The following is a 1,153,433-nucleotide window of genomic DNA, read 5'->3' on the forward strand; positions in this document are numbered from 1 at the left end:
ACCTTCAATGAAATACTTGTTATGGGGCTTTTCCTTCTAAGCATATCTTACCAGAAACCGAAAGTGGAATTTAGGAAGGAAGGAGATAAGAAGACATGTAACAATAAAACAACCACCACCTTTACAGTGAGCTACCATAAGCTAGGTAGGCACTGAAGGTGTTTTACTTGTGCTTTCTTATTTAATCTTCACAGCCACCTATGAGGTAACAACTACCATCATCCCCATGTTTTAGATGCAGAAACCAAAGTGCTGAGAGGTTAAACCCTGTTGATAGGTAAGTGAAAGAGACATCTGGCTCCAGTCTAGCCAAAGTCCCTGCCCTCAAGGCATAAAATAAAAAAAGGTAAACACCAATGATCCCCAAACTGGAAACCTTTTTCAAACACATAATGTTAAAAAGACATAACATTTAAAGCCATGATCGTAAACAAAGTTGACAAAGATAACCATGTACTAAAAGGAGATGATGGGGTCAGGAGCTCATCTTACCTCCATATTTCAGTAGAAAGTGGAGGAAGAGAATGAAATGAAGACAGAGCAGTTGTCAGAGATGGAGGAAAACACCAAGAGTGTTAATGACACCAAGTCAAAGGAAAAGAGGGTTTCAAGAATCTCAACGATATCAAATCCTACAGAGAAAGAAGAATTGAGACTAGGCTCATATTGTTAGGTTAGAATGCAAAAACAACCCCCAAACCTGGGAGCTTTAGAAAAGCAGTCTAACTCTTGCTTGAGATACACATCCATCCCTGGTTGGGCATAAGTTTTCTCCACACTGATGTTCTTTCTCCAGGATCCTGGCTCACGGGGCAACCATCTACATCACTGCCCTTCACCTCAGCAGACAGGATGGGAGAGTAGCTGGCGAAGGCCTAGCTCTTAAAAGCTTTTGTCCATTAGTATACATGTCAGCTCATATGGTATTGGCCACAGTCAGTCATGTGGCCACATCCCAATGAAGGGGGTGGGGAAGTGAAATTTTACCACGAGCCTGAAGGGAATCAGAAATATTTGGTGGACAGCACTAATAACCACCACACTACCCTCAAGAGTCGTTACAATAACAATGCACCCGCTAATGTTTACACAGTGCTCCACAGATTAAAAACATTTCTTACATATATTATCTCACAGGAGTCCCACAAATCAAGGTCTGTTTTATTATTTCCATTTAAAGCTCTGGAAACAGGCTCAAAGAAATGAAGTTACTTGGCCAAGGTCACATACTACTAAGTGGCAGGGCTGGGATTTGAATCCTAGTTTCCTTATACTTAGTCCATCCAGGGCTGTTTCCCTGATGCCTCCAGGCAGATGGATGAGGGCAGATGCCAGACTGCTGTGGTTGAGAATCAACTGGAAGTGAAGAAATGGAAGAGCATACACTAAGAAGCTTAGATTTGATCTTGCAGCCATGGGAATTTCCCTAGCTGGAGAGTGACATATTGAAAGGAATGTTTTAAAAGGCTTAATTTACAGCCCTTCAAGTGTGCCCCAGACAGGCCGTCACACACTCCTGGAAGGATTAATTGTTTCAGCCTTTTGGGAAAGTGGTTTGGCAATGTGGATCAGGGGTCTTTTAAAGAAAAGTTCATACTCTTCTAGAATTCTTCTACGAGAATATAAGCAGATAAGGATTTACATGTAAGGTCACTACTATTATAGGAAAATATTTTTAATAGCAAAAAATATTTTGGAAAAGTTTAAATGTCCAAAAATAGGCAAATAATAAAATTTATAGTTTACCCACAAGACAGAATAAGAGGGAACTTATCAAACAACACTTTTAAAGAATTTTCAGAGGCATGGGAAAAATTTTCATGTTACAAATCTAAGAAAGAAAGGATATAAAATTATACAATGTTAAGACAATTACAAAAATATTTTTATATATGTATTCTCTGGGTTGTATTATGAGTGATTGCATGTCATTTGAACTTTTCTAGAATTTTTAATTTTCTACTAAATACATGTGTTATTTTCATGAAATAATAAAATGTACAAAAATAAAAATGGACAACTATACAAGGTGAATTAAAGACCAAAATATTTTTTAAAAATTTAAAATCCAGGGAAAGAGGGTTTGTTGTTTTGTTTTAATTAAAGGTATTATACTACCGATGAGTCAAAGAGGCAATGGAAAAGGTTTGGCTATTAATCACTGCAGAAATAGACCTGCAGAAGGGACCACTGGTCACACACTATAGTTTCATTTAGCAGTCTTTCTTTTTTTAGAAAGGAAAAGACTAAAATTAATCTTGACATTAAGCAGAATGGTATTGTTTGTGTGATAGTAGTCAATGTGTTATTGTTTAGAAAAAGATTGGTCTGAGAATGGAGATGTGAGCTCTTGAACTCTGTCATGAACTCCTAATATCTTATAAAAATTAGGACCTCAGTTTCCTCATCTGTTAAAAAAAAACACAGGGTTAAAATAGGTGATCTCCAAAACATGTTTCAACCTTAAACCTTATGACTATTTTAGTTCATATTAATTTCATGTTAATGAAACCAACCTGTAAGTGTATTTGGGTAAAACATTTTCAGCTAGACCACCCACCAAATCAAACTAAATTGGAATGCTTTCATATGTGTTAGTATTCTAGGTGCCATATTAAATTAAAACAGAGCCCTTTCTTCAGCATCTAACATTTCCAAAAATGGTTCAAAGGAAACGTTAGCTATATGAGACTTTTGGAAAGCTTTACAATGGAATGATGTATTTTTTTTGTCCAAAGACTAAAAGAAGCCCAGTTAAAGATAGAAGGTGGAGAACACATCTAAACACACCCACAACATGACAGCCCTCTGGTGTCACCCTCCTTGCATTGATACTTACTGAGGGTGAATTTGGTTGTCTTTTTTCTTTTGGATACAACTGCCTTCAAGTAAGAAATTGGGGGGTGGGGTAGGGAGGGAACTTGCAAATATAAAATGCAACCTAATTTCATTAACTAAGGATGGGAGACATAAGCCAGATCCAATTCACCTGAATTTCCAAATAAAGAACAAAAGCATTCATTTAATAAACAGAGTAAATATTTAAAGTGGGAGGCAGCAAACTTTTTCTTAAAAGGCCAGACAGTCAATATTTTAGGCTTTGCAGGCCAGAGAAATCATTCGCCTTTGCCACACAAAAGCAGCCAGAGAACACATGAACAAATGAGCATGACTATGTCCCAATAAAACTTTATTTACAAAAACAGGTGGCCAGCCCTATTGTAAAGCATATTTGTTGTAAAGCATATTTTTTATTTACGCATCCAGATTAGGTGAGGAGATGAGGGTGAAAAGGAAGAGGAGAAAAAACATAGTAAGTGGAAAGACTGAGATGAAAGGGGAAGAGCCAAGTGGGGAGGCAGAGAACGAATGCAAGAAGGGTGGTGATTTGAGACCAAGAAAGAAATTGAAGAATGGAGTTGTGGGAGGCAAATACAGAGGAATAAAGACAACATGATGAAGAGAAACAACATACAAGCAAGAAATCTATTTCTACTATTGTCAGTGGGTCACAAAGAAAAACAACAGTGTCATTTATAAACAAAAATCACTTATCACTAAACATGGTGGGATATTTTTCCCCTAAGACATAAATTAAAAATGTTTGACTGACAGCTTCAAGTTTTTATTTAAAAATATTTTTTTAAAGCAATATACAAGAAATACAGACTGAAGGAGAAAGTCTAAAAGTAAAGGGATGCAAAGGAAAGTAAATTCACAAGAGTGTACCAAATGGGCCCCAAGGCAGGGCGGTGACAGCCAGGAGGAAAGAAAAATGTGTCCATTTTTCCTGTCCTGTCAGTCTCTGCTCTCAGGAATTCAAAGTGCCAAGTTTGACTGGCAACCCTGTGGTCTTGCTGGAGAGATCCTGGTTCAAATATTCAGCAGGCACATGCCCAGCAGTAATAGGGCCATTCCTGTTGTTCAGCCTTTGAACTCATCCCAAGTCCGAGTGGTCTCAGCCTATCCTTTGCCTTTCCAGAAATTGCTCAATGCTGTATTTCTCTCTAGCACTGTGAGCTCAGTGTGTACACTAGTCTTAATGACAAGGGTGGAAAATTAACCACGGGTCAATTTCCTCATCCATTGGTCACACCTTAGCATTTCCTTTCAATTAAGAATTACACCAAAAGGACCTCTAGACCTACGGGATCCTCTGGCACTTTAGTTCTAACAACTATAGAGTATATTCTTCAGGTCTGACCTTTTAAACCTCGTAACCTGAGATGTGAGTTTGAGAAAAGAGAATAAAGGACTTATGACCATCGGGCAGAATTAAACTTTAACAGTCTTAATTAAGTAGGGCTCTCCCAATCCCCCTCCCATTTCTTTCTCTAGCACACACACACTCTCTCTTTTTTTTCTCTCCTCCAGAGATAATTCAAAAGCCTCGTTTTAACGCATACCTGGCTTTAAATAACACTCACATTCAGGAAGTTCTTCTTTACATTTAACCCAAATCCCTTCTGCTACAGTTAAAACCCATTTCCTCAGTGGAGATTTGAAACAGCTGGTTCCATTCTCTTTATGGCAACTCTTCCTAAAGATTCATAGGCTTAGAAAGGTCGTCCATGCCAGCTTCACCTAAGGCGGATAGCTTCCTTTTCTCAAGCACTTTCCAAGAATATTTTCCTACACAGTTATCAATAACCAATTGCCTTAGACCAGGGAGAACTAACCACGCAAATTTCCACATCTGAAGAAAAACAATAGTCCCTATAGTCCCTATCCAATTTCTCAAGGGATTACCTGAATCATTAAATACCTGTGCTTTTTTGAAGACACTTAATTGAAGTTCGGGACAGAACAAAAACAGAAACAAGAGCACAGTGCCTGCTTATATTTGGGAGGGAAGCATGAGGGAATGGCCAATGTCTGGCCAGCTGCCTACAGCTCTGCTCAAGAATATCATCTCTTTATGCTAGCAAGGTGAGGAATTTTCAGATTTTGACAAATAGCACCCAATGTTGGTCTCTCACCGAAATCTGTAACTGTCTTCTCCCCATCACATATCTCAAGCTGTTTCTTCTCTAAAGCATTTTGAAAAAATCCTGGAGCAATACAAAAGATCTTCAGCTGACTTTTAGGAGCAAACAACATATGTTCTCGAACATCTGTGCTTTTCCCAAGCTATTTTTTTCCCCATTATTGTCAAGAGAAAAGAAGTTTAGTGGAATGTTTCTCCACAGAGGCACAAGTCTATAATACTCCCTGTTGATTACATATGAGACACAAAATATTAGTTTATTAAAAGCAGCTTCAACCATTGCTGTACAAAGCAGTTCTCCAATGGAACAGATTTATGAAGTAACAGCTGAAAGGTATGCAGATCACAAGATACATGACAAATGTACTTTATTACGTGGATCAGAAATACCATATGTACTAACAGTTACCCAACTAAGACTATTTAAAGGTTTTTCTGATATTGAAAACTATAAAGACACAATGTGAGAGTGAAAAGTGTTTCATAAGATAGCACAATGACAAGATAAGTCATCACTTTAGGAAATTAAATACATTCTGCATATTATAAAATTAATGTGTTATAAAACAATGCCATTCTTTAAATTAAAATGCAGGGGACTTTATCCCATTCATTGTTTAAAGCAGATGTTTAGAATGTTTTTTTCCCATACTTTAAAGTGGAACTTAGTGGAATGAATAGCAGACTTAACATTAACAAATTTAAGGAGATTTCAGATTTTGTTATTTCCACCAAAAGGAACTTAAATCTGCAATCACGTAGTGCCAGAAGACTGTAGCACAAAGCAAGCACAATACTTGTCAGACATGACAGTTTCGCAAGGTATGTGACTGGAAAGGACTTGAGCAACTTGCAACCCAAATTCCACATACGGTAGTCCCCCCTTACCTGAGGTTTTACTTTCGGCAGTTTTAGTTACCTGTGGTCAACTGCAGTTTGAAAATATTAAGTGAAAAACTCCAAAACTAAACAATTCACGCCATTCTGAGTTGCATGATGAAACCTGAGCTGTCTGGCTCCACCCTGCCTGAGATGAGCATCTCCCTGTGTCCTGTGCATCCACGTTGTACCCACAGAACAGGAAGATATTCTGAGAGAGACCACATTCACAGAACTTTTATTACAGTATACACTTGACCCTTGAACAGTGCACAGGCTAGGGGCCCTGACCCTACCTCTCATGCAGTCAAAACACCACGTATACCTTTTAACTCCCTAAAAACTTAATTATAATTGTTCCTTGATGTCCAAAGATAGTTCCAGGACTCCCCACCAAAATCTGCGATGCTCCAGTCTTTCATGTTTCATAGTGTAGAACAACATACAGAGTTAGCCCCAGTGGTGGATTCAAATAATTTAACAACCAACCGGTTCTCTGCCCTAATGACCATTTTAAGTATAAAAAAAGATATACCAAAAGGTAGTTTATTATTTCATGCATTTAATACTTAAATAAGAACAATAAAAGAGATACACAAAACTAGGTTATAAGAAAGATTTTTAAAATATTAATGAAAAATATTAAATAATACCTGACAAAAAAAAAACAGTAAAACTGTTATTTAATATATTCCCATATTGCTTCTTGATTGGCATCCTCACTTGCAATTTTTTTCACCTATGGACTAAATGAACATCACTACGGGCACTTAGAATACGCTGTTGTGCAGATGAATGTTAAAAAAGAGTAAGGAATGTAAATTTGTGATTTCCACATTGGGCAGTTGCCCCGGCACCCACCTTAGAGAGAACCCTGATTAAAAGTATCATTTTAACAATCGGTTTGCCGAACTCAACAAAAAATTAGGTATTAGTTCTGCCGAACTGGTGCGATCAGATTGAATCCCACCATTGGTTAGCCCTCTGCATCCTTGGATTCCCAACTGCAGATCAAAAACACTGTTTTTGACCCATGGTTGGTTGAATTCACAGATGCAAAACCCAGGGATAAGGAGAGCTGATTGTATATTTATTGGAAAAAACTTGCCTTTAAGTGGACACTTGCAGTTCAACCCGTGTCTTCAAGGGTCAACTGTATTGCTATAATGGTTCTATTTTATTTTTAGTTGTTGTTAATCTCTTACTGTGCCTAATTTATAAATTTATTATAAGTAGGTATGTATAGAAAAAAACAGGGTCTATATGGGGTTCCGTACTATCTGCAGTTTGGGCACCCACTGGGAGTCTTGTCTGCATTCCCTGCAGGTAAGGGGGGACTTCTGTACAATGTTTGAATCCATTCTGCTACATTCCAAACAAGTGGTTGTCCAGCCTTAGCTGAACAGAGAAATACTCCCACTGTTTCTCCCACCTCCCAACATCTTAGTTAGAAGGTTCTTCTTTAGCTTGAAGCAGTCTCTCTGAAGTATCCCATCAGAGCATTCATTCATCTACACTTGGCAATAGCCATGCTCACTATTGAACAGCTGCAGGAATTTGGCCAGTTTACTTACCTCTTCAAAACTGTTTCCTCATCTGAAAATAGGGGTAATAAGAGTATTGATCCCATAGTATTGTTTTAAGAATTAAATGAAATAACACACGTAAAGCGTTTAACACAGTATGCATTCTCTAATGTTATTACTATTCTACCAATGAGTCTTCTTTGACATAACATTATATTTTCTCTCCTGCTCTAAAATAGGTGCAGAAGACCCTTGACATTCAATGATGTAAAATTTAGGGTTGCTAGTAGGCACAAACCTGGCCCGAGCTCTCCTGCTACATGACAGGGCCCTGGGAACAGGAGAGTGGCCTCCGACCTGGCATGAGTACTTAACAGATCCTCACTCTCCTCCTACATTTTCTGGTAAAACTGGTGTCTGCTGCAATATTTTTATATTCTGGCAAATACAGGAAAAGAGAATTCTATTTTGTGCCCAACATGAATTTGAATCACTCTGCCAGGTGGCATTAGAAGTCAGTCACTTAGTAAGCTTAGTCAACAGCCCAACATCTGCATTTCAAATGCAGAATTTATAAATTTGGCAGTTCCTTCATCTCTTTAGATTTCTTCTATTTATCTTAATTTGTGGCTAGCACTTCACTAGTCTAAACCACACACCACTACCCCTCACCATCATTACTCAGTCCATTTCAGGTATTTAAATCAAGTCACTGATATAGACAGTTATTTTTTCTTCTCCAACTCCTAACAATCATATTCCAGATATAGATCCAAATTTTGAAAATATTCAAATTTCCTAATAAGTAAATATATTCTGGTACATATTTATGCTAGACAGCATGTGAATCAGGGGATGTGTATGTGGGGGGGGGGTATCTACGTCAATGTGACATTAGAAAAAAAAGTGACTAATCCCTTCACCTTCTTTGATCCCATCTCCTCATTCCCCTTCCCTCTGAGAGCTGTTCTTCTGTTCCTTGTGATCCTGCCTCTGTTTCTATTTGGTTTCTCAGTTTACTAGATTCCACATATAAGTGAGATCATGATATTTTTCTTTCTCTGCCTGGCTTATTTCACTTATAATAGTCTACAGGTCCATCCATGCTGTCACAAAAGGTAAGATTTCCTTCTTTTTCATGGCCACACTGTATTCCATTGTATATATGTACCACTGCTTTTTTATCCCAGAGAGAAAGGGGGATGGAGGTGAGGGGGACAAAGAAGGTGGAATGGGAATGAAAGAGTCTTTGCATGGGGTATGGGGGCGTGATGCAGGGGGTGAGGGTGTTATATTGAGTGGGACACTTGAAACCATGTAAACACAGTAAATTAAGAAAGTTTTTAATTAAAGAATAACATTTCATATATAACACAAATATGCAAAGGTGCACAATGTTGGAAACTAAAGCAAATAAAGAGGCAGAACAAAAAACAAAAAACAGAAAAAAGAAAAAGAGAAAAAAAAAGTGACTAAAACCACTATTTGATTCTTAGAGCTATATAGTTCACATTTCTTCTCTGATTAGTAGCTTGCACACCACTGATCTTGGGCTTCACTTTTGGGATGAGGTCAGTGCATTCTAATGGAGTGCTGCTTAGGGAACCCCAGTTTTGTTTAGACCCAAAGATTTGAGAAGGGTTCAATAAATCATTACTCTGCTAAATCTGTTCCCTACCTGACCCTGAATTTGCACCATGGACTAAACCAAAAATATATACTCTACCCTACCACTACCTTTCTTTCTTAGCAAGTTTGCACATCCTTTAGAAACAGTGACACTCTAAAATTGTAGCCTCTGAGCCTTTCTGAATTTGAATCCCAACCACCCCGGTTTTAGCTGTACGTCTGTGTACCTCAGTTTCCCATGCGTAATAAAGATATTAATACCCAAGTCATAGATTGTTGGATGAGTTAATACTTTGAAGAGTTTAGGGTTAAATAATTTCAACAAAAGTCTGACATATGAAGCAACAAATGAAAGCGATTTTGACTATCCTTAACTATTTTAATTTTAAATTTAATTTCTTAAAAAGAACAAAAAGAAAATGTTGCATTCAATTCAGAATGTGATTTAGACCACTCAGCCTAATTCCAAAAAATGATTTGGAGCTTAGCTGCAGCTCCATCTGGTGGTTTTACAGCAATTCCCTGGAAAATGTGTTAAATAAAAAGATGACAAATTTCCAAAAGAACAATCTTTACTCACTTGAAAGAGTAAAGGATATTGCTCTATTTTTTGTTTGTTTGTTTTTGAGAGAGGTTGGGAGAGAGAGAAACACAGGAACATCAAGCTGTTCCTCTGTGTGTCCTGACGGGATCATAGCAATCTGATAAACTGGCAATCTGTGCGCTTCGGGACAATGCTTTAACTAACCAAGCTATCCAACCAGGGCTTAATATTTTAACTGATTTTCAGAGACAGAAAGAGGGAGAGAGGGGAGGGGGAAGGGAAGCATTTGTTCCACTCAGTCATGCATTTTTTGGTTGTTTCCCATGTGTGTACCTATCAGGGATCCAACCCACAACCTTGTTTCGGGAAGACACTCTTTAACTGAGCTAATGGGTGAGGGCCACTTTTTTTTTTTTTTCAGAGATAGAGACAGGAAGGGAGAGAGGCTGAGAAGCATCAACTCGTTGCTCTTTTCTCTCTAGTCGTGCATTGATTGCTTTTTGTACCTATGGCCTCGTGTCCCTTTGTTCAAACCAGCATGGGCTTTTCACATAGTGATGTTTGGGCTCAAGCTGACGAGCTTTGGGATCACGTGGACTATTTTCCTGCTCAAGCCAGTGATACCTGTGCTGATGAGCCTCTGCTCAGAGTGGGTAACTCCTGGGCTTCAAACCAGAGACCCCAGCATTCTGGGCCGATGCTTTATCCACTGTGCGACCACCAGTCAGGTTATACTTCTTACCTTAGAATTTTCAGGGATGAAGCAATGAAGGAGTGATCACACCCTGCACTCATTTTTGATTGCCAGTCTATACTTCCTGCAAAAACTTGGAGGTGGGAAATCTTGCTGGCAGTACAGTCCACCAACTCAGTGCCTAGATGGACCATCACAACCTAGAGTCATACAATTTGTTTGATTTTCAGAAGATATGGGACGCCTGAAAACACGTTTCCCAAATAAGTTTTTTGATTGTGGTGCTTTGATTTTCGATTTTAAGTTAAATTGACTGGACAAACTTCATGACTGGACAAACTTAAGTGAACATACCTGCATCATTATGAGGCCTGGATGAAAGCTGAAAGCAACTACTCCTGGAGTCAAGCTAGAGGTTGTCAGCCAAAGGAAACAAGAATATATCTTAGGCATTGGCCTCGGACCTCAAATTGAAGAAGACTCAGTTAAAAAAATGTTCTGTCAATGTTACCAACATATAAATAAGCACTAAGTGTGTAACATCACTAATACACATTCCCTATAGAAAAAAAGGTAAATAATTTAGCTAGTTTATTTAGGCTGCTACTCTCAATGCCGAAACTGGATGTTAGCATCTCTTTATTTTATGAATAACACTTACTTTCTTACCTTTGTTGTTCATAACTATACAAAAAGGTAAAAAAGGCCATGAATGACATTTATTTTCCAACTCACATCTTCTATTAGCTTCTTTGAAAAAAATTATTTTATTTAAAAATTATCCATTAACTTTTTGATGAACTAACCAGAGTAAATTGAGAAAATTCTATTATATAACATAATTTTAAAGATTTTACTGGCATTAAGCTTTATAGATTCAAAACTAAAAGACTGGGGTCATATCCTACTTATCTCTGTACTCTGCCCCAGCGTAGCAGTTTGCCTGGCACAGAATTTGTGTCCTGACGACTAAGTGACCGTATTTTAATAGACCTCCCTTTCAACTTGGGTTGCCTCTGAAGTTAACAGCCTCCTTTGCCCATAAGGGCAGACACCTTTGTGCTGTTCCCTTTGCCCCCAGCCCTGGCAGTCTTTGGTACACAGCAGGCACTCAATAAATATTTGTTGTTCTAGTGGACATACAGTGATGGTTAATGTGAGTACTGTGAAATTTCAGAGGGAATACTAACTTTAAACGGCTTAACTAAAAGTAAGAATGAAATTAGTAAACCATAGCAAGACAGACTGAAAAAAAATAATTTCAGTATACGTACTAACATTTCCAACAATATATACTAGTCCTCTGAATACTAGTTTCAAAGAGTCAAAGTTAAACAAGTTTCTTTATTAATACAATACTAAGCAATTACTTTTTGTTATCTTCAAGTTGGTAGCATTTCCCAAATTGATGTGATCATAAAATGTATATTTTCACCATGCATCTGGAAAAACCGATTCTGAGAAATATACTCTTGGAAATGTTGTATTATATTAGGCTACATAATATAAAGACCGATATACATTTTATTATGAATTATACAAAACCAAAATTCTAAACAAGTACTGCTTATAAAATCCACTGACTTTACATTTTAAAATAATACTATATAATTAGTTTTCTTTAAATCTGAGTTAGTAAAACATCATACATCTTTACTAATACCAAAAACAACCATGGCCAACCACATTAATACTTGATAGAATTTTGATGTCTGATAATCCTTGCATATCAGAAAGCATTCAATTAAAATATCATTATAGCTTTCATTCATCAAAGAAAATATTCAAGTTCCCAAAACAAATGTGAAGAGTTACATTGGGTTTGAATTGAAGAAAAGGTCCAGTTAAAATATGGAAACAAAGTTTTCCTTTGGTGGAAGCTGAAATCAGTGTACATATTCTAATCAAAGATCTGTCACATGTGGCATCTTCTGTTTCAGAAGTCTACCAGGCCAAGCCCTTAGCTGCCTTCACTGCTTTGGCTTTGTTCTTCCCCTTCCCTTTCTCTCGCTTTGCCTTCAGCCTTTTTCTTTGCCTTTGGTTCATCCATATTGGGTATTGTCCATGCTGATCTAGAAGGCTCTTTTTGTTTCTCTTAATATCAGTCTCCATTTTCATGTCATCTGAATAAAAAATGGAAAAACTATTAATATTCACGAATGAAAAAAAACACTCCGTAAAAAAGTATATTAATGCAATGAGAACACAAAATGTGAAAGTGGTTTGAAACTACAAAAGAAAAAGATCCCTTATTTGTGTACTACTGTTTGACTAACACCCCGGAAACTCCTTACAACACCTTCAGTGGAATCACACACATGCTACCATGTGTTCCTACAACCATGAAAGACATAAGAAGCATCTGTGAGGAAAGGAACATCACTATTTGGCCACCAAGAAACTTTCTAAAGAATGGTATCACGATTGCCCTTTGGAATAGTAAAGGTTAAAGAAGAACCATTTAGGATATATGAATTTGGGTTACTGCATTAGGGATTAGTATGTGGTTTTGAGCAAATGTGAGTTACAAGAATATGTCTTAGATTAAGTGCCTTCTTGAGCACTTAAATAAGATTGTTGAGACAATAAGAAGTGTGTATACACTTCTAAAGGACAGGCCTCAGAAGTGAGTGAGTTGATTAGGAATGAATGGCCACTTCTAATGATGTGAACTTGGAAGTGGAGTAGCAGTGAACAGCAGGCTTTAGATGACAGAGGTGGACAGAAACAGAGAAGCACTGGGTATATCCTGGGCAATCACTCTTTTCTTTCTAGATAACATGCAGACATGCAGCTCTCCCAGAGATCCAGCTCTCCTAAAAGGAGACTTGGCGTGACGCTCAGCACAACTACGCTGTGGTACATCCATCACCATCCTTATTTACTGTGAAGGACATACCCAGAATATCCCTCCCTGGGAACTGACAGGGTATACAAGCTCTTCCATGATCTCTACCACCTGACATTATATTAATTCATTTACCTGACTTACTTTCTCTCTCCTCCAAAACAATGTAAATTCCACTAGAATGGAGGCCATTTCTCTGATATTCATCACTGTTTGCACAGTACTTGGAATAGTGTCTGGTATTCAAAAACTAGTTGTTGAATGATTACTTTAGGTGCCTTTCTAGGAGAGTAAAATGAAGACTTCCTTGTATCCTGCCTAGTCCCTGACTAAATTGCGTACCTTCCAACAAGGATGTCTAGGGTAGCCTATTCCTGTAGCACTGTTTCTGAGACAGTAAGGTTACTGTATAAGCATCAAAGACTCACTCTGCATATACAGTAACGTGTGCCCATTCACAGGAACTGGCTATAAAATAGTTTAGCACAGACTCTCTAGTAACATTATAAACCTTCAACAAATAATGTGGGCGTGGCAGGAGCTTTGTAGGAATGCACATGTAAGAATGAATGGAAGACAGGGGAAAAGGAAAAAAGAGTTACCAAAGGAAATTGACAATTTCTTTTTTTAACAAAGCACATAAACTTACCCTTTTCATCTTTCACCACACACTGTTTCTCTTCAGAATGCTTGGGAACCACCACAGTTGCTATCTCTTGAACATCTTTCATTAAAACATCAGTATCTATTTTAAGAATACTTTGAAGTCTGCTAAGTTCCTTAGGGGCGTTCTTTTTTCTCTTTTCAGCACGCATCTTCCTTTTCCACTTACTCCGTAAGCTTTTAGCCATATTTTATCTGGGAAGATACATAATCAAAAGCAAATATTTACTATCAAAAAAGGGCAAATGGGATGACGTCAGAGTAATGGCGGAGTAGGAAGCGATAACGATAAATCTCCCCCAAAACTCAACAAGATCTTCAACCAGAAACAGAAAAACCTATACTTGGAGCCTCCAGATGCTTCGCAATACACCCGAAGGTATGGTCGAGTGAAAAATTGGCTAAATATATAACCAAACCCCGAAGGAAATAGGGAGTAAGAAATGCTCTGCCTTCCTCACTAACCTAAACAGGGCGGCTTTCTCTGGTAACTGTGAATATAGAAACTGAGGCGGGCAAAGGGGGTGAATAGATCCAGGCCGCAGCACAAACGGCCGAACCAGGCTGTGGCACGGAGATCCAAGCCGAGGAAAAACTGATCCTGTGGCAAGCCGGGCAATACAAGCTAACCCTCGCGCCAAACCCAAACAAAGAAAGACAAGCGGGGCAGCCATTTTACCCCATCTCCTGGTTGGTGCGCAGTTAGTGGGCGAGAGATTTCTTCCTAGGCCCCGAGAGTGGGTGCCCGTGTTGCCCCACGGAGAGACAGAGTCAGAGGCCTTTCTGTGGACCGAAAGCAGAATCTCTGGGCAGCCCCAGCGCCCTGGGAAAGCCGTGCACGGGAGGGAGTGAGAACTAATTCCAACGGTGGAAATTTTCCGTGCTGGGGGGTGTTTCACTCAGAGCGAAACGAGGCCGGCCTCATATCCTGGTCTGCGCGCGCAGATAGGGAGTGAGCGATTCCTCCGAGTGCCTCGGCAGTGCGCGCCCGTGTTATCGCACAGAGGGGCAGAGTCAGGGGCTTTTGTGTGGGCAAAAGTGGAATCTCGGGCCGCCCCAGCACCTTGCAAAAGCTGCGCACAGGGACGGAGCCAGAGCGAATTCCAACGCTGCAACTTTTCCATGCAGTTGGGGGTTTCACTCAGAGCGTGAGACTGCTGGCCAGATATCCTGGTCTGTACACGCAGCTAGTGAGTGAGAGTTTCTTCCAAGCGCCCCGGAAGTGGGCGCCCACCTGTGTTACCGGACAGAGTGGCAGAGCCAGAGGTCTTTGAGTGGGCGGAAAGCCCGCCTGATTATGCTAGTAGCTCTGACTGACTGAGCCTTACCCAGAGCCCTGTGCTGAGTGGAAATAGAGTGGGGAGTTGCCAGCTCTTTGAGCCTCTTACTATCCAGGCAGAGGCAGCAGCAACCCCATAGCTGGATTATCAGGCTACTAATTGAGGAAGGAAAGACTAGGAGAAAGGCTCCAGGAACACGGACTCTCTCACTGTCGGAGCCTATAAATGCTAATGAGCCTCGACTGCCAACGAGACTAAAGCACAATACATGACATTGCCATAGAGACTTATCAACTGCAAACCTCTACCTGAGCATGCCAAAGGGGCAGAACCCGGGGTACAGAGTCACCAACCAGGAAGAGGGAGAGAAAAGAAAAAGCAAGAAGATAACCTCTCAAAATCAAGAATAATCTGCAGACTTTATAACCTATCCCATTTTATTATATTTGTTCGTCTGTTTCTCTTATCTTCATTATTGATACTTTTTTTCCTCCTCCAATTTGGCCGATTAACTCTCTGCCGGTCTTACTCTCTCCTCTCCTTGAACTACACTACCCATAAGTGTTACATCTCCCATTATCTTTTCTCTCCTCTTCCTTTCTCTCTATGAGGGTTGCACTCCAAAACCCTTAACTCTCTCTCTCTCTCTCTCTCCTTTCTTTTTTCTTCTTTTAGTGGTTCCCTCTTTTTTTTTTCTCTCTCTCTTTCTTTTCTCCCTCTATATTAGTTTCTTCCTTTCTCCTTTACATCTCCTCTCATTCAAACCTCAATAACAAACAAATTCTCTTATCTGGGACTCAAACTTATGTTTGTGGCATTTTGGGGGTTTTTTACTTCACCTTTTTAACTCACTAGCAGTGCTCCCATCCCTGGCTCTCCATTTTATCTAGTTCTTGTTCCACTAAATACAATAGTATTTTTTTAATTTGTCCCCCCATTTTTCTGTTTTCCTCTTATTCCTCTCATCATAACTCTTAGACAACCAACACATAAAAGCAAATCACTTTATTCTTGACCCAAATTTTTTCCTTATTTGCTTTTTGTGGGTCCATACCCCCCTCCTTTTTTTTTCTTTTTTTTTGCCCCTTTATTACTTTTCCCCAATTCAGGCCCTCCATCACAGGCATTGTTTGTTATAATTCACAGTTCACCACAAGATTTTCTCAAGAAAGAGGGGAGAGGAGAGGAGAGGAAAAAAGGAGGGGGGGAATAATTTCCTTTTTTTTTTTAATTTTTATTTTATTTTATTTTTCTTTATTTCATTTTTTTTTTAAAAAAAACAACTCTTTTCGATTTTTTATTTTTTTAAACTTTTTATTCTATATTAAATCTCATTAATACTATCAACAAAACTACCCTCAGATGCCATTACGGAAGAGAAAATCGAATATCATGGATACAAAAGAAAGAGAGGTAACACAGCTAGATGAGGAAAAATCTATGGAGAAAAAATTTAATATATTGGAGACCTTGGAGCTAAATGACAGAGAATTCAAGATAGAAATCCTAAAAATCCTCCGAGATATACAAGAAAACACAGAAAGGCAATTTAGGGAGCTCAGAAAACAACTCAATGAACACAAAGAATATATGTCCAAAGAAATTGAAACTATAAAAACAAATCAAACAGAGATGAAAAACTCAATTCAAGAGCTGAAAAACGAAGTAACAAGCTTAGCTAATAGAACAGGTCAGATAGAAGAGAGGATTAGTGAAATAGAAGACAAGCAACTTGAGGCACAACAGAGAGAAGAAGAAAGAGACTCAAAAATTAAAAAAAATGAGATAGCCCTACAAGAATTATCTGACTCCATCAAAAAGAATAACATAAGAATAATAGGTATATCAGAGGGAGAAGAGGGAGAAAATGGAATGGAGAACATACTCAAACAAATAATAGATGAGAACTTCCCAGAGAACTTCCCAAGCCTGTGGAAAGAACTAAAGCCTCAAATTCAAGAAGCAAACAGAACACCGAGTTTTCTTAACCCCAACAAACCTACTCCAAGGCATATCATAATGAAATTGACACAAACCAACAGCAAAGAAAAAATTCTCAAGGCAGCCAGGGAAAAGAAGAATACAACATATAAAGGAAGGCCCATTAGATTATCATCAGATTTCTCAGCAGAAACTCTACAAGCTAGAAGAGAGTGGACCCCAATATTTAAAGTCCTGAAAGAGAGGAACTTTCAGCCATGAATACTATACCCATCAAAGCTATCCTTCAAATATGAAGGAGAAATAAAAACATTCACAGATACAGAAAAGATGAGGGAATTTATCATCAGAAAACCCCCACTCCAGGAATTATTAAAGGGGGTTCTCCAATCAGATACAAAGAACAAAAAAAACCAGAGCCAGAAGTAAAAGCTCCAAGAAGAACACAATAAAACCAAATTTAAACTGTGACAACAACAAAAAGAAAGAGGGGGAGAAGATGGAGATTAACAGTAGCAAAGGACGATGGAGTGCAAAAGTACTCACAAAATAGTTCGCTACAATGAACAGGGTAGGGACCCTTTTCATTACTCAAAGGTAACCACCATTGAAAAAACCACCACAGAAGCACATGAGATAAAAAAGATAGCAACAGAGGAAAGATGTATGGAATACAACCAAATAAAAACAAAAGATAGAAAAACGAAAGAGAAGGATCAAACAAGACACAAAACTAACAGAAAGCAAGATATAAAATGGCAATAGGGAACTCACAAGTATCAATAATTACACTAAATGTAAACGGATTAAACACCAATAAAAAGGCACAGAGTAGCAGAATGAATTAAAAAAGAAAATCCAACAGTATGCTGCCTACAGGAAACTCATCTAAGTAACAAGGATAAAAACAAATTCAAAGTGAAAGGCTGGAAAACAATACTCCAAGCAAATAACATCCAAAAAAAATCAGGTGTAGCAATACTCATATCGGATAATGCTGACTACAAGAGAGGAAAAGTACTCAGAGACAAAAATGGCCATTTCATAATGGCTAAGGGGACACTGAATCAAGAAGACATAACAATTCTTAATATATATGGACCAAACCAAGGAGCACCAAAATATATAAGACAGCTACTTATTGATCTTAAAACAAAAACTGACAAAAATACAATCATACTTGGAGACCTCAATATACCGCTGACGGCCTAGATCAGTCATCCAAACAGAGAATCAACAAAGACATAGGGGCCTTAAACAAAACACTAGAGCACCTGGATATGATAGACATCTACAGGACATTTCATCCCAAAGTGACTGAGTATACATTTTTCTCCAGTGTACATGGATCATTCTCAAGAATTGACCATATGTTGGGCCACAAAAACAACATCAGCAAATTCAGAAAAATTGAAGTTGTACCAAGCATATTTTCTGATCATAAAGCCTTGAAACTAGAATTCAACTGCAAAAAAGAGGGAAAAAATCCCACAAAAATGTGGAAACTAAACAACATACTTTTAAAAAATGAATGGGTCAAAGAAGAAATAAGCGCAGAGATCAAAAGATATATACAGACAAATGAAAATGACAATACGACATATCAGAATCTCTGGGATGCAGCAAAAGCAGTGATAAGAGGGAAGTTCATATCACTTCAGGCCTATATGAACAAACAAGAGAGAGCCCAAGTAAACCACTTAACTTCACACCTTAAGGAACTAGAAAAAGAAGAACAAAGAAAACCCAAAACCAGCCGAAGAAAGGAGATAATAAAAATCAGAGCAGAAATAAATGAATTAGAAAACAGAAAAACTATAGAAAAAATTAATAGAACAAAGAGCTGGTTCTTTGAAAAGATCAACAAAATTGACAAACCCTTGGCAAGACTCACCAAGGAAAAAAGACACAGGACTCAAATAAATAAAATCCAAAATGAAAGAGGAGAAATCACCACGGACACCATAGATATACAAAGAATTATTGTAGAATACTATGAAAAACTTTATGCCACTAAATTCAACAACCTAGAAGAAATGGATAAATTCCTAGAACAATACAACCTTCCTAGACTGAGTCAAGAAGAAGTAGAAAGCCTAAACAGACCTATCAGTAGAGAAGAAATAGAAAAAACCATTAAAAACCTCCCCAAAAATAAAAGTCCAGGCCCTGACGGCTATCCCAGCGAATTTTATCAAACATTCAAAGAAGACTTGGTTCCTATTCTACTCAAAGTCTTCCAAAAAATTGAAGAAGAAGCAATACTTCCAAACACATTTTATGAGGCCAACATAACCCTCATACCAAAACCAGGCAAGGATGGCACAAAAAAAGAAAACTACAGACCAATATCTCTAATGAATACAGATGCTAAAATACTAAACAAAATACTAGCAAATCGAATACAACAACATATTAAAAAAATAATACATCATGATCAAGTGGGATTCATCCCAGAATCTCAAGGATGGTTCAACATACGTAAAACGGTTAATGTAATACACCATATCAACAAAACAAAGAACAAAAACCACATGATCTTATCAATAGACGCAGAAAAGGCTTTTGATAAAATACAACACAATTTTATGTTTAAGACTCTCAACAAAATGGGTATAGAAGGAAAATATCTCAACATGATAAAGGCCATATATGATAAACCATCAGCTAACATCATATTAAATGGCACTAAACTGAAGGCTTTCCCCCTTAAATCAGGAACAAGACAGGGTTGTCCACTCTCTCCACTCTTATTTAATGTGGTACTAGAGGTTCTAGCCAGAGCAATCAGACAAGACAAAGAAATAAAAGGCATCCATATCGGAAAAGAAGAAGTAAAGGTATCACTTTTTGCAGATGATATGATCCTATACATCGAAAACCCCAAAAAATCCACAAAAAGACTACTAGAAACAATAAGCCAATACAGTAAGGTCGCAGGATACAAAATTAACATACAGAAGTCAATAGCCTTTCTATATGCCAACAATGAAACAATTGAGAACGAACTCAAAAGAATAATCCCCTTCACGATTGCAACAAAAAAAATAAAATACTTAGGAATAAACATAACAAAGAATGTAAAGGACTTATATAATGAAAACTATAAACCATTGTTAAGGGAAATCGAAAAAGATATAATGAGATGGAAGAATATACCTTGTTCTTGGCTAGGAAGAATAAATATAATCAAGATGGCTATATTACCCAAAGCAATATACAAATTTAATGCAATTCCCATCAAACTTCCAATGACACTTTTTAAAGAAATAGAGCAAAAAATCATCAGATTTATATGGAAGTATAAAAAACCCCGAATAGCCAAAGCAATCCTAAAGAAAAAGAATGAAGCTGGGGGTATTACAATACCTGACTTCAAACTATATTATAGGGCCACGACAATCAAAACAGCATGGTATTGGCAGAAAAATAGACACTCAGACCAATGGAACAGAATAGAAAGTCCAGAAATAAAACCACATATATATAGTCAAATAATTTTTGATAAAGGGGCCAACAACACACAATGGAGAAAAGAAAGCCTCTTCAATAAATGGTGCTGGGAAAACTGGAAAGCCACATGCAAAAGAATGAAACTGGACTACAGTCTCTCCCCCTGTACAAAAATTAACTCAAAATGGATCAAAGATCTAAACATAAGACCTGAAACAATTAAGTACATAGAAGAAGACATAGGTACTCAACTCATGGACCTGGGTTTTTAAGAGCATTTTATGAATTTGACTCCACAGGCAAGAGAAGTGAAGGCAAAAATTAATGAATGGGACTACATCAGACTAAGAAGTTTTTGCTCAGCAAGAGAAACTGATAACAAAATAAACAGAAAGCCAACTAAATGGGAAATGATATTTTCAAACAACAGCTCAGATAAGGGCCTAATATCCAAAATATACAAAGAACTCATAAAACTCAACAACAAACAAACAAAGAATCCCATAAAAAAATGGGAAGAGGATATGAACAGACACTTCTCCCAGGAAGAAATACAAATGGCCAACAGATATATGAAAAGATGCTCATCTTCTTTAGCTATTAGAGAAATGCAAATCAAAACGGCAATGAGATACCACCTCACACCTGTTCGATTAGCTATTATTAGCAAGACAGGTAATAGCAAATGTTGGAGAGGCTGTGGAGAAAAAGGAACCCTCATACACTGTTGGTGGGAATGTAAAGTAGTACAACCATTATGGAAGAAAATATGGTGGTTCCTCAAAAAACTGAAAATAGAACTACCTTATGACCCAGCAATACCTCTACTGGGTATATACCCCCAAAACTCAGAAACATTGATACGTAAAGACACATGCAGCCCCATGTTTATTGCAGCTTTGTTCACAGTGGCCAGGACATGGAAACAACCAAAAATCCCGTCAATAGATGACTGGATAAAGAAGATGTGGCACATATACACTATGGAATACTACTCAGCCATAAGAAATGATGACATCGGAACATTTACAGCAAAATGGTGGGATCCTGATAACATGATACGAAGCGAAATAAGTAAATCAGAAAAAACCAGGAACTGCATTATTCCATACGTAGGTGGGACATAAAAGTGAAACTAAGAGACATTGATAAGAGTGTGGTGGTTACGGGGGGAGGGGGGAATGGGAGAGGGAAAGGAGGAGGGGGAGGGGCACAAAGAAAACAAGATAGAAGGTGACAGAGGACAATCTGACTTTGGGTGATGGGTATGCAACATAATTGAACGGCAAGATACCCTGGACTTGTTACCTTTGAATGTATGTATCCTGATTTATTGATGTCACCCCATTAAAAAAATAAAATTATTAAAAAACAAACAAACAAACAAAAAACTATTCTTGGAGAATCAAAAAAAAAAGGGGGGGGGGCAAATGCTTAGAAAACCAGATCAAAAGGTATCTCTAAAAAATACAAACAAATGAAAGGTAAAACTCTACTGTTCGTGATTTATGATGGCTTAATGTGCAACTTATATGAGAATCTACATGGCCATATACAGCTATTAAACAATTAAGTACACCAGATCAAAACTCCTGGTGGTCACTGGTAAATCAAGCCAATTCTGAAAATTCCTGCAGTTTCCATACTACATGAGGAAATTTAATTTCCCCCAAAATGCAAAGAGCATCATTGCCTTACATTTACATAATAACTTACAAATCATAAAATGCTTTTATAAGTATCTTTTAACTGAATCTTGATTTTCCTCAGTTCTGCAAGGTGCCCACACAAGTCATCATTATCCACCACGTCAAGTCAATCTAGAGATTTCAAACTTGTCTGTTTCCATTTACTTTCTCTCCATCCTTCTATTCCCAGCCTTAAACTCTCCACAAGGTGGTTAGTGCAAGCTTTAAATAAACTGAGAGCAGACCCTGGCCGGTTGGCTCAGTGGTAGAGCGTCGGCCTGGCGTGCGGGGAACCCAGGTTCGATTCCCGGCCAGGGCACATAGGAGAAGCGCCCATTTGCTTCTCCACCCCCACCCCCTCCTTCCTCTCTGTCTCTCTCTTCCCCTCCCGCAGCCAAGGCTCCATTGGAGCAAAGATGGCCCGGGCGCTGGGGATGGCTCCTTGGCCGCTGCCCCAGGCGCTAGAGTGGCTCTGGTCTCGGCAGAGCGACGCCCTGGAGGGGCAGAGCATCACCCCTGGTGGGCGTGCTGGGTGGATCCCAGGTCGGGCGCATGCGGGAGTCTGTCTGACTGTCTCTCCCCATTTCCAGCTTCAGAAAAACAAAACAAAACAAAACAAAACTGAGAGCACATGACTGCCTTTCTTTAAATGACTTCCCACCTCCGATATTCAAGATCTACAAGGTTATTTATGACCCGGCCCCTGCTTCCTTCATCTTCCATTTCATGCTCCATCTCACTGTCCAACACCAATTACATCTTTAAAAAGTCCAATTAGTGACAACGCAGGGACAGTGGGGATAGGATGTGGAGTAAGAAAGGGATTATAAGGATATTAGAGTTTAGAAGGAAACTCTTGAGGGTTATTTATAACATATTCTGCAGGGTTTGTATACACGTACCAAACCTTACCTTACACAGTTTAAACGTGAAGTTTATTGTGTTGATTATACACCAATGACGCTATTACATATTGTGTATAATAATTAAGATGTGACTCGGGTGGGGAGGGGACGTCCCTTACACGGGCTTCCCTGTGCCTGAGAACTGATCGCAAGGCTCGCCCCTTCACCTCAATTACTCAGAAAGGGCTTCTCTGACCTTAAGCTTCCCTCCTTTTATTCTCTGTGATATCATCCTTTTCCTTCCTTTTAAATACTTGTAACCGTCTGAAATTGTTTAGTTTGTTTTCTGCCATCCCCGGTGAACGGCTGAGCTCCACCAGGCAGAGGCTACATAGGTCGTTTTCACCGAGAGCTGCCCCAATACGTAGCTCTTCGCACACAGCAAGGGTTAAAGACTTGTTCAGTTAATGACTAGTGGAATAGCTTTTTTTCTGGACGCCAGCAATCACAAACTCGGTCTGTTCCCTTGTGTTTTACACAACCAAAGCCCTGCACGCGACGGGGACCGAAGGGTTCCCTACACAACCTTGAGAGCCGAGGTTAGGCGAAGCAAACCTGAACCACCAAGGAGCACCCCCGCTCGCAGTGAGCACGAGGAAGCCCGAGGGCCGCCACCCAGGCCACGGGAGACCGCCTCCCTCAGGGAGGCTTGGCTCTCTGGACGGCCTAAAGCTGGTTAGCGAGGGGCCAGGTTACGGACGAGCTTTTCTGCGAGAGGCGAATACTGCCCCGAGGCCCACGCCCGCTGGGCACCCACTCACCTGAAAAGACCCACCATTCACGGCGCACGTGCTTACGTCGACCCCAAGTCCGCGTACTTCCGCCTTCCGGGCCGCCCTCTCTGCTCCCTCCCGCCCCCGGGCGCGTTGCACGCCGGGAGCCTGACGTCTCGGAGAGCCTAGAGACGGGGTCACGGGGAGCTGGGCGCGGACCAACCTCTTGCTTCGGTGCGAGTGCAGACCGCGGACCTGGCAGCCTGGCTCTTCCCTGTCAGGTTCCCATGTGGTCGTTGAAGAATGAGGAAATGGGTCCCCGGCGAGGTTGGGGCGCCAGCCAGGCCTGCTTCTCGAGCGTGGCCCGGTAGCCCTGAGATTGTTGCTCAAGGAGGGAAATTGGCCAGCTGACCCTGGCTGTCAGGTAGGGAGCTCCCAGCCAACCTTCGGTGCTCGTGGATTTCCTTAGACCGAGCCGTCCTTGTACAGGCCGATTGAGACCATCTTCATTTGCAGTCCTTAGGTTTCCCCATCCTGAGTGGTCTCATGGATCTATGCATCTGTCAAAACTTATCAACTTGTACACTGCATATATGTGCAATTTTTTGTATGTCAGTTGTACCTCAAAGCTCTTACCAAAAACAGCCTTTCCCATCCCAAAGACAAGTTCAAAGGGAAAAAATGGATCAAACTAATTCGGTACAGCCATTGTTTACCTGCTAATTACCGTATGCCAGACAGTGTGCTAAGCCTGCGTCATGGTCACATTGCACATTGGTCACTTAACACCAGTGCTTTATTGCACACAAAAATTAGAGGATCAGAGAATATGCAGATACTCCAGTACTTTAAGCCTTTTAGTGCATGTTCACCAATGAAATTAAAATTGGTTTTGCATCTCATTTGCATAATCAAACAACTGAGTCGTCCTTTGCTTTTCTGATGTTCTTGTTTTAAAAAAATATGCTTTTTTTTGCTTCATATTCATTTTGAAATATCCCCTAATTTTTGTGAGCAGTACATTTTACGTACATGTGCTCCTAATAACAGGCTTTGGAACCAGATAGGCCTGTACTGTGTTTTTGGTTCCAACACTTCCTTGTGATGTTGGTGAGTAATTAATGTCTCAGAGCCTGGATATCCCTGTCTATAGAATGAAGCTAATACAACCTAATTGATCCTAGGTAGGTGATATGAGCTCAACACATAGTAGCTCATCATTTTTCCATTATAATTCAAACAGAACACAGTACTATCTGTCAGTGTTGTCTTTTTGAGACTTAAAACCTACACCAAAAAGCAAAACAAAACAGGAAATGAATTGTCTTTAATGATGGCCTAGTGAGTTCTAGGGAAGTTCTTTCTGAGACAATTTGAGGGTACCTTTTTCTCTATAAATTTGTGTTCTTTTAGAAACCTTGCATCATATGGAAATTACTAAACTCATGATGTACCAAGTTCTCTTAACAGAAGCTGAAAAAAGCTAACATGGTATGCAAAAAAGCATGCCTGAGATTTCTTTAAATTCTTATAGAGCAAGTGTTTCTATTTCACATGTTAATTATATTAGAACTTATTAGAACTTAGCCACTTCCAAAAAAGTATGTTTATACTGCAATTTAAATTAGAGAAAGCTCACTTTTAGCTAGTCCAAATTGACTGCACCTTGCTTAATATACCAGGCCACTTTTGAATAGACATGTGGCACCAGAAAAGAGGGAGAAAAAATTTATGAAAATGTCTTGGTGTTAAATATATGCCATAATTCAGCATTTATTGAAAAAACCTCTTTCACCTAACTTCCTCACCAGTTTGTATAAAAGCAGTTCTAACAGAATGGTTAAATGACCATGGTATGTTTAAGAATCCTTAAATCATCCTGTTACCCTTACCTGGTGGTACCCTTTTATCCAGACATTTGAGTATGTACCCTGATAGGCATTATGCTGGATATACAAAGATGAAGGAAACCAAACTACAATTTTCAGGAAACTTGAACCCCTGATGGAGGGACAAGTCTTAAGGGTCAAAGTAGACGTTGCTTCTTTTTCCTTCACAGATCTGACAGAGCCTATGAAACTGGAGGCACAGAGGGTAGCACTGAATACGTGACAGGAAGTGGGCTGGTTCTCCATCTAAAAGGCATACTACACTATAGACATCAGCCAGTGGCGCCCCTGAGTCAGGCCTCTTCTTTTGAATCCCTGATCTGAATAATCCCTTAGTAAAACTAGTAAGACTTCTGGGATTCAGATGGTGACTCCATGTTGCCCAGGCCCTAGATGACGAGAACTTCAAGACAAAGCTCTGCACAAAAATGAAACAACCTAAGCTCTCAGCTATTCTAAAAAGGCCCACAGCTGGCTGTGGTGGACACCACTAATGTCCAGAAGTGCATCAAGTGACTTGAAGCCAGGTGTGAGGAAAGACATGAAGGCGGGTAGACAGGGCCTGCTGCACCTCTTCCCCCAAATTACACTCATTGAAAAATTCTCAGATACTGCTCTTTCCCATTTTTCCTCCACCTCTCTGACTACATTTTGTACCTTCCACCTGGAGTTGCTGGTCACTCTTAAGTCCTGCTAATTCCACTTTGTTAATATTTCTGGGGTCTGCATATTTTCACCTTTACATGTGTAATGCCAGTGGCTGAGGCCAGGCAGGTTCATATTGGATTTGGCAGATGGTAGAGAAACTGTGGAGCCAGAAAGCGGTAGGCCATTCCCATTAAGAGTCTCCCAATGAGGGATGAGCAAACTGGCAGGGGAAAACCATTTTTCATGGCAGCAGGTAAATGAACAGCAAAACTGGCCCCTTGTAGTCCTGGACAAGCGATCTGCAATCGCCATCTGTGCTGAGGGCAAGCACCCATATTCCTACATACACTATACACATGTGACGCTGCCACGTGCTCACACACTAGTCAGGCAAAGTACAAGCGAGCAAGCCTAACACAACTGTTTTCCCAAAACCACGGTGCCCTTTTATACAGTAATTTAGCTTCCAGGTATATTCCCTACCTGGGTAAACTCTCTTATCTGTACATACTTATAAACATACAGGGACACAGAGCAGGACTCACCGTGATGGTAAAAAAGGAAGAACCATGTACAATTCAGTGACAGAAGTATGTATGAATAAATATGGTTCATTTGTAAAATATAATACACTGATGGTTTTCAAACTTCTTGGTCTTGTGACCTCTTCACACTCAGAAATTACAATATTTGTCATACCAAAAATTAACCCTTTGAGTAGTGAGTTTTGTTAACCCTTTGAGGATGTACATGAATGTACTACTCAAAAGGTTAACAATTTTTTTAATTTCTCATTTAAAAAAGATAATTACATGTCTACATTTTAAATTTAAAAAATTATATTTCCCAAACTAAAAAATAATTTACTGAAAATAATGGCATTGTTTTACATTTTTAAAATGTCAAATTTGCTTTTGCTTATCTAGTATCTTTAGTCCCAATTCAGTCAGTACATTCCGTCTTTGGACTGAAAAAATTTTTTATTAGTAATAGCAACTGACATGAACTAAGCTCTTAATTTACATGCTATATCTATTTCGTTTAACCCTTATAACAGCCCAATAAAGTAGGTATTATTATTATACCCTTTATAAAGATGAAGCAAAAGACCTAAGTAAGGAAGGATAAATAACTTCCAAAGGCCACATAATCAGTTGGTTGTAGTATACTGATTCTAATCGAGATGCTCTTAGCCACAATGCTGTGTTAAACTTAAGTACAGCATCATACAATTGCATACTCAACAATTAATTGATAAGGATGAAACCAAATTTATATCTAAAACTTGCCAGAAGCTGAATCATACTACTATACTAATTTATTTCAACTTCATAGCTGGGAAAAAATTGTGCTTAGTGAGTGCTATGAGCTAAATTGTGACCCCCCTACCCCAAATTCGTATGATAAAGTCTATCTTAGTCTGTTCAGGCTGCCATAATAAAATAATAGAGGTAAGGTAATTTATAAACAACAGAACTTAATTTCTCACAGTTCTGGAAGTGGGAAAGTCCAAGCTCAAGGTGCTGGCAGATTTTTTTTTTTTTTTTTGTATTTTTCCGAAGCTGGAAACGGGGAGAGACAGTCAGACAGACTCCCGCATGCGCCCGACCAGGATCCACCCGGCACACCCACCAGGGGCGATGCTCTGCCCCTCCGGAGCGTCGCTCTGCCGAGACCAGAGCCACTCTAGCGCCTGGGACAGAGGCCAAGGAGCCATCCCCAGCGCCCAGGCCATCCCCGCTCCAATGGAGCCCTGGCTGCGGGAGGGGAAGAGAGAGACAGAGAGGAAGGAGGGGGGGGTGGAGAAGCAAATGGGCGCTTCTCCTATGTGCCCTGGCCAGGAATCGAACCCGGGTCCCCCACACGCCAGGCCGATGCTCTACCGCTGAGCCAACCGGCCAGGGCCAAGGTGCTGGCAGATTTGATGTCTGGTAAAGGCCCTCTTCCTGGTTCACAGACTAGGTAATTTTGCTGTAGCTTAGGGTGAGAGATCTCTACAGGGTCTCTCTCTCTCTCTCTCTCTCTCTCTCTTTTTTTTTTTTAGTAAGAGAACAGAGACAGAGAGGGACATATAGGGACAGACAGGCAGACAGGCAGGAAGGGAGAGAGATGAGAAGTGTCAATTCATTGTGGCACCTTAGTTGTTCATTGCTTGCTTTCTCATATGTGCCCTGACCCAGGGGGCAAGGGTTGGTGGGAGACTACAACAGAGCAAGTGACCCCTTGCTCAAGCCAGTGAACATGGGATTATGTCTAGGATCCTACACTCAAGCCAGCAGCCCCATGCTCAAGCTGGTGAGCCTGCACTCAAGCCAGTGATCTCCGGGTTTTGAACCTGGGTCCCAGCCCAACGCTGTATCTACTGTGCTACCGCCTGGTCAGGCTATATGGTCTCTTTTTTAAGAGTACCAATCCTATTCATAAGAGCTACATCCTCATGACCTAATCATATCCTAAAAGCTGTACCTCCTGAAACCAGCACAGTGGGTATTAGGTTTCACATACGAATTTTGTGGAACACAACCAGATCAGACCACTGCAAAGTCCTAACCCCTAGTATCTCAGAATGTGACTGTATTTAGAGATAGGGTCCTAAAAAGCTAATTAAGGTAAAATGAGGTCACTATGGGGGCCTAATCCAATATTACTGGTATTCTTTTAAGAAAAAGAAATCTGGACACAGACTACAGCAAAACCATGTGAAGACAGGGAGAATATGACTATCTAAAAGCTACAAGAAAGGTCTCAGAGAAACCAACCTTGCCAACTCCTTGATCTTGGAGTTGTAGCCTTCAGAACTGTGAGAAAATAAATTTCTGATTAAGCCACCAGCCTGTAATACTTTGTTATGGCAGCTCTAACAAACAAATATAGTGCAGGAACTTGCCAAAGGTTCACTGGCTACTAGTTCACTGACAATTTTAAAATGAAACCTGTACTTCAAAAAACTAATACTGTCAAATATTTTATCAAAGTATCTGACTTTCAAGCAGAAATTTTATAATGAAATCTCATTAACATTTTAATATAATATAGAATAATTCTCTGTTGAATTTATCTTTTATAACATTTCCTTTCTAAATAAGATTAAAATCTAGTAAAAGGAGATTTATAATTTATATTGGTAAGAACACAAGTACTTGAAAATCAAAATCAAATTTAATGTTACTTAAGGGAAAATTTAGATAAAATCACTAGACAAAGATAAATTGATATCATAATCTTATCTACTCATGAAATTATTTTTAAATTGTAGATGAACAATCTATATATAGCAAATTTAGGACTGAAAAAAAATTGAAAAAATTTTATCTCTTATCTGAGATTCTAAATCAAGGATTTAGACACGAGATACAATAAAGGATAATAAGATATATATTACTATTATATATAACCTAGTAATTATATATTTATTATAACATTTTATATGTTGATATATATAATTACTGTTATATAATAACATATATTACTATATATTACTATTATACAGTAAATCCCCATTTAACATGGTCAAGAGGTTCTTGGAAATTGCAATGTCAAGCAAAACAAAATATATGAAAAAAACAATTTTATCATAGGCTACTTGATATAAATAAAATTTAAGTTTCTATGTGATATTTTTGGAACAAGAATGCTAAACTTTTAAATAAAGACACAAAACAATTATAATATTAAACACTGAAATAAATGTAAGCTATAAAGTTAAGAAAGATCAATAAAAACAAGTAAGATCATTATTTTCCAATTTGCTTATTCCAGTTTAGAGTTGCTGGTGGCTGGAGCCTACCCCAGAAGCTCAGAGCGCAAGACAGGAACCAACCCTGGACAAGATGCCACTGTTATCACAGGAAGCACTCTACCCCACTCACTCAGACAGGGACAGGTTAGATGTGCCAGTTCACCTAATGTGTACATCTTTGGTTTCTGGCAGGAAACCAGGGTACCTAGAGAAGGCCCATGCAGACAGGGGGAGACCTTGCAAATTCCACACCAATAGTAGCCCTAACTGGGAATCTATTTTTTTTTCTCATCAACATTATAAGGAAACGATATAGAATAAAATGATGTTTTTTGAGGGCCTGCTATATAATAGTAATAGCTCAGATGTACAGAGCAGACAAAGTAATAAAAGTATTTAATAGTTAACCTATGTCTTACACTTTATTACTTAATGAATCAGTATCTTTTCTAATTTTTATTTGATTGACTTTAGAGAAGAAGGGATGGAAACTTTGATTTGTTGTTTCATTTATTGATTTTAGAGAGAGAGAAAGGGTAGGGGAGAGAAAGAGGAACATTCACTGTTATTCTACCCATCCATGCACCTGTTTGCAGACTCCCGCATGGGTCCCAACTGCGACTGAACCTGCAACCCCAGCGCATTGGGACAACACCCCAACCAAATGAACCACCCAGCAAGGGCGCACTTTTTTATTTTAATGTTTTTTATTGGGTTTTTTTAGGCAGAGGAAGGGTGAGAGAGAGAGGAACATCAAATTGTTCCTGTATGAGCCCTGACCAGGGATCGAACCAGCAACCTCCACGCTTTGGTACAATGCTGTACCAACTGAGCCACCAGCCAGGGCCACAGTCACTTTTTATTTACTGCTTCCAAAAACCGCAACAGGTGCAGGAATAGATTGATGATGTCCAAGTAAAGGTTGATGGCGGCTAATACATACTCTTCAGGTGACAGCCTGTGCATCATTGAGTGTGTGTCATAGATGATGAATCCACAGAAAAGAAGGGCTCCCGCAGCAGCCACAACCAATTCCAATGTCTCACTATAAAAAAATAACTATAGGCAAGAGAGTAAAGTAGTAAGTTTACATTGAAGAACAATATTAAACATACTTAAGTTAACTTGCTCTTAAGTTACATATGCTACATATATATTTAATAATGCTGTACAACTTTGAATAAAAATGTTAAAAGCAGAAAAAGGCAAAGCAGGTCTACCCTGGCTTCTGTTGGATGAACAAATAAATGGAAGAATCAATGGATACCCCGTTATTAAATTACTGACTGGGACTTGGAACAGGAGCATCCCAAATGTAAACAACTAAAAAAATATTTTTCCATAAGTATGTGTGCCACTTGGAGATCAGCAATTACAAGTGTTTTTATGTAATTTAACTCATTTGATCATCTTTAATTAATACTGATTAACATAAGACCTTGATTTTTCAAAAGATAATTTTATAATCATCCTATGTTTCAGATAATTACAACTAACTGTCCTAGCACAAGAGTATACCTCTTATAGCTTTTTCAGATTATTTATATTGACATGGCCAAACTTATATTTCAAGCTACCATTCTAAAACAACTCACCCTCAAGATTCCTGACAAGCACAAAATCCACAAAACAGCAAACAGTCTATAAAAACAAAATATTATAATTTAGAATATTGTTCCTTACAAAAAAAACCTTTGTAAACCCATTCAACATTTTCTGAAGAAATAAATCCATCCTGGTATTTACCAAAGAGTAATTTAAACATAATAATTCATAAACATACAATGAATACTGTAGAATGCCCAGGAATTGAAAGAATGGCTATCTATTTAACATTTGTTTTTATGGTATACAAAACTTGTTAAGAATGTCAATTTTTAAAGTTTTCAATTGAGCCTGACCAGGCAGTGGCACAGTAGGTAGAATGTTAGCCTGGAATGCTGAGGACTAGGCCTCAAAACCCTGAGATCGCTGGCTTGAGCGCAGGCCCTCATCCGGCTTGAGCATAGGATCATAGACATGACCCCATGGTTGATAGCTTGAGCCCAAAAGTCGCTGGCTTGAGCATGGGGTCATTGGCTGGGCCGGAGCCCCTCTGTCAAGGCACATATGAGAAAGCAATCAATGAACAACTAAAGTGCCGAAACTGAGTTGATGAGTTGATGCTTCTCATCTCTCTCCCTTGCTATCTGTCCCAATCTCTCTCTCAAAAAAAAAATAAAAGTTTTCAATTGAAACACAAAATACTGATATAAGTAGAAATGCATCAGAAGTATTTTCAGAGATCTAGAATACGTACTTCTAGAAAATATGTACATGAACAAATAAAAAGTAACTGAATTTTTAAAACAAAAAATTATTCTGTGAACATGCATATCCATTAAAGTTCCCAATGTACTGATGTATTAAAGAACATAATTATGTACATAAATTTGCCACTGATAACTTTATGAGTTACCATTCATACACATGCACACAAAGACGGCAGTCCTTTGTTATTAAATACGAGACTTGGAAGTCTTGAATACACACCTGTTGCTTTAAGCTACAAGTAGGTACAGGGGTCAAATTTACACTCCCTCCTTAAATAAAAACCAGATATTAACAAATATATGAAATAAGTTTTCAGACAATGGACAGCAAGTAGCACAGGACAGTGATTCCTGAGACAAGAGAAACGAAGTGAGTTTAATGACTAATCCAGCTAGAGAGAGTTTCTAGGTAACAAAGTAGGGACAGGAACTCATATGGAGCCTTGTGGTCAACTTGAGCATCAAAAGGTAAGAATTCAGAATTGGGAGAGACCAAGGTATCTGTAATTTGCAGGGCAAAGTTCCAGGGAGAGGAGATCCATACACAGAGCCAGCTAGCTCTGATGACATGCCAAAGGTTCCCCTCTAGTGTTTGGCTGAGTACTGGTCAATGCATACAGTGAGGAGTGACCAAGGCTGGAAAAGTCACCATAGAGAAGCAGGCCAAACAATCCTCTGAGCTCACAAAGCGCCAGGAATAGTTTATATTCACACTAGCCAGAGTGGAAAGACCTCCTAGGACATAGGGGTTTTGAGTAGTCCTCAGAGGGTACTGTCTCAGTAGTGGGGCCAAATAAACCTTAAACTGAAAACTCTCCTGGCTGTGCCTAACAGAGCTTAAAAACAAGACTCAAAAGCTTAAGAAAATTTTCAAAGAACTTAGCAGCAGCAGCCTGGAGAAACAAAACCAAAAATTTTTAAAGAAAAAGCTTTCATCACCCAATAATGTAAAATTTATAATAACCAGCATCCAATCAAAACTTACAGAGGCATGAAAAAGAACCAACAGAGGGAAAAAATTAATAGAAACACATTCAGAAGTGACATAAAAATAGAATTAGTATACAATGACATTAAAAAATATACTCCATCTGTTCAAGGAAGTAGAGGAAGCATCATCATGAGAGAAATGGGAAATATATCTATATTTTTTTAAAAATACAGATTCGGCCCTGGCCGGTTGGCTCAGTGGTAGAGCGTCGGCCTGGCATGCAGGAGTCCCGGGTTCGATTCCCAGCCAGGGCACACAGGAGAAGCACCCATCAGCTTCTCCACCCCTCCCCCTCTCTTTCCTCTCTGTCTCTCTCTTCCCCTCCCGCAGCCAAGGCTCCACTGGAGCATAGTTTGCCCGGGCGCTGAGGATGGCTCTGTGGCCTCTGCCTCAGGCGCTAGAATGGCTCTGATTGCGGCAGAGCGACGCCCCAAGATGGGCAGAGCATTGCCCCCTGGTGGGCATGCCGGGTGGATCCCGGTTGGGCGCATGCGGGAGTCTGTCTGACTGCCTCCCCGTTTCTAGCTTCAGAAAAATACAAAAAAAAGAAAAAGAAAAATACAGATTCGGTGGCACAGTGGATAAAGCGTCGGACTGGGATGCGGAGGACCCAGGTTCGAGACCCCGAGGTTGCCAGCTTGAGTGCAGCCTCATCTGGTTTGAGCAAAAGCTCACCAGCTTGAACCCAAGGTCGCTGGGTCCAACAAGGGGTTACTCGGTCTGCTGAAAGCCCGCGGTCAAGGCACATATGAGAAAGCAATCAGTGAACAACTAAGGTGTTGCAACACGCAATGAAAAACTAATGATTGATGCTTCTCATCTCTCTCCGTTCCTGTCTGTCTGTCCTTGTCTATCCCTCTCTGACTCTCTCTCTGTCTCTGTAAAAAATACAGAAATAAATAAAATAAATAAATAATACAGATTGAACTAAATTTCCATAAATTAAAAAAGACTATGTCAAATGAGAAGTACTCTGACTGGGCTTAGCAGATTAGGCACTGAAAAAGAAAAGATTACTGAACTTGAAAATAGCAGAAACTAACTAAAATGAATCACAGAGAGAAAAAGACAGGGAAAAAATGAACAAAGCATCAGTGAACTGTGGGACAACATGAAGAAGTCTAACATATATGTAATTGTTATATATGTCCTCAACAGAAGAAAGAAAGGAGGGGGAACATAAAAATATTTGAAGAAATAATGGCCAAAACTGTTCCAAATTTGATGAAAACTTTAAACTGATATAACCCAGAAGCAGAAAAAAACAAAAATGGTACCAAGGAATATCTTAATAAAATGTTAATCAAATAACAGAAATAATCTTAAAGGTAGCTAGGGAATAAAAGACATATTATATGCAAAGGAATAAAGGTAAGAAAGCAGACTTCTTGTCAGAAACTACACATGCTGGAATGCAGGGGAGTAACATCTTTAAAATACAAAAACAACCTAGAATCTTATACCAACCCCCTCAAAAAAACCTTCCAAAACAAAGGGAAAATAAAGATTTTTAAAAACCATACAAAAGCTGAGGCCAACAGCTATATAAGAAATGTGAAAAGGAAATCCCTCAGGCAGTAGGAAAAATACTAAATGAAAACTGGATATACACAAAGGAATGGAAAACAACAGACATGGTAAATCTGTGGATGAACATAAAAGATTTCATCTATTTTTATGATCTTTTTTAAAGATAATGTTTAAAGCAAAGTTAATAATGTCTTATGAGGTTTATAACATATAGGAAAGATGGGATAAAGATAGGAAAGAGCAGATATAAGTCTACTATACATGAAATGGTGTATTATTTGAAGATAGACTAGGATAAACTTAAACATTTCACAGGTATACTGTAAAACCTAGAGTAATCTCTATTTAAAAGAGCTATGGCTGTTGGCCCTGGCCGGTTTGCTCACTGGTAGAGCGTCGGCCTGGCGTGCGGAAGTCTCGGGTTCGATTCCTGGCCAGGGCACACAGGAGAGGCACCCATCTGCCTCTCCACCCCTCCCCCTCTCCTTCCTCTCTGTCTCTCTCTTCCCCTCCCGCAGCCAAGGCTCCATTGGAGCAAAAGATGGCCTGGGCGCTGGGGATGGCTCCTTGGCCTCTGCCCCAGGCGCTAGAGTGGCTCTGGTCGCGATAGAGCGACGCCCAGGATGGGCAGAGCATCGCCCCCTGGTGGGCGTGCCGGGTGGATCCCGGTCGGGCGCATGCGGGAGTCTGTCTGACTGCCTCCCCGTTTCCAGCTTCAGAAAAATACAAAAAAAAAAAAAAAAAAAAAGAGCTATGGCTGTTAACCATAAAGAAGATAAATGGAATCAAATACTCAATCCAAAAGGAAAAAAGGATCAAAGAACAGATAGGACAAAGAAAAAAACAAATAGCAGCATGGTAGGCTTAAACCCAACCATATTAAGAACTGTAAACTAACTGTAGACATCTGAGATTTTTGCCTTACTTACAAGCTAATAAGCTAGTATGGCACAACTGAATGCAAGGAGAACACAGGAAACTCATAGGTCTTAGATGAAGGACAGTTTATTACAACAGTAGCTGAAGAAAAAGCATAGTAGGTACGTGTTATGGGAGTAAATAAATAAGAGAGCTAGAAGGATAGAAGGTTGAAGAAAGAAAATGGGATGTTAGCATTTAAGATTTCAGCAATGAAACAATCCCTCGTGATGGCAAGGTCCACAAAGTGGCCATGACAGGGAAATGAAAGTTACTGCAGTAGGAGAGGTCCAGACGTATTCAGAGGCACAGGTGATGGCTGAGCCTCGCACGTAGTTTGATGCTAAAGTCTTTAAAGAATGAAGGAGGCCTGACCAAAAAGGGGATCAATGACAGTAATGAGGAGGGGTAGGAAGTGTATCAACAGAAAGCATAAGCCTTAAACCAATGACTCTATTACGCTGAAGGAATAATGATTGAAGCAGTTTTCAACACCAACTCCCCACCCCAAGGTACACAGAGTGTGGGAGAGTGAGCTAGAGAACAGTTCTCAGGGAGGAAGCAAGTTTCAGCTAAGCTAAGGAAGAAGAAAGAATATATTATCAGAAGGGTGAAATACAGGGGAGATTATTTACTAGGAGTTCTAGCACAGATGGGAAGGAGGGGAGCAGTTAAAGACTGGGATGGGATGAAGAGAGAACAAGTCTTTCATCATCTTGACCACACAAATATGTATGAAACACCCCCTACTTCCCTCCCCCACAAGAAGGAATCTGAAAAAAAAGCTAATTCTCCCTAAATCAAACTCCATTTTAATAAAACTATGTTTGCATCTTGCACAATTATCAATACTGCCTAACAAACTGTATTTTATCCCAATAGAGATTTCTGGTAATCTGGATTACCAGGGGAAAAAGAGGGCAAGAAAGAAAATTCTGCAAGAGCATACTTTTGTAAATGTTTAGTGTTGTAACAGGAAAAAAAAAAAACAGAAAATGGTTGGGTGATTGTGCCAACAGGAAGCCAGGGAGAGCACAGAAAAGAATCTACTCATTCTTACCAGGTGAGGGCAACACAGTACCATTATCCTATATCCTAATATAAAAAGGATATTCCACGTATCTATCTACTATTGGAAGAAGGATACAGGTTAATCACATGGATCAAAAAGGTTTTAAATCCATCAAATGGATTTAAAGTTCATGCAGACATCTCCAAAACTTTGCTTTGACCACAAAGATGTGGATGGTCTTGCTAGCATTTATGTTAAGACAAAGGCATTCATTTCCCTTTCAGTATAGAGGACAAGGAAATAAAGCCACTTTCCATGTCGTTGAATGCTCTGGGAGAGGAGGACCTGGTCCTAGAACTCAGAGATGACCTTTCATTATGTTTCACTTTAAAAAGCAGTGTCCAAAGCTAACCATATAGCATTTCTCTCAAAACTATAATGTTAAAGATATCTATCATAGGCATGAATATATAACTTACCCTGCTCCAAATCTGCTGAAATCTTTCTTAGATTGTAGAGTATATATAGTCAGGCCAAAAAATACTGCAGTAGTCAGCACAAAAGCTTGCAGGATAATATATACATCATAGAAAGTAACTGTAAAATTAAAAAATACTGATTAAAATACATATAAATATATTCAATATAAAACAGATTTTATCTAGGATTTAATTGCAGTGCTTTATTTTCTCCTGTACTACATACCAATGGAAAGTAATTGTAAAATTAAAAACTGAGTAAAAATGCATATAAACATATTTGATGTAGCCTGACCTGACCTGTGGTGGCTCAGTGGATAAAGCATCGACCTGGAATGCTGAGTTGCTGGTTCAAAACCCTGGGCTTGCCCGGGACAAGGCACATATGAAAAGCAACAACCAAGGACTGAACAACCAAAAAAAAAATGAGGCAACTATGAGTTGATACTTTTTGCTACCCTCTCCTCTCCTCTCTCCTCTCTCTGTAAAATCAATAAAATAAAATCTTTTAAAAATATTCATATAAAATAGCTTTTTTTCTGGAATCTAACTGAAATGCTTTATTTTGTCCTGTACTACTTGCCATTAAATACATTATGAAAAAACTACTTATTCAGCCTTCAATACTGATTGGTACAATAGAACTATACCCATAGTGCAATAAATAGGCTCCAAAATATTCATTAATACAAAGTTATGAGGTTACATTATTATAGAGTTAAAGAAATCCCTGGGGACTACACAGCTAGCCAGTTAGGGATTTGGGGAACAAGGTGGAATGATTCTCACTCAACCCCTGTTCCAGCTGCAGTTTATCATCTGTAGTGATTGTCCATTATGGCTCAGATATCAATAAGGATGACTCTGGGTCCTATGGCTAGGAATTCCTGGATAGTTTGTGTAAGTTCTAGCAATCATCTGGTTAATGGCCAAAATCTTCATCAGCCAAAATCGAAGAAACTGGCCAAGAAAAATATTGGGGCTATTTGCACTGTCTGCCATTCACTGACCCTACAGAGGACAGAAACCATGCTATTTGCTTTATATCCAAACCTGCCTTATCTCAGAGTGCTTTATTGTGGTTTTACTGAATATATACCCAATTCCCTTCCATAAAATTAGAATGACCCTCTGGATTGACTATGGCTACTGCAATACAACTGCTTAACATTTTAAGACAATGATAAATTATAACGTCTTTAAAGGAAGTTAACTGCTTTGAACCCCAAACCATTTAAGTTATTCTTAATTTTCCAGAGATTAATTATCCAAATTCTTGCTATTCCTCAATGCTACATTGTTGGAATTTCTCTATTTGTGCTGTTACAGGATTAGGAAGGTGAACACAGAAAGACAGAACATGAAATCACTTTTGCTTCTTGTCAGTAACTTTTTTTTTTTTCGTATTTTTCTGAAGCTGGAAACGGGGAGAGTCAGACAGACTCCCGCATGCGCCCGACCAGGATCCACCCGGCACGCCCACCAGGGGGCGATGCTCTGCCCATCCGGGGCGTCTTCCCGCCGCGACCAGAGCCACTCTAGCGCCTGGGGCAGAGGCCAAGGAGCCATCCCCAGCGCCCGGCCATCTTTGCTCCAATGGAGCCCTGGCTGCGGGAGGGGAAGAGAGAGACAGAGAGGAAGGGGGGGGGGGGGTGGAGAAGCAAATGGGCGCTTCTCCTATGTGCCCTGGCCAGGAATCGAACCCGGGTCCCCCCGCACGCCAGGCCGACGCTCTACTGCTGAGCCAACCGGCCAGGGCCTTCTTGTCAGTAATTTTAATAAGTATGTGGAAAAGATATTATAATTAATATGAAGATAGTGTTCTCATATTATTCCATTTATGTATTTCCACCCTAGTTCCAATAACATTGAAATAAATCTCTTTCCTACATGCTTTACAAATGGTGGGAGTTAGGGAAGTCAGAGATGGACTTGATAATATTAATAGTATGTAATATACTGCTCACAAAAATTAGGGGATATTTTATCGTTTCATATTTATTTTGAAATAGCCCCTAATTTTTGTGAGAAGTATATTAATAGATAAAAATGCTAACTAAAAATAAGTAAATATTAATAATACTTTCCATGTTATGAAATTTCAATCCTATTTATTTTAATAGATACTATTATTATTAGTGTGTGTGTGTGTGTGTATGTGTGTGTGTGTGAGAGAGAGAGAGAGACAGACAGACAGACAGAAAGGGAAAGAGATGGGAAGCATCAACTTGTAGTTGCAGCATTGATTGCTTCTCATCTGTGCCCTGATGGTGTGTGGGGGGCTCGAGCTAGGCCAATGACCCCTTGCTCAAGCTAGCCCAAGCCAGCAAACTTGCGCACAAGCTGGCAACCTCAGGGTTTTGAACCTAGGTCCTCAGTGTCCCAGGTTCACTGCACCACCAGCTAGTCAGGCTATTATTTTCTTATATTCCGATTATTTATAAAAAAAAAAGTGGATTACCAAACAATATACAGATTCAATAAACTGGCTTAGACAAGTTAAAAAAAAAAAAATACTGACAGCCCTGGCCGGTTGGCTCAGTGGTAGAGCATCGGCCTGGCGTGCAGGAGTCCTGGGTTCGATTCCCAGCCGGGGCACACAGGAGAAGTGTCCATTTGCTTCTCTACCCCTCCCCCTCTCCTTCCTCTCTGTCTCTCTCTTCCCCTCCTGAAGCCAAGGCTCCATTGGAGCAAAGTTGGCCTGGGCGCTGGGGGTGGCTCTATGGCCTCTTGCCTCAGGCCCTAGAATGGCTCTAGTTGCAACAAAGCGACATCCCAGATGGGCAGAGCATCACCCCCTGGCGGGCATGCCGGGTGGATCCCGGTCGGGCACATGCGGGAGTCTGTCTGACTGCCTCCCCGTTTCCAACTTCAGAAATATACAAAAAAAAAAAAAAATACTGACAAAATAAGAAGAGATAAATAAATTAACCAAAAGGATTAAGAATTTACTTTATTGAGAGTAATAATTAATGCTGACCCTTCTGATACCCCAGGTTAATCATGTTGAGACAATCAGAATTTTTATTGTTAATAAATCATGAAATTTTCTACTTAAGGCATTACATAGGGTACATCAAGTAATCATAACAGACAACTCCTTTTAAACACATATTTATAACCTCATACAGAACAGGAAATACTACTGTTTTCCTATGGGTCCATCTGATAGTAAATGAGGATACAATAAGAAAGCACAGCTCAAGGTAGGACGTTCAAGAGGATGAGTTCAGGATGAAAATACTTGGCTCAAAACATGTTATCAGATCCTCTGAAATCTCTTTAAATTAGGGAAAAGATTAGCTATGGTTGTCTTATTTTTATAAATGAATCAACACACATGAATATTGTTTTCTGCTTCTATTTTTCTAATTATTTTCCACTTCCTCTAAGCTCAGTAGAATTATGTAAAGTATAAACATTTAACTTCTGCTTATATTTTAGAAATTCTTTATCGTATGCCATATTTTTGAAATATATTCCATGATGTTAAGCTTTAGCCCCAAATACATTTTTACTCAGAATATTTATCCACATTAAAAAGTAACTATAACATATGTAAGAATTATGGCTTACCAACAAAGGCCACAGAAAGAGCTTCCAACAGTGTCTAAGAAAAAGAAACTGAAATTACATACATGCATGTAATACTTATACTATGTCATGTACATGGTTCTGATTTCTAGTTCAATGTCATTTCAATATGCACGATCCCATTTTAGCTTCAGAACAGCCTTGTGAGGTATATAGGACAGATTGAGTGAGAATATTTAGATTCTAATTGTGATCCTATCATTCCTTAAACTGTAAGTAGATTTTTCATATCTGTAAGAGGAAGATTATAGAAATAATACAGACAATTCTATTTTTTTCACTGTGTAATGTAAATAAAAATGAAATTGCAAATCATGTCCACATTTCTAAATACTTAAATATTTCACTCAATAGGATTATTAAATATTTATATTAAATTACTAAGTCTTAATTTAATGTTAACTGCATAGGTAGTTTTTTGCCATGACAGTCTTAAAACTCAGAAAGATATTCTATCTTTTTCCCTAGTAACAGAATTTTTACCTGGACACACAGCTGTTCAAATTAAATATGACATTTTTTCAGTATTCTGTACAGCTAGATCTGGCCATAGGGCTAGAATATATCTAGCCAACAGAATGTGACTAGAGGTGTACAACTTCTAAAAACAAAGAGGCTTCTTTCTCTCTCTTCTCAGTTTTAAGGAATAAGTGGATGGAATATGGATATGATGGTGAGCATTTGATACCACATGACACTTTAAGAATATCTGAACCATAGCAGCTACCTGGGCCCCTGACAACACTACTAAACAGTCATTCATATTTTTTACATTAAAAGAGAAATAAATCATCTTGTTTAAGCCATTTTTACTTTGTCATTGTTTAAGCCAAGTCATAAGCAGCTGAACTCAGATCCTGAATAAAAGACTTAGGAATACTGAGCTTTAAGCTCTAGCTTCTTTCCCCACTTAATTACATATCTTTATTTTGTTTTATATGTTTACTTAGTTAGATTGTATCAACCATCTGATAGACCATATCATAAAAGCAAAGCCAAGTAACAGCAGTGGCTGTATAATCATACATAGAAGCATTTCCTATAAACCTTCCCTACCTGAAATCAAGAAATCAGTAGAACCAGAGCAAAAACAGTATTAGAAACTGTACATAGATGTGGAGACAATAAAGCCACTGCCACATTTTGTGATGTTGTTGGTAGTGTCCGGGAAGTGGTAGCAAAAGATGATAGAAATATTTTTTCTGGTCCTGGCCAGTTGGCTCAGTGAATAAAGTGTCAGCCCAGCATATAGGTTTGATTCCTGGTCCGGGGCCACAGGAGAAGTGACCATCTGCTTCTGTCCCCCTTTTTCTCCCCCTCTTTTCCCTTTTCCCCTCCCACAGCCAGTGGCTCTATAGCAGGGGTCCCCAAACTACGGCCCGCGGGCCACATGCGGCCCCCTGAGGCCATTTATCTGGCCCCCGCTGCACTTCCGGAAGGGGCACCTCTTTCATTGGTGGTCAATGAGAGGAGCATAGTTCCCACTGAAATACTACTCAGTTTGTTGATTTAAACTTACTTGTTCTTTATTTTAAATATTGTATTTGTTCCCATTTTGTTTTTTTACTTTAAAATAAGATATCTGCAGTGTACATAGAAATTTGTTCATAGTTTTTTTTTATAGTCCAGCCCTCCAATGGTCTGAGGGACAGTGAACTGGCCCCCTGTGTAAAAAGTTTGGGGACCCCTGCTCTATAGGTTTGAGTGTTGGCCTAGGTGCTAAGGATAGCTTGACTAATCTGAGCGTAAGCCTCAGGCACTAAAAATAGCTCAGTTGATTTGAGCATCAGCCCAAAACAGGGCTTGCTGGGTGGATCCCAGTCAGGGTGCATGTGAGAATCTGTCTCACTTTCTCCCACTTAAAAAAAAAATATTTTTTTCCAGGCAATATTCTTGATATTTGTGACATGATTTTAGGTAAGAAATCCTACCCCATACTCAAGTAGAAGAAATAAAAATAATATATACAAGAGAAAAGGTAAAACCAGGAAAACATACCATCCCAAAGTAATGCCTCTTTTTAAATGTGCATACACACACACACACACACACACACACACACACACACACGCCTAAGGCAAGGTGAGATCCATCTCCTTCTTTATTTTGGTACAGTAGGAAAAAATAACAGTATCAGAGGTTTCAGAGTAATCAGAAATACATTTTACATACTTCCTTATTAAGTCATTTTTAGCTATAAGGCATGATTATTAGTTGTAGCAGTAAGTAACCATATCTTGCCTATAGCATTTGGCTGATGCTTTTCTAGTGGGTCCTCTCCCTGCTTGGCAAAAACTGGTCCATACTACATATTATACCACACAGAAATCAATCAGAGCCTTTCTGAAAGCAGATTGGCTATGTGTAGAGTTGAAGAGGAACTCTACATGATGCTATTTCTTTTTGTACTTCCTTCCTTCTCTTAGGGGTTGGCACCTGACTTGGGCTGTCAACCCATATTGCCTAACAATCTACAATGTGACCTGTGCCATTAATTAGCTGTGCCAATCAGCTTCTTTCTGACTTAGAAACTGAAACTCAGAAAATAAAGCAATGGTAGTAGGAGCTAAAGCTAAAAGGTTAATGAATTACAAGAGGGCCCACAATGGGCCATATAAAAACTAACGATAGTGAAGGGGAAAACTACGTGTAAGGACAGCTGCAAGGTAGAGAAGAAATGTAACAGAAGAAGGGAGAGGAGACCACAAACTCTTGCTGTTGAATTTCCTAGAATAGCATCACTTCTGGGACCTTCCTCTAGTTTTCTTGAGGTCTGATGGAGTAGGTTGGTGGGTTCCTAAGCTCTTATATCCTTAAAATAAACCACCTGCTACCAGTGATAACCTGGGTTAGAGTACTGATACCTGGCAAACAGAAGAACCTAAGTTTAAATGAATCACCTTTTCTACAATTGAAAATTTCCAGTCAGGAGCTTTTCTTTCATCATATAACAAAAACTTATCAGAATTCATACATTTTCTTTAGTTTAAGGTAGTTTAATCTGATAAATTACATTTTCAATCTTATTTGATTATAAATGTTCTTAATATTAGTTTGGAATGTTTTTTGGGGTTTTCGGGTTTTTTTACAGAGACAGAGCGAGAGTCAGAGAGAAGGATAGACAGGAACAGACAGACAGGAACGCAGAGAGATGAGAAGCATCAATCATCAGTTTTTTGTTGTGGCACTTTGTTCATTGATTGCTTTCTCATATGTGCCTTGACCATCGGGCTACAGCAGACCAAGTAACCCCTTGCTTAAACCAGCGACTTTGGGTCCAAGCTGGTGAGCTTTGCTCAAACCAGATGAGCCCGTGCTCAAGCTGGCAACCTTGGGGTCTCGAACCTAGGTCGTCAGCATCCCAGTCCAACCCTCTATCTGCACCACCGCCTGCTCAGGCAGTTTGGAATGTTTTGATGTAAATTTTTAAGTCAGAACCCCAAGCACACTGGATATATACGGGAAAAATATATCTATACACACACACACACACACACACACACACAACTTGAACTTTACCAATCCATTCTGGTCATAATCTAAGATTGAATTTTTATAGGTAATAGTTTGGGTTTTAATTTTCACATATATCTCAACAAACATGACTTAAATTTGAGTTCTCCCAACAATGATTTTGCAACAAGTTAGTAAAAGCACATCAATTGGACAAAATGGTCCTTTAAAAGAAGAGTCATTAAAAAAAATAACACTGAGGAGTTAATCAAAGATTTCAATTTAAAGCCTATGAAATTAAGGCTACAATATAACTCCCCCTTCAAAAAAAAAAAAAAAAAAGCACAGAATAGTAGGAGTAAAAGTATCACAGGGGAAATCTATTTTAATATTTTCATTTTACATATAAGAAAACTTAGGTACAGAAAGACTAAATGCCCCATCAAAGACAAAGACAGGTCATGTGATTCTAATTCATTATATTTTTTTTCCAGTATATCAAAATATTGACAGAATAAACTTTGGAATTTACAAAGTTAAAAAATTTTTACAGCCCTGGCCGGTTGGCTCAGCGGTAGAGCGTCGGCCTAGCGTGCAGAGGACCTGGGTTCCATTCCCGGCCAGGGCACACAGGAGAGGCGCCTATTTGCTTCTCCACCCCTCCGCCGCACTTTCCTCTCTGTCTCTCTCTTCCCCTCCCGCAGCCAAGGCTCCATTGGAGCAAAGATGGCCCGGGCGCTGGGCATGGCTCTGTAGCCTCTGCCTCAGGCGCTAGAGTGGCTCTGGTCGCAACATGGCGACGCCCAGGATGGGCAGAGCATCGCCCCCTGGTGGGAAGAGCGTCGCCCCTGGTGGGCGTGCCGGGTGGATCCCGGTCGGGCGCATGCGGGAGTCTGTCTGACTGTCTCTCCCTGTTTCCCGCTTCAGAAAAATGAAGAAGAAAAAAAAAAAGAAATAGAAAAAAAAAAAAAAAAATTTTTACAGACTAGATTACAAATAATCTCCTAAAATATACAAATTCTTTTTTTAAAAAACTCAGTTCTGCTACTTTTACACATATATGCATTCAATTAAATAAATAAATTTAAAACTCAGTAATAAATGTTAAAGGAACAAATATTGTCAAAGTACTCACAAATCCAAAAAGCAGGTACAGGTTAAGGGGATGCTTATGTCTGTTTAAAGTCAGTGCTAAAATCAAAGCCAAAGATCCAATAGCAAACACCAAAATTAAGGCAGGACTGAAAGACATAAAATTTAAAGTAGCTCCAAGTTAAAAAACAGCGTAAGTAGTATTACCAAATTTAATAAAATTTGTTTATTTTAAGTGTTTTTGAAAGTACAAAAAAATCTGGAATGATCTACACCAAACTGTAAACGAAGTTACTTTTCCATCTGGGAAATTTGAGGAGTGTGAGATGGGGCGGAGCAGCAGGACAAGCCCACAATGCAAGGGGAAGACTTTTCTTCCTACAGTATCAACTTCTATCATATTTCAGTAAGTTTTGCAATTAACATACTGTTTCTTTAACTAAAATACAAAGAAAAGCTATTAATAAACAAATTGTATACCTAGTTCCCTTTTTAGGGTATTTATCCCAAATAGCAAACTTAACAGTTTGAGACTCCCTTTCTGTAGGGGAGGATAGAAATTATCTTAAGAATATATATTCATTCCTTATTTTTCCTTCCCTTTAAAATAAAGAATCTATATTATTTTAGCCATGAAAATAATTATTTTAGAGGTAATATCTTAAACAAATTTGGGATAAATCATATGGAGCTCTTCTGAAAACTTTTCAGTGAAATCATCCCAGTCATGAGCCAACACTAAAATAAATTAAATACACATTTATTAAACACCTTTATTTTTCAAGTACATTATCAGGTTTTGGGGACAAGGCATAAGTCTAATTAAAAAAAAGACAAAAGCAGCATATAGTAAAAATTCTTAATACTATCCCAGGACATAAGGGTTTAACCCTATGAAACTGTAAGATAAAAAGTTCATTATCATGTTGTAGAATATTTTCCTTATGTTATTTATAAGAATTAACATAAAACTAATCTTATTTATAAGAGTTAATAATACAAACATAAAGAAAGTTAATAGAAAAAAAGGAACTTTGCTTATAATATAGAGGGGCTAAAAGTGATTCAGAATCAGCTTACCTTTCATGTACAAATGTCCGTATAGATTCAAAGTATAAAAAAAATGCACATGTCACTGTAGTTAAGAGAACTTGCAGAGAAAGGATGCTGTAGACTTTTCTGAGAAAGGCTAAAAAGAAAATATTTACACATAATTATTTTCTTAAGCATTTTTCATAGAACAGCAATATCAAATTTATATTTATAAATATTAAGTATATTTATAAATACTAAATTTATAAATATTTATATTAAATTTTTATATGTTCTTTTTTATTTTAATCCAAATAATGTAACCTGTAACTAAAACTTAAAGAAAATGCTTCCAAAGGAAAAAAAATTGTAAGTGGTAACCTCCAAGCATGAACTTAAAAAAAATTAATGTAATGGGCCAGAATGTAAATATTTTTCATCAAAATAAAAGTTATAAATGCATATTTGTAAATAGCAGCATACAACAAAACAAAAGATGAAAAACAACATTTTTAAAGAGTAACTCTATCTTGAAACTGAAATGTAGGAACAAGAAGTATATGGTTACATATAAATTTAAAGAGCAATCTTAATTTCCAACCAGTACAAATGTTTCCCTTAAATGAAACTTCCCTTTAAAAGGCAAACAATATATAAATTTACTTTCACTCATCTATTTTTATTTCTCACTAATAGTACCTTTTCCTCTAGTTTCTATACAATAAGAAATTCTTACTTTCAGAGTATTTTATCAACATTCATAAATTATAAGGCCTAATTATTTAAAATACTTATTAAAGTCTTCTGATATACAGATATAAATACACTGAACACTCAACTCATCACCAGCTTCAGAAGTAAAACTTGAACAGTTCCCACCTTCTCTATGTAAATATACTAATAACATTCTTCTCCCCTCACCCCTTTAGCTAACTGTTAACCATCTTTCAAGGGTCAGCCTTTCTCATTTCCTCAGTCTGAATTAAACGTGCTTCCTCATGTCCCCAAGGGACCCTAAACATACTTGTAATCACTTTATAATTGATGAGTCCTACTTGTCCTTCACTCCCATTAGACTATTAAGACTAAAATCTATCTAATCATAGGGAGCATGTCTTACTCATTTTCATACCACCAGCATTCAGCCAAATAAATTTATACTGAATTAATGAAAGGTGAATTTTGCCAGTTAGGGAAAAGAAAAGGAGACATACACACCAAGGTGCTAACAATGGTTTACTTTAGGCAGTATGGCTGAGGATGATTTTTATGTTCTGTTTTTTGCTTATCTGTATTTTTTCATATATTACTAATAAATATTTATTACTTTTGTAACTGGCAAACATTTTACAGAAATCTGTGGTGAGCCAAAATAATCCTGATGCAGACATTCCAGATCACAGTGTTTTCTATATGCTTTTAAAAGGGAACCTTAAATGAAATCCCAAGAAAAAGGAACATTTGTTATCCATTTTAAATAACTAATATACAAAGTGCAAATGATATGCATACACAGATCACAGGGAAAAATAAGAGTCAATATGAAAATACAAGCCCAACAGCAATATCTTCTCTTTTTTTTTTTTTTTTTTTTTGAGTCCTGATTTCCCTCTTTCTATTTGACATCTCAAACTTACCGCAGCCAAAACAGGAACTCTTTATTTCTACCTAAATCTGTTCTCCCAGTCTTCTCACCAGTAACCAGCACCAACATCCACCAAGCCAAAAATGTAGGAGACTCTCTGATTTCCCTCCTTCTTCCCATCCATTAACAACTACTACTACGACTTCCACTTGGAAAGTAGAACAAATCCAGCTCTTGGATTCCTCTGCTACCTCTCTAATCAAAGTCTGTATGATCTTATTATACCTTGACTATTGGAGTAGCCTAACTGGTCTCCATGCTTTCACTCTCATCCCACCTAATTTATGTTCCACACAGTTGTCAAGAGTGATCTTTTTTTTGTAAAATAAACCATATCATGTGATTCTCTGCTTTAATATCTTTAATGGTTTCTCTTACACTTAGAATTAAACTTAAAAGCCTTTATGGGGCCTACACGGCGCAGGGTAAAGAAACTTTCCAACTTCAGCTCACACCACTCTTCCTCTTCCTCATACGCTTTACCCACACTAGCCACCTATCTGTTCCCTAAATATGCCAAATCCTCCTTCTGGGCCTCTGTCCTTGCTGTTTCCTCTGCCTGGAATGCTCCTATCTTCTTTACATAAAATGGTGATTTAAAATATTTCCACAATTTTTTACATTTTCTTCAAGTGACTCACTTTAACAACAACAACAACAAAGGCAAAAGTAGCAGTGTATGCTTTATCTAGTGGAATAAACCTTAGTAAGAATCATAGGAGACCTGCAAATTTATTGAATATGTTTTTTGGCAAAAATACCACCTAATTATGCCCATCCTACCACAGGGTGTTGGGTGTGTGGGTACAAATAATTTGTCTCCTTAGAGCCAAAGCCTTTGAGAAGGTCTTCTTGGCTTGCATGTGGAAGAAAGAAAAATAGTTTGTGGCCAGAGGGAAACTGTGGTGATTTAAAATATGCCTAAAAATTATTTGGCACTACCATCAAATGATGGAGCCTAATCCCCTCCCTGTGAATGTGGAATGACCTCAGTGACCTGCTCTAATTAATAGAATAATGGAGATGTTACAGTATGCATGATTATCATGACAAGGTCATAAAAGGCTCTACAGCAGGGGTTCCCAAACTTTTTACACAGGGGGCCAGTTCACTGTCCCTCAGATCATTGGAGGGCCGGACTATAAAAAAAACTATGAACAGCCTGGCCTGCGGTGGCGCAGTGGATAAAGCGTTGACCTAGAATGCTGAGTTCGCTGGTTCAAAACACTGGGCTTGCCTGGTCAAGGCACATGTGGGAGTTGATGCTTCCTGATCCTCCTTCCTTCTTTCTCTCCCCTCTCTAAAATGAATAAAATAAAATAAAATAAAATAAACAAAAAACTATGAACAAATCCCTATGCACACTGCACGTATCTTATTTTAAAGTAAAAAAACAAAATGGGAATACAACATTTAAAATAAAGAATAAGTAAATTTAAATTAACAAACTGACCAGTATTTCAATGGGAACTATGCTCCTCTCACTGACCACCAATGAAAGAGGTGCCCCTTCTGGAAGTGCGGCGGGGGCGGATAAATGGCCTCAGGGTGCCGCATGCAGCCCGTGGGCCATAGTTTGGGGACCCCTGCTTTACAGCTTCCTCATTACTCACTCAAGAATCACTTGTTCTGGGGGAAGGAAGCCAGTCACCATGTTGAGGACACTCATGTAGCCAGTGGAGTGGGTCAGTGGCAAGGAACTAAGGCCTTCATCAACAGCCATATTAGTGAGATTTCCTGGTAGTCAGCCTTTAGCTGATTGCAGCCCTAGCCCACATCTTGACCAGAATCTAATGAGAGACCCTGAACCAGAGAGAACTACCCAGCTAAGTCCATCTCAGATTCTGGATTCTCAGAAACTGTGTGGGAATAACTTTGTTTTAAGCTACTAAAATTTGAGGTAATATTCTATTAAGCAATAGATAACTAATACACCTGGCTAGCTCCTTCTCTCTCTCTTTTTTTTTTTTTTTGTATTTTTCTGAAGTTGGAAATGGGGAGGCAGTCAGACAGACTCCCGCATGCACCCGACCGGGATCCACCCGGCATGCCCACCAGGGGGCGATGCTCTGCCCCTCTGGGGCGTCACTCTGTTGCAACCAGAGCCATTCTAGCACCTGAGGCAGAGGCCACGGAGCCGTCCCCAGCGCCTGGTCCAACTTTGCTCCAGTGGAGCCTCGGCTGCAGGAGGGGAAGAGAGAGACAGAGAGGAAGGAGAGGGGGAGGGGTGGAGAAGCAGATGGGCGCTTCTCCTGTGTGCCCTGGCCGGGAATCAAACCCGGGACTCCCGAATGCCAGGCCAACGCTCTACCACTGAGCCAATCGGCCAGGGCCACAACTGTTTCCTCCTTTCCCTGACCATTCTTTAAAATAGCTGCCACTCTAAACCTTAGGGTCTATTCCATCACTATTTATTTTCTTCGGAGAACTTATCACAACCAGTGGTCTATTCATTTGCTTACTCTTTAGTGCCTGTCTTCCTCAATTCCCAATCCAAATAACACTCTTGAGGACTGAAATATCATCAGGTCATTGCTATCTCCCTAATATCAGAGCAGAGCCCAATACAATTATGTAAATGAAGGTAAATGTTCACCTTCACTCACATAGCTAAATAAAGAAATGCAAATTAAAACAAGATAACACTTTTACCTACCACAAGAGTCAGCAAACTAAGGTCCACTGGCCAAATGCAGCTTACCACTTGATTTTTTCAGTAGTTTTACTGGGCACAGCCACACAAACTCACTTCTATGTTCTCTCCAGCTGCTTCTGCACTACAATGGCAGGGTTGAGTAGTTACAATGGACACCTTATGGCCTCATAAAGCTGAAAATATTATTTCGGCCTTTGTACAAAGTGTCTGCCAACCTCTCATCCCCATATTGCCAGATATTAAAAAGGCCGATGACATTCAGTGTTGGTGAGGGTGCAAAATAAGTACCCTCATATATTACTTTCCTGGAGAGTCAAAGGTGCAGCCTTTTTTTTTTTTTTTTTTTTTTTTTTTGTATTTTTCTGAAGCTGGAAACGGGAGAGACAGTCAGACAGACTCCCGCATGCGCCCGACCGGGATCCACCCCGCACGCCCACCAGGGGCAGACGCTCTGCCCACCAGGGGGTGATGCTCTGCCCCTCCAGGGCGTCGCTCTGCCGCAACCAGAGCCACTCTAGCGCCTGGGGCAGAGGCCAAGGAGCCATCCCCAGCGCCCAGGCCATCTTTGCTCCAATGGAGCCTTGGCTGCGGGAGGGGAAGAGAGACAGAGAGGAAGGAGGGGGGGGGGGTGGAGAAGCAAATGGGCGCCTCTCCTATGTGCCCTGGCCGGGAATCGAACCCGGGTCCCCGCACGCCAGGCCAACACTCTACCGCTGAGCCAACCGGCCGGGGCCGGTGCAGCCTTTTTTGAAGGATAGTTAATGATATCAATCAAATATAAAATATACATACTCTTTTGACCCCATAATTTCACTTCTAAAAATTTATCCTAGAGCAGTTCTTGCAAAAATTCACAAAGATATGGAAAGACGTTCCCTAAATCAGTGGTCCCCAACCCCCAGGCCACGGACCAGTACTGGTCCTGTGGGCCATTTGGTACCGGTCCACAGAGAAAGAATAAATAACTTACAATATTTCCGTTTTATTTATATTTAAGTCTGAACAATGTTTTATTTTTTAAAAATGACCAGATTCCCTCTGATACATCCATCTAAGACTCACTCTTGATGCTTGTGTCGGTCACATGATACATTTATCAGTCCCACCCTAAAGGCTGGTCCGTGAAAATATTTTCTGACATTAAACTGGTCCGTGGCCCAAAAAAGGTTGGGGACCACCACCCTAAAGTACCATTCAAAGGAATAAGAAGAAAATAATTTAAATATCCATCAAGAGGGGATGATTAAATTAATTGTGGTGTGTGTGTGTGTGTGTGTGTGTGTGTGTGTATAGTATGCAAGACCATACCATTAAAAAGTTATCAGGTACTGCTATTTTCATATGTAAAATATATTAAAGTGAAAATACAAAGTTCCAAAAAAGTATGTATAACATGCTCCTGAGTCTATAAAATAGTAGGTCTTAGTCTTCAAAAATATACATATCCCATATTGCTAAAACAGACTAGTTTAATAGACTATATTTCATATATATTATAACTAGCTATATAAACTAGCTTAATTGGTGCTGTAAAGTGCTAAAGGTAGAGGCTGTACTAAGAAATTCATTCTCTCATAATTTTTCTGTAGCTTCATGATTTGTTGTTTTCCAACAAGGAGCCCTGTAATTTTATATGTATAATATACCAGAAGTATTTTCCAGAAAATATACACATTACAGGCAGCTTAATTTGCTTAAAAAAAAATGGGGCATTTTTGTTTTACTCATTAATTGGTAAAGGACTAAAGATGGCTGAAGACCACTTTTTAATACAGATATAGTCAGTTTAGTTCCCAGTCTAATTACCAGGACTCCTACGTAAAATCTTCTGTGAAATTTAAATATTCATGAATGAACAAATGTTTCTTATACTTAGATCACCACTGTTATACTGATATGAGACCTACAGAAGTAAATCAAGTATAAGAGTAATTTTTCTTTAAAAACAGTCTGTATATGCAGACAGGTGGAAAAAACATTCATCTGTGGATTACTAAATCTAGTTTCTGGTCCCCCAGTGTTACTTACTGCAAAGAATTGTTATTTTAGACAACTGTTTTGAAATGTAGTTTTCTGTAAAACATGGATGTCTATCATTTCAAGGATTTTAATTCCAGGGAAAATGGATATGACAAAAAGCACAGGAAACAAAAGTAAAAATAGATACATTATACTATTTCAAACTATTTTAAAACTCTGCATTAAGACACAGTCAACAGCATGCAAAGGCAACCTACAGAACAGGAGAAAGTCTGCAAATGATACATATAAGAGGTTAATATCTAGGACAGATTTTTTTAAAAAGAATTCTTATAACAACAAATAACCCAATTTAAAACTCAGCCAAGTCAAGAGAAGAAGACAAGCCACAGACTAGAAGCAAATATCTGCCACTGGAAGCAAATGGCTGCCAACACATCTAATAAAAGGACTTATCCAAAATCTACAAAGAATTCTTAAAACTCAACAATAAGAAAACAAAAAAAAGCCAAATAAAAAGTGGGGAAGAAACCTTAACAAGACATCTCACCAAAGAAGATATACAAATAGCAAATAACATATGAAAATGATGCTCAACACTGTATGTCATAGGGATTTGCAAATTAAAACAATGACATACTACTACACACTTTATTAGAATGGCCAAAATTCAAAACACTAACACCACCAAATGCTAGTGAGAATGTGCAACAACAGAAACTCTCCTTCTTTGCTAGTGGAATACAAAATGGTACATCTATTCAGTTGGTTAAAGCATCAGCCCGATATGCTAAGGTTGTGGCTTAGATTCTTGTACGTACCCTGAGCAGTACATATAATTCATTCTACCAATGAATGTATAAATAAGTGGAACAAATCAATGTTTCTCTCTCTCTCTCTCTCCCCGCCCCTCTCCCTCTAAAATCAAAAGAAATAAAAAATAATTTTTAAAAAAACATCCAAATGGTACAACTACTTTGGAAGAGTTTGGCAGTTTCTTACAAAATTAAAGCTGTTCTTACCATATGTTCCATCAATTGTACTCTGGCAGTTTCTTACAAAACTAAACATACTCTTAACATACAATCCAGCAATTTTGCTCTCTGGTATTTATCCAGATAAATTAAAAACTATGCCCACACAAAAAACTGCACAGAGATGTCTATGTAGCAGCTTTATCCACATTTGCCAAAACTTGGAAGCAACCAAGATGTCCTTCAGTCAGTGAATAGATAAACAAATGGTGGTACATCCAAACATTGAACTATTACTCAGCGGTAAAAAGAAATGAGCTATCAAGCCTTCAAAGATACGGAGGAATCCTAAATGTATATTACTAAGTGAAAGAAGCCAATCTGAAAAGGCTACACATGCTTCATGATTCCAACTATACGGCACTCTGAAAAGGGCAAAGCTATAAAGACAGCAAAAAGATCAGCCGTTGCCAGGGATTGGCTGGGAGGTAGAGATGAATAGCGAGAGCACAGAGGGTTTTCTGATAGTAAAGCTATTCTGCATGGTACTATAATGGTGGGTGTATGTCATTATCCTTTTGTCAAAACCAAAGAATGTATAACACCAAGACTGAACCCCAATGTAAACTATAGGTTTTGGGTGATAATTATGGGTAATGTAGGTTCACAAATTATAACAAATGTACCACTCCGGAGCAGGATGTTGATGGTGGGGAGGTTTTGAGTATGTAGGGCAGGAGTATATGGGGACTTTCTTTACTTTCTACATTTAATTTTGCTGTGAACCTAAAAGTGCTTTAAAAACTAAAGTCCATCTAAAACAAAATAGGCAAAGGACTTGAATAACATTTCTTCAAAGAATATATACAAAATGGCCCATAAGTATCATATATGAAAAGATGTTCTGTTCAACATCACTAATTAATAGGGAAATGCAAATCAAAAAATGAGATATCATCTCACACCCATTTGGATGGCTACTTAAAAAATAACACGTGTTGGTGAGGATGTGGAGAAATTGATCTTTTGTGCAATGTTAGTAAGAATACAAAATGGTGTTGCCTCTATGTAAAACAGTACAGTGGTTCCTCAAAAAAATTAAAAGCATAATTACCATAAATATTGTAAGAAAATAGAAAACATATATTGGTCTCTGTCTCTGGTTCCCAACACAGTGCTCCTGAAGCCCTTATAATTTCCTAAGTAATAAGAGCACAAGGTGTATCTTTTGTTTTATTTGGTTTTTGACCTCGGTCCCTAACACAGCTGGTCCCTTGTCATGTCCTGGGTGATGGGAATGTCTTTGTTCTACTGAATGGCTCTGGGTTGGCTTCTGGATGGTTCCTAGACAAGGGTGAGTTACCAGAAAGAATAAGCCAGTTAGTAGTTGGCATTTTCACCCAACCACCATTCATGATTAATCATACCTATGGAAAAACTGAGGCTTTTCACCAAAACACATTTGGATCCAGCAATTCCACTTTTGGGTATACATCCAAAAGAATGAGAAACAGGATCCTGAAAATATATTTGTATACGTATGTTTATAGCAGCACTACTCATAATAAAGTGGAAGCAACCAACAGATGAATGGATGAACAGAATTTGTTTTATATATAAAATGGAATATTATTCAGCCTTGAAAAGGAAGGAAATTCTGACATTCTACAATAGGGATGCATCCTGAAAACATGCTAATTGAAACAAGCCAGTCACAAAAAGAAAAATACTTTATAATTCCACTTACATTAGATATCTAGAATGGCCAAATTCATAGAAACAGAAGAACAGGTAATTAGTTGCCAGGGAGTGGAGGAGAAGGGTAAGGGGAAGTTCTCTTATGAGTGTAGAATCTCATTAAATGAAAAAGTTCTGAAGGTTGGTTGCACAACAATGGGAATATATTTAACACTACTGAGCTTTAGCACCCTTAAAAATAGTTAAGATGCTAAAGTTTTAACATTGTGTATTTTACCACAAGTTTTAAAAATTTAATTAAAAACAAAAACTGAACTCACTTGCCAAAATAATTCCAAAATTCAATTCCAGAAATAATACAGATATGCTAGAGATCAAGATTCTTAGTGCATCAGAGCTTCATAATTTTCTAGAACAAGTTCTGGCTGCCAGGACAGAATGAAAATCTGAGGTAGCTTCTGTGATCAATATGCTGAACTAGTGGACAATGAATTTCACTTAGGAGAAACTGAGCATTTTAAGTTCAAAATAATTTCTGCCCACTGGTATTGCATACTAACTTAAAACTAATCTGGTATCTTGGCTTTAGAAAGCATCCATTTCCAGCAACTGCCCCAATAACACTCAAACCTATATTGAGTTCTAGCTCCTGCAGAGAGAAAATAGTGAACAAGAATAAATAATGCCCCTGCCCTCACAGATCTTTCAAGCCAGCCAAGGAGAAAAATAGAAAATTAAAATTGGTTCCCATGCTTCTAAAGTATGAACATCCCAGCAGTGCCGGTGTCCATTACAGTGACCACACAATAAACTGATAATATATTATAAACTAAAAAAATAACATCTAGTTTCTTTTCTTTTTATTTATTTTTTAAGTGAGAGGAGAGGCGATAGTCTCCCCCATGCGCCCCAACCGGGATCTACCCGGCAACACCCACGGCCCCCCCATCCCCAGTCTGGGGCCCACACTGGGACCAACTGAGTCACTGGCCCCAAAAGAGGAAGAGGGAGAGAAGGAGGGTGAGCAGATGGTCGCTTCTCTTGTGTGCCCCCACGCGGGATCAAACCCGGACGTCCGCACTCCAGGCCAACACCATACACACCGAGCAAATCGGCCAGGGACACGTGCAGTTACTTTTATTTTGAGATGCCGAATTAGGCTGCTGAGGTGTTTGTTCATTGTCCCCTTCAACCCCGGGGCGGCAGTGTTCTACGCTATAGGACGGGCTCGGTCCCCTTCCCGAGCACACAGCGGGAGCCCTCTCTCCAGGGGCAGGCGCCCGCCCAGCCCCGCCAAGGGGAGGCGCTCCGTCCCGGCGTCAGCGGAGGGGAGGAGCCGGAGGAGGGAAGGGCCTTCTCTCTGACCCCGGAGGGAGCCCCTCGCGCGCCCGGTGAGCCCCGGCCGGAGGGCACGCGCCCTCGACACCGGAAATCGGTCCTGGGTGCGGCCCCGCGGGCCGAGAGGGGCGACGTACCCATTCGGATGTGCACGCTGGCAGAGGCCACGCAGCTGCCATAGTTGAAGTCGTCCTCGATGGAGGAGGACGGGTAGCGGGGCTCAGGGTGGGCCATGTCGGTAACAACGCCTAGCTGCCCCGCGGAATGAGACCGACGACACGGACCGCACGTCCCTCATCCGCTTCCTGAGAAGAACACGCAGCTGACCCAGTGGCACTGCTTCCGCGGGGCGAAGCCGCGGCCAATCGGCGCTCTCTCCGCAGGCAGACGTTAGGCTGAGGGAGCTGTTGCTTCAGGTTGGGAGGAACTTAGCCCGGATTCCGTTCTCAGCGTCATCGGAAGTGAGGTTTTTCTGTTTGCTCACTGCCTTTGTGATAAAACTGGGGCTTGGAGAGCTGGTAAAAAGCCTTAGACGCGAAGTTCGACAAATATATACTTCACTTACTCCTTCAGTAATCACACTCGGGATGTATTAAAACAATTTTTTTTTCAGATCTAAAAGTTTATTTGGTTCTTTTAACTTTCACTTACAGTTGATAATACTATTTAATATTATTTTCAGGTGTACAGCATAGTGGGTAGATAATCAGACCCTTAACAAAGTGCTACCCCTGATATTTCCAGTACTCACTTCACACCCAAGGTTATTACAATATTACTATGTTTCCTATGCTGTACATTACTTCCCCATGACTATTCTGTAGCGACCAAGCTCTATTAATCCCTTTGCCTTTTCACCCAGTCCTTCAACACCTCTACCCTCTGGAACTACCATATTTCCCCATGTATAAGATGCACCTTAATTTTGGGACCTGGAATTTGAAAAAAATATGTATTACATAAAGTTATTGAACTCAAGTTTTATTCATCATGAAATTCATACAACTCCACATCATTGTCAGAACTCCCATCCATTAGCTTGTCCTCATCTGTGTCTAATGATGAATCACTGTCTTCAACAACGAGCGCAAAGACAAGTGTGAAAAAGCAGGAAATGGAAGTTAAAAAATCTACAACTACTGTATAAGACACACTCAGTTTTTTGACCCCAAATTTTTTGGAAAAATGTGCGTCTTATACATGGGGTAATTAATATGTACGATATCTGTTTTCTGTATCTTTGTGTCTGTTTCTGTTCTGTTTATATATTGAATATATTGTGTTTTAGGTCCCACATATAAGTGAAATATGGCATTTGTCTTTCTCTGACTGGCTTAGTTCACTTAGCACAGTGGTTCTCAAACTTTTTGAAGTCAGGGTGCATTTAAAATCCTACCAATAATTGTAGGTGCACTATATACAAGTTTCTGAGAAATGTTATAATAATTAAGTCAGATATTAAAGAAAAAAATATAAAGTCCAAGAGTGCTTTTATGGTAATTAAATGAAATCAATACAACAAAATTAAATTTATTCTGATATTAAAATACATTTTTAGGCCCTGGCCAGTTGGCTCAGTGGTAGAGCGTCCGCCTGGCATGCGGGGGACCCGGGTTCGATTCCCGGCCAGGGCACATAGGAGAAGCGCCCATTTGCTTCTCCACCCTCCCCCCTCCTTCCTCTCTGTCTCTCTCTTCCCCTCCCGCAGCCAAGGCTCCATTGGAGCAAAGATGGCCCGGGCGCTGGGGATGGCTCCTTGGCCTCTGCCTCAGGCGCTAGAGTGGCTCTGGTCACGGCAGAACAACGCCCTGGAGGGGCAGAGCATCGCCCCCTGGTGGGCAGAGCGTCACCCCTGGTGGGCGTGCGGGGTGGATCCCGGTCGGGCGCATGTGGGAGTCTGTCTGACTGTCTCTCCCCGTTTCCAGCTTCAGAAAAAAAAAAAAATTAATAACGACAAAAAGTTATCTTTTTATATATATAGATACATTCTTAGTAAGATTTAGTAAATTCGGCAGGTACCGGCGCGAATGTGTTAAGTTTTTTCATTCTTGTGTTTATGAGAAACATGAGCCTGATGTGTCCTAGCGATTTCTGCAATGTTTGGGCATATATTTGAAAGGCAAACTTTCATTTCCTCATCAATACATTGAAGAATTTCTTTTTACTCTTTTTTTTTTTAATTTATTTTTATAAATAAATTTTTATTTCAATGGGGTGACATCAATAAATCAGGGTACATATATTCAAAGAAAACATTTCCAGGTTATCTTGTCATTTAGTTCTGTTGCATACCCATCACCCAAAGAGAGATCGTCCTCCCTCACCCTCTATCCAGTTTTTTTTGTACCCCTCCCCTTCTCCCTCTCCCCCCTTCCCTCCCCCCACCCTCCGTAACCACCACGCTCCTGTCCATGTCTCTTAGTCTCGTTTTTATGTCCCACCAATGTATGGAATCCTGCAGTTCTTGTTTTTTGCTGATTCGCTTATTTCACTCCGCATAATGTTATCAAGGTTCCACCATTCTGCTGTAAGTGATCCGATGTCATCATTTCTTCTAGCTGAATAGTATACCATGGTGTATATGTGCCCCATCTTCTTTATCCAGTCTTCTATTTTTTTTACAGTGATTGAAAGCCTTTAAGCAAACTCTTGGCCAATATAGCAAGAATCCATAAAAGAGCAGTGTCCTTAACATGTTCACCAAGTCCAAATTGGCCCCATCACCATGCCAAATCCCTGGAAAAATGCAACCCAACCACAGTTCAGTCTGTTAGGAGCTGTCACAGGGAGCAGGAGTCCAGGAAAAGTCCACACAGGAAAAGTCCACATGGCACTGGAATTGTTGTCACAATTCTATACTTTGCAGCTCATGTCCAAGTCCCAATGACCGCTGCTTCTAACTGGTAATGATTCAGGTAGACTGGAAAAGCCATTTGCAGCATGCGTGGATATGGAGCTTCTGTTCTCCTCTGCCTGGAGAGTTGAGACCAGGTTGCTTTTCCCTAGAACTCTGCGACTGTGGCATGGTAAGGAGAACCTTGGGATACACTAAGCTGGGTGGCAAAGGTAAATTCATAATACAAGTTGGCAAAGGGGGGAAAGAGAGCTCTAAATTAAGAGTAGGTCCCAGCCTGAAATATGAGTGGGACATTGAGGTAGGAGGGATAAAGGAAACACTATATATTAAGCAAAGCAGCAGAAAATAGGACTATCAACACCCACAACAGAGATCTTTGAGGGAAGAATAAAAAACCTGACTATTCAGGCAAAACATAGTTAAGTGGCCCTTGTGCAAATGAGATCAGTTTACCTGCTTCTTGGAAGAAATAACCTAGGCTTGTCCACAGTATCATAGATGGGGCCGATGGCCCTGGGCACCTTCAGCCTTCAGTGGCAAACCCCAGCTTTCTGGGCAAGGTTAGGTCGTAGGTGGCTGGAGCAGGGCTGGAAGAGACTGAACCCTCCCTTAGAGGAGTGAGGGGGAAGCCTAACTTCCAGTGTCCCTGTTTCCTCACAGCAGAGGCATGTAAGCCTGGCAGGCTTTAGCTCAATGACCTTCCTTTCCACTATTGAAGCAGGACCCAGATGGCATCCTATGAGACCCCTTTGGGGCGTTGGAGCCTTTAAGGGCATATCCTAAAAGCTGGTAGTTCCCCTGATCTCTACTGGGCTTTTTCTGCCTCTAGGTATCTTAAAAGCCATGCTCAGAAGATCTCGCTGAGGGGTTTGAGGATCCCCATCCACCTATATAAATCTTTTCCATATATCTGGAGCTATTTGGAAAAAGACAAAACAGTGTTATTAGCTGGATCTAATAAAGAAGGTAGTAGTTTGCAGGGGAAAAAGATTTGGTGTCTCCTGTTCATCAGCCTTCAAAAGAAATGTAAAAATTAAAATTTTTTTTTTAAGTAAAAAATATGATATGGTAGACCTGTAGGAGTCATTGGCCTGGTGTGCAGGATTCCCGGGTTCGATTCCTGGCCAGAGCACACAGGAGAAGCACCCATCTACTTCTCCACCCCTCCCGCTCTCCCTCCTCTCTGTCTCTCACTTCCCCTCCCGCAGCCAAGGCCCCACTGGAGCAAAAGCCACCCCGGGCACTAAGGATGGCCCCATGGCCTCCGCCCCAGTTGCTAGAATGACTCTGGTTGTAACAGAGCAACACCCCAGATGGGCAGAGCATTCCCCCCTGGTAGGTATGCCAGGTGGATCCCGGTCAGGCGCATGCAGGAGTCTGTCTGACTGCCTCCCCATTTCCATCCTCAGAAAAATAAAAAAAATAAATAAAGAAAAAATACAACCAAAAAAAAAAAGGGCATTCCCTTGTGTTAAAGCTCCAGGGAGCATGGAGTGAGCTTTAGTATGTCCTATGAAACATGGAGCTCTATGTTGACATAAAAGTCTTTGAAGAAGGAGGAACTGCTAAATAGTTCATCAGCATTTGTCCCTAAGACAGCAGTCTTTTTAGTGGAAACACCATAAGTAAATATTTGCTGTCTGTCTATACATTAAAGGGGGAATATGGCAAATGCTGAAAAGCCATGCTCTTTGTGCCCCACCCTTCCCCCAACCCCCTCCCTCTCTTCGCCCCACCCGGTACCCCCAACACTGTTGTCCATGTCTGAGTCTCATCTTTATGTCCCACCTCTGTATGGAATCATATAGTTCTTAGTTTTTTCTGATTTACTTCTTTCACTCAGTATAATGTTATCAAGGCCCATCCATGTTGTTGTAAAAGATCCTATGTCATCATTTCTTATGGCTGAGTAGTATTCCATAGTATATATATACCAAAGGTTTTTAATCCACTCGTCCTCTGATGGACACTTGGGCTGTTTCCAGATCTTTGCTATTGTGAACAATGCTGCCATAAACATGGGGGTGCATTTCTTCTTTTCAAACAGTGCTATGGTGTTCTTGGGGTATATTCCTAAAAGTGGGATAGCTGGGTCAAAAGGCAGTTCGATATTTAATTTCTTGAGGAATCTCCATACTGTTTTCCACAGTGGCTGCACCAGTCTGCATTCCCAACAGCAGTGCAGGAGGGTTCCCTTTTCTCCACATCCTCGCCAGCACTTATTCTGTGTTGTTTTATTGATGAGCGCCATTCTGACTGGTGTGAGGTGATATCTCATTGTGGTTTTAATTTGCATTTCTCTAATGATTAGTAATGTTGAACATTTTTTCATATGCCTATTGGCCATCTGTGTGTCCTCTTTGGAGAAGTGTCTATTCATTTCTTTTGCCCATTTTTGGATTGGATTGTTTGTCTTCCTGGTATTAAGTTTTACAAGTTCTTTATAAATTTTGGTTATTAACCCCTTATCAGACGCAATGTCAAATATATTCTCCCATTGTGTAGTTTGTCTTTTTATTCTGTTCTTATTGTCTTTAGCTGTGCAGAAGCTTTTTAGTTTGAAAAAGTCCCATTTGTTTATCCTGTCTTTTATTTCACTTGCCTGTGGAGACAAATCAGCAAATATATTGCTGCGACAGATGTCAGAGAGCTTACTGCCTATGTTTTCTTCTAAGATGCTTATGGTTTCACGGCTTACATTTAAGTCTTTTATCCATTTTGAGTTTATTTTTGTGAGTGGTGTAAGTTGGTGGTCTAGTTTCATTTTTTTGCAGGTAGCTGTCCAATTTTCCCAACACCATTTGTTGAAGAGGCTGTCTTTACTCCATTGTATTTCCTTACCCCCTTTGTCAAATATCAGTTGTCCATAGAACTGTGGGTTTATTTCTGGGTTCTCTGTTCTGTTCCATTGATCTATGTGCCTGTTCTTATGCCAGTACCATGCTGTTTTGAGTACAATGGCCTTATAATATAACTTGATATCCAGAAGTGTGATACCTCCCGCTTTATTCTTCCTTTTCAAGATTGCTGAGGCTATTCGTGTTCTCTTTTGGTTCCATAAAAATTTTTGGAATATGTGTTCTATATCTTTGAAGTAAGTCATCGGTATTTTAATCGGTATTGCATTGAATTTATAAATTGCTTTGGGTAATTTAGACATTTTAATGATGTTTATTCTTCCTAACCATGAACACGGTATATGCCTCCACTTATTCGTATCTTCCCTGATTTCTTTTATCAATGTTTTATAATTTTCCGAGAGTACAAGTCTTTAATCTCCTTGGTTAGATTTATTCCTAGGTACTTTATTTTTTTGGTTGCAATGGTAAAGGGGATTGATTCCTTGATTTCTCTTTCTGACAGTTCATTATTAGTGTATAAAAATGCCTCTGATTTCTGTGTATTGATTTTATATCCTGCCACCTTGCCGAATTGATTTATCAGTTCTAGTAGTTTTTTGACTGAGACTTTAGGGTTTTCTATATACAATATCATATCATCTGCAAATAATGATAGTTTTACTTCTTCTTTTCCAATTTGGATGCCTTTTATTTCTTTTTCTTGTCTGATTGCTGTGGCTAGGACTTCCAGAACTATGTTGAATAAGAGCAGTGAAAGGGGGCACCCCTGCCTTGTTCCTGATCTTAAGGGGATTGCTTTTAATTTTTGCCCATTGAGTATGATGTTGGCTGTGGGTTTGTCATAGATGGCCTTTATCATGTTGAGGTATGTTCCCTGTATTCCCACTTTGCTGAGAGTTTTGATCATGAATGGGTGCTGGACTTTATCAAATGCTTTTTCTGCATCTATTGAAATTATCATGTGGTTTTTCTCCTTTCTTTTGTTTATGTGATGAATCACATTGATTGATTTGCAAATATTGTACCAGCCTTGCCTCCCAAGAATAAATCCCACTTGATCATGGTATATGATTTTTTCCATATATTGCTGGATCCGGTTTGCTAATATTTTGTTGAGGATTTTTGCATCTAAGTTCATCAGGGATATTGGCCTATAATTTTCTTTTTTTGTGTTGCCTTTGCCTGGTTTTGGAATCAGAATTATGCTCGCCTCATAAAAGGAGTTTGGAAGTCTTCCTTCCTCTTGAATTTTTTGAAATAGCTTGAGAAGGATAGGAGTTAGTTCTTCTTTGAATATTTGGTAGAATTCACTTGTGAAGCCATCAGGCCCTGGACTTTACTTTTTTGGGAGTTTTTTGATAGCTGTTTGAATCTCATTTGTTGTAATTGGTCTGTTTAGGTTTTCTGATTCTTCCAGATTGATTTTTGGAAGATTATATGATTCAAGGAATTTGTCCATTTCATCTAGGTTGTCTAGTTTTTTGGCGTACAGTTCTTCATAGTATTTTCTTACAATATTTTGTATTTCTGTTGTGTCAGTTGTTATTTCTCCACTCTCGTTTCTAATTTTATTTATTTGAGTCCTCTGTCTTTTTTTCTTGGTGAGTCTCGTTAAAGGTTCATCGATCTTGTTTACCTTTTCAAAGAATCAGCTCCTGGATTCATTGATCCTCTGTATTGTTTCTTTAGCCTCTGTGTCATTTATTTCTGCTCTGATCTTTATTATTTTCTTCCTTCTACTAGCTCTGGGCTTTACTTGCTGTTCTTTTTCTAGTTCTTTTAGATGCAGGGTTAAGTTTTTTTATTTGAGCTTTTTCTAGCTTCTTGAGGTATGCCTGTAATGCTATAAACTTCCCTCTTAGTACTGCTTTTGCTGTGTCCCATAAATTTTGAGTTGATGTATGCTCATTATCGTTTGTTTCTAGGAATTTTTTAATTTCTTCTTTGATCTCAATGTTAACCCATTCGTTATTTAATAATGTGCTATTTAGTTTCCAAGTGTTTGAATCTTTTTCCATTTTTCTATTGTGGTTGATTTCTAGTTTAATGCCATTGTGATCAGAAAAAGTGCTTGATATAATTTCAATCTTCTTAAATTTGTTGAGACCGCTTTTGTGCCCTAACATGTGGTCTATTCTAGAGAATGTACCATGAGCGCTTGAAAAGAATGTATATTCTGCTGTTTTAGGGTGAAAGGTTCTGAAGATATCTATTAAATCGAGTTGATCTAATATGTCCTTTAAGTCTGCTGTTTCTTTGTTGATTTTCTTTCTTGAGGATCTATCTAATGATGTTAATGGGGTGTTGAAATCCCCTCCTATTATAGTATTGCTGTTGATCTCGCCCTTTAAGTCCATCAAAGTCTGCTTTATATATTTAGGTGCTCCTATATTAGGTGCATAGATATTTATAATAGTTATATCTTCCTTTTGGTTTGCTCCCTTTATCATTATGTAGTGACTTTCTTTATCTCTAACTATGGTCTTGGTTTTAAAGTCCATTTTGTCTGATATAAGTATTGCTACCCTAGCTTTTTTTTCATTTCCATTTGCGTGAAATATTTTTTTCCATCCTTTTATCTTCAGCCTGTGTGCATCTTTTGATTTAAGGTGTGTCTCTTGTAGACAGCATATGTATGGGTCCTGTTTTCTTATCCACGGAGCTACCCTATGTCTCTTGATCGGATCATTTAATCCATTAACATTTAAGGTTATTACTGATATGTAATTGTTTAATGCCATTTTTTTTCTTTGAAACTGTATTCCTCTTTTGCTATATTCTTTTTTTCCTTTGATCTGTTTACATACAACAGGTCCCTTAGCATTTCTTGCAGCCTTGGTTTGGTTGCAGTGAATTCCTTGAGGGTTTTTTGTCTGTAAAGCTTTTTATTTCACCTTCAATTTTAAATGATAGCCTTGCTGGATAAAGTAGTCTTGGTTGTAGGTTCTTGTTCTGCATTACTTTGAATATTTCTTGCCATTCCCTTCCGGCCTCAAGTGTTTCTGTTGAGAAGTCAGAAGTCATCCTTATGGGGGCTCCTTTGTAGGTGATAGTCTTTTTTTCTCTAGCAGCTTTTAATATTTTCTCTTTATCATTTAGCTTTGGTATTTTAATTATGATGTGTCTTGGTGTTGGTTTCTTTGGGTTTCTCCTTAATGGAGTTCTCTGTGCTTCCTGAACATGTGTAATGTTTTCCTGCCTTAATTGGGGGAAGTTTTCCGCTATAATATGTTTGAACAAAGTCTCTATCCCTTGTTTTTTCTCTTCTTCTTCAGGAACCCCTATGATGCGGATGTTATTTCTCTTCATGTTGTCACAGAGCTCTCTTAGAGTTTCCTCAGACTTTTTGAGTCTCTTTTCTTTTTTCTGCTCTGCTTCCGTGCCTTTATTTATCGTGTCCTCTAACTCACTGATTCGTTTCTCTGCTTCATCCATCCTGCTTTTAATTCCTTCCATTGCATTCTTTATTTCAGATATTGTATTTGTCATTTCTGACTGATTCTTTTTTATTATTTCAATGTCCTTTTTTATATTTGTTATCTCTTTATTTAGGTTTTCGTAATGGCCATCTATGGTTGTTCTAATATCTTTGAGCATCCTAACAATCATTATTTTAAACTCTGCATCTGGTAATTTGGTTATATCTGATTCACTTAGGTCCTTTTCTGGGGATTTCTCTTGGTTTATTTGTGTTGTATTTCTCTGCCTCCGCATTTTCTCTTCACGGGAGTGGCTGTGATCATGTGCTCGGGTGCACAAGCGTTGGTGGCCTTGGCCTTTGCCCCGCCCCCGTGTGTGACGTTATGCTGGGTCCTCAGGGCACTGGCGAGCACCTTTGCTCGGCTGCGGGTCTTTGCCTGTTTCCGGGATTTCGCCCCGCCCTTGCAGGAGGAGCCCACTCAAGGAACAGCTGCTAGCCTTGGCTCTACCTCCGGGCAGGACTGTGTGCCCAAGCTCAGCTCAGTAGCGGAACTCCTCCTCTTCTGGGCTTTTGGCTCCACCCCCGCGGGAGGAGCCGGCTACCAAGTCTGATCGCAAGCCTGGGTTACAGGGCAGGGCAAGGCTGTGCTCCTCTGCCCTTGCTCAGGGGCTGGTCTCCACCCTTTCCTGGGTTCCCGCCCTTTCTCCCCCCCCCTCCCCCGCAGGCTGGATTACAGGCTGCCGGCAGCTAAGCTTGACCGCTTTTGCACGCCCCCCTCTCCCCAGCCAGGCAAGATTGAGCTCACACCTGAGCCGAGTGGTGGCCAGCTGGTTTCCACCCCTGCCAGCAGAACCACGCTTTTGTCTCCCGCTGCCGCTGGCCCTCCGGCGCGCCCTCAGCCGCGTGGGTGGGGGCGTTGCAGCTCGGACCCTAAGACTCACTACTGTAGACCCAAAAGCTCCCTCCTTCTATGCGACTCTCTGCTCTGAATGCCGCGGGGGAGCTTGTTTGGCTGCTCTCCTGCTTCCTTTTGCTGGTATTGCTGTTTCCGGGGGAAATATTCCCTTCAGCTTTGGGGAGTGACTCGTCCCAGGGGTTAGGGTGGCTATCTCCCAAAATGCTTCTCCCTGTGCCTCCTAGATTACCCTCTCTTCCTGTAGCTCTGGTCTTCTCCTCTCCCCCCCCCCCGTCCCCAGGAGCCCCGAGAGGGTGGTTATGAGAGATGTTCTGCACGGTCCCTTTAAGAAGGATCCTGGGTCTGAGAAATCAGACTCTTTCTCAAAAACAGTATCTCGACTTGTTTCCAGCTAAATACTGTCCTTACGCCTCTTCTGGGCTCTGGGGCTGCAGGCTGGGGCTTTGTTCCTGGGGCTCAGGACCCTTCCCCCTCTGCTAAACTCACTTTCCGCCACGCGAGTCTCTCCCTGCTGCCGTTCGCTCTGGGGAGCTGGGCAACCCTCTCCACATTTCCCCGTTTCCACTTTTCCTACCAGTCTCTGTGTGGCTTCTTCAGTGTTCCTTGGTTGAAGAGTCCTCTTAGTTTCTCTTTTTACTCTTAATTGTGTTGAGTGCAGAAAACCCGCACCATACACATTATCTTACCTTTCACCAAACAAAGGATAGAAGAAACTTGCCTCCTGCCTTTCCAGGGAACATGGGGGGTAGTGTAAACAATCCAGCACCACAGCTAAACAGCCTTTTGCAACCTAATTGGGTAAGTGAGGTGGAGGGTTGGGCAGACTGTCAGCTTTCAGCAGGGGTACCCAAACTTTTTACACAGGGGGCCAGTTCACTGTCCCTTAGACCGTTGGAGAGCCGGAGTATAAAAAAAAAAACTATGAACAAATCCCTATGCACACTGCACATATCTTATTTTAAAGTGCAAAAAAAAAAAAAAAATGGGAACAAATACAATATTTAAAATAAAGAACAAGTAAATTTAAATCAACAAACTGACCAGTATTTCAATAGGAACTATGGGCCTGCTTTTGGCTAATGAGATGGTCAATGTCCAGTTCCATATTTGTCACTGCTAGGCGTAACAAGTGATATGATGATATGATGTGCTTCCAGAGCCGTGACACGTGCATCCCGTGTCACCGGAAGTAGTACTGTACATGAGCAACACTACACTTTGTGGTGCCGCCACATACAGTACCCTAGGAGCACAGGATGCACCTCTCACTGACCACCAATGAAAGAGGTGCTCCTTCCAGAAGTACAGTGGGGGCTGGATAAATGGCCTCAGGAGGCCGCATGCGGCCCATGGGCTATAGTTTGGGGACCCCTAACTTACAGCCAATTCCCCACACCTCTGTCCTCCCAAAATCTAAACTCTAAAAATCCTATTGGTTTTTTGGTCCCCAAGAGGCACATATTTCTCTGGAATACCATAGGGCACACCTGGAAATCTAGGGCACACCAGTGTGCCCTGGCGCACACTTTGAGAACCACTGACTTAGCATAATACCCTCATAGGTCTATCCATGCTGTTGCAAATGGTAAGATTTCATTCTTTTTTTATTGTCAAGTAGTATTCCATTGTGTAAATGTACCACCACTTTTTATCCACTCATCTACTGATGGGCACTTGGGTTGCTTCCATATTTTGTCCAGTGTAAATAATGCTGCAACGACTATAAAGGTGTGTGTATTCTTTTGAATTAGTGTTTTGGGTTTCTTTGGATATATATCCAGAAGTAGAATCATGGGCTCATAGGCAGTTCCATTTTCATTTTTTTGAGGACCCTCCAAACCATTCTTCATAGTGGCTGCACAAATCTCCATTCTTTTTTTTTTTTTTTCCTGAAGCTGGAAACGGGGAGAGACAGTCAGACAGACTCCCGCATGCGCCCGACCGGGATCCACCCGGCACGCCCACCAGGGGGCGGCACTCTGCCCACCAGGGGGCGATGCTCTGCCCCTCCGGGGCGTCACTCTGTTGCGACCAGAGCCAATCTAGCACCTGGGGCAGAGGCCAAGGAGCCATCCCCAGCGCACGGGCCATCTTTGCTTCAATGGAGCCTCGCTGTGGGAGGGGAAGAGAGAGACAGAGAGGAAGGAGAGGGGGAGGGGTGGAGAAGCAGATGGGCGCTTCTCCTGTGTGCCCTGGCCGGGAATCGAACCCGGGACTTCTGCACGCCAGGCCAACGCTCTACCACTGAGCCAACCGTCCAGGGCCTCTTCATTCTTACCAATAGAACATGAGGGTTCCCTTTTTTCAGCATCCTCACCAACTTTTTTTTTCTTTCTGACAGAGACAGAGAGAGACAGAAAAAGGGACAGATAGGGACAGACAGGAAGGGAGAGAGACGAGAAGCATCAATTCTTCATTGCGGCACCTTAGTTGTCCATTGATTGCTTTCTCATATGTGCCTTGACTGGAGCCACAGCAGACCAGGGGGCCCCTTGCTCAAGCCAGCAACCTTGGGCTCAAGCTAGTGAGCTTTGCTCAAACCAGATGAGCCCACGCTCAAGCCAGAGACCTCGGGGTTTCAAACTTGGGTCCTCTGCATCCCAGTTGGACACTCCATCCACTGTGCCACTGCCTGGTCAGGCTCTTCACCAACTCTGGTTTGTTGATTTATTGTGATGGCCATTCTAATAGGTGTGGGATGAAACCTCATTGAGCTTTTAATTTGCATTTATCTGATAATTAGTGATATTGAGCATCTCTTCATATGTCTATTGGCAATCTGTATGTCCTCTTTGGAGAAGTGTCTTCATGGGGATACATTTTTAATTCTTTTATGTTAAAAATAGTATTATTAACCCCTAAATTTAATGAGCACTTTCTATAAACCAAGATTTTTGAACGAGATAATGCCTAATGCTGAAGACAAGTAGGAGGCAACCAGAGGAGAGTGATGTAGGTAGACACCTGTAATAACACAGAGTTATTACAATATTACAAGAGTGATACAGGGACCAACATCTACAAAAAAGGAAAGAGGGCAAAACCCAGTGGGAATAGGGTACTGGTAGCAAATAATAGGCTGCATAGATAAGCAAAGGCCAGATCACTCTATGCTATACCAAATGTAGAATACACTGGGGAGTGTCCTGACTAAGGGCCGGAAAAAGGGGATACTGTATTGTATTATATTAATCTAAAAAAAATGATGGTGGCAAATTCAATGAATCTAAATATTCGTGATATTGGTGTCATTCTAATACAAAGATAAGGTATAGATATACCCAAAGTAATATCCCAGGATTCCTGGGAGACTTTTCTGATGAGTTTACATTTGCCCAGTCCCTACTTTATCCATAATACTCAGAAGACTTTGAAAGTGGAACTCAGAATAGCTGTGGAACTGTCTATTCTGAATCTAAATCCTTAAATTTGATGTTATTGGAAGCTTTTGTTAAAAGAACTAACCACACTTCTATAAATATAAGCCAAAAAACACCTTACATTTTATGACTTTACATTTTATAAGCGTATTATTAATTTTAACATAAAATCATAACAATAGGATTTATTATATAAAACAAACTGGAATTGAACAAGGAACCCATCTTTATATTGACTAAAAAAGGAGCATTAGCAAAGTTTGATCCCCTACCTTTCACCAATTACAAAAAATAAATTCCAAATGGATCTAAATGTGAAACACCAAACAATAAAATTTTAAGAAGATGATAAAGTACCTTGCATAATGATTGGCACAAAGATGGCTATGACTTCCCCACTATACCCCAACCCCCACAAAGCCCTCAGGGAAATAGCAAAAAAAAAAAAAAAAGTTATTATATTATTATAGAAGTGAGTACTGAGTGTTATGGAACCAATAAAGAATGATTAACTTTGGGAATATTATCATGGCTTCATAAACTATTTTAGTTTGTTAGGGCTGCCATAACAAATTACTACAAACAGGGTGGCTTAAAACAACCAAAATTTTTTCTCTCACAGTTCTGGAGGCCAAAGGTCTAAACTCATAGTGCCAACAGGGCTAGTTTCTTCTAGAGGCCAGGATAATCTGTGGCATGCCTCTTTTGTCCTTTCTGGTGCTTGATAGCAATTCTTGAATTTCCTTAGCTTGTAGCTGCATTACTCCAAACTCTTCATTTATCATCTCTAGGTCTTCCTCTTTCTGTGTCTCTGTGTCCAAATTTCCTCTTCTCATAAGGACACTAGTTGTTGGATTAGGGCCCACCCTAATGCAGTATAACCTCATCATAATTTGATTACATATGCAAAGACTTTATTTCCAATGAAGGTCATAAGGATTAGGACTTAAATATATATGTATTTGGGGGGTACACAAGTCAACCCATAATACAGTTGGTGACCTTTCAATTTTGTCTTAAAGGGTAAGTATAGGTTCATTAGGCAGAAGATATTTAAAAAATCCAAATATGAAATAACTAGTACAAATTGGAAAAGACCCATACACATACTCAAGACATTACAGAAGAGTAAGATTTGGTGATTAACACAATGTCTGCCACATTTGATGTTCAGTACATTCTTCTGAATATATCAATAAATCAATCAAAATTATTAAGAGTTCTCTTGGCCTATGTAACCAGACACAAGTTGGCTTTATAGGCAATGATCAGTTTTGGGCATGCTTATTTGAGATGAAAGCATGAAATTGAAGTAAAATTGTTCAATAAATACTGAGATAAGAGTTAAGAAGGGAATTTATAGGGCAGATTAAGGCTGAGAGCACAAATATGAAAGTGGTCCATGTAGAAATAATAGATGAATGACATTATTTGACATATCTAAGATCTGGAATAAAAAGATCAAAGAATTCAGTTTGTGGGTTCATAGTACAAGTCAGAGGAAGAGTCAGTTAAGAAAACAAGCAACTATCAGGAATGTAGGAAGAAAATACTGAGTATCATCATAAAAGATAAATAAGCAAAAATTCAAGGAAGATTGAGTGATTAGGTACTAATTCTGTGGAACTCAGATAAGCCTGAGGAAATACCATTTGATCTAAAAAATTACTAATATATTTAAACTCAAATAGGCTGAATATTTTCATATGTGAACTTATGTACATTATAAAGGCACCAGATTGAAATCCAAGCTTTTATTTTTTCTTTTAAGAGTTCAAACTGGGGACCTTAGCATTCCTGGTCAACACTTCTATCCAATGCACACCACCAATCAGGCTAAACCACTTTTAAAGTTTAACCACAGCTCTCTCTTTGCCAGAAAGCATGTATGCTGGTAGTGGGTTGATAGATGCAGTGCAGGGTTTGAGTCTGCATGAATTCTAGTGCAGTCTCGGGCATATCCAGAACTTCACACTGCTTCTGACCATGCTGTCAGAGTCATTCTCTACTGAGACTTACTCTTTTAGGCCAGGTGCCTCTCCCTGCAATCCAATTTCCACGCCCATCTCACAGATAGAGTTTCAACTCCAATTTTTGACAGTTTTGTTTCCTTTCCATAGGTTTTATGGGCCTTCAATAAACCATGGAGTATTAACAAATGTCTGTTCAGTGTATCAGGATGCGGCTGGCTGAAAATAATAGGATTCCTGGTTTGAAAACTGGCTAGATATCTCAGCTATGGATAAGAGCGAAGAGTGTGTGTTGATACAAGTGCTGGTAGGTAGCTCAATGTGGTAGTGAGATTCTGCGGAAGTGTTTTCCTGATGCAACAGTAGCCTCAAGAAATATTCTCAAGGTCATCAGCAGAGCATGGAGGTTGGGGAGAAGATGATGGGAACTGAGGAGAAAAGAGAAAGCAGAAAACAGTTGTCAAGGAGACCAGAAGAGTAAATGAACTCAAGGCACATAGTGTAACTGCCAGGCAACATACAGGACCCACTTGAGAGTCATGGCTTTTTTTTTTTTTTTGTATTTTTCTGAAGTTGGAAACGGGGAGGCAGTCAGACAGACTCCCGCATGCGCCCAACCGGGATCCACCCGGCACGCCCACCAGGGGGCGATGCTCTGCCCATCTGGGGCGTCACTCTGTTGCAACCAGAGCCATTCTAGCGCCTGAGGCAGAGGCCATGGAGCCATCCTCAGCACCGGGCCAACTTTTTGCTCCGATGGAGACTTGGCTGCGGGAAGGGAAGAGAGAGATAGAGAGCAAGGAAAGGGGGAGGGGTGGAGAAGCAGATAGGCGCTTCTCCTGTGTGCCCTGGCCTGGAATCTAACCCAGGACTCCTGCACGCCAGGCTGAGGCTCTACCCCTGAGCCAACTGGCCAGGGCCATGGCTTTGATTTTAAACTGAATCCAATTATTGTAACAGGGTTTGCCCCCCTACAGTTAGGTGAATGAGTGCAGAGCCAAATATTGGAAAATTAGACATAATCAGGATGTTAGATTTGCCAAGAGAGTTCAACAAAGTGAGAGAAAAATATGAAAATGGAGTGTATGTGCAAAGGAGGGATTAAAATAATTGAGTGTGGGCTTTATGGATAAGGAGAAAAGTGCGGACCTCAAGAGGATGGGACTGGAGATGAGACAAGATTTTGGATTGGTATTCTGGTGAGAAGGAAGGACTATTGAGGTCAAAGTACTAGAGGATATGCACTACAAGGATTTTTGATGTGGTCAGAGGGTGGTTTCATAAAAAAGAAAGTATGAATGGGATGCAGTCATTGATAATGACAAGTTCTTGCAAGTTAGTGGCTAAAATAGGGTAGAGGATGAGATCACTGGAGCAGAGAAGTCAAGGAACTGAGAATCTAGGGTATTGGGAATGATCAGAATCTACTCAACTTATATTTTAAATCACCAACAAGTACAGCTTAAGCCTGACCAGGCAGTGGTGCAGTGGATAGATCGTTGGACTGGGACATAGAGGACCCAGATTTAAAACCTCAAGGTTGTCAGCTTGAGTGTAGGCTCATCCAGCTTGACCATGGTGTTGCTGGCTTGAGCGTGGGATCATAGATATGACCCCATGGTCACTGGCTTGAGTCCAAAGGTTGTTGGCTTGAAGCCCAAGGTTGTTGTCTTGAATGCAAGATTACTGGCTTGAGCAAAGGGTCACTTGCTCTGCTGTAGCCCCTGGTCAAGGCACATATGAGAAATCAATCAATGAACAGCTAAGGTGCTGCAAACGAAGACTTGGTGCTTCTCATCTCTCTCCCTTCCTGTCTATCCCTCCCTCTGACTCTCTCTCTGTCAAAAAAAATGTACAACTTGGATTAATATTAGTATTGAAGAGAATTACAGTGAGAAGGAGCTATATATCTAAAAATGAGGAGATGAAATGAGCTGGGGGAAGCAGAGGATGACAGCAAGAGTGAAGAGTAATGAGTGATATAATCTGATGATATAGAATTCAAAATTTAGAGGCAATCCTCCAGAATAGGGAGGGAGCTATCTTGATACTAACTACTAACACTGAAAATTCAAGAGATTTCACATAATCTATATAGATTTCACAATCTGGATTTCACATAAAATTTTTGCTTCTTTGTAAACCAGAAAACCTGGCAAATCAGGCCTTGCCACCTGCTTCACTCACCCACAACGATTTCCTGGCTCCTCTGTATATGCAAGTTTGTCTCCCTCTTCTAGCAGTTCAAGAGCTACCCAACACTTAATAGTATCTTGCCTCCATTGTTCACCCTATTCGCCTAGTCCCTTTGAGAGGTATAGGGCTTTTTAAGCATGTACAGATTGACAATAAAATCTTATCCATCTGAAAAAAGGATATAGGAGCTTTTTCCAAAAAGGTATCGCCATTACTAATTTTCAAAAATGTGAAATACTTCAGGTGAGAACGTCTTGAAAATTCAGGTAGTACTAAATGGTAGTGTATTGGCACTGTTGATCTCTAGGGGGCGCCATTCCTAAAGACTGCAAATCTGAAAGGATTCAAATAGGTGTTGATATTTTTTCAGTTAATGGTCCATGTCCACTCTTCCAGTCATAGAGGCTGGGATTTTTCTCATCACTTTGGAAGCATCTCCTCTTTTTGTCAGTAGCATCTGTATCATGCCTGCTGGGGGATATTACAGCACTAATGATAGATTTCAAAACAATAGCAAAATTTGCTTAAACTATGTTGAAAGCAAAAGGAAGATAACTGTGAAGCCTTTTAAGGAAGGACAAAGTGGTCAAACAATGTTTCAAGAAAGCCCAAAGAGAAAAGAACATAGTAAAACCAAATACAGTATGGAAAAGGGGCAGCCTTGTGAAGAAAATGACTATTTTATTCTTTTTTGTTTTTTCTTTTCATTTTCTGTTGTTGGCATTTATATACATTTTTTCCAATAATCAGTTCATATGTGCACATTTATCTGTTTAAATCCAGTAAAAGTTGGGAGGAAAATGAGCCAAACGTTTAGAGTGGTTGTTGGTTGTTTTCAGCTGAGTGGAGCTATGAGTAATTATTCTCATCTTTCAAATTTTCTGGATTTTCCAAGTGTTTCTCAATGTGTCCGTTTTGTGACAGGGGAAAAAGAAATAAACTTTAAAAATAAGTAACGACAGGTCTCAAATCCATCCACGCCAGGAGGCAGTCATGCCAGGGCAGGACAACTCTCCATTAGTTCTGCAGCTCTGGTCTTTCTGCAGCTTTTACTCTGCTTTGTCTCTTCAGTCACGTCCCAAACCCAGAAGAATGGAAAATAATAATAATAATAATAATAATAATAATAATAACTCTTCAAAACTTAAAGCCAATGATAAGGACTCAGCAAAAGCAGGGAGACCCCACGGCCAAGTCGGTGTCCCTGAGGACATCAGTGGGGAGCGGCACTTTGCGTCATGTGGGGCCCGCCCCTTCCAGGACCTGGGTTTGGAGTGTGCTGCCCTCTCGGCCGCGGTGGAAGCAGGATTTCCGCGGTTGTGTAACGGCACCTCGCGGACGTGCGGAGGGCTGGGCGCCGCATCCCTCCTCCTCTTGGCCCCTAGTATCCGGCAGCCGAGCCATGGCCGGGAGCTGCGGAGCTCGCGCTGCGCTCTCGGTGCACACGCTTCTGTTTGACATTCCTCCCGCGCTCCTGGGCGAGCTCTGTGCGATCCTGGACAGCTGCGACGGCGCGCTGGGCTGGCGCGGCCTGGGTGAGTGCGGCCCGGCGCGGGGTGGGGGGGCTCCGAGTGCACGCTCTGTCCCTCCCGCCGCCCGCGCTGCGGGGCAGCTCAGCGCGCCCCTGGACAATCGGGAAAGCGCTCCGGGCTGCGGCCGCCTCCGGGGGGTTCCCTCGGGGAAGCTGCTCTTTCCAATCTCCTTGAGACCCTCCCAAGAGCTCCCCCTACTCTTTAAAAGAAACTTTGTGTACTCCTGCAAGATTAAGGTGAGCCGAGGCTTGGGAAAAACACTCACTCGTGTGAAACCATCTAATGTTTATCAACCATTCTTGCCTACTTAGTTCAGAATACGTATTGTAAATCAGAATGTCTATGTGATGTCTTCTTGTCATTGCTAAGTTACCCTAGGTTGGTGTTATCAGTGCACTCTCAAGTGACTACCTTACTTAAATTTCAAGTGAAATGCTAAAGTAAAATACTGTTTATATTTAATGATATTTGATATTATGATGGTTTATGCTAGACAATGGGTTTTTAAAAATTTATTCTAGAAAGTTGGCTACAAAACTACATTTTATGCAGTCATTGCAAGGTTGAGCAACTGCCTGTTGGAAGTGTTGAGTGTGATCCGCAGAAATGATTCAGACAAAAATCTTTGTTTTGTGAAGCACAGGTGTTTTTGGTTAGATTGGATACTCCGTGATGCCACATTTAATTTTAGTTGAAAATAAACACAATTATGTCGCAACAGCTTTACCTTAATTCTCTGAAATAGCTGTTTTTCCTACCAAGAATAGCAAAATGCCTATGATGGAAAATGTTTTAACTGTTGTTGATGAACATGATTACACTTTCTGGAATGTGGCATCGGGCTTCTAGTTATATAAAAATTGTTTATATATGATAAACTCTGCAATTTTAAATTATGACCCTTAAATAACTGCCTCAGAAAAGGATACTTGAGTCTTTGGTTTCTGGAAAGCATAGAAATTTTCAGGATACATTTGAAGGAGATCCGTCCACCAACAGATCTTTTTGAAACGGATGATGGCATTGGCAGTCTTTGCACCCGTTGGTTTCCTAGCGTTACTAACTTTGTGAGAGAAAAATGTTTTCAGCCCCGTCCACAGGTAGCAAATGAGGCCAGGCTGGTTGGTGAAGACTTCGAAAATAGAAGAACATCTGTCTCATTTTAAAGGAGCCAGTGCTACTTTTCAAGAAGTTCAGTCCAGTGTTGCTGGATCTCTTTCTTTACCCCCTCCCCTCCCCTCCCCTCCCCTCCCCCCCTCCCCTCCCCGCCCCTCCCCCCTCATATTCATATTTTACATGGGTTGTCTCATAACCCTTCCAATTGCCCTATGATGCAGTTTAACGGGTGAGGAACCTGTGGTACAAATTAGCTAAATAACTTGCCAAATTGACACAGCTAGAAAGTGTCAGAGCCAGGACTTGAACCATGGCAGTCTGGATACAAGGTCTGTGCCTTTACCCACAGCCACTCTACTTCCTGCTTTCCAGCCATAACTTCCTCAAAGTCACAAGTACTACTGTGCTCTTTTTGCTACTTCTTACAGCCTCTCTAAGGTACAGCCCTATCTGCCATGGAAGAGCAATTCAGTGAGCCATTTCAAACATATAATGGCATTTTCCTACTTGTGGAAATAAATGAAGAGTACCTAAATGAGAACAAGTAAAGGCTGTTTATTCAAAGCCAAGAAGTCAGCCACCATCAGTTGCATTTGACAGAGACCCCAAAGCAGGCACAGGAGTAGAAAAGCTTTATAGAGAAGAAAGAGAAGGCTTCAGGCATGCCCTGATTGGAGGTTGTTAGCAGAAGGAAACTACAGATGGGCTGACTAGAAGTGAGGCATTCTGTGATTGTTTAGAGGTGCTTATCTCCAGTTGGCCCTAGGTTGGAAGCAGGGACAAAAATTAGGTTACCTGTCAGTTATTAATCAAGTCATGGCTATTTGGGCCTCATTGCTACAGGGCTTATTGTTTGGTTTATCAGACTAGTGGCTACAGATACTAAATTGATTTCCCAGACTGGTTCCTGTAGGTGGTTGGTTGATACATGTTATGAGTCAAAGTTCCCATTTTTACACCATAGTCTGGCCATTATTCCTTTGTATATTCATTCTGTCATAGTGGCCTTCCACTATTACAATTCTAAAATGTTTACTCATGATTCTCCAGCTACAGTTAATTGTGCAAGGAGTTGTACCTACTGACAGCCTGGACCACATAGCTCTAAAAGGAGACCTGGGACACCAGCTGCCTCATGAATTGTTGCCTCAGCAAGAAGAGAAGACTGGCTCAGTTCAGAGTAGTTGAGGGCAACTGCCTGTTTTAATATGCTGAGTTTCTCTATTGGCCATTAAAAGTGAAAGAGGGGAAGAGGTGCATGGAGGGGGAAAAGTTGACCTTAGAAGTGGAGAGAACAGTGGGGGACTAAATTAAGTAGATAGTCGCTTTTATGCTCATGACAGCTGAGAGCCTGAAGATGCAGAGGGTCCAAAATTCCATATAGAAAACAACTAAACAGGTAGCCTGACCAGGCGATGGCACAGTGGATAGAGAGTCAGACTGGGAAGTGGAGAACCCCAGTTCAAAACCCCAAGGTCACTGGCTTGAGCCCTGGCTCATCCGGCTTGAGCACGGGCTCACCAACTTGAGTGCAGAGTCGCTGGCTTGAGCGTGGGATCATACGTAGATGTGACTCCATGGTCGCTGGCTTGAGCAAGGGGTCACTTGCTATACTGTAGCCCCTGGGTCAAGGTACATATGGGAAAGCAATCAATGAACAACTAAGGAACTACAGTGAAGAATTAACTGATGCTTATCTCTCCCTTCCTGTCTGTCTGTCCCTATCTGTCCCTCTCTCTGACTCTCTGTCTCTGTCAAAAAAAAAAAAAACACAAAAAAACAGGTAAAACTGTCTTGAGCTGATAATGATTCTTTTTTTAAGGTGAAAAGAAGGAAGATAGTGAGGCAGACTCCTGTATGCAACCCCATCTGGGGCCTGATGCTTGAGTACTGAGCTATTTTTAGTGCCTAAGGTAGATGTGCTTCAGTGGAGCTATCCTCAGCACCCGGGACCACACTCAAACCAATTGAGCCACTGGCTGTAAGAGGGGAAGAGGGAGAGAAGGGGGAAAGGGATGGGGACAGAAGCAGATAGTTGCCTCTCCTGTGTGCCCTGACCAGAAATTGAACCTGGGATGTCAATACGCTGGGCCGATGCTCTATCCCAGGGTCCCCAAACTACAGCCCCCAAACTGAGGCCATTTATCCGGCCCCCGCCACACTTCTGGAAGCAGCACCTCTTTCATTGGTGGTCAGTGAGAGGAGCATAGTTCCCATTGAAATACTGGTCAGTTTGTTGATTTAAATTTACTTGTTCTTTATTTTAAATATTGTATTTGTTCCCGTTTTGTTTTTGTACTTTAAAATAAGATATGTGCAGTGTGCATAGGGATTTGTTCATAATTTTTTTTATAGTCCGGCCCTCCAATGATCTAAGGGACAGTGAACTGGCCCCCTGTGTAAAAAGTTTGGGGACCCCTGCTCTATCCACTGAGCAACCAGCCAGGGCCTCATAATGATTCTTGATGATGGTCAATATCAGACTGTATTTACAAAGGCAGCTCCAACAAAGGTAAATCATATGGCAGCCTATATGATATGATCAGGGTATACACAATAAGGTGGAAGACCAGTCATTCACAAGCTAGAATCACCCATACCATCTTTTAAAGATACAAATGCCCAGGCTCCACTCCTGGAACTGTTGATACAATAAGTCTGCATAGAGGGTCTTTCTGTTTTTTGCCAAGCCCTATAGGTAAGTGTGATGCACACCCTGATTTGGGAGCCATTGCTTAAGCCAAATTCTCTTTTGATAGCATGCTAATGTAACATTTATTTTTACCATGCTCTTTCACTATTCCAGTTTTTTTAATTGATTTTAATTTATTGTGTTTACATAGATTTTAGTGTTGCCCCAAATGCATCCCCCCTCCCTCGTATTCCCCTCAACATCTCCCTTTACCCCTTCCCCATAATGCCCTCCCTCCTTCCCTTCAGGTTTATCCCCTTCTATCAGCCCCTTTCCCTCTGTTCTCTTTTCCTCTGGTCCCTTTGATCTCTCCTCTGTCTCAATTCCATTCCTCAGTTCACATTGTTCATTGGATTCCTCAAATGAGTGAGGCCATTTGATATTTTTCTTTCTCTGCCTGACTTACTTCACTTAACATAATAGTTTCCATGTCCATCCATGTTGTCGCAAAAGGTAAGATTTCCTTCTTTTTCATGGCCCCATAGTATTCCATTGTTTATATGTACCACTGCTTTTTAATCCACTCGTCCACTGATGGACACTTGGGCTGTTTCCAGATCTTTGCTATTGTGAACAATGCTGCCACAAACATGGGGGTGCATTTCTCCTTTTGAAACAGTGCTAAACACATTCTCCATGTTAATCTTCAAATCAGTTTTATCAAGTATTGTTATTTAAAAGAGTGTAGTCACAAGGTAATAAATTCTACGGTTGATATTGATGATTTAATGGTTTTATAATGAAGGTAGATCTCTAATTGGAAAATGTTATTTATCTTATATTACCTTATAGACCTGATGACATATATACAGAGTCTCTGGTGACAACTCATTCCATTACAATAGAGTGGTATTTTAATTAAATTGTTTGGAGCAATTCAATGATATACTGAGAAGGAAACCCTTTTTTACAAATATAAGGTCTACCGGAAAGTTCTGTTCGTTTCTATCACAACAAGTTTCGACACGTAAGCACATTTATTTGGCGCATGTGTGCCTCTCTATTTTTATCACTTAATGTATACATACTGACGTAGCAAATTAACTAAAACAAAGTTGATTCATGTTAGTCTTATGTGTGAAGCGATAGTGTACCCATGGCTACTGATAAAGTTCATTTACGCCACTGTATTTTTACGAATTTCAACAAGGAAGAAATGCTACAGAAGCATGTAGAAATTTATTGAAAGTGTTTGGTGAAGGTACAGTTTCTGATAGGACATGCAGAAGATGGTTCGAAAAATTCAAAACAGGTGATTTCGACCTTTCTGATAAGCCACATTCTGGGCGACCATCTTTGATTGATGACGATGTTGTTAAGACCATGTTGGAGCAAGATCCTTTTCTGACAACATTGGAGATCGCAGAAAGGCTTAATTCAGCTCAGCAAACCATTTCGGGCCATATTCGGAAGATAGGATTGGTGTGGAAATATTCAAGATGGGTGCCACATGAATTAAGTCAGAAGAATTTGTATTTTGTTTTATTCCAAAAACGGACAGAACTTTCCGGTAGACCTTTACTATGTAATGGGTTATATTTAATTTTCTTCCTCTCAAAAAGGAAAGAAAACTGTCATAGAAATTATTAATCACTTCAAAACAAATGAAATGTAAAAGAAAATTGAATGTGTATTTGAATATTCAACAAATATTTTCAATAATAATAATAATAATAACAGCTGCCATCTATTTAGTGTTCACTGTTTGCCATATTCTGTGTCTTAAGCACATTACATGGATTACCTTATTTATTTATCACAAAAATTCTATAAGGTCGGGACTCTTTCTATCTCCATTTCATACACAGGGAACCTGGTTGTCAGAGAATTTAAGTAATTAATCTCAAGCCATAGTCTAGTAAATCACAGATTAGGATTCTAACCTGATGGTCAGACTCCGGAGCCTATGCTCTTTTTTAAAAAAATGTTTAAATAGACTATTGTTTAGAATGGTTTTAAATTTACAGAAAAATTTAGGAGATAGTACAAAGGTTCCAATATATTCTATATCAGGGATTGGGAACCTATGGCTTGCGAGCCAGGTGTAGCTCTTTTGATGGCTGCATCTGGCTCTCAGACAAATCTTTAATAAAAAAAAAATAATAATGTTAAAAATATAAAACATTCTCATGTATTACAACCCATTCATTTCCTACCTCTCATGTTCATGGTTGTGGGTGGCTGGAGCCAATCACAGCTGTCCTCTGGGACAACAAATTTTTATTGGATAATGCGTAAAGTACATGGGTCGTTGTATGGCTCTCACGGAATTACGTTTTAAAATATGTGACGTTCATGGCTCTCTCAGCCAAAAAAAAGTGCCCAACCTCTGTTTTATATTCTTCCTACATACTCTGCACCTACACCAAGTTTCCCTTGTTATTAACGTCTTACATTAGTATGATGTATTTGTTACAATATTGATACATTCTTACTAAAGTCTACACTTCACTCAGATTTCCTTCATTTTTACCAGACATCCCTTCTGTCTTTCAGGATCCTATCCAGGACACTAGACTACACTTAATTGTTATGTATTTTCAGCTCTTCTTGTTGTGATTGTTTTTCAGACTTTTCTAGTTTTTGATGACTGACATTTTTGAGGAGTACTGGTCAGTACTGGTCTACTGTTTCTGTAGAATGCTCCTTGACTGAAATTTGTCTGATATTTCTCTCATGATTAGATTGAGGTTATGGATTTGGGGGAGGTAGATTGCTGAGGTACAGTACCATGTTTATTACAGCACATCAGAGGTACACAGTATTCACATGACTTATCACTGTTGGTGTTAACCATGGCTGAGGCTTCTATGCTTTAAATTGTTCCCCTCACCTTTCCGTATTATATTCTCTGGAAGGAAGTCACTATGTGTAGTCCACACGTAAGGAATAGAGAGTTATGCTTCCCCTCCCTGGGTGAAGTAGAGCCTATATTCATTTGACCACCCTATTATTTCTTCTATCTTACATGTTCTGTCTAGATCTCTCATTTCTGCTCTAAGTTACTGCCCATTTTTTTTTGTTCCCATTTACAATAAAATTCCTAAAAAGGGCTATCTATACCAGGAGTAGTCAACCTTTTTATACCTACTGCCCACTTTCGTATCTCTGTTAGTAGTAAAATTTTCTAACTGTCCTCCAGTTCCACAGTAATGGTGATTTATAAAGTAGGGAAGTAACTTTACTTTATAAAATTTATAAAGCAGAGTTACAGCAAGTTAAAGCATATAATAATAATTACTTACCAAGTACTTTATGTCGGATTTTCGCTAAGTTTGGCAGAATAAATCTTGATAAAACAACTTACTATAGTTAAAATCTATCTTTTTATTTATACTTTGGTTGCTCTGCTACCGCCCACCACGAAAGCTGGAATGCCCACTAGTGGGCGGTAGGGACCAGGTTGACTACCACTGATCTATGTCTAGCTCCTCCATTCTCCCTTGAATCTGCTCCAATCAGACTTTCAGCCCCACTGTTCCACTGAAATTATTCTCCTCCAAAGTCACCATATCTAAACCCAACGGTCAGTTCTTCATCTTCTTTGACACAATGACTCCTTCCTCCTTGAAGCACGTTCTTTACTTCTAGAACATTACATTCTATTTATTGTCTTCTCTTTTTCCAAGCTCCTCTTTACTTCTCTGACCACGGAACTCTTCTTTCTGCTTATCTACCATACCCACTATATTATCAGTTTCTTTTTTGTGTGCTAATAACTCCCAAATTTCTAGCCTGGGTCTCTTTCTTGAACATCAGTACCATCCATCTACTTGCCTATTTGACAGACAACTCCAACATAACAGTCCAGAAATGCTCCCCTTTTTATACCTACTGCCCACTTTATTTGTGTTTTACCATATGTTAAAACCCCTAGGAAATTAAGACTTCAGTCTCACAAAGTTTGTTGAGATAGCACAGTGGGAAAAAGAAAACATGCCTCTACACTTTTCTCCATCCTGGTTAATGGCAACTCCATCCTTCATTTGTTCAAGCCAAAATATTAGTCATCTCTGACTTCTTGCTTTCTCTCACAAACCACATCCTATCTCTCAGTAAATACTGTTGACGATGCCTTCAGGATCAATCTAGTAATCTGACCACTGTTACCACAGTCACCCTGGTCTAAACCACCATCAGATCCCACTTGGATAATTTCAGTCACTCCTGACTGGGCTCCCTGCTGCTACCCTTGCCCTCCTCTGGCCTCTTTTCAACACAGGAGCCAGAAGCCATTGAGTAAAGTGCATGTGTAAAGTATATTTTGTCATTATCCTGTTCAGAACCTGTCAGTAACTTCCCATCTCACAGCAAACACCAAAGTCCTACAGTGGTTTTCTCACTTCCTTCTATTTTGCTCGACTCTAGCTATATTGGTCTCCTTGGACATGCAAGGAACATTTTTCCTGTAGGCAATCTTGAGGCTCACTTCCCCACTTCCTTTATGTTATTGATTAACCATTACCTACCTTGACCACTCTTTTAGAATTGACATTCCCACGCTTCCTTATGCCCTTTCCTGCTTTATTTTTCCACATGCCTTATCCTTCTCCACATACTTTATCTGTTTGTGTTTATTTGTTTATTGTTCATTTAGAAATAAGCTTCATGAGGGCACAGGATTTTTGTTTGTTTTGTTTCCTCCAGCATCTAAAATTGTGCCTGGTACAGAGTAGGTATTTGGTACATATCTGTTGGTTGAATGAATTAATGAACAAACAGATGTCTATTAAACATCCAAAACCTTCTGGGGCAGAATCTTAGACAAAGCTTGGTAGAACATCATGGTCTCTACTTGTCAGGATTTTCCGGTTTAATGTAGGCAACAGATGCTATAAAGACGTTAACAAGGGAAGATAGTATGGGGAAATAGTACTGATCATTACCTGGGTAGGGATTCTGAGTTCCAGACTGAAATGTTGGTGTTGAGGGTGAACTGTTCTTAAGTTCTTTCCCTAGGTAATGTGAGGTCCTTAACTGGGACTAGGATTGAGAAAGCAGGACAGATGGGGGGGGGGGATAACTGACAAATCATGCACAGCCCTTCCCAGTTATTTAGTTATGAATCTTACTCAGGTATTGGGGTAACAAGGACACATAAGTTTAAGTATGGATAAGTATTATGTCTTGTAAAATTTTTTAGCTAATTGGGTATTGGTGCTATGATCTGGGAAGAGGAGTCAAGCTAACTTACACATTTGAAATACGTTGCACTATTTTGGAATTAAAAATATCTTCAATCTTAAATGTTCTTTTATAAAATATGCCTCATTTTTCTATATGTTTTGTAGGAAAAAAGAAGGGAGGCATGTTTTCTTTTTCCCATTGTGCTATCTCAAAACAAACTTTGTGAGACTGAAGTCTTAATTTCCTAGGGGTTTTAACATGTGGTAAAACACAAATAAAAAGATTCCAAATAGGGGTATGTTGCGATATTCTAAAAAACCCCTTCGGACAGATATTTGCATATGAAGAGTGATTTCTGCAGCTGAATTCCCCAGTGGTTAGCACTACCTAGACAGTCCTGCCTCTCAAAACCAAGCCTCCGAGCACTTCGAGCACCCAATGATTATTAAGCAAGTGTCTCAGAGAGAAACTCGTCTTTGAGCCTCTCAGGTCCATTTTTTGGCTTATATAAATATTATGCCAAGATGCCTCTCAAAACAAAGGATTTGTTTTCCCAAAAGTGGTTTTAAATAATGCTTCACTATAGTATATTTTTTAAAACTTACCTTTTTATTGAGAATGCTTATAACTTGGACAACACAATCATAGAGAAATTTCTCTTTATTTTTTTATTACTGTGAATAATATGTCCTGGAAGGGTATGAGTATGGAAGGATAATAGAAAAGTGGGACTATGGAGGAATATAATTAAGGTCAAGAGTTTGCATTGTTTTGCATCAAATTGAAGATATTGTTTTATAGAATTTGATCTAAATGAAGTATAAGTTTTATGGGTAATACTAATACTCTTTAGTGGTGCTCCTATTCAGAATGCAGTATCATTGGAGAAAAGCTACTAAGGTTGCACTGCGAATCACTAGTAAGAGAAAGAAAACATTTTATTTCTAGTCCCAGAAGCAACCCATGCGTGCATTATTCATTTAAACTGAGCCAGGGTCAGTTTCACACCATGAGCTATTGTTTTTGGAAAAATGCCTTTGCCTAATCAAACATTTTTCAACTTAGTGCAAACTCATAGCCCTTTGCCCCTGGTTACTGTTAGAGAACTAAAAAACTCCCAGTCTTTTGGCATCTGTTCATTCACCCACCAGCTAAATTTCAGAAATGGGCTTAAGGAAGAGCATTCATTTTACATTAGCAATTTCTCAAGCCAAGATTAGAGAGCACAGACTCGTGGCTTGTTGCACTTTGAAAAGGAAAATTCAGAAATTAAAAAAGGGGAAGGAAAAATGGAGAATGAAATTATGTGGGAAATATGACATCTCCTGGGACTTGACAAGTTAACTCCAGGTTAACACAGTAGCTTTTTATACCATTCCTTTCCTCCTGTGAGAAAATATTTATACCTTTTTACGTGTGTTTCTTTTATATGAGATTCCTGCTAATATTGTCATGAGATGATCTTCCAAAATGGAAAGCTTCCATCTCTGCATCAGAGATCTTAGCTTGGCCCATTTACTTTCAGGATGAAGTTGAACTGGTGCTAGCACTCAGGGACCCTCTCTGTCATTCAGCACAAATGTAATGAACATCTAGTCTGTGCTGAGCACATACTTACAGAGGTAACTTGGGGAATTCATGAAACTTGCTTATTAGCTTTTCTGAAATACAAACCCTCTGCTCTAAGCATCACTCATCTCCTCTTGTCCCCTCATGGCCTTTTCTCCATTTCTGGAGAAATTCCCCATTTGACAGGCCCTTCCCTTGTCCCTCAGCCTATTTAAATTTTACCGCAGTCCACGCCTGTTGCAAAGCCAGCTGAGGTCCCTCACACTGGTGCTCCTTGCCTGACTGTGGGAGCCCACAGGGCGTCTTCTTTCCTTCCTCACCCCTATTATGTAAATTGTGTGCATGTCTTATTCCAAGATTCAAAGTGTAGAGGGAACTGTTTTATCTAAAAACAAAAAGAAAAAGAATCCTGCTATGTATTATATAAATTTTATTAAGTTATATGGTACATTTCATTATGCTTTCTATATTAACCAATAGAAAAAGTAGAAACCTAAATTTTCCCTTTACTGAAATTTGATATTTAGCATTACCTCATTGGAATGTTAATTTTGAGATTAGGAAGTATTTTAAAAACTGGAGGGGCTTTTAGCAGGCTAGGGAAGGGCAAATTAATATACTGTATGTTTTGGGAGGGATTACTTCAAAAGACATTTACAATTAAGAGGTTTGAGCTTGCTCAGTGACGCTGTGACTTGTCTGGACCTGCACCATCGGTGGATGGCAGAGCCACCACTAAACCAGCCTGTTCCTGCACATTCCCAGGAAGACAGCAGTGTTCTGTCTTGACTGGCAACTTTTCTCCTTAGAACACTGTATAGACTCAGAATTCATTCTTTTGTCTTTTTTTTTTTCCAAACTGAAACTCCACTGATATTTTTTTCTCCCCAGGATACTGTGCCTTGTCCTATAATTCCAAAAGAATTGGCCTCTCTTTAGAAATACTACAGTTTTAATCTTGGCTCGGGCTGCAGAAGCCACTGCTCTAGAAAGCCTTCCATGCTGACTTCATCTTTTGTTAGGGACCCTTTTTCTTGCTGCACTCACAGTTGGTGCCTGCAATTACTATAGCGCTGGTACATAATGTCTGAACGACATTGATTTGCAGTGTTTCCTCCAAGAAATTTTATAAATAGTTCATGTTTATGAAAAATGTGCCTGAACCAAATAGGTAGATTATATCATCAAAAAGAAATACATTAGAGTTACCACATTTTTATTCTGAAGGCCTCTTCTACTTTTTTTTTTGAATGTTAAGCTTTCTAAAATATTTATTAGTGTTTGGATAGTCCTTGCCTTTTCATCAGACATCATCTCTTCAAAGAGATGAAGAATAGGCCCTGGCCAGTTTGCTCAGTGGATAGAGTGTCAACTCAGTGTTCAGATGTTCTGAGTCTGATCTCTGTCAGGGCACTCAGGAGAAGCAAATATCTGCTTTTCTCCGCCTTCTACCTCTGTCCCTCTCACTGCCAGTGGCTTGATTGGTTTGAGCATCAGCCTGGGGTACTGAGGATAGCTCATTTGGTTCGAGCATCAGCCCCAGGCACTGAGGATAGAATTGGTCCTAGCGCATCAGCCCCAGGTGCTAAAAGTAGCTCAGTTGATTTGAGCATTGGCCCAAGATGGGGGTTGCCAGGTGAATCCCTGTCAGGTTGCATGCAGGAGTCTGTCTCTCTATCTCCCCTCATCTCACTTTAAAAATAATAACAAAAACAAAAAGATGAAAATAAATGTATTCTTGCCAGAACTTAAAATATAAAGTAAGGGCCAATGCATTCAAACTTAATGATGAAGTTATATATGCCCCTACAGCTTAAGCATGCTTTTCAAATGGAATGTCTCAACCTTTTCTTCCCCTGTTTGATGTGTACTCACAAAAACTACCACTCTCTTTTACTCTTCTATTATAAAATGAGACTGAACTAACAGAAAAGCTAGGTGAGGAAGCTTGGGGAGGAACTAAAATTAGTTCAAACTAAAAAACTATAAACAAAATTAAATAAAACACATAGAGACACAAAAACAAGTATTCCAATAAACCGAACTATTTTGGTTCTTCCTATTGCAATTTCCACAGCGGAGCGACTTTCAAACAGCTGGTTGGATGTTCGTCACATAGAAAAATATGTAGACCAAGGTAAAAGTGGAACTAGAGAGTTACTTTGGTCCTGGGCACAGAAGAACAAGACCATCGGTGACCTTTTACAGATTCTCCAGGAAATGGGACATCATCGAGCTATCCACTTAATCTCAAACCATGGTAAACACTGATTTTTATGATATGGCTCTTGGTCCATTTTATGACAACTGTTATTGGTAGATGTAAATATTGCATTTTATTCAAGACAGGACTTATGTCCTGTCTTGCTATATGTCAATGCTATATGTCATGCTATATGTCAATGATTTCTTACCAGTGACATTTATCTGAAGCGGGCTTTACAGCTTCAGTTTTTGTTTTTTTGTTTTGTTTTGTTTTGTTGCTGACACTCCTTCTTTACTACTTAATCTATACAACACATTCCTTTCTACCACTTTATAGTTTGGGGTTTAAAATTTTTTACCTACAAGCTAGATGTTTTTAGTCTTTATTTACAAACTAGAAATGTTTTAGTCTTAGCAATGTGCATCAACTCTATCCAAAACTCTGAAACTCTATATATATTGCATCACAAATATAATCAGAATCACAATATGAGTAAAATACAGATAATGCTATTATTTGTTATATCATATGATTAGAAGTTAAAAATATAACTAGATTTCTCCCTTGTATTATAGTGCATATGATATGCCTCCAGAGAAACTCTGGGGTTTCTCTTCCCTCTGCACTGCTCTTAGTGCCATGGCCCCTAGCCCTGCCTTCCCTGTTTGCTCTCCATTCCAGAGTGGCCTAATTCCTCCCTCTGTGTTATCTGTTTTTCATGCTGTGTCAAGCCTTACCTTTATAGTAACCTGGTAAGTAAAGCTCCTGAAGTTTTCTCCATTCATTCTTTGTCAATAAAATAATCTCCCGCCTGACCTGTGGTGGCGCAGTGGATAAAGCGTCGACCTGGAAATGCTGAGGTCGCCGGTTCGAAACCCTGGGCTTGCCTGGTCAAGGCACATATGGAAGTTGATGCTTCCAGATCCTCCCCTCTCCTCTCTCTCTCTCTCTCTTTCTCTCTTTCTCCTTCTCCTCTCTAAAATGAATAAATAAAAAAAATTAAAAAAAAAATAATCTCCCAATGTCACCTGTTCTGTTTATTCCACTTTAGATTTATTCGCTTCGACAAGAATGATCTTCAGTGATCTTGGGTCTTAATGGATTCAGGGCTTTTAGGTTGGAAACTCTTTGACTCAGCATCCTTATCATCTGCCTCTTTCATTCAGGAATACCTTTTGTTTCTGAATATTTGCACACATGCTCTTTGATAATACACTTAGTGTACTTGAGCCTCTATCTTATCACCTAAAGAAACTTTGCACATACGAAGAAGAAATCCTGTGATATTTGTACCAGAAAACTAGCTTCAGATCAACTTCTATTTTGTATGGTTTTTATGTTAACAGGATAATAGACTGTTTCCAGTAGGCTTTCATCATATTATCTGCACAACCTGGCTAACCCCCTTTTGTCTTTTGCACACTATTTTTTTTTTTTTTTTTTTTTTGGTATTTTTCCGAAGCTGGAAACGGGGAGAGACAGACAGACAGACTCCTGCATGCGCCTGACCGGGATCCACCCGGCACGCCCACCAGGGGCGATGCTCTGCCCACCAGGGGGCGATGCTCTGCCCCTCTGGGGCGTCGCTCTATTGTGACCAGAGCCACTCTAGCGCCTGGGACAGAGGCCAAGGAGCCATCCCCAGCGCCTGGGCCGTCTTTGCTCCAATGGAGCCTTGGCTGCGGGAGGGGAAGAGAGAGACAGAGAGGAAGGAGAGGGGGAGGGGTGGAGAAGCAGATGGGCACTTCTCCTGTGTGCCCTGGCCGGGAATCGAACCCGGGACTTCTGCATGCCAGGCCGACGCTTCACCACTGAGCCAACCGGCCAGGGCCTACACACTATTTCTGCACTTAGTTTCATAGAGCAGAATGCTTTACTGAAGCTGACTGATCAAGTAAAATGCAGTGAGTCCCTTGGAACTGCAAATCCAATGCCTTCTCATTATCAGAGCCTTTTTCAGCCACTGAAACCACCTACACCACTTTCATAGGACACATGGGTATGTTTTGTACTTGAGTGTTAATCTAGGATAAATTTCAGGGTTTTTTCACTCTATTTTGATTATGTACGAGGCAGAGAATGATGTGGTCTGTGAGTAGACAAAGATTTCACATTCTTGGTTGACTCCTAGTCTGTTGTACATGCAAAATTGATTTTATTTTTTAAATGAGAGATTAGCTGATTAGTAGGAAGACAGTTATTTATTGCCCCAGTACCAGGAGATAGGTAAATCTGATATGAATTGGAGGATAGCACCTTGCTCTGAGTCCTTTACTGAAGAAAATATAAATAGTATTATTTAATTGCAATTTATTGAGGAGATGCTTTGAATTATCTTTATAAACATAATTGTATAGCTTGTTAAAAGCAGTAATGTGATGATTCACTGGAAACAGTAAGTGTAGCCTGCCAAACAGTGTCTCCTATGATAACTACTCGCTGATTAAGGAGTGAAGCTAAAGAAATTTAGCCTTTCTTTGTTGTTAGCGTGGACAGAGTTATCAGTTATCCAAATAACTTATTACCATCCAGATATTCATTTTTGCTTACCTTTTCTTCAAATTGTTCAGTTTAGTGGGATGGTTTTCTAGAAATTTCTTACCTTTCATTTGCCAGCATCCAGAGATCACTTTATGGACATGGTTTTTTCTTATGAGTTCTACTGAGAAAGGCTTTGTATTTCTTGCTAGTCATGATTCCTGCAATGCAGGTGGATATGCTAGGTGGTTTCTGCACATCAATAAACATTCCTTCAGATCTCAGGACATAACCAACTTGTTCAAGAAATTAGAATCTTTACTTACTGTCATTTTATTTCTTTCTGTCTCTCTCTCTCTCTCTTTCTTTCAAGTGAGAGGAGGGGAGAGATTCCTGCATGTGACCCGACTGGGATCCACCCAGCAACCCCCATCTGGGGCCATGCTAAATCAGCCAATCTATCTTCAGTGCCTGAGGCTGACACTTGAACTAACCAGCTGTCCTCAGTGCTGGGGGCTGTCGCTCAAACCAACAGAGCCACTCGCTGTGGGAGGGGAAAAGGGCGAGGACGGGGAAGAGGAGGGGGAGAAAAGCAGATGGTAGCTTCTACTGTGCTCCCTGACTGGGAATCAAACCCAGGACATCCATACGTTTTGGGCCAACTCTATCCACTGAGCCAGCTAGCAAGGGCCTGTCAAATATTTCTGGCATGCATGGCTTTACAAATCACATTTGGCATTTATATTTCAGTGATCAGCAATTGTTTTTTAGTTTTGACGTGAAATCCACAGCTTTCTACTGGCTTCTTAGGAGAGCCATTTTGAGTCTTCCATTTCATATGACAATGAAGTATTGTCCTCTCTTTTTATGACTAACAACAGAACAATGACTGTTAGTGCCCTTAAAGCCCCCAAACTTCAAATTTTGTTCTACACAACAATACCTTTATAGGATGTTTGTTATTTCTTCTTCTTGCCTACTTGCCCTGCCTAGAATCTCTAGAATGTTGTTAAATAGATGTGGTAAGATCAGACATCCTTCTCTTGTTGCTCATCTAAAAGGAAAAATATTTAGTCTTTCATAATTCGCAGATACTCTTTATCAAATTAAGAAAATTCTATTCCTATGTGATTGTTATTAGGATAGGTTATTGGATTTTACAGGTATTTTTTCTTCATTCTATTAATATGGGGTATTTCACTGATTGATTTTCAGATTTTAAGCCAATATTGTATTTCTGGAATGAATCCCATTTAGTCGTGTTATATAATCTGTCTTGTATGTTTCTGGATTTGGTTTGTAGTATTTTGTTGAGAATTTTTTTGCATAAATATACATAAGGGATATTGGTCTGTAGTTTTCTTTTGATGTTTTGTCTGGAACGGTTATTAGGAAAATACTGGCCCCATAGAATGATTTGGGAATTGTTATCTCCTCTTATATTGATATTTTGGATGAATTTGTGAAGGACTGGTGCTAAATTTTCTTCATTATTGGTAGAATTCACTTGTGAATTCATCCAGACCAGGCCTTTTCTTTGTCAGAAGTTTTAAAGTATTAATGTATTTCTCCATGTATAACACACTCCCATGTATAAGACCCACCTTAATATTGGGCTCGAAATTTGAAAAAGAAATGTATTACATAAAGTTACTGAACTCAAGTTTTATTCATCATAAATTTCATACAACTCCTCATCATTGTCAGAACTCTCATCCATTAGCTTGTCCTCATCTGTGTTTGATGACGAATCACTGTCCTCAACAATGAGCGCAAAAACAAGTGGGAAAAAGCGGGCAATGCAAGTAAAATAACCTGTAACCACTGTGTAAGACACACCCAGTTTTTAGACCCCAAATTTTATGGAAAAAGGTGCATCTAATACATGAGGAAATATGGTAATTCAATCTCTTTCTTTGTTATAGGTCCATTTAGAGTGTCTATTTCTTCTGTTAGTTTAAATAATTTGTATTTTTCTAGAAATCTGTTTATATTATCTAAGTTATCTGAATTTTTACATACAGTTCTTTATTCCCTTATAGTTATTTTTGTTTTGTAAGGTTGTAGTTGTCTCCTCTTTTGTTTTTGTTTTGTTTTTGGCTTTCGTGATTTTAGTCTTTCCTGTTTCTTGGTCAGTTTAATAAAGGATTGCCAATTTTGCAGACTTCTCAAAGAATCCACTTTGGTTTCACTGATTTTTTTCTCTATTGTTTTTCTATTCTTTATTTCATTTAGTTCCACTCTAAACTTAATTCATTCTTTCCTTCTCTTTTCTCAGTATTTTTCTAGCTTCTAAAGGTATAGGTGTAGGTTATTGATTTATTTTTCTTTTTTAATGTAGCTATATATACAGCTATAAATTTCCCTTTAAGCACTGCTTTTGCTGCATTCCATAAGTTTTAATATGTTTGTTTTCATCTTTATTCATCTCAAGTTATCTTCTAATTTCCCTTGTGATATATTTATTAACTGATTTGTTATTTATGAGTTTGTTGTTTAATACCCATGTATTTGTGAATTTCCCAAATTTTCTTATGTTACTTTAATTCTGTTGTGGTCAGATAATATGTTTTGAATGATTTCAACCCCTCCAAACTTAAAATAAATGAGGCTCATTTTGTTGCATAACATATGGTCTATTCTGGAGAATATTCAGTGTTTACTTGTGAAGTATGTGTATATTCTTCTGTTTTTGGATGGAATGTTCCACAGATGTTTGTTATGTCTATAGTGTTTGGTTTATAGTGTTGTTCAAAGAGATTTGTTATCATTTATTGTGTTTTACTGCCAGTCTTCTAAGCAAATAATTTAAGAAACACTAGAACACATTCCAAGAAAAATTTGAAGGTGAAATAAAAATGTTCTAAAGTCTGAATCAAAATGTCAGAAACAACTGCAAAATATTGCAGGGTTTTAATATTTTGTAGGAAGCCACATAGACTACCTCAGTTCAGACAGAACTATAAATATAACAGACAGAAGTTATAATCTAAAATTGGGGAGCAGTGGTGGGTATTTGTAGTGGTTCACACACATGCATTCACATACACACACTCATACACACCTCTAATACCTTATGGCACAAGATGAGATAAAAAATAAACTAACCTAGGAAGATATAAACCCATAATTACAAAATTTTTTTAAAATATATGTGCAAAAAGATGACAATGTTGCTTTTTCCTTTCAATTTTCTACTTCAAACTAATATTTTTAATAAAGTCTAACAATAATTTGAGGTAGGTATTCTTAAGGTCTTAAGTGAATCAAAGTTTGTATAATATGTGATTATCTGAAAGCTATTTACACACATAAATTTGTAACCATTCAATGAGAATAAAACAGCCTTAGAATGAACATTACTATCAAGGTGTTTATTTTCACAAACTAAGAAAGAAGAAAACAAGTTTATTAGGAACATAAAGTGTTTTGTTTTGTGGGGGATTTTTTTGTATGTAGCTCCCTTTATTTCTCTTTCAGGAGCAGCCTTGAATCCTTCAGAGCAGAGTTATCAAGGAGATGGATTTCCAAATGTGTTCTCCAAGGTAGAATGTGTGTGCATAGATAATGACCCTTGAACTATGTTGCATGTGTAATTAAGCATAGGAATGCAATCATCAGACGGAAGAATGCTGGACTTGCAAATACTTATTTAAAAGCAGAAAAGCCTTAGCTCTCATTATTCTTTGTTTGGTTGGGGATTCAGAAAATTAAAGATTCAAAAATGGTTAGAGTTAAGAGCTTTCTCTTCTCAGTGATCTGTCGAAGATGAGACTTAGAACTATTAAGGGTGCTGTGAGTTATGCATTTGTTTTAACTCAGCTTTTAATTTTTCTGTTCTAATTGGTGTTTTGCATATTGCTGTTAGCTTTTATTAAAGTAAATTAGCAGTGATCATTTTTATAGCAATAGAAGTCACTTAAAATTGATTATTACCAGCTATAACATTGATACTTGAGTTTTTACAGTTGGTCTGGAAGCCTTAAATATAGATGACCATGAATACTATAAGTAAAATAAAATAGTTTTGCTTTCTAGTAGCATTCTTCTAAATTAGATTTCACTCTGTTGTTCCATGGGGGAGCTTTGGATTTTTGTTGAGGTTCTGTTCTATTTAGACTTATGAAACTGAATTACTTTAATGTGTATTTCTTCTCTTAGAAAGCAGCCAATGTCACAGTGGATAATTTTCCTATTTTTGAACATAATAAAAAAGGTAAAAAAAATACAAACATTTCAATTTATTTTTAAATCATGCTTTTAATTAGGTTAATTTAGAGGGAGAAATATCCAATACATATACAGAGAGTCCTTGGGTTACTACAGTATCGACATACGATATTTCAAGTTTACAACATTCACTGTCATAAAAACTTTAAAAAATTGAGATGTGAGTGTTTCAGCTTATGCCATTAGCATTGTACTACAGACTACAGGGGTGAACTAATTTGGTTGCACGCAGCAGAAGATGACATAGTATTCTCTTTTTCTGTGGCTTAGTTGTGTTATTTACAACTAACTGCGTTAGGATAGGTAAGTGATTAGGCTAGGGTATGTTTCGACTTACACCATAATTCGGGTTACATTACTGTCACAGGAATGGAACTGTGTCATAACCCAAGGACCCCCTAACTGTTCACTAATGTGCAGATTCAGGATAAAATTTTCATTGATACCAAAATCATTTTGATTAAGACAGTTCTATTAGTATCTATAATACTAATATCACAGTATTTCTGTGATATTAAAAATCTACTGACTGATGAAGATGAAGAACATAGTTGTGGTCTCTTAGGGGGATTTATTATTTCCTCTTAGTGAAATTTGCCATTTTTTTGTGGCATAGGATAACATTTAATAATATGTTAGTTTTAGAAATTTTCATAACATTTTCAGAGATTTTTAGAGATGTTTGTAGAACAATTCTGATAGTCATTATATAAATCCAGTTATTTTCCTTATCAACTTTCCTACTTGATTAGCCAAGAGAATAATTTAGTTTACCTGGGAATAATTCTTATAAACTTTAATGGATATCTGAGGCTGCCTTGTCTAATCTTTGCTACTAGAGCTGATGCTTCTTTGGTTCAAAAGAGATTTAGAAAAATGTGGTCCTTTAAGATTTAGCAATAAAGTCTAAATCACACATTAAATGTGGATATATAGTCAAAATTGGGTTCTGAAAGATTTAGCCTTTGAATTTGTGTCCGGTTACCTTCTAATGGATTCCTCCCAATCTCTGCTTTCACGTCTTCTTAATTTACTCTGAGGAAGTGAGTTATAGGCGGTTAGAAGATTTGGTTTATGAAAAATGTGTCCATCCATCATTGTTGGAGACAGATGGACATATGGGATTTTATTTGTTTTTGTTTTTGTTTACCGGTTTTAGGTTCATAGTTCTAATGACAAAGAAGATAATGTGAAAAGTTTCCCAAATAAGCTTTTTGGCTAATCTCTTTGGAAAGATGACAGAATCACAGTGCTATTGTTGAAATATCTAAAAAGCCATTTACTCTGAAACGGTGGAAGTCAGACCTGAGTAAATGTGCAGAGAGCAGCACATGGTAGCTTCAGTGTGGTTCCTGGGCCTTGACCAATGGCCTTTCCACTGGGCTCCTACGTGTTTCTAAGATGGAAGTCCTGTTGCTTTATAATGTTGGCATTGACTATTATGAAAAGGCAATTTATCTTCTCCCTACTTCCTTCCTAAGGAATAGTGCTTAAATCCTCTATCAGCTTTCAAAGTATCATAGAAGGAACCAACAACTTCCACAAAGACTTCCTAATCGGAGAAGGGGAGATTTTTGAAGTATACAGAGTGGAGATTCAAAGCCAGACCTATGCCATTAAGTTATTTAAACAGGTATGGAAGGAATTACTATCTTGGGCTATCCATTCCATTTATTTGCTCATATATCATGTTAGGATGTATCATTTTTCATCAAGATTGAAAAGAGGTGTATTTGGAAATAAAATTTCATGAATGGAAGTAAGATAGATGACCTCAGGTGACTGGAGAACCGCCTGATAAAGGAGTGCTTGTCTTGCGGAAGTGTGGGAGTTAAACCCATCCTTCCTGTCCCCAGATATATTGCAAGAGAAAGACTTTCCTGGAAAGGGAGCCTGTGGGACTTTGCTTCAAATGGTAAGATTGTGTGCATTTGTTTTTGTTTTTTTAGAATGGGCAGAGTCCTCTCCAGGCACCTTCACAGGCTAAGCCACACATTGGCATCCCATGCGACTTTATAAATTGCGTTCTCTCCCAGTTCAGGAGTGTGGGAAAGCAGAGGCTTCAAGTAGGAGCAGCAAGGCAACCATCAAGAGTAGGAGACTGGGGGCAGCTGAATGATGGCAGCCAGTGAAGCAGAAAGGGTGCTGAGTGGGACTCAGGAGTCAGGGGGAGAGAGATGCACACCGTGCACCCCAAAGAGCTGCTCTTCAGGTTCTTCACTGCTATCAGCAACCGGTGAACATTTGCTAACCTTCTGTGGGCTGGGTGCTGAGCATGCGAAGGTGAATAAGGCACATTCCCATCCACAGGTTGCTCACAGTCTCACAGGGGGAAACAGCCAGCTAAAGAAAAGATGAAACTCCAGTGTGAGGAGTACTTTAGCAGAGATGTGTCCAAAAGATCACGGGAACACAAAATATAGCCAGAGGAGGGGCACGTCCAGCACCCAGAGGAGTGCCTGGCACAGAGTGACCCCCCAGTAAACATCTCTGCAGCAGACAGATGGAAAAGGGGGTAGAAGGAAGTGACCTTTCCGCTGGCTTTTGAAGGCAGTGAGGGAGGGCAAGTACTTCTGGGGTGGAATGAAGAGAAGGTGCAAAGGTCTGGAGGTGCAGGCACAGAAGCTGGCGTCTCACGCATGAATACTAGATCTTTCGGGGGAGTGGAGGTTACTGTGGAGGTGGGACAGTAATGGCAGAAGATGATACTGGGAAGACAGGCTAAGTCCATGGATGGCTTTTAAGGGGAAAAGTGTAAAGACTAAATTTGTGTTTTTGTAACACAACTGATTACAGGTTAGACGATGGACTGGAAGTGGGCAGAGCATTGGAGAAAAGGGTTGAGAACTTAGACTGGAGGTAAATAGACCTGGTAGAGGGATATTTCAAATGTGTAAATTAAGAAATGGGGAGTACTTAAACTAATGTTCTCAACCCTAATATTAGAATCGGCTCGGGAGCTTTTAAAAAAGGAGCCCCTTGTCGTCCGCTAAGCCAGAGTAGTGGCAGTGGTGGTGGTCATCAGGATTTTGAAAAAGCTTCCCAGGTGGTTCATAGGCAGCCAGTTTTGAGAACCACTGCTATAAGGCGGGGCAGAGGCTGCGATGGTGAGGACAAGGTATGGCTACGACATAAGATGAAATGGACCAAAAATAGTGATTTGTTAGTTGGGTCTGAAGAAATAGGGGAGACGTAGGAGGACCTAAGCCAAATCCTGCTTTGCATCTTAGATTACAGGGACTTTTTTCTTTAATTATTAGCCTGATTACTCCATCTCTTCAAATTGTGTTTTATCCACTAATTCTATATAGACATCTCAAAATTCCTGATAAGATGAATGGTCTGATAAAGACATGAAGCTATCTACTGATAAAACCCTTCAACAAAGAGAATGTGGTTGCCTTAGAGATGGCCTCACGGAAGCCTGTTTCTTAGGGCCCATGTGTCTGTGGCCCCACTTGTATGTTCTCTTTCGGCTGAGTCCCAGGGCCACCTCCCCAAAGGCTCCATCCATCCACCTTCCTCTTCTGTCTGAACGTATCCCCAACTCACACTCCCTCTGGGGAGTTTTCTTTGCAGAATTCTGGTTTCAAAATGAGAAGTCATTGCCTCCAGATCTCCTTCCTTCCTTCCTTCCCCAGAGACAGTGATTATTTCTTTGATTGCCTCTGACCCCTGCAGGATGGTTTTTCTGACCCTTCCATGTGTAGTCATGACATCATAACATTTTGTCATAGTAGTGATTTCTTCATCTGTCTCTCCCAATAGACTAGAATGGATGACTTTATTTAGAGCACTCTTATTTATCTTTGTATCCCAGTGTCTCATTATAGGGCATGGTCCATAATGGTTGCTCAGTACATGTTTGCTGAACAATGAAATGAATGACAAATGTGCCTTGTTTATGAATTTAGTTCCTGAACTCTGGGAGTAAAAAGACAGGAGGTGGCAAAAGAACCAAGAACTAGAGACTGTACAAAGTCCTACACACTCATACAAACATACCCACACACCCGTTTATCAGGAAGATGAGGTAATTTAATGAAGCTTGAGCCACAGAGCACTTTGTAAAAGAAACATGGTGTTGTCAAATTGGACATTAACTTCAGTAACCTTCAAAGAAGGACTGAAGTGGAAATATGTACTAGATCTGTTAGACAGGCCCATCCACCACCTGGGGAGCTCTCAATTCTGATTCAGCACATCTGGGCAAGGAGAACAGACACCTGAGATTCAGTGTTTCTCACCAGCGCCCAGTGAAGCTGATGTTCTTTGTGCACAGACCACGCTTCGAGCAGCTAGAATACTAAGTTAGCACGAACACAGAAACTAACTCCTTCATTTTTCAGATTAAGAAAACTATTACCTGCCTGACCAGGCAGTGGTGCAGTGGAGAGAGCATCGGACTGGGACGTGGAGGACCCAGGTTCAAGACCCTAAGGTCACCGGCTTGAGTGCAGGCTCATGTGCTTTGAGCACAGCTCACCAGCTTGACCCCAAGGTTGCTGGCTTGAGCAAGGGGTCACTTGGCTGTTGTAGTCCCCCAGTCAACGCACAGATGAGAAAGGAATCAATGAACAACTACAGAGACTAAGGAACCGCAATGAAGAATTGATGCTTCTCATCTCTCTCCCTTCCTGTCTGCCCCTATCTGTCCCTCTCTCTGTGTCTCTCTCTCTCTGCCTCTTTCACAAAAAAGGGAAGGAAGGAAGGGAGGGAGGGAGGGAGGGAGGGAGGGAGGGAGGGAAGGAAGGAAGGAAGGAAGGAAGGAAGGAAGGAAGGAAGGAAGGAAGGAAGGAAGGAAGGAAGGAAAACTATGACCTTGGAAAGATTAAATGACAAAAAGTCACAAATTGTGAGGGTTAGAAATGGACTTGAGACTTAATCCACTTGGATCACCCAACAAAGTTTTTTTAAAATACAAATTCTTATAAACATGTCTTTGGAAATGGTTTACCAACCTAGCTTGTGTCTGACTTCCTGGATTACCTTGGAAAATAACTTCCCAAATTCTTGTTGGATTTCTCTCCCTTTATTCTTGAGCACAGAGACCTCTGAAAACTCGGCCCTGTCTAGCAATTTTCACATGATAGAGCCTTACCGCTGATGGGACCATGGAGCCCACTTAATTTAGCTCTCATATGGTCGAAATTAGGACCCTGAGGTTCGGAGACATGCACTGACATCAGGTGTATGAAGCCACTGAGAACAGTGCCAGGTACAGAGTAGTACAATATTATTGAACTCACTAATTTATTCAATAAATATTTGTGTCAGGCACTGGGCTAGCTTCTGAAGCATCTTTGAAGTAAGGAGTTATATTTTTCATTTGCTTAGTAAGCCCGTATTTTCAAAGTTAATACAGAGGGTAAACTGGAATGAACATATTCAAATGACCCAAGTCATAAATGCCAAATTAGTGAAATCACTTCTAACCAGCATGCAGCGATCACAACTGGATTCTCTATGACAGTGGTCCTCAACCTTTTTGGGGCCACGGACTGGTTTAATGTCAGAAAATATTTTCACGGACCGGCCTTTAGGGTGGGACAGATAAATGTATCACGTGACCGAGACAAGCATCAAGAGTGAGTCTTAGACGGATGTAACAGAGGGAATCTGGTCATTTTAAAAAATAAAACATTGTTCAGACTTAAATATAAATAAAACAGAAATAATGTAAGTTATTTATTCTTTCTCTGCGGACCAGTACCAAATGGCCCACGGACCGGTACCGATCCGCAGCCTGGGGGTTGGGGACCACTGCTCTATGAGATCAGTCTATAGATCAAGTGGCAGTTTTCTAAATGTCATGGGGTTTTTTTGAATACACATACTATTTTAAATTTATGAAAAAGGTAAAAGGTTTGAATATAAACTATGGCAACATGGTACATTACATGAAAAAGTTTAATAGCAGTGGTTCCAAATCTGTTTGGGGGTTAATGGAGTTTTGAAAATCTGATGACATCTAAGGATCTTCTCCCCCAGAAAATAGTCATTTGCATTTCAGGAAGACTATAGGCCCTACTATAAGTATCCCAGCAATAGAGATACTTTTCCTTGATTTTTTTCTTTTTTATGATATTTAGGAGAAAAAAATTCAGTGCAAGAAACAATGGAAGAGGTTTTTATCTGAGCTTGAAGTTTTACTGCTGTGAGTATATGTTGTCTGGAATTTCTTCCTTTGTGCCTGGTTTTCATCTTTGCTCATTTTTGAGGCCACAGCACAGAGCTTGGCATGGTTGGCATTCAATGTGTGTTGGATATTAGAACAGTGGGTAAATTTCCAACATCTGCTTTAGTATATTTCCTAGAACACATTTAAAAACAGGCCATTTACATAATTCACTTGAACGTATTTTAACAAGAAACTGGCATAGGGAAATGGGTTAAATCATGTGTGACTGACATGGCCGAGTGTAAAATAATTCTTAGAACATTAGAATTGTATATATTTTACCATTTCCCCCTTCCTTAGAGACATTCCGGTCAAAAAACTGTTTCATCAGTATAACCCTCTTTAGGAAGAGTTTTAGACAAAGAAATCAGGGCTTTTGATGTGTGTGTTCTTTTCTGGGAATTCATTCATGAGCCCGAGAGTCCTTGGGGACAAACTAAAATGACTTCATTTTCATATGTATTCATATCTGCAGCTGTGCAGCCTGCCTCATCAAAGGCCACTAAACCTCTACAGTTCACTGATCACCATTTACAAATAGAAAATGTTCTTTTCAGATGTTTTCTAAACCAGTGTGTGACTGCAAAGAGGGGTATAAATCCTTCTTTTATACCCAGGACCAGAAATCAAAACGTTAGGGGCTAATTATAAAAACTCGATATATATCATTTAGTCAACAAAAAACTAAAAACCAAAATGACAACAGAAAGGTTTCTATATTTAAGCTTATTTATTTGCTTATGAATAAATAGTAAGTTCAAGTATTTTAAAATTCCAAAAGTGCAAAATGGTAAACCAAGAAAATAATTTTTCCACTATTATCATCCCACCACCCACCTGATTTTCCCAAAGGCAATTGAGTTACCAGTTTCTGGCATATCTTTCCAGGGAGAGAGAGAGAGAGAGAGAGAGAGAGAGAGAGAGAGATTTTTTTTTTTTATAAATAAGTTTTTATTTTAATGGGGTGACATCCATAAATAAGGGTACATATATTCAAAGAAAACATGTCCAGGTTATCTTGTCATTCAATTCTGTTGCATACCCATCACCCAAAGAGAGATTGTCCTCCATCACCTTCTATTTAGTTTCCCTTGTACCCCTCCCCCTCTCCCTCCTTCCCTCCCCCTGCCCCCCGTAACCACCACACTCTTGTCCATGTCTCTTAGTCTTGTCTTTATGTCCCACCAATGTATGGAATCCTGCAGTTCCTGTTTTTTTCTGATTTACTTATCTCACTCCATATAATGTCATCAAGATCCCACCATTTTGTTGTAAGTGATCCGATGTCATCATTTCTTATGGCTGAATAGTATACCATGGTGTATATGTGCCACATCTTCTTTATCTAGTCTTCTATTTTTTTTTTTTACAAGATTAAAGCCTTTAAGCAAACTCTTGGCCAATACAGCAAGAATCCATAAAAGAGTAGGGTCCTTAACATGTTCACCAAGTCCAAGTTGGCCCCAACACCATGCCAAATCCCTGAAAAATGCAACCCAACCCCAGTTCAGTCTGTTAGGAGCTGTCACAAGGAACAGGAGTCCAGGAAAAGTCCACATCCAGGAAAAGTCCGCATGGCACTGGAATTGTCACAATTCTATACTTTGCAGCTCACGTCCAAGTCCCAATGACTGCTGCTTCTAGCTGGTAATGATTCAGGTAGACTGGAAAAGCCATCTGCAGCATGTGTGGAGATGGAGCTTCTGTTCTCCTCTGCCTGGAGAGATGAGACCAGGTTGCTTTTCCCTGGAGCTCTGTGACTGTGGCTTGGTAAAGAGAACCTTGGAATACACTAAGCTGGGTGGCAAAGGTAGATTCATAATAGAAGTTGGCAAAAGGGGGAAAGAGAGCTCTAAATTAGGAGTAGGTCGGCCCTGGCCGGTTGGCTCAGCGGTAGAGCGTCGGCCTTGCGTGTGGGGGACCCGGGTTCGATTCCCGGCCAGGGCACGTAGGAGAAGCGCCCATTTGCTTCTCCACCCCCCCTCCTTCCTCTCTGTCTCTCTCTTCCCCTCCCGCAGCCAAGGCTCCATTGGAGCAAAGATGGCCCGGGCGCTGGGGATGGCTCCTTGGCCTCTGCCCCAGGTGCTAGAGTGGCTCTGGTTGTGGCAGAGCGACGCCCCGGAGGGGCAGAGCATCGCCCCCTGGTGGGCAGAGCTTCGCCCCTGGTGGGCGTGCCGGGTGGATCCCGGTCGGGCGCATGCGGGAGTCTGTCTGACTGTCTCTCCCCGTTTCCAGCTTCAGAAAAGTACAAAAAAAAAAAAAATGAGAACACACATAAAAAATAAAAAAAAATTAAAAAAAAAAATTAGGAGTAGGTCCCAGCCTGAAATATGAGTGGGGCATTGAGGTAGGAGGAATAAAGGAAACACTATATATTAAACAAAGCAGCAGAAAATAGGACTATCAACAGCCACAACAGAGATCTTCGAGGGAAGAATAAAAAACCTGACTATTCAGGCAAAACATAGTTAAGTGGCCCTTGTGCAAATGAGATCAGTTTACCTGCTTCTTGGAAGAAATACCCTAGGCTTATCCACAGTGTCATAGATGGGGCTGACGGCCCTGGGCACCTTCAGCCTTCAGTGGCAAATCCCAGCATTCTGGGCAAGGTTAGGTCATAGGTGGCTGGAGCAGGGCTGGAAGAGACTGAACCCTCCCTTAGAGGAGCAAGGGGGAAACCTACCTTCCAGTGTCCCTGTTTCCTCACAGCAGAGGCATGTAAGTCTGGCAGGCTTTGGCTCAATGACCTTCCTTTCCACTATTGAAGCAGGACCCAGATGGCATCCTATGAGACCCCTTAGGGGTGTTGGAGCCTTTAAGGGCGTATCCTAAAAGCTGGTAGTTCCCCTGATCTCTATTGGGCTTTTTCTGCCTCTAGGTATCTTAAAAGCCATGCTCAGAAGATCTCACTGAGGGGTTTGAGGATCCCCATCCACCTATATAAATCTTTTCCATATATCTGGAGCTATTTGGGAAAAGGGATATTTTATGTTTAAGCACACATGTATTTTGTTTTCTTATTTTTCCCTTTTTACACAAGAGGTAGCATAAAAACTTTGTTCACTTTGCTTACTTTAGAATTCCATTGTGTGCTGTACTTTAATTGATGGGTTTTGTTTTCTAATAATTTGTTATTAAAAAATAAAGCTACAACAAAATAATCTTTACATATATTATTTCATACCTGTTTGAATATACTTAAGAAATTTTTGTAAATAAAAGTATAGGGTCAAATGGTGATAAGAATGACATATTACCAAATTGCCCTTCAATAGTAGTTATACCAATTTACATTTATACCAGTCATGTGGAAGAGTGCCTGGTTCCCTGTATTCTTGCCAACATGGCATTTCTTCTCCACTTTCCATTTTTGCCAATCTGCTAGGTGGAAATGGTTTTGCAGTGTAGTTTAAGTTTCTTTTTTTTATCATGAGTGAATCCTTTTTACATATTAAGAGATATAATTTCCTTTTCTATGAAATATCTTATAACATCTTTTGTCCCCCTTTTTAATTAGGCCATTGGGTATGTTTCTCTTAATGGTTTGTAAGTGCATTTTATATATTAGAGAAAATTAGCCCTGTTTTTATGTTATGAGATACAAGTAATTTTTTACAAGATTGTCATTTTCTTTTGCCATGTGGAAATGGTTTTCATGTATTTGCATTTAATATTTTTCTACTATATGTATTTTATGGACTCTGTTTTTTCTTTAATTTTAATTTATTTTTTGAGAGAGTGAGAGAGAGCAAGAGAGAATGGCACAACTTGTTCCACTTAGTTGTGCCATTGATTGCTTCTCATATTTGCCCTGACCAGGGATAGAACTGGCATCCTTGGGGATCCAGCTCTTGCCCTCAGATGAAGCCAGCAATCCCCGGATCCATCCAGTGACCCGGTACTTTGGGGTGACACTCTATCCACTGCGCAACTGGCTAGGGCTTGGACTGAGTTTTTGTTGTTGTTGTTGTTTTGTTTTAGGTGGAAAGAGGGGATGGTAGTGAGGAAGACTCCCACATGCACCCATACCAGGATCCACCTGGCAACCCTATCTGGGGACAACTGGCTAGGGCTTGGACTGAGTTTTTGTTGTTTTTGTTTTGTTTTATTTTGTTTTGTTTTGTTTTAGGTGGAAAGAGGGGATGGTAGTGAGGAAGACTCCCACATGCACCCATACCAGGATCCACCTGATAACCCTATCTGGGGACAGATGCTGAGTACTGAGCTATTTTTAGCACCTGAGGCTGGTGCGCCCCAATGAAGCTATCCTCAGTGCCTGGGGCCACACTTGTACCAGTTGAGCCACTGGCTATAGGAGAGGAAGAGGGAAAAGGAGGGGTGGAGAAGCAGATGGTCGCCTCTCTTGTGTGCCCTGACTGGGAATGGAACCCAGGATATCCGTACACCAGGCCGACACTCTATCCACTGAACCACCAGCCTGGGCTGAACTCTGAGTTTTATTTTTTCTTCATTTTCTTTATTTATTTTTTTCAGTGAGAAGAGGGGAGGCAGAAAGACAGAGTCCCACATGCGCCCCAACCAGCATCCATCCAGCAAGCCCACTAAGAAGTGATATTCTGCCCATCTGGGATATCACTCTGTTGCTCAGCAACCGAGCTTTTCTTAGCACCTGAGGTGGAGGCCATGGAGCCATCCTCGGTGCTCAAGGCCAACTTGCTCCAATCAAGCCATGGCTTCATCGGGGGCAAGGAGAGAGAGAGAGAAGCGAGAAGGGGAGGGATAGAGAAGCAGATGGGTGCTTCTCCTATGTGCCCTGACATCAAACCCAGGACATCCACATGCTGGGCTGGCGCTCTACCGCTGAGCCAACCAGCCAGGGCCATGAACTCTGAGTTTTAAATCATAGTTTAAAAGAACTTCCCCACCGAGAGGTTATAAAATAATATTGCCATTTTTTTCAAGTACTTTTATGATTTCATTTTTTACATTTATATATCTGATTCATTTGGATGTATTCTGGTAAGGTATTTATATGTTGATTTGCAGAGAATTATCAACTCTGTGATGCTGCAGATTCTTCATGTGCCACCATTATTATTTATATTGCTAATATTTATTTACCAAGAACTTTACATGTATTCTTTACTCTTATGAGATAATCATAGAATCACCTTTGGGGTAATCAACTTACCTATTAGATAAGTATTGCTATTATCCCTATTTCACAGATGAGGAAACTGAGGTACATCCTATCTTATTCTACAAGGTCCTATTTATTTCCTAAATCATCTTTACTCTCCTCAGATATTTACTAATAAGTCAGATGCAGCTTTCTCCATTCAGATTATAGTATCTGAGATGTTTGGAGTGGGATTAAGAGAGAAGTATATAAGTAAATAGGCAATTTCAGTAAATTAAGTGATAAGATGAAAAAACAGGAAATGATAACTTGTGGGGTGGGTGGACCATAGAGTAGGCTTCTTGGAAAAAGTAACATCTAAGCTGAGACCTGGGGATCTGGGATTTGGCTAAATGTTTCACCTTTAATTTAATTTTTACAAGACTCTTGAGAAATGGGTGTTTTACCTACTTCCGTAGATTGGCTGGCTTCAATAAGAGAAATTTATTTTCTCACAGTTCTGGAGGCAAGGATGTCCAAGATCAGTGCAGCTTTGATTCCTGTGAGGACTCTTCCTGGCTTGCAGATGGCTCTCTTCTTGTTTTGTCCTCACATGGTGGCGAGGAAAGAACTGGACTCTTCTGGTGTTTCTTCTTCTAAGGGCACTCATCCCATCATGAGGGCCCTGCTCGCACGACCTCACATTGGGGGTTTCAATATATGGATTTAGGGGCTACACAATTCAGATCATAGAGAATAAATAACTTTCCCAAGTTTACGGAGCTGATAAAAAGGAAACCAGAGATTTAAACCCAGGTTTGTCTGTTGTTCAAGTCTGTCTGCTCTACCACATTGTGGTAGCTTGCATCATGTTTTATCTGTAGTAGGCACTCAGAAATATTTTTTGAATTGATTTAAAAGGGATCCAATCTGCTAACCTTCAGATTTATATAATCTAAAATCCCACTGACTTAAAAATTTTTAGTGAAGCCCTGGCTGGTTGGCTCAGTGGTAGAGCATCACCCTGGCGTGCAGGAGTCCCGGGTTCGATTCCCAGCCAGGGCACACAGGAGAAGCACCCATCTGCTCCTCCACCCCTCCCCCCTCCTTCCTCTCTATCTCTCTCTTCCCCTCCCACAGCCAAGGCTCCATTGGAGCAAAGTTGGCCCGGGCGCTGAGGATGGCTCTGTGGCCTCTGCCTCAGGCTCTAGAACGGCTCTGGTTGTGGCAGAGCGACGCCCCAGATGGGCAGAGCATCGCCCCCTGGTGGGCATGCCGGGTGGATCCCAGTCGGCACATGCGGGAGTTTGTCTGACTGCCTCCTTATTTCCAACTTCAGAAAAATACAAAAAAACAAAACAAAACAAAAAAAACTTTTTAGTGAAAGGATGACTGAGATGGGCTCATAGAATTAAAATCAGCAATCATTCCCTGTGGCATACCATGTTTCATACCTTGATAACTTCTAAAGTAACCATTGGTGCCAGGATCTTGTGGCACAGTTTTTCACATATTTAACAATAAAAATTTTTCCGTGTGTTTCTGTACGTGTGTATGTGTGTACACACACACACACACATACACACTTTCTTGAGGAAGGAAAGATGTTCAATATATAATTAATAAAGTGAACTGAATTCACAGTATATGTGAATTTCACATTTTATATTTCATAGTTGTTACCTGGGTTTAATCGTTTTTCACAATGATGATACATGCATTTAAGTAACAGAGTTTTTGCCCTGTTGTGATATCTTGATTGGTTAGAGCATTGAACCAAGTGTAGAGGTTGCTGGTTCAATCCCTGGTCAAGGCAGACAAAGAAACAGATCAGTGTTCCTGTCTCTCTTTCTCTCTCTCTCTTCCTTCTTGCTAAAATCAAAAAAAATTTTTTAAAGAAAGAAATAGAGCTTTTGGCTCTGGCTGTGTGGCTCAGTTTGTTAGAGTGTCATCCCTGATACACCAAGATTACAGCTTTGTTGCCCTGTCAGGGCACATACAGGAATCAACCAGTAAGTCAATCAGTGAATACATGGATAAGTAGAACAACAAGTTGATGTTTCTCTGTCTCTCTTTTTCCCTTCTCTCTCTCTAAAAAGGTCAATAAGTGAAAGAAAAAAAGGAAAGAGGAAGGAAGGAGGGAGGAGAGAGAGTTTTTAAGAAAAGTAACCTGAAAAATGTATCTTACACTGACATAGAATTCCATGATTTAAAAGTCAGTAATATGTTTCTCATCATCACACCTGACTAGTCATATGGATTTTAGATAACAATACAAGCTTTATGAAGACATTGGCAATCTCTTTTACATGTGTGGCTGATGCCTAGTACAACAGCTGCGTATAGCTCTCAATAATTAGCTGAATGAAAACAAGACTTTGGTACTATTCTATTTGGTGACTACTCATGTATACTTGAAGCAATGAAATGAATAATTTCAGTTGCATTATTATTTTTTAATAATAAATATATTGGGTTTTATGCTGGTAAGTCAATATTGAACATTGGTATCTATTTGTTGTAAGAACTCTTCATTTTCTTAAATTTTCTATCTTATATTTGGATATTTTATTAGTATTTGTATGGTCACAGTCAATCAAAGAGTGGCTAGTACTTGTTAGAACACTTGACATATGTCCAAGAAAATTACTTTTCCCTTGGCCAACTTTAAATTCTGCAGTAGACCTATGCCTCATCCTCAAACCAGAGTGTTGTTTATTTTCTTTTTGAATAAGCAGTTTGATGGATTTAAGTATCTTTTGTTTCAAGATTTCATCATCCAAACATACTGGAGTTGGCTGCATATTTTACAGAGAATGAGAAGTTCTGCCTGGTATATCCATATATGAGAAATGGATCTCTTTTTGACAGATTACAGTGTGTAGTAAGTCATTTCCATTACTGTGCTTTCTACTCTGATTCCCTAAAACCCGTGGGGTGCTGCTGAACCCTTCAGTGGGAATGGGAGGCCCATGTGCCTGTTCACGTGAGGAAACAGACCACAATGGGATTCCCAACGAAGAAGAGGACTTCTTCATGGATTAATTTATTCCTCTTAGATGGCTGCATAAATAACCTGAGTTACTAAGTGTTGCACAACATGGTGGCCAAAAGACTTACTGGGTCCTTACTCCTCCTCATTGATTCTATATCTTAAATGAGTTTACAACAACTATCCTTATTTCTCAGATAATTTTTATTTGTATAACTTTGCCAAGGCACTATTCAATACAAAGAATAGGCATAAATGTGATACAGACTCCTTAAAGAGAAGGAGGTTGAATATATGCCATGATTTCTTATAAGATGTTTTTGAAATAAAATTTTAAAAATTGATTCAACGAGGTTAAGTTTCTGTTAAGATGAGAATAAAACCAGATTATTCTTCATTACCCATACTATTATGCTACAAATAATTTAAATAACTTCTATAATGAACTTTTAAATATTACCCTATTATCCATATTTTGATTATTAAGTTAATAGTAACATTACTAGGTATTTTCATTAGTTACAAAGGCCTAGAACCACCATTGGGAGTAAAGGAAAGCCTGTCTTCAATGAAAAATATACTGCTCACAAAATTAGGGGGTATTTCAAAATGAATATGAAGCGATAAAATATCTTCTCATTTTTGTGAGCAGTGTACGTGAGGTAAGCCCAGCACACCTCACCTCGCCATCAGCTTCTGTTCTGGCTTACTTCTATGGAAGGAATACATGCACGGTTTTTATTCAGAAAGTACAACCAAACCAACTGCTGTTGTTTTTTAGGATAACAGCGCCCCGCTCTCCTGGCACATTCGAATCAGTGTATTAATAGGAACAGCCAAAGCCGTTCAGTTCTTGCACAACACCAACCCGTGCTCGGTCATCTGTGGCAGCATCTCAAGGTAGGTTATCCCAGAGCTTTAGGTTACACCTGAGAGCTCCTTTCATCCCTGCAGGTTAGTCAGACTTTACACTCTTTTCTGGCTATAGTGCTCATCTAAGTGTTTAAATCTTTTTTATTAATGAAAACATATCTACCAAATTTAAAAAGCTACATTATTGTTGCCAAAGGGAGAGTTTATATTATCTTTGGGAATTATTAATGAATAATGTAGGATAGACAGTTAGTAAATTATTAATTATGCCTGGTAGCAAACTGTGAACTGAACCTATATTAATCTCACTTAAAACAAACAACAACAAAAAACTGAGGTTAAAGGAAAGGTGACATGACTTACTTCTACGGGGATTCCTAGCAAGGTAACTGTAGTAAATGGCCACTAAAATTCTTTGTCCTTGAGTCTCCAGTGTTTTGCTGGTTCCCCTGAGCCTGCTGCCTTGTGGCAGTATATAGTCACCTGTGACAAGCTGAAGAGGAACTCCTGTGTTCATTTTTGAGACATGAGAAAATTAGAAGCAACATCTTGTCCATTTTCTTCTTCAGTAAACATAAGAATCACTCAGAGTAGATAGGCTGTAGCAAACCTCCCCAGTGAATTTTTTCTATGTGCCCTTTATCTTGAACTTGTCCAAAAGTAGCTAAACATGCCTCCGCTGAAGAGCAAGGCTGAATTGAAAAGGCTGGCTGCCTCTTCTGAACCATTTCCTGGTATCTCGAAAGAAGCTTTAGTGTGCTACTGAGTTGACAGAGGAGGGACTGATCACTTACTTCTTTGTTTTGCTGATGAAATGAACTCCATATGAAAGACTAGATTTTCATTTAGTCCTAGAAGAGTGGGGGAACCTCCCATAGGTGTCTCTCCTGTTGCAATGTGGTAATTCATCAACTGCTGTGGCCCCATAAATCAGCATAAAAACCCTCACCCTGGGACTTAGGTGGGCAGTGGAGGTCTCAGAGTTTGGTGGTGTCAGCCATTAGGGTTGGTCCCAAAGGGCTGAGGTGACCACCCCCAACCTTACCACCCAGTTCTCAACCAGCTTTGCCCAGCAGGTGCTCAAATATGTTTGAATTGAGTAAATAAATATATGAATATCTGGAATTTTTCTGTATGTATTTTTCCCTTGATCTAAATTTAAATTGAGCATGAGCTTGATTTTTCATACCAAGCAGTACTACATGAATTTAATTAATTTTCCTTTTGTGTTGACTAAGTTGATCAAACCCTTTCCTGAAAGCATAGCTTAATAGGAAAAGAGGGATGAGAAAGGAGAGAGTGTTGAAGTTTTGGTACTTGATGGAGGAAGGGAACAGGGAAGGCCACCAACTGGAGCAAAGGGGACATCGGAGTTGAGGGACACACATCCACGCTCCGACCACAGCCAATGCCAGGGAAGAGATTTGGATGTGTCTCTCCAGCATGTTGCTCCTGGTTGTAGGTTAGAGCAGCGATTTCCAACTGGTATGCTCCAAGACTATTTAAAACATATAATACCTGGCTATTTAGTCAGGGACACTGACCTCTTTTCCCTTAGATTATCTAATAAAAAAATGACAACGGTCAACACAACTATAGCCATCCAGTGTGAGTGAATCAAAATTATACCTTTTTTTTTTTTTTGTCAGATCGGCAAAAATATATTTTTGGTGTGCATGGAATTTTAGTAACTAGTTTATATGTGCCACGAGATGAAAAGGGTTGAAAATCCCTGGATTAGAGCACAGACCATAGACCCTGTTCACTGCTTTCCCACTAGTGGTTAGTGTCTTCAGGCAAGTTCCCAGGAAACAGGCTCTGAGGCAGAGGTTTGTCGGCAGAAGTTTTTAAGGGTGTGCTCTCAGGAACAACACATGTCAGGCATGGAAAGAGGACGGCAGAATTGGTCAGTTGGTGAAGCTGAGCTGGACTGTTGTCATAGAGGCCTTGGCCTCTGCTATGGGGATGGTGGAAGTAGGGGTGACTCTTCAGAAATGTCCTAAAGTGAGGCAAGGAGCTCAGGTTTTTGTACCCCTTTATCTGGCCCTAAGGGGGCTGTAACTTGGCTGAGGTAACTCCTTTCTTCCAAAGACAGATCCCAGGTGGGTTTAGCTGAGAGCCATCAGCAGCCACACCTCCCCCGATCCCGAAGGAGGGACCTGGGCCACACCGCTGTAGCCACCACAGTTATGCAGGAAGATTTGACTAGTCACCCCTCTGCTAAAGGGGACCAAATGATTCTTCTTTTTCCTGTACTTTCCCTCCCACCTCGTTCCATTCTTTCCACTTAGCTCAGTAGAGGCTGGCTTTCCACTTAAAATGTGATGCTGAGCAAATTGCTTAACTTATCGAAGTCTCAGTTTTTTCCTCTGCAAAATGCTAATAACATTTTCTGTCTTAGGTAGAGTAACAGCTTCTATCTTAGGGTAAAATGGCAAAGTGTATATGGTGCTTGGCAAAGAGTACACACTTATCAAATGGTGGGTCCTGTTAGAAATAGCAGTGGGGAAACGGGAGATCTGCTGGCCAATCCCCCTTGATACGTCTCACTCTTATACTTACTGTCTTACTTCACTCTGGATGCTATAACCAAAATGCTATAAAGTGGGTGGCGTATAAACATTGCACATTTATTTCTCAGAGTTCTGAAGTCTGGGAAGTCCAAAATCATGATGCTGGCCTGTTCTTTGTCTGTGAGGGCCCACTTTCTGTTCATAGACAACCGTCTTGTCCTTGTGCCTTCACATGGCTGAAGGGGCAAGGAATCTCTCCGGGGCTTCTTTTCTAATGTGCTAATCTATTTCATGCGAGCTCTGCCCTCATAACCTAATCACCTCCCGGAGAGCTACCTCCTAATGCCGTCATCTGGGGCTTAGGGTTTCGGCATATGAGTTTGGGGGAGACACATTCAGTCCATTGCACTTCACCCCCATCATCAATTTACTGAGTTTGAAAAGTGGACCCACAAACTAAGTTCTATTTTAAGAAAAATCACTTCTGTGCTAATATATTGAACATTTTAAAAAAATTAATTTTACTTCAGAAATATTTATGGAACATCTCTTGTGTACAAAACATTGTATTAGACCATAGTGAGGGAAGACGGTGGTTATAGTCTTATCCTTGAAGGTTCAACTTGGTGTTCAGATAACAGAAACACAGAAAATAGACATTGCAGTACTAAATATGCTCAATGCATGGTTGGTCTGAGAAGGCTTTTCTTCTAATTAGAGAGTTCCAAGGCAAGGCTTTGAGGAGATAGGTCATGGCAGTCAATTATTTGAAAGAAGGGAAGAGAATATTCCTGGTAGAGGTAATATGTTCAAGGGAACAGATTAAAGAATTGCCAAGCATATAATGAAAGCAAGACAAATTGACTGGAGAGGAAAGGATGAGGTTGGAATAAGGAGAGATAAAGACTGGAGAGGAGTAAGAAATGTGGTCAGGGGTTGGATAGAGCCTTGAATGCTAACTAGGCTGAGGACCTAGATGGATAAGCAAGGCTCGCTCTCAGGGGACTCAGGCTTCTCGGGGGGATAGGTGGTAACAGAAAGGTTCTGGAATTCCTTAGGTGATATCACATTTAAAAGGGGGACATTTATTCCAGGTCAGTACCCTAGTGCTTGTTTGGATGTGCTGAACTAATATGTGCATCATCTAAATAACACTGCTAGATGAGTGCCCAGTGTGTAATAGAGTTACAGGGCACTGAAAGATACCTGATCAGAAACAGGAAGAATTTCATGGAAGAGGCAGGGTTTAAACTGGAAATGCAACTCGCAGCATGTTTTTTGTTTTGTTTTGTTTTTAGTTGGTTAAGGGGTTGCCAATGACTGTTGTCTTTCTGGATTTTCCCAAAAACTCAATATAACTAAGGGGGTTCAAAAACTCAATATAACTAAGGGGTTCAAAGACTCAGTATAACTATGTATAGACTATGCCTACACAGGCATGTGTCCAAGTGTAGAGTTCTGGGGCCGTGGGTATTTATTGAGAATTGTGGTTTCACAATTGCTCATCAGTGTGTTCCCCTCTGTTTCAGAATACATCAGCCTCTTTCATAGCCACTGAACTCTGAGACTTTCTGCTGAGCCTGCCAGCAAAGATGCTAATTAGTGCCAACTTAGCAGTAGATGCCCCCTCTTTCTTTGGCCATGTGCACAGCTGTTCTTTAGAAACTGGAACCAACTCATTTCATTCAAGGCACTGAGCATCTGTCAGATGGTAACGATATTCAGTCCCCAGTGGTCTTGGCCAAACGTGAATTGACTGACCTAGATTACCCGCCTGAATCTCTTTTAAATGAATCCTTCACTTTGCTCTAAATGTGTGTTTCCCTGATTCTTCGTTCCTCTATGTGCAGCCTAGTGCTTTTAGGAAGGTCTGTGATCCTTACTCTTCTGTCTTTGTCATATTAATTTTTAAATTCTTTGTCAGGAAAAGCAGCTTCTAGGAGATATATCATTTTATTGCATAGCCCTGATAATTGATTCAAAAAAAGGATGTTTTAAAACATGTTAAACAGTGACCTTTTGAAGAGTCAGTCAGGGCTGTTTTTGTTGGAGTGAGACGTGGCAGATATTGTTGCTTTATTTCTTTTCTGCATCTGGGCCAGAGACTAATGAATCACAGAAGAGTTTATCTACATTATTTGATATGATTAAATAATGTTTTTAATGGTATGAAATGACACAGAACAATGTGCATAAAGTGAGATTAAGTGAAAAAAAGCCAAATTGGGCCCTGTGCAGGTAGCTCAGTTGGTTAGATCATCATCCCAACAGGCCAAGGTGGCAGGGTCCGACCCTCTGTCAGAGCACATACAGGAATTGACCAGTCACGGCATGAATGAGTGCAGAAACGGATTGATGTCTCCCTCTCTCTCTCTGTCTCTCTCTCTGTTCCTCTCTCTAAATCTCAATAAAAAGTTTGTTTTATAAAACCAAATTGAAGTAGTTAGAGTACACAGTTACAACTTTGTAGTGCTAGAAACTTATGAATTAAAACAATAGATTAATAGTAATATACAGTGGTACCTTGAGATACAAACAGACCAACATACGAATTTTTTTAAGATATAAGCTTGCAACTCAGTCCATATTTTTGTTCGAGATCCAAGCGAAATTCTGAGATACGAGTCATGATTTGGGAAGCTGCCGCTAGTTGGCGCGTTGGCACACGGGTCCAGTATCGGCAGTTTGATATACGAGTTGACTGACTTAAGAGCTCAGTTACAGAATGAATTAAATTCGTATCTCAAGGTACCAGTGTATACCAAAATATAAATAAGGCTTTATTTAGGCAGAGAGATGTAGCTTTTACTTAAAGGTTTAGTTTTTACTTCTACTTTATGCTTTTAAAATTTTTTACGTAAGGATTCTGTCCCATTCTTATAATAAAAATAATATTTACTACATAGAAACAACTTGGCATTAGACCTTCCTATCTCAAACCCAAGAAGCAGAAGAAATCCCAAAGGGAGTCTCTAGTTACTAAAGGATACTCAAAAGTTCTATTTCATTCATTCTCTGTAATTACTTCCATCTATGAGGAAGCTTGGTAATCTTACACCTTTGCAGTTTTTAAATTAGACTAAGAAATAAAGATTGTAAGGTCGTTATTTAGCAGCCTGGAGCCCAAAGTGGGAGCAACACTGTTGTCTAAGCCAGTGGTCCCCAACCTTTTTTGGGCCACGGACTGGTTTAATGTCAGAAACTATTTTCACGGACAGGCCTTTAGGGTGGGACAGATAAATGTATCACGTGACCGAGACAAGCTTCAAGAGTGAGTCTTAGAGGGATGTAACAGAGGGAATCTGGTCATTTTTTAAAAATAAAACCTCATTCAGACTTAAATATAAATAAAACAGAAATAATGTAAGTTATTTATTCTTTCTCTGCGGACCGGTACCAAATGGCCCACGGACCGGTGCCGGTCCGCGGCCTGGGGGTTGGGAACCACTAGTAGACAAAATGTAATGGTGTCGGCCTGGTCACTGGAGATAACAGAGAAAGAGCATAGGAAGTTCAGTTCCAAGCCCAGGTCCTGCCTCATACTCTCAGGCCAGTTTTCTTCTCACCTGTATGTTCACAGCCAACTGGGATAATCCCAGGTTGGATCTTTCCTTTTGCTTTCAAATTCTGTGACATTGCCTTCCCGGAGTCTTTCTCTCTCTTTCTGCTTTTTCAGCAACCAACTCAGTGATGGCATTGCTGTCTCTTTCTCTTGTTACTGATTAAGTGTATGGCCTTTCAGGTCAGGATCATCTCAGTTTCAGTCCCTGCTCTGCTACCTTGTGGCAGCGTGACCTTTGGTAAGTTACTTAAATTCTCTGAGGCTCCGTCTCCTTATCTGGAGCTGAGCAGGCTGCTACTGTCCCTCCTCTCAGGTTGTGGGGATGGGGTGAGATAATCTAAATAAACTGTATACAGCACCGTGCAGGGCTTGGCCATAAACTGTCATTTTTCCCCCCCGAAAGGAGACTGCCTTTTCCATCTCCCAATTTTCTCATCCAGTTAGTCCAGTGCTGGACTGCTGCACAGCGCATTGTCAGAGCTCCGTTTGGGTACAGCTTTACTGACCAGAGCTTCCTTTAGATTTAGCTACAGTCTGTCTTCCTGTGACCCGCTCAGCCACTGTTTTGCACCGGAACAATCTATGTACACCTAAAGAAAAGAGGAGATAAAAGTTCATTTCAGTTCTGCTTTGTAATCAATAGTTACTTCATTTTTTATGAGTAGTTGAATAGAAAGATTTTTTTTTTTCAGTTAAATATAGTAAACTTAAGAGCACTAAACATGGAAATAGGAGGGCTAAGCTTTGGTCCTGGCTGTACCATTAAAAAGCTATTTTAGATAGAGTGTCATTTCAACCATGTGGGCCTCATTTACCTCATCTAAAAAGGAGTGATTATACTATAGCAGTGATGACAAATCAGTTTCATCTCACATTCCATCTTGATTGATTGGCAGTGATTTCCCATGTGCAGTATTAAAAGGAAATCTGGGGTGTGTACATTCAGAACTCAGTTAGTGATGTCTGCCAAGAATGTGGGAGAATGTTTTGGCAACATCTGGGCCACCTAGTTGCCATATGAAGAACAGTCTAATCTACTTATGGTTTTAAATTCTCTTAAATTAACTAACTGATTATATCAACCAATGTTTGTTTGCTATCTTCTATAGACTCAACATTATGCTTATTTAAACAACAGAAGCTCTCTGAGTTAGTCAAATGGTATAGTGCAGGTTGTACAGTGGGAACTTGGAGAAAGGAGGACCATTAGAATTCAGAGCAGTCCAGTGAAAACTTCGTGGAGGAAGTGACTCTCAGGCTGCATAGAGTCTCGGATAAAAACAAGGGTTGAGAGTACCTTGTAGGTGAGGGGAACAGTGTGCCCCCCATGACAGGGAGTAGGGAGGGACAGAAGGGGTAAAAGGGACCAACTGCATGGTGACAGATGTAAACTAAACTTTCGATGATGGGCATGCTATAGTATAGTGTATATACAGATATCAAATTATAAAGTTGTATACCTGAAACTTATTTAATGTTATTAATGTTATTAACCAATGCTACCTCAATAAAATATTAAAAATTTTTAAAAAGAACAAAAGAGGCCCTGGCCAGTTGGCTCAATGGTAGAGCGTCGGCCTGGCGTGTAGAAGTCCCGGGTTCGATTCCCAGCCAGGCCACACAGGAGAAGCGCCCATTTGCTTCTCCACCCCTCCCCCTCTCCTTCCTCTCTGTCTCTCTCTTCCCCTCCCGCAGCTGAGGCTCCATTGGAGTAAAGATGGCCCGGGCGCTGGGGATGGCTCCTTGGCCTCTGCCCCAGGCGCTAGAGTGGCTCTGGTCAGGGCAGAGCGACGCCCTGGAGGGGCAGAGCATCGCCCCCTGGTGGTCAGAGCGTCGCCCCCTGGTGGGCGTGCTGGGTGGATCCTGGTCGGGCGCATGCGGGAGTCTGTCTGACTGTCTCCCGGTTTCTAGCTTCAGAAAAATACAAAAAAAAAAAAAAAAAAAAAGAACTCCCTTGAACATCAGTAAGTGCAGTCCACCCTGACTGCACCAGCAAGTGCTCACTCATCAGGGAAGTTGACAGGCTGCAGACAGAGTAGGGAGCTCAGTGAGAGCCCGAGGACTTCAGACCTGGCCGTAAAGCCCACTGAATAATGTACTCATCCTCTCAACAACTCTGAGTTTAGATATCGTTGGTCTTGCCTCAATTTGATGAAGGAGAAAGCTGAGACATTCAGAAACTAATAATCTGCTTCTGTCACACATCTGCAGATGGTGAAGGGAGGTGAGGTTCCATGTGTGGGCCCAACAACCATGCTCTTATTAGGTGGTTAATAAGAGTCCCCAGCCGGACTCCTTCGTGCAAGCATGTTGGCTTCACAGGGCAGAGACGGGAATCAGGCAGGAAAAGAGACCGTAATTTATAGGTACAAATTTGGAAACGTTGAGGTTGGACTTGTGGTGAAAATGGCAGTAGGCAGTGGACTGAAGTGGAGGTTTGGCCTGGAGACATGTGTTCAGAATCTTCGCCCTGTTCCAGCAGGGAAAGTAATAGCCTTTTAAGGGACACTCTGTCAAGACCATAGCTGCAGGACACCCAAGAAGCAGGCCAAGCCCACATTTCAAAGGTATTTTCAAGAAGTTTGGTGGTTTAGTTAGCCCAAAAATGTCTTAGTAATTTGAACACTTCAAAGAGAATGTTATAAAAACAAAAATTTATTTCCAGATGGTGAAATTTGAGAAGGGAAAGGATTTAAAGAAAAGAATCTTAAAGAGTTGAAGTCTCTGTTCTTGACAAAAGACCCTCACATCTTTATTTGGGGAATGGAGATGTTTTTGAATTATTATGGGATCACATAAAAGCATCTGAAAGCAGTAAACCTTCTTGCTATTTCCATCCTATTCCTTAGCGAGCCTAATTGTTTTCACATTTATGAATTCAAATGCATTTTATCCTCGGCATTCCTCCTCCCAGACATTCCTCCCTGTTAGTTTCCGAAGCGAGGAGTTAATCTTGGTGAACATGTCTAATGTTTCCTGTAAGATTATGTTCTCCATCCTCTGGTGTTGCTGTCTATCTCCTGCCAAGTCAGAGTCTTTCATACAAGGGAAGAGGTCTAGGAAAGAAAGGAGGGAAGAAGCTATTCGCTTAAAAATAAAGCTTTTCAAAAGGGATGTTGGTCAGAGATGTATGGTCGTAGGAAGGGCACGGAGAACTCGCTGTGTGGGGGGCGAGAAAGACTGAGTGGCTGGGAAGGAGGGTGGGAAGCCACAGACTGGCCTCTTCCTACAACCGCAGCAGCCATGCCTGAGGACCCAGGCCTCTCCTGCACTTACTCTCAGACCGGATGTGTGTGGTGAGACCGCTCCAGCTCCGTATCTAGTAGGAACAGCGGAGCCTGCAGAAAATGCAGTTTGTTTGACAGGTTGTTTGATTAACCAGTTTCCTCCCTTGCCCACTCCCCCCCCTCAAAAAAATCTACTTTTGTTTTACAGGAACATTTTAGATATAAACAACTCTTTTTCCCCCAACATTACTGTTTTCCCCTTACTAACTCCTTCTTCTCAAATATCTAAATGTATTCATGTCTTTCTAAGGGATGCCAAAACAATAACTATTACATAAGTTAAAATTTCCCCTATTAATTCTATTTACCATCACTGCCTCTAAACCCCAACACTCCTTTATTAATACACATGGGTACATACACGAATGCACACATACATTCTGCACAATATCTATATATTTTTTTCTGTACACGGTCTTAAAATACCTGGAAATGTTAACTTAGGTTCTTCCAGAACTTCTCTGGCACTATTTTGAAACTCAGCTGTCCTGAAAGTAGTTAGCCCTAGGGCCCTCTGAGCTCCAGGGTCATCTTGTGACCTCCTGTACCTTTGTTACTTCAGTGGGTATCCTTGAACTTCTAGAGATACCAAACCAAGTTTTCTGGGACTTGAAGGTAAGGTGCTGTGTGTAGAATGGACAATGGCCAGCCTACACCCTTCAAAGCACATTTCTAGACCTTCTCTGTATACCATGCATTCTGCTTATCTTTTCTTATAACAACCCTATGAGTTCAGTTTACCTACAGGGAAACTCTGGCTTAAGGAAGTTGTGCTAGTTTGACTGGGCCTTTACACAGAGAGCCTAGGACTCAAAAGGCACCCAGTAAAGCAAAAACAAGCTTCAGTACTGCGTCTGAGTCCTGCCTGGGTTCATTGCAAAAGAAAAAGCTGCATCATCCAAGGGAGGAATACGGGTTTCAGGTTCATATCATTTGAGGCCAGACGCACTGCATGTTGCAGGGGCGTCAGATCTGTGTGCCCTTAATCGACAGGTTCCTAGGTCCCCAGAGAAACGAGTCTTGCCTCACCTTTTGAGGGGTATCTCGGTGTTGCAACAGTAGTAACACAGACAGCACGATGTCCTGTTGCCTCAGGTTTCAATGAGAGGCCACTTGGGTCCTCTTTCTCTCTGGGGCCAATGAGGTAGAGTCTGGGACTTTTCCAGAGAGTGACTAGGGACTCAGGGACTGGGCTGCTGGGTACCAATAACTCCATGTAAAATCTTACAAAAATAATGATATCTTTAAAAACTAGTCATGTCCTTACATGTCAAACATGGTTCAAATCCTGCTTCGTAATCTAGGTGTATCATCTTGCCTTTATATTTAAGTCTCACAGGCTTCAACTAAATTAGGAGACAAATTGGTGAGCAAAGAAAACAATTTTTGTAGCTTTTGTGGGATTTAGTTCTGCAAAAAAGAATTGTCTTAAGGAACCTTACCAAGAGGGAGATTAAGTAATATTTCATTGTTAATATTCCTAACCTTGTGTAGGATTTTCCCCTTCTCCTTCGTGATCCTACACCACTGATCCTCTGCTAGAAGAACTATCTAGAGAGGTCTCCCTGTTACAGTTAAGTATTTTGTGGGAAAGAATAGAAGAAATACATTGTAGAGACACTAAAGTGTCTGGGCCATTGGATATTTCTCATCTGTGTCTTTGGTAGCATCAATAGCTAGCAAACTGCCCTTTCATTGCATGATAGTGTTATATAGTTTTAGTTGTTTATGTTGTCTACATTTTGTTTGTCTATTTTTACTCCTATAGGGTAAATGTATTCAGCTGACCTACATGTTGGTTGAAGGCACTTCATATTTGAACATTCTATTTAAGGTTGAAGCAGGGGAAAGAATTAGGGCAGAATTGATTGTTGAAGGGCCTTTTGCAATTCCCACTTTCCTAAAACAGAACATCCTTCTTCCTCAGCTACCATTAACCTTTATTTAGAACAGAATAAATCACTGGACTCAAAATTTATGTTATACACTAAAGTCTGCTGGTAAACAACTTGTCTCTTCACCAAATGTCGTTATTCAAAGTGTAAATGCAGTGCCCTAGAACAATTTCACATTCTTATTGATGGTCTCTCACTGACCCAAAGTCCTCGGTGGGTTTTATTGTGTAATATTGTGGTTGCCCGCCTCACCTCTTACAGAAACATGATTCACCAGTTGCTGGAAGCATCCCAGCAGTTTTGCTCAGGGGCAAATAAAGAGACTGGATCATGGGTTGTTTGTTTGTTATTCTCCCCCCCCCCCCCTTTATACTTAGAAACACTTTTTTTTCAGGGAGTCTAAATGGTCCTCAGATTCAGCTTTTTGCACGCTCATGGTTCTGGCTTTTTAAGTTACGATTTTATACCTTCTTTAGAGCTGGGTGGAGGAAGAAGAGGGCTAGATGTTTGACAGTGAACATCTGGCATTCTGAGCTTTGCTGGCCTCCTCCTAGACTGACAGGAAGTGGGGGCAGGGGGCAGAAGAGAGCCAGGCTTCTAGCGTGTAGGGGTTGGAGGGGCGGAAGGTTGGACTTGGTAACAAGAATTAATGAAGCTCCCTGCCCACCTCACCCCCTGGCACACAAGGGAAATGATCAGGGCATCCCCAGAAGCCCTTGCCTTGCTCATAAGTGCAAGCATACACCTATGGGAAAAGTAGTTATGAACTGAGTGCCTGTTCTTACCAAGAGGTGGAGACATGCTAGGATATGGCTCTAGTATATTCGCCACCTTCAGAAGTGTGTCAGGACAATTCATACTCTTTTCCAAATGAGGAAACCAAAGAATGGGTGAGGAGTGATATAGATTTGTGAGACCCAGGCTGGTCTTAGGGGCTGCCAGGTTTGAACTATCTAGAGAGAAAAGGCAAGGCAAGGAGGACAGTGAGGACTGAGCTTATGATACAAGTCCTCCCTGATGCAGTCCCTCCCTGACTCTCTCATAAGTGGCAGATCACAGCACAGCTAAGAGCTCTAGGGCTTCTGCCGAAGGCCGGCTCTTTGGACTTTGCGGGTGTCCTGCTACCTTTAGAGGAGGAAGAGTGAGGTCAAGTTTGAGGCGTGTCTTTCTGGTCGTGGGGAGCCCGTCATTTTGTCTGTTGTCAACTCAGTCCTAGATGAAGTCTGGATTAGAATTCTTAAAGCCTTAGTTTCACATCCTCGAAATAGAACCAGGAATCTGAATATTCTGAATCATAGTAATGCCTGCCATTCAGACCTGTGGAACTAGGGTCTGCCTGTCAGCCGACTTGTATAGGGACAGCAAGGACTTCTGGAACTTTCTTAAGATCCAACACTTGTTCAGGATTGAGAATTTCTTATTCTTATCCTGTAAGTATTAAAACTTATAATAAGAGTGTGTAGTACTCCAAATGTACCATATGGCATTTTGGATGGGCAGATCTCTTATTAGTAGCTTTGGTATCAGGGGACAAAAAACAAGCCCTAAACAAAGTTGAAAAGTAGATAACTCTAGCCCACCCACATTTTTATCACTATCCATCCACTCTCGTGAGGAAATGCTAATCATCATCCTAGCGACCATTCGCTGAGCGCTGCCGAACACCAAGCAGGAGGCTATGTATAGTTCCATTGAGTCCTGCGAGTTCTGTTGCTTTCCTCCTTGCCCTTGGGAGCAAAGAGGCTGCTGAGGTTTACCTGTGAGGCAACCCGCCAGTGGACACGGAGCCAGGCGCGGGCCATGTGACATGCGTCTGGCCCTCAGCTTCTCTTTTCTCACCTCTGCTATGACAACCTTTACAAGGTCGAATAAGCCAAGATGTTAAGTGATTATTAAGGTTTTTATGTTGTGAACAGCTAAAAACAATTCTGAGTGCTTTGCCTTTGCCTCTATAGGTGGTTATATCTTAAACAAGACTGAAAGACAAAAGAGCCATGGAGATGGGACAAGTGGGTCGTGGTTATCCTATAGGCAGGGGCTACTGAAGATTCCTCAGTTTATCATAAGTTAGTGGCTCCAAGCAGGGTGTTCCACAGCAGAGCTCTGTGCAAATAACAGGCGATCATCATCTGACTGAAAACCAGTTAAGTCTCGTTGCATGTAAGAAGTGTGTCCTGTTGACAGCGTCAGCTTTCTCCAACTTTATATACAGAGCTTAAATTAGAAATGCCCACTGATCCTAGGTCAGGATTCTGTTTTATATTTTCTAGAACACTCAGTTTATACTTTTAAGAAAAATGGGGCCCTGGCCGGTTGGCTCAGTGGTAGAGTGTCGGCCTGGCGTGCAGGAGTCCTGGGTTTGATTCCCGGCCAGGGCTCACAGGAGAGGCGCCCATCTGCTTCTCCACCCCTCCCCCTCTCCTTCCTCTCTGTCTCTCTCTTCCCCTCCTGCAGCCAAGGCTCCACTGGAGCAAAGTTGGCCTGGGCGCTGAAGATGGCTCTGTGGCCTCTGCCTCAGGTGCTAGAATGGCTCTGATTGCGGCAGAGCGACACGCCAAGATGGGCAGAACATTGCCCCCTGGTGGGCGTGCCGGGTGGATCCCAGTTGGGCGCATGCGGGAGTCTGTCTGACTGCCTTCCCGTTTCCAGCTTCGGAAAAATACAAAAAATAAATAAAGGAGGGAGGGAGGGAGGGAGGAAGGAAAATGAGAACATGTCCTTTAGTTCATGGAAAATGATGGATGGCCAGATAGGAAGGTGAGTTGGCATGCTGTTTTTCACCCAAATGTCTGTGTGATGTTTTTGTCTTGTTTGTCCTTACTGATAATTTTAGTGCAAACATACTTTTGGATGATCAGTTTCAACCCAAACTGACTGATTTTGCCATGGCACACTTCCGACCCCGCCTGGAGCATCAGAGCTCTGCCGTCAGCACAACCAGCGGCAGCAGTAAGCATCTGTGGTACATGCCAGAGGAGTACATCCGGCAGGGCAAGCTTTCCACTAAAACAGACGTCTACAGCTTTGGAATTGTGAGTACCAAGAATGCTCTGAAGTCTAACAACTTTGCAAAAGCTTTAAAAGCCTTTAGATCTTTGATTTCCTGATACTCATTGTATTCTCCATTAATTTTGTATAATCAATTTGTAATAGAAAATATGAATTCATTAATTGAAATGAACAATATTCATTAAGGTTAATAGTCACAACGAATTATGTGTATATATTTATCCCTTATGTAGCTGACTTTCTCTATATTCTTTGTAGGTAATAATGGAAGTTCTGACGGGTTGTAAGGTGGTGCTAGATGATCCTAAGCATATTCATCTGGTAAGAATTGTTGTCCTCTGCACCTCAGTTGTTTTTCTGATAAGAGTTCTAAGTGAGGTTGTCTTCTTCTCTCCCCAGAGGGATCTCCTTATGGAATTGATGGAGAAGAGAGGCTTCGATTCGTGCCTCTCATTTCTAGATAAGAAAGTGTTTCCCTGTCCTCAGAATTTTTCAGCCAAGCTCTTCTCTTTGGCAGGCCAGTGTGCTGCAACACGGGCGAAATTAAGACCATCAATGGATGAAGTACGTATACACACAGTTCCATTTAAAACTGAGCCCAGCCTGACCTGTGGTGGCGTAGAGCATCAACCTAAAATGCTGAGGTTGCCGGTTCAAAACCCTGGCTTGTTCAGTCAAGGCACCTATGAGAGTTGATGCCTCTTACTTCTTCCCCTTCTTTCTGTAAAATGAATACATAAATAAATAAATAAAATAAAACTGAGCCCATAAAACCGTGGAAAATCTCAATTGGATAATAAATTTGTGTATCTAAATGGATTCCTTGTTAGTAAGACAAGTCCAGCTCCCTCATTCCCAAAGATAATTCTAATCTAATAGATAGCTTTTCCAGGTCAAAAAGTTGCATCATTTGGTACTCTGGTAGAGGTCATTACTGGGTGGAGCCAGGGTGCCACAAACCTTTTAATGAAATGACATGGTAATTTGGAGAGAATATTTTATTCAGTCTTCATTAAGAGATCTTTCCATTAAAATGCAGTATGTAGTTCCCTTATTAGTTTTTTATTTATTTATCTTATCAATTTAATCACTCATTTATTTGTTTACAATAAACAAATATTTTTTTAGTTAGTGCCTACTTTGCACATGCCAGGCTTTGTGCTAGGTGCTGAGGATACAACAGTGACCAAGATCCAGTTGTGTTCTCGAGCCCACAGTCCAGGGAGAGAGTCACATCAGTAAACATGGAAGTTCAATACAGAAAGACAAGCGTGATGGTAGAAGGGAACACAGAGTTAGAATACATTGTAGCTGATGGAAGTCAAGGAAGCTTCTTGATGTGGTGACAGCTGAGCTATGACCTGAAGAACAGGTTGGATTCAGGTAGCCTTAAGGATGGGAGGACATTCCAGTCAGAGAAACAATGATACACCCACAAAGGCTCAGAGCTGCTAGATTTCCCGTCACTAAGACCATAGGTTAGTTCTGTGTCATGCAAGTAGGAAGGTAGTGAAGGAGAAGCTGCAGTGGTTATACAAGAAGGCTCCAGGTGAGAGAAGGACATGAATTCCATCCTAGGAGTTTGGCTTTTATCCTGAATCTATCATAGAGCAATGGGAGGGTTTTAAACAAGGAGTTGACATCATCAGAATACAGAAAGTACTTGCCTGGAAGTTAGGAGAGCTGTATTCTAAGCCTGCCACCACCAGTGAGAGCTGATTGACCTGGAATCTTGGGCCCAGAAAGGAGCTAGGATGTATGTAGTGGAGGGAACATGAAATTGGGAGCCAGAGATCTGGGGTCAGACAACAACAGGCCTGTTCCTTACCGACTAGTGATATTGATTGAGTCCCCTTTCCTGTGCCTCAGCTTTGTTATCTATAAAATGAGAAGAATAGTGCTGTTTGTGCAAATTAAATGAGATGTGTGTGAAAGCAAAGCACTTGGTAAATTATAAAGCTCTCTGTACATATTCTTTTAAATTACATGTGTGTGAGAAGGTATGTTGTATGTTATTTATTTATTTTTTTGTATTTCTCTAAAGTTGGAAACGGGGAGGCAGTCAGACTCCCGCATGCGCCCGACCGGGATCCACCCGGCACACCCACCAGGGGGCAATGCTCTGCCCATCTGGAGTGTTGCTCTGTTGCAACCAGAGCCATTCTAGCGCCTGAGGCAGAGGCCATGGAGCCATCCTCAGCGCCTGGGCCAACTTTGCTCCAGTGGAGCCTTGGCTGCAGGAAGGGAAGAGAGAGACAGAGAGGAAGGAGAGGGGGAGGGGTGGAGAAGCAGATGGGCGCTTCTCCTGTGTGCCCTGGTCGGGAATCGAACCCGGGACTCTTGCACGCCAGGCCGACGCTCTACCACTGAGCCAATCGGCCAGGGCTGTTGTATGTTATTTTATATCAGGTCAGGGGTTCTCAATTTGGGCTGCAAATCCAAATAAACTGAGAAGCTTTAAAGATACAGATTACTGGTCCCCATCTCTCTATAATTTTTGAATGACAATCTTTAGGTTGGGGGTAAGGGTTCTGTATTTCAAGAATGCTCCCCTATATAAATCTGGCATTTGAGAACTATGGATTGGGTTCACCATCCCCCAAACCCTTCCAGTTCCCCACATAATAAGGTTCAAATAAAAAAAAAAATGATGAGACTCACCCAAGGTCCCAAAGTAATGGTGGCAAATCTAGGCTTCAGGTCAAGTCTTTTGATATTTAATTCAATGCTGTTTCTTTCATTCTTTGCTTCAAGTCAATTAATTTACTGGTTAAAATAAAAGGCTTAGTTCATCTTTAATACCTTCTCATTCAAATTTCTATAATATGACTGATTTCATGAAAATAAGAGCACGTTCTTTCCCAGGTAGACAGAAAAAATAAAAAAGGTAAAAGGAAAGGTTATTCAAGCTTAACTTGATGTTTGTTTGTTTCCCGGCTAATTAGGTCCTAACTACTCTTGAAAGTACTCAAGCCAGCTTGTATTTTGCTGAAGATCCTCCCACCTCACTCAAGTCCTTCAGGAGTCCCTCTCCTTCGTTCTGGGATAATGTACCGAGTATTCCAGTGGAAGACGATGAGAGACAGAATAATCATTCACTGCTTCATGATAAACTTTTGAGGAAAGAGAAAATGACTCCGAGAATTCCCTTTGAATGCAGCCAGTCTGAGGTTACATTTCTGGGCTTTGACCGAAAGGTGGGAGGCAAGGCCAATGAGGACGCCTGCCATGCGCCCCGTTCTTCTTGTGAGGAGTGTTGGTCTCCAGTGTCTGCAGCTCCATCCCAGGACTCAAGGGTCTCTGTTATGATAGTGGACCTTTCTTCAGAAGCTTCTGGCCACTCTAACAGGAGCCAGCCAGAGGAGACTAGCTGTTCCTCTGAATTTTTCTCAAACGAATGTGATCAGAACAAAAAAGAATCCGTTTTGCCAGAAGATAAGGAAGATGGCAAGTATTACTGAGGCACCTGAGTACAGGTATAATCTTGGGAAGACATTGTCTTCGTAAGTAATGCCAAGAGGATGACCAATGGTGACCTTGGTAATGCAGATCAACAATCTGGACAGTTCCATTCTTGACTTTACAACTCGCAAAACAGAGTGGCTTACAAATGTGTTTTATTGGGTAATGGCCTCATGATCAAACCGAGTCTAAATTAGAACCATTCAAGGTTACTTAAGCTTATAGGCTCTGACTTCAGACAAACAAAACAACACCCACCAAAGAAAAAAAAAAAGACTGGATTCTAATGTCTTCTTCATCAGCATCAATATGAGTCCTCAGAGCCTTCAGTCTGCTAAGAGTGTTCAGTTCTGTTGGACTCCATTGTTTGGTTTAGCTTGCTTGTGAAGGTTATAGGAAATGTCTAATTTGTAAATATTTATAGATGCCCTTTAAAGAATTGCCTTTTCGTTTACTTTGATTGACCCATAGTATTTTTCTGTTCATTCCTGTCAAGTCTGTCTGTTTGAAAATGAACCAGGTTCACACTTGGCTGTGACATGTTCTATGCAGAGAGGAGATTCTTGCCCAAGGTCTGTATTCTGTATTTAAACTCATAGGAAAGTTTATCACATGTAATATAGTTGTTGACTGTTATTACAAGTTTCAGGTTTTTTGTTTGTTTGTTTGTTTACAAACTTAGAGACCTATTATATCCTGATTAGAAGGTACGAGATTTTAATCAAGTACTTTTTGTTTCTGAGAAAAGGGCTGGTCACAGGAGCCCAGGTCAGCTTTCTGTTTGATTCTGTACCTTCGATTCCGTGCCTTTACTCCTTCTGTTTCATGGATCTCTCCCTTCTGAACTCGGACCCAATCCTCAGGCCTGGCAGAACTGCCATCCCTCCGAGGGTTCCCTAATCTCTCCAGCCAGAAGCACTCACTTTATCAGCATTTCCATAGTAATTATTTTGTATTTCTATTTTATACCAGTCATATTCTGAATTATATCAAAGTTGCTGGTGCCTGACTAGACTTATTAATTCCCCGTATTAGTCTTCTCTGGTTGCTGTAACAAATAAGTCACAAACGTAGTTGTTTAAAACAACATAACTTAATTATTTTTCTGTTCTGGAAGTCAGATGTCCTTGGCATTCCTTCTGGAGGCCTTAGGGGAGATTCATTCCCTTACCTAGTCAAGCTTCTAGAGGCCACCTGCCTTCTTTGGCTCATGGCCTCTTTCTCCATCCTCAAAGCCAACAACATAGCACCTTTAAATCTAGGTCTCTCTTATTCTCTCTGAACTCTTCTTTATCACCTCTTTCCCATACTTTAGCCCTCCTACCTCTCTAATATAAAAATCCTTATGATTGCATTGGGTGACACAGATAATCCAGGAAAATCTCTGCATCTCAGGATCCTTAATTTATTCACATCTGTGATGTTCCTTTTCTCCTATAAAGCAATCTGTGCACAGGTTTCTGGGATTATGACATGGCCATCATTGGGGGCCATTACTTTATCACATTCCCAGAGTGTGTAGGGCCATCTCCTCAAGGCCTAGCATGTTATCCTATATGAGGTTTCCTTATAAATTAAGTTGAATTAAATTATTTCTATGAACACACATAATCAAAAAGTCAGCTGTGGTAAACACGGCTGGGTAGGTAGACAAAGTGAGGATAATGATTTTCTTTACGATGATGGATAGAAATACTCCAGGAAAACCATTCCAGAGGATTCATAGAATCTCCCTCCCCAGGGCACTTGTGCATCAGAGGACTAGCCACATGGGTGTGTGTGTGTGTGTGTGTGTGTGTGTGTGTGTGTGTGTGTGTGTGTGTGTGTGTGTGTGTGTGAACATGGCTGGATTGAGCATAGTCAGCTTGTAGTCCAGATTCAGGGACAGATAATCAAAGAAGATACCAGGAATTAGGGTCAGAAACATGGAACTCCAATTCTGAGTAAAAAATGATCTCATGGTAGAAAGTGAGGTTCCAAATACAATAAGCCTTCCTCTGATTTACCCCAGAAAGACTCCAGGTAGGTAGTTAGGAGAGGCCATGCTCACAGGCAGGTCTGCAGGGGCCCTGACTCTCCGGTGCCGTGTTCCCCATCTGATCAGGATGTGTGTTCACAATGCTCCCCAGTTGCCCCTGTGCTAAGACCAGTAAGGGAAGAGGCTTGGCCTTGACTTCATATGATTTTAATTCTTGAGTCCTGTCCTAGTTGGCAACTCTTGATTATACATACTAATGAAGGGAAGCAGTAAAGGTCTTTGGCATCTGGCTTTATATATTATAAACCTTTCTGAGATTGACTTATCTTATAAATGGAGTCTGAAAATGCTTTGGCTGAATTGGGGCAATTAGTCTGGAATTGAGTAGAGCTGCCATTAGTAATTCAAACGAGGTAATGAAGATAACTCTATGTTAAACTTTTTCAGTTTGAATTTGGACCCCCCAGTACCTTCAATGAGGCCATTAAGGCAGGTCTGATTAACACCAGGCCTGCACCATCACTCAACACATGTGTGACTGTTGGTTTTATGTTGATTTGAATTTGCTTATTTGATTTAAAGCAGTGTTTCTTAAACTTTAATGTGCATCAAAATGATGTGAAAAGCTTGTTAAAAAAAAACAGATTGCTGGGCCCACCCAGTTTCTGATGCAGGCTGCCCATGTGCAGGCCACGCTGAGAACCACTGCCGTCAAGTGTTTTCAGACTGTTCTAGATCATAGAATCTACTTTCCATCTAGGTGGTATGTTTTTTGAAAGAAGTATCATGTCTTTTAATTTTTTTTATACTTACCCTATTGCCTAGCAGGGGTCCCCAAACTTTTTACACAGAGGGCCAGTTCACTGTCCCTCAGACCGTTGGAGGGCTGCCACATACAGTGCTCCTCTCACTGACCACCAATGAAAGAGATGCCCCTTCCGGAAGTGCGGCGGGGGGCCGGATAAATGGCCTCAGGGGGCCTCATGCGGCCCGCGGGCCATAGTTTGGGAATGCCTGGTAGGTTTTTGCTTAGCCCGGAGTGGGAGCTCTAGCAATACTGTCAATCTGTGATCTTTTTGACTAGATCACCTTTCTTAGGGGTGACTGTTTTGGACAGGTAAAGGACCAATTCAGATTAGCTGATAATTATCTGATTAATAATATGGTAAGCAGATGCCACAGTGGCTGGAAATGACCAATTTTCTGCTAAATGAGCCAGTCCTCCTGACTAGGTTCACCTCCTAGTGGGTGCATGGGTAAATGCTGACTGTAGGAATTCAACCTGGCATTCTGCAATGAGCAATAAGGGATACCTCATGGCTTCATGAAGATACATGAAGAAACTAAGAATGAGCCTCCCAGAGTTTCCTTTGATCTACAAACATGAATTAGTAAAGAACTCCACTCATCTTCATCCTTATAATGCACTGTGAGCAATCCTTCACTTGTTAGGGTTTTCATCTCATTTTATAATGCCCCTAAATATTTCATTGTTTTTGAAAATGCGTATGAGATTTCTGACATACTCAATTGTACTGACTTCCTGAAAATAGTTATAATGATCTGTGACTCACTGCATGATGACATTGTTTCACGCATGGTACATCAGTCTGCTTTAACAACTTTTATGACCTGAGTACGGTAAGTATAGGAAGTGAGGGCTATCCCGAGTAGCATTTATTAAGCATGTGCTAGAATCAAGACACTATATTGGCTACTAGGATGCCAAGTAAGGAAGAAAATACATCTCTTCCAGTTAATAGTTTGGGGATATCTGTTATTTGAACCATCAACCAATGAAACTGAGAGTAAGGGCTGAAAGGGTGAGGAGGAGGCAGAGATTACTGTGCACTTTTGAGAGGGTAAAGAAGACTTCTTGGAGAAGCTTGCTGGAAGATAGAAGGGATTAAGAGAAACAGAAGAGTACTCAAGAAGTGCTCTAGGAAGGCTCTCTGGAGAGTTGAGGGCCACAGCTCTACCAGAGCACAGCACAACCCCATCTCTGTGGTCAGAAGAATGGGGCGAGGGCAAAGGAACTGGGTTCAGAGCTTTGCATGTTATTTCCTGTTTAACCCTCACAGCTACCCAGAAGTTATGAATCCCATTTTATAGATGAGGAAACCAACTCAGGGAGATTAAGGAACTTTGCTGCTGTCCTCCCAGATCTGGAAGAGCTGGGATTTCAACCCACATCTGTCTGACTTCAAAGCCCAGACTCCACGGAGCACAAGGAAGCCGCTGCAGATTCAAGCCCCATGAAAAGGCATGGATGTGGAAAGTCATTTGTCGATTCTACAAGGTTTTCAGTAAGCCCGCAAGCCTTGCCATGTCTTCTGCCTTTTTCACGATCCTGCTCATCTGCTCCAGTTGTCTGCCACTGCAGTCATTTGATGTGAATTAAATGAATTCACCCATCCATTCATTCACCCACTGAATTAATATTTACCAATACCCTGCTTTGCGTCAGGCAATGTTCTAGCAGCTGGGGAGATGGTGAAGATCAAACCTCACTAAACCCTCTGCCCTCAGGGAACTCACATGTGACTGAATCAATGAATGAATGAGTGACTGAGAAACACTGGGAAAGTCTAAATCTCAGTCCCAACACTAAATGGCAGCTCTCTGTGAGCTCTCCGCACCGAGCCATCTTGGAGTGTTGTCTGGACACAGACCTTGGCTTCTTTTCTCCTTGTCTTACTGTGCAGCTGATACCTCCACAACCGCCCATCGCTTTGCTGTTTCTGTGCACAAAGCAGTCTATGTCATGCTTTGTGACAAATATGACATAGGTTTACTCTTCCATTGACCAATGATTTTTTCTCTGTGTGTGTGTGTGTGTGTGTGTGTGTGTGTGTGTGTGTGCCAGAAACAGAGAAAGACATATAGGGACAGACAGACAGGAAGGGAGAGAGATGAGAAGCAACAATTTTTTGTTGCAGCCATTAGTTGTTCATTGATTGTTTTCCCAAATGTGCCTTGACCGGGGAGCTACAGCAGACCGAGTGATCCCTTGCTTAAGCCAGCGACCTTGGGCTCAAGCTGGTGAGCCTTGCTCAAACCAGATGAGCCCGTGCTCAAGCCGGTGACCTCAGGGTTTTGAACCTGGGTCCTCCTCATCCCAGTTTGAGGCTGCGCCACCACCTGGTCAGGCCCAATTATTATTATTTTCTTTATCAGAACATTTATTTGGCTACTGATGTCATCTTCAGCAGGCTTCTTCAAAGTAATCTGAAACCCTACACATACCTCACCTCACTGGCACTCCATAACAGAATTTCCTGTTGACTTTCTTCTTCTTCACAAAATTGAAACTTCCCTGGGGACAGGGGCTATATGCTGCTCATTTTTGTGTGCCTAATAGCTAGCACAATACCTGGCACATAATGTGATGCAATAATGTGTAAAAGTGAATGAATCAAACAGTTCTTTAAAACATCTTCAAAATCATCCAGTGTATCGAGACTGTCATCTCATTGTACCCAAAGTTTGTCTTCCTTGTCTTTCTGATATTCATACTATCATCAATCACTTGCTTAAATATTTCCATCTCACCATTCTTAGATAAAAGTTATTAATTTCAAATATTAATACAGTGTGTCCGTAAAGTCATGGTGCACTTTTGACCGGTCACAGGAAAGCAACAAAAGATGATAGAAATGTGAAATCTGCACCAAATAAAAGGAAAACCCTCCCAGTTTCTGTAGGATGATGTGGCAGCATGTGCACATGCGCAGATGACGTAACATCGTGTATACAGCGGAGCAGCCCACGGCCATGCCAGTCGAGATGTGGACGGTACAGAGGAAAGTTCAGTGTGTTCTGTGGCTCTCTAAATTCAAATCCGTGAGAAAAGTGCAACGTGAATATTGGCACGTTTATAACGAAGCACCACCACATAGGAATAACATTACTCGGTGGGATAAGCAGTTGAAGGAAACCGGCAGTTTGGTGGAGAAACCCCGTTCTGGTAGGCCATCAGTCAGTGACGAGTCTGTAGAGGCTATACGGGATAGCTACCTCAGGAGCCCTAAAAAATCTGTGCGTGATCCCACATCGAACTGCACTGAATAGGTATGAAACTGGGAGAATTTTCCTTTTATTTGGTGCAGATTTCACATTTCTATCATCTTTTGTTGCTTTTCTGTGAGCGGTCAAAAGTGCACCATGACTATAAGGACACACTGTATATGAGATATATTTGAAATAAGAATTTAGGCATTGTGTACTTCCTTGTAAATTTGCTTTATGGTAAGAAACATTCTCAAGCCATTTCTAAGCAATGAAAAACCAACATTTTGAAAGGTAATAAACCAATGTATGTTGTATTTTGTTTCTATCTATCTGTCTCAAATTATTTAAAGGTATTTGATGGTCCACTGGACTTGACATGCAAATATTTTTTTGGAAAGTATTTTTATTCCAAAAGGTCTACATTGCCTACCAAACCTTCACATAAGAGCCTTCTAATTGATGTCATCTGCCTCACTGCGAACTTTGTAGTCAACTATATAAACAGCAGTATTTCTATGAATATTTACAAAGATTTTGCTTCTTACAAAGTGTTTGCTTCTTAATTTTAAATTTTTCTTATAGATCAACACTAATTGGAATGGAAGGTAAGAAGGCAGAAATAGCTTACTTGCAATAGTGTGCAGGTACACTCACATATTTAAGTTTTAAATACCTATTGAGTTGGTTTCTACTACTATAAGATCAAGAAAAATTATTTCAAAGAAGCTGAATCTCATCCTGAGTCACACTGATGTTGGAATGGATACAAAATGAAAACTAAAAACACTCTTTATTCAAGTCCAAGAAATATCTGCTCTGGAAAGTGGTAACAAAAATTAAAGGTATTTCCTATTTGAAAAACAGCTAATAAATACGTGTTTATTATTTGATAAGTATTAATTTTATCTTCCCAGATTGGCAGATATTCAAGCAATTGACAAGAATGTGGGCAAATAGACATTCTTGCTCACTGTTGGCTGGAGTAAAAACTGGTACAGCCTTTTTAGGAAGGCAGTATGCATCAAATTTGGCCATATGTATCAAAAACTCTAATGACACACTTGTAACCACCAATTTGTTTAGTAATTTATCCTAATGAATAAAAATTATGTAAGTGTGTGGACAAGATGGCAAAGGTGTATCTTTTGATATTTATGATATTAAAATTTTAGAAACAGCCTAAATGTCCTCAATAAAAGATGGGTTACATAAAGTATAGCACATATAACCAATTGACTTGTATGCAACTGACATTAAAAATTATTTAGGTCTATGTTTATTGCTATAGAAATTTGTCCCTGAAATATTGAATGAACAATCAGACTCCAGAAGAGCATGTTTAATATGAGCTCACTTATAACACTGGATACTTTAAAATAACATGTTTCATAGAGAGAGCTTTGTCAAAGGGTTAATGATGGTTTTCTATGGGCTGTAGTATTTGGGTGATCTTTACTTTTTGAGACTGATATGTATATGAAATTTTTATAATAAGCATGTATCATTTTTATTATCTGAAAATAATAAAGATATTTTTATTGTGGAAAAAATATATCCTCTACATTTCTGTATTTGCCTGCCTTTTAAATTAATTGTTCCCTTGGTAAAACTGGCAACTAACAGTAATGCTTCTTTTTTTTTTTTTTTTTTTTTTTTAATATTTTTCTGAAGCTGGAAACTGGGAGAGACAGTCAGACAGACTCCCGCATGCGCCAGACCGGGATCCACCCGGCACACCCACCAGGGGGTGACGCTCTGCCCACCAGGGGGCGATGCTCTGCCCCTCCGGGGCGTTGCTCTGTTGCGACCAGAGCCACTCCAGCGCCTGGGGCAGAGGCCAAGGAGCCATCCCCAGCGCCCGGGCCATCTTTGCTCCAATGGAGCCTCGCTGCGGGAGGGGAAGAAAGAGACAGAGAGGAAGGAGAGGGGGAGGGGTGGAGAAGCAGATGGGCGCCTCTCCTGTGTGCCCTAGCCGGGAATCGAACCTGGAACTTCTGCACGCCAGGCCGATGCTCTACCACTGAGCCAACCGGCCAGGGCCAGTAATGCTTCTATTCTATTGTCCTTTGTTCTTTCTGTCTTCAAAGCTTTCTTGTCTTCAAAGGTGACTGAGGCTCCCACAGATCTGTCTGGTGTCCTCTGAGAAACAAGTTTTGAAAGGCTTATACAAAAGCAATCCAGAGGCAAAACCAGACAAATTGAAATACAAGAATGGATAATGGAGTACAGTACACAACTGAGAGTACTTTGTAATTAAATATTAGTAGATTTGGGTAAACTCTTTTAGACTTGCCCTTAGTATCCAAACTTACAGCTCTGAATTTCAGTGATTAACCTACAGTTAAATTTAAAAATCTTAAGGGAGATAAAATTTTTATCGTAAAACATTGATCCCCAGTCTTGTGCCCACTATCTCTTCTTAGCCTACATAAAAATTATAACTTGCTGAGTTTAGTAGACTCTGGGCTGCAGTTATCAGTTGAAAATAAAACTCACAACAGGGCAGAGAAATAGTGACTAAAGACAGTGGTTTTCTCTAGCAGGTAGAGATGGAGTCTTTGTAGCAGTGCTAATGGGATGCAGAATAATGCATGAAATATAAAGGGAAATAAACTACACTCCAGGGTAAAATACCAATTGTAATGAATTCTATCTGCATGGACTGTTTTGTGGACATAACTAAGTTACAGAGGGTGTAAATATGATGAAAACAAAAACACTTTCTTGGCCAATCTATCTGGAAGATAAATTTGTGCTGGTTTTTTTAAGAGTGGAACACAGACACACATTATGTTCGTTTGAAAGCGAGTTAATGCGTTGGTTCTGTTTCTGTGTTTTCTGGAAGAGAAGTGCCATGTAATACCAACTGTACTATCACTGCAAAGATTTCAGCAAAAGAGAAGTTGAGGAATCTAGTAAATAAAGAGCAAATGGAGTTATTCTGACAGCACATTGGGGTGAGGTATAAATAGCTTTGGGTGGTCTTTTTAATCATCTTACTCTCATTATTCAGTAATGATGATTTCATGTCATTCTGAAAGTGTACACACTAATTACAGTGCATTTCCCAAACCATTAAACATTGGGCCTTGTGATATTTATTTTCCTTTTATGTTTGTAACACAGGATTTAAAAAAGAAAGAGCTGCAAGGACTTCAGCCAAGGGCAAATATTAATCTATGACCTTTATTGTTTGTATTTTATCTACTCTAGAGAAAAATGCATGATTCCAGCATGCTAACCAAGCCAAGTATGCATGATGATATTACTCACTGCTGACAGCTCTGTGGCTATCGCCTGAGACGGGGTGCAGGGCAATCTGACATTTTCATTATGCATTTGTCTGGCAGTTAAAAGAAAGGGAAAGAATTCATGTCATTACTAGTATCCTGTCTTGGCCACTAAAATGTATTTCTCTAGTAAAAATATATATATATTACCCTATTTTAGAAGCCAGTCTGACATGTCCTCATCTTTCTCCCTATTTCATATCGTGGCTTCATCATTTCTTACTTTAACAGTCATTTGAGTGAACCAAGTAGCGTCATCGCATCCCAGTTAAAAGATCTCATCGGTTCCAGTGAAATTACACTTCCTCTTCACTCTCGCCACTGTTTCCAAGCAAGTGCTCTGACCCTATCACCACCTAAAACTGCTAACCTCAGAAATAAAAGCACGTTATCCCCTACATCCTCATATATGATTCTGTCTTCTAATTCTGGCTCATCAATAATCTTCTTCCTCCCCCATGCATATTTTTGTTTGCACAGGCTGGGCCATGGGCTCATCTACATCAGCAATTGTCTTTATGGAGAAATAGAACCCTCGTGAGACATTTCAAACAGATGGAATTTAATATTGGGAATTGGATCCCAGAGATGAATAACCACAGGAAGCCAATTTCATTCTTCTGGATGAAAGAGCCAAAAGGGGAAAAGTGTAACTGAGAGCCCATGACCACTGCCCCGCCAAGGCGCCGACAACTTGCCGCCGATGCTTCTGGAACAGTGCTGCCAGGAAGGAGAGCAGGAATGTGGGCCGCACCACCTCTGCAGCTGCAACTGTCACTGCGGGGGCCCAGGGAGACGCAGAGAGGTGAGGCGTCTCCGTCCTTCGATGTCGCACAGTGAGGAGTTAGCGGCCAGGGGCATCTGGGCACTGCGGTTTTCTCTGACCTACAGAGGAAAGCACAGAAGGGCAAGGATGGACCTATGAGTCAACAGACAAAACCTACCTTTGGCATTTATTCTCACTTTTACCTTATATCGAAACTTGCAGTGACAATAACGATATCGCACAAATACTCCTAAATAATTGAAGATGCTGCCACTCTCCAGAAGAGACACACAGGTCTCATCAGTCATCATTTCCATTTCTCAGTGATCTTACTATTTCTCCCATTTGAATTTTCTAAGGATAAAAGTAATCATTGCTAACGTTTCTTATACGATATAGGAGAAAAGAGAGATAAAAACATTGGTTAATACACACAAATCCATACAAACAAAGGAAATACACACGGCTGCTGTAGGCTGTTTCTGTACTTGTCACAAGGCTGCGGTTCATATCGATACTGTGCTTCTTCCCCTCTCCTTCCACGTTCCCTGAGCCCTCTGCTGGCATTGGTTATACAGGATTCCTACCCTGACGGTGTGCACCAAACTTTCACCCCAAAGGGTGTGAGTGCTCAGTGGTCCTGCCTTTGTTTGTGTGCTATGATTGTACTTACGACACTAGTACTACTCAGAATTCCCTAGATAGCAGCCTTCTACCTTCCTGGATCTGATTTCCCCTTAATAGCTGCAAGCAATGCCCAGCACTGTTTAATAATAACCTGATTCTTTCTTCTTGGTTCAGTGGCACGAAGAGCCTAAAATGACAGTCTTTCCATTTCCAGGTCGGTGAAACCAGTGTTGTGTCATCATGGGACTAATTCTCACTTGAGGTCTAAAACCTTTAAATTAGCACAGTTCAAAACTGAAGGGATGGAAAGCAAAAAAAAAAAAAAAAAAAAGTCCCAGTCATTGAATAATCGGAAAATGTTAACTTATCAGTAGCTCTCTTAAAACTTATTATACTAAATCAAAAGTAATACTTTAAATATAATAGGTAAAAAAAATATTTGTTCATTCTGTTATTTAATTTGGGTAAATTTCTGTTAAGTTAACCCTAGTTTGTGCTAAGGGCAGGTACTATATATGCATGTGTATATGTGTGTGTCTGTGTATGTGTGTATATGTGATATGTGTGTTTGTGTGTATTGAAGTCATCATTTCACACTAACTATTACTGAGCGTATGGATCTACCAAGCCCTTGAAGTCTTTTTCACATAAGCCCTTGGGAGCACATCTCTCTTCCTTCCATCTTTTCCTGTGTCAACCTGGTATAATGATAACAAGACCTGAAAAGGCTGAGTGACTAATCAGTGTCTTATAAATTGTTGGTGGAAGAGGAAGAATTCCAATTCTGGTCTTGTTGCTCTAATCTGGTATGCTTTCTATTATTCTTTTCTATGTGGAAATACCTAATAATTATCCAAGTAGACTGGTTCTTAGCCTTTTTCTACCCGATTAAAATCTTTTTCAAAAGGATTGACAACAGACATTACTTTGAAACATTGCTAACACTTCTGTGAATCTATCCTATGGAAAATAATTATGGAGGTGCAGAAAATTATAACTAGGAGGATATTCATCGATTCATTGTTTATAATAGTAAATAGCTGAAAAGAATCTAAATGTTCAATAACAGGAAATTTGTGAAATAAATTATAACTAAATGTAGTCATTAACATTATATTATACTAGAATGTTTGTCCTACATTGTTAAATGGTAAAAGGCAGATTACTAAACACTATATAAAATGGGATCCTATTTTTTTGCAAAAAGAAAGTATATGGATACATAGTTGAAGAAAAAGAACTAGAAGAAAATAAAAATAGCTAAAAGAAACTGGGTGTAATGATTATAATGACGTCCCCCTTCTTTGTTGCTTATCTATATTTTTAAACTTTTCCTTTTAAAGATTTTTTAAAATTGATTTTAAAGAGCGGAGAGAGAGAAAGGAGGATACATGGGAAGCATCAACTCGTGTTGTTTCTTGCATGTGCCTTGACAAAGCAAGCCAGGGTTTCGAACTGGCAATCTCAGCATTCCAGGCCGATGCCTTACCCACTGTGCCACCACAGCCAGGCAACAGGGAACTGTTCTGTTTTTGTTTTTGTTTTGAGAGGGGAAGATGAGGAGAGAGAGAGATGAGAAACAAAAATTTGTAGTTGCAACACTTTAATTGTTCATTGATTGCTTCACATATGTGCCTTGATCACGAGGCTCCAGCTGAGCCAGTGACCCCTTGCTCAAGCCAGTGACCTTGGGCTTTAGGCCAGCGACCTTTGGATTATGTTGGTGATCTCACATTAAAGCTGGTAACCTCGTGCTCAAGCTGCAAGCCTGCACTCAAGCTGATGACAACCTCGGGGTTTTGAACTTGGGACCTCAGTATCCCAGCAAACTTTTCTAAATGAACAAGCATTACTTTAATTTTTTAAATGATTGCCATTGTAAGACTAGTTACAAATTCATTTTTGTAATTTTATTTGATGGAATTTGAATAGTAAATAAAAATTGCATGCCACAATACATTAGTATTTTCATTATGTAACTTTTTGTGAAAGAAAGCTGCTTTTATCTTATCATTTCATATGTTATTAATTTCTTGGAGTGATATTCCACTATAGTAGCTCTTTAAACTTATTAATTGTTAGTATTTCTATTTATACAAGTGCAGGCAAGACTTTTTGTTATTGTTCTCTGGGAGAGGCTGTTATAAGGTGGTAAGGATAATGACCACTAAGCAAATATTCAAGGGACTAAGTTTAATTTGTTAGAGTTCTCCAATGATGTGATAACAATTACAATTGTGCTTCCAGTGCGGGAGAGGAGGCTGTCTACTAAACTGCAGAATGTAGCTCTTCATAATGCATCCTGTGCAAATGTTGTGTTGCTTAGAATGGAGACCACAAGAGAGCAAGGGTAGATGTGCATGAAATATCCTCCCGGTGGTCGATCAGTAAGCCATGCTTGTAAGTGAAGTGCAGCAGCAGTTGGATCAAGGAATGCTAATATTTAATTATGATTTAATTAACATTTAATTTAATTTCTAAATTCAAGGAATTTAAAGCCAGCATAATTAAAAGCATTGAAATATAAGCCACCCGGCCTGTATTCTCTCTTGTACTCTCAGCCTCATGCATTTCTATTCCCTGCAGGCTGGATTAACTCACTGCTGACCTCTCTCCCAGACACCGCTGCTCTGCCCAGTGGAATGTTTTTGTTTGTTTTTTTTTTGCTTGCAAAGAAACTTCTCCTTATTCTTAACCTGCTCAAAGCTATCTTCACCCTTCCTTTTGTCTTAACGAAACCTGGCTCTCACGAAGAACATGGTTTTCCTCCCTTCATAACTGTGTCCAGTGAAGGGTGCTCATTCTTCCATGAACCAGACACCGCGAGGTCTGAGAGGAGGAGGTCTGAGGCTTCCAGCTCCACACCGGCCTCAACAGCCTAGGCTGGCCTCACAGGCAGGTGTCCAGTGAAGTCACACAGGTCCCCATGCACAGAAGGGCCCCAGGCTTGGGCTATAATGCTCTGAAGTTAATCTTGAAACTCAACAATTGTTATGAGCTGACTTGTGCCCCTCTCCCATTCATACAGTCAACTCCTAACCCTCAGTGGCTCAGAATGTGACTGGATTTCAAAATAAGGTCCTCTAAAGACCCTTTAATTCACTTTAAATAATAGCATTTGGATAGGCCCAAATCCAATATGACTGGTAAGAAGAGGAGATTCCTTACGTTATAAAATTTCTTATAGAAAAAGGAGATCAGTATACAGACACAGAAGATAGAAAAGACAGGGAGAGCACAGCACTCTACAAGCCAAAGAGAAAGGCCTCAAGAGACACCACACCTGCTGATATCTCGATCTCAGACTTCTAACCTTCCGAACAGTGATGAAATATATTTCTGTTGTTTAAGCCATCCAGGTTCTTTGTTAGGGCATCCTTAGCAAACTATCTAACAATTTACCTTTCACTTTGTGTTCCGGGTGAAATATTATGGAACAGTGACATACACCAGGGTTTTGGTCCCACATTCTACTGCCTCCCCACCTTCTCTGGTCAGGTTTCCTGGCCTCCCACTCCCGCTTTTCTCCCCAGAACTCTGGGTCCTGCCCAGCCTGCCCCTTCCTGTCTCCTCCCCAAGGAAGTGACTGGCTCATGTCAGAGTATCAGGCCCACTGGTTTGCCATCTGGCCCTGGTGGGGGACTGGATGCAGGCACAGGTGGGGTTGAGGTTGGGTAAACATCACCTCTGATATCATCAGGTCGGACGTGGCAGCACCATCTCTGCTCTAGGCTGGCAGGGTTACAGCGTAGGTTTGGTGGGCGCTGGACAGGTGTGAGTCTGTCACCTCTTCTGCTCCAGACACCAGGCGTGTCCTGGTGGTCGTCATTCCTTGGGAGCTTCCCTTCTGCTCTGGTTTGCGGCAGTGTGCTGTGGGAAGGGCAGGTTCATTTCTTTGCATCCAACAGATGTGGAGCATATCAGGGCAGTTAGAAATCGATAGCTGGCACTGGCCAGGTGGCTCAGTGGATAAGGCATCAACCCAGCATGCCAGAGGTTGTGGGTTTGACCTCCAGTCATGGCTCATATACAGCTAAAAAATGTAATCATTAAGTAAAAACAACGAGTTGATGCTTTTTTTCTCTCTCTCTTCTTTCCTTTCTCTCTCTCTCTCCCTTACTCTCACTTTCTCTCTCAAATCAATGAAAGAAAAAATCAAAAGCTGGTGAGCCACACATGGACAGAGACCCCACTGAGTGTTTGTAAAAATCTTCATTTACTCTGCAAGTATCCTCATGTCAAAGGAACTGCAACATGTCACAGCAAATAAAAACACCATGCCAGATGCAGCAGCAAGGAAAGAGTTTTTAGAAATATATTTTAATATCTTTAACAGCATTATATTTGAACAAATACTCTCACATTTTTATTTTGTACTGGCCTCCACACATTATACGCCAGCCTTGCCTAGCCCCCATCCAAACATGTCACCACTTATAGGGCCAAGACTACCTGCCTATTTTACTCTCGCTCCTCAGTCCTCTTGCAGACACAAAACATACTGCCTTGGCCAGTCTCTGTCTCCACGCCCAGCCCTCATGGTGTGGTGATACAATACGGATGTGTCAGACCCGTCTACATCCAGTTGTCTCTTTCACTGACCTTCAAGTCCAGTCTCGGAAAACAACCCACTCCTGTGGCCAACCCTTCCCTCACCACCCAACTGCTCCACCTCCAACCTCAGCACTGACCTAACGCACAAACGGTGGGGCAAACCAACCAGCTGTGTGACACTGGACAAGTTAGCTGCTGTAATTGAGCCTCGGTTTCCTCACCTGTTGTAAGGTTAAGTAAAATAATACATAAGATACGGTTAGCATGGTGTCCGGAACATATGGTTCCCCTTGGATGACATGTCTTATCTCTCTGGCTCCCACCTTCTAACTCCCTTCAAGGCTGGCTCCCAGCACCCCGAGCTCTGGACTCTCAATTTCTCTCTTTGCTGTCTATCACGACAATCCTACCCCCGACCCCAAGCTTCACTTTCTTTCTTTTACATCTTGGCCACATCCTGAGTTTCTTTTCTGCCATATCTGATCAGTAGAATATAGTCTAGTTCTTTTCTACTTCCCTGCGATCTGCTTTTTCTGTACTGTGACATCATGACTTTGCTGACCAGTGCCTACCCTGGGGTCTCCACTTCCAGCCATTCCTTCTGCCGTCCCCCTGCCAGCCTCAGGTCATCTGTCTCTTCCATTCCCAACAACAGTCATTACGACTGCTTTTCAAGATCTTCAAGATCCCTTTCCTTTTCTATCCTCTGTCTCTGAGCCCCTGTGTCTGGTTTCTTGTACTTCAGAAGAGGGAAAAAGCAGGCATTGGGCTTGACTCTTCTTTCCCTCCTCTGCTGATGGGCAGACCCACATATCATGTTCTTCCTTCCTCTTCGCTCTTCCTCTATCTGTCCTCTGGCCGTTCCCTTCTGTTCTCTGTCCCTTTCCTCAGCCAGTCGTCCTTTCTGCTTTGTCTTCAACCTCTCCTCAACATGGGAACCTCATTATATATTTTTTCAATACTTAGGGGGAAAGCTTTTCTTTAGTCATAGCCCATCTATTTCCTATTGTGCTTGGCCAGGCTTGATGAGAAAGCAGATTGCCGGGCTCACTTCCTTTGCTCACTTCCCATTTGTTGTTCAGCCCTTTAATAATGGCTCTCCTCTCCCTTCCACATAAACTTCTCTCTCAGAGACCGTCAGTGGCCTCCTAGCTGCAAGCACTAGTGATCCACATTCAGTCGTCACCAGACTTGTCTCTGCATCTGACACTGTTGAATTCTACCTCTTTCTTCCCCCCTCCCCTTCTTCCAGAATGTAGCTCTTTCAGTAATATTTCTACTTGTTTGTCCCTCCCTCTCTCTTCCTCTCTGCCTTCTTCATCTCCTCCTCCTCCTCCTCTGCTGCTCACCCTCGTGTTGCCATTCCCAGTGCTTCCCTCTGCTGTCCTTACCCTCAGCCTCCCTTGGCGAAGTCCTTTGCTCTTGTGGCTCTAATACCCTCTGCTTTCTGATGACTCCCACAGTGTGAGGCTCCAGGCCCACTGGAGCGGAGTACATGGTAGGTTCAACATTGATCAGCCACATTGCTTACCAGCTGGAGAGACTTGTGTTAACCTATGAACGTCTCACTTTCCTCACTTATACAATGACTCTAATAATACCTATCTTACAGGCTTACTGTAGGGATTAAAATAATGCAGGAAAAAACATAAATGGCTCAATAAGTGGTAGGGATCCTATGGCTCACAGTGATGCCATTTAAAGGGAACTGCTACTCAAGCCCTGTTGGTATGTGTGAGACTCACCTGCAGAGGCTCTGCGCTGTCAGCCCGCAGTATTCACTGGGGAAACTTGCTTTTGGCCCACTGGCACCTCTTTCTGTCCGTGATTACATTTGGAACTGTTGTATGTTTTCTACTTCCTCTCACATCTAGCCCACGTCCTAGTCACTTCTGTCCTTACTTCCTGACTTGAATAATCTGTTCTGTCTGACATGATCTTTGGAGGTCTGAATTTTTAAAGAAGCCCACTTATAAACAGTTTCCCATACCTGTGTAAGGCCTAGTTAATACTAACATTCTCAATGTGGCTTTGTGCAGTATTTGTTTCAGTTTGGCTCATATCCAAGGAACACAGTTTGGGGTCACTACCCTATAGGATAAAGGTCTGGTCCTTGCCTACTCTTCTACCTTATCTATTGTCCTGTAAGTGCTCATGGCTCCCCAAATGGAACCACTGACAATTTCCAGGAGGGACCGCACTGTTCCACCTTCTCTGTCTGAATAGCTTGTCTCTACTCCACCCTCCTCTGTGCAGTCGCCTGACCACTCTCCCGGCCTCTTGCCAAATTAGCTATGCCCACTCTGTTCCTGTCTAACGCAGCTCTAATCAACCTTTTCTATAAACGTTTGCCTCTTAGCTTGTTAAATTTTATTTATCCCCTATGTCCTTGTCCCCACAGCCTAGCACAATGCCTGGCACACAGCAGACCTCTAGCGCCTATACAGAGATTGAACAGATAAATGAAAAACACTGAACAAATGCTTCATCAGAATTCCACTAGGGGGCACTTTGTCCACATTTTAGAAAGAAACAGGGCAGGCACTTAGGAAATCAATTCTTTATGAAAAATTCAGCTTTGTGTTTAATTTTTAAAGTCATTTGTTGTTTACTTAATGGAAACTGAAATTCTGCCATGTTGTGCAAGCCTAGAAGGTCTGTATAATCACCAACTCCTTCTAGTTCTTATGGAGCATGTCATTGTTCATGCTTGTGTGAAAAACAAAATTGAACATGGCATTTAATTTTGCATATTATGAATTCAGATCACTAAATTTATATAAAACTTTCTTCCATATTTTTAGGTTAATATCCTTAAATAAGGTAATTATTGAATTAGTTCATTGCAAATAGGTTTATAGATTATCCCAAAAACCTATTCTTATAAATCTTTATTTCTTTATCACACTTATTCTCATTTAACCTCAGTTGCAAAATTAATGGTGCATTCCTACCAATCTCCTGGACCTGCCTGATACCAAAGAGGTTTTAATAAGGGGAGTGTAAGGGGGAAAATGGATTTTAATAGCAATTAATAGCCACTTGAATACATTTAGCACAGCTATAATGATTTAATATTTTGGTGACTGTCTTTAGTACAAAATTCTTTTTTGTGTGTGTCTGACAGAGACAGAAAGAGAGGCAGATAGGGACAGACAGGTAGGAAGGGAGAGAGATGACAAGCATCAATTTTTTGTTGCAGCTCCAGCTCCTTAGTCTCCTTAGTTGTTCATTGATTGCTTTCTCATATATGCCTTGATTGGGGGGCTGCAGCAAAGCAAGTGATCCCTTGCTCAAGCCAGTGACCTTGGGCTCAAACCACTACCTTGGGCTTCAGGCCAGCAACCTTTGGGCTCAAGCCAGTGACCATGAGGTCATGTCTATGACCCCTTGCTCAAGCTGGATGAGCTGTGCTCAAGCAGGCGACCTCGGGGTTTCAAGAGGTGTGATACTCTATCCACTGTGCCACTGCCTGGTCAGGCAATACAAAATTCTTGACTGGCCTCCAAAGCAGCCGTGGTATCAAGATTCTGTTTTTAATATGGAAAATATTGTTCTTAGCAACTCTGAAAGAGTAATAGCACAGCTAATGATTGAACACTGAGATTATACTCACTGTCAATTTTCAAGGAAACATGGAGACAGCAATAAATGATTAAATACCACCAGGAAAATGCACTGACAGAACATGTAACTGTGGGGCACAAGGGAGGAATTAGGTAAGTGACAATGACTTGACAGAATGAGCTGTAAGGAATGTGTCCATTCAGCTTTGGGAAGGTCCGTGAAATGTCCCCATCCCATAACAGAAGCCTCTTCCTCTTGTGACTACATATGGACATGCAGGTTATCTCTCCATAGCATGTCAAGGAAACTGTATCTATGTTAAGTAAACTTAGTGTATTGAGTGGATTGTGGAAGTGTAGGAATAAACTGTGAAGGCTTGCAGGTTAGGGTACACAATTAGAGGCAGTGAGGCACCCTAGGGTGAAAACCCTAAGCAGATGAGAGTCCAGGGGCCTCTCTGACCCTGTGCTGGAAACAGTGCATGCTGGACACAGCAAAACAGCAGGATAAGATTAGGTAACAGGATTGTTTAGGCTCTCAGAACAGAGATTAGGAGTCAGCATGTTCCTTGTCCTTTACTTCGCCCCCCTGAAAACTTCTTCTGTCTGCTTCCTTGGATTATTTGTCTTGGATAATAAATATCTGAGTGAGGCTGGTAACGGGGCTTCAGTCCTTTGGTCTGCTGATCTGGCCTCCAGGTAGTTCACTGTCATTGTGACATGAAAGGGATTTGATATTAAGGGTGATCCACTACTTTGGCAAATCTCCACCATTCACTGAGTTGGAGTAAGGCTCTGTGTCTTTCACTTGGCTTTTGCCCCTCCCTGAGTCAATTCTGGAAAGCATTTTGGAGTAATTGGCCTATGTGTGCACCTCTCACCAGCTCTACTCTGAATCCTGAAGACGTGTGTTCCTCTCAGGACGGAAAGTGGTCTCTGTCCTCCGCCTGGAACACCTGCCCACCCACAGTGAGGTGGACCCTTTTTTCTCTGCACATAAGCAGAAGGGTGATTCCAGGTCTAGGCCCAATCCTGTGTCCTCAGAGAAACCCTTTCCTGACCTTATGGATTAGGTCACACATCTGCTTAAAAGTCTCTTCTAGCTCTAGATCTTTCTCTTTTGTAACATTTATCACTCTTGTGCTTTTTGTATGGCTTTTCAGGTGTTAAAAGATAAACTGAAGCATATTTAATATTTAAGAGTTTATTGGAGCAAAAAGTGATTGGAATCAGGCAGCACCAAACTGGAAGTGGTTGGGAGTGCTTTGCTTACAGGAGCCTGGGACAGACTTTTATAGAGAAAAAGTGGAAGCAAAGTAGGAAATTATTGATTGGCTGTAAGTTACAGCCTAGATGGCTGTTCGTGATTTGGTGTCCTTAGGTTTCAATTTTGTAACCTTGGGGAATTCATGAGCTTAGATTTTTGTTTGCTTATGGAGGCTCCACAGCTTTAGCGCCACCTCAGTCTAGTGGCTTCCTTGTTTCATTATTTTAACACTGGCAATTACTGAATTAATTACTGACTCCCAGACTCAGCTGAAAGCTCCAGGAGACCTCCAGATATGTCTTTGCTCACCATGACCTAGTGGAATGTCTGGTACAAAATAAGCATCAATAAATATTTGTCAAATAAAAGCATGCATGAACGTTCCAAAAGTTAAGTAAATAATTTTGTTAATCTGCAACACTGATGGTTTCCTCTGAAAAAGACAAGAATAAATGTATGCATGTTAGCATTTCTCCTCAGAGAGACCTGTGGAGGGGAGGTAAACAAAAATTCTTTGACTTTGAGCCCTGCTTAGAAAAAAACTCTATCTCCAAAGTGTCTGTCAATTCTTAGAGTTAAGGTTCTTCATTTAGGAAACTTCTGGAAATGTCATTAGTTCAATGAACTAGTGGAGAAGGGCCTGGTATGACACACACAGCATGAAATCTCTCCATGTCCCTAGTAGTGGACATGGGCACCTATTTATCTGTGCTCAGTCAGTCTGACATTTCTCTTTCTGTGGGGACGCATCTTAGGGACCTGGGCTGTTAGAGCTGCATGGGGTCGCACCGATTGGCAACAATCTCACTTGATAAGAGCCACAGAGATGCAAAATTCTCCAGCCTTCTGTGGTCTCCCTATACAATAAAATATCTCCAGTTCCTATGCATGTGACTGCGGGAGACACAGTCACCACCCAGCTATCTGTGGGTGTTCTTAGGAGAGCGTTTACATGGCCTGTTGTCTGCTCTAACCACTAGTGCCCCTGTCTTCTCCTATGCTCCTGCCCATCACCTCTTTGTCCTCTGGTGTTCTAGTTGTCTCTGAACAACTTGACTGTAATTGGGCCACAGCCTTTCATTTCTAAGACTCTATAAGCCCAGCACTGTCATCTATAACTTTTTTTTTTTGTATTTTTCTGAAGTTGGAAACGGGGAGGCAGTCAGACAGACTCCCGCATGCGCACGACCGGGATCCACCCGGCATGCCCACCAGGGGGCGATGCTCCGCCCATCTTGGGTGTCGCTCTGCCGCAATCAGAGCCATTCTAGCACCTGAGGCAGAGGCCATAGAGCCTTCCTCAGCACCCGGGCCAACTTTGCTCCAATGGAGCCTTGGCTGCGGGGGGTGGGGGGGGGAAGAGAGACAGAGAGGAAGAAGAGGGGGAGGGGTAGAGAAGCAGATGGGTGCTTCTCCTGTGTGCTCTGGCTGGGAATCGAACCCGGGACTCCTGCACACCAGGCCGACGCTCTACCACTGAGCCAACCGGCCAGGGCCTGTTTACTTTTTCTTATCCTTGTTAGAGTCTGAGTTTTGGTTTTGCATACCCAAGAGTTTCTCAAAAGCTGTTATCTCTCCCAAATGAACTCTGCTGCATTTTTCAAATAGTAATTTTCTCTACTTGCTGTCTGTATTCTCTCTTGATAGGAAAACAGAAGTCCCAAAGTCCTAGTGACTTCAAAGTTGCATCACTTGCCAGTGATAGACTTTAGGCCAGAACCCTTTTTCCTGAGACTTCTAACTTTCAACCCAGTACACATTCTATATAAATATCTCTAATTTTCTAGGCTGGGAACTTGTTGGGGGCATGGAAGAGTTACTATCTTATAACAATGCTTGGAACATAGTAAGATTTTCCCCATGAATATTTGCCGCCCAATGGACAGGCTTCATCTGCATTCTCTAACCCAGTGGTTTTCAAAGTGTGCGCCAGGGCACACTGGTGCACCCTAGAAGATTTCCAGGTGTGCCCTACGGTATTCCAGAGAAATATGTGCCTGTTAGGGACCAAAAAACCAACAGGGTTTTTAGAGTTTAGATTTTGGGGGGACAGAGGTGTGGGAAATTGGCTGTAAGCTGACAGTCTGCCCAACCCCCCACCTCACTTGCCTGATTAAGTTGCAAAAGGGTGTTAAGCTGTGGTGCTGGATTGTTTACACTACCCCACATGTTCCCTGAAAAGACTGGAGGCAAGTTTCTTCTATCATTTGTTTGGTGTCAAGTTAAGATTTGCTAATGGCCTCACTTTGCCCTATAAATAAAGCAAGATACGGTTTTGGGGCATGCTTTATTCTTGCCAGCAGCAATTACAGGGCCCTTCCAACCCTATATTTTCTTAATTTCACGTATTTTCTTAATTCACACCATTTCCACTCAGGACCTGGAATTACTAGCTGCCCTGGTTCGCAGTATGTGCCCAGATATAAAAATAAATATAGTTACTCTATTATACCATTTCATTCTGAAAATACCACTCTTTTTGTTTAACACATCATTATTATATTTATTATTACCACATCATTATATTATTTTTAGATAAATATACCCAAATAAAATGGATAGATTTCTCAAAAAGAAGTGTGATATTGAATTCTGGAAGTGAGCAAAAGTTAAGTGCAAGTAAGAAAGCAAAATCGCAGCCTACTCGCAAATAGAATGAAATTTATTTAAGCTTTGGTTTCACTTGGACAGGAACTGAAGATCATCCTTTACCATTATGTTTAATATGTGGATGTAAAATGGCAAATGGATCATTGCCTTCTAGTAAATTGAGTAAACATTTTAAAACTATATATTCTAATTTACAAGGTAAATCTGTAAGATTTTCAAGAGATTGTCTGAACAGTAAATAAAAGTGGCAAATTCTTTTAAAAGTATAATGACTGTGTCTGCTAAAGCTCAAATTGTTTCTTATCAAGTCTCAGAACTGATAGCAAAAAATATGAGAGCTCATACTTTAGGTGAGTCACTTATTTTGCCTACATGCAAAAAAAATGGTCCTGACAATGATAGGAAATGAAGCAGCAATGAAAATAAGCAATATTCCTCTGTCCAACGATACAGTTCACAGGTGTATTATAAAAATGTCTTCTGATATCGAGAACAATGTATGCAGTAATAAGCTTCAGTATTCCAATTTTGCATTGAAAGTTGATGAATCGAGGCCCTGGCCGGTTGGCTCAGCGGTAGAGGGTCAGCCTGGTGTGTGGGGGACCCGGGTTCGATTTCCGGCCAGGGCACATAGGAGAAGCGCCCATTTGCTTCTCCACCCCCCCCTCCTTCCTCTCTGTTTCTCTCTTCCCCTCCCGCAGCCAAGGCTCCATTGGAGCAAAGATGGCCCCGGGTGCTGGGGATGGCTCCTTGGCCTCTGCCCCAGGCGCTAGAGTGGCTCTGGTCTCGGCAGGGCGACGCCCTGGAGGGGCAGAGCGTCGCCCTCTGGTGGGCGTGCTGGGTGGATCCCGGTCGGGCACATGCGGGAGTCTGTCTGACTGTCTCTCCCCGTTTCCAGCTTCAGAAAAATACAAAAAAAAAAAAGAAAAAAAAAAAAAGAAAGTTGATGAATCGACAGACATTACCAACACAGTACAACTCTCAACATTGGTTCGTTTTATTAATGAAGATCAAATAGTAAATCAGTTTCTTTTTTGCCAAGAATTAAGTGTGTCTACAAAAGGTGAAGATGTTATTAACATTTTGAATAACTCTCTTGATAAATGACAGTTAACATGGAAGTCGTGTGTAGGCATTTGTACAGGTGGCGCCCCTTCCATAGTAGGCTGTGTTAAGGGTCTTATATCTTTTGTAAAAAAAAAAAAAATGAGAATGTTTTATCGTAACTCACTGCTTTCTTCATAAGGAGGCCTTGATGGTAAAAACATTGGAAGAAAAATTAAGAGAAGTTTTAGATCAAGTTGTTCAGATCATAAACTTTATTAAAACAAGACCTGTCAAATTGCGTTTATTTGAAAATCTTTGTATTGCTATGGATTCACAACACAGACGGCTGCTTTTACACACTGAGATGAGATGGTTGTCAAGGGGAAAAGTACTTACCTGTGTACACGAGCTACAACAAGAACTTCTTGCATTTTTTAAAGAGCTGAAACAGTTACATTTTTGTAACCTCCTTCTTTGTGAATTTTGGATTGCCAGGTTACAGTATTTGGCAGATATATTTCAGCAGCTCAATATTTTGAATACTAGCATGCAAGGGAAAGAAGAAAATATTCTCACATCCATTGACACAATGAAAGCGTTTCAGAGAAAACTACAGATTTGGAAAAGAAAAGCTGTTGAAGGTAATTTGGAAATGTTTTCATTGGTAAATAACACTTGCATAAATAAAACACTTCCAATAATAGTTGAATATTTAATAATTTTAGAAGAAAAATTGAGTCCTTATTTTTCATCACTTAATACTGAACAATACGATTGGATTAGAAACCCATCCATGGAAGCTTCAAATGATTCTGGTTTAACATTAACAGAAGGAGAACTGGCAGCTATATCCACTGATCATGGATTGATGATGAAACATAAGGAATTGTCTCTTGAAGCCTTTTGGATTTCTATAAAAGAAGAATATGTGGCAATATCTAAAAAAGCTTTGAGCATTTTTTCTACAATTTTCAACATCTTATTTATGTGAATTAGGATTTTCTACCCTCAACACAATTTAGAGTAAAAAGAGAAAAATTATTTAATGTGTTAATGAGGAAATGAGAGTTTACCTCTCAAATATATGCCAAAATGTTGAAGAAATTGCTAGGACACATCAGGGTCATGTTTCTCATAAACACAAGAATAAAAAAACTTAACACATTCGTGCCGGGACCTGCCAAATTTACTAAATCTTACTAAGAATGTATCTATATATATAAAAAGATAACTTTTTAGTCGTTCTTTTTATTTTTAACCCCTCTTTTACATGAATTCTAAAAAGCATAACTCAAAAAATGTAACATAAAAATGTTTTTTAATGTCAGAATAAATGTAATTTTGTCATATTTATTTCGTTTAATTACCATAAAAGTACGCTTGGACTTTATATTTTTTCTTTAATATTTGACTTAATTATTATAACATATTTCTCAGAAATTTGTATATAGTGCGCCTACAATTATTTGTAAGATTTTAAATGCGCCCCGACTTCAAAAAGTTTAAGAACCACTGCTCAAAACATTCTTTCAGACGCAAGCTCTCAAGCCTTCCCCTCATGCGCCAGTGACCAAATGTGACCAGCAGAGGGTAGCAGAGGAACAAAAGCACAGGCCCTGGAGGGGTGGATGAAGTGTTGCCAGACATCAAAAAACAGAAACATCATGGAATACAAAGTGCAGAGTTGTCCAATTTAGCAAGTAGAAATACAAGGCACTCTGGGACATGCTTATAATAAAAGTTATTTGTTGTTTATCTGAAATTCAAATTAACTAGGCATCCTGTGTTCTACCTGGCAACTCCAGCAAGTGCCATCACACATGAACTTGATATTCATGAAGAGGCCTTGGTCCTTATCACGAACTCATTGGAAGGAATTTGACAGGGAAGGTGTATGATGAGCTTACAAAAATCAGATGGTAACAGCTGAAAGGGGATAGTGACATCTTGATACATGGGTAACTTGTATCTCCTCCAATGCCTGTGGCACAGTGACAGGGGAAGTCCCACTGAGAAGGTGATATTTAAGCAAAAACTCAAGGATGGTGAAGGGGTTAGGCACACAGATCCTTGGGCAAGACTGTTACAGATATAGGGAACAGACAGTGCAGGGGGTGGGGGGAGTGTCACTGAGGCAGCATGAGCCAAGGGGGGCGGAGGAGAAATGTCAGTGAGATGATAGGAAAGCAGAGAGAGCATGGAGAAACTTGTGAGCTTTGTTTTCACCATGACTGTGATATGGAGCCATTACAGGGTTTTGAACAAAGGAGGAACATACTAGGACCCTTTAAAAAAGGATCACTATGGCTGCTATATTGACAAAAGTCTATCAAGAGCAAAACTGAAGACAGGAGACCAGTTAGGAGCTACTGCAATAAGCTAGAACAGAGAGGAAGGCCGAGCTGAGACTAGTGAGAGAGTGGAGATGATCAGAAGTGATGAATTCTGGGTATATTTGGAAGGTAGAGTCAATGGGATTTGCTGATGTATTGGATATGGGATATATGAAACAGAGAGGAGTCAGGGATGAGTCCAAAGAATTTAGCAAGAAGGGAAAATTGCTGGAGTGATATTCCTGAGTAGATGAGAGCGGATTGGATCTCTAGACCATACCTAAATGAGCACTACAACTATGGTGTTCATAGTTTATAAAGTCAATAAGGAGGAACATGGTGCAAAGTAAGGCAGTAAAATATCAATATGTTTGCGTTGTGAGGACAATGGCTACAAAAGGAGAGAAAGTGGAGGTTGTGAGGCCAACCCGAAGGAAACTAGTAAGTTAGGTGAGATGAGTACAGATTAAGGTGTTGGTGTAATTATCAGGCTTGAGTAATCAGGGCTCCTACCAAGGGCCCCAGGCATCAGGGATCTCACTCTTTGAAGTGACTTCCTCAAATCTGTGACCTTCTCAGGTACCTGGGACCAGCTGAGATTGGATTGGCATCCATTTGGATGGATCATTCCAAGTTAAAATTGGGGTTCCATGTGGGCTCAGTTCCAATTTTTGTATTTTAAGATCCTCTCCTACCTGTCATCCAATGAGTGGAGTTGACAGATGTCCCAAGTTGCTCCATGATTCATGCTTATTCAGTCAGTCATCCTGAGTTGTGGCCAGGTCCTAGTTCTGAGAAGGTGACCTGGAAAGCAAATCATGGCCCTGGGCAATGTAGTATTTTTTTTAAAATTGTGAGATTGGGCTGCCAAAATGGCACTGGAATGCTGATTTAAGGTGGCTTAAATTGTTTATAAAGACCAGGGGCCCTTTAAAAAATATATTTGCATGGGTCCCTAATAATCCCTAAGGATAACCCCGAGCATGACATAGCAATGAAGGGGCAAAGATGGTATTTTAAAGGAAAATGAAGAACAGACACAACTTCGGGTTTATTAGATGTAATGATATCTTAGATGAATTCTGCCACTACAGAAATGCTTCAAACCCTGTGCTTACCGTCATCATTCTGCAATGATGTGATTTAGCAAAGTGATAACTGTTGGAATCCATGGGAGTCCGAAAAGACCACAGTAACAGACTTTATTGAAAGGAAGAAAGGAACCCTGACGGGCACTTCTCCCTGGGAGAAGAGCACCAGTTATAGATTATGAGGCGAATTTTATAGGGTTTGGGAGAGCCTGAGGGGATACTGAGTTAGAAGTTCTGGTATGTTCCCTTCTGTGGTTTTAGGATTTCAGCTTTCTGGAATGCTCCTCCTTGGGCGCTTGATCAGCTTTCTGGAACTTTTCTGCCTCAGGGGCGATTGTCCAGTAAGTAAGGGTGAGGTCAGGCAGCCAGGTGGAACAACCAAAGGGCAGTTGGAATTTCATATATCTATCAATAACAGGTGGAGCTTTTTGAAGAGCAGTGTGGGAGCTGTAAGGAAGTAGTTTTTCTCAAAATATGAAGTCATGGTCAAATGTTATGGGGAAGGTGTCAACCAACAATAATCTCTCCAAAATAAGGCCATTCAGGAAAGAGGTAAAGAGCACTCATTTCTCCCAAATGCACTATTCATCTTAGACCCCCCCCCCCCCCCCCGAGTATAGAATTCTTACAGACTGATCCAGCAGCTATGTGACAAATTAAGTAACTCATGCAACTTGTTATTTATCACTTATTTATTACACCATGTTGGGGGTATCTTCTAAATCGACTCTAAGATCTCAAAGTAGTCTGTGTATGTTCTACAAATCTCAATCAAACAAGAGATAGGCAAAAAGTCAAGAGGCTTTATTCTGCTAGAAAATGAGTCCCCGCACAATTCAGTGTGTCCTGGGTACATGCGCAGAGCTTGAGAACACAGAGCTGTGTCTGAACATGGAGCACCAGGAAACCCCAGTGCCGGAGCCAGACTTGCGGGGTTCAAGCCTGGCTCGGCCACTTTCAGCCTCAGAGCAATTGGTTTTAGCTCTCAGGAGCAGTTTCCTCTGTTGTGAAGAGTAAATAAATTAATATGTAAAAAGTAGTTTGTGATTGGCATATTATAAACACTCAAAAGTAGTCATTAGTACTGTTTATGTTTAAAGGAAGAAGATAAAAATACACTGTTGGTCAAATAAGTTTTTAAATATGACATATATGTTTGCTCGCTTTTGGTGTGGGAGACAGGCTGTAAACTGGCAAAGTCATTATAGCCTAAGGCTTAATTTTAAGACTAAGCCTTTCCCACCCTGGGGTGGTGCACTCTCATGAGGAATCCCATTATGCCTCAGATAAGTGACTTTGTATCAGAGACTTCCTTGTTTGTATATTGGATTAAAGGTTTTGATTTCTACAATATAAAATGGGGCAGACTGGGAGCTTGCTCTCTCTCGGTTCCTGAGATTAGCAATGGAGAGCAGAGAGCAGATAAAGGCCACGTGGAGAAGAGGAGAGGCAGCCAAGATAAGATGGTGGAGTGCTGAAGAAGAAGCCAGTTTGTGCAGAGTTTGTGCAGAGAGAAGGAAATGGGCAACAGAGGTGAATAAGGCTGGTGAGCTAGAAACCTTTGATTCTAGGAAACTCGGATAAGTCAGTGAGTGGCTTTGGGAGCCATGAATGGAAAGGGAAGTGTTTTCCCACTGTGTGTATTTCTTGCCTGCTGGGTGCAAGCTAGGATTAAAGCTAATGGCCCACCAGTTCTTGGCTCCATTGTTTCATTACCGTTTGTCTGAGTCTAATGCAAACCTGCGTGGGCAGGCGGCTGTGATGGTGGCTGTGGCTACTGGTTTTACATACATAAATGTTCTATTTTCTGAATGTGACAAGTTTTCTCTACAATCTCCAAATTCTCTGTTTATTTTCATTAAAAAAAATGGAATTTTAGAGACTTTATATGCCTTATGAATCTGCCATTGGGTAAAATGAGTTGTCACAGCTTTTATCTATTTATCTATCAATTTATTTATTATTTTTATTTATTTATTTTACTAGACATCATATCTTTATTTATGGCCTCTTTTTCCCTTTTTTTTAATTTAGAAATTAAATTTAATGGGATGACATTGATCAATAAAAGTACATAGGTTTCAAGTGAACATCTTTATGGCATTTGAACTGTTGATTGCATTGTGTGCCCATCACCCAAAGTCAACTCATTTTCTGTCACCATATATTTGTCCCCTTTACTCCCCTCACAGCTATTTTTTAAAGAATGATTTTCATAAAATGCATAAAAACTAAGACTCATCTGGCTGACTAGAGATTGGTCTCCAGCATCATCTCCCTGAGGTAATAGAGCAGATATGCTTTGGGTTTGGTGTTTATCTTAATCATGGAATGCTTGTTAGGAAGAAGCTTATAGAAAATATATTTAAGGAAGCAATCATTTTTTTTTATCACTATGTTCTCCTACAACTTAAAAACTCATATGCTAAAACAGAAATATAAGGGCATGGATTTAGCTCCACAAATATTTTCACTTAAGTAAAATCTTAGGCAATATTGCAAACTAAATTGAATTGTAATTGAGGTGACTGGGACCTTTGTAACATCTAGAGACCAGGGCTTGATATCAAGGTCACTTAATTACATTAACATTTTACTGAAGCATCCATACGGCAAAGAAGTGGACATAGATGCCTCACGGGGTCTTGAGGTATTGCCTAACTTGTGCCCTCAAAGGTGAAATTATTGTACTTTTAAGTTTTATATTTTACCTTAAAAGTTCATGTCAAGTTTTTATTCTGTATAATACATCCTTATTTTTGAAATGTAAAAACAATGTATTAGGCCCTGGCCGGTTGGCTCAGCGGTAGAGCGTCGGCCTGCCGTGCGGGGGACCCAGGTTCGATTCCCGGCCAGGGCACACAGGAGAAGCGCCCATTTACTTCGCCACCCCCCCCCCTCCTTCCTCTCTGTCTCTCTCTTCCCCTCCCACAGCCAAGGCTCCATTGGAGCAAAGATGGCCCAGGCGCTGGGGATGGCTCCTTGGCCTCTGCCCCAGGCACTAGAGTGGCTCTGGTCGCGGCAGAGCGATGCCCCAGAGGGGCAGAGCATCTCCCCCTGGTGGGCAGAGCGTCGCCCCTGGTGGGCGTGCCGGGTGGATCCTGGTCGGGCGCATGCAGGAGTCTGTCTGACTGTCTCTCCCCGTTTCCAGCTTCAGAAAAAAAAACACAAAAAAACAAACAAACAAAAAAAACCAATGTATTAAATACTATAACATGAGTCAACTGAACACTCCAAAAAGCCTTTTATTTTGAGTCTGTTCATCTCTCTGGTGTATCAGCACTGACCTAGTAGGATCCTGGAGTCACTAGGCAATAATGGGCCTCGCTGTCAGGTCTTTGTGGGTAAGCTTCCTTAGTTCTGCTGGGGCTGGCTGCACAAATCTATCCCAGGGTTCTAGCATTCAAAGCTTCTCTTCATCAGGCCCCCAGCACAGTTTTCCAGCCCTCTGTCCCATTATCTCCCAATCTACATACTTTAATTAAAATATAGAAACTTTTTTTGGCAAAGATCATTATTGTTTCCTTATGTTTCTCACTGAACCCACCAAATACAACCATCTGGTACATGATCAGTATTGTCAGGAAGGCTACCCTAGGTTCTGCTGATGAGAGAAACAAGTTCACAAACTTAGCTAATTAACACAATGAAGATTTACTCTCATTTATTCAAAGTCTACTGCAGGCTCACATAACTACAGGGCATTTGTCTATTATAGGATGGCTTATTGTTGCACCTTATACTCCCACATTCACCACAGACTAATCAGTGATGGAGAGTTGAAAGATGCAACTACATGCTTCCACTTTGAAGTGACACATTGCTTTCATTTTATTGGCCTCAGCAAGTCAGTTGGCCATGACTAACTTCAAATATATGGAGAAATACAGTCCTACTGTGTACTTAGAATGAGAGAGAAGCCAGATGTCAATGGACAATAGAGCTACTTGTCAACATATGTTTATCTGTTGACTGAATGAAATCTAAAACATTTTGTTATAATTTCTGCTGTGTGTATAATTGCCAATCTCTTTGATAATCCTATTATTTAATTCATTTATTGTTTCAATTTTTACCATTTCCCTTTGGACACCATTTTAACAAGCAAAAAGGACAAAATGCTAATTTAAACATTCCTCAAGATAAATTTATTTGAAGTGCTTTCGCATAACTGTGAAACCATCATCATCATAGCCACACATTAATTGAATGCTTTATCTCAGCACATTAATTAAACAGGTCACTAAATCTTATTCCCTCCCCACTCTCCCCAAAAAATGTTTAGATTTCACTAATGATAACTTCATAGTGTGTTACTTGCCTTGATACCATCCAGGTACTCTAAAACCAATATATTTTAAATATAACCAGAAAATACATTACATATAATTTAGGGAAAAATTTCTATGTCAGAAGCAATTTGAATGAGGTCCTGAAATTTTTTGCTTTGTACTTTGGATTAATTGATTTATTTAATAAGCATTTCCTGGGAGAGAGTTCAAGGGGACACTAGAATTGGAGCTTGGTTTCTGCTAGATGAAATACCATTCAAAAGAAAATGGTTAAGCTTCCATTTGCAGCCTTTAGTGGCTGACAGTATTGTGGCCTCCTGAAGCACTGCAAGTTGTGGCTCCAGCCTAACTCCCTCTCTCTCTCTCTCTCTCTCTCTCTCTCTCTTTATCAAGTGAGAGGGGGGGAAGCAGAGAGACAGACTCCCTGATGCACCCTGACCAGGATTTACACAGCAAGCCCCCTATGGGGTGATGCTTTGCCTATTTGGGGCATTGCTCCATTGCTCAGCAACTGAGCTATTTTTAGTGCCCAAGTCAGAGGCCATGGAGCCATCCTCAATGCCCAGGGATTAATTCACTTGAGCCAATTGGGCCATGGCTGCAGGAAGGGAAGAGAGAGAGAGAGAGAAAGAAGGAGGAGGAGGGATGGGAGGAGAAGCAGATGGGCACTTCTGTGTACACTTATTGGGAATTGAACCTTGTACATCCACATGCTGGACAAATGCTCTACCACTGAGCCAACCAGCCAGGGCCCCTAACACTCTCTTTAATCTCATTTTATGCCTACTTCTCATCCATGACTTCAGCTACTGGCTTCTCTGTCAGCCTTGGAATCCCTCTTGTTCTTTTCCACCTTTTCTCCATGACATTGATGTTTTGCAAAATCCAGGTTAGCTGTCTTGTAAAATGTCCCATATACTAGATTAGGTGTGGGCAAATTATGGCCTGTTTTGTACAGTCTTAGAACTAGAAATATTTTTACATTTTTCTCCCATTGATTTGAGAGAGAGGAGGGGGAGGGGAGAGAGAGAGAGGTGAAAAAGAGATACAAAGAGAGAGAGAGAGAAAAGCCTCAACTTATTGTTCCACTTGGCTGTGTACCCATTAATTGCTTCTCATACATGTCCTAACTGGGCTTGAACCATCAATCTCATGATGGAGCTGGTGACCCCTGGATTGAGCTGGCAACCTTGGCTCTCTGGGACAATGCTCTGCTCACTGCGCCATTGGCCAGGGCTGTTTTACATTTTTAAAAGGTTGTAAAAAAAAAAGAAGAGAAAGAGCTAGGAAGGGGAGAATTATGTGAAGACCATGTGGCCTGCAAAGCCATAAAATATTTACTAGCTGGCCCTTTACAAACGTTTTCTGACCTGTGTTCTAAATCTTTGTATTTCTTCATGGTATTATTTAGAGTGTGTCTCAGTTTTTTGGATTTGGGGTAAATTAGAAATGAGATCTAGATGTCAGAGTAATAGTGGTGTGAGAGATATTCCTGATCTCTCTCCTTAAAATTTAAATCAATTGAACAACTATAACACAGCGAAGGAACCCCAGCTGGGCTCGCAGGCGCACCTGAAAGACCTGCGCACCAAATTGACTAAAGGTGGGACATGCTGTAGGGGGGGGGGCAGAAGATGAAATGCATTTGTGGTGGGTTCTGGAGAGGAGACAAACCCAGAGTGACTATTGTTTTGTTTTTTGCTTTTTCTTTTCAGGGCTATGGGGAGGATGGAAGCTCAGGCTGTCTGGATTTTGTCTGAGAGGTATGGAGAGGGAAACCTGGAGTGACTGGGTCTCATGCTGGGAGGAACAGTGAGATAGAGGAGCAAAGGGAAGATACTAAACCAGAGAAATGAGATCTAGAATGATGCTGTCCAATAGGTAGTCATGAGCCGAAAGTACCTATTGGGAACTTGAAATACAGCTACTTAAAATTTAGGTGTGCTACAAGGGTAAAATACACACCAGATTTCAAATATCATGAAATTTTTATTTACACAGTGGGTTACAATCAAGTGCAGTCATTCTTTTTGAAACTCAAATTTCTCTAAATTTACTTATGGGAGGTCTTTCCAGCTGACTCCCAAGGCCTTTTATCATAACTATATTAGTTTTTTGTTTGTTTGTTTGTTTGTTTTTTAGTGAGAGACACAGAGACAGAGACAGAGAGAGGGATAGATATGGACAGAGAGACAGAAAGGGAGAGAGATGAGAAGCATCGATTCTTCGTTGTGGCTCCTTAGTTGTTTATTGATTGCTTTCTCTTATGTGCCTTGACTGGGGGGTTCCAGCCAAGTCACTGACCCCTTGCTCAAGCTAGCAACATTGGACTTCAAGCCAGAGACCTTTGGGTTCAAGCCAGTGACCCCACACTCAAGCTGGTGAGCCTGTACTCAAGCTGGATGAGCCCATGTTCTCGGAAGCCTCAGGGTTTCAAACCTGGGTCCTCTGAGTCCCAGGCTGATGCTCCATCCACTGCGCCACCGCCTGGTCAGGCGATCATAGCTCCATTAGTTTTTGAGTGCTTCCTTGCCTCTGGTACAAAAAGTCCCAGGTCCACTTTGTTCTTTCCCTGTCCCAGAAGTAGAATCAGCCATTTCTTAAGAAGCCTTCATTTCTTTTAATAAGAAATGGTATTCCAAAACCAAAATTACACTGGTAGGCATGATCTGAGTTACTATGGTGACATTGCTTTCAGCCCTTTCAATAAACAGAACTAGTAAATTTATTTTAAAAAATTACAAGCTCATATTGATATTTCCAATTCAAGTTTAGTATCATAGGAGTTTTCCTTAATTTCCTTTGTTTTAGGTTTTTAAATTTTTTTCCTATGTACATTAAGAACCTTAACTTGATGAAACATGAGACATTTTCTTATTTGCTTCATCCTATAATACATAATTTCAAAAATACAATAAAAATATTACAACTAACAAAAGCCATAGTATGTGGCAAACTTTAAGATTTCTTTCTAGATCTTTTGTCCTCAGAATATGATCTACTAAGGGTCTACAGAGTAACATAAAATACTTATTCAAAGTATTCAAAAGTAACTTGAAGTAATTATTTTCCCTCAGAGGTTTTGTTATACATTTCACGCACAGTTTCATTTATTTCTCTTCTGTTCAATTTTAGGTTTTGCTTTCTGTTTCTTTATTTTTTGAATATGTGAAACATTTACATAGTTCAGAAGTCCAAACCATTATAAAGTTAAACTCAAGAGACCTGGTCCTATCCTTATCTCTTTTTATTCCATCTGTAGGTAACTATTTTCATTAATTTCTAGTTTATCTTTCTTGTATTTCTCCCCCCCCAAAAAAACCCCCAAGCATAAAACACACATAAATAAAACTATACACATTGTTTCATGTCTTGCTCCCTCCCTATTAGTTCATAGAGATTCCCCTCATTCTTTCTTTTTAAAAATTGTTGAAGGATGCTCTGTGTGAATGTACTATAGTTTATCAGTCAGTCTCTTACTGATGCACATATCTGCTGTTCCCAATCATTCGCTAGGACAACAATTACATAGTGAATAACCTTACGTCTCTGATGTTTTGTGTGTGGAAAGATAGCTTCAGGGCAGATCCAGGAGTCTCATTTATAGAAACATATCAAGTGATTTGATGCACAGCCAGGTTTGAGTACAGTTGCTTACTGTGTATGGGAAAAATGAAGCCCAGGAACCTAGAATTGTTAATATTTTCTTAAAATAAGGGATGGAAAAAAATGAGAAAAGAACAGGCAAAAAAGCAAGGTTCACACCATCCTGAATCCTCACCTACACTATCTAGTAGAATACAATTGAGTTATATGAATAGAAGCGTAATTTCTGGAGTCCTGTCCCCAAGTCATGATGTTGTTAACAAGGATATCTTATGTATACCCACAGAAGTGACCCAGATTTGAGCAGTGAACAATTTTCAGTTCGAATATATTGAGTCCCAAGTAGCCAAGGGGTATCCAGGAGTGGCATCTAATAGGCAGTTGTTTGCACAGATTTGGAAATCAGATTAGGAGTGTTAGCTATAAACAAAACTAGGTATTATGTCACCAAAAATAATTTGTTTAGGAGAAAGAAATAATTGCAATCCAGTTTGTGCAGACATGGTGAGCCAGAAGCATGAAGATCTGGATAAAGCAGGAGGCATCCTTTTACAGAGGGAAAGAGCAAGTTAAGGGGAGAGGCTGTTATAACTATAGAGCTCTGTTGTAATAGAGTTCTCCTTGTAGGGCTTTAGTGATTGACGTATGGCATGAGAGATCCTGCCACAGGCCCTTCCCTGTCTCCTGTCTAGGTTAAGGTCTCATAAATTTTGACAGGAGTCATTAGCATATACGTGACAGAGTAGGTGAAAGATGATAGAAGGAAGGATTAGAGTGATTAGGTGCTTAGTATGGAACCCTGAGGAGTACCAGTACATAGAGGCCATTAGAGGAGTCCAAGGGAAGTATACATGGCCAGAGAGGCAGAAGGAAGGCCAGAGAAGACAAATCATAAAAGCCTAGGAGTCCAGTGTTACAAGAAGAGAACAGTTATCAGTGTCAACTACTGTTGAGAGGTGAAAATAGCTAAAAGATATCCATTAGATTTAGCAACAAAGAGGCCAGAGTGTGACTTTTGACAGAACACATTGAATGTGATGGTAGAAACAGTAGCCAGTGTGAGTGTTAAGGAAGGAAATCAATATTCAATTGCATACAGATAGATAATTCTTGGATACACTAGTGTTTTGTCAGCTGCAGTAGAAAATTCTTCTAAAAGTAACGAAAGTGGACATTTTACCTAATGGCAGGGGTTGGGGGTGGGTCAATTTTACTATTTTATTTTATAAATTTTTCTTAAACTTTTGGTGCTGGCTACTTACATTAGAATTTAGCTTAAGATGGTTTTGGACTTAGCAATGTGTACTTAGTTATTTTAGGTGTATTACTAATATAGTAACAACAATATATAGGATCAAAATAGAAACATAATAGTAATATATTTTACAGTGTTTCTCAAAGAGCACCATGTTTATCAAATAATGTCCTGGCTCTGGCTGGTTGGCTCAGTGGTAGAGCATTGGCCCAGCATGTGAAAGTCCCAGGTTCAATTACCTGGGCAGGGTACACAGGGGAAGCACCCATCTGCTTCTCCACCCCAACCCCTTCTCATTCTTTCTCTTTCTTCCCCTCCTAAGGCCATAGCTCCAATGGTTCCAACAATCTGGCCCCAGGTGCTGAGGATGGCTCCATGGCCTCCCCTCAGGCACTGAAATGGCTCCAATTAGAGCCACGGAGCAGCAGCCCCAGGTGGGCAGTGCATCACCCCATAGTAGTGGGCTTGCTAGAGTGGATTCTGGTCGGAACGCATGTAGAGTCTGTCTCTCTGCCTCCCCGCCTCCCCAACTCTCACTTAAAAACAAAACAAAACAAAACTGTCCCCATCAAGTATGAGAATCATGGCACCAGAATAACTTTTTAAAACCACAGTCCTTTTTCTTTTGCTTTGCTTCCCCCGTTCGCCTGCATACACTGGGCGAAGAGAAGATGCTTTTTTGGTCCCCTGTGAGCAGAGACCAGCTAAAAGAAATTTGGGAGACCAGGCTATCCTCATCGAGAAAAAGATGAAAAGAAATTTGAATGTCACTTAATCTAGTGGTTTCCAAACCTGGATGAGCATCAAAATAAACAACCCGGGACTTTCCTTAAAAGATAGAACCCTGGGTCCCTGCCCTAGATCCAGATACAGCGGGTGAAATGGGGACTAGAGATGTGTTCCTTGAATAGTGCCTTTGATGACAGAAATTCAACTTCTTAAGGAAACGGAGGCCCAAAGCAGTCACGACCAGCCAGCAGGGTCTCAGGATCCTAGATTCGCCATACGGTGCTTTAGCAGCTGGCCCACTGTCTTGAATGAAAGGCATCTGAATTTTCGTTTTGGGGATGTTGGGGAAGGACTTGCTTTTCCCGGCTCTCTAGGCTCACTAGAGGTGCTTCCTCCGCAATTCTCTCCCCGCAGCAGATGTCGTGGGCTAGCGGTTACATCTGCCTTTGCCTAGCGGGCTGAGTTCGTCCACCTGGTGCATCTTCAAGTTTGATCATCCCACGCAGCAGTGATAGCACCACCCCTTTCCTTCCAGCCCGCGGCCCCGCCCGCCACTTGGGGGCGGGGACTCAATGCAGCCCCCGCCCTTCCGCGCGCGCGCGCGCGCGCAGGCGTTCCCGGAAGTGGACCGTGTTGCAATCGCGCACCTCATTGGCTGATAATGTCTGGGTCCCCAGCCCGGGTTTTCTGGATTCTGGATTGTTTCGGAGAATTGAGTTATGGCCTGTTTGGGTCAGAGTTTGCGCGAGCTTCGGGGACCTCTGCTCCCATCCAAGGAACCGGAGGAGAGCGAAGCCTATGTGATGGAGGATGTGGAGGAGGACGAAGATCCGGTGTTCGTCGATGCCGAGGAGCTCTGCAGTGGGGGCATGAAGGCCGGCAGCCTTCCTGGGAGCCTCCGTGGTGAGGAAGCACCTTTCTGGAGGGGTGGGACGGCAGGGGAATGAGCTGCTTTCCAGGGTGGCCATGTGCTCTGTGAGGCTTCCCATTGTTCAGACCTCCTTAGGGAAGACCCGCCTAGCTGTTTAGTACTCCTGAGGATTAAGTAATATTGATACTTTCATAACAGCGACTTTAGTAAATGCTGTGTGTATTAAGCTTGTGCTCTGACATGTGTTACCTCATTTAATGTTCACAACTCTTTGACGTAGTTTTATAGTCGAAAATGTTGATAACAGTGAATGTTGAGCCTGTATTCACACCCGGAATCGGGGCTTTTAACTATTTCCGAATGCAGTCTGGAGTCAAATATGTGATTATTTTTGAGCTGCGTAGAAAACACACACACTCAAGAAACACCTTCCAGGCATTATTGAGTCATTAAACTTGTGTTAACAATATTGATATCCATGTTTCCCTTGTGTAGTTTCCTGTACTACAAGTTATACTTGTGACTGTTTTTAAGAATATTTTAATGTTTAGATCAGTGCTGTCCAGTGCGATTTTCTATGATGATGGCATTGTTTTATATTTGCGCTGTCCAGTACAATAGTCACTAACCACATGTAGCTTTTGAGAACCTGAAATGCAGCTAGTGCAACTGAGGAGCTGAATTTCTAAAATTTTATTTAATTTAAATATAAATAGTCACCTGTGAATAGGCAGCACGAGTTTAGAGAATTTTCAAGTATTTGTGGAGGGTTAAGTCATTTATCCTAAAAGTGTTAGTGACTGGCTACCATGTTCCAAGCAAGGGTTTGTTGCTGGAAAACCCTAGAAAGATAAGATGATGAAGTTGCTGTCCTAATGGAGCTTACCTTCTAGTGAATTAAACAACCATTTAAAAAATAATCACAGAAGGAACTATATTAATTCGTGCTTAGAAGAAATACTATAGTAAGTAGTGCTGTGAGAGGTTATAATCATAAGATTCAGGGAAGGCTTTCCTGAGGAAGTGATAGTTAAGCTGAGGTCTGTAGTAAATGAGAAAAACAGTAAGGAACAAAACATTTAAGGCAGATGGAGCAGCTTATGCAGAGTCCCCAAGGTGGGAGGGACCATGATATTTTTTAGAAACTATAGGAGGTTCAGTATTGGCTGAAGTCAGAGTAGCAGAGGAAGAACTGCCTTTAGAAGAACAGTAGATTTTGCCATGCACCATGCTTACCTCTTGGAGTTCAAAGGTGAATGAAATGCCCTATTCTAGAGGGCTTACAGTATAGTAGAGGGAGACAGGTAAACAGGTAAGTGAAATTATAGACACCCTAATAAGATGTCTGTACAGGATGCTGTATATGTGTGTGTGTGTTTATGTATGAGAAGGGTAGATAAAAGAGAATGGTGAGTAGATAAACAGAATGATGGATTTGATAAAAAACATTGGAGGAGAGGTTTTAAAGTATACTGTTAACTTTGTTTTTTTAAGTTGTAATTTCCGATGAAAACACTCAAGAGAAATATAAAGTGGTTGGACGTTTTCCATTAACGGGTCCTTGGTGGCGAGTGAAGGTCCATGTAAAGCCTGTGGGAACAAAGAACTATCAAGCTCAAGGATTTCCATCATACTTTTTACAGTCTGATATGTCACCACCAAATCAAGAACAGATCTGTTCCCTCTTTCTTAAAGACTGTAATGTCCATACTGACATTATAAAGAAATTTTTAGCATGGGTGAAAAAAATATCAAGCTATGAAAACCTCAACTTTGAAACATTAAGAACTTTTTACAAGGAATTTGAGAGGAATGGTAAAAAACAATCTAAACAGACTGACCAGGAAGAGTCCCAGACAGATTATGAGATGTGCCTTCCTATGGAAAACACAAGTAGGTGTGGATTTTTTTTTAAATTTTTATTAATTTTAATGGGGTGACATCCATAAATCAGAGTACATATGTTCAAAGAAAACATGTCCAGGTTATCTTGTCATTCAATTATGTTGCATACTCATCACCCAAAGTCAGATTGTCCTCTGTCATCTTCTCTCTAGTGTTCTTTGTGCCCTCCCCCCTAACCACCACACTCTTGTCCATGTCTCTTAGTCTCATTTTTATGTCCCACCTATGTATAGAATCATGTAGTTCTTGGTTTTTTTCTGATTTACTAATTTCACTCCGTATAATGTTATCAAGATCCAACCATTTTGTTGTAAATGATCCGGTGTCATTTCTTATGGCTGAGTAGTATTCCATAGTGTATATGTGCCACATCTTTTGAAGGGCTTTTTGGTTGTTTCCATGTCTTGACAACTGTGAACAATGCTGCAATGAACATGGGGCTACATGTGTCTTTACATATCAATGTTTTTGAGTTTTGGGGTATATATCCAGTAGAGGGATTACTGGGTCATAAGGCAGTTCTATTTTCAGTTTTTTGAGGAACCACCATACTTTCTTCCATAATGGTTGTATTTACATTCCCAGCAACAGTGAATGAGGGTTCCTTTTTCTCCACAGCCTCTCCAACATTTGCTATTCCCTGTCTTGTTGATAATAGCTAATCTAACAGGTGTGAGGTGGTATCTCATTGTAGTTTTGATTTGCATTTCTCTAATAACTAATGAAGATGAGCATCTTTTCATATATCTGTTGGCCATTTGTATTTCTTCCTGGGAGAAGTGTCTGTTCATGTCCTCTTCCCATTTTTTTATTGGATTGTTTGTTTGTTTGTTGTTGAGTTTTATGAGTTCTTTGTATATTTTGGATATTAGGCCCTTATCTGAGCTGTTGTTTGAAAATATCATTTCCCATTCAGTTGGCTGTCTGTTTATTTTGTTGTCAGTTTCTCTTGCTGAGCAAAAACTTCTTAGTCTGATGTAGTCCCATTCATTTATCTTTACCTTCACTTCTCTTGCCTTTGAAGTCAAATTCATAACATGCTCTTTAAAACCAAGGTCCATGAGTTTAGTCCCTATGTTTTCTTCTATGTACTTTATTGTTTCAGGTCTTATATTTAGGTCTTTGATCCATTTTGAATTAATTTTAGTACAAGGGGACAGACTGTAGTCAAGATTCATTCTTTTGCATGTGGCTTTCCAGTTTTCCCAGCACCATTTGTTGAAGAGGCTTTCTTTTCTCCATTGTGTGTTGTTGGCCACTTTATCGAAAATTATTTGACCATATATATGTGGTTTTATTTCTGGACTTTCTATTCTGTTCCATTGGTCTGAGTGTTTATTTTTCTGCCAATACCATGCTGTTTTGATTGTTGTGGCTCTATAATATAGTTTGAAGTCAGGTATTGTAATGCCCCCAGCCTCATTCTTTTTCTTTAGGATTGCTTTGGCTATTTGGGGTTTTTTATAGTTCCATATAAATCTGATTATTTTTTGTTCCATTTCTTTAAAAAATGTCATTGGAATTTTGATGGGCGTTGCATTAAATTTATATATTGCTTTGGGTAATATGGCCATTTTGATTATATTTATTCTTTCTATCTAAGAACAAGGAATATACTTCCATCTCATTGTATCTTTTTCGATTTCCCTTAACAGTGCTTTGTAGTTTTCATTATATAGGTCCTTTACATTCTTTGTTATGTTTATTCCTAGGTATTGTTTTTGTTGTTGTTGCAATCGTGAAGTGGATTTTTTTTTTTAGTTCGTTTTCTTTTCTTTTTTTTTCTTTTTTTTTTTTTTTCTGAAGCTGGAAACCAGGAGAGACAGTCAGACAGACTCCCGCATGCGCCCAACTGGGATCCACCCGGCACGCCCACCAGGGGCGAGGCTCTGCCCACCAGGGGGCGATGCTCTGCCCCTCCGGGGCGTCGCTCTGCCGCGACCAGAGCCACTCTAGCGCCTGGGGCAGAGGCCAAGGAGCCATCCCCAGCACCCGGGCCATCTTTGCTCCAATGGAGCCTTGGCTGCGGGAGGGAAAGAGAGAGACAGAGAGGAAGGGGGGGTGGAGAAGCAAATGGGCGCTTCTCCTATGTGCCCTGGCCGGGAATCGAACCCGGGTCCCCCGCACGCCAGGCCGACGCTCTACCGCTGAGCCAACCGGCCAGGGCCTTTAGTTCGTTTTCTAACGTTTCATTGTTGGCATATAGAAAGGCTATAGACTTTTGTATATTAATTTTATATCCTGCGACCTTACTGTATTGGTTTATTGTTTCTAGTAAACTTTTTGTGGAGTCTTTGGGGTTTTCGATGTATAGGATCATATCATCTGCAAAAAGTGATACCTTTACTTCTTCTTTTCCGATATGGATGCCTTTTATTCTTTCTCTTGTCTGATTGCTCTGGCTAGAACTTCCAGCACCACGTTAAATAAAAGTGGAGAGAGTGAACAACCTTGTCTTGTTCTTGATTTAAGGGGGGAAAGCCTTCAGTTTTATGCCATTTAATATGATGTTAGCTGATGGTATTCCATATATGACCTTTATCATGTTGAGATATTTTCCTTCTATACCCATTTTGTTGAGTGTCTTAAACATAAAGTTGTGTTGTATTTTATCAAATGCCTTTTCTGCATCTATTGATAAGATCATGTGGTTTTTGTTCTTTGTTTTGTTGATGTGGTGTATTATGTTCACCGTTTCACATATGTTGAACCATCCTTGAGATTCTGGGATGAATCCCACTTGATCATGATGTATTATTTTTTTAATATATTGTATTCAATTTGCTAGTATTTTGTTTAGTATTTTAGCATCTGTAGTCATTAGAGATATTGGTCTGTAGTTTTCTTTTTTTGTGCTGTCCTTGCCAGGTTTCGGTATGAGGATTAAGTTGACCTCATAAAATGTGTTTGGAAGTATTGCTTCTTCAATTTTTTGGAAGACTTTGAGTAGAATAGGAACCAAGTCTTCTTTGAATGTTTGATAGAATTCACTAGTATAACCATCTGGGCCTGGACTTTTATTTTTGGGGAAGTTTTTAATAGTTTTTTTCTATTTCTTCCCTGCTAATTGGTCTGCTTAGGCATTTTGTTTCTTCTTGACTCAGTCTAGGAAGGTTGTATTGTTCTAGGAATTTATCCATTTCTTCTAGATTGTTGAATTTAGTAGCATATAGTTTTTTGTAGTATTCTATAATAATTCTTTGTATATCTGTGGTAATTTCTCCTGTTTCATTTTGGATTTTGTTTATATGAGACCTTTATCTTTTTCCCTTGGTGAGTCTTGCCAAGGGTTTGTCAATTTTGTTGATCTTTTCAAAGAACCAGCTCCTTGTTCTATTATTTTTTTCTATAAAGTTTTTCTGTTCTCTATTTCATTTATTTCTGCTCTGATTTTTTTTGTATTTTTCTGAAGCTGGAAACGGGGAGGGACAGTCAGACAGACTCCCACATGCGCCCGACCAGGATCCACCCGGCACACCCACCAGGGGGCGATGCTCTGCCCCTCCGGGGCGTTGCTCGGTTGCAACCAGAGCCACTCTAGCGCCTGGGGCAGAGGCCAAGGAGCCATCCCAGCGCCCGGACCATCTTTGCTCCAATGGAGCCTCGCTGCGGGAGGGGAAGAGAGAGACAGAGAGGAAGGAGAGGGGGAGGGGTGGAGAAGCAGATGGGCACTTCTTTTGTGTGCCCTGGCCGGGAATCGAACCCGGGACTTCTACACACCAGGCTGACGCTCTACCACTGAACCAACTGGCCAGGGCCTCTGCTCTGATTTTTATTATTTCCTTTCTTCAGCTGGTTTTGGGTTGTCTTTGTTCTTCTTTTTCTAGTTCCCTAAGGTGTGAAGTTAAGTGGTTTACTTGGGCTCTCTCTTGTTTATTCATATAGGCCCGAAGTGATAGGAACTTCCCTCTTGTTACTGCTTTTGCTGCATCCTAGAGATTCTGATATGTCGTATTGTCATTTTCATTTGTCTGTTTATATCTTTTTTTTTTTTTTCATTTTTCCGAAGCTGGAAGCAGGGAGACAGTCAGACAGATTCCCGCATGCACCCGACCGGGATCCACCCGGCATGCCCACCAGGTGGAGATGTTCTGCCTCTCTGGGGCGTCGCTCTGTTGCATCCAGAGCCATTCTAGCGACTGAGGCAGAGGCCACAGAGCCATCCTCAGCGCCCGGGCCATCTTTGCTCCAATGGAGCCTCGGCTGCGGGAGGGGAAGAGAGAGAAAGAGAGGAAGGAGAGGGGGAGGGGTGGAGAAGCAGATGGGCGCCTCTCCTGTGTGCCCTGGCGGGGAATCGAACCTGGGACTCCTGCACGCCAGGCTGACGCTCTACCGCTGAGCCAACCGGCCAGGGCTTGTCTGTGTATATCTTTTGATCTCTGCGCTTATTTCTTCTTTGACCCATTCATTTTTTTAAAGTATGTTGTTTAGTTTCCACATTTTTGTGGGTTTTTTTCCCTCTTTTCTGCATTTGCATTCCAGTTTCAAGGCTTTATGATCAGAAAATATGCTTGGTACAATTTCGATTTTTCTGAATTTGCTGATTTTTTTTTGTGTGTGGCCTTACATGGTCAATTCTTAAGAATGTTCCGTGTACACTAGAGAAAAATGTATACTCTGTCGTTTTGGGATGAAATGTCCTGTAGATGTCTATCATATCCAGGTGCTCTAGTGTTTTAAGGCCAATATATCTTTATTATTATTATTTTTTTGTATTTTTCTGAAGCTGGAAATGGGGAGAGACAGTCAGACAGACTCCCGCATGCGCCCGACCGGGATCCACCCGGCACGCCCACCAGGGGCGACAATCTGCCCACCAGCGGGCGATGCTCTGCCCCTCCGGGGGGTCGCTCTGCCGCGACCAGAGCCACTCTAGCGCCTGGGGCAGAGGCCAAGGAGCCATGCCCAGCGCCCGGGCCATCTTTGCTCCAATGGAGCCTTCGCTGCGGGAGGGGAAGAGAGAGACAGAGAGGAAGGAGGGGGGGGGTGGAGAAGCAAATGGGCGCTTCTCCTATGTGCCCTGGCCGGGAATCGAACCCGGGTCCCCCCGCACACCAGGCCGACGCTCTACCGCTGAGCCAACCAGCCAGGGCCCCAATATATCTTTATTGATTTTCTGTTTGGATGAACGATCTAGAGCTGTCAGTGGTGTATTGAGGTCCCAAGTATGATTGTATTTTTGTCCGTTTTTGTTTTTAGGTCAATAAGTAGCTGTCTTATATATTGTGGTGCTCTTTGCTTTGGTGCATATATATTAAGAATTGTTATGTCTTGATTCAGTTCCCCTTAATCATTATGAAATGACCATTTGTCTCTGAGTTCTTTTGCTGTCTTATAGTCAGCATTATCAAATATGAGTATTGCTACACCTTTTTTTTGGATGTTATTTGGAGTATTGTTTTTTAGCCTTTCACTTTGAATTTGTTTTTATCCTTGTTGCTTACATGTGTTTCTTGTAGGCAGCAAACAGTTGGGTTTTCTTTTTTAATCCATTCTGCTACTCTTTTTTATTGGTGAGTTTAATCCATTTACATTTAGTGTAATTATTGACACTTGTTGGTTCCCTATTGCCATTTTATAAATTGCTTTCTGTTAGTTTTGTATCTTGTTTGATTCTTCTCTTTTGTTTTTTTTATCATTTGTTTTTGTTTGGTTGTATTCCATACTTCTTTCCTCTGTTGCTATCTTTTTTTTTTTTTTTGTATTTTTCTGAAGCTGGAAATGGGGAGAGACAGTCAGACTCCCGCATGCGCCTGACCAGGATCCGCCCGGCACGCCCACCAGGGGCGACACTCTGCCCACCAGGGGGCGATGCTCTGCCCCTCTGGGGCGTCGCTCTGACGCGACCAGAGCCAATCTAGCACCTGGGGCAGAGGCCAAGGAGCCATCCCCAGTGCCCGGGCCACCTTTGCTCCAATGGAGCCTTGGCTGCGGGAGGGGAGGAGAGAGACAGAGAGGAAGGGGGGGGGGGTGGAGAAGCAAATGGGCGCTTCTCCTATGTGCCCTGGCCGGGAATTGAACCCGGGTCCCCTGCACGCCAGGCCGACGCTCTACCGCTGAGCCAACCGGCCAGGTCCTGTTGCTATCTTTTTTAAGTCATGTACTTCTGTGGTGGTTTTTTCAAGGATGGTTACCGTTAAGTAACGAAAAGGGTACCTACCATGTTCATTGTGGTACACTATCTTATGAGTGCTTCTTCACTCCATCGTCCTTTGCTAATGTTAATCTCCGTCCTCTCCCCCTTTTTTTTGTCCTTGTTGTCAAAGTTTAAATTTGGTTTTATTGTGTTTTGGTGGAGCTTTTACTTGTGGTTTTGTTTTGTTCTTTGTATCTGGTTGGAAAACCCCCTTTAGTATTTCCTGGAGTGGGGGTTTTCTGATAAAAAATTCCCTCATCTTTTCTGTATCTGTGAATGTTTTTATTTCTCTTTCATATTTGAAGGATAGCTTTGATGAGTATAGTATTCTTGGCTGAAAGTTCCTCTCTTTCAGGACTTTAAATATTGGGGTCCACTCTCTTCTCGATTGTAGAATTTCTGCTGAGAAATCTGATGATAATCTAATAGACCTTCCTTTATATGTTGTATTCTTCCTTTCCCTGGCTGCCTTTGAGAATTTTTTCTTTGTTGTTGGTTTGTGCCAATTTCATTATGATGTGCCTTGGAGTAGGTTTGTTGTGGTTAAGAAAACTCTATGTTCTGTTTGCTTCTTGAATTTGAGGCTTTATTTCTTTCCACAGGCTTGGGAAGTTCTCTTCTACTATTTGTTTGAATATGTTCTCCATTCCATTTTTTCTTTCTTCTCCTTCTAATATACCTGTTATTCTTATGTTAGTCTTTTTGATGGAGTCAGACAATTCCTGTAGGGCTTTCTCATTTTTTAAAATTTTTGAGCCTCTTTCTTCTTCTCTCTGTTGTGCCTCAAGTTGCTTGTCTTCTATATCACTAATCCTACCTTCTGTCTAGCTTATTACCTCGTTTTTCAGTTCATGAATTGAATTTTTCATCTCTGTTTGATTTTTTTATAGTTTCAATTTCCTTGGTAATATATTCTTTGTGTTTGTTGAGTTGTTTTCTGAGCTCCCTAAATTGCCTTTCTGTGTTTTCTTGTATATCTCTGAGTATTTTTAGGTTTTCTATTTTAAATTCTCTGTCATTTAGCTCCAAGGTTTCCAATATATTAAATTTTTTTCTCCATCGATTTTTCCTCATCTAGCTGTGTTACCTCTCTTTCTTTTGTATCCATGATATTCGATTTCCTTTTCCTTAATGGCATCTGAGGGTAGGATTGTTGGTAACACTAATGAGAATTAATAAAGAATAAAAAGTAAAAAAATATATGGGAAAATAAAGAAAATTTATTATTTCCCTTTTTCTTCCTCTTCTCTCCTCCTTGAGAAAAAATTGTGATGAACTGTGAATTATATTGTGCTATATGGAACAAAAACTACCTATAACGGAGGGCCTGAGTTGGGGAGAAGTGATAAAGGGGCAAAAAGGAGGTAGGGACCCACAAAATTCAAAAAAGGAAAAAATTTGGGTCAAGAATAAAATGATTTGCTTGTAAGTGATGGTCGACTAAGAGATATAATGAGAGGAATAAGAGGGAAACAGGAAAAAGGAAAAAAAATTTAAAAATTACTATTGTATTAAATGGAGCAAAAACTAGATAGAATGGAGAGCCAGGGTTGGGAGGAATGCTAATGAGTCAAAAAGCGAAGTGAAAAACACCCAAAGAGCCACAAGGAAAAAATTTGAGTCCCAAATAAAATAATGTGTTCGTGATTGAGGATTGAATGAGAGGAAAAGTAAAGGAGAAAAGAAGAAACTAATATAGAGGGATAAAAAAAGAAAGAGGAAAAATGAAAAGAAAAAAAGAACAAAAAGAGAGAGAGAGTTAAGGGTTTTGGAGTGCAACCTCATAGAGAGAGAGGAAGAAGAAAAGAAAGAAAATAGGAAATGTAACACTTATGGGTAGTGTAGTTCAAGAAGAGGAAAGAATAAGATGGGCAGAGAATAAAAGGATCAAGGTGGAAGAAAAAGAAAATAATCAAGACAAGAAGATGAAAGAAAATAAAAATGGAAAAAGTTATAAAGTCTGAGGATTTTTCTTGATTTTGAGAGGCTATCTTTTTCCTTTTTCTTTCCTTTCCCTCTTCCTGGTCGGTGACTCTATACCTCGGGTTCTACCCCTGTAGCATGCTTAGGTAGAGATTTGCAGTTGATAAGTCTCTATGGCGATTTTATATATTAGGCTTCAGTCTCGTTGGCACTTGAGGCTCGTTAGCATTTGCAGGCTCCGACAATGAGAGAGTCCATTTTCCTGGAGCCTTTCTCCTAGTTTCTTTTTCCTGATTTAGCAGCCTGATGATCCAGCTATGGGGTTGCTGCTGCCTCTGCCTGGAGAGTAAGAGACTCAAAGAGCTGGCAAATCCCCACTCTATACCCACTCAGCATAGGGCTCTGTCAGTCAGAGCTGCCAGCGTAATCAGCCAGGGCTGGGAGCCAATTGCTCTCAAGGTGCCTTTCTGTGCGCCTCCAGGTGTGTCCAGTATGCCTCAGCACTCTGTGGGAGCACTCTTCCCAGGCTTTTCGCACTTTGTAACCTGTTTTGGCTGGGAAGAAGATGCTGTAGTCACTGCTTGCAGAACAAGAGTTCTTAACAGCTACCAAGACCCTCTTTTTAATGTATAGCCCTGAGTATGAGAGTTCTGCTAATCAGAAGTTGTCCCCACCCCTATGTGCATAGCAAGAGGCACTAAAAAATATCACGCCTCTTGTCTTTGATTGTGAACTGAGAGAGATCTTGTCAGTTAGAGCCCCATAGGTCAGTTGGGAAGTGAGCAGACTGTAGGTTAAGCTAATTTCAGCGATTGGATCCGCAGATCTGCTCCCAAGTCAGACTGCAAGCTGCTTGTGCGCCCCTCCATTGCTTTTGTATTTTTTTTCTTCCTGGGGCTGTTAGCTAAATGGCTGGGTGAGGCATCCTGCCTGCCCGGAGAAGTTCGGGCGTAGGGAAGTTTGCTTTCTTGCACTCCCTGCGTGCTGCTGTTCAGGGTGCAGGGACCACACCGAGACTTTGGTCACAGGCCATGGAAAGCCCTTTCTCCGGGAACACGGGTGCCCAGTCCCGGGGTGCTAGGAGGAACCTCTCGCACACTATCCGCGCTCGCCAACCAGGATATCGGGGCTAATGGCGGCTGCCGCTAGCCCGTCTTTGCAAGGGTCTGGCATGGGCGTTAGCTGGATCACCACAGGCACGCTGTTTCCTTGGCTTGGACCTCTGTGCTGCAGCCTGGTTTGGACGTCTGTGCTGCAGCCTGGCTCTCTCCACACCCTTTGCCCCTCTTAGCCCCCACTCTCTCTCAGTTCCAAGTGAAAGCAGCCCTTGCTCAGATTAGTGAGGAAGGCGGAGTGTTCCTTTCTCCATCTTATTTCCTTTGGGGCTGATTATATATTTAGTCAATTTTTCTCTCGATCATACCTTAGTTTTCAGTGTGTGGGACTTCAAGGATAGATTTTTCTATCTCTGGTTGAAGAACTTGTTGAAATTTTGGGGAGATTTATTGGTAGCGCTCCTCACGGCGCCATTTCTCTGACTTCACCAGGTGTGTTTTTTATTTGAGATACTTAATGACTTATGTTTTAAAATGTTTTAAATTGGTTTGATAAAAATGTGCTTCATATTGCTTTATGTCATTGACATTCCGGGTCCTCATCTTTAATGTGAAGAGATTAGATTAAATGATCTTTAAGCTCCTTTTGGTACTTTTGCAGCTCAAACTGTAATTCCTTCCCTCACTCTGACTTTTGTGTCCATAGGATCACCTTGAGTCATTAAGAAAAAGTTCAGTTGTCAGTTATTCTATTTAAGAAATCAGAAGAGGAAGCCAAGAATATGAGCAATCCATTTTGGAAAAATTTCAGTTCATAATGATTTAAAAATAATTTCTTAATATGCTTTGCTATATGGATATTCACATATATGGCATATTTCCATTACATATTTCAAATAAATTTGGCAGCACATCATTGAATGACTTCAGTGACAAAAAAGTCATGATTATAGTCAGTAGAATGATTATAAAGGTTAATATGCTTATTATTTTTATATTTATCTTTAAATCCATCTTTGTGTCATTGAGTCAAGAATTTTATTCTGATTGTTTGCAAAACAAATGGCTAAGAAATAGTTCTCTAAGCATTTAAGGACAAATTTGGGTGTTATATATAATGAAAACCATCTCAGTATAAAAGAAACTGTTATAATATCATTTTTCCTACTGGTTAGAGTAAATTTATTGATCTCTCTTTGATTTGGCTTTCTCCATTAAATCAGTTGTTCTATGATCTCATCTGTATGTTTTGATTTGTTCTTTTCTAATATCCTATAGTTCCATTTATAAATGTAATGACAGCATTGCAGTTTCCAAAAGTAATGGAATTCCTTCCGGTCCTTCTGCCTCGACACTTTAAGCGCCTCATAAGCTCAGGTTCTAAAGAGATGTTGGAAGAGATAGAAGAGATTTTAGGTACATGTCCGTGGAAACTTGGATTTAGTAAAGTAAGTAAAACATTTGCTTAGCATTTAGTAATCTTATATAAGGCAAGATTTCTCAAATTTGACAATTTTTCCATCTCTTTCAAAGGAAAAATATTTGTATAGATCTTCGTGTTGATCTATTTTTCTTTGAGTGTTCAACTACATGCAAACTTTTTATGCCTCTCGCTCTTATGTAATACATTGGTAAAGAAAAACAAAATAAATGCCATTCAAATTATTATTTAGTTATACAATTTAATTTGACAGACTTTTTAAACTGCCATTTGCAACTCATTGAAGACACAAATTCTTATGAGTTTGGCAGATTGGTTTTGCTGTGAACTCAGTCCCCACTTTCCTATTTGAACTTTTGAAACCCTTTCATTGTTCTTATGGTAACCACGATGTCATTTGATTTCTTTTTATTTGGTACAGAAATGTTTACAAATGACTTCACTTCTGTTATGATTAAAGACCAAGAGTAGTAAAGTGGCACTATGAGGCTCCAGTGGCATTGGAAACCAAATGTGGCACTTAAATTTTGGCAGTACTTGGTGAAAGGTGATTTTCCAAATGAAAATACAGTCTAAAAATTCTGATGTGATTCTTGGACCCCCAAGAATGTTTACAGATACCCCTCCCCATATAGTTTGAGAAATACTGGAATAGTGAATTTGTTTCCTATATAAAATGACTGTTATTTATATATGCTTTGAAAAATAAGATTCTGGAACATGAGATTATTTTATATATTTATTCATTAGAGAAGAGAGGCAGAACAGTGAGCATTTTGGGAGTCAAGTGGGAAAAAGAGGCTTGAAGTTTCACTGTTCACTGTGCAGGATAAAAACTTTTACTGGGGTATTGTATTAATTTGCTAGGACTGAAATAACAAATATTGACCGGGTAGCTAATACACCTGAAATTTATTTTCTCACAGTTCTGGAGGCCACAAGTCCAAAATCAGGGTGTCAGCAAGGTTAATTTCTTCAGAGGTCTCTCTCCTTGGCTTATAGCCTTGCTGTGTTTTCACATGGTCATCTGTTGTCTGAGTCCTCATCCTCTCATAAATCATTGGATTAGGGCCCACCCCAGTGATGTCATTTTAACTTAATTACCTCTTTAAAAACCCTGTCTCTCAGTGTGGTCATATGCTGAGGTACTAGTGATTAAGATTTCAACATACCAACGTTTTTTGAGGGAAACACAGTTCAGCCCATGAAAGTGTATGGAGAGCTCCAAGGGGTGCCTCTGAGAAAAAGATGGCGCTGGTGGGGGAAGTTTGTGGCTCCCTTGTAGCATTTGGGCAGAATTCTTGACGTAGGAAACTAAAGCCAAGTAAAGGATGCAGTCCTTAACTTCACCCCACACACCGAGTTTAACGCAAAGTTCAGGCAGTCATGGTACCTCATGTTGCTTATCTGAATCCTGTTTACACTGATTTAACCAAAATCCATTAACAAAGTATATATTGTAACTTTTTTCAAAGATAGAAAAGGGAGAAGCATATGTGGAGGTGATGGTATAAAAGAGAGATTTTCTGTAGAGAGAGACTTTCCATACATAGATGGGAGTTAATATGGACGGTGGGGAAGGTAGTAAAGGGTAAAAGGTCAAATAATATGGTGATGGGAGGAGATTTGACTTTAGGTGGTGTAATGATGTATTATACGATTTTACACTTCAAAACTATATAATAGTTTTAACCAATGTCACCCCAATAAATTTAATTTTAAAATGCCTAAAATTTAAAATAAAATTAAGGAATAGTGTAGACAGTATTGAGAAATGTGGAGATGAATTCTGGAAGAAAAAATAACCGGAAATGTAGAAGGTGCTGCCTTTACAAGGCGTGGGAAGGGTAATTGAGAGGGTTCCTATTTTTAGCAGTAAATCTCATAGTGTTATTTGACTTTTAAAATTATGTATGTTGCTTTGAGAAAATATAATTTTAATTTAAAAATGATATATCTAATCACAGGGCAGTCAGTTACAACAATTAGTGATGTATTAGGTACATAGTTTTTTTTCCCTCCAAATGTAGTTGAAATAACATATCTTCTGGGACTTAAAAAACTATTAACACATAACATTGTTTTCACTGTGATTTTAATAACACTTGTCAACATTTATGCTTTTTATAAAGAAGCTTGAACTGTATTTTCTTAAAGATAACCTACAGAGAATTGAAGCTTTTGCAATGTGAGGCCAGTTGGACAGCGTTTTGTCAGTGCCATTCTCTTCTCCAGCTGATGACTGACTTAGAGAAGAATGCATTAAAAATATATGCCAAACTGAAGCACATATGTAGAGAACATGGGCACACATATGTAGAAGAAGCCGACTTAACTTCTCAGTTGTCAGACCAGATGTCTTTTCAGGATGTTTGGCAGTCTCTGAAGTTTTTAAAGGATATCGATGTGGTGACATATAAGAAGGGTTGTGTCTTTCCTTATGACCTTTACCAAGCTGAAAGAGGCATTGCCTCTTTAATAGGTGACCTGATGATGAGGCCTCCATGGCGTTTACATGTCAATGTCAAAAATGTGCTTGCATCTATTCATACCAAAAAACCTGAGAAATCAAGAGGCGATGATGCAGCGAATGACAGCAAACCTGATGAAACAAGATTAGAAACTTCTGAGGATATTCTGAATCCACAGGACAGTGGTGACCATTTATGGGATAACGGTGAAAATGAAGATAATGCAGAAATAAGTGAGGACCAGCTGGACCAGGATCAGGTGGCTGCTTTGGAAATGATCTGCTCCAATGCTGTGACAGTCCTAAGTGGGAAAGGTGGTTGTGGGAAGACCACAATTGTTAGCCATCTTTTTAAGCACATAGAGCTGTTGGAAGAACATGAAATAAAAAAAGCTTGTGAGGACTTTGAACAAGACCAGGATGTACCAGAAGAGTGGATTACCTTTACTGAGCAAAGTCTGTTGAAGGCAGGCAAGGCAATAGAAGTTTTACTTACTGCCCCTACAGGGAAAGCAGCTGGGTTACTGAGAGAGAAGACTGGTTTTAGTGCTTATACACTCTGTCAGGTAAAACCTTTTATATTTTTTCTCTAGAGAAAACATTTGCCTTAAAAACAAACTTTATTCAATTAGTTTATTTTTAATTTCTTCCTGACAACAGTCAGTAGGTATTTATTGAGTGTCCTCTGGATCTCTGCATTGTAGCTAATCACTAATTATCAGTGCCACTCAAAACAAACAGTCTGTAAACTGTTCTCGGATAGCAGTGAGGTAGATGCTGGTGTCAGAATGTAAAACAGTGTGCTACTTCTTTCCTTAAGAAAGTCTTATTCAGCTGAACTGAAGTGTATGCTCAGTGATGTAGTTAGTTTAGATGCTGGCACAAAGTTCTCTTTTTCCTTGGGACTGGTTACGTGCATGTCATAGTCCACAGACAATGTTTTGAAAAGCAGTGGAGTTGGAAGGAAAAGACATATTTTGTAGAGTTAAAGCTCCGTGAAAGGAAGGACTTTGACCATCTGGTTTAGTTCTCTCTCTCTCTCCTTTACCTACACTAGTGCCTGGCTACTATTGTAGTGGTCACATCATAAAAATTTCAAATGAGTTAATATGCATGAAAAGATTGTTTTGACTGTAATTAAAGAGTCATGCAGTTTTAAACTTGTAAAGGGTGGTAGAGGTCCCCCTAGCCCTGACCTACATTTTATAGATCAAGGAACTTATCATTGGAAGATTTCCAAAGGAAATGATATTTAGAGGAAAGGCCTTTTTGAAAGGCATTGAGAATGATCATAGTGTATATAAAGGGTTTTGAAGTGATTGCATCTATTGGAATGAAGTCTGTGTTGCAAAATAGTGGAAATTAACTAAGCTTAGAGAATTTAAGCTTTAAAGTAGGGGTCCCCAAACTACAGCCCACGGGCCGCATGTGGCCCCATGAGGCCATTTATCCACCGTCGCCGCATTTCCAGAGGGGGCACCTCTTTCAGTGGTGGTCAGTGAGAGGAGCACATTGACCATCTCATTAGCCAAAAGCAGGCCCATAGTTCCCATTGAAATACTGGTCAGTTTGTTGATTTAAATTTACTTGTTCTTTATTTTAAATATTGTATTTGTTCCCGTTTTGTTTTTTTACTTTAAAATAAGATATGTGCAGTGTGCATAGGGATTTGTTCATAGTTTTTAGGGTTTGTTTTGTTGTTTTTTTATTTGTTTTTTTGTTTGTTTGTTTTATTTGTTTTTTTGTTTGTTTTGTTGGGGTATTTTTGGTGCCGAAACCCGGGAACGAACCTAATAGTTTTTTTTATAGTCCGGCCCTCCAACGGGCTGAGGGGCAGTGAACTGGCCTCCTGTGTAAAAAGTTTGGGGACCCCTGCTTTAAGGTTTGTATTTTGACATCTTGTGAAATTCTTATAAACCAGTGAGGTGGGTAAGTGATGCTACTTCCATTTTTTTTTTAATATGGAACGCTTCACGAATTTGCGTGTCATCCTTGCGCAGGGGCCATGCTAATCTTCTCTGTATCGTTCCAATTTTAGTATATGTGCTGCCGAAGCGAGCACAGCTACTTTCATTTAATGAAAGTGCCCGTTGAAGTTTGGGGGTGTTACACGATTTGCCCAAGATCTTAACCAGGTGCAGAATGCAGATTTCTGCCCTCCAGCTTGTTGCTCATGCACGGTGCAGTAGTTTCCTAATTCATGTTAGACCTTCAAGTCTAACGAAGAAGCGTGGTCTTGATTTACTGGGGAGCCATTGAGGTTCCTAAGCAAGGGAGGGAAATGAAGAAAGCAGTTTTAAGGAAGATTATATATAATTTTAGAGCCATGAGCCACCTCAGAAATTACTTGGCCCATTACCTTTATTTGTCACGTGAGTGAACATAGACCAATAGATATTCAGTGTAGATCATTGGTGGAAGGGTCTTCTGATTTTGGCTTATGAATTTTTTCCACTACACCTTCATGTCTGATTAGTCTGAAGGGTAGAATTAGGAGAGGAGAGGCCAGAGCTAGATTATTACTAAATTTCACATTGGCTGTGGCCAGCTGGCTCAGTAAGTCGTGTCAGCCTGGCACACCAGAGCTCGCAGGTTTGACCCCTGATCATGCACGTCCAAGAAGCAAACAGTGAGGATACGACTACATGGAACAGCTAAGGAACATAGTTGATGCATCTCTCTCTCTCCCTCTCTCTAATCTGCCCCTTCTCACAAAATCATTGGAAAAATTTTACAAAATTTCATTTTATGTTCCAACTCTGGGTAGTAAAGATACTACCCATTAAGAAATATCTGCTTGGGATGCTGGGAGAACATTCCTGAAGTCACTTTAGGGCTCAGGAGAGAGTGTAAGGGCACAGAAAGAGCACCAGAGGTGGCACTTGTGCCACTTACATTCTTGAGCTGGAGTTACCAGACTTAGTACATGAAAATGCAAATAATTTTAAAGTATAAATATGTGCCAAATATGACACTGAGCGTACTTATACTCAAAGTCATTTATTGTTTATCTGAAAGTCGGGTTTAGCTGGGTGGCTTGTATTCTGTGTGGCAGCCCCATCTGTGTTAGTGTGTAGGGGAACCTGGCCGGAGGTTATTGGAGGAGTCGAGTTGCTCATAGATGCAGCCTGTATGGAGTTGTTGGCACCAGCAACACAGTGCAAAGTGTCAGGCCTTTCTAACTAATAGAATAAATAGAAGAAAAGAAAAGAAACAATTAGTGGTGATTCAGATGTTTTATTGGGAGGCAAGGCCACTGAGAGAACTTTTTTATTTTTAAAAAGGGAATAGATGCATTTGGGTGAGAAATATGAATGCTTTTACTCAGTAGACATGTTGAATGTAGTTGCAGTAGAAAACTTAAATAAATTTGTAGTTACAAAATAGTCACGGGGTTGTAAAAGACAGCATAGGGAATATAGTCAGTAATATTTTAATAACTATATAGGTGCCAGGTGGGTACTTGAAATATCACGGGGAATCACTTTGTAAAGTACATGATTGTTTAACCACTATGTTGTACACCTGGAACTAATATTGAATATAAACTGTAGTTAAAAGTAAAATTTTAAAAAAGATATGGTAGTATTAAAAAAATTTGTGTATACGCTATGTGCATACTTACAATAAAGAAAGGTTTCTTGGAATGATAGAGACCAAAATATTTAACATTATCTAGCTGTAACTTTATAATTGTTTTCCTCATTTATATATTTAAAATAGTAAATATTTTTATCTCTGTAATAATTTTTTTTCGTTGTTTTGTTGTTGGCAGTGGTCTTTTTAAAAGTTGGAGAAGTTAGGGAGTTTAGAATACTTGGAGATAAAGTAGGTATTTTCATAGTTTGGTTGGGAAGGCGGCACTTGATTTCCAGGGTAGACAGAGTATTGTACAGAGCATTGTAATGGGAGAAGAGGAGGGTTTAAGATTGGGTCAGCTCAGGAGGTCAAGAGGTTTGTTTGGGAATGGAAGATGATAGGGAACTTTCTTTCATCAAAAGAAGTAAGGGAAGAGTTGAAATTTTTTCAGTGGAATAGTGATATATGCAAAGCTTATTAAACACACTAAGTCAGGGGCCCCCAAACTTTTTACACAGGGGCCAGTTCACTGTCCCTCAGACCGTTGGAGGGCCAGACTATAAAAAAAAACTATGAACAAATCCCTATGCACACTGCACATATCTTATTTTAAAGTAAAAAAACAGCCTGACCTGTGGTGGCACAGTGGATAAAGCATCGACCTGGAAATACTGAGGTCGCCGGTTCGAAACCTTGGGCTTGCCTGGTCAAGGCACATATGGGAGTTGATGCTTCCAGCTCCTCCCCCCTTCTCTCTCTCTGTCTTTCTCTCCTCTTTCTCCCTCTCTGTCTCTCTCTCTCCCTCTCTCTCTCCTCTCTAAAAATGAATAAATAAAAAAAAAATTTGAAGTGAAAAAACAAAACGGGAACAAATACAATATTTAAAATAAAGAACAAGTAAATTTAAATCAACAAACTGACCAGTATTTCAATGGGAACTATGGGCCTGCTTTTGGCTAATGAGATGGTCAATGTGCTCCTCTCACTGACCACCAATGAAAGAGGTGCCCCTCCCCGGAAGTGCGGCGGAGGGGGGCCGGATAAATGGCCTTAGGGTGCCACATGTGGCCCACGGGGCTGTATTTTGGGGAGCCCTGCACTAAGTAGTCATTAGAAAGCACTTTTCTGAGTTATTTGATAGTTTGATTTCAGATTTATTTGCTCTGTCTCTTCTGTGTATTCATATCTGTAACTTCCGTGTCCTCTATTTCTGTAGCTTTTTCCCTGTGCTACTTTACCTACACTTTATGAGTTTTGTTTTAAAATAACATGTTGTAATTTTTTTTGGTAAATTTTATAACCTGAACTTAGATATTTTACTTGTAGGTCAATTATAGCTTTTATTTATGGGAGAAAAGAACGAACAAGAACAGTCCATGGAAATTTTCTTCGGTTCGAGTTCTGGTTGTGGACGAAGGGAGTCTGGTATCTGTTGGAATCTTCAAATCTGTTTTAAAATTATTGCTTGAGCACTCCAGACTTTCTAAGCTTATTATCCTTGGTAAGTTAAAATATTGTAGGAATTCTAACTGTTTTAGTTCAAAGCATTGTCGTCAAGTGGCTGTTTATACAATTTCATTGCTTTAGTATCCATATCCTTGAGGTGGGGAGTCCTTTGTCAGAGCTCATCCTAAAACTACACTAGTTCAATTTGACCACTCGCTTTAGCAGTTTGGGTGGTTCTTTGTTTTGGCCAGATATTAGCAGGCTAGGATATGAGTGAAATAGAGTTGTGAGGGACTACTATGTATTGATCCTCTGATGACTATTAAAATGGTAAAAATGTCACAGACTCAGAGTAAATCAAGATGTAGATTTTGGAAATAATAAAATGTCTGACTTATAGACCTCTTAAAAGTAATTTTATGATTTTAAGCTAATAAATCTAATTAGACCTTACTAGACTGTTAAGTCCTTTCCAATTTCAGTGAGATTCAGTTAGAATCTATTGGGTATACTGTTCTATAGACTATATGCTTTAATGGAGGAAAAAATAGAATTACAGTATGAGAATCAAATTATATATAAGTAATTTTTTAGATATTTGAAGATATTTTATAAATAGTTGATTCTGTTAAGTTCAAGCTGTCTCCTCATCTCTTACGCAGAAAATACTTTTTCTTATTTGTATGGTTGGTTTGTTTGTTTAACATCAAAAGATTTTTTTTATCATTTTTTAAAATTAAATTTAATGCAGTGACATTGATAAATCAGGGTACATATGTTGAGAGAAAACATCTCCAGATTATTTTAACATTGGATTATGCTATATACCCCTCACCCAAAGTCAAATTGTCTTCCATCACCTTCTATCTGGTTTTCTTTGTGCCCCTCCCCTCCCCCAACCCCTCAAAAGATTTTTAATAAAGAAAAATGTTATTAATACCTTACTAGAATTTATCTGTTGTCAAATGCATTGGCATTGTTTATTTGTATTTTATATGTTTATTTTATTAATTTGAGGCCATAGATTCTTTCATATTTCATAAGACATTAAGCAAGATTGAATAAATACCAGCTATATAAGGCCTGTTTTTTTTTTTTTTACGTTAGCCAAAATATGTCTTTGCACAGTTTGCCTGTGGTTATAGGTATGAAGAAGTTTGATTCAGATATATATATATATTTTTTTTTTTTTTGTATTTTTCTGAAGTTGGAAACGAGGAGGCAGTCAGACAGACCCCCGCATGCACCCGACCGGGATCCACCCGGCATGCCCACCACGGGGCGATGCTCTGCCCATCTGGGGCGTTGCTCTGTTGCAACCAGAGCCATTCTAGCGCCTGAGGCAGAGGCCACAGAGCCATCCTCAGCGCCTGGGCAAACTTTGATCCAGTGGAGCCTTGGCTGCGGGAGGGGAAGAGAGAGACAGAGAGGAAGGAGAGGGGGAGGGGTGGAGAAACAGATGGGCGCTTCTCCTGTGTGCCCTGGCCGGGAATTGAACCCTGGACTCCTGCACGCCAGGTCGACGCTCTACCACTGAGCCAACCGGCCAGGGCCTGATTCAGATTTTAACCTTATTATGGTATTGCTATTTTTTAAATATCTTATATGGTTTAATCTTAATGATATTTTTTTTTGTTAAACTTTTTTTTGTGTGACAGAGACGGACAGGCAGGAAGGGAGAGAGATGAGAAGCATCAATTCCTCATTGCAGCTCCTTAGTCTCTTTAGTTGTTCATTGATTGCTTTCTCATATATGCTTTGACCGGGAGGGGCTACAGCATAGCAAGTGACCCCTTGCTCAAGCCAGCAACCCTAGGCTCAAGCCAGTGACCTTGCGCTTCAAGCCAGCGACCATGGGGTCATGTCTGTGATTCCATGCTCAAGCCAGCGACCTCACACTCGAGCTGGATGAACCTTTGCTCAAGTCTTGGAGATTTGAACCTGAGTCCTTGACATCCCAGTCCGACGCTCTATCCACTGCACCACCACCTGGTCAGGCTTGTTAAACATTTTTAAGGACTTATTGTTCTCAAGTCATTTTACACATAGATTTTTTTTAGCTTTTTTCTCAGAGTAACTGTTTATAATGATAGCACATATCAGTAAGGAGAAATAAAATAATTCCTAAATTTCAAGATCCCAGTTACTAAAACCTACTGTTTCTATTTCCCTCCCCTTTCAGGTGATATTAGACAGTTACCCAGCATTGAACCTGGTAACTTGCTGACAGATCTTTTTGATACTTTTAAGTCAAGAAGTTGTGCTATTGAACTAAAGACAAACCACAGAGCAGAATCTGAGCTTATTGTGGACAACGCTACAAGGTATACTATAACTACAACTTTGCATTTTCTCTCTGTTATATTAGAAATAAAAGGTTAAAAACATACATATTAGCTTTTGAGTTAGGGTGGTTCAGTGCAGTACACTTACTTACTATTCTCTTTTAGCAAACCTATTCTATCCTTCAGATACACACATACAAACACACACACACACACACACTTTTTGCCTCATATTTAGAAAAACAAAGTTAGTAATTTTTTATTATGGTCCCATAATGAAATTTAAAAATGAATGTGTTTTTCTGATTTAAAAAGTATACTTTTGAATTAAAGTCGTATCAAGCTTAGAGGCTAGAATAAGCTTCAGGGGAACAGAGACTTAGACATGAGTTCAGTTGAGTTCAAGGGAGAATTGGGGAAAAGAGTTCCCATAATTATTGTAAGAAAACCCAAAGCAAAATAAACAAATATGGCATTTAATCCTTCATGAATTCTGGTAGCATCCATGACATATTAATCTTCTTAAAGTAAAGAAGAACCCTTCTTTTCCCTTAGTCTTTGCATAAATCTTTAGAGTGATCTTTTGTAATAGATATTATAGGACTACTAAGATACTGTTTTATCCATTGGACAAAATTTATCTTTGACTCTCTTTTATAAGATGTTTTTGTTGCTTGAACATTTCCTTGTTCGGCTATTGGCAGAAACTAGAACATTAAACCTACTTTGTCTATGCCAGTGGTTCTCAACCTTTCTAATGCCGTGACCCAATACAGTTCCTCATGTTGCGGTGACCCCAAACCAAAAAATAATTTTGGTGGCTACTTCATAACTGTAATTTTGCTACAGTTATGATTCGGAATGTAAATACCTGATATGCATTATATATTTTCCGATGGCTTTAGGCGACCCTGCCGGGGTCACGACCCACAGGTTGAGAACCGCTGGTCTATGCCCTTGTCTGCTCTGGATAGAATAGTGGGAGTAGAGGAAGAATCAATAAGAATAGAGTAGATGATGTAGGTTTGTATTAAAACATTAAGAAAAAAATGCAATTGGATGTGTAATACTCTTTTCCTGTAATACCTCTGCGCATTTGGGGGATATTGGTAGATGACTGGTCATATTGAAGTGTAAACATCCTTGGAGATTCTAAAGCACATTAGACTTCTTAGAACTCAGTTTTATCTGAAATTTAGGAATGCCGTTTAGTAACCCTTTTGATACCATTTGGGCTGAGCTGTGCTTCTTTTGTCATTTCTTCTTAATCATCATCACCAATTATTTAGTGACAGAAGGATCCCAGTGACACCAGGGAAAAGATCCTTGTTATAGGAATATGTTACCTGTCATGGGTTAGAAGCAAAATAGGAAATTCATGATGATTCTCAATCTCCAGAAATTAAATCTGGGACATTTCCAGCAGGGACAGACTTCTTTCTCCTTTTCTCCCTTTCAGCTGTGTGGGGAAGGGTGGAAGATGACATGGTAGGGTACCACTACCTTTGGTAACCGGGTAACCAGGGCGCTATTAGGTCTTCAAGGAGTCAGTTGTCTTCCACATTTCCAAGGACTCTATTATGTCAAGGCATTTCCCCTCACTCTGTTTCTTGATACAATTTGCTAATCTTGAGAAATGAACTGAAGGGGAGGAGGAGGGAATAGAAGCAAAGAGAAGATGTGGATATTTGGTTCAATTGGGAAAATGAGGCCATACATATGAAGAAAGGGGAAGAGATAAAGTAAACATATGGATAAGCCTCCAAAGTGTCCAAAGTAGTTTAAATAGAAAAGGGTAAGCAGCTTAATGGGCGCAGATTGGCTGCCTAGCTCTCTGGCTTCTTGTGTCTGTGGCCCTGGGCCATCCATTACAGTTGACTAAGTCTCATGTTGCTCACCTATGAAATGAGGATATTTACATACCTTGTATGGTTCTTTGCTGTTTGGAAAAAAGTAGGTCAAGTTCTCAGAATGGTACTTAGTAAATTCTGTGACAATATTTTCTAATGTTTTTAATTTGCTAAGGGGTGGGGATAATAGCTAAATGTAACATTATGGTTGTGCCAATTCTATTTTGAAACTCATTTACTATATATAATGCATATATGGATAGCGTGTTTGCCCTATTTATCTATTAACAGATATTAATTATTGTAATGACATTATCTCTGATCATATATGCAGATACATTTTTGGATATTAAGGTTCTTGGTATATTATTTTACCCTCTTTAAGAATCTCAAATCGTCAATTTCCAAAATTTGATGCAGAGCTGATTATCTCTGATGATCCAATATGCCCCGTCTCATTACAAGATAAAACGTTCATTTTTGTGAGACTCCCAGAAGAGGATGCTAGTTCTCAGTTATCGAAAAGTAGTCATCACCCTTGTAAGTACAAACTTTTGTGTTATATAAGGTTGAATGTTTCATTTTGTGTTCTAGTTATTAAATGACTAGTTATAATTTTATTTTATGGTAAAAATGGAAAATAAACTTATTTATTAATCATTAAAAGCAGATTACCCTAGGATTTTATAAAGAAGTAAGCTCTTGTCACATATATACTAAGGACTCAAATATTCATTGAGTGAATAAATGGATATATATGATTAGTTTAAAAAGCAAAGCTTCAGTGATTCAAGTTTATTTAGGAGGAAGCATGTCTTTTTTTTTAATTTTAATTTTTTAATTTTACTTAGAGGAGGGGAGGCAGAGGGACAGACAGACTCCTGCATGTGCCTGTGACCCAGATCCACCTGGCAAGCCTACTAGTGCTCTGCCCATCTGGAGCCCTTGCTCTGTTGCTGAGCCATTTGTTTAGCACCTGAGGAGGAGGCCACAGAGCCATTCTCAGCACCCAAGACCAAGTTGCTCGAACCAGTCGAGCCATGGCTGCAGGAGGGGAAGAGAGGGAGAGAGAGAGAGAGAGAGAGAGAGAGAGAGAAAGGGAGAAAGGTGGAAAAGCAGATAGATGGTTGCCTCTCTTATGTGTCCTGACCAGGAATCAAACCTGAGACTTCCACTCGCCGGGCCAATGCTCTACCACTGAGTCAACTGACCAGGGCCGGTAGGCATGTCTTAATGAAATTTTCTTTTGTAGCAGTTTGAAAAGTACATGCATTTGTTATTTTGAGTATATTTGTGAAATAAAAGTAATGGCTGTCAACTGTTGCCAAGTTGAGTCCCAATATTTCTGTTCTATTTATTATTAAATGGACAAGTATCACTGTTAATGATGGGTGTTAGGATGACACTATGACAAGGTTGAGAAAGAGCATGGTATAGGAGATCCTCACTGTTATGTCTATGATCCATGTCACCATCACTTAATCATTTATAAAATTGGAATCACAGTCACAGTGCCTGTGGAGCTGTTGTAAGGGTTGAGAGCATTCATCAGTTTTGAGGCAGTACATAAACGTTATTTTTTTAAAAGAATAATGGATATTAAATTACCTATTGCAAATTAACCTATTTAAATAGATTAAACCTTTTGGTCTTTATTTCTATTATAAACTTACTTAGCAAACTTTTAAAAAAGTATAATGGTGTACTCAGAATTGAATTAGTAAAAATTTAAATGATTATTATTGATGATTTATTGCCACAGTTCTTAAAGGTATAGCCTTTCTACTTAGCTGCTTTCACTGTGTGTGTGACTTAAGTGACAGGACTTGACCCTTTAAGCTTTTCTTCTGTTGTGTGTATCACTCATCTTAGAATCCTTGGGTTATAATTCATTCACTTATTACAGTATTTTTTTTTCTTTTTAATACATAATCTTCTATAAATGCCTTTAGGTTTCTTTTGATTATAAAAATAATTTATCTTCCTTGAAAAGAGTCAAATGATACAGAAATATTTGAAGTAAAAATGAATATTTCTCTGTAATCTTTCTTTTGCTTTTTTCCTCAACAGCCCTATAAGGTCACATGCACAGTGAGGCCTTGGTGTTTATCCTTTTAAACATTATATCCAACACAAACATATATTATTTATTTTAGAGTTACATAAATTAGATTATAAGATGCATACTGTTTTGTGATGTTTTACTATATCGTGGATAATGAATAGATAATATTTATTGTCACAACAGATTGGATAACAGTGGGTGCTAGTGCAGATGAAGAAAATGAAACTTCAATGGTTAAGTAACTTGGCTTCTTTGCTACGCCATTTAGATCTAACTAAAATATGGTTAATTTTATTTCTGGCACCTATTCTTTACATTAGTAAAAATGTACTTAAAAACTGTCTGTTTTAGAATGGTACCAGAGCTTAACTGATGCTGTTTTTCTATCTTAACTACAGACCTTAGCTGGAAAATTAGTCTCTTTAAGAGAATTAAATAAATATTCCTTAGTGAAGCATATAGTATTTTTTCATTAATAATTGTTATTGAGTAAATTATTCTCATTATTGCAGAGTACAAAGATCTAAGATAGACTTCATAGCTGGGTTAGAATTCTAGACATGTTAAAATGTGAGAAAAACATGTCTTAGGATCAATGAAATTCATTGTGCATATTGAAATGCTGTAGGTGCTGATCTGTGAAACGTAGAGAGTGATAAAAGCAAAGAGCAGAATAGCGAGATCCTTACGTGTGGAAGGAAGCAGCATTCCCTGAGACCTCGGGAAATTCCTGTTCTGGAAGGCCAGGGTTGGCTGGGGTATTGGCCATTTCTTAGTGATAATCCTGCCTTCAACTAAAAAATGAAGTGCCCAGCTATCAAATAATTTACTCTTTCTTGAACAAGGCGTCACAGGGCCTGGGCTCTTTCATTCTGCTGTGATTCATCTGCTTTGAGGGAAGGGCACACAAGCCTGAGATGTTCTTACCCAAATTTTTGTATCTGTTCTTTCATGAGTAGTGTTAGCTGTTTTGTAGTATTGCTAAGAGAGATTAGAGGAAGCGTCCTTCTCTGTGCTCTCAGGAAGGACAAGTTGTAAGTGGATGTCATCATAGTCAGTGATCTGAGCTCTAAAGCAGGAAGGAGTCCAGTCACCCTACCCCATTGGGAAAATCACTTTTGCTTCCAAAAGCCTCTATTTCCCATTCATAACAAGGATGTGATTAGCGGTGATAGTCAAATTATTGAATATTTTCTAGCTGATAAGGTATAGTCACTCTTGGAGTGGATGCCCCTGTTGTACCAGGGTTAACCTTTTAGGTGCTGAATTGTGGGGAAGTCCAGAGGTTCTGGCGGGAGGAAAGACATGATTGGAGTGAGGATGGAGTATTGTGATGTTTGGGGAGTAACTATCTTCTAGCCATTATGTAAATAAGTATCTCAGTATTTTATACTGAGCCCTGGCTGGTTGGCTCAGTGGTGGAGCACTGGCCTGGCATGTTAATGTCCTGGGTTTGATGCCCGGTCAGGGCACACAGGAGAAGTGCCCATCTGCTTCTCTCCCCTTCCCTCTCTGCCTTCTCTCTCTCTTCCCCTCCTGTAGCCATGGCTTGATTGGTTCGAGTGCATCAGCCTGGGTGCTGAGGGTGGCTCCTGGAGCCTCAGCCTCAGATGCTAAAAATAGTTTGGTTGTGAGCATGGCCCCAGATGAGCAGAGTGTCAGCCCCAGGGAGTGGTTGCCAGGTGGATTCCGGTCAGGCCACATGTGAAATTCTGTCTCTCTATCTCTTTTCCTCTCACTTGGAAAAGAAGAAAAAAATATGTTATATTGGTACAAATCCACTAAATATCAGCCTTGGACATGGTAATATGTGCCTCATATGAGTGTTAAGATGAAATTAAAAAACAGGCAGAGCAATACTCAAAGTATAACTTACTACTACTAGTACCACCAAAAGTTAAAACAGAAAGAAGTCCTTTTTTTTAAGTGAGAGGACAGGAGATAGACAGACTCCCATGGATCCACCTGGCAACCCCCGTCTGGGGCTGATGCTCAAATCAGCTGAGCTCTCCTCAGTGCCTGAGGCTGATGCTTGACCAACTAAACCACTGGCTACGGAAGGGGAAGAGGGAGAGAAAGGAGAGGAGGAGGAGAAGGGAAGCAGATGGTCGCTTCTCATGTGTGCCCTGACCAGCGACCAAGCTTGGGATGTCCACACGCCGGGCCGACATTCTGTCCACTGAGCAAACTGGCCAGGGTCTAGAAGTCTTACATTAGTAATTCTGTTCCATATTTTGTCTGCTTGCTCATATTTTAAATTGAGCATTCACAAACCGTCAGTGACTATACAGTGATTGTATTACATATTAGGAGCTGTCCTGGCTTGTGGCAGACTCTCTGCAAAGGACAGGGTGTCTAGAACCCTTGTTTCCATTTTCTCCTCTATTGCTCTGGCTGCTGTAGGCAGAGGCCGTGTTCCTGTGGTTACTTGTATTCCAGTGGTGAGATGTTTCCCGCACCCCTTAGCAGGAGTTCCGAATCCGTTTCTCCATAGAAACAATATTGTAGTTTGGTGCTTTTCCGTGTTAATTTTTTTCTTTTTAATTGTCAGATTTATATTCTGCTGTTAGAACCTTACTCAAAGAAAATGACCTACAACATGCAGAAACATCACAATTTATTGCATTTAGAAGGTAAAGCATTTACAATATTTTAACATTTCAAATCTAGCTTTTAAATCTTATATATATAGATAGATAGGTAGATACCATTTGAAAGAGTCTCTTTAGGTTCATCACTTTAATTCTTTTATTTTTAAGTATTTCTTTGTTAGACATATATCATATATGGCAGTTTCTAAACAGGGCTCTTTCTACAAAATATTGTATTTGGAAAATCACAGGAAATCTGAATGGAACAAAGTCTTATTATGTTAAGATCAAGTATACAAAATACATTTTCAGGAGAAGTCCTGGAGACTTTTATAGAATCCAGTATGTCATAACTGTTGGTAACAGAAATAAGCACAAAACAAATTCTGTTAAGGTGACCCTTGCATTTTCATGTGTTTCAGGCAAGACTGCGATGTCATCAATGCTTGCTGTTGCAAGCACTACACGGGCCACCTAATCAAGTGAGCACCAAAGAACTGAAACCTGGAGGATAGCCCTTTCTTGATTCGGTGTTCTTTTGTTTGTTTTGACACTTATCACTGTACCTGTGTATCTAAAAATTGTTTTTCCCCCATTTATGGTGTAAGATGATCTCTTCGATTAAATATAATATATGTCCTTAGGAATTGACTTTTTCTTTTTAATGATTATTTTACTGATTTGAGAGAGAGAGAGAGAAACAGAAACATTGATCTGTTCTTTCAAGTGCCTTGACCAGGGATTGAACTGGGATCCTCTGCACTTTGGGACAATGCTGTAACCAACTGAACTACCTGGCTAGGGCAGGAATTGACTGTTTGATAACCAATGTAATAAGGAAAACAAAGAATAGAATTTTCCTTGTTTCCAGGTTGGTGGACTCAAACTTTTCTAAGATGAGTGTGGAGAATTCAGGACAGTTTTTCAGATGATAATGTATTAGTATAGTGTGTCCAAGAACCTTAGCAACAGGCTGCCTGCAGAGAGCACCGCAGTGGACACAGATCAGAGAAATACTTACACTCTACACACAGGAAAAATTAACTCTCATCTATTGGATTTATGAACACCAAGTATTTATTAAGTGCAGAGAATTCAGAGATGTGTTAGTTGAGGGAAAACACTCAGAAGAACCATGTTAGGTAGCCTAATAAAGGGTTTATAAACACAAGATTGGAGCCATGCAAGCTGGGCCCCTGTGACTGTGATCTTGGGTAGGTAACTGCACCTTTCCAGTGTGTCAAAGCGGATACTTACACAGAACTTCCTCAGAGCATTGTAGTAAGGACCAAATGAAATAATATACCTAAAGCACTTATTGCAATAACTAGTATATTGTCAGCATTTATTCAATTAGCTATTATTTTAATAAGTTATTATTATTATAGTGGAAATGTGTTTAAGTGCTGTAGGACCTGAAATAGGGTAGTGATAAAAGTAATTGGAGGACAGGATAAATTTAAGAGGTAGAGTCAGTAAGATTTTTGGTGACTTTTAGAATGTAGAGGGCAAGAGAGACATCAGCATTTATGCCAGACTTTAAACAGAGAGTTTGGCTGGGCAGTGGTCGTGAGTTTGAGGTGGTACAGAGAGAAGAGGTGATCAGACCGCACCCGCGGGAGCCTGGTTTCTTGTGGAATTTTGGATGATGAAAGGGGAGTCAAGAAAGTGGGGAAACTGTTTTGAGCATTGAATTGGATCTGGGTAGAAGTTAATGCTTAAATAATCTGAAATTAAAATTTTCTACAATGATTTATTATCATTTTCTAACCCAGAGACCATCAGAATAGACTTATATTTGGAGTTGGTGATAAAATTTGTTGTACCAAGAATGCATATCTCTCGGACTTACTGCCTGAAAATACCTTGAACAGTCAGCAAAATAATGAACTAGAGGCAAGTGGTGAAGATTTTGATGGTACTCCTCATGGTGCTGCTAAAAATAAGCATGACTTTGAACACGGTATTCGACTCTGCAATGGAGAAATATTTTTCATAAGAAAAGTAAGTGGTAACAGAAAGATAGTACCTTTTTACCTGTTAGAGATCCAGTCATATCAGAATTGACATTCTTCTTCCATAATTTTTTGTGAAGGATTTTTACATCCATATTTGAGGGATATTGGTTTATGGTTTTCTAGTAATATCTGGTCTGAGTTTGGTGTCAGAGTGATGCTGGCTTCATAAAATGAGTTGGAAGGTATTTTTTCTATAAGATTTTCTGGAAGACTTGGTTAAAAAACATTTTAGTAAGCTTGAAATGCTTGAGTAACAAAAACAAGGAACAAATGAAACACATATTTTATAAAGCATCATTTCCTTGGCTGCTGCTTAAATATAGAAACTGTAGAAGTGGTCACCTTCAATTTTTTCTCATTGTATAAACACCCTCTTAAACTTCTAAGCTTCTTATTTAAAAGCGGTGAGGGAAAGTGGTTTTTACACAGGGTATATGCAGATCTACTTAGTCAGTACAAGAAATAAAATGTATAGACTTCGAAATAGGAAAGACAACATAGACTGTTTTCCAGAGTCAAATTTGGTTAAGTTTCAAGAACCAAAAACTTCCATTTATATTTATTAAATTATTTATGTGTATACATATATTCAGTTTGTGCTCAAGCATAGGTTTTAAAGCCTTTTGGAGTTCTTAATGGTGCTAATGAATATACATGCTCTTTTACTTACAAGATGCTTTCATTTTATGTTCAAGCCAACAATAGACTATCTTTACAGTGCATATTTGAAAACATACAGAATACTTCTTTATTTTGGTGACAGGATATAACTGATGTAACTTTTGGAAAGAGAAGATCTTTGACCATTAATAACATGGCTGGCTTGGAAGTAACTGTGGATTTTGGGAAACTGATGAAACATTGCCGCATACGACATGCATGGGCAAGAACTATTCACACTTTTCAGGTAAGATGGACATTTGTGAAGCTATTTAAGCCAACCCACAGAATACCTTATATCATTTTCTTCCTAATTTTTTATTTTATTTATTTATTTACAGGGACAGAGAGAGGGACAGATAGGGACAGACAGACAGGAACGGAGAGAGATGAGAAGCATCAATCATTAGTTTTTCGTTGCAACACCTTAGTTGTTCATCGATTGCTTTCTCATATGTGCCTTGACTGCGGGCCTTGAGCAGACTGAGGAACCCCTTGCTGGAGCCAGCAACCTTGGGTCCAAGCTGGTGAGCTTTGCTCAAGCCAGATGAGCCCGTGCTCAAGCTGGCGCGACCTCGGGGTCTCGAACCTGGGTCCTTCTGCATCCCAGTCCGATGCTCTATCCACTGCACCACTGCCTGGTCAGGCTTCTTCTTAATTTTTAATGGTTTTAGTATATTTTTAAATTAGGAAACAGAATGCACAAAAGTGCAGAAAACACTATACAGACATAAACCTTTTACTCTTTATTGTTTCAGAACTCTCTTTCTTCAGGAAGTAAGGCATCATAGTTACAGCCTCATTCTTCAGGCCTTTCAGCCCTGACCAGGGACAGAGGGGTCAGGGCCGGTGGGGCTGAGTTGCCTCTTGTTTCAGTCTCCAGTATTGCTTGGCATGGCAAGATTGCTGATCTTGTCTTTTGTTTAAATTTTTGATATGTTGTTCATTGTGGATCTTTTTTGGTTTAAATTTTGATTTAAAAAATATTTTATTAAAATATTATCTTGATTGCTGAATTTCTTGACATCCTCTTAAAACTTTTTTTTTTTTTTCCTTCTTTTTCCAAGTGAGAGGAGGGGAGCTAGAGAGACAGATTCCCACATGTGCCCCCACCAGGATCCACCTGGCTGCCCCCGCCTGGGGCCAATGCTCTGCCCAGCTGGGACCATGTTTGCAACTGAGCAACTTTTAGCACCTGAGGCAGAGGCTCCACGGAGTTATTCTCAGTGCCCTGGGCTGATGCACTTGAACCAATCTAGCCATGGCTGCGGGAAGGGAAGAAAGAGAGAGAGAGAATGGGGAGGGTGGAGAGAGAGTGGTGGAGAAGCCGATGGTCGCTTCTCTGTGTGCCCTGACAAGGAATCCACACGCCATACCGATGCTCTACCACTGAACCAACCGTCCAGGGCCCCTCTTAAACTTCATGTCTTAACCAGGAACCTCACTTTTGCCCTTGTCCCCTGCCTTTCCACCCTTCTCAGAGTGACTTCTGCTCTGAATTTGTCCATTCATACAGAGACAAAGTTACCAAGGTTTATACAAATGATACTGTATTTTTGTTTTTTTTGACAGAGACAAAAAGACAGAGAAAGGGACAGATAGGGACAGACAGCTAGGAAGAGAGAGATGAGAAGCATCAATTCTTCATTGCGGCTCCTTAGGCTCCTTAATTGTTCATTAATTGCTTTCTCAAACGTGCCTTGACCAGGGGGTTTGCAGCAGAGTGGTCCCTTGCTCAAGCCGGCGACCTTGGGCTCAAGCCAGTGACCATGGGGTGATGTCTATGATCCCATGTTCATGCCAGCGACCCCGTGCTCAAGCTGGTGAGCTCGCGCTCAAGCTGGATGAGCCCACACTCAAGCCAGGGACCTCGGGGTTTTGAACCTGGGTCCTCGATGTCCCAGTCTGACGCTCTATCCACTGCGCCACCACCTGGTTAGGCTGCATACACATTTTAATTATAAAGTTGGATGAGTTTTGACAAATATATCTACTTTTTTTAAAAGTTAATTTTATTTATTTTTCTTTTTTAAATTATTTTTATTTTAATTAAAAAAATTTAAATTTATTGTGTTGACATGGTTTTAAGTGTCCCACTCTATATATAAAAATCAATTTTAGAGAGAGAAGAAGGGAGGGAGAAAGAAAGAGAGAAGCATTGATGTGTTCCACTGATGTACAGAAAAGTTGGGGAGGTAGCAGGGAGAGCTCCCATATACCCTTCACTACCTTTCCTAATGCTAACATCTTACAGAATTCTGGTATTTGTCAGAGTACAATTGGTACAGTACTGTTAACAAAACTATGTACTTTATTTGGATTTCAGCAGTTTTTTCACTCTGCCTTTTTTCTGTTCCAGGATCTAATCCTGGACTGTATTGTATTTAGTGCAACTTAATTTAAGCTGTACTTTAATTTGAGTTCTTATGAGTTATTAGTGGCTTTGTTATTTATCTTATTGTTTTGAGTTCCCCTTTCTGATGTGGGAATATTGTTTTAATGATGAAGCTGCATCGACCTTCATTTTTACTCAGCAAAATTTAGGTTAGCCTAAATCTTCTACTTGTAGGCAGACATTACTTAGTGTAGGTTTTTAACTTTTTTTAAAGAGAATGGTGTTGTATTTAACTTACCCATCTCAGTTCTAAAAAGAATTTGAAATGGCTACAAAATTACTCACAATTCAGCATGATATTTAAAAAAAAATAAAGAAATGGTATCAAGGGGACAATAAAGGTGAGGATAGAGAAGGGTTCCTGCAGGCATGGGTGGAGTGCTTACAGGCACACCGGTTGTTTGCTTGCTAATGCAGACTGCAGATTTGGCTTTAAGTTTCCAAAATAGGAGAGAAGCAATCAGCTGACTATTACGGAAAAAAAAACACACAAAAAAACAATTTTGAAGACATTCAATATTTCTGGCTGTGAGATCCTAGAGAAATTTCCTGGAGAAATCCCATGGTTCCTATCATGCTGAAAATTCTTATCGTTTAGTTCTGTGAAATTTCCTTGAGTAATTTCATTAAGATTTCTTGTCCCAAGTTTTCTCTGTTTCGTCTTTCTGGAACCTCTGTGGTGTTGGACCTCTAGAAGTGCTCATCTCAATTTTTTACCGGTCTCTTTACTTTCCATCTTGTTATCATTTTACTGTGTTTTCTGATTTGAGATCTCCTCAGATTTATAGTTGACTTTTTGTGTTGCGTTTCTGGATGAATGAAGAGTGAAGGGGTCATAAAGGTTGGAGTCAATATGTCTAAGCGTTCCTCTTATTTCATGGTTGAAATAGCATCTCTTACCTCTAAGAACATTGGTGATTTTCTCATATCAGCATAGTTTGTTTCTTCCAAGTTCAGTTCGTTTCAACAAATATTTACTGAGTCTAACTTTGTTTTTGGTGCTTGGTTTAGGTCAGTCCATGAAACAGACAAGGCTACCTGCCAGTGTGAAGATTGTGTTTGGTGGGAAGAGCACAGAGACAGCCCAACTGTAAAAAGTAAAAGTAAAGCACATATTATGTTAGAAGGTGGTAAATGCTGTGGAAAAGGGGCAGGGGTGTGTGCAGTTGTAATTTTAATTTTTGTATTTTTTGTATTTTTTGTATTTTTCTGAAGCTGGAAACGGGGAGGCAGACAGACTCCTGCATACGCCCGACCGGGATCCACCCGGCACGCCCACCAAGGGGCGATGCTCTGCCCATCTGGGGCGTCGCTCTGCTGCAACCAGAGCCATTCTAGCGCCTGAGGCAGAGGCCACAGAGCCATCCTCAGCGCCTGGGCCAACTTTGCTCCAATGGAGCCTTGGCTGCGGGAGGGGAAGAGAGAGACAGAGAGGAAGGAGAGAGGGAGGGGTGGAGAAGCAGATGGGTGCTTCTCCTGTGTGCCCTGGCCGGGAATCGAACCCAGGACTCCTGCACGCCAGGCTGACGCTCTACCACTGAGCCAACTAGCCAAGGCCTGCAGTTGTAATTTTAACTAGGTAGTTAGTATAGGACTTGTTGAGAAGGTGGCATTTGAGCATAGACTTGAAAGAGGTAAAGAGGTCAACCATGTGGGTATCTGGGAGAAGAGCTTCCTAGGTAGAAGGAAGAGCCAAGGTCACCGTTCTTACATGGGAGCCTGTCTGGCATATTTGAAGAACAGGAATAGCAAGGAGGCCAGTATGGGAATGTTAGGAGATAAAGTCAGAGAAGTAATGTGGGAAAAAGGGGGTGGAAGGATAGGGACCAGGTCACCTCCTTGGGCCTTCTAGGACTACATATATATTTATCATTCAGTGGAGTAGTTAAGTCTTGCCTACCACCTGCTTTTGTAAATAAACTTTTATTGGGACACAGTCACATTCATTTGCATATTGGCTATGACTGCTTTTGCACTATACAGGAAGAGTTCAATAGTTGCTGTAGGTATTTGCTGGCCTGCAAATTCTAAATATTCATTCTTTGTTTACAGAAAAAATGTTTTTGGACCCCACCCTAAAGCCCATCCATATAGACTTTCAGATTCTACATCTATAAAATCATGAAGAGTATTAATGGTTTGTGTCTAGTCATGTAAGTTGTAAGTTTTAGGATAAATTTAGAGAATAGATGTAGATGTAATTAAAATTAAAAGTAAGTGTATAAAATGTGGCTCCTTAAGAAATTTGAGGTGGCCTGACCGGGCGGTGGTGCAGTGGATAGAGTGTCAGTCTGAGACACTGAGGACCCAGGTTTGAAACCCTGAGGTTGCCGGCTTGAGTGCAGGATTGTTGGCTTGAGTGAGGGGTTGCTGGTTTGAGCAAGGGGTTACTGGCTCAGCTGGAGCCCCCCCCCCTTAAGGCACATATGAGAAAGCAATCCATGAATAATTAAGTGCCGCACCCACGAGTTGATGCTTTTCATCTCTTTCCCTTTCTGTCTGTCTGTCCCTGTCTGTCCTTTCTCTGTCTCAAAAAAAATGTTTTAAGTGTTAATGACTGAAGGAAAATTTGAAGAAATGGACATGATTTATAGCAGGTTATTGAGGTGAAGTTAGGAGTCCACGTCCTGCTTTCTGAACACGTTTTAATTTTTATTCATTCAGTGAGACACTAATAAAGAAAAGTGAGCAAAATAGATGTGTTCCTGCCTTTACAGAGTGGACAGTCCATCGAGGAGTACAATTTAGAAGTTCTATTCCAGTCTAGTAAAAATTCTGTGACAGGAAGTATTGGATGCTGGAAAGCACAGGGCCCAGGGCCCAGGGCCCATGCAGAAGTGGGCTGGAGGGAGGCCATGGGCTGGGGAGCTCCGGCAGGAACACAAGGTCCCTTTGTGCTGGAGGAAGCATGGATCACGGGGAGGGAAGGGGAAGGAAGGAGGGAGGGGCACAGGGTCGAGGCTGGCTCTTGAAGGGCCGTAGGAGTCATGTTAAGAAGATAGGACTTTAAGAGCCTGCGATCCATTAATGCAGCGGTTCTCAACCTGTGGGTCGCGACCCCGGCGGGGGTCGAACGACCAAAACACAGGGCTGGCCTAAAGCCATCGGAATTTTCCCCTGTGTTTTTCATTTGACCCCCGCCCGAGTCGCGACCCACAGATTGAGAACCGCTGCATTAATGGGTTTTAAACTGTGTGATATGATTGAACCTGAATTTTACAAATATCACTGTACCTGCTGAGGACAGAATAGTAGCAGTGTGAGTAGAGGGAGACTGATTATAGGACTGTTGAATTTTTCCCAGTATTACTCAGCTGGTAAGAACTCAGATAAGCTTAGGTAGATGTGTACCTGTTTAGGAACACACAGTGTAATGAAGTCCACGGTGCTGTGTAACTGTTGACTCTATTTAGCATTTCTGTAATCAAGTATCATTCAAGTCGTTTCTGGGACTCAGCAGCATTGGGAGGAAGTATTTGTCAGACTTTTACCCTCTGAAGTGTTGGTTCAAACTCCCCGTGTCTAGGGAGAGAGAAGTGCTGGCCGTGTGAAAGGTTGCTTTTTTATTTAACGGTGGTCTGTATTTTCTACATGCTCGTTTTATCATTTGTCTCCCCACAGTTCTTTTGGCAGGGTGACCTGGGCACACCAGGGGAGGTGACGGTTCCAGCCGCGTCTCAGTTTATGTTGGCACAGAAAGCACAGGGACTAAGAATAGCTACAAAACTCAAAACTTTTCTCATACTTACATGATGGCATTGGGCATTTTTCTTGCCTATACAATTCTTGGCTTGCTAAATTTAAGAAGCAAAGGCTCATTGTTCTCTTTTGTTTTATTTACCTTGAAAAAAGTAATAAATGGTTCAACATTGGGAAAATATAGAAAAGTAGAAAAAAATTACCCATGCGTCCTTCATTTTGAAGATAGTCTAGTTATAATTTTGATAGAGTTGCCTTTTTTGTGATTTATTTTGTTTTGTTACATATTTTTATTTTGTAGGTTATTTTAATCAGAGTGATTTTATTTTGTGTTTCAGAGTTATGACTATTTCATTTATATATATAAATATATATACATATATATTTATCCATTTTTAAAAACTTTATTTTTAAGTCATCTTTGATATTTGCAAAATAGGAAATAAGTAAATATATTTATTGGATATCATCGGATATTTAAGGTGTCTATTTTTTGTAATATAAAATAACAGTGGGATAATACATATACACACAAAGCTCATACAATCATTTTAAATTATGTTTTTATTTGGCACTGTGCCCAGACTTTTTTTTTTTTTTTTTTTTACTTTGCCGAAGCTGGAAACCGGGAGGCAGTCAGACAGACTCCCGCATGCGCCCGACCGGGATCCACCTGGCACGCCCACCAGGGGGCGATGCTCTGCCCATCTGGGGCATCGCTCTGTTGCGACCAGAGCCACTCTAGCGCCTGGGGCAGAGGCCAAGGAGCCATCCCCAGCGCCCGGGCCATCTTTTTGCTACAATGGAGCCTCGGCTGCGGGAGGGGAAGAGAGAGAGAGGAAGGAGAGGGGGAGGGGTGGAGAAGCAGATGGGCGCTTCTCCTGTGTGCCCTGGCCGGGAATCGAACCCGGGACTCCCACACGCCAGGCCGACGCTCTACCACTGAGCCAACCGGCCAGGGCCACTGTACCCAGACTTTAAAGTTTCTTTCTGGTTTCTGTGAGCCAGCTGTGCATCAGTGAGACCTGAGGAGAGTTAGAAAACACGAGCTCTTAGGTGATGAAGACAGTGGACCTCATAAGTCTGTCTCTCTGACTAGTCCAGCCAGGCAGGGGTGCGTGGGAGGACTGCTTGCTTTCTTCTCAGGAAGCACTGGCGAAGGAGACTGAAAAGGAGTGTGAGAAAGAAGGAGACCCAGGGTGGTCGGAAGGGACGAAAGCCTGGTGAGAGGATGGGGAAGACGTGCACCTGTCACGCAGCACTAAGTCTCTCTGATGCATTTCCCCTCCCAGGGCTCTGAGGAGCAGACGGTCGTCTACGCGGTTGGGAAGGCGGGCCGCCAGGACTGGCAGCACGTCTACACCGCGGTCACCAGAGGCCGCTGCAGAGTGTATGTCATTGCAGAAGAGTCTGAGCTCCGGGGCGCAATTTCGAGGAAGAATGTCCGCAGAAAAACTCGTTTAAAGCATTTTTTGCAAAACAAGCTCTCTACGAGCTGTGACTCTCCAGCGGATTTTGCGTCTCCATCAGAGAGCTGTGAGAAGAGCGGTGGAGGACTCAGCACACAGTCCGCAGAATCGCCCCTCCCTACCGGCACAGCCGACCTTGTGACAAACAGCAGCCCCAGAAGCCAGGCCTCCGCGGTGGATGACGGGACACTCGCCTTTGCTGAAGGATGGTGTTGGGAGTCCGCGGTGGATACAAATGAAGAGCCGTCCACATTGCGAGGGGCTAAAAGGACCTGTGTCATTGATGACGAAAGTCCAAACAAAATTCTTATGGTAGGAGTAATGTTCTCATGTGCTCAAGCTGTATTTACACATCGCTCACTTCAGCGTGCTTCTGTTAGTGTTATTGTGTTGCAGGGTGCACACGGACGTGTTCCCGCGCCTCCGTCGGGGTTCCTCCTACACCCAGGCGACCCTGGCACTTTCTCAATCTGCTGGGGCTGCCCCTTGAGGCTGCACCTCGAGGCCGCCTCAGAATGTCAGGAGAAACTTCTTTGTCACCGTGGGCCTGCTTTCTGCATCTTATCACCCCTCTCCCTTTTTCAGGCTGTAATCTCACTGTTATCCCCACAGTCCTATTGAAGCAGCTGGTTCCAGCCATCTTGTCAACCTGAGAGGCCTTTCCTTAGGTCTTGTTCTTAACTTCCCCCGACATTTCCAGCAGCTCTAAGTGCTTCTGCTGTTCAGGTTTCCTCCCCTTGGTTTCACTGCACCCGGTATCACAGCTCCCCTCCCTCTCTCCTGGCCCCCTTCACTTCTTCACTCCTCAGCTTCCCGTCCGACCGAGACGTCTCCCCAAGGCTCAGTTCTTTTTTCTTTGAGAACTGTGTCCACTCTCTAAGTTTCAGCTGTCACCATTGTACCAATGATTTGTTCAACATAGTTTTCATCTGTAGTGTGTCTACTCCACTCAGGTGTTGGGAGTCCGCGGTCAGTGACAGTTCCCACTCTTGCGCTGACGATGGCCCCTTGGTGCATTTCGGAGGTGGAGTCTCTATGACTTGCTGATTAGGTGTGAGGGGTTAAAACAAAAAGTCCAGGATGATTTCTGGATTTCTGGCAGAAACAACTTGGTGAGTTACAGCGCCGCTTCCTGAGATGGCCAGGGCTTGAGAAGAGCTGGGTGAAGCGGACTCGTTAAGAAAGCCGGTGGTGGGAGAGCAGTTTAGAACCTCAGGGTAGATCAGGGTGGGTAATGTCCATCTGGGAGTCATTAGCATAAAGTAATGGAAGGACCCGGCGAGTTCATTTCAAGAGAGACCACAGATAGAGGAGGGGGCCTTAAAACAGAGTGCGGGGGTACTCCGAACTTTTAGAGGTCTGGCAGAGGAGGAAGCACTGGCAAAGGAGCCTGAAAAGGAGTGTGGGAGAGAAGGAAACCCTGGGAGGTCGGGCAGGGACAAACGCCTGGTGAGAGGATGGGGTGAGAACATGGAGGAGGCAGTGAAGGCAGAGTCTTTGAAGAAAGGTGCTATGAAAAACAGAGAAGGTTGCATCTGGATGGAGAACATGTGGTCAAGGAAGGATTTCTTGACTTATTTTGGATGGGTCCATTAAAGCCTCCTGGGGTATTGCTGGAATGGTCCAATGGAGAACAAGAAATTCATGATTCAGAGACGGGGAGTGCTTGCAGGAATGGTGTCCTGACATGGATGAGATGGGAAGAGTATAAGTAGAGGTGCTGCCTGTAGATCCAGTGGGGGATAGGGACCCGCCCATTGCAGCCGGAGGGACTGGGCAGAGTACCTCGCTGGGTGTGGAGGGCCTGGGCAGAGTACCTCGCTGGGTGTGGTGCGGGAAGAGGAAGTTGTTCGGCTGATTATCTGCTCCCATCTCATCTCTCTTCATAATAGAATCCAGCTCAGCATCTGGTTAGTTCATGAAACCCTCTTCTGTACAGCACTGCTAACCAGTTTGTTTGACTCTGTAAACAAGGCTTCCTGAGGACAGCATGCTGATCTTACGATACCAGGTCGAAAATGGGTAGTGATTAATTTACTAGTTATGAAAATGTGGCATTCCAACCTTTTTTAAAGACGTTGGACCTTTAGGGTAATTCCTGGGAAATCACTATTCGATGCAATAAGAGATCCTTTTGAAGGTGTATAAGGGAACAACCTCCTATTGAGACCTATTTTGTGTTTTTAGAAATAATCCGAAGTCATTTGTTTCATAGTTCTAGAAATCATGAATTGGATGATCCAGTTTGCATAATACCATTTTATAAATTATGTCCAGCTGTCCCCACAGAAGTTGTAGAGCTGCTGTCTGTGCTGGTGGCAGACGGTTGGGGTGAGCCTGCAGGCCTCCCAGACTGTGCAGTAAGGATAGGACGGCCAGGGCACTATGGAGCCCACAGGAGAGAGAGCTCAGGAAACCCGCCTGGCCCAGGCAGAGTGCTAAAGGAAGGAAGAACATCTGTCCTTTGACCCCTCGTGGGCATGAGACTGTTAAAAAGTTCTCTAAGAACAGCCAGTACAGTGTGGGGAGTCTGGGCACGTAGGCAACTACAGGTATAGAACAGCATGGCTGGAGCGCAGCCTGCACGCGGGGGCTCGAGCTGAGGACCCCGGACAGTCAGGACAGAGACGGAGGCTCTCCTGAGGAGACTACATTCTTCTGTAGCCATGCAGAGCACCAGCAGCATTTTAAGAGCTCTGTGTGTTGAAATCTATGAAGGTCACTTTGACTGGAGGTTAGTAGATTGTAGTTAGGCAGAGGCTAGGGGATGAGTTCCCAGCAGAAATATTATTTCAATAGCTTGTACAAAATGATTCCACTCTGAAGTCAGGGAGCAGCAAGCGGATGGAGAGGAGACGCGAGGGGTGCAGTTGAAGGGCCTTACGGGTCAGGTACTTACGTCGGTGGGGTCAAACCTGAAGGTGATTCCTAGCCCTCTGGCTTGGGCATCCGGGTGGATCCAAGTACCGTCAGTCAGGACTGGGAAAAGAGGCTGAGGGGCGGGTTCTGGGGACTGATAAAACTGGGCATAGTGGTGGAAAAGGTTTTTTCTTTTCTTCTTGGAAGTAGTAGGTAGGACCAGTGCTGACTCTGACCTTCATTCTGTACTGTTTTCATCAACTCTTGGATATGGCATTTCCATCCGCAAAACATTTTTTAATGAAATTAAATGTATTCACACTTACAAAGACCATGGGATAAATAAGGCTTTGACTGGAGCAAAAAGACGAGGCAATTCCAAAGAAAGAGTCTTTTTCTAAAATTTCTGGCTTTGTATTTCTTAGCACTAGCGTGGCATGGGGCTGTGATTTACAGGATGGCCCACAGAGAAGGTGGCAGTATTATCCATCTTCAGCCCTGAGCTTGCCAAAACTTTTGAGCTCTGGCTGAGGCCAGCATCACAGAAGATCCATGAACACACACTGAGTGTGGCGACTGTCCAGTGCTGGCTGATGTGAGGGCCAGTGGCAGCAGCGCAAGCAAGTTCTCTAACTGAAGAGGCTACGCTTGCTCACAGGGTTTGCTGATAGTATGTTGCATTTACAAGATGCCCTAGAGACAAGGGCTAGAATTCAAAGCGTCAGGGCTGATAAATCAGAGACATTTGTTCTCATGATTCTAGCCCTGTAGGCACATTGGAATGTGTCATTTCTAAAAGATCAAATTCAGTGACAAGGGCTGCCCATATACCCTTCCTTTATATTCACATTGGTAGGCCCTGCTGGGTAGGTCAGTTCCTTAGAGCATCGTCCTGATACACCAAGGTTGCAGGTTCGATCCCTGGTCAGGGCACATACAAGAATCAACCAGTGACTGCATAAATAAGTGGAAGAACAAATAGATGTTTCTCTGTCTCCCTTCTAGTCTATCTCTAAAATCAATAGAAAGAGAGACTTCTTATATTTACATTGCTACACAATTGAAATCAGCATTTCAATTTACAAATACTAATGCAGAGCCCCTCCTAGATGACAGCTTTTGCTTTTTCTTGGATTAATAGCTTTGGCTTTTGAAAACATCCTAAAAGAAAATATTAACCTGATTTTTTTTCTGTGCCTAGCCTCTCCCCACCAAAAAAAGAGAGAAAAACCAGAAATCTCCCTTTAAATAAAAACATTTTAAACAGTATAAACATTCTAAAATTTATCATGTAAAGCAGTGATTTCTAGAATTTTTTGAAGGACCATGGCATTTTAACATAAGCCAGGAAAGACGTAATCACATAATCTGAAAAAAGATAGTTCTTGTAATAGGGTTTTCTAGAGAAATAGAACCAATAGGATATGTCTTTCTGTCGCATCTATCCATCCGCCCGCCCGCCCGTCCATCCATCCATCCATTCATCCATCCATCCATCCATCTCTCTAATCTATCTGTCTTCTGTCTGGATTTATTTTAAGGAATTGGCTCATGCCACTGTGAAGGCTGCATCTCCAAAACCTACAGAGTAGGCCAGTGGATCCAGATGTTGGCAAATGGCAGTCTGTTGGCAGAATTCCTTCTCCCTGGGGAGCGTTCAGTTTCTTCTGTCAAGACCTTCAGTTGGTTGAAAGCCCACCTCCATTATGGAGGGTAATCTGCTTTAGAGTCTACTGATTTAAATGTTAATATCTAAAAATACCTTCACTGAAACATCTAGAACTATATTTGACAAAATAAATATCTGGCTATCATGGTACCATGGCTTAGCCACATTAACACAGAATTAACCACCACCCTAGATTGAACAGATGTTGCATTGTGAAAGATTGAGCTGTGCTTATTTTTCTCATTTCCCTATGGTGGTGAAACTTCCCCATGACCATACCTGATCCATGACAAGAAGATGTTGGTGGCATTGCAGTGTTTCATCTCACCACACCTATAGGGCCACCGTCTCCACGTGCAGCCTATGCAATCACCCAGGGCTCTGTGCTTATTAGGGTCCCACACTTGTTATAATGTTCTTCAGGTACCATCTTGAAATTCTTAATTTCTGAACAAGGGACCCTCATTTTAATTTTGTACTGGATTACCAAATTATATGGTGGGCCCCATCCACACATTCAGAAATTAGATGTATGTACTCACTCAGCAAATGGGAACTTGCACATGCCAGTCCCAGAGCTGGGTGTGGGGGATACCACACGAGCAAAAGCAGACAGGATCCCACAAGGAGCAGCAGCTGATTGCTCTGGGCTGCTCCAGACTTCCAGGAGCTGGGAAATTATTCTGTCTTCTGCAGAAGCAAAGGGAAAGTAAGTACAGAGGGTAGACGGCCTACATTTTTACAAAATTAACCCTAGTTTTATTGTTTTTCTAACAGGTGGAAGAAGCATCTCCACAAGTGTCTTCCAGACTTCAGAATTTGAAACTAAATAGTTTAATGCCCAGGCAACTTTTCAAACCCACGAATAATCAAGAAACTTAATTTTATTTTGTATTGCTCAAAATATTGTCTATTTTTTTTTTCATATCCAACACAAAATGAACATCATAACTTCACGGTATCAAGATGAAAGAGGATGTCTATAACTGGAGTTTTATTTTAAGGTTCTTGTGTTAGCAGATGTTTTATATTTATTTGATCAAAGAAAAACCTTAATGATTTCAATATCTGTCAGTGTCAGAACTGGTAGCACTGGACAGAAATGAGGGAAAATGATGTCATTTGTATGTATTTTTTTAAAACTCTGAACTGTAAAAAGTGTCTTATTTTCAGGATAATGTTTTATTAATGTCCATGATTATTGTGAGTGATTTTTGCTAATAGGGTGAAGCAGTGGTAAAGATAAACTGATTTGAATATAAACTGGTACAGCCATTATTGAAGAAAGCGTCATGGTCCTAAAAAATTAAGAATGGGATTACTGTATGACTCAGCAATCCCCTCTACTGGGTATCTACCCCAAAAACTCGCAAATTGATATGTAAAGACACATGCACCCCCATGTTCAACGCAGCATTATTCACAGTGGCCAGGACATGGGAACAACCAAAATGTCCTTCAATAGATGATTGGATAAAGAAGATGTGGCACATATATATATACTATGGAATACTACTCAGCCATAAGAAATGATGACATCAGATCATTTACAACAACACGGATGGACCTTGATAACATTATACTGAGTGAAATAAGTAAATCAGAAAGAGCTAAAAACTATGATTTCACACATCAGTGGGATATAAAACTGAGAATCATGGACATAGATAAAACTGAAGTGGTTACCAGGGGGTGGGAGGAAAGGACAAATATGTGGTGATAGAAAATGATTTGATTTGGGGGGATTGGGCACACAACACAACAGTTCAAATGCTATGGAAATGTTTAGCTCTTAATGATCAGTATCATTGAATTTAATTTTTTAAATAAAATATTTTTTAAAAGCCCTGTAGTTGCATCTCTTATTGACACCAATCCCGGAATGTCACACTTTCTGCAGAGCGGTCACCTCTCAAGGCTGCCCTTTGCTCCATCACCACTGCCTGGCTCTGCCTTATCTGCGGTTTTGTTCCAGACGTTCCTTTTGGGTTGAGAGCACACTATTTTTGTCTTTTTCTTTTTTTTAAATTAAATTTATTGATGTGGCACTGGTTAACAAAATTATACAGGTTTCAGGTTCACCATTCTACAACACATCACTGTACTTACTGTATTGTATGTTCATCCCCCAAGTCAAGTCCGCTTCCATCTTTATCCCCACTGCCCCTCCTCCGCTCCCCCACCCTCACGCTGCCCCTGGCAGTTACCACACTGTTGTGTCCGTGAGTTTTTTCCTTTTGCTCAATCCCTCTACCCCCTTGTTCAGCACTACCCGCCACAGCTATCAGCCTGCGCTCTCTCAGTCGGTCTATATATTGCTTGTTAGTTCACTTTGTTCACAAGGCACCACATATGAGTTAAATCCCATGGCACGTGTCTGTCTCTGACTGGCTTATTTCACTTAGTGGAATGCTCTCCAGGTGCATCTGTGCTGCCACAAAGGTAAGATTTCCTTTTTTACAGCCAAGTGGTATTCCATTGTGTAAATGTACCACAGCTTTTTTATCCACTCATCTACTGATGGCACTTGGGCTGCTTCCAGATCTTGGCTACTGTAAATAACACTGCAGTGAACATGGGGTGCATGTCTTCTTTCAAATTAGTGTTTTGGGTTTCTTCAGATAAACTAGAAGTGGAATCGCTGGGTCATAAGGCGGTTTCATTTTTAATCTTTTGAGAAAATTCTACACTGCTTTCAACAGTGGCGACACCAGTCTGCATTCCTGCCGAGTGCAAGAGGCTTCCCTTTCCGTACCCTCACCAGCACCTGTTTGTTGATTGATTGATGATAGCCATTGTGTCAGGTGTGAGGTGATACCTCATTGTGACTTTAATTTGCCTTTCTTTGGTATTTAGTGACATTGAACATCTTTTCATATGTCTACTGGATATCTTTAAGATGTAATGTTAGGTTGTTGGGATTTCACTTATTTCTTGAGATAGGCCTGTAATGATACAAACTTCCCTTTGATTGCATTTGCTGCATCCCAGTATTGATAGGTCGTATTGTCACTCAATTGTCTATATATCTTTTAATCTCACCTTTTATTTCCTCTTTGACTCAGTTATATTTTAGTTGTATGTTGTTTAATCTCCACATATTTGTGAGTTTCTTCCTTTTTGCAGTTGATTTCTATTTTCAAAGCATTGTGGTCAAGAGAATTGTAGAATATTTTTATAGAATCACTTAAAGAAATTCTGTACCTCTTATCTCTAATACCCTCATCCCCTCCAGCCCTATGCAGCTGCTAATCTTTGTCTACAATGTGTCCTCTGTCACTGACTCTTTTGATTTAGCCTAATATTTCCAGATTTCATCCATGTAGCGTGTATCTCTCAGTGCTTCATCTCCTTTAAAAAATGATTAAAAACAGTTCTGTACAAATAGCTACCATTGTATTGGGTAGATGTCTCGAACAGTCTGTTCAAGGAAGATTGCTCAGTCCAACTGGATGAAGCCAGCATCTCTTGGTACTGATGGAAAAGCTGGCGGCATAGACTGAGGCCGTATTTCTACATCAGGCTGTGCTGGTTTGAGCTGAAGTGGCGAGATCAGGAGCTCTGGCTTAATTTTTGCAGTGGCTCCAGTAGAACTGCGGTGACCCATCTTGCCTTCGTGATGCCATGAAGTGAAAGGCCTCTTTTTATTACTGAAGAATGTTCTGCTGTACGGATACAGCACAGTCAATTTGCCCATCCATCAGTTGATGGACATTTGGGTTGCTTCTACTTTTGGGCTATTAGAACTAATGCTGCTATGAATGTCTGTGTACAAATTTTAGTGTGGACATATACTTTCATTTCTTTAAGGCATATACCTAACAGTGGAATTGCTGGGTCATGGTAACTCTATGTTTAACCCTTGGAGGACAGACTGTTTTCCAAAGTAGCTGCCCCATTTTGTATTTATACCAGCTGTGTTTGAGGGCTCCAGTGTCTCCACAGTCTCTCCAACACTTGTTATTATCTGACTTCGTTTTTTTTTTTTATAATAATTTTATTTTTTTAATGGGGTGACATCAATAAATCAGGATACATATATTCAAAGATAACAAGTCCAGGTTATCTTGTCGTTCAATTATGTTGCATACCCATCACCCAAAGTCAGATTGTCCTCTGTCACCTTCTATCTTGTTTTCTTTGTGCCCCTCCCCCTCCCCCTTTCCCTCTCCCATCCCCCCCCCCCAAACCACCACATTCTTATCAATGTCTCTTAGTTTCACTTTTATGTCCCACCTACGTATGGAATAATGCAGTTCCTGGTTTCTTCTGATTTACTTATTTCGCTTTGTATCATGTTATCAAGATCCCACCATTTTGCTGTAAATGTTCTGATGTCATCATTTCTTATGGCTGAGTAGTATTCCATAGTGTATATGTGCCACATCTTCTTTATCCAGTCATCTATTGACGGGCTTTTTGGTTGTTTCCATGTCCTGGCCACTGTGAACAATGCTGCAATAAACATGGGGCTGCATGTGTCTTTACGTATCAATGTTTCTGAGTTTTTGGGGTATATACCCAGTAGAGGGATTGCTGGGTCATAAGGTAGTTCTATTTTCAGTTTTTTGAGGATCCACCATACTTTCTTCCATAATGGTTGTACTACTTTACATTCCCACCAACAGTGTATGAGGGTTCCTTTTTCTCCACAGCCTCTCCAACATTTGCTATTACCTGTCTTGCTAATAATAGCTAATCTAACAGGGGTGAGGTGGTATCTCATTGCAGTTTTGATTTGCATTTCTCTAATAGCTAAAGAAGATGAGCATCTTTTCATATATCTATTGGCCATTTGTATTTCTTCCTGGGAGAAGTGTCTGTTCATATCCTCTTCCCATTTTTTTTATTGGATTGTTTGTTGTTGAGTTTTATGAGTTCTTTGTATATTTTGGATATTAGGCCCTTATCTGAGCTGTTGTTTGAAAATATCATTTCCCATTTAGTTGGCTTTCTGTTTATTTTGTTATCAGTTTCTCTTGCTGAGCAAAAACTTCTTAGTCTGATGTAGTCTCATTCATTAATTTTTGCCTTCACTTCTCTTGCCTGTGGAGTCAAATTGATAAAATGCTCTTTAAAGCCCAGGTCCATGAGTTGAGTACCTATATCTTCTTCTATGTACTTAATTGTTTCAGGTCTTATGTTTAGATCTTTGATCCATTTTGAGTTAATTTTAGTACAGGGGGACAAACTGTAGTCCAGTTTCATTCTTTTGCATGTGGCTTTCCAGTTTTCCCAGCACCATTTATTGAAGAGGCTTTCTTTTCTCCATTGTGTGTTGTTGGCCCCTTTATCAAAACTTATTTGACTATATATATGTGGTTTTATTTCTGGACTTTCTATTCTGTTCCATTGGTCTGAGTGTCTATTTTTCTGCCAATACCATGCTGTTTTGATTGTTGTGGCCCTATAATATAGTTTGAAGTCAGGTATTGTAATGCCCCCAGCTTCATTCTTTTTCTTTAGGATTGCTGTGGCTATTTGGGGTTTTTTATATTTCCATATAAATCTGATGATTTTTTGCTCTATTTCTTTAAAAAATGTCATTGGAAGTTTGATGGGAATTGCATTAAATTTGTATATTGCTTTGGGTAATATAGCCATCTTGATTATATTTATTCTTCCTAGCCAAGAACAAGGTATATTCTTCCATCTCATTATATCTTTTTCGATTTCCCTTAACAATGGTTTATAGTTTTCATTATATAAATCCTTTACATTCTTTGTTATGTTTATTCCTAAGTATTTTATTTTTTTTGTTGCAATCGTGAAGGGGATTATTCTTTTGAGTTCGTTCTCAATTGTTTCATTGTTGGCATATAGAAAGGCTATTGACTTCTGTATGTTAATTTTGTATCCTGCGACCTTACTGTATTGGCTTATTGTTTCTAGTAGTCTTTTTGTGGATTCTTTGGGGTTTTCAATGTATAGGATCATATCATCTGCAAAAAGTGATACTTTTACTTCTTCTTTTCTGATACGGATGCCTTTTATTTCTTTGTCTTGTCTGATTGCTCTGGCTAGAACCTCTAGTACCACATTAGAGTGGAGAGAGTGGACAACCCTGTCTTGTTCCTGATTTAAGGGGGAAAGCCTTCAGTTTAGTGCCATTTAATATGATGTTAGCTGATGGTTTATCATATATGGCCTTTATCATGTTGAGATATTTTCCTTCTATACCCATTTTGTTGAGAGTCTTAAACATAAAGTTGTGTTGTATTTTATCAAAAGCCTTTTCTGCGTCTATTGATAAGATCATGTGGTTTTTGTTCTTTGTTTTGTTGATATGGTGTATTATGTTAACCGTTTTATGTATGTTGAACCATCCTTGAGATTCTGGGATGAATCCCACTTGATCATGATGTATTATTTTTTTAATATGTTGTTGTATTCGATTTGCTAGTATTTTGTTTAGTATTTTAGCATCTGTATTCATTAGAGATATTGGTCTGTAGTTTTCTTTTTTTGTGCCATCCTTGCCTGGTTTTGGTATGAGGGTTATGTTGGCCTCATAAAATGTGTTTGGAAGTATTGTTTCTTCTTCAATTTTTTGGAAGACTTTGAGGAAATAGGAACCAAGTCTTCTTTGAATGTTTGATAAAATTCGCTGGTATAGCCGTCAGGGCCTGGACTTTTATTTTTGGGGAGGTTTTTAATGGTTTTTCCTATTTCTTCTCTACTAATAGGTCTGTTTAGGCTTTCTGCTTCTCCTTGACTCAGTCTAGGAAGGTTGTATTGTTCTAGGAATTTATCCATTTCTTCTAGGTTGTTGAATTTAGTGGCATAAAGTTTTTCATAGTATTCTACAATAATTCTTTGTATATCTACGGTGTCCGTGGTGATTTCTCCTCTTTCATTTTGGATTTTGTTTATATGAGTTCTTTCTCTTATTTCCTTGGTAAGTCTTGCCAAGGGTTTGTCAATTTTGTTGATCTTTTCAAAGAACCAGCTCTTTGTTCTATTAATTTTTTCTATAGTTTTTCTGTCCTCTAATTCATTTATTTCTGCTCTGATTTTTATTATCTCCTTTCTTTGGCTGGTTTTGGGTTTTCTTTGTTCTTCTTTTTCTAGTTCCTTAAGGTGTGAAGTTAAGTGGTTTACTTGGGCTCTCTCTTGTTTGTTCATATAGACCTGAAGTGATATGAACTTCCCTCTTATCACTGCTTTTGCTGCATCCCAGAGATTCTGATATGTCGTATTGTCATTTTCATTTGTCTGTATATATCTTTTGATCTCTGCGCTTATTTCTTCTTTGACCCATTCATTTTTTAAAAGTATGTTGTTTAGTTTCCACATTTTTGAGGGATTTTTTCCCTCTTTTTTGCAGTTGAATTCTAGTTTCAAGGCTTTATGATCAGAAAATATGCTGGGTACAACTTCGATTTTTCTGTATTTGCTGATGTTGTTTTTGTGGCCCAACATATGGTCAATTCTTGAGAATGATCCATGTACACTGGAGAAAAATGTATACTCAGTCACTTTGGGATGAAATGTCCTGTAGATGTCTATCATATCCAGGTGCTCTAGTGTTTTGTTTAAGGCCACTATGTCTTTGTTGATTCTCTGTTTGGATGACCGATCTAGAGCCGTCAGCGGTGTATTGAGGTCTCCAAGTATGATTGTATTTTTGTCAGTTTTTGTTTTAAGGTCAATAAGTAGCTGTCTTATATATTTTGGTGCTCCTTGGTTTGGTGCATATATATTAAGAATTGTTATGTCTTCTTGATTCAGTGTCCCCTTAGCCATTATGAAATGGCCATTTTTGTCTCTGAGTACTTTTGCTGTCTTGTAGTCAGCATTATCCGATATGAGTATTGCTACACCTGCTTTTTTTTGGATGTTATTTGCTTGGAGTATTGTTTTCCAGCCTTTCACTTTGAATTTGTTTTTATCCTTGTTACTTAGATGAGTTTCCTGTAGGCAGCATACAGTTGGATTTTCTTTTTTAATCCATTCTGCTACTCTGTGCCTTTTTATTGGTGAGTTTAATCCGTTTACATTTAGTGTAATTATTGACACTTGTGAGTTCCCTATTGCCATTTTATATCTTGCTTTCTGTTAGTTTTGTGTCTTGTTTGATCCTTCTCTTTCGTTTTTCTATCTTTTGTTTTTATTTGGTTGTATTCCATACATCTTTCCTCTGTTGCTATCTTTTTTATCTCATGTGCTTCTGTGGTGGTTTTTTCAATGGTGGTTACCTTTGAGTAATGAAAAGGGTCCCTACCCTGTTCATTGTAGCGAACTATTTTGTGAGTACTTTTACACTCCATCGTCCTTTGCTACTGTTAATCTCCATCTTCTCCCCCTCTTTCTTTTTGTTGTTGTCACAGTTTAAATTTGGTTTTATTGTGTTCTTCTTGGAGCTTTTACTTCTGGCTCTGGTTTTTTTTGTTCTTTGTATCTGATTGTAGAACCCCCTTTAGTAATTCCTGGAGTGGGGGTTTTCTGATGATAAATTCCCTCATCTTTTCTGTATCTGTGAATGTTTTTATTTCTCCTTCATATTTGAAGGATAGCTTTGATGGGTATAGTATTCATGGCTGAAAGTTCCTCTCTTTCAGGACTTTAAATATTGGGGTCCACTCTCTTCTAGCTTGTAGAGTTTCTGCTGAGAAATCTGATGATAATCTAATGGGCCTTCCTTTATATGTTGTATTCTTCTTTTCCCTGGCTGCCTTGAGAATTTTTTCTTTGCTGTTGGTTTGTGTCAATTTCATTATGATCTGCCTTGGAGTAGGTTTGTTGGGGTTAAGAAAACTCGGAGTTCTGTTTGCTTCTTGAACTTGAGGCTTTAGTTCTTTCCACAGGCTTGGGAAGTTCTCATCTATTATTTGTTTGAGTATGTTCTCCATTCCATTTTCTCTCTCTTCTCCCTCTGGTATACCTATTATTCTTATGTTATTCTTTTTGATGGAGTCAGATAATTCTTGTAGGGCTATCTCATTTTTTTTTAATTTTTGAGTCTTTCTTATTCTCTCTGTTGTGCCTCAAGTTGCTTGTCTTCTATTTCACTAATCCTCTCTTCTATCTGACCTGTTCTATTAGCTAAGCTTGTTACTTCAGTTTTCAGCTCGTGAATTGAGTTTTTCATCTCTGTTTGATTTGTTTTTATAGTTTCAATTTCCTTGGACATATATTCTTTGTGTTCATTAAGTTGTTTTCTGAGCTCTCTAAATTGCCTTTCTGTGTTTTCTTATATATCTCGGAGGATTTTTAGGATTTCTATCTTGAATTCTCTGTCATTTAGCTCCAAGGTTTCCAATATATTAAATTTTTTCTCCATAGATTTTTCCTCATCTAGCAGTGTTACCTCTCTTTCTTTTGTATCCATGGTATTCGATTTTCTCTTCCTTAATGGCATCTGAGGGTGGTTTTGTTGATAGTATTAATGAGATTTAATAAAGAATAAAAAGTTAAAAAAATAAAAAATCGAAAAGAGTTGTTTTTTAAAAAAAAATTAATAATGAAATAAAGAAAAATAAAATAAAATAAAAATTTTAAAAAAAGGAAATTATTCCCCCCCTCCTTTTTTCCTCTCCTCTCCTCTCCCCTCTTTCTTGAGAAAATCTTGTGGTGAACTGTGAATTATAACAAACAATGCCTGTAATGGAGGGCCTGAATTGGGGAAAAGTAATATAGGGGCAAAAAAAAAAAAAAAAAAGAAGGGGGTATGGACCCACAAAAAGCAAATAAGGAAAAAATTTGGGTCAAGAATAAAATGATTTGCTTTTAGGTGTTGGTTGACTAAGAGTTATGATGAGAGGAATAAGAGGAAAACAGAAAAATGGGGGAACAAATTAAAAAATTACTATTGTATTTAGTGGAAGAAGAACTAGATAAAATGGAGAGCCAGGGATGGGAGCACTGCTAGTGAGTTAAAAAGGTGAAGTAAAAACCCCCCAAAATGCCACAAACATAAGTTTGAGTCCCAGATAAGATAATTTGTTTGTTATTGAGGTTTGAATGAGAGGAGATGTAATGGAGAAAGGAAGAAACTAATATAGAGGGAGAAAAGAAAGAGAGAAAAAAAGAGGAAACCACTAAAAGAAGAAAAAAGAAAAGAGAGAGAGAGAGAGAGTTAAGGGTTTTGGAGTGCAACCCTCATAGAGAGAAAGGAAGAGAAGAGAAAAGATAATGGGAGATGTAACACTTATGGGTAGTGTAGTTCAAGGAGAGGAGAGAGTAAGACCGGCAGAGAGTTAATCGGCCAAATTAGAGGAGGAAAAAAAGTATCAAGAATGAAGATAAGAGAAACAAATGAACAAATATAATAAAATGGGATAGGTTATAAAGTCTGCAGATTATTCTTGATTTTGAGAGGTTATCTTCTTGCATTTTCTTTTCTCTCCCTCCTCCTGGTCGGTGACTCTGTACCCCGGGTTCTGCCCCTTTGGCACGCTCAGGTAGAGGTTTGCAGTTGATAAGTCTCTATGGCGATGTCATGAATTGTGCTTTAGTCTTGTTGGCAGTCGAGGCTCATTAGCATTTATAGGCTCCGACAGTGAGAGAGTCCGTGTTCCTGGAGCCTTTCTCCTAGTCTTTCCTTCCTCAATTAGTAGCCTGATAATCCAGCTATGGTGTTGCTGCTGCCTCTGCCTGGATAGTAAGAGGCTCAAAGAGATGGCAACTCCCCACTCTATTTCCACTCAGCACAGGGCTCTGGGTAAGGCTCAGTCAGTCAGAGCTGCTAGCATAATCAGGCGGGGTTTCCGCCCACTCAAAGACCTTTGGCTCTGACACTCTGTCCGGTAACACAGGCGGGCGCCCACTTCCGGGGCGCTTGGAGGAAACTCTTGCTCACTATCTGCGCGCGCAGACCAGGATATCCGGCCAGCAGTCTCACACTCTGAGTGAAACCCCCAACTGCATGGAAAAGTTGCAGCGTTGGAATTGGCTCTCGCTCCGTCCCCGTGCGCGGCTTTTGCAAGGCGCTGGGGCAGCCCGAGATTCCGCTTTGGCCCACACAAAGGCCCCTGACTCTGCCCCTCTGTGCGAAAACACGGGCGCACACTGCCGAGGCACTCGGACGAATCTCTCGCTCACTATCTGCGCGTGCAGACCAGGATATGAGGCCGGCCGCGTTTCCCTCTGAGTGAATCCCTTACCAGCACGGAAAAGTTCCACCGTTTGAATTAGTTCTCGCTCCCTCCCATGCACGGCTTTCCCAGGGCGCTGGGGCTGCCCAGAGATTCCACTTTCGGCCCACACAAAGGCCTCTGACTCTGCCTCTCTGTGGGGTAACACGGGCACCCACTCCCGGGGCTTAGGAAGAAATCTCTCGCCCACTATCTGCGCGCGCCGACCAGGTGATCGGGCTGCCCTGCTTGTCTTTCTTTGTTTGGGTTTGGCGTGAGTGTTAGCTTGCATTGCCCGGGTTGCCACAGGATCAGTTTTTCCTCAGCTTGGATCTCCGTGCCACAGCCTGGTTCGGCCGTTTGTGCCGTGGCCTGGATCTATTCACCCCCTTTGCCCGCCTCAGTTTCTATATTCACGGATCCCAGAGAAAGCCGCCCTGTTTAGGTTAGTGAGGAAGGCGGAGCATTTCTTACTCCCTATTTCCTTTGGGGTTTGGTTATATATTTAGCCAATTTTTTGCTCGACCATACCTTCGGGTGTATTGCGAAACATCTGGAGGCTCCAAGGATAGGTTTTTCTGTTTCTGGTTGAAGATCTTGTTGAGTTTTGGGGGAGATTTATCGGTATCACTTCCTACCCCGCCATTACTCTCTGACTTCTTGATTATAGCCATCTAGTGGGTGTAAAGTGGTGTTTCATTGTGGTTTTGATTTGTATTTCCCTATGTTGGTCATCTTTTCACGTGCTTATTGGCCATTTATATGTCTTCATGAGATATATCTATTTAGATCTTTTGCCCATTTTTAAATTGGGATATATTTCTTTTTATTATTGAGATACAAGTTTTTTTATATATTCTATGTAGACGTCCCTTCTTCGAAACCATATCTGCAAAATATTTTTGCATTTTGTGGATTTGTTTTCACTTTCTTTATGGTGTCCTTTGAAGCACAAGTTTTTATATCATCTGCAAATAGAGATAGTTTTATTTCTTCCTTTCATATCTTGGTGCCTTTTATTTCATTTTCTTGTCTTACTGCCCTGGCTAGATCTTCTAGTAAACTGTTAAATAGAAATGGTGAGAACGGACAGCCTTGTCTTGTACCTCTGAATTTACAAGGTCTGCAAGACAATCTGCAAATATGAAAGTGTTGGGGCTGTAGGTGCAGTTTGTTTCATTAAAAGAAGAGATAATTAAAATTTGTACATTTTTAAGTTTATGTAAATGTATTTCATGGAACACATGTAATGTTCTCTGAGGGCAGATGTTGTCACCTGAAATAAATATGCCATTAGTCTTGGGCGGGTTCTGGTCTACAGGCGGCTTTTGGCCCTTTCACACGCATTTCTCATCTGGTCCTCACACCAGTCCTGGAGTGCAGACATGACCTTTGGTATCACAGGTAGGGAAACTGACTCCCAGTAAATTTCATACCATCAATGAGCCTGAGTTTAAATCCAGATCTGATTTCATGCTCTTCCCACTCTTCCATTATGGCTAAGCTTTCCCCCTTTAAAAAATTATGTAGCTTTAAATTTCTGTAAGGCTTATTCTAGAACATGAAAATTCATTAAAGCACTAAAAAAAATGCATGTCATATTTTATGGCTTTTTAAAATCACTGTTTATTCTGTTTGGTAGAGGTTTTTTTTTTTTTTTCATACAAATATTTGCAACAATTTTGAATTCCCCAAAACCATACATAGACGATAAATACCATGCTATTAAAGTATTAAATTTGTACAAAAATACTTTACAGTTTAATACTTGTTTGTTACAAATAAAAATACATATTTAAGTGACTCATGATCTTTTTTTCTTAACATGATTCTGCTTTATACTTTCTTGCCCTGGCGGTCCTGAAATATGAATGAATATATTCCTTTGCAAAAAAAAGAAAGGTGAACTTTTTCCTTAAACAAGGACACAGTGTTCAAATGTTTCATCTAAGTGGTGGTTTGAATTCTTGACCAAAATGGAAATGTTTGGAAAATAATTGTTTCGATGTGGAGATTCTACAGTCAATATACAGATCTATTTTTTTAATATTCACCAAATAACAGTTATTAGTGTTACTATTCAAAATATCTGAACAAATGAAAACAGTTGCTGGCAAACATTAAATGCAACTGTCACAATTTATTGCTTTGAGGGATGGCAATAATTGGCAATGCATTTTGTGAGAAATGTATTTACAATTTCAGTAAGTGGCATGGCTCAGAACAAGACAGTCCAGTGTCATCTTTAAGTACGGTTGCTGTACACCCCTCTATAGAACCAGTTTTTAAAACATGTCAAGCAAGACGAGTTTGATTTGCCTATCAGTCAGATAAACCTCATTTTAATAGACTTCATTCTTAAATTCTTAGTGTTGAATTTAAAATATAAGATAACTAAGTCTTAGAGTTACTAAACACTCTAATTCATTATCAGAGAATTTCAGCTAAAATGTGTCCTTAAAAAGAAAAACAACAGGTCACAAGACATATCCTGTTTGATCATTTGTTGCATAGGGAATAGCATACATCTTAGATAAAATCATTCCTATACTTGGGCAAAACAGTTACCACCACCTATTATGGTCTCCTACGTGCATCATCGCTGAAACATTTTATGATAATTTGATCCCTGTACCCCTCCCCTAGCAGCAGTCCCAGCAGCCACCAAACTCGAGGTCCCCTAGTAGAGCCAGCTTTGTGAAAAGCCTTGTTGGTCAAGTTCTTACATTAATGACTTCATAGTAAGAAACTGATTTCAAAGTGAAGGAAGGAAATTATCATAGAGAATTATTTTTAAACAGACATTTTTCAAAAAGTGATAGGAAGATGAACTTGTAAAAATTTTCCCCCGATGCTCATTAACTGTGGGAGGGATGGCCTACCTATTTTTCTTTGTCTCTACCATTGGGCCTGGCAGGGAATCCTTTGCCATGTACATAGTGGTCACCAGAAAAGAAACCTCTTCTACTTGAAAAGGGAAGTGAACATGAGCCATGAGAGAGATTTAAAAGACCCCTGTGCTTGCAGTTAATGCCATGTGATTATCTGTGCTTCAAATGTCACAGACATCTCAAAGGGATTTTTTTTTAGCACCATGTAGATATTGTCTTTTGTCCTGCTTTATAAAAAGCGTTGCTATAATGTATTAGTGGGTTCTCGAATCTCCAAATTACCACCATGGCTAGGCTGTTGGAAAAAAGCACTGTTCTGTTCATTCCATTCTCCCGGGAGAGTCTGTTCTATAGATTTCTGTGAAGCCAGTGGGTTTCTACTAATAACCAGGTCCAGCTTGTTCCCGGATTCTGCGATGAGGGGCACAACAAGGCAGCAGTCAAAGTCTCTCGTTCGGACATGATTAACCTGAAAGGTCAAGAAGAGCCATTTTGAATTACTGTTATATTCATAAAAATAATACCCAGAACCCAGAGTAACACTTTAGGTATAACTGGTTGTCTTGAAGGTACTTAAACCAGTACCTATACAGAGAAGTCTCTCCCTGCTTTGACCCTACTATGACAAGCTTGCTTAATGGCTCACATAGTCTCTGCTGCTAAATTTTAATGCCCCTGAAAACAAGAAACAAACAACATCCCTGTGTCAAACAGACTGCCTCATTGAGGCTCATGGCTGGTGCTCCAAGTGCTGAATATTAGCCCCAATTTCCAGATGAGGAAAGTGAGGTACAGAGTGGTTAAGAGATTTGCCTTAAGCAGTTGGTAAGTGGTTGAGCTGGGATGTGATCTCAGACAGTCTGGTTGATTCCAAAGCTGGTGCTCTTGACCATGCTGCTGAACTGTCCCTCTTAAGTGAGCCCACCCCCTCCTCAGTGTGCCCATGCACTCGTCTGCTGTCATTATCTTCACCATCAGAAGTTTTTAAAGCATACATGCTGCATCCACTCCTTGACTTTCTATTCTCTTCTCAACTTGACCTGACCCCTTATATTTACAAGTGACCCTATTGTTCAATAGAGGAACGGTGTCTCAGGTCATTCCCTTTGGCCTTCAGCATTGGCTGCTCTTGACACCTACTTATCCTTAAAACTCTCCCTCCTCGGCTCCTCGAGCACTACATTGTTTTGATCCTCTTACCATTTGAACTGCTTGCTTTCAGTCCTTCCCTGCCTTTACCTCTTCCAGTCCTTTAAAGTTTGTTTTCCTCAGACTCCTACCCTTGGTTCTCCTCTCTTTATTACCGTAAGTCGAAAGTCTGCCATAGGCAACTTTAGCCAAACCCACACCTTCAGTACCTTAACGTTTAGCTCTGGCTCTAATGTCTCTTTTGAGCAGCAAATCCAAACTGCCTCCCAGACAGCTCTACCAGGATGTGCTGAAGGCGTTAAATACTCAGATGTGATGCAGCTGTCTTACCCACACCCACCTCGGCTCCTTTCCCGTGACCTCCCCCTTTCCTACCTACTGCAACGCATCAATGATACTATTGCATCTTTTTCTAAATTATAAATTATGTCATTCTGCTTACAAAATTAATATATTTCCAGAATAAAGTCCCGGAGCTTTATCACGACATTCAAGGCTCTTCACAGTCTGAATCCGGTCTACTTTCATAGCCTCAACTTGCGTGAAAGTTGGTACAGCTCTGGTTTATGGATTGGAAGACACTCTTAGAGTGTAACTAACCTGTCCATAGTTATTCATTCATCACATATAGAAGTATCTACAGAAGATAAAAGTGTCCCATACTTCTAGGACAAGATAAATCGTTCCATTGCCATGGCACAAATGATCACCAGAATGGGTTTTAAAAGTATCTAATTGATCAATGACCACTTGCTTCAGTGAGCACACCTCTGTGCAGCCTTATGCTTTGAAAATCAGTTGTTTGGTGATAGACTTATTCCATTTTTAAGACTGATGTCAATCTTTTCCTTTTTCTGAAAAATGTTCTTCCTAAAAACTGTACATAAGAATTTGCTTTTCTCAATGAAACTGCACCTGACCACAACAGGACTCCATTAAGTAAACAAGGTTCAGCTTTGTGGTTTCAGACACTGTTAGGTGCTGAGACATCAAGCACTGTACAACGGCCAATGGGAAGAGAATAAGGTACAAGCTCCGTTCTCAAGAAGTGTGCAATCTGCTGGAGAATATATGCAGCGAAACAGGCGATTTCAATAATTGATCAATTTTACCAAAGGAAAAGCTTCTATCTTAATCTAGTCTTGAGGCAAAGGAGGATGGGTGGACATTGGTCAAGTAAGACTTAGAAGAGTTAGATTAATTAAAATTCCACCTGTGGTCTTACCTGCAAGAGCCTGTCATAGGGCTTTAAGCCACCAAGATCTCCTGGCCCAGCCGGGCGAATATTTTTGACATACACTCCTTTCTCCAGCAGGCCGTCTGCCACACTGAACCCGAAGTCCTCCGTGTCGGAGCTCTTGTACAAGGTCACCTGGAGAGTGAGGAAGGGTGAAGGCGACAGTTAGCCAGGGTGGAGACTTTGGCCTATGAATCTTCTTGACAAATAACTTTTCAAACTCATTTCAATAACATAATGGATTTGTAATATATCAGGCAGCTTTCCCCCCAAGCCAGCAGCTTCGCCCCCTTTTCTAAGACTATCCTTGGAATTTGTAAACTTCTACCCAGAATGGAGAAATAAGAAGGAGATGGGCTGGAGAGTCCTGGCCCTTTTTTTTCTTTTATTTCTTTTTTTTTTTTTAATAGCAGTTCTCAGGTATGTAGGAGTGAGACTTTCACCAGGGCGAGCTGACTGCTCTATTTTCCTGGGCCTCCCCAGTGTTGGGAGCAGCCAGGGGCAGCGCTGGTCCTGACGGATACCTGGGCTGAGCCAAGGGCCCGCCCTCCTGCCCACCCTCCTGGGCGGTGCTGGGCCTGACGGATACCTGGGCTGAGCCAAGGGCCCGCCCTCCTGCCCACCCTCCTGGGCGGTGCTGGGCCTGACGGATACCTGGGCTGAGCCAACGGCCGGCCCCTCCTGCCCACCCTCCTGGGCGGTGCTGGGCCTGACGGATACCTGCACTGAGCCAATGGCCGGCCCCTCCTGCCCACCCTCCTGGGCGATGCTGGGCCTGACGGATACCTGCGCTGAGCCAAGGGCCCGCCCTCCTGCCCACCCTCCTGGGCGGTGCTGGGCCTGACGGATACCTGCGCTGAGCCAAGGGCCCGCCCCTCCTGCCCACCCTCCTGGGCGGTGCTGGGCCTGACGGATACCTGCGCTGAGCCAACGGCCGGCCCCTCCTGCCCACCCTCCTGGGCGGTGCTGGGCCTGACGGATACCTGCGCTGAGCCAACGGCCGGCCCCTCCTGCCCACCCTCCTGGGCGGTGCTGGGCCTGACGGATACCTGGGCTGAGCCAATGGCCGGCCCCTCCTGCCCACCCTCCTGGGCGGTGCTGGGCCTGACGGATACCTGCGCTGAGCCAATGGCCGGCCCCTCCTGCCCACCCTCCTGGGCGGTGCTGGGCATGACGGATACCTGGGCTGAGCCAATGGCCGGCCCCTCCTGCCCACCCTCCTGGGCGGTGCTGGTCCTGACGGATACCTGCGCTGAGCCAATGGCCGGCCCCTCCTGCCCACCCTCCTGGGCGGTGCTGGGCCTGACGGATACCTGGGCTGAGCCAAGGGCCCGCCCTCCTGCCCACCCTCCTGGGCGGTGCTGGGTCTGACGGATACCTGGGCTGAGCCAAGGGCCCGCCCTCCTGCCCACCCTCCTGGGCGGTGCTGGGTCTGACGGATACCTGGGCTGAGCCAAGGGCCCGTCGCTCCTGCCCACCCTCCTGGGCAGTGCTGGGTCTGACGGATACCTGGGTTGAGCCAAGGGCCTGCCCCTCCTGCCCACCCTCCTGGGCGGTGCTGGGTATCAAGCTAGCACTTCCTTGGAATAAGCGCCATGAAGTCCATCATTGGATCTGCGGTGCAACCCCAGTCAGGACTTCAGTAACAGTGGTTAAAAAAAAAAAAAAAAAAAAAGACCTGAAAGAGCTCCTGTACCAGACGCCTCGCTCAGGGGCCTGGGCCAAGCGCTCCCTCAGTGTGCCTGGGCCTGGCTGAGCAGCCCCGGGCGTTCCCCTCCCTCAGCTGCGGCCACGGCTGTCTGCTCTGCACCTGAGACCATGTGGGAGGTTAAAGCTTACCCCGATGCTCACTCCTCCACCTGACCATCTGCAAGAGTTAGCCTGAGACTCATTTATTCATCAGATTGTTCATACTTTCACTGAATGCGGACGGAGTCCCCACCGTGTTCTGAACAGGGTTCTGGGTGCTGGAAAGCAGCAGGGAAGGCGAGAGAGGCGCCCGCGCCCCAGAGGCAAACACGCGAATATGCAGCAGTCAATGCACACTCGTGGACACTGGCAGGGCCTCTGCAGCATGTCACACTCATGTACCGCTTTAAAGTGCCCACTGTTTTCCCTAAGATTTACCAAATGCCCTCTACAAGACCTTATGCACACTTTCAAGCAATGATTTGGACTTACTTTTTACTTTCATGGCTTAAAAACACATATTGTATTTTTACACAAATAATACATAAACAATTTCTTGTAAAAGAGTGAATAATTCAGAGCTATACGAGGAATAATGTGAAGATTAAAAGTTTTAGAGCAGGTTTATTTATTTATTTTTTTACTCAGTTATTTTACTCCAGAGAGGGGTGGGGTATCGGAGGACACAGAGAAATGGTTGGTCTTGGACTTGCTCTTTACCTGGACAGACAGCTGAAGCGTCAAGCAGCTGGGTCAGGACTCTCCCCAGGCAGCCCATATCATATTGTTTCATGGAGGTCTAAATACTTGCCCAAGATCACAAAATTAATGAGTGGTGGGCTCTGCTTGTCTGACTACAGGCACCAAGCACTTAACCATTAATTACCACTGTCACTCAAAACATCTTATTTCATATATATTCTAAAATGCACTACTTTTTACAATATAAACCTATGACAATCAATTGTATCATAATTGTTTTCGATGCTCAAATTTTCTCAACTTTGGCCAAGAGGAGTCGTTCATGTTGACTCCGATGTCCTATTGATATGGCCCATTTGTTATGATCATTTCTTGGCTTTCTGACACCAGATATTACAAACTCACTAGAACAACCTCCGGCCTGCAATCTGGAATTAGCCGCTCTCCAAGGAGCCTTGATTGCAGGACACATTTGTGGTCTGTGTGGCAGTCCTTTCCTCCCACCCATGCTCCTTTCCCAAAGAGGGGCAGAGGGCCAAGAGGAGGAGGAGGTGAGTTGCCAACAGGATTGACGGCAACCTGAGTTCTTTGGGCCTCGTTTCCTAGTGGATGAAATCTCTCTGTGCAAAGCCCCAGCTTACGTGCCCCTCTTTGGCTAGGTCTGTGCCTGGTCTGCAGGCTCTTTGGTCCTTGTGCCCCTTGGTGTCTTTATTCCTAGCCATGTCCTGCCCAGTGACAAGCAGCACACTTGGGGCAGGAACCATCAGCACTGTTCCTAGGAGGCGGTGCCTCAGGGTTACCTCTCTGCACTTGTAAGTGGGTGCAGGGGAAGAAGCGGTCCTCTGGACGCTGTGCTTGCGGTGGTTTGGAAAAGGGGAGATGGCCGCTCTGCAGGCCCCTCACAATCCTGAGGCGCTCCTGGCTGTGGGAGTTGCAAAAGCCTGTACTTGCAATGAGTGTTAGGAAGCCCACTTGGAATGTTTTCCAACACAGTGAACCTGGACCCTTGCATTTGAGGGAACATTTGGGGTGGGCTGGGAATAACGGTGAAGTTCATTGCTCATTTGGCTGGTGGTTCTTGGATGTCTGCTCCACAGCCAGGGCCCAGGAGGGGCAGAAAGCTGAGTGGCACCAAGAGATGCCGACACTCTTCAGTGATAATACATGAACCAAAACATCACAGGTGGGTGTGAAGAAGAGCAGGCTAGCAGATTAAGGTCACAGAGGTTGACCAAGAGGCTTTGCTCTCATAGATCTTAGACTCAATGCATCTCTATGGTAAACTCCTCAGAATACGAGGCTAATAAGTGGTTTAAATGTGAAAGTAATCTATTTTTCTGGAAAGATTTCCTAAGGTTAGAAGAGACTGATTTTTAATAGCCAGCCCTATGGTTCTCCTGGAAATAGCTAATAAACAGTACATAACAAAAATGAAATTATTTTTAAGTGACACAAAAGATAGGATGACAGGAATCAATACGTCACAAAAAATGGATAGCACGGCTGGCTGCTCTCAAAGCGGCCGTAACAAATGGTGCCATGGCGCTGCTGCCCTCTTGTTCCGCTGGAGATTAGTCCTGGCTCCTTCTGATTTATTGCCTGTCCAAAATAATTCTAAGGATTCCGAGGTTTGGGTCACATTATTTATTTTTTTACATTCCCAGTGTGTGCGCACACGAACCCCTTAGCCAGGCACTTTCCTACGCACGATTGCTTTTGACCTCCCAGTCCCTCTGTGCAGCAGAACCACTCCCTTCCTGCCAGTGGGGATGCCGGCTCTCGAAGAGCTTGACAGGCGAGCTGGTCCGGCTAGAATGTATAAGTTGATTGAGTACTAAAATATCTGACCTTATTAGCTGTGTTCGTCAAGTCATGGTTTTCTTTTCCTGGACGTATAATCTCCTCATCGGTCAGGCAGCCTTTATCCATTTCCAAGTGCCCAGACAACTACAGATGAAAAATGTATCGTGTCTGCTTCGTTTCTTCTCATGGAGCCCTCCGTGGCTTCCCATGGATGTCCACACACACTCCGGCTCACTGCTCCTGGAGCTCCTCGTGTCCCCCTAGCCCGTGTGAATCGAGAGTTATCTTGTAGGGTCTCTATTCTGTACAGACCGAAGGAGGCTTCCAGGGAACCTGGACTAGATTTTTTTCTGTTCTAAAAGGGCCCATGCACATAACACTTGGAACATGACACTCTGGGCAAGGACACAGCTCTACAAAGCATAGTTTCATCTTAACTATTCACCAGCAAACGCTGCCATCGCTTCCAAGCCTCCTGAGAACGGAGCTTTGGCAGGAGGCAGGAGGGTTTAGCATGACTCACATTGAGCTTTGTTTTATACTTCTATCCCCATGTCTGAACAATGTCCTTGAGGCAGAGATCAGAAACCTAATACTATGTTTTCAGTTTTGACATGTGCGACAAGCTTTAGCAGCAGAGCCGATTCTGGATGTTCAGGGCAGTCGTGTTGGCTGTCTTCAGCGAGTCACTTTGAGTGACAGCCATCCCCAGAAGCCATTCCTAAGCACTGGCAGCCTCCTTATGGCTCAGCCCTGGTCCAATGGCCTTGAGGACCAAAACCAACACTGGTTTTCCTATAAATCACCAGGCATTTGGGTTATGCCTGCAGACACCCTTGGAGCAGCCTTGTTTCCTTAAACCTGACGATGCCAGTCCTCAGTTTCGGGAATGCTCCTACACTGCCCGTGGGGCTGAAAGGAAGATTCAGGTGTGGCCTTCCCAGCTGCCGTCTCCAATCCAAGAAGAAGCCATGCCCCTTCGTGCTATTCCAACTCATGGCTTTCGAGACAAATCGTGTCAGAAAAGGCAGCTGCTGCCCTCCTGTCTGGGGAGTCTCCTTGGCTGAGGAGAAACAGGAACAGCTGCTTCACACTGTGCCTCCTGCTGCTCCCAGGCAAGGTTATGGCACGTGGGCTTGAAATGTGGGGGCTCAGCAAGGAGACAGTCAGTAGCTTGGGTATTTGGCTCAAGTCTGAGAAAGCCAGGGGCTACCACGGCCGGTGGAGAGCTGAGTCCCAAGCAGGGGAGCTAATGGTTTTGAAGGTCTGTCGTGGGTTTACGTGCTGCCTCCTCCACTCATCCAGAGCATGGTCACGTCTATCGTTCCCATCAGATCAAAAGCGGAAAGAATTAGATCATTCTCCCAATTACCCAGGTGATCAGAGCAAGCCGTGGGCAGCTGAGAGACACCTAGTTGTTGTCAGCTCTGTCACCAGCCCTTTCCATTCACCTTGGCCACCAGCATCTTTGCGTAGGACTGCCTGCTGGTTACTCGCAGCTCCTGCCCCTTAGCTTTGCCTTGACCCTGCTGCCTGGTCTTCTCGGGCCTGGCTCTCCTCCATCTGGACCCTTCTCGACTCCCTCTGCAACTTACTGACCTCCATTCCCCATAGGCCTGTGTGGATAGAAGTGTCATGATCACAATTCCGACGTATGTGTAGGGGGCCAAGGGGTGTTCCCACCACCAAGCAATTCTGCTACACCAGCTGGGTGTCCTACAATTCATTCAATTCTGACACGATCTACCTGAAGATAGCAGCATCGGCTCTCACAGGGTCAGGGCTCAGTCTGACAAGACTGCCCACGACAGATGCCCTTCAGATGCTGACTGCAGGTCTAGGTGACCACCTATGCCTCTGACCGACTGGCTGTAGGTCAAAGGTTCCAACAATGCCTTCCTTGGGTTTGAAAATTTGCTAGAGCAGCTCACAGAACGCAGGAAAAACACTTTACTTACTCAAAGACCAGTTTATGATAAAAGGACATAACTCAGGAATAGCCAGGTAGCGCCAGGTGTGGGGAAACAGGGCGTGGCACTCCAAGCCCCCTCAGGGTGACCCACTGCCTCCAAACCCCCACGTGTTTGCCCACCCGGAAGTTCTCTAACCTCTCTCTTTTTAGGTAGGCTTCATTACTTAGGCGTGATTGAGTAAACCATTGGCCAATGGTGATTGATTCAACCTCCAAACCCTCTCCCGCCCTTATCCTTAGGTACTGCCCAAAAGTCCCGTTATTAACACAACAAAAGGCACCTTTATGCTCTCACCACTTAAGAAGTTCCAAGGGTTTTAGGAGCTCTGTGCCAGCAAGGACAAACACCAAATATATACATCTTATTATAAATCACAATGTCACCGTGGGCGTCCTTGTTTCAGGGCCCACCTCATCTCTGGGTGGGAGGCCTGCCCTCCACCCACTCTCTGGGCTTGTGGGAATTCAGGACCAGGCTCACTGTTACTCAGGAAGGATAGGTTACAACTGACCAAATGCCTACTGCACTGACCACTGACAGGCTTGATTTGGTTCCTTCAGTTCAGGGATTGCTGTGGTCTGACACTACAAAGATTCTCAAAGAAGGAAAGAGCTAACTCCACCCAAGGGGAAGAAAGACACAGCCCCAGGCTGGACCATTATCAACAGCCTAGCATCATTCTGCCAGCAACAAGGCTGGCGGTGGTAGAGGGATATGTCCAGAGGGCTTCTCTCCAAGGGCCGGACAGTCGGAGGACAGAGCTGCATCGCCTATAAGTGAACATCTTGTAGATATATAGACTATCTTACAACCTGTAAACATGCTTGATCACAACAGATACACACAAAGATATCAGGAAGAGATGAATGACCCCCAGGCCAGACCTACACTTAAAGGGACTATGAACATTTCTGAAGAGGGGTGCTGGTGGATCCATGGCAGAAATGCTAAGATAAACGATCAAAGAGTAAGGCACAGGAGAGCGCTAACAAGCCTGCCTGAGGGTCAGCTGAGTCGGGGGGGGGGGGGGGACCTCTGACTCAGCATTTCTATTGCTCAGAGCAGAGCTCAGACTCAGAAGTGATAAGATGCAAATGACTTCTGTCTGGTAGAGATGCAAATGATTTCTTTCCATCAGGAAAGGTAACCCCAAAGGCTTTGCTTTTATTTTTCTATAAGTCACTGAGCAGCTTTATTCTAACTTGCAACCCTTCCTCAGGCATTCTTTTGTCTTTTTTATCTGTGGACTGAAAAATTGTGTTGAAACTTTTTTTGACACAAGCCAGTCATTTGCATAAGAAAGGTTTACATTTTAAAAGGTTTTGGTTTTTTTTACATTTCATTTTTTTATTTTAGAGAGAGAAAGGGAGAGAAAGAGACAAACAGACAGACAGGAACATCAATCTGTTTCTGTATGTGCCTTAACCAGGGATCGAACAGGCAACCTTCGCTTATGGCGATGATGCTCTAACCAACGGAGCTATCTGGCCAGGACTCGGAAAGTTGTTTTAACGGAAACATCGACAAAGGAAGCTGATGGAATGACACATTTTGAAGACTGTCAGGGTTGGACACCATTAGTCATAGATAACGTACAACCTAAATTCCAACCATTACTCTACAATTCCACGGTCCCTGAATAATGTTCAGATGCTCTGCCATCCCCGGTTTCACAGGGAGAGAACGTGCTTGTCAGACTGATGTCGTGACTGGTAACACATGCATCCGTTTGACCTTCTAAACAGATCCTCATTTGGTTCACACTGCTGTTTCTGGAGGCTCTAAGGCAGCTGGCCATGTCTTCAAGTCTGGGAGACTACTTTTCTGGGTTTCTGACAATGTATGGTTTTGACAAGACTGGAGGATGGTGGCTTCAACAGGGAAAGCGCTATTTAGGACGGCTCGTCTCCTGATAGCGGTCCTGACCCTTCTTTGCTCAGTGAGCAAACTGAGGTTCTGAGAATGACACGCTTGTCAGAGGGGGGCCAAACCGCGGTCTGCCTGACAGTGGGGCCCACGTTCTCACTCATCACTCCTTGCCTGGAGGGAGAGAAGTTGCAGCTAGCAGAGTGGCAGGCAAAGAAAAGGTTTATGTTTATGCTCAGGGTTTTTGTTCTCCCTTCTAGGGACTTCTGAAGCGAGACCACTGTGCACTAGCTATTTGGAGGAGGCCCAGTGTGAGGACTCATTTGATCTGGAGCACCAACTCCTAACATTTGGTGAAGAAGGAGGCAAGTGCCGGAATAAGATACGTATTTCCAGTTACATTTCCTGCTAGGGCTGAGGCCGTTCTGACTGAGGGAGAGTATAGCAGAGGAAGCTGCCATTACATACCGACAGTGGCACTTGTTCCAAGGAGCAAAGCAACTTTCTACTCTCAGGAAGAACAAAGGTCCCCTTTCCAGATACTCAAACACGCTGAGAATCAAAGTGGCTGGGTTCAACAAGCGGACGGCTCAACAGCCACCGCAGCTACAAGAAAGAAACGTGCTCCTGAGGGACTCAAAGTGCCACCAGAACCATCAGGAAAAGTAGATGCTAGACCATTATTTTTCAAAAAGTTTCTGTGAAAAGAGAAATAAAAATAGCTGTGCACAAACAAGGAATATAATTTAATTGAAAACCACACATGACAGAGCACGGGAAATGTCAATATGATTTTTTTTTTTTTAGAAATAATGTCCAAATGCTCTGAATGCTGGGAACTTTCTACTCTACTGAAAAATTATTTTGCTTTAAACTGCAAAGAAGTGAAGCTAGATTTCTTCTCAGAAATAGATTAATTGGCCACCAAGGGATATTTGAAATTCAGAAGAGAAAGAGGGTGATAAGCAAACTGTAGCTAAGATCTCAGGCTTCTTATTTGCAAAGAGAAAGAATGAGTTTGATAAGCTGTAGGACAAGCCAGACTTCCTTTTAAAGAGAAAACTTGGCATTTCCAGAAGCAAAGATGCAGCTTCATTTCTTTCCCCTGCACCAGGTGTTGCCCGGAGGTCTCATGAACCAGAATCATCACTGCTAGTTAGCAAAACCCAAGGGAACGCCACTCGATCTTTAAGGTATAAAAGAATCCATTGAAGAGGTTGCTAACACATATACTGCTCACAAAAATTAGGGGATATTTTATCACTTCATATTCATTTTTGAAATGAATATGATTATTGGCCCAAACTCCTGGAAAATACTGACCAGGTAAGTCTGGCTGGGGTTGAGGAACCTGCATTTTAACAGCACCTCATATAATCATGGTGAAGGTCATCATAGGTTCACACGCCAAACTATTACCTAAGGCTGCAGTCCACAGACTTTTGGTTGAGACCCATTAATAAGCCTTGAAATAAGCTTAATGCGATCACATTTTTTAAAAAACATACAAAAACCTAGAAAATGTTAGTGTACAATATTTGGACTCATTCACACATGAGTGTGGGTGTGTGTGTGTGTGTACTGGCATGTGAGATAAATGTATTTTAGACTGCGTGACTCAGCCAAGAAAGTCTGACAGGCGGTGGTCAAAGGGACATGAGTATCACCTCCCTGGGACCCCCTGCTGTCCCCCCCACCCCAACTAAGTACTAAATCATCAGGCCAGCTTCAACTGCTTCCTCCACTCACAGGCCGAAAGAGGAAGTGAGGCTTCGGTTCTGTGTTCCTTCTCAAGTGTCAGGAAGACAGCCAGCTTTTTGGGTTTAGGAGTGAACGTGGACAACTGGACAACATGAAGGACGTTGTCCTGGTTGAATGTGAGACACAGCAGATGATGTAAAATGAATGGAAGCCACTTCGACTCTGACCTGAGCTCAGGGTTTCTGAAAGTCTACAGGAAGGGAAGGAACGGGAGGAAGACTGGGGAGGCGGGGCAGGCAAACAAGGGAGAGGAAGTTGAAGCCCAAGAAATGAAGGTAAGCCCACGCTTTGCTTTTTCTATATGAAGATGTTAGTCATCTATCGTCAGGAGATGGAGTTGCTGCTGCTTTTGTTTTTTCTCTCCAGGAGTGGGAAAGGACACCAGCCCATTCATTGACAGCCTCACGATCCAGCTGCTAGTGATTGTAAGAGCTTATGTAGGTGCTGGTCTGGATGTAAAGAAGTCCACCACTTGTTTTCATGGGGACAGCTTTCACCACGCGGCCACCGACCACGAGAAAGACAGCAATTGGAAATAACCCCCGTGTGTTTGGAATGGTGTGCTGTCTGCCTCCCGGCCTCTCCACTCTGTTCTTCCCAGCCTTCCTTGGGAATTCCTCCACTTCATCCGTTTAAAACTGTCCACCCAAGGGGCTCAAGGAACTCATTCCATGTGGCAGACTGGGCACTCCGTCTTGGGGTATTCTTGAACTTGAGAAAGGGGTATTTTTCTAAAACCTAGCCCTTTCTCCACACTGCCCCACAAAAGAGTAACTTTTCTGAATTGTACAAAGGCTTGGTACAGGCTAGTGTGCCCCCAATGGAAGGATCACCCAAGTCTGTCAACAAGTCACTGTGCTTTTTTATGGTGTCAGGTCGTGGTCCAGAGTTCAAAAGACACCTCCATGCAAAGGTCTCTGCTCTGAGCAAAGTGATTTCTCTAATGACCAGTTCTCCTCTCAGGCACTTCACAATCGAAGAGCATGTTGAACAACAAGCACATGGACGGCCTATGAGAGTAATTGGATTCACTTAAAAAGGAAAAGATACCCGAGGTGTGAGCAAAAACCACTCCCAGAATTCCACACTGTGAGGTCACAGTTCCTCCTGCTGCATTTCCACTTAACTAGATCACTTTAGGTATCACGAAATGTCCAGGACACCATCTACTTTGGGGGGGTCTTATTTTGTTTGGGATCAGGTCCAAAGAGAAGGGAAGCTCTGTGGACAATGCACGAAAGTAAAGGGACAGAGAAGCGCTCTCATGTGAGGTCCAGCCAGGTCTGTGACAGAGGCGTCCCAGTTCACACACTGGCACACAGAGTTCCAAACCACCCCACGCCATGTCACTCATTGTGCTGGGAAGTGAATGATGCCTTTTGGAAAAAAAAAAATTTTAACAGGATCTATTTTCAGCACAGTCCCTTTTAACATCTCAGCTATAACAACTGGCACATCCACTTCACTATCATTACCTGTTACTGCGTCTGGTGCAGGAGGGACAGGGAGAGAGGGCTTTTGTATTGCTGGGCTCTCAACAATTTTCCCTTGAGGAGACTACTTGACTCCAGAAACAAGAATGACTCTATTTTATACTTTCTATTTCCCTATCCTGTAGATGGGGAGATTAAATATCTGCCAAGGAGGGCTATCGTGAGGGGTATACATCGATAACATATAGCAGAGTAGGACTCCATACATGTTGGTGTCCTTTCCCTTTGATGTAGAAGGGGTGGGGTATTAGGCATGCTCGAACTGCCTGGGCAGTAGAGGTGTAGAGAAGAGGGTAAGAAGTGAGCCGAGAGGCCTGGGGGAGTTGGGAGGGTCCAGCCCTCTTCTTGGCACAGCAGAATTAGCACTGACTATGCAGCTTCTGCAACTGAAGATCCAAGTGAGTCCTCACAGCTTCTTAATTGTATTTGCCAATTTAGCATATTAAAACATGTGAGAGGGGGTGAAGGCTGGTGTTTACCAAATAGACTCATCAGTTCAGGAAAACTGGGTAAACAGCTTTATTTTTGGTATGGAACTAAACCTGGGTCACCACCCTAAAATGTCAGAAAGACCTTTGTTTTTCTGTAAAGTTCTGTAATTCTTCATAATGCACAATGCTCCAATTTAAGGCTCTCGTCATGTTGGAATATTCTCATTCCCTCAATCTTTTTTTCGTGTGTGTGTGTGTGTGTGTGTGTGTCTGTGTGTGTGTGGCAGAAAGAGTCACAGAGAGGGACAGATAGACAGGAAGGGAGAGAGATGAGAAACATCAATTCCTCATTGCAGCTCCTTAGTTGTTCATTGATTGCTTTTCTCAAATGTGCCTTGACCGGGGGGCTACAGCAGACTGAGTGACCCCTTGCTCGAGCCAGCAACCTTGGGCTTAAGCTGGTGAGCCTTGCTCAAACCAGATGAGCCCGTGCTCAAGCTGGCGACCTTGGGGTCTCGAACCTGGGTCTTCTGCATCCCAGTCCGATGCTCTATCCACTGTGCCACCGCCTGGTCAGGCTCCCTCAATCTTTGACATGCCTTTGCACATGCTTCTTTCTGTACCTGGAATGCCTTCCCACTCTCCACCTTCCTGCAGAGTCAACACTTGCTTCAAGGAAGCCTTTTCTGTTCCTGTATAGCAGGTAGGGTCCACCCTCTGTCCCCCAGGATAACCTAGTCTTGCCTCTATCCTTGTACCTATCCCATCACCTTTCCATTGTTTCCCAGACTGTCTCCCAGTAGACTCTGCTCCCTGGAAAGTCACAACACATCCTCTACGGGAATGGATGCACAGTATATGTAGTAAACAACCGACTGAGTGAGTGGTGAGAGAATGAAACCAGAAGGGAATACCGAGTTCAGAACCCAGCTTCCCACACTGTCCCTTCTTTCACCACCCTCTGTCAGCTGTAAAGGAAATAGCTAATTTAATAGGTGGTTAGGGAAATTGAAGTCTTCAGAGGAAAATAAAGGAGTAACTGGCCCGTCATCTCCTTTTAATCTGACATTTATTTACTCTTCTATGTAAAACAAATAACTAATCTCTAGTTGATAAATCATTAACTCCAGAGAGAGTGATGGTAGGCATCCTTATGCATTAACAATAATAAAGCGTTAGTCCTACAAAAGAAAACCAGAGACCCCTCTCTACCACTGCTATCCTTGGCCCTGGGGTTCGCAAGGACTGTCACTTACACGGGCCTTGTTTAAACTCTGCCAGCAACTCAGATTCAGCTCTGTGTGCCATTGAGGGTTTTCTTCCACGATGTAAAATGAGGCAACTCATTTATCATAATAGCGATGGAAAATCACCAGGGCTTACCCTTTCCTGACCCAAGACGTCTAAATTGTCTCAAGAACTTCACATCCCCTGAAAATGTAACCATCCACTGGTGAGTGTGTGATTAAGGATTAAGCCTTCCCACCCTACACCTGAAACCCTTGTTAGTGAAGCGATGAGTGTACACATTTAGGAACATCCTTCCCTCCCTCCCAATGCAGTTGGAATTGTAGACCAAGCATCCAAGCTCCATGTGACACTGGATCCTCAAACTTCTGCAAGAAGATTTTGGCCACACACACATTTTTTTTTATTAACTCATTGCTTGAAAGTCAATTATAGCCCTGGCCAGTGCCTCAGTAGATAGAATGTCGGCCCAGTGTATGGATGGCCCAGGTTCAATTCCTAGTCAAGGCACACAGGAGAAGCGACCATCGGCTTCTCCCCACCTCCCTCTCCCCCATTCTCTCCTTTTCCCCCTCCCACAGCCAATGGCTTGATTGGTTCAAGCATTGCCCTGGGTGACAAGGATAGCTTCATTGGAGTGCATAGGCCTCAGGTGCTAAAAACAGCTTGGTACTTGAGCATTGGCCCTTTATAAGCTTGCTTGGTGGATCCCGTTTGGGGCACATGCGGAAGTCTGCCTCACTATCTCCCTTCATCTCACATAAAAAGAAAAGAAAAGAAAGCCAATTATCTCTGTTTTACAGAATAATGTCTCAAAAGTTATATTGGGAGAACAATCAAAGTCTCTGATGATCTACCTTTGTTTGAGCTTTGGCTTCCTTTCTGGGCTGAGCCCCAAAGTCCTTGTCATGCTTGCATTAGGCACTCAGGCTATGCACCACGGCTACTAAATGTGTCCCTAAGGAAAGAGAAGAAAGCTTCCTGACCTTGTGCAGCTCCACAGGAGTTGGGGACATGATCTCCTTTATTTCATGTTTCATTTTTCTCAGGGGGACGGACTTCCTGCCCACCTCTGAGGGAAGGGTGTTGCTTCGAGTTGTTTGGCTATAGTGTGGCCGTGAGCTGCTCCGTTCCTGGAAGCTGGCCTGTCGCCCCAGCTGATTGCGAGGTGTTGGAGCCTCATGATTCAAACTCATAGTGCTCCCCGACATGATTGTTGCCTGTGGCATCGACAATTTTCAGAAACAATTAAGCCATGGACAAAGAAAAGGGTTTGGTTGCTCAACATTAAGCACATTTCTGCTTCTGCCCAGTCAAAATACAGTCTCTTCAGGGCATAACCAAAGGCTGGAGAATGGATAGACTCATCAAAGTCTGAAAGTCTGGAAAAATGCTTTGCAAGTGCCATTTATAATGCACATCTCGAATCCAATTTAAGTACTTAAGCAGTCGAGTTTATTTAACCAAATACCACCCCTGGCATTCTGAGGCAAATTAAAAAGCTTTAATATTTGCTTACTATAAACTACATTTTAAGCATTAACTTTCTACTTACTGGGCTCTAAAGATGGGATTCATGAGATAACCTTCAATATATCTTCCAGAAATGAACTAAGAACTTCTCAATAGAGACCAGGCTGCCTCTACTTGTAATGCTGCCTCCAGCCCCACCTGGAGAAAGCAATGGGTAGAAATGGAGCTTCTGATACAAAGACAGGAGCTTCTACCAAAAGCTCCTTCTCTATTGTCTTTCCTTTGGTCACGTGGCCCTGGCCCAGAGGACTGCAGACCAGCTAGGTTTCCACAGTAATTGGTGAAGGCCAGAGTTTCTTAGAAATGAGCTTTATGTAGAACACTTAGTGAATAATCATTTATTATGCAGCTTGGATTCAGCCCTTTGCACAAATGTTGTGAGACTGGGATTGGATTTTACCAGTGAATTGAGAAGTTTGTTCAGTTTCAAATATGTTCTCTACAGATCACACAAGGGACAGAAAGATTAGAAGATGAGATCCCCTAAGTGACTGAGTCTCAGAGGGGACATGAAAAGCATCTGAAGTCAGTATCATGTTGGGGATGCCCATGTCACATGGTTAGAGGACGCCACGAGTCTGAAAGCATGGCTGTATTCCTCAGTATGATGTCACAGCTAAACTAACACTGGGAACCTGCCAGAAATCTTGGGAACAGAAAAGTTTCATGTGCTGTGCTACTAGCAACAACGTGATGTCATGGTTTACGGTAATACTTTTGCTAAAAGTAACAAGTGTAATTTGTTGAGTCCTTTGAACGTATTCACCCATTTAAGGCTCAGAACAATTTTATGAAATAAGCATTGTCATTACTCCTAATTTACATGTGAGGAAACTGATGCACAAAGAGGCTGACGTACCCAAGGTCATACAGGCAGTAAATGAGCCAAGGGCACTATCTAAGATCACAGATCAGGAAGAGACACTCCAAAGTGGGTAGCTCCCATTTGTTATCTCAGGTATTATAATCACAAATTCATCTGGTGTCCTGCTATAAATACACCACAAACAAGATCTTTGAACAATAGCCAAGTTTTAGTGCACTTGTACACAACTCGACATCTCTGTTGAAAAAGAAATAAGACAAGTAAACTTACTAATATCCTAACTAGATCAGTTTTGTAAATAATAAATTGAAAAGGTAAATTGTGGAAGAAAACAAACCCTTTCTGGTCATTGGGCATTAACCTGTGCTAAGTACCGTTTATATATGTGTGTGCATGTAGAATATCACTTAATACTATGATAGCTCTCTATGGTAGGCATTCTAATTATTATACCTCCCATTTCAGTTAAGGCAGGGGAGGCCTGGATAGGTTAAACAACCTGCCTGAAAGTCTGGATTGCAACTTGAGCAATCCGACTCCAAAACCCTTATTCTTGACTACCAGGCTGTATTTCAGCCGGATATTAGGTCGAAACATATAAAACTGACTTTTTTAGTGGATTAAAATCCTAATATTTAAAACAGTAGGAATTATCAATATTTTGGTTTATTTTAGATACATTCCCTTCTACAAATAAAACCTTTCAATGACCAGCTTTGTTGGTATCGTGGGATATCCTTTTGTTTTATGGCACTTAACTCACATGTGTCATTTCTTTATCTACTATCATTGACAGCACCCAGTGACTGCTTTCTTGTTGTGGTGACCATCTATCTATTGTTTTTTCCTACATAGACTAGTTATTATTTTTAATGTTCATTTTTCATGGGACCAGAAGGAAACATGTTGGAAGTAAAATACTTAATCACTACAACTGCAAGACAATGATGTGCTTTGATAAGCCTTAGTCACTGCAGAAGTTACATACTGATCTCTAAAGGTTTCTGATGGAGCCAACGACATATTATCAAAAGGTCTTCAGTTACAGTGTTCCATGGATGGTTTGATTGCTTTGTGTAAAATGAACTTCAGTTGAACTAGTGACATCTATGAAGCAATGTAAAAATTAAAACACAAATACATAAATCATAATAAAAAAAGTTAAACAAACATTTTAAGTTATCTAGAATTTTGGGGGGCTCCAAGAGTTATCAATTGCCTGTTTTTATTTTGTACAATTCATAATTTATAATTATAATTATAATTTCCTTTTTAAATTAATAATTTAATTTCCTTTTTAATTAAATAAGGTGAACTTAAATTATCAGGGAGATAATTGATATATATATATACAAACAACTAACAAGAGATACATTCAAGAGTTCTCTATCTGGCATTTAAACCTTCTTCCTATATTAAACAAAAAAGTTAGTTTTCATTAATCAAACAAATGGTAAAAAATACTAATTCACTGCTATTGAACATTAAATGTCACATCAGCATTAGCTCATATAAAACCCCATATTTTAAAGAAAGGGATATATCTGATAAGACACGTTAAGTAACTTGTCCAAAGTCTTAGTTCGAATTTTTCTCTTTTGTTAAAACTATACATTTTTCAGTGCTTAAGGTGAACTTAAATTATTGCTAACAATGGGGAAAATGACTAGTATAATTTTCATTTTCATTTCAATTGTCATTTTCACCTTAGTTAATCTTCTATATTTGTTATAGTTATACGTTAACTTTTAATACTTGATGTAAATTTACATGCAGGAGCCTAGCTTAAATAATTTTTTTTTTTTGCATAGTGAGAGTTTGCAATCAAGGGATCAAAATTTATTTAAACTAATACATGAATGTGTTTTGTGATAAAAGTATAAATAAGACTCTAATTTATGGTTTGCCAATCATTCTTCTTAGTTGAGGTCTTTAATTTCTCTTTGGCTGATAAACTCAACCCATTTCCTTTCTGGATTCCTAACTTCAAGGGCCACCCCTGCCTGAAGCTATGTTATTTACAAGCCGTTGCAACATAATATTTATGTGGATGGATATTGTATTTATTAGATCACTCCAATTTCTGGGTGAAAAACACAACCTCTTATTGTGTTTTACATCATCTGCATTTTACCTGATATAGAAGAAGCTATTAGAAGAATAGTTGCTTCTTTGAAAGAGTATCAAACTATGAAATGAAAAAGTCATGGGAGCCAAAACATGCTTTCAAAAGCAGGCGTATGTTCAAGAACTGTGAACTACGCTTATTATTCAGTCTGGGACCCTTTTGCTCATTCTACCTATAGGAAGTGGTACAAGTTTAAATAAGCTAGCTGATACTTAAGCATTCCACACTCTTTGAAAGTTGTATCAAAAAGCAATCAATTGCCACTATTGTAATTTATTCAAGTTTCATAGGATTATCCATCTCCAGGTCCTTTAACCATGCTCTGAAGCTGAAATTCATGCCAGGTAATACTGTGATGTTTATAAATTCAAATTAATAGCTTTTTTTCATAATTCTTTTTGCAGATTCACAAACGTCAGAATCACACAAACTATCCACACATGCAACTGAGAAGCAAAATAATATAAAGATGAGTAATCATTTTAGAATTGCAAGAGTTCCACCCAGTTATGCCATTCACATTCCTTATGGAGACTTGGGGACCTCGTATGACATGAAAATAAAAATGAGACTTTTGCCACTTCATTTTTTACAGCTTAGAAAAATTTAAAAGAACATAAAAGGAAATAGTCCAGGGCTTCCCAGACCAAAGTGTGAAGACTGTCAACAAATTCATGGCTTTGATTGAAGAACTCAGCAGGAGTTCAGCTATTACACCCATCTCACAGAGACTCCTCAAGTTCACACTAAGTTAATACGGAATCAGGATTTGCAATTAACAGCAATAAGTCCTGGATAGCATTTTGGCTGCTTAACCCGCAGACTGGCCACTTGCGCCAACTGCATTATCATCTATTTTAAAGGGCAAAAAACAATATAAAATAAAATTTCCTCTTATGTTCCTCTTCACAATCAAATTAAGTTCTGTACCAGGTACAAATGAAAACATGCCAAAGAAACCTTTCTAAAGCAACTAAGGGCGTGAGATGCGCCACAGCCGGGAGACTTGGCTGACTCCCCAGCGGGTCGGTGGCAAACAGTCAAGGTTAGCAGGGAGCAATGGCAGAAGCCACAAGTCAGTCAGCTCGGGGAGGAGGGGTGGAAATGGGGAAATAAATACTTTTAACTGCATTGTATCAAATCAAATTGCTGTCCGGAAGGCAAGGGGGCAAGGGAGGCAGCTTCACAAGCAAAAATATAAACATAAAGGGTAGCTACCAAGAGAGTCATGTTTCTCAAAGACACACGCCTGTCAGCTTTCTCCTGTGGAAAGGGGTTAAAGCTTTTAAATGAACTGGTGTGATCAATGCAAATGCAAAAAGGACCAAAAAGAACATGAATGTAGAAACAATCAAAGTCAGGGGCAGGACCGAGGCTACCTCAAGCTCTCTCAGAATCCCCGACTGGCCACAGGTCTCCAGGTCCTCCAGCGCTTGGGACCAGAAGTTTTCCTCCTGCTCAGCCTCGGTGCTGTCAGGAGCCCCTGTAAAACTGGCATCAGAAAACACCACAGTCCTGGTTAAGAAGATGCTAGACGTAATTTTTTATTTTTTCTGTATACAGAATTAATCTCCATTTCTCATACACACAAAAAAATAGAGATTAGTTTTGGATATGGCTTTTTTTCAATGGTGTCCTCCAAATAGGGCCAGCCGTGAAGTAGGGGTGATTTAAGAAATGCGAAGTGTGTAGAAGAATGAGGGGGGAACACTGTCTTGCCCACTGAATTTCAGGGCACTGTGGCCACTGCCGCATGAGCTGCGTTTACGTGGAGTTTGTGTGGAAATATCTCTCAGTTACTAGAGCTATAGGGAAAGAGAAATCAAGCTTTTCTCTAAGAGGGAAAAATATGTTTTCCCCACCCTATGATAGACATAGGTATAGATCAGTTAAGTGCTGTCATTTTATAATGAATTTCCTGAAAATATTTTGGTAAGGAATAAAATGCTAAAATATATCTCTTAGTGTAAAATATGGCACCCTAGATGTATCTTTTTTATTTTTTAATGTAGGTTAATATGAAACTACCTTTTATGCACTCATTGGTTGATTCTTGTATGTGCCCTGACCAGGGATTGAACACGCAACCTTGGTGCACTGGGACAATGCTCTACCAATTGAGCTTCCTGGCCAGGGCTTTAGTCTACCTTTTAAATGAAAGGAGGGGGAACTAGTCACAGAGTGATGACATGGTTTTTAGACTTTCTCCACGTGCTACTGTTGTTTTCTTTAGGGGACATTTAGCTCTGGCCCTGTTGTGTGGTGGTGTCCAGGCCCCCACTGGGCAGGCACAAGCTTCAGAATCCTGCTATGAAGCCGGCATGGACGAAGATAGCAGCCTCAGGAAGCCCATGCTAAGACTATGTGCCGCTGGACGCAGAGAAGTTCAGACCTGGCCCCTAAAACACGAAGCAGCTGGGACAGGGCAGCAGCTGGTGGAAACCTTACCCGCTGACCGTGGACCGGTCCCAGTCTTCGTTACTCAGCCCCACATCGGGGTACGTCTGGCTGCGGGCCTTCGTGACTGGGGACAAGCTGCCTCTCGGTTTCGAAGTCCTCCAGTCATAGGTGTTGAAGTTGTATCCTGAGGCCTGAAAGCCAGTGCCTGGAACAAAAAAGCAAGGCATTTTATTCTGTCTCTGAGAACCTCAAGAGGGGTCTGTTTACTAACTTGTCTTTTTCTGTGGTAACCGTTAGTTTGTGCAAGGGGGTTGACTTTAATGGAATTTGGGATCATAAAAGGCCATCAAGATAATACTGAAGTCATGAATTCAAACATATCTACACATATTATCATAAATGATTTTCACAACATCCCTTAGTTAAGCCCGTTAGACCCATGCAGGAGGGGCCCCGCCGCTGGGCCTGTGCTTTACTAATATGGCTTCTGCCCTACTCGGTCTGGGCAGGAGATCTGCTGGGCCAGGAGGATGTGCCCACCAGATTTATATCTAACCCTTTTTAGAGCTATTTTCAGAGAATCAGATCCTGAATTTCCTGCTTAGACAGCCCTGTGTTCACCTCCAAGCTGAGTGAGGGCTCTTACTCAAGTGGGACCTTCTGAGAGTGGAGTTCCAGGCCCAAGAACTGCCCACGAAGCTGCTGGTTCATGGGTGTGCACAGAGCTTGGATATGTGGGCTGTGGCCACAAATACTAGGGATGCATCTGAGGATTACTTAATCAATGAGAAATGGCATTGTTAGCAAGTAGAAGGGGTGGGTAACAACAACAACAACAATAACAATAGGAAACACACAGTGGGTACTTATCCTTTTTAAAAAAAAATTTTTTTAATTCATTTTATAGAGGGGAGAGAGTGAAAGAGAGAGAGAGAGAGAGAGAAGGAGAAAGAGAGAGAGAAGGCGGAGGAATAGGAAGCATCAACTTCCATATGTGCCTTGGCCAGGCAAGCCCAGTGGTTTGAACTGCAGCTCAATGCTTTATCTACTGCGCCATCACAGGTCAGGCATAGCGGGTATTTATTCTGTACCCAGAACCCAATTGAGTGCTTTCTTTGTATGGACTTATGTATTCTTCATAACTTTCTTTGAAAGTAAGTACTATTTTTTTGCATTTTACAGATAAGGGCACTAAAGACTCAGAAGAGTGGCCCTAGCACCTCAGGCTATTTGCACACTTCCCTGTGGATTCCAGCCATTAATTTAGGAGAGTCCATTTCCAGAACCTCAAGCTCTTCCACAGGCTCGGGAGGCATCCCGACCTGGCTGAGAAAGTGCTGGGGTCTGCGGTCTGCCAGTTCTCCCTCTCACTTCCTCTTCCACAACTGTTTTCCACCTCTTCTCAAATGAATGACATTTCTGATCCATCTCAAACCTCTAAAGGAGGTTGGCCCTGGGGTATACAGACTCCCAGGTGCCAAATCAAGAGACAATTGGGGAAAGGCTCCTCCTGAGGGAAGGTGTTCATGTAGCAGTGCTTTATTTCAACCAGGTACCGACCCAGGGCCAGGCTCTGGCCCCTCTCATCCATCCACCTCTCTGCCTCTCAGAGTAGAATTCAGAAGCAGCGGGAGGTGGACGCTTTATTATGTTTGTATGAATAGCAAAATGAAGACTGACTTCCTCTCCGACAGGGAGAGCAGTCTGGTTAGCACCACAGGTGAGACAGTGAGGGATGTTTTTGGCCATCAGCTTAGATAATGATTGTTGTTTATGAATTAGAGTGACATCCCTGGCGCTGTATTTTGACAAAAATATATCTAAAGCATATTTACAACAAACTGGAAATTCTAGTCTTTGCAAATATTTAAATGTTAGGGGAAACCCCTTTAAATGACAACTGTGCACGTGATGGGACATGCAGTTTTCAAATTCTTCTGGAGGCGTGTGTGGGAGTACAGGCCCTTGTTGTAGGTCTGAGTCTACAGCTTGTGCTGTAACCCCATACACAGCTCCACCCATACTTCTGATTGTGGCCCATTGTGTGTGTGTGTGTGTGTGTGTGTGTGTGTGTGTGTGCGCGCGCGCTGCTGGGATGCAATATAACATGTGTTTCTTACTGTGTTTAAAAACATTTAATCTAGCAAATAGGCTTTGGCTCCTGTTTCTATTAGATGACCAGATCACAAAGATGACCACCTCCACAGCATCCCTACTTTGTCTTTCTCATTCATGTTCCCTCCATGTGTTGGATCCTACAGTGTTGTCCTTACTATTAGTTACAGCCCAGAGAGGGCAAGATGTTCAAAAAGTAATGCTCTGACCCAAAGGATTTGGTCTCAGGCACGCAGCAGCCGCCTGCTGGAACTGCCTGAAGCCTCTGTTTGAGGATGCCCAGGATTAGAGGTCCTGGGAGCAGAGGATGTTTTTACATTTCAACATCTCATTTTCTTTCCCAGGTCACTGCAGGTGTGTGGCTAGCCGTTTGGGAAGAAATCTTGTGTGATGGACGTGCAGTTTTCTGTCAAAAGTGGTGAAATAAGGGACCACACATGCGTCCCTTCTGAAAGGACAGTGACAGGTGACCCCATACTCTCCTGGCAACTCTGAGAGGCTCTCCAATTTCTCCTTCTGAACCGAACCGACCGACTCCCAGATACAAGCAGCCTCACTTTCTGTGATATAAAAAGAGTTAGGGGAAGCCTACTCCCCACTTTCCTCAACTGGCCTTAAACCTGCTAAGACCCAAACGCTAAATGGGGTGCCCTCCTGGGGGTGACCTTTGCTGGTAAGCATAAACCCACCTGACCATTCAGCTCCCTGTGGAAATGCAATTCCTCACACTGGTCAGATTACCTTCATTTTCCTTCCTGCGGTTGTTTATAAGTGGTTCTCGGTGACTCGGGCAGCAGTGTGTGATGGGCTTGGGCAGGCGTGTGGCATCATGAAAAGGGGATAAAATTTAAATATCTTCAGGTCAGGCATACACTCAGAAGACCTGGGCCCAGCCCCCGCTATGCTGGCACAGGACTGAAGCAAAAAAAGTCCTGGGTTCAAATCCCACCTTTGCCACTTCCTTACTCTGGAGCCTTGGTCGATTCACCTCAGAGACAATGGCACGTGCCTCACCAGGCTGATATGAGGATTAAGGAGAAGAATGTATATACAAATACTTATGAAAGTGCCTAGAACACAGTGGAGTTTTAGTGAACACAGATGTCCATTACTTTTATTATTTACTAAGTCATTCAACGTCTCAAGGTCTCCGTGTCGCTATTTTAAGGCAAGGAGTGTCGGCAGAGGAACAGCCTCAGCGTGACTAATTCAGTACAGGTCCGAGCCCCTCCGGTGGCAGGTGCTCATGTGGAGCTGACATGCGGACAGCCTCAAACACTGCACAGTCCGTATACGTTTTGGAGTGAGAGAAGGATAAACAGTCATGGAAAGTAAGAGTTCCCATAGCACAGGAGGAATGTGATCCTTTTAGTCTGAACACTGACATGGAAGAACAGATACCTGGTGGGGGGGAGAATGAGGGTCATGAAAGGTGCCACAGGAAGGTGACGTGTAAGCTTGGGGTTGGAGGACAAGCGGGCCTTCACTAGGACAGCCCTGGCTGAGACGGGATCAGCTTAGCAGGAGAGTCTGGGAAGGCACAGTGAGGGTAAATCCTGCCCCCCGCCCTCCCGTCCCATCTGTGGGTTTCTGCTTCACACCCATGGAGGGAACAGCATTCCAAAAATATTGCAAGAATATCCCTTTAACCACCCGTGCTTATTCCTCCCCACAGGAGGAGCTGTGATTTAACTTGTCAAATTTTGGAAAAGAACACTGGGGATGTGTACTTGGCCCCTTCTTGGCTTTTTCTGGGTCTGTCCTCTCCCAAACACTGCTGCTGTATGAGATAAGCACACCTGGGCCCACTCCTGGGCTGTCTGAGCTCAAGGGGACAGAGAGACCAAGGCCATGCAGTTAGCTGACTCTGGCCTGTCTAAACATCCATTTTTTTCTTTAGTCTTAGTAATGACATACAGTTTGGGGGTGGACATATTACTCAGGATAAGACTATATCTCCTAGCCTTTCTTGAAGTTGTGTTAACTCTGTTGAAAGTTCTGGCCAATAAAATTGTAACAATTCTGGAAGGCTCGTTACAACCCTCTTTCCTGCTGCCTGGAATGTCCACAGACTAGGTGGAACCAACTCAAAGGCGGATTTAACGGTGGGCACACCGGGCGCACACCCTGGGCCCCGACCTCTGAAGGGCCTCGCAAAACCCCAACTTTACACTTTTTTTTAATGACTCTAAGTTTGGTTTCATATGTGCAATTTTAACATTAATTGTACATAATATTTTTACTTATTTAAAAATATGGTTAACATGTATTATTACTTTCCCTCTCTTTCTCTCTTTTTTTAAGGGGCCCAATATTTTCTTCTGTGCCCCAGGCCTCAACTGACTTTAATCCACCTCTGGTGGAACCCCAGTACCTATCTTGGACCCTGTGATGTACCCTTGGACCAAAACTTAAGATATGGAAGCCAAATGCTAAGCATAGTAGAGAATAAATATTTAAGAGCATGGGAGGCTGTGGAGTTGTATACCAACTCTGAAATGCCCACTTATGTATGATTTAAGACACTCCTATAAGGATTTTGAGTACTATTCAGCTAAACCAAATTCAACTTCCCCTTCATTTAAGTCTCAGTGTTTGACTTGGGTGGTAGGTAGGGAAATAGCAATCCTAATTCCAGCCATGCAGCCAAAGCAAACAAAATGAAAACAGGAAAGGTGTCATTTTAATCCATAGTTCACTCCAGTTTCTATTTGCCCACTGTTTTAGAACAGATAAAGGAAGAGGTGGATTAAGTATAGCAAAACACCTAGAACTATCAAGGTTCCAAGGACTGCAGCCTGTTTAGAGAACAGCGAGGAGTTCAGGATTCGTGGAGTGAGGGGTGTGGCAATGAACTGTCAGCAGAAGAAATCGATAAAGTAGCTGAAGAACTTCGTTTTAAACTAAGGACCTTTGACTTTATTCTAATATAATAGAGAACCATTGAGAGAGTTTTTCTTAAAGGGAGTGGCAAAATTAAGTTTAGTTTGTTAAGGATCGTTGATAGGAATATGGAGTGGTAAGGTACTCAAAGTAAGGAGAGAAGTAGGAAGTAAATATTTCAGGTCCAGTGCAAGTTTACAACAAGGGTGGTGGCAATGGAGAGACATAGGGAGGTAAGTTCACAGGAAGCAGGAAGATGCCTGGGTCCTGGTGAATCTGTGGGGTTACCTGCCTCTTCCCAGCTCTTCACTGCAGTATGAGAAAGCAAACCCCTTTTCAAGCTTAATCACCAATATTTGGGTTTTCTTTTATTTGGAGTTGCATTCAACACCTAACTGATGCAGGTGGATGATGCTCTCATGATTTAAAGTAGGTGGAAATGAAGTTCTGGTAGAGGAGAGCCGGTTGTCACAGTTGAGAAAAAGTTACCAGGGCCTGAGGAATAGCTCTTTATACCAGGGGTCCAGCTGAAAAGCCAGAGAAGGAATGGAGTGATCGAGGCAGGCCAGGTGTGAGAAAAATCCACTGCCAGAAATACAGACTTTGTTTTTACTGAATGACGGTATAAGTATATAAAATTAAAATACAAGTATGATATTGGAAACCAGATTTTAACTTCAAAATTGATAAAAGAAACAAACGGAAAGATAGAAGCAGTATTAAAAATTTTATTTCTTAAGCAGTTAGCCTTTTTATTTAAAACTAGAAACCTTTCTCTTTTTCTTTTTTCCCCTCCCTCTTTCCTTTTCTCTTTCTTTCTTTCTTGGCTATAGTCCAATCAGATTGGTGTGCATATAAGAAGATGTGTACCATATATTTCACTCCATAAGACGCACCTGACCATAAGACACACCTAGGGTTTTAAAAAGGGAAATAAGAAAAAAAAAATCTGAACCAAATGGTGTGTTAAAATATTTAATAAAATACCGTATTTTTTGCTCTATAAGACACACAGGCATTTTCCCCTCCACTTTGGGGGGAAAAATTATGTCTTATGGAGCAAAAAATATGGTAGACATGCACACCAGGACGCACACATGGAGGAAGGCCATGTGAGGACCCAGGGAGAAGGTCATCTGAAAACCAAGGAGAGAGAGGCCACAGGAGAAATCAAACCTGTTGGTATCTTTATCTTGGATTTCCAGCCTCCGGAACAATGTTGTTTAAAGACATTCAGTCTGTGGTATCCTATTATAGCAGCCCAAGCACACTAATTCAAGGTAAAAGATTCAATCGGGATCTCTTTCCCAAAGAGAAATGTTATTTTATTCATTTGTATAATAGAAAATAGGTCTTCACAAATATAGGCATTTCTAAAAGTTGATGGAATCTTGGTAATAATTCTTGTTTTTAGTATAACAACACTTTAGATATTTGTAAAATTCTGATATTCCAATATTATACTATTTTGTTTTCAGTATCACAATATTGTACAGATTAGTATCTTCAATTTAGCTGTTAATTCACACTCAGTATTAATTTAGAAAAGTGAACTAAACAAAAGTTCATATTCATAAGGTTTGAAATCAGAGGATGGTTTTGGAATTTAATCCTCAACTCTGCAGTTTGGGACTGTGGTCTTGGCATTGCTTCATGTTTGGAGGCCAAGTTTAGTCTAGGAAAGCAAGTAAAATAATTCCTTGCCAAATTGGTTTCCAAAAGACCCGATTTTATTAAAAATGAGATAAATCAAATCATATTTTGTGTAACTATCTGTAATTGTTCTTGCCAAGAAACATTTAAGGTGTTCTAACCAGAGGCTGTGGTTTGAAAATGGCCGAACAGTTCTGCCTTCTCTCAGAAATCACCTCAAATCAAAAAGACGACAAATAATAGAACGCGAACTCAATCTTTGGCAAAAGTAGAATCTCAAACCATTATACACCAGAAAAGTTACCAAATTCTGTGAACATCATACAGGGCATGGGGGGTTCTGGTGAGAAGCCGAGAGGAAGACATCTACGTCCAGAGGTTTCAGAGGGTCAGTTCTTCAAATCAGGGCCACGGCATGAAGCAAAACAACAATGCTTTGTTTGGAACACTATGGATTGTGTAGACAGGTGGCAGGAAGTGCTATGGACCCAGTTAGACACTAGGGTAGAGCCAGGGAAGGGGCTGAAAGACCATACCTACAGCTGTGTCGCAGACTATAGGAAGCAATGTAGCAGGGAGGCAGGCTAGCAGAGGGCTCTGCACTGTTGGCTGGCTGCATGCTGAGCTCTGCTGGCTGAGGAAGAAGGCACTCATCACAGATGCTGGGAATGGGGCAAGTCCCGCTAGCCTGGAACACAGCATGGGCTCTTCTGTCTCAGATCCTATTGCAAATGTCCAAATCAAGAGGAAGTCATCTCATTCACAAATGAGCAGTAATTGAAAAGAAATGAGTATACTAAGTTAATATCAAAGAGAGGGAGAGAAAGAAAGAGAAGAGATGGAAAAACAAAAGAGCAGATAAAGGATCGCATAAGAAAAAGGCTGCTATGGAGCAAATGATAAATATAAGCAAATAATCATCTCAAAATTTAAAAACTACAGACTAAAACCATTATCTCTCTAAGAGATCAAGCAGAGATATAAAAGCTCAAGGTAAGTTGGCCAAGGCAAGACGATAGGAGATGCAACATAAGCTTGTAGAGATCAGAAAAGAGATGGAAGAGGAAATAAAAGCCTCCACCATGGGGAGGATACTGCGAGCCTCTTGCTTTATGCTACTCTGTGTGCACTATGCTGTGTTCCCTTGCTACACAAAGTTGAAGGGCAGTTGGACTCTCTGACTGTACATATTGGTGTCTTTTATTAGTCATCATCATCTTCATGAGAACTACAAGGAAGCATGGGAATAAATTATGCACCCAATTCAAGTCATAAACAGGAAAAAAATCTAAGAAAAACAAAATAAAGTTAATCAAATTAAAAGCAAAAATATATTTAGAAAAACTGGAGTGGAACTAAAATAAATGCAAGAGTTGGTTCTTTGGGAAAAATACTAAATAAAAACAAACCATTACCAATATAATCACAAGGAAAAAAATAAAAACACAAGTACACCAAATATGGAATAATATGGATATAATTATAGAAACCTAGAAAATAAAAAGACTCAAACAAGAGATTACTTAATTGTGTGCAAATACATATAGAAACCAACAAAGTTGGTATCTTGTATTCATTCCTATGTCATTGTAGCATCATTTACACTAGCCAGGATATGGAAACAACCTACATGTCTGTCAGATAAATGGATAAAAATATGTGATATATATTATATGTGTATTATTATAAATAATACACATATTTATAATAATACACATATAATAAGGAAGAGATCCTGCTATTCAATATTTGCAACAACATGGATAAAACTGGAGGACATTATACACTATGTGAAATAAGCCAGAGAGAGAAAGACAAATAATGTATAGGATCACTTATGTGGAAACTGAAAAGAAGAGGAGGAGGAGGAGGAGGAATAATAAAAGGAGGAAGAGGAAGAGGAAGAAAAGAAAAAAGAAGAAGAAGAGGAAGAGGAGGAGGAGGAGAAAGAAGAAGAAGAAGAAGAAGAAGAAGAAGAACAACAACAACAACAACTTTTAGGAACAGAGATCACAAAGCAGTTAGTTGCCAGGGGCTGCAAATGGGAGAAATAGAGAGATGTTGGTCTAAGGATATAAATTTTCATTTATGAGTTAGTTCTGGGGATCTAATGTACAGCATGGTGACTATAGTTGAAGATGCTATTTTTTATATTTGAAATTTGCTATGAAAGTAATTCTTAAGCATTCTCACACACAAACATAAATGGTAACAATGTGAGGTGATGGATATGTCAATCAGCTCAATGACAGTAATCATTTCACAACATATATGCATGTAAAACCATTACATTGTGCACCTCAAATATATATAATTTTGTCGATTATACATCAATAAAGATGAAAAATTGAACTCAAAAGAGAGAAATATCTAAAGATGATGGTATAAGACCACTGTAACTACCTGAGTTGAGAGTCAAGAATTACAGACATCACAGGACCCTCACTGTACCAACAATTTGTAAGTCTCCCCTTGTATTGATTGACCTTTGCTGATGTGGGTGGAGTGCAGAGCGCATTCCTAGCAGTTGTGGATGATGCAATGCTGTGAGAATACTCCAGCTCCCAGAAGCCTCCTGGGCACACCCAGGAAGGAAGCTCACCCCCTATAAGGAAGTGACTTAGCACCAACCACGCAGCTCCCTGATCTTTTCAGCCATTGGCTATGAAGGACACGCTGTAACATCCTATTGGCTGAACCCATGTATATAAGCTAGCTTAATTCCTGAATAAAGTGGATCTGCATCACTGAACCTGGTCTCCAGAGTCGGGTCTTTGCGTCTCCATCGTCCTCACCCCCGGCAGGACTTGTCCACAGCTAAATCCAAGGAAAACAGGCCTTGGCCAGTAGGCTCAATGGTAGAGCATTGGCCCAGCTTATGGAAGTCCTGGGTTTGATTCCCAGTCAGGGCATGCAAAAGCAGCACCCATCTGCTTCTCCACTCTTATGCCTCTCCTTCCTCTCTGTCTCTCTCTTCCCCTCCCACAGCTAAGGCTCCATTGGAGCAAAGTTGGTCCCCACACTGAGGACAGCTCCATGGCCTCTGCCTCAGGAGCTAGAATGGCTCTGGTTGCAATGAAGCAACGCCCCAGATGGGCAGAGCATCACCTCCTGGGGGACATGCCTGATGGATCCCGGTTGGGCACATGTGGGAGTCTGACTGCCTCCCCGCTTCTAATTTCAGAAAAATACAAAAAATAAAAATAAAAAAATCCAAGGAAAACAATCATAAGGTTTTCTCAGAGTTAAGAGGAAGAATAAACAAGACCAGAGGGCCAAAGGATATGGTCCTGATAATGCAGGAGGACATGAATACAGAGAATGGGGACTGGAAGAAGCTGGCCCAGAGGCAGACTAGAAAAAGTTTGCATCTTAAAGCCACACTTGAGAATTGAGTCATCCCATTGTGACACTTCTTTGAACACATTCTATTCTTACTCTACCAACATTAATTACTCCATCCTTTCTCTCTTTCCATTAAACTAAGTAATACAAGTAATACTTTACACCATTGGCTAACTGGCCCTTTACCTGGGTAACCCCTTCCATGAGAACAAGGACCACTTCTCTTTTGTCTAAGATTGTCTGACCATTGCATACTGACCTTACATTGTGCCAGCCATTTATTTGCTGAATGAATGAACATGGCAGACTTGACATTTTGGACAATAGCAGAGAACAATAAGAAATGTGGTTGCACAGACTTTGGATTCTGGCTCAAGAATGAATCACGGAGGAGCAACATCCTACTGGGAAAGAGGCAACTACTGTGAACTTAAAGGTGCAGTAAGAACGTGCAAAGTCTTCCTGGGAGGGGGTAGACTCAGCTGAGAGGCTGGAGGGACAGGCCGGGAAGATAATCATCATCTCACAATATGATAATTAAAAGGAAAAAAAGTATGATTTATCATTTGTTTTTATTTTTTATTATTTTCATTTATTGATTTTGAGAGAGAGAAGAAGGAAGAGAGACAGAGGCAGAGGGAGAGAGAGAGAGACATTGATTTGTTGTTCCACTTATTCATGCATTCATTGGTTGTTTCTTCTATATGCCCTGACCAGGGATCAAACCTGCAACCTTGGTATATCAGGACGATGCTCTAACCAACTGAGCTACTAGGCCAAAGCCTCTGTGCCTTGCTTTTAAAAAGTTAACTTGCCTGACCAGGCAGTGGTGCAGTGGATAGAGCATCAGACTGGGATGCCGAGGACCCAGGTTCGAGACCCCAAGGTTGCCAGCTTGAGCATGGGTTCATCTGGTTTGAGCAAAAGCTCACCAGCCTGGACCCAAGGTCGCTGGCTCGAGCAAGGGGTTACTCTGTCTGCTGAAGGCCCGCGGTCAAGGCACATATGAGAAAGCACTCAATGAACAACTAAGGTGTTGCATACCGCAATGAGAAACTAATGATTGATGCTTCTCATCTCTCCGTTCCTGTCTGACTGTCTCTATCTATCCCTCTCTCTGACTCTCTGTCTCTGTAAAAAAAAAAAAGTTCACAAGCACACCTGGAAGGATCTGGTTTAACCCCATAAAACAAGAAAAGGAAAAAAAAACACCAGATTTTGAGTTCCTGGTAAACAGTAAGCTCAAAATGAGTGACAAGTTATGACTATCAGAATTGTGAAATTGAGAGAGGTTACACTGATAGGGTGTATAATCTTCAGTGATAAAGATGACAGGTTTAAATTGCTCTGGGCCGTATGACTTTCCTTTCTGAGTTCTACACTTTATAATTATAGAGTTAAATTTGAACATATTCAGAAGAGAGGCCCTCAAGGATGATAAAGATATTCAAAAGTAAGTTTTGAGAGGAACAGTTAGAGGAACTGGGACTATTTTGCTTGGAGAAGGAAAGACTTGCAAGAGGCATGCTAGCTGGCTTTGAGCCCCTCCAGGGTTGCCAAGTGGAAGAGGCATCAGTCTAGTTCTGAGTGACTTTGAGGGCAGAACTAGCACTAATAGGCAGGAGCTACAGGCAGACAGATTTCTGCTCAGTGAAACTGAGGACTCGGAGACAAAGTGACATTCCTGGAGAAGGGAGAGCTGGCCCAGCAGGTAGGGAGCCCTGTCTCTGGGGGTGCTCCAGCCAGGTGTTGTGATCCCGTGCAGTGAGGCTGGACACGGCACCATGGGCTGCACTGGATGTCAGACTAGCTGACTTCTAAAGTCTCTCCTAACACAAAAATCCTGTGATCCAGGAGCCTTTTGACTTCTGTGTTCATTATGAGAATCACTTGAGATAAATTTTGTGAGACTGCTTTGTAAACACTAAAGTGATTTACAAATATAAGGTATGGCTGCTATTTCCTCATCGTCTTGGAAGAGTCCAATTCTGCTCTGATTGACATTTTCTCTACTTATCTCTAATCTCTCTTTAACCGCATAAAGATTTCTAATTCACAAATGCCAAATTTAATGTTATTATGACTACTATCCTCTGTCTAGAATTTTATATTTTCAAAATGCTTCATAAATAATAAATGAGTCTTCACTTTCACTAATGAGGCAAAGGCGCTCTATTTAGTATGCTGATCATGGTCCTGATGCAAAGGGACAGGGTAGCTGAATAATTACTAACCACTTGATGGGGCAGAATTCATTAAGGTCAATAGCATCCTCACAAAAATCTGTCTCCACATTAATCAACAGTAAACAAACACATTAATAAATAAACTGAGTCTATGCTGCTACAATTTGACTTATGTTCTTTATCTAGAATGACCTCTGGTGGTCCATCAACACTCAGGCAAAGAGAATATCTATTACTGGTGTCACAGCTTACTTATAACAAGGTATTACAACTTAGAAAAATTAATTGCCAGATAAATAAAGTCCCAGTTCTATTTTGGGTGTCCAAAACATTTTGTCCACTAAACTCTACTATCATCTCTAACAAGAAATGACTTAACAGCATTGAAATATTTCTTTGTGTTTTTCTCCATGCTTCGGGAGATTTAACAGAGTGACACTGGCAAAGGCAAGCTGAGGGAAAAGAAAGCTAGGGGAAACAAGAAGAGAGCAAACTGGGTACAGGGTCTCCTCAGAAGTTTCAAAGCAGCCCTCACACCCAAACAAGTATTCTCTTTTTTTTTTTTTTTTTTTACAGAGACAGAGAGAGAGTCAGAGAGAGGTATAGATAGGGACAGACAGACAGGAATGGAGAGAGATGAGAAGCATCAATTATCAGTTTTTCATTGCGACACCTTAGTTGTTCATTGATTGCTTTCTCATATGTGCCTTGACTGCAGCCTTCAGCACACCGAGTAACCCCTTGCTCGAGCCAGCAACCTTGGGTCCAAGCTGGTGAGCTTTGCTCAAACCAGATGAGCCCACTCTCAAGCTGGTGACCTCGGGGTCTCAAACCTGGGTCCTCTGCATCCCAGTTCGACACTCTATCCACCTGGTCAGGCCAAACAGGTATTCTCAACACTGTTTATATATTTGATTCTCTGGCTGACTTCAATCCAGGCAGAAACTGGATTTGGAGGCTGAAACTTACACAAAGCAATAGAGAGAAAGTAAGCCTCAGAAAGGAGAAATACAAAAAATTTTTGACACACACTTCTCTTTTGATGCTATGTGCCATTGGGAAGGAAACAGATTTTTAAAAAAAGCTTTTAGTTTATACTCTGTTTCAGTCTAACACCTTCTGTGTTTATTTTCTGTTAATGAGGTTTAACTTTTAATGTAGGTTATTTTTGTTCACGTGAAGATGGTGTCTTAGAAGAGAAATCTGTTAAATACTTTTATGTATTATGATTACAACTTTCTAATAACGAGTATTCGGGGAAACTACAAATTGCTGTTGAAAGTCAGAAGGAGGCAGAATATACCAATCATTGGCTAATTTCTTATGCTCATTGTCAGCACCCCTAATTCACCTTTGCCAAAAAGGTTAGACAATGGGGCCTGTCTTCAATGAACCACTTTATGGCATGGCTACCCTATACTCTAGGGACAAGCTCCAGATTGAACACTTGAACCTCAGTAGGTCAAATGGGAGCCGCTAGTGCCTGATCAATCAATGTTCATGACCGATGAGCATTAAGAAGGAAGTGCAGGCCACTGCCATTCACAATGGTTACACTGAGGCAGACAAAAGAAAAATATATTCTTTTCTTGGAGCAGAGGGTGGATCTTTGAGAAACATGGGCTTCAATGATAATAGACCCTCTGTTCCTCGGGGCTAGGGCATACCTTGATTCCCATAGCTGGCATCAATTCCAGAGCCATCCCATAAGTCCACAGCGCTGTCCACACTGGGCACAGTAGAGGGGTACATGTCGGTGAGTTTGCCTGGCTTCTGTGCTGGGGAGGGGTCCTCCTCCACATCTCCCAGGTCACTCAAGTGGCTGGGAATGGGGAATTTCTTGGGACTTGATGCCAACTGAGCTTTAAAGACAGGACAGAAGTTTGAGTATCAGAATAAATTTCAATAAAATGACTCTCTGGCCGGAGAGTCATTTTCCTAGAAATACGCACAATAGACATTTGCACATTCTTTCTGGGAAGGAAATGCACTGGAAATTCTTAATTGGGGCTCTCAACCCACTCACCATCTGTTTGTTTCTTAATTTTCAAGGTGACAGTCTCTCCTGCCATCTGTAACAAATGGATGGCTTCACTCAGAGGCTTCCCTTTCAAGCTGCTGCTGTTGATGGCCAGGATCCGGTCTCCTATGTGGATTGCACCAGTTCTGGAACACAGAATAGTAACAGGACAGGTTGAAATGATCCCTGCATGCGCCTGAATGTAAATGCCTGGCCACACTTTATGTATTCCTAATAATAAAGACTTGGCAAGCGTCTCTAGAAGCCCCTTCTAGCTTTCTCCTGGGCAATGTTACAACTATATCTGTTGTGAACTACTTTTTAGTTTCAAATAAGATTAGATAAATTGTTTTAATTAATATTTAAAGTAGACCTGTGAACTTTTTAAATTCCAAGAAAGCTGAGTCATGGGTAACACTCTTAAAAATCCCAAAGAAACAAACAATGTTGGACAATAAATGTAGTGATGTTTAGCATGAGGCATTCCTTCTTTTGTACAGATTTAAAATGTTGAATATATAATAATTATTACCCCAGCTTATGGGAAGTGAGGTTCAGAAATTTGGGGACATACACCAGACCCTGGTGTGGCAGGGCCCCCTGCTTGTGATTCCAAGGACTGAAAAAGGCTGATCTCAGCAATCACTTACAGTCATGCACCTCATAACAATGAAAATATGTTTTGAGTAATGTGTTGTTATACAATTTTGTTGTCTTGCGAACATCATAGAGTATACTTACACAAACCGTAAAGCCTACCACACACTAGGCTATATGGTATATAAGCTATTGCTCCTAGGCTATCAGCCTGCACAGCACATTACTGTCCAAAACAACATGAAATCAAATCAAGCACAAGAGAAAATGATGCTATCAAGACACTCGGTAAACACGAGATATACGAGGCTGCTGCTGGCTTAATACATTTTTCTATAAGTAGAAACAGTATACTCTAAAATGACAATAGAAAGTATAGTATATCAAATACACAAACCAGTAATACAGTCATTAGTTATTATCTAGTATTATGTGCTGTGCATAACTGTATGTGCTGTACTTTCATGTGACTGGCAGCATAGTAGGTCTGTTTATACCAGCGTCACCAGAAACATGACTAACACCTTGTGATATCACATTTGGACAGCTATGATGTCATTAGGCATAGAAAATTTTCAGCTCTGTCATAATCTTACAGGACCATTGTCACATAGGTGGTGATAGTTATGTGGCACATGACTGTAGTGCTATGTTTGAATCCAACTCTGCCACCTACCAGCTGTGGGACCTCTCTGGGTGTCAGTTTCCTTATCACTACAATGGGGGTGATCATCTGACACAGGGAAGCCTTGAATATTAAATAAAAAAACAGATGTGAAGGGCCTAGCACACCATTTGAAATGTAACGTGGAAAAAGAAAATTAATTTATTGATCAATAGACAAATAAATCTTTGGCCTCTCCACTTTTCTTCCCATTCTTACCCAATTCTGAATTAGTAGATTGGAATTTGTAATTCTGATGTTCGGCATATCTAAATTTGGAAGCTCTGGGCAGAGAAAAAGTAGAATCATAGCAGGTCACGCAGAAATAGTACAAAAACTCAGATCTCTAGTCTGAAGGCTGCAGAGTGGGAATCCACATGCCCGCCTTCTGTGCACTGCTCACCACACACAGTGAGCGACGGAAGCAGCCCACTCACAGGGCTGCTTGTGACTGCGCGCTCTGACCATAGCCCGCTGCTGGGGCAGTGGTGGCTGTGCTGGGCTCCGATGTTACACTGTATCATGCAAGGTCTGGGGAGCAGCTTAACAAGTCCACCAATGTACCAACTATCAAAGAAATTTTTTTTCCTGAAAAAAAAAATTACTTCATTCTCTCACAAAGAATCTCCGGGTTATGAAAGACCTATGTTGTAAACCACAGGACAGGTGACCCTTAGCTTGCTAAAGATTATACCGTATTTCCCCATGTATTTATATAAGATGCACCTTAATTTTGGGCCTGAAATTTGAAAAAAAAAAGTATTACATAAAGTTATTGAACTCAAGTTTTATTCATCATAAAATTCATACAACTCCTCATCACTGTCAAAACTCCCATCCATTAGCTTGTCCTCCATCTGTGTCTGATGACGAATCACTGTCTTCAACAACGAGTGCAAAGACAAGCACGAAAAAGCGGGAAATGCAAATAAAAAACTACAACCACTGTAGAAAACGCACCCAGTTTTTAGACCCCAAATTTTTCAAAAAAAGGTGTGTCTTATTCATGGGGGGATATAGTATTTTAATCTTTTCTTGTTTTCGCCCTAACAGAGATAGATACCTAGGACAAGAAGACACCAGAAGAATACCATAGGATAGGTGCCTCTCCTAATACAGAATATAAAATTCCAACATGGTAACCCTGTTGAGTGGCCTCAGGGCCTTCATCTGACAGATGAAGCTGTTGGATGAAATGATTTCTAAGGTACCATGAAGCTCTGAAATTCTGCGATGCTATGTCTCCTGTTTTGCAGACTCTTGTCTTCAAGTGTCAGCATGAATGATGTGTGTGCGTTCCTGAGCTAGGTCACTGAAGTACCGACCTGGGTATGATGTCTGGAATATCCCCTCCGCAACTTGTGCCAGAAAGATGCAGTTTCACAGGGGGCTGGGTGTGCGCTAATGAAAACAAATAACTCAAGGAACAGGTGGACATTCCAAATTGCAGGATAGTATTAAGAGATTATACTTTGTTTCCTGAAATCTTTGAAAAAAGGAGCCTGTGCCATCCTCTCCCAAACACTCAGCAGCTGAGGCCAGTGCCTGTCAGGTAGTAGAGGCTCAGCAAACGTTTGCTGAATTGAGTTGGACAACCCTTTTAACCTCCCTGACCTTTAGCCTTCTTCGCTCAAAATGGACACAATATAAATCTACCTCTAGTCAACCGTGGTCAGTTTATACATTTCTAGAGATTAATATCCATGCTAAGCCCCTGGCCCCTTTCTCCGCCAGTAAGATGCCCCCTCAAAGTCAAGTCGGAGCAATGCCAGAGAGTTCCCATGCTCTAAAATCAATCTTTTGTGCAGTTTTGAAAAAAATCAACAGATAAACCAAGCACGAGAGAGGCGCATGCTTTATGTGCTGTGAGGAAGGAAACCCAACTCAAACACAGGTAATTGTAGCAATTCCTTCAAATTTTACCTTTCAGCTAATCCCCCTTTAGTGAGGCTTGAAATGATTATAGGATCAAATGGCTCTTCAGTTCCTGAAATTGTGATGCCAAGGGGCCCCCCGTAGCGCTTCAGCTCCACAGTGTAAATAATTGCTCCGGAACTTTCTTGCTCATCTGCAATAAATGCCAAAGAGTCATAATTGGTTTCTTTGGAAAAAGCCAAGTAATAAGACACATATATTCAGACATAAAATAAGAAATTCAGAACATTATCATCAGAGCATTATGTCTCAGGAAATAATTATTTTGAGAAGTAGCATTTCCTTTGTAGGATGTTACGTTTTAACAGGCAGGGAGTGGTTCACTGCCTAATGACTTCGATTTTAAGTCTGGGAGCGATCCGCTCCACTGGCACTGCAGGCCCTTTAGACTATGTCCACGCCGGCACAGTGCGTGCCCAGCACCTTGTGAGTGTGCCACCAATCCCCGTGGAATGAACGCGCGGCTGAGGAGGCATCTGGGTAGGAGAGGGTTGTGCAGTGACAAACAGGTCAGGCCACGCAATTCCTATTCAAGTTTTACAAGCAAGCTAACATTTGATATTAGCAAGGTCGATTTTACTCAGGGTTGGAGCAAAATATACATGGCTATGTGGGGCTTAGAGAAGTTGGCTTGGAAATCTAGAACCTCTTACATATCATTTCCACCGCTGGTGTCTTAAAATGTAGATCCTGTTGATGAATTCATGGATATTGAAACAGAGGTTTGAATAATTATCTCTCTTCTTGAGATTAAAAGCCATGTAAATCATGTTTCAGTAGCATATACCAGGCTGCCACACTGTCAGATTAATTTTCACCATTTAACATGGGCAGGAAGGAAGACTCTTGTGGAAGTGGTCTGCTTAAAGCATTGGTTAATTTCCACTATTTAACATGGGCAGGAAGGAAGACTCTTGCGGAAGTGGTCTGCTTAAAGCATTGGTTAATTTCCACTATTTAACATGGGCAGGAAGGAAGACTCTTGCGGAAGTGGTCTGCTTAAAGCATTGGTTAATTTTCACTATTTAACATGGGCAGGAAGGAAGACACTTGCAGAAGTGGTCTGCTTAAAGCATTTGGTCTGAAAGATGTCATGAAATTCTTTCCATATGGGTCGGTGTTTGGACTGCAAATATGAAGTCTCAGGGTCTTACTTGCTGACAGCATGCTTAAAGATGCTGAACATTTCTTGTTTTACTCCTTAGGCTGGGAGCTGTGAGCTGTGAATAGTAAAGGGGCTGTTTTACTTCTGTACCTAAGGATGCAGTGAAATGGTCCAGTAGCTACTTTAACAACGTAGCCAGCTTTACAGTCAGACTGTATCACAGTGAGGCATTAACACAGTCCCATTTCTGCAACGAGTAGCTGTTCATTTATGATAGGAAATCTTACAATAAGGAGGTCAAGAAAAGTTTGACTTAATTCAATTATCTGTGTGTGCAGTGAAGAATTACAAAGAATATGAAATGAAAGGTTTAGAGTCACATTGGAAGCAATGTGTCCTTTCCTGCCAGCACGCACTTCACTTCTAGCTTTGGGTGGGGATTTCTGGACTGTACCCATGGCCTCCACTTCCTCAGAGCTCTACTCCTAATAGGCTCCATGCATACAGAATTAAAGACCAAACCACACACTGTAGTGCTTGAATCAACACCTTAGTGTATAAAAATCTTCAATATTATATGCCATTTATATGAGCAGCTCAGATTCTTCTATATCAAGCCCTCGATAGCTGTCTGAGGGTTCACAAACTTCTTCCAGGTTTCTACTTAAACTCTGGCCCACAGGCCAGCGATAGTCTGCTAAAAGCTGCTCAGGGAAGCACCAGGACGCTGCCAATCAAAAACTGGAGATGGAGGTAAAAAGTCCACATTTTTCTATACTATGATATATGTCACTCTTCAGAGCTGGCTTTGACAAAAATAAATAAGGCATCATTGGGAATGTTATATGTGCTTTGCAGCCTATGCCACCAATATTCTGGATAAAAGTACTGGTGAGGCATTTGATGAGTCAATGCTGGCATCGTTACATATTGGTGACCACGGGGCTCCCCGCGTTCATTCAGTGTGGTGTGTGCTCCGGTGGAAAGACCCTGACGCTGCAGTGTTTTCCCAGAGGCAAGTGTGAGCACATTCTGTCAGCAGGAGCTGAGCATTCCGGATCTGGCCGTCAGCTCTTTATAAGAGTTGTGGGAAATGGCACCGGGAGCCCAGCTGCCCAGCACCCAGGAACCCGTGGAAGTTTCAGATGCAAACAACCACCCATGAGGGTTGAGCTTGGGTGTAGTCTCACTCCCTGGGAGAAGCGGCGGAACCTGTCTGTGTAGCTCAGTCTTCAGGCAGCCCAGGCTGAGTCTTCTGTGTTCTTTTTGAACAGTTCTGCTCCTTGCATCACAAGATGACAAAATAACACTAGCGTTGAAGTAAACAGGTTTAGGACAATTAGTTTCAGGCTACTTTATGTGGGGACCTTTTAATTAGTCTCTAAGGCTTCCCTATGGCTAGAAGCAGTTGTTAGAATACTCAAATTTAAATAGTGATGGAAATGCAAATCAAGGAAATGAAAAATGGCAGCATCTTGAAGGACACACTTGTGACGACATTGGGGTGGACACAGAAAGAAGTGATGCATATTTAAGTTATGATAGAATTGGAAGCTGACTTCTGATTTCTTCATCAAATAAGCTGCCAGAAACAAAATGGAGAAAGGGTAGATTTAACAGACATTACAACCGAAAGCAGTGAGTTGATTATTTTGGGTCCTAATTTGAACTATTTAAAAAAAATTTATCTATCTATCTATCTATCTATCTATCTATCTATCTATCTACCTATCTACCTACCTATCTATCTGAAAATCAGGCAAAATGGAAACATTAAGTGAATATTTAATGCTATTAAGAATTATTGCTAGTATTTTAAACTGATATTTAATTATATATTTTAGAAGTCTTAAATTAAGGTGGGAGTGCAGATAATGCAAGATTGATCATAAGTTAACAATTGTTAATGGTAGGTAATGTATGATTGTTCATTACACCATTTTTCTCTATTTTTAAATAATTTAAATATTTATAATAACATTAAAATTTTAAATGAGGCCCTGGCCGGTGGCTCAGTGGTAGAGCGTCGGCCTAGCGTGCAGGAGTCCCGGGTTCAATTCCCGGCCAGGGCACAAAGGAGAAGCGCCCATCTGCTTCTCCATCCCTCCCCTTCTCCTTCCTCTCTGTCTCTCTCTTCCCCTCCCACAGCCAAGGCTCCATTGGAGCAAGGTTGGCCCGGGCGCTGAGGATGGCTCTGTGGCCTTTGCCTCAGGTGCTAGAATGGCTCTGGTTGCAACAGAGCAATGCCCCAGATGGGCAGAGCATCGCCCCCTGGTGGGCATGCCAGGTGGATCCTGGTCGGGCACATGCGGGAGTCTGTCTGACTGCCTCCCAGTTTCCAACTTCAGAAAAATACAAAAAAAAAAAATTTAAATGAAATATTGTTTTATTAAATATTTTATTTCATAAATTTATAATAATAAATATTTAATTAACTACCATTTAATTTCATTTTTATTTATAGTAATAGATTTAATTTAATAATATTTAATTTAATAAAAACATGAATTCTCTCAGAAAACTCTATGTGGATGCCTTCAGTGAATAATTTAATTACTCGTTTGGCTTCCTTATTTTCACAGAGTGTGGGGGTGGCTGCCGGGACTCTGTCTCCTCCAGACCCTTTTGGCCCATTTGCCAACCAGGAAGGTCCCACCCAAGTATCCCGCCTGCCACCTGCTCCAGAGGGACGCCCCTCTCAGCTCAGCCCAGTTTTTCATAACAATGGCTTCCTCCAAATTTTTTTCACCACTAAGGATCTGTCGTTTGCCCCTCTCCCTCACATTTCTTTTCACCAGTGCTGCCAACATATAAAGCCTTTGCTTTACTTCCTAGAGGGTTGTAAAGGCAGAAATCCGAACCTGAACGTATTCCTGTCTTACCTGCAATTTTCATTGGTTCCTCAATTCCTTAAGAATAAATTAGAATGCCTTTCTTTGCATGAGCTGAGCTGTATCTCTGGGGCGGTCACGACACCCTGCCATTCCAAGAAGTGGTGGAATTCAAATAATTTAACAACCGGTTATCTGCCCTAATGACTGTTTTAACTATAAAAAAATGATATACCGAAAGGTAATTTATTATTTCACGTATTTAATACTTGAATAAGAACAATAAAAAAGGTACACAAAACTAGATTATGTTATAAGAGCTTCAAAATATTAATAAAAATATTAATGTAGCATACATTGTCTTCATTTCATCAATACTAAATGAAAGTTTCTAGGCTGAATTAATAAATGGCATAGGCTATGCAGATGAAATACAACTGGACAATGTGTATGACAAAACTGTTTGTCATGGGAAAGTTGTGAGCATTCTTTCACAGCTTCTGAAATGGGCGATAAGATAACCCTTGAAACCTATATTTCTATTGGTTCGCTGTGTCCTAGCTTCCTATTAGTTTCATCGTTCCAGGAACAACAGCACATTCTTAACATCTCGTAGGAATTTTGGGTGTAACAAAAAGCTGAAACAAATGACAGCTTGTCAACCCTGGTTGTCTGCCACTTTTTCTCTTTATATTATATGTTTGTTTACTGAAGTAACAAATGCAAGGGAATTAAAATGTAGTATTTCATCAGTGGTATATTAGATTTTATGAAATGAATAAATAGAGATTACAAGCATAGTTCCATTAAATTTTTTTTTACCTATGGATGGAACAAACATTACTACAGGCACTTAGAATACAGTATAGCACAGATGAACATTAAAAAAGAGTAAGGCATGTAAATTTGTGATTTCCACACTGGGCAGCTGCCCAGGTGCCCACCTTAGAGAGAACTCTGATTACAAGTGCCATTTTAACAACCAGTTCGCCAAACTCAACAAAAAATCAGGCATCAGTTCTGCCGAACTGGTGCAAACAGGCAGAATCCCACCATGGACTCCAATCCAATCTCCTAAAGTCTTCCTCACTGCAGTTTCTTTACACCCACTTTTCTTATATTAACCTGGCTCGTGGTACTCCCTGTGCACAAGCATTTTTCCTTCTCCTGGAGAATTTCTCTTGCAATTTTAAAACACGGCTCAGATCTTGTCTTTCAGGCTCCTCTTTCCTGGCTCCTCAGCTGGGCTAAGGCCTCTCCTACGAGATCCCACAGCTCCTGTGTATCCTTCTAGTGTTTCTCACCTTTTGAATTCTTGCCTCTGCCCCCCAACAAGAAGAAAAATTAAATTAAATTAAAATTCTTCCTGACGAGAGAAATACCAAGGAATACAACTCACTCAAGGCAGGCTGAGCTTTGGAGGGCCACTGATCGTTGGACAGCCGTAGCTGCCCCTCGCCATGTCGCGGCTCACTTTCTGCAGTCTCATTGTATTGCGGATTATTAAATTGTATATATCCAGTTTTGTACTGCAGGTGTTTTGCTGTATTGCGGGATTTTGTGGTATATAGGTATATATATATATATATTTATTATTTTAATTATTTTTGAGGTAAAATAAGCAAAATAAATGTGGGAAAGGTTAATAACAGTGTAGGAAAGGTTTATAAGGGTGGGGAGGGTTTATAAAGCCTTAAAATATATATAAATAATAAGATAAATATAAGGCCGTTACTTCGTGAATTTTTGCCTATTGCAAGGGGGTTCTGGAACCTAACCCTGTGATTTATGAGGGACCGCTGTACCTAAGATTCCCTACTCTCTGAGAACCAGTTTTCTCCTTGGTGGAGAAGGCAGGTTCTAGAATGTTCTTTTCACTAGAATATTTTAAATCTCTTTCCTTGTCTCCTCTATTAGAATAAGGTCACCTAGAAAACAAAGATTTCTATCTTCATATTCCCAGAGCCTCGAACTGTGTCTGGCTCCGAGGACAATTTGGTAGATGCCTGGACAAATGAGTGAAAGGATGAATGAATGGTAATGTCAGCAGGCAGTCACTGGCTTGAGGGAAGGGGTCTCTAAGAGAGCTCTGTGAGACATCCTGCCGGCCACTATAAAGGTCTAGTTTCTCTCTCCAAAGTGATGCAAACCCAATGTGGCTCATTCAAAGTGTGAAAATAAGACCTGGGCTTTTTCAATAGGATAAGAGATGAAAGGTCACAAGTGCATTGTTAACAGTTATTCTGCCCCCTGGGAAGCAGCCAACCTGGAACACCCTCCCTTCACAGCCTCAAGAGTGGCTGAGTCAGCTCCAGGCTGCACTTTCCATTCTGTCTGCCTTCTAGGGCTTTAGCTCAACTGGCCTGTGAAAGGCTCTGCCGCTTAGGAGCAGGTGGTAACTGCCAGCGAGGCTCAGGCCATGTGGGAGGTGGAAGCACTCCAAGACACTCTCTGCTTCAGGCTGCTCCAGCTTAGAAAGCAGCAACGGGGGTGTTTAACCAGAACAGAAACTTTCTGAAAGGGAAAAATGCAGGATCACCAGTAAGTCAGTAAGTTGCAAAATGAGCCTAACCAGATGTTAATGATATTATAAGCAGCTTTTATATCGCAACAGAGGGTTTACAACTATTAGTGAAAGACATGAAAGGGGGCTATCCTGCTTGTTTGCTCTGCTCCGTTCTAGTTAAGAAAATTAATGGGAACACGGAACAGATGCAAAACTGCAGCATTCGTCATTGGCCACGTTATTTGGGGGCTTCTTGAGTGCTGCCTGTTTAACGGAACGAGCACTCTCTGGCTCGAATCCATAACGGCAGCTGCTTCTGTGGCCAAATAGGAGGCTTGGATTTGAGTGCGAGCCTTTGGAATGCATAAATGTGCGGGTCAATCAGAGTTCATTTCAACTCAAAGTGATGGAATGCACTTCAGAGGATGGCTACATTTCTTGGAGGGGGTCAGGCCTGAGTAAATAAACCATCTAGAATAGCTTCCTTACTGTTGTGTGGTCTAAGCAGACCCTTAGAAACTATTATTTGAGACAGATTTGGAAGCCTCCATTTATCTCCTACAATTCCCTCAAATTTTCTACTGTTTTGCTTCTCAGATCACCAAACTCTCCTCTCTGCATACATCCAATCTAGATGCAATCAAGGCAGAACAATAGATTTCATTTCAAGAGGGTTATTTGCACCTTTGAGGACCCGGTGCTGGGTAACAGCCATTGTTTTGGAGCCTGGGACTCAGGCAAGAACAGGTTGGCTCTTAATCTCTGTTTCTGTGATAATGAAAGATAACAAAGGCTCCTGAACCAAACTGTAATATAAGGGAGGGAAACACCAGCAATCAAGTGCTCCACATCTGGCCATTGTAAAAGAAAGCTAAAATGGCTCTCACAACGCCCTGGAAATGACCGTTGATTGTTAGCTTTCACTGGGCCTTACTGGGTGCCTCACATCATTGCTGGGCACTACAGTTTATTACCCCCCTTTGATTTTAAAACCGCCAGGTGAAGTAGGCATTAAATGGACATGTATAGATGAGGAAACTGATGCTCAGGGAAGTTAATTTCCAAGTTTCCCAGCATATCAATGGTGAAGCCAGGCTAGTGTTCCTACTCATTGTGTTCTCCTGCTTCCCACTACCCTGGACTGGACTGGACTAGAAACAGAGTTGATTCACATATTCTCAAGTGTCTCATTAAATACTTTGGTAAAAGATTGCACCTGTGGTCACTGACCGACTACTATGGCCTTACTTCCCTGCTAACTGGTACTCCCCATTGGCTTCTGGGGTAAGTTCAAATGTCTTAACAAGGTTTAGAAGGACCTTAATGACCTGGCTTCAGTAGAACTTTCTACTCTCCGACTAGTGAGTCCTTATACATAGTATTTGTTCAGCTACACCTGCCAAGAAGATGTGCCATGCTCTCTGGATTCCTGCTTGGTCCATACTCTTCCTCTGATGAATTCTAACAAAATCTCTCGAATGATTTCAAGACCAGCGTTGTTGGAAGCATTCCTTGAGCTCTCCAGGCATTAATGGCTGCCTCCACATTCTCTTAACATTTTGTGCATACCCTTAGAACATTCATCATATTGTTAATTATTGATTTTCTTCTGTTTCTCTTACAAGGTGGTGACTGATTTAAGGGCAGGCAGGGAGTGTGTCCTTTTTAAATCAAGAATCGCAGTCCCTAGCATAGTACCTTTTACCTCATAGACACTAAAGAAATGCTGACTGCATGGCTGAATGAAAAACAAAGACTTAAACAAAGTTAGAGAATAGTTCTACTGCCTCCTTGGTAAGGTGCAAGGCAGAGCAATGCAACCAGCGAAGCTGGAAGACATGCTTAATAAGCATATCATCATTACCGTAATGTTAGGCATAGGGACTATAGGGGGAATGGTCTAAAAGGGGAAAACTGAGCCACAGGAAAGCAACAACTGAAGAAAAGCAACAACTGAAAGTAGGCTATGGCTCTTCAAATGCTCAGTTGTTCCTGGAACGTCTCCCAGTGTGTCTGCTCAGCCTGGCTTTGGAACTGGAGCATCTCCAAGCATGAGCTCCAAATATATTCACCTCTGGCTCGGCTTTTTCACTCTGCGTAAGGTAGCTGAGGTCTGTCTGCTTAGCTCGGCAAACCATGCAAAATGGGGTTCTCCACAGGGCTTTGCCTACTCTTTAGGACAGAACCCACAGGGATGCTGGAGGCTTTATCTCTTTTTTGAAAGAAATCCCCAAAAGAAAGTGCAACCAAAGCATGCCTGTAAGGAGAGGAATGTAAATGTTGGCATAGCAAATCAGTTGCTTGGGAAATAACAATGAGCAGAAACCTATGCATATTTTAAAATGTTGGTTATATATTTGGACATAATCATTCTTACCAGCTGTACAGTTGGATGTAATTGCCAATTTGTTTTGACTTTGAATAGGAATTGTAAACACATTGCCTAACATAACCATGAACTCTAGCTCTGGAATGTTTGACTATAGGCAATTCCAGATCTTGGACAATAACTCATTATTGGTTTGGATGAAATTATTGCTCACAAAAGTTAGGGGATATTTTTCACTTCATATTCATTTTGAAATATCCCCTGATTTTTGTGAGCAGTATATAAACTGTAGAAGCTCTCTTAACCAAGCTCCAATTAACCAATTTACTGGATTAATTGTGGCTCTCTATCCTCTGTAAAATGAATTGAACAATGTCATGAAATGCTCTAGATGAATAGGTTTCTCCCTCTAGGACCCCTGTGTAGTATACGTCTACTGCTGCTCTTTAGTTGTAAGCTTAAACATTTACAGCCAATTAAATTTATTCCCAGGCCCGTTTTATCTGTTTTACTTGTTATTGTAACCATGTAATTTAATGATTCTTATATAACCTATGAAATATGAATATAGTGGTTCTATGAAAATAAAATCCAATGCTTTGGAAAGATTCAATAAGGGGGTTTATTAAGCAAACACCTACTATTAATTATTGAGTAAAAACTGAAAAACATTGGGGAAAATAAACATCTAGATGGAGTAAGCTTATAATTGCATTAAAATTTTAAATTTTTTACTAAATTAAAACAGTAACAACAATAACAAAACCCTACAAGTAGAAATCACAAACTGTATATTGTGGGTATGGTTTAGGCAAACAAAGAGACTTGTAACTATAATCACCAGAATATCATATGAAAGGTCTTGTTTTTACCCATAAGACTGACAAAATTTTAAATTAAACATTTATATTATGGATATAAATACTTCTACAATACCCCACATTAGCTAACTCTTTCAATTAATGGACTTTTCCCAATTAGCTCTAGATTCTTATCATAACCAGATAGAAGGGTTTCTACTGCAGGGCTACTCAGAGTGTGGTCCTAGGACCAGAGTGGCATCGCAAAGGAGACTGTTAGAAATGCAGAATCCCGGGCCCCATTTGGGAGCAGTGCCTAAGAACTGTCTTTTATTTTTTTAATAACTTTTTATTTTTCATTTACAGTTGACATACAATATTATATTAGTTTCAGTTGTACAACATAGTGATTAGACATTCATATATCTTAAAGAAGTGATCACTCTGGTAATTCTAGTACCCATCTGACACCATTCATAGTTACTATAACATTATTGACCATATTCCCTGTGCTGTACTTCTCATTTTACATCCCCGATGTAAGTATTCTGTTACTACCAATTTGTACTTCTTACTCCTTTCCCCTTTTCCACCATCCCCCAACCTCCCTCTCATCTGATAAACATCTAAATATTCTCTATATGTATGAGTGTGTTTCTGTCTTGTTGGTTTTACAAACTCTCCAGATGATTATGAGGCCCATGAAACTTTGAGAAGCACTTCTCCAATGGCTTCACACATTGCTGGAGGCACTAAAAATGGATACATAACCCTTTTCGAAAAAAACATGTTACAAGACTCTGTAGGAACCACAAGTTTTCCATTTCAGTGTGACTCAGCAACCTTACTTCTAGGAATACTTCCTAAAAGAGGAAGAGTTGAATAAAGATATCTATGCATAAAGATATCCATGATCATACTATTCACAATAATAAACAATTAAAAGCAATCCAAGTCAGAAGAAAAGAATGGTAAATAAATTAAGGCAGTAAATAAAAATGATAGATCTTAACGGTTTGTAAAATGGCAATGTGTTTATAAAATTAAAAATGTAACATGCAATATGGTTATAATTATGTAATATAACCATGAACTTTAAAATGACTTCTTCCATTGTATTAGGGTGGTATTGAGTGATAATTTAGTTTTCATCTTTAAAGATTATTTAAATACAGTTGTAATAATGGTTATAAAATGACAATATCTTAATTACAGCATTTAAAAGCACGATTACTTAAAATTGCTACTACACTCTCAACGCACAATTTAAAGACCTTTTTAACTACGTAAAACTCTGCTGTAATGTCACTAGCCAGCTGGTGTATGTAAAACATCGAGATCTAATATCTTTTATGACAGATGGGTAGTTAAAGAAATCAGTGTTAACTAAGGAGGCCATCAGTACCTGAATTATCTTCATCTTTGCGGATTTTGAGCTTCACCAGGTCTTCACACTGCTGGAGGATCTGAACTGCATCTTCCATGGAACAGTTGTCCAGCCGAATGTTATCTATTGCAAGCAATTTATCCCCAAGTTCCAGGGTTCCAGTTCTGTTAGTAAGTGCATAGTGGCATATGAGTGATGATGAACACTTAACCAGGCCATTTAAGAGGCGTTAAGCATAATGGAGCATTATGGTAGCCTTTAAAGGAAAAGAGGTTCAACTGTTTTTAAATAGATTTTTATTGACAACTCCCCTTTTTTTCCAGTCTTAGTTTGGATGGCTGCCATGACATTACACTGCAGAGTATTCAAAACCGTTTTGTCATACGCAGTCTTCTATTAGACCAGGACATTCACTCAGGAATTCTAAGCTTCCTGGGAAGGGAGGTAAAGTTGGGTGCACAGCCAGGTTTCCTTATGATTTCCCACATTGTTGTGCCACTTTTGATCCTAGGCTGTCTAGATTCCAGGAGAGGGTTGAGGGAGCGAGGGAAGTCAAGGTGGGATGGACTTAGTGGAGGTCTGAGACCTGGCACCTCTGCCATTTCCACCTGCACAGGGAAACTCACTGTGGCTGCAGGAGGGAGCAAAGGTGAACCTGATGCTACCTACCTGGGGTGTGGCCACTGGGAGTCTAGTTCTAGCTGTGGACCAATGAAAGTCTATTGCAAGTTTTGAAGGTCTACCACGAAATGAGAAAGCAAATATAAAAGTATATGTGTTTAAGTGTACATATATGTATACACATATATTTGTAAATAAGGCTATGTATTGAAAAGAACTATCCTTTATGCCTCATGTCTGTGACAGAGATTCCTAATTGCTTCTCAATATCCATTCTTTCCTTCCTTCTTTGGGATCACCCCCTAGAGATGCACACCCTGACTCTCTTGGTACCACCCCCACTTGCCTTCTGTGGCTAGAAAACTGCAGTGCTGAGCAAGCTGGCGCGATGGCAGAGCTGTCTTCCCAGCCCTGCACTGCCTGCCCAGCTCCCAACTGCTACATGAGAGCAAGTGCTGTCCTGTTTATCCACTCCGTCTGTGGGTCTCTTTGTCACAGCTGAGCCTATACCTATAGACCTAAACTCACACACTATCCTTACTACTTTTTGAGTGTTAAAATGTTTCTCTAATGAAATAACTACAATAATAGGTTTTTAAAAAGTCCTTAAGTGGAAAATAAAAAAAAAAGTTACCAGCCTTATGCTAGTATTCCCAAATCATTTAAAAAATATTTTGATCTATGAAACCGAAAGTTTGAGATTTCCTGATTTTGATGGTATATGGACCAAATGGGAGATATAAACATTAAGGCTCAAGGATCTGGCCTGGCCAGGAAGAACATTCTAGCATCTAGCAAAGCTCTTACACAAGCTATTATCTCCACGGGCGGTGTTTATCGTAACTGAGGCCATTTTCAGGTTTTTAGTTGGAAAAGGAAAGATAGACAAGGTCAGTGAAAGAGCATATATTGGACTCATGAAAGACCTCAAAAAAGCATTTTCAGGCATATGCTTTCTGTACTGGGTACAGAAATAAGTTGACATGATGAGAGCTTTCTACAAAAGTACACTGACATTAGGAATGTCAAGTATGATTGATTAACGGTGGCTGCCTGGAAATTATTGAGACTACCACAATCCATTAGCAAGGTCTGCCTAGGCCCTAGGGTGTGCCAGGGACTGTTTCTGCTTTAATTAAGAAATGCCTTGGAATAAACCAGAAAAGCCATTTCCTTACCTGTGTGCCACGCTGCCTTTTTTGATATCTGAAATGACAAGGGGATCACCTGGTTTCCTACTGGATGGTGCTGCAATAATGAAGATGGGATAGTCACACCTTTAGATCCACGATTCATCTACTACTCTACATTTCCTATTTTATAACAACAGTTCGTGCAAATATAGTTTGTATGTAAAGCAGAGATGATCAACAAATTAGAAATGTGCACACGACATCTTCTTGATGTAAAAATGTTTCAAGTATTCATAAACTTAAAAACTAAAGCAAAGTCGCCAGACCAGGCGGTGGCGCAGTGGATAGAGCGTCGGACTGGGATGCCAAGGACCCAGGTTCGAGACCCCGAGGTTGCCAGCTTGAGCGTGGGCTCATCTGGTTTGAGCAAAAGCTCACCAGCTTGGACCCAAGGTCGGTGGCTCGAGCAAGGGGTTACTCGGTCTGCTGAAGGTCTAGTCAAGGCACATATGAGAAAGCAATCAATGAACAACTAAGGTGTCACAACGAAAAACTGATGATTGATGCTTGTCATCTCTCCGTTCCTATCTATCCCTCTCTCTGACTCTCTCTGTCTCTGTAAAACAAACAAACAAAAAACTAAAGCAAAGTCATATTACATTGTAATTGCAGAAAGCAACTGTGAATCTGTGAATCTCAAGAGAGGGAAGCAAAGGGTGGACACTTCAACACGAGACTATTAAAAGCCCCAGTGGTGCTCATGTGTGACTTGTTCTCCCATGCTTTCCTTTACTCCTTTCAAGGGAGGGAACACCATTGTTTATAGAAATGGACTGTATTACTCAAGTGTTGTGGGTGGGAAAGCGAATGAAAATCACTGATTTAAAATTCTTTTGTTTTTCCCAGATGGAAATCTTTTTCTAGATACACTATATAAATCTTTAAATTCTGTTTACAAATTCATACCTAGAATGTTCTAAAATGTTTTGTGACTATTTTATTTTATTGACAGCAGTAAATATTTGGTGCTACTTAATTATATTTTTATACATATTCATAATATAATAATGTACATATAACTATTATTCAGTTTATAGATAAAACTATTATCTGGCACAGTGGTCAATTTTGACCTTTATAAATTTTCTTAGGAATATGTCAATTTGATGAGAATAAAAATCAATTAGTGGCCCTGGCTGGTTGGCTCTGTGGTAGAGCATCGGCCCAGAGTGTGGAAGTCCTGGGTTTGATTCCCAGCCAGAGCACACAGGAGAAGCTTCCATCTGCTTATCCACCCTTCTCTATCTCCTTCCTCCCTCCCTCTCTCTCTCTCTCTCTTTCTCTTTCTCTCCACTGCAGCAAAAGTTGGCCCAGGCACTGAGGATGGCTCCACCTCAGGAGCTAGAATAGCTCTGGCCACAATAGAGCAATGCCCCAGATGGGCAGAGCATCACCCCCTGATGGGCATGCCATGTGGATCCCAGTCAGGCACATAGGGGAGTCTGTCTGACTGCCTCTCCACTTCTAACTTTGGGAAAATACAAAAAAAATCAATTAGTAATGTGTCTACTTAGAATTAATCTTGAAAATGAACTATAGTCTCAATAAGTACAAATATATCATCTTAATTTAAGATATGAGAAATATCATTTAATTTAGGCTGATACTTAAAATTAACCACACCAACATTTGTAAGAAAAAAAAATTGCTTCTAAAAGGAGATTATTTGCCAACCTAAGCCTGTAGTGATCATTAAAAGGCCCCTAAAGTAAAATTTTCTTATAAACAGTCTGATCACCCCATAATAATCATAGAACCATATCATAGTCCATAATCCCATCTGAATCCTGTTAAAATGTTTATGCACAAGAACAGATGGTTTAATATCTCAACACAACACAGAAAGAAAAAGCAATCACATATGCCAATACCTTACTGACTGTCTAAATTAGTTCACAAGAAATGTTAATGCATTTAATCATTATTCTTGGCTTCTAGTAAGGAATGTAAAATATTCTACTCACTGCAATTAATTCATAATTTATACCTCCACTCAATGATTTGAAATAACTCCTCCAGAGAAATATAAATATCTAGCATTTTTACTCATGTCATATTTCAGAACAGCAAATTGTTCTGGGCATGGGGCACAAATATAAAACCTTAGTTATTACCGGCAAGCACAACTTTTCTAGCATCAGTTAATGAATTTACACAATATTTTGCTAAGCAGAAGTTACCATCACAGAACATTCAATATTTCCCTGGGTTCAAAAAAATCCATGTTCCACTGAAATGATATGAAACTAAACAATAATAGAGACAAGAAAATACGCCACACCCATCTGTGTCATCTTTGTAACAGGAAAATTGTGACCTCTTGGACAAACACACAAATATTTGCAGAAAGGTTTGAAACTTCTTATGGTTTAGAGACAAGTATGGTGGCCATTCTCATATTTTTCAGATCCTTCTCTTTCTCCATTAACGGGGTCCATACCTGAGGTTTGAAAGGTTTATCAGGGTGGATGCCCTTGGAGTGAAAAGTTGAACCCAGAAGTGGGTCCAAATCTCTATGAGCTCCTGACAAGTGTCATTATCATGCCTACGGGGCACGCTGAATGTGGCAATGCATGCTTTGGGCACGTGGTCGTGGTTTGTACACCCTGGCACCGTATTTTAACCACCCAATACCTGAGAAGAATTCACACACCAGCATGCTTTGCTTGGATTGTAGTGCTTTAAAAAATTACTTTCCAAAAAAAAAAAAATTACTTGCCAATATATCAGAATTGTAGACTCCATATAAATGTATAGCTTCTTTTAAAAAATTAGAGAAGCAATATGGCATAGCAGTTGGAACGGTTGGGTTTAAAATCTCAGCCCGACCACTTGTTAGCCATTGTGCTTGAGCACCTAGTCTTTAGGCATCTTGGTTTTCTTGTGGGCAAAATGGTGATGAAGATAATAATAGTGTTTACCTCATAAATTTTTTGTTGTAAGGTTGTTTTTACACGTAAAGTGATTGGACCAGCGCATGTAGAATGCACTATATAGTGTTTCTTGTTATGATTATTCAACCACATCAACCTCACTTTTCTACTCTCCCATTTAGATGGAGCCTTCCGTCTCCCTTATGTTCTTTTTCTAAATTAAAATTTTTTTTCAATTATAGTTGACATTCAATATTATTTTGTATTAGTTGCAGGTTCATAGCATAGAGGTTAGATAATCAGATCTTTAAAAAGTGTTCCCTTCAATATTTCCAGTATCCATCTGACACCACTTAGTTACTACAATATTATTCACTACATACCCTGTGCTGTAGTTTGCATCCCCATGAGTGTTTTGTAACTACTCATCTGTACTTCTTAATCCCTTCACCCTTTTTGCCCAGTCCCCCAAAACCCTTCCCCTCTGTCAACCATCACTTTGCCACAGTTCGCATTGGAAGGATCTCACTCGTTAACTTGCCTCACTCCAGAGGGCTTCAAAGTGAGGGCTTCTTACTTTGAGTGAGAATACCCTAGCACTCACTCAGTGTTTTGAATTTGACTGGAATTTAGCAGAGAACCACTCCTTTAACACACATTTATTGAACACCAGCTATGAGCTAGGCACTTCTGCTCTGGGCACTGTCTATGAAATCCCAGAGAAGATGGATAAAAGGGAGAGGCTTGGCTATTTAGGCAAGAAACAGTTTTCTCTCTCTTCTGAGAAGGCCATACAAGCATGTCATATGGGAAAGAGGTTACACTACATGGGTCAAGAGTGTGGCTTGAAAAACAAAGGCAATAAAAGTTATTAAGTTCTGAAAAACAAATAAAAAACAATGATAACTTTTTGAAATCTTGGTATAAATTGTGTCAACATACAGAACTAAAATGCTCACTAAAGAGGAAGAGCAATGATGCAAAATTCCATGTTATATGATAAATATAAAATTAAAAATACTACCTTCTCCCTACTCATAGCTTATAAAATAATTTTAATTCATATCCACTTGTATCTCCACTGTCAGTTATTTTGGTTGTTACTAGAGATGTATGTTTTGAGTCATCTACAAGCTTTTTCATAACTCAAGTCTTTTACAGCTTCTTTGCAATTCAGCGAGACGACATCACTGGAAATTTCATCCCAAATCACAAGTACCCTTTGTGTAACATTCCACATTTTTCATGCTGCCTGTAAGTATACATTCTTGATCTTCATGAGAAAACTATATACTTTATTATATTTAAAATTTTATTTTTTATTTATACAGAAATTATACATGCATACAATTTAAAGAGTTAAAAGTTTTATAAGACCATCCCTTATTTCTTGCTTATTCAGATGCACCTTTGGCTGCTTCTATATTGCTAAATAACATACAACTATTACTAATTTTTCAATCTTAGTTATTTACTTTCTATTATGACCGATGAGGAGTTATCTCTCCCACCTCTATACCACCACTATATTCATGTATGTTTCTTGTCATTCCCCCCACCCTCATTATACCAATATAGATTGTGTGTGTGTGTGTGTGTGTGTGTGTGTGTGTATTTTTCTGAAGTGAGAAACGGGGAGGCAGAGAGACAGACTCCCACATGCGCCCGACCAGGATCCACCCGGCATGCCCACTAGAGGGCAATGCTCTGCCCACCTGGGCTGTTGCTCTGTTGCAACCAGAGCCATTCTAGCGCCTGAAGCAGAGGCCATGGAGCCATCCTCAGCACCTGGGTCAACTTTGCTCCAATGGAGCCTTGGCTGTGGGAGGGGAAGAGAGAGATAGAAAGGAGAGCGGGGAGGGGTGGAGAAGCAGATGGGGGCTTTTCCTGTGTGCCCTAGCCAGAAATTGAACCCGGGACTTCCACACGTTGGGCTGACGCTCTACCACTGAGCCAACCAGCCAGGGCTCCAATATAATTTTGTCTTCAATTTTCGTAAGATCAATATTTGGTATTTATCCTAGCATGACTTATGTAAATAGTATTCACAGGTTGGTCATCATAGTCAGTTATGATTTCTGCTTTTTCTGCAGGATATATCTTTGCAGTAGTCTGTATGTCTTGATGTCTTTGTTTGCTAAGTTTTCTTGTGATTATCTTGAATTCAAGTCCTCAGATTTGCTAGGTTACATAAATCTCCTCTCTATATATTAAATCATATCAGGTATTCTACAAGAAATTTACAGTCTGTGTGGACTGTTTGCTTTCTAGGGTTGCTATATCTTGGGAACTCCCTTCCCACAGACCCTGGGAAACCAGAGGTTTTCTTTATTTCTTTTAAAGCAATTAAGTAAGACTGAGATGGCCCTCATGCCATGATAGTCTATGGAAGCAAACCAAAATCTAAGCCTTTATTTATTTTATTATTATGATTTTTTTCTTCTTTTCCAAGTGAGAGGAGGGGAAATAGAGAGTCAGACTGTGGTATGCACCCCGACTGGGATCCACCTGGCAACCCCCTTCTGGGGCTGATGCTCTGCCCATCTGAGGCCATGCTTGCAACTGAGCTATTTTTAGCACCTGAGGTGGGGGTTCCACAGAGCCATCCTCAGTGCCTGGGGCCCATGCACTGGAACCAATTGAGCCATGGCTATGGGAGGGGAAGAGAGAGAGAGAGAGAGAAGGGTTAGGGGGAGGGTTGGAGAAGCAGATGGTCACCTGTCTTGTGTGCTGTGACTGGGAATTGAACTTGGGACATCCACATGCTGGACTGATGCTCTACCACTGAGCCAACCGGCCAGAGCCAAAATCTAAGCCTTTGAATGCCCAAGGTTATGAAATCAAAACAAAGACAACCAATTATAGACAACTAACCCTCCCCTGGCTCTTCAGGATGGAGCATTCCTAACCTCTTCTGGTTCGGCATGCCTGGTTTGAATCTAATTTTGCTCAACTAAACTCTTAAAAAATTTAATATGACTCAGTTTATCTTTTAACATGGCTCTCTTGCATCCTAGGCATCCTCACACCCTGAATCCAACTCCCCCTTTCTTGGCTTTACTTTCTCTTGGTGGCACACATTCTTCAGCAGCTTCCTGAGGAAGAGTGCAGGGGAGCAGTTTTTGAGATCTGACATAGTTAAAAATGTCTTTTTCTACTTTGACATTTGGTTGACAGCTTTGCTCCATAGAGAATTCTAGGTTGGAAATCCATCAGAATTTTGAAGACATTCTTCCTTCATTGCTTTCCTTTTTACTTTAATTTATTTTATTTATATTTTGGTTATGATGCTTTTATTTTTATTTTTTGAGCTCTTTTTTACTTTAAATGATTTAAAATTTTTTCAATTACAGCTGACATTCAATACTATATTAGTTTCAAGTGTACAACCCAGTGATCAGATATTATATAACCTGCTAAGCAATAACCCCAATAAATCTGACACCCATCTGACACCACACATAATTGTTATACACTACTGACTATATTCCCTATGCTGTTCTCTACATCCTGCTGACTATTCTGTAACTACCAATTTGTACCTTTTAATCTCTTCACCTTTTTTACCCATCCCCACAACTCTCTTCCCACCCAGAAACCATCAAAATGTTCTCTATTTCCGAGTCTTCTGTTCTGCTTGTTTATTTTGTTGTTGTTTTTTTTAAAATACATTCTGTCCAGTGTAGGTATTGCTACTCTCGTTCTTTTGTTTGTTTTCATTTTCATGAAATATCTTTTCGATCGTTTTACTTTCAGTATGTGTCTTGATCTGAAGTGACTTTCTTGTTAATGGAATATTGTTTTGTTATCCATTTAGCCCTCATATACCTTTTTTTATATATACAGAGACAGAGAGAGAGTCAGAGAGAGGGATAGATAGGGACAGACAGATAGAAATGGAGAGAGATGAGAAGCATCAATCATTAGTTTTCCGTTGCGACACCTTAGTTGTTCATTGATTGCTTTCTCATATGTGCCTTGACCCAGGAGGCTACAGTAGACCAAGTAACCCCTTGCTCAAGCCAGTGACCTTGGGTCCAAGCTGGTGAGCTTTACTCAAACCAGATGAGCCCGTGCTCAAGCTAGCGATCTCGGGGTCTCGAACCTGGGTCCTCTGCGTCCCAGTCCGATGCTCTATCCACTGTGCTACCACCTGGTCAGGCCCCATATATCTTTTGATTGGAACATTTAACCCATTTGCATTTAAAGTAATTGTTGATAGGTATGTATTTATTGGCATTTTATTATCCATTATTTTGATCTTCTTTTTTATTTGTGAGTGAGATAGAGAGAGTTAGAGACAGAGAGGGACAGAAAGGGACAGACAAACAAGAAGGGAAAGAGATGAGAAGCATCAACTCGTAGTTGTGGCACTTTAGTTGTTCATTGATTTTTTTCTCATACGTGACTTGACCAGGGAGCTCCATCCGAGCTGGTGACTCCTTCCTTGCTCAAGCCAGTGACCTTTGGACTCAAGCCAGTCACCACAGGGTCATGTCTATGATCCCATGCTCAAGCCGGAAACCCTGCACTCAAGATGGTGAGCCCAGACTGAGGCTGGTGACCTTGGGATTTCAAATCTGGGTCCTCAGCATCCAACGTTAATGCTCTCTATTCACTGTATCACTGCCTGGTCAAGCTCCTCTTCTTCTTAAAAGAAAACCCTTTAACATTTCATTTAATACTGGTTTGGTAGTGATGAATTCCTTTAGCTTTTTCATGTGTGGGAAGCTCTTTATCTGTCCTTCAGTTCTAAATGAGAGCTTTGCAGGGTAATCTTGGTTGTTGGTCCTTATTTTTCATCACGTTGAATATTTCTTGCCAATTCTTTATGGCCTGCAAGGTTTCTGTTGAGAAATCAATGGACAGTCTTATGGGAGTTTCAGGTAGGTAACTAACTGCTTTTCTCTTGCTGCTTTTAAGATTCTCTCTTTCTCCCAGGAAGAAATACAAATGGCCAACAGATATATGAAAAGATGCTCATCTTCTTTAGCTATTAGAGAAATGCAAATCAAAACGGCAATGAGATACCACCTCACACCTGTTCGATTAGCTGTTATTAGCAAGTCAGGTAACAGCAAATGTTGGAGAGGCTGTGGTGAAAAAGGAACCCTCATACACTGTTGGTGGGAATGTAAAGTAGTACAACCATTATGGAAGAAAGTATGGTGGTTCCTCAAAAAACTGAAAATAGAACTACCTTATGACCCAGCAATCCCTCTACTGGGTATATATCCCAAAAACTCAGAAACATTGATACGTAAAGACACATGCAGCCCCATGTTTATTGCAGCATTGTTCACAGTGGCCTGGACATGGAAACAACCAAAAAGCCCATCAATAGATGACTGGATAAAGAAGATGTGGCACATATACACTATGGAATACTACTCAGCCATAAGAAATGATGACATCAGAACATTTACAGCAAAATGGTGGGATCTTGATAACATGATACGAAGCGAAATAAGTAAATCAGAAAAAAACAGGAACTGTATTATTCCATACGTAGGTGGGACATAATAGTGAAACTAAGAGACATTTATAAGAGTGTGGTGGTTACGGGGGGGGAGGGGGGAATGGGAGAGGGATAGGGGGTGGGGAGGGGCACAAAGAAAACAAGATAGAAGGTGACAGAGGACAATCTGACTTTGGGTGGTGGGTATGCAACATAATTGAACGACAAGATAACCTGGACTTGTTATCTTTGAATATATGTATCCTGATTTATTGATGTCACCCCATTAAAAAAATAAAATTATATATAAAAAAAAAAAAAAAAAAAAAAAAAAAAAAAAAGATTCTCTCTTTGTCCTTGACCTTTGTCATTTTACTTATGATATGCCTTGATGTGGGCTCCTTTGAGTTCATGTTGGGGGACTCTCATCTCCACAATGGAATGTTGGCATGCTTGAAGTTATCCCAGAAGCACCTTATACCACCCTAATTTATTTATTATTTTTACTTATTTTATTTTATTTTTTATGACAGAGCCATAGAGAGAGCCAGAGAGAGGGACAGATAGGGACAGACAGATAGGAAGGGAGAGAGATGAGAAGCATCAATTCTTCTTTGCAGCTCCTTAGTTGTTCAGTGATTGCTTTCTCATATGCGCCTTGACTGGGGGCTACAGCAGAGCAAGTGACCCCTTGCTCAAGCCAGCAACCTTGGGCTCAACCCAGCAACCTTGGACTTCAAACCAGTAACCTTTGGGCTCAAGCCAGTGACCATGGGGTCATGTCTATGATGCCATGTGCAAGCCAGTGACCCCTGTGCTCAAGGTGGTGAGCCTGCGCTCAAACCAGATGAGCCCGCGCTCAATCTGACAACCTTGAGGTTTCAGACCTGGGTTCTCTGTGTCCCAGTCTGATGCTCTATTCCCTGCACCACTGCCAGGTCAGGCTATACTAATTTGTTTTAGATTCTTTTTTCTTTTTGGTGTTCTGATTGGGTGTTTTCTACTTCCTTATCTTCTAAATCTCTGATTTGAACGTCTGCTTAATCAACTCCCCTGTTGATTCCCTGTAATGTATTTTTCCTTTCAGTTAGTGTGTTCTTCTATTGCTTTCTAACTTATGGAGTTGCTGTTGAGAAGTCTGATGCCATTCTGATTATTTGACTATTATTTGTATCGTGATACATTGTATAAAAATGTCTTCCTACCTTCTGCCACTAGAAGCCTATAGGATTACTTGCCTTTGTGTCTTAGTGTTTTTAAATCTCATGTTGATAAGCCTTGATGTGGGTCTATTTTTATCTATGACTCATGAAATCATCAATTTGGAAACTTATATCCATTAATTCTAGGACATTTTATATAATTATTTGATGCCTTACTTTCCTCTTTCTTTCTGTAATGGTTATTATTTGAATATTGTGTTATTTGGATTCATCCTATGTAATTCCCATTTATTCTAGATTCTTCATTTTTGTTCTAATTTCTGGAAATTTTCCTCAAACACTTTCTAATATTTCATTGACTTTTTTTTTCATATTGCTTATTTATTTATTTATTTTAATTTATTGTGTTTACATAGATTCAAGTGTCTCACCGAGTACATCCCCCCGCACCCCATGTTTCCCTCAACTTCCCCTTGTCCCCCTCCCCCCCCCCCCACGCCCTCCTCCCTTCCTTCCAGGATTTAATTTCCTGCTCTCTATAATGCTGTGTTCTGTATCAATATATATAATTTCACCAATCTCTTTCCCTTCTCTGATCCCATCTTCTTGTCCCCTTTCCCTCTGTCCGCTTTCCCTCTGGTCCCTTTGATCCCTCCTCTGCCTCTATTCTGTTCCTCAGTTCACATTGTTCATTGGAGTCCTCAAATGACTGAGGTCATATGATATTATTCTTTCTCTGCCTGGCTATTTCACTTAGCATGATAGTTTCCAGGTCCCTCCATGTTGTCGCAAAAGGTAAGATTTTTTTCTTCCTCACAGCCGCATAGTATTCCATTGTATGTATGTACCACAGCTTTTTAATCCACTCATCCACTGATGGACCTTGGGCTGTTTCCAGATTTGGCTAGTGTGAACAATGCTGCAATAAACATGGGGGTGCATTTCTTCTTTTGAATCAATGATTTGGTGTTCTTAGGATATATTTCTAAAAGTGGGATGGCTGGGTCAAAAGGCAATTCGATTTTTAATTTTTTAAGGAATCTCCATACTGGTTTCCACAGTGGCTGCACCAGTCTGCATTCCCACCAGCAGTGCAGGAGGGTTCCCTTTTCTCCACATCCTCGCCAGCATTTATTCTGTGTTGTTTTGTTGATGAGTACCATTCTGACTTGTGTGAGGTGATATCTCATTGTGATTTTAATTTGCATTTCTCTAATGATTAGTGATGTTGAACATTTTTTCATATGCCTATTGGCTCATTGAATTTTTTTTATTTCTGTCATATTATTAAGTTTCAAAAGCTCTTTATCCTCTTCTATATGTTATTTTGCAACAGTAATCATTTTCTTCCTTCCATGGAGATAATATCTTGTGTTGCTAATGATGTTAGTGATAGTTTTTTTTTCTTTCTTTCTTAAATTTTCTTCTTCCTGTGTGTGCTGTTTCTCTGCTTTTCTCTTTTGTTTTTGGTGGTAGTCTTGCGTATAGATTCTTTTCTCAAGTGTCTGTTTTTCTCTTAGCTCTCTGTTCATAACAGAGTGGGGGCTAAAAAGCTTAAAGCTAGGTGCATCTGAGTGGGGCCCGTGGACATTCATCTTCATTGTATAGTTCAGGCCAGGCTGTTTCTTTTGGGTCAGATGGCTCTGATTCTTTCTCTCATTTGGAGGGTATTAAGCCTTGCTACCTGGCTTCTTTGATTTTATGGGTGGGGTGTGGTAAGAGGGGTAAGAAGACTAGCAGCCTCAACATTTAGTACATAAACTTCCACCTACTCTGAACCCTGGCTGGGTAGCTCAGTTGGTTAGAGTGTCCTCCTGATATGCCAAGGTTGTGGGGTCAATCCCAGTCAGGGCATATCCAAGAATTGACCAAAGAATGAATGAATGAGGAGAACAACAAAGTGACGTTTCGCTCTTTGCCTCCTCTCTTTCTCTAAAACCAATTATAAAAAACAAAACAAAACAAAACAAATCCTTCCTATTTAAAAACAAAACAATCCTTTCACTTAGTCTGTTTTTAGAGTAGCCCTGCCACAATCAGCTGTTCTGTCCCTAATCAGACACCCTCTCTGTCATGCTTCCCAGAGGATAAAACCAGGCTTCTGCCAGGGACGAAAGAAGTGCCTGGCTGTGCTGTGGGAGACTAATTCATTCTTAATAGACTTCCAACCAGTCCTCCTGTTTTGGCTTTATCATCACTTTCAGTTCAAAAAGACCCTGATTTCACCAACTCTTGGGCCTGTTGGGAGTTTAGGATACAAATCAGGTTCATTGTCAGCTTTCCCTTTTGCTTCTTTAAATTCGTCTTCCTCTGTCTTCCTTGTCATTTCCAAATTTCACTGTTGTCCATTTTCCTTTTCTTCTCTGTATGGTTTTTTTTTCCTTTTGAGAAATCTATACTGTCATTTTATAATGGGGAATGAAGTGGGAGCAGAACTAAATTGCGTTCAAGCTATCATCTTTGACTGATGAAGTTTTAAAATTACTATTTATTCCTTACTATCATAAACTGTGTGAACATGGATTATTTTCCTTTTAAATAGTTGTTGGAAGAGGTAAAAATGATAGTATCTATCCTTTTCCATTACTTATTTATTTTAAAAAACTTTGTATTAGAAGATAGGTGAAATCTACTGAATTTGAAGTGGATTGAATGTGAATCTACAAAGTATTCCAGGAACATTCTATAATATCTAGTCATTCATAGAACTTCCTCTGCTTGTCAAAGTACTTTGCTCAAAGGGACGGATACGTGTCCAAATGAAATTGGAGTATCTCTCTCTCTCTCTCTCTCTCTCTCTCTCTCTCTCACACACACACACACAAATGATCATTCCATTTTATCTTAATTGCAATCATATACATTACTTGACAAGTAGAAAAAGTTCTTTAATTTGTAGTGAAGCAGTGAGTAGAGCTTTTATTATAAAGTTGGCAAAAACCTTGAACCATTCTCTTCTAAGTATGTTTAAGAATTTAGGGGAAAATGACAGATTTGTAGTGCTTGTCATGAAGACTGCTAATGATTTTATATAAAAAAGCAAGCCTTTGTTCTTGCAAATAATCCAGCCACAACTTAAAAAGAAAAGCTGACAAATTAACTGCACTCACAAAATGCTGGCTTTTGCTTTTCTAATATAGGACCTGGGAAGTTTCATCAATCAGACAGAGATGGGGATGAGCGGTAATGTGTCAGTAAAGCCAATGTCAAGGCAGACAGATGGATTTGAATCCCTATTTAGCCTTTATAGCTCTGGGTCTTTGAGCAGGTTATCCAGCTGAGCCTTAGTTTCCTCTACGTAAATGGGCGTAGATGTCACAGGGCCACTTTGAGAATTAAATGAGAAGAGAAATAAATTGCTTAGAGCCATGCTTGGTACAAAGTCAAGACAAATTCATCTAATAAAACCAAAAAAAAATGTCTATATCAAAAGGACTTTACTGACAGCTGCACATGGCATGCGGGATTCTTTGATTTGAAAGGCAGGTGGGCAGCATTTTCTGGCTTCTGATTGGGTGAAGGGTTAGAACTTTAAGATGCTACCTCCAGTCAAAACTGAATCCTCCTGCTAGCTCAGGGGTCGGGAACCTATGGCTCGCAAGCCAGATGTGGCTCTTTTGATGGCTGCATCTGGCTCACAGACAAATCTTTAATAAAAAAAAACAATAACATTAAAAATATAAAAAATTCTCATGTATTACAATCCATTCATTTCCTACTGCTCATGTTCATGGTTGTGGGTAGCTGGAGCCAATCACAGCTGTCTTCCAGGACAACACCAAATTTTTATTGGATAATGTGTAACGTACATGGGTCGTTGTATGGCTCTCATGGAATTACATTTTAAAATATGTGGCGTTCATGGCTCTCTTAGCCAAAAAGGTTCCTGACCCCTGTGCTAGCTCATTCTATTTTACTTGTTATGATACACTACTTCATATTATAGCAATAGCATCAATCAAAGTAATGCCTTGTGCTAATGTGCTATGAATGTCTCATTAAAAACTTAAGAAAATTAGTCTAAAACTGTTCATCACATCCAAATTCAGAAGGATTCATTTCTCAGTCAACTGGGTATGAAGAGTGAGCATTAAGCTAAACGTGAAAGGCTCTGATGGTGTCGTTCAGAGATAGAGGCTCATTTCTTGCCACTGAGAATTTTCACAAGGTGACGAAGACAAAAGAGTTTGTATGAAGCTAGTGAGAAACAGCAACAAAACCCTGCAGTACCTGGGTTTCACTGCTGTACTTGTGCATGTGTGAGAAAAGGGTCCCTTGATTTCCTACTTCGGCAAAGTTGCAGTTGGCACTAACTTTGGCGGGGTAGAGCCCTGAGTTAAATATTTCACAAGGCTCTATGTGTAAAATAAATAATGATCATCATAATGACTAACATCTGATAAGATTATAGTTATATATAAATATAAATAAATATATATAGTTATGTAGGGTGTTTTAGGCACTTAACATATACTAACTCTTTTAATCCTCTCAACCATACTACAAAGAAAGCAGTAAATACATTTTATAGACAGGGAAACTGGAAACAGAGAGATGAAGAGAGTCAGGGAATGGGACAGTCTGGACTCTGAGTCCTTACTCTTAATCATTGTCCAAGTCAATGATTCTTCCATTCACACAAGTGCCTTTGCACAAACATCTACATCCATCATCATCTTCAGAGGCTCATTTCCTAGAGGGCACAGTGGTTAGTGGAGGGTGGTTTATAATAGACTCCTTATTCATTTACTCAACGAATATGAATCCAACAAACACCTTGTATGTGCCAGGAGCTGTGCTGGGCCTCAGGAGTTCAATACTTCATAACGATGAAAATGGATTCTAGCTTTTTTTTTTCCTTTTAGCCAACGCTGCTTTCTCAATGGGCAATACAGGAGCATTTTCCACAGGGAGACACAGACTCAGTACAGCGATGATTAGGTCTATAATGGAACTATAGCTCTGGAAGGGCAGACAAGCATGTGTGACAAGCTTACATATCATTTCTCCATGCAGGAATAGTACCGCACTTCTTGTAGCTTCCGTGAATAACTTCAGCTTATGGCTGGCTAAAATTCGGGCCTCACTTGTGGGGGGTGGCTTGAGGTAGTTTCCATTATTGGTATTAAAATCAGTTTTAGAAGTAATAGTTAGTGCATATGTAACACCATCATATAGAATCATTTTAAATGGTTCTTCATGTGAATAAAATATTTTGTTGTTGTGGGTACATGGTTACACCTTAAACAAAATGAACATAAGCATATCAACTTAAAAAAAAGCAATATACTACAGGATTTGTTTTTAAATGATTACTCTCCTTTATAGTTAAATTATATTTTGTGTCAATCAATTTTAAGAATAAATCTATTGGCCTAACCAAGGGTGGAGCAGTGAATACAGCGTCAGCTTGGGATGCAGAGGACCCAAGTTCGAAACCCTGAGGTTGCCAGCTTGAACGTGGGCTCATCTGGCTTGAGCACCAGCTCACCAGCTCGAGTGCAGGGTCACTGGCTTGAGCATGGGATCACAGACATGGTCGCTGGCTTGAGCAAGGGGTCACTAGCTCAGCTGGAGTGCCCCGGTCCAGGCACATATGAGGAAGCAATCAATGAACAACTAAGGTGCCAAAATGAAGAATTGATGCTTCTCATCTCTCTCCCTTCCTGTCTGTCTGTCTCTGTCCCTCTCACTCTTTCTCTTCTGTCTCTCTTTTCTAGCTAAAAAAAAATAATAAATAAAAGCTAAGAACTGTATGATTTTACACATAGGTGAGATATAAAACTGAGACTCATGAACATAGATAAAATGAAAGTGGTTATCAGGGGTAAGGGGATGTGAGATGGGGGATTGGTGGGGGGAAGGGTATAAAGAGGGATAAATATAAGATGGTGGAAAATGATTTGACTTTGGGTGATGGGTATACAATGTAATCAAGAGTTCAAATGCTATAGAAATGTTTACCTGAAATCTGTGTACTGTTATGGATCAATGTTATCTTGTTAAAGTTAATTTTCTAAATAAAATTTAAAAACAAAAAGAAATCTATTGTATAAAAAAGACCTTTTCCCTAATGAAAATTTGGGAATTAAGTTACTGTGTGTCAAAATGTGTAGCAATAAAAATTTCAGAAGAGGTGTCTTCAGCATACACAATAGCAGTAAGAGATTTAAGGTAGGAACTAGATTATCCAAAACAGCACAGGGCCTAAGCACAGTGGGAATTCCAAATGTGTTTATTTAATGAAGGCAAAAGGGAGGAAGAATGTGCAGCCAGTTGTGAGTTATGCACTACACAACTCCAAGAGGTACCACTTTCACAGTCAATTCTGATGAAATAAATGAATAGAATGGAATACATAGAATAAGTGAGAGTAGCCTTAAAGTTACATGGCAGTCACAGAAGCTATCTTGAGCTCCAAATATTTTTAGAGTAGTAAGTTCTGATGAGCTCTCTCCTAATTTCAGTAACCATAGCTGTTGACCAAATAATGGCATACCATCTTTGTTTCATCACGAACAAACTGAAAGGCTAAGTGACCCAATTAAAGACATAAATGACTTTACTAGCACCTAGCATAGGGCTGGAGTCTTCAAAATCTCATTTCCTTTTTCTACTTAACTGTGTAGAGATGCATCAGACAATCAGCCCTCTTTTCCTCCCAGTAAATTACACTGAGGTTTGGGGTGGGGGGTACCAGCTCTCATACATATGGCTTCTTCTTCTTAACACTTATTTTGTACTGTAGTTTCATGGGTTTTGGTGTTGTATTAATGTGTGATTTCTTAGTTATAAATAAGTTGTATTTTCAGTGTTAAATTTGTATGGTCCATGTTGAATCGGACAGCCCCCATTTCATACTGCGCAGTTGAGATCTCTGCATTCTTGCTGTAACCATTGCCATGAATGCTAGGCAGCAGAGCGTGGGGAGGTGTTTCAGGGAGCCTCATCAGACTTTGCTGAAGGGAGCACCCCTCGATCACAGGCCTTGCCTCTTTGTTTCCTTTGGTCCTTAGATGTTAATCATTGCTTCATTTTCTGGGGGTGGGGGCATTTATGGATAAACTTAGTTTATGGATATTAAAAGCACAAAAACTTCAATTTCTATTCTATAAAACTCCATTAAAACTAAAAATTTTAAAGTGTTTTTTTTTTTTTTTTTTTTTTTTTTTTTACCAAAGCAGTTATAAATCTAGCACCCAATGAAAGGAGGGGATTAAACATATTTATATGTTTTGCTTTTCTTTTTTATTTGGTTACCTAGATACCTTTTGCCACGAAGTAAGGACATTGTTTTAGTCTTGAAAAAAAAAAAATTTTAAATGCACAGTGGCCAGATGGGAAAATGGTTTTAAAAGTAAATTTGATCCATAATATATTGACATGTAGAGGACCTACAAGCATGCATATGCTAATCTAATTATTCATGGAGGGTGGTGAAAGCCACATTTACTGAGTACTTACTTATTACTTACCAGAGACTATACTAAAATAAGCCTATATTTTGGAGGTATCATTTCTATTTTACAGATAAAATACATAAGGTTAGAGAACATTCAGGTAACTTGCCCCGTCCACACAGTTTTTACGTGCTAAAGGTGTGATTGGCTCCACATTTTATATCATCACATAGAAATTTATCAATGTCACTTAAGACATTTGCACACCTATAAACCGCCTGACAATACCATTTTCCAATGCATTTTTTTCAATACCACATTTTAAAAGAAATCACTTCTTGACCTGGCCAGTTGGCTCAGTGGTAGAGTATTGGCCTGGTGTATGGATGTCCTGGGTTGATTCCCGGCCAGGGCACACAGGAGAAGCGCCCATCTGCTTCTCCACCCCTCCCCCTCTCCTTCCTCTCTGTCTCTCTCTTCCCCTCCAGCAGCCAAGGCTCCATTGGAACAAAGTTGGCCCGAGCGCTGAGGATGGCTCTGTGGCCTCTGCCTTAGGCGCTAGAATGGCTCCAGTTGCAACAGAGCAACAGCCCAGATGGGCAGAGCATCGCCCCCTGGTGGATATGCCAGGTGGATCCCGGTTGGGCGCATGCGGGTGTCTGTCTCTCTGCTTCCCTACACATCTCACTTCAGAAAAATACAATAAATAAATAAATCAATAAATAAATGAAATCACTTCTACTTACAACTTATGGTTATTCCCAGTTCCACACTATGCTTCTTTGGGAGCTTTACATGAAATGTTCCGCTGCTTGGGATGACAGACTCTGTAATTTCAAAACAAAAGAGAGTGTGTTTATAGAAGACCAGGAAGAATGGAGCACCCATTTATGAAAATGCATCAGGAAAACTTGGATTGTGATCATCAGTAGTTAAAGCTGTAGAACTGAAGTAAGGTGAATGCCTGTGAAATCCTGGCAAAACGAAGCTCCTGGTGAAGAACACATGTGCTATCCATGGCCACTGTGCATAACTCCTGGCAACGCAGTTCACTGTTTCGTAAGTGTCATTTGGGGGACATGTGCATCAGATTTACCTGGGATGCAAGATAAAAATACAGATTCTCGAGTCATCCCAGATCCCCTATAGATCAGAATCTTTGACGATGAAGCCTAGAAATTGGCATTTTAAACACGTTCTTCAGGTGATTCTTAGGTATATGAAGTTTAAGAACCACAAGTTTGGTTATATTCCACCCCCCCCATTCCAACCATCTTTTTCTAGAGTTCACTATTCAGCAATTCTTTTTCTTAACCCTTATTTGAAGGCAGTAGGGAGAATAGATTTTAGGAATGATTTTAATTTGGTTCGATGCTTATAGATTTGGGAGGAGAGGGGCGAGAGTTGCCTTAATTTGTAATGTAACCAGTGAAAAGTACATTTAAAGAGGTAGACGCGGAAGCAGTATTGGAAACATTTCACAACCAGAATGGTCCTGCTTATCACCAGTCAGACTGGATGTTGACCACAGGTAGGAACAAGGGGCCCAGAAGGCCCCAACAGCGTAGAGGATGACCCTTTAGATTCTGGGTCACAGGGCGCCCCAGAAAGTAGGTCTCAGAGAGGTGTAGGAGGAAAGGCGTCCCTGGAACAGGGCAAAGGTGTTCTTTACTTTCTTATATCAGGGGCTGCAAGTATCATAAATATTTACTTCCAAAATATTTTTCAATCTCATCCTGTCCCTTCCTCTTTTCCCTGAGTCCTCTCCAGTCCCTATTCTCATAATAGAAGAAGGCTAATTGCCACCTTCTTCCCACCTCTAAAGTGACAGGTTAAGATTTGCAATGAGCATGCAGACTGGGGGTGGGCAGAGAGCACATTTGGAAGTGGCCACAATTTCCCCAGTAGCCAGTGTGTGGAGAGAAGGGAGACAGAAACAAGTGCAGATGAGGAGAGAGCAGGAGGTAAGAGAGAACCTGTACTTAGCTGGCCAGTCTTTGGTGTCTGGTTCCAGCACTTCCTGGGGCTGCCTCCTCAAGGGTTGTGAAACACCTGTGTGCTTCCAGTAAATGCCTCTTTTCCATCCAAACTAGCTGGAGTGCATTTCTGTTGCTTGCAACTAAAAGATCTCTGATGAACACAGTAATACAGCAGAGAAAACAGGATGGAGCTAAACAGAAAGGCCCATACAAGTGTTCACGGGTGTAACAGGAATGCATTATTTCATTACTCAGATAAACCATGCATGTTCCTAAGTAAATGCATAACAAATGGCTTCCCTGTTTATGGAACTCATTTCGTGCATGTTTTAGTGCTGTTTCAAGAAAAAGTTCTCTGTGAAAGGGGAGGGGAGCCTATTCTATGCTTTTATACGTATACAGGAGGTCCTCGGGTTACAACAGTCTCAACATATGACATTTCGAGTTTATGACACTCATTCCCATAAAACTTTAAAAAATCGATATGTGAGTGTTTTAGCTTATGCCATTAGCATCACACTGACAGACTACATGCGCGAACTAGTTTGGTTGTGCGGCAGAAGAATACGCGGTATTTTTCTGTGGCTAAGTTGTGTTTTTATGTTCTAGATTATGATTTTACAACTGTGTTAGGATAGGTAAGTGACTTAGGCTAGGGTGTGTTTTGACTTACACCAACATTTAGGTTATGTCACTGTAGTAGGAATGGAACTGTGTCATAACCTGAGGACCCCCTGTATATGTATCCACATAAGTATAAAACATCCTGCCCATGATACTGGGCTTATACAAGTGAGGTCTTTGAACCATAAGGGCTGGGAAACCTGATCTGGAATAGTTACTATAGCTACATTTTGCTTTTATAAATGTTTAATGCAGGGAAGAAAACTTGCCCAAGATTAAAATTGTTAATGACATTGGAAGAGATATTATCACTTCTTAGGAAACAGTAATGGATCATTTTTGACTACATAAGACTCGAAATATTCATAATGATAAACAATATCAACAAATAAATCTCTTTGATCAAACTGTGTCTTTATTTTAATCTTTTATGCCAACATGATTTATTTTGTATTTGGTATATTTTCTTTCTTTACAATTATTTGGAGGTTAAAGCAAAAGCACATTTAATTTAGGGCTTTTTCAAAGAAAGACCAGTAAAAAGAAAAAACAGTCCATATTTGGAAAAACAATAGGTTTAAAATAAGTGAATGCAATGTTTACTATCTTAGACTCCCATATGATTATTTTGTGCTTCCCTGGTTTTGCTTTATCTCTGTTAATACTATAATTAAAAACACATTTGGGCAAACAAAGACTTCCTTCTCTCCAACTGGTCTGCATTTTCTGCCCGAAGCAGTCATTGTTGGCACAGTAAGATAACTACCACATCATAAGTAGTCAAACTGGACACCCATGTGAGATTTGTAAACATTAAGGATTCTAAGGGGGATAAATGCAAATGTTCACCTCACATTCACTCAGAACAGAGCAAGGGCACTAGTAATGATGGCAAACAGCATTTGATACGATTTTCTCTAGTTGTCTTTCTAGAACAAAGCTATAGCTTTTCCAACAAAATAACTTCACAGTTAAAGTAGAAACTTCAAGTACTCATGATATCGTACACTGACATTTAAAAAAATAATGTTTTAAATTTTACTTATTGGATAGAGGCAGGGAGAGAGACAGGAACATCAAGCTGCTTCTGTATGTGCCCTGACCAGGGATCAAACCCACAACCCTGTCATTTTGGGACAACACTCTTAACTGATTGAGATAACTGGCCAGGGCCTATATTAGCATTTTAAAAGATGGTATTGAAAAGTACAAAATGTAAATTGTGCCTAGTATGATTATAGCTTTGTAAAATTATATACATGGTAAAAGATGATAAAGTAATGTAAAATCAATTCCATTAATGTTATTGAAATGTTTGTAGAGTAGCACTTGGATAGATTTAAACAAAGTATACTCACAGTCAAGCTTCTTAACCACTCTCTATGTCATTTAAGCTGTTATAAAATAAAGATAGCTCATCTTCAAGACCTGGTAGTTTGGGAATTGATATCTGGGTATAATATATTTATATTTATAGTAGGAAGAATTTTCAAAGTAAATGGCTTACACCGGACTATTTGGAGTGAATCCAGAAGGACAGGGAAATCTTGAAGTAACTCATGTCCAGAGATTTCCTACCAAATATTCCAAGTTCTCTAATGGCATCTTGGGGAGTTGAAGAGAATAAAATAAAGGTTTAGAATAGCTAATGGGGAAATAAGTGAGGAAACCAACCAGACTCATGTAAAAACATTTGCAAGCTGGGTGATGAGCCAAGCAGGGTCCAGAAGCTCTAAGTTCATAGCAGTGTCAGTCTGTATGGTCAAGTAGTCTTTTGTTAAGGGATCTCAGTTGCCAGAGAATAAGAGTGGAGACAGTCGATTAAATCGAGCCAGATATTAAGATTGAGAGTTCTATCAGTTAGATTCCATTAATTGGTAAGGACTGACCAGAGTGTTATACATATTGAGGAGTCTGATGCTGTGTCTGAACTCAGCAGGAGGATTCTGGCATCAATTAGTGATGTCTGCTATGAGCAAGGGAGAAGGAATAATAGGAGGGGAGTGTTTTTTTTTCCTGGTCCTCTTTTGCATCATTACTCTACATCAATAATTGAGTGCAGGGGGAAATGACCTAGGTCCCTTTTTCTTGTCCCTTATAGAAGCACGCTTGGAACAATGTGGGTTTAATAGACATAGTTTCATTTTTTTTAGGAGCTTACACCTTAGATATTAAAGCATTTAATCAACAAATACATAAAATATACATATGTATAATATTAAGTATGGATTAAACAATGAACAAATATTGAGGATATTCATAAAATAAAAAAGCATTTATAGTGCAAGTAAATACTTAGATACTGCTTATGAAGAAAGTCAAATTGTGCTAGTCATTCCACTACTGGATGGAGCACAGTGAGTGAACACTGTTTGGTGTGCTACAGTGCACATGACAGCTACCTCCCCCCAACACAGAATCAGTAGGACATGATTCAGAAATCCAGCTCTTTCGTGCTGGAAACTCTACCCTCTTTTTGAAGAGGCAGTGTAATATGATATGGAAAAGACAGGTGCAATTCAACAAACCTGGGATCCACTATTCACTTTGCTGTATGACCTTGAGTTTCCCCACTCGAACCCCAGTTTCCCTATTTATAAGTAAATGGAGTTACTGGACTGTGAGTCCTTTCATGTTCTGTGATTGTGGGAAAGACATTCTGAGGCCACTAGACAGCCTTCTTTGAAAACCATTCCCTTCCTGCCATCTGACTGATCCTTATAGGATCCTTCTACAGGATTCTTGCTTGGCCACAGCTAACTAAAGGGGAGGATACCAAACATAAGTTGGGCCAATTAGATTGTTTTCCTTGGGAATTAGAAATCAAACCTGGCTCCTGCTAGCTGAATACTTTAGTAAAGATTAAATAGTCATGTACGATTAAGTCAGAGAAAGCTCGTACAGAGACAAATGGAGCAGATGAGCAGAAGCAAGCAGCACCGTGAGACCAGGAACCCTAGAGATACAGTGGGTATGAACTCAATTCTTCATATAAATTGAATTCCTGATAAGAGTCCATCAGGAGAGTCAACTAAACATTATTCATTTATTCATTCATTCAAGCATTCACCAACTACTGAGAGCCTCCTGTATCCCAAGTACTATTTTGGAGTACATTCATGCATAAAAGGCAAAAAGTCCCTGACATCATTAATTTCTCTACTGGAGAAGACAAGACCAAAGTCAAATGTACCTCATAACATCAAAGCTTGAAAATGGCTAAGAACCATAAACCTGGGCAAGGACACAGAGTGACAGACGGTTAGGAAAGGCTTCTCTGCGCAAGTGACATTTGAGCAAATACTTAAATGAAGTGAGCAAGCCATTGAACATGTTTGAGAAGAGCTGCCTAGTAAGAGAAAACCCCAACCGCAGGGATTCTTTGATGGGGTCATTCTTGGCATGACAAGAGCAGCTAGTGAGTAAACACTGTTCGGTGTGCTACAGTGCACACGACAGCCACCTCCCTCCAACACAGTAGGACATGATTCAGGTCCTCTATCCAAGTCCTGCCGTTCTTCTGAGAGATTTCACTGAGTGGATAGTCCTTCCCTCACACTGCACTTCCAATTCCCAGACCGCTGGTTGAATATTCGCTTCCTCTCCACTCTACTTCAGCACTCACTGTCCTTGCTTGACCTTTCCTGAAATCCTAAACTCTCATACATCACTTGGACCTCAATATCTTAGCCATAGAGCCCTCATCAACTTTCCCTCAGTATACACATTTTCCTTCATGAAGACTCCCAGTTATTTAGGTACTCCCTTTCTTTCCAGTCTATCAGGCTGATGTTTATTAATTTCCACCCCTCTTCAACCTAGACCTTTGCAAACAAGGGCAGGATGTGTTGTGGTTAGAGTGTGGTCTTTGGAGCCAGACTGCCTGCATTAAAATCCCAGCACTCCCATTAACTACATGGGCCTCCGTTTTCTAGGGAGGTAAGAATAGTAAATCTTCTCCATTGTTGTTACAGGGCTAACTGAGTGACATGCCATAGAATGAGCATTTGATAAATATTATCATGATCATTCTGATGCTAGTAGCATAATTATCCATCTGCTCTTCCTGCAACAATTTGAACTTCTGTGACTTATGTTCTCCTTCTGTTGAACCTTCTCCAGAAATCTCAGTCTCTGGCTCAGTCAAATCATCTATCATCTCTGCTTTTATTCCTCAGCAGCTGAGGTCTCCAGACAAAACAAAACAAAACAAAACACCCAAAACAAACTAACAAACCCCTAAACCAACTTGACCATGCAAGTTAGTTACTGGACTCTGCTTGGCCCACCACCCAGCTTGAAAAATCCTTTTACAGGATTCTGGTTGGTTTCCTCACTAATTTCTCCACTAGCTTTTCTAAACCTTCATCCTTCTTTTTAACTCCCCAAGATGCTGACCATTTCACCATTGCTTGGCAGTTCTTACAAGGACTTCCTAATCACGGTTAAAAATGTGTTTATCTTCTCACATTCTTCTCTTCAAACTCACAAGAAATGGTCTCTACTTTCTGTCTTAGGCTAGTTATCACATATGTTCTAGACAACTTTCCCTCTTATCCCTCTGTGGACCCCATTTCACCAATTATCTCTTTTTTTCCATTCATTCCAGGTCCCAAACATGCTCAGTGTCTCCAATCTTAACAAAACAAAACAAACTGACACCCCTCTGAACTCTGGATCTTCCTCTATATTTTGTCCCATTTTTTTTCAGATACAGCTAAATTTTTTGACATTGCCAAATGTCCCCTGTGGCAAACCTGGTCTTGGTTGAGAACCACTGATGAAAAGATAAGGCAATATAAAATAGAGCACTGTGCATATAACCAAATGCTGCAGTGTTCTAAGAAGCAAAGCCATAGTGACCTCCCGTCCCTTCCATCCATTCACTGCATTTTTCCTGCCAACCCCTTTCCGGATAGCAAGCACAGCCTGTCTGTCCATCCTCCCCTCCCTCATTCGTCAGCTTATTGCAATCTGACTTCCGTCTCCCAGTTTTCCGAAATTATTCTGCAATATCTTTCTTCCTAAATTCAAAACCCAGTGGATATTTCCTGCCTTCTATTACTTGAATTCTCCACAGCACCTTTACGATATTGACCATGACTTTTGCCTTGAAACTCTTGCTTTGGTTGCTAAAATGCCACCTTTTTTGGAGGGGGGGTTCTCCTCCCACATCTCATCAGGGATCTTTATCACACTTGAGAGCATCTTTTCTCTTTAAATCTTAGTACTCCTTAGGCAGAGTCCCCTCCGTTGCGCACTCTTGCCCTAGCAGTACCTTTAGTACAAAGACTATAAATCACTGACCTGGTGGTCCCTCCTCAGACTTGCTCGGTAGCCCTGGCCTGATCCCAGGCCCCGGCAGGTGCTGCCGGTGGCCTCCTGGGGGCTGCCCTTTGCATCTCAGTGCCAACACACAGTCAGTCAATCTACTCTTATCTCTCAGCAGTTCTTGCTCCTGTCCACTCGGCTGTGAGGCCCTTGAAGACATTGATCCTATTTTCTCTTTCAGTGATCTGAATGTGGGACAGCCCTAGCACTTAGTAACTGTGCTTGGTAAGTGTCTTTTGAATTAAGGAATGAATGCTCTTGTCTATCTTTCCTAGTGTTGGCAGCAGATTTACCTGCTCGTGTCTAAAATAGAAGGTTTTGTTATCCCCAAATTTCTATTCTTTGAGTCTTCCTGTCAGGCAAAAACATCAGTATTTACTCAGCTGCTGACCCTTATACCTCAGAGCTGGGATTTACCCTCTCATCTTCCACATATAATCCATAAGCTGGTTTTGTTAGCCATGTCCTAAGTGCCCCTAGTTGTCACCATCTCCAGCACTGACAACTACCGCCTTGTGCAAGCCACCATTACCTGTCAACTGCCACCACCTCCTCATTGGCTTTTCTGCTTTTGCTATTGTCCTTTCTCATCTCAGAAGGACATCTCTAACACACTCTTCTGGTCACCTCGCTCCCCTCTGTAAAATGCTCCTTGACATCTCTGCACTTGGAACACACACTAAATTGTTCACCAAGGCCCTTCATTGCTGAGCCCTTTCCAAACTCACCCACCCCATCTCTAAATCCAAACCTGATCCTCAGCCCCAACGCCCTTCTATGCTGTAACAAGAGCCCTTCGCTATTTTTCAAACCCGCCAACCTTCTTATTCTGGTTCCCGTCTCTTCCAGTGGCTGACCCCTCTGCCCAGGAGGCTCTCCTCCTGATTCTCACGTGGCTGGCTCCTTCTCAGCCTTCTCCTCTCGCTCAGGTGCCACTTTCTTAAAGAGTCCTGAGAACAGAGCTCCCCACAGTTATTCTCTCGCCTCTATGCTGCTTTCTTTTCCTTTCAGCACTTAATATTGTCTTAATTTATATTTGTTAATTTAAAAATTAACTTTCTGTACAGCTATTATGTAAGCTTCCTTAAGACAATTTTTTTTTCCCTTTCCTGTCTACTGTGGCACCTCCATTGTGTGGGAGAGAATACTCAGTAAATTATTTGTAGGGATAATGCAATCTCTGTGTCCAAAGGCACATCTGTACTGACTGCAAAGGTTATTGGCTCTGTGAGGTACTAGTTCACTGTGTGAAGACTATTTCCTTAGATGGAACTGGCACCAACCTCTAAAACCCAGACACATGTTAGCCACTGACAAGGACTCCCATCACAACCAAACTTAAGTCAGGCTCTTCTGGACCCTCAGCTTGACTAGAACTTGTCCTTGGCCTAGTCCTTAGCCTGACGAGCCATTTTAGCAGGTCTCCTGCTAACTCAATTTGAGAATCCCTCCATCCTTGAATATATATAATCAAATTCCTCATCCCTCTACTGTATATATCAAATCAAGTTCATTTTAGTAATTTTCTGTCCAGTGACCCCTTCCTCCTCACCTTGCCTGCTGGCTATATATTCCTGGCTGTCTTTGCTGTTTTTGGAGTTTTCAATTTCTCTTCCTTATTTTAAGTCTTGCTCTCTCTTGCAATAGTCTTGATTAAATCTCTCTTGTCATTTTTAATAAGTGTCTGGTACAATCCTTCTCTAATACTAGAGACCAAGTAGTTACCTACTGGGCTTGTATAAATCTATTTAATGAATTTTCCTGTTTCCCTCCAAACTTTCTTAAGTTCTTTGCAGTGGGAAGGATCAAAGAGAGGCTTTCCTTGTGTGTGTGCCTAAAAAATATGGTTTCTCTAGCATATAGGAGAAAGTCGGGAAGAATAAAAGCTACGTGACTTTTTTTTGTTACCTTTATAGAGGCTGTTACTTATTTATTCTTTCACATTTATTTTCAACTGTTCTGTGGTGACGTTTTAATGAATAATGCAACAATGCTCACTTCAGAATGACACTCCAAATTTCTTAAACAGAAACATGTCAATATATAAAACATAGTTCCCCTTCTGCCACATAATCCATACAATTCACATGCGGTCTATCCTGGCTCTGCAGCTCACGATATGGTCATACCTGCAACATCGAATTCGATCTCCAGTGTGACTTTGCTCGTGATTGAAGAGTCTCGGAGGAGCTGATTGGCTTCCTCGAAGGTGCTATCTTCAGTTGGAACTCCATTAATGGCCATCACTCTGTCTCCAATCTGCAGCACCCCACATCTGAATTTAGAACCACACGTGAGAGGTTATCGATAGGGTAAGTCATTATCAGTTAAAGTTGCCCAAAGCTGCTTTGTTGGATCCTTGCAAAATGGTATAACCATTTGGTAATGTTCATTCAATGCTGTGGGAACCACATTAGGTCAATGGCAATATCTCGCACCCTTGCATCTCATGGCTACAAATGTGAGCAAGGGAATCTTGCAATCTTCCAGGGAAGCCATTAATAATTCAGCACCACAGTATTGTTCTGATTTGATCTGAACCAATATATAGTAATGATGAATGTATAGTCCCCTGTGGCAAAGAAATTATTAAAGTTTGAACTTGGAGATTTTTAAACAGAATTTTTTCCTCTTTAATTACTATAGCATTAGCCCCTGATGGACAAAACTCTAGTAGATAAAGGCACCCGTGCTTGTTACTCTTCTCCAACCTGATCAAGAGCATAAAATTTTATTGTCAGAACAGAGAGTTCATTACATTGTACGTTTCCTGCTTTGAGCACCATGCCATAATTTATTAGCTGTCCTCCAAAGACAGCCGGCACGAGCAGGGCAGAGCAGACAAAGAGCCTGTGAAAGAAAGCATCTCACCTCTCGGCCGGGCTGTCAGCTTCAATATAGGAAATCAGAGGTGGAGAAGAGAGAGTCTCCGTGGCAAACACACTGCCCTGCAGTTGGATCCCAAACCCGGTGACAGGGTCCGCTGTCAGCACCACCTCAGTGGTTTCTGTGTGAACCACTTGCCCAGCCAAGCCAACTGTGCTGGAGGCTAAAGACACTAGAGCAGCAAACAAGCAAAAGAATGACGTTAGGTTGAAGCAAGCCCCAGGAGTATGGCATTTCTGAAACAGATCATGTCTCTGAAAAACAGCTCACTGGCCGTGGTGGGAGGGTACAGTTTGGCCTTCTCATAAAAAGTTTAGTCAGATATGAACGAGATGCCTGAATCTCCCAGCACTGGTCATACCTCAGTCACAATACTAGCACAGCCTCTCTCAGGGGGGGCTGTAGGGAGAGGATGGCCTCAGCATCAGGGTCAGGGGGCCTCGGTTCTGGTCTTGGTTCGACCACTGAGCAACCAGCCGGGTGACCTTGGGATGAGGCATTAATCTTCTTCTGAACTAGAAAAAGAGGGCTTGGGCTAACTGATCTAATGTTTTTTCCACTTTAGCCATTTGCGTCTAAACTTTAAATTTTTTACAAACAATCTGACCTCCACCTTTGAAGAAATGGTCAAAGGCTGGCCCCCAGAACGATGAAGAAGTGCTGGCCGTTGACGTTAATCCACCACTGACTTGGCATGATGGAGTTGTTTTAACACTATATTCCTCCTACTCTCAAATTTGGCCTCTTCAGACTTTGTTTCTTCCCCTGGGTCTTCAACCTACTTTGTCCTCTTATTTCACTTGTCCCTCTGATACTCCTCGACGCTCCCAGGCACACATCTCCATCTTATTCCTATCCCCAACCCATGTCATGAATGGCTGTCGCTGCCCCCCCCCCCGGGGGGTGCCACCCACTGGGACCCGCACCTACTCTGTTCCCTGGGAGCAGGAGCTCTGTCCGCAGGGTCCTCTGCTGGACTTTCACTTTCTCCGAAAAGGGTTCTCTGGCCCCTTTCATTGAAACCTGATGACACCATCTGTATACCTCAAAACCCTCTGCAACCAAAAGCCATCTGTTTACTTTCCCTGCATGGGGCAATGAGAGAAAAGGGTTTCTAGTACTCCTTGCTTTCTATGTGCAAGGACTTTTCTTTATAACCTCAAACCACTCCTGTTTACAGCTCCATAACCTGTACCCCTTCAATACCTGTTTCCTCAATGACTTCAGGACTTGGCTCTTCACCTACTTCCTCTAAGCCATGGCTTTTCCTTGTCCTAAACATCTTTGACACCATGGTAACAATCTTCTAACTTGCTGCACTTGTGGTTCTCCAGCTCTTCCAATGCTGCAGTTTCACTCTACTTCAGCTGTCTGCTGGCAGACCATCGGCTGGACCCCATCTTTCTTCCAAATGGGTAGCACGCCAAGATCTCAATATCTGAATCTTCCTTGTCCATCATCTATCCAAATTAGCAATCTCTCCCAGCCTCTGTGATCTCATTTCCTGCTATTTATGACTTCCAGTCCCGTTTTCTCTCATTTGTCCCTAGCATGGGGGGTTTCAAACAATATTTTTGGTAGCAGATCCACCTGCCTCTTTCAAATGAAAGCATGTAAGGAATGCCTTGATATTCCAGATAAAAACATGGCTCCTGCAGCTGAGGTAGGAACGCAAAACCCCACAGTTTCCTCCTCCCTCCTGGGGACTTCCGGTGAATGCAGTGTGAAAGCCGTCATCTATCCATTGCCTTTAACCAGCATCATTTCCTTCCACCCCCTACCTGGACCCCTAGTGGCCGCTTCAATGACACATCAGCTAATGTCAGAGATTCAGAAACCCCATGTGATTTTTTTATACTCTAATACTCTGGTGGTGCCCAGGTAACCCGACTGCTGTTACCAAGTTGCTTAGCGGTGTTAGAGAAAGTCATGAAGAATTCTCATCATTCTCTATAGGGCCCTGGAATCTTCTGCTGTATAATATTTTGGCATCTTATTAGATTCCTTACAGAATCTGTCTCAAACTTTTCTACCCTCATCAGAGTCAGATTGGACTCTTTACTTCATTTCCTACAAAACTAAAAAGATGCAACCATTTGACAAGAGTTCCTTAAACAACATTGTTTCAACTCTGATTACTCAGTATCAGTATTTTCAACATTTTTCATGTCATGGCACACATAAATTACTAAAATTCTGTAGCACACCCAAAAAATATATTGTATTTGCTGCTGATCTGACAGAAAAAATAGGTATAGTTTTGATTCATTCTCATGAGACAGCTCTTGTATTGACTGTTGTCATTTTTTAATTTGACAATCTGAGGGAAAAGAGGTCAGTGCCCCTGACTTATCGCATATTTTAAAAATTTCTTTAGCACATCGGTTGAAAATCACCACTTTGTTCTCTCTCCCTTTTTTCCCTGCTTCTTTCCATTTCTAGGCTAACTCTTAAGTATTTCTGATACTATCCTTTTCCACCCCTCCTGTGATGTTGTGACATAAAATCTTTCTTGCCATTTCCCCAACTTTCCTACTCATTCCCTTAGTTTCTGACCTCTCTCTGTGATTTATACTGATTCTAAATTTGGCTTCTCTCGTCACCCTTTATTGAAACCACTCTCACTGATGATGTCCTGAGTGTTAAAATCAGTAGCTTCATCTGCTCGGACCATGTTGCTGCAACCAGCTTTGGATGCCATCACTTTCTTTCTGAAATTTCTCTCTTGGCTTTGATGAAGCTTGGTTCTTAATTTCTTATTTATTTCTTTTTTTTAGCCCCGCCAGTTCCTTTGCTTTCTCTGAACTCCAATCAGCACTGTCCATGCTTTTGTCCTATTTGCTCTCATTCTTTTCCTCATTCACTTCTAGTAAAATACAACTGCTGCACATGTCTTCTCAAATCTACCTCTCCAGTGACGAATTCTCTGACTTGATGGAAGTCAACCACAATGATGTTTCACTGATTCCTCAAACACAATATTTTCAAATTTGAGTTAATCACTTCTTTTTCATTGCCACTATTTTTGTAAAAAAATTATTTTATTGATTTTAGAGAGAGGAAGGGAGGAAGAGAGAGAGAGAAAAAAAAAGAGTATTGATCTGTTTCTATACATGCCTGCTGGGGATGGAACCGGTAACCTTTGCATATCGGGACGATGTTCTAACTGACTGAGCTATCTGGCCAGGGTTTGCCACTACTATTTCTATGGGACACAAAGCTTATGGTTCTTTAGGCTAACAATTTCAAAGTAGCCTTTGACCCACAACTCCCCATTGCTCAAATTCAATCAATTTTGTTTAAATCCCCTTTTCCATTCTTACTGTCAATGCTTTAATTCAAGCTTTTGTTACTTTTACTTCAATTACTCTAATACAGTGGTCCCTAACCCCCAGGCCGTGGCCCGGTACCGGTCCGTGGGCCATTTGGTACCGGTCCGCAGAGAAAGAATAAATAACTTACATTATTTCCGTTTTATTTATATTTTAAGTCTGAATGATGTTTTATTTTTAAAAAATGACCTCTGTTACCATCTAAGACTCACTCTTGACGCTTGTCTCGGTCACGTGATACATTTATCCATCCCACCCTAAAGGCCAGTCCGAGAAAATATTTTCTGACATTAAATCAGTCCGTGGCCCAAAAAAAGTTGGGGACCACTACTCTAATATACATGTTTCTGGGTTCTTTCATGCCAATGCTTTCTAGGTATTATTGCCATTAACTCTTTATCATGAGGCCCAAATTTATCTATTCCTCTGGAGTAGAGCCCAATCATTGCTAGTATAAATTACTATTTAGACTTTGAACCAGTGTCCCTGCCTTTGTCTTATGCAAACAGCCAACAACTTGCTGCCAGAGTGGCTTTTCTAATAGGCAAAGGCCATCCACCAGTTTAGAATCTTTCAGTGGATCCCTATTTCCTATAGAACAATCTTCAAATTCTAGCAGAGCACACAGAATGTTTCATGGTTCCTTTTCTCCCGCCCGCCTAGTCTCAAGTTCTTCTATGCTCCTTTCATGTGCCATTGGTCTCCAGCCCTGTGTCCATACCTGTGTCACCACATACACCGTGCCCTCTGCCCCTTGAGCCCTTACCCTGGGGTTTCAATGTCCCTGTCCCTACATTATCCAGGCAGAATTAGGTATTCACTTTCTTACGTTTCCAGATTTCTAATACATGGTCCTATTTTAGCATTTATCAGGTTTTTATTTGCCTGCCGGTATCTCCACTCGACCCTCCGTTCTTTAAAGATTGGGGTCATATCTTTTCATATCTGAAACCCCAGTGCCTGTGACATTCAGTGAATGCTAAATAAATGAATGAATCATTGTGTGATATTGTCTGCATTTTCCGTTTGGGAACCTACATTTCATGTAGATTCTGCTAAGTTAAGGAACTAGAAGTTGCTCTTTGAGACCCAAATTTTTCCATGCTGTAGATCATTCTTGCACTGCAGCTGACATGGCAGAGAATGGGAAGAAGGCTGGTCATTTGTCTAGAAGAAGTAAGGGAGACTGGACTGTTCTAATGAAGCACCAGCATTGTTCTGTCTCAGCAGGGTGAAGGTCACCGAGGTCAATGTGGCTGCAGTGGGGAGTGAAGGTAGCCTCCAACCCTCAGCTTTTTACAGGTGATGCTTTACAATGTCAAGGTCTGACATATAGACTATCACATATTTTCTTTTCTTCTTTGTAAAATTAAATTTATTGGGGTGACATTGGTTAAAATTTTATAGCTTTTAGGTATATAATTCTATAATACATCATCTGTACACTGTATTGTGTGTTCACCACCCCAAGTCAATTATCCCCTCTTTCTCCTCTTCTACCTTCCCCCACTCCTTTCTTACTGATAATCACCAAATTGCTCTCTGCATCTGTGAGTTGTTGAGGTTTTTTTCCTTAATCCCTTCATCTTTTTCACACCTCAACTGCCTTCCCCTTTGACAGCTGTCAGTCTGTGCTCTGTATCTATGAATCTGTTTCTATTTTGTCAGTTTATTTTGTTCATTAGACTACCGCATATTTGTTTGGGTGTCTTTGTTGATGTCAACTGTACTTTGATTGCTCTCCAGATAATATCTGTATCTATCTATCTATATCTATATCTATATCTATATCATCTATAACTATATCTATCTATATACATTATTGGTGACACAAAACCAATAGAAGATGCCATTTCCTGTCAGTAAACATCTGGGAAGTCACATTTCTTTTTTGTTAGTACTCACAGCAAGCAGGAAGATAATACTAGAACATCACCTAGTTGGCAGGTTACTTCTGCTTCTAGATGAAGCTTTCTTTGGACTTTAACAAAAATACTTTTTGTGACTCTTTCTATCGGTTCACAGTAATATATTCTTTTCCATTTGAGATCTCAATATGGTACAGATTTTTAGACTGCTTAATTGGAATTAAGAACTGTCTTTAAACTTTAAAGTCAGCTGATTACCATCTCCACTAAGAATAAAAAAAAAAGGTCAATTTATTAATAAGAGAGATTCGGGTAAACATAGTGAAGACCTTCTCAAAGGAGAGACTTGCTGTATTTTTTGAAATAGTGAGAGAAGGTAAAAAATTTCATTCTGTAGAAAGTTTTGAATAGGGAAATAAGTACTAATTCACTGTGGGTATCATTAAATTTATAAGCTCTATCTAGAGGCAAGTTGAGGTGATAGAAATCATTAGGAACTTTAATGTTGGATTAAAAATGTATTAAACATTGGTTTTATAATTATATAAAGTTGTAATTTATCTAATAAATATAAAATTATATTAAATTTAGGATTTTGCAATAAACTCTGAAAGTCTTTTGACACATTGGAATCTATTCTTTGAAACAGTAAAATTTCATTTGAAATTGTACGTGCTGATTTGTCACAAGTGTTAAAGTTGTGAAAATTACTACCAGATATGAAAAAGAAAATTATAGATTTAAAGATGATGAGCCAGAAGTAAAAACCACTGATATTAGTGGGAAAGAAAAAGATGAGCTTGATTATCCTGCTTCATTAATGTGCTCAACCAGCAGAAGAAAATAAAGGTGATTTATGAATTATAATCCTGTAGTCTAAAATTTTGTGTAATGAATTCTCTCTCCAGTAGTAAATGCTCCCGCAAGGTGCTGGCTCTGGCCTGAGGTGTGCCCATGTGAACTCACAGGTGAAGCGGAAACGACTACATTGCTGACAGGCTGTGTGTGACTACCACAGACTGGTATGTGCCGATGTTGTCGCTGGGATTCACATCTGTTCTGTCCTGTCCCTTTTACATTTGGAGGGATCTATTCACAACCCTTTGAGTTTTCAGAGAATGATATTGTATTTTGGTTAATTCTTGTCTTTCTTAATGTAACCGAGGGAGGGAAACCAAAGACAACTTTTTAACTCCAAAAGTTTAAAAATCAGCCAAATGTTTCTTTAATTTACATGGCTATGAGGTTGGCCGTCAGATATGGAAAGCATTTAAAAAGTATAGAGAGCAAAAGGACCTCAAAAAATACTGCGTTCATCACTATTTGGCCCTACAATATAAGACATTTCACTAAAGTGTTCCACGTTTAGGGTTGACCTGCTATGGACACAACACATTGTGGATCACGTGATGCAGTTCAGGAGCACAGTGAGGGTGGCTAGCAGCTCCCCCTTCCACACAGGGGCTGGTGGAGGCCAGATCCTAAGCTACCGACTTCCAGGGCTCTGTGCATGGCCATTTAGCTAAGCTTACCATTGGCTGCCTTTGTCTTCCATTCTTTTTTCAGGGGTTGGTGGAAGGGATGAAAGTTGTTAAGTTTTTTCATTCTCTTCCTTTCAGCCCTTTGCAACATTGCCCTCCCTAGTAGTAAGTGACGATGACAGAAGAGGCAAAGACCACTCTGGGCATGTGTTCTAACTTGTGCTCTCTGTTGCGACTCCGGAGGACCAGGACCAGGCAGAGGCTGTGCACTAGCTCCAGGTACAAAAGCGGGAAGCACAAAGCAGGGGCAGGCAGCCCGATCCACTCGCTCAGTCATGCCCCCAGCACAGGGAGACAGTGGTGGCTCTGGAAGGAGCTTTAGCCTCCCAGTAGAGAGAGGGGTAGCCCAGGTTGGAAAGGGTGTTCAGCAACATTCCAGAAGAGATGACGGAAGGTTCCGTCTGTGACACAGCTCTGCAACCCTCCCAGGGCTTTGTGACATTCCTAAAAGCCCAGTGTTGGGGTTACTTCTCATTGTTCCTGTGAAACTAACCCAGAACGTTCCTGTGTTCATCCTTGTCACATGTCATCACAGATTTCCTGTATTTTCCCCTTTGATCAGTGGTACAGAGTATTTTGACATCTATGTGGGAAGATTTTATACTCTTCTGGCCCTGTCTTTCCTTTGTACTAGAAACATATGTGAGAATTCTTTTTGTTTCCTTGGTTCTGACCTCAACTCCTCACCAATACAGCAAGAAGACCTTTTTTTAATTATTATTATTATTATCATATCTGTGACTTGGCCATGATTCACCATCCATACAAATGGCATGGTTGCTATGGAAACATCAGAATGAGAAAAGGGGCAGCAAATGGTGGCACAGAAAAAAAGACATAAAGTGGCAGAAGTAAATCCCAGTACAGTGAGACTGGCAATAAAGCTTTTGTTATCAGTTACTTGGGAAAGCCTTTACATCTAATGTGATCATTTCAAGCTTAAGAAAAAAAGAAAGAGAAAAAAAACCTAATCCTCATTTTCATATGTGTAAATTTGGAATATTATCTTTTCTTCTTTTTTTATGTTTTAGTTCTTTTTGAAGTTGGAATAAAAGGTCAGAGTTTCTTTGAACCTTATTGTTTGATTAAAATATAAAATACATTCTGGTAGGTATATATATATGGTCAGTGATGCTCTCTTGGCTAATGTCTACAGCAAACACAAACAGCTAGACATTTCTCCAGCCAGGTTTGTGTTTATATTTCTACTATGTTGGAGATAACGTGCTGATTCAAGACAGAATTTATGAGCCAGCTATGGATATCAGTGACAATGTGGCCTCAGCTTTGTTCCTACTACAAAACTCAAGATGTGTAAATATCAACCTGAGATAGCTAAACATATTATCATTCATTTGTAGTCACTAATGTCCTTAGTCAACATAGTAAGTCTCACCTAACACAAATAAATGTTTAGCTATTGAAGCAGAAGTACAAACATTAATAAATTCGGTTTAATTGCTCTTCCCTGCTGAGGGCTGTTAGCCTGGTTCTGTCAGTGAGGAGTGCTGTACATGAAGCTATTATATGTAAAAATATTCATATACAAATATATACCTCAAACCTTGAAGGCATCGTACGGAAGACTCAAGGCCTATGCATTATGCTAAAGTGTCAACACTGAAAAATGCATACATTTGAAAGGAATGTCAATAGAGTTTTACACATGACTATTCAGGTTCAGGCAGAATAATAGCTAATACTTAAAATATTCAAAATAGCTAACAATTAAATAGTGCTTACCACTTATCAGGTGTTGTTATATATATTGTTATATATATATACACATATATACATATATATACACATATACATATATATGTTATATATATACACACACATATATTATATGCAATGTATAATATATATAATTATAGTACAAATTTCATAGTCTAGAGTACATTTCTTGTCCTGTATGTCCCCTTCATAATCTCCACAATTTCTCAGTGAAATAACCACTATGATTACCCCCATTTTGTAGCTTTTCTTAGCTACAAGTCATAGAGAGTTTAAGAAACCTGCTCAAGGTCCTATAGCTAGAACCTATATAATAATGCTGGGATGAGAAGACAAGTTCCAAGGTTTATGTATCTAGTTTACTATATTGCTTTTAACTAGTTTCTTCTAAGAGTAAATATTTCACTCAAGTGTCAAGAAAAAAACATATGAGTTTCTATAGGCTCTTTGTTCTTATTTTGACTAAACTCAGTCTTCCTTTTATTTTATGTTCCTAATTTCAAATTTACTGTCATGTGCATAGAAGATGACAAATCTTCTTATATTTGAAAGATATACAAACCAAATCACGAGTACCCTGCTGTGGTGGCCCTATACTTTGCAATGGTTTCTTTGTAAGGAAATCTTCAGTTTCCTATAACATGGAGAGACTGTTTCCTGGGGTAGGTGATGGTTAGTCTCCTGCACTGATGGTGGCACTGGTGGGACTGGCAACAGATTCACCTGCGCTGATGAATCTCTGGCAAATAAGCTGAAGAGCCAACAGGTTCAACCATCCCTTTCAAGAATATTCTCCTCAGCCTGACCAGGCGGTGGCGCAGTGGATAGAGCGTCGGACTGGGATGCATAGGACCCAGGTTCGAGACCCTGAGGTCGCCAGCTTGAGCGCAGGCTCATCTGGTTTGAGCAAAGCTCACCAGCTTGGACCCAAGGTCGCTGGCTCAAGCAAGGGGTTACTCAGTCTGCTGAAGGCCCATGATCAAGGCACATATGAGAAAGCAATCAATGAACAACTAAGGTGTCGCAATGAAAAACTGATGATTGATGCTTCTCATCTCCCTCCATTCCTGTCTGTCCCTGTCTATCCCTCTCTCTGACAAAAAAAAAAAAAAAAAAAAAAAAAAAAAAAAAACCTTAAAAAAATAAAAAGAATATTCTTTCTTCACTAACAACTGTGATGTATCTGGACTTGGCAATTTTTTTAATTGAATTTATTGGGGTGACATTGGTTAACATTGGGTTTGGCTTTATTTGGGTAACTTGAGGGTAACCCTTATTTTTTCTCATTCTAAACCCAGGAAGAGGCCCACCTTCTTTGAGCTTCTTTGCAGGAATCGCAATCCTGGCCACCAAGAGGGGCATGTCTAGGTCAAAAAAACCACTCATACTCTATGGTTAGACTTGGTTGGGAGGATAGCTGTTCCCTTCCTTTTCTAAAACTTAATGTGATGGTGATAAGAGAGTATGATTTCCCCAACAGAAAAGAAAAATCAGGAATTTGTACTTTTTTCCTATTAATGCATTCATTTACCCCTTTGCTCTTTAAGTGTGCAACCAGTTACCCAAGGACCTTCCTAGTCTGGCTTCATCTCTGCTGTGCTTGGCTGTCCTAGAGGATCATATTTCCAAGAATCACATTTGAAATTCCTAGACTTTAAGAGGCTTGTTATAGAGATGAGCATCCTTCTAATCTGCTTAAGGTCATAGCGAACAACAGAAATATGTGTTAGAGCAGTGATTCTCAATCGGGTAGGTCCCTGGGGAAAGGACTGGGACTTTGGGGAATAAGATATAGTTTGAAAAGGCAACTTATCACTTTTTGGAGGGGGAAGGATCATAAAATATAGTTTAATGCAAAATTTATAATAACATTAAACAGATGCATGAGATTCTTATATTTACCAAAAAGGGGACATAGTTTTAAAACAATTGGTTTAGAGTGAAGACAAGACTAAGAACCAAGGTCATGGCCAAAGCTACCCAGAACATAAGGAAGGAGTTTTAAAGCAAAAAGCACACCTTTGATTATTTTATTAGATCAAAGGAGTAAGAAAAGGTTTCAAATAAAAAGTCATAGGCAAAAATAGTATGAACTAATGCAGTCCGAAGCTGTATTCCCTGTAATCATTATCATTGAAATAATTATAGCATTTTACTGATCTTCGGCACAGAGCTGCAGCTCTCTGGCATCCACCCCATAGCGCAGGCTTTGTAAACTCTTCCCACAAACTTCTGTGTATCCAAGGCTCTAGCCCGCATACATGTTTTCTCCAGGCCAAATGGCACTGGCTACCATTTCACTTACGTGAGCTTTTGAAGTCTTTCTTTTTCAGTCTCCTCCTCATCATGGTTCCACGTGGACTAGTGGAGTAGAGGCTTCGAGGTAAAGTCCCCATGTTCAGGGAACTCAGGCTGTATGCACTCATGGAGGTAGGAGAGAAGGATGAAGACACCAAAGCTGCTGTAAGAGAGTGAACACTTGGCACAGAGCATTCTCTGGTGGGGTGTGAGCCTATCACACTTGCCAACAAGAACAATCCAGAAAGACACACATGATGCACAGCAAGAGCGAGTAAGTACCCCAACCAGACAGGGCACAGGTCTCAGGGGCCATGGAGACAATGCTTTAGAATCTGAGCTACAAGAGCTCATAAACACCCAAGAAGCAGCAACCCACAGAAAAGCTCTATGAATTTTGTTTTAGACACACACGCACACACACACACACACACACAATCTCACATATTAAAACAAGTTTCTTCATAAACAACACAATGCATCAGACACATAATCTCATTTTCATAGATACTTTCTGACATGAATTTTGCAAGTGATATCACATACACAAAGAAGATCTGAAAACACCGTAAGCTATATAATATTCTGAATTATTTCCTGAACACATATAAAGCATTCTGAACATTTGCATCCTTTCCAAACAACAAATGCTTTCTGATGGAAAAGAAAAAGACTTAGGAGATGTCAGAAATGGTAAGTTGGTACTATAAAAAAAAAAGCATACAACACCCACGAAGCCAAACATGGAATGAATTAGATAAGGAAGGAGAATAATATAAGACCAGGAGGAGAAAGCCTGGAACATTACGAGGGCTGTTTGGAGGAGGCGCTTTCGGGAGTGTCAGGGCGGGCACTCTGGAATGGTCAGGGTGGTGCGTATTATAGTGATGGTAGGTGTGAAGGCTGCAGTGGTTGCTGGCCCAGGAATCCCAGGTAAGTTGCCTGTCGCTCCTCTGAATTTTCACTGCCCATATGAAGTGATGATGGGAAATAAGAAAAACAAACAAACAAACAAAGAACCAAAAAAGAGGAAAAGTAACTGAATTGCACAAATAAGAAGTGAAACAAAAATGAAAGCCTCTTGCAAAGAAAAAAAAAAAAAAGGAAAGGGAATCCACTGGCTACTGGCTTTGCCCCTTTCTCAGTGGTCAGCAAAACAGACAATTAAAATCAGGATGGAACTTTGCATCTCCCCAAGAATAATGCACGTCTTTCCTCAGCCCATTTCCCCCCTCTTTTAAAAATGCCTCTTGAATCAATTTCTAATTTCCCCCAGTGCTTCACAGAAGAAATTAAAAACATTTTTTTTAAACTTAAAAGTCAACCCCATAATGATTTATGACACACAATTAGTAATTGAAGATTTGCAAATCTTGGTTAGTTAGTAGCACTTGTTTTGAGAAAGAAAATATCACATGGGCTCATGATTCAAGTGGTTTACTGGCCACACATCCCAATTTACTGCTCTGACACTTTAATTACACTACAATCTATCAATTAGATTTGATTTTTCTCAACAATAAACTATTCTAATCATCTATCAATAGAAGAATCTTTTCTATATCCTAATGAGCAGAAGATGAAAGTCTCAATATATAATAACATTTTGTATTTCTGAAAGAAGGAATTCACATTTGAAAGTAATAATTCTTAAAATATTTCACATGTTCTCATTTCCTTAAGAAGCTATAAAACTTTAATCAAGTTTATTTTACTTTCTTGGCACCATATTTATCTTATTTAAAATGTGTATTATGTTTTCATTCTAATTTCAGCTTGTTTATTTATTTATTTATTTATTTATTTATTTATTTATTTACAGAGACAGAGAGAGAGTCAGTGAGGGATAGATTAGGACAGACAGACAGGAACGGAGAGAGATGAGAAGCATCAATCATCAGTTTTTTGTTGTGACACCTTAGTTGCTCATTGATTGCTTTCTCATATGTGACTTGACTGTGGGGCTACAGCAGACCGAGTAACCCCTTGCGCAAGCCAGCAACCTTGGGTCCAAGCTGGTGAGCTTTGCTCAAACCAGATGAGCCTGCGCTCAAGCTGGCAACCTCAGGGTTTCGAACCTGGGTCCCCCACATCCCAGTCCGACGCTCTATCCACTGTGCCATCGCCTGCTCAGGTCTAATTTCAGCATTGTTTAAATTTGATTTCCTACCTAGTGTTCTAAAGTATGGCCAGTATTATGTTTGTTACTATGTCTGATACAAAATTTTTCATTTAACAATCTTAAAGAGTTAAAAATAACATTTGAACTTATATCTCCTATTGTCATGATTCTAATGTTAGATGCCTTAGATGTGAATTATTTTACCGTATTCACTTATGCAGGGAGGTCAAATACTCTAAGTATTTAAAGGAGGTCAATTAGATAGGAGCTCGTTTTACAAACATCTGTGCTACCAGCCTCAGTGGTCACTTTGTAGGCTTTCTGGATGAGACAGGACACGGGACAAAAAAGTTACTGAACGAACAGGTTACTGTGGGCTGAGGCCCACCTGGACTTCTCTCCTGGGCCCAGCCTCTCCTCCTTATATAATCTTGGTCAGTTACTCAGCCCACCTGGACTTCTCTCCTGGGCCCAGCCTCTCCTCCTTATATAATCTTGGTCAGTTACTCAGCCCACCTGGACTTCTCTCCTGGGCCCAGCCTCTCCGCCTTATATAATCTTGGTCAGTTACTCAGCCTCTCTAAGCCTCAGTTTCCTCATATGTCAGATGGAGATCACGAAAGCATCTACCCCACCGAACAACTGAGAGAATTCTGTATATAGGTGCTTAGCAAGGCACTGGTACACAGAATAGAAACAATTGAGCTATTATTAATAATACTGATTCTGCCTACTTACTACCTACTTGCCAAAAAAGGCAATAGATGTATCTCTCATTCAACAAATTTCACATAATGAACACTTAAGTTTAGAGAATCTCTTAGAAATCTGCAGAATACTTTCATAGCCACCATAATTTTGTAGCACTACAGCCTCTGGCCCTTTCCTTCTACTCCATTGCTCTTTCTAGTTTGGGGTCCATATCCCTCACCACTATTCTAGTTTCGAGCCATCATCTGCTTCATCTCCTAGAGATCACTGCCACACCTTCAGACTTGGCTACTTGACTCATCTCCTGCATACCTACCTTCTCGTATCCACAACACAGGGTGATCTTTTAAATATGTAAATTAGATTATGTCACTCCCATTTAAACTACTTAAAAGAGATTCAAATGCAACCAGTACTGATCTCCCTGGCTTCATGCCCTATCACTCTCCTGTCATCGATTGTTTCTGCCACACTGGTCTTATATTTGTTCTTAACACAAGCAGGCTCCTTCCTGCCTCAGGGCATTTGCACTTGCTATTCTTTCTGCTTCTAATATTCTTCTCATGATTGTTTGCATGGGTGGCTCCTTTCATCACTGAGGATCAGCTCAGGAGCCATTTCCTCAGAGAAGTGCTTGCTGACCTCCATGGCTGAAGTAGCTGCCTTCTCGCACACTGTTTCGTTATTATTTTATATTCTTCATAGCACTTATTACTGTTTGATATAGTTTCATTTACTTAATACATTTTCAGTATTTTGTCCTTTTATACTAGAAGTCCATGAGAATAGGAGTCTACTTTGTGGCCTTGCTCCCTAGATGTAGCATAGCAACTTTGACAGTGCCTATTGCATAATGGCAGATGAATGAATGAATGAATGAATGAATGAATGCAGGATGAACAGGAGTATCTGCGAGTGTCCACATCTGCACTGCAGCAGCATTTTCCGTGTGATAAGAGTGTTGCAAGGGAAGTCCCTAATGGATTCTCCTTCCCCATTCTTATTCTACCTTGGGTATCCAAAAAGATTTTTTTATAGCAATGTGCAGTCATTTCAGGGTCAGGCTAATCTATATCCACAGCTACTGTATTTCACTCTTTACAAAGAATTGTCTGTTTCAAATGAAGTAGAGTGAGTGGACTTCAGAATTCTAAACTGAATTTTGATTCAGTTCTCTACAGGGTGCTTTGAAAATAACTGGGAATTTTTTGAGACAATCAAGCCCAGTTAATAAATGGCAAGGAAGATAACATTGACCATATATTGTGTGCCTAGCACTGTGCCAACTCTTGCAAGCAGGTTAAATGTAGACCATCACCTTTTCCTTGACTTTGAAGTATTACTGGGAAATAATGCTTCATGCATATGAAATAATTCAGAGATATATGATATAAAATAATGCACAAAATGGCATGTCATTGATAATGAATATAAAAAGTGTTCAAAAATACTGTAGACCAGAGAAGACAGCTACTGCCTATTTTGAATGTACACAGCAAATCTATTCTGTTTTATGGTGGTATACATGAAAGTCATATATTAGGCAAGTATTTTAGGAGTTTAAAAATAACATGTTACATTTTTGGCACACTCTTTTATTTTGCAAAATACATTCATATGCATTTTCCCATTTAATGGTCCCAGTAATAACAGAAAACTTTTACTGAGTACTTGCTATATACCAGACACTGGGCTAATTGCTTTCTCATAGGTTATTTCAGATAGCGTTCTCAATATAACTATGAGGTAGGTGTTATTATAACACCCATTTTACAGAAGAAGAAACTGAGGTACAGGAAAGTTGGATAACTTGACTAAGGTCTCAAATGCAAATAATTAAAGCTCTAGAAGTCTGACTCTAGAGTTTGTTCCTTCAGCCACCACACTAGATTGCTTCTTTCCATGGGTGTCCCTAAGTCCTTTGTTACAGTAAAATGCAATGCTTTTTCCATCATCTCATGGTGACATGATTGCTAAAGTCATAAGAGGCATCTGGCATAGAGTTGTTTTCCTTTCTAATCATACCGTTTGCCCAATCTGAATGTCTGAGGGTATAGGCAACAGCAACTCTGGTGGTTGTTTCTGCAGCTCACTGATGGACAGCTTCTTGGTACAGAATATATCAAATCTACTGAATCTGATTACATTTCCCTCCCCCAATGTTTCAGTTTCCTTCAATTATAATTACGTCTCCCAAAGACACTCATTGGGAACAATTTCTAACCTCATTGAAAACTCATTTTTGTTGGCTTATTTACCAGCAAAAGTCACAGTTAATCTCTGATTCCTAGTTGATGTGCCTACTTTTATATTTCATAAAAACACTGTGGTGAGCCTGACCAGGCAGTGGTGTAGTGGATAGAATGTTGGGCTGGGACACAGAAAACCTAGGTTCAAAACCCTGAAGTCACCGGCTTGAGCACAGGCTCATCCAGCTTGAGCATGGGCTCACCAACTTGAGTGCGGGGTCGCTGGCTTGAGCGTGGGATCATAGACATGACACCATGTTTGCTAGCTTGAGCCTAAAGGTCGCTGGCTTGAAGCCCAAGGTCGCTGACTTGAGTCCTAGGTCACTGGCTTGAGCAAGGGGTCACTTGCTCTGCTATAGCCCCCCGGTCAAGGCACATATGAGAAAGCAATCAATGAACAACTAAGGAGATTAAAGAGCTGCAATGAAGAATTGATGCTTTTCATCTCTCTCCCTTCCTGTTTGTCCCTATCTGTCCCTCTCTCTGTCTCTCTCTCTGTTTCTGCCACAAATAAATAAATAAATAACACTGTGGTGAATGCTTTGTTGCTAAGCAAAATTTGGAAAATGTTGAACTCCCATGTACCCATTTGATGGAGACATGCTGTTCAGGCATCAGAGATCTTGAAAAAACAACCAGGCCCTGGCCGGTTGGCTCAGTGGTAGAGCATTGACCCAATGTGTGGATGTCCTGGGTTCATTTCTCAGTCAGAGCACACAGGAAAAGTGACCAACTGCTTCTGGACCCTTCTCCCTCTCCTTTCTCTCTCTCTTTCCCTCCCATAGCCATGGCTCAAATAAGCAAGTTAGACTTGGGCGCTGAGGATGGCTCCATGGCCTTGCCTCAAGTGCTAAAATAGCTCAGTTGCTGAGCAACAGAGCAGCCACCCCAGATGGGCAGAATATCAGCCCAGATGGGGCTTGCTGGGTGGATCCTGGTCAGGGCTCATGTGGAAGTCTGTCTCTCCACCTCCTTGCCTCTCACTTGATTAAGAAAGAAAAAAGAAAGAAAAGAAAAGGAAAATATAACCAGAACCTTCTTGTGGAAAAAGTATAAAGCTATGTAAGACAACTCCACTAAATACACAAACAGAAGTTTGAAAATTATAAACACCATAATTTTTTTTGTATTTTTTCCCTTCATAACTGTGATTTAATTATCCTTACGAGCCAATATTTATTTCTTTTTGGAAATGCAAATATGATTTTAATGTAAAATATAGATAAGAACGGTGGTGAACAATTTTCAGCAAAAGTGGATGATATGGTCTGAAATGAGAATTATTTAAATTACCAGGTCCCTGAAAAATCATAAATGACATCACATTTTCCACAGTGAAGAAAAAGAATTTGTTCTTGGTCTCCACACATATAAATGTATAAATTCATTTTCCCCAATTGTCTTGACAAGTAAAAATATTTATAATTTCACGAGTAGGAAACTGTTTGAACTATATATGATTTGCATACAGGGCAAATAAAAAGAGAAAAATGAGGTCGTTAAGGAAAATGACATTTGTAAAAAGTCTGGCAATCATTTGGTTCACTGACACTAGAATTTACCAAGCAAAATCTCACGCTGAAGAAATACTATATAGTGTGCGTTCTGTCTACTACGCTCCAAGTCCAATGATGAACTTCCAATTAATTTAGAAGAAACATTCAGTTCTAGGAATTTCTCCTCTCAGGCAGCACGCATTCCCACAGACTGTGCCCTCCTGAAGCGCCTTATCATTCCTATTCCGCTGAAGCAGAATTTCTTTTCTATGATGCTTATGCTGCATCATTTCTCTGCTCCAATGTGTAAAATTAAAATCTGATAAAGGTAATGCTGTTCTAGAGATTTTCATTAGTTCCAAGGCTGTCTAAGCTCTATTTAATTAAAAAAGGTTGCATCCCGCTGACTCATTCAGTATGAAAATTATTTGGTCTCTCTTTTTTTTCACCCCCAAACTGGAAAAGTGCAATGTGTCTTAGAAGGTGGGAGACACGCAATGCAAATGACCTCCACATAAGCAAAATTATAGTTCTACGGAAAACTGCTCTCTATCTCTAAACAAACAGAAATGTGCTCCTCACATCTAGGGCACCTTTCAGACCCTAGTGAGGCAAGGAGTTGATTTCAAAGAATAAAAAGAAGGGTACTCGGCTTAAGGAAAAGAGAGGAATGGAACAAAGGCTCAAATGTTGAGTCTTTCTACATTTGATTTGGGGCTCACAGTGATTTTTCTTGCAGCAGATTTTGTCTAAAGATGCCCAGGTGGATGGTATATATAGAATGGGCAAGAGTAGGCTTACAGTTGTTCATGTAGAAAATAATACAATAACTAATAAGTAATAATACAAGAATAGACTCAATTTGCCTCAGCAAACGTGTCTGTGTCCTTCAGGATGGAATAGCAATGTAGATTCCCCAGCTGACTAAATGTAGGTAAATATTATGACTCAGGAAAGATTGTTCTCCATGCTAAGAAATACACCCCTTTGGCGAACAAAGTACGGAGAAAGCCAACTTTTCATAAACTATTCTCCTTCCAAATGTATGAAGGGTCTCCTATTAATATCCACTTTATGACTACTAAAAAAATGATAGCTTTACAATTTGTCTTTGTTGTCCTTCAAATAGAGTGGAAAATCAATTTAAGAGGATGGCAAATTAGTTCCCTTTTCTCCACATTCAATTTGCACCAAAGGGTTCATATGATACATATCAAATATCAGTAGCCTGAAAACTTTTCCAAAACATTTTCAAACAGTGTTTCTTTCTTCAGTTTGGGGGTTTCAAATAAATGACATGTGGCTTGGGAAAAGAGATTTGGGAGGATAAAGATAAGCAAACTAAGATAACCCGAGGGTTTGAACAGAAATGGTCATGGCAGAATGAAACTCAGTAGCTTGCTAACTGTGCTGGAAGAAGCCACGATTGCATGGAGGAGATACAGAGATTCATCCAGGCAGATCCTCTCACCATGGTCAGGTCCCTTCAGCGCCAGGCGAGTCTGATGGTGGGGAAGGATCTCCAGCTTGACCTGGTCGGTGGTGTTGGCTAGGAACTGGGTTGCCTCCGCCAGCGTGCAGTACTCCATGCTGGTGCCGTCAATGGACAGGATGTGATCGCCCACGTGCAGCGCGCCACACCTAGCGGATGGGGAGAGAGTCTCAGTGCGCTTCCTCTTTGGAATATGACTTTTACGTCCTTCAGAATTAAAATTTTACAGTTTCTATTTACTCAAAAAGTTTTTTAAAAAAGGAAAAGTTTGAGTGTTATAAGAAACACCATCTGTCAAATGTCAAGTACCTAAGAATAGGAATGTAAATAAAGCTTTGTAGAAAATACAGAAAAACTCAAGAAAATGTTTTTCTCTTGTCCTTTGAAAACAATTATTTGGGGTAACATGCAAGTGCTGAAAGTTGAGGGGAAATGAGTAGGATGGGAGGGAGGGACAGGAAAAATGTTTCCCGTTGACTTTTTGTGTGTGTGTGAATTTTCCTCCTCGGTTTGTATGTTTATAAATATGAATTGGTAAATGTGCAGAATGTTGAGATGTGGCTCGAGTTGGAATAGGGCCACTTACAACTACTAAGTGTGTGAAGGGGAAGAGCCGGGGACGGGAGGGTGGGGAGATCAGCTAATGCATCCTTAGACTCCTTCACACAGCTCCCAGATCACCAGTTGCTAATTATTGTGTCTGATTGTGTTATTCTGGAGTTAAACACTTATTAATACAAAAGCTCTGAAAGATGAAATTATGCCGGAAGTAATAAAACGAGGCCTGCATGGTGCGAGAAGGGGAAAGCTGGGGTGGGCGGGGTTAGTGGCAACATTTTGCAGAACTCAAGAGACTGGCTACCGGCTGGGTGAGGAAAGCAAACAGAGCTGTCAGCATCCGGACATACCAGTCAAGTGGACAGCACCTTGCACTGGTTACCCCCTGCGGAGTAGGAGAAAACAGGAGAAGAAAATTGAAGCACCTGCACCACGCTGCAGAACACCCCTGGATCAATGGCTGTCGTTGTTAGAGGAATGAATGTAGGGTAAGACCACAGGGGAGCTGCAGAGTGACCATGATGGGGGTTGCTGCAGGTCACGGCATCAGCAGACGGTTACCAGGCAGGGCACATGGGGAAGGGGGCTGACGACACTCAGGTAGACTGGGCATCTGAGGATATCTAAAAATTTCCATGGTGAGAGAGAATAGTCTCCTTCTCAAGGTAAAAAGCATCGCAGGTCATCCCTTCCATCTAAAAATGTGATCCCTTGTGGACACACTTGGAGAGCTTCAGCCATGGGAAGTGGGGGTTGGTTTCTTACCGGGGACTGTAAAATAATTTACTAGGTAGTAAAGTCATCTTTTTTATACCTTGTCTAACTTGTATGTCTAAACTCTGAGTTGGGAAAACGAGTTCAGGATTACCGTTTTAGGAATGAGTGATGTTTTCAGGGGCCCTTGAAGATTGATTGTCAAACCCTAGGATTAACATACCAAGACAGTAGGACTTTTCTTTAAAGATTGTGCCACTTAAAACATTGTGTTATGTATTTCAAAAGAGGAATACGATTTTATGGTGGCAGGATTTAATTGTTAACAATTTAGAAAAAGTCATGGTTTCTCTGCATGGAGCATAATAAAGTTCTGCTTAGCTACCCCGCACCCTAGGACACAGTAGAAAAACTTGCTCAGTTGCTTGACATTTTCTTTTTCCATTTTTAAAGGCCACACCAAGCATTTGGGTGAGGGGAATTTGTAAATCCATGTAATGCATCATGGGATGGTTAATAACGTAGGCACATTTTTAAGCCCTAGAAGAATAACTTGTTTTCTAATTGAAAGTTGTACAAATTGGCCAGAGAGCTGTATTTTATTGTCTGTGTATGTGTATGTATGCATATGTGTGTATGTGTGTTACATGTATGTATATATATCTATGTATGTGTTTTAATACACATGCAGTTTTGAAGAGTTGGCACTTCCTACGACACTCACCTGTCTGCAATACTTGCAGATTTGATTTTGTCTATGACAATGACCTGCTTGTTACAGCACATCGAGGTAGTAAGGGCAACCCCAAGGCTGGCACCAGGAGTTTTGGCAACTTCAACTAGTAATGGCCCGGATGCTGTTGCCACAGAATCTGTGGGAAAAAAAGAACAATTTCAGGAAACAGAACAAAATAAAACAAATAAACAAACAGACACACACAAGAAATGGAGAATGTTCAGTCTGATGTTGGTCTATTGATTTTATCATTGAAACTTAGATTTTCCTCCAAAAAACATCACTGCAGCTAGTCGTAACTTCTTAGAACATCCCTTAGGACACCTGTCCTATCCAGCTTGTACTCAGTAATATGTGCACAGGTTTATCTCTTCAATTAAAATTTAAGATTCACGTCAGCTAAGATAAGGTCTGTGTGTCTATGCCCTTTCTCTATATATATCACTTGGTACATATAGTGCCTGGCACATAGGAGGTCTCTCAATAAATATTTTAAAATTAATTAATTCAATAAACATCTTACCACCTACTATGAATGGATGGATAGTTAGGAGAAAAGAAGGAAGGTAGAGAGGGAAAGAGAGAGGGAAGGAGGGAGAATGGATGAAAGGATGGATGGATGAGTGGATACATGGATGATGTCTCTAATTAGCCACATAGTAGCAATATATACACTGAGTTGAATTTGTAAATGCATTGGGTCTTTCCTTATTCTGGATTGATCTGGGGTCACCTCTCCCCCAGGGATGCTTTAATTTTGCTTTGGAATAATATTCTTCATTCCTTCAGCTCCTACTAACCCTTGGGGACTCAATGTAAACATCAGTTTTTCCAGGAAGCCTCTCCTGATTCATGTTTGGTGAGGTGCTTTTCCCTGTGTGCCCACAGCCTGCTATATTCCTGCTGGTCCATAATGGCCAGTGTGGGTCACATGCCTCTGTCCTTTGCCAGACTGTAGGCTTGCTGTGAAGGCAGAGACTATATCTTGTCGATCACAGCATCCTCAGTGCCTGCGATAATGATGGGTACATAGGAGGTATGCAATAAATAGTTGTCAAATGAACATATGCACAAATGAGAAAACTCATGAAATTACCTAAAGCTCAGAAGAGGCAGGGGTCATACAGGAAAAAGCCCTGGACACAGAGTAAAAACATTTGCATTTAATTCTTCTTTTCACAATATTTTAGTCATGATACTTTTGACAAGTTACTGAAATCTTCCAAGTCTGCTTGCTTACCTATAAAATGGTATCTTTTCCTCAGTGTTTATTACAATGAAATCAATGTGTGGTTAAACATTTTTCAATTTGCCAAGTGCTAAATAGAACATTATTATTGATATGTTATGAGTCATCTCATTTTTCAAGACTGTATATTACTCTGTAAATTTTTCTGATTTTCTGTGTCTCCAGTGTTTGAGACTTCATTAATACAATATTGTCTTTCTGTAAGAACATCTTTGTCACCAAGGCACCGCTCAGGTATAGTGAACTAGGAAATCTGCACTTTTACTGCAGAAGTTCCGGCAGGATGCACTGACGTGTGAGGCTGAGCATTCTGTGGGAGAGCCATTCTCAGTGTGCGATGAAATAATATATTTCTAAAATCAGGTAAAGACAGAATATTCACAACAGCAACATTCATATTCAGTGCTAAGGATTCTTGCATGTGTTATGTTTCTTAAATGACTGATGATATTGAAATAATTTAGCCCTAAAAACAGCTGAGAGACCATTAGTGCCTGCATCTCTTCCTGTCAACTCCAGAGCAGTCTCATTACTAACAGCTGGGAGAAGCCAGAGGTCTTGGACAAAAAGGCCTCTCTGGTTCTGCAGTTTCATGGCTATAATTTTCCCATTATATCATGATGAACTCTCAGACTTTGTTCCCAACCTAACTCTATAGTGGCTGCTACTCTCTGGTCTTGTTCACCCTGCTGTGTTAAGTCGCCTCCCTAGGGTCTATAGTGAGTGGTCCCTGGGGCTCCATGCAACAGTGGTTTGCTCCCATCTGCCTTAATTGGGACCCCCTAGAAGGAATTCTGGTCAGTCCCTGCTTGTCATCCTTCCATCATGAGGGTAGTCGGTTCTACCTACCTCTCAGCTCTAATAGTCAAAGGTCTTCTGCTAACCTAGGTGCGCACGATCTGACTCCAGCTCCCCCCACCTCACCCACCCAGAAGTTTGACTTCCTCTTCTCTGAGCATACTCCCTAACAACCTCTCTTTCTGTTCAGTTCGAACCTCACATGAGCTCTGCCCTATCAAGGTGTTTTCTACATTATCTTTCTAGAACTTTAGAAGGACTAGTTTTCCAAATGATTTCCCATAGACTTGTTGAATTTTAATAGATTTGTGAGGTGACAATCACATATGTTCTTCCATCTGGTTTGCTCATATCTGAAGATCAACTTATTTGACTTAACAGATGAAAGTAATAAGGTTTCTCTGTTATTTATTAATTTTTTTTTCTTAGTGCGAGAAAGAGACAGTGAGAGAGAGACCAACAGTAAGGGAGAGAGAGGAGAAGCATCAACTTGCAGCATCTTAGTTATTCATTGATTGCTTTTTCATATGTGCCTTGATTGGGGGAGCTTTAGCCAAGCCATTGACCCCTTGCTAGAGCCAGTGACCCCTTGCTAAAGCCAGTGACCTTGGGCTTAAGCCAGAGACCATGGGGTCATGTCTATGATCCCACGCTCAAGCTGGTGACTCTGCTGCATTCAAGCACGATGAGCCCATGCTCAAGCCAGCAACCTCAGGGTTTTAAATCTGGGTCATCAGTGTCCCAGGTCAGTGCTCTATCCACTGTGTCAACACCTGGTCAGGCTATTAACTTAATTTCTTACAAATGACAGAAACTAATAGTCATTCTTTGATATCCTATCTTCCCTTTTTTCTTCAGTAATAAGCTCCCTAAATTTTGGCTGAGCAAATGGCTGCTCAACTAAGGATAGCATTTCCCAGACTTATTTGCAGTGAGGTTCAGCCATATGACTAAGTTCCAGCCGAGGAAAAGTGAGTGGAAGTGAGATGTGACCCCTTCTGGGTGTGCTCTTAAAAAGAACGGCTATGACCTGCTCTACCTCATTCCCCTCTCTACTGTTGCAATGTGTGCCCACGACTGGTGATCCACCTACCATGCAGACAAGGGCATGGAGCCACCACAAGAAGTAAGCATAGGTTCCCAAAACCAAATCTCCAGAGATTTCTTTTTTTTTTTTTTTGTATTTTTCTGAAGCTGGAAACGGGGAGAGACAGTCAGACAGACTCCCGCATGCGCCCGACTGGGATCTACCCGGCATGCCCACCAGGGGCGACACTCTACCCACCAGGGGGCGATGCTCTGCCCCTCCGGGCATCGCTCTGCCACGACCAGAGCCACTCTAGCGCCTGGGGCAGAGGTCAAGGAGCCATCCCCAGTGCCCGGGCCATCTTTGCTCCAATGGAGCCTTGGCTGCGGGAGGGGAAGAGAGAGACAGAGAGGAAGGAGGGAGGGGGGGGGTGGAGAAGCAAATGGGCGCTTCTCCTATGTGCCCTGGCCGGGAATCGAACCCGGGTCCCCTGCACGCCAGGCCGACGCTCTACCGCTGAGTCAACCGGCCAGGGCCCAGAGATTTCTTAATCTCCCAAGAAATAAACAGAGATCCTGCACCTTAGAACCAGGAAGAGGTGTGAATGCTCTGGGTGCCTGGGTGAAGACACTGTCTGGCCCTAGGAGAATCTGCCAGACTGACTTAACTATAGAGGAAAGCATGAAGACTGACAGCTAAGAACCACAGAGAAGATGATGCTTATTTAAGTCCTAGCAAGAAACAGATGGTACATTCAAATTAGGATCATTTGAGGAGAGTATAAATATGAATCATTTAGAAAGGTGTAATAAGGTTATAAAGAAACCAGAAGGGATAATATAATACTCCAGGGCCAGAAGCAACAGGGCACCATGCCCCACAAGGCCTAATGAGGCAAAGGGTAGAGCTACTTAGTGGAACCAAGATTCAGAAAGAACTGTGTGGAATGGGCTACCTGATGGAGCTGGGACCTTCAGTCAAAGGATGCAGCCAGCCCAGCAAATCCATAGGGAGAAGCCAGGGAATAACATTCTATGTCCTTGTTCTCCCTCCCTCTGATCTCCTGCTCTGATTCTCTATTAGCTAGACCCAGAAGGAGCCAAAGGCATGAGAGCCCATCATGCAGGCCAACAGGGCATGGACAGAGCAGCATGGAGAAGAGTGGTGAGTGGCACTTGGGTTGAAAAGCATATCCTTATTTGTATATGTGTCCACTCAATCTCTTTCCGTACACATCTGGGAGCTGCTTGCTTTAAATAAAACATGGAATATAAGGAAATAATAAGGAAGAAAAAGTGACTACAAACAGACAATGGCAGAAATGACTCTGAATGATAGGTAAATCCAGAGACAGAAAGTAGATTAGAAATTGCCAGGGGTTTGGCACAGAGTAACAGGTTAAGTTTTGAAACTAGATAGAGGTGATGTTTGCACAACTTTGTGAATATACAAAATACTATTGAACTGTACACTTTAAAACGGTAAATTATGTGTTATATGAATTTTGCTTCAATTAAAAAAATATGTGGCTCTGAACTTCTGGAAACCAGGACAATAAAGGAAACATGGTCAAATATGCAGTTGTCACTGCTAGAAAGGAGAAGAAATCCACCCCTACAATGGAAATAAAGATTCTTCAAGCAGAGAGCACTAAAAGATATCTCTCCCGAGATGACGTCAGAGTAATGGCGGGGTAGGAAGCGATACCGATAAATCTCCCCCAAAACTCAACAAGATCTTCAACCGGAAACAGAAAAACCTATACTTGGAGCCTCCAGATGATTCGCAATACACCCGAAGGTATGGTCGAGTGAAAAATTGGCTAAATATATAACCAAACCCCGAAGGAAATAAGGAGTAAGAAATGCTCCGCCTTCATCACTAACCTAAACAGGGGGGCTTTCTCTGGTAACTGTGAATATAGAAACTTGAGGCGGGCAAAGGGGGTGAATAGATCCAGGCCGCGGCACAAACGGCCGAACCAGGCTGTGGCACAGAGATCCAAGCCGAGGAAAAACTGATTCTGTGGCAACCAAGGCAATACAAGCTAACACTCGCGCCAAACCCAAACAAAGAAAGATAAGCGGGGCAGCCATTTTACCCGTTCTCCTGGTCGGTGCGCAGTTAGTGGGCGAGAGATTTCTTCCTAAGCCCCGGCAGTGGGTGCCCGTGTTACCCCACAGAGAGGCAGAGTCAGAGGCCTTTCTGTGGGCCGAAAGCAGAATCTCTGAGCAGCCCCAGCGCCCTGGGAAAGCCACGCACGGGAGGGAGCGAGAACTAATTCAAACGGTGGAAATTTTCCATGCTGGTGGGGGTTTCACTCAGAGGGAAACGCGGCCAGCCTCATATCCTGGTCTGCGTGCGCAGATAGGGAGTGAGAGATTCCTCCAAGTGCCTCGGCAGTGCGCGCCCGTGTTATAGCACAGAGGGGCAGAGTCAGGGGCCTTTGTGTGGGCCAAAGCAGAATCTCGGGCCGCCCTAGCACCTTGCAAAAGCCGCGCACGGGGACAAAGCGAGAGCCAATTCCAACGCTGCAAATTTTCCATGCAGTTGGGGGTTTCAATCAGAGCGTGAGACTGCTGGCTGGATATCCTGGTCTGCAGGCGCAGATAGTGAGCGAGAGTTTCCTCCAAGCGCCCCGGACGTGGGCGCCCGCCTGTGTTACTGGACAGAGTGGCAGAGCCAGAGGTCTTTGAGTGGGCGGAAAGCCCGCCTGATTATGCTAGCAGCTCTGACTGACTGAGCCTTACCCAGAGCCCTGTGCTGAGTGGAAATAGAGTGGGGAGTTGCCAGCTCTTTGAGCCTCTTACTATCCAGGCAGAGGCAGCAGCAACCCCATAGCTGGATTATCAGGCTACTAATTGAGAAAGGAAAGATTAGGAGAAAGGCTCCAGGAACACGGACTCTCTCACTGTCGGAGCCTATAAATGCTAATGAGCCTCGACTGCCAACGAGACTAAAGCACAATACATGACATTGCCATAGAGACTTATCAACTGCAAACCTCTACCTGAGCATGCCAAAGGGGCAGAACCCAGGTACAGAGTCACCGACCAGGAAGAGGGTGAGAAAAGAAAAAGCAAGAAGATAACCTCTCAAAATCAAGAATAATCTGCAGACTTTATAACCTATCCCATTTCATTATATTTGTTCGTTTGTTTCTCTTATCTTTATTCTTGATACTTTTTTTTCCTCCTCCAATTTGGCCGATTAACTCTCTGCCGGTCTTACTCTCTCCTCTCCTTGAACTACACTACCCATAAGTGTTACATCTCCCATTATCTTTTCTCTCCTCTTCCTTTCTCTCTATGAGGGTTGCACTCCAAAACCCTTAACTCTCTCTCTCTCTCTCTCTCTCTCTCCTTTCTTTTTTCTTCTTTTAGTGGTTCCCTCTTTTTTTTTCTCTCTCTCTTTCTTTTCTCCCTCTATATTAGTTTCTTCCTTTCTCCTTTACATCTCCTCTCATTCAAACCTCAATAACAAACAAATTCTCTTATCTGGGACTCAAACTTATGTTTGTGGCATTTTGGGGGGGTTTTACTTCACCTTTTTAACTCACTAGCAGTGCTCCCATCCCTGGCTCTCCATTTTATCTAGTTCTTGTTCCACTAAATACAATAGTAATTTTTTAATTTGTCCCCCCATTTTTCTGTTTTCCTCTTATTCCTCTCATCATAACTCTTAGACAACCAACACCTAAAAGCAAATCATTTTATTCTTGACCCAAATTTTTTCCTTATTTGCTTTTTGTGGGTCCATACCCCCCCCTTTTTTTTTCTTTTTTTTGCCCCTTTATTACTTTTCCTTAATTCAGGCCCTTCATCACAGGCATTGTTTGTTATAATTCACAGTCCATCACAAGATTTTCTCAAGAAAGAGGGGAGAGGAGAGGAGAGGAAAAAAGGAGGGGGGGAATAATTTCCATTTTTTAAAATTTTAATTTTATTTTATTTTTCTTTATTTCATTATTAATTTTTTTAAAAAAAAACTCTTTGATTTTTTATTTTTTTATTTTTAACTTTTTATTCTTTATTAAATCTCATTAATACTATCAACAAAACCACCCTCAGATGCCATTAAGGAAGAGAAAATCGAATATCATGGATATAAAAGAAAGAGAGGTAACACAGCTAGATGAGGAAAAATCTATGGAGAAAAAATTTAATATATTGGAAACCTTGGAGCTAAATGACAGAGAATTCAAGATAGAAATCCTAAAAATCCTCCGAGATATACAAGAAAACACAGAAAGGCAATTTAGGGAGCTCAGAAAACAACTCAATGAACACAAAGAATATATGTCCAAGGAAATTGAAACTATAAAAACAAATCAAACAGAGATGAAAAACTCAATTCACGAGCTGAAAAACGAAGTAACAAGCTTAGCTAATAGAACAGGTCAGATAGAAGAGAGGATTAGTGAAATAGAAGACAAGCAACTTGAGGCACAACAGAGAGAAGAAGAAAGAGACTCAAAAATTTAAAAAAATGAGATAGCCCTACAAGAATTATCTGACTCCATCAAAAAGAATAACATAAGAATAATAGGTATATCAGAAGGAGAAGAGAGAGAAAATGGAATGGAGAACATACTCAAACAAATAATAGATGAGAATTTCCCAAGCCTGTGGAAAGAACTAAAGCCTCAAGTTCAAGAAGCAAACAGAACTCCGAGTTTTCTTAACCCCAACAAACCTACTCCAAGGCATATCATAATGAAATTGACACAAACCAACAGCAAAGAAAAAATTCTCAAGGCAGCCAGGGAAAAGAAGAATACAACATATAAAGGAAGGCCCATTAGATTATCATCAGATTTCTCAGCAGAAACTCTACAAGCTAGAAGAGAGTGGACCCCAATATTTAAAATCCTGAAAGAGAGGAACTTTCAGCCACGAATACTATACCCATCAAAGCTATCCTTCAAATATGAAGGAGAAATAAAAACATTCACAGATACAGAAAAGATGAGGGAATTTATCATCAGAAAACCCCCACTCCAGGAATTATTAAAGGGGGTTCTCCAATCAGATACAAAGAACAAAAAAAACCAGAGCCAGAAGTAAAAGCTCCAAGAAGAACACAATAAAACCAAATTTAAACTGTGACAACAACAAAAAGAAAGAGGGGGAGAAGATGGAGATTAACAGTAGCAAAGGACGATGGAGTGCAAAAGTACTCACAAAATAGTTCGCTACAATGAACAGGGTAGGGACCCTTTTCATTACTCAAAGGTAACCACCATTGAAAAAACCACCACAGAAGCACATGAGATAAAAAAGATAGCAACAGAGGAAAGATGTATGGAATACAACCAAATAAAAACAAAAGATAGAAAAACGAAAGAGAAGGATCAAACAAGACACAAAACTAACAGAAAGCAAGATATAAAATGGCAATAGGGAACTCACAAGTATCAATAATTACACTAAATGTAAACGGATTAAACTCACCAATAAAAAGGCACAGAGTAGCAGAATGGATTAAAAAAGAAAATCCAACTGTATGCTGCCTACAGGAAACTCATCTAAGTAACAAGGATAAAAACAAATTCAAAGTGAAAGGCTGGAAAACAATACTCCAAGCAAATAACATCCAAAAAAAAGCAGGTGTAGCAATACTCATATCTGACAATGCGGACTACAAGACAGGAAAAGTACTCAGAGACAAAAATGGCCATTTCATAATGGCTAAGGGGACACTGAATCAAGAAGACATAACAATTCTTAATATATATGCACCAAACCAAGGAGCACCAAAATATATAAGACAGCTACTTATTGATCTTAAAACAAAAACTGACAAAAACACAATCATACTTGGAGACCTCAATACACCGCTGATGGCTCTAGATCGGTCATCCAAACAGAGAATCAACAAAGACATAGTGGCCTTAAACAAAACACTAGAGCACCTGGATATGATAGACATCTACAGGACATTTCATCCCAAAGTGACTGAGTATACATTTTTCTCCAGTGTACATGGATCATTCTCAAGAATTGACCATATGTTGGGCCACAAAAACAACATCAGCAAATTCAGAAAAATTGAAGTTGTACCAAGCATATTTTCTGATCATAAAGCCTTGAAACTAGAATTCAACTGCAAAAAAGAGGGAAAAAATCCCTCAAAAATGTGGAAACTAAACAACATACTTTTAAAAAATGAATGGGTCAAAGAAGAAATAAGTGCAGAGATCAAAAGATATATACAGACTAATGAAAATGACAATACGACATATCAGAATCTATGGGATGCAGCAAAAGCAGTGATAAGAGGGAAGTTCATATCACTTCAGGCATATATGAACAAACAAGAGAGAGCCCAAGTGAACCACTTAACTTCCCACCTGAAGGAACTAGAAAAAGAAGAACAAAGACAACCCAAAACCAGCCGAAGAAAGGAGGTAATAAAAATCAGAGCAGAAATAAATGAATTAGAGAACAGAAAAACTATAGAAAAAATCAATAGAACAAGGAGCTGGTTCTTTGAAAAGATCAACAAAATTGACAAACCCTTGGCAAGACTTACCAAGAAAAAAAGAGAAAGAACTCATATAAACAAAATCCAAAATGAAAGAGGAGAAATCACCACGGACACTGTAGATATACAAAGAATTATTGTAGAATACTATGAAAAACTTTATGCCACTAAATTCAACAACCTAGAAGAAATGGATAAATTCCTAGAACAATACAACCTTCCTAGACTGAGTCAAGAAGAAGCAGAAAGCCTAAACAGACCTATCAATAGAGAAGAAATAGAAAAAACCATTAAAACCCTCCCCAAAAATAAAAGTCCAGGCCCTGACGGCTATACAAGCGAATTTTATCAAACATTCAAAGAAGACTTGGTTCCTATTCTACTCAAAGTCTTCCAAAAAATTGAAGAAGAAGCAATACTTCCAAACACATTTTATGAGGCCAACATAACCCTCATACCAAAACCAGGCAAGGATGGCACAAAAAAAGAAAACTACAGACCAATATCTCTAATGAATACAGATGCTAAAATACTAAACAAAATACTAGCAAATCGAATACAACAACATATTAAAAAAATAATACATCATGATCAAGTGGGATTCATCCCAGAATCTCAAGGATGGTTCAACATACGTAAAACGGTTAACGTAATACACCATATCAACAAAACAAAGAACAAAAACCACATGATCTTATCAATAGACGCAGAAAAGGCTTTCGATAAAATACAACACAATTTTATGTTTAAGACTCTCAACAAAATGGGTATAGAAGGAAAATATCTCAACATGATAAAGGCCATATATGATAAACCATCAGCTAACATCATATTAAATGGCACTAAACTGAAGGCTTTCCCCCTTAAATCAGGAACAAGACAGGGTTGTCCACTATCTCCACTCTTATTTAATGTGGTACTAGAGGTTCTAGCCAGAGCAATCAGACAAGACAAAGAAATAAAAGGCATCCATATCGGAAAAGAAGAAGTAAAGGTATCACTTTTTGCAGATGATATGATCCTATACATCGAAAACCCCAAGGAATCCACAAAAAGACTACTAGAAACAATAAGCCAATACAGTAAGGTCGCAGGATACAAAATTAACATACAGAAGTCAATAGCCTTTCTATATGCCAACAATGAAACAATTGAGAACGAACTCAAAAGAATAATCCCCTTCACGACTGCAACAAAAAAAATAAAATACTTAGGAATAAACATAACAAAGAATGTAAAGGACTTATACAATGAAAACTATAAACCATCGTTAAGGGAAATCGAAAAAGATATAATGAGATGGAAGAATATACCTTGTTCTTGGCTAGGAAGAATAAATATAATCAAGATGGCTATATTACCCAAAGCAATATACAAATTTAATGCAATTCCCATCAAACTTCCAATGACATTTTTTAAAGAAATAGAGCAAAAAATCATCAGATTTATATGGAACTATAAAAAACCCCGAATAGCCAAAGCAATCCTAAAGAAAAAGAATGAAGCTGGGGGCATTACAATACCTGACTTCAAACTATATTATAGGGCCACGACAATCAAAACAGCATGGTATTGGGAGAAAAATAGACACTCAGACCAATGGAACAGAATAGAAAGTCCAGAAATAAAACCACATATATATAGCCAAATAATTTTTGATAAAGGGGCCAACAACACACAATGGAGAAAAGAAAGCCTCTTCAATAAATGGTGCTGGGAAAACTGGAAAGCCACATGCAAAAGAATGAAACTGGACTACAGTCTCTCCCCCTGTACAAAAATTAACTCAAAATGGATCAAAGATCTAAACATAAGACCGGAAACAATTAAGTACATAGAAGAAGACATAGGTACTCAACTCATGGACCTTGGTTTTAAAGAGCATTTTATGAATTTGACTCCACAGGCAAGAGAAGTGAAGGCAAAATTTAATGAATGGGACTACATCAGACTAAGAAGTTTTTGCTCAGCAAGAGAAACTGATAACAAAATAAACAGAAAGCCAACTAAATGGGAAATGATATTTTCAAACAACAGCTCAGATAAGGGCCTAATATCCAAAATATACAAAGAACTCATAAAACTCAACAACAAACAAACAAACAATCCAATAAAAAAATGGGAAGAGGATATGAACAGACACTTCTCCCAGGAAGAAATACAAATGGCCAACAGATATATGAAAAGATGCTCATCTTCTTTAGCTATTAGAGAAATGCAAATCAAAACGGCCATGAGATACCACCTCATACCTGTTCGATTAGCTATTATTAGCAAGACAGGTAATAACAAATGTTGGAGAGGCTGTGGAGAAAAAGGAACCCTCATACACTGTTGGTGGGAATGTAAAGTAGTACAACCATTATGGAAGAAAGTATGGTGGTTCCTCAAAAAACTGCAAATAGAACTACCTTATGACCCAGCAATCCCTCTACTGGGTATATACCCCAAAAACTCAGAAACATTGATACGTAAAGACACATGCAGCCCCATGTTTATTGCAGCATTGTTCACAGTGGCCAGGACATGGAAACAACCAAAAAGCCTGTCAATAGATGACTGGATAAAGAAGATGTGGCACATATACACTATGGAATACTACTCAGCCATAAGAAATGATGACATCGGAACATTTACAGCAAAATGGTGGGATCTTGATAACATTATAAGGAGTGAAATAAGTAAATCAGAAAAAACCAGGAACTGCATTATTCCATACGTAGGTGGGACATAAAAGTGAAACTAAGAGACATTGATAAGAGTGTGGTGGTTACGGGGGGGGGGGGGGGAATGGGAGGGGGAAATGGGGAGGGGGAGGGGCAGAAAGAAAACAAGATAGAAGGTGACAGAGGACAATCTGACTTTGGGTGATGGGTATGCAACATAATTGAACGACAAGATAACCTGGACTTGTTATCTTTGAATATATGTATCCTGATTTATTGATGTCACCCCATTAAAAAATAAAATTATTATAAAAAAAAAATAAAAGATATCTCTCCCCTTTGTTTTGTGAACAGTAAATGTTGCTAAATGATAAATGGGTTATGTCCTGAACACATTTTATATTAGGATGTTGAGGTGGTTTTCAACAGCTATTCCTTTATCAAGGTTGAAGCATAAGATTAAAAAGCAAATCAATGATGATATCTCCATAATGGGACAAGCTAATGTGATGGTCAACTTGATCTAAAGACAGATCATAGGGTGGACAGATCAGAGGTCTCTCTGGGGACCCTTCATAGGTATCAATATTTTCCTTCACTAGGGTTTCCAACAGAAGCTGGGTATTATACAATTTAAGAAGGTCCTCTGTGATGAGTCCCTAGTATTCTGGCATTTTGTACACATGACTGAGACCAAATACAAAAGCTTTGGACATCAGGTAAATCAGTGGCAGGACTGATATACTCTCAGGAGGCTGGAGAAGCCTCCCACATTCTTGGAATAATAATAGAAGATCACCCACCTCACATTCCCACAAAACAGAGCTTTCTAAGTCTGCAGACTAAGTCATCATCCCTACAACAACATGAATTTAAAATATACCTTTACTGAGTGCTAATTATAAAACAGGAACATCAATGAAAGTGCTGGGGACTTACAGATGAAAATATATCATCCCTTCCTTCTAATAGTAACCCCCATCTCTTTCAGAGAAGGTGGGGGAGCAGGACAGACACCTGGGTTTCATGATGAAACTTAACTCTGTTGAACCGCATAAATTTTTTAGTTATTTTTTTAAATGCAGGACACAAAAGTTTGCAATTCTCCTCTCCTTGCTCCCCCAACACGATGAAATCTTTACTCTAGCAGGGTCAATGTACTGATTAAAAATGCTGGGTCATCTAATAGGATGAGATTTCCAGGTTTCTAGGAAAATTACTCAAGCAAGGCAAATGATGCACAGACGGCAGTCGAAGCTCCCGGCCTATAAGGACTGCCCACGGAAGGGCCATTATTATTACCAAATATCCACAGTGCATGACGAGGGGATGGCAGTGCCAATGAGACCTGGGGGGTCTGAGCAGGCTGAGTGTGGTGAGCTGGGATGGTGGGGATGAGTGTATTAGATGAGATCGAATTTGATCTGAATGTCTCTCAGCTGCCTTTATTTTAATGGGCTCTAGGAAAAGAACAACACTCTTTTAGCAAGTCCTGCTTTATAGTATTACCCGTGTGGCAGTTACTCTCTGCATCACAGACGGGCATCTACAAATGTGAATGTTTAATTGATCATTAGCCTTTTTTGGCAATTGCTTTCCATAATAAATGTTTGCCCACAACATCAAGAAGCTCAGCCTGCCTTGTGGTATTAAGCCTATTTCCCTAGCTGCACCCAATTTCATTCTCAGAGGGCCTTACGAAAAGTAGAAGTCCAAAATAAATCCCTGGCTTTATTGTAAGATGTCTAGCAAGATGCATAGGAAAAGAAAAAGCAAGAAGACAGGGTGGCTGGATGGGGCACTCTTGTTTAAGAAAGTGCAAGAGAAATAAATGCAGTGTGTCAAAACAAGAAAAATAAACAGAAGAAAAATCAGGAAGAAATAATCAAGAACCCATCCCCTGACAGAAGATTAGTTTATCCTGCTGAAGTGAAGCATGGTTGAGAAAAATGGATCATGCAGATATAAATTATTCATGGTTAAAGATGCCTTAGTCATTAAGATATTTGCACCACGACTGAAGCCTTGCATGCTGTGTTGATTTATAGGCTACATAATTACAGAAGATAGGCTGATGACTGTTTGCATGGGAAGCACACTGGATTTTTTATTTGGTTAATCAGTTTTCCCACTCTGAGCACTGCATTTCAATCAGGGTACAAGGCTTGATTAGAAACTCCCAGGGGGCGGCAGAAAACTGTGTGTGGTCATATTATTAGCTTTGCCTGCCTTATATTCCTTCAAATGACAAGTATCTTTGAGGGGCTTTTCAGCTTGCCCATTAAGTAAAAGTATTTTTATTAGTGACAGTCTATTTATACAATGCTACTCATAATTTCAACCCTTTTCAGATGAGCTAACCTTTAATAAAAAATTTTAACTTTAAAAAAATTGCCCATTTACTTTTGTCTACTGAAATATACTGCTTAGGAAATATTCTGATACAACAAAACGTATACCTTCCATGTTCAAGTGAGCTGCTTCTTAAATCTGAAGTTATTTTCTGGGGCGATAAGGAGATAAATCGAACAGTTACTGTATTGTAAGAACAGTCCAAAGCAAGTGAAGCTCAAGTGAGCTTTATCTTAAGTCTTTTTTCTTGGGGAGTTACTGGAGACAGCTTGGATAGTTACTGTATTGTAAGAAGAGTCCTAAGCAAATGAAACTCAATACAGCTAGTGCTCGACTTATGACCACGATTGGTTCCGACAGACTGGTCGTAACATGATTTGGTCGTAAGTTGAATAGGATGTACAGTACTGTGAAATGATGTTATAAAAATCTTTAAGTCATATTTTATCATAATTTTCTTTCATTATTGTTATATATCATAATTTTCTTTGTTCATTTTATGCCATTTGTTTCATCTCTACACTATTTTGTTTCTTATTATTACATTCGTCAGGTTTAAGTCAAACACTGCATTACCAGTACAACTGGTTTAATATTTGCAAAGACAATTTCCTCTTGGTAGACATCTTGGGAGGGGTTTGATGAAAAATATCCAAGACACAAAACATAAATTGCTGTACCGAGTCTGGGATAACAGTTGAAATGGTGCACACGGAAATGGTAGTGCTGCTGGAAGCTGGTCCGCACTGTCGTACGCCCAGCTGGGCAACGCTTGTGCTGCCAGACGCGGAGCAGTCGTGGCTAGTGATTGTGGTCATAAAGTCGAATGGTCGTAAGTTGCATAGGTCATAAGTCAATCAATATTTGTAATATGTCCCATGTCAACTTGAATTTGGCTAAAGCATGACTGGTGACTAACTTTCATTCTTTGCAGCAGGCTCATGCTAGTCATTTTATTAACTTTGAAATATCTTCAGTTCTCCTCCCCCTCATTTTACATAACTTTTTTTTGTAGCCTGCTTATAGTGTTTAAAATTTTTTATTGAAGTAAAAGAAATACGTAAATACAGAGAAATACATCAATCATAAGTTTTCAGATGATAAAGTTTCATAAACAGATTACATCTGTGTAACCACACCCTATCTATAAATAAACATTACCAGCATCAAAGATTCCCCCACCATATACTCCTTTAAATCACTCCCCTGTCCCATGGGTAACCACTATCTTGACTTCTAACAGCATAAGTTAGTATTGTTTACTCATATCCTTTAAAGAAAATAGAATCAATTTATGCTCTTCTGTATTTGGCTCTTTTGCTCAACATTACGTGATATTCAGGCATATGGTTGGGGGTAGATTTAGACCATTCATTCTCATTGCTATATAATATTCACCATTGGGTAAATGTGCCATCATTTATCCATTCTACTATTCAGGTGTTTCCCGGTTTCTAGTTTATACAAGTACTATTTCTATGAGCATTTTAGGTTATCCTTTGGTGAACACAGGTATGCATTTCTGTGGGAGTCATGACCAGGAGCGGCATTGTTGGGTTGTAGGGTATGAATGTGTTCAGCTTAACTAATACTGTCAAAGAGTTTCCCAAAAGAGTTGTATGAATTCACAACAGAAAATGAGAATTCCAGTTGCTCTGCATGTTTGTCACCTCTTCCAGTCTTTTCTATTTGTAGCATTCAGGCAGGTATATAGCTGTATTACATTGTGGTTTCAATTTGCATTTCCCTGATGACTAGGTGTTGAGCATCTTTCATGGCTTATCAGCCATTTAGATTTCTTTTATAAGGTATATAGCTGTATTACATTGTGGTTTCAATTTGCATTTCCCTGATGACTAGGTGTTGAGCATCTTTCATGGCTTATCAGCCATTTAGATTTCTTTTATAAGGTATCTGTTCAAGTCTTTGCCCCCACCCCCAACTTTCTATTAGGTTATCTGGCTTATTGAGTTGTGGCAATTAACATGTTTTTTATATGAGTCCTTTATTATATATGGTTTGCAAATATATTTTCAAGCCCCTGTGTGGCTTACCATTTCAGAGTCTTAATGCTACCTTTTGATAAGGAGAAGTTGTTAATAATATTTTTAAGGTTAGTAGTTTACGTGTTCTGTTTGAGAACTCTTTGCTTACTAAAAAATGATGATGATGTTCTATGCTTTTGCAACAGGCCTTATTATGTAATTTTCACATTTATATCAGCAGTCCTTCTGAATTGATTTCTATGTGTGGTGTGGGATAGTGTCACAACGGATTTTATCTACATGGATGTAAGTGACCCATCATCATTTATTGAAAAGACCATTCTTTCCTCATTCCATTTTATTATCACCTGTCATAAATTAGATGACTATATGTATATAGTTCTGTTTCTGGACACTCTATTCTGTTCTATTGGCCCATCTGTCTGTTGTTCTTATGACAATACCACACTGTCTTAATCACTTCAACTTTTTAATAGATCTTGACATCTGGTGGTGTAAGTTCTCTGGTTTTGTTGTTATTCAAGATTGCCTTGGCTTTTCTTGGCTCTTTGCAGAGTAATGTTTTACTGTGTACCTAGAACCCAGTAACTATTAAATAACTGAAGAAGTTTAGGGTCCTGCCTGACTGTTAAGAATAACAATATATAAAATAATTGTGTTAGGATTTACATGGTAGGTTTCAGTTTTAAATTTTGTTAGGCTGATGTAGTTTTTATAGATATTTAAACATGTTTTGTAGAATAGTAATAAAAGTCTTCTGGCCTAGCATATGAAAATCCTGGGTTTGAGTCCCAGTCAGAGTACACAGGAGAAGCGACTGTCTGCTTCTCTACTCTTCCTTCCTTTCTCTCCCTCTCCTCTCTCTCTTCCCCTCCCATGACCATGGCTCAAATGGTTTGAGCAAGTTGGCCCTGGGTGCTGAGAATGGCTCCATGGCCTCGCCTCAGGTGCTAAAATAGCTCAGTTGCAGAGCAATGGAGTTGTGACCCCAGATGAACAGAGCATCACCCCCTAGTGGGCTTGCCAGGTAGATCCCATTGGGACACATGTGGGAATCTGTCTCTGCTTCCCTGCCTCTCACTTAATTAAAAAAAAAAAGTCTTCCAACTTAAATTTCTAGGATTCTTATCTTGTTGCATGTAGATAAACAAAAGTTTTTAAAATTTTAAGAGAGAATGAAAAAAGTTGGGTCACAAAATTTCTTAAAGAAGTTTCTGAGCTGAGACGTAGTGACTTGGGGTACACACTAGGCAATGCCATTTGCTTTACCACACAAATTCTGAAAGCTTTCATTTCCACTGTCAGTACTAATGTGAACACTTTTTAAAAAGGGCATAATTCTTTCTACCAAAAGAAAGCTTTCAGAAAACTTTATAAAAAATGTAAACAGTTAAATGAACCTGGCCTTTAAGTAATCAGCATCAATGGGAAAGTAGCAATACTGGCCACAAACTGAAAAATCCTTTGTCCTGACTCTTAAAAAGATTTGGCATATATAACAGGGCTACTGCAAAATCATCATATTCCATACCATCATTCTCCAAGAAGTCTGAATCCTTTTTGCTCTAAAAATAGCCCCTGTCAGGTTTTTCTGAACTGGATAAGTGACCCACACAGAAAATAGAACACCTCTCCATCAGGTTCTGCTGAGGTAGAGAAACTCCTGAAGTTGGAGTAAGCATCTGCCAGCCTGGAAGAGGATTCTCCTACTCGGGACTCGCAACGTTCCAGGGCTGGCAGGAAGTCAGTCAGGGAGAGCGGATAATGGCTCAGTAGCAAATGCAGACTCTCTCTGGGATCCTGTGCTAGAGTTGGCTTTCTGTTTACAGTTAAGAGCGAAGTACCCAGTTCTCTAGGAACCAGATCTGAAATAAGACAAACAAATAACAACCACACAGACATCCTAAAAGCAAATTGACTTGTAAGCTATCAAAAATATACTTAGAAATATTTTTTTTTTATAATAAATTTTTATTAATGGTAATGGGATGACATTAATAAATCAGGGTACATATATTCAAAGAAAACATGTCTAGGTTATTTTGTCATTAAATTATGTTGCAAACCCCTCGCCCAAAGTCAGACTGTCCTCCGCCACCCTCTATCTAGTTCTCTGTACCCCTCCCCCTCCCCCTAACTCTCTCCCTCCCTCCCTCCCATGTCCTCCCTCCCCCCACCCTTGGTAACCACCACACTCTTGTCCATGTCTCTTAGTCTCATTTTTATGTTCCACCAATGTATGGAACCATGTAGTTCTTGTTTTTTTCTGATTTACTTATTTCACTCCTTATAATGTTATCAAGATCCCACCATTTTGCTGTAAATGATCTGATGTCATCATTTCTTATGGCTGAGTAGTATTCCATAGTGTATATGTGCCACATCTTCTTTATCCAGTCTTCTATTGAAGGGCTTTTTGGTTGTTTCCATGTCTTGGCCACTGTGAACAGTGCTGCAATGAACATGGGGCTACATGTGTCTTCACGTATCAATGTTTCTGAGGTTTTGGGGTATATACCCAGTAGAGGGATTGCTGGGTCATAAGGTAGTTCTATTTGCAGTTTTTTGAGGAACCACCATACTTTCCTCCATAATGGTTGTACTACTTTACATTCCCACCAACAGTGAATGAGGGTTCCTTTTTCTCCACAGCCTCTCCAACATTTGCTATTACCTGTCTTGTTGATAATAGCTAATCTAACAGGGGTGAGGTGGTATCTCATTGTAGTTTTGATTTGCATTTCTCTAATAACTAATGAAGCTGAGCATCTTTTCATATATCTGTTGGCCATTTGTATCTCTTCCTGGGAGAAGTGTCTGTTCATGTCCTCTTTCCATTTTTTTATTGGATTGTTTGTTTGTTTGTTGTTGAGTTTTATGAGTTCTTTGTAAATTTTGGATATTAGGCCCTTATCTGAGCTGTTGTTTGAAAATATCATTTCCCATTTAGTTGGCTGTCTGTTTATTTTGATATCAGTTTCTCTTGCTGAGCAGAAACTTTTTATTCTGATGTAGTCCCATTCATTTATCTTTGCCTTCACTTCTCTTGCCATTGGAGTCAAGTTCATAAAATGTTCTTTAAAACCCAGGTCCATGATTTTAGTACCTATGTCTTCTTCTATGTACTTTATTGTTTCAGGTCTTATATTTAGGTCTTTGATCCATTTTGAATTAATTTTAGTACACGGGGACAGGCTGTAGTCGAGTTTCATTCTTTTGCATGTGGCTTTCCAGTTTTCCCAACACCATTTGTTGAAGAGGCTTTCTTTTCTCCATTGTGTGTTGTTGGCCCCTTTATCAAAGATTATTTGACCATATATATGTGGTTTTATTTCTGGGCTTTCTATTCTGTTCCATTGGTCTGAGTGTCTATTTTTCTGCCAATACCATGCTGTTTTGATTATCGTGGCCCTATAATATAGTTGAAAGTCAGGTATTGTAATGCCCCCAGCTTCATTCTTTTTCCTTAGGATTGTTTTGGCTATTCGGGGTTTTTTATAGTTCCATATAAATCTGATGATTTTTTGTTCCATTTCTTTAAAAAATCTCATAGGGATTTTGATGGGAATTGCATTAAATTTGTATATTGCTTTGGGTAATATGGCCATTTTGATTATATTTATTCTTCCTATCCAAGAACAAGGAATATTTTTCCATCTCATTGTATCTTTTTCGATTTCTCTTAACAATGCTTTGTAATTTTCATTATATAGGTCCTTTACGTTCTTTGTTATGTTTATTCCTAGGTATTTTATTTTTTTTGTTGCAATCGTGAAGGGGATTATTTTTTTGAGTTCGTTTTCTAGTATTTCATTGTTAGCATATAGAAAGGCTATGGACTTTTGTATGTTAATTTTGTATCCTGCGACCTTACTGTATTGGTTTATTGTTTCTAATAATCTTTTTGTGGAGTCCTTCGGGTTTTCGATGTATAGGATCATATCATCAGCAAAAAGTGATACCTTTACTTCTTCTTTTCCGATATGGATGCCTTTTATTTCTTTGTCTTGTCTGATTGCTCTGGCCAGAACTTCTAGCACCACGTTAAATAAGAGTGGAGAGAGTGGACAACCCTGTCTTGTTCCTGATTTAAGGTAGAAAGTCCTCAGTTTTATGCCGTTTAATAGGATGTTGGCTGATGGTTTATCATATATGGCCTTTATCATGTTGAGATATTTTCCTTCTATACCCATTTTGTTGAGAGTCTTAAACATAAAATTGTGTTGTATTTTATCAAAAGCCTTTTCTGCATCTATTGATAAGATCATGTGGTTTTTGTTCTTTGTTTTGTTGATATGGTGTATTACGTTAACCTTTTTGCGTATGTTGAACCATCCTTGAGATTCTGGGATGAATCCCACTTGATCATGATGTATTATTTTTTTAATATGTTGTTGTATTTGGTTTGCCAGTATTTTGTTTAGAATTTTAGCATCTGTATTCATTAGAGATATTGGTCTGTAGTTTTCTTTCTTTGTGCCATCCTTGCCAGGTTTTGGTATGAGGGTTATGTTGGCCTCATAAAATGTGTTTGGAAGTATTGCTTCTTCTTCAATTTTTTGGAAGACTTTGAGTAGAATAGGAACCAAGTCTTCTTTGAATGTTTGATAGAATTCACTAGTATAACCGTCTGGGCCTGGACTTTTATTTTTGGGGAGGTTTTTAATAGTTTTTTCTATTTCCTCCCTGCTGATTGGTCTGTTTAGGCTTTCTGCTTCTTCATGACTCAGTCTAGGAAGGTTGTATTGTTCTAGGAATTTATCCATTTCTTCTAGATTGTTGTATTTGGTGGCATATAATTTTTCATAGTAGTCTACAATAATTCTTTGTATATCTATGATGTCTGTGGTGATCTCTCCTCTTTCATTTTGGATTTTGTTTATTTGAGTCCTGTGCCTTTTTTCCTTGGTGAGTCTTGCCAAGGGTTTGTCAATTTTGTTGATCTTTTCAAAGAACCAGCTCCTTGTTTTATTGATTTTTTTCTATAGTTTTTCTGTTCTCTATTTCATTTATTTCTGCTCTGATTTTTATTATCTCCTTTCTTCGGCTGGTTTTGGGTTGTCTTTGTTCTTCTTTTTCTAGTTCCTTAAGGTGTGAAGTTAAGTGGTTTACTTCAGCTCTCTCTTGTTTGTTCATATAGGCCTGAAGTGATATGAACTTTCCTCTTATTACTGCTTTTGCTGCATCCCAGAGATTCTGATATGTCGTATTTTCATTTTCATTTGTCTGTATATATCTTTTGATCTCTGCGCTTATTTCTTCTTTGACCCATTCATTTTTTAGAAGTATGTTGTTTAGTTTCCACATTTTTGTGGGTTTTTCCCCCTCTTTTTTGCAGTTGAATTCTAGTTTCAAGGCTTTATGATCAGAAAATATGCTTGGTACAATTTCAATTTTTCTAAATTTGCTGATATTGTCTTTGTGGCCCAACATATGGTCAATTCTTGAGAATGTTCCATGTAAACTAGAGAAAAATGTATACTCTGTCGCTTTGGGATGAAGTGTCCTGTAGATGTCTATCATATCCAGGTGTTCTAGTATTTCGTTTAAGGCCACTATGTCTTTGTTGATTCTCTGTTTGGATGACCGATCTAGAGCCGTCAGCGGTGTATTGAGGTCTCCAAGTATGATTGTATTTTTGTCAGTTTTTGTTTTAAGGTCAATAAGTAGCTGTCTTATATATTTTGGTGCTCCTTGGTTTGGTGCATATATATTAAGGATTGTTATGTCTTCTTGATTCAACTTCCCCTTAATCATTATGAAATGACCATTTTTGTCTCTGAGTACTTTTTCTGTCTTGTAGTCAGCATTATTAGATATGAGTATTGCTACACCTGCTTTTTTGGGGGTGTTGTTTGCTTGGAGTATTGTTTTCCAGCCTTTCACTTTGAATTTGTTTTTATCCTTGTTGCTTAGATGTGTTTCTTGTAGGCAGCATATAGTTGGATTTTCTTTTTTAATCCATTCTGCTACTCTGTGTCTTTTTATTGGTAAGTTTAATCCATTTACATTTAGTGTAATTATTGACACTTGTGGGTTCCCTACTGCCATTTTATAAATTGCTTTCTGTTAGTTTTGTATCTAGTTTGGTTCTTCTCTTTTGTTTTTCTATCATTTGTTTTTGTTTGTTTGTATTCCATACTTCTTTCCTTTGTTGCTACCTTTTTTAAGTCAAGTGTTTTTGTGGTAGTTTTTTCAAGGGTGGTTACCATTAAATAATGAAAAGGGTACCTACCATATTCATTGTAGTACCCTATCTTATGAATATTTCTGTACTTCATCGTCCTTTGCTACTGTTAATCTCCATCCTCTCCCCCCTTTTTTTCCTTTGTTGTCACAGTTTAAGTTTGGTTTCATTGTGTTCTTGGTGGAGCTGTTACTTGTGGTGTTGTTTTCTTTTGTTATTTGAATCTGGTTGGAAAACCCCCTTTAGTATTTCCTGGAGTGGGGGCTTTCTGTTGATAAATTCTCTCATTTTTTCTGTATTTGTGAATGTTTTTATATCTCCTTCATACTTGAAGGATAGCTTTGATGGGTATAGTATTCTTGGCTGAAAGTTCCTCTCTTTCAGGGCTTTAAATATTGGGGTCCACTCTCTTCTAGCTTGTAGAGTTTCTGCTGAGAAATCTGATGATAATCTAATAGGCCTTCCTTTATATGTTGTACTCTTCTTTTCCCTGGCTGCCTTGAGAATTTTTTCTTTGTCATTGGTTTGTGTCATCTTTATTATGATGTGCCTTGGAGTGGGTTTGTTGGGGTTAAGAAAACTCGGTGTTCTGTTTGCTTCTTGAATTTGAGGCTTTAGTTCTTTCCACAGGCTTGGGAAATTCTCGTCTATTATTTGTTTGAGTATATTCTCCATTCCATTTTCTTTTTCTTCTCCCTCTGATATACCTATTATTCTTATGTTATTCTTTCTGATGGAGTCAGACAATTCCTGTAGGGCTTTCTCGTTTTTTATTATTTTTGCGTCTCTTTCTTCTTCTCTCTGTTGTGCCTCAAGTTGTTTGTCTTCTATTTCACTAATCCTATCTTCAATCTGGGCTGTTCTGTTAGCTAAGCTTGTTACCTCGTTTTTCAGCTCGTGAATTGAGTTTTTCATTTCTGTTTGATTTGTTTTTATAGTTTCAATTTCCTTGGTAATATATTCTTTGTGTTCATTGAGTTGTTTTCTGATCTCCCTATATTGCCTTTCTGTGTTTTCTTGTATATCTCTGAGTATTTTTAAGATTTCTATTTTAAATTCTCTGTCATTTAGCTCCAAGGCTTCCAATATGTTAAATCTTTTCTCCATAGATTTTTCCACATCTATTTGTGTTACCTCTCTTTCTTTTGTATCCATAATATTCGATTTCCTCTTTCTTATCAGCATCTGAGGGTGGTCTTGTTGATAGCACTAATTAGAATTAATAAAGAGTAAAAAGTAAAAAAAAAAAAAAAAAAAAAGGTAAAACACCCCACAAAAAAAAAAACAGTAATAATTTATTATTTCCCCCTTTTTTTTCTTCTCTTTCCCTCCTCTCCCCTCCTCAGGGAAATATCGTGCCTATAATGGAGGGCCTGATTTGGGGTGAAGAGTTCAAGGGGCAAAAAAAGGGAGTAGGGACCTACTAAATGCAAAAAAAAAAAAAAAAAAAAAAAGGAAGAAAATCTTAGACAAGCATAAGATGATTTGCTTGTAAGTGATGGTCAACTAAGAGATATAATGAGAGGGATAAGAGGGAACCAGAAAAAAGGACCAAAAAAGAATAATAAAGAAGATTAAAATAAAAATAATAAGTAAAAATCTGTTGTATTAAGTGGAGCGAAGACTAAATACAATGGAGACCTTGGGTTGGGAGGACCCAAAATGCCACAAAAATAAACAAACAAGAAAAAAAAATAAAAACAAAAGCAAAAAAGAAAAATAAAGCCAAAAAATGCCTTGAGTCCCAAATTAACTAATTTGTTCGTGATTGAGGATTAAATGGGCGGAAAGTAAAATGAGAAAAGAAAAAACGAATAGAAAGGAAAAAATAAGAAAAAGAGAAAAACGAAGGAAGAAATAAAATAGGAAGAGAAAAAAAACAAAATAAAGCAAGACAAAAAAAAACAAAAGAGGAGAGAGTGAGAGTTAAGTGTTTTGGAGTATAACCTTAAAGGAGGGTGAGGATGAAGAAGAGAAATAAAATGTAACACTCATGGGTAGTGTAGTTCAAGAAAAGGGAAGCATAAGATGGGTAGAGAATAGAAGGACCGAGGTGGAGGAAATAAAGGCAATAAGATAGAAGAAACAAACAACAACAACAAAAAAAGAATTAGTGGAACAAGTTGTAAAGTCTGTGGATTTTTCTTGATTTTGAGAGGTTAACTTCTTCCTTTTTCTTTTCTCTCCCTCTTCCTGGTCGGTGACTCTGTACCCCAGGCTCTGCCCCTGTGTCACACTTAGGTAGGGATTTGCAGTTGATGGGATTCTATGGCAATGTCATATAATTGGCTTTAGTCTTGCTGGTAGTCAAGGCTTGTTGGCGTTTGCAGGGTCCAATGATGAGAGAGTTTGCTTTCCTGGATTCTCTCTCCTAGTCCCCCCTTTCTGAATTAGCAGCCTGGTGATCCAGCTATAAGGCTGCAACTGCTTCTGCCTGGGGAGTAAGAGGCTCAAAGAGCTGGGAAATCCCCACTCTATCCCCACTCAGTGCAAAGCTTTGGGAAAGGCTCTGGCAGTCAGGGCCTCCAGTGTAATCAGGCGGGGGTGGGAGTCAATTGTTGTCAAGGTGACTGTTCAGCGCCTATCATTCAGTTGGACCTCTCAACCTAGGCTTTCCACACTTTGTAGCCTGATTTTGTTGGGAAGAAGAGGCACTAGTCTCTGCTTGCGACTAGTGTAGTATAGATCTTATTATCTGCCAAGTCCTTCTTGTTAGCGTTTATCCCTGAATATGGAGGCTCTATCAATCAGAAGTTGCCCCCGCCCCTTTAGCGAGAGGCACTAAAAAATATCACGCCTCTTGTCTTGGATCGCTGAACTGAGAGAGATCTTATCAATTAGGACCGAGGGTGTGCAGATTTCATGGGTTAAGCTAATTTCAGTGATTGGGTCGCAGTTGTGCTCCTGAAGGTATTTTAGGCTGCCTGTGCGCGCCCCTCCCCCAACGCTTGATTGTTAGCTTGAATGGCTGGGTGAGGTGCCCCGCCTGCGGAGAGAATCTCCCAAGCCTCTCCCGCTCGCCCTGCCGCTGGCGGCTGGATCGCACCAGGCGCAGGATAATGGGGCCCCCTGGGTGTGCGGGCCAGTAGGGCGCTCTGGACGCGTGGAATGCCCAGGGCACGCGCGCGAATGGGGTGCTCCGGGCACCGGTGGCTGGCGACTCTCACTCGTAGTGCGCGGGCCACTGGGAACGTAAGCGGTGCTCACTCTGCAACCGGACCGGGCGCGCGCCCCGCGGCTCGCAGCAGCTCGCGGCGGCTCGGCTCGCGGCAGCTCGCGGCGGCTCGGCTTGCGGCTCCCGAGTGTGGGCTAACTCACCACAGGCGCACTTCCTCGCGGCTTGAATGAACGTCCCTGCGGTAGCTTCCTCCACACCCTCGTCTCCCAGATTCAAGTGATAACAGTCCTTTTGCTATCAGTTTGTGTGGAATTCCGGAATGCTCCGAGGATAGATTTTTCTGTTTCTAGTTGATAAATTTGTTGTGATTTAGGGGAGAGCTGTCGGACGCGCAGCTCACGGCGCCATTTCCATGACGTCACCACTCTACTTAGAAATATTTAAAGCAACTATATTTCTGGTTTTCATAGGAGGTAAACACTATTGACACAAACAAACAAACAACAACAAACACTGGGCAAATGTCTGGGTCTAAAGACACTGCTAGATTAAAAAAAAAAAGAAAAACAACTTGACCACTGGGTATTAAAACCACCAATGCCTTGTCAATAAAGAAGCAAAGGAAGTCTTGAGCAAATGCACTAAGACCACCCCCTCCTCAAGCTTGGGTCAGCATGACCTCTAACCATTGGATAGGAAAACTAACCACACACAGTTCAGTGTCTTGAATCTTGTGGGTGCTCAATAAATACTAATGTATTAATCATAAATTAAGTTTATAATGGGAAATTCTGACATATACCTGGAAGGGATAGGAAATAAATGAGATATTGGATGTCAAAATCAGGATCTAAAAAAGTTTAGAAAAGTTGGAAAAATGGCGGAATATTTAGAAGTTATTATTTAATAGGGTAAGTGATTATGTGCTTTACATTTTTACTATAAGTTATGCAACCACCCTCTGGGATGGGCCTGCACATTTTAAAGTGCTCTCTGGGTGATTCCAATGTGCAGTGAGGCTGGGGGCCTCGCTGTAGGCAGTAGGCGTGGTTGGCCAGAAGATATTTGTTGTTAGAGGTGTTCAAACAGAGTCTAGTAAAGAATGTCTGGAAGGAATCCCGGCAGCGGATAGTGGCGTGATTCAACAATGCTGAGATTCAGTTATTGTGGTGTGTCACCAACTCTGGAGAACACCATCTCGGGAGAGCTTACCTGCCTTCAGAAGTATGGTTTGAACACCCTATTTTCACTTGTTTGGTTAGGTAGGTCTTCTATAGGCAGCTATTTCTTGACCAGGTTTTAGATGGAGGGGGGGGGGGGATTCGAAAGTTAAAAAAATAGCACTTCATTCTACTAAAAATAAACTAACACTAACAGAAATAGAAACATCTGAAATACTTCAAAGGACCAAAGTAGAACGCTCCCCTAAACTAGTACACACAGCAGAAAGTGGGGACTGGAGGATCTATGCCCACCAAGTCCATTTTTGCACATGTTTATACAATTGAGAAAGGCGGGTACCTTTGCCAAAGGACAAGAGCTAAGAGACCATTCCATTTACGTAAAACCCTTCATTTGTGGAACTGTGATTTTGATGATGGTACTATAATATCACTCCTGAGATCTGTATTCTATTAAGAAGTGAGCACAGACCTCACTTTAGGGGTCCACTTGTGGTCTTTTCCTTGGCTATTGATTCTTCTCGCCTCTTTGGAGACAAGCTAGATTCTAACCCTTCTGGCTCATTACAGAAGTCTAGGCTGCAGATGCTGTGCCCGGGAAAATGTGAAGATGTCTCTGGGTATTGAGAGAGTAAAGAAAAAAAAGGTAAAAGGATTCCTGGAAAATTATGCCTCACTCCTTTCGCTTTACCATAATTTGAATCAATACAAATGCCTGAATGATTAAACACCAGTAGATAATTAATTCAGTGTCTCTCCTTCCCTCTGACTCAGAACTCTCTGAGGGTGCTTAATGTTAAATATTTGATGTTCTGGGATTTTTTTTTTCTTGCTCAATAATGCACTTAGCCCTAAAACAATTATATTTTAAATGATTAGATTTTACTTTCCTTTTTAAAGACTCCCTATAAGACTTTTATTTTTGAGACTATTAACTGCCTGCATCTTCCATTTCAATTTCAGAATAGAGTTTAAAACACACAAAGATATATTCTGTTATTTTTTCTGCTTTCAAAAATTTCCTACATACTTAAAAAAAACATTTATTGTTTCATATATTGACTATAATTACTCTCAGTCTTCTGTGGGTACAATATCAGATTTGTGAGGTCAATCTGGGCTTAATCCTAGGTTTAACACAATATGATATGTGTAGCACTGAGCAATTCATATGACCTTTTCAAGAAAATAACTTCATTCATGAAAATAGGGATAATCAGGTATATGTCACAGAGTTGCTATGAAAATTAGAGTTCATAAAATGCATAAATTCCCCTGCACAGTGCTTGGCAGAAATTAACTACAAAAATTGTTAGCTCTCTTCTCTACTACTTCTTGGGTTAAACTCAGGGCATGTTAATGCTGCTCAATTAATGTCCTATTTGATGTGAAAAATTACTTCCGTTACTTGGCCAGAGAAAGCTAGAAAATACATTTTTAAAAAGTTATTTATATCCCCTGGCACTTTAAGTTAGTGTTTGCCTCTGTGTTAGATGCAGTGAGACTGTCTTCCAGAGAAAGTGATAGAGAGAAAGGAGGGCAGGAAGGGGAGCTTCCTCGCGTTCTAGTGTCTCATTACTTAGATTTTCACATGTCGTTTCACTTACTTAGCTCTAAGTGTTGTAAATGATTTCAATATTACTCTCTCTGCAATTTCAAATTATCTACACTGCTATGGACTGAGTTTTATAATCTATAACTAGTATATCCACATTCTGGGCAAGATACTTGAAAAGAAATCAACACATGGAACTTCTGAACTACACATAGTATGAAAATTAATTTTTTTCATAAGTAGAATACTTAATATTCCTGGAGAATGATAGCTTCAGCTTGACTGACCAAGCTAAGCCTAACTCGGGCCCCCATCGCCCTCTCAAGCTCTGCTGCAAAGGCTGCCAAGCTTTTCCCGTAGTTCTGCGTGGAGAGCCCCACATAAGTGAGGCCGATTCCTCCAGGTGACTGCACCCCTCAGCACAAGACTGCCTTTCAAGGAACTCAACAGATATGTTCAAGTTAAAGAATCGCCTCAGAGAAGAGGTTTCAGAGCACCCAAAGCCTGTCCCCCAGGGGGAGATACCTCAGCAGAGTCTGTAACAAAACTTCAAAGGAGTCCTAAGAAGCAGGCAGCCAACAGCGATGAACAGAAGTGCACGAGATGAGAAGGCCAGTGGGATTTTATAGGAGTGCAGCTGAATTGTTACTTGACTGCTTCAACCAATTCTTGTAAAGGAATGAGAGCTACTCCTTCTTACTGAGCAGCTACAAACTTAAGCATGAGCCTGGTTGAAAGTCTCCTGTGTCAAGTGTCACTCCCGGAACAAAGTGTCAAGTGTCAATACTCAACTCAGCTTGTTCAAATACATGATGCTTATAAGAGACCACCTCTAGGAGTAGCTAACAGACTCTTCCTAAATTTAACCTGTGCCTACAAGGCTTAGGCCTCTGTGGACAGTCTGGACTCTGAAAGGGTTTGGACAATGAGTATGAATGATACAATAGATGCACAGTGCCGATTAGCAGCAATAGCTGAAACTAAACAGAAGCTGGGATCCTCAAATGACCTACAGAGCACCAAGCTTTCAGCCATAAGTTACCCCAGCAGGGCACCTTTCAAAGCCCACGCTGTTAGGGACTTATATCATGGAGACTCATATTTGCTTCTTTGTTAAAAATGAGGTTCTTCTTTTTTTTCTTTTTCTTTTTTTGTATTTTTCTGAAGTTGGAAACGGGAGGCAGTCAGACAGACTCCCTTGTGCGCCCGACCGGGATCCACCTGGCATGCCCACCAGGGGGCGATGCTCTGCCCATCTGGGGCGTTGCTCTGTTGCAACCAGAGCCATTCTAGCGCCTGAGGCAGAGGCCATAGAGCCATCCTCAACGCCCAGGCCAACTTTGCTCCAATGGAGCCTTGGCTGCGGGAGGGGAAGAGAGAGACAGAGAGGAAGGAGAGGGGGAGGGGTGGAGAAGCAGATGGGCGCTTCTCCTATGTGCCCTGGCCGGGAATCGAACCCGGGACTCCTGTATGCCAGGCCGATGCTCTACCACTTAGCCAACCAGCCAGGGTGAAAATGAGGTTCTTCTAACATAAGAGGGCTGGACATAGGCTGGCCCAGTCCACTTTATACTCTGATCCCAGTACTTCCTGATCTCCGAAGAACTGGAGAGAAATAATTTGTTGCTCATATACCTTCTTTGGGGAGTCTAGTATATTTTTCAAAGTCTTGATTTCCAGGCTAACATTTACTATTACATTTTGGAGCTATGGTATTCCTGAACCAGTGGAAATAGGTAATGAACATTTGGGCAAGAAATCAACTCTGGGTCTGTACCAATGAGTTATAGAAAAGCTATCCATGTAGTTCTCTGGCATTCAGGCACTATGATGATTTATTAATAATGTTGAGAAAAAGCTTTTGAAGGGAAAAGATGGGAAGGGGAGTGAAAGGCAGGGTTGAAGGAGAGCAGAGTGAGGGAATGGAAAGGAGAAGAGAGGGGAGGGAAAGGAATAAAAAACGAATAAGAATATCCAAGTATAAATATATATTGTTTACTCAAGCCTTTAGTACATCATTTTTTTTCTTTTTAAATTTTATTTATTTTTTTTAGATTAATTTCTGGAATGTACTTTTTTTTTTACAAATAAATTTTTATTAATTTTAATGGAGTGACATCAATAAATCAGGGTACATATGTTCAAAGAAAACATGTCCAGGTTATCTTGTCATTCAATTATGTTGCATACCCATCACCCAAAGTCAGATTGTCCTCCGTCACCTTCTATCTAGTTTTCTTTGTGCCCCTCCCCCTCCCCCTTAGTACATCTTTTAATACTACCTTTCAAGTTCTTCAGAGAAGAGTAAATATTTACCCTCAATTTAGCAAAACACAGTGGACACTGCTTTTAAACTGTCTGCATTTCATTCATTCAACAAATATTTAATGTATATCCTTTTTTGTATGTCAGGCATATACAGTGGTGAAAAAAATTATGTCTTTGTCCCTATGGTGCTCACAGTTTATTGAAGAAGATGCATTATGACGGTGCTAATTATTGTGAAGAAAAGTAAGGGTTCCTGGGCAAGTGAAACAGGGAGACCTAATTTAGATAGGGTGTCACAGAAGTTTGAGGAAATGACATTTAGACTGAGACCTTAAAGGACATACACAAAACAGCTGGGCAAACAGTGTGTGTGCGTACATGTACAAGGGTTGGAGAATCAGTTCTGAGGCAGAGGGAAGGGAATGTGCAAAGTCTCTGACAGAAGCCTGGTATGATGGGGGAGGAGCTTATAAAAGAGCCATGGGACTCAACGAAAAGTGAGCGACAGGGGGACTGAAAAGTTGAAGTGGGAGAGGCTGCCCTAGAGACTGAGCATGCAGGGACTCATAAGTACCACACAAAGTTTAATTTTTTTTCAAAATTTAGTGGGGTGACACTGAACGAGAGGACTTGCTTCAGTGTACGTTATATAAAAGTCTCTTGGGCTTCTTGGTGAGCCTGAATGTGAATGGAAGTGGGCACAGGAGTGCAGACAGACACGAGCTGGGAGGGGGCAGCAGTTCTCTGGGGCAGAGAGGGTGGCATCTGTGAGAGGCCAGGACAAGAGTGTGGACAGCACAGAGACAAGCAGGATGCCTGGAGAGAATAGAGTTGGGACCCTGTGCAAGTGGGGCTAGGAAAAATACAGGATAACCTCGACTTTTGATTAGAGAACTGCTCAGATGGAGGCACCGAAGTCTGAGATGGGGAAGATGCGACAGGGACAGGATAAGAGGAGAATTTGAGTTCAGGTCTGAATATTTAGTTGTAAGAATTACCATATAAGTGTTGCATTGAGGCTGCTCTGAGGGTTAAACTGCCTTTAAGCCAGGGGTCTCAAACTCGCCATTTTGTGTGGCCCGCAGACTAATCCACGAAGTTCAAGAAAAGTGTTGCGTAACAGTTGCCTTTTGTAGACCTAGTGCGGCCTGCCGAACGGCTGTGGTCTTGCTCTGCGGCCCACATGCTGAGTTGAGTTTGAGACCCCTGCTTTAAGCAAAGGCTCTGGAATCGGACATAACAGTTTGAATTCTGGCTCTGTTGTTCTCTACCTATGCAAGTTATTTTACTTTCTCTGATTCTGCAAATGGGAGTACCTAGGTTTATCTTTTAAGGTAGGAATACAGTAAGATAATGATTATAAAAGGCTTTGAACACAAAAGTACTTAGTAAATGGAAGTTTCAGTCACTGTAAGTTGCTAATAGCAGTATACTATTTTAGAGAAAAGACTGGATTTTGATTTTGACATTTATAAACTGTGTCATCCGAGCAAATAATTTCACTTAGATTTTTAATTTTTAAAACAGCCTAATACTTTCCTTTCCTGTATCACAAAGTATAGAAAAGCAACAATTATGACTTCAACATTTTTGATTTTGCCTTAAACCTATAGGTCCCATTAAGAAGTCTTGGAATGGAAGATTTCTGTTTTGAAGGAACCCTCATGCACTGTAGGCGGAATGCAGATTGGTGCAGCCACTATAGAAAACAGTGTGGAGTTTCCTCAAAAAATTAAAAAATGGAACTGCCTCATGACCCAGCAATTCTACTTATGCAGATTTATCCAAAGAAACCCGAAATATTCTTAAAAAGAATATTATGCACCCCTATGTTCAGTGCAGTGCTGTTTACAATAGCCAAGATATGGAAGGGACCCAAGTGTCCACCTACAGAGGAGTGGATACAAAAATTGGTGACACATATATATAATGGAGTATTAGTGGGCCATAAACAACAATGAATCTTACCATTTGTGACAGCATGTGTGAACCTAGAGGCTACTATGCTAAGTGAAATGGTGAAGGGATTAAGAAATACATGTTGCCAGTTACAAAATAGTCACAGGGTTGTAAGTACACTACAGGGAATACAGTCAGTAGTAATACAGTATTGTAATAATTATGTGTAGTGTCAGAGGGAATCACTTTGTAAAGTGTATGATTATCTAACCACAATGCTGTACATTTGAAACTAATACAGAATAATATTGAATATAAACAGTCATTGAAAAATAAAATAAAACAAGGTGATTGAGATTACTTTTTCGTGACACAGAAGGAGACGAAGGGGATCTTTAGTCTGCTGGCAGGGGCTCTGGGGGAAGCAGCCCTGGGAGAGAACCGTGGGGCGTGGGAAAGGTCTCATTTAAGGTCTGTCTCGTGTGTCAACTGAGAAGGAGCAAAAACTGCCCTAAAATAAAATATTCCAATGTGAACTCCAAAGTTCGTATGTAATATTCTAGAAATGTAACCTTTAACATTACATGTGTAGTGACCTGAAGCCTGTAAAACCTTGTATGTTTTCTAAGAACATGTTTTATTTAGAAAATGGGACATGTTCACTTTGTTAAGTTGCAAATGAATTCACTAAGCCTTGTGTGATCTGACCTATTATAGAAGTCGTGTGGATTTTTGTATTTATCAGAAAGTGCTAGAGTCCCATGGTCAGCATAACCCTTTCTCAAAAAAAAAAAAAGAAAAAAGAAGTCTGGTTTCCTTAAACAGGTAATGGCTAACACAGGATAACGATTGTGAAGCGCAATGTTAAGACCACAATGAGGAACATAACATTACTATCCAACCATTGAAAGAAGTAATCCTGATCAGTACTTTGGCTGTACTCTGACTAGAGGGTCAAGCATTGACCTTAAGATCAGTAAAAGTGTGTCTGCTACTTCTCTCAAAAGGGAAAATAACCTAGCGTGCGGAGGACCCGGGTTCGATTCCCGGCCAGGGCACACAGGAGAAGCGCCCATTTGCTTCTCCACCCCTCCGCTGCGCTTTCCTCTCTGTCTCTCTCTTCCCCTTCCGCAGCTGGGGCTCCATTGGAGCAAGGATGGCCGGGCGCTGGGGATGGCTCTGTGGCCTCTGCCTCAGGCGCTAGAGTGGCTCTGGTCGCAATATGGCGATGCCCAGGATGGGCAGAGCATCGCCCCCTGGTGGGCAGAGCATCGCCCCTGGTGGGCGTGCCGGGTGGATCCCAGTCGGGCGCATGCGGGAGTCTGTCTGACTGTCTCTCCCTGTTTCCAGCTTCAGAAAAAGGAAAAAAAAAAAAAAAAAAAGGGAAAATAATTCTCATCTACCTAATAAATGCACATGACCTCAAAGAAATATCATGCAAAGAGCAATTTCCCCTGACAAAGTTCAGTTTTTCATTTTTCTAAAGTACACTAAAATTAAAAGGCTAATTTTCCCCTTAAGGAATGTGTTTAATTTTAGAAGCACAATATTCAATCCAAGGGATTTTAATCAACATTTTATTAATTTATTAAATGTCTCAGAATGCCAAAATCAAGATCCCTGCAGATAACGGCTTCACAGCAGCATGCTGGCCTTATGCCTATGACAAGAATGCTGGAAATAACCCTTGAACCATTTGTAACTGCTGATGGGACTGCTGGGTTTCATGTGATCAACAAGGGAAATGACCAAGCTTCCTTTTTCAGATAGCAGTTTTAGCTGTCACCATTTTAATTCAGTTTGAACTAGAGTTAAATATTATACTTAAACTGTTTTTATCTATAGAATTTTACTTGGGAGTTATGTCAGTGAAAAAAGAAGTGGTGGCAACTTCTCAGATCTTTCATGAGAAGTTACTAAATTCTTAAGAACCACAGAATATTAGACCTAGAAGGGCGGTTGGGATGATGTAGTCTAGTCCCCTCGCATCACGAGTAAGGACTACTGATACAAAAGATTTAAGCGATCCTTCGGATTCTAGCACAATGGGCCATTAGGGAAAAGGTGGATATTAAATTACTAATACATGTTACTCCTACTCTGACACCACTATTCATCTCCTTAGCACCTAATATGATACTAAGCCTCTAGAAGGAATGAGCTCCTGACTGATATTCTACAGTATTTTATATTGTTACCTCAGTGTTACTTAGGTATTTAAAAATGTTAATGGATACATTTACATTAAAACCTGACTACCCAAAGTACTTCAGAGACCTAAGAACTAGTGACTAACTTACTAGGGATGAGCCTTCTAGGTACATATCTGTCCCCAAGCCCAAGGAGACAAGCAGGGTGCACCAAGCATGAGGAAGCGGGCCCAGAAGGGAGGAGAATGGGGCCCACAGTGGCTCACAAGGGAGGGACTGAGAGGGTGGACTGTGCTAATGTGTTAGGTTGACCATCTCAGCTCTCAACTCTGTATTTTGCCAAAAGTCTTCACATTTCTTCCGGGACCCTCCACATACCTATTTTGGGAGATGAGAAATGAGAGAAGAATGTTGAATACTTGCAAGAGGACCTTCCACTAGGGACCTGCTTTCTGAGAGACTACACAACCTAGCCTGACTCGGAGCTGAGCTGGCTGAAACAGAAAGGTTGAGGGTGAAGAGCAAGGCTCACAGCCCTAAAAGCCTGGAGGGGACAAGCGTGATGTGGACACGCCGTGAAGCCTTGGCGTCAGGAAAACAATCTGGACCAACTGGAGAGAGTATTTCCAAAGAGGCAGCATAAGACTCAAGTCAAACACTGAGCAGGAAGGCTGGCCCAGTGTTATCAAATTATTAAGAGCAGACAGATATTCAGATTTTAAAAAAAAGTCCTTGTTGTTTTTTTTTTTTTTTTGTATTTTTCTGAAGCTGGAAACGAGGAGAGACAGTCAGACAGACTCCCGCATGCGCCCGACTGGGATCCACCTGGCACACCCACCAGGGGGCAATGCTCTGCCCACCAGGGGGTGATGCTCTGCCCCTCTGGGGCATCGCTCTGCCGCAACCAGAACCACTCTAGTGCCTGGGGCAGAGGCCAAGGAGCCATCCCCAGCGCCCAGGCCATCTTTGCTCCAATGGAGCCTTGGCTGCGGGAGGGGAAGAGAGAGACAGAGAGGAAGGAGGGGGTGGGGATGGAGAAGCAAATGGGCGCTTCTCCTATGTGCCCTGGCCGGGAATCGAACCCGGGTCCCCCGCACGCCAGGCCGACGCTTTACCGCTGAGCCAACCGGCCAGGGCCAAGTCCTTGTTTTTAAATGTTGAAAACTAACTCTCACTTTTCAAAACCACTGTGTGGACCAAAAAATACATGTTCCACGCCTTGCCCTCCAGTCTGCTGCCTCTCCTTCAAGGGAGAGTAAAAAACTGTGCATTAATGCTTGCAGCTGTAGAAATAAACGGACACGTCTCCAGTTACAGTGAAAAGATAACTGTAGAGTATATTATTATTCAGATTTATCAGACAGTCTCTAAAACTGACTAACGCTTGGAGAGATTATCACCTGGATATCTGAGTGGAACTGGGATGGCAACGAGTCTGTATTTGCAACCACATGTATCACTGGTGCTCAGATGGATGGGGAAGTGGTTACGACACTCTTGCTCTCCATGGAGCTTGCTTGAAACTTCAAACTCCTTTTTAACATAGTGGTTTTAGTAACCACTTGAGAAAATAAGAGTGGTAAACTATTTTTAATGGGAATGTGACTTCGAAAGAGTTTGAAAGAAATGGTAATTAGCCTCTCAGCATGACTAGTAGGCTGTACTGTAGAGAGAGCTCATTTTACTCTTTTTGAGAAAAAAAAATTCCAGGAGTTGCAAAAAAAGAGGAAAATGTGTTTTTGTTATAAAAAGAAAGGTTAATATTTGATGAACAACAATCCTAATTGAAAGTATCTCATATTCCAGTTTTCTAAGGCACCACTTTTACTTCCCGTTCCTCAGACTGTCATTCTCAATTATTTGACCTCCCTTATAACTAATCCTGTATAACCTAAGTTAGGAAAGCAGGAAGGGGGATAAGCTAGGAAGAGCAAACAGAGAAAAAGGAGTGCGACTACAGGGGAATGCTAGAAAAACTCAAGGCAATTAGAATACAGAAAAGCATGGACAAGTGAGAAGCTGAGAGCAGAGAGTAAAAAAGAATTGGGTGGCTGGAAAGGGAAGAAGGAAGAAAGGGAGACAGTGAGGTATAGAGTGAGAGATGAAAAAGCTCAAGCATCTATATGCAAAGATATATGAACCCCCATGTTCATCACAGCAGCATTCATGGTGGCCAAGACATGGAAACAACCCAAGTGTTCCTCAGTAGAGGACTGGATAAAGAAGATGTGATACATATATACAGTGGATTACTACTCAGCCATAAGAAATGATGATATGTTGACATTTTCAACAACATGGATGGACCTAGGGAATATTATGCTAAGTGAAATAAGTAAATCAGAAAAAGCTAAGAACTGTAAGATTTGACATATAGGTGGGATATAAGACTGAGACTCATGGACATGGATAAAAGTGAAGTGGTTACCAGCTGGAGGCGGGTCAGGAGGAGGACAGTAAAGTGGGTTAAGTATATGGTGATAAAAAGTGGTCTGACTTTGGGTGATGGACACACAACGCAATGAAGAGTTCACATGCTATGAAGATGTACACCTCAAACCTATGGGTTCCTATGGACCAATGTCAGTCCAGTAAATTTAATTTCTAAATTAGGAAAAGAAATAAAGTTGAGAGAAAGAAAAAGAGTTAACAAATAAGTAAAAGAGTGGCAAAAAGAAGAAAAGAGAGAAAAGAAACTTAAAAACTCCAAATCAAAGTTTGGCCATTTGCTTTATAAAGTTAAAGCTTAGACTTAGAATAATACAAGTGTAGTATATAGATAAATAATTTTTCAAAAAATAAACATGTGTTCTTTTATGGCAATCAGAGCCCTTATGCTGACTTCTAAAGTACTCTCCTGAATTCTGGTGTGAAATGAGCTACAGCGATAAACACAACGGGCCCAGATGTAGAGTCTAGCTGCTAGACTCTAGCATATTTAAAAAATCAATCATCTGATTTTAAAAATAAAAAATCAGTGGGCATGTGATAGAATCTTTATTAACTGATCCAGGTACATTGGTAACAATTTAGAAAAATATGATTTAAATTCTAGGAAAAATCTTAGACCCCCCCCCCCCCAAAAAAAAAAAGCAAAACCAAAGGAAAACAAATAATATGCAAAGAGTTCGACAGAGAAAAGTTTTTACAAAAAACGGATAAGGACTAATGTCCTTAATTTATAACTAGTTTATACAAACCAATCTGAGAAAAGAACTAAGGGTACGTCCAAAAGAAAAATGAATAAAGGACATAAGCAGACAGTGGAAAATGAAAATGACTCGTGTTCATATGAAAAAAATATTCACTTGTGCTAGAAATTTTTTTATTTACTTTTTTTTTTTTTGTATTTTTCTGAAGATGGAAACGGGGAGGCAGTCAGACAGACTCCCGCATGCGCCCGACCGGGATCCACCCGGCACGCCCACCAGGGGGCGATGCCCTGCTCAGCTGGGGCATTGCTCTGTTGCAACCAGAGCCATTCTAGCACCTGAGGCAGAGGCCATGGAGCCATCCTCAATGCTGGGGCCAACTTTTTGCTCCGATGGAGACTTGGCTGTGGGAGAGGAAGAAAGAGATAGAGAGGAAGGAGAGGGGGAGGGTTGGAGAAGCAGATGGGCGCTTCTCCTGTGTGCCCTGGCCTGGAATCAAACCCGGGACTCCTGCACGCCAGGCCGACACTCTATCACTGGGCCAACCGGCCAGGGCCGTAGAAATTTTTTATAAAAGTAAATTAAAATATAAACGCAACTTTCACTTAACATCAGAATGATTAAAATTAATAATACTCAGTGTTGCCAAGCTCTAGTGAGAGAGGTATACTTAAAACAGTGCAGGTAGTAATAGAAAATACAGGTGAGGCAAAGTAGATTTACAGTTTTTTGTGAAACACAGCATTTATTCTTGCATTATTACTTATTAATTATTGTTATTTTTCATATGAAAAACTGTAAACCTACTTTTGACCCACCCTGCAGAACAACCTCTCTGGAAGATCATTTGAAATTTTTCAGATATTTTAAAAAGAAATAATATATTCTTTGATTTATTGAAATTAAAAATATGGACAAAGATTTGGATAAAAGGATATTCATCCAAGTTATTTATAATACCAGTCGATTGGGAAATGGTTACATAAATACAGAATTTATTTTGGGGTGTGATATGAAGTAGGAATTTAATTGACTTTGCCCCATGTGGCTAATTGACTCAGCATCATTTCCTGACTAGTTCAACTTTTGCCCACTGATACAAGACTACCCCTCTGTTTCTCTGTCTGCAGTGGTCTGTTTTTGGCTGCTCCATTCTCTTCTGTTGGTGTCTTTATCTCACATTAATATTACATACACTTAATGGCACAATTTTAGCATAAGTCTTAATATTGTTTAGAACAGTGGTTCTCAACCTGTGGGTCGCGACCCCGGCAGGGGTCAAACGACCAAAATACAGGGGTCACCTAAAGCCATCGGAAATACATATTTTATTTTAAAATGTATTGTATAATAAATAAGTATTTTCCAATACATATTTTATTTAAAATATATTGTATAATAAATATGTATTTTTCAATGGCTTTAGGCGACCCCTGTGTTTTGGTCGGTCGACCCCCGCTGGGGTCTCGACCCACAGGTTGAGAACCACTGGTTTAGAACAAGGCTCTCTGCTTTCATTTTGTTTCAAAAACATTTTGCTGTTTTCCCCTCCAACCTTTCTTACTCCATCTATATTTTAGAAACAGTTTATTAAGGTCCCCAACCTTCAAGATCCTTTTGAGATTTTGAAAAGAATTAATTTATTGATACATTTCAGGGATTAAAACATTTTTCAGATATTAAGACTTCCCATCTAGTTTGGCCGGTGGCACAGTGAGTAGAGCATTGTCAAGGAGTGTCGAGGCCCCTGGTCTAATCCCAGGATTGTCAGCTTGATTTGGGGTCACTGGCTTGATCCCAAGGGTGCCAGTTTGAACCCCAGTCAGGGCACATATGAGAAGCAGTCAGTGGGTGCACAACTAAGTGGGACAATGAGTTGATGCGTCTTTCTCTCTTTTCCTCTCTCCCATCTAAAAACATGATACAGGTCTTCATTCATTTCTGTATTCTTTATGTATTCCCTTCTGACCAGCAATAACTAGATGGGGGAGGACCTTCCCTGAAGTGCTTCCCAGTCCTATGGGGGACCTTGGGGCTCTCTGATAGGGGTTGCAGGTTGTACAAACAATTGTCTTCAGTTTGTGAGCTGGTTCTTTCTAAGCCTCCAGATTTTAGCTTACCTGTCCTGTCTTCAATAAATACTTTCAGACTGAATGAATAAGTTAAATATGTCAAACATCTGTTTCAATTTTTAATGTTAATACATTGTACTGACATTTAAAATATATTTACTTGTATAATGTTATTTTATCTTCATTACTGCCTTTAAAATAGGTATTACTAGCCTCCATTTAATAAATAAGGTAAGTAAGGCACGGGGAAATAAGTATCATGGCCCAAATTAATAGTAGAAGCCAAGTCATCTAGCTAAAATAAAAATCTAATTCAAACACCATCTAACAAAAGAAAAAGAAAAGAAAGAGAAATGGAAGACAAGACAAAGGAAGAATGAAGGAAGAAAATTCATTTACTCCCGAACTTTCCATGATAAGGGAATATTGTCCTATTTATGCTGCTAGGAACTCCATAAGTCTCACACTTTAAGCCTTTTAGGAAACCTCATATCTTTCTAAGACAGTGGTTCTCAAAGTGTGTGCCAGGGTGCACTGGTGTGCCCTAGAAAATTTCCAGGTGCACCCTATGGTATTCCAGAGAAATATGTGTCTGTTGGGGATCAAAAAACCAACAGTGTTTTTGGAGTTTAGATCTTTGGAGGACAGAGGTGTGAGGAATTGGCTGTAAGCTGGCAGTCTGCCCAACCCCCCACCTTACTTGTGTGATTAGGTTGCAAAAGGCTGTTAAGCTGTGGTGCTGGATTGTTTACAGTACCCTCCACGTTCCCGGGAAAGACTGGAGGCAAGTTTCTTCTATCCTTTCTTTGGTGTAAAGTTAAGATGATATTTATGGTGGGGATTTTCTGCACTTGATAAAATTCTTGGGTTGCCTTGGAAACATGATCAAAGATCTCATTGATTTGCTAATGGCCCACTTTGCCTTATAAATAAAGCAAGGTGTGGTTTTTGGGTGCACTTTGTTCTTGCCAGCAGCAATTACAGGGCCCTCCCAACCCCGTATTTTCTTAATTCTGCACCACTCCCACTCGGGACCTGGAATTACTAGCTGCGCTGGTTCACGGCATGTGCCTAGATATAAAAATAAATATAGTTACTCTATTATACCATTTCATTATGGAAATATCACTATTTTTGTTAACACATCATTATTATATTTATTATTAACACATCATTATATTATTTTTGGATAAATAAACCCAAATAAGATAGATAGATTTCTCAAAAAGAAGCATGATATTGAAGAATCCAATTCTGGAAGTAAGCAAAGTTAAGTGTAAATAAAATAGGACTTGAAGGCTGATGGGAAGAATTTAATTCATAGCTCTTTCCATCACTTAACACTGAACAATACAATTGGATTAGAAACCCATTCATGGAAGCTTCAAGTGCTTTTGGTTTAACATTAACAGAAGAAGAAGAACTGGCAGCTATATTCACTGATTGTGGATTGATGATTAAACATAAGGAATTGTCTCTTGAAGCCTTTTGGATGTCTATAAAAGAAGACTATGTGGCAATATCTAAAAAAGCTTTGAACATTTTATTACAATTTTCAACATCCTATTTATGTGAATTAGGATTTTCTACCCTCAACACAATTAAGAGTAAAAAGAGAGGAATTCTTCAATGAATTGACAAGGAAATAAGAGACTGCCTTTCAAATATATGCCCAAATGTTGAAGAAATGGCTAGGATACATCAGGCTCATGTTTCTCATAAAAACAAGAATGAAAAAAATTAACACATTTGTGCCAGGACCTGCCGAATTTACCAAATCTTACTAAGAATGTATCTATACATATAAAAAGATAACTTTTTAGTTGGTTTTTTTATTTTAACCCCTCTTTTATATGAATTCTGAAAAGCATAACTCAAAATGTATAACATAAAGTGCTTTTTAATGTCAGAATAAATTTAATTTTGTCATATTTATTTTGTTTAATTACCATAAAAGCATGCTTGGACTTTATATTTTTTTCTTTAATATTTGACTTAATTATTATAACATATTTCTCAGAAATTTGTATATATTGCACCTACAATTATTTGTAGGATTTTAAATGTGCCTGACTTCAAAAAGTTTGAGAACCACAGTTCTAAGACATTTCATATGAGTAGGCAGATTAAAAATACTTTCAAGCAACCTGTTCTACATGAATCATACAGAGTGGGAAATAAAGGAGTGTGTAGTTATAGAACACATCTCTTTTTCTGTGCTATATTGGCACCAGTATAAAACTTGTTGGTGGCCTGACCAGGCAGTGGCGCAGTGGATAGAGCATCGGACTGGGATGCGAAGGACCCAGGTTCGAGACCCCGAGGTCGCCAGCTTGAGCGCGGGCTCATCTGGTTTGAGCAAAGCTCACCAGCTTGGACCCAAGGTCACTGGCTCGAGCAAGGGGTTACTCGGTCTGCTGTAGCCCCCCAGTCAAGGCACATATGAGAAAGCAATCAATGAACAACTAAGGTGTTGCAACGAAAAATTAATGATTGATGCTTCTCATCTCTCTTCGTTCCTGTCTGTCTTTCCCTATCTATTCCTCTCTCTGACTCTCTTTCTGTCTCTGTAGAAAAAAAAAAGTGAAGTCAGGCCACTTAATCAAGCTTGATAATTGTAAGAAGTACTAACAATATGATTTAAGTTTCAATTTCAGGTTCCAATGTATTCTCTCCTAAGTTTTCTGACTTAGCCAACATGACATAAATCATTGGCCCTTTCTTAACAATTAGGAATCACATGAGCCCTGGCTGGCTGGCTCAATGGTAGAGCGTTGGCCTGGTGTGTGGAAATCCTGGGTTTGATTTCCAGCCAGGACACACAGGACAAGTACCCATCTGCTTCTCCACCCCTCCCCCTCTCCTTCCTCTCTATCTCTTCCCATTCCATGGCCAAGGCTCCATTGAAGCAAAGTTGGCCCAGGTGCTGAGGATGGCTCCATGGCCTTTGCCTCAGGTGCTAGAATGGCTCCGGTTGCAACTGAGCAATGACCCAGATAGGCCAAGCATCGCCCCCTGGTGAGCATGCTGGGTGGATCCCGGTCAGGCGCATGGGGGAGTCTGTCTCTCTGCCTCCCCATTTTTCATTTCAGAAAAAAAATAAAATGAAAAAAGAAAGTCACATGAAATTATCTTCCAAGTTTTACTATAGTTGTGAGGGTAGAAATAGACTTACTTTCTATTGGAATCATTACTGAGAAAAAGAAGAGTGCTCTCAACTTCTGATTTGAATATATGATATTTACATGTCCATTTCCTTTCTTTGTCCCTAAATCTAATGAAAAAATAGTAATTTCCACTAATTCTGATTATTTGGCTTCATATTGTGAAGTTACAAGAAGGAAAGAAATCCCTACTGTTCCCAGTCTCTGTAGTAAAAGGAAAAATATCCCCCAAGTTAATAATACTGTTTTTGTGCTTTGGAAGGCAAAAATACTTTCCTGCCAAAGGGTAATCCACATATAAATGCGATTGCTAGGTGAAACACTGACAGTATGAGACCTTATTATAGAGCCAACTGACACATCGCTCTAAATTGCTGAAAAGTACCACTCACCTCTTCCTGAACCCAAACAGAGTAATGATACAGTATTGATGAAATTCTGTCTGCTGCAAGAGGACATAACAGTTCATTCTTAGTACAAAGTGGTTTACCAGGGATAGATGGTGACATGTCCTAAAGCTTAGAGGTCATAGCCTCAGGACTCGGACATACCCATTACTGAGACATCGTATTCTATCAGCAGCGTTGCTTCTTGTCCACACTGTTTAAGAATACTCATGGCTTCGGCATGTGTGGTTCCAAGAAGTCGAATTCCATCCACACTGAGCAATCTATCGCCGGCTTTGATTGTGCCCTCTCTGGAGGGAGAAGAAAGGAATAGTCTCTATTAATTCAGCATAATGGGACTTAGTATTAATATTCACTTCGTTAAAGTGATTCTTTCACAATGACGTTCTGCCAGTCGCCTCATTTGCATTTCCTTTTAAGCATCAAGTGTGACAGTAGGAGAGTACACAGGTAACCGAAACAGAAAATTGCTGCAAATTTATACACATTAGCAAATAACTAAGTTACCCACAATTAACTCTAGGGGTCCTAAAGTAATAAAGGCACATGTCTCTCATCTAGATTTTTGTCTATATGTCTAAAATTGATTTATTAGAGTCCAGAAACTAGCAGTCACCTATTTTCCCAAAGTCAAGTGAGCAAAAGAGCTGGCTCGTTCCATTCAATTTATTAGAAGTGAACCCAAGCAGGATAGGCAATGCTGGTGAAAAATATCCCTAGTCTGTACAGTTTCCTACTGATTTATCCAGCCACTTGGCAATCATTAAATTGATTCAGTGTCACAATCACTGGAAAAGTCAGGTGTAATGCTGGTGGTTGAGGCCAGGTGGTTTGCATTCAATCTGGGCAGACGGTAGGAACTGCAGAGCCAGAAAACATCAGGCCATACCCATTTATTGGAGGCTCACGAAGACAGGTGAGTGAATAAACAAAGGAAAATCTGCTTTTCGCAGTGAAGGGCAAGGGATCAGGAAAACCACATCTCACAGTGATGGGAGAGAAATCTTGGAGAATCGCCCCCAAGGGAAGGCACCTGTAGCCTTCCATAGGCCATACACACGTGCTGCTACCACGTGCTCACGCACTATTCAGACAAAGTGCTTGCAGCTGGTAAGCCAGTGAGAAAGCCTAACACAGCTGTTTTCCCCACACCAGGCAAGTGCGATTCTCCCTGCTGTGAGCACTGACTCAAGCAAGGCATTGGGAGAAGATGCCTCAGGACCTTCGTGACACCGCCCTGGCCCGGCTTCCAGATTATAGCCCTCCTGCCTCAGGGAGCCTCACAGGTGAAAACATATCTAGTGAGGGATTACAAGTGTAGCATTGGGTAAGGATAGAAATGATCTCTTAAACACTTTCAGCTAGATGACTTTGAATGTTTTGACTCTAAATTTTTGTCTGAAATTCTCAGATTTCCTTAGTCCGATGTGAATTTGGTAATATGTTGCTCACAAACTAGTAGCCTGCTTCTGACGTCTCTTTCAACTCTCACTCTTAAGTGTTAAAGCATGAGAGGGGACAAGGCAGTGTCTCCCAGAACATCCGGCTTTCTGTTGGCCTCCGGAAAGGCACATATACTTTAGCACAGGTGAGAAACCAGGCTCTTTAAAGGCTTTATTTTTATATTAATTTTTAAAAGATTTTATTTATGGATTTTAGAGAGAGGAGAGTGAGAGAAAGGCAGGAAGGAGGAGCAGGAAGCATCCTCTTGAAGTTGCTTCTCATATGTGTCTTGACCAGGCAAGCTTTGGGTTTTGAACCAGTGACCTCAGCATTCCAGAATGACTCTTCATCCACTGCACCACCACAGGTCAGACTGAAATATTAATTTTTGAAAAGCAATGTGAGCTCACAGTCTGAGCTTTGAAGGAAAATAAACCTGAATTCCTACGCTAGGTCTTCGATGTACTAGCTGGCAAGTCAGTTAACCATCATGGGCCTCAATTTTGTTATCTTGTAAACGTAGATAACAATACACACTTTATTTTGTGGGCGGCTGTGAGGATAAACGAATATAATGTCCACCTAACACTTCGCATAGTTTCTGGCACAGAGTACGTGCTCTATAAGTAGTATTTATTATTGTTCCTGTTTCTATTGCTTAAGAAAAGGTTTTCAACATTTATCCTGGGCTGGAACAGAGTGCAGCCAGCAGTCACGCACCTGCCTCCTATTCTTTCGCAGTATCCAGTGGGAGGAGTTGTGTTTCCCTATCATTGTGGGGTCAACGCCTACTGTGGAAATTAATCCAAAGAAGTATTGCTTGAGGTATCTCAGTTGTGAATTAACCTAGAACCCCTTCCCCGAGGTTTTTGATATGAACTCTGAAAGAGCTGTCCTTCATATATTCAAATTACCCTGGAAAAGAAAGCTCTGGAGGCCAACAATATTCCTTCTGTTTTATTAAAATTTAGTTCCATTCTGACAAACATAATCATCATCCTAAGGTGATGATAACAATGACAAAGATGTTGATAATAGTAAGAATCAGACACCAGGTCAGGGAGATTAGCAGTCAGAGCTGATGCATTTCAAGTGCCTGCTCTAGAAGTGCCAGCTGCCTCTTCTTACACATCTATGGTAGGATAAGACCCTCGTGATACACCATACACCTCCAACCTTTGCTAAAACGTGATGACAGCTATTATTTACATTTTGCGGTGGAGAAAACTGAGCTCAGAACTGTTAAGTCACTTGCCAAAGCTAGGGTAGTAAGTGTTGAGTCTAGAGTCCAACCTTCCTTTTGATTCCACAGCCTAAACTATTGAAGTTTCCACATTCTAACCTACTTAGTTAATATCCATCTTTTACTATGAATTTTATAACTCGTCAACTTCTATGCCAAAGTCCTGAAGCTTTATTTAATCAGTTTGGATAGTGACACAGAAAGATGAAGTTTACCTGTCAGCAGGCCCTCCAGGACGAACACATGTTATCACGATGGGACGAGATTTATTTCTATCATCATGCGCTCCCCCTGGCAAAGAAAAGAAACACAGCTTTTTTCACTAAAAATCTTCACTCACAAAACACCAGCTGAGAAACTGAGCTATATTAGGTTGGCGTGTGGAGGAAAACAGGCAAAGTTTTCCTCTGGCACATAACAGCCTCAAAAATCGTATTCATTTTATATAGAATATATCTTTTGAAGTCATCATTCCTTCACTTCTCAATAAATATATAACTGTAATAACATGTGACATATAAATTATTGAACTAGAGTGACAAGAGTGTCGACTAATTATAACCAGTACTAGTCCAATTAGAACAGCTGCCAGTTATAAACAAAGTGCTGATGGATATACCTGGTGCTAATAACCTGGACTATTATACAGGTGAGTAGGTCTACAACCTGATATTAGGAAGAAAACATTAACATCAAAGAAAGAAATCCAAATATTAAAAAAAATGAAAAGATTCAATTGGCTAAAGGGGCCTCTATTAACTTGTCATGGTCAAAATTTGGGGGGCAAATTTGGCAGACTATGTCAAGCCAATTTCAAGGCTTAAGTGGGAATTTTAACTTAGCATAAAATTTTTTCTTTAAGAATTTTTAGAAACATAGATGCTTTTGAGAAAGAAGGTAGTTTATTATAAATTATCTTTTTTACCCAGGACCCCTTTGTACAACTTGTTTAATCTTCGCTCCCCCTGTACCCATCTGAGATCCACCAGGTGTTTTGCTTGTTAGACTGGAGGCAGCCCATTCCACATATGGACGGAAACCCAGACGGTTCTTCCTAGCATTCAGCTTACATCTGTCTCCCTTCAACTTCCATCTACTCACTTCTGTTCTGTTATCTAGAACAGTGAAATAAAAATGTATACTGTACTCTCTTCCACAAGAAATAGTTTTTGAAGGTTGAAAACTGATTATGCACCTGCTAAGACTCATCTTCTTAAGGCTGAGCATTTCCAGTTTCTTAACTGTTCTGCATGTGACCCGACCTCCTTGCATATCACCACCCTGGCTGTCCCTTTGGGTGGTCTCTAGTTCTCCAGTCTCTATTAATATGAATGTTACTGTCAAGTAGTCATTACTCAACATTCGCCTGGTAGAGCAGACTAACATTTCCCAAACTCGGCACATACAGGTAGGGAGGTCAGCTTACAGAACCTGGCCTAAGAGGAAAGTACTATTATGTCATGTCTCATTTACAAGGTGATCATAGAAAGATAGGTTTGCTTTCCCCAGGAGGCATATTGCTTTAGAAAAAAGGTAGAGGCTGAGGACATAAAGAAACCTTTCCATAATTTTGACTTGGAGGTCTAAATTTAAATATACAACAGTGAATGCATGCTAAAGTGCAGAGAGCTAGTGCTAAATTTCACGATCTATGACATTTTATCAGTATTTGAAATAATAACCAAATTTAGTGGTTTGCTTAGGTTCTAGAAGTTTGGGGATGCAAAGAAATAACAGGAACCACTCAGAGACCAGGGATAGTCTCAGTCCTGGCTGCACATTAGCATTGCATGCCTAGGATGTCTTTGTAAAAATATCAAGGCCAGGCAGGGCCACAGTGCAAACCAAATCTGAATATCAGGCTTATTTGGAAAACAGCTGCATTTGGCTTACTCACTTGCACTTTGCCTGATTAATGTGTGAGCACATGGCAGCGCCATGTGTGTATAATCTAGGTAAGGCTACAGGTGCTTGCCCTCAGGGTGGATTGCGGATTGCGGATCGCTGGCCTGCCATGGTGAGGAGCTGTTTTTGTTGTTCGTTTGCCTGAGAAGCAGTTTTTCTCCTGCCGGTTTGCTTGTCCGCCATTGTGAGACTCTAAAAGGGAACAGCCCTAAACTTTCCAGCTCCTCAGTTTCTCTACCATCTGCCCGAGTCCAATGTGGACCTGCCTGGCCTTGGTCACTGGCATTACAGGGCTCCACATGTTAGATGAGTACATCCACCTACAATTTTACAGCTTAGAATGACTAGATAAAGTCTCCTTGCCCAAAGTGAAAAGTAATTTACAGAAGTGTGATTTTCTTGTTAGCCCAAACTAACTCCCTTAGCTTGCTGGCAACAGAACGAACTAAAATTTAACTCTCCAAGATATAGGTCAGAACATCACTTTTCATTCTATCGATGCAAGGTTCTCTTGTTGGGTGAGTCAAGGTGTAGAACTTGTGACATGCCATTAGAAATGTAATTTCCATTCAATAGCTAAAAGCCAGTTTTACTGTCCTAAGACCCATTCATTCTAAATGGTTAAGAAAAAAATGCTCCATTTGCAAAATCTTCTCCTTTCTGAATGTCCTTGTAGTCTCCATTGATCTAAGTTTAGCTCAGTATGTATGCCACTGTAATGTACAGTATAATCTGCCATGATAACATTTGCCCACAGTACTTTCTCATTCTGCAAGTCGTTTTGTGATGAACCAATGATTCTTAAGGGATAGATGGTAGCCACCCTTTGAGCGAGGAAGACCCTCCAGATAGACCTTAAACTGATCTAAAAGTATAAGTTCTTTATTTGATTCTCACTGAAAAATTGTGCAAAAGTCCATAAACTTTTATGTTCAACCAATGTGCTAAGGGAGTTATTAAAGCCTACAAAAAATGTGTTACTCATAAACTATAATGGATTCATTGTTACTGAGGTTTCAGAATCAGTATTATACTAAGAAGTCTTATGTCTATACAAATCAAGGCAATATTCAATTACTTAGTCATTTATTTATTAAGTGCTGACGACATACCAGGCAGTATTCCAGGCTCATATTAAAAAACTCTTACTATGCATGCACACACTAACATACATTTGAAATTCCTGCAAATTGTGGGAAGAACATTTTGTTAATATTGTATCATCAGTTGTCTTGAGGTGGTTGTGGATTTCAATTACATTTTTTTTTCAGTTCTTAATGCTAAATTACTGTTGGTTTAGCTTTTTCATTAGCAATTTGATTGGTTATTGATTAACCATACAGCAACTAGTGATAAATAGTTGAAACAGCAGTACTCTTACTGCAGCTTTCCAATAATTAGGCTTGTAGGCATGTGATTCAGCGCCTCTCTTTCATACCTATATTGCAAAAACAAATTTGTATATACAGCCTCATGCCAAAATTACTTGTACACTGACTTTTCATTATAGTCATCAAGTTATTTTACACAGAAATTTGGAAATGGTTAAGGTAAATGATTAAGGTGAATTGATCATATTGCTTCATTTAAAAATGGGACCTGGTCAGAAAAGTGTAATAACTACGGGTCTAAACCATTCAGTGAGTTCCTCGTTGCCCATTTTTCCTACCACTCATTTGGGCAGTTTATCAACTTATGTCTTAAATTCCCTGGAACTGTAATTTACTGTAGATAGGGGTGCTGTATTTGGCCCTACGCTGACATGTTGACATATTTTTTTTTTCTTTTTTGTATTTTTCTGAAGCTGGAAACGGGGAGAGACAGTCAGACTCCCGCATGCGCCCGACCGGGATCCACCTGGCACGCCCACCAGGGGGTGACACTCTGCCCACCAGGGGGCGATGCTCTGCCCCTCCGGGCGTCACTCTGTTGCGACCAGAGCCACTCTAGCGCCTGGGGCAGAGGCCAAGAAGCCATCCCCAGCGCCCGGGCCATCTTTGCTCCAATGGAGCCTCGGCTGTGGGAGGGGAAGAGAGAGACAGAGAGGAAGGAGAGGGGGTGGGGTGGAGAAGCAAATGGGCGCTTCTCCTGTGTGCCCTGGCCGGGAATTGAACCCGGGACTTCTGCATGCCAGGCTGATGCTCTACCACTGAGCCAACTGGCCAGGGCCATGTTGACATATTTTTAATAAATATTTGATTGATTGATTTGCTAAAAGATCGCCAGAGAATAAAATCTAATGCTTAAAGCTCAGTCACTTAAGACAAGTCTAAATGAACACATCTCTTTTATTCCTTGATGTTTGTATATTATTAAGATACTTAATTTTAATTAATGTTTTAATAATTAGGGTAGAACTTTGACTGGTGAAATACAACATATAATAGACAAAAAACAACAACAACAACAAAACACAAAATCCAAGAAGTATAAAATCTTAAAAAATTCCAGATGCTACATAGTTACCTATTTAACCTCACTTTCACACAGGAATTATGAATTGTTCATGTCTGTGTAGATGTAAGGGATAAAAACTGCTAATGAGAAGAGTATTAAAAGCCAGAATTACAGCTCAGAATTAATGGTTTTCAAGACAAGCTGGAGTCATTCAAAATCTTCATTATTATTGTCATCTCGTCCCATAATAAGATGAGTTGAGCTGGTGTACATAGGTGCCCAAGGGATTAGATTATCTGCAATTCATTTTTAGAAAGCTACAATAATAAAATGTATTTCAGGAAAATAAAAGTTGCTTAATCCTAGTGTATTAAATCAAATCAAGCCATACTCATCAACTTTTTTTCCCCCCAAGGGAAACAACAATCTTTATTTATATAATAAACTCAGAAATTTATGGCAAAAATAACATTTTAAATTTTTTGTTTATCTTTTTAAAAATTTTAAATTAAAGTATAGCTACTGTGCAATATTATATTAGTTTCAAGTGTACAACATAGTTATTCAACATTCATATACCTAACAAATCGATCACCATGATAAAGTTCAGTAACGATCTGTCACCAAAGTTATTATAATATTATTGACTATATATCCTATGCCGTACACTTCATCCCTGTGACATTTATTTTATAATTGGAAGTTCTTCTTATTCTGCTTCTTTTTTGCTCATCTTCCCATCCCCTCGCCTCGGGCAATCATCATTCATCAACATTTTTGACTCAGTGACACAGAAAAGTACAAAGGGAAGGTAAAGACATGCTGAACAGTGGCAAATTAAGTAGGAGGACTGTGAATAGACAAAGTTTACAGACAGTGACTCCTTGCTGTGCATTAACAGACTGAAAATAAAGCCAGGTTATTTGGATTCCACTTTGATTCCTACTGATTGCTTTATTTCTTTAAAGAAAATGAACTACCAAGCAAAATAAAGACAGACTCATAGACAGAGAGCAGGCCGACAGCTGTGTGGGGGTGTTGGGGGCTGGGTGGGGGGTGGAGGAATTGAGCAAAAGAGCAAAAGAGGGAGAGAAACTCACGGATGGGGACAACAGTGTGGTGATTGCCAGGGGAAGTGGGAAGAGTGAGGTGGAGGAGGGTATGGGGGTAAATGGTGATGGAGGGAGACTTGACTGGGGTGGTGAACACACACTACAATATACAGATGATGTATTATAGACTGTACACTTAAAACCTGTATAATTTTGTCAATCAGTTTCACCCCTATATATGCAATAAAAAGGAATAAAAGAGTGGGTACAAATATTATATGGTGAATTTAAGTGCTGAAAACATCAGTGTTTTTAAGAATGACTTTCTAGTTCACTCCCAATATTTCACTGACAAATTCCCCAAGAACATCTGATGGTTCACACTTTCTAATGGTTACCTACCGCGTATTACAAAACCAAAGGTATTGCCTTCTTTATGTAACGTGACCTCCACCGTTCGGAAAATAACACTCGATCCTTGGAGAGCTGAGTGCAGAAAAAAGAGGAAAATAAAAGCCTTAAATCATAATAATATTTTTATTTTTTGATGTGGCATAAAATATTGCGGATTCCTCTTGTGAATGATTCTTGTTTTGAGTGATAAAACAGCAATAATTTATTTTCAAAGAAAATGTTAGAAAAAATAATTGTAATGACATACAAATAGCATAAAACAGTCATCTGCAAAAGTGACATGTAGGTTCAAGTGGAATCAAAGTCACAGGTATTTCCTTTTCTCTTGTGAAACCAGTTTCTAGGTCCAGGGTAATATTCACATTGTGTAAACTTTATATAACAAGAGAGACGATCTTTATACGATTAATAGAATGGTTTTTTCTTTGTGAAATGCAAAAGCAATATGATTTTTGGAAAACTTATGAAACAATGTATTTATATATATATATATTTGCAACTAGCAAAGGAAAAAAAAATTATTATTCTCCAACTGCCATTAACGGGTTAGGCTGATACACATAGATATTCTGACATGGTGCAAAGCAATTAAAGACATCAGCCATGCAAATGAAACTTGGAGGGAAAATAAAAGTATGTTCAGAATATTACTATTGACTAACAGAATAAATATCTGTTCAATTTTACTTGATATCGTCATGCTTATGTTGTGTTTGCCTGTTGTGATCTTTAATTAGATTATAACTTGTATGAAGGTATTGTCATTAAACCTAATTCTGTAAGACTGTGTTCAAGAGACTGGCAAATAATTCCGATATATAGTACACTATCACTGAATTAAAAACAAAAGAATTCCAAGAATTAATATATTATCTTTTTGGATATAAAAATGGCTTTAGTCATAGAGACAGAAAAGTATGCAAACTGTAGAATTTGATGGTCTTAGATCCTTGTATTGAATTTGTAGAATGATATCTAATTATCTAATGCTGTTTTCATTATCAATGACACATTTTTTTTACATTGCTACTAGATCTGGACATCTATATTATATAAAACTATAAACAAAAAATATATAGACATGATCTAAGGCATTTTTAAAAAGAACATTTTTTGTCAATTACAGAAATAGAAGGTCATTTAAATTAAGCATTAATTACCATTATTTTTTTAGACATTCTGAATCCTCAAAGGAACAGACATGATTATGAAAAGTACACAGCTAATTTCACAAAACTGCACACATCCAGCCGGGACCTGAAGTACAATAAGAACTTGGATCTGCTGAAAAACAGCATAAACTTACAGCTGACCAAATGTTTTGGTACACTTACACTACTGTTTTAATTAAATGTCATATTCTTGCTATCAGGAGACTTACAGTTTATTCTAATCAGATAGGAATAGTATATACAACTAGTTGACACTGTTGAGATACAGTTTTAATGAAATTAAAAAATTGAGTTCAAACCAAATATTTTCTTGACCCGACAAGCCACTTGAAGAAATTGGTTAAGAACATGATCTTTTTGTATTGGTAATAAAGGAAGGGAAAAGATACAAGGAGAAATAATTAATGAGCATCTATCTACTCTGCGCCAGGAACTCTGCAAAGTAGTCTACAAATATTATTCTAGTTAATCATTAAATCAACTTTCAATTATATACAACGAAATCTAATTCTGTGCCACCTGTCCTTGTTGGCTCGCTGTCTATTCTGGAAATGCAAAGCCCTATAATTTTAATTCTGCTTGAGCTAAATCTCGCTGACCACCAGATCTTACAATCAAATCTAAAGTCAATATAAAGTTAGGATTATCTACAGCCTTAGATTATCCAGACTAATGATGTTCATTATTTACAAAGATAAATGTGTATGGTGACTACATTTTAATATACTTAATGAAATAGATTTGATCTTTATAATTTTTGTTTGCATGACTGGCTTGCGGTGACTAAGTTTTTATATTCAGAACAAGATATTCTATATTGCCACGTGAACTTTACTCATTACTTTGCATATGTGTATGTGGATATGAAGATCCAATTAAAGGGTTTTCCCAAAGACTCAAATCTGGTATGCAGAAGAGCTGGGTAGAAAACAATTTCACTATTACTTGGTATTTTAGTTGTACTGTTATCCTTTGTTTCTATATGTACTATATATGCATATTCATATTATTTTACTAAGGTAGATTATTAGATTTTTCTAAATTATACACTACTTCCCTGCCTCCTGAACTCCTGCCTCTTTAGGCAAACTGGAGTTGTGCTCTTTCTTACCTCATTATGCTGGGCTTGCCGCTGTGACATGCTTTGGCCAATGGGATGTTAGAGGTGTAAGTAGTGATTGGAAGTGTTTTCCTTCTGTCTTTGCCACAGGAAGAGCTTTCTCTAGGTAGCTGCCTGCTGCTCCTTCAGACTGAAACCCGAATGGGCCAGGTGGAAGAGATCTGAGACTGGTCCTGCCCTCTTCCATCATCACCATCATCACCATCATCACCATCATCACCATCATCATTATCATCTGTCTATCTCTCATAGAATTAGAACTGGGAAGTGCAAAGGCTGTTGCAGGGACATGCTTTTACATGTTTATTTGAATTAAAGAAAAACTCCTGATAAAAGCTAGTCTGATTTAGCTGATCGTTTAACAATGAGTACTGCCTTTGCCAATCTTGTGTCATTTTTCATTAAATAAAACATATCCCATAAAATATGTAGCTCCAAGGTTTGAATAAAAACAGTATTGAAAGACATATAAAGCGAACATCATGTCAGACATTACATCTTTTCCAATTATGTATTTAAGTTTATGGATAAAGAATTTTAGGTGTTAACAAAAAAATGGATGAGGGTTACATTATATCTTAAAATTCTTTAGTGGTTATGTGACCAAAAAATTTGAAGGCACTGATCTAGCCCTTAATACACAAATACCTCGTACTGTTCATTAATATTCTTTCTAACTACAATCTCAAAATATCACATAATTTTAAAGTTAAAAAGAACCTTAGAGCTTACACAGATCAACCATTTCATTTTCATAAAGAAACTGAATTGGCCCTGGCTGGTTGGCTCAGTGGAAGAGCATCGGCCCGGTGTTTGGAAGTCCCTAGTTCGATTCCCAGCCAGGGCACACAGGAGAGGTGCCCATCTGCTTCTCTACCCCCTCCCCCTCTCCTTTCTCTCTGTCTCTCTCTTCCCCTCCCACAGCATGCCAGGTGGATCTCGAGCCCATGTGGGAGTCTATCTCTACCTCCCTGCTTCTCACTTTGAAAAAATACAAAAAAAAAAAAGAAAGAAAAAAAAAAGAAAAATAGAAACTGAATCTTAGAAAAGGAAAGTGGTTTGCCAAGATCAAAGTTCCATTTTCCATCTGTAATACTATACACACACACACACACACACACTCTTCCTTCACTTTTTCTAGACTCTGGGGTTGGTTGAGTCTGGAATTGTGATTCCTGAGAGAGCTGCCAGCCGTGGCCTCGGCCACCTGTCCTGAGCAGTCACTACCCTGCCGGTCTCGCTGCAGGGGGCTCCTACTGCACTGGCAGCCTGAGCTCAGCGAAGGGGAGGCTGATTAATCCCTTCAACCTCCCTGAGCACAAAAATCTTATTAACTTACCCAAACCTAATAGAAAATGACAGGATAATCCTTGGAGAATAGATCTCTTCTATCTACTTTCTACTATAAAATTCACACTTTTGTGTTTAAAAATATTTCTTCCCTTTTCCCACCAGATTTATTGCATGAAGGAGGAAGAGCTGGCATAATCACCAAGTCATGATAGGTTTTAATCCCTGAATCTATCTAATATCCACCCTCTCCCCTTTAACCCTACTAATGCTATATTTATTCAGGACATCACCTCTTTTTTGGAAAATTATAAAAAGCCTTCAGCTTATAGCTTCTGATCTATTCTCTGTTTAGTTTTTTAAAATCTAAGTTTAAAAACTCAGATTTGGTGATGCTGTTATTTGGCTTTAAAAGTCTTTAAAGGCTCCTTTTGGCTCACTTAACATCATCCAAGCTTTATCAATATGGTGTTCCAGGCCCCCCATTATTTTGTCTCTGTTTATGTTGCTGGCCTCATCCGTCTCCAGGCCTCTCTTTATTCCCCTATGGGCTCCAGCAAATCCAATCTGTCTGCAGTTCAATCTGTGCACTGGGCTCTTCTTACCTCCTTGCTGTGTGCTCTGCCTGGAAAGTTCCTCTTCCCACCAGATCTGCATACACTCCTTCAGTCTTCCCAGAATCCCCCAGCTCTGGATCACCCATAACTTGGCAAATCTCCTCTATTGTCCTGACCCCAGAAAGCTATCCCAAGCTCCTTTTAGGAAGAGATTGTGTTTGATTGATATTCATATCCCCAAGGGAATAAAAGTGTTCAATCAAAGAGCATTAACTCTAGATATCTGCCTTTTCTTAACTGCTTGGCAATGGTTTGCAGTAGTGATTTCAAAGCAAACAGACACTTAGGGTTTTTTTTATTGATTTGAGAGAGAGAGAGAGAGAGAGAAATTGATTTGTTGTTCCACTTATTTATGCATTCACTGACTGAGTTTTGTATGTGCTCTGACTGGGGATCAAACTGGCAACCTTGGTGTATTGGAACAATGCTCTAACCAGCTTAGTTATATCAGGCCAGTCTGCAAACAAACTTTTTAAAATTCAAGAAAACATAGTACTTTCAGTGTAATAATAATAGAAGTGGTAATAATGACTAACATACTATGGCTTACCAAGTACATGATAATGATCTAAATATATAATTATAGCCTTGAATTCTTTAAAAAATTCTACATCTATTATAGTTATTTTATAGATGAGAAGTCCAAGGCTCAAAGAATTTAAATAACATGCCCAAGGTCACAAAGTTAGAAAGGGGCAAAACTGACACTTAACTAGTGACAGTCCAAGCTCTCAACAATGGATTTTACTGCCTACACTTACTGAAAATTAAAAATGTTGTTGCTAGGTTTTTGAACACAGACTTCAATTGATTTTGTTATAAAATTGCCATTAGATTTTTGGTATTAGATTTTATATTAACGATTAGAATTCATGATTGGTTAGGTATATTCGCTCCCTGAGCGCTGTCATCAGGTCCCAAAGCTTCAACCACCATTTGTATTCTCTTTACTCTGTAATTTATATATATTTCCAGTTCAGATCTTTCTCCCAAACTCCAAGCCAGATCCCCAGCTCTTGACATTTCTTTGCATGTCAAATAGGCACCTCACCTGTAGCACAATGAACTTCTGATCCTCCCCTCACAAATCAGCTCTGCCCACAGTATCAACCACCCAATCCATAGCAACTCCATTCTTCCGGTTGCTCAGGCTCAATGCCGGGGGTGGTCCTTGGCTCCTCTCTTTCTGCATAATCCACCTCAAATCTGACAAAAGATCCTGTTCATTCTGCCTCAAAACAGATCAAGAATGCAATGCTTTTGCACTGGTTCCACCACCACCTCTCACCTGGATCACTGCAGTAGCACCCTAGCTGGTCTTCAGCCTTTACCCTCGCCACAGCAGTCTATTCTAACACAGCAGCCAGAGGGAGCCTTTGAAAATATAAAAGAGGTCCTGTTCTTCCTCTGCCCCTGTACGATTCAAAGCAAAATTTGAGGTCCTTGCAATGGTCTACAAAAGTACCTCATCCTTTACATTTCTGACCTCCTCTCCTATTTCCCTTCATGCTGCTCTACTCTAGCCACTATGCCCTTTGTAACGTTTCTACAACAACTTCAGAGGAATCCCCGCCTTTCGATCTTAGCATTGGCTGTTCCATTTTCCTGCAGTTCTCTTCCCCCTGAAATCCATACAGTCAACTCTCTCACCGCCTTCAAGTTACTGACTAATGCCACTTTCCCAGTGAAGCTGTTCCTAACCACTCTATTTAAAATTGCAATCCCATGCTAACAAACCCAATCCCCCTGCTCTTTCTTTTTCCCATGACATTTCTGCTGTATAATTTACTTATTTATTGTAGCTTAATTTTGCTATTTATCTTCCCCTGTTAGAAGGTAAACCCCACTGAGGTACATAGTGGTGACTAGAATGTAGTAAATGCGCAACTAATCATTGCTGTACAAATGAAACATTAAAAGCAAAGCACTTTCTCAGGACAGCATTCATGTTAATAGTTTAATAATAAGAGAGGTGGGTCTAGAATAGCATAGTTTAAATGCAGGATGGCAGTAATATATAGCATTAGGTATTCCTTACCATAAAGAAACATAGGAACTTTGCAGTCAGGGAGCCTGAGTTCAGATGCTGACTTTGCTATTTACTAATCTGGGAAAGATACTTCACTTAAGCTTCTGTAGAATGAGAATAATGATAACAATGCCTGTCTTGAGTGTTAGTAGATTTTTGTATCTATTTATTATTTATCAGAAGTATTTATAGTGTCAAGCATTGTTCTAAGTGCTTTAAAAATACTAACTCACTTAATCTCCACAACAGATCTGTGGTTAGGAACTAATATTATGCTCATTTTCCAGATGTGGAATCTGGGATGCAGAAAGCTTAAGTAACTCTCTCAAAGGTATATAGTTAGTAATAGGTGTAGCTGGGATTTGAATGTTTCTATTGACACCAAAGTTCAGCTCTACTATGCTAACTCTTCTATGGTTAGAAATAAGCATATTCAGTGCAAGTCAGGCATAAGGTCAGGCATTTAGTAAGGTCTCAAAATGGGTTGGCTGCTATTGTTACATTATTCTTATTATTACTTGACAATGTGTTCTGAATCTATTTTCATGCTTCAGAAATTAACATAACTATAAAGATTCAATATAAAACACATTAAGCATGCTTTTCCTAAAACTAGTCACTAAGTACAAAGCCTGGATGAAACTTATATGCACAGAACTTACAAAGATGTTTACTGTTTATTAAAATGGCTTAACTGGCAAATACAATATTCATAGATCATCTCAATGGAACATGCGTCCTTTATAATTTCATTGTTATCTACTCTTTTTAGTTCTTCCTGAACAGGTTGTAAGTTGATCAATTCAAATAATTTTTAAATATCAAGAAACTATGCTCTGCCATTCCTGTCATGAGACAGTGATGGTACAAGGGGGAAAAGTGAGAAACAATTATTTCATGCCAATATGTGGTGCGGCTGTTCTGCTGTGGGTGGTGACTACTTACAGACCGGTGGCAGCTCGTACTCGACTTCGAGAACCACTCTTTCTCCAACATTCTTCAGCAAGCTGATGATCTCGTCATGGCGGAATTTGGCCAGGTTGATCCCATTCACTGCTTTGATGTAGTCACCCACATCCAGCTGATCACTTCTGCAAAATAGAGAATGTCTCTTCAGCGGACCCATCCTCTCCACAGACCTGTCTGACTGTATTTTCCACTTTCCCTTCGTGATTATGCAGGCAAGGCCCACGTGGCTGAAGTACCTGCCTCCTGGGTGCTGGTCGGCTCCTGAGAGCTGGAAGACAGTTTCGGTGGATGAGACAGTCAACGGATCCTTTACTCACGCTGCACTGTCTCTGATATTTTCCCTAACCTTTTACCTCTTCTATTTTTGAAGAGCACCATAAAACAAAATTAAGAGGGTTTTTTTTTTAGTTTCTCTGCCCATAAAGGGTTGGTTCTCTGGGGGAGTGGGGGTAGATTATTCAGATCCTGGGCACATCAGGACTTTTTCTTCTCATTCTCTCATTTTTGCCACCTGTCTTTGCACATTTCACAGCTTTCAGCATCTTCACTGGAACATTGCTAAGAAAACCATCAGCTTAGTTTGCTCTTTATTGCCTACAATAAGGGTGGTAAAGAACAGTATTGGTGAAGAAGAAATTATAACAAGAATACTGGGTCTGGTAACATTATTGTCTCTCTTCACCACTTCTATTTCTAAGCCAAGGGCACACGTGAGACAAATGACAGGACTTAAATTTGTGTCACTGATAAGCACCTCCAACAGAGTTTTCTCCCCAAATAGAAATACCCATTTCATTGATTTTCCATGAGTCCACCTCTGATCACTCCTTTCTCAGCGAGCCTTCCTAACCCTCCGCAGCTGCAGCACCTGCTGGCCCCAGTACCTCAGGGTTACTGCACTCCCTGGACAGTGTAATTGCCTCCTGCTCTGTGACAACTTGTCTGTGTCGCTTTTTACCAATATGCAATGCTATTATTGTTCTCAAACGTTTCATGTTGTTTTATTCCATGCCTCCTTTAATAGATTATAAAGCCCCCTTAGGGCAGAGATTGTTTCTGTAATTATTTTGATTGGCTACCTATAAAATGTCAGCTCCTTAAACAGTGAATAATACTCAATATGAGAGGAACAGCACTACTTTTAATTACAGCACCAATACTGCTGCAAACGGGATCCCCTGCCCCACTTCACACTTGCTTCTTATGAGGAAGTTCTGGAGACATGTGTCGCCTGAGCGCCATGGAATAGCCATGACTGTTAAAAAATGAAGGGGTTGTGGGTGTAGAAAGATGTCTCCTGAAAACCCGAAGAAAGGAAATGAAGAAGGCTTGTGTTGACATCAGCCTGTTTCACAAACAATACCTCAAATCACAAAGCAATCAACTGGAGTAAGCTTATAACTTAATTGTACAAACAGGTTCACCATTGGGAGTAATCACTATTTAAATTGACACTTTATAAGGCAAGAACCTGTAAACCTTAATTTGGGATTATGTGGACGAAAGCATTGGTGTCCAGGATTTTAAGGTCCATTAACCCCACTTTTAATAAAACCTGACTGTTCCATCCCCTCTTTCTGAGGTAAATTTTGAATCTGTCTACAGAGCAAGCCCAGCCCTGCCCTGTGCCCAGGACACGCTGCCATTGGTACTAATTCACTCAATGTGCCGCTCATCAGGACAAGCACAGAACAAGACCTCCTCATCTAAACCTTTTGTCCTCTTGAAAGTCACCTCTTCGTCTGATGCAAAGGAAACTCTCACAAGTAGAACAGTAGAGAAGATGCCAGACAAGCAAAACTTACTTAGAAGCTTGAAGTTGGGGGCAGCCACACCCTTGATGGCAGTGCCCCCCACCCCATACCTTACATGGGTCACCTGTTCCATATGTATGATCAAAGTGTCTCATTCTCATCACAGCCCATCTGCATTCAGTGGCACATTTGGGGACTGGATCCATACAAACGTTTTATAATTAAAACCTTATGAGGGTCTGGCTGCTCGTGAGCTGATTCCCCAGGGACCCTGGCACAGGCTAGAAAATCCACACTTCTCAAACTGCCCCTCTGTGCTCTCCCCAGCAGAGGGCAGCTATCAACTATTTATCAGCTACCTTTTCTGATGGAGCTTTAAATTTTGAGTCAGTTCCACCATGTGTTCCCTTTTCCACATTTCCCCCTAGATGTGGTTACCTAGCAGCAATGCCTCCTTGCCGCAGATTGGATACTCTCGGCTTGCCATCTTTATCGACTCCGCCCGATACAGTCAGTCCGAGGGTGGTGCCTTCCTTCTTCATCAGCTCAACGATGGTGGAGCCCTTGAATTCCTCTGTGTAAAAAGCAAAGCATTTGCCTTATAAATGAGATCAGAAGCACAAGATGTTGGTTGTTTTGTGCGTGGAACCGCTGCCTCCCCATGAATTCCTTCTACTTCTTTTATGAGAAAAGATCTGTGGCCTCTTTTCATTGCAATCCGCAGAATATCTCATAAAGATTGCATGCAGATATTCCATTATAGGTTATTAAATGGGTGCCAGTGGGACAGTCACTCTACGTTCCAAATAAATAGTCCAACGTGGTTTAAGTACAAATGATAATATTCGCTCTTTGTACTCTGCCATTCTCAAGTGACTGTCACTGGTTTCCTTCCTTGTAACTCCAAAGGGAACGGCTGAGAGCAGTAAAAGAAGGGGCTAGAACATTGAAAAATAATAATATGGCCTTGGCTGGTTGGCTTAGCGGTAGAGCGTAGACCCGGTACGTGGAAGTCCCGAGTTCAATTCCCAGTCAGGGCACACAGGAGAGATGACCATCTGCTTCTACACCACTCTTCCTTCTCTCTCTCCCATTATTCCCCTCCACTGGCCCCAGGTGACAAAAATAGCTCAGTTGCAAGTGACCCCAGATGGGCAGATTATCAGCCTCACACGGGGGGGGGGGGGGGTGGCCAGGTGGATCCTGGCGAGTGAGCATGCGGGAGTCTTCTCTGTATCTTCCCTACTCTTACTTAAAAAAATAAAAGAAAGAAAGAAAATTAATAATACAAGTGCATATAGTACAGCAGCAGAGTCTAAGTTCATGTTGCATATCAGCTGTTGGAGACGACTCACACAAGAAAAGAGCTTTCTACAGGGTTGAGAAAAATATTATTGACTATTTTCCTTTTCTGTCTTTCAGAAAACAAAGTACAACGGCTTCATGTAACAACTCACATCACTACTTACAGAATATGTCACAATATGGTATAGCTGTTTGGGTCCTCAGAAACCTGGGGAGTTGCTGTAAATTCCTCATTCTCTACACATGGAAATTTAAAATCTTACAGCTCTTGTGGGGACAATGTCTACACACTAAGAGAGAACCCAAATGTTTTGATTTTAGGCACAATGGTAGGTAAGACAACTTCAATATCCTTCCTTTCAGAAATAAAAATGAATAGTCAACATTCATGAGTCCAGCGACCAATTATGATAAACACAGCTTTCAAATTCTTTGTGAGGTTGTTCTCCCTCTGCATACATACTTTCTGGGAAGGGATGGGAAAATGGGCATTTCCCAACTTCTTCTGAATCAATTTATGAATTTCAGGGGTTATGAACTTCTAGGACAACAAAGACACTATTTAAAATGCAAGAACAGACCTTTTTTTTCAAATTCAAAATACCAAAAAAATTATTTGCACATCTCTGCCCCTTCCTTAATTACATATAACAGTTAATTATTTAAAAATATATATAAATGCTTACTATAAAGGGCTTTAAAATTGTTGTTACTGGTATACTATACCAACTGCCAATGAAAAAAATCAAATCATGTTGGGGAAAGAATCTTTCATCTGATCAAGTAAGAAAAACAGAGTACGGGAAAGGAGGCAAGTAGGGGCAGGGACAGGTCACTGGTTCCTCAGGGACATGCACAATGTCATTCGGCAGGGCTTTCTGGACTGCCTGGTCCTGCGGCCTCAGCACCCTCGCACATATCTTCTTCATGGTAGTTTCATGACACCGCATATGTGAGTTGGTTTTGCCCTTTTAAGTAGAAGAGTTTATTATGAATGTGAATGATGTCAGCTTCATTTACTGCCTTTTGTGTGAGACCAATAATGACTGAAATTCAAGAATCAAAACTCTTGTCAAGTATACCACGGCACAGAGCTTTTGATATCATTTACCCGAAGCATTTGTAACAAAAGTTCATCACAGTGTACATTTCACCTGTGCCCTTTAAAACACACACACAGAAACCCCGCTAGTCATCCCATAAAATCATACATAGGCCCAACTAATATTTGCAGAGATCAACTTAACAAAGAACTCCTTTCATACATCCCTCTTGGCAGAAGACTAGGTACAAACTACTTCAAAAAATAAAGTTAATAATTAAAGTAATTAAAATTACAAAGCAGATGATGATTACAGAGACGTAATATGTTCAACAACTGTGCTCATCAAAAGAATTCTTTGCGTTTCCTTTAAATATGTAGAACAGCCTGACCAGGTGGTGGTGCAGTGCATAGAGCATAGGATTGGGATGTAGAGGACCCAGGTTCGAACCCTGAGGGCACCAGCTTGAGCACGGGCTCATCTGGTTTGTGCAAAAGCTCACCAGCTTGGACCCAAGGTCTCTGGCTTGAGCAAGGGGTTACTCGGTCTGCTGAAGGTCCGCGGTCAAGGCACATATGAAAAAGCAATCAATGAACAACTAAGGTGTCGCAACGAAAAACTAATGATTGATGCTTCTCATCTCTCTCCATTCCTGTCTGTCCCTATTTATCCCTCTCTCTGACTATCTCTCTGTCTCTGTTAAAAAAAAATGTAGAACAATCCTGTATACTTCAACATTTGATTATAGATCTTAACTGAAGAGTTGGAAGCATAGTTTTTTCTTTTAATTTTTATTTAATTTAATTTATTGTATTAACATGAATTCAAGTGTCCCACTCAATATATACCCTCACCCCCGACCCCTGTGTCCCCCATTACACGCCCATGGTCCCCCTCCCCCTAACTCCCTCCCCAGAAGCATAGTTTTTTAAGGGCCCATCTTAAAGGTCTGCCAGAAACTCACAAGAAAAGCAACTATGAAATAATAATACCAGGCAAGGGAGAAGTAGGTTTTGATTCATAAGATCTTCATTTCTATTCAGGTTTTCAAGAACACGCTTCCTGTTTGAAATGAGATTCCAGTACAGAGATGCAGGCTTAGGGGGTGTGGACAGCACAGTTTTCTTCAGAAGGAACCCAGGCCTTCCCAGGCTTCTGGCTAAACCCTGAAAATCTAGAAAAACTCCATTTCTTTAATTGGGTCTCTGTTAAAAATGTAAATCCATCTGGGCTACTTCTTAAACTGGTAATAGTCAACTACCTCATCTTGTTTAAAAATATTTTCAATCTTCCCCAAGAGCTAGTTTTCATAACACAGAGGACAGAAAATATTCATGCACCAGTTAATTGAGTAATGTGTGCATTTACTGATTCAAGCACTTGTTGTGCCTACTGTGGGCCAGACACTGACACCTGAAGATGGAAAAAGTCTGAGATGCTACAGCCTAGTCACAGCAGCCAGTGATTCAGAAGCCGCCATGTCACAGTGTGGGATGTGGAGAAGGGGTCGCAGAGGGGACAGTTCTGACAACAGTGTAAACTGAAGGCTTGCTGTTCCAAAATGAAAAACTTACATCACAATTTTCTCTTCTGTCTAATCTGTCTGTATTATCGATCAGGATTAGCTAAGCAGAACAGACCAAAGTGGGAATCTAAATTAGGCAAAACTCAGGAGTAAAGATAAAATATTGTTGCAAGAAAATGCGCTGAATCACCAGAATGTTAAGTGCCACTATGTATCTAGTCCGTAAGGGATTGACTAAATCTTTTATGGGTGTTTCTGAAAGGGGGTGGGAGAAAAGAAGCAATCTGGGCAGAAAGGAGCATGTTTCTGGAGTTTGCTTTGTGCTAACCTACACGCTCCACTAGATTAATTAATCATTTCATGTCTCTTCTGGTGTTTAATGTTTGCGTAATGATCTAATGGCAAAGAGAAATGAAGACAGATGCATTCATTTGCAGGAATTTACTTACATATCAAGGCTCACTAAACCAAGCCCTGCAGTGAAACAGTGGAACTTGGCAAAGTCAGTGCAGATAGACCATTTCTTTCTTTGTGATTTAAGTTACAAATATTGTTCTCAAATCAAGAGAATCAGGTAGCAAACACTGTACTTTCTCCAAATTGGGAAGCAGCACAGGAAACAGGTGATGCCCAACTGGCAAGGAATAAGATGGTTCTGGAGTTTTCTTTAATCACCATATTCAGTTATCTTAGAAAAACATTGCAGGCTTACATCTGTATAGGTACTCACTCAATATAACCAGCAAGAATCTCACTGACTCAATAAATGTAGTTGTTTGCTGTTTTTCTTTGGGTGTGTAATTCAATACTTTTAATTACTAAATTCCAGAAAGTTATAAGAAAAATAAAATAATGCCTGATGAAAGCAAGAGAATTCTGAAAAAAGAAACCTTGCAAACAAATAAGAAAGTTTAATAATATAGATGGTTCCAAATTTGCATGCAAAAACCATGGCCTTTGTATAAAGAAACAACAGCCAGTTAGAAGTTATCATAGAAGAAAACAACCATTCTCAATAGCCAAAAAGTTAAATATCTAAAAAAAAAAAAAAAAAATTAACGAAAAAAGTGTAAGATGTATATGAAAAAAACTTTAAACCACTTCTAAGGGATATAAGATCAGAACAAATGGAAAAGCAGCCATTTCTTCATTCAATAAAAACTAAGCCCTTGTTATGTGCCAGGTGCTATTTATTCCAGGCTTTGGAGACTGCATTGTACAAAACAGAGAAAGCCCTCCCATCTAAAACTACTATTCCACTGGATAGCATAACCCAACACCAACAATAGGCCGATTCACCCCAAGTTAATCCATAAAGTTCACAATATTAATAGAAAGGCTAATATGATTTTTTTGAGGGGCACAAGATATAATTTACATCAGTACAAAAATGGAACATGCATTCTTGCAAAAATTCTGTGAAGAACAGTGTTCCCAGAGTATGGTATCTTGCTGTTTAATGTTGTTATGAAAGAAAAGAGACAGCCCACCCATGGAGCTTACCTGAATGAGGTAATCAAGTTATGTCTGAATTATTGATTGTTATCTCCCTCAAGAGAGATGATAAAAAGAACCAGACATCCCAGAAGTAAGGGCCTGGAGTGCGGAGGCTGCAAAACCTCTGTATCTGCCCCCAATCATTGGTCAGAGTCTGGAACTGTTTGGACATACATACGTACATAAATAAATAAATAAATAAGAAAAGAAAGCAGAGAAGTATTGTCGGCATAGTGTGTTCAGAACCCATGAAACTCTCAGCGTCTGGAAATTCTTACCTCATTGCTTATTTAAAAAGTATAATTAGGTGTAGACCAGAAAAAAGGAAGTTATCTCTAACTTTAGAAATTCCCTAAAATTCAGGGGCTAAATGAACAAGGAATTACAAAGTGAACAATTGTAAAAACAGTTGCTGAAAGTGAGGAGACAGAAAGTGATGATTACAACAAAGAATGATAAGGCTGTGTAACAAGAGTCAATAAAGAAAGGGCTATCATGTTCCAACCTGGGAGGATCCCTAAACAGACGCAACAAGTAGTGCTCTGGACTGTTGCTTGGAGGAATTACCCATGAGCTAAGCCTTGAAGAACCCCTCAGCTCAGCAAATGGAGGAAGGGGAGGTATTATTACGGGCAGAGGAACAATATAGGTGATTGATTTCATGGGTTCCGCCCAATGCAAGCCCATCTCTGATATTAAGGGAAAAGCATTTAGTGTTTCATCATTAAATATGTTAGTGGATGGGAATTAGTAGATACTCTTTACCTAGCTGAGGAAGTTCCTCATTACTCCTATTTTCTGGAAGTTTTTTTTTTAAATCGTGAATGAGTTTGAATTTTGTTATTTTTTCTTTCATTGATTGATATGATCATGTAATTTTTTTCTTTAGCTTGATAATGTAGATTACACTGGTTAGTTTTCTTTTTTTTCTTCCTTCTTTTACTTAGAGGTAGGAGGCAGAGAGACAGACTCCCACATGTACCCCGACTGGGATCTACCTGGCAAGCTCCTTATGGGGTGATGCTCTGCTCATTTGGGGCCACTGCTCTGTTGCTCAGCAACCGAGCTATTTTAGCACCTGAGGCGAGCTCATGAAGCCATCCTCAGTTCAACTTGCTCAAATCAAGTCATGGCTGCTGGAGGAGAAATGAGAAGAGGGGGGAGGGGTGTAGAAGCACATGGTTGCTTTTTCTGTGTGCCCTGACCAGGAATCAAACCTGGGACTTCAACATGCCAGGCCATTGCTCTATCTCTGAGTCAACCAGCCAAGGTCAATTACTATAGTTTTCTAATATTAAACCAATCTTGCATTTCTAAAATAATCTTCACTTGCTTGTGGTATGTAATTCTTTGTACATCTTGTCATATTCTATTTGCTGATATTTTGTTAATGGTTTTTTGCATCTATGTTCATAAGAAACATAATCTGTAGTTTTCTTTTTGTTCTACCTTTGGTTTTGGTATTAGGCTAATAATACTAGGTTCATAAAATGAATTGGAGAACACATTTCTTCCTCTCTAATTTTCTAGAATTGCTGTTTATTCTTTTTAACATTTGGGGTAATTTTTCAATGAAGCCATCTATCTGGGTTTGGACATTTCTTCTTCTTTTTTAATTTTATAATTAAAATTTTCCTTAATAGTCTAAGGGCTATTTAATATTTATTTCATGTTGGGTAAGTTGTGGTAGTTCATACTCATCAAGGAATTGGTCCATTTCAATTAGATGAAAATCCTTACAGGTAAGGAACGGGGCATTGGTATGATTTTAAACTGCCCCCTGTAACCCTAACATGTAAGATAGAAAGACACTAATGTAGGGTTTGGTGCATAAGGAAAGATGAGTGGAAAAGAGACTGGGAAGCAAACAAGGAAGTGTTCAGATTTGAGTTTTAGAAAAGTTTAGCCAGTTATTAGCGTAGAGCCTTGGATTTGGTAATGATAACATGAACTGCTGGGGAGAAAGGCATTATATTAGGGTCAAGGAGAACCATTTAAAGGCCACTACAGCAATGTAGTGTATTAAGTTAGGCTAGGCCTTGTCAACAATTCCAAAAATGAATACTGGCTCAACCACAACAGAAGTTTATTCTGTTCACATACAAGTCTAACGTGGGTGTTCCTGATCAGCGGGCAGCTCACCTCCACACAGAGACTCAGGGATTTACGTTCTTCCATTGTGTAACTCTGTTGTCTCCTAGGGTTCTAGTTCCCAAACTGTGCCCCAAGTTGCCTCAAGTTTCCATAGTGAACTCATAGGACCTATGGATAATTTTAAATTTCTCAGGGAAGTACAGCTCTACTTGGTATCTTGGTTGAACAAAATGCCACTGACTGTAGCTGTAGATGTTTTTTTCAACCCCATCTTTCTGAAGCTTGGTTTTTGGTTGCTATGACAAAAAATAAAAAATAAAAAAATAAATCTGTCAAAATCAATGTGAAAGAGGAAATAAGCTTGCAACATTTAATTTGATTTGAAGGTTTAAGAAGTTGTACAATGCCCAACAAGCACACACATGCTATTACTAAATACTTGTGATTGTTTTAATTTATATATATATTTTCAAATGGTTACTAAGTGATTAGGATATAACTATGTGCTATGCTGTTTGGACCTAACTACTTAATGAATAGAACTGTTGATATTTCATTTGACCTGGAGGTACTGTGGGAAGGCTGCTGTCACACTAAGGGCTCTGTGGACTGAGTAAGTTTGGTGATTCTGTCTGCGTTTACCAGAGGAAAGGAGAAAGAGATCTGTTTGAATGCCACCACTGGCCTCCTTCTGCTCACATTCCAAAGGCAAGAACTTGTTCCTGTCCACACCTAACTGCAAGGAGGCTAAGAATTGGACTGTAGATGATGCCAAGGAAATAGGATAGGATGGAACTTTGGGGGCAGGTAGATAACTCATGAGAGACTAAAATCCACCAGTCACTATGTAGATGTCATAAACTGCAGATGTATTGGGGAAGAACTGCCTTGAGTCAGAGACTAATTAGTGTGTGGGAAGTAACAAACTGTGAGAGACAAGAGGGCCTAAAGTTTTCTGATTTATTTGTTTGGGGAATATTGACATCTGTCACTAAGAAAGAGGATCTGAAAGTTTGTATTGTTGTGACTGATGGGAGCGGGTTAGTTACATGATATGATATCATACAGAAATAAACTAAATGAGACTGAAGTACCAGGGAAAAACCTAGTCTTAAGATAGTTTTGAGCCCTGGCTGGTTGGCTCAGTGGTAGAGTGTTGGCCAGTGTGTGGAAGTCCCGGGTTCAATTCCTGGTCAGGGCATACAAAAGAAGTGACCATCAGTTTCTCTACCTCTCCCCCTCCCCTTCTCTCTTTTTCTCTCTCTCTCTTCTTCCCCCTCTAGTAGCCATGGCTGGATTGATTCAAATGAGTTGGTCCCAGTCACTGAGGATAGCTCTGGGGCCTCCACCTCAGGTGCTAAAAATAGCTCAGTTGCTGAGCCATAGAGCAATTCCCCAGATGGGCAGAGCATCACCCAATAGGGGGCTTGCCTGGGTGGGGGTGGGATCCCAGGTGGGGACACATGCAGGAGTTTGTCTCTCTGCCTCCCTTGCTCTCACTTAATTATAAAAAATGTAGATATTTTTTGTCATACCCTAAACAAAGTGAGTGAACTGTAAGACCCTCACCCTATAGCTGTAACAAAGAAAGAGAAAATGCATTTTGAAAGCAACCATCATGGGCACATTCAGCAAAATACACATTGGGGAAGCTCTTTACTTCCTTAAGTTCTATTAACAACATAGACTATTTTAAAAATATCATAAATATTTTTAGTGAAAATATTAAGTGAAATAGAAATATTTAGTGAAAAATATTAGTGAAATATTTAGTGAAATAGAAATACTACTGATAAAAACTCTACACAGTAAGTCACAAATTTTCAAATGCAGTGACAGAGACGGTGCTTTGTTCCCTTCAGTGTCTTCAGTGCCTGAAAGGTGCCTGGCACATTCGTAGACGCTTCCTGGTAACTGCTGAGAAATGAATGCATCAGTCCCAATCCAGGGAATTATGACCGTCTGGTGGGCACTGGCTTGTGGCAAACAGAACTGTCATGGCAAACAGAACTGTCAGTGAATGGTGCAGAAGCAAAATGATAAAGAGCAGAATTTGAACAGGAACAGACATACTTTCCTAAGCTGACTTGAATGATTATTTTTCACCATTGACTTAGTCAGGGAGATCAAGGCTTATACCAGAATACTCAGCTCTGTCTGGATATTACTTTTGGAGAGAATATTATTGCTCACTCTACAATTTTATCTGTATATTGCTTTTAGTGATGCCACTAGGAAGTTTATCCCCCTCAGGAAATAAACAGATGCTGTTTCCAATATTCATTTCAAGTTCCTTCGAACAACCCCTGGTTCAGCAAAGCTGCAGGGATCAAAGCCGGGTTTCTGTGATGGACGGCTGCACTTGCAGTCCTCATCCTTGTTGCCCACACCAGCAGAGAAAGGTCTGGCACTCCTCACCTTTACGTAGGGACATAATGATTCAACCAGAATTTCTCTCATCCCCTGGGAATCCGAACATAAGTTATATTAGTGACAGGGATGTATAACACATAAATATTACCTAGCAGAAATAGTCATGTGAGAGAAAATTATGATCGGTATTCATCTCACACAGTAACGGGAAAGACTGGACGTTTCTTAAAGCACCTGAAAAGAAAGAGGCTATTCAAATACACAGTACCAAATATAAAAATCTAAGATCCCTGACAGTATGTGATATATAGATCAGGGTTTTAAAAAACTAGAACAGAGATATGGACTCTTGGTATAACTGATTCAGATATCATATGTCTTACAGAGCATCAAGGGAAAAAAAATCACTGCTTTCAAAATATGGTAATACTTAGAATCCTTTCAGTTTTCCACTTCTTAAAAAAAACAGTGGTTTAATTGTCAAAATGGGCTATTAAGCTTCCCAGTGTCACAACTTATTAACAAATTATTTAATTTTTTTCTGGGTCTTAATTGCCTATCTCTAAAATAGGCATAATAGCCCTGGCTGGGTAGCTCAGTTGGTAAGAACGTTGTCCCAATAGGCCAAGGTTGCAGGTTCAGTCAGGGCGCATACAAGGATCAACCAATGAATGCATAAATAAGTGAAACAACACTTCCTTTCTCCCTTCCTCTCTCTCTAAAATCAATGTAAAAAAACTTGAAAAATAAATAAAATAGGCATAATAACAGTATCTGCCCCTAGAGTATTGTAAAGCTTGAGTGATAAAATTCTTATAGAGAACTTAATATAGTACTAGCCACATAGTGGATGTTCAATGTTATATATTAGCCACGGTATTATTATGATTATTATTTGGATGTTCGCAAATTCCAGGTACTATATTCAGATTGCCAATATTTTTTTGTATTTTGATATGAATAGAAAACAAAACAATTAGCAGTGGTATTTTTTATTTTTTAAATCATAGACTCCTTTGAGAATCTAATGAGCTCATGGGTCCTCTCCCCAGCAAAATTTGGCATATAATTTCAGGGAAACTTGTCAGATCAGCTTTGAGCAATGTGAAGATCAAATAACATCTTCTGCTGGGCTGACATCTTATGATATGTGCATATGTCAGGTAGGGATCATGAAATAGCAAACAATGCCCACACCTCTCAGTCATATGGTCCTACATAGTTATCTAATAATCGAAATGAAATCATAGTCAAGGTATCAGAAACAGGAAGGGACTCACCTCAATGAAACATCCCCCTGAGCAGGGTGGCCTGAGTGTGGGCATTTGTACCTAAGACTCCATAAGGATCAGCCAGAGGCCCTGGGCAGGAGAGCCAGGGATTGCATTTGCTTCCAGAGCCCAAGGCGACTTTCCTGTGGGCAAGCTCTCCATCTGTGATATTTTACTTGTAGGTGGTTGTAATCACATTTTCAAAGTTGTTGACATGATTGAAAACTGGATTCTTCAAGTTAAATGTAAGCAATTGGCACAGCTAACTTTGAAATTACTCTGATTTTCAATGTTCTCCTAGAAAAGGTAACTGCATTCTTATAGCTATTTGTGGACCCTTATGGTCCAAAAATATTTTTGAGCATCTATAGGCTTTGTGCTATAGCAAATTGCTGAGCAAATTAACATGATATTGTTGAGGGTTTGGTTTTTTCTGGTGGGTTTTTTTTTTGGGGGGGGATGGCTTTTTTGATATCCTTTTCAAAAGTATCTCATGTTGAAAGACTATTTAAACATGGAAACCAGAGCTTCTGTGCTAGGACTAGAATGATCAGATGGTATGGTCCAGGCGTCCAGCTGAACTAGGAGTGAGAGAGAGAGATGTCTTGTCCAGCTCGTGAGAGAGAAGAAAAACACTCCAGGAGTGAAGGAAGACCCCAAGACAAACAGATATGAGGTGTCACTGCTCTCGCAGCTGTAAGAGTTGAGAGTTAGGTGGTTTAGCTGGTGCCCAAGTGAGGGGAGCTAAGCATCACTTAGGGCTGTGATGGCGAACCTTTTTATAAAAACCGCCCACTTTTGCAGTGCTGGTCAACCTGGTCCCTCCCGCCCACTAGTGGGAGTTCCAGCTTTCATGGTGGACCAATTGTGGCACTGTTTGGTTGCTCCACTCTGCCCACCATGGAAAGGGCCGCCACATACAGTGTTCCTCTCACTGACCACCAATGAAAGAGGTGCCCCTTCCGGAAGTGCCGCGGTGGGGGCCGGATAAATGGCCCCCCGGATAAATGGTCTGATGAGGGACAGTGAACTGGCTCCCTGTGTAAAAAGTTTGGGGGCCCCTGCACAGTAAATCAGTAAATCTGTCCTTCTCATTTTGTTACAGATGTCAGGAGCACTTATTTGACTTTCTCTTACTTTATGAGACTTGATATATTTCAAATAAAGGAGCAGATGGAAAACTAATAGTGCAGTCACTGCAGATAACCCGGAGGCAAGGCGCCAGGGGAGCCCGTGGACTCTCGCTGGAGGAGCCAGGCAGCCTGCCACAGAGAGTTTCAGTTTTATGAGAAGCTTATCAAACCCCTGCGGGAATTCAGAACCGGACGAGGCTGTGCTGCCTAATGTCAAGGACAGCTCCCACATCCTGCTCTCAGCCTCCTCCACCCTGACAAAGGGGTAGGCTTCTCTTCTGGCCCCTCTCCTGGTCCAGCTCTTTTCTTCTGCTCCACATGAGAAACAGCATGTCGTTGTCCCTAGGGAAAGGCTCCCCATTACGGTGCACAGTGAGGGAACTCACAGACAAACTACTCACCACTATTTCCTCCCCACTCAGTCTTTTGTATTAGTATCTCAGTCACCATATACAACATCGCCTTTACCCAATTATCTTGTAGACTCATTCGGAGGATAAAATGTGTCAGCCCTTTCCATCCATCAATCCATCGATCCATCCTTCCTTCCTTCCATTGAACATCTATTGATTATTTTCTAAATGTCAAGTACTCTGATATTTAGCAATAAAACAGAATCAGTTCCTGCCCTCAAGTAATTAGTATTCTAGTAAGAAAAACAAATTTTAAGCATTTAAAAATCATAGTAAATATGGTTAGTAATGATTACCAAAACAAAGGGTAAGGAATCTAGTCTGGGGCTAACAAACTAAGGAAAAACTGCTTGAAAAATACTTGCAATTGCTTCATTCTGCCCTGGAAACACCAGCCATATTGCTTGTGCAAGTCACTAAACCCTCTCAGGACATTAATCTTTGAACTGCAAAATAACAGAATTGAACTAAATGGTGTTAAAAGTACCATATTTCAATTGACTTCAAGATGTCATCACCTGTAAAGGAACACTGCTATTTTAATTACCATTAAGAAATGCTGCTAATTTAAGTGACAACATATGCTTTCTTATCACTGTTTTTTTTTTTTTTTAGATAAAACCACTCAAAATGCATACATGAAAAGGAAAATGTAAGTTAAATAAGTGGGTTAAGGTAGCCCCATATCTTCACACGGACTCTCTGAACCAGTGTTACTGATGTCTGTAGTTTCCACATGATACTGCGCTCTGGACATCAAGAACAGAGGTGACACACATTTCTTAGAGAATGCTCTGCTATTATTGTCTCAGACTTTCTTCCAAGCTGCTAAGACGTGTTTGGCAAGTTCTGATGCTTGTGCCTCCTTGATCTTATGTGAAAATGTAAACAGAACATTTTAGACAATAATGCATGCTACTTCCTCAAACGGTCCTTGAATGATTTACTGTCTGAAACTTCAAAGGGTTTCATTTATCCAACCATATCACCAGGAATTACAACCACATAAGGGCAGGCACAGGCAGTAATGATGACATCACAGCCCTGGCAGGTTCAAGAGCTGCCTTAAGATGAATCCTGGTTTCGCAATTGTTAAACTGTGTGGGGGAAAGTGGGTCCTCAAATAAATGAAGTACAGTATGTTTTTCCAAACTCCACTTTCAACTGAGGTTCTTAAGGTAGCCAAGGAAGGGGGAGGCCAAGCAGGCATAGCCCTAAGTCCCTTGTCCCACCTTCACCTGTTTTTGTCTGTTCTCTGTTTTTGTTTTTCTATGAAAGGTTTTTTGTTTTGTTTTTTTTTTGCAAAGAGGTTTTTGATGAGAAAAAGCTTTTACTGTGACAAAAACAAGTGAGAAGCCCATCAGATGGCAGGCTCAGGCATGCCCAGCCCTGGCATTTGTTAAGTTTGTAATAATCAGGAACAGGAGAAGCTTGTGACTCTGAAATTTCCAGGAATTTCACTGCTACAGGCTTCTTCCACAGCCTTGGGAGGGGTCCTAGCAATGTGTTCACATGGCCACATGGTTTTTAAAATTTTAAAAATATATTTTTGTGCTCCTAAAGAGTTGCCTCCACTCAAATTATATAAGCTTCAGGTACCACAAAACCTAGATGTTCTTTTGATAATGTCATTTCCCATCTGTGTAGCACTTAATGAGTTCCTTGGTAGAGTCCCATAACATTTTTTCATTTGACTCCCACATGAATCCAGGATCTCAAACATGAAATAACTGAAGCTTTTTAAGGTGAGATGACTTGCTTAAGGACACCAGAGCAGGCAAATTATCTTGGTAGGGCTTAATCAGGTTCTCTTACTCTAAATTCAGTCCTTTTTCTACTATTACATCAGTTAACATGTCTTGTTTTGAGAAATTGCTAAAGTGACTCATCCAAAATTTTTTCCCCAAATTCTAATAAAAAGTTCTAATGCTGATCTTTTTTTTTTTTGACTTTTTGAATTCAAGTATAAAACATTAAAAAAAATTGTGAAAGCCACTTTCATACAATGGGGAAAAGAGTATTTATTGGTTTGTACTGAGTTATTGACATGCCAAACCCTCATGTGGAAGGCCACACCAGTTCTAGAAAATACAACTTTGCATTGGAATTCGTGAGAAATATGCCTGACGGAATGCCTAAAGGAAAGGTTTACTCTTCTTTTCACTTAATCTCTGTTTAACCCAGTGATATATGCACACACAGGAACATATTTTTGTCATATCTGGAATCTGGATATATATTTCCTGAAAAAATATTACTTCTGTCTTTTCTTTCCACTGCATATTTCCCTCTAACAGATTCCTCGTGTGGTCTGAATACAATATCCACCCTTAGTATCAAGCAAGAACAGAACAGAGGACAAGTTCTTTTAAAAAAGCACAATGCCTTTAAAATCCATTAAAGAATATCTCACGGAGCCCATGAGAGCATTACCATAATTGCTCTTACCCAGGTGAAAAAAGGACATATCTGTCAACTAAAGAAGTGCCGAGTCAATTAGCACCTCAGCACTCTAGTGGGAAATTGCTTCAATTAAAGAAATAACAGGGATGCTTCGTGGTTATTGTATTTCTAATATTTAGTTATTTGTATGGCTGTAGAGTGTCTCAGTCATTCTCATCCACCCTCCCCAGTGCAGCAGGCCAGGAGCTAGCCGGCATGATTCTGGGTGTATTTGGGTCCTGGCGTGTGTGGCAATACAGTTCTCTGCTCACATTTTTCAGAGGCTGAAGGCACAAATAGAGCTGGTACATACACTAGTGAAATCAACATGTCTGGCTCCATATGTCTTATAACAATAACTTCTCAGGTATTAAGAGCCCACTTCTGGATTCTGTGCAACCACAGTGAAACTGCCTCATCTGTCCTCTTTTAAGGCTGGGTTACTAAACAGAAAGTTGACATTTACCAAACCTTCTGTCCAAACTGTGGAGGCATGAATGAACTGGGCAGTGATACAGATAGGTAAAAACCCCTGTTTGTCAGCAACAAGATCAAGATCTCTCTAGAAGTCCAAGACATCATCTTTCCCTTTTCTGGGAGACACCCAGCATGTTATATACAGCCGTTACTGAGTGCAATCTAGGTAGACTGTCCCAGTGGAGCCCGAGATCTACGTCCATCAGGTGTCCCCGATTTGACTTCCCCGTGCAGTGGAACACTCCCGCTTAACAGCAGGGCTGGCAGCCTCTTTGAGACTACTCTTGAGGTGGCTATGAGGATTCTACTTATTGGTACCCAGACCAATTGCCACTGGAGGAAAGACATGACCAACACACAAGTTAGTTGCAAGAATCACACATTCCAGTGTGATTTATTACTCACAAATCCTATGGCATAGCTAGGTACAGCTTAAGGGGGCCCCGTCCGTGTGCTCCTCTTGGCTGTCTTTGGTCAGAGCGGGGTGGAGACAGTCCACTTCAATGTTGGAGTCTGGGCGACTTCTGCAGCAGGGGGGCCCCTTTGCTTTAGTACCTTTTCTGGCCAACGCCTTCTAACAGGTGTCAATCTACAGGATATTAACAGGTGTCAATCTATAGGATTATCACCTCATACCACCTTTTTTGGGAGTTCCTTACAGGGAGCCCTTTTTATGTTAATCTACTGAAACGTCACATCAAGCCACTTTTAAGGTGTTCCTAGGGAAGCTTCATGTTTGTGTTAACCTACAGAGTTATGATATCAAGCCACTTCTTATCTATGTATAACTTCACACACACACTGAGCCCTGCGCTAAAGGCAGATTCTGCCTATCATATCTATACACACTAGATTAATTCCTATCCAGACGGCATAAACTTACTTACTTTCCTTAATTGCTTTTAATATTATATCTTAATTATTTTTATATATCTTCCATATTTCTCTATATTTCTATATATTTAATTACTGTAACATTATATTACTACAACATAGATAAACCTGATTAGGAGTTTGAGAGACACAGGAGCTGAAGACAAGGCCAGGGCTCCTGTAAATCTTAGTAAAATTAAATGTATTTCTTTTCTTCCTCCCACCCCACTCCCAAAGCTTGGTTGTTGTAAGAGAGACCTAAGTCACTCCTAGAATTCTCACAGAAAATCAAGTAGGATAGACTAGTGCCCATTTTCACACAGGTGGAGTTGGGTAAACATGAAAAAGAAGAAAAGCCTCTGTGAACCCAGAGAGATGCTGAAAGGGACGTGGAGGAGAAAGGCAGCTCGTTCACCTGGTGACTGAATTTAATCACAGATGACCAGAGAAGTGATCTGGTTCAAGATCTCCCTCCACTTAGTTTTCATTAGGATCCTGCAATCTTCATTCAGTACCTGTCTGAATACACACAGTGTGAGGACCTAATCCTCTCAGAAAGCCACCTATATCTTCTTCAGACAGCTTCCAGGAATAATAGCTATGTTTATTAAGCACTTTATATGTGCTAGAGTCCTGTGCCAGACAGATCTAGCTCATCATTCTTCTTAACTCCTTGTGTGTCCTCTCGTCTTGAGTATGGATGTGACCTGTAACTTTGATCTAATCAGCAGAATATGACAAAGATGCCGGGCTCTGTGTGATTGTTGTGTGTGATCATGCACGTAAGACTCCAGTGCCTGTCTCGCTGGAGACTTTGCTGTCTTTGTGGGCTTTGAGGAAGCAGGCCGTCTCGTTGGGGCTGAGGGTCACCTCTGGTTGACAGCTAGCAATAAACTGAAGCCCTGAACTGAATTTTGCCAACACCCTGAGTGAGCAGGGAAGCCCTCCTTCCTCCGGCAAGTATTGGATGAGACTGCAGCTACAGCTGACACCTTGACTGCAGTTCTGTGAGACCCTAAAGAAAGCACCAGACAATCATGCCTGGATTACTGACCCACTGAAATGGTGCAATCATAAATGTAGTTGCTTTTAAACTGCTAAATTTGGTGATGTTGTTACACACCAATAGATAATGAATATAGCGTGGTCCATCCTTACCCATGCATGTAATTTCCAAGATCCTTCCAGTGAATGTCTGAAACCTTGGGTAGTACCAAACCCTATAGATAATGTGTTTTCCTATACATTCATATGTATGATAAAGTTTAATTTATACTTTAGGCACAGTAATTGTCATAACAATTATGACAATATACTGCAATAAAAGTTATGTGAAATGTGATGTTCTGTCTCCCTCTTTGTCTCTCTCTCTCTTTCTCTCTCTATATATATTTCAAAATATCTCACTGTACTGTACTCATTTTTTCACTTAAAAGAAGCAACTTACAACTTCTCTTTAGCATATCCAAATTGCCAGCATCTCTATTCTTGCACTTTGGGGTCCTTGATATGTAAAATAAGGGTTACTTGAACACAGCACTGTGACACCATGACAATTGGTTTGATAACTGACACGATTACTAAGTGACTAATGGGAGGGTAGTGTATACAGCGAGGATCCACTGGGCAAATGGATGATTCCTGTCCTGGGAGGACTGAGCCAGACATTGTGAGATTGCATCCCACTGCTCAGAATGGCGCCCAATTTCAAATTTATAAATTGTTGATTTCTGGAATTTTCCATTTAATATTTTTGGACTATGGCTGACCATGTATAACTAAAACTGTGAGAAGCAAAACTGTAGATAAGGTGGGGGACTACTGTAGATGCTTTATATGCATTAACTCATTTAGTCCTCATTACTCTCTCATTTCATACAATGGGAAAACTGATACATGAAGCATGAAATTAAGCAACCAGCCTATGTCTATGTAACAGTAGGTGGTAGCCTGGAATTCAAACAAGACAGGCTAACTCCAGAGCCTGTGTTCCTAGCTAGTAACCTGTGTTTCTTTGCTCTGCTTCTTAGAAAGTCCTGTCTTAAGTTGCTTCCAAATCTCACTCTCTGTAACTTAGCCTTATTGCATGGGTCAAAAGTTCAAATGCAAGTGTTAATCAGATACACTAAATGATGAAAGCAAACTGTAACCTGATCAGTAGGGAGTAGATCTAGTGGTGTGCGGTATGCTCATGACAGAGGGTGAAGAGCAACAGCTGCTGCCTCAAGGTACTTATTGGCCAAATAAACACATCTGTAGGCTGCTCTCAGCCAGTAGGGTGATGCTGGCTGGTGGCTCTGACACATGAGTTCTAGTATGCCTCTGAGATCACAGAGAGCACACTGACTCCTTTTCAATATCACTGGAAATACTGAAAGCCAGTTACCACTTTTGTTTCAAATCTTTATTATCTTCTATTTATACAAATGGCAAGATCCTTGCATTTTTGTTCTTTCTTGCAGATGGTCTTCTTGATACACGTGTAAATTCTTTTTTTTCTTTTTCAGTGAGAAAAAAAGAGAGAGACAGGGGCAGACAGACAGGAAGGGAGAGAGATAAAAGGCATCAACTCAGTTGCTGCACTTTAGTTGTTCATTGATTGCTTTCTCATGTGTGCCTTGACTGGGGGCTCCAGCTGAGCCAGTGACTCCTTGCTCAAGCCAGTGACCATGGGGTCATGTCTGTGATCCCACACTCAAACCAGCAACCCCGCGCTCAAGTCGGTGAGCCTGTGCTCAAGCTGGCAACCTTGGGGTTTTGAGCCTGGGTCGTTAGCATCCCAGGCCAACTCTCTATCTACTGTACCACTGCCTGGTCAGGCACATGTGTAAATACTTGAAATATTTTGGTCTCTGTGTTATCAGCTGGCAGAGATGTCTCTTTCTTTCCTTCTTCACCTGTAGGGTTGGGTCTGGTAGGCCAGGGGTCCCCAAACTTTTTTTTTTTTTTTTTTTTTTTTTTTTTTTTTTTTTTTCATTTTTCTGAAGCTGGAAACGGGGAGAGACAGTCAGACAGACTCCCGCATGCGCCCGACCGGGATCCACCCAGCACGCCCACCATGGGGCGACGCTCTGCCCACCAGGGGGCGATGCTCTGCCCATCCTGGGCGTCGCCATATTGCGACCAGAGCCACTCTAGCGCCTGGGGCAGAGGCCACAGAGCCATCCCCAGCGCCCGGGCCATCTTTGCTCCAATGGAGCCTTGGCTGCGGGAGGGGAAGAGAGAGACAGAGAGGAAAGTGCGGCGGAGGGGTGGAGAAGCAAATGGGCGCTTCTCCTGTGTGCCCTGGCCGGGAATCGAACCCGGGTCCTCCGCACGCTAGGCCCCCAAACTTTTTACACAGGGGGCCAGTTCACTGTCCCTCAGATCGTTGGAAGGCTGGACTATAAAAAAAACTATGAACAAATCCCTATGCACAATGCACATATCTTATTTTAAAGTAAAAAAACAAAACGGGAACAAATACAATATTTAAAATAAAGAACAAGTAAATTTAAATCAACAAACTGACCAGTATTTCAATGGGAACTATGGTCCTCTCACTGACCACCAATGAAAGAGGTGCCCCTTCTGGAAGTGCGGCGGGGGCTGGATAAATGGCCTCCGGAGGCCACAAGCGGCTCGCGGGCCGTAGTTTGGGGACCCCTGTGGTAGGCCCACAAAGATATGATTCTGCTAGGTAGCTCTAACCCACTAATAATAATCTTGCTGATATAGTACTATATTTTTAGAGAAATTACCTAGGTATTACACAAACACATCTTAGTGTAAGATTCAAATGATACACAAGTATCAATACATGGAACAAAGCCACATTCTCCCTCTACTTCTCTTGTCACATAGGAAACCACCTTTGGTATTTGTGCCCAACCTTTCATTCTTTGTTGAGACACTAACATTTCATCTAAATTCGATTAAACAACCCAATGTTATTTTCAATCTAGCAATATAGTATGTATCTTGGAAATCTTTTCACGACATGGTCTTTGGGTCTACCTCATACTTTAAAAAAGAAAGAAAGTTTTATAGTATTTCTTTTTTTTTCTTTTTTTTGTATTTTTCTGAATCTGGAAACGGGGAGAGACAGCCAGACAGACTCCCGCATGCGCCCGACCGGGATCCACCCGGCATGCCCACCAGGGGCGACGCTCTGCCCAACAGGGGGCGATGCTCTGCCCCTCCGGGGCGTCGCTCTGCTGCGACCAGAGCCACTCTAGCGCCTGGGGCAGAGGCCAAGGAGCCATCCCCAGTGCCCGGGCCATCTTTGCTCCAATGGAGCCTTGGCTGTGGGAGGGGAAGAGAGAGACAAAGAGGAAGGAGGGGGTGGGGGGTGGAGAAGCAAATGGGCGCTTCTCCTGTGTGCCCTGGCCGGAAATCGAACCTGGGTCCCCCGCCCGCCAGGCTGACGCTCTACCACTGAGCCAGCCGGCCAGGGCCTATAGTATTTCCTAGAATGGCCGCATCTTAATTTGTTTGAATAATTCCTCAATTAATAGCTATTTTAGGCTGTTTCTAATAATTTACTAATAAGCAATGTTTCAGTGAACATCTCCTTCCTTATATACTGATTTACTGGCACATTTTATTCCCAGTTCTCTCCATTTTCATGGTCCACCATACCCTACCTATCCCCTCATGACCGACTGAAGGGACTCTCAGTCTCTCAGTTCCTACTTTTTAACAATGGAGAACCTGAGCTGGGAGAGATCTCTTTCCACTCCCACCATCACCCGCCTCCAAGGTCAATGGTTTGTCTTAGAGATAGCGACTGATGGTCCAAGAAGTTGTTGGGGGACAACTTACATTTTTTTTCAAAGCAATTCTTTATCAGATTGGGATGTTCTTGAAAATTAGCACCTCTTAGAAGCAGGCAAATATGGTTACATGTTGGTGCACACATGTGAGGATTGCTGCAGGATCGATTCCCAGAAATGTTATGAAAATCAGTGAATACATTTAAAATCATTTTGATTGCTGTTACCAAAGTGGCTGTCAAAAATAGATATTCTTACCAACAATATATAATTTTTTCTATTTTCCTTGAGAGCACTTGACATAGTCTTCATTTTAAACATTGGTCAGTTTATTTTTTGCAAATTCCTAACACTTTTTCCCCTATTTCTGGTATCTGGAGAACAAAAGAAGAGCCCACCTTCATCTGGTCTCCCAGAAAAAAATAGTTCCTGAAATATATTTTATTAGAATATGGACAACCTTATCATGTGTTAAGGACAAAAGAAAGAAATTTTCCAAGTTCTTTAGGCCAGAACAAGAATAACATGGGGAAGAACTCAGCTGTTTGAAGCTGGTATAAAGTTACTTTTAGCATGGTGAGATGCTGAACTGCTCAATTCCCATCTCTGGCAGCCTTTAAGGAGAACAATCTTAAACTAGAAAGAATAGAATTTAACATTAAAGTAGGAAACTTATGCCAAAGGTAGGTAAAGTAATATTAAAATAACACCTTAGCTGATTGAAATATATTTGAGTTTCTAGAGTCAGGTAAATTATCTCCCAGAGAATTAAAAGAATGTGCAGATGTAATCATGAAACAAAGATAAAGATGACAAATATGCCAACAGGCTGGAAATGAATGGGCATCTCAATTTCTATAATGAGGGACTTTAGCAACCCTGGCTCTCTGGGACTGATGGCATGTTCTAACAAAATTTTAAAATCACTGAAGAAGGTGTGCGAACCAACATTATGTATAAAGACAATATAATGTAGATATGATACTTGAGTTTTTCAGCAGGGTTTTAGAGGCATCTCTCATGATAATCTGTGGGCAGAACAGAGTACTGTGAGCTGGAAGTCTATGAGGTTCATTAGAATGCAAATTAGTGTTAATGGAGGAGGATCACAGTTTCCAGTGGGGAGGCTGCGGAGCTCTGTCCTTGGTACTGCAATGCTCAACGTTCTTAACACTCCTAACTAGGAGTGTTATATCAAATTTGGGCCAGTCTGTTGCTAAAAAAGGTAGTCGATATATGTGATGATCAGGAATAGAGACTGTTTCCACCATGTTGAAAGATGAACTGAATCATTCGAGAGCTGGGTACATAGCTGAAAGATTAAGGTAATTCTAAACTGAAATACGAGCTCTGTTCCAGAAACTTAGGCTAGTTACTTATGCCTCTGGGAGCCTTAATTTCTCCCTTCATATAATTGGGATAATTAACTATTAATTTTGAATAAATACGACTGGTGCATGACACACACCCAACAATTGTTAGTAAATTCCTTCCCCTCCTCTTCTTAAATCTTACTGTCTGAATACAATAGGAATAAATGTACAGACAATTGAATGGTGAAGAATTGTTCAGCATTGTACAAAGTCCTACTGCTCAAGGGAGAAAGCCTGACTTCTAACAGCAATGCATGAGAACAAGACCTCTAAGTTTTAGTTGACTAAAAGTTCAGTATACAGAAACAGCATTATTTCTTGTGAAATATAATCTTAATTGGCATTAATTAAGTAGAACATCCAGATCAAGTAAGGTAATAATTTTCTTACACTCTGTCCTCCTCAGACCACAGCTGGTGGAAGGGTTTGGTTTCGGCTGCCACGGGCTAAAGAGCACAGATGAACTGCAGAAGGACAATCAGGGCGAGGAAAACACGCCATGGAAGGAAGGAAGAAACCTGCTTTACCTGGTTAAACAATGATGGTGGCAACAACACAATAACAGTGACTCAGGGGAGAAATAACAGGTGCATAAAAGCACCCAAAATACTTACTTGGGGGAAGTTCAACAAAATTGGAAGAGTCAATGGGTAGAGGCACAGGGTGGAAAACTTCAACCTATCAGCATGAGGAATACTTCTTAACAGGCAGACATATATATATATATATTTTTAAATGGTGGCTACCTTATAAAGCTAGAGTTTCCTGTCTCTAAAAACATCAAAGCAGAAGAAGTTAGATGAGATGTGGAATTTCCTATATTCACAGAGGAAAACAGAGGGAAAGGTGTGTGCATGCACGGGAGTGTGTGGTGGGCGTACGTGCTTATTAGAGAGAGGGAGTAAGAGTGCTGACAAGGGGCACTCTTCCATTCCGCCTCCACACCGTGAGGCCTGATGCATAATAGTGATCAGATCCGAAAGTAAATGATGAAAGGAGAGTCTTTAACACAAGAAACATGGAATGCACCAGCTATTAATCCTGCTGGGCACAACTGTTAGAGGGAAATGAACCAAACTGATTTGCTGGAGGTGTTGTGAGGAAGAAAGGAAATGATATTTATGAAAATGTTGAGTCAAATACTTGGAATATAGCATGAAATGAATGGCAAATAGTGGTATTTTTTATAATTATCTCTTGCCTCCCTCACTCTCTCTAGATTAGGTTATTCTGGTGATCATCATGTTCTTGTTACCCCTTAGAGCTTGGGTTAATACTGTTCAAAGTCTGCTTTCTCTTTTAGTACTGCTTACCACTTTATCGCAAAAGTCCTGAATGCTTTTTACTCCCTTTCAAATGACCCATTCTTGTACACTCAATCAATAATTATATATCAATATACAGTACTGACAAAGTATACAGTATGGAAGTTCTCAAAGTCATGTCTTCTGAGAAGAATCTCTTTCCAAGCCAGTGTTTACCATAGTATGGTGTATATAAACAGTGATGGATGTGTTTGAGAGGGATACATAAAGGTTTTTTAAAAACTTCATAGTAAAAATTAAATTTATATTAAAAAACATAATTAGCATATCAGAAAAAGACAACAAAGGTTAGGATAAAGCTAAGTAAAAGCATAAAGCAACTTAAATGTACCAAAAATCATATAAATTACAGTACAGGTAGAACACCGATATGAAACAAACCTTGTAAAGGTGACGTGTGACTGCCTGAAACTGAGACGCTGTTCTAAGCCACGGAAGCCCAATGGATAAGAAAAAATGTTTAATGGGCCCAACTGCTCTATTGTACAGAAAACTGTGCAAATGGTTCTTCACTTTCCCTCATGACAATCAATACAATTTATATCCCACTTAATTTTATAAAATCACTTCAAAAAAACAAAAACATACAAACAAACAAACAAAAACACCCTACACTGGAGGTCTCCCTAATCCACAGAGAGAATTAATTTTTCTTCAATGTAAAGTAATAGACAGAAAAGACTTTCTCCTTATCACTTTTATGCATCTATCCTTGAACATCCTTGTAAAATGTTATTCAGACCCTGGGAGGCTGTGATGTCACTCAATCTGATGACTGTGTGTACCCAGGCACGATATTGACCAAATGCCACAACTCCTATAACAGAGTGGGGCTTGGGAAATACTAAGGCACAGTACTAATTCACTACCAATAATTTCCTCTTAAGTTGCATGCTGGGAGAATTATTGTTTAAAAATCATTTGCTGTAGCCTTGGCTGGTTGGTTCAGTGGTAAAGCGTCAGCCTGGTGTGTGGATGTCCCAGGTTTGATTCCCAGTTGGAACACACAAGAGAACCACCCATCTGCTTCTCCATCTATTCCCCTCCCCCTCCCCCTTCTCTCTTTCTCTCTCTCTCTCTCTCTCTCTCTCTCTTTCCCCCTCTCCTGCAGCCATAGCTCAATCAGAGCGAGTTGGACCTGGGTGCTGAGGATGGCTTCATGGCCTCTACCTCAGGCACAAAGAAGAGCTCAGTTGCTGAGTAACAGAGCAATGCTCCAGATGGGCAGAGCATCACCCCCTAGAGGGCTTGCTGGGTGGATCCTGATTAGGGTGCATGCAGGAGTCTGTCTCTCCTCCCCTCCTCTCACTGAATTAAAAAAAAATATATCATTTGCTGTACATGTACCAGTTTATTATATTTAACCCATGTTTATTAAGGCATGAGAGAAGTTCAAACATAATAGACTCATTTCTCTGAATCACTAATGAAAACCACAAAACTGAAAACACAAATCTCACTGCTCACACTGCCCAGTGTTATTGGAGAACTTAGAATGCACAACCAGTCACCTAGCAAAGTGAATCAGTTCTCTGGGGGAAATCCTTAATGTGTACCTGCCATAATAAGAAATATGTTCTGCTTTGCATCTCTCTATTTATAGACTATTTTTGCAAATTTTTGAGCCTTTCTCCATACCTGAACACTTGACTAAATCATTCTCATCTTGTCAATTTTATTATTAAATTGTTCTCAACCTTTCTCTTAAGGTACTATAGGACTGCATGGATATTTTCTGCTCAAACAGAAACAGAGGAGGCTGTGGGGAGACCTCTGGCCTTTAAAATTCTTTAGCCTCTAGCTGACCCATATTTTATTCATTAATGTTAAGCAGCAGATGATTTCCTTAGAAATGTCATATTTGGTGCAGCCTCGAGGCTGTTGTGCACAGCATATGAGTCAGACAACATATGGTGGCAGAGACTGTGCTGCACTTTTTTGCAGGAAGGTGTACTAGTCATAGGTAACAGAGTCTGCCCAGAGGAGACCTGCCTGCTGATCTTTGCCTGCTCATTTACTCCACAAGTAGTGATGAAAGAGCTACCATCTCATGAGCACTTTTCTATGCACCAGAGGTACAATAGTGAACATGACATAAAGGGCCTGTCCTCGAGGAGCTTACATTTTAGTGAGGGAATCAGAAAAAAAAATGCATGAGGTAATTTCAGATATGATAAGCACTATGGAAAACACAAATAAATAAACCAAGGGGGGTGTGGGCAGAATCTCACATGTATTTGCAGTGCTACCGAAAGTCTCAACTCTATGATCTTAGAAACTTCTCTAAAGAAGTGACATTCTTGCTAATATCTTAAATATTCAGTGACTTGAACATATATAAACATCGCTGTGTTGGATGTTTAATGCCGACTGTGAGGCTCCAGGCGAGCACATCGGGCCCCCAGGTTCCTGCTGTCCTCACCTCGGCCCCCTGGGTACTTTGGGGAATGCAGGGACAGCCTGACTGACTGAGCGGCCAAGGTCCTTGTCCCCTGGTATTTCCCCATGTGGGCCATTCCCTCGCTAATAGTAGAGTTTGGCTTGGCCACTTTTATTTTAAAATCATTAGAAAATTATATGAATTGCAAGAACGTTATAAAACACTCCTTCATCTACACATAGACACTTAGTTTTATCTAAATCATTTAAGGTACATTGAAAATACAATGGCTCTCTACCTCTTTTTCCCCCTGAGCTCTACTAAGGTGTAACTGAAAAAAAGGTAACACATTTAAAGTGTACAACATGATGATTTGATATACATACGCTTTGTGCTGCACTATTCCGTGTACAACATTCATACTTGCTTGATTCGTACTTTCTACCCGTGAAACTCACCCATGTTTTGCAGGGGCTCAATGGTAGAGCTGAACAGAGGAAACAGAGTTATGCTGAAAACCAGAGTACCTGCCCTTCAATCACCCGAACAGTGCTACAGCTATAAAATCCTAGTGCAAACATTACACCATATACCTGTTGTAAAAATTGAACACTTAGACCAGTGAACCATCAAATTAGGTGCTAATAAAGGCTGACAAATGCTGATAAAAAGAAGGCAGAACCTTAAAAAATCTTGCTCTTTTCCCTTTATTCAAGGTGGCCAGCTTTTGCTGATGCCAAGAATGCTGTATTACTTTTTAGACTTTGATTTTTCAGTAGGTGCTGATGGTCCTGGATATATTCTAAATAGTGTGAGTGTCTATATCTTGGGCTAATGAATATTTCAAAGACTCAGTTTTATATCTTTATCCCCCTGCAAATACCCGTGTGAAAAACAAGAAAGGGTTCATTTATATCAACTCCATTCTACATGACCAAATTGATCTCTGTCTTTTCTTACAGTCTGGAAGGATAAAAAAATCCTACACATACTTTGTGGTCTCATTCTGGCTATAGAATTAATTGTCCTGGGACACCAAACTTTAGAAATGAAAATGGATGCGAGTGCTCGACATCATCCTGCGTTTGTAAATTGCTCAGAGTTCTTTGTCAAGACAGGTATAAGAAAGAAAGCTCTTCCACCTGGAAAGAGGAAGCAAGTCAAATAAATAATACGCAGACTCTCATCTTTGAGATCTGGTGTAGTATCCTGTCTTCCCTTCCCCAACACTCATGAATATGATTAACTACCTAATCTCTAAGTGGATAAAGACATAAATTATTGCAAAATCTGTCAAACCAAGAGTCTGCATGACTTTCCTGTAATAATTTGAACAAACCATTCAAGCAGTCAAACTTCAATACACCGGTAATCTATCAAATAAAAGAGAATCAAATCAATAGATTCTTTTTCATAAACATGGATGTGTAGTAGAATCTGTAGTTAAAAAGGTCTTTGTACTTGAAATTCATCTTCTATTTGAAAAAAAAGGGCAGAAATAAGACTGAAAATATTCATCTTTGATTTTTTTTTTTTACCAGAATGTTGTCTTTAATCTAAATTGAAACTTCAGTATTATAGGGACACTCATCATTGCTTTACTATCATCATTATTAAAAAATTTACAAAATACTGAGGGAAGACTAAAAATCATTTTTCTTACACATTTTATGTCATAAGAGACATGATTAAAATGAGTTTCCAAATAACATGAAAAATGCATTTTTCCTTTATCCAAAGCAAGTGCACTTTGCTCCAAAGAGATGTTTAATCCATTCTCTTTTTTGAGAAAAGTAAAGGAAGGCGATGAAGGGATTTACACTAATTGTCATTCAATGCAGGCACATGGTTGACTTGTGAATATAAATAATTACTGTAATAATTTTAAATTTAGACAGGGGTAGTGAATTTTTATATAAATGAGAAACAAATTATATTTCTGATACTATCAAGATTACCTCTCTGGGACAGAATTATTAAAATTTAGGTACTCTTTATTGTGCTATGGAAAACGTGAAGCCCATGTTAAGAAATCTTGTCTGTTTATGTGTGTATAAATATTTTCTCCAGAAGTGCCAGGTCTGCATTTGTAGGATAAGTTTCATAACACTTGGATAGAGAAGCTTAAAATCCTTCCACACCCTACACTCCCCCATCCTCTTCCATCAGGAAAAGTGCTCAGTGGTCAAATTTAACCAGCACCCTTGGATCAGCAGGAGTGGAGTTGTGGGGAGATGTGAGAAAAAGCCATAGCTCCTTTAAGGTTCCACTTCTCTGGGTTTGCTTACTCCCCAGTCACGGGCAGCATAATGGCCCTGGGCTGCCTCTGCTCTGGGAGAGACCTTTGCACTGGGACCATTCCGGGCTGGCAGGTGAGCCGAGCTCCCCTTTATGCTTTCCCTCACTTCCTCAGTGCACTTTTCTCTAGACACAGCTTTCCTTGCTACCAGGGTCGTAACAATATCTTCGAGGGAAGTGAGATTGGGAGGTGAGCACAGGAGGAAGGATCAAAGGCTTTTTGTTCTTCCAGCTCCATGTGGTCCAACTTAGTTCATCAGGAGAGCACTCTGGGATTGTTCAGCTGGAGCTCCGGCAAATAAGCAAGTGTGCTTTTCCCTGGCCTTTTCCTCTTTCATTTCTCTCTTGTGGACTTAGCAGGGATAAAGGTAGACACAGTAGGTGAGTGGTTGGGTTGCTCTTTGTTTGAAGTGACTTCTTGGCCAAATATCAGGGCAGACTCCCTTCCTTTAGTCAGAACAAGAATTGGTACTTTTAAGATGACAGTAAGGGTTCAGAGCTCCAAGTGTCAGAAATCAGTTAGGAAAAATCCAAGAAGTTTCTTGGTTTTCTTCCTAAGATAATAGTAAGTAATAATCAGTTATTAACTACTTTGTTTTCTTAGCCCTCTAGCTGGTGAGGTCTTTATTCTATTTTTTTTTTTTTTTTTTTTTTTTTTTTTTTTGTATTTTTCTGAAGCTGGAAACGGGGAGAGACAGTCAGACAGACTCCCACATGCACCCGACCGGGATCCACCCGGCACGCCCACCAGGGGGCGACGCTCTGCCCCTCCGGGGCATTGCTCTGTTGCGACCAGAGCCACTCTAGTGCCTGGGGCAGAGGCCAAGGAGCCATCCCCAGCGCCCGGGCCATCTTTGCTCCAATGGAGCCTCGCTGCGGGAGGGGAAGAGAGAGACAGAGAGGAAGGAGAGGAGGAGGGGTGGAGAAGCAAATGGATGCTTCTCCTGTGTGCCCTGGCCGGGAATCGAACCCGGGACTTCTGCACGCCAGGCCGACGCTCTACCACTGAGCCAACCGGCCAGGGCCTGAGGTCTTTATTCTTGAACCGTCTAAATAACTAAGAAGATTTTGAAGACCTTGGGCCCTTCTGGTCACTACACTATGAGAGACAAACAAGAAGGTGTTTGTCCATTTTCAAACTCCAGGAAAATAACCCATGAAGCCTACAAAAAAGACTTATGAGTCCAGTGACTTTTAAATTGTCATAAGGAGGAACAAAAGGAAAAAACCTGTCATGAAGAATCACTTAAGTGTCATGAACTAAGGATTATGATGAATAACTTGTGTATCTAACATATAATTTTAAAAACTACTGATGACTTTAATAAAAAGTCTGGTCCTCGAACACGTGTTATAATCTAGTATATAAATTAGAGAACCCAAAGGAAAGCATGATGGTAGTGCTTTTATTTCATATCCTATATGATGGTAAGGACATGAGGAATTCTCTTTACTCTTCCCAACAGCGGACTACTGAGTGCCAGCAGCTAATGTAGAGAAGACAAGAAGGAACTGATGGACAATTAACATTCTTGAACTTTGAACTATGGGTGCTTCCTTAATGCTGACAAGGAAAAAGCGGGGAAGACAGGCCATAGCTGACTATGATAGTCTTTCTAAACGTGACCAGCACTAAGATTGATGTTTTATAGGATGAAATCGAAGAAATCTTAGGACTGGGTGATGCCATCTAATTACTGAATTCAAATTACTTTAGAACCTTCAAAGCACACATACAAGGATATTCACAATATGCCCCTTTCTAAGCCACATACTTTTGTAATGAATCTAAGCCTTTGGACTAAGAATAAAAATAGCCACATGTTCCTATATAAATAAATAATAACCATAAACAGGGTTGCTCAGAATTGAACTCATCTTGTTTTTTATTCAAATGGAAAAGTCCCCTTTTCACTGACAGATTTGCCAAACCATTACTAAATCCGCTATAGTCTAAAATCTAGAGCTAAGGTTTAGCTGTACTCAATTTACTTGTATAAAATCTATAAAGACTATTTTTGATAAATGTCTAAATGTATCAATGCTTTTAATGCTTCCCTTAAGTACATGAATTACCTAGTTCAGATAAAGTTTAAATCATATTTTGAATTTCTTTCCTCCTTTAATTTTTGAAGTTATGTTATGTCTCAAATTCAAAGCTTTAAAATATTGTAGTGTTGGGGTAAAGACATTATTATATCTATATTATATCTATATTTCTTAAAAATGTGTTATCAAAAAACAAAACAAAACAGGTATCACTTAAAGTACTGCAAGAATCCTAATCGCAGCTTCCTAAGGACACAGAGTTCCAGAGTTTTACAAGATTGTCCAATGGAAGTAAATCCAGGTTCGAAGAGATAAGAAGAAAGGAATAATCTGTATTCAGCACAGCTATTTTGAACCCCTTTGTTCTGCCGGTTATATCTCAGTAAAGAAATAGATGCTTCTGTGAAAGCCATCCCCTGAAAACAGAGGTAAGAGCTAGGAAATGGGTGAGAACTGATATAAAGTCAAGTCACTGCACAAAGAGTTTGCACACAAGATGATTTCTCACAAGTTTGCAAGCTTTTCCAAAGTCTAGCTTTCGTGAATATTGCTTGTTTGAACAAGTTGTAGAGAACGCAATCTACGCCTTACGGAACATCAAAATTCTTATTACCAAGGTGGGATTATTTAGGATCACCAAATAACAGGGTTCAAAAGTAAAACAGCTAAAAAATCCAACAATCTGGTCTAACCTGGGATGCTCTGTCTCCTCACAGCCAATGTTCCATCGGGCGGCTTTGTCTGGCTGGTGGATTTAGTGTAGGGACTCTCATCTGCAAAGGTACAATGAAGGGTTTGGTTAATTTCCATCCAGTTTCTAAAGCAGTGGAGACTTTTAGGATTGCAGTCCTTCTGCCAGAGAGAGACCATATGATATGTACAGTAGAAAGAGTTGGTAGACCTCAGACCTAGCCTGAGCTTAGCTGTGGGACAAGTTATTTAAAATGCTCTGAACATCAGTTTCCTCTCCTATAAAAGAGGAACACTATACTTTCTCATCCACCTCTTAGGACTGTCGGGATCAAGTGGTAGTGCTCAGGAAGGCATCAAATGGTAAGAGATATGCAAATATACTATGCAAATTATTTGCCTCTGGGTTACATTCATTGATAAATTAAGTACCAGTCAATATCAGTAACAGGAAGACAAAGAAGGAATAAAATGGCTCAGTGGGCACTAAGCATAATCAGGTAGAGGAACAAAGGAAAGGAAAAGAAATATTACATTTCAGATAAGCAGATGACAGATTGTTAGTATTGCAGGAAAATAAAGACAGAATTAGCGGGTTCTTGAAAATGCCAAATGCAGGAAACAAGGACATTCAGAGCAAGACCAGAGAAGGGAGGCTGAAAACAGGAAAGGAATGATGGTTTGGCAAAAGACATATATACTGCAATGAGCTGATTTACCTTTTATATAGAAATGAAAATAATTTGAAGAACCATAAAAAAGCAGCTGAAAAGACAGAAGCTCAGTATAGCTGTGAGAGTCAGGCAAGAAGCTGAAGAAGACACAAGAGCTTCGAGGTGATGAGTTCATCAAATCCTAAGTAAAGTAATTTTGTTAAATCTAGGAAAGAATTTAATCTGGCTTGGAATACAGAAGTAATGACCTAGGATGGCAAATATTAGGGTTAAAATAAAAAGGAAGAATTCTTTCTAGTTTGCATGTAGACATTTGAATGAAGTAAAAGAGAGTTCTGAGTAAATATTAGGATGTATATGGCTTGCGTAAACATAATATAAAATAATTATCTAGCATACCTAGTCAAGCTAGATAAGCCAAATGTTACTTCTGGACACACTAAAAGGTTGGTTTGTTGTAATAATAGGAAATTATTTAAGGACTGAAAAGAACCATAATGTGCTTGGTAAACTACTAAGCGTAACAAGGATTTAATTCAGCAACAAGGCTTTGTCATCTGAAAACATCAAGTCTCCCAACTAAGTGGTTTGTGTTTTAAAATTGAGGAACTCGATTTCTCTCTAGGATGTACTTCTGATTGAAATGATTCACGATTTCATAAAACTAACAAGATCTTTACAAGCAATGACAAAAAGGAAAGATTAACACTGATGTAAGCGGCAATTAACTTAAAAAATAGAAAGCACACTGTTTCCTGTTTATATTCTATTTGTCATACAATTCTTTATATTCTTCCAACCACAACCACCAACTTTCAGATACCAACACAATTAACAGCATCGCTTTTGCTTATGAAGCAGTATCCTAGACCTTTGTTCACATTGCAAATGCAATTTTGGGTATGATCACAAACCACAGAACAAAAAGCAAAAATTACATTACAAAAGTCTCCATTTGCCCACCATTTCTGCTTGAGTATTTCTCATGGCATTGATTTAATAACCAAGCAATACGCTTTACATATATATAGCACCTACTAAAACAAATTTACTATATGTTAAAATCTGAATTCTTTATAAAGCCAATTAAAATACATTTTCTTTTATTATCTAAAGCCTTTGAAACAGTGACTTTATGAGTACAAAGCACTGAGCCAGGGGATACAGATCATAACAACTAGTTTTAGGGACAGTATCTTGGAAGCCTAAAGGCTTTCTTCAGTGTTCAACTTGTCAAGCGTTCAGCCAATTAAAATCTCGGTTGACTCCAGTGTTGGGTTTCCTAAAGGGCAGTAAACTGGGATTTTTTGCACTTATACTCTATTTTAAGAAGCCATTTCTTTAGAAATATACCCACTTTGCATTACAGAAGTAGTCAACCTTGGTAATATTGTTTTCTGAGATAGTCTAGTTACACACATCCTTAAAAGGTTGAAACTGAATTATAGATGGCTCCTGGGACAGCTCCTGCCACTCCATCCCCCAGTTCCTGCCCTCATGCTCAGTATTCAGTGTTCTTCCTGAAATAGGTGAAAGTAGACAATTATTGAGAAGCCAAAGGTTGTGTTGGTCAAACGACCAGACTGAAATAAGTTTCATATTATCTAAAAATAGCTTGCCAAAGTCCATCTGGATAAAAGCAGTTTCTAATAGAAGTGAGGCAGAATCCCGGCAACATTTATCAAGAGAGTAAAGGAGAGTAGAGCAGTAGAGTGGCAGCATGGTGCAATTCAATCTTTGTTTTCTTTTTCTTTCTTTTTTTTTTGTTTTTATTAAGTGAGAGGAGGGGAGGTAGAGAGACAGACTCTTGCATGTGTCCTGACCAGGATCCACCTAGCAAGCCCACTAGGGAACAATGCTCTGCCCATCTGGGGTGTTGCTCCATTACTCAGCAACTGAGCTCTTCTTAGTGCCTGAGGCAGAGGCCATGGAGCCATCCTTGGTGCCCAGAGCCAACTCACTCCAATCAAACTGTGGGTGCAGGAGGGGAAAAAAGAGAGAAAGAGAGAGACAGAGAAGCAAGGGGGGATGGTAGAGAAGCAGATGGTTGCTTCTCCTGGGTGCCCTGACCGGGAATTGAACTCAGAACATTCACATGCCAGGCTGACGCTCTACCACTGAACCAACCAACCAGGCCCAACATCTGTTTTCAAAAAAACTAAATGTCTTTGTTTTAAATCTCTAAGAGGCATTAAGGGCCTTTTATAAAAAGCAACCCATCACATAATGAACATATCAACCCTTATGGTGGAATTTACTCAACGTCAACTCTTTTTTTTTTTTTTGTATTTTTCTGAAGCTGGAAACAGGGAGACAGTCAGACAGACACCCGCACGCGCCCGACTGGGATCCACCCGGCATGCCCACCAGGGGGCGATGCTCTGCCCTTCTGGGGCGTCGCTCTGTCTCGACCAGAGCCACTATAGCGCCTGGGGCAGAGGCCAAGGAGCCATCCCCAGCACCCGGGCCATCTTTGCTCCAATGGAGCCTCGGCTGCGGGAGGGGAAGAGAGAGACAGAGAGGAAGGAGAGGGGGAGGGGTGGAGAAGCAGATGGGCGCTTCTCCTGTGTGCCCTGGCCGGGAATCGAACCCGGGACTTCTGTACACCAGGCCGACGCTCTACCACTGAGCCAACCGGCCAGGGCCAATGTCAACTCTTGATTCAAACTTTGTTTAAAAATAGGAACAGAGGGAAGACACTGAATAATTCAGTGGTAGATAGTCCCATAATAGGATACTGATGGACAAAAATGTCGAGGGTCTATTTTTAATCCTTGAGCATTAAGTCATGGAGAGATATAGAAGCTTCTGTTAGGGTTTTTCATGCAGCATTTAATGGAAATTTGTAGTATATCACTAAATTTTCATCATTGTAAGAGACGATATAGATCAGCCTTTCACTTATAGTTAGAACTTGAGGCCCAGCGAGGAAACTTATAGAAGGACACACCTGAGTGTGTCAGACTGCATTTCTTTTATTCTTATTCCCATGTTCTTCCTTTTTTTTATGTATTTCCTTTTGGATGGACAATGAGATTTGCTAGGTTACCAGGTACACATTTCTGTGCCTCACAGAAAAGTGAACAGACACAGCACTCCAGCAAAGCCCTTGCAGGATGTAAGTTAACTCCTGCAGAGAAGCCTATGAAAATGAGCTATCATGGCCATGTGTATATTACGTGTGTGTCTATAAACCTCATTCTCCTCTCCTCCAACAATTTGTTTGCCTAAAATGAAGTACACATAAATTTTACTACAAAACCAATTTATACTTTTCATTTCACTTTTTTGCAGACAAAATTTTAAAATAAATGCTAATAAAAATCACTGTTCTTTAGCAAGGGCCTCCAAGTTTCACTGAATTATAAGATCTGTGTTAATACCTATACTTCATTGGGGAGAAACTAACTAGACTTCCATTCAAATACACAAAATTTAAAAATTGGCAAAATAACAAGGAAAAGAATCAATCAGTAGCTAATACCTCTAGAACAGTGCCCAGCATATACTATGCATTCATTAAATGTTTACCGATAGATAAAGGAATTGTATTCAACTTTTCAAACTAAAGCATTTATTGTAAATAAGCGACCTGAAGAAGGCTGAACAACTGTTATAAGGTAGCCTTCTTCCTACCTCTGATTTTTTCCATTGGTTTATAGCCTATGGCATTTAAAGTTATTGCATCACCCAACAGCTATTGAGTACTGACTTACAACATGTTAAAAACTATGACTTTATAAAATGAATATTAAAATATTTCCTTTAATTTTCACTTAAACTACATATAGATTTTTTGCACAATCATTAAAAGAGTGCCTTTACACAAAAAGATTCTGATTTCCATACCAGACTCCCAGCCTTGACTTTTGATGGTGTATCATATTAACAAGGGACCCTTATTGAAATTCACTATAGGAGCAAAGCAGACAGCGGTGAGCTAGTGCTCACTGAAGTAAATGTTGCAAGTAACAATTATGTGTACCTCAGGGTCTCAGAACTGTCAGCCTTTTCTAATGACATCTTAGCAGATAATCACGGTCACTGTCAAAAGGGCTGCATATTGGTCATAAAAAGGGAGAGCATGGGTCCCCTTTACAGTGACATCCTATGAGGTGAGGGAAAATCCCCTCCATTAAGTGAAATATCAACACTGTGACAGAGGCACAGAAAGCGCTTAGTCAAGTATATATACTTAAAATAGAGTGGAACAATGGAGGGGCGGGGGCATCTGTCCCGGTCATTCCCTCCATTTTTGGCCAATCTCTTCATGTGCCAAACACAGGACGGGCAAACACAGATCATTTGCTCTGATGATAGTCAAGTGGAGCTGGTGTTACAAACTTGGATAGCAAACAGCAGGCACCTAAGGGCAAGGCTTCCTTCTGCACCACAGCAAAATCCCATGTCGGAGCTGAACCGCATCTCGAGGAATGGACTCAGGTCCCCTCCTGTCATAATCTCTATCGGTTGCCTGGCATCAAATAGCTTCCATGTGTAATCAGGCTGGCTCTTGTCTCCCCATCTCCTGTCTCTCCCGTTCCCAGGGTCTGCGCTTTCCAGACAAACCGGATATGACTCTCATTGATCTCTTTTGTTATTTGTTTTCCCTTTGCATGGCATTAATGTGGTTTCAAGAATCTCCAGCTGTACTCAGGGCTTTGTTGAAGAAAAAAATTTAATTTCCTTTGGCTGAGACTAATCAGCCAATGCTAAACAATTCTTAGCAGCTAATTACGTACAACTGAGGCACCTGCTAAGCCAGCAGATCCCATAACTTCTTGATTAGGACAAAAAGTAAAAAGCATCTTGTGCAGTTAAACATTATGACCAATTCCTAGCAGTGGGGAGACAGGCAGCTCATGCCACAAGGTTCATGTACATCATTATGAACTCAGAAGAGAACCCTTGTTTTTCATGAACAAAATGAAATGCAATTGTGAAGAAAATAATCTGTCCCTTGAAGTCAATTGCATTCCACAAATTTTAGTGCCTACTATGTGCACGCAAAAAGTTAATTGAGGAAAAGACAATAAAACTTTAAGTAGAATGGCGATGGAAGAATCCTTATTACTTTGTAGGTTTGAGACAAGACACATGTGCTTCACTAGCTGAGGCGGAAGTGAGCCAGGCTTGGGGTGCGCGGGGAATGGGAAGGGAGAGGGACTGCACTTCAATGACTTTACCTAGAAACGTGCCATCAGAAAAATCAAGAAACAGGCCACTTTAATTTTCAGCAAATGTGGAAGTTTGTGTGGTGTGTGAGACCATAATGTTTTCAGTCCCCGGGGCCTGTGAACATTTCATCTCAGCCCAGCATGAAATCTTGCACGTTGGTTGTTTTTTGCAGACACTAGGCCTCCAGTTTTGTTTGCTGCCTTCGTGGTTTGATGGCACACTAAAATTTAAGCCAGATTTCCTGAGGAGTAGCAGTCAAAGGGTTGTCATAACAGGATTAATAAAAGTATGTCTCTTCTTGTTAAAATAATGCACAGTGCTTTGCATAATTTAAAGAAATGCAAACTCAAAGATTTGGCTAAAGACTCCTGGTCAATCCTAAAGAGTGCTTAATCCCAGTTTAACATAACAGTTTTTGTAGGGTTATTCAAAAAGTGCACCCTCAATTTTTTCTGGGTCCCTATAGTCTCAGCTCCATTGCGCTGACATATTGGAGCTATGACAGATAGCTGCTTCCAACTGATCTCACTGAGGAAGAATTAATTTCATCTCCTTCCCTAATGGGATAAAGTGGTCCACACAACCAGCGTTAAACCAGAGGGAATGAGGGTGATCTGGGCTTGACGGCAGAGGCGGCCTGCTGCTCCATTGTAGTCTCTTTCCCACTAAGAGATGATTTCCCTCTCCAATGGTCTCCTTTCCCTCCTCTCTTTTGTTATTTGTTTTCCTTTTGCATGGCATTAATGTCTATCCTTGACTTGTCAGGGTTTCTTATGGTTTTATAATCTAATCACATGTGTTTTATATTCTTAAAGGGGACCAGGTCTTTTGCTTTTGAACATTAAAATAAATCACTGAAATGGAGCACAGATTCATTTTTTAAACAAATGTACAGTGGTTTTTTTCCTAATGATAGAAAGTTCTCAAACTACATTAATCACAATCACACAACCATTTCAGGGATTAAATATTACAATTAAAAAAATGTCAACCATACAGCTCATATTGATGAAGGCCTGTCTTATAAAACCATTTTTCTCCCTCACTGGTCCATTACCTAAGTTCTTGCAACTCAAAATGTGGTCCATGGATGAGCACATGGGCATCACCTGAGAGCTTGTCAGATGTGTATCCTCTCGGGCCTCAGCCCAGACCTATGGAGTCAGAGCCTACATTTAATAAAATCTCTAGGTGGTTGATGTGGATATGAAAGTTTAGAAAGTTCTGATCCAACGGATTTGACCAACAGCAATGGCACAAGTAGTGAGGATCCATCTATGACACACTGACCATATTGTGTCAGGGTAACCCACAAAGAAGCTGGCAGAATAGTTGAATAGCTTCAATAGGATCCCCATGCCTCAAATACTTAAACTAGCAAATTGTTTGTGAAATGATTTCTTCAAGTAGAAATGACCATGTTACAAAGTTATTGTTTTAAGTAAGTTCCATCTTTTCTTGATCCACTTCAAATTCCTTAACAGTCCTAAAATGGCTGCTTTATGGGGATAACTGGATCCAACTAGGGCCAGATTACCTGGAGCAGTTCATTGATTGTAATGATAATCGATTAGTCAGTTTGCATTTTAGGGTGGTGAGAGAAAATAGTATTGAGTTATTATCCCCTAGCTTGTAAAGAACTAAAAATGATAAGTCATGTCCAACCTCATGGTAAGGACATGGGGAAAGAATCTTGCATGGTATTATCTCCTTAAAATCTTTCTTCAAACACAAAGGCATTTTCTTGCATCTACACAGTTCTCTTGGAATCAGGAAGGTCTCTAGCACAGATCCTGACCTATAATCTTTACATAGTGGTAAATAAAACTGCTGTGCCTCCCCCCACCCCCACGAAGCATATGGTCAACCTTGCAGAAGTAGTCTCTGGTAACAGTGCTGCTTGGTGATGCATGTAGGCCTTTGGAAGAGTAATATCTGAAGCCAGATTAATTTGTAAATCCTCTCTGAAATTGAGCATAAAATTGTACATTTTCTGCCTCTGAGCATACCTATTGCTCATGTGTCTGAATCACAATGACAACTCTCAAGCTTCTTCCTAGTATTGGTTCCAGTAAGGACTGATGAGGAAGGGTTATAGGCATCACGGACTGGCTTTATCACCAAAGAATCAAACTATCTAAAGGAATGGACTCTAGGATATAAAATTCATTTTCATTACCTTAGCAAATTCCAACCTAAAACTTTAACATCTTAAATTCAGTACAGCTTTTACATTTTCTAATAGAGAAAGGACTGCATTCTTTAAATCTTTGGTTTACCTGTCAGATTATGCCAGCTGGCATTCTTGGTATCTCAATGTTATGAAATATGCATAGGTTCAACAAGGTCTTAGCATTAGAATAATACTGTGGTGAAAAATATGAATTACTTCAGGTTAGTGAACATTGCCTATTTAAAACCACATGTGGTAATTCTTATTTAAAAAGTGCATCATTCTTTATGTGGTATTAATAAGATAGACCATATATAAGTATTCTTGGACGATTATAAGGATCGATGATTTTATGTAACAGCAACTAGAGCTGGATGGTAGGATTTGTAGAAGAAATAAATAAGACATTTGGAGAACTTAAGATTCCCCCAATTTTTTAAATCAATGAGTAATATGAAATTAAGAAGTTACTGTGATACATATTGATCATAATTTAGACTGGGGCAAATTTGAGGCAAAAAAATTTTTTAAATAGCATCTAGATTTTCTTGAGATAACCAAATGCTGAAAATATCTTCATCTAAAGGATTGAAAGTGTTTTTAAAAACATTTCAATAACAAAAATTACATGATATTATTACAAAGGGTTTCTATTATTTAGAAGATGTCAATCTAATATTTGATAAAATAAAGTCAAGATTGATAGAAAAAGTAAGAGAAAGCAAAATGCAATCGAGATAACTTTCAGAGGTCCACATTTTATGGTATGTAAATGAATACTGGATGTCGTTAGAAGAAATCAGGATTCACATATATCTGTGCAGTGACCCATCCCAGTCTAAGTTTGATCATGGAGAACCCAGCCTTTTAAGCCCTCAGCTATTGCTCTGACAGTGACAGTGATGACGTTTTTAAAACATAGGCAACTTTCAGACATGGTTCAGTGGCTCAGTTTTTTTCCTTCTTTTTCTTTTCCCCTGTTAACCAATTTTGTGTAAACTAAAAAAAAGTCAACTGCTGGCATGTTAATTTATACAAATCAATGATCAGATAGTCACTAGCACTGATAAATTTCTAAATAAAGCCAAAAAAAGAAAAAAAATGTATTACCACCACTGCTAAGACTCTGTTTCCAATGTATTAGCTGAAAGCCTGTTTCTATACCTAGCATTCTGGAGTAATAGAGAGGGAAAAATGAATAGTGTATATTTATAACATTGAGTAACATTTTGGAGCTCGGAGAATAGACTATTCTCCTCAGAGCTATTGCTTTGGCCAGATAGCTCAGCTGGTTAGAGCACTCTCCTGATATGCCAAGGTTATAGGTTTGATCTCCAGTCAGGGCACATACAGGAACAGAACGATATTTTTGTCTCTTCCTCAGCAGACTGAAGCACAAGAACCAAATGTGACTGCCGATATGTGCCCAGACCCACTGTGTCACTCCCAACGCCCTCCTTCGTGTCAACGTGCGCCTTAGAAACAATGCCCCGAAGGATGTTTCCAATATGCTGAGGAAAACTAAGCTTTTTTCAGGAGTCTATTTTAATTAAAATCAAAACAATAAAACTACAGATGAGACTTCATGGTGATGGAGAAAATGGATTAAGCCGGAAGTTACCAGACTGCAAAGCAGATGGAAGGAAAAGTGAACCTCAGGTTGAAGCCCCTGGTTGTATATAAGAGGTGTGAATTATGTGAAGAAAGATTAGGGTTTGATTGTAATCTTATAACATTTTTAGGTGCTTCTTTAATTATACATCAATGCCACTGGTTTCCTCTACAAATAACCCAAGTAATTTCTTACAGACCCTTTCCTCACTTCCGAGGTTGTGCATGGTTTAATAAGTAGTTCAAGCACACATAATCACCCAGAAGACCATTTCCGAGATTGTAGTATTATCTACAATAATACTAATACTGCTATAACAATTATAGCTAATTCTTCCTGAGTACTCAGTAAATGCCAGCATGAGTTTAAGCACCTTAGATGTATAATCTTATTTCTTCTCATAATAACAATAAAATTAAAAATAACAGGAAAAGATAATTCGCTTCAGAAAAGGAGTTCTGATTTTAAGGAAGAATTTGCTATTGTTTGTTCTAAATAGTAGATTCCACAGTAAAATTTAAATTTAACTGTTATTGCCCTGGCTGGATAGTTAGAGATTGTTCTGATATGCTATGGCTAAGGGTTTGATCCAGTGGTGGGATTCAGCCGGTTTGCACCGGTTCAGCAGAACTGATACCTAGTTTTTTGTTGAGTTCGGCGAATCGGTTGTTAAAATGGCACTTGTAATCAGGGTTCTCTCTAAGGTGGGTGCCTGGGCAGTCGCCCAATGTGAAAATCACAAATTTACATTCCTTATTCTTTTTTAATGTTCATTTGCACAACAGGGTATTCTAAGAGCCCATAGTAATGTTCATTGTGTCCATAGGTGAAAAAATTGCAAGTGAGGATGCCAATCAAGATGGAATATGGAATATCTTAAATAACAGTTTTATTGTTTTTTTTCAGGTATTTTAAAATATTTTTCATTAATATTTTAAAACTCTTTCTTACAGCATAATTTTGTGTACATTCTCCTTTTATTGTTCTTATTTAAGTATTAAATGCATGAAATAAACTACCTTTTGCTATACTGTTTTTTTTTATCCTTAAAATGGTCGTCACTAGGGCAGAGAACCAGCTGTTCAATTATTTGAATCCCACCACTCACTGGTTTGATACCCACTCAGGGCACATACAGCAACAGATCGATGTTTCTCTCTCTCTCTCCTTTCCTCTCTCTAAAATAAATAGATTAAAAAATAAATAAATGAAACTGCTAAGCACGAAAACCAAAGCAGTGTGGGTTTACAACATGCTCAGCACTGTGTTTACCTCATATATACATTATCAATACTCACAACAATGTAATTGCACAGGCACAATTGTACTGCTTGAAATATGAGGATACAGAGGCTTATAGAGGTGAAATGATGTTCTTAAATATTTCCAAGAAGGGAAGTGCAGAAATGAAGCTTTAACTTACATGTCTTTATAGATTCTGCTCTTCGCCACCTGGATACACTATTGGTTAAAATTCGTGTGTGTGTGTGTGTGTGTGTGTGTGTGTGTGTGTGTGTGTGTATGTGTGAAAAGAGAGGGACTTCTTTATATAGCAGTCACTACTGGGTGTATTCTGGTGACTACATATATATCACAGATATAGACACTTGAGTCTGCATTTGAAGATGTCCTGGAATTTCAGGTTAGAAAAGAAAATAACTCTCCCAGTTTTCAGATCTTACTTCTTTGTCATGAATTCTTGGCTTAATTTATGATTTAAGATGCAAGGCTTTTCCTGGCCCATAAACAAGTCATTTGAAAGAATGCCTTTTAGCCAAGAAGCTCCAACTATTTTAAGAAATAAAATCTGGCTGAATTTATCTCTCTTAACTCATACACTCTATGCCAACCATTCTCTACTGATAGAGCATTTATGAACTGGCTCCTACAAGTGGTTTATCATCGTAAAATGAGTAAATAGTGGGAAACTCTTTTTTCTTTTAGTATTCCAGACAACATTCACAGCCTGCTGCTTATAATATTTCAAACCTCTCATTAGCATCATGCAGCTGGAGGGAGAAAATAAATCTTGGACCAGGAGACATCTAGGAATGCAGTGAAGAAAACGGTGGTATGACTTGTGTGCTTGGCAAAATTGAGTCTCTCTCGTCTTCCTCTGGCTCTCCAAGCCCATAACCACCCATAGCGAGGCTCCAGAGTAGGGGAGCTGCAACCTCTGTCCTCAGGTTTAGAAGTGCCTTCTGTGTAGCAGGATTACTGGGCAGACACGTGTGAACCTTTTGCTAGACTTAGGAATTTCACAGGGAGCTTTTGAGACCCAGGTGGCAACACACACATTAGCCATTCTTTCCAAAATTGCCATCTCTTCTGGCCTTGGCTTATATCAGGACCTATTTCTGAACTCACTTTCTAAATACTTTTGAAAATTCCCAGATTTAACCCAATTTCTAAGTATGAGCCAGTCTCTTTATATACCATTTTAGAACCCAAACCTTCTTGCCATGAGGGTGGGAGGTGAGAATCACTTGTGGGTCCCTTGGGAATAACATATTTCATACATATGCTTTGAGTTGCCACATATTTTGCTTTATTGATTCATCATTAGGTCAAGCAATAGCAGATGACTACTTATCAAACAGATGACATGTATTATTAATGCATGATTAAAGGGGAATGTATCGTGGCTGTCAGAATCCAGGGAGTCTGTGCCTTCTGTTATTTAAAGCTGTATTTTGGATACTCTGGTTTTCCAGTGAGAGGCAGTGTATATACACACAAAACCTTACAGGGTGTTAGACCAGAAGTAATTTCTTTTTGTAGAAAACATTAAACTCATTTTTAAAACACTAAAATTTTACTGCCATGTAGCTTTCACCCAGCTCTACCACTCACTAGCTGGGTGACCTCAGATAAATTACATCTTCTCCCTGGTCCTCAGTTGGCTCACCTATAAAATGGAACTAGTACCTACCGCAGATGAGTGCTGTGAGGATTGAATAAAACAGTGTAAATAAAGCATCAGGACTGCTCTGGCTCCGGGAGGCAGTGCTTCTATCTATCCCTCTATCTGGCGGAGGAGGAAGCTGAGTGATGGACAAAAGCCAGCAGGAACCCCCCAGGGACCACTGTGATAGCACTCACTATACCACCTCGTAACCATCAAACTGCTTCTCTCCAAGGTATGGACTCTTTTAAGGGAAGATTTACTTTTATAGACATAGGTATTATTATTGCCATGTTTACAGCTGAGAAAACTGAATCTCAGGGAAGTTAAAAATCTATCGAAGTTGAAGCGGCTAGTATGTGGCAGAGACATGATTCTAACTCATGATTCCAACACCAACGACCATTCTTTTCCCAATATTGCCACACTGCCTCGATAGAGAGTTTGCACAACACAACAATCCTCAATGGAAGGAAAGCCTGATATCTGACCATTGGCAACCTGACTCCCACTTTCTACCGTAATGAAGAGGCAGAGACTCGACATGTGCTCTTTTCAAGACCATGGGCTACCATTAGCTGAGCTTTTCACTGGAGAAATTCATTGATATTAAGTGGTCTATTATGACTCGATTTATCATTGGCGTAAGAAAAATTAGAACTCACATACCTAGATTTAATAGTACAAAGATTATCAAATTATCTTCATTTGCTTTGGAGACAAATTATTCAGACACACAATTTCCTCACGAATTATTTGCTTGTCTAACTCTCCTTGGGTTATGTCTACTTCATCAACTTTATTACTTTTTCCCATAAATCTTGCCTGAACAAAGATTTAGCTTTTATAGTTAATTAGGATGAACAAGGAAAATGCAATTCAACTCCACAAATAGTGAATGTTTAATTTTGAACAATTTTGTAGCATTATACTCAATAGGGCTCTTCCCATTTCCCAATTAACAACTTAGTAGCATTTACAAACACCTAGCATAAAAGAAGCCTTTTCCTTCTATCACTGCTTATTAGTTTTATTACTGAATTTTGGGTATACTGTAGGGACACTTCAATCATGAAAGTAATCATGTAAAACTATTGGATTCTATTTAGCAATAGTACCTTAGAGGAGTTTCATTTATGATAACTGAAACTTTCTCACATTTACTCTCATCTCCCATGTAATTTGCCTTAAGGTATTTTAAAATCACATCATCTAAGCTTTAGAAGGGTATTCCTAAGCATTTAACTCCAAGCCACAGTATATTTTAAAACAGATTTTTATAAAATTCAATATTGATTGAGTGACAGGCAGTTCATTCAGTATTTTCAATGTAAATATTGTTAAAATTTCTACATAAGTGTCTTATCAATGCCATATGAGAAAATACAAAGGTATATATTCAAATTAGATGTATAAATACATCTATACATACATATTTCATAGATGTAGGCATCCATATATATGTGTTTAGGAGCACTTTTAGGAAAAATTACCATATGAACAGAGGAACTCAAAGGACACCTTACCCCTAAGACATCCCTTCTCTCCTATCCTTCAGGGCAAGATACAATGGGAAAAAGCTGGAGACCACCACCTTTTCTCCAGAGACTCCTTATTGAGCCTTGCAGTAGAATAACCAAGAGCTTTGGGCCAATGGCAAGATGCATGATGGTACAGAACTTCTGTAATATTCCAGAAACTTCAACTTTTAGAAAATATATACAAATTTGTGCGTTAATTTATATAGTTTATAGACTTTGGAATTCCACATTTAGAATTGCTACATTCTATCAAAAGATGCTTTAAGAGAAATCATAATTTAGCTTGGAGACAGCCTACAATGTCATGCAGGTTCACAGCTTGTTGAAAAACAGAACAGCTATAGGAGAAATTTGTTCATCTCAGTGGTCCAAAGCGAATAATTCAAGCACAGCACAGCAGACATTGTTGAGGTCAGCATGATGACTAATTGACAGGCTCTGCCTATATATCCACTGCGTAAAGAAGTAGTTTAGACATGTTATGTTTGTATCATATCATAGATGTATTGAACAATTTGGGTACTGCTCTTAAGTGTAGCTTGCCTTCACATTTCTCCACTGTAGTAAAACTGTAGCCTTTATTGACTTCTATTGTGTTTAAGACAAGCTTAACAAACCACTTGATACTTATTGTGATAGAAAGAGTAAACAACACATAATGGTTATTCTGGGTACAATAAAGCTCGGATATTTGGTTTCTTTGACAATTAGGGATGTATTGCTTGAAATAAGTAAATGCATTTGTACATTATCTGAAAAATGTCACATTTATGTAAATAGAGACCATAAAACTAAAATATGTAAGTATCACTGGTGCTACTCCTGTCAGCATCTTCCCTCTAGAAAAGAATATCAAGGGATACTGTCTTTATTCCAGTTATGAGAGACTTTAACTAAAAACCTATAGGTCAAAAAAGTCTGTGTTAGACCAAGTATAAAGCTTTGTCTCCTTTGTTAAATATCTACAAACTTTAATTGAAAAAAAAAAAGTTACATTTGCTGGAGAAATACCAGAAAGCCTCAAGCAACTCATATAATTAGACCATCTTTTTTAATTTCCTTTAATCTTTTCTTCTTTAAACCCCAGAACTTCCTTCTTGCATTGCATATTTGTATGTAATTGAGACACAGTATAATGTAAAGGCTGAACTCTCATTCTGCGAGCTCTCAGAATCAGTTGAGGAGGAGCTGTTCAGTGAGTGATGTCTATCAAACTTAAGGGTTGGATGTACAACCATTAAATGAGCTCTTCTCATTTTGACTGTGAATCTTGTATGCCTGTTACAAATGTTAAAAATATAAAGGAGGTAGACATTGACCACATTTATTTTTTTCTGCCATCAACAAAGATGAGCCAATTGAGTATAGGTGAGAGAAGGCTATTCTTTATTTTTCTTCTACAACTTTTCTTAAGGTTTATAGCAACAGAATGCATGTGTGTACTATCCTTATAATACCAAACTCATGCAATGCCCACCATTACTCGGTTAATATGACTGCAAACAATTTTAACATAGGGGTGTGGGTTCTTTTGTAGAGAGTTAACATGGTAATTAGAAAGCACACAGGCTCTATGCTCAAAATTTTTGAACCCTGTTTTCTCTTTTTACTTTGGGCAAGTTACATGAATCCGCTAAGCCTTGATTTTCTCATCTCACAAAAGGGAATAACAATATTTATTTTTCAAACTTGTAAGAATTCATTAGGAAAATGCATGTAAAGACCCTGGCACATAGCACAGGCTCAACAGTACTACTAGCTTCTGCATGCTACTCTGGCCTGGTATGACTTCATGGAACTCTTGGGCCTCTGACACATGTTAATTGATCATATTTAGTAGAAATAAAAATAATGCAAGTGGAGATTTTTAAATGTCTACAATTTGCTTTTTTCATTTGTTTTCTTTGTATTATTAGGGAAAGACAGGACCCAAACAACAGAGAAAGAACAAAAACAAAAAAAAAACCCTTGTTTTCATATAATTGAATTAATTAGAAATGAGTTCTGAAAGGGCTAAACATGACTCCTTAAAAGTGTAGTTAGTCCCAAAATTACACATAAAACCCATTAAGTATACAATATATTTATTTTCTTTCTTTTCTTTTATTTAATGTGTGTGTGTAAGGGGAGATAGTGAGACAGACTCCTGCATGCTCCCCAACCAAGGTCTACCCGGCAACCCTGTCTGGGGCTGATGCTCCAGTACCAAGATATTTTTAGCACCTGAGGCTGACGCTTGGACCAACTGAGCTATCCTCAGTGCCCTGGGCCACAATCAAACCACTGGCTGCGAGAGGGGAAGAGGGAGAGAAGGGGAAGAGGGAGGGAGTGAGAAGCAGATGTTTGCTTCTCATGTGTGCCCTGACTGGGAATCAAACCTGGGCCATCCATATGCCTTGCCAATGCTCTATCCACTGAGCAACCAGCCAGGACCAATTTTTAAAAAATTATAGAGTAAATCCTCCCACAGGCATAATTTAGTCCCGAAACTAGACACATAAGGTATGTAAGTGCCTATTCTTTTATAGTACTAGGATATAATTTATTTAATTGCCACTTATATAGTGCCTTGGTGCCCTTGAACTAATGTTCCTTGTAAAGGTTTAAGTTAGAATGAGGGAGATGATTTGTTTATCTGTGGCTTTAGGCATAAGATTCACTAATTGCACAAACTTGGCTTATATCTCCGGTGACAACCTTTTTTACACAGCCCAACTCTAAGATGCATACTTTGTCTACAAATTTAAAATGTCCTACATGTTACAGTTAGGTTCAGTATTTTAATTAAGCAAATTGAGAAACAACTGAGTAACCAAGGAAGCTGCCTCTTTTAAATAACGAGTATGCACTGTTCTCCTTGCTTTAATTGATAAATGATGACAAAGGACAGGGTAGTATCATTCCCCAGTTTGGCAACAATTACAAAAAAGAAGAACTTTTTAACTTCTGTCTATAAAATTTTATTTTCAAAAGTGAAATACGGCAACAGGTGAGTACTCTTGGGTATTATATATCATCTCCCAGCTAGAAAGAGATACCTGTTAGAAAGCTGCCCAGGGCACACCAATTTGTTCTCTTTTTCTGAATCACTGTTAGGGTGCAATTACTTTTCATTGGATTAGGTTTCTCCCATGCGAGCATTAAAATATATGTTTCCACATCCTGAAGTTTAAAACTATAGAAACAGTATACACTTAAAATGTGGTATAGGTGGCCCCCACTTCTGGTCAGAAAATTTTCTAGAAATCATATTTTGAGACACATCTTTAATGTGTGTGTATGTGTGTGTTTATCTTTTCCTTTCTCTCTTTATTTTAGACATTTTGGCAGCATTATGGGAATCGGTCTCAGTCCCACTGGCTCTGGATATACCAATGGTCCTGCTTCCCACCTACCTCATCAACCACACCGTCTCAGCCTCTGTGGGTGCCACCCTCCCATCCTTCCCTCCCCTTTCAGACCTGTAAATACGAATATGTCCCTCCGTCTTATCTCTACATCCCCTTCCTTATCTCATTCATTTCCATGCTTTTAAATGTTAATGACTCTCCATATTTGTATTTTCAGCCATGACCTCTCCCTCAGATCTGGACTCAGGATATATAGCTGTCAGCTATTGGGCATCTCTGCTTGACATCAGAAAGGCATTTCAATCTTAATGTGTCAAAATAGAATGATTGATTCCTCCGCAACCCCATGCCATCCTCATTCAACCAGTTACTCAGGCCAAAACCTCTGAGTTATCTTGGATCCTTTCTTACTCTTACATTTTACCTTGAATCAGCAAGTAAGTTCCGCTGGCTTGCTCTTAGACTATACCTTCAATCCACTCACTTCTCACCACCTACAGAACCACCACCCTGAGCGAAGCACCATCACCTTTCTGCACTATTGAAACAGACCCCAGAACTTGCCCACCTACAGTCCACATGACTGCCAAAATTATATTTTAAAACAAACAACAAAAAACATCACATTACTCTTTTGCTTAAAGTTCTCCTTAGGTTGCTGATTATACTTAGATTAATATCCAGACACTGACCATGGTGTCAGGTGTTATTTGACCCATCTTTCTCCACTTGCCTTGTATCTTTCTCCTCTCCATTCATTCCACTGCAGCCACACTGGCTTTCCTTCTGCCCTTCACCATGCTACAGTCATGCTCCCTTTAGAGCTTTTACTCTTGCTATTCCTTCTACTTGGAACTTATTCTGCAGGTCTTTGCACAACTTACCTCTTATTATTCTGATCTTGCTAAAATGCCATCTCTTCGTCCTTGAACATCCTTTCTCAATGTGGCTCTCTATCCATTATTTTACTTTATTTCCTTTCCAATACCTAAAACTATCTGAAATATCTATACATTTACTTGTCTAGTGTCTGTCTCTCCCACTAGAATACGAATTCCATAAGAGCAGGGGCCTGGCATTTATTGTCTATGTGCCTTGGTCCATAGTAAGTATTCAATAGTATTTGCTGAATGAATATTTTGAATGCATTCCTAGCCAACATATATATGTAAAGATGTATAGACATCTATAATAAAGTCAAACATAACAACTTAAATCCTTTATAATAATTTAAAATACTGAAATCATGCTCCTAGTCATAGGGGTCAAGGACTAGGAAGGGCCTTAGAAAGTATAGTGCAATCTTGTGAGAGGCAAGGAGCCACTAACAGTTCACAAAGTGAGCGAGACAGAGTCAGAGCTGGTTAGGTCTCGGTTACAGCATCAGGTTCAGCTGGCTGTTCCTTATCACACATTACACATGGATGACTGCAGAGAACTCACTGACTACACAAAGAAATCCAAATTTAGCACCAAAGTACATACCCACTATGTATAGCAAGCAAAAATATGATCTTTCATCATAAATTTGATTTATCTTCAGTGAGTATGCTAGTGTTCATAATACATGGCAACTTTTAATTAACAGTATGCTTGCATTAGAATTTAGAATATCTTTTCAAGTACTACTAAATGCACATATCTTTTAGAATTATGACCAGAAAAGTTTTAACTGACACTTAAAACTTCTCTCCACAAATATCCATCAACATCACTTCCAAATATCTGCATAGCTGCATCTCATTATCTGGGTGGCTTTAGTTAGGAGATGTCGGCCATGCAGCCCTCTTGAGTACCCAGGGATTTCCTGGAAGTTGAGAGAGACCGAGGCTACTTCACATTTTTGAAACAATTGGTAATTTCTAAAATAAAGACCTATTGAACTTAGGTTATCAAAATTATGAAATATGTTAAATATTTACATTGAAAAAAAAAACAACTTATTAATCCCCCAAAGAGTACCTTATAGTTACAGAATTTGTTTTTAAAAAGTTTATTCTTTGTTCACTAGAGGTTCTTTGATCTACTGCAGAAGCACACACTATAAAACTGTAAGAGGGTACCTTCTCGTTGTACTGCTGTCTGTGAACCTCTGCGGCACGCACACGAGGAGAATGGGAAAGGCTAAGTTTGAGGCTCTCTGTGGAGCTGGGATCTGGCCCAGGCGTCCCTCCCAGCACCCAGACAGGCCTTGCAGATCTGGTTTGTTTTGCTTTCTATCTTCTCCAACTGCAAGACAGTGGTGTGAAAAGAGGGGGCAGGCGGTGGGAGAGACATTAGCTTCAAAAGGCAGGGGAAACCAAGTATACAGAAAGTGAGGGAGGGACAGAACCTGCCTCGTCTCAGAACTTGAAAACCAACCAACCAAACAAGTTAAAATAACTCATGTAACTCTATTCATCTCCCTGTGATTCCTGGAAAGGTGGGTGGAGGAAGTGAGTAGCCATCTGGGACTGACAGTGACTGGGGCTGACTCTTCCATGAGATCAACCTGCTCTGGCGTGGCCAGGTCCATGGCTTCACATAAAGCAAAACGCTCTTTTGTTAGAAGAAGTCGCAGAACACCTTGCCTTACTGGGGTTGCAGGTGTGTGTGCTGAAAGGTCCTGAAAGGTAAGGTAACTCACGGGGGAAAGGGACTCATTTCCTCAAGAGTTAGGGAGTGATTTGAAGCAGTGTGTGTGTGTGTGTGTGTGTGTGTGTGTGTGTGTGTGTGAGTGAGTGAGAGAGAGAGAGAGAGAGAGAGACTGGGGATGTTCAGCCTGAGGTCCCTCTAATCTTCAGCAAATCAGCTCTCCAGAGGGAGTAAGAAATAACCCAGCTTTAATGATCCAAAGAGACACCAAGAGACACCATCCCAGGTCTGTCTCTTTCCCCCATAGAGCCAAAGGAAAAAAAAAGGTGTTTGTAAATTACTGCATAGGTGGTCCTAGTCATCTTTGGTCATCTTTTTTCAGTGTCATCAGTCCTCTAACATTTTAGTTCTTAATTGTTTTTACAAGAATGATGTTTAATTGAAGCTAATGATATCAGGGTACTTGAATCACCACGGGAATTAATTGAGCAATATGAATGCTTCATCACATTCTCTTTTTATTTCTGTCAATATTAATTAGATCATTTTCCCAAAAGAGTGTAAGTCACAGCCATGACCCGTATATACTATTTTCCTACCCACAGTAGACATATTCTAAGTCTGACAGGCCACAGAAAGACTGGTTTTGGTTCAAGATCAGGTTCTAAGATTTGCCCAAATTTGGGATATTTACATGTACTTGATTTTAACACACCACAACCAAAACCCAGTAGAAAATATGGGCCTGCGATATTAATGGAAATTCATAAAAAAGGAAATACTAATGACTCTTTCTAAAACAATTTTTTTTTCCATTATTTTGGTGGGGGGAAAGAAACAGAAGCATCAACTCATTGTTTTACTTAGTTGTTACATTTGGTTGTGTATATTGATTCCTTCTCCTATGTGCCATGGCCAGGGATCAAACCCATGACGTAGCTGTGACAGAAAGACACTTTATCCACAGGGCCACCTGGCCAGGGCCAATACCAATGACTCTTAAAAGTAAAAAGATGTTCAAAGTTCAAACTTACTCATAGGAAACACAAAATAAAGCCACAAGAAATATCATTTTTTTCTTACTTATTATATTAGCAACATCCTACAAGTCAGATAATATACATGTTGGTGAGGTTGTGGGGAAACAGAGACTGTCATACACTGTGGGTGGGAATATCACTTTCAAAAATGGCAATTTGACAAAAAGACAAGCACCACCAGCATCTATAATAAAAGACAAAAATTGATATGTTCAGTAGCTATCACATATCATATTAGTAAGATGAAGGATCTGTTTACTTTATTTTATTATGGGTTTTTAATATTGGGAAGTTAAAACTCTTATTACTCTAAGAATGATGTTCAGGCAGATATGAACATCATATTAAAATACTCAGATAAAATATAAAGGGTGTTTTATTTTAGTTCTTTGTTGCTGCAATTATTTGAGGTCTTGTCTGGATAATTAAAAATAGAAAAGAACTCAGGGTATCAATACCAAGATATAGGACAAAATTTGATAAAGTAAAATGTACATATTAAATTCAAAAGGAACAGACTAGAGAAATACTTCAGAAGCCATAGAGTAGCAGGACTACAATATAAATTATATTTGTTTTAAAAGGCAACCAAAAACTTACATAAAGTATTTTCAGATGGACATATAATGCTAGCAATTCACAATTTAAAAAAATAAATTGAGAGCCAGGTATCAGATCATAGGGTCTCAGGGGCCAGTGAAGAGAAGAAAAAAGTGGACAGAAGTAGAGAGAGCCATTATGGGTGCTTTTCCTTGGTCTCTGAATCAACAGTACACATAAGGGAATTTTTCCTTTAGTCCTGGAGGCATCTTTGACGAAAATAGCTCACAATATTTGTATTCTAGGTTTATTTCAAGGAGAACAGATCAGTAAGTGTCTAGCATTCGCCACATATTGGGTAAAAGAAAGGAGAACAATACACAAATACTGAAGGTGGAATCAATGAAAACCAAAAAATGGCCAAAACATTAAACTTTATCGTTTTTATATGCCTTGTACAAGAAAACCAAAAGGGGAAAGGGGAAAGAAAAGATGCAAGGGTAATTATGAAATAACAACTTCCTCAGAACGGTTATAAGAAACTAGTGACTAGATATTGTCCATCTAAATTTAACCTCCTGTGAAAGAGTAAATGTCTGAAAAGAATTTTCTATGTACAGAGAACAAAGAAGAATGAAATGAGGTTTTAAAAACACTGGTCAACCATTTCATGGTTTTGACTGTTAAAGGAGGAGTAAAAGTAATTGATTTGGGGGAGGCTGAAATCACTGCCTCTTACAAACTTCTAATAGAAACAACTCTTATTTAGAAGAACTTGACAACTTCAGTGCAATCTACATCCATTCTTCCATTTGATGAGCTGGTATCATCATCCCAGTAATACAGAAAATATATAGAGACCAAAGCTCAGAGGCATTAAACTGCCTGCTCAAGCTTACACAGGGAGGAAGGGCTGAAAAAGAGATTCAAACTTAGTTCATGAGTCCATAGATTCTGTGCTCTATGCTTCACAAATACTCAGGAATACGTGTAAGTAACAGGATCTAGCTATCTTTAGCATAACTATCAGGGACTAAAGGTATTTTGACAGTCTGTGCCATTGGTATGCTGAGGGAATTCTCAAAAATAGGTTAAATATAAAGACACACTGGTGTATTGTTACCATCCAGGATTCTCGATTCAGTGCACCCAAAAAGACAGTATAGTTTGGGGTAGATACCCAATAGAGGGATTGCTGGGTGGTAGAATAACTCTATTCTTAATTTTTTAAGGAACTTCCATAGTGGCTGTTCCAGTTTGCTTTCTCACCAGCAGTGAATGAGGGTTCCTTTTTCTCCAGAGCCTCTCCAACACTTGTTGATAACTAGAAAACATTTGTATGCAAAGACATAGGCACCCCTATGTTCATTGCAGCCTTATTCACTGTGGCCAAAACATGGAAACAACTGAAGTATACCACAATAGATGATTGGATAAAGAAGATGTGATACATATATACAGTGGAATACTACTCAGCATTTATTCATAAGAAATGATGAAATATTGCCATTTGCAACAACATGGATGGACCTTGAAAATATTATGCTAAGCATAATAAGTAAATCAGAAAAAGCTAAGAACTATATGATTTCACACATAGGTAGTATATAAAATGGAGACTCATGGACATAAACAAAAGTGAAGTGGTTAGCAGAGGAGGAGAGGTAGGGAGCAGGGGAGTAAAGAGGGACAAATATATCGTGACAAAAGGACGTTTTGACTTTGGGCACACAACACAATGAATAGTTCATATGCTATGGAGATTTACATCTGAAACCTATGTGTTCCTATGGGCCAATGTCACCTCATTAAATTTAATTTCTAAAAAATAAAGAAGAAAGATATTATAATTTTGAGCCATCAGTTGAGCAAGGAGTTTATTTTTCTCTTGATTCAAATTCCTGCCTAGGCTACTCTAGAAACCCAGAAAAGATCTGCTCTCACCTTCTGGACATGCCACTTCAGTATCAGACAGATGTTAACAATTAGAGATGCTCGAAGAACAATAAACAATTAAGGAGCAGGCAGGATTGATTTTATACTCCAGGTAAGAGCTCTCAGAGGGTATTGTGCCTTTCTTGAGAGCGAGAATAAAAATAAGAACTTCATGAAGCTGCAGACCAGTGCTTTTAAGAAACTTTTGGTCTTCCCCTGATCTGCACCCCACCCTATACCACTCCCTTCCATCATCCACCAAAAGCTTTTTATAGTCAAGTGGGAAGAGTGATGTAAGGCAGTGGTTTTCAACCTTTTTACATTTGGGGACCGGTGACCTAGCCAGCTGGAAAGGAAAACACCAAAGAATAAAGTTTTATCTTACTGTGCATTACAGAGCAACACAGTACAAGCTAGTGCTTGATTTCTGAACTCCACATGCACAATGCATTGAACACTACATAAGTTTGTCCGAATGCTTTTCGTATATCATGCATGATTTATAAATGCTCTGCATGCTGTAAAAGTTCGTTCACACAAGGCTTACAAGTTTCAGAAATATCTAACACAACCTTAATGGTATTTTCATCAATGATACAGGCTGCTATGTGGCAGTAACCCTGGGCATAAGCAGATTTGACTAAGATCTTTGGGTCTATTATCTTCATACAACATCAGGGTGGTTAACTCTCTCGCTGTCACAAAATTTCCGGTGCACCATCACCTGTCTGCAAACGGGTGGTTAAAAATCACTTGTATAATATACATAACAAAATTTATCATCTTTGCCATTTTAACTGTACCATTTAGTGGTATTAAATACATTCATAATGTTGTACAACTAATACCACCATCCATCTCTATAATTCTTATCATCTTGCAAAACTGAAACTCTACCCATTACATAATACCTTCCCATTCTACTCTCCCCTCAGTCCCTGGAAGCCTCTATTTTACTTTCTGTCTCTGAATTTGCCTATTCTTGGTACCTCAGAAAAGTGAAATCATAATATATTTGTTCCTTGTTTCCCTTAGCATAATGTCTTCAAGGTTTATCCATGTTGTAGCATATTATAGAATTTCATTCCTTTTTATGGCTGAATGTCATTGTATGTGTATACTGCACTTTGTTTATCCATTCATCTGTTGCTGTACAATTGGGCTGGGTCCACCTTTTGGTGACTATGAATAATGCTGCTATAAACATTGGTGTACAAGTATCATTCTGAGTCCCTGTTTTCAATTATTTATATATAATACTTGAGAGTAGGGTTGCTGGGTCATATGACAATTCTATGTTTAACTTTATGAGGAATCCTCAAACCATATATTTTCCACAGTGACCAAACCATTTTATATTCCCACTAATAAAGTACATTTTCCAATTTCTCCATATCCTTGCCAATATTTAATCTATTATTTCTCATTGTTTTTGTTTTTGAATAATAGCCATCCTAATAACAAAGTGCTATCTCACTGTGGTTATTTTATTTCCCGAGTGGCTAGTGATGTTGAGTATCTTTGCTATGCTTAGAGGTCATTCTTGTATCTTCTTTGGAGAAATGTTTTTTCAAGCCCTTTGCTCATTTTTTAATTAGATTTTTGTTGTTGAGTTGTCAGAGCTCTTTATATATTTTAGAATATATTAATCTCTTATTAAATATATAATTTGCCGATACTTCCTCCTATTTTGTGATTTGCCTTATCACTCAATAGTGTCCTTTGATGAACAAAAAATTTTAATTTTTATAAAGTCCAATTTATCTTTTTTTTTTTATGCTGGTACTTTTGATGTCATACCCAAGATATCACTGTAGTGATTCTATTTTGAATAACCTCTGGTACCATCACTAAGCAGCACTCTTGGGTTACTTTACGAGTCACCATTGCCCCAGATAAATCCCAAACAAATATGATGTGATTGGCTAAAGAACAAAAGATGCATAGGTGACTTCATATTAGCTTCTCATTGCCATTAAGTATGAATGTATGTAACAAGATGATTTAAACTTTAAGTCAAAGGTAGCGATAGTCATGAGTTAATCCCCTTAAAGAGGGAAAAAATGAGAAGTTAAGTACAATTTTAAAGATGGTTATATTAGAAATTTACATTGCAGTTGAATTCTAATTTCAAGACCTTATTGTCAGAAAATATGCTTGGTATAATTTCAATCTTCCTGAATTTGTTGATGTTAGTTTTATGGCCCAATATATGGTCTATTCTTGAGAATGTTCCATACACACTAGAGAGGAATGTGTAATTTGATGTTTTTGTATAAAATGTCTTATAAATGTCTATTATGTCCATTTGGTCTAGTGTATCTTTTAAGGTTGATATTTCTTTATTGATTTTTTGTTTGGATGATCTATCTAAAGCCATCAATGTTGTGTTGAGTTATCCAAGTATGACTGTGTTTTTGTCTGCTTCTATTTTTAGATCAGTTAGTAGATGTCTTATATATTTTGGTGTCCCTGGTTCAGTGCATATATATTGAGAAGTGTTATGTCTTCTTGAAATAATGTACCCTTTATCATTATGAAATGTACATCTTTGTTTCTGGTTACATTTTTGTCTTGAAGTTGGTGTTGTCAGATATGAGTATGGCTACACCTATTTATCTTTGGATATTATTTTCTTAGAGAATCGTTTTCCAACCTTTTCCTTTGAGTCTACAATTCCTTTACAATTGCAACAAAAATAAAATACCACCAAATAAACTTAACAAAGGTTGTGAAGGAACTGTATACTGAAAATTACAAAGCATTATTGGAAGAAATTGAAAAAGACAATGACATGAAAAAATATTCCATGTTTATGGGTTGAAAGAATCAACATAGTTAAAATGGCCATATTACCCAAAGCAATATATAAATTTAATGCAATCCCCATCAAAATCCTAATTTTTTAAAAAAGAAATAAAACAAAAAATTACCAGGTTTATATGGAATCATAAAATACCCTGACTAGCCAAAACAATCCTGAGGAAAAAGAATAAAGTCGGAGGTATCATACATACTACCTGACTTCAAATTATACTACAGAGCCAAAATCATCAAAACAGCATGATATTGGCAGAAAAACAGACATACAGACCAATAGAACAGAATTGAGAGCCCAGAAATAAAACCACATATATATGAGCAAATCATCTTCAACAAAGAAGCCAAAAACACACAAAGAGGAAAAGAAAGCCTCTTCAATAAATGGTGCTGGGAAAATTGGAAGGCCACATGCAAAAGAATGAAATTTGACTACAGTTTGTTTCCCTGTACAAATTTTAATTCAAAATAGATCAAAGAGCTGAATATAAGATCTGAAATTATAAGTTACATAGAAGAAAACATAGGTACCAAACTCATGGACCTTGTCCATAGAGAACAATTTATAAATTTGACCCAAAGGCAAGGGGAGTAAAGGAATGGGGCTACATCAAAGTAAAAAGCTTCTGCACAGCAAAAAAGACTGACAACAAAACAGACAGCCAACTAAATGGGAGATGATATTTTCAAAGAACAGCTCAGATAAGGGGCTAATATCCAAAATATACAAAGAACTTACAAAACTCAGCAACAAACAAGTAAACAATCCAATAAAAAAATGGGAAGAGGACATGAACAGCCACTTCTCCCAAGACGGAATACAAATGATCAACAGATATATGAAAAGATGCTCATCTTTACGAGCTGTTAGAGAAATGCAAATCAAAACTATCTTACCTCTGTTAGATTAGCTATTATCGACAAGACAGGTATAACAAGTGTTGGAGAGGCTGCAAAGAAAAAGGAACCCTCATTCACTGTTGGTGGGAATGTAAATTAGTACAACCATTATGGAAGAAAGTATGGTGGCTCCTCAAAATATTAAGAATAGAACTACCATATGACCCAGCAATTCCTCTACTGGGTATCTACCCCAAAAGCTCGAAAACATTGGTATGTAAAGACACGTGCACCCTCATGTTCATCACAGCATTATTCACAGTGGCCAAGACATGGAAATAACCAAAGTGTACTGCAATACAGGATTAGATAAAGAGGATGTGGTACATATATACAATGGAATAAATACTACTCAGCTATAAGAAACGATGACATAGTGACATTTACAACAACATTGATGGACCTAGAGAACATTATACTGAGTGAAATAATTAAATCAGAAAAAGCTAAGAACTATACAATTTCACACATAGATGGGATTTAAAACTGAGACTCATGGACATAGATAAAAGTGAAGTGATTATCAGGGGGAAAGGGATGTGGGGGAGGGGTAGAGGAATATATATAGTGACAGAAAATGATTTGACTTTGGGTGATGGGTATTCAACATAATCAACAGTTCAATTGCTATAGAAATGCTTACCTGAAACCTATGTACTTTTATTGATTAATATCACCCTGTTAAATTTAATTTTCTAAATAAAATAAAAAAATAAATTTATCATGGATAAATTAGAAAACTTTTCTTGCAGCTGTATAATATATATACATGTATATTATATATATGTATACATATATATATTAATATACACATATATATAATGTATATGTATCATTTATTGATTCTCCCTGAATGTATTAAAGAATTAAAGCTACATGTAAACTAATCATTTACGCTAAGGGCATACAGTATAAAATTAAAATTATTCTCTGTAGCAAGCTCTTGGCTTATGGTTAATAGCACATGCATTCATTTTCATACCTATTTCCCTTTTAATCTATCTCAGAGGAAGACAGCAGTTATTAGTTGGCATTCCCCAAGTGAAATTTCTCATATAATGCAATAAATCTTAAAAAGTTATTTGAAAAGTACATTTTTCTTTCAGGATTCTCATTCATAGTTAAGAATGCTTGTGGGTATATTTCATCTAGCATGGACAACACTTCCAATTTAACTTGTTCCAGGGAATGTAACGTTTGCAGCTAATTTCCAATATAACATTTAGAAATAGCTCAAAGTGAAAACCCATTATTGGTTTTTGTCATGCTTAAAAGCCAAATGCAAATGAAAACCAAGGCAATACTATATTTTACTTTTAGATTATGCATTCTGGTTCCTTTTGCAGGAAAATAAGTTTGGTGTAGGTGGCAAGCTTGTAACGTCATTCTTTGTTTTGTCACAAGGCAGAAATGTCTCAGAGAAGAGAGGACACATGTTAACATCTGTCATGACCCTATACTTAGAAATCTGCCATTTAAAGACAGGCCTTTATATGACCAGATGGGTGACCGTGTTCTCTAACTCACTCATATCAGCTTTATTTTTTGTAAACCAACAATACTCAAAGATTGCCTTGTATGTTCTATAAGCTTTTCTTTATGGATGGCTTCCTTTCTGCTTTGCCCAAACTGAACTGACTTCTTGATTTGGCCCATGCATTTTTCTTGTAAATGAACAGATTTTTCACATACATACTTTCCCATATGAATTGATGATCAGTAGGTCTTACAACATTCTTTTCTAAGTATTTATCTCTTAAAAATGACTACATTAATTTTCAAAAAGACTCAAATAATTAAAAATTTGCAAAGTTAGATTGAAATATAGTTTATATTATTTAACAAGAAAAATCATAGTTGGTACTAGTGACTTTAATATAATTACCATCTGACAATATCCTTAAAATGAGGAAATTCAAAATGATGAAATTAAACTTGAAGTTGAGCTAATATAAATAGTTTTATTTTATTTATTTATTTTTTGTGGCAGAGATAGAGAGTCAGAGAGAGGGACAGACAGACAGGAAGGGAGAGAGATGAGAAGCATCAATTCTTTGTTGCAGCACCTTAGTTGTTCATTGATTGATTTCTTATATGTGCCTTGACCAGGGGCTACAGCAGACCGAGTGACCCTTTGCTCAAGCCAGCGACCTTGGGCTCAAGCTGGTGAGCTTTGCTCAAAACAGATGAGCCAGCGCTCAAGCTGGCAGCCTCGGGGTCTGGAACCTGGGTCCTCCATATCCCAGTCCAACGCTCTATCCACTGCGCCACCGCCTGGTCAGGCTATAAGTAGTTTTATTAAGCATTAGAGTTTAATGGGAAATGTTATTGAGGTGGAAAAATTTTGCAAACATAAATTTTAAATGGAGTTTCCAAAAAAGGAATAATTTTGAAGATAATCTAACAAATTTAAAGAGTCAGGGATTGTTTAGATAAGAAGTTTGTCAAACCTATAAATAGCATAGAGAGTATATAGAGACATTTGCGATTGTCTTCCTTCTAGGATTCAACAAATATTTATTCCATGACTACTAAGAATTATAGATACTGAGACTTCCCGAGTGAAAGGGATGAGGCACCATCAGGCAGTGAATGCCTCTCTGTGCAGATAACATGGACTGAGACCCCAGTGAGGACAAGGGGCCAGCCCCTCCATTAGAGAGGGGGGTTCCAGACAGAGGTCACAACAAGCACATGAGTCTCAAGAGCATATGAATAGTGTATTTAAAAACCAAATACTGGGAGTCAAACAAAAGTTTAATTACAAATTATATATCTATGTATAACTGAAATATACATTGTATTCTAATAATAGATACATATATGTTTATTATGTAATTTATATGCACATAAATAAGTAGTGTTTCTAAATGGAGGATATATTTCTTAAATGTTCTGAATAGAAGCAGCAGAAGCTAGGAGTAGCTGGATGGATTATATACTGGAAACATCTGCTTGCAGTTTGTCCTAATAAATCTGCCTGGTCCTTATTTCTCTCAGCCTCTCCTTTTGCTGGTGTCTTATACTCTGTCCCCACCTCCTGCAAGCTGGGGAAGGTGAGCAGGCCTTCCTGTCTCAATTAAAAAGAGAAATAGTCAGCACTACATAAAAATGAGCATAGTAGGCTGATGGGAGAGAGAAGCCTGCTTCTCTCTGCAGAGGTGACTCTGCACGTGCATCAAAGGAAGGGCACTGAGCTGGGACACCCAGGGATTTGGCACAAAGGCTATTTTGCCAGGATTCATGCTCTTGTGCTCTCTGACCATCTCTGCTTGGTCCGAGTAATTTATATACATGGACGTTAAGCTCCAAATGTCATTGCACACTGTGCCTTCCCATTTTCTAACCACAGGTGCTTACAGATCAGGCTCTTGCTCAACCTGCCACTGCTGCTGAGCCATTATCTGGCCTACAGCACATGAGGACAGCTGTGCTCTTTCCTTTGATGAAGAATGCTTAGGTGTTCCTTTTTATCGCTCAAGACAGCTCAGCACTCGCCTACTCGCCTACTGGCTTTTCATCAGATGATTTCTTTGTAGAAGAGATCGGTGTCTAACCTTAGCATGTTATGTTTTTGTACCAGGAAGAAGACTGTAATCTTGAAATTCAACACAATGACCAAGACTACCAAATCTCTTTTTCACACTACCAGGCTCTCAGCTGGTTTCCCTGACTATTCTCCTTCAATTATCAGAGCTCTGTATGTTAAACAAAATGAAAATGATCAATTTACTTGCTCAATCTCTCAGTAATTCAACAACTATCCACAATATTTACTGAATACGATCTATGTGTCATGTCTGTATGTCCATGTGACACATGCCTTACAAGTGTCAAAGTGACTGCAGCCAGGCTCTCAGTATCATGAGGGAGGGACAAATCAGGTAGGTTATTGTAGTGGACAAGTATAGGAATATGCTCTGAAAATATCAGAGTTAGGAAAACAATCAGAGACAGTGAGGCGCCCGAGGGCAAAAGCCCTGAGCAAATGAGAGTCCAGAGCCCCTCTCACCCATACTCGAAACAGCAAAACAGCAGGGTAAGACTCAGTGACAGAAAATGTTTAGGCTCTCAGAACAGAGATTAGAAGTCAGCATGCTCCTTGTCCTTTACTTCACTCCCTGAAACCTGCTGTCTGCTTCCTTGAGTTACTTGTACTGGCTAATAAATATCTGAGTAAGGCTGGGGATGGGGCCTCAGTTCTTTGGTCTGCTGACCGTGGCTGTTGCCTCCCCTTGGCCCCTCGGAGCATGTCATCTGGTCTCTGGGTAGTTCACTGTTGCCGCAACAGACATGGATATTTTTGACTAATTAAAAGCCATTTTCCCCCTTTCTTTCAATAGTACTTGGATTCACTTGTGGGAGCATCTTTCCTTCATTCTGATGCTACTTGAGTGGAGCTATTTATACCTGCAGATTTTGGGAGGGGGGTGTTGAGATCTAGTGCTAGCCAATCAGAGCACTGTATCCTCCAGAACAGAGCAAGGTTCCAGGATCACTGGCGCTTTTGGTTGGAACTGTTAGGAAGGGACAGTGTCACTGCTGAAGATGAAGTGGAGAAGGTGTAAGGTCACTACAGGAAGCAGCTTGCCTATCAGGGAATGAGGATGGGAGGGAGGGGGGTAGGCTGAGATGACTGAGGGCAGGCTGAAGGGACAGAGACAGGGAGAGAGGAACACACATATATATAGAGATATGAACATAGATATAGATAGACACATATATTGATGAAATATAATATATATATCTGATGAAATACATCTATAGAGATGTATACATATATTCTATCATCTATCTATCTATCTATCTATCTATCTATCTATCTATCTATCTATCTATCTTCTACCTATACGAGAGGTGCTAATTCAAACATTTGAGTGTTTAGCTCTAATTGTGCCAAAGTTCTCAGGGTAATAATGGAAGGATTGACAAGCCACAAAATGAGCACTGAGGAGGAAGCAACCAACTCTACCTGGAGCAGCTGGGGAAAAACATGCCTGTTCTTCACTATTTTTCAAATGTCACCTTTCATGGAAAAATTTCTCCCTTATCCCCTGTCTCTTTCCAACTTCCAGCAGGATTACAAGCTTCCTTTACTATGAACTCAATAGACTGTGAGTTCACAGATACCAAAGAGCATGGCTTGGTTATATATATATATGACCTAGTGCTTAGCACTGTGCTTGTTAGATTGGAGATATATATATTTTCCCTGATGAAAATTCCTTGAGTGCCTTTATGTACCCAGCCCTACAGTGGACACAATGGATTTGAATAGGAGAACATTGGCTTCGCCCTTGAGGAATTCATGGGGATAACTACCATGTACAGAGAACCTGTTGTAACTTTAAATAACTGTTCTTTCTCTCATTTTCTCTTGCTCTCCGTGTCCTTTTTCACCTTCCCCGTCCTTCTAGTTTAGATAACTCCCATCAGAGCTTAACACGAATATTGCCGTGCCTCCTATCAGACTATTGACAATTTAGGTCCAGTTTCCTTGTTACAGATTCTCAAAACACCTTTTTTGCCTCTTTATACAAATCAGTGCTTCTCAACCGGGGGTGATTTTACTCCCACTTGTTAAGGACATTTGATAACACCCAATGGCTTCTTTGATTGTCACACTGGGAGGGGGTGCTGCTGTTGGCATATAGCGGATAAAGGATAGAGATACTGGTAAACACTACAGTGTACGGACAGCTCCCCACAACAGAGAATTACCTAGCTCAAAATGTCAGTAATGCTGAGGCTGAGAAACTCTTTGATAAATCATCACAGTTTAAAGCTACTGATTATTTTATGTATTTTTCCTCACTAAACTCTAAGTTCCAAAAGGGCAGGGATGAAGTCTGTTTTGCACCATTCTATTCTGAAAGACTCACAAAGACTAGGGCTTCAACAATCATTTGTCGAACACTGTCTTTAAAGAAATGTTAAATCTGCTCTCTGAAACAAAAACAGCATTCAAATAGTTTCTGCTTCTTTACTGCAGGTATTAGGTTTGCAGGCAAAATTTAATTCTCTGTCCTCACCTATCATTTCCTAGAAACAAAAGTTGTTGGTTGTACAATTGTATTTTGGTTTAGTTGAGGAGGCTTCATTCCATATACAAATATTGGTTTTAACTTATTAACCCATTTATGCTGGAGGTTGAAAATTTTGAAATTCAGTTCTTCAAAAATTTTTTAAAAATTCACATCACTTTTTGACAAGCTCCCAGCATGCCAGTATCTGCAGCAGTGACTAACTCTGTGCACCATGTGAGAACATGCACCCTCAGGAGGCAGACACTGTGAAAACTCAGACCTTGGCGATGACCTTGAGCAGTAGCATATAAATAACTCCCATGTTACCACCATATCAATAATGGAATATGAGGCATAAATGGGTTAAGAAATTCTGGATAAGTTGACAACACTTAAAGAAACGTAGGTCTGACCTGACCAGGTGGTGGCACAGTAGACAGAGCGTTGGACTGGGACACGGAGGACCCAGGTTCAAAACCCCGAGGTCTCCGGCTTGAGTGTGGGCTCATCTGGTTTGAGCAAGGCTCACCAGCTTTAGCCCAAGGTCGCTGGCTTGAGCAAGGGGTCCCTCGGTCTGCTGTGGCCCTCAGGTCAAGACACATATGAGAAAGCAATCAATGAGCAACTAAGGTGCTGCAACTGATGCTTCTCATCTCTCTCTCTTTCTGTCTTTGTCACCAAAAAGAATGATAATAATAATAATAATAATAAAAAAAATGAAATGAAAAACAACAACAACAAAAACCCGGAGGTCTGGCATAGTAATCCTCCACATAGAATTTCGAGTCTCAATGAGACAAATAACAGAAAACCTACCATGTGTGATGACTAGCATGTCACAGAGTTATCAGAGGGGCATCATAAAACTATCCCTGAAATAAACAATAAGAAAGGCTCCTATATACTTCATATCTGCTACCTAGTAACAATAAGCTCGAGCTCTATTTAGCGGTGTCTTCAATGGCCAGAAATTCTAAAGCATCTAATTATAACCTGGAGTCATCATAAAATTTGCTTTCAAGCTTTACCTGAAGTGTGATTCAAATGTGATTTTTATATAGAAGTCAATTGCTGGAAGAGCTTCAATGAAAAATGTGATTAATTATTAAGCCGACTCTAAAACAATGCACTAAAATACACTACTTTATAAAAATAAAGCAATGCGTTTCTAGCGGAGGCTGTCCTTAAAAACATGCTACAAATGTACACTAGATCTATTGTCACCAATAGATGTTAACCTTCTCCAGGAGGTGGTGAATTATTCAAATATATACAGAGCCTTCACTTGAAAGCATGCTAACCCATTCATCTTTTACATTTTCTCCTTGAAATTTTGTACATAAAACGCCTCAAGTTTTAAATGAGACAAGCTTAAATTTGACTTTACAAAAGGTTTGCTTTTCCCTTCCCCCAACCTCTCAGAAAATCCTTAAGCCTCTGGCTCTTACTCTATTAAATACAGGTCAAGGCTTGGTGGCCTTTGGACACCCTTCTCGGTGTGTTTGTATTTGGAAACCACAATGTGTAAAGCCCTTTTTGCTAGGTATTTAAAATTAAAGAAGTAAAAATTTGGAACCCTTGTTCTTAGAGTCTTCTTGGATTTTTTCCTCTGCTTTCTGCCCTTAAGATGCTTCCATTCTTGTGGGGCAGAAAAATGCAGACTTTAGCATTCAATTTGTGCAAAAAAATATATTTGAGTGAACAAAAATGGATCTCATGTGATAGGTGAGAAGGGTAAGGCTTAGGGGAGTTAGTTAAAAGTATCTTAAAACAGAGGATAAATTTCTGGGTCTTTTAAGGACATTTGTTTCAAGACTTTTTTCTACCTTATGTGGCTGCAAAGTCCATGTGAAGGTAGGCAGCAGAGGCTTCTAGACAGTCCAACCCGGTTACACTCTTAGGGATCACAGTGCCAATGTCTGCTTCTGCATCTCACTGCTACTAGAGTGTAGTAACAGATAGTCTCCAGTAGGTGAAAGTCACTACTGAAGGGTAAATGTCAATTTTTAGTATTTTATTGGGAATACCCTACCTAGAAAAAAAAAAAGGCCAAACAATATTTTTGCCAAGCCAAGTTTCCCATATTTTGGCTGAATTTAATATGATAACTTTGGGAACAGTAAATGAAGAAGGTAAAACTTCCTATTCCTGTAATGTTTGTAGGAGAATTTCAAAAGCTATTATTTCCTTGGGCAGAGGTTTGACTGAATTGACTGAAAAATCATTGGAGCTGGGACTATGTCTTATTCACATCTATTCCTCAATAACTTGTACATTACAGGTACTTAATAAGTATTTGTTCATTGACTTTGTTTACTACTCAGATAAAAGGGACACTGAAGGCGCTATGCTAATACAACATGAAAATTTATATCTGATCTTTTTTTTTTATCGCTATACCAGCAGTGGTAAAGACAGATATAGTGTATAGTTTTTGTTGTTTTACTTCATTTTAGTAAGCATTAGGAAGAGGCAAAAGTTCTTCCTCTCTTTCAATACAATGCCATCCACTGTGGCCATCTGACTTTTTATGTTACAAAGGGAATGGGAGACTAGTGACAAATTGCAGCATGATGGTCCCACCATGTGAACTGGTTGATAGAGAAATTTGTATCTAAGCAGAAGATTGTCACAAGATAAATGTTTTGAAGTGACAGAACCTGAGCAAAAGTGGAACAAACTTGTATTATATTAATATTGAATATGTGACAAGGCCTGGCTGAGTAGTTTTAACATATATAATCCCTTTTTAGTTCTTGTATAATCTGATGCAGTACGTATTCTTTCCAACAGAATTTCAACACAGAAGTGACCAGGAAGGACTGTGGAGAGGCAGTAGTATAGTGAGAGTATCTCTGTGAACACATCCAACTCCTCGGCAAGTCTCATTTGGGCCCTTTGCCTTGCAGAACTCACACCCGCTAGCACACCCAGAGAGGCCCATTTCTCAGAGGTGAGAAATGTACTACCCAACTGAGGAGACTGACGTATGCTGAGACTCATGTCTACTGAGAAATTTGTTATCCCACATACAAGAATACTCACTGTCAGCAGAACTCTGTGGAAGACAAAATACAGTGTGTCTGTCCGTAAAGTCATGGCACACTTTTGACTGGTCACAGGAAAGCAACAAAAGACGATAGAAATGTGAAATTTGCACCAAATAAAAGGAAAAACCCTCCCAGTTTCTGTAGGATGATGTGGCAGCATGTACACATGCGCAGATGATGACATAACACCGTGTATACAGCGGAGCAGCCCACGGCCATACCAGTCGAGATGTGGACGGTACAGAGGAAAGTTCAATGTGTTCTGTGGCTCGCTAAATTCAAATCTGTGACCAAAGTGCAACGTGAATAACGGCGCGTTTATAACGAAGCGCCACCACATAGGAATAACACTACTCGGTGGGATAAGCAGTTGAAGGAAACTGGCAGTTTGGTGGAGAAACCCCGTTCTGGTAGGCCATCAGTCAGTGACGCGTCTGTAGGGGCTATACGGGATAGCTACCTAAGGAGCCCTAAAAAATCTGTGCGTGAGCCCACATCAAACTGCACTGAATAGGTATGAAACTGGGAGAGTTTTCCTTTTATTTGGTGCAGACTTCACATTTCTATTGTCTTTTGTTGCTTTCTTGTGACCGGTCAAAAGTGCACTATGACTTTACAGACACATTATATAACAGAAGGTTGCTGGGTGAGTAAGGAATGAAAAGAAAAGCCTGTTATACCTAAAGGGATAGCAATGCCATTGTAATGGGAACCGTTTACAAGAACTCCTCTCTGTCTTTGTGTTAGGGGTGATCTAGATGTTGGGTTTGTAACTCGTGCAGCCCATTAGCTAAGAGCTCCACTCCTCCCTGGATACCGTCGGTATTTACTTCTGTGCCCTCCTCTTTGCTATACTTCCCGTGAGGATAGAGTCCTATTCCGATGAACACTTTCCTTATGGTCTTATATTAACACATCTGGTCAGATTCTAGTTGTCTTGTTTCTGAAAAAGTTGTTTGTCCTCTTGTTGAGGAAATGGTTTTTAACCATTTTGAGTCATGAACTCCTTTAAGAATGGTAAGGAATTTCCCTTCCAAAAAAAAAGCACATAAACAAATACAAAAATACATTATTTCCAGAATTCTAGAAACATATACCTGAATCCAAGATTTAAAACAATTGCTTAAGACAAATATGCATATTCCTGCTCTGATCCATTATATATTCATAAAGTATAATACTCGGAATCCATGAGGAATCTGTGATCTTTGTGAACCGGTATAATTTCGATTCTATAAATAAGAAAAGTGAGGCTCAGGGAGGGTAAGCGACTTTCTCAAGGGCCAGTAAGAGGCAGAATAAGAAATCTATTAGTCTCTGTAAAGCAGTGGTCCCCAATCCCTGGGCCGCGGACTGGTACCGGTCCGTGGGCCATTTGGTACCGGTTCGCAGAGAAAGAATAAATAACTTACATTATTTCCGTTTTATTTAAATTTAAGTCTGAACAATGTTTTATTTTTTAAAAATGACCAGATTCCCTCTGTTACATCTAAGACTCTTGACGCTTGTCTCGGTCACGTGATACATTTATTCGTCCCACCCTAAAGGCCGGTCCGTGAATATATTTTCTGACATTAAACTGGTCCGTGGCCCAAAAAAGATTTGGGACTACTGCTATAAAGGATATAAGAATGCCTATAAATTTTAAGATAACTTTTTATAAATAAAAATTTTATCCCAAATTTTAAAAAAAATCAAAAATGAAGGACTTTTGAATATCAAAAGACGGCCATAACTTTCTAATTTAGTCAGTAAAGACACGACTTAAGTTACCACTATCTCCATTGTATCAAACAGTGGGAATTACCTGAGGTTAAGTAACTTGCCTAAGTTTTCTTAGCTATAAGGGACAGACCTAGGATTTGAACAAGGAAGTTGTATTCCAAAGGCTGTGCTTTCACCTGCTCTGCTGACATCCGGCCACAGACTAAGCGATCTGGCTTCATTTATCTCTACTGACAAAGTCTTCACCTGAAGTTGCCAATAGCAGTCAGATAGGATACTTTAAGTACTCTGGGGAGCATTATCATGAAGGCACTCTGGACCTTCAAGTTCAAGGCAGTCAGAATCCAGGGCAACCCTTAGATAAATGGGAAGAATGAGATTCAGATGTTTTCATTCAGTTTTTCAATGAGATGTAAAAAAGAGATGGTTTATATTTTAGTTAAAAAATGGTCCATCATTTTGCATTTTCTTTGTGTGTTGTTTTATTTCATTAGGCAACAAAGGCTTCTCTTTTCCCTCTCCTGGTAATAAATAGTGATTAATCACAATCACTTGTCACACTTAATTTAGCATTCATTCCATGGAAAGATTTTCCACACACTTCAAGGTGAAATTTACATTTTAATGTCCATCGATAAAAAAGTAAAGCAGTATGTGTTACATTTTTTCCCCCACAATGAAAACCATTTTCAGGAATTTAGAATGTTAAATAATCATTCTTTTTATGAGACTAGCTCTAAAGATACATATAAATTTTGAAATCTATATAGTATTATTTAGCAATTTTAGTGCTTTACTTTTTGCAGCCAATCACAGAAGACTTGCTTTTATAGCTTTCTCTGCAGTCATCTTAATTATAGGGAAATCCTTTTACAAATGGCTTTCTACTTATAATGCTGCGGCTGGAATCTAATGCTGGTTTTATTGGAAATAATGAAAAATTACTCTTCCCAGGATACAGAGTTAAGAATCAGGATTGGAAGTGAACTACATTCTTCTAGCTTTGGTAAAATTCAAACATACATATTATTTCCTTATAAACAGTTTATCCCTCGGAGGTTTAATAAAGCAAAAAGCTTTTTAGATTCTCAGAATCCTAGAAAAAATTTCAAAACAAAAGGAGGTATGCATGCTGTCTCATTCAATCCACACATTTAATTGACAAATAAGATGATTTTCACCCAGGATACAGAAACAGTGACAGAGCTGGGCCTAGAACCTCTCTGGACGGCGTTTGGACCTTCCAGCCACACTTCGCTCTCAATGTACCCTTCTCCCCCTGCTACTCACATGGGTCGTGCCATGGGCAGGAGGGTTCTCTGACCCTAATGACAGTTTTTGCTTTTTTCCTTCCTAGTACTCATGACAATCTCGCATCATGTTATATAGTATTTATCTGCCTATTGTCTTTCTCCTCAAAGAATGTTAAGTTCATGAAGGCAAAAAATCTGTAGCTTCTAATAGTGTCTGGCACATAGTAGGACTCAATAAATACTTGATAAATAAAGTTTCAAATTTAACCTTAAACATTTTTCTACAGCCTACATTTTATTTCCTAAAATATCTGTGCTTTCTTTAGTTAGAATTTTTAAAAATGAAATAGCTTAATGTAATCAATGAAGAAGACTTCTTAAACAAGATAAGCAGTTATAAAAATGAATTATTTTATTACAATGAAGGGCTTCTGATCACTAAAGACAAGTCACAAATAAAGAGAAAAATACCACACATATAATCAGCAAAGGATTAGTATTCAGAATATATACATTATTCCTAAAGATAAAAACATCTTACCCATTAGAAAAAAATGGTAAAGGATCTGAATATATGTATTTCTTTTGAGAGAGAGAGGAAGGGAAAGAGAAGCATCAACTCATTATTCCACTTAGTTGTGCACCCATTGATTGCTTCTCATACATTCCCTGACTAGTTCCCAGTGACCCTGGGGTCAAGCTGGTGACCCTGAGATTGAGCTGGCGACCCGGGATTGAACCAGTGACCTTCATGTGCCAGGACAATGCCCTATCCACTGCACCCCCAGTCAGGGTCTGAACATTATTTTAAAGAAGAGAAAGCACAAATGGCTAATGATGGCCCATAATGAGCAAAATAAGACTGACATTCAATTTCTTTAGTAATAAGGGAAAAGAAAATTAAAAACCATTGTGATATATACTCAAAGGAACTGAAAGCAAGACTCACATCACACCTATTCTTTGTATACTAATTTGTATACAGATTTGTATATTACCAGGCTAACAGCAGTGGTATTCACAACAGCCATAAATTGGCAGCAACCCAAGTGCTTGTCGATAGATGAGCGGATACACAAAATGTGTTTTGTTTAAAAATGGAATACTGATAATAGAATATTATCCAGCCTTTAAAAGAAAGAAAGTTCTGATATGCTATTACATGGATGAACCTTGAAGACAGTATGCTAAGTGAAGCAAGCCAGTCCCAAAAAGCTAAACCCTGTATAGTTTTATTTATCTTAGGCATACAGAATTGTCAAATTCTATCACTAAAAAAAAAAAAAAAAAAAAAAGTAAAATGGTGGTTGCCAGGGGCTCGCAGGAGGGGGGAATGAGCATCTGTGTTAATAGGGATGGAGTGTCAGTTTGAGAAGATAAAAAGACTCACAGAAATGGATTATGTAATTGATGGTTACACAACAATAGGAATGTACATAATGACACTGAGCTGTACACTTAAAATGGTTATAATGGTGCATTTTGTTATATATGTTTTACCACAATAAAGAGAAAAGCCACCATGAGGGATAAAATTATGTCTACTAGATTAAGGAAAAAGAAAAAAAAAAACCAGAAAAACTGACAATAGCAAGTATTTATTATTGCTATGGACTGAGTATGTCCCCTGCAAAATTCCTATGTTCCACTCCTGCCACGTGGCTGTGTTGGAGACAGGTTTTAAGGAGATAATTAAAGCTAAATGAGCTCAGACATGTGGGGCCCTGATCCCATAGGACTGGTGTCCTTACAAAAGAGAAGCAGTTCTCTCCACCACCGAGGACACAGTGGGAAGGCACAGCCTGCAAGCCAGGGAGAGCACTCACTAGAGACCGCACCCTGCTACACACCTGACCCTGGACTTTCCGGTCCCCAGAATTGTAAGAAAGGAATAACTTTCTGTTGTTTAAGCCAACCAGTCTATGGTATTTTGTTGTGGCAACCCAAGACAGTCACAGTGGAGCAATGGGATCTCATATGCCACTGCAGATAGGGCTGTGTGTGAGGACACTTCGGCCTGGTCTAGCAGAGCTGAAGCCATGTACACTCATGTTCCAGCAGTTTCATGATGTGGTAGCAGCTCCATGATGTGGTGCACCTTTTTGTTTTAAACAGACTGAAAAAAATACTTATTGATTTTAGAGAGCAAGAAAGGGGAAGAGAGAGAGATTTGTTGTTCCGCTTATTTAGGCATTCATTGGTTGATTCTCATATGTGCCCTGACCAGGGACTGAATCTGCAACCTTGGCATATTGGACAATGCTCTAATCAACTGAGCAACCCAGCCAGGGTGCACGGTGTACAGTCCTGAGAAACTCTATCACGTGTGTATAATGGGGTAAATACACAGAAGTTAAATGGGACAGCTTTTGTATTAGCAAAATCTGAAAATAGCCAAAATATATCTGAAAGGACAATAGGTACTATAAATAAAAATAGATAGATAATAAAAAAACACAGGATGGCATTACGTCTGGGCAGATAAAGAATAGTGCTAGAGGAGAGTACATAAGCCTCACATGGTCATCAATAGTCTATATTTAAAGCTGGGTGGTGGGTGTGTAAATGTCTTATTATTATTATTTAAAACATATACCCATCCTGTGTATTCTTATTTCACACATGTAGAATATTTAGTAACAATTAAATAAATGAAATAAATGACAATCTGTAATATCCCAAAGCATAAATCAATAGAGTATAACACTTCAAGTTGCTGGGCATAACTGGGAAAGATAACAAAGCAAGCAAAATTCTGATATAAAATATGACTTGAACTGTTTAATAGAGTTGGCTATAAAATCACAATTTTACCAGAAGTGTTGCAAAATGCATGCTGGCTACCAAGTGCACTATGAACAGTCAAAACATCTTTTTTGTGCTGTCAACCAAGACTCTACGTCATATAGGTTAAGTCTGAAAGCCATTTACATACACACACTGTCATCAAGAGCAGTATTTTCCCCTCAGGTTGAGACTGTAATTGTCCATATGAAAACTTATAGCCCTGGTCAGGTAGGTCAGTTAGTTGAAGTATCACCCCAACAAAATGTGGGTTTAGTCCTTGATCAGGGTACATACAAGAATCAACCAAAAAATGCATAAATAAATGGAACAACAATTTGATGTCTCTCTCTTTCCCTTCCTCTTTCTCTAAAAATTAATCAATAAATAAAAAATTGAGAATTAACCAATGAATGCATAAATAAGTGAAAGAACAAATCAATCTCTCTCTCTCTAAAATCAATAAATTAACATTTTTTTAAATATATAGTATGTTTTGCATGGCTAGCGGTGGGAGTGATGTCGAAATGTTGGAGAGAGCACACAGAGTTAAAAAAAGGATCATCAAAACCACTAAGCAATGCCATGTTTTACACTTGATTCCTCCAGGGTAAATAAATTATTCTGGGGCACCGACAATGTGACACATAACTGTTTTAGGTGCATTCACATATATCATTTTATTTAATCCTCAATGCATCATCCTTGATAGGTATTACTTTTCTCATTTTATAAAAGAAAAGAGAGAGCAAGAGAGAGAATAACCTGCCTAGCACTACAGTGCAGGTGAGTGTCAAAATTCAAGCCTAGTTCTCGCTCAAAGTCCAGTACTTTGGCCATTATACTGTTTCTGTATGACTGCCTTAAAAATAGCTTTTTGTAAACGACAGCAAAATGTATTACCAAGTCAAGAATTAATCAGCCAGGCTCTTTGCTCATTTCCCCCGCCCCCCACAATGTAGAGGCCTTTCCTATCTTTTTGTCTATATTCCTGCTACTATTTATTTCTTCCTAAGAAGAACCAAGGAAATAAAATATAGATCTGAGCCAGTCAATTTAGGTTCTTCTTGAAAATTTAGGTCATCATATTTAAGATGTGTCTTAGGATTTTTCCCCCTTTTCTTTGTAGCCATACATCCTGTAACATACACAAAGTACATGTGGTATTGTGCTGGCCCCAAGAGGAGCTCTGGAGTGCCAGTGCCTACATACAAATCCATAGGCAACACTTAGAGCCCTGTGCTCTTGGGCATTTTACATAATCTCGGTGTCTTAGCTTGTGAAATGAGGATAACATCTCATACAGTGGTTGGGAGGATTAAATGCTATAGTGTATATAAAGCATTTAACAGTTCTCAATATATAATAGGAGCCTAGTAGGTGTTAAGCATTACTATCAGTAGCAAATATACATATGCATGTATCTTATATATAGTAATAAATGGTAGGTGTAACTATTAGGATTACAACCATTAGCATACTCAGGTGCCATGTGGTGGGGTTGGCAGGAAAGGGCTGGAGCAGAGAGGCAAAGGCATCACATCAGAAAAGGATTACAATTACTTTCTGAAAGAAGTTCATCTTGAGCTGGGCTTTGAAGGATGAGGAGTCAGATATATGAAAAAGGTGTATGTGTTGGGACGAGGGGTATGGAGGAGCAAGGCAACTTCAGAAGAGTGGAAATGGCATTAATGAAATCCTATAGCACAAAAGGCATGATGTACACTGGGGCGGGATATCAGTACCAAGGGACCAATTACAGTGCAGTACTTGGTGTGGCGATCAAACTGAGGCGGGCCCATCAGGGACTAGGTAGCTAATGGAAAATGACTCTTTCAGGGAGGCAGACGGTGAAGAGATTAAGTCACTGTTTCGAGTTACAAAGAATCATAGAAAAGACTGATAAATAATCCAACAAAAAATGTCCACGTGAACTGTGATCAAATTTTTATTTAATTCTTGTAATTTCTAGTATGAAAGACTGAAATTTCAGAGACACAAGTTGTAGAAAACATAAAATTATCTGCCTCAAATATCCTCCTTTCCATTTTTCTATTAAAACATGCCACACATGAAAATGAGTAAAGTCTGTTTCCTCAGGACACATATGAGGAAGTGAATGAATTTAGTACAAGCACAGACATACCAGTAGAATTAAAATTAAAATGAGGACAAACTCTAAGGAGACAGCATTTAAGAATATCATTCTTCCTTCTACCCACTCTAAACTACCTCTTGGATACATAATGCCCCTTTCCACATCCCTGCACCTCTCTCTTCTCTTGGCCCTCAAAATTAAGTAGAACAGTCATTTTTCTGAGATCCTTCTCCACTCTTCCAACCTGCTTTAGCTGCATGTCCTACTTTTCCCAGACCTCATACATACTTCCATCTTAGCACTAACTGCTCAGTAGTAAAGTGGTTGGTTTTATACTCATTTGAATTACCAATAAACTACAAGGTCCTTGCAGGCAGAGATCAATGGTTATTCAGAATAGAGACCCTCCATCCCCAATGCCAAGTCTATTACTTAGCACATATTTGGCACTAATTCAATGCAGTTAGTTTGTCAATTCAACATCAGACAAGCATAGATGGAAAATAAATTAATCCTTAGAGTAACAAGATGAATTGCAAACAGATTTCCTATTTCTCTACCTCAAAAGTCCAAGTAGACTGTGCAGCAGAATGCTCCAGCGATACCTAAGGTAGGACAGAAATGTCAGATGATGCCTCACCAAGTTGTTTGGAGGGGTGATATAAGAATTTTTTTTCTTTTTTATGTCCACTGAAACTCTAATTTGGTTTCCAGATCTGTCCACCTTCAAATCAATAGTAATGATTTTTCATTATTGTAAAAGAAGAACAATTCTCTCATCCACAAAATAGGCTGATAGCGCACTGCTGGATGATTTTCTCCATAGATGAGCATAAGAACGGAAAAAGAAATGTTCAGGGGGATTAATGTTTCAACTAAAACCCATGTAGGGTTTGCCGCAATCTTTTATGAGAATCATCTCTTTGGCTCTCCCAAAGCGCATTTTCAACACCAAGGAAAATCATTTGACTTCCAAGGCAAAACAGGCAGAATATTGCCTGAAAATAGTTTGTATACCCCCCTGGGGGCAAAATGATTTTATACAACAAGAACAGAAGAATATCACAGTGAATAAGAATAAAATCCAACGCAGAGAGTGTCAATCCTCCAATTTCTGCACAATACCTAAAATATGCTCGAGTCGGCTGAGTATAAATAAGTAAGCCTAGTAGAAAGAGGCACATGTTATTCTCATTCTAGACAAATAAAATCAGTTTTATCTGACACATAGTAGTTCTTTAGGGTTATTTGTTAGTTTCTTCAGTTCACTTAACTATGCCAGACTCCGTGAAAACCCTGTAGTAATAACCGAGACAGTGTTGATGCGCCACTGAGCTCACAGAAATAGACCTGTACTGTCAAATGTGAGGACTGCGAAGACCTACACAGGTGCAACCTCAGCTCAGGAGCAACAGCTAGTGGGGACTCTGAGAAAAGTGGGTAACATGTGAGGTGAGTCCACCTGTGTAACGTGTGAGGTGAGTCTTACAGGATGAGCCCGGATGAAGTAGTCAAGCAGTGGTGGGTGTGTGTCTCTGAGAAGCTGACCCAAAGACATCATCAGTTGAGAATACTGTAAAGACCTGAGAGGATTCCTAAGAGTATCATCTTTCTCCCTCACTTTAGACACATAAGGTTCTCTGCGTTATCAACCCCTGGCACTGTGCGGATCACGTTCATGTTGATCTGATGAGAAGGGGAAATAAATATTATCACTCTGTTTTGAGTTAGTAAGTCATAAATTATATTGGCAATGAAAAAATATGCGGGAGAAGGCAAGAGCTTCTAAAACAGCCATACCATCAACAGAAAGAGAATAAGAAAACAAAAATCATTGTGTCGTAGATATATACAATATGGCCATAGCAGCAACGTTTCATTCACTGCTTCGTTCATCAATAATAATGAACTGTGCACCCTCAGTGCCAAGTTACAAAGGGAATTACAATAGTAAACAAGATATAGAGCTTAGATGGCCTTATCAATCTAGTGGGAGAAAAAGCCAGTGAACAGGTTCCTACAATACAGTGTTGAATGCCATCCTAGGGAAACATTACCAGATGCTAAGGGAAGATACAATAGGAGCAACGAAACTGCACTTTGCAGGGATAATGAAGAAAGTGACATCTAAATTGAGGCCAGGAAGAAGAGTTTACCAATAGAAGAGGAGAATGAAGAGGAGAAGAAAGAGTTAGAGGAAGCATTTGCATTATCAGGCAGACAGAGCGCAGTGGAAGGGCAGGGGTGTGGAGGGTGGGGATGGCCGTGGAGATGAGAAACTGAAGCTACGTTACTAAGTAGTAGGAGTCGGATCACCAATGGCATTGAGATGATTTTAGGAAGTTTGAACCTTATTTCCAGGATAGTGGGGAGCCACTGCTGTGCTTGCACCCCACGAATGACAAGCAGCTCTGTGCTTTAGGAAGACCCCTTCAGGTGGAGGGTAGAGAACAGGCTGGGGGGCATGGGCCAGAACCCAGGCAAACAGTGAAAAATCCAATTCAAGTAATCCAAAGGTCAGCACTTGGAAACAGTGAGGAGTGCTTTTAAAGTTCATCTGAAAGAAGGAATGCATGAGAATAAACATGACTCCTTTTAAGCCCTCCACCTTCTGTCCTCGCCACGACATTAAATTTATTTTAAAACTATGGTGACTAAAAAAGAGAGAGTGATAATAGTGCAGAAGTGGTACAGGCAGATGAGTAGAACAAAGTCAAGATATAAGCCCAGGTAAAAATGGAAATTAGGTTATGATAATGAGGCAAGTGGAATTGTTTTGAAAATAATTATGTTATCACCATACCTAAAAAAAAAAAAATTCTAGATAGAGACTTATGTACAAAAGCAGGTAAAAAATATTACTAGGCAATTATAAAAGAAGAAAAGCAAACGCTCAATCAATATGGATACCCATTTTTACCCCAAAGGAAGGCAAGGATACAAAAAGTTCATACTATTCATGGGCAGTGAGGTTAGAGGGAAACAGGGATCCTTCTACTTTGTTGGTGAAAATGCATGAAATTGGTATGTCCTTTTTGGAAGACGGTTTAACAATATAAATTAAACCCTTGAAAATGTGCATGAAATTTGACCCAGAAACTCCATTCTCAGGAATTTATCCTAAGGATATAGGTAGCTTTGAGAAAACTATCAAAACATGTATGTACAATGGTGGCAACTACAACATTTCAAATAATAAAGATATCAGTGACAACCGAACTGTACTGACAAAGACAGTGAAATACTATAGAGCCATTTATTACAAAGACACAGAACTATCTCAAGGGCATGAAAGGTATCTACAGTATATTGGTAAGCTGTGAAACTTATTTCAACTCTATTATACTATACATTTGTAGAGAAAAAATAAATTTATGTAGAACTATTCATAGCCATTTCTTCTGGTGTTGAGATTATGGTTGATTTGTTTTCTTCTTATATTTTCTTGCCATGAGTGTATATTGCTTTTATAATCTTAAAGAGTAAAAATTTTTATCCTTTTACCAAAAAAAGTGTCAAGAACAACAGTGATGGTGGAGTTAATAATTCAAGAGAATGTGGGAAAAGAGTAAGTGCCTATGTCTCGTTCCAAGTCATTAACAAATACCAGCTATGTAGTCTCTTCTCTGTAGATTCAAGGAAAAAAACATAACGACACAGAAAAACTCTATCACCACACCTCAAAAAAAAAAAAAAAAAAAAAAAAAAAAAAAAAAAAGAGTAAAAACCCTTGTCAGAAAACCACTAGTATTACTGAATAAATTACAATATATTTTGCACTTCAATTACACAGATAATAGAATCACTTAAACTGCACTTTCACACTCAATTCCCATATCATACCTGCTCATTTATCACACTGTGTGAAATATCACCAGTACAACTTAGCTTAAAAAAACATGGTTTCACCACAGACACATAGGTACAGAGGACAGATTGACAGCTATCAGAGGGGAAGAGCGTTGGGGGCTGAGTGAATAATGTGAAGGAATTAAGCAAAGGAAGTAAAGTCCTAGACAGAGACAAGAATATGGTGATTACCAGAAGGAAATGAGGTGGGGGAGGTAGAAGAGGGTGTAGAAGGACAAATGGTGATGGAAGGAGACTTGACTGGGGTGGTGAACACACACAATATACAGATGATGTATTATAGACTTGTACACCTGAAATCTATATAATTTTATTAACCAATGTCACCCCAATGAATTCCATTAAAAAAGAAAGAAGCATGCTTTTCTCTTGAGTAAAAATATGGTGCATTTGCATGCATACTCATGCCACTTTAAGTTTTTTCACTTATGAAACAATAAGAAGCTGTTTCAGGTCTCTAAGTTTGCATAACACGTACAGCGTGTAATAATATGGTAAATGATGTTTTTATAATAATCTAAACTCTCAATTACAATAAATGCCACCTTACTTTTTAATAGATAGTTTTCTGATATTCTTTTGTGCACACAGACATAGAGTCTTAAATAGACCATGTTTAGTGGAGGAGAAGCCATTTTTACTAATATTTATTATTATAATTATTACTACTACTACTTATATAGATTAGAAAAGTTATGATTAGGGGAGTTTATTGGCCCAAGGATTTCATGGTCAATTGGCCACAAATTCAGATTCACATTTTGCTTTCATGATGGTATTTTTTCAGCTTCTATAAATGACACTGTTTTAATGAAAAATACTAGAGTTGACCAATTTTATTTTTCTGCCATCTACAGAATGTAGAATTTTAAAATTATGATAAAGTTCAGGCTCCTCACCTTATTGACAAAGAGACTAAAGCCCAGAAAGAGCAAGTGAGTCCTCTCATATAACGTTCATCAGCATAATGTAGCTGGACCTCAGATCTGCTCCATCTATTCTAGTGTTCACGGTGCAGCACAGAGCACCCGGGGACGCTGTAGTCACGACGGATAGAGCGTTTTCACATACATTTTGTTCCCACAATAACCCTGTGAACTATTACAATTTATTACCATTTTAGAAAAGGGTCCCAGTTACTTGGAGAACTGAAGTGACATTGTCACACTTTCCATTACAAAGCCCAAGGCTCTTCTACCCACTCTGAAATCAAGGCTGGAAAGTGTTTTCTGTAATTCCCTCTCAACGCAAAGGTACACACTGCTGAAGAAGTTTCGGAAACTTAAAATGATATATCAATCTTATGAAAAGATTCATGAATTGTATAACAATTATTTTTCAAAAATATATCTTTTAGATCAGTGGTCCCCAACCCCTGGGCCACGGACCGGTACCGGTCGTGGGCCATTTGGTACCGGTCCGCAGAGAAAGAATAAATAACTTACATTATTTTCGTTTTATTTATATTTAAGTCTGAACGATTTTTTATTTTTTAAAAATGACCAGATTCCCTCTGTTACATCTGTCTAAGACTCACTCTTGACGCTTGTCTTGGTCACGTGATACATTTATCCGTACCACCTTAAAGGCCGGTCCGTGAAAATATTTTCTGACATTAAACTGGTCTGTGGCCCAAAAAAGGTTGGGGACCACTGTTTTAGATTATATCTCTTCTCAAAGCATTTGCTTTCTACAGGTAATTTCAAAGATTGAATTCAGAGAGTGATGAAAGCTTACCAGTGTTGAGTGTAGCAAGAAATGCAAGCGGGGTCTGATCCAGGTTAACCTTCGTATCGTGAATATCAGAAAGCTCAGAGCTTAAATGAAAATCATCAATGTAAGCATCTAGGGCTTCAGAGGCAGAGGAGTATGGCTTTTCTTTATACTGAATGGAACCATCAGTATTAAAGGAGATGCTGTTGAGGGCTGGAAGAGAAGGCTCAGAGGTGCTAAGGTGATGTTTCTTAACTGACTTTGCCATGGTTTTCTCAAGATGGGCTGCAATGTCCATTCATCTTTTAAAACATTCTAAACACAAAAAAAGGTATATAAGATCTCAGTTAAATAGGAATGGAAAATAATACAGAATCCTTGCTAATCATTGTGCCTGTGTATTTCCATTTTACAACTAAATTTACTTTTTATCTGCCTTTTCATGCTATATATACTAAGCACTCAGGCAGTTTGTTGATTGACAATTTGACACACATGGCCACAAGTGTAAACTAAACTGTACTTAAAGTACAATTTGCCAGGTCAGGCATAAAAAGAGGGGTTGCTTTCCTTTGACTTTGGTTTTACTCAATTAAATGAGTGGTTCTGGAATCTTGAGATATTTTTGTTGTTGTTCCATTAAAACAGGACAAGCTTCCAGAATCATGTAATAGTTTTTAACTTCTATACCTGTTCTCATCCCATTAATGGGACAAGGAGCATCATGTATGAAGACAAGGCAGCAACCAGGGACCCTGTCACAAAAGTGATGGTAAATGGAAACTAATTAGCAAGCTGAGGGGAGTGCTGAAAGGTGTAGAACTTAGTGGGGGACGTTGGGTCCTCTGATCTTCTGCTACTTTGACCTTGGTGCAAGAATTCAGCCACTGTAGACCTTGCTAGTTCCGTCTTGCATCCACCATTTACTCTGCACAATAACTATAAAAACTACGTAGGACGAACACCCTAATTATTAAGATGAGAATATGGAGATTAAATAACTTCTCCAAAACTACGGAGCAGAAAAGCAACAGCCAAGGTTAAGCCCTTGTGATCAGATCCCAAGCTTGAACTTAATCACTTGCATTAGACCACTGCCTCATGAGTGCTGGAAATGCCGTAGGAACTGTGATCTCTAAATGTCAGCCAAAGCTAGCATGCCAGCAGTAACTGCCGGGGTTGGGTGCCTAAGTTCTGTGGTCTCTCATTTCTCCAAGAATATTCATTGGTATGTGCAGAAGAAATGCCATTTATTTGATAAGAATATATATGTAAGTGTCAAAGACAGAGTACTCACTTTTTTCAGGCCTTTGAAATTCAAATGGATGTGTTGTAGTGTCAGAATGTCGCACTGCATGACATCACAATACCTAACATTTCCACCTGTGGGGTATTTGTAGTGTCTTGGAATGTAATGGAGTTAGACAGAGGCTTTTGAGAACCAGAAGACAACTATGGGTCATCTTCCCACAAATATGTACACTGGCAGACATGAATGCAATGGGTTCTAGGGTTCTAGAAGCTCTGTTATGTCCCCCTGCATTTGAACCCTGGATTCAGAATTTTTGTCAAATGAGAGTGGTAGATGTGGGAAGAAAGGAAGGGAAAGAGAGCTAGCTAGGAAAAGAACGATAAGATGGATCCAACTACCCTGATATAATAAATTCTTAGAAATAGGATGATAAAATATCTTTTGACTTTAAAGACCCAGCTCCAAAGACACTGTCGTTGTGAATCACAAGCATGACCCCTTCCTCCTCCCCTTCCTTCTCTGAGTTTGTCAGTACAAATTAGTTACTGTGACAGACAGCGGGCTTTAGAACGCAGGAGGTATGGGTGCATCTCAGTTCCATCTTTCACTAGCTGTATGCCTCAATCCCTCCCTCCTATGTGATTTCCTCCCCTTTAGTCCTGTTTAACAATCCTGAGCTCAAGGCTGGATGTGTTGAGCTTCTGCTGCTTTGCACCAGGATGGCCATATCAGGGCTAAGATATTGAAATACTTTCAAAACAGTCGGAAAAAGCTGCTGCCCTTCAAGTGCATCCACTGCTTCCCCCAATACCCCAGTGTCTTCTTGCCACCCCAGCCCTGACCCACTTCAGCCACAGAACTCAGGCCTTTCCATGATCTAGCAACTTAATAGATACTGGCTGGTCCCACTCGACTTGTCTCCAGGCTATGGACAATGTCCATTCTGTCTGGTCACGGTTTCACATACATAAGAGCCGAGTACATGTCTTCTTCCCTCAATAAGCTCAAACAAAATAAGGAATGGATGTGTATGACCTCACTTTTCCAACCCATGCTAGTTGCTTGATGAATGTTTCTTGAATTGAATTTCAGCCAAAACATTCTTTCAATATAAAGCATTCCAGTGTCATTACTGCGGTCATGAAAATGTTTCCAAAGATCAAATCCTTTTGGTCTATTAGATGCTGAGAACAACAAAATGGAAAAAGAGAATAATGTATTCAAGTCCAGAATTTAATAAGAGAAAGACTGAATGCACAGACAGCAAGAAACTGATGAGAAAATTGATAAAATTATCATCCATGCTTGAATGTATTTTGAGGTTCACTTAAGGCAAATCTTCATCACCAAATTGTTCAATGTGTAGCCACAGCTTTAAGCCTCGTTTAAAGGCATTTTCTGACTCACCTAATTGCATGAATACCACTGTAAAGAAAACTTGATAAGCAAATACTTTTAAAACAACGCAGAGGAAAAAATCAATGTCTAAAATATGTCATTGATCCTAATAAAGCAAATAAGTTTATTTTGTTTCTTTCATTTTATCATATATATCACAATATGCAAATTCATTCTCTTGGCTTTCCACCCTGTGGACTTTCAGGGGCTAAGCAAAGAAAGAAATGAACACTTGTCTCATTTAAAAAGCAAGAAGACCATATGCAATAACTAAGAAAGAAAAAAGAATCAATTCATTTCCTAATCATAAATTAAATAAAATGCAGATTGTTTGTATATTTCCCTTGGCAATTTCATGTTTGAAGTTGGTCTCACTCAATTATCTTAGACAGTATTTTCTAAAATGTATTCAATCTATACAATCCTCAGAGTGCCTCCATCTACCAGGAGGCAACCAGTTCTTGAAGAATATAGATGATTACGAGTAGGAGGACTACAGACAGTCACCAGCTCTGTCTCCCTCATCACTTAGGCTAAACCAGACTCAGTCACAGAAGCTGAGTTCCTCAAACCTGAGCAGAGAGATGGGTTCAGAGATTCGCACCAAGTTCAGTTTCCTTCTCTCATTCAATTCAATGAAACACACAATTATCGACTGCCAATGTGCAAGGAAGCATGCTAATCACTGTACAGGCATAAAGCGATGAACAAGACCTTATTTCCCTCCCGAGAATCTTATAGTCCAGTAGGGAAAATAAAAGCAGCAAATAAACTATCATAACCCAAGGAAGAGCATGCTAAATGCCATTGAGTAACCCCAGGGTGATTGGGACACAGAGAAGAGAGCAAGTGCTTCTGTTTGGTAGAACTGGGGAAAGTTTAACTTGAAAGAGGGTATTTAAACTAGGACTTGCAAAGGAGGTAGGTTTCAGACACACGGAAATGAGAAAAATGAGTAGGTTAGGAAGAAGGAACAACATAATCAAAGACATCAAAATAGAAAAAGCCCATACATACCTAGATGGGAGAATATATCTGATCTGCCTTAGTCTCAGGTAGAGAGAGAAGATGGAAACACTGTATTCCATACTCGATAGGCCCAGGTGATGTGTTTTAGAACTAGGTATTACCATATATCCCCATGTATAAGACGCACCTTTCCCCCAAAATTTTGCGGTCTAAAAACTGGGTGTGTTTTATACAGTGGTTGTAGATTTTTAAAACTTTCATTTCTGCTTTTTCACACTTGTTTTGCGCTCATTGTTGAAGACAGTGATTCGTCATCAGACACAGATGAGGACAAGCTAATGGATGGGAGTTTTGACAGTGATGAAGAGTTGTATGAATTTTAAGATGAATAAAACTTGAGTTCAATAACTTTATGTAATACTTTTTTTTTTTTTGAAATTTGGGCCTCAAAATTAAGGTGTGTCTTATACATGGGGAAATACAGTATATTTATTTTACAGAAAAGGACAACTGAGCCTCAGAAAGCTTTTAGAATGCTATAAGGGAATGTACCCGTGAGTGACAGATTTGAGACTTAGAGTTTCAAAGCTCATATTTTTCCCACCAAACCCCAGGGTCCACTCTCTGCCATCTTCCCCCAACAACAGCTGAATGAAGAAAGCCTAGGATCTCCTAGAGCTTTCTTCTAACTCCTAGAGACTATACATCATCATGGTTAGCCCCAAATCCACATAAGGGTACCTCACCCTCCTGTGCAGTTCCTAGAAACCCAGGTCCTGACTTAAACCATTGATAGAATATTAACTATTGAGTTTAGACCTCAGGCTGATCTTAATTATCAAGAAAGAATTAGAGAAGACACCAATGTCTGAAACACATAGGACATCACAAATCAAAGATAGTCTCTTGGGACCTGTCAGCAATTTGGTACATGGTATGCCATGAGCACAAATGTAAATAACTGCCACCCTTGTGTTGTGTAGTTTTGGGTCTGTAAATATTTAAGATGAACAGAGTACTATAGTGTTGTGCAATGCTCTTTTACAAATTTAATTGGCAATCCCTATATCCATGATGGCGAACCTATGACATGCATGTCAGCACTGACATGCATAGCCATTTTCGATGACAGGCGGCCGCATGCAGCCGCATACCAGAGAAGTATGGGGCCGCATGCCGAGAAGGACGTTTCATCCTCGGCTCCTGCATGGCCAGGTGCAGTAACCGAGGATAAAACATTTGCTGTAGTGTAGACACTCTGTGCCAGAGGTCTGTTGGCCAAAACAACAGACCTCCGGCACAGAGCGTCTGGTTCTGGGACTTCCGGTTAGGCCGTTAGGGGCTCTTTGACCTCACTTCCAGCCGGCGGAGCCGGGAGCAGCGGAATGCCGTGGGGGATGCATCTCTGGGGACCCAGTGATCGCCATTACCAGCAACCACATAACCACAGCAACCATCATCCAATCTAGTGTTCTGGGGTGTCGTGGATTTCTAATTGACCATCATTACTGAGATAAGTGAGGGGGAGGCTGGGAGGGACGAGAGCCTGTGCTATGGGTGCCATTTCCCGCCATTAGAAATAGCGGCAGCCATCTTAATTTACATAAGATGCAACTTGCAGAATTTCAAGGCAGCATCTGGGCTCAGGGGTTTGTCAACTTGAGGTCAAAGCTTGAGAATCTGGAAAGGTGCCGAATCAAGAGGAGTGCCACTACGAACAGGAAATTTGGAGTGCCTGGAACCGATTACCAGACACTTAGCACCCTGAAAAATATAGCAATGGCTTTATTCACAATTTTTTCCTCTACGTACTTTTGTGAGACCTTATGCTCAGCGTTAAATAATATCAAAACCAACAAAAGAAACAGATTGACAGATGTAGTAGCGCTTGCTTGGGCTTGAAGTGTGCAAAATACCAATCTTCAATTGAAGATTTAGCCAATGAAATTCAGCAACAAAAAAGTCACAAATAGGCAGGTTAGTTAAAGAATTCCCTCTCCCCCTCACTTATCTTAGTTCACAGCACCCCACACAAGTTAAATAATATCATGACCAACAAAAGAAACTGACAGATGAACAAAGAAGTCACTAAGCAGGTAAGTTAAATAATTAGTTTTTGGTTTATTAAATACAGTTCTTTATTACAGTTATAAATTTTTGTTATTTAAACTATAAATATTGCAAAATTATGGATTTTTTCTCCAAGTGACACACCACCTGAGTTATGCTCGGTTTTTTGGCGAATTTTGACACACCAAGCTCAAAAGATTGCCCATCACTTCCCTATATATATACTTAAGGATGAAACACTTCACTCAAACTACAACCCCTCATTTATTCAACAACTATTTACTGTAAATGTGAAAAAGTAATACAGAGCAGAGGTCAGGAGTCTGGCTCTGGTACCACACTGACCAGTTTCAAAACTAAAGCAGCACAACTTTGGGCAAACTACTTTACTCTGTCCTGAAACTTCCTCATCTCTAAAATAGGCATGGTAATGACTCCACTCACAGCACTGTTGTAAGGATTAAAGGGGTTATTATGTCTAACACTTAGGACAATGTCTAATACACATGAAAAATGCTTAGTAAATGTAGTGAGTAGTTGTTATTATTATTGTCTAGTATGTGTTATTGTTACTGCCTTATATGTGTTAATATTTATTACCTACATGGGTTCTTGCTAGAACATCCATTTTCTATCAGTATGTATTGTACTTTGTGGCATTAGGGCATTCTACTATGCCCAAACAGTGTATAGCAACTCTGGAATATTAAGCATCAAAGTAAAGAACCTAGAACGTCATTCATTGTATCCATTAATCCTTTTAAATTCACATTCCACAGATGAAAGGATTATCCTAAAGCATGATCGATACCTGATTCATGTCACATCCTAGAATCTTCTCTAGAGCCCTGGAAGGCCCAAGGTTTGAGGAAAGGTATCAGCAAAATTTAAATTATTTCCTGAATCTTAAGCTTTAAGAGTTATTGTGTTCTGCTCCAGGGACTTTCTCCCTATGTCATTTTGCTTTTTTTCCCCCTCCAATATTCAATTTCTCTTTATTTCCAGAATACTCACAACTGTTGCTGTTTTATTTTATTTTTTTAATGTGGATATACGCACTTCAGTGAAGTATCTGCCAAAAGACTTTGAACGAGTTTATTCACTTTAATACAGCATGACTAATTGGGGGAAACAGCAAACAAGCATACTGGGATTCTGTCTGCAGGGCTGTAACCATTCCTGGCACACTGTCACATGTTACATAGACTCTGACAATGTTGGAGAGTGAGGAAAAATACTCTATTTGCCTGGTCAAACTCTCTATGGACATAATTTTAAGGAGTGGGAGGGGAGCTTTTACTCATCCTCTCTAAACTAAATAATATCATCCATCACTTCTGAATACATTGTTTTTATTTTTTTAAAATGTTTTAGAATAAGGAAGGGAGCATATGGGACTACCCAGATCCATTTCCTCCTATCATGCACACCATAGTTTAAGAGTTTTCTCAACAGATGGTGTAGTGTCTGGAAATTATTGTGAGAAAAATTAAACTACTAGGAAGCAAAAGGGGTTTGGGTAGTATGTTTCAGTTTAGTGAAAAGGAAGTATTCCATTTTTTAGGAGAGGTGAAAATTTTTCTTAATGAAAAATTGAATGATGTGACATAAATTCCTGTCCTGTATGCAAATCCCATAGTGAGAGTTATGGAGGAAAACAAGGACATAGAGGGGATAGAGGTTTACCTCTATTGAAGACAAAACGCGTGTGAACCTTAGCTGGGGTCTGGGCAGTTGGTGTTAGGGTGTCAATGAGTAGAATCAACAGCAAGTGCAGCCTTTGCATAGAGAGCAAAGAGGAAACTGTCTCAATGGTGAACTGACGCGTGTGCCATGCCCTTATCTTTCCACGTGCTTTTCTTCTGTGACCAAAACTGATTTACTAATGAGAAGTCTAGCCTATTCTCTTAGAATCTGATAAAATATTTCCACCTCTTGGACTTTAACTTGGGGCCATCACTTTCGAGCCAATGTATGCCTCACAAAGAACAGAAAGGCGTAGATGAGGATTTTAAAACAGGCTACAGCTTTCCATTTCAAGTAAAGCAATATGCCAGTTGCTTTACTTGAAAGATTCCAGAGGTAAAGGAGACTATTTTAGCCTGACCAGTGGTGGTGCAGTAGTTAGTGTCAACTTGGGACACTGAGGACCCAGGTTCGAAACCCTGAGGTTGTCAGCTTGACTGTGGGCTCACCAGCCTGAGTGTGGGGTTGCAGTCTTGAGCATGGGATCATAATCATGACCCCATGGTCGCTGGCTTGAGCCCAAGGTCGCTGGCTTGAACAAAGGGTCATTGGCTCAGCTGGAGCTCTCCTAACCCCGGTCAAGGCACAGATGAGAAGCAATCAATAAACAGCTAAAGTGATGCAACTACGAGTTGATGTTTCTCATCTCTCTCCCTTCCTGGCTCTTTCTCTTCCTCTCTCTTTCTTGCTAAGAACAAAGAAGAAAAAGAAAACAATGTATTTTAAAAAAGAAAAGTATTTTAAAAGGAATGTCCACACTAAAGTGTTTTAATTCGGCTGTTCGAGGATAAATTCTACTGAGCTCACAATTATACTGTGGCAGAAGCGCTGTGGCCGGTGGACGTGTGATGGCTTTGCCACTCTTGGAAAAACTGAATCCTTGGGTGTCTTGATACTGATTTTTAGATCATAGACTGTCAGTTTCCGCATACAGTTTTCACTGAGTTTCTAAATTTAGAACAGATTAAAAATCCAAATCTCTTTCTCATAAGGACTAATATATAACCAATCTAATTACTATCTTACTATAACTTTAAAATCATCTATTTTGGAGGAAAACACCAAGTAACTAAAATCAGACGCTTTATAAACGTTAGGTGCCCCTGTAAGCTGAACAGATCACCTTTTCACAGGATATTTAGCAATTTGGTACTTGCCCACCTATTTCCTGAAAATACCATCTAGAGCAGCGGTTCTCAACCTGTGGGTCGCGACTCCGGCGGGGTCACCTAAAGCCATCGGAAAATACATAATGCATATCAGGTATTTACATTCCGAATCATAACTGTAGCAAAATTACAGTTATGAAGTAGCCACCAAAATTATTTTTTGGTTTGGGGTCACCGCAACATGAGGAACTGTATTGCGGGGTCACGGCATTAGAAAGGTTGAGAACCACTGATGTAGAGAGAATGCTAACGTGGGAAACAATCAGCCTACACCTAACATCTCTGGGTCAGCAGTTCTTCCACTTGTTAATCTGCGGTACTAGGAACAGAAGCTTCATCCTACTGTTACCTTTTCTTTAGCTTCTTACAAACCTCAATTGACATGTCAGCATTTATGTCACTGAGAGGCTACTGAGCCCAGGAAATTGTTGATTTGCACCAGAACTAAAGAAAGAAACTATTTGCCAAAAGACTTTGGCATAGAAAGTAAAAGCTGGCTCTTTGAAAAGATAGACAAAATCGACAAACCTTTAGACACACCAAGAGAAAAAGAAAGATGACTCAAATAAAATCAGAAATAAGAGATATTACATCTGATACCACAGAAATACAAAGGATCATAAGAGACTGCTATAAACAATTATATGCCAACAAATTGGACAACTCATAACAAATGGATAAATTCCTAAAAATATACAACCTACCAAGACTGAATAATGAGAAACAGAAAATATGAACAAACCAATTACTAGTAAGGAGTAAATCAATAATCAAAAGCTCTTAGCAAACAAAAGTCCAGGAGCAAATAGCTTCCTTGGTGAATTCTACCAAACATTTAAAGAAGAATTAATACCAATACTTCTCAATATCTTCCAAACAAACAGAAGAGGAGGAAGCTATTCCAAGCCCAGCATTACCGTGATACAAAAATTAGCAAGGACACACACACACACACACACACACACACACTCACACACACACACACAAATGACAATTATAGACCAAGATACAAAAATACTCAACAAAATACTAGCAAACAAAATACAACAATACACGAGCAAGTGGTATTTATTCAAAGGATGCAAAGCTGGTTAAATATTCACAAATTAGACAATGTGATACACCACATTAACAATATGAAAGATAAAAACCATATGATCATTTCAATAGATGTAGAAAAGCATTTGACAAAATTCAACATATACTATAATAGAAACTCTCAACAAAGTGAATATAAAGAAAATGTATCTCAACATAATAAAGGCTATATATGACAAACCCACAGTTACCATCATACCCAACAGCAAAAAGTTGAAAGTTGTTGTTCTAAGATCAGAAACAAGCTTGACCTGTGGTGGTTGCAGTGGATAGAGTATTGACTAAGAACTCCGAGGTGGTTGGCTCAAAATCCAAGGTAGTTGGCTTGAGCCTGGGGTTACCATCTCAATCCCAAGGTCCCCGGCTAGATCCTAGGGTCACTGGTTTGATCTTGGAGTCACCAGCTCAACCCCAGTGTCTCTGACAAAATCCCAAGGTCCCAGGCTTGAGCCTGAGGTCACTGGTTTGATCCCCAGTCAAAGCAGGTATGAGAAGCAATCAATGTACAACTAAGTGGAGCAATGCATTGATGCTTCTCGCTTCTCCCTTTCTCTCTCTCTTTCTTTTTTTTTTTTTTTTTCATTTTTTTTTTTTTCATTTTTCTGAAGCTGGAAACAGGGAGAGACAGTCAGACAGACTCCCGCATGCGCCCGACCGGGCTCCACCCGGCACGCCCACCATGGGGCGACGCTCTGCCCACCAGGGGGCGATGCTCTGCCCATCCTGGGCGTCGCCATGTTGCGACCAGAGCCACTCTAGCGCCTGAGGCAGAGGCCACAGAGCCATCCCCAGTGCCCGGGCCATCTTTGCTCCAATGGAGCCTTGGCTGCGGAAGGGGAAGAGAGAGACAGAGAGGAAAGCGCGGCGGAGGGGTGGAGAAGCAAATGGGCGCTTCTCCTGTGTGCCCTGGCCGGGAATCAAACCCGGGTCCTCCGCACGCTAGGCCGACGCTCTACCGCTGAGCCAACCGGCCAGGGCTCTCTCTCTTTCTTAAAAAAAAAAAAAGAAAGAAAAGGTAAGAATGCCCCATCTCGGCCCTGGCCAGTTGGCTCAGTGGTAGAGCATCAGCCTGGCGTGCAGGAGTCCCGCGTTTGATTCCAGGCCAGGGCACACAGGAGAAGCGCCCATCTGCTTCTCCACCCCTCCCCCTCTCCTTCCTTTCTGTCTCTCTCTTCCCCTCCTGCAGCCAAGGCTCCATTGGAGCAAAATTGGCCCGGGCGCTGAGGATGGCTCTATGGCCTCTGCCTCAGGCGCTAGAATGGCTCTGGTTGCAACAGAGCAGCAGCCCAGATGGGCAGAGCATCACCCCCTGGTGAGCATGCCGGGTGGATCCCGGTCGGGCTCATGCAGGGGTCTGTCTGACTGCCTCCCCGTTTCCAACTTCAGAAAAATACAAAAAAAAAGAATGCCCCATCTCACCACTTTTATTCAATATACTATTTATTGGAAGTCCTAGACAGAGCAATTGGAAGGCATCAAAATTAGAGAGGAAAAAGTAAAACTGTCACTATTTATAAAATATGTATTAATATATGTAGAAAACTCTAAAGATTCACCAAAACACCATTAGAACTAATAAATTAATTCAGTAATGCTGCAAAATACAAAAACAATTTTCAAAAATTGTTGTGTTTCTATACATCAATAACAAGTTATCAGAGAGATAATTTTTATCCTAGTTACAATTGTATCAAAGAGAACAAAATAGCAAGGAATAAAACTAATCAAAGTAAAGACTTGTATACTGAAAACTATAAAACATTAAAGAAAGAAATAGAAAAACAACACAAATAAATAGAACAATAGTCTATGCTTACAAATTAGAAGAAATATTATTATTAAAATGTCCATATTATCCAAAGCAATATACAGATTTAATGTAACCCTTATTAAAATTTCCATGACATTTTTCACAGAAATAGAGCAAATAATCCTAAAATTTGTATGAAACCACAAAAGACCCAGAATAGCCATAGCAATCTAAGAAGGAAGAACAAAGCTGTAGGTATCTAGCTCCCCGATTTCAAACTCTAATATAGAGCTATAGTAATTAAAACAGTGTGGTATTGGCATAAAAACACATAAATCAATGGAACAGAATAGAAGACCTAGAAATAAACCTATGTATATATGGATAGTTAATTTATGACAAAGGAGCCAAGAATATACAATGAGGAAAGAACAATCTCTTTAATAACTGTTGTTGGAAAACCTGGAGAGTTAGATGCAAAAGGATAAAACTCAATCACTGTCTTACACCAAATAAAACAATTAACTCAAAATAAATTAAGACTTAAATGTAACACCTCGGTCCATAAAACTTCTAGAAGAAAACATATATAGCAAGCTCTTTCATATACATCTTGGTGATTTTTAAAATCTGACACCAAAAGTAAAAGCCACAAAAGCAAAATAAACAAGTGGGACCACATCCAACTAAAATGCTTCTGCACAGCAAAGAAAACCATCAACAAAATAAAAAGCCAACCTACTGAATGAGAGAAAATATTTGCAAATCACATATCTGCTAAATGTTTACTATTCAAAATATATAAAAATTCATACATTCCATAGCAGAAAAACAATCTGATTTAAAAATGGGCAGAAGATGTAAACAGACATTTTTTTCAAAGAAGACATACAGATGGCCAACAAGCATGTGAAAAGATGCTCAATGTCATTAATCATTAGGGAAATGCAAATCAAAACCACAATGAATTATCACCAGACACTTGTCAGAATGGCTATTATCAAAAAGATAAGAAACAACTTCTTGGTGAGGATGTGGAGAAAAGGGAACCCTTGTGCACTGATGGTGCAAATGTAAATTGATGCAAATACTATGGAAAAGATTATGGAGGTATCTCAAAAAATTAAAAATAGCTCTATCTTATGATCCAGTAATTCCACTTCTGGGTATTTATGTGAAGAAAATGAAAATACTAACTTGGAAAGATCCGTGTAGCACCCCTATGTTCATTGCAACATATTCACAATAGCCAAGATATGAATAAATGGATAAAGAAATTACAGTGTATATAATATGGACTATTATTCAGCAATAAAAATAAATGAAATCTTGCCATTTGTGGCAACACAGATGGGCCTTGAGGGCACTATACTAAGTGATACAAGTCATTGAAAGACAAAAACCATATGATTTCTCTCATATGTGGAATCTAAAAAACAAAGAAACAAAAAAATCAAGCTTACAGATACAGAGAAAAGACTGGAGGTTGCCAGAGGCAGGGGTTGGGAGTGGGAGAAATGAGTGAAGAAGTTCAAAAGGCATAAACAAACAATCAAACAAATAAATACAGTTAGTCAGATCCATCATTCACCCCATCCAAGATAGTCGGCTGCCTGAAATATTGCATTCAGAGAACTGTGGCATGAGCACACACAGAATCTCTCCTGATCATGCCAAACACATAGCAAAATTAGAAATTAGAAATGATATGGAAGCAGAGTCACACTTAGAAACAAGATAATATATCTGTGAGTCAATCTTCAAACTGCAAAGGTACACTACTGGGTGCAGTTTGGAATGGCAAATCAGGCTCAGCCCTGGACACAGACAGACTGCAGTGACCTGAGGCACACAGCCCAGAGAGAACAAGACTGAGAGCTCTTCACATGCAGAAGTCAATGGATGTAGGGCCAGAGCATGAAAAGCAAGCTAGAGTGGGTATTCATGAAGTGAGCAGAAGTTGGAAACGCTGTGAGGACTGCCCAGGACTGCGATCACCACCTCATTGAAGTAGGAGGGATGAGAGAACAACCAGGCACCAAACCTAGGTTTTATATATATTTAAAGTCTCTGAGACAAAGTCGTCTGAAAGTCTGCTTGCCAGCAGTTGATTCCCAGAGGACAGAAGGAGACAACTACAAAAATTTTGAACAAGGAGAGGTGACCTTTAGGAAAGAAAGAAATTCAAGTCAAGACAATAAAAAAAAATAAGCAGTAACAAAAACAACCAACCAAAACTTCCACCTCACATAAACTTGCAAACCAAAAACTTTTCGGGAGGTTATTATTTTTTTTTTCATTTTTAATTTTTTTTTCATTATTTAGAAATTAAATTTAATGGGTGACATTGGTCCATAAGAACACACAGGTTTCAGGTGTACCTCTCCGTAGCGTGTGAACTATTTTTTGTGTTGTGAGCCAATCACCTAAAGTCAAAACAGAAAGATTAATACAGTACCAAAGTGAATATGGTACCAAAAATATAAGGACTACAAATATAAATCAAGTCCCCCAGAGGAGGTGGAGCTTGAACCAGAATTATAGGAAGAAGCTTTGGAAAGGTAGAAAAGGGAGGGGCATTTTGTGAAAGAGAAACATTTAATGCAAAATCCTGAGAGTTGAAAATGGAACGATGCTTGGTTTCTGGCAGGGACTCAGAGAAAGTCTGGGATTGTGGGAGGAGGAGCTACACTTTATACACTGAAATGGGGCCAAACTGTGGTGATGCCTAAGTACCAGGAAGAGATTCTGCATTTGATTTGTGAACAGTGCCAGACAGGCACAGGACAAAGACGGGATGAATGAGGTCAAGGAATCACACAGGATAGAGGGGAGAGGGAAAGTAGAGGTCGTCAGACATGTTGAGAGGTGATGACAATGGTTAAGATGTTAAATGATGATGTCTCTACCATAGTGATGCAATAAAAATGGAAAGAGATGTTTCGAAGGTATATTTCATATCTAACAGATTGGGTTAGCCACTGGGGACAGACAAGAGGAAAAATTTATGTATCTCAAGTCTGAGAGGCTAGTGCCATTGAAGCAATGGTGAAAATTAGAAAAGGTATTCTCTTAAGAATAAAAAAAAAATCTAATTTAGTCATGCTGTTTTTACATTCTTACTTTATTTTTATTATTTATTTTAAGTAGTATAAGCAGGAACATGGAGAAAATATGAGCTGCCTAAGTATCTGTCATCAAGATTTAACAAATGCTTACATTTTGTCAAAATTGCACAGATATTTTTAAAGAAATAAAATGTTGCACAACATTACAAACCAACATCTCCATCTCATTTCCCTCCCTCTTCCCCCAGAGGCAACCACAGTTCTCCAGTGGGTGCTGTTCTCCTTGGGCGTTAGAAGTTTTTATACTTTTCCTACAGATGATGTTCCTACAGTATATAGTATTGTTTTGTGTATTTTAAAAATTCACATAAAATGATTCTGCATTTTTGCAACTTTTTAATTTCTTTTTTTCATTATGTTGATACAAGTATACCTATTTTATTAACATATCATAGTTGTAGGAAATTAGGTATACTGAAGGTTAGGCAAGAGATTGGAACTGTACATGTTGATTTGAAGCCTATAAAAATTTAGGAAAAGGCCTGACCTGTGGTGGCGCAGTGGATAAAGCGTCGACCTGGAAATGCTGAGGTTGCCAGTTCAAAACCCTGGGCTTGCCTGGTCAAGGCACATATGGGAGTTGATGCTTCCAGCTCCTCCCCCCTTCTCTCTCTCTGTTTCTCTCTCTCCCTCTCTCTCTCCTCTCTAAAAATGAGTAAATAAAATTTAAAAAAAATTTCAGGAAATGACTGAACTCTGAGTATAGATTTGTTTTCTAGATGAAGGTCAACCATCCACTAGACTCAGTTCTTTTAATGCAGTGACCCTTATTGTTGAAAGCCCCATAGCACCAATCGTGACTGACACTCAATAAATGTTTGTTGAATGAATGAAAAAATAAACGGACGAATAAACAACTTTCCCCCCCACTATGGGATATGCAAGAAACAGATAGGAAACTGGCAACCACAGGCAAAATTGGAACTATAAGTGACTTTTGTTAGCCAACACAGTATTTTTTAATAAAATCAACTTTTTAAACTTGGGAAGAAGGGAGGAGAGGAAAGGAGAAGGGGGAAAGGGGACAGAAAGAGACTGCTTGGGGTGGAGGGTGCGCAATGTGGTGTGCAAATGGTGTTTTATTGAGTTGTACACTTGAAACCTGTATGGTTTGGTGAACTGTGTCATCCCAATAAAATAAAGAAATTGGGAGATCTTCCATTTAAAGACTAGATTTTTTACTTTTATTCCAAAATCTAAATATCTGACAATACCTGGTTTGTACAGGCTTGAACTTCGGCCTGGCCACAATCAAAGTGGGTAGCCACAACCACCTTTAAACAGGCTGCGTGCCTCCAGCGTGACAGCTCGACTTCCCAAGGCCATTTTGACAGCAAGGCCAATTGTGTTACCATGCATTATTGCTTGACTGTTGTTTTTCCTATAGTAGGAAATACTTATTGTTTCCTAGCTTCTAAAAAAGAGGGAACAAATACCTTTGGACTGAGAGGGCCTACCCAGTGTGTGATGCAAAATTGGAGAAAACATATTTGGATGCAAAATTGGAGAAAACATATTTGTTTGCAAAAGTGAAAACTGTATCCTTAGGTATTTAACATGCAAATTGTGTCCAGGTCAGACAGTCTAGGAAGGTCATGGGGAATGGAGCTTATTTACTTATTAAATAAATATTAAGTGCCTGGCTCCTGAACTACTTCTGCCTTCGGCAGTCACTTTAGAGCCCAACCCTTACTCCAGGACAGTACCGGCATCAGTAAAGGTAATGGGGACAGGCAGCCTTGGACTGCCTTGGTGGCCAAAACGGATTCTCTCTTTGAGTTTTACTTTGATCCTGTGCTCCAATAAAATAATCCTTCAGTTCCTTTACATCAATAGATTATTTTTATTAAGAAAAATGGTCTTATCTGACTCTGGTCGGAGAAGTGGAGTCTGAAAGCCACGCCCTCCCTCAGCCTCATGTTTATGTGGGTTTGACCTGGTTTGTTTCTAGCTACAGCTCATCTCCTTTTCACTGCATTTTAAAGATATCACTACCGCCAACAGGTTCCAAATGCCATAAGAATTAACAACATCTTCATAGATAGCTATGAGAACAACAATACACAAAGCATGATGGCTACTTCCAAACAACAGGAGGGACTCTATTTTAGGTGAACTTATTTTATCTTTAAAAGATTTGTTTATAGTGGCATTTTCAGGGACTTTAAAGTTAACTCAAGTGTTTGACAAAGTCATTTGTTCTAAGGATTTAACTTAAATTTTGGTTCTGAGAGAAACATAAACAGTATTTAATATTTTGTAAGTAAATAGTTTCTAATCTCACCCTAGAAAGGTGATTCCTTCCTGAAAAATTCCAGGAGGAGCAAATTCTCAGGTTTAAATGTACTTGTTGGTGAAATAAATGGTGCATAATTATAGTTAATAAACAATATATACGAGAAAAAACAGTTATTCAATTGACATATTAATGCAAAAAAACCCAGAGAAGTAAAACAAAAGAAATCAATAATAACAATGGAAATGATGCACAAGATTATTGCTACTATTAATTAGCTAATTACTTTGAGGCATTAATGCAGCCAATGCTGACTATGGATCTGGTTGAGGGGTCTCTTGGCAACTAGGAGAGGTCTCTATAAATGTGAAGAAATGTCTAATAAATAAAGGACCAAACTAAATAACTTGTAGTCTTGTTTTCTTGTAATCCATGCCTTTACGGGACCTCTCTGGGGTGTGACTGTAAATGGATATGGTAAATATTCAACTTAAAATTCCTCATTTAAAAAGCAAGTCCTGAACTTTACTCTGCTCTAACAATATCGTCCCCTTGATGAGCCTTACATGCCCAGTTCTTTCCTACCTGAGGGCCTTTGCACTTGCTGTTCCCTCTGTGTAGAACATTTTGCCTCAGATATTCTTAGGTATGGTATTTATGTCTTGGCTCAATGTCCTCTCACCAGAGATGCCATCCTGGACTACCCCATCTCAAAAAATGCCTTTCTTTTCACTCTCTAAGTGCACATCCTCCTGTAACTTTCTTCATAACACTGAGAGTATGCATTTATTTGTATATTTGTTTACTGTCTCACTGTACCATTAGAAGTCAAGCTTCATAGATGCTGATACAGCCCTTGTTTTGTTCATACCTGTGTGAACCCTCACCACCCAGAGCTTTATCTCACATTTATTAGGTATTAGTAATATTTATAAATAAAAGGATGAATGTCATTGTACTTCTTTTTTGAAAATAACTTGGCTTTATTTCCTTTCAAACAGAACATTTGTGTGGTGTGCAATGCTGCTAAAGCAATTTTTTTCAAAACAAAAATTAACAGCTACATTTCTACATGTATGTAGGACACTGCCACACAATCCTAGTAAATGGTAATGTACTATTTCCATTTTTAGGCTTCTAAAAAAGAACATGTATTAGTCTCCATATAAGTTCTAATTTAACATACAGTGTAAAGGTGCACCACACTCCATCTAATAGAACAATTCTTTTTCCTCCCAAATGGTTGTTCACTCTGACAGTGTATCCAGTATGTCCTTTAAACATAGACATTTAAAAGATGTATTTCTTGAAGGACTAAGTTTTGTACCATACACCCACTAGAGGCTCAATAACTGTTAACTCTTGGTGAATTGTTGCCATGCATTTCTCCTGTAAACTCTCTCTAGTGGAAAAGAATAAAGTTCTACCTTGGTTTTAGATCAGAAGAATGGTCTTATATAGTACAAATATATTTCAAGTTAACACCATTTCTACACACAAAATAAACAAAAAATTGTGTTACTATTAAAATAATTCTGTTGGCTGTACAAAGAAAGCTATCAAAATAAATCAATGTTCATGCTTCTCTAGAGAGAAAGACAGTAAACTATCTACTGTTTTCTAGCATTCTCTTGTTGGTACCTAAACTGTATAAGATTCACCAGACTCAATCCAACTCTTCTACGATGAACGCCTGACCATCTTTGAGGCTACGGAATCAATATTGTGTCCTCATTAAAATTTTCTTCATATATCTTCAAATTTTGCTATTAAAATGATCTCTAGCACTCGTACCCTAAAATAATAGCTACTATTAAATATTAAAATCAATACCATAACATACCACCTTTAATAATGGTGTACCTACATTTTCAAGTGAATGGCAATATCATTGTATTAGAATATTTATCGAGTTGTCCTATGTCACAGCTAAACATTTAATGCTGTCTGAGGTGAGGAGAAAAGTGATTTAATTTATGAATTATCCTATTATTAATATTTTAACTTAAGACCTATTTCTCAGCTAATGATCATGTATCAATTGGCTATTATTAATCCAGGGTCTATTACTAAAACTACACTTACATTGTATAATTACAACATTTCAAATGTTTGTATTTTTTGGGAACATAACACATATATTTATGTTTTCATAAATATATTTATATAACATTTCACAAAGCACTTTCCCATACATTTCTCATAAGCCATTTTCAGTCCACTATTTCCAATGATAACATATGCTATCACATTTCTATTTGGGGGAAGATATGTGAAAAGGAGACTAAGTTATACATTTTATTATCAATTCCACTTTATTTATTTATATTTTTATATTTCCTGATTGCCTGATAGGTTTTAGGCATTTTGCTAGGTGCAAGGGATAAAGAGAAGAATATGATATGGGCCATGCTCATTATATTAGTGGCTATTTAGGTATGGAAAAAGAAATGTATTTTTGCAGAGCACCCAATAAATTTGTGTGTGCATGTTCGTGTGTGTATCGTATACATCTATATAATATACAATATTATACATATGTATTACATATGAGAATATATATTATAGGTTATACATACATCTACCATCTGATCTCTCTAAGTCATTAGTTATACTCTAACACACAAATATGGAAGTTGGAGTTGGCGTAACTTCTTTTTTTAATGCACAGTATTTATTTTGCTGATTTGAGAGAGAGAAAAAAAGAGAGAGAGATAAACAGGAACATCAATCTGTTCCTATTTGTGCCCTGACTGGGGATCAAACTGGCAACCTCTGTGCTTTGGGATGATGCTCTTATCAACTGACCTATCTGGCCAGGGTGAGGGTGTTTCAACTTTTAAGAAAATAAAGGTGTAATATGCAGATATATGGTGGCTTTCTTAGCAACATCAGAAATATGGTCAAGTTTCCAGATGTGATTCAAGACCCATGATCTTATACTAATTGAATAATATTGGGGAGAAAAATTGACTTCCATGCCGGAATTGGGAGGCAGAATTGTCCATCAGAGGGAGCAGTAGCTCTGTAGCTGACGCGAACTCCCTGTGCTGACTACGGAGTTTAAAGGTCCGCCTCTGCAGATCTGAGTCTTGAGGAGATTTTGCTCATCTAGAATTCCTAATGAAAATGGTCAACCAAAGTCTTAGAACAGGGGTAGTCAACTTTAATATACCTACCGCCCACTTTTGTATGTCTGTTAGTAGTAAAATTTTCTAACCGCCCACTGGTTCCACAGTAATGGTGATTTATAAAGTAGGGAAGTAACTTGACTTTATAAAATTTATAAAGCAGAGTTACAGCAAGTTAAAGCATATAATAATAATTACTTACCAAGTACTTTATGTCAGATTTTTGCTAAATTTGGCAGAATAAATCTTTGTAAAACAACTTACTATAGTTAAATCTATCTTTTTATTTATACTTTGGTTGCTCCACTACCGCCCACCATGAAAGCTGAAACGCCCACTAGTGGGCGGTAGGGACCAGGTTGACTACCACTGACCTAGAAGTTAATTTCTCAAAGAAGAGATTACTTCTCTCCAAATCAAAACCAAACAAAGCAAATAACTTTGAGAACAAGATCCCAGGGAAATGGAACCCTGGTTAGGAGACTGGAAAAACTGGAAAGATGAGAAAGAAAACAAACCAAACCATAGCTATTACTATTTTCAATTTGACTTGGGAGCAGCTGGTCAAAAAAACCTATCATAGTCTTTATTAAAATATATCAGAGGGACTGCTTTTGTATATTAGACTCTACATAACACACATTTTACACTCAGTATTGTCTAAAATTTCACTGAAGTAATGGAAAAGAGATAATCGATATGTTTGCTTTTTTACCAAATTAATTTCTTTTTCTGAGTCCTCACTTAGTTTTACTTTAAGCATGACTGAAATACTTTCTCAAGCCTTTACACTGGCTAGTGTCCTATTTATACAATTAACAACTTACTTTTCTTTCCATTTCTGCCCTTAAGATATTTTAAATAAAATGATTAATTTGTCCCAAAATAGTCTTTGGCAGTTAATACTTCACCATGTGTCTCAGCTGAACAGTGACATTTCAGCCAGGTGAGACTTGGATAAAGCAAAGATCTTTCCTTCCCATAAGGAATGCTGCAGCCTTTTTTAGGCTGAGTTCAGTGAGTGAGAACTAAGTCACAATAGTCCAAGCTATCTATGCTCCTGTGCCAGTAGAATGACACTATTTGTGAGTCATCCTTGGAAGAATTAAGAAAATAGTCACTCAAAACATTTTCAGTGTTCTGGGTCTCAAATGAGGCTGATAAAGATCTGGATTTACTCCACTCAAAATGTCCTTCTGGAGAGATTTCTCTTCTAACCGTGGATAATATCTATTCCCCTCGATGGCCCCTTTGTTATTTTTCAAGTTCACTGTCTTCTGTAGTCAGGAATCCTGCTTCCTCTCTCTCCATCACCCCCCACCCCCAGATTCCCGATTGCCTCTCTCCACCCTCCAATTAAAAGTTAAACACAGTATGGAGGAAATCATGCAAAAACTGTTTAACTTCAAATCTTTTCAAAGTCACACATTCCTTTGGGAGGGGGAGAGTTCTAACAAATTTCTGGGAACAACTTTGGGCTGACAAGAACTGAGATTCTCGTGCAGTGCCACCTGAGGGATACCGTCTCAGGAGGAAGAAGAGAAGCACGCTTCCTGTAGAGATGACTGGGGTGATGAGTTCATGATGCTTTTCCCACATGTCATGGTTCACAGAACTGCCTCTTAGGATTTGGTTGAAATAAAACAAAAAGAAATGGTCTCTTTTACCAAAATGTTGAAAAATATCTTAGGGGGAAAAACAAAACAAAATTCTTCCTCTCAGAATTATTAAGATTCTGTTCCATGTGACTGTGCCTTTTCTGCCACGTCACTTACTATAATGACTTTTTGGGCATAATTCCTTCGTGGTGGGTCTACTTTCAAAGCGGGAAGCCACCTTACATTGCAAAATGAGGACTCATTTTCTCCATAAAAACAAAAAGAAAAGCTAAGCCTGGGTCCCTCAATCTACTATCTTGCATTAAAGAGGCAGTTTTCCACTTCTGACTACTGCTTTATCCTTGCTCTAGCATATTGAAATGAGGTAAGACTTTTTGTCGTATTCATTGATCTTTTTTGCCTTTGATACCATAAACAGGAACTATCTATGAGTCAAGCTGTACAATCTTGGATTAAAGCCCAGGCTATTAACGCTTTTTCAAAGGACATGCCATAATACTACTGTCAGAACCAGTGTGGATAAGAAGGCTTGTTTGACAGACCGAATTCTAATTCTAAGTGGTGTAGCATCCCCCTTCACGTTAACCTTTATCAGGATAGCTAGATAACGCTTTGCTCAGTTGGAATTATGCCTGCAAGTTCTACCAAACTGAAAGATATGCCATTGTTTTATTATTAGAATGTATTGATTATTACTGTAAAGAATTTATGATATACCTTATGATATAATGCTTATATTTGGCAGACATTCTGACAAATGTAATGGACAAATGACAGACTAAGCTGCCTCAGAGAGGTTTACTTATTAAGCTCTCTGGGGGGAGAGCACAGAAATCTACTGCCAGAATCCTTAGGAAGTGGTTGTTTTCAAAACTAGACAGTGTTGGAGGGTCAGCTGTCTCTTTCACCATCTGGTTAGACAACTGGTAATAACTGCCTTTTAAATGTAATAAATTCAAATAATCTCTTTCATGTTTGATGGCACATAACCTAGTGGTTTCATAGAATTGACTTGAAATGATTTGACATATTCAAAATGCAAAATGCAGACAGCTCTGCCTTTTGGAGGCCTGTGGAGGTGGGAGCGGGTGTCTCATTGAGCTGCAGACAAGCCTGGGTTTATTTCGGTGTGAAAGTGGGAGGGGTGCGCCTGGAAAAGAATTTGTCAGACTCAAGTTTTTGTAACAGGGTGCAAACTCTCCACTCTAAAGCACAGGTCTAATTTTATAAACAATACCGGAGAACACTGGCACTTGAGGCAATTCTCAGAAGACTCAACTGCGAAGTTTTCATCTTCCAGTACTTGCCAAGAGAGCATTTGAAACAACTAGTTTTGAAAGCTACTGTCTAAGGATCTGCTAACGACTGACTGTTGCTTCTCAGCTTGCTATGCTCCAGCCTGTACTGAGGTAAACTAACGTTTCCTTAAATCCCGTTTCCACAGTGTTAGTGTTACTTTAAAAAAGTCCCATTATCAAATAAATTGAGAAAATATTGGTTTTACTCAAATTAATTGGTTTTACTTTCTATGGAACTTCTAAGGGTCTTTCATATGCTAATACGGTTTTTGAATCCATAGAAGAGAGATTATAGTTTGATGCATTTTCCAAGATAATTTAACTTGAACCCATTTTCAATGGAGTAATTATTAACATCTAGCCTAATTAGTTTTCTAAAGAGCAAAGGTTGGAAAACGCTCCAGATGTCAGTATTTCCAGACTCAATTACCTGCATTTCGTGAAGAAATTACTTCCCTGTATTATGATATAGTATTATGCCCTTGGCTTTTTATAGTGAGTTGGAAAGAGAGTTTTTAAAATAACTTTTATTTTTGTTATAACATGATTATAGCATCTAACATACATTAGATAAACATCATGTACATTTTTTCTAGAATTTATCAACAGGTACTGATCTCTCCAAGTTATTATGCTTTTTATTTTAACAGGCATTGTGATTTATAAACACAATAAGAGCTTATTTTCTCCCCTTGACTACTAGGGAGCTCAAACTCAAATGTGATTTACTATATAATAACAGACATATTCTAGGTCGCTGAGAAGTTTTTTTATAAATAATTTTTTTTGTACTATAATTGGGTATCTTGATGATTAGCTTTTAACATTACAACTGAGTTAATAAATTCCACCCTAATAAATGTAGTAATGAATATAAAGTGTGAAGATTTAATTGAGATAAGTTACATAGAATATCTGCTTCAGTACCTCAGAAATAGCAGCATGAAATAAATTGTAGCTGTTATCAATATAACTTTGTTTTGCTTTTCTCTTTTTTTTTTTTTTTTTTTTTTACAGAGACAGAGAGAGAGTCAGAGAGAGGGATAGATAGGGACAGACAGACAGGAATGGATAGAGATGAGAAGCATCAATCATCAGTTTTTCGTTGCGACACCTTAGTTGTTCATTGATTGCTTTCTCATATGTGCCTTGACCGCAGGCCTTCAGCAGACTGAGTAACCCCTTGCTCAAGCCAGCGACCTTGGGTCCAAGCTGGTGAACTTTGCTCAAACCAGATGAGCCTGTGCTCAAGCTAGTGACCTAGGGGTCTTGAACCTGGGTCCTCCGCATCCCAGTCCAATGCTCTATCCACTGCGCCACCGCCTGGTCAGGCTGTTTTTTTTCTTTTTAATGTTAGTAGTACAGAAGTGTAAAACATAAAAAGTAAGATTTCTTTCCTCTGTTGTTCCTTGTTCTCACTCTCATTCCTCTCAACAGGAAACATTCTATTTTTTATCATTTTACTGGCCAAACTTCTGAAAAATACCAATAAATGTAACCATTTCTTCATTTATCAATTTGAAACAGTATTTGTCAACATTATGAAAAAGAAATTTATTTCACTGGAATGGTCCTCTCTTTTCTTCCTCCTCTTTTTTTTTTTAAATTAAAAAAAAAATTTATTCATTTTTTTAGAGAAGAGAGAGAGATAGATAGAGACAGAGAGAGAGAGAGAGAGAGAGAGAGAGAGAGAGAGAGAGAAGGGGGGGAGGAGCAGGAAGCATCAACTCCCATATGTACCTTGACTGGGCAAGCCCAGGGTTCTGAACCGGCAACCTCAGCATTCCAGGTTGACACTTTATCCACTGCGCCACCACAGGTCAGGCCTTCCTCCTCTTTATTTTGAGAGCTATTATTAGTTCTTCTATTAGTTATATATATTTATGAAATGTAATGTATTTAAAACTTTGGTTTTCTATTTTTATTTACTTATTTTCTAAATTTTTATTTATTGATTTTCACCAGAGGAGAAGGGAGAGAGAGAGAGAGAGAGAGAGAGAGAGAGAGAGAAGAGAAATATAGAGCTGTTTCTATATTTGCCCTGACCGGGATCGAACTGGCAACTTCCATGCTTCCGACTTGTGCTCTAACCAACGGAGCTATCTGGCCAGGGCTAATAACTTTGGTTTTTTAAAATAAACCTTTTATTGAATACAGCGTACACACAGAAAGTGCATAAATAAAAAGTGAACAGCTAGATACATTTTCACAAAGCAAACATACTCATGTAGTCACAGCTCAGATACAGAGAGACCAGAACTAGCATCTCTGGAGTCCTGCTCCTGTCTCCACCACTATTCCCATTTCTATCCTCATACATTGATTTTCAGTGTTTTTAAACTTTTTAATAAATAAATCATATACTTTTAAAATTTAGCTTCTTTCACTGAACATTATGCTTGTGAGACTCGCCCATTTTATCGCATATGGCAACAGTGCTTCCTTTTCGATTACATACAGTGTGCTATTAAACAGCAGAGTACATTATCCATTTATCCATTCTAATGTTGAGGAATAGCTGCTTCCAGTCTTGTGCTAGTGTAAATAGTGCTGTGATGACCACCTTTGTGCAAGTGTTTGGAGTCATGTATTATGAATTTTTGTTATGTATAACATTGGGACTGGGACTGCATTTGTAGATACCCTACACAGTTTTCCAGAAGTGGTAGTACCAAATTACACGCCCATGAGAAGCACAGGAAAGTTCCCATTGCCTCATATCCAGGCCAACTTTTGATAGTATCAGTCTTTTTTAAATTGTAGTCTTTTTTTCTTAATATGTCAACTTCACACAGGCCCTTAAATATATTCTACATAAATTGAGGAGGTTAGCAGCCCTATACTTTTCTCCATTTCTTTATTTTCTCCATAAATCTCCAAGCTTATCAGGTATATAATTAACTTTATATTATACAAGTTTATAAAATTTATATTCTTTTCTTTAATTATAATTAAATTTTATGCTTTCTCTATACAGAGAGACTATAAAAATAAAAATCTAATCAATGACAATATCAAAATTGATTTAATAAATATTCATTACAAAATAATGTGATGAAGTCTCTAAAGCAGGAGATGTAATTCTATCCTACTAAATTTGTGCTACTCAATGAAAAATACTTCAAGTATAAAGGTCAAGTTTATTTTCCAAAAATTGCTCAAAAACATGACACATTTTACATTAATTTTTACTTTTTTTTTCCAGCTTTTGAACTCTTTAGGGTTTTCTAATTGCTTTTTTTGATCTGGTTGACAAAAGAATACTTATATCTCTACTTCATCATTAACTTTATCCAATTTTTTTATTCATTGTTATAAGAAATCCACATTCTTGGGAAGACATCTTTTCCAGACCTTCTGATTTTGGTGATATGTTCTAATTTGGAAGACCTGTTCTCTACAACCTACCATATTTCCCCATGTTTAAAAAGCAACCTTTTAAAAAATATATGGGGTCTAAAACCTGGGTTTGTCTTATTTAGTGGTTGTAGGTTTTCTTTCTTGCATCTCCTGGTTTTTCGCACTTGTTTTTGCGCTCATTGTTGAAGACAGTGATTCATCATCAGACACAGTTGAGGACAAGCTAATGGATGGGAGCTTTTTTTTTTTTTTTTTTTTTTTTTGTATTTTTCTGAAGCTGGAAACGGGAGGGACAGTCAGGCAGACTCCTCAATGCGCCCGACCAGGATCCACCCGGCACGCCCACCAGGGGCAACGCTCTGCCCACCAGGGGGCAATGCTCTGCCCATCCTGGGCATTGCTATGTTGCGACCAGAGCCACTCTAGCACCTGAGGCAGAGGCCACAGAGCCATCCCCAGCGCCCAGGCCATCTTTGCTCCAATGGAGCCTTGGCTGCGGGAGGGGAGGAGAGAGACAGAGAGGAAGGAAAGGGGGAGGGGTGGAGAAGCAGATGGGCGCTTCTCCTGTGTGCCCTGGCCGGGAATCGAACCCAGGACTTCTGCACGCCAGGCCGACGCTCTACCACTGAGCCAACCGGCCAGGGCCTGGATGGGAGTTTTGACAGTGATGAGGAGTTGTATGAATTTTTTTGTGTGTGAAATAAATTTTTTTAAACTTTTTAAATTAATTTTATTTATTCATTTTAGAGGGGGGGGAGAGAGAGAAGGAGAGAGAGAAGGGGGGAGGAGCAGGAAGCTTCAACTCCCACATGTGCCTTGACCGGGCAAGGCCAGGGTTTTGAACCGGCAACCTCAGCATTCCAGGTCGACGCTTTATCCACTGCGCCACCACAGGTCAGGCCAGGAGTTGTATGAATTTTATGATGAATAAAACTTGAGTTCAATAACTTTACATAATACATCGTTTTTCAAATTTCGGGCCCCAGAATTAAGGTGCGTCTTATACAGGGGGAAATACAGTAACTGCTGTTCTGTTCTGCTGTTCTGCCTTTCCACTGCGCCCTTAAACTACAGCCCTGCTTCTCAGCTTTTACACTTGCCTCTTTCTACACTCTGGGTACGTGCGTTCGTGTGTGTATGTGTTGCTTAAGTATGTTCTCAGGTAGTTATTCCTAAAAGTGCATACTAAATATAAGTTGTCTGAATTACTGCATGCTTCAAACTGTCTTTACTTTAATGCTCACCCTTGACTGATAGTTCCAGGTTTAAAAGCATACCTTTTCAGAACTTTGCAAGCATCAATTTTTTTTTCTAGGATCTAGTGTTAATAAAAGGTCCCTTACCATGTTGATTCTCATTCCCTTACAGAAAATCTATTTTTATTTCTCTTGAAAGCTCTTCTTTTTTTTTTAACTTTATTTATTCCATTTTTTTTTTCAGAGAAGAGAGACAGGGTGGGAGAGAGAGAGAGAGAAGGGGGAGGAGCAGGAAGCATCAACTCCCATATGTGCCTTGACCTAGGCAAGCCCAGAGTTTCGAACCAGCGACCTCAGTGTTCCAGGTCGACGCCTTATCCCACTGTGCCACCACAGATCAGGCGAAAGCTCTTCTCTTCTTTGTAACATCTAGCATTTCAAGGGAATTTGTCTAGGTCTTTTTACAGTTATTCTGTGTAGGGCTCAATGGGCCTTTTCAACCTGAAAATATTCTTTCATTTCAGGAATTAACATCAATCATTTCCATTATAATTTCTTCTTCCTTCTCCCCTCTGCTTTCTCAGTACTTTTTAGGTTGCTATTGTGTCTTTCCAATTGATCTTTGAGGTATCAGCTTTTTTCAAATATCTGTCTTTATTTTGTCAACTTTTTTTTTTTGGTATTTTTCCGAAGCTAGAAATGGGGAGGCGGATAGACTCCCGCATGCGCCCGACCGGGATCCACCCGGCATGCCCACCAGGGGCATGCCCATCTCTGAGGCATTGCTCTGTTAAAACCAGAGCCATTCTAGCGCCTGAGGCAGAAGGCACGGAGCCATCCTTAGCGCCCGGGCCAACCTTGCTCCAATGGAGCCCCATCTGCGGGAGGGGAAGAGAGAGACAGAGAGGAAGGAGAGGGGGAGGGGTGGAGAAGCAGATGGGCGCCTCTCCTGTGTGCCCTGGCCGGGAATCAAACCCGGGACTCCTGCACGCCAGGCCGACGCTCTACCATTGAGCCAACCGGCCAGGGCAACTTTTTTCTTTTAATGAATATTTATTTAAGTAGTCACATTTTCATATTTTAAAAACTCTGTGTATTTATCTTTTGCCCCCCTCATCACTATAGCTGGTCTTGTTTTTTGTATGTAATACCTTTTCCCTGTTTCAGATGCTATTAATTAGAATTTTATAGAATATATCTTTTGTTTCAGAAATGCCTTTTCTAGCCCAGGTCAGCCCTCAAATGTCAGTGGTCATCAGCTTATCCTTATTAATAAAGAGCACGTTTGCTTAATACTAGTTGCTAGTATGAGTTACACAGCTGTGTTTTCTCAGCCGACCTCTCAGAATGACAAGGCATGAGACAGGGCAGGCTCTATGTGAAGGCCTTGTGCTGGGGACAGATTGCAAGGCAAGCAGGCACGTTATACCTGCCTACTCCTCACCAACTCCATGCCAAAATGGGCAGGAATTTACTCTGAGGGTCATTATCTCTGCAAATCCATGAGTTTCTCCAAAGATCGGTCTTCTAGTTTTACATTAGGGAATCATACTATAACGGAGGGCAATTAGAAGGGAAGCAGCAAGACTCTTCTAGCTGCTTCAGCCTTCAAAAAATTACCTTATTTCCTCTTCCTCTTCTTGATCTCCCAAACCAACACATGGGTCAGTCTGTGGCTGAGACTGACAGAAAGCATTAAACCCCCCTCCTCCACTTTTCTTGTGTTTGCTCTGGACCATAATGTCTGCTTTCTGTCCTTTCCTTCTTTCAGATTTCTGAAAATCTCCGGTCTCTTGAAATCCACTCCTCCCATTTTTGAACTGCCCTTTTAACATTCATGCTGCCATTTGGGATGTGGCTGAGGAAAAAAAAAATTGGACAGTGTGCCCTGAGTCCCTAATTTTTATACAGACTTCAACATTTAGGAGGCATACACATCAAACAAACAAATAAATATCATTTACATAACAATATCATTAGGAATCAATACTCTTGGAAACTGTCTTTATTTGAGTCTTTATACATGTATCTTCACAGCATATGAACCAAATTTACCAACAAACCATTTAGAAAACAAAGGCAATAAAAGAAATTCCGTTTTGATCTGTATTAGTCACTTAGAATGGAAACTACTCAATTCAATCAGAAACTCTGTGGGGTCCTAGATATTCCCCAGATTGAATTCAATTGGGAATTTTGTCATGCAGAATTTAACAACAGTTCGTCCTTCAGCATCCAAGCTCCTGGGTGCTGTTCCTGGCTTCCTGCCAGCTCTTCCTCCAGACTGCCCTGAGCCAGCTTCCTGAGGGGGAAGGAGAGGAGGAGGACAGGGAACACCCCTCTTGTTAAAAGGCAAACTGGGAAATTAGCAGGTGTTAAGAGGATGCTGAAGCTTCTTGGAAAATTCCTAGGGCTTCCTCATGTGATATAATAACCTGAGAGAATATTTTCAAAAATCAAGAGCTCTAGTAAAAAAGGGAAGGAGTTATTTGAAACATTCCAAATCCACAGGGAACATGTGAGATTGATTAATCCAGGAGATCTCTAGAAATTAACACTATCCATTCCATATGGCATATTCTTTGCATTAGATTCTGTGTACTTGCTAGTGGCAGGCTAAGTAAAGGATGCATACTAACTTTAAGGAATTCATAGTCTCGTGGTTGTATACAGATAAACAGATAGTCACGTCTCATTTAGAAAGCATTATGACAGACCTGACCAGGCGGTGGCGCTGTGGAGAGAGTGTTGACCTGGGATGCTGAGGATCCGGGTTCGAAACCCTGAGGTCACCGGCTTGAGCATAAGATCATAGATATGACCCCATGGTCACTGGCTTGAGCCCAAAAATCATTGACTTGAAGCCCAAGGTCACTGGCTTGGGCAAGGGGTCATTGGCTCAGCTGGAGCCCCCCAGTCAAGGCACGTATGAGAAGCAATCAATGAGCAACTGACGCACTGCAACTACCAGTTAATGCTTCTCATCTCTCCCTTCCTGTCTGTCTGTTCCTTTCTCTCTCTCTCTCTCTCTCTCTCTCTCTCTCTCAAAAAAAAAAAAAAAAGAATGACAGACATCTGCACAGCTTTTATGAATAAATAGAGTAGAGGTACCTATATATTAAGTGGTACACGGGTAAATGATAACAACTGATTTATGGCACTTGCCCATTTTCAGGGTGTAAATACACCATAGCCAATTTCAAGCTATTAATATGATGTCATACTGAATGTGAAACTGGTAAGAGATGTGCAGTAGCACACCATTATTTCCACGATACTGACACACCAGACCTCAGCACTATAGATAATCAAATGGAGCAAAGTAATAATTAAATAACAGTTAGGCAGTAGGGAATTTTGAGTATTACCTTTATTGATAATATACTTTAATTAATTGTAAGTTTATCAACAATAATGTTTAATAGTATATGTATTTAACAACTAGCTCACAAAACCCTTGGAAATTTCTCTCCTGGCTCTTTTAAGCTGGCTCCAGCAGGCAGCTGCCCCTAACTGGGGGCTGGGGCGACGGACTTTCTGCCAGGATACAAATACGGGTGGAATCTTTTATTGGAAGTTGGTCTATGCCAGTTAGAATTGGAAGGGGAGAGTTCATAAAAGAAGGAAAGGAGGAGTAATGAGAAGAGCTGGCACTGCCTAGAGAAACAGTGCACTCCATAAGCCCAAGCAGCACAACTTTATAACCTTGCTTTTGAATTCCTCTCCTTAAACATGCTCCTTCTGCTTAGGCAGGAGCGGGAGGGAGGAGTTCTTTGGACACTTGAGACAAGTTCAAAGGCCCACTGTGGCATCTCTACGAAGCTCTCAAATTCATCTCCACAGTAGAATCACCTGAGGAATTTTTTTAAATTCCAAAGCATAGACTGCACTTTCAGTCAATTTAATCACAATCTCTGGGGTTGACACAGATGTCATTATCTTTTTTAAGCTCCCCAGGTGATTCCAAAACAGAGACAATTTAGAAACTTCTGGATTAGGAGCTCATAAAAATATGGGTTTTAGAACCTCTTTCTAACTTACTAGCAAAGTCAAGTTAGGTTAATTTCCTTAATGTCTCCCTCAAACCCTTTCTTCCTATGCTCTCGACCTGCATGGCAAGTGTTCCTCTTGCTGGTTCAGGCTGGCGGCCGTCTGCATCCTCCATCAGCATTCTGCCCTCCTCCCTTTCACCCTGCCTTGTGTTGCTCAAGGACTCATCCCACCTCTGGTGTGCACTTAGAGTTTCCCCTCTCTCGGTTCCTTCCTCTAGACCCCCCCCCCCAAATTGCTCAGATCTCCCCTACCCCACAATAGCCATCCCTATCCCCTGCACCTCCACCCTCCACCCCCAGAGGCTACAGCCCAGCTGTAGCCTTGCCTTCACTGTCCACCTTAGAAGAGTGGGCTGTCCTCAGGGCCGCTAGGTGTGCCTAAAGTCCTTCTGGTCAGGTCACGGACATCACTACCCTGCTGAGACTGCTCTCTCAAAGGTCAGCAATGACCCACTTACAAAATCAAATGGCTGGTTCTGTCACTATTTCTTACCGAAGGCTGCTCTCTCTCCTCATTTGAAATACCATCTTTGCTTTTTTGTTTCTTTTTCTTTTTTTTTTAATATTACGGGATCCAAAGGCTGCTTCCCTCACTACATTTCCTTCTGTCACCTTTGTTAGCTTAGGAAAGCCTTTGAGAAAATGTGTGCGACATGCATCCTAAACACAATCCTCAGGAAATATGTATCAGGAGACATTAAAGGGAAAGTATGCTAAGGCGACAACACACAAAAAAGTTTCTTTAAGATATTCAAAACCACCCTTTATTAGAGTGAAAATCTGGAAACAAACGAGGCAGATATGTTAACTACTATATGATAATCCACACAGTGGAATGCTACAGAGATAGTGATATTTTCCTGTGACAAGTGTGTGCTGACATGCACCAGTGGGTATACTTTTAAGAAGAAATGTAAGGCAAACATATGTATTGCATACATAGTGTAGCTTCAAGTCTTATTAAATAGCACATAGAATACACTGTAAATCACCATGTTTGCCGCTCCTCCACCACACAGTAGTTTCCTTGGTGATATAAGGTTTTACCTTTTCTCCTAATTCATCTTTGTTGTAGAATCGCACCTAAACTTTTCTTAGTACAAATTTTAATTATTGTGCTTCGTAATATATTCAGCTATTTAATAATCTAATATGAATTAGTAAGAAGGAGTTTTTTTATTTCCATTTTCTAATACCCCAAGAAGCTTTGTCTGAATATAGGTGGTTACCAACGACTAAGGAAATATAAAACCATTTTGTTTTATTGCTTTTGTAAAGGCAAGGTCAAAGTTCCTCTTTGCATCTGAAAGGTGAAGTAATATCCTTCAAGAAGATAAATGTAATACACATCTGAGGCATTTTTTTAATATATGTGGTATTGAAACTTTAATAAAGCAACTGCAAAAGAAATTTAGCACAAAGGTATTTTCTTCTGTATATTTAATAAAGCATAAAATTATTAATTTTTAGTTTTGCATGAAATTCTCAGGTATATGGGCAAATTAATGCCAAGAGACCACATAAAATAGATAAGAAGAAAAAGAAGGATCTAAAACATTGACTATTCTCTTATATTCTTATATTAGAAATTAGCAAAATATCATATTTTACCTTCTCTCAACTAGAGGGAAATGACCAGAAATATGATTCTACCAGAATATACTGACTTTACTAAGATTTTTAAAAACTTGAATAAATCAGAGTAGAAAATTAAAATTATCTTCTTATAGCTAACATAAGCATAAAACCATATAAAAGTTTTCACAGATTTTTAATTCATAGATGAGAAATCTGAGATTCAGTGAGGGCCCTGACCAGCTGGCTCTGTGGAGCATCAGCCCAGTGTGCGGACATCCCAGGTTCGATCCCCAGCCAGGGCACACAGGAGATGTGACCATCTGCTTCTCCTCTCCTCCTTCTTCCTCTTCTTTCTGTCTTTCCCTCTCTCAGCCAGTGGCTCGATTGGTTCAAGCATGTCCCTGGGAGCTGAGGATAGCTTGTCTGGTCTGAGAGTCAGCCTCAGGCACTGAGGATAGCTCAGTTGATTCGAGCATCAGCCCCAATGGGGATTGCTGGGTGGATCCCAGTCAGGGCACATGCAGGAGTGTGTCTCTCTATCTTCCCTCCTCTCACTTAAAAAAAAATAAAATTAAAATTAAAAAATAAAATTCAGTGAGAAGGTTCAGCCTTTTTTTCCTTTCTGCCACAGTAGGTAAAAGCTGAGACAGGATCAGACATCTCACTTCCTAGTCAATTCTTTTCTTTTCTTTTTGAGAGAGGCAGGGAGAGAGAGACAGTAACATCAAGTTGCTCCTGTGTGTGTCCTGACTGGGGAATTGAACCGGCAATCTCCGTGCTCCCGGACAGCACTCCTGATGACCAAGTGGTCCAGCCAGGGCTTAATTTCTTTTCTTTTCTTTAAAAAAAATTTTTTTTCAGAGAGACAAAGAGAGGAAGAGAGAGAGATGGGAGGGGGAAGGGAAGCATTCATTCATTGTTTTACTCAGCCGTGCATTCATTGGCTGCTTCCTGTGTGTGCCCTGAGTGGATCGAGTGTGCAACCTTGTTGTTTAAGGACGAGGTTCTTAAATGTCTGAGCTAACCAGCCACAGCCCCTAGTCAATTCTATTTCCCCAGTACATGTGGAATAATTTCTTTTTAATATGCTATATGGGCAGGTCTATGGTTCCCATTCCCTTCTTCTACTCTAGTAAAAGTGGTGCCAAAAATGAAACATGGGTCTCATTTCCCCAAAGTGTACAGGTTAGAATGACGATCCTAAATTGCCTCTCTTTTCCAGGTCTAAACCAACTTTGCCTCCTGATCAGCCACAATGTATCAGAAGGGCACAGACTCCTTGTTCATGGAAGGTTATATGAGGAATAGCTAAATATTCCATGGAAGGATAGATGCCTCCCGGAAGGAGGTAAATTATTTCTCACATGCAGTTCCAATCCAGAAGATGGGGGAGAGATAAACCTACAACTAGGATAAATCTAACCATTTTTTTCATTAAAGAAAAGCTTCAGACCACTAGGAGTAATGTGGTCCAAGCCACCATTCAATATAAACCCCCTGAGAGCAATGGACTAGGAGCCCAGCGAGAAACCCATCAGGGTCACTACCATCGGCAGCATTGTGGGAGAACACCAAGACCTGCCTGGGATCAGGTTACAGAATTCTCTTCTTTAAGCAGGGTCTTGCTATTTGTGAGAGAAATAGGCCTCATGCCCTAGCAATAGATCAAACCCCAACAAAAGAAGACAATCTTATTATGTGAAACAACTTTTCAAGGGCATGGTGTTTTTTAAAAGTTTATAGGCTGGCACAATAACAAGCTTTGATGGGATGAAATTAAGAGGTAGAGGCAAAGAAGAAAGGATATGTTTTCAGGTATGATTTGAAAAGGGACAGAAAGTTAATGAGGTAGATATAGTCAAGCTGTTCCAGATGGCAAGATTGGACAGAGGAGGCCAGTGTGGGTGAGCAGAAGAAACGAGGATGGGGAGTCAGGAGGAATGGTGTCCAGCAGAGAGACAGCATCCTCAACTGAGATGGTAATCAATTCTGAATCATATCATGGAGTAGATGAGGGGCCATTAGAGCAGAATGATTGAGGAGCTGTGCAACTAGACACAGACTGATGGCAAAGCAAAGTGCAGAGAGACCTAAGCAGAAAATTTAAGGTTATCAGAGGAAAAGCAATCATGTCTAGAACAATGGCATTGAATTCAATGACTAATGAAGAATTCCTTGTACTGACTGGCCAGACAGAGGCACAGTTGATAGAGTATCAGCCTGGGGTACTGAGGACCCAGGTTCGAAACCCCGATGTTGCTGGCTTGAGCGCAGGTTCACCAGCTTGAGTGTGGTGTCACTGGCTTGAGTGTGGGATCATAGACATGAACCCATGGTCACTGACTTGAGTCCAAAGGTCGCTGGCTTGAAGCTCAAGGCTGCTGGATCGAGCCCAAAGTCACTGGCTTGAGCAGGGGTCACTGGCTCAGCTGAAGCCATCCAGTCATGGCACATGTGAGAAAGCAATCAATGTTTCTCTTTTTTCTCCCTTCCTATCTGGCTGTCCTTGTCTAAAAACAAAACAAAACAAAACAAAACAAAATAACAGAAGAGAAGGGCTAGGAAACATTTTTCCTTTTCCATTAAGACAAATTAAATGCGTTGTTGAGGTTGATTGCAATTATACATGAAAAATTAATTTCTGAATAGAAAAAAATTTTAAACATTATATGAGGGTCAAAGAGTTTAAAGGGCTTCAGAGGTCGCTTGAACAATCCTTTGTAAGGTTATCAGACACATTGTGAGATCGTTCCTGTTGGAGAGAATTAGGATTGCCTAAGAGTTAGGTTGTCAAATCCCGTCAATAGATGACTGGATAAAGAAGATGTAGCACATATACACTATGGAATACTACTCAGCCATAAGAAATGATGACATCGGAACATTTACAGCAAAATGGTGGGATCTTGATAACATGATACGAAGCGAAATAAGTAAATCAGAAAAAACCAGGAACTGCATTATTCCATACGTAGGTGGGACATAAAAGTGAAACTAAGAGACATTGATAAGAGTGTGGTGGTTACGGGGGGGAGGGAGGAATGGGAGAGGGAAAGGGGGAGGGGGAGGGGCACAAAGAAAACAAGATAGAAGGTGACAGAGGACAATCTGACTTTGGGTGATGGGTATGCAACATTATTGAACGACAAGATAACCTGGACTTGTTATCTTTGAATATATGTATCCTGATTTATTGATGTCACCCCATTAAAAAAATAAAATTATTATAAAAAAAAAAAAGAAAAGAAAAAAGGGAAAAAAAAAAAAAAAGAGTTAGGTTGTCTAAGATGTTGAGTTTCAGTTCTCCTGGGAGACAAACCCTAGATTAATGCCTGACCTTCCCTTTCAAGTGAGGACTCCATGATGGGGGGGGGGGGGGGAGTGGAAGAAGCAACGGCCATGAAGGAGAACACGTGGTTGGGATCAGAACAAAGCCCTTCCAACCTGATCAGTGCCCATGGGCAAGTAATGCCCCTGAATGTCCAGGCAGCAGGAAAAGAAGAAAGACATCAAAGTTGGGAGGAGAAATCCAGGAGAAAGGGAGGCAGAGAGAAAGAAGGAATGCCTACCAGGAAGCTGTTAAGATGTCAACCACAAGTGTCTTATGCAGATACCCCACTGTGACACAGGTCAACAGGGCGCCAGTCATAAGCTGATGAAAAGGGGCACAGAGAGTTAATTCTACTCTAGGCCATACGTGTAGTATGTCTGTTTGGAAAGAGAGAGGAAGAGAAGGCAAGTAGAAAATAAAATGATAGTGAGGCCGGTTATCATGAACAATTTTGAAATCTATACTAAAATGAAGACAGAAACCTTTGAACGTGAGTTTTGAATAGAGAGAAGAAAGGGTGACAAAGTGAATGGGGACAAAAACCTGAAGTTACCAGAGCCAGGGTCCCTGTGGAATGTGAGTAAATATTTACTGGATGATGGTGACTTTGGCAGATAGAATAAAGCTGGTGAGAGGGAAACGTCATGGCCAGGGGAGCATGCAAGTTCAGGTCTTTGAACTGAAAACAGTGGCACCTGAGAAGAAAAAGAGAACAAGGATTGTAAAGCTATGAAAATATATCCCCCTCTGGGAGAACACATTCACTTCTCTGGAGGGGCAGTGGCCTCTGGCAGACAGAGCAGGGCTCTCAGGAGTGAGCAGCTGTGAAGGTAGGTGCCAAGAAGACCGGCTTTACTTGTCTGAGAAAATTCCTTGTCAGATGTGGCTGGAAAGCTAAGAAAACGTTATTTTTGGATTTGGCTCCAAGGCTAGGCAATCAGTAGACAGTCTCATTCTGGAGGAAGGGAGGGGAGCAGAGGCGGAAGACAGCATCTCTCCTCTAGATTTCAGTATTAGAAGAAAAGGAAGACTTTTGACAGTCTAGGTCTGTTGGTGGCTCAAAGTTCCTGTCTTAATGGTAGGGATTGGCCTTTCAAGTAAAGGTTATTTTCTTGTTCTTCTTGGTAGGGGGCTGATAAGGCAAACAATTAAAACAGTTGCTTGAAGACTTAATCTCAAAAAACACTCATTTCCTAAGTCTGAGAAGTGCTAAATTCACCTAGAATATGCCCTGCCATATTCCATGTGGGGTGATCGGAGGATTTGTCTATAAAATATATATAAATTTTATAGATCTTTTAAAATTATTTCCCAAATAATCATTTATTTATTCTTAAAAACATACTGATTAAAAAATGCTGACTATCCCTGTAAAATGTCCCAGTCCAGGGTTCTAGAATTCAACAAATATTTTGTTCAATGGACAATAGGTAAGTAAAGCAACCTAACAAACAAACAAAAACAATTAAAATCCTAAGAATGTGAGTGTGTGTAGAAAATAGTTTTTCTTTAATTACATCTTTTTCCTTAAGAGAATTAAAAAGATACTGTAACTGCCAAAGTGCTTTTTCTTATGGGTGACATTAACCACAAATAGCAAGGTAGTCTCAAAAACACAAGGTGAATCTTCCTCCCTTTCCCTTCTAAGACCTCGGTAAGGATCTAGCCACAAGTTTAATAAAGAACTTGAAGCATTTGCTAAGAGCTCACAGAAAATTAAAGTCTTACCACTTTCAGCTTCACCAATTGAATTCATTTCAGCACATAGTTACTGAGTACCTTCCATGTGCAGGTATTGGGATAAATATCTGGAAGAGGTATATTAGGAGCAGCCCTCATGAGTATAAAAAAACACGTGTGCGTGGTGGTTGAGGGCAAGGGTGGGGGAGTTGTGTAGAAAGAATCTGACAGAAATTGATTCCAAGTGCATATCTACACTACCCTTCTCCCTGAAAAAATGGGGCGTTTAGGACTATAATTACATACATTTCTTGGTTTCAGTGTTACAGCCTAAAAAACATAGCACTACAGGTACAGGTAAGAGGCTGGAACTCATGACTCCATTTCAGAACAACAGGTGGCACTGGTGGGACTTGAACTTTGTTGGATAGATGTCAAGGTAAGGCATTCCATTACTCAAGCACAGTCCTGGCCAACATTTGAACATCCAGTCAAGCACAGAGAGGAGTCAAATGATAGCAAATTGATTCTACAAAGAGATTTTATTTTAGTCATCAAGTGGGCAGTCTTCAACAAAATACCAAATAGAAAAGAAGAGGATATAAAGATCATGAAAAACAAAAGTGAAATAGCAACTACAAAGAAAGTATCAATATTTTCCTCATTGATCTAGATTTTTAACAACTATCTTAGTAACTATTTAAATCTCCGTTCACTACATGAGATCAATACTTCCATAGGACTCAGAAAAATGGAAAAAAGCTTTGAAATACTTGTAAGAACTAAATATTGCTTGGGTTCATTCTCATTCTTTTATGTAGGATTCAAAATAGAATTTCTGATGTACATGAACAGAAAAATATTGATTGTTTCATGATTATAATTCAAAACAAACATCAACTTCTCAATAACAAGATAAGCGAATGCTAAAATCAGATAAGAAAAGAACTTTTAGAACAAGAAAGCTTTAAAGGCTTAGCCAAAATCATCACATAGAAAATAGTCTTTTAATAGCAATTCGTAAAAATTATAAATTTGTACCAATTGCAGAGATTAAAGTCAAAACAGTATTTACTATCCCATGCTAACAGCCTAATTTAAAATAAATTGTTTTTCCTATATTCCCCACAAACTACTTTTTAAAGGACTTTCTCTGCTATCCAAACAACTTGCAAATGCAATTGGTAAGTTGGACTATAGTATTCATTCTCTTTCCTGTTATTGACTCCAGATCTATTTCTCACTATTTGCATTGTGCTCATTCTTCTGCCAAATAAAATATTAATTGCAATTTTAGCTGCACTGCTAGTGATCAAAGAAGTCTGATATGTCGGGCTAACTGATAGAAATAGCATCCATTAACATATTTATAGGTTCAGAGCTTCTAGAGCATAATTACATCCATTAATTACATGAAAATACTATATATTGCAGGTTTTAAAAAAGGCATTTTCAGCTATATACTTTTACCCAGAGTAAAGTTTTTTTTTAAGTAATAAATTATCTCTAGATAAAATTCTAGCTAAAGAAAATAAGGCAAGAGGGCTCACCTATCTGTACGTACCTAAGGCAAGCTTTTTGAAGCAGCCATTCACTAACTTTGGAATAGAATGTACACAGAGTAAATGAGATGACACAGATAGAGTGGTTTAAAAGAAAAGAAAACCACATTTTAAATATTAGAGATTTAATTAATATGTTAGAAGCCTAAGAGAGACAGTCTCAAGCCAGAGATTAAGTCTTCTTCTCGGCGATTAGATCCAGAGCAATAATTTCTACTTTCAAATAAACTTCAAATCTCACCTAGGACCAAAGCATTTCAAATTACCTACATTTCTGAACATGTAATTCTAACACATATAAAAAAATATTAAAGCTGTCCTGGGGAAAAGCTCATGAGATGTTAGGCATTAATAGAATAAACAATAATTCTGTGATTCCCCGGCGGTGCGAGTCCTGACTGCCGGCCAGCTGCATTCAGTGCATGTATATCACAGGACAGTTACACAGACTGGACGCCTCTTGACCAGGTAATCAGCAAGCAAGAGGGTGGTTTCCGGTAATAACTTCAGCACCGGACCCAAACACGTTTTCTTTTCAGCAATGAATAAAGTGGTTAAGAAAAAAGAAAAGAAAAAAGAAAAAGCCAAACAAACATACAAGCAGGGTTCATGCTTTCAGCAGGAACACAACCAGGATGGAAGGATGGAAAGCAAAGTAGAGCCTACCTGTACATATATATTTATACACATTTACTGAGTTCCCTGTCGCCTGATAGTAAATTGAAAAGACAGTCCTATTTGAAAGTAAAAACCATTAAATTGTGTTTATACCGCAACCGACTCGGTGAGTGAAGAACAAGGAAATCACCGTACCTTTAGTGAGTCGCCTCAGAATTTGACAACGGCATTTAAAAGAGACAGCTATCATTCTTGCTCACTGCTCTCTGTGGCTAAGCGCACTCAGGGCTCTGCTCCGGAGGCTGCAGCGGCAGCATATGAATTCCTTGCACACATACCAGGAGAAAGGTAGTCCCGGCGGGGAGTGACAAAGCTTAATTCCTCTTGGCTGATGCAGAGGTCCACTACATGTCAGCTGGCAGAGCTGTGTCAGTCACTATTACTACCTTCCCTGCCCACCACAGCCTCCTCCCCCTGCACAATCACAATGGCTTAGAAAGTAAGGCTGTTTCGATAGCAACAAAGCACCAAATTGTAGAAAGCAGGGACAACGCTGGGAGAGAAGCCATGCCATAAATCTAATACTAAGCACGATTCAGTTTTAGGCAAAGGGCTATGTATTCCAGCCAATTCAGCCACCCCACCCCCTTCCGTCTCAGCAGGCAGTCTGTCCGTGAGCTTTATGTGTCTCATTTAACTGGAAATGCAAGTGTAACAGTCAACCTCTTACTTTAGGAAGAAATGTGTGTATTGTATACTATGTTCCTTTAATGATAAAAAAGGAAAGGCATAGAAAGGAGCAGTTTATCTTGAGATTTAGTGGAAAAGAATATTTTTAACTTTAGAAGGGAAGCAGCCTTATGATAGTGTCAGAAAGGTACGTATGCGGTACTTTACAAATCTATGGGGCTCAAGGAAATCTAGGTTCAGAGATGAAATTCAAGAAGGGGGCAGGGGGAGGGCTCAGGCAAGGAAGATCCTGGGGCAGAGGAGTCCTGCCCCTTTGGTCACCCTTTACAAAACAAACAAAAAAAGACTTGGCTGGAAAAGCAACAGTTAAGACTGTTTCTAAAGATATTGGGAATAAAAACAAACCAGGCCAAGTATTTCTATTTTTAATGTACCTTATTCATGTTTCCCAAACGACCCTCCCCCAAACCATTCTTCTCATTATGTAAATAAAAGTCTTGCCACACAGCAAATATTTGTGAGTATCTCTGCTCCAGTGGAGTAAGGAGAAAATTAACAAACCCTTCCCAATCCATTCACAAAATGACAGGAAGGTGGAGCACACGTCTTCATCTGCAGCGCCAGCCTACTCTCTACACAGTCTATACAAACTAACATTTGGGGTGGGATTTTAATCAAAACCCAGGAATCCCCACCAAGAGTTAACACAAACATTCAGAAAACCACAAAAATAAAAAATAAAAAGTTCAGTTGTCAGGAATTTTAAAAGAAAATCAATTACTTAAAACAAAAAACTATATCACTGTCCAAAGTATTTGATTAATATTTCTAGGACTATATGAATTATTCATATAGTCTTATTCTATTCTGAGACTGTACAAAAACCTTTCAAGCTGGTTTCTAAAATAACTTCCAATATTCCAAATTTAGTGATAGAGCTTCCTCCTTTTCATTCATAAATTCCACATTGAGTCAAACAATTTAATCCACTGATATTGAAATGTGTATGCATTCTATTTTGGGTGCAATAGAAAAAATAATTTCTATGTGAAAAAGAGCTGAGTATCATGAGCATCTACTTTAAATGTTTTTGAAAAGAACAGAATTCCCATTACCAAGGATGGTAGCTAAAGCAGTCAGCCACCACTAATCAATAGGAAAGTAAATTAAATGGATTTTATTGCAGAATCAAATTTTTATAATTGTTCTAATTAGCCTTAGTCTACTTTGAATTTCACCCCATCCCATTTCATTCCTATTAGGTCATTGGTACTATTTTAGTCCCTTTGCTATTTTTTGCTCTAAAAGAAAAAGTATCTGAGTACTAGAGAATTGGGTTATTAGCTAAAGTGAGATAAATATTTATAATTAGCTCTTTAAAAGATCCTTCCTCCAATTTAACATCTTTCTTTAAATCCAGGCACTCAGAATATGCCGCTGTCAAATAGCATTAGTAAAATCTTGCCCATGGAACATTACCACTCCAGCCCATTATATTAATGTCTATTCAAATAAAACTCAAAATCATACAGGAATCTCTTCCCCCTGCTATTATACATACTCAGATCTAATTTCCTTCTTCCTCAAGGCTAAAATGATCAAATATTTCCCATTTGACTAGAACATTCATGTTCAATTTTTTTTTTTTTTTTTAAGATTGTCTACTGGTCCTAAGAAAGATCTTCAGAACTATTACTAAAATGTCCTTTTTTTCCTGGCAGGAGGAAGAAACTTACCCTGGAGCCCTTTGAAAGGTTCTTGGGAGCTTGAATTAAGGGATATATATTTTTTTCCTCTTTGGATATTGTGGCTGCCAATTCTTATATATCCTATTAGTGCAGGCTCAGCTCCGGGAATCTTGTAGAAATAGAGCCGTCCCGAACTAAGCCTCTTCCAGGAAATGCAGGAATCTGCCATGTATTCTCACCGTCCACCATTTTTGCCCTCTTTAGTCCTCAGAGATTTCCTTGGGAGCGATTCCCAGCTCACTTCCTGCCCTGGGCCCTTCCTCCTCGTCCACCTACGTCAAGCCCAGCCTTAGACCCTGAACTCTTGTGCTGGCAAAATGCCTTCCAGAAATGCAAGGTTTTCTTTCTCAAAAACCACTAACCTATAGGACAAAGGTCCCAAGAGGCCAAGGCAACTGGTAAAACTGGACCACAGTCTCTCTCTCTCTTAAACCAAAGTTAAAGATTTATTGCCCACAAGAGGGCAATCTGCCACTCAGAGCTGCTGCCAGCACCCACTTCTGAACAACGTCCTGCACTGAAGTCTGTCCTTGTACACCCAAGGTCCACGGCTAGCCCTCCAGGGAATCCGGCCCCCTGAGCACACAGTCCACACTATGGGGCAGGTCACTTGACCTGCTCCTCTGCCACCACTTTTCATATCTTGTCCTTGAGGTAGGCACCTTTCTGCCACTCAGACCTGAGCTCCAGACACTCAGAGTTCCAGATGTCCCCATCAGGAAGCCATCGGCCAGCACGTGGTGTCGGGTCAGCAGAAAACACCCCAGCAGGTCTTCACTTCGCGGTGGAGGTTGGAGACTCCCAGCACAGGAAGGCTAGTCTCCTGACTCTGGTTCGCATCAGCTGGCCCCCAAAGGGTGGGGTGAGATGAGGGGTCACAGAGTCCCTCAGAGGCAGGGACTGGCCAGTGATGTCCAGCAGCATTACAGCAACTGGAAGTGGCCTCTGTCAGCGCTTCCTGGCAGTCCCCTCAGAGTCTCCTGCAGCTCCTTCTGCAGAGGTGTCACCTTCCTGTCATGGGCTGAGGGCCTGGGGACCAAGGCTGAGGCTGGCAAAAGGGTGCTCCAGCATTGACACGGGATAGGCTTCTGGAAGGTGCTCTTACCTTTCGGGAACACATCACCTAGGAATTGGGTGTGAAACTCGGGGCAGAGCACGGCCAGGGCTCACCCTCCCTGGCCTGCTGAGCACACACAGGGCTGGACCAAAGCCTCTCAGCATAAGCCACTGCTAGACAGAGTGACTTCTCAGGCACCAGATTACTATAAGCATGTGTCTTTGGGACCCTATAATCAACCGTGTGAAGTATGGTGGCTGGGCTGTGTAGATCACTCATACTTTACAACATGCTCTTTGAGACTCACCAGGTGGAGACTATGGAGATTTAAAGCAACAAAACAATACAACATATATGTCTGATTAAGCTCCAAAGTGATCTGGAGAAAAGCTAGTTCATGAGGTTTGTTCCTCTTTTTTCCTCCATTGTATCAATATATGAAAACATGGACTTGCTGGATTCAGGGCTGATAATTTTCTTTAAAAAATAATTATTTCAGAGTTTCTTTAAAACATAGTTTTTCTAAGCTATACTACAAGTATACTATGTTTATATAGAATTTAATGAATTACAACAAAGCATTTTCACACATAATGTGTCATCGGGGACAGTTTGTTATGGGTTTTTGTTTCAGATTAGGGCTGATTCTAGGAAGAACATTTTCATCAAAGTCACTAAGCTAGTAAATGGTGAAGAACAGGAAAGAACACAGGGCTTCTCACCCTGGATTTTTTCTACTCTGCTTTTTTTTTTTTTTTACTGTTTCCCTTTTCCACCCACAGAAAACACCATCCGATTACACACAAAACGTCCAATTAACCAAGAACCTTTAAGTGCAGTTACCCTTTATGATAAGAGGCAAATCTAGAGCCAATCACTTCAACTTCCCCTTCTCCCCATCCATGTCTGTCCCTTTCTAAAGCACAGCTAATGCGTCCAGAACCACGGTGACAAGGAAGAACCAGAAACTGAAGGCCGTTTAAGACAGGTACCTCCGGGTACCAGACTGTATATGCCAAGTTTTGGCCAGGGTAATCCATTCTGACTGGACACCTGTCCACCCTGACTGGTTGGTGTCTCTGTCGTGCTTGTTTTAAATACTTTAAATATCACTATCAGTGATAATATCATATTAATTTCATAATAGAGTGGGGGCTGGGAATGTGGATCAAAAACACCCTTCAGACTGGCTCGAGGATTCCAATATATTTTCCAAACTATCCTGCAGCATCATCAGCAGGTGAGAACAACCTTCTGCCAAACACAAATTACCTTATTCTGTTAATTTTTCTCATCTCCTTGATTTTCTTCCACTGTATCTGTTCTTCCGTATAACACCTCCAGCCCCAAAATAAACACTGCTGTTTGCAGATTCTTCTGGTTCTCAACAAGAAAGAATCATCATAAACCTCAAGTCCCCTGCCATACACCTACATACACCTGGGGGATTTATTTTAAAAAATAATAATAGGATTACGTCCACATTAAATACTCCACCATTTTATATGGTTAGAATCAATTTGATTAAAATACTAAAATAATTTGTACCTTCTTCCTCATTTCAACCAATTTTGTTAAACTGTTACAAAATACACTTGACAGATCCCATTTGTTTGATTATTTATTATATTTAACTGTTACCTTTCTTTTTCTTTGAACGCAGTTGACTCAAAATGCTTGGGTCATAATTTAAACAGCACAAAACATCCTGAATTGGCTAGTATTAAATATACTGATTTTCCTCCCTCATACTTAATAATTGTTAGGCATACCCCAAGTCTTTGGGGTATTTTAGAATACAATGTTCATGGAGGCCTTAAAATGTGACCAGCACCCCTTTTTAACTCTTTATAGACTATTTCACCGACTTATCCTTAGCTTATACTAATCAGCTGTTTTTAGATTCCTTTTCAAAGATGCTGAAAGCAACTATGAGCCTCAAACACCCTGTAATCCTTGTACCCCTATCTGCCACTGAATTCAGGGAGTGTGACAATGGGAGCCCAAACATTAGAATCAGGCTCCACACAGAACTTGTCACTGCCAAGCTACAGCTGAAGACTCCCATTAGAAGCAGCAAAAAGCAAGACCTAATTTACTAACAGAGGTTCTCAGGGTCTGAAGAGTGGTGTAATTTCCCAAGACAGGATTTATTGGGCATTTTTTTTACAAATATTTTATGAGAAAAGATTTTTGTAGATGTAATGATGCCCTTTAGGAAGTGTCATTAGGACACGCTCTTGCAAATCTGGGGTGATTAAAAAGCACTTAGTGGCTCTGGGCCTCTGGTGTGTTGTGATTGAAAAGGGTGGGATGAAGTGTACTTTGTGGGGCACGGGCTTTCCCGGCAGGGCCTCTAACACCCTTCATGGTGCCAAGGAAGAAAGAAGGTTGCCTCCGCTTACCATGAGAAGGCCAGGGATGCTCCCACAAAGGTAAGGACCTTAGTAATTTCTCAGGTCAGAGCCTCTGATAGGAATGTTAAAGAATGGAATAGGCAGAAATGCATGCAGCACAAGAGTAAACCTGCCACAAATCACCCCTAAAATCTCCGATTAAATCCAACCATTAACTGAGGCATGATATAGAGAAAAGATAGTGTCACTCTTCAAATTTTAGTGCAAGTCAAATTTTGTTCTTTTTAGGGCTAAATTAAAGGGTACTTTAAAAATCATATATTATTAGTACAACAGACAGTCCAAGTTAAGTCAAATACTTGTGACCAAGTATTTGCAGAGAAGTACGTTATTTGAAAGATTCAGAAAAGTGGGCAATAAATAGGAGAGATTCTATAGTTATTAAAAAAAAAAAAGACTACCTGTAGATGCATAGACTAAAGCTAACTTAAGAGAAGGTTAGTTTTCCACAGCCACAGGATGTGTCCATGGGTCCATGTGCCCCTGAGAAGGCAAGAAACACAACTCATCCAGAAGCCCAGCTAGAAGGAGCGGTGGTGAGTGCACAGAAACCGGGCTCGGGCCAGGGAAGAAAGGAGGCTTCTAAAAGACAGCTGGATGCCGTGGTTATTTCCAGTATCCCCTCCAGACTCATCCTATGCCTTTTTCTGCTTTATTGTTTCCTAGATTATTTAACACACTATTTTAGTTTTTAATTTTCTGCCTCCCCCTACCTCTGGAACATTTTCTTTCTAATGAAGGCAAGTTTTCTTTAATTTTTTTAAATTTTTTTTTATTTTTTTGTCTATTTTGTTCATTGCCTAGAGCTATAGCTAGCACAAGTTCAATATATTTTTTTGAGTAAATGAATTTTGGGGGTCTCCCTTCTAGTGGACTACCGTTATAAGCAATACTGTTTCTAAAGTTCTCCTACAAAAAAAAATGAAGTTAGCAAATTACTATTTAAAAAAGAAGCCCTGCCACTTTAAGAGCAAATTCTAAATAACATGTTTCTCTGCCTCTTTGCAGAGGGGAAAAGAAAAAGAGAGAGAGAGAAAGAGAGAGAGCTGTGCCATGTGCCCTCCTTTCCAGAGCACACCTCAGATTTATTCCTGGTGCTTCTGACAAGATGATTCATAGGGGACCCTGTTGTTCTCCAAATAATATGAAGAAACACACAGCCAGGCTAGTTTTTCATGGAAGTCAAAGGCAGCAAGAGCAACAAAGGAAAAGACCAAGTAAAAGATGCAATAATGAAAAGAAATTCTCTCTTTGACTTGGCTCTGTGAATGAAGAAAGTAGCAAATGCACACTCATCCTGATTATTGCAATCTGATCTCACATGCATAATTATAGCCTGTCAAGGATCTGATGTATCTGTAAAGTAACAACTAGATGTGTCTCTTTTTAGAAGTTTCTACATCCTGTAACCCATGGCTGAAAAACTGGGTAATTCCATCTTCAACAGGGCTTTGTACTGTAACAATTAACCTCCAACCTGACCTTGTTACTGTTTTAGCTGCTGTTTTGACAACTTTCATTTTGTTGATATAGGAGTTAAGCTTTCCATAGTAAGAGTGCTTTAAAACAAGCAAACTACAACATAACCTCCTCAACCCTAAAACACATACTCATTCAAAAAAACTGAATTGACAATATTCCAAGGTATTCTATAGATACATAAAAATCTAAAAAATATAAATAAAATGAAGGACAAGTAAGTTGATATGCCATATTTCCCCATATATAAGACACACCTAAATTTTGGGGCCTGGAGTTTGAAAAAAAAAATGTATTACATAAACTTATTGAACTCAAGTTTTATTCATCATAAAATTCATACAACTCCTCATCACTGTCAAAACTCCCATTCATTAGCTTGTCCTTATCCGTGTCTGATGACAAATCACTGTCTTCATATATTGCCTCATCCTCAGTTCCATCTATGGCATTTGAAATACCACAACCACTGTATAAGATGCACCCAGTTTTTAGACCCCCAATTTTTTGAAAATGCGTATGTCTTATACATGGGGAAATATGGTAATTATCGTATCTGATTCAATGAAATGGATAATCTCCACTTCTTCAAAGAATGTGAAAAACACATACAGTTGGGTGGCAAATGCTACCACGCACTAGAATAGTTTATTCAAATAACACTGAAATGATGGTGGAAAGTATGAAAAAGGGAAATTACATGTGGAAACTAGGATGGCAGAATTGGAAGCTGTCCTAAAAAGACAGAGCCTCAGGTGAAAGTTCAGATGCAGTTACAGATGGGCTGTTTGGTCTTGGGTATATGTTCCTGAGAACCTCATTTATACCATTTAACCACAATACCCCCCTGTAGGTGCAACGTGACCCAATCTCTTTGTGGGAAAAATAATTAGTGGGGGAAGTTTCAACTCAGAGCACTGTACTCCAGAATCCCAACCAACAAACTCTGAAATTGCTTCACACAAAATGCCACATCATTTTATAAGTTGCTTATACCTATGCAGCATCAAGGCCCCCCAATCTTTCTAAAGAATTATAAAAGACTAATAACACCTCGATTTTCTTTTGAGGACTCACTTTCCGTCTATGTGGTGTGGGTGGGGTGGGAGCTCCTTCTAGGAAAGGCGTTAGGTCCAACGAAGTGCAGCATACCATCCATTTAGCCCCAGGGATTGGTCCAGAAATAGGCAGTCATACAACATGGACTGATCAGATGCAATCCCAGAATTTCTGTCAGAACTACTGCAAAATAGATGCTCTCGTTCCACCAGAAATGGCAGGTAATGAGCCTGGACCTGCCATCTTATCACCACTTTGGGACAAGCTGCCTTCAACCCATGCCAAGGCTGAGGAAAAGAGAGTCAAGAGATGAAGGGGGACAAATTCCTGGATGTTGTTGGAACACCAGGATCCATCCATTCCCGAAACCATAATACCCTGGACGTTTCAGTTATATTTGTCAATATTGTCCCCCATTTGCTAATTGATTTTGAGTTGGGCTTCTGTCAGATGAGATCAGAAGAGTCTTGACTTGACTCTTTCAAAGCGTCAGATTCCTGATCTATAAAATAAGGAGGTTGTCCCTCTAAAAACTTTAACATTTCAACCATTCTATTATAATACTGGATTCACCAATTTCATAGGGTTGCTGCAGTTAACCAGTGAGATAATGAATAGAAAAGCAATTGTTCAATTTTAAAGTGCTTTACAAAGAGTATAGGGGTGTAAGAAAATGATACTAGCCTGGCCAGGCAGTGGTGCAGTGGATAGAGCATCAGACTGGGATAGGGAGGACCCAGGTTCAAAACACGGAGGTTGCCGGCTTGAGAGCGGGCTCATCAGGCTTGAGCGCAGGCTCACCAGCTTGAGCACGGGGTCACTGGCTTGAGCATGGGATCATAGATGTGACCCCATGGTCACTTGGCTTAAGCCCTAAAGTCGCTGGCTTGAGCCCAAGGTTGCTGGCTTGAGTAAGGGGTCACTAGCTGTGCTGTAGCCCTCCCCTCATCAAGGCACATATGAGAAAGCAATCAATGAACAACTAAGGAGACTAAGGAGCCATAACAAAGAATTGATGTTTCTCATCTCGCTCCCTTCCTGTCTGTCTGTCCATATCTGTCCCTTTCTGTCTCTGTCACACCTATACAAAAGAAGAAGAAAAAAATGATACTATTCTCATATGTATAATTGCATGTGTGTCAGTATATACTACATGTATAAATACATATCTGTGCAAGTGCATGCATATGTATGTATACTGAGAACAATATTGGGAGGTCCAGAGCCCACCTCACTTGTAATAGTTATATAAGTACACAGTCTGAAAACGAGAAGGGAAAAGGTCTTTCTCTTTCTGTCCTTCTCTCGTATCAAATCTCACAGGTTTCTACTAACCATAGCCTGTCTTCCTAAGCTCATTACTACATCCCAGAAGGGTCCTTCTCTCTTACTTAAGAAAAAATAGTGTCCATTAATTTTCATTTTTTTTCCATAAAAATAAAATTAAAGGACTCCTTGGGGATGTTTAGCGAAACAAACACTTTTGACTCAAAAGAAAAAGTCAAGGTGGTTTTTTTTATTTTCCTTTCCTACAGGAACAACCCTCTAATAATGCCTAAATGGGAGGGGGGCTCTTAAAATGAAGGGAGTGCCGAGATGAGGGTGAAAAGGAAAGAATACAGCGTGGATGGACAGTCTAAATTGGGTTTCTCTCATCAGGCATCTTCCTAAGATCCAGTTACACAGGCCTGAAACCCAGCAGGAATGGTGTTGGTTTTACATTCCGGCTGCACAGTGGGACGAGTAGCTACCAGACTGCAGCATTGGACCCGAAAGAGGGGTCAGGCAGGCTGGCTGAACTGACCAAGGCACCAAACTGAGGCCTGTGGCTTAGAGAAAACCTTGGCCTAGCTTCCCATCACAGGACAGGGAAGATAAACTTGCATGAGGCCCCTTAAGTTCTTATACGGCTTGTGACAAAGCCTGTGTTGACAGCAATGCAAGGACTTACCGAACATCCAGTAACAGCCAGGTCGGTAGAGAGTCACCAGGAAACCAGGGTTGTAGGGGAAGGGGGAGTCAAAGTCAAGGAAAGGTGAAGTGGGTGTGGTGAGAAACTGTGCTCTGGCTAGAATTCAGGGGAACCTCTGGGTCAACTGGTTGTGATGACGGTTGTCATCTTTTTCACTACCAGTGTCATCACCACCGTGATCCACATGGCTAGTACTTACAGGAGCCGTGTGCTGGTCTAACTAAGCCTCATTCAATCCTCACAAAAACCTATGTAGGCAGGAGGGACTATTATTAGCCCATTTTTCTTTTAGGAGAGGGACTTCCTTGCCCCATTTGCCCACTGCACGCTGGAGCAATGATGGCCAAGGCCCCCGGGGCATGAAAGCTTCCAGAAGATACGGGCCATCATTGCGGTCTCGGGGCCTAGAACTTGGAGAACTCAACGTTCTTAATAGTTTATTTCTTGCATGAATGAATGAATGAATGAGGCATAAAAGAAAAGGACTGCAAGAACAATGCGCTGTTTCACAATAAGCAGTCAGTAAACAGTGAGGTATAAATGGCCAAGGACTAATCACGAAAGAGCTGCAAATCTCAGACGTGTCCAGGAGCCGCACTACTGGGGCCCCTTGGCTCCAGATACCGAGTCCTGGCAGCACCTTTCATCCACAGGAGGTCTTCTCTACCTCCGGACCCTTTCTGTCCTAGGCTCTTTCTTCTTCTCTAAGCTGAATAAAAAGGCAGTCGGGATGGATCGTATTAACCAAGAACTGGGGTAGATACTGCAGGTGTCTGGCATAAAGCCTTTTGGAATAGGTTGAGGCTTTCAAGTGTGAGGTCACCTGAATGGTCAGGACTCTTCAGGGCCATCTGGAGGACCTCGGCTAGGAAAGCTCTAGTAAGCAGGCTCAAGTCTACAGCCAGCCTCCCCATTTCTGAGTCCTCTCTATGCTCCCAGGGGCTCCCTTTGGCCTTCTACCTCTCCCGAAGCATGAATTTTGGATGTCTGACCCCAGACTCTCATGAGTTTTCTCAGAAAGTTTTAGGAACTCCCTGTCTTCAGAAAATGCAGCAAAAGTACTTCAAGGGCTAACAGATTCCAAATATACTCAGACCAGTCCGCCCACAGAGAGGGACAAGATATTGGCTTTACTTATGAGATACACAGGGAAAAGATTTTCCTTCTATAGAGATTGTTCGTCTATAAAGCAAGAAAATAGTCAAAATGTAACTCTTTATAGGACATTAATAAAATGAATATACTTTCAAAAGGTAGTTAGAGCTATCAACTTTGACTTTTTCTGTTGCAGAGCTCTCTGAATGGTTTTTAATGGTTGGCTGTACTATCAATGCTGGAATTCTATGCTGCCCTCAGAATGCCCTGCTCTTCTTCCATATTTTTGGTTGTTAGTCCCAGTGGTCGATAAAATAGTTCTCTTTACTAGAATTTTTTTTTTTAATTCCAAAGCTACCATCTTTTAAGCTTACTATCTAATGTTTTCATTTCAGGACTGATATTAAAACTAGTCCCCAGGAAAAGAGGTCTTCCACAGATCCTCTATCTGGACTAGTTTGGGGAGGGAGGGACAGGAGCTTAATCCATCAAAAGGGAGTCACAAGAGGATGAACTATTTCGCAGGAGGCTACGCTAATGGCTGTGCACCCACCGCTAAGAGAAAGCGGCACAAACTGGGGAGCGGATGGAAATGCACAGTTATGAAGTAACAGCCAAATCTACCCCCCTCTCCCCGTAAGGAACATCATCTTAGTAGAAAATTAGAGATCCATTTGATATAATCCATGGCATTTGGAGTAAATTCACTGCCTGTTCTTCCCCTCCCTGCCTCCCTCCCTCAGTTTTCCCTTATCAACCTCTCAGCAGGGTTTGGATTTCAGCATGGGCACCAATAGACAGAACAATAAGCAAGTGCCTTCCAGAAATCACAGCAGGCTCCCGTGTTGTAATCCCATCCTCATTCATCTGACAGAGTCCACAATACTGCTGTAGGTCAAGTCAGTGCTCTGTCATCACAACTATAACTTCTCACTCAGGTCAGGAGCTTATCATACGCAAACCTTTTTTAGGAAGCCTCCCGCGTTTGAGGAGGTTCAGAAGAAACAGGAAAGGGAGAGGAGCACGGAGCTATTGCTTTCGCACGGCTGTCTTATTCTAATGTACCTCTTGACTGCTGTGATGATGGCAGTCCAGGCCACGCTGTTGACAGACAAAAGAAAAGGCCATCTATCACCATTACTTGGAAATCTCATCTAGCAAAGGATTTATGATCTGCTCATTTCAGAGGAGATTAAAAAAAAAAACAACCCTCAAAGATTGAATAAAGCGTCTTTGGTGATGCATGGAAATGAGATGGATTTCACAGAAGACCCAGGGTGACTGCAGTCGGTCATAGTGCCACAGCACACCAGTCTGTCTGACTGCTGACAGGTACTGAAGAGTGGCCAGTGCTCAGCACAAAGGCAATCAGAACAGCTCAGTGGTTAGGAGTGCAGCTCTGCCTGACCAGGCAGTGGTACACTGGATAGAGCATCGGACTGGGAAGCAGAGGACCCACGTTCAAAACCCCGAGGTCACTGGCCTGAGCACAGGCTCTTCCAGCTTGAGTGTGGGCTCACCAGCTTGCGCGCAGGGTCACTGGCTTAAGTGTGGGATCATATAGACATGACCCTTTGGTCTCTGGCTTGAGGCCAAGGTCGCCGGCCTGAGCAAGGGGTCACTCGCTCTGCTGTAGCCGCCGCCTCCCACCAACCTAGTCAAGGTACATATGAGAAAGCAATCAATGAACAACTAAAGAGCTGCAATGAAGAACTGATGCTTCTCATTTATCTCCCTTCCTGTCTGTCTGTTCCTATCTGTCCCTCTCTCTGACTCTGTCACACACACACACACACACACACACACACACACACACACACACACACACACAGTGTAGCTCTGGAACCACAAATCTATGGCACAGGCTCAGGGAAGTTACTAAATACCTCAGTGCCACAGTTTCCCCAGCCACTCAGAGGATAGTTACAAGGATTAAGACTTGTGCCCAGAGCCTCTAGAATAGTATCTGTAGCACAGTAAATGCTATATAAGTGTTTGCAAAGCCAGTAGTAACTTACCTTACCAGGTTGTTGAGAGTTATTGTCAATAAAGTATTTAGAAGAGTCTTTGGTACACAGTAGGTGCTGGAGTGTTAGCCATTATTATCCTGAGTGTTGTTATTATATCATAACAATAATGAGTGGTAGAGCTAGTCTTCCTTGCCGTGGTATGTCTCCCCCACCCCAAGAAAGCCAGGGCTCAAGTGTACTCATCACAGGCTAATGTCTCTCAGGTTGGCAGACCGGCAGCTCACGGGTCACACATGGTCACACATGCATGGTAGGTTGTTCATTTTGCCTAAGTCGTCCAGAACTGTCGTGAATTAGTTGTACACTCCAGAAATTTCTGCAGTTCATTTAAAATTATGAATTTGTGGCTTCTATTTAAAATCAAAAACAAAAATCCAGCAGTCATCCCATACTGGTCCTGCACCAGTACAGGGCAAGTCTCAGGGGTCTGAGCAGACTGCCTCTTTCAATAACTGGGGCGTACAGTATTACAGTAATATAACATTGTAATAACTATGTTACCTGCCTGGCCTTCGTGGGCACATATGTTTGCTGTCTCACCTTTAAGTTATTCTAGGCCTCTTTGGCTGCTATACCTTCAGAAAGAATGGTTTTTATGGCCCTGATCCCATCTGAGACCTGAAACTCTCCCCAGTCAAATGCAGACAAATACATATGTTCACAGCATGTGGTAATTCCAAGGAACCATGGACCCCTCAAGCTCACTCAGGGAAAAACTCAAGACTTGTTCATGAATAAGAAAATTCCAGTTTTCGTTAGATTACAGTTATGTCACATCGTTGCAAAGGGAAAACATGATTAAAATAAACTCTGGAGGCATAAACTGAAGGACTACACTAAGGAAGAGTCAGTGCCTTGAACTGATGGTAACTCGAGTGGTTGATTTGGTTTCAAATTTGACATCTTTACAATAAAAATTTTATATGGGCTTGCTGTCTCATTTAACTGCCTAAACACTCCCCAACTCTATCCTCATCTCACTGCCAGACTCACTGCTAGCCTAGAAGGTACCATGTGAGCGTTAGAAAAAGGCATCCCGTAGACAGAGAGCAGACTAGTGGTTGCCAGAGCTGGGGGGGTTATGGCCCGGTGAGGAGGTGACACAGTTGAGAAGTACAGATTGGTAGTTACAAAACAGTCACAGGGATATAAATACAGCACAGGGAATAGAGTCAATAAATTGTAATAAGTACTGTATGTATGGTGCCAGATGGGTACTGGAAATATTGGGGGAGGGGACCACTTTGCAAAGTATATGACTGTCTAACCACTATGCTGTCCACCTGAAGCTAATACAGAATGATATAGAATGTAAAGTGTAATTGAAAAATAAAATGTAAAGTTCCTTTCCAAAAAAAAAAAAAAGAAAGAACGAAAGAAGAAAAGAAAGAAAGGAATGAAGGGAGGGAGGGAGGGAGAGAGAGAGAGAGACAGAGGGAGAGAGAGGGGGAGAGAAAAGAAGAAAGAAAGAGAAAGAGAAAAAAAAGAAAGAAAGAAAGAAAGAAAGAAAGAAAGAAAGAAAGAAAGAAAGAAAGAAAGAAAGAGAAAGAAAGAAAAAGAAAGGAAGGAAGGAAGAGAGGGAGGGAGGAAGGAAAGAAAGAAGAAAAGAAAGGAAGGAAGGGAGGGAGGGAGGGAGGGAGGGAGGGAGGGAGGAAGGAAGGAAGGAAGGAAGGAAGGAAGGAAGGAAGGAAGGAAGGAAGGAAGGAAGGAAGGAAGGAAGGAAAGAAAAGAAAAGAAAAAAGAAAAGAAAAGAAAAGGAAAAGAAAAGAAAAGAAAAGGTCTGCTTTCCACAAAATATTTTATTGCCATCTGCTGGGCGGAATGTGCCACATCAACTTCATATGTTCCTTCCATCGAGGACGAGGATGGAGGCCCCCAAGGCAGGGGTCTGGCGCAGCGCTGAGCTGCAGTTTGCAGCATGCTGAGGGTCCTAGTCCTCGCCACGGACCAGACCGACCTTCCCTACAGATGCTGTTACCCAGACGCCGCAGCTGAGAGCAGTGCTTACAAGCTTTGTCGTTTAGAGTTTTTTTTTTTAAGTTCTCTTTGAAATCCTTTTAGACTTAATGAGATGCTGCAAAAATAGACCAGACTTTCCATATGTCCCTCACCTCGGCTCGTCCAAGAAGTTTTGGTTTTGTAGTCATAAAACTCAGGATTTAAGCCAAGATTTTGAGAAGATCTTGGCAGATGGGCATAGTGCCAACACACGGTAAATCATATCATCATTGTCCACTGACATCGGTTTCCTTCACTGTAAATGGAAATGATAAAAACACCTACCGTTAAGGATTATATTAAATTATATGTATTTAGCACAGTGCTTGGCATACAGTAATATTAATTGTTTATAGTGGTGGTGATATTTCAGAATAACAACAAAAACTGTTGTTATTTCTGTGGTCTAATGTTCTTCCTCAACCACGGTATATTGTCATGCAAGTTTTCTAGGCATAAAATCATAAGTCACCACTGCTAATGAGATGCTTCCAGACCCAGGAGGTAGATACCAACCCCTGGATGACCACACCAGGTATCCACCCCAACGACCAGGAAATAGCTAGAAGCCAAGGGCAGAACCAGCCCCAAGAGGAGGATATGACTAATAGGGACCTTCTAACTTTGTATCTTATATGACACCTTTCTGGGGTGCTGCTGCTGTTTTAATTTCATAAAAGAAAAGCAAGTTAAAAAAAAATAAGGTGAGACTTTTTTCTTCCCACTTCCAAATCATCTGCTCCTAGCAAGTCATAAGGGCCATCAGGATCCCAATGCGGGCACGTTAGATTTTCAACAGGAGAGAGGAGCTGTACGCAGGACCTTGGCTCTGAATAGGCTCTGACTCTGCGGGTGGAAAAGGGGTCAGGGGATCCATGAAGAGAAGCCTTGCTCTTAGAAGGGAAGACACTTGGCTCAAAGCACTTCTAGACTGTTGACACAGCATGCAAACTAAGCTTTTTCATTACAGCATCTGTTTATACAAATTCTGATCAGGTGGCAAAATCTTCCCCTCTGCTCTCAACAATGGTATGCAGGCAGAGAACACCTGTTCTAAAAATGGACTGATTATCCCAAGTTTGGCACACATACGGCATGGGCTTGGGGCCACACGTGGGGAGGAGATCCTGCCTTCTTGCCAGGGTTGGCTCTCCTCCTCTTGGCTCTAGTCCATGTCCACTGCTTAATGGATTGATCCATGGGCATAAGTCTGAAAGATTCTGCTAGGGATGCGGGAGGCTATTCTGCCCCAAACAGCTACTATGCACTGTAACTTGTCTAACAGCAAGTGTTTGGAGCACTGGGTAGGGTGCTAAAGGTATAACATGAGCATGATGGTCCTTGCTTTAAGGAGCTTCTTGGGGAGGGGGTTACTAAAGATGGTAGATTGAAAAGGAAATATTCTGTACTGAATGCCTTTTCTACGGTGTAATTTACATACCCAGGATCACTTTAAATAAGTAACAGTAACTGAATGGGATACATCTGATACTGGTGCTATCAAGAGAATGTAGAAGCAAAAATGATGAAACAAATTAGTGAGGTGAGTGGAAAAGTGAGGGAATGAGGAAACCATGGGAATGGTTCAGAGAGGTGGCCTTGGAGCGGGATCTTGAAGGAGAAGTAGGAGTCTGTCTGTGGAGAAGAAGGCGAGTTTTCCAGGCAGGAGAAACAGCATGCATCATGGGGCAGATGGGGATGCAGCTTGAAAGAAACTGGAAGATGAGAAGAGAAAATCAAGTAACAATTTAGCTTACTGCATTTTCAGGATGCTAACAATAAGCAGTTACTACTTTGTTTTGTTGTAAGGACAACACATCACAACACTTCTCATCTATGGGACTCTTTACAAATTTAGGGTACTTTCATGTCTCATGAATGGCCCCTCAACCCAGCAGACATAAAGAAATACAAGTCATACAACCCATTCAGCTCCACGTCTACAGAACACTGTAACTTTGCATACTCCTTGTCATTTTATAATTTGTTTGCTGATGAGGAAGATGCCAATCTAAAGCAGAATACTAATCTAAACATTATTATGGATGGAGAAACAAAAAAAAAAATACACTCTACAAGTTCTTTATTCTAACAGTCATAAAGATCAGGAGCCAGAAAGAATATAAGTTTAAGTAAAATATACCCAAGATGAAAAAAACTTTTTAATTTTATTTTTCAACTGCAGTTGACATTCAATATTTTTTTGTTCTAGTTTCATGTGGACAGCATAGTGGTTAGACAGTCATATACTTTACAAAGTGCTCCCCTGATATTTCCAGTACCCACCTGGCACCATACCTAGTTATTATCATATTGACTATATTCTTTTTTTTAAATTTTATTTATTTATTTTTTACAGAGGCAGAGAGTGAGTCAGAGAGAGGGATAGACAGGGACAGACAAACAGGAATGAAGAGATGAGAAGCATCAATCATCAGTTTTTCATTGCGACACCTTAGTTGTTCATTGATTGCTTTCTCATATGTGCCTTGACCGTGGGCCTTCAGCAGACCAAGTCACCCCTTGCTCGAGCCAGCGACCTTGGGTCCAAGCTGGTGGGATTTTGCTCAAACCAGATGAGCCCATGCTCAAGCTGGCGACCTTGGGGTCTCGAACCTGGGTCTTCTGCATCCCAGTCTGATGCTCTATCCACTGCGCCACTGCCTGGTCAGGCTATATTGACTAATTCTTGATGCTGTACTTTACATTTACATCCCTGTGACTATTTTGAAACTGTCAATTTGTACTTCTTAATTAATTTACCTCTTCACCCAGTCCCCCCAAATGCCCTCCCCTCTAGCAACCATCAGTCAGTTCTCTGTTTCTGTGAGTCGGTTTCAATGTTGTTTGTTCATTTATTTTGTTCTTTTGATTCCGCATATAAGGGAAATCACATCGCAGTTGTCTTCTCTGTCTCACTTAATTCTCTGAGCATAATACCCTCTAGGTCTATCTCTGCTGTCACAAATGGTAAGATTGTGTTCTTTTTTATGATCAAGTAGTATTCCATGGTATATAGTATGTTTTATCCACTTGTCTATTGACGGACACATGGGCTGCTTCCACGTCTTGGCTATCATAAATAATACTAAAATGAACACAGGGGTACACATGTTCTTTGGAATTAGTGTTTTGGGTTTCTTCAGATATATACCTCAAACTGAAATTGCTGGGTCATAAGGAAGTTCCATTTTTAATTTTTCAATGACCATTCATACTGATGAAAAAGAAAATTTAAAAAATAAGTATAGTTATAGCAATTTAGATCTAGGAGGGCTGTTAGGCAGCCCACACCTACTACAACGTGGGAGACACTTATGAAAACACTGGAATAAATGATTAAATGACTCCCACTTCAGTGGTTTACAAACTGTGCCTCCTAGAGGTGTAATTTTTATACAACAGTGAAGGTTGAAACTGCAATGAAAACACACTTAACCTATGTCTGATAAAAATAGGTGCTTTATGAATAGTTAATAATAAATAAATGAAAGAAGAAGCAAATATGTTAACTGTAGAAGATTGTAATGGTTTGAACATGACCAATCAGGAAATAGGAGAGTAAATTCTAAAGGCAAGATGATAAAAATTAAATTACATTCTCTATTAAGGTACCTCAAATTTCACCTTTGCCATATTTTACTTTCCTTGGGTCAAGGGAAGCATAAAAATGACCTTTTCCTCATTTGGGAGGGATGTGGGAAAGGTAAACATGTTAATGTGTGCAAAGCTTCTGGGGCTCCTTGGAGAGAGCCACTGCAGGTATTAATTTCATTATTATAAGCATCTTCTGGAAACACAGCTGTCACACCTTTAAACAAACCATTTTTTAATATATCTCAAATATCTTTAACTAGAACAGAGAATTGGCCACATGGCAATAGGGAAAACTGCCGACTAAACAACCCGCTTTGTTCTCAGCCTTGGGTTCACCATTGCACTGAGGACAAACTTCAGACCTCACGGTAGGTTGTGTGGCAAGGGCTGGGAAGCATGCTGTCAGCCTCACTGAGCTGAGGGGGTCAGTGAGGAAGCTAACCCATCTTCCTCTGTCCAGTGACAGCACCGACTTTTAATTAAATTCCAGGAGAACGGGTATTCGGAAGATGCAATCAATGGTTTAGAAGTTATTTTAAGTGGGTTATTGCCTTTGTTAGTACTGACCCTGTTCCAACTTCATCTCTTATGTCAACATTGCAGACAAATTGCTCTAATCAGCAAATGCAAACCAAGACCCCTTCAGTAAAAGGAAGTGATATTAGAATAAAAGCTTATGGATAGACTTATTATTGATCTGGACTATACATCTAGATTCACCTGGATCCTAAAACTAGAAAAAGTCTTCAATGTATAGAATTAAATAGAGAACAATATCAAAACTGACGGTTTCTACAATATTTACACAAACAGATGATTTAAATGCAAAAATATAGTAAGTTAGTACTGACCCCTCCCCCCAATCCAATGTCAGAAACAAGAGATGTGTGCAATGGGGCCGGGCAGGCAGAAAGAAGCAATGCATCTTTTTGTAACTAATAAAGCTGATCTGGAGAACGAGGCTTAGTGTGAGAATGCAAAGGGCTTGCCAGCTTGTCCTGAGTCAAATGGACTTACACTGTTAACGTCACTAGCAGGGCTGAACAACCACGGCTCCCTGCAGGAGGCCTGTGGGATGCAGAATGTAAGTAAGGCAGGAAGGCATCAGGGAGGGCTGGCTCCCAAAGAGAGGGGGCAGGAGGAGCTCAGGAGACCATGCTCAACTTCCTTCCTAAACTAACTGTATCCACAGGTCTACTTCCTGTGAGGGTGCCAGTCGGGGACAGCCATGCAGCCAGGGAGCAGAAGCTTCCCTGATCCTGCCCAGGAAATGTTAGAGATGTGCACAGAGTACTGTAGTGACTGTTAGATTCAGGGAGGTGTGCTGTGGCTGCCAGAGTGTAACTATTGAAGGAGCAGGAACAGGGAGTGCTGATAGGGCCCCTGTGAGGCTGAGAACAAAGAAGTTTATGTTTGAAATTCGCCACTAAGCTAAACCCAGCCCCTGTTGCTATGCTCCGGCCCCTGTTGCTATGCTGCGTGCAACCTCCCTAGCAAATAGTTAACTGCCACATCTGCTTCTGTATAATGCTTGCTCACTTAGGATATATAAGGACCTAGCTGTAAGCGCCAGGCGCGACTCTTGTTTGCAGCTCCTTGTGAGCACGGTGTCTCGGGACATCTTGGGAGTTCGCCCCTGCGCAGGTTAAACTGGCCAATAAAGTACCATCTACACTCCTGAAAGTCTCCGACATTTGTTCTCGCACCCGGTGGATGCAACAGTGACAACAGAAGTGAGGACCTACCCAGCTGCAGTGGGGCATGCAGAAAACCAGAGAAAAACTCCTGCAGGAGTTTCAAAATGATAAGTAGAATTCAGGCAAAGAAAGCATGAGAGAAGAGGGAAGGATGTTCCAGGCTGAGGGGAGAGCATGGGTCTGAGGACCGGTGTGGCTTGTGCTGGGACAACAAAGAGTTTGATGTTACTGGAGTCTTAAGTTCAGTCTGGGTGTAGCGAGAGGTGGGGAAGCAGGAGGGAAAGGGTAAGCTGGGGAGGGGGAGAGCCTGTGAAGCACGGGAGGGGGTGGGCCTCATCACTGGTGACAGGAGCCATTGAAACTCTTCATCACTGTGTGCTGTAGCCAGGCCTGTGCTTTAGATAGATTGGTTGTTGAGGATGGACGGAGGGGAAATATCGTGTCAATAAGGAGGATACTCAAGTGCTTTCATGGACTTGAACTAAGATAATTGTGTCAAGGACCAATGGGAGAGGATGGATTTACAAAATATTCTAGAGGGTTTGACTGGCAGAACTTAGGAAATGCTTTACTGCTGTCCACATCTTCTGGCCTCCAAGCTGTCCTTTTTCTAACTCATTTTGAATCCTCCACCAGCTGTCCAAGGTCCATGTGTTAGGCAGCTTGCTACACACTTGAACTTCTTGTGTGTCCTCAGATTAACCTCATGAGTACTAATAAGGCCTGTTTGGCAGAGGAGGAAACTGAGAGTCAGAGAGGTTAAGTCTAAGAAGACCAGAGAGTAGATGATGGATTCAGAACTCATATGTACATGGTCTGACTCCAAAACCTGTGCAATGAACCAAAATGGACTCTCCCCCTTTCTGCACACATTCACAGGGCCCTACTCCTCTACTGTTATCCCCAAGGGCATCCAGGTGCCCAATGGTCTCCCTGGTCTCCTCGGCCGTGTCCCACCCCTCCTGGCCATTGCTTACTTGGATGCTTTGTATTGAGTACTTCCTTGAGCTACTCCTTTAATTACACAACAATACACATTTATCTGGGAATATAAAATACATGCACAATGTAAGGAATCCAAACTATCTCATTGGGAATAGAGTGAAAAGTATGTTCTTCCCAGATCTTTTCTCCGTAAGCAACTACTGTTATCAATTGATAGAATACTTTTGGAAAGTTTCACAAGACATACATAAGCATAAGTAGATACTACTCTTTGGGCTGCCCCGAGGAAGGTTTCTCCAACTCCTCCTGCCTTTACTGCTCTCTTCCTCCTCTGGGTTCCTCCTATTATCCACAGAGAAGTGCCCCAGCATTTAGCACACAATTAACTCGAAGTTGTTTCATAAATATTGGCCTTGTTTCCTTGAGTGCAATGGCTGTTACAGACACATCAGAGTGTGAGACACACAGTAAGTGTTCGATAAATACCTGCTGATTAATTAAACTGTCTTGAATTAACTTCATGCTCACTTAAATGCTGTATTTCAAGCAAACCTTTTACAGAACCCATTCATACAGCCTTTTACATAGTTACTTTTGCAATAGCTATCTACTTAATTGGTCATCGATCTCCTTTTAGAACTGTATCTGTATAAGTAGTTGAAAAACATTAACTTTATAAATGCTGGCATAATAGTGAATGTAGTTATTCAAAAAGAAAAATCTCAACGCATCCAAATATCATAGAACTGGTCATGCAAACACAAGGTCCAACTCCATTTTGAACAGTCTGGGTTTTAAATAATGGTGAAAAGATAGTCCAGATTCCTCCTGCAGTACTCCAGCAAGGGTATTATTTCAGCCATTTCTACCTATTTACCACATACTCACTTGGACTAAACTTTAAACGTTTGCCCTATTATATTCATGAGATTCCATTAAAAGGAGACCACTATACTCATTTAATTTTCTCTTCCAGGGCATGAATCTCACATAAGCTGTCAGGTGAAGACAGAATGCTTCCTTTCACTGTAATTCAATGATGTTTTCATTTAATAATGCTCTAGAAATATACTTTCCTCCCCTAATTTGGGATCTCTTGTGCTAAATTCACTTCCTTTGTTCTCTTGACAGCTTTTAGTCACTGTTTAAATATCTGAAGTTCTACTTTCAGGGTAGTAATTTTTAATCCTTATTTTTAATGACAGCAAAAGCTCTATGATGGGGTTCATGTGTAAGACTTGCTGTACAAGCCCCCAAAAATTACATTTCAGAGAAGGTATATTTCCAATTACTAGGAAATAAGTTACAACAAAGTGGTCATAAGAGGCAGTCTAGGCCTGACCTGTGGTGGCACAGTGGATAAAGCATTGACCTGGAAATGCTGAGTTTGCCGGTTCGAAACCCTGGGCTTGCCTGGTCAAGGCACATATGGGAGTTGATGCTTTCAGCTCCTCCCCCCTGTCTCTCTCTCCTCTCTCTCTCTGTCTCTCTCTCTCCCTCTCTCTCTCCTCTCTAAAATGAATAAAAAAAGAGGCAGTATAGTAAAGACAACTTCAATTAAAAGTCACTGCAACAAAGCAAAAAAGAGAGACAATGAAATGCACACTAATAGCTTATTCAGAAGCTAAATACAGTGGGTGGTAGAAAAAGGAAGTTCTTTTTACATACAAGCTAATGAATCATCCTTTTTATTTAGCAAGAGGTGGATAGAAAAGAGTAAATGTTTCTTCTGCAATCAATAGGAAGGAAATAGTAGATCCAAGATGGCAGCAGAGTAGGTGAATGTTACACTCACCTCTTCCGAGGGTTAAAGTGGAATTACAACTAATATATAGAGCAAGCAACCTGATAACCGTATGGCATACATGACAAGGCACATTAATTAAAATCTGTACTAAGAAAAGTCTGTGTGTGATTCTAAAACAAAGATGAATTAGGAGAAAAGATAAAACCTAATGTGCCTGACCAGGTGGTGGTGCAGTGAATAGAGCATCAGACTGGGACGCAGAGGACCCAGGTTTGAAACCCTGAGGTTTCCAGCTTGAGTGCGAGCTCATCTGGTTTGAGCACAGCTCACCAGCTTAAGCCCAAGGTTGCTGGCTTGAACAAGGGGTACTCGGTCTGATGTAGCCCCCCAGTCATGGCACATATGAGAAAGTAATCAATGAACAACTAAGGTGCTTCAATGAAGAATTGATGCTTCTCATCTCTCTCCCTTCCTGTCTGTCCCTATCTTTCCCTCTCTCTGTCTCTGTCTCACAAAAGAAAAAACAAAACAAACCCTAATGTTGCTATAGATATGTTGCCAGTGTTATAATGGAAACTACTCTGTGGAGGAGACAGGAAACAAGATGATTTACAATTTATTCTATGTGGTGTTTCATAAGAGTTGAATTTATACAGTATATACAATACATATGTTAGTCCTACATATTCTTCTTAAAATTATACCCACTGGTACATATCTGCAAACACTTGTCATAAGAAAATATTACTGTCTCTATAGTATTCCATTGTGTGTGTGTGAGTGTGTGTGTGTGTGTGTGTGTAAACACACAAGGGGAAAGTGGAGTTGAAGTAAGAGAACAGTTGTAGATTCCTTAAGCCCTGCCAAAAGAATCTGAACTTTATCTGAAAGTTGTGAACTTCAGAAGGAGTTTAAGCCAGAGCAGTGGCATGATCATATCTATAATCAGAAGACAGACAACCAGGTGGCTCCAGCGTGGATGGCAGGTGGGAGAAGGCAGAGGAGACCAGATCTGCTAGGAGGCTGTGGCAAATACTCCCTGTGGTAGGTAACAAGGATGTCAGCAAGGGCAGGGTGGAAAGAAAGTGAAAATACAAAGAATATTAATGACAGAGGATCAACAGGACAAGTAACGGATGGATGTGAAGAGAGAGGAGCAAGGAAGAGCCAAGATAATACCCAGATTTCAGGCACACATGGTAAAGTCATGAGTTCTGACTTAAAGAAAAGCCACAGGCTGGGTGATACTATACCTATCAGACATGAAAATATCATACAGAATTATCATAAAATCATTTAGGAGGGAGGGAGGAAATGAGGCACTATCATTTAGCAGTCACCCAGTTTCTGTGGGAGGATGAAAAAACGGCCAGTGAGCAGTGGTAATAGCTGCTCAACACTGTGGATGTATTTAATGCCACTAAATTGCATAATTTAAAATGGTTAAAATAAGATCTCATAATAATAAATAAAAATGGGTCAAATCATAAGTAAAACAGAAGTCATTTGACAGAGGCAAGGGAAGCACACATCAAAAACACATCTTAGTACTGGAGGAATTCCATGGATGACAAAGGAAGGACGGACATGTGAATACCAAAGACAGAGAAGGTGACACTGGCTAAATCCTCCAAACATGCCAATTTAGATACAGTGCAAACATCAAAATAAACTCCAGTTTAATGAGCATAATATGTAAACAAAGAACATAAAATATCTAAAAAACATTTAAGTGAATATTTGATCTGTGGATAGAAAAAACTTTCAAAGCAGAAAAGCAATGGAAGAAATTATTTTAAAAATTATTGGCCCTGGTCAGTTAGTTCAGTGGTAGAGTATTGGCTGGGCGTGTGGATGTCCCAGATTCAATTCCTGGTCAGGCACACAAAAGAAGCAACCATCTGCTTCTCCAACTCCCCCCCCCCCCTATTTCTTTCTCTCTTCCCCTCCCACAACCATGTCTTAAATGGTTCGAGCAAAGTTGGTCCCAAGTGTTGAGGATGGTTCCATGGCCTCGTCTCAGGTGCTAAAATAGCTTGGTTGCTGAGCAATGGAGCAGCAGCCCAGATGGGTAAAGCAACACCTGGTGGGCGGCTTGCTAGGTGGATCCCCAGTTGGGGCACATGTGGGAGTCTGTCTGCCTCACAGCCTCTCACTTAAAAAAAATAAATTATCAACAAATGTTCATATTTAAACAATCTTAATGTTAAAAAATTAAAAGGTAAGTCAGAATTGTGAAGAATTTGACACAAAATTAAAAAGGTTAATATTATTCAATGAAGAATACACAGGGATCAATATAGTTCACTAAGATCTGCAGAGAAAACAATAGAAAAAGTGTGAAGAAACAGTGCAGTAAAGGACAAACACAAATACACTATAAATTTATGAAAAACTTTTCAGTGTCAGAACAGCAAAGCAAAGCAAAGCAATAAGATGTGATTTTCACCTATTAAATTAAGAGTTCTTCAATGCTCACAATTGAGTACCATTTTCTCAGAGAGCTCCCTGATGACTAGTACTGAGAGCCTTAAACATGTTCCCACCCGTTGATCCAGTAATTGCACTGTAGAGATCTAGTCTAAGGAAATATTTGAAATATAGCCAAGATTTTTGCATATTATCATAGTCTTTTTTATCCTACTTGAAACTTGGCCTCTTTGCCTGTAACATTTCCCTCCATCATTCCTCCAGATAATTCCTCTTTCCAGTCAAGGCTCAGCCAGTCTCTGAACCCTGACCACACTGCTATCCCTGCTATTCTTTGCCATAGCATCCTGCTGTCCCCTTCATGCCAGTCATGGTCATTGTGCCAACAGTGGCTGCCTTCCTCTTGTCTACATGCCTTGTCTACACAGCAAGCTTGATGAGGTCGTCTTCTCTGTTATATATTCATCACCTAATAGAGCCCTTAATACAAAGTACTTAGTGAATGAATGAATCGATGATTGGTGAGAAATGTAACTGCAATCATTTTCATTGTTTCTTCCTTTTTCCTTTAAGATTCCTCACAGATGTTTATATGTGACGTTGTTATTCAGGATACGTACAATAAAAGCTATTAAAACAACATCCTTTCTTACAGTTCACATTCTACACTAAAAGTCAATGCTCTATAAACTGTGAAATATTTACTTTGTAGGATTTTTAAATAATAAAAACATCCCTTTCAGATTTGTTAATTTTTTAGTAGGAGAAAAATGAAAACACACTGGATCACCTTTCCCCTGGCAGGCTGGCTCCCAATGCATAGAACTGTTAAAATCATGTCCTCTCTTATAACCTCATCTGTCCCCAACACCCGCATGTTCTTGGAGATGGCCAACATTAGAGCCTTCATGTCCTGCTTCCTGCTTTCTATGGTGTAGTTGCTGTTCTGAGAGCTCTCCAGATGTGACCCTTAGACTGTGAGATACAAGGAATATCTATTACTACTGCAGATACCAGCACTTATTTTGACTGGTTAAAACATACCATGTAAATAGGCAACATGGAGAAAAACTTGCTGACACTCCGTCTCTAAAGCCTGATTAAAAATAGTAAACACAATTTTTCTTCTCTGAGTGGCAACAATAGGCCTTGCGATTTTTCTGCCTGAGCCAATCACTGTTTTAAAAGAAAAAATGGTGTGAAAAACTGAAGCTGGCCAATTTAGAGGCACTGATAATGTCTTTCACAACCTCTCTGAGCACCTCAAGTAATACTTCCTTGAAAAAGAGGTAGATTTTGGGGGGAATTGGGAGAAGAGGTAGTGGTGTTCTTCTTCCTCCTACTTCCTGCTTAGTCCTACTTCACAAAGTTGGAACCTGGTGAACTGGAACCCCAATAATTCAACCGATCCTAAAATTCCTTTCAGTGCCCTGTAATGCTATATACTGAAAATCCACGAAGTTTTGCTAAAACAGTCCTCCCTCAGTTTTCACCTTACATATTATTGCTGCTATGCTTCAGAATAAAAAATAAATTCCTAGTGTAATTAAAAGTACATCTGAAATAGTATACTATGCTAGGTTAAAAAAAGTAAGACAGGTTTACTCTAATTAACTGAATGTTAACTGAGAGTTCATTTTGCCTGGGAGACGTTATTTACGATTTTTATAAAGAAACACAGAGAAGCAATGGGTATTTTTATAACAGTCTCTATCCTAAGAATGCTATTAACAGTCTCAAAGGCTGTGTTTTCAGAATCCCCCAATATGGTCTTTTGAACATTTCAGGTGAACTAGTCCATCAATTCTCTGACGCCCTCAGCAGCACTGGGGTGTGTGCTGGGACACGCAGCACACACAGCTCGTGAACATGAGGAAGAAGTCGTGACAGCATTCAGAATGCTCTTTTCCATCAATACTTAAGGAACAGAATTAAAAACAGCAGATTAAAGGTAATTAAAAAAAAACAAGAAAAGAAAAACATAACTCTTTTCTCAAACTTTGTTTAAATTTCAGGTATCTATAATGAAAGGAGTATCTTTTAGGATTATTTAGTCAAGGCAATACTAAATATTTATAACACCAGGATAGGTTTTGTTGGTTTATTTTTAAGTTCTATTAGGAAGTTTAAATTTGCAATGCTTATTTTCTTAGTTCAGACTCAGGAAGAGCAATATTAATTCAGTGCTGCTACAAGATGACCACCCGAATTCTTTCTAGAATAGAAGATAAAATCAGCCCCTCAGTGGTTTCCTCAGTAAACTTCTCAGCCTTCTTTTTCTTTTCAAAACTAAACAAACACTAGCAGCCACAGTAAAAAGAGCACGTGGAGCACGTGGAGTAGAATAGCAGCCCGTAGTTGGGTGCACTGAAGAATCCAAGAGTCAGAAATAGTGGGCACTAGAACCCAATTAGATAGTTCGCGTTATACAATCTTCTTATGGAAGTGGATAGATTTTTTTTTTTTTTTGTATTTTTCTGAAGCTGGAAACAGGGAGAGACAGTCAGACAGACTCCCGCATGCGCCGGACTGGGATCCACCCGGCACGCCCACCAGGAGTGATGCTCTGCCCACCAGGGGGCGATGCTCTGCCCACCATGGGGCAATGCTCTGCCCCTCCAGGGCGTCGCTCTGCCGAGACCAGAGCCACTCTAGCGCCTGGGGCAGAGGCCAAGGAGCCATCCCCAGCGCCCGGGCCATCTTTGCTCCAATGGAGCCTTGGCTGCGGGAGGGGAAGAGAGAGACAGAGAGGAAGGAGGGGGTGGGGGTGGAGAAGCAAATGGGCGCTTCTCCTATGTGCCCTGGCCGGAATCGAACCCGGGTCCCCCGCACGCCACGCCAATGCTCTACCGCTGAGCCAACCGGCCAGGGCCTGGAAGTGGATAGATTTTTGACATTGAATCAGGGTGTGTCCCTACACCTTCCTGAGCACCAGATTAGCAAAGGAAACTGCTGCCTGCGTTTCCCAGTCAATGCAGCAAAGCAAGACTAACTAACAACCTTCAGAAATGCTCTGATGTAAGACGGAACAGGGAGAATGGAGGGCATCAGAGGGCAGTGAGGAAATGCTGCAGACCTGCTGGCTTTCTCCCTGATGAAGTAAGGAGCAGGAGCTTCCTGGGGCAGCCTGTGGTTACCACACTTAAGCTGTGTAAGACCCATGGTTGGTTTCCATGGAGAACTGACAATAATATGTTTTGTACCTTAAGATTTTATGGCAGTTTTAAAAGTTCCTTAGATAATGATAAATCATAGGTTCAAAGATACGATTTGATACAATTATAATTTTGGCCTATAATATTTTTACTTCTTTAGCGTATTAAGAGAAATTAGTTTTTATGCAGCTCTCAAACATAAATGTGCGTTTTATATGTTCATGTAATATTCATATCCTTTTTACACTTCATATTAAAAGATAATTAAAACAGTATATCAGGTAGGAGAACAGAAGAATATAGCCAAATATGTTTATGGAAATGAAAAATCAAGTAAGCTTGTGGTCTGTCCACAATGAATATACATGATGTTAGGTTATACTTATGTTTTAAGTATATACTTAAAAATTATATGCTTATGCATTTTGAAATCCACAAATTCTTTTTCTCTGAATGTCTTCACTACATTTAGTTGTAGTTGACTCCATCTACTGGCTAAAAATATATTATTGTGAAAATATTTTTGTCAAGATTTTGACACAGAAATAAACACAATTTGTAAAATCTGATAAATTAACATTACTGTGCAACGTGAATTTCCTAAGTGGAGGTAAATTAATATAAAAGACATAATAATATACCACAGTCAATTAGAACTGAATGAAAAAGAAAAAAAGGTTTCCAGGGCATTTATTATACAGAAAAGAAAAAACAAAGGAAGTATCGAAAAAATAAAAAAGCATTTTGAAACAAATTTTAGGGTTCATCCAAGTATCTGGTAATCATATTCAAGGACAAATAGCTTTTTAAAATGAATTAATAGACAAAACATCTAAGGATCTGTCAGATCTATAAAAAAAATGGTTATGCTCACTGTTTTTTCATGAGTGACTTGAAAGATTTTTTTTTTTGTATTTTTCTGAAGTTGGAAATGCGGAGGCAGTCAGACAGACTCCCGCATGTGCCCGACCGGGATCCACCCGGCACGCCCACCAGGGGGCGATGCTCTGCCCATCTGGGGCATCGCTCTGTTGCAACCAGAGCCATTCTAGTGCCTGAGGCAGAGGCCATGGAGCCATCCCCAGCGCCTGGGCCATCTTTGCTCCAATGGAGCGTTGGCTGCGAGAGGGGAAGAGAGAGACAGAGAGGAAGGAGAAGGGGGGGTGGAGAAGCAGATGGGTGCTTCTCCTGTGTGCCCTGGCAGGGAATTGAACTCGGGACTCTTGCACGCCAGGCCGACGCTCTACCACTGAGCCAACGGGCCAGGGAAAACTTAAAAGATTTTTAAAGTATATTTATAAAAATTGTGATAACTCGGAAGGAGGAGGGAATTCTCCTGTGCTGTTGGTGAAAAGACTCAGAACTCAAACTGATCTTGCCCTGGCCAGATAGCTTGGTTGGTCAGAGCATCGTCCTGATGCACAAAGATTGCCATTTCAATCCCTGGTCAGGGCACATACAGAAACAGATGGAAGTTTCTGCCTGCCGTCTCTCTCTCCTTTCCTCTCTCTCTAAAATCAATAAATGCATTTAAGAGGAAAAAAAAAAGATCTTAACAGGGTTGACAGGAGGCATATTTTGTATCGTAGCAGGTGATAAAGGTGTCATTTTTTTTACCTTCTAAAGACTGATAGTTCAAAACACATCTGCCTTATAGATTTATGACAAGGGACTGTGGATATGCAACAAAAGTAAATTAAAAGAAATAAATGTCAGTACACAGCTGGAACTTAAAATTCAACAACATAAATGCAGAAGGGGAGAGACTGTTTCCCAGCAGCATATTTAATAAAAGGAGGTTGATCAGTTTAGCGTGAGCTGCTATTTTTAGAACATCTATTTGCGTAGCCTTTTACAAGTCACTTTACATAAATTAGCTCTAATTTTTCAATAATTGTGTAAAATAAAAATATTACTCTCATTTTATAGATGAGGAAATTGAGGCTGAGTGTGGCCAAGTGACATATGCAAAGATCACAGCGATTGCATGGCAGACCCAAGGCTTCAGCCCAATTCTTCCTGAATTTTACTGTAGAACCTTTCCATCTGCACTGCCATCCAAAACAGGATAGGGAAGGTACCCGAGTGTAAATCACGTTGGGAATATTGGAAGGAACTGGCAAAGTGTTGTCAGAAAACAGTTTTTGCTGGGATTGGAGTGGAGGGTGGGGTGGGATTTAGAGGCACAACAGCTATCCTCAAATATGAGACTTTATGGGGAAAAAATAAACTTTTTTTTCTAATGTGAGCATAGGGATTCAGATTGCAGCTCAAAAAGACATTTTGTACTATGCGGCCATGAAAAAGAAGGAAATCTTACCTTTTGCGATGTCAATGGATGGACCTGGAGATTATTTTGCTAAGTGACATAAGCCAGGCAGAGAAAGACAAATATCATATGATCTCACTTATATGTGGAATCTAATGAACAAAGTGAACTGAGGAATGGAATAGAGGCAAAGGTGGGGTTACAGGGAGCAGAGGGACAGCTGTCAGAGGGAAGGTGGATGAGGGGATGGGATCAGAGAAGGTGAAGGGATTAGTGAAATTATATATACATAACACACAGATACAGATAACAGGACAGCAAATCCTGGAGGGAAGGGGGAGAGAGTCAGGGAGAGGGGAGCAAAGAGGGTCTAATAAGGGGCACATTGTTGGGGGGTGAGGGTGTTGTTATATTGAGTGGGACACTTAAATCCATGTTAACACAATAAATTGAATCATTAAAAAAAGATGTATTTGACAAAAATAGATTTTAAAATAAAAAGTAAAGAAAAAAATTTTTTAAAAAGGAAGGCATTTTGTAATTTTCAGAGACTATAAACTTCGTAAGAACAGGGGTATGGGTCTGTGTTGTTCACCAATGTACCTAAGTGACTAGAACACAGCTTATTCAATAGAAGTTATTCAGTAAATATTTGTGGGAAGAATAAACGAGCTGACAAGAAATGAGTAATGTGAGTTTGGTGTCAGCGGTGCCCCCACCAGACAGCCATAGCTCCTCTATACTTACCTTGCTCATATTCTAGACCACACTGTATAACTGTTTACTTCCCCCCCAGACAGCCATAGCTCCTCTATACTTACCTTGCTCATATTCTAGACCACACTGTATAACTGTTTACTTCGCCCCCCCCAGACAGCCATAGCTCCTCTATACTTACCTTGCTTATATTCTAGACCACACTGTATAACTGTTTACTTCGCCCCCCCAGACAGCCATAGCTCCTCATACTTACCTTGCTCATATTCTAGACCACACTGTATAACTGTTTACTTCCCCCCCCAGACAGCCATAGCTCCTCTATACTTACCTTGCTCATATTCTAGACCACACTGTATAACTGTTTACTTCCCCCCCAGACAGCCATAGCTCCTCTATACTTACCTTGCTCATATTCTAGACCACACTGTATAACTGTTTACTTCGCCCCCCCCCCAGACAGCCATAGCTCCTCATACTTACCTTGCTCATATTCTAGACTACACTGTATAACTGTTTACTTTGCCCCCCCCAGACAGCCATAGCTCCTCATACTTACCTTGCTCAGACTTGGCGTATAGCAGGTTACATTTGAGTAAAAAAAAAAACTTGCCTTAAAACATGCACATAACGCCATTTCTTCATGTACAACAGAAGGGCTAATATCTGAGACCACAATATAACCAGAATTGAGCTCTAAGATTTTACCCCTTGGTCTAGAAACATAAATATGTATAATCCAGGGCTTAGAAGTGACAGCACCACCATCTAATTCTTCTGCTGGTCATATTATAGCTTGCTAATTCTCAATAGCTAGAGCTAGACATGGTGTTCTAAAAATGAAAGGAAAATCCCGTAAACCTTATACAAATCTGATTACTCTGGGTATATAATGGTTATAATGTAGATAATTCATGTATACAACTTTGGTATAAAATTTTAATTTTAGAAAAGCTGTAGGTTTATAAAACAATAATGAAGATAATACAGAGAATTCCAATATCCTCCACACCTAATTCCCCCTTTTAACAAAAGGGGAAATGAGTGTGGTCTATTTGTCACAATTAATGAACAAATATTTATAATTACTATTAACTGAGTTCTACACTTCATTCATATTTCCTTTGTTTTTACCTACTGCCCTTTTCCTGCTCCAGGGTCCCATCCAGGGTAACACATGGCAGTAGTTGTCCTGTCTCCTCAGGCTCCTTGTGGCTGATTGTTTCTCAGACTTTCCTTGGTTTTGATGAACTTGACAGTTTGAGGAGTACTGTGCAGGTATTTTATGGACTGTCCTGTTACTGGGATTTGTCTGATGTTTTTCTCACGATTAGACTGGATTTGTACATTTTTGAGAAGAAGACCAAAGAGGTAAAGTGCTCTTCTCAGCATGTCATATGAAAGAAGCCCGCTAGCAACTGCTAGCATTGTCACTGCTGATTGTCACCTGGCTGAACTGCCGTTTGCCAGTTTCTTTGCTATAAAGTGACTTTGTTTCAGCTTTCCATGCTGTGATCTTTGGAAGGAAGTCAGCATGTGCAGACCACACTTGCAAAGGGGGGAGTTTGTTGCATCTCTGTAGAGTGTAGAAGAGGGTAGAATTTTGTCTTAAGAGAGAAGAAAAATAGTTTAATAAGATAAACAAAATACACTCTACCCTTTGGGAGATTATGCACTAGTTGCAGGAACTTCTAGAATAATAAATAGTCTCTCAAAAAATAATTGGTGCTCTGACGGACACTTGGGCTGTTTCCAGATCTTCGCTATTGTGAACAATGCTGCCACAAACATGGGGATGCATTTCTCCTTTTGGAGCAGTTCTATGGTGTTCTTGGGGTATATTCCTAAAAGTGGGATAGCTGGGTAAAAAGGCAGTTCGATTTTCAATTTCTTGAGGAATCTCCATACTGTTTTCCACAGTGGCTGCACCAGTCTGCATTCCCACCAGCAGTGCAGGAGGGTTCCCTTTTCTCCACATCCTCACCAGCACTTATTCTGTGCTGTTTTGTTGATCAGCGCCATTCTGAAGAGGACGAGTAGATTAAAAAGCTTTGGTACATATATACTATGGAATACTACTCAGCCATAAGAAATGATGATATCGGATCATTTACAATAACATGGATGGACCTTGAAAACATTATGCGGAGTAAAATAAATAAATCAGAAAAAACTAAGAACTATATGAATCCATACATAGATGGGACATAAAAATGAGACTCAGGCCCTGGCCGGTTGGCTCAGCAGTAGAGCGTCGGCCTGGCGTGTGGGAGACCCGGGTTCGATTCCCGGCCAGGGCACACAGGAGAAGCGCCCATTTGCTTCTCCACCCCTCCGCCGCGCTTTCCTCTCTGTCTCTCTCTTCCCCTCCCGCAGCCAGGGCTCCATTGGAGCAAAGATGGCCCGGGTGCTGGGGATGGCTCCTTGGCCTCTGCCCCAGGCGCTAGAGTGGCTCTGGTCGCAGCAGAGCGACACCCCGGAGGGGCAGAGCATCGCCCCCTGGTGGGCAGAGCGTCTAGCCCCTGGTGGGCGTGCCGGGTGGATCCCTGTAGGGCGCATGCGGGAGTCTGTCTGACTGTCTCTCCCCGTTTCCAGCTTCAGAAAAATACAAAAAAAAAAAAAATTAAAAAAAAAAAAAGAGACTCAGAGACATGAACAAGAATGTGATGGTAACGGGAGTGGGGGAGGGGAAGGGGGGATGGAAGGAGAGAGGGGGTGGGGGAGGGGAGGGGCACAAAGAAAACCAGATAGAAGGTGATGGAGACAGTTTGACTTTGGGTGAGGGCTATGCAGCATAATCAAATGTCAAAATAATCTGGAGATGTTTTCTCTCAACATATGTACCCTGATTTATCAATGTCACCACATTAAAATTAATAAAAAAATAGATTAATAAGGAAAAAAATAATTGGTGCTTTACTCTCGAAGACATTTCCAAATGAGAAGGACTCTATGGTTTTCCTTTTCATTGGAAACAAGCTCTTCAGCCATCATGCTTTTCCCATCTTTTGCAAATCCTCCTTATTCTTGAAGTAGATATTTGTTAAAACATATAAATGTGGTACATGGGTATAAGATTTCCAAATCTGATCTATTTGTTTCCAAAACTTTACATGAACTTTCTCACATCTATAAACGAAATACAGAGAAACCAATGCGACTTGAGAATTTATTGTCGCTCTAACCTCCAAGCTAATGAACCCGAATACAAAGAAGAAATTCCACCCACCCTCCTGTCATACACTTTGCAAGGCCTTATGATTAAAGAGAATCTTAACATAAATAATGCATGGCAAATAACATAGTACACCAAACTGCATTTAAAATATTCATGCAATTCTTCTAAGAAATAAAATTACAGACTGCAATTCAGACTAAGGCTTCTCTGAAGAGATGCAGTATATGAATGAATCTGAATATCTCTGCAGCGGATTCACAGAAGAATCTTCTGTGGGTTTCTGGATCGCGTCAGCATAGTTTCTGAAACTACTAGATAATGTAGTGTGTTTGGCTCAGATATGGTAGATTGGTCTTCAACTAATCTGTTGTGACTTTACAGAAGATACATTTTTCTTCTTTCTTCAAACATAGTGGCATAATTTTCTAGCCCAGTATAGAAAATTATGCATTTGCAGTTTTAGAGCTTGTTTGGTCTGATTCCTGCATTACGGGAAAGCATTTTCAAAATGTCTGGTTAAAAATGTACCGGTACTTAGCAGGGAAAAACAAGAACATGAAATTTTAATAAAGGGTATTCCTAAAAGCTTCCATTTAAAATAGAAAAGCAAACTCCCTAAAAATGGATTCAACATTGATGCATCTCAATAAGAAATACATGTCCTTGAGAAATAAAATTTTGTAAATATTTATGTCAAAAATCTAGGTTTCTAAAAATTTATAAGTATACTTAAATGATCGACAGTACTTTAAATTAAAAAATAAACAGTGATCTCACCATAGATCAAAAAAGATTTCAACATCAAGGAAATTAAATTTTGCCTAAGCCTTGAAATAAATCAACAAAACAAAATTCACTGTGCTCTTAGATATAAAAAACCTACACTGTGAAAGGCATGACACATTTGTATTCATGGAGATTTTTCATAGTAGCGTAATTGAGTTCACACTGATCCAAACCTTAGTAAATTTTTACATCTCATAAACTGAATAACTGTAAATCCAAAGGCATGTATACACATGGAGCGGACAAACTGAAAACGTACCTACCAAAAATGTCTTTTTCGAACTCAGAATTGGACTGTTTAGTCTACCACAATGAGTTACACATGACAAAGCATGACTCATAACATTACTAGTTTACAGACCGAGTTTGAGGACACCCAAACAGCTGTTGGCCGAGTTGCACAGAACACTCTGCGTCACTGACCCTAAATGAGTATATCAAATCTGGACCCTTAGCTGATATGAACAGAAAGAATACCAAATGGTTCAGGTTAAAAATAAATATGCATGTAAACCTACCACATCAATGAAAAATTAGCTGAATTCAACTACCCAAGAATGTAATTTGCTTTTTATGTTAGTGACAAGTTTCTTTTAAAAAGTAATAACTATTTTTTTTAAATGAGGGTGCTTTCAAACCTGGAAATTGAATATAACCCTTTACATCATTTGCTCAACATGCAACGAAATGTACTGTTTCCAAGCAGTCTGATTTCTGACCACTATTTATGCTTTCATATTTTAAGATTGTGTTGCTATTTACCAACTGGAAAATATATTTTATTTTATTTATTCTTAAAGGAAATTATATATTTTAAGACTTTTTAATTCATTTTTTAGAGAGGAGAGAGAGAAAGAAGGGGGAGAAGTAGGAAGCATCAACTCCCATATGTGCCTTGACCAGGCAAGCCCAGGGTTTCGAACAGGCGACCTCAGTGTTCCAGGTCGATGTTTTATCCACTGTGCCACCACAGATCAGGCAAAAATATGTTTTATATTAATAAAATCATTATGTAGAAATATGGTACTCTTCATCAAAAGAATTGAGTATTATTTATGAATAAAGCCTACTAATATTCTTAAAACCTTAAAATGTCACAACCTTAATTTTCAGCAGGAAACAAGTTAGGATGCAGTTTATAGGGACACTGAGTGACTTGTTGAGATCAGATAGCATGTTGACATGACCTAGGTATTCTTGGGATAGCTTTCAATTTTGAACATAAATTCTGAGGGAACTGAAAAAAAAAAACAAATCAGAGGAAACTTAAGATGTCAGTGCATCTTACAGAATTCAATTCTATGTCATGATTATTTGGGCATGAACAAATAAAGGCAAATGTAAGTAAAAAGAGAGTAGGCTGTGGATAAATACAATGAGTAATAATAATAATAATAATAATGTGTTTTACAGATGCTGAGTTCAAATTATAGTTTTCATCCCTTGCTATAATGTGAGCTGGGGTGAATCACTTAACTCCCAAGGCACAGTTTCATCACCTGTAAAAATATGTTTTATAAGGTTCTTGGGATTAAACGACAGGTTAAGTGGGAACTGCTTAACCTGGTGCATGGTACCGGTTCTGCAGTCCTAGGACTTATCACCGTGGAACGGTTGAGTTTCCCTTGTTTGTCTTCATCTGTAGTGGCATGCTCATTGGAGGCAATCTTTTCATCTCTACATTTGTGGGACTGTATCTGTAGATTATTAAGCCCCCCACAATACTGGCTAATGCATCAAAAGTTCCAAGTACTTTTGTAGATCCCGTTTCATATCTTGAAGCTTTTGTGGCAGAAAAGATAGGAAATAAACCCGCCACCTACTTTTTCTTCCCCTAAAATAACCTAATACACTTCCATCAAAAAATTTCTTCCTTAGTTTTTGTCTTTATGATAATCTACCCTCTACTTTCTTAAAGTGGAATGGGTAGTAGTAAACTCATCTCTTCACAGCCAAAGCAGAAAGTACCTAATACATCGAGCAGGAATTCTATCTTATGAGTTAACTGTCTAGCCAGTGATCTCATCCCTCAAAATATATTCACTGATCACCTATCATGTGCCAGGCAGTATGCTAGGTATTGACACAGTAAAACAATCTCTATTCAGGGTATTTAAAACTTAAGAAATGTATGCACTGGCCATGGCTGGTTGACTCAGTGGTAGAGCGTCGGCCTGGTGTGCGGGAGTCCTGGGTTCAATTCCCGGCCAGGGAACACAGGAGAAGTGCCCATCTGCTTCTCCACCACTCCCCCTCTCCTTCCTCTCTCTCTCTCTCTTCCCCTTCTGCAGCCGAGGCTCCACTGGAGCAAGGTTTGCCTGGGCACTGGGGATGGCTCTGTGGCCTCTGCCTCAGGCGCTAGGATGGCCGTGATTGCGGCAGAGCAACGCCCCAAGATGGGTAGAGCATCGCCCCCTGGTGGGTGTGCTGGGTGGATCCCGGTCGGCGCATGCGGGAATCTGTCTGACTGCCTCCCCATTTCCAATTTCAGGAAAAAGAAAAAAAAAGAAATGTATGCACTAAGCTAGACTATAGTTGGCCAAGGAGTTAGTTACCTTGGGGTACTTAATTAAAAATAGGGGTACTTAATTAAAAACGTAGATTCTTGGGTTCTTTCTCATAAGAATAGACCAAAATTTCCAGCTCTTGGTCCCATAAGTCAGCCAGCTTGTCTTCTGAACCTCCCACTTTTAGTGTCATTGTTTACACTGTCTGCTTGTCTAAAAAAAGACCCCCCACATCATCACCCTTCATAGCTCTGCTCCAATACTGCTACTTCCTCCAGCAACTTCCCCTGATCATCTCACGTCCCCCAGAGTTAATTCCTTCTTTCTTCAAGAGTTTGTTGACCTTGTACCAGTGGTGAGATTCAGCTGGTTCACACCAGTTCAGCAGAACCAATACCGAATTTTTGTTGAGTTCAGCGAACCAGTTGTTTAAATGGCACTTGTAATCAGGGTTCTCTCTAAGGTGGGCGCCTGGGCAGCCGACCAATGTGGAAATCACATATTTACAACATTCCTTACACTTTTCTAACATTCATCTGTGCAACAGCGTATTCTAAGTGCCTGTAGTCATGTTTATTCTGTCTGTAGGTGAAAAAAAATTGCAAGTGAGGACGCCAATCAAGAAGCAATATAGAAATATCTTAAATAAGATTTTTATTGTTTTTGTCAAGTATTACTTAATATTTTTCATTAATATTTTAAAGCCCTTTCTTTATAACATAATCTAGTTTTGTGTACCTCTTTTATTGTTCTTATTTAAGTATTAAATGCATGAAATTATAAACTACTCTCAGTATATTGTTTTCTTATACTTAAGATGGTCATTAGGGCAGAGAATTGGTTGTTAAATTATTTGAATCCCACCACTGCCTTGTACCCATTCCCATCGATGGCAAATTTATCTATTGTACGATTTATTGGTTGAGATGTATCCTTCCCCTACTGGACTAGGGGCTTTTCCAACAGAAACTGGGCCCCATTCACCTCTGCAACCTAGTCCCTAGCATCAAGCTTGTGTGCAGTAGATGGTTAGAAATGTTTACAAAATTATAAATGGAAAAATTTCACATGTCCCTGATAAATATAGCATAAAAAGCTATATTCCTCACAGCAAGGTACACATGACCTTTTATGATCTGCCTCCCTGGCCAAATAAAAATTCAGCTTTAGCCCTTTGACAATACTTGCTATACTACTTTCTGCAACTTGTTACATGGTCTCACTCCTCTTCAGACTATTTTCAGACTCTCCCTGCCCCTAGAAGCTTCCCCTCACTTATTGAACTAATAAATTCCTATTTCATCCATTAGATATAAGCTCAAGCATAATTCCACCACAGCCACCATCTAAGTGTAGTTTAATTTTTATTAGTTGGTTTTTGTGTCTGTCTTCCCTCTAGATTACACACCAGGTGGACAGGAGCACGTCTTCTTATCTTTGTCACCTCCATGTCAAGAGAAGTCCTAGCACAAGGAAGACAGGTGATAATATGGGTTGAGTAAGTGAATAATTGTCTACTTAGCCCATGCCAAAAAATGGTCCTGCTCAGAGCTGTGCCAGAAACTATGGAAACATTAAAATATGCAATAAGTGGGAATACACACAGAGTTATAAACAGCTTAATTAAAATAAGTGAATTGCTTCTGCCTTCCTGACCCCTCCTGCAAAGGGGTCAGGAAGGGGGACCCCACCTTTGTCCTCTCCTGTCCTCACTGAGTCGGCAGTGGGAGCGTTGATGAAGACACTTTAGATCTAGGTGTTGAAGAAGGGAAGAAATTGTGACTATCTGTAATAACTGAAGAGGGTTTTCCCACACAGAAACATTCAATCAGGCCTGTCGGTCCCTGGGGATCCCTTGGACCAAAAGAAGCATTGCTCACTGGCATGAATATTTCACTCCTGCATCTGTAATTCCTCTCACTGACAATGCTCTTGAGATTTATTTACACCCACTCTGTGCTATGGAGGATTTGCTGTAGATGATATACAGTATGTTTCCTTACCTAAAAAAATCATCATCATCTTACCTTTTAATGTTATAAAGTGCACATGTGATAAAGTGACACTACTTTGAAGATCATAAAAATCAAATAAGTTAAACTTATTCTTATTAGCTTATGTGAATTCATTTATTTTCTATTTGTTTCTTAACTGAATTTAGTTAATTTGATGAACCCAGATTTTTGATGAGGAGAAAGGAGATTCAGAGGTTTTGGTTCCTGGTTTCCTGGCCACGCTGTTCACTAGAGGCCCCTGAGCGCACACAGATGCCCAAGCCCACACTGATCTGGGAAGACTCAGGCCCAGGACAAAGGCCTGAATTTCTGCCTGTTAACAGCGCTCCCTGGGGACTCCAATCAGCAGCAAGGCTGACCATTGCTGTGCTAGGTTTATATCCTTTAAAAAGGTGTTCTTCCAAGTGGGAGCATATGTTAAAAACATAGACGTCTGGGCCATGACAGACTGAATTAAAATCTAGATGCCTAACATGCCTCCTTCCCTGTTTGTGACTCTGTAATTATGGGAGCTTAACTGGGAGTGATGCCATAGGTGAGGGACATTTAGGAGTGGGAAAAAGTGACATTCTCATAAACTCCACCTGAGACAAGAAACTTGGGCTTGCCCTGAGTGTTATAATTCAGCTAATTTAAGTCTCCTCTCCTGACCCTTCTCACAGCCAAACACACAGCACAGGCAAGAAACTGACAAAATGGCTGAGAACCTGGTTACTACTTATATAACTCTGTCCTCATAACAGAGTATGTTCCAAGCTCCAAAAACCTTAGTGAAGAGTGATCTTTAGAAACGCGACTTATTCTTAAATTGGAAACTGTCTCTGTTACCCTAGAAAACTAAGTTCAGTAAGTTACACAACACACATATTTGTAATAGCCTGTTTTATTTCTAGACAACTGGGGACAAAAAAATTCTTTTTCTTGAATTTTGTAGGCAGAGGGCAGCATTCACAAGCCAGTTGTCCAAGCAAAAGCCTATGTGCCAATTTTACAGAAAAGGCACTCCTTACGACAGCTTTGTGTCATGGTCCTTTTAAATGTCAAAATACTGTTCAGTCATTTATAGTGGGGCTGCCATTTTGCTCACTGTAGAAACAAAAACAACAACCAAGTCCATAGCATGTCCATGGAAGGTGTTTGTTTCTTTGTTTCAGAAAACATACGCGGGTGATGTCACCACGGCTTTGGAAAGATACACACAGAAGCGATAACAAGCATCATGCCGGAAAATTCAGTAGTTAAAAATGGTAACTGATCTGGTTGTGTTCTGTCATTATGCAAATCCAAGAAACACATGGCCAAAGTGATTTATGTTAGTGAAGTTGAAAGATAATTAAAAACTTAATCTTCAGCAGATCATTTTAAAATTGACCCTCTATGGCTGTCTATGCCTTACAATGGTGATGCATATTGTCTGTCTTCTTTCATTAGAAATTATATTGCACTGAAATTCACTGTGCCCAATTGCCAAACAAAATCAAGTGAATGGCCTTTAAAAGATACTGACTTTAAATTTTATTTGGGGTTCTAAAGAAGTCTCTGCCCCATAGCTGTGTTTTGATTAACACAGTTATGCTTGGACTAAAGCAGCGGTTCTCAACCTGTGGATCGGGACCCCGGCGGGGGTCGAACGACCAAAACACAGGGGTCACCTAAAGCCATCGGAATTTTCCCGTGTTTTGGTCGTTCGACCCCTGCCGGGGTCGCGAACCACAGGTTGAGAACCGCTGGACTAAAGGAAAAACAAATCTATCATTCTCTGGTGTAGGGAACAACTGCTAGATGGCACCCTGTTCCAGGGAAGATGTGTTCCTACAGACAGGAACACCGACCAAATCAGTGCTGATGGGGTCACCACAACACAGTTTCCAAGGAGATCTGTCTCTGATCTCATACTTCGGTAATCACTCTTCAAATCTCCTGATTAGTTTTCAGGTGTGGACCCTTCCAGCTACACTACCATTCACACGCTAGCTGGTCAGTCCTCCAGGCTGCAGCGATGTCCTTCATTAATGCCAGAAGATTCCACCCCCTCCCCTCCATCACGTCCTGCTGATCCTGAGTCACCATGAGTTAGTTACCAGCACTGCAGAAATAAAATGAGGGAGGCTCTTCTAAGGTGAGTGCCAAGGTTTTTTCCAGCTTGTTGAGCCTAAGAGCCCTCTCTAATTCTTACTTTACAGATAGAAAATAGGAGCCAGTTTCGATTCCCGGCCAGGGCACACAGGAGAAGCGCCCATGTGCTTCTCCACCCCTCCCCCTCTTGCTTCTCCTTCTCTCTCTCTCTCTCTCTCTCCTCCCCTCTCGCAGCCAAGGCTCAATTAGAGCGAGTTGGCATCAGGCGCTGAGGACGGCTCCATGGCCTCACCTCAGGTGCTAAAATGGCTCTGGTTCCAACGAAGCAATGCATCAGATGGGCAGATATTCAGAAGTCAAGCATAGCTATCCAGTTTGGGGTTGTTTTGCAAACATAATCAACAACTAAAACACAGTGGCTCAGTGAAATGAATATTTCTTTCATTCTGTCAATGGCTTATAGATCAAGCAGTGAAGTGGTAAGGGTGAGATGGGTTAGGAAATAGAAAGAAACTAAAACACAGGAATGGCGCCTTGTAGAAAAGATAGGGTAGGAAGTCACTGAGCCCTCAACCCATAACACCTATCTTTCCTCCAGCTCCAAATCAGAGATTGGGGGTTGAATTAGCACACGACCACTTTTAGGGGACTCGGGGAGTTCACACCTGAGTAAGAGGTGACGGCTGTATGTAGCTCTGCCAAACGGGCATTAGCTTTTTGGAAAGCTTGTTTTTGTTCTCCCACAGTGAGCAGTTTCTGGCACATCTGAACAGGGTATATCAGTGCCCTCTTTACACACGTCAGCACTTTTCAGCAAACTGCCTTTGTGACACTCTCATGAGAAAGGAGCAGTTGGGATGCCAGTGATACCCAGAGACACTGACCACACGCGAGACCTTTTCTCAGCAAGCGCCTCGGCAGAGGGGTGCAGGGGCGCAGAGCCCACCAAGCAGTGTGTCGCGTGTTGATGTAATTGAGGGAGGGGAATTAACTGCATCACAGCTCCTTGTTTCCTGAAAGTCCAACATCATCACACTGTCATTTCAGCCTAGAACAACATTTCAGTGAGCAGTCCGCCAGCCCTCAGCGGTTTTAACTTAAAAACGGATCTCTTACTTTGGTCAGGGGGCTTTGGACATCTTATGTCCAAAATGGACTCCGAGACAATGCTTAGCCACAGGTAGCCTCACGGGCTTAGACAGAGGTCCTACTGGTGTTCTGTACTCTAGAGCCCTTCTTTTAGAAGTTATTTCACATATTAATATCCATTTGTGGCAGCCAGATAAAAATCTACTGCCACCTGGGTTTCCCACATCACCATTTGCTGCTCCAAGGAAAAATCTGAGGAGTTCAAAGAACCTGTCTGCAGAAGTAGAAGGGGCATTGTCAAAGCAGAGTCCGCCTAAGGGCTGACCCTGTGCCAGGTGTGGTGGCACAACAGGTGTGTCCAAGCCCCCGGCTGCAGGAGACTCTTCCCCTGACTGTCCGCCTTATTCCTCTCTACTTTGTCACCCACAGGAAAAGCTTGCCAACTAGATGTTTCTTTTAGAACAGGAGAATCTTTGTAAAGTACATTTAAAAAAAAATAGAATACATGAACATTACATAATGTAAAGGCAAACTAATAAAAAGTTTTAAACTTCATTCAAAGCTAATCTTGGCATTCTTTATAATTTATTTCTATCACATATATAAATACATTTTGGATTCTATATATACGCACACACACAATATATATATATATATATATATATATATATGTATTGCTTTTACAAAATGAGATCTTTTTGACTTAGTATATTAAAAGATTTTTTTAAACCCACTAAATCGTGTGTGTAGAAATTCATGGATTCTCAGAATATTAGAGCTGGAAAAGCTGAAAGAGACTGTCTATTCAAACTCTGACTATACCTATACTAAAAATACATTTTACATTGGTACTCAGTACATGCATTCATATTTGTTATACACACACACACACAAAAACAGAAATAAAACTTTCATGTAATACCCTCTCTATATAAGAAACTCTCTAATAATTTCTATTTTACTTTCCTTATATTAAAAAAGTGCTGATGACAACACCAAATGCTGGCCAGGACGGGGAGCAACAGGAACTCCCATTCATTGCTGGTGAGAATGCAAAATGGCACAGCCACTTAGGAAGATAGCTTGGCTGTTTCTTACAAAACTAAATACACTCTCACCATCCGATCCAGCACTCTAGCTGGATCCAGCATTCCTTGTTCTTTACCCAAAGGAGTTGAAAACTTATGTCCATGCAAAAATCTGCACTCACATGTTTATAGCAGTTTTATTTATAATTGCCAAAACATGGAAGCAACTCAAATGTCCTTCAGTAAGTGAGTGGATTATGGTACATTCAGACAGTAGCATATTAATCAGCACTAAAAAGAATTAAGCTATCAAGCCATGAAGAGAAATGGAGGAACTTTAAATGCATGTTACTAAGTGAAAGAAGCTGACCTGAAAGGGCTACATGCTCTATGAGTTCAACTAGATGGCATTCTGGAAAAGGGAAAGCTATGAAGACAGTAAAAAGATCAGGGGTTGCTAGGCACTGGGAGGATGAAAAGGTGGAGCACGAAAGATTTTTAGGGTAGTGAAAATACTCTGTATGATACCATAATGATGGGTACATGTCATTATACCCTTGTCCAAACCCATAGAACATACACCAAGAGTGAGCCCTAATGTAAACTATGGACTTTGGATGATTAGAATATGTTCATGTACCTTCATCAATTTTAATGCATGTATGACCCTGATGGGAGATGTTACTAATGGGTGAGTATGTCTGTGTCAGTGTGGAGAGTATATAATAAATTTCTGCACCTTCCTCTTCATTTTGCTGTGGTCCTAAAGCTGCTCTAGAAAAATCAAGTCTTTAAAAATGCTAGTAGAGATTCTCCGTAGATTTATAACTTACTACTCGTTTGGGGCCCATAGTTTGGGGAAAAAAGAACCATCTAATTAAATCTCTTTAAAAAAAAAAACAAGTTCAGAGAAATAAAATGATTTCTTAGATCATACAGTGAATAAATGGCATCATCACAAACAGGATCGGATCTCCTTGTTCCTATTCCATACAGTCTCTGAAACTCCTATCCACTCCGAGTCACTAACCATTGGTAGATAGAGGTGTGTGTGTGTGTGTGTGTGTGTGTGTGTGTGTGTGTGTGTGTGTGTGTGTTGGAAGTGATGAAAGGGAAGCTCATAGCATCCTAAAACATATAGGAAAATGATGAACATTTTTCATGAGAAAAATAATAAATAATTTATGACTCATGAGTTAAATTTCTCACATTGTTTTATAATTTTCTAGGGCAGCTGGTGCAATAAATTTCTACCACTGCATGCCAGTAGTGGGAATAACCTGAAGCCACAGCAGTGTAGACTGACTACGTGAGATTATCACTCTACAGTTTGGCAAAATAGCTTGACTTTTTGAAGTTCAGTAATTTCCTATATCTTCAAAATGGACATGACTGTCCTATACATCTAAAAGAATGTAGGACATAACTCCAAACTACAACAACAACCAAAAAAACAAAAAAGAACATGTAGCCCCATGTTCATTGCAGCACTGTTCACAGTGGCCAAGACATGGAAACAACCAAAAGCCCTTCAATAGAAGACTGGATAAAGAAGATGTGGCACATATACACTATGGAATACTACTCAGCCATAAGAAATGATGACATCAGATCATTTACAGCAAAATGGTGGGATCTTGATAACATTATACGTAGTGAAATAAGTAAATCAGAAAAAAACAAGAACTACATGATTCCATACATTGGTGGAACATAAAAACGAGACTAAGAGATATGGACAAGAGTGTGGTGGTTACCAGGGGTGGGGGGAGGGAGGACACAGGAGGGAGGGAGGGAGAGAGTTAGGGGGAGGGGGAGGGGCACAGAGAAAACTAGATAGAGGGTGACGGAGGACAATCTGACTCTGGGCGAGGGGTATGCAACATAATTTAATGACAAGATAACCGGGACATGTTTTCTTTGAATATATGTACCCTGATTTATTAATGTCATCCCATTAACATGAATAAAAATTTATTTAAAAAAAAAAAGAAAAAAAGCTTTATTTCTTGTCATGCCAATTCCAGTCAGGCTGAGTGACAATCCAGGGTGACAGTGCTCTATGTGGTAACTCCACGCCCCCCAGGTGCCTCAGTCTGGCGGTACCACCAGCATCTCCACCTGCTTCTAGGTCAGCCCAGTAAGAGAAAAAGAGCTACAGGGTGGCAGATTGGCTCTTAATGCACTGGTCCTTCATTCAGCAGCAGCAGCAGCAGCAGCAGCAGCAGCAGAATATCTGCTCATAGCTCAATGTTTAGATGCATAACTGGCCCTACCCAACTGCAAAGGAGCCAGAAAACATCAGGGTGCATAAGCCATAAGAAGTAAATGTCTCTTTCTTCGGGGAATGATGGCAAAATTGTTAGAAAAGGATTAATTATAATGAGCTGTATTAGTCCATACTGCTCAGCTTCAACAGTCTAGAACTATAGTGCCCAACATACCATCATGTTTAGTGTTTCTGTTTCACAAACTATGATCTGAGGGTGTGAAACATAAATTTTGAAAAGTTCAAGCACCTATTTATAATTGTCTTGACCTCTAATAGCCAATGAAGCAGTCTGTCATAGAGCTGTAATGTTTTATGCCCACGGAGGCCCCCAAGAATAATATTGCAATCATATGTAGAAACTGCACTCTGTTGAGCAGGATATTTTTAGCATAGCTCTTAGAGCATCATGGAGCTGAAAGAATTTCAGGCAGTAAAGTTAGCCACTGTCTTTATTTTGTCCATTAAGTAAGATCAGCTAGATTCTAAAATGAATTTTAGAATCAAAAGTGAATTTCCTCAATATGCCCAATATGATATTGATCCTCCAAGACATTGGCTGAGACCTTTGGCCTTTAGAATTATTGAAACACTTACTGTGCATAGTTCAGTTAATTGATCAACCCATTTAAACTGTGGTACCATAAAGCATAAAATCTCTCTTTCTAAAGACTCTAATTCTCTAATAAACAGCTTAAACCTCCAAAAGTACATATAGTCCTTTTTGGACCTTAGCCCATCTAAATCTTAAAGTTAGACTTAGATGAATCTGAGAGGCTGTGTGTGTGAGTCTGCACATGTGCCTATGGTGACTATCAAAAGAAAGCATACATTCACTCACAATGCTCTGGTAGAATGACGTGTGACTTCACATTTTTCAATGTCTATAATAGGATTATAGATCCACACCCTTCACAGAATAGATGGAATCATCTCCCTGCCTCATTGACTTTGGCCAGTGGAGTTGGCAGAAGTGAAAGAATGATTGTTCCCAGTGAGGATTTAAGAGACTCAGTCCTCTTGCTCTTCCCCCATCTGCCAGTAGATTATGAACCGGGTAGCTGCCAGTTGCAGAATGAGAGACAAGTGGTGCAGATCTGAACGCAATTTGCATCAGAAGCAAAGCTTCCCAGCCACTCCCCAGACCCAGTAGAGAGAAATATAAATGGAGGTTGTTGTAAGCACTGACATTTTGGAGTTGTCTGTTATGTTGTATTAATAAAGAAAAACCTAACTGATACAAATAAGGAAAACATAAAACTGAATCATTTTATTTTACCCGTTTCCAAAACTACTTCTAGAGAATTTCTGTTCTTTAAACAGATAGCCTTTTAAAAGAAGGTAGAAACAGAATAGGAATGGTGGGGAAATTAAGCATGTTGTTTCATGAGGATCTGTAAGATAAAATGTAGATGCTGAAATAGACAATGTGTGTACAGAATATGCATATAAATTCTGAGGAGCTGCTGATGTACTCAGAGAAGCATGAAAAATTTCTGTATAAAGAAAAGGGTTTTAGGTTGCCTAAGAACATGGACAAGAAAAATTTCAATTTTTTAACAGTGCTGTCCTAGATAAGGCTAAATTATGACCTCAAATTCATAAAAGGTAGATGAATACTGATAGATGTTATGACTTTATAGAAGAGATTAAGCACTTTAAAGAGAAAAACCTCACAATATCCACACTGCCAAGACGAAAATCCACCTTGAGGGCTGACATGTTACAAAACTGAAACAGAAGATAATTCAGATTTTAATGTAGTTCATATTCTACAACCTATCAAAATTTCCTTATTGTATAGTAAGTAGCCGCGGCCACTATCACAGCCGCCTGGCCCGTGCTGGTTTGCATTGGATTCGGACAGACGGTAATGAAATAATGGAGCCAAGAACTGGTGGGCCATTATATTTAATCCTAGCTCACACCCAGTGGGCAAGAAATACACACAGTGGGAAAACACTTCCCTTCCCATTCAGGGCTCCCAAAGCCACTGATGCATCTGAGTTTCCTAGAATCAAAGGTTTCTACCTCACCAACCTTATTCACCTCTGTTCCCCATCTCCTTCTCTCTGCACAAACTGGCTTCTCCTTCAGCACTCTGCCATCTTGGCTGCCTCTCCTTACCAATGCTAATTTCAGGAACTGAGAGAGAGAGAGAACTCCTGGTCTGCCACATTTTATAGTGTAGAAATCAAAACCTTTAGACTGTTGTAAGGTACCAAAGAGCTACAGAATTAATATTAATATTTTAGGAAGCTTAGAGAACATTTTATTAATTTGGGCTAGGCGCAGAGAGATTTTGTAGATGGGATTTCTATGCTTGCATGATTAGCATAAAACCAGGATGGCCGATAGCATTGTACTGTAAATGCAGAGGGGAAGGAGATTTAGATTCTCTGACCTCCCTCCCACACCTATAGGGAGGCGAGTGAATAGCTGGCCAGTGAAGGAAGAGAAAGATTAAAATAAACCTTTTCTTATATTGATGGACCATTTACAGGCCTTTGTCCCCATGGAAACTACCCCTCTCCTCCTGAAAGCATGTAGTTAATGTATAAATATATATCTCTAAACAAAGAAATGGCAGGTGAACACTAGAAAATATAGGACTATCTTTTAATATGTAGAGTGACATTTTTACTATTGTGTTACCTTGTAAGTTTTAATGTGTAGAAACTTTTTTTTTTTTTCTGTATTTTTCTGAAGCTGGAAACGGGGAGAGACAGTCAGACAGACTCCCACATGCGCCCAACCGGGATCCACCCGGCACGCCCACCAGGGGGCGACTCTCTGCCCACCAGGGGGCGATGCTCTGCCCATCCAGGGCGTCGCTCTGTTGCGACCAGAGCCATTCTAGCGCCTGGGGCAGAGGCCAAGGAGCCATCCCCAGCACCCGGGCCATCTTTGCTCCAGTGGAGCCTCTGCTGCGGGAGGGGAAGAGAGAGACAGAGAGGAAGGAGAGGGGGAGGGGTAGAGAAGCAGATGGGCGCTTCTCTTGTGTGCCCTGGCCGGGAATCGAACCCGGGACCTCTGCATGCCAGGCCGACGCTCTACCGCTGAGCCAACCGGCCAGGGCCATATTCATTTTTAGAGAGGAGAGAGAGAGAAAGAGAGAAAAGGGGGGAGGATCTGGAAGCATCAACTCCCATATGTGCCTTGACCAGGCAAGCCCAGGGTTTTGAACCGGCAACCTCAGCATTTCCAGGTTGACGCTTTATCCACTGCGCCACCACAGATCAGGCGACTGTAGAAACGTTTTTTATGAATCCTATAGATGAATGTTACAAACTTGCTAATGACTGTGTCCCATCCTCCCCCCATCCTTTTCCCAAAACCTATATAGGTGAAAACAAAGGTTATAAGCTTATGCTGTGATGTCAGGCTTTTTCCCCACCAATGTATAATTAAGAATATATAACCAGCCTCTAGAATATTAGTTAGGCACATGATTTGGGACTGCTGCCCCGTGTCAGCCATATGTGGCCGGCATATTTAATAAATTTCCTCCTTTAATAAAACTTTTCCAAATTTATCTGGACTGGGTATCTCTACATGAACTTGATAAAAATGAGGTACAGTGCTGTTGGGCAGATAAAATATATTATGCTCACTTTGTTAAAGATGGTGCTGCCCATGTGGAAGTCGTCGCCCAGGTGATATTAATGTGTGTTGGGGGTGGGCTGTGGGCAGGCAGGATCCTTGTAGCCTGGGGCTTGGTTTTAGGACTAAGCCTTTCACACCCCTTTTGATGTGGGGTGGTGCAATCCCATCATGCCTCAGATAAGTGACTTTGTATTAGAGACTTCCCTATTTTGTATATTGGATTAAAGGTTTTGATTTCTGCACTATAAAGTGGGGCAGACTGGGAGCTTGCTCTCTTGGTTCCTGAGATTATCATTAGAGGAGAGAGCAGAGAGGAGAGCAGAGAAAGGCCACAGGAGGAGGCCAGGAGAAGCAGCCAAGATGGTGGAGTGCTGAGTGAGAAGCCAGTTTGCACAGAGTTTGTGCAGGGAGAAGGAAGGAGATGGGGAACAGAGGTGAATAAGTCTGGTGAGCTAGAAATCTTTGAGTCTAGGAAACTCAGATAAAGTCAGTAGCTTTGTGAGCACTGAATGAGTGGGTTTTGGAGCCCAGTGTGTGTTTTTACTTGCCCGCCAGGTACTAGCTAGGATTAAAGATGATGGCCCACCAGTTCTTGACTCCATTGATTCATTACTGTCTGTCCGAATCTAATGCGAATCTGCATGGACCAGGCAGTTTTAATGGTGGCCATGGCTACTGGCTTTACAAGTGCCTTTCAGAATCTGGGGTGTAGTACTTTATAACAAAACCAATATACAAATAAGGAAGTCTCTGATACAAAGTCACTTATCTGAGGCATAAATGGGATTCCTCATAAGAGTGCACCACCCCACATCATGCAACAGTCAAGGGTGTGGGGAGAAGCTTAGTTTTGAAAAGATCTTAGTATTAAAAGGGTGGGAAAGGCTTAGTCTTAAAACTAAACCTTAGGCTATAATGACTTTGCTGGCTTACAGCCTGTCTCCCACACCCAATGCAAACTATAAGCAAACAAACATATACATCATATTTGCAAACTTATTTGACCAACACTTATGTTACTTTTAAGTTTTTGGATTAGTTAGGCTATGAATGACAGATAACCTAAATAAATAGTAGACTAATAAATTAAACACAGTAGGACTTTTTCTCTCATAAAAAAGGTTATCACAGGCCCTGGCCAGTTGGCTCAGGGGTAGAGCGTCGGCCTGGCGTGCGGGGGACTCAGGTTCGATTCCCGGCCAGGGCACATAGGAGAAGCACTCATTTGCTTCTCCACCCCCCCTCCTTCCTCTCTGTCTCTCTCTTCCCCTCCTGCAGCCAAGGCTCCATTGGAACAAAGATGGCCCGGGCGCTGGGGATGGCTCCTTGGCCTCTGCCCCAGGCGCTAGAGTGGCTCTGGTCGTGGCAGAGAGACGCCCCGGAGGGGCAGAGCATCGCCCCCTGGTGGGCAGAGCGTCGCTCCTGGTGGGCGTGCCGGGTGGATCCCGGTCGGGCGCATGCAGGAGTCTGTCTGACTGTCTCTCCCCGTTTCCAGCTTCAGAAAAATACAAAAAAAAAAAAAAAAAGGTTATCACCAGGGCTACAATGGCTCCCTGCAATGCCACATGGGCCCAGGAGCTTTCTATCTTGTTGCTCCACAGTTCTAAGCACAAAGTTTCTCCTCTAAACTCTGTGATGGCTTCCTCATCTCCAGCCACCACCTCCATATGCAGGAGGCAGAACAGAGGACAAAATAAAAGGTTACCCCTCTCCAGAGGGCACCTCACAGATGTTCCATGTTGTACCATATTAGCCAGAGCTTAGATTCACAGGTAACTTTAACAGAATGCACCCAGGTTTTTAAAAGTAGGTTTCTATTATTAAAGAAGGATAGGATGGATTTAGGGGGTGAGTAGCCTCTGATACAATTTTTATTGTGTCAAGAATGCAACATGTAGACAAGCAACAAGCAGTCCTTCAACAGCCTGCCCTAAATCACTACAGCAAACCAAGACAACCAATGTGCGGAAATAAAACAATAGCATTTCATTTAGGAATCTAAATGAAACACTAACAATAACAACTCATGGAATCCTAGCATACATAAAACATAAACATAAAAACATATATTAAAAAAGATAACATCTAAAATTTTCCTTCCTTCCTCCCTTTCTTCTGTTCCTTGGTGCTAATTAAAATTTAAAATCCAGTAATCTTTAACATTATCAAAAACATCTTTCCAGTCAGATCAAAAAGAGTTGGTGGATTAACTGGATTAAGAAAAAGCTTTCTAAATGAGGATGAAATGTAAAACATGGTGACTACAGTTGATGACACCTATTATATAACTGAAATTTGCTAAGAGAGTAGAACTTCAATGTTTTCCCTAAAATAAATAAATAAATACGTGAGGTGACAGACTTGCTAATTAACTAGATGGGAAAAATCCTTTCACAATGTACATATACATAAAGTCACCTCAAGGGACACTTTAAATACTTTCCAACTGTATGTGTCAATTATATCTCAATCAAGCTGGAAATAAAAAAAGAAAGCTTTATTTCTTTCAGACAAAACTGTGTTAATCTTGATCACTAATGTGAATGGCCGAAATCTAATGAAAAATAGGCACACGCTATCTTTTGCCTTTTGATATTTAAGTTTATCCCCAAGGTTTTTGAATAACATTCAGTTGAACCATGTTGGCATTAATCTTTTTCTGCACACAGACTATGTATTTTGAATGTGTATTTTTATTTATGAACTAAATTATATGCAGGTGTTTTTTTTTCAACAAATAGTATGTGGCTTAACTGCAATGATTCTACAAAGAGAAATAGTGAGCACAGAGGGAATATTTGCTATGTGTCAGACACCGTGCTGTGCATCTGACATTGCTTATTTCATTTAATTCCTTTTCCAAAAATAACATAGAAGGAAAGACTCTCTTCTAATTTACAAAATAGAAACTTAAAATGGGTAAGTAATTGCTCATGGGCACACATTACTTGATACAAATTTAAGTCTTCTTTGACTAGAAGACGCAAGTTAACCAGTGTTTTATTACATTATGTTCCTAAAGAAGATGGTAAGCAATTTGGGGAAAGCTAGATAATTACATATTGACCCTTATCTTCATACTTCCTCTTAGTGTTCTCATCATCTGCTAGTTAATAGAATTTTCAGAAAATTCTGTCTCTAATCCATCACAAAACCAATGACTATTATAGTGATTCATATAGTATAATGGCCATTCAATAGTTGTAGAATGATTGACCAAAATGTGAAATTATTGCACTTATTAGTAGTTTTATTTTTAATTCACTTTCATATATATTTTATGAAAAACATTATATATAACCTATTCATAGATTTTATTACACATTACATATATACCATACTAATAGTTTTTGTTTTTCAATAACACTTAAAATTACAAACATACCCTAGCCCTGGCCAGTTGGCTCAGTGGTAGAGCATTGGCCTGGCGTGCAGGAGTCCCAGGTTTGATCCCCAGCCAGGGCACACAGGAGAAGTGCCCATCTGCTTCTCCACTCCTCCCCTTCTCCTTCCTCTCTGTTTCTCTCTTCCCCTCCCACAGCTGGGGCTCCATTGGAGCAAAGTTGGCCTGTGTGCTGAGGATGGCTCTGTGGCCTCTGCCTCAGGTGCTAGAATGGCTCTGGTTGCAACAGAGCGACGCCCCAAATGGGCAGAGCATCGCCCCCTGGTGGGCATGCCGGGTGGATCCCGGTTGGGCGCATGCAGGAGCCTGACTGCCTCCCCATTTCCAACTTCAGAAAATACAAAAATAAAAATTAAAAAAAATTACAAACATTTCCCAACATCATATACAATTCCACTGCTCTGAATCTCTATTATAAAATATCATCTATCACTAATGCCTAATTTAAAAGTAGTGGTTTTAAAATTGTTTCATAAATAGCTCTAATGCTAAAGGTCTTAATATCTGAACTATTGTATGTGTATATAGTTTACTGAAACATTCTAGAAGCAAGAACAGTGATTGGAAAATGCATTATTTATTGCTTACAATCATACTTACAGTGTCTGGGACTAACTTAAAGATCTACAGAATTCTCCTAATTTTACAAGTTATTATTATCTGTCCCAAAACAACTCTAGGTCAACCTCAGTCCAAAACTATTAAATGGGAAATTAAAGAAATTAAAAAAAAAAAAACTAGCTCTAATATAAAATATATATGTGACTTATACACCGTTTTCCCCAAAATAGGTTGTCCAAATTAGACATATTTTAAGCCCAAATTACTGACTGATAATATGCTTGTTCTTAATGACACGGTCCAGTCTCTAGCTGGATGCCAGCCCAAGAATAAGATACCAGAGCCCTGGCCAGGTAGCTCATTTTTTAAGCGTCGTCCGATATGGCTTGGTTGTGGGTTTGATCCCCCAGTCAGGGCACATACCAATCAGCCAATAAATGCATAAATAAGTGAAAAAATAAATTGATGTCTCTCTTTCTCTCTCTCCCTAAAAATCAATCAATAAATAAATAAAATAAGAATCAACAATAAATCCATAAATAAGTGGAACAACATTTTTCTCTTTCTCTCTCTCTTTCTCCCTTCCTCTCTCTCTTTAAAATCAATTTTTAAAAAAAGGTGCCAGGAGGGTCACCCACGAAGAAAAGGCTCCCGGGTCCTCCCAGACTTACTGTGCAGCAGGGAAAGGTGCCCGAGCACTGCACGAAGCGCTGTGCTGAGAAAGCAGCTTCTACCTCACATTTCCAAAACATGCATGTATAACTCCTATTCCTCTATGTGCCATGGCTTGCCCCACCTGTCATTGAAACTTTATGTAAAAATAGAATATTCCCTACTCTTGGGAAGAAAAGGCATTAGGGAAGCATGGAAAGCATGATTATAAGCATTAAAATTAAAGCCATTTTTATCCTTGTTGATTAAGTAACTAAGAGAGACTAAGCCCACTCTTCTAGCTCTGGGGTCATCAAGGGCCCATGAGGTCTTCTATCCATATATAATTTTTCTTAGGGAGATCTCATTAAATATTTTTTTTCTGCAGGTGGATTTCATTATTTTAAAAAGAACCATTGGCTTGCCAGAGAAGAAAAGAATAGATGCTATAGATTAAAGCAAAACAGAATGAAACAGAATGTAAAAAGAATAGAGGTCATTATAATTGCCATTTTAAAAAGATCATAAGAGAGAAGCACTTTTGGGGTACCATTAAGCTAGTGTTGTAATACATGGGACTCAGAAGAGACTTTAAATTATTCATCTCGTAAAAATAATCTTAGCCATTTGGAGTTTTACATGTCTTAAATTTAGTCTTAGAGATTGTGGGTCGAAAGTGCTACAACTGCACAAAATCATTTGTGCACCATTTAATCCACTGCGTAACTACCAGTCATCTGTGCACCATTTTAAATAAGAAAGTTCACTATTTAGTGGCACATTGTCCAATTATACCTGTTTGTGGTCATTTACAAAATATTGGCCTTATTTAATCACTGGAATTCCAGATAAAAACAATGGGAACGTGATTGCTTGTTATCTAAAAATTCATATGCATGAGCAAACATTAATGGAACATTACTTTGTGCCAGATAGATACTGCGGTAGACAAGATAAGAATTAGGTCCCAATTAAGAAAAAACACAGTGGGGAGTTTCACAACAATGTCAATGTACTTAATGCTACTGAGTTGTCCATTTAAAAATGGTTGAAATGACAAACTTTGTTATGTATATTTTACCACAATTAAAAAAATTCTTGAGAGAATTCTTCATGTCAGAGTACATCAAATGGAATATGATGGACTAATAACAGATGCAGGGTCTGTTCATATTAGTGCATGAAATGTATCAAGGACCTGATTTAAAGCTTGTTAAACATATGTGTGCTGGAGTTTTGGTTTATAAGAAACTTACTTTAATTCAAAAGATTGAGAAATGCAGTGATGATAAGAATTAAACATTTTTTTAGCTATTCTCCAAAGTGTCATACCCAAATGGCCCACTATCAAATAATTAAAAACAGTAGAGTAACAGGAAAATGACACAGAAAAAATAGAATATTTAAGGATTGAGAAAAGTCATTAAGAACACCCTGGGTCAGCCCTGGCTGGTTGGCTCAATGGTAGAGCATTGTTGGCCTGATGTGTGGATGTCCCAGCTTTGATTCCCCGTCAGGGCACACAGGAGAAGCTCCCATCTGCTTCTCCACTCCTCCCCCTCTCACTTCTCTCTCTCTCTCTCTCTCTCTCTCTCTCTCTCTCTCCCCTTTTGCACCATGGCTGGATTGGAGCAAGTTTGCCCCAGGTGCTGAGGATGGCTCCATGGCCTCTGCCTCAGGCACTAAGAAGAGCTCAGTTGCTCAGCACTGAGCATGCCCCAGATGGGCAAGCAGTGCCCCCTAGTGGGCTTGCCAGGTAGATCCCAGTTGGGGCGCACGCAGGAGTCTGTCTCTGCCTCCCCTCTTCTCAATGAATAATAATAATGAAAAAGGAATGTGCTGGGTCTAGCCTCACCTGTGGTGGCACAGTGGAGGAAGCATCAGCTTCGATTGCTGAGGTCGCTGGTTTGAAACCCTGGGCTTACCCAGCCAAGGCACGTATGAATACTTCTCACTCCCTCTCTCTCTAAAATCAATAAATAAAATCTTAAAAAGAAACAAGTGCTAGGTCTACATTTTATTGTGATGAAAAGTAATTTTTCTGTCAACAGAAAAAAAATACAGCTTTTTAAAGATATGTTGAATAAATAACTATTTACTGAGGAAACTCAACAGAGCATGTAGAAAGGGGAATCTGCTCTTTATATGTTTCTGTACATTGACAGTGTGGCAAAGACTGCTGATTGCCAAACCAATATCCCTTCTCTCCTTCTTCCTTACCACTGATTTCTTTGAAAGATGGTAATATATTCAGACAATATAATCACTATATATTTTCCATGTGACTAAATTCTAGTCAATAAGATGTGAGTAAAATTCTTGGGTGAGATTTCTGGGGAAAACTCCTTTAATAGTGGGATGACCTACATGGACGTAACCCTTTCCCTTACTCTTCTTCCTCCCTGAAACTTAGATGAGATGGCTGCAACTCTGGCAGCTGTTTTGGGGCCTTGAGGCAATAACCACATGATATGGATGTCCAAGCAGAAAAGAAAAGAAGGTTCCTGGATCTCAGTGGAGGCTGTGGCCTTGTCACATATGGACCATCATTCTCTAAAATTCTTACCACAGGAGAAAAAGAATCCACTAAATATTTAAAGCCTCTATCTTCGGGTGTTTATAACTAAGCTTTATACCATTTCTAACCTAATCTATCAGGTAAAACAGGAATAAAATAGACATGACATTCTGCTGAGAGAGGAGCCCTCTTCAAATTTTAACCAAAGTATCTAATCTAGGAGGAATTTAACCTCACTGTCCAATATGTCAAGATTTCATTTGAGGGGAAAGCAAAGGAGAAAGAGTCGTTCCTTTTATGACATTTCAGAGCTAAGTGTGCCGCAAGCCACGCAGGGTCACCACAGGGCATCGTTCTCAGCACAGATGCTGCTTGCTGTGTGCCAGCAGAGAGGTGGTTTTCTCCGTCCGCTGGAGCCAGGAGAGCCACAAAGGAAGCGTGCGGCCCACACAGCAAAACCAGCAGCACTCAAAGTTGCTTGCTTTGTAAGTCTAAAGGACGGAGCGGTATACATGCTAGGCTCTCAGAGGGCTAGTATAATAAAAGTCCTATTTTAATTACAGCAGCATTCTCAAAGTGCTATCATTAAGGCTGTGTCAGCAATTACTTTTTTACAACCTTATTTTCCAGAGAATAATAAAAAGTGTTTGGGACTGACACCTTGCCCTGAAAAGCGGCGTTCAGCTCTCCCTCCACATGCCTTTTCCGGGTTCGGACAAATTAGAAGAGAGCCTCAGCTGTGCTTTCTTGACATCATGAAAGAGAAAATTCTAAACCAACACACCTCCAAATTACTTCGCCTTTGATTGTCTGAAATTCAGGTCTGTGAACTGTCAGGGGTGAGCCCGGCTGTCAAGGTTCAGGATGACATCTGTGGTTTCCATGGTAACAAAGGCTCAAAATGATTACTGCTTAAAAATTAGAATTACCTCTATGGACTGTACTTTAAAGAAGGAAGCCAGCGTTGTGATATAAAGGTGTTCGCTCTCTTGGTACTTAGATCTATTATAGAAAGATTTGTGTGGAACAGAATAAGCAAGAGACTCAAATCAGTGCAGGAAAAATACGACTTTGGAAATGGGACTCTCTGTAGGTGGATGGACATGAACACCTATGTTTTGTGAATGGTGGAAAGAGAATTATGAAAACACAGCAAAGAGGCACTTTTAGGAGATTCATTATTAGAAAGAAGTATCACTAGAAGAACTGAGGCTCAACAAAGAGTGAAATCTCTTTATAAGACTGACTATATATTAAAGGCTTCACATTCTGTCAAGAATCAATTATAATACTAAATATAGTTAACATGATAACTAAAATTTATTGAGCAGTAACTGTGGACAGGCCTTTTGATAACATTTTTACCTGTATGAACTCATTTAACACTAATGACAATCCTGTAAGGTAGGTACTTTTATTACTTCAATTACACAGATGTGGAAAGTGAAGCAGAGAAATACTTGTCCTCAGAGCAGTGATGGGCAGTAAAAGAAGCCCCCCACATTCTGTTCTTAATACTGTACTAATAAAGAAGCATGATTGCCCTGGATGGTGCCAAAATCTATTGAATAGTAAGCTTTACTGCGACAGACTTTCACGGTTTTATGAAAGAAACATAAGCAGGTTTTCAAGATGCTCATGTAGAAATGCAGAGCCACACACGCTTGTAATATTGTTGAAATGTTGAATATTCTTACTGTTAAAATGACAATAAGAATTTTCCTAGGCACAGAGAAAAGATGAGGAAAGAGAAGGAATTCTGGACTAAAGAAAAAGTTATAGGAACCAAGTCACTGAAAGAGACTGCAGTCAATAAAGAACCCTCTCAGCGGCCCAGTGGCGGTCATGACAGTGGACCGGACAGGATAACAAGCCTAGCATCTGGACATAGATTTCTGACTCGGTCCATATTGCCTGGAGTCATTCTAAGATTCCTTTACGACAAAAGGAAAAATCTGATCAAACTTGGTAAGAAGATAAAAAGTTTAAGTTGCAGCAATTGGGGGTGGGGGGTTGGGGGGGGGAGGCAGGGAAGTGACAGGAGGAGAAAACCGAGAACAAAGGTGTCAGAAAGGGGAAAAGGAAGGTATCAGGGGAAAGACCGTCATGATTTGTCTCAGGAAATAAGCCAAGCACAGGAGGGCTGCAGGAAGAGAGGCAATTGATCATAAGTGGCAGGACTTTGTGATACAAAAACTGCCATTACTAAGACAAATCTTTTCATAGCCCAGTTTCTTATCAATCTCATCATGAATCCGTTCCCCAGGGCATAGGTTTCAGCATTAAACAGTAATTACAGGCTCTCGCCTCCACACCTCCCTTACCAATAAGCAAAGACGGCCCTTAGGACACGACACATTTAAATAAGACAAATCTTAAGACAGGCAAGCAATGCAGCACCCAGGAAAAGGACAGTGAAAGTGAACAGAGTTCAAGTATTTGCATTGATACTTACCAGCTGCTAAAAATCCCCGGGGGGTGGGGGAGGAGCTAGATGAAAATTTTAAAGAGATACTGGGAAAAAGATTTGCTAGATAGATGAATTGGTGTCATAAAGATGCATCGAAATAAGACAAGATCTATTATGGTATTTTCTGGGAAAGAAGTCTTCAAATTAAACAGACATCAGTGCCTGCTTTGGCATTCAGTGGCTTCCCAAGTCTTTTTGTTGTTAAAATACTAACATCCAAACAATTCACAGAGCTTTGCAGACAAATTATTCAACAAGAATTTTCAGACACAGCTGCAAACTGGCAAGGAAGACTAATATTTGAGAAGTTGACCATGTTCATGTGTGCATCTCGGTCAGTTAAACAAAGCACAGAGCCAAACAACTGTCAGTTTCCTTTCCTCTGGTACCTGAAGGTTACTAAGGTAATACCCAGCTGCACAGGTGCCGTTTGCTTAGGCTGAAGTTCATGGTGACTGCCTGCCTTTTTTTCTGATCTAGTTTCTGCAAATTGTCCTCTGTTTCACCTCTAGTGAGTCCCAGGATATTCTGTCTCTTTTACACACTCTCACCTCATAAAAACAGCTCATTACTCCTTATCTCTGTAGTCTTTCCAGCATAACTTCGATCCCCGTCCTCTCACTTCAGCCTAGTGTCCTTTTGAGATTATTTTTAAAAGCTCACAATATTGCCACATCTCTTCACTCCATCTTGAACATATTTCTTTTTTTATTGATTTTAATTTGTTGTGTCTACATAGTTACAAGTGTTCCCCCAAATATATCTCCCTCCCTCCCCCGTGTTCTCTTTGATACCCCCTTTGCCCCCTCCCCAACCGCCTTCCCCCTTCCCTCCATGATTTACTATCCTGCCCTCTATCTCTCTGTTATGTGTTTATACTTTCACTAATGTCTTTCCTTTCTTTGATCCCCTCCCCTCACCCCCTTTCCCTCTGTCCGCTTTCCCTCTAGACTCTTTGACCCCTTCTCTGCCTCTCTTCCGTTCCTCAGTTCATGTTGTTCACTGGATTTCTCATATGAGTGAGGTCATATGATATTTTTCTTTCTCTACCTGGCTTATTTCGCTTAGCATAATAGATTCCAGGTCCATCTATGTTGTCGCAAAGGGTAAGATTTCCTTCTTTTGAACACATTTCTTTATTCTTTTGCCCATCCTTTAATTACTATTATATTTAATCATCATCTACCAGGTGCCAGATGCCATATTAGGCATTCAGGATAGCACAAGAAACAAGCAGACGGATTTCATGCCCTCATGATGTTTAAATTCTGGTTGGGAAGGCAGACACTAACTGGGCAGTTATTTAATAATGTAATGATGAATCACAAAGGAGAAGGGCAGAGTGCAGAGACAGCATTTAACAGTGGGAGCTGACCAGGCCAAAGCAGTCAAGACAGTATCATTGGGGGAAAGTGTCAACAGAGGAAACAGAAGGAAAGGGTGGAGAAAATCCATTTCCAGTGCCCAGGAGCCCTTGGCTATAAGGTGTCAGGACAGACAGAAGCCCAGATGTTTGAGGGTTGGAAAGAACTACAGAGATGGACAGAGGGGGAGTAGAGCAGGAACACAGCTGGGGAGGCAGGCAGGGTCAGAATGCAAGAGTCTTGTTAGTTCAAGATTTGATTTTTTTTTTTTTTAATTGCGAGAGCAATGTGAAGCCATTGGAGAATTTTAAGCAGGAAGGAGAGGGTGTTTTGTATGTTTTGAGAAAGATCACATTCCTGTGGCACTGAAAAAAGGATCTCAAGAAGACACAAGAAGACCAGTGAGGAGACCTGGTGGTAGTCCAAGGAAAAGGTAATAGGTGCTAACAGTGAGAATGAATGGAAATGGGTGGGGAGAAAGGGTTTTAATGATGGAGAATAAATGTGGCTAATGAATGCCCTTGATATTTCTCTTACTGTAATAACACGAAGGTGGTAAACTGTTGTCTGGACAGAAGCTTACTTCTCACGTTGCCTCTTCACAGATGCTAGAAACACATTCTGCCCAATCCTCCTTTATACATTCAGTGTTCTTCTGTCCTTTATCTTGTTCAGAAGTTCCTCGTGAACTTTGATCCTTAACCAAGAGAGCCTTAGATACTTGTGTATATAGATTGAGGTGTTTAGTCAGTCAGTGTTTTTCTCAGTGACTACAGACACTGGGTTTACAATGTGCTTGGGTCAAGATAAATTTCTGAGCTCAAAGGATCATGATATTCAAGTTGTCAAACCAGTACATTGTCTACTGTCACACCTGCCAACAGGAGTATTAATAGGGAGTAGATAAAAATAATCATTAACATCTACTGAGTACTTACAAATATGCCAGGTATTCTAGGTTGATTATCTAATTTAAAGCTCACAGGACTCCTATGAGGTGGGTCCTGCAATTTATCTCCATTTTATAGATAAATAGACTAAGGCGTAGAAAAACAAAGTCATTTACACAAAGGCACAGAGAGTGAATGGTGGAGCCAGCAGTGTGACTCGGAAACTAACAGCACAAGAGGCTCTGCCTTCTAAAGGAATCTTTGACTGCCAGTCCTATATACCAGGGAAAGGTATTACTGAGATTTCCCACAGTCTTGGCAAACCCATATTTATCAAAATGACTACTAGATGATTATAACTCGACTATATCTCTGTCTCTGTATTAGCTCCCTTTCTGGGTAGAGGATCATTTAATAGTCCTCCACACAATCCCCTATTTCCAATCTGTAAACCCAGCTTCATGTCAGTTTCTGGAACTCATCATGCAAATGGAATTTAAGGAAAATAGTGGATCCGTTTCATACTTTAACGAAAAATCAGTATCAAGCTAATCTTGCTCCAAGTCTGTTGAGGCTCAGTCCTCAGAACTAGCCTCTATCTGTTACTGGGGTCCTCATCTTCTTTATACATGAATTCTAGTAAACTGGGTCCTTCCTGAGCCTCTGCCCTAGTAGCAGCCCTGTATTCCTAGGACTGTCATCCTATCTTTCCTTATTGTTCTCTACAATAATGAGTCCTGGCACTTTCACATCTGGGGCATCTCTTCTACAGATGCCCAAGGTGTGAATCCAGTAGATCCTTAAATATAGCCAGTGTCAAGAAGCTTGGTGGCTGGGCATGGTCTGGGGGTCAGAGGTACTTATTACAATGTTCTGTGTATGTATTAGGCCTTCAGTGATGAATACAAGTCTATCTGTTGCCACACCCTCTGATTTCTGTTCTATCTGCCATTCCTATCCCCACCTTCACCCTACAATGGGAAAGACCTAATCCCAGGTCATGTTTCTCTCAGTTTGCTCCAGCCATCTGAGTTTTGCTGGGTCATCCCCAGACCTGTCAGTGCCTGTGAGGTATAACTGATACGAATGGCAGTGTCAGGATCAATGTAAAGTTCCTGGCTTCAATGAAGGGATGTTAAGACTAGAGTCACCCCAGCTTCTCTCCCAGAATCTGGACTCAGCAACAATTTCTGGATTTTGGCCCAGGGCACAGAAGGGTTGAAACTTCAGTTCTAAAGCCAGGAGTGCTTTAAAGTCATTTAGGATATTGGATAAATCACTTAGCCTTCTGTCGATTCACCCTATTAGAAGAATATAAGGCAAAAACATGGGAAAGTAAATGAAGATTGCATTTTCACAATCAAAGTTCTATCTATAAGATCAGTTAATATTTATTGAGTATGCTAGACACTGTGCTAAATGCTTTGGATGATTATCTCATTTAAATCTCACAACAATCCAATGTGTAATTATTTAATTATCTTGATCTTACATTTGAGAAAAACTAGCCTTAGAGAGATGAATTAATTTGCTTAAGAGCAAAAGCCTGATGGAGATAGGACCCAGCCCAAACCATCATCTACCCTGAATGGATGGGTTTGTATTTTCTCTCAGCAAAGCCAGATGCACTGAAGACATGGATATGGACACATGTTATAAATGTATGCAATATTAAATGTTGAAGTTAGAAATGTAATTAAAGAAAAAAATGTCCAATTTGGCCAAGCCTTTTCTAATCTATAAAGAATGATGTTAAAAAAAAAAATAGCTTCCCTCCCTTTAACAACTGTTCACAGTTTTTTTTTTTTCAAAGAAGATGTACCATCTAATCTTCTTTTTTTTTTTTTGTACTTTTCTGAAGCTGGAAACGGGGAGAGACAAGTCAGACTCCCGCATGCGCCCGACCAGGATCCACCCGGCACGCCCACCAGGGGGCGATGCTCTGCCCCTCCAGGGCGTAGCTCTGTTGCGACAGAGCCACTCTAGCGCCTGGGGCAGAGGCCAAGGAGCCATCCCCAGTGCCCGGACCATCTTTGCTACAATGGAGCCTCGGCTGCCGGAGGGGAAGAGAGAGACAGAGAGGAAGGAGAGGGGGAGGGGTGGAGAAGCAGATGGGTGCTTCTCCTGTGTGCCCTGACTGAGAATAGAACCCAGGACTTCTGCACGCCAGGCCGATGCTCTACCACTGAGCCAACCAGCCAGGGCCCCATCTAATCTTCTAATAGGAATAAGAGAGAATTATTCTGAATCAATTTATTCCCCTAGGTGCTTTTAGCATTGTATCAATAATAAAAATGTGACAAAATTTTTTACTTAAGAGGAGGATAAAGGGGGATAAATGGTGATGGAAGGAGACTTGACTTGGGGTGGGAAACACACAATGTAATGTACAGATGATGTATTATGGACCTACAGACCCGAAACCTATATAATTTTATTAACCAATGCCACCCCAATAGATTCAATTTTTAAAAAATCCTTTATTTCAGAAGATTCTCTCCAGGGCCTATCCATACTAATAATAATTCTCCAATTTTGTTATTCGTGCTCTTTATTCATATATACCTCTTTTTTTTTTTTAAATAAAAAATACAATTTCCAAAACAGATAAAACAACTACATTTAAAAATTTAACAGGCCTGACCTGTGGTGGTGCAGTGGGATAAAGCGTCGACCTGGAACACTGAGGTTGCCGGTTTGAAACCTTGGGCTTGCCTGGTCAAGGCACATATGGGAGTTGATGCTTCCTGCTCCTCCCCCTTCTCTCTCTTTATCCCCTCTCTCTAAAAATCAATAAATAAAAATTTAACAAATTCAGCCTGACCAGGCGGTGGCACAGTGGATGGAGCGTCGGACTGGGATGTGGAGGACCCATGTTCAAAACCCCGAGGTCGGGCCTGACCTGTGGTGGCACAGTGGATAAAGCGTCGACCTGGAATGCTGAGGTCGCCGGTTCAAAACCCTGGGCTTGCCTGGTCAAGGCACATATGGGAGTTGATGCTTCCTGCTCCTCCCCCTGTTCTCTCTCTATCTCTCCCTCTCTCTCTCCTCTCTCTCTCTCTAATAAAAATGAATAAATAAAATCTAAAAAAGTAAATAAAAAAAATAAATAAATTAAAAAAAAAAACCCCGAGGTCACCGGCTTGAACAGGCTCATCCAGCTTGAGCACAGGCTACCAGCTTGAGAGCGGGGTCACTGGCTTGAGCATGGGATCATAGACATGACCCCATGGTTACTGGCTTGAGCCCAAAAGTTACAGGTTTGAAACCCAAGGTCTCTGGCTTGAGCAAGGAGTCACTCGCTCTGCTACAGCCCCCCAGTCAAGGCACATATGAGAAAGCAATCAATGAACAACTTAAGGTGACTAAGGAGCCACAATGAAGAATTGATGCTTCTCATCTCTCTTCCTTCCTGTCTGTCTGTCCCTATCTGTCTGTCTGTCTGTCTCTCTCTCTCTCTGTCACATAAAAGAAAAAAAAATTAACAAATTCACAGAGAAAATGTAAGTAGAAAGTAAAATCAGCCATACAAGAAAGTTAGCTATGGTTAAATTGCCAAAGCTATAATAGTAAAACTAACATGGTGAATGCCTGGACCTGCACCGTCCAGAAGCAATATAACATGAGCCACATATGTAATTCAAAATGTTCTATAGTCATCTTTAAAATATAAAAATAAGTAAACATTTTAATAAAATTTTATTTAATCCAATATATCAAAAAGTTACTATTTCAACATGTAATCAATCCAGAATTTAAGATATTTCATATCTTAGTATAGATTATTAAAATTATATATACATAATTTAGCATATATATATGATAAAACTTGAAATCTGGTATGTATTTTTCACTGACAGCACATCTCAATTTGGACTAACCACATTTTAAGTACTCGATAGCCACATGTGACTAGTGGCTAAAGTATTGAACAGTACAGAGCTAGACTGTCACAAATCTGAATGTTCTTCAAGTTTCTAGGACATCATGGCTTCCCATCTTCAGAGAACAGCCAGTTCTTTACTCATCCTTTACTTTCCTAGTACTTTCCCTGTCATTGTTTCCCATCCTCTCTACCAATTCTTTACTCAATTCAGACTAGAAAAAATAATTTTCTGTCAACAGGTCACAACACAGAAGAAATTACACACTGATGCACCTGTCTTCCTTTCATAGATCTTGCCTATGATTTATAAGGCTGCCAGTTTGCTACACGATTACCACTGAAAACTCCACAAAGAGTTCCATCCATGAAAGGTCTGTTTTTTCTTTCTGACGTTACCTGTCTGGTTCCATTTGCATTTTTAATGGAAGTCACCTCAATATATCTTCTCTTTCAGCGAAGTTGGGATACTTGTTACCAATGAACTACTCATTAAATAGTTTGCCTAGGAAAAGCTGGAGCAGACGGGAGGCCGAGACAGAGACAGAAGAGAGTGAGAGAGACAGAGAGAAAGCAGAGTCCAAAGTATAAAACTGACCCCAGACAGAAACGTTCACTTATAATCATCAAGGAACTGGTAAGAAGCTACCTAAAGGAGGTATGCTGCCCCAAAGGGGTCCGGAGAAAACCACCAACTCCTATGGAAGTAGAGTATATAATTAGAGAAAGATAATTAGAAAGTTGAGAAAAATAATCTTGGCACCTTCAAGATGATCCTGAAGAGAGTGAACTGGATAAGACAGATCAGTGGTCATACACATTGCCCCCAGAAAAATATCAAAAGCATCACACTAGAAAGTTGCTTCATGTGAGAGATGGAATGGGAAATAGGAAACAATAATATTTGAACAGATGGCTGCTTTCCCCCCAGAAGATGATGTGAGACTGCAAACTAAGAGAAGAAAAGGGCAAATGAAACATGATGAAACAATAAGAAAAAAAATACCAAGGTAAGGTCAGCCCAACTTATTATCTATATTTTGACAATTAAAAATAAGAGTTAATTCAGAGCAGTTAATGACTAGCAAAAATAGGAGGTAAAATAGTCAACTTAAGAATAAAGTTCATGTTGAAAAAAGCAGTGCACAACTTTCTGTGAACAGAAGAGCTAGTGTTCAGGTGAACCTTTTCAACACAGGTGCAGCGCCTTTCCCCAGCTGACTTTGTAAATAAATAGGCCAGTAAGAGATGTCAAATCCTCGAGGCAAACCAGCAGTCCTTGGAAACCCACTGTAACAATAACGGCAGACATGAAAAAGAGAAATGAAATGAGAACTGGTCTGAAACTAGAATGCAGAGACTGCATTTTCTTCACCTACTGTTCGCCCCAGGGCTTACCCTAATGCCTGGCACAGAGCAGGTACTCATTAAATATTTGTTGAAAATATTTTTGGGCAATGGCTATAACTGCAGGTTACTAGGAGGTATAATTTGATCTCCAAAAATGTTGGGTTATAAAAAATGTTGAGAATCATTGGGCTAGCGACACCCTCCCCGAAAGTGGAAAGGTTAAGACTGAGTAGCGATGGGAGTCTTGCTATTATCTGAGCTAGCAGACTGACCAAAAGGAAGTTTATCAGGAATCCCAATCAGAGGAGGGGTCACGAGAAAGAAACCTATCAGAAGCCGAAGGATGACTGATCCAGTCAGACCCATGGATCAGGAGCCTGGGAACTGGGAGAAGTCAATACATCAGTTGGCATAGACTGTGGTCATAACCTCCATGGGGCAAGTTGAGTAAATAAATGATAACCATAATGTATGCAGACTTTGTTTATAACCAGGTACTTGACCTTTAACAGGACTTAGCAAGAGCCCTGTCCTGGAGTGTCCAGGACGTTGTGCAAGCCCCCAAGGTGTGGGATAACAAGGAAAGGAGAGTTAACATGCCCTAGTAAGACCAGACAAAGTTAATGGTGGTAAGATTAGTGTGCCAACAAATTAACCTGTTTTCTATTCAAAAATCATCCACTCCCAATGGATTACCACAGGGCCTCATGTATGGAAAGACTGAGATGTTAGTGGGGGGTCCATTCTTCTTTCTGTTACATATTTCAGTGGAAGGTGGCAAATTCTTATTAGCAGTAGCCTCTTTACCTTCCAGTCAAAAGTGCAGATGCGAGAACTGTGTAGACTTCTTGTTCTTATCTATAATAATAGGTATTTCTTTCTCAGGTGCCTTCCGTGCCTGGTTTCCATTGCCTCCTGGGTCAGTAATTAAACCATTCTCTCACTCCAGGAGTGTGCTCCCTGGAGGTCCCATTCCTCCGCGTGGTGGCAGGGGAAAGTTACCGAAGTAAACAGCAGAGTGAATTAATATATGAACTAACAAATAAATATATATGAGAACATTAAAAATGAAAGAAATTAAACACTGCTTCACTCTCATCTTACTTCACATCTCTCTTTTCCCTTCACTTCTCATCAATGCATTTAGCAAGATGGTCCCTTATTCCTGAAAAAAAGAAGAAAAGGTCCATTCCTATAAGAATAGCCTTCCCCTCCCTCTTCACTTCTTCTCCAATTATTTCATTCATTCTGCAATACACAGCCTCCCCCTTTGGGGGGAGTGGTGCCTGAGAGAGAATAAAAAGCAGGGGTCCCCTTTGTTCCTACACAGGGTTTTTTCTTTTTCTTTTTTTCTGAGTTTCTGGTTCCTCTTGCTCTTAGATGGCTCAGGGGAATTCTTGCTGTCCTATCTGTCATCCTGGATTTGGCTCCTATTGTGCATTTTGACCTCTAAGATTTGTCTGAACAGGAGTCCTGATTGTGAAGCAGTCTGCTCTGGGCTGTTACACTCACTGCAGACCTAGACGCTGCCCCTTCCCTCCAGGCCCCTCTGGAGGCCCGGCCCTCTCCCTCCCTATTTCCTGTTCTTGCACTTTATCCCGACACCGACACCGACACCGGTGCTTCAGTGTCAGCACCTTATTCCGCAAAGACAACCCAGGACCACCCAGACTCTGATATTATCTAAAGGTTATTTTCCCTCATCCTTTCAGTTTCATCCAAGACATTTCATGCAATTACATTTGAAACAGCTCTATTAGTCCTTCTGACAATTACTAAATTCATAGTACTGTATGGCTCTGTTATATATCACTAGCAGAAGATTAATGCATTAGGCTTCCAGTTCTAACAAAGTCATTTTGGTCTGATAAAAGGCAAAAGTAGAAGGCATTGCATTGCAGGGGCCACTGGAATGTCAGGGACAAAGTGTTTCACGCATCGCCTGACAGCTGTAACTGAAAGGGCTGCTCCATCACACGAGGTCCAGAGGTAGTGAGGGACATCAAAGGCTCCTATTGCTCCCAAGTGGCAAAGCTGCCAAATTACCTTTCCAGGAAGTCTGCCTACAACATAGATAAAGTCGTCAGTAAAAAGGACACTAGTTTTACAGAATCAGCATTCAAGAATAATCAGTAAAACCCAGCAGGAAATATACAAATGACTTGTAGGTAATTTGTACAGGGAACAGAAAGACCTCATTGGTTTGGCCAAGATTGCAGATAAATCAAAGTTGAGGAAAGGCAAGTTTTATGGGGTAAAATGATAAACTAGGAATCAAAAGGAGTCAAAGATAAGAAAAAATAGGCTGGTCAATAAATGTATTTATTCATTCAATATTTATTCTATGCCCAGCAGGTCCCCAATATTGCACTAGGAGTTACAGAAGAAAGATGAACAAGATAATGTGTTTTTTCTTGAGAAGCTCACATTCTAATACAAAGACAAATGCATAAATAAAACATTGCAATAGATGGCAGGGCCTATGGTAGAATTATGTAAAGCCCTTTACAGAGCAGAGACAATGACTAACTGCATGGAAAGTGGAAGTAACCTTTGAATCACCTTAAAACGAGAAAGACATGACACGCAGAGAGAGGTTTACAGACAATTCAAAGTGTAAGGAAAGTCTGAAAACACCAAAGGAAGCAGGTAAAGGTAATTCACTGAAAAGGATCAGTTAGGAAGGAGTAAGACACGGAGGCGTCCCGGAAGCCACGGGAGGAGAGAGCTGCTCAGTGGTCACAGGGTGGGCAGCAGGGTCGGAAGCAGTGAAGCTGAGCCAGTGAGGTTCCGGGCGCCGCCCAGCCCCGCCCAATCAGAGACCTGTGGGACTTCGGTTGCTGCAGAGCAGTGTTTTTCAACTCTCCGAATCAGCGGTCGAAAACCACTGTTACAGAGTATACTGAAGCTTAAAATTTAAGAACTTGAAATTAGTTCTCACATGTATGGACTTAGAATATTTCACAAAATAAACACCGCACGAAGGGCCAGTCCAGCCAGAAGAAAAAGCTGTCATGTCTACTGAATTAAGAAAAGAAAAAAGGGAAGGAAACAACAGACATCTTGTTGCTTGAAAAATACAGTAATGCTGCTGAGAGAACTTAGAAAAGAATCAAATCTCTGTAAGAGGAGCTAGAAAAAAAATTAGAAATGGAAGAAAATTAAAAAAACTCACTTATTTTCACACCTTTTCATGGACCGCTGGGTATCTTACAGCTTTGCTACTCAAAATGGGTTCTCAGGCCAACAGCAGCAGCAGCAGCATTAGTGCGAAGCTTGTTAGAAATGCAGCGTCTTGGGATGTACTCCAGACTTGTTGACTCAGAATCTGCAGTTTATCAGGAGCAGTTTATGTGAATCACATGCACAATGATGTTTGAGAAGCATTATTTTAGAGAACTGGGGAAACTGTCCATGCTACAAGAGGGCATGGCAACTCTTGCTAAGGCACTAAGTAGGACACAACCTTCTCTACCTCTGGTCTTTAGTGACCTCTTGTGGCTATCAATTTGAAATCCTGCAGGTCCATCAGACGCTTCCTTGGACTGTCTTAAAATATCTACATTCAATGTATGCTTATATCACTATGACTGAGTCTAATTAAGTACCAAGAGAAAAAGAATATTGTTATCTCATTAAAATAATGTCTTACACACCAAGGCATAAAAGGCTGATTGGATTAAGATTCTCAGCAAAGATTGATCTTTTCAAGGTATTTGATTAATCCAAATAATTTTCTAATTGGTAGTCTATGAGAAAGAGTTATTTTTGAACTGGAAGGCTTCCAGGTATGTATTGTCCCTGCCTACTGAACGCTACTGCTAGCAGAACAATAAATTATTAGAATCCACTAAATGGGCCAGTGTTACAATAAATTAAATCATCTGAGTTATGGGAATAATGGTGATGACAGGCTAAGCAGACTAGTTAAGATTAAATTATATACTATAATTAAAAAGAAAAGAGCATGGATAGATAGAAGAGTAAATTGGATTTAGGATTAGAAAAATTGAAAGAACATGTTTATTGGATGATGAAAAGAAATGAACTGAGAAGGAAATGAAAAAATATATATACTACAAAAACACTTTAAGATGATCCTAGAAATTATATAAGGGATAAAATTAAAGTTATACCTAGATTACTTGGCTGTATAAGCTATTTAAAAATCAAAACTAGAAATAAAAGAGGGGCGATATTAAGTGAAGGCCTTTCTAACGTGAATAATAACCATGGCATTACTGCCTACACGATCCAAGGGGCATTTGTGCGTATGAAAAGAATGTTCTTCAGTAAAAGCTTCTCAAATCAGGCAAGTTATGTGTTCTTGGCAAAGGTCCAAAATGTAAATTATCTATGATAAACGTGAATCAAAAGAAGCTTTTCTTCCTATGCATTCTCATTGGGTAAGGCTCTAGAAAAAAAATAAAATAGTTTAAAAAGGAATCTTATATTTGAACACTAGAGAATGAAAATTGTGTGGGATAGCAAACAAAATAAGAAAAGCTATACAGGTAAAACATCTGTCTAGATTTAGCAAAAGAGTATATATACCCTGCAAGAACCAACTTACCTAATGTTCCTGAGACTTGATCTCTTAATCTGAAAAACTGATTTAACAATAACTACTTGGGTTTTTTTTAGGGTTGCCTTGAGGACTTGGTAAAAAGTGTAGAGTTTCAGTAGCAGTCAATAAATATTTGATCTTTTGTTTAATTTCAAAAAGAAGGAAATAGGGGTCCCAATAATATTTTGAATATATTGAAAAATATATATACATATATATTTATTATTTTTTAGGTGAGAGGAGGAGGGGAGACAGTGAGGCAGACTTCTGCATGTACCCTGACCAAGATCCACCCAGCAACCACATCTAGGGCCAAGGCTTGAATACTGAACCATTTTTAGCACTCCAACAGAGCATTCCTCAGCATCCAGGGCCATGCTCAAAAGCCACTGGCTGTGGGAGGGGAAAAGTGAGAGAAGGAGGGGTGGGAACAGGGGAAAAGCAGATGGTCACTACTCCTGTGTGCCCTGACTGGGAATCGAACCCAGGATGCCCATTCTCCAGGCTGACGCTTTATCCACTCAGCCACTGGCCAGGGCCATATTTTGAATATATTAAGCTGTGATTCATATACAACAAAAGTTTTAAAATTATAAAAAGGAGGGATATATTTATATGTAAATATGTGCATGTATATATCCAGTTTTTGTCTCTCTCTATATATATATATACATGTATATACACATGCATATATATAATCCTGCATTCTTATTCTACAACTTCACAGCTCCATGCCATCAATATTAATCACTCATATAAGGACTCTAACACCAGAAGGCTTATGTGCAAATCCTAGCATCACCATTTATAACTGTACTATCTTAGAGGGCATATTTAACTCTCTGTGGCTCAGCTTCGTCTGTAAAATAAGAATCACAGTAATTCCCGTATTTCCATGGCATGGTTTGCTCTTGCCTGTTTACCTTTTAACTCTCTATACTCACCTGCAACAGCACATCCCTTTGCCTCCCCGTTGATGGCATGTTTCCCAAAGTTCCATCTGAAACCGACCGAAAGTTGGGTTGAAAACATTGCATTTTTGCCTAGCAGTCTTAGGATCCAGAGAGACCTAAGGTCCAGTTCTATCTGTGCTGTGCGGAAAGTTACAATCTCTTTGCCTCCCAATGTCCAGTGACCAGCGCTGAACCCATAAATGGTCTGCTGTGTCCGGGCTGCGTGGACCTACCCTGCGGTTTTCCCATTCAGATGCTCCTATTTTGATACTCCTTGCTCCGATTTGGTTGCTACTACCATTTAAAAATAATTTTTACAAATTTTGGATAAGACCCGCATTCCATAATATTTATACCATACAGAAATGTATCTAATCCCAGAAGTGACCTCTTGCCTTTTATATGTAGAAACCTCAGGCTTTTCACTATGCAGGCATGACAGATAGATAGGGAGATGACTCCTATGACCCTAGAGTGGCCCTATCACCTAGCAGACACCTAACATTTGTTGAGTAAATTAAGTACTATGCCCATTCTGTCAGAGACTGTCAGTTGCCCACCAGTATCCATCCTCCCCATTCTCCCCTTCTGTTACAGAGCCCCTAATTTTATCTGGCTATATCCTTTTTAACATTTTAATTACTATCTGTCTCCCTCATTAGAATATAAGCTACTCAAGAACAAAATCTATGTTTTTTTAATATGATTTTCATAATTCCTAACACAATATCTGCTGCCTACTAGGTAGAGAGTAAATGTTGGATGAACGACACCATTTATTGGTTCACCTCTTTTTCTGCATTGTTCCGTCAGTAGACTTGATAAAGAAATAAACTCTATTCTCAATAGTACTTACCTTGCCATTTCTGTCCTCTGAGTTTTCTGTAAGCCATTTGTATATTTTCTGCTGTTTTACTGACTCTACCTAGATGACAATCTTATAAAAGTATAATCCTTTTTACTGACTAGTATATAGTAGTCAGACTTCCCATGAAGGTAAGTCAGCAATTTTGCCACATGGGCTATGTGGAGATGACTTCATTTCCCAGCCTGCCCTGCAGCAACTGGATGTGAGCAGAATAGAATCAACTAATGTAATGCCTGCATGCCCCTTCCGCCCCTTTTGCCCTTCCTGCTGGCTGAAATGCAGATATAGTTGTGGTCAGACACCCTGGATAAAGACAATGCCCCAGGGGTGAGAAACCAGCAGCATAGAAGGATCCTGAGTCCCTGTCACCATGGACTGCTTTTACCCAGGTAGGTACATGACAAAGAAATGGATTTCTACCTTGTTAATGTCTTAAAAAACATAAAAGGATAGTATCTCATTGGGTTACCTTTCTCACACTCCTTTCATTTTTCAGGCAGATGACCAAGTGTCAGTGGAATCCACCTTTATGGATCCCATTACTTCCACCGTGGAAGCCTCAACAAACAAGAGAAGTGCATGCAAGCACATGTCTACTGTCTATACCACAGAGTATGCTCATGCCTTTCCCCTCTCCAAATAGGAGATTATATCAGCTTACTTTCTTCCACCTAGCACTGTCAATCCCAGGTGAATTCCACCTGTCAAGCACCAGAATTTGGAGGGAAATCTATATAACATTACATAGCATGAATTTAAGAACAACCTTTATTAGGACAATTTATATAAGCCAATCATTGGTACACAGAAGAGCATCCTGGGGCAGGGTATTGTTGTTGCCACAGTTTAAGACTGAGTACCAGTGGAGAAGTTGTGCTCCTCTGTGTGCCTTCATTTTATAGAGCAAGCATGGGAAGCAGCCTCATCAGTGCTCAGTGCCTGGTAGCTGCAAAGTAGGAAGTCAGCGGTATATATGAACAGAGAAAGCCAAGTATCTGAATGCTATAGTCTACCCATCCACAGGAGGAAGCTGTAGGGCTTGTAGGAAGCTAAGCTTGGGTGTAACCTCGGTGGGTATAACCTACTGGGAGAAGGAGGCACCCCCTCCTCCTCTACCTGTCCCAGTTGGCTTATTGTCCCGTCAACACAGACCCAATAGGGTCAATCCAGGGTTGACACTCTGTACAATTCGGAGGTCATATAGATGCCTTTGAATAACAATGTAAAACAAGTCTGTTAAATCAGATCAGAGTGCCAAGATACCTAGAGATAGTCAAAGCAATACAATCCTAAAATCAATCTTAAATGATACACACTAATAGCAACAGAGTTTCCTAGAATTAGCAAAAGACTGGTGAAAAAGGGTTATGTCACCAAACTGCAGCTATCAAAGAGAATTTAAAATAAAACTTTTATATGTGATCATTAAAAGAGCATAGGCAATGAACTATAATTCATCTCAAAGTAATAGTAAGATTGATTTAAACCAATAAAGAATAAAATATGCTAAAGTTGCTATAACTTTATTCTCTTTCATCTTCAGTATTTATTAGTCTGCTTTTGGGGTGCTAGCATTGATTTAAAAAGGTTTTAAATTTAGCCTAACCTGTGGTGGCACAGTGTGATAAAGCATTGACCTGGAACACTGAGGTCGCCAGTTCGAAACCCTGGGCTTGCCTGGTCAAGGCATATATGGGAGTTGATGCTTCCTGCTCCTCCCCTTTCTCTCTCTCTCTCACTCTCTCTCTCTCTCCATTTTTTTTCTCTCTCTCTCTCCTCTCTGAAAATTGAATAAATTCTTTAAAAAAAACTTTAAAAAATAGTCATTAAAAATAGATTTTAAGTTTAAAAAAGATACTATCTACATGAGAAATTGAGAAAGAATTATAGATGTAGCTTAAGGAATCCTTCAGGAATCTGCATTCTCTACCCACTCAAACCTCAACCTAGTCCACACACTTCAGAAATTAAAGGTAAAGTTATCTCAGGATTATTTCTTCCCTAGGGCAGTATGGAGCCCATGGAGCAACAATGAGTGCTTGGTGTAGTTATTTCCATTCTAACCTGGATCAAAAGTTACCTCTTCCATGATGTCTTCCATCCTTACAGGGTGAGTGCCACAGGGGCAGGAGTTAACACTTCTTGATTTTCTTGCCTGGCTCTTAGGCAGATACTCCACAAATGAAATTACCTCAGAATATAGAGAGTGGTGCATTCATCAGCCCCAACAAGAAACAGTTCACAGTTTGTTTAGTTAAAATGAATAGATTTAGATTTTTATAACAAATTTACCTCGCTTAATATAAAACTTGGCAAATTTGCTTCTGAGTTTCACATATAATTTGAACGAGCTGACAACATGTGTCACCAGCTTAAAGTCTACATTATGATCCAATGGTGGAAAGTGAAATCTAAAGTGACTCAAATAACCCTGCTGCAATTTCAAACAAAAGCAAAGCACAAAGCCATAATGAATAACTATCAGTAAGGTAAGCACACCTCCGATCCGAGGGACCGATGCAGCAGACACAGAGAGAACACTAGATTATCATTCTCCCTGGCAGGCCCTCAGTTTTTCAACAAGTCACTAATGAAAACACTTTGTGTATAGAGGAAATATTTATCCATATTATAACCATAACACAGTCTGACATAACAATTTATTATGGTTAGAAGCTTCCATTTAAGAGAAAACTGAGACTGTGCTTGCAAGGACCATGGCATGGAATGGGCACAGTGAACTGGCTGGAGTGTGGGACATTTTTATCAAATACCTGCTAGTCTTGCATCTGAAAGTTCCGTTAGTCTACCATTTTCAGGGGACTAAACTCACATGTCTATTTAAAATGTTTTCTAATTAGAAACAATATGTCATTTAGTGTTAGAGTAAATTAAACCAAACATGTTCTGATACAGAACCAAATAGAGTACTCTCGAAAATATCATAAAGATTTTCCAAGGACAGTCATACATCTTATGTTGAAATCCTAAAAACCTAGAGAACAAAGACTCTCATTATTATATCCCAACTCAAAGGCTCGTACATATAGGCAATTAACATATTTGATTTAATGACACAACACAGAAGCCTCTTAGTGGCTAGTCAGTATGAACTCCTGAGTTATTTAGATATAGTACCGTGGGCTAGTAACATTGCTTTTCTTATACCTCTTAATTATAACCAATTTCTGTAAAGTTATCATTATTGGCTAATTAATGAAACATTGACTGAATACTCTCACACCTCAGTCGTCTAAGGAAATCATAGGGAAATATATAAAATGTAAACTTGTCCTTTACCTTCAAGAAGATTATACTCTAATTGAAAAAACAAAGCTTAAATACTTAAAAATTTCATTACCAAAATATAATTCCCCAGATATGAAGTAATAAATACAACATCTATTTCAAAAGTATATTTAAGTCCAGTCAGTCAATTAATCAGTCAAGTAATATTTATTTATGATGTTAAAACAGCAATGGAGAACTATAACTTCTTGAACTTCTCAGCCAGTTACTTATGATCTTTTACAATCTGGCCCTCTCCCTGCCGCCTGCCCACCAGGCTGTGCACTCAGCCAGACAGAACACTCCCTCCTTCTCCAACTCTCATATCACTAGCTGTGTCTCATGCTCTTCACTCCTGCTTATGTAGCATCCAACCTTACTTCTTAACCTAAAAAACAAATAAACAAACAAACAAAACCTCACTGTACAAAGATTACTAGTATTTAATAATATCTGTGTGTTTTCTCTTCTGTTTGGACATATGGCTAAAATACATTTCATCTCCCTTGCAGTTAAATGCAGCCATATGTCTGAGTCCCAGAAAACAGAATGTGGATGGAAGTGCTGCAGGCCACTTCTTGGTCCGGACCATAAAATCTTTCATCTGCACACCTCTTATTCCGAAGATCTGGAAGAAGGTAAAATAACAAGTGGGAAGGATCCAGGGTCCCCAAATCATTCTGTGGAGCAGAGCCGCATTCCACCACTGCTGACCAACTCCGGGCTGTTGTTTTGTAACATGAATGAGAAAAAAACTTTCTATTTTGTTAAACTGCTGAGATTTGGGAGTTTATCTGTTATAGTAGCTAGCTAGCATTTATTTACCTTGATGATTACACCTACTTATCTTTTAGTCATAGATCAAAGATTCCTCCTCTGCAAAGTCTTTTTCACCCCTCAGGCAGAATTAATCACCCTCTTCACTATGTTCCCAGAGCATTTATTATGTATATTATTCATTGCTGTCTAATTTATCAACTAGCATCTGAGCTCCTTGAGGGTAGATACAGTTTATTCACCTGGGAATCCTTACCCTAGCTCATAGTAGGTATTCAGTGAATGCCTACTGAAACTTCTGGAGTGATGCATGGTATCTGAGAACCTAGCATTAATACTAGAATGCTTATACATGAATATGATTTAGAACACAGAAGAAAACTTTTTTCTTTTCCAGTTGGTGAGAAAATATGACTGTTGGATACAGTAATATATTCAACTTACACTTGAATGCCATGCTTAAACATAAACATTTCTTTGGATAAACAGGGTTTATTTGCTCTTCTCTTTTATGATGCTTAACAATGTGAAACATCAAATGCAAGAACCATAAATGCATTTCCTCTTCCTCTGACTCTCAATAGACCCTCATGGTTTCAGTGACAACCTGCTGGTAAGTAATTATGGTCTGTTGCAATTTTTGAGAATAGTTTTATTGTTCTTTTTGACAAAGGAAAACAGACTGTTGGAAGGATACCTCTGGTGTACATTCAAGAATAATCTAGCCATAAATAATTCAAAAAGGGTCTGCAGAACTAGTGTTAAAGTAAAAGTGAAAATATGCAAAGCTTCCATTAATAGTCCATAATACTGGAAGTTGAAACAAAACCCATACATTTCTGGGTTCATAAGCATTACATGCCTGCTTCTCTCCTTGGGCTGCATTACCAGACCACAAGACTTCTTGAGGACCACGGTACAGATGGGGTGCAGAACCACACATACACACTCATACACATGCACACAGAACACAAAGGGATTAAACCCCTGGCTTAACTCATGAAAGAGCCAAAATGTACATTCCCACACAATTTCTATTGGCCCTGAGAACTGCTGGCAAGGGCTGATCCTCCACAGCCCACTCAGGGTAGGGTCTCATAGGCTCTAAGACAGCGGTTCTCAACCTGTGGGTCGCGATCCCGGTGGGGGTCGAACGACCAAAACACAGGGGTTGCCTAAAGCACAGTTCTTCCTAAACCACTGTTTAGGAAGCTCAGAGCTTGGATCATTATCCCAGAAGAAGTGAGACTAATATGGACTTCTCCTGACTCTCAAACCAACATCAGCCTGAGGGAAGCCCCATCATCACACGGGAAGACGAGAAACGGGAGCCAGAAAGCAGCGGAGGGTGGAAAGCACAGCTGCCCTCAGAAGGAGCCCTGCAGTCCAGCATTCTGAGAAGCCGTCTCTGGGAGTCTGCCTGCTTCATTCTAATGCCCTGTTAGCTAATTTGGCTGTTATATGAGTTTGGTCTGAGGGCTATGATCAAAACTCCATCTCCCTACAAACAAAGCTATGGTACCATTTACCAAGAGGTAAACAAGTATAGTTGCCACATTTTCTGAATGTGACATTATTTAAAATGTAAAATATTTTCACATCTTCTCCAATGCCACTACACTTAATTTTTTTCTAGGATATACTAACTGATCTGACTTTCCAAACATAATGTTGATGCTAGTGAAACAAAAGAAGTGGAGCCAAAAGAAAACCTAAGAGAACATGAGCCCTGCCTCAGGAACCACTCCTATAGAAAAGAAAAGGCAAGAGAAGGAACTGAGGACACAGTGGCTACAAGGACGCTTGCAGATATTGAGAACATTAAAAAGGCTGTGAAAAAATCAAGACTGGCGCCTGACCTGTGGTGGTGCAGTGGATAAAGCGTTGACCTAGAAATGCTGAGGTCACTGGTTCAAAACCCTGGGCTTGCCTGGTCAAGGCACATATGGGAGTTGATGCTTCCAGCTTCTCCCCCCCTTCTCTCTCTCTGTCTCTCCCTCTCCTCTCTAAAATGAATTAAAAAAAAAAAAGATCAAGACTGTCAACATTTTTTAGAATTATGAAATATCTTGAAAATTGCTCTCAATGTGATAAATAAATAACTAGGATAAGGAATGAGGACTCACTTTATTTTCAAAGGCAAAGAGGGCAAAGAATGTGGGGAACAATCTTAAAATCATGTTCAGCATCCAGCCAAGTAATAATGATAGAGTAGCTTCCAAGACAAGGCGCACTAACAGCAATGCTCTTATGTTACTAGAAAAAGAAAAAGAAAAAGAAGGTAGAGTGCAGTAGCAATTATTTCATCACCACAAAAGAGATAGCATTGCCCATCATGAGGTTCCCTGGGTCTTGATTTCTCGTACTTGGGTAGCTCTGTGTTCACGAGCAGCATCTCCTTGTCCTGGGAGTGCTGAACATTCCCTTTTGTCTGCCAATGGGCAGCTGGACCTGTCAGTCACCCACCTGGAGTTTCTGGCTTCTCCTGCTACTGATAGATGTGGGAGCTGGCATCCAACACAACAGCTGGAGAGGCTCAATGCCACCTGGAAATGTGGGGGATTTAACTTCCCAAGGGCACACTCTGACCTACGGGAGACCTACGGGCTTTGGGAGGAAGCTGGGACCTCACCTCCCCCACTGTTCTTCTTCTTCTTTTTTTTAGTAAGAAATGGAGATGGGGGACAGGGGTTGTTCACTTATTTTTGCATCATTCATTGGTTGATTTTTTTTTAAGGGAGAAAGAGAAGGGTGGACAGACAGGGACAGACAGACAGGAAGGGAAAGAGATGAGAAACATCAATTCTTCATTGCAGCACCTTAGTTGTTCATTAATTGCTTTTTCATATGTGCCTTTACAGGGAGAGAGGGGCTACAGCTGAGCCAGTGACCCCTTGCTCAAGCCAATGACCCTGGGCTCAAGCCAGTGACCTTGGAATCATGTCTATGATCCCACGCTCTAGCTGGTGACCCTGTGCTCAAGCCGGCAACCCTAACATTTCAAACCCAGGTCCTCAGTGTCCCAGGCTGATGCTCCATCCATTGCGCCACCACCTGGTCAGGTTCTTTGGTTGATTCTTATACTCTATGCCCTGACTGCGGATTGAATCTGCAACCTTGGCATATCAGGATGATGTTCTAACCAACTGACCTACCTGGCCAGGGCCTTTATTTACTGTTCTGAGGCATAGTTCTTTCTTCCAGCATGTCCAGAAAATTTCCATATGCCAGTGGACGCAGCCGCCAAGCAGCTGGCCTGTTCCATGGGTGGCCTTGGAAAGTGGTGTCCAGCCCTGGAACCTGTTACTTTGCATTACTTCACCTTTTCCCTTGCCTCTTCCCTTTCACTCACTCTCCCCTTTAAAATAATGGCAAAAAACACAGGACATAAAATTTACCCCCTTAACCACCTTTACGTGTACAATCCAGCAGTTTTAAGTATGTTCACACTGTCATGCAACAGATGGCTAGAACATTTTCATCTTGCAAAACTGAAACTGTACCCATCACACACCTCTCCACCCCCTCCCCCGCCGGCAGTCAGCAGGCCACTTTCTGTTTCCATGAGTTTGACTGGTTTAGATATCTCACTTGTCTTTTAGTGACGCCCTTCCCTTTTTTTTCACCTCATTGACCTGGATTTCTATATTCCAAATAAAGTTTTAGCCTTTCAATCCTAGCCTCAGGTAAGTCCTTTGAGAATTCTTTCTAGAACCCAGTGTTCTACATAACCAAGAGGAAACTCATTGGGACAGTAAACCAGTCTCTTGAAAAAAGTTTCTTGATTTGGACATTGGAACTAATTTAGAAACGTCTACCATATAACACTGTTTCATTTCATAAGCACCCTTTTTTGTTAAGCACCTATTTTTGAACGTAATTCTTATTCTTCTTTTTTTTCTTTTTGACAGAGACAGAGAGAAGTTCAGAGACAGGGACAGATAGGGACAGACAGGAAGGGAGAGAGATGAGAAGCATCAATTCTTCGTTGCGGCACTTTAGTTGTTCATTGATTGCTTTCTCACATATGCCTTGACCAGGGGGCTACAGACTGAGTAACCCCTTGCTCAAACCAGATGAGCCCACGCTCAAGCTGGTGAACTCGGGGTTTCGAACCTGGGTCCTCTGCATCCCAGTTCGACGCTCTATCCACTGCGCCACCGCCTGGTCAAGTTTCAACATAATTCTTTACTGTAGATATTAAACCAGCCAGAGCCGCTCCAGTAATGGTGAAAGTAGGGTGTTAGTGATGGCGGAGGGGGTAGTAGGGTGATGATGGAAGAGACAGGTAACCATTAATGAACACTATTTGTCATCTCATCATGTCCTACCTGCAATGATCACAATGAGCTTAGAACATTCCTTGGCCCACAGAGTCAATAAGCGGCAGAACTGGGATTTGAACCAAAGCCTTTCTGCCCTCAGAGCCTGGTCCTTAACCACGTGTGCTGTAGATACTACCTCTCTTTCAAAGTCAATCTGAGTCCTTCTGTGTGCCAGAAACTCATTCTATAAAGTTCAAAAAGCTCACTGATCCATAAAATCCTATTATTTTTCCCCAAACAAATCTAGAAAGAAAATACATAAAACTTTCCCCCATTCATTTTATTATAAAAATATAACAGAAAATTTTGAAATCTGTAAAAATAATGCACACTTACAAAAGGTAGTGAGTGTAGAAAAATAAAAAGAAATACTTTAGAATACAGAGTATTGTGACATTAGTTTGGGTTATGCACACTCAATGAAGATTATACACTATTAATTCAGGTGTCCCCAAACTACGGCCCGCGGGCCGCAATGCGGCCCCCTGAGGCCATTTATCCAGCCCCCACTGCACTTCTGGAAGGGGCACCTCTTTCATTGGTGGTCAGTGAGAGGACCACTGTATCTGGCAGCCCTCCAATGGTCTGAGGGACAGTGAACTGGACCCCTGTGTAAAAAGTTTGGAGACCCCTGTTTTGACCTGGAACTTGTTTCAATGTTAGTGCTCATTCTTGTTAGGGAGCATTTTATTTTTGCACCCCAAAAGGAGTCTGGGATGCCTTTATCTGTTATCATGAATCCGACCAGGATGCCAGATGGGTAGCATAATTCAGCGAAAGCTTTGAGCTCTATACAACCCCCCTGCTCAATGGAAAGCTTCCTAAGGACAGGTATGTCATATTTATCAATTTTCCTTTAGAGTCGAGCACACAGCAGGGCTCATTAAGTGTGTTTATTTGTTGTTGTTGTTGTTTTTAATGAAAATGGGAGTTTGACATCAGTCCCAATGGCTTTTAGCACTTATGTAACTGAATTTTGAAGGAATCCTAGAGCTTGAAGATTCAAACTCCAGCTTTTCCAAGTCTTGGTGTTTCATTAAATAACTAAACAAGTGAGGCGGCCCAGTTTAGCCAGGAAGAGCACGGATTCCGCAGCCAGGCTGCCTGGGATGGAGACATTGCTCCACCACGTACTAACTAGGATGTGACCCAGCGCAGGTTACTATATCCCTCTCCGCCTCAGTTTCCTCATGTGTACAGTAAGGATAATTACATTGTCCACCTTAGAGTGTTATTAAGAAAAATACACGAGCTGATATTTGTATAGCACTTAGCTCCGTGCCTGACACATAATAAGTTAATACACTGTTAAACTGAGTCTCCACATGTTTGCTCTTTCCTTGGTAATCACCTTCTATTTTGAGATAATGATATTGTGAACTTGGAGAAACCTTCTGGTGATTTACATTTACCTGGTATGAGCTTTACTTAACATTAAATGTCGAGGCATAATTGTCATCAAGGAGATACTAGACTGCAGGCAATTCACCTGGCCTAGAGGACGTTTCCTGCCACACACCTACCCCCAGGACAGAGCAGACTGTGAGGGTGACTGAAGCCCAAGCCCTGGGTCAGAGGTGCCGGCAGTCAAGGATAAGGGGCTGGGACTGCAGTCTCCCTTCCCCGGGTCCACTCTCCTGTTCCTTGTTGCTACTACCCTTTCCTACCTTCCCCTTATTTTTAATTTATACTGTATGCTGTGCACCTTAAAATGTGTGGCTAAAGCCCTGGCCGGTTGGCTCAGCGGTAGAGCGTCGGCCTGGCGTGCGGGGGACCCGGGTTCGATTCCCGGCCAGGGCACATAGGAGAAGCGCCCATTTGCTTCTCCACCCCCACCCCCCTCCTTCCTCTCGGTCTCTCTCTTCCCCTCCCGCAGCCAAGGCTCCATTGGAGCAAAGATGGCCCGGGCGCTGGGGATGGCTCCTTGGCCTCTGCCCCAGGCGCTAGAGTGGCTCTGGTCGTGGTAGAGCGACGCCCGGGAGGGGCAGAGCGTCGCCCCTGGTGGGCGTGCTGGGTGGATCCCGGTCGGGCGCATGCGGGAGTCTGTCTGACTGTCTCTCCCCATTTCCAGCTTCAGAAAAATACAAAAAAAAAAAAAAAATGTGTGGCTAAAATCTGCTTAACTCTTTCCACAAACAGATGCAATATTTGGTTCACTTGAGTTCTTCAAACCCCACGAGCACACTTCTGTGCTAGACACTGTGCTTCTGCTGGGAAATCAGAGAGAAGTGAGGCAAGGTTCCTGCCCTCCAGGAACTCCCACTCCTTTGAAGGAGACAGACATGAATACACAGTCTGCCAGGTAATACGTTAAATGCATTAACAGAAGCAAAGAAAATGTGCAGTGCTTACACGGATTGATACTGCCCTGGGGACTGGCTTTATTAAAACATCTAACAAATTAATAAACAATACCGGTCGATTGCATTTCCCATGTTTAATGTGTTTTGTCTATGAGGCTACAACCAGGGGCTATTGAGCTGAAGAACTGAAACTAGACACTATCATCATGTTCTTGAATATTCTGTTTACAGATGCCATACCCACATGGTTTGTTCTGTTACTGCAAAATTAAAAAAAAAAAAGTGATACGTGATCCTTAAAATACTAGCTTTACGACTGGATCATTGGCTCTCTACTGTAAACTAATCCTGGCTGGTGCATTTGCTTCCCTTTGTGCTTCCAACCCCAGATTTCAACCTTGACCCCTGAACTCCAAAGGCCATTTACTGCAATGCAGCTGTTGGTGGGCTTACCACATCAGCCCCCCTGGTGATCCACTCTTTTTTTCCAAGCTCCCCTCCAATCAGCTATTCATTTGCTGGCTCGAATTGATGTCTCATCTATCCTACCCCTGTGCAAGCTATCTGGGTCTTTAGAAACAAGCTCCACCCCAGAAATGTGTTCTAACATAAAATTACAAACAACTGTCGGTCTCACCACAGTCAATGATAATTCCCCAGGACTCAGCTTGACAACGGAAAAACGTGGAAGAAAACTAGAGGCTTGCCAGCGTGACTGTTAAATGTCAGATATTTTGGAGTTTATCCCCACATGAGACATTTTCTTTGTACTGAGGACGATCGCTGAAAAAACATGACAACATAATAAAGCCTTGGAAGACAACCCCATCATTACTGCCGCAGGAAATAAAACACAAAGTAATGGCACCAAAGCGCATGTCAGAAGGGATAATGATGATGCATACAAAGAATCTTCTCATCCTGGACAAAGGGCTTACGTATCACCTAAAAGTGAATAATAATTATGTCCAAATCACCAATGACAATACTATCTGCTAAGTGTATATTATGTTCTCACATTTTTAAAGAGTTTGTTTTCTATTTTTCTCTGAAAATTCTCTAAAAGTCTTCCCACATGTACTCAAGTGACACGAATTACAAAGTGGTGCAGCAAGCACTTGCATTGCTTAACAAGGCAAATGCAGCCTGCCTGGACAGCTATGGGGCACCACACTGCCCATGCTATTCAATGGGCCAAGAAGACTGTGCAGCTGTGGGCAGGAAAGGCAAGTGATGTGGACCATGCAGAGGCTGTTTGGCTGTCTAAATCAAAACTGGAAATAAACAATCATTTGGAAAATGGGTTCCATTTGTGTTTCCAGCCACAGAAAAATAGGCAGAGAGTAAAAAATAAATGGGAAATAATCAGAGGGCAAAAGCTGACCAGAATAAAGAATGCAACATCTAGTTTGAGTATTAAAGGAGCTAGAATTCCCTTTTCTTTTCTTTTTTTTTATTTGGCTCTTGGTGATAGTCATTTCACTACTAATTAGTAGTCTTAATGTAGTGGTTAGAGCATCATAGTACTTCTATCAGCTTGTGCAACCTCAAGGTATGCCTTAGGAAAACAACAAATGACAAAATTTTACTCCCTTTATAATGAAATCCTTGAGCAAAATTTAATTTAAGCTCAACTTTTCTGGGTTGTACTCTATTTCATAACAAGAAATCAACCTACATTTGGGACAAACAAATGGGTTTTAATTACTGAAGCCTCATCTAGTCATAGATTAATTCTGGAAAGTTTATATTTATTAAGGCCTATTAACATTTCCAAGTTATTGAAAAGGATGAGGCATAGAAAAAAGGAGGTTCTTTCTCTTTTCTTTATATCTTCCCTGTTGGGATTAAGTGTAGCCAGGCACAAAGAATCTCACTGGCCCTTGAGCAAAGCCTGCATTGCTGGTCCACAGAGCCACGGGTCTATGAAGCCGCTGCTGTATTCCCCCACCTATGAGAAGGGGAAAAGCTTAAGTAGACTGCAAAAATGTAACAATGCTATTACTAATCACAGCTAATACTTAGTGCTTCCTATGTTCCAGACACTGTTCTAAGTGACTTATGTGAAGTAACTCATCCAATCCTTACAAAACCTTATGAAGTTGGCTGTATTATACTCCTTATTTGAAAGATAAAGAATTAATATAGATATATTTTTTTCTCACAAAGAAGTTACCTTCTTGCAACTTCAGTAGAGTACATGACTAGGAAGGAGATGGAGTTCCTTATCTTGCTCAGTATATACCCTTCACTGAAGGTCTTCCTATCCGATGTGACAGGCCCTTGGTCACAGCCTGTACATCTGATCTGGTACCGGTACTTCATAGACCCAAACACTCTTTCTTTTTTCTTTCCTTCTTTTCTTTTTCTCTTTTTTTGAAACAGAGACAGAGCGAGAGACAGAGAGAGGGACAGATAGGGACAGACAGACAGGACGGGAGAGAGATAAGCATCAAGTCTTCATTGTGGCACCTTAGCTGTTCATTGATTGCTTTCTCATATGTGCCTTGACCAGGGGGCTACAGCAGACTGAGTGACCCCTTGCTCGAGCCAGCGACCTTGGGGTCATGTCTATGATCCCATGCTCAAGCCAGCGACCCTGCGCTCAAGCTGGTGAGCCTGCGCTCAAGCCGGTGACCTCGGGGTTTTGAACCTGGCTTCTCTGAGTCCTAGTCCAGCACACTATCCACTGCGCCACCACTTGGTCAGGCTTTTCTTTCTCTTTCTTTCCTTTCTCTGTCTCTCTCTTTTTCTTATTATAGTTGACAGGCAATATTATATTAGCTTCAGGTGTACAACATAGTGATTTGACATTTATAAACCTTACAATACAGCCTGAGCTGTGGTAGCGCAGCGGATAAAGCATTGAGCTGGAATACTGAGGTTGCTGGTTCAAAACCCTGGGCTTGCCTGGTCAAAGCATATATGGGAGTTGATGCTTCCTGCTCCTCTCCCCTTTTCTCTTTCTCTCTCTCTCCTCTCCTCTCTAAAATGAATACATAAATATCTAAAAAAAACTTAAACCTTACAATATGATCACCACAAACTGAAAAAGACTTTGGAGTCATTTATGTCCTGCAATGTTCAATGCAGAAACCATTCTTTCTGAACGGATTTCTGAAAGTCATCTGAACACCTCAAGCCTGTCTTGTCGATGGAGAGCTCTGGGTGCCAAAGTTCTCATGTTGATTCGTGCTCGTGACCAGTCTTTGAAATGGCTCTTCTTTGGTCAACCAAGAACTTATTCCTTGGCAATGTTATCTTATGCACATGAAACAGGAGCAATGTCGCAATTTGTTTTCTTTTTTTCTTTTTAATAGAAATTAGCTAAAATCAAGAGTGCGTTACTACAGATTTTAGTAGGAGGCTGTTCTCCATCTGTGGTTGCTACATCTGGCTTCTGCTCTGTTGAGTGCACTAGGATTCTTCACATTGTCTCAGTAAAAACACACAAGAATCCAGTAATATGTAGGATTTATGCAAAGTAGGGTGCTCTCAACAAGTGAAGCCGAAGCAGTTTTATTTTTTTTTAATTTTATACATGGTGTGAAAACTCACTCACCCACAGTCTATTTCAGAAAGAGTTATACAATGGATTTGAGAGCAGAGACGGGAGGAGGAAGGGGGAGGTAGGAGGAGGTGGAAGGGAAGTGAGCAAGGAGAGAAAACCGCTGCGGAGCGGGCCGTCCTCAGGGAACGTGTGTGGAGCACAGTTACCACAGAACACAGGCCACCAAAGAACGCTCTTGGTGCTACCGTCCAGCCTCTGAGCCCCTGCCATCCTCCTCCTGGGCTCTCTCCACCGTGGTTCTGGTTTTTCCTTTTAGACCATGAAAATATGCTCAGAAACCCACCCCCCCCAAAACTCCTAAAGCTCACAATGAGATGTAAATGACTGATAATATAGCCACACCATTAACAGTATGTTTTTATCAGGAATTAAAACCTTGTATTGCAGGGCCAAACTCTAGGTATGGAATATAGTATCTCAGCCAGCAATCAGCCTCGATTCCCTGGGGCTCCCTCTGGACTTTGTATAAAAGCTCATCGAGGTTTCTCAGATCGCTCTGGAGAAGGTGGCCGGCATTCCAGGCAGAGTCGTCACTCCCTTCTTTGAACTCTGACTAGCACGTGACACATACCCCACGCCCCCTCTTGAACGCATTTACCCGAATGTACTTTTAACTCGGAGTTCACAAGTGGGTCTCCTGACCTAGACTGTGAGCTCCTTGGAGACAGACACTGTATCTTGGTCACTTTTTCATACTCAGCACTTTGTATATCAGGTCTGCTACAAATCTCATCTTTAATTCCCCCACTACCACCAATCTAATAACCTTCAAATCTCAGACAGCCGTTTGTTTGACTTTAAAAATTCAGTTTAAAATACTCTTATCATTACAAAGAAGCACCTTTAGATTCCAAATGGCATTTTACATAGAAAGTACTTCATATTAACAAGATATCTCCAAAAACACTCAGAATCAGAAGAAGCCAATCACCCCTGGGGGACCGATGAGGCATGAGAAGGAATCCTCAGATCTAGTATCTACAGATAAGAGACTTAGGAAGGGAAAAAAAGCAAACAGAACTGCAAAACTGCTTTTGTTATTTTATCTCTCCTATGCTTAGGTGAGAGTACTTCAATGGAAAGGTCCGCTCAGGATTAAAGGCATCCGTGAGCTTTCAGATCTATCTAATCAAGCAGTGCGGGTGAGGAGAATGCTCTGCGTCATCATTTCTGCCTTCCCAGCAAGCATCGTCTCTGTGTTAAAAAAAATCGCTTTAATCAGTATTACTGACCTTTGACAGGATTAATCGGCTACCAGGCATGATTTCTCATGGTAGGCTGAAAAATCACTACTAAAATGAGAGGAAATTATAGAACCACTGAAGCAAAGACAAGCAAATCACTGATACATGAGTCAGTCGAGAAGGGGCGGCCCTGCCAGGCTGTTGGCTTGCCTCTCCTCAGCTCTGGCCACCTGGGACGTCACAGACAGGTTTCAGTGCCATGGTGAGTTAGTATCTTCCAACAAGATAATGGCCTTGTGTTTCTTGCCTCTGGAATGATGGTGGGGCCGACGACTCACTTGTGGTGTGCCTTGTAACACCAACCAGGAACTTTGTGAAGGCAGGGAGGGAGGGGTAAGAATCTACCCAATTCCTGTCCAATGTTTGTATCCCCAGGCTTATAAAAGGTAGAATCAATTTGCTTCAGTGATGAGTAATAACTTCTATGTCCTTGAAGAAGCACTTTGAGAAATGCTAGAGTCACAGAATTATACATCCAGTGACACTGATTAACTGCTCTATTTACTACATATTTTATTGAAGGTGGAGGTGGGGTGGCGCATTACTATGGCCCTCTTGTGCTTGGAGGAGCAACATTGAGAAAACTGGGAAAGAATGTCTTCCATCAGGAAAAGCTATTTGCAAATTGCTCGCACTTTCTGATGAACTTCACTGAAATTAATAGCTTATATAACCTCGGTTTAGTGGGCACCCACTTCTCCAAATTACAGTTTTTATCACCAATCATGTATGCATTTGTCTACATATGCACACTGACATGCAGCCTAGATTGCTACAAACCTTGTTGATTGGGACTTGCAACCTTGCCAGTTGCTTCCATGGTAATAAAGATGAGAATTTGCCAGCACAGGGGATAAGGCACCTGAAGGAATTGAGAAAGGGAGTAATTGAGTGTTTGTGTGCCCAGTGGATGGGCCTGAAGGCCAAGGGAACGAAGGCAGGAACAGTGTGTTCATTTTACCCTCCTCTCTGATTTTCCCAAAGGCTGGCCTGAAATTATTTATCTTTTCCATGCTTAGGTTATAGTATCAGGGTATATATAGAAAATAAACAGGTCAGCTAGATCCAGTTGATACATACTAACATTTGTCCTTTTCTTTTTATACAGTAATATTTTATTATTGGTGACTGGGGACATAGGTAGGCAATGCTTGCATTAAAGAGTTTTCACATTATTGAGTGAAGAAAAAACAAACAAACAAACACCTCAAATGATCAGACTGAAAAGGCAATGGTTCTTAAACTTGACTGCACGTTAAAGTAGCCTGGGTACCTCTGGACCAATCCTGATACCCAGTCTACATCCCAGACCAGTCCTTTCAGAATCTCTGGGAACATGACCCAGTTTCTAAACCTCCCCAGGTAATTCCAATGCATGTCTGTGCCTGAGAAGCAATGGCGTGGGGCTCTCCTATAGCACCTGGCTTCCCTCAATCCAGCGGATCTTGCTCTTGAGTGCCTGAGAGTCCCCTGGAGCCTTTGTTAAAACACAGACTGCTGGGCCCCACTCCCAGACTTCCTGGCTCACTAGGTCTGGACGGGCATTCCTAACCAGTTCCCAGGTGATGCTGCTGCTGTCCAGGGAAGATCACTGCCTCAATTAAATGTATTCAGCCGCATGAATGATTCTCTGACTAAAACGTCTTTTACCTTAGCCTTTCTGTACACGCGGTCCTCAGACCATTGCCACCAGAGTCCCCGAGGTACCTACTAAAAATACAGTCTTAGTCCCCACTCCAGATGTGCTAAATCAGAATTACTATGGATGAGACCCCTAAACTTCATTTTACTACCCATCCCCCTTGTGATTATGAATCACTTCTTTACTTCCTCTGCTTGTGTGCATATGAAGCAGCTTACCTGTAATGACCAAAATGATTGGGCCATGAAAGGCCACCAAGCCCCAACCGGAGAAATGGGAAAGAACGAATTCCCTGTGGTGAGTCTTCTTCACTGCATTTGTCTGAGGGGCAAAGGTCAAGGACACACGTGCCATTTTCAGAACACAGTGTCTAAGAAATGGCACCGTCATAGAGAAAAGGCTTCGGTGTGTTGAGTACGCACTCTTTATTATCCTAGTCTTATTGCTGCAAACCCTCTGAATGTAGGAGGAGAAAATCTTTCAGGCAAGTTCACTATAACAACCAGTGATTTTGTGATTTTGTGTGTGTGTGTGTGATATCTCTTTATATCTTACTGGCTGCATCCATTCCTATCTTTGCATCTAGTCCTGAGCTCACAAAAAAATAACCGAGTATTAGGAAAGCGGATATTCCCTTCCCCGTCCCACCTAGCTGACACTCTGTTTTGATTAACCCTTTGAGTAGTGAGTTCTTTAACCCTTTGAGTGAAGAGGTATATGAACGTTTGTACTACTTAAAGGGTTAATGAAGTATAAGGGAACTGGATAATAGTTTAATGGTTTATAATTGAAAACAATTCTGCTAACTTAGTTGAAAGATGGGTGTTGGAGCTATTCAAACATTGGGTTGTATCCCAAATCTGTCACTCATCAGCTGGTAGCCTGGGGGGAAATTACTTAACCCCCTTTGCCTCCGTTTCCTAGCCCATAAAATGGAGGTAATAATAATAATAATACCTACTGTATGGGGTTACTGAAATTAACTAAAGCAGGTAAAGCACTTAGCACAGTGTCCAGCACATAGCATGTGTTTGATAAATGTGAGCTTCGGATTTCATTATGATATAGTGGACACTCAGCAAATTCTGAATAAAGAATAGAATAAATAAATAAGCAAAGGACTAACCAAATGAACAACAGGAATGGCAGGCTTCCAGGTCTGTCAAACTTCAAATTCAGACTAAGTTACTGCTCCAGGTATCTAAAATTTAGGAGTGCTTGAGCAGAGAGTTTGATTCCATATGAAGTTCATTAACAGAAGTGCTATGAAATTTATTTCTTATAGCTGAGACAGGCCCAAGTTTATTCTGTGAAAATTTATGTTTGCCAAGAAAAAGAAAGAAAAGGGATTTAGGGTTTGCCTTTGATAGTGCAGTGAACCAAAACAGAATGGCAGAGAGTAGGGCTGGTGGTAATATCCTGAGGCTGACCCATGGATTCCGCTCCTGCGGAGCCAAAGCAGGGCCATGAAAGAGCCTTCAGAGGACCAGAGAAAGCCAGGGGCTGAGGAATACATGGGCAATGAAACTGCAGAGGGTGCGCTGGGTGGGGCAGGGGTCTGCTTGAACTTTATTATGGACTTTCTCCTCTTTGTACTTACATATATATATATAACAAACCATATTCTCTGTCTCTTGGTACCAGCAGCCTCATTGACTTTATGAGTTAATCCCCTAATAAACACCTGGCAACTGGCCTGTGTATTGCGGTTTATTATTCAGAGACATGCCAAAGACTCAACACCACAGGCCAGTTCATCTTTTAGAGCCCTGATTTTCCACTTCAATTCAGAAAAAGCTTAAAGAAAATTTATTTTTAATGATGATACTTTTATTTTCATTATTACATTTTTCCAACCCGATATTCAAATGTAATACAGTAACCATTAAGCTCCAGCTATATTTAAATGTATACATTGGTCCACAAGCATACAAGACCTAGTATACACGCATATAACACACACAGATACAGCCACTCCTATCCAAACCATAGAGTAAATAAAATAACACCTATTCATCTGTTGCTACGGGTCTGTGAAGTATGTATTAAGGCTGAATTAAATTTAAGGTTCATTTTGGTCTCAAGAGTTTTAGATACAATCTGTATTCAGCCAACTGCAGGCCAGTGTGGCCCTAAAGAACAGGTCAATGCTAAGGCTCACTCAGATTTGTTTTGAGTGTTACACAACTGACATGGCCTTTAAGAGGCTACTGTGCTCAAAACCCATCTCAAGGCCTGGGAGTCTCCTACTGGTTGGGGGAAAAAAGTAAGTTGGTTAAGCCTGAAGTCAACAAGAAAAGTTACCTCATGAGCTCTGGAAAAAGCCTAAGTCTTTAGTGTTTGGCTGCACACAGCCCAGTGTTAGGTCGACTATGGGGGGTTAATCCACGAAGGCACACTGCAAGTGCACACGCGACAGAGGAATCTTCAGTGTATTAAAATGGGTCCCACACAAGTAAGTGACAACTCACATAATTGAGACATTAATACAATATGGAAGATTTGGGACTTAAGAAAGAATACTAAAGACTAATCCCAAAGTACAGTGTAGGGAGCTAAGTGCCTGAATAAGCAAAACCCTTCGGAATGATACCGAAAATAACAGAAAGGATATTTTATTGATGAGGGTCGAGATTGGGAGCTTAAACCCTGTTGGCACCAAGCTTTAGTCACAGGTGGGCAGTCTGAAGGGTTAATGGGGTATATCTTTAAGAGAGGAACTGAGAAACCACCAGGGGAATAATACATCCTGAGAGAGAAGTCTGCTGCCACATGAAGGCTAAAAGCGTCAGGTTAGAGGGGAGCCTGACTCTGAGTCATTAGTGTGCGTCACCCCTACCTTGTAGGCTTGTGACAGAGCTCTGGGGACTGGAGATAGAAAATCACCCCTTCGTTAGAGACCTTAGGCTTTGAAAAGCACAGACAGCCCACTCTAAGTTCCACATAATAAAGCATGATACAAATGGGAGGGAAAGAGCTTTTCCCATTTGGGTAGACTCTTGAAACCCACTGGAGACTGAAATGGGGCTGCACACAGGCTGGTAGCCACGCCTCAGAGCCTTAGCAGTATGTGGAGACCCACTGAGCCGCAAGAGAGGAGACCCTCCCCCACACCATATGCAGCCGGGAAAACAGAACTTTCCAGACCATGTGAACAAAACCCACTGGAAAGCTGGTACACTGAAGAGATTTAAGAGGAGAAAGAATTCCTGCAATTCCTTTGATACATATATCAAAGTTGAAAAAATAATGCATAGATGATAGTTCAAAGTCATTGTTTACTTACAACGTTGTTGCCATTTATCTAAATGGAGATTATTAAGATCATTATTAGTTCAGCCCACAGTTTAAGGGATGCTCAAGCGAGACCATGTTTTCTTGTGAAAATGTTGTGAAAATGGAAGGTCTCAAAGCTGCCATGGCCCACATATCTATCCACAGTTTGTATACATACATAGAGAGAAAACTAAACCAACATGGAAGTGACACGACTGAGTTAAAGCTAAGGTGCATGTGGTATATAGGGTAGGGTCTCCTCTCTTGCGGCTCATGGGTCTCCTCACACTCCTAATGCCCTGAGGCGTGGTTACCAGCCTGTGCGCCGGCCCCATGTGAGTCTCCAGTGTGTTTCAAAAGTCTACCCGAAGCTAAGCTAATAATGAAAGATTAATAAGCACTCTGCTTGCATGAACAGTGGGGAAAAAACCAAATGAGACGGAATATAACAGGGATACACTTTCATTAAAAGAAAACATTTTAACTGCCCAGGTATAAAAAAAGTGGGGAGTTGCAGCCCTAAACTTAGAGCATTTGATGTAGAAAAAACCTCGGTGGTTTCATTTCACCACAAAGCTGAATATTAGTCACCAAGAAGATCTGGGTGCTCAAAGGGAATGCAACCATATGCTGCACTAATGGAAATATCACACCAGTAGAACAGAGTGGGACTGTTACTTCTTTTCAACTGCAAGTACATCTGTACCATGTCAGCCTCCATGAGTTAACTATTTGTAGCACGATTTAGAAACACTAGAGGTTAACGGGCTTTTAAGGGGTGATCTGGAATCATGAAAACCATGAACATTTTTCAGTAGGAGAAAAAGAAATGTTCAAAGTTCCAAATAGTCAACTTACTAATATACTTTGGAGCACAACTCATCCACAAAGCAGGGTAGATCCTGACAGTGCAAGTACCCGGGACCATGTCTCCAACACACAGCCTTCCCCTCCCGGCGCGGGCCTGTCATTTCACAGGAGGTGCTGCTCTCCCTCAAAGATGACTTGAGAGGATGGAGGTGAATTAACATATTGATTTCCCAGCACTCTGAAGGCCACGAGCAGCATATACTCGGTCATGTTTCAAATGATGGAATGTGAAATTAAATTAAAGGATGCATCTGTGCTCAGCCCCTAATTGCCAGCCTAGTGGGTGTTTTAAAAGAGCACAGAGAGGGAAGAGAGAGTAAGGGGCAGAAGAAGCAAGGCGAGTGCATTAGAAAGCCTGAAAACGTGAGCTGTAACAAAAGGGGGGAGGGGCACTTAATTTCTATGCACAGATTACCGTTCTCAGTGCCTGTTAAAAATTTTTCTATAATTAAAAAGCCCAACAAGAGTATCTTTGACAATACAAATAGAATATCAGAAGCATTCCTCTGACATTTCAGGTATTCTGAAAGTGTTACATAGATAAGAGACATTTTCTTCATCTATCAATTCTCAGGCTTAAACCTATTTCTACATTCTCAGGTTAGCTTTATGCTTCTAATTACACCAAGGATGTAGTCTATTAAAAAGACACCACGAAACTAAAATGTTCAATTCCTTTGTGGCCTCTTTCTGCAGTCAACTGGCTAAAAACCAGCCCGTACCAGATACCAACTCTTCATTTAATGAACACATGCTATAAACTTTATATATAGACACACATACATATATATGATATTTATAAATTTAAATAATTGCCTCTATTGGTATAAAATGAAAAACAGAAAAATAATTGATATTTTTCTCCAGATCTACTGTATGGAAAACTGGTATCCTGTGGTGTATTTTGATAGTTATTACTAGGAAAAAAATAGTCTTATGTGGTCAAATCAGTTTGACAAACACTGAGATAAAGAATTTTCTTTACCACAGGATTTCTCAGAACCCTGAAAATGCTTATGAGTATGGAGAGGGAGATTCAGTATAACGTTTCCAAAATGGAACATTGGTTATTATCTCCAGGAACTCAACAGTACCGGATGACCCAGCCCAGGAAACGCTGCTCATCTTCCTGACCCGGCTCACACCTCTGTCCAAATCCATTTCCAAATCATATTTTCAAAACTCTCAAAACTAAGTGACTGCATAGCCATTGACCTAAGGACCTCAGCAGCCAGATGCCCAAGGCTATAGACCAGAAATCGCAGCTCAATTTCAAGATGATGAACCAGATAGAAGCTGACAAAACTACAGGAATCTGGTTGAACTGTATTTATTAGTACCTACGTGGGTATCCAGTTCACTCCTACTCAAGCTTTTGTATATTTAAAGAAATGCTTACTTTAGGGATTAAAAATAAGATAACAAATTGACTGTTTTTATCCTGAACATTACAGATAGGATATATAATTGTTCTTAGCTAGCAGTCAAAAACATGTGATCCAATAAATCAGAGTCACACTGACAGGTATTGTTGTCATTTTAATTATGAAATTGATAGTACAAGTATAAAAGTGTATAGCATAATTCAAACAGAATTAAGTCAACATAGATATGCTTACTGTGCATTTAGCAAAATTATACTCATTGGGGGAGAGTATTAAAAAGGAGAGTTAGCCTTGCTCTGTTAAAGCTTACAATGAAGGGTGGTGAGTGGGACACAGACCATTCAAATAAAAAGCAGTATTTGTTATAAAAGGTGAAAAATGCAAAGCAGTTAAGAAGCTCTGGGGAAAGGAAGAGGAGTGGAATAAAATCTACATTATTCTGTGATTAAAATTAAGGGGGAATCACTGCAAAATTATGCCAATACCGGAACACTTACTTATAGAATAGGCAAAACTCTCATATATTGTGGATGGGAGTCTAAGTTTGTACAACCTATTTAGAGAGCAATTTGGAAAGATCTAGGAAAATTAAAAATAGACATCCTACATCTAACTAGTCCATCGCTAGAAATTTATTCTGCATGTAAATTCACACAAATGAGCGAAAACCATGAAGATTCAAGGATATGTACTGTGTCATTGTTTAGAATATATGAAACAAGTCAGAAACAACCTCAGTATCACTCTGAATAGGGGAATGGTAAATAAATCACAGTACATCTATACACTGGAAAGCTTTGTGGCTGCTAAAGAGAATATGGGAGAATTGATGCTCAGAGCACAAGTCCCAGTGGTCACAGTAGCCTTCCTACAAAGCTGACAAGATCCACCATCCTCTCCAATCTGAGCTCGCTCACATCTATGCTTCCCTGACTCACTTCACCCCAGACACACTGGCCTCCTCATTGCTCCTCACACATGCCGGCACCTCCCTTAGGGTTTTGCACTGCCCTCCCCCTGTTTAGAACACCCTACACCCCAGATTTAGTCCCTTGTCTCCTTCAAGGCAGCTGGTTGAAGAGGAAGAGATAGAAACCCCAGAACGCAAGAGATTTACTACCAAGAGATTGGCAGAAGGTTTTTCTATGGTAGAGGATGGGTTGGCAAAGTTTCAGGCTGAGGACCCCAGTGGTGACAGATTCAGTAAGTACTATAGAGCTGTTATGGATGTCTTGCAATGCTATAAGCAGATTTTGGAAGAGAAGAAGTCATCAACCTTCCAGACTAGCCTGGAACAGTTCTTTAAGCAGGTAGAGAGGCTGCAACAGATCCTGTACCCTCTACATCAGCTGCTTCTTGAGATGAAACACCTGTAGTGCAGGTAGAGTCATCTCCAGTGTCTCCTGCGTGTTCCTTAGGCAATCCTGAGTCACCTGTCCCAGTATCTCCAGCACCTTCTGCAGGTTCTCCTGCCTCTCCAGCTTCCTCCTCCCAATAGATCACTCTGTCCCACCTTGCAATGCCCCTTCCAGTGTGCAAGCTGACCACAGGAATAAAGGTAAGGAATATCTTTTTTATACTAATTTTTGGTCATTTTTTTGTTACTACAGTACAGTGTACAGTACAGTATATTTATACCCTTTTCCTTTTTCTGTGGCTTAGTTGTGTTTTTATGTTCTAGATTGTGATTTTACAACTGTGTTAGGATAGGTAAATGACTTAGACTATGGTGTGTTTTGACTTACACCAAAATTCAGGTTATGTCACTGTCGTAGTAATGGAACTGTGTTGTAACCCAATGACTCCTTTGTATTGGATTTAACTGAACACACACGTATACACATATAACATATACACACATAAAATATATGCATGCATACATACAAACATACATACATACACACACACTTATACTACACTAAAGAATGTCTTCCAAGATATAATCTTAAGTGAAAAAAAAGCACTAAGACACAAAAGCATGTATTGCAGCACTTTAGTTGTTATTCCCTCTCATATGTGCCTTGACTGGGGGCTCCAGCTGAGCCAGTGACCCCTTGCTTAAGCCAGCGACCTTGCTGTCATGTCCATGATCCCATGCTCAACTCAAGCTGGTAAGCCCATGCACATTCAAGTATCATTGAAATGATACTATTTTGGATATAATGATTTAATAAATCCTACCATTAAAGTTAATTTTACCTATTTTGACATTTAGAAATATAGCAATAATAAATATAAAATCAGATATGTGACTTATTTGTGACTCATATTATGTTTCTATTGGACAGTGCTGCCCTCTCTGTAAAAACAATTAGAGATCCACACATACACCTTTACACATACAGGCGCACATTTATTAACAAGACTAGTAAAGAGACTGAGTTAGACAGACACACAAGATAAAAACTAACTTTGCTTTCATTTAACTTCTCTGAGCCTTAGTTTCCTCGCCAGTAAAATGGGGAGATGATCACCTATTGGTAGGACTATAGTGGAAATCGAATGAGGTAAATGTATGTAAGTGTTTGGTACACAAAGGTGTACCATAAAATACACTGCTCACAAAAATGAGGGGATCAGGGAATGTGCAGATACTCCAGTACTTTAAGCTTTTTGTCTAGTGCATTTTTACCAATGAAACAAAAGTTGGTTTTGCATCTCATTTGCATAATTGAACAGCTTTCTTTGACTTGTCATTTGCTTTTCTGATGTTCTTGTTACCAAAAAAATCAATGCTTTTTTCTTATCGCTTCATATTCATTTTGAAATATCCCCTAATTTTTGTGAGTAATGTAACATGCTGGGATTTCTTTCCAGAGAAAAGAGTTCAAAAGGCTGGTCTGCAACCATGAGCCCTACCACTAAACCGTGCAGCAGTATTATTTCTGTGCAGGCTTCTGCAAATCGTATTACCCATGGAGAAAGAAAAGAAGGACATGCACAGGAGATACATGATAAAGAAAGGAAAACATGCACAGGAGATACATGAAGGAACAAAGGGTTGCGTTTTCAGTGCAGGATTGGGGATATATTTCCACATGGGGTCTCATAGTGTTCAGGAGGTGCCAAATTGCTTCAGAGTGAAAACTGCAGTAGAGACAAGGGAAATGAGAAATGATGGAAAGCTGTGGACTGTGCACCAATGTAGTTCAAGACATGAGAGCAGGAGCTGAACTGACCTCACTTGCAGCAACTATCGGTCTGGCTACGTGCAAGAGCTCTACTGTATGTGAAGGTCTGAGGACAGCAGCTGACCACATGGCTCTGGAAGCAGGTCTCCCCAAACAGGGGAACACAGAGAAGAGAAGAGGAGAAACCAGAACACCATTCAAAGAAGACGAAGTGCTGTGCTAGAAGAAAATGCCTTAGTTAATGTATAACTCCAGAAGAAAGTGTAATCAGATTTAAGAAGCCAAGGACAGTTTGTCTTTTATACTCCAAGTCAATGCGCAGGTTTTCAAATTAAACTGGACTTCACGATCTGCTAGACCAGTGGTCCCCAACCTTTTTTGGGCCACAGACCGGTTTAATGTCAGAAAATATTTTCACGGACTGGCCTTTAGGGTGAGACGGATAACTGTATCACGTGACTCACTCACTAAGACAAACGTCAAGAGTGAGTCTTAGACGAATGTAACAGAGGGAATCTGGTCATTTTTAAAAAATAAAACATCGTTCAGACTTAAATATAAATAAAACGGAAATAATGTAAGTTATTTATTCTTTCTCTGCGGACCAGTATCAAATGGCCCATGGACCGGTACCGGTCTGTGGCCCGGGGGTTGGGGACCACTGTGCTAGACCACAGGGCATCAAGGGGAAATAATAAGAACCTCTCGAAAATAAAAAGCTTGTGCAATGTAGTATAGCATTTATTTTAGCGGCTGAATTTATTTTAATGGCTTTAAAAATGATTTTAGTTCTGTATTCAGAACCACTAAGAGGTCACTTAAATTTTTCAGTTACACTTTACTGCATTTTATGGAGAAAGTTTTATGTTATAATATCTATGAATTGGTGGAAACAAGAAGCCCCAGGGATACTCCTCATGGATCTCACAGGTCTACTGCATATAAGACTATTAGAGCCGGGAAGGCTGTTCAGTAAACTGAGAACCTGAGGACCACAAGACAAAGCAGCGCAGAGATCATAATGACAGTTATCATATAACCAGGGAACCCGGAGTGTCACCCACTTCCTCCTCCCTTCCTTCCTTTTCTTTGTTTGTTTGTTTTTGGTCCTCTTTCTTCCTTCTTCTTTCTCTTCCCCCCTCTCTTTTTCAACCTACTAACATTTATTAAGCATCTATTGTGTGCCAGGCACTGGGAATGCAGTGTTTCGTGAGAGAGACAGGATTTCTTACACTACCGTGGTTGTCATGGGCGACACACAATAAACAAAGAAATAATGTCATGTAATGATAAGCGCTGTGGTGAAAATAGAATAGAACAATGTGGTACAGGATGACTGGGAAACAATTCTAAACGGGAAGGTCAGATCTGTCTGAGGAGATGACATTTAAACAGATACTTGCTCGATAAGGAGCAGCCAGCCATGTGACTACATTCAGAAAGCACACGCAGGCCAGTTGGAAGGCCCTGGAGAAAACTAGTCCAGGAACGGAAAGCAGCCTGGTGTGGCCGAGTGCAGGCAACAGAGGAGGAGCAGCGGGTGAGGGCAGGAAGGGAGGCGTGCAGCCCTGCTGCGGTCACGCTCGGGGTACGACGTCTGTACTGTCCTCGGGCTGCAGTGCGCTGTCCCTGCAGAGTGTTAATCAGCAGTGGCATGTTCTGATTCACCTTCTTAAAAGGTCACTCTAAGTCAGGGGTCAAGAACTTATGGCTCGCGAGCCAGATGTGGATCTTTTGATGGCTGCATCTGGCTCGCAGACAAATCTTTAATAAAAAAAAAAAAAAAGTTAAAAATATAAAACATTCTCATGTATTACAATCCATTCATTTTCTACCACTCATGTTCATGGTTGCAGGTGGCTGGAGCCAATCACAGCTGTCCTCCGGGACAACACCAAATTTTTATTGGATAATGCATAATGTACATGGGATTACATTTTAAAATATGTGGTGTTCATGGCTCTCTCAGCCAAAAAGGTTCCCGATCCCTGCTCTAAGTGAATTCCGATAAAATGGTGGTGGTAGTGGCAGCGCAATTTTGGATCTTCCCAAATCCCCCCTGTATCTAGATAGTCAAAACCCTAGCAGTGGTCGGCAAACTCATTAGTCAACAGAGCCAAATATCAACAGTACAACTACTGAAATTTCTCTTGAGAGCCAAAATTTTTAAACTTAAACTATATAGGTAGGTACATTGTTATTAAGTTAATTAGGGTACTCCTAAGCTGGCCTTTGCTAAACACTCAAGGGGCCCAAGAACCGCATGTGGCTCCCGAGCCACGGTTTGCTGACCAAGGCTAGGGACAACATTGACACAAATGTAAGAGACACTGTAGCTCACAAATAGCAAAACCCAAACTGGTTAGGACAAACCTCCAAGAGGCACAACAGCAATGCCTGTTTAGGGAAAAACAGAGAGAAGCAAGAGGTGTTGAACAGATCTAAGAAGAGGAGAACCCCCAACAGGCACTCTCACTAGGGAGTGGCTAAAACTGCCCAGTTCAAGAGCGAGTGAGGGCAAGAGGCCTGTGGCAAGGCCTGCGTGGTCTGGGGCAGTCTAGCCCCTAGGAACTTCTCAGTGTGACCCAGCCAGGGCTCCCTTCCACACGGAGGACCCCCACACTGTGGAGAAACTGTTGGGAGTGGAATCAGAATTGAGGACAGGAACAATAGTGGTGAAGGAAAGAGAAGACCTAGATCAAAGGGGAGACATTCGTTTCCAAAGCTTGCCCCACCAGATCTCCCATGGTACCTGTTCTTATTACACTGTGACCTTGACACCCCTCCCATCAAGTGATTAGGTCTATGTCCCACCCCTTGAATCAGGGCAGAATTTTGTGACTTAATCAACAGAGTTTGGCCAAAGTGACTCAATGTGACTCTGGAGGCAAGATCATAACAATGTCATGCACTTCCACCTTGCCTTCTGGGGACACTTCCTCTTGGAAATCTCCCACTTGGAACCCAGTGGCTATATTGTGAGGAAATCAAAACTAGCCCACAGGGAGAGGTCATGTATAGGTACCTTAGTTGACAGCTGAGGCCCCAGAAACTATGGAGTAGACAAGTTATCTCTGCTGTACTCTCTCAGAATCCCTGACCCACAGAATCCAAGAGCATGATGACATGGTTATTTTCACCTCTGAGGTCTCCAGTGGTTTGTTGCCCAGCAACAGTAACAGAGATACCATAGTTTTAATTAAAAACTTTAATCTCATGGCAAAATTTATAAGGCATGTTTATTCTAAGTCTTCTTTTTGTCTTAGTAATTTATAAAATAAACTCACTGTAGGTGAAGAGATACCCTCTGAAAGGAGCAGCTTAATGAACTGGTGTAGCAGAATCAAGCTTCCTTTGATTTGGACGGTAACTCTTGCTAGCAAATGCTGCAAACACCATGCCTTGAAGGTCTGTTCTCTTTCCAAATAAAGAAGCCACACTCATTCCGATTTTTTTTTTTCTTTCACTCTTATATTAAAATTCATTTGCAAGTGGGTAGAAATGAGGTAAAGCAGGATGACCACATCGTTTATCATTCAAGCTAGGACAATTTATTTTTTCCAAAACAGTTTTATTGAGGTATAATTCACATACCATAAAATTCACCCATATAAAATATACTATCCCATGTTTTAAAGAATTATAGAGTTCCGAAACCATCAGTATAATCTAATATTAGAACAGTTCCATTTCCCCTAACCCAGGACAATTTGAAAGTGAAAGGATCACAAATAATAATTATGCAAGGACAGTTGGTACATCCAGGGTTGTCCAGGGAAAACCAAGACTGTATCATTACCTGAAGTAGAAGTATAGGTATTGGGAAGAAATCTGTAAAACCCAATTCAAAATAGTAGCCTGTTTTTTAAATGTGGGTTTAAAATAGATAGATAGTAAAAAATGGAATTCTCATTCCTTGCTTGGGTTAGAGGAGAAGGTATATAAAATGGTGGAGCCATTTCTGATAACAGGTGCTATCAATTAAACCTGAGCATATGCATACATGATGAGCCAGAAATTCCACTCCAAGGTACCCACTTCATAGAAATGACTGCTTTCTATATTATTTCATTCCCATCAATTTCAAAAGCATGCTAAATTAATCTCTCCTGGTACAGATCAGGATAGTGGTCAGCCTTGAACAGGAGGTAGTGACTGGAAAGGAACATGAGGGAGATTTGGGGGTGCGGGTAAAATTCTGTCCTTGATCTGGGTGCTGGTTACATGGGTGAGTTCACTGCATTAATACGCAGCAAGGTGTATATTTTTAACTTGTGCACTTTTCTATATGAGTGTTAGACTTCAATAAAGAGCTTACTTCAAAATGAATAGATTTATGTTTGCTACAGGAATATGAAGAATCTGGATGGAGAGGGGATTTCCAAACCCATTAATGAAAGCTGCTTTTCAGAGAGCAATTAAGAGCAGTTAGTGTTCACACAGTAACAACAGGTGTTCACTTTCTCCTTAACACCTTTCCCTTAACTACAGGCAATAAAATTTGTAGGGAAATAGAGGTGGCGAAAAGCCCATAGTCTTTCTTTCACATAAAGAAATGTGTAAGTAAAGACTGAAATAATCAATGACTACTTAGGAATGGTGGAGGTTTTTTAAGAGACTTTAAATGCTTCTGCTAACCAGGCTAGTATTTTAGAGTGAGAAGTAATATTCAAGATAATTTAATCAATTTATTTGACTTCACAGTTAAAGAAACTGAAGTCCAGTGAACCGACAGGATTTGCCCCAAATTCACAGCTAGTTAGTGTAAAGGCTGAATCCAAGACCCAGCACTCTTGACTCATTAACAACTTCCCCTATTAAAACTGGAAGTTATTCTTATGGCTTATCATAAAGCAAGCTCTGTGATAAGAGCATTCTTATTTATCTAATTTAATCCCCATAAGAGACAACAGGTGCAACAATTACTCCCATTTCACAGAGAGGAAAACTGGAGATGCTTAGAAAAGTTCATATCCCTTGACAAGGTGAAGAATCAGTTAAGTAGAGGAGCCAGAATTCCATTTCTCTAGAGTCTGAGATTTAACCAGGGATCAATACTATTTCTTTGAATTAATAGTACATTGTTATGTTTCTAAGCTGAAGAGTATTTGGATGTGTTGTTTCTTGATCTTTGTATTATGGAAAAAATAATTATTTCTATGGTATAATCCAGTTCTCAATCATATTTGAGGAAAATACATCCATTGGACTAAGGATATCTTCAGGAGGTACTAGCATTTTCCATTTGGCAACCATCCCTAATGGAACTAGATATGCCTAGCTTTCTAGGAGTTATTCACCACCCAGAGAGATGACCTTACAGTATTATTACCTCTTTTAATGGCATATTTTATTTCCTTAAGCAATGTTCTTGACAATATACAATAGACAGTGCTAAAGAGTCATGGCCAACACATCAATTTTACACTTTTCTTCTTAAGTATCCATGGATATTTAAGATAAGTTTAACCAAGTAGAGTCTAAGTAACGATTTGTATCCTAAAGTGCTGAAAAACACTATTTTGAGTTTAATACAAATATAAAATATATATATTCCGATAAAGTAAGTTTGATTTGGCAAGATACCTTGCTTTAGGACTTGATTTTCCTCACGTTCTTTCTAAATACCATATATGTCATAGAACGAAGACATTTAAGAAGCACAGGCTCATTTATTATGCATTGTAAAGTATACTTCCTGCCAATTCATTCATGTTGCAAGGCTAGCAAGGTTAATAGACCAGTAGAACAAAAATTGCATTTTCCTTCCATATGGCTGTTCTAATTTTAAACTCACGATATTCAAGTAGAGATAGAGGGAAAGAAAGGAAATACTCATGGAAGAAGGTTCATAATTTAAGCCAATGTTCCCTCTAATTTATTTTTTACATTGTACGTAAATCACTATGTAATATAAAAACTAAAATACAATGACTGAGTGTAAATGTTATTTCATTCAACTATATCTATATATACCCCAAAGATGGTAAATGTGTGGCTTACCTTCCTTCACTGCCATGGTGCCATGGCAGACAACACTAGCGGATCAGGGCTTGCTTTCCCACCGAGCACGATCTCCTAATCTTTCTTTCTTCGACCTCGTAATCTTTCCCAGTAACAACATTCACCACTTTGTAAGTGGAAGGCACTGTGCTGTTTTACAGGAATTATCTCCTTTCACGGCCTCCCTGTATCCCTACCGACACTGGTATTGCTATTATTACCTTTTAGAGATGTGGACACAGAACCAGAGACTAAGTTACCCAGCTGGAAGGGGCTGAACTCGCACTCAATGTCGGGTTCATTTCGCTCCTATATCTGTACTCCAAATGACTCCACTATTACTGCCAGCTTCCACCAACGGACTGGTTAGCACATAATATATATGCTATTTGTCATCCTGGTTTTCTATGCATATGTTACTTCTATGCATTGCTAATAATCACAGATAAGATTTAGTTTTGTTTTCTGAAAGAAAAAAAAATCCTGAAAGCTACTCATTGGTTTCAGCCTTGTTTTTAAAGGTCACACAAAGCAAAGCCTGCCTTGCACAGGCAGCAGCACTGGACCTCCAACCTGCTCTCTGTTATTTTTCTAAGTTTCCTCTCTAACTAGGGTGAACATCTTCAGCTCCCTCGGCCAGGGCCTCTGGGTCTTTCACATGCCCAGTCACTGCTTTCCGGTGGTGCTGCAATCTGCCCGCATCTCCCTGAAGCAGCAGAATGTTTCTCATGAGGTCTGATCTGTGCCCAGCGCAGCAGGGCTATCCTTACCCCACGTTCAGGCTCACTTTGTGACCACATCTGAAGAATGATTTTCAAACCCACTTCATAGCTCTGTTGACTCATGCTGACTACTTAATATTCTATTATGTCAGCACGGGCCTCAAACTCCAAAGAAGAAATGGCTGGCTGGGAGGAAAGGAAAGCAGGAGGCAATTAAGAACTGGGGAAAGGATGAAGGTGGAGGAAACGACAACACTTCCGACAGGAGAGACTGCGAATGCCCCTAGCAAGGTGTCCTTGTGTCTAAGTAGAATATGCTCAGAAGCAAGATTTAGTGAAAGCTGTAAGTGATCCAGTCCAAAATGCTCGCCCTCACCTACTTTGCCTGAAATCCCATCATTTACACATAAATCAGGGTTAATAAACAACAAAAAAAGTAAAACAAAACAAAAACTTCATCCATAATAATGTGGGTCACACATCTTGTGAATTTTAAAAAAGTGATTTGGTTTAGCGAAATGACACTAAATTTTGGTAACTTTTTGACTGGGATAAAGGTAGAGAAGACTGGAAGTTTGAGGTTGGGGTGGGGGGATAGAAAGCCAAAAGTTTGAGGATGGATATAATGACCATATTTTGCAAAATAAAAATCAGTACTCATGGACGAATAGAGGAGACAGGATTCTGAAATGGCACAGTGGCCTGAGACACAGGGAGGCCCAAAGCTCTCTGCTGGTGGGCAGGCCTGGAAGGAATGTCTCCATGTGGGCCATCCAGCAAAAAGCGGGAGGCAGTCAGGCTGTGGATGGTTTTGGGAGGCAAGTGACCTTCGTGGCCACTCAGCCAAGGACCAGCTAAGCTGCTGCTTTCTTCTCCACCCAAGCCAAACACCGATGTGGTGTATCTCTTACCACACACAGATGTGGACCATGTCCTGTTTTTCTGGGCATCCCCAGTGCCTCATATAAAGCCTAGTTACAAGCCCTCAAGGATGTATGTTGCTAGAACAGTCCTGTGATGTGCTGTCACTGGAAGGAGAGTTGGTAAAAGCCTGTGTGGCTGGCTCTCTGAACATGCTGGCTCCCAGGAGGCCTCACGGGACTGGGCAGAGGAAGAGCCCACAGTCAAGCGTATGCCAAACAGGGCCCCATTTACAGGGACCCACTGAGCGGAAACTGTACCAAGATCTGATAAATGAACTTTGGTTTTGCTGTCAACCTCGTACAACTGATTTAATCAAAATGCAGTCTAACAATTCTAAGAAAGAGCCACTGCTGACCCTCAGGTGTAGTCTTTCAGTACCTAAACGTAGGGGAGGAACACTCAAAACAAAGTAACAAGCTGCTGTAGAGCTGTGACTACAGCTTATTAGGTTTAATTTTACATACCAGTGACCTTGGACATCTAGTGGTTGACCCTTAAATGGCCCCAGTTCAGTCCAATTACTATGTAGCTACACACACACACTTGTATTTTCTGTAAGTCAACACATCAATAAGGCTTTATATTCATGCTAAAACTCCAGATAGATGAAGTGGATTTAGCTCTAAAGATGTAGGTGACCTATTAACAATCAAAGGTTACACAAAATGGGTTAGGAAACATTTTGCTTTCAATGGACACATTTGCACTGCAAAACTATGGGTTACCTTTGTTGTTGACTTTAAATAATTATTTAGCATGAACTCTTTCATTCAGGAGGATACTTCTCATTCCTGCCACCAAACCAAGATATGTCATACTGCAACATAGTAAACGACATGAATAAGAACAGGTAGGGACCTAAGGGGGACAGATGGGTGCAGTGGGCAATGATGACTTGTCTGCGCATTAAACAGTACCTTTTATTGTGACGACAACAACAACAACAAAAATTTTGCTTTCCCCCACTTTCAATTTGTATGATTTAGATTTCTGTTCCTGTCACTTTCCCCCAGGTTCCAGGGATGGTTCAGAGACTTAGGGCTGGTCAGTTGGGGAGTTCCATTCCCCTTGGCACAAAACACAAGACAGATCGGTAATATCCATTCAGAACTCTTTAAGAAGAGTGAAGTTAAAGGCTGAAGGGAGCACTGAACAGAATCAAGGCAACCCTAATACTTCTTATTAAATAAACAAATAAATTCCTTTTGGGTGGGGGTGGGATGCTAAAGACCATTTGAATTTGCCTTCTGTAACTTTTCTTTAAAAAGTCTGAACAAGGTAGAGAGAGGTAGTCTGTTGAAATTTTATTTCTTCTAATTTACTGTATTTGAACAATAGCATTTAATATGAATATGGTATACAGACTTAAGATGGTCCCAACAACTCTGGCCTTTTAGTATTCACAATCTGGCATAGTCTCATCTTTCTGGCTGTGGGTTAACCCAGAGATTCTCTTTTAATAACAGAAGGCATAATGAAGATTTTTCAATTCCAGGATGAAATTACAAAGAGACTATGGCTTTTGTCTTGCATGCCTTTCTCTTTCTCTTGCTCACTTGCTCTGAAGGAAACCAGCTGCCATGTTTGCACTACCTAATGGAAGTCACCCATATGCAAAAAAAAAAAAAAAGGTCCAACCAGTAGCCAATAAGGACCTGAGACTATAGCTACACATGTGAGCTAGGAAGGGGGGATCCTTGCCCAGCCTGCCCTTGAGAGGCTGCAGTCCCAATCTATACCTTGATTGAAGCCTTATGAAACACAGTGAGCCCAAAGACCCAGCTAAGCTGCAACAAGATTTCCAACCCACAGAAATGATGATATAATAAGTATTTTTTAAGGATGTCATATTTTACAGTAATTTGTCATGTAGCAATAAATAACAAATAGAATGAAATTAACCTCAAATAGATTAACAATAAAATACTCATACTTTGCCTCTTTGTTGTGTTGCCCATGACAACTCTCAATTTATATAAACTACATTATTTATAGGACTTTACAAATCCGGTTTCAATATTTTCAAGTGTACAGCATAATTCTATTAGGTTGATAAAATATCATATTTGAGTAGTCTCTATTTCAGAGACTGACAATTGAAATTCCATTTTACTGTAGACTAATCTATTCAACAATATATCTTTGCACCTGCTATGTTCCAGGCACAGGAGGATAAACAGGACAGGTTGGTCTGTTTCAAAGAGCTCCAAGTTCATTCAGAAAGAAGAAAAGCCTGTTAGATTTGGAAACAGAAGAATCAAGACCAGTGCCACTCCTCACTAACCATGTGACAATGGGCAAGTCATGTACTTTTCCAGTGTTTTCCCCTCATGTATGGGGAAGTAACAATAATCATAGCTGGTTTATTAACTTATAAGATTGTTAGAAGGACCACAGAGAAAAAATGTATTAAAAGCATTTTAAAATTCTGAAATAAAATGAAATAGGACTATAATTATTGTAGCTCTTATTACCAAAACTATAATATTCAAGCTTTACTGTGGAAATAATCAGAATAACTCATAATTGTTACTTACTTATGTGTGATATTTCTTTTTCTATGAACTATTTAAACATGTCCTTACATTTGAAATTTCAAAATTAAAAATTCCAAAGGTTTCTCAGTCTTAAACATTCCTCTGAAAATTATGTGATCTAAATTATTTCTCACCTGAATTTAAACCTCTCTTACTTTCATTTTAATTTAGTTCCTGTGACAAAAAAAAAACAACTTATAGGAATGTGAAAAGAGAAACTAATTAAAATTACAAAAAAAACCCATGAAATTTTAGTCATTTTGATAAATGAATAACTTTTGTTAGCAAAAGTGTTTCTTCTTATAAAGAAGAGAAAAAACTTCCTTTGATGTCAAATTTAAGCAATGGTTAGAGCTACCATTTAGAATCAGTTAATGTTCTTATTACAGCACTTCCACTGCCCTTCTCCACTAAGCTTTCTCTAATATATTTCATGATTTAATTAGATCAACACTTTGAGGTCACCAAAAAACACTTTATATCTCAGATTTTCAATATGAGACTATACTTAAATTCATTATTCTAATCCAAACAGCAGGCCCGTTAATAAAAATGCAAAGGCCAGAATAATTGATTGCATTTTAGGGAAAAGATATCAACAATAAACTGCTTTGGACTGAGCAATCAATGGTTATTGAATTTTAGACTCCAAGCTAGTATTTCCAGCTACACAAGTCCTTGAGACTCAAGTTGCCCACTTTGCTTTTAATGAACAAGGTCAAAATCAGGAATTGAAATACTGGGACACTAATAGAATACTTTACCTCAGAAAAAATTTTGCCTCCAGGCATCATAAACTACCAAGTATCTTTCCAGGAGGCCTAAATATTAATATATACATCAAAGTTGGAGATAGATATGTCCCTTGGAATCCACTATTCTAGTTGTCCACAGCTTGGTGTAAAATAAAATTAAATTAAATACTTATTAAGCTCTAACTATGGGTTAGCCTAAGTGCAGAGGGAATACAAAGATAAAGCAAATGTAGGTAAAGCAGATAAAATGTAATTGAAAAACTCTGAGAAGGTAAGGTGAGAAATGATTTTGAGGTTCCTCGTTTGGACAAATTTCTAGAGGACACTGCCTTTTAAATAGAGATGGGAGGTGGAGCAAACATATAGAGGGAGGCAGATAGGTACTAAGTTCAGATTAGAAAATGTTGAAATCTGAAGTGACTGAGCCTCCAGATGCCAGTTGGCAGGATGGCACTACAGCTCACTTGTGACATCTGAACTACAAAGAGGAAGAAGACAGAGACTGCCCAGGAAGAGCGTACAGAGGGAGAAGGCAAAAGAGCCGGGACTAAATTCTGGGGGATTGCAGACTTAAAGCGGGAGCAGAAGGAAAAGGTGACCCGAAAGGAGGAGAAGAACCAGGAAGAAGATGGGTCATAGAACCAAGAAAGAAAAGACTCAAAGACCAAAATGGTGACCAACTGTCTCATGCTACAGAAAAATCAATGAAGTTAAGCAAATTTTAAAAGCCACATTCAGGAGGACCCCATGACCTTCACTGGGTCACTCTGGGTGGAGTTGCAGGTATGAACTCCAGAGGGCCATGAGGCATTATTCCATCAGTCTAATATTAACTGAGCACCTTCTTTGTGCTTCAAAGATAGAAAAGCACAGTTGTATACACAAATCTATTTTTTGATAACAACAGATATTTGGAGAGGGGAAAGTGAGGAAGTAGAGTCAAGACAGCTTAAAAATTGTCCATGGCTTCAGTTGAGAGTGGGTTCAGGAAGGGGAGGAGCTGGTCGGGGCATCAGAAGATGGGTAATATTTGGGAATAATTGCTGAGGGAAAGGAAGAGTGACTAGAGATAAGGACGAAGACTAATGACTAGTGTTGAAAGCCCAGCTGAGGCTGGACCTCATAAATCTGTATTGTAGCCAACCTCCATGGTTGTACAGACTTCCCTTCCAATACTGTCATAGCCTGAGAGCAGGAATAAAGACTACAGGACCACAGGTCGTTTTGGGGGGGGGGGGGTAAGGCCAAGCTCGGAACTTCTGCCTAATGAAAGAAAGAGAAGCCAATAACATTCTGATGGGTCAAAAGGACAGGCAGGGACTCCAGGGCCTGGTGAGTTTAACATTCAGGTTTGATGGGAAGGGAGAAATTAAAAATGGGAATTTATAAGATTTTTGAGGAGATAGGGATATAAATATAGAAAGAGGAAGTCTACTAAAATTAAAAGTTACCAAATGTCTTAACAAAGCAAAAGTGATTCTACATCTTAAAAAATGATATATTTTACTCTACCCATTCTCTATATAACTTAAAATTTATACTTTTCTCTTAACAGTACATAATTCCAAGTAATATCAGGGCATTTCCGAGGCTTGTTATTATATTTCAAACTAAGAGTCTTCTATCAAATCTAATCAAGTATTGTACTTTCTGAATTTTGGGGAAACTAAATTTTAAGAAGAAAAAGTTTTAAATACTGAAAAAAAATGCCTTTCAAATGAAAAAAGTAGATAGCAATTGTTTGAGACCATTACAAAATCCCAAGTAAGACACTGCAACAAACTCAAACTAGATATTATGTGACATAACTTGATACTAGGAGTTCCTTAACCACTGCTGTCAAGAGTAAGAATAATAGTCACTCTTAAACTTTACATCTTAAAGAGTAAATAATTTCACTCTACTTGAGGAATATTTCCCATCACCAAAGTTGATATGTGAGCATTTATTTTATTTGGAGGTATAATTCATGTGTGATTTAGAAACAGAGACTATAAATAAATAAAATTAGTTCCACTATCACTTTCCAATTAATTTGGGACCCTAAAGAGAACTCTTAATTTTTATGACAGTTATACCCATATTGACATTTTGTTCATATAAATGCATTAGTTTTGCACTATTTAATTTTTATATTAATTTTAGAGAGAGAAAAATATCAATTTTGTTGTTCCACCTATTTATTCATTCATTGGTTGATCCTTGTATGCACCCAGACTCTAGATCGAACCTGCAATTCTGACACATCTAGATGATGCTCTAACCAATCAAGCTACCCTAGCCAGGACCTAACTTTTAATAATTTGAATTTTAAGTATCAAAGACACAACATATATTCATATTCAGGTATTCAGATTGTCAAGTATATCACAGCCCTCCTGCTCTTCCTTCTACATTGCTGAGGGATTATGAACAAGGGTTTGTCAAGGTCTCTAGACTAAACTGATTTGTTTGCTGTCTTGGTGACAACAAATGTTCCTCCAGTCCAAATAGGTTATGAATTGTAAACATGAGTTATGAATTTCAGATTCAGCAGGGAAACACACACACACAAAGTTACACCAGAATATAAGGCAAATGTCATAGTCAAAGAATAATTGCATTTAAAATAATTGAATAAAGAGGACTGAGAGGAAAATTTATCTCATTAGAACAATGGTTAGTCATAACAGCAATTGCTTTCGCTGCTGCTTCTCCTTTGGAGACATGGAATTATATCCAAGATGACTCAGGAGTTTATCAACCTGTCAAGAAGTTTGAGGTTCCCATCATGACAGCATCCTTAACAACAACACAGAGGAAAACACACAGCATTGCAGTTGGGAGGTGTGGCACACTTGGCCCAGCTGGCATAGCACATAGTAAGTGCTTAATAAATATTCATTAATAAGTTTTAACAGCTCAGATAATGATATGACATTGGGACAGTCAATTAAGCTCTTCTGGCCCCAGTTTTATGAAAAGTAAAAATGATAGTATCTGTCTCAGGGAGTTGCAAGAGTTAAATGTGAAAAATTACATAAGGTGCTTAGCACAGGGCCAAGCATGCACTAATCTTAGAATATCAAGCATCAATAACTATGTAGAAAGTGTGTGTTGAAAAAAAGGCAGGTCTATAAAATATTATAAAAACAAACATTTTCTTTCCTCTTCCATTTACTTTCCATTTAGATTCTCTAAAAAATATGTTGAAAGACTGTGTTTCCTTAAGCTACTGGAGTCATAAGAGAGAAGGTTCAGAATTATGGATATGGCAAACTCAATTTTTTACAGCCAAAGATGGTTGCTTTCTAAATTTCCTAATCATTTCAGATACGTGAATGGGACTATAAAGTAATGAGATAGATTTCTCTGAGTTCCTCATAGGAATCCGTTTCCAAAGACCTTTTAAAAATATCTATTTATTTTTTAATTGAATTCATAGTCTCCACAGATTTTCAAGCAAGAAGTATCTGTGGATGGCCCAGAGTGGGCCTGGCAGTCAGGCACTGTCCTGGGTGCTGAAATATAAAGCCTAGGAAGGGGCACTCACAGCAAAGACACAAAACAGTGGTGTGAGTGAGGCAGCACTCATGCGCACAGGCACCCTGGATCCCTGGGGCTGAGGTGGGGTAGGGAGCTTCACGTGGAGGCAGTCTTTGAAACAATGTTCAGGGTTTGGAGGGAAATATTATGAAAAATACATCAAGTTCAGAGACTTAAATGCTATGTCTGTTTTATTTTTAGCTGACCATGCAATTCTGAGGTAAATACTTTATTTAAGCCTTAAAAACAATTACTGAGCAAATTATGATGTTGTTATAAAAATCAAATGTAAATTCAGAGGGCTGGATTAGAAAATCCCAAGTTTTTCTTAGCTTTAAGATTCCCTGTATGCCTGACCATTTCCCAAATGATCCAAGAAACACCATTATACAAAAGCTGTGGGATTTTTAAGAATTAAAGAGATGTTCATCCCTATAAATCTTGAAAACTTGGTATCAGTAGATAAAACCAGCCATAAACAACAGTTCTCAGGTGCTGGGAAATCCTCAACTCTATTTCAAGAGTGAAAGGCCACTATAAACCCATAAAGAGGAAATTTATAACCAACTGCTGAGTATCTATATTTTTCATCTTAAAATTTGACAGCTACTCCTTAAAAGTGATCATGATTCTAGGCAGGGTAAAATGTACTGAGCAAAGTATTTTCAAAGTATAAGTTCACATTCATATCTTCAAAATAATTGCAGGAATTAATTTTTCTACATGCCAATCACAATTTACAAAAATAAGTGTTAACTCCAACTGTAATCATTTCTACACTCTGCACTGTAGTTATTTGTTAACCTATATCCAACTTTTAGACTCAGCAAGATGCCACTGTTGGCTTCACATTCTTTACTAGTTACATTTGACATGTGCCTAGTTTTATCTAAAAAATGGGGCTTCACAAATCAAATGTTATTTTCTGCACCTGCAAATTCATGAATCACACACCATGGCCAGCAGAAGGGCAACATGAAAACTAAGACCAGCTCAGCAGTAATCAGAAGCACCTGTTTTCACAAAGGCATGTGAAGGTACTGAAATTAAGCATAATTTTTAAGTTTGTTGGTTAGATGAAGCTCCTGAAAAGTAATTTGTACAGTCATCAGAAAATGGAAGTATTATTTTTAATCTTACACTAAATTTGTTTCTAACTCTAAAAAGATTAACCCTCAGAATCCTATTTAACAAAAGTAACTAATCTAGAAAACAACATAATAGTCCAACAAGCAATATAAGATTCCCTGGTTATCTATGAATAGTAAATAATAAGCAACAGAAACATATATTGTCCATTTCCATTAAACACAGAGACTGGCAATGCAGTAGGCTATAACCCAAGAGACCCAGCACAACTTTGCTCACTCTCTGGAAAAAATTTCTTTGACATACAATTTTTCTTATAAAATGCACAAGCCATTAAGAGTCTCTATAATATGGTGGTTTTCAAAGACTAGGGAGAAGTGTAATATGTACGTTTGTGTCCTACAGAAAACAAACAAGAAACTGTAAAACCATCATACATTTTACCATCCACTGATTACGTGGCAAGCACACTTTTAACTTAAGAACTGTGCTTAATGAATGTTTAGAATCCAAGTAGAAAGAAGATCATGACACACTTACACTAATCTAAAGATAGAACAAACTCCTTTTTCATTCCCCTCAAATCCATTGCCACTTTAGCCAACCCCTACCCTGGCAGATAAAGACTCCTACAAATAAATGGCAACCATAGCCCTCTCTTTTTCAGCAAAGTAAAGGTTATTCTCTATTGGAGAATCACCATGCCTCCTTTGGCTGCAGCCACACTTGACCGATTAATGAAATATTGCACACGACTTTATGGTCGCACCTGGCTTGAAATCTGCATTTTTCTAGGAAGAAATCCATTCAGAATTCTAAAGAACTGATTTTACAAATAGCTTTTAAGGAAATAGCCCATTTAGAAGATATCAACACAAATACTGTATTAAAATGAATAACTACATTTTTAACTCCTGAGGGTTTTATGCCCTAGCCTCCTATGCAGATCTCCCCATGGTGCCTCTGTCTTCTCAGTGAGGGTCAACTCAAACATCTATCTGTCAAACAAGCATCACCTTTACTAAAACGCCCTTTCTCCACCTCTGACACGATATCCCACAATTTGATCTAATTTTCTTTATTGCACTTACCACTGTTTTTTATTTTCTGTTTCCCTGATAGATTGTGGGTTCCAGTTAAGACAAAGACCTTCTCTGTTTATTGTACCAGCCTGTCTACAACAGCTAGAATGATGTCTGACACATGGTATCATTAAGTATTTGCTGAATGAATAAAATGGTGGGAGGCTTACCATAAAGTGAATCTTCCTATTCTTGGTAGGGTAGGGAAGTAGAGAAGAAAATGTGAGCTTTATACTCTATCACGTATTTTAAATATGACTAACTATAAAAAAATGGTTTAGCCTGACCAGGCAGTGGCGCAGTGGATAGAGCGTCGGACTGGGATGTGGAAGACCCAGGTTCGAGACCCCGAGGTCACCAGCTTGAGCGCGGGCTCATCTGGTTTGAGCAAAAGCCCACCAGCTTGAACCCAAGGTCGCTGGCTCCAGCAAGGGGTTACTCGGTCTGCTGAAGGCCCACGGTCAAGGCACATATGAGAAAGCAATCAATGAACAACTAAGGTGTTGCAACACGCAATGAAAAACTAATGATTGATGCTTCTCATCTCTCTCCGTTCCTGTCTGTCTGTCCCTGTCTATCCCTCTCTCTGACTCACTCTCTGTCTCTGTAAAAAAAACAAACAAAAAAACCAAAAAAAAAAAATGGTTTAGCCATAATCTCATAATATTTTGGAGTCAGTTCAGTTTCTAAAACAGAGATCTTCGAAAGTTTAGTATATTAACTGAAATTCAAGTCAATTTATACAAATCCATAGACCAAATTGTTGATATTTAGTTTAACTCCACAGATTCAGAAAATTCAGTTCTATGGTTCAATGTTTCAGAAAAGCTTCTTGGCTCTATGCTTATGATACAGTTAATGAGATACTGGGGTAAAATTCTAACACTTCAAATTTAAAAAGGTATGAAATCAATTCTATTACATATTTTAAAATACAACTGTGAGTGTTTGCCCCTGGCATCATGGTGAATCATTCTGTGTTCCACCTTTTATTAGACTTTTTTTTTCTGAGTTGGTACCTAATCAACACTTCTCGACTGAGTTAATGCTTAGAATATTCCATCGCAGAGAAAACAGCCTGATTGCTCATTTGGGAGCTACTGAAAATAAAAAAATAAATATGACAAAAACCAAACAATATCTTGCACACATTCATTTGAGAGCCCATCTCTCTTCCTTAAAAAATAAAAATAAAAAAATCACCGAGTCTTTTAAGGTCAGGTTATAGAATTGAGCAACCATCACCAGTCAACTTTTTAGAACCTTTCCATCATCCTGTAAAGAAACCTTGTGCCTATTTTGCAGCAATAGATGGCCTTTCAGTCTAGCTTTTTTTCATTTAGTGTATTTTTTTAGATTCTTCCATGTTGTAGCATGTACTAGTCTCCTATTTTTCTAAACTCATTTGGAAGTAGCTTTATCTCTAGGACACCACAACTGAAAGCATACCACTAATAAAAATCCAACTTTTAAAGGTTAACACCTGTTTTAAGTTTCATTTCCCTTTTCATAATCAACTCATATTTGATCTACTATATCATCATTATGAGAAATTAATCAAATGAGCAATCAATTCAGTACTCATTACAAATTCCCTTATTATGGTATTCACAGAATCGATTTCTCTATCTGTTAAAACTCTTATAGCATGAGAACTGTATGTTTTATCAGTTTTCCTTGTTTGGTCCAAGGAAAGACTGAGTAGGAAGTCTCCCTTACTAAGATCATCTAGTCCCATGGTTCATCCCTCAAATCTTTAAATAAGTACGTCTTCCAGATCTCTTGAGCTCTATACCCTCGCCATAATTTCAGCTTCTACAATACATTTTAAGCTGCCTCCTAACAACTCTCCTTGGATATCTTGGCTACTCAAACTCAGTATGTTGAATATATTCCTTCTGTTCACACCTACATTTTCCCACAACTGCCATATCTGCCCTTTTATTTATGTCTTTCCCTATAATCCCTTTTATACATTAATCCCACACTAATCTTTCTAAGGTACTGTACAGCTCTTTTCTGGTTATACTTCTACTAAAAATCCTGCAATAGTGCCCTGGTGCCTAAACAAAGAATTTAAGCCCCTTAGCCTGCCATTCATTACTCTCCAACATACTTACTTAATACCTTTATGAATAAGGATTTCTTCTATCAACATTTACTAAGTGCTCACTATGTGTCAAACACTAAGTGCAGTATTATGTCACTTGATTTACAAAAACCCAGTGAGGTGGATAATTACTGACCCAATTTCATAGATGAGGAAATGGAAGCACAAACAAATTTATTTGTCAAGTTCAAATATCTGTTAAGGAATAGAGCCAGGGATTCCAATTTAGGTAATCTCATCCAGGTCCCACATCCCTAACCAGCATCCCTACAGCTGCCTATGAGAGATATATGTAAATATCACCTTAAAGCAAAGAATGGATACTGTTCTGTGTTTTTTTTTTAAATCTCATATATATCTACATAAGTGTAGTGTGTGTGTACACATGCACATGAGTGCCACACACATCCTTGGGGAGGGGGGCTCACTATCCTGTACGTTGCATTCTAAACCACTTAGTTTCAGGGCACATGCTGACTGGAAAAATTTTCTTGTATGCCTCCAAATCCTTTTTATGCAGCTATAGATACTAGTGGCAGAACTCTGGTGAGACGTGGAAAGGGAAGTTGTGGTTCCCTTGAAAACAAGATTAAACTCTGAATGGAAAGTGAGAGCAAAGAACACTGAACACACAGCAGTGATGCTGCTAAAAGAAATCTGCTGCTGCAATCTGCCCCCTGGCTATCTCCTTCCTCCACCTGCTCCGGCTGCTGCTGCCCTGAGGGACAGAACTCCCAGACTAAACCTGAGGGACAGAACTCCCGGACTAAACCTGCTAATGACCTCTCTCTTAGGGTCTGTATCATTCTGCACGAGAACAGTGGGCCCTGACTTGATAAATAAGAAATCGAAGAAGCACAGAAACCAAAGGGAGTCACCTAAAGCCACATAGTTCCTTAGTCTCATTAAGAAAATTATTTTTGAAGGGTAGAAAAAAATCTAGTTTCCACCTTGGCACTTTACTTCTATCAAATGAAAATACCCAAATAATCATAATTTCCAAAATAAAAAAAATTACCCCCATTAACAAATTAGACACGAACCTATCTGAGCTGCGATCCCACTTCTGGTCCTTTCTAGCTATGTGCACTTCAATTTGGGCACCCGAGAGGCCTCCAGGGTTAGAACTGTGACTACGAAATGCAGGACTCGCTTCTTTTTCACCGTCATCATTTTTGCATGCTGACTTGAGGCTCTTCCACCCCAGACTGTTTTATTTCCACGCCGGAGAGTACATGGAAATTTGTAAATTCCCAGAGGAGCACTCTGATGAACCCAGCCTTGTTTATGTACCCATCGCCAGACCCCTCTCCATACCAAGGAAATGGTATAATACCGTATGATTATGTCAGTTTTGATCAATCAATAATGACCGAATTGGGGTGGAAACAGAGATATTTTAAACATGAGATTGCTCATCCCAAGGGGAAAAAGAAGAGTTTTAGGGAAGATATATAGATTTTTCACTGCACCATGCAAACGAAAGCACTATATGGTTTTTTATTAAATAAATAAAAGGTTTGGTGACTTTTTAGAAATAAAAATTTTAAAAGGAAAAAAAAAAAAAAGAAAAATTATCACATGGATGTGGGCCCAATACAGAGCTCTTCTGGGTTTGTGTAGTTGAAACAAAAATAGCATTGAAGGAATTACTCACCTCCACATACCATATGGTACATCAGAGGAAGAATAATGTGGAGAGAGGAGGCATAGCATCTGATTTTACATTCAATTTAATAAAGTATATATTTACTTGGGTCCAGATAAAATTTTGAGAATATATTGTATTTGTTGGTAAATGCAAACAACTGGACCTATAATTGGGAACTTGTTTAAAAGAGACAATTCCTTGAATGGAATTGAATGTGATCATACTGGAAGATTTCAACTAAAGCTGGATGTCCGTTTATCAGGAATGCTCCTGAAGGACTTCCTAGATTGCATAGCAGGCCTCCCTAACAATTCGAAGATGCCTCCTAATTCTGAGATTCTCTGATAGAATTATGCCCTCCTAAGTCCCCTAAGGGATATGCATTGACACAAGCGGCTGTATTTGTAAACCAGAGCAAATGGGAGATGATACAGAAAATACTGTTACCTGGTTTTTTGAGTCACTGACAGTCACTGACATTACCATTATCTACAAATAAGACACCATGTTAATTTGACTTGTAATATTATATTAGGAGTTAGTTGTTTTTTTTTTCAAGAGTTTAGTTTAAGAAGGATGACCTACTGCTTTCAAGACTAAAGCAACCTAGGAGGGAAATTAACAGTTATATGTATATAGTAATACATAGACGGATCCAGCCCTTAAATACCAGAAACATGATTGGAGGACTAAAACTCAAAGGTGAGTGTGGAATAAGGGACGGAGGCCCAGGCTCTATCAGGTCTGCCTTCCATAAGGAGCAGTGAGGGCTTGCATAAGTCACGTATTGCTTGTATCCTAGTTTATTCATCTAAAAACAATACTCAAGTTGGATTCTAAAGTCACTCTCAACTTCAATATTTCTTTAAATTGTTCCGTGTGGGGAAAATATAGCTTGAGATAGTAATGTTGATGATGCAAAATACCCCAGACAAATGGAACATGATAGCCAATCAATTTTCAACAAAAGAACTATACTACCAGTGGAAAGCAATTCTTAGGAAAGAAAAATAAGCAGTGTAGTCACAAAACAAGCAAGTTTGCCTTGCTTCTACATAATTGATGTTTCTTCTAATCCGTTTGGGGTTTCCTGAGTCAAACTAAGTACAGGTAAGATTTAAATCATCCAACATTTCATATAAAAGACCTGTCAGTTTGATGATCACTGTTTTTAACATAGAAATAAATGGATTTTATGCTTGAAAACCTTGGAGGGTAAAAATAACCTATAAAATGTGTTGCTCTCTCTTCTTCCATTTCCCCTGTTCTTCCCCAGACCCCCTCCTCCATTACCACCCCCCCATAAGCTGAGGGAGGCAACATCCCCTTAGATTGTATGTGTTCAGTTTTGCACATGTAGGAGTAGGGATTAGCCATTTTCCCAAAGTACATGTAAAGTTCTCACTCTTATCTTTTTGTCACCCTTATCAAGAGAGAGAATCCTAATTAGATGTCAGTCTAGGAAGCAGAAAGGATGTGATTATATGAATTTCTAAAAAAAGAAAAGAAAAAAAGAAAAACAAAACCTTGTTAAAGGAACCAGTGAGAAGAAATTATTTAAACTAATTACCCACACCAATTTCAAAAATTTCTCACACTACATATACCTATTACCAAAAATGTTTCTTTATTCTCCAAGAAGAACAATGCAGGGCATTTTTCAGTGAAATAAAATAAAGTGAGCCACCTTCTTAAAATGCTGTTTGAACATCTCAGGCACTTTAAAGCTCAAATTGGGAAACTAGGGACTTTAGATGCATAGATTGGTTAATAAAGTAACTTAGCTAACAATATGTTTATAAAGCACATCACATTTATTGCTTAATATCTATTAGAATAGGCAAACAACAATATGTTAAGTTGTAAATACAAATGACCTTTTTTCAAAAGGTCTCAACGCTATTCCCTAAAAGGACCTCAGTAGAAAAGGTGAGGGGTCGGTAATGACTGCCCTGAACGGCCTCCTGCTGTCCGCCCCCCTTCCTAAACACACACACAGCTTTTCTCGCTTTGGTGAGTAGGAAGAGAACCGAGAAGAGCAGTTATCCTGGAGCAACTCCATGCCGAATTCAATGCCATCACACAGGTGCAAAAGGTGCCAGGCCCATAAGTCAAAGTGACTCATGTACTTCCATTTGAAATAGATAAACAAAATTCTCCTTTTTAAGTAATTCAGCAACCCTGCCCTGCATGAACCGTAGCAGGTTAGAATTTCAATATGAATATGAACAGTGCTAAGAGAGGGCTCATGAAATGTACATTATCTGCTTCAGAATTTAAATATTATCAAGTAGCTAAACAAATATAAATAAATTGGATGAGAGGGTTTATTTTTTATATCACAGATTAATTAAACTATGATCTCCAGAGCCTTTAAAAAGCCATTAACAAGCCTGACCAGGCAGTGGCGCAGTGGATAGAGCGTCAGACTGGGATGCGGAAGGACTGGGTTCGAGACCCGGAGGTCGCCAGCTTGAGCGCGGTCTCATCTGGTGTGAGCAAAAAAAAAAGCTCACCAGCTTGGACCCAAGGTCACTGGCTCCAGCAAGGGGTTACTCGGTAGGCTGAAGACCCGTGGTCAAGGCACATATGAGAAAGCAATCAATGAACAACTGAGGTGTCACCACGAAAAACTGATGTTGATGCTTCTCATCTCTCTCCGTTCCTGTCTGTCCCTATCTATCCCTCCCTCTGACTCTCTCTCTGTCCCTGTAAAAAATATAAAAATAAAGGAGGAGATTTATAAAAAAAAAAAGCCATTAACACAGTATTTAGTAAAATATAAATAAATAAATAAAAGCATCAAACATAATAAAAGTGAATTTCAAGATTTTTCTAGCTTTTTGTTACACTGAAGTTTATGAATCAGTTTTGTAATCAGTGGCAGTTTTTCTTAAGGAACAATACCAAACAAAATCATATATGTGAGAATTTCAGAGTAAATGGCACTTTTTGGCAAAGATTAAATAAAAGATAAGGCCTAGGATTTTCCAACGTGTTTAGAATTTTCAAGGTTTATAAATATTCCCCCCAAACTCCTTAATATTCAATAATAGATATTACCTCAAAGGAACAGAGATCTTCCTACTGACAATTACTGCTAGAAAAACAATTCCCTCCAGACATCCAGGTGAACTTTTTGGTGGAAATCCCAGTTAAAAATCCTTCAGGCAACATGTTTATCTGCACTGTTTCAGCACAAAACAAAAATATAAAGATTATTATGCTCTAGAACTTGAAAGGTCTTAAGCAATAATTCTACCTCTGGTCACATTTCAGGTAATGAAAACCCAAAAAAGTTTGAGGATTTGCCCAAAGCATTTGTCTAGTTTATATAAGCTCTAACTCTAGAATTATGAAAGGACAGATGAATGATAAAAGCAGATTTAAAAAAAAATCAAATATAGTCATCCCATGAACAATGACATACATCAAGTCAATATAAAATCAGGGAAGATTTAAAATCAGTCTGTCATCATCATCATCATCATCATTACTAAAACTCCGTTTTGATGGAGTTACAGAAAAAACATCTAATTTTTATATTAACTTCTCTTTCATTGGCCCAGATCTTCCTAACTTTTTAATATAGGCTTTTTTTTTTTTTTTTTTTGCATTTTATGATATTATAACCTGTGTTGTCTTTAAGATGAAGGAAAGGATAGTGAAATTCTGAATCAGAACCCACCATTGAAGAGACATTATTTAGGGATAAATATCGGCAAGCACTTGAGAATGCACTATAGGAATAACATACTTATTGGAGAGTTTGATCTTTCATTATTGTATGCATAAGCTTCTTGTAGTAATTGGAACTACCAGCTAAACTGACAAGACAGAGAAGTTTCTTTCAAGAAACAAACAATATAGGAAGAAAATAAGAGCAACAACACTTCTCGTTTGTCAATGACACCATTAACTAAGATGTGAATGTTCTCAGTAAATTCCACCACATTTTAGCCTTCATGTAAACAGTTTTTCTAAGCCATCTAGACATGCCCAGGATGTAAACTTTCAAATTATGCTGAAGACTAATTAAGGTGGATACGCTGTAGATGTAATTGAATTAAACCATATTACCCATTTGAGAGAATTGGTTTTCCAGATCAGTCTTACCCTTTAATACTTTTTTACAGCTGTAAAATGTAAGTGGATGTCTCCCCTACTCAGTTCAGAGAGGCCCTAAAATTGAAACCAAAAGATACACTGAGGGGTCATTATGTTATATGACATGCCATCTCTAAAATGCTGGCTAGTTAACATTGAATAAAATGTTAGATGCCAAGCACCTGTGTCCATTGTGATACACTCTGTTTATCATACAGCAGTTTGAAGGTGGTGACTCAACACACATCAAACTCTATAGACGTGACATGTTACATAATGGGTGCTTTCTGAGAAATCACAGGGGCAAACATGTCAGGTTTGCATCTAAAGCAAATAACTTTTGATGTTTAGAATCTTATGCTTATCATGACCTTGACAAGTCAGATAAGGTAAGACATAATTCCCTTTAAGTTACTTCTTCTGACAGGTAAAGACTACTGCCTTAGCTGTAGCATTCTCCTAACTCTAGTTTGAGGGTATTTCTTAGACACCGCCACAAATATTTCTCCTGTAGGCATATTTTGTAAACTTATAAAGTATCTTTGTTGTTCTTAAATTCTCACCAAAACTAGTAGAATGCAGGTATTTGAGAGAAACTTTTAAAATCTATTTGAACAAATACATCACAATACAAACCCAAGACAGTATAAATTTGATTCATTATATATATTGGTTGCAAGAAATTTGTAAAATGAACATAATGAAAAGTTCCTAACCTTTTTTGAAATTCCAATTTTTCAGAATTATGCATGCAAGATGACAGTATTTTTTGATATAACATAAATCTTTGTTAAATTCTTGAATATATTATGGAAACTAAATTTAGGAAACACAGACTGTCACATTAGAGCATATTATTCATGTAAAAGCATTATAGAAGAGAAACATCCCTAAAACTCACGGATTACTCTGTAAAAGCCACATAGCCATAGAACAAATGTCAAGAATTATAATTTTGTATTATTGTGTTGTTGCCACCACATGAATTTTCACCTCTCAACTTTCAACAATCTCAACAGAATTTCTGGCATTTAGACCAAATTCTCATGAATTTCAATACCACAGTAATGGATTCTAAATTATTTATTGGTCAACTCTCAGAGGTTGTAGATGGGATGTATTTCAATAAGACATCAAAAGGCCAGTGAGAATTAAAATCAAAATAAAGTTTATAAATATCCTTATTCAAGAAAATAAAAATAATTTTTAAATTTTGTAAATGTAGATCATATGTAACTATCAGTTCTATCCATTTAGGGCACAACACAAACTCAGTGATCTCTGTGTGCAGCAGCCTTCTCTCTGTACCCTTGGGCGGTTCTGGGCGTTTAAAGCCTATTGGGACTAGTCTAAACCTCATTGGGAACTCAAAGGGCTGCTAAGTACAAGAAAAACTCTAGTTCTCTGTTATGTATAAGCTAATTTACAAATGTTTTAATGTGGATATATAATTTTATCCTACAGGTCTCACTGCTTCTAGTTGACAGCAAATAATAGTTCCTTTCATTTAATAACAAAATTATGAACATGCATCAGAGAAAAGCATTTGAACTTCCTTATACAAGTAACACCTCAGATTCATCACAGATAATTGTCTAGAAGTCTGTATCAGGAGTATTAATCATCACCATCAACTTGAACATGAACAATTATTTCTTCCAAATAAACTAGCCTTCCCTATTCTAAAGAAAACACAGTTATTTAAAAGCAATTCTAACAGAACGTAATTTAAGCATCTACTACCTTGGCTTGCAAGATAATGGGTTGAAGGGTTCATTAAAATAATAACATAATCAATTAATTGCACCTAAAATATTAATCATGTGTATAGACCTGGGCTAGTTATATTGTCTGGATGCTATCTGATGGTTATTTTTGCAATAAATCAAGCATTATGTAGCACTTCGGTACTTACACACTGCTCAGTATCTGGGAAACCTTTTGCATTTAAGATTAAAGCACCACACAAGGTTTATTGTTACCCTCGACAGGCGAGAAGGAACAGGAGGGTGAAGGAAAGCGCTTACTTCGAAAATGCTCTGAAGTGTAATAATAGACATCCTCATAGCCCTCATGGTAATCCTCTTCTGGCCGGTACTTTTTCCCCTTTCTTCTCCTAGATCTTCTTATTTGCTTGAGGAAACCCAGGAAGCGATCCATCTCTCCCTCACCGCACTGCCTGACTCAGCCAGCGCGGCGCTGAGCAACAGCCCAGCTGCTCCGGGAGCCGGCGGAGCATGAACGCCCAGCACCAAACCCGGGCGCGCTACCCTTCCATCTGCCTCTGTGCCACCATCAACGCTGAGGTTTTAGCCATGGGAGGAAAAAAAGAACAGCGATATGGGTTCGCCTTGACGAGATTTCTTACTTTGCTCAGTAAACTGTCAAATGTGCAATTTAAAAAGAAAGAAAAAAAAAAAGGAAAAGAGGGAGAAAGTAAAATGATGAAGACTAAGAGAAAAAAGAAACAGCGAAGCTTTGTACTCCAAACAGCTTCAAAACAAAAGAGAACAAAGTTCAAGAAGAGATTCTGCCAAGGGGAGTCCCAGCACTAGAATTTCACTATCCAACATCTCCATCAGCAGGGGCGGGGGTGTAGGAGATGAGAGGGGCGGGGACACACGCTACTCAATGGACTGAACCAAAGCTAGAGACAGACCAACTTTTTCTTACCTGCTAATCCCACTCTCTTATCTAACACCTCTTAATGCAAAGCACAGGGCTTGGGAAACTTCTTGGAAAGCTATTGTTTTTCAATAAGCACCCTTTGTGCTTTCTTGCATATCATCCTAATGAGCAGTAAAGTGGTTTCATCCATATGCACTGCCTCTTGCTGACAAAAGTGTGCTCTTATGTGTTAATTGGAGCAGCAGGGAGAAGGCTCAGCAGCTGCTTTCAAATGACACATTTACCCACTGGGCATTAATGTATTCCAATCGCTATTTGATCTAAATATTAAAATGCACTTCACAGAGAGGTTTCTCATAGGCCTAGTAACAGCATATCATAATCAGCAAATAAAAGAAATTGCATGGTTTGGGGGGAGAAGAAATAACAATAACCCAATTCTGCTCACAATAAACTGGAATACAAATTTTGCTGAGTTGTTACACTTTTTTTAAAAATGTGAAAGCAAATAAAATGTAGTTCTTGGTGAAAGTGAAGAGAGGGAGAAAAGTTTTGAAAAATGTTTACACCTTGGTCATCCTTTGTCTCTAAAATCACAACCTTTTTCTCTTTTTTAAGTACTACAATCAGAACCACTTCAGAGTAGATGAAAGAGGTACTCCAAAATCTAGACAGGTTAGCATTAATCTTGGATAATCTTTTTCTCTCTAGCTTCTTTCTTCAGGTGTTTAAATGAATATGAATTTTTAACATCAGGATATAGTAAGTTTGTTTACAATACAATTAATCAAATACATCAGCGATTACCTATTAAACTAATATATAATAATATTCCACAACTCCATGTTCCCAGAAATATAGAAGTTGATGGTTCAAAATCCTGGGCTTGCCTGGTCAAGACACATATGGGAGTTGATGGTTCCTGCTCCTCCCCCTTCTCTCTCTCTCTCTCTCTCTCTCTCTGTCTCCCTCCCTCCCTCCCTCCCTCCCTCCTTTCTCTCTAAAAATGAGTAAATAAAATCTAAAAAGAAAAGAAAAGCTTCTTACTGTATGAGTCATTCAGTAACTATGAAATAGCAAGTTCCATTCCAGAAGGACCATTCCAGAAGGAAGAGATTGATTGCACTCGGCATATCTGTTGTTAGATTCATAGGCAATCTGTCTTTATTCTAGGTTTAAATAGTTCTCCATTTTCAGATATCAATTTCTAATGATGGCAATGGAGACATTTACTGGAGAGGTAAATATACATTATCCAAGACCATTTCAGCTCTGGAATGTGTAAAGTTAGATTCAATGAATTCCCATTATTCCTTACAGATTTCCTTTATTTTTTTTATGCCTGACAAGTGAGTTTGTGAAGAGAAAACACAAACTTGATGATGCTGACAAAAAGATACTATAAAATGTTTTATGAACATCTTTAAACAAAAATTCACTTGTCCTTAGGTTCCAAATCTTTTCTTTATTAGTCTGACTCCCTCAACCAAAATAAATTGGAACAGTTAAAAACAGTGAAATTTGAAGATCTGGACTCTAGACCTTGAACAGGTCGATACATAAATTATAATAATACATAACCTTTTAATGTAATTCTCTTAACAACCTTTATCATGAGGTGATGCCTGTCTAGATGAAGTAAGAAGGCTCAAAGATGTTTTAGTGGTTTGTCTAAGATTACAAAGGTAACAATGCCAAGTACTACCTACTACAGGTATTTTTTCATGCAAATTCAGACTGTCTTGTCTAAGAATTATTTGCATTCACTGATTCACTGTTTTCTATGCAAGTCTGCTATTAAAATGAAGTTTGAAAATAATTTTTGACTTTCAATTTTAACTGGGCTACACCTATATCCCGATTTATGTGATTACTTTGTCAAGTACATCTGTGCTCAGAAATTATACAGGCAACAAAATTTACCCAACTACCTCTAAATTATTTTAACTCCTAAATTAGTGGAATCCACATTACTCGTTTTGTAGTTTGAAGCTCCTAGTTGAATCCAGAAGGACTGACACTATAGAACAGATGATACTTCATCAAGAGAAGATCCTTTTTTGTAGAGACCAACTCAAAGCATTCCACCACAGTTTGCTGATGGTTAGTTGTAGTATTCAAAGAGCCCAAGAGTTTCTCAAGCAGTAGTAAGCAATCATTTTTTAACAAAAACCAATGCAAAGTAAACTTTCTACATAAAGCACTTCTCTATTATTTTCCTAGTTTTGAAGGATTTTATTTTGGTGATTAACATTTCAATATCTGATTATAATGAAAAAATATTTATACAGAAGGCGTTAAATGATTCTATAGAAGAGTTTAGAGTTCAGCCATATCATAGGGGTATCATAGAGGAGGTAACAGCTCTGTTAAAACAATCACAGATGCTTGGGAAGTAGGAATAAGGGACCTGCTGGTTAGAGGGGGTTTACCTGGGTCACAAAGAATACAAGAATGAGGTAACGCACCATGCGAGGGAGGGGGGCATGTAGTAAGTGTCACAATCCAAAAGATAGAAGGCAAGATACTTGCTATTCTACCTAAAGGGTGGTCTGGGTGGACTGGATCTTTTTATTAAACTTCATGGGTCCATACCTCCGAATTTTTCCTATCTTCTATCTTAAATTCTCCATGATTAACAATGGAAGACCAATTTAAAATCTAAAAAAAGACTTGAGTTTATGCAGCAGTTAGCTAATATCCCCACAATAATTGACAAATGAGTAGAGTGAGGTTCAAGTTCCATTCAGTTAGGTTTAGTACTGTTTTTCAGAGAACTAGGCTTTCTCTCCATAGCACAAACACTGGTTTCTGCACCCTACAGTCTAAACAAATGGGATAGTAGAGGTTGTAAGTGGCAGTACTGTACACAGAACAGGAATCTCTCATAAATGTGCTTTGTTTAGCTCACATTAAATGTTGTTTTGTTTGTTTTAAACTGGGCCAATATCTAAAAGTGAGGAATTCCACAAATAAATCAGACATTTGATCTTATTTTTCTTGAAAAGTCAAAAGATCTGGAGACTCTGGGCCCAACTCCAATGTGGCAACTATTAATTAAATCTGAGTGATGGCTGCCACCCATAAATAAATATGCACTTTACACTTAGCCATAGTCCCCTCCCCTGGGCCCGCTCTCATTCAGCCACCACCTGGACTCCGTAGGCATTTATACCTGTAATCCTTGCTTGAGGTGCCAGCCTGACTAGCCAGTTTCAAAACACTAATTTCTTCAAGAGAAATTTTAGGACCATAGATTTTCATATAAAAAAATACACATATTATTATGACAAATTGGGTTTAGTTGAGCTAAATGTTCACCAAACTATAAAATTAAATTTCTTCAAAAAAAAATTGTTCACGTGAGAAAATAAAGCAGTTGAATTATTCAACAAAATGTGCTTCAATGAAGAACTGCAAATATATATTTTTTAGAAAGCTGATTTTCCTTTCTGGGAAGTAGGCAATTGTCTAAACAGCACTGACATGGTTTCCACACTTGTCTGAATTACATTCCCCGTCCCCTTTCAGGAAGAGAGGAATAGACCAACCATTGAGATTAAAGCTTCAATTTACAACCTTACCTAGATCACTCAGTAAGTAGTACTCTTCTGTATATACAGTGGTACCTTGAGGTACAAATTTAATTCATTCTGTAACCAAGCTCGTAAGTCAGTCAACTCATATATCAAACTGCGATGCTAGACCCCTGCGCCAACGCGCCAACTAGCACAGCTTCCCGAACCAGGACTCGGATCTCGGAATTTTGCTCGGATCTCGAACAAAAAACACAGACCGAGTCGCAGCTCGTATTTTAAAAAATTCTTATGTTGGTCATTCTGTATCTCTAGGTACCACTGTATTTAGATTAAGTAATGGTACAGTATTTTTTTTTTGAGTTGAAGTATAAAACATACAGTTTATTAGAAGAATCTCTGAGACATTAAATCAATTTGATCCTTTTTAGATACCATGTGGTTGCATCGGATCCCACGAGCAGCGGCAGACTCCCTGTGACTTTAGGGGCCACATCTGACATACTGAGGATGACAGAGTAGGGAGGGAACTCTGGTCCCTGGCAATGACGGTATTCTTAGTTTTGTCAGACTCAACGCCACTTTACTGTAGCAAATGATTGTTCTATCCCACTTTACTAGTCTAAATGAAATTCATAGATCATGTGACCCATGCCCACAAAATTTAAACATAAAATATCTTCTAAATAATATATGTAAGAATATGGTTAATAAGATGTATTTAAATTAGTAAATCTTAGGACACAACCACACCAGAAGATGTAGTTAGAACCTTGCACCTACTTCAAAGAAACAATTTCAAATTTAAGAGATGATCAGAAGCCACTCCATACAATATGGAGAAAATAAAACGACAGATTTACAGGTAGACAACACAGTAAAAATTAGTATAATCATTTATATTAAAACTGTGAAGACTGTCTCATGTCAAAAATAAAAAGAGAAGTCACAAACTGGGAGAAAATATTTGCAAAAGAAATATCTGGTTAATAACTGTTGTCCAAAACATACAAAGAGCAAAATATAGAAATACAAAAAGAACTCTTAAAACTTAGAAAGAAAAATTACCTGATTAAAAATGGGCCGAAGACTTAAAGAGATACCTTCCCAAAGATAGACAGATGGCAAATAAGCATATGAAAAGGTGTTGCACATCACAGGCATCAGAGAAATGCAAATTAAGGCAATAAGGAGACACCACTACACACTTATTAGAGTGGCCAAAATCTAGAACACTCACAAACGTAAGTGCTGAGGAGGGAGGGGAGCAACAGCAATTTTCCTTCATTGCTGGTGGGAATGTAAAACAGTAAAGCAACTTTGAATGACAGTTGGTTTTTTATATAGCTAAACATATCAATACTATCAATTCGTCAATTGCACTCCTTGGTATTTATCCAAAGGATTTGAAAACGTATGTCTATACAAAAATCTGCCTTGGATGTTTATGGCATCTGTACTCATAATTGCCAAAACTTGGAAACAACCAAGATGCCCTTCAGTAGGTGAACGGATAAATTGTGATATATATCTTAGATAATGGGATATTATTCAACACTAAAGGGAAATGAGCTATCAAGCTGTGAACAGACATGGAGTAATCTAAATGCATATGACTAAGTGAAAGAAGCTAAAATAAAAACGCTACATGCTGTATGATTCCAACTATATAACATTCTGGAAAAGGCAAAACTATGGAGATAGTAAAAATATCAGTTGTTGCCAGGAGTTGGGGAAAGGGAAGGATGAACAGGCAGAGCAGAGCACAGAGGGTTTTTAAGGCATTGAATATACTTTGTATAATAGTGGATACATGTCATTATACACTTGACCAAACTCATAATGTGCAACACCAAGTATGAACTCTAAGTAAACTATGGACTCTGGGTGACAGTGATGTGTCAATTTACGTTGACGGTTTGCAATAAATGTATCACTCACATGAAGAAAGGTTCGCATGTGAAGAGGAGCATATGCGACAGCTCTGTACCTTTTGCTCAATTTTGCTGTGAACTTAAAGCTGTTCTAAATAATAAAATCCATTTAAGAAAAGCACCTGGTGTCTCTGTATTTAACAGTATTAGCTGCTGGGTTCAAATAATTATAAATAAGTTGTCACTTAGAAGAATATTTATTTACATAGATACTTGAAAGTGTACAGATACAGGACAAGTTTTCAGTTTGGAAGAGTGTCTTCCTCATTTCAGTACTTCCGGCACCCAGGCCCCATCCATGAAATGCTAGTAGCTCCTGTCTTTCACTTCTGCCTTGCCCAGCACTGTGACAACCAAAATGCCCATGTAAATTTCCAACAGGGGCATGTTGGGTTGCTCTGGCCGACAATCACAGAATAAAATTAACTAAGCAAATGTTGCCCTACCTCTGTAATTCTTCCTATGCATAGTAATAATTCCCCACCCCTTTGGGTCGGCCTTGCTTAAGATACTTGGAAGTGTAAGGAATAATTTTATCACACAGCTATCTCAACAGTCAATATAGAAAGATAGATAATATTCTAAGAAATCTGAATGGTATAATTCTGATATTTTGTGTTCTTGCTCTTCATGAATTTGTACAAAATTTAAGAGAAATTAAGTTCTAAAACAAATGCTTCAAATTAAAAGTAAATGTTTAACACCAAGACCAAAGCATTTGAATTATTATTCTGCCAGTAACTACACATAGATTTACTTAGAAGGAAAATCCTATCTGTTGGTATACTAAAATTAAGTCATTCTCAGTAAGGAGTCACTAGAGCCCCACAATCAACAAAACACTCCAGTTCTTATGCTTATCTAAGTAGAAAGAACATTTGTTTTTAATGTTTAAAAATATATAGTAAAATAGTTTTACTCATGTTCATAATCCAAATAGGGCTCATCAGAGCCTGACATAAAATGATTTTAATATAAAAGTAATTTAAAAAAAAATTCTCCTGAGCTACACGTATCTGCAGGTAAGAAGACACATCCACAAAGAGATCAGCATCCATTGTTCCTAGCAGATAGCAGGTGCTCAATAAAACTTTTTGTTGCACTCATATAATAACAATGTCAAGATAGCTTAGTTAACAAAAGAAAAAAAAGTAATGACATAAAATTTAAGAAATTTAGATTCACAAAATATTGGTGTTAGGAAAGAATTCAAAGGACATTCCCAGCCTCCCTATTTCCCTCTCCCTAACAATATCCAAACCTTAAGTTCCCACCAGATCTACACCAGAACTGCACAGGCCCAGGCCCACAGCTGTGTCTTCTTAAGGCCCCCCAACTCTACTCTGGAGCAGAAGAGTGGCCTTCTCCTCTGCACTGCAATAGTACTTTGCTTCTGCTTCTTTTTTAAAATAATAACTCTCCCCCTTCACAGTGCCCCATTGATTCAAATGTCTAGCAAGTTAGTGTATAGTAATAGTTATTACTAATTTGAGAGATGGACAATTATATAATTAAAGCATAATACCTTCTGGGTCTGTCCCTACTGTTGCAATAGTAAGATTTCATTCTTTTTTTTTTTTATAGTCATACAGCAATATTCTACTGCATATATATACACCACAACTTTTTTTTTTTTTTGAGAGGAAGGGGGAGCAAGAAAGAGAAAGAGAGACAGCATCAATTCATTGCTCCACTTTGTTATGCACCCACTGATTGCTTCTTACATGTGCCCTGACCAGGGCTCGAACTGGTGACCTTGGGGTCAAGCCAGCGACCCCAGAATCAAGCTGGTGACTTTGGGATCAAACCAGTGACCTCGGCACTCCAGGCTGATGCTCTATCCACTGCACCACTGGCCAGGGCCATATTTTTTTAATTCATGCATCTACTGATGGTCGTTTGGGTTGCTTTCATATATTGGCTATTATATATAATGCTGCAATAAACATAGAGGTGATATGTCCTTTCAAGTAGTGTTTGGGGTTTCTTCAGATATATTCCCAGAAGAGGAATCGCTGAGTCATAAGGCAGTTGAATTTTTAAGTTTTTGAGGAACCTCCATACTGTTTTCCATAGTGGCTTACCAGTCTGCATTTCCACCATTGGTGATGAAAAACGTTAGATGTGAAGCTAAAAATCTGTGAGAAAAATGTATTTGTTTTTCAAATTCCCTCAGTGCAAAAAAGTTTGAGACCACTGCCTAAATATAGTGTGGTTCCTTTTAACCTTCACATCCTTAGTTGAAAGAGCATGTTACTATATGCTCAATGTCCGGTAAGTGGAAAGATGGAATGAAGAGTGAATAAATGGATGAATAAATAATTGATTGAGTGATGACTAAAGAGACAAGATTTGCCTCAAGATTGCTCACTGACAGTGGGAGAGCTTTCATATAGTGGAAATATTAGCTGTGCCCTGTTACACAAGCTAATAGGTCATGGAGAAGAAAAGGACGTGAGAGGAGGCATGGAAGACACAAGTTTAGGCTTGCTGTCTTGCACTCCCATGAGGGTCTAAGACAGTGGTTCTCAAAGTGTGCGTCAGGGCACACTGGTGTGCCCTAGAAGATTTCCAGGTGTGTCCTATGGTATTCCAGAGGAATATGTGCCTGTTGGGAACCAAACACCAACAGCATTTTTGGAGTTTAGATTTTGGGGGGACAGAGGTGTGGGGAATTGGCTGTGAGCTGACAGTCTGCCCAACCCCCCACCTCACTTGCCTGATCAGGTTGCAAAAGGCTGTTAAGCTGTGGTGCTGGATTGTTTACACTACCCTCCATGTTCCCCGGAAAGACTGGAGGCAAGTTTCTTCTATCCTTTGGTGTAAAGTTAAGATGATATGTATGGTGAGGGTTTTCTGCACTCAACACAATTAAGAGTAAAAAGAGAGGAATTCTTCAATGTATTGATGAGGAAATGAGAGTTTGCCTTTCAAATATATGCCCAAACATTGAAGAAATCACTAGGACACATCAGGCTCATGTTTCTCATAAACACAAGAATGAACACATTTGCACCGGGACCTGCCGAATTTACTAAATCTTACTAAGAATGTATCTATATATATATATATAAAAAGATAACTTTTTTGTTGTTTTTTTAATTTTTAACCCCTCTTTATTACAAATTCTAAAAAGCATAACTCAAAAAATGTAACATAAAGAAAAAAAATTTTTTTAACAGAGACAGAGAGAGAGTCAGAGAGAAGGATAGATAGGGACAGATAGACAGGAACGGAGAGAGAAGAGATGAGAAGCATCAATCATTAGTTTTTTGTTGCGACACCTTAGTTGTTCATTGATTGCTTTCTCATATGTGCCTTGACCAGGGGCCTTCAGCAAACTGAGTAACCCCTTGCTCAAGACAGTGAGCTTGGGTCCAAGCTGGTGAGCTTTGCTCAAACCAGATGAGCCCACACTCAAACTGGCGAACTCAGGGTCTGGAACCTGGTTCCTTCTGCATCCCAGTCCAATGCTCTATCCACTGCGCCACCTCCTGGTCAGGCTAAAAATGTTTCTTAATGTCAGAATAAATTTAATTTTGTCATATTTATTTTGTTTAATTACCATAAAAGCATACTTGGACTTTATATATATTTTTTAATATTTGACTTAATTATTATAACATTTCTCAGAAATTTGTATATAGTCTGCCTACAATTATTTGTAGGATTTAAATGTGCCTCGACTTCAAAAAGTTTGAGAACCACTGGTCTAAGAGAATACACCAAGTAAGCCAAGTAAGGCACTACTCCTTTAAATGGAGATGAACTTGAATGAGATACCTGAGGCAGACCTACACCAGACAGCCTGCAGCCAAGGCCACATGTCCTCCAGCCTGGAGCAGTCCTCCCGAGTTGAACCCAGCTTCAGTTGGCCCAGTTGCAAACTCCCTGCAGGCCAGTCAGTTAGCAGGAAAATAAAAGTGTGGCTGTAAACCACTGGATTTTGGGGATGGGTCCAAATACAGCTGTATTAGTATGAGATGACTAAAATACCATTGCATATTTGTCTAGGATAGTTCAAGTTGTATTATAAGTTTCTATTTTTTTAATCTGTTTTTACAGCTAGACTGAGAGATATGTAGACCAAGAACCATATCTTATTGCTTTGTAAATTCTTGGTGTCTGGCACAGTACTGGCACAGAGTAGATATTCAAGACATGTGTAAAAGATAAAATGAATAGATAAAAGAATGAAGCGTTACATTATTTCTGAGGTTTCTTTCAGTTCTAATGACAACCAGTTGAGTACCCACCCTTAGGTGTTGAGTAGGCCCAAGAACACATTGGGGGAGCCTCAGAAATAGAACAGTGACTGCCTAGGAAATGTCTAGGAAATAGTCCCTGTACATGACTGATACTGATCATTGTTCCAAGAATGCACATATTAACACAGAATGCACGTATGAGAATCCTCACTGGGCCCTTCAGAAATTAAGAGCAGGATATGGAATATTATCTTCAGTTTGAGAATCAGTAATGGATGCTTAATAAAAAAATCTAAATTAGGCTTGGCCATAACTCTTAAACACATACACACATACCTTACTTTCTTTGGACATTAAAAAACCCAACTGTGCCTTTTTAATGTTATTTATTTATTTATTTAGAGAGACAGAGACAAGAAGGGAGAAAGATGAGAAGCATCAACTCATAGTTGCATCACTTTAGTTGTTCATTGATTGCTTTTCATATGTGCCTTGACGTGGGTTGGGGATTTCCAGCCAAGCCAGTAACTCTTGCTCAAGCCAACAACCTTGGGCTCAACCTGGCGATGTTGGGCTTTAAGCCAGTAACCTTTGGGCTCAAGCCAGTGACCATGGGATATGTCAATGATCCCACATTCAAGCCTGTGACCTGCGCTCAACCTGGCGACCTCGGGATTTCAAACCTGGGATCTCAGCGTCCCAGATTGACCTCTATCCACTGCACCACCACTAGTCAGGCATCTATGTTATTTATTTTTAACCCCTGGTAAATGTGCTGAGAATTGGATGTATCCAGCATTCTGGATTATAGGAGAATAATCCCCTAGTCCACGTAGCCCAAAGACCATTCCAAAAAAGAAATTCTGGTTTACCAATTTAAATTTCATTGATCCTCACTGTTTTGTTCCAGGAAATTTAGTCTAAGGGTTGGAACAAAATGTAACATGTTATCAAGACAGGCTGAAATTTGGCGAGTTATCTTCAGTTTGTCAACTTTAACCTCTATTATTCTGTTTTCCCACAAAGATTCAATATAGCAAGAGAGAGAGAGAGAGAGAGAGAATGTAAACTATTGGATTATTTTTTTCAAGAATGACATGAAGTATAGAGCTTATTGTTAAGCCTTTTAAAATAACCAAATTTGTTTTGCAAATATACCTAATATCCAGTAATTGCTTAGATTATTTTTCCCTGCACTGATTTACTAAATGGGTGTACTGTGTTCTAAATAGTTTATGCCTTTTAAGTATAATATTGCTGGAGGAAGATGTAAAGCTACATAAACATAGAAAAGCATGTTAGTTCAATTTATAATGCATACTATGACATTAAATGGAAGGAGATGCTCTTCTGTTTATATTCTCGCCCACAGACTGTACCTCCACTGAGCTCCAGATTCCTATAATGATGTCCTACTTCCTACTTACATGCAATACAGGCATCTCCAAGAAAACAAGGCCAGAAACTCGAGGCATAGCCCTCAAACCTGGATCTCCCATCACAGTTCCCATCGTATTAAACAGTGTTATCCTTCCACCAGAGTCATTCTTGATTCCTCTCCTTTACGTGATCCACATCTAATGTATCAGCTGTAACTTCAAAGTAAATCCCAAATCTACCAATTTTTCTATGCCCTACTCCCACCCTCAAACCCAGCCAGCATTCTTCCTAACTGGGTACCCTTTTACTACTCTATTTTCCACACAACAGAAATGATAATAGTAAAGATACACCAGATAATGCCACTTCCCTGCTTAAAACTTTACAATGAGTTCTATGTTCTCCTAATACACATAAAATAAAACTCTGCAATTCTTTTTTTTTTTTGTATTTTTCTGAAGTGAAAAGTGGGATGACAGAGAGACAGACTCCCACATGCGCCCAACCATGATCCACCTGGCATGCCCACTAGGGGGCGATGCTCTGCCCATCTGGGGCGTTGCTCCATTGCAACCAGAGCCATTCTAGTACCTGAGGCAGAGGCCATGGAGCCATCCTCAGTGTCCTGGCCAACTTTGTTCCAATGGAGCCTCGGCTACAGGAGGAGAAGAGAGAGATAGAGAGAAAGGAGAGGGGGAAGGGTGGAGAAGTGGATGGGGGCTTCTCCTGTGTGCCCTGGCTGGGAATTGAACCTGTGACTTACACATGCCAGGCTGACACTCTACCACTGAGCCAACTGACCAGGGCCAAAACTCTGCAATTCTTATCAGGGCCTTTAAAGCCCAAGTTGAGCTGGCCCCTACCTACCTCTTCAGCTTCTTCTCATATTACTCCTCACAGCGTGACCTGCTTCCTGTTCCTGGCAAAATGCCAAGCCAAAGTCTTGTCATCTCTATTCACTCTGTGCCAAATGTGCTGACCTCCAATGTTTGCATGGATGGGTCTTTTTGTGTTATTTAGATCTCAGCTCACATTCTGTCTCATTTGGTGAGGACGCCCAGCTACTCCCATTATAAATAGCCCTCACACCTCCCATCACATCACCCTGTCACTTCTCACTGTCGGAAATCACTTTGAATATGTGCTTCCTGGCATGTTACGTGTTTCTTCTCTTCTAGGACGTGAACTCCATGTGCACTGTTCTATTTTTGGGTTGTGAACAATGTCTGGCAATACACACAAACAATAACACTTCTTGAATGAATGAATCAGATTTGGTGTGAGATAAGTATATGCTGTCTGGGTTTATGGAAACATACTATTTCAATTATACAAGGACTTTCAAAGTTTCCTTCCTGAAAAGTGTGTTAAACAATAAAATCACCCAGCAAGGATATGAAAAGGGGCCAGTTCTCTAGGCTGGCCACAGCTGACCTGAATTAAGTAGCTAGTGTTAAATGTCGCAGGTGTTACATGCATTTAATAGAGTCAATAAATGAATCTTTAAAAACTACAGACATTCCAAAAGCCCTTTTAAGCTCATGGTTTTAAACTCTTCACTGAACTTGTAACTAATTTAATATCAAGTAGAAAGACGACTTAGAATTCTTCCCTCGCTCCCGGTACACGCTCATTGCATAATAAATATTGATTGTACGGTATGTATGTAGGGTACAATTGAGCAAATAAATGCACAATCAAATCAATGCTCCTACCAAAGGTTCAAAAATAAAAGTTAAAAAGATAGGCACAAACAGAGGTTAATCCAAATTGGATGAACAATTCAACAAATCTTAAGTACTTCGACAGCAAACCAGACAAGTGCGCCTACAGACGACAGCTGGAACTGGAGTATAGAAGTGGTTCCAAGAGAAAACGGTCAAGGAGGTAAGAGAATCATATGACAAAGCACTTAGAGGAAGAAAAAGAAGAGAAATTTCAATTAGATCGGTTATCACACCTTGAAGTGCATCTACAGGAAACTACTTTAAATACCAAGAAAAAATGTTCCTATAGCCAAATGAGTTGATTAAAAACAAAAATCTAAGCTTTTGGAAACGTAATGCTTTGGTACAATAAATCAACCAAGCAAGGAGACATAAATAAATAAATGTGTACCATTTAAAAATAGAGGCCCTGGCTGGTTGGCTCAGCGGTAGAGCGTCGGCCTGGCGTGCGGGGGACCTGGGTTCGATTCCCGGCCAGGGCACACAGGAGAAGCGCCCATTTGCTTCTCCACCCCCACCCCCTCCTTCCTCTCTGTCTCTCTCTCCCCCTCCCGCAGCCAAGGATCCATTGGAGCAAAGATGGCCCGAGCGCTGGGGATGGCTCCTTGGCCTCTGCCCCAGGCACTAGAGTGGCTCTGGTCGCGGCAGAGCGACGCCCCGGAGGGGCAGAGCATCGCCCCCTGGTGGGCAGAGCGTCGCCCCCTGGTGGGTGTGCTGGGTGGATCCCGGTTGGGCGCATGCGGGAGTCTGTCTGTCTCTCCCCGTTTCCAGCTTCGGAAAAAAAAAATAGATTTTTCTTGTTTTCTATTAGCCTGGAAGGACAAGTGAACGAGACAGAGATAAAGATACTGGGAGGGAGGAAGTGTGAATGAATTCTTAGGCAATAGAAACCATTAGGTAATACATTGTTCAGAACCATCAGTATGGAACTTAAATAGATCCTGTGAAGTCCAAAATGACCTAAGAGGACGTCATAATCAGCACTATTTTCCCCATCAATTGTAGGTATCTAAGTGCATAAAAACAATATCTTGTTGCTACAAGACACTTTCTAGTCAAAATTTTTCTATTATGACATATTACATACTCAGGGAAAAGATCATTTCAGTACTCTGCACAATTTTCAGATCCCTATAATATTCAAGTGGCACTTGTAGCATTTCAAATTTGTAAATACTCTTAAGTTTTGATCTTTAATTTTTCTACACTCATGCCACACTTAATTATTGGTTGACTATATTGATTAATTTTATGTGGCAGAAAAAAATATTTAAAAACTGAAAGCATAATCTCAGTTATTCAAGCCCTTTGAAGCCTAACACATTTGGAATCTCAGAGTGACTGCCTGACATTTCGTTTTGCAAGAAGTCTAAACAACCACAATAAATTTACAAATGCAGACATGCCACAGTTAAATTCCATTTCACGCTTTGTAAGCAAACATTATCAAACTATAAGCACTGTCCTCCACTGTCTTTTTAACTCAAAATCTTGTAACCAATGGTCGACCTTGAAATATTTCACAGATGGATGAATTGGCTTAGTTTATTCATCAATTTGCAGACTAGCAAACTTGGGCTGTATGCATTACATAGACCAGGTGGCTCTATGCTTTATTTAATAAACAACACAAATAATTAGTGATTAAACAGAAGCAAATTAGAGACCCAATTAGGAATTGTTCAGGGGGAAAGTCTTTTAAAAATAATGAGTATTTCTTGCTGCATTCAAACTTCCTTCGAAACACACTTCCACTTTTATTTCTTAATGGCAAATTTCTTTAAACAGCTTGCTTCAATCTCAGTGAACGCAGGAACACACTTTCATTGAGGAAATCATCAGCTTACACAAGGCTTTGTGAAACTCAATGAGGACGAGTGCACTGGAGAGCCAGGTGACTATCAGTATTTACTTGCATTTTTAGATTATATGTAAATATGTAAATAGGAAGCTTTCTTTGCTTAAACACATTTGATTTTGTAAAACTGCCAATTCATTTGTCAATCTGCACATATCAGTTACTCAGTAAATGTAATAAAGATATAGCATTAAAACACACAGAAAAAAACTCATAGCAAACATTATATTCTTTAAAATATTTTTTATTTATTGATTTGAGAGAGAAAGAGAGAAACATAGATTTGTTGTCCCATTTATTTGTGCATCGATTGGTCAATTCTTTTATGTGCCCTGACAGGGGAACAAACCTGCCACCTTGGTTTATAGGGATGACCCTCTAACCAACTGTGCTACCTGGTCAGGGATATACTTCATATTCCTGATGCCAAATTCTGATTAGCATATGAAAGCCTTCTGTTTGACTTTTATTATTCAGTTTAGAAATTGTTACACAATATCAACTTTCAATTACAAATGATAATTTGTAAAAAGGCAAATTATGTATGTATATATGTATGTATGTATGTATGTATATATTTATTATTTTTCATAGGTGAGAAGCAGGGAGGTAGAGAGACAGACTCCCACATGCGTCCTGACCGGGATCCACTCAGCAAGCCCCCAATGAGGCAATGTTTATTGCTTGGCAACCAAGCTATTTTAGCACCTGAGGAGAGGCCATGGAGCTATCTATCCTCACCACCCGGGACCAACTTGCTCCAACTGAGTCATGGCTGTGGGAGAGGAAGAGAGAGATAGAAGGGGGAGAGATAGAGAAGCAGATGGTCACTTCTTCTGTGTGCCCTGACTGGGAATCAAACCTGGGACATCCACATACTGGGCTGACACTCTACTGCTGAGCCAACCAGTCAAGGCCAAAAAAGGCAAATTATTAATGTCAATTTTATATCAGGGAAATTTTTTTGACTAATCAAATGTTAAAACTGACAGATAAGAACTAAAGAAAAGTTTTTTAAGTTCCCATGCATACTATTCACTAGTAAGGAAGCTTAATCCTGTAGAATCCAAGATGACAATTTTAGTTTTGCATCTAACGCTAGTAGGCAATGCACATTCCATGTTGAATTTTTTTTCATATCAATACTGCATCAATGAGCAAATTTTTTCCCATAAGCTGTGCCCTAGTGATTTCACACTCTCAAGAGGTGATATCATTCTTTCTGCCATCTTAGAGCCTGTGCAGGCCTTCTGGGAACAGGACTTCTGTAACAATAAATATGTCTGGAAGGTTGGGGTCCAAGGTCATTGTTGCCGGCTATAAGCAGGTTCTCCAGAGCCAGAGAAAGCACACAGATCTTCTTAAAATTGAAGGTGTTTATGCTTGAGATGAAACTTAATTCTACCTTGATAAGAATGTGCTTATGTGTACAAAGCAAATAACAATACAGTGACTCCTGGTGGCAAACCAAACAAAACCAGAATCATCTGGGGAAAGGTCAACAGTGGCATGGCTCGGGTCAAATTCTGAAGCAATATTCCTGCTAAGGCCACTGGACATAGAACCTGTGTCATGCTGTAACCCTCAGGGGTTTAAACTTATTGAAAAATAAATAAAATGGATTTGTTCTCTTGAAAAATAAGAAGTGATGTCCTTATTTTAGTGATGTACTCCTATTCAAAATCCACCTGTGGACAAGGATATCTAAGGACTCTTTTTATAATGTAATATTAAAATTAATAAAATTCAATTATTTTTATGCAGTAATGACTGTTAAAGTTTAACTCACAGGATATGTTCATTAACCCTTTCATAGCTGCTCTTTAAAATACCGCCTTGTTATCATTTTCTTACATAACTGTGAGTTCTAGGGCAAAACTGTCCTTTTCATTGTTGTAGGCTGAATGTCTAAACATCTCTGTTTTCCTGTATTCATTGATTCTTTCAAAAACTTATTGAATGCTAACTCTGTGACCAGATGTACATAGGATTAATGATAGTATTCAAAACAAAAACAGACAATAACCATATCTTAATGAAGCTTATATTCTTGGGGGAGGGGAATGACATTGTATAAAAAGAGTAAAAAAAATTATCAGTAAGAAGAACCTACATTGGATATTTATATCCTTGATATATATGTACATAATAAGTGCTCCATACAAATTTGTTTATAAAGAATGACACAATTACTACTCAATTCAATCTTCCACTGGAATCTTACTAAAGAAAGAAAAGTCAAATCTCATTATGTGGCATCACATCAGTGATCCTCACAGGGTAAGGCTCATAGGAGAGAAGCGTCAGAATCACATGGGGAGGAGTTTTTCAGGTTCACAGTGACCCTTCAAACCCAGGTCAGGGATTCCTTCCTCCAGGAAGGCTTGCCTTATGCTCACCCTCCCCATCACCCCCAGGAGTCTAGGCTTGGGAGTGACAGCACACTGGAGCTTTCACTGCTAGCTAGAATACTGGTTCAGGTGCTTTAGCAAATAAGTAAGGGTGCTTACACAAGACAGATGGCTTTATTTCTTTCTCATATTAAGGTCTGAGCTGGTAGATGGTGGCCAGGGGCAGGGAGGGAGTAGGTGGTGGTGCTGCCATATAAAATTATCCAGAGATTTGAGTTCTTTCTCTCCAAGTGCCATACCTTGAAATGTTGTCCTATGCTTCTGAGTGTATGTGACTCACCACTGCCATGGCCAAGTTTCCTTTTAAGAACTAGTCAGCTGCATATATTACTTCTTCTCAGTGCCACTGTTGTGTTGTATGGTCATACCCCTCTGCAATCAAGGAAGGAAGGGAATGTGTTTTCTCTAGCCAGATGGCCAGGTGGGTGCCTAGCTAGAATGTGGGGATTTCTATTAATAAATAACAGTTAAGTATTGGAGGATAACCAATTTATGTCCCCTCACTTATTTTAGTATAGCATTATTATTCTCTGTTGTAATTGAGACCTATTTGTCTTCCAAGGTGCTGATCCCAAGGTTTGTTTAGCAAAGAGGCAGTGTTCCATCCCTCTGTCTCCCCCTGGAGTCTAGCAGAGAGCTTGGCCTCCAGTGGGCACGCAACTCCTATGTACTGACTGTACGATGGGTTGTGTAGAAATCTCATTTTCTTTGTACAACAACCTAGTTAGGTAGGTGTAATACTCTCATTTTATATGCTGACATTTATAAACTTATCCCTTAAAGACAATAAATTGCAGATTTAGTATTTGAAACCAACCTTGTATGACTCAGATCCCCTGCTCTTACAACAAACCATGTTGGTGCATTTTCAGTAAACAACAAAATGCAGAACTACTATTTTAAAACATAGCCTCAGAACTTTACATTAGAGGTGTTAGAATTTTCAGATTATTATTATTATAATCATAACATCAACAGCCTATTTTTCTCCGATCCCAATGCAGATTTCCCGAATGACAAGAAAAAAGAATTCTAATGGTAAAGACTATGAACTTCTTATAGAATCTTGAAAACATTTGGAATAAAACAAAAACTAGAGACTCAGCCACTTGTGCCCATTAGATAATGTTAAATTAATTGCATCATGATGGGGGTTATCAGCTTTTACATAATATATTTGAGAGCTGTGATATTTATATTAGCATTCAATTTTTATTTTACTCTGGTAAAATAAAAAAAAACACTTAGCGTGCAATCTAATCTCTTGGTAGATTTTCAAATGTACAATACAATATTATTAACTAAGAACAACAGTCAACTATAGGAACAATATTGTATGGCAAACCCGTATAACTTATTCATCTTACGTAATGAATTTGGTGGGAACAAACTGGCGCTGCCCTGCTGGAAACCAATATGCAGATTTCTCAAAAACTAGAAAAATAAATCCGTCATATCATCCAGCAATTCTGTGTCTTACTGCAGAGCGGTGAAAGCAGGATCTCACAGAAATATTAGTACTGCCATGTTCATTGCAGCACTCATCACAACAGCCAAGATATGGAAACTGAAATGTCCATTGACAGATGAATGGGAAAGTAAATGTTGTATACACATACAGCAGATTATTATTCGGCCTTAAAAAGAAATACACTTCTGCAATATAATAACATTTTAATCAATGAAAGGTACTAGATCTCTGAAGTGAGGTGAAAGTAAAGCAATATTTGTAAAATATTACTCCTCACAAATTCTTCTTTCCTTGAGGTAAAAATAGGATTTTATCTCCAAAGATTGAGAAACATCAAATTAACAACTTTTCTCAACTATAAGACTTCTTGGCGTTTCTATGACACCTCTATGCCACTAGACATCGTAACTGTCTGAAAGGGAACAAATTTATTTCACCACCATATTTTTTTCCCTATAGATTACTCTACAGCAGTGGTTCTTAAACTCCGGTGTCCAGAACTCTACTTTCTTCAAAATTATTGAGAACATACAGGGTTTTTGCTTATATGAGTTATATCTACTGATATTTAACCAAATTAATAATAAAACAGAATTTGAAAATATATTTATCGCTAATTTATTTTAAAATAGCATGTTAATGTAATAGCATTACATGTTAATATAAAAACATTACCTTAATATTAAAAACCATTACATGTTAATATAAATCACATATTTTGTGAACAATCACTACATTTTCAAAACCAAAAAAATTTAGTGAGATTAGCATTGTTTCATATTTTTACAAATTGAATGTGTAGCTTAGTAAGAAAAGCCTGCATTTTCATGTCAGATCCTGCATTCAACCTGTTGCAATGTGTTGTTTGACCAAAGCACATAAAGATACACAGATATGTAGTTGGAAAAGGAAGAAGTGTTGTAAAGGCCTTTTAGGGTCATTGAGGATATTCTTTTCAATATTACGCATAAGTAACCGGTAGTTGGATTTCTTACGTTCTTATTTGCAACGCGGAATCTGAAACATGTCAAACGTTTTGCACTCTGTTGCATTAAAATCTCTTGGCCTACCTTATATTTTGAATAGATTTTACATATAGTTTTGTACCCTCATGCATTGTCATTTGGAAGATAATTGATTCAATGAGTTATGCAGGTCTTCCAAACATTGATGTTTCCTTATACCACATCAAAGTGACACATTCATTATCCCCACTGATCTTATCGGAAAAGTGAGTAAGTACTGGAAAGCTGTCAAGCTCAAAATGGTGGATACAAGTGTCCCAAACTCCAAATTTTTACTTTAAAGCTTAAATTTTATTTTTGGCAACAAATATGCTGTTATATTTGAAGTAATAGGGTTAGTTCACTCATTTTCAAGAAAATGTCTGCCAAATGCCCGAGTCTGAATAACCAAAGTTTGTCTGTCTTTTCTTTTAAAAAAAAAGTTATTCCATGGGAGAAGTAGCTAGTTTAGTTGCCAATTCAGTTGAACAACTGCTTTTTCCTCAGACGGCCACAATACTTGGGTATGCAATAGAAGTGCGTTAAGAGTATTTCCCATTTCATAATATAGATTATTAAAACTATGTTTATTATCTAATTTAAAACACTTTTTTGAGAGAAAGAGAATGAGAGACAGAAGGGGGGGATGAAAGCAGGTAAGAAGCATCAACTTGTGGTTGTATTTTGAGCTTCTTGGACATGCCTTGACTAGAGCCAAGCCAGTGACCACTTGCTCCAGGCAGAGACCTTGGGTTTCTCATGCCAGTGACCTTTGGGCTCAAGCTGGTGAGCTTTAGTATCACGTGGACGATTCCTAGACTCAAGCCGGCGACCCCACACTGACAAGCCCACACTCTCAGAGCCTGAGATCTGGGCATTTCGAACCAGCAATCTCAGTATTCCTGATCATGCTCTATCCATGCACCACTACCATTCAGGCTAACCTAAAACATTCTTAAGTGAAACCTGCTTTTTGCTTTCAATTGCAAATATGTGGTGGTGAAGAATATAATGACTGCTAGTATACTTTGTTACCACTGTCTTGTTGCTAAATCTCCAAAGGTCTTAGGCACCATAGGTTAACAACAAATAATATGGGCACCCAGGGTCCATGGACTCTGCTCTGAGAACCCTGCTATACAGAATCATTTCTGAGTAAACAGAGGTATGTGCCTTGGTTTTCTTTTATTTTCTCCAAGTTCTCAAAAATCTTAGTGCAATTTAAAGCTTTAAATGTCTTTTACATGTATTTGATATAGAAAGAACAACATTTTTATTTAAAATTTTTCTCTGTAACTATTTCTAGATGAACTAGGGAAGGAGACCTTTGCTTGGCTACCCACTTCAATTACCAGATCTGCCTCCATTAGTTTTTGTTTGTTTGTTTGTTTGTTTTGATTTTGTAGGTAACCTCCAAACTGTTACATGTATATCAGTCAAATCCTTGTTCTTTGGTGATTTTAAAGCTAAGACTACAAATGTAATACTTTCAGTTAATAAACTCAGCTGACGAAAATTTTTGTAAAATAGAAGAATCAACTAGACCAAAGTACTTATGTTGACTTATAATAAGAAACATCAATATTTAAAAACATTAGGGAACCAACCTTTCAAATCTTGCTTTGTGTAAGTAATCATACTATATTATTCTTAGGTTACTGTCTCACAGGGAAAATATAGTAAAAAACATGTGAATTAAACCAATCACTCAATAGTTAATATTTATTGAGTAACAATATTATACACCAGGAGTTAGGTTGGAGATTACAAAAACATCTAATAGAGGAGGTTTTTAAATAATAGACATTGCTATATTGAATCTATTCTTTATAATGTCAGTGCAAAGTAGTTTCTGAGATTTTTATGTTAAAAATGTCAAACTAAACTGATAATTTTTAATATTCACCTAATTCAACCTAATCCTATATCTAGAGTAAAATGATAAACTTGGTAGAGAAAAGTAGAGTTTAGTGAGAACTTTTAATTGACTCAATGTTTTTAAAATTTATAAGATAAAGAGTTCTATAAAAATGTTGCTAAAGTTTTTACATCTCAACCAAATGACAAAGTTACCGATGAGTAAAGATCAGTGATAACTTTTTTCTTTATGGATGCCATGAGTACTCAATTCAGAAGTTCTGAGACATGAATAATTGTGTTTCTTCCTTGACATTTTCTTTTCTGACATAAGAAATAAAGAATACTTTAGATTCTGTTCATTTTCTTACTTAACTTAAAAAAATAAGAGGAAACAGATGTCAGTTTAAAGAAATAAAAACATTATCCTTGCCAATACAATTTAGCCAAAGTTATGTTTTAATTTTTAGTGGTGCTAAATAGTCTCCCTAGAGAAATTAAACCAATAGTAATTAGACATCTCTTTTATACATACTCATTCTTCAGGTTTTGCTAAAAATTAAACCTTTGAGATAGTCAGCAACACACCTCTTCTCAAGTATAGTCAGAACAAAAGGCCTAGTTCTAAGAAAGGTGCCATTTGGTGATTTTTGTCATTGTATGAACATCATATACTCTACTTACACAAACCTGAATGGTACAGCCTGCTACACACAGCTATTACTCCTCTGCTATAAGCCTGTGCAGCACACTCCTGTACTGAATACTGTAAGCAAGTGTAATGCAACGGTATTTGTGTATCTAAATATAGAAAAGTTACAGCAAAAATATGGTATAAAAGATTTAATAATGGCATACCTGTAACACGAATGGAGCTTGCAGGACTGGGAGCTGCTCTGGGTGGATAACTGGGTGAGTGGTGAGTGAATGCAAAGGCCTAGAACAGGGGTTCTCAAACTTCTTGAAGTCGGGGCGCATTTAATATCCTACAAATAATTGTAGGCACGCTATATACAAATTTCTGAGAAATATGTTATAATAATTAAGTCAAATATTAAAGAAAAAATATATAAAGTACAAGTGTGCTTTTATGATAATTAAACAAAATAAATATGACAAAATTAAATTTATTCTGACATTAAAAAACATTTTTATGTTACATTTTTTGTTATGCTTTTTAGAATTCGTAAAAAAAAGGAGTTAAAAAATAAAAAAAAAACGCCTAAAATTATCTTTATATATATATATATATATAGATATAGATACATTCTTAATAAGATTTAGTAAATTCGACAGGTCCTGGCACAAACATGTTAAGTTTTTCATTCTTGTGTTTATGAGAAACATGAGCCTGATGTGTCCTAGCAATTTCTTCAATGTTTGGGCATATATTTGAAAGGCAAACTCTTGTTTCCTTGTCAATACATTGAAGAATTCCTCTCTTTTTACTCTTAATTGTGTTGAGGGTAGAAAATCCTAATTCACATAAATAGAGTGTTGAAAATTGTCGTAAAATGTTCAAAGGTTTTTTTAGATATTGCCACATATTCTTCTTTTATAGAAATCCAAAAGGCTTCAAGAGACAATTCCTTATGTTTAATCATCAATCCAAAACCCCCACCATATATATCATCTTAACTTTACACCAAACAAAGGATAGAAGAAACTTGCCTCCAGTCTTTCCGGGGAACATGGGGGGTAGTGTAAACAATCCAGCACCACAGCTTAACAGCCTTTTGCAACCTAATCAGGCAAGTGAGGTGGGGGGTTGGGCAGACTGTCAGCTTACAGTCAATTCCCCACACTTCTGTCCCCCCCAAATCTAAACTCCAAAAACCCTGTTGGTTTTTTGGTTCCCAACAGGCACGTATTTCTCTGGAATACCATAGGGCACACCTGGAAATCTTATAGGGCACACCAGTGCACCCTGGCACGCACTTTGACAACCACTGGCCTAGGACATTGCTATGCACTACTGTCGACTTTATAAACACTATAGACTTAGACTAAACTACAATAAATGTATTAATATTTTTCTTTCTTCAGTAACAAATTAACCTTAGCTGACTGTAACTCTTTTAAATGATAAACTTTTTAATTTTTAAAAAATTTTTGGCCCTTTGGAAATAACTGTTAGCTTATTTTAAACGATTTTTTCTATTAATTTTTTTTCACTTTAAAAACATTTTTGTTAAAAGCTAAGACACAACCACGCAGCCTAGGCCTGCACAGGGTCAGGATAATCAATATCACTGTCTTGTCCCACAGGGAGGTCTTCAGGGCAATAACACACATGGAGCTCTCACCTCCTATGATAACAGGGCCTTCTTCTGGAACACCTCCTGAAGGACCTGCCTGAGGCTCATTTTGTGGAGGTGACACACGTTTTAGATATGTGCCATAGTGTTTTGCTTGGTTCATTTCTTTTTTTCATCACAGATATGCTTGTAAGCAGATAATGAACAGTACTCTCTATTAATGAAAACCTTCCTGTTTTGGTCCAGGCTTTCAGACCTTTTAAAGAGCTTGATGACGTCTGCAAAGGCTTCTGTTAAACCCTTCACTGTGAATGCTTTTGGGGTGTTTCCCTTTTTCTTTTCCTGCAGCTTCCTTTTTTAATGCCCCTTCTTCACTAGGCCTTCTTGTTCCAGTTCCGACAACTCTTCCTTAGTCAGTTTCTCAGGAACCACCTCAGGGAGCTCCTCCACCCCCAAGTTAAAGTTGGCTGCCATCTCAACCTCAGCCTTGCTGGTTTTTGCAACCTCTTCATCCTTGGCACATTCTCTATGTGGTCTCTTACACATGCCAGTCATACACTCCTTGGTCACATAGCTCCAAGCCCAAGCCAGTCTCTGGATGCAATCATAAATATTGTCATCCTTTCAGAATTGTTACTGCCCCAGCTGCAGCCATAGCCTGGGCAAAGGTCCTCCTCGGGTATAGGCCTAGAAACTACCTGCTACAACAACTTGATCCGCTGGTTGAACCAGAGAGGTGGTGTTTGGAGAGGGAAACACCACTTTGATATTGGAATAAAGATCAACAATAAAAGAAGGATGTCTGGGAGCATCATCAGCAATAAGCAGAACCTTGAAAGGTATGCTATTCTCTAAGAGTACTGCTCCATGTCACTGGCACAGCAATCCAGGAGGGCATCTTGGAAGAGAAGCTGGGTCACCGTGACTTCTTATTGCTCCTGATGCACACTGGCAGTGAGTGCTTACTGATATGCCTGGTGGTCCTGGGTTCTCACTGTGCCAGGTCACAAAGGGTTTCAATCTATAGCCTGTGAAGTTCCCAAGAAGATAGTTTTCCTGCCTATAACAGCCTTGAAGCCTGGCATTAATTAGCCTCCTTATGGATGAAAGTCCTTGTAGGCATCCACTTTCAGAATAGCAAAGTTTTATCTGTATTGAACATTTGCTTTGACAAATAATTTTCCTCCACAATCAGCTGATCTAGTTTCCAAAAATTCTTCTACCTTGACATCAGCACTCACAGATCCACCACTCACGTTCACATTGTGTAGTGAATAAAGACTTCTTGACTCTTTTAAACAACCCAGATCTAGTAGTAAATTTAACGTCACAGTCGGGTCAGGTCTCTTCTTCCAAAGTTGCAAACATTTGGCTTCAGCCATGGTCATCCTGGTGCTGAGAAGGACACGCTTCTGTGTCTGGTCTTCAACCAGGTCATTAGAAATTTTTCTATGTCTAATATAGGCCCTTCTGAAATGTTTGTTAGTCTTGTTCCTTCAATAAAGCAGATCTTTTAACAGCTTCCATCATCTTGTTCTTCAAGACTGTAGCTCTGGTGGAGTACATGCCTAACTGGTGAGCCATAACCATCGCTGTTTTCCACCTTTGTAGTCCTTACTTCAATTTCATTTCCAGGGCAATCACTTGATGTGGCCTCTTACTGGCAACATTAGGGAGAGAACTTTGTAGGCTGAGTGGTCATAAAGAACAAAGCAAGAGGTAAGAGCAAGTCCTGTACAAGAGGAAACAATGCCACCAAGAGATGCTGAAAACACAAGATGTATGAGGCTGCTGCTGGTGGAACACAAGCAGTGTTTTATAGCAAACTTTTCTTTATTTATAAGGAGAAAGAGTACACTCTAAAATAATAAAAAGTATAGTACAGAAAATACATAAACCAGTAACATAGTTGCTTATTGTCATTATCAAGGGTTATGTCCTGTATGTGCTCTACTTGCACACGACTGGCAGTGCCATGGGTTTGTTCATTCCAGCATGACCACAGACATTTCAGGATTATGTTTTGCTGTGACATTACAATGGCTAGGTGACAGGAATTTTCCAGTTCGTCTTATGAGACGATTATCGTATTCTCTGTCTGTCATTGACTGAAACATCATTAGGTGACACATGTCTGCAGCCTTGTGGACGCAGGTGTCTTCTGTTGGAAAGGAGTGGGACTACATAGGAGATCTGGACTTATGTGTACATCTCACCAAGCAGCAGAAAGGAGAGGCTCTGTCGCAATCAGTTGGTGATCTAAGAAGGGTAGTAAGCGCCACATCCTTGGCCAACCACATTCACCCCAGGAAGACAACCCAAATGATAAGCATTTCTTACATTGGACCAGAGATAGAATAGGGGCTGAGCAATGGCACCAAGTCTATCTTTTATGTATGTGTGCACAGCATCCAAATAAATGTTCCTCCTTTTCTTTTCAAATACTTGGTATTCAGAAAGCATCAGGCAGTTGAAACATGTCGGTGGGCTAGGAAGAAATTAATTAGATTGACTATAAGTGATTTAACAAATCCCAGAAGCCATACTGCAACATAGCTAGAAGCAGAATGTCTGGTAGAAGGTGGCTTTGTCATTCTGTTCCCTTATTTTCACCGCTAATTCTTCCTGGCTAACAAAACCATACGGTTTCTCAGCATACCTGTGAAAGGTTCTTAAGGTCAGTACAGTATTCTATTTATAAAGTTGAAGCCAGTGAGGCAGAAAGAGTTCTTCTACCAAAAACAGACCTGGTTACTGGTTCCAGCAGAGCTTACTAACTCACAGCATGACCCCGAGCAAATGATTCTCCCTCTCCAGACTTATTTGCTCACCTGTAAGATCAGGGGACTGCACACAATATGGTAGCTTATGTGTTTGGCATCTCTAAACTTCCACAACAACCTGATTATATATCTTCAGACATAGAAACATCTTCAATATCAAAATTTCCTAGGAAATTAAGAGAGGGTTGCAAAGAATTGGTTTTTTACAGTTATGTGCTATTTGGTACATGTTGGTAATGGTTCTCAAGTTGCTGACTTTGTATTTGTTTGGGGAGATTGAAATTCCTTGAGCATGGATTCCTATTTGGTTAATTACCCAATAATGTTTAGTAAAGTGCTTTGCACATTAACATTTTCATGATAAAAATGATCAATGATCATTTAAAGCTTCTCTTGCTAAAGTATTGGTTTATAAGAAAATTACATCTCCATTAAGATTCATCTTTCTCCTTCATCAGTATTGTATTTAGTACATATTTTAGCACCTAACAACCACATGTATCTATCTCTGCAGCAAACAAGTTAAGATTTTGTACTTAAAAAAAAGAGACATTTAATAGAAGCAACACTGAAAATCAACTATTTACTTAGTAAACAATACCTATCATATAATTCTAGGGAACTATTTCTCTGTACCAATGCTTCCCCAGACCTGAGGACTGTGGCACTAAGTTACAGCCCTCCTGGTGTAGGACTTGAAGGAAGTTGTTTCTGAAAGAATTTCAGGTAGATAGCACAAGTTTCACTCCCTTCCCAGACCCAAACACACCCAAACACTAACACATATGTATGTGCTTTTTACTATCATGAGTGAACTACATTTCTTATCAGTGGGACAAAGTATAGAAAACAAAATGCAATGCCATCCCACCCCTGAAACAGGAAGTTTCGTGATTCCCAAGTATAACTAGTTCTCATTCTGCAAATAGCTCTGTCCTTTCCAGGAGAGTACATAAAAATGGGCTCCAGCTGTCATAGGACTTAATGTTTCATTCCTTGTACAAGCCTGACACATTTTCAAATGTTAACAGCCTGGCAATGCTTTCCATAATGTATCCAGAGCAGAGGTGCCCCAAGTGTGCCCGGATTTTTTAAAAGGTAGGTGGAACACAATTCCTAAACACTAAAATGTTCAAGAATAATTCATTTTAACCATCAACCAGAAAACTCAGACACACCCCCCCACACACACACACACAACACATGGGCAGTAAAGAAGCAAGAGCTACTGGTCGAAAGGCACTCTCGTGGCTTGGTGTTGCTAAAAGGTAATGCTGGACAGAAAAAAGAAAAGAAAGATGAATGAAAACACAGCATGTTGTAGCTCCAGGCCCAGGTGCAGTCTCCACACTAGGGCTGCCTCACATGATTAGTCATTTCTTGAATGGCACCGGGCAGTTTGACTTTTTGATTTGACAGAGCTCAGAGGATTTCATGGGGCTTTGGCACTGCAAGCGGCCTTGAAGGCCATGAAGTTCAAATACCATCTTCCTCCCATCAAGCTAATCCCTCTGCATAATCTGGGTAAGTGGTTGTTCAGTTTCTCCTTCCATTTGTCCAATAATGAGAATCTTGTCAGTTAAATAACTGTGCTTTATCTACAGGAAGCACAAGGGGGCCCATTATTCAAGGATAAACAAGAAAAGGCATCTCAAAGTGAATCCACTTGAAACAGAAGCTAAGTGTAAGAGTATAAAGCAGAAATAAGAAGGCTGGAGAAAATGAACGAAAAAAAGCATGTGTTAACTAACTTACTATTTTTAGAGGGGAAATAATTTTTAAATTTTTACTGAAAATTCATGCAATAGAACAAAATTGTGTGATAGCAATATTTAACTTTCTATTGGACTTTCACAGCCCAGTCTCAAAAAAGTTTTCATTTTATGTATATGTTTTCAAGGGTTCTATTAATTTCCCCAAAGGTCTTTCTTAGTCCTTTGATACATACACACTGTGATCATTTAGTACAAAGGGCATTAGCTGCCCTTTCTTCCAGAAAGGCTGCTAGAGAAATGCTTCTGTCTATTTTCAGGGATTAGTCAGTAGTGAGATCTCAGGTTCTGGAGTCGGTTTGCTCGCCATCTTAGTCACTACGGCCAAGACTTTAGGTAAGGCGCTTCCCCTCTTTATCCCACAGTTTCTCACCTATAAAATGGGCAGAATGATAGTACCTACACTACCAGCTGCCTGTGAGGAATATTGCAAGTAATCAGCACCAAGTAAACGTTAGCTGTTACCCGCCTGCTGTTGATGCTATACTCAAATGATGGGGATGCCCTTCAGATGACTAATAACAAATCTTTCTGTTTGTTTTTCAAGGAAGAAAACTATATTTAAAATCATGAATAAACATCTTATGTCTCTGGAATAAAATTTTTGAGTCAGATTAAAGAACTAAACCTGCAACTAATATTCAGGGTTTTTTTTATTCCAAAGTATTGGGAAGAATTAGGCAGATTAAAGTAAAAAGTTAGAAAAATGTTATTTTATGATAATTGAATCTGAGTCCTCAGTTCTAGTACTACAAATGCTGTTGAAATGATAGATTTTAAGTCCCACCAAGTGAAATCTCTGCCTTGTAAATACTAGATAAAAATAAAGTCACTGAAAAGAAAAAAATACAACAAAAATGCCCTGGCCAGTTGGCTCAGCGGTTGAGTATCAGCCTGGCATGTGGAAGTCCTGGGTTGGATTCCTGGTCAGGGCACACAGAAAAAGCAACCATCTGCTTTTCCACCCCCCCCCTCTCTTTCTCTCCCATAGCCATGGCTCAAGCAGTTTGAGCAAGTTGGCCCTGGGCACTGAGGATGACTCCATAGCCTCTGCCTCAGGTGCTAAAATGGCTCAGTTGCTGAGCAAAGGAGTAACATCCCAGATAGGCAGAGCATCGCTCCTTAGTGGGCTTGCTGGGCAATCCCAGTCAAGGCAGATGCAGGAGTCTGTCTCTCTGCCTCCCCACCTCTCACATAATAATAAAATAATAAAAAAAAGTGCAACAAAAATTAAATTCTACCCAATGAAAAAATATCTTAAAAGTGAGGAAGGAATAATTTTCCTCCAAAGCTCAAAATTTTAAATACAATTAAAGTGAATTAAAATGGGGTAAAGGTGGGAAGAATTATCAAGTTCTGAATATATCATAAGCTTAATGCTTTCTTTCTGAATATTCACTAGGTATATTGAGTGTTTTTCTTTTTAATGCATAAAGGAAACAATGGGAGCATGGGTAGAGGAAAATCAATATATAAACAGTATACCACTTAAATATATTTTATATTTTTGAAATTATTAGGAGCTCATTTAAAGCCATACTTATCTCTTTTCCTTGAGGTAAGCTTTTAGATGCAGAAGGAAAATTCCAAATTCATTGCATTGGCATCTGTCGTTACATAATAATATTGCCTAAACTCAGGAACTCAGAACAACATCCATTTATTATCTCAGTTTCTGTGGGTTAGGAGTCTTGACACTGCTTAGCTGGGTCCTCTGCTCAGTGTCTCACAAGGCTGCAATCAATGTGGCTAAGTTTTCATCTGAAACTCAACTGGGGAAGGCTCCACTTCCAAGCTTACTCAGGCCATTAGCGGAATTACCGTAAACTCCCTGCAGTTGCTGGCTGTCAGCTGGAGACTGCCCTCAGTTTGTAGAGGCTGCCTGAAGTCCCCTGCTACATGGTGCTCCCCAGTGTGGCTGCTTGCCCCTTCAAAACCAGCAGTGAGGGAGGATTAAAGAGGAGAGGGAGGGGAGGGAGGAGTGAGGAAAGGGAAAGAGAGAGAGAGAGAGAGAGAGAAATACCAGCATGGCAAGCACTACAATCTTATATACCATAAACACATAATTGCATACCTGTTATCCATCACTATATCCCTCACTTGGCCATGTTCTGTTGGTTGGAAGCATGTCACAGGTCCTGTCCACACCCAAAGGGAGAGGGTCATAGAAGGGTGTGAGTACCAGGAGGCAGGGGACATGGTGACCACCTCCAGAATGTGTCTGCTACACTCATCTATTTTAATAATTACCAGGTTCATTTTGAGTGAAAGAGAAGAACAACACTGATTCCTAAACGGACAAGTTCCCATTCTACTCCCCACCCTCACCCATTAATTGAGTACTGGTTCTTCCGGTGTATTTTGAAATGATTGCAAGAATTAGACATACATTTGCCTATAATTTAAACTTAAAAATAGATTCCCTTTCATAAAAACATATCTTGCCCAGTAAGCTTAGTATACAGTGTGTCCAGTTCAAGTTTCTCAGTGCTTGCTTGTTGGGTAGAGACTGCTGGCAAGGAGAAAGGAAGGTACTCTCTTTTCTCGGGTCACTTCCTGGGAAACACTTCAGTTAGTACCAAAAACAAAAACAAACAGGGACATCTGTCATATATTGTGCAGCCCTGACTCTGGCACTCTCTTATGCCTCAAGGTCCAAGATGGACCAAATATTACTCCCCAGATGACATAATTCCCCTGCACTATGTTGAGACAAATATTTCATCTTAGCTTAATATTCATGCAACACCACTCTTTCTATAGGCTTTGATAAATTCAAACCAGTCCCTGTGAATTTTAGATGACATGAGCACAACTACGGATAATGCCATACGTGACTGTACAAGGTTAAATACATTGCCAAAGGCTATATGAAAAAGAACTAATGGGTAGACGTGATACCTGGAATTCTTGCCTTTGAGCTCACCCTTCAAAATGTAAGGCCACACCATCCATTTTCTAACCTACTGATGTGCAACACTTAAATAATATGATTTGGAGATTACCGGTATTATTAATAACCAACACCTCACCTCCCCGTAGCTTTCATATTTTCAAGACACACTCATAACTATTATCTCATTTTAGATAAGTAAAAATGGAATCAAGTATGATTTCCCCCACAGCTTTTTGGTCTGACTTTTATTATCTGAAGTGAGTTTTATCTTTCTTTTGCAATGGAAATTATGTTAATATATTTTCTTCAAAGCTCCACTCCTCAGGTGAGAAAACCTGAGAGCCTTCTGCCTGTGCTCGCCCTCCGCAGGGAAGATCTGGGTTACTGTCTCTCACTGGGAAATTTTTGTTGTTTTCAAGTGTGTTTTCCTTTCATTTGATAGATGAGCACCTCATAAAGGGGAGGAATTTTGCTTTTATTTTTGTTTGGGGTTGCTCCTATAATGCATCATAAAAATACTCTTATCATAGAAATATTCAGTAAAGGGTATTAATGGTCTAACATTCAGCTCCTGATGTGAAGGAACCTTCACCATTTCAGAGAGAGCTTTCCCCCAATTTTTCCTGAGCCCCTGTGGTAGGCAGGAAAAAAAATGGCCACCCTCTTTTGCCACTGGTTACCAGTATTCATCTTACAAAGCTTGCTGAAGAACTTTATTCATCTTCTAAAGCAACACAGCTCAGCATATTTTCTGAAGCATAATTTTCAATAAAAAAACAAAACATAATTATTTTTTCAAAATCTTACGTGGAATTCTATACATATAAAGGACATCAAAGCAACTTTATCCTGATGGAAGGTGATAAGGAGTGGCAGGTGGGAGTGGATCTGGCCTGACACCCGAGCCCCCAGCCCAGGACCCTCTCAGCGGCTTCAGCAACCATCTGAAACTCTCTCTCTGAGGCAGTAACTTCTGAATCTCATTCCCACCAACTACTTGAGAGCTGGTCATGGAGCCCGGTTCAGATGTGCATAGGAAGTGGCTGTTTTTCTTTTACAAGGTGACACTGGGGTCTCTTTCTCTAGGAATCATAATTAGTTCATGTTGATTTATTCACATTAGCATTATGTTAATGTTATTGATATTTTCAAGGGCCCTGAGATATCTTACATTAGCAATTTCTTTCAACAACAACAAGAGAAAGAATGAGTTGACTTGGTCACCCCAAGTTAAAGGTAGGACTAATCAAATTCCTTTCAAAATGTCATCTGTTGACCCAGTCAGGTTCTCTGCACGTATTTCAAAATTACATTGTCTAAGCATATACGCACTGTGTGTGTCCTCACCAACACCACTTCAAAGCCACCGTTTCACTCTCCATTCACAGTTTTTATAAACTGAGATTGGAAAACAGCCACAGTGGCGTCTGTGCCCACATCAGTCTATCTCCAAGTCACATGTTCTTTCTAGATGTCACTCCGCAGAGACACGTGTTGCCTTTGGAAGGAGCATGTTAAAACCCAGGTTTCCCTCTTTTCTTGACAAGTCAGTTAACCTCCTGCAGCCTTAGTTCCCACCTATCACATAGGCCACAGTAAAAACTAAGTGAGTTAACACATGTATAGTACTTGGCCAAGTCCCTGGAATATAGTAAGGTGTTAAGTACATATATATTTTTATCATTATGAATTATTACAGATTTGAATTTTGGCCCTGGTCAGGTAGCTCAATTGGTCAGAGCATTGTCCCAATATGCTAATATTGCAGTTCAATCCCCAGTCAGGGCACATACACAAATGAATCAATGCATGCATGAATAAGTGCAAAAACAAATGAATTTTTTTTCTTGCTCTCTCACTCTCTCTCCTTTCTTGTCTCTCTAAAATCAATAAATTAAAAAAAATTAAATAAATATGAATTTTAAGTTAGACTTTCTTCAATCATTCTGCACCATTCCTTGGTTTATCCAGAGTAATGAAGGAGAAGTTTTAGCTTCGGTCAAAGATCAGGACGAGCTGTGAATTGAGACAAGTTGCCTCTGAGTCTCTCTTTGTGTACCCTTAGGACCTGTACCTTCCTATTGAATTAGTTTCATGCTTAGAAAATATCAAGAGATTGTTGAGTTCATCTTCAAGCTGTGGCCTGGTCCCTTCTGAATTTATCTACCTCGGTTTGAAATACCTCCAGAGAAAGAGATTTTATAGCTTCCTGTGGTAATTGATTCAAATGTCACACTTGGATAGACTCAAAGCCATGAGCACTGAGGCTAGTGTTTCATTTTGGGCATGAGGTCAGGAACACATAAAATGCAATCTACAATCTTCCTATAGAGACTGGGCTCTTTTACAAAGGGGCTTTTGGAACTGTAGCTGACATCCCTACTTTTAAATCAATGTTTAACCCATTCTTCCTTGGAACTAATGATTACCTCAATTTAAAAACTACATAATTTGTTTATAGAAGAAATTATTTTCCTTTAGAACTGCAGGACTTGGTAAGGAAGTGATTTACTGTAAACTGAGCCCAGTTAATGGAGCAAACTTGAGGAGGGGGGCAGGGAGTACTTAACTGGTTATAGTGAGGTGTTAAGAAAACCCTTTAGACAGGAAATTAGGAGAAACAGATTTTACATCAGGCTTCTTCATTTACTGATTATCTGGCTTTAGGCAAACCCATGAAAAGGGCATGGTGACAACTACCCCCTTTATTTTACAGGCATGTTGTGACAATCAAGTAAGAGCATGTTGAGTAAGTGCATCACTAACTAAAGTAGCGTGTAATGTGGTTCCCTGGTGGGAGATCTTTGATGCCAGCAAAGTTAGAGTCTGACCCGCCGTCCTCACGGCATGACCACAAGCCCCTGACTCTCTTAGCTCTTCCCACCCCTGCAGGATGGGGTTTATTTTGAGATCCACTCCTCCTGCTGGCCATCTGAGAGCCTGGCGTACAGAGACAGAGGTGTGGAACCCATCCAATAAGGGGCAGAATCTGACTGTGGAATTCCCAATTGCAGGAAGCCAGTTTTCTCCGTAAACCTGAGGTCCATGGCTCAAAGATGCAGCCAGCTTTCCTGGCTGCCCCCGAAAGCCCTAGGATTAAGGAAGATGAGATGCTTGAGACAGTCTAGGATGAGGCAAAAGCTATCTGAAAGGGGCCCCTGGCAACAGCTCTGTGGTGGTGTGTGTTCTCCCTGGCAGCCCTCTGGAACATTCACTCCTCTCACCCTCTGTATTCTGGTACAGGAGTGGGGCTCCTTTTCCTTTTCTTCATGAGAATCACCATATTGTCAACATGGGCGCCAAGTGAGACCCACAAAACCACTATTTTTATCCTGTAGGGACCCAAGACGCCCTCCCACCTCTCAGCGACTTTGTCTTTGGGTCTCCCTTTCTCCAGAGGAAATGGGTCTTCCTCTCTCTCATGCACCAGGCACTGGCTTCCCCCATCTCCTCTCCTCCTCCTCCCTTCTCCACCCTTCTCCCCTTGTTCACTCATACGCTACAGACCTGCACCCCACCCCACCTCACACTGGACCCTTGTTACCAGCTTTAAACTGTGAATTGTTATTATGATTCTTGTCAGCATTATTATTGTAATGTAAAATCATCTTGAGGTTGGATGCTGTTTGCGGCTAAGTACAACAAGTCACATTATTTTTCTGTCTTCTACATTAAAAAAAGATAAAGGCAAGCTCAAGAAGCAAAAGTAGAGAGAAAAGCCTTGATACCTAATAATGGACAATGTTCATCAGGGCTTAATATGTCCCAGGCATCAAAAAACAGTTTTAAATGAGTTTATAGTTTAACCCTCCATACAGACCAATGAGTCGGGTATTACTCTTATTAACTCCATTTAACAAATGATTACACTGAAGCTTTGAGATGTTATATCACACCATGTTACAAAGTTAGTAAGCTGCAGAACCAGGATTCAAACCCTCACACTGCAGTGCCTCTGTGAAATAATTAAGCAAGGGCCTTTTACTCCTCACTGACAGCTTAGTGTATGCATGAGAAAACAGACCCTGAATTAATACAGATACAAGGTAAAGCAAGATAAGGGTTTATAAACTCAAATTAAACATCTTCCTCAGGATCAAGGGAAAACTAGGGTTTAGTGAAATAGTAATTAGTAATAGTCAAATTAGCAGTCAGAATGTTAGCATTTCTTATATTTTGTTCTCCACTGTATTTGCCTTTAAATATGAATTAAAGTATTTGAGGTTTGTTGCTCATTTATATCATTTTAGTAAAAGCACACAATGGGCTGGACTGTATGTATGGGTCAAATGAGCCCTTTTGTAAAAGCCTCTACTATTATTAGTAAGGAGTTGAGGCTCCAATGAAATAACAAATATGATATGATCATTTACCATCCTTTCGTGTTTAAGAGCTCTGCATCCATCTCAGATATGATGAGTAAGCATTCCTTATGAATAATAACATCACACAAAACTCAAGATTTCTAAATTCTTGGAGAAGAGCCCAGGCTTGGAAGCCCCAGGACGTCATCTCCTCCCAGAAGTTGCCTGACTCCCCCACGCCTTTTCTGGCTTCCAGACTTGCTGGGCCTTTATCCACAGCTCTTTCACACAAGCCTGCTACCGGTTAATGGGAACCTGCAGGCAGGGCCGTAGTGGCAATTACATTAGCATGCTCTTCAATAGGTCCTTTAAAATAGGCCAGAGCTCTTGGAGTGGAAATGTCCTTAGAAGGATTGCCACAACCGCCTTCCCCCAAATTGATTTCACTAACTCTGGAAAGAAAATACAGCAAGTATAAAGTTTTTTCTGCTCACGAATCTCTATTTGTAAGCACATAAACCTTTTAACTTGTGAACAATGAAATAATGAGAACTCCTGCGTTGGAAGGATGAGAGACTGGTATTGATAAAAATGCCTCTAATAATAATACAGATTAATGGCCAAAGGAGGATGTGGGGTGTCTTTCCCTGTTTCTACATTTACAGACTTTAAGTGAGTAATATCAGTATTAGGCCTCATGTGCAGGCCGGCAGAGGCTGCCCCACCAAAAGTCTGCTAATGATTAGTTCATTTGTAGAGGAGGATGTTTACTGCTCACAGTTGCGGAAATTGACTATCAAAGCAACACACTGCTCTTTCAAAGAAAGAAAGGGTAAATTCATGTTGTTTTTCTCTTCAAAGCCCATCTTTCCAGTGGGGGTTACAGAAGAGGAAATGCATGCTTTTATCCAAATGATAACTGCTGTCAATCTCATACGGAATCATTTCCGTTGTGCACTGAATCACTGGAATCTGTCACTTCCATTTACTTCCCTGGACCCACATTACTCAAGGCTTTTCTCTTTTCAAGTTAGTAATGCCTTTATTTTCTCATTCACTTAATTTAACACGTAGTTACTGAGTAACTATTATTGAGCCATACCAAGCCAGCACAATGCAAAGGTAAATAAGACATCATTCCAATCTTCAAATTTTCACACTAGAACAGGGGTCAGGAATCCTTTTTGGCTGAGACAGCCATGAATGCCACATATTTTAAAAAGTAATTCTGTGAGAGCCATACAACGACCCGTGTACGTTATGCATTATCCAATAAAAATTTGGTGTTGTCCTGGAGGACTGCTGTGATTGGCTCCAGCCACCCGCAAACATGAACATGAGTGGTGGGAAATGAATGGATTGTAATACATGAGAATGTTTTATATTTTTAATGCTATTATTTTTTTTATTAAAGATTTGTCTGCGAGCCAGATGCAGCCATCAAAAGAGCCACATCTGGCTCGCGAGCCATAGGTTCCCGACCCCTGCACTAGAATAAGGGAAAGAGAGATTTAGAAAGGAGTTGCATTAACAACGTAATGGAAAACATACAGAGAAAGAATAAAGAAGCAAGTGATAGACCCTAGTTGGGTGGGTCAAGGAAGGCGTCCCAGGGAAAAGGATGTATGTGCCAATCACTGACAGTGCACTTGTTCTTCTTTCAGAAAAGAGCAATCCTGCAGCAATGGGTGCCAATGCCCAGAGGTCCACTGTGATGAGTGCAGTGCGGTATGTGTGCAGACAAAGTGAAATGCAGGTGCAGAGGTTGGCAAAGACAAAGTGATGGAAGTGCATATTAAGGAGTTAATATTTGATCTTGCAAGCAATGAACATCCAACCACAAGCCAATTTGAGTTTTAGAAAAATCACTCATGTTGCAGTATGGAGAGCGGACTAAAGAGAGACAGAAACCTATTAAATAGTCCAGGCATAGGGGTTGACAGTGTGAACCACGACATTCCTGGGGGTAGGAAGTAAAGAAGAAAGGTCAAATGTCTAAGACGTAGACACAGAAAAAAGAAGAATGTATCGGGGATGAAGATCCAGTCTCAAGGTTGGGTTCTTTGAGAAGGGGGCTGTAGAATCCAGCAGACAATTTGAGGGAAATGCAATGAGTTCATTCTTTCCAGAACAGGAACAGATGAAGGATAAGAAATATTCTTCATTCATTAATCTATTATCAAGGACCATTTATGCTTTGGTGTTTTTTAGAATACGATTCTAAAAACTTGAAAAAGAGAAACACTTCTAGTGTTTCAAAATAAGAAAGCTTAGTGGGAAGTGGGTAAAATTGTTACCAGAGAAAGAGATGAGGTCAGAACATCAGGATTACATTAATGAGACAGGACTCTGCTTTGCCTAGAGCGAACACTGGAGATGCAGAACGCTGACCAGACAGGCATCCTGCCAGGAGTAGAGGTGTGACACACTCACTCATGCATAAAGACAAATCAACTTAGACATAAGAAAGCCAAAGAATTTTATTAGGAATGTTAGGGATCAGTGACGAGGTTAAAATAACAGGAAAACAAAGCACAAGGACAAAGCATCCCCCGAGAAGGGGGCAGGGCGTGCTTTCGTTTGGATTGATAAAAACAGATGCGTGAGTCAGATCTTTCCGGTTTGGTAATGGCCATGAAAACATGAGAGAAGTTAAAAAGAAAAAAAGAGAGAAACCCACCGAGGAAGAAAGGAAGGCAGAAGAGGCATAAGGATAACAGAATTGTCAGAGTAAAAGATTGGGGTCATCGATAAGGGCAGCTTCCTATGTGTAAAGGCCAACTTTAAACTTAGCAGCAAGAAGCCATCTTAAAGGGCAAGTCAGGGTGGAGGTGGAGGTGGAGGTTGAGATGTTCAGCTGCCTTGGTCATAGACGCAACCACGAGCACTCTAGCACCGACCTGAAAAATTTATAGCAAATAGCAGTGAACTCCCGACGCTGAGCGTGGAGTATGCAATGATGGGCATTGCTGTAACATGGCCGTTGCTGTGCAAGAAAATCAGACTAATTTCAGTTTCACTCCTAATCAGCTCATATAAGGTAAAATATAAAAAGAAACAGAGAATAATGAAAAAGAAAAAAACCAAACCTTTACATTTTCTGGACAGACTCCTAAGGTAAATAATGGACAGGTGGAATAATTTAGTAGGCAAAATTATCAAAACAATGATTCGAGAGTCCCTAATGAACCTATTAGAGACCATTGTGGGCAAATATATAACACAGGTATATAGGCCCGGATGACTCTTCCCTACATGACCTGCTTATGACGTCAAACTAAAACAGACGCAATTGTATGGGATGAGAATTCTTGAAAGGATTTAATTCTGCAAGGTAATTGCATGTACGAGTCATCTGTAAGTTTATTTTCAATCTATCTTTGCATACACCCACTAATGCCTCAGTCTATGCATATATGTACGAGACTATATGAAGATTCACAGTCATGTGAGAAACATCTGAAAAATTCAACTCACTCAACTCAGTTTCAGTAGCTGTGTAGCACGAGAAACAATGAAGACCGAGATCCCCAAAGGGAGAAGCTTGGGCTCCCAAGGCCAAAACAGGAAACAAGAATTCATGGCACGACAGGGGGATAAATGGTGATGGAGGAAACTTGGCTTGGGGTGGTGAACACACGGTACAATATACAGGGAATGTATTACGGAATTGTACACCTGAAACCTGTAGAATTTTATGAACCCATGTCACCCCAGTAAATTCAATTAAAAAATAATACATGGCACAATGGATTCCTGAAACAGCCTAAGTAGTAGTCTGCTAAATGACAGCTTACTAAAAAGAATGGTTTCCCACTTGGTCAGACTGAGAGGGGGACCCGGAGTTGAGGTCAACGAGTGTTAGTTTCACACTTACTTTGTGCAAGGCTCTCTGCCAAGTAGTCCATGTTCACAGAGAGCCATTCAGTGCCCCCCTCTACCAATCTCCTCTCTTATCTCGATACCATCACCACTTACTTGCAACAGTACATTCAGTAGATACTCTAGCTAGCAAATATAATCCATAAGGCTGCAAATTCAATACAATTTAATCCAGGATCCAAATGGGAAATTAATTTAGATTCTGGTATTTTCTGGCTTTGCTCCTGCATTGCTGTTTCATTGTTTAGGCTTACAAATTCTTTCCTACTCAGGCCCATAAATCCCTCAAGCTGCCACAACCCCAAACACAAGGATACAGCAGCCCTTCCATGTGTAATTAAAGGAAAAGCTCTACTACTGGGGAGTTTAAAGTAGTAATAGTAATAGGCTTCTGGGATTGATTGTCAAGTGAAGCAAACTTGAGGGGCTTTTAATCTCCACAGTCAAGCACAGGGGTTGTTCTTATCGAGGAACAATAATGAGCTTCACGTTTGAGGTGGTGGCTTTTAATCGCTAATAAAATTGTGAAAACTCCACATTTTCCTAACATTAATCTGTTAAGGAAATGACTAGAAAACAATGTAAGAGGCAGCTTTAAAGGAAGAATATTTGTCCTAGACAAGAGGGGGGAAGGAACAAGATCATTAGACAATGACAGTGAGGGCTGCACTGTTAATGAGGCGTATGGAAAATTTTCCCCAGCTGATTGGCTGACATTTTTGTTGCCAGTGATGTTATTACTCACCTTGTAAAGTGCAGCATCAGGATGCAGTATTAACTTTGAAATACCCACAGTTTTTTCATACTACTGAAGAATCCATTGCTGAACTGAAACCTAGTGAACTCCTACTCTGTTCCAGACCTAACAGGAGTCCCCACCCTCTAACTCAGGGGTCCCCAAACATTTTACACAGGGGGCCAGTTCACTGTCCCTCAGACCGTTGGAGGACCAAACTATAAAAAAAAACCTATAAACAAATCCCTATGCACACTGCACATATCTTATTTTAAAGTAAAAAACAAGATGGGAACAAATACAATATTTAAAATAAAGAATGAGTAAATTTAAATCAACAAACTGACCAATATTTCAATGGGAACTATGGGCTTGCTTTTGGCTAATGAGATGGTCAATGTGCTCCTCTCACTGACCACCAATGAAAGAGGTGCCCTTTCCGGAAGTCCGGTGGGGGCCGGATAAATGGCCTCAGGGGGCCGCATGTGGCCTGCGGGCCGTAGTTTGGGGACCCCTGCTCTAACTGGTCCTGGGGTTGCCTGAGCGAGACAGGAGGACGTGGCAGTTACGTCAGCCTCTCGTCCTCCAGTGTTGGCCCAACGGCCCCACTGTCAAGGGTGCACAGACAAGCCAATGAGTCTTTTTTACTTTAACTGTCTGGTCATTTAGCTACTTTTTCCCAACAGGCTAAAATATTTTAAAATTTTTTGAAAACTTAAAAGAGTTGCCAGGTAAAATACAGGATACCCATTTAAATTTGAACTCCAGATAGCAATGACATTTTTTTTTAGTATAAGTATGTCTAAAACAATACATTAAAAAGAAATTATTTGCTATTTTTCTGAAATTCAAGTTTAACATTCTGGATTTTATATGTAAAATCTGGCATAGCTGAGTTTTGCCAGAAAACCCTCAGGGTGGGGTGGGAGGCAAAAGGAACCGACAGACAGAATCTGAATGATTGGCACATAGTGAATGCTTCTCGTGGGTTTGCTCCTTCTTCCTTTCCTCTTTCCTTTCTTTTCCTGCCCCTTGCAAGGCCTTCATAGAAACCAAGAATGTCCCTCTCCTCAGTGCACTGGCCAGTGATAAAGCAAAAACAATAGGATAATAAAAGATGACTTGTGCCAGTGCCAAAGAGGAGGCTATGTGCAACTTCCTACAGAAAGAGATGAAACATATATCCTTATCTAACGAAGCAAACATCTTTTAAAATACTTTTAAAACACAGATATGAAGTGAAGCAGGTCATCACACGAGCCTCTTTCTCTATCGTCACATTCCTCAATACATACATTGAGACTTACCTTTCAGTTCCCCAAATTATTTTCTATAGAGGCCAGCTCAGTCTCACGCCTTTGTAAGTTTGGTTCAAACCTCAAGTCTCAAGTGGGATTTTATGATGGATGTCCTTAAAGGTGACCATAGTTAAGGGGTATAACAAAGCAACCTACCCAGAGAAACTGGGGAGCCATGTCAGCAGCCCAGTCACTTTGGGGGAACATATTGAAGTAAACACTCTCTTCACAAAGCCAAGCACAAGGCTTCTACTTCCCTATCCCGTGAGTTACATTTACAAAGACAAAAGTAGGCAAAATAGCTAAACACACACATGTTCAGAATACAGATTTTATTTTTAAAATATGTACAGGACTAGAGATTTTTATAATCTTCCTAAGCTTGGTTATTTTTGCCAAAATAAAATCAGCAAAGACTTTTCTTGCCCCCGTGCCAACCCAGCATGGAGACTGATTTCAAGTGCTTTGATACTAGTCCCTTCATTGAGAAGAGACTGATTTTATTTTTTTATTTTTTTATTTTTTTTGTATTTTTCTGAAGCTGGAAACGGGGAGAGACAGTCAGACAGACTCCCGCATGCGCCCGACCGGGATCCACCCGGCACACCCACCAGGGGCGATGCTCTACCCACCAGGGGGCGATGCTCTGCCCCTCCGGGGCGTCACTCTGTCGCGACCAGAGCCACTCTAGCGCCTGGGGCAGAGGCCAAGGAGCCATCCCCAGCGCCCGGGCCATCTTTGCTCCAATGGAGTCTTGGCTGTGGGAGGGGAAGAGAGAGACAGAGAGGAAGGAGGGGGTGGGGGTGGAGAAGCAAATGGGCGCTTCTCCTATGTGCCCTGGCCGGGAATTGAACCCGGGTCCCCCGCACACCAGGCCGACGCTCTACCGCTGAGCCAACCGGCCAGGGCTGAGAAGAGACTGATTTTAAAAATTCTTTTTTTAAAAATAAAAACACATACCTACTTTAGAAAAACAGTTAATAAATAAATAAATTACCCCCCCCCCAAAACGAAACCCCCAACATCTACAATACTTGCTGATGGTGGATGCCTTCATGTTTCCTATTAGTCTTCTTCTATATAACTTACTTGAGGTCTTATTATACATATAATCATTCCTATTAAATTTTGTACATGCAGTATTGAATATATAATATCACATATGACTTTATATTGAAAATATGTCCCATGATTTGATTCATCACTTGTCTGTTTTTCTAAGAGCCGTTTCTGGGGCAAGACTGCCTGTGCTGGATCCCAGCAGCCCCCTTACCGCTGTGTGGCCACAGCACTCCCTGCCTCCGCTTCCTCTGGGTGCCGTCATGAGCCGTCATGAGTTAGTAGTAAGGATGCACTTACATAGTGCCTGACAAATGATGAATGCTAAATTATGTCAGCTATTAATAGTTTTGTAATTATGATAAAATTATTTGTACATCTTTTGGTGGTAAGAAGCTAGAAAAATCAGAACAAGAAAGTGTAGGTGAAACTCTAGTAGGACTGAGAGATACTTTTCCGATTCTATCAGAAATGAAATTTTGTATAGATTTCCAATATGTGGCACATAATGGATACACAGTTGGTGCTGTTGAATGAATTAATGAATTATGGACTTATGGCTTTTAGCTTAGGGCCACAGGTCACATTTTCATTTGTTTCTATGTGTAAAATGTGTGACTGGAAACTGAAAATATGAAATATAGAAAGTCATCAACCTTTTAGGTCCTAGGGATCAAAGAAAAGGGTCAGTCTGCAGGATCACTTGATTTAACAGGAAGAAGGTTGTTAAAGTTGTCAAATATCACATAAATGTGTTTTGGGAAGAGATTCAATTATCTGATTAAAAGAGTTTGAACTGAGGCCCTGGCCGGTTGGCTCAGCGGTAGAGCATCAGCCTGGCGTGCGGGGGACCCGGGTTTGATTCCCAGCCAGGGCACACAGGAGAAGCACCCATTTGCTTCTCCACCCCCCACTCCTTCCTTTCTGTCTCTCTCTTCCCCTCCCGCAGCCAAGGCTCCATTGGAGCAAAAGATGGCCCGGGCGCTGGGGATGGCTCCTTGGCCTCTGCCCCAGGCGCTGGAGTGGCTCTGGTAGCAGCAGAGCGACCCCCAGGAGGGGCAGAGCATCGCCCCCTGGTGGGCAGAGCGTAGCCCCTGGTGGGCATGCCGGGTGGATCCCGGTCGGGCGCATGCGGGAGTCTGTCTGACTGTCTCTCCCCGTTTCCAGCTTCAGAAAAATACACACACACACACACACACACAAAAAGAGTTTGAACTGAAATTGTAAAAAAAGAAAGGATCCTGATAAAACCCTTAAAAAATATCAAATAAAAATGGAGTGAAAAGAAGAACAAAATAGGCTGGTTTGGGGGACAAAACTTCCTAAATCTCAAATGTGAGATACTACTTCTAAATTAATGACAAACATATAAGAAAAGATTCCATTTTACAATAGCATCAAAAAGAATAAAATACTTAAGAATAAGCTTAAGGAGACAAAATACTTACGTATACTGAAAACTAAAAAATATTGCTGAAAAACAGACCCAAGAAAATGGAGAAATGCCTAATTTCATGAATTCAAAGTCTTAAAAATGTTAAGATGTCAGTACTACCCAAAATAATCTTGGGCACATAATGCAGCATGCAGATGATGGTTTATTGAGTTGCACACCTGAACCTGTAACCCAATAAAATAGATTAATAATAAATAAATAAATAAATAAATAAATAAATAAATAAATAATTTCAAAGATAGTTTTTGCAGAAATAAAAAAACCCATCCTAAAATTCATATTGGAATCTCAAAAGACCCCAAATAGCCAAAACAATCTTTTTCAGACGAACAAAGTTAGCTGTCTTCCGATGTCAAAACTTACTATACTTCCAGTCAAGATGGCGGCATAGGTAAATGTGGTACTCACTCCTCCCACAGCCACATCGAAATGTCAACTAAGCTGCAGAACAACTATCATTCAAAACTGTCTGAAACCTGCCTGAAAGGAAGTCATGCAGGTAGGAAATTAAAGAGGAAGTCACATTGAGACTGGTAGGAGTGGCAGAGACGCGGAACAGGCTGGTCCCACACCCACATGTGGCAGATAAAAATTGGGAGGAATATCTTGACTGCAGAGGTATCCCTGAGGAGCAAGGCATCCCAGCCCCACCCTAGGACCTCAGCTTGAGGTTCCAGAGTCAGGAAAAGAAGTCCCATAACTTCTGGCAGTAAGAACCAGGAGGGATTGAGGCTGAGGTTGGACAGAGGGCTGCTGGAGTCCCAGGCAGTTCCTCTTAAACTGTCTGCACAGGGACTTATTTGGACTCACTCCATCTGAGCTCCAGCACTGGAGCAGCAGCTTGAAGGGCACCAGAGACACAAAGGGAATAAAATGAATTATCCAGCATCCAAATAGGAGCTGGGGGTCTCCCTTCCTTCCTCCCTCCTTCCCTCCCTCCCTTCCTCCCTCCCTCCCTTCCTCCCTCCCTCCCTCACTCCCTCCCTCCCTCTTTCTCTTTCTTTTATTCTTTCTATTTCCACAGAAGTGCTGGCAGAGGCCATTGTTCTTTAGATAAGCCCTCCCTACACAGAGCCAGCAGAGAGGTGTCATATCTGAGACTCCATCAACTTGCACACACTGTTTGCCCTGCCCTGGTGATTTCCTGAGACACCACCCCACCCAACTTTCAGACCCACCCAAGCTGTCTACAGTGGCTTTTCCATACAAATGGCCTATATTGGCTCATGCTTCAGATTTTCCTAAAATCTCTCAAACAAGCAGCATCTGGCCTCAGTGTGCCCATACTTTTCCTAAGTGGCCCCAGGCCTGGCACTAGCAGCAGTTTGGCCTTACCTGGGCATCTCCAAGCCCAACACAAGATTGCTTTGTAGCTCATGCCAGCTGGCCCTGGGCAGAACACAGGTGGCAGCTGACCTTGGCCTGCAGCTCCCTGGAGGACCCAGAGCCAGCACATTCAGTGGACAGCTTCAGATCATGTCAAAGCATCACCACCCAACCACCTCCACAAGTGACACACTGAAGGGACAAATTAAGCTGGCACCAGAGCCCCACTGAAATAAGTCCTGCTCTGTGGGGTGGTCCCCTGCACAGGTGATCTTCCACAGTGGTTGCAACCTGTCCTTGCAGTTGACTGGCCTGGGGGTAAATCCTTCCCACTGATGTGCCAACAGCAATCAAGGCTCAACTACAACAGGAGGGTGCACACAGCCCACATGGGGGAGGGGGAGTTCCCTCGAGTGCCCAGCTTGGGTGATTGGGGAGGCTGTGCCACTGGACCCTACAGAACACTGACTACATAAGGCCACTCTACCAATCATGGGAGATGTAGCAGCTCTACCTAATACATTAAAAAGAAACACACACACACACACACACACACACACACACACACACACACGGAGGCTGTCAAAAAGAGAAGACAAATAAAACGCATGTCCCAAATGAAAAACCAGAACAAATCTCCAGAAAAAGAACTAAACAAAATGGAGTTAAGGAATCCACTAGATACAGAGTTCAAAACACTGGTTATAAGGATGCTCAATGAAATTAGTTAAAACCTCAACAGCATAAAAAATAAAAAGACCAATGAAAAATTAAGGATGCACTAACTGAAATGAAGAATAATTTACAGGGAATCAGCAGTAGAGTACTAAAGCCAAGAGTCATATAAGTGATTTGGTATATAAGAAAGCAAAAAACCCCCACCAAATCAGAACAGCAAAAAGAAAAAGAATAAAGAATCCAAAAAATTGAGCATAGTGTAAGGAGCCTCTGAGACAATTTCAGGCATACCAACATTCACATCAGGGTGTGTCAGAGGGTAAGGGAGAGTACAGAAATCGAAAAAACTTATTTAAAAAAATAATGACAGAAAACTTCCCTAACTTGGTTAAGAAAATAGGTAAGTCCAGGAAGTTCAGAGAATCCTAAACAAGATGAACCCAAAGAAGCCCGCACCAAGACACATCATAATTGAAATGCCAAAGATTAAGACAAAGAGGGACTCTTAAAAGCAACAAAAGCAGTTAATTACCTACAAGAGAGCTCCCATAAGACTGTCAGCTAATTTCTCAACAGAAACTTTGTAGGCCAGAATGAATTGGCAAGAAATACCCAAAGTGATGAAAAGCAAGGACCTACAACCAAAATTACTTTATCCAGCAAAGATATCATTTATAATTGAAGGACAAATAAAGAGCTTCCCAGACAAGAAAAAGCCAAAGGAGCTCATCACCACCAAACCAGCATTCTATGAAATGTTAGATCTTCTTAAGAAGGAGAAACAAAGATAAAACATATGAACAATATTTTTGGCAATAATACATATCTATCAATAAGTAAATCTAAAAAACAAAATAAATAAATCAACATAACAGAAACAGACTCACAGATACAGAGAACATTTTGACAGTAGCCAGGTAGGAGGAGGGTTGAGGAGATTGTTGAAAAAGGTGAAGGGACTCAAAAGTACTAATTGGTTGTTACAGAATAGTAATGGGGATGTAAAATACAATATAGCCAATAAGGTCAATAATATTCTAATTCCTATGTATGGTGTTAGATAGGCATGAGACTTACCAAGATAATCACTTAGTAAGTTATGTAATGTCTAAACACTGGGGTGTATACCTGAAACTAATATAATAATGTATGTCAACTGTATTGAAAAATAAAAATGATTTTAAAATGGGAAAAACCTTATTACAAAACTAGAGTAATCGAAAGAGTGTGGTACTGGCATAAAGACAAGCAAAGAAATTAATGGAACAGAATGGAGAGACCAGGGTGGGTGGGTGATGCCAAACACAGAGTCCAGAGAAAACAAAAACAAAAACAAAACCTTGTGCATTTCAACTCATTTGTGTAATCTTTTAACAGGGTGCCAAGACCATTCAATGAGGAAAGAACTGTCTTTTCAACAAATTGTGCTAAAAAATTTGGATACACACATAAAAAAATAAAAATGAAGGTGGACCCTAACCTTAATCCACACACAAAAATTAACTCATAATAGATCAAAGACCTAAGCACAGTAAGAGCTAAAACTACAGAACTTTTAAAAGAAAGCACAGAGGAAAATATTCATGACAATGAGTTTGGCAATGGTTTCTTAAATATGCCACCAAAAGCACAGGTAACAGAAAGTAAAAATAAGTAAACTGGGCTACTTCAAAATTTAAAACTTCTGTGCATGAAAGGACACAATCAACAATTTTGAAAAGACAATTTACGAAATGGCAGAAAATATTTACAAAGCATAGATCTGATAAAAGGCTAGTATTCGATATATCTATATCCATACAACGCAACAACAACAAAAAAACAAACAACCCATTTAAAAAAATAGGCAAAGGGCTTGAATCAACATTTCTCCAAAGAATATAAGAAATGCCAATAAATACATGAAAAGATATTCAAAATTACTAGTCATTAGGAAAATGCAAATCAAAACCACAATGAAAAACCACCTCATATCCAATAGGTTGACAACCTCTTAAAAAATGTTTTGTTGAGGATTTGAAGAAATTAAAACCCTTGTGCATTGTTTGTAGAAATATAAAATGGCACAATCATTATAGAAAACAGTATGAGTGGTTGCTCAAAAATAAAAAATAGAACTACCATAAGATTGAACAATTCCACTTTTGGGTATATGTCCAAAGAATTGAAAGTAGGATCCTAAAGAGATATCTGTATGTCCATGTTCACTGAAGCATTATTTACAAAGCCAAAAGATGGACGTAACCCGGCCCTGGCCAGTTCGCTCAGTGGTAGAGCGTCAGCCTGGTGTGCAGGAGTCCCGGGTTTGATTCCTGGCTAGGGCACACAGGAGAAGCGCCCATCTGCTTCTCCACCCCTCCCCCTCTCCTTCCTTTCTGTCTCTCTTTCTTCCCCTCCCGCAGCCAAGGCTCCATTGGAGCAAAGTTTGCCCGGGCGCTGAGGATGGCTCTGTGGCCTCTGCCTCCGGCACGAGAGTGGCTCTGATTGTGGTAGAGCAACGCCCCAGATGGGCAGAGCATCGCCCCCTGGTGGGCATGCTAGGTGGATCCCGGTCGGGCGCATGCGGGAGTCTGTCTGACTGCCTCTCCGTTTCCAACTTCAGAAAAATACAAAAACAAAAACAAAAACAAAAAAAAAGATAGACGTAACCCAAGTGTCCATTCACAGATAAGTGGATAAACAAAATGTGGTTATATATACAATAGGATATTATTCTGCCTTAAAAAAAGAAGAAAATTCTAACACATACTACAACTTCGATAAATCCTGAGGACATTATGCTAAGTGAAATAAGCCAGTCACAAAAAGATAAATACTGTATGATTCTACTTACATGAGGTACCTAGACTGGTCAAATTCATAGAGACAACATAGAATGACTTTGCAGGAGCTGGAATTGGAGAGGAGATTAGGGAGTCATTGTTTAATGGGTGTAGGGTTTCAGGTTTGCAAAGTAAAACAGTTCTGGAGATTGGTTACACAACATGTGAATGTAATTAACACAACTGAGATGTACACTTAGAAAAGGTTAAGAGGGCAAAATTTATGTTACTGTATTTTACCACAATTAAAAAGAAACACACAGTAAAAATATTAATGGCCAAATACAGAAATATTTCATGACATATTCTTTCTGGCATTAATTTTTAGGTTCCACATCCCTCTTTTTAAATCATTGTGTAAGTCTATCTCCCCAACAAAAATTTAATTTCCATGGGATCGTGGGCTAGGCCTTATGCTCTGGGCACATAGTAGACTTATAATAAAGCTTTGATAGTTGACTGAAATAACCATTAACATGATAATGTTTGGTGAATCTTCTTCTGAGCTGGAAACAGTAATATTCTCTACACTAGGTGATAATAGTCAGCAGGCAAGAAAAGAGTCTCTGTCCTGCAGGAACATCTAGTCTAAAAGACAGAAAAGCCTGAACAAGAAAAACTTAATTTAATTCTCTTAACAAAGTGCCAGAGGACTACTGGCACTTCATAAACTCTTGCCCCCAGGCCTGTGAGGGCAGGGTGACTTGGTACCAGGTACTCTGCACCTCTGCCCGTACTCCCCCCGCCCCCATACAAACATCTGCTTTTACTAAGCTGGACTGGTCATTGTGTCCAAATTTGCAACACACATTTTTCTTCTGAACTTCTGTCCACATTATTTATTCCTCCTGCTTAGCAGTCCCTTGCCTCAACCCAACAACACTCAGGTCTACTCCCTGCAGTAAGGATTCCTCAGAAAAAGTCTTTGAGGACTTCCATGTTTGGTGATTGCTAACATCTATAATTCTGACTTGCTGGGATTTTTTTTGAAGTTTATTATTTAGATGTCTTTCTTTCTCAACAGATTTAGTCACCCATCCTAAACTGTACAGCTGACTATCTCCTCGGTGTTTCCACTTAAATATCTCAGTTACTCTAATGATAATATGCCCTAAACTGAACTCAAGACTTCATTCACAACCAGAGCCTCTTCCAGCTTTCTCAGGCATAAATGGCCCCTGTCACACAAGCCAGAAATCTAGGAGTCATCTTCATCACCCACTTTTCTCGCATCCTTGATAGGGACCTATCATGGAGTTCTGCTGATGTTATCTCCTAAATACATCCTGCTTTCACCAACTTCTGGCTGTCTCCCACCAACTTAGTCCAGTACAGTTTTAATAAGTTTTATTATTATTAAGGTATGGCAATGCCAACAAATCAGGAGATCACTGCCACTGAAAAGAGTATTATACTCACAATTCTACAGAGAGGGAGTCAGTGTCACACAAGGAGGCCACACAGGGGATCACGGGGCCAGTGGAAAAGGCAGGAGCTGTGGGCAAGAGCCTTTACTGCGGTTTCCACAGGGAGGAATGAGTAGGACCATGTAAAACAAATTGAATAATTTCCTTGGGCTCTGGGGCCCAGGGGCTGCAGCTGGTTGTCTGGTATCTGGTCCTTTGGTGATCAGAGTGTGAGAGCCCAGTAAAGGGGGTGAGTGGTGGTGTGGACTTAACCAGCTACTCCAGAAGGAAACTGGCTTCTAGCCAGGGCCCCTAAACAGGGTCAAGACAGCATTTAAATAGCTATATTATAAGCACATCACCCTGGGCTGTTTACTTCAATAGCCTCTTAAAGGTCTCCCATCAGTCACTTTCTTCCATCTCTAACTCCTTCTCCACCCTCCTCTAAAATCCTTCAGGGGTTTTCTACTTCCTTTGAAGAAGGACAAACTCCTCTAACATGGGTTTTGAACCCCTGAGTATGCTGGTCTCATTTTACTTCCCCAGGCACAGATGCACCCGGCTTCCTCTAACTATATTGGGGGTCCTCGGGTTACAACACAGTTCCAATACTACGACAGTGACGTAACCCGATTTTTGGTGTAAGCTGAAATACACCCTAGCCTAAATCACTTACCTATCCTAATGCAGTTGTAGAATTATAATCTAGAACATAAAATCACAACCAAGCCACAGAAAAAGAAAAAAAGACATAAATATACACTGTACTGTAGTAACAGAAAAGATGAGTGTAAAAAAAAAAGTACGATGCTAACAGCATAAGCCAAAGTACTCACATCTGTCAATTTTTTAAAGTTTTTAAGAGAGTGAGCATTGTAAGCTTGAAACGTCGTGTTTTGAGACTGTTGTAATCCGAAGACCCCCTGTATACTTAGCTTTTGTCCATCTGTATATATAACTTGTCATTTGTTCCATAAAAAGGTAATTCCTGCTGAGAAGTTACAAGAACTTTGATGAAACCCTTAAATCAATTCCAGTTATATGATTTACTGTCACTTGACAAATTAAATGACTTTATTTAATTTTAATTAATCAGATATTGCTATCCACTATACATATTTATCTGCTTCATTAATCTAAGTACTGAAGGTAAAATGGCTCAATTTTTTCCATCTAAAGGATAGGTTTCAAGCTGACATCTTAAATTTGATTATCGAATCTTGTAATAAAAATGTTCTGTTCAGAAAATCCTTGTTTCTCAGAACTTTATGAGCTAATATACCCACAAATTTCACTTTAGAATGTGCCTGACAATTCCATCAGACTCGTAAATAATCTCAACATCCGATGGTAGTACATGAAAAACTCATTTTATGATGAAATTTTTCTCACAGCATTTAAATTACAGACATAAGATATGAGAATGTGTTTTAATTTCCTTTTTTATTGATTCACTATCACCTTTTTAAAGACGGCATATATTTAACAGGCAAGTTTATCTGATCCTTGGATCTGTCATAATTTCCCTTACTAACTTAAAACTTTTGACTCATGTTACTAGGGGTCAAAATCAGACCGGTCACGAGCGACATGATTTGCATCATATATGACTTTCAAAGGCCATTATGCCAACAGTGTACTAAACCAATATTAATGGGCTCTGTGGAAAGATACATTAAAAGCCTCACTGAAAAAAAAGTTCTTTGGTCATAACCCTAAATTAGTTATTTTATTTCTCAATCTTTAATCATTTCTCCTTTTCCTTCCTCTCTTCTTTCCTCCCTCCTTCTCTGTCTCTTTGTTTCTCTCTACTCACTCACCTCCACCCTCCTCTCTCTCTCCTAATATGAATCTATTTTTTCAGCTAGTCAGCCATTCAGTTTTTCAACAAGAACTTTCTGAGCGCTTTCCTTATGACAGTTACGACCCCAGGCTCCAGGGATCCCACAGTGAACAAGTCAGAAACTAGCCTTGTCATTGGGAAGCTCACAGTCCAAGGGCTGACCAACCACTAGGGATTACAACCTAGCACAGGAGATGCTATGGCAGGCAGAGTGTAGGGCTCCACGACAGCACGAATGGAGGAAAAGAACTGGAACCCAGGGGCCACAGAAAGCTTTCTGAAAGAAGTGACGTCTGAACTATGGCATGAGAGAATTCGCCAGATGGACATGTCATTGAGTCTCAAATTAAGTAGAAAGAACACTGATTGAGAGTCCAACTATCAATAGTCTGTCTATACCTGGTTCCTTCACTAACCTCGGTGGCATACTGAGGAAGTCACCTCAACTTCTTGGCCTCAACCCAAATCTATAAACCAGGGGACTGCACCTGATGACTGCCTGCCCAGTCCAGGATTTTCTTTTTTTTTAAAGTTTGTTTGTTTAGAAAATTAAATTTTAAGTCTGAATCTTCGCTAGTCCAGGTCTTCATCACCATCTCTTGTCTCCTGCCCGCCTGGTTTCTTCCAACTCCATCCAGCACACTGTTGCCAGATTGATCTTCCCAAAGCCTTCCTGCATGCGGCTTCCACACCTCTGGGGTGTTTACTGGGCCTCCCGGTAACAGCCTATCCCGCCCTGTGTTACCAGTCCTGCCTCTTCTCCCCAACAAGAGCCTTCCACTTGAATAGGTTACAATCCACACCTGCTGCCAGGATCACCCAAACTGGCTCCTTCCCCTAAAGAGCCCACGTCACCTCCTAACCTCCTCTGTGCAACCTTCTCACATCACCTAACCTTCTCTGTGCAACCTTCTCACATCACCTAACCTTCTCTGTGCAACCTTCTCACATCACCTAACCTCTGTGTGCAACCTTTCTATGTACTCTAGCCTGCATTGATTCTTCTCTTTCTCAACATTTGCTATGTCTCTTATTTTGAAACCTCTTTTTATTACCCAACACTACCATTTGTGTTACTTTTATTTCCCTAATGATACCGCAAATTCTTTAAGCTCTTAAAAAATCCTTTTATTTACTGCCCCTTTTTACTATCCTCTTTGCAGCAGCGTGAAGCTAGCAGATATAGCGTAGTAGGAAAGCACTTTACTAGAAGCCCAACATTTCAAGTTCAATTTCTGACTCTGCTAGTCTGCAGCTGAACAACTCTGACAGTTTCCCAGTCCCTCTGTGCCACAACGTTCTCATTTACAATATAAAAGAGATTGGTCCAGATAATATCTAAGGTCCCTTTTCTATCTCAGCCTTATGGAAGTACTTCTGCTCTACAGCCAGGACACATAAGCAGAGGGACAATGGTTAAAGGGGGAGGCACCTGTCAACGTAAGAGAGTATGAGACAAAAGAGGAGATTAATTATATTACATGTTCAATAGACAAAATGAATTTGGAAAATTATTATAAGAGTGAGGTAACAGCTCACACTTTGAACCCCTATTCCTCTTGGAAGTTAGCTAACAACACTAGTCAATCATCAAGCAGTTAAACTTCCATTCTGTTATAGAGCCCTTTTTGTGAATACAGATCTGGGTTCTTGAGGTACTGCACAATTTTCAAGATCTGTTTGTTTTGTTTTGTTTTGTTTTAAGTGAGAGGAGAGGAGATAGAGAAGCAGACTCCTGCCTGTGCCCCGACCAGGATCCACCTGGCAACCCCATCTGGGGTTGATGCTCAAATCAACCAACCTACCCTCAGCACCTGAGGCCAATGCTCAGACCAGCCAAGCCATCCTCAGCTCCCGGGGCCAACACTTGAATCTATCGAGCAAGAGGGAAAAGAGAAAGAAGGGGAGAGGGGGGGAGAGAGAAGCAGATGGTCACTTCTCATGTGTGCCCTGACTGGGGATCAACCCAGGACATCCGCGTGCCAGGCTGATGCTCTATCCACTGAGCCTATCTGCTAGGGTTTGATCTTGGAACAGTTATGATGAAACTTTACTGTAAGACTTAGCAAAATATCACTGTATTGCATTTGCCATTTGCAAAGTTTTTAAATTGTTTCTGGTTCATTTTTGCTTTACCACTTCATAAGAAGGCATTTCAAACTTTGTATCTTGGAATCACAAGTATTAATGTCATATTAGCCTGGGGTGAAAAAGTTATGCCATAAAAACAAATTAAACATTTTCATTGAAATGACAGAGTATTAGAAACACTTAGAGGTGGATGCCTAGGACATCAGGAACATTCCTGCAAGAGTTACTGAATAGAGGCAAGAGATAAAGAAATTCAGAGCAGATTTTCTTAAAAGTACCTCTTTCTGATACAAATATATATCGTATATATACATATACATATATATACATATTATTTTCAGATCGATAGCAGCCAGCATATAACCACATTCTCTCATGTTTTTCAAAACTCTTTTTATTAATAAGGAAAGGAATACAGGACCTCTGTCCTGGTGATGTCTCTCTTTTTGGGCTTCCTGGCTCTTTAATTCCTCTCCCTGACTTACTGAACATCTCTGAGCCTGGATTAATTCAGCAATTAATAATGTGGGTAAAGTATCTAGCAAGATACCTAGAAACTTTAATGATTGCTTTATATATACTGACCTCATTCCAAAAGCTATTTTAGGCAAATACTTAGCAAATAGTAGGTGCTGAATAAACATTCATTTTCTTTCCCTCCTTCTTCTAGTTAAATTACCCTGAGTTTCTTAAAAGGGGAAAATAAACTAAAAATCAAGAGGAATTTGGGAACAGAGACTCTAGAGGTAAAATATTAGTAAGTGATATAGCCAATCCTTTTAAAAAACTTTCCCCATCTGAAAGCATGACACTGTTTCAGAAGTCACAGGACATCTGGATGTCGAAACAGGAGGCTGTGCATGAACAGTGGGAACACCGGCGAGTTCCTTTGTCTACAATGAAAGAGGAAATTATAGGCAGGAGGCTGTTTTCAAGGCTAGAGTTGTCCATCTAAGAATTCAGCAGCCCAAAGCCAAAATATAGAGTTTTATTATAATTGCATTTAAAATTTACATGGCTTTATTATACTGCAAACAGCTAAGCAAATCTTTATCATGCAGGCCTCATAGCTGGCCAATAAAACTTTACCAGCTGGACCATTCTAGACATGAATAGGATGCAATGAAATCAGTACATGAGGCTGAAGTGTGCCAGTGTCACCTTTCTGGACTTGGTTTCTCCATCTGTAAAATGGGCTAATCTAAGTGCCCTTTCAGCAATAAAATCCCATATTTCTACCTTCCTAGCCAGGGAAACTAGATAACTTTACCCAGCTTCTGAGAGTGCTCGCCTGAGCAGGATCTTAAATCCTCTTTCTTCATTCTCTGAATTTCAGTTTCTTTTTAAATTTTTCTTCTTTATATTAAACAAGCAAAGTGTTAAAAAACAAACAAACTAAGCATTCTTCCTTTAATCCAAAATCATTTGTAATTTTCAAATTAGTTCTGTCTTTACAGATTCATAATCTTAAAACCTTATCAAAAACCAATCTGTCCTAATAGTTCACAGCATGTACAGTTCAGGCTTCACCATGATTAATATTCCTTTTCCTCATCACATCAAGAATTAGCCCTGATCTATAAATAGAGGGAACAAAATTTCAAAACATAATCTGTTGCATTGTAAAGGTAAAGCCTTCAATAAACAGAGCCAGTAACTTCAGTTGGGAAGGACTGGGTAAAGATTGTGGAAAGAGTTGTCTATAAAAACAAATTCATTCTTTCATATGTAAAAACTTTTTGTACATACTATAGTCATGAAAATTATAACTCACACTAGCTGTGCCAGACTACTATTTTTAAGTAAAGTTGATTCCTTACCAAAACTGTATACGGTTTGCCTTAAGTCAGGAAAGAGGCCAAGACTTACCTTCTTTGTTAAGTTAGCAGCCCTCTCAAGAAGTTAAGTTTGAAGTCAAATAAAAAGAAGTGTAATTTAGAATAGACTACAGTAGAAAAAAAAATCTCTTAATACATCTGAAATTTAGGTAGGATTTTTAATTACCCCAAACAATAAACAAAAAGAAATGTTTATATACAAGGATAAACATAACATAGTGTATATATGTATATATATATATATGTATATGTATATATAATACTAGTCTATCCACTGAAATAAATGTGAATATTATTTCCAATAAGTATAAATTTGTATAAATTTTATAAATGTATATTTTGATAAATAAAATATATTTTCCAAATACCAATTAAATAGAGATATCAACTCTAACAATTTTGAAATTTTTACTTGATACATTATTAATGGGAAATCTGGGCCAATTCCCATGTATTTCAACTAATGCCAAAAGATGTAAAATGGTTCCATTTATAATTCAAAGCCTGGAGTCATTGCAAGTAAAACAGTTTTACTGTAAAATATTGAAAATTATCAGTGCTATCGGCCTATATGTCTTTGGAGAATAGACACATCCTAACCCAGACCAACCTACATTTACTGCAAGGTAGAGAGTCAGTAAACCATGCTGGGCTAGCAGAGTGTATGCGCCCCTCCCAAGCAACCACTCTCCTTGTTAAGGTTCCTCTTAATAAACATGAAAAGTATCAGACAACAAGATGCCATTAGTTTCGAGTTCATGTCTGTCTCACGGATCAAACATAGGGGCTTTTTCTTCTGATGGGAGAATTTTCAAGTAACCATGAGAGATTTCTTTATATTAATAACAGGAAAGGAGATTTTAAATCTCTCAGCTGCTGTGGAACTCATCTACACTGAAGATACTCAAACACTTCTGTATATATCCCCTAATCTTTCTTATGTGTGGCAAGTTCTTGTTTCTTTCTTTCTTTCTGAAGGCTTTATCATTAACTGTTAGCAGTGAGTGAAGCATTTGATATTTGGCTTCACTCCTCGACCAAATGTAAAAGTTGCCTCCAAAGTGAATTCTAGAGTAACTGGCAGTGAAAACTCTTTGACTGAACTTCATTTATGAAAGTTACCTTTTTTTCTCCTTACATAAGCAAAAGCTCAAGTATCTGAGGGAGCCATTCTGACAATTCTGCTCTTAAGTAATAATTAAGGCTCCTGCTACATGGAGTTTTATGTCTTTATAAATGTCAGCCCAGTTCCAGTGAATCCGAGCTGCTTCTCTGCAGTTCTCACAACACATCCAGGAAGATACCACATTTTCAAATGCTTTTTTGCCATTTAGACATTTATAAATCATGGGCCAAAGTTAACAGCCAAATCAAGCATGTACCTTTTATTCTTGAACCAAATATTAGGTCATGCGTTTTACTAACAGAACTCCCAAATTACATGATGTTAAGACTGCAGGAAGATTTAAATATCTAAATATCTGAAGTTCAAGTACCCTTCATTCTATAAGAATATAATTTGAGAATTCATAAATATAATTGGTTTTACGGAGTTTTGTTTTTTAATATACAAACAAACCTATCTTTTTTTCTAAATAGATATAAATAGGTTATTTTTTGATACAAAAAATTTACTAAAATAGGTCTGGCTCTATTAGAATTAATAAATAATGATGAGTCTTTTCATTCTCTTGGGTTGACAGGCATAAGGGGGAAAAGTAAGATAAGGGAGAATCCATGAAGCAAAGATTTATTAATCATTTGCTGTATGCCAGATATTGTGCACAGGGAATACCAATATAGAGTTCAAGTACAGGCTGCATCCTTAGTGTGAAATTTTGTGAGGGAACAGACAAAATGCATTGAAATGAGAAATTGCGGCCCTGGCCAATGCACTCAGTGGTAGAACATCAGCCCAGCATGTGGAAGACTGGGGTTTGATTCCTGGTCAGGGCACACAGGGGAAGCCACCATCTGCTTCTCCCTCTTCCCTCCTTTTCTCTCTCTCTCTTTCTCTCTCTCTCTTTTCCTCCTTCAGCCATGACTCAAACGATTTGGGCAAGTTGGCCCCGGGTGCTGAGATGGCTCAGTGGCCTCGCCTCAGGCACTGGAATAGCTCCATTGCTGAGCAACAGAACAGCGGCCCCAGATGGGCAGAGCATCACCTGGTAGGAGGCTTGCCAGGTGGATCCCAGTCAGGGTACATGTGGGAGTCTGCCTCTGCCTCCCCACCTCTCACTTAGTAAAAATAAATAAATAATTTTAAAAAAACAAACAAGAAATTGCAACAAGGTAGCACAAGGGATGCCCATGCCAGGTGGTAGAAAGGGTAGCAGAGACTTTGTGAGGAAGAAAGGAAGTGCATGACAGCCAGAGGAGAGCGGAGAAGTTTAGGGTGACTGGTCCCAAAGTGTGAAGAAGAGAATGATGGGAAAGAGTGCTAGATACAAGCCAGCTCAAAAGAGGCCTTTCATGACTCAATAAAGAGTTTTGGTTTGGTCCTGAGAGCACTGGGAGCTACTGCAAGATTTTAAAAAGAAGAATTCAGATTAGTATTTCATATTAGTTACTCTAACAAGAGTGGTATGAAGGAGGGCTTTATGGGACTAGCATTTATTAAGTAACCATTATACACCAGGCTCTTTACTCATAATACCTTGCTGAATCCTCACTACCATCGTAGACAGCATTATCTCCATTTCAGAGCTGAGGAGAGGAGACTAAGAAAAAAATTACATGGTTTGGCAAGATCACCCAGTGGGGTAGTGGTAAACTGGAAGTAAAATGCTGCCTGGTATGCAATCCCCAGTTTTTTCAGCTATGTCAACATGTTGCATAAAATGCAAAATGAATCATGAACAATATATGTGCAACCTGTTTCATGACTATGGATGCTGCTCTTCATTAAAACATAAGTCACAGTGTTGATGCAAGAGGGGACTCTGTGGAAGGGGGCCAATTACTATCCACACCACCCAAAAAGGCAGATAACATGGAGAAATCCCAAAAAGCTTTCAATACGGACTCTATGACCTATGGTCCTTTTTTAAAAGAAATTACTTATTCTCAAATTACATTATCAATCACTGTCAACATAATCACCACGTGAAGTAATGTTATCAGGTAATTCCTTCTTTCCTGCTTTTTTTGTGGAGTGTGTGAAGCTGGAGTGGGGCAGAAGGCTGAAGTCTGGGGAGAAACCACACTGGCAATCAAGCGTCTTATTATGTTACTAAGTCATTAAAGGCTGACTTAGAAATAGCAGGCTTTCCCAGCTACTCTTGTACATGCACGGCACACTGTACAGCTGGGCAAATGCTATGAGTCGCTTCCAAGGACATCTCTATCTTCTGAAAATGAAACTACTCTCTAAGTTACTTGGTTTTTTATAAAAGCCTTAAGAGCGTTATACCTGGAATCAAGCAAAGCAAAAATACATCTTTGCATTGTTTGCTTCTTCCATCCTGTATTGCACTTCAGGGATTCAACAGCCTTACTTTATAGGTGAGAAAATACAGGGTCATGAAGAGACATGACAAGTACACTTTCATGGAGTTTGTGAATGTCAGACTCAGGGTCCTTGAATCCAAGCTTGTTGACTCAACTCATATCACTTAATGCTTCACCTTCAGGCTTCAGAAAGAGGAACTAATAATATATTTTCGAAGGTCAAAGCATGTACAAATCAACAAGGAATTAGAAGAGGCCTTCCTTTCCACATGTTTTTACAAGGATGCTATAGATTACGTCATTCTAAAAAAGCAAAAGAAAAGTGCTTGGTTCTCATCATTCCCAACACCAATAACTAAATATAAATGTATGAATAACACAGCATTGTGGAAGACATGACCAGAACTAGCTAGAATCTGCTATTGCAGTGTTCCCCCAAGTGGGTTCTGGAGAACACTAGTCCCATAAAAGTCTATTGTTTCAATAAATCTGTGAAACACTAAATCCTTTTATTCTCTTCATGCAGATTCCTTTTTTTTTTATAGAGACAGAGAGAGAGTCAGAGAGAGGGATAGACAGGGACAGACAGACAGGAACGGAGAGATGAGAAGCATCAATCATTAGTTTTTCATTGTGCATTGCAACACCTTAGTTGTTCATTGATTGCTTTCTCATATGTGCTTTGACCACGGGCCTTCAGCAGACTGAGTAACCCCTTGCTTGAGCCAGTGACCTTGGGTCCAAGCTGGTGAGCTTTTGCTCAAACCAGATGAGCCCACGCTCAAGCTGGCCACCTTGGGGTCTTGAACCTGGGTCCTCAGCATCCCAGTCTGATGCTCTATCCACTCTGCCACCGCCTGGTCAGGCCATGCAGATTCCTAATGACATTTGGCATATAAAGGATTTGATCATGTAATGTAAAGAAACCTGTTTGACATTTAATTTAGTGTTTCAAAGTAATAAAAGTAGAACAGAGGTGGTTGAATCTCAGTGATTGAGATGCCAAAATGTTTTATAACACTTCTAAGTTGAACTCCATCAGAATACTTACACCAAAAGTCAAACCAAAACATAGATTTCCTATGATTTCCATTTATTATCACTTTTTACGTAAAAATAATGATTGCATACTATAAGCCAGGTGTTCTGCTGGACCAGTGGTATCAAGGAAGTTGAAACAAGTGAATCACAATAAATTTGTAGTAAGACACTTACTGAGTTGTGGTGTGCAGAAATACTATGGGGTTATGCCTAATCTCTGAGAAAAAAAGTGCCATGATTGATTTGTAGTATCTACTATCTGCCACAGATTCAGAATTTAAGGTTAGGTGCCACATATTTTCCATCAATCAACTGGGCACTGAGGATACATAAATGAATACAATGTGGTTACTGACTTTAAGGAGCTCATTTGGGGGTTGGGGGGGTGAGGCATATCATCATATAATTTCAACACAGTGAGACAGGAACTAGAACAGGAGGTCCCACTAGAAAGAGGAGAAGAGTGATCAGCTAGCTTCAAGGATTAGAAGATACTTTATCTCAGCCTTGAAGGATACATGCAAGTCTATCACGTGTGCAGAGGATGGAGTACCAAAGCTGACACTAGAGGTGGAGGCAGCATTAAGGCAGAGCAGGGAAGTGGAAAGTGCACAGCACATTCACGGGGCTCCACTAACGCATCCTGGCTTGGGGCACAGGAGTATGGAGGGATCATGTTTCACCTTTTCTTTGATCGTATTTTCTACAGCAACTCTCTCAACATCAGCATGTGTTTTTTGTTTGAGGTTGTTTTCATGTGTTTTTTCACATTTAGTATTGTGAAGTTATTCAGCATGGTAGAGAAAGAGATGTTCTCTTTATTAAATAATATGCTTAGTAGAGGATTACTGTATATGCAAGACATTATTTTTATTCTAACTTTTAAAATGATCCATATGCACTCAACTAAAACAAAGCTCAACATATTTTATAATGTGGCACTCTTACTGCTTCTTTGAAATCATTTGTTTTCACCACCAAGAGAAGTTGTATAACTTTGAGTGTCATGTTTAAGAAACTATGATGAACATGCATCGACTTTTTGATATACTCCAGAACTACTCTTAAAAATATAAGTCACTCCACATGCAGCCCCATGTTCATTGCAGCATTGTTCACAGTGGCCAAGACATGGAAACAACCAAAAAACTCTTCAATAGAAGACTGGATAAAGAAGATGTGGCACATATACACTATGGAATACTACTCAGTCATAAGAAATGATGACATCGGATCATTTACAACAACTTGGATGGACCTTGATAACATTATACCGAGTGAAATAAGTAAATCAGAAAAAACTAAGAACTATATGATTCCATACATAGGTGAAACATAAAAATGAGACTCAGAGACATGGACAAGAGTGTGGTGGTTATGGGGGGGTGGAGGAGAGGGAAGAGTGGAGGCAGGGGAGGGGCACAAAGAAAACCAGAGAGAAGGTGACAGAAGACAATTTGACTTTGGGTGATGGGTATGCAACATAATCAAATGACAAAATAACCTGGAAATTTTCTCTGAACCTATATACCCCGACTGATCAATGTTACTCCATTAAAATTAATAAAAAATTTAAAAAATATGTCACTCAAAATCACTGAAATCGATTTGTTTTTCTTGTCATATTTGTCACTTTTGCAGATTGTAGACTACAGCTTTCCCATGGATGGAATACTAGCTAATAATGTCTACTCTGTTCCTGGGAAACAGTTTGTTTTCTAATGGAGAATCTAAGGATAAAATGAAATGGTTAAGAACCCACTTTTAGCCTGACCAGGCAGTGTCACAGTGGATAAGAGCTTAGGCCTAGAATGCTCAGGACCCAGGTTTGAAACCCTGAGGTTGCTGGCTTGAGCACGGGCTCATCCAGCTTGAGTGTGAGGTTGCCGGCTTGAGCGTGGGACCACAGACATGGCCCCAAAGTTGCTGGCTTTAGCCCAAAGGTCTCTGGCACGAAGCCTAAGGTTGCTGGCTTGAACTTAAGGTTGCTGGATTTAGGAAGGGGTCACTGGCTCAGCTGCAGCCCCCCAGTCAAGGCACATATGAGAAAACAATCAATGAAAAACTAAGGTGCCACAACTACATTGATGCTTCTCATCTTTCTCCCTTTGTGTCTGTTTTCCTTTTTTTCTTTTTCTTTCTTTCTCTCTCTCTCTCTCTCTCTCTCTCTCTCTCTCTCCCTCCCTCCCTCCCTCCCTCCCTCCCTCCCTCCTTTCCTTTCCTTTCCTTTCCTTTCCTTTCCTTTCCTTTCCTTTCCTTTCCTTTCCTTTCTTTTCTTTCTTTCTCTCCCTCTCTCTCTCTCTCTCCTTTCTCAGAAAAAAAAAATAACTCACTTTAAATAGTGTCTTGAGACAATAACCAGGCACAGCTCATAACAGACTTCATTCAGAAGAGCTGTCATCTCACCTCTATCCTCTTTATATTTAAAACCAAACCTTTGCCTGACCAGGCGGTGGAACAGTGGTTAGATCGTCAAACTGGGACACAGAGGACCCAGGTTTGAAACCCCAAGGTCACTGGCTTGAGCACAGGCTCATTTGGCTTGAGCACGGGCTCACCAGCTTGAGCATGGGGTCACTGGCTTGAGCCTGGGATCATAGACATGACCCCATGGTCACTAGCTTAAGCCCAAGGTTGCTGGCTTGAATTCAAGATTGCTGGCTTGAGCAAGGGTTAATTGCTCTGCTGTAGCCTGCCGGTCAGGGCACATATGAGAAAGCAATCAATGAACAACTAAGGTGGCACAACAAAGAATTGATGCTTCTCATCTCTCTCTCTCTTCCTATCTGTCTGTCACTATCTCTGTATCTTTGTCTCTTTCTCTCTGTCTCTGTCACAAAAATAAATAAATAAAACAAAACCCTCTACTCCAGAGAGACATGGCCTTGAAGCAAGAAGGAAAAATAAGCTAATGGCATTGAGGATGCATGAGGAAAGTACTAATTGAAATGGAGGAAAAGCTCAGCCTTGAAAAAGAGATCTAATACCTTCAAGTTAATTCAGCATCTTTACTATTGATATTTGTTATGGAGAAATTTGTTGTATCAGAACTATTCCTTTAAAAAGTGAGATAACGACCCTGGCTGGTTGGCTCAGTGGTAGAGTGTTGGCCCAGAATATGGAAGTCCCAGGTTCAATTCCCAGTCAGGGCACACAGGAAAAGTGACCATCTGCTTCTCCCCCCACTCCCTTTCCTCTCTCTCTCTCTCTCTCTCTCTCTCTCTCTCTTTTCTCTCCCTCTCCTCTCTTCTCCTCTCTTCTCCTCTCCTCTCCTCTCCTCTCCTCTCCTCTCCTCTCTTCTCTTCTTGCGGCCATAACTCAATTGATTTGAGCATGTCAGCCCCAAGTGCTGAGAATGGCTCTGTGGAGCTTTTACCTCAGGTGCTAAAAATAGCTTGGTTGCAGGTAGCCTCAGATAGGCAGAGCATCGGCCCCAGATGGGGTTGCCAGGTGGACCCAGTCAGGGCACATGCAGGAGTCTGTCTCTGTATTTCTCCTCCTCTCACTTAAAAAAAAAGAAAAGGAATAAAATAAAAGAATGAGATAACAGCCCTAGCCAGATAGCTCAGCTGGTTAGAGCATCATGCCAAAGCACAGAGGTTGCCAGTTTGACCCCTGGTCAGGGCACATACAGGAGCAGATCGATGTTCCTGTCTCTGTCTCCCTCTCTCTCTAAAATCAATACAATAAATGTTTAAAAATGAGATAACAGTGCTGATTGACAAATGACTACCATGCCCATCAAGATGAACCATTTGACCTAGTTTTTCTATCTATTATCCAGTCCCTGTGAATTTGTGCAGATGTTTCCCCCTAACGATGTCTACTACACCCTATACCACTGTGTATATTTAGGAAGATGAGCCATATTTGGAATGTGCCTTCACCACTTAGATCAGACAAACCAGAAGCAAAACCATTTTTGACTCTAGGATACTAAATGTAACAAATTGACTGGAAATAACAAAAAGAGGTTTAAAAAACAAGGATAATTATTCCCTGCATTTTACAAAAATGACCATGGCCATTTAGTTCCTTGAACTTCACTGTATGATCCATAGTGTCCTCTCAAAAAGCAGTTTTGTTTTTGCCAACTACATATGATTCTGCTGCTGAGCCATTATTCAAATTTACTATTCAGTTCTGCTTAAAGGTATGTGCTCTACATGAATTAATAAATGCTAATAAAAAAGGAAAAACTCTGAATAAATTTTCTTGAACTGAGCAGCAATCTTCCTATGTATAGTAACAAAAAAAAAATGGATGTAATTTCCTTATTTTACTGAGATATCTAATTCCATTCTCTGTGGGAGACTTATCAAGGAACCTAGATACAATAACCCCTCTCATATAACTGTAAGTAACTACAACTATATCAACCCCTAAAAATGGTTTTGAAGGGCTTGATGTCAATCTGGGTAATTCCAAAAACAGTGCCCCTGACAAAGGCTGACTTGCAAGGGACACTGATTGAATTGGGAACAAAATACCGTATTTCCCATGTATAAGACGCATCTTAATTTTGGGGCCCAAATTTGAGAAAAACAAATGGATTACATAAAGTTATTGAACTCGTTTTATTCACAATAAAATTCATACAACTCCTCATCCATGCGAAAAATGGGAAATGCAAGTAAAAAAAAATCTACAACCACTGTATAAGACACACCCAGGATTTAGACCTCAAATTTTTCGAGGAAAAGGTGCGTCTTATACATGGAAAAATACGGTATTTGGATCCTTAGCTCTCCTGAATGCAGCATTAATATAATCCCATTCTACTACAAATCCCTATTGCCACCCCTCTTCAGTGAGTCCCTACCTCCCCAGGATGGCAAAACTCTATCAGATCCCCATGCATTCTGACAGAGATGCTCAGAGGACCTGCTGACAGGTATAAGTGATCGCTGTACATTTGGGAAGTCACTCTGAAGTGCTTAATTTAGGAACTTTCCAACATTTACATTTTAGTGTAAAGCACTCCAATCCTCGGTCTGGATATCAACCTATTTCTTTGTTATTTATAACAGATTATAAAGACAGATAACCTATTGAAAAAGCTTGGGCTTTGGAGCCTGAAAGAGTTGGTTTAAGCTTTAACTCATCTTTGACTGGCTGTGTGAATTGCAGTTTCCTCTTCTGGGACAGTATATTCTTCCTCTCAGAGTTATTATAAGGTTTAAATGGGAATCTCAGTTTCATGCCTACCAAACACACTTGCATGTAGTACATACCTCATTTAGCACATACACTGCTTAATTAGTCATTCGGTTTTGTGTTTGTTCTTTAACATGCTCTTTTATCCCCTGACTGTAAACTCCCTAACCCAGGATGCATTGCTGAACACCTGGTGGGCTCTCAACACCAGCTTTACATTAAAGGAAGAGGAGGCACTTAGTCAGGGCTTCTCAAACTTTAATCTTTATATGATTCATCTGTGGACTTTGCAGAATCTGATTCCTTAAATCTAGGGGAGCCTAAACACTGTATTTCTGACAAGCACCCGCTAGGCCACACTTTGAATAACTGGGTGCTAGGTCCTCTCCCTCCCTCCCTCCCTTCCTTCCTCCCTTCCTCCCTCTGTCCTTTCTTTCTTTCCTTCCTGGTGACCACAGTAATCCCAGAAATGGTAGTAGAGAGCTGTTTGTGAGCAGCTCTCTAAGGAACCTCGTCCATTCCATGATGCAAACATAGAGGGTACGGGTACCCTGGATAATATTAGTGTGGAAATTATTTGCTGGTATATCTTTACCCTATTAGAACAAGCTATTAAGTGAAAGCTAATGTTAATCGTCAGAAAATAAAAAGCTCCTTAAGGAACGAGGAACAGTTTCATTACACTTCTAGAGGGCAATACTACATAATAATGTGCCTGTATAAGATACAAATTTATAAATAACTGACATTAAATACCTTGTATTTCAAAAAACTGTCATACCCTCCACTGTAATGTCAACAGAATGAGTATTTATAATACATGCCAGAAATGCACACAGCCATATTTGAAAAAGAAGTCATCTGGTTACCGCACAGTGCCATCTGCTGGACAGCTGCTGATATGCAGCAAGAAAAAAAAAGATACCCACTAATAATAAAAGGAAATTTCTGTGACTTTTCAATGAGATTTATGCAAATTATAGCAACTTCCTACAATTCTGCACTGTTTTATTTGGAGATATTGTACAGCATCGATGCCCTTTTTCTTAGAGAAGTAGAACAGTTTTATAGAGATATATATATTGATGTGGGGCCAAAGGCTGAACATACATAAATCCCAAAAGGCCACGATGAAGAAAAAATTCGTTTCTTACAAAAAATCCAAAAAAACACAACAACAACAAAAAGAAAACCCTCTAATTTTCTGGGCATATCTGGAATTATTCATCTTTAGTCAATAAAATATCAGTGCACGCTATGTTATAGCACCCTTCACAAACAGAAAAATAGATATAACAAAAATTCAGATCCCTAATCTTGTTCATTTCTGAGCACAGATTCCTCCTGAAATCTAAAAGAGGTCAAATTCTTTAATGCAAATGGCAAGAAAAGAATAAGGGTGAAAGACATAAGTCTTCTGACTGACATCTCTCAAGGAAAATGCAACCTGCTCTATTATAGTATAGATATAATATACTCTAAAATTTTAAAATTTTCCTATCTGAATATGCTCTCAGTCTGGTTGCAAGAGCTAAACACTCAGGTCATTGGCTGTTTTTGATTTTAAAGAATTAAGCAGACGTATGGATTTAACTAGACATATTAAAAAATAAGGATTAGTTCTATGAAATACCTACTCTGGGATGTTAGAAAAAATATATGTAACCAGGCCTTTTAGGCAATTTTCCATGTAGGATCTCACTCAGTGACCCTCAGAATGGCTCTACAGAGGTTTTCCTAAGATCCAAAAGTAACATGTATGAATAAAACATAGATCAATAAAGTATCCTACAGGTACTTTAGAGGAGCATTAAGTGAATTGCCTGAGGTCACCAAGTCCTTAATGGTGAGGGAAAAAAGACCCTGGAATTCCCATATCCTAGCTTAAAACACCTAAAGCACTTCCTCCCGTGGAACTCTTCTTGGGGGACAATCCCATAATTAATTTAAATAGCTTTCTGGGGGACATAAATTATGCATACCAGCGTACTTGAAAGAAGAAAATGGCTTTGCTGCTGCTCATAAATGGGACTGGTTTCCTCTTAGTGAGACCAGGAGCTCTGAAGGCACTTGGAAGGAAACACCAGATATGCCACGAGGGCTGGGAACACAGGTAGGGCACAGACTTCTCACCTGGCTGTCTTGTCTGACACGATGGAGAATCCTCTGTAGCCTGGGCACACTCACTCTCCAACTGTCAAGTTTCACTCTCAGCCCCCCCCCCCCCCCAGGCCTTCATCAATCTCAGAAGGGATGAATCCCAAATGTAAATTTTTGTAAATTAACCATTGCCCGAGGGTTCATCTTTACTGGTATGGAGCTGGAACCCGGACAGATCTCTATAAATGGTTAAGGCAGCATTACTCTTCCCTTCAATCCAAAAGAATGCCCAATATGCTGCAGGTATAAAACAAGAGTTGAATTGACTTTCTGGACATCTTTGATAATCCAATATGAAATCATTGCCAGCCATGACACTTATGTCAAGTGCTATGTCAAGACTGAGGTCATGGAATGTAATAGGAATGGACTTAGGAGGGGTCCAGAATGCCCAAATCCTCCAGGCTAAACCCTTGGATAAGGACTCCACCTGGACACCAATATGAGTGTGACTGCCACCCCTGATGGGCTGTAGGAACTCAGAGCTTTGCCCACCCAACACTGAGCTCGACTGTACCACTGATCATGCTCAGAATCCTGCTGGACTTTTATTCCACCAACTTCCACTCCACTCAACACATGCCACCACTGTAGCTGCCTGGCTCAAGACCAGTGCCCGCCTCTCCATCTATGGACGCTGCCATGACTGGGACCGCGCGGGACGCTTGCTCTGGTCTGCTTCCATCGGCTTACGCCACCCTTGCGCGTACCCCTGCGTGTAACTCTCTTGGCTTATTGGGGAGGCCTCCCCTCTAAGATCCTGGCACTGTGGAAAGGCACAAACGTGTGGGTGACTCCTTTCGGGGATGCTCTCTTGCTCACCACACTGTACTTTCCAGGAAGTTGAACCAGTTTTGTGAGCAAACTCCTACCTGGCACAATTATGAATATTAAATACAACATATAGTACTAAGAGCGAAAGACCAAAACAAGTGATATAGCATCTGGTGAGGCTCCGAAAAAGGAGAATGTTCTTTTGTTATACGGGTTGAAGTCTAGAACCAAAATATGACTTTACCCAAGTGCAGTGGTCCCCAACCCCCAGGCCACGGACTGGTACTGGTCCGTGGGCCATTTGGTACTGGTTCGCAGAGAAAGAATAAATAACTTACATTATTTCCATTTTATTTATATTTAAGTCTGAACGATGTTTTATTTTTAAAAAATGACCAGATTCCTTCTGTTACATCCGTCTAAGACTCACTCTTGACACTTGTCTCGGTGACGTGATACGTTGCTGCTAAAATTAAACCCATAAACTAGCAAAATGAGTGAAAAACAAAATTCCATTGAAAGTTTTTTTGCAAAGTGGAAAAGGGCCAGTGAGGAGACAGAAGAACCTACGACCTCAAAGAAAAAGAAGGCTTCATTTAACAGACAATACCAGGAGTCCTACTTGAAGTATGGATTTATCGCAACTGGTGATTCTTGCGCACCAAGGCCACTCTGCATAATATGTGGTGACCGACTAAGTAATGAGGCAATGAAGCCTTCAAAACTGCTTCGCCACTTGGAGACCAAGCACCCTAATTTAAAAGACAAGACTTCTGAATATTTCGAAGAAAAAAGCATGAACAAGAAGGACAGAAACAATTACTGGTGGCCACTACATCAATAAATGTGAGTGCACTGAGAGCATCATACTCGGTGGCTAATCATATTGCTAAGGCTAAGAAGCCATTCACCATTGGTGAAGAATTGATCCTTCCAGCCACTAAAGACATTTGTCGTGAACTTCTAGGAGAGGCTGAGGTTAAAAAGATAGCACAGATGCCTCTTTTGGCTACCACCATCACATGGAGCATTGAGGAAACAGCAGAGGACATTGAATCACAATTGTTGGAAAGGATTAATAAATCACCGTGGTACGGTCTCTAGGTTGATGAATCTACAGATACTGAAGCAAGGCAATGCTACTTGTTTACGTGCGTTATCTTTATCAAGAGGATGTGCATGAGGATATGTTATGTGCACTATCATTGCCAACCAAAACCACAGCCGCAGAACTTTTTAAATCGCTGGATGACTATATATCAGGAAAACTGAAATGGTCTTTTTGTGTCGGCATATGCACAGATGGAGCTGCTGCCACGACCGAAAGGATGTCTGGTTTAACTACTTGGATTAAGGAGGTTGCACCTGAATGCGAGTCTACGCATGGTGTCATTCACAGGGAAATGCTGGCTAGCCGAAATATACCACCGGAACTTAACAACGTATTGAATGATGTCCTTAAAGTTATTAACCACATCAAAGCACACACCCTTCACTCGCGCCTGCTGGAGCAGCTTTGTGAGGAAATGAACGCGGAGCACAGACACCTTCTCTTATACACAGAAATAAGATGGTTATCCCGAGGGAGGTCCCTGACCAGAGTGTTTGAATTACGAGAGCCGCTGCAGAGATTTCTCTCAGAAGAAACGTCACCACTAGCAGCACGTTTCAGTGATAAGGAATGGGTCGCAAAACTCGCTTACTTGTGCGACATATTTAACCTCCTCAATGAACTCAATCGGTCACTTCAGGGGAAAATGACAACTGTCTTCAAATTGGCAGATAAAGTAGCTGCATTTAAAGCCAAACTGGATTTGTGGGGATGACGCGTGAACAGGGGTATATTTGACATGTTTCAAACATTCGCGGGAGTTTTGGAAGAGACTGAGCCCAAGCCTTCATTGTCCCAGCTGGTGCATGATCACCTGTATTTGCTTTTACAAGAGTTTGAACGCTACTTCCCAACCACAAAAGACCCACAAATTGCCAAGGAATGGATCCATGATCCATTTGTCAACAAACCAGGTGAATCCAGCATGTCTATGCAAGAAGAGGATCAACTACTGGAGATCGCAAATGACAGCGGCCTTAAAAATATGTTCGAGACTACAACTCTGCCGGTATTCTGGATTCAAGTCATGGCAGAATACCCTGAGATCGCCATAAAAGCACTAAAAACCCTGTTGCCATTTCCGACATCCTATTTGTGTGAAGCGGGATTTTCTGCAGTGACAGCAACCAAAACAAAATTACGGAATAGACTGGACATAAGCAACACACTTTGGGTGTCATTGTCTCCCATTACCCCTAGATGGGACCCTCTCATTGCAGAGAAACAAGCTCAGGGCTCCCACTGATTTAGCATTATGGTTGTTGAGAGATAGGCTACTATCTCTCATTCTATATAAACATTATAATAAATAACCCTTAACTTACAATATTCATAACAATGGTGAGTTGTATTTTTCATGCAGTTTATATTTGTTTTTGTGTTGTATCTTATTTTTAAGGCATGTTTAAACGTTACCATAGCGACTGGAAAGTGTTTGGAGGCAGAGAGGATGTTACTCATGTTGTTGGTGGTGCGATGTTAAGAGGACATTTCTAATAAAGTTACATACGAGTACACAGTGGATTCATGTTTATTTTTATTGTCGTAGGTTCATGATTGGTAGAGAGCCTGAACCTATCATATTACATGTTGATGTCAGACATGAAACGTTGTCAGAATAACAAATTTAAATACAGCCTGAATAATGAGGACATGCTCGTTCCTCCTTTAACTTAGCCCAATAAATATCGTAAGTTCGACAATTATATTTAAAAATACCACAGTTTTTACACCGGTTGCATAATTTTATTTTGTGCATTTATCTGTCCCACCCTAAAGGCCAGTCCATGAAAATATTTTCTGACATTAAACTGGTCCGTGGCCCAAAAAAGGTTGGGGACCACTGCCCAAGTGCACTGAAAGTGGAGCTGACTGAGACTATTTCTCTTACCCCCTTTCTTTTTTTTTTTTTTTTAATAAATTTTTATTAATGATAATGGGATGACATTAATAAATCGGGGTACATATATTCAAAGAAAACATGTCTAGGTTATCTTGTCATTAAATTATGTTGCATACCCCTCGCCCAGAGTCAGATTGTCCTCCGTCACCCTCTATCTAGTTTTCTCTGTGCCCCTCCCCCTCCCCCTAACTCTCTCCCTCCCTCCCTCCTGCGTCCTCCCTCCCCCCACCCCTGGTAACCACCACACTCTTGTCTATGTCTCTTAGTCTTGTTTTTATGTTCCACCAATGTATGGAATCATGTAGTTCTTGTTTTTTTCTGATTTACTTATTTCACTCCGTATAATGTTATCAAGATCCCACTATTTTGCTGTAAATGATCTGATGTCATCATTTCTTATGGCTGAGTAGTATTCCATAGTGTATATGTGCCACATCTTCTTTATCCAGTCATCTATTGAAGGGCTTTTTGGTTGTTTCCATGTCTTGGCCACTGTGAACAGTGCTGCAATGAACATGGGGCTGCATGTGTCTTTACGTATCAATGTTTCTGAGTTTTTGGGGTATATACCCAGTAGAGGGATTGCTGGGTCATAAGGTAGTTCTATTTTCAGTTTTTTGAGGAACCACCATACTTTCCTCCATAATGGTTGTACTACTTTACAGTCCCACCAACAGTGGATGAGAGTTCCCTTTTTTCCGCAGCCTCTCCAACATTTGCTATTACCATTCTTGTTGATAATAGCTAATCTAACAGGGGTGAGGTGGTATCTCATTGTAGTTTTGATTTGCATTTCTCTAATAACTAATGAAGCTAAGCATCTTTTCATGTATCTGTTGGCCATTTGTATTTCTTCTTTCTTACCCCCTTTCTTAGCCACATTATGTTACCCAACATTCCTTGAAGAATATGTGCACCTTCAAGCACCACAGCAACTGTTCCTGCCATTCACTCGCTCATTCGTGCACTGCACAAATATGTATTAAGGCCAGCTGTGTCTCAAGTACTGTTTTCGGTGTTAACAATATAACAGTGTACAGAATAAACAAGCCCCTGTTCTGTGAGGCTGCCTTCCAGCAGGGTGAGGCAGCAATAAATAAATCAACCAATAAATATACAGCAGGGATTAATCACTTCTAGGAAGAAAAAAAAGCAAGGTAAGGAGACAGAGTGATGAAGGAGGTGTAGTTGACTCTTCAGGGAAAGCATTTCTGATAGGTGACAACAGAACCTTATCAGAACCACCGAAGCGGTCAGAAGGAGGAGAGGGAGGGAAAGGCATCTTTGTATGGAGGAGGCATGTTCCAAGCAGAGGGCCAAGCACAGGGGAGAAACGTTTGCTTGGCAGGTTCAAGGAATCGCTGGGAGGCCCCCAGGTGCCCTGGCAAGAGGACGGGCTGAGCAGGAAAGGGACGGAGACAGAAGACACAGTGGGAGGTCATTTAAGGCAGTGCTCCTTTGAGTGTTCTGTGCTAAAGAGCCACTTGTCTGTTCTGTCCGGTCTGTTACAGATTAATTATTTTATAAAATACAGTTAAAATATCACAGCAATATCTACCGCTCCATAGAAGTTTCTGCTCTACATACTTCCTCACAGACCCCTGGCCGTTCTCAGACCGGCAGTGATCCCGGGGCATGGGGTGGGGTCAGGGAGGCCAGGGTCAGTGCTTCGAATTCTACTCTGAGGGGCCTGCCTCATCCTCACCTCTGGCAGGTTTGATCAGAGACTTCTGCTCCTTTAGGCTGAAATGGCCTTCCCTCAGCACCACCTGTCAAGATCTCGCTCAATTACATGGACCATATCCCCCACTTACAGAGAGCATCTTCTGCCAAGAACACTTGAAGTGCATGCACACTGACCTGACCTCGTGACTTCCCCTCCAACCCCACGAAGGTAATCGTTTTCAGGAGAAATTTCCTCCCCTTTTGGTACACTCTTCATGGCATTCATCTACACTATATTAAGACTTTCAGTACATGCTACATCTTTCCAAATATTCTGTAAACTCCTAGATATCAGAGACTGTTTTTATAAATCTTATCCTTATTATGTTAACTTGACAGCCACTATATGCTTCTGAATTGAGTTGTAAACTAGATCTATAAGACTCAGTCATCAATAATATGATCTGACTATATAAAACAATTTTTAAAGGCCTGTTTTCAGCACTTTGGAAGAAGTGCCCACATTTTTCAAGCTCCCCGTTACATTACAGATCAAATTCAGAAAATTATTACTGGTTCCAAACTTCTCTACTTCTAACCTCTCATCTATGGCATATTTCTTGAGATACATGGCCCATTGGCTGGAACTTGTTACTGTCCTAGTGCTATACAGATCTCTTTGCTGATGAAATTTGTTGTAATGCAGTCTGACCTGTCGAGTTGAAGAATTTAAAAGCTGCCTTAAAAAGTCAGTGACCAAGGCCCTGGCCGGTTGGCTCAGTGGTAGAGCGTCGGCCTGGCGTGCAGAAGTCCCGGGTTCAATTCCCGGCCAGGGCACACAGGAGAAGCGCCCATCTGCTTCTCCATCCCCCCCCTCCTTCCTCTCTGTCTCTCTCTTCCCCTCCCGCAGCCAAGGCTCCATTGGAGCAAAGATGGCCCAGGCGCTGGGGATGGCTCCTTGGCCTCTGCCCCAGGCGCTAGAGTGGCTCTGGTCGCGAAAGAGCGACGCCTGGGATGGGCAGAGCATCGCCCCCTGGTGGGCGTGCTGGGTGGATCCCGGTTGGGCACATGCGGGAGTCTGTCTGACTGTCTCCCCGTTTCCAGCTTCGGAAAAATACAAAAAAAAAAGTCAGTGACCAAGAAAGAGTGTTGTTTGTATATGTCCCAGACCTAGAGTTAATTTTCAAATCAGAAGTAATGATCTGCTCTGTTAAATGAGAGACTAATGAGGCACCTGGACTAGGAGACAGGAAGAGCCCAAGGGCAAGCCTGAAGATTGAGCTCTCAATAGTTTAGCCCAAACAAGCATGACAAGTTTATTGCTCTGAAATCCACTATGAAAATATTCATGGTGATTCTAACTTTATTTTTACCAACAGACACAGAGTTGGATGTACAATTTTGAGAGTTTGTTTTTGGACTGTATCAAGCTTTATTGTGATGACATTCTTGATTTTTCTTTTTAAAGTTCCTAAACACTGGATGTTATTATTTTTCTCAAAATTACAACTTTCTCCTTTACAAAACAGGGAAAATCTCTTTAGCGCAGGGGGGCAAGCCATAAGGACTACAGATTTTTGCTGTAGGTTTTTACATGGACAGAAAGATGTTCATTTCTAGCTGCAAAGGATCCTTCTTGATAAATACAGTTTTAGAAGGTCTTAGTCTTTCACGCTGCTATAACACAATGCATTGACTGGATGGCTTATATACAATATAATTTATCTCTTACACTTCTGGAGGCTGTAAAGTAAAAAATCAAGTCACAGGCAAAGTCAGTGTCTGGTAAAAGCCCACTTCCCAGTTTATAGATGGCGACTTCTTGTTGTGTCCTCATACAGTGGAAAGGATGAGGAATCTCTCTGGGGTCTCATTTATAAGTGCAGTAATCCCATTCACGAGGGTTCTACCTAATCACCTCCCGAAGGTCCCACTTCCTAATGCTATCACCTTGGAGGTTAGGATTTCAAACACTCAATCTACAGCAGTTTATTCTACAGCAACACAGTTTATTCATTACTACATCGTCTACTCATCCAGACATCCATCCTGTTCATTATGATATACGTTTATCTATCTACCAATCTGTTGATCTATCCATGCATCCACCCACTCATCCACTCACCCACATCTCCCACATAACTCTAGCTAGCTAGCTAGCTATCTCTATCTCTTCTTTTTATAATCTTCAGAGTGAAACAAATAATAATTTCCTCTCTAAAATCACAAGATATAAAATAAAGCCCTAGGCATGTCTTTATGCTTATTTTTCTAAATTCCTGTATGATCAACATTCTTCAGCAATTTTCCTATATTCTCTAACCCACTTTTCTTCTTTCCCTAAATTTGATCATTTTTGTCTATACGTAACTCACCATTTCTTTTTGTCAACCTGCTGGTGAAAGTTTAAATGAATCTTGCAACATCTGCTTCGGGGTCTGTGCAAAAGAAGAAAAGAGCAAGGACCCAAGGCCGCCTGCTGGGCCTTCTCTCTGGTCCTCTTCCCTGGGCCATGGCTTTAAGTGACGCCCCCAATAGACATTTCACTTGGTGGCTTTTGTGTCAGCACTGCATCCAGAGAAAACATATGAAAAATCTATAACTATATGAAAAAAAAAATAAGAGAAAAAAGCCTTCCTAAGTGATTTTTAAAAGAAAAGGCAGTTATTTCATATTGTTTGATTTAAAAACCTGGGGCCAAAATTTGACTTCTGGACAGATACTGGAGCCCCTTCACTGAAATGATGTAATACCCAACAAGCTTGAAACATTGAGTTAGTATGATTGTTTTCCTTACAAATTTAAAAATATAAAGTTTGAGCACTTAGAGGTTATCTCTGGGCAGGGCTGGAGTAGGCAAAGGGTAGATGAGGAGCACACAAGAGCTTTCAAATATGCTTGTTACATTTGTTTCTCAAACTGGTTGGCGATAACAATGTTATTTCACTCCTTATACCTTATATATACATTATAATTATCTTGTCTATATTTAATATATAGCAAAACAAAAATATTAAAGCCCATCTTTTGAAAAAATTGTGATTTAGAGTGTTATGTTTAGAAAATGACAGGAAAAATACCTATTGTCTGTAGACACTTTTAAATAACTCCACCAGAAAACCCCATGTGATGCTAAAGAGCTTTTCTCATGAGAAAGATATCTCACAACTTTCCGTAGAGTATGTAATAATGAATGTAAAATGTTGTAGAGTTGTGTGGTAATGAATGCAAAGTACATTGCTTTGAACACAGCAGGCACTCAATGAACGTCCTTGAAGTCAAATACAGATTGCTAACCAGAAAAAAAGAAATCTTCTATAGAAAGACATGCAGAAAAGTTTGACATAAACACTAAAATTTCAATTCCATATGAAAGGAAAGATATTATTTATTTAAATACAAATATAAGAAGTAGTGATTGGTAAAAGATGGTATAACAATAACTATCATAATTAATCTCAAAGTATGGGCTATTGAAGGAAAACTGCTTAAAAACCAACACGGGGTTCACTTAAGCAAACCATGATTGTCTCAGTCCATCCAGGCTGCTATACAGAACACCACAGACTGGGTGTCTTATAAAACAGCAAATTTACTTTGACAGTTCTGGATGCTGGAAGTCCCACACCAGGATGCCAAGGAACTTCAGTATAACACTGAGCCGAAATATACAACTGTGATTTACAAAGTTATCCTGATGCTAGGAGTCTAGAAGGCTGCAGCATGATTTGAATACAGAATACCGATTATGGAGGTCTGGATCAGAAATTGAACTTTCATCATTCATGGCTAGCAGGCAGGCTTGACAAGTACGAAGCTGCAGACATACCATGGAAACTCCGCCCCCTCATACATCTCTTTCTAGAGTATCTTACACTTATTTATGTAGATTTCTTGCCACCCCTACCTAGGGCATAAGCCAGTGATGGGATTCAAATAATTTAACCGATTCTCTGCCCTAATGACTATTTTAAGTATAAAAGAGCAATAACCTGAAAGATAGTTCATTATTTCATGCATTTAATAACTAAATAAGAACAATAAAAGAGGTACACAAAACTAGATTATGTTATAAGGAAGAGTTTTAAAATATTAAGGAAAAAATATTAAATAATACCTGACAAAAAGCAATAAAACTCTTATTTAAGGTATTTCCATATTGCTTCTTGATTGGCGTCCTCACTTGCAATTTTTTCACCTGTGGACGGAATGAACTTTACTACGGGTGCTCAGAATATGCTGTTGCACAGATGAACATTAAAAAAGATTAAGGAATATAAATTTCCACATTGGGTGGCTGCCCGGGTGCCCACCTTAGAGAGAACCCTGATTACAAGTGCCATTTTAACAACTGTTTGCCCAACTCAACAAAAAATTAGGTATCAGTTCTGCTGAACTGGTGAGAACAGGCTGTATCTCACCACTGGCATAAGCTGTTTAGCAACAGCTATTTCTTATTTGTCCTGTATTTCCTGACAGCCTGCCATACTGACCTGTACTTAATAGATACTCAATATTTAACTGAGTCAACTCTTGACCATATACATCAGTAAGTACAACCTCTGGGTGGAAAGACAATTGTAGTTTCTGTTGGGGGGAATACTATTTCACTGAGCACTAGAAATTTTTAAGAGATTGGCATCGGTTTCTGACCAAGAAGAACTCATGGACACACTTCTCCAACTGAATTGCATGGTGATTGGGGACATGTTTTTCAAGGGAAGAAAACTAGTTCAAAACTATAAACAAGAAGGAAAGATAAATGTATAACTTCTGCAAATGGAAAGGAGTTAATAGTAAAGAGTTTGTTGCAGCTGACCTTAATTAACGCTTTTTAAAATATAAATCATATGGCTGATGAAGCCATAAAGTACTCCAGATTGTAGATAAGAAGTCAAGCTGATGAGCACAAATAGCAAAAAAAAAAAAAAAAAAAAAAAAAAAAAGGCAAAGCATTGATTGGAATGAAATGGGGCCAGTGTGCTTCACTGAAGACAAGTACATACTAATGATTAAGATACAAAGATTATCATATAGAATGATGAACTCTGAATAATTAGTAACAATTGAGGAAAGCAATGAATGCCCTAAACTTGGCATTTCTACTTTTCTTCTTAGTGAATACATGAGTTATATATTGCAGCATTCATTCAGGCTACGGGGAAAGCATGAGCACCAAGGTACCTAGTAAAACCCATATTAGTGCTTAAGAAAGCAGATCTAGAATCAGACTTGCTGGTCAAAATGTCAGCACTGCTGCTTGTTAGCTACAGGGGAACCTCTTTGTGTCTCAGTTTCTTCATCTGTAAAATCAGGTCATCATATTACTTACCTGATGGGTTACTGTAGAATTGAAAAGAATTGACCTATAAAGTGCTTAAAACAGCGCCTAACACCCAGTAAACGTTCAATAAATGCTGGTATCATCATCATCATAATCACCATCACCATTTATTCTCAAGGTCATGCTATGCCAAGAGACAGGAACTGATAGGCAGGAAGCCCCATGCTCAGTGTAAAGTCTGCCAAGTTAAGCTGATTTACTTCATCTCTTCTGATAATATTTCCCTTCATCTCCATATTATGCCAGGTAGGGTTTTGCTAAGAAAAACTGAAATTAAAATTAAATTGAGCAATGCCTTGCTAGGACATGGGATTTTTCTTGACTTGTATACATTGGTACAAAATGTAACATCCTAGCCTGCGGGTAGACCTGCACATACCGCCCACTGTCTCTCATTTTTGCTTTTAGGCACACCAGAATAACTTTCTGAGCTGTGGCCAGCCAAAGTTCCGTTTGTCTTCTAATGTATCCCATCTTGTGTATAACTGTCATACTGTCAAGCTACCCAGCATCTTTCAAATGCCCGATGTTTGGGAAATTTGCAGCCTTACAGATCTCTCTGTATTAGGGCAGAATCTAGAATACTCAAGTCCCAGACTTCTTTGCAACTGGGATACAGGCATTTGAATTAGATGTTGCCACTCAATCAACGTGTTCCTGAATCTTTGTAAATAAGCAATTTGAGGACAGAAACTTAGGGGGAGTTCATGTTGGTGGCCTCGGTGGCAGCAGTGCCATCCAACAACCAGGAGCAGCCAGCCCAGCAGTTTCCTCGGCGTTCAGTGGACAACAGCAGCAGTTGCGATTTCCTCGTCAGGCCAGTTCAGATTTATGGTTCAGGGTGGTTTCTATATGTTTAGATTCCTCCTCACCATTCTGTGAGCTCCCTAATGTCCTTATAATAAAATCCTTTTCTGGTTAATCAGCCACAGTTGGTTTGTGTTGCTTCCAGCTAAAAATCTTGACTGAAAGAGCTATGTCTACTAGCAAATGGGGTACAGCACCAGTCAGGACTGGTAATATATATAAAACATACCTAGTGTTTAAAAATGGCAGTTGATATATTTAAATCTACCCTAAATGTGCAAATTTCTTCTCCAAATTTGTCAATACATACTGCTTCTAGAGAAGAAAAGATTTTGTTCAGGCCTTTGCAGTTGACAATAATGCTTTGCCATTTATAATGTCAAGTTAACCTTATCAATTTTTCTAGTTAACTATACTATGAAATAAACTAAGCCAAAGCTCGGTGGCCTAAAACAACAAAGGTTTTATGATGCTCACAGACACACTGGGTCAGGCATTTAGATAAGGCACAGAGAAGATTTTTTTTTCTGTTTCAAGATCTGGATCTCAGCTGGAAAGAGCTGAAAGAATCACCTGGAGACTGCTTTTCCTCGGATCATCCCTACGGCCTGGGATGATATGACTCAAAGACTAGACCTACTGACTTGTGCACCAACTGTCCTACTCCCTCACAATATGGTAGCCTCAGGGTTATCAGACTTGGTACGGAAAGCTCAAGTTTCTCAATAAATGAGAGGGAAGGGGCCATTCAAGACCCACCTGGGAAGCCACACAATGTTAGCTGCAGCACAGGCTATTGGCCAAAACAGCCACGAGCCTGCCCCTATCCAAAAGTAAGACCATTAGACTCCACCTCCTAATGGGGAAGCGACAAAGCCACATCATCAAAGAGCACGAGGGATGAGAGGTGCTGTTGCATCGACCTTTGGAAAATGAAACCTGCTATAGTAACGCTGGCAAAATAGATTTAGAATCCAAATGTTAATTCTAAAGATGGAGGGTCTTACCTTCAATTTGCAAAAACTGCACCATCTCCAAGGTGCAATAAAGAGATGTGTGCATGTACCATCCTAATACTCTGCATCCAGTGCAGGTCCCAAAAGGGTAAGCTAACTGAACTTTCTCAATTTTGCGTTTTATTTTTCACCCATCAGTACATAATTTGACTATAAAATACTCTTCTGAATGAACATGGTGACTATTTAAACTCTGAATACTAAAATCTCTCAGTAACAATCCAGATTAATGTATACTTTGTGGGGGTTTTCCAGCATATCCCAAGTCCCTGGTGCTACGTGATTCCTCCACAAAATAGTTAAAGATCTGTTGAAAAATCTTGTGTTTGCTTCCAGAGCAATGTCATGAATATAAAATCCTCTTATCATCATCTGGTTTTATAGATGGAAGATGGTGTTGATAACAGCATGATAATTTATATCACACTCACTGAGCAGATCATTGCAGCTGAGTTTTCTATTGAAAAATGCAATTACACTTCTCCACATTTTAACATCACTGCTAAAAGATGCACTGAAATCCTCCTGACTCCCTTCTAGGCAGAAGTCTCTTAAGATTCTTGAAGGACATTTCTCCTCATCAGTGTGTAATCTGCAGGAGATATATGCTGTTTCAAGATACAGACTTATCACTTATTCTCTTGGTAAACTGAGGAGCTTTGACTGTCTGACTGCAAAGTTAACAGCTGAGAGCTATTATTTTTAGGGTGCCAATCCTTTCCAGCACAATATGTATCCAGCATCCTTTTTAATGGAATGTGCACTTGTTCGTCAAGGCCAGTGCGTGGGTCTTCTTCAATAAGGCCCAGCCCAGTACATTTACATAGTGGTTTTTCAACAAATGTCTGTTGATGAGACTCTTATAATTACACATTGCTTCTATGAATATATAATTTTTGTACCAGAATACTGATTCTTTTATATATGGCTAGACTTTGGGAGAGAGACAGAAACGTCGATCTGTTCCTGTATGTGCCCTGACCAGTGATCAACTTGCAACCTCTGAACTTCAGGATAAAGTTTTAACCAATTGAACTATCCAGCCAGGCCAGGATTTTGGATTTTTAAACTTCTGGTGGCTTACATTCCACGAGATGCTCATTTTAGTCACATTCTAAGACATATTACACTTCATGCATACCTAACTTGTCTGTATGTTATAAAGTCAAATTCGTCAGATTTGGCAGTAAGATGCATGCGTGTAGGAACCATGTCTATCTTACATACCGTTTCCTGCACTTAGTGCAGTGCTTCATGCAGAACAGTTGTTCAAAACAATTTTGTAAAATGATGCAGTCAATGATTAGATAAAGGAAAGAATGATAAAATGTTTGGGTCTTAGGTCATCTTGTCTATTTATTATCTCATAAGCAAGTCTCATACTAAAAATAAAGTTGGTAATATTCACATTGTTACAAAATGGGACCTCAGCATTTTAGAAAATACTTGGCTTGCATTCTGTACTGTTACCACCAGAAAAGATTTAATTTCCATGATCAACATCTGCAAATTGAGCTATGTTTCCAGGCATGATTCTTGATTGGACTGAACAATCAGAAGTCCTGCACTGATGTGCTCCTGTTAAGTGAACAGGAAGTGATCAGTTTATAGTCATCTAGCTGCAAAATTTCATTTCCACGTGTGCTTCTCTGTGGTTCCAAGGCTCACCCATGCCACAAGCTGCTTTATAAACATTATACATCCACCATAAAAATAAAACCCTGGCATTGTTGCTAGTTAGTAATTAAATTCAGTGCACATCCAGAATTTTGCTAGTATGTACATTTTAATAATGAGGTTGTCTTAAAGGCTGTTGAAAGACTGGAAGACTTCATTGCTTAACCAAAGTCTGCTAATTATCCCTTAACTTTGCAGTTTTACTAGGATCAATCATCCATCATATTGTGGTGTTTTAACTGGTTACAAATTAAACAGGAAAAGTAATAAAAAATAAAAAGTAAATTTCCTAGACTACTCTAATCTTGCCAAGCATAAAAATGCACTTAACTGAGAAAACTGCTGAGAGATTCATACAGAATTCGTCTGATGCTAAAGAAATCGTTATAGCAGCTAACTTCTGGGAACACAGCCTCTGAAAAAGCAAAGGGAGGTGCCTTTTCCAAAAACAGTGGTACAATAAAATGTAGATACTTACTGTCTACCAATTTAAAAAGGATTTCATTTAAAGTCACATGCAAATCTCAGCATTCAGTGACAAAAAAATTTCAACTGTTAGTCAATTTAATTTATAGTATAAGCTAAAAGGAAAAGTGTGAGCATTTAACTTAAAACAAGAAAATCTATGAGAGTGATAATAAGGATCAAAGAATAAGAATTAGGTTACCTAGCTGCTTAAAGAAGAAAACTTCTAGTTAAATTAGAAAGAAAAATAAAAAACAAATAACTTGAATTTTATCTCAAGTATAATTCTTCATCACTGTCCCTGTGGTCATCATCATCATCATCGTGGCTATCCTTTATCAAACATTTTACTCTATAGGCAGCACTTTATACACATTTTCTAATTTAATCCTCAAAACAGCTCTGTGAGTTACATTGTTAGTACCTGCGGTTTACTGGTGAAGAAACTGAGGCTAAAGCAGGCTAAATAGTACAAATCTGCCTAAACCTTGTAAGTAAGTGGCAGTCTGATGCCACATTTCCTCATAATTATCATTCATCTACATGTTTCTGACAATAGGTCTGAGGGACACAGTAGCTATAGGCAAGACAAAGCTGGCAAGCAGCTCATGAGCCACATGAAGCATGACTAGTTATGTGACTAGTTTCAGGTAACTGAAATTTTCTGGTTCTCAAATTCCTAAAGGAGGTAGTAGCACTGGGTTAACGATTTGCAGCTGGGTGGCACCAAGCACTAAGGAGCAATCTAGATATTTACGAGGAGGTGGAATCACAGTATCTGTGGACCAGTCTTGTGGGTATTTGGTGGGCAAGGGTCGGTCTGGTCACAGAGGCTGTAATGAATGGGACAATTCCACTAAAGGAAAAATTGTCCATTGTTCTTCATGATTTTCCAAATGTTCTTCTAGACATTCAGGTATCAGATAAACCCTTTTTATAATAACTCTCTGAGCCTACACTTTAACTCCTTTTTCACACGTAAACATAAGTATTCTTTGGTGCTATTTTAATACACAATGATTTCCCCAGGAATGCATCTACAGTATGTGTGTGTGTAGGGGTGACTGTGTGCGCATGAGTGAATTTGCAATGCATCTACAGTATGTGTGTGTGTAGGGGTGACTGTGTATAAATTTGCTTCATTTTGAACTTTATCAATAATAGTTCACTATCTGGGAAAATCATACCATTGACATAAAGCCATTTATGGTGTTTGAGTTGCCAATACAACACACCTGTATCTGGCAGAATTTGTGGCTGTTTCATTCATGATGAGTCTACATACAGGCACAAGCATCTTGCTACTTTATTCTTCCAGGAGTCACACTCAAGCATTCACATACAGACACTGATGCATGTTTATGTGCATATGTAATTTTTACATATTATAAATTTAAATTTAAATATAAATTATATATAATTTTATCTATGTATATATATTCAATTTTATTATACATTATTTTATTTTTATTTTTCCTTTACACTTCAGCCAATGTGTTAAATTAATTTTTTTAATCCCTGTGTGTTGATTGCATCATTGGTGAAGTTTATTTGAAGCCACTAAGTTGTTGGGTGCACTGGTCCTGACAGGACAAAGAAGCTCCAACCTGAGTATTATCTAAGGCAGGGGTCCCCAAACTTTTTACACAGGGGGCCAGTTCACTGTCCCACAGACCGTTGGAGGGCCAGACTATAAAAAAAAACTATGAAAAAATCCCTATGCATACTGCACATATCTTATTTTAAAGTAAAACGGGAAAAAAATACAATATTTAAAATAAAGAACAAGTACTTTGCCACCCAGCTTAGTGTATCCCAAGGTTCTCTTTACCAAGCCACAGTCGCAGAGCTCCAGGGAAAAGCAACCTGGTCTCATCTCTCCAGGCAGAGGAGAACAGAAGCTACATCTCCACACATGCTGCAGATGGCTTTTCCAGTCTACCTGAATCATTACCAGCTAGAAGCAGCAGTCATTGGGACTTGGATGTGAGCTGCAAAGTATAGAATTGTGACAACAATTCCAGTGCCATGTGGACTTTTCCTGGAGGTGGACTTTTCCTGGACTCCTGCTCCTTGTGACAGCTCCTAACAGACTGAACTGGGGTTGGGTTGCATTTTTCAGGGATTTGGCATGGTGTTGGGGCCAACTTGGACTTGGTGAACATGTTAAGGACACTACTCTTTTATGGATTCTTGCTGAATTGGCCAAGAGTTTGCTTAAAGGCTTTAATCGCTGTAAAAAAAAAAAAAATAGAAGACTGGATAAAGAAGATGTGGCACATATACACCTTGGTATACTATTTAGCCATAAGAAATGATGACATCGGATCACTTACAACAAAATGGTGGGATCTTGATAACATTATACGGAGTGAAATAAGTAAATCAGAAAAAAACAAGAACTGTAGGATTCCATACATTGGTGAGACATAAAAACGAGACTAAGAGACATGGACAAGAGTGTGGTGGTTATGGGGGGCGGGGGGAGGAAAGGAGGGAGAGAGGGAAGGGGTGGGGGAGGGGCACAAAGAAAACTAGATAGAAGGTGACGGAGGACAATCTGACTTTGGGTGATGGGTATGCAACAGAATTGAATGACAAGATAACCTGGACATGTTTTCTTTGAATATATGTACCCTGATTTATTGATGTCACCCCATTAAAATAAAAATTTATTTATTAAAAATAAAATAAAAGAACAAGTAAATTTAAATCAACAAACTGACCAGTATTTCAATGGGAACTATGGGCCTGCTTTTGGCTAATGAGATGGTCAATGTCCGGTTCCATATTTTTTCACTGCTAGCTGTAACAAGTATTATGACGCGCTTCTGGAGCCGTGATGCGTGTGTCCCGCGTCACCGGAAGTAGTACTGTATGTGAGCAATGCCACGCTTTGTGGCGCCGCCACATACAATACTCCAGGAGCACAGGATGCATCTCACTGACCACCAATGAAAGAGTTGCCCCTTCTGGAAGTGCGGCGGGGGCTGGATAAATGGCCTCTGGGGGCCGCATGCGGCCCGGGTCGTAGTTTGGAGACCCCTGATCTAAGGTCTCATTTGGCTTTAAATTCTACTTCATCCCATTATCTAAAGCCGCAATTGTTGACTTTCTCTACAAAAGTGGCTTTAGCCAAAACCAAAAGTAAATTACACACTTATTTAGCAGGACTTCTCATAGAACACACTTATATTTCTGGAAATTCCCTAATTTACATATTTACATAGTGGTAAATATTTTATAATGAGAAATGTCTTTCCTAGTACACAAGGCAAAAAATGGCATTCTACATACATCCACACATATTCATTCTTTCCTCTGAGTCCACATATAACATATATCTGGCAGAAAGTCAGCTGGATTAGAAAATGAAATGAGACTATGCCTATAAATTAATTTTAAATAAAAAATATATTAAATTTGAGTGAAAGGAGTAACAACAGACACAATGAATGCCAGGTGAGAGAAATGACATGGAATGGAAGTCATCTGGTTACTCTGTACTGTGGGCCCACATGGTGGCAATATTCAGAGCATTACAATGAAGTATAATTTTAACTAAAGGAGGGATTAAAGCCTCCTTAGTGTTCTGCCATCTAAAGGGGTCCCTTAGTTAAAGAATCATTAAACAAGAGTGCAGAACTCTTTTTAAAGGGATCGAATAGCCTTTTTTGTAGTGCCTCCTTACACTCAGATTCAGTTAATTAAACAAAGACTTACTGAGCACCCGCTGGACAGATGGGCAGAGCACTGTGCTTAGTGCTATGAAGTGCAATGGAAATGAAGAGATTCCTTCACTCCATATGCCTGCAGCACACACATATGTAAAAAAAAAAATCTGAAATAAAGAGAACTGTGAAACAAGCGATAAGAGAGGTACAAAGTGCTGATAAAACCTGAGAGAGGGAAATGCTTATTTCAACTGGAGAAATCTGAGAAGGCTTCTTGGAGGAGTTAGGATTTGAGCCAAACTTGAAGAAGAGGAGCTTTGCCCTGGCCGGTTGGCTCAGCGGTAGAGCGTCGGCCTAGCGTGCGGAGGACCCGGGTTCGATTCCCGGCCAGGGCACACAGGAGAAGCGCCCATTTGCTTCTCCACCCCTCCGCCGCACTTTCCTCTCTGTCTCTCTCTTCCCCTCCCGCAGCCAAGGCTCCATTGGAGCAAAGATGGCCCGGGCGCTGGGGATGGCTCTGTGGCCTCTGCCTCAGGCGCTAGAGTGGCTCTGGTCGCAACATGGCGACGCCCAGGATGGGCAGAGCATCGCCCCCTGGTGGGCAGAGCGTCGCCCCCTGGTGGGCGTGCCGGGTGGATCCCGGTCGGGCGCATGCGGGAGTCTGTCAGACTGTCTCTCCCTGTTTCCAGCTTCAGAAAAATGAAAAAAAAAAAAAAAGAAGAGGAGCTTTGATAAGCAGAAATGAACTGAAGAAAGAGGTAGACCAGATACAGGAAATGGCTTGAACCAGAATCTGGAAAGGAGAAGACGTGGGACAAATTGGAGTGATGGCATTAGGGTGTGGAAGTGACACTGGGGAGGCCAAAATATACCTGCAGTTCAGGTTGAGAAGTTGGGATATTATTCCATACATTCAATATTCATTAAATATTACAGAGTACCTACCATGTATCCAATTCTGTTTTAGGCAGTAGGGCTGTATCAGAAAACAAAGCAGAAAAAAATTCCTGATCTCATGGAGTATAAGTATATAGTTAATTGGTGAAAGATACAAAGTGATAAATAAGAAATAATATCTAGCCCCTGGCCGGTTAGCTCAGTTAGTTAGAGCATCACCCCAGAATGCCAACACTGTGGGTTTGATCCCCAGTCAGGGCACAGACAGGAAGCAACCAATGAACGCACAACTAAGTGGAACAACAAATTAATGCTTTTCTCTCTCTCTCTCTCTCTCTCTCTCTCTCCCTCCCTCCCTCCCCCCTTCCTTTCTCTGTGTCTGTAAAAGCAATCAATAATAATAAAAGAATATCTAGTTTTTCATAAAGTAGGAAGTATTGTGAGAAAAATGAAGAAGGGATGAGAAATAAGGGTGTTGTCATTTTAGAATGTCCGGGGCAGGCCTCACTGAGAAGGTGGCATTTGAACAACAGCTGATAGGAAGCGAGAATATAGAATGTAATGGAGATGCAAAAGTAGACTGTGGCCACTACATACTTATTAGGGGGGCCTATGACTGGGAAACTGACAATACTAAATGCTAAAGAGGGAGTGGAGCAATAGGAACTCACATGTATCCCTGGTGGGAATGCAAAATAGAACAGCCACTTTGAAAGACAGGTTGGTGGTTTCTCACAAAACTAAACATACTTTACCACCCAATTTAGCAGTTGTGCTCCTTGGTATTTACCCAAAGGAGTTAAAAACTTATGTCCATACAAAGACTTGCACACAGATGTTTCCAGCAGCTTTATTCATAATTGCCAAAACTCTGAAGCAACTAAAATGTCCTTCGATAGGTAAGTAGATGAATAAACTGTGATATATCAGATAATGGAATATTATCCAGCACTGAAAAAAAAATCTATTAAGCTATAAAAAGACATGAAGGAACTTTAAATGCCTATTGCTAAGGACAGAAGTCAACTGGAAAAGGCTGTATGCTACATGATTCCAACTATATGACATTTTGGAAAAGGCAAAACTATGAAGACAATAAAAAGAACAGTGGTTGCTGGTGGAGGCATGGTGGAGAGAACAGATAAATAGGCAGAGAGCAGAGGAATTTTAGGGCAGTGAAAATACTCTGTATGGTATTATAATGATAAGCATGCTATTGTGACATTAGTCCAAACCCACAGAATGTACAACAGCAAGAGTGAACCCTAAGGTAAACTACAGACTTAGGGTGATTATGGTATTCAATGTATGTGGGCTCATCCTTGGCAGAAAGAAAGAAAAGAAAGAAAGAAAGAAAGAAAGAAAGAAAGAAAGAAAGAAAGAAAGAAAGAAAGAAAGAAAGAAAGAAAGAAAGAAAGAAAGAAAGAAAGAAAGAAAGAAAGAAAGAAAGAAAGAAAGAAAGAAAGAAAGAAAGAAAGAAAGAAAGAAAGAAAGAAAGAAAGAAAGCCATTCTGGTGAGTGATACTGATAATGAGAGAGGACATGCATATGGAGGATTAGAGGGTACAAGGGACATCTGTGTACTTTCTTGTCAACTTTTTGGTTGTAAACTAAATTTGCTCTGAAAAACAGTCCTTAATTTTAAAAAGAAGAAATTGTGCCCAATTTACAGAATCAGGTTTGTATTTAAGATGATAACTCTATAAACAATATGGATTAGTGATTTGAGGGGTACATGGGGTGATAAAAAAGCATCATGATTTCTAGCTACAAAGTCAATGCATAAAAACATACATATAAATGATAAGCGCCGCATTTAGATCAGCGGTTATCTCTGAGATGGAAGGAAGGAGGAGGGAAAGGAGGAGGAAAAAGTAATACAGGAAGGGTCCTCAGCTGGCTTAACTATCTTTGTCACTCTTCTTCTTAACTCTTTAGTGGGCACGTAGATGTTTGCTATATTAATCTCTATTCCTAGTTGGATGTCTGAAATAGTTCATAAAAATAAGAAAGAAAATTATAAAAGTGGAAGTTAGACATAATTAAAATAGTTCATATATAATTATCATTTGCTATGTACCAGGCACTAAGTGCTACACAGGAATGGCCTCAATTAATCCATACAAACCCTGTGGAAGGGGGTATTATTATCTTTCATTTACTTATTTTTTTTAAAAAAATGAGGCACAGAGACTAGTAATTTGGACAAGATCACAAAGCTAGCAAACCAAGTTACGCAGTCTCCAAGCCAAGGCAGCAAAGATCCAAAGATTTCTACTTGAAACCACCAAACTAAACTGTCTTTCAAAACCAAAAGTTTGAGTTGGAGAAAACTGAACAGTGAAAGAGGATTGACAAAGATAGTACCAAGAGTCAAGAGGCACTGTCAAGGGAGGATGGATTGCATGGTAACTAGTTTTAAGATTCATTCATTCACTCATTCATTTTTTTTTTATCAACTTTCATCACATTTTTTCAAGCTTTTATAGCAGGTACTATTCTGGATGTGGCAATAGAAGAGTAGATAAGACATGTTAGGGGAACTGAAATACAGTGTGATTAGTGTCACAATATAGATATGCACAGAAGGTAAGGGAGCCTCTGGTGGCATATCTAAAACCTCGACTTTAAAGTTAGGTTCAAATGAAAAAGAGTAAAATCAATTTAGCAGAGGTTGAAGTCTGTTCACAGTAGGTGGAGGTGTTTATACCAAGGCTTGCTCAAAGAAATGAAAATGGTTAATACGGGGGGAGGGTGAGTATTTGCAAAAAAAATAAAGATGGCGCAGTAAGCAGAGTCCAGCTCATGTACGGCAGAGGTAGAGTGGTCAGCATGCACAGGTGAGAAGGAGCTAAGTGAAGATGGAGATAGTTAGGAGAAAATTTAGTGTGTAAGGGAGGGAGCTGATGATGCCTGAAAACCTCACATTTTCTAGAATTGTGGGGGTGAGGTCTTCTGCTAAGAGAAAGGGAGGTGGGAAGAAACTTTAGGATAGAGGAGATCATAAGTAGCCATGTAATTAGACTGTCAGGAAATTAAGGGCAATCCAAAATAAATGCTTCATGACAAAACTGAGGATGTACTGATGGTAAAGTGCTTTGACGTTAGTTCATGGGTCAGCACACACATCAGTCAACATTATTACCGTTGGGAGAAATCCCTGTCCATTCTCAACTATCTGGGAATAGGGGCAGAAAAAGTGCAGAAATAACCAGGGAATAAAGACAACCAGGAGGGCATAATGAATTCTTGGACTATTTTAAAATTACTTATAAGGTTTCAATGGCTAATAGTAAGAAACATAGATTACATATATTGCTTGCAATTCAAAGAGTTTATAATATACAGTAATTGGAATAGAGCAAAAGCAACAGAAAGAAAATGCCAGCCAAGGGCGATAAGTAGTGGGAACATGACAGAATATGTGGAGCCAATTTACTGTAGCCAGAGAGTAGCCAAGAGCATTTCAAAACAATGTTGAACTGATTAACTGACCTGTGCCCTTAAAAATTAGACTTCTGTTCATGCTCTTAAGGTTCCCTACAGTAACTAGTGAGGTAAATGAGGAAAACATCTCACCTGTGGCCCAACACCAGAAGTAAAGTTTTTAAGCAGAATTTGTTACTCTTCTTTTCCTTTCTTGCAAATAATAGGTGTCTCAACTAAGCGGGACAAAAAGGACTTTACACTTCTTTTTACCTCCATTTATTAATTCCTGCAGATAGGTATTGTTCTGAATGGGTTACCTGATGACTGGTAAACAGAGTTCCTTTAGTGAAGAAGGGCCCGACAGACAGAGAAAGAGGGAAAAAGAAGTTTCTGTGCATGGGAGGTAGCAGCGGGAGGGGCAGCAGGATACAGACCTTCCTTTTTTCTAATACTATAATAATACCAGAGGTCAATTTTAAGCCTTAGTCTATGGTCCACTTTTCAACCTTTTCCATTTCATGGCACACATAACTAACAACCAAAATTCTGTGGCACAGCAAATATACACACACACACACACACACACACACACACGTATATATGTATATTTTTTGCTGATCTGACAAAAAATATAATTATAATTTTGACTCATCCCCATAGGACAGCTGTTATTGTGTTGGTGGTTGTCATTTTTTTATTTGACAGTCCAAGGGAAAAGGGGACAGTGGCCCTGGCTAAATAGTCAGGTATCACCTGTTTTAAATATTCTTGCAGCATGGTGGTGTGCCACGGCACACAGGTTGAAAATCGGCTGTCTAGGGAAATATGATCTGGGGTTGACAAGGGAACTAAAGATTAATAGACTGAAAGCATCACTGAAGAACCTGAGCTGCTAATTGGCTCTAATGATCTGAATGCAAATTACTAAATCTCTTGTGCTAAAAATTACATGCATATATAATTGAGACTTTTATAACTTAAGAGCTCTATTAACCCATTTTTCCCATTCTTTCTTTCGTGGGGCCTGGTAGGGATGGAGGCCTTTTTTTTTTTTTACTGCCTTTCCTGCACCATCCATAACATGCATCATTGAGCTTTACAGCTTCTGAAGGTCTTGTTAAAAGAATCTAAGGATTGCAGAAACAAAACCCACAGGCAATTTTATGAAGAAGGAAAATGAATTAAGCACAAAGCTGTGAAAGGCTGAGGAGCTTGAAAATTCCAAGCCAAGTTACTACTTAAGAACTCTTGGACCCAAGAAGGAAAACTTGAAATGGCAGCATGTGGCTGTGGGCTGTCAGACACAAAAGACACAAAGGAGCACAGCTGTAACCAAATGGTCAGACTGCATTTTCTTCAACAAAGACAGAAGTCACTGTCAGCAGTAACTGAGGTAATTGATTTTTAAAGGCCTACAGAGTGCCTGGGACACAGCAGGTACTCAGACATTTTATCCTTTCATTCATTCATCCAGTCAGTCAAACAGCATCTAATTCCCAGTTCCACTTCCTATTATTTCACTGTTTCCTTGTTGCCCCCTCTGTATTCTTCTATATGCTATGTACTTGCTCCCTTTTCAGTCCCCCTTTTCTCCCTTCTTCCTTTTCTGATGTTTTCCATCACACACACAGGCATCATTTAGCTCCTCTGGGGGCATGAGGGCAGAACAGGTATTGGACCTGGGCATTAAACACTCAGCAGAGACCTAAATCCTTGGGCTCATTGCCAGCCCCCGAGTAAACATAATCTGCCACTGCGTAAATGCAACACAGACAGGAGAGCACCTGAGCCAACAGGGTGCTGACAATAAGTTTAAAAGAGGCTCTAATGATCCACGCCTAGAAGGATGGCAGCCAGGACAGTGGACACAGGTGGACACTTTCGAGATCACAGAAAAGCTAGATGCAAGCAAAGGGCTTTACTGCACTTGAGACCCATAGAGCAGAGGAGATAAAAGTAAGGGGGCCAATGGACTTGAACCAAAACCCATTTTAGGCCAATAAATAGCTGTGACCCTGAATAACTGCCTAACTCCTCAATGCCTCAGTTCCGTTATATGTAAAATGAAGTTATTGTGAAAATTAAATCACATTTAGAGCATTGAGAATGGTGACAGGAATGTATTAAATGCCAAATAAAGTATTAACAACTATTGCCACCACTCTCATCATCATCATTTCATTTCAAGATAAGTCCAGAATAAATATTATAATCATCAATATTAAACATAATAATAGTATTCTGCTTATTTTATATTTTGCTTTTTTGTTTCAAAAGCCCCTCCCTTACGCTCTCATTTTAGCTTCTCAACAGCCCTGTGGACCAGGAGGCTTATTATCTCTATTTCACAGACAAGGAACCTGAGCAGCCTTCCCTACCGGCTCTACACTGCCATTCTTGGCAAGGTCATAACTGAAGAGACACCTCTCCTGGATTCTGGCTCCAGAAATGGGGGAGACAAACACAGAAGCAAGGTAAGAAACCACACTGAGAGGAAGGTCCTTCCTTCTTGGCCCTCACATTCCCATGAATCACCAAGTGATGTGTATTCTACACCCTCTGTTTTGTACATTCCTCTTCTTTCCATCCCACCCTCACTGTCCTGACCTTTATTTGCCATCTCTCACTTGGATGACTGAGACTACCACTTACTGTTCATCCTATCTGTCTGATTTCTGCCCCTCACAGCCAAGCTCCACATAAAAACCCATCATGTCACTCTCTCCTTCAGGGGCTCCCCATATCTGCCCCTGACCGACTCCTCCAGGTGTGCTCTCATTGCACCTGTGCATCCTCTCCTCCCCTTTCAAGCTCTGGTCACCTTATTATGTAATTATTGGCTCTTGTCTCCACACTAGATTATAAATTCCTTGACAGCATGGACCATATCATCATTTCCCGAGTACACATCAAAATAACTACCCAACCCTTGATAAGTGCTCAGCAAAAATGTTAACTGAAGAAATCAAAACTCTCTTATACAAATAGAGAGGGACTGAGGTAGGGTCCTGGTCATATTTACACAGTATTGCATCAGTGGACACATTCATGGAAAATTGCTTCCTTTAAGTAAAAAATGTATCTGATTAGAGACTAGGGACTTTCTAACCTTGGGGAGAGAATGTTAGAAAAGACCCCATAGTCTCCTTTCACTGTCTCAATGATTATAAGCTCTGCACCAAGAGGGCTTATAGGTGGGGTAAACATATATCCTGGTCTGCACATGAAAGTTCTAGTTTCTAACTGTCACCCCAGGGTAAATAGCTATATTGCATGGTAGGAAAATGAGCAGACTGCACTTGAGATTTTTTGCTTTCCAGCTATATGACCTTGGTCAACTTCACTTAATTTCTGGTTCTTCATCTGAAAAATGGGTATCTAGGCCCTGGCCGGTTGGCTCAGCGGTAGAGCGTCGGCCTAGCGTGCGGAGGACCCGGGTTCGATTCCCGGCCAGGGCACACAGGAGAAGCGCCCATTTGCTTCTCCACCCCTCCGCCGCACTTTCCTCTCTGTCTCTCTCTTCCCCTCCCGCAGCGAGGCTCCATTGGAGCAAAGATGGCCCGGGCGCTGGGGATGGCTCTGTGGCCTCTGCCCCAGGCGCTAGAGTGGCTCTGGTCGCAATATGGCGACGCCCAGGATGGGCAGAGCATCGCCCCCTGGTGGGCAGAGCGTTGCCCCATGGTGGGCGTGCCGGGTGGATCCCGGTCGGGCGCATGCGGGAGTCTGTCTGACTGTCTCTCCCTGTTTCCAGCTTCAGAAAAATGAAAAAAAAAAAAAAAAAAAAAAAAAAAAAAAAAAAAAAAAAAAAAAAAAAGAAAAAAAGAAAAATGGGTATCTACTTCACAGGTTATTAGAATTAAATGAGATAATTCCTGCAAAGTGGTTAACACAATGCCTGGCCCATTGCTCAAAGCTACGGCTATTATCACTGAGCCAGAGAATGTGATCGATCGCTAGAGTACCTGCATGTGTAAACAGAATTGCAATGACTAGATGTTAGCTCTACAACACACTCTGGCAACAAACCGATCAGGGTTTTAACTCAAACCCTGTGTAAGTGCCTTTTGCACAACATCACAACAGCACTGTTAAGAGCAGAGAAATGGGGGAAAGCATGGCAAAAGGCTGCATGCTTGACCTGTGTATTCTGTTAATAATTTAAGTGAGACCACTCAGTGCTTTTGCTTATAACAGGGAGCAAAGATCTGTAGCTCCCATTGCTGAATTAAAACTCCTGTCAGTCACAAAGAATAGAGTGTTGTTTGAGAAACTGCCTCTTTCCAGCCTCTAATAATTTAATAAAGAGTATATCATTGAGAACCTATAATTGGTAGAGAAGGCTAAGACTAGAAAATGAGATTATTACTCTCTGAAATCTTCTTATGATAAATGATACATTTCTTTTAGAGGAAGGAGAATCAAAATATAGGAATAAGAAGTAAAGTTAATGCAGCTTAAAATATTACTATTCAGCAGAGTTGACACCAACTCTGGAAGTGAATGATCATGAAATGCAGAAGTTATAAAAAAACAAAAGCTCTGAGAGACAAGAATTATAAATTAATTATAAAAAGAGAAGCTACAAATTTCACATAGATACAGGTTAGTCCTGAACACAAGACCTGTCCAATGAATATCTGACCTACAGAGCAAAAAGTAACTAAGTGCAAAAACATAAAAGAAAAAAAGATAAAATATTACTTGTGCAGGTAGTAGAATAATATTTTGAAAAATCATGTAAAATATGCATCATTCCTGGCAATTCTTAGCACCTCCAAGTCCTCCACTCTTTGAAGCTGAGGCTTCCGTGGCTTAAAGCAGAAGTCAGGGCCAGAAAGCAAAAAGAAGCCATAGCCCAGCTTGAACTTTAAAGCAGACTTGTTTTAAAACAGGTTGTGAAAACCTTGATTTTCTCTTCTAAGAACTGGGTACTTATAAAGAGGTTTACCCTGGACTCCAAATATATGCTTTAAATATCAAGACGAGCTTGAAGAAGTGCATATGAAATTCGATGATGAGCCTGGTGGGTCTTGCCCACTGAGATCAAAGCGCAGGAAGGTACACAGGAACTCCTCAGAGAGACTTAGCAGAGGAACACAGTGGACACTCATGGTCCCCCTTCAAGTGAAGACTCTCAGCGGTGCCAATGCCACTCAAGAAGGCTGCAGCAGAGTAGAAATGCCAATGGGCAGGTTTCAATCGAGAGGACTAGAACCTCCTACTTCCTTCCACACCTCCCCCCTCCTCCCCTCAGAACTGGAAAATTCCCGCGGGCCTTTCAGAGGAGCTAAGAGGGTACCTATGAGTTGACAGCCAATGTGCGCTATGCTATCAGGCAGTCGGAGACAATGAGAATCTATAGCGCCTGTGGGTAGACCAAAGCCAGGACTGTATGTGGGTGTGGCCAAATCCCCGGGAGAAAGGAGCACTGGGAAAAAAGCCAAAGTAATAAGTCATCAGAGAAAGCCCTCCATGTACTGAGATCAGGGACCCTTCAGGAGTAGATGCAGCAAGGGCAGTGCTATGTTCAAAGACCAGGGAGGACGGGGCAGCTCAGAGAAGACAGGGAGAGGCAGAAGACAGCTGCTGAGCCAGCTGCTGACTGTCCTCTGAGGCCTCAAGGTTGCATAATCCACATCCCACTCTGCTACCTGATACCACCTGAGAGAAAAGGAGAAGAACTCAAAGGCTGTGGCTTTACAAGAAAGAAGAGGCAAACCAGACTAACCTTGTAGCCTCGAATGAACACAATCATAAGAAAACGGGGAAATGAAGACTTAACTGCAGCAGACAAAAATAAAGTTATGGAATGTGACTCTAAATTAAAAGCCCTGTAATACATTATAGTATGTCTGATCTATATGGAAAATTAAACTGGTAGCATCTTTGTTATCAAAGTTAATACTGGGAAGATAATTTAACATCTAACACAGAGCAAAGTTTAGTTCCTCTTTTCTCCCTAGGAAAACTCACCATTTAAAGTAAGAAATTATAGGAAAAATTGTAGGCAAAGCACTGTGGGTTGGGGGTGGGGAGGCAGTATAGCTAAAATGTACTGAAGACCTTCTACACCCCTGATAATCCAATACACTCTTTACTCAATCCTCACAACAGCCTGATGACATGACATGGCCACTAGTACCCCCATTTTATGAAGGAGTCCAATGAATGAACCCATACAGAGCCACACAGCTAAAAAGTGGCAAAATTAGAATTCAAACCCAGCTGCCCCTGACTCGCCAAAGTCCAGAACCTTTTTCTGCTGAAAGCAAAATCAAACTTAATGATATCAGTAACTGAAAATTAAAGAAGAAAAGGCTAAGGAATAGAATTCTGGTGTGTGCTCTGCAGTATGTACTATGGACATGCCTGCCACTAACTTATATCTCACCATGCCGCAAAACTGCAAGTTCCAAATCAGAATGAAGCTTATATTGAATTTGAGATTATTTTTATTGCCAGTGTTTAGAGTGTGTTTGTTACCTTCTTAAAGCAAATACTGAGCTTTTATAAGTGTACCACAATGTACTATTAATATTTAGCATGAATTCATTCAAGCTCAAGCAAAATATATACTTACAACTAAATTAATAAGCTGAGAGTTAACTTCATAACTAAATATGGGAGTTGATAAAGAATAATTTTGGAAAGAAAGGATGTTATCCTTAAATCACATATAATAGAGGCTCTTAACATAATAATACTCATAACAGAATAAAATAAAATGCTCATAACAGTTTTTAAAATATAAAATTACACTTAGATTGATAACTTAACAATGATCTATATATTGGATGACTCGGAGTTTTCAATTTCTACTTACTTCTCAGGCCCAGTTACAACCTTCCCTTATACCAGCGGTTCTCAACCTGTGAGAACCAGCGGTTCTCACTTTAGGCGACCCCTGTGTTTTGGTAGTTTGACCCCCCGCCGGGGTCGCGACCCACAAGTTGAGAACCGCTGCCTTATACCTTCTTCCTCTTCAATCAAACTTTTTTTTTTTAAAGCAAATCTAAGAGATTTCCCTGCTGAAAACACACTTGTGTTCCCAAGCTTTAAAAAGCTTAAAATCTACCAATGATCTTATACGATTAGACCCCTGAGCTTGGCTCCTGACTCCATCACTCATTCATCCTATCTTCAACTACTCTAGAAAGGCAAAACCATTTTCAGTTTGTGATAATAAGAAGCAAAAAGTATTGATAATAAGATAATAAAAGTAACATGATAACAATGTAATAATAAGAAGAAAAACAAGTATCTATCTATCATCATATAGTCAAAAGCACTCTTCAACACATACCTCATTTGATCATGACAACACTTTGAAGAAGCTGTGGCAGATGTTGTTGTTGTTGTTGTTGTTAATTGCTGCTACCACTGTTCCACCCATTTCATAGCACATAGCACATGGAGTCTCAACAGATTCAGGTAGTTTTGCAAGCTCACACCCCTAAGCGAGAACTGGAAGTGGAAGTCAATCTCCCTGTGCTCTTCCCATTTCCCTCACTATCCCCCCCATCACACCTTAGATATTAAACGAATTTCAAATCTTGAACGTTGGGAAGTTCAGAAAGTAAAGCAATTAAAATTTTGGTGTATGAACCACTTGATCTTAACCTTTGCTTTTCTGGCTTTAACTATGTCTGCATAGGAGACTCAAGTGCTTTGAAGACTCTGCATTCTGGCTTTTCATAGGAGTAAAACATTTTAATAAAGGTTGAAATTCCAAATTCTAGCAATAATTGAAAATAACAAGGACTACTAAGATATAGAAATTTTGGGGAAAGAAGGCTCAGAATTCAAGTTGTAATTACTAATGATAATATTTACATAATATTTACAGCCATCCCCCAGGATTCATGAGGGATTGGTTCCAGGATCCCTGTGAACACCAAATCCATGGATGCTCAAGTCCCTTGAATAAAATGGTATAGTATTTGCATGTACCTATGCACATACTGCCTTATACTTTAAGTCATCTGTAGATTATTTACCATACCTAATATCATACAATGTAAACACTATGTAAATAGTTGCTATACTATACTGTCTAGGGAATAATGACAAGAAAAAAAAGTCGGTACATGTTCAGTACAGATGCAACTATTGTAGGCGTAATTACATAGCACACATCAGAAACAATATAAGGCTTTTTTTCCAAATATTTTCCTTCTGCGGTTGGTTAAATCTGCTGGTGGGAAACCCAAGGATACAGTGGGCCAACTGTAAATGCAAAGTTGCTCACTGTGTCTCAATATTCTCATGAGTAAATGGGACAATATGATACTTAGTTCCTGGATTTTGGTGAGGATGATATGAGATCCTGCCTAAAGTGCTTAGAATATTGTCTGACACACCAGGAGCCCATTGATGCTAGTTAGTAGGGTCATCATTTGTAATGATAAAATAATAAACTATAGATACCTTCAACAATGTATCTTTTTTTCTGGATTCCAAGGATATTTATATCTGATATTTAGTTGCTTCTTAACTAATTTAAAAGTTATATAATACACTGTTATAGACCAAACGTTTGTGTTTTCTCAAAATTTATATGCTTAACTGTGGTACATATACACAAGGGAAAACTATGCGGCTATGAAACAGAAGGAAATCTTACCTTTTGCGACAACATGGATGGGCCTGGAAACTATTATGTTAAGTGAAATAAGCCAGGCAGAGAAAGAAAAATATCATATGACCTCACTCATTTGAGGAATCCAATGAACAATGTAAACTGAGGAATGGAATAGAGGCAGAGGCAGGATCAAAGGGACCAGACGGAAAGTGGATGAAAGGATGGGATCAGAGAAGGGAAAGAAATTGGTGAAATTATATATACATAACACAGCATTATAGAAAGCAGAAAAGCAAATCCTGGAGGGAAAGGAGGAAGGGATTGGGGGAGGGGGCAAGGGGGATGTTGAGAGGAACATGGGGGTGGGGAGGATGTATTCGGTAGGACACTTGAATCTATGTAAACACAATAAATTAAAATCAATTTAAAAAATCATATGCTTAAATCCTAACCCACAATATGATATGGAATTCAGAGGTGGAGTATTTGGGAGGTGACTAGGTCATGAAGGTGGAGCAATCGTGCATGGGATTATACCCTTCCAATAAAGACACCAGAGAAAGGATGCAATGAAAAGACAGCCCTCTATTAAAAATGGGCCCTCACCAAGACACCAAATCTGCCGGTAGACTTCTCAGCCTTCAGAGTGGTGAGAAATAATTTTCTGTTATTTTAAACCACACAGACTATGGTATTTGTGTTATAGCAACCCAAATGGACTAAGATATATGCTTTGACAGTGTGTTTGGATGATCATGCTTTATGTATTGCTATTCTAAGCTACAAAATCTCTTAAGGAACTGGCCGTTAAGATATGATTGTGATCATTTAAAACATTTCTTTATAAACTTTAAAGTTCACGTTACTAAAAGACACAGAAGTAAAGTTCCCATGTTGAAGCGCTCCTGAACCAGAGAGTTTTTACCAATAAGTGTGTGAAGATATTTATTCCCAGATGTCTCCCTATCAGAAGAAAAAAAAATCTACTTTAATTAAACGTAAATTTAATTTAGATAAGGATAGGCTTAAATCATCAGCCCTCTTGTCTTCTGTGTGTGTCAGAGCCATCGGGGACCTGGAGAGCTTTGGAGGTCCACAGAGCCCAGGTCCTACCCTGGTGAATCCGGTTCAACTAGGCATGGGGGGGGGGGGGGCCAGGAGGGGGGGGGGGGCCCAGAGCTGAAAATTTATCAAGTCTATTCAGATTGTAATAATGTACACTCAGGGTTGAGAACCATGAACTCAAATTAGATTTCCGAGTTCCTGTCTTGCTAGTAAGAACTACGATTTTGTGAGCCTGTGATGTTTTTCTGCTGAACACAGTTCTTATCATCAGACTTCAGAAGCCACATTTAAATAAAGTAAGTGATGTTTTGATCTGAGGAACAGTGGCCTGAAAAGTTTGAAGACTACATTTAAATATACAATCTGGTTTTATATAAGCACAGTGGGATACTAATAAAGAAGTGATGCTAGAAAACACAGTTGATCGAGGGGCCAGTGATGCTCTAAGGAACAGAGTTTGTCCAGGGAATAAAGCCAGCAGCAGACTCGAGTGTCGAACCTGTTTCTTCCTACCCTGACATGTCTTCCACTTGTTTGTATGCACATGAGAATTCTTTTTTTTTTTATAGTTTCACAGATTTTGAAAGACTATGACCCAATATTGAACATTATTTATTATATGTTGAATAGTTTTAAACGTCTATAAAAGTCAAGCTAAACAGTCGATGATAGAAGCCAAAGTATATCTTTTGCTTCTCATCAGAATAGATAGTTAATTAGCTTCCAAATTTTAATAAAAGTTAAATAATAATCATTTTCTTAAGTTTAATTTTTTACTATTTGCATAACATTTTAAAGCATTTATTGGGTCTGAGCTGTGTTCCGGGGATGTGGATAAGTGCCATCATGTGTTACAATGTGCTAAACTATTAGTTTTCACATCACTGAATTTGGAACTACATTTATGAAAAATAACAACAATATATTGTAACAATATTCTTGTCACAACAGTAACTGCCAGTACTGAATGCTAGGCACTTACTAACTGTTATACATACACAGCCTTTAGTTTTATTATATGTTTCATAGATGGGTAAACTGAGGCTTAGAGAACCTAAAGTGCTCGCAAGCACAGCCGTTTGGTGGTGGCAAAATACGGATTCCAATCCAGTGTGGTTTTGTTTAAAGCCAATGCTCAATACACAAATTTATACTGCCTTAAAATAATCACTTTGAGATCTTTCAAAGTTCAATTTTGTTGAATATAAAATTCAATTAACATTTTTGGATAAAATTGAATGTAAGTATAATTTAGGTTGGAAAAAACTGTTTGAGAAAATACTGATGATGAAGAAGAAGAGTCACACTGATAAAACCTGAATATAAGACTGCTGAGGCATCTGCTTGTTAGTCTGAGCGACAGAACGATGACCCTGTTCAGAAGTGACCCATCTGGAGGTGCGACTCTGCTCTGCACCTGACCATGCGCACCGGGAATATAAAATTATAAAAGCAAGCATAGAGAAAAATTAAAAATGCAAATAATTCATCTGCATTTAATAACACACCATCTTTAGATCTAAAAAATAAACTATCTGACTAAAGATAAATTTTAGCAGGAGGGCAGAGAATGAAACAGTGTAGAAGGTGTGCTCTGTCCAGAAAGAATTACAGGAACTGAAACTAAGGCTATGAATCTTTCATCTTGCAGGATTACCTGTGGACGCTCGATGACATTATGATGTATTTCTTACAGACTTAAATAACCTACGAATTTGGGGGTGGGAGAAGGGGAAACAAGTAAAGTGTTCCTATATTTTAATGCCAACCTTAAAAGTATTCAGATGGTTTTCTTTTCTTTTTTTTTTTTTTTTTTTTGTATTTTTCTGAAGCTGGAAACGGGGAGAGACAGTCAGACAGACTGTCTGGGATCCACCCAGCATGCCCACCAGGGGCAACGCTCTGCCCACCAGGGGGCGATGCTCCGCCCCTCCGGGGTGTCGCTCTGCCACGACCAGAGCCACTCTAGCACCTGGGGCAGAGGCCAAGGAGCCATCCCCAGTGCCCGGGCCATCTTTGCTCCAATGGTGCCTTGGCTGCGGGAGGGGAAGAGAGAGACAGAGAGGAAGGAGGGGGGGGGTAGAGAAGCAAATGGGCGCTTCTCCTATGTGCCCTGGCCGGGAATCGAACCCGGGTCCCCCGCACGCCAGGCCGACGCTCTACCGCTGAGCCAACCGGCCAGGGCCTCAGATGGTTTTCTAGTAGCAGTTTTATGATTGTTATTATGGTTCCTAGAAGTCACACATACTTAGATTTTATTTTATTTTTTTAATATTTTATTTTTTTTACAGAGACAGAGACAAAGAGAGGGATAGATAGGGACAGACAGACAAGAACGAAGAGAGATGAGAAGCATTAATCATTAGTTTTTTGTTGTGACACCTTAGTTGTTCATTGATTGCTTTCTCATATGTGCCTTGACCGTGGGCCTTAAGCAGACCGAGTAACCCCTTGCTCAAGCCAGCAAACTTGGGTCCAAGCTAGTGAGCTTTGCTCAAACCAGATGAGCCCACGCTCAAGCTGGCGACCTCGGGGTCTCGAACCTGGGTCCTCCTCATCCCAGTCCGATGCTCTATCCACTGTGCCACCGCCTGATCAGGCCATACTTAAATTTTAAAAAATTGTATTAATGGAATAAAAGTGGAAGAATCTCAAAACAATTTAAGCTTTTATATTTCTACATAAAGGTTGAATCTCTGTATGGCAGGCAACTGGCAAAAGTTGGAACCACTTTTTTTGAGATAATACAAATGATCATTCAAAATTCATTACAAGCCTTCTCATAACCTTACTAAGAAATAGGTTGTAGTGACGACTCAGTGGTCCAGAACTGCTCAAAGTCTCAATTTAAATGTGTACCAAGGCCCTGTCAAGCCTGCCAGGCCTGGGAAAGTGTTTGCATCTGAACATCCCCACAGCTCTCTGCACAGGCTCCCAAGAGGATCAAAGGTGGAGGGCCTGGCTGCAGCCAGGAAGCCAGGACGCAGGATTTATATCCCACCAGAAGGACGCCCTGGAAGTGTGAGGGCAAGTGGACTGATATCACAGCGAGGCCTGAAGGGCTAGCAGCCAAATACAGAAGTGTGGCAGCTGCATGCTCTACATCCTAAGGGATAGAAATCGGGATGACTGAGCCTCTGTTTGGTACTTGCCCACAGATCATTGAGCTGTCCATACTCCTGAGAGCGCATGAAGATACATAACATAATCTTAGATTAGTAGGAAGGATGATGCTTTGATCCTGAGATCCTCCTTCCTTCTTTTAGATGGGCATGTGTCTTGAGAGAGCGCTGGGAGATAAGGAGACCCCAGTGGAAAATATGCCAAAGGCAAACCCTTCCTCCACGGAAGTGGAGAAGGAATTGGAAGCTTCCTGACAGGATTCACCCCCTTTGCTGAGAAAGCAGGAGCAAGAAGAGCAGAATACCATGCATCACCCAGGGAGAACAGTGCAAATTCCAGTTCACACCACATGGGGCAGGTGTCGGTCTCTTTTCCAACAGATGGACAGAGGACACACAGCTGAGACAGGAAGAGTCCACAACCTGCAAAGGCTCAGGCACGTGTGGCACAAACAAGCAGCAATCCGTGGCATGGGTAGGGCAGTAGCACCCACACTGGCTGGGTGGCTCAAATGGCAGCACTGCATGAAGGACGGCATCGGAGAAGGCAGGGAGGTGGTGAAGGGAAGTGACAGGCTGGGAGCCTGGCTCCTCTGAAAGCTGCCGCCCCGCACAGACCAGAAGCGACAGGCAGCACCGCCACCACCAGCCCAGCCTGGTCCCAGCCACAGTCATCGTTCACCTGAAGTGGTCTCCTTGCCTCCCTTCAACCCCCTTCAGTTCTGACTTAACAGAACTGCCACGGAGCCCCTTTCTTAACTTTTCATTTAGAAGTAATTCAGACTCACAAGAAAGTTGTATAAAATAATAAAGACTGTGTGTCCCTTTACCCAGTTCCCCCAATAATAACATCTTACATCCCCACAGTACTGTATTTCCCCACGTGTAAGATGCACCTTCCTTCGAAAAATTTGGGGTCTAAAAACTGGGTGCGTCTTATACAGTGGTTGTAGATTCTTTTTTTTTTACTTGCATTTCCTGCTTTTTGCTCTTGTTTTTGTGCTCATTGTTGAAGACAGTGATTCGTCACCAGACACAGATAAGGATAAGCTAATGGATGGATGGGAGTTTTGACAGTGATGAGAAGTTGTATGAATTTTATGATGAATAAAACTTGAGTTCAATAACTTCATGTGATACATTTTTTTTCAAATTTCAGCCCCCAAATTAAGGTGCATCTTATACATGGGGAAATATGGTATATCATCAAACAAGGAAAATTAATATTGGCATATTACTATTAACTCAGCTACAGATCTTATTAGGATTTTACCACTTTTTCCATACATGTGACTTTTACCATATAGTTTTATGAAATGTTATCTTGTGTACGGATCTGTGCGGCCATCGTCACAGTCAGGATACAGAAGCGTCCCCTCACCGCAGAGGAACGCCCTGTGCTACACCTTTCTCTTCCCACTCTCCCCAACCCTCACCCAGCAGCACTGATTTGTTCTCCATCACTCTAACTTTGCCATTTTTAATAGGCTATATAAATGGAATTATACATTTCTGGAAACTTATCCAAAGTAACCTGAAACACTAACTCAAAAAGATATCTGCACCCCTATGTTCACTGAAGTACTATTTACAATAGCGAAGATCTGGAAGCAGCTCAAGTGCCCATCAGTAGATGAGTAGATAAAAAAGCTGTGATACATTTGCAAAATGGAATACCACTTGGCCATAAAAAAGAAGCAAATATTATCCTTTTTGGCAGCATGGATGGACCTCAAGACCATTACGTGGCCTGTCCTGTGGTGGCACAGTGGATAAAGCGTCGACCTGGAGATGCTGAGGTCGCGGGTTCGAAACCCTGGGCTTGCCTGGTCAAGGCACATATGGGAGTTGATGCTTCCTGCTCCTCCCCCCTTCTCTCTCGTCTCTCTCCTCTCTCTCTCTCTCTCTCTTTCTCTCTCTCCTTTCTAAAATGAATAAATAAAATTAAAAAAATTAAAAAAAGACCATTATGCTAAGTGAAATAAGCCAGTCAGAGAAAGACATGCACCTTATGATTTCACTCATATGTGGAATCTAATGAAAAAAAATGAACTATCAAGCAAAATAATAACAGACTCATAGAGAGAGCAGGCTAACTATTGTCGGGGCATGGGGGGGGGGGTGAAATGGGCTAGAGGGATTAAGTGTGAAAGAAAAAACAAAGAAAAAATTTAAAAAATGAAATTATACAGTATAAACCTTTTTGAGATTAGCTTTTTCTGGTCAGCATACTGTCTTTGAGATCCAGCCAAGCTGTTACATGTATCTAATAATTCTTTCTTATCCTTGAGTAGTATCTCATTGTCTGGGTGCACCCAAGTTTGGTTTTCCATTCACCCATTCAGCTCTGAGTACATGTGGGTTGGCTGTAGTTTTTTGGTTTTCATAAATAAGGCTGCTATGTACATTAGGGACAGGATTTTGTGCAAACATAAATTCCCACTTCTCTAAGTTAAATACCCAGGGGTGTGACTGCAGGCTTATATGGCAAGTGTACATTGAACTTTACTGGGAATTGCCAAACTATTTTCAGGATCATTTTAAAGCAAAGGTCATGTATTATCACTTCTTGCTCACCCCCCCCCCCCGTCCCCTGCCCCCGTGGCTTCTCACCCAACTCCAATAAAGCCCAAGTGCCTGCTGTCAATTTGACTTTACACAATTTGCACCCCCCCCCCCACTACCTCTCACCTCGTCTCTTGTTACTCCACTCCTTGCTCACTCTGCTCAAGCCAAACTCACAGACCTCTGGGGACTTGGCTGGACTGTTCATGCCCCTCACAAGTGCATGTCTTTGCTTCCTGGTCTTCAACACCCAGCCTTTAAAATGACAGTACCTCCCTTTCCCGCTTTATTTTAACTAAGGATGGCATCGTTAAAAATCTTTCTCCCATCTTTTCTGTGAGTGCCCACTGGGATCCATGGAGAAAAGTCCCAAAGAGAGTGTGTAGTCCCCCAAGTTCTGCCACCCCTGAAAGCCTCCCCATGCTCTCAGCCATCCACAGAGCCCCGCCCCCTGCCCCCCTGTGCCCCCCTCAGCCAGCCGCAGCTGAGCCGTGCTGCCACTTCTCTGTTTCTGCAGGCATCAGTCTCGCCTTAGATTTTGGGTCAGCTGATTGTCCTGCAACCAAGCTCTCCAATGAGTTGGAGAAAACAGAGAAACTTGCAGTGTGATGCGCTTTTTAATTTTTTCATTATAAGGGTAAGAACATTGCTCCTTCCAGCTGCGTACACGGCAGGAAGAAAGCCAGGCTCTCCTGTGTCCTCAGTGTGTGCCGAGCACAGCGCTCTGGGATCACTGCCCCGCCACACTGCCCACCTCCACCTTCCCTGTTCCTCACAGACCCACGCAGGCCCTGGCTCCTGAGCTCATCATGCAAATGGCAAGAATTAGATCAGGAGACACAGACCTGGGAAATTAAATTGAGCTGTCAATCAGCCTCTACACTGGATAAGCAGGAGGCATCCATAAGGCCTCCCAGTGGCAAGTTTCTCAGCCACTGTGTTAGACAATTTTTTCCACAATCTTCCTGGATATCCTAACCCAAAGCCTAGGTTCGCTGTAGGACTGGAGCCCTGCTGTGGGCTTAGATCCTATACCTGACCCAACGCCCTCTCTGGGGGTCTGGCTGCCATCCACCAGCCAGGGGCTGTGATTCTGCTGTGAAGGAACAGGGTCTTCCAATGGGGCTCAGCTGTACCTGACTTTGCCCCCAGGGAACTGTAATTTCTGGGACATGGACTGGGACTGCAGAAGCACACCATCTTTTGGTCACATCACTGGACTGCACAAGCACCCTTTCCACAGAGCCAGCTGTTACAGCCTCACAGGGTCTGAATCCATTCTCTCTCCTTGTTTCTAGCTGAGCCAAGTGGCTCAAGCACACTGCATACTCTCCTGAGCACCACTAAGAAGCAAAAACAAGATACGGTTATCAATCATTGCCTTACTTAAGGATTCATTCTTAAAATACAGGTGGCCCCAGACCTGCCACTACCTCCTGTGGTTAATGTAAGTGTGCTACCCGTTTACTTTCATGTTAATGTTTATTGATCAGAAGAAAGAGAGGGTATACATATCTTATAGTTCCCTGTAGTTCTTATTATGTGTCTTAATTATAATGTTAACATTCCTTTATTTCTGGTTTATCCCAAAGAATAATGTTTTTTTGTTGTTGTTGTTTTTACAGAGATAGAGAGAGAGATAGATAGGGACAGACAGACAGGAACAGAGAGAGATGAGAAGCATCAATCATCAGTTTTTCGTTGCAACGCCTTAGTTCAGGGGTCCCCAAACTTTTTACACAGGGGGCCAGTTCACTGTCCCTCAGACCATTGGAGGGCCAGACTATAAAAAAACTATGAACAAATCCCTATGCACACTGCATATATCTTATTTTAAAGTAAAAACACAAAACAGGAACAAATACAATATTTAAAATAAAGAACAAGTCAATTTAAATCAACAAACTGATCAGTATTTCAATGGGAACTATGGGCCTGCTTTTGGTTAATGAGATGGTCAATGTGCTTCTCTCACTGACCACCAATGAAAGAGGTGCCCCTTCCGGAAGTGCGGCGGGGGCCGGATAAATGGCCTCAGGAGGCTGCATGCAGCCAGGGGCCGTAGTTTGGGGACCCCTGCCTTAGTTGTTCATTGATTGCTTTCTCATATGTGCCTTGACCATGGGCCTTCAGCAGACTGAGTAACCCTTTGCTCCTGCCAGCGACCTTGGGTCCAAGCTGGTGAGCTTTGCTCAAACCAGATGAGCCCGCGCTCAAGCTGGCGACCTCGGGGTCTTGAACCTGGGTCCTCCTCATCCCAGTCCGATGCTGTATCCAACGTGCCACCGCCTGGTCAGGCCAAGAATAATGTATTTAAAATTCAAACTGTCTATAGCCACTTCTGCCATGTAACAGGAAACTCAAAATTCATATTATTGGGAAAAAGTATTTGCTCTGCTCTCTTCCCCTTTCACCACTTGAGGAGAGGTGAAGAGATGGGAAAGATGAGAAAGAAGTGAGGAGGTGGGAGACGGGAGAGAAGGCTGAAACTCCAGTCCTGCTATTAATAAAAAATAAACAGCCATTATATAAGTGTACCACCTCGTCATCATCCATTTGTCTATCAATAGATACCTAGGTTGCTTCCATATCATGTCTATTGTAAACAATGCTGCAGTGAGCATAGGGGTGCATAATATGTCTTTGAATTAGTGTTTTGGATTTCTTTGGATAAATACCCAGAAATGAGATTGTTGGGTCATGCAGTAGTTCTTTTTTAAATTTTTTTAAGGAAACTCCATTCTGTTTTCTCCAATGGAATATTACTCAGCCATTAAAAATTTTTAAATCATACCATTTTCAACAATGTGGATGAACCTAGAGAGCATTATGCTGATGAAATAAGTCAAAGACAGATACCATATGATTTCACTTATTTTGTTGCTATCTAAGCAACAAAATAAATGAACAAACAAAACAGAAATGAACTTGCAGACAGAGAAAGCAAACTGGTTTCCAGACTGCAGGGCGAGGGGGTGGGAATAGGTGAAAAAGGTGACAGGATTAAGAAATACAAATTGGCAGTTACAAAATAGTCCCGAGGATGTAAAGTACAGCACAGGGAATGCAGTCAATAATACTGTAATAACTAGGTATGGTGTCAGATGGCTACTAGACTTACCAGTGGGAACACCTTGTAAAGTATATGACTACCTAACTACTCTGCTGTACACCTATGAAACTAATACAATATTGAATGTCAACAGTAATAGGAAAAAAAAAGTTTTTTAAAGAATGGATGATCGTTTTGTTTAGCAAGATATTAATGAATTCTTACACAGAAAAGGGCAGACATGAAGCCAAAGAGCAGGTGGTTAGAGAACTCTGCATGAAAAGTAAGAGAAACTGAATCTGAAGTGTAGAGAGAACTGGAGGGGGTGGGGGAGGCTGAGTAAGAGCCCGGAGGCTCCTACCGAGATAACTTGTTAGAAGAATTCTCTGTGTTGAAGTGGCCAAGAGCCATTTAGGGAAAGAAATGCCTGCATTCCATTCCAGGCATGTTTTTTGTGTGTTGTAGTGAAATAACTGCCAACTGACCCTCTTACCCCAAACATTTATTAAAGTCTGTTATACCCAAAAAGGCTTCGCATGAGTAATCTGCAGGAAAATATAGGGGTGAAAAGATAGGCATAAATCAAAATGGAGCAGAGGGAAGAAAACAGCTAGGAAGATTGACTTCAGTGGGAATTCTAAGTCAGTGCCAGAGGTGACTGAGAATGTTACCTCTCAGGGACTGGGGTGGGGTCTTTGGTGGCCCTGAATTCCTTAAGGAAGTGAATTCCTAAGCAGTCACGTGCAGTGTGCTCCTGCATATAAACGGATGCCTGTTCTCAACGGTGGTTGTAGTAGAGGTTTAAGCCTGGCGACAGGAAGCAAGACACAAACGGGTTAAAAGTAAGGTGACCAATCGTCCTCCTTTAGAGAGGACAGTCCTTTTTTTGTAAGTTCCATCTTCCCTCAAAAAGTGTCCTCCTACATGTCCTCCTTTTTGATATTAGAAGACTAATCGGTAAATGTCCGTATTCAATCAATGCAGGGTCGATCCATTGCATGTGATGTGACGTATTTGTATCTAAATGAGTACTTTATTCTTACAATTACTATTAAAATTAATAGGCATTTAAGCATAATTACAATATAAAATATTACAAATGTTATTATGCATTTATCATATTATAGTGTATTACTGCTGCAATGAATAAAATGTTTCTCTTATTTACGATATTGTTTTCTTCGATTTATTTTTGTCCTCCTTTTCATTGTACAAAAGTTGGTCACCGTATTGAAAAACCACTCAGAGAACAACCCTCACTGACTGAAGAGTAAGCCTAGGGACTGCTTTTAGGATCAAGGAAGTTCCAAGTTAACCAGCCATGATAAATTCTGTATTCTAAGTTACGTGTCACGAAACAAAAATTAGGAAGATAGCTTGGCAGTTTTCTGGTTCCAGAATTTCAAAAATATTCCCATGATAAAGGAACAAATAATTAAAACATGTCAAGGCAGTTTCCACACACCATCGAACATCCTGCTTGACCAGCGGTAGGAAGGTGCTCACACTGAGAGCCAGAGCCTGACGGTGACGTGTGTGGGCCTCGGAGCGAGCTTCCCTGAGTGCAGATGCTGGCTCAGTCACTTGCAGCTGAGAGAGCCTCAGCATACTACTTATATTCTCTGTCTCCTTTTCCTTATCTAGAAAATGTGAACAGTAATAGGACCAAACTCACAGAGCGGTGGGGAAGGTGACATGAATTAACACATGTAAAGCATTTAGATTGGCTGAAGGTACCCAGAAGGCACTTAGTGTGTTTGCTGTCTTCCCTGTATTCAGGAAACAGCTCACTGAAAGCGCTCTGCACCCCACCCTGAGAGCCAGGCATCAGATGCTCCCACGTAGTGAGGGAAGTCGGGGTCACCGTTAAGTCTCTTGAAGCCTTCTAGGTAGGCGACGTTTAAGACAGAACAACTTCTAGACTCTAGAGTGTCTACCTCTTCTTTATTTGCAACTGGCAATACAGAAAACTGACAGCATATAACATCTTCATGTGCTTAAATACCATGCAGGTAAGAGAGATGCACTCTGTTTTAAGGATGAAGACCCTGAGACCAAGGCAGGCCAGCAGCAACTTTAGAACATGTGCCTCAGAGACCAACATACAAAGGAAAGGGAGGGAGCCATGACGGTGGCAATTGAGATCTGACAGAGCAGTATTTCTTCTAAGTGAAGATTTTCACAAAGAGTTGGCAAAGTGACAACAAACCAGGTAATGTGAACAGATCCAGTTACGTCAAAACAGGGGAAGTGAATACTGTGACTGTGCCGTATTGTGTTTCGACCAGGGATTTCTTTTAGTGACATATACTATCTGATTTTTCTTGACTTTGATTTTGCAATACCTTTCTTATACTGCTTTGTTCATGGTGTAAGCTTGAATCAAAACGTGCACACGCACACACACACACACACACACACACATCAGTTATGGCTTTATAAAACTGAGTATGTCATAATAATTGCCTACCACAAAATGCTAGTATCTATTTTTCTACAAGAACCAAATCCTTGCAAAACAAAGAAAAATAATCAATACCAACAAGAATACATTGCCTAACTCTGGTGCTATAAAAATCTCAAACAAGGAAAAGTTCAGCTATGAAGGGGAAAAAATAATGTCGATCTACCACCTATCACTTAAAGGCCTTCCAAACACTAGGTTCCATCATCCTACAAAGTGGGGAAATTTCAAAGGTCATTTTATTGATGTTTGCTGAGGCCAGAGCTGAGATTCAACACCAGCTGAGTGCAGAGCCTGCACCATGCCCGCTGTGCTAATACCCTGAGACACAGACGGCACAACCTTGCTCAGTACCTGGTTATGGTTTGTAACATTTGTTTCCTTTGAAGATGCTCACTTTCAAGAAATGCTTCCCAAAACTTAACCGAAATCTCTCTCTTCTCCTTTACTTGAAGCAATTCCTTTGTTCTATGTCTTCTATGGGGACAGAGAACGTTGGTCAGTGTCCTCCTTAACGGCGGTGCTCTAACAATTACTAACTCGCCTCTCCCGCAGACTGAGTGCGTCCCACTCCTTTAACTTTCCGTGAAAGGCTCAATTTTTCAACCTACCCATAACTCCATTTGCTCTTCTCCCGGCCCTTCCGAAACGCTTGATGTCACCCTCAAAACGCATATAGGGGTGGGCAAAAGTAGGTTTACAGTTGTAATAGAAGTAATACAATAATTAACAATAATACAAAAATAAACTGTTTTGCATATTCACAACTGTAAACCTACTTTTGCTACCCCTGTATAGTACGTTGCTCTGAAAGTGAAGAGACTATGCCAGCTAAAACTGGAATAATCTCTCTCAGTTCCTTCACACGAAAGGGGGAGAGAGCAAGTGAGGGAGAGATTGACTGATTTGTAATTTTAATAAAAGCTTCATCTTGTTAGAATATTTATTATCCATTTTCATCACAGCTTTCTATACATTGATGATGACATTCTTCCCTGGTACAGCTTATACCCAGTGTGGTGTGTTTATCAACAGTTACCATGTACCTTGAAATTAGTTGTCATGCCCAGTGCTTTGGTGCCCAGAGGGGGAGCAGCCCGTGCCAGTAGGCACTGGGTTGTCGGGCAGGAAGGCTTATGTAAGGTCTCAATACCAAGCGTCCTGAGAGTGGCTGGGGGAGACAGCGATATGCCAGTGTGCACGGGACAGCATCGCCCTTCCAGCAGGGGCACGTGGCACCGAAAGGGACCAGGTTGCCTTGTTTCTCTTTGTTGTGCTCCTGCACCTCTCCTGGGACTTGTGCCTGAGTAACTCCTTCCACCTTCCCAATTTATGTCCATACTGCTTATTCGAGCTTTTCTTTTCTTTTCCCTGGAACACTCCTTTCATTTATTCCAGGCTGAATGTGACCTCTTATCTTCTTTGACATGAGCAATCCCACAGGAAGTTGTAGGAAGGCAGGTAGAAGACCACAGATCGTTAAGAGCGTGAAGAGAGTGCTCTCACCCACTAGCCCACGAAACACTGACCCAGTAAGTGCAGCGGAGTCACAGAATCCACTTCCTATAGACATCTCTGGAATGAAGCTATGTTCCTACCCCATGTGAGACTTTAGCCTTGCCCAACTCATCTTTTGCTACAGTGTAGTAGATTTCAATGACTCCTGCATACAAATGACCAGCCTGCATACCCCACCCCACAATTACCGCAGTGAGAGCTGACATGAAAAATCTCTGTGCCTCTTTGAAAATCCTGTGTTCATAGAACAAAAGATCAGCAGAAATAGCTGTGACTATATTCTGGGGCTAGACCAGTCTGTATGTGATTTTCCAGCAGGTGCCTCCTGTCTGAAAATGTCCTCTTGACTGCTAATGATGAGTAGAAAAGGACGGAATTAGAGTTGGGAGAAGAGAGGAGACTGGCAAAGTAGAAATAGATGTTTCTGCATTACTGTCATAAGAAAGCTAAAAAACACAGCATCAGGTATGATTAGGGTTGTCTGCATACAGCAGCAACCCCAGTGGTGTGACTTCAACAAGACAGAAGTTGATTTTCCATTCAGAAGAACAGAAGCTCCATATCCACACATGCTGCAGATGGCTTTTCCAGTCTACCTGAATCATTACCAGCTAGAAACAGCAGTCATTGGGACTTGGACGTGAGCTGCAAAGTATAGAATTGTGACAACAATTCCAGTGCTATGTGGACTTTTCCTGGATGTGGACTTTTCCTGGACTCCTGTTCTTTGTGATAGCTCCTAACAGACTGAACTGGGGTTGGGTTGCATTTTTCAGGGATTTGGCATGGTGTTGGGGCCAACTTGGACTTGGTGAACATGTTAAGGACACTACTCTTTTATGGATTCTTGCTGTATTGGCCAAGAGTTTGCTTAAAGGCTTTAATCACTGTAAAAAAAAAAAATAGAAGACTAGATAAAAAATATGTGGCACATATACACCATGGTATACTACTCAGCCATAAGAAATGATGACATCGGATCACTTACAACAAAATGGTGGGATCTTGATAACATTATACGGAGTGAAATAAGTAAATCAGAAAAAAACAAGAACTGCAGGATTCCATACATTGGTGGGACATAAAAACGAGACTAGGAGACATGGACAAGAGTGTGGTGGTTACGGGGGGTGGGGGGAGGGAAGGAGGGAGAGGGGGAGGGGGAGGGGGAGGGGCACAAAGAAAACTAGATAGAAGGTGACGGAGGACAATCTGACTTTGGGTGATGGGTATGCAACAGAATTGAATGACAAGATAACCTGGACATGTTTTCTTTGAATATATGTACCCTGATTTATTGATGTCACCCCATTAAAATAAAAATTTATTTATAAAAAAAAAAAAGTTGATTTTCCGTTCAGATAAAGGAAGCATGGATCTAGACAATCTCTGCTGCCACGTCAGCCCCCCATCCCCAGGCACTCTGGGTCCTAGCCTCTGCAAGGCTGTCTATCATCCCTGAGGCCCAGGGCGGCTGTGGAATGCCAGGTATTACATTTCAGGATAAAAGAGGAGGAAGAGGAAAAGGCCAAGAAGGTGTACCTCTCTGCTGAGTCAGCCTGCCTGATAAGGTCTTCCTGAAAGCCCACCTAACACTTGAGCTTAACCTCACTGACCACCCAGGGGAAGCTGGGCACATTGCCATTATGAAAAAAGAAAAAAAGAATCTGGTTTCTGTGTGTACAAATAGAATGAATATCAGGTACGTAACTAGCAGTTTCTATACTAAAAGCTAAGACAAACAAAATACTTTTGCTGTTGGCTCTTAAATCCTGCATGTTTTCTGAAAGCAAGGACGGTGTGTACCACCAGCCCATCTCCCAGCACACACCCTCTCCCGCAGCAGCAGGACGACAAGGGCACGAAAGCAGACCGGGATGTTTAGGCCGTTGCAAAGAAGTTTATCACTCACATCGTTTATATTATTTTTAACTTAAAAATGAAAGGAATAAAAAAAATGAAAGAAATAGTTAATTATATATACTTGATCATAACAGAGGGAGCCATTCAAACTGAAGTGTAGAGCTTTGTTTTCAAAATAAAAAACATCCACTGGAGGGGGTGTTCATTCAACAAAGGAAAAGAACGAAACCAGTAAACATCTGCAATTTCACATGATGAGGAAAAAGAGTATAAAGCTCAGTTATTTTAAGCAACAGACCAAAAAAAAAAAGTGAGAGCGGAATGCAGCCTCAGACTTGTCACTCTTGATGAGACAAGGGATGGCTTCACTCAACCATGAGAGTGACTCATCTGGCGGAAAGGGAGGTCCTACCTATTTCACTCAGCTGTCCTTATGCTTCCTGGGACTCTGTCACTGTATTAAGCAAAATCTCTGAACGAAAAATCAGGTTGTACGGTGTTACAGGGCTTTTTCTTTTGCACCAAGGGCGTGGATTGGTCTCACAAGTAAGATGGGGCAAATAGAAAAGCACTTGAACTCAGGGCTATCTCAAGAAAGGGGGATGTACACTAGCTGGCACAATCAGCAACTGAGATTCTTTACCTGGAGTATTGATTGCTCTGCCAATAACCACAGGTCCAGGGCTCACCACTGACCTGAGGAAAACCTGGTATTAGACAAGAGTCACAAGCAACAGGAGGGTGAAGACCTGCTCTTCTTATTTTCTTATTACCTTACTGCTTCAATAACAGACCAAAGGTCCCATAACGGTCCACAGCTGTAGTGTCATGTTTGGGGCGCATATACATACAAAGCCCTCTCAAAGGTGTAGTCATGCATTCAACAACAACTACAAAAGGATTTCTTCCTAAGATCATCTTCCTGTGCACCTGCACACGTGGAGAAAACATAAGTTTTGGAGCCAAAAGTACGTCGTTGGCAATCCAAACTCTACGATTCATTGAGTTAGGGTAACACTGGGGAAGCAGTAACATTTTTCATGTGCAGAAGTAGGAATCCAGTCCCTCACTTCTCTACAATGATGTTGCAGTGATTCAATAAACACACATACCAAGCACTGACACTCAGTAGGTATTCAACAAATGTTAGAAGCACTCCGTCTCTCCCACCTCCCTACCTCATCCCTTTCCCCTCAACAACTCAGTGTCTTGAATTTAGGTTCACATATTAAGCACAGTTTGATTATATGAATACATTGTGAGGTTAAATGAGGATGTTGATGCATCAGCACAGTCATGCTCCTTCCCAGTGCGCCAGTAGGCATAGATCTCCAGGAGGGAGCTGGCCTGAGTGATGATTTTGGCAAGGACTTAGGAAGGTACAGAAACAGAAGAAGAACACCAGCTTCACCTGAGCAGGTTCCCAGCTGTCATTCAGTGGTCTTCATCCTCTGCCCCGTCCTTAGCTCCAGGACTAAGTGACAACTTGTAAAAACAGCCACTTCTGTTTATCAGCTCAAAGTTGAAGTCACTAGGTCAGGCCACTCTGGAATGTTGCAGAAGTGATACAGGGAGAGAGTGAGAGTGACCTGGGGTTTCCGGAACCAATGCCCTGATGTCGGAAATATGAGAGCCTGCTGGAAAGATTCATTTAGAAATCATGTAATGGATTTAACAGTAGTCGTGGCCGAGTGGTTAAGGCGATGGACTAGAAATCATGTAATGTATTTGGATACAGACACAGACACAGTGCAGAGGTTTTTCGAGGTTATATATTTAAATGAAATAAGAAGACCCTAACTGTATATTGTTTTTACTGCTTTTGAAATATTTAATAGTAAAGATACACGTTCTGTCTGAAGTGCTTGTTCCTTCAATGCTCAGAATGGAGCACAAGGGAAAGCTTCATGTCTATGTGAAAAATTAATCGCTAAATTTTATTTTTCAAGCCATGTTGTTCTCATCTGCTTATCAGCAAACATTATTCATACAAATAATGAAGATACATTTTTAGAGCAAATGCAAGAGAAGAGTAAAGACTTACATAACAGGCTAAAATCTGAAATGAGACCAAGCTTTTCTTGTTAATTCATATTTAATAACTGGGAAATCCTTTGCTTAGTAATATGCTATGTAAATCAACAAGCAAAAAACAAACTAACAAAAAACCCATGAAAAACATTAAAAGCACCATACCCCAATCCAGTTATCATTTATTTTGACAATTCTAGTTCCATTTTAATTATCTATTATAGTACTTTATGGCAGAGTATAAATGTGCTCTGCCACATTTATACTCTGCCATATATACAAATATATATATAAATATATATAAAAGTATAAATATATTTATACTTTAATATATATATAAAGTATAATATACTTTAAATATATATATATATAAAGTATAAATATATATATATACTTTAAAAAGTTTATGTATTACAAATCTCAGGAGTATATTTTCCCATTAATGTTTTTTATAACCAGAAATAAGACTTCTTTTTAGAAAATGTCCAAGGTTATTTAGTGACAGCAGAATAATTATATTTCGCTGTTTACCTACTTTTACAACGTGTAGATTCTAAAGATAAAAATGCTTTACTTTTTTAAAAAAAATCTCTGATGAAAATACATTTTGTGGGCCTCACTTAGTAAAATTTTTGGGTTTAAGTTATAGGTTTCCAAGTTTTCTCCTTGAAGGGAGGTGGAAAAGAAAACCACAGATAACAATCAAAGAAAGCTTCTAGGAAATGCTAGCTTTTCTCTTAAAGGCTATTTGCTGAACTTAAATCAACATTGACAAAAAGGCTTCAACATACAGGTTGGGGGGGGTTGTTTGTTTGTTTGTTTTTTGCCCCAAAGTAATACAAAGGGAGAGAATGTGGGTAATAGACAATAATGAGTTAGGAAGCAATGGTAATTAGATAACACCAAGCACTCTTGCCTTTTCCACACTCAAGGATAGCGTGTCTAGATTGCTGCTTTTCCATGCAGGACAAGAAGAAAGATAAGAAGGGGAGTTCTTCTCTACTTTTATTTAATTAAGCAAACCGCTACAGGGATCTAACTCTGGACACAGCAGTGCTGTTTCTGCACCTGTTGACACTTTGGGATTCTGAATATTTCTTCTGCAAGAAGGCACTACTCTTTAAGAAAGTGACTTGATGATGTCTGCTATAAAAAAAAATTTTTTTAGGGAGTATTTAATAGCAAGTTAATACCCTGTATATGACACATATATTTGGCCTGCCTGTAGCTTAAAGTTTGTTGCTGAATAATGTACCTCCAGAAATGAAGAGCAGAAAGGGGAAACATTTTTCTTTCTGCGCTATACAGGCTAGAGAGCACTGTGGTATAATCTCAGTAGATAGATATGTCTTCAACCTTTCTATAACCCAGACTTTTGCACATCAGTTATTGAACAAATATTTCAAACCACTGCACAGAGGTGCTGCCTGCTGGACAAGGGTGTCATTGGACAATGACACCATCTCGGAGTGAGCAGCAGTGCTTGAGTATCTCAGTAAATTTTCTTATTTTGTTGTATCAAATCGCATGGGAAAATGAAAGTATTAGGCCTAATGATAAGGGGGGAAGGACCTCAGATGGAAAACCAGTTGATCTGAGGGGTAATGTTAAGAATGAAAAAATAAAGAAAATAAAAGTAAAGAACCTATCTGAAATGCTGAAAATTTATATTCTAAGATTGTGCCTAAAATGCATATATTCAATTAGGAATTTCATCATAACATTTAGTTCTTTGCATATGGAAACCCCACCCTTAAATATGGAAAGCTTATAAACATGTAAGATTGGTCCTGTTCATCTTTTTAATGGAAAAGCAAGAGTCTGAAAGACAGACCACCTCTGCGGGGTACTCAACAAAGGTGACTTCACCATTACAGCTGTTTGAGCAAATGTTGCTGAGTCGATACATGTTGACCCTGCAAAAAGTATTTGTGGTACTTCAGAGTAGGTGGCATTTGGATATTCAGTAAATGTTTTAAAAACAGTTTAAAAACTGGGGGCTCTATTTCCTTCTTTCTTTTGACTTCTAGTTGAAACTGTTCCCCATGAGGTTATCCATAATTTATGCTGAAGAACAACAGCATGGCGACTTGGCCGTTGCATTGTAAAATGGGCACTGTACGAAGCCTCCACCCCAATCTCCATGCTTGCCATCTGCGGATGTTCACACTTGTGAGGTGCCCGTGCCTAGATACAGAGATGACAGATGCCACAAGAGTGCCTAGGTAGGTAGCTGTGCAGAGCAGAAAGCCCTAGGGGAGGAGGCCGAGAAAGAGACAAGAGGGACTTTGCTTTGCTAAGACAACCAACTCTGCAGTTTGTTGTGCACAGTTTATGAGAGCAAATGACAGTGGAATTATGGTTGACATAGAGTACTGTATGTTCTCAACAGGAAATAACTACAAGTCAGAGGTTTTATGAGCAAGAGAAAAATCACTACACACTAACCCTAAATTTCTATAAGGGAGTGAACCCTTAGAAAGCCTTCCTTGAATTTCCAGCTGATTAGGAGGTCTTATAGCTCTTATTAATTATATGTATTATTTTATACATTTTAAAGTGAGGGACTAAGTTTAGAATATTCTTACAATTGCTCAGGAATGTTTTTACAAGGATTTTTGAGGTTTTAAATTTATGTTTTCAACCTTCATAAATTATCATAAACCACAGTGTTTTGTATTTCCATCAGAATGTATTTGGAAAAAATATCCTTTTATATGTTTAAGATATTTTAGATTTTTTTTATGCCTGATCTGTGGTGGCACGGTTGATAAAGTGTCAACCTGAAACACTGAGGTTGCCATTTCAAAACCCCAGGCTTGCCTGGTCAACGCACACATGGGGGACAAATACGAGTTGATGCTTCCCGCTCCTCCCCACCTTTTCTCTCCTTCTCCCCCCTTCTAACATGAATAAGTAAAAAATAAATAAAAATTAAAAAAATCTAAGATATTTTAGAGAAACATCTTCATAAAAGTTCAGATGAGATGCTATTAGTGAAAAGGTGGTCAGTCCTCAATGTGTCAAATAAAATAAGAATATATTAAATCCTAAAAAAGAAAAAGTTGCTTAATTAGGAAGCTGGACTATCTTGGTATTCAAATAATAACAAAGTTTTTAAATTCAGAGGTAAAATATAGACAATTTAAAATCAAGCTACAAAGAGACCAGGTACCCCATTTTTATTTTGATTTCTCCAGCACAACCCCTCTTCATTATCCTCAGTCCTGATGAAAGCAAATTACCACTGCACAGGATATATGTAATACAGTGCCACTGCCACCAAGGAGCACAGTGCTGGCCTCTCAAGCACATGCACTCTGGGACCAGTCCTCCCTGAAGGCGCCACACTGTTGCTAGGTGAGGCGGCAAGGGCGAGAAGAAAGCATAGACTGCAAACAACCAGAGTGGGAGCAAGCAGAGGTCAAAGAATTCGGTGTTTTTGAGCACCTGCTATGCTGAGCATTGTTAGAGGCTAGGAATCTAAGTATTTTAGACTTTGTACAAAAGTTTCCCACATACCTTTTACCTACTGTTACTAGCTCACATAATCTTCATATCAATTATCAAAACTAAGAAACTGGCCTTGGCATAATACTAACCTCACAGACTTTGTATTTCACCAGTGTTCCACTAACATTCTTCCTCTGTTTCAGGATCTGCTGCAAGATCCCAGTGTGATGCCCGTGGTCGGGGCCAAGCAGGTTCACACTGGTTTCGGGCAGACAAGAGAGGAACTGTGGAGCCGGAAAGTGTTGGGACATTCCTGTTTAATAGAGTCTCACAAGGGCAGACAGTCAGGGGAAACCTCTTCTCATGGCAGCAGGCAAACAAACAGTAAAACGGCCCCTTGTAGTAGCAGGCAAGCAATCCACGCTGAGAGAAAATTAGCTTTATGTAGGCTACACACACGTGACTCTGCCACATGCTCATGCACTAATCATGCAAAGTACAAGTGAGCAAGCCTAACACAGCTGTTTTTCCTACACCCACATCATATTCAGTCATCCTGTCTTTTCTGTCCTCCAATCTGTGACAGTTCCTCAGTCTTTTCTTGTCTTTCATGGCCTTGACATTTTTGCTAGTGGACTTTTGAACAATCATAATAAAATGTGTAAGTCCTATGAGGGAGCTATGTTATTGCCTGGGGGTCAAAAGACATTTGCACTGGGCCTGGGAACATAAAACAGGAGATTGCCAATTTATTATTTATATCTCATCTGTTCAATTCAACCTATATTTATAGTAATAGGAAGACCGTTAGACACTGGGAATATAGCCTTGAAAAAGACAGAAATGGTCTCTGCTCTTATGCATTTTATGAGTTATTAAACAAGGCAGGAAGGACACATGCACGGAGAATTACAAAGAGGAGAGAAAGAGGGTTGAGGAACAGTCAGCAAATGGACCTCACCTCACCTAGGAGGGAGGGGAGATTCCCTGAAGCAGATGGCAGGGAGCGGAGATCTACACCCGTTTAGTCAGGGGAAGAGAGGACAAGAGTGGTACAGGAAGGAGGCACAGCATCTGCCAGGGCAAGGAGCACCTGTCCTAGTGTAACTTCAGATGCTGCGTCACTGAGGCACGCTGGAGAGGCGTGGTGGGAAGGAGAGAGTAAATGAGACTGGGAAGAGAGAGAGGAACCGAGAGTTGCATATGGGATGAGAAGCTTCAAACAAGAACAAAGAAATACCTGAAAACATGGATAGAAAAGTAATATAGATTGAGATTCCTACATCAACTGCATTAACAAGTTCCATTCATTTTCTGAGTTCCTTGGGGAGTGAAGAGCAAGGAGAAAGGTCATGTCCAAGTAAAAATAACACAGAGCAACAATCAAGCAATGCCTCGGGCCAGCACAATGTTGAATTACCCTTCAGGGGACAAAGATTACAGCAACCACCAAATTACAGTTCCAAAAGTAAGAACACAATTTTTGAAACATAAAGAGATTTATTATTTTCCCCAAAAGGCATCAAAATCTTGGAAATGGTAAGAACTTCGTTAAACTTCCTTAAACATATTTTAATGATGCGGTAGTGTTTTCCCTTTGAATTATATCACATGGGGAATGTAATTTCAGGGTTTATGGCTTCTAAATGTCTGCCCTTGGCAAAAAAAAAAAATGTAGATTTTAATGACACTCGGTATCAAAAGCCACATGAACACGAGATGGATAAAAGAGTGCAGAACACAGCTGACAGGAGGGCAGACAAAGACGAGCAGGGAGCGAGTGGCTGACTGGAGGCCACTGAAGAGCTGGCGCAGGTCTTGTCCGAGAATAGGGACAAGTCTGAAGAAAACTTGGTCACAGAAATCAGGGAAGGACAGAATCTCAAGGAGACACCCCTTCCCTTGGACAGGTGAAGCAGGAGTGTGGAAATGATTCCTGTAATCTGGTGCTCAGGTTAGCTGTCGTGTGGGACTTTGTTAGAATTGCTATGGCATAAATACTATATTACAAGTTGAGGAGTGAACGTGATCTGAAGAAACATTTCTTCGTACTGAAAACTCTCTCCCAGAGAGTTTGTCTGTGAGGCAAAAGAGAGAGAGAGAAGAATGCACTGAACACATGGTGGAGGAGATACTTTTACGGAGGACATTATGTTCCTGGACCACAGAGAAGTGAACTGGAGAGGGTTGCGCATCTGAGGGCTCCTCTAGAAGAGAGAGCCACAGTCATTTTCAGCCATGAAACTCTCTTTATGGGAGGTCTAAGGAGTCTGCCCCAACACTCAACTTCTTCCCGAAAAACAAACCCCCAATTTAAGTGGACCCCAAAGAAGCCTGCAAGCACTACCAAGACTGCTTCAGACACAGTAACGTTGCCCCACCGTCTAGGAGGTGCTGACCTAGACGTCACACTTCATAGGTGCGAACGTGGCCCAGAACTAAATACCCTTCTTCCTTTTTAACACATTCCTCTATGTTTTTTGCTATTTTCTTTAATTTTTTTTGCTGATACTGCTCACTGACTCATTTTAAAATCTTTTCTTAACATTGTGTTTATCCATTATCTCAGATCAATTCTTTTTCCTGTCCTTGTTATCATTCACTTCCTTCCACTACTTTGCCATTAGTATGTGGTGATGCATTAGCTCCCCGGGACACGAGCTTTTGATACTTCCCTCACCACCACCTCAAACAGCCTCTCTAACACCAGCCACTACACCCTTCCAGTGTTCTCTCTGAGTCCCAGAGAAGGTCATCTGCTGGGAGCAGGGAGATGACGTGGAGCACAGCTGAGGTGAATGCTAAATCCAGGACAGTTCAGACAAAGAGGTTATTCACCTGTTCAGTACTGATAAGGATTTTGAAAATTGTTCCATATGCAAAACCAGTTTCAACCTAAAACCTGTTTACAGAACATTGCAGTGGGGATGTTCTCTCGTCAGCTCACATGGTCAATTTAAGGCTTCCTGTCACCTCCAATCTTGCTACCAGGAATCCATGATGTCTCCACACTAGACTCTTTTACTTCTTTCCTACTTAAACCCAAATTAGGATTTGTGTGCCTACCAAGTGCCTCCTTCGGGTCATCCAAGTGATTACCTGAGGAAACTGCTGTAAGGATGATGGTATAGGGTGGGCGGGAACAAGGGCTGGGATTTTCTTTTTCCAAAACATCTTTTGGTGCCTTTCCTTTCTCTTTAGCTCTCCCTCTACCTTCTCTTTCTCTTTACTCCAGACTAGTTCTCTCCTAACACAGGGTAAGGCAAAGCAGGTTTACAGTGGTTTGTATAAAAAATAATACAATAATTAATCCATAATAATAATAAACACAAAAATAAACTGTTTCATGTACTCATGACTGAAAACCGACTTTTGCCCCACCCTGTGTATCTAAAATATCACCTCTAGTGAGCTGACCAAACACAATACAATGGTTCCAAGTTATATTCATAATAGTGTCCAATCTCCTAAAAAATTGATCATATTAGACCTTCTATAAACTAATTGATAATATCCAAAATACCTTATCCCTACAACTTCAGTTTCTCACCTCATGTAAGCAAATCATAATCAATCACAGTATTCTCCCCTCTGGTCAGGGCATTTAAACAAAGTCTTCCTTTAGTGGACTCTGTTTGTTTGTTTGTTTATTGTGACAGAGATACAGAGAGAGAGAGAGAGAGAGAGAGAGGTACAGATAGGGACAGACAGACAGGAAGAGAGAGAGAGGAGAAGCATTAATTCTTTGTTGTAGCGCCTTATTTGTTCATTGATTGCTTTTTCATATGTGCCTTGACGGGGGGCTACAGCAGAGCAAGTGACCCTTTGCTCAAGCCAGTGACCTTAGATTCAAGCCAGTGACCTTAGGGCTCAACAGCAATCATGGGGTCATGTTTATAATTCCACAGTACAGTCAGCGACCCCATGCTCAAACTGGTGAGCCTATGCTCAAGTTGGATGAGTTCAAGCCTGTGACCTCGGGGTTTCAAACCTGGGCCCTCTGCATCCTAGTCCAATGCTCTATCCACTGTGCCACCGTCTAGTCAGGATCCTTTAGTGAACTCTCAAGGTTAAAAAGCACTGGTACTAGGATGACTCTGACAGGTGGTATTTGGAATTCCAGACACAGAAGCCACTAAATTATAAATGTCTCTTGCTTGAAAGCAACATCTAAGCCAAGGACCTCCCTTTCTCCTCTCTCTTTGCATTCATACTTATCCTCTGTCTTTTTGACCAGTTTCCTGACAGAGTTCACCAATAGCATTAGTTCACAGTTCTCACCCTCTCCATGCCTAAGTGCAAAAGATAAAACAGGGTTGAGGGCCATTTAGGCACCTTTTTCCATCTTCACAGTAAGGTCTCCCATCCCTTCTCCTCCTGGCTTCTGTAAAATGTAATTTCACATTTCAGTAATGACCATGGGCTTACAAAGCTCCCCATTAATCCAGAGTCAGAGCTAGGAGCCAGAACACTGAGGGCATGATGGTATCACCCAAAACGTATGCCAACCAAAAGGCCTAGCAGAAATGTTTCAGCAAGCATTGAGGAGTATGTCACTCAGCCTTTCCAGCTTATCAGCTTACGAACCTATGAAATTGGGTCAAGGGGTGAACACAGGCATGGGGCCCTCCTACTTTGCATCTGACCACTAACCTCAAAAACCATCTTGAGGGAAAAAAAAAAAAAAAAAGAAAGAGGAAGTCTGAAAATGTAACACAAAAAAATATGTTGAAATAAATATATTACAAATCAAAGCATTAGAGGTCAAAATGAAAACCAAAAAAGTCTTCTCAGTTCCACTTTGTAGATCAGTGATTTTCAGTGTCTGTAGAGCTTCTTCAGAGGTGCTTCAAGGACTAAGAGAGGTCTCTAAACCTTGAAAGTTCACTTAATCAGAGCAACTCTGTTTTTATCTCTTTTACACACTAGACCTCCATGTCAGACTTCAATTTTCGAAGAGCAAGTCCTGCAGCTTAAAGAAAGCAAGCTCAGAAATTGTTATGTCACACTATAGCCATTCATGCATTCATCCATCAGTAAACATTTACTGAGCATCTATGATGTGCCTAGCACTGTGCTAAGGGATAGAGATAAAAAATAAGTAATACACGGTTGCTGCCTTCAGGGGCTCTTCCTGGAGACGGAGAGGCAGACAAGTGATCCAAAACTCGGAGCTGAGTGTGATCAGGTGCTATGGCAGGAGGAAGAACAGGGAGCTTTGAGAGTCCTTGAAACAGATGCTTTAACATCTGGAAACTGGCTTTGACCTCCACTTAAGCATATCCAGTGGTGGGTAACCCTACAAGGAAGCCAATTCTATTCTTAGCACTTGTAATTAGTAGAAAACTTTCTTTTTAGAGCTGAAATCAATGTCCTTGTGGCTTCAATCCATCAGGTCTAGTTCTGTCTCTAAGTCTACACAGACCAGGTCCGTTCACCTTTTCCACATGATGGCCTTTTAAGATTTGAATTCAGTCACCATTCCCTTCCCTTGCCTTCCTACTCTCTAAGTGGATAGGCTTTATTATACCAACTATTTAATGGTTTTCTTTTAACCAAGACAAAAATGGGGAGAATTTTGGGAGAGCCGGAGCTTGAAGAAATGGCTACTTCTGTGTAAGAACATTATTGGGGGGAAGGGATAATCCTAAGAGCAGTTTTGGTACTATTCTGGAATTAAGGGAAGAAATATATAGATGCTGTATATATGAAATTATACATCATAAAATGTAACTATAAATCTTTAAAGTTCATTTTTCTTCATAACCTTCAAAATTAATGGATCTAGAGGGTGACGAAAAACATACAAGAACATATATAAAAATGTTTATTGATGTTACATTGTAATACATGATGTGGATGTGTTCAATGTGTTGTCCTTTATTAAAATGTACATTTCAATACACTGTTCAAAATTGAATGAATACAGTGTACTAACAGTTTCCATCAATGCCTATACAGGCATCTGAGATATGCTGTATGAGATAACTATGTCTCTAGTTAGCATAGTCTAGAAGAAGTAGTCAAAAAAGATCAATCGATAAAAAATAAAAAAGTAATATTACCTATGTTTGCAGATTTCATGGCTAGCATCTATTTTTCATTAAATTTTATTGTTTCTCTTTTAAATTACTTTCAATTCTTGAAACTTTAGAAAAATTATCATGTTTAAGTAATACTCCAAAATGTTTTACATAAGTAATTTTATAAAGCATTTCTTTTTTTTAAACTATAATTTCTATACACAAGAATTTCAATATATAATGATTTAAGAAGCTCTGAAAGCCAGAGTAAAATCTAACACACATATAATTTTATTTCTATTTAAAAAAACAGTTAAAATGGGGTTTTAAGATAAATTTTTTCCCTGGCCAGTTGGCTGAGTGGTAGAGTGTCGGCCCAGCATGTGGAAGTCCTGGGTTCAATTCCCGGCCAGGGCACACAGGAGAAGCGTCCATCTGCTTCTCCACCCCTCCCCCTCTCCTTCCTCTCTTTCTCTTCCCCTCCTGCAGCCAAGGCTCCATTGAAGCAAAAGTTGGCCCGGACACTGAGGATGGCTCCATTTCCTCCACCTCAGGTGCTAGAATGGCTCTGGTGGCAATGGAACAATGGCCCAGATGGGCAGAGCACCACCCCCTGGTGGGCATGCCAGGTGGATCCTGGTTGGGCACATGAAGGAGTCTGTCTCTCTGCCTCCCCACTTCTCACTTCAGAAAAATACCCCCCCCAAAAAAAAAGAAAGAAAGAAAGAAAAAGATAAATTTTCTAAACACAGGCTTCGCACAAGAAGTATATTTCACCATCAATATAAAATGTAAGTACCACATGGCTTCCAAGGGAATTGAAGTAACATATAAGCCTTTTTATTTTCTTTTAATTTTTTTTTAAGTGAGAAGAGGGGAGATAGTGAGACAGATTCCTGCTTATGCCCTGACCAGGATTCACCCAGACACCTCTGTCTTAGGCCGATGCTCAAATCAACTGAGCTATCCTCAGCATCTGGGGTCAACGCTTGAACCAGCTGAGCCATTGGCTGCAAGAGGAGAAGGGGGAGAGAAGAAGGAGGGGGAGGGGAAGAGAAGCAAATAGAGAGACGCTTCCCATGTGTGCCCTGACCAGAAATTGAACCCTGAACTTCTGCACACTGGACCAACACTCTATCCACTGAGCCAATGAGCCAGGCCCATATAATCCTTTTTATTAAAGCATATATAGTTATCACTACGGTGACTATTAAATTTGACTTTCATCTTCCTGGCAGCCTAGACAATGAGGAAACCTTGAAAGAACACTCATTATATTTGATTCATCTGATAAGCTAAAATATTAGGAAAGGTGTTAGGGAAAAAAACTGTTTTTACTACTAAGTTTCAAACAAACTTTATCAAGAGGTATTAATCAAGAGAATTTAAAAAAGGGCCATTTAGCAATACCAATGTCTTCAACAAAAACAGACAACTGGAGACCAGAAAACAACCCTAAAAATGTTATTATATAGGTCTTCCATAAAAGTTGACGGCACAGTATTAATGCCACTGAATGAGGCTGTTTTTATGAAGAACTACCATAAAGAAGTCAGGAAATACTGCTTTTTCATGGACTGTAATCATTAATTTATGAGTGGAATTGAATAGAAAAGAGATAACTATTATTTTATTTCTTTTTCTCCACTGTCACTGTTCCAGGACACAGATGAACATTATCTTGAGTTTAAACTCTAGCCTGACTAGGCAGTGGTGCAATGAATAGAGCATCAGCCTGGGATGTTGAGAACCCAAGTTTGAAACCCTGAGGTTGCCGGCTTGAGTGTGGGCTCCTTCAGCTTCATTGCAGGGTTACCAGCTTGAGTATAGGATCATAGACATGACTCACGAGGTCGCTGGTTTGAGCCCAAATGTTGCTGGCTTGAAGCCCAAGGTCGCTGGCTTGAGCTCAAGGTCGCTGGCTTGAGCCCAAGGTTGCTGGCTTGAGCAAGGGGTCACTTGCTCTGCTTGACCCCGTGGTCAAGGCACATTTGAGAAAGAAATCAATGAACAACTAAGGAACAACAACAAAGAATTGATGCTTCTCATCTCTCTCCCTTCCTGTCTGTCTATCTCACAAAAAAAAAAAGAAAGAAAGAAAAACACTTCTAAGGAAAAAGCCCACAGGCTGTCCTGTGTTCATGCCTGAGAGAAGAACTTAGAGTACCAAAAAGTTAACATTCCATTGCAGAAGCCGAAAAACTGTTCTTAATCCCCTCCTGAGTAAAGGGACAACTCACATCCACACAAGTCAGTGCCACAGCAGCATCGAAGGCCAGAACTGGCCGCAAGCTTTGGACCTGTTCAAGATCCTGAGAAAGGCATTTCTTTGAAACTCCAAAATATCATACCAAAGAAAACTGTGTCTCCAAGGATTTCTTTTTTTTCTTTTTCCCAAGGATTTCTTTATTCCAAGACTTCTCAGCTTTTAATGAGCTAACATGAAAAGTGGACTTCCCAAAATGGACACAGCATTGGCAATAACTTACCTGACCACAGTGTTCTCATTTCTCAGGGCATCTTGCAAGCCTAATGTTCCAGCCTGACCAGGCAGTGGCACAGTGGATAGAGCACTGGACTGGGACACGGAGGACCCAGGTTCGAAACCCCGAGGTCGCCAGCTTGAGCACAGGCTTATCTGGTTTGAGCAAGGCTCACCAGCTTAAGCCCAAGGTCGCTGGCTTGAGCACGGGATCACTCTGTCTTCTGTAGCCCCCGGTCAAGGCACATACAAGAAAGCAATCAATGAACAACTAAGGTGCTGCAATGAAGAAGTGATGCTTCTCATCTCTCTCCCTGTGTCTGTTCCGATCTGTCCCTCTCTCTGTCTCTGTCATGAAAAAAAAAAGAAAAAAAGGCTAATGTTCCATGGAACATACATTGGGAAATACCACCAGATATGTAATAAGCCATGCTTTACAAAACAGATACCACTGCAGTTGGGAGGGGGGGGGGGCATTCAGTGCTGTTCCAGTAAAATGTTTGGTTTTCAGCAGCACAGGGCCTCAGAGACCTTCCGTACAAAATTAAGGTCTCATGAAGGCACTGTTTATCATTATTGGAGAATTGTTAACAAAATAACGATAACTTCAGCATTGCTGGCATTGTTTATATAAAGTGGCTCCTTCTAACAATATTCTGACAGCAAGATCAGCTGCTTACTAGAGCTGGAGATGGAAGGTCAATCAATGTCTTCAGCATAAAAAGGAGTGTTTTTCTATTTAATTATGACAGGAAGTCATTCAAGTAAGAAATCTGAAAGTGGTAATAGTAAGATAAATTAAACTGAAAGGACATTAAAATATTATACGATTTATACCACTTAATACTGAAATCTAGTCTATCAGAAGGTAACTCCTTTTCATTCCTGTCATCAAAATAATATTTAGGCCCTGGCCAGTGGCTCAGTGGATAGAGCATTGGCCTGGCATATCCCAATCAGGGTACACAAGAGAAGCAAATATTTGCTTCTCTCACCTTCCCCTTCCTCTCCCCTTTCTCTCTCTCTTTCCCTCTGGCAATCAGTGACTTGATTGGTCCGAAAGTGGGCCCTGGGCCCTGAGGATAGCTCAGTTGGTTGGAGCACATCAGCCTCAGGTACTAAAAATAGCTCAGTTGAGTCGAGCATCAGCCCCTGATGGGAGTTACCATATGAATCTTGGTCAGGGCACATGCCAGAGTCCATCTCATTATCTCCCCTCCTTTCACTTAAAAAATATATAGTATTTAAATACTGGGGGTTTTTTTGTTGTTGTTTTGTATTTTTCTGAAGTTGGAAACGGGGAGGCAGTCAGACAGACTCCAACATGCGCCGACAAGGATCCACCTGGCATGCCCACCAGGGGGCGATGCTCCGCCCATCTGGGGCGTTGCTCTGTTGCAACCAGAGCCATTCTAGCGCCTGAGGCAGAGGCCATAGAGCCATCCTCAGCACTCGGGCCAACTTTGCTCCAATGGAGCCTTGGCTGCGGGAGGGGAAGAGAGAGACAGAGAGGAAGGAGAGGGGGAGGGGTGGAGAAGCAGATGGGCGCTTCTCCCGTGTGCCCTGGCCGGGAATCAAACCTGGGACTCCTGCATGCCAGGCCGATGCTCTACCACTGCGCCAACCTGCCAGGGCCAAAATACTGGTTTTGAAGAATCATCACCACCTCAAAAATGGGCTGGACTCACTGGGCTCAATATTGTTACTAGCCAATGCTTATTACACTGTAAGCCATTAAATTCTGATAACAATCCTAGGAGACAGGTATTATTGCCATCCCTGTTTCACCAATGAGGAATGGTCCACAGACTATGGAAGGATCTACTAGAAATAAGGAGATCTTTTCTTTATCTCTCAATTTTAACCACTTTTCTGGCTGTGCAAATAGCAAATTCTGGGATAACTTTTTAAATTTGATCTATGATATCTATATCAAAGACTGTGGGAGGCAAATATTCCATCATGCTGGCCTTGGTAATGATAGGAGATATTCTTCCAGTTTTGCTACCTAATTTTTGGAGGTATTTTTGTTCGCTTGTTTTTAAACAATATTGGTAAAGGTTATAAATACTCTTGAGCAGGCATTTTCTATTTGATTTATTCAGGTTGTTATCTTAGAACTATAATGTTTGACCTTTATTTTCTCCACAACACATTTGATAGATGAGGTTTACATATACTATATTCCCCAAACCCAACTTGTTTCTGAAAAAAAAACCAAATTGTGGTGAAATAAACTGAGTGTGTGAGAGAATTTTTGTTATGGTGGTTATAAAGGTATTTCACAGGCTTGTGGATCAAGAAGCCACAATTTATGAAACCTCAAAGTTTTGCCAGTCTACATGGAAAAAATAAATAAATAGTTACGTTTACCTCAAATAATTTTCATGTGAGTCTCTTTTCCCAAATGCTATTCCATAGGTAAAGTTAATGAAGCAAAGGACACACATTATTGAAGAATAAACATAGAATATTACTTTATTTTTTTCAAATTACAGTACATAGAATTTACAGATTTTTAAATTGTCATGAGTGTGATCATGGTATTGCAAACTTATTTACATCATCATTATTTGTGCTGTTCTGCTAGTAATTGTGATGTAGATATTAATAGAATTGGCAATTATCAAAATGTTTACCAGCACATCAGCCATGACCACCGTGACTGGCAATTCCTGTTCTATTAGTTTCAATTCTAAGCCCTTCTGCTCCACCTAAGAAAAGAGATAATAAAGCAATGAACAGTACTGTAGGGATAAATGAGACTCTACTTTAGACTATATAAAAAAGAAAATCATTAGAAAATCTTGGGATTTGTTAGTGTACGCAGTACACTACAGAACTGATTAACTGATGTATCATTTCCTAGTGTGTAAGAACTGCACATATTAAAAACTGCCCTCGGGAGAGGCCTGCTCAGTCCAACTCTTCCCCCAGGAGAGGCTTGGCGGGTCCCAGACTACATGGAGATCGCGACCCTGAAACCTGGAAACCAAAGAATCTGTATGAACCCTGGCAGGAGAAAAACAAGCATGAAGACACTGCTGCTGGGTCTAACCAGAGAGCTGAAGTAAAACCAGACAACCAGACTAGAGGTGAAAGAGAAAAACGCTTTCCTGTTTCATGGGACATAAAACACACCTCTGGATGGCCCAGTTTTGTATCTCCCAATTCACCTGATCTGGAAGGAATTACTTCCTGAAATCCAGGCCCCGTGCAGGCCAATGACAAAGCACTAAAGGGACTGTGGCAGACCAGAAACTTGCTTTTGACATGCCCATCCTGACATGTCCCAACCATTGAAAGGAATGAACATACCCTGTAATTCACAAAAAGAGAAAAATACTGTCGTTTTCTTTCTTTCTTTTTTTTTTGCAAAGGCTTACTTACTTGGCAAATGCCTACTAACTAGAGTAACACCGTGAGAGCTAGAAGAGCTTCCTGCCAAGGCATCCTGGGGGCGGAGTTCTTGTAGTGAGACAGCCTGTGAACTTCACACAGAATGCCATCTGGAGGTGGAAGAGGGGGCTGTCTAGACAAGGAGGCAACTAGCTCTAAAAGAGAAAAAGAATATATTGTGAAGAAGGAGAGGGAGATGGAAAGAGGGTGAGGAGCACGCAGAGTCTGTGTTCTTTGCAGGCACTAGATGTGGGTAAGGATCATGACAGCATGACAGGAGAGATACTTTCATCTGTCTTCACTCGGCGAGCATCACCCAGGCAGGTTCAGAGATGGTGCAGATCTCCCCACTGTGAGGCTCCTTCATGTGGGGTTTCCAGTTAATGAGAAAGATATTAAGTGGGGTACATTAGGGTGGGGCTGGCATCTTATATCCTTGGCTTTGAACTTGCCAGGTTTCAACAAGTCTGACTTTTCTTTAGGATTATCTCCTGCTGCTCATTAAACAAGTCTAATGAGCCAAGAGTGTGGGCCAGGCACTGGGGAGGAGATGAAGAGTACACAGTTCCACCTTCGGTGGCTTTGCAGCTATGGACACTCGGTCAGAATTGGACGCAAAGGGAACCTTGACAACATTCTTCTTAAGGAGACCTCTGTGAGAAGCTGATCATGCCAGAAGGTACCTACCTGGCAGATCTGGGGGAGGGCAAGGCTGGGGGGGGGGGGTTTATAGACCTCCTAAGCTTTGGCCAAACACCATGGCACCTTGGGCATGTGCTTGCAAATGTGGGTATGTGCACATGTGTGTGCACACTCAAAATAGTGCATACTTGGCCCCTATGAGCCCTAGGTATATCTACCTCTTCCCTACATATCAAATGATTCTGGAAGAAAGCCTAGTAAAAAGGGAAATGGTGAATACAATTATATTTTTAATTCACAATTGAAAAACGAAGTATCCCACATGATATTTTAGGTTGTGGCCCCTAAAAATAATAAGAAGATAGCCGTTATCTCTGCCCTGTCAGCCTGGAGTCCACAGTGGGGGGGGGGGGGTTGTACTGGGCTGAGCCATCCCATCTGGAGAATCTGGGAGCAAAAGAGAAGGCGTGTTCATGTTCCCCCCACCCACACACGGCTTATAACTAATCGGGTTTCGACATGTAGAGCTGAGCGCCCCTGGGAAGTCCTGACTGTGTACAGACAACAGTTGCAGCACTGTGCCCTCCACCAACCCCCTTCAGAAGCTGCCAGCACACTGGAAAGGGCTTTTCAGTTAAAGTAAAAACAAACAAACCTGCAAATCAAAAGTATTAAAAGCATTATGATTTTAATGATGCAAAATGCATAGACTTCAAAAAATCTCACATTGCGCCTGAACAGGCGGTGGCGCAGTTAGAGCGTCGGACTGGGATGCAGAGGACCCAGGTTCAAGACCCCGAGGTCGCCAGCTTGAGCATGGGCTCATCTGGTTTGAGCAAAGCTCACCAGCTTGGACCCAAGGTCGCTGGCTCAAGCAAGGGGTTACTCGGTCTGCTGAAGGTCTGCAGTCAAGGCACATATGAGAAAGCAATCAATGAACAACTAAGGTGTCGCAACGAAAAACTGATGATTGATCCTTCTCATCTCTCTCAGTTCCTGTCTGTCCCTATCTATCCCTCTCTCTGACTCTCTCTCTGTCTCTGTAAAAAAGTAGGAACTGGTGATTGTGTTAGAAAAAAAATATCTTAAAATAATTATAGTTTTTTATACTATTCCTTGTTGCTGAGGATCAAAAGGCATTTACTTTTTCTGGAGGCCTGATATTCTAGAGAGATCACTTGAGTCTTCTGGTACTGTGTTAAAATTAACTTTGTTCAATACAAGAGAGATATCACATAGTATGAGAAATAATGTATCTTTATAAACTAAATCAGAATGAACTTCTGTTTATAAATCAGGGTTCAAAACTCTGTATTTTCATGATAACACAATTAAAGTATGACATTAATTGAAAAACAAAAGGTAAAGGCACAAATTTCTTTTATCCAAAGCCAAGTGTAGTGCTTCATTTAGACATTATTTATCCAAGACATAAAATATGCCAGAGGGAAACTTTACTGCATTAATTTCAATCACTAGATATTTTAAAGAATGTTCTGAACCAGTTTTAAAACATTATTTCAATTTCCCCTGTTTTCTCAGCGTTATTCATTTTAAATCAGATATTCTAGAAAACATTAAACTTGACAAATTAATTTGTTTTATATCATGTTCCCTCTGGTGTTTGTAATTTATAAATAATTACTCATCTCTCTCTTTATATTTCTGAATCAAAACTATTTAGTCCAACTATATTAGTCAGGGTTTGTCAGAGAATCAAACCAATAGGTTGTGGATAGATATAGAAATAGACATCTATATATAGAAAAAATTATTTTAAGGAATTGCTTTCAAGATCTGCAGGATGAGTCAACAAGCTGGAGACCCAGAAGACCTGATGGCATTGTTCCAGTCTCAGGACAAATGCCTGAGAACCAGGAGCGCCAATGAGACAGTCGGTTCCAAAAGGTGGCACCAGGCTTGACATGTGGGAAGAGCCAAAATTTCTTGTTTTAATTAAAAATTAAATTTAAATACTAAACAAAATACTAGCAAATCGAACACAACAACATATTAAAAAAATAATACATCATGCCCTGGCCGGTTGGCTCAGCGGTAGAGCGTCGGCCTAGCATGCGGAGGACCCGGGTTCGATTCCCGGCCAGGGCACACAGGAGAAGCGCCCATTTGCTTCTCCACCCCTCCGCCGCGCTTTCCTCTGTCTCTCTCTTCCCCTCCCGCAGCCAAGGCTCCATTGGAGCAAAGATGGCCCGGGCGCTGGGGATGGCTCTGTGGCCTCTGCCCCAGGCGCTAGAGTGGCTCTGGTCGCAACATGGCGACGCCCAGGATGGGCAGAGCATCGCCCCCTGGTGGACAGAGCGTTGCCCCATGGTGGGCATGCCGGGTGGATCCCGGTCAGGCGCATGCGGGAGTCTGTCTGACTGTCTCTCCCTGTTTCCAGCTTCAGAAAAATGAAAAAAAAAAAAAAAAAAAAATAATACATCATGATCAAGTGGGATTCATTCCAGAATCTCAAGGATGGTTCAACATACGTAAAACGGTTAACGTAATACACCATATCAACAAAATAAAGAACAAAAACCACATGATCTTATCAATAGATGCAGAAAAGGCTTTCGATAAAATACAACACAATTTTATGTTTAAGACTCTCAACAAAATGGGTATAGAAGGAAAATATCTCAACATGATAAAGGCCATATATGATAAACCATCAGCTAACATCATATTAAATGGCACTAAACTGAAGACTTTCCCCCTTAAATCAGGAACAAGACAGGGTTGTCCACTCTCTCCACTCTTATTTAATGTGGTACTAGAGGTTCTAGCCAGAGCAATCAGACAAGACAAAGAAATAAAAGGCATCCATATCGGAAAAGAAGAAGTAAAGGTATCACTTTTTGCAGATGATATGATCCTATACATCGAAAACCCCAAAAAATCCACAAAAAGACTACTAGAAACAATAAGCCAATACAGTAAGGTCGCAGGATACAAAATTAACATACAGAAGTCAATAGCCTTTCTATATGCCAACAATGAAACAATTGAGAACAAACTCAAAAGAATAATCCCCTTCATGATTGCAACAAAAAAATAAAATACTTAGGAATAAACATAACAAAGAATGTAAAGGACTTATATAATGACAACTATAAACCATTGTTAAGGGAAATCGGAAAAGACATAATGAGATGGGAGAATATACCTTGTTCTTGGTTAGGAAGAATAAATATAATCAAGATGGCTATATTACCCAAAGCAATATACAAATTTAATGCAATTCCCATCAAAATTCCAATGACATTTTTTAAAGAAATGGAACAAAAAATCATCAGATTTATATTGAACTATAAAAAACCCCGAATAGCCAACGCAATCCTAAAGAAAAAGAATGAAGCTGGGGGCATTACAATACCTGACTTCAAACTATATTATAGGGCCACGACAATCAAAACAGCATGGTATTGGCAGAAAAATAGACACTCAGACCAATGGAACAGAATAGAAAGTCCAGAAATAAAACCACATATATATAATCAAATAATTTTTGATAAAGGGGCCAACAACACACAATGGAGAAAAGAAAGCCTCTTCAATAAATGGTGCTGGGAAAACTGGAAAGCCACATGCAAAAGAATGAAACTGGACTACAGTTTGTCCCCCTGTACTAAAATTAACTCAAAATGGATCAAAGATCTAAACATAAGACCTGAAACAATTAAGTACATAGAAGAAGACATAGGTACTCAACTCATGGACCTGGGTTTTAAAGAGCATTTTATGAATTTGACTCCACAGGCAAGAGAAGTGAAGGCAAAAATTAATGAATGGGACTACATCAGACTAAGAAGTTTTTGCTCAGCAAGAGAAACTGATAACAAAATAAACAGAAAGCCAACTAAATGGGAAATGATATTTTCAAACAACAGCTCAGATAAGGGCCTAATATCCAAAAGATATAAAGAACTCATAAAACTCAACACCAAACAAACAATCCAATAAAAAAATGGGAAGAGGACATGAACAGACACTTACTTCTACCAGGAAGAAATACAAATGGCCAACAGATATATGAAAAGATGCTCATCTTCTTTAGTTATTAGAGAAATGCAAATCAAAACTGCAATGAGATACCACCTCACACCTGTTAGATTAGCTATTATTAACAAGACAGGTAATAGCAAATGTTGGAGAGGCTGTGGAGAAAAAGGAACCCTCATACACTGTTGGTGGGAATGTAAAGTAGTACAACCATTATGGAAGAAAGTATGGTGGTTCATCAAAAAATTAAGAATAGAATACCATATGACCCAGCAATCCCTCTACTGGGTATATACCCCAAAACTCAAAAACATTGGTATGTAAAGACACATGCAGCCCCATGTTCATTGCAGCATTGTTCACAGTGGCCAGGACATGGAAACAACCAAAAAGCCCGTCAATAGATGACTGGATAAAGAAGATGTGGCACATATACACTATGGAATACTACTCAGCCATAAAAAATGATGACATCGGATCATTTACAGCAAAATGGTGGGATCTTGATAACATTATACGAAGTGAAATAAGTAAATCAGAAAAAAACAGGAACTGCATTATTCCATACGTAGGTGGGACATAAAAGTGAAACTAAGAGACATTGATAAGAGTGTGGTGGTTACGGGGGGAGGGGGGAAAGGGAGAGGGAAAGAGGGAGGGGGAGGGGCACAAAGAAAACTAGATAGAAGGTGACAGCGGACAATCTGACTTTGGGTGATGGGTATGCAACATAATTGAACAACAAGATAACCTGGACTTGTTATCTTTGAATATATGTATCCTGATTTATTGATGTCGCCCCATTAAAAAAATAAAATTATTAAAAAAAATTAAATTTAATGGAGTGACATTGATCAATAAGAGTACATAGGTTTCAGGTGAACATCTCCTTAGCATTTGAACTGTTGATTGTGTCATGTGCCCATTATCCAAAGTCAAATAATTTTCCGTCACTATATAGCAGGGGTCAGGAACCCTTTTGGCTGAGAAAGCCATGAACGCCACATATTTTAAAATGTAATTCCATGAGAGCCATACAACGACCTGTGTATATTATGCATTATCCAATAAAAATTTGGTGTTGTCCCAGAGGACAGCTGTGACTGGCTCCAGCCACCCGCAACCTTGAACATGAGTGGTAGGAAATGAATGGATTGTAATACATGAGAATGTTTTATATTTTTAATGTTTTGTTTTTTTTTTAAAGATTTGTCTGCGAGCCAGATGCAGCCATAAAAAGAGCCACATCTGGCTCGCAAGCCATAGGTTCCCGGCCCCTGCTATATAGGTATGTGTCCCGCATGAGCCAATGTTTCTGTTCATACGTCCAAAGACAGGGGAAGAAACAATGTTCCAATTCAAAAGCAGTCAGACAGAAGGAATCTTCTCTTACTTGGGGAAAATCAGCCTTTCTGTTCCACTCTAGTCTTCATCTGATTTGATGGGGTCCACTCACATTTGGGAGGGCACTCCTCTTTACTCTGTCTACAAATTCAAATATTAATCTCATTTGAAACACCCTCACACCATCATCCAGACTAATGTTTAACCAAATATCTGGGTACCCAGTGGCCCAGGAAATTTGACACATAAAACTAAGCATCACACCAGCCAATGATATTCCCAAATATACTTCTTTTATTCTGGACGTTTCCCTTATTCTCCCAAATTTCTGAGTTTTAAGTGAATAAAATGTTTCTAAACAATTAGCCTAAGTTAGTCAGAAAAACTTTATCAATAACAACAAGTTTTCTTCTCAAGCAAAAAAATAATTATTTCCTTCTCATATTTATGAGTTTGATATTACTTATGTTAGCTCTCATAATAAAATAGTCATATCATCAGGACAGATGAAAAGAAAATGTTAAGCCTAAATTTAAATACCAATATTCATTTGGCAACCTCTCCCCAAACTCCCAGAATACCATTAGTGTTAACAAGGTAAAGACATTTTATAAAAATATACAATGAAAAACACAAATAATTAATGCAAATGTCACAGAATCTTATCATTTAAGTTTTCTTTAAAGCCCTAGAATCACCTTAAAATATATGTGAAAAAAAACAATTCACAAACACTTAACTTCTATCATGAATGGTTCAGAAATGGGTGAGGCCAGAGGGTCATTAGAGCTTCAGGCTCACAGGGGGCTAGCCCGTAGCCATCACCAGGATTCAGCAGCTGACATTTTGCAGTTTCAGAAAAGCAGTCTAGTTTGGTTCCCTTAGGCTATAACAGGTATAATGGAATGGATTCACAATAATCTAATGAAAAAGAAGCCTATTTCAATCCCAAAGCTTCAATTATTTAAGTGTAAGATTTTGTGTGACCCAGGAACTACAGACATTATCTGTAGGGACCATGCCCTTCCTAAGGGTGAGGGAGAAGGGGGGCACTCACTTGAGAGCAAAGTTAGCAGTAGGCTAGCTGGCTCGGTGAGAACAGAAAAGAGAAGTGATTTTGATAGTCCTTGGGGAATTAGAATGGTGACCTGATGAACTCACCTTCTCTATCTTAGAGATATTGTTGGGTAAAGAGCAAGATGACTCATTAATAATCCAAAACACCTGCCCTGTGGGTAGCACAGGAGAAAAACTCCAAATTCTTTCTCTGCGACTCCCTTTTCTTTTCTAGACTACACAGAACCTTGTTGGTACTTTTCATGACACCATCCTCCTCTATTTTAGCTTACATAATGGACTGTTGTCTGTTTCCTAATGATGTGAACGGAGGTACCTCAATGACACCAACGAAATGAAGCAAGAATGTGGTTTAGGGCTTGATTTTGCCCCCCAGACAATTACCTCAATTATCTAATTCCAATGAGAGGGATAAGGAAGTGAAGTAAGCCAAAAACAGATGTCACAGTATATAATGTTGACTTACCTCTCCACCAAGTAGGAGTAGACACCAGAATAAAGAAAAGGCCTGTAGATATAAGAAAACTATTACAGATTTTTTTTTGGTCTTACAAACAGAAACAACTTAAGTAAAATTTTACCTTGGTAAAGCTAAAGTATTTCTAGGTAAGAGTATTTATTGGTACACTGAATTGAATAAAATATATAAGTTTATTGACAAAATGCAGATTAACTAGAAATACTAGATAAGCAAAAATTTTGAGTAACATACATCCAAAGGAGATGATATTTTATAGACATATCAAGAAACTTTATATACCGGTAAATATATATGTTGTTTGCTGATGCACTTAATTTTGGCAATTAAAAACTGTTTGAATCATAAAACCCATAAGGATTATCAGTAGTTTGGATGAGGCAAGAAAAACATTAAACTACTAAAATATGCCCGATTTTTATTAACTGGTATGAAACACTGAAGCCTCAGCCGTCCCACGCTGCCGGGCATTGCTCGCTTCCACCTGCATGAACGCAGGGTCAGTGGTCTGCTCTGCACTGCCCTGTGCCTTCATCTCCCTCCCGGTCAGCCTCACGTTTCATGGCCCACCTCTGTAATCACTCCTTGGCATCCATCCTGGTCCTCCTCCCTCGAGAACATGTGCCTTGTCTCTGTCTCCCTGAAGCAACTGAGTGTAGCTAGAGAGAAACCCACAGTCACAACGACAAGGCACACATTACTGTGAGTGTGTCACGCTGAGTCAGTTAAGTCAGACAGAAAAGGATGAGAACCATATGATTTCACTTATGTGTGAGATATAAAACAAAAGAGCAAACTCACAGATACAGACAACAGACTGGTAGTCCAGGGTGGGGGGAAGACAAAGAAGGCAAGGGGGTCAAATACATAGTGAGAGGAGAAGACTGGACTTCAGGTACTGAGCACACACAGTAGAGAGATGTCATATTATAGAGCTGAACACCGGAAATTTATATAATGTTATTAATCAATATTAACCCAATAAGTTGAATTTAAAAAGAACAAAGCTCAAAAGAACCCTTAGCATCTCCCAGTGACTCTCAGGGTTACCAAAAAAAGCCGTCTGGAGCAAAATGTACCATCCAGAAAATGCTGAAAGAAACTCAAGGATCAAAGAGATCTTTTGGTGTCTGGTTCAGAATCGCCTCCCTATCATTTATCAATAGTTTCATGATACCAGGAAAAAAAGTTACAAACTTACATATAAATTTTAGTTATTAGTGGGCACAAATAGCCTTAGTCGTACCCAGGTGTCAAAAGGCTTTCCTTACAAATTTCATAATCTTGAGGGATCTCTAATCTGCTTCTTCCTTGTCTTTTCTCTATTTGAGCATTCCTTCTGGGCATTCTGATTCTATCAGCTGCTTTTCATACCTGATCAGTAGCCATGAGGAACCACATCTACTGTCCTGCTGAGACTTTCTCTTGAGTGTGAACAGTCTCTACCGCTGCAACACTCCAATCCAGCCACCAAATAATGGGAATGTAACAGTGGGATTCATTCACTTGGAGTAAGAAATAAAAGGACTCTCCTGAATACCTTCTGGCAAACTGTAACATGAGGCAAGAGTACTTCCTGTCACTCTGTTTCATTTGGGATGGCACAATCCAGTCTCTGAACACAGCCATCAGATGACAGGAAATTAAAGTCACACTACTGGGAAATGAGATGCCCTGATGTTACCATTAAAGGCAGGTGATATGTGAGCCTTTGTTACCAATCGTGAGGCATTATTTCCCACCCAGAGGGAAATAATAGGTGAGTTCAGAAGCCTTTCAGCTCAAAGAACTGTCTATAACAGCAAGGAAAATGCTATGATACCCTCCAACCTGGTATGTCATCCTGGGAGGCAGATGAAATATCCAAGAAAATGTTTTCCGTAAATGCAGGCTGTGCCAGCTGCCTAAAGCTCCATGCAAGATCCCACAGGAAATACTGAGGAAGGGGACTGCTCCTGGCTCCCTGCTCCTGAATACTGACATCCAGATATAGAAGAACAAAAACCCCAACTGAATCATTTGAAGGTGTCTGGGCTGCCTTCCAACCAGGCTCCTGATCAAGTTCTTCACTTTGTTCTTCCTTTTTATTTCCCAGATAAAACATCTTCCCACCCACCCACCCACCCACCCCCCCCGGCCTTGTGTGCACTGATTTCTCCTGGTGCTACAAATGCCTGAGTCCAGCACACTTCTGGTCACACCACTGACCACACCCAGTCACTCATCAGTACCCTTGGGCAGGACATAACACTAGGTTAAACGGCAATCAGCAATGAAGCAGAACTGAAAACTCAAACCAGAAATAACAGTTCCATCTGAATCTGCTTAAAACCATCCAGAGAAATGGGAAGCCCTATCAGGTGACACTTAAATGTGTGAAGAATCAGTTCTATAGATCTAAGGGTATTAATTTTTTCCTTGACTCTGAATGTTTCTCTTTTCCAGGTCATTATGATATCAGGCCATCTTTAACTTCTTTCCTTTGTCACTATGAAGCAGCCACAGAAGCTGTTGCTAATTTCCCTACTTGCCTGCCATCTAAAAGGAAGGAGGGTTAGGAAAAAAAAAAAAAAAAGAACCCTGCTCCCAGAACAGAAACACAGAAAATTATTAACACAAAACAAATGATGTTTGTTTTTTAAAGTGCTTGCTTTACCTTATGTTTTTTATAAAGGATGTAGCTGGGCTTATATTTCATTTAGAATCTAACTGTTTATAAGAAGAATCAACAACTGTGAAATTCTCTTTGGGAAAGAATGAAGAAAATCAATTAATAAATACACAGAACAATCAACAGCAAAGACTTTTTTCATATATCCAGCTTCCCTGCCTCTGGAGTATGTCAGTAGCCCCAGAACAATGTACATGGCGCAAGGCTAGCCTTGCGGGGAGCGGTGGTGAGAGCAAGCACCATTCCCTGCCCCCATTTTTCCCCTCTGTGAAAGCATGACTCCATGCTCTCATGTCATCTTAAAGTAGAAAACTATAGCAGCTATTTACATTCTAACTTTGTGAAAAAATTTCACATTGTATCTATCTGATGTCTAATTTTCATCTAAGGCTTCCAAACATTGGGAACACAACAGAAGATTTGGAAATAGAACAGTATTGCAGAGACTGCTGTTGTTTTCAATACCCAGTCCCCCCCCCCCCCTTTAAAAGCGGGTCCCTATATTGTTGTAGGTCAGGGGTCGGGAAACTTTTTGGCTGAGAGAGCCATGAATGCCACATATTTTAAAATGTAATTCTGTGAGAGCCATACAATGACCCGTGTACGTTAGGCATTATCTAATAAAAATTTGGTGTTGTCCCGGAGGACAGCTGTGATTGGCTCCAGCTACCCACAACCATGAACATGAGTGGTAGGAAATGAATGGATTGTAATACATGAAAATGTTTGATATTTTTAACATTATTATTATTTTTTATTAAAGATTTGTCTGTGAGCCAGATGCAGCCATCAAAAGAGCCACATCTGGCTTGCGATCCATAGATTCCGACCCCTGTTGTAGGTGGTAATTGCCTGGGTTAACAAACTATAATTCTCAAACTCCCTTGCATTTACAAGTATCTAAAGACTTGGCAGAAGTCAGTGATGAGCTTCTGGGAAAATTCTACAAAGGGAACTGACTCAAGGTGACTTAGAATTTCTCCTGCTACTTAGAATTGCACATAATGGCCAGAACTTGAGCAGATATCTTCTAAATATAAGGTGAACTTGAGAATGGGAAGCATGGCCTAAGACAGTGGAGTAAAAGGACAGACACAGCTGAGCTACTGATGACTATATAAATATATAAATAGAAGCCCTGACTACCTACCTACCTTAAGATGTCTTTTGCAGGAGAGAAAAATGAATCTCTTGAGTTATTAGTTAACTCAAGTTTACTGGCTGCTGAAACTAATCTCAATGGATACAAACAGTCACTAGGTTGTTCAACTTGCAACACTGTACTTTGATACATTGAGTCCACCACCAGTTCATGGTTCACAGCATTGACTCCCAGAAATGCCTGTACTCTCAGTTGCCACCGTCATTCCACCTTCCTAGCTGAACAAGAGTCCTTCCAAGTCTCTCCAACTTTCCACAAACCTCTAGCATCTTTTAAATCCCACTCAACTCTAGACAGAAGATCTCATCTTCTACCTTCAGGAAAAATAAATAAATAATAGAAACCGTTAGATAAGGGCTGACATAGCTCCCCCAACAAATCCACAAATCCCCTGGTGTTTATGCATCAGAGGGATTAAGAGCCCAGACCCTGGATTCAGTAAGACCAGGCTGGTATCTCATCCACTTGCTGAGAAATCCTGGGAAGCTCCCTGACCCTAAATTTTAATTCCTCATCTATAAATTAAGAATAGTGTAGCTGCACTCCATGAGCTTCTGAAATGAGTAAATGAGATACGTTTTTAGCATATTGAACACAATTCCTGAAACACAGAAAGCACTGAAACAATGTGATTCGAGCTATAAGTCAGTCTACCCTGTATCTGTCACAGTCACCACTGAGGGAAGAGCTTGACACACAGGAGGCACGTAGTGAATATGCTGAATGAACTAGACATTAAACAAGTTCCTTTCAAAACTGAGGAGAAATCCCTGAAAAATAAAGATTGATATATATGATTAACCCCATGTTGCATGTAGAGAGGTCAACATGTGTTTGTGTAACTGATCTAGAATTGCACCATCAGCTGACAGAGATGATCACATTCTCTGAATTCTTTTTGTCTTTTCTAAGAAAAACAGAACTTGGACTAGAAAGGTGCTTGGCTGACCTTCACAGTGACCTTGCGGTGGACTGACTGACCAAGAGGACACTGAGAGAAACCGTCAAACGAACGATGCCTACCTCGTTCATAAGGGACATCAGACATAATATTTTAATATAGCAAGATAAAATATTTTTGTTCAAAATGTAAACAAATTATAGTATTGGTGACACATCATCCTAAAGGATATGATGAGACTTTTGCTTTTCTAAAAGATGCTGGGCTCTTGGGAAGATAGGATTCACAGGAAAAGGGTTAAGTAAGTTAAGTACCTAGGACTTTCCAAGGTGAGTTCAAGAAACAATGCCAAAGAATTTTTAAATTGCCTTCCATACGCAACGTCAGAGAGGTAAAGAGAAAGCTTGGTAAAGAGCCATATGTACACAGTGACCCAGAAGGTGGGCGCACAGATCACGCGCCCTGGAGCTCCCTGCCAGCAGCAGGAACACCGCCCACCTTCCGTGAGTTCAGTCAGGTACAACCTACCCGACAATAGTCAGTAGTTTGAAAAAGGAAGTAAAAACACATTTTCAAGTACGTACAACCTATGAGAAGTATGATACAATATCCCTCTTCTATAGAAGAGGATGGATAATCAGTTTTGATTTGGCTGAGTCACATATAGAGGGCATACCTGGAGCCTATCTCAAAAACCGTATTTATTAGAGTTAAACTTGCTTAAGAAAATTTCTCAACAATAAAGATAAGTACTGTAGCATAAAAGTATGAATTATAAGCTAATGAATTGACTAATTTTATTAGTCACTTTAATATAGGAATTACAAGAATAGGCATTCTAAGGGGTGAATCAGCAGACACTCATCATAGGCTACTAAGCAACATTTCCAATATGAGTGAAGTCATTACCCCACCATGCGCTTCAGGAGAAATCACCAAGGAGTTCTGCTTTTAAATTCTCAGTGTTTTACAGTCAGTGTTACCAGCTCTCCGACAATAACTTCAGTCTTTTACATGTAATAATGTTCTTCACCACCTAAGGAGATGGTACTTTAATTTTTTCCTCTATTCCAAATGGCCCATTAGCGAAATGAAGGTCTATTCAGGACTAGCAAGACCCCCCCGTGGCTTGAAGCTAGCTGTTGCCTAAAATCAAACTAAAAATAAGCCTGCTGCTCTAACTAGCCTTTATTGCCTCACATGGTCGAAGTACTTACTGCGTTTCAGCTCAGCAACCTGAGTGTGGACCACAGACCAGCACTGGAGTGGCCAGCCATCACCCCACTTGTCTGATGTCATGTTTCCATCTACAGAATGAAAGGTTGGAGTAGATGGTCTTTCGAGTCTTTTGAAATACGCCACCAAATTATTTTATATAATTTTTTATATTAATTGGCATATTTTCTTGGTAGGTCCTGAGGTTATTTGCTTTCAGACACTAAGAAAGCAATTTTGTCCGGTGCAAAAAGCCTATGCCTGCATGCTGCAAATGAGAGCCGTTTATTGGACATGGAATACTGAATCAAAGCACATTTCACTAGGCTGCATTTTTTCATTAGAAAAATAGCTCTCCATTAAAATAGCAAAGTACTAATATTATCACAAATCACACTACTAAAAGCAAAGGAAAAAAATAAGTGCATGAAGGCACAGCTGGATAGGAACAATTTAAGCTAATCATTGTATTCTCCAAAATCTAATTAGAAAGCTCATTATTCATTTGTTCATTCACTCATCAATTATTTACTGAATGTATACTACATGTTAGGTGCTGGGCTAAATATTCTTATCAAGTAAAAAGCTCTCTGGGGCATAGATATCACATAACTTTTACATTATGTCAAGGTCTCCATGCTTTTCTGACATCACAAGTCCTTCATAACATGCTTCCATCTTACACATGAGAAACAATTAATTTATCTCTTCAGACTTCTTACCTTATGAACCTTCCAATTATTCAAGTCTGTCAATGAGCTTCAGCTTCTGTTGCACATGTCTCTATTATTCCGTTACCCTTTCCAAAACCGTTAATGATTTTGGCTCCAATAAACATTATTTCAATAAATACATGGGCATGCTTGGTATGTGTCAGGCTGTGCGTTGCGTGTTAGAGAAACAGTGAACAAAGCAGTGGCGAGTCCCTACTCCCACAGAGCTTACCACTGAGCAGATGTTGATTCAAGCTGAATAGGATCAATAAGACTTGTCCGCATGCTCTTGGTCATTCCTGTCACTATTCTTATTATTTGTTCACGTGACTACCCTGTGGGTTTCAGATCTCTCAACACAGTAAAAACCCAGTAAATATTTTCTAAATAAAAATGTTCAGTCCTTCTCTGTGTTCACAAGAAGAAAACTGCTGCTCCATAGAACTGGGCTGCACCAGTAAAGAACACATTAAAACTCATGATGAACACACCTTTATAGTCATTTCTATAGACTCTGACCTTATAGGAATGAATGCCACCTAATACCCGTCCCCCTTCCTCTTTCCAAATGGAGTCATGATTTAGTTCAGGTTTCCCTCCATCATTGCAGCCCATAGTTCTTAGGGGAAGTACAGCCTATCCCCAAAGGTCAAGTCCAGATAGCCTGCACTACCATGATCCTGGCCTTGGGTGTTAACGGTTGAGGGATGAGCACAGGGCCTAAGTTAGCCAGTCAGACTGTAAAGAGGGGAACAAGCCCTTTCATCCGCTACAATTAGGGACAATTGCTGTCAGTGGTGACAATTAACTTGTGAAAGCCAGTCTGAAGAGAGAAAAAAAAGAAGAAAGAAAAGGTAACACACAGAAGAAAGTAGGGCTGAAATCCTAGAAAAATGGAGTCTGACCTCTGGCTTCCAGTTTTGTATGATAAAATATGTTTGTTTTATATGCCAGTTTAAGTGGGGTTTTCTGTTGCTTATAGTTACATGTATCCTGATATAATCCTCTGGAAACTACCAAATGAGCTGCAAATTAGGAGAGAGGAAAATGCATTTTAGAATACATGTATATTTTTAAATGTGAATTTTGACAATAAAGACAACATATCTCCCTAAGATCTAGATCAGAGGTCCCCAAACTTTTTACACAGGGGGCCAGTTCACTGTTCCTCAGACTGTTGGAGGGCTGGACTATAAAAAAAAACTATGAACAAATCCCTATGTACACTGCAAATATCTTATTTTAAAGTAAAAAAACAAAACAGAAACAAATACAATATTTAAAATAAAGAACAAGTAAATTTAAATCAACAAACTGACCAGTATTTCAATGGGAACTATGGACCTGCTTTTGGCTAATGAGATGGTGGTGCCCCTTCCAGAAGTGCAGCGGGGGCCTGATAAATGGCCTCAGGGGGCCGCATGCGGGCCGTAGTTTGGGGACCTCTGATCTAGATGGAGAGTGGAGCAGGTATTATTACAGTTGTGAAATGAAAAAGATATTTACTACAAATAATTTATAAGGTTACTTTTTTTCTCTCTAAATTTAGTGTTTATTATGCTTCAGAACACTTAAAAGTACTTTAGTTATAAAGTTTTCTTCGGATTAAAAAAGGTCTTTTAAATTAAAAGCAACATAAACAATCTACATTGAATAATTCACTCATTTGTAGAGGAAGGAAAGAACTTTTAAAAGAATTGTGGATCATAGAATCACAGCTGGAAAAACCTTAGAAAGTATCTAAGTTAATGTTCTTTAAACATTTTCACTAAAATATATGAGGAAAATGCTTCCATGAGTATGGAAACAGTGCCTACAGGGACTTGTCAAACGCATGAAATATCTTCGACATCTGACTTTTTAATCCTAAAAATGCAAGGGGGTTTTTGCATTCCAGTGCAGAGTATTATTTACATATGCTTTTCCCCAAACTCTTAGTAAAATTAATAGCCCAGAAAGGTGCGCAGTGTCTATACTGTGGCTTTGGCTTGACCTCACTGGCTCACCACTGTGCATCCCCAGGGGTGGATCGTACGTTTACCCAAATTCAAGTGTACAGCCACAGACCATTGCCCTCATGTCACAGATCAAAGAACTGAGGCCAAGAGAGGTTTAAAAAAGTCCAAAATTCTGAAGAGAGTTATTGGCAGATCTGAGAACAGAATCAAGTTCATTCTAACTTCCAGGACCAGTACTCTCTCCAAATGCTTCTTTCAATCTGTATGAAAATAAGAACAACCCAAATTAAAAGGTCGGCTACAGCTCTAAGTTAATGAGCCTGTGGGTCACATCCTGAACATTGCTATGCCTCTCCTCTTGAAAGGCTTTTCCGACTCCACATGGCTGGTTTCAGATCAAATGCTACCACATTAGAGAAGAGACTTTCCTTGACACCCCCATCCAAAGTGGTCCCCCAGCCCCAGCTACACTTGACCGTATTGGTCTGACGTGGTTCCTTCCCAGGACACATCACAATAAGAAATTACCTTATTTGTGTATTTGTTGCCTTGTATATTGTCTGGTTATACAAGGCAACAAATTTAGGTTCCATGAAGAAATAGCCCTGTTCTGTCTTGTTCAGTGCTCATCCCCTAATTAGGGATCACATGTAGAAGATGCTTGAAAAATACTTTTTAATAAATGATTTTTTATTCCTACACTCTCCTATATTCTCCTATCTCCATATCTTTCTCCTAGAGTGCTTTTCCCTCTTCACATTTGCCTGCTCAAGTATTACCCATGGCATCTTTTAGGAGGCCTCACCTAGATATACTTACCAACTGTCTTATTACAACACTAAGAACTCCTGTTTGGTCCTGGCCGGTTGGCTCAGTGGTAGAGCATCAGCCTGGCGTGCAGGAGTCCTGGGTTCGATTCCCGGCCAGAGCACACAGGAGAAGCGCCCATCTGCTTCTCCACCCCTCCCCCTCTCCTTCCTCTCTGTCTCTCTCTTCCCCTCCCACAGCCAAGGCTCCATTGGAGCAAAGTTGGCCCAGGCACTGAGGATGGCTCCATGGCCTCTGCCTCAGGCGCTAGAGTGGCTCCGGTCGCAACAGAACGAGGCCCTGGAGGGGCAGAGCGTTGCACCCTGGTGGGCAGAGCGTCGCCCCCTGGTGGGCGTGCCAGGTGGATCCTGGCCAGGCATATGCGGGAGTCTGTCTGACTGCCTCCCCATTTCCAGCTTCAGAAAAATACAAAAAAAAAAAGAGAGAGAGAGAACAGGAAATTTGCCTTAGTCACATTTGTACTCCCAGATCTTAACATAGGTGGGCCTTTGATCCCAGGCATTCCCTTGCGTCCTTGCTCACTGCCTTTCTCACCGGCACTTCCTCTGTGTTCTAAAGACCACTGCAAGGTTACCCTACTTGTGAATGACTGCATTTTCTATTATGTCAATTCTGTTCCTTAAACACTCCAGTACAAATTTTAATTTTGTCATTTCATTCCCCTCTTTACCATCTTTTGCTTGTGTCATCTAGATTCTCTCTCTCTCTCTCTCTCTCTTTTTTACCTCAAAGCAATTTTTCCTTTGGGTTTTCTTCTCTTTTATTGAGGTTCTGCCTCTCTGTAGTCAATGTAAAGTACTCAAGTTACTTAAAATAGCATATTATTTCCTGTAACAATTATACTCAGATGTACTCTCTTTGTCCGATCTTCCATCTTGAAAATTCTTTCTCATAACCTCCCTTGTTATTTTATGAGCCCCAAACTTAAGCATTCCTCTCTTTTTATCCTAGAAGGGAGTTTGGTCCAGACTCACGTGTTGACCAAACAGAAGATTCCGAGACTTAGCCCTACTCATGGTCTGACAGGCAGCAGGTCAAATCCCAGATGTAAAGCAAAGGGACGATTGTTGTGTCAGGCCTATCCTGCTTTCAGGAGTCTAGCCTAGGTCAGAGCATCTCTAATGGACCTAGGTGGGGTCCTCTCCCAGCTCTGTGGAACACTGGAGTTCAGTAGTATAAGGAAAAACCAGCATGCACAGGGTAAAAGATTTCCTAAGACACAATGCATTCCTCCCCAGCTTTCTCTACACTATATTCTGACCTGTTGTTTCTAAATGTACTGCCTTCAAATGGACATTGAAAGGGGAGGAAACAAAATTAAAGCCTCTTCACTGGAAACAGAACAAAAGAAAAAAGGAAGGGTTCAAAAATTGAGCCTTAAAAATTGCTACATTTAAGGACTAGAGAAAGAACGAGGAAGAAGCAGCGGTCCAAATCTAAATGATAACCATGTCATGTCACTGAGATGACTTCAGACAAAAGGGAGGGTTGAAACACTGTGAAGTGGTGATCATCAGTGTCAATGACTTCATCAAGGGAAAGCGATGAATACTGCATGATTAGGAGGCCCTGCTGTCCTTGGAATTTACGAAGGATAACAAAGAATATCTCTCTGGAAAGTGATTGTACAGTGAGTAGAATGATGAAGAAAAGGAAACCAGGACACACTTGTTGAGGACAATTGACAGTGAAATACAAGGGAGAGGCAGAGAGCAATATTTTAGGAGAGATGTTAAAATCTGCAAGTGATGCTTAAATCTCTAGGTAAAAATAATAGGCATCATCTCCTTTCTTGTGTTTGGGAAGACTAGTTCAGGTTTAGAAAATCGTAAAAGTGACCGATACGAACATCCATTTTAATATAAAGGGGCACAGAGAGATGAGGGGAGAGGACTTAAACCCCAGAAATATGAGAATATTGGATAAAATACAAGAGAGGAAAGGCTCTGTGATTTTTTTAACACTGCATCCAGAAATTTCCTGCTAAATCGCCATGAAATTTCTGGACCTCTCTTCTTAAATTTTGTTGTTTTATGGCCCCAATGTCAACTACAGGTTATGTGCCAAATTCTGTAGGCTTCTTACAACTAAATAAGATAGTGACTTTGTATGGTTTGATGGCTATACATTATCACACTCATTTAATAAGATTAGAGCAGAAGCAAAGAGAAATTCTTTCAAATGGTTATATTTGAAATTCTTTCAAATATATGTATGTTTATAGGTAAGGAAAAGTCATTAAATATTTCTTTTTCTACCTTATGTTTTATGAGTACCAAAGATCCAACTATTGTTTTCAACTACAACCCAGTAAGACTAAGTTACTACGTAAAGGCTCCTGGCCTAAGCAAACTTGGTAAAGACAGTGGAATGCAGGAATGAGAGGTACTGCATTTCTATCTTAGTTTTGATCTACAGTCCCATGGAGAAGCTCACAAGGATTTCATCCATCTAGGAGCACGGTTAGTACTTAATTGTTCTTACTTTATTAGTCATTTAAGAAAGGTGACTAATTGGAAAGTCTACCACTCTAAGAAGTAATTTCTTCCCTAGGGAAAAAAGAATCATCAGAATCATCCACCAACTGCTTAAATATTTTACATTTTATAAAGGGAGTCACCCAAAACAAGTATTTATTGAGGACCCCTATGTACCACGCTCTGAGACTTAAGAAATAGGTCACTTAGTCAGATACTGGTACTGAATTGAATCCCTTGGTCAAGTGAACAGAAGGATCAAAATTATATATACTACAGAAATAATATCCAAGGCATTAGGCTTAAAATAAGGGCTAAAATTAGAAGCAAAAAAGACTCACAGATTATTAATGTACTTTATTGGCAGAGAACTTAGCACGAGATGACATTGTTCCTGTAGGCAGCAACTTCCATTTCATCTACAATCTTTCCTATGTGTGATATCTTTTAGCCTTTTGTCCAATTTTTCTTCTGGATAATGGACTTATTGGCTGAGCATAAGTTTATAAAGCAAATAAGCTTTGATGATCTAACCTAACCGTTTTTTTCTGAGTACAATCAACACAAATGGAGGCCAGAACCGCTTTTCCAAATCTTATGCCAGCATAAGGCACGACTGAGATTGTACCTCACCACGGAGCTGCACAAAGGCTCAGCGTCATCAACATGTCAATTCTCCAGAGAAATCTACAATAAAAGATGAGATCACTTGTGCGTAATTAAACTAAAAATAAAGTGTCTTATGTTATATGGAAATAACTGCTGACGTTTTCCCCAAACATAACTCTAGTCTTAGGATAAAAAGAGCTTAGCATTTTGTTGATTTTGAAATTCGTCTATCATATTAAACGCATAGATTTCTTACTGAACTTCTTCCTCTACACAGTTTAAGCAGGATGTACATCTTAGTTTCTGCATATTCAGTTCATGCAACAAAAATTAATTGAGGGCCTAATGTGTACCAGCCAGTGTTACAGGCTTTGAGGACAACATCATGAAATGAAATGGAATGAAATGAAATGACATCTCATGTAGCTCACATTTTAGTGGCTGAATATATAAATGCACCACATACATACAGAGTGCAGTAATATTCCTTCATCAAAGTGAAATCTGCTTCCCTTCTTAAACCTGAAAATACTTAGTGTCAGATACCTAAACAAGTCACTAGTCAACTTTTATTCTGCATGGTATTAAACCAGAGCCCAGGTTTAAATCTTAGCAGGTTCACATAATATTCTGTGGTCTTTGTTTCCCTGGAGCAGGTTGTTCTCCTATGGTGCCTTTAATAGAGGTATTCTTTTTCCGTCCTTAATGCCACCAGCCTCCCCCAGCAGTATTACTCGTTCTCCTAACGTGCGCTAAAAATGTTCTCATGCAGTTTGTACTCTTACATGAGAGCAACTTGTTTTAAAGCAGGGGTCGGGAACCTATGGCTGCATCTGACTTGCAGACAAATCTTTAATAAAGAAAATAATGTTAAAAACATAAAACATTCTCATGTATTACAATCCATTCATTTCCTACCGCTCATGGTCATGGTTGCGGGTGGCTGCAGCCAATCACAGCTGTCCTCCAGGACAACACCAAATTTTTATTGGATAATGCGTAATGTACACAGGTCATTGTATGGCTCTCATGGAATTACATTTTAAAATATGTGGCGTTCATGGCTCTCTCAGCCAAAAAGGTTCCTGATCCCTGGTTTAAATGGTACTTTTTTTTTTTTTTTTTTAAATAAATTTTTATTAATGGTAATGGGATGACATTAATAAATCAGGGTACATATATTCAAAGAAAACATGTCCAGGTTATCTTGTCATTAAACTATGTTGCATACCCCTCGCCCAAAGTCAGATTGTCCTTTGCCACCCTCCATCTAGTTCTCTGTGCCCCTCCCCCTCCCCCCAACCCTCCCCCTGTCCCCCCTCCCCCCACCCCTGGTAACCACCACACTCTTGTCCATGTCTCTTAGTCTCATTTTTATGTTCCACCAATGTATGGAATCATGTAGTTCTTGTTTTTTTCTGATTTACTTATTTCACTCCTTATAATGTTATCAAGATCCCACCATTTTGCTGTAAATGATCTGATGTCATCGTTTCTTATGGCTGAGTAGTATTCCATAGTGTATATGTGCCACATCTTCTTTATCCAGTCTTCTATTGAAGGGCTTTTTGGTTGTTTCCATGTCTTGGCCACTGTGAACAGTGCTGCAATGAACATGGGGCTACATGTGTCTTCACGTATCAATGTTTCTGAGGTTTTGGGGTATATACCCAGTAGAGGGATTGCTGGGTCATAAGGTAGTTCTATTTGCAGTTTTTTGAGGAACCACCATACTTTCCTCCATAATGGTTGTACTACTTTACAGTCCCACCAACAGTGAATGAGGGTTCCTTTTTCTCCACAGCCTCTCCAACATTTGCTATTACCCGTCTTGTTGATCATAGCTAATCTAACAGGGGTGAGGTGGTATCTCATTGTAGTTTTGATTTGCATTTCCCTAATAACTAATGAAGCTGAGCATTTTTTCATATATCTGTTGGCCATTTGTATCTCTTCCTGGGAGAAGTGTCTATTCATGTCTTCTTCCCATTTTTTTATTGGATTGTTTGTTTGTTTGTTGTTGAGTTTTATGAGTTCTTTGTAAATTTTGGAAATTAGGCCCTTATCTGAGCTGTTGTTTGAAAATATCATTTCCCATTTAGTTGGCTGTCTGTTTATTTTGATATCAGTTTCTCTTGCTGAGCAAAAACTTTTTATTCTGATGTAGTCCCATTCATTTATCTTTGCCTTCACTTCTCTTGCCATTGGAGTCAAGTTCATAAAATGTTCTTTAAAACCCAGGTCCATGAGTTTAGTACCTATGTCTTCTTCTATGTACTTTATTGTTTCAGGTCTTATATTTAGGTCTTTGATCCATTTTGAATTAATTTTAGTACACGGGGACAGGCTGTAGTCGAGTTTCATTCTTTTGCATGTGGCTTTCCAGTTTTCCCAACACCATTTGTTGAAGAGGCTTTCTTTTCTCCATTGTGTGTTGTTGGCCCCTTTATCAAAGATTATTTGACCATATATATGTGGTTTTATTTCTGGGCTTTCTATTCTGTTCCATTGGTCTGAGTGTCTATTTTTCTGCCAATACCATGCTGTTTTGATTATTGTGGCCCTATAATATAGTTTAAAGTCAGGTATTGTAATGCCCCCAGCTTCATTCTTTTTCCTTAGGATTGTTTTGGCTATTCGGGGTTTTTTATAGTTCCATATAAATCTGATGATTTTTTGTTCCATTTCTTTAAAAAATCTCATAGGGATTTTGATGGGAATTGCATTAAATTTGTATATTGCTTTGGGTAATATGGCCATTTTGATTATATTTATTCTTCCTATCCAAGAACAAGGAATATTTTTCCATCTCATTGTATCTTTTTCGATTTCCCTTAACAATGCTTTGTAATTTTCATTATATAGGTCCTTTACATTCTTTGTTATGTTTATTCCTAGGTATTTTATTTTTTTTGTTGCAATCGTGAAGGGGATTATTTTTTTGAGTTCGTTTTCTAATATTTCATTGTTGGCATAGAGAAAGGCTATGGACTTCTGTATGTTAATTTTGTATCCTGCGACCTTACTGTATTGGTTTATTGTTTCTAATAATCTTTTTGTGGAGTCCTTCGGGTTTTCGATGTATAGGATCATATCATCAGCAAAAAGTGATACCTTTACTTCTTCTTTTCCAATATGGATGCCTTTTATTTCTTTGTCTTGTCTGATTGCTCTGGCCAGAACTTCTAGCACCACGTTAAATAAGAGTGGAGAGAGTGGACAACCCTGTCTTGTTCCTGATTTAAGGTAGAAAGTCCTCAGTTTTTTGCCGTTTAAAATGATGTTGGCTGATGGTTTATCATATATGGCCTTTATTATGTTGAGATATTTTCCTTCTATACCCATTTTGCCGAGAGTCTTAAACATAAAATTGTGTTGTATTTTATCAAAAGCCTTTTCTGCATCTATTGATAAGATCATGTGGTTTTTGTTCTTTGTTTTGTTGATATGGTGTATTACGTTAACCGTTTTGCGTATGTTGAACCATCCTTGAGATTCTGGGATGAATCCCACTTGATCATGATGTATTATTTTTTTAATATGTTGTTGTATTCGGTTTGCCAGTATTTTGTTTAGAATTTTAGCATCTGTATTCATTAGAGATATTGGTCTGTAGTTTTCTTTCTTTGTGCCATCCTTGCCAGGTTTTGGTATGAGGGTTATGTTGGCCTCATAAAATGTGTTTGGAAGTATTGCTTCTTCTTCAATTTTTTGGAAGACTTTGAGTAGAATAGGAACCAAGTCTTCTTTGAATGTTTGATAGAATTCACTAGTATAACCGTCTGGGCCTGGACTTTTATTTTTGGGGAGGTTTTTAATAGTTTTTTCTATTTCCTCCCTGCTGATTGGTCTGTTTAGGCTTTCTGCTTCTTCATGACTCAGTCTAGGAAGGTTGTATTGTTCTAGGAATTTATCCATTTCTTCTAGATTGTTGTATTTGGTGGCATATAGTTTTTCATAGTATTCTACAATAATTCTTTGTATATCTATGATGTCTGTGGTGATCTCTCCTCTTTCATTTTGGATTTTATTTATTTGAGTCCTGTGCCTTTTTTCCTTGGTGAGTCTTGCCAAGGGTTTGTCAATTTTGTTGATCTTTTCAAAGAACCAGCTCCTTGTTCTATTAATTTTTTCTATAGTTTTTCTGTTCTCTATTTCATTTATTTCTGCTCTGATTTTTATTATCTCCTTTCTTCGGCTGGTTTTGGGTTGTCTTTGTTCTTCTTTTTCTAGTTCCTTAAGGTGTGAAGTTAAGTGGTTTATTTCAGCTCTCTCTTGTTTGTTCATATAGGCCTGAAGTGATATGAACTTTCCTCTTATTACTGCTTTTGCTGCATCCCAGAGATTCTGATATGTCGTATTTTCATTTTCATTTGTCTGTATGTATCTTTTGATCTCTGCGCTTATTTCTTCTTTGACCCATTCATTTTTTAGAAGTATGTTGTTTAGTTTCCACTAAATGGTACTTTCTTGTCCTTGATCTCATCTTTCAAGGGATTTCCAAGATCTACGTAACGTGGTATACAATGCGATCACTTCTTATCTTTTCAGATCATTTCTTACAACTCACGTTATATGCCACCGAACAGCTTCTGTTTCTCAATCACTGCAGGCTCCGGCTCACCTGCGGCCTCTGTTCACGCTTCACACATCACCAGCTGGAGACTTTCGCCACACTCCTTCCCAGGCAAAAATCTCATTCATCCTTTAACACTTACTGCAGACTACCTCCTCCGAGAAATGTTCTCTGACCCTTGTACCTCTACTCCGTGGGAGACTTTACGTTCTCCTCCTCTGTGCTTGCACAATAAAAATGAACCACAGAAACTGAACTTACCACACTGTATTGTAATCACCGGAACAGCAGATCTGAAAGGGATCTCCATTTCATGTTTGTGGACCAATGTCTCATACAGTGCCCTCCATATAGCAAATATCAAAAAATATTAAATAAATTCAAAAAACATACTCCAGTGGATGTTTAACAATGACTAAAACTTGTGAAATTATCAAATTCCCTAAGCCAAAGAATATTTCTTAACTCTGTCCAATTTTTTTTTTCAACACAAGATATCTATTAATGTAGCCTTTTAAAATTTTTATTTCTTGATTTTAGAGAGAGAGAAGGGGAGAGAGAAACAGAAACATCAGTCTGTTCCTCTATGTGCCCTGACCAGGGAGCGAACCCATGACTTTTGCATTTTGTGGTAAAGCTCTAATCAACTGAGCTATCTGGCCAGGGCACTATTAATGTAGCCTTTTGTTTTAACTCTATATTAAACACAAGTAAATGCTTGTTTAAACTTGAAAAAGCCTACAGGGATCATGGAAGTTGATAGAGGAAACACAGTGAGCAACTGAACAAATACCTGTTACGTGATTTACCCAGGGCCCTAGAGACACCAGAAAGAACTTCATTAGCAAAGATCTTCCTTCACCTATGAGGTAATGAAAGGGGAATTGCCAAAGCCCTCAAGGCAAGGAGTGGGTGACATCAACTTTACCCAGAGCAATTTAAATCTGTCCACGTTGCCATGTCCTCCAAAAGAGGCCTTGGGGACAAAAAGGAGTTAAACGTGTTTTCACTCCCTGTTCTTTTCGACCCTTGGCAGCCGCCCCTCTCAGAAAGAGATGAACATGAACTCGGTTGTTGCCTTCATACTTGGGATTCTTTTCCCTCGGTTTGTTGCTACTTTCTTATCTCTGGGCCAGCTATCTTTATAGTAAAATTCATAAGCTAGTTTTTAATTTCTGTTGTATAATAAATGTATCTAGCTTTTGTCTCAGGTTCCTGGGAGAAAACTTCTAAACTCAGAATTGCCCAAGTGAGGGAAGAGTGTCTTTGTGATTCATGATAGGTCCTCAGATCTAAATGCATACTAGTGACGTGACTCTTGGTGGGCCCTCAGATAGTTTTAGAATGGGGCCTGGCTAAGCTAGAAAGACCAACCATGTGTTTCAAGGGGTGGGACTCTGAATCACATACCAACTCAACCTCCAGGGAGGAAAGTGAGGCTAAGGACTGAGTTCAATCATATAGCCAATAATTCAATAAATCATGCCTATACAGTGAAACCTCAATAAAAACTCTGGGTGCTGAGGCACTGGTGAACTTCCCGGTAGGTAGATAAATTGATGTTCCTGGAGGGGAATGTGTCCTTATTAGAAGGAGAGAATATAGGAAAGCTCTGCATTCAAGACCCTTCCAGACCTACCCATATATATCTCTTCATTTGTTTGGCTCTGAATTGTATACTTTATGATAAAAATGTAGTCATAAGCATAGTGCTTTCCTCAGTTCTCTGTGTTTGTCTAGTGAATTATAAAACCACAGGAGGCTGGATAAACCCCTGAATTTATAGTAAATTGGATAGAGGTACAGTACAAACCTGCTAGCATCTAATGTGATGGCAGTCTTGTTGGGAAGTCTGCCCTTTAACCTCTCCTTAAACTCTAGGTGGTGATTAGCATCAGAAGTGCATTGCCATACCATGGTAACCACATAATTATAATTTTTATTCAGCATGAATAGAAAAATATCAGGCCTGGAGTCAGGGAACCTGGGTCCAGGGTCAATCTTACCATTTAATACAATGTTATCTTGGGCAAGCCACATAACTCCTTCGAGTTTTCTCATCAGTAAATGGGAAAGGGGGATGGGGAATGGCTGGGTCAGTGGCTTCTGCCATATCCCATCTTTATACTGCTCCCATTAGGCCTCAATTTGTAGGGAAGCCAATGACGGCTTTTTCCTCTGAATGATTTTTTTCTATAAGTTTCTCTTATTAGCCATAAGTTGCAGATATGTTTGAGGTCTTTGTACCTGCTTTTCCCTCTACCTGGAACAAACGCTCTTCCCTCAGAAATCTGTGTGACTTACTGCATAACTTTCTCCAAAGTCTTTCTGCACAAATGTCATTTTTCTATTGATCCTCGCTGACCATATTATATCTACAATGTCAACCCCATACCCAACACTTCACCACTTCCTCCCCTTCCTTATTTTACTACAGGACATTTATTAAAAGCTAGTGTACTATATATCACAATGGCTTGTTTCTCATCTGTTTCCTGAGTAGAATGTAAGCTCTGTGAGGGCAAGGATCTTTACTCTTTGGTGAATGACAAAAAAAAAATGGTATGTGCCTAATAAATATTTTACAAATGGATCACTGATTAGCTTTTCTGAAATCTGTAGACATTTCAGTGCAGTTAGGTTATCCATATGTTCATACCTGAAATAACTATAAAAATTATTCCCCCACAATTCACAAAAGCTGGAAGGAAAAAGTGCGATAACAGATAATAGCAGAATTCCAGTAACTGCAATCAGAGTACGAAATTACAGAGGTTAAGAGATTTGGGGGTGATAATAAGAATCAAAGACTAGAGATGATGGTAATGACTGAAGTGAACGAGATCAGACATTGAGAGAGAAAGTAAGACCCAAGATCTTAGAATGTCCAAAGTTGAAGAGACACAAAGAATAATGAAAAAAACTGTCTAGCAGTTACTGTTACTATAACTCTTAAAAGTGAGAAACAATTTTATTAGTCACAGTAAAGATTATGAAAAAAATGGTATGAGAGAAAGTCTGTAAACTATTGAAGTACTACAGGGGAACAGTTTCAAGCTGCTGTCCAATACAGTCAGTGCCAGACACTAGAAGCTATTAGCTTTTGAAATGTGGCTACTCTGAATGGAGATGTATTGTGAAAGTAAAAAAATAAATGCTAGATTTCAAAGATTTAGTACAAATAAAAAATGTAATACATATCATTTAAAATGGTTATACAGTGGTACCTTGGCACACGAGCACTTTAAATCACAAGTAATTTGAGAGACGGGCAGTCACTCGTGGGATTTTTTTATTTAAGTCACGAGCAAATATTTGAATCACGAGTGTTGGGCAAATGAGTTTGTAAAATTTGTGTTTTTTGAGTTTTCTCACTTTTATTGTTAAAAATGGTACTGAGCAGCTGTCTGTGAAATTGCGAATTATCTTCCTCCTTGGGAAAGGGCCATTGTTATGCTAATGTCTCCTTCCCCTCTGCCAGCATCTTTGCCTGACCTTGAAGGTAAATACACTTCATAAACCAGTTTATTTCTTTACACTCTCTCTTATTATGTGTGTATATATATGTATATATATATATATGTTATTTATAAAGTACATTTTCTTATTTAAAAGCATATAAAACAAAAAATTTGTGTGGCTTTTGGAGGCTGGAATGGATAATTGCATTCCCATTAATTTAAATGGGGAAATTCGATTTGAAACAGGAGCAAATTGAGTCACGAACTCAGCCATGAAACAAATTAAACTCATGTGTCAAAGTACCACTCTATTAGTTACAAATTAAAACAATAATTTTGGATATATTAGACTAAATAAAATATAAAATTAAAACTTCTTTTACTGTTTTACTTCTTTCTTTTAGTGTTTTAATGTGGTTAACTGCACATTTTAAATTACATATGGGCATTAGCATTATATATATTTCTATTAGAAGTGCTAGTCTAGAAGTGTCCAAGGAGTGTATGAAGAATTCTGCAGGTTTGATATCAGCCCTTATGAATCTGGGAAAAGGAGAGAAGTCAGGGTCTCCGACAAAGAACTTTCCTAAGGAAGCCAGTGACTTCAGAGGAAAGCAGATTTTCAATAGCAGGGAGGAAGTGAAATGGTTATTTGAGGGAAAGTTTCAAGTGTCTGAGACAGGGTGGTAGATAAATCACAGGAGAGGGAGAGATTTTGGAGTTCATCTACCCCATGCTGGTCCCAAAGCTCACAGCATTTCCTTTAGTCAAGAACAACTACTTTTTCAGAGATGGGTGGGTGAATAAGTCTTCCAATTATAACACTGTCAACCAACAAATATTCATTAAGGACTTCATACATCCTAGGTACTAAGAACCTAAAAAGATGAATAAATTTCTGCCCACAAATTGTTCTCAGGCTAGTAGGAGGGACAAGTGTATAAAAATAGATAAATTCCAATACATATCCTGGCAAATACAGTAATTAAGTGCAAGCTGGGCCCTAAGGTCAGAGTCAAGAGTGAGATCTACACACTCTTGTCCTGTGCGCTATTTCAAGTGAGGCATGGGGTGTAGAAACAGTCAACTCAGCACAATTTCAGTTTAGCTACAAAAGGGTCATGTCTTTTTTTACATAAAAACATTAAAGCCTGTGTCTGGAAAAGACATATTTCCCATAAGCCTTTTGTAGATATAAAGAGAAATAACCAATAGGTTATAAATGTACTTCTCTCTCTCTTATTTAAAATGTAACTATGTTTTATTCAAAAACTTTAACAATGCCAGCTATTATCTGCAATAGTATTTTTAGACATCTTGATATAAAACAAAATGTGTCCATAAATGCTGCCTGCTTCTACTATTTTAAGATGCCAGGTGGTTACAAAAGAGAGAAGTATTTCTTTCATTTTTGCAATTTTTCAAAAAATATAATACCAATATTTAGTCTCTAAAAGATACAATATGAAACAACAAAATCTCATTAGTAGAAACAAGTCAGCCTATGTATTCTTTCTTGGTTCTTTTCTTCATTTCTTCAAAGGTACCTCAATACAGGAAAAGATAACTGCTGGCAGTGCTGGGGGGGGGGGGGGTGGCTAGAAATGATCGTCTCTGGGCTCATCTTTGTTAGAATAGGCCCATGGCTGGAAGAGAGGAACTGGACGTTAGCATCAGAGAAACCTAGATCCAAGAGTCACCTTGATAGCTTAATAAACTTGGAATCTAGAAATGTTAATCAACTTCTCAAAACTTCAATTTCATTACCAACATAATAGAGCTAATATGCTACACACCCCCTGCATTGTAGGTGATCAGTTAAGTGTTAGTACTTCAATCCTTCCTTTCCTCCAAATCCCACTGCCTCTCCTAACTTAGTCATGGTCACATACACCCTAAACGAAAGACAAAATTACATTAATCAGCACGGCAAATATTTTTCTCCTAAGGGTACCAGTGCATCGGTGAAGGCAGTCGACCATATCCCGTGTATTAAAATGGAAAAACCTGGTTTCAGAATAAAATTATCATTAATTTTTATTAAAAATAAACTTCTTGAGGATTTTCTAGCAAAATTAATCCAAGCTAATTGAATAGTCCTTGAAGAGCAGTAAAATTACCATGGCCATTGCACACTATTGATTCAGTGTCTACAAAGTTAAAAAGCAAATTATAGGCCCTGGCCATTTGGTTAGTGGTAGAGAGTCAGCCCAGCATGTGAATGTTCCAGGTTCAATTTCCCAGTTAGGGTACACAGGAGAGGCACCCATCTGCTTCTCCACCCCTCCCCCTCCCCCTCCCCCTCTCACTTCTCTCTCTCTCTCTCTCTCTCTCTCTCTTCCTCTCTTCCTCCTACAGCCATGGACTGTTTGGGGTGAGATGGCCCTGAGCACTACGGATGGCTCCATGGCCTCACCCTCAGGCACTAAGAAGAGCTCAGTTGCTGAGGAACAGAGCGACGCCCCAGATGGGCAGAGCATCACCCCCTGGTGGGCTTGCCGGGTGAATCCTGGTCAGGGCACATGCAGGATTCTCTGCCTCCCTTTTTCACTGAATAAAAAATAAATAAATAAATTTAAAAAGCTAATTATACAGGGTAGTCATGAGAGTCTTAGTGGGAATAAAGGCTCATAAACTTCATCTACTAAATTCTAGCAATCCAAAACTCAACATAAGAATAATATCTTAATAATAACCCTAAGAGTGTGTGTCTATCAGAAAAATAACCTGATTTACATTCTCTGTGGAAAGAACATACAAATTTTTTTTATTTAGTAAAACTTTCCATTTTTGATATTAAAGTCTCCTCTTTTGAATAAGTACCATTTCCACAAAAAAGTTCCTAAGAAAAAACAATAATGCATTTGAGTCAAGTAAATCACAATGCTGAATGCAGTCTCCAGTAAATCGGCATTTAATAAGTGTGCAGGAACTGGCTAATAAGCAGTAAAAGCAAGTATGCCTTAACAATATGTGACAACAAGACCATACACTAATTCAGGTGATTTTTATAAACTCCATTCACAACAGGCAGATTGTTTTTTACCAGCTCTGCGGGTGAGGAGGCTCAGAGAGGGTGACTTACCTAAGGCCATACTTCCAAAGTATACTGGAACCCAAATCAGCTGATTCATTGGGGGACCTTTAAAATCTTAGTGTAAGAACACCCACCCCCATGGAGGTTATTAAGTGTCCAGGCCACACAGGAATCCTATCAATAATATTCTTGACATTTGGTCTCTGTTTAAGAGTTCCAATGACTCACTCCTTTTATAAGGTCACCATTGCCATTTCTAAAATGTCTTCTTTACAGTGACTCTAAATCTTATCCCCAGTTTTTATCCTTGCATCCTGACAAAACAGCATAAATCCAATCTCCCTCCCTTCTTTCCATAAAAGAGCTAGTCCCATAAAGCTCTTTGTACTTCAAAGCTAAAAACATTCCTTCTACCAATATGATTTTACCAATGAGTTGCTGATACGGGTGCCATCATAGTATCATGTCCGAAAATTCCTGTTCATTTCCACCTTCCTATTTCTTCCTACCTTTTGATTTTCATTTTATACCACCACTGTTATTTAAAACAGAATCAGAAATAGACTGATAAATAAAAGAATATTCAATTAAATGGTGACCAGTAACATAGCCATGATCTCCCAGAAATATCTAGCATTGTCTAGTGGAGGATTCTTTATAATCTATATTTATATAGAGAGTTATCAAGTCTCTTCACCTTTTATATTCAAATACAGAATTCATCCAACTATTTACACAACAAGCAGTTATTGAACACCAGCTATAAGCCACATCCCATGCTAGGCTTTGTGGCAAGCACTGCCCATAGAAGGATCAATAAGACAGAGTTCCTATCCTGAAAAGGAGTAATACTATTATGATTATCAAACACCTTTCATTGAGTATTTACTGTGTCTGTTTAAGTGCTTTATGCGTACTAATTCACTGAATCCTCACAATGAACATAGGTTGGTGCTACTGTTATCACTATTTTATTGATTATCTGAATTTTTTTTTAAACAGAGACAGAGAGAGAGTCAGAGAGAGGGATAAATAGGGACAGACAGACAGGAACGAAGAGAGATGAGAAGCATCAATCATCAGTTTTTTCTTGCAACACCTTAGTTGTTCATTGATTGCTTTCTCATATGTGCTTTGACCGCGGGCCTTCAGCAGACCGAGCAACTCCTTGCTCAAGCCAGTGACCTTGGGTCCAAGCTGATGAGCTTTGTTCAAACCAGATGAGCCCACGCTCAAGCTGGTAACCTTGGTGTCTCAAACCTGGGTCCTCCTCATCCCAGTCCGATGCTCTATCCACTGCGCCACTGCCTGGTCAGGCTTGTTATCACTATTTTCTGATGAGAAAACTGAGTCCCAGAGAGGTTGGGAAATTCACCAGCCTCTTTTTCTTTTCCTGCCCTTCTTTTCATTTTTCTGTTTCAGTTTCTCTGTTATTTCCTGGCTGCCCAATTCCCTTGCTAATATTCAGTACTGTGAGGTTTCCCTCATTCACTAATTTACATTACTATGTACATGACTACTGGCTTCTGCTCTTCCTACTTTCTTCACACACTTCCTCTTCCATATACACAAATGACAAGGTCAGCAGATGGGCACCCCAACTCTGACTTGACACTTGACCTGAACAGTGAGGTCTGGGGGTATGTAATACTTCAGAGCCATCTGTTACTAATCGTGCCCAACAGCCTTCATTTCATGAAGTACCTGTAGTGGGTATAGGAAGGGCAGATCAGAATAAGCAGTGTGTGCTATGACACAGGAGACTCCATTTGATAGTGCTTTATGACACGTGCATTAAAAAAGAGAGGCACAGATATAAAAGTTCAAGAATTCCTTTGTTGGCAATTTTGCTTCCAAACATATATAGAATCTTTCCGTCTTCTTCACTGGCACATCTAAAATGAGCTAATCCTGTATTTCTCTATTCAGTGCCTCATCTGAAGGACAAATAAGGGTTATCCTAGAGAGGGAATTGGTGGGCACAGGCAGTTAGGGCCTTCATAGCAGGGGGCTGAGCATGTGCTGCTAAAGCCCCAAGATGGGGAGTGTTAGGGGACCCCAGGAACAAGCACCAGTTTGGCAGGGAGGAAGGAGGGAGCATTGTCAAGGAAGAACTTTCTAATGAGAGCATTATTTGAGTGTCAAGAGGAACTACAATACATGTAACAATATAACTGGTATTCATAAACTGATTTCCTCCATATAAGTGTTATTGGTATTAAAGACATTATTTAAAAGGTAACACTACAATAATTTAGAGTTTAAATATTATCTATATTCCCTTTTTCTGAAAGATTTCTTTAGTTTATAATAAATGCAAAAAGAAAGAAAGACTTTAAAACAAAGACTATAGTAAGAGATAAAGAAGGTCACTACATAATGATAAAGGAAGCATTCCAACAGGAAGATATAACCATTGTAAATATCTATGCACCTAGTATAGGAGCACCTAAATATATAAAGCAAAGACTTTGATGGATTTAAGGAGTGAGATCAACAGCAATACTATAATAGTAGGAGATTTCAATACCCCACTAACATCACTAGATAGATCCTCAAGAAAGAAAATTAACAAAGAAATGGCAGACTTAAAGGACACACAAGATCAACTCGATTTAATAGATATCTTCAGAACCTTTCACCCCAAAACAGCAGAATATACATTCTTTTCAAGCGCTCATGGTACATTCTCTAGGATAGACCACATGTTAGGGCACAAAAGTGGTCTCCACAAACTTAAGACTGAAATCATATCGAGCACTTTCTCTGATCACAATGGCATGAAACTAGAAATCAACAACAGAAAAACTGAAAAATACTCAAACACTTGGAAACTAAATAGCATGCTATTAAATAACGAATGGGTTCACAATGAGATCAAAGAAAAAATTAGAAAAATTCCTAGAAATGAACGATAATTAGCATACATCAACTCAAAATTTATGGAACACAGCAAAAGCAGTCCTGAGAGGGAAGTTCATAGCATTACAGGCATACTTCAAGAAGCTAGAAAAAGCTCAAATAAACAATTTGACCCTGCATCTAAAAGAACTAGAAAAAGAATAGCAAGTAAAGCCCAGAGATAGTAGAAGGAAGGAAATAATAAAGATCAGAGCAGAAATAAATGACATAGAAGCTAAAGAAACAATACAGAGGATCAATGAAACCAGGAGCTGGTTCTTTGAAAAGGTAAACAAGATTGATGAACCTTTAAGTAGACTCACCAAGAAAAAGAGAGAGAGGACTCAAATAAATAAAATTAGAAATGAGAAAGGAGAAATAACAACTGACACAACAGAAATACAAAATATTGTAAGAAAATACTATGAAGAACTGTATGCCAAAAAACTAGACAACCTAGATGAAATGGACAAATTCCCTGAAACATATAATCTTCCAAAAATTAATCTGGAAGAATCAGAAAACCTAAACAGGCCAATTACAACAAATGAGATTGAAACAGTTATCAAAAAACTCCCAAAAAAGAAAAGTCCTGGGCCTGATGGCTTCACAAAGTGAATTCTACCAAATATTCAAAGAAGAACTAACTCCTATCCTTCTCAAGCTATTTCAAAAAATTCAAGAGAAAGAAAGACTTCCAAGCTCCTTTTACGAGACAAGTATAATTCTGATTCCAAAACCAGGCAAAGACAACACAAAGAAAGAAAATTATAGGCCAATATCTCTGATAAATTTAGATGCTAAAATTCTCAAAAAAATATTAGCAAACCGATCCAGCAATATATGAAAAAAATCATACACCATGATCAAGTGGGATTTATTCTTGGGAGGCAAGGCTGGTAAAATATTCGAAATCAATCAATGTGATTCATCATAAACAAAAGGAAGGAGAAAAACCACATGATAAATTCAATAGATACAGAAAAAGCATTTGATAAAATCCAGCACCCATTCATGATCAAAACTCTCAGCAAAGTGGGAATACAAAGAACATACCTCAACATGATAAAGGCCATCTATGACAAACCCACAGCCAACATCATACTCAATGGGCAAAAATTAAAAGCAATCCCCTTAAGATCAGGAACAAGGCAGGGGTGCCCCCTTTCACCACTGTTATTCAACATAGTTCTGAAAGTCCTAGCCACAGCAATCAGACAAGAAGAAGAAATAAAAGGCATCCAAATTGGAAAAGAAGTAAAACTATAATTATTTGCAGATGACATGATACTGTATATAGAAAACCCTAAAGTCTCAATCAAAAAACTACTAGACCTGATAAATGAATTCAGCATGGTGGCAGGATATAAAATTAATACACAGAAATCAGAGGCATTTTTATACACTAACAATAACTGTCAGAAAGAGAAATTAAGGAAGCAATCCCCTTCACCATTGCAACCAAAAAAATAAGGTACCTAGGAATAAATTTAACCAGGGAGATTAAAGACTTGTACTCAGAAAATTATAAAACATTGATAAAAGAAATCAGGGAAGATACAAATAAGTGGAAGCATATACCGTGCTCATGGTTAGGAAGAATAAACATCATTAAAATGTCTATATTACCCAAAACAATTTATAAATTCAATGCAATACCGATTAAAATACCAATGACTTACTTCAAAGATATAAAACACATATTCCAAAAATTTATATGGAACCAAAAGAGAACATGAATAGCCTCAGCAATCTTGAAAAGGAAGAATAAAGTGGGAGGTATCACACTTCCAGATATCAAGTTATACTACAAGGCCATTGCACTCAAAACAGCCTGGTACTGGCATAAGAACAGGCATATAGTTCAATGGAACAAACAGAGAACCCAGAAATAAACCCACACCTTTATGGACAACTGATATTTGACAAAGGAGTTAAGGGCATACAATGGAGTAAAGACAGCCTCTTCAACAAATGGTGTTGGGAAAACTGGACAGTTACCTGCAAAAAAATGAAACTAGACCACCAACTTACACCATTCACAAAACTAAACTCAAAATGGATAAAAGACTTAAATGTAAGCCTTGAAACCATAAGCATCTTAGAAGAAAACATAGGCAGTAAGCTCTCCGACATCTATCGCAGCAATATATTTGCCGATTTATCTCCACGGGCAAGTGAAATAAAACACAGGATAAACAAATGGGACTATATCAAACTAAAATGTTTCTGCACAGCTAAAGACAATAAGAACAGAATAAAAAGACAAACTACACAATGGGAGAATATATTTGACAATACGTCTGATAAGGGGTTAATAACAAAAATTTATAAAGAACTTGTAAAACTCAATACCAGGAAGAAATATAATCCAATCAAAAATGGGCAAAAGAAATGAATAGACACTTCTCCAAAGAGGACATACAGATGGCCAATAGGCATATGAAAAAATGCTCAACATCACTGATCATTAGAGAAATGCAAATTAAAACCACAATGAGATATCACCTCATACCAGTCAGAATGGCGCTCATCAACAAAACCACACAGAATAAGTGCTGGCGAGGATGTGGAGAAAAGGGAACCCTCCTGCACTGCTGGTGGGAATGCAGACTGGTGTAGCCACTGTGGTAAACAATATGGAGATTCCTCAAGAAATTAAAAATCGAACTGCCTTTTGACCCAGCTATACCACTTTTAGGAATATACCCCAAGAACACCATAGCACTGTTTCAAAAGGAGAAATGCACCCCCATGTTTATGGCAGCATTGTTCACAATAGTGAAGATCTGGAAACAGCCCAAGTTTCCGTCAGTGGACAAGTGGATTAAAAAGCTTTGGTACATATATACTATGGAATACTACTCAGCCATAAGAAATGATGACATGAGGTCATTTACAACAAACAACTGCATGGACCTTGATAACGTTATACTGAGTGAAATAAGTAAATCAGAAAAAACTAAGAACTATATGATTCCATACATAGGTGGGAAATAAAAATGAGACTCAGAGACATGGACAAGAGTGTGGGGGTTACTGGGTGGGGGGGGAGGAGATGAAGGGAATTGGGGGAGGGGAGTGGCACAAAAAAAACCAGTTAGAAGGTGACGGAAGACAATTGGACTTTGGGTGATGGGAATGCAGCATAATCAAATGTCAAAATAAGCCCTGGCCGGTTGGCTCAGCGGTAGAGCGTCGGTCTAGCGTGCGGAGGACCCGGGTTCGATTCCCAGCCAGGGCACACAGGAGAAGCGCCCATTTGCTTCTCCACCCCTCTGCCGCGCTTTCCTCTCTGTCTCTCTCTTCCCCTCCCGCAGCCAAGGCTCCATTGGAGCAAAGATGGCCCGGGTGCTGGGGATGGCTCTGTGGCCTCTGCCTCAGGCACTAGAGTGGCTCTGGTCGCAACATGGCGATGCCCAGGATGGGCAGAGCATCGCCCCCTGGTGGGCAGAGCGTCGCCCCATGGTGGGCGTGCCGGGTGGATCCCGGTCGGGTGCATGCGGGAGTCTGTCTGTCTCTCCCTGTTTCCAGCTTCAGAAAAATGAAAAAAAAAAAAAAAAAAAGTCAAAATAACCTAGAGATGTTTTCTCTGAACATATGTACCCTGATTTATCAATGTCACCCCATTAAAATTAATAAAAATAAAAATATATATCAATAAAAAAACCGGTAAGGACAGAAAAATAAATAAATAAGGGTTCAGGCCCTGGCCGGTTGGCTCAGTGGTAAAGCATCGGCCTGGCATGCAGGAGTCCTGGGTTCGATTCCCGGCCAGGGCACACAGGAGAAGCGCCCATCTGCTTCTCCACCCCTCCCCTTTTCCTTCCTCTCTCTCTCTCTCTTCCCTTCCTGCAGCCAAGGCTCCATTGGAGCAAAGTTGGCCCAGGCGCAGGGGATGGCTCTATGGCCTCTGCCTCAGGCGCTAGAATGGCTCTGGTAGCAACAGAGCAACGCCCCAGATGGGCAGAGCATCGCCCCCTGGTGGGCATGCCGGGTGGATCCCCGTCGGGCGCATGCAGCGTCTCTCTGACTGCCTCCCCGTTTCTAACTTCAGAAAAATACAATAAATAAATAAATAAATAAATAAATAAATAAATAAATAAAGGTTCACTTTGACCCAGGTAATCTGAAAGAAAGAACTAATAAGTCTACCATTTCCACTCTCTGTCTGATGCCCTGAGGCGATCAATAATTCCAGCTCCCAGGCTTTGCAGGGGTTAATATTACATTACCATGGAATTCTCCAGGTAGAAGTCTAGTGGGAGGGGCCATCTCATCCCTTTCTCTAGTTGTTGGCAGAAGGGGCCTCGGGAGGCTGCTGTGCTAGGAAACAGCGTTCTGTCTTTAGCTGACAACTCATTTACTTTCGGGGTTTTGATCTATTAGATAAAGGGGTTAGCCTGCATAATCTCAAAGGCTTTCCTACTCCCAAATGCTGTGATTCCGTGAATTGTGGGTGACTTGGTTTCTTCCTTTATAGAGTTGGAACATAACAAATAGCCTGACCCTGGGGCTATTATAGAAAGTCTGTCTTTCCAGAGTAAAAGTCAATGTCTCTTAAGTAAATGTGACATACAGCTGGAAATTCATGTTGAGTAAGTGGAGTACTGTTTCGTTTTAGTTAGAGCACTTGACATTTTTGATGGGCTACTTTGCAGAAACAGAGCCAGTATATCCGTTTTAAGCCATGAAGAAAAGGAAGAGGTGTGACTCTCAGAATAAGTCAGTGGTCAGAGAACTCCAAATGTGTGAGAAAGTCCTGTGAGTTGATGCCAGTGCGGGTGGGAATGGCATAGAGGGTCAGAAAAAGAAAGGTAACTGACGTCTCCTTCGTGTAGGGCCCAGAACATCACTCAGGGAGCCCACACGGAGCCATTTTGTAGTCTTTCCTCATCAGCAGTTTTAAAGTCAAATGATGCAGGAGGTTTAAATATGGATAACATATTTCACAGAACAAGATTCACTACAAAAACAATCATCTGTTACAATAAAAAATGGAACACAAATGTCATCTTCAACCACAATACCCTTTTTTTTTTCATTTTTCCCAAGCTGGAAACAAGGAGGCAGTCAGACAGACTCCCGCATGCACCCGATCGGGATCCACCCGGCATGCCTACCAGGGGGCGATGCTCTGCCCCTCTGGGTCGCTGTGTTGTATCCAGACCCATTCTAGCACCTGAGGCAGAGGCCACAGAGCCATCCTCAGTGCCCGGGCCAACTTTGCTCCAATGGAGCCTCAGCTGTGGGAAGGGAAGAGAGAGACAGAGAGGAAGGAGAGGTGGAGGGGTGGAGAAGCAGATGGGCGCTTCTCCTGTGTGCCCTGGCCGGGAATCGAACTCGGGACTCCTGCACGCCAGGCTGATGTTCTACCGCTGAGCCAACCGGCCAGGGCACAATACCCTTTAAAATCAAAAAACATTTGGCTCAAATATCCATCAGATTAATCCATCAAATTAGTGGATTAATTAACTTCTCAATAGTCCATCACATTATTTCTGATTACTCTATGAAATAATCCTTTATCCTCCTCCATACTTCAGCAGGCTTTGGAGACTCGCATGCCTGGTTCTGACTTTCCACTTCTGAATTCTCATCCATTGCTCAATACGCTGAAGCTGTTCTTTTCTTTGACCTCTGTACCCAAACCTGGAGCTCCTCTTGATCCCACCCTTCTTCTTGCTATGTAATTAATTATTTGCTACTCTTGTACATAGCAGAACATTTATAGAAAGAGGGTGGGTCAGGGATACGGGTACCACACAGTCAACAACTTAACCTTTCCCTAAAAGACCTTTCTATTTCCTTCCCTCCAAGAATTCTCACGGGACCATTCCACTTAGTCCCTCTCTCTTTACTTGCTCCTCTCTCCCCCTCTACTTCCCACAATGTTCAAGGAAATTCTACATAATCTCTATTATTTAGAACAATTCAATTCACTCTAGATCTGTTTTATAAACTAAAACCCTGGCACAGCTCTGAATAATCCAAACCTAGAAGAGGGCCTGAGGTTATACTCTTTCCTTAAAAATGATTGGAAATTCTTAGGTAGTAGTTGTGATTTTAAATAACGACATTTCCCATTACAAATACATTCAAATAGATGCCCTAAATCAGCAATTTTCAACCATTTTCATCTCAAGGCTTACATAAACCACTTACTAAAATTCTGCAGCACACCAAAAAAAATTATTTTTTGCCAGTCTGACAAAAAACAAAACAAAAAACCATGTATGATTTTGATTGATTTACAAAAAATAGTAACAATAGAAATTACCTACCCTTTTTGTTCCAAAGTGACTTTTTAAAAAAATCAGATGTTGCCTGACCAGTGGTGGTGCACTGGATAGAGCATCAACCTGGGACACTGAACTCCCATGTTTAAAACCCTAAAGTCACTAGCTTGAGTGCAGGATCATCAGCTTGAGCACAGGGTTTACGGCTTTAAATGTGGGATCATCATAAATTCTTGGAGTGACGTCAGAGAAATGGTGCTGTGAGGAGCGCTACTGATAAATCTCCCCAAAATTTCAACAAGTTCTTCAACCAGAGACAGAAAAATCTATCCTTGGAGCATCTGGAAGTCCCACACACTGAAAACGAAGGTATGATCGAGCAAAAAGTTGACTAAATATATAATCAACCCTGAAGGAAATAAGATGGAGAAAGGAACAGTCCGCCTTCCTCTCTAACCTGAGCAAGAGCTGCTTTCACTTGGAACTGAGATAGAGGGCTGAGGGTGTGAAGGGAGACAGGCTGTGGCACAGACATCCAAGCAAGGAAAGAGTGTGCCTGCGGCGACTCAGCCAACGCAAGCTAACACCTGCGCCGAACCCTGGCAAAGACGGGCGAGCAGCAGCCACCATTAGCCCCGATATCCTGGTCAGCAAGCGCAGATAGTGTGCGAGAGGTTCCTCCTAGCACCCAGGGAGTGGGCGCCCGTGTTCCCGGACAGAGGGGCAGGGTCAGAGATCTTTGCATGGACTGTGACCAGAGTCTCAGTGTGGTCCCTGCCCCCTGAACAGCGGCACGCGGGGAGTGCACAAAAGCGAACTTCTCTATGCCCAAACTTCTCCAGCCATTCAAGCTAACAGCCCCAGGAAGGAAAAAATACTAAAGCGTTAGGGGGAGGGACGCGCAAGCATCTTGCAGTCTGTCTCTGGAGCAGATCTGTCGATCCAATCGCTGAAATTAGCTCAACCCACAGTCAGCTCACCTCCCAACTGACCTACACGGCTCTAACTGACAAGATCTCTCTCAGTTCAGCAATCTAAGACAAGAGGTGTGATATTTTTTGGTGCCTCTTACTATGCACGTAGGGGTGGGGACAACTTCTGATTGGCAGAGCTTTCATACTCAGGGCTGTATGTTAAAAAGAGGGACTTGGCAGCTTTTAAGACCTCCTGTTCTGCAGGCAGTGACTAGGGCATCTTCTTCCCAGCCAAAACAGGTTACAAAGTGCAAAAAACCTGGGGAGAGGGGTCCCACAGAGTGCTGAGGCATACTGGACATGCCTGGAGGCGCATAGAAAGGCACCTTGAGAGCAATTGGCTCCCAGCCCCGCCTGATTACGCTGGTGGCTCTGACTGATAGAGCCTTACCCAAAATCCTGCGCTGAGTGGGGTTAGAGTGGGGATTTGCCAGCTATTTGAGCCTCTTACTCTCCAGGCGGAGGCAGCGGCAACCCCATAGCTGGATCATCAGGCTGCTAATTCAGGAAGGAGAGACTAGGAGAGAGGCTCCGGGAAAACGGACTCTCTCATTGTCAGAGCCTACAAATGCTAACAAGCCTCGACTACCAACAAGACTGAAGCCTAATATATGAAAGGCATTGCCATAGAGACTTATCAACTGCAAATCTCTACCTAAGCGTGCCACAGGGGCAGAGCCTGGGGTACAGAGTCACCGACCAGGAATAGGGAAAGGAAAGAAAAAGGAAGAAGATAACCTCTCAGAATCAAGAAAAATCCACAGACTTTATAACTTTTTCCATTTTTTTTTGTTTCTTTCATCTTCTTCTCTTTATTATTTTTTTTTCTTTCACCTTGGTCCTTTTATTCTCTGCCCATCTTATTCTTTCCTCTTCTTGAACTACACTACCCATAAGTGTTACATTTCCCATTTTCTTTCTTTTCTTCTTCCTTTCTCTCTATGAGGATTACACTCCAAAAACCCTTAACTCTCTCTCTCTCTTTTTGTTCTTTTTTTTTTTCCTTTTTTCCTTTTTCTCCCTATTAGTTTCTTCTTTTCTCCTTTACTTTTCCTGTCATTCAATCCTCAATCACAAACAAATTATTTTATTTAGGACTCAAATTTTTTCTTTGTGGCATTTTGGGTGCTTTTTACTTTGCTTTTTAATTCATTAGCATTCCCCCCAACCTGGCTCTCCATTCTCTCTAGCTTTTGCTCCACTTAATACAATAGTATTTTTTTTTCCTTTTTCCTGTTTCCTTCTTATCCCTCTCATTATATCTCTTAGTCAACCATCACTTACAAGCAAATCATTTTATTCTTGATCAAATTTTTCTCCTTTTTTGCATTTTGTGGATTCCTACCTCCTTTTTTGCCCCTTTATCACTTCTCCCCAACTCAGGCCCTCCATTATAGGTAGTTTTTGTTCCATTTAGCACAGTATAATTCACAGTTAATCACGATATTTTCTCAAGGAGGAGAGGAGAAGAGAAGAAAAAAAATAATAATAAATTTTCTTTTCTTTTCCATTTTTTTCTTTTTTTTACTTTTAATTCTTTATTAATTCTCATTAGTGCTATCACCAAAAACACCCTAAGATGCCATTATGGAAAAGGAAATAGAATATCATGAATACAAAAGACAGAGATGTAGCACAGAGAGATGAGGGAAAATCTATGGAGAAAAAATTTAATATATTGGAAATCTTGGAGCTAAATTACAGAGAATTTAAAATAGAAATCCTCAAAATACTCAGAGATATACAAGAAAACACAGATAGGCAATTTAGGGAGCTCAGAAAACAACTCAACAAACACAAAGAATATATTACCAAGAAATTGAAACTATAAAAAAAAATCAAACATAGATGAAAAACTCAATATATAAACTGAAAAACGAGGTAACAAGCTTAGCTAATAGAACAGGCCAGACAGAAGGTAGGAAAAGTGACACAGAAGACAAGCAACTTGAGGCACAACAGAGAGAAAAAGAGAGAGACTCAAAAATTAAAAAAAATGAGAAAGCCCTACAAGAATTGTCTGACTCCATCAAAAAGAATAACATAAGAATAATAGGTAATCAGAGGGAGAAGAGAGAGAAAATAGAACGGAGAACATATTCAAACAAATAATAGATGAGAACTTTCCAAGCCTGTGGAAAGAACTAAAGCCTCAAATTCAAGAAGCAAACAGAACACCGAGTTTTTTTAACCCCAACAAACCTACTCCAAGGCACATCACAATGAAATTGGCAAAACAACAAAGAAAAAATTCTCAAGGCAGCCAGGGAAAAGAAGAATACAACATATAAAGGAAGGCATATTAGATTATCATCAGATTTCTCAGCAGAAACTCTACAAGCTAGAAGAGAGTGGACCCCAATATTTAAAGTCCTGAAAGAGAGGAACTTTCAGCCAAGAATACTATACCCATCAAAGCTATCCTTCAAATACAATAATAAAAATAAAAACATTCACAGATACAGAAAAGATGAGGGCATTCATCATCAGAAAACCCCCACTCCAGGAAATACTAAAGGGGGTTTTACAACCAGATACAAAGAACAAAACAAAACAAAACCACAAGTAAAAGCTCCACCAAGAACACAATAAAACCAAATTTAAACTGTGAAAACAAAAACAAAAAAAGAGGAGAGGATGGAGATTAATAGTAGCAAAGGACAATGGAGTGCAAAAGCACTCATATGGTAGTGTACTACATTGAACATGGTAGATACCCTTTTCATTACTTAATGGTAACCACCCTTGAAAAAACCACCACAGAAGCACATGATTCAAAAAGGATTTAGAAAGAAGTATGGAATACAACCAAACAAAAATAAATGATAGAAAAACAAAAGAGAAGAATCAAACAAGATACAAAACTAACAGAAAGCAATGTACAAAATGGCAATAGGGAACACACAAGTGTCAATAATTACACTAAATGTAAATGGATTAAACTCACCAATAAAAAGACACAGCGTAGCAGAATGGATTAAAAAAGAAAATACAACTGCATGCTACCTACAAGAAACACATCTAAGCAACAAGGATGAAAACAAATTCAAAGTGAAAGGGTGGAAAACAATACTCCAAGCAAATAATATCCAAAAAAAAGCAGGTGTAGTATTACTCATATTTAATAATGCTGACTACAAGACAGCAAAAGTACTCAGAGACAAAAATGGTCATTTCATAATGATTAAGGGGACACTGAATCAAGAAGACATAACAATTCTTAATATATATGCACCAAACCAAGGAGCACCAAAATATATAAGACAGCTACTTATTGACCTAAAAACAAAAACTGACAAAAATACAATCATACTTGGAGACCTCAATACACTGCTGATGGCCTTAGATCGTTCATCCAAACAGAAAATCAATCAAGATATATTGGCCTTAAATGAAACACTAGAGCACCTGGATATGATAGACATCTACAGGACATTTCATCCCAAAGCGACAGAGCATACATTTTTCTCTAGTGTACATGGAACATTCTCAAGAATTGACCATATGTTGGGCCACAAAAACAACATCAGCAAATTCACAAAAATCAAAATTGTACCAAGCATTTTTCTGATCATAATGTCTTGAAACTAGAATGCAACTGCAAAAAAGAGGAAATAAACCCACAAAAATATGGAAACTAAACAACATACTTTTAAAAAATGAACGTCAAAAAAGAAATAAGATCAGAGATCAAAAGATATATACAGACAAATGAAAATGACAATACGACATATTAGAATCTCTGGGATGCAGCAAAAGCAGTAATACAAGGGAAGTTCATATCACTTCAGGCCTATATGAACAAATAAGAGAGAGCCCAAGTAAACCACTTAACTTCACACCTTAAGGAACTAGAAAAAGAAGAACAAAGACAACCCAAAACCAGCCGAAGAAAGGAGATAATAAAAATCAGAGCAGAAATAAATGAAATAGAGAACAGGAAAACTATCGAAAAAATTAATAAAACAAGGAACTGGTTCTTTGAAAAGATCAACAAAATTGACAAACCCTTGGCAAGACTTACCAAGGAAAAAAGAGAAAGATCTCATATAAACAAAATCCAAAATGAAAGAGGAGAAATCACCACAGACATCATAGATATACAAAGAATTATTGTAGAATACTATGAGAAACTATATGCCACCAAATTCAATAATCTAGAAGAAATGGATAAATTCCAGAACAATACAACCTTCCTACACTGAGTCAAGAAGAAGCAGAAAGCCTAAACAGACCAATTAGCAGGGAGGAAATAGAAGAAACTATTAAAAACCTCCCCAAAAATAAAAGTCCAGGCCCAGATGGTTATACTAGCGAATTCTATCAAACATTCAAAGAAGACCTGGTCCCTATTCTACTCAAAGTCTTCCAAAAAATTGAAGAAGAAGTAATACTTCCAAACACATTTTATGAGGCCAACATAACCCTCAAACCGAAATCTGGCAAGGACAGCCCCCCAAAAAGAAAACTATAGAACAATATCTCTAATGAATACAGATGCTAAAATACTAAACAAAATACTAGCAAATCGAATACAACAACATATTAAAAAAATAATACATCATGATCAAGTAGGATTCATCCCAGAATCTCAAGGATGGTTCAACATACGTAAAACAGTTAACGTAATACACCATATCAACAAAACAAAGAACAAGAACCATATGATCTTATCAATAGATACAGAAAAGGCATTCAATAAGATACAACACAAATTTATGTTTAAGACACTCAACAAAATGGGTATAGAAGGAAAATATCTTAACGTGATAAAGGCCATATATGGTAATCATCACCCAACATCATATTAAATGGCATAAAACTGAGGACTTTTCCCCTTAAATCAGGAACAAGACAGGGTTGTCCACTCTCTGCACTCTTACTTAACATGGTGCTAGAAGTTCTAGCCAGAGCAATCAGACAAGATAAAGAAATAAAAAGCATCCATATCTGAAAAGAACAAGTAAAGGTATCACTTTTTGCAGATGACATGATCCTATACATCGAAAACCCCAAAGACTCCACAAAAAGATTACTAGAAACAATAAACCAATACAGTAAGGTCGCAGGATACAAAATTAATATACAAAAGTCCATAGCCTTTCTATATGCAACAATGAAACATTAGAAAACGAACTCAAAAAATAATCCCCTTCACGATTGCAACAAAAAAAATAAAATACCTAAGAATAAACATAACGAATAATGTAAAGGACCTATATAACAAAAACTACAAAGCATTGTTAAGGAAAATCGAAAAAGATACAATGAGATGGAAAAATATTCCTTGTTCTTGGATAGGAAGAATAAATATAATCAAAATGGCCATATTACCCAAAGCAATATACAAATTCAATGCAATTCCCATCAACATTCCAATGACATTTTTTAAAGAAATGGAACAAAAAAATCATCAGATTTATATGGAACTATAATAAACCCTGAATAGCCAAAGCAATCCTAAGGAAAAAGAATGAAGCTGGGGGCATTACAATACCTGACTTCAAACTATAGTATAGAGCCACAACAATCAAAACAGCATGGTATTGGCAGAAAAATAGACACTCAGACCAATGGAACAGAATAGAAAGTCCAGAAATAAAACTACATACATATGGTCAAATAATTTTTGATAAAGGGGCCAACAACACACAATGGAGAAAAGAAAGCCTCTTCAACAAATAGTGCTGGGAAAACTGGAAAGCCACATGCAAAAGAATGAATGAAACTCGACTACAGTTTGACCCCTTGTACTAAAATAAATTCAAAATGGATCAAAGACCTAAATATAAAACCTGAAACAATAAAGTACATAGAAGAAGACATAGGTACTAAACTCATGGACCTGGGTTTTAAAGAGCATTTTATGAATTTGACTCCAAAGGCAAGAGAAGTGAAGGCAAAGATAAATGAATGGGACTACATCAGACTAAGAAGTTTTTGCTCAGCAAGAGAAACTGACAACAAAATAAACAGACAGCCAACTAAATGGGAAATGATATTTTCAAACAACAGCTCAGATAAGGGCCTAATATCCAAAATATACAAAGGACTCATAAAACTGAACAACAAACAAACAAACAATCCGAATATGGGATCATCACAATAATCCCATCTATGGTCTTTGGCTTGAGCTGGAAGGGTCAATGGCTTGAAGCCCAAGGTTGCTGGTTTGAGCCCTGGGTTGCTGAGCAAGGGGGTCACTGGCTCACCTGGAGCCCCCTAGTCAAGGCATGTATGAGAAGCAATAAATGAACAACTAATGTGCCTCAACTACAAATTGATTCTTCTTATCTCTCTCCCTTCCTATCTATCAATAAAAAGAAAAAAAAGTTGCAAAAAAGTAAAAATTAAAAAAGCAGGTGCCTATACTTGTATATAAGGATTTCTGGTACCAAGAATTAACCAATCAGAAGCAACCTTATTATGCAATGTTACCAGTAAGATGCAATTCTTTTATATAACCTATATAGTTATGGTTCAAGATAGGGCATTCACACCAGACAGCTATTGTTGTGTTGGCTGTTGTCACATTTTCATTTGACAACCTAAGGCAAAAATGGTCAGGGTCCCAACTAAAAGTCAGTTATTGTGTGTTTTAAAAATTCTTGCGGCATACCGGTTGTAAGTCACCACCCTAAATGATGGCACCGATCCTAAACAAGAGTTAGCCTAAATGTATTACCATGACTTCCAAAAGTAGCATCCAGAGTGTATTATTCTTTGTATATTTTAATATAGTTGTTCTCAAACATTAGCATGCATTGAATCAACTGACATGCTCGGTAAGGCACAGATTGCTTGGCCCAATCTCCAGAGCTTTGGTTTCAGTAGACTTGGAAATTTGCATTTCACACATGTTCTGGGCATTGCTAATACTCTGTCCCTTTAAGAACCACTGCTTTAACAGAAGTTATCCCTTCCACCTGAGAATGTCAGGAAGAGCAGCAGAGTCCTTTATTAACATAGGGCTGGCACTTTCTGCTGAAGGTGTAGGTAGCAAATACATTCACCTGTCCCCTGTCATCCCACATATGGTGATGAATCATCCTGTTCCCACAGATTCTATTATATTTTCTTAAGTTCCACGGAGCAAGGAGGTTGGTGTGGTCTGCATATTAATCACACATCGCAGATCCCTGTCATCACAGCAGCTCTAAGACTGTGCTCAGACCCTACATTAAAATGTGAAACTGGAAGATGATCACATATCCCATCCCCATCCTTTCCCTTAATCACCATGATTGTTACTGTTACCCAGTGCTGGCAGGGGAGACAGAGTAAAGATTGAGAAGTTTGAAGGAGATAAAAGCAGTTGATATACAGTGTGTCCATAAAGTCATGGTGCACTTTTGACCAGTCACAGGAAAGCAACAAAAGACGATAGAAATGTGAAATCTGCACCAAACAAAAAGAAAACCCTCCCTGTTTTATGTAGGATGATGTGGCAGCATGTGCGCATGCGCAGATGATGACATAACACCGTGTATACAGTGGAGCAGCCCACAGCCATGCCAGTCAAGATGTGGATGGTACAGAGGAAATTTCAGTGTGTTCTGTGGCTCGCTAAATTCGAATCCGTGACCAAAGTGCAACGTGAATATCGGTGCATTTATATGAAGTGCCACCACATAGGAATAACATTACTCGATGGGATAAGCAGTTGAAGGAAACCAACAGTTTGGTGGAGAAACCCCGTTCTGGCAGGCCATCAGTCAGTGACGAGTCTGTAGAGGCTATACGAGATAGCTACCTAAGGAGCCCTAAAAAATCTGTGCGTGAACCCACATCGAACTGCACTGAATAGGTATGAAACTGGGAGAGTTTTCCTTTTATTTGGTGCAGATTTCACATTTCTATCATCTTTTGTTGCTTTCCTGTGACCATTCAAAAGTGCACCATGACTTTACGGACACACTGTAGTACACAATCCTTCATATGTTTAGCTTTTATAAGTGACAATAATATTCATACTCTCTAAGCAAGTGACAGATGAGTGACTTCTAACCTAGAGACGATGGATGCTGATTTGATGCCCCCACAGCCTCACTGACAAGGCAGTGTAAAGGAGAACCGTAACCAAAATATTAGCTACTGTTCAGCATCAACTGTTCAGCATCTTCTCACCAGTCAAATTTCTCCTGAGACAGGCTATTTCTGCAGGAATCTTTAAATCTGCCAACCTAACCAATAGCCAAGTATAAGATGCAAAGCCACACACATAGTGACATACTCTCTAAGTACCATCTGCCGCTAAAATTAAAGAACCACCTTCATGGTTCAGCATAGAAAGAGAAGTTGCTCCTGTACTATCTTTTCCTGCTTCTTCTGTCACAGATATGGTTACTTTCAGAGCCATCTCTAAGGATGCTGGACCATAGTGTTTACAAAAAGAATGGCCAGTAAAACCCCTTTATACAGCGGGTTCACCTCAGAGTGTCAGATCACATCAAGATTTACAAGCCACTTCCATTGGCATAAGACTAAAAATCAGAAGATGTTCTAACTCCCAAGGCCAGGGTTTAAAGGTTTACATTAAAAGACTGATTTTGTAAAATTGATGTTTCTTATGTATTAGAACTATTTTAATATTTTAATTGCCATTATATATCCTTCTGGAGGAGAGTGGACATTTAGGGTCTGTCCTTAGTATTTAGTTAGTTGCTCATACACTGGGCTTGTTAAGTATCTATTTGATTTTTTTTCTTTTCATTCTTTTCTACTTCATGTTGCTAAATGATCTGGAGGATGACTATGCTTAAGAACTCTTGACATGGAAATTTATCATTCAATCATCAAATTTTATTGGGCAGATATTGCCTTAAGGACAGTGTTATAAACAACACCCAGGATGAAAAAGTGACCATACCTGTCCTGAATAAGCTCACAGCTGATGGGGAGAGACAGATATGTGACTAGATGAACTACTATAGAATAGGGTGTGAAAACAGACAAATAAATACTGTACACTGGGAATACTAGGTAAGGAAAGGCTAACTTTGTTAGGGATGTGAAGAAGGCTTTGTCTGAGGTTGGTTTCAAAGGATGCATAGGAAAATGAAAGAAGAGAAAGGGAGAGAAAGGAAAGAGATTTTGTATTCCTTTGATACAGGTTTTATCAATTTGCATCAAGGAGAAATTCTAAACTCCCTACCACAGGAAGTTAGAATTGTAGAATTTGATTTTATACCTACATTCATTTCCATTTTTAGCCAATGTTAGGGAATCTCTGTTTTAAACTACCAAGGACTTGTTGCAGCTAAAGGAATAAACTGGAAAGACATAGCTAACTTGAAAGGGAGAACAAATTTTAAAAAGTATTTTTTTTAAAAAGCATGATTTCTCATTTTTTCACCAAGTTAATCTGATTTAAATTTTGTCAAAAATGTTTTGTATAGGAGACTTTGGCTCTTTAAGAAAATGATTTGAAGACATAACTATGATCACCTTACAGCATAATTTAAAATTATTATTTATTAGAAAGCAGTTAGAAAAAATGTATATTAACCTAGCTGCCTCTAGTTCCTGGAGAAAAATTCTTGAGATTTTTCTATAAAGGGAAAAAGAAAACTAAACAAGCAAGTGGAAACATTCTTCTGATTGAAGGAACAAATCATAAAGCCATCTTCCTCCAGTTTTACTCTGAGCAACTAGATTTAAAAGTCAAATGAGAGGTCTGTATACAATTAACCCTGTTGGCCTACAAGTGAATGTAAATTTATGGATAAGGGGGACTTCACAAGCCCAATAGCTAAAAGTCACAATGAGCTAATAAAGAATAATTAAAGATAAATAGAAAATATATATTTCTCTTTTAAAACATTTTCAAGGGAATAGTTATCTTATTAAAGTTACATTGTCCTAATGCCGACTTATATATCTTATTCTAAAAAGAAGACATGACAGTGCGTTAATGCTAACATCCTTACTTCTCTGATTGGCCATGGCACTCCACCAGCCTGGTGTAAGCGTTCCGTAGAAGTTGACTGCAAATCTAAGGTCATGAACTGATAACAGATATAAGACTTCCAATTTTCTTGCGTTTTTTCTTCTTCTCTTGTTTGTCTCTATCCAAAACCTCATCAAAACACTACCAAAACCATTTTGACTTCTCTGATTTATGAACTCAAAATCAAATTTAAGCTTGACCAGGCGGTGGCACAGTGGATAGAGCATTGGCCTAGGATGCTGAGGACCTGAGTTCAAAACCCTGAGGTCTCCTGGCTTGAGCACAGGTTCATCTGGCTTGAGCATGGGGTTGCTGTCTTGAGCCCAAGATCACTGGCTTGAGCAAGGGATCACCGGTTTAGCTGGAGCTCCCGGTCAAGGCACATATAAGAAAGCAATCAATGAACAATTAAGGTGTTGCTACTAGGAGTTCAGGCTTTTTATCTCTCTCCCTTCCTCTCTCTCTCTCTCTCTCTCTCTCTCTCTCTCTCTTGCAAAACAAAAACAAAAATAAAAAATTTAATGTCCACATTTCACTATGTGGTTTAGATACAAAAGCAAAGGAAATTCCAAAACAGCCACTAGTTCTTAAAATTAATATTTTTAAATGCTAGCTGAAAAGCAATTTTGATATATTAATGCTCTATATTATAAATAAAATAGTGTTCTAGACCCTTAAAAACATTTTCCTTTCTTTAGTCAAAATGAGTTTCTTGATTTGAAATAAAATATCCAATCTCAATCAATTCATGGCCAATATTAACATATATATTATATATATATAATATATATATATATGAAGCCACAACATAAAAAAATGTATTTTCTCAAAAAACTTTTCAAAGCATAAAATCAGTTAAGTTAGTTTTAACCAGTATAATAGCATAAAATAGTATGGCATAAAGCAAACTAAAATAAAATAAAAATTAATAAAATATACTGCATATAGCAATGGAAAATATTGATTACTGAAGTTTTAGAGTTTTATGTCAGTTGTGTGTATGTGTATGTCTGTGCGTACATGTGTCTATATTAGACCAAGAGATAGAATGAGTTATGACCAAAATATTTGTTAAAAATACTGTTCTAAAACATGCTGTTATTTAATCTTCTTACATTTATTAAGAAAAAGTAATGAATTCTGACCAGTAGATGGTCATTTGTCTATCTTAGAGACGGTATGCTATCTGTGAGTTGGCCACTATGCTCATCCTGCCACATGAGTGATGTTGCTTCTAAGGAAATTGCTTATAATATGTTGAAGCTAAAGACTGACCAGCCCAACTGGATCAATAGAAAATCTGGTGCCTGGAAAATCAGTTTACAAATATTTGAGTATCTTTGGCTTTCGTTCAACCACGTGACCTGCATTTATCAAGACTAATTTATACAGGCACCTGATGGGCACGGGAAGAAAAATGGCGAACAAAAACTTCTGGACTCCCGTTGTCATGACGCTTATAGTCTAAAAGTAATAATCAAATGAATATACAAATAAGGTATAAGTATAGCTGTTACATGATGTAAGTATGATAATGAGGAAGCCTCACTTGGTTGAGAAAATAACAATTATTAATATCATCAATAATCATATATAATATTTTATAATAATATATTTTATTAACATTAATAACATTTAGGTAGTATTCACTTCCTTGAGGAAATGTTATTTGAACTGAGATCTTAAGGATGAGAAGTACTTAGCTACATCAAGTAGTGTGCAGTGAGGGCTGGAAGTGAGAACATTCCAGGCAGAGGACACAGCAGATAAAGCTCCAAAGGCAGGGGGGAGCCCGGCACACTTCCAGAAACAGAAAGAACAACAGTTAGGTCTCTGGCTGTAGCAGAGACCACATGGGAGAGGCATCTTGTGAGGTTGTAGGAGTCAGTGGGAGTCAGAACATGCAGGAACTTGTAGCCTTGTTATAGATTTTGATCTTAACAAGGCAGACAGCATATAATCAAATTTCCCTCTTGAAAAAATTACTCTGCAATGTGGATAAGGTACAGAAGAAATCAAGATTAGTTGTGAGAAAACCAGTCTGGAGATTATTCCAGCTTATTACAGCAATCCCTAGTGTAGTCCATCTGAAAGGCTCTGCTGGCTTAGCCTCGAGAGTCTGACCAGGTGCACTCAGGAAAAAAAGAAGCTATTAGGGAGTGAAATATACAAGTGACCAAGTAGACTTGAAAGAGTGAGTAAGAGAGGTACTGTCAAGACATTTCCTAGGTCTCGCATTTATAGACCTGCAGGGACAGTGGTGATGCGGAAGAGGGTTTTAATGCAAGCATGGGCATGTCCTAGAAAGGGGAGATGTTTGGATAAGCAGGTCTGGTGTTCAGAAAAAAGGCATGGGCTGAAGATTTTGATTTTTAGAATCAATAGCATATTATTGCAAGAAGTTGATGATAAATAGGGTTATAGATGAGATTATTTAGAAAAAAAGTATAAAGTGAAAAAGAGATGAGGAAGAAGGGGAGGAGCAGAGACAGAAAGAGAAGATGGGAAGGGAAATAAAGTGGAGAGGAGGGAAAAGGAAGGAGGAAGAAACACTGGGGCTAACTGAGCCTCGAGGGCTACGGGATGCGCGTCTGGGCAGCTCAGAGAAGGCGCACAGGGCAATTTTGGAGAAAACCACATGCCCATGTCAAAGGAAAAGGCGGTTTCAAGAAGGAAGTGGTTGAGAGATTACACAAGATGAGGACTGAGATGTGTTCTTTAGATCTTGGACACTGAGGGCATCAGAGTTTCTAGTGGTCAAGAAATATATTATTAAAGCACTGACTGAGTTACTCTTATACAAACGTCAAGAATTTTAAAGCTTGATTATAAATAAAAATCACACGTAGTATTATTATCAATGGCCTACTATTGGGACCCAATAAAAGGGTAAACAACATATCATTTTATACAAAAATATAGGCAACATTTTTTTCATTTTTTCCCATAATTGATCATATTCTCCTGCCCTTCACTATGGTATAGCAGGACTTAAAAATATATGTATGTAAGAATGACAGATAAACATTTGCTTTTTTATTTTAATACAAAGCATAATGTTTCATCTCAATAGAGTTCAGATTTTTCTGACTCAATATATTCAACATCTTTCATGACCACAATTCAATCTGACTTGACATCTCATTAAAAACATTCTATGTCTGCTGCTGGACAAATGATTTCATAAATCGCATACATGATCCAAGCCCTAGAATACTGAAAGGAACATGATTCTGATGAGTAACCATCTGCCATTTTTAGTTCATTTTTATTGTGCACAGTTGCAAACTTATTCAAGTTTATGATTAGAGTTACATGAGGACTTTTATATATATTCTATATAGCTTGACCACAGAAAATTTAGTCGAAACAGAGAAATTTAAATTCAAAGGTTGGCTAAGCATGGCTGCAACTCAAATAGAAAGAAGAAATGTTATACTGGAGTACATTTTCAAAGCAAAGAAATTGTACCACAATTTCAAAAGAAATCATTCAGCCAGCAATAAATGGAAAATAACATTTTTTAGAATGTTTTTAATCTAAAAAAATCTAAAATAATCATGTATTCATTGATTCATGTTGTCAGTATTTACTGAGTACCTACTACTTACTGAGCACTAAGCCGCAAGTGTGAATGGACAGACACGCTCCATGTGACAGGAAAGCTACAATCATGCCAAGGCTGTGAAAGAAAGGACAAAGAAGGCAGGTGGATATATCTGACTCAGTCAGGGTGGGGTGGGGGGCTGGAGGATGGTGGTGATGACACTAGCAGCTGTCCTTCATTTGGTACTTACTACTGTGCCAGGCTCTGAGGAACCACCCACAAATTGTCTCAGTTGATCCTGAAAGTAATTCTCCAAATTGGGTAGCAACATCATTATTCTCATTTTAAGACAAAAAAATTAAAATAAAAACCTGTTTTTATTTTGTTGGTTGGTTTACTTTAAGCATAAATCACAATGTGTAGAATGCTTATCAAGAAAGCCTGAACTCTCTGCTCAGCAAAATAACAGACGCAGCAGGCTTTTAGAAATGTCATCACTAAAACATGGTTATGATTTGGTTTCTGTGCTGGTGTTCATGGGTATCTGTGGTTTCTTGTAAAGACTCTCCATTCTCCCCAAGGATGACAGATTAAGGAGGCAGGCAGAACTATACCAGATAAAAAATAATTAAAAAAATAGAGAGGCAAGAATAAAAGGAGATAAAACTGAATAACACTATATAATCCTGTACCAGCTACTAAATGATAGAGCAGAGAGTGAGAGGAACATACTTACCTGCATATGCTATCAACAACCAAGAAGCTGGCCTTTCTCTACTCCTGTAAGAAAACTTTACACTCAAAATCTGGTCTCTTGCCCTGACCAGATAACTCAGTCGGTTAGCGTTGTCCCGAAGCACAGAGGTTGCCGGTTTGATCCCCAGTCAGGGCTCACACAGGAACAGCTTGATGTTCCTCTCTCTCTCTCTCTCTCTCTCTCTCTCTCTCTCTCTCTCTCTCCCTCTCTCTCCCCCCACCCTTTCCTCTCTCGCTAAAATCAATAAAAATTTAAAAAGAAATCTGGTCTCTTGCTCAACAGATTACAACAGTTCTTTCTGACCCCCAAATCTGTTTTAAAAAATATTGCCAACACCCATCTCATTTGCAGCTGTCACATTTCTGTCTCAGAATTCTCCACTGACTCCCCTGCACACTGTTCACGTTTTTCTTACTGGGTTTCAAGGCCTACTCCTCACACAAAGGCTTTGCCTTTATCACCTCTCCTACTTTATTAACCATTATCTCTGCTTCTGCCTGGTCCATCTAAATCCCCTCTCTTCCCTTATTCTAATTCCTTCCTCATGACATCTCTCCTCAGGTCCTTCTGCCAGAACAACTCTACAGATCCTAACTGCCACCCTCACAATAAAAAAATGGTAGCAGAGTTCAGCAACATTTGGGGAAACAAACTCATTCTAACTCAATGGCATGAGAGGTGGGAGTCAAACTCTTTTATGTATATGGTGCTTTTGTCAGTGAAATTTCTCCCAGAATCCAGCCACTTAGGACTAGACCCCTAGGGAGATGTCTGGGGCAGCCCAGTGGACTGGGATTTCATTCCTGCCTCAAGCCCAGCAGCAGTCTGGGTGGCTTCAGGGTGAGGAGTCTGGATAACTTCGGGGTGTGGAGACCATAACCAGTGCCAAAAGCATAGCCAAATAATGGAAGTTTTCTCTAAGTCAAATCACACATTCAGAAAACCTAAAGGCCTCGAAGGACACTTGGAAACCTACTCTCATAAAACAATATCAATCACTCATTGTGGAAACATATTGAAGTGCCTACTATGTGAAATTTTAGCATTTAGGCTGCATCAGTGAAAACAAAGGTCCCCTGCCTTTGAGGAGTCAAATCAAACAGGAGGAAACATAATAATAATAAATGTATAAATCATGTAATTTATTAAAAGGTGATAAGTGCTGTTAGAGGAGGAGAGAAGGGGAATAAAAAGGAGATTGGGAGTTCCAGACAACAGGACAAGAGGGAGAGGCATGTTAAAATTATGGAAAGAATGATCAAAAAAGGTCTCCTGGGTAAAGTGCCATTCCACCAAGTCCCAAACCAGGTGACGTAGTTAGCCAGGAAGGTATTTGAAGGAAGAGGTGGTAATATCTGACTTTAATTGGTGCCTTTTACTAAACCACTTATTATGTGCCAAGCCAATTGCTATTAAGTACAGGTTTTCCCCCAGAAGAGTTATAAAGACAGTATAAAGAACTGCTGTATACCTTTCAAGCAGCTTCCCCAATGATAACATCTTAAATAACATTTATCAAAACTGAGACATTAACATTGGTACAATACTATTTATTAACTAACTTTCAGACTTTATTAGTTTTTCCACTAATGTTCTTTTCTAGTCCAGGAGAGCATATTGCATGTAGTCATCATGCCTGTTGTTAGGCAAACCAATGTGTTTCAAGTGTGAAACAAGCATATTCAGGTTTGCTCGCTTATATTTTGCACTGGCGTGGGCAGCGCCCTATCTGTAGTCTGTGGAAGGCTGCGGTGCTTGCCCTCAAGGCAGCAGATTGCAAACGGTGGATGGCCTTCCTGCTTGGGAGGGACTATTTGTTTGCTGGAAAAGGTGTTTTTGCCCAGCCTGTTTTGCTGGGGAGGGCAGAGAGCAGGGAGAGCCTGGAGGATGAGTCCAGAGAATGAGTCTGGATTGTGGAACCAGAGACCAAGTCAGGGCTTGGGAGCCTTGATTTCTGCCCAGCCTGTTTTGCAGGGGAATGCTGAGACTGGTGGGGTCCTGAGATGGGAGAAAGGGAAGCAGTCTTCCCTGCCTGTTTGCTCGTCCGCCCTTACAAGACTTTAATAAACGGAATGGCCTACCATCCTCTGGCTTCACAGTTCATTTACCATCTGCCCGAATCCAATGGGAACCTGAACCTGTGTGGCCATGGAAACGGCCCTACACCTGTTTATTCTCCTCTGGTCTGTGATGGTTTCTCAGCTGCTCCTTGTTTTTCATGACCTTGACACTTTTGAAGCAAACTGGTCAGGTATTTTGTAGAATGTCCTACATGTTGAGTTTTTTCTTTCTTTCTTTCTTCGTTTCTTTTTTTCTTTTAATGAATACAGTGAGGTTATAGATTTGGGGGAAGTATATAACAGGGGTATACTTCTCATTTCCTCCTATCATTGGTACATGATATTAATAGGACTTACCACTAGTGATGTTGAATTTAATCATTTAATTAGGGTAGTGTCTGCCAGCTTTCTCCACTGTAAAGTTTCTATTTTTGTCTCTATAATTTTAAAAGGTGAATCACTATACCTACATATAAAAAGGATTGAACTCCACCTTCTGGAAGGTGGCATACAAACAGTTTGTATGCTTACATTAAAACCACCACAGTAAGCCCTGGCCAGGTAACTCAATTGGTTAGAGTGTCACCCCAATATGCCAAGGTTGTGGGTTCAATCCTCCATCAGGGCACATACAAGAGTCAACCACTGAACACATAAATAAGTAGAACAACAAATCAATGTTTCTTTTTCTCCCTTCCTCTCTTTCTGAAATCAATAAATAAAAAAAAGACCTGACTTGGGATGGTGAATGTTCAGTGCAGTGTTCAGATGATGTATTATGGAATGGTGCACCTGAAACACATAATTTTATTAACCAATGTCACCCCAATAAATTCAATTTTAAAAACCACAGTAATTAATAAATCTTTGAGATGGGAAAGATAGTTTGAGGCTATGTACCTATCCTTGTTTCTCCTTAAAATTTCTTCAAGACTAATCTTTTATTTTCTATGTCCCAATCCTAGAACCAGTCATTTCTCCCTTTAATAGAGAATGGTATTTAGAGACTAGCTGGGGGGTAGGTAGGCTTGCTGCTACTAAAATGACACTGCTTCTCGGATTTCTCAGCAGTGAGTGAACATATATCTATATTTCTGTATCTATATGTGTATATATTTAAGTTAACACTTAAGGTGGGGGATTTACATTCCACTTGCTTGAGAGTGGAGTAACTCCATGAATTATTGGGAATGATTCTGCATAGGGGATTCATCTCTTGTTCTCTGTTTATTTATTCAGTCATTTATTTATGTTAATATACACTCAAGAATCTTTATTTCACAATTGGGATAATAATCCAATAGTTTATTTTGTTGCTCAAATTGTACCAGCCCTGGCCGTTGGGAGCTTTTTCAGTTGGTCCCTGTCCCTTTGAAATACCTCATCATTGTGGGGTTTTTTCTGTAACGCTTCCTCACTTTCTGGCACTAGGCTCCCTTTGTACATTTCCTGACCCAGTCCTAGAATCAGCTATTTCTCCAAGGATTCCTGGTTTCTTTTATTGGAGAATGGTATTAGGAACTGAGATCTGGGTGCTAGGTGTGTCCTACATTTTGACCTAATAATTCATCATAAATATTTTTCAATGGGAATACACAATTTAAATTATATTTTAAATTATATAATATTCCACTGTGTGGATAAACCATAGTATCATCTACTGATGGATATTTTTACTGCTTCTAGATGTTCTAATATTATAAACAATGCTGGGATAAATTGTCTGTTTCAAAATCATCACACTTATGACTAATTATTTCCTTAGGATAAATTCCTTGAATTATAAATAGTGAGTTTGGGCCTTTTAATGCATATTATGAAAGAGTCTTCCAGAGTCTCACCTACAGAAAATGATTACCCATTGCTTTCCACACTCTCCAACATCAGTTATATAATTGTTTTTATTATTTCCTATTTACCGATAAATTATTTTTAGTTGTATTGATGCCTAAGATGAATGTGTTTTTTTAAAATTTTTTTAGATTTTATTTATTCATTTTTATAGAGAGAGGAGAGAGAGAGAGAAAGAGAGTAGAGGGGGGAGGAGCAGAATGCATCAACTCCCATATGTGCCTTGACCAGGCAAGCCCAGGGTTTTGAACCAGTGACCTCAGCGTTCCAGGTCAATGCTTCATCCACTGCGCCACCACAGGTCAGTCAACAATGTGTTTTCTTTTAATATTTATTTGCCACTTATATACCCTTTTAAATTGTTTTATTCAAGTACTTTGCCCTCTTTTCTATTGGTAGCCTTTTTATTAATTGATAATGTAGACTTTTTATTAATTGGTACATACAGTGCTTATATATTAAAGAAATTAACTCTTTAACTGTTGCATACATTTTAACTGTCTTCCACCAGTTTGTCACTTGTCTTCTAATTTGGTTTATGGCTTAGTCTATTTCTTTTTAAACAATAATTTTCCATATACTATATTTTATTAAGTTAAACTAATTTATTAATTTTTTGCCTAAGTCACATTTACATTTTATAATTTTGCTCATGCACTAAAAAATGTATTTACTTTCCCATTTTTGCAGTATGTGACCAAGCTAAAAAAGAGCTGATGATGTGTTATTGATTCTGACACAGTCATGAAAGCACAGATTATGCTACTATTAAAACTTATATTTTATGACAGGTTTGTCAGGTTTAATTTATGACTCATACACATTTCTAGCTCAGCAGCCACAAGTTATCTCCTTTTGAATCTTTATGGTATTTTCTTTCCAGAGCATTTTTTCAAACATCTTGATACATTCCATTAAAAAAGAAAAAATACATACAAAAAATTGACAGATAGGAAATATAATTTTAAAAAGCAATTTCAAAAATATTTACATTCATATATATATATATATATAATCAACCTCCACTTTCTTATTTCTCATGCTAGTTTCATAGTTTATAAATATATATTTCTAATTTTAGAAAATGATGTAACATGTACATTCAGGTGGTATGTTTCTCTAATTTTCTGAAAATAATAAACAAGTTCCACAAGATGGAACTGATGAAACCATCTTCTTTAGAGCAACAATGAAATTTCAAATGAGGAGAAGAATATATACATACAGTATATATAAAATATATAACTAATACCAGCAATTACCCAGGATGGTGAGATGGAGGAAGAGCTAGCTGGCTGAGAATGTTCTAATCACACGCACAGACACGGCAGAGGGAATATACACAGTGTATTCAGTCATGAAGGGAAGGTACGCAGAGCCAGAGCACATGGGCCATCAAATCTTGTTAAGAATTTGGGTCCTTAACCTTAAGGCAGGTGGAAGTATGTGTAAGTAACTGGTTCAAATATATTGTTTTATAAGATCCTCTGAGTAATATAAAGAATGGATTAAAGGAAAGTAAAACTTCCTGAAGTCCAGGATTGAGGCTCATCAGTGTTCTAGACCAGTGGTCCCCAACCTTTTTGGGGCCACGGACCGGTTTAATGACAGAAAATATTTTCACAGACTGGCCTTTAGGGTAGGATGGATAAATGCACAAAATAAAATTATGCGACCGGCGTAAAAACTGTGGTATTTTTAAATATAATTGTCGAACTTACGAGACAAGTGTCAAGAGTGAGTCTTAGACGGATGTAACAGAGGGAATCTGGTCATTTTTTAAAAATAAAACATCGTTCAGACTTAAATATAAATAAAATAGAAATAATGTAAGTTATTTATTCTTTCTCTAAAGACCGGTACCAAATGGCCCACAGACCGTTACCGGTCCGCGGCCCGGGGTTGGGGACCACTGCTCTAGACTACAGCTGATGGCGGCCTGACCTGCAGTGGAGGGGCAGAATATGGAGAAGGGAATGGGTCCAGGTCTGCATTTGAATGCAAAATCAACAGTACTTACCGTAGCTATTTGACTAGTAACAGGAATGAGTGCCATGGGTGGATGGCATGTCTCATCATGAGATAGGAAACACCAAGAGAGTAAATGTGGTAAGAAGTTCAGCATTTTTTATTTTGAGCTTTGCAATCTCTTAGAAATAAACAAGAAAGCAAGTTGTCACTGGAGCTCAGAAGCAAGGTCTGAACTGAGCATGATTAACATGTTGATCATAACTGAATCCAAGAGTGTTAGTGGAATTGCTTAGGGGAACAGGATAAAGCAGTAGTTTTCAACCAGGGGCAGAGAGGTAATTTTTCTTCAGGGGATATTTGAAAATGTCTAAAGACATTTTGGTTGTCACATCTGGGGGCACCTAGGGAAGAGAGGCCAGCATTCATACAATTCCTGTGGCTTAATATCCTACAATGCACAAGGCAGGCCCTACAACAAAAACAACCTAGACCAAATGTCAGTAGTGCTATGGCTGAGAAACCCTGGGATGAAGTGTGATAAAATGAGCACTTTTAGGAACTGCAGCTGAAGACCACGATGGGCCGGGAACAGAGACCAGGGAAGAACAACCACAGACCTGGGAGGAATGTAAGGAGCATCTGGTGCTACAGACATCAAAGGAAGAGAGTTTTCAAAGAAGACATGGCCAACAAACTGACAAACATTGCTACTGCAAAATGAAGGATAGCATATACTGGTTCAGAATCTAATCAATATGGAAAACTTTTTAAAAAATAATAAAATACTTCCAACCCTATGTTATTTTTTGACAGGGGCCACAAAACAGCTATATGTTTATAGAAAAAGAAATGAAATTTTGCATCACTTCTCATTAATCTCCAACTTTGGTCACCTATCTGAATTTCTCCGTTGCTCAGAGGCTTACCTTGCAGAGGTGCTGACTCTCTTTAGGAGTAAGAGTCAGAGAGAAGCAAGAGGCAGGGAATTTGGGTAGAAGAAAACAATGATTGACTTCACATGGATAATATAGCAAGGCCCACTTACAAATATAAAGAACTCCAAATGAACACTTGGAATTTGTTATTTGAAATTCCGTGTACATTTTCTCACAGAGGCAATGCTCTAAGAGGTAGGTAAATCGAAGGGGAAACCACAAAAGCTTGTCTTACCTGTAGTATTTTTTGATACTGATGATAGCCCAAGTGGTAGAAGACCCTGAGGTCAGGAGGTTCGGGAGCATTTCAAAAGAAACTACCTTCTCCTTTCTTGGGAGCACCCTTGATCCCAATATTTTTAAGTTCATTTGTTCATCAAACACTTACTGAGTACCTATGTAGTCATTTGAGCCAGCACCACTTCTACTTGACCATAATGCTAAGAAACTACCATTACTGCCGGACATTAAAAAAAAAAAAAGATTAATGAATGAATGACAAGCAAATGAATTAATATATTCCTATTTTTAAACATGTTTACCCTAATGTATTTCAAAAATTAATTATTATGCAGGATTACTATGTAAACTTTTCATAATAGCCTGGCAGTATGAAGAATGATGTTTTAAAGCAGAAAGGTCACCTATAAATAGGCCAGTCCTGCCTGAGAGCTTACCCTTAGGGTCAGCCTCATCAAATGGTACATATGTATTAATAGTTACATTTTTCTTCCTCCCTTCATATATTAAAACATCTATTTTTGCCATGGCTGTGGTGGTGGTGATTCAAGTGCAGCCTAAGTTAAATTTAGGGAGAAAACAGTCTATTTACTTTAATAATAATAAAAGAAAATGTTTAGGAAAGGCAAGGTTTTTTGAAATGTATTGAAACCCACTAACAGGATTATTGTATTATCATAAACAATTTTATGCAAAAAAATCTTCCACACTGGACTTCAAAAGGGAATGGACTTAAGACAGAAAAAGTAGGTCAGGTGGAAAAGACTTTTCTGATTAAGAAAAGATAGTCACCAGGGAGCATTTTACAGCGAAATCAAGCATGAGGCCTTTGTAACTTGCTTTTCTGATAGCTAAACAGTGCCATTTAGAGCAAAGCATGATATTAGAGAATGAAAGCACCCTCTCAACAGCAAACCAGCGGGAAGCGGTAAGAACTGGGCACTCCGTAGGAAGGCATGTCATCAGGATGTCAGTCAAAGAAGACAGAAAAAAAAAGAAAAAAAGAAAAATACAAACGCATTTAATGAGCTAGTAAATGTGTTGGAGTCCAGGGCCTTTTAGATATTCACGGTACTGATACAGGGTGGGCAAAAGTGGGTTTACATTTGTTCTTTTGCAAAATAATAAAATAATTAGCAAATAATAATGCAAGAAGAAACTTTTGCATACTCACAACTATAAGCCTACTTTTGCCCCACGTTGTAATATAAAGGTCTATCTGAAAACAAAGAGAAGACAGTAAGACCCTGATTAAACAATATTAAATAAGGTTAAGTTAATAATTTTATTCTGAATTCTGAAGATTTTATTTTATAAACTGATGCTTTAAGTTTAATAGTCTTTGGTTTACAATTTGTACTTGGTAACTGGTAGGACTGCTGTGCATTTTAATAATTATCCACATACATATATATCCACAAACATAAAGGAGTGCTCCAACACACTCAGCAATCCACATCAACAGGAATCTTCTGTGGTTGGTACTTGGAAGCTATAAGCTCCAATGCTCCAAACTAGAAACGTCATGCTATAATTTAAAACGATACTGATAAAAGCTAACAATTACTGAGTGCACTTCATGTGCTAGTGGCTTGACATATACCTCATCTACTCTTCACAACAAACCTGTGATCGAGGTAGGTATTATTATTGGACCCATTTTAAAAAAATTAAGAACAACGAGTACAGTGGTTAAGTAACACCATTTCTACCTCAGAGCTAGAATTTGAACCACATATTTTTCTTAAAGTTCTATCAAGTAATGATAAACATAACAATATGGTTTTCACAGGACGTTCAGGAAGAGCACTAAAGTTCCCACCACATGCTTTGATTTCCTGTTTCTATTTCACTCTCAGCACTCCTTGTTCTTACCTTCGGTATCTGCACACTCTAGCTGCATCCATTTCCCCAGCTTTTATTTTACCTCTAAGATGAAGATTCCCAACTCTAGGTCCAGCCCAAAGAGCGCTCCTTTACAGCCACTGTCAAGTACACATCTTGACGTGGATGTCATTCTGCTACCTAAAGCTAGATGTGACAAAAACTGAACTCAGTATCTCTAACCTACCTCCCAAATCTACTTTTCTGTGTATCTTTCTTGCCTCAGGAAATAACTCTATCTTCCTTTCAGTGCTTAAGGCAGGAATTTGGGAGTGATCCTTGACTCCCCTCTTCTCCTTCAAACCCTACATCCAGTTAAATCACCAGTTCCCTTGATTCCACCTCCTGGTTCACTCTCCCATTAGTCTTGTCTGTCTGCCCCCACCCCCCCACCCCGCCCATCAACTTCAGCAGGACCACTACAACAGCCTCCTGACTGATATACCCTCTTGGGACCACATACCCAACATTTTCCATAGTGCTGCCAAAGTCATTTAAAAAAAAACACCATAATTTTTACTCATTCCTTTATTTATAAATTTGTTGGCCAGGCAATGTTCTAGCCAATGAAAATACAACAGTGAATGAAAGGCATCATGGAGCTTCATTCTAGTGGGAGAGACAAACATTAACCAAAATGTGTGTGGTTGTGTGTATGTGCTATACAGTGATAACAGTTTATTGCTCCGGTGTCAAATCTTACTACTTCCTCACTCACACACACACCCTAGACTTCATCCCTCTTGAGCAACCAGTCATTTCCCAAACACTCCATGCTCCCATGCCCAGCCCTCTGCACGTGATGTTCTTTCTACTTACAATTCTCTTTCCCCTACTCTTTTCACCAGGCTAACTTCCACTTTCCTGATTCCCCCAGTTTTTATTTTGTTACCCATCACTGGGCTCCCAAAGCAACTGACACTTCCCTTTTAACACCACACTATTCGGTTACTGAAAAATAACTCATTTGTATTCCTTTCTCATCTAAAAATGCCCAGAAAGCAGGAGCATGTGCCCTCATGATGTAATAAATACATGTATTACTTTAGTGATGCTGCCACAGCAAAATACCACAGACCGCATGGTTTACACAACAGAAATTTATTTTCTCCCAGTTCTGGACACTAGAAGTTCAAAATCACGGTGCTGGCTGATTTGGTTTCTTCTTAGGCCTCTCTTTGGCTTGCAGTTGGGTGTCCTTGTATGGCTTTCCCTCTGTGCTTGTGTACCCCCGGTTTCCCTTAGTGTTTTTAAATTACCTCTTCTCAGAAGAACACCAATCACATTGCTTTATGGACCATGTTAAAGGCCTCATTTTAACCAAATCACTGTTTCAAAGACCCTATCTCCAAATACAGTGACATTGTGAGGCTTCAACATTTGAAGATACACAATTCAGCCCATAATAGTAGTCTGTAATCAACTCATAGCATATCACGTTTGGTCCACAGCCCTACCACTGCTACTGCTGCTACATTATTTTGAAGCAAATGGAAGGTATATCCTTTAATTAGTAAATATTCTTTCAATGTCTTTGGATACAGACAATATATTTTTCTCTCTGGGATAAAAAAGATATACTCTACTTAGTTCTCTCCTTATTTGCTAACATCTATTCAAGTGGTTAGGAGCAAGGCCCTTTTAATAAAAGATGTTTCCTTTTGGAAACCATTTCAGTTTAGAGCAGTCATTTACAAAACAGACATTTTTTTAAAATCTTCAAAATGGTGGATATTCAATCTATACTGTAAAAATGTGAAAAGAGGTATCTATGCATGGTTTTAAGTTAAGGCTTGATTTTTCTACATCTGCTAGGCAACTGAAAAATGAACCGTGCATGGTATACCTGTGTGTATCTGTAACATACTATGCCTGAAATGAAGCTAACAGATTTCAAGGTGCATTTGGAAAATCCATCCATGCTATTCCACACGTCATCAGTGAGATCCAAAAAGCTCGGCTATTTTTTCTTTTCATTATGGATGCTCTTTACAGCACCCCACTCTCCTAACAGCTGTCATGGCAACACTCTCCTCTGTCAGGATGAGAACGCAGCAAGGCTCATCCTCTTAATGCATGAATGAACCAGGGAGTCTTCTGAATTACAGAACTCCCCAGAGTTTGGATGACACCATTGCAAAACGCTGTTTCTGCCAGGCAGTCTGCTTTCAAAGTGACGCTGTCTCCCTACTGGCTCTTCACACACCGATAAAATTAGGAGTAGATGAAAGAGATGGGCTTTTTTTTTTTTTTGTAAGCCTACATATTTTGTCCTTAAACAGAATGTTGTAAAATGACAATGAATAACATAAACACTGAAAAATATATGGAAGACAGATTTTAACAACTAAAAGACAATTCTATCCTTGCAAGTGTTCGTAAGAGAAAATAAAAGAATGGCTGTATTCCAGAAATAAACTGAGTATCATAACTACCAAAAGTTTTATTCAGCAGAAATTCTTAAACTGGAACAAATGGCCTTGGGTAAGAGTTCTACAAATGAAACATACATAGGTATACTTGCATTCATTTTTTAAAATAAAATGTACTTTTAGAACAGTTCTAGATTTACAGGTAAATTGCAAAGATAGTGAGTTCCTATGACCCTAGAGAGGTTCCCATATTATTAACATCCTACATATGCTTTCCTATAATTAATCAACATTTATGTATTATTATTATTATTTTTATTTTTATTTTTTTACTTTATTTATTCATTTTTTTTTTTTTAGAGAGGAGAGAGACAGAGAGAGAGAGAAGGGGGGAGGAGCTGGAAGCATCAACTCCCATATATGCCTCGACCAGTCAAGCCCAGGGTTTCGAACCAGCGACCTCAGCATTTCCAGGTCGACACTTCATCCACTGCGCCACCACAGGTCAGGCTATGTATTATTATTAACTAAAATTCCTTCTTTATTCATATATATTTTCTTCATGTTTACCTAATACTCTTCTCTGTCCAGGATTCTATTCAAGATAATGCATTTCATTTAGTTGTCACCTCCTCAGGCTCCTCTTGGATCTAACAATTTCTTAGACTTCATGTATTTTTAGGGGTACTCGTTTTTAGAATGCCCCTGAGATTTGTCTAATGATTAGACTAGAGCTATGGGTTTGGGGGAGGAAGATACAGAGGTAAAATACCATTTTCATCACACCATACTGAGTACATAGTGTCAATACCACTTATCACTGCTGCTGTCAGTCTTGATCATCAGATGAGGTATGTTTGTAACTACTGAAACCACTACAAAGTTACATTATTTTCCTCCTTTCCATACTGTGCTCTTTGGAACAAAATCACTATGCACAACCTACTTTTTTTTTTTTTTTTTTTTTGACAGAGTCAGAGAGAGGGACAGACAGACAGGAAGCGAGAGAGATGAGAAGCATCAATTCTTTCTTGCAGCTCCATTGTTATTCAGTGATTGCTTTCTCATATGTGCCTTGACTGGGGGCTACAGCAGAGCAAGTGACCCCTTGCTCAAGCCAGTGTGACCCTAGGCTTCAAGCCAGCAACCTCTGGGCTCAAGCCAGAGACCATGGGGTCATGTCTATGATCCCACACTCAAGCCAGTGATCCCACGCTCAAGCCAGCAATGCCTTGCTCAAACTGGTGAGCCCATGCTCAACCCGGATGAGCCTGTGCTCAAGTCGGCGACCTTGGGGTTTCGAACCTGGGTCCTCTGCCTCCCAGTCCGACACTCTATCCACTCACTGTGCCACCACCTGGTCAGGCTGCACATCATATTCCTAAGGAGTGAAGAGTTATGTTCTACCTTCTATCTTAACTATCTGTCTATACAAACTATTTGGAATTCTGCCGAGAAGATCATCTTTTCTCCCCTATTTTCTTACTTTCTGCATGGCTGTCCCATAGTCTTGTTTATCCATTTACCTACTAAAACGTATCTTTGTTGTGTTGTGGTTTCTTTTCTAATATATACATTGAATGCCTTAATTTTTTCCTCTAAGCACTGCTTCTCCTGCATTCCACTATTTTTGATAAATTGCATTTTCAGTTTCATTTTGTTTAAAGTATTTTGACATCGTTGATCCACATATGATTTAAATGAGTGTTGTTTAATCTCCAAATACTTGAGAATTTTCTGAATATCTTTGTTATTGATTTAGAGTTTAATTCCATTATAGGCTCATGACATATTTTGTATGGTTTCTACTCTTTTATATTTGTTAAGATGTGTGTTATATAGTCCAGAATGAGGTTTTTCTTGATGAATGCCCTGTGCAAGTTTAAGAAGAATGTGGATTCTGCTGTTGTTGGATGAAGTATTCTATAAATGACCGTACGTTGATCGATAGTGCTATTCTGGTCAACTATATTCACAGTGGCTTTTGATCACTGCCTGCTTGATAAATCAATTGTTGAAAAAGGGATGTTGAAGTCTGAAGCTACAATAGTGGATTATCTCTTATCACTAAAACCAGTTCCATCAGGTTTTGCCTCATGTATTGTGATGCTCTGATACTAGGTACAGATGCATTTAGGATTGTTATATGTTCTTGGTGGATTGAACTGTTTGTCATTTTTGAATGTCTTTCTTTATCCCTGATAATTTTCCTTGTACTGAAGTCTTCTCTGAAATTAAGATAGCAACTCCAATTTTCTTGTTAACATGGTATATCTTTCTCCATCCCTTTACTTTTAAACTGAGGCTTTATATTCAGAGTGGGTTTCTTGTAGACAACACAGAATAGGGTCTATATTTTTAATCTACTCTGATATCTCTCTTAATTGGTTAATTGATATATTTAGACCATTCACATTTTAAGTAATTATTTATATAGGGTTAGATTAATGTCTACCATGTTGGCCTGGTTGGTGACTCAGTGGATAGACCCTTGGCCCAGCATATGGATGTCCTGGGTTCAATTCCCGGTCAAGGCACACAGGAGAAGCAACCATCTCTCTCTCTCTCCTTCCCTCTCCCTCTTCTCTTTCTCTTTCTCTCCCACAGTCAGTGGTTCTATTGGAGCGTGGCCCTGGGCACTCAGAATAGCTCTGTTGGAGCGCATCAGCCTCAGGCACTAAATATAGCTCAGCTAATTTGAGTATCAGCCCATGATGCGGTTGCCAGGTGGTTCCCAGTCAGCGCACATGTAGGAGAGTCTTGCCTCACTATCTCCCCTCCTCTTACCTAAAAAAAAAATATACCACGTTTATAACTGCTTTCTATTATGTGTTTTCCTCTTTATTTCTTCCTTCCCTCTTACTCAACCTCTATTATTTTAATTGAGCATTTCATATGACACCACTTTGTGTCCCCTTGCTAAGCATATCAATTGTACTTCTTTAAAAAAATTTATGCGGTTGACATAGAATCTGCAATATGCATTTTAAACTAATTCAACCCCTCCTTTAAGTAACACCATGCCACTACCTGTGTAGTGCCTATACTTTATAACAGAGTATTATCAACCCAACCCTCCCTCCGCGTATAATACTGCTGTCATTCATTTCGCTAATGCTGTAACCATCTAATACATCATTATCGGTATTAGCAAATATTTTCTTTCAGACCAATTAATAATAAATAAATATTTTATTTTACCTCGTGTATTCCTTCTCTGATACACTTCTTTTCATTAAGAAGAGCCAAGTTACTGAACTTTTTTTTTCCTTCTGAGTTCTTTAAGCATTTCATGAAAATCAAGTCTGCTGGTAATGAATTCCCTCCATTATTCTTTACTTTTTAAGAAGTCTTTCTCTGGATATACAATTTAAAATTACTAGGGGTATTTTTTTCTTTCATTGTTTTAAATACTTAATTTGCATGGTTTCTGATGAGAAATCCACTGTAATTTTTATTCTTGCTTCTCTATAGTTAAGATTCCCTTCACCCCATCCCATCCCATGGCTTCTTTCAAATTTTTCTCTTTATCTTTAGTTTTCTGCAGGTTGAATATTATATACTTAGGTCTAGATTTTTTTTTTTCTGTATCTATATTATTTGGTGATCTCTGAGCTCCCTGGATCTAAGGTTAGGTATCTGTCCTTAATTTGGGGAAATTATCAGTCATTATTACTTCAAGTATTTCTTTTGTTTATTTTCTTTTTTTCCTCTTCTGATACACCAATTACATGTATGTTTCACCTTCTGAAATTGTGCCACAGCTATGGGTTGTTCTCTTTTTGTTTGTTTTCATTGTCTTTTCTCTTGGCATTTCAGTGTGGGCTGTTTTTCTCGACTTATCATCAAGCTCACTGAGACACCTCGGCCATAGCTGGCCCACTGAGGAGCCCATCAGAGGTATTCTCCATTGCTATGACTAATTTTTTGATTTCTAGCAATTCCTTTTGATTTTTTTTTTAATTTTTTCATTAATGAGAAAAAGAGAGGGAGAAAGAGGAGAGGAAAGGGGGAAGGAAGAAAGAGAGAGAGTAGCATCAACTCATTGTTTCACTTAGTTGTTCCATTTAGTTGTGTACTCATTGGTTGCTCCTCATATGTGCCCTGACCAGGGTCAATCCCGTGACCTCTGGTACATGGTCAATGCTTTATCCACTGAGCCTCCTGGCCAGGGCCTCCTTTTGATTCTTATATATTTTTTCCATTGCTTTGCTTACATTTCCCATTTGTTCTTGCATGTTGTCTATTTTTTTCTGTCAGAGCCCTTAATATATGAATCATAGTCACTGTAAAATCCCTTTCTCATCATTCCACCTGAGTCTGGTTCTGATGCTGGCTCTGTCTCTTCATACTGTGATTTACCTTGCCTTTTAGCAGGTCTCAAAGTTTTGTTGAAAGCCAGACATGATATATCAGGTAGTAGGAAGTGAGGTAAGTAGGACTTGAGTGTGAGGTTTCATGTTCAACTGGCTAGGAGCTAGGCTGTGTTGAATGTTTGCTATAGAGGTAGGTGTCAGAGCTTCAAATTTCCCGTGTCCTTGTTTTGTCTCCCTTATTATCTTTGGGCTCTCCTATAAACTTTCCTTGAGTAGATAGAGCCTGCATCCTGCAGCTTCTCAAGTTATAGGCTAATATTATCATAGGGAAGCCTGCTGGTGTGGTGATAAGGAGTGGGGAAGTGAAAGCATTCTATAATCTTACGATTAAATCTCAGTCCTTTGGCGGCTGTGTTACTGTGCTGTGACCTTTACCAGTGTTTCTCAGAGTTTTTTCCTCCCCACTTCGGTGATATAAAAAAGTTAGAGAGAGCCTGAATCAGAGAGATATCCCTCCCCCAGGTGGTATAAGACTCTGCTAAAATCATGTCCCCTGGAGAGTAGCCCATTATTATGGAGAATACTCTGGGAGTATTTCATAGTGGTATTCTTCCCCTCCCCTTACCTGAGCCAGGAGAGAATCTTTCTTGGCTCTTCACTGTGAGATCCCGGTGGGTTTCACCCAAGTGTGAGGCCCCCTCTAAAACTGCCATGCTCAGGAATTTCTCACTCTCAAGCTAGACTATATTTAGCCTCCAGCAATTCATCAAAATTACTACTACTTAAGTAGTCCCTCCAGTTCATGGCTCCATCTGCTTCAGCTGCAGGCAAGCACATCTTACGATTGTGTGGACTTACCTGTTTATCCAGATTTCAGGATGTTATTTGCCCTGCAACTGATGATGGGTCCAAGAAAAGTCATGGAGTTCCAGTTTCTTTGGCTTCTTCTAATTGTAAGGATAAGAATGATAATTTCCAAGCGCTTTATATATTGGAGTACCTTACATTGTTTTTCTACTCATATTATTAATATCTATTTTGTATAGAAAACAGAAATGTTTAACTGGAAATTATTTATTGAGAACTTATGACAAGCTTAGCACAGCACTAGACACTTTGGAAAATAAAAATTAATTCATTCAAAAAATATTTTTTAAGCACCTATTATGATGCTAAGCCATGAGCTATTTGGTAGGGTACAGTAAAGAAGAAAAACAGCTACCATCCCTGCCCTTATAGAACTTAGGGAGACAGAAAAAGGATATATACCTGAAAAGAGTAACTTTAGCCTTTAATCTAATCAGAATGACAAAACAAAGCACAATAGTCATAAAAAGTATCTATGTTTGAATACACTATAAAAGGTAGTTCAGCAAAGAAAAGGATGGGTGTAAAGTATGCTGGGGCTTGAGTAGAAATTAGAATTAAGGTTGTAAAGAAATGTCACTGTGATGAAGGACATAGTAATGGCAGAGACTTGAAGGCAATAATGAGAAAAACATGTTCCAGTACAGCCAATATAATACAATAATATGTTCCAATACGGCTTAATTACAGTGTTGTTTTCAATATACAGCAATACAAAAGAACAGCAGAAAAGTTGGCTAAGGCCAGAATCAAAAATCTGTACAACACGGACCCTCAGGATCTTGTTATTAAAACATTAGATAGTGAGTGGAATGGGAGAAAAAAATCTCCATACTAGGGACCCTAAGCCTCTGTCTACTAGCTAGTCATGGGTTCTTGGGGGAAATCACTTGGTTCTCAGTCTGTCTTCACCTTTCCATTTAAATACCTTAAGGCTCAGCGTGGGAATCTCTTCTACATAATTCCAAATAGGTAGGAATCTAGTCTTTCCATGAATCCATCAAATGACAGGAAGCTCACTCTTCTTTGAGTCAACCAGTTCAACAGACAGGCATGGACAATAAATTGACAGAACGCTTTTGTTCATAATGAGCTCAAGTCTGCCTTTCCATACTCCACTCTGTTTCAAATGTAAGACTCTAGAGTAGCTGTGCTCAACAGATCTGTCTGCAACGATGAAATATTCGGTGCCTGCAGTGCTCAGTTCACTAACCGCCAGCCACATGCAGCCGCTGGGCACTGGAAATTTGGCTACGCTGATTAGGAAACTGAATTTTTACTCTTATTTTATTTTATTTTATTTTAACTTGAATGGCCACATGTAGCCAGTAGCAACAGTGTTGAGCTGTCTAGCTCTAAGCAACCCAGAATAAACATTTCTTCCACGTGACAGCTCCTCAAACACATGTCATAATTCATTATTGGCATGTCTCCCAAGCTTTTCTTTTTCTATCTAGCTAATCATGCTAGGATTCTCTAACCAGTGTTCACACGGCATATTCTGTAGCCCCATATTCTCACTAACAGATTCTAACCGACTTACACCCAGTTGAGGTCTACAGATGGTTTCCAGAAACTATGAAATACCATTGAATTTACATGTAAATCTATTATGTATATATATGTGCATACTTGATGGGGCAGTTTCCAAGGCTGCCTGCAGATTCTCAAAGGAATCCCTGACCCCCAAAGGGGGCCTGGGTAAGAGGGGAAGATAAAAGAAAATGGAACACAATGAGTATTAATGTTAGTTGAAACATCCCATAACTATTCAGAGGCTGAGATGAAAGCAGACCTGAGGACCCCCTAGCACCCAGTTTTCTCTGTATTTCAAGACCTCCAATATATTTTCACACAAAAATTGCTTCCATTTCTTTCTAGAACACAGCCCATCATTCTTTTTCTATAAACATTGGAGCATACTTTTTATAAATCTATGTGTCATATGCAACTATGTTATTTTCAGGAGAACTATGGTTGAAAGTATTTTTTTAAAAGCATTCTTTAACACCAGAAAAGAAAAATATATATATTATGTATGAAGAGGGAAATGTTTTCCCTGTGTGTTTGCTTGCCGGCTGGTGTGAGACTTTAATAAAGAAATGGCCCACCATTTTTTGGCTCCACTGTTTCTTTACCATCTGTCCGAATCTAATGTGAACCTGCATGTACATGGCCAAGACAAAGATGGCGGCAGCCCCTGGCCCTACACCTGCTAATACCGTTTTTCCTTTGTACTTATAACTCACACATTATAGGTTTTACTTATTTCCTTTATTGTTGACTTATTTTTCTCGTATTTCCCCCATCTAGAACATAAACTTCATGAAGGCAGGAATCTGAACATCGAGAATGCTGCCTAGTATTCAATAAGCAAGTAGTTGGTATATATGTTTAATGAAATATTACTACACAGCCTGACCAGGCGGTGGTGCAGTGGATAGAGCGTCGGACTGGGATGAGGAGGACCCAGGTTTGAAACCTTGAGGTCACTGGCTTGAGCGTGGGCTCATCTGGCTTGGGTGTGGGATCATAGACATGAACCCATGGTCACTGGCTTGAGCCCAAGGTCGCTGGCTGTACAAGGAGTCACTCACTCTGCTGTAGCTGTCCCCCCACCCCCTTGGTCATGGCACATATGAGAAAGCAATCAAGGAACAAGCAATCAATGAACAACTAAGATGCCGCAATGAAGAACTGATGCTTCTCATCTCCCTCCTTCCTGTCTGTCTGTCTCTCTGACTCTCTCTGTCTCTGTCAAAAAAAAAATGTATTACTACACAGGTAAAAATTATCATAATTTAAACATTGTCTAAATTAAAATCTTTATTTAAATACTAGTATTTTTTGCTAGAATTTTTTAAAATAAAAATATAAGACCAGGTCCGTTAGCTCCGTCCTTTAAGAGTATTGTCCTGAAATGACAAAGTTGCGGGTTTGATCCCCAGTCAGGATACACACAGGAAGCAACTAATGAATGCATGACTGAGTGGAACAACAAATGAATGCTTCCCTTCACCTCTCTCTCTGTCTCTATCAATGAATAAAAAAAATTAAGCTCTGGTCAGAGAGCTCAGTTGGTTGGAGCATCGTCCCAGAGCACGAAGGTTTGCCGGTTTGATTCCTGGGTCAGGGAACATACAGGAGCAGCTTAATGTTCCTGTCTCTATCTCTCTCCCAGCCCCTCTCTCTAAAAATAATAATTAATAATAACAATAAATAAAAATAATAAATAAAATAAAAATATAAAAACAAAAAAAGAAAAAGCTCATGGACATTGACAACAATGTGGTGGTTGCTGGGGGCAGGCTGGGGGCAGTGCAGGGAAGTGGTGGAGCGGACGGGGGATAAATGGGGATGGACGAAGACTTGATTTGTGAGGGTGAACAAACAATACAGTATACAGGGATGTGTTGTAGAATTGAGCACCTGAAATCTGTATAATTATAGTAACCAGTGTCAACCCAATAAAATAAAATTAAAAAATAAATAAAAATATAATTTTTGTTATAAAGTAATCAAAATGCTCATTTAAAAAATCAAAATAAAGTCTTAGCAGGGTGTCTAGCACATAGTAAGCACTCAGCAGTTGTTTGCTATTATTGATCTTTTGTATTGTACACTTTCCTTGGCATAAATTCTTTGAAGTATAATTCTTGGTCACAGAAAGAGGCATTTACATTAAATGCCTAATAAAGTTTCATCTCCACAGCCTCTCCTTTGCTGCAGCAAGACATGTAAAGAGTCCTCAAAATATATTCACATGGCCATGTGTTTTTATAAATTTTGAAAAAATAAGGTATTTTAACTGCATCTGTTATGACGGCTGTTGCCATCCACTCCAATTTCTCTTTCATCAAACTTATTCCTAGATTTAGTGGCTACAGAGTAGCATGGGCATTTTTAGAATCCAGTAAGTGTAAATCAAGTACAGAATTATATTTTAGTTCAGTGGCTTTTATATATGGACTTTGAGGACAGTCCCAAAGATACTTAGTTATAGCTATCCCAAACAAAAATAACCAGGAATATTCTTATTTCCCATCATTTCAACACATCTTCTAAAGGTGAAGGTCATAACACAACAAAACTACCTGTTGCCAAGCCTGGCACCACTTACTGGAAGTAAAGTGGGCAGTGGAAAAAAAGATTTAAAATGTTTAGAGCCACAAGCTCATCTGTAGAAAATTATTCCATCATCAGGTGTCTAAAATTGTAAGCAAAAATTTCAATTCCATTTTCATCAGCGCCTAGACTAAATGGAAGTAATCTCCTGTCAGGATTATAGTCAATAATGGAGTATATTCCATTATAAACACAACAAACCTGCAGCAGCACAGCAAACAGTGAATATATGTACATGTGACCTTCAGTTTTATGCATCCTAACTATTAATAAAAATAATTTTATCTACCATGCTAGAGATTTTAATGATCTTTCCTGTGCCTTCATTGAAAATAATACAAAATCACCATTATCTGAAAAAAAAACAATCAAAGAGTAACCAAACTAGTATAAGAAATCAAAGATTATAAACAAATGCCAGGAAGTTAATTACCAAAAATGTTCATAAACATATTACGTACATTCCATTCAGAAGTGAAACCCAGAGATCAATTATGAGGCTGTTCCAACAACCCAGGAGAGACAAGGTGGAGGTTCAGAGCACGGCACCAGTAGAAGGGGTGGAGAGTAGCTCTAAAGATATTTTGGTTTCTAGTGGTCAACAGACATATATGGAGATGCATTTTGAGACAGTCATGAGCTATTATGAGTCAAGCCCTGCAGCCAGTCTAACTCAGGCTTGCCACTCAGAGATGGATTTTCTGATGTTTTTAGTATTTACCAACTTTATAAAAATTTGTTACAATTTTTTCCTCATTAATACACTCTATTTTCTTTCATGTTGTTGTAGTAATATAATGTTATACTAATTAAATATATAGAAATATAAAAATATGGAAGATATATATAAGTAATTAAGATATAATATTAAAATTAATTAAGGAAATTAAATAAAGTTATGCCATCCAGATAGGAATTAATATAGTGTGTGCAGATGTGATAAACAGACTGACTTTTGAGCAGGGCCAGTTAGTGTGTGTGTGAAGTTATACATAGATAAGAAGTGGCTTGATGTCATAACTCTGTAAATTAACATAAACAAGAAGCTTCCCTAGGAACATCTTAAAAGTGGCTTGATGTGACATTTCAGTAGATTAACATAAAAAGGGCTCCCTACGAGGAACTCCCAAAGAGGTACTTTGAAGAGATAATCCCATAGATTGACACCTGTTAGAAGGCATTGGCCAGAAAAGGTACTAAAGCTGAGGGGCCCCCTGATGCAGTAGTAGCCCAGACTCCAACGTGAAAGGTGGACTGTGTCCATGTGTCCACGCCGCTCTGAGCTCTGACCAAAGATAGCCGAGAGGAGCACTCCGACGGGGCCCCCTTAAGCTGTACCCAGGCACGCCAAAAGGATTTGTGAGTAATAAATTGCCTGTGTGATTCTTGCAACTAACTTGTGTGTCAGTCTTGTGTTTTTCCTCTGGTGACAGTTAGTGTCAGCACTGATAAGTAGCATCCTCATAGCCACCTCAAGAGTAGTCTCGAAGAGGCTGCCAACCCTGCTGATAAGCAGGAGTGTCCCACTGCACGGGGAAGTTGAATCAGGGAAGCCTGATCAATGTAGAGCTTGGGCTCTACTGGGACACATATCCAATTTTGTATTTGAAGAATCTTTTTTCAAAACCTTCCTCCCCTAAAAAATGCCTAAGTCTCAGACTCCACAAGCCCCTGGTAATAAAATATATACATTTTACATTTTAATCCAGACTTCTTATTTTCCTACTAGAAAGATTATACTGATTGATACTCCTAGATTCTTTAAACTTCATCAATATTATCATTTTTCTAAATTTGGCCAATATGATAAATGAAATTTTAATTTGTGAATCTTGTTTATTAGAGATGCTGAACATATTTTCATAAATACATTGCCCATTTGGAAATCTTTCCTTCTAGACTATCTAGTCCACTCGTTTGCCATTTTTCTATTAGAAATGCGGCCATTGTCATTTTACTGGCACACAAATAAGTGCTCATTACGTGTCCAATATTGTTATTATGTGTGTATTTTTACCACTTATCTTGCACATATATTTCATTAAAATCTTTTAGTCCTAGGCCCTGGCCGGTTTGCTCAGTGGTAGAGCGTCAGCCTGGCGTGCGGGGGACCCGGGTTTGATTCCCGGCCAGGGCACATAGGAGAAGCGCCCATTTGCTTCTCCACCCCCCGCCCCTCCTTCCTCTCTGTCTCTCTCTTCCCCTCCCGCAGCCAAGGCTCCATTGGAGCAAAGATGGCCCGGGCGCTGGGGATGGCTCCTTGGCCTCTGCCCCAGGTGCTAGAGTGGCTCTGGTCGCGGCAGAGCGACGCCCCGGAGGGGCAGAGCATCGCCCCCTGGTGGGCAGAGCGTCGCCCCTGGTGGGCGTGCCGGGTGGATCCCGGTCGGGCGCATGCGGGAGTCTGTCTGACTGTCTCTCCCCGTTTCCAGCTTCAGAAAAATACAAAAAAAAAAAAAATCTTTTAGTTCTAAATGTTGTGTTTCTCCAACTAGAAAACAAGTTCTCAATAAGGAGAAAAAATTCTTGATGGGCAGACTATTATACTAGATCAAATATTTTATTTTATATTTTATATCCTTCACCAAGCACGGAGCCACAGTATTTTAAGTAAGTGATATTTGAAACAAAATCTGAACTTTCTAACCCAACACTAACGGGCCACTACTGCTTCTTAGTTTGAACAGCCAGGACCATTCACACAATAGAGTTCAACGCAAATGCCCCACCGGGTGTGTCACCTGTCTGCTCAAGAGAATATTCCAGCCTGACCAGGCAGTGCACAGTGGATAGAGTGTTGGACTGGGATGTGGAGGACCCAGGTTCGAGACCCCGAGGTCGCCAGCTTGAGCACGGGCTCATCTGGTTTGAGCAAGGCTCACCAGCTTGAGCCCAAGGTCGCTGGCTCAAGCAAGGGGGTCACTCGGTCTGCTGTAGCCTCCCAGTCAGGCACTTATGAGAAATTAACCAATGAACAACTAAGGAACCACAACGAAGAATTGATGTTTCTCATCTCTCTCCCTTCCTGTCTGTCTGTCCCTATCTGTCTCTCTCTCTCTGACTCTCTCTGTCTCTGCTACACACACAAAAAAGAGAACATTCCATTGTCTTGCTTTAAGTAAACTCCTGAAGACTTGTCTTCATTATTTCCACTTAACTCCATTTTTCTTGAATTCTTCTATACTTCCTCTATAACTTCTTAGTTTTCTATTTCTGTCTGACCCTCAGATTACTAAAATTCACAGATACATACATTCAAGTTTGTGAGCCATGGAGCTAATGGAAAATTGAGAAACAAATTTGGAGGGTTTTTTTCTCTTTTTTATTGAATTTATTGAGATGACACTGGTTAACAAACTTATACAGGTTTGAGGTGCACAATTCTACAACACATCACCTGTGCACTGACTTGTGTGTTCACAGCCCAAGTCAAGTCTCTGCCTGTCATCATTTATCCTTTTATACTCTCCTCCACCTCCCCCCACCCCGGCCCCAGCAATTACCACACTATTGTCGTGTCCAGGATTTTTTCTCTCTTTTTTGTTATATCCCTCCACTCCCAAGCACCTCCCCCAAAATCTGTTTTATGAACTGAATATAAATTTTAGCTAATTCTGACCCCCCCACTCAGACCTTTGTACACACGTATATGATTGAAAGTATAATTTCAGAAACAGATACAAGTTGCTAGTTATAGGGAATATCAACAGACAGCTTCTGGAGAAAGAGTCCTCAATTTTGGTCCAATTATGAAAAAACAAGATATAAATATTAGCACAACCAAATATGCCATGTTCAAGATCAGGTCAAATTTACATCAGGACCCATCAGCAGGCCAATAAAACTTAAATTCTTTCAGAGTAAAATTATCTTAAGAAAAGTTCTGAATGTTCATTAACTTCTATAACATATCTTTTTAATTTTTTAATGTAAAAGAAAAGTAAACAAATGATTAAGTATACAGCTTGATGATTTTTTCAGAAAATGAACACTCTTGTGTCATCAGCCCCAGATTATAAAACAGCACTACTGTAGGCTGGAAGCCCCTATCATGCCTGTTCCAACTCACCACCTCTCCCCAAAGTACACCAATATCCTGACTTTTAATACCATAGATTAGTTTTGCCTATGATTGAACTTTACATAAATGGAAATAATCCAATATACACTTTTCTTTTTGTATGTGCTTTCTTTTTATTCATAATTATGTCTTTTCACGCAACAATAATAGCCCAAACCCTCAAGCTTTGTAATATATTACCAAAGAATGCTTGTCTTCAGTCACTACAATTAGCTTCAGAGTTGGAAATCTTCCCTTAATAAAGTTTTACATTTTAAATTTTTAATCCAAATCCAGAAATTATCTCAACAGGAATTAACACACAGATTCTACCCTAGAGGGTATTAGGATAATTTTTGAATAGAATAAAGCACAAATTCACGCATCTAGAAAGGGAACTTTTATCACACCAAAAAAAAAAAAAAAAAAAAGGAAATAACAAAATGCTATATGCTAAAATTTTTGGAAGTTTAACCTAGTTAAACTGGAAGAGTACTGGTAGAGAAATAAATTGTTTTGAATTGCAGATCAAATCAATACATGTATAGCAAAATCACATAATTTTGATTTACCTATTTTTGACTGTGTAATGTAAATAGCTACTCTCTCTCCCCCATCAGCCTGTGTCTTTGGTAATTATGTTAACGGCTCCAGTCTTCTTCAAATTGATCCTATTTCTCTCAAGGAGGCCATGCTACTGAGTGGCAGTACCACATTCATCACATTTTAGCACTCCTTTCTTTCATCTGTCTCAGACCAGCTGTCTTCTATTTTTTCTAAGACATTAAATATTACTAGCTTAAGACCAAAAAAAGAAGTATTTGACTCAAAAGCTAAGATAAAAGTAAACAGAAATAACTAAGCAAAAATTTAAAAACTATTTTAAAAAATACTGCATTTCTACCAGGTTGTGCATTTTTCCCCTGCGCAGTAACATTTTCTTTTCTTTTTTAAATTTGATCTGACTTCTAACCAAGTTCATTCTTAAATTACAGGCAGCTAAGCCTTTGAAAATTTTATCTGCAGTGTTCAGAATCCACGGGGACAAATGGCAAAGTGGTGGACCGTGACAAGGCCACCGCTCAGCTCACAGAAGCCAGCCAAGCTCTTTGCCTTGGGCAGCACGCCTCAACTCTTGGTGTTCGGTCAGTAACTTTACACCATCTGGGTTGCTGCCCCAGGATATATGATTTACTAAACCCGCTGGGTTCCCATGTGTTACTCTTCCAAAGAATTTAATAGAAAACACAGTGCTCTCCCTAAACATCAATAAATTTCCAACATTTTGATCCCCATGACCCTACTTGAGGATTCACACAACACACCAAAGCCACAAAACTTCTCTTCTATTTAAACAAACAAACAAAAACAGAACAACCTATCATCTTGCAGGTACCGCTAGATAATTCAGGGATTACTTTTATAATGAATTAATACATTGCGGGAAGGTAGAAAGAAAATCAATGAGTGGACCCAGGAGTGAAAATGACTTGCTAACCTAGTTTATGTAGTATAAGCCCATATTAGGCAACACGGAAAAGTTAGAGCTCTATAGTTCCTGTCTTCACAAACTCATTCAAACTTCTCCCGGTGCCTCATAGGGCTCCAAATCTTAATTTTGGATTTGGACTAGTTTGGTTAGGAAATGAATTTATGTTTCCCGAAAAAATATGTTCTTGTACCTATGACTGTGAGTGTGTCCTTAACTTGGAATATCATCTTATCCGGAAATAGGGTCTTTGAAGATGTAACCAAATTAAGATGAAGTCATTCCAGTAAGCTCTAACCCAACATAACTGGCATCTTATATGAGAACAATGCCACAATGCCGTGTGATAAGAGAGGCAGAGATTGGATTGATGCAGCCGCAAGCCAAGAAACACCAGGGATCGTCATTCAACATAAGAAGCTAGAAAAAGGCAAGCAAGTATTCTAACCAGAATGTTAGAGAAAGGATGGCCCTGCTTTATTTTGGACTTCTAGCCCCAGAACTGTGAGAGAAGAAACTGATGTTGTTTATGCCCTCCAGCTTGTGATGCTTTATTATGGCAGCCCTAAAAGACAAAAACACGGTATGTTGAGTATATTAAGTAGAGGGCCAGCAAGGTTTCTATAGTTCTTCTTTTACAAAACTCCAGACTGCCAAATCTGAACACTCACAATCTAGTATGACTCACTAAACCTGCTCAACTCTCAATTGTCTACTATGAGATGGAACACTAAAATCAACTAATTTGTTTTTGAAAAGTATTTTGTATGTATATTTGAAGATAAATGATTGGCATTCTAGAAATCCACACTTCAAACAAGAACAGCTAACGTACATTGAATGCTTACCATGGGCCAGGCTGTCTTCTAAGAATTCATATGTATTAATCCATTTAATTAGTATCACAACCCTATTATTATCCTTATGATATAAATACTAAAATTGAGACAAGAAGAAATTTATTGCCCAAGGTCACAATTAAAAAGCAGCAGAGCTGCCATCTGTCCGTCCGGCGGCCTGTCTCCAGAGTGTTTCCTCACTAGCATGCAATAGTGTCTCTATTACTGGGTGAAGTTTTGACCATGCAGTTTATCCTTGTTCCTGTTTCTACTCAGTGTCTTTCGTCTTCCTCCATTCTTCCTACCTTATTCTCCACTACCCTGTTTGGGGCATGGGCAAAATTACCATTAGACCATGTAAATAAAGGATCTATGAATAGCAGTGCTGAGTTCTTTCTGCAAATGTGCTGTTTCCTACTTTTCCAAGGACAGAAAGGTTAAGTATTTAACTTAAAAGACTTTCTATTCCAATCAAATTATAGTAAACGAGGCTCCTATTTACATCAACCAAGCACTTAAGCAGAGAAGGTGACAATGTTAGCAAGCCTTCCTTTTACATACTTCAGGTGCATAATCTCAAATTAGCACTTAGCTATGCAGTAGAATGGTTTTCCCAATGATCCACCAGCTGGAAGTGGACTCTTCTACCTTCTCAATCCCCTTAACCTTTAGGGCTTCTTTTGATGTTCATCAGAAACCAGCTTCTATTATAATTATTTATGTTCATGTGTTATTTCATTTTCTGAATTATAAATTCCTGATACCAAAACTACATTGTATGTTGGTCTCCCCATGTCAACTTCCTCGGTGCTTGAATAAAGCAGGTCCTCAAAATACATTTGTTGAATGAATAACTGGATAAATATATAATGATCATAAAATTAGGCATGACTTTAATAATTTGCTAAATTCTACAGAGATTGATTATTCCAACCCACTGAAAGCAACATAGAGAAAATTCAACTAAAAAAATCTGTTCCTAGCTATTACCAAAAGTGTCATTTAGATTCAAGGTTGAAAAGCAGAAAAGAAAAATATTTCCCTGTGCAGCAAGTTCCTGAGATACTTTTAACCAAAGACAGGTTAAGAAGATAAACAAATGAGAAAATCTGTAACTTTTCAAAGATAAAGGATGTATACACATTGGCACAGCTATTCTAATAGTCTATTTGCAGAAAGGACTCAGCTTGCTCGATACACGTCCTTGACACTTGCCTAGGCGGTGAGATGGCCTACTCACAAGGACGATGATTTCTAGATACGAAAGTAAAATGCATAGATTTTAGGCTTCCTAACTCTCAATCATGAAATGTCTATACCTGGCCTGACTAGGTGGTGGCGCAGTGGGTGGAATGTCGATCTGGGACACTAAGGTCCCAGGTTCAAAATCCCTAGGTCACTAGCTTGAGCGTGGGGTCACAAGCTTGAGTGTGGGATCATCAACATGGTCTCTCTCTCTCTCTCTCTCTCTCTCTCTCTCTTGCACAGGCATGCAAAAAAATTTTTTTTTCCTATACCTGGGCTGCATTTTGTAATTTGGGGGGAAATTGTTTCCTTTTTCCTTTAGAACTAGATTCTAGTTCTTGCTCCACTACACAGTAACAAAAAAGAGTTATTATTTAAAATTTACAAAGCATATTTTATATTATATTATTTCATTAAATCTGACAATAATCCTGTAACTCTGTTGAGAAAGCAGAAGGTCAAAGATTTAATTAATCACTTAACAGGTGGCAATTCTAGGACTCAAATCCAGTTCCCTCTATTATCCAAACACTGTGCTCTTTCTCTACTGTTTGTAGTAGCAATGGCTATCTGCCTAGCTAATATCCAGTCTCGTGCTCTTCCTGATTTTGTGAGCTATGATAGTATCCCAATTAAAAAGTACTTAGCCTCTAAGGTGGCTCCTGATTTCCCACACTGTTGCACTTGTATAAACCCCTCCCACCAAGGGTGGTTGGACCTAATAAATAGAATAGAGCAAAAGTGATGTGATGTCTTCCAAAACTAGGTTAAAAAAAAGAACCTGGGGCTTCCATTTTAGACTACCCTTTCTCACTCCCTTGCTCACTCTGAGGAAAACCAACTGCCAGTAAGGAACTGGGACCATCATTCCAACAACCCATTAGGGATTGAATCCTGCCTAACTGAGTAAGCTTACAAATGTTTTGAGTTTTTTTGTTTTGTTTTGCCAGTGAAGTCTTCACATGAAACCACAGCCCCAAATGGCACCTTGATTGTAGGCTTAAGAGAGGCTTTGAGATAGAGACACCCAGCTAAGTCTCTGTCCTGACCCACAGAAACTCAGATAATAAATGTGGTTTCAGCTTCAGAGGTAGGATACTTTGTCATACAATAGATAACACCATTCCTTTGAAGCTGGTGGAGCGACACGACCTACGCACTGTCAGCAGAATGGGACTCCTGAGAAAGCTCCTGCTTTCTTAATACAAAAGGATAAACTCAACTGTCATGAGCCTTGGCACTTTTCTTCCGGGAATGTAGATTTGATGCCTGCAGTTGGAGCCATCATCTCATAAACATGAGCACAAAACCTACATGCTAAGGAAGGCAAAGAAAAAAGAGGGAAAAAACCTGGGTCCCTTATGGCAACATGGAGCTGCTATCCCAATACTGCACTGCCTTTCCCTTGATGTTTTGTTACAAAAGCAAAAGATACCTTCTTTGAGTCTTGTTATTTAGAATCAAACACAAATACTGATTTACTCGTTTTCCAGCTTTGGCTAGATCAGGGGTCTCAAACTCGCGGCCCGCGGCCCGCAGACTAATCCACGAAGTTCAAAATATTTTGGATAAAATGAAGTAAGCCTAGGGGCCTACCTGTATTTTTCATTTCTCTAGCATCCTAGCTAGATATTAGCTTAGTTAACAGCAGTTGTGATGCGAACTACAGTTTCTGGTCGTTTTGTGACACTGAGTAAACTGCATGTACGATTGTGCTTGTTGTACTGATTTTTTTTTGTTTTCAACTGCAGTGAGAAAAGTGTTGCGTAACAGTTGCCTTTTGTAGACCTAGTGCGGCCCGCTGAACGGCTGTGATCTTGCTCTGCGGCCCACATGCTGAGTTGAGTTTGAGACCCCTGGAGATGCTCAATTTTCTCTATAACTGGAGGTGAATCACATCCTTTTTTTTTTTTTTTTACCCAGGCAGGTGTGTTTAATTGCTTTGTTCTCATAAAATATAATATAAATATAAGGCATGTTGGGCAGATAAAATATATTATGCTCACTTTGTTAAAGATGACGCTGCCCACGTGGAGGTCGTTGCCCAGGTGATATTAATGTGTGTCTCTGTGGGCTGTGGGCAGGCAGAATCCTTGTAGCCTAGGGCTTGGTTTTGGGATTAAGCCTTTCCCACCCTTTTTGATGTGGGGTGGTACAATTCCCATCATGCCCCAGATAAGTGACTTTGTATTAGAGACTTCCCTATTTTGTATATTGGATTAAAGGTTTGGATTTCTACACTATAAAATGGGGGCAGAACAGGAGCTTTCTCTCTTGGTTCCTGAGATTAGCATTAGAGGAGAGAGCAGAGAGGAAAGCAGAGTAAGGCCACGTGGAGGAGGCCAGGAGAAGCAGCCAAGATGGCGGGGTGTTGAGTGAGAAGCCAGTTTGTGCAGAGTTAGAAGCAGGGAGAAGGAAGGAATTGGGGAACAGAGGTGAGTAAGTCTGGTGAGCTAGAAACCTTTGATTCTAGGAAATTCGGATAAGTCAGTAGCTTTGTGAGCACTGAATGTGAGTGGGTTTTGGAGCCCAGTGTGTGTTTTTTACTTGCCCGCCAGGTACAAGCTAGGATTAAAGAATATGGCTTGCCAGTTCTTGGCTCCATTGTTTCCTTACTGACTGTCCAAATCCAATGCAAACCTGCATGGGCCAGGCTGCTGTGATGGTGGCCTTGAATACTGGCTTTACAAGGCACTAGTGTTATTTTTAAGAACTTAACATATTACTAACATTTAATGACAAAACCAAAATATTACTGACAAGGAATACATGTGTTTAAATAATTTTAACTCTCAGCAATATTTTTTTAAAAAAAAACAATTTACTAATAAGGTTTTGAAAACTAAAATAAATTATCTGTAGGCAATTATTTAATAATTATATCATAATGATTTTTTTTTTATTTATGTACCTCTGTAGAGGCCCTGAATAGGAACAGAGAACAGGGACAGAATTCAGTGCCCTGAGGCAAAAGTCACAGTGGCTTTACAGACTCAAGTACTGAACTCAGTACCATGCTAAACACAGCACAATGGGGATAGAATTAGCAATTCTGATTAATCAGTGGGGGGGACATTTGATCTACTCCCTTGCCCTTTTGTTGGCTCTAAAGAAGTTCCCCTTCTTGAATTCCTCATTCTCTTCTTCTCGTTCTCTTCTCTGCTTCCTGACTTCCTCGTCCCTGCTTCTATTTATGTGTATCAAGAAATGCAGACAAATACATCCCCCATAAGAACTGGGGGTCAGGGTCATCTCATGAAACCTGTATAGGGGATTGTGAGGTGGTCTCCCCTAGGTCCCTCGGTGCCCACCATGCCATGTGGATCTCCAAGTGGTCACTGTCTCCAGGACAAATGGTGCCCCATGTGAGGAACACGAACCAAATGACATACCTCAGTAATAAAAGAGTTTTCTATCTCTCCCCTATGCTATACAGGGTGGGTGTTGGGCAGATAAAATATATTATGCTCACTTTGTTAAAGACGGCGCTGCCCACGAGGAGGCCGTTGCCCAGGTGATATTAATGTGTCTCTGTGGGCAGGTAGAATCCTTGTAGCCTGGGGCTTGGTTTTGGGATTAGGCCTTTCCCACCGTTTTGATGTGGGGCGGTACAATCCAATCATGCCTCAGAGAGGTGTCTTTGTATTAGAGACTTCCCTGTTTTGTATATTGGATTAAAGGTTTGGATTTCTACACTATAAAATGGGGCAGAATGAGAGCTTGCTCTCTTGGTTCCTGAGATGATTAGCATGAGAGAGCAGAGGGAGCAGAGCAGAGAGCAGAAAGAGGTCATGAGGCCAGGAGAAGCAGCCATGATGGCGGAGTGCTGAGTGAGATGCCAGTTTGTGCAGTTTGTATCTGGGATAAGGAAGGAGATGGGGAATTGAGGAGAATAAGGCTGGTGAGCTAGAAACGTTTGATTCTAGGAAACTCGGATAAGTCAGTGGCTTTGTGAGCACTGAATGTGAGCGGGTTTTGGAGCCCAGTGTGTATTTTTTATTTGCCCGCCGGGTGCAAGCTAGGATTAAAGACTATGGCCCACCAGTTTGTGGCTCCATTGTTTCTTTACCGACTGTCCGAATCCAATGCGAACCTGCATGGGCCGGGCTGCTGTGATAGTGGCAGCCTTGCCTACTGGCTTTACAGTGGGCAAAAGTAAATTTACACAGTTGTGAGTATGCAAAGTTTATTCTTTTACTATTATTTCTTAATTATTGTATCATTTATTCACATCACACCCTGTATATGAATTTGATGAAGTTGTATCTGTTTTGAAAATAACTCACAAAAACATCCCAATAAGTAGCAAATTAAATTTAATACCTACACTTTATCAGCCAGGATCATCAATGTAACTTATCAGGTATTATACATGAAGTAATTAAACAGTATGCCCTTGGCAACTGCTATCAAGGGCATACTTAATGGTGTTACCCCGGAAGTATCATGGTGGCTATGTCTTTGAACAATAAGGTATCTATTTTCAAATCAGACACTAGGCCGGAAGCATATCTTCTCACCAAGGGAGATTTAAAATTCACCTCCTATCTTTGTAGCACATAGAAGATACTGATTACTGCAAAGAAAACACAAATGGGGATGGTCAGGTTAGAGATACAGCATTATGTGACCACAGCCAGCAGTTTGCAGAACAAACTCAAGAGAATCAAAGACACACTTAAAAATCCACAGATATATCAAGGCTCTAGTCTATACTTAAGACTATGTTTCAAAAGCATAAGTAAAGAGGAAGACAGTTATAAGCCTACGACACAAAGGAGACATCTCTGCAAATGCAGAAGCACAGGGAGAAACTAGTCTGGACCAAAATTATTTCCATGTCCCTGCTGGCTAAAGACTCTCACGGAGCTCTTTGCGAAGGAGGAACCTGGGACTAATATCAAAAACCATTATATGGCATATACAAGAATATGTAGAAAAACTATGGGATAGTCATAATCAGTTGTGGGTTCAAATGCACTCAATGAATCTTTGAATTGTCTTCATAAAGCATCAGAATTATAATGATGCTAAAAGTACCTAACATTTTTTGGGTATTTACTATGTGCCAAGTTTTGTTCTAAGTGCTTTACGCATGCTTTTTTAATCTCACAACAACTCTGAGTTAAGTGTATCAGTATCATCGCAATTTACAAAGGAAGAAACTAAGTAACATGCCCATAGAGTAAGAGGTGATACAGCTAAAAAATACAGTCAGATGTTATCTATTCACTAGGGAAAGGACTCTGTCTATTAGAGTTAAACTACTACTCACTAGTGTGGACAAACCAGGTAAGCATCCTCAGTTATAGAAATTTAATTAACAAGATGTTTAAATCTGGATATGTTAGCCATGTGTTTTGGTTATCCACTGCTATGAAATAAACTATCTCAAATTATCCCAAACTTAGTGGTTTAAAACTACAACAGTCATTTTGTTTTGTCCATAAATTGCAATCTGGGCAAGGTGTGTCTTTGCTCCACATTGTGTCAACCAGGGTGGCTGAAAGGTTTTGGAGGCAGAGAGTGACTCTATGCCTATAAGCTGGAATCAGCCAAAAATTCACTCAGATTTGATAGCTCGCTGTCAGACAGGGTGGTCAGCCTGGGTAGTCCACAAGCTTACCTGCCCGTTTCCTCACATCATGTTGGCCAGATTCCAAGAGTAAACACCCCAAAATAATAAGGCAGAAGAGTGTGGCATTTTTATTACTTAGTTTCAGAAGTCACATGGTATCACTATTGATCAGGACAATAACAAAGTCGGCTAAGGTTCGAAGAAGACATAGATTCCACCACTCAATGGAAAGAGTGCCAATGTCATATGATAGCACAGCTTGCTGTTGGAGATATATGGTGTCAGCCATCTTTGGAAAATATAACCTGTCACAACAAGGCAATTATAGCTTTTCAAAAGCCAAGTATAATAGATTTATAAAATAAATTTAAAAATTAAATAAGTGGTGTCAATGACAACCTAATTAAATACTTTATGAGTTATTTTTTAAAATAAAATTTTCACTGTTTAAATTTCCTTCTATTATAGAGCTCAAAGACATTTCAATTTATAACTTAATTGTATGTGATCCAATTTCAACTTACTTCCTGGGGACCAAATTTGAGGCTAAATCACCTTTCCAATGGGAATAGTTAGGGAAATAAGGACTGGTATTGGGAAAGATCAGAATTTTTCTGTTACCATACTGAATTGGAAAAATAAGAACTGCCACTCAGGCTTTCAAAGATAAAGTATCGTTTTCAGTAATACCTACTACCACCTCTGAAACATTTCATCTTGTCCTAAAAAAGCACTGGAAATCAAAATCTCAGCTAACTTTACCCAAGAGGTCATGTCTTTTGTAGATCCTTCACCGAGGATACTAGAGAACAGCTCCATCACTAATTCATGTGCTTCTGGTCAATGATCAGCAACAGTTACTAATTTCACTCTGATTACAGTGCTCAGTATTTCTTGTGTCTAGAATTCAGGGCCATATTTTTAAAGGTGCTGCCTATTTTTTCTCTTCATCATCACTTTCACCTCTGAGATATATTGTTCGGCAGCCTGACATGCCCTTCCCCTAAAATGAACTAAATCTTATACATTACTTAACTCAGTCAGAGATCCTGAGTTCTGTATTCCCTCTGAATAAACATCTGTATTCATGCAAAAGATATACTTGTGTTAGCAAAATTCTTATCTGAAAATGATTTGGAGACATATGGAAAATCTAAGAAGCTCAGAAACATGTAGGCAGAAAGAATATACAAGAACTCTCTCTATTTAGGGGTCTGTTGGACAAATAAAGCATTCAGCAAGAGTACTTGAGGCTTCTGGCTTTAAAAAAGGTAAAAGCTTAAAAGGGGGCAGAAGAAGGTGAAACAAATTAAAATAGAGCTAAACTTCCAGATGAAAGGAATAAGAATCTAGGGGTCAAAATATATAAAGGTAAGCAGGCGAGGAAGGGGAGAAATATGACTTACCTCCCCCTATCAGGCTGCAAGTTCTGTGAAAACAAGGGTGGCTGTTGGTTTGGGCACTGCAGTACCTCCAGCATCTAGAACAGTACCTAATAGGTAGCAGATATGGAACCAGTACTTGTTGAATAAATTAATGGTATTGATAGATAATAGTAATCCTCAAGATAAATACAATGAGAGATGGGAATCCAAGAGTTTTCTCTTTTGATAGCAGACGCTGTGCTTCAGACCTCTGCCCTATTATCAACCTACTCATTCTCTCTCCCCCTTCACAAGTCTCAGCCAGAGCAGTGCTAACCTCCTCCCCGACCTGGAGAGCTAGACTGCAAAGCTGCATCTCCCCATTACAGATGTAAAGGAATATCTGCCCAAACCTATTCACAGAGCACAACAGGTCATCTTTGCAGTCCAACTGCAAGCATCCCCACCTTCTGAAAAGGAACGTTACCTAGAGCCTGGGCTTATTAATAGCATGCTAAGCTGATTTTCCATTTACAGGGTCAAAAGGCTACAGAATAGTCACCAAAGTGTAGTACTTACACATCTTCCACTCTCATTGCGGCCCACTGAAAATGAGTAAGGAAGAGGTTTTTGTCTTTTTTTTTTTTTTCGTTTAAAGTTCTCTTTATAGAAAACGTCCTCTTTCAGCTCCTCTTTTCTCTGCCCATCCTGACAACCACTATTGCTTTCAGAAATGCCCCATCAATATGAGCACAAGACCAGGAGATGGACTTGATCTCTTCCTGTATGCTCTCAGTACATCTGCCTTGATTTCCAAACCTGCTACAGTCATTAAGTCCAAGTCACTTAACCCCAGAGCTCAGCTTTTTCATTTATAAAACTAGAAGTCAGTAATAAAAAAACTCAACAGTCTCTTCTAGTCACAAATTCTTCAAATCGATAAGTAATTAAGAAAGGAGTCCAGACAATAATCTTTCTAATGGTGTAAAATAATGGTGCTAGTTGATTTTCCCTTATAATCTAATGGTACCACTTATTTCTTTGACCAAAAATTAACCAAATGTCTACCAGGCACTCACTGTATGTATAGCATTGTGCTACTTCTCTGATGTTCCAGAAGTCGTACTTACGAATGGTATCTGCTTAACCTTTAAAAATCCATGTTTTGGGAGTTTCAGGTCCTTGTTCCACATTCTGGTAAATTGTATGATTTGTTCATTTACCAGTTATTCAAGAGACAGTTAAGAAGTTAAGAGCATATCGATTAACTCTCAATAAAGCAAGATTGATTTGACTACTTTATAATTGAAGATGTTTAGTGTTTGAGATTTGTTTAACTTGAAGAACTAGAATAATGGTTGAGCAAGCTCACTAGTGATCGGAACCTTCATTTACAAGTGCTTCCAGGAACTAAATGTCATCATAACTACCACCTGCTGAAGTACTTCCTGTGGACCAGTGCTTTATATTCCACCTTCAAAACAGCCCTCAAAGAAAGGGGTTTTAGTCCCACAGAACAGATAACAAAAGAGGTAACACGTTGTAAAAGATTGTACAGTGAGTCACAAATTCCTGACTCTAAAGCTCTCATTCCCAAAGGTTATAAGGCAATTTCCAAACAACATTCTAATTTTCTAAATTTCTGTTCATCAGGTCCTCCTGTACTAAACTTACCACAGCGTCACAATTAAAATGCAAACTTATTAAATGGACAGTCTGTTATTTGCTGTTACTCTGAATGGCCAGTTGCTGCACAGTATATAGGAAGTTTTTGCTAAATGTATGCAGATTGTGTTTGTCTTTTTGATAGTATCAAATTTGAGTTGTCACAGTGAAGATCAGTGTGTCCTTGGGAGACAGCCAGGGCCAGAGAAATCTTCCTCCCCAGGCAATTATATGGGTGCCTGGGCTGTTCACCTTCAGGGTTCGGAGTAAGACCCATCCATTTGTGCCCTTATACAAATGGCCTGATGGCAAAATTATCTTCAGTTCCTCAGATGAATACATCTAAATAGGTTATTAATCATCATTAAACAGAACACCTTTATCTCACACTTAGAAACCTTTTTCCAAAGCCTAATACGGTCAGATTAAAATACAGTGTTTCTAAAGTTAAGCTTCAAATTGGCTTTGGAACAACAATAAACACTGCCACTAGACAAGGAAGAAAAATAATGGAAGATAGTGGTTTGTTAGTAGGAAATGGAATCCCTGGGTCCATCAGCAATCTGGCTGACAGCACCAAAACCTTCCATGGAACTTTAGTTAGAACCAAAGAAACAAATACAATCAGCTCTATTGACTGTTGCCATGTGGGAGGCAGAGGAGAAAAGTGTAAATGACTTCAAAGGAATTACACATTCCAAGGGAAAATGACAAAACTGCAACTACCACTGCTCACAAAAATTAGAGGATATTTTATCACTTCATATTCATTTTTATATATCCCCTAATTTTTGTGAGCAGTATATATAGTTAGATGTTGTTTGGTACAATTTCACAGAATTAAAATAAATGGAAGTATTGCTGCTAGTTCTGAGAGCATTGTATTATACCTATTCCTGACTAGCAATATAGTAAATACACAGGTAGGGCAAAAGTAGGTTTATAGTTGTTCATATGGAGAATAATACAATGATTAGTAAATAATGATACAAGAATAAACTTGTGTACTCACAACTGTAAACCTACTTTTGCTCCACACTGTATTTTATTAAAAGCATTCATGCCCGTTATAAAGATGAAAGAAATACTACTCAAATTCTAAAAAATTAGAAACTTAGGAAAAAAATTATTTAAAAAGCCCTGGCCTGTTGGCTCAGTGATAGAGCATCAGCCCAGTGTGTGGATGTCCTATGTTCAATTGCCAATCAGGGCACACAAGAGAAGCACCCATCTGCTTCTCTACCCCTGCCTCCCTCTCTCTTCCTCTCCTGCAGCCATGGCTGGATTGGAGTGAGTTGGCCGCAGGTGCTAAGGATGGCTCCATGGCCTCCGCCTCAGGCACTAAGAAGAGCTCGGTTGCTGAGTAACAGAGCAATGACCCAGATGGGCAGAGCATTGCCCCCTAGTAGGATTGCCTGGTAGATCCCGGTTGAGGTGCATGTGGAAGTCTGTCTCTCTGCTTCCCCTCCTCTCACTGAAAAAAAAAAAGAGAAAGAAACAGGAAGATGGGATTTATTTTAAGTACCTAAGGAAAGGTTGTTAAAGTTGTAAAATAATATTTTTAACACTTACTAGGTTTCAGTCTGGGCCAGGTTTGAAAAATACAGAGGTAATTAATAAAGACTTACTAACATGAAGGAGCTCATCTACCACTGGAAAGGAGAGTCAGGAAGAAAAAGGAAGCTAACAAATTATTGAGTATTCCATACACCAAGCATTATACTAGGCACTTTGCGATCAAGAGCTCATTTAACACTAATCTGGACAAACAGTCCTATGTTCCATTATTTTCCTAGCATTACGGCACTTTACACAGAGCTCACCAAAACTCAGGACAACCAGGTATCTCGCCCAGTATCACATTGTAATGTGGTTAAACTAGGATTTAAAAACATGATCTCTACTTTCCACAACTCAAATATCTAAAACAACATACAAAAGGCTGGAAGGCAAGGGTTGCTTAAAAGACAAACTATACTCATGAATAATCAGCTTTTCATTTACGTAGCCTCCACAAAAAAACCTGCAGTAGAAAAACATTGATGAGTAATGATTAGAGATATGGCTTCCATTCCAAATTAGGGAGAATAAGGCATTGTTACAACTGGCAGGGGAAGAAAAAATAATTTCTTCCACATAGCTGAGTAAGAAGTTATATAAAGTAACATCAAGGGTCAAATTAAAATATGAAATTATTAGTCAAAATTATTAATTTCTGTAAATAATTATTGTTTTTGAATGAATGCATACAGGAAAACAAGACAGCTTGGGTACAACCAACTTTTCCAATAATGAGGAACATATTCACATATTCATATTGTGAGAGCCAGATGACTTATTAATAGCAATGTTGAAATACAGCCTATTAGATATTTAATGGTAATATAAAAGCTGTGCAAAAATAATATAATTCAACCCCAAAATATACTTAGTAATGATAAGTATATATTTTTAATAAATATATTTAATTGATATTAATGACGTCAATGAGAACAATTTACCGGTGTGTGGATGTCCTGTGTTCGATTGCCAATCAGGGCACACAAGAGAAGCACCCATCTGCTTCTCCACCCCTGCCTCCCTCTCTCTTCCTCTCCTGCAGCCATGGCTGGATTGGAGTGAGTTGGCCGCAGTGAGTTCGGGTATTTGTCAACCCGAACAATTTTTTAACTCTCTGGAGTATGTTCAGCCACAGTCTATCTCAATTTGAATTCCAGATTAATAACACTAATGGGAGCACTTTGCCTCAATTCCAGCTATTCCATGAAAGAGATAATGCTTTCACAGAACAGGACACATTCAAACACCTCTCAAAATATGACTTAAGTAGACAAAAATTGCATGGTAGTGTAGAGATACTTTTAGCCATCTTCAAATTTCCAAGAATGTTGTGGGTATGTTTTATTTAATAGGCTTAGGTGGCACTCAGTTGAATCTTGAATCCATCCATACTGAGCACTGTGGTTTTCTAATGTAGATATTCAGGGACGACAGCAACTTAAAACATCATTCATGTTCATCAAAATTGGCACATCTCTTCTAAAATGGAATTTATTCTCAGTGTGCTGTACGATTCATTTAAAAAAAATTTATTGATTTTTTAAAGAGAGGGAAGAGAGAGTGTGCATGAGAGAGAAAGAAAGAAAGAGGAGGAGGAAGAGGAGGAGGAAGAGGAGGAGGAAGAGGAGGAGGAGGAAGAGGAGGAGGAGGAGGAGGAGGAGGAGGAGGAGGAGGAGACATCAACTCACAGTAGTTGCTTCCTGTATGTGCCTTGACCCAGCAAGCCCAGAGATTTGAACCGGTGACCTCAGCATTCCAGGTCAATACTGCGCCACCACAGGTCAGGCTGCAGAATTCTTAAAAAAGCAATAATTCTATTGATTTTAAGACTATTCAGTAACAGAACATGAATAAGTGGACTGCATTTGGCAACCATATCCCTCACTGGAAGCTTAATACCTACACCCTAAATAGTAATTTTAAGGTGTTTAAAAAATCTTTGTTTCTGTTTAGTTTTTTAATTCAAGTTCAATTTCAGTGTGTCAATTTAGAGAGAAGTATAACCAAGCAGGCAGTTGACTTAGACCTTTAAATATCAAAAAGTCCTGATTAAACAGCTTGGTAAATGTATTCAACAAATATTTAAAGTAAGACATGTGCTATAAACTAACTAACTAGACCTAACACAGATCTATAGAACACTCCACCTAACAGCAGAAAACACATTCTTCTCTCATACACATAGAACATATTCCAGGATAGACCATGTGGTAGGCCATAAAACAAGCCTACAAATATATTTTAAAGGGTTGAAATTATACAAAGTATGTTTTCTGGTGACAGTAGAATAAAACTAAAAATCAATAACAAAGAAATTTAGAAAAATCACAACTATACAGAAATTAAAAACAAAACAAAACAAAAAAAAAACCCACCACACTTCTAAATAACCAACAGGTCAAAAAAGCAATGACAAGGGAAACAAGAAAATACATTGAAATAAATGAAAATGAAAACACAACGTACCCAAACTTACAAGATGCAGCAAAAAAATCAGTACTTAGAGGAACATTTATAGCTGGAAACAGCTTATCAAAAAGAAAAAACATCTCAAGTCGATAACCTAACCTCCCACTTTAAAACACAGGAAAAAAGAAAAGCAAAATACACCTATTCCAAGCAGAAGAAAGGAAATAATATTAGAGCAAAAATTAATTTTAAAAAAGTCAAAATAAAATAGAAAAAAAAATCAACAAAACCAATGTTGGATGGTTGTAAGGTCAACAAAATATACAAACTTTTGCTATATTAACCAAGAAAAAAAACACTCAAATTATTAAAAAGAGAAGTCATTACCACCAACTTTATAGAAATAAAAGAGATTTTAAAGGAATATGATAAAAAAACAACAACAACTGTATGCCAATAAGTTAGATAATCTAGATCAGTGATTTTCGACCTTTTTCATCTCATGGTAAAAATATATTTTTTGCAGATCTGAAAAAAATAAATAGGTATATTTTTTATTCATTTACATCGGATGGATGTAGTTGTGTTGGCTGTTGTCATTCTTTTTATTTAACAATCTAAGGGAAAAGAGATCAGTGCCATGACACACCAGTTTAAAACTGCTAATCTCTATGAAATGGACAAATTCTAAGAAATATACAAACTACCAAAATTGATTCAATAGAAATAAAAAATCTGTATAGACCTAAAACAAGTATATAGATTTTACTAGTGATTTTAATACCTCCCACAAAGAAAAACCCAGGCCCAAATGGCTTTACTAGTGAATTTTATTCCTCATTTTAAAAAGAGTTAATACCAACTCTTCACAAGCACTTGCCAAAAACTGAAAAGGAGAGAACACTTTCTAACACATTTTATCATCACTTTGAAACCAAAACCAGGCAGTTAAAAAAGTGAAAACTATGGAAAATATCCCTTAGGAACATAGACACAAAATCTTCAATAAAACACTAGCAAACAGGATCTAAGAACATATAAAAAAGACTGTCTACCATGACAAAGTGAGATTTATCCTAGGAATGCAATGTTGGTACAATACACAAAAAATCAATTAATGTAATACACGATTTAATAGAATAAAGGACAAAATCCAAAATCACATGATGCTCTCAATAGATGTAGAAAAGTATGTGACAAAACAAACCATCCATCATGATAAAAACACTCAACAAACTAGGAGTACAGAGAAATTTCTCAACATAATAAAGCTCATCTATAAAAACCCATAGCTAATAACATACATAGTGGTAAAAGGCAGGATGCTTTCACCCAAAGATCAGAAACAGGACAAGAACTGTGCTCTCACAATTCCACTCAGCATTGTACTAGAGGTTCTAGCCAGGGCAATTAGGCAAGAAAATGAGATAATGTCATCCAAGTTAGAAAGGAAAGAATAAACTCATTTTGTAGATAACATGCTCTTGCACAAAGAAAGTCCTAAGAAATCCACCTAAAAAACTATTAGAAATAGTGAGTTCAGCAAGGTGACAAGATATAAGATAAATACACAAATTCAATTATATTTCTATGCACTTGCAATGAATGATCTGAAAATGAAATTAAGAAAACGACTCCATTTACAGCAATACCAAAAAGAATAAATTACTTAGAAATAAATTTAACAAAAGTTATATAAAATTTATACTCCAATACTATAGAACATTGTTGAAAAAAATGAAAGAAAGCCTAAATACATGGAAAGACAGTCTGTTCATGAATCAGAAGACTTAACAGTGGGAAGATGGCAACACTCTTATAATTTATGTACTACTAATCTTTCTAACCCATAATACTATCAGCCTCCAAAACACCCTTTAAAACTGTATTTGTAATTTTTTTAATATTGCACGGGACATACTTATACTAACACATTATTTGCTATTTATCTGGAATTCATATTTAACTGGGCACTCTGTATTTTATCTGGCAACTTTGTCCTAGAGGACAGAAATCAGACTTCACACATTTCCAGAAGCATCTTCACTTAGCATTGATGTCACATTGCCTAAATTTGCATTTTTGTACAAATGCTTCCAGGCTAATGCAGGCTATCCCTCTCTTACTTTACTTGCTTTTCCTAGCTCTGTTCCTACCAGAGATATTTTTTTTAATGAGTTCTGATTACCCTTTCAGATTTTGCTCCAGCTCAGCTCTTTGCTTTGAAAGAGCCAAGTGCCTATCAGTAGTTCCCAACCTAAATTACGTTGAGGGCTTGGAAGCTATCTAAATTCTCTTCCACAGGCTCCAGGAGTAAAACAGAAAGGAAAAAGTCATAATCAAGTTACATCCATAGTCATGAAATGAGAGAGACAGCAGCTGCAAGGCCATAAAAACAGCCAGGCATAAACTATATTTTCTGGGAGAACCTGGTGTTGAAGAACACAGTTCAGTACATTTGATCAATGTTTACCAGAGGTCACAAACTCACAGACCCAGACATGTTTTATTTGACCCACACCGTATAATCCTCTATGGTGTTTTTTAAATTTTAAATTAATTGAAACTTAATAATCAGGATACTACATAAAAGTGCTGTGGTTTCTCTTGAAAAATAAGACCCAGCAACTCTGGGCCTGCATTCCTATCTGGTAACCAGAGACTGGAGCTGAAGAGCCACCCAAGAACCCCAAAAACCCTACCACTCACTACTGTTTCACTTGCATCCCGCTGTACATATGGCTGCCTGCCTTGGAGTCTGTGACCCTCTCATATAAATTCTTCCGTTTTCACAAGTCCATACCCTGGCTCCTACTCTCCATCTGCAAAAGTTTCTTGAGCTAATTAGGTGTGTCACACCTAGCAGATTCCCCACCTTCCATTATCCCTGCTAGTCATTTGTACAGAGTTCCACTTGGTCATAAGATTACTTTCATCCAGATACAAAATAAAGTGAAATCCACAAAAGAAAGAGCTTTGCCCATGAGATAAGGACAAAATATCCTGAGAAGAATGTGTACCAACTTATAAATCAAGAGAGAAATGTGAGGTTTAGAAGCCTGTAAGTACTGCATATTAAATGAAGAATATTACACTCAAACTCAACAGAACAATTGTGGTGCTTTTACTACCAGTAGGGCAATGACAAATGCAACCATTGCTCCTTAGTCAAAAGAACTATATATAGCACAACTATTTTTTACTGCTCAAAACATAGTGTTTGCAAATTGTACATCTGTCAAAAAATGAAGACAACTAAAAGTAATGCATTTAAATCAGAAAATTTTTATGCTGAAATTTAGTGACCTGAATATTACAAAGAATGGGAGACACTTCCACCAATAATATCAACAGAGTAAGTAGCAAACAGTGGAAACCAGTAATAGAGCAGACTGGAATGTAGACTCCTAGTGCATGTAATATATTATCTCACACTTATTCAGGAAACTTCCTAAACTTGCAACCTCACAGAAGTCCTGTTATCCAAGAAGCTTAAAAGAAGATGATACTGGCCTTTTTTACAAGTCAATTTATGTAACAAAATAAATTAAAATTCTCTAATTGGTTTAAAAAAACAAGTATTTTCTTTTATTATAACAGCCATATATGATTAATTTGGTTCATGATTCAGGACATAGAATGTACATCCATTTTCATTTATAACTTTTAGATAGTCATGCAACCATTTTTAAGAGAACCCAGACATACCCTTCTCCTATGAAACTGTACGAGAATCATGGTTTTCTACCTCCCTTTTCTTTATTAGTTCCTTTTGCCTTTCCATTTCCCTTTCCTTTTCTTTTAGTATTTAACTTTAGAGACTTCTCTAAAGCAAAAAAAGTCCTTAGTTCCTATCAGGGTTAAATCAGAGTTACAGATGGCTTTTTGCCATCAGAGAAAGATATTTGAGGGAGAGTCGGTCATCATTCCTGCCCCCTACCCTACCCATCATCACCTGGGTTTCTCCTTACTTTGCACGCTACTCTCCCCAGCTGAGTACTGGTAGGTGTCTGGTTCCTCTGCGTACTATGCCTTGGTCAGGAAAGGCAGCACCTGCCTTCTTTTCCCTTTAAAGAAATGTGCTAAAATCCTACAGCTGCAAGTTTAAGTACAATTCTAGTGGAAAAATCCTCTTTCAGTAATTTATATATCATCTCACCCTATTTCCTCCCCTCCCACCTTCTTTCTGCCCCAACGCCAACAACAGTAATTTGCTCCACAGCTTTACATGCTAAGTGGCAAAGTACTGCTTATTAAAGGAATAAATATGTTGCACTTAGAACATTACATTTTGTTATTTACAGTAATACTATTTCAATTAGCTTCCTGAATATATAATGCTATACTACTACTTCTGTAATAAAGACTAATATCTCAAAAATAAAATTTCTATCTTTTTATTTTCTCTTTCTCTCATCTATTTTAGAATGAAACCATCAAGAGAGGGAATAGAAGGGCATTCATTTCCTGAAGCTGCTATAAGGAATTACCACAATCTCGGCAGTTTGAAACAACAGAAATGTATTCTGGTACAGTTCTGGAGCTCCAGAAGGCCGGAACCCAGCAGGGCCACACGCCCTCCCTCCAGGGGGTCTAGGCAGAGTCCTTTCTCACTTCTTCTGGCTCCCAGGGCTGCCCTGGCAATTTGGGGCTTGAGGCAGCATCATCCTCATGGCAGTCTCCAGCTGCCCGCATCTCCATATCACCTTCCTCTCTGTGTGACCTTCCTCGGCTCTCTCTTATAAGGATACTTGTGATGGCAAGTAAGGCTCACCCAGATAACCCACAGCAATCTCCCCATCTCCAGGATTCTTAACTCAGATAAATCAACGAAGGCCAATTATCTGAATAATGTAACACTTACTAATTACAGAAAGTAGGAGTTGATATCTTTGGGTGATCATTACGTATCCTACTCTAAGAAGAGTAAAGTACTACATGCAAAATGTCTTAACTGGCCCTGGCCGGTTGGCTCAGTGGTAGAGCGTTGGCCTGGAGTGCAGAAGTCCCAGGTTCAATTCCCGGCCAGGGCACACAGGAGAAGCGCCTATCTGCTTCTCCACCCCTCCCCCTCTCCTTCCTCTCTGTCTCTCTCTTCCCCTCCCACAGCAAGGCTCCATTGGAGCAAAGATGATGGCTCCTTGGCCTCTGCCCCAGGCGCTAGAGTGGCTCTGGTCGCAACAGAGCGACGCCCAGGAGGGGCAGAGCATTGCCCCCTGGTGGGCAGAGCATCGCCCCCTGGTGGGCATACCGGGTGGATCCCAGTCGGGCGTATGCGGGAGTCTGTCTGACTGTCTCTCTCCATTTCCAGCTTCAGAAAAATACAAAAAAAAAAAAAAAAAAAAGTCTTAACTGGCTGAAAAGCACCAGCCAGGCACATGGCATATTTCTATGTACAGCATACTGTAGCATCCACATTCCTGTTAATATAAACAAGTCCCAGTTGTAACAGTCACCCTCAGCATTTAGTAGCTGAAAATTTTCAGATAGTTAATCTAGAAAACCACCTCGATGTCAAATTGTTGGACTAAATTAAGAAATTAGTCAATGGGTGAAACTATACTTCTCAGAACTTTATGAAAATCCGATCTAGAAAGCACCCCATGACTAAGATAAAGTTCTATTGTTACAAAACCAACAAGCCTGGTTTTGGAGAGAATAATATAATCTGTTCAAATGTGACCCACCCATGACACTCTGGTTGTATGGAAATAAAAGAAAAAGACAGACAACAAAACATCCTTTCTGAGACATCACATGAAAACCCATGAGTTAAAGGTTGAACACTGCATGACAGCAAACACTACTACTTTCCTTTTAAGCTAAAAGGGAAAAATAAGAGTATTATGGAGTTGGAATTGGAATTTATTTTGGAGAAAATTGAGGGAATACAGAGTAGATGACTAATTTGATCAAGCTTTATCTAAGGTAGGACAAAATCAGATACAAACATTTGAAATACGTGCATTCCAGAAAGAGAGAGGAATTAAATATACACAGCTCACAAAAATTAGGGGATATTTTATAGCTTCTTATTCATTTTGAAATATCCTCCAATTTTTCTGAGCAGCATATTATAAAAGATTAAAAGCAGTGGTAAAAAGCTCTCTTCGCCTGACCAGGCGGTGGTACAGTGGATAGAGCATCGGACTGGGATGTGGAGGACCCAGGTTCGAGACCCCGAGGTCACCAGCTTGAGTGCGAGCTCATCTGGTTTGAGCAGGGCTCACCAGCTTGAGCCCAAGGTCGCTGGCTCGAGCAAGGGGTCACTCGGTCTGCCGTACCCCACTGTCAAGGCATATATGAGAAAGCAATCAATGAACAACTAAGGAGACTAAGAAGCCGCATTGAGGAATTGATGCTTCTCATCTCTCTCCCTTCCTGTCTGTCTGTCCCTATCTGTCCCTCTCTCTCTGTCTCTGTCAAAAAAAAAAGACAATATATCAATTTATTTTCATCACGGTGGACAGTAAATATGAAAGAAAGAATTTTTACTTTTTTATGAAGATCTAATCAAAGCAATCTTATCATAAGTAGGAGCTGGGGAGATATGTAGTCTTCTGCCCACCTGAAAAAGTTTACATAACAACTTGCTGCTCATTCCCCTCCATAAAATTCAAATACTTCAGGAAACAAACTCAAATATTTAATTAAGTTTCCATCCCTTCTTCTATATTTAATCTGAATTTGCAGCCTAGAGACAAAGCAGTCTGGTGATAACATCTTTCAGCCACCATAAACATAATATTGTCAACTCAAGAACTATGAGTTGAAAGTCCTTAAATACAATAACAGTAAGAGAATTAACAGAAATTCACTACAATGATAACATTACTTGACATTCACTGAATGCTTATTATCAGGGATTATGCTAAACACTTAATGATTGAAGTCCTCAAAAGAATCTTAGGAGGAAGTTACTATTTGCATGGAAATTTTGCAGCCAAAATAAATAAATAAATAAAATAAAATAAAAATAAATAAAGTGACTATCCCAAGACTGGGAGTAGCTGAGTCAGGATTCGATCACAAAGTCTAAATCCAGACTGGAAGCATCGTCTATTGCTGTTGCTGTGTGGTGATGGCCCCATGCACTTACTGGGTGCCAGGCACTGCCCGAGGCATCTCACACATATGAAGATACTCCTCCCAACCTCTCTGGGAGGCAGGTACTAGTATTAAACCCAGCTAAGGAAATTGCCACACAAAAAGATTAGTAAATGGCAGACCAGCATTTCAACACAGCAAAGAAAATTCTAAAGGCAGGATACTCAACAAGTACGCCAACATCAAAGAGTAGTGACTTATGTCATGTGTAATAGGACTTCAGGACTTTCTCTGAACAGGTACAGAAGGAGAAGAATCTGGCCATCTAATCTGCCTGCTGAAAGATAAACTACCTTAAACCTCCCTCTCCCTTGACTTCTAGGCCTAATGTCCTATGCCAGTTCCCCAGCTTTTCAAAGGTGAGGATTAAATAGCATTTTCACTTTTAATACATTTTAATGGAGAAAACAGTGCCAGGTTTCCTAATGACCTGATGCTCTAAGGCAGGGGTCCCCAAACCATGGCCCGAGACCATTTATCTGGCCCCCGCTGCACTTACGAAAGGGGCACCTCTTTCATTGGTGGTCAGTGAGAGGAGCATAGTTCCCATTGAAATGCTGGTCAGCTTGTTGATTTAAATTTACTTATTCTTTATTTTAAATATTGTATTTGTTCCCGTTTTGTTTTTTTTACTTTAAAATAAGATATATGCAGTGTGCATAGGGATTTGTTCATAGTTTTTTTTATAGTCCGGCCCTCCAACGGTCTGAGGGACAGTGAACTGGCCTCCTGTGTAAAAAGTTTGGGGACCCCTGCTCTAAGGGTATATGAGAAAAGGCCTAGAAAGAAATATCCATAACAAGTCAGTAATAGTACAAGCACCAAAAGGAAGTCTAAAATCACTTTCCCATCACTGCCTGTATTCAGTCAGGTAGGTACCAAAAAACAAACAAACAAACAAAAAGCTACAAGGCCAGTGTTCATCTGAGGGGACTTTCAAGTGCATCTAAGAGATTTCTGGCTGGCACAAACCTAAAGACAGAAGACAGCACACTCCAAAGAGAGGAACAGAAACAAGAAATAATTTCGTCCAAAGCAGAGATAAGCAAGAAGTACACCAAAAAGAAGGGTGTGTGTGTGTATAAATTCATAAGAGCAATCTGTTGCCTCGGTCTGTAGAGCCAAGTATATCCATGGAGAATGCTTCCTCGAGTTCTTATGAATTCAGAGCTGGGGAAAAGTTGGGGCAACCAATGCTCCCTCTTCAGTTTCCCTTAAATGTCTAGAGTGGGAAACAGAACCCGACTAGGGAGAGCACTGTGGTGATTGATGTGGGGAGAAGGGCAAAAAGTACCTCAAATTACTAACTAGATACTATCACAATTTTCTTCCTGTTGTCACACACACACACAATACACATAGAAGTAAAAAAGGACATACTGTATCAGTGTACAGTTCAATTATCTGCAAAATTCAGGGCAACAAAATTCATATGGAAGAAAAAAATCTACTCAACATTTATTCAGAAACATTATCTCCAAAATATGGGTGACCAGTAGATACAACCCATCTACCTGTTTTATCATTTTCAATAATCCACTGTATTTCTTAGATGGGCAGAAAGCAATGTAAAGAGTTACCACCCCCACCCATAAAAAGAAGAGCAAAGCAAATGAAAGAAAAAAAAGCAAAGGGCAAATATGATATTATTGTCTGACTTAAAAATGTATTTGTTTTAATAACCATATAATGTTTAAAACAGAAGTTCACTCCATATCCCTTGTTCCACTTGTTACTATTACTAGTCTTATTTTTTATTTCCAATGCCATCCCCACTGACATTGCTGCCACCACAGGAAAATTGGGATCATGGTAAAAGAGCAGTCTTACCATATAAATTAAAGATAGAATTTTCTCACCCAATCAATGCCTTTGATACCTATCCTAAAAACTCGCAGAGATTAACCCCAGTCAACACTTGTTCAGTTGTGTTCACAAACAGCTGTGTTCTAGTCCACAGCGTGCATCATCTCAGAAATAACATTGCCTATAGAAGGATAAATTTAACAACAACAAAAAATCAAGGCATACTCAGCTGAGGAAAATGAAATCGGAACCCACAGAGTTTTCTGCAGAAATAACAATTCATGAATAAAACATCTGCATAGTATACTGCTTCAAAAGGCATCAATCATAATAAAGGCTTCTATGACATTGGATGATATGCATGTATTTAAACTTTTCTTTAGACAAATGACAGACTATCACCAAATCCTCCCATATTCACTAAGAAGAGATTGCCAGTTAAGTGCTGACAGCACCCAACTGCCTCTTCGTACGTGTGGTAGGGGTGGGGGAAGGTAAGTGGACTGCCCCGCGCATGCTCAGAGTTCAGTTTTATACACACTCAAAATGAAATTCAAAAAAGTAAATCTGCAGAGATAGCCAACTCTCTGGGGGAGGGGGAATGTGAAGTTTAGATAAGCAAGTCTCAAGTAGTTTCACCATATTATATATAAAGATTTATCTTAAAGTTTTCTAAAAATAAGGCAATGGAATCATATTAACAGAAGGCCGCTCAATACATTATAATTTACATTTCGCTGACTTTCAAAAAGGAATTCGATTTCATGTACAATAAAGACATATCAAATCAGAGCTGATAGAACAGCAGTTTGGTGCAGTGGTTATGAGCCCAGACTCTGGAAGTAGGAGGGATCTAAACACCATCACTGTAATGTGCTAGCTGTGTGACCTTGAGTGCGTTACTTCACATCCCTAATCCTCAACTTTCCTGCCTGTAAAACTAAAATGCTAATACCTGCCTCTTTGAGGACCGTGTGAAATAACATACAAAGCACACAAAACTGCTACAACTGTGCTAGTGTTCAAATGGTAGGTGCTCACCTGACCAGTGGTGGCACAGTAGATAGAGCATCAACCCAGGATGCTGAGGTCCCTGGTTTGAAACCCCTAGGTCACTGGCTTGAACCTGGGCTTGTAGGTTTGAGTGTGGGATTGCTGGCTTGAGCGCAGGATCATCGAGATGATCCCAAGGTCACTGGCCTGAGCCCAAGGTCACTGGTTGAGCAAGGGGTCACTGGCTCAGCTTAGGCCTTCTGGTCAAGGCATGTATAAGCAACAATCAATGAATAACTAAAATGAAGCAACTGTGAGTTGATGCTTCTCATCTCTCTCCCTTCCTGTATCTCTCTCTCTCTAAAATCAATAAAAATTAATTAATAAAAAAATAGTAAGTACTCAAGAAACTACAGGTTATGTTAATTTGGTAATTAATAATAGTAAAGAATTCCACATGCATATGCTTTCACTAACCAAAATGCACATGTCATATAGTTATAAAAATTAAAGAGCCTGACTCCTTCCCTTCTGCAGGAAAAAGTCATTTCAGTTTGATAAAAGGTGGTCTATAAGAAAACGTACAAACATGAGAGAAAAGAGTGGTTCAAGAATTAATTTTGCATTTCTTTCAAGGGCCTATGCAATCAAGACACTAGAGTTTTATATTATGAAACAGATAGTGAAGACTTTGGTCTAAAATATTTTAAGAGCAGGAATTACCAGCTGACTACTTCAATCACAATTTCTATTTTTAAAAACTGCATCCTCTTGTGTCCCCCGACTGAATGAGCCACAAATTGTTTCCCCTGAGAATCAAGCAAAAAAGTAATTTATTTGATATTGTACATCTAATGGCTGAAGATTTTGACAGAGGGGATTATTGAGCTTTCTTTTTGAGAGTAATTAGCCCCTGGATTCACCTGCTTTGATTACAACCTGACAAAAGATGCTTATCTTTCAATTAACTTTGACAGAAGGACATGCATACAGCTCATTTAAAAGCTATGTGAACTTATTTGGTGCAGTTAAAAGTCAAGACACCTAGAATACAGTATTGTTTTATATTTCTGAGGATTGGAATCTGATCTACAAAGAACATATGCTTACCCACTATCATTCTCAGAATGGTTTTATATGACACAGACTCTTTAGAAGCATAACAGCTTATGGTTGATGCTGAATTACAGTTGCCTCTAAAATGTTTCTGCTGTGGATTAGAGACCAACCACAGATAGATTGATCGATATTGTGAAAGGCCTTCATTGCTCCTGAACATCTTACTGAAACAAACTACAGCCTGTTGATCTTCCTACAAGACAGGACTCAGTGAAGGCTACTGAGAAGGTTGTATATTTTTAATGTGCACCTAGCAAAAGGACAGATCTATGATCAGGAACATCCGAAAGCCACCCTTTTTTTTTTTAAATAGTTGAATATAAATGTTGAGCCCATCTAAAAGACACTGAAGTTGAGAAACAAATATCAGATCCATCACCTGGAACAGGATTTTGACTGTTCTCATGATACCTTCACATAGTAGAGTAGCTACTTCTCTTTGCCTTTCAAGTAACATCTCCACATTGGACTTTTACTAAAAGGAGAGGTGTAATGAATACGCGGAGGTATTCCTAGGCAGATGTCAACCTAGATAAATGTCCCTGGGTATGCAACAGAACTGTCTCCAAACCTTCCTTTTCCACAGTTTTCATCAGCGATTCAGACAAAGATACACACACACACACACACACACACACACAAACTTATGGGGTATTGAGAAGATAGCCGTACAGATTATATAAAAGAAAAGAAACAGGATTCAAAATGGTGACAAACAGATTAGATGATGAGCCAAAACATAGCAGACTAAATTTAATTCGCCATTCCTAGGTTCAAAATATTCACTGCACAAGTACAGAATTTAGCTGAGTAGCAATTTGTGTTTAAAAAAAATAAAAATAAAAAGAAGATGTAGGCGATTCAGTTGCCTTCAAGCCAAATACAAGTTAACAGTGTTATAGCTGCCCAAGCTAAAACAATCTGAAATTCCATTCACAGAGAGAAGTGCCTAAAGTCAGAAAATGCAATAGTCCTTTTCTCTTATAAACAACTATGACCACACCAGGAATTGATAAGTTCAGTTTTGGGTGCAACATTTAAGAGGGTCATTGACAAGTTGGAATATACTTGGGGAAGGTGACAAGAACATTAAGAACTTTAAAAAACCAGATATGAGAAAGGATTGAAGAAGATGAAAATATTAGCCAGAAGAAAACCCTTTGGCAGAACAACAGTCCCGTCAGTGCTGGTGTGTTCACATCTTCGTTGTGGCTAACCCAAAGGCCATTAACAAGGGCTGAGGGAAGGAATACGAAACACAGAACACACACACACACACACACACACACACACACACACACACACACACACACACACACACAATTCCTGAGCCTTTGGTCCAGGCCAGAGCTGAACTGGGTAGGTCCCAGGGCCCACACACTTCTAGAAGAACATCAAAACCAAATCCACCAAGACACCTTACACTTGCTGCTTTCTTTGGTTACCTCCTAAATTCAGGTTTCTGTATCCCAGTGTCACTTAAATTCTCTATTCCTGCTAACAAACCACCCCAGGACTTAGGGGCTAAAACTATCTTTTGTGTCTCATGATTGTGTGATTTGGACTAGGCTTAGCTGGACCGTTCTCTGGGTTCAGCTAAGATGACTTGGATTCATTCTCTCTCTCTCTCTCTCTCTCTCTCTCTCCATGTAGTGTTAGGGGTTCTCTCTATCCACATGGCCTCTTCATGTAGTCTTTCCAGTAGGTTAGCCAGACTTCTTTAATAGCATGTAAGGGCTTGCAAGATACTAACAGCTTAGTCCCAGAATCAGCACTGCCTCACTAGTGCCATGTTCTATTGGTTAAAGCAAGTCATGGATTCAGACCAAATTCTAGAGAAGAACATAACACAGGGAGACACGGTTCACTGGAGTCACTAATGGTACAGACTACTGCAGCTGTCATCTCTCTCCAGCTGTTGAACTGATGCTCTCTGTTCTGCCAATAACTACTTGACCACCCCTTTTTCCCTCAGCTGTAGCCTCTGGAACCTAAAGATCATTGAATGCCCCATTATCTTCAGCCTCTTTTCATATTCATCACCCTCGACCCAGTAGCAATCCTACTTTCTTTCTCAGATTAACATAGTGGTTCTCAACCTGTGGGTCGCGACCCCGGTAGGGGTCGAACAACCAAAACACAGGGGTCACCTAAAGCCATCGGAAATACATATTCATTATACAATACATTTTTAAATAAAATATGTATTTCCGATGGCTTTAGGCGACCCCTGTGTTTTGGTCGTTCGACGCTCGTCGGGGTCGCGACCCACAGGTTGAGAACCGCCAGATTAACATGTTCTTCTTCTCCCAGGAAAATATGCCATGTGTTACTCCATTTTCTTCCTTCCTTCCTGATACATGCCACCTCCCACTTTTGGCAGGTGACCCTGTTTCATATTACACAGGAAAACAGAAGGCACCCGTAGCCATGGGCATTCCCTCAACCTTCTGCCAGCATGTGGGCAAACCTACCTACAGCTACAATCATTTGTCAGCTCTCCTCCTTGTCACGATGGAAGGAATGTCCCTTCTCCTATTAAAGCTCAGGCTACCCCTATCCCTTTAGTAATATCAGAGACTTTGTCTAGTATCCTTTAACTCTGCTGTCTCATCACTTCTCCCACCCTACTCTTTTCTTTCTGTCTAGATCCAAACATCTTAAACACAAAGAAAACTTCTGTAGATCTCTCCCACTCTAGCTGCTACCTACTGCCTCCTATCCTTCACAACCAAGTATCTTGGAAAAAATCAAAATGTCTCCCTACCTTCACCTCCCAGGTTACCCAAACCTGGCTTCTGCCCTCCCTCCTCAGCTGAATCTCTTCTTGCAAAGATTCTGTTCTGTTTCATGTTTCCAACCAAACGGGCCCTTAATCTCCACCTTCCAGCAGCAGCAGCATGGGACATATAAAACCAGGTCTCCTCCTTAAAATGCTCTCTCTGTTTGGCAAAAGGATGCCAGTTCTCCAAGGTTCCTTCCTACTCCTCTGGTTGTTCCTAGTCTCCTTTAGAGGCTCCCTCTTCTCCACCACCAAAACTACAAATGTGGCGCCTTCAAGACGTGAGCCTACTACTCCTTCCCCTGTACCCATCTCCCCTGGGACTCTCACCCACCAACCAGCATGGCTTCAAAGAACCACAAATGCCGATGACTTCCAAATTACACCTACCACCTATATCTTTGCTTTAAGCTTCACCTTTGCACATCCAACTGTTTTCTTGACATTTCTACGCAGGTAACTCACTGGCGTCTCAAACTAAACATCTCCAAAACTCAAAGCATCAGCATTTCCCACTAAACCTGCCTCTTCTTCAGGGTTCCTCATCTCCTAAATGGCAACGTCATTCACCCAGTTGCTTAAATAAGATAGCTAGGAGTCATCCCAGATTCCGTGCTCACCTTTACTCATACATCAGTGCAACTGGTCCATCAACTACAGGTAAACCCTTGAACAACGAAGTACTGAACTACATGGATCCACTGATATGCAGATTTTTTTCCAATGAATATATTGAAAACAATTTTTTACATTTGTGAAAACTCGAAAAACTCGCAAATATCACATAGAAATATTTTTAAAGGTAAGAACAAGTTAGGTCTGTCATGAGTGCATAAAATATAGGCAGGTACTAGTCTATTTCATTTGCTACCATAAAATATACACAAATAATAAAAAGTTAGTTTGTTAAAACTCACAACACACACAGAGAACATACAGGGTGCCATTTGCAGTCAAGAAAAATGTAAACAAATGTAAAGATGTAGTATTAAATCGTAACTGCATAAAATTAACTGTAGTACATACTGTACTCTGTAATAATTTTATACCCACTCTCCCTTGCTACTGCAGTGAGCTCAAGTGTTCCAAGTATCCTCTTAAAGTGCCACGCAATACTAATCATCACATGAGCAGTATCTGTCTGCAGATCTCGTGTATTTTTCATCGTGTTCTGTGCAGGACCGTAAACCTATAACACCAGAGACCCATATGAAGTGTCACTAGTGACGCAGAAAGTGCTCCCAGGAAGCAGAGAACAGTCATGTCATTATAAAAAGAAGCTGAATTGCTTGACAATGCACTGCAGAGGGGGATCTGCAGCTGCAGTGGCCTGCCATTTCAAAATAAAGGAATCCAGCCTAAGGACCACTGTAAAAAAGAAAACGAAAACTCATGAAGTCATCACCACAGTTACACCAGCAGATGTGAAAAACGCACTTCTTTTGCAAAATACCTTTTTATGTCACATCGAAAATGCAGCTTTTACATGGGTGCAGGGTTGCTGTAAGAAAGGCATACCTATAAACTCTAATGTGGTTTGAGAAAAGGTGAAGTCATTACATGTCAACTTAAAGCAAAATAAAGGTGAAGAATCTAAAGCTGGAGAGCCTAATGCCAGCAAAGGATGGTTTGATAATTTCAGGGGGAAAATAATGTCCAGATAACCAGAGAAGCAGCTTTTGCCAACCAACAGGCAGCAGACGAGTTCCCAAACATGATTAAGAAAATCATTGCAAGGAAAGGATATCTGCCTGGATAAGTTTATAATGCAAATGGAAGTGTCCTGTTCTGGAAAAATGCCACCTTAGACATTTGTGAGTAAGGCAGAGAAGTGAGCTCCAGGATTTAAGGCAGGAAAGGCTAGGCAAACTCGACTGTTTTGTGCAAATGCAGTCAGGTTCATGATCATGACTGCTCTTACCTATAATGCCGCCAACACCCAAATCTTGAAGAGAGAAGATAAACACCAGCTGTCAGTCTTCTGGTTGTACAACAAGAAGGCCTGGACAATGAGAATCTTTTTTCTACATTGGTTCCATCAATGCTTTGTCCCTGAAGTCAGGAAGTATCTTGCCAATAGGAGACTGCCTTTTAAAGTTCTTTCAGACAATGCCCCTGGCCACCCAGAACCCATGAGTTCAACAGCGAAGCCGTCAAAGTGGTCTCCTTGCTCCCAAACACAAAGTCTCTAATCCAGGGGGTAATAAGGACCTTTAAGGCTCATTAGATATGAGACTCTATGGAAAGGATTGTCAATGCTACAAAAGAGAACCCTAACAGAGAGCACACCATGAAAGTCTGGAAGGATGACATTATTGAAGATGCCATTGCTGATATAGAAAAAGCCATGAAAGCCAAATTCCTGCTAAAGAAAACTGTATCCAGATGTTGTGCTTGATGTCAAGAGATTTACAATAGTGCCAATCAAGGAAATCCTGAAAGAGATTGTGATTATGGCATAAAAGATGTGTGTGTGGGGGGGGGGGCTGAAGAGTTATAAGATATGGATCATGGAGAAATTCAAGAGATAACAGACACCACACCAGAGGGACTAAAAGAAGATAACTTGATGGAGACCAATGCTTTCGCACCAGTTTCAAGGCAATGAGGAAGAGCCATAGGGAAAGCAGGGCCAGAAACACACTGGCTTTAGATAGTCTGGCAGAAGGGTTCCACTTATTCAAGATGGTTTTTGAATTGTTTACAACATGGACCCTTCTATGATATGGACACTGAAACTGAAGCAAACAAAAGAAGAAGGATTGGTACTGTACAGAAACATTTTTAGACAAATGAAAAGGCAAAACAGACAGAACACAATTATGATGTATTTCTGCAAAGTTACACCAAGTGTGCCTGCCTCCTCTTCCTCCTCCTCCACCTCTTCTGCCTCCATCACCCCTGAGACAGCAAGACACACCCTCTTCTTCCTCCTCCTCCTCCTAAGTCTACTCAACAGGACGCAATAAAGATGAAGACCTTGAGGATCCAATTCCACTTAGTGAACAGTGAATAATCATCATGCCATACAGTTAATAAACTTATCTGTTGGGTATGTTTGTACCTTCATGTGAAAATCTAAATACTGTGCAGCAAGAGCCATCTGAGACTTTCTACTGTGTCAATACCATCATCCCTGCCTAAGTGTTCATCGTGTACAACATCATGTGCAAGACCTGTATGGAAGTGGATCACCTACCCTGACACAGGCCTAAGGTGAGTGATATTTAATGTAAAACTGATAATGTATTAGTTGTTTTTATGCTGTTTTATATCTTTGCTTTCAAAGAATTACATCACTGTACAGAATATTTCTCTCTTGTAATTGGAGAAACTGTGGATTAACCTATCATCACAGGTAAACGGGTTTTTTTTTAATGTAACAATGTTTCCAATAGTATATTATGAATATGACTGCAATACTATATGCCATAAAAATGTTATCATGATTCATTCATCAGTGTATCGGCTAAGCTACCATCAAGCAATCATATCTATTACACTAGGCTACCATAAAGCAATCATATTGCTGCTTCTTTGTTATCCGTTCATGTAGGTACTGACAGACAGAAGGTTCATCCTATAAGCAGAAGATGAAATGTACAGTGTCAACAAACACGAGTACAATACTGTAAAAGCATTTCTTCTTCCTTATGATTTTCTTAATAACATATTCTTACTTTATTTAAAGAATCCAGTATGTAATAAGTACCCCTGTATACATGGAACATACGTGTTAATCAACTGTTTAATGTTATCCCGGAGGCTCCTTATCAACAGGCTATTAGCGGTTAAGTTTGGGGGGAGTGTCAAGGCACACGTGGATTTTCGACTGTGTGCAGGCTGGCAGCCTAAACTATGAGTTGTTCAAGGGTCAATCGTAGCTAGTCCAAGCACTTTACCCTCCCTCCTTACTCAGCTCCAGCCAGCCTGGCCTTCCTTTACTTGTATTAATATGCCAAGTTCTTTTCCTTCTGCAGGACTTTTAGACAAGTTGTCCCTCTGCCTATTTGCTCCTCAAAACCTCACTATCTTTTATCTCTTTTTTTTTTTCTGTGTGTCTTTTTTTTTTTATCCTTCAGGGCCCAGCTGACACGTCACTTTCTCAAGGCCTTACTTACTGCCCAACCTCAATTTGGTTCTCCCTGTTATCTCTTTCATAACACCCGGCACTACAGAAATTTGAAATGACATATTCATTGATGTATTCAAGAATTTAATATCAACTTTATCCACCAGGCCAGGGGTCAGCAAAATTATTCTGAAAAGAGCCAGAAAGTAAATATTTTAGACTTTACAGGCCACAGGATTTCTGTCACAAACATCATTTGCCACTGTAACACAAAAGCACCCATAAACAATATGTTAGAAAACGAATGTGGCTATGTTTTAATAGAACTTTATTTGCAAAAATAGACAATGGGTTAGATTTAAACTAAAAGCTCTTGTTTTCAGACCCCCGCTCTAGAGTATAAGTTCCAGAGAGGCAGGGATAAGACTGTTTTACTCTCACCACTATATCTTTGTTGCCTAGTTAGTGTCTGGCATAGAGAAGTTGTACAATAAATAGTCATTGAATGTCTGAGAGACTGTCACAATAAAATCTGCTCTATGTTGTGCTCAGATCAGTAAGTACAAGTTATAGTAGAACAGACTTGAGTTCAGTGTAAGAAAAAGCTTCCTAAAAGTTCTACCAAATTTACAGAATTCCCATACAGATTAGCCAAAGTAATGCATGTTGAAATATTCTGTAAACTACCAACAAAATGTATGCTGTAATCATTAAGAATTATAGCTAACCAAACACATGTGTCGGCTACCCTCTGAGGCCATGGGGTCCCAGAGTTACTTAAAGAGAGCCTGAAGACTCATCTATCAGTGCTCCAAGACAGACTTCTGCATTGGTAGGTAGGAGGTTGGACCAGAAAACCTCCAAGAAGTCTTCCAATATGAAGTTTCTCCATCACCTGAGACCTGGCCATTAAAGCATTTACTAAGTCCCTACCTTGTGAAAAGGACTCTATGTGCCATCATTTATTTAATTCTTGAAACAATCCTTCAAGTTTAAGTGGCATTATCCTCATTTTGCAGACAGAAAGCTGAGATTCAGGTATGTCGAGGTAACAGGGCAGACCAGGGGACTGTGACTATGCTCTTATCATGCACGCCACAACCTCCCCGGCCACACCAGTCCCTTCTCACCCAGAAACCAAAATTTACAGACACGCAATTCCTAACATGTCCCTCAAAAAACAGTCTGCATCACATTCTTTTTAGGCCTCTGATAAAATGTTGAAGAAATGTGTGTCATGAAACAGTCATTTTTGAAAACAACTTTTCTTTGAAATATGCTGAATAAATATAACAACTTTGTAAATAATTTATGTCTAAGAGAAACATTTTCACCTTTGTGAGAAAATCTATTATTTTTCAATCTTCATTTCACAGAAGGGAAAACAGGTAGCTAAAGTATTAGGTAATATTATAAATTACCACCATCACATAATTTGAGCACCATTTGTTGGGGAAAGAAAATACTAGCTGTGGCACAGAATAAATACTGCTTTTTCTGATTTTCAAAGAGAGAGTGGTTTCCATTTTCATATGCAAATGTTTATATAAAAATGGACAATTTTTATTTCAGAAGGAGGTGAAAAGTTAATCTGGTGTCTAAATCAGAGCAATGGGATTACAAACGCTCTTTATTCTCTTCAAATTGCTTACTTAGCTTTTCTAAATTTTTTAGCTTTTCTACTTTCTAATGAAAAACATATATTACTTGTATAATAAAATGGTCAAAAAAAATCTGATCAGGACATGTATTTCTTAATATTTTCTCAGTAATATATTGACCAAATACTTCCTAATTACTCCATCTATCTACTGCTCAGTTATTTCACCTCATCTACCTGAAACACATCTGAAAATTATGAAGAAAGTTAAAAAAGCCTCTGAACAGCCCAGATAGATGTGACAAACCCAGCACTCCTGCACATTCATTACAGGAGGGCTTTCTGAGTCCTTCTTGTTATTTCACAGAGAGTTCCAATAAACCTAGAGAGATGGCTGCCAAATGTCTCACAGAGCTAGGGAATCAAATACTAAGGGATATGTGGAAGACAACACAGTTATTCCCCAACATTCATTCTATCAATCCTCCAAAATGTAACAGCCATTCTGTCTAGGTGGATTGAGTCCCACCTCCAGGGCTATCCTCTGATAACCACGGTAATATCCAAACATCCCCATCTCCTTTCCATACTCATTACTGCACCACAGCCAAACCAATAAAACCTTAGAATTCCTTGTGGATGGTTCAGGAGTTTGTCCAGTCAGCACAAAGCTCAGGATTTCTACTAACAACTCTGGGCGATGATGCTTTTCTATTCTGATAGCAGACTATGCAAGGTGTAAAACCTGAAAATACTGCAATTATTTTTCACCATGATGCAGACCAGCCCGAGGACACACCGGACACATGGAGCCAGGCAAGTGAAGTCAGAGCTCTGATCAAGCCACAAAGAAGGCAACTTAGTTTCTGAGATTTGTTTCAGTTACATGAGTTTAATTGAGTTAGTTTGTATTGGACTCTCTGTTAGCTAGAACAATCTTGCTTTTCCCTGACAAGTCACAATTTACAGGCCCTGTCCCAGTATAACTATTAACCAAATTCCCTTTCACTTCCAAAAGCATTCTGGTTTGAACAACCAATTACATGGGCACCCAAATCATAAGTGATGTGGGAGCAGGAGGAGGGTTCCAAGCAGTTAGGAAAGGCCAAAACACTTGCAGCAACACCTGAAAACAATAAAAAATAAGGATGCACAGAAAATGTATTTTAAAAAGAGACATAAAATTCAGCAGCACTCTGGGGTCATCTGATATAGAAAGAAGCAAATCATCCCAAATATATTGTTAGCCCGAGACACTATCATTCTAAAGCATCATTTCCCCCAAAAGCTCTAAAGATAACTATAATAGATGTGACAAACACAAAGGGGCTCCTCTGGTCCATTATATTTCAGAACAGCTCCCCTCTGTCACTGCCCTAGGAGGCTAAAACGCACATGAACACGGGAAAGGCTCTGAGTATCCTGAAAAAAAAATTATTTAATTTTGTTTACCCAGCATCTACCCAATTTATTTGATCACAGAAAATTGTTTCTCTAAGATACCTATTAATATGCAGTGGGTAACTCTTCTGCTGACACCAATTTGGGAAAAGCTGCAGTCAGTAATTAATGACTCTGAGTCATCAAAAAAAAATCATCAAATTTTTATATTTAGAGTTTTTGGTTTAAAATGTTAAGAAGTATTTAATAATTCTAGAAAGATTTCCTTATAAAATGGTTAACATTTTTAAGTGTGAAATAATTAAGTAAATGAAAAAATAAAGCCTCACCTTAGTGATTACCTAAAGAGTGGTGAATAACAGAATCTCTACCACATGACTAAAATAGCACCTTCTAAGGTGCTAGGGCTTTTTGTAGGGTATAGGTCCTAATATCCAGAAGAGAAAACATGCACACATACACATCAGTAATCATGTCCAGAGTTCTACACTGATCAAAAACTGCATAAACTGAAATTCTTTAGCACTTTAAGATGTGTATTATTCCAGAGGTCAAATCAACCATAATGCCTTTAGAAGGAACCTGAGAAATGGCAAGCTTTGCGAGACAAATTCTAACAAACTTAGGGGCTCTTCCATGCTGAAATATAAACACATGCTCAAGAGAAATGTGCCCGAGCATATTTCACTGTCCCCAAGAGGAGTTCTCTTGACTGAGTAGAATAAAACAAAACTCTTCAGAGATGCCCTAAAATAAATCCTGCTTACAGCAGACAGACTGGCATCTTCATTACAACCTGGGCCTGTTGAAGTCTTATCATTCAGGAAGTCCTCAGAGCTTTCAAGAATTTCTCAAAAAAAAAAAAAAAGAATTTCTCTAGAAAGACTTTTGACAGGAATCCCATGCCAGGCATCTGAAATGAGGGAGTGAGGAGGCAGAGAGAATGCATGGCTTGATTAGAGCATCAAATACCTGAGAGCCCTGCAAGGAAGGAAATAACTAATCCTCGGTGGATACTGAGTGTAAACAGTCCAGCTTAAGGGCTTCGACCATGTTGTGAGGGTCAGAGAGCAATTTTCTTTCCATTTCTACAGGAGGAGGGGGAATTCCCATCGTGGGGAATTTTTGGCAGCTGAAAACCAAACAGTTGGCAAAAATGAGAAAATGGTGCAGGGCCTCAGACACAGTATCATCCCCACATGAGAGACAATAACAAAGTGGTATCAGATGAGAGCATGAAATAGAATGACCCTGATGGCTTATTCCACTGAGTTCTGGACCCCAGGAGTCCCAGCTGTAGTTTACCATTGGGCTCCACCACCAGCACCATCGTTGCTGTTACTTGTTTCTATGGACCTATCAGGACGCTCAAGGAAGGATTTAAGGGCACAATAACATCTTACTTAAACCTGGAACCATGTAACTCTGGGTTACCGGGGTGAGGAGTGGGTGGTCTAAGGTCCTTCATGCCAGTTGAACCACATTTTAATTGTCTATATATTTAAGATGCAGTGGTACTATCCCTTGAAAATGAAAACATCACTTCGTTTCATACCTTGTGTTTGTGTAGATGTAAGAAATTGAGTTAAAGTGGTTCCTCGCTCTAAAGAAGACAGGAGAAATCACAAATACTTGAGAAATTAAAGCACTGAGATGCTCAAAAATTCCAAGTATCTTATAACTTCAAATTTACAAATTACACACACAAGGATAGATACATAAGTTGGTAGTAGATGTATAGAATGATAGATGATCAAACATTAGGCAGGAAGCCACAGTATACAAAGAAGGATTTTGAAATAATCACTAATACCATGACCCTTTATATTTATTTCAGAAGGATTTTCACAAGTGTTTAATTTAAGCCTCACACTATCCCCTTGGACAGAGTACTAATTATTTCATTTTAACAATATGGAAACAGATTCAAAGAAGCTAAATGACTTGCTCAGATGCTCAACAGTAGATGAGAATGGCTGGGCTGAGGCTTGTATCTAACTACGCCTGACTAGCTGTCCCCTTCATCTTATTTTAAACAAAGTTAAAATAACTTTAGGGTGGGGGAGGAAATTAATGTCTAAACCTCCCCTGAGAAAGACAAGCTGATGAAGAGGTTACCTGGACCACTCAACTGGAAACAAACTGGAATAATTGTCTTGCATCTGCAGAGACACATTCACATATAATATAGTTCAAAGCACTTTTGCATACATAATTTTCTTTGCTTTTACAATATCCCTATAAAATATGTAGCACAGGTATAATTTCCCCCTTTTCAAGATAAAGAAATTTAGATACCTAGATATTGAATCAATTTGCCTGAGGTCATGTGAAAGGTTAGTGAAGTGGGTAGATCTGATGGTGGTTAATCAATTCTATGAAACATTGTTACTAAGCTAGGACCATCAGTTTTTGGCCTTTTCTGTCTTCCACTCTCCCTTCTTCAATTCACAATTGAGTGCTTATTGTATGCACAGCGCTGTGCCAAGTGCTCTGGGAAAGGCAAATGAATAAGGCAGCAAATGTGCTTTCTAGGAATTTATAACTGAAGAGAACACTGACGTCTCTGCACTCGAAATACTAGGAAGAATGAAAAGTGTCCCATTAGAGATATGAACGAATTCCTCAGAAGGGAGAGATCGTCCATGAATAGAAGAATCAGGAAGGGCTTGTGAATGGTTATTATATGCCCAGTCTGCCAGGAACAACCCAATTTATGCCTGTTGTCCTTTGAGCAGGCTCTTCTCTCAAAAGTGTCCCAATTTGTATGATAATGGATCATCCATGGAACTGACAGCCATCAGCTCTTCCTCCTTCCTCCTTCCTCCTTATACAGTTGGCCCTTGAATAACAAGGATTTAAACTGAGCAGGTGCACTTATATGTGGATTTTTTTCAATAAATACATATAGTACTGTAAATGTACCTTCTCTTTCTTTATGATTTTCTTAATATCATTGGAGTTTCTGTAGCTCACTTTACTGTAAGAATATAGTATATAACACATATAACATATAAAATATGTATGTGTTAATTGACTGTTTATATGACCCATAAGGCTTATATGGTCAACAATAGGCTATTAGTAGTCAGCTTTTCAGGGGGTCAAAAGCTACACTCAGATTTTCAGTGGCACAGGGTGGGGTGGTCAGTGTCCTGAACACCAGCACTGTTCAGGGGTCCACTGTATGTGAATACTGCTCCCTCCACCGGGAGATGGAATCTCTTTCCCTCAAATCCAGGCTGGCCCCCTAACCTGCCTAGACCAGAACGCACCAGAAGTAACATGGTACCAGCTCCAGGTCAGCCATTAAGAGGCTGAGCAGCTTCTTGAAAAGAGCAACGAAGAAAGCTGAAGACAGGAAGTCACAGTACACACCCAAACCAGCCTGAGCAGTTCCCGCCAACCCCACTGCAGTGCCAGTTTATGAATGGAGAAGCCATGTCAGCACCAGCAGACCCCATGGGGAGAAGAACAGCTGCTCAGCTTGCCCAGTTGCAGAATTCTCAGAGAGATACTAAATTGCTTATGTGTTAGGCCATTCAATTCAAAGGTGGCTTGTTATAACTGCAATAGATAGCTGGAGCAGGAAGTGGGTAGACCATAGAAATTTAAGCTTGGCTAAAATGTGTTGGGTGAGGTGAGCATTCTCCATGGTCCTGCCCACCCTCAATCTCAGGAAGGCCTGTGTCCCTACATCTCAGAGAAAGGCTTTCTCAGTGATTCTGTCCCCCTCCCATAGTGGAAGACCCCTGTTAAGTCTGAACCATGTCTGTTTCCATGTCTGTTTCCTCTCCTCATTCAGGCCTGCATCTCTTTGGGAGACTTTCTCAGGTCACCTGTGTGCCCTCAGTATTTCTTAGGAGCACCCAGTGAGGCCTGTGGAGGGAGCCTTCAAAGGAGTACACCTCGCCTTGTATTTGCCACCCATGTGGGTTTGATACTCTGCCACTATCCCACTTGGCCTTTAGGAATGTGTTAACAGTTCTAGCTGAATTCAGGTAATCCGCTCCAATGGCAGACCTGCCTTCCTTCCAAGTCTGCAACAGAGAAGCCAAGGCCTGCCTTCAGCCTCTCCTTGGAGGTGCCTGTGTGTCCTTGGACTTTAGAGTAGCTGTTACCCTGCTACCTTAGCTCTATGATGGGTTCAAGAAAAGTTACAGTTTTAGATATTACTTCTCAGATCAGGTTTCTACATACCAGGCAGAAGCCAGAAGTACAGAGCTGCTTTTTAAACTGTGATCCAGAGAAATCTAGGAGGCCCACAGATGCGCCCAGGAGAAAGGGGTGGGGGAATGAGTGGGCCTCTGAAGCCTCCATTACTGTCTCAGCCAATCAGCTCCATTTTTAAAAACCCAGTGTATACGCTAAGCTCCAGCAGAAAGGGATGTGTGACTAAAGGAGTCGGAAAACAATGACTCACAGCACGATTCCTGATGCACCAAGCAGTCAGTCCCTTCCCCAGACCTCCTCTCTACTTGTCGCCCAAAGCCCGAAACCCTCCTGAGGGGAAAAGAGTTTGCACACCAAAGTATTTGAAATGCATATACTTTTTTTTTTAGACTTTATTTATTCATTTTAGACAGGAGAGAGAGAGAGAGAGAGAGAGAGAGAGAGAGAGAAGGAGCAGGAAGCATCAACTCCCATATGTGCCTTGACCAGACAAGCCTAGGGTTTTGAACCGGCGACCTCAGCAAATACTTCCAAGGGAAGCTTACTTAAATCCACGTGAAATAGAGCTGATAATAGGAATGTTTTCCCTGAAAGGTAGGTTTTAATAAGGAGAAAAAGGCACCAAAACTGAGTCTGAAAAGACGTAAAAAAAAAAGGGTACTGGGTTGAGGACAGAGGAATGATCTCGCAAATGATGGTTCAGGCACAACAAGCAAGCTTCCCACTTCCCACTTGGCTCACAGCTGGCACACGTACACACACATACACACACATACACACGTGTCTCCAGGAGAAGCAGGCAGTCCCGGAATCTGCTTAGCAGTTGCACAACGCACACAGCCACATTAGCACCTCAGGGGGCCCTGAGTGATGACAAGATGTAAATACACTTTCTTCTCAACCAGCTGGCCTGGGAGCCAGTGACAGACACACAGCAGCTCAGCACCAACGCGGGCCCTGATTACACAGACCTGTGCTACTACAGGATGAAATACGAGGAGAGGAAGGGAACTATGTTAAAAATGCCCACCGTGAAAAATGGGCACTGGAAAGCCACTTAAAACAAGAGCAGTAGAAAAGGTAAGTGCTTCTCCAGAAAGCATCTTCAGGTCCCAAGATCACATGAATCAGCTAAGGAAAAAAAAATCTTCACAGCTGGAGAGGTAACGTCTAGAAAAAATGCTAATATTGCTGAATGTGACTGCCATCCTTTCAAGCAAGGGTGACTAGGTGAGCAACAGCATTAGCAATTTTCAAATCAGGCCTCGGGGAAACGTGTTAAAAAGGAGAATAAATGTAGAATTAAATTCTCTTATAATTCTCAGATGTAATTACTAAAGTAAAGATGGGGGTTTGTGACAAAATATATACACAAGAAAGAGTAATGTAAAGACCTGAAACATGAGCCTGACCAGGTGGTGGATCAGTGGACAGAGTGTCTGACTGGGATGCAGAGGACCCAGGTTCGAAACCCCAAGGTCGCTAGCTTGAGCGCGGGCTCATCTGGTTTGGTCACAGCTCACCAGCTTGAACTCAAGGTCGCTGGCTTGACAAGGGGTCACTCGGTCTGCTGTAGCCTCTCTGTCAAGGCACATATGAGAAAGCAATCGATAAACAACTAAGGTGTCTCAACAAAGAATTGATACTTCTCATCTCTCTCCCTTCCTGCCTGTCTGTCCCCATCTGTCTCTCTCTCTGTCTCTGTCTCTGTCACACACACACACACACCAAAAAGGCATGAAACATGAGAGAGTGTCATTATTTTCTGCAGAAGAAATGTGGATCTCTCAATCAGTACCTGGAAAGGTAGGTATTAAAGAAAACAAATGTCAACTATGGTTAAGGTTGCCTTTAATATCGCAACTAAAATATGAACTCCTTTAAAGGTCAGTTCTTTTTTGTGGCTTCTTTTCTTCCACTTATGTACAAAATGAACAAATGAAACTTAACAGAAACAAATGTGGAAGACAGAGTTTTCAACCCAAATACAAAGCATATCATACTGTACTTTCCATAATGTGTGGGAAAAGCTTTGACTTACTAAATAATCTTGCTTTATTTAACAGTATCACTCATGAAATTTGGTCCTTTGATGTTTACATCATTTTAAGCTTGTACAAAACATCTGACATCTAAAAATATTTAAATATCACTAACGCTAACAGAGTTATCAACAAAACCTGTCAGAAAGTGTAAACCTACCAGCAAACACTTAACTCAATGGGACACTTGAATCCATGTAAACACAATAGATTAAAAATTAATAAAAATTAAAAAAAATTTTAAACACATTTACATCAATATGAGTAAACCCACATTAGTGGATTAAACAATACATTTTTTCTTTTCTTTTACAACTTAAAGTATGTAATTGACAATAAAGTATGTATTCATATATACATATTTAAAATATACAATTCAGTAAGTGTTGACTTCTGTAATACATCCAAGTAATCATTGTTTCCATCATGATAATGAACGAATACGTGACCTCCAAGGGTTTCCTCATGACTGTTTGTTGCTCCCTTCCTCCTACCACAGCCTGTTTTCCATCCCTCCTTTTTCCTGTCCCTAGACAGACATTGATCTGTTTGCATTTTTTCAAGTTTTATACAAATGGGACCTTTGGGAGGATCAGAGGTGTCTGGCTTCTCTTCCTCAACATAATTATTTTTGAGGTTCACCCATGTAGTAGCATCTTCATCCCTTTTTTTTCTTTTTGGCTGAATAGTGTTTGTTGTATGGATATACGACAGCTTGTTTATCCATTCACCTGTTGACAGACACCTGAGTTGTTTGCAGTTTTGATTTAACAAATAAGGCTGATATGAACATTCATATACAAGTCTTTGAATGTACATGTGCTTTTATTTCTCCTGTACAAACACCTGGGAGTGGAATGGCTTAATGGTTTGGTGGGTAAAATCTTAACATTTTAAGAAACTGCCAAAGCATTTTCCTCAGTGGTTGTACCATTTTACATTCCCATCAGCAGTATGTGAGCGTTCCAGTTCTTCCACCTCCTTCCCAACACTTAGTGTGGTCAATCTTTTTCATCTCAACAATCTTAAGAGGTGTGTACAGGTATCCCTTTGTGGATTTAATTTGCATTTCTCTAATGACTAATTATGTTGAGCACCTTTGCCAGTGATTAATTACCATCCGTGTATGTTCTTTGCCTAAATGTCCTTCAAATCCTTTGCCCATGTAAAAAAATGGGTTCTCTGTTTACTTCTTATTGAGTTTTAAAAGTTCTTTATACATTCTAAATAGAAGATCAGATGTAGGCCTTACAAACACTTGCCCCCAGTCTGTGGCTTTTCTTTTCATTTACTAATGATGTCTTTCCTAAAGCAGACATTTTTAATTTTGATAAAGTCTAATTTATCAATTTGTTTGTTTTTGAATTGTGCTTCTTGTGATGTACCTAAGAAGTTTTTACCTAACCCAAAGTCACAAAGAATTTCTCCTATGTGTATTTACAGAAGTATTATGATTCTATGTTTTACATTTAGGTCTATGACATACTGAGATTTTCTGTAATATGATATGAAGTGTGGACTGAAGCACATATTTTACATATGGATAGTCAACTGTTCCAGTGCCATTTTTCAAAATCTATTCTTTCTCCACGGAATGGCCTTTGCATCCTCATCCAAAAGAAGCTGTCTGTTTATATGTGGATTTATCTCTGGGTTCTCCATTCTGTTCCATTCATTTATTCATCTATCTTGATACCAATACCACCATACTGTCCGGATTACGACAGCTCTATAATAAATGCTTAAATCAGCTAGCTAGTCATCCAACTTTGTTGTGTTTTATTTTTTTCCAGTTGCTTGGGCTAGTATTCTGTCTTTTTCATTTCCACAGGAATTTTAGAGTCAACTTGTCAAGTTCTACAAAAAAAAAAAATGTCTCCTGGGATTCTGACTGAAGTTGAACTGTATGATCAGTCGGGGAGAAGTAATCTAAGGCAGTGGAACCCAAAACTTCCACTCTCATCCTTTCTCTCCTCCCTGTCCGCCTCACACACCAGTAGTAGAGTAAGGGATAGAGTTTGGGTAAAAGCCTGAGATCAAATGAGAAAGTAAGATGTCTCCAACCAGTAGGTCTCCATGGGAACCAAGGTTAGTTCCCTCTATCACCTTTTCTTTCTTTTGTCTTTGCTTTCCTTCCTATACCATGTTCTCTTTTCTTCTTTTTTCCTTCCTCTCATGAGTGTGTTACAAATTAGCTCCCCTTCTCCCCATTAACACCAGTACCTTCCAGCCAGGGTTGAAAACCAAAGTTTCCCAGCCATTTCTCAGCTCTCAGGTCCGTGAAGCAAGCCAAAAGGCCTTTTTGAGAGTATAGACATTTGGCCATCTTTGGGTCCTAGCTGAACAAGTCATTAAAAATAACAATGTTATTCTCCCATCACTTATCACCTCCTTTTCTATATTTTCCAAAATTCTAGAGAAAGATAAAATACAGACAAAATATTAAAACCGTGATGGTCCAAAGGAATGAAGATTCATGTGTATTACCGAGGAAGACACTGCCTCAAAGGAGTTCTGGCTGGGGCTACACGGGGAACAGCAAGGGAAAGGACAGATGTGTAGCTATAGAAATGGGGCACAGCAATGAAAACCACAGGGGAAGAGAGGAGAGAGTGTTGAGACCAGAAAAACGAAAGGGAAGTAAAGAAGACAGGGGAGGAAATCCTGGCAGAGACAGCACAGCTGAACTAGGACTTACTGGTACACTGTTTCTAATTGCCCTTTGGCTGTTCACAGGACCTAGCTGTAAGTCAGGGGCTGCCTCTATAATAAAATAGCCTTTAAAAGTATTTACCATTTTATTTAACTTGTGCTCAAAGTGCAGAATCTAAATTATAAATTATAGTGAGGAAAAGAATCATGACCCTGCTCACTACACATATAGAGTTTTTTAAATCTCTGTATCTCTTAGAAATGTATAAAGAATCAGAAATACAACTGGCTACTCTTGCATATTTAATTTTACTTAATTTCTGGTTTAAAAAAATCAAAGAAAGAAATGACTGGCGCATGTGGGTTTCAATCAAAAGACCTTTACAATAACATGATTGTCATAGTTAATCCTAGTCGGTTCTTCTCCCACCAACAGCATTTATAAACTTATTTCAATTTAAAGGAATTATGAAATTTTCCTGACTGCCACTTTCTTTGATTTTGTCCTAAGATTCTTCCTAAGGTGTGAGACCCTATATGCTAATTTCTGAAAGAACACATTTCTACTTTACTATTAGAAAGCACAAAATCCCCCCCCCCCCCCATGAGAATAAGCAAAGAGAACAATCACACAGCCTGTGGAAAAAATTCTTCAAAACACAATGCTGTTATTAGAAACTAAGAAAATAAGGAAGTTTAAATTCCATATCCATTTGATTTATAATTATTTCCTCCCACAAGTAAGCTAACACTTTAGCCTTCTATTTCCATAGAAATATGAGATACAATAAATAAATGAACATTAAAAAGACAGTCCTACCACTTTCACATGATCATTACCTTTAGTATCACCTCATGGACTTGAACTTCTAAGGCTGGACCATCATCACGGGTATATTTCTCCCCCAGTTTTAATTTGCTGTTTCTACACCTGCTACCAGGTGGTATCTTGGGTCACAATGGTAAGGGTCAGTCAGGTTTATTACCCCCAGGTTCGGGTAAAGGGAAGAATACATAACCTAGAATACATAATTATGCACATTCTATTTAAATAAATAAATAATTTAAATCTCAAGCATAAATTATTAACTAGCCCCTAAGTGTCATGTATAACAAGTGCTTTCTGAGCACTCTAATCTGAATTCTCAAAATGCTCTTAACTAGCCAGTGCTGTCCTTTTCCCATGTTTTGTTTGTTTGTTTTCCCTCAGCTGAAAGAGTGTACAGTCACAGAAGAGAGCAGCATGACTCTCTCTGGTTTATTCTCCCAATTAGGTGGTTTCCCTCCTATTTGGGCTGCTTCACACTTGCCTAAATCCCTAAACACTGCCTCTAATGCAATTTAATTTTCACTGAATTACTTAAGATTACTTATTGGAAATCTTAGGTGTTTTCTGCCAACTATGCTTTCTGTTCAAAGGAATATGTCTTTTTTAAAGTTCCTGCTTAAAAATATTAAAAAGTATAAGGAAGAAAATAAAACCCAAAGATATCACCACCAAAAGAGGTCACAGTTTTTCTTTCCCATAGTTCTCATTATTATTCCTTTTCTTCTGTTTGAATTTATTTTCCTCGGGTTTGTTTTCCACTTCACTACTTGTGATATTTCTCAGTGTCCCAATCCTGTTGACTCTTCTACAAAGGTTCTCTGAATGGGGTTAAATATTGTATATCCCTCATAGGGTCGTCATGAAGATAACATGAGTTCAAACAAGCAGGCCTTCAGAACAAATGCCTGGTGCCTAGTAAGCACTCCGTAAACGCTAGCTAGCTAGCTAGCTCTTGACATCGTTTCTCTCAAGGTTGGCTTTCACTTTTTTCAACTCTGTACTTCTTTCTCTTCTTCCTTTTCCTGATGGCCTGCTTAGCTGGCTGCAGCCCCATACATGAAACATTCCCTCAAGTGTTGTTGAAAGAAGAAAAACATATTTTCTAAGATCATCTCGTATCTCACGGTCAAACTATTACAGAGAAAACAATTCCTCTGAACCTTTAGGAAAAGGGTGATGATCCCTTTTTTCTGAATAACAGAATCTTTTAATAGAATCCACGAGAGAGCCTTATTTTCCAATAAAGTAATCTGACTTGAGCTGCTTTCTGGCAGACTTGATTGTGGATTCCAAATCTTCCTTAGAGACACACCTCTATCTGGAATGGAGGGAACATGGATTAGTGCAGAGGAGAAGGAGGAAAAAGACAGTGATTTATCACAAATGGTATCCAGAGCCCATGGGGACAGTTCAGGAACCAGAATGAGCACCTTTAAACCTACAGTGTAGGTCCTATTCCTTGGGAAAGGACCCATTTTCCAAAACTTCTGTGTGATATGGCAGTCACACCAAGAGAAGCCTAAGGAGCATTCTTAGCACCATGCCTGTACTTTCCTTGTGGCAATTGACTATGTAGGAAGCAAAAGTTAAGGGTACCCTAGGTAGCTGCTGAATTACAAATGCTGGATCCACCAATCCATGTATCCATTCATTCATTCATTCCATAGTTACTGAGTAATATGTGCCAAGTACTGTGCTAACTGCTAGGGATACACTGCCAAACAGAACCAGATACCATCCTGCCTTTTTGGTGCTCATGGTCTAATATGAGAGACAAATACCAAGTAAATAGTCATTAAAAAAGACTGTACAGCCCTGGCCGGTTGGCTCAGTGGTAGAGCGTCGGCCTGGCGTGCAGAAGTCTCGGGTTCGATTCCCGGCCAGGGCACACAGGAGAAGCACCCATCTGCTTCTCCACCCCTCCCCCTCTCCTTCCTCTGTCTCTCTCTTCCCCTCCCGCAGCGAGGCTCCATTGGAGCAAAGATGGCCCGGGCGCTGGGGATGGCTCCTTGGCCTCTGCCCCAGGCGCTAGAGTGGCTCTGGTCGCAACAGAGCGACCCCCCCCCCGAGGGGCAGAGCATCGCCCCCTGGTGGGCAGAGCATCGCCCCCTGGTGGGCGTGCCGGGTGGATCCCAGTTGGGCGCATGCGGGAGTCTGTCTGACTGTCTCTCCCCGTTTCCAGCTTCAGAAAAATACAAAAAAAAAAAAAAAAAGACTGTACAATTAAAATCACAGAGTGTCATAACAGCATAAATCTCTGATGATCTTTAAGGAACAAATGATGAAGCCATGGTCTGACAAATGATTAGGAATTAAGGAGGATGCCAAGGCAGTGGAACTACATAGTCCAGGGCCAGTGCAAAGACCCCCAGCCAGTGGTGCCCATGAGGTCTGTGTGGCTGCAGGAGGAAGCCATGTTGGACACAGGACTAAAAGGCAGGAGAAGTTCATGGGCTGGATGTCTGCCCTGATCTAAAAACAATCAACATCCCTGGAAGCACTTAAGCAAAGAGATCACATGACAGACCTTCCTCTTAAAAGGATCATGGAAGTCTAGTCAGGAGAAGGATTTGGAAGAGGGCAAGATGGGTGGAGGGAGACACAAGGAGCAGCCTGAATCTCAATATGCCATGGTCACATAACCAGCAGCCACCCCTCAACCTGCCTTACTTCCTAGCACAGCATCAGTCAATCTCCAGGTTATTTTCTGGGCCCACTGACGGGAAGGGCCTGTAGGACATGCTTCAATCTGGATCCACTGAGGAAACACCAGCAAAAATTCCCGTCACTTTCTGGCAGAGAGACTATATCCTTCACTGGTTTCTCTTCTTAATGCTGATTTCCCTCTATTTCTCTATCCTTTCAGCCATTCAACTAGGAATTTGGGGAGTACTGGGGTCCCTGCTTATACCTACTCCTTAAACCCAGTGGTTTCAAATATTGTCTTCTGAAAACTGAATATTCAAATTAAAGAACCATATCTGAATAGGACCACATTTAAACAGATGTATTTTTAGTAGCTTCCTCACAAGCATATTTTGAATCAAATGGATAGTTGTAATTATATCAGCAATTTCCAGCATTCATATAAGTAGAAATTGTTGTAAAAGGATTGCTGAAAAAGGAAACATCTTGTATACCCCTATTATCTACTATAATGCACAATATAGCTCAGATGTCCCCAAACTACGGCCCGCGGGCCACATGCGGCCCACTGAGGCCATTTATTCGGCCCCCGCCACACTTCCGGAAGGGGGGGCCTCTTTTATTGGTGGTCAGTGAGAGGAGCATAGTTCCCATTGAAATACTGGTCAGTTTGTTGATTTAAATTTACTTGTTCTTTATTTTAAATATTGTATTTGTTCCCGTTTTATTTTTTTACTTTAAAATAAGATATGTGCAGTATGCATAGGGATTTGTTCATAGTGTTTTTATAGTCCGGCCCTCCAACGGTCTGAGGGACAGTGAACTGGCCCCCTGTGTAAAAAGTTTGGGGATCCCTGATATAGCTAGTGTGGTGAAGAGAAATTTATGAATAATTTTAAGGACCTTTTATTCAATAGTCTGCACCTCTTCAATATCTTTTTAATAACATCAAATGTTGTGACTCACCCCCTCTCCCTTGTCCTCCATACCATGTTTTTAACATAATAAGTAACACAGCCCAAAGTAAGCAGCAAGGACTCTGAGTAATCCCTGTGGTAACTGTTTACTACTATCCTGGTAAGTTTACTTTTTACATTTTACAGTACCTTCACTTTACAAATGAAATTTAACATTAGTCAATATCATTGTTGGAAAATCTTTGTTATAGAATCTCTCAATTTTTTATAATCATTATTTATTGCAGACCTATTAGCACTGTAGACTTAATCACTGGGAAACACAATGAGATTTACTGGTATTCTCGTTTTATTAACACAGAATCTTGGGCTCACATATTAACGAGGTTGACATAAAATTTAATCAAGGTCAAATAATAAACCTTTGGCAAAATAAAAAGGAAAAGTGATATATTTTGATTGCCAAATCAAAATTCTGGCAACCATATAACATTGCTTTGACTTTTCCATCTATTTTTAGAATAAAAGTCCCTCAAAAGCAGTAACTGACATGTACCAGTCATGCTGACTGACATTCAGACTGCTTACACTGTTGGCAAGTTTAGCAATCGTGTTTCTATTTTTGTACTTTTTTCTGTAGTTCTGTATTCTAAAACATTCAAGTTCTTCAAATGTGAATTTCTTACATGTTTTTATTTAATTGTTTCCAATAACAATAATACAGAAATAAACCCCTAATCTGGAATCTGACTACAAACTTTTCTTAAGACATCAAAAGATAATATTACTGCATGGAGTAAAAGCTGTCATCAAGAACAACATGCCCAGGGAAGTAACCCTTAAGGCAAGCTGTAAACACGCCCTCCACCCAGCGCAGACTGAGGAACACCGTCTCTGTGGTACCACAACTCGAGCAGTGTGCTACATTTAGGAAAGACCAAAAAGAGCCACTTACCATGTTTTCCTTCTATTCAAATGGCAAAAAGTTTCCAATTTGGAACTGTACTTTAAAAGTATTATTTTCTCTCTATGATTCATAAAAACCTGTTCAGCTATTTCCCATATCCCCCTGAGTAATAAATATTAAAATGAAGCAGTTAGGTCTCCATTTCCACCAAAACTTCTGAAAGCAGCAGATAAAAGTAAAAATTAAAATTGCTTCTATGAAAAGGTGATCAGTGCTAGGGTGATTTTAGTTTTGTGTTTTTTTTTAAAAAGACCATCATTTCTATTTCTTTTTTTTTTTTTTATCAGAAACATTCCCCTTAGCCCAAGCTGCAATATGGGTCAGTAGAATTCCTTACCCACCAGGACATGGTGGTCCCTTCTTCAGGATGTCAACTCTAAAAACTTTCAGAGACATAAAATCCACCTCTATAAAAAAAAATAGTAAATAAATTAAAACTTTCAGAGCTTTGATAGAGAAGAAATATTGGCAACTACGAAGTTCTAGGACTTCCCTCTGCCATGTTTTCCCCTATCAATGGCCTTGTTAGCTCTGTTTTCTTGAGCCCAGAGGTGGAAGTGATAGAGATCATATCTTAGTTTTCTGTAAATACCCCTAATTACCCATTCCATGTTAGGTAAAACAATAAATACTTGCCTAATGAATACCTGTTGAAGAAATGAATGACCTGAGACAAAAAAAAAAAAAGTCCCCAAACTAGCATAGGCCTGTTCTCCACACAGAGGCTCTGGGACTGCCTGTGACCACAGAGCAGTTTGCCCGCTTGCTTCTTTGTTCCCTCCCATCTGTCCACCCCTGACCAGAAGGCCACCAACAGCCTTCTGATAGGGAAATACAGGTCTCATACATCGCTGCGACTTCATCCTCCACACTCTGTTAGCACTGTTCAACACCAGAACCTCCCCATTTGAAATTTCTCTTAACTTTAAGGATGCTAAACGACAGAAAATCCTGCTTCTGTATCTTTTGCTACGTTTTTTACTTCCTTTACTAACCTCTTTTACACATCATTACTTAAATACATAAACATCGAAGGGCGTGTCCTAGTCTTCTCACTGGATACAACCCTCCTCCAGTAATCTTGTCCATTCTCAAAATGTCAATGACACTTTACTCCAGGTGATTCCAAAATCTCTATTTCTAGTCCTCATTACTCTCTAGGCTTCCACATCTGACTTCCGGGGGCTTCCTTGACCTCTACACCATATAGATAACTTATTATTCCTCAAATTCAATAAGGAAATTCTGAGCTCCTCGTCTTTCTATTCTTGCTCCATTAATCCATCTTCCAATTAATGTTCCCAGACACCCACGCTGAAAGCCCCAGCATCACCTTTCTCTGACTCCTTCCTCTCCTTTACCTATATATCCTTTAGAGTTTGCCTCTGTTTGCCTTTCTCATCTCTCTTTGTTTTTCACCTAACCAGTCTATTATAAATGATCTGTTTCCTTTATTTTTGTTTATTTCTTTTGTGGGGGGTTTTCATATTTTAGTCTCTCTTCCAATCTCTTCCCACTGGGATTCTAAGTTAACTTGACTGTTAACTATTCCCCAAACATACCCCATAATTTTCTTGCTTATCGCCCTGGACCATGGTGCTCCTGTTGTGCATGCCCTTCCAGCCTCTCTATGTCTTGTCATCTGCCCAACGGTGGTACATTCCAAGTAGGACCCTTTCCATGGAGCCTTACCTGGTTTCCCCAACCAAACATGGTTTCTTTTCCCTTGAAACCCAGAGTTGGTGGTGGTTGTTTTTCCCGCCATCTCTCTTCTGACATTGTATTCTGACTCACAAGGATGGTCTGCTTTCTGAAGGCAGGAATCATACTTTATATCTTTATTTTCCCTTTTTATATACAAACAGAATTCAATATTTGTATTTGTTTGTATGTATTTATTCTTCCCTAATCTTGTTCCAAAAGGGATTTATACTTGCTCCAAACGTATTTGTTAAAATAACAAAACCAATTGCTTTCATGTCTGTACCTCTAACCACTACAATTTGCTTACTCTTTCCTACAATGATAGTCCTTCTTTATTGTTACTACTTATTCATTCTAATATTTCAAATAAAATTAACCTAAAAGCAGTTTCAGTCCCCAATCTTTTTTCTCTACTTCTCCTTTCTGAGCCATCTATACCAGAAATTCTTAACCTTAGCACTATTGATATCTTGGCCAGATAATTCTTTCTTGGAAAGTGGGAGAAGGGTCTACGCTATCTCAACCAGCACTACTATTAGAGATATAATGAAAGTTACCAATGCAAGCTCTAAGTATAATTTTAAATACTCCAGAAGCTATATTTAAAAACAAAAGGAAATAGATTAAATTAGCTTTACTAATATATTTTATTTAACCCAACGTATTAAAAATATTATCATTTCGGCCCTGGCTGGTTGGCTCAGTGGTAGAGCGTCAGCCTGGCATGCAGAAGTCCCGGGTTCGATTCCCGGCCAGGGCACACAGGAGAAGCGCCCATCTGCTTCTCCACCCCTCCCCCTCTCCTTCCTCTCTGTCTCTCTCTTCCCCTCCCGCAGCCGAGGCTCCACTGGAGCAAAGATGGCCCAGGCGCTGGGGATGGCTCCTTGGCCTCTGCCCCAGGCGCTAGAGTGGCTCTGGTCGCAACAGAGCGACGCCCCGGAGGGGCAGAGCATCGCCCCCTGGTGGGCAGAGCATCGCCCCTGGTGGGCGTGCCAGGTGGATCCCGGTCGGGCACATGCGGGAGTCTGTCTGACTGTCTCTCCCCGTTTCCAGCTTCAGAGGAATACAAAGAAAAAAAAATATTATCATTTCAACATGTAATCAATAAGAAAGTTGCAAATGAAATAGTTACTGTTCTTTTCTCTTACAAGTCTTTGAAATTCAGTGTGTATCTTATATATATATATATAAGATTAGTTCTTATATTTATATGATTAGTTCAAACTAATCACATTTTATTTACTTCATAGCCAGTTGTGGCTAGTGACTACTGTATTGGACAGCTCAGATATAGACAGTTTTCCCAAGGCTGAGAAATCATTTTTCAAGAAGAATAAAGAAATCTAGTTTTCTTTTCCCCAGTTATTCATAGCGATAATCAAATATAGAAAGGTTCAGGATCAGTCATAAATTCAGAAAAGGAAATAGATGATAGGATTCTGGGATAAGAAAGCAGATGTAAAAAAAAAGATGGAAAATCAAGAAATGTTTGTATGATTCTATTTCACTAGCTTAGTGCATCTGATCATTAGGTCATATAGAGATGTCACTTTTTACTTACCTTCCACACTCAAAATTCCCAACCCAGAAATAATATCTATATTATTATATAGCATTTATTTATATAACCTATACAAGGGGTTCTCACAGTGTGTATGAAAATCTTAAGTATTAATCTCTCAAGTTTCCTGTGAGTCATACATTAACAAGGTGGGAAAGAAACTTATTCCAAGTGTTCTCATTCCAACACCTTCACTCTGCAAATTAAGAAACTAGGGTCAAAACAGAACTAGAAATTGGCCTGAGATCTTGGAGTTTATGAATGGAAGTACAAATGAAAATCCAAGTTCAGAGCCCTGGTTCCAAGGCCTCCTCCCACCCCTTCCTTGCTGTGTAATTTTCAGTGAGTAACTTCACCTCTTGTACCATTGGTTTGTTCATATCTACAACAGAACCAATGATAACTACTTTGCACATTTTTGGTCAGAACTGCCACCAATAAATTAATATATTTGAAAATACAAAGCACATTTTTCCTGTGATCCTAAATGTTTACTGAATCTGGAATAATGGAATCAGAAGGTAAGAAGCAACTTGGAGATTTATTTTAATCCATTCTTACCTCTCAGGAGCATTATGCCTAATCTAATAAAGGCTGATGAAAATTTAAACTGTTATTTAAAAGCTTTAAGGAATCAGCCTGACCAGATGGTGGCGCAGTGGATAGAGCATCGGACTGGGATGCAGAGGACCCAGGTTCGAGACCCTGAGGTAGCCAGCTTGAGCGCAGGCTCATCTGGTTTGAGCAAAAAGCCCACTAGCTTGAACCCAAGGTCACTGGCTCCAGCAAGGGGTTACTCGGTCTGCTGAAGGCCCGTGGTAAAGGCACATATGAGAAAGCAATCAATGAACAACTAAGGTGTTGCAATGCACAATGAAAAACAAATGATTGATGCTTCTCATCTCTCTCCGTTTCTGTCTATCTGTCCCTGTCTATCCCTCTCTCTGACTCACTCACTCTCTGTCTCTGTAAAAAATAAATTTTAAAAAAAAAAGTTAAAAAAGCTTTAAGGAACCATTGTAAGACTTCTCTTACCAATACCTTCCAATAAGAAACCACTCTTACAATCCAAAAGTTTTCTTATAGGTCTACATATTTTAGTCAACGTTTCAAGAATCAAAAAAGAGCTCAATTATTAGCTTCAATCCACCTGGGCAAACAAAACCTGGTCAATGCTGGAGGAAGAATTCTCTACTACTTACGTGGATTAAGGGTCACAGCCTAATTCCTGCACTAAACCTTTATCTGAAAGAAGGATTAATTTCTATTTCCCAGATACTCCATCTTTTCCTGGTTTGGCTAATAGGAAGGCTTACTGTGGCAGTAAGATAAAACCAATTTTACCAAATATCCTTGCTCTAAAATAAAAACATAAACTCAATCACTCGTGGAAAACAGAGCTTGTTATTGTTTCCATGAGATAACGGTATGACTCTTTCAAATATCTGAAAAGCATTATTAAGTTATTCCTTAGCCTTCTTGCCTCAGAAATTTTAAATATTAACTTTCTGGGTTCTGTAGAAAGGTGGGCACTTTCATAACACCTTGTGTCAATATTCTGTTGTATTTTGGTCCACTTGGAATTTGGTTGCGATCATCCTCTGGGTTCAGTGAAAGAAAAGTAGTTCTCTCTCCCTGTAGTTCTATAAAGTTCTGGCTTCATGCAGGCTCTTTTATCTAAGGACGTCCCTTTGAATTAGATACTTCCTGCCTAAGCCTTCCCTCAGCAGGGTGTTCATGGAGGAGCATTTGCACTTTAGAATTCAGGCCCTCGAGTTAGAGAACAAAGTCTGAATTTGTCTATCCTCCAGGACACAATGAAACAGCCAGCTGTTTGCTTAGACATTTGTCTGAGTAGTATTTTATCGGGCTATTATTAGTTTTAATGTTGTAATTAGATGTGCAAATGTACCCTGAGGTATGTTTGGATAGGAACATCATACAAATCAGAATTGACAATGATGAACACAGCTGCATTTCTGCCAATGATTAGGCATTTAAATAAGTGCTGGTGGTGTGTTTGCTGGAAAACGTGATCCCCTGGAGTGCAGAGGTTAGCAATGATGTGATGCTGACAGGGAGCATCAAAAATATCATAAAGCAAAAGAAGGTAACTATATTGGATTCAACTTGGAGACTGGAACTAATCCCCCCAACGACCCTATCTAAAATAGCACACTAGTCTCACCCTGAGATATTATATATACAGATTTTTGAACTTGTGCCTGTTGTACCTCTCTTCCCAATAGAACATAAGTTCTAAGAGAACAGGGACAATGTTATATCTTGAACACCAGAACAATGCCCGGTCTCTCCATATACTAGATTCGTGTGTGTGTGTGTGTGTGTGTGTGTGTGTGTGTGTGTGTGTGTATTGCTGAATAAATAACTGGATAAAAATGAATTGCAATATACACTGAGGAGAGTTGGTCTAAATATAAATTCCCTTCATCTACAGTTTTCATAAGAGTCATTTAAGATTTACAGCTGGCTGACATCAAATTCAGCCTCATCTTTTCACCATTCAGACTGGAGGCTTGGGTGGGCTAAGTGATGTGTCCAAAGGCTTGTAATTAATAACCTGGGCTTAGACAGAACACTTGGTAGCCAAGTTTGTACTTCATTATACTTTTTACATCTATAGCAGTAACCATTAGAGCAATATATGTGTTCATTCCTACTCACTTGATATTCTACTAAATGAGCATAATCATAACAGAGAATAACAACGTCAGCACTTTCATCCTTTCATAGGACTCTCCATTGTGCATCAGAATTAAATCCCTTTCTTTAACTGCTGCCTCTAGAATCCTCACTCTTGTAGCTCCAAATTATGTACTAAACCGTCCAGTTCAAGGCTTCCCAAGACTTTACTATCACTTCAAGTCCCAAAGCCTTGACTTCCTTTTTTTTTCTTTTTTTCTTTTTTTTTGACAGAGACAGAGACAGAGAGAGGGACAAACAGGAAGGCAGAGAGATGAGAAGCATCAGTTCTTTGTTGCGGCACCTTAGTTGCTCAGTGATTGCTTTCTCATATGTGCCTTGACCAGGGGGTTACAGCAGAGTCAGTGACCCCTTGCTCAGGTCAGTGACTCCGCACTCAAGCTGATGAGCCTTCAATCAAGCCAGATGAGCCTGCGCTCAAGCCGGCGACCTGGGGTTTCAAACCTGCATCCTCCGCGTCCCAGTTCAACGCTCTATCCGCTGCACCACCAACGGGTCAGGCCCAAAGCCCTGACTTCTTTACAAGGTTTCCAAGTGGCCTACCTACCCACTGCTGCCCCCTATATGTCTTCCATATTTTACAAAATTATGGATCCAAAGATACAAACATAAGAAATAAACATTATATTTCTGGAAGCATGAAACTGCTGCAAGGTCTTTGACAAGAGTGTAAGCCAGTAATGTTTGGGGGCTAGGAGTGCATAGTTAAATAATGTACCAATCTTGTATGAATAGAATAAAATATCTGCCTGACTAGGCTGTGGCGCAGCAGATAGTGTGTCGGCCTGGAATGCTGAGGACCCAGGATCAAAACCCTAAGGTCGCCAGCTTGAGTGTGGGCTCACCAGCTTGAGCGCAATGTCGCCAGCATGAAGTATAAGGTTGCTGGCTTGAGCAAGGGGTCACTAGCTCAGCTGAAGCCCCCTGTCAATGCACACAGGAGAAAGCAACAAACACGTCTCCCTTCATGTTTGTCCCTGTCTGTCTGTCTCTCTCTCTCGCTAAAAAAAAAAAAAAAAAAAAAAGAAGAATAAAAATATTCTAACACTGATCCTATACCAACATAATGTAATTGTTTTTGGAAATTCAGAAGCCAATTCTTGCAGTGCCTGGAGGCCATTATTTTGAACATTGATTCTCTCTACATACTGCTGTAGAACAAAAGTATAATTATTTAAGTTCTTGAAGTCTTAATTAATGTAACTTTATAGCATTTGACAAAGAGGGCTTATGATGTTCTTCTATGAGCCAAAGCCGACGTAAAGAAAATGAGTTATATTTCAAACAAAACCAGCTAAATTAAGTATTTATCATTTCTTTACATGTAAAAGACTAAATCTGGTTCCTAAATCATTAAAGAATAATTGCATTTATTATAGGTTATGACCAGAAAATTTACTCAACCTTTTTTTCTCAAGCACAATGTTAAAGTTATGAATTTTCTTTTACATTATGTTTTAGACTAGCCCTGGGACATAAACCTAGAAAGACCATAACATGTTTGATCTAGATTGCTAAATATTAGGTCTTCTACAGCTTCATACATGTTTTTCTTTAAATAACTTCTCAACAGAGGGGGATTTAGCATGACTAAAGCTACTTTAAATTAAATACCATCCTAAATATACTGAAATTGGTAAAAGCTGTTTATCATTAAGTATTCAAGTTGATTACAAACATTAACTCATCAATACAATTCACACTGGCCATCTCACATCTACAACTGTTGTCTGACTACCCAATACAGTAGTACTAACCCAGCTAAAGGAGGACTAATCGTGACTTTTCAAAAACTTCCTATATTGGTATTCAAAGCAGAGGGGCTTCCTTCCAAGGAGAGTCCCTACAGAAGACCAAAAATGGAGAGCGGGAAGGACTGGGCAGAGACCCTGAGAGAAGCAGACACAAGGACCCGGGGAGATGATCCTGAGAGCTTTCCACACCATTCTTGTGATCCAGCTCCATTCCTGCCTTCATTCCATGAGACATCTCTGAATCCTCACAACATATCGTCTTCCTCTATTAAATTTAATTTCAATTGGTGTCTGCGGCTTGGAATAATCACCTGTAACTATTAAACTAAAGCGCGTGGGCGCGCGCGCGCACACACACACACACACACACACACAGAGAGAGAGAGAGACATACACCTTTAACTACTAAACTCTGTCTGGGTTTCACAACACACATTAATATAAAAAGCTTCAGAGAACTCCCTCAGTATTTTTGAAACAACAAACAAGTACAACATTTTTCATAGTATCTACAAACAGCCTTTCAGCAAGTGCCCTTGTGGGGAAAACAGCTGTGTTAGGCTTGCTCGCTGGTTTCCTGGCTGCAAGCAATTTACACAATTAGTGTGTGAGCACATGGCAGAAAACCACATGTGTGTCTCTGTGAAAAGTTATGGGTGCTTTTCCTTGGGGGGGATTCCCCCAGACTGCTCTCCCGCCACTGCAAGGTGTGCTTCCCTGCTCCCCTCAGCCGCCACCGTGAGGGGCAGTTTTCCTGATCCCTTGCCCTCCACTGCAAAAAGCAGGTTTTCCTTTGTTTATTCTCTCCTCCTTCTCTGCGAGCTTCCAATAAACGGGAACGGCCTGACGTTCCGCAGTTCCTATACAGTCTATCCAAATTCAATGCAAACCGCCTAGCCTTGGTCACCAGCATTACAGCCTCACAGAGCCTTTCTGAAAAATGATGAGGTATGCATTAATATAAACTTATACAATGTGTTTTCTCAACCACTGCATCTCAAACATGGTTATAAAAGGGAAGGTTTGAGGTATCTGCCTGTTCCATCTTAGCACAAAGGCAGATTTTGTGCAAATCAAAAGGTCATTTTTCTCCACAGAATTAAGTCAATTGCAACAAATACACATTTTACCTTATATGATCCACTATTGACTTTTAAAAATATGATCAAGCAATACTTTAAAGTAGCATGACTGCACTCACTATAAATCAATACTTCACGCATATTCTGCAGTCCTAGGCAAGGTCTTAATATGCATCACAGCCATATACCAAATGAGTAAATTTATGCCCAAATCTCTATAAATATGTAACAAGAAAAAGCTGTAAACCACATACACATACTCACACTTTCAGCACTTACTTCTAAAATGATTTTGAAATGAAAAATAGAGGTTCTAAAAACTTGAAAATTATAAACAACCTTACTGAAAATAGGAGTTAGAGAAGACTTATATTTGGGTCAGGTGGAATACTGTATTTTCAACTGTTTGGGAAGCTCCCCAAAGCACAACTGATAAATACACCATTGGAAATCAACGACTACTTGTAAACACCATACTCATTCTCAGACATCTGAGCAACATGTTTACATAAAAGGAAACAGGCTCTGAATTTGTTTTACATACTACATTCTATCAGACATGCGCACAAAACAAATTCTACACAGTGACTCTTCCATTATAAGCCTATAAAATGAAGATAAATTTGTTTCAGACAGGATAAAAGGCAGTCAAGCTAACTGCAGAGCCAGAAGGAATTTGAGTTCTAACATTGGAAATGAATTCTGCTGGGCTCTCTTTAACTACCTAACTCTATTTAAACATGTATGCTACTCAAAAGTCAATTAAGGCTGACAGCTCCACTTCCAAAAAGCACTGCAACACTGGTTCTGTACCAAAAGGAGGAATTCGAAAAAGTCTCCTAGTATTGTTTCATAAAGATTACTACATCTAGAACCCTAGGAGCATAAAACATTATGGAGAAAACTGTTTCTAGATAAATGAAGGCTTATTGCTTTAAACATTAAAACATCTTATTAATTTTCCAAGGGATTTTTCTAGACTATACTATAATATGTACTTCTAGGCTTTCTAAACTAGAATGTTCAAAACCTAACTCTCAATGAGTTCTGGAGACTCATTATGAATGATAATTACTATATTGTGCCAAACAGTATTTGGTGTGAATGGATTTTTTTTAATTTATGCTACATGGACCCTGGCTGTCATATATTTTAGATTTGCATTGGCTCTTCCACCCAGTTTAGCCAACCAGATATGATTTCTTACCACTCTCACGCTGTTTGCCCATTGCAAAGCCTCTCTCCTCATTTCTAACTGACAGCTCCTCACACTGCTGTAACCTCAGAACTCAGCCTTTCAGGTGAGAGCAGACAGGCCGACTCAATGCCTAGGTTACAATCCATGACTTTTAAGGCATCTATGAGCCTTGCCACACACTCTCTGGTTATCAGCCACGTTCCAGATAATTGTGGGGTAATTATATATAGAGCCCATATAGCTTCTATTCCATACACTGTCCCTCTCCAGCAAGCTGTAATAAGCTCCTAAAGTGTGTAATCTTTCCCTACTCAGTAAGTGGAAATCATTTTTGATTCAATACAACCTCAGGCACAAACTATATCCTTTAAAACTTATGCTTCTTAGTTTGTCAATAACATTTTCAGATTGTTTTTCTGAGTCTTGTCCTAGACCCTTCCTACAAAGACATAAATCCTTAATGTGAACATATCATGGAAAGGAGTCACAATCTCTGTAACTGAATAAACAATTTGTACTCTTTGGAACTCAACTTAGATGTCACTTCACAGGACCTCCAAGAGTTCTCACTGTATCTGTCAATTTCATGTTTAGATAGAGAGGTAAGAAATATGAATTCAAGCTCCACCACTTACTACCTGTGTGACCTACAGCAGGTAACTTAACTAATTCATCCCTGTGTTTCCTAAACGGTAGAATGAAGACAACCAACTGATAAAGTTAAGAAGAAAACTAAATGAGATACCTAAAAAGAACTTAACACAGGGTCTCGCACTCAGAATGTGCTCAATAAAATTTGCTTACTGTAATGATTAAGTTTATGTGTCAACTTAGCTGGACCAGAGTGCCCAGATATTTAGTCAAACATTATTCCAGATGTTTCTATGCTGAAAACACATTTAAGTAAACTTCAAGTGAAAAAGAATACTCTCACCTGACCAGGCGGTGGCCCAGTGGATAGAGCATAGGACTGAAATGCGGAGGACTCAGGTTCGAGACCCCGAGGTTACCAGCTTGAGCGCAGGCTCATCTGGCTTGAGCAAAAAGCTCACCAGCTTAGACTCAAGGTCACTGGCTCAAGCAAGAGGTTACTCAGTCTGCTGAAGGTCCATGGTCAAGGCACATATGAGAAAGCAATCAATGAACAACTAAGGTGTCGCAATGAAAAACTGATGATTGATGCTTCTCATCTCTCTCCATTCCTGTCTGTCTGTCCCTATCTATCCCTCTCTCTGACTCTCTCTCTGTCTCTGTTAAAAAAAATAAGAAAAAGAAAAAGAATACTCTCCATAATAAGGGTGGGCCTCACCCAATCAGTTGAAGACCTGTATAGAAAGAAGACTGACCTCCCCCAAGCAAGAGGGTATTCTGCCAGTGGACTACCTTCAAATAGAAGTGCAGCTTTTCCCTGAGTCTCTAGCCTGCCATCCTACATTATCAGATTTTGGACTCATCAAGCCTCTACAACCATGTGACTAAATTCCTTAAAATCAATTTCTCATTCTCTCTCTCCCCCTCCCTCCCTCTGTCCCTCCCTCCCTTTCTTCCTCTCTCTTTTTCTCTCTCACTCCATCTCTCCCTCTCCATATATACAGAGAACCCTGATAAATACAGTTACTATGACAATTATTTATAATCATCATCATTATTACACTATTAAATTAAATCTACTGGTCATCCTCTAATTTCAAATAAAAAGGAGATAGGGAAAAAGTATAATTTTCTCAAACTTCTTCAAATGAGAAAAAGGACTGGATGATCCTCAGTAAAGCCAGACATCTCAGTAAATGTTGTAAGGTCACTCACCTAGCACACAAGACTATCTTGGCATCAAGATATCACGTTCTGCCCTGACCAGATAACTTGGTTGGTTAGAGCATCATCCCGAAGCACAGAGGTTGCTGGTTCAATCTCCAGTCAGGGTACATGCAGGAACAGATCAATGTTCCTCCCTGTCTCTCTCTCTCTCTCTCTCTCTCTCTCTCCCCATTACCTCCCTCACTAAAATCAATCAATAAATATTTTTAAAAGATTACGTTAAAAAATATCACTTTCCCATCCCTAGGCAACTACAAATAAATTTGACAATTTTAATATTTGTCTCTCTTTTTTAAAATTAATTAACTAATTTATTTATTTATTTTTAGAGAGGAAAGAGAGACAGAGAGGGAGAGAGAGGAGAGAGAGACAGAGAGAGAGAGAGAAGGGGGGAGGAGCTGGAAGCATCAACTCCCATATGTGCCGTGACCAGGCAAGCCCAGGGTTTCGAACCAGCGATCTCAGCATTTCCAGGTCGACGCTTTATCCACTGTGCCACCACAAGTCAGGCCTGTCTCTTTTTTTATAAGAAATTAATAATACATATGGCAAAAGACCTACAATTAGTAAATTAATTGGTTTATGTATTTTACCACTGTATCTATTATACTATAGGCTCCTTAAGGGAATATACAATGCCTACATCATTCTAGCAAAATCTACAGTAAGGTTAACATGATTATACATTCATTTTTTACTGATTTAGTAGTCATACGCTTCAAAGACCTGAGTTTTCCTCATAAAGCTATCAAAAACTAAAATCCCTTTTTCTGTGAAAGATAATAAACTGGCTTCATGTCTTTGAAGTATGATATTTTTCACAATCTCTTTTCATATTTTTCTTTAGCAAAGGGTTAAAAGATATCCCCAAACTCTGTAATTTTATTCTATTTCAACTCACAGGTTATAAATATCTTTATTTCTCTCCTTGTTCATGTCTCTTAGCTGGTGTGTCCTAAATTTCCATTCTCCATCTGGTTTTTGGCTTTAAATATCTTCTTTAATCATCAGAAACACAAACTCAGTGAGAGGGCCAGGTTGCAAGTGGTGGGGAGGCCAGGGCTAAGGCCAGTTTAGCAGTGAGAACGATTAGGATGGCACCAGGCGAGGAAACCGAAGGAACAGCTCTGACTGGCAGGGGTGCGCCATGACTGCGCATCTTGAGAGTCCGAGTGAAGTCAGGGCAACAGGGCCGAGGCAGAGGGAAGCAGGTCAGGCTCTGAGTATAGGGTCAGCGTCCAGGGGAACAATCTGAACAGGCACAGTGTACGTCTTCCAGGCAAGTTGCAAAGAAGCAGGTAGAGAAGAGCCTCACATAGGACAAATGGACTTGTCCACATGACAGCACAATTTGGAATGACAAAGGATTCCAGGGCAGGGCCATCTGCCTGCTGTCGCAGCTTTAAACGGTCCCGCTGCAGTGGGTAGATAAAGGCCAGCAGGTGTGTGCTGCTCACTGGCAGAGAGAAGCCTAGAACGGCTCTGCAGGTGCCACTGAGTGCAGTTGAGAGGGGGGCCCTCTGGGGAGCCCTTGTGTTCTGTTGTCATCATTGAAACCAACACAGCACAAACTCTTCCTTTGCTTTCCGTCCTCTTAAGGAACACAAGTTAAAGTATTCATCTTTATCCCACAGACTTATCTTCTGTCTGTTAACAGGAGGAGTTAATAGGAGGAGTGATTAAACCCTGGAAAACACCAAAATCTGCTAGGAGAACTTGCGAAGCAGCCGAAAATCTTCCTGCAAGGGTTGGTTCAGGCGGTAGACCCCCAGGGTGACGAGGAGCTGGAGGAAGACAAAACATGCTGCAATGCTTTATTCCTTCATTCCTATTTCTCAGTCCTGCAATCCTGCAGTCCTTTTCCTTTATTCCATGTTGTCCTGTAGCTACCCCAGCAGTCCTGGCATGGTAGACACAGGACTTAGGGACAACAGTTGCATGGGGCCAACATTAAATCAATTCAATGCTGTTAGCTGCTGAGTTAGGCAGCCCCAAAAGGCGTGGCTGCCCTAGAAAGGCATGGGAACCGGAGCTGAGGCAAGCAGCCCAGAAAAGCACAGGAGCTGGACTGCTTCTGCAGTTTATGTTGTTAACCAGAGCTCACACCCTGGATATCATTATTATGGTCCCCACACCAACTATCTTCTTTCTTCTCAAAGAACAAGAGAGAGTGATCCCAAGCTCTTACGCGAAAGCAACCTATATATATCAACCTCTTAAAGGTATAACTAAAGCCTGACCAGGTGGCAGTGCAGTGGATAGAGCATCGTACTGAGACGCGGAGGACCCAGGTTCAAAACCCTGAGGTCGCCAGCTTGAGCACAGGCTCATCTGGTTTGAGCAAGGTTTGCCAGCTTGAGCCCAAGGTTGCTGGCTTGAGCAAGGGGTCACTCAGTCTGCTGTAGCCTCCCCCCATCAAGACACATATGAGAGAACAATCAAGAACAACTAAGGTGCCGCAATGAAGAATTGATACTTCTTATCTCTCTCCCTTCCTGTCTGCTGTCTCTATCTGTCCCTCTCTCTGTCTCTGTCACACACACAAAAAAAGATACAACCAAAAGTACTAAGGCATAAAGAAAAGGGGTTTTAGATTGCTGATTACCCAAAGACCAAAAAAAGAAGGCTTAGCCCAGAGCAAGAGAGCAAAGCAGACACCCAGCTTTTCTTCTATGTACTCCCCCATCCTCATTTTCACAGTTGGGGCACCACCTCCTTACACTCCCACCCCTTCTCCCAACAATCAAGAATCACCACGATGCTCTCTTCCTACTTAGTACTATTTAAGGTCAAACAAAAGCCCCCTAATCCAGAAGACAGTTTATAAACTCACCAACATGTTACTGTAAGGCTGAGCAAGTTATTACTTAGTTATGCCTATGATATTTGCATTTGAAAAAGATAGGAATCTTGAAGTTTAAAACAATAAGATAATTTCTAATGTGAAATATCAAAAAGTGAAGAGATAAGAAACTATTTGGATGAAATTCAAAGACATTTCTCAACTGCTGAATTGAAACAACTTATTTGTGGCCTACTCCACCCACGCTTAACACTGACCCTGAGAAAACCTTTTATAATAGAGGGATGAGTCTTAATCTTAAGAGATTTGCCTACAAATTCTAAATATTCAACTCTAAAAGAACTGGAAAAACACACTAATGCTTTGAGAAAAGCTAATGGCACTTCCAGTTTCTCCCAAGAGCTATATCCACTCATCTCCTGGGGGGATAGGAGGGGTGTGATGATAGGGGCATTTCTTCCCTCAGTTAATATCTTTGCAGAAAAAAACCATGTTATGTTCCGTTAAGGGATTTAATCCAAAGAATTTTTTTTCCCTCAGATTTCACATGCATATTGATCCCATCTTGAGAGAAGTAGGATTTGTAAATACTAAAGAAGTAAATAAGAAATTAAGCTGCTTGGATTCACCACTTATCAATATGGTATTATTCTCTAGGGAAACCACTCAACCACTTTCTTGCTCACATTCACCTTCTATAGAATATTAAAGTGATTAAATTTTTTATACATATTTTTCTAAGTAGCTGTACATTTCCCTTGAAAATCTTTGAAATAAAAAAGCTACTGTGGCCTGATCAGGCGGTGGTGCAGTGTATAGACATTGGCCTAGGACACTGAGGACCCAGGTTCAAAACCCTGAGGTCACTGGCTTGAGCACAGGCTTACCAGCTTGAGTGCAGAGTCGCTGGCTTGAGAAAAGGGTTGCTGCTTGATCATGGGACACAGACATGACTCCACGGTCACTGGCTTAAGCAAAGGGTCACTGGCTCAGCTGGAGCTCCTAGTCAAGTCAAGTATAAGAAAGCAATCAATGAACAACTAAGGTGCCACAACTATGAGGTGATGTTTCTCACCTCTCTCCCTTCCTGTCTGTCTATATCCTCTCTCTCTCTCTCGCTAAAAAAAATAAAAAAGAAAGCTACTGTGGAAAATCTAGTATAGTTGTCATCATCATAATTACTGTAAAATACTTGTTAAGTCCCAAGAAGTATCACAATTGCTCTTTATCTCACTCTGCTGTGTTCAAGCTGACATCAGCTATTTCTAATTCTCCTCTAGTGACTGTCACAAGGTTTGTTTTAGAATTTAAACAGATTCTAATCCAGTCATGTAATATATTATTCTACATTAAAGAAAACAAAACAAACCAAAAAACTTCTAAAACAAAATTGAAATTGATGCTCTGAAGACTTTTTTTGTGTTATACTAATCCAGAAGGAGACACTGAGTTGACCAGAAGCATGGTAATCCTTACTAAGAACTTACTACGCATTAAGTTTTATGTATGTTAATTCATTTAATGTGCCCAATAACCAGATGAGGAAAGTGCAGTGATTACATCCATTTTAACTGCACAGAGGCATTAAAAGACTTGCTGAATGTAACACAGCTAATAAATGGCAAAGTCAGGACTTGAATGAAAGCAGTTAGCTCTGCCAATGAAGAACATTAAATACACATGGATATGGGATTTAAAAACATGTATTTAGGGGGAAAAATCAAGGTATGTCTATACTGGGAAGAGTGGACCATTTCATTCTCAGTTTTTTCATTCTTTAAATTAATTAGCAAGCAAAACATTGGTAATTCTATATCAGACGGTGGGGGTAAGGGGCGAACAGAAGAAGAAAAAGGAATGGGGGGGGGGGGGAGAAGAGAGGTAAAACAACAGAGAAAAAGAGATCCTACATCAACTTTTGTATAATTTTAAGGACGCAGGAAAACCCTGTCCACTCTACTGCTTAAAGTCCAAGAGAGTTAACAGGAAATATTGTATTACTTGAGAAAAATTTTCTTTCTCTTTTGTTGCTCTTCCAACCCCACAGTGTGTGTTATAGATGCCGCTTTCCTGGAAGGGCCATTATGTATTCAATGTCCTTGTCTTTTAGTTCCCTGAAGGGAAAGAAAGTCACCTGCACGCTGTCTAGAGTTTAGGGAGGGCAAACACTACCACGAAGTAAACATCTGAGTAAGCCAGTGTGAGCTCTAATGGAATTCTGAACACACTAAGGAATTAGTCTCAAGTTTCAGCTTACAGTTGTAGCTACATTAAAGGATAGACTGAGCAAAACGATGCCTGCAGTGGCAGTGGGGCAGTCCAGACCACCCTGTGTGAAGGCTGGGCTCACACATGGTAAACCTCATACTGTCGGAGCTTTGTCCAGGATCACCAACACCAGTCAAATGCTGGTGACAGCGCTGGGGCTGTCAGCACTTCAACCACAGCCCAGACAGCGATCAGACCTGCACCAATTAGAGGGAGAGACTGTACTGACCCTGGCCAGGCCTGAATAGATGGACTCTCAGAAGGAAAACCACCTGAGCTGTCTTCAGTTGATCTCCATTTCCCAACTGAGTTCAGTCAGTCTCAATGTCAAAGCCAATAACCTCACTCCAGGAGAGAGACATCAACAGTGTAGCTGTACAGTGTAAAGAGCAGTAGCTATAGAAACAGGAGCTCCATCCTCAGCTCTCTCCCTCCACCTGCTACAGGACTTTAAGAAAATCCAAGGATCTCCATGATAGAATCTCATGTGAAAAAGCAATTCTAACAGTACTATCTAATCCCCAAGGGTTCCGGTCTACCCAGCATTCTTGATACTGTTTCAGTTCTCTAGCTAGGCTTTTTGCTTACTATTAATGAAATTCATGACTGATTTCATGCTAATTTTAAATCTTTTGAGCCCTGAATTTTAAATCTTATGGAATATTTCCATAGAACATAATAAATTCTGACATAACCAAAATACAAAATTGCCTGACCTATGTTCAACATTTTAAGCTGTTACTGAACACTGTCATAATTTTAAATAAACTTTAAATATCTTTATTTTTAATTCAAACCAATTTCCAAACACACCCAAAACTTAAGGGAATCTATCTAAAACATTTCAAAGTAAAAACTAATTACACAAAATAAATTTACATCTAAGTATGAAACATAATTAAAGTTTACTTAGAATCACAGTAGTGGGATTCTTCACTGTAGGAAATAATGCTTGAGTGGAAATTTAAATTCCCTCATCTTACTTTAAAAGAGGAAAAGGAAAAAACACACCATTATCCTAAATAGTCATTTTTAGAATTTTAAGTATATTATTGTTCTCTTTATGGCATGTAAAATAAGAAGACTAAAGAATTACTAGGCTGTTAAATTTGCATTTACCTAATCAAACTGACATTGTGTTAGACTTTTTGATTTGTTAAATGTAAGTTTTTATTTGTTCAATACACAATTACCATTTACTACAGAAGTGTTCTAAAGAAAATAGCATCTTAAAGGCTTTTAAACATATCAGTAAAAGCAAATATGTGTTAGGAGCTCAATAAAATCACAAATTCTGTTAGTTTTAATTAGATCTATTAAATTCCCATCATTACTGGAATGTAAGTTCCTATTTTCCTATTTAAAGAGAATACTGTACTACAAAATAAATAATGGCAACTAAGTTCTATGGGGTTTTTTCTAACTTATAAAGCAATATATTTTTATTGTAAAAAATATTTGGGACATAGCAAAACATATAAATAAAAATTCATTTATAATACAATTGCAAGATAACTGTTAATATTTTCATGTACTTCCTTTCAGGCTTTTATTTTTGGTTATTTTTCAACCAGTTGAAGTCAATATACATATAATTTAATATTTTACTTTTTATACCTAGTATTTTAAAAGTCAACATTTTCCATGTCAAGCAAATCCTGTTTTTAAAAACCATTTGAGGAAAAGATTTTGCTCACTGCTATGTTCTCAGCACTGAAGCAATGCCTGGTTCAGTACAGGCAATCAATGAATATCTGTTGAATAAATTAAGTGAATAAATGATTTAGCCTATCATTTTTTACCCCATGACCACAGCACTGCATATTTAGGTTGTTCTTACTTTTTCACTGTTATTGGTAATGCCACACATATCTTCGTATATAAAGATTTTCAATATTTAAGATTATTTATTTGGAATCATATTCCAGAAGTTGAATTACTGGATCAAGGTTTGTATAAACAATTTTGAGACGTCTGATACTTATCATCAAATTATTTTCTCCAAAACGGTTCCTTTGTAATTCATGTATGAGCAGTCTTTCTGAAAAAACTTTTCTGATTTCATAGGTGAAAAAGTTCTCTAATGATGGCTTTACTTGTAAGTCTTTAATTACCAATACTGACGCCTGACCAGGTGGTGGTGCAGTGGATAGAGCGTCGGACTGGGATGCGGAAGGACCCAGGTTCGAGACCCCGAGGTCGCCAGCTTGAGCGCGGGCTCATCTGGCTTGAGCAAAGAGCTCACCAGCTTGGACCCAAGGTTGCTGGCTCCAGCAGGGGGTTACTCGGTCTGCTGGAGGCCCGTGGTCAAGGCACATGTGAGAAAGCAATCAATGAACAACTAAGAAGTCGCAACGAGAAACTGGTAATTGATGCTTCTCATCTCTCTCTGTTCCTGTCTGTCTGTCCCTGTTTATCTCTGCCTCTATAAAAATAAATAAATAAATAAATAAAATAATTACCAATACTATTTCTCCAAATGCATGTTAGACATTTGTATTTCTATTCTCTAAGTTGTCTAGTCATGACATTTATCAATTTCCTCATTCACTCTAAATTTCCTACACCAAAAGCATAGATCTTCTATGACCTGGTGATGCTTCCTCTTTATTCTTCTTCCAGGAAAAAAATTGGCCTTGTTACCTCTTTCATATAAACCTCAGAATACTTTGTCATGTTCACAGAGAGACACAAATACACACATATTTTTAAGCTTTTAAAATATTTTTGCTTGTAACAATGTATATTGCACAAAAATCAGAAAGCACAGATAAACAGAAAAGTCATAGATAAGCACTGCTCATCTTTTAGTGTATATCTTTCCAAATTCTGCTCAATGCTATACCATTTCAAAAGAACTTATATGGGATCATATGTACATACTGTTGTGCAATATTGTTTTACTTAATTCTATTTCATAAAAAACTTGTCATATCATCAAGTATCCTTCATGATATTGTTAATGTTCACAGAATATCATGGTAAAGAAGACTGCAGAATATAAAGGCATATAGGTATGAGCTCAGATCTCACCTTCAAAATCCTAACTGTAAGCCTCACCTTCTTTAAACCCCTTGCTCACTGATAAAATGAAGATAACACTTATTTCAGATACAATGTTGTTTAAATTAAATTAAGTAATATCATTTATAAGGCAATTTAACAGTGGTGAAAATAGGTGCTTATTACGCATTTATAAAATTAATGAAAGATAGATAAAAAGGTTTTTTTGTTTTAATTTGCATTTCTTTTCTTCTTTTGTATATTTGGATTTGTACCTGTGTGTGTGTTTATGTGAGCGTATGTGTGACTTGAGCTATGCCAACTCTTCACATCTTTCTTTTTCTCCTAGGATAATTATTTTCTATATTGCTTTGAATTCATTCATTCATTCATTCAACAATGACATTAAAAGCAACTATGTACTCATTTCATTATAGATAGTAAACTTTTGCCTTTTAAGTTGCAAATGTCTTTCCTAATTTACTACTTGCCTTTTAATTCTGTTTATGATAAGTTTTGAGGTATGTATTAAATTTTCATACAACTTATTCTATTTTCAGTTTTTTGTAACATGCTCAGAAATTCCTTCTCTACCCTAAGGGAGTTCTTTATTATTTGAAGTGGAAAGAGAATAAAGCCCTGTTTAAAAAAAAAAAAAAGTCCTAGACCTGAAATGAAGAAAAACAAAAGAATTGGTTTGATATAGAACCAGCTTTACACAATATTTGTTTTATACTATATAATTCACTTTTCAAGCGTAGGCCTAGCTTACTCATATTTGTGTTTCTGGCAACTAGCACAGCATTTGACATGTAGTAAGTTCTCAATAAATGCTGAAGATGCTGAATAGAGAGAAAAAAGGAGCAATCAGGAAGGGCAAGGTTGGGAACCAAATATATGTAACAGAACTGAGAGGGAAGATTTTAATTAGATAACATTAGTATAGATTAAACATCAGGAAAGTCTAAAATCACAGCACTGATGTTCCTCTGTGTTTGAAGGGATAACGCCTGCTGTTAACATTTTCCAAGCCCACAATATCCCAACTACCCTACTTCACAGCATTTTTCCAATTGTGTTCTGAACTATATTATCCACCAAGACGCTCCAACAGCGGGTCCTATGAGCAAATAAATACAGCCACCGCATATTGCTTTGCCCTTCTCCTCGACTCACGCGCACACCAGAGGCACAATGAACTTTCATGTAAATAAATACTCTGAGAAATTCTAGTTTTCAATAGACACAGAGAGGAAACTAAGGTCAGAGTGTATCAGGGGTGCCCAGACAGAAAGAGGGAAACCAGGAAAATGTTGGGTCCTAGTAAAAAGTAAAATCAGTATTCCAGGATTCGGGAAGACCCTAGACAAAGCACATACTTGGCATACAGAAAAGGACAAATGATGAGAGAAAGCACAGACCAGGAAGAAGGAATTCAAAGATGTTGGCAGGGCTTAGGTTATGTGGTGGTGGGAGCAAAAAGTAAACATTAGCTTCCTGGAACCAGGAACTAGGAACAGGAAACAGGAGCCCAGGCAGATCCTAAAGAGGGAATGGAGGGACTTGGCAATAATGTCAACCCCAAGCACCACGAGCGGGCTGGACCACAACATGTGGGATCCCTATGGACACTAATCATTAGCTTCCCAGACACACTAGTTTTTCAATGTTCCTTTACTAGGGGCAGGACCAATGCACTCTGCAGAGGGATTTTTTAACATTTCACTTGACAGTCTGTCCACTATCATATAGGGATTATGGGTAAAGGCTTGAATTAAGCAAAACCATGTTCCTGAGTCATTTCAGTGATATGCAGCATCCATTTAGACTACTCCCCTGGCAGCAGAAGCCTTCATTCTACTGTGACTGGGGCCAAATACAAAGTGGAAGGGACCATCAATGCCAATGTCAGTAACAAATCAAGTTCTCCTAGGTAGGAGTTTCCTTGGGAGACTCTGAACTGGGTCACACAATGAACACAGGGGGCTCCAAGAGGTACACCTAGTAGCCAGTAGAGTGGGAAGCCAGGCAACTCCAAATGGCTGTATAAAATGCAAGGTCCCGCAGCAGAAGGGGCCGGTGCTGGCAGAAGCAACCCCCTAAGATCCCAGGTTAGGTTTGCCACAACCTCGCGTCAGAGAGCACTCTGCTGTTTTTGCTTTGTTTTGTTTTATATTTATCTGTAAGCCATCAATTAAAGTGTTGAAATGAAATCTAAATCTTCACATCTTTGAAGGTTCTGTACACTGAAAAATAATAGTCTGCTTGGCAAATGATTATTTTATTGTCTTGGTTTAACATATATTGAAAGCCTCACACTGAACAAAGCCATTCTTCAAATGAAGTCACTGACAGGAACAGAAGTGGAAAATGGTGATTCAAGAGCTTGGTGTCGGGCTGAACCACATACCAGGAACAAAATAAACAGAGGCATGTGGTTTTATAATCAATCTTTTTATCCAGATATGCATAATTCTACAATGAGTTTGGTGCCTTTAAATCTGACACAAAGTCACTTAGATAAGTTTCTAGGTTATGTTCATAATTATTTTTTCAACTATTTTAATGGTTACTGTGTTACCAAATATTTAGTTCAGCATGAGAAGTTTGTAAATGTCACTCTTACTGTTCATGAAATATAGGAACCTTCAAATGTCCTGGAATGCAGCTTCTAAAGCAATTCTTAGGTAATTGTACCACCTATAAGAACATTAAAACCTGGACTTTGCCTTGTATATGATCTTGTAATTAGTACACTCATCCAGATTCCATAGTTCTACATATAACTACCATTACTGAGGGCCTAGCACTGACAGGGAATTTTAAAGATACTCTTAAAATCCACTACAACCTGGCAGAGAGATGTTGTTATGATCTATTTACAAAGGAAGAAACTGAGAAGTCAAATAGTTTGTCCTAAACCAAAGAGCCACTTAGTGTAAGAGTTAGTATTCAAATCCAACTGTAACTCTAAAAGCCCAGATTTCTAATTAGCCTGCATAAAAATCAAGTTTCCTAAATTGTTTTCCCATAATAATTAAAAGTAAAATTTGGATCACTGAATATTTCTCCTTATCCACTGCTTACATTCCAAATCTAACTTACTTTCCCCCAAATAATTAAAAGTAAAATTTTGGTAACTGATTATTTCTTTCTTATCCCCTGCATACATTCCCAATCTAACTGACATGAGGAGTCCAGAGGGACCTCTGGCTCATTCAGGAGTCTCCCTGATGTTACACAGTCTGCAGGAGGAGTCAGGGTTGAGATCAATAAATCAACTAGTGTTTATTACTGAATGCCTGAGACTGGGGGCCAGGCATTACAAAAAATAGATAGTGGACTAGTAGAACTGATTGTTATTCTGATATTCCAATGTTGAGGTGTGTAGGGGAAACCAAGAAAATACCTTGGGAATAGAAAAAAATAGAGTAGAAATCCTTTGAGATGAAAGAAACACTGAATCACGAGAAACGACAGTTTACATGCCACCGGAGTCTGGGAAAATTAGTTGTTAAAGAGGTGCTTTGGGATGGGGTGTGGGACTATTGTATTAAACCAATTGCTTAGTCTAAGTATGATTCATGATTATGCTGAAATTTGAGATTATCCACCATGCAATCAACTGTATCTAAAAAAAAATGATGTAGTTAAGAGTGCATATACATTTCAGTGCAGCCTTAAAACAAAGAATGATACTATACAATAACATTGCAAATGTTTCCCTAAAAAAGTATAAGAACATTTCCTAATAGGCTTGCCATATAACTATGCAGCCCTTTGGTTTCAGTAATAAGCAAGGAAATTGATTAAGTACTATCTCCTGTGTTTGATATTCAGAAAAAAATGGCATAGTAAATTATTCAATTAAGGGCCATTTTTTATTTTACTCCATTAGAGTACAATGAATTGGCTTAGAAAAATTAGTGCAAAATATACTAATCTTCATTTTACTGGCATGTTATTCCACACTGGTAAAAACCAATTGCATTTATCCAGGGACAGAAGGCTATTAGAAAGATATTGCCTTCAGTTCTTTTCTAAGAATCATGAATTTAAAAATGTATATAGATAAGGAATTATGTAAAATATTCAGATTTGGGTTTTTTTAAATACTTTGCCCTTGGCAAAATTTTTTTTAAATGCCACATATAACAAAAACAAAAATTACTTTTTCACTTAAAACAATTACATGATATAATTCAGTGATATGTCCTGGTAGTAGGTGGTAATATACCCTACTCTTAACTTTTGCATAGCTTTTGACTCTAGACAGAGAGAAGATACACCTAACTTTTACCTATCATAATTTTTCCTAGTACCAACTCATTTTGCCTCATGTATTCATTCATTTAACAAATACTAAATACCTACACCATGCACCGTAATAGGCAGGGTGGACACAATAAGAAAACTATGACACAGCTACTAACTGACACAGCAATCATGTCTCAGAATATCAAGAAAATTATTTTCATAGTAAAATATTCCTCTATCACTTTTCTGCCTTTTTTTTTAAACAGGGACAGAGAGTCAGAGAGGGGGATAGACAGAAACAGAGAGATGAGAAGCAACAATCATCAGTTTTTCGTTGCAACACCTTAGTTGTTCATTGATTGCTTTCTCATATGTGCCTTGACCGCAGGCCTTCAGCAGACCGAGTGACCCCTTGCTCGAGCCGCGACCTTGGGTCCAAGCTGGTGAGCTTTTTCTTTTTCTGCTCAAGCCAGATGAACCTGCGCTCAAGTTGGTGACCTCAGGGTCTTGAACCTGGGTCCTCTGCATCCCAGTCCAATGCTCTATCCACTGCGCCACCGCCTGGTCAGGCTCACTTTTCTGCTTTAAAACATCAACTATATCATCAACAGAGGATAATTTTAGCAGAAAATACTTGTAGCTTTAGACATTAAGGGACAACTTCAAGAGCCAGTCTATAGATTGCCACTGATAGAAGAGAAACTCCCAGCCCTGGCCACTTGGCTCAGTGGTAGAGTGTCAGCCCAGTGTGTGGATGCCCTGGGTTCGACCCTGGTCAGGGCACACAAGAGAAATGACCTTCTGCTTCTCCCCCCTGCCCCCTCTCCCTTCTCTTTTTCTCTTTCCCTCCCACAGCCATGGCTCATTTGGTTGAAGCACATCAGGCCCCAGGCCCTGAGAATGGCTCTGTGGAGCCTCCGCCTCAGACACTAAAAATAGCTCGGTTGGAGCATGGCCCCAAGTGACAGTCACTGGTGGATCCCGGTTGGGGCGCATGCGGGAGTCTGTCTCCCTGTCTCCCCTCCTCTCACTTGGAAAAGAAGAAGGAAAAAAAGAGAAACTCCCTACTCATCTGCCGTCTTCCTCTCTTGGGGTAAGGGCAGTCTATTTAGGTCCACTATTTGGCCAAAGATGATATGGTACTAAAAGTTTTCCTGCTTCTTCTTTCCCTGGAATCAAGATGCTCAAAACTGAAACATAAACCTTGAAAGTAATGGAAAACCTAAATGTGAACATAACTACTCTATCATCTGAAAACCATTTATCTGACTCTCTTAGTAACCCTGCCTAGAAGCCTCCAATAATCTGATATTTACCGAACAGGTGCCATAAGCCAAACCCTATTCTGTGTACTGGGAATACAGCAGCTAAAAAAATAAAATAAAAAATTAAAATCCCTGCCCTCATAGAGTTTTCATTAACTATAAAAATAGACACATACAGCCTGACCTGTGGTGGCGCAGTGGATAAAGCATCGACCTGGAAATGCTGAGATCGCCGGTTCGAAACCCTGGGCTTGCCTGGTCAAGGCACATATGGGAGTTGATGCTTCCAGCTCCTCCCCCCTTCTCTCTCTCTGTTTCTCTCTCTCCCTCTCTCTCTCTCCTCTCTAAAAATGAATAAAATTTAGAAAAAAAAATAGACACATACAATATACAAATAAATAAGTAAAATAAGTATTATACAAATAAGTAAACAAATCAAACATGAAAAAATTAAAGCAAGGAAGAGAGCAGAAGTTAGTAAGATTGCAATTTCAATTACAACAGTCAGGGAAGACTCACTAGGGAAGTTACACCTATACAGACTTGAAGAAGGTCAAAGGGAAAGCCATACAGGCAAAGGGAGCAGTAAGTGCAAAGAAAGATCCTGAGCAGATCTGAGATGTTCACAAAGGATCACTATGGCTCTGCCGCAGAAAATAGTTGTAAGAACAAAGGACAAGGGGACAAATGGAAAACCCAGTTCAGATGAGAATGCAGTCATCCAGGTACAAACAGATGATGGCGGCTTCAACTGAGTTGAATGTGGTGGAGGTAGGTGGCAGTAATCAGATTCTATATGTATTTTGAATAAGGAGTCAGTGGAATTTTCTGACATTGGAAGTAGAGTACGAGGGAAATAGAGAACCTAGGAGAATACAAAGGGCTTTAACATGAACAAGCGAAGGAATACTAACTAGCAAGGAGTGGGTTTGAGGGAAAGGATCAGTAGATTGATTACAGATATGTTAGGTGAGATACCTTCCTGTTAAACGTGCAAACGGAAATGGTAAAAGTCAGCTAAATAGGGAAGCCTAGAGTTCAGGAAGAGGACTAGGCTGGAGGCACGAATTTGGGAAAGTCAGCATATTGATGAGACCGGATGAGAGGAGGCAAGAAGAAGAGGCACAAAGACCAAACCCTGGTGCACTATGATATTTAGACATCAGACACCTGTGGGAAAACCACTAAAGGAGATAAAGGAGGAGAAGACAATGTGATAGCCCAGAAGTCAAGTGAAAAAACTGTTTCCACAATAAAAGTAGTTAATCATCTAAAATGCTTCTGACTGATTGAGAATTGGCTACTAGTTTTAACAATGAGGGGGCCATTGGCAATTATGGTAAAAGGAGACAGAATGGGGCACAAAAACTGGATTGGACTAAGTTCAAAAGGGAGTAAGAGGAGAATTCTCAGAGAGTGTGTACAGACAGATCTCTCAAGGGAGCTGCTGTTAGGGTAAGCAGAAAAGAGGAGCGGCAACCCGGAGAGTGCGAGTCAAGAGAGGGCTGTTTTTTAAAGTAGGTGAAATGACATCATGGTTGTATGCACGATGGCAATGCTCCAGTAGACTGGAAAACTGATGATCCTGCAGAGAGTGGGGGACATGCTGGGGAGACACGTCTCGGACCGAGCAAGACAGAATGTGACCTGGTGCACCAGTGGAAGTTGGCCCTGGACAAGAGTTCAACCACAATAGCAAGAATAAAGACAGTCTACTTGGGCACAAATGCAAGCAGAAGCTCTCTTCTAATTGCTTCTGTTTGCTAAGTGAAATAAGAAGCAAAGTTTTTAGCTGAGGGTGAGAATGGAAGAGGAGGTGTTGAAGATTTAAGGGAAGAGGAAAGAGTGGGAGGTATCCGTCATCCAGGAGGGAAGAGGTCATGAATGAATTGACCGAGGAAATGTAGCTGGATGACCCAGCAGCACTGAAGGCCCATCAGAGACTAGTGACCATGAAATTAAAGTGAAGCCAATCAGCTTGGCTGAGTGTCTTTCTCCAACCACATTCAAGTGCACAGGCATAAACTAGAGTGGTAGAGAATTGGGTTTAACTAGGTTTTCCAGATGAATCCTGCAAAACAAGGAAGAGAAAATTAAGAGTACACCCAAAAGACTAATAAGATATATGACAGATTTGGTGGGCCAGGAATTCAGATAGGACACAGCAGGAGTAGCTTGATTCTATTTATTCCAGGATATCTGGGCAGGAGTAGCTTGATTCTATTTATTCCAGGATATCTGGGGCCTCAGCTGTTAAAGTTCAAAAGCTGGAGTGACTCAACAACTGAGGGATGAAATAATCTAAAGGCTCATTTATGCCCAAGTCTGATGTCTGGGCGGGGAAGGCTGAAGACCAGGAGGGACAATCAGAGCAACTACACCTGGTCTCTCCATGTAAGCTGGCTTCCTCACAGCCTAATGGCTTCAGGGTAGACAGAAGTAATAGAGCCACTTTGTGACTCAGGACTCTGAACATAATTGTTCTAACAAGGGGGAAGCTGCATGTCTTTTGTACCCCAGACAAAGAAGTCACCCAGCATTACTTTCAGCATACCCAACTGGTTAAAGAACCCACAAACCTGCCCAAACTCAAATGGAGGGTACAGAGACACTCAATGGGAAGAGTGTAAATAATAATAATAATAATAATAATAATAATAATAATGATTTGGAGGCCATAATTTTAAAACCAGCACATCATCTTTTGCCCAAAAAGAGCAGTTTCCAGTCACTGAAAGATAAAATTTACAGAAACATTATATAAACCATTGATTAATCTTCTGTTCCTATCTATTATGGATGGAATGTGGTATCCCTCCCAAATTCATACATTAAAGCTCTTACCTGGAGTGTGGCTGTATTTGAAGATGAGGCCTCTAAAGAGGTAGTTAAGGTTAAATGAGGTCACTAGGGTGGGGCCCTACTCCCACAGGATTAGTGTTGTTTTAAGAAGAGATAGTAGAGAGCTTTCTCCATTCCTCCCACGTCTTGCACATTCTAAGGCAGGGGTCCCCAAACTATGGCCCACAGGCTGCATGCGGCCCCCTGAGGCCATTTATTCAGCCCCCGCCACACTTCCAGAAGGGGCACCTCTTTCATTGGTGGTCAGTGAGAGGAGCACAAGATGCATCCGCATCCTGTGCTCCTGGAGTATTGTATGTGGCGGCGTCGCTCATGTACAGTACTACTTCCGGTGATGCAGGACACACGCGTCAGGGCTCCGGAAGCACGTCCTATCACTTGTTACGGCTAGCAATGACAAATATGGAATCAGACATTGACCATCTCATTAGCCAAAAGCAGGCCCATAGTTCCCATTGAAATACTGGTCAGTTTGTTGATTTAAATTTACTTGTTCTTTATTTTAAATATTGTATTTGTTCCCATTTTGTTTTTTTACTTTAAAATAAGATATGTGCAGTGTGCATAGGGATTTGTTCATAGTTTTTTTTTATAGTCCAGCCCTCCAACGGTCTGAGGGACAGTGAACTGGCCCCTGTGTAAAAAGTTTGGGTACCCCTGCTCTAAGGAAAGGCCATGTGAGCTCACACAATGAAAAGGCAGGCATTGGCAATCCCAGAAAGAGAGCTCTCACCAGACTCTGATCATGCTAACACCTTGACCAAAGACTTCTACCCTCCAGAACTGCGAACAATAAATTTCTGTTGTTTAATCCTCCCCCACCCCAGTCCATGGCATTTTGTTATGGAAGCCTGAGCTGACAAATACCCTGCCCTCCTCTGCTTTATCAGTATAATCAGTAGAGGCTGAAGGGGTAGGGTTTTGAGTAAAAGCGGATATCAAAAGCAGAGCTCAGATCATACTTGGTAATTTTATCTGATTGTTTATGAAAAACCAGGGCTACACTTCAGTGGTAGGGCACGCACACGTGTGTGTGTGTGTGTGTGTGTGTGTGTGTGTGTGTGTGTGTGTGTATAGATATCAGCATTCAAGATCACCAAGCAAGCCAGATGAGGTACTTTCTCAGCAGATTGAGCACTACAGGTATCTGATTCTACCCTGGCAAATTTTCATTCTACTAACTAAAATTATAGGAGAAAAAAGTGAAATAGTAAAGAAACTAAATTTATATTGCCTGTTCACGGTTTTCATTTAATGAAAATGTGCTCTGCACTTAATAGAAAATTACACATTTAAAAAGAAACACTTGAATTCATCTGAAAAGTCTAATTTTATTTTTAAAAGATTTTATTTATTCATTTTAGAGAGGAGAGAGAGAGAGAAGGAGGGAGGTGCAGGAAGCATCAACTCCCATACGTGCCTTGACCAGGGAAGCCAGGATTTCAAACTGGTAACCTCAATATTCCAGGTCGACACTTTATCCACTACACCACCACAGGTCAGGCTAAAAAATCTAAGTTTAAATGCCATTCTCTTTCATTCAACAATCCTGACACGTTTGAAGCAGTGAAATCCTGTGACTAAGTTTAACTTCGTGAGGATATATTAGTGTACTTCTCTCAGTCTTTTTCAGTGGAATTTCTGAATATCAGTAACAGGAAATATAAATACTTGACATTAAAAGATCAAGGAGCAAACTATTCATAAATTACATATCAGAAAAATGAACAAAACTGTTTTGTTGTTGTTCTTTAATGTTCTAAGAGGTGAAAACTACATTCATTAATTTTTTCTCAAATGATGAACTGTGCCTAAAGAAAACATAAGCTCTATTAACTTACGCTGTCAAACTCTACAAATTTTCATATTTTCTGCTATATTCAACAATTGAGAAACTAAAGAAATGAACACTTCACAAGTAAAAAAATTATTAATATCAAGTCATACACATCTTTAGCATATCTAGCGATCTAAATGTCTTCATTCAAAATACAAAGTAAACTTTCAAAACACATCAATATCTAATAGATGATGCACACTGAAGTTACACTACCAATCTTGAGAAGAAATATGTCAGTTCCCATGTTCACACAGTTGCTGATGAAATATAAAGGGCAGATTTGTAATAAACTACTAAAGTGAGAAAGGTTTGTATACAAGGTAGACCAGTATAAAGTATTGGCTGAAATTACTTGTCAGCTTCAAGCTACATCATCTCTGAGCTGTTTACCAGTTCTCTATTTCTTTCTTCCCTGATGCTTAGCTCTTAGGGAAAGGTGCCCACCTAATGATGAAAACAGGGCTCTTTCTCTTTATCACTCACTTACCCTTCTCACTTCTGTCCCTTCCAGTTTGAAGTTTTTAAGTCACATAAGCCACTCCAGTTATCTGGTACAACAGAGAAAGAGAAAAGGGGGGAAGTGGGCAGGGGAACAAAAGATCGGACGTAGGTGTCCAATATCCTACAAAAATGTAAAACTCCTTGAAAAGTGCAAGAGGATAGAAAAACTAACACCCTCCTAGCTTTCAGAGCAGGAGAGCATTCTCACCAGTGACCCTCATCACCTCACATGATGGTCCCCTTTCCACAGGCAGCACTCAGCATGGCGCTGGAGCAATACAGCGGTGATATCGCAGGAGGTGCCACCGCACACGATGGCAAGGTCCGGGAAGTACAAACTAGCTGCTAGGGCGAACACAGCAAAAAAGAACAGTCACATTTCACTGGAACCCAGGCACAAGACCCGTCACACTGTGTGCCAAACCCAGAGCAGTGAACTCAGTAAGGGTCACACAATGAATCAAATGTCCTTCACCTAGTGCCATGAGAAGAACAAGCTCTCCCCTTCACCCAGAGGCCATCTTGCAAATGAGAAAAGGAGAAATCCCTAAGAAATAAGAGGACCAATCAAAGAATTTTTAAACCAAAGAGTAATGTACTCTTTTTTTTTCATTTTTATTGAATTTATTGGGGTGACATTGGTTAATAAAATTATATAGGTTTCAGGTGTACAATTCTCTAATACATCATCTGTATATTGTAGTGAGTGTTCACCACCTCGGGTCAAGTCTCCCTCCATCACCTTTCATTGCCTCCCAATACCTGTTCTCACTCTCCCCACCCCGATTACCCCTGGTAGTCACCATACTGGTGTCTGTGTCAATGAGTTTGTTTCTTTGTTTTTGTTTTGTTTGCTTAATCCCTTCACCTTTTTCACCCAGCCCCACAACCCACTCTCCTCTGACAGCTGTCCATCTGTTCTCTATCAATGAATCTGTTTCCATTTTGTTATTTACATTCCACCTATGAGTGAAATCATGGTACGTGTCTTTCTCTGATTGGCTTATTTCACTGAACATAATGCTCTCCAGGTCCATGAAGATGTTTTCCATCTTCAGTGGGAATGGGATCTTGAAGATAAGGTGAAAGCAGGTATAGGTTATAAAAAATAAATTATGTATATCCTAAAATACCATGCACAATTATACACACACCCCCATCCTTCTGAACTCTTCTCCCCAACACAAGCTATATAAACATATTCTAATCTAGTCCTATTCAAAGTATGTGGACCATGCCAGACAGAAAAGTATTAATTACCTATCTATCCATGGTTACACGAGTACTGAAAATGAGGGTAAATGATTAGAAATTCCTATAGCAATTTGACGTTGCCCCAACATCTAAGTCTGTGAAGAATGAGCTCACCTCACTGAACAGGACACAGACAAGCATAGGTGTGGTCGGGCTCAGGTGGGAGCTGCACGGGGCACACTCACTGTACGACAGGACTACATACCAGACTGGGATCAGAAAAAAGAAAAAAAAAAGACTTCCACCACAAATAGTTCAAGAAGTAGTAACATAGATCAGCATGCTGCCTAATACTGCCACCAACTGCAGTGTCATACTGGGTTTTGTATTTAGGATCATAATGGTACAAAACAGACCAATGAAAATAGAGAACTTCACATGTAAATGATGTGTGTATGCTCAGAAAAGACCAAGTGACAACAACCTGCTAAAAACCAAGGTTCCATTTCTCAAACAAGCAGCATCTGGCCTCTGTGTGCCCAGATCATCTGATAAGTGGCCCCAGGACTGGCACTAGCAGCAGCAATCCTTGGTTCACAGCTTGGCCTCTCCTGGGCACCTTCAAGCCCAGTACAAGTAGCAGCCATCTGCACACTGTTTCACAGCTTGTGCTGTGTGGCTGGACACCGGCAGTGGCTGACTTTAAATGTCCCAGGAGGTCCCAGAGACAGTGCACCCAGTGGAAAGCTTCAGACCACACTGGAGTACAACCCTACCACCTACATGAGTGACACACTCAAGGGTCAGACTTAGTGAGCACCAAAGCCTCACTAAAGCAAATCGCACTCTGTATGACTGGCTCCTGCATAGCAACTCCTCCTCTGTAGTCACAGCTGGTCCTCACAGCCAATCAGACTAGAGGTCAATTCCTCCCAGTGCCACCAACAGCAATCAAGGCTCAACTACAACAGGAAGCACACGCAGGGGAGCACTTGGAGCACCCAGCTCGGTGACTGGAAAGGCCGTGCCACTGGGCCCTACAGAACACCAGCTACACAAGGCAACTCTACCAAGTCTGCAAGATGTGGCAGCTCCACCTAATACATAAAAACACACACGTGCTAGCAGCCAAAGAGTGGCGACAAAGAAACATACCCCAAGTAAATGAACAAGAGAAATCTCCAGAAAAAGAATTAAACAAAATGCAGCCAAGCAAACGGCTAGATCGTTCAAAACAATGGTTATAAGGATGATCAAGGAACTTAGTGAGAAGTTTAACAAAAAAATAATAAGCATAGCTTGACCAGGTGGTGGCAGAGTGGGTAGAGTATCAAACTGGGACACAGAGGACCGAGGTTTGAAACCCTGAGGTCGCTGGCTTGAGCGCGGGCTCATCCAGCTTGAGCGTGGTATCATAGACATGACCCCATGGCCACTGACTTGGGCCCAGGGTCACTGGCTTGAGCAAGGGGTCACTCACTCTGCTATAGTTCCCCAGTCAAGGCACATATGAGAAAGCAATCAATGAACAACTAAGGAGCCACAACGAAGAATTGATGCTTCTCATCTCTCTCCCTCCCTGTCTGTCCCTATCTGTCTCTCTCCCTGACTCTCTCTCTGTCTCTGTCACACAAAAAATAGATAATAAGCACAAAAAAGGACATAGAAACCATAAAAAAGAATCAGTCATAAATGAAGAATATACTAACTGAAGAGAAGAATAATTTACAGGGAATCAATAGTAGAGTATATCAAACCAAGAATTAAATTAGCTATTTAAAATATAAGAAAGCAGAAAACACCCAATCAGACCAGCAAAAAGAAAAAAGGAATTAAAAAAAAAAATGAAGATAGTGTCTGGGACAACTTCAGGTATACCAACACTCACATCATGGGGTGCCAGATGGAGACAAGAGAGAACAAGAAATTAAACCTATTTGAAAAAACGACAGAAAACTTCCTTGATCTGGTGAAGGAAATAGACATACAAGTCCACAAAGCACAGAGTGCCCCAAACAAGATGAAACCAAAAAGGCCCACACCAAGACATAGCATAATGAAAATGCAAAAGGTTAAACACAAAGAGAGATCTTAAAAGCAGCAAGAGAAAAGCAGCTAGTTACCTACAAAGGAGCTCCCATAAGACTGTCAGCTGATTTCTCAACAGAAATTTTGCAGGCCAGAACTGACTGGCCAGAAATATTCAAAGTGATGAAAAGCCAAGACCTAAAACCAAGATTACTCTACCTAGTAAAGCTATCATTTAGAATTAAAGGTCATATAAAGAGCTTCCCAGAGAAGAAAAAGCTAAAGGAATTCATCACTACCAAACCAACATTACATGAAATGTTACAGGGGCTTCTTTAAGAAGAAGAAATAAAAATAAAAAATATGAACAATAAAATGGCAATAAATACAAAAAAAGTAGTTACATTCTGAGGTATTGGGGATTGGGACTTTGATATGTAACAATACGTCACAGGGCATGTTACATGTTCTGTTAGCATACTATATACCTCACTTGTTTCATTTTACTTAATTCAAATTAATATCTGGTGTAATTAATTGTATAATGTTCATCCTCCTTTTTAGGCTGTAAGAATCAGGAGGCCAGGAATTTATTTTTGGCTAAATCTTCAGGCCTGGGACATAATATGTACCCAACTGTTAGAGGCAATATATAAACAAACAAACAAAACAAAATAAAATAAAACCAAGTTTCCACAGGAGTTCAACTAGAAAATTTTAAAAATGACAATATACCTTTCCTTAGCAGCAGGTACCATACTTTAACTGCAAATGAAAATTTTAGTTCTAGGCAAATATATATATAATATCAAGTCACATGAAATACATGTTAATTTGAAAGCTATTGATTTTTTTTTTTTTTCATTTTTCCGAAGCTGGAAACGGGGAGGCAGTCAGACAGACTCCCGCATGCGGCCGACCAGGATCCACCCGGCATGCCCACCAGGGGGCGATGTTCTGCCCCTCTGGGGTGTCGCTCTGTTGCAACCAGAGCCATTCCAGCGCCTGAGGCAGAGGCCACAGAGCCATCCTCAGCGCCTGGGCCACCTTTGCTCCAATGGAGCCTCGGCTGCAGGAGGGGAAGAGAGAGACAGAGAGGAAGGAGAGGGGGAGGGGTGGAGAAGCAGATGGGCGCTTCTCCTGTTTGCCCTGGCCGGTAATCAAACCCAGGACTTCCGCACACCAGGCCGACGCTCTACCACTGAGCCAACCGGCCAGGGCCGATTTTTTTTTAATAGTTGTGTTTGTATTTTACTTGTAAAATCTCTTTTGGTTCTGTGGTTGGATGAGAGGTATAACCATCAGGAGTTTACACATAGTTTTATGTTAGTACATATTTAAATAGCATAATAAATTTTAGAAGTCAGCAGTGGAGATATCTCTTAAAAAGATTCCATCCATGATTTCAAGTTGAGAAGTGAGGATGCCTTGAACACTGGGTTGAAGTCAGAAGCCTGGACCAGAGAGAAGCAGGGGCTGAGCGGCAGGGAGGGACGGCAAGGTCCACACAGCATCTGAGCGGGACTCCTCCAGATACAGCCCAGGAGGAGGCTGCCTTGAGGAAATGCGAAGCCATCTACTGTAATTTGCATCATTTGAGTTATTTTATTGTAAATGGAAGCCTAAGGGGGAAACAAATTTTAACTTCATTGGAAGACTAAGAATTAAGATTTTTTAATGAAAATTTCCCGTTTATGAAACAGAAGCCATACAAATTACATACCTCCACCCAGAAACCACCAGCTTATAGACAAATGTCCTTGAAGAATCTCATTCTTTCAACAACTTCTTCCCTTTGTAAGACAGCCATGTAGCAATAACAGCTTCCACTGGTAAAAACATAACCCCAGAAGGTCAGCGTACTGAGAATTACCCTTACTTTAGAAATGAGAAGAGGACAATTCAGAGAAGCAGTCTGTGCCTAGAACAAATAATCAGAAACATGGCTAAGAGGGAAATTTAATCCTGGTTTTCTAATTTTATGTCAGTATAAAAAGTATTTAAAACTTTATTAATAATTTGTTTATATCCACTCAATTCTATTACAAGGAAAGGCATTTTTATAAAACAATTACTATTCTTCTCTCTTTCAGTTAAAAAAAGACTCACCTAGGCCCTGGCTGGTTGGCTCAGTGGTAGAGCATCACCCTGGCGTGCAAGAGTCCCGGGTTCGATTCCTGGCCAGGGCACACAGGAGAAGCACCCATCTGCTTCTCCACCCCTCCCCCTCTCCTTCCTCTCTGTCTCTCTCTTCCCCTCCTGCAGCCAATACTCCATTGGAGCAAAGTTGGCCCGGGGGGTTAAGGATGGCTCTGTGGCCTCTGCCTCAGGCGCTAGAGTGGCTCTGGTTGCAACAGAGCAATGCCCGAGATCGCGGTAGGGCTCATGCGGGAGTCTGACTGCCTCCCTGTTTCCAACTTCAGAAAAATACAAAAAAAAAAAAAAAAAAAAAAAGGAATCACCTAAAATTCCAAATTAATTTTCATAGATAAATGCACAGAATAATAATTATTTTCCTTTAGAATTAAATAGTATATGAATTATATATAATTAAAGTAAAAAAACTAGTGTACATTAAGCTATCATCATGACCCAGCCTGGTACCCAATCCCATCAGTGGTCCTCCATTTTACATTATCCTACTAGATTGTGTTTACATTTTCCCCTTACACAGATTTGGGGAGGAGAGGGAAAAGAAAGGCAATATGTGGTGGGAAGACTACAAGGCTTTGTATCAAGGCACTGGGTCTCAAGACTCAACTCTGACTCTAATCATTACCTAAACCAGAGACCTAACCTACACCCTCCATATTTCCACATTCACCTACTCACCAGTCCTCCTCCTGGGTATCTCTGCATGGCTTGAAACAGGGCAGTGGCCTCTTACCTGCTCCCTACCCCCTACATCCCCTCCCTTTTCCTCCTTGATGCTAAAGTGATCTTTCTAAGATTCAAATCTGATCCCTTCACTTCTCTCTTGGAAGTCCTTCTTTTAACTCATCACCTCCTGGATACCATCTGAAGTCTTCAACCTGACATACAAAGTCCTTCCAAAGCTGGCTCTCTATAGCCTCATCTCCTTTTTTCCAGTTTCCCCACATTGCGGGGAAATGCATATTCATATTCAACAGTCAATATGCATGTGTGTAGTCTATATTCCAGTATAAATAGTGGCTCCTGGAATCTTTTATTCCATAGTGCTACTGTGCCTCTTGCCCAAAATATTGGTCCTCATTTCCCTTCCAACTTTCTAATCTCCTCCCCTTTCTTCAAATCTTTTAACACTTCCTCTGTGCCACCTCCTCTGAGAGCTATGCTCAGAAGCTTCCTCTTCCCACCTGCCTTCAGTACAGTCAGCCCCTCTTCTCCACTCCTTCCGCAGGAGTCTGCACAGGAGAAGGCTGTACTGAGTTATCCGTCATAGCAATGACTTCTATAACTACATAATAATCTCCTTAAAAATGGGAGCCATGATTTTCTCTTCTCTATTCTCCATCATGGCAGTTCATGGCCAATATATGTTTACTTAATATATGAAATGTGGCCTTGGACACATTTCTCTCGACACTGGAGTTTCTTTTTCCTCATGAGAGTTGGACTAGAATATACCAAAGATCGTGGTCTTATAAAGTTCTGTGTTTCAGTGCAGCTTTTCATAAAACACTGGTCTTTATTTTTTTTCACTAGTTTATGAAGTCTTTAAAGAATAAAAACTTCTAATTTCATCACCAGGACACCTTGAGGTACTGAGTTTACAGATCTATATCAAGATATAAAAGTAATGGCAGTTGTCACTACTGAGCCCTAAACTACAATATTTGCACTGTCATAAATTCCCCCACATTTGCTAATTTCATTTAATCCTCCCATGAGGTAGATATTACTTGTCTTCATCTTAAAGAAGAGAATACAATGGCTTTGAGAAGCAAAAAGACTACAAAGCTAGTAAGTGCTAAAGTGGATTTAAATATACTGCTGTTCAACTTCAAATATCATGTGGTCCACTCCTCTGCTGGGTGGGGCTAAGAAATCTATCCAGGATAGAAACCATGTCTTCGCATTCTATTTGACACCTGATTTGGTGCTTAAAGTTTAATTGTTGTTGAAATGAAAGGCAATAAGAAAGTCAATCAGGTGCATTTTTATCAGTAAATACATTTAAAGAACATTAACTTTCCCATTAAACTGACAGCACCCTTTGGCCACTGACATGCCTAAACACATAGTTCTCTAGAATAAGAAAATGAGTATTGGTAGATTTTTATATTTAGCAAACCTTTGAATTTAAAAAGAAACACATTGTAATAAAAGATAAAACAAGACATCTAAAACCAGGTAGTGCTTTAGCATTTGAATAGCATTCTCTATTAGACATTATTTTATATTACTATAACTTTTAAATTTTGTGTTACTAGACTATTATATTTTAATTAAAAATAAAATGACCAGATCCTAAATGCCTTCTGCCATCAGCCATCACCAGCATTTAATATAATAGTTTTACAACTCATGATATTCAATTCTCAATATCCTTTACCAATTGCCATTGACACCTCTTTTTCTTCATGAAAGAAACCAATCAGGCTGCCGCTGAAGGACGCAGTGTCTGAACTTCCTTTGTCTCGCCACTGGGCCTCCTGATAGTCAGGCACAGTTCAGATGGATGGCTTTAATTAAATAAATTGTTGGCAAAAGAGCAAATGCACAATGTCTATTAACAATATAGTAGTTTCCCAGTTCGTTGCAGTGAGGAAGAATACCTAATTCTTATTTATTCTTGCCTTCATGACAAATGCTCTTTGAAAAGAAGGAAAACTACGTAATTATGTCAAATCTTGGGTGGAAAAACCACTCACTTAAATGAGTTTCTTTAATTCTAGTCAAATAAGTCTACTTAAAAATGTGTTGGTATTTCAATGCTTATGGTTAGAGTTAATTAAACTATGTAGCAAAGGAAGTTTGTCAAAAGCCCAAAATATACTTTGGAAGCTTCTTCCAGATACATGTAACTAAAAAACTCTTCTGATGAAAGATCTGTTGCAGTTTATTAAAATTCTGTTTAAAAAAACATAAGATATTGCACTAATATAATGCTAAAAGCTTCATCTCAGGAAATATAACTTTTTTTAATTACCTCTTTAGAAACTGGTGCCCTAACTACTGGCTTTGTAACTTTAGTCAAATTTTTTTCCTTCTCTGATCATCAGTTTCTTCATCTGTCAGGGTAAATAAAAATAATACCTACCTTACAGGCATCGGTGAGCCTGTACCAAATAATGCAGTGAAATATCAAGCACATGCCGGCCACACAGCAGACTCTCCATGCATACAGGTTTCCTCTCTTTTCCCCACAGCACTCCCCAGTCAAAACTCAAATTTAAAATTGGACTCTGTTAAGCAAACAGTATGTGGTAGAGTCACCAAATCTTTGAGTGATGTGGGAAATGACCATAGCTATAATAAAGAAACACTACTTAAGCCCCCTGCGCTTTCTCATATTTTATAAAAGCTAATTCTTTACACCTAAAGAGATCCAAATACTCTCATTTGACAAAATAGAAGCAAAACCCAAACACAATAATTCCTACAAAAGTTCAAAGGGAAGTTCTCGAGTAAACCTCCAAAACATATGAGAAGAACAGAAAGGCAAGGGTGGAGGGGAGCCATACAAAATGCATACATACATTTTCCCCTAGTTAAGATATATGTTTGTATGCATACAAGGCAAAAGAAAGGCATCATTCATTACTGAGGTATCTGTCCTTTTACACTATGATTCTCCTTAACAACTACATTCCTATTATACATAACCAGCTAATAAGATTAAAACAACTAATAAATTACTTAATTTAATTTGATAGAAAGGGATGTTAAATAGAACAGTTTTCAGAATCACTTCACTTCTTCTGAAACATTTACCCAAAAATGTATTAGGTGCTTTCTAAATGAATTGGGTTTATCAGCTCACGCAGAAAATTGGGGGGGGGGGGGGAGACAGAGGAATGTGTCCTGAATTTTAATAGTATGTCACACTGTACATAAGTGAATCTTAACATGTCATTTGGGAAGTGACTGCATTTAACTGCAACAACCCATATGTTAGTCTCCCTACTCAGCACTGCATGCAGTAGCAATAGTTCACTCAATATCATCTTGACAGAGGCCTTCAAGTGGAAACCACATTATAAATGGTGTATAGGTGTGCCATTAATTTATATAGACTGGCCAAACCTTTCTTTGTATGTGTCAATACCAAATAAGCAGGTCCCCTAAATCTTTGAATTGAGATTAGCATTTTTTATAAAAGAAGAATACTGAGAAATACTTGTCCAAATATGTGGTCCTTAAAGAAGCTAGCAGCCTGTATTAATTTGCATTACGTTTCAGAAAGAGATTTAGCTCAATAAAATCTACATGAAAAAATGTTATGCTAGAGTAGTCTCCATAATGGGTTTTAGAATACATATTTAAATGTAAATTGAGTGTAGAGAATGTGGAAAGAGCAATGGTCATGTGAGTATAAGCAACCTTATAATTTAATGGTAACATATTAGAAATTGACTTTTTGGTCAGTGTTATCCCCAGACAAAATTTAAAATGTATTTTCTCCTCTGGTTCATTATTTTCCTTATCAACCTGATAGTTTAATCTTTCTGTTTATATTTAACAAGAACTTAATGCAACACTATTTGAATTAATTAACTTTGTAAATTCCAAAGAAAAAAGTTAAATACAATCTGATTTCAAATGCAAATAGACAATATTGCTCATTACAATAAAATTCTCCCAAAAGGATAAGCCAATGTCAAGCAGTATCCTCTGACATATGCATTAAAAATCAGTTAATTTAAATATTTCTTTATATATATATATACACACACACACACACACACTCACACACACACAACTGAAACACAAAAGAGGAGATATTAAAGTGATCAAAACACACATATTTATGCATGCCCAATGAAACAGGACCTCAAAAAGAAATACCACAACCAACAAAAACAATACCAATTAGAAAAGCATCACAATATAAGCAAAAACCAAGAAACCTTTAAAGTGAAAAAAAGACACAAAGTAACAAGGGTTCTCTGTTTTCTCCTATGGGAGAAAATAAGGCAGAATACCCCATTTCTGACTCAGATTTTTATATTCTGGAGGAAATTCCATCTTTTCTCCACTAAACAGATTAGCTGATCACCTTTCAAAGTTACCATTTATTTTTAAAAGACATATATTTTGTCACAATCCAAAAATCTACCCATTTCAGCGTTCCTATTAAATGTATTAGCAGTACTCCAGTGTTTTCTTTAACAAACATACAGTTAACACCAAGTGCACTGTGACATTTAGTTCATAGGACACTCCATGCCTGACAGAATGCTTGCATTTAGTGCTTTTACCTCGTTATAAATTATTGGTACCACCATTTACAACTTTTAAGATGAGGTTAACTTAAACAGAAAAGCAGAAGCATTTCTAAAGCTGGGGTGCATTTTGAATAGAAAAACGTCAAGTTGCTCACCAGGAAATGTGCTGGAAATGCACACACATATCTATTAAGGAGGTGGTTAAAAAGGGATAAATTCCCTGAGTCATTAAACAGGATATAATTCAGACAGGTTGTGCCACCTAGAGAAAAACTGGAAATCGTGCATTGGCTCTTCAGTAGTAAGCATTATTTCAAAACCCTGAAACTTTTGGCATGCTCAGTAACCAAGCCACCCTCCAAACCAACTCATCAAGCTGCTGGAGTAAGCTACCCTGACAACTTTGCCTTCTACACACACCAGACTGGCCTCCTCCTGTTTTCCTCACCCACCCACCCTGGCAGCACCATTTAACCTCAGCACAGACTGTTGTCACAACCCATGCGAACCCAGCATCCTGAAACCCATCCCAATCTAAAGCATTTTCCTCGAAGCCCGGGCAGGTCAGGGTAGGAGAAGCAGGGGAATAACCCTAGTGGACCTTGCCAACCAAGGTCCCTCTGGGTGATAGCAGAGCCACGGCGCAACCTCTCCAACCCGTGCGGCCTGTATAGGAAATTCTGGTGTACTCAATACAGCATATCCAAGTCCCTGCGCTGAACTCCCTGGTCACCTCGGCACAAACCAAACACCATAAGATAACCTGAACAGAACCAAGCCTTCAAGGTGCAAAAGGCCTTCAACTTTTCTCTCCGTTCGTTACTTAAAGGCAACGTGCCCAGCACACTTGTCAGGCTGAAGCACAAAAGATCTACAAGTAACCAGGCACGCAGAGCCGCTTTCACAAAGAAAACAGACAGTAACTGTGAAAAGCCCGCAGTCCTGCGGTATTAACTTGACAGCTAGGACTGCGCTGGAGCATAACTCATCTCCGAGGCATCTCTCCCAGCCCCAGACTTTCAGCTAGGGACAGCTTCCTCTTCCCCACTTCTCCCTCAGGAGACCCAAGGCAGCGCCCACTTCCCGCCCCCACGCTCTTCCTCCGCCAACACCTTCTCTCTTCCTCCTCCTCCTTCTCCTCCTCCCTGAATCTCCAGCAACTTTGGGCTTGGCAGCAACATCAGATCTCAACCAGCGGCGGGGACACCGCGAAGGCGGCCAAGGGAGGAGGTGGAAAGTTTAAAAAGTCACTTAAAGCACTGCAGGATCCCCCACCCGTACCTACCCTCCAGCCCAGCGCCCACCCCGCAGACAGCAGCTCCAGGCTCCACGTGCGAGCCAGCCCTGGAGAAGCTCGAGTTCCCCTCTGTCCTCCCCAGAAAAAGCTTTTCCCTTAGCGAAAAGTTGGCTGCTGTAGCACCCTTCCTTTTTCCCCGTACCCCCCCCCCAAATCTGAGTTCGCAATACGCCGCCGGCTTCGCGCGCGGCACCAGTGGGCGCGGCGCCCCTCCCCCGTCGGCCGTGGACAGGTCCGGAGGGAACTGAGGAGACGGAGGCACCGGGGGCGCCCCGGCCCGGACCCCCGTCCCCGCCTTCCCCCGCGCCGTCGCCTCACTCACCTCTCTCCTGTTCTTCCGCCTGCAAGCAGATGGGGATATTCTTCTTCCAGCCCGGCATGGTGCCTGCTCTCTGCGCTCGCTCTCAGGCTCGCTCCTCGCTCGCTCGCTCCCTCTCTCCGCGGCTCGCCGCGCCTCCCTCTCGCGCTCTCGGGCCGGCCGCTGTGCGCTCGAGGCTCTTCAGCGGGGCTGGGGCGCCGAGGCGGCTCCCGGGCACATCGAGGCGGCGCCGCACGCCCCGCGCTCGCCTCAAACTCGCTGCTGGCTCCGGGTGGCGGCGGCTGGGCCGGGCCGGGCCGGGCGGTAGGGGCTGCAGCAGCGGCTGCCGCGGTGAGGACGGGAGGCCGGGCCGGGCCGGGGGCGGGGGGCGCGTGCAGGCCGAGAGCCGGGACTGCGGAGCCCCCGGGAGGTGGGCGCCGGTGGGAAGAGTGGGCTCCGCCACCGCCTCTTGCCCTCTTCCTGCTGCTGCTTCCCCTTCCTTGTCTCCCCGCCGCCAGCAGGTGGGACTCGGAGCCGCCGCGGCCGCCGCACAAAGCTCCGCCGGCGGCAGGACTGAGGCTCCGGGCTCCCCCGGCGCCTCTCGGCGGCGCCTCTCCCGAGACGCGCGCGAAGCTGAGCGGGCACGGAGGGGCGCGCGCGCTCACACCCTCCGCGCCCCGGCGGCCGGCCTGCGAAGCGCGCCCGGCCGGCCAAGTACCGAGCCTGGCACCCAGCCGCTGGTGCGGAGCCCACACCGACCCCCAACAGCCGCCACTCCACCCTCCTGGCGGCTCCGCCGGCTTAGGCAACGACCTCAAAGAAGTAGGGGGCAGTGTCCTTCCCTCTAGTCCCTCCTCCTCGCCGCCCCCTCCCCGCACCCCACCCCCGCCCTGGCTGTCGCCCCCTCCCCCAAGTCCAGACTTTGCAGCTGTGGATCCTCTAACTTCACCCCTCAACTAAGGGCAACCGCAACTTTCTGGATGACCAGCAATGGTTCCAGGAATACATTTTCCGGTGAGGTGGGAAGGGCATGAGTGGAGAACCTCTTTTGTTTTAAATGAAACAAGGAGAGCTTCACTGCGTGAATATTTAATTGCGTCGTCAAGTATAAGAAAGGTTTTATGATCAGGTCTTACGATTAGTTACTTCCCCTTGTCATAAGCTCACAGAATATCGGTGGAAGAATGAATAAGAGGAAGATGCTGACCAGACATGGGGGTGCTTGCCTCTGATTTCAATACTAGGAGGGGATCCTGACAATCTTCCAAATGACACATGGCAACTGTAAGTCCCGCAGAGTAAACTTCCATCTTCCTCATATTGGGGGTCCTGGCTAGATAATACCTATGTCTTCACTTTCTAAGTGTCAGACGTGGACTGAAGATTTTCCGGCCCTGGGGCTACAACTACTGGTCTCTAAGTTGTTGGGGACCAACCACTGCACTGCACTGTTATGCCTCTCTCTGCCCTGCAGTTTATTTTGGCCTCTGAAGGGAACTGCAATTTGCTCTCCCAAACTGCAGACACTGGCTCTTGCCAACCTTCTTGCTCTCTTCTCTTGGAAACATAATAATATAGCCAGAGAATTTAGTAACTACAAAGGACAGAAAAATAGAATTTTTTTCTCTGCCATTGCATAAGCAGTCTTATCAGGCGAGGATGTTTGCTCCTGCTGCTGCCCCGTGGCTGGGTGGCTATCTGTCATTACAAAATGCCCAGATGCCAAAGACAAGTGGCTATCTCTCCTAAGCAGTGGAGAGGCCCAGGCCCAGCAGCTTCAAAGGTAGGAGAATTGAAGGGCTAAATGAAGGGCAGAGTCCAGCCTTCCCAGGGGTTTACCAGTAAAATCTGCTCTGAGCTGCTCAAATCTTCTTTTCAGATTCTTTGAGAAATAAAATCCAAAAAATCCATATGAACATCACAACTATCTTCCTTAAATGGCCCACTCTCTTTCCTGAAATACTGTTGACCTAATCTTATTTCAAGATCTAGTCCCACTATCCTTGGATATGGAGGAAGGCATCGTTGTTGATTCCTCTGAAAGGACCGAGCAAACCCAGCCTGAATAATCAGGACAGCTGGTGCATGTATGCAGGTAAAGACCTAGGTTTTCAACAGTGGCCATGCTTGTCTTTGTTTTCATAGTGTCTTATATAACATTTTATATGTATGTGGTTGTTCTAACAAGCATAATTACAGAAAACCTATACACTAAGGTATGGATTGAACCATACTCTTATAGTTATACTCAGTGGTATACTCGTCCTGCCAAGATGAGTGACAATTTACAGTTGATAGGGAGCTCCAGCTCACAACGGTTAAAATAATAGTATTTTAACTCAGGTAGACCAAATTCCTACTATGTGTCAGACTCTGGGCTAAATGCCCAATTCAGTAGTAGAAGATCGAATGAATACATTCTCTTATGAGTTACAGTCAGATATTATTTTATACAACAGATTATACAACAGAAACTGGTAAAGAAACTCCGAAGAATAGATTTCTATCTTCCCCAACCTCAAAGTACTTACTGTCTGAACACTCGTTCAACAACATCCAATCTCATATCATCTTCATATGTAAATCTAAGTCATCGGCTAGGCTCTAAGGGAGGGGTCCCCAAACTTTTTACACAAGGGGCCAGTTCACTGTCCCTCAGACCGTTAGAAGGCTGGAATATAAAAAAAAAACACTATAAATAAATCCCTATGCACACTGCACATATCTTATTTTAAAGTAAAAAAACAAAACGGGAACAAATACAATATTTAAAATAAAGAACAAGTAAATTTAAATCAAACTGACCAGTATTTCAATGAGAACTATGGTCCTCTCACTGACCACCAATGAAAGAGGTACCCCTTCCGGAAGTGCGGAGGGGGCCGCATAAGTGGCCTCAGGGGGCTGCATGCGGCCCGCGGGGGGCCATAGTTGGGGACCCCTGCTCTAAGGTCTCTGGAGGAGGGGACATGGCTTACCTCTTTGCATCCCCAGACCCAAGGGCAGTAAGCATTCAGTCAATGATGGCTGATAATGATAGGATTAAACCTCATTTGGGCTACCCCTAAAATATGACCTCAGAGAAATAGGCCCTTAATGAATCCTTTTCACAACACTCTGATACTATTTGATAATATGAAACCAGAAATAAAAGAGATAATTAAATCATTGAAAACTTAGCCTGATATATTTATCTATTGTTGAAGTCATCGCATATTCAATGTACCGTATATAAAAACTTATTCCAAGGAAATCATGATACTATCAGTACCTTTATGAGAAAGAAATCTACCAACCAGTTGGATATAAGATAGTACATTATTTTTATCTTTACTAAATTTTAAATTTAATGTCCTTTAAAAACTTTAACTGCAGTGTCTGTTTCTAGACATCAGCTCATTTATATTAAGAATTTGTGCTCCATTTTTTAATGTAAATTCTTCTAAGTTATTTGTACAATCAGAATGGCTTTATAGACTGGGTTTACAGAATTCAGTGTTTAATTTAAATTAATTATGTTACCTTAACCAGTGTATACAGTTGATTGCACAGGCCATAGGTTGTAATCCTAAGTGTGGCCTTGCTTGATTTCCTTTTCGATTTAAAAAATTTTAAATAAAGTGAAAAAGAGACCCGTTCTCTTCCTACTAGTGCCTCCCTCACCTGGTAGAAAAGGGGAGGAGCCTTTAAAAGCTTTAATTTTACTGTTTGATCACCTTTCAAACTTACATGGATGCACTCAGCCCATTAAAGAATTGGAAATGTATGTGATAGAAAGAGCAGCCCCCTTTTTAATTCCTTTGTACTGTGACAGCTGAGCTTCCAGTCCTCCTGCTACAAGGTTTTCATTCTAACAGTGTGATGACTTCCTGGGACTGAATTTCATGAGTTTGAGGAGTCCCCCAGGAGATATGAAATTCCAACTGTTATTTTGGATCGGCTCCAGGGCCTAAAAACATCCACAATATATTTTTTTAAATCATGCATTGACTTTTCTGGATTTACACACCGCATACTAAGCAGCCACCTGAAAGTTTCAATACCGCTACCAAAACAGGCAGGCACTTCTTTTCTATGGCATGCAGTAAACTTGAAAACTCTTTTAACGCCCGATATGCACTCCTAGTGGGTACCCACGGATTCTTTTGGATGTTCTTAACTCACTCTTGCTGCAAAACCCTCTTTGAACATTTAAAATGAAAGAAGCTTCCTTTGATAGTTTGTCTTCTTGGGGCAGAAAAGAAGAGAGCAGAAAGCAAACAGAATGAATGAAAGCGGTTTTTACTTTAAAATCGTCAGTTAGGAGAATGTGATGGGGAAAGGGGAAACATGAAAGGAGAACTCTAACAAAGAGTCATTCAGGTAAAGCGTGTGTGAAAGCAAAATAAAAGTTCATTTAAGAAAGACAGCAGAATATATTTTAAAATGGCAGTACAGGGCATAGCAGTTGGAGTCAAAGTGATTATAGTGGTTAATTTTATGTGTCAACTTTACTGAGCTATGGGATGCCCAGATATTTGGTCAAACAGGAGCCTGTGACGGTGTTTTAGATGAGTTAACATTTAAGTCAGTAAACTGAATAAAGCAGATTGCTCTTCCTAATGTGGGTGGGCCTCATCCAATCAGCTGAAGGCCTACATAGAACAAAAGGGCTGACCCTCTCCCAAGTAAGAATCCAGGCCCTGATGAGTTGGCTCAGTGGTAGAGCATTGACCCAGCATGTGGAGGTCCAGGGTTCAATTCCTGGGCAGGGCACACAGGAGAGGAAACCATCTGCTTCTCCACCCCTCCCTTTTTCCTTTCTTTCTCTCTCTCTCTCTCTTCCTCTCCTACAGCCATGGCTCAAACCCAGGCACTGAGATGGTTCCATAGAGCCTCTGCCTCAGGCACTAAAAAATAGCTTGGTTGAGAGCATCCGCCCCAGATGGGCAGAGCATTGGCTTCAGATGGGTGTTACTGGGTGGATCCCTGTCAGGGCATAAGTGGGAGTCTATCTCTGTATCTCCCCTACTCTCACTTTAAAAAAAAAAAAAAAATTCAGCCTGACCTGTGGTGGCGCAGTGGATAAAGCATCGACCTGGAAATGCTGAGGTCGCCGGTTCGAAACCCTGGGCTTGCCTGGTCAAGGCACATATGGGAGTTGATGCTTCCTGTTCCTCCCCCCCTTCTCTCTCTGTCTCTCTCCTCTCTGTCTCTCTCCCTCTCTCTCTCCTTTCTAAAATGAATAAATAAAAAAAATTAAAAAAAAAAAAAAAGAATTCAAAGGCAGTTGCCTGACTTTTTTCCTGCCTTTGAACTGAAACATGACCTTTTCTTATGCCTCAATCCTGCTGGCCTTGGAAGGTAGCTACACCATTGGTTCTCCTGGTTCTCAGGCCTTCAGACTCAGATTGGGTCTCGTCCTTGATCACCAGCTTGCTCATTGCAGATCTTGGGACTTGTCAGCCTCTATAATCACATGAGCCGCTTCCTTAGAAGAAATCTCTTTACACACATGAACACATTTCTCTAGAAACTTGACTAATACAGAAAACTAAATTCAAATCCTGCCTTTACTACATACTAACTCTGCAACTCGGGGCAATTTCTTTAAGCTAACTGCATTCTCCAATGTTCAAACTGTAATACCTATATGACAATGTTATGGTGAACATTAAATGAGCTTATCCTTAATTATAGTTGGGAAAAGATATTAATGTATTAGTTAAAAATAGGAATTATGCAGAGCAGTCTTTTAGGATTCATCAGCTGGGGCTTCAAAAAATACAAAAACTCCCTAAAATTATACGCAAATTTCTATGTGTTTATAATTTCCCCCCAACACACACATGCACATACACACTTTTTGATAGAAGAAAATCTATAGTTTTCATCAAGTTCTCAAAGGAATGCCTAATTCAAAAAGAGAATAAAGGTCCCTGAGAAGAATGAGAAGGTTCCATAATATATAATTAACGTTGGTTTTGCTAAAGAGAAGAGAGTGTTAATCCAAAAAGGGATTTACCTTTCTAAACTAACATGAGGATTACTGACTCTCAGACTCTCCCTTTGCATTCAAACTTTTCAAAAAGTCACCCATCTATTCTGCTGACATCCAAGTTTTCAACACTGAGTCACTCCTATACTAACTGCATTTTCTCTGCAAAAGGCATGATTATCATTTTGGGCCCCTGGGGCAAAAATTGGAGGAGTATTTGACTCAGTCCCAAATGCCTAATTGATTAGGAAGTTCTTTTAAATCTACATGTGAAATAGTTCTGCTGCCTTTCTCCTTCCTTTCCCTGATTCATGCCTTTATTATCTTCCACTTGGACATTAGCCTCCTCTGGGTTCACTGCTTCAGCTTCTCCTTAATCCAAAACTACATGGCCACCAACCTGGTTATTTCCCTTTTAGTAAAATGACAAGTTAACGTTCTGCTCTCTCAAGTCTTCCAACAATTTCTCACACATATTTTATTTTATTTATTTTTTGTATTCTTCTGAAGTGAGAAACTGGGAGGCAGAAAGACAGACTCTCACATGCACCCGACCAGGATCCACCGGGAATGTCCACCAGGGGGCAATGCTCTGCCCATGTGGGGCATTTCTCCATTGCAACCGGAGCCATTCTTGTGCCTAAGGTGGAGGCCATGAAGCCATCCTCAGTGCCTGGGCCAACTCTGCTCGAATGGAGCCTTGGCTGCAGGAGGGGAAAAGAGAGATAGAGAGAAAGGAGAGGGGGAAGGGTAGAGAAGCAGATGGGTACTTCTCCTGTGTGCCCTGGCCGGGAATCGAACCTGGGACTTCCACACGCTGGGGCAATGTTCTACCACTGAGCCAACCAGCCAGGGCTCTCATACCTATTTCAATTTGTCTTTAGCCACAACTGCTCCCTACATTTACCAACCCTTTTGTCCCTCCCTCCTTCCTTTTTTCCTTGAAATGCCCCAAAACCCCTTGAAAAGGGCACTACCTTGTGTTACTTTCATTCCCTAAACATATAATATGCTCCTAAACTTTTATATCTTTGCTCATTAGAATTTAAATAGGTTGAGTGCCTGAGGCTAAGAGGAGTTCCTTTACAACTACTATATGCTGGAGTCAGAATTTGAGCCCAAGGGTGTTGGGCTCTTGAGTTAGTCTTTCAACCCCACATTACACTACCACTTTCTTATTTTTTTATTTTTATTTATTGATTTGAGAGAGAGAGAGAAACTGATTTGTTGTTCCACTTATTTATGCATTCATTGGTTTATTCTTGTATGTGCTCTGACTGGACGCTGAACCCACAATCTTGGTGTATCTGGACCACACTCTTTACCAACTGAGCTACTCAGCCAGGGCTATCTACTTTCATTTCTACCCACTCACATCTCTACTCGAAACAAAAATATTTCTATCTTTTAAGACCCATTCATATTCTAACTCTTCCTTAGAGCTTAATTTCTCTCACTTTCCCAACCCCCATATACCACCTGACCTTCATGTTTACAGCATTTTATTTTAGCTTATGTGTTAGTCTGACCTATCCTACTATACTCTAAGTTTTTATAGGGGAGTATGTGTTAAGCTGATTCTAAAGTAAAATAGTTTAGTTTCAAATTCATTTTTATCATCCTGGCCAATTATTTGCTTTTCCCTGCCTTTGTTGCCTTATCTATTATATAAAATAGAGATAATAATTAGACAAATCTCATGTCATTGTTGGGTGGATTCAATAAGTTAGCATTTCTTAAGCATTTAGGCCTGTGCCTGGCAAATGGGGAGAATCCAATAATTTTCACATATTACTATTATTATCATAAGGCCAGGAATGGCCTTCTGCTTCTAGGCATTGCCACAGGCATCAAACATTGCACATTATAGTGTGTGCCCAATGGATGCTTGCTGAAAGGATAAAAATTAAGAATAGTTGTCATTTCCTAAATAAATTTCCAATGGTCATGAAGACCTGACCCATAAACATAGTAGTGATGGGGATTTTGCTTATTTCAATCAGGCTTGATAATATTACAGAAAGAAACCTTTTAGGTCAGAATGGAGAGCAATGATTTTTTAAAATTATTACTATTGTGAACAAGAGCAAAAATGACTAATGGAATGAAGGACTAGCCATAAATAAGCATTTTATCAGGAAAATTAGATGACTCCTACGTTCATGACAAAAGCCTATAATAATGAATTCAGGTTTAGCCCCATGAGTATCTAAAAAATTAGAGCAATGAAGTGATTAAGAAAACTGACTTCAGAGGGAAAATTAAAGTAGCTAGCTACATCTAGTATAGATTGGCTAAGCAATGACTAAGAGCTTTCTTAGTTGAAATTCATAGGATCAGTAGAGAAGTAAATGTCAAAAAGGAAAAGGAATTATTTATCATGTTGGCAGAAGATAAACAAAAATAAATGAAACGTTGGTCAAGAGGCAAGATTTAACTTATACATACTGTTGGTAATAGTGAAAACACTGGTTAGAAAATAGTGTGTCTACATGTTCTGCTGGTTAGGGTACACATTAACTCACTTATTTTGAAAAGCAGTTTGGCAATATGGAAGAAATGTAAACTGCATAACATTTTACATAGTTATGCTATTTTTAGAACTGTCTCAAAGAAATTATCAAAGATTTATGCTCAAAGGTTTTTACCACATTTCTTTTTATAATGGCAAAACAACTGGAAAGGTCCTAAATATTCAATAATAGAGAATTGTTGGCAAAAATTATATCAACTGTTGTAAAACTCTTAAATGTCATGAATTTAAAAGATAGTAAATTCTCATGATATAAAGTTCAACAAAAAAGAGGGTTTATATACACTATATTTTATATGCTCTAAGATTCATAATTTTTTATATTTTTACATATCTAAAGTCATAATATTTCTTGTAAGTTCATTGCCTGTGTATTAAAACTTGCAGATGAGGAACATCAGCAAGTTCTGAAGACAATAGCAGAAGGCTTTCAAGAAATGCTGCATCACATCACCAATACCCTAGTGGAGAGAGAAGATAATTGTGCAGAAAAATACAAACATTAAAAAGTGAATAAAAAAAAAGTGAATCACTCAGTCCTAGCCGGTTGGCCCAGTGAATAGAGCATCAGCCCTGTGTGTGGACATCCCAGTTCGATCTCTGGTCAGGGCACACATGAGAAGTGACCATCTGCTTCTCTTTCCCTCCTTCTCCCCCTTTCCCTACCCACTCTCACCACAGCCACTGGCTTGACTGGTTCAAGTGTCAGCCCCGGGCACTAAGGATTCCTCAGTTGGGCTGAACATTGGCCACAGGTGCTGAAGATAGCTTAGTTTATTTCAACATCGGCCTCAGATGGGGGTTGCAAAATGGATCCTGGTTGGGATGCATGAGGGATTCTGTCTCCCTATGTCCCCTCCTCTCACCTAAATAAATAAATAAATAAATAAATAAATAAATAAATAAATAAATCAATAAGCGAATCACTCCCTGGCTGAATAGCCCAGTTGGTTAGAACTTTGTCCCAAAGTGCAGATTTTCTCAGTACGATTCCTGGTCAGGGCACATATAGGAACAGACTAATGTTTCTGCCTGTCTCTTTCTTTCTCTTTCACTCTCTCTCTAAAAATTAATAAATAATTTTTTTAAAAAAAGTGATCATAAGAGTTGATGTTGAATATGAAAAATTTTCATGAATATTTCAGCAGTTCATTTCACTTACTTTTAATTTATATAAGCTCAAGATGTTTGATTAAAACTATGTCTAAAGGATTTCTTTCCACAGGTATAAAATAATAATTCTATATGGTTAAGTAATATGTCATAGCATGGGCAACTTTTTTCCCTTGATTCTTAATAGTACATAAAGTAATAGTAGATGTTAATATAGAGGACGTACTAGATTAATGGAAAGCAATATGTATATATAGCATGAATATAATTATTTTTTTAGTGGGGAAGAGAAACATCAAAATATGTTCTTTCTGGGTAGTAGCATTATCTGTAAATTTTATACTTTTTATACATTTTTATATTTTTCAGTTTTTCTAAAAAGCAATATTACATTTTTAATATGGAAATCTTAGTAAACACTGCTTTTAAAAACAATAGTGAAAACAAATGGCTGAAGACCTGAAAATTTTCCCCAGTTAATCTGGAGTTAGGAGATATATGGGCAATTCTGAAGCAAATAGGCTTCAGAATTGAATTTGGGAAATTTGAGTTTTATTCTTGCATCTGCCAGACTAGCCATTTACAAATAATTTGAGTTTTCTAGAAATTTTCTATTTCCACCTACTTCAAAGTAACAGTGAGTGAACATCTGGAATGAAACAAATAGATTATATCATAATTGCAGGGAGTCCCAGAAAAGAGTATAAACAAAGCATTTTATGAAGACAAATCTATCTCCCTTTTTACTTAACACTAAGCAGCATTGATTTCCACACTAGCTGTGAGGTCCAGATCAGCCAAGCCATTGAAATCCCCATGAAACACTAAGTCAGCACAGTTTCTGTATGATATAGCAAAAAGTTAAAAAAAAGAAGAAAAAGAAAGAAAAGGAAAGAAAAAAAGGAAGGAAGGAAGGAAGGAAGGAAGGAAGGAAGGAAGGAAGGAAGGAAGGAAGGAAGGAAGGAAAAAAAGGAAGAAAGAAAAGGAAAGGAAAGGAAAGGATAAAAAGGCCCCTTGGTGATTTGTAAGCTTATTTATTTTTACAACCTGAAATCTTCAGTCTCATCATTGAAGGCAAAGTGCCTGACACATATGTATTATGCATGTTATAAGTATTTCTTTTTATTCTTTTTGATTTATAAAAATCTGCTCAATGAGCCTTTTTATTCCACACTTATTATATACGATGTTTCATTAAGATCCATGGTGAGAGTCACTCCTGGTTTATATTTACATTATTTAAGCACTACCAGTGATATTTGCTACTGATTATGTAAATAGAAAATAACATGAGATTTATGACGTGATTTTCCTTCTTGCACTTGGTGACTAGGTTGCCTCCTGATTTTTATTTATGTCCAGAATAATAATCAGCCTCTTCCATTTGCCAACCAATTTGGCTAAGCTTTAAGAAGCAATACGGCTGGAAGCGAAGGTGGGGAGTACAAATAACTGCATTTAGTTTGCAATGACAATAGTGAGCATCTCCTAGAAACCATAAGGCAGGTCAACTTCCAAGACAGATGCCAACCTGCTTTCTGTAAGTGAAGAAGCAGGAAACCCCACGGTTTACTGTCAACCCTGAGGGCAGATCAAAAGGCCCAAAATTAGGGAAATGCCTGTAGAAGATTAACAGGTAGATTGAGGAACACCTTGAAATTTTTAATGAGCAATAACAGACTAGATGAGCACCAAGAAATGTGACCATCTACAACCACCCTGAAATCTAAACTGGGTAGATTACAAATTATTCCACATAATGGTTGTATATGAGAGAAAATATCTCTTCTCATAGAGGAACTGTGATAAATCCAGTCTCATGAAAAGAGAAAATTATAAACAAGTTAAAGATGCTTCAAAACAACTTTCCTAAATTCATGAAGTGTTTAAGTGAGTGTTACATTATAACTCAAGTGAAAAAAGAAAAACAAAAGAACAAAAAAATATAACATCCCCCCTGGCCGGTTGGCTCAGCGGTAGATTGTGGGCCTGGCGTGTGGGAGTCCCGGGCACACAGGAGAAGCGCCCATCTGCTTCTCCACCCCTTCCCCTCTCCTTCCTCTCAATCTCTCTCCTCCCTTCCTGCAGTCAAGGCTCCACTGGAGCAAAGTTGGCCCAGGCGCTGAGGATGGCTCCATGGCCTCCACCTCAGGTGCTAGAATGAGTGCGGCCCCAACAGAGAAATGCCCCAGATGGGCAGAGCCTTGCTCCCTGATGGGCATGCCTGGTGGATCCTGGTAGGGTGCATGTGGGAGTCTGTCTGACTACCTCTCTGCTTCTAACTTTGGAAAAGTACAAAAAATAAAATAAAACAAATCTAACAGCCCTAAATAAAATGCCATGGTGGCATTATCACAGTAGATTTTCTAATGCTCAAAACAAATTGAATATTATCAAGCAAGAAACATCACTGAAGTTTTACTTCAGCAAAATATACTCCATATCCGCCTGTAATTTAGTTCTGTTTTTAACTCATTTCACTATTCCAATTACTATTCTAGAGTTTTATTCCTAGTCGTATTCAAAGCAGCCCTGAAAGAAACTTTACTTTGAGGCTGCCCCCAGCTTTTTCAAATTCTGACCCTTCCCTTCCCAGCATTCTCTTTCCCATCACTACTACTTTCCTCTTTCGCCCTGGAGGCTCCCCTGCTGTCACTTCAAAATACAGACCTTCTCACCTCCTCTCCACTATCCCCAAACTGCACCTTTCGCATTTGTAATCTTTGCTTTCTAAGTGACAGTTAACTAATCTGATAAACTAATCTATGTTAATGTGCTATTGCTCACTATTGTGCAAAGGAGAGCATGTTAGTTCCCTAGCCTCTATTCCTTTCCAAGAAGTTTTACTGCTGGCCTTTGAAAAAATGTCTTGTTTGTAAGAGGTGCTATTATCAGTGGGAGTTTTAGATAAGATGAGATCTATAGGGGAAAATAGGACAGTCCTTTTTGTTATCCTTCAAACCACAACGCAAAGGAATGGTATATAGGGGAGTGGCTGATGCATTTCACTATTATGATATTATAGATGATTCTGCAACAGTTCTGTTCAGAGCTGCAGTGAACTCAACATTAGGTTAAACCCTAGAAGAGTGTCAAGTAAAGCAACTTGCATTTTCATGTCCATAACAAAGTTTAAAACATTAGAACTTTCTATTTAATTGGTATATATTTAAACTTTTCTTGCAATGGTAAAAGAGAGGCTTTTGGCATTAAACTGCTGCTGTGTAGATCCTAACTGTCTGAAAATTCATTAAAATAGCACTTTAATTTTGACAGAGTTGAACTACTAGGAAAATTAATTAATTGTTTCTGACTTGAGCTTTGGAGAAGTCATTAAGGCTTCTCTGTTTTATGGAAAATTGAGAATTGAAGTATACTGAAATCAATATGTTATCTGATGTACAGAGAAAATGGCACTTCAGATGAAAGAAAGCATAAACAACTCCTCAGAGCTTTTTCTTTCTTTCTCCTGATTCGACAAGCATATTTATATAGTGCTTCTATATTTACTTGTATTCAGAATCCTTAGTCAGTCATTTCATTGTGATACACATTGTGAGGACAGAATAATGAAGTCTGAGAGATGAACCACTACATTTTAAAATCTATTTTTTTCTGTTATTTCAAAAAGATATGAAAGATATAAACAAAATACCAGCATGACAAACCCAGCAGTTAGTTAAGTTTTGAATATTCATTGCTGCTTCCAAGTACCTTCAATCTCAGACTGACCCTTTACCTCCTTGTAGGTAACTAAACGCACTTCCGATTCACCATCCTCCTACACAGTCATATCTACAGTTTCCCATGGAAAGATTAAATACGGTGGGAGATCAGTAAGTGTGTTAGCAAGACAATATTTGCTAGCGTAAGCCTTATCCCACTCAGCACTAAGTGCATAAAATGACCCTATGGGTAGCAGATTGGCTATACTGGTTATCATTGGAGACTTGAAAACCAGAATGGTTGTCTAGTAAGAATTTCCCCTAGACCAGATATTCTGAGCTAATCAGGCAGGTGCATAACAAAACAGGAGAGTGCTCATCAGGTTCGCATTTGAAACCTGACACGTTCTGTCATTCGCTTGTCTTTTAGTTTCAAACTTTATCCAGCTGAGTTCATCCGCTGCTTTCTCTACTGGGGAACTAATAATCTATAAGGAATATACCATGAATCTAATTTTTAAGTTTCCTTTTTAAATGGTATTCTAAAAATATTTTTTAAATTTTTTGTAGTTTTATTAACAAAGTATGTGGGAAGTCGAGAAATAAGTTCCCACCCAAACCAAGGTTGAGTGCCAGTTCATCTTATGGATGTCAGTCTGGCCCACAGCCCTTTACCTGGTCTTTATGCTGCCAACTTGTGAGTGACTAATCTCTGTCTTCTTCTCCCACAGTCAATTTACCCTATTGTACCTTCCCATGATAGGCATCTCTGAACGTGTTCCAACAACTTGTTCAGAGGAAGGCTTTCAGTTGAAACACTAAGACTAGAAATCTTTACTGCTTCAGTACTTGTTTATAAAAATATCATTTATTCAGCTGTATCTACAAAACCAGGAGTAAGAATTTCTTGTGATTATACTACAGCTATTGATTTGAGACACCAAAAGGAAACGACTCCTTTCAAAAAATTTACTATAGCCCTGGCCGGTTGGCTCAGTGGTAGAGTGTCGGGCTGGCGTGCAGAAATCCCAGGTTCGATTCCCGGCCAGGGCACACAGGAGAAGCGCCCATCTGCTTCTCCACCCCTCCCCTTCTCCTTCCTCTCTGTCTCTCTCTTCCCCACCCGCAGCCGCAGCCGAGGCTCCATTGGAGCAAAGATGGCCCCGGGCGCTGGGGATGGCTCCTTGGCCTCTGCCCCAGGCGCTAGAGTGGCTCTGGTCTCGGCAGAGTGACGCCCCCGGAGGGGCAGAGCATCGCCCCCTGGTGGGCAGAGCGTCGCCCCCTGGTGGGCGTGCCGGGTGGATCCCGGTCCGGAGCATGCGGGAGTCTGTCTGTCTCTCCCCGTTTCTAGCTTTGGAAAAATACAAAAAAAAAAAAAAAAAAAAAAAAAAAATTTACTATAACATGTTTCCTTTAAAGGAGAAAACCTGTTCACCAACACATAGGTTGGGATCAGGAGACTTAAGTATTATTACTGTTTTATTCTACCTGATCATTCAATGATCCCAATCATTTGATGTAAGCATCAGTGTGCTCTTTTTCAAAGAAATGATTCTTTTTCGACCTCTATATTTAATCCTACAATCTGTGAGAACAAGGTGGTATTATTCTTACTTCTACTACTGAGATTATACACTCCACTCCTAAAAAGAGAATCTTTGGGTCAAGGCATGGTCTCCATAAAGTCCACATTAAAATATTCTTGGTGTGTGTAACACATTAACTTAGTCATGTCCATCATGAAATAATCAGAGATGGATTTATTGCATGTTAACTAGCCAGCAGCCAGCTTGGCAGTAAAAATTGACAGGAGACAGCAGAAATCAGACAAGAGAGGATAGACTTACAATGAGGGGATAGAAAAGTTCCCCGGGCCAGCAACAGGAAGACACTGCCCAACTGGAGAATGGGGAATCGGCTGATACTGAAGGGGCCCTCCAGAGACTAACCCCATCCCTCACAATTCTTTTGTGCCTATTGTTTCCAACCAGTTCTTAAAATAAAATATACAAAGTTGCTGCAAGAAAAAACTATTATCAGTTGCAACATCACATTTTCATGTGTTTTTTCTTTTGCAGCTCTATTTTCTATTTTGAAATTGCATTTAATTCTGATAGCAATATCAGTAGACTGCCTGACTTCTGGTCTGATAAAAATAATTTGTATTTACTGAAACCTGTATCATTCTTTTTTAAAATTGGGAAAACTTGAAGTTGAAAAATAAAAATTTAAGTACAGAGGTTCACATTAACTGTGTAAATATGGGAGAAAGAAAACATAGTGGTTAACAGCATAGAATCCAACAGAATTGAAGTCCCAATTCCATCACTTAATATGTAAACTTGAGCAATGCAGAAGAGCCTCAATTTTCCTGTATATAAAATGAGAATAATAATAATACTTATTTCATGGAAAATAAGTACCCCATAAGTTAGTCATTATTAATTTTTAAAATTAAATATTATTCTACTAGAATTCATTTCTGTGATTTAAAGGTTTTACAATATTACAGAGGCAACTACCATTGAATATTTTAGACAAATTATAGTCAAGGAACCATATATCTACAAGGTCTCTGGTGCTGACACTTGGGCTTTATGAATACAAAAAAAATATATAAACCTAGTTATATGCTTCATGGTTGTTAGGGAGATAAGACTACCATGCATATGTAATTAATCATTAGTAAACATGTAGTATTAGTAATTAAAACATTGTAGTATTTATTTAAAAGTTGTTTTGGTATAGATTATTATAAAATTACATGTAAAACAGTCATGAAGCATAGTCCTTAGCCTTGTAAAACCTCAAAACAATTATGTATAGTGATAAAATAGTAACTAATGAAATATAATCAGCAGTTAAGTATTAGCCCAGTTAAGTATTGATTTTGCATTTCCTCATTTTACTTTCTTCATTGTGTGGGCTGATAGGGCACCATTTTCACCTCTGCAGTGGGTCACAGGCTGAGCTGTCCCTCTGATACAGTGAAATACAAACTGAAAGGTATGAACTCATTTCCACATTTTGTGTATCAGCTAAATCTTCACTGCTGGACAGAGACCCAATAAGCATAGCCAGGTTGGGAGAAGGTGATTCTGCTAGCCAATCAAAATTGAGGTGTGCAACTGGACCAAACTTCATGCTCCGCCCCTATAAGGTAGGCAACAGAAACAAATTTTTTCTGCCCCTTTTTCTCACACATCACTCAAACTAAACACTGCTTTATGATGATACTCAATATTTATTTAGAAGTGATTATGACCACTTTGAAACGACAGCAACAACCATTGGGAAGAAGGTCTTCCAGACTTCAATGGCATCTCAGAATTCCCTTGGCCATCATGTTACTCCTAAGGTGAAGAGGGGAAGGAGGTTATAGAACTGAGGTTCTCACACAGGCTTGCTTCTATGAAAATATTTTCTTTTTTTCTAAAGGGAAGGCTAGAATTGCCTGACTCTAGGAGGTACCGCCTGGGAGTTATTTGTTTCATGGTTCAAAAGTTTGTTTACTAAGCGTTTGTTCTGATAATGATCTGAAAGTCAGTTTTACTTTGGAATGAATTGCAAGTCTAACTTGAATTTTTTATTATTTGAGCTGTGCTGTAAGAGGTCAAAAATGACCATATCACTGATCCATGGAGAAACACAGAGTTTTTTCCTATAAAATAGTTAACCTTATCTCCAGTTTAAAGTCAATTTCAGGAACACCCACACACACATACATTTTACTCTGTCTACAAATTTTGCCTCACTCCACAAAAGAGGGGTCAGCAGTTTGAAACAATCAATAATTCTTATCTAAATCAAGTCAGTCATTTTTTCCACACCCTTTTTACTTAGACAAAAAATAGACCAGTCATTCCCAAGAGTCAACAATTTCTAATGAAAGCTGCCTCTTTTGGTTATGACAGTGTTTGGAGGTGGGTATTGGTTACAGAGTAACTCAAGTCTTCAATAGAGGTGTGACTAAAATAATAAGACATGTTTTCAAGCCTGGTGAATGGAATTCATGTAACTATTTTGTTGTAAGCCATTTTATTTAAGACATTTCAGCCTGACCTGTGGTGGTGCAGTGGATAAAGCATCGACCTGGAAATGCTGAGGCCGCCGGTTCGAAACCCTGGGCTTGCCTGGTCAAGGCACACATGGGAGTTGATGCTTCCAGCTCCTCCCCCCCTTCTCTCTCCTCTCTCTCCCTCTCTGTCTCTCTCCTCTCTAAAAATGAATTAAAAAATAAATAAAATCTACAAAAAAAAAGACACTTCATATCTAAATAAGTCATATCTTATTTAAGATATTGCATATTAAATAAGTCATATTATATTTAAATCGGAAAACTACTTCAAAAGTATTGGCTATTGAAGTTTAATATTCCCAAGAAATAAAGTATATTATGATTTCTGTTAAGATTAAAACAGTGAGGCATTCAAAATTTGCCTTATTACTGTTTGAACAAAATATTTAATATTTGTTGCTTAGTCTTCTGACATAATGCAAGGACAGTGTTTGGTTCACTTAAACTCGTGTCTGCACAGCATAGTTTAAGTTATATTTTAAAACTGTTGTAGGGGGAGGAGAGTGTAACTCCAACTTTTATAGAGACTAATTATAGAATTATTTATCTATATTCTCAAAAGAATACCCCATAATACTGTAATGCTTATTCCAATATCATTGGGTAACACATAGACACACAATTTGAAGAGGTAATATTGTCCTAGAAGATATACACTAAAGTATTTGTCCCAATACATTCTTTGTATATTGATGCTATTTTCAGATTTATTGATGTTTGTCTAGCCTTTCTTTAAAGAACTATAGATTGTATATCTAGGGAGAAATGTTGATCAAGACTGAGTTCCAACTTCATGTGTAAACGTGCCCTAAAATACTCAATGTTATTAATGTGAATTTGCCCTATTAAGAAAGTGAAAATACTTCCAGTAAGTTATATGTTTCACCATTAAAACTGACTTTTTGGAGGTAATTTTGGAAAAAGTGCTTCTGTTAGCAGCTAAAAAGTAAAAAAAATCAGTCTGAAGTTAAGGTTATGACTACTCGGCCGTAATACAATATTTTAAGGGAAAATATGTTGTGTCTGTTTCTCGGTAGTCTTAATATTGCATCTCAAATAAAAGAACAATTAGCAGAAGGCAAAAATAAGCATCTTTTAAAAACATGTATTTTCTTCTAATTAAGCTCAGATTATTGAAGCTATGTTTATTTATTTACTTTTATTTTATTTTTGTTGTTGTTTTTTTTTTTGTATTTTTCTGAAGTTGGAAACGGGGAGGCAGACAGACTCCACATGTGCCCGACCGGGATCCACCCGGCATGCCCACCAGGGGGCGATGCTCTACCCATTTGGGGCGTTGCTCTGTTGCAACAAGAACCATTCTAGCGCCTGAGGCAGAGGCCATAGAGCCATCCCCAGCGCCCTGGCCAACTTTGCTCCAATGGAGCCTCGGCTGCGGGAGGGGAAGAGAGAGACAGAGAGGAAGGAGAGGGGGAGGGGTGGAGAAGCAGATGGGCGCTTCTCCTGTGTGCCCTGGCCAGGAATCGAACCCAGGACTCCTGCACGCCAGGCCGATGCTCTACCACTGAGCCAACCGGTCAGGGCTATTTACTTTTATTTTAGATGTTATTTATTGATTTTTGGAGAGAGGAGAGAGAAAGAGAGTGAGAAAACTAAGTAGGAGAATGAGAAAAAGGGCGGAGAAGCGGAAAGCATCTACTAGCAGTAGTTGCTTCCTGTATGTGCCTTGACCAGGCAAGACAAGTGATTCGAACCGGCAACCTCAGCATTCCAAGTCAGTGCTTTATCCATCACGCCACCACAGATCAGTCATGAAGCTATGTTTATTGAAAAAAAAAATCAAAGAAATATAATCTTATCCAATCAACATGTCTGATTTTCTACTTCAGTTTAAAATACTTCTGTATTTATGCAAACTCCTGGTCTCAGTGTTAATCTTTTGCAGGTTAGCTTGAAACTACTAATTCTAAAATGGAAATCAAGAATGCAATCTATAATTTCATAGAATATGACAATATCTCTTGCAAGAAAAATTTACAAGCGTTGTGAGTTCATGTTTGTTTTCTTGTTACTTTTTATTATTAACACTCTTTTATAAAGCTGTTATTTCGTCTATGCCCAGGAGGCAAAAGAGCTTGGCCCTCTGTTGAATTGGTTCATCTAAATGTCAACTCTTTTTTTTAATAGAATGAGAATTTTGTCTTAATATTTTTATTTAGGACTACAACTATATGACCTTTAAGATCCTTTCCTACACTATGATCTCTGATGATCTTATTATACCTTTCCTTTAGATTAATGGTCAAAATCTAGTGGTATTTGTTAAGTAACACTCACTGTTATATTTGCTTAAGGCAAAATATGAAAATATTTAGGTGAGTTATGGCTTTCTATTGGGATACTGCAGAGAATCTCCAAAGAATTTTTCTAGTGCCCAAGAAAAAGTTAGCATTGAAAGATTTCTCTTGTAAAGATTATGTTTTTTAACCTAAGGCCTTTCCCTCTCTCCTGTCCCCTCTTTGTGTCATCCACTCCTGTTAATATCTCTGATACAATACATGCCCACTAGGACCTCACAACAAGTAGAATTTAGCTCACATATTACATGCAGTTAGTCAATGTAGACATAACCTAGGTTGTTGTAATTTAACTCCTTACACTGATTCAAAGGCTGTGTCTCAGGGTTCCCTAGCAGATGTGCTGGCTCACATTCCCCCCGTTGGTCTCTGGTTTACTCAGAACTTCCTCACAGGCTCTCAGCTCCACCTGTTTAGTTCCAGATTGAAAATACTGTCACTGCAGCCACCCCAGTGCTGACTCAGGGACTCTGCCTAGCTTCCGTCTGCCCTGCCCTCATCAGACTTCCACTGCTCCCTGCACCAGGGTCCTTGCTTCTTGGGATAGAGCCTTGGACAGTTCTACACAGACCTTTCTGTTTTGCTTTCACTCATTTAGGGGTTTTGGTTTTTTTGTTTTGGGGTTTTTTGTTTGATTGTTTGTTTTGGGCTGTTGTTAACTACTTTGCATTGCCTGATCAAATTTCTGCCAATTGTCCTTTTTATACTTTCATAATTTCCTGATCTAGGTTAGCATACGACCCTCGCCTTTCCATTGTCTATAATTGCATATCCATATCTACAGTCTAATGACTATTATCTACATAAAAATATTAACATTCAGCATAATGATATACATTAAACATGTTCAAAAGTACATGATTTATAATGATACTTAAAAATGCTGATCATTAGTCATCTTTGGAAACTGGTAACAGAAGGAGGGACAGAGACAGAATCAAGCATTTATCATGTTTTTCCCATAAGAAGCATATCTCATAGTAACCAGAGTTGATGAGGGCAATTTTTGTTTGTTTGTTTTAATGAATTGCAGCTCATAAATGCAGAAGGGATAATAGATTTTAAATGTCACCATTTTGCAATCCTAATGAAATAAAGAATCTGAGCAATGACCATCAATTTCTTCTAATTTAATAAAGAATAGATCTGACAATACCAGAACCCACTGAAGAAGTTTAACATCGCAAAAAGAAAAACTACTACACACTTTGTGCCTCCTTATGTGAGCAAAAGAAAATATACACTAATTATCAAACATTCTCCTTAAAATTTTTAATTGCTTGATTTTAGAGAGAGAATAAAAAGAAACATTGATTTGTTTTTCCACTCATTCATGCATTTACTGGTTGGTTCTTGAATGTGCCTTGACCAGGAATCAAACCCACAAACTTGGAGTATCAGGATGATGCTCTAACCAACTGAGCTACCCAGGCAAGGCTCTTGTCAATAATTAAACAGAATTTTTACCAAAGCCTCTAGAGGTAACTGCCAATTTCTTCAAAATGTAAGAGATGGAAGATATTATAAGAAAGCAATCAGCATAATCCAAAATATGGGAAGTTCTTCAGGGCAAATTATCGGTTTTCTCTAACAAACTACAAGAAAAAAAGGAAAAGCTTTATATATAAACAAGCTATAGAGACATATTAATATAATATATACCACATGCATTTTTCCTCCTGATTAAAACAAAGCAATTGTAAACAAATGATCTCTTAAGAAACAATCAGAAAAATCTGAAGACTGGTAGTTGATAACATTAGGGATTTTTAACTTTTAGATGTAATAATGGTGTCATGGTTATTGTTTTATAAAGAATCTCTATATTTAAAAAGCATTATAAAATATTCAGAAATAAAGTGATTTAAACTCTTGGAGTTGTGTGAAAATAGCCCCAGAGACGGGAGATGTGGTTGGAATACAGGTGAAAGGAGACTGGCCAGGAATTGACACTCTTTAAAGCTGGTGATGGCTACATGATCATTCATTCTATTTTGTACACTCTTGCATATGTTTAAAGTTTTTCATAATAAAAACGTTTTAAAAGTTTCAGTAACTAATACATTTCTCTTCAGTTATCGTAGGAACTCTAATTTCAAGAAAAAAGCCTGACCTTTGGTGGCGCAGTGGATAAAGCGTTGACCTGGAATGCTGAGGTTGCCGGTTCAAAACCCTGGGCTTGCCCGGTCAAGGCACATATGGGAGTTGAAGCTTCCTGCTCCTCCCTCCTCCTCCTCTCTCTCTCTCTCTCTCTCTCTCTCAATCTCTCTCTCTCTCTCCTCTAAAATGAATAAATAAATAAATATTTTTTAAAAAAAGAAAAAAGTTTGACCTAGAAATTATAGCCTATCAAATAGAATATTCTGTAGGAGTGGAGTGATTTTCCCCAACCCACTTTCTTCTCTCCTTTTCCTCCAAAAACTTGACAAAATATGATACTGTCTGTTAAAATGAAGACATTGAATGACTGGAGGCTGGAAAGAAAGGTGTTCACGAGGAAAGTGGCAGGTTTATCTGTTAGTTTGGGATAAGCTGTGCTTTGTCCTCACCACTCTAGATAGGAATGCGGTGATTCAAGCTGGAGGTGTAATTCCCAGGTGAGCAGGAGTCCCCTGAACACCAGCACAGCCCACCAAGTGTCCCAGGGCCACTTCTGAAATGACTTGGGGACCCACAGCCGTGCAGCATGCTGCCAGTTTGTTGCTGGGACTGGGAGGGGGAGTTAACAGCTGCTAATGGAGCAGGGTTAAAGGAAACAGAACAAAGGGGCGGGCAGATTACTAGGGAAGAGTCTACAGTCCAAATCAGGATGTTCAGGGCATGACAAGTCCAAGTCTAATCTTGACTAAAAATTAAATAGTGAACACAAGGTTAAGATGCCACCACAATGACTTCTCAGGCCTGATAGGACTAGGGAAGAGAGTTCAGAGCTTATCTAGTATGCAGAAGAGGTTCAGCCTTAAGATTGAATTAGAGTGGAATACTGGCTGGGTAGTGCAGTTGGTTAGAGCATCCTCCCCAATGTGCCATAGTGTTGCCAAGGTTGTGGGTTCGATCCCTTGTCAGGGCACATACAAGAATCAACCAATGAATTCATAGATAAATGAAAAAACAAGTTGATGTTTCCCTCTCTCTCTCTCTCTTTTTCTCCCCTTCTTTTCTTTCTAAAATCAATAAACTAAAAACAATTTATACACACACACACACACACACACACACACACATATACATACACACAAAAAATATTGAATTAGAATGGAGATGAGGAGTCAGGAACACACACTTTCGAGGGTGAGGAAATGCAGTGGATTTAGTGGAAAAGTGAAAAACACTGAGGTCCACTGATAATGGGATCTCCTATGAGTCCAATGCCACATGTAACCACACTGATTCCAGGCCGTGGACACCATTCAGGCATGGTGGAGGAAATCTGAACCCTGGTCTGAGGTCAAGATCTGTGATTTTCCCATTGTACATGCTGCCTCCCAGCTCATTGAACTGACTGGGCATATGGGAGAGTCCTCCCACAAGCAGCTCTGTTCTATGTACTTGGTGTTGCTCTTGTCTGGCATTCCTCCCAATTTCTTGTTAAATGCCAGTCCTTTGCTTAAGCAATGGTACAAGAGAGCCAACATTGGCACAAAAGGAAGAAGAGGAAAGACTCAGTGGGAAAGCGTGGGACTCCGTAGGCAAGCTCACCTAAGTTGGATCCTGGGTTAGTTCTTCCCAGCTCACTAGCTTCTGGCAAGTCTCCTGTCCTTTTGGAGTATTTAATCATCTGCAAAATAAGCAGAATATTGTCAATCTTGAAGGATTGTTGTAAAAATGGATTTCAATTAGATCAAAAATAATAATATTAAAGTACCCAGAAATCCTGCTGCTCTTTATAACACTGTTTTTTTGGCCATTAAAGGTCCTAAGATAAATGCAAACAAGATAAACTAGGATAACAGACCCTGGGAAGTTTTATTATCATATGGCATCCCCACACCAAGCAAGTCAAGTGCCTAGCTTGCCCACACTTGACTGAGAAAGAGTTGTTTTGTAAAAAAGTTTATGAGTCAAAGAGACGTGGACAAGAGTGTGGTGGTTACCGAGGGTGGGGGGAGAGGAGGGGCGCGGGAGGGAAGGAGGGAGAGGGGAAGTGGGAGGGGGAGGGGCACAAAGAAAACTAGATAGAAGGTGACGGAGGACAATCTGACTTTGGGTGATGGGTATGCAACATAATTGAATGACAAGATAACCTGGACATGTTTTCTTTGAATATATGTACCCTGATTTATTGATGTCACCCCATTAACATTAATAAAAATTTATTTATAAAAAAAATTTTATGAGTCAAAGTATTACAATACCTTGCCTGACTTCCTCCCAGTAATAAACCAGCCAACTTTCACAGAAGTCAAGGAGCTGGAGGGTAGATTCCTGCTGATTCAGTCTTATCCAAAGGACTTTTTTTTTTTTATTATTCCATGATTTTCAACATTCTCAATAGATCAGACTTGCAAGAAGCAAGTAGCCTGAATAATGCATATCAAAAAGGTTGATCCCTTTGGGCTGGGCAAAGATGTTATTCTAAAGCAATTAGCTAGAGCACTGTGTCAGGTCAAGTCTAAGATGCTTTTTCAGAGACATCCAAAAATACTGAGGACTAGAGAATAATGTAAAGTCTAAGGAGCTAATTTCCTACGTACATTGTAATTCTTAAATGAGCAGTCCAGGATGAGTGATGGCTCTGCTCTGGGTGCTATGGTATGTGCAGAGAGTGGCAGTCAGTGAGGAAGACAATAGATTGTAAAATTTTTTGCTCATCTATCATCGAGGTCTTTATGCTTTTTAATATTGTTCCTCCATATATAGCTATTGCTCACTCAACTGCTACCACATTTCTGCTTTTCATATCATTTTATATCAAGTACTTCAGAAATGACCTGCTTTTTTGCTGATAATTTTATGAACTATATTAAAAAATTAAATTTGCAAATAATGTTTCACTTCACCACTGTTTAAAAATAGCCTCATTTTTCACTAGAACAGTTTCTAGAATTGTTATTTACTTTAGGGTCATGGGGTTTTATACTTATCTTTAAAAAATTTTTTTTTTATTGACTTTAGAGAGAGGAAGGGAGAGACAGACAGAAACATTGCTCCGTTCCTGTATGTGCCCTGATTGGGGATCCAGCCAGGGCTTTGTGCTTATCTTTTTAAAGGATTGCCTTACTAATGTTCAATAGAATATAACTGTATTATTGAATTTAATTTTAAATGTCTTACTGGGTTAGCTGCTGACAACTCTGAATTTTGGCTGAGTTTTAAAAAAATCACTGATAGCAAAGATGCAGAATTTCAGAAACCAGGGAATAAATGTTCAAGCCAGGTGCCCCTTTATCACTTTCCAAGACTGTCTTTGATCAATAGCCATCCTGTCAAGCCATGAGGAGAATGCTATAATTTTGTTCATTTAGAGCTAAATTGTTAAAGACATTGCTACTTCATTTGTTGTCTCCACTTTATAAATACTTTTGGGTTACCAAAAGACCATTATAGAAACTTCCCTAACAATCTTTTAAAGCCATCATTCTCTGACACAAATAGTAAAACTCTGGTTTTTTTTTTTTTTGGTTTTTTTTTTTTGAGATTCACTGGATTTATTTTAGATCTACTAAACAATTTTTATTATGATTTTTGGGGTGGGTTTATTCTTTAACTGGTGATAAATCTTACGGAACATATTTTTCCACCATTTATGTGACCCCCAAATATCCTGATGAATAAAGAAATTTATCAATTATCTGGGCCTTTTGTTTTCCCAGCAGAAAACACTGGGTAAAGAGCATCATCAGGAGCAGCACACTTTGCCCTTACCCCTTACAGAGTATAATCAGAGCTTTAGTCAAAAGGTGCAATGAGAAGCCAGACTGCATGGATCATGCTAGTTTTCTTGAATTCTGGGCAATGTCCCCAAATTGAAATGAATTGTTATCAGAGCTGTGGGGAGTGGATATCTGAAATCACTCCCTCCCCAGCTGCCGGAAGTTTGGGAACTATGAAATGGTAGAATGTCAGTTTGAAGGAAATTAAAAGTTTCAAATCCATGAGCTTGACCTTAGCAAAAAGGTTCATTCTTGAGTAACCACAGTGGAAGAACCACAGCCACAGTGGATATAGGCGGAGAAGATTATCTAAGTACAAATTCTCAGGGGTCCTCTAACTAGCAGAATGCTGAAGTAAGGAAGAAGCAAGACAAATAGGTTTCAGTTCCAGTGCTGCTGGTTATTGGCTATTTATGTTCTCTAAAAGCCATGGAGTCAACGTAGTGTAGTGGTTTAGCGTGTGAGCCTTGGAGTCAGACTGTAGGTTGGGAGCGCTGATTCAGTCACTTCCCACTGTTTAAATTTGTGAATCTCAAACTCCTTAAGCCTCATCTGTAAAATGGGGTTAATAATAAAACCTAACTTTCAGGATTGTGTAAAGAGTCAGCGAGTGAGTATATGTTCACTTGGCACACACACTAAATGCTCAGTTATGGAGCTCCAATTATTATTACTCCCATGAGCTGCTATGAGGAACATCTGGGATAAAAGATGTGAAATTCTTGTGAAGACTGCAAGTGGCTGTGCAAAAGCAGAGTATTGTTTATTTAGTTCTCAGTTGGATCTACCTTAGTAGTACATCAGAAGTCTGGATGAAATCTCAAAACATAATGGAAATGAACACTTTTTCTATATTTTGATAAGTCCCTACCCCTTGTGTTTTCAGGAATTCCGAAGAGAAAGTTGTTTCTTCTTTGTATGTATCTGGTCAAGTAGAGTCCCAGCACTGATGGCAGCCAGGCACCTTACCAAATGATTGTCTATTGTCATAATACAGCATGTGTTCCTCCCTCGCCCCTGGAATTGAGCAATGCTAAGAAAGAGGTGGGAATAAGAAAGCCATACTCCTTCATTCTTCTCTTTCCTGCCCTAGACTTTTCTCTTAGGTTTTCTGGCCGGTACATTAACTGTACCTTGAGTCAGTCCACAGGCTCACAGTCTCCCTCCTTATGTAAGATTGCTCTAGGCAGGGGTGACAGAGACCAGCTTTCTGCCTCTGCAGAGAGGGAATTTAGTGTGTGGAAAATCAACCACTAACTGAGGTGGGTTAACTTGAAATGATATGGTTTCTGCCACTTAAGAAATATTTTTGAGAGAAAAAAATAACTAAATGTTGTTAATAACTAAATGTCCTGTTTGCTGTGGGAGTGTAAAACAGAATGAGAGCAGGGGCTTAGAGTTTGGGGAGAAGCTTTGAGTTCCTCCATCAGGATTCTGTTATCAGAATCCAAGAACTTCTGCTTCTCGATAGCAGTCCTATCAGAAATCCAACTTTCTCTCAAGTCCTGGTGGTATCATCAACTTCGAACGAGCATTAGAAACCAGTTTTGAGGATGAAATGGCACATGGAGCTCCATATAGTCAGCCAAATACACATTATTTTGAAAACTATCTCTGAACCCAAGCTTCCGCGTCAGAGGAAAGAAAATCAGTAAGGTCCTGGGACAGGGATTCTGAAACAGGGTGAGCAAATTTCCCTTTTCTCTTAAAAGGGACAACCTTGCCTGTTTATGTTATGATTAACATCATTACCATTTATTGCCTGACTATTCAGGCAATAAAATAAAATTGGCTCTCTATATCCTTGCAAAATGCCCCTCCTCTTCAGTCCTGTAGGCCAGTGGTCCCCAACCCCCGGGCTGCGGACCGGTACCGGTCTGTGGGCCATTTGGTACTGGTCCACAGAAAAAGAATAAATAACTTACATTATTTCCATTTTATTTATAGTTAAGTCTGAACGATGTTTTATTTTAAAAAAATGACCAGATTCCCTCTGTTACATCCGTCTAAGACTCACTCTTGTCTCGTAATAATTTTATTTTGTGCATTTATCAGTCCCATCCTAAAGGCCGGTCCATGAAAATATTTTCTGACATTAAACCAGTCCGTGGCCCAAAAAAGGTTGGGGACCACTGCTGTAGGCAAGCTTAGCAAAGGGGCCTTTTGATCAGCCTAAGCCTCAGAGAAGATCTGAAGCTGCCCTCCTGGCCTCTCTTGCAGCAGTGAAACATCGTCTAGGCCTACACACCCCTCTTAGCCCAGGGACTAAATCCCAGCGAAAGGTCCATACCCTGTACAGCCCCTCCCCCTCTAACCTTCTGTCCTCTGTGTAGGGGAACCTTACATTCTGTTTCTTCAATGTCCCCATGGCCCCACACCATGTGGTAGGTGAGGATGGGTGGGTGAACAAAACCTGTTGATGAAGACATATTTGCACCTGTTTGCAAAGCACTATGAAAAGTACATTTGATTATGAATTGCAATGATGAGTGGTGAGTGGTATTCTCGTTGTTAATGTCGCTGCTGTTCCAGGCAGAGGTCAACACTGGCTCCCAGATGACTAACTCAGCATTATACAGTTGTGAGGTGTCTCCTCTGCAGTCGAATCTGGCCCTCTCTAAAGTGATCAAAACAAAGTGCTCATCAGGAGAGCCGTTTGGCGGTACACCATAGTGATTATTATTATTTTATAATATTTGTAATGGTAGCTACTCATTGTTGACCAAAATCTGTTCTCTTCTTCCTTTATGAATTTTTTTTATTTTTTTGAAAAGCATCTTAGACTTTATCCTGTTGCAATAAATTGTGCAGTATGTCCTTCCATAAAATATAATACAATAATATATATATATACAGTTGACCCTTGAACAACATGGGGGTTAAGGTGCCAATTCCCACATGCAACTCAGGAGTTGAAAGTTCACATGTAACTTTTTAAATTTCATTTTTTCATTGATTTTAGAGAAAGAGAGGAAGGAAAAAAGAAAGAGAGAAGCATCAATTTGTTGTTTCACTTAGATGTTCCATTTAGTTGTGTACTCACTGATGGCTTCTCTTCTGTGCCCTGGCTGGGGATAGAACCTGCAACCTCTGGCATGCCGGGTACCTGCTTTATCCACTGAGCCACCCAGCCAGGACCACGTGTAACTTTTTACTCCCCCCAAACTTAATTACTATTGTTGATCAGAAGCCTAAATAATAGCACTAATAGTTGATTAACACTAATTTATTTTATATATGTATTATATACTGTATTCTTATAATAAAGTAAGAGAAAAGAAAATGTTATTAAGAAAATAATAAGAAAGAGAAAATAACACTTACAGTACTGTATGTATTTATTGAAAAATATCTGTATAAAAGTGGACCTGTGGGCTTAAACTGTGTTGTTCAAGAGCCATCTGTAATTACATTAATTTTCTATATCTTCATAAGAAATTACCATAAACTTAGTGCGTTAACACAAGAGAACTTTTTTATCTCACGTTTTGTGGGTCAATTTGAGGGCGTTCTCTGCTCGGGGTTTCTCCAGGCTGAAGTCATGGTGTTGGCTGGGGCTGCCGTTCCACCTAAGGTTCAGGGTTTCCTTCCAAACTCCTGTGCTCTTGACAGAGTGGTTTCTTTGCTGTAGTAGATTGGGGTCCCTGTTTGCTTGCTGGTTCCTGGAAAATGTCTGCAGTTCCTTGTCACGTGGCCTCCATAGGCAGTTCACAACATAATTGTTGCTTCTTTTTTTTCTGTGTGTGACAGAGAGAGAGAGAGAGAGAGAGAGAGAGAGAGAGAGAGAGAGAGAAACGGACAGACAGGAGAGAGATGAGAAGCATCAATTCCTCGTTGCAGCACCTTAGTTGTTCATTGATTGCTTTCTCATATGTACCCTGACCGGGAGGCTACAGCAAAGAGAGTAACCCCTTGCTCAAGACAGTGACTTTGGGCTCAAGTTGATGAGCCTTGCTCAAACCGGATGAATCCATGCTCAAGCTGGCGACCTTGGGGTTTTGAATCTGGGTCCTCCGCATCCCAGTTCGATGCTCTATCCACTGCACCACCACCTGGTCAGGCATGATTGTTGCTTTTTATTTCAGGCCACCAGAAGCAGCTCTCTGACTTCTTTCTCAGATGTCTACAACCTGGAGAACACTGCTTCTAAAGGGCTTGCCTGACTGGTCACATGTACCCTGATAATCTTCTTCTTTTTAATATTAAGTAATATAATCACAGGAGGAATATATCATCAAATTCCTAAATTCTGTCCACATTCAGGGCAGGGGATTATATAGAGCTTGTATGTCAGTGAGGGAGTGGAAATCTTGGGGGAAATTTTTAATTCTGCTTACCACATGGAGATGTTTTCTCTGAACCTGTGTACCCTGATTGATCAATGTCACCCCATTAAAAATTTTTTTTGCTTACCACAATCACATTTACTATGCATATATAATTTCAACATACATGTGATATATAACACATATATCAATATAATAAATATTACTTACAATAATTATTATGCTTATTATGTGCCAGGAACTTACAAACCATCTTTTGTGCATTCTATAATTTGATTCAACAAGCCTATAAGAGATAATGTTATATTCCCCATTTCACAGATTATAGAAATAACTGAGGTTTATGAAGGTTAAGTAATTTGCCTGAAGTTATATAGCTAGTAAATAGCAGAATCTAGATTATACCCAGCTCTAATTCCAGACAGCATAGGCTTTGGAGTTGGACAGACCTGTTATGCATGCTCCTGGTACCCTATAATTCTCCTCCGTAGTCTTTTTCACAATGTCAAGTAAATAATGTCTATGAAATAAATTAATTATGTCTGTCTCCCCAGATAGACCAAAACTTTATCAAGGCAGTTGTATCCATTTTGTAGTATATTCAGCTACAAGTAACAGAAAAGCTGACTAACAGTAGCTTAAATAAATAGGGATTCACTTTCTTCATCTAAAAAAGAGAAGTCCTGAGGCAGGGGCTGCTGGTAATGTTTCAGAGGCTTAATATGATCAGATTGTCTTTTTATTTCTTTGGTCCCTATTTTATGGGTTCAAGGTGACTTTTGCAGTATCTGTCTGATTTCAGTGGGACAGCGGACTTCCCATTCTTGAGCGTGGGCATAATTGGGTTGCTTACAACTCCAAGTTGAAACAGGGGATGGGAGAATGAGATTTTGCACAGCCTAAATTGGGGAATAGACACATTTGGTAAGCAAAATTAGTGTCTGCCGTAGACAGGGATAGTGTCTGTCTTACTCATTATTTCATTTCCTGCACCCAGTTCAATGATTTGCACATAGTAAGTTCTTCATCATTGTTGAATGAATGTTTATTAAATACTGCATGCAAAACGCTTAACACAGTGCTTGGCATACACTAGATAGTGATTGATAAGCAAAAATCACTACTGCTAACTACATTGTTTAGAGACTCCAAGTGTGTGTGTGTGTGTGTGTGTGTGTGTGTGTGTGTGTGTGTGTGTGTGATTGATGCTCTCCAACTCTATAGACATGCCTCAGTGATATTGCAGGTTGGGTTCCAGTTCATCATAGTAATGCAAGTATTTCAATAAAGCAATAGTAATATTTTTTCTAGTGGAAGGTCTTGCCATCTGCTTATAAAACAATATAACACCCATGAAGTGCAGTAAGTGAAGAGCAGTAAAACGAGGTATGCCTATACTTGGTTAGATTCAGGATAGCACCAACAGCTGATGGGTCTGCTGGGCGAGTTGGCCACAGAAGGGCCCTGAATGGGGTCTGCTCTGGGGTGGGAAAGTGGGAAGTGGTGAATCTCCATTTAGCCCCTCTGGTCTTTGCAAGCTAAGGCTGGCCAAACTGTAGCAACTGCTCAGCTGCTGCTGGTGAAACTCAGTTTACACAGCTACTGGAAGAATAACTACATAAAACTTTCTTTCTCCTGGTAAAGAGAAAAAAGCCTGTCTGAAGATGGCCAGACCTCTCTGCCGAAGCTGAGGCTGGAAAGAACATGAAGAGCTCTGTGCCACCACCCTCTTCTGGCAACATTTCAGCAGGCTTGCTGCTTCTTCACCTTCTCTCCCCCGTGGCCAAACAGCAAGCTGTGTTTAGATTGCCAGGGGAGGCAGACACAGGCTTGAGCTGCACAAGTCCACTTATATTTGGATTTTTTGAATAATACTGTCAATGTGTTTTGTCTTCTTTTTGATTTTAGTAACATTTAGTTAGTAACATTTTCTTTTCTCTAGCTGACTTTATTATAAGAATATATATATAGCACACAAAATTTGTGTTAATCAACTCGTTATGTTATCAGGAAGGCTTCTAGCCAACAGTAAGCCATTAGTAGTTAAGTTTTAGGGGCATCAAAAGTTATAAGCAGATTTTTTTTTTTTTTTGCTATTTTTTCTGAAGTGAGAAGCAGGGAGGCAGAGAGACAGACTTCTGCATGCGCTTGACTGGGATCCACCTGGCATGCCCACCAGGGGGCGACACTCGGCCCATCTGGGGTGTCACTCTGCTGTGACAGCAACCATCCTCAGCACCTGAGGCGGAGGCCATGGAGTCATCCCCAGCGCCCAGGCCAACTTTGCTCCAATGGAGCCTTGGCTGCGGGAGGGGAAGAGAGAGGTAGAGAAAAAGGAAAGGGGAAAGGGTGGAGAAGCAGATGGGCGCTTCTCCTGTGTGCTCTGGCCAGAATCAAACACGGGACATCCACACACTGGGCCAACCTCTACCACTGAGCTAACCAGCCAGGGCCTTATAAGCAGATTTTTGACTGTGTGGAGGGGTCCCTTTCTCAGAGGTTGAGCATGGTGATTTAGTAACAATGCTGGAAATTGCCTACATGTTGTTTCCCTTTTCCCTAAGTGCCACTGTGTGACTTAGGTGACTGATTATGTTAGTTTCCTAGGGCTGCTGTAACAAAGGACCACACACTAATGGCTTAACCAGCAGGATTTTAGTATCTCATGATTCTGGAGGCTAGAAGTCTAAGAACAAGGTGTTAGCAGGGGTGGCTCCTTCTGAGGGCCATGAGGAAGGGATCTGTTCTAGGCCTCTTCCCTAGCTTTCGGCATTTTGCTGACAATGTCTGATGTTCCGCAGACTGTCTTCCTTCCTCGGCTTTGAAGCATCACCCTGATCTCTCCTCCATCTTCACACCATGTTCTCCCTGTGTGCTTCTGTCTCTGTGCCCAAATTTCCCCTTTTATAAGGACACAGTCATATTGAATTAGGCCTATTCTAATGACCTCATCTTAACTCGATTGTCTGCAACTCTATTTCCAAATGAGGTTACATTTACAGGTACAGGGGGCTAGGACTCCAAAACGTTTTCTGGGAATGACACAATTCAACCCGCAACTGTGAGGAGTTGGTACATATATGTATATAGGTCCCTTTGCTTAAACGAAGACCAATATTGATCTTGGGGCCTCCTCAAATGTGAAAATTACTTCCAGGGTCTTGGGCAAGAATTGGAACCTATAAAGATAGTGATTCTATGACCTGGATTTTTAGGTTAATGCTGACTCCATGTAATATTTTTTTAATAAAAGCAATTGATTAATCATGTTTAGAGCAGATGTAACTTTTATGTCTTTATGAAATTTCTCAAATAAATGATCAAGTCAGAAAAACGAATGATTATGACTACAGTAACCATTTATGGCATCTAGCTTCGATGTACCAGACACTGTACTGGGAGTTTAACCATAATGACACGACAAAGTGGTGTCAACAGACTCAACTCAGGGGTGAAGAAACTGAGTCTCAGGATAGTTAGAGAACATAGCTAAGGTCAGGTCTAACCTGGAGGGTTGAACTCAGACTACTCATCAATATACAGCTGTGGGCAAAAGTAGTTTACAGTTATTTGTATAGAACAAATATATAATACAAGCTAAATAATAAAAGAATTAAATGTTTCATGTACTCACAACTGTAAACCTATTTTTGCCCACCCCTGTATGTTTGAGTAAACCATTATTAGCATGCTGCCAATTTTTCTTTCAGAAAATATATTTGCAGTTCAAATCAGCTATACAGATTACAATGGCTGAACATGGGGAAAATATGAGTTTCTGAACAAATTAGACTTTAATAGAAAGAGAAAAATGTGACCCACAGTGCTGATATGGCCCTTCATTGATTTACTAATATCAATTCCATCAGACATATCGTGATTATACTGAAAAGAGCAGTCAGTGTTATGTTTCAAATGTTGTTTTAAAAAAATCTATGGATTGCTTCTTTTAAATAACTTTTCAAACTTTTAAAATATTATTTTTACCCTTTGGGGGATGCCTGCAGGTGAAAGTTAAGGAGGCAAAAATTCAAGTATCACCTATGTCAGTATTTTTTTTTTGTATTTTTCTGAAGTTGAAAATGGGGAGGCAGTCAGACAGACTCCCGCATGCACCCGACCGAGATCCACCCAGCATGCCCACCAGGGGTCAATGCTCTGCCCATCTGGGGCATCGCTCTGTTGCAACCAGAACCATTCTAGCACCTGAGGCAGAGGCGATAGAGTCATCCTCAGCACCCGGGCCAACTTTGCTCCAATGGAGCCTTGGCTGCGGGAGGGGAAGAGAGACAGAGAGGAAGGAGAGGGGGAGAGGTAGAGAAGCAGATGGGCACTTCTCCTGTGTGCCCTGGCCGGGAATCAAACCTGGGACTCCTGCATGCCAGGCCGATGCTCTACCACTGAGCCAACTGGCCAGGGCACCTATGTCAGTATTAAAGTCACTTCAGGAAGAGACAGGCATTATTGAGAGTTTGATAATAGAGTTTTAAGAAATGTCATTTGTTTTAAATTGTTCTTGTGGTCTAGAAAATGTAGATTCCTCATCAAACTATTTAATTGAAGTCTTCTTAATACCCAGGTTAAGTTACATTAAAGAGATGGTGAAGAACCTCTTTAAATCACTTTGATGTGAGAGAATTTTTGTGGATAAGAACCTAATTTAAAATAAATGGGCCACCGGCTAATTTAGGTATTTCTGTCATACAAATTTTAGCTCCAAATTGATTTGCAGTAATGAATTTTGATCTATTGTGAATATGGTCAATTGTTTTGTACATTGTAGCTTTCTTCCTGTGCATGTGGTACCAATGGGCTACTTTTAGCAATTTTGCTAATTACCAATGGCCTGTGTATATGATGATAAAGTGAAAGAATTTAGCACAGATGTAAGGCTTGCCTTAACCTGTCCCTATCTCCTTCGAATACTGCTGCCCAGGGAATTCAAATGTGGAAGCATACATACTCTACTCCAGGGGTCCCCAAACTATGGCCTGTGGGCCACATGTGGCCCCCTGAGGCCATTTATCCAGCCCCCGCCACACTTCCGGAAGGGGCACCTCTTTCATTGGTGGTCAGTGAGAGTACTGTATATGGTGGTGTCACAAAGCGTGGCATCGCTCACGTACAGTACTACTTCCAGTGATGTGGAACGCACGTGTCATGGCTCTGGAAGTGTGTCATATCACTTGTTACGGCTAGTAGTGACAAATATGGAACTGGACATTGACCATCTCATTAGCCAAAAGCAGGCCCATAGTTCCCATTGAAATACTGGTCAGTTTGTTGATTTAAATTCACTTGTTCTTTATTTTAAATATTGTATTTGTTCCCGTTTTGTTTTTTTGTACTTTAAAATAAGGTATGTGCAGTGTGCATAGGGATTTGTTCATAGTTTTTTTTATAGTCCAGCCCTCCAATGGTCTGAGGGACAGTGAACTGGCCCCTGTGTAAAAAGTTTGGGGACCCCTGCTCTACTCATTCAGCATATTCATTGAACACCTACCGGGGACCAGGCACTGTTCCAGGTGAATAAGATGCCTCAGGGAACAGACTGAAGATCCCGGCCTTGTGGAACTGACTTCCATTAGGGGGAGACAGGCAACAAACAAAATAAGGAAAAAAAAGTCAGAAGCATCGAATAAAAGAGTAAGAAGGTGATTGTGTCAGCAAAAAAAGAAAAAATAGAAAGGCTAGAGGCACTGGGAATGTTGACAAGTGACATCATCATATCAAATGGCTGGGTCAAGGCAAGCCTCGGTGCGAAGGTGACACCAGAGTCTCAAACTAGAGAAGCTGGACTTGGGGTTCCCACTAGATGGAGCGGAGCAGTACCACACAGGAGATGGTGCACGTGTGCTGTGAATGATGGCCCAGGTCTGGAGGGCATTGCAGAGCTCAGGCCTGGCTCAGGAGAGTTCTGGAGACAAGCTACATTCCTCCCCTCCTCCCCTCCCTCCAACTTAATCTCATATTTTAAAATAAATGTGTGTGAAACAGAAATCACTGGTTTTCTTTTAAAGATGAGGACAACAGTGATGGAGGTAACTGGTAGTGAGATGATTGTACGTTGGAGTAGCAAACTGCTCAGAGGTGGCATTCTAAAATCAGCTCAAGACTAAATGGAAATATTGAAAATTACCTGGAAAATTTCTTTGGAAAGTGCCTGCTGGAGACCAGCAGAATGTCTCTGATGAACTCAGCAGGGCCAGGTTTTCTTTTGGCATGATAAGAGATTTCTGCTTCTTTGGTTAGGCAGTCATAAAATAATTGATTTACATTTTAAGGCCACACGGAATGTTTGAATGTGTATGGTCATAGGTTCACAGGAACCTGAGGTAGACTTAGTGCAGAGCAGCAGGCTCGCGTCTTTTGTCTCACTGTAGGGAAGACGATCATTGGGGGAGGTGGCAGGCAAATGCTATTTTAACATCTCTCTCTCCCCCAAGCAAGCACAGTTGAATTTGCATAAATTATTTAAAATAATCACTTAATGACTCTCTGTACCTATCAAGTCTCTGGTCTGTGTTGATCAGCTAATGTCAGTGAGCTCCACCTCTCTCTCTCTCTGCCTCTCTGAGACACTGTCTGACCTTCACTTGCCATTTTCTACTGCTATACAAAGCCACCGAAGTTTGGGGCCCTGTGGCATTTGACCTTTTTTTTTTTTTTTTTTTTTTTTGTATTTTTCTGAAGTGAGAAGCAGGGAGGCAGAGAGACAGACTCCCACAAGCATCCAACTGGTATCCACCTGGCATGCCCACTAGGGATTGATGTTCTGCCAATCTGGGGTGTTGTTCCATTGCAACCAGAGCCATTCTAGTGCCTGAGGTGGAGGCCATGGAGCTATCCTTAGCACCCAGGCTAACTTTGCTCTAATGGAGCCTTGGCTGCAGTAAGGTAAGAAAGAGAAAGGAGAGGGGTAAGGGTGGAGAAGCAGATGGGTTCTTCTCTTGTGTGCTCTGACCAGGAATTGAACCCGGGACATCCACACGCCAGGCCGACACTCTACTGCTGAGCCAACTGGTCAGGACTGCATTTGCCCTTTTTTACTGCTAAATGGGATTAGTCTCCAAAGCTATTGACATACCTATATGTTTTTCTCTTGGTCTGGTTCATTTAGTGCAATAAAAATAAGTGAAATGTGCTAAAGAAGAAAGCTTATGCAAAATATCCCAATTCACTTCTACACACATACTTCATATAAGTAAGATCCAAATGAGGTAAACTGCTGAAGACAGTGAGAGAATTAAGGACAAATTCAAAATATCATGAAGCTTGAAGACCCTTAGTTTAATTACTAGTTAGGATTATTCTGATTACATGTACATATACTTCTCCCTGGGGACAAGAAATACAAAGATTAAGTTGTCTTTTTCTAAGTGACACACTGCAAGCTTAAGGAAGATGAGCCACATTGTAACAACTAAGATTACACATTCAAGAGTTGTTACTTAATTTAAATATTTCCAAAAAGTGAAGCAAATGCCTCAAAATGCCCAAACTAATAAAAAAAGAGGAGGGGGGTAGTTTGTGTGTTTATAATTGTTTTATGTATTTTGTGTTTAATCAATTAGGCACAATACTATATGTTCTCTCTCCTTCTGTTTGGTGGGGAGAGATATAAAAGTTATAGGAAAAGCAATTAAAAATTTAGTTTTTCTCCTGGAAGAGTTCCTAAAGTGAAGAAATTCTCAAAATTCTTAAAGATTCTTTCTCTCCCAAAGTTTTATTTTGGCTTCAATGAAAAAGTTCCCTTAGGTAGATTTCTGAGAAACCAGTAAAGTTTGGAAATAACTAAAGTAGACTCTATTCCAAAAGAAAAAAACTAAAAACTTAAAATGTCCTGCTTCATTCTGGCTGACTGCCAAGTTTCCCATTTTCAGCAACTCCTTTATACAGTAATACCTTAGTTTTTTTTTTTTTTTTGTATTTTTCTGAAGCTGGAAACGGGGAGAGACAGTCAGACAGACTCCCGCATGCGCCCGACCGGGATCCACCCGGCACGCCCACCAGGGGCGCCTCTCTGCCCACCAGGGGGCGATGCTCTGCCCCTCCGGGGCGTCACTGTGCAGCGACCAGAGCCACTCTAGCGCCTGGGGCAGAGGCCAAGGAGCCATCCCCAGCGCCCGGGCCATCTTTGCTCCAATGGAGCCTCGGCTGCGGGAGGGGAAGAGAGAGACAGAGAGGAAGGAGGGGGGGTGGGGGGTGGAGAAGCAAACGGGCGCTTCTCCTATGTGCCCTGGCCGGGAATCGAACCCGGGTCCCCCGCACGCCAGGCCGACGCTCTACCGCTGAGCCAACCGGCCAGGGCCAATACCTTAGTTTTTATTGACTTCGGTTATCGTCGAATTTTTCCATGAAAAATTTGTCTCAGTTTTCGTCAGTTGCTCAGATTTCATTGGTGTGCCCAAGTGACCTCGCTGCTAATTTTGCGAAAACAAAGGGCGACCCATGCATTCTCTTGCTCAATGTGGCATTGTTTCTCATTGCGTGAGCATCACCTCACGCATCTAGTCAAACAATTTCATTGCTTTCCAGTGTTTTTGTGCATTTTTTATTGATTATGAGTGCTAATACTACAATTACATGTAAGTGATTACTGCGTATACTGTATTCGGTGTAATGTGTTTATCTTGCGCTTTTCACTTTCAAAATGTACATAAGGCACTTAAGATAAAAATCACCTGCTCAAATCTTATTGTCCCTGTTAAGTGTTTCCCTTGCTAATAAGTTAACTCTTTCTTTTTAGCTCCATCATGGGACCAAAGAAAATTTCCAGAACCAGCAGCTCTTCGAAGAAGGCCAAGAACACAATCGAGTTGAAGAAGGGAAATCATTGAAAAATACGAGAGTGGCTTCAAGATTGCTGAAATCCGTCACATGTACGGGAAGTCGCCATCCATGATAAGTTCCATTGTGGTGAAAAAAGGAAGCAATAAAGGAGGCTAATATATAGCGAAAGGCGTGAATGTGCTGATGAAACAGAGATCGCAAACAATTGAAGATGTTGAAAAGTTATTAATTTGGATAAATCAAAAATACTTAAATGGCGATTCTGTTTCGGAAGCTGTAATATGTGAAAAGGCCAGTCTGCTGTATGCTGGCCGATCTCATTAAGAAAATGCCTGGGGCGAGTGCTAGTGTACTTAGTGATTTCAAGGCCAGTAGAGACTGGTTCGAAAAATTCAAGAGGTGCACTGGCATACACAGCGTTACTAGGCATGGCGAAGGAGCGAGTTCTAACAAGTCTGGGGCTGAAAAATTTGTGTCTGAATTCAAAGATTATGTAGAGGCTGAAGGATTCACCCCTCAACAAGTCTTCAACTGTCATGAAACTGGCCTTTTTGGAAGAAAATGCCAAAGAGGATGTTCATTACACAGGAGGAGAAGGCACTGCTAGGACATAGCCTATGAAAGACAGGCTAACTCAGTGTTTTCCAACGTGGGGCCCATGCCCCACAGGGGGGCAATTCGATAGTTAAGGGGGGCAATTTGAAAATGGACTCGACACGACTTTAACTTTTCGCCCCGGGCCATTTAAATGCAATGCTAGATATAGGTGCCAAATTTAACAAAAAATGCAATTCTTAAATAATTGCGGTAAATAATTATTAAGTATAATTTCGTTTGACGAGACCAAAATATCAACTGGGTGATTGGCATCGTCCAGTAAACTTCGTCCTGGGTTCACCGCGGAGCGTTCCGTCTGCCGCGGGGAACCCCGGACGTTTTAAAAACTCGCTAAACAATGCAGTTATTCTCACCTAATTGGCCCATCGCAACTTCTGTAGTGTTTCACATCATTCAGTTATTGTTAATTTGAAATAAGTGTCAGTCAAAACTGTTGTAAAAGCTCGTTGATTTAAAAAATATACATATATATATTGTATAGATATAATTGGTATTTGATTTTATTTTTATCAATATTAAACTCTTTATTAAGTACTTCTTGCATCGGGGCTAGAAAGCACTAATATTTTATAAATATTATTGGGGCTATAATAGTGCATGCATGACAATTTTAATTTTAGAAGCATAACTTTCCAGAAAATTTTGTCAAGTGGAAAAAATATAGATACCTTTTGATTTGTGGTGGTAGTGTAATAAATGTGTTATATACATTTAAATAAATATGAATTTTTAGTATACATTTACTCTATGTCACATTGAATATATTTTAACACATATTTTAATATTAGTGTTTGTTTTATTTTTTTGTATTTTCTGAAGCTGGAAATGGGGAGAGACAGTCAGACAGACTCCCGCATGCGCCCGACCGGGATCCACCCGGCACACCCACCAGGGGCGATGCTCTGCCCACCAGGGGGCAATGCTCTGCCCCTCCAGGGCATTGCTCTGCGGCGACCAGAGCCACTCTAGCGCCTGGGGCAGAGGCCAAGGAGCCATCCCCAGCGCCCAGGCCATCTTTGCTCCAATGGAGCCTTGGCTGCGGGAGGGGAAGAGAGAGACAGAGAGGAAGGGGGGGGTGGAGAAGCAAATGGGCGCTTCTCCTATGTGCCCTGGCCAGGAATCGAACCCGGGTCCTCTGCACACCAGGCCGACGCTCTACCGCTGAGCCAACCGGCCAGGGCCAATATTAGTTTTTAATTGATCTTATTTTTATTTCTTATAGCCCATAGTAAAATGAGTGGTGCAAGCAAGAAAAAAACTTGTCAATATTCGGAGGAATATTTAAAATTTGGGTTCATACCCACTGTTCACGATGAGCAGATTCCTTTTTGTCTTTTATGCCAGCAATGCTTGACCAACGAATCAATGAAACGAGGTCGTCTTGAGGCGCATTTGAAGGCAAAACATAGTGCTCATATTAATTGAGATTTGAGTTACTTTAAAACTTTAAAGAAAAATTTTGAAAAAAGAACAACATTAAAGTCTCTATTTACTGCTCATACTTCAACTAATAATCGTGTTCTTGAGGCTAGTTATCAAATTTCTTTATTCATCGCTAAAACTGGAGAAAATCACACTATAGGAGAGAATTTAATAAAACCATCAATATCAGCATTTCTTAAAACGGTTCTTGAAAAAGATGACAAAGATGTAAAAGCTATGCCACTCAGTGACAATACTGTTAGCAGAAGAATAGATGAAATGAGTGAGGATATTGAAAAACAACTTCTTGAAAAGCTGAAAACAAGAAAATTCTCCTTGCAAATGGATGAATCAACTTTGAGAGACAGTGAGGCAGTATTGATAACTTACGTAAGATATATTGATAAAGGACATTTTGCTGAAGAAATGTTGTTCTGTAAAAGATTAGAAAGCACCACTACCTCCAAAGATATATATAATAAGCTAAAAAACTACTTAGATGTCAATGATATACCAATGAAAAATATAACATCTTGTGCTGCAGATGGTGCTCCCGATATGATGGGCAAGAAAAATGGCTGCTTAAAATTGATGAAAGATGCGAATCCAGAAATGATTCTTGTGCATTGTGTTATTCATAGGGAAAACTTGGTAGCTAAAAACATCTCGCCTGTTCTGAATGAAGTATTACATACAGTAATAAAGTGTGTTAATGCTATTAAAGCTAGTGCCAAATGTGAGCGTCTTTTCAAGCTATTTTGTGAAGAACAAAATGAAGACCATGTGAGACTTTTACTTCATACTGAAGTAAGATGGCTATCTAAAGGAAACTGTTTGAAAAGATTTATGGAACTGTTTGATACTCTTAGTGTTTTTTTAAGCGACAAACCTGAAATGAAGTATCTGTTAACAATAGATGGTAAAGCATTTGTGAGTTATTTAGCCGATATCTTTGCAAAACTAAATATATTAAATAAGCAACTTCAAGGAACAAATAAAACTCTTGTCGATGCAAAAGCAAAGATATTTGGTTTCATTACCAATATTGAGTTATGTCAGAAACATATTAACAACAAAAACTTTAAACAGTTTCATTGGCCCCAAAAATGTGAAGTAACTGATACCGCTTTACTTGTTATTGTCAATCATTTGAATATTCTATCGGCTGATTTAAAAGAAAGATTTTCTGATTTAAAACAAATTGATTTCCCAACATGGATGATGCAGCCAATGTCAGTGGATTTGTCTGATATATCAAATATGCAGTATCAAGAAGAACTCGCAGAATTGCAAAATGATGAGTCAGTTAAAGCTTTATTTAATATCAAAGGAGCGATGGCATGGCTTTGTGAGGAAACAGAAATCAAATATCCAAATTCAACCAAATGTGCAAGAAAACTATTGCTACCGTTTCCATCTTCATTTTTAGCTGAATGTGGATTTAGTGCTGTAAATGATTTACTGGTAAAAAAAAGAAATCGGCTGGACATAACACAACGTGGAGACTTGAGACTAAAGCTAACCAAATTGGAACCTAATATAAAATCTCTGTGCAGCAAGCATCAAGCGCAAGAATCACACTAAATTAAAATAATAAATTAATATAGAAAAATCTGTATTAAAATTATTTGGAATTTAAATTTCTGTTTTTCATTATATGTTTTGAAATTTTACTTACTGTGTTTTGTTAACAATTTCATAGTGATTTCTTCCTAGAACCTATCATTTATGTTTATTAAGTGAACAAATCAATTTTTTAATGTTAAAAATTATGTATGTTACATAGGGGGTGACATAAAAATTTTAGAAAGGTTAAGGTGGGGCATGGCACAAAAAAGGTTGGGAAACACTGGGCTAACTCTTTTGTTGTGTGGTAATGCTAGGTGATTGTAAAGTGAAGCCCTAACTGGTGTACCATTCAGAAATTCCCAGAGTGTTTAGCAGAAACAATGTGATTAAAAGTAAATTGTGTGTGATGTAGAGGGCAAAGAAGAAAGTATGGGTCAGGAGTGTTTGGCCCCAGTGTAAAAAAATACCTCCAGGATAATCAGTTGCCTCTTAAGTGCCTCCTGGTAATGGACAATGCTCCTGCACATCCTCCAGGTTTGGAAGACACATTGTTGGAGGCGTTCAGTTTTATCACAGTGAAGTTCTTGCTCCCTAATACCACACCACTTATCCAGTCCATGGACCAGAATGTCATTTCAAATTTCAAGAAACTACACAAAAGCAATGTTTCAAAGGTGCTTTGAGGTGACATCAGATACAGAATTGTCCTTAAGAGAGTTCTGGAAAAAAACACTTCAACATTCTCAACTGCATTAGCCTCATAGATAAGGCTTGGCAGGGAGTGACATCCAGGACGATGAACTCTGCCTGGAAGAAATAAGGCCAGGATGTGTGCCTGAGAGAGATTTTGAAGGGTTGGAGCCTTCCCCTGATGACCCTACACATGTGGTGCAGTCCATTGTTGATTTGGGGAAGTCCATGGGTTTGGAGGTGAGTGGTGAGGATGTAGAAGAGCTGGTGGATGACCACAGTGAAGAACTCATCACTGAAGACCTTCACCGAGAAGTGCAGCAGACGGCAGACGAAGAAGTTGCTTCCGATGAGGAGGAAGACCAGGGGAGAATGTGCCTTCTTCAGAGATTAAGGACATCTTCTCCATGTGGAGTAAGGTACAGGGATTTGTGGGGGAAAATAACCCAGACAAAGCTGTTGCAGGCCGTGTCTGCAACTTCTTAAAGGATAATGTCTTGCCTCATTTTAGGCAAATCTTAAAGAGGCGGCAGAAACAGACCTCTTTGGACAGCTTTCTTGTGCGACATGGGTGCACTGACTCTGAAGCTGGTCCCAGTGCCAAAAGACCAAGAAGGGAAGTGACCCCAGATAGTGCCTTGATACCTAAGGTCCTTATGGAGGGGGATTCCCCTTCCAAACAATAATATCTGCACCTCTCCTCCCTTCCTTGCTGTCTTCCATACGCCAAGAAGAGTCTTCAGAAAGGTAAATGACATGTTAATGTTCATTTATTCTTTACATTAGTCTTTTATATTCATTTTGTATTAATTTCTTATTGTTGCCTGACCTGTGGTGGCGCAGGGGATAAAGCGTCGACCTGGAAATGCTGAGGTCGCCGGTTTGAAACCCTGGGTTTGCCTGGTCAAGGCACATATGGGAGTTGATGCTTCCTGCTCCTTCCCCCTTCTTTCTCTCTCTCTTTCCTCTCTAAAAATGAATAAATAAAAAAAAGAAGGTTGTCAATCTTTTAAAAAATTTTCTTATTGTTTTTAGTATTGACCACTACATTTATTCTCTATAAAATGTGTTTTTTGGTATGTATTTTGGAGTGTCTAGAATGAATTAATTGAATTTACATTGATTCATATGAAAATAATTGCCTCAGTTTTTGTCAGTTTTGAGTTTCACCAATTGTTTTCAGACTGATTAGCGACGAAAACCTAGGCATCACTGTAGATGGAATACCTTACGGGTATCTAATTTCACATGTATTGGGATAAAATAGTTAAGCTAGTCTGATGGATTTAATATCAAGGACTAGTTGCTTAAATAATTTAAGGACTACTTTTTTAAATGAAAATTTAAGAATGAAATTGCTTTCTAAACAGAAATCCTATGATATAACCTGAAAAAAATTCCAAACACATCTGTAATGTGGGTGAAGGGTGTGGGGCGTGATCTTCGAGAAGACAGCTGTCCTGGGCACCCAGAAATTCTTTGCGATTCACTTTTCAAAGTGACCAAAGGGAGCTGATGTCTGGGAAAGTTCTAGAGGAAGAATCATGGTTTGGGGATCCACTGCCAATCGGGATGTCCACAAACATGTCTGGAGGATCACAGGGCAGTCCTGCCTGCCAGGGAGTTATTTGTAAGAGGAACCACAGTCTCTAGGGGGAAGGCCTCCACCTACAGAAGGCTGAGGCATGCCAGCTTGGCTCAAGGACAATGGGTCATTGTCCGAGGGGAGGAACAGTCTGAGGTTTGCAAGGTTTATGTTGCTCGGATTTTCCTTTCGCCCTTGTGGTATCCAGAGGCCAGGGCCTGAGTCCAGGAGGAAGGGTGTCCGATAAGAAGCAGATCAGCAGCATCGTTTTAAAATACAGGTTGGGTAGCTGGACTCTGAGGCCTGTAACAGAATACGGCCCAAGAGAGGGCTGGGGTAGATTCCTCGGTTCAGCCTAAAGGCAGTTGGCATGTGTTGCAGTAGTTAAAAGCTGGAAGTGCCTCTCAGATCAGCCACCTGGGATTCTTTGGTCATGTTATATGAGAGAAAGAACAAGGACCACAACCACCTGGTTTCTGGATATCACGCAATAACCTGACACCCAAATAAGTGCTACTGGAGAGGAAGAGGGCAAGGGCTCCCTTGTTGCGGCCAGGAGGGTTAAGTCTGGGAGTCTGCACAGCCCCCGAGGACTTCCCTGGCAACTGCAGGAGGCCTGAGACCAGGCTGCAGTTTCTCATGCTTCATCTGGAGGGACCAGGCCAGACAGACAGATGCTCTTTTTTTTTTTTTTTTTTGTATTTTTCTGAAGCTGGAAACGGGGAGGCAGTCAGACAGACTCCCGTATGCACCCGACCGGGATCCACCCGGCATGCCCACCAGGGGGTGATGCTCTGCCCCTCTGGAGCGTCGCTCTGTCGCGACCAGAGCCACTCTAGCACCCGGGGCAGAGGCCAAGGAGCCATCCCCAGAGCCAGGGCCATCTTTTGCTCCAATGGAGCCCCGGCTGCGGGAGGGGAAGAGAGAGACAGAGAGGAAGGAGAGGGGGAGGGGTGGAGAAGCAGATGGGCACTTCTCCTGTGTGCCCTGGCCGGGAATCGAACCCAGGACCTCCGCACGCCAGGCCAATGCTCTACCGCCGAGCCAAAGATGCTCTTTTGTTAAAAATATCTTTATCCGGCCCTGGCCGGTTGGCTCAGTGGTAGAGCGTCGGCCTGGCATGCAGAAGCCCAGGGCACACAGGAGAAGCACCCATCTGCTTCTCCAACCCTCCCCCTCTCCTTCCTTGGCTAGTAGCTCAGTTGGTCAGAGCATCATCCAAAATACCAAGGTTGTTGGTTCAATCTCTGGTCAGGGCACATGCAGAAATCAACTGATAAATGCATAGAAAAGTGGAACAACAAATTAATCTAATCTCTCTCTCTCTCTCCCTCCCTCTTCCTCTCTCTCTCAAAAATCAATTTTAAAAACCTCTTGATCCTGTTGCCTTGTTGGCCTCCCCAAAGCTGGTGTGACCTGGGGAAATACAGGTTGGATATGTCAGTGCCTTTTATTCAAAAAGCCCAGTTCCTCTCACTGCTGCTCCTCTCTACCCCCAGGATGTGCTCGGTGCCTCTAAGGTGATAATACTGAGCATCTATAGCATTCAGGGAGGATACCAACAAAACCAAAAAATAGCTTTTACTTTGGAGCGTTTAATCTAGTTTGGGAGTCATTATAGGTTTAAAAAAAATGAAGCAGAATGAAATAAGCAGAACAAATTAAGACAAACATTCCATGTAGCCATTGTGTTAGGATGAACAACCGAGTGGGTTCATTCAGGAAAGGCTTCTGGGAAGAAGTGAGGTGATAAAAACATTGGAGAGGAGTAGTGCTGCTTCAATTTGTGATTGCAATAATCCCACTCCCCTCTGTGCAATCTTAGTTTAAGCAATAGTACACACACACACACACACACACACACACACACACACACACACACACACTCAGAGGGAGTTACCTGAAGTAATGCAAGGTCATTGAGCAGCACTTCCAACAATTCCCTCTGGTACAATCTACACTTCTATTGCCCTCCTCAGGAGATGACAAAGTAAGTAATAGCCATGAAAACTTTAAGTGCCCATATTTGAATCTCTTGGGCACTGTGAAGAGGGAAACAGGTCCAAGACTCATTCAAATGAAAATTCATGTCATAAAAGCCAAACACCTACAAAGTGGAAGCAGGAAGCAGCCTTGCTCTGTCAGACACCCAGGTAGAAATCCAAGCCTCCTCCCCCCACTGCGTGATCACAGAAAAGTACTTATTTCCTTTCTGAACTTGGGCTCCGCATCTGAAAAATGGGAATAACGCATACCTTAAAGAGTTGTAAAGATGGAATATATGTATATAAAACCTCATAAGGCATCTGGCATATGGAAAGCTCTTGCTACATTAGGACGGCGGTTCTGCACATTGTGGCAGATGGCTCCCAAGCCACAAAACTGGTGGAAAACATTGGTGTGTGCTTGCCAGATATGTAAGAATTTGGTGAAACCAATAGTTCCTGACCATGTCCAGAAGAATCATTCTGGACGCCAGCCATGCTTCTGTGCCACAACCCTAGACCCTTTGTTTCCTCCTGAATCAAGGAGTAGGTCATTGGCTTCACCTGCGTAGCCAGGAGCCAGTGCATGAAGTCACGCTCACTGCACGAAGTGCCTGGAAGTTGAGAATCTGAAGAATGCCCCTGTCTTCAGAATCTTCACTTCTTGGATGATCTCACACTGCTGCAGCTCTGGGGCTGCAGGTAGCAGTCTCTGCTTCTTTCTCTTTGATGCTTCTCTCACCTAAAGTCACCGTCAAATGCTAGCCACTACTGTTAGCTCTCAGCCTGGTGCTTGGGAGGGGTTTGGAAGAAACAGGGAGGTGTTTCTCCCCAGTGTTGGCTGTTCTTTCTTGGTGCTCAGCTGGGGCCTGTCATGGACACCATGTCTTTTGTCTTTGGTGCTGCTCAGTAGCCCAGCCCTTTTATTTCCTTGAAGGGGAAAAGGTGCATTTCCGGTTAAAATAGAAAAAACCCTGAATGTTGGCATGCCCTAACCCTGCCTTCCTTCATCTACCATTTAATGATGCTGTAAAAATTACATCATTTAAACCAAACAACAACACTAGAACATGGATAGTATCAATACTACCCCTATTTACATATGACAAAACTGGAAACCATACAGGCAAACCCTTTCATGACTAGCTGGAAGCAGAGCCAGGAAACAAACCCAACTTTTCTGGTTCCAAAGCCCCTCGGTTTTCTGTAACTTTATATTTACATATAGAACTCTTAGTGGGCAAAGTCTCAGCTCTATGAATTATGCCCCCAATATCTCAATAGTCCCTAACCCCTGTAAGGTTCTCAATTATTGTTAGTTGAATAAAGGGATGCATACATGAATATTGAGTGCAAGTACAAAGTAATAATCAAACAACTCACTCTGTGATCATAGAGCTGTCCTCGTTTCAAAGAATCATATTCAGATATATAACATGGGGAGCATGTTGTTTATAAATGATAGAGGATTCAGTTAATTTCATAGTTTGCATAGGAAGATGATAGGTGAGTCCTTGGTGTGGTGACACGTCCAGTCTAAGACACTATGTACATTAAAGGCCTACGCAGAGAAGGTATGGCTTTGTACAAGTCTGCTTGAACTTAAACCAATGATGAGAACAAACAGGAGTAATAGAAGCAGGTAGGCCTGACAAGTGACCTCTGCAGTTAATTAAGCACATTCGTATGAAGCAATGCAAGAGAATAAAAATGTAGAGACAGGAAATATTTGGAAGGAAATCAAATATACCGTGGAGGAAGGGGAAAGGGCAGGGGCAAAAGCTCCCTGTGTGCGGGGCAAAGGAAGTTAATAGATTGCCGTATAGAACAGGAAATGGAAAAGAATTCTTTTCAGCAGCTTCTGTTCCTCCATCCACACTGAGAAGTGAAAAGTTCCCCTGAGCATTGTGGATACAATAATCTCTTCTTTTTTCCCCCCTTAATAAATTACTTGTTTGTAAAAGATACCTTAGCAATAGCTTTAGAAAATAAAAGTGTTTTTCCACCAATAGAACGCCTACCATAAGAGTTGGATTACATGCACAAAAGAGCTCAGGAAAGGACCCAGAAATCTAAGTAACAAGATAAAAAAGAAAGCACTGTACTATCTTTGGTTATTGGCAACTTCCTGTCTTAACATTTCACCCTATTGTGTGACCCTGCAACTCATTCACAAATCCATCAGTCACCCAGTATTTACGGAATCGTACTGAGTAACAGGTATAAGGCTGGGAGCTGGGGACAATGAGACACTGTCCTGCTTTCAAAGAGCTCACGTAATTAGGGAATAGAATTACATATCTTATTACAAGTAAGATATATAAATGATTCTCTGAAAACACTCGCCTGGGAGATGGGTAGAGTAGAGGCTGAAAGGCTTCACAGAGAACGCTACCTGTGAGTTACATCTTGAATAATAAGTAACTGAAGAGGGTGGTGGCAGGTCTGGACATGGGGAACAGCATGAGCGAAGGACTGGAAGCCTGCTTGACTCCTGTGAATGCTGTAAGAAGCAAACACTGACTCTGTGGGCCTGGTGATAATATGTCCAAGGGATCCTCCTTTTAAGAAATAATAAAATTATAAATATAAAATGAAATATTACAATGATTTATTTTGAATGAAAAAGTAGATAACTTATAAATGCAAAAGCTGACAAATATCACTAATTTCACAAAACCTGGAAAAATAAAATAATGTTGACTTAATTAGTTGCCTAACATGTAACTCTATAATACTTTCCCCGAGCATTCTTGAGGAGCTGATATTCTGTAATAGCCTCTTCATATGGCAACGGTTTTACAATATAGTATGTATGGAACTAAAAAATATCATTTATTAATTTTTCTCAGATGATTGATAAAATTGAATTTTATTATTTAGAGAAACTATACTTCAATTTCAAAATTCTTTGTTGTTGATGCCATGTTAAATTATTAAAAGTATTATCAAATTTGGGGAAACATTATCAGGTTTCCTTTATACATGAACTCTAAGATTTCAGGGTGTTTAATTTCTTTTAGATAGTGACTCATCCTCAGTTCTCTTTGAATTAATGATATTATCATCTTGTTGTCATTAATGTTTTTTCATTATGGTGGCATATTATGATTTTTATTTTCTTTCTTGTCAGTTATGTGTAAAATAAAAAAAAATTTTTAGATATTTTTCTACCATGTTTACATGCTTCACTTCATTAATTAGGTTATTAAACAATATCCATGAGCCTTTTTATTACTTTTATTCCAAATTTATCTCTTCCTATGAATGACTTTTCAGCAACAGAAACATAGCTATAGATTTTATCACTAGTCTTTATCACATTTAATTAATTTCATCTCATTTTTTTAACTTTTCTCTAATAAGTGTAAATATAATAAAAGGAAGATCCTTTATATACATCCAAATAAGGAATCTGTAATTTTTCACTTATTCTATTGAAATGTTTATGAAATACTGCCAAATTATACTCAGATGATGTTTTTTGAGTTTTATAAACTTTTAAATAATCTTTTTGCATCTGACTTGTGTCCATGTTGCTAAACTTGGATAGCTTTATAATGGGCAGATCAAATTGTTACATCTACATTAAAAAACAAAATCCAAATTGGTTGTGAATTTAAATACTCTGTCTATGAGGTGAACCAGAAAATATATAATTTTCTACAAAATACCAAAGCAATCAACACCCTCTGGAACTCTGGGACCAGTTTTTCTTGCAGCAGGATTAAGGAATGAGCTGCACTTGGCACATGTTCTGGAAACTTAACAGTGATCAATAATAAGGTTTTTGTTCTTACCTTTCATAACAGCTGTGTTGTCACAATGTTAGATTATGTATGTTGCTTAGTGGTAGGCTACAATCTCACAGATTTGTCACACATACATGCTTTGCAGGTGGCAAAATAAATATAAATATATGATATTTATTCCATATAAATATATTCTTTTACAGTCAAACTAAATATAATTGCAAGTCCACTCTTCCTTAGCATGATTCCCACGATGCCTTTACCTTCTCCAGTGCCACTCAACACCAGGGGGCGTGTGAAGGGGGGAGAGCTGCAGCGGGAAGGGAGTGTTCTTAATGAGTTGTGGTTAAAAATATCTTAATTTTCCTAATTTATGAAAGCATAAATATTCTTTTTTTATAAAAACATAAAAATATTTTATCCCCCCCACCCTTATTTTCTGAACAATAATCTGTTATTCAGAAGTGGTAGTGGTGCTGCTGGTGTCAGCACGAGGCATCAAAACCGAGTGGGATGAAGGAAGGGGCATTTGTGTGAGGGAGAGCAGAGAACCAGGGAGATGTGGGCTGGCAAGGTTTAAGAAGGATGAGGATGTTGTCCATGAGGCCCAATGCAGGACTTTGGAGTCCAACAGTGGGGGAAAAAAAATCTGAGCTCAGGATGGGGTGAGATGGGGTGGTGGTAACAGCAGCCCAGAGAAAGGTGTCTGAACCTGATTGGGTGGGGAGAAAACCAATGCATGACTGGGTGGTGTGTGGCTCGGGGTAACAGGGGCATACATGTGGCAGGGAGGGGGGGCAAAGATTGCTTATATCAAAGGAGAAGTGATCCAATAGGCAAATAAATTGGGGGGTTGGTAGCCAGATTTCTCATTCTCTAAGAACAGAGTTACAAATATGCTAAGGAGATGGCTAACGTGAACCCTGTGGTGTTGGATTGCAAAAGGAGGTATCAGTGAGAGCTCATATACAGAAAGGTATAAAAATAAATGCAGATGTAAACATGTGTATTTGTGTATGTTCCCTAGCTTCTCTACTTAGAAGGCTTGGAAATTACAACATCCCCAAAGCAATGAGCGCCTTTAGTGCCCATATCTTGTTTTGTCAATACCACTGCAAGTTTGGAGTAGGGAAAATACAAGATAAACTTGGAAACAGTGTTATTTAAGAAAGCAAGAGATGCTCAAAGAATAATGGGACATGTCAACATTTACAGAAGCTTGAAGGGGCTCCCACTGGCCAAATCTGAGATCAAAATAAAGGGCCCATCTGAGATCAAAATAAAGTATGATAATATCAGATTATTGCTCATTGAATAAAACAATAATTAGGAATTCATACCAATATAAATTAATGAATGAATAATAAATGGAGAGAAGAAAAATCTTTTATTGACAGTAGATACTAACTAATAAAAGTAGAAGGAATGAAAGAATTAGAAAATTATCATTTGGCAACCATTACAGTAATAATTCAAGTCATTAATGAATGCTAAGATTAGTGGATAAAGAAAAAGAAGTTCACATAGTTTCAATATACCTCCTACAATACATTAATTACAAAGGGGAACATTGAATCACTTTGCTTTAAAGCATACTATGGAGACAATTGGAAAAACTGAAATTAAGTCTCTGGATAGAAATAATATTACCTATTTTTGCAAGTTTCCTGTCACTTGTAAATTTTTTAAAAGTACCTATGCAGCCATATGGACCTAGAGCTATGGCCCTGTCATAAACCTTAGAAAGGACCTGTACCAGTGTGTGGGGGGGTCCTTATGCTTAAGTTTTATTAGCTTCATGAGAAATCTCCTTTTGCCATAAGTGTATAAATATGAGATGCATTCCTAGAAATAAAAGCACTAACGAAATCAATAAATATGGGTTGTTATACATTTGGGAAAATATTTTTCCAGTATTCTCCTCTGGCTATTTCTCTTTATTTGTCTTCAAATATCTAGAGTCCTGACATGTCTCCAACTTAAGCACCTTCCAACTCAAATAATGTATGGCTAATCCTTCTGACCTTCAGTAATATCTTTTTTTTTCTTTCATAGTAACATTCATAGTGCTTCTCTAATGTCAAAGGCTTTCCACCAATCTCTAATTATCCGAGGACTGCTATTCTTTTTCTATTATCTCTTGAAGGTGCCTTTGAGCCTTCTTGGAAACTGAATTTCATACTGAATCATTTCACTTATGTATGGAATCTAAACCAACTGATTTCATAGAAACAGAGAGTAGAATGGTGGTTACTAGGGCCTGAAGGGTGAGGAAAATAGATGTTGGTCAAAAGGAAAAAAACTGTCCATTATAAGAGGTCTGAGGTCTGAGGACCTAATGTACAGCATGGTAACTGTGGTTAACAATGCTGTATTGTATATGTGAACGTTGCTGAAAGAGTAGATCTGAAATGTTCTCACTTTAACAGCAACAAAAATTTATAGTTAACCCTTGAACAACATGAGTTTGAAATGTGTGGGTTCACTGATAGGTGGATATTTTTTTTCAATAAATACTGTAAATATATTTTCCCTTCCTTATGATTTTTTCAATAACATTTTTTCTCTAGCTTACTTTATTATAAGAATGTAGTCTATGATATACAATACACATAACACACAAAATATGTGTTAGCTGACTATGTTACTAGCAAGTCTTCCAGTTAACAGTAGGCTATTAGTAGTTAAGCTTTGGGGGCACCAAAAGATCTACATTAATTTTCATCTGTGTGGGGAGGTCAGTGCCCCCACCCCTGTTTTGTTCATGGGTCAATTGTCATAGTTATATGAGGTAGAGAATGTGTTAATTAACCTTATTGTGGTAACTAATCATTTCATAATATATCACATTGTACACCTTTAAAATACAATATATATTGTATACTTGAAAGTTTCTAAGAGAACAGATTTTAAGTGTTCTCACCACACAGAATTGTAACTATATAAGTTAATAGATATTTTAATTAGCTGGAGTGTGGTAATCATTTTACAGTGTATACATATATTAAAACATCAGTTGTACACCTTAAATATATACAATTTTCATTTGTCAAGTATACTTCAGTAAAGATGGCAAACAATAACAATAAAAATAACCTACATTTTAATTCCAGGTTGTCATTTTTCCTTTATCATCATTAGTTCAAGAATATAACCTGCATACCTTTAGTGAGTCATTATCGATCCAAACTGCTTGCCAGATCACAAAAATAAGTGACAAAGAGGCCATAGTAGAATAAACCACACACATTGCAGAGTAGATAGAACTTGAGAGAGCCCATTGGGATCCCCTTGGCGGAAAGTATTTGGCAGCCTGTGAAACAAGAAAAAAATATGTATTAACAGCATATTGTAATATGTTAGCAAAACAAAACAAAAATACGACATGAATCAGAATCAGTGTTGCCTGGGTGGCTGTAAAAGGTTTTGTTCTTGTGTGACCAAAGTTGGAGGTAGGCTGGGGTCACAGTATGGAGAGATTTTTTTTAATTTAAATTTAATTTTTAATTTATAGTTTACAATCAACATTACTTTGCATTAGTTTCACATGTACATCACAGGATCAGATAATCATATACCCTACAAAGTGTCTCCCCCTCATATTTCCAGTACCCGCCTGGCACCGTCCATAGTTATTACAATATTATTGCTTCTCCTTTAGCAACCATCACTCGAGTCTATGGTATTGAGTTTTGATTGGCAAACTAAACTGTTTAATTTCATTTGATAAGTAATAGAGTGGTATTGTAGTTACTTTAGAAAGTCAAAATTGTGTTTAAGAAAGACTCTGAAGATATGGAGAATACACTGACATAAGAAGTCTGGATTCAGAGAGGACTGGAAGGAAGCTAGGACAGAGCCCAGACATCCTAAAATTCAGATCTAAGTCAAGGTTGGTGAGAATTGAGATATAAAAGGTTTGTTGAAAGCAACCTGGTCTCATCTCTCCAGGCAGAGGAGAACAGAAGCTCCATCTCCACACATGCTGCAGATGGCTTTTCCAGTCTACCTGAATCATTACCAGCTAGAAGCAGCAGTCATTGGGACTTGGATGTGAGCTGCAAAGTATAGAATTGTGACAACAATTCCAGTGCCATGCGGACTTTTCCTGGACTCCTGCTCCTTGTGACAGCTCCTAAAAGACTGAACTGGGGTTGGGTTGCATTTGCAGGGATTTGGAATGGTGTTGGTGCCAACTTGGACTTAGTGAACATGTTAAGGACACTACTCTTTTATGGATTCTTGCTGTATTGGCTAAGAGTTTGCTTAAAGGCTTTAATCACTGTAAAAAAAATAGAAGACTAGATAAAAAATATGTGGCACATATACACCATGGTATACTACCCAGCCATAAGAAATGATGACATCGGATCATTTACAACAAAATGATGGGATCTTGATAACATTATATGAATGACAAGATAACCTGGACATGTTTCTTCGAATATATGTACCCTGATTTATTGATGTCACTCCATTAAAATTAATAAAAATTTATTTATAAAATAAAAAAAGTTTGTTAAATCTGTTGCAGATGGAATCTTCAGGCTCAGTGCCCTATTACGTATGTCAGATGATTAAAAAAACAAAACAAAACAATAAAGAAGATGTTTGGTTTCTAGCCTGGATGGTTTGGGGTAATGAATAGTGAGAGTAGTGGGCATCACTGGCTGCCTGAGAGACCCCCACCTCATAGCAGATTTGCTGGTTGCCTCCCAATAGACCTGCTTCCTCGGTACCAAAACCCTGGACAATGTATCATGCTGAAAATGACACCTACCAGCCTCCTTTCCAATATAAAAAGAAATCTTGCTTGGGATATACGGGAAGTCTCTTTAAAAGAGAGAGATTGAGCCCGTCTGTCTCCTTTCCAGAACCCTACTGCCTGAAATGAACACACTGGATGCACCATGGCATGGAAACCTCACACACAAAGCAAAGAACTTCAAGGGAGCCTGGATCCCCCATTACTTCATGAAGATAATATAGCAATCTCGTATTTTCTGTTTCTGGGTTTGTTTATATATTTAAGCCACTATTAAATTGAGTCTTTGTTAATATCAGTCAAACCTAATCATAACTGGTTCAACTCCCTGCTGCTCTCTTTTCTAATAGAACGCTGATTCTATTCAGATACCTACCATAAAGCAAAACATGTGACAAGAGGTGATCTGATCACAGAAGCCTGTGTTTTTATTGTACAGCAGATAATTTTAAAAAGTGCATGTGACACAATGTGGCCAATGGGATGAGAGGAGACATCTTCTAAAGGGCTCCTGGGAAGGGTTTCCTTTGATGTTATGAAGACAAAAAGAATTAGTCCTTATTTTCTTCCAACAGACAGCTCTGTCCTGATGTAATGCCTGGAACTGCAGCAGCCATCTCATGAGAGGCTGGCCTGAGAACAATCCAACAGGTTGACAATGACAGGAAATAAAAACAGAAGGTCTTGATGATGTCATTAGCCATTCAAGTCTCATTATGTGAAATAGTATTATCATTATGAGGAATAATTTTCCTTATTGTTGAAACAAATGGAGTCTGGGTTTTCTACTGAAATTGAAAGCATCCTCACTGATACTAATTAAAAAATGGAGAAACAAATTGGAGGAAACTATAGAAAGAATTCTGTTTTTAAATGCTGACTTTAACAATTTGATATAACCACAGGAAACCTGAACTTGGGTAATGGCCATCATAAGTACATAGATGGTAGTTAAAGCACATATAGATTGAGAAGAGGGTCATGGATAAATGCTTGAGAGGAAATTTTATTTAAAGCATGAACAAATGAAGAGTCAATAGAAAAGGCAGAAGTAAGGAGAAAAATCACCAAAAGGTGGTGATTTCAGAAAATAAGAAGATAGATCTTTAAGAAGAGGCAATTGTTGTGGAGAAGAGACTGTGGGATTTAGTGGTGTGGAATTCACTGATGCTCTTGGAGAGTATAGCTTTAGGAAAGAAGTGGGGGGAGCTGGCTTAGAGTGGACGGAGGAGACTGGAGTATTGGCTACTTCATTGGTTCTCATAGTTTAGAGCAGCTTCGTGTTTTTTGTTTTGTTTTGTTTCTAGAGAGAGAGAAAGAGAAGAAGGGAGAGAGAGAAATGTCGATTTGTTGTTTCACTTATTTATGCATTCATTGGTTGATTTTGTATGTGCCCTGACTGGGGATCGAACCTACAACCTTGGTGTATCAGGACAATGCTCTAACCAACTGAGCTACCTGGCCAGGGCCAGAACAGCTTCATTAAAAAAAAAAAAAAAAAAAAAAAAAAAAATATATATATATATATATATATATATATATATATATATATATATATATATATATATGGCTGACTGACACAGCTTTTGATTCATTAGTTTTCTAGTTGGAGTCCAAGAGGCTGCATTTTATTTTATTTACTTATTTTTGTGTGTGTGTATTTTTCTGAAGTTGGAAACGGGGAGGCAGTCAGACAGACTCCCGCATGCGCCCGACCGGGATACACCCAGCATGCCCACCAGGGGGCGATGCTCTGCCCATCTGGGGTGTTGTTCTGTTGTGACCAGAGCCATTCTAGCACCTGAGGCAGAGGCCACAGAGCCATCTTCAGTGCCCAGGCCAACTTTGCTTCAATGGAGCCTTGGCTGCAGGAGGGGAAGAGAGAGACAGAGAGGAAGGAGAGGGGGAGAGGTGGAGAAGCAGATGGGCGCTTCTCCTGTGTGCCCTGGCTGAGAATCAAACCCGGGACTCCTGCATGCCAGGCTGATGCTCTACCACTGAGCCAACCGGCCAGGGCCCAAGAGGCTGCATTTTACACAAAGACTTGGGTGACTCTGATGTGAGTTGTTCATGAACTACACCTTAAGGAGCACTGGGCTATTCTCCTCAAGAATTATTTAAGAAAGAAAAGAGAGAAGTGGCAATTTGAGGCCAGGCAAGGTTGATGGAAGGCATTTATGTTGTGGAAAACTGAAACATTATTGAAAAGATACAGGAAGGACAGAGATGGAAGATAGAAAGGTGATATCTAATAGCACAAGGTCCTGGGGAAGGAACTGGTTGGTAAAGGATGAGGGATTCTTCAAGACAGAAAAGAAAGAGAGAGAGAGATGACGTCAGAGTAATGGCAGGGTAGGAAGCGATACCGATAAATCTCCCCCAAAACTCAACAAGATCTTCAACCAGAAACAGAAAAACCTATCCTTGGAGCCTCCAGATGTTTCGCAATACACCCGAAGGTATGATCGAGCGAAAAATTGGCTAAATATATAACCAAACCCCGAAGGAAATAGGGAGTAAGAAATGCTCCGCCTTCCTCACTAACCTAAACAGGGCGGCTTTCACTGGAAACTGAGAATATAGAAACTAAGGCGGGCAAAGGGGTGAATAGATCCAGGCCGCGGCACAAACGGCCGAACCAGGCTGTGGCACAGAGATCCAAGCCGAGGAAAAACTGTTCCTGTGACAATCCGAGCAATACAGCTAACACTCGCGCCAAACCCAGACAAAGAAAGACAAGCGGGGCAGCCATTTTACCCGATCTCCTGGTCGGCGCACGCAGATAGTGGGCGAGAGATTCCTTCCAAAGCCCCGGGAATGTGCGCCCGTGTTGTCCCACAGAGAGGCAGAGTCAGAGGCATTTGTGTGGGTTGAAAGTGGAATCTCCGGGCCGCCCCAGCGCCCTGGGGGAGCCGCGCAGGGGAAGGGAGTGAGAACTAATTCCAACGCTGGAACTTTTCCGTGCGGAAGGGGGTTTCACTCAGAGGGTGTGGCCGCTGGTCTGATATCCTGGTCGGCGCGCACAGAGAGTGGGCAAGAGACTCCTCCCAGCACCTCAGGAGTGGGAGCCCATGTTATCCCACAGAGGGGCAGAGTCAGGGACCTTTGAGTGGGCCGAAAGCGGAATCTCAGGCCGCCCCAGAGCCTTGAAAGAGCCGCACACGGGGACGGAATGAGAGCCAATTCCAATGCTGAAACTTTTCAGTGCGGGCGGTGGGTTTCACTCAGAGGGTGAGACTTCCGGCCTGACATCCTGGTCTGCACGCGCAGATAGTGAGCGAGAGTTTCCTCCAAGCGCTCCAGGAGTGGGTGCCCACCCGTGTTACCGGACAGAGTGGCAGAGCCAGAGGTCTTTGAGTGGGCGGAAGCCCCGGCTGATTATGCTAGCAGCTCTGACTGAGCATTACCCAGAGCCCTGTGCTGAGTGGGAATAGAGTGGGGAGTGGCCAGCTCTTTGAGCCTCTTACTATCCAGGCAGAGGCAGCAACAACCCCATAGCTGGATTATCAGGCTACTAATTGAGGAAGGAAAGACTAGGAGAGAGGCTCCAGGAACACGGACTCTCTCACTGTCGGAGCCTATAAATGCTAATGAGCCTCGACTGCCAACGTGACTAAAGCACAATACATGACATCGCCATAGAGACTTATCAACTGCAAACCTCTACCTGAGCGTGCCAAAGGGGCAGAACCCGGGGTACAGAGTCACCGACCAGGAAGAGGGAGAGAAAAGAAAAAGCAAGAAGATAACCTCTCAAAACCAAGAATAATCCGCAGACTTTATAACATATCCCATTTTATTATATTTGTTTGTTTGTTTCTCTTATCTTCATCCTTGATTTTTTTTTGTTTTTGTTTTTTTTGTTTGTTTGTTTTCCTCCTCCAATCTGGTCGTTTAACTCTCTGCCGGTCTTACTCTCTCCTCTCCTTGAACTACAATACCCATAAGTGTTACATCTCCCATTATCTTTTTTTCCCTCTTCCTTTCTCTCTATGAGGGTTGCACTCCAAAACCCTTAACTCTCTCTCTCTCTCTCTCTCTCTCCTCTTTTTTCTTTTTTCTTCTTTTAGTGGTTCCCTCTTTTTTTCTCTCTCTCTCTTTCTTTTCTCCCTCTATATTAGTTTCTTCCTTTCTCCTTTACGTCTCCTCTCATTCAAACCTCAATAACGAACAAATTATCTTATCTGGGACTCAAACTTATGTTTGTGGCATTTTGGGTTTTTTTTACTTCACCTTTTTAACTCACTAGCAGTGCTCCCATCCCTGGCTCCCCATTTTATCAAGCTCCTGTTCCACTAAATACAATAGTAATTTTTTAATTTGTCCCCCCATTTTCCTGTTTCCCTCTTATTTCTCTCATCATAACTCTTAGTCAACCAACACCTAAACACAAATCATTTTATAATTGATCCAAATTTTTTCCTTATTTGCTTTTTGTGGGTCCATAGCCCCCCCTTTTTAAATTATTATTATTATTATTTTTTGCCCCTTTATTACTTCTCCCCAATTCAGGCCCTCCATTACAGGCATTGTTTGTTCTATTTAGTACAATATAATTCACAGTTCACCACAAGATTTTCTCAAGAAAGAGGGGAGAGGAGAGGGGAGGAAAACGGGAGGAGGGGAATAATTTCCTTTTTTTTTTAATTTTTATTTTATTTTATTTTTCTTTATTTCATTATTAATTTCAAAAAACACACAAATATTTTCGATTTTTTATTTTTTAACTTTTTATTCTTTATTAAATCTCATTAATACTATCAACAAAACCACCCTCAGATGCCATTAAGGAAGAAAAAATTGAATATCATGGATACAAAAGAAAGAGAGGTAACACAGATAGATGAGGAAAAATCTATGGAGAAAAAATTTAATATATTGGAAACCTTGGAGCTAAATGACAGAGAATTCAAGATAGAAATCCTAAAAATACTCAGAGATATACAAGAAAACACAGAAAGGCAATTTAGAGAGCTCAGAAAACAGCTCAATGAACACAAAGAATATATTTCCAAGGAAATTGAAACTATAAAAACAAATCAAACAGGGATGAAAAACTCAATTCACGAGCTGAAAAACGAGGTAACAAGCTTAGCTAATAGAACAGGACAGATAGAAGAGAGGATTAGTGAAATAGAAGATAAGCAACTTGAGGCACAACAGAGAGAAGAAGAAAGAGACTCAAAAATTTAAAAAAATGAGACAGCCTTACAAGAATTATCTGACTCCATCAGAAAGAATAACATAAGAATAATAGGTATATCAGAGGGAGAAGAGAGAGAAAATGGAATGGAGAACATACTCAAACAAATAATAGATGAGAACTTCCCAAGCCTGTGGAAAGAACTAAAGCCTCAAATTCAAGAAGCAAACAGAACTCTGAGTTTTCTTAACTCCAACAAACCTGCTCCAAGGCACATCATAATGAAATTGGCACAAACCAAAGGCAAAGAAAAAATTCTCAAGGCAGCCAGGGAAAAGAAGAATACAACATATAAAGGAAGGCCCATTAGATTATCATCAGATTTCTCAGCAGAAACTCTACAAGCTAGAAGAGAGTGGACCCCAATATTTAAAGTCCTGAAAGAGAGAAACTTTCAGCCACAAATACTATACCCATCAAAGCTATCCTTCAAATATGAAGGAGAAATAAAAACATTCACAGATACAGAAAAGAGGAGGGAATTTATCATCAGAAAACCCCCACTCCAGGAATTACTAAAGGGGGTTCTCCAATCAGATACAAAGAACAACAAAAAAAATAAAGCCACAAGTAAAAGCTCCAAGAAGAACACAATAATACCAAATTTAAACTGTGACAACAACAAAAAAAGAAAGTGGGGGAGAGGATGGAGATTAACAGTAGCAAAGGACGATGGAGTGCAAAAGTACTCACAAAATAGTGCACTACAATGAACAGGGTAGGAACCCTTTTCATTAATTAAAGGTAACCACCATTGAAAAAACCACCACAGAAGCACATGAGATAAAAAAGATAGCAACAGAGGAAAGATGTATGGAATACAACCAAATAAAAACAAAAGATAGAAAAACGAAAGAGAAGGATCAAACAAGACACAAAACTAACAGAAAGCAATCTATAAAATGGCAATAGGGAACTCACAAGTATCAATAATTACACTAAATGTAAATGGATTAAACTCACCAATAAAAAGACACAGAGTAGCAGAATGGATTAAAAAAGAAAATCCAACTGTATGCCGCCTACAGGAAACTCATTTAAGTAACAAGGATAAACACAAATTCAAAGTAAAAGGCTGGAAAACAATACTCCAAGCAAATAACATCCAAAAAAAAGCAGGCGTAGCAATACTCATATCTGATAAGCTGACTACAACACAACAACAGTACTCAGAGACAAAAATGGCCATTTCATAATGGCTAAGGGGACACTGAATCAAGAAGACATAACAATTCTTAATATATATGCACCAAACCAAGGAGCACCAAAATATATAAGACAGCTACTTATTGACCTTAAAACAAAAACTGACAAAAATACAATCATACTTGGAGACCTCAATACACCGCTGACGGCTCTAGATCGGTCATCCAAACAGAGAATCAACAAAGATATAGTGACCTTAAACAAAACACTAGAGCACCTGGATATGATAGACATCTACAGGACATTTCATCCCAAAGTGACTGAGTATACATTTTTCTCCAGTGTACATGGATCATTCTCAAGAATTGACCATATGTTGGGCCACAAAAACAACATCAGCAAATTCAGAAAAATTGAAGTTGTACCAAGCATATTTTCTGATCATAAAGCCTTGAAACTAGAATTCAACTGCAAAAAAGAGGAAAAAAATCCCACAAAAATGTGGAAACTAAACAACATACTTTTAAAAAATGAATGGGTCAAAGAAGAAATAAGTGCAGAGATCAAAAGATATATACAGACTAATGAAAATGACAATACGACATATCAGAATCTATGGGATGCAGCAAAAGCAGTGATAAGAGGGAAGTTCATATCACTTCAGGCCTATATGAACAAACAAGAGAGAGCCCAAGTGAACCACTTAACTTCACACCTTAAGGAACTAGAAAAAGAAGAACAAAGACAACCCAAAACCAGCCAAAGAAAGGAGATAATAAAAATCAGAGCAGAAATAAATGAAATAGAGAACAGTAAAACTATAGAAAAAATTAATAGAAAAAAGAGCTGGTTCTTTAAAAAAAGATCAACAAAATTGACAAACCCTTGGCAAGACTCACCAAGGAATAAAGAGAAAGAACTCATATAAACAAAATCCAAAATGAAAGAAGAGAAATCACCACGGACACCGTAGACATGCAAAGAATTATTGTAGAATACTATGAAAAACTTTATGCCACTAAATTCAACAATCTAGAAGAAATGGATAAATTCCTAGAACAATACAACCTTCCTAGACTGAGTCAAGAAGAAGCAGAAAGCCTAAACAGACCTATTAGTAGAGAAGAAATAGAAAAATCCATTAAAAACCTCCCCAAAAATAAAAGTCTAGGCCCTGATGGCTATACCAGCAAATTTTATCAAACATTCAAAGAAGACTTGGTTCCTATTCTACTCAAAGTCTTCCAAAAAACTGAAGAAGAAGCAATACTTCCAAACACATTTTATGAGGCCAACATAACCCTCATACCAAAACCAGGCATGGATGGCACAAAAAAAGAAAACTACAGACCAATATCTCTAATGAATACAGATGCTAAAATACTAAACAAAATACTAGCAAATCGAATACAACAGCATATTAAAAAAATAATACATCATGATCAAGTGGGATTCATCTCAGAATCTCAAGGATGGTTCAACATACGTAAAATGGTTAACATAATACACCATATCAACAAAATAAAGAACAAAAACCACATGATCTTATCAATAGACGCAGAAAAGGCTTTCGATAAAATACAACACAATTTTATGTTTAAGACTTTCAACAAAATGGGTATAGAAAGAAAATATCTCAACATGATAAAGGCCATATATGATAAACCATCAGCTAACATCATATTAAATGGCACTAAACTGAAGGCTTTCCCCCTTAAATCAGGAACAAGACAGGGTTGTCCACTCTCTCCACTCTTATTTAATGTGGTACTAGAGGTTCTAGCCAGAGCAATCAGACAAGACAAAGAAATAAAAGCATCCATATCAGAAAAGAAGAAGTAAAGGTATAATTTTTTGCAGATGATATGATCCTATACATCGAAAACCCCAAAGAATCCACAAAAAGACTACTAGAAACAATAAGCCAATACAGTAAAGTCGCAGGATACAAAATTAACATACAGAAGTCAATAGCCTTTCTATATGCCAACAATGAAACAACTGAGAACGAACTCAAAAGAATAATCCCCTTCACAATTGCAACAAAAAAAATAAAATACTTAGGAATAAACATAACAAAGAATGTAAAGGACTTATATAATGAAAACTATAAACCAATGTTAAGGGAAATCGAAAAAGATATAATGAGATGGAAGAATATTCCTTGTTCTTGGTTAGGAAGAATAAATATAATCAAGATGGCCATATTACCCAAAGCAATATACAAATTTAATGCAATTCCCATCAAACTTCCAATGACATTTTTTAAAGAAATAGAGCAAAAAATCATCAGATTTATATGGAACTATAAAAAACCCGGAATAGCCAAAGCAATCCTAAAGAAAAAGAATGAAGCTGGGTGCATTACAATACCTGACTTCAAACTATATTATAGGGCCACGACAATCAAAACAGCATGGTATTGGCAGAAAAGTAGACACTCAGACCAATGGAACAGAATAGAAAGTCCAGAAATAAAACCACATATATATAGTCAAATAATTTTTGATAAAGGGGCCAACAACACACAATGGAGAAAAGAAAGCCTCTTCAATAAATGGTGCTGGGAAAACTGGAAAGCCACATGCAAAAGAATGAAACTGGACTACAGTTTGTCCCCCTGTACTAAAATTAACTCAAAATGGATCAAAGATCTAAACATAAAACCTGAAACAATAAAGTACATAGAAGAAGACATAGGTACTAAACTCATGGACCTGGGTTTTAAAGAGCATTTTATGAATTTGACTCCAATGGCAAGAGAAGTGAAGGCAAAAATTAATGAATGGGACTACATCAGACTAAGAAGTTTTTGCTCAGCAAGAGAAACTGATAACAAAATAAACAGAAAGCCAACTAAATGGAAAATGATATTTTCAAACAACAGCTCAGACAAGGGCCTAATATCCAAAATATACAAAGAACTCATAAAACTCAACAACAAACAAACAAACAATCCAATAAAAAAATGGGAAGAGGACATGAACAGACACTTCTCCCAGGAAGAAGTACAAATGGCCAACAGATATATGAAAAGATGCTCATCTTCTTTAGTTATTAGAGAAATGCAAATCAAAACTGCAATGAGATACCACCTCACACCTGTTAGATTAGCTATTATTAACAAGACAGGTAATAGCAAATGTTGGAGAGGCTGTGGAGAAAAAGGAACCCTCATACACTGTTGGTGGGAATGTAAAGTAGTACAACCATTATGGAAGAAAGTATGTTGGTTCCTCAAAAAACTGAAAATAGAACTACCTTATGACCCAGCAATCCCTCTACTGGGTATATACCCCAAAAACTCAGAAACATTGATACGTAAAGACACATGCAGCCCCATGTTCATTGCAGCATTGTTCACAGTGGCCAGGACATGGAAACAACCAAAAAGCCTGTCAATAGATGACTGGATAAAGAAGATGTGGCACATATACACTATGGAATACTACTCAGCCATAAGAAAGGATGACATCGGATCATTTACAGCAAAATGGTGGGATCTTGATAACATTATACGAAGTGAAATAAGTAAATCAGAAAAAACCAGGAACTGCATTTTTCCATACGTAGGTGGGACATAAAAGTGAAACTAAGAGATATTGATAAGAGTGTGGTGGTTACAGGGGGAGGGGGGAAAGGGAGAGGGAAAGGGGGAGGGGGAGGGGCATGAAGAAAACTAGATAGAAGATGACAGACAACAATCTGACTTTGGGTGATGGATATGCAACATAATTGAAAGACAAGATAACCTGGACTTGTTATCTTTGAATATATGTATCCTGATTTATTGATGTCGCCCCATTAAAAAAATAATATTATTAAAAAAAAAAAAAAGACAGAGATAAGGAAGAATATCTACCTCAAACCACTAGAGCTAGTTTTTCTGTGCTTTTCCACATTTTGCTCTTTCTGCTTTCTCTGTTTACTTGGAGGTTTTTATTACACTTTCCCCTGTTCTGGAAATCTTTAGAGTTTCCCTGTAAGATTTTGCACAATTATCTTCTCCTCATTAAACGAATGAATAAAATGTCACAATTAGAAAGTTCTGATTCATAAAAATTATTTTAATCAATTAGATCTTTTTAAAATATTTTAAATTGACTTGAGAAAGCAAAAAGAGAGAGAGAAGAAAGGAAAGGGAGAGAGAGAGAGAAGCATCAATTTGTTGCTCTACTTATTCACTCATTCATCGGTTGACTTCTGTATGTGCCCTGACCAGTAATCGAACCCACAACCTGGTGCATCGGAAGGACACACTAACTAAAGGGGCTACCCAGCCAGGACCTAATCAATGAGATCTTTTAAAATTAAATGAGCTACTTCCAGAAGAAGTGGATTTCTCATTTCAAAAGATCACAAAGAGAGACTTAATTCTGTCTTGACAAATGTTGCTAGCAGATTTGACACACAGAATTGATGCCCTAGACAAGCTTTGTTCTTTTCCAACTCTGGAATTCTAGGATCCTAGGTAATATTGGAATAGAAAAACCTTCATAAGAGATGAGAAAAGAGCAAATAGTGCATAGAGCTGGGAAGAAATTGGAAACTATGGGCAGCATGTGAATACTGGAATAGAATGAAAATAGAAGTTAGGAGGACAGAATTCAAAGTAGGTTTTACCTTCCTTATGACTTTTGCATTGGGTTGGCTTCATGTTTCCCTAAACCCCAGCTAACTGGTGATGCCAATGTTTGATGTAACTTTCAAGAAAAACTTGAAACTGTTTTAGGCTATGTCTATGCCTCAAGTCTTGTACTGAGGAGAATTTTTAGTCCATCAGTAAAGCCAATCTTAATCTTTTCAAGGTGAGTGGATTTCTGCATAAAGCATGAAAAAGATAATCAAATGCTCCTGGCTTTCAGACTCTCAGCTTTTTAAGGGAAGATATAGCAAGATGATTATCAAACAGCCACTGGAGTAAAGCGTGGCAAAAAAACAGTGATTGTTTGGAGTGTGGGGAGTATTTTTTCTCAAAAATAAATTTATTTAATGACTGGTGATAATATGTTGATTTTTCTATAAGTGAAGTATATATCATTGGTTACTGCTAAGTAAAAAGCTAAATGCAAATAAGAAAAGAAAATAAAGACAAAAGAGGTGCTGTGCTCATTGTGAAAGACAAACTTGAGTACTACTAATTATATTAATTAATTAATTGGCATGAATAATGTATCAAGAAGAGAGGCTGATTAATATCAGTAGTGATGAACTTAAACTATATAACAATCTCCTCAAAGCATTCCATTCATTTCACAGATGTTCTTTTAGACACATCTCAAGCTATCAATTTAGAGACCTCCCTCAAGCTATCAATTCCTACTTTATAATGGAAAAGCAGGTGTGAGTGAGCAGGTGTCTTATTACAGTTATGCAGAAAATTGCTAGCAGAATCCAAGCTAAGAACAGAGTTCAACCACTGTCCTGTCTAGTCCATCAAATGTCAATTTGTATTTTAGACTCTTTTTAGGAAGTCTTGTACTAGTGGAAAAATATCAAACATTTGGCTGTAATAGGAGTGATGGAAATACTTGAAATGACTTTACAGTGCTTGATTGACTGGAGGAAATGATTTCCTGGTAGAATGGTTTGTTGAAGTAGTCTTGAAAATGGTTGGTTTAATTTCTCGCCCATCAGTAATGGTGTGAAACCCAAGTACATAATGGGCACAGTTGGATTCAATCTGTTTTATGCACCCATGCCTGACATTATAACAAGGGATTTAGATGCCATTATTAGAACACGTTTCAAAGTCTCCAACATACTTTTCTATCTCAATGGGTTCCAAACACCCCCAGAATGCTTGTGGGGTCATTGATAAATTTGCAAATGATTGTACCCTAGAACAACAAGTCCAATAAGTTATTTTGTAGATTATAGACTGCTGTGCCATGGTAGCTGAACAGCGGAGTTTGAAATGAATATAAAGAAGACAACCCAGTTATAAAATCAGCCCAGAAAGATACGGCCCCAAAACTTTGTGCTTGGCTAGAATGAAAAGCTTCTAGTGCCCGAAATATTGCTCAGAAATATCTATGGCTCAGCAATACGGAGAGAGTAATTACAAGATATGTGACTTTCTAATCTAGAAGACTGGGTTTAGGACAGTGAAGAGGTATTCAGCACAGAATACATAATCCGTTCTGGTTGGATAGGAGAGTCTGAAAGAGGTTGTAATAAACATACAGTAAAAAAAAAAAAATACAGGTGGGATTTGAACACGAACAATTTAGAAGAAGTTTGAACTTTTTTTCCTCTGGTAATTTCTCTCTGATCTTTCCAGACTAAATGTTCTTATAAAGTGCTCACATGATATCTTTTATGAAACACATATCATATTTCATTTCTGTTGCTTCTTAAATTGTGTGATTTCCCCATTAAAATCAAATACTCTGAGGACACCTTCCTTTCCTTAAACACTCAACAAAGATTCTGGCACATGAGAGTGCTTGATATATGTTTATTGAGTACATGCGTGAACGGACAATGGGAAGCCATTGATGGCCTCAGCTGAGGAGGCATGTGCTCTAGGAGAGTCAGAGGGTGGTGAAATGTAACACTCCTGGACAGTAAGACTGGGGAGTCTTTTACCCCCTCACCAGCTGCTGGACTCACCTGGATTCAAACCACTGATATTGTGTTGTCACCTAGGAGAGTGTAAGATCTGAGGAAGCAGGAGAAAGCTGCAAGGCATGCTACTTTCATAACTTTCACTGCTGGGAAACTTCATTGTGCACATTCTACCATTACTTGGTCTTAAAATCACAGAGGAGAAAAGTGAGTCCTAGTGGAGTTTGTGAGTTTGTTGTGAGGTCGCATACAGGAAACTAGTTCCCATGTTTGTAAAATTCTATCCAAGAGCTTTTTCTGTTATGTCTTTCTACAACTCTTCAGATTCATTTTATAACATTATTTAGGATAGATCTGAGGAGACATTGTAAGCAAGGAAGGGATTTTCTTCAGATATGATACGGTTAGGGTCTATGAATAGGTAATTAGAACTCTGTTAGCCATTCTGGACTCTGGAGTCAAGGACACTCTCCAGGGGAGGCAGAATGATGAGTTGGAAAGACCTTGTGGAAATCTCTGAAGAGCTTGTGGAACCCCCTTACTGATCATGACTGCCTACGTCCCAACTCCTTAAGTTACTCTTCCCTAAACTAGTCAATGTTATTTTGTGTTGCATTTTCTGTTATACTGAATCAAGCCTAATCCTGACTAATGCTGGTAGACAGCGAAAGGAGTAGGGACTCTACTGGATGATACAGAGGATGACTCAAGCTCTAAGAGAATGAACAGTGGAGATAGGGACTGTTGTATGATGAGCAGCAAATGCAGGAACATTTATTATTAAAGAGAAAAAAGTGTGACAAACTGCCATTTTCAAGAATTCCCTGAATAATAGCAGCCCAGTGACAATGTTAAACTATGGGTCTCTAAATTCCCTAGGCAAAAACTTTATAAAACTCTTCTGTCAAAAAATAGTGAAACATACAACATCTCTGAAGTTTAACAACTTAATTTCAGTGCTAACATTTTGTACACAATGCCTGGTACCTATTTCAGTTCTATTTCATATAAATCTGTTAATTATCTATTATGTGCTTGGCACTTAAATATTTATTATCATTAATATTATTTTACATTTGTTGTTTAGTCAAATTAGAATAGTTAATTCTAAAAGATGTAAATAGATGCTCTATTGACTTTATTTCTAACAAAGGAAAAAAAAATTTCCTGAACATTGGCAAATCAACAAAGGGTTATCGTGACTATTGGGGTCCAGGGAGAAAAATTAAAACACCACTTTAAATGTGATGCTGGGATTAAATCTGCTATTACTAGGAAAATACATTTTTAACATGCCTTTCTGATAATTCTACCTGCCAAAAGGCAAGGAAAGCAGTAAAGGGAAAATGTTATTTTGGATCTAATTATAGCCCACGTGAAAAAATTTGATAAAATATAACTACTAGAGTTTGGAAGAATAAAATGATGTATAATATTTTGTAATAATCAAGGAGAGTGGAGCTGGTCATATCAGCCATGTATCAGATTATGTTTTATTTATGATAATTATTTTGATTACAAAATAGGTGTTCATTGTAGAGGAATGCAGCAAATGTAGAAATTTATAAAGGAGAAAATATTCTAGTAATCTAGAGATAACACTGTTAACATTTTGATATACATTCCTGGCTTTTTAATGCTTTTATTATGTTGTTCTTGTTATACAATTTGTATTATGTTATACATAAAATTTTATATCTTGCTTTCTCCCATTAACAATATAGCATAAACACTTTTCCATTTTACTACATGGTCCACTGAGATATTATTTTAATGTCTGCATGATACTCTATAAAAAAATTATGATAGTTAATTATCATTGGCACTATATTCTGGACACAACATGAGTGCATTGTTGGATTATCTCATTTAATGCTCTTATCAATCATCTTGTTAAGCATTTTTAGAATCCCTGTTTATACTGTAATTTAGGGAAAATAAATAACTTGCCCAAGGCTCTAAGGGTAAGGATTATAAGATTGATATTAGAAGCTGGCTAATTTAAACCTAGAGTTCTCTGAATTACTACATTACACTGTTTCTCTTATTGTAGAAATCTATCAAAATTGATTTAATTCAGTCTTATATTGTGGGATTTCTAAAGGGTTTACGTTTTTAGGCTATTACAAATAATGCTGTCATAAACAACTTTGGCCATATACTTTTGTGACTATCCATGTTACTGCTTTAAGATAAAGTTATATAAATAAAATTACTAGATGGAAGAATATGCAAAATTCTAAGACGTGATATATAGCTAAAAAATATTTGCTAATTTGACAAAAACATTGTTTTTCTTTAAATTTATGTTTCTTAGATTGCTAATGAGGTATATATTTACTGGATACTGAGATTTACTTTTTAAATACTTGATAATTTTTAGCATAATTTCTACTGGCTTTAAAATTTTTCTTACTGATTTGAAAGAACTCACTATATATTAATGATAGTTAAAATTTATCATAACATTTTATTCTAAAATTTGACCTTAAAATTATATTTATAATGCTTTCTCATGTAAAAGCTTTAAAATTTTAGGTAATAATATTTTCCCTAATTGTTTTTTTATTTGTTGTTACATTCAGAAAGAGTCTGCTCTCTGAGTAGACAAAAGTTTCATTCTATTTTTGAACAAATTTAAAATACATTCTTTTAATAATTGGATTCATATTTCAGCTATGTGAATCTCACATATATTTAATTAAATATATGACCTGCAAATTAAATCATGCACAGCAGGCTAGATGAGAATAATATTGAGTTATATGTTATATCCTCATTGTACCTTTGACTTTTTATTAGTGGTGTTAGTAAAAGATAATCATGGTTACATTGTTATTTATAGACTAGCCATGTTCACATCTGACATTTGTTTCTAAGAAACAGTATGGCATATCCTTGGGAAGACTGCCTGAAAAGCAACTCTAACTTTATGCAGTTTAGAGTGGATGACAGTGAGTAACAGACCATTCTCTTTGGCAAAATCTCTTGCTTCATCTGTTAGGACTATCATGAGAGGCAGTAAATAATTCCTGTTCCTCATAAGAATTGTGATGTTTCTATTGTCAGGATCTTTTCATTCTTTCATCTACCATCCTATATTTTTATACATGATACATTTGTCATTATAAATCACAAGGCACCTACTTCTCTGGGGTGGAGTGCTGATCAGCATTGCTGATATCCTTTTGCATTTCTTATCTGTACCATTATGGTTTCACCATCAATCTGGATGTGCCTTGTTGAATCTCTCTTCCAGTAGAGCTCTTTATTTCCAGACTAAGCTCCTTCAAGTGAATTTGGAAGAGGATACTTTTCTCTACCAGAGTCCTACTTGTTGTCATAGATACCAGCAAGTGGGATGGTGCTAGGAGCTGTCCTGCACTGGACCAGGGAGAATTGATGCAATAATAATTAAACAATCAAACATTCTGAAATTTATTTTCATGTAGGATGTAAAATGGAAATCTAACTATAGGCTAATTTTATTAACAATGAATGACTTATTTGCTCAATTATTTGAAATGTTACCTCTTTAGGTTAGGTTAATACATAAACTCATATATTTATGTATACACACATATATCTACATATACATATCTAAAGATATGTATATCTACATATACATACACACATATACATACACACATATACATACATATACATATTCATATACATATATAAAGGGGGTCCTCGGGTTACAACACAGTTTTGTTCCTATGACAGTGATGTAACTCAAATTTTGGTGTAAGTTGTACACCCTTGCCAAACACAAACAGAACACTTGTGCTTTTAACAGTCAAAAATGGCGTAGGTAATGTCCTGGGGGACACCAACTCCCTTATTCACATGTCCCATTACTTTGTATTCTTTTTTTTTTTTTTTTTTTAATTTTTCTGAAGCTGGAAACGGGGAGGTAGTCAGACAGACTCCCGCATGTGCCTGACCGGGACCCACCTGGCACGCCCACCAGGGGACGATGCTCTGCCCATCCCGGGCGTCACTCTGTTGCAACCAGAGCCACTCTAGCGCCTGGGGAAGAGTCCATGGAGCCATCCCCAGGGCCAACTTTGCTCCAATGGAGCCTCAGCTGCGGGAGGGGAAGAGAGCGACAGAGAGGAAGGAGAGAGGAAGGGGTGGAGAAGCAGATGGGCGCCTCTCCTTTGTGCCCTGGCCGGGAATCGAACCCGGGACTTCCGCAAGCCAGGCTGACGCTCTACCACTGAGCCAACCGGCCAGGGCCCAATACTTTGTATTCTTATGCTACATGCAACCAAACTAGCTCACCCACCTAGTCTGTAAGTACGATGCTTATGTCTTAAACCAAAACACATCTCAAATTTTTAAGTTTTTATGGAACTAAGTGTCCTAAACTTGAAATGTCATATGTTGAGACTGTAGTAACCTAAGGACCCCCTGTATGTCTGTTTCTGTACTTTTAATACCTTTATTTTCTTCTCTTGGTCAGTTTCTTTAGTCTTGTGCTGCCCTCATATTGTTTTCATTATTACAATATCAAAGCACATTTTAATATTAGATAGTGCTAATCCAAATCACCTTCTTTGCCAGTAACAGTTTATTGCTTTTCAGATACAAATTCACCCTTCATTGAATGTTCTGGGAAAATGGAGCAGGGTCCTTTAAATATTTTTCTTTATCAGCTGACATGATGTTAATCTTGGTCACCAGAGGGCACCAGAGAGACATTGCAAGAGGAAGAGGCCTTCCTTCTCAGTTGGGAAGTGATTGCTTGGCAATCTCTGCAGCAAGCTTGGCCTCTCTAGTGCCTAGTCCTGCAGTGCACATTAGTCTAAAGTACCAGAGAGCCACCAGGTTCCCCTAGCACTCTTTTTGGGCAGTTTTGTAAAATATTTTTAGTGAGACACTTGCAAGTGAACAGCTTTCCCCAGCACGCTAGAATGCAAATTTCAAGCAAGTTCCACTGGTGCAGAACCATAGTTATTTCTCTGCCGTTCAGTGAGCTACAGCTGTGCCTTTAAAGATCTAGATCTCAGTCATTGAGAGAAGCTCTCCCTTAGTCCTAGAATTCACAACTACTTAACATATATGCTATTCTTATATATTTTAGCTTTCTTTACTTCTTCCTAGCTAACCCCTCATTAATCCAATTCCCTTTTATAATTTATGTCTTTTTTTTTAATCAAGTGAGAGGCAGAGACACAGACTCCAGCATGTGTCCAGGATCCACCTGGCAGCCCCCATAATGTTTTGCCTATTTGGGGCTGCTGCTTCGTTGCTTCGCAATCGCTATTTTAGTGTCTGAGGCAGGCCATGGAGCCACCCTCAGTGCCACCCAGGGCCAACTTGCTCCAACTGAGCCATGGCTGCAGGAGGGAGGGGGAGAGAGAGAGAGAGAGAGAGAGAGAGAGGGAGAAATTGGGAGGGGGAAGCAGATGGTCACTTCTCCTGTGAGTTCTGACCAGGAATCGAACCCAAGACTTCCACACGCCGGGCCAACACTCTACCATTGAGCCAACTGGCCAGAGCTAGTTTATAAGTCTTAATATTAAACTTTCTCTGAATTATTGTTTTGTTTCTGTCTCTTAAGTTCTCCAGATGAGCTTTAGAATATGTAAAAGTGAAGGAAAATCCTTTTAAATTTTTATTAGAATTAATTGCATTAAACATATAATAAAGTTATATAAAATTACATTAATATGCATTACTATATTTTTTTCTTTCTGGTTGAATTTATTGGAGTGACAGTGGTTAATAAAATTACATAGTTTTTATGCGTACAGTTCTATAATACATCATCTATATATTGTGTTGTGTGTTCACCACCCCAAATCAAGTATTCTTTCATACCATTTACCCCTTCTATATCCCCTTCTGCCTATGCCCAGTCCACTTCCCCTCGGTAATCACCATACTGTTGTCTGTGTCTATGAGGGTGTTTTGTTGTTGTTACTGTTGTTTGCTTAATCTCTTCACCTTTTTCATTCAGATCTGCAACCTCCCACCCCTTCCCTCTGACAGCTGCCAGTCTGCTCTCTGGGAAAATATCATATTCATAATAATAGCCAACAAAATATCTAGCAATTACCTTGATGTAATATGGTGAGGTTCTAGAAGAGTATGTAGGATTAGAAATATTGCTGTGGCCAATTTTCAAATCCCCAAATAATATCAAAGGAAGGGCTGGTGCTCCCCAAACAGTGAATGCTGAGGTGGCAGTGCAGTGATGAAGGATAAGTTACTGTCATAATCTTGGTCATACTTGGTAAAAGACTGGTGTCTCCACAGTTAAGTCATTTGTAAGTCCCATATCCCAGGACAAGATCCTTCTCCTAGCGCCTGACACCTGGCTCTGCTTTACCTCCATGAGCTTTTCAGAATGTCAAGTGTGCTGTTGAACTCACACAGCACATATTGCTTCAGTCTCTCTGAGTTTCCTCAATAAATGTCATAGAAGCTCATCTGTGTGAGCTCTGGCAATTTGCCTTTGTTTGCTCAAAGTTGAATTTTGCAAGCATATAAAATGGAATTTTTATTCATGCATAGTCACATTGCTGAACTTTTTTATGGCTTCTAAAATATTTTCAGTTGATTCTCTTGAGTTTTCTAGGTAACAGATTCTCTAAATGATAGTTTTGCTTTCTTGCTTTTTATTGTCTTATATTGGTTAAAATTTGCAGAAAAATGGTAAATAAAAGTACTAATTAAGGAAGTCTTTGTCTCTTTATTACTTTAAAATAAAAAGCTCTGTGTTTACTCATTAAACGTGATATCACTAGTGGGTTTGAGATTTATTTTTAATAGTTTTAAAGAGCGACCTTTCTAGTATTCATTTGCTAAGAATTTTTTATCTGTTTTAAAATTAGAGTGAAAGTTTTCTGTTTAGTATTTGTGAGATTATTTTTCCTCTTTAACATTTTGGGTGGCTGTTTTATATTATTTAATTTCCTTACATTAAATCATGCTTAGAATAAGCTCTATATGGTCATGGTGCATTTTCTAGTATTAAACTCAATCAGCTATTAATATTCTTTTGCATATAGGTTTTGCAATATTTTTTGTATTTTTATAAGGTGTTCTGATTGTCATTAGTATTTCCTAAAGAGTTTTTAATAATGTTTTTATTTTTTCTAAAATTATTTTGGAAAGATTTTTAAAAATTATTATTGTTATTTGCAAGTAGCTAAGGTTTGTTTGAAGTTCTGTCATTAAGACTTAGATATTAAGAAAATATATATGTTTGTAGGAAAAAATGTATATTACTCTAATGTGCTATTTAGATTTGTTTATGTTTACTGCATTAACAAATTAAATCCCAGATTTCAGTGGTTTTATGCAACAAATGTTTATTTTTGGTCATGCTACATGTTGAATGGCAGATTGGTAGGAAACCCCACTTCAAGAACTGAGACTAATGGAATGTCTAATATCTCTTGTGGTTGCTATCTAAACTGGAATTTCAGCCTCCTGGTAACAAGAAAGAAAATGAATGAAGAACTTGATCTTTCTTTTAAAATTATTGACCCCAAAACAACACATGTCACTTTCAAAATTATTTTCTCATTTGAAACAACAAAACAAGTAGATAAAATACACAAAGAAGCTGTTTTCAAAAAATTGGACATCAGGGAACTAAGAACAGTAATCCCTGAGAGATGAGTAAAATGTGAGGATGGGGAATCTCAGTCAGGTCTGTGTTGAGGGACAAAAGTGAGGATTTGGGAGGCTTCAGGTGGCTAATAAGACAGGGTAGCAGAGAAAAAATCTGCCCAAAGATTGAACTTTATAGGTCTGTAGTGATTCCCCCCCCTACCCTGCCCCATCACACACACACTTTTTATTCAGCAGAGTACTGATCAGGACACACATCTGAGGAGACCACCAGATGCTGAGGAAAGAACCACTCAAAAGGGCTAGAGGTAATGGTGCTACACACCCACACAAGGCTGAGAATGATGTTTGTTCCCACCAGCCAGACTAGAAAACCTCATCATTCACAGGGCATTGGTAGAATACTCAGGACAGTTCGCTTCCTTAGTGAGAAACAATTAGGCCTAGACTAAATGATGCTGTGATATTATCTATTATATTATTTGGGTCTTACAAATAAGACCCAAAGCATTAAATTTTTTTTGAGGAGGAGGAGAGATAGTGAAACAGACTCCCACATGCACCCCAGTTGGGATCCACCCAGCATCCCCTGTTTGAGGCCAATGCTCAAATTAGCCAAGCTATCCTCAGTGCCTGCAGGATTGACACTTGAACCAATCAAGGCACTGGCTGTGGGAGGAGAAAAGGGAGGGAAGAGGGAGGAGAGGGGGAGAGAAGCCGTTAGTCACTTCTCTTGTGTGCCCTGACTGGGAATAAAACCTGGGATGTCCATATACCAGACTGATGCTCTATCCACTGAGCCAACCGGCCAGGGTCTTTTCAAGTGACTTAACTGCATCCAGACAAAGGTTCAAGAATATTCATAGTGATACAAAATATCCAGCTTCCAACAAAGCGAAATTCACAATGTCTGGCATCCAGTAAATAATTACCAGCCATGAAAAAGCAGAAAATGTGACCCATGATGAGGGGGAAATTAATTAATTGAAACTAATTCATACTGATGCAGATGTTAGAATTAGCAGACAAGGACATTAAAAGAGTTATTTTAACTGTGTTCCATGAGTTTGAAAAGTTAAGTAAAGAAGCTATTAAGAAAAAGATCCAAGTAAAATTTCTAGAAATAAGAACTACACAGTTTGAGACCATATATATATATATATATATATATATATATATATATATATATATATATATATATATTAGATGGTACTAATGGTAGATAAAACACAACAGAATAGAAGTTCAGTGACTTTTAAAACATAAAGCAATAGAAATAATCTAAAATGAAAACACAGAGAGAGGAAAAATTCTTTAAATGAACATAATATCAATGATTGTAAAACAACTTCAAGCAGACTAATGCTTACCATTAGTGTCTCCAAAGAAGAAGAGAGGAAACAGAAAAAATATTTGGAAAAAATAATGGTCAAAATTTTCTAAATCAACAAAGACTAGAAACCTGCAAACCCAAGAAACTAAATTAAATTAACCTTAACTACAAGTAGCAGGAAGATAACCATACCCTGACACATTATAAATAAGTTTGCTCAAAGCCAGTGATAAAGAGAAAATATTAAAAGCAATCTGAGGAAAAAAGATACATAATGTAGAGACACAGAAACAGGATTTCAGCAAATTTTTTGCTGGAGACAATATATGTGAGACAATAGTAAAGATAAATCTTTAAAGTAAAAAAACTTTCAACTTAGAATTCTATACCCAGCAAAAATATATTCCAATAATGAAGGTAAAATAATGACTTTTTAAAAGCACAAAAGCTGGAAGCAGACCAGTAGACCTGCACTACAAGAAATATTAAAGAAATTGCTGTTTGACCTATGGTGGCACAGTGGATAAGGCATTGACCTAGAATGCTGAGGTTGCTGGTTCAAATCCCTGGGTTTGCCTGATCAAGGCACATATGAAAAGCAACTAAAAATTGATACTTCCCACTCCTCCCCCTTGCCTTTCTCTGTCCTCTCTCTAAAATCAATAAATAAAATATTTTAAAAAAAAGAAATTACTTCACATAGAAAGAAAATAATTCTGGACAGAAACATAAAGAAATGTAGAATGTTGAAAATTGTTAATTTTTCTCATGAACACAAATGGCTGTAACTTGCATCATACTCAAAAAAGGTAAAATTCAGCCAAAGTAAAGGAGTCTATCTTTTCCAATATAATTCTTTAAAAGGGGGTATTCTTTCCCAGAAGCAACCCCGTCTATACCTTCAGACTTTTCCTTAAATCACACTGGTCAGAACTGCAAAAAGAGGACCGCCTTGATTGTCTTAAATTTAGTATCTACTACAAAGTCAAGTGGAGAAGAAATGAAGAAATGGACTACTGACCTAAATTGGAAGTCTGCCATAAGAAAAAGAGGAAAATGGTTGTTAAGTAGGCAACCAACATTTTCTGCTACCAAAACTACGATATATATATAATGAATCTAGCTCTGGGTCTCATGAGTAGATAAGTAATTAAATTATTTATACATATTTAAAAACAGTTTTGATAATTGGATCATAGTATAAAAATGTTTAAAGTTTGTGTATTAATATATTGTGAACATTTCCTCCAACCTTAAATATTTTTACAACAATATTTACATTTAAGAGGTTTGTAAAATTCCACAGAATAGAACTGAACTATGATTTCATAGTTTATTTAACCTAACTCATAATTCCTGCTGTTGAACATTTGAATTGTTTTGAATTATTAACAGCCCTATGATAAATATCCATCTAGACATGAATCTGTGCCCATAACTCATTATTTCCTTAAGATAATTATTTGAAAGGGAAGAACCAGATCAAAGGTAAATATTAAATGTTGCCTTTAGCAGTTTATTTTCCCACAAGTAAAGAAAAACTTTTTAGGATTAGAATTAGATAGTTTCTACATCTCCTCACCCTTACTTATACTAGCTATAAGACCTATAAGACTTCTTCAATGAATAGGTTATATATGTCTTTTCATTGCTTTAATTTGAATTACTTTGACTACTAGTAAGGCAAACCACATACTTTGCTCCATTTTATATTTTTTATATTTTTCCTTTTGTGAATTACCCATTCAATATTCTTTGCCTCCTAAATGAAATGGCATTTGAATGCAAAAAAACAAAATATGAAAGGAAGAACATGTAATTTAAGACACATTAATGAGCCTGACCAGGTGGTGGCGCAGTGGATAGAGTGTCGGACTGGGATACGGAAGACCAGATTTGAGACCCCAAGGTCACCAGCTTGAGCGTGAGCTCATCTGGTTTGAGCAAAAATTCACCAGCTTGGACCCAAGGTTGCTGGCTCAAGCAAGGGGTTACTCGGTCTGCTGAAGGCTCATGGTCAAGACACATATGAGAAAGCAATCAATGAACAACCAAGGTGTTGCAGTGCGCAACGAAAAACTAATGATTGATGCTTCTCATCTCTCTGTTCCTGTCTGTCCCTGTCTATCCCTCACTCTGACTCACTCTCTGTCTCTGTAAAAAAAAAACACCCCAAAAAACAAAGACACATTAATGAATGGGGTGGCCCAAATTATGATATCAGAAAGATAAATATGCAGAAATAATTGAAGCTTACAAAAAATAATAAAAGCATTCTTACTGGATTTAGTTTGAAGAATACAAACATATTGAAAAATTAATAGCCAGACCAGAAATGTAGATTAGATACCAATAGGAAAGAGTTGAAATCCTTCCTAGATTAAGAGTTATCAGAGAGAAGTTTCTTTCTTTCTTTCTTTCTTTCTTTCTTTCTTTCTTTCTTTCTTTCTTTCTTTCTTTCTTTCTTTCTTTCTTTCTTTCTTTCCTTCTTTCTTTCTTTTTTACAGGGACAGAGAAAGAGTCAGAGAGAGGGATAGATAGGGACAGACAGACAGGAATGGAGAGAGATGAGAAACATCAATCATCAGTTTTTCGTTGGGACTCCTTAGTTGTTCATTGATTGCTTTCTCATATGTGCCTTAACTACGGGCCTTCAGCAGACCGAGTAACCCCTTGCTCGAGCCAGCGACCTTGGGTCCAAGCTGGTGAGCTTTGCTTAAGCCAGATGTGCTGCGCTCAAGCTGGTGACCTCAGGGTCTCAAACCTGGGTCCTTCCGCATCCCAGTCTGACGCTCTATCCACTGAGCTACCACCTGGTCAGGCAAGAGAGAACTTACTTTCAAATGAGTTTACCCTCTGCAATTCATTAAATTAATTGTCAAAGTACTATGAATTAAATTGTTGATCTTTAAGGAATCTTACAGAACAGAAGAGTTCTTGGATCTCTGGATATGGGTAAATGTTGTCTGGAGCTTTACAGAAAAAAAAAAGGCAGAATTTGCATGATATCCTTTATAAAGGAGGTATACAGAGTCCCATCGATTAAATGAGTGACTGACCTCAAATGTTGATCTCTGGTGCAGTGCTATGGACTCAGTTTTCAATTTATCTTGTTAAAAATATGGATTACAAGCTAACATAATGAAACTTAATGAGAACATATGTGCTAATGGAAACAATCATCTAAATTATATAAGTAATTTATGTACAAGATTAGGGGTAGCAATATAAGTATGCTTTAAAAAATTTGTTTCTTCTTCAATTTTGTTTAAGTCTAATATGGCAGAGATTACTCAAATAGCAAGAAAAATGATTTTAAAAGTCTATCCTAGAGCTACAAATAAATAATTCACTGCAGAATGGAAGAGGGACTTCAAGATTATCTTGTCTAAACCTTCATTTTGTAGTTGTCAAAACAGACGCCAGGAGGGGTAAGGTGCCTTTCCCAGCCTCCTGACAGTTAGCTGTATAAGTTAATTCTGCATCACCTGCCATTGCTGTTCTCTCTCCCTCTCTTGATTATAATCTCTCATGATCCATTCTTCAGGGAACGGCTGAGGTTTCCTCTGCTGAACATAATGGTTTTTTTCAGAAGAAAAATATTGGGATTGTCTTAGACTGAAACATATTTTTAGCTTGAAATTTTTAATTGGGATTTGGGTTTTCTGTAAAAGAGACCTAAATCAATGATTGACTCAGCTGGTATGACATTGCGTGTCCCTCAGTCCCACACTTGTGACATGCTTGGCCTTTCTGAAAGAGAAAGAATCCTGCGTGCAAACATCATTCTTGCCTCATGCAGGAGAGGCGTCCTTCTGTCCAGATGGACTCTTCATCTGCCGGGCTCACCTCTCTGATCTCAGGTTTGATTCCTCTGCCATCATTCATTACACAGCAACAATTCTGGTGTTCGTTCTTTCTCCAACACACAAGCCCATCTTGGAAAACCAAACCGTGCTGCTCCCTTTCCTCAAAACTGCAGCAGATCTTTATATGACTGGCCAGAAGGCTCAGTTTGCTGTGACTTCCCCACACAAGCCTCCTCTAAGAGTCATTCTGAAGTCCCTGCTGACCTTCCTCACTCCTTTATATCCTGTTTTACTCTTTTATTCTTCACCGCATGTATAGACACCTGAGACTGTATTTTTCCTTTAATATCTTCATTTGTTTGTTGTTCATCTACACATTCTAAAATGGAAGCTTCACCAGACCAGGGTCCTTGAACAGTCCTGTTCACTGCGGGGGGGAGGGGGTACTCAATGCCTAGAAGAGTACTTTGTTTATTGAAAGATCTCAATAAATATATATATATACACACACACACACACATATAGATAGTGAGACAGACTTCCGTATGCACCCCAACCGGGATCCATTCAGCAACCCCTGTCTGGGGCCAATGCTCAAATCAACTGAGCTATCCTCAGTGGCTGAGGCTGACACTCAGATCAACCAGCCTATCCCCAGTGCCCGGGGCCATGCCTGAGCCAATCAAGCCACTGGCTGCAGGAAGGAAAGAGAGAAGGGGGAAAGGGAGGGGTAGAGAAGCAGGTGGTCATTTCTCCTATGTGCCCTGACCAGAAATCAAACCCGGGTCATCCATTCACTGGCCGACACTTTATCCACTGAGCCAGCCAGCCAGTCTCAATAAATAATCAATAAATGAATAATGTCTCTACTTAGACTCCCTGTCCTACTTTCTAAGTGGGAATTCTAATACTCTTTATTTGGACCTCATATTTATGTGCACAGAGGTGCATATCAGAGTTAGGCAGAGTATAGGAATTCCTCTTATTAAACTAGTTACTGTTAAACCAATATGTACCTTTGTACTTGAAATAAAAGCCAGGATTTCAGAGCTTTAAGAACTTCAAGGATGATAGATGGCTAGATACATACATAGATTGATAGATAAACTGAAAGTCAGAGACATAAGAGAAGTCAAGTGACTGGCTCAAAGTGTCACAAATATTCAAATATTTCTGAGTAATGTGGCAGCATAATCCAGGTTTCTTGATTCCTAATTTCATGCTTTTCCTATTGAATTATACTTCTCTAAACTGTAAGACTATGTATGAACTAACAATGGGAGAGGGAGTCTGTTTAGAAAGGATGATAAATGGTAGGAGAAAGTTAGGGAAAAAAAGATTGATTAGCAATGTCTGTCGCAGGTACAGAATCAGGAAATGGTGATACGCACTACCACTAGTCTGAATGGGAGGGCGGGGGATATCCAATAGCTCATGATATCATAAACCAGGAAATCCTAACAGAGCACAGCTATTTCAGTCATAAAGGATAAGAGGTGATGCTTGTTTTCCCCAGAGTAGATCCATAAGCCTCCTGCAAGCAAAGCTACTATGTATAAGAAACTCTGAGAGGTTTTGGAATTGCCTCATTATTTAGGTAAATCAAATCAATTTTCTATGCTCATGGAAGATCTCCTCTTAGGAGAAATGTAATGCAAATGTAAGGAGCCATGATTTTTCATAACTGTCACATAAAATTCTATCTTTTGAAAACGTGTCAAGGCTATAAAACTAGAGATAAATGTGGATATAGAACTAAATTCATTCAACATGTCTTATGTAGAGAGAATGATACTAGATAGACATATGCACTCTCTATAATATCACTATCTTAAAAATTACTGTTTGCAAATATCTGAGACTATGCTCAAAAAGAAACATTCTTATAACTTGCATTTTTGGTAGTGCTATTGTAATTTCATAAATGATTCAACATGGAACCTTTCTGATAAGTTTGTGAAGATGCAGACTGTCTGCATTTCCACTCATGCCATATTTTCATTATCTTTAGAATAGTTTGTCTTCAAAATCATGGATTTCAATGTATTATTTCATTGCCCCAATATTTTGGACTAAGGAGGAGAAAATATATTATTCAATAAAAACTTAGAAATAAAACAGCTTTGCTCTCTCACACATCACATGTGGAGGTGTGGGTTAAGCTGGGAATTCAGGGTCACAGAGATGGGAAGGGAACTCCTGAATTTCCTCTGTATTACCTGTACTGAGAGAAGTATCTAGCAAAGGTCAAGGATGAAAGCACTTTTTTTGTGTGAAAAGTCAGGAACAATGTAAATGACAGTAGACTCAGAATTTTAAGTCCTTATTAGCAATGTGACCCTAAAGTAATGACTTCACTTTTACGAGTTTTAGTTTCCTCGTCTATAAGTTGATGGTAATGATATTACCCTGCCGCTATCAAAGGGTTGTAATGAGGATCAAAGGAGATCACATCTATGAAAGTGCCTCATAAACTGCAAAGTACTATATAATTGCATTTATGTGAGGTGGGAAGGCCAGCGTGGGTATACGAGGGCCAAGGTTAAGAATTCAGAAGTATGGAGGCAATAGAACTAATGGGAAGCCCTGTTTGTTTAGTTAGTTAAGCTCTCTCACCTCCAGGTGTCTGGGAAACATATATTTCTGTTCTTCAAAAGGGCTGGAAGTAAAGCACCCCAGTAACAATGGCCATACCTGGATGATCCAAATTTTGCTTTCTAATATAATTTTTCACTAAAGGCAACCAGGCTACGTTGGCAAAAGGCTGATTTCTGGGCAAGGGTAGGAAAGAAAAATGTGAGCCTAGTACATCTTGTGTGAGAAGGTAAAAAAGTACTCAAAATTATAGGTCATGGCAGAACAACACAGAGGCAACTTGAAGAGAAATTCATTGGCCCAATCTGGCCAATGGGGAAGTTTAGCATCAAAATCATAAGTGATAGCAATGAATTACTAAACATTGAAAAATCATGAGTTCATATTAATAATAGGTAAATCGATAAATGTGAAAGAAAAAAGGAAAAATGCTATAAATTCCATTATTAAGAAAATTGGTGAAATTAGGATATGGACTGCAGACTAAATGAAATTATTGTATTCATGTTAAATTTCTAGAATTTTATAATTACACTTTGGTTTATAGAAAAATATGTTTTCTTAGAGAAACACACTGGAGTGTTGAGGGATAAAAGGGCACACTTACATAACCCACTCTACTTGTTTATAAGTAAATGTATGTATAAAATCATATATAAACATATATATATATACATATACATATATAAAAAAGAGCCTCAAGTCTTTTATTAGACAAACATAGGACATAGACTTGCTTCCTGGTTTTACCCAATATTAGCTATTTTAATGTTGTTGGTGTTTTTTGCACCCCAAGCACAGAGGGACAGATAAAATGGAGGCATAAGAAGTATAAAGAGGCTATATTAGAGGAATTATTAGGCAAACCTTTTATTTAAAGTATATATTTATTTAGATATTATTTAAGGTAAATGCACTTTCCTGTGTGGAAATCATTCATAAAGAAAAGTACACCCATAATAAGTGCATAACTTGATGCATCATAACAAAGTGAACACTCGTGTATCACAGCATCCATATCAGGAAGTAGATCATGACATTGCTAGCCTTGCAGCCCTGTGTTCTCTTCTGTTGCTGCCTCCACCAGGGTAATCACCATACTGATTTCTAAGAGCATAGTTAGGTGCTGTCTGTAATTGAACATTATATAAACTCCCAGTTTTTTTCTTGCTACATTATGTTTGTTAGTTTCATGCTATGTGTATTTGTTGTAAATTTATTTTCATTACTATGTAGCATTTTATTTATGAATAAACTGCATTTTTCCTGATGATGGATTTTTGGGTTGTTTTGTTTTGGACTATTATAAATAGTGTAACTAAGGACATTCTCAGACATGCCTTTTTGTGAATATGTATTTATTTTAGCCATGTATTTGAGAGTGAAATTGCTGAATCATTGGTTATACATATATATACACTTATATGTATGTGTGTATATATATTTATACACATTCATATATTCAGTTTTTCAGTTTTAGTAAATTCTGCCAAATAGCTTTCCAAAGTAGTTGAAACAATTTACACTCTCCAGTAGTGTATGAGATTTCCAATTGCTTTGTGAATTTGCCAACACTTGGTATCTCCTGTGTTCATTTTTGCCATTTCAGTGGGTGTATTGATTTTCTATGCCTGCATAACAAATTATCACAAACTTAGCAGCTTGAGACAACATAAATTTACTATGTCATAGTTTCTGTGCATTATGAGTACAGTTCAACTAAGTCCTCTGACCAGTCTATCACAGGTGGCAATCGAGATGTTGGCTAAGCTACGTTCTTATCTAGAGGCTAGACTGGGCCAGAATCTATTTCCAAGCCCTTTTGGGTTGCTGGTAGAATCCGTGTTCTCCTCATGTATGACTGAGAGCCCAAACTTAGTGCTGGCTGTTGCTGAAGGCTACTCCAGCTCTTAGAAATTGTTCACTGCTCTTAGATACCACCTTCAGTTCATTGCTATATAGGTTTCTCTACTGTGGCTACTTAGTTCATCATGCTCATAACATTATCTCCAGTATACTATGGCAGGGTCTGATATCACACAATGTAATAACAGAAATGATATACCACCATTGTCGCCACATTCCATCAGAAACACACCATCAGCCCTGCCTGTAGTAAAGAGGAAGGGTTTCCATAAAGGTGCAGCCTCCCAGAGATGGGAGATGGGATCACTGGGGTTTCATCTTCTAGTCTGCCGCAGTGAGGATATTGTGCTATTGCACTGTAACTTCAGTTTATGTTGGGAGACTATCTTTTCTTCAGAACTAATAGAGTAAGAGAATTATGTTTACTTAGGAAATTATTTCAGAAATATTCCTGATTATTATTTTATTTTTCATCTTGTGAATTAAATTCTCCATCTTGCTTTTCCTGTCTAGATATGGGCTCAGAGTATAGACTTCCACTTTTATGTCCTAGATAAAGCCTATCTTCTATATAGGCTTCCATCCTGCCTGCTCAAGTGTCCATGCTATTCCAATTGGTCACAAAGGACAGAGACCTGAGTCATAGTTTGAGATAGTCCAGAGATTTTAGGTACATTGCTGAACAGTGGCGATTTCACCCCAGGGGAGACAGCATTTCAGGAGTGAATGCTGTGATCTCTGAGATTTGGTTATCACTTCTCTTAACCTCATAGAGTGGTCGGAACCTTCTACATGAGGAAGGTTCTGAATAACTATCAAACATCATTAAGGTTAATGTGCTTGCTGAGTCATAATATTGGAATTTTCGATGTTGACCACAAAGAAAAAAAGTAATCATTACTCTTTCAAAATTAAGAAATTATAATGTCACCCTGCTAGGTAAGAACTGCATTTTAAAATGTTTTACTCACTGTAGAGAACACTGTCACAGATTAAATAATATAACCAACTTTAGTGACACACAATAGAAGGAGAGATTTTGAATGAAATTATACCAAGGAGAGTTGAGAAAATAATTGCTTGAGTGAGCTTAAGGACTCAATACTTCCCTAAATCCAATCATCTAACTTAGAAATTTTTTTTACCCTAATAATCTTTTAATCTTTTAGAAACTTATTATCAGAAATGTATGGAAGGAAATAGACATCATTGGAAATAAGTCCCCAAAATAGAGAGTGATTGCATCTAACACAGAAAATCTTACCGTGGTAATTCCACCTGGAGCTGTCTCTGAATCATCTTTGTAAGAAGAGACTAAAGAGAAACTCATTCAGGTTTGAATCCACTTGCAAGGAAGTGGAAAATGTATTCCAAAATATTCAGAACTCTGAAAGAAACACCTGAAAATTATTTATAATGAATAAAGTTTAACTATCATAGCAGTGAATTTGAATTTCTGCTGAGTAGGGTATTTTTTAGTCCTTAAATCTGACTTTATAAGTAAAAGTCACAGGCACCTGTTTATCCGTGCAGCAAACTGTAGGGACAGCATGAGTCATGATCAGGTTCTGTTATATGTATTAAAAACTCAAGTAGCCAATCTGTTCTAGATTATACATACTTAGCATTTTACTTTCTTTTTGCTTTTTTAAAAAAAGGTCCTGGAAAATAATTTTTCAAATGCATTTATTCTATTCTGCTGAATATGCTAAAAGCTAAAACTTTATTTTGAAATAACACTGTTAAGCAAAGCTATAGTTGTAAAGCAAACAATTTTGAATTAACTGGGAAAAAAAGGTCATGTCTCTGGGGAATAAGGTGAATACCAAAGAATCGAATTTAAATCTTGTTTTAAAATAATGGCAATTTTTATTAACCTTGGTATAGTGTGTAATGCCGGTGGCTGAGGCCAGGCAGGTCCACATTGGATTCAGGCAGACTGTAGAGGAACTGCTGAGCCAGAAGGCATTGGGCCATTTCAGTTTAATAGCGTCTCCCAATGCCAGAGGAGCAAACAGGCAGGGTAAAATTGTTTCTCAGGCAAACAAACAGCAAAAATGGCCCCTCTTAGTAGTGGGCAGGCAATCTACAATCCGCCATCTACAATCTCTCTTGAGCGCAAGCACCCAGAGCCTTACAGGGGCCATACACACGTGCTTCTGCCCTGTGCTCACGCACTAATCAAGCAAAGTGCTTGCAGCCAGTACACCAACTAGCAAGCCTAACACAGCTGTTTTCCAAACATACAGCATACTAAGAGTTCTGCCACCAGGGTACAGTCTCAGAAAATGCGGCCTGGGAATGCCTCTCATTTTCTGGTTAAAAGCCAACTAATGTTGTAGACAACTCAATATGCCAGTATTATATATTTTAAATGTATTTATATATTTTTAAAATATTTTTTGTATATATTATTTATATTATATATTATAAATAATTACATACAGGAATGGGCAAAAACAGGTTCAGGTGTTCATAGGGAAAATAATATAGTAATAAATCATACAATAATACATGCTGTTTCACATACTTACAACTGTAAACTTACTTTTGCCCACCTTGAATTATGTTCTATATTATTATTTATTTATATATCATATTTATATTCTCATCTAACCCTCTCAAGTGTTTTGCAAGGTAAATATTATCTCCTTTTGCTTGGTGGAGAAGCAGAGCTTGCCCACTCCCAGGCACATGACCACTCACTGACAGCTGTGCACAGTGCTAACGCACATTTCATTCTGCTGCTCCGGAAGCTCTTTGACTTCAGTGGGGGTATCAGGAGAGATCCCTTTGGAGGTCATCTTCCCTCTGACTCGGTGGGCCATTATCTTAGTACTACTGTATAAACCCCTGTGATTTATTTAAATCATTGAGTATAAATTCCAACATTGTTACCGAACTGCACCCGGCGTAAACTCATATTCCCAAGGTTGTTGAGGCTGGACTATGCCAGAAGACATTTGCCACCCTGGCTTTGAGAGTGCTCTTCCACTCAGCTCCGATTTCTCTTACCCCTATTGAAACATGGTGGATACAGATGGGAGGCAATAGAAACTATATATATTGGTGCCTGCCCCCAGTTCCTGGCACAGGACTCCTGAATCCCTTGTAATTTCCTAATAAGAGCACTATGAGCGTCTTTTGTTCCAATAATTAGTTTTGATCCTGGTTCCTGGCACATTTGTTCCTGAAAGCCTTCTAATTTCCTGGGTAATAGAAGTATCTTCCGTTCTAATGAGGCAGCTCCAGGTGGGGCTCCTGGGTGGGGGCTGGTAACCAGAAAGAACAAGTCATGATTAGAAGCTTGGCATTTTCAGCCCTGTCCCCACTCTCCTAAGAAGGAAGAAGAGCTGAAATGGAGTTGATGATCGATCATGCCTGTGTGCGGAAGCCTCCATAAAATTCCCAAAGTATGAGGTTTGGAGAGCTTCAGGTGGGTAAACACATGCATGCCAGGAGGATGACACACCTCATGTCCATGGGGACAGAAGCTCCTGGGCTCGTGACCTTCCAAACCCTTGCAGTAGGTATCATTTCATTTGCCTGTTCATCTATACTTTTTTTTTTAAATCATATCCTTTAATAAATTGATAAAAGTGTTTTTCCTGAGTTCTGTGAGCTGCTCTGGCAAATTAAGCAAACCTGAGGTGGGAGTCATTAGATCCTCCAATCTATAGCCAGTTGGTCAGAAGGTGATGACCTGAGCTTGAAACAGGCTTGTGAAGTGAGAAATTGCAGGCAGTCTTGAGGGACTGAGCCCGTAACCTGTGGGATCTGGTACTATCTCCAGAGAGATATGGGAAGTATCAGAAGTGAAGTGTTCTGTGTGAGAAATGAAAGAGACTCACAGGATAAAGAAACATAGGAAAGAAGTGGGGTTTTCCTACACAGGAGATGGAAAACTAGGTTTTTCCTTTACACCAAGTCTGTCACCAACCATAAGAAAAATGTCATCACTTGGTTCAACCTCTCCCAACACTTTCTCTTCTCCTTTCTATTCCTTCTAGAAACAATGTGTGAAACCCAGGTACAACAGATTCTAATATCTTTTTTTATTCTTTTCCAAGTGAGAAGAGGGAATATAGACTCCCACATGCACCCAGACCAGGATTCACCCAGCAACCACTGCCAGGGGCCGATGCTCTGCCTGTCTGGGGCCAGATTCCAATATTTTAAAGTATTTTTTACCTCTTTGATTTTTACCAGTTTGATTATGATACACCAGGATGTATTTATAATTGCTTCGGATGGATTCACTGAGATCCTTGAGTCTGCAGATCTTCTACCAGTTTTAGAAACAGCACAATTATTTCTTCAAATATCGTGACTGCCACATTCTCGGTCTTTCCTCCGTGTGGGACTCCAAACACATGCATGCTAGGTCTTCTGGCCTGTCTCTCCTATCTTCCATAATCTCTTTTTACCTTTTTGTTGTTGTTGTTCACACTCTTTGTGCTTTGTTTTGGATATGTTCTATTTACCTGCCTTTTTGAGTTTGTTAATGTTGTCTTTTGCTGTATACAATATGCTCTAAAAAGAAACTCAAACAACTATAATGAGATCAAATCTACATACCATAAAATTCACCCACTTAAAGTGAGACCTGAGATGTAAAGTGCAGCACAGGGAATATAGTCAATATTACTGTAATAACTATGTGCGGTGCCAGGTGGGTACTAGAAATATCAGAGGGACAGTTTGTAAAGCATATAGTTGTCTAACCACTATGCTGCACACCTGAAACTAATGCAAAGTAATACAGACTATTAACTATAACTGAAAAATAAAATAATAAAGTGAGGTCAGCTTGGTAGAGAAGGTACAGGCATACCTCACTTTATTGCATCTCACTTCATTGTGCTTCACAGGTGTTATGTTTTTTTGCAAACCAAAGACAGGACCTCCACCAGCAAAAAGGTTTCAACTTGCTTTATTGCCATATTTGTTTTATTGCCACATTTGCTTTATTGTGGTAGTCTGGAACCAAACCCATAAAATTCGAGGTGTGCCTGTAGTTTGAGAAGAGGGTTGAGGACCAAACCATGTTCATTTGCACAAATGGAAAGTCTGGATCAGCAAATAAATCATATCCAGTGACCCCTCTCTGCCCCCAGGTGCAGAGCCCACATGATTCTTGTGCCTTTCTTAGTCTATTTACCTCTCTAACCCACCGTACTTCTCTCTTCCAAGCAATATTGCTGTACACTATAAATCTATTGCTACTCCGTCCTTCACTTCAACAAAAGATAGTTTTTTCAGCTCCTTTTCTGCCGAGGATCTTAAATGACTAATGAAACTGTGAATTGTTCACATTAATGTATAATATGTTACCTGACTCTAGGGTATTTAGAATTCAACAGAAGATTCCTAGAGATAAGATAACAAAACCTACATTTCCTCAAATATCTTCATTAGGAGTGCATATAAAAATACAGATACCTGGCCCTCATTCTGGACCTACTGAATCAGAACCTTTACTTTCATAAACTCTCCAGCTGTTTTTTATAGACCCTCAACTTTGAAGCGGAACACCTTAACCCAGCAGTATAAATCTCAATTATCTATTGGTAGGACTTCAAGCCTGGGCCAACTGGCACAATTTAATTGTAGAGATCTCCGAGGGTCTCAATTGAGCCTTTGTAACTACACTACAGTACCCCCACTAATTTCAACTTTAAGGAGAAGTAGCCTCATTTTACATAAATAAATATTTATATGGTATGTGCACAAAATCCAACTTTATATGAACTCCCGGGTGAGAGATGTGGAAGCAAATGAAGATAGTCACTGTTATTTGAGTGGCAAGAAGAATCTGCAGTGCCTGACTTCTATTCTTGCTCAAAACAGATATGGAAAGAAGTTTGGAAATGATTAATTTAAAATGACACAATCCATTTCGGGCCCCAGCCGAGAGCACTGATGCAGTGGCTGGAGGACAGCAGACTGACCTCGAGCAGGGCAAGAGCAAGGCTGTTGGCAGCATTGGGCTTCCACAGATTTGTCTGTGCTGCTCCTGCATGCTGTTCTTAACCCTTTCAGGATAGAATTTTCTTTGAGGAAATTAAAGTGAATCTTAGCATGACATAAGCACTATCTCTGGAATTGCTGACCTCTAGTTAGTCAAACACACACGTACATCTAAATCGGTGTGAAGCGTGTTTGCATGGTATTGGAAGGCTTTAAAAAGTTACAATGATGCATTTAGTAGATTCTATAGTAAAGATCCTAAAAAACTGCACAGTCATCAGCTTTTATTATCAGTCCTTCCTGATAATCTGCCAGCCTCTTTGCTTCCTGTGTCTGAGCAAATAGGCACTGCAGTTTTTCAGAACAATTCTCCTGCACTCAGAGTTGGTAAGCAAGCAGCTGGGAAATAATGGGAACTTCCTATTGCTATAACCTTTGCCATAATTTACTTTTTTCAAAATCATGGTCCATATATAGTATAAATACTGATCTGTAAAAAAAAAAAGAAAAGAAAATGCTTTCAACCTCTTAGGAAAAAAATAGGATAATATATTTATGACCTCAGGAAAGGAAAGAATTTCAATGAGGCACAAAAAGTCTAACTGATATAAGAAAAGCCTAATAAATTAGATAACATCAAAATTTAAAACTTCAGCCTAAAAGACACTGTAAACAAAGTTAAAGGCAAGTGACAGACTGGAAGAAGACATCTGCAATACATAAGCAAAGGTTTAGTACTCAGAATATATAAAGACGGCCCATAATTCAACAAAAAAATGCAAAAGAATCCAATAGAAAATGTGCAAAGGCTACAAACAAGCAATTCATGGAAAATAAAATTCCAATGACCAATGAACATTAAAAAAAATGCTTCAAATCACTATCATTGAGAAAAATGCAATAAGATCCACAAGATACAATTTCTCTTCTGTCAAATTAGACAAAAACATCTGAATAGATCAGACATGTTTCTGTAGTCACAAACTGCAGAAGCCAACCATAATTAGTTTACACAGAAAAACAATGTATTAAATTATAGTACTAACATTTACTGATTGCTCACCATATGCCCAAAACAGTTCTAAATAGTTTATATGTATCTGCTCATTTAACACTCACAGCAACCCTAAGATAGGTACAATTATTTCCCACATGTTATAGAAGAGGAAGTAGAGACTGAAAGATTAGTTAGCTGTAGGTTATGCAGTTATGTTGTAAAAAAAAAAAAATCAATGGTTTAACATAGGCATTTCCAGCAGTCCCCTTCTTTAGAGCTGCATTCAGTTGTATATTAGAAAATCCACAGTCTGTGGGATGCCCCAAATCATACTCTACCAAAACTCCATGACCCTTCAGAGATCCTAAATACTGATCACTGTTTGTGTCACCAGTACCAGTATTGCTTCTTGAACCTCTATTTCTGAGGCCTCTGAAAAATGGATGTAGCTGCTGCCGGTGGATTCCAAGAAGCATCAGCTTCCTGTGAAGTCACTGGCTTTGTGCTTAATCTAGTGTGGGTGAGTCTAATTGGCAAAGTCTCAGGATAGGGGAGAGTAGTGACATCTATAGTGGGAGATAGAGACTCATAAAGGAAGATTCTCTAAATATGGGAAGAATATTCAGGGTTCTGGATAGCCAAAAAGCATGACAAATGTTCACTACATTGACAATACCATATACTGAGGATAGAGAGAAAAAAGAACTCTGGAATGGAGCTGTAAATGGTACACCTGATGACATTTTGCTATTTGTACCTACCTAACAATATACAGGGGATCCTCGGGTTAAGACAGTCTCGACATACAATATTTCGAGTTTACGATGCTCACTCCCATAAAAACTTTAAAAAAGTGAGACGTGGGGATGATGTCAGAGTAATGGTGGCATGAGAAATACTCCTGATCTCTACCATTGAAACTTCAACAATTGAACAACTATAATGCAGCAAAGGAACTCCAGGTGGGCTAGCTAGCAGGTGCACCTAAAAGATCCACGCACCAAATGGACTAAAGGTGGGACAGTGTGAAAAGGGGGCAGAAGATAAAATGCATTCGTGATGGGCTTTGGAGAGGAGAGGAGACAAAACTGGAGTGACTGGGTTTTTTTTTTCTCTGCTGGACTACAGGGAGGAGGGAAGTTGGCCTCTCTGGATTTTGTTTGAGGGATACAGAAGAGGGAAACCCAGAGTGACTGGGTCTCCTTCTGCTGGGAGGAATGGTGAGACAGATGAGTGGAAGGGGAGATAAACCAAAGTGGCCAGAGCGCTGGGTCGTGGCCAGTGTTCCTGTGGTCTGCCTGCAGCCTGCACTTGGCAGAGACAGAGAAAGCTAAAGTGATGCCCCATAGCCTCCCAGATCCTGCCTCCCTCACCTCGTGATACAGACAGTGGCAGAGACAAACCCCACATTTAGCTCCCAGAGCCACTCTCTCCCCTGAAGAACAGAGGTGCTCCACATCTGGTTTCCAGATCTGTTAAAATGTGGGAAAAAGTGCCATTGCTAGAGGCACAAAGCAGGAAAGCTCAAGTGATAAGGCCAAAGCCATAAAGCCAAAGCTGTAAAGCCCTCACAGTATGCCCCACCCACCACTGCGACTGTGACCCTGTCTACATCATTGTGACAGCAACATTTCAGTGGACAACCCAGGAACTTCACAGAGCTGAAAGTTGTAATACAGTAACACCTATGGGAAGAAACCTCTCAAAACCAAAATTTATTTTCCTTTTTCCCCCTTTTTCTTTTTATTCATTTTTTCTCTTTTGAGTTTTATTATCTTTAATATTTATATTTTTATTCTTAATTTTTGTAGGTGTTTTTTGTGATTTTTTTATTTGCTTTTGAATATCTGTCCTGTGGTTTTTCTTCTTGTCATAGGTTTTTAAACTTTTTTTGTATTTTCTTATTTTTTATCTTTTATTTGTTATTTTTTTAGGGTTCTTAACAATACAATTCTCAAATGCCATCAAGGAAGAAGAAATCGAATACCATGGCTACACAAGAAAGAGATGTAATTCAGAAAGAAAATGAAAATCTCAAAAAAAAAATCTCAATCACATGGAAACCTTGAAGTTAAATAATAGCAGTGATTTTCAACCTTTGTTTCTCACACACTCATAAACTAGTTACTAAAGAAAAAGGGGGCCCTAACCTCTTCTTCTTTAGTAACTAATTTATTTGTGCCATGAGATGAAAATGGTTGTATTTAGTCAGGGGCACTGACCTTAGTAATTAGTGTGTGTTTGTGCCATGAAAAAAAAAAAGGTTGAAAATCACTGTAATAGAGAGTTCGAAATTAAAGTTCTGTAAATAGTCAATGAGATGTGAGAAGACAACAATGGGCAACTTAATGATCTCAGAAAACAAATTAATGAACAAGACAAATACTTCACCAAGAAAATAGAAACTTTAAAAACAGAGAAGAAGAACTCAATGTATGAATTGAAGACTGAAGTAGAAAGTTTAGCTAATAGAACAAGCCAGATAGAGGAAAGAATCAGTGGCATGGAATACAAGCAACTAGAGATGCTACAGAGAGAAGAGGAGAGAGACTCAAAAATTAAAAAAAAAAAAACTGAGAGAGAGCCTGACCAGGCAGTGGCACAATGGATAGAGTATTGGACTGGGATGCAGAAGACACAGGTTTGAAACCCTGAGGTTGCCAGCTTGAGTATGGGCTCATCGGTTTGAGCACAGCTCGCCAGCTTGACTCCAAGTTCACTGGCTTGAGCAAGAGATTACTTGGTCTGCTGTAGCCCCCAGTCAAGACACATATAAAAAAGCAATCAATGAACAACCAAGGTGCCTCAATTAAGAATTGATGCTTCTCATCTCTCTCTTTTCTGTTTGTCAATCCCTATCTGCCCCTCTCTCTGTCTTTCTCTCTCTGTCTCTATCACACACACACACACACACACACACACACACACAACAAAACAAACAAACAAAAAAACAACTGAGAGAGCTCTATGAGGATTTGACTGACTCCATCAGAAAGAGCTATATAAGAATAATGAGTATATCAGAAGAAGAAAAAAAGAAGGGAATGGAGAGCCTATTCAAACAAATAATTAATGAGAATTTCCAAAACCTATGGAAAGAGTTAGAACCTCAAATCCAAGAAGCAAACAGAACACTGAGTTACTGCAACCAAACAGACCTACTCCAAGGCACATTGTAATAAAATTGTTAAAAATCAGTGACAAAGGAAGAGTACTCAAGGCAGCTAGGGAAAAGAAGAACATAACATATAAAGGAAAGCCCATTAGGTCATCATCAAACTTCTCAGTAGAAACTTTACAAACCAGTAGACAGTAGATCCAAACATTCAAAGTACAGAAAGAGAGGGATTATCAGCCAAAAATACTATAACCATCAAAGTTATCATTCAAATATGAAGGAGAAATAAAAACTTTTACAGACATACAGAGGCTGAGAGAGTTTATCACCAGAAATCCTCCACTGCAAGAAATATTTAAGGATTTTATTCAACCAGAAACAAAGAAGAAAATAAATTAAAACTATAAGTAAAAACTTTAACAAAGTCACAATAAAAAAAAAGGATAATCTGTGACAACATAACATAAAAAGGGAGAAGATTAAGATCTGCAGTAGCAAAAGAGGATGAAGTGCAGAGCATTCATAAGACAAAAGACTCCTGTTTATATGAATATTTTTCTCTTAATAACCTAATGGTAACTACCCACAATAAAGCCACTACTGAAACACACAGCTTAAAAAAAAAAACAGGGAAAGAAGTGTGGAATACCACCAAACAAAAACAAGTATACAGAAACACAAAAGAGAAGAACCAAATAAGACATAGAGCTTCTAGAAAACAAAGCATAAAATAGCTGTAGGAAATCCTCAAGTGTTAATAATTACACTAAATGTAAACAGACTGAACTCACCAATAAAAAGGCACAGAGTAGAAGATTAGATCAAAAAGCAAAACCCAACTGTATGCTGCTTTCAAGAGACACATCTAAGCTACAAGGACAAAAGTAGATTCATAGTTAAAGGTTAGAAAATGATTCACCAAGCAAATAATATCCAAAAGCAGGTGTAGCCATACTCATATATGACAATGCTGACTTCAAGACAACAAAGGAAACCAAGACAAAGATGGACATTTCATAATGATCAAGGGGACGTTGTTTCAAGAAGACATAACACTTCTTAATATATATGCATTGAACCAGGGAGCACCAAAAGATAGAAAACATCTACTAACTGATCTAAAAATAGAAGCAGACAAAAACACAATCATACTTGGAGATTTCAACATACCATTCATGGCTTTAGATAGATCATCCAAACAGAAAATCAATAAAGAAATATTGGCTTTAAACAAAACTCTAGACTAAATGTACATAATAGATACTTATAGGACATTTCATCCCAGAATGTCAGATTATACATTCTTCTCCAGTGCACATGCAACATTCTCAAAAATAGACCATATGTTGGGACACAAAACTAACATCAACAAATTCAGGAAGATTGAAATTATACCAAGCATATTTTCTGATTGTAAGGCTTTGAAATTAGAATTCAACTATAAAAAGAAAGTAGAGAAGCCCACAAAAATGTGGAAATTAAACAACATATGTCTAAAACATGACTGCATCAAAGAAGAAATAAAAGCAGAGATCAAAAGATACATACAGACAAATGAAAATGACAACACAACATATCAGAATCTCTGGGATGCAGTGAAAGCAGTAATAAGAGGGAAATTTATATCATTACAGGCTTATCTCAAGAAACAAGAGAAATCCCAAGTAGACAAGTAAACAAATTAATATCACACTGTAAGGAACTAGAAAAAGAAGAACAAAGGCAAGCCAAAGTCAGCAGAAAAAAGGAAATAGTAAAAATTAGAGTAGAACTAAATTAAGTAGAGAACCAAAAAAATGTTAGAAAAAAGTTAATACAATAAAGAGCTGGTTCCTTGAAAAGATCAATAAAATCAATAAACCACTGGCTAGATTCACTAAGGAAAAAAGAGGTAGGACTCATATAAACAAATCCAAATGAACGAGGAGAAATTACCACAGACATTATAGATACACAAAGGACCATAGTAGAATATTTTGAAAGATTATATGCCACCAAATTCAACAACCTAGAGAAAATGGATAAATTCCTGGAACTATACAATCTCCTAGACTGAATCATGAAGAAGTAGAAAACCTAATTAGACCTATAAGCAGGGAGGAAATAGAAACAATGATCAAAAACTGCCCCCAAAACAAAAATCTAGGACTAGAAATATTTGGTACCTAACCTTCTTAAAGTCTTCCAAAAAATAGAAGAAGAAGCAATACTCCCCAACACATTTTAAGAGACCAACAATGCCCTCATACTGAAATCTGGCAAGGACAACACAAAAAAAGAAAATTACAGACCAATATCTCTAATGAATACAGACACAAAAATCCTAGTCAAAATATTAGCACATCAAAACAACAACACATTAAAAAAACAATACATCACAATCAAGTGAGATTCATTCCAGAACCACAGGATGATTCAACATACGGAAATCGATCAACGTAATATACCACATCAACATAACAAAGAACAAAAATCATATGATCCCATCAGTAGATGCAGAAAAGGCATTCGATAAGATACAACAGCGCTTTATGTTTAAACCACTCAATAAAATCAGAATAGAAGGAAAGTACTTCAACATAATAAAGGCCATATATGACAAACCATCAGCTAATATCATACTAAATGGTGAAAAAAATGAAGGTTTTTCTTCTAAAGTCAGGAACAAGACAAGGCTTCCTACTCTCTCCACTCTCATTCAATATAGTTCTGGAAGTTTTAGCCAGACTGATCACACAAGAGGAAGAAAAGGCATCCACATTGGGAAAGAAGTAATGGTATCACTTTTTTCAGATGACATGATCCTGTATATAGAAAACACCAAAGACTTCACCAAAAAACTATTAGACACAATAAACCAATAAAGTAAAGTTTCAGGATACAATATCAATATACAAAAGTCCACTGCTTTCCTACATGCCAATGACAAAATTTTGGAACATGAACTCAAAAAAACAATTCATTCTACAATTGAAAAAAAAATAAAATAAAGTAATTAGAAATTAATTCAATAAATGATCTTGGGAAAATGAGAAAGCCACATGTAAAAGAATGAAGCTTGACTACAGTTCAAAGTGGATCAAAGACCTAAATATAAGACCTGAAACAATAAATTACATCAAAGAAAACATAAGTACTAAACTCATGAATCTTGGCCATAGAGAACAATTTATGAATTTGACCCCAAAGGCAAGGAAAGTAAAGAAAAAAATAAATAAATGGAACTATATCAAACTAAATAGCTTCTGCGCAGCAAAAGAAACTGACAACAAAACAAATAGGCAGCCAACTAAATGAGAGATGATATTTGCAAACAACAGCTCTGATAAGGGGTTATGTCCAAAATATCTATATATAAAGAATGCACAAAGCTCAGCAACAAACAAGTAAACAATCCAATTAAAAAATAGGAAGAGGACCTGAACAGACACTTCTCCCAAGAGGACACACAAATGGCCAACAGATATATGAAAAGATGCTCATCTTCAGTAGCTAGTCAAGAAATGCAAATCAAAACTACAATGAGATACCACCTCACACCTGTTAGATTGGCTATTATCAACAAGGCAGGTAATAATAAGTGTTGGAGAGGCTGCGGAGAAAAATGAACCCTCATTCATTGCTGGTAGGAATGTCAACTAGTACAACCATTATGGAAGAAAGTATGGTGGTTCCTCAAAAAACTAAGAATAGAATTACTATATGACCCAGGAATCTCTCTACTGGGTATTTACCCCTTAAACTTGAAAACATTGGTATGTAAAGATACATGCACCCTCATGTTCATTGCAGCATTATTCACAGTGGCCAAGACATGGAAACAATCAAAGTGTCCCTCAATGTAGGAGAAGATAAAGAAGATACGATACATATATAAAATGAAATACTACTCAGACATAAGAAATGACATAGTGACATTTACGACAATATGGATGGACTTTGAAAGCATTATACTGAGTAAAATAAGTAAATCAGAAAAAGCTAAGAACTGTATGATTTCACACATAAGTGGGATATTAAACTGAGACTCATGGACATAGATAAAAGTAAAGTGGTTACCAGGAGGAAGGGCATGTAGGGGAGGGAAATATGAGAAGGGGGGAAGGGTGAAAAGAAGGACAAATATAAGGTGACAGAAAACAATTTGACTTCAGGTGATGGGCATACAATATAATCAAGTTTAAATGCCATGGGAATGTTTACCTGAAACATATGTACTCTTATTGATCAAAACCAAAAAAATAAAATGGAGATGTAAGTGTTTCGGCTCATGCCATTAGAGTTGTACTTACAGACTACAGGGGTGAACTAGTTTGGTTGCATGTGGTAGAAGAATATACAGTATTCTTTTTCTGTGGCTTAGTTGTATTTTTATGTTCTAGATCAGGGGTAGTCAACCTTTTTATACCTACCGCCCACTCTTGTATCTCTGTTAGTAGTAAAATTTTCTAACCACCCACCGGTTCCATAGTAATGGTGATTTATAAAGTAGGGAAGTAACTTTACTTTATAAAATTTATAAAGCAGAGTTACAGCAAGTTAAAGCATATAATAATAATTACTTACCAAGTACTTTATGTCAGATTTTCGCTAAGTTTGGCAGAATAAATCTTTATAAAACAACTTACTATAGTTAAATCTATCTTTTTATTTATACTTTGGTTGCTCTACTACCACCCACCATGAAAGCTGGAACACCCACTAGTGGGCGGTAGGGACCAGGTTGACTACCACTGTTCTAGATTGTGATTTTACAACTGTGTTAAGATAGGTAAGTGACTTAGGCTAGGGTGTGTTTCGGCTTACATCAAAATTCGGGTTATGTCACTGTCATAGGAATGGAACTGTGTCATAACCGAGGACCTTCTGTACTTAGTGTTCTCCTAACTAATACAGAGATTATAGTAGTTCTAAGATTCTAAATTATTGGATTAAATGAGGTAAAGCACTGAATACAGTCCTGGCATATAGTTACTTTTATGTGTCAACCTGACTGAGCCACAGAGTGGCCTAGGTATTTGGTCTAGGATGTTTTTGGATGAGATTAACATATGAATTGGTAGATTGCCCTCCTTAATGTGGGTGGGCCTCATCCAATTAGTTGAAGGCCTAAATAGAACAAAAAGGCTGACCTCCCAAGGAGTGAGGGAGGAAACCACTCCTGCTGGATTACCTGAGTTGGTACATTGGTCTTTTTTTGCATTTGGATTTAAACTGAAAAATTAGCCTTTTTTGGGTCTCAAGCCTGCCAGTTTTCAGATTGGATTTATACCATTGGCTCTCCTGGTCTCCAGGCCTTTAGGCTCAGCCTGGAAATATGCTATTGACTCTCCTGGATCTCCAGCTTGCTGATTGCAGATGTTGGGACTTCCCCCAGTCTATAATCATGTGAGCCAATCCCTTATAATAAACCTCTCTCTCTCTCTCTCTCTCTCTCTCTCTCTCTCTCTCTCTGTGTGTGTGTGTGTGTGTGTGTGTGTGTGTGTGTACATCCTGTTGGTTCTGTTTCTCTGGGAGCTCTGATGCACATGTATTAATTGCTCAATAAATGCACATTCTATTTCTCAGTGCAGCAATTAAATCCTATTTTCTTTTCTGCTACTCCACTCCTACTTGCTTTCATTCCTAGTATATGCAACAGAGAGTATTTGCTTCATTCTGGCCTCCTAAAAAGGATCTTCCCTTCCCAAGTAAGAATGCACTAAAAGCTTATAAAAGCTAGCCTTAGATATTCACTTTTGTCTCTGGAATTCATCCAAAACAAATTCTGTTGTATTTATTCCTAGGTATAAATCTTTTTTATATATATATTTTATTGATTGATTTTTTTTAGAGAGAGGGGAGAGAGGGAGAGAGAGAGAGAGAGAGAGAGAGAGAGAAGGGGGAGGAGCAGGAAGCATCAACTCCCATATGTGCCTTGACCAGGCAAGCCCAAGGTTTCGAACCAGCAACCTCAGTGTTCCAGGTCGACGCTTTATCCCACTGCGCCACCACAGGTCAGGCCCTAGGTATAAATCTTTAATGTCATTTTCCCCCTCCTTTACAACCTCCACTGAGCGCTTTCCTGTCCCATTCCTGATTTTTGGCAAGTCCTTCTCTATCATGCTGGATATGCATTATACCTACTGGACAGTGATGATATTTGCCCGCTGGTACCATGCTTTGTCCAACACTCCTGCTCCACTCCCTATATCCATATTGAACCCTTCTGGAAAAGGAGATTTTGTGTTCTATGGATTTAAAAGGGGCTCCCTCCTATATTTAGTTGCAACCAGATAGGTTCAAGGACATTATGTAGCTTCATGGATCATGCTCCAATCTAGGAAACTAAGAAGCACACTAAGTGCCATTCCTGTGCAAATGAGGAAGTCTTAACCTCATCACCGGATCCCAATCCAGCCTGTCAAGATGTCAAACAATGAATGGGATTCTTTTTTTTCTTTTTTTTTTTTTTCTGAAGCTGGAAACGGGGAGAGCCAGTCAGACAGACTCCCGCATGCGCCCGACTGGGATCCACCCGGCACACCCACCAGGGGGCGATGCTCTGCCCCTCCAGGGCGTCGCTCTGCCGCGACCAGAGCATCCCCAGCGCCCGGGCCATCTTTGCTCCAATGGAGCCTTGGCTGCGGAAGGGGAAGAGAGAGACAGAGAGGAAGGAGGGAGGGGCGTGGAGAAGCAAATGGGCGCCTCTCCTATGTGCCCTGGCCGGGAATCGAACCCGGGTCCCCCGCACGCCAGGCTGACGCTCTACCGCTGAGCCAACCGGCCAGGGCTTGAATGGGATTCTTTATCCATTACCAAAACTCCCCCTCACTCTCACTCTTTCCTGCTTAAAGATGTTAGCTACTTGAGGGCAGGGCTTTTGGCTTGTTTGCTGCTGTATTCTTCATTACTAGAAAAGAACTTAGCACATAAATAAATGACTGAATAGGCATTAATTAATGAGTAACTTAAAACCAAGGCCCCCATATCCTTTTCAATGCCTTGAAATTCTACACCAGCACTACTTATAACTTCATTAAGTCTCCACGTCCCATCCATTTCATTCACTAAAAGTTATCTGTTTTCAAAAAACTAAGAGGCAGAGGTCTTGCTTCTGTATAGTTATTTCAAGCGTGCAACTGAACATCGGATCTAGTACCTGAGCTCCAGCAAAGCAGATACATGTATTCTGATTGCTCAAAACCAAGGTTTTCTGCAAGTTCAAAGACTCTAATTGTGGTTGGTGGTACCTTAGGCTAACTCCCCCCAAGCACACTGGGGTTCTTTTAGAATTACTAGTATCTAAACATATTGGGCTTGACAAAGTAAGACTTTCATAACATTGACAGCTTTGAGTACAACAGAAAGAATAATAAGGGATAATATTTTCTAGAAACATCTTAAAGTTTCTGTATTTAGTGGTACTGTTCAGCTGGCCCAACATCCTGCCTTACAATGAGTCTTTAAGAGGAAACTCCATGAATTTCTGGATAGATTTCTTTATGCATATGACTTTTCAATGACCTCTTGGTTCAGTGTTGTAAGTTGGGTCATCACGTTTTGTTCAAATGAGATGATCCAATAATGTCAGAGAAAGTGACTGTAAAATTTTAATATGGGAGTTTCCAACAAAATAAAGAGCTCCAGGTTATTCCAAGTTTTTTTTTTTTTCTGGCTACAAGTGATTTCTATGGTTTTCTGGTCATTTTTTTCTTATTTCTCTAGCATTGGTTCTCAAAGTATATTCTCTAGACCAGCAGCATCAGAACCTGTTAGAGATTCACATTCTCAGGCCTCACTGTAGACCCGCTTAATCAGAAACTCTGATGGACAAGACCCAGCAGTCTGTGTTTAATGAGAGCTCCAGGTGATTCTGATGCATGCTCAAGTTTGAGAACCACTGATAATCTAACCTGACTCAATTTTGGAATTCTTTATGTAGAGAAAAGTGTTTTCTTGGTACCTACACATGACTGTGGCCTCATAGTCATTGAAGACCTCATTCATCTCAGCTTGAAAACTTACCTACTCAAACCCAGCTTGCTTATTCATTAACCTAGATGATAAACTCAAACTTCATTGGAGAAAACCATATTGTTTCAGTAGTAGATTGAAGCTCTCATGGCCTCTGCTTTATGATTTCTCTGGAAGTTAATATGAGCCTAGGCCAATGACTTTGTGCAGGAACAAACAGGCTCACAGTCATGTTTGAAACATTTGGCCTTCTCCTAAGCGATCTGCATGAAACATCTAGTCAACCATGAGTAACTGAGGAAAACCTGTAAACTCAGTTCATGCCATTTGGAATAGACTACTTCATGCTAATATCTGCATTACATGCTGAGCAAATACGTCAGACTTTACTCTAAAAGACAGAATGGCAGGGGACTCCTAACTATGAGCCCTTTACATTAAGCATTAGACAAGCAAGACAAATCCATTGCCTTATATGCCTGGAATAACTTTTTAGACTTAGTCTTATGTCATCCATTAAAATTAACCAGTCAACTAATTTTGTTTTCCAGCCTCTGTTTGAATTATATAATATCTGACAACCTCTCTCTTAATGATCTAATATTACTAGATCAGCAATTTCCTTTAGATCTTGGCATTTGTTCTCAGACACTTTGCCTCATGCTGGTGGGTAAGACACATTCCCAGACCTTTGGTACTGTGGGAATGATTAGCCTGAAGAACACTGAGCAGCTTTACCACCAAGGAAGGTGCTGATCGTTGAAAATTTTATATAGTTTACCATTAAAAGCAAAAACAAAAACCCCATTAGTTGTATCAAAAAACTTTGGAGTAATTCAACTTTGCTTAAATTCCTTTGATGACAATCATATTAAATAGTCTTTCAAGGTAAGCTTGGAGGAACCAGTATTGGAAATGTGGGCCATTTTATCTCTGAATAGCTCTTACTAAATCTCTCCTATTTTTTTAATGCCTTGTGGTCCTATAAAACAAATCTATTCCTTTTTCATAGCACTGTTGCTCACATATTTTTTTCATCTGTTCTGTTCATTGCTGTACCAAATTCCCTGCTCCCATTTCTGAGTCTTCTCTATCAGGAAAAACCTTCTCAGCCCATTTAAATTTTCCATGTCAATTTCCAGTCTCATCACTGTTTAAATCATTATATTCTAAATAGTCTCTAATTTGTGTAATTATCTACTGAAGTATGGAATCCAGAATAGTTCATGATCTAGGATTTCAAAACACATCTTTCTTTTAAACACAATTATGAAATATCTCAGCAAACAAAATGCAGAAAGAATATTATAACAAGCATTTATGTACCAGTCACTAAATTTAAACATGATATTACGAAATAGATGAAGCGTCTTATGTAAGCTCCCCTCTTATCCTCTTCTTCTTATCCTCCAGAGGATATCACAGTTATCATAAATGGAATAAGATTTACCATTTACCATTCCAATGTGTTTTTATGACACCAAAGATAATTTTTAATTCTCCTTTATGCTGCTCATGCCATCTCAAGCTATCAATCTTGTTTTTATAAACTTTCCAGAAGAGTTAGTAAGTAGTAGCTTCTAATCTTTGTTTTCAGCTTTTTATTATCATTCCTACCAATGATTTTAAAAAATATTTACCTTAAATTCTTACAATTCTCAATTATAGCAATTAAATCCAGAACCTATGACAATGGAAATGAAGGACACTTGTTCTCCATCTTCTGCTATAATCCTTCCATATTATTTGAAGATGTATTTTATTATTATTTTTTTTTGGTGTCAGATGGGTACAAGATTTATTGGGATATTTACTTAGTAAGTTACATGATATTTAATTACTGCGGTATACATCTGAAACTAATATAAGAATGTAAGTCAACTGTAAATGAAAAAAATACACAAAGATATATAAAGAAGATGTATTTTAAATCTGTGCAAATATCTCTTCACTAATCTGGGTAGGTATTAAATATGATCACTTTGGCCTTGACCAGGCAGTGGCACAGTGGATAGAGCATCGATTGGACTGGGACTTGGAGGACCCAGGTTCAAAACCCCACGGTCACTGGCTTGAGCATGGGTTTGCTGGATTGAGCCCAAAGTTGCTGGCTTGAGCAAGGGGTCACTCGCTCTTCTGTAGCTCCCCAGTCAAGGCACATATGAGAAAGCAATCGATGAACAACTAAAGAGCTGCAACAAAGAATTGATGCTTCTCATCTCTCTCCCTTTCTGTTTGTCACTATCTGTTCCTCTCTCTGACTCTCTCTAACTCTGTCAAAAAAAAAATATATAACCACTTTATTTTTCTTTTCAGGAACTTTGAGCCATGAAAACTATAATCACTTCCCATTATCAGAAGTGATAGTAGTTTGCTAGTCTGAGCCTCTCTTGGGAAGATTAAATTTTTCTCAATATCTCTGTTATCCTGTAAGTATATTAATAGGTTAATCTTCAAGCTGGATCTAGTTGATATCTATGTGAGCTTTCTGGAGCCTTAGGAAATTGCAAATATAACATACTGTCCCAGAGCTAACAGGACATGACTTAATTTTCCCATACTTAAAGATGGTTGATTCTACTGAAATCTCAAATTCTTCAAAAACACTTGATCAATAAAATAGAATACCTAGGGAGGTGATAAGCAGCTAAAGATCTGTCTTTAATGCTATAGCTTCAAAGATATTCTTAATATATATCTTAGAAGAAAATATATTTGACTTTCTGCCATTTAAAATACTCTTCAATAAAATGATGTTTGATTTAGATTCTGTTGCCATTGAAATAAAACTAATACTAAAAGTATATTTTTCATATTAAGAAAAAAGGTTTTAGTCTGTTACCAAATGAATTCATTTTCATTAGCCAGAAAACAGCAGAAAAATTGCTTTTGGCAGGTTATACAAAGAGAAAAAAGTTAAATATAGTTTATACCCTTGAGAAAGATTATATCTGCACCTTTAACATTAAATAGCCTAGAAAATGAACAAATTTCTATAATCGTCAAAGCAGAATGCTAATCAAATAAATTATAGATTCATTATTAGTAATAAAGTTGGGCCCTTTATTTGTCCAAAAGAGAAGCTTACTAAACAGAATAAAAAATTTGGGGGAAAATGGTTTAAATTAGTAGGATGGCAAAAGTCAAATGATGTAGTTGAATAACCATGATATTCCCCCTTTTTTGGAAAATTATTAAAATACAGAAAATAATTAACCAACTTTTGTTTATATATTAATTTATTTATTTTATAAAGTGTTTATTTTTCACTCAATTATTATGAATGCAAAGCATGTTATGAAGTAGTCACTGTGCTGTAAGTGGAGGAATAAGTATTCCTATAGGGTCTTTAAGCATACTTCAACACATGTGTGGATATTACACTTGAAGAGGCATATGAAATTAGAGGATTTATTACATACACAGGTCCTAGAACAGAGAGGCATGCCACACAGGGTGCCCCATGGGGAGCAGTTTTCTTTTATTAATTTTAATTTTTGTGTTTGCATGGATTCAAGTGTCCCACCGAATACAACTCCCACCCCTCCTCTACCATACCCCCCCACACACCCATAACCCTCCTCTCCTAAAAAGCCCCCTTCCCTCTAGGATTTGCCATCCTGCTATCTATATCTCTGTATTATGTATATGTAATTTCACGAATCCCTTCACCTTCTCTGATCCCATCCCCTCATCTCCCTTCCCTCGGACCACTGACCCTCTGGTCCCTGTGATCTCTCCTCTGCCTCTATGTCGTTGCTCAGTTCACTTTGTTCATTAGATTCTGCACATAAGTGAGATCATATAATATTTGTCTTTCTCTGCCTGGCTTATTTCACTTAGCATAATAGTTTTCAGGTCCATCCATGCCATTGCAAAAGGTAAGAATTTCTTCTTTTTCACAGCCGCATAGTATTCCATTGTATATATGTAAAACAGCTTTTTAATCCACTCGTCCACTGATGGACACTTGGGCTGTTTCCAGATCTTGGCTATTGTAAACAATAGCTGCAATAAACATGGAAGTGCATATCTTCTTTTGAATCAGTAGTTTGGTGTTCTTAGGATATATTCCTAAAAGTGGGATAGCTGGGTCAAAAGGTAGTTCCATTTTTAATTTTTTTTTAGGAAACCTCATACACTTCTCCACAGTGGCTGCACAAGTCTGCATTCCCACCAGCAGTGCAGGAGGGTTCCCTTTTCTCCACATCCTAGCCAGCACTTATTGTGTGTTGTTTTGTTAATGAGCACCATTCTGACAGGTGTGAGGTGTATCTCACTGTGGTTTTAATTTGCATTTCTCTAATGATTAGTGATGTTAAACATTTTTTCATATGCCTATTGGCCATCTGTATGTCTTCTTTGGAGAAATGTCTTTTCAGTTCTTTTTCCTGTTTTTTAATTGGATTGTTTACCTTCCTGGTGTTGAGTTTTACAAGTTCTTTATAAATTTTTGTTATTTACCCCTTATCAGATGTACTGGCAAATATGTTCTCTCATTGTGTGGGTTGTCTTTTTATTTTATTCATATTGTCTTTTGCTGTGCAAAAGCTTTTTAGTTTGATATAGTGTCATTTGTTTGCTTTGTCTTTTATTTCACTTGCCCTTGGAGATAAATCAGCAAAGATGTTGCTATGAGAGATGTCGGAGAGTTTATTTCCTATATTTTCTTCCAAGATGTTTATGGCTTCACAACTTACGTTTAAGTCTTTTATCCATTTTAAGTTTATTTTTGTGTATAGTGTAAGTTGATGGTCTAGTTTCATTTTTTTACATGTACCTGTCCAATTTTCCCAACACTATTTGTCAAAGAAACTGTCGTTACTCCATGGTATGCTCTTATGTCCTTTGTCAAATATCAGTTGTCCATAAAGGTATGGGTTTATTTCTGGATTCTCTGTTCTGTTCCATTGATCTGTATGCCTGTTCTTATGCCAGTACCAAGTTGTTTTGAGTACAATAACCTTGTAGTATAACTTGATATCAGGAAGTGTGATACCTCCCACTTTATTCTTCTTTTTCAAGATTGCTGAGATTGTGTTCTTTTTGGCTCCATATAAATTTTTGGAATATTTTATCTATATCTTTGCAGTATTGCATTGGTATTTTAATAGAAATTGCATTGAATTTGTAGATTGCTTTGGGTAATATAGACATTTTTTTTTTTTTTCTGAAGCTGGAAACGGGGAGAGACAGTCAGACAGACTCCCGCATGCGCCCGACCGGGATCCACCCGGCACGCTCACCAGGGGCAACGCTCTGCCCACCAGGGGGCGATGCCCTGCCCCTCTGGGGTGCCACTCTGCCACGACCAGAGCCACTCCAGCGCCTGGGGCAGAGGCCAAGGAGCCATCCCCAGTGCCCAGGCCATCCCTGCTCCAATGGAGCCCTGGCTGCGGGAGGGGAAGAGAGAGACAGAGAGGAAGGAGGGGGTGGTGGTGGAGAAACAAATGGACGCTTCTCCTATGTGCCCTGGCCAGGAATCGAACCTGGGTCCCCCGCACGCCAGGCCGACGCTCTACCGCTGAGCCAACTGGCCAGGGCCTAGACATTTTTTTTTTGTATTTTTCCGAAGCTGGAAATGGGGAGAGACAGTCAGACTCCCGCATGCACCTGACCAGGATCCACCCGGCATGCCCACCAGGGGGCGACGCTCTACCCACCCGGGGGCGATGCTCTGCCCCTCCAGGGCGTCGCTCTGCCTCGACCAGAGCCACTCCAGCGCCTGGGGCAGAGGCCAAGGAGCCACCCCCAGCGCCCGGGCCAACTTTGCTCCAATGGAGCTTCGCTGCGGGAGGGGAAGAGAGAGACAGAGAAGAAGGAGAGAGGGAGGGGTGGGGTGGAGAAGCAGATGGGCACTTCTCCTGTGTGCCCTGGCTGGGAATCGAACCTGGGACCCCTTGCACGCCAGGCCGATGCTCTACCGCTGAGCCAACTGGCCAGGGCCAATATAGACATTTTAATGATGTTTATATTTCCTATCCATAACCACGATATATGCTTCTACTTGTTTGTATACTCCTTGATTTCTTTTATCAATGTCTTATAATTTTCTGAGTACCAGTCTTTTACCTCTTTGGTTAAATTTACTTCTAGGTACTTTATTTTTTGTGGCAATAGTGAAGAAGATAGTTTCCTTAATTTCTTTTTCAGACAGTTTATTGTTGGTATATAAAAATGCCACTGATTTCTGAATATTGATTTTATATTCTGCCACCTTGCTGAATTCATTTATCAGGTCCAGTAGTTTTTTGACTGAGACTTTAGGGTTTTCATGTCATCAGCAAATAATGATAGTTTTACCTCTTCTTTTCCAATTTGGGTGCCTTTTATTTCTTCTTCTTGTCTGATTGCTGTGGCTAGGACTTCCAGGACTATGTTGAATAAGAGTGGTGAAAGGGGGCGTCCCTACCTTCTTTCTTATCTTAAGGCAATTGCTTTTAATTTTTGCCCATTGAGTATGATGTTGGCTGTGGGTTTGTCATAGATGGCCTTTATCATGTTGAGGTATGTTCCCTGTATTCCCACTTTGCTGAGAGTTTTGATCATGAATGGGTGCTGGATTTTATCAAATGCTTTTTCTGTATCTATTGAAATTATCATGTAATTTTTATCCTTCTTTTTGTTTATATGATGAATCACATTGATTGATTTGCAAATATTGTACCAGCCTTGCAACTCTAGAATAAATCCCAGTTGATCATGATGTATGATTTTTTTCATGTATTGCTGAATCCGGTTTGCTAATATTTTGTTGAGAATTTTAGCATCTAAATTCATCAGGGATATTGGCCTATAGTTTTCTTTCTTTCTGTTGTCTTTGCCTAGTTTTGGAATCAGAATATATTCCCCTCATAAAAGGAGCTTGGAACTTTTTCCTCCTTTTGAATTCTTTGAAATAGCTTGAGAAGGATAGGAGTTAGTTCTTCTTTGAATATTTGGTAGAATTCGCCTGTGAAGACATCAGGCCCAGGACTTTAGTTTGTTTGAAGTTTTTTGATAAACTGTTTGATCTCATTTGCTGAAATCGGTCTGTTTAGATTTTTTGATTCTTCCAAATTGATTTTTGGAAGACTATATGTTTTAAGGAATTTCCCATTTCACCTAGGTTGTCTAATTTTTTGGCATACAGTTCATCATGTTTTCTCTTACAATCCTTTGTATTTCTGTTGTGTCAGTTGTTAGTTCTCCACTCTCATTTCTAATTTTATTTATTTGAGTTTTCTCTCTTTTTTTCTTGGTGAGTCTGGTTAAAGGTTCGTCAATCTCATTTACCTTTTCGAAGAACCAGCTCTTGGTTTCATTGATTCTCTGTACTGTTTTTTTAGCCTCTATGTCATTTATTTCAACTCTGATCTTTAATATTTCCTTCCTTCTACTTCCTCTTGGCTTTATTTGTTGTTCTTTTTCTAGTTCTTCTAATTGCAGGGTTAAGTTGTTTATTTGAGCTTTTTCTAGCTTCTCAAGGTATGCCTGTAATGCTATGAACTTCCCTCTCAGGACTGCGTTTGCTGTGTTCCATAGATTTTGAGTTGTACGTTCATTTTCATTTGTTTCAAGGAAATTTTTTATTTCTTCCTTGATCTCATTGTTAACTTATTTGTTATTTAATAACATGCTAAGTGTTTGAGTGTTTTTCAGTTTTTCAATTTGTGTGTCAAATAAGTTTGTAAATAATGATATGTTTGCTCACTTATAGTTTGCATTGGATATGGGAGGACAGGCTATAAGTAGGCAGAATTTTTTTTTTCAGGTTATTTTGACATTTAATTACATTGCATACCCTTCATCCAAAGTCAAATTGTATTCTGTCACCTTCTATCTGGTTTTGTTTGTGCCCCACCCCCTCCCTCTCCTCCCTTCCCTACCCCCCTGTAACCACCACACTCTTGTCCATGTCTCTTAGTCTCATTTTTATGTCCCTCCTATCTATGGAATCCTATAGTTCTTAGTTTTTTCTGATTTACTTATTTCACTCAATATAATGTTATCAAGGTCCATCCATGTTGTTGTAAATAATCCGATGTCATCATTTCTTATGGCTGAGTAGTATTCCACAGTATATATGTACCACATCTTCTTTATCCAGTCATGTATTAGAGGGCTTTTTGGTTGTCTCCATGTCTTGGCCACTGTGAACAATGCTGCAATGAACATGGGGCTGCATGTGTCTTTAAGTACCAATGTTTTTGAGTTTTGGGGGTATATACCCAGTAGAGGGATTGCTAAGTCATATGGTAGTTTTATTTTTAGTTTTTTGAGGTACCACCATACTTTCTTTCATAATGATTGTACTACTTTACATTCCCACCAACAGTGTATGAGGGTTCCTTTTTCTCCACAGCCTCTCCAACATTTGCTATTACCTGTCTTGCTAATAACAGCTAATCGAACAGGTGTGAGGTGGTATCTCATTGCCGTTTTGATTTGCATTTCTCTAATAGCTAAAGAAGATGAGCATCTTTTCATATATCTGTTGGCCATTTGTATTTCTTCCTGGGAGAAGTGTCTATTCATATCCTCTTCCCATTTTTTTATTAGACTGTTTGTTTGTTTGTTGTTGAGTTTTATGAGTTCTTCGTATATTTTGGATATTAGGCCCTTATCTGAGCTGTTGTTTGAAAATATCATTTCCCATTTAGTTGACTTTCTGTTTATTTTGCTATCGGTTTCTCTTGCTGAGCAAAAACTTCTTAGTCTGATGTAGTCCCATTCATTAATTTTTGCCTTCACTTCTCTTGCCTGTGGAGTCAAATTCATAAAATGCTCTTTAAAACCCAGGTCCATGAGTTGAGTACCTATGTCTTCTTCTATGTACTTAATTGTTTCAGGTCTTATGTTTAGATCTTTGATCCATTTTGAGTTAATTTTTGTACAGGGGGAGAGACTGTAGTCCAGTTTCATTCTTTTGCATGTGGCTTTCCAGTTTTCCCAGCACCATTTATTGAAGAGGCTTTCTTTTCTCCATTGTGTGTTGTTGGCCCCTTTATCAAAAATTATTTGACTATATATATGTGGTTTTATTTCTGGACTTTCTATTCTGTTCCATTGGTCTGATTGTCTATTTTTCTGCCAATACCATGCTGTTTTGATTGTCGTGGCCCGATAATAGAGTTTGAAGTCAGGTATTGTAATGCCCCCAGCTTCATTCTTTTTCTTTAGGATTGCTTTGGCTATTCGGGGTTTTTTATAGTTCCATATAAATCTGATGATTTTTTGCTCTATTTCTTTAAAAAACGTCATTGGAAGTTTGATGGGAATTGCATTAAATTTGTATATTGCTTTGGGTAATATAGCCATCTTGATTATATTTATTCTTCCTAGCCAAGAACAAGGTATATTCTTCCATCTCATTATATCTTTTTCGATTTCCCTTGACAATGGTTTATAGTTTTCATTATATAAGTCCTTTACATTCTTTGTTATGTTTATTCCTAAGTATTTTATTTTTTTTGTTGCAATCGTGAAGGGGATTATTCTTTTGAGTTCCTTCTCAGTTGTTTCATTGTTGGCATATAGAAAGGCTATTGACTTCTGTATGTTAATTTTGTATCCTGCAACCTTACTGTATTGGCTTATTGTTTCTAGTAGTCTTTTTGTGGATTCTTTGGGGTTTTCGATGTATAGGATCATATCATCTGCAAAAAGTGATACCTTTACATCTTCTTTTCCAATATGGATGCCTTTTATTTCTTTGTCTTGTCTGATTGCTCTGGCTAGAACCTCTAGTACCACATTAAATAAGAGTGGAGAGAGTGGACAACCCTGTCTTGTTCCTGATTTAAGGGGGAAAGCCTTCAGTTTAGTGCCATTTAATATGATGTTAGCTGATGGTTTATCATATATGGCCTTTATCGTGTTGAGATATTTTCCTTCTATACCCATTTTGTTGAGAGTCTTAAACATAAAATTGTGTTGTATTTTATCGAAAGCCTTTTCTGCGTCTATTGATAAGATCATGTGGTTTTTGTTCTTTGTTTTGTTGATATGGTGTATTATGTTAACCGTTTTACGTATGTTGAACCATCCTTGAGATTCTGGGATGAATCCCACTTGATCATGATGTATTATTTTTTTAATATGTTGTTGTATTCGATTTGCTAGTATTTTGTTTAGTATTTTAGCATCTGTATTCATTAGAGATATTGGTCTGTAGTTTTCTTTTTTTGTGCCCTCCTTGCCTGGTTTTGGTATGAGGGTTATGTTGGCCTCATAAAATGTGTTTGGAAGTATTGCTTCTTCTTCAATTTTTTGGAAGACTTTGAGTAGAATAGGAACCAAGTCTTCTTTGAATGTTTGATAAAATTTGCTTGTATAGCCGTCAGGGCCTGGACTTTTATTTTTGGGGAGGTTTTTAATGGTTTTTTCTATTTCTTCTCTACTGATAGGTCTGTTTAGGCTTTCTGCTTCTTCTTGACTCAGTCTAGGAAGGTTGTATTGTTCTAGGAATTTATCCATTTCTTCTAGGTTGTTGAATTTAGTGGCATAATGTTTTTCATAGTATTCTACAATAATTCTTTGTATATCTACGGTGTCCGTGGTGATTTCTCCTCTTTCATTTTGGATTTTGTTTATATGAGTTCTTTCTCTTTTTTCCTTGGTAAGTCTTGCCAAGGGTTTGTCAATTTTGTTGATCTTTTCAAAGAACCAGCTCCTTGTTCTATTAATTTTTTCTATAGTTTTTCTGTTCTCTAATTCATTTATTTCTGCTCTGATTTTTATTATCTCCTTTCTTCGGCTGGTTTTGTGTTGTCTTTGTTCTTCTTTTTCTAGTTCCTTAAGGTGGGAAGTTAAGTGGTTCACTTGGGCTCTCTCTTGTTTGTTCATATATGCGTGAAGTGATATGAACTTCCCTCTTATCACTGCTTTTGCTGCATCCCATAGATTCTGATATGTCGTATTGTCATTTTCATTAGTCTGTATATATCTTTTGATCTCTGCACTTATTTCTTCTTTGACCCATTCATTTTTTAAAAGTATGTTGTTTAGTTTCCACATTTTTGTGGGATTTTTTTCCTCTTTTTTGCAGTTGAATTCTAGTTTCAAGGCTTTATGATCAGAAAATATGCTTGGTACAACTTCAATTTTTCTGAATTTGCTGATGTTGTTTTTGTGGCCCAACATATGGTCAATTCTTGAGAATGATCCATGTACACTGGAGAAAAATGTATACTCAGTCACTTTGGGATGAAATGTCCTGTAGATGTCTATCATATCCAGGTGCTCTAGTGTTTTGTTTAAGGCCACTATATCTTTGTTGATTCTCTGTTTGGATGACCGATCTAGAGCCGTCAGCGGTGTATTGAGGTCTCCAAGTATGATTGTGTTTTTGTCAGTTTTTGTTTTAAGATCAATAAGTAGCTGTCTTATATATTTTGGTGCTCCTTGGTTTGGTGCATATATATTAAGAATTGTTATGTCTTCTTGATTCAGTGTCCCCTTAGCCATTATGAAATGGCCATTTTTGTCTCTGAGTACTTTTCCTGTCTTGTAGTCCGCATTGTCAGATATGAGTATTGCTACACCTGCTTTTTTTTGGATGTTATTTGCTTGGAGTATTGTTTTCCAGCCTTTCACTTTGAATTTGTTTTTATCCTTGTTACTTAGATGAGTTTCCTGTAGGCAGCTTACAGTTGGATTTTCTTTTTTAATCCATTCTGCTACTCTGTGCCTTTTTATTGGTGAGTTTAATCTGTTTACATTTAGTGTAATTATTGACAATTGTGAGTTCCCTATTGCCATTTTATAGATTGCTTTCTGTTAGTTTTGTGTCTTGTTTGATCCTTCTCTTTCGTTTTTCTATCTTTTGTTTTTATTTGGTTGTATTCCATACATCTTTCCTCTGTTGCTATCTTTTTTATCTCATGTGCTTCTGTGGTGGTTTTTTCAATGGTGGTTACCGTTGAGTAATGAAAAGGGTCCCTACCCTGTTCATTGTAGCGAACTATTTTGTGAGTACTTTTGCACTCCATCGTCCTTTGCTACTGTTAATCTCCATCTTCTCCCCCTCTTTCTTTTTGTTGTTGTCACAGTTTAAATTTGGTTTTATTGTGTTCTTCTTGGAGCTTTTACTTGTTAGTCTGGGTTTTTTTTGTTCTTTGTATCTGATTGGAGAACCCCCTTTAGTAATTCCTGGAGTGGGGGTTTTCTGATGATAAATTCCCTCCTCTTTTCTGTATCTGTGAATGTTTTTATTTCTCCTTCATATTTGAAGGATAGCTTTGATGGGTATAGTATTCGTGGCTGAAAGTTCCTCTCTTTCAAGACTTTAAATATTGGGGTCCACTCTCTTCTAGCTTGTAGAGTTTCTGCTGAGAAATCTGATGATAATCTAATGGGCCTTCCTTTATATGTTGTATTCTTCTTTTCCCTGGCTGCCTTGAGAATTTTTTCTTTGCTGTTGGTTTGTGTCAATTTCATTATGATATGCCTTGGAGTAGGTTTGTTGGGGTTAAGAAAACTCGGAGTTCTGTTTGCTTCTTGAACTTGAGGCTTTAGTTCTTTCCACAGGCTTGGGAAGTTCTCATCTATTATTTGTTTGAGTATGTTCTCCATTCCATTTTCTCTCTCTTCTCCCTCTGATATACCTATTATTCTTATGTTATTCTTTCTGATGGAGTCAGATAATTCTTGTAGGGCTACCTCATTTTTTTTAATTTTTGAGTCTCTTTCTTCTCTCTGTTGTGCCTCAAGTTGCTTGTCTTCTATTTCACTAATTCTCTCTTCTATCTGACCTGTTCTATTAGCTAAGCTTGTTACTTCGTTTTTCAGCTTGTGAATTGAGTTTTTCATCTCTGTTTGATTTGTTTTTATAGTTTCAATTTCCTTGGACATATATTCTTTGTGTTCACTGAGTTGTTTTCTGAGCTCCCTAAATTGCCTTTCTGTGTTTTCTTGTATATCTCGGAGGATTTTTAGGATTTCTATCTTGAATTCTCTGTCATTTAGCTCCAAGGTTTCCAATATATTAATTTTTTTTTCCATAGATTTTTCCTCATCTAGCTGTGTTACCTCTCTTTCTTTTGTATCCATCATATTCGATTTTCTCTTCTTTAATGGCATCTGAGGGTGGTTTTGTTGATAGTATTAATGAGATTTAATAAAGAATAAAAAGTTAAAAAAAATAATAAAAAAAATCGAAAAGAGTTGTTTTTTTTAAAAAAAAAATTAATAATGAAATAAAGAAAAATAAAATAAAATAAAAATTTTTAAAAAAGGAAATTATTCCCCCCCTCCTTTTTTCCTCTCCTCTCCTCTCCCCTCTTTCTTGAGAAAATCTTGTGGTGAGCTGTGAATTATAACAAACAATGCCTGTGATGGAGGGCCTGAATTGGGGAAAAGTAATAAAGGGGCCAAAAAAAAAAAAAAAAAAAAAGAGCGTATGGACCCACAAAAAGCAAATAAGGAAAAAATTTGGGTCAAGAATAAAATGATTTGCTTTTAGGTGTTGCTTGTCTAAGAGTTATGATGAGAGGAATAAGAGGAAAATGGAAAAATGGGGGGACAAATTAAAAAATTACTATTGTATTTAGTGGAACAAGAACTAGATAAAATGGACAGCCAGGGATGGGAGCACTACTAGTGAGTTAAAAAGGTGAAGTAAAAACCCCCCAAAATGCCACAAACATAAGTTTGAGTCCCAGATAAGATAATTTTTTCGTTATTGAGGTTTGAATGAGAGGAGATGTAAAGGAGAAAGGAAGAAACTAATATAGAGGGAGAAAAGAAAGAGAGAGAGAGAAAAAAAGAGGGAACCACTAAAAGAAGAAAAAAGAAAGGAGAGAGAGAGAGAGAGAGAGAGTTAAGGGTTTTGGAGTGCAACCCTCATAGAGAGAAAGGAAGAGAAGAGAAAAGATAATGGGAGATGTAACACTTATGGGTAGTGTAGTTCAAGGAGCGGAGAGAGTAAGACCGGCAGAGAGTTAATCGGCCAAATTGGAGGAGGAAAAAAAGTATCAAGAATGAAGATAAGAGAAACAAACGAACAAATATAATAAAATGGGATAGGTTATAAAGTCTGCAGATTATTCTTGATTTTGAGAGGTTATCTTCTTGCTTTTTCTTTTCTCTCCCTCTTCCTGGTCAGTGACTCTGTACCCCGGGTTCTGCCCCTTTGGCATGCTCAGGTAGAGGTTTGCAGTTGATAAGTCTCTATGGCAATGTCATGTATTGTGCTTTAGTCTCGTTGGCAGTCGAGGCTCATTAGCATTTATAGGCTCCGACAGTGAGAGAGTCCGTGTTCCTGGAGCCTTTCTCCTAGTCTTTCCTTCCTCAATTAGTAGCCTGATAATCCAGCTATGGGGTTGCTGCTGCCTCTGCCTGGATAGTAAGAGGCTCAAAGAGCTGGCAAGTCCCCACTCTATTTCCACTCAGCACAGGGCTCTGGGTAAGGCTCAGTCAGTCAGAGCTGCTAGCATGATCAGGCGGGCTTTCCGCCCACTCAAAGACCTCTGGATCTGTCTGCCACTCTGTCCGGTAACACAGGCGGGCGCCCACTTCTGGGGCGCTTGGAGGAAACTCTCACTCACTGGCTGCGCGTGCAGACCAGGATATCCGGCCAGCAGTCTCACGCTCTGAGTGGAACCCCCAACCGCAGGGAAAAATTGCAGCGTTGGAATTGAGTCTCGCTCCGTCCCCGTGCGCGGCTTTTGCAAGGCGCTGGGGTGGCCCGAGATTCTGCTTTGGCCCACACAACGGCCCCTGACTCTGCCCCTCTGTGCGATAACACGGGCGCGCACTGCCGAGGCACTCGGAGGAATCTCTCATTCACTAGCTGCGTGCGCAAACCAGGATATGAGGCCGGCTGCATTTCCCTCTGAGTGAAACCCCCTCCAGCACGGAAAATTTCCACCGTTGGAATTAGTTCTCACTCCCTCCCATGCGTGGCTTTCCCAGGGTGCTGGGGCTGCCCAGAGACTCTGCCCTTGGCCCACAGAAAGGCCTCTGACCCTGCCTCTCCGTGGGGCAACACGGGCACCCACTCTCGGGGCCAAGAAGAAATCTCTTGCCCACTAACTGTGCGCATGCCCACCAGGAGACCGGGTAAAATGGCCGCCCCGCTTGTCTTTCTTTGTTTGGGTTTGGCGCAAGTGTTAGCTTGTATTGCCCGGGTTGCCACAGGATCAGTTTTTCCTCGGCTTGGATCTCCGTGCCACAGCCTGGTTCGGCCATTTGTGCTGCGGCCTGGATCTATTCACCCCCTTTGCCCGCCTCAGTTTCTATATTCACAGTTACCAGAGAAAGCCGCCCTGTTTAGGTTAGTGAGGAAGGCGGAGCATTTCTTACTCCCTATTTCCTTCGGGGTTTGGTTATATATTTAGCCAGTTTTTCACTCGACCATACCTTTGGGTGTATTGCGAAGCATCTGGAGGCTCCAAGTATAGGTTTTTCTGTTTCTGGTTGAAGATCTTGTTGAGTTTTGAGGGAGATTTATCGGTATCACTTCCTACCCCGCCATTACTCTGACGTCATCTCGTGATGTATTATTTTTTAAATATGTTGTATTCGATTTGCTAGTGTTTTGTTTAGTATTTTAGCATCTGTATTCATTAGAGATATTGTTCTGTAGTATTCTTTTTTTGTGTTGTCCTTGCCAGGTTTTGGTATGAGGGTTATGTTGGCCTCATAAAATGTGTTTGGAAGTATTGCTTCTTCTTCAATTTTTTGGAAGACTTTGAGTGTCGGGAGCCGATCCACTAATGCTGGCTAACTAGGTCACAGCAGAAGAAGATCCACAACTGCTGGTTGACAAAGTCACAGCAAAAGAAGATAGAGTCACCGCAGTAAAGACCAACAGCTGCGGGTTGACAAAGTCACCGCAAGGAAAGGCACGATACTTCCCCCTTTAACTTTTTAAATTAATCTGGCCTTATATCCCCCCTTTTTTCTGGGTGTGTGCTATTAATTATGGCACAGGGATAATAGTACCATGCTTTCCCTGTAGATTCATAGTGATTTCTTTGGAAATGAGACAGAGGGTGTGAGTTCCACAGAAAAGCCTGTAAGCCCCTTGAACTGGGCTCATAGACATAAGAGACTGGCTATGATATCCTTCATAAAGGGTTAAGTTTGTAGGAGAATTCCTTCTTAATCATGTTAAAAAGAATAGTTTGTGACTTGTGAATGGTTAGGAGGCAGTGGCTGTGCACAGAGCACCCTGAGGCCTTCACTTAACATTTTTTCCTCCCTAGCCTTTTCATGTGATAAAGTAGAGAAACATTCCTTTCTTCCTGCTTCTTTGATCTGCAAATAGTGGTATGTTCTGAGAAGAATAGAGTCAAAACTTAACTAGTGTTTAAATATAATAAATAAGTAATATTTGATTAGACAATAGTATCTTAGGTAGGTATAGTAGAATGGCCCATTGTGTGGCCTAGAATGAGAGCATAGTCAGCAAGAAAAGAATGTTTTACTAAGAGAATTGTCTTTTGACTAAAGGCAATTGCTAGGCTTTCTCAATGAGATGTTCTCATGAGATTTAAAAATGTAGGGAAATCCATGGAATGTCTTGTGTTGCTGCTGGGCTATCTTGCAAGTGCACTCTGCATATCTTTGGATGAAAGCTATTCTTGATGTTATGTTAATTTCTATAGAGGCAAGCCTTTTAGAACTAATACTCTAAAAGCTTTTACTGATGTTGTTATCGTTATTCAAGTTATTTTGTATTTTGAATGATTTGCTACCTGACTTGTGACTCATAGATGTAAATGAACTGTTATCCGGAAACATGAAAACATAGTGAAACAAAAGTAATAATTAACACCATGTGATTGTAACTCGGTGTGCATGTATAAAAAGGGAGCTATACTAGCATTTGGTAGAGATGCCTGGCAGTAAATGCTAACTAGAGAATAAAGAGAAAGAAAAGAATTCGGCTCTCTCACTCGATTTCGCCGACGCCGTCTCTTCCTGTGGGACCCCTGGATCCCCCCCGGGGCTGGACCCCGGCATTTGAGTAGAATAGGAACCAAGTCTTCTTTGAATGTTTGATAGAATTCACTAGTATAGCCATCTAGCCATGGAGTTTTATTTTGGGGAGTTTTTAAATAGTTTTTTCTATTTTCTCTCTGCTTATAGGTTTGTTTAGGCAGACAGAATTCTTATAGCCTAAGGCTTAGTTTTAAGACTAAGTCTTTCCCACCCTTTTTCAGTGCATGTGGTGCATTCTTATGAGGAATCCCATTATGCCTCAGATAATGGACTTTGTATTAGAGACTCCCTGTTTGTATATTGGATTAAAGATTTTGATTTCTATACCATAAAGTGGGGCAGACCAGGAGCTTGCTGTCTCTCGGTTCCTGAGATTAGCATTAGAGGAGAGAGTAGTGAAAGGAGAGCAGAGAAAGGCCACATGGAGGAAGCCAGGAGAAGCAGCCAAGATGGCGGAGTGCTGAAGGAGAAGCCAGTTTGTTCAGAGTTTGTGCAAAGAGAAGGAGATGGGGAACAGAGTTGAATAAGGCTAGTGAGCTAGAAACCTTTGATTCTAGGAAACTTGGATAAGTCGGTAGCTTTGTGAGCACTGAATGAGTGGATTTTGAAGCCCAGTGTGTGATTTTTACTTGCCTGCTGGGTGCAAGCTAGGATTAAAGGTAATGGCCCACCAGTTCTTGGTTCCGTTGTTTTATTACCATCTGTTTGAATCAAATGCAAACCTGTAGTCCAGATTTGGTTTTTCATGCTGATTGTTCATAAATTAGTTTATAATCCAGTTTGGTGGTGTGAGCTGGGAGTCTGTGCGTCTGCCTACTCTGCTGCCATCTTGAGGTCTTCGGCATGCTTTCTTGTATAAATATTTGGTTAGAGTAATGCCTGACATATAAAAAAAGTTATCATAAAAATGTTTATTATCATTCTTCTTGTCATCCCCATCACTACCATAATGAGAGCATTATAGCCTGAGTTGATTGTTTTCACTCAACAGCAAGAATAGTTGAACTTGGATTTGGGATTCCCAACAATAAAAAGCCTAAATATAGTTTTTGTAATGAAAAATTTTCTTTACAAGTTCTTTCTCTATCTGTTTCACTTGTTTGCTGAAATGAAAAGGATTTTCCTCTAAAAAAATTTTTTGCTTTCTCTTCTCTCCTTCGAAGCAATTTTTTCCTACTAAGAACACAGTGTAATGGAGCCTAATATATCTTCAGTGCAAACTCCAGGACTCGATTGAACTTTCTGATAGAAAAACTCATTTTTCCTCTTCCTCTGTCTCTCAGTAAAGCCTTCCTATTTCTTGAGCCATTTCTAAGACAACTTTCTTTTTAATATTTAGATGTTCTGGTTCAAGGTCAAGAAGCATGCTAACACACAAGAAAAACATTTTTCTTTCTGTTATCCTTGTTCCAGGTGGCAGGAGTTAAACCAGAATGAGAATTTTATTTCCTATTTCAGATCAAAGCTATGTGTTTTGTTGCTCTGAATAGGAATACGTCTGGAGAAAACACTAGTGTTAGCCTTTGGAGCAAGTGAGCTATTGATCCTGTGTTAACCCTTTAAGTAGAATGAATGTTCATGTATATCCTTGTGCTTCCTGACCATCCAGAGTATGATCAATTTATTTTTGAAATGTGTAAGGCAATATTAAAAAAGGCAAATGTATGTTCTTCTTGTTTCCATAAGTTGGTTATCAAGCAAACATGATTTTAAGTTAATAAAACTGTAACTGGAACTAATTTTATTTTTTGAAAAAAAAAACCTTACTACTCAAAAGGTTAAGAAGGTGACTTGGGCCCTGGCTGGTGGCTCAGTGGATGGAGCGTTGGCCTGGTGTATGGACGTCCCAGGTTTGATTCCCAGTCAGTGCACACAGGAAAAGCAACCATCTGCTTCTCCACCCTACTCTCTCCTCCTTCTCTTCTTCTTCCCCTCCTGTAGCCAGTGGCTTAATTGTAAGATGACCAACATTTTTTACAATTAAAAGGAGGACAAAAATAAATTGAAGAAAACAATATTGTAAATAAAAGAAACATTTTATTCATTGCAACAATAATAGACTATAATATGATAAATGCATAATAAAATCATTTGTAATATTTTATTTTATATTGTAATTATGCTTACCTGCTTATTAAGTTTTAATAATAATCTTAAGAAAAAAGTACTCATTTAGATACAAATACATCACATCACATGCAATGGATCGACTCTGCATCGATCAAATGTGGACATTTACAAATTAGTCTTCCAATATCAAAAGGGAGGACATGTAAGATGACATTTTTCAAGGGAGGACGGAACTTACAAAAGAAGGACTGTCATCGCTAAAGGAGGACAATTGGTCACCTTATTAATTGGTTGACCATTGGCCACAGGCTCTATGGATTGTTCATTGGTCTGCCTCAGGTGCTAAAAATAGCTTGGTGCTCAAGCATTGGCCCCAAATGTGGCTGCCAGGTGGATCCCAGTTGGGGTGCATGTGGGAATCTGTCTCACTATGTCCCCTTGTCTCAGTTAAAAAATAAAAAAGGTGACTAGAAGACACTACTGTATTAATATATAAGAGGTGGGTTTCCCTCCTATTGAGTCCTTCTCATGCTACCACTGTTGAGAACTCTTCTCTAATAGGGAAGATTTATTGACTAATTGTGCAATTGGAAAGGGGGTAACTACAGGTGAGTCCAAAGAGTGCTCCCAACTGCTATTAGAAATATAGCTAACAAGACTCCCATACACAAGAGAGAAGGGAGGATTATTTGAAGATAAAAGAAGTGGTTTGAAGGCTTGATTCTTCTTCACTCAACTTTGTGGTGCTGACTTTCAGGTGTTCAGGTATCTATGGGTGTTGGCTTCTGAAATATTGTGATTTATAAGAAAAATATATACTTTGGTCATCCAGACAACCAAAAAAAATGTTTTTATACATATTTGGTCTTTAAAACACAGCTCTTAAAACCCTTGGAATGCCCTATGATAAAAGTGATGAAGGGTCCTTTTGTTATGTTAATGAGGCCACTTTTGGAAAGGGCTTAGGGAATAGATAGGATTCAGGTACTGAAGACTGAGTTCAGTAGCCAAAGGACAATGATTTAATCAATCACGGTTATGTAATGATACCTCCATAAAACTCTAAAAAGACAGGTTTCAGGGAGCTTCCTGGTGGTGAACCTGTGGTAATTGGGGGAGAGTGGTGCACCTGAAGGGAGCATGAAATCTCCATGACCTCACCCCAGACCTTCTCCTAGGCATCTCTTCCAACTAGTTGTTCCTGAGTTATTCCTTTTATGATAAATCTGTAATCTTGTCAGCAAAAATATATCTCTGAGTTCTGTGAGCTGCTCTAGCAAATTAATCAAACGTAAAGATGGGTCCTGGGAACCTCTGGTTTTATAGTCAGTCAGTGAGAAGCATAAGCAACAACATGGAATTGGGACTGGCATCTGAAGTCCAAGGCAGAGGTAATGGGACCTTCTAATCTGTAGCCTGTCAGAAGCAAGGGTAACAACCTGGGCTTCCAGCTGGTGTCTGAAATTGGGGGAGAGGCAGGGACAGTAGGACTTAACCTGTGAATTTTGATGCTATCTCTGGGTAGTGTGAACAAAAAGGAGCAACATACTAAACCTGAGAAGCTCAGGGGAGGTCTGCATGGTGGCCTTATGTTGGGCGGATAAAATGTATTATGCTCACTTTGTTAAAGATGCCATCGCCCAGGTGATATTAATGTGTGTTGAGAATCATTGTAGCCTGAGGCTTGGTTTTGGGAACCTGCATGGGCCAGGTGGCTGCTGTGATAATGGCCCTGGCCGTGGCTGCTGGCTTTACATTTGGCGTAGTCTGTGGCAGGATTCGATACAGATCGGTAAGGAGCCTTTGAGCAGTGGAGTAGAGGACTGGCTAGTGTTAGGGTTCCCCATGGCTGTCCTTTTGGGGATTGTAGGCTGGCTGACTTTTACAGCCATGCATGAGGAAACTGAGAGCTCTGTGGAAGAGGCTGCCTGGGACCTGCAAACCGAGCAGCAGAAGGAGTTGGAGCAAACGCAGGAGAAACCGATGCTGACCCTGGAGCTGGAGGAAATGCTGGAGGAGGAGGCCAACCAGGTGTTCGAGATTCGCCTGGAAATGGAGCAAATGCTGGAGGAGGATTCAGAGGTTCGTGAGTTGCAGCTTGCCCTGGATGTTGCGGAGAGCCAGCAGCAGCAGGAGGCCGGGGCTGAGGCTGAGGCTGAAGCTGAGGCCGGGTCCGGAGCTGCAAGGTCTGCGGAGCAGAAGGCGGCGGCAGCCCGGGGCTTGAGCCTGGCAGCGGGAGCTGGTGTTTTCAGTTCCTCTTTGGAGGATGAGGAGAATTGGGCTGGAGTTGTGATCTGCAGTCTACAGAAGATGGAAGCCCAGCTGGAAGGAGCACCTACTGCGGCCCTGGTAGGTCTGCGATTTTGGGACACAGGGCTGGACACGCTCTCCGGAGCAGAGATGGAAATGCTGACTGCCATTGCCATGTGCTCCTCTTTGGGACAGTGTAAGACCTGCGAGGACGGCAGGGATGAGGGGGGTGGCTGACGCCCCATGTGCGTGGACTGATTTCCTGGACTACGACCAGAGTGGGCATTGGCTCTTTTGTTGGATGGACTTACGGATTACGGATTTTGGACAATGAAATACCCTGATGGGGGTGGGGGGTGGCTTTTCTGGAAGCACTCCCCTGCCCCGGGAAGCTTTTCCCATAGGCCGAGGACATTTTGCGCTTTGGGCAAAGTGCTCAAAGACTGGTGAAGTACCTTTGTAATTGTTGAAACTGTATGATTTTTGCTGTTGTAATTTGTGTAATGTTCTAATTTCCTTGCATAGGGATGCCGGTGATGTAAATTGTGGGTAGTAAAGTGAGCATAGGGGTGGATTGTTGGGCGGATAAAATGTATTATGCTCACTTTGTTAAAGATGCCATCGCCCAGGTGATATTAATGTGTGTTGAGAATCATTGTAGCCTGAGGCTTGGTTTTGGGATTAAGCCTTTCCCACCCTTTTTGTTGTGGGGCGGTACAATCCAATCATGCCTCGGAGAAGTGACTTTGTATTAGAGACTACCCTATTTTGTATATTGGATTAAGGGTTGTGAAGCTACACTATAAAATGGGGGCAGAACGGGACTTGGCTTTTGGTTCCTGAGATTTTCAGCATGAGAGAGCAGAGCAGAGAGCAGAAGGAGGCCACGTGGAGTAGGCCAGGAGAAGCAGCCAAGATGGCGGAGTACTGAGATGCCAGTCTGTGTAGAGTTTGTATCTGGGATAAGGAAGGAGATGGGGAACTGAGGAGAATAAGGTTGGTGAGCTAGAAACCTTTGATTCTAGGAAACTCGGATAAGTCAGTGGCTTTGTGAGCACTGAGTGTGACTGGGTTTTGGAGCCCAGTGTGTATTTTTACTTGCCCGCCGGGTGCAAGGTAGGATTAAAGGTTATGGCCCACCAGTTTTTGGCTCCATGGTTTCTTTACCGACTGTCCGAATCCAATGCGAACCTGCATGGGCCGGGCTGCTGTGATAGTGGCCCTGGCCTTGACTCCTGGCTTTACACCTTACAAACACAAAGACCTAAAGTAACCACATAGGATTGTCTGAAATGAAAACTTCTTAACTAAAAGTGAGTTATGGCAGGTACATGTCATAGGCCAGTATCTTCCTAAAGGTCAGTCTTTGCCTGAATTGAGCCTGTCTATTGTCTTTTTTGCATCTATGATAATAACATACCTTTGGTAAGTCAGAGTATTCCCCCTTTTCACAGAGACTCGAGGTACAATGTCCCATGAGAGCAGAGAACACAGAGCCCGATTGTTACCTTGCTGCCCAAATACCATTTCTACATGCTGTGAATGTTCATTCTTAACTATTCTATACCCACCTATGTAAAAGAAGTATCTGTTTTTTCATTTTACTCTTTAACCAATCTCAGAGATTTCCCCGCCTCCCTAATCTGCCACCAATGTATTTGGTGTAACCCTCCTAATGCTTCCTCCTTTGACTGTAATGCACAAAATAAACTGCAGACTGCCATTCTGTGAAGCATTTTCTCAATTCCTTGAGATCTTACTTCCTGGCAATTGTCAGTTTGGCTCAAATAAACCCATAAAAATTCTCTACAGGTGTGGGTGTTTCTTGCATCATCAGTAGATAGTGTCAGGCTTGAGTTGATTTCTTCAACACCCTGCTGGTGTCTCAGAATTGCTTGGTATTGTGTGGGAAGTGCCCCCCTCCTCCGCATACACACATTGGAATTGGTACCAGAACCTATTTAACTTCCCTTTTCCATCTGGCTATTTGATCTGAGTCTTTGTAATTCCACCTCTTCTGAAGTTGTCTAAGATTATCAGATTCTGTTCCCTCAAACACACACACACACACACACACACACACACACACACACACACACACACAATGCTTTTTTCTCTTTCCCTACTCATCTTTAGAGAAAATATCATCTAACCCAGGGGTCCCCAAACTACGGCCGGCGGGCCACATGAGGCCCCCGAGGCCATTTATCCGGCCCCCACCGCACTTCCGGAAGGGGCACCTCTTTCATTGGTGGTCGGTGAGAGGAGCATAGTTCCCGTTGAAATACTGGTCAGTTTGTTGATTTAAATTTACTTGTTCTTTATTTTAAATATTGTATTTGTTCTCATTTTGTTTTTTTACTTTAAAATAAGATATGTGCAGTGTGCATAGGGATTTGTTCATAGTTTTTTATAGTCTGGCCCTCCAACGGTCTGAGGGACAATGAACTGGCCCCCCTGTGTAAAAAGTTTGGGGACCCCTAATCTAACCCTTACTCTCCCTTTTTGGTTTTTTTTTGTTGTTGTTGTTGCTAGTTGTATACCAAAACTGAGTTAGAGTGCACAATGTTTATTAGCTGTGTCCTCTTGGGTGCATGCTTGTGGAAAGGAGAAAAGGAAGTGGGATTTGCACAGAAAGAGAAGTTTAGTTGTGATGCAGCCTGAGGGTAGCCTTGGACAATACCCTGGGGAGTTTGGGATCTGAAATGGCTGGTCATAGTGGTCTTGTGTTGGGCAAAAACGGGACAGGCCTTTGTACTCCCACTTTAATCAGCCATTAGATGTGGGCCAACTCACAAAGGTTGTGAGCTGTGGGAGGCAGTTCTCTGCAGCTGGGCAATCTTTGGAGGAGCTGACAACAGCACTCCCAGCTGTTGGGATGACTAGTCCATCCTTGAAGGGAGATCTGGGGGCACACCCCATGTCTACCCCAACAGTTATGGATTAAATGCTGTCTTATTCTCCTTAGGACTTCTCTGTAGATTCCCAAAGGCCCTTTTTTTTTTCTTTAAAGTTTTTAAAAAAATTAAACATTTGTAATTCCTTTCTTTTTATATTCATACCATAACAAATTTTTTTCAAGGCAGTATAAACATCTCTTAATGACCAGGAAAAAAGGTCTATATAAGGATGTGCTTAAAAATGCAAATATTGATTAAAGATCAGTATTCAAGATAGAATAGAGAAATATGTTCTTTTATAGTCAAAATTACTTGACTTAATTTGACTCCAACTTCCTTTTATTTTGTTTGCTTGCCAGTTGTCTATTCCCAAGGCCCTGATTTGGCTTAATTTTCATTCCAAACTCTGAAAGAGTCGAGGTTTATGTGAGTTTGCCCTACAATTTATGACAGAACTGAGAGTCATGGTAAAATGATCTCCACCCTAGATAAAAATCTAATCTCTCTAAATAAGAACTTCAAATCTTCAGTTTAAAAGAGTTGCCTAACCCCAGGTGCCAGACCTGACCTGATTCGTGAGCAGACTTGGTGCAGTTTGCAATTCCAGATGTCCTGCTTGGTAGCAAAAAGTAGAGAACAGCCAGTTGAATTACATTTTAATATTTTCTATGCATACTGAATACTTGGGGTCTAATAGCAGAGCATAAAAGCCCAACTCAGCTGAAATATGAACTACCATTTGTTATTATCAATGCTGTGTGTCATCATTACCAGTCTCATATTTCAAGAGGACAGCTTGTACTTGCAAGGTCAATGACAGTTTTATATAAAAATCCAAAACACAAGGACGACAGAAATCAAAGATTTGGAACAATCATATAAAGAAAAACCGCCACATGCTAACTCATCCATTCCAAAAACTGGGTTTTTATTTTTGGTACCTATGATGGAGAGGTTGGAGGAAATTGAAAAGGATGATTTAATAAAAGCTATCAATATGACACTGGGCTCTTGAGTGTAAGTCAAACATTCCATAAAAGAAGTTGCTAAGGCCTGACCAGGCAGTGGCACAGTAGATAGAGCATCGGACTGGGATGCAGAAGACCCAGGTTCGAGACCCCAAGGTCACCAGCTTGAACCCAATGTCGCTGGCTCGAGCAAGGGGTTACTCAGTCTGCTGAAGGCCCGTGGTCAACGCACATATGAGAAAGCAATCAATGAACAACTAAGGTGTCGACACGCAACAAAAAAACTAATGATTGATGCTTCTTATCTCTCTGTTCCTGTCTGTCTTTCCCTGTCTATCCCTCTCTCTGACTCTCTCTCTCTGTCTCTGTAAAATATAAAGCAAACAAACAAACAATAAAAAAGAAGTTGCTAAGGAGAAATGCACCCAGATAATTGTTGCTGCTGAATGTCCACTCCCTGTTGGTGAATTCATTTTGAGAAAGCTTGCTGCTAATACAGAATGATTCAATTATACAGCAGGATAGTAATAATCTCACAGACTGATAAAAACAAATCAAGATCAGCTCAGTGGTACCAAGGAATAGATGTGAACATGCTGTGTGCTAGGCTGTCAATGACCTTGGTGCACGGACATTAATGGAAGAGGGATACCAAATTTTCTAAGCTTTTTTATTTCCAGAACTAAGCAGAAATCAGAATCATGAAATCTGTGACTGGTATGTCTCACTTTTTCTTTCTCCAGGGGAATAGTGAAGTTATTATACAAAATTATCTAAATCTAGGATAAGTCAGCTCAGATTTTACCAGTTTCAACTTCAAAGTTCTTGATCCCAGCCAGGGATGAAATAGAATGATGCAGGCTTTTGGGAATGATAGGAGGAGATGCAGATGTTCCCAATTATCTTAGCTTCCTATGCTGCCCACCTTACATATTTGCCTTCATTTTGAAGTCATAAATTGAAGCTGTTTGAAGAATACTGTGGAAGAAACAGAGTGGCTAGGCCAGAAAAATGGGGAAAATTATTACCAGGACCTAAGAAAAATACACAGCGAGCAAAGCTTTAAGCCCCTCGACTTTTTCCACAGAACTTTTTCTTGCCTCTCTACTATCTGGTCCCTCCTTTCACGCTTCATCAGCATTTGTGTTCAGTTCCTTGGACTCACCTCCTTTTTTGTTATCCAGCTGTATGTTCTGGTTTGCAAGGAACTTGGAGAAACACAGACACACAAAAGTCTAAAAACATCAATACAAGTTGATGAAATCAATATTTTACTCAAAACATTGAATGAAAGGGTTGAAAATTGAGTGATTCCTAATTCATGTCAGAAATTCAGCCATCCCAAACCCAGCTGCGTGTACTCTAGGTTATGGGTACTTTACTATTGAGATGGTGAGTACCTTGGTCCCACATCATCATACTTTAGGTATGGGAGTTTTTGGTGGAACAAAAGTCAGGAGTTCTCCCAGTTATGCACTGATGGGCAGAATGCCTCCGTTACTGTAGATAACTCCTCCCACCATAGCAACATTGTCCCCATGGCTCCCTTCACAGCTTCATTTCAAATTGTCTAGAGAATGAACTTGGAATCCCCTGATTCCAAGACGGCAACGGAGTAGGCGGATGTTCCAACTGCCACTTCCAAGGACCAAATTGGATTATAACATAATTTAAGAACAATCATCTTGAAGTACCAACTTTGGACTAAAGGAAGAGGAGTTTATAACCAAGAATCACAGAAGGAGCCACACCGAGACTGGTAGGAAGGGTGGAGATGTGGAAAGGGCTGCCCTGCTCCCAGAAGTGAGTCCTTCCAGAAGGACTCTCACCGTGGGGAGGGTTGCCCTACGAGGTGTAGCTGTTAGCCCCAGGTCTGGACCCCTAGCTTAGAGCCCCAGCGCCTAGAAGAGGAGCCCAGACAGTATTTGGTGGTGAAAAGAGCAGGGTTTCTGTCTGTGAAAAAGAGATGGAGCTCTCACAGATGCAAGCTCCATTTTAAAGGGCCTTCACAGAAAATCTCATTCACAGCCACTTACCCTGGGCTCTAGTGCAGGGAGAGCTGGGAGGACTAGGGTTGCGTGAGGAGAGTGTGAATTGGAGGCCCAGAGAGAGACACTGTGGGGGACGGCCACCGAAATTCCTGTGCTGAGTTGTTCTCCAATACTGCAGTCACCATCTTTCTTGGGTAGAGCAGTCCCCTCTGAGTGGCATCAGTCTGGGGAAAAGCAATTGCTCTGCCCTCCGGAGTCTCTGCTGCTCCAGTCAAGGTGAAGGGTCATTCTGAGAGGCCAGGAAGCAGGGGGCACATCAGTGACTCAGTTTTCTGATGTTGAGGCTGGAGCTATCCCCTTCCCCCTTGCTCTTGAGTCTAAGACTGGTGCTTCCACCTCACAGGAGACTCAGTTGAAACTTTCCAGAAGGCAAGCAGACCACACTTTGGGTCTCAAAGGCCATGCTCACCACACTCCTAGGGCCACACCCTACTGAGGTCTGTGAAAAAAGTCTAGACAGCCTGTCACCTGGGGTGAGGGGCAGAGTCACACTCACCACCCTTCTTAATCCCTGAATTGCTGTAGGCGTTAGACTCCAGAAGAGGTTTTTTTAGCAGCTGAGTCCAACAAGCAACTAGCAGACAGAGGCTGCAGAAGGATGGACTCAGGGAACCTTAGCCTTTTAAGCAGACATTCCCACAGGCCCAGAGTGGGTAAAAGCCAGCCTAAGTGTGCAGCTGGTATTTCCATGTGCACCTGGGCCCAGCAGAGGCAGCCACAAACTCTGAATTGCTTGTAGCTCCAAGAAGGTTGCTGAGGGCCAGTCACAGGCAGTGTCTCCCACTGGTCTGCACTGGGTTCCTGCCAGGGAGGCCCAGAGCTGGCACATCCAGTGGTCAGCTATGGAGAGCATTGGTTCAGAACCTAACAACCCTTCCTAGAGTGGTATCCTAAGGAAAGGTTCCTCACTCCTGGCCTAGCTGAGGTGAGTTCTGCTCTCTGTGATCAGCACCGGCACAACAGCTCATGGTGTTTCACAGTCGGCTGGCCTGGGTGCTGGATATCTTGCCCTGCTGGGCTAGACTCCAAAGGGGGAAGAGAAAGCTTGGAGCATGGACATTCAAAGTGTGGGGCCCTGTGAGCCTATAGTTAAATCTTGTCAAGGGACTTAGTCACTTTCTGGGGGACACAGTCAGCCCCAGGAGAGGAATGTCTCAGTCTTCCTTCTTAAGACCAGGATATCATCAGCTGGAAGAACTTCTGCAGAGGGGACTGTCAGCCCCACTTGATCTGAACTTGCTGCTCACCTTGTTGGGGAGAAATAAAATTTAAGTATCGAGCAGTGGCAGAGGGATTAGACTCTGGAGTAGGGGCCACAATCCATGTACTGAATTACTGCCCAAGAGACTCCTGAAGTAGGAGGTCCCATTAATGTTGTATTCCCAACCCTAGCTGCCCTAACCTAACAAACTTGTAACCTGTAGAGAATTTGATTGGGTGAGGACAGTCTGGGCCCACACTACAGTCTTTCTACAGAAGACTCTGGGAATACCAGGCAGCTGCAAGAGAGGCTGGAGCAGTTGAAAAGTAGAGGCAATCTTACAGAGTTTGGGGCTTTTACAGAGCTGCTGTCAGCTCTAAGCAGGATGAAGCTGATTCTTTTTTTTTTTTTTTTTTTTTCATTTTTCTGAAGCTGGAAATGGAGAGACAGTCTGACAGACTCCCGCATGCGCCCGACCGGGATCCACCCGGCACGCCCACCAGGGGCTACGCTCTGCCCACCAGGGGGCGATGCTCTGCCCATCCTGGGCATCGCCATGTTGCGACCAGAGCCACTCTAGCGCCTGAGGCAGAGGCCACAGAGCCATCCCCAGCGCCCGGGCCATCTTTGCTCCAATGGAGCCTTGGCTGCGGGAGGGGAAGAGAGAGACAGAGAGGAAAGCGTGGCGGAGGGGTGGAGAAGAAAATGGGCGCTTCTCCTGTGTGCCCTGGCCGGGAATCGAACCCGGGTCCTCCGCACGCTAGGCTGATGCTCTACCACTGAGCCAACCGGCCAGGGCCTGAAGCTGATTCTTATACACAGGTTGGCCCATTCCACACTATGCAAGTACAGAAAACACAGACACAAACAGCAAAAAGAGCACTAGCTGCAGACAAGTAGCCTACAGTTGGTTACAAACAACAGCTGATGCCAACTCAAGAAGATCTAGAACCAACACAACTGGTAGCTGGTTGCAGAAAGTACAAACCCTAGACTCAGCCAGCTACACAAGCAGTATGCCCAAAGAAGAAGTTTATACACTGACAAAATGGGTAGACAAAGAAATGTGACCCAAATAAATCAAAAGAGAAATCCCCAGAAAAAGAATTAAATGAAATGTAAGTAACCAAACTACAAGGTGCAGAGTTTAAAATAATGATTTTTAGGATGCTCAAGGATCATAGAGCAACAGTGAATGGACATAATGAGCACCTAAATAAAGAGCTGGCAAGCATAAAAAAAGATGTTGAAATCACAAAGAAGTACCAGTCAGAAATGACAAATATAATATCAGAAATGAAGACTGCACTAGCAGGAAACAATAGCAGGCTAAATGAAGCAGTAGATCGAGTCAGCAATTTAGAAGACAAGATAATCATAAGCACAGAAGTAGAGCAGCAAAATGAAAAGAGACTCACAAGGGCTGAGAAAACTCCAAGAGACCTCTGTGACAACATAAAGAGAAACAACAGCCACACCATAGGGGTTCCTGAAGGAAAAGAGAATGAACGAGGGGTAGAGAACCTGTTCAAAGAAATCATAGCTAAAATTTTCCCTAAATTGATGAAGAAAAAAGTCACACAGGTTCAAGAAGCACAGAGAGTTCCATTAAAGAGGAATCCAAGGAGGCCTACACCAAGACACATCATAATTAAAAGTTAAGAGACAAAGAAAGAATACTAAAAGCTGCAAGAGAAAAACAGTTAATTAACTACAGAGGAGCCCCCATAAGGATGACATCTGACTTCTCAACAGAAACACTTGAGTCCAGAAGGGAATGGCAAGAAATATTTAAATTGATGCAAAACAAAAACCTACAGTCAAGACAACTTTATCCAGCAAGGCTATCATTTAAAATTGAAGGAGAAATAAAGTGTTTCCCAGACAAAAAAAAGACTCACGGAATTCATTACAACCAAACCAGTACTGCAAGAAATGTTAAGGGGCCTGCTGTAAAAAGAGCAAAGGAAAAAAAAAGGGAATCGAGAAAAAGAGGAATGTAGATTTAAAAAATAAGATGTCAATAATAACCTTAAATGGAAATGGATTAAATGTTCCAATCAAAAAACATAGGGTAGCTGCATGGATAAGAAAACATGATCTGCACATATGCTGTCTACAGGAGACCCACCTCAGAAAAAAATACACATAGTACACATAGACTGAATGTGAAGAGATGAAAAAAAATATTTCACACAAATAGAAATGAAAAAAAAAAAAAAAAAGCTGAGGTACCAATACTTATATCTGAAAAAATAGCCTTTAAAACAAAGGCTATAGTAAGGAATAAAGAAAGTCACTACATAAGATAAAGGGAGGATAATCCTCCAGTTGGATTCAACTGGAGGATTCAATCATTGTAAATATTTATGCACCTAATATAGGAGCACCTAAATATATAAATCAGACTTTGATGAACATAAAGGGTCAGATCAACAGCAATACTATAATAGTAGGGGATCTTAATACCCCACTATCAATGGATAGATCCTCCAGACAGAAAATTAACAAAGAAACAACAGTCTTAAATGACACACTAGATCAACTGGATTTAATTAACATCATCAGAACCTTTCACCCCAAATGCAGCAAAATATACAGTGATACCTCCATTTTTGTCAATAATCCATCTGAAAACAATTGGCGAAATACAAAACCGACAAAAAACGAGGCAACTATTTCCATATAAATCAATGTAAGTCCAATTAATTTGTTCTAGACACTCCAAAATACATACCAAGAACACATTTTATAGAGAGTAAATGTAGTGTTTAATACTAAAAACAATAAGAAATTAATATATAAATGAATATAAAAGACTAATGTAAAGTATAAATAAATATTTAACATGACATTTACCTTTCTAAAGACTATTCTTGGTGTATGGAAGATGGCGAGGAGGGGAGAGAGAGGTGCAGATACTATATATGCAGTAATCGCATGTAATTGTAGTATTAGCACTCACAATCAATTTTAAAAAGCACAAAAACACTGGAAGGAAATGGAATTGTTTGCCTAGATGCACAGACAGATGCTTACACAATGAGAAACAATGCCAAACTGAGCAGGAGAACATGTAGGTTGCCCTTTGTTTTCGCAAAATTAGCAGCGAGGTCACATTGTCATGCCAACAAAATCCGAGGCAACCAACAAACACTGAGACAAATTTTTCATGGAAAAAATGGATGAAAACTGAAACCAACTATAACCGAAGTAAACAAAAACCGAGGTATGAGTGTACATTCTTTTTAAGTACTCATGGTATATTCTCTAGGATAGACCACATGTCAAAACACAAAATAAGTCTCAATAAATTTAAGAAGGTTAAAATCATATCAAGCATCTTCTCTGATGACAATGGCATAAAACTAGAAATCAACCACAATAAAAAAACCTAAAAAACATTCAAACACTTGGAAACTAAATAGCATGTTATTAAATAACAAATGAATTAACAATGAGATCAAGGAAGAAATAAAAAATTTCCTTGAAACAAATGAAAACAAACATACAACAACTCAAAATTTATGAGACACAGCAAAAGCAGTCCTAAGAAGAAAGTTCATAGCATTACAGGCATACCTTAAGAAGAAAAAGCTCAAATAAACAACTTAACCCTGCACCTAAAAGAACTAGAAAAATAACAACAAATAGAGCCCAGAGGAAGTAGAAGGAGGGAAATAATAAAGATCAGAGTGGAAATAAATGACATAGAGGCTAAAAAAAATTACAAAAGATCAATAAACCAAGAGTTGGTTCTTTGAAAAGGTAAACAGGATTGACAAACCTTTAACCAGACTCATCAAGAAAAAAAAGAAAAAACTCAAATAAATAAAATTAGAAATGAAAGTGGAGAAGAAACAACTGACACCACAGAAATACAAAGGATTGTAAGAAAATACTATGAAGAACTGTACGCCACAAAGTTGGACAACCTAATTGAAATGGATAAATTTTTAGAAACATGCAATCTTCCAAAACTCAATCTGGAAGAATCAGAAAACCTAAACAGACTAATGAAAACAAGTGAAATTGAAACAGTTATCAAAAAATTTCCAGCAACCAAAAGTCCTAGACCAGATGGCTTCACAAGAGAATTTTACCAAACATTCAAAGAAGAACTAACACCTATTCTTCTCAATCTATTTCAAAAAATTCAAGAGGCCCTGGCCGGTTGGCTCAGTGGTAGAGCGTTGGCCTGGAGTGCAGGAGTCCCAGGATCGATTCCTAGCCAGGGCACACAGGAGGGGCACCTATCTACTTCTCCACCCCTCCCCCTCTCCTTCCTCTCTGTCTCTCTCTTCCCCTCCCACAGCCAAGGCTCCATTGGAGCAAGGTTGGCCCAGGCGCTGAGGATGGCTCCATGGCCTCTACCTCAGGCACCAGAGTGGCTCTGGTTGCAACAGAGTGACATCCCAGATGGGCAGAGCATTGCCCCCTGGTGGGCATTCTGGGTGGATCCCGGTCGGGCACATGCGGGGGTCTGACTGCCTCCCCGTTTCCAGCTTCAGAAAAATACAAAAAACAAAAAAATTTAAAGGAAGGGAAGACTTCAAAGCTCTTTTTATGAGGCAAACATTATCCTCATTCCAAAATCAGGTAAAGACACTACAAAGAAAAAAAAAACTATAGGCCAATATCCCTGATGAACTTAAGTGCTAAAATTCTCAACAAAATATTAGTGTTGTAAAGTACTGCAATCCATGGGTTGCATACAGACACTAGACAGGTCAGAGAGGAAATTTTAGGAGTTTATTAATTAGCCGGCTAGCTAGGAACATGGGGCACAGTCCCAAATCATGTAGACCCGCTTACAGTTCTGAACCTTCTTTTATACAAAATCAAGTACTGGTTGGGGTGGGTAAGGAGGGAGCATGATACAATAGTCAATTACTAACAAGCTTACAACATCTATGTATAGGATCTATTAAAAGGAAAAAGCATTCTTATACATCAAGACCACAAGATAACACAGTAGTGATAATTGTTTTACATACCCAGCAAAGACATTCCCAAATCTTCTACTGTTTACCACCCATCCTTGTTGCCACAATGAAATGGTTACTTAGGATAAGGAGAGAAGCTAAATGAAATTACCTTTGATAAAAGTGTTGGGGAAACCTAATAAGCTAGTCCCTGCTTGTTTAGTTTACAAGTTTTTATACATATAAAGGATTTCAGAAGGAATGATTATTAGAAAGCATATAAAATGTTACAGAATGCAGGGTTTTCATGTAAGGGGAGGGGACTCATGATCCCTTTGTCTAGAGGCATATATCACTCTCAGGACTCCAGGAGGGGAGGGAGAGTTAGAATCAGTGTAGAGATTTTTAATTAAGATATGTAAACATTGTCTCCTAGAGGATCTTAAGGAAGGGGAAGAGAATGTTTTCAGATGTTTTATCTTCTTTGTTGTCTAGCATGTAGTAGCCTCAGTCCTTCCAGAGAACTATATAGTTCAACTATGATTAGTTACTAACTAACTTTTGCCCCTTAAATCTCTTTCTTTGGTTTTTATCTTTTTAGAAAGGAGGGGTAAGGGGGCCTGAATCTTCCTTTTAAAATACTAATTTAACAATTTTTGTAATTCTTCAGCACCTTATCACATTAGCAAAACTGAATCCAGCAATAGAGTAAAAATATCAAACATCATGATTAAATGAGATTTGTTATAGGGAGACAAGGTTGGTACAATATTCACAAATCAATAAATGTAATTCATCACATAAACAAAATGAGAGATAAAAATCACATGATCATATCAATAGATGCAGAAAAAAGCATTTGATAAAATCCAGCATTTATTTATGATCAAAACTCTCAGCAATGTGGGAATACAAGTAATCACCTTAAGATCAGGAACAAGGCAGGCATGCCCTCTTTCACCACTCTTATTCAACATAGTTCTCAAGGGCCTAGCCACAGCAATCAGACAAAAAGAAGAAATAAAAGGCATTCAAATTGAAAAAGAAGTAAAACTATCATTATTTGCTGATGACATGATACTATACATAGAAAACCCTAAAGTCTCAGTCAAAAAACTACTACACCTGATAAATGAATTTGGCAAAGGTGGCAGGATATAAAATCAATATTCAGGAATCAGTGGCATTTTTTATACACCACCAATAAACAATCTGAAAGAGAAATTAAGGAACTAATTCCCTTGACTATTGCAATAAGAAAAATAAAGTACCTAGGAGTAAATTTAACCAAGGAGGTAAAAGACTTGTACTCAGAAAATTATAAAACATTGATAAAAGAAATCAAGGAAGATACAAAGAAGTGGAAGCATATACCATGTTAATGGATAGGAAAAATAAACATCATTAAAATGTCTATATTACTCCTGGCCTGCAGAACCGAGGCTTGCTGCCCTATGCACGAACCAGCTCCTCCCATGGGGGTTTAGTGAAAGCCCAGAACAAGCAGAATCCTGTGACTGAGCATGGGCATGCAGCCCCACCTGGCCCACAGAGCAGAGGCTTGCAGTCGACCCGCGAGCGGGCTCCTCCTGTGGGGGCATGGCGAAAGCCCGGAATCAGGTGGAGACCCTCCAATGAGCAAAGGTGCTCACCCCTGCCCTCAGGGCCAAGGTTTGTGGCCAGGGCATGATGCATAACTTCACCCATGGGGGCGGGGTGAAGGCCTAGGCCACTGAGGCTTGTAGACCCAGGCACGTGATCACAGCCCCTCCCATAAAAGAGAGGTTGAAACCACAGCGACAGCCTCACTGGGCTGGCACCGGCAATGCCCATAACCTAAAGCCCTAGGCAGCAGCAGCAGAGGGGGTGGTGGGCTTGCAACAGACCACACCTAGGGAACACAGAGGCCACACTCATTGGACTGCAGTGGCCACAATCTTCTTATACACAGAAAAAAAAATGGGAAGGCAGAGAAATGCAACACAAATCAATCAAGAGAAATCCCCAGGAAAGGACTTGAATGAGTCAGATATAACCAAATTACCAGATGCAGAGTTTAAAATAACGATTGTTAGGATGCACAAAGATCTTAGAACAACAATAGATGGTCATTACAAAAACCTAAATAAAAAGATAGAAAATATAAAAAAGGACATTGAAATAATAAAATAGAATCAGTCAGAAATGACAAATACAATATCAGAAATGAAGAATACAATAGAAGGAATTAAAAGCAGAATGGATGAAACTGAGGATTGAATCAGTGAGTTAGAGGACAAGATAAATGAAGGCATGGAAGCAGAGCAGAAAAAAGAAAAGAGACTCAAAAAGTCTGAGGAAAATCTAAGAGAGCTCTGTGACAACATGAAGAGAAATAACATCCTCATCATAGGGGTTCCTGAAGAAGAGAAAGAATAAGGGACAGAGACTTTGTTCAATCATATCATAGCTGAAAACTTCCTTAAATTAATGAGGAAAATGTCTTACAAGTGCAAGAAGCACAGAGAACACATTTAAAGACAAACCCAAAGAAACCTACACCAAGACACATCATAATTAAAATACCAAAGCTAAGTGATAAAGAGAAAATATTAAAAGCTGCTAGAGAAAAAAGGCTATCACCTACAAAGGAGCCCCCATAAGGATGACATCCGACTTCTCAACAGAAGCACTTGAGGCCAGAAGGGAATGGCAAGAAATATTCAAAGTAATGCAGAACAAGAGCCTACAACCAAGACTACTTTATCCAGCAAGGCTATTGTTTAAAATTGAAGGAGAAATAAAAAGCTTTTCAGACAAAAAAAAACTTAAGGAATTCACTACAATTAAACCAAGGCTGCAAGAAATGCTAAGGGGCCTGTTGTAAACAGATCAAAGGGGAAAAGAATATAGCAAAAGAGAAATATAGCTTTAAAGAATAAAATGGCAATAAACAACTACATATTAATAATAACCTTAAATGTAAATGGATTAAATGATCCAATCAAAAGACATGGGGTAGCTGCATGGATAAGAAAACAGGACCTATACAGATGCTGTCTACAAGAGACACACCTTAAAACAAAAGATGCACATAGACTGAAGGTAAAAGGATAAAAAAATATTTCATGCAAATGGAAATGAAAAAAAAAAGATAGGGTAGCAATACTTATATCAGACAAAATGGACTTTAAAACAAAGGCTATAGTAAGAGATAAAGAAGGTCACTACATAATGATAAAAGGAGCAATCCAACAGGAAGATATAACCATTATAAATATCTACACACCTAATATAGGAGCACCTAAATATATAAAGCAGACATTGATGGATAAAAGGTGAGATCAACAGCAATACTATAATAGTAGAGGATTTCAAAGCCCCACTAACATTACTAGAGATCCTCAAGAAAGAAAATTAACAAAGAAACAGCAGACTTAAAGGACACACTAAATCAACTGGATTTAATATATATCATCAGAACCTTTCACCCTAAAGCAGCAGAATATACATTCTTTTCAAGTGCTCATGGTACTTCTCTAGGATAGACCACATGTTAGGGCACAAAAGCAGTCTCAACAAATTTAAGAAGATTGAAATCATATCAAGCATTTTCTCTGATCACAATGGCATGAAACTAGAAATCAACCACAACAAAAAAACTGAAAAATACTCAAACACTTGGAAACTAAACAGCATGTTATTAAATAATGAATGGATTCACAATGAGATCAAAGAAGAAATTAGAAAATTTCCTAGAAACGAACGATAATTAGCATACATCAACTCAAAATTTATGGAACACAGCAAAAGCAGTCCTGAGAGGGAAGTTCATAGCATTACAGGCATACCTCAAGAAGCTAGAAAAAGCTCAAATAAACAACTTAACCCTGTATCTAAAAGAACTAGAAAAAGAACAGCAAGTAAAGCCCAGAGGTAGTAGAAGGAAGAAAATAATAAAGATCAGAGCAGAAATAAATGACATAGAGGCTAAAGAAACAATACAGAGGATCAATGAAACCAGGAGTTGGTTCTTTGAAAAGGTAAACAAGATTGATGAACCTTTAACCAGACTCACCAAAAAAAAAAAGAGAGAGGACTCAAATAAATAAAATTAGAAATGAGAGTGGAGAAATAACAACTGACACAACAGAAATACGAAATATTGTAAGAAAATACTATGAAGAACTGTATGCCAAAAAACTAGACAACCTAGATGAAATGGACAAATTCCTTGAAACATATGATCTTCCAATAATTAATCTGGAAAAATCAGAAAACCTAAACAGACCGATTATAACAAATGAGATCAAAACAGTTATCAAAAAACTCCCAACAAAGAAAAGTCCTGGGCCTGATGGCTTCACAAGTGAATTCTACCAAATATTTAAAAAGAACTAACTCTTATCCTTCTCAAGCTATTTCAAAAAATTCAAGAGAAAGTAAGACTTCCAAGCTCTTCCAAGCTCCTTTTATGAGGCGAACATAATTCTGACTTAAAAATCAGGCAATGACAACACAAAGAAAGTAAATTATAGGCCAATATCCTTGATGAATTTAGATGATATAATCCTCAACAAAATATTAGCAAACCAAATCCAGCAATATATGAGAAAAATCATACATCATGATCAAGTAGGATTTATTCTTGAGAGGTAAGGCTGGTAAAATATTTGCAAATCAATCAATGTGATTCATCACATAAACAAAAGGAAGGAGAAAAACCACATGATAATTTCAATAGATACAGAAAAAGCATTTGATAAAATCCAGCACCCATTCATGATCAAAACTCTCAGCAAAGTGGAAATACAGGTAACATACCTCAACATAATAAAGGCCATCTATGACAAACCCACAGCCAACATCATACCCAATGGGTAAAAATTAAAAGCAATTGCCTTAAGATCAGGAACAAGGCAGGGGTGCCCCCTTTCACCACTCTTATTCAACATAGTTCTGGAAGTTCTAGACACAGCAATCAGAAAAGAAGAAGAAATAAAAGGCATCCAAATTGGAAAAGAAGAAGTAAAATTATCATTATTTGCAGATGATATGATATTGTATATAGAAAACCCAAAAGTCTCAGTCAAAAAACTACTGGACCTGATAAATGAATTCAGCAAGGTGGCAGTATATAAAATTAATACTCAGAAATCAGAGGCATTTTTATACACTATCAATGAGCTGTCAAAAAGATAAATTAAGGAAACAATCCACTTTATATTGCAACCAAAAAAATAAAGTACCTAGGAGTAAATTTAACCAAGGAGATTAAAGACTTGTACTCGGAATACTATAAAACATTGATAAAAGAAATCAAGGAAGATACAAACAAGTGGAAGCATATACCGTGCTCATGGGTAGGAAGAATAAACATCATTAAAATGTCTATATTACCCAAAGCAATTTATAAATTCAATGCAATACTAATTAAAATACCAGTGACATACTTCAAAGATATAGAACACATATTCCAAAAATTTATATGGAACCAAAAAAGAACGCGAATAGCCTCAGCAAGGTGGGAGGATATAAAATTGAAAAGGAAGAATAAAGTGGGAGGTATCACACTTCCTGATATCAAGTTATACTACAAGGCCATTGTGCTCAAAACAGCTTGGTATTGGCATAAGACCAGGCATATAGATCAATGGAACATAACAGAGAACCCAGAAATAAACCCACACCTTTATGGACAACTGATGTTTGACAAAGGAGATAAGAGCATACAATGGAGTAAAGACAGCCTCTTTAACAAATGGTGTTAGAAAAATTGGCGAGCTACTCCAAAAAAGTGAAACTAGACTACCAACTTAAACTACTCACAAAAATAAACTCAAAATGGATAAAAGACTTAAATGTAAGCCATGAAACCATAAGCATCTTAGAAGAAAACATAGGCAGTAAGCTCTCCGACATCTATTGCAGCAATATATTTGCCGATTTATCTCCAAAAGCAAGTGATATAAATGACAGGATAAACAAGTGGGACTATATCAAACTAAAAAGCTTTTGCGCAGCAGCTAAAGACAGTAAGAACAGAATAAAAGGAGAAACTACACCATAAGAGAACATATTCAACAATACGTCTGATAAGGGGTTAATAACCAAAATTTATAAAGAACTTGTAAAACTCAACACCAGGAAGACAAACAATCCAAACAAAAAATGGGAAAAAGAAATGAATAGACACTTCTCCAAAGAGGACATACAGATAGCCAACAGGCATATGAAAAAATGTTCAACATCACTAATCATTAGAGAAATGCAAATTAAAACCACAGTGAGATATCACCTCACACCAGCCAGAATGGCGCTCATCAACAAAACAACACAGAATACTGTAAGTGCTGACGAGGATGTGGAGGAAAGGGAACCCTCCTGCACTGCTGGTGGGAATGCAGACTGGTGCAGCCACTGTGGAAAACAGTATGGAGATTCCTCAAAAAATTAAAAATCGAACTGCTTTTTGACCCAGCTATCCCACTTTTAGGAATATACCCCAAGAATACCATAGCACTGTTTTAAAAGGAGAAATGCACCCCCGTGTGTTTATGGCAGCATTGTTCACAATAGCGAAGATCTGGAAACAGCCCAAGTGTCCGTCAGTGCACAAATGGATTAAAAAGGTTTGGTACTCATATACTATGGAATACTACTCGGCCATAAGAAATGATGACATCGGATCATTTACAGCAACATGGATGGACCGTGATAACATTATACTGAGTGAAATAAGTAAATCAGAAAAAACTAAGAATTATATGATTCCATACATAGGTGGGACATAAAGATGAAACTCAGAGACATGGACAAGAGGGTGGGTTCTGGGGATGGGGTGGAGAGGGGAGGGGAAGGGAGGGGCACAAAGAAACCAGGTAGAAGGTGAGGAAAGACAATTTGACTTTGGGTGATGGGAATGCAACATAATTAAATGTCAAAATAACCTGGAGATGTTTTCTATGAACATATGTACCCTGATTTATCAATGTCACTGTAAAGCCAGTATTCAAGGCCAGGGCCACTATCGCAGCAGCCGCCTGGCCCATGCAGGTTCGCATTGGATTCGGACAGTCGGTAAAGAAACAACGGAGCCAAAAACTGGTGGGCCATAGTCTTTAATCCTAGCTTCCATCCGGCGGGCAAGTAAAAATACACACTGGGCTCCAAAACCCAATCACATTCAGTGCTCACAAAGCTACTGATTTATCCGAGTTTCCTAGAATCAAAGGTTCCTAGCTCACCAGCCTTATTCTCCTCAGTTCCCCATCTCCTTCCTTATCCTAGATACAAACTCTACACAAACTGGCATCTCACTCCGCATTCCACCATCTTGGCTGCTTCTCCTGGCCTCCTCCACGTGGCCTTTCTCTGCTCTCCTCTGCTCTCTCTTCTAATGATAATCTCAGGAACCAAGAGCGCCAGCTCCCGTTCTACCCCTATTTTATAGTGTAGATTCAAAACCCTTAATCCAATATACAAAATAGGGAAGTCTCTAATACAAAGTCACTTTCTGAGGCATGATTGGATTGTACCACCCCACATCAAAAAGGGTAGGAAAGGCTTAATCCCAAAACCAAGCCCCAGGCTACAAGGATTCTACCTGCCTTTAGCCCACCCCAACACACATTAATATCACCTGGGCAACGGCCTCCTCGTGTTATCTTTAACAAAGTGAGCATAATACATTTTATCTGCCCAACAGTCACCCTATTACAATTAATAATAAAAAGTCTATATTATCCAAAGCAATCTATAAATTCAATACAATTCCTATTAAAACACCAATGGTATACTTTAAAGGTATAGAATAAATATTTCAATAATGTATATGGAACCAAAAAAGAACATGAATAGCCTCAGCAATCTTAAAAGTGAAGAATAAAGTGGGAGATTGTAGTACTCCAGCCCACTGGGAAATACCAGTGTCACATAGAAAAAACCTACTCAAGACACAAACTTATGTCAAGAGGAAGAGAGAGGGAAGCCTACCAAGGGAGGCAAGAGAGACCTCCTGAATCTCCTTCTCCCTTAGCTTTCGTAATAAGAAGCCGAACAGGGGTAACAGGATTACAAGGGAGGAAGATTGGGTAAAAAGGAGAAGAATGATTAATGGCCATTTTGCTGACATGGAGATAGGGCTAAATTGATCAGAAAATTCTTTTCTTTTGCTAATTAACAAGCACAAAGGAAGGGGCAATCTAGAACCTCTAGGTTAATTTTCTAAAGCCCATTCACATGCATTTCTTTGTGTCTGCACAAAGGTCACTCACTCACACTTTCTTTGTGTGTGCATCCAAGAGACCTTCACTCAAGGCTTTTAACTCAAGTTCCCCCATCCAAGTCATAGAGGATTAAAGGTTAAATGGGTGACTTTCTACAGGAGACATCACACTTCCTGATATCAAGTTATACTACAAAGCCATTTTAATCAAAACAGCATGGTACTGGCATAAGAACAGGCATACAGATCAATGGAACAGAACAGAGAATCCAGAAATAAACCCATGCTACTTGACATGGAGGTAAGAGCATACAGTGGAGTAAAGACAGTCTCTTTTATAAATGGTGTTGGGAAAATTGGACAGGTACATACAAGAAATGAAACTAGACTACCAACTTACACCATTCACAAAAATAAGCTCAAAGTGGATAAAAGACTTAAATATAAGCTGCAAAACCATAAACATCTTGGAAGAAAACATAGGCAGTAAACTCTCCTATATCTCTTGTAGCAATATTTTTGCCAATATATTTCTATGGGCAAGTGAAATAAAGGACAAAATAAACAAATGGGACTATATCAAACTAATAAAGCTTGTACAGCAAAAGACATCATTAACAAAATAAAAAGACAACCCACACAATGGGAGAATATATTCGCCAATACATCTGATAAGGAGTTAATAACCAAAATTTATAAAGAACTTCTAAAACTCAACACCAGGAAGGTAAACAATCCAATTAAAAAATGGGAAAAAGAACTGAACAGACACTTCTCCAAAGAGGACTTACAGATAGATGGCCAATAGGCATATGAAAAAATGTTCAACATCACTAATCAGAGAAGTGCAAATTAAAACTACAATGATATATCACCTCACACCTGTCAGAGTGGCGCTCGTTAACAAATCAACACACAGCAAGTGCTAGTTAGGGTGTGGAGAAAAGGGAACCCTCCTGTACTGCTGGTGGGAATGCAGACTAGTGTGGAAAACAGTATGGAGTTTCCTCAAAAAGTTAGAAATGGAACTGCCTTTTGACCCAGCTATGCCACTTTTAGGAATATGTCCTAAGAATACCAAATCACTTATTCAAAAGAAGATGTGCATTCCTGTGTTCGTTGCAGTATTGTTTACAATAGCCAAGATCTGGAAACAGCCCAAGTGTCTGTCAGTGGACAAGTAGATTAAAAAGCTGTGATGCAGAGATGACGTCAGAGTAATGGCGGGGTAGGAAGCGATACCGATAAATCTCCCCCAAAACTCAACAAGATCTTCAACCAGAAACAGAAAAACCTATACTTGGAGCCTCCAGATGCTTCGCAATACACCCAAAGGTATGGTCGAGTGAAAAATTGGCTAAATATATAACCAAACCCTGAAGGAAATAGGGAGTAAGAAATGCTCTGCCTTCCTCACTAACCTAAACAGGGCGCTTTCTCTGGTAACTGTGAATATAGAAACTGAGGCGGGCAAAGGGGATGAATAGATCCAGGCCGTGGCAAAAACGGCCGAACCAGGCTGTGGCACGGAGATCCAAGCCGAGGAAAAACTGATCCTGTGGCAACCCGGGCAATACAAGCTAACACTCACGCCCAAACCCAACAAAGAAAGACAAGCGGGGCGGCCGTTTTACCCGGTCTCCTGGTTGGCGTGCGCGCAGTTAGTGGGTGAGAGATTTCTTCCTAGGCCCCGAGAGTGGGTGCCCGTGTTGCCCCACGGAGAGGCAGGGTCAGAGGCCTTTCTGTGGGCCGAGGGCAAAGTCTCTGGGCAGCCCCAGTGCCCTGGGAAAGCCACGCACGGGAGGGAGTGAGAACTAATTCCAACGGTGGAGATTTTCCGTGCTGGAGGGGGTTTCACTAAGAGGGAAACGCGGCCGGCCTCATATCCTGGTTTGCACGCGCAGATAGTGAATGAGAGATTCCTCCGAGTGCCTCGGCAGTGCGCGCCCGTGTTATTGCACAGAGGGGCAGAGTCAGGGGCCTTTGTGTGAGCCAAAGCGGAATCTCAGGCCGCCCCAGCGCCTTGCAAAAGCCGCGCACGGGGACGGAGCGAGACTCAATTCCAACGCTGCAACTTTTCCCTGCGGTTGGGGGTTTCACTCAGAGCGTGAGACTGCTGGCCGGATATCCTGGTCTGCACGCGCAGCCAGTGAGTGAGAGTTTCCTCCAAGCGCCCTGGAAGTGGGCGCCCGCCTGTGTTACCAGACAGAGTGGCAGACAGATCCAGAGGTCTTTGAGTGGGCGGAAAGCCCACCTGATTATGCTAGCAGCTCTGACTGACTGAGCCTTACCCAGAGCCCTGTGCTGAGTGGAAATAGAGTGGGGACTTGCCAGCTCTTTGAGCCTCTTACTATCCAGGCAGAGGCAGCAGCAACCCCATAGCTGGATTATCAGGCTACTAATTGAGGAAGGAAAGACTAGGAGAAAGGCTCCAGGAACATGGACTCTCTCACTGTCGGAGCCTATAAATGCTAATGAGCCTCGACTGCCAACGAGACTAAAGCACAATACATGATATTGCCATAGAGACTTATCAACTGCAAACCTCTACCTGAGCGTGCCAAAGGGGCAGAACCCGGGGTACAGAGTCACCGACCAGGAAGAGGGAGAGAAAAGAAAAAGCAAGAAGATAATCTCTCAAAATCAAGAATAATCTGCAGACTTTATAACCTATCCCATTTTATTATATTTGTTCGTTTGTTTCTCTTATCTTCATTCTTGATACTTTTTTTCCTCCTCCAATTTGGCTGATTAACTCTCTGCCGGTCTTACTCTCTCCTCTCCTTGAACTACACTACCCATAAGTGTTACATCTCCCATTATCTTTTCTCTTCTCTTCCTTTCTCTCTATGAGGATTGCACTCCAAAACCCTTAACTCTCTCTCTCTCTCTCTCCTTTCTTTTTTCTTCTTTTAGTGGTTCCCTCTTTTTTTCTCTCTCTCTCTTTCTTTTCTCCCTCTATATTAGTTTCTTCCTTTCTCGTATACATCTCCTCTCATTCAAACCTCAATAACAAACAAATTATCATATCTGGGACTCAAACTTATGTTTGTGGCATTTTGGGGGGTTTTTACTTCACCTTTTTAACTCACTAGCAGTGCTCCCATCCCTGGCTGTCCATTTTATCTAGTTCTTGTTCCACTAAATACAATAGTAATTTTTTAATTTGTCCCCCCATTTTTCCGTTTTCCTCTTATTCCTCTCATCATAACTCTTAGACAAGCAACACCTAAAAGCAAATCATTTTATTCTTGACCCAAATTTTTTCCTTATTTGCTTTTTGTGGGTCCATATGCTCTTTTTTTTCTTTTTTTTTCTTTTTTTTGCCCCTTTATTACTTTTCCCCAATTCAGGCCCTCCATCACAGGCATTGTTTGTTATAATTCACAGTTCACCACAAGATTTTCTCAAGAAAGAGGGGAGAGGAGAGGAGAGGAAAAAAGGAGGGGGGGAATAATTTCCTTTTTTAAAAAAAATTTTATTTTATTTTATTTTTCTTTATTTTATTATTAATTTTTTTTAAAAAAAACAACTCTTTTCGATTTTTTATTTTTTTTATTATTTTTTTAACCTTTTATTCTTTATTAAATCTCATTAATACTATCAAGAAAACCACCCTCAGATGCCATTAAGGAAGAGAAAATCGAATATCATGGATACAAAAGAAAGAGAGGTAACACAGCTAGATGAGGAAAAATCTATGGAGAAAAAATTAATATATTGGAAACCTTGGAGCTAAATGACAGAGAATTCAAGATAGAAATCCTAAAAATCCTCTGAGATATACAAGAAAACACAGAAAAGGCAATTTAGGGAGCTCAGAAAACAACTCAGTGAACACAAGAATATATGTCCAAGGAAATTGAAAGTATAAAAAACAATCAAACAGAGATGAAAAACTCAATTCACGAGCTGAAAAACGATAGTAAACAAGCTTAGCTAATAGAACAGGTCAGATAGAAGAGAGGATTAGTGAAATAGAAGACAAGCAACTTGAGGCACAACAGAGAGAAGAAGAAAAAGACTCAAAAATTAAAAAAAATGAGATAGCCCTACAAGAATTATCTGACTCCATCAAAAAGAATAACATAAGAATAATAGGTATATCAGAGGAGAAGAGAGAGAAAATGAATGGAGAACATACTCAAACAAATAATAGATGAGAACTTCCCAAGCCTGTGGAAGAACTAAAGCCTCAAGTTCAAGAAGCAAACAGAACTCCAAGTTTTCTAACCCCAACAAACCTACTCCAAGGCATATCATAATGAAATTGACACAAACCAACAGCAAAGAAAAAATTCTCAAGGCAGCCAGGGAAAAGAAGAATACAACATATAAAGGAAGGCCCATTAGATTATCATCAGATTTCTCAGCAGAAACTCTACAAGCTAGAAGAGAGTGGACCCCAATATTTAAAGTCCTGAAAGAGAGGAACTTTCAGCCACGAATACTATACCCATCAAAGCTATCCTTCAAATATGAAGGAGAAATAAAAACATTCACAGATACAGAAAAGATGAGGGAATTTATCATCAGAAAACCCCCACTCCAGGAATTACTAAAGGAGGTTCTCCAATCAGATACAAAGAACAAAAAAAAAAAAAAAAAACAGAGCCACAAGTAAAAGCTCCAAGAAGAACACAATAAAACCAAATTTAAACTGTGACAACAACAAAAAGAAAGAGGGGGAGAAGATGGAGATTAAACAGTAGCAAAGGACGATGGAGTGCAAAAGTACTCACAAAATAGTTCGCTACAATGAACAGGGTAGGGACCCTTTTCATTACTCAACGGTAACCACCATTGAAAAAACCACCACAGAAGCACATGAGATAAAAGAGATAGCAACAGAGGAAAGATGTATGGAATACAACCAAATAAAAACAAAAGATAGAAAAAGGAAAGAGAAGGATCAAACAAGACACAAAACTAACAGAAAGCAATCTATAAAATGGCAATAGGGAACTCACAAGTATCAATAATTACACTAAATGTAAACAGATTAAACTCACCAATAAAAAGGCACAGAGTAGCAGAATGGATTAAAAAAGGAAATCCAACTGTATGCTGCCTACAGGAAACTCATCTAAGTAACAAGGATAAAAACAAATTCAAAGTGAAAGGCTGGAAAACAATACTCCAAGCAAATAACATCCAAAAAAAAGCAGGTGTAGCAATACTCATATCGGATAATGCTGACTACAAGACAGGAAAAGTACTCAGAGACAAAAATGGCCATTTCATAATGGCTAAGGGGACACTGAATCAAGAAGACATAACAATTCTTAATATATATGCACCAAACCAAGGAGCACCAAAATATATAAGACAGCTACTTATTGATCTTAAAACAAAAACTGACAAAAACACAATCATACTTGGAGACCTCAATACACCGCTGACGGCTCTAGATCAGTCATCCAAACAGAGAATCAACAAAGACATAGTGGCCTTAAACAAAACACTAGAGCACCTGGATATGATAGACATCTACAGGACATTTCATCCCAAAGTGACTGAGTATACATTTTTCTCCAGTGTACATGGATCATTCTCAAGAATTGACCATATGTTGGGCCACAAAAACAACATCAGCAAATTCAGAAATTCGAAGTTTGTACCAAGCATATTTCTTGATCATAAAGCCTTGAAACTAGACTTCAACTGCAAAAAAGAGGGGAAAAAATCCCACAAAAATGTGGAACTAAACAACATACTTTTAAAAAATGAATGGGTCAAAGAAGAAATAAGTGCAGAGATCAAAAGATATATACAGACTAATGAAAATGACAATACGGACATAACAGAATCTATGGGATGCAGCAAAAGCAGTGATAAGAGGGAAGTTCATATCACTTCAGGCCTATATGAACAAACAAGAGAGAGCCCAAGTGAACCACTTGACTTCCCACCTTAAGGAACTAGAAAAAGAAGAACAAAGCCTGACCTGTGGTGGCGCAGTGGATAAAGTGTCAACCTGGAAATGCTAGGGTTGCCGGCTCGAAACCCTGGGCTTGCCTGGTCAAGGCACATATGGGAGTTGATGCTTTCTGCTCCTCCCCCCCTCCTCTCTCTCTCTCTCTCCCCCCTCTCTATAATGAATAAATAAAATCTTTAAAAAAAAAAAAAAAAAAAAGAAGAACAAAGACAACCCAAAACCAGCCGAAGAAAGGAGATAATAAAAATCAGAGCAGAAATAAATGAATTAGAGAACAGAAAAACTATAGAAAAAATTAATAGAACAAGGAGCTGGTTCTTTGAAAAGATCAACAAAATTGACAAACCCTTGGCAAGACTTACCAAGGAAAAAAGAGAAAGAACTCATATAAACAAAATCCAAAATGAAAGAGGAGAAATCACCACAGACACCGTAGATATACAAAGAATTATTGTAGAATACTATGAAAAACTTTATGCCACTAAATTCAACAAACCTAGAAGAAAATGGATAAATTCCTAGAAACAATACAACCTTCCTAGACTGAGTCAAGAGAAGAGAAAGCCTAAACAGACCTATCAGTATGAGAAGAAATAGAAAAAAACCATTAAAACCTCCCCAAAAATAAAAGTCCCAGGACCTGATGGCTTATACAGCGAATTTTATCAAACATTCAAAGAAGACTTGGTTCCTATTCTACTCAAAGTCTTCCAAAAAATTGAAGAAGAAGCAATACTTCCAAACACAGTTTATGAGGCCAACATAACCCTCATACCAAAACCAGGCAAGGAAGGCACAAAAAAAGAAAACTACAGACTAATATCTCTAATGAATACAGATGCTAAAATACTAAACAAAATACTAGCAAATCGAATACAACAACATATTAAAAAAATAATACATCATGATCAAGTGTGATTCATCCCAGAATCTCAAGGATGGTTCAACAAACGCAAAACGTTTAACGTAATACACCATATCAACAAAACAAAGAACAAAAACCACATGATCTTATCAATAGACGCTAGAAAAAAGCTTTCAATAAAATACAACACAATTTTAGGTTTAAGACTCTCAACAAAATGGGTATAAGAAGGAAAAATATCCTCAACATGATCAAAGGCCATATATGAATAAACCATCAGCTAACATCATATTAAATGCACTAAACTGAAGGCATTCCCCCCTTAAATCAGGAACAAGACAGGGTTGTCCACTCTCTTCACTCTTATTTAATGTGGTACTAGAGGTTCTAGCAAGAGCAATCAGACTAGACCCCAAAGAATAAAAGGCAATCCATATCGGAAAAGAAGAAGTAAAGGTATCACTTTTGCAGATGATATGATCCTATACATCGATAAACCCCCAAAGGATCCTCAAAAGTACTACTAGAAACAATAAGCCCATACAGTAAAGTCGCAGGGATACAAAATATCATTACATGAAGTCAATAGCCTTTTCTATATGGCCAACAAGTGAAACAACTGAGAAGGATACTCCAAAAGTATAATACCCCCTTCATGATTGCAACAACAAAAATAAAATACTTAGGAATAAACATAACAAAGACTGTAAAGGACTTATATAATGAAAACTATAAACCATTGTTAAGGGAAATCGAAAAAGATATAATGAGATGGAAGAATATACCTTGTTCTTGGCTAGGAAGAATAAATATAATCAAGATGGCTATATTACCCAAAGCAATATACAAATTTAATGCAATTCCCATCAAACTTCCAATGACGTTTTTTAAAGAAATAGAGCAAAAAATCATCAGACTTATATGGAACTATAAAAAACCCCGAATAGCCAAAGCAATCCTAAAGAAAAAGAATGAAGCTGGGGGCATTACAATACCTGACTTCAAACTCTATTATAGGGCCACGACAATCAAAACAGCATGTATTGGCAGAAAAATAGACAATCAGACCAATGGAACAGAATAGAAAGTCCAGAAATAAAACCACATATATATAGTCAAATAATTTTTGATAAAGGGGCCAACAACACACAATGGAGAAAAGAAAGCCTCTTCAATAAATGGTGCTGGGAAAACTGGAAAGCCACATGCAAAAGAATGAAACTGGACTACAGTCTCTCCCCCTGTACAAAAATTGAACTCAAAAATGGATCAAAGATCTAAACATAAGACCTGAAACAATTAAGTACCTAGAAGATGACATAGGTACTCAACTCATGGACCTGGGTTTTAAAGAGCATTTTATGAATTTGACTCCACAGGCAAGAGAATGTGAAGGCCAAAAATTAATGAATGGGACTACATCAGACTAAGAAGTTTTTGCTCAGCAAGAGAAACTGATAGCAAAATAAACAGAAAGTCAACTAAATGGGAAATGATATTTTCAAACAACAGCTCAGATAAGGGCCTAATATCCAAAATATACAAAGAACTCATAAAACTCAACAACAAACAAACAATACAATAAAAATGGGAAGAGGATATGAATATACACTTCTCCCAGGAAGAAATACAAATGGCCAACAGATATATGAAAAGATGCTCATCTTCTTTAGCTATTAGAGAAATGCAAATCAAAACGGCAATGAGATACCACCTCACACCTGTTCGATTAGCTGTTATTAGCAAGACAGGTAATAGCAAATGTTGGAGAGGCTGTGGAGAAAAAGGAACCCTCATACACTGTTGGTGGGAATGTAAAGTAGTACAACCATTATGGAAGAAAGTATGGTGGTTCCTCAAAAAACTGAAAATAGAACTACCTTATGACCCAGCAATCCCTCTACTGGGTATATATCCCAAAAACTCAAAAACATTGATACGTAAAGACACATGTAGCCCCATGTTTATTGCAGCATTGTTCACAGTGGCCAGGACATGGAAACAACCAAAAAGCCCATCAATAGATGACTGGATAAAGAAGATGTGACACATATACACTATGGAATACTACTCAGCCATAAGAAATGATGACATCGGAATATTTAAGCAAAATGGTGGGATCTTGATAACATGATACGAAGCGAAATAAGTAAATCAGAAAAAAACAGGAACTGTATTATTCCATACGTAGGTGGGACATAATAGTGAAACTAAGAGACATTGATAAGAGTGTGGTGGTTACAAGGGGGAGGGGGGAATGGCATAGGGAAAGGGGGTGGGGAGGGGCGCAAAGAAAACAAGATAGAAGGTGACAGAGGACAATCTGACTTTGGGTGGTGGGTGTGCAGCATAATTGAACGACAAGATGGCCTGGACTTGTTGTCTTTGAATATATGTATCCTGATTTATTGATGTCACCCCATTAAAAAAATAAAATTATTAAAAAAAAAAAAAAAAAGCTGTGATGCATACACACAATGGAATAATATGCGGCCATGAAAAAGGAGGAAATCCTACCTTTTGCGACAACATGGATGGACCTAGAGATTATTATGCTAAGTGAAATAAGCCAGGCAGAGAAAGACAAATATCATATGATCTCGCTTATATGTGCAATCTAAGGAACAAAGTGAACTGAGGAACGAAATAGAGGCAGAAGCAGGATCACAGGGACCAGAGGTACAGCAGTCAGAAGGAAGGGGGATGAGGGGATGGGATCAAAGAAGGTGAAGGGATGAGTGAAATTATATATCCATAACACAAAGATATAGATAACAGGACAGGAAATTCCAGAGGGAAAGGGGGAGGGGGAGGGTGGCAAAAGGGATATAAATAGGGACACGGGGCTGGGGGTGAGAGTGTTATGTTTAATGGGACACTTGAATCCATGTTAATACAATAAATTAAAATAAATAAATAATAATTAAAAAAAGAGTGAACTTGGATGCCCTGCTTCAGAATCTAACTGAATCCCAGCCCTAGCACATATACCACACATTTCTAGCAATGAGTTAAACATTTATTTGCCAAGTATCTAGGAATTGTAAGTTACATTGTATGATCCTTTGTTTTCTACAGCACCTCCCACTCCCCATACAATGCCTTTCACTGCTGATGGCAACACCAGAAATAGGTTCTTTTTTAAATTATTATTTATTTATTTTAGTAAGCACTGGTGAAAAAGGAACAGACAGACAGGAAGGGAGAGAAATGAGAAGCATCACCTCATAGTTGCAGCACTTCAGTTGTTCATTGATTTTTCCAGCCGAACCAGTGACCTTTTGCTCAAGCCAGTGACTTTGTGCTCAATCCAGCAACCTTGGTCTTCAAGCCAGTGACCTTTGGGCTCAAGCCTGTGACCATGGGGTCATATCTATGATCCTACACTCAAGCCCAGAACCCCTAGCTTAAGCTGGTGACCTCAGTTTCCAACCTAGGCCCTCAGCATCTCAGGCTGCTGCTCTATTCACTGCTCTACTGCCTGGTCAGGCTGGAAATCGCTTCTCATTTGTCTCTCCATATATTCTCAGGGGAAAAGATCTAAAATAGTTAATTGGAAATTAAATGTAAATTCAATACAGTATTATCTCTAAGACATCGTTGCATTTTAAAGGTAAAAGCTTTGTTTCTTTTAGCGGGATTGCAGATAACCACAAGCAGGAGAGTAAAATGTATGTGTGTGCATAAGGATGTCTGTGGAGGGGAAAGGAGTGCAGATGGAATGCTTTCTGTATGTAGATGTGAACAAAACCAACTCTATCTTTGTGCTCTGGATTTTCTTTCATTTTTAAATTTCATTTTGTGACCTTTGACCAAACGCAAGCATATCAGAGCTTCCTAGTTGATGATAATCTGTGTTCTTTAAAATGTAGCCATTAATATTTTTGTGAGCAACAACCAAAATGGCATGGCAACTGAGATAAATGTGGTAATAGTATTGATTATACTGCATTCTTTGGCCCTTTGTCTTGTCGATCATTAGTACCTATCTGAGTTATACTATTTAAAAAGTACTGTGATAAGGGTCTGCTGGTGGAGAATAATTTATGCAAAACTCTGCTGTCTGCTCCAGCTTAACTGCCTGTAAAGTACCTATAACAATAATGTGAAGATACCTTCTCATTATAGTGGCCATTACACCTTTGCCCTGCCATTGAACACCTTCCCCAATACTACATAAGTCTTTGGGGTGGCCCAATGTATCCCAGACTTACATCAACTGTGAATGAATGACAATGTATATGTATATGTTTACTGACCACAAATATGATGCTCCTTCACTGTTTATCTCCTAAGCAGTCATCACTGTTTAACATGCTACATATATTTTATCTATTTATCTATATTATTTCTGTCCTTAATAGAATTTATTCCCATTGACTAGACCAGTTTTGGTACATAGTAGATACTCACTTAAAACTTTTGAATAAATTATTTATATGAATACTATACTTTTATACTTACTTTTGTTAGTTATATGTGTTTAATTATATTTTCTTATGTTTTGCTCATCTTTTCATTGTTTCTATGATGTTTTTGTTGAACAGAACTTCTTAATTTTAATATACTTGAATTTCATTAGTTTGCTTTATGGTTATTACATAGTTAAATAATCCCTTTCCTCTAACAAAGCCATGAAGATTTTCCTTTTTTTTTTTTTTTCTGAGGGAAGGCAGAGAGACAGATTCCTGCATGTTCCCAACCAGGATCCACCTGGCAAGCCCACTAAGGGATGATGCCTTGATGATCTGAGGCAATGCTCCATTGCAACTGGAGCCATTCTAGTGCCTGAGGTGGAGGCACTCAGTGCCTGGAGCCATCCTCAGTGCCCAGGCCAACTTTGCTCCCATGGAGCCTTGGCTGCAGGAGAGGAAGAGAGAGACAGAGGGGAAAGAGAGGGAACGAGTGGAGAAGCAAATGAGTGCTTCTCTTGTGTGCCCTGGTTGGGAATCGAACCCGGGACTTCCACATGCTAGGCCAATGCTTTACCACTGAGCAAACCGACCAGGGCCTTCTTTTGTTATTTTTTAGTGGTGTTCTTGTTGTTTTTCCAACAATAGGTTTTTAATTTAGTGTATGATATATATGTTATATATAATCAACCTTGTTTAACTCTACTACTCTTAATAATTTATAAGTAGATACTTTGGTATTTTTATGTACACAATCATATCTGTGAAAAATTATGATTTTGTATTTTATTTCCTGATCCCTTCACTATTTATATAATTTTCTCCCTTACTGTGATATTGAAGACCTTCACTATAGTATTGAATAGAAATAATGAAAGCAAGCATCTCTGATGATTTATTCTTAATATGAAAGCATATATTTTAATATGTTAGTATTAATTATGATGTGTACAGTGGGTATTTTTGTAGATACTCAGTAGATTACTGGAGTACTCTTATTTTTAGATTGCTAAGAATTTATCATAAAATAATGCCTATTTTTTTTAAAGCTATTTCTTCTTTTTAATATGATGGATTATGTTTTTATAAGTTGTTGGATAAGAGTTTTGCATACATTTTCATGAATGAAATGGCTTTATAATTTTTTTTATATTATCCTTTCAGATTCTGGAAACAAAGTTTTCCTGATATCATAAAATGAGTAGAAAACTATTCTCTCTTTTTGTATATTCTATAAGAGTTTACAGAAGATTGGAGTATTTTTCCCTTGCACATTTGAAAGACCTGACCAATGAAGCCAGTTGGTCCTGACATTTTCTTTGTGAAAAATGTTTCAGTAGATTCCATTTATTTAATAGAACTAGTCAGGACTTCTACATCTTTTTCCCCCCAGCTTTGCTAAGATATAATTGACATATAACATTGTGTAAGTTTAAGGTGTACAATGTGCTGATTTGATATATGCATAATGCAAAATGATTATCGCAATAAGGTTAGTTAACACATCCATTGCCTTACATAGTAACTATGGTTTTGCATGTATGATGAGAACGTTTAAGATACAAAACCAATATAGAAAGGTTTATTGCCTTTCTATACACCAACAATGAAATTTCAGAAAATGAACTTTAAAAAAATTCTTTTTACAATTGCAATAAAAAATAAAATACTTAGGAATAACCTTAGCAAAGGATGTGAAGGACTTATATGCTGAAAACTACAAAACATTTATTGAAAGAAATTAAAAAATATAGAATAAAATGGAAAAATATTCCATGTTCATGGGTTGGCAGAATGAACATAGCTAAAATGGCCATATTACCCAAAGCAATATACAAATTTAATGCAATCCCCATCAAAATCCCAATGTCATTGTTTAAATAAATAGAACAAAAAATTACCAGATTTATATGGACCATAAAAAAACATGAATAGCCAAAGCAATCCTGAGGAAAAAGAATGAAGCGAAAGATTTAACACTACCTGACTTCAAATTATATAATACTACAGAGCCACAATAATCAAAACAGCATGGTATTGGCAGAAAAACAGACATACAGACCAATGGAAAATAATTGAAAGCCCAGAAATAAAACCACATATATATGGACAAAAAAATCTTTGACAAAGGAGGCAAAAACACACAGTGGAGAAAAGAAAGCCTCTTCAATAAATTTTCTTGGGAAAATCAGGAAACCACATGTAAAAGAATGAAACTTGACTACAGTTTGTCCCCCTCACAGAAATTAGTTCAAAATGGATCAAAGACTTAAATATAAGACCTGAAACAGTAAACTACATTGAAGAAAACATAGGTACTAAACTCATGAACCTTGGCCATAGAGAACAATTTATGAATTTGACCCCAAAGGCAAGGAAAGTAAAGAAAAAATAAATGAATGGGACTATATCAAAACAAAAAGCTTCTGCACAGCAAAAGAAAACAACAACAAAACAAATTGGCAGCCAACGAAATGGGAGATGATATTTGCAAATAACAGCTCTGATAAGGGGTTAATATCCAAAATATATAAAGAACTCACAAAGCTCAGCAACAAACAACCAATCAATCCAATTAAAAAATGGGGAGAGGACCTGAACAGACACTTCTCCCAAGAGGACATACAAATGACCAACAGATATATGAAAAGATGCTCATCTTCAGTAGCTAGTTGAGAAATGCAAATCAAAACTACAATGAGGTACAACCTCACACCTGTTAAACTGGCTATTATCAACAAGACAAGTAATAATGAGTGTTGGAGAGGCTGTGTAGAAAAAGGAACCCTCATTCACTGTTGGTGGGAATGTAAACTATTATAGTATAACCATTATGGGAGAAAGTATAGTGCTTCTGGAAAAAATTAAGACTAGAACTATCATATGACCCAGTAATCCCTCTACTGGGTATCTACCTCAAAAACTCAAAAACATTGGAACATAAAGACACATGCACCCCCATGTTAACTGCAATATTATTCACAGTGGGCAAGACATGGAAACAACCAGTGTCCTTCAATAGAGAATTGGATAAAGACGATGTGGTACATCTGTACAATGAAATACTAGCCAGCCTTGAGAAATGACATTTGCCATTTACAACATGGATGGGCCTTAAGAACATTATATCGAATGAAATAAGTAAATCAGAAAAAGCTAAGAAGTATATGATTTCACACATAGATGGGATATAAAACTGAGACTCATGGATATAGATAAAAGTAAAGTGGTTACCAGGGAGAGGGGAGATGTGGGGGAAGGAAAAGGGGGAGGGAAGTAAAGAAGGGCAAATATAAGGTGACAGAAAATGATTTGACTTTGGGTGATGGATACACAACATAATCAACAGTTTAAGTGCTATAGAAATGTTTACTGGAAATCTATGTACTCTTATTGATCAATGTCACCCTTTTAAATGCAATTTTTAAAATAATTTTTTTAAAAGATCACCTTTCTCAATAATTTTGAAGTATATTGTACAGTACTGTTAACTGTCACATATATTAGATTCTCATAATTTATTCATCTTTTAATTAAAAGTTTGTACCCTTTGACCAACATGTCCCCAATTCCTACACCCCTTACCCCCTAGAAACTACTACTCTACTGTTTCTGTAAGTTTGACTTTTTAGATTCCACATATAGGCAACATCACCCAGTATTTTTCTCTTTCTATCTGACTTACTTAACTTAGCATAATATCTTCAAGTTCCATTTATGTTGTGTGAAATTTTCTTCTTTATATGGCTGAATAATATTCCAGTGAATGTGTATATTTTCTTTATTTAAACATTGATGGAGACTTAAGCTATATCCATGTTGTGGCTCTTGTGAATAATGCTGCAGTGAACATAAGATTGCAGATATCTCTTCAATGTCTTATTTTTTATTTCTTTGGATTTATACCCAGAAGAGAAATTGCTGACCATATAATAGTTTTATATTTATTTTTTAAAGAAAACTTTATACTCTTTCCCATAGTGACTATACAATTTATGTTCCCATCAATAGTGTACTTACTACAAGAGTTCCCTATTCTCCACATCCTTGCCAACACTTATCTCTTGTCTTTTTGATAATAGCCATTCTAACAGGTGTGAGATACTATCTCACTGTAGTTTTGATTTGCAGTTTTCTGATGATAGAGATGTTGAGCACTTTTTTCATGTATCTGTTGGCCATTTGTATGTCTTCTTTAGAAAACTACCTGTTCAGGTTCTCTGCCCATTTTTAAAAATTTGTTATTTGTGTTCCTGCTATTACATTGAATGAGTTTTTGTGTATTTTGGATATTAGTCCCTTATCAGAAATATGATTTGCAAATACTTTCTCCCACTCAATAGGTTACCTTTTTACTTTGTTAGTGGCTTCCTTTGCTATAAAGAAGCTTTTTAGCTTGATTTAGACTCCTTTGTTTATTCTTGCGTTTGTTGCTTGTGCTTTTACAGTTGTATCAAAATATCATTGCTAATACCAATGTCAAGGAGCTTTCCCTGTTTTCTTCTGTGAGTTTTATGGCTTCAGCTATAATATTTAAGTCTTCAATCCATTTTTAATTAATTTTTTGTATATGACCAAGATAACATTCCAATTTCATTCTTTGCATGTGAAAATCCAGTTTTCTCAATATCATTTATTGATGAGACTATGCTTTCCTCATTGAATAGTCTCGATTCTTCTCTCATGAAATGTTAGTTGACCATACATGTGTGGGTTTATTTCTGGGCTCTTTTTTCTGCTCCATAGATTTGTGTCTATTTTTATGTTGATACCATTCTGTTTTTATTACTAGACTTATAATATACTTTGAAATCAGAAAATGTGGTATCTCCTAATTTTTTTCTTCTTTCTTAAGATTTCTTTGGTTATTTGGAGTCTTTTGTGGTTCTATAAAAATTTTAGGATTGTTCTATTTAAGTGAAAAATGGTATTGGGATTTTGATAAGGATTGTATTGAATATATAGATGCTTTGAATAGTATGGACATTTTAACCATATTAGTTCTTCCTTCCCATGAGATATCTTTCCATTTATTTGTGTGTTCTTTAATTTGTTTCTTCAAACCTATAATGTTCAGTGTGCAAATCTTTTACCTTCTTGGTTATATTTATTTTCAAATACGTTGTGGTTTTTATTGCTATTGTAAATAGAGTTTTTTTAATTTCTTTTTCAGATAAGTCATTGTTAATGTATAAAAACACAACTAGGTTGACGTCACGGAAATGGCGCCGTGAGAAGCGCGTCCGACAGATCTCCCCAAAATCACAACAAATTTATCAACTAGAAACAGGAAAATTTATCTTCGGAGCAAACTGAAAGCAAAAGGACTGTTATCGCTCGAATCTGAGAGACGAGGGTGTGTGGAGGAAGCTACCGCAGGACGTTCATCAAGCCACTGAGAAAGTTCGCTTGTGGTAAGTCAATCCCGCACTCGGAAGCCGCCGCCAGCCGCCGCCGCCGCCGCCCACCGCCAGCCGCCGCCTCCGCCGCGCCAGCGGCCGCGGACAGTGCCCGGGTCGGTTGCAGAACGAGCGTGCGAGCAGCTGCTGCGCGCTCCCGGTCTGGTTGCAGACCGAGCATTGCAAGACCTGAGCAGCACCGCATACGTTCCCAGCGGCTCCGCGCCACGGGGCCGGAGAGGGACCCAGGGCGGTATTCCCTACTTGGGAGATTCTCTCCGCGGGCGGGGGCACCTCACCCAGCCATTCAAGCTAACAATCAAGCGTTGGGGGAGGGCACGCGCAGGCAGCCTGAAATACCTTCGGGAGCACAGCTGCGACCCAATTACTAAAATTAACTTAAACCGTGAAATCTGCGCACCCTCGGTTCTAATTGATAAGATCTCTCTCAGTTCACCGACCCAAGACAAGAGGCGTGATATTTTTTGGTGCCTCTCGCTAAAGGGGCGGGGGCAACTTCTGATTGATAGAGCCTCCATATTCAGGATAAACGCTAACAAGAAGGACTTGGCAGATAATAAGATCTATACCACACTAGTCGCAAGCAGAGACTAGTGCCTCTTCTTACCGGCCAAAACAGGCTACAAAGTGTGGAAAGCCTGGGTTGAGAGGTCCAACGGAATGCTAGGCGCTGAACAATCACCTTGACAACAATTGACTCCCACCCCCGCCTGATTACACTGGAGGCCCTGACTGTCAGAGCCCTTCCCAGAGCCTTGCACTGAGTGGGGATAGAGTGGGGATTTCCCAGCTCTTTGAGCCTCTTACTCCCCAGGCAGAAGCAGTGGCAGCCTTGTGGCTGGATCGCCAGGCTGCTGGTTAGGGAGGGGGGGGACTGGGAGAGAGAATCCACGAAGGCGAACTCTCTCGTCGGTTAGACCCTGCAGACGCCGGCAGGCCTTGACTACCAGCAAGACTAAAGCCAATTGTGTGACATTGCCGTAGAACCCCCATCAACTGCAAGTCCCTGCCTGGGTGTGGCGCAGGGGCAGGGCCTGGGGTGCAGAGTCGCCGACCGGGAAGAGGGAGAGAGGAGAAGGAGGAAGAGGTTGACATCTCAAAATCAGGAAAAATCCACAGACTTTGCAGCTTGTTCCACTGTTTGTTTTTTTGTTTTTTTTAGGGTGTTGTTGTTTGTTCCTTCTATCTTATTGTCTTTATTTCCTCCACCTCAGTCCTTCTATTCTCTGCCCATCTTATGCTTCCCTTTTCTTGAACTACACTACCCATAAGTGTTACATTTATTTCTCTTCTTCATCCTCACCCTCCTTTGGGTTATACTCCAGGACACTTAATTCTCACTCTCTCCTCTTTTGTTTTTTTTTGCCTTATTTTGTTTTTTTCTCTTGCTTTCTTATTTCTTCCTTCGTTTTTCTCTTTTTCTTATTTTTCCCTTTCTATTCGTTTTTTCTTTTCTCGTTTTACTTTCCTCCCATTTAATCCTCAATCACGAACAAATTAGTTAATTTGGGACTCAAGGTTTTTTTTTTGGCTTTGTTTTTCTTTTTCGGTTTTGTTTTTGTTTTTTTCTGGTTGGTTTGTTTTTGTGGCATTTGGGTCCGCCCAACCCAAGGTCTCCATTGTATTTGGTCTTTGCTCCACTTAATACAACGTATTTTTACTTATTATTTTTATTTTTTCTTCTTGATTATTCCTTTTTTTGTCCTTTTTTCTGGTTCCCTCTTCTCCCTCTCATTATATCTCTTGGTTGACCGTCACCCGCAGGCAGATCAACTTATGCTTGTCTAAGATATTCTTCCTTTTTTTTTATTTTTAATTTTTATTTATTTATTTATTTTTTTTTAAATTTTTTTATTTTTATTTTATTTTATTTTATTTTATTTTTTTGCCCCCTTGAACTCTTCACCGCAAACCAGGCCCTCCATTATAGGCACGATATTTCCCTGAGGAGGGGAGAGGAGGGAAGGGGAACAAAGAAAAAAAAAGGGGGAAACTAAATTATTACTGCTTTTTTTTGTGGGGTGTTTTACCCTCTGGTTTTTGTTTTGTTTTGTTTTTGTTTTTGTTTTTTTTGTTTTTGTTTTTGTTTTTGTTTTTTGTTTTTTACTTTTTACTCCTTATTAATTCTAATTAGTGCTATCAACAAGACCACCACCAGATGCCAATAAGAAAGAGGAAATCGAATATTATGGATACAAAAGAGAGGTAACACAAATAGATGTGGAAAAATCTATGGAGAAAAGACTTAACATATTGGAAGCCTTGGAGCTAAATGACAGAGAATTTAAAATAGAAATCTTAAAAATACTCAGAGATATACAAGAAAACACGGAAAGGCAATATAGGGAGATCAGAAAACAACTCAATGAACACAAAGAATATATTACCAAGGAAATTGAAACTATAAAAACAAATCAAACAGAAATGAAAAACTCAATTCACGAGCTGAAAAACGAGGTAACAAGCTTAGCTAGCAGAACAACCCAGATTGAAGATAGGATTAGTGAAATAGAAGACAAACAACTTGAGGCACAACAGAGAGAAGAAGAAAGAGACTCAAAAATAATAAAAAACGAGAAAGCCCTACAGGAAATTATCTGACTCCATCAGAAAGAATAACATAAGAATAATAGGTATATCAGAGGGAGAAGAGAAAGAAAATGGAATGGAGAATATACTCAAACAAATAATAGACGAGAACTTCCCAAGCCTGTGGAAAGAACTAAAGCCTCAAATTCAAGAAGCAAACAGAACACCGAGTTTTCTTAACCCCAACAAACCCACTCCAAGGCACATCATAATAAAGATGACACAAACCAATGACAAAGAAAAAATTCTCAAGGCAGCCAGGGAAAAGAAGAGTACAACATATAAAGGAAGGCCTATTAGATTATCATCAGATTTCTCAGCAGAAACTCTACAAGCTAGAAGAGAGTGGACCCCAATATTTAAAGCCCTGAAAGAGAGGAACTTTCAGCCAAGAATACTATACCCATCAAAGCTATCCTTCAAGTATGAAGGAGATATAAAAACATTCACAAATACAGAAAAGATGAGAGAATTTATCACGAGAAAGCCCCCACTCCAGGAAATACTAAAGGGGGTTTTCCAACCAGATTCAAAGAACAAAAGAAAACAACACCACAAGTAACAGCTCCACCAAGAACACAATAAAACCAAACTTAAACTGTGACAACAAAGGAAAAAAAAAAAGGGGGGGAGAGAATGGAGATTAACAGTAGCAAAGGACGATGAAGTGCAGAAATACTTATAAGATAGGGTACTACAATGAATATGGTAGGTACCCTTTTCATTACTTAATGGTAACCACCCTAGAAAAACCACCACAAAAACACATGACTTAAAAAAGGTAGCAACAGAGGAAAGAAGTATGGAACACAAACAAACAGAAACAAATGATAGAAAAACAAAAGAGAAGAATCAAACTAGATACAAAACTAACAGAAAGCAATTTATAAAATGGCAGTAGGGAACCCACAAGTGTCAATAATTACACTAAATGTAAATGGATTAAACTTACCAATAAAAAGACACAGAGTAGCAGAATGGATTAAAAAAGAAAATCCAACTATATGCTGCCTACAAGAAACACATCTAAGCAACAAGGATAAAAACAAATTCAAAGTGAAAGGCTGGAAAACAATACTCCAAGCAAACAACACCCCAAAAAAAAGCAGGTGTAGCAATACTCATATCTGATAATGCTGACTACAAGACAGAAAAAGTACTCAGAGACAAAAATGGTCACTTCATAATGATTAAGGGGACACTGAATCAAGAAGACATAACAATCCTTAATATATATGCACCAAACCAAGGAGCACCAAAATATATAAGACAGCTACTTATTGACCTTAAAACAAAAACTAACAAAAATACAATCATACTTGGAGACCTCAATACTCCGCTGACGGCTCTAGATCGGTCATCCAAACAGAGAATCAATAAAGATATAGTGGCCTTGAACGAAATACTAGAACACCTGGATATGATAGACATCTACAGGACACTTCATCCCAAGCGACAGAGTATACATTTTTCTCTAGTGTACATGGAACATTCTCAAGAATTGACCATATGTTGGGCCACAAAGACAATATCAGCAAATTTAGAAAAATTGAAATTGTACCAAGCATATTTTCTGATCATAAAGCCTTGAAACTAGAATTCAACTGCAAAAAAGAGGGGGAAAAACCCACAAAAATGTGGAAACTAAACAACATACTTCTAAAAAATGAATGGGTCAAAGAAGAAATAAGCGCAGAGATCAAAAGATACATACAGACAAATGAAAATGAAAATACGACATATCAGAATCTCTGGGATGCAGCAAAAGCAGTAATAAGAGGAAAGTTCATATCACTTCAGGCCTATATGAACAAACAAGAGAGAGCCGAAGTAAACCACTTAACTTCACACCTTAAGGAACTAGAAAAAGAAGAACAAAGACAACCCAAAACCAGCCGAAGAAAGGAGATAATAAAAATCAGAGCAGAAATAAATGAAATAGAGAACAGAAAAACTATAGAAAAAATCAATAAAACAAGGAGCTGGTTCTTTGAAAAGATCAACAAAATTGACAAACCCTTGGCAAGACTCACCAAGGAAAAAAGGCACAGGACTCAAATAAATAAAATCCAAAATGAAAGAGGAGAGATCACCACAGACATCATAGATATACAAAGAATTATTGTAGAATACTATGAAAAATTATATGCCACCAAATACAACAATCTAGAAGAAATGGATAAATTCCTAGAACAATACAACCTTCCTAGACTGAGTCATGAAGAAGCAGAAAGCCTAAACAGACCAATCAGCAGGGAGGAAATAGAAAAAACTATTAAAAACCTCCCCCAAAAATAAAAGTCCAGGCCCAGACGGTTATACTAGTGAATTCTATCAAACATTCAAAGAAGACTTGGTTCCTATTCTACTCAAAGTCTTCCAAAAAATTGAAGAAGAAGCAATACTTCCAAACACATTTTATGAGGCCAACATAACCCTCATACCAAAACCTGGCAAGGATGGCACAAAGAAAGAAAACTACAGACCAATATCTCTAATGAATACAGATGCTAAAATTCTAAACAAAATACTGGCAAACCGAATACAACAACATATTAAAAAAATAATACATCATGATCAAGTGGGATTCATCCCAGAATCTCAAGGATGGTTCAACATACGCAAAACGGTTAACGTAATACACCATATCAACAAAACAAAGAACAAAAACCATATGATCTTATCAATAGATGCAGAAAAGGCTTTTGATAAAATACAACACAATTTTATGTTTAAGACTCTCAACAAAATGGGTATAGAAGGAAAATATCTCAACATGATAAAGGCCATATATGATAAACCATCAGCCAAACATCATTTTAAATGGCATAAAACTGAGGACTTTCTACCTTAAATCAGGAACAAGACAGGGTTGTCCACTCTCTCCACTCTTATTTAATGTGGTGCTAGAAGTTCTAGCCAGAGCAATCAGACAAGACAAAGAAATAAAAGGCATCCATATTGGAAAAGAAGAAGTAAAGGTATCACTTTTTGCTGATGATATGATCCTATACATCGAAAACCCGAAGGACTCCACAAAAAGATTATTAGAAACAATAAACCAATACAGTAAGGTCGCAGGATACAAAATTAACATACAGAAGTCCATAGCCTTTCTCTATGCCAACAATGAAATATTAGAAAACGAACTCAAAAAAATAATCCCCTTCACGATTGCAACAAAAAAAATAAAATACCTAGGAATAAACATAACAAAGAATGTAAAGGACCTATATAATGAAAATTACAAAGCATTGTTAAGGAGAAATCGAAAAAGATACAATGAGATGGAAAAATATTCCTTGTTCTTGGATAGGAAGAATAAATATAATCAAAATGGCCATATTACCCAAAGCAATATACAAATTTAATGCAATTCCCATCAAAATCCCTATGGGATTTTTTAAAGAAATGGAACAAAAAATCATCAGATTTATATGGAACTATAAAAAACCCCGAATAGCCAAAACAATCCTAAGGAAAAAGAATGAAGCTGGGGGCATTACAATACCTGACTTTAAACTATATTATAGGGCCACAATAATCAAAACAGCATGGCATTGGCAGAAAAATAGACACTCAGACCAATGGAACAGAATAGAAAGCCCAGAAATAAAAACACATATATATGGTCAAATAATCTTTGATAAAGGGGCCAACAACACACAATGGAGAAAAGAAAGCCTATTCAACAAATGGTGTTGGGAAAACTGGAAAGCCACATGCAAAAGAATGAAACTCGACTACAGCCTGTCCCCCGTGTACTAAAATTAATTCAAAAATGGATCAAAGACCTAAATATAAGACCTGAAACAATAAAGTACATAGAAGAAGACATAGGTACTAAACTCATGGACCTGGGTTTTAAAGAACATTTTATGAACTTGACTCCAATGGCAAGAGAAGTGAAGGCAAAGATAAATGAATGGGACTACATCAGAATAAAAAGTTTTTGCTCAGCAAGAGAAACTGATATCAAAATAAACAGACAGCCAACTAAATGGGAAATGATATTTTCAAACAACAGCTCAGATAAGGGCCTAATTTCCAAAATTTACAAAGAACTCATAAAACTCAACAACAAACAAACAAACAATCCAATAAAAAAATGGGAAGAAGACATGAATAGACACTTCTCCCAGGAAGAGATACAAATGGCCAACAGATATATGAAAAAATGCTCAGCTTCATTAGTTATTAGGGAAATGCAAATCAAAACTACAATGAGATACCACCTCACCCCTGTTAGATTAGCTATGATCAACAAGACGCGTAATAGCAAATGTTGGAGAGGCTGTGGAGAAAAAGGAACCCTCATTCACTGTTGGTGGGACTGTAAAGTAGTACAACCATTATGGAGGAAAGTATGGTGGTTCCTCAAAAAACTGCAAATAGAACTACCTTATGACCCAGCAATCCCTCTACTGGGTATATACCCCAAAACCTCAGAAACATTGATACGTGAAGACACATGTAGCCCCATGTTCATTGCAGCACTGTTCACAGTGGCCAAGACATGGAAACAACCAAAAAGCCCTTCAATAGAAGACTGGATAAAGAAGATGTGGCACATATACACTATGGAATACTACTCAGCCATAAGAAACGATGACATCAGATCATTTACAGCAAAATGGTGGGATCTTGATAACATTATAAGGAGTGAAATAAGTAAATCAGAAAAAAACAAGAACTACATGATTCCATACATTGGTGGAACATAAAAATGAGACTAAGAGACATGGACAAGAGTGTGGTGGTTACCAGGGGTGGGGGGAGGGAGAACAGGGGAGAGTTAGGGGGAGGGGGAGGGGCACAGAGAACTAGATAGAGGGTGGCGAAGGACAATCTGACTTTGGGCGAGGGGTATGCAACATAATTTAATGACAAAATAACCTAGACATGTTTTCTTTGAATATATGTACCCTGATTTATTAATGTCATCCCATTACCATTAATAAAAATTTATTTAAAAAAAAATAAAATAATATAAAGTTGTTGCTAATTTAACAGGCAAAAAAAAAAACAACAACAAAAAAACAAAAAAACAAAAAAACACAACTAATTATCTATGCCTTATTGGATGATCTGCATGATATCATTATCTTCTTGAATTTTTGTTTTGGTGAGTTCTATTTTTATTTGATAATTTATCAGTTTTGTCATAAATTATTTATTAAATAAAATTAAGTATATTTTAAGTATCTGAGGCATCTGTACTCATGTTTACCTTTTCACTTTTCTAATAGATTATTTTAAATTTTTATTGATTTATTTTGGACAGATAGAGGAAAGGAGAGAAAGAAAAGCATTCGTTTGTTGTTTCACTTAGTTTTATGTTTACTGGTCACTTCCTATATGAGCCCTGAACAAGGACTGATCCTGCAACCTTGGTATTTCAGGATGACACTCTAACTGAACTAACTGCCAGGGCTCCCTTTTCACTTCTGATATCAGTTAATAGCACTTTCTCTTTTAATTTCTTGGCCATAGTTTATAATTTAATAATTATTTTACAAAATTAAATTTTGGCTTTGTTGATTCTCTTTTGAATGTTTATTTTCAATCTCATAAATTTATGCTCTTCATTTTATTTCTGCTTTATTTTTCCTTTGGATTTATATTGGTGATTTTCTAAAACTTCAAATGTATGCTTAGTCCATTATCAGCCTGTTTTTTAACACTTGCATGTAAGACTATGAATTTCCCTCTTATACTGCTTAGTCTACATCTCATAATTTTTAACCCTTTGAGTAGTGAGTTTTTTTAATGCTTGCTGACCCCTGGGGGTGAGTTTTAGTTTTCAAAAAATGAAATTAATTCCAGTTACTGTATTATTAACTTAAAATCATGTTTGTTTGATAACCAATTTATGGAAACAAGAAGAACATACATTTGCCTTTTTTTAAATGTTACCTTACACATGTACAATCATACTCTTGATGGTCAGGCGGCACAAGGACGTACATGAATGTCCATACTACTCAGAGGGTTAATATATAGTATTTTATTATTTAGTTGAAAATATTTTATAGCTTTCATTATACTTTTTAAAAATATATAGTTGTATCAGAAACACATTTTTAAAATTTCTAAACATATGTGGTTGTTCTCTTCTTTGTTTTTAACTGAATTGCAATGTGGTCAGAGAATATACACTATATAACTTCAATCATTTGAAACTAGATGGGTTAGTAATCAATTCCATTAACTTTTCTGTGCCCTTAAAAAGAATATGTATTCAGAAGATATTGAAGCTGTGTTCTATGTGTGCCCATTAGGTCAAGTGGTTTTTTAAAAATTCTGCTGTTTAAATTTTTTATTTCTATATTAAGATCATATTATAATCATTAATTTTTTTGTTATAGGAATATCAATTTTGATTTATAAATTTGGCACATACTTTTTATACAAATTTTTAAAAGTAATATTTCTTGTAATTATTATCTTAATCTCTAGCAATGTTTTTTTGAAATTCATTCTTTGTAATATCAATTTGGGCCAGCTCATTTCTTCTTGCATTTCAGACATTTTCTATGGGATTATTTTTTTTCTTCCTGAAGTATTATTTGAGAATTGTTGAATGATTGTTTTTCTCTGTATAGAATCTCTCTCTCTCTCTCTCTCTCTCTCTCTCTTGCATTTTTCTGAAGTTAGAAGTAGGGAGGCAGTTAGACTCCCTCATGCGCCCCACCAGTATCCACCCGGCATGCCCACCAGGGGGTGATGCTCTTCTCATCTGGGGCATTGCTCCATTGCAGCCGGAGCCATTCTAGTGCCTGAGGCAGAAGCCATAGTGCTGTCCCCAGCACCTGGGCCCACTTTGCTCCAATGGAGCCTTGCTGTGGGAGGGAAAGAGAGAGGTAGAGAGGAAGGAGGGGGGGGGAAAGCAGATGAGTGCTTCTCTTGTGTGCCTTGACTGGGAATTGAACCTGAGACTTCCACATGCTGGGCTGACTCTTTACCACTGAGCCAACCAACCAGGGCTTGTATAGAATCTCTTGACAGTTATTTTCCCCCTAACACATTTAATAGATAATGTTCTCTTCTGGCTTTCAGAATTACTCTTGAGAAATATGTTAGGATAACTGATGCTGTGATGAAGGTAATTTCAGTTTTTTAAATTGTTTTAAGATTTACTTTACTTTGTTTTCTGAATTTTTACTCTGGTGTATTTAGATGTGAATTATTATTTTTTAAATTTTACTCAGAAATCATTGATCTTGTAAACTAGGTTGATTGATAACTTCTATCTTTAGAAAAATTTTCAGTCATAATTTAATCAAATATGTCTTTATCTCATTCTCTATTCTCCAGAATTCCAATTATATATATATTCAATGCTCTTGATTTATTGTCCATAACTCTTAACCTCTTTTCATATTTTTTATCTTTTGCTCTCTTTGTTCTGAATTTTGGGAAATTTATTCTAACCTATTTTCTAGTTTACTAATTCCCTCTTCAACTGTGTCTGATCTGCCGTTAAACACACACTCTATCTTTTCAAATCTGCTAAATAATGTTTCTTTTCAAGTGTTCAAGTTTACTTTTTATTTCTGTATATGTGGGATATACAGTTGTTTTATAATTTTTTGTGCTTTATCTTCATACTAAATGTTCAGCAATTTGGGGTCCAAGTTTTATGGTGGATTGGATAGTTAGTTTCTCAGTGCCCACCTGCTTTTTTTGTGCTATCCAGACAGTGAAAGCTATAGCTCATTTTCTTCTGCTTAAACAAATGTCCTCAAGACTAAAGAGGACTTACTCTTTGATTTACTATTTTTTTTCTTATACTTAAAATTTAATTTGATAATTCCTTATATCTTCTCCATGAATTTTAGTTGTCTTTTCAACAAGAGAGTTGGCATAAATAACCTAGTTCTACATATTACTAGAATACACACACCAAAACCAAACCAAACAGAAACAGGTTTATTGAGGATTTGCAACTGGTTGGAACATGAATATGTATGTGAGTACTCCCTCAGTGAAGTCTCAGCTAGCTAGATTCCATAACTTGTCAATCACTTTCAGTTTTTAAGAAAATTTTATCTATCTATTTGAGATTTAGTCCTAAATTCTTACTTGAAAGTTTAGCCTCTCCCTTTCTTCTTGGTTGCTAAGAGTGGGCAGTGGAGTGTATGATAGTGTGACTAGATTCGAAGACATTTCCTTCTCCTTCCTCCCTCAGGTACTAATTCCTCCAGTGTTGGTGATGCAGAAAACAGAGTGGGAAGAGTTCTCTTCATATAAATGTTAAGTAGACTCTGTCTTTTCTCTGGCTCAGTCTGGTTTAACCTGATACTGGGGACCCCTACTGATGTAGAGAGTTCTTCACAGGCTGTGAGTGTGATATTCTTGGCATGTTTTTTTTACTTTGCCTGGATACTTTCTGTTGTTCAAGAGCCTTCTCCAGCATGCAGGAGTGTTTCCTATTGATCTCTTCTGTATATATTCCCAATTCCATCTCAAAGTTGAATACCTCATTACTTGACCCTCAAAATACAGATCTGAGCAGCCTCAATGCTCCTTTCTTATATACCCATGCCCATTTATGTGGAGCTAGAAAAATTACCAGGGTCTTCTGTAGGGTAACTAGAAAATAGGAATGAGGTAGAAGTTAGACCCTTCTTTTTTCCAAATACATTACACCCAAATAATGCTGACATTCCCTATCAAAAAGGGTCTCCTACATTCAAAACTCTCTAAATCAAGTACACCTCCAAACCTCAAGGGACATATGGCAGACACACTCTCTTTTCCCCATAGATGGAAAGAATTGCTAAAATCACACTACCATATTCCTAGATTCTCAGTATTTCAAATGCCTTTCCAAGAACTCCCTCACCATGTTCTGCTTCCGTATGGGATGCATACATAAGGGTCTGTTCTGGGCCAGCATGCAGCTGGAGAATAATGTGCTGGTGCCCTACCTTATAAGCACCTCTAATATTTAGGAGTGTTTCTTTTGGAGTTTCCCCCAGTGGGCCTCAGGGAGGAGAAACAATCTCAAACCTCTTCTCTATGTGAGAGAGGAAGAAAGATCCTCTTTCTTTTCCTCTTTATCTTATGTCAACTGTGCATAGTGACATTGTGCTGGGGCTTACCAGCAAGGCAGGAGGAAGGCTGGCCCTAGAGGATGATGCCTTTCATCCTCAACTAGCTTTGGCTTCAGTTGTGGGAGTACAGGAAGAATCTAGCTCATAGTCTTGTTAACAATATACATATGTCTAATAGGTATACCCCCAGATATCAACATTTGTTTTTCTGTTCTAGAGTGGTGAGCTCTTGACTGATATAAAAAGATTTCTTCACTTTTTTTTCTTCATCTGTATTTTCCTGTTGTTCCCTAATGAGCACACAGTTATTGTATGAGAATAAATAAGGTTCTCTGCCTGCTCCATTTTTATTACTACCCAGTTGCAAGACCCCTTTAAAATATTTATTGAATTATTACTAGTTACATTTTAATTTACTGACAACTTGCTTTAATTCTCAGATGTGGAGATAAATTCCTCACCTTCTGACTTTTTCTTTTTAAATACACTTGAATTTCAAACTCTACCACCACATTTTGTTTGACTTTCAATTCATATATATATTTCCCCCCAAAAAAAGTTATTAGCAAGGAGGCAGTCAGACAGGCTCTTGCATGAGTCCAACTGGGATCCACCCGGCATGCCCACCAGGGGGCGATGCCCATCTGAGGCGTTGCTCCGCTGCAATAAAAGCCATTCTAGCGCCTGAGGCGGAAGCCATGGAGCCATCCCCAGCACCTGGGCCAATCTTGCTCCAGTGGAGCCTTGGCTGCAGGAGGGGAAGAGAGAGACAAAGAGGAAGAAGAGGGGGAGGGGTGGAGAAATAGATGGCTGCTTCTCCTGTGTGCCCTGACTGAGAATCAAACCCAGTACTTCCACACGCCGGGCCGACGGTCTACCGCTGAGCCAACCGGCCAGGGCCTCAATTCATATTTTACTAAAAGTAATTTTTGTCTCAATGATGTAAAGGAAATGAAAACTAATAATTAAATTAAATGTTATACTTAATTTCTGACTTAGCATAAAAACATCTCTTCCAAACAAGAGAATGGTGGAAATGATCATTGTTCTGACAGGAAAAATAGACATTCTGAAAGAAATTTTTAAATATGCAAGTGTAGGCTTCTACTGTGATGACAAGCTCAGCCTTTGACTCCCCAGGTGGAAAGAAACTCACTGGCATACAACTGAAGTACTTCTTGATTGGATTGAATAAATTCTTTGGTCAGTGAAGGAAACAGAGAACTTGGAAATGGTTCCTGACCAGCCTGGTATTTTTCCATTTTATTTCTGGCTAGCTATGTGTTCTTTTCAACTGCACTTTGTTTGTCCCAGTACATCAAGTTCATTGGGCCAGCACTTTGAATTTTCAGATGAAAACTCTTGATTGAATATTATTTGAATGTTTTTCATTCTGGAATCACGACCCAAACAAAGTCAGACTTTTCAATTTCATTGAACATGAAATTGTGCTAAACACTATTAGAGACTGGAAGATGAGAGAAGCAACCCTGAGTCTAAATCAACAAAAATGATATCCTTGCGTATCTCATGTACTTGACCTCATTTGAATATTCCTTACAGAATATGTTTTTTTTTTCCTCAAGGAAGTAACAGTTTAGTGCAGAGGATAAAATTTCATGTATTAAACAACTAAAAGGCAAGGTAAGAAGAAAATTATTCAGTGCTGAGTAGTTTGATAGAGTTAATTACTAGAGAAGCTCAGGTATGAAAGAATCTGTGAGCAGCAATGATAGAGAGTGATTGCTGTAGACCAAGGAAGTCAGATGAGCTTGAAGAATGAATGGGCATTGGGTAGGCAGAGTCAAGCAAGAACTTTCTGTGTGTGGAAAGTTACAGGAAAAAAAAATGTACAGAGGAGGGAAACATTGAGTCCACAACCTGACCAGAGCAGAGGAGCAGATGACAAGCAGAAGAGGAGGGTCTACAATCATTCATGATATGTGTATATCATGGAGTAATAATATTTAAAAATATTTATTAACCTCACATGCAGGCAAAAAAAAAATAACCACCCTACCTAAGATGACAATATTTTAATCAAAATTGATGTGCTGAACATTAATTATTTACTCCACAATTAAATCTTTTATAAATGGTATTGAAAAAGGGATAATGGTACAGTTTTTGATTCTTTCTATATAGTGATTTTCTAATTTGATTTATATAACAATTCTGTGAAGTAGAAATTGTATTTGATTAAAGGTAAAAAAAGAAAAAAGAAAGATAGAGAGAGAGAGAGAGAGAGAGAGAGAGAGAGAAAGAAAGAAAGAAAGAAAGAAAGAAAGAAAGAAAGAAAGAAAGAAAAAATAGCAACCAAAACAAGAAAGACATTTATTTTTTCTCTTATATTAAAAAGCTCCAAAGATAGTCCCTGTCCAGCTCCGTGGCTGTCAAAGACCTAGGCTTCTTTTATTTCCCTATTTATCAGACTTAGTAAATGGCTTCTAGTCTCATGATTGCCTAATGGTTACAAAATGGCCAGTATAATTCCCACCATCACATCCATGTTCCAGGTAGGAGGAATAAAAAAGGAAGCTGAAATGCAGAAGGACACAGCTCCTAGCTGAGTAAATTCTCATTATAGAGTGTTCCAAAAAGCCCTGTTCAGTGAGTTCTGCACTATAACCTTATTTCTATCTGCAAGGAAGGATTGGAAATGTACTACTAGCCAATTATATTCTGCCCACAGTAGTACAGAATTTCTACTAATAAGAAAGAAGGGGATAATGTATATTAGCTAGGCTGCTAGCAGTCCCTGTTGGTGTAATCTTACTGCCATTTTATTTTTTATTTATTTATTTATTGTTTTCTGAAGCTGGAAACGGGGAGAGACAGTCAGACAGACTCCCGCAGGCGCCCAACCGGGATCCACCTGGCCCGCCCACCAGGGGGGAGGCTCTGCCCACCAGGGGGTGATGCTCTGCCCCTCCGGGGCGTCACTCTGCCGTGACCAGAGCCTCGCTAGCGCCTGGGGCAGAGGCCAAGGAGCCATCCCCAGCGCCCGGGCCATCTTTGCTCCAATGGAGCCTTGGCTGCAGGAGGGGAAGAGAGAGACAGAGAGGAAGGAGGGGTTGGGGTGGAGAAGCAAATGGGCGCTTCTCTTATGTGCCCTGGCCGGGAATCGAACCCGGGTCCCCCGCACGCCAGGCCGACGCTCTACCGCTGAGCCAATCGGCCAGGGCCCTTACTGCCATTTTAAACATGAGAAAACCAAACCTCTAAAATGTTGAGTGAGCTACTGCAGTAACACAGCCATGTTCTAAGCCCAGCTTTTCCCACCCTCTGTGCAGTGTTTGTGCCTGAAATTCTAGTTTTATTTTTCCTAACACCAGTCTCAGACTTTCTCATGTGCATATTGAACAAATCATTCTGCTCTCAGAATGTATCACTTTCGAGCTGCATTAAGAGGACAGGGAATGTAGATGGAATAATTTGTTATATGTATATATTGGGGTCACTTACTACAGGTCAGGTTTGTGTAGGCGCAGTTTGGGAATGAAGCTTCTATACAGACACTATGTCTGCTATCATATGTATTTCATTTCAGCTCTCAAATTGGTCCCTCTCTTCAACCCCTCCCATTGAACATTTACCCATGTATCATTCTTTCTCAGAAATCCACATTTCTGCCTTTTTTTTCTGAACTAACACCAAGTTATTAGCACCTTTCTCAAGAGAAATTGTGAGCAAAAACAAGTATAGGGAAGCATTTTTTTCAGCCTCAATTCTCAGTCTATGAGTTACCTGTATTACCCCATGTATAAAACACACCCTTTTTTGAAAAATTTGGGGTCTAATAACTGGGTGTATCTTATACAGTGGTTGTAGATTTTCTTTTACTTGCATTTCCCACTTTTTTGCAGTTGTTTTTGCTCTCACTGTTGAAAACAGTGGTTCGTCATCACACACAGATGAGGACAAGCTAATGGATGGGAGTTTTGAGAGTGATGAGGAGTTGTATGAATTTTATGATGAATAAAACTTGAGTTCAATAACTTTATGTAATACTTTTTTTTTTTCAAATTTCGGGCCCCAAAATTAAGGTGCATCTTATACATGGAGAAATACGGTATTTTTGAATGGATTTATTTTGAAACATAGCTACAATCACACTTGATCTCAAGGAGTAAACAATCTAGTTGGATAAATGAAATGCATATACATTATATGACAGCTAATAGTGCAAGGCTGTCTATAAGTACAAATCAAGTGAGAGACAGGAGATGGATGTTCTAAGTGTTAAGAGGAAGAAAATGTCCCTTTTGGCTAAGGAGAGGGAATTGACTTGATTCCTATGGAACAGGGGTCCCCAAACTGCGGCCCGTGGGCCACATGCGGCCCCCTGAGGCCATTTATCCGGCCCCCACCGCACTTCTGGAAGGGGCACCTCTTTCATTGGTGGTCAGTGAGAGAAGCATAGTTCCCATTGAAATACTGGTCAGTTTGTTGATTTAAATTTACTTGTTCTTTATTTTAAATGTTATATTTGTTCCCATTTTGTTTTTTTACTTTAAAATAAGATATGTGCAGTGTGCATAGGGATTTGTTCATAGTTTTTTTTATAGTCCGGCCCTCCAATAGTCTGAGGGACAGTGAACTGGCCCCCTGTGTAAAAAGTTTGGGGACCCCTGCTATGGAACTTAGAGAAGTAGAAAGATGAAAGGTGTTAAGAGGCCTCTTTAGGTGGGGAAATGGAAAGATCAAAGAAAACCACAGCAATGGAGACATTGGATGTGTTCAAGACTCCGAAGTCCATGTATCTGGCTAAAATAGTTGGTTAGTATGGAAAAGGGAGTACAAGTAAACTAGAGAACTAGTATATGATTATATGATGGACAGCCTTAAATGCCAACCTAAGGAATGTAGGTTGGATAGGCATTTGGATTTGATCTAAATTTCTAAAGCCTTAAATGCCAACCTAAGGAATGTAGGTTGGATAGGCATTTGGATTTGATCTAAATTGCATATAGGATTTAGAGCACTACTTACTGAAAGTTCTGATTTGAAAGGACTAACTCCAAGCCTGGCCCCTCTTCTTTCTCCTGCTGCCTGCTTTGTATTTGCATTGACCCCTTCGTTAGCTCTTTTAAAGAAATGAGAGGAAGTGAAACTGATCCCAGTTCATTTTATTAATTGGGTTTTATCCATTTTACTAAAATATTTAGAGAAAAAATATCTGAAAACAATCTCTGGAGTATTGTCGAAGATTATGAAATGATTGTATTAGGAAGACAAAAAAGCAATGACTTTAGGAGCAATGTATATAGAGGTTGTCTGCACATTGAAACTAGAGGAGATGCTGTGGCTCTTTTCTTATGCCCTTGACTTCCTGTCATAGGTGTTTGCAAATGAGGTAGCTTACAAAATGGTAGTGGTGTTCTCCCAGTCATAGGAAGAGAATTCGGTGAGAAAATATGTAGTAGTTTATCTTTGCAATAGGCAAAATCCTTTAAGCAATCTAATAACATTATCTTATTCGGAATTATTGAAGATATTTTTGGGTCACAAATAACAGCTTAACTTAAGCAAGAAAGGATCTTGCTAGTTCACGAAAAAGAAAGATATTTATACTTATAGTGCACAGGGGTTACAATGGACAAAATGTGTGTTCCTCCAAAATGTACATATTGAAATCCTAACTCCCAATGTGCTGGTATTAGGAGGTGGGGCCCTTGGGAGGTACAAGGGCTCCTCGGGTTATGACAGTCTCGACATATGATGTTTCAAGTTTATGACGCTCACTCCCATAAAAACTTTAAAAGACTGAGATGTGGGTGTTTCAGCTTATGCCGTTAGTGTCATACTTATGGACTACGTGAACAAAGAATACGCAGTATTCTTTTTCTATGTCTTAATTGTGTTTTTATGTTCTAGATTATGATTTTACAACTGTGTTAGGATAGGTAAGTGACTTACACCAAAATTCAGGTTATGTCACTGTCGTAGGAACGAAACTGTGTCATAACCTAAGGATCCCTTGTAATTAGGTCATGAAGGTGGAGCCCTTATGAATGGGATTAGTGCCCTTAGAAAAGAAACTCAAGAAAGCTGTGGCCTGACCAGGTGGTGGCACAGTGGATAGAGCATTGGATTGGGACGTGGAGGACACAGATTCAAAACCCCGAGGCTACCAGCTTGAACACGGGCTCATTCAGCTTGAGCACGATGTTGCTGGTTTGAGCATGGGATTATAGACATGACCCCATGGTCGCTGGCTTGAGTCCAAGGGTCACTGGCTTGAAACCTAAGCTTGCTGGCTTGAGCCCAAGGTTGCTAGTTTGAGCAAGGGGTCACTCACTCTGCTGCAGCCCCCAGACAAGGCACATATGAGAGAGCAATGAATGAACAACTAAGAAGATTAAGGAGCCATTAAGGAGCCGCAATGAAGAATTGATGCTTTATATCTCTCCCTTCCTGCCTATCTGTTCCTATTTGTCTCTATCTCTGTCTCTCTCTCTGTCTCTGTCACAAAAAAATATATAATAATAAAAAAGAAAGAAAGCTATGTTTCCCTCATGTCAAAATACAATGAGAAGCTTATAATGCAGAAGAGGATCTTTAAGATCTGACTGTGCTGGCACTCTGATCTCAGACTTCTAGTCTTCAGAAGTGGGAGAAATAAATTACCATTGTGTATAAGTCACTCAGTCTATGGTATTCTGTTACAGCAACCTGAACTAAGACAGGATCGTAGACAGCTTAAGTATGGCTGGATCCATGGACTAAAGTGACATAATCAGGACACTGTGTTTGTCCATCTCTCAACTTCGTTCTCAACCACATTGTGTTAGTTTTTATAACCCCGTGCTAGTGAGATGACTAACAGGAGCTTCAAGTTCCAAGTTACAAGTCCAGTGAAAAATAACATAGGCTTCCGGCCCTGGCCGGTTGGTTCAGCGGTAGAGCATCAGCCTGGTATATGAAAGTCCTGGGTTCAATTCCTGGTCAGTGCACAAGGAGAAGTGACCATCTGGTTCTTCAACCCTCCCTTTTCTCTCTCTTTCCCCTCCCCCATGCAGCCATGGCTCAAATGGTTTGAGCAAGTTGACGTTGACCTCGGGCACTGAGGTTAGCTCAATGGCCTCACCTCAAGCACTGAAATAGCTCAATTGCTGAGCAAAGGAGCAATGGCCCCAGATGGGCAGAGCATCGCCCCCTAGTGGGATTGCTGGGTGGATCCTAGTCAAGGTGCATACAAGAGTCTTTCAGCCTCCTCAACTTTCACTTAAAAAAAAAAAGCTAATCTAACTTTTTAGGTGTAAAGTGGTATCTCATTGTAGTTTTGATTTGCATTTCTCTAATAGCTAATGAAGACGAGCATCTTTTCATATATCTGTTGGCCATTTGTATTTCTTCCTGGGAGAAGTGTCTGTTCATGTCCTCTTCCCATTTTTTATTGGATTGTTTCTTTGTTTGTTGTTCAGTTTTATGAGTTCTTTATATATTTTGGATATTAGGCCCTTATCTGAGCTGTTGTTTGAAAATATCATTTTCCATTTAGTTGGCTGTCTGTTTATTTTGTTGTCAGTTTCTCTTGCTGAGCAAAAAATTCTTAATCTGATGTAGTCCCATTCATTTATTTTTGCCTTCACTTCTCTTGCCATTAGAGTCAAATTCATAAAATGCTCTTTAAAACCCAGGTCCATGAGTTTAGTACCTATGTCTTCTTCTATGTACTTTATTGTTTCAGGTCTTATATTTAGGTCTTTGATCCATTTTGAATTAATTTTAGTACAAGGGGACAAACTGTAGTCGAGTTCCATTCTTTTGCATGTGGCTTTTCAGTTTTCCCAGCACCATTTGTTGAAGAGGCTTTCTTTTCTCCATTGTGTGTTGTTGGCCCCTTTATCAAAAATTATTTGACCATATATATGTGGTTTTATTTCTGGATTTTCTATTATGTTCCATTGGTCTGAGTGTCTATTTTTCTGCCAATACCATGCTGTTTTGACTGTCGTGGCTCTATAATATAGTTTGAAGTCAGGTATTGTAATGCCCCCAGCTTCATTCTTTTTCCTTAGGATTGCTTTGTCAGATTAGCTATTATCAACAAGACAGATAGTAGCAAGTGTTGGAGAGGCTGTGGAGAAAAAGGAACCCTCATTCACTGTTGGTGGGAATGTAAAGTAGTAAAACCATTATGGAAGAAAGTATGGTGGTTCCTCAAAAAACTGAAAATAGAACTACCTTATGACCCAGCAATCCCTCTACTGGGTATATACCCCTAAAACTCAAAAACATTGATACGTAAAGACACATGTAGCCCCATGTTCATTGCAGCATTGTTCACAGTGGCCAAGACATGGAAACAACCAAAAAGCCCTTCAATAGAAGACTGGATAAAGAAGATGTGGCACATATACACTATAGAATACTACTCAGCCATAAGAAATGATGACATCGGATCATTTACAACAAAATGGTTGGATCTTGATAACATTATACGTAGTGAAATAAATAAAACAGAAAAAACTAAGAACTGCATGATTCCACACATAGGTGGGACATAAAAACGAGACTAAGAGACATGGACAAAAGTGTGGTGGTTACAGGGGGGTGGGGGAGGAGAGGGAGGGAGAGGGGAAGGGGAAGGGGGAAGGGCACAAAGAAAACCGGATAGAAGGTAACAGAGGACAATCTGACTTTGGGTGATGGGTATGCAACATAATTGAATGACAAGATAACCTGGAGATGTTTTCTTTGAACATATGAACCCTGATTTATTGATGTCACCCCATTATAATTAATAAAAATTTATTTTAAAAAAAGAATACAGGCTTCCTCTCAATGCTTGCAAAGCAAAACTTTCCAGATCATACCTCAGTAAATTGAAATATTTGATTTTTCAACCCTGCATCTCATGCCCCTCTGTGGAGTTAGGTGTTCAGTCAACTACATTCAAAGTTCATAGGGACAGAATGAAAATGGGTTATTCTATCACCAGAAGAAGACAAAATAAATACTGTGGGTGGGATGGGGAACAGCAACTGTCTGCAAGTATTACATTCTAAAATGTCTCTTTTAGTAATACATTGCACAAATGTATTCTATCCTTTTCAACTCTCCAGTCCATTGTCATGTGACATTTGTAAGGATAGAGTATATCAATACATATAGCCCAAAATGTCCAGTGCCAGAGCCTAAGCTATGCATCTACTTTAGACTAATTTTTTGAGAGTGTGGCAATCTAGTCTTTATGGAGCAAACATGCCATGTCAGGGAATTCACTTTCACTATAATAGTTCATCTTCACAACAACCCTTTGAAGCAGGCATATATTGACTGTTTAGGGAAAGAAACCAATTCAAGGAGAGTAAGCATCACTCCCAGTGTCACATAGCTAAAGAAGACCTGGCACTGGTACCAGAAATCAGGTCTTTCTGGCTCAAAAGCCAAAAATCTTCCACTATCCTATGTTGCCCCTAAATCTGATTTCATTCCTAGAGCCCACCCTCATTTCCACCATCAAAAAATATGCTGTGCATGATCATGGAGTTTTAATTATTTCCTCATTAAATTCCAACCCCCACCTGTTTATGAAGAATCTGAGATGTGAGAGCTGAAGGGGACCTTAGGTATTATTCTAGTTCAGTGTTTTCCAACCTTTTTTGTGCCATGCCCCACCTTAACCTTTCTAAAATTTTTATATCCCCCCCTATGTAACATACATAATTTTTAACATTAAAAAATTGATTTGTTCACTTAATAAACATAAATGATAGGTTCTAGGAAGAAATCACTATGAAATTGTTAACAAAACACAGTAAGTAAAATTTCAAAACATATAATGAAAAACAGAAATTTAAATTCCAAATAATTTTAATACAGATTTTTCTATATTAATTTATTATTTTAATTTAGTGTGATTCTTGCGCTTGATGCTTGCTGCACAGAGATTTTATATTAGGTTCCAATTTGGTTAGCTTTAGTCTCAAGTCTCCACGTTGTGTTATGTCCAGCCGATTTCTTTTTTTTACCAGTAAATCATTTACAGCACTAAATCCACATTCAGCTAAAAATGAAGATGGAAACGGTAGCAATAGTTTTCTTGCACATTTGGTTGAATTTGGGTATTTGATTTCTGTTTCCTCACAAAGCCATGCCATCGCTCCTTTGATATTAAATAAAGCTTTAACTGACTCATCATTTTGCAATTCTGCGAGTTCTTCTTGATACTGCATATTTGATATATCAGACAAATCCACTGACATTGGCTGCATCATCCATGTTGGGAAATCAATTTGTTTTAAATCAGAAAATCTTTCTTTTAAATCAGCCGATAGAATATTCAAATGATTGACAATAACAAGTAAAGCGGTATCAGTTACTTCACATTTTTGGGGCCAATAAAACTGTTTAAAGTTTTTGTTGTTAATATGTTTCTGACATAACTCAATATTGGTAATGAAACCAAATATCTTTGCTTTTGCATCGACAAGAGTTTTATTTGTTCCTTGAAGTTGCTTATTTAATATATTTAGTTTTTCAAAGATATCGGCTAAATAACTCACAAATGCTTTACCATCTATTGTTAACAGATACTTCATTTCAGGTTTGTCACTTAAAAAAACACTAAGAGTATCAAACAGTTCCATAAATCTTTTCAAACAGTTTCCTTTAGATAGCCATCTTACTTCAGTATGAAGTAAAAGTCTCACATGGTCTTCATTTTGTTCTTCACAAAATAGCTTGAAAAGACGCTCACATTTGGCACTAGCTTTAATAGCATTAACACACTTTATTACTGTATGTAATACTTCATTCAGAACAGGCGAGATGTTTTTAGCTACCAAGTTTTCCCTATGAATAACACAATGCACAAGAATCATTTCTGGATTCGCATCTTTCATCAATTTTAAGCAGCCATTTTTCTTGCCCATCATATTGGGAGCACCATCTGCAGCACAAGATGTTATATTTTTCATTGGTATATCATTGACATCTAAGTAGTTTTTTAGCTTATTATATATATCTTTGGAGGTAGTGGTGCTTTCTAATCTTTTACAGAACAACATTTCTTCAGCAAAATGTCCTTTATCAATATATCTTACGTAAGTTATCAATACTGCCTCACTGTCTCTCAAAGTTGATTCATCCATTTGCAAGGAGAATTTTCTTGTTTTCAGCTTTTCAAGAAGTTGTTTTTCAATATCTTCATTCATTTTGTCTAGTCTTCTGCTAACAGTATTGTCACTGAGTGGCATAGCTTTTACATCTTTTTCAAGAACCGTTTTAAGAAATGCTGATATTGACGGTTTTATTAAATTCTCTCCTATAGTGTGATTTTCTCCAGTTTTAGCGATGAATAAAGAAATTTGATAACTAGCCTCAAGAACACGATTATTAGTTGAAGTATGAGCAGTAAATAGAGACTTTAATGTTGTTCTTTTTTCAAAATTTTTCTTTAAAGTTTTAAAGTAACTCAAATCTGAATTAATATGAGCACTATGTTTCGCCTTTGAATGCACCTCAAGACGACCTCATTTCATTGATTCGTTGGTCAAGCATTGCTGACATAAAAGACAAAAAGGAATCCGCTCATCGTGAACAGCGGGTATGAACCCAAATTTTAAATATTCCTCCGAATATTGATGAGTTTTTTTCTTGCTTGCACCACTCATTTTACTATGGGCTATAAGAAATAAAAATAAGATAAATTAAAAACTAATATTAAAATATGTGTTAAAATATATTCAATGTGACATAGAGTAAACGTATACTAAAAATTCATATTTATTTAAATGTAGATAACACATTTACTACCCTACCACCACAAATCAAAAGATATCTATATTTTTTCCACTTGACAAAATTTTCTGGAAAGTTATGCTTCTAAAATTAAAATTGTCGTGCATGCACTATTATAGCCCCAATAATATTTATAAAATATTAGTGATTTCTAGCCCCGATGCAAGAAGTACTTAATAAAGAGTTTAATATTGATAAAAATAAAATCAAATACTTACCAATTATATCTATACAATATATATATATATGTATATTTATTAAATCAACGAGCTTTTACAACAGTTTTGACTGACACTTATTTCAAATTAACACCAACTGAATGATGTGAAACACTACAGAAGTTGCAATGGGCCAAATAGGTGAGAATAACTGCGTTGTTTAGCGAGTTTTTAAAACGTCCAGGGTTCCCCGAGGCAGACGGCATGCTCCGCGGTGAACCCAGGATGAAGTTTACTTGACGACGCCAATCACCCAGTTGATATTTTGGTCTCGTCAAACGAAATTATACTTAATAATTATTTACCGCAATTATTTAAGAATTGCATTTTTTGTTAAATTTGGCACCGATATCTAGCATTGCATTTAAATGGCCCGGGGCAAAAGAGTTAAAGTCGTGTTGAGTCCATTTTCAAATTGCCCCCCTTAACTATCGAATTGCCCCCCTGTAGGGCGTGGGCTCCATGTTGGGAAACACCGTTCTAGTTCCAAACTAAGAATTCTGTTTCAAAAGACAAGGAGGCTGAGGCACAGAGGAACATTGGTTGTTCAAGATCAGAGAAACAGACAGTGGCCCTGGTCCAGGCACCCGATTTTCCGACTCATATGCTGGCTCTTCCACTTTCTTTTCTTGCCTGAATATGGCCTTGCAAAACTTATCTTAACCTCTCTGGCTTTAGTTTGGTCCTCTGCAAAATAAGGGCCTGAGTATTTTCATTGATTCTCAAGTGCACATTATTCCACATTTTAAAATGTGACTTAAATGGAAAGCAAATGATAGTTTAATTGTTTTTATTTTCTTTTTAAAAATGTTTCCCATTGATTTAAGAAAGAGAAAGGAAGTGGGGAAGGGAGCAGGGAAATCAGAGAGAGAGAGAGAGAGAGAGAGAGAGAGAGAGAAATCAAGTTGTTCCATTTAGTTGTGCACTCACTGGTTGCTTCTCATATGTGCCCTGACCAAGGATCAAACCCATGGCATAGTGTACCAGGTCAAAGCTCTATCTACTGAATCACCCGTCCAGGGCCTGGTTTTTCTTCCTTAACAGTACATAAATAAAGTAATGCATGTTTTATAGTCAGTGATGTCTTAGATTCTGTGAAATAGGGAAATGCAACCTTTATGAGGTTGTTGCAGAAATATCCATATAATAAAATAATACATATCATTTAAAATAGTGCCTGGTACATAGTAAATGCTGAGTAAATTTTATTTGGTGTGGTAGTTGTGATGGTTACACTATATGTGAATAAGAACATCAGTATGACTTGGACCGAGCATGTATCTTTTTAGGAGAGAAAATTGTCTCTGACCTTTGTCTTCATTTGCAGCTTTGTCTCCTTAGCTTGTGGGCAATATAATGATTTTCCTTTCATATTTTTCATTCCTGAGCATTGTACACTGAAACTGAATGCCAGCACCTGAACCATGTAAACTGAATTGAGATTTGTGTCTTCATTTGTTCAAATCATGTGGCAAAGCAACAAAACATCACTCACATTTGTGTTATATGGAAACAGGGTAGGGCTTGTGCTGCCTCTCCTTGTTTTCTACAATCAATTGATAAAAGTGATTTTCACAAATAGTTTCACTCAAAACTCTCAATTACATCTTTTTAGGACACACAAATGCATCATAGCAAAAAAATTGTCATGAGATATTTTTAGGGTAGAGATTTATCTTTGCTTAGAATATAACCATTGCTTTCTCTATTAAAAAGAACGTCTGATAGAATTCAGATATAAATTTGAATTGACACAATAACAAACTAAGTCAAGTTTTATTGATTTCTGAGACAAGTTTTTGTGTGTTTTGTTCATTGCATCTCAAGGAGTAACTTTGAAAGGCACACTATTCTTTAAAAGATAGGGCATTAATGAAAAGGCATTGTGTTTCTTTTCTCTTGTTCCCAAAATTTCACTGCCTATAGATTTGAGATAAAAATTGGTGATACTGTATCTTAACTGTTCTTGCTATTTAGAACTCACAGCTTTTTGTATTATTCCTCTTCTCATCATTTCCGCCCTTGTCTTTCAGAATATCTATAAAATGATGGGTCATTATTTCTACTACTCTAGTTAGTGTTTATGCTAGCAGGGGGAACATTATTTTATTATTTTTAGAGAATAAGAACTATTTCTTGAACCAGGAAATTGAACGTGCTATTTTAAAGAAATAAATCAAAGACATCTTCCTTATCAATCTCTACTGATTTCCTCTAGGAGCCTTTCCCATTCCCTAAAACTACCCCCTGCATAAGCGAGAAAGCCTTTCCCATCATATACTGTGCAAATATCTCTTTATTACTATGTGATGTGATAATATCTGCTTCTGTCCTCTCTCTAGACAGGGTGCTCCTTCAGGACAGGGACTACAGTCATTTCATTGCTGTATGCACATATCCTAGAGCACCAAATTAGAACTTGTTAAATGAAGAAAGGTCTAATTTGAAATCACTATTAGAGCTCTGAGGATATCTACCATATTCCCCATGTATAAGACACACCTTAATTTGGGGGCCCAAATTTTGAAGAAAAAAAAAAGTATTATATAAGATTATTGAACTCAAGTTTTATTTATCATAAAATTCATACAACTCTTCATCTGCGTGAAAAAGTGAGAAATGCAAGTAAAAACATATCTACAACCACTGTATAAAATGCACCCAGTTTTTAGACCCCAAATATTTTGAAAAAGGGTGCATCTTATATATGGGGACACATGGTATGTATTTAGTTTTAAAACTGATGCTTATACATTGGATAGTAAGATTCATCACCAAAGTAGATGTTGGGTTCTCAGAGCTGCACCTGCAAAGTTGCATGCCCTGCTTGAGATAATCTGCTTGAGACACTTATAGACACATATTTACTTAATATTAAGCTGGCTAGAAAAGAAACCAATTCAAAATTGCTTCTTCAGCTGAAAGCTCTATGCTAACAATAAAGTTTAATTTCAGCAGCTGTAGTTCTCAAATCAATAGACTGCAAAGAGGGTGGCAGAATTTCAGTTTTTGGTTTTGAATACTAAACAGGTCAGAAGCTGCATTATTTAATAAACTTACTGGATTTTAAAAACAGCTTTGGGAATATTAGCCATGTGATTGATTTTATTTTCAATAATAATCTAAATCTCTAGAGTGAAAAATGTATATAGTGTCCAACTGTAAACCATCATATTCATGACATAAATCTGAAGATTTTCTTAATGGCTTCAAGAGAAAGACTTGTGGATACACTTAGATATTAAATTACATTAAACAATTGGATATTCTAACCTGACAAACAGTTTCAAAATGTTTTCTTAGGTTTCTCCAGTGCTTAAAATTTTAAACAAAAAAATATTGTAGTTATGTCTCCTGAAAACTAGACTGTGCTGTGCTAATATCTGATTGTTTTTCCTTTTTATCAGTATTTACACTAGAGTAAGAACATATGTGATAAATAGTGACCTTGCTTTATTAGTGTTGGTCAAATAAGTTTGTAAATATGATATATATGTTTGCTCACTTATACTGTGCATTGGATGTGGGGGACAGGCTGTAAGCAGGCAGGGTTATTAGTTTTAAGACTTAGTTTTAAGACTAAGCCTTTCTCACCCTTTTAATACTAAGATCTTTTCAAAACTAAGCTTTTCCCCACACCCTTGATGGTTGCATGATGTGGGGTGGTGCACTCTCATGAAAAATCCCATTATGCCTCAGATAAGTGACTTTGTATCAGAGACTTCCTTGTTTGTATATTGGATTAAAGGTTTTGGTTTCTACACTATAAAATGGGGCAGAGGAGCCCATGCTGTAGAAGAGCAGAGAAAGGCCACGTGAAGGAGAAGAGAAGCAGCCAAGATGGCGAAGTGCTGAAGGAGAAACCAGTTTGTGCAGAGTTTGAGCAGAGAGAAGAAGATGGGGAACAGAGGTGAATAAAGCTGGTGAGTATTGGAATCGATGGGAGTTTGAAAAGATCAGAGTAACAGGCTTTATTGAAAGGAAGAAAGAAAACCCTGCCGGGCACTTCTCCGGGGAGAAGAGTGCTGGATACGGACTAGGGGTGAATTATACAGTATTTGGGAGAGCCTGAGGGGATACTGAGTCAAAGATTCCGATATGTTCCCTTTTACGGTTTTAGGATTTCAGCTTTCTGGAATGCTCTTTCTTGGGGCAGGTTGATCAGCTTTCTGAAATTCCTCTGTCTCAGAGACAATAGCCCAGTAAGGGTGAGCTCTGACAGATAAGCAGAACATCAAGAGGGCAGTTTGGAATTCATGTATCTATCATTTCTCAACTCTGTGGTTACATATAAAAGAAAGGCAGTTATTAATTTTATAATATATGGTGAGGGGTGACAAGGAGAAAGAGGAGAAAAAATGGAAAAATTATTGCTTCTTCTGGAGAGAACTCAAGAAGGTAACCTTGCCAAGCCAAGTTCCTCATCCAGTTAAGGAGGTTGTCAATTTCCCTGCTGTAAGGTCTGAACCATGCGATGTCTTTGAAAACCTGAGTGAGGAAGTAAAAAAAATTTTGTGAGGTAATAATTATGAATTGCTTGCTGTGAGTGCCAAGTGGACAGAGTGACATGGTGATACATGGTCTCCTGGATGAGCCTCATGAGACGTGCTGGTCTGGTTCCTCTCGAATGAGAGGACATGTGGAGATTTTTAGAGACAGGGAACCTGTTGGTGTGAGTTTTTAGAAGGACTGAATATGTATGGTTTAAAAGGAAGGGGGTTTGGAGAACATTCAGAAGGGAACTTCTCGGGCTGAGGGGCGGCTTCTTCCTGCTGTCATCCCTGCCTACTTGATATTTCCCATGTGAAGTTCTCATCAGTGTATTGGGGAAAAGAGTGTAGGAGCATTTGATTGTAGGTAATCCTAGAGATTTCTCTCATCCAGGCCTGTAGGAACTTGATAAAGAAGGGGGCAAGTATTTGGAGATCAGGAATGCAGAGATAAGGAGGGTTGTATAGCGGGGGTGAAAGTTCTTCCATGGTAAAGTTAGAGATATTCTTTCCTGGCAGCCCTGGAGAGAGCAGTTAGCTTGAACTAAAAAAAAATGTTTTATGTCCATTTGTAGGCTCTTCTTCAGCCAAGAAGACCCAGCGATCTTGTCCCCTTACTATGTGAAGGGTAAAAAGACTGAGAAGTGTTAAGAAATGAATGCTATTCATTTTCCTAGTTCTTCAGGGATACAGGAGAGCTTTAGGGTTAGGGGACCTGTAAGGGTTGAAAGTTAGGATTTAGGAGGTTTGCTGATATAGAGTTTCAGATTTTTCTGTTTCATGAGGGCAGGTTTTAGGGTTGGTGTGTAGGGTTAGGTAGATTTGTCCAATTTTCTGATTGGCAAAGGTCTGCATGTGGTTCTGTAAGAAACTAGTGAACAAACGTAAGAGGCAGGGTTCAAAAGTTAGAAAAATAAATAGGAGAGTGAGTGGACCAATGAAAGTCAATAGTCAAGACACCCAGTTTATGTGAAACCACTGATTCCATGTTTACAAATTTGCTGGGCTTCAGAGAGAGAGAGAAAGAGAAGGTAGGAATAAGACAGGGAAGTGGCCAGTCTCCCTGCCTTTAGACTTACTTTTATAGACATTTTTAAAGCAACAAGAAGAGAAATTACCTGTATAGCTTGTTTGGTCCTTAGATTGGTGGGTAGTGTACTAGGAATTAAAAGAGGCTCATGGGGTGGGATTAGGTTGATATTTGGGGTGAGATAGATTAGGGTACAGGTTTCTGTCTAATTAGTAGGGAGACACATATAGGTGTTATGCCGTTTTTCTACTTTAGCAGCAGTGGGAGTTGTCAGGATCACGGTATGTGAACCTGTCCATGTGAAAGTCAGTCCTTGGGTGATGTAATGCTGGAAGCGCCTCTTGGACAGTCTTTGAACAGTTTGCTGAGTAACCTGTAAATTCTGCAAGTACTTAGGGCAAGGGTGGTTACATTTCTACACTTTGCAGTTAGAGTTTAAGTCCTAGTGACCACTGCTTCTAGCTGGAATTAGCAGCAGGTCCCAGCCTACAATAAGCATGAGGCATTGAGACAAGAGGAATAAAAGAGATATTATACATTAAATAAAGCAACAAAATTAGACTTTCAATACCCACAGTAGAGATCTTTGAGGGATAAATAAAATTCAAATATTCAGGCAAGGCATAGTAGATGGCCCTTGTGTTTATAAGAAATGAGATTAGTTTATTATTTTTTTTTTTGTATTTTTCTGAAGTTGAAAACGGGGAGGCAGTCAGACAGACTCCCGCATGCACCCAACTGGGATCCACCTGGCATGCCCACCAGAGGGCAATGCTCTGCCCATCTCGGGCCTTGCTCTATTGCAACCAAGGCAATTCTAGCACCTGAGGCAGAGGCCATGGAGCCATCCTCATTGCCTGGGCCAACTTTGCTCCAATAGAGCCTTGGCTGCAGGAGAGGAAGAGAGAGACAGAGAGGAAGGAGAGAGGGAGGGGTGGAGAAGCAGATGGGCGCTTCTCCTGTGTGCCCTGGCCGGGAATCAAACCCAGGACTCCTGCACACCAGGCCAACAGTCTAACACTGAGCCAACCGGCCAGGGCCAAGAAATTAGATTAGTTTATCTGCTACTTGGAAGAAATACCTTAGGCTTGTGATCGATGTCCTTGGGCCTTCAGTGGCAATACCCAGCATGCTGGGCAAGGTCAGGTCACAGGTAGCTGGAGCAGGGCTAGAAGAGACTGAACCCTCCTTCCATGGAGCAAGGGGGCAGCTTACCTTCTTGTGTCCCTCTTTCCACAGCAGAGGTGTGTCCCTTGATGGGGCCGGGAGCCTGGCAGGCTTCAGTTCAATGACCTTCTTTCCACTCTGGAGTAGGGCCCTGATGGAATCCTATGAAGCCCTCTAGGGTGCTAGAGCCTTTAAGAGGATATGCCAAAAGCTGGTATTTCCTGACTTCTTTTGGGCCTTATTTGCCTTTTCTGTTACTTCCTTGGCCATTATAGACCTTAAAAGCCATGCTCAGAAGATCTCACTGAGGGGCTTGACTAAGAGAGTAAAATTGGGAATCTAGTGTTTAAAGAAGCCTATTAGACCAAGGAAAGAAAGGATTTGATTTGCAGTGGTAGTGGGATGGACCAGGAGTTTGCTCTCTCTCAGTTCCTGAGATTAGCATTAGAGGGGAGAGCAGAGAGAGGCCATGTGGAGGAGGCCACGAGAAGCAGCCAAGATGGGAGAGTGTTGAAGGAAAAGTCAGTTTATGCAGAGAGAAGGAGATGAGGAACAGAGGTGAATAAAGCTAGTGAGCTAGAACCCTTTGATTCTAGGAAACTTGGATAAGTCAGTAGCTTTGTGAGCACTGAATGAGTGGGTTTTGGAGTCCAGTGTGTGTTTTTACTTGTCTGCCGGGTGCAAGCTAGGATTAAAGGTAATGAGTCTTTCATGCAGTCCACTGAGACTGAAAGTCAAATCCCTCAAAATGTGAGGCGTGTCAGAGAAAACCGTCCGACCAGAGAAAATTTTGTGAAAAAGAGAAGCCGACCGGGGAAGGGGAAGGGAGAAACTCCTTACCTTTCTGATCCAGCAGGGGTTCAGGACAGGGTTAGACTGCCGGCCAATCAACCTACAATTACACATCCAAACAGAAGTAAGCCCGGAATGAGCTGCCACTGCCCATTGCTTCCCTGGTTGTAAGTTTGGACGGCAAAGAGGGATCGTCTAGGCCAGGGGTCCCCAAACTACGGCCCGCGGGCCGCATGCGGCCCCCTGAGGCCATTTATCCGGCCCCCGCTGCACACCCGGAAGGGGCACCTCTTTCATTGGTGGTCAGTGAGAGGAGCATAGTTCCCATTGAAATACTGGTCAGTTTGTTGATTTAAGTTTACTTGTTCTCTATTTTAAATATTGTATTCGTTCTCATTTTGTGTTTTTAGTTTAAAATAAGATATGTGTAGTGTGCATAGGGATTTGTTCATAGTTTTTTTATAGTCCAGCCCTCCAACGGTCTGAGGGACAGTGAACTGGCCCCCTGTGTAAAAAGTTTGGGGACCCCTGGTCTAGGCAGTTAGTACCCTGTCCCAGGTTTCGGCACCAAATGTTGGAATCCATGGGAGTTCAAAAAGACTCGAGTAACAGGCTTTATTGAAAGGAAGAAAGAAAACCCTGCCGGGCACTTCTCCGGGGAGAAGAGTGCTGGATACGGACTAGGGGCGAATTATATAGTGTTTGGGAGAGCCTGAGGTGATACTGAGTCAAAGGTTCTGGTATGTTCCCTTTTACAGTTTTAGGATTTCAGCTTTCTGGAATGCTCTTTCTTGGGGCAGGTTGATCAGCTTTCTGGAATTCTTCTGTCTCAGGGCGATAGTTCAGTAAGGGTGAAGTCTGACAGATAAGTAGAACATCAAGAGGGCAGTTTGGAATTCATGTATCTATCAGTGAGGTAGAAACCTTTGATTCTAGGAATACTCAGATAAGTAAGTGGCTTTGGGAGCCCTGAATGGGAAGGGAAGTGTTTTCCCACTGTGTATATTTCCTGCCCACCGGGTGCGAGCTAGGATTAAAGCTAATGGCCCACCAGTTCTTGGCTCCATTGTTTCATTACTGTCTGTCCGAATCAAATGTGAACCTGCACGGGCCAGGCGGCCGTGCCTACTGGCCATACAATTGGCCTTTAAACATTGACTTTGTTTCCATGAGTGTGTTTTCTTACATCATCTTTTAGTAACTAGTTATGCTGGTAGTCACTGGAGCACAAGAGTCTCAAATCATGGATATTTTTATAACTAAAAAGTCCTATTTGAAAAATAAATTTAAAATATTAATAAATTACTTTGCCCATAGGGGAAAAATGGTCTTAAATCTCTCCAGGGTGCCCTGGCCAGTTGGCTCAGTGGTAGAGCGTCGGCCTGGCATGCAGAAGTCCCGGGTTCGATTCCGGCCAGGGCACACAGGAGAAGCGCCCATCTGCTTCTCCACCCCTCCCCCTCTCCTTCCTCTCTGTCTCCCTCTTCCCCTCCCTCAGCCAAGGCTCCATTGGAGCAAAGATGGCCCGGGCGCTGAAGATGGCTCTGTGGCCTCTGCCTCAGGCGCTAGAATGGCTCTGGATGCAACAGAGCGACACCCCAGGGGCAGAGCATCGCCCCCTGGTGGGCATGCCGGGTGGATCCTGGTCGGGTGCATGCAGGAGTCTGTCTGACTGCCTCCCCATTTCTAGCTTTGGAAAAATGCAAAAAAAAAAAAAAAAAAAAATCTCTCCAGGGTCATCAGAGAATGCACTTATACCAAACAGAGGGTTTCAGGTTCCCTATCATAGATGTTCATAGGTTGAAAATGAGAGAAAGCCACACCTATAAGGTCAGGTTATCCAGGAAGTTCTTGAAGGATTCTGAAGTAGTAGGCAAGAATTGTCAGCATTTCCAAAGGGATATTAAAGGTCAAGTTGATTAGTGTTTAAAACATAGAGATAGGGCTGGAGATAAGGGCCTCAGATTGTGGTAAGGTGCCAAAGAACTGTAAAACTTAGTATTGGCAACGCCATTTTAAAGAGGAAAAGTCAGGCTTTCTGTCCCATCTTTTCTTTGGAAAAAGGAGGGAAAAGGATATAGAAATATAGAAAGGATATAGTCCTGACTTACAAGGACAACTGGGTCATTTAGTTTTAGTTCTCTGAAAGGATTAACGTTATCTGAAGAACTTCCTTTCCCTTTCACTAAGAGACAAAATTTATATACCACCCTACACTGATTTTGGCTCTCCCTCCCTTCCTGGAATCCTGAGGGGAGAAAAACACTAAAAGGTTTATGAATGTATTTGGATATGTAAAATGACATCACCATTGTGTTACCTTGAAAGTTTTAACGTTTTTTAAATCCCCTTGACAAATGTTATAAGCTTGTTAATGATTGTGTCATGCTGTCATGCCCTCCCCACAACCTGTATGTGGTCACAGGGTATATAACCAGCCTCTAAGATACATTTGGGGCTGCACTGTTTGGGTCTGCTATGCTCTGTGTCAGTCATATACGGCCAGCATATTAATAAATCTTCTTTTGATAAAACCCTTCAAAATTCATCTGGACTTGGTGTCTCTACATAAACCCACGAAAGTGAGGTATGATACTTTACAACAAGATGGTGCTGAATGGGGTCTGAAAGCTGGACAGCTCTGCTAATCTAGATCTGCTGGGCTTTTCCTTCTTGTTAGCTTTGGAAGCATGAGCCATCTCATCTATAGGTTTTGATTCTGACTGAGCTGTGCAACTTTAATATCAAGGTCTTGATATTTTAGGTTCTGTTCTAGCTGAGTGGGGAATAAAAAATGAACTTTATCTAGTGTTGTGAAGACGACTACTAGGAGACCACATGGCGGGCACCGAGGGATTTAGGGGAGACCACCTCACAATCCCCTATACAGGTTTCATGAGACAGCCCTGATCCTCAGTCCTTATGGGTATTTATTGACACACACAAATAAAGGAGGGGACCAGCATAAGAAAGTCAGGAAGGGGAACTTCTTTAGAGCAGATTAAAGGGCAAGGGAGTAGCCCAAATGTCCCACCTTTTGATTAATCTGAATTGCTAATTCTATCCCTATTGTGCTGCATCCAGCACAGTACTTCAGTTCAGTACTTTAGTCAGTAAAGTCAATGTGACTTTTGCATCAGGGCACTGAACTCTGTCCCTGTTCTATGTCCCTATTCAGGGCTTGGACAATCTACTTTTCATATCCAGTGGGGGTTTCCAGCCTGAGGGAGGCTTCAGCAGCATGGAGGGTAACTATGGGGTGGAGTGGAGGTGAGCTTGTAGGCTACCTGCATCTTCTATCCTACTTTCCCACTGTGTGTTTTTTCTCTTCAAAGGTAGAGATTGATATGAGCAGAGCCCAAGACTATATAAAAAAGATCTTCTCAACCTAGTTTGTAGAAGACCCTGAGGGTACCCAGTTAAACTTATTTTTCTCTTTCATTGAAAGGAAGAAAAACACAAGTTTTCTCTTATCAAAAATTGTGTATAATTAAACTTCAGGCTTTTAAATGCAATGCATACTGATAAATTCTCCACGGAATCTTTCAGAAATAAAGTACAGCTGTTCAATTCATGGATTTATTTTGCGGTGTCTTAATAGGATGTTTTCCTCAAAAAGAATTATAATCTTCAGATGGCCCAAGTGAACTTTTGTATTTCCTCTTCCCTTGCCTCTGTTATTTTTGTCCTGATTCTTGATTGAGAATGCTCATTAGCTTTAGTGTGTTAGACTTCTTGGGTCAGGTCAGTTATTCTTGCAAGCTGCAGGCCCTTGTTTAAGATTCACCATTTTATTTCTCCTCCTCTGTGCCAAAGATTATACTTGCTGCAGGATTCTTTAAATTCAGGGAGGTTAACTGGGATTTTATTAAAGTATATGATCTCTGATTATCTTCTTAACTTAGGTGCTTTCCAAGTTAAGTTATAATCTGGGTTCATGAAATATTCAGCAAGATGAGTTTTGATTTAAAAATATGGCTAAGGACAGAAAGAAATAAACAGATATTACATTTAATCTGAGCCTACATGGAGAAATTTTTCCATGCTCATTCAATATTTGTCTAACATAAACTAGGTCGTATTGACAATTAAGAGAGAGGCTGCCCCCCCCCCTGCCACCTGCTTCTCTAGAACGTACCAAACAACTTCAAATTAAGTTGAAATCTTGAGGTTTTGAAGTCTTTCTTTCATATCTCACTTAATGGTAAAGTGTTCACTCATCTCATTCTCCAGTAAGGGTTCTTCTTGACCGCTTTCCTGTACCACCTTGAGAAAGATATATAAGAAAGAAAAAGTGGAAGGAGTGAAAGGATGGAGGAAAATTGTGATGGGACAGGGAGACTACTCTGAAACAGGGTTACTAGGTGGTCTTCATTTTTACTCTATGTAATTTCCCTTGACAGCCCTGTTTGGGATCAGTACCAAAAAAAAAAAAAAAAAAAATGCTTGGGAAAATTTAGAGCATCAAAAAAATAATAATAATAATTGTTGGGCAGATAAAATTTATTATGCTCACTTTGTTAAAGATAGCACTGCTCACATGGAAGCCCCTCACCCAGGTGATTGCTTGGAATGGGAGTGCTTGTATTAATGTGTGTTGGGGGCGGGCTGTGGGCAGGCAGGATCCTTGTAGCCTGGGGCTTGGTTTTAGGACTAAGCCTTTCCCACCCTTTTTGATGTGGGGTGGTGCACTCTCACGAGGAATCCCATTATGTCTCAGATAAGTGACTTTGTATCAGAGACTTCTTTGTTTGTATATTGGATTAAAGGTTTTGATTTCTACACTATAAAATGAGGGCAGACCAGGAGCTTGCTCTCTCTCAGTTCCTGAGATTAGCATTAGAGAGAGCAGGGAAAAGCCACATGTAGGAGGCCAGAAGAAGCAGCTAAGATGGTGGAGTGTTGATGGAGAAGCCAGTTTGTGCAGAGAGAAGGAAGGAGATGGGGAACAGAGGTGAATAAGTCTGGTGAGCTAGAAACCTTTGATTCTAGGAAACTCGGATAAGTCAGTAGCTTTGTGAGCACTGAATGAGTGAGTTTTGGAGCCCAGTGTGTGTTTTTACTTGCCTGCCAGGTGCAAACTAGGATTAAAGCTAATGGCCCACCAGTTCTTGGCTCCATTTTTTCATTACCGTCTGTCTGAATCTAATGTAAACCTGCATGGGCCAGGTGGCTGTGATAATGGTCGTGGATACTGGCTTTACAATAATAAATTCCTAACAAAATAGCATCTTGCTTTATCACTTATTCAAATAAATCTCTCCCTTCCTATGGCTGATCAACCCTAGGAGTTGAGTTCATTTGGCCAAGACAAATGGAGCTAGCTCCAGCACTATCAGAAATCTAACAATGTTCTATCAAAACATTCAATATATAAAAACAATATTCTGGCAAGTTCTGATAAAAATTGTTCCTTGAAATATGCAGCACTTTCATTCAGGAACATTTCAAATTTAACTTTTTGAATTAATCACTAGGAAAAGGACTATCAGAAAGATAAATAAAAGTAATCACTATTCAGAAGGTAATACACAAAGTGTGGGCCTCAAAGATTCTATGACAGAAAAATCTTTAAAGGGACAGAATTTATGCTTTTGTCATTTTAAGAGATTATTATTTAATCCTATATCACTGACTTAGAAGCACTTTGGGTCACAACAGTACTTGACTCAAACATTTGAGGTCTTCCTTGACTTTTTTTTTTTTTTTTGGTCTCTCTCTTCCTTAGCTTTAAATAGTGCCTTGTTTTTGCAGGAGCCTAAAAGGGTAGCATGACATTCTCAATATTTGAGGTTATCTATGGGAGGTGATCAAAGAACATATACTACAAATTTTCACATACCAAATCAAGTGATATTTATTATATATTTAGCAGACATTTCCCAATAGTATTCTGCTATTGTAAGTAAGCAAGGTCCTTAGATCCTAGCTTCATAGTATTTATAACTTTACTATCAATAAGGATAAACATACAAAGGACACATCAACAAACAAGGAACTGTATTATACACCGAGAGGTAGAAACCAGGGACATGCTTCTAAAGAAAGCAATATGTATAGTTAAGAATTAAAAAACAAACAAAAACATTACGTTCATTTCTAACAAAATGGGGGAGGGAGAAATTACAGACATATGAACCTTTGAAGGAATACTTTTAAGCAAAATACAAAGCTGCACATTTTGATTGTCTCAGCCTCTCATTTTCCCCCCTTTTGTGGCATCCTCTAACTCTTTACATTTCAGTCAAAAAGTGACTTCAGTTCTCCAGTTCTCTACCATCCAGGTCTAATTAGAACAGCAATTTATATCTAGTAGTTCATTGCAGCCATCACGTTTCCCTATTCCAAAAGGCATGTGTTCTTAAGTCTCATCTCTTCATGAAATGAAACTTTATTCCCTGTTAATATCACTCTAAACATTTTCAAAACTTTAAGCATCAGCAATAACACATGTTGTTGGGTTTAATATTTGAGAAATAAACATACCTTCCCTTGGACTACTGAAATAACAGAACATTGGCTGACCTTGTTCTTGACTAAGAAAAGTAGACTAAGTTCATCCTCTTATATTTTTAAGCCACCTAGTAAGGTAATTTCTTTATATTTTACTGGTATCTGAGTAAACTGAGAGTGTGACAGTAACAATAATGATGGTGGAGGTAATAATAATTATCCTAATTGTTCAGAGCATCATCAGGTAAATAACTCTAAAGTTCATTTTCTCTCAGAAAAGTATCACATGAAAAGGTTTGTTTGTTTTTTAATCTAAGCATATAGGACAGCATTTAAATGAAGAAATACTATTATCAAAAATCTATTAGGAAGAAAGGATGGGAATCTTGCCAGCATGTTAGTGACAATTTTTCAAATATGAAGGAAAACAGAGGGAAGAGGCAGCATAGTAACCTATGGTAGAAAGAGTTAGGCTTCATCGTGACCTTAGGCAAGTTACTTAACCTCTTCAAGGCTTCACTTCCTCTCCTGTAACTGGTAATAACAGTTTACCTTACAAAAGTATGGTGAAACTAAGGCCTCAAGCTCAATAAATTTATGTTCCTATTCTTCCCCTCAGGGGAAAAACCTTAAGCTTGAATATGATCCACAAAATTAAACCCATAGTGACCATAGGGAGGAAACTGTTACATACTATGTCAATGAGTCCAAAGTGTCACAAATATGAAATATGGCTGCTACAATATAGCCACAGTTTGGAAAAGTACCTTGATTATGTGAAATATGAGATAAGAATTCAGAGAAATCTTACAAAATATTAGAGAAATGAAATCAATTTTCCATTTCTCCATGTCACTTATGGGAGAATTTTCTAGCAAGCCAAATTTTTCCCTCTTATAAAACCTTGTTTTAATTCTATTTTTAAGCCTTTGTATAATAATTATACAGAATGTAACTCAGACCATTTTAATTCTTCTGTGCATGCATTCTTATGTAATTTACACGTTCTCTTGCTTTGGTTATGTTTTTCCATGTGTTTGTTATGCCAGTTCCCTGCCAATCCTTATAAATTGTAAGAAACTTGAGGGTCAGGTCATGGTTGCTAAATACAATGTGCTCCTTTTAGCCCTCATTTACTTGACCTCACGGAAGTGTTCACCATAAGTTTCTGTTTATTTGAAACACTGTCCTTGATTTTTGTAATTTTATACTCTGCTAGATTGTCTCCAATCTCATGTTATACTGTCTCGGATTTCTCATGAGTTCCTTTTTATGACATTAGAAGTTAGTGTTCTTCAGAGATCTAGCCTTAATTCCTTCTCTTTTCATTCTGTAGATGCTTCCTATATGATTTCATCTATTCCAGTGGCTCCAGCTAACACTCACACATAATGATAACTCAGTTATCTGGAACTCCAGCACACTCTCTCTTCAGACTTCCAGGAACATATGTTCCAGTGCTACTAGACATCCCCACTTATGTGGTCCACTGGCACTTCAAATTCAGCATATCCAAAACTATTCATCTTTGTCTTTCCTTCATAATATTTGACTTCACTTCCTGTATTCTCCATCTACATCACTGCCTAAGATAGACACTAGGGAGGCATTCTTTTTTTTTTTTTTTTCATTTTTTTCCGAAGCTGGAAACGGGGAGGCAGTCAGACAGACTCCCGCATGCGCCCGACCAGGATCCACCCGGCATGCCCACCAGGGGGTGATGCTTTGCTCCTCTGAGGCGTTGCTCTGTTGTGACCAGAGCCATTCTAGATCCTGAGACAGAGGCCACAGAGCCTTCCCCAGCACCCGGGCCATCCTTGCTCCAATGGAGCCTCGTTGTAGGAGGGGAAGAGAGAAACCGAGAGGAAGGAGAGGGGGAGGGGTGGAGAAGCAAATGGGTGCCACTCCTACGTGCCCTGGCCGGGAACTGAACCCGGGACTCCCACACGCCAGGCCGACGCTCTACCGCTGAGCCAACCGGCCAGGGCGGGAGGCATTCTTAATTTGCTTTCTCCTTCATTCCATAATCAAACAGTTAACCTATCAAGGATCATTATGTCTGATGCTTTGAAGGCCAATATTCAATATGTCAGATATTAGATCAAGAAGTTACTGATCAAAAAGTCACCAGCTCAAGAAGATGGGGACCTTAGAGGCTTCTCAAATACATCTTCTAAGAACTCAGAATGCAGGGATCTTTTATGTCAGGGGAAGGAAGGAAGAGCAGGGCAAAAGGTGGGTGAGGACCATAGAGAGCTAGGTGCAAACAGACATCCAAAGAAGGGCTTAAAATCTCTAAATCTTTTTTCCCTAGAGGGTCTGTTAATTATTGCTGATCTGAGTCTTGACTGGTGACTCCGGTATATCTTTGATAAACAGTCACTATATTGTAAATATTCCCTACCTCTTCTGGGAAGGGTCCTTCTGACAAGAGGCTGTTCTAGCAAAAACCCAAGCCCAAAGCAGAATTTCTATAGCTAACTAGCATATTCATAACAGGAGCTATTAGCCTGTGAACCATGGAAGAAAGGCAGGCTAGAATTAAGATAGAGGCAGAGCAAGCAAGCATTTCATTGTTACAAAATTAGACTCCATTTCCTGTGATTTCACCCCCTAAATAGCTCTTGGTACTTGTCACTTCTTTGTGTCATCACTGCTATTTGGTCAACCTCCAACAAATTTTTGCTGAATTACTGGAATGGTTTTCTATTTTTTCCTGGTCTCTTTATTGTGATGCTGGCTTGTCTAGTACTGCCCCATTCTCCTATTGGAGGGAAAGTGGTATTTCTAAATGGTAAATCTCATTGAAGACAATCACCTGCTTAAAACATGTAAGTGATCTTCATAACTCTCAGGGTAAAATTCCATTTTTCTTAGCAAGGCCAACAAGCTCTTCATGACTGCCACTCTCCCAGTCCAGCCTCATCTCTTGCCCCTTACTTCCTTATCATTCCCATTTACATTATTTGAAATTCTCCAAATATGACATTCATTCTTGTTTCTGACCTCTCTGACTCTATTTCCTTTGCTTTAATAAATTCCCCTCTTCCTACCCATAACTAAGTTACATGGAGTGTCATTTAGAATGATGCAGTTGCAAGCAACTCCTCCCCTTCCAAAGTTGGACAGTCACCTTGGAAAAGGTCAGTTTTGATCAAAGAGGGACAATAAATTAAGTTTCCTTGTCATCTAACCATGTTAACTCCAAGAGAAGTTAACTCTATAGAAGGTCATAAACTGAGTTCCTATAATCACTGATTCTGGATACAGCTACCATCTTTTTTTTTTCCAGCTTTACTGAGATCATGTGATGATTTGATATACTTAACACAGGGAAAGGATTGCCCACATTGAGATAATTAACATATGTACCACCTCACATATTTACCTTTTCTTTCTTTTGGTGAGAACATTTATTTTCTACTCTTTTAGCAAATTTAAGTTGTACACTACATGTTATCAACTATAGCCACCATGTTATATATGAAATGCTGCAACCTTATTCATCTTAAAACTGCGTTTGTACCTTTTATCAACCTCTCCCTTCCTCCCCTCTCCTGTCTACTGCTCACCCCACACCTAAAACCACCTTTCTTCTCTGTTTCTATGAATTTGATTTTTTCTTTAAGATGTCATATATACCATGCAGTATTTGTCTTTCTTCTGTCCAGCTTATTTCACTTAGCATAATGCCCTCCAGGTTCATCCATGTTTCCTTGGTCTTCAGGGAGGACCCAAGCAGCCTCTAGATATGATCCTCAGGCAATAACTTTCAAAGTATGCATGGACCCCTTTCAAGGAAAGACTGGGAGATGGGTGATTTTGCTTGCTTCTTCTGAGCTTCACTCTGGAGAGATAACCATAGACCAAGGGCTCATGCACCAACTGACAGCTGCTTTATTTGCTGTAGTCTGTGAGAATTTTCTTTACTTCTACTATCTGGGACCAAGCCTGCTTGTCCTTCTAAACCTGCTCAAAAAGAGGTTGTATAACCTTGAATTACTTTCCTAATGACATTGAATCACCTTAACTTGTCCTCAGTTTTCTTGCTGGAGAACCGGGATTATAGAAGAAACAATAGGCACACATGAAGCAAATAACTCTCAACCATGGTCATGGCATATTTCACCCTCTACCCCATCCTAACATGTTCAGGTCTAGAAATAAGTAATCAAACTCAACATATTTTAATTGAACCAGTGTAGTGGTTCTAACAAACATTTGCACATAATACATTATTTTACACAATATATAAATATGTAGTTAAAATTCTTCACACATGCTGAAGGAAATTAGCTTTCTAGTCAAGAAGTTAATGTACTTGGGATTATTTCTTTGACATTGCCATTTGATTTTCAACATAATATGCAAATGAATATTGCTTATTTTGCATATGTGGTATCTGAAGTTGTATCAGAAGACCTAAGCACGACAGTAAAAATCAATTTCAGGAATTAAAAAGTTTTGGGATAGAGACCTGAAGATGGCAGCAGAGTAGGCGGAAGTACAGATGCCCAGCTCTCACCACCAAACTGAAATACAAATCAATTTAGGAAAAATCAGCGTGAAAAACCAACTCTGGACTACAAGAACAGCTCTCAAAAACCAAGGAGCAAAGAAGAAGCCACAAAAAACCTGGTAGGGAGCGCCTGAATCTCCGTTGCTTACAGGAATTGGGGGGGGGGGTGAGGCTGAGAGCCCAGAGGGGATCTCATTCCATGGAAAAGAGTAGAAAATACTGCTCACAACCACTTGCCTGGCGACCAGGGAGCAAGGTGTGTTGAAAAGACCAGCTTATCTCCCAAGTGGAAAGGAAAGAGAGAGGGACAGACTGTGAGGGGCTAAGGAATGCAAGAAATGACCTAAAAAAAAGCTGACTCATTCATGCTGGAGGCGGCCATAGCTGGGGGAGGGACTGAACCTTCCCCACAAAACAGTACTGAATTGCTTCTGGATCAGAGATCTCCAGACATCTCTCCAGCTCCAATCAGCGCAACAAGACACAGCTGAAAATAAGAAGTGGGGAGGAGGGGCAGTAAATCTGGTCTCCATGGAGATCTAAGATACACCTCCCCCTACTGAAGCTGAGAAAACACCCTGCCCCCAGAGAGCTTAGTTAGTGGAAGAGGCTTTCAGAGTCTCAGGTTACACCCATCACATTCCTGGATACAGTTTCAAGGAAGCCCCCTGCTGAGATCAGTAAACAAGACTATCACCTGTTAAGAAAACAAACAAATCAAGACTTCAAAGCTGCCCAAATTTGAAAGCAGATTACAAATAATAGCTGATACCAACCCAAGAAGACCTAGAAATAACACAATTAAAAACTGGAGGCAGCCTGACCTGTGGTGGCGCAGTGGATAAAGCGTCGACCTGGAAATGCTGAGGTCGCTGGTTCGAAACCCTGGGCTTACCTGGTCAAGGCACATATGGGAGTTGATGCTTCCAACTCCTCCCACATTCTCTCTCTCTGTCTCTCTCTCCTCTCTCTCCCTCTCTATCTCTCCTCCCTAAAAATGAATAAATAAAATTAAAAAAAAAACCTGGAGGCAGACAACACCAAGCTTAGACTCAACCAACTCTACAAACAAAACACCCAAACACAGATAATGAGAAGACAAAAAAGTGCAATCCAAATGAAACCACAAGAGAAACCTTTAGGAGATGAACAGAGTGATATGGAAATAATCAAACTTCCAGATGCGGAGTTCAAAATAATGACTGTAAGGATGCTTAGGGATCTTAGAAAAACAATGGATGGTCATTATGAACACCTAAATAAAGAAATAGCAAGTATAAAAAAGGATATTGAAATATTAAAAAAGAATCAGTCGAAGATGACAAGTACAATATCAGAAATAAAGACCACAATGGAAGGAATTAAAAACAGGATGGATAGAACTGAGGATCAAATCAGCAAGTTGGAGGACAACTTGAATGAAGGCAAGAAAGCAGAAAAGAAAAAAAAAAGAGACTCAAAAAGTCTGAGGAAACTCTTAGAAAGCTCTGTGACAACATGAAGAGAAATAACATCCACATCATAGGGGTTCCTGAAGAAGAAGAGAAAGAACAAGGGATAGAGACATTGTTCAATCATATCATAGCTGAAAACTTCCCTAAATTAATGCAGGAGAAACTCTCACAAGTTCAAGAAGCACAGAGGACTCCATTAAAGAGATACCCAAAGAAACCTATACCAAGACACATCATAATTAAAATACCAAAGCTAAGCGATAAAGAGAAAATATTAAAAGCTGCAAGAGAAAAAAAAGCTATCACCTACAAAGGAGCCCCCATAAGGACGACATCCGACTTCTCAACAGAAACACTTGAGGCCAGAAGGGAATGGCAAAAAATATTCAAAGTAATGTAGAACAAGAACCTACAACCAAGACTACTTTATCCAGCAAGGCTATCATTTAAGATTGAAGGAGAAATAAAAAGCTTCCCAGACAAAAAACAACTCAAGGAATTCATTACAACCAAACCAAGCTGCAGGAAATGTTAAGGGGCATGTTGCAAACAGATCAAAGTGGGAAAAGAATATAGCAAAAAAGGAATACAGCTTTAAAGAATAAAATGGCAATAAACAACTACATATCAATAATAACTATAAATGTAAATGGATTAAATGATCCAATCAAAAAGCATAGGGTAGCTGCATGGATTAGAAAATAGGACCCGTACATATGCTGTCTACAAGAGACACACCTTAGAACAAAAGATACACATAGATTGAAGATAAAAGGATGGAAAAAAAACATTTCATGCAAATGGAAATGAAAAAAAAGCTGGGGTAGCAATACTTATATCAGACAAATTGGACTTTAAAACAAAGGATATAGTAAGAGATAAAGAAGGCCACTACATAATGATAAAGGAAGTAATCCAACAGAAAGATTTAACTATTATAAATATCTATGCACCTAATATAGGAGCACCTAAATATATAAAGCAGACTTTGATGGATTTAAAGGATGAGAACAAGAGCAATACTATAATAGTAGGGGATTTCAATACCCCACTAACATCACTACATAGATACTCAAGAAAGAAAATTAACAAAGAAACAGCAGACTTATTGGACACACTAGATCAACTCGATTTAATAGATATCTTCAGAACCTTTCACCCTCAAGCAGCAGAATATACATTCTTTTCAAGTGCTCATGGTACATTCTCTAGGATAGACCACATGTTAGGGCAAAAAAGTGGTCTCAACAAATTTAAGAAGATTGAAATCATATCAAGCACTTTCTCCGATCACAATGGCATAAAACTAGAAATGAACCCCAACAGAAAAGCTCAAAAATTCTCAAACACATGGAAACTAAATAGCAGGTTGTTAAATAACAAATGGATTAAGAATTAGATCAAAGAAGAAATTAAAAAATTGCTAGAAATAAATGAAAATGAGCATACAACAACTCAAAATTTATGGGACACGGCAAGAGCAGTCCTGAGAGGGAAGTTCATAGCACTACAGGCACACTTTAAGAAGCTAGAAAAAGCTCAAATAAACTACTTAACCCTGCATCTAAAAGAACTAGAAAAAGAACAGCAAGTAAAGCCCAGAGCTAGTAGAAGGAAGGAAATAATAAAGATCAGAGCAGAAATAAATGACATAGAGGCTAAAGAAACAATACAGAGGATCAATGAAACTAGGAGCTGGTTCTTTGAAAAAGTAAACAAGATTGATGAACCTTTAACTAGACTCACCAAGAAAAAGAGAGGACTCAAATAAATAAAATTAGAAATGAGAGTGGAGAAATAACAACTGACACAACAGAAATACAAAAGATTGTAAGAAAATACTATGAAGAACTGTATGCCAAAAAACTAGACAACCTAGATGAAATGGACAAATTCCTTGAAACATTCAATCTTCCAAAAATCAATCTGGAAGAATCAGAAAACCTAAACAGACTGATTACACCAAATGAGATCGAAACAGTTATCAAAAAACTCAACAAAGAAAAGTCCAGAGCCTGATGGCTTCACAACTGAATTCTACCAAATATTCAAAGAAGAATTAACTCTATCCTTCTCGAACTATTTCAAAAAATTCAAGAGGAAGGAAGACTTTCAAGCTCCTTTTATGAGGTGAGCATAATTCAGACTCCAAAACCAGGCAAAGAAAACACAAAGAAAGAAAATTATAGGCCAATATCTCTGATGAATATAGATGCTAAAATTCTCAACAAAATATTAGCAAACCGGATCCAACAATATATGGAAAAAATCATACACCATGATCACGTGCGATTTATTCTGGGGAGGCAAGGCTGGTACAATATTCACAAATCAATCAATGTGATTCATCACATAAACAAAAGGAAGGAGAAAAACCACATGATAATTTCAATAGATGCAGAAAAAGCATTTGATAAAATCCAGCACCCATTCATGATCAAAACTCTCAGCAAAGTGGGAATACAGGAAACATACCTCAACATGATAAAAGCCATCTATGAGAAACCCACAGCCAACATCATACTCAATGGGCAAAAATTAAAAACAATCCCCTTAAGATCAGGAACAAGGCAGAGGTGCCCCCTTTCACCACTGTTATTTAACATAGTCCTGGAAGTCCTAGCCACAGCAGTCAGACAAGAGGAAGAAATAAAAGGCATCCAAATTGGAAAATAAGAGGTAAAACTATCATTATTTGCTGATGACATGAAAACCCTAAAGTCTCAGTCAAAAAACTACTGGACCTGATAAATGAATTCAGCAAAGCGGCAGGATATAAAATTAATACTCAGAAATCAGAGGCATTTTTATACACCAACAATGAACAGTCAGAAAGAGAAATTAAGGAAACAATCCCCTTCACTATTACAACCAAAAAAATAAAGTACCTAGGAGTAAACTTAACCAAGGAGACTAAAGACTTGTACTCGGAAAATTACAAACCATTGATAAAAGAAAGCAAGGAAGATACAAACAAGTGGAAGCATATACCATGCTCATGGTTAGGAAGAATAAACATCATTAAAATGTCTATATTACCCAAAGCAATCTATAAATTCAATGCAATACCAATTAAAATACCAATGACATACTTCAAAGATATAGATCACATATTCCAAAAATTTATATGGAACCAAAAAAGAACATGAATAGCCTCAGCAATCTTAAAAAAGAAGAATAAAGTGAGAGGTATCACACTTCCTGATATCAAGTTATACTACAAGGCAATTGTACAATACTTAAAACAGCCTGGTACTGGCATAAGAACAGGCATATAGATCAATGGAACAGAACAGAGAACCCAGAAATAAACCAAGGAGACTAAAGACTTGTACTCGAAAAATTACAAAGTATTGATAACAGAAATCAAGGAAGATACAAACAAGTGGAAGCATATACCGTGCTCATGGTTAGGAATAATAACCTATGGACAACTGATATTTGACAAAGGAGGTAAGGAAATACAATGTTGTAAAGACAGCCTCTTTAACAAATGGTGTTGGGAAAATTGGACAGCTACCTGCAAAAAAATGAAACTGGATCACCAGCTTACACCACTCAGAAAAATAAACACAAAATGGATAAAAGACTTAAATGTAAGCCGTGAAACCATAAGCATCTTAGAAGAAAACATAGGCAGTAAGCTCTCTGACATCTCTCGCAGCAATATATTTGCTGATATATCTCCACGGGCAAGTGAAATAAAACACAGAATAAACAAATGGGACTATATCAAACTAAAAAACTTTTGCACAGCTAAAGACAATAAAAACAGAATAAAAAGACAAACTACACAATGAGAGAACATATTTGACAATACGTCTGATAAGGGGTTAATAACCAAAATTTATAAAGAACTTGTAAATCTCAACACCAGGAAGACAAACAATCCAATCAAAAAATGGGCAAAAGAAATGAATAGACACTTCTCCAAAGAGGACATACAGATGGCCAATAGGCATATGAAAAAGTGCTCAACATCACTAATCATTATAGAAATGCAAATTAAAACCACAATGAGATATCACCTCACACCAGCCAGAATGGCACTCATCAACAAAACAACACAGAATAAGTGCTGGTGAGGATGTGGAGAAAGGGAACCCTCCTGTACTGCTGGTGGGAATGCAGACTGGTGCAGCCACTGTAGAAAACAATATGGAGATTCCTCAAAAAATTGAAAATCGAACTGCCTTTTGACCCAGCTATCCCACTTTTAGGAATATACCCCAAGAGCACCATAGAACGGCTCCAAAAGGAGAAATGCACCCCCATGTTGTGGCAGCATTGTTCACAATAGCAAAGATCTGGAAACAGCCCAAGTGTCCGTCAGAGGACGAGTGGATTAAAAGCTTTGGTACATATATACTATGGAATACTACTCAGCCATAAAATGATGACATCGGATCATTTACAATAACATGGATGGACCTTGATAACATTATACAGAGTGAAATAAGTAAATCAGAAGAAACTAAGAACTATATGATTCCATACATAGATGGGACATAAAAATGAGACTCAGAGACATGAACAAGAATGTGATGGCAATGGGGGTTGGAGGGGTGGAGGGAGGGGGGAGGGGGTGAAGAAGGAGAGAGGGGGTGGGGGAGGGGAGGGGCACAAAGAAAACCAGATAGAAGGTGACTTTGGGTGAGGGGTATACAGCATAATCAAATGTCAAAATAATCTGGAGATATTTTCTCTCAACATATATACCCTGATTTATCAATATCACTGCATTAAATTTAATAAAAAGAAAAAAGAAAAAAATCAATTTCATTTCCATCAGAATTTTACTTAAAGTTATTTGAAGACATTTGATAATGAGACAGTTCTTCCCCTGTAATTTGCAATTGGATTTTTATAGGCCTGTTCTTTGTCACTAAATTCTTCTTCATATGTGTTGGGCAGATAAATTATATTATGCTCACTTTGTTAAAGATGGTGCTGCCCACGTGGAAGCCCGTCAACCAGGTGATGGTATTGGTTGCCCTTCTTGCTTGGATTGGCGTGATTATATAAATGTGTGTTGGGGGTGGGCTGTGGGCAGGCAGAATCCTTGTAGCCTGGGACTTGGTTTTGGGACTAAGCCTTTCCCACCCTTTTTGATGTGGGGTGGTGCACTCTCATGAGGAATCCCATCATGCCTCAGATAAGTGACTTTGTATCAGAGACTTCTTTGTTTGTATATTGGATTAAAGGTTTTGGTTTCTACACTATAAAGTGGGGCAGGCTGGGAGCTTGCTCTCTCTCGGTTCCTGAGATTAACATTAGAGAGAGGAGCAGGGAAAGGTCACATGAAGGAGGCCACGAGAAGCAGCCAAGGTGGCGGAGTGCTCAAGGAGAAACCAGTTTGTGCAGAGTTTGTACAGAGAGAAGGAAATGGGGAACAGAGGTGAATAAGGCTAGTGAGCTAGAAACCATTGATTCTAGAAAACTCAGATAAGTCAGTAGCTTTGTGAGCACTGAATGAGTGGATTTTGGAGCCCAGTGTGTGTTTTTACTTGCCGGCCAGGTGCAAGCTAGGATTAAAGGTAATGGCCATCAGTTCTTGGCTCCATTGTTTCATTCCTCTCTATCCGAATCTAATGCGAACCTGCACAGGCCACGCGGCTGTGATTGTGGCTGTAGCCACTGGCCATATAATATGTTATTTGATTTTTTTTCTATGAATATTTAGTACTGTTAATTCTTGGTAGATGGGTTCAAGACTCAGGTACACAGTATGAAATGTGACATAGAAGTGACCAATAACACCAGCTGGAAACATTAATTACATGAAAATCTGGCTACCAGAACTATATGTAATGATCCTGATATCATATGATTATTACAAGACTGAATAAAATCTTTGCCACACTATTCTTAGACACCATCCTTCTCATAATGCTGGAGAGGTGCACAACACAGCGCCTTTCACTCTCAGTCAATAAAATCTAACAGCGTTTCTCCCACAACCAGTTGTTAAATCAGTTCTCTCACATCCTGCACTTTTACCATTGATTTTTTAAAACCTACACTTTAACTTTACAATTTTTCCTCAATACATTTTGTCTTATTAGTTTTAAGCACTTTTTCTGGCCCACTTGTCATTGATGGCTTCACTAAAAAGAAGAATCATCATACATTGATTCAGCCCTCCTTCAGAACATTTCACAATAGGACGTTTACATTGCACTAAATTAGGACATTCTGAACTGATGTTGTACTAAATGCCTTTAACTGCTTTGCTATCAATTCCCAGGAATGGAGTGGGGAGAAAAGGGAAGAGATGGAGAGTAAGAGATAAGAATAAAACTTTGGAAGATAAGTGATTCTTTTTAACACTGGAATCAAGAAATTCATGATAAAGATGAAAAACACAGCTGTAACTGGCATAGGGAATGATTCAGACTTGCATCCTGGCGGTCTTTTAACTTTGGCAGCACGAATTGGACCTGAAAGACTTCCACTGCTTTGCATTCTGATTTTCATTTAGTTTTACCAGCAAAAAAAAAAAAAAATCACCCTGGAGCAATGAGCATGCTGATTTTGTTAATTCCCTCAAATATGTCCCTTGTTTAAATCACTGCTGATAAACATTCTTGACATCTTTCCTTTCTCAATGCACCGTGACTCATCAAGTGATCACAGTGGAAGGTAAAAAGCTAAATCTGTTTCTTTAAAATGTTTACTGAAAGTGAGCACTGGAAAAAATAATAGTAGCTAAGGTGATAATGGCTTTGGTAGGCTGTGTGTCTTTGACCTATAGATAGTCTTCAAGAAGTGAAATATTAGCTGTACGGAAACATCACCAGGAGCATAGTCAGACCAGAGACTTAAACTTATGCAAGCCTGGGCTTCCACTGTCAATGGAGCATTTCCAAAGGGAGTTTGACTACTCTATTCCTTCTGAAGGTCATTTAGAGGTAGAAGTTTTGGCTGTGATCATTTATTTTCTTTTTGCCTTATCAGAGATAGTATTCAAATTCACTCCAATATTTTATTCTCTAGTTCCCAGCAGCCTGAACTTTAAGATGATAAAATCACATGCCATAAAGAAACCAGGCATGTGTAGAATTGTAAAGCCAGTAGCCGCAGCCACCATTACAGCCACCTGGCCCATGCAGGTTCACATCTGATTTGGACAGACGGTAATGAAACAATGGAGCCAAGAACTGGTGGGCCTTTAGCTTTAATCCTAGCTTGCAGCCGGCGAGCAAGAAATACACACAGTGGGAAAACATTTCCCTTTCCATTCAAGGCTCCCAAAGCCACTGACTTATCCGAGTTTCCTAGAAACAAAGGTTTGTACCTCACCAGCCTTATTCACCTCTGTTCCCCATCTCCTTCTCTCTGCACAAACTCTACACAAACTGGCTTCTCCTTCAATACTCCGCCATCTTGGCTGCTTCTCCTCTCCTCCACATGGCCTTTCTCGGCTCTCCTACAGCATGGGCTCCTCTGCCCCATTTTATAGTGTAGAAATCAAAACATTTAATCCAATATACAAACAAGAAAGTCTCTGATACAAAGTCACTTATCTGAGGCATAATGGGATTCCTCATGAGAGTGCACCACCCCACATCATGCAACAGTCAAGGGTGTGGGGAAAAGCTTAGTTTTATAACTAAGACTTAGGCTATAATGACTTTGCCAGTTTACAGCCTGTCTCTCACATCCAAAGCAAACTATAAGTGAGCAAACATATATATCATATTTACAAACTTATTTGACCTACAAGAATGTTAACTGAAAGTTTGTTTCTACTCTGCTACTCTTAACATAACAAAGGCTAGACTTTCCATTCCACATATGACAATAACAGGAAGAAGAAGACTACCACATCAAATTACGTTTGCTATTCTTGGTTCAGCCCACATATTGTGTGACCTTGGATAAGTCATTTAAAATCTCTAATATTACATTAAACACTTTAATTTTTCATCTGTGTAGACATTGGACTACAATAACATCTTAGGTTTTACATTTTATTCCATGACATCCACATCCTAACAGAAATTGTCTTTCTGGAATGTTACTAGTATTTTATATGTGTACCTCACTCAATGTAGTCTGGGACATTAGTTTATCATTTGGAAAATAATCTGAAGAAAAGATCAGAAAAAATAATCAAACATTATTTTTCTGCCAGGGAAGACCATATTTTAGGAGGTTAGCTTTACTGATCTCAGAAGTCATTTTAAATGAATTTATTTAGGTAAAATGATACATTAGTCTTATGTGCAGCACTGCTGTCCTGGGTTGGAAAATGGGAAAGGTTTAAGA

General features: G+C 39.7%; 5 protein-coding genes, 3 non-coding genes and 1 pseudogene across 22 annotated transcripts; 5 read left to right on the forward strand and 4 right to left on the reverse strand.

Annotated features, from left to right (window-relative positions):
* Window positions 1-8,710: 8,710 nt before the first annotated feature.
* Window positions 8,711-23,921, reverse strand: LLPH (LLP homolog, long-term synaptic facilitation factor). The gene is made up of 3 exons (XM_066369064.1): window positions 23,799-23,921; window positions 13,757-13,965; window positions 8,711-12,382 (listed from the first exon to the last, which is right to left on the reverse strand). Exons 2-3 carry the CDS (start codon window positions 13,956-13,958, stop codon window positions 12,204-12,206), a joined length of 381 nt encoding a protein of 126 aa, XP_066225161.1. The 5' UTR covers window positions 13,959-13,965; window positions 23,799-23,921; the 3' UTR covers window positions 8,711-12,203.
* A 6,854-nt stretch (window positions 23,922-30,775) lies between these two features.
* Window positions 30,776-57,115, reverse strand: TMBIM4 (transmembrane BAX inhibitor motif containing 4). Its single transcript, XM_066369063.1, has 7 exons — window positions 56,868-57,115; window positions 46,488-46,596; window positions 45,451-45,556; window positions 40,845-40,878; window positions 37,269-37,386; window positions 31,622-31,667; window positions 30,776-31,085 (listed from the first exon to the last, which is right to left on the reverse strand). Exons 1-7 carry the CDS (start codon window positions 56,962-56,964, stop codon window positions 30,879-30,881), a joined length of 717 nt encoding a protein of 238 aa, XP_066225160.1. The 5' UTR covers window positions 56,965-57,115; the 3' UTR covers window positions 30,776-30,878.
* Window positions 57,116-57,124: 9 nt separating this feature from the next.
* Window positions 57,125-133,224, forward strand: IRAK3 (interleukin 1 receptor associated kinase 3). Of its 4 annotated transcripts, none has more exons than XM_066369062.1 (12): window positions 57,125-57,191; window positions 88,445-88,627; window positions 94,532-94,596; window positions 95,213-95,267; window positions 96,763-96,914; window positions 101,374-101,438; window positions 109,312-109,426; window positions 110,316-110,434; window positions 124,498-124,696; window positions 124,932-124,994; window positions 125,073-125,237; window positions 127,619-133,224. In XM_066369062.1, the coding sequence occupies exons 2-12, from the start codon at window positions 88,588-88,590 to the stop codon at window positions 128,132-128,134; spliced, it is 1,554 nt and encodes a 517-aa protein (XP_066225159.1). In that variant the 5' UTR covers window positions 57,125-57,191; window positions 88,445-88,587; the 3' UTR covers window positions 128,135-133,224. The 4 variants fall into 4 exon arrangements, with proteins under 4 accessions (XP_066225159.1, XP_066225155.1, XP_066225156.1 ...); XM_066369058.1 differs by lacking the exon at window positions 57,125-57,191 and adding an exon at window positions 75,573-75,866; XM_066369059.1 differs by lacking the exons at window positions 57,125-57,191; window positions 88,445-88,627 and adding an exon at window positions 75,573-75,866.
* On the forward strand, window positions 58,289-58,364 carry TRNAA-GGC (transfer RNA alanine (anticodon GGC)). The gene has a single exon. It is a non-coding gene; the product is annotated as a tRNA-Ala (tRNA).
* TRNAA-UGC (transfer RNA alanine (anticodon UGC)) lies at window positions 103,334-103,409 on the forward strand. Its single transcript has one exon. It is a non-coding gene; the product is annotated as a tRNA-Ala (tRNA).
* A 32,599-nt stretch (window positions 133,225-165,823) lies between the features above and the next one.
* HELB (DNA helicase B) lies at window positions 165,824-211,384 on the forward strand. Of its 2 annotated transcripts, XM_066369056.1 has the most exons (13): window positions 165,824-166,060; window positions 167,523-167,921; window positions 178,326-178,495; window positions 180,646-181,524; window positions 185,864-186,038; window positions 188,166-188,307; window positions 190,504-190,658; window positions 194,735-194,816; window positions 195,197-195,256; window positions 196,550-196,778; window positions 197,556-197,699; window positions 204,839-205,327; window positions 210,321-211,384. In XM_066369056.1, the coding sequence occupies exons 1-13, from the start codon at window positions 165,877-165,879 to the stop codon at window positions 210,423-210,425; spliced, it is 3,213 nt and encodes a 1,070-aa protein (XP_066225153.1). In that variant the 5' UTR covers window positions 165,824-165,876; the 3' UTR covers window positions 210,426-211,384. The 2 variants fall into 2 exon arrangements, with proteins under 2 accessions (XP_066225153.1, XP_066225154.1); XM_066369057.1 differs by lacking the exon at window positions 167,523-167,921.
* Window positions 182,914-183,020, reverse strand: LOC136396425 (U6 spliceosomal RNA). Its single transcript, XR_010749712.1, has one exon. It is a non-coding gene; the product is annotated as a U6 spliceosomal RNA (small nuclear RNA).
* Window positions 211,385-221,999: 10,615 nt separating the features above from the next.
* GRIP1 (glutamate receptor interacting protein 1) lies at window positions 222,000-940,499 on the reverse strand. Of its 11 annotated transcripts, none has more exons than XM_066369047.1 (25): window positions 940,355-940,499; window positions 416,946-417,026; window positions 386,067-386,202; window positions 383,851-383,996; window positions 376,666-376,749; window positions 371,125-371,200; window positions 368,368-368,513; window positions 324,475-324,622; window positions 322,458-322,627; window positions 315,217-315,372; window positions 314,416-314,571; window positions 303,618-303,804; window positions 302,876-303,021; window positions 293,559-293,639; window positions 275,904-275,973; window positions 274,123-274,268; window positions 263,135-263,279; window positions 259,957-260,096; window positions 259,598-259,792; window positions 245,797-245,953; window positions 244,728-244,839; window positions 244,567-244,611; window positions 239,848-240,081; window positions 225,884-226,030; window positions 222,000-223,978 (listed from the first exon to the last, which is right to left on the reverse strand). In XM_066369047.1, the coding sequence occupies exons 1-25, from the start codon at window positions 940,410-940,412 to the stop codon at window positions 223,754-223,756; spliced, it is 3,387 nt and encodes a 1,128-aa protein (XP_066225144.1). In that variant the 5' UTR covers window positions 940,413-940,499; the 3' UTR covers window positions 222,000-223,753. The 11 variants fall into 11 exon arrangements, with proteins under 11 accessions (XP_066225144.1, XP_066225142.1, XP_066225141.1 ...); XM_066369045.1 differs by lacking the exon at window positions 940,355-940,499 and adding an exon at window positions 633,424-633,938 and having other exon boundaries at window positions 314,416-314,568; XM_066369044.1 differs by lacking the exon at window positions 940,355-940,499 and adding an exon at window positions 633,424-633,938.
* On the forward strand, window positions 649,947-650,263 carry LOC136393168 (large ribosomal subunit protein eL33 pseudogene; annotated as a pseudogene).
* Window positions 940,500-1,153,433: the final 212,934 nt, after the last annotated feature.

This window comes from Saccopteryx leptura, chromosome 2 (genome assembly GCF_036850995.1).
Source record: "Saccopteryx leptura isolate mSacLep1 chromosome 2, mSacLep1_pri_phased_curated, whole genome shotgun sequence".
NCBI lineage: Eukaryota > Metazoa > Chordata > Mammalia > Chiroptera > Emballonuridae > Saccopteryx > Saccopteryx leptura.

Coding starts and splice junctions, on each gene's coding strand:
- TMBIM4 (XM_066369063.1), bottom strand. CDS start 56,964: ATGGCCCACCCTGAGCCCCGCTACCCGTCCTCCTCCATCGAGGACGAC. Junction 45,557..46,487: donor CGGACATTTGTACATGAAAG/GTAAGCTGATTC, acceptor TATGTCTTTCAG/TCCTGCCTTAATTTTGGTGT. Junction 31,668..37,268: donor TTCAGCAGATTTGGAGCAGG/GTAAGTTATATA, acceptor TTGTTTTTATAG/ACTGTTTGCTGTTTTGTGGA.
- IRAK3 (XM_066369058.1), top strand. CDS start 75,734: ATGGCCGGGAGCTGCGGAGCTCGCGCTGCGCTCTCGGTGCACACGCTT. Junction 75,867..88,444: donor GCTGGGCTGGCGCGGCCTGG/GTGAGTGCGGCC, acceptor CAATTTCCACAG/CGGAGCGACTTTCAAACAGC. Junction 110,435..124,497: donor ATCTGTGGCAGCATCTCAAG/GTAGGTTATCCC, acceptor TGATAATTTTAG/TGCAAACATACTTTTGGATG.
- LLPH (XM_066369064.1), bottom strand. CDS start 13,958: ATGGCTAAAAGCTTACGGAGTAAGTGGAAAAGGAAGATGCGTGCTGAA. Junction 12,383..13,756: donor TGTGGTGAAAGATGAAAAGG/GTAAGTTTATGT, acceptor TTTTTTATTCAG/ATGACATGAAAATGGAGACT.
- GRIP1 (XM_066369044.1), bottom strand. CDS start 633,556: ATGGATCGCTTCCTGGGTTTCCTCAAGCAAATAAGAAGATCTAGGAGA. Junction 315,373..322,457: donor GCTGAAGGGACCTGACCATG/GTGAGAGGATCT, acceptor TCATATGGGCAG/TGAAAATTCAGAGGAGCGAC. Junction 275,974..293,558: donor ACTGGGAATAACCATAAGTT/GTAAGTAGAAGT, acceptor TCATTATTGCAG/CACCATCCAGTAGGAAACCA.
- HELB (XM_066369056.1), top strand. CDS start 165,877: ATGGCCTGTTTGGGTCAGAGTTTGCGCGAGCTTCGGGGACCTCTGCTC. Junction 178,496..180,645: donor GGAAACTTGGATTTAGTAAA/GTAAGTAAAACA, acceptor ATTTTCTTAAAG/ATAACCTACAGAGAATTGAA. Junction 181,525..185,863: donor GTGCTTATACACTCTGTCAG/GTAAAACCTTTT, acceptor TTTTACTTGTAG/GTCAATTATAGCTTTTATTT.